This window comes from Lepidochelys olivacea (genome assembly GCF_965140295.1).
Source record: "Lepidochelys olivacea isolate rLepOli2 genome assembly, chromosome: 2".
Classification (NCBI taxonomy): Eukaryota; Metazoa; Chordata; order Testudines; family Cheloniidae; genus Lepidochelys; species Lepidochelys olivacea.
This window is the reverse complement of record NC_140412.1, coordinates 143040906-144194338: the sequence shown is the minus strand read 5'-3', so window position 1 is coordinate 144194338 and position 1153433 is coordinate 143040906. Positions and strand designations below refer to the sequence as shown.

General features: G+C 42.7%; 1 protein-coding gene and 1 long non-coding RNA gene across 6 annotated transcripts; one reads left to right on the top strand and one right to left on the bottom strand.

The window, feature by feature from the left end:
* Positions 1-380939: 380939 nt before the first annotated feature.
* On the bottom strand, positions 380940-1040484 carry SEMA5A (semaphorin 5A). Of its 5 annotated transcripts, XM_084619686.1 has the most exons (23): positions 1039526-1040045; positions 1014408-1014591; positions 857491-857691; positions 813495-813594; positions 750635-750680; positions 659540-659602; positions 638066-638164; positions 634781-634994; positions 604133-604418; positions 602124-602259; positions 595436-595640; positions 564163-564370; positions 549573-549690; positions 538616-538797; positions 535195-535338; positions 525405-525552; positions 451734-451959; positions 438196-438414; positions 421572-421742; positions 414000-414155; positions 389134-389181; positions 386374-386585; positions 380940-383459 (listed from the first exon to the last, which is right to left on the bottom strand). In XM_084619686.1, the coding sequence occupies exons 3-23, from the start codon at positions 857621-857623 to the stop codon at positions 383340-383342; spliced, it is 3234 nt and encodes a 1077-aa protein (XP_084475812.1). In that variant the 5' UTR covers positions 857624-857691; positions 1014408-1014591; positions 1039526-1040045; the 3' UTR covers positions 380940-383339. The 5 variants fall into 5 exon arrangements, with proteins under 5 accessions (XP_084475812.1, XP_084475813.1, XP_084475811.1 ...); XM_084619687.1 differs by lacking the exons at positions 1014408-1014591; positions 1039526-1040045 and adding an exon at positions 1040416-1040484; XM_084619685.1 differs by lacking the exon at positions 1014408-1014591.
* LOC311516058 lies at positions 1040450-1140829 on the top strand. Its single transcript, XR_014710309.1, has 3 exons — positions 1040450-1040589; positions 1066746-1066848; positions 1140181-1140829. It is a non-coding gene; the product is annotated as an uncharacterized lncRNA (long non-coding RNA).
* The last annotated feature ends 12604 nt before the right edge of the window (positions 1140830-1153433 follow it).

The following is a 1153433-nucleotide window of genomic DNA, read 5'->3' as shown; positions in this document are numbered from 1 at the left end:
AAGCAGGACCAATCCCCAACTAAATCATCCCAGCCACGGCTTTGTCAAGCCTGACCTTAAAAAAAACTCTAAGAAAGAAGATTCCACCACCTCCCTAGGTAAGGCATTTCATTGCTTCACCATCCTCCTAGTGAAAAAGTTTTTCCTAATATCCAACCTAAGCCTCCCCCACTGCAACTTGAGACCATTACTCCTTGTTCTGTCATCAGCTACCACTGAGAACAGTCTAGATCCATCCTCTTTGGAACCCCCTTTCAGGTAGTTGAAAGCAGCTATCAAATCCCACCTCACTCTTCTGCAGACTAAATAATCCCAATTCCCTCAGCCTCTCATAAATCATGTGCTCCAGCCCCCTAATCATTTTTGTTGCCCTCCGCTGAACTCTTTCCAGTTTTTCCACATCCTTCTTCTAGCGTGGGGCCCAAAACTGGACACAGTACTCCAGATGAGGCCTCACCAATGTTGAATAGAGGGGAATGATCTTGTCCTTGGCTAACATAGTGAGGAGGGCTTTAAACTAGGTTAAATAAGGGCAGGTGACCAAAGCCAACATGTAAGTCAAAAACATGGATACCTGGGAGAAGGGTCAGAATCTGGGGAGAGCATGGGCTGTTATAGCAGAAATAAGGGAGAGACAAGACAGAACTGTGGGGGAGAATCAAATCAGTATCTTAGATGTCTGTATACTAATGTGAGAAGTATGGGGAATAAGATCTCGAAATGCTAGTAAATAAACACAGCTATGACATAGTTGGCATCATGGAGACTTGGTAGGATAATATACATGACTGGAATATTGATATAGAAGGGTACAGGTTGCTCAAGAAAGACAGCCAGGTATAAGGGGGAGGAGGTGTTGCCTTATATATTAAAAATGTATACACTGGGACTGAGGTTGAGATGGAAATAGGAGACAGACTTGTTGAAAGTCTCTGGGTAAGGATAAAAGGGGTAAAAATCAAGGGTGATGTCATGGTAGGGGTCTACTACCAACCACCAAACCAGGAAGACGAGGCTTTTTTTAAGCTACTAACAAAATCATTCAAAGCACAGGACCCCACCCCCTCGCTGCCCATCCCCCCCACCCCGAGCTCCCACCCTTGCATCACCCCTTCCCCAAAGTCCCACTCCCATGCCACCTCTTCCCTCCCAAGACTCCGCTCGCTCCTCTCTGCCCATCACTCACCCTTACGGCTGGTAAAAATTGGGGGGAGGGGGACAGCAGGGCACCTTGGCCTCCCCCGTTCCAGCGTCTCTCTCCTGATGCCAGTATGGTGTGCAGAGGACAACCTCGCATGCATTTCAGAGGGTGTTCCCCAGGAGGCTGCATAATGTTAGCTATAAGAGTTAGTCCTGGATCTAGTCTATTTTGTAGTTGCTGTACAATTGTATCAGAGGATCCCCTCCCAGCTCTATACTCATTTGAGAGAGCATTCCAACACTATCTACTGTCATCTGTAACAGCTTAATGAGACCATCCTGACTAAGGTGAAAGATCTGCATGCTGTTTCACCCTGCTAGTGTGTGAGGTGATAGAATCCCGTTTTTACATGGAACCTACATGCTGACTTAAGCGTTTTAATATTAGTGAGAACCCCTAATTTATCAGTTTTAATATTACTGGAAGTCCCTCGTAGTCCACCAAGACATGCCGCTTGGCCCTAACTTACTGTTGTCATCTTCTCCTCCGTCTCTTCTTCCTCAGTTTCTCCCCTAAATCAAACTATTATTTCTTTGGACTTCCCTTTTAGACTGTCTTGTTTGCCCTACTGCTGTCTGTGGTAGTTTTGGAACTTCTGTTACTCTCAAAATCCTTAGTCCAGGAGTGGTCATATTCATAACCCCATTCCTGATAATACCACTGATCATCCTCCCCGAGCCGGGATCCTAGGATGCTGAGGGAAGAGGACTGTGTTTCTAATGTTGCCATGTGCCCTCTAAAAACTCTGACTTGTTCCTTCAATTCCTCCTGCTTCAGTCTGCACTCAGTGTGATCCACCAAAGTGCCCTGTCTTGCTGCTGCAACCTGATCCCATGCTGCTTGACAAGCAATTCCTAAGTCTTCAGCCTTCCTCTGCCCATTTAATCCTCGTTTGTAGTGTTATTGTAGCCATGTAGTCCATGTAGTCATGGAACTATGACGTGATCGGAATAACAGAGACTTGGTGGGATAACTCACATGACTGGAGTACTGTCATGGATGGTTATAAACTGTTCAGGAAGGACAGGCAGGGCAGAAAAGGTGGGGGAGTAGCACTATATGTAAGGGAGCAGTATGACTGCTCAGAGCTCCGGTACGAAACTGCAGAAAAACCTGAGTGTCTCTGGATTAAGTTTAGAAGTGTGTGCAACAAGAGTGATGTAGTGGTGGGAGTCTGCTATAGACCACCGGACCAGGGGGATGAGGTGGATGAGGCTTTCTTCCGGCAGCTCACGGAAGCTACTAGATCGCATGCCCTGATTCTCATGGGTGACTTTAATTTTCCTGATATCTTCTGGGAGAGCAATACAGCGGTGCATAGACAATCCAGGAAGTTTTTGGAAAGCGTAGGGGACAATTTCCTGGCGCAAGTGCTAGAGGAGCCAACTAGGGGGGGCGCTTTTCTTGACCTGCTGCTCACAAACCGGGTAGAATTAGTGGGGGAAGCAAAAGTGGATGGGAATCTGGGAGGCAGTGACCATGAGTTGGTTGAGTTCAGGTTCCTGACGCAGGGAAGAAAGGTAAGCAGCAGGATACGGACCCTGGACTTCAGGAAAGCAGACTTCGACTCCCTCAGGGAACGGATGGCCAGGATCCCCTGGGGGACTAACTTGAAGGGGAAAGGAGTCCAGGAGAGCTGGCTATATTTCAAGGAATCCCTGTTGAGGTTACAGGGACAAACCATCCCGATGAGTCGAAAGAATAGTAAATATGGCAGGCGACCAGCTTGGCTTAATGGTGAAATCCTAGCGGATCTTAAACATAAAAAAGAAGCTTACAAGAAGTGGAAGGTTGGACATATGACCAGGGAAGAGTATAAAAATATTGCTCGGGCATGTAGGAATGTTATCAGGAGGGCCAAATCGCACCTGGAGCTGCAGCTAGCCAGAGATGTCAAGAGTAACAAGAAGGGTTTCTTCAGGTATGTTGGCAACAAGAAGAAAGCCAAGGAATGTGTGGGCCCCTTACTGAATGAGGGAGGCAACCTAGTGACAGAGGATGTGGAAAAAGCTAATGTACTCAATGCTTTTTTTGCCTCTGTTTTCACTAACAAGGTCAGCTCCCAGACTGCTGCGCTGGGTATCACAAAATGCGGAAGAGATGGCCAGCCCTCTGTGGAGATAGAGGTGGTTAGGGACTATTTAGAAAAGTTGGACGTGCACAAGTCCATGGGGCCGGACGAGTTGCATCCGAGAGTGCTGAAGGAATTGGCGGCTGTGATTGCAGAGCCACTGGCCATTATCTTTGAAAACTCGTAGCGAACCGGGGAAGTCCCGGATGACTGGAAAAAGGCTAATGTAGTGCCAATCTTTAAAAAAGGGAAGAAGGAAGATCCTGGGAACTACAGGCCAGTCAGCCTCACCTCAGTCCCTGGAAAAATCATGGAGCAGGTCCTCAAAGAATCAATCCTGAAGCACTTGCATGAGAGGAAAGTGATCAGGAACAGCCAGCATGGATTCACCAAGGGAAGGTCATGCCTGACTAATCTAATCGCCTTTTATGATGAGATTACTGGTTCTGTGGATGAAGGGAAAGCAGTGGATGTATTGTTTCTTGACTTTAGCAAAGCTTTTGACACGGTCTCCCATAGTATTCTTGTCACCAAGTTAAGGAAGTATGGGCTGGATGAATGCACTATAAGGTGGGTAGAAAGCTGGCTAGATTGTCGGGCTCAACGGGTAGTGATCAATGGCTCCATGTCTAGTTGGCAGCCGGTATCAAGTGGAGTGCCCCAAGGGTCGGTCCTGGGGCTGGTTTTATTCAATATCTTCATAAATGATCTGGAGGATGGTGTGGATTGCACTCTCAGCAAATTTGCGGATGATACTAAACTGGGAGGAGTGGTAGATACGCTGGAGGGGAGGGATAGGATACAGAAGGACCTAGACCAATTGGAAGATTGGGCCAAAAGGAATCTGATGAGGTTCAATAAGGATAAGTGCAGGGTCCTGCACTTAGGACGGAAGAACCCAATGCACAGCTACAGACTAGGGACCGAATGGCTAGGCAGCAGTTCTGCAGAAACGGACCTAGGGGTGACAGTGGACGAGAAGCTGGATATGAGTCAGCAGTGTGCCCTTGTTGCCAAGAAGGCCAATGGCATTTTGGGATGTATAAGTAGGGGCATAGCGAGCAGATCGAGGGACGTGATCGTTCCCCTCTATTCGACATTGGTGAGGCCTCATCTGGAGTACTGTGTCCAGTTTTGGGCCCCACACTTCAAGAAGGATGTGGATAAATTGGAGAGAGTCCAGCGAAGGGCAACAAAAATGATTAGGGGACTGGAACACATGAGTTATGAGGAGAGGCTGAGGGAGCTGGGATTGTTTAGCCTGCAGAAGAGAAGAATGAGGTGGGATTTGATAGCTGCTTTCAACTACCTGAAAGGGGGTTCCAAAGTGGATGGCTCTAGACTGTTCTCAATGGTAGCAGATGACAGAACGAGGAGTAATGGTCTCAAGTTGCAGTGGGGGAGGTTTAGATTGGATATTAGGAAAAACTTTTTCACTAAGAGGGTGGTGAAACACTGGAATGAGTTACCTAGGGAGGTGGTAGAATCTCCTTCCTTAGAGGTTTTTAAGGTCAGGCTTGACAAAGCCCTGGCTGGGATGATTTAACTGGGAATTGGTCCTGCTTTAAGCAGGGGGTTGGACTAGATGACCTTCTGGGGTCCCTTCCAACCCTGATATTCTATGATTCTATGCTGGTCCCAGGATATTAGAGAGACAACGTGGGCAAGTTTCAGAGTAGCAGCCGTGTTAGTCTGTATTCACAAAAAGAAAAGAAGTACTTGTGGCACCTTAGAGACTAATCAATTTATTTGTGCATAAGCTTTCGTGAGCTACAGCTCACTTCATCGGATGCATTCAGTGGCCGATGAAGTGAGCTGTAGCTCACGAAAGCTTATGCTCAAATAAATTTGTTAGTCTTTAATGTGGGCAAGGTAGCACCTTTTATTGGACCAACTTCTGTTGGTGAGAGAAGCAAGCTTCCACCAAGATCTTCTTCAGACTTGAAAAAGAGCTGTATAAGCTCAACAGAAGTGGGACCAATCCAATCAAAGATATTACCTCACCAACTTTGTCTCAACTTAATCTTTCACTGTTCTCTTGAGCTGGACATTTCAGAGTCTTATCTCTTGCTTTGTGCAGACTGCAAAAAAAGGAGGTGTTTGGGTTACTCACACTGGCCAGCTGTTCCTTATTTTGATCCCTTTCTGCTTCCAAATTATCCTTCATTTCCCTCGTTTGTTCATTCATTTGGCTAACTTTATTATTCAAAACCATGGAGTCCACATAAAGACACTGCATTGCAATACTTTTCCACTCCTCATCTTTCTCTTTTTTACTTGTCTCCAAATTAAACAGATTATAAACATAATCTCAAGAGCTGCTTTCGTTAATTGTGTCCAGCACAAATGAAGCACCTCCATGACCTGTAACATATCTTGAGCATTTCTCTATTATTGGCTGACATTATTTTCCTTTTCTTATTTAATCAGTCCTTTTGCTATTTTAGCATTTCACTATTATAATACTTCAATACAATACTTCTGCAGTAAGGTGCCTTAAATGGGGGGAGGACATCCCCACATTTAAGGCACCTTACTGCAGAAGTGCTGGGGTATGGTATGCACCCAGACTTTTGTGAGATTCCAAATCAAAACCTCAGTACTGCCGGTGTTTAAACTTACAACCAGGTTACAATCCCTGTTACTCAATGGCCCAAATGGATACTGATTATTGACTTCCTGCCTAACTCTGTTTTGTTTCCTAAAGTTCTGATTCTGTTATTAATATGAAATTAGATAATTAGGCTCAATCACCTTTTCTTAAGCAACAATTATTAGTCAAAGATTTAAACAGCACAGTATACAAAAGACGATCCATACATTACCAAACTGATCTGGGGAAATGGTCCTGCAGCTTGATTCACTCTTAGCTACCTTTCGGTAATTCACTTGCTTATATACCATGCATGTTTATGCATGTAGGGGAAACGACCTATTGATCTATGGAGCTTTCTTCATAGTTGATTTACGTAACTCATAAGGTAAAGACATCAGTTCAAGTTATTATGGCAGAAAACATCTGTAAAAAACAAATAGTTCTGATAAGCTAAAAGCATCTCTCAATAAGTCATTATCAATCACAGAAAATATCTGCACCTCATCAATCACAAGTAGTCCCTTTCTGGCCCCCAGACATGTTTGCTATGGGTCAACAGGTGGGAGTAAGGGTACACCCAATTCATCACTAACACCCTAGGTTCAGCTAAAGTTCAGTTTAAGCACAAAGATTCACAAGAGTTTGGTTAATCTACAAAGGGTCATGGGAGTATGGTTCATCTGCTAACAGCAAGCACCTTCACTTGACTCTGTCCCATGACAGCATGTGCACAGTAACTCAAGGGTGACTTGAGTTAGTCTTCATGGTGGGGCTAGGCTAGCTACAGTGGAATACTTCAAACATACTAACTTCAGCCAAAAATACAGTAAACTCAAGCCTGGAATGAGTTATAGTTTATAGATATAAATTAACTGAAAAAATGTCAATGTGAAATCATCATAATTCAATAAACATAACATGAATAAAGCAAAACAAACAGTTTGTTACAGTTTTGTGTTACATAATATAATCTCTGATCCATTCAGTTATGATTCATGTTGTAAAGCTACACTACTATGGCACATTTTATTCTCTAGGGAATAGCTGTAGGCTCTAAAAAAGCCTGATTTTCAGGTGTTCTGAGAACCTGGATCTCCAGCTGAAGCTATCAGGAATTACAGGTGCTCACCACATTTAAAATTCAGTCTCTAAGCAAACAGAGAATCAGATGCATTGATTCCCTGCTTCTAATGAATAGGTGCAAGGTGTACAATAGTGATTCTCACATTGAGGTCCTTAGAAGATCAATGATCTTTGGAGCCCTCTCTGATGGCCCACAGAATGAAATATTTTGAGAACCAAGCAATTGGACATTTGGGGGGAGGGGAGGCATTCATGAAAGGAACTGATGGTTTGCAGAATGAAAAGTCTGAAGAACCACTGGCATGCAGCATTACATGCTGTCCTATTTGATGACTTCCATACAGAAGGACCTTTCTGTTCTACAACTAGAGGTGGGTCACTACACTCAGTTTTTTTCTTTCTCTCTCAATAATTTCTTATGAAAGAACCAAACAGCAATTCTGGTTACTCCCAATCATGGTTTTTGCTTGTTTTTTTGTAGTTTCTGAGACAGCGCCTGCTATTTCACAAGGGCCATGTTCCTGCTGAGTTTTCCTTTATGCATGAATGCAATTAGACAGAGAAACACATCAGATCAGTTTCAGCCTATTATAATGTAGAGAGGGGTTAAACAAGCAGGGTCATTCTTTACAGGTAAGGTAGAAACATCCATTAGCATCAGGTAGTTTTTAAGCAGTGAAAAGCTTTACTCCAAAAGAAAGGTGACTATTTTCACAAAAGAAAATTCACTTTGTACAAAATGAGTGAAATTAATCACCAGTGCATTAAGGCAATGAAAAATAGAGATTAATTTCTTCAAGTAAATCATCTAAAGTAGCATAGGTTGTGTAAACGGTATGCTCTGGAAACATTGCAGGTGATAATTTAGGCAGGCAGAATGAACAAACAAAAAAGTATCCAGCATCATTTCAGTGAAGTGTGGTTGTCCAGGGCAAGGATACAAATGTTCACTTAGCAAAACAGTTTATGAGCAGAGGGAGGTTCACTACAATTATTTATACTAAAGACAATAACCTCAGGGACAGGAGCTACAGGCACCTGATTTGACAGAGAACTGTAGCTTCCTTAAGCAAAATGTCCCAGCTTTCCAAACTGATGATGGTAAGCATCTTTTGCAGGGTATCCTATGTATTTGACTGTGTGTGCTAGCTTTGCTGGGTGTGATGGAGGGACTTCTAGGTGCCAGCTAGCAAAGGGACAGGGGTTGCACAGTGTGACTGGAATCCCAGGGGAGCCAGCTGAAGTCACTCAGTTAGGGTGAACTGCAAACAATGGGTCAGGCAATCCCCAAAGCTCGTGGATATTCCAATATTTAGATTTACCAAGCCAGCACAAAACAGCTTCTATTATACCTCACTGATTACTCAGAAGTCAACAACACAGTTCCCGTAAAGTAACCCAACCTCAGGCCTCCACCTAGACACCCAAGTCAAAAATGATGAGGATTTCTGAAAATCTTATTTGAGGGGGGATTTGACAGCAGCCTTCAACCACCTGAAGGGGGGTTCCAGAGTGGATGGAGCTCGGCTGTTCTCAGTGGTGGCAGATGATGGAACAAGGAGCAATGGTCTCAAGTTGCAGTGGGGGAGGTTTAGGTTGGATATTAGGAAAAACTATTTCACTAGGAGGGTGGTGAAGCACTGGAATGGGTTACCTAGGGAGGTGGTGGAACCTCCATCCTTAGAGGTTTTTAAGGCCCAGCTTGACAAAGCCCTGGCTGGGATGATTTAGTTGGGGTTGGTCCTGCTTTGAGCAGGGGGTTGGACTAGATGACCTCCTGAGGTCTCTTCCAACCCTAATCTTCTATGATTCTATCTTCTGTGATAATCCCAAAGTATTGGACACATTACCTCCCAGGTTAATGAATATTCCAGGCCTTTCCAAATACATGCTTACAGCCAAATCTTATTAACTAAATTAAAATTTATTAAAAAAGAAAAGAGAGCGTATAGGAGTCAATCTTGAGATTCAGATTCATAGCAGAGATGGTGAGCTTTGTAGATGTAAAGAGTTCTTTCAGAAATAGTCCATAGGTTACAGTCCAATGTTTATATTCAGGGCGTTCCAATCTGGACTGGGATCTCGGTTCTTATGGCTTAAGCTTCCCCTGCATGAAGCATCAAGCAGATCTGAGATAAAAAGGGATTGGGACCCAAAGGTCTTTTATGCAGTTTTCTAGCAGCCACTTGACCATACAGTCCTGGATGAACAATAAGCTTTTGATGGAACCTTCTGTTTCCAAAACCTCACCGGTAATTAACTACATGGATTAACATAAGATAATGTATCCATTAAGGAGTTTATCACAAACTTTAAAGAGACACATAGACAAGGACATTATTGCACCCAAGATTCATCTAAATGTTAATATTCCCTTTTGATCTCTGAATCAGTAGCTATAGTGACAGACAGGAACTGTCTGTTTACCTGGCTAGCATCTATGAGTAAACACACACATACAGTTAGTATCACTTCTAACGTCTAACAACACAGGCTAGAACTTTGAAGTGCAAACCTATCTAGCATCAAATGGCCCTAATTACCATTTGCATACTTTCTAACATGTCTTTAAATGTTGGCTTTGGGTTATTTAGCCTGCAAGCTGTTTAACCCTCTCTGGCCATGTGTTATTCTTTGTACAAGATTTGTTGCAATTATGTAACAGTGGTAGCAATAATGATTTGCATGATTATATTTTAATTAGACAACGTCACACACAAAGTTTTACAGGGATATCCTCTGGATCTGATAGCTACAAAATAGTTTGCAGTGTAGTTGTAGCTATGTTGGTCCCAGGATATTAGCAGGTGAGGTAATACCTTGTAGTGGGCCATCTCTTGTTGGTGAAAGACCAACGTTTTCGGTCCTGAAGAACAGCCACCTTATCTACATAACAGTTGACCAAAGAGTGGCATGTGAAGTCTGCAACAAGAACCAGTAGCCCACTGCTCAGCATAATTATGGTATGATGTTTGTATGAGAAATCTTTTAAGAGAGCTGTAAAATATTAGATTCCTAAACCGTTGAAGCAAAGCTTGTTTGCTGTATTGATGTACTGTGTCAGTCCTAGAATATGAAAGTGACAAGGTGGGTGAGGTTACATCTTTTATTGGACCAACTTCTGTTCGTGGAAGAGATAAGTTAGACCTGAAAAAGACCTCTGTTAAGCTCAAAAGCTTATCTCTTCCACTAACAGAAGCTGGTCCAATAGAAGTAAGGCATGTCACTTGAGTCGATGTGAGCCTCAGGGCTAACTCAATCAGCATGTAGAACAATGTACATCTATGGAGACAGGCTACATTTACTGTCTGGGCCAGGTGTGGAACTGGGGATTTAAAAGACAAAGGAACCCCAAGATAAGTCTCTGAAAAGGGGCTATCCTGGGTAAGAGACAATAGTCTGTACTGCATTAAAAAAAAAAAAGGATAGGGGACAAGAATACATCCTTCACCAAGAAGACAAGCTAACAGCATGTTTCTCTTATAAAAAGAAGAGTCACAGTCAACCTGTCTGTAAAATGCTGAAAGGACTGTGGGTGAGCATTGCTCTGCGGCATGCGAGAGTATCCTGTTAATTAAGTCTAGGCCTTAGAATGCATGTTATGATTTTATTTTAATGTAACCATTTGTTTCCAATACTTCTATTTGGTATTACTTGAATCTTTATTCTTTGTTAAATAAGCCTATATTTTATTTCACCATAAACATAGCTAAGTGCTGAGTGTTAAGCGGAGTAGTGATCTGAGGTGAAGCTGGTAGAACTGGAGTGTACTGCTTCTTTGGAAGCAGCAGATCTGTGAATACTATGCGTGTCCAGTGGACCAGAGGCTGGACGCTCCAGGGATGCACTCGTGGGGTTAGTGTGTGCTTGGTGCTAACCTATAGAAAGACAGCAGGGTCTGCTTAGGCCTAGAGAAGGGTGCTTGTGTTGCCCATGGCCAGTGGAGTCAGGGAGTGAGCCCTGGCAGGCAGAGACAACGCTTCCTCAGGCTAATGGCAGTTGTTTGTGAGGTGCCTCACAGCTCTGGGTATCCCCAGGTAGAGTCACAATAGAAAAAGTTGAGGGTGAGACCATAACCTTGTCCCCTCTGTTCCAGGAGTCTGCAGTGTCCTTGCTCACAGGCAGTGTGCACCTTCACAGGAACCTCTTTGTGGGGCTTCTGCAACAATGTAGTCTCCTCTGGATCTAGAGGGGTGGGCATAATGGCCCCCTCTTTCTCTCCACTAATGCAGCAGGAAGCAGAATACATCAGCTTCCTACCACCGCTGCTTCAAACAGCAACTCCAAGAATATAAAATGGGGAAGGTGGATGGGGAGGAAAAGGCACACCCATGTACCTGCCTCCTCCTAAAAGAGTGTGTGGCAATCTGCAGCCATGGAGAAAAGTGCTCTATGGCAACCATAAGATGGGAGAGATTGATGGGATGGAAAAGTAGTGGGTTGCCAGGGTTACTACTGCGGAGTCCAGTGACACAGTTACAGTTAAACTGTCTCTGCATCATGAGCTTTCCACTACTGCGGCAGCCTGGAAAGTCAAAAGCCTGTCCCTTCCCCTGCTATTTCCTGCCCCAACTGCCTCTGGTATGCTACTAGGCTGGAGGAGAGAAGGTAATAGAACCTGTGCATCTTCCCCACCCTAATCAAGGGCCCAGTCTTGCAAGATGATGAACACATCATAGGAGGCTCTGAGTATGCTCAAATTCCATTAAGGCTAATGGGGTGCTGAAGAAGTTGAGCACCTTGCAGGATTGGGCACAGAGAGAGCTGTTGCCTGATCTACTGATTATATATTGACTATATTGTCTATATTGATCACTTAAGAATCCCCAATTAACAGATTAAACCTCTGAGATTTGATAGGTTCTAATACCTAAATCAGGCACAGTAGCATTCAAAATACTATTTGATTGGGAACTCTGATGTGTGCAGTTGCAACACTCACACATTTGTAATAGTTTTATGAACACAGTTAGTAAAAACACAAATGTTTTAATTGAAACAAGAATGTAACAGTAGTTCAATATTAATTTGTCATCCAGAGTCATGTCATATATGCATACTCTCACAATTCTTGTGGAGACCTAGAGGTGGGAAGGCAGATGGTGGTCCACAGGGGTCCTATCCTGTCTCTGACATGCTAAGTGAGTCCAATGGTCAAGGTTCATCATCTTAGATTATGTCTGGGCCTTTTAGAGGGTCTGATGGATGTTGTGAATATTCATAAGCGTGTATGGCCTTCTTTGCCCCTAACTAACTTCTGCCACCCTAATAATGTTGGGGTGTCCTTATCCTATAGGTTAGTGCATTAATTATCCCAAACTTATTAGTATATACACCAATTAGTTACTATGGCAATTTTGCAGCTATACATCTGCTAATGTTCCTATCCCAAAATATGCACACTGGCATCAATTGACTTCTTGCTGTTACATGTTACATTGTGTATTGCAAAATGATACATGATGCCATCTTGCGACTTAGGGTCACTGGTGGCCAATTTCCTTATGCTAAGGCTTATAGACCAAACTTCCTTATGGTAAACGCTTAAGCCACCATCTTCAGGCTTGGGCCTGTAGATTCCTTGTATTACTGCTGTATAGTATATCTATATTTAAGATAACTTAAAATCTATAATGTATCCAATAGGCTACAAGTAGAAAAGTGTCTGGGGAATGTGGTGGCATGGTAGAACACAGATAATATATTCTCTCTCTCCTTTTGGCAGTGGATGAAAGAAATGCTGGCAGGATAGCTAGACGCATCTTGACTGGTAGATCTCCAAGAAGCAGCAGTAGGTGTGGGAGCTCAGCATTCGGGACTGGGTTCACTGTCACTGGCCTGCTGAGCTGCTCAACAGCACTCCTCCCAACACTCTCTCCTATCCCTGGGGTGTTTGTCCCCAAAGCCATCACTGGCTTTTTTGGGAGTGGGGTCATAAGTGCTCCTTGCCATGTCTCCAGTCTTTGGGAAGAGGAAGAACAGTTCTCCCCCAGGCAACTACAGACACTCTGGATGGGGCCACAGGTGCTCCTTCACCGCACCTCTTTTACCATCAGTCTTCTTTGTGTTGCTGTTTTCTCCATGTGTCTAGGTACTTATGTGGCCTTCATCACCACAGTAATCTGAACACTTTACAATTATTAATGTATTTATTTTCAAAACACTCCTTTAAGGTGGGGAAGAGTATCTAAATGCTTCAATATCTTTGAGTATTGGGCCCAAGTGACTTGCCCAAGGAAGTCTGTGGAAGAGCAGGGAATTGAACACAAATCTCCTGAGTCCTTGGGCAATAACCTTAACCAGTAGACAACCCTTCAGGAGTTTTAAGCTTTTGTTCTTAGGTAGCCATTGCTGCCCCAGATCCTACTGCTGTGGCTGGCCTTGGTCCTATTGTATGTAAGCAGTGTCAGGATGAGCTTCACCCTGACATCTGGTGGTGAGGTGTGGCAAGTTGTGGAAAAGAACTTCAGGGGCCAATCTCATTTGCATAGGCACCCCCCCCCCGCCTAGAATGAGGCCATAGCTGCCCAAATGGTCACTTTGGCTGCTGTGGGATCCCCAGTGTCTCTGTTATTGGGGCAGGAAGAATAAATTGTTATTACCCTGATTCTGGAAACTGTGCTTAGAACTGTACTTGGCCTTTTGTTATGATGGAGGGACTCACCATCAACTAAGTAGCACTCGCTAGGCAAGGGTCATGGGTTCCAAAACTCTGTGAATTGAGAGAGGCTGGGGACAAGTGTTAATACGTGGTGGCATAGGCCCCTTGGTGAGGGCCTTACATGCTAATTGCACTTCCTCCTCTCTCCATTGTGGAATATCAGAGCTAATTTTGATTTCATTAGAAGTCTAGTTACAGGCTGCTGAGCTCACTTTGGGCTAATAGTGCACCAGCACTGGGGCTCCACTACTAGAGGCTGAATTCACCAAAGAGCTGAACTGACTAAGAGCTGAAGTCAGAGCGTTGTGTTAAGTAGTGGGGGAGCCTGAAGATATATTGTGGAGCAGTTTGCGGGACGGCTGGAGTGCCTTGTGGACAGGCTGGTGGAGCAGTACATGGGACGGCGGGAGCTGCTGGTGGGCTGCTGAGCGAAGCAGTTCGTGGGGCGGCGAGTGGAGTGGAGCAAAGGCCTTTGGAGCTGTGGGGCAGTCAGCTTCAGATCACGTAAGGTGCCTCTTACCTCTGCCCCCATCTCCACCCAGGTTGGGAGGTAAAGCTCTGTAGATAAACTTTTGAACTCTGGGGCTGCCCTGACCAGGGACAGAGATTTTTGTGTCATTGGACTTTTGGGACTTTGGGTGATTTGGGGTTGCTGGACTCAAGATCCAAAGGGAAAGGACATGCCCCAATTTGCTTGGGGTGGGTTTTTTTTTGCTCATGGGTTGTGTTATGAATCCTGTTGGTGGTGTTTCCCTGACATAATGCCACATTGTCTCTCTCTGTTATTAAAAGGCTTTTTGCTACACTCAGACGATGTGCTTGCGAGAGGGGAAGTATTGCCTCTTGGAGGCGCCCAGCGGGGGTGGTATATATTTGTCCCAGGTCACTGGGTGGGGGCTCGAGCCGGTTTGCATTGTGTTATTGGAATGGATCCCCTAGATATTGAACCCGGTCCTTGTTGCTGCCAACTCTGATGGGCAGAAGGGTTACATGTATAAAACTACACGACCACCTACCTCTGAAAAGAGAGGAGATGGTCAGTCGTGGACCCCTAAACATCTAGGTTTAGTATTGCACATTGATTTACAAAAGTCTTCAAAAACATTCTGATAAATAACAACAAAAACCCTTGCTGTGTTAGCATATAACATTGACTGCATTTGTACTTGTTCATATTGTTAATGAGAGAGAACTATTCATATTCAGGAAACAACAAATAAGGTATTACTTATTCATCAGAACCATTTAACTTATCTATCATGTCCCCATTTCTTTTTATTAAACTTCTTGGTAAGAAGTATTTTGACAGCATGCTATTCAAAAATATATATGTATACAGTGCTTCTATCTTCAGTACTTACACATAATTTGTCAGGGGAAAGCACTGATGTATTAATACCTAGAGAAATAAATTCAGATCTAAGAATCAGAAATATTTGTTGTCTTGCTTGTCTCAAATTAGGATATGAATTAATTTCTTTACCTTATGCACCAGAATCCTTTTCTATCTCCAGATTGACTGCATAATTCTGTCCTTATCAATAACAGTCAGAATTAGAGTTAAGCAAGAACTACGTAAGGTTGTTGGAAACGTGTTCTTAATTGATGTTCAAAAATATTTAGGGCCAGTTCCTGATATTCTCATTTACATTGGACCAGAACTTCTTACTCCTTTTTAGTGAGCAGTTAATCAAACAAGCAATCCCATTGACTTCAGTGGGTCTACTCATGCAATTAACTGTTCACTAATGGGAATAAGAACACAATCTGATCCAAAGAATAGAACTTTAATTTGTAAGTAGTCCCACTGAAATCAAGGTGACTACTCCCAGAGTAAGATACTAATCAAGGTGAGTAAGGGTGACAAAGGAATCTAGTCTCTATGAATATGTACCCCTATTCAGGACAGTACTTAAGCATATACTTAAACTGTAACTCTGCCTACTAATTGATCCATATAAATAAAACATTAAAAACAAAATTTTAAAAACATAGATCAATTATCTATCCTGATTTTTAGTCTTTTAAAAAGTAAGTATCAATAAAATAAAGTCCTCAAAAATGAATCCTGTCATACTGGAGGTCTTGTCTGCCCTACATCTTTTTACTTACAGTTGCTACTGCTAGATATAGATAGATCAATAGATGGATACCATCTGTACATTCATGCATACACCCATAATCTGTTTCAACTTGTATTTAGCTGTGACATTCTGAGTACCTGAAGAACTCTGTATAGCTGAAAATCTAGTCTCTTTCATCAATAGAAGTTGTACCAATAAAATATATTACCTCACCCACCTTTGTCTTGCTACCATCCATACAGGAGAGAAAGAAAGGGAAGAATGATGTGCAATGTCTTTGACATCATGTAATGTCTTTGTGTTACTTGTATATCCCTAGCCTGCAGGCATCAGCTCTGCACCTAAGAAATTATTTCAATAACAGAAACTGAGGAAGTGAACAAGCTTCAGATGAATATTCTCAATTTGTAAAAAGTGGCATTATGCTGATATGTGCTGCTTTACAGCTGACAGCATTTGTCCCAACTGCCTATATATTCACATAAACATAACTTGTAAGACGGTCTGAAATGGCACCATCTGGTGACTCCTAATTATACTAAGGCAGAGGAGTTGCTTTTTATGTCAAAATATTTATACCAATAAACTATAATTTGACCATGAAGAATTACTTTTGTTGAATCATTTTGATAAGGATACAAGCAGTGAAAGGGACAGACAAATGATACTGAGCATTTGCTACAGACTAGCAAGACAGAAGGAAGACAAGGATGAAAAATTCATTCAGCAACTCCTATTGGTGCTTGAACCACAGGATACATTACTACAGCATGATTTTAACTGCACCTAACTACCGTGTTAGGTGACTAATACCGTCAGAGTTCTAAAGTAATGGACACAACCATTTTCTTGATCTAGAAAAGGAGGAGTCCAAAAGCTTCCTGGAGCTACTTCTTACCAGTTTTATTATTATTTACATGTTGTCCATCTCCTCCCCTTTCCCACTGAATGGTATGCCCACCACTGAGTCCTGCCTTAAATTGAGTGTGAGCTCTTTAGTGCAGTGACTGCCTTTTTATGCAGAGGTGTGGGAACTAGAGGTGCTGGGGGTGCGGCAGCACCCCCTGGCTTCAAGTGGTTTCCATCATACACAGGGTTTACAGTTTGGTTCAATGGCTCTCAGCACCCACACTCTACAAATTGTTCCAACACCCCTGCTTTTAAGAGCAATGAGAACATATATTAACATAAGCCATTTATGTGCATAGGTTTGGTTGTTTTGAGTCTCTCTCTCTCTTTGTGTGTGTATATATATATATATATATATATATATATAAACTGATGAATAATATCAGAATTCTTTATTGGCTAGCTCCTGAGCCATCATCTATTGGACATTTTCCATAGGCATTGACATGGGTCTTGAGGAGGAATTTAATGGAGTACAGAGTACTGGTTTTACAAATCAGTTAAGTAAGCATTCCACACAGAAGGGACAATATGAAAGGAAAGTGTGAAGGCACGTGTTGAAAAAGTGGACAAACTGGCAACAGAGCTTGCCTCAATGGTGGAGTAAAGGAGGCAGAAGATGAGACAAAAATGGAAAAGTAAAAGAGAAGCCTGTGTCTGTGCGGGTGATTGATGGAGACGCAGGGAACAATTACAGAATAAAGGTCTGAGGGGAAAAATTTGTTTAATTTTTATTGTGTTTTTTTTCTATATGTTTTATAAATCTCCTAATTTCTAGACCTCTTCTCTAGCTAGTTAGTGTATGAGACTAGAATGTCTCTAACTGGTGCAATTTTTGGCTCACTTTTACTAGAACTCCCCAAAATTCTTTATAATTAGCACTTCTTGTTATTAATGTTATTTCTACATTTAATGAGTCTCCCATGAGGGAAAGAGCTTGTACATTGATTGACAGAAGCATTGTGGCTGTCTCCTGAAGCAGCATTCAGTTTTACAGTAGCTTATAGCAGAGTCAAGATTAGTTCATTTCTCCCAGAATTTAAGTCTCACAGTGCATTCTAAAAGGGCACATTTCTATCTACTCTGTTACACATAGTAAACAAATTATTAAACTATATTTTTTCTCTAGATTTAATTTCATGACACATCAGTTAGATTTACTTCAGTTTAATAAATACTTCTAAAAGAATAGTAGCTTGCATGTAACTCTGCAGGTTCCTTTTTGTAAATTGATTTGTAATGCAGACAGATTTAGCAATTTTGGGCAAGTTTTCATTCATCCTACCTAATATTTTGCAAATAAGCTGCCTGCAAAATCTTTTGTAAGGTATTAAAATGTCCTACACAGGCACAATTGTATATTTTAAGTGGGTCATACATTACTCTGCCTATTATTACTCTGAAGTTAGATTGTATGTATTTATTATTTTAGGTTCATAATGTTTAAGAAGCTTCTGACTTATCAAGGACACAATCTGCTCCAACTGAACCCTATAGCAAAATTTCTATTTATTTCAATGGGAGCAGGATAGAGCCCCAAAATGTATTTTTAAAACTGAACATCTGTTGCATAGATTACATCTGCTACCACACTCACACTGAGAGAAAAACATAATTTTGGCAGAGTTTAGAAACCATTATAGCAACTGATACCCTTCCATAACATATAAGTTTTTATTTATAATATAGTGTTCAGGAAAAAAACCTCTTCTTTTTGATGTGCTATTTGGTATGAAGACCAAGTAGAGTAAGCAAGGCTAAGATGTTAGAGTACTTTAGAAATGAATAAATCAAGATAAAGAAACAAGTGTACTTTTCAATAAAAACAATTCTCTGGTAGCACCAATTATCAGGTCCTGGTTAAATGCAATTTATAAGTTTGTTCCAACTTTCCCTGGTGAGAATCAGACATGTAGTAACATCTGAGAAGGAACACCTCAAGGAAACACTTGGTTTTAGTCTTGTATGCAAACACATTTTTAATCCAGTCATACACTGCATTGCTGAACGTTCAGAACAGAATCATCAGAGCACAGAAATCAGAAAAAGAAGAGACATAATAATTAATCTAGTCCTTCGCCAGTCAGCTAAGGATTCTTTGATGGAATTCCCAGTACTTTTCCTGATCACTTTTACTTTTTTCCCTGCTATCCAGCCTAAAGTTTCCTTTGCTCAGCTTCCCATTACTACTAGTTGTAGCCTGTTGGACCATGACTGCCCTAAATAATTCCTCTCTGTCCTTGGTGTTTTTACATCCTTCTAGTAACATAGACTTATAATATCTTTAGAATTGTTTAGCCAACCCAGATCTTCTGCTGCAGGCAAAAAGCACACAACATAACTGAGGAGCCACCTTTGTGCTCCCTCCATTCTGGGCATGCTGTGCCAGCGTAGTCACCAGGCATAAGTCAGGGCAGCCCTGAATGGTATTATGGCAGCCAAGGATCCCCTGGGCATAAGAAAATCCAGTCTTGTCGTGGTAGGTACTGCTAAGCCATATCTGCACCACTGTCCAACCACCTATGCTGGAACAATCAGAGTGCAGTTGGCTATTCTGTTTTAAGAGTTGCTTTGTGTTGGTGGTGTGATGCAAAGCAACCCTAACGCTGGGGAGAATCAGGGCCTCCCTATTTATATAACTTGGTAGCAAAATGCAAAGGTCTACATCTAAGAACAAAGCATGCAGGCCAGATCTATAGAATGAGGGCCTGTACCCTGGAAAGCAGTGACTGAAAAGGATTTAGGGATCAAGCAACTCAACATGTGCTCTCAGTGTGATGCTGTGGGAAAAAAGGCTAGTACAATCTTTGGATGTATAAACAAGGAGAGTTGTGAGAAGTAAGGAGGTGATTTTACCTCTGTATATGACTTCAGTGAGACTGGTACAGGAATACTGTGTACCGTTCTGGTGTCCACATATTAAAAAGATGTTGAAAAACTGGAAAGGGTACAAAAAAGTGCCACAAAAAATTATTCAAGGGCTGGAGGAAATTCCTTCCAGTGACAGACTTGAGTAGGATGCTGAGAAGAGCTCAATCTGTTTAGTTTATCAAAAATAAGATTGAGAGGTAACTTGATTACAGTGTACAAGCACCCTCTCACAGAGAGAAAATACTGGGTACTAAAGGGCTTTTTAATCTATCGCACAAAGGCATAACAAGCACCAATGACTGGAAACTGAAGCTAGTCAAATTCAAATGAAAAATACGACATAATTTTTTAACAGTGAGGATGATTAACCGTTGGAAAAACTGCCAAGGGAAGTGGTGGATTCTCCATCTCTTGATTTCTTCAAATCAAGACTGGATCCTGAAAGGTATGTTTTAGCCAAACATAAGATATGCTTTAGTCAAATACAAGTTATTGGACTGAATAGAGGGATAACTGAGTGAAATTAAATGACCTGTGATTTACAGAAGGTCAGACTAAATAATCTTATGGTCCCTTCTATCCTCAAATTTCATGAACCCATGGATCTGTTTATATTTACTCTGTCCTTATATGTCTGATATGCATATACTCATGTAAAATTTATCATTGGCACAGATATGAAATATTTTCCCCCTCCCATTCTCCCCACTACTTCTCCCTTACTCCTATCATTGTTTTGATTCATTCCTATCCAATTCCATTTTCAGTGTTCATTACCCCTTCCTCCACCACCACATTCCCTACCTTCATTCTCTCTCCCTGTTCCATTTATTCAATCCCCATCTTCCATTCTTCCTCTCTGTTCTCCTCCTTCTCTTCTATTCTCCCCAAGAAACAGTGGAAAACTTCTACCTCCCCTCCGCAAACAGCAAGGGTAGGAGAGCTTCACTGCTATGTTCCTACACAACCAACAAGACCAGTGCTATTTCTGACTACTACTTGGTGACCTTGAGCAATGGTTACACACCAGGGAGTGAGGCAGAGTAGCTAACAGCATCTGAGGATGTGGAGTGATAAGGGAGTACTCACAGGCTGAAAACCAGAAGATAGGGTTCTGTTCTGCATAGAATATCAGGGTTGGAAGGGACCTCAGGAGGTCATCTAGTCCAACCCCCTGCTCAAAGCAGGACCAACCCCAACTAAATCATCCCAGCCAGGGCTTTGTCAAGCTGGACCTTAAAAACCTCTAAGGATGGAGATTCCACAACCTCCCTAGGTAACCCATTCCAGTACTTCACCACCCTCCTAGTGAAAGAGTTTTTCCTAATATTCAACCTAGGCCTCCTCCACTGCAACTTGAGACCATTGCTTCTTGTTCTGTCATCTGCCACCACTGAGAACAGCTGAGCTCCATCCTCTTTGGAACTCCCCTTCAGGTATTTGAAGGCTGCTATCAAATCCCCCCTCACTCTTCTCTTCTGCAGACTAAATAAGCCCAGTTCCTTCAGCCTCTCTTCATAAATCATGTGCCCCAGCACCCAAATAATTTTTCTTGCTCTCCGCTGGATACTCTACCATTTGTCCATATCCTTTCTGTAGTGGGGGCCCCAAAACTGGACACAGTACTCCAGATGTGGCCTCACCAGTGCCAAATAGAGGGAATTAATCATTTCCCTCGATCTGCTGGCAACGCTCCTACTAATACAGCCCAGTATGCTAGGTTTCAGAGTAACAGCTGTGTTAGTCTGTATTCGCAAAAAGAAAAGGAGGACTTGTGGCACCTTAGAGACTAACCAATTTATTTGAGCATGAGCTTTCGTGAGCTACAGCTCACTTCATCGGATGCATACCGTGGAAACTGCAGCAGATATTATATACACACAGAGATCATGAAACAATACCTCCTCCCACCCCACTGTCCTGCTGGTAATAGCTTATCTAAAGTGATCATCAAGTTGGACCATTTCCAGCACAAATCCAGGTTTTCTCACGCTCCACACCCCTACACACAAACTCACTCTCCTGCTGGTAATAGCCCATCCAAAGTGACAACTCTCTTCACAATGTGCATGATAATCAGGGTGGGCCATTTCCTGCACAAATCCAGGTTCTCTTACCCCCTCACCCCCCTCCAAAAACCACACACACAAACTCACTCTCCTGCTGGTAATAGCTCATCCAAAGTGACCACTCTCCCTACAATGTGCATGGTAATCAAGGTGGGCCATGTCCAGCACAAAACCAGGCTTTCTCACCCCCCCTTCCCCCCCCCCGGGACACACACAAACTCACTCTCCTGCTGGCAATAGCTCATCCAAACTGACCACTCTCCAAGTTTAAATCCAAGTTTAACCAGAATGTCTGGGCGGGGGGGGGGGGGTAGGAAAAAACAAGGGGAAATAGGCTACCTTGCATAATTAAGTGATGTGACTTGACAACATTTTCAGCAGGAGGTATTATCTCTCTGCTGCCAGTGTACCAGACCCGCTATTTCCCTGCGGAAGAAAAGGTTTGTACTACAAAAAGGTGACCTTTTCTTTGCCTCTAAGTAACTGATACTCCTTGCACTACATACAATAGCCCATAGAATACCCACATTTTACTAAAGACCACTTAGCTCTTCTAGGTTTTCAAAACTGATTTATTTATCAGTTCATATTGTGCTCTTCACCGACTGTCTCCTAGAGAACAAAGTTAAAACAGTAGAACTGTGTCCAGTGGCTCAGGGGAAAAGACAACTGTTCTGCTAAAAATAATGGGCAAAAAGGAAAAGAAAAGTAATCCAGAAACAAAGAACAGGGGGAAAAGAGCCCTAGATGGCAATGGTGAATTGACCTGAATAGAATGGCTTTACTTATGCTAAGCCTTAAAGATGGCTACAGAGAGCTCTGGGAGATCTAGAGAGAGAGATCCACAGTTGTGCTCTCTGGAGTTCTTATGCATTTCTCAAATAAAAGAAGAGTTTCTTTTCCCTTTAGAACTAATTAGTTCTTATGTTTTGCAACTTCTGTAGAGCGGAATTGCCAAAAAAGATTTCATATCACTCACCTACAATACCTGTTCTCTTTGAGGAAAACAAATGCTGTCATTTAATCCTGTTATTCACTAGTTTTAAGCAAAATTCCACAATGTTGATTAGAACAGTACCTACCTATAGATCAGAGAATAAATGGATTGGCAAGAAAATGTCTAAGAAAAATGAAAGACATTTGTAAATATATATGTATGTCACCTATGGCCCAAGATGGTTTCATTATTGATTGGTTTCAGAGTAACAGCCATGTTAGTCTGTATTCGTTCACCTGCACATCCACCAATGTGATATATGCCATCATGTGCCAGCAATGCCCCTCTGCCATGTACATTGGCCAAACTGGACAGTCTCTACGTAAAAGAATAAATGGACACAAATCAGATGTCAAGAATTATAACATTCATAAACCAGTCGGAGAACACTTCAATCTCTCTGGTCACGCGATTACAGACATGAAAGTTGCGATATTGCAACAAAAAAACTTCAAATCCAGACTCCAGCAAGAGACTGTTGAATTGGAATTCATTTGCAAATTGGATACAATTAACTTAGGCTTGAATAGAGACTAGGAGTGGCTAAGTCATTATGCAAGATAACCTATTTCCCCTTGTTTTTTCCTACCCCACCCTCAGACGTTCTTGTTAAACCCTGGATTTGTGCTGGAAATGGCCCAACTTGCTTATCATACACATTATAAGGAGAGTGGTCACTTTAGATAAGCTATTACCAACAGGAGAGTGGGTTTGTGTGGGGGGTTGGCGGGGGGGAGAAAACCTGGATTTATGCTTGAAATGGCCCAACTTGATTATCATACACATTGTAAGGAGAGTGATCACTTTAGATAAGCTATTACCAGCAGGAGAGAGGGGTGGGGGGAGGTATTTTTTCATTCTTTGTGTGTATAAAAAGATCTTCTACACTTTCCACAGTATGCATCCGATGAAGTGAGCTGTAGCTCACGAAAGCTTATGCTCAAATAAATTGGTTAGTCTCTAAGGTGCCACAAGTACTCCTTTTCATTATTGATTGTTATTGTTTATTGTTTGTATCATGATAGTGCCCACAGAGCCTGAGCCTTGCCATCACTTTCAATGAGTATTGGATCACATCCATGACCCCCAGTCAGGTTCAGGCCCCCATTGTATGGAGCTCCCTATAAAAATATAGGTGGCAAAGTCCTTGACCTAAGAAATTTGCAACAAAAGGCCCTGATCCTACATTGCAGGATATGAACATAGTTTGAAACGTGATACCACACATGAGTGTAAGAAACAAAAGGAGGAAAGCTGAGAAGGGAGAAAAGGGAGAACAATAATAGTAAAATCCAGGTTACATGGTTACGTAGGTAACTTTTGCATGACTTGATGCTTTCTCATGGTTCCCAATAATCTGAAAATATGGAAATAAATAAAACTTGTTATTCCTGACTGCTACACAACCTAGCAACTGCTTATTCATTTCATTTATGAATATCTGAGGCATATGTTCCTTGTATTTATTACTCATTATTATTCCCTTCTTTTTATCCTTTCCTGTTTGTTTTCTTAATTGGAATGCATTTCATAAAGATTACAGTTTCAACCCTCAAGACTCAAACTCTCACCCACCCTACAGGGGATTGCCTGCCCTGCACTGAATAGCACTGAGTTTCTATAAAAACACCCCTTCCTGCAAGGCATTTTAACTGCCTGGCTGGATTTTTCAACTAATTAGGGAGTTTTGGTTATTTAAACCTTCCTATGAAAATATTTTTTCATAATGTCAACATTCTATGAACAGTTGGCTTTCATTTTTTCTACTTGTATATTTCAGCTCTCTTCTCACCTGCTGCTTTTCATGTCCAGACATTGTTTGACCATTATGACTTTGACTTGGGGTGGAGATTCAATGTGGAAGGGGCAAGGAAAGAGGAGAATGGAATTTTACCCTGTTTTTACAGGAATGAGGGGTGAGACTCTACTCTCAATTACACAGTTGAAATATGGAATAACTAAATAGTGGATTCATCCTTTCCCTAATTTAAATAATAGTTTTTACAACACATTCTCTTTGTACAGTTTTATGGCACGTTTTTATAATGGAAGTACAGAAAATTTCTACAACAGTTTTCCTAGGAGCTTAAGCACATCACTTCCAATGTGCCACTGGTTCAATGGGGAAGGGAGAGTTTGAAAGTCATTTCCCAATATATGTGTCTATTTTATTCTATTTAGAGTCTTATACCAATCCTATTACAACGGAGACGAGCGCCAGTGAATTGTATTGAAATGTTTCCAAGTCATTGAGCTACTAGGCTTTTATTTGTAACTTTAGGTAAAAGTCCGAAAGAGATGGAAATAGATTGTCTTGCAATTGTCCAAGATCTGTTACAATTCTTATTGTCAGTTTTGTAAGCATATGTTTTTCAGTATTAGAATCTATAAGCTTTTCTGCATGGCTGGAATCTAATTTCCTGTTTCAACTCTGTGCTGAAGAAAGTGGCTTTTTCCAGTTTAGCTGTATGGATGTCAGACTAACTCTAAAGTAATTATTTTCAGATACACTTAATTTATCTTCTAATTCCACTGGCTTAGATCAATGCCTTAATCAAAGCTTCAGTGATTTCAAAGAGATTCCTGTTGTTGCTGGATGACATGAAAGGAAGTTGAAGGCGAATAATTCATGTGTATTGGCAGTTTGGCAGTTAGTACAGACTACCTATGCTCCCCTATCATTCATGTGGGCACCTCTCACTGGTACTGAGGAAGCTGTTTCTGTATTATTAACTTTCAATGGGTTATTAGGGTGACTGCTAGATGGATTCAGCACTCGTTAATGTGCATCACAGGCATTGTTCTGCAAACCTGTTTGAGCAGTCTGGCTTGGAAAGGGAAGAAAAAGAAATAGTCAGTTGTTCTCTATGATTTATCACCTTCCATTTCTGCATGCAGGATCCAAACTGACTCCCAGTGAAACCAGTGACAAAATTATCATTGACAGCAGTGTACGCAGGATCAAGCCCAGACATTTGGTATGTGACCTTATATTTCAAAAGGCTCTATATAATTTTCTAAGATAAGACATTTTTGCATACCAATGTTTACTGAATATGAGCTTCATTTACTGCCTGTGCGGCATTAAAACATAAGTTGATTAAATATGGGTATCTGTTAACGTGTGCTTCACTGTTTTCAGTACATCAACTGACAAAAATGTCTACTTGCAGAGAGAATATTTCTGGATTTTTTTTGTCTTCTCATGTCTGCTGCTCTTTCCTCAGTAAGCAGTGTGATTCTCTTAATTGTTCCCTCTGTGGTAATCATTATAGCTCATCAAATTATTTGTGAATAAATTATCCAAGAAGTTTAACCCTTTTTTGAGTCTTAATGTTTTGTGAACAGTCCCTCAGTTCTGTGAAAGCCTTCACTATTTTTACTACCTAGCATTGTCACTGCTCTTGAGGTCCCAGCTTTGGTCTCCCTCTATTCAACTCCAATTAGCCCATGTATAGATTTATGTTGAGCTGTATTAAATGCATATTATTTGCTTGTGCCCATCCAAGCAACCCAGATTGCTCTATATCAGTGACCTGTCCTCTTCATTGTTTAACACTCCCCCAATATTTGAGTCATCTGCAAATTTTATCACTATCATGATTTTATGTTTTCTGAAAGGTCATTGATAGAAATGCTAAATTGCATAGGGCCAAAAAACCCCAACCCCCCCCAAGGGGTCTCCTTAGAAACATACCTGCTTGACCCATGTGGCTACTGACTCCAACCATGGTACTGACACTTGGCATGTCTCCTGACTCTGACTCTGGATTGACCCTTGGCATGGCTTCAGACTCTGACAGTGGCTTTGACCTCTGGCATGATTTCCAACTGTAGCCCTGACTCCACCCCAGCTCTGACCACTAGGTCATACCACTCCTTTACAGCTTGCTCAGACCATCTTGGTCTCCTCCAGGACTTGTTGCTGAACCTGTGCACTAAGTATGGATGCTGCTAGAGCTTTCATCCTGCCATTGCCCCATGGGCCCTGAACCCTCAGGAGCAGATCACTGACCTCCATCAGAAAACCAGAAGCTGAGGGACCAAGCACTACAACTACAGATGAAAAATGCTTCTTGCAGGGGCAAGCTACAGTAGAGGTGACAAGCCCCTGAGTCCCTCTGCTGGAAAGATATGATGGTACCTGCAGTAAGTTTTGTAGTTTCCTTACCCAATGCAGACTCCTGTTTATGCTTCAGCCCCAGGAGAATGTACAGCTCAAGTTAAGGTGGGGCTAGTACTGAGCCTGCTTACTGGGGAGGGCCCTGGCGTGGGCCTCTCTAGCTTTCCAGAGCAGGATTACCTGCTGTTGACCAATCAAGAGTCATTCTTACAGGACTTTGCAACTATTTTCGATGACCCTCACAAAGCCCACACGGCAGAGGCCACCTTATGAAAGCTTCAGCAAACATTGGGGTCAGTCCCTTCTTATGTCATCCATAGGACTGTTGATTAATTGCAGTTAACTCATGCGATTAACACGAAAAAACATGAATCGCAATTACAAAAATGAATCTTGATTAATTGCAGTTTTAATCGCACTGTTAAACAATAGAATACCAATTGAAATGTATTAAATATTTTGGATGTTTTTCTACATTTCAATATATATTGTATTCTGTGTTGTAATTCAAATCAAAATGTATATTTTTTATTACAGATATTTGCACTGTAAAAATGGTAAACAAAAGAAATAGTATTTTTCAGTTCACCATGAAAGTTCAACTTACAAATGTAGATTTTATTTTTTTTTTTGGTACAGGGGAGAATTGACTGTCTCGTGCTCTGTTTTACTCACATTATGCCATATATTTCATGTTATAGCAGTCTTGGATGAGGACCAAGCATATGTTGTTCATTTTAAGAACACTTTCACTGCAGATTTGACAAAACGCAAAGAAGGTACCAGTGTGAGATTTCTGAAGATAGCTACAACACTCGGCCCAAGGTTTAAGAATCTGAGGTGCCTTCCAAAATCTGACAGGGACAAGGTAGAGAGCATGCTTTCAGAAGTCTTAAAAGAGCAACACTGATGCAGAAACTACAGAACCCGAACCACCAAAAAAGAAAATCAGCTTTCTGCTGGTGGCATCTGACTCAGATAATGAAAATGAACATGCTTCGGTCCGCACTGCTTTGGATTGTTATTGAGCAGAACCCGTCATCAGCATGGATGCATGTCCCCTGGAATGATGGTTAAAGCATGAAGGGTCATATGAATCTTTAGTGCATCTGGCACGTAAATATCTTGTGATGCCAGCTACCACAGTGCTATGAGAACACCTGTTCTCACTTTCAGATGACATTGTAAACAAGAAGCAGGCAGCATTGTCTCCCGTAAATGTAAACAAACTTGTTTGTCTTACCAATTGGCTGAACGAGAAGTAGGACTGTGTGGACTTATAGGCTCTAAAGTTTTGCATTGTTTTGTTTTTGAATGCAAAAAGTTATTTTTGTACATAATTCTATATTTGTAAGTTTAACTTTTATGATAAAGAGATTGCACTAGAGTACTTGTATTAGGTCAATTGAAATACCATTTCTTTTGGTTTTTTTTACGGTGTAAATACTTGTAATCAAAAATAAATATAAAATGAGCACTGTAATTAAAATCAATATATATGAAAATGTAGAAAATATCCAAAAATATTTAAATAAATGGTATTCTATTATGTTTAACAGCGCGACTAATCATGCGATTAATTTTTTTAATCACTTGACAGCCCTAGTCACCCAGTTCAGATATTTCAGCATTGACAGTTGCTGGAATGACGCCATACTCCTCCATCAGTTTTGGTGCTGTCTTTGTGAAGAACTAAAAGGTGAGCTGTCACAGGTGGACCCTTTAGTTAGTTCACAAGCCTTTATGGATCTGTCTATCCAGATAAACACCAGACTGCACTAACAGCAACTGGAATGTAGGAGGGCCCCACCTGTCTTCTGCACTTACCAAGGCTCAACCCTCAGGCCAACACAAGCTTGGCCTTGGTCAAGCCTGTGCAGACTGACACAGTACGGCCCCAACTATTCCTGAGCAAGCGAGAATGCAGAAGATGAGAGAACCTCTGTTTCTATTGTGGAGGAGCAATGCATGCAGTATCCATGTGTCCTGTCAAAATCTGTGCTAACCCTATGACAGGAAAAAGTACCCTCACACACAGTAGGGGTCCCAAGCCTGGGTACCAACCATGAAGAAATCCCAAGATTATGTTCAACCAGGAATTCCTCTTCCATTTCACCTTCTACAGATTCCCCTGCAACTGTGGATCCTCCAGGTTGAGCAGGCCTTTCCCATACAATGGGTCTCAATTGATTCAGGAAAGGGGAGACAATTTTATGATTTTTCCCTGGCCAGGGTCTTCGGCCTTCCAGTGCAACCCTGGATCTGAAAGAAACAGTAGATGGGTCTCCATTGGCTTTGAGTCTGGTTACATAGGAGACCACACCACTGGAAGTGGCAATTGGGGAATACTGGGAAGTCTTACAGTTTTACCTTATTTCCTCTGTGCATTTCACCCTGATTTTAGCTGCGCCTTGGCTAATCTGTCATGACCCCCATATGCTACATCCTAACATGCCATTCCTTCCTGTTGAGCTTCTGTAGGAAGAACTGCCATCCTGATCCAGAACTTGGACCCCTGGAAACCGAGCCAGAGGTTAGCACTCTGAAAACCCAGATATTCCCCCAAATGGTGGCAACCCAGTCAGACCCAGATATGCCAATCCCTCACAATGAACCATGAGTTCCTGTGAAATACTGAGACTACTGGTATTCCTTCAAAAAAAGGCAAGGCAGACTCACTACCCCTGCATCATATATACAATTGCCACCGTTCCATTTCGGCATATATATCCTGTGTCTGACCAGAGCTAGCAACATTGAGACTGCTATCAGGAAAACCTAAATAAAAGAGTCATCTGCCACTCTACTTTCCCCACAGGAACCCAAGTATTCTTGGTTAAAAAATAGGATGGTTCTCTCTGAGAATTTGTGTGGATATAGGGCACTTAATGACATAACCATATGCACTCAGTACCCCCTTATTATTAATCTCAGAATTTTTAGATCAAATACAGTTGGCTTGGGTGTTCACCAAGCAGGACTTTAGAGAAACATATAATCTAGTTTGAGTCAGGGCAGAGAATGAATGGAAGACATCCTTTAGAACTAGGTATGGGCATTTCGAATATTTGGTAGTGTCTTTTAGACTTACCAGTGCACCTGCCATCTTCCAGCATCTGATCAAGAACATATTTTGAGATATCTTAGACCAATTTGTGGTCTAAGATATTTAGATGATATAGTAGTCTATTCCAGTAATCCAGCAAGCCACAACCAACATGTTAGTGAAGTGCTCATGTGATTCTGCCAGCACAGGTTATCTGGGAAAGTGCAGATTTGACCAATCCTCTGTCAAATTCTTAGGGTTCATCCTGCAACAGATGAACTATGGATAGACCCTCAGAAGGTATCTGTAATTCAGGAGTAGGCAGAACCCCAGAGCATCCTAGATATCCAAAGTTCATAGGGTTTGCCAATTTTTACAGGACATTTATTTCAGACTTCTCAAAGGTCACAGCATCTATAACTGCCATCGTCCCCAAAACTTCAAGGTTTCACTGGTCCCTATAGAGGCCTGCCAAGCCTTCAAATGTCTGAAGATAGTTTTCACATCTGCCCCAGTATTGGTCCACCCTGATCCTAACCAACCCTTTATCCTTGAGGACAATGCCTCTGATGTAGTGACCGGGGCAGTACTACCCAAAGAGCTGGGACCCCATGTATGTATTTTTCACAAAAGTGTAATCCAGTCAAACATAATTATGAACCAGTATAGATCAGAAGTTTCTCACCATCAAGGCTGAATTTGAGACATGGTGACACTGCCTTGAGGTGCCCAAACATCGCATATTAATGTTATCAGACCATAAGAATCCAGACAACATACAATGTGCCAAGGCACTGAATCAGCAGCAGTTAAGTTAGGTCCTATTCTTCTCAAAATTCAATTTCACAATCACATATTGTTCATGCAACAAGAACAGCAAAGCTGATGCCCTTTCACGAAAAGGGGAATACTATACAGAAATCGCTAACCCCAAATAAATTGGTATATTAAAGTCACTTCATTTCATTTGAGTCTCTGTATCCTCAGACTTTTTTCATCATGCTTCAAGCAGCCCTCCCTAATGACCATTTCTTTAAACTGGTAACATCATCCAATAGAGTCTCCCCATTACCATCTTATACCACTATTCCTGGGTCAACAACTTCCTTCATGTCAACAGCTGCCTATACATTTCAATGGTTCCCTAAGACTGGAGGTGCTGTGTATATACCATGACACACCCTGGGCAGGTCAATTGGGATGTTGTAGACTTCTCATTCTGGTGGCCACAAATGTGGGATGATGTCTGGTCCTATGTCAGGTCCTGCAACACCTGTGCTCAAACAGAGACCCACCCCAGTGCAGCCCATTTGGCCTTCTAATGCCATTTGAGACTTCTGTCCATCCCTGGTCTTGCATAACACTCAATTTTATAGTGAAACTACCTGAATCAGCAGGCCACAACACTATATTGACTGTCATGGACCAGCTTACCAAAATGACACATTTTGAACTGTGCACGCATCTCCCAACTGCAGAAACTACTGCATGCCTTCTAATGATACGTCTTCTGCTTCCATGGCCTCCCTGACAATCTTACCATGGACGCTGTCTCTCAGTTAATATTCAGGTTCTGGAAGGAAGTATTTAATCTCCTGGATGTTTGGCCCCATGCATCCACCACATATCAAGCTCAGATGGATGGCCAGTCATAATGAATCAAGCAGGTGCTTGAACAATGGGTGCACTGCTTCTTGAACCACTATCAAGATAACTGGGTTGCATTACTCCTATTAGCTGAATTTGCTTAAAACAATGTGGAGCCACACCTCTACCCAATCCAGCCCCTTCTGCTCCAGCTGTGGTTTTTGTCCATGTTTCCAACACTGTGTTTCCTTGTCCACAATGGTTCCCACTGCCTCTCATCTGGTACAGACCATTCATGGCTGGGTCATGGGCAGCCTGTCATGGCTGGATCCTGAGCAGCCAGACCTATTAATTGGAGCCAGAGTCTACAGTCATGAGACAGAAGTCAAGAGTCCACTGGGTCAGGATACTCAGAGGTCAGAAGCAGGAGACAAATTGGAGATCAGAACCATGAGTTGGGAGGTAGTGTCAGTCTGGTTCAGGATACCAGGGGTTCAGAGGCAACACGCAAAATAGAGGTCAGGATACACAAATCTGATGCCAGGAGTCAAGCCAGGTTGGGATTCCAGGAAATCAAGTCACAGGAGCAAGAAGCACAAGACACACACTCCAGAGCAGGTAGAGCCGGTTGTTCGGACAGCTTCCTGTTCCTGCTGCTGGCTTCAGTAGGGCCAATCAACTTCTCTAGGACTCCACCAATTGGACCTCAGGGGTGGTCTCTCACATTGGGGCTGAACTTCATGGGTTCCAGATAAGTGATTATCAGTAGGCTGGCAGGTGGTGTGTTGGAGTGTGGCTGCTCGCATGAACCCTGTGGTTTGAGACACTTGGGTCATGATAAAGCCAACCTAAAGGAGCACTTGAAAACAGCCAACAATCACCATGCTGACAAAGGCTGCCAAGAAGCCCTGCATCTAAAAGCAGACCAAAAGGTGTGACTGTCCACTAAAAGCTTACAGACTGCCTGATCTGTGCACAAATTAGATCATCGGTATGCAGGCCTTTCACCATTACTTGGCAAATCAATCTGGTGACATTTGAATTATGGCTCCCTCAATAATGGAAGGTCCATCCAGTATTCCACATCTTCTTCCTGAAAGCTTTCCCTGACAATCCATTTCTCAGCTAGCTTGCACTACCTCCATCCCCAGTTCAACAACAAGGCCATGAGGAGTACATTATCCACAACATACTGATTCACAAATGTGTAGAGGGACTCTGTACTATCTGATTAATTGGGAGGGAGTTTACGGGCCTGAAGAAGGCTCTTGGGAACCAGCTGAACATGTGCTCCACCTTGAAAAAGTACAGGCCTTCCTCAACAATCATCCTGCAAAGAGTCTGGCCCCATATATCACCTTTGGAAGGTGAGTGGTGGCAGGTATCTCAAACCCAGTCTTGTATGCAGAGCAAGAACCTAACCCTCTGTGCCACCACTCCACAAAGTCAGCCAATAGGACTTCAGTTTACACTCCACTGCTAGCTAGGTCAGGTGACTAACAGCTAGGGTTGCCAACTTTCTAATTTATGAAAACTGTACCCCCTGCCCTGTTTCTTCCCCCTAAGGCACTGCCCTGTCCCTTCCACCTCTGCCCTGCCTCTTCCCTTGAGGCCCTGCCCCTGCTCCTCCTCTTCCCTCAGGGCCCCACCTCCTGCTCCACCTCTTCCCTTGAGGCCATGCCTCTGCTTGCTCCTCTCCCCATCCCTCGTCACTCCCTTCTCTCCCCATCCCCCTTCCTCATCACTCAATCCTCTCCACCTCCCTCCCCCGCCCTGCCAGCTGGGCTTTTTCTGCTCTATGGCTGGAATGGGAGCTTCAGCCTTATATGAAGCCTGCTGCCTGTTTCCCTCATCACAGTAACCAGACTTTTGGTGTCCAGTCACTACCTCTGACTGGACACTTAGAGGTCCCATTTTTGACTGGACTTTCCAGTCAAAAACCAGATGCCTGGCAATCCTACTAGCTAATTGGACACCAGTGGAAATAAAGCTTCCTGTTCCATTCCCACCACTTGCCTGAGCAACACTTCATTAGGCCTGCTGCTGATCAGCCCTTGAGACCAAGGTCCTACCTCCTTGCCTAGTGACTCTGACTCTGGTTTTGACCTTTAGTATGACTTCTGACTGTGACCCCCAGCTCCGCCCTGGCTCTGACCACTAGGTCAGACCTCCCCGTTATGGGCCCTGACACACTGGAAGGAATCATTTAACTACTCAGACATATTACTGGGTTCTAAATTAATTGTAACCACTCAGGAAAAAGATCTAGCTGTCATATTGTGTGTGGTACAAAGAAGATCTCTGTTCAGTACAAAGTGGTAGTCAGAAATGAAAACAAAATATTAGGATGAATAAATAATAGGCTATAAAGTAAAAATGAAAACATTATAACAACATTAAATAAATTGATGGGACTATTTATAGTGGCATACCATGTTGTACTGTGACCACACTGTATCCAAACGATAGAGCAGAATGGGTCCCAATAGAGAGAGACTTTCATATGAAGAAATACTGAAAAATATTGAAAAATCTGGGACTGTCAGAAGAGATGAGTAGGTGGGTGACATGATAGAATAGTATGCTGCTCCCCAGGGTATTCAGGGCTGGAATGGTGGAAGCTTCCTAAAACTGGGAAGGCCATGGGCACCTGAACCGTGGCCCCACACTCTGTACTGTCCTTCCCCCTGAGGCTCTGCCCTCACACTACCCCTTCCCCTGAGGACCCCACCCCTGCATTGCCCCTTCCCCATGAGGCCCCGCCCTCACATGGCTCCTTCCCCTGAGGCCCCACTCCCGCACCACCTCTTCCCTCCGAGACCCAGACCCCGCTCACTGCTCTCCATCCTGTCCCACTCATTGCTCGCGCTTATGGTCAGCAAAAAGTGATGGAACTCCGGGTTGTGAGGCACCCCACCTCCATCTGCCCTTAGTGTGAGGAAGTCTTTTCTGTGCCTGCTGTGGCTCATCTCCCTGAAACCTCCAGCCTCTAGTAACACAAGTACTGCTTTCCAGGTCACCTCAGGCCTTGCTGTCTCTGTACAGGCTAGAGATAGGCACACCCCACCCCACAAGTCCTGAGTGCCTTTCCTGCAGTGTCCAGCCCCTTATCAACTGAACACTCACAGAATTTCCAGGCCTGTGGTTCCCAAAGGAAAATTACACTACAACTTTTTATTTGTATATTAGAACACAGCCCTGCTGATCACAAAACATATAGATATATTTATAGTGAAAACAAGAATAAGTTCATTACCAAAGAACAGAGATTCAAGTGATAGCGAACAAGAATATTGGAATCAAATAGTTACTTATAAAATAAAACCATAATGTGCTTTCTAGAGACTACACTTAACTAACAAGTTATCCTCTTATGTAAGGAAGAATTTTTCACCCAAAGTTCTCTCCAGTGTTTTCAACTAAGCCCACTTGAGATGCCTTTTTCATAAAGCAAACTTGTTGCCTGTTTACTTCCTACATGAAGGAGTGTCTCTTTGTAGCCCTGGCCTAAATATACCTGCATACACATTTGATGTGCACCTCAAGATATAAGGTTCCCCTTGATCCTGTCCCTGCTGTTTACCTCATCCTGTTACTTTTCTTTGAAGATTTCACAATTCTTCATTAGCATTTGGTTCAGATTGATGAATGGAAGCCCATTGTTAGCCAGACAATACTTACTTTACATGTAAACAGACAGATAAATAAATAAACACTTCTTGCCTGAAAGAAAACCTGTTTTTCACATTTGCTGGTGACTAGTCCCCAGACACAGACCTTAAGTACATAATTTACAGTATAAATACATCAGTTCTTATACAACATCTGTACGTGTGTTTTACAATGATATCGATGGCCAGTGTGGCATGAGCTTTTATCAGAGATGTTACATGGCACTCTTTGGTGAACCAGAACATAAATACTAGACCCAGGGGATTGCTACAATTCTTATGCTCCCCTTATGCCAGCTGACATTTGGCATTAAGAGGTCCCTGTGTCACAAGCAGTCACTGGTATAGAGAAGTGGTAATCAATCAGCTGACTTAATTTGCTCTTCTCCATAAATCAAAAATAAGGTGATATTAAATGCAATGTAAAGGCAACAAATGTAAAACCAATAAAAATAAATACTTTACTATGTGACCCACAATTATCCTGTGGAACTCTGTGCCACATGATGTCATTGAGGCCAAGAGCTTAATAGAATTTGGAAAAAAGGGATCACCATTTATATGTATGCTAAAATGTTCATTGTTAAAAGATATAGGATGAAATAAAAATCTTAAAATGTTAGGATTATAAACCTTCATGTATCAGGGCACAAACACTAACTGATGGGGTTAAGGAGGACATTTCCCCACTCTTCAAGTTATTTCATAAAAGTCCGTTATACATAAATGTATCCTGCTCTTGACTGTAAGGGACAAAGACATGAGACTAAAAAAGAGGGTTGAAACTGAGCTTCAAAAGGTTGTCCTGACATAAAAAATGTTTACATGAAAGAGTTTCCCAAAATTAGTATGTACAAGATACTGTACTCTGGGCCATTACCTTACTGCTGACTTTTTATGCACAAAATTACTGGAGAATTTTCACTGTTGTAAAAGAAAATCCCAAAAAAGCTGTAGAGATGTAGTTCTTATTTCATACTAAAATCATGTACTCCGTCAGTATCTGGGAGCTCTTTTAGCATATTTATGGAGATAGAGGGCAAGATCCTGATTTCTGGCTGAACTGAATAAAGTGCAGGGTCAAGCAGTGGGAGGGATGTGTGCAAAGACGTCATAAGGTTCACTTTTGTACTCCTCTGACTCTGGGGCCACCCTGGGCAAAGCCTGGGATATGTTAATCTGAAGACCACTCTAAAATGTATTCCAACTGCTAATGACTCCAAGGGGCTGAAACCATAGCCTGGGATCAGTGCAAGGTGGAGGTTGTTGCACTGCACCCCATATAGTGATATTATTATGATATGATTCTAGCATAATTATGATCGTATTTTATGCAAGATAAATCATGTGAGGTGTCATTGGAAAAGTTGTTATTTGCTGAATATGATTATCCTATTTGCATGTATCATTTTTGTATCTGAAGTTATGAATATTGACTATGTATCTGTATTTCAAATGTAGTAAACCTGGGTGACGCCCACTAGGCAAGATGCTTTCAGTCTAGATAGCTGGTTTGGGAAGGGCCTATTCAGAGCAATGAGCCATTAGGGAAAACATAGGCCTTAGGAGAAGCTTATCTCCCACGTGGTGAGCCTTCCTGAGAATGCTACAAACAGCCTCTAAGTAATGGCTGCTACGACTTTACAAGGACATGTGACCAGGTCACATGGTGCTGGACTCCATCTTGGGATGTCAGTATTTTTCCATACACTGGTCTGGGAACGAAGCTTTGGAACAAAGGGTTCTTGCCATATGCAAAAGCTATGTAAGGCAGGGAGTGACATCATCTGTGGTTCTTCACTCCAACACAAGAAGACTCCTGGAAACACCTGAGGAACAAAGACTGAACTGGGGGAAGTGCTGGACCCAGGCTAAAGGAATTTCTAGCCTGTGAATGAAATACCTGGGGATTCCAAGCTGTAAAGGAAGTGCAGCTTTCCCATTAAGAATCTGCAGCCTGCTTGTATCATCTCTTAGGATGAGAATCTGCTAATTCATATCCAGTCTATTTAGTATATTAAGCTTAGTTTGCGTTTTTTGTTTATTTGTTAGATAATCTGCTTTGATCTGTTTGCTATCACTTATAATCACTTACAATCTATCTTTTGTAGTTAATAAACTTGTTTTTGCTTTATCTAAACCAGTGAGTTGGAATGAAGTGTATGGGAATTATAGCTCAAAAGGCAAAGGCTGTTGCATATTCCTCTCCACATTGAGGGAGGAGGTGAACGTTATGAACTTACGCTGTACAGTTCCCTGTGCACCACAAGACGGTATAATTTTGGGTTTATACTCCAGAGGATGTGTGTCTTGGAAGCTAGGAGTTGCCTTGGCTGTAGCCTTCCTATGCAGGGGCTAGTCAGAGAGTCTGCATGTAACTGCAGCTGACTGTGTCCCTACCCATATGAACGCTGGTGAAAGTGCAGGCTGGAGGGCTTTGCAGCTTGTCACAGGAGTACAATGTAAGAGGAAGTCCAGGCTGGTGGGTCAGGGGGCTTAGTGGCACTCCAGTTCCAGGTAACACCCCGAGGGGAACCTGTTACAGAAGTGTCCCCTACATACTCCCTTTTCTCCAGCCACCTGCCCTCTCTATTCTGGTGGTAGGGAGGAAGTATGATGTAGGAGTCACTGCAGTAGAGAAAAGTAAAGAACAGCTGAACTTAGTATTCCTATTTCTGATACCTTCAAACTCTTAACCACAGTATGATCAATGTTCACACAAACACATGCTCCTTACAGCACATCTGCCACTCCTTGAAATACCCACATTGCTTTGCTGCTTACATCTGTAGCAGAAATAAATCTCTTAGAATAATTATTGTCCCATTAGCACACAGGAAACCCAATTCTGTTCATATTTAATTCAATGGAAGATTCCCCCACTGACTTCTCTGGGAGCAGGCTCAGGCGCATGATGTTACTCTACTAGAAGCTGATGCTAGTGTGAGTTTTGTGTAGGTTTCTATAAGGATTTTTGGCTGCAGAAATAAGTGGGTGTTCTGCAAGAGAAAAAGGGCAAGGTAAAACAGCTGAAAATGCTAGCCACAGTGATTGGAAAGATAACACAATTTGAGGGACAAGAACTGGCCAGCCCAGCCACCAGAGACCAGTAACAAAGCAACCCACACATCCAGTATTTATATGAAGCAGGAACAAAGTCTAGAGAAAGCAAGGTTGAAAAAGGTGGTACCAAAGAGCAGGAAGAAATACTTCTATAGATATCAGAAACATATATTCAAAATATGTGGTCAGCATTGAATCCAAAGAGCTTGTGGATAGCCAAAAGAGGAGACATACCAGGATACATCAAGGGAAACATCCTGCTAAGTGCTGCAGTGGTGCAAGCTGCAGAAAAATTATGGAAAGGAAGTCTTAATACCAAATACTGAAGGCTTCCTCACAGATGTAGGCCCTGATCTTGAAAACACATACACACATGCTTGATTTTGTGCATGTGAGTGCCATTAACATAATTGGAACTAATTATTAATGTTACTCATGTGTAAATGAAGTATCTGGATATGTCATAATAAGAACAGGGCCTAAAGTTGTATCCACCGATGCTAGACAACACCAACGTCGCCACCAACATACTAGTTCTATTGGATTAAATTCTGCTTTGAGTTGCCTGCATGCAACCACATTAACTTCAATGGATTTAGAAGGGGTTACACAGGGCAGATGTTGGTCCAGTAAACTTAAATATGAGGTATATATTGAACATGGAAAATTCATGTGTGCACTATACATGGTATTTTGAAAAAAGTTATAATATATTATAGATATGAAGCTGTCAAGGTTCCTCCCCCACTCTGAACTCTAGGGTACAGATGTGGGGACCTGCATGAAAAACCTCCTAAGCTTATCCTTACCAGCTTAGGTCAAAACTTCCCCAAGGTACAAAATATTTCACCCGTCGTCCTTGGATTGGCCGCTACCACCACCAAACTAATACTGGTTACTGGGGAAGAGCTGTTTGGACGCGTCCTTCTCCCCAAAATACTTCCCAAAACCTTGCACCCCACTTCCTGGACAAGGTTTGGTAAAAAGCCTCACCAATTTGCCTAGGTGACTACAGACCCAGACCCTTGGATCTTAAGAACAATGAACAATCCTCCCAACACTTGCACCCCCCCTTTCTTGGGAAATGTTGGATAAAAAGCCTCACCAATTTGCATAGGTGACCACAGACCCAAACCCTTGGATCTGAGAACAATGAAAAAGCATTCAGTTTCTTACAAGAAGACTTTTAATAAAAATAGAAGTAAATAGAAATAAAGAAATCTCCCCTGTAAAATCAGGATGGTAGATATCTTACAGGGTAATTAGATTCAAAATATAGAGAACCCCTCTAGGCAAAACCTTAAGTTACAAAAAAGATACACAGACAGAAACAGTTATTCTATTCAGCACAATTCTTTTCTCAGCCATTTAAAGAAATCATAATCTAACATATACCTAGCTAGATTACTTACTAAAAGTTCTAAGACTCCATTCCTGGTCTATCCCCGGCAGAAAACCAGCATATAGACAGACACACAGACCTTTTGTTTCTCTCCCTCCTCCCAGCTTTTGAAAGTATCTTGTCTCCTCATTGGTCATTTTGGTCAGGTGCCAGCGAGGTTACCTTTAGCTTCTTAACCCTTTACAGGTGAGAGGAGCTTTCCCCTGGCCAGGAGGGATTTCAAAGGGGTTTACCCTTCCCTTTATATTTATGACAGAAGCATTTGTATATCTTTTTATATTTCCTTTGTATTGATTCTATTGATTCTCATTAATATACTTCACTGGCAATTATCTATGTCAGTGCATTTGTACCCTGTGTTTATAAATGCACAATATGTATCTGATACATTTTGCAAAATATGGCTATAAATATAATGCATATGTGTTGCTCATGTTGTGTATTTTACATAATATAAAAAAGATTCATTTTATCATATTTTAAATATATTTTCAATGATGACATTACAATATATTTTCCAATACATACTAGAAATATACATTTCTCCTGTTGGAAAGTGTGCACCTTGGGGCTTCTATACACAAGGACATTTACTGATTTATTTACACTGGTATAACTCCCTAGGTGGACACTTAATCCAGAATAAGAGTGCCTTTTCCACTATTGCTTATGTCTCTTTGCAATTGGTATGCTAGTAAACTGCCCCATGTAGACAAAACTTTAGAGAGGATGCTAGTGTACTGGTGGGGTGGGGTGTTATGATGGTAATGGGCTAATGTTTGGAGAATGGTAAGTGTGTTGGGTTTGACTGTTGTCATAGGGAAACTTTTCTAAGGCACAAACGGCAATTAGGCTTCCAATGAAAGATAACCCGCAGAGTATGTGCTCACCATGTACATCCCACTTCAGCCCTCAGAATGAGGCTTAATGTGATGCATAGTCTGGTGCAGGGATGAACTTCATCCAAGATGAGTTAGTCAATTAAATTTGGAACTTGTGAATTATTTTATTTTTAAATTAGAGGGCTGCAAATACATAAATAAATATATAAATTAAACAATAAGTACCGGTAAGTAAAATATAACCCCTCTGAAAAGGTTTCAAATTTCTTAAAAGGCTCATTTTGAAAGATTTCCTCTACAAAAAGCTCTAGTATAATTATTTATAATAAAAATTATATACATAACATTCTATACTCTTGAGGATTTTTTGTGCCAAATTTGGAGACTGAACAAATTCACGCAGTGATATATAAAACAGATTTTAGACTTTCTTTCAGTGAAAATCACAATGCAGCCATAACTATGCAGCCAGTTCCAATGCCTCCATGAGATATATTTAAATGAGTAATCAAAAGAAGTGAATGTTATTTTAGCCATTTAAAAGAGAACAGATTAGTGCCAGAGAACAAATGATGTATGAAAGTATATGTTCCTCAGCATATATACAGCACTTGCAATTGCAGTCTAATCTGTCCCTAGTTAACATAGCTACTGTGCACTTCCATTTTTCTGTTGAAGACAGAAAATGAACAAATGCAAAACTTCCTTTGCTGGTGCACTAGATCTAGGCAGCTGTGTCAAATTACTTTGCATACTGCCAAAAACTGAAAAGTAACCTTCAAAAAACCCACTCTCCTTGATGCTTTGTCACTCTTTATTACCCACCTGAGGAGGAAAATAATTAGTGCCAAAAGAGCTTGGCCCTTTTTTTCCTTGTCAATGTAATTCAGAAGAAGTGAGCAACCATCACTTCATGGAAATCTTAGGTGTCACTTTCTCAGACTATATGAAAATACCAATGGCACTAAAAAAATCTCAGACTAAACGAGTGACTACAAACAGTAACTCCTCCACGTCAAACTCCAAGCATTACTTATGGCATCAAGTGAAAACAGAAAGAGAGAAAGATATTCTTTCTGATACAATGTTCTGATGAGAGGCCCCACCACTTCTTTAACTTTTAGGAGCTTGCAATATATTTTCTATGTGTGAAAATTGAAAATGTTTCCAAGGTGCATTAAAAAAACCCCTTAGCATATTAGTTTAGCAACAACCAGCCAAAACCTGGCTCCCATGTGTTGCTGTGTGGGTGTCTATTCCGGATTAGTTTAATGGTATCAAATTGCAAAGGTTTTCTGAAAAAGCTAGATTTCCATATTGCGAGCAGCTGTGACTTTGACTTTCTGGGTTCAGATGATCAGGTAGAAGGGGCCCACTTCACTGTCAGTTTGCTATTTAACAAAGTTTTATTTCTATTCCATTTATGTCAATTTCCTTGCTATAACTACATGTACACAGGCATAACATAAGCAAATGAGGGGAAAGTAGGTTTGCTGTTGTGCATTGTTGGTCTGCTATTCTTTTCATTTCAGTGATGCAAGATCAGGCCTCATAAAAGCAGCACAGTTTATACTATATACTGCTGTGTTTAATATAGAAGATCTCTGTGTAGATGTAGCTGGGGTTCCAATACATATACTCTGGTAAATATAGTCTGTGTCTCACCCACACTTATCCTGAGAAATAGATTTGTGCTACACTTGGTGGCAGACAGTGACTGGCTGTCTGATAGGAACAGCAGCTGCTATATAGACATGATGATTTTAGTACTTGAATGTTCTATAGTGATTTTATTTAACAATTAAACAGCCTGCAAAAAAGTACCAACTACATTTGCATGGAAATGAAACAGTCTCCAAAAGGGATTGAAGGCAAATAACACAGAAAATGCTGCTTTACGCAGACCACATGCTGTCCACATCTCTTAGATCAAGTGTATTTGTTAGAAATGTGTAAAAACCTTTTTACAAAATCCAAACCAGTAACCATGTAAACATGAGAACAGAAAAAAGAAATTAGATTTAGCCATAAACCAATATGCTGGAGGAAATTAGTTTTATAAATAGCCATGAGAGTTAACCTAATAAAATAGACTGTAACAGGAAGAAATGTGTTGTATTCTCTGTGTGATATCCTCTCACAACCCAACGGTGTAGGGGGACATATAAACCCCACAAGAACCCTGCCTCATTCAAGACTGGATCCAAAGCCCGTTGATGTTTAGGTGTTTGGGTGGGAGGGATAGCTCAGTGGTTTGAGCATTGGCCTGCTAAACCCAGGGTTGTGAGTTCAATCCTTGAGGGGGCCATTTGGGATCTGGGGCAAAAATTGGGGATTGGTCCTGCTTTGAGCAGGGGGTTGGACTAGATGACCTCCTGAGGTCCCTTCCAACCCTCATATTCTATGTCAGTGTGAGACTTTTTGTTGAAATCAATGGCTTTGTATCAAGTCCTCAGTACACAGGATAGGCTGTGCTCAAGGAATAAGGCAGCTGTTCCATATTTCTTTCTTTTTATCATAATCATTCAATGTGTGGCCTTAAGCTCGATTTACAGCACACTATCCAACTCCCTAGTTGAATGTGGTATATTAAATCTTAGTATAAGATTTTGGAGATGATTCAAATTACCTGACAACTAACAAAATAATCCAAAGGACAGGACTAGGTGGTGATGGGGGACTTCAACTACTCCAACATCTGTTGGGAAAATAACACAGCAGAGCACAGATTATCCAACAAGTTCTTGGAATGCATTGGAGACAATTTTTTATTTCAAAAGGTGGAGAAAGCTACTAGGGGAGAGGCTGTTCTAGATTTGATTCTGACAAATAGGGAGGAACTGGCTGAGAATTTGAGAGTGGAAGGCAGCTTGGGTGAAAGGGATCATGAAATGATAAGAGTTCATAATTCTAAGGAATTGTAGGAGGGAGAACAGCAAAATTAAGACAATGGATTTCAAGAAGACAGACTTTAGCAAACTCAGGGAGTTCATAGATTCATAGATTCATAGATATTTAGGTCAGAAGGGACCATTATGATCATCTAGTCTGACCTCCTGCACAGTGCAGGCCACAGAATTTCACCCACCACTCCTAAAAAAGACCTCACACCTATATCTGTGCTATTGAAGTCCTCAAATTGTAGTTTGAAGACCTCAAGGAGCAGAGAATCCTCCAGCAAGTGACCCGTGCCCCATGCTACAGAGGAAGGCGAAAAACCTCCAGGGCCTTCCAATCTGCCCTGGAGGAAAATTCCTTCCCGACCCCAAATATGGCGATCAGCTAAACCCTGAGCATATGGGCAAGATTCATCAGCCAGATACTACAGAAAATTCCAGAGTTAGTAGGTAAGATCCCATGGGAAGCAAGTCTAAGGGGAAAAACAACTGAAGACAGCTGGCAGTTTTTCAAAGAGACATTATTAAGGGTACCAGAGCAAAGTATCCCACGGTGTAGGGAAAATAGGAAGTATGGCAAGAGACTACCTTGGCTTAACCAGGACATCTTCAATGATCTAAAAATCAAAAAAGAGTCCTACAAAAAGTGGAAACTAGGTCAAATTACAAAGGATGAATATAAACAAATAACACAAGTATGTAGGGACAAAATTAGAAAGGCCAATGCACAAAACAAAATCAAACTAGCTAGAGACATAAAGGATAACAAGAAAACATTGTACAAATACATTAGAAACAAGAGGAAGACCAAGGATAGGGTAGACCCGTTACTCAATGAGGGGGAAAGAATAATAACAGAAAATGTGGAAATGGCGGAGGTGCTTAATGACTTCTTTGTTTCAGTTTTCATCAAGAAGGTTAGTGGTGACTTAGGGTGACCAGACAGCAAGTGTGAAAAGTCAGGACAGGGAGTGGGGGTAATAGGAGCCTATATACGACAAAGCCCCAAATATCAGGACTGTCCCTATAAAATCGGGACATCTGGCCATCCTTTGGTGACTGGATGTCTAATATAGTGAATGCCATTGAAAATGAGGTAAGATCAGAGACTAAAATAGGGAAAGAACAAGTTAAAAATTATTTAGACAAGTTAGATGTCTTCAAGTCACCAGGGCCTGATGAAATACATCCTAGAACACTCAAGGAGCTGACTGAGGAGCTATCTGAGCCATTAGTGATTATCTTTGAAAAGTCATGGAAGATGGGAGAGATTCCAGAAGACTGGAAAAGGGCATATATAGTTGCCCATCTATAAAAAGGGAAATAAGGACAACCCAGGGAATTACAGACCAGTCAGCTTAACTTCTGTATCCAGAAAGATAATGGAGCAAATAAGTAAGCAATCAATTTGCAAACATCTAGAAGATAAGAAGGTGATAAGTAACATTCAACATGGATTTGTTAAGAACAAATCATGTCAAACCAACCTGATCGCTTTCGTTGACAGGGTAACAAGCCTTGTAGATGGGGGGAAGTGGTGGATGCGGTATATCTTGACTTTAGTAAAGCTTTTGATATTGTCTTGTATGACCTTCTCATATCATAATACAACATCCAGGAGGCAACCATAAATACCCAGCCTCCCTTCATTAAAAGTCACTTCACTAGTCATGGAGGCGGGGACATAGGTCAGGGCTGCTCTCAGGTACCCTGCCCAGGGAAGGTGGAAGGTCCAGGGCTCCCCACAGTGGCCCAGGCTCCCTGTATGGCTCTTACCACATACTGGCTCTGGCTTCCAGCCTGGCCAAGGGGCAGGGCCTCAGGGCGAAAAGGAGGAACAGGGTGTAGGGCCACATTTCAAGTGGCAGTGACCCTCCACACTTTTACACAGGTTACGGAACTCCTGAGTGGTGGCAGAGGCTTCTGAGGCAATCAGGCATATGTTTTACTCCAAGGTGCTGAGTATAAAAGATATTCCTGAGGTAAGTGCTGGCTTTGAGAGAATGGGGTTTCCAGACTGCACTGGGGCCATTGACAGGACTCGTGTGGCCATAGTTTGCCCTCCTCAAGTCTCACACAAGTACACACCAGAAAAGGTACTACTCCATTGTTATGCAAGCCCTCATGTGTCAGAATTCATGAGGGAATCAACAGGATGCTGCATTAGCTTCCACATGGCTTATCCTGTTATGCCTGCATTCAAAGATGCAGAACTCCACAGCCTTCCTCCTCCGTCGTGAACCGTGGCACATTTCTGGACAAAAATTCAAACCCCAGTTGTACTTTGGAAAAATAATTTTGTCACTGATGGGATGCATGGACTACTTCTAACTGAAATGGACTAGTTTGGGAAATAGATCACATTTCCCCAAACACACACATACAGAGTTCACTACTTCCATGTGGCTCCACAGATTGTTGAGTAATTACAGAGCAGCAAACTTAAATGCATGGCAATGTAATGTTATTACTTTCAAGAAACAGGACTGGCCCTAGCAAAAATCTGTGCCTTTCCACTAAAAATACTCTTTAAGGGTGTTCTTTACTGTTGGTATTTCCTGGCTGCCATTTTGAACTTCATGTGATGGGGAAAGGGGGTGGGAGCAGACTCAAAGGCCCTAGGATACAATCCACTATTAGCGGACATATGCTGCTAGTCTGAGCTTCTCATAACTTTTGCACTGGTTCTCAGAACAGAAATGCCTCCCATTACTGTAGCACTGAACATTAAACTGGAGTCAAAAATGTATTGGTCTCAGGGGTGGCTTCTGTCCTTTCCGTGTTTGCTGAAGGCTTGACAGCAGGCTGTTCCTTCGGGGTCAGGGTGGGGGAAGATCAAACAGCTCCTCCGAGTATGGACCCAGAATTTGCTGCTGATCCTGCTCCAAAGTCAGGTCTGGGACTGGTTTAATCAATAGAGTGACCTCATATTCCTCACTCGGTGCCTGCTGCTGGCTGTCATCAATCCCTATGCTGGATTCTGGGGCCAGAAGGACACCATTCCATCTGACCAGGTCATCTTGCACCAGAGCTGACTCTGTGTTGGGCGCAATGCCCAGAACCCAGTCAAATGCCTCATAAAATGGGCACAATGTTGGCAAGTTGCCTAAGGCGCGGTTCTTCTGGTCTTCTGATACTCACACTTGAACGGCTTAATCTGCTCCCTGCACTGGTCACCAGTCCAGCAAATTTGCATAGCAGCCAGCTTCTTATCTGCTGGTATGCATGGTCATTCCTTAGTCTTCTGCTAAAGTCCACAGTTTTGGTGGACTCACCAAAATCTGGCTGTGTTCCCATGACCATGAAGCAGCACGCTTTTCAAAAGGTTTGTTCGGGTCAGTCTCCATTGCAAACACAGAAGGCTCTCTGATGGAGTGTTTGCAGCTCAGGGTGAGAAGACAATGGAAGGGTTAACACTGACTCACTGAGCTGCTGCAGAACACCAAGGGGGTGGATTGAGTCAACTGGAGATTGTTGGGATAGAGAGGACAAAGAAAGTTGACCCATGGGATTGCCAGATACCATTGGTGGACTCCCAGGACCCCAGTCAAATGGGGCTGTGGCTACACTGCAAAGCAATTGGGCTTGACCCCTGCAGGATACTACAGTCCTATGGCTGAGCCCGATCTGAGAGATTTGTGTGTAGACAGAAGAGGGGATTGGGCTCAATCCTGAGTCTGAGCCCAGGTTTACATTGTAGAGTAGACATACACTAAGGTTATGCCTTCACTGCAATAAAACATCTGCGGCAGGCCCATGTCAGCTGATTCAGGTTTACGGGACTCAGGCTGCAGGGCAAGAAAATTTCTGTGTAAACTTTTAGGCTTGGGCTATACCCTGGGCTCTTCAAAGTGGTGAGGGTCCCAAAGCCTGGGCTCCAGCCTGAGCCCGGATGTCTACACTTCAATTATATAGCTCCACAGCCAGAGCCCCATAACCCAAGTCAGCTGACATGGACCAGTGCTGACATACCCTAACAGTCAAGCTGGGTTCTTTATGTCTCATGCATCAATAATAATAGAGAGTTGGCAGGCCAGATTATGTCCTCAGCTGCAACTGTACAGCCCCATTGTCTTCAGATCATGCTCTCAATGGCACCTGTACAAACCCAGGTTTCAGAGTAACAGCCGTGTTAGTCTGTATTCGCAAAAAGAAAAGGAGTACTTGTGGCACCTTAGAGACTAACCAATTTATTAGAGCATAAGCTTTCGTGAGCTACAGCTCACTTCATCGGATGCATATCGTGGAAACTGCAGCAGACTTTATATATACACAGAGAATATGAAACAATACCTCCTCCCACCCCACTGTCCTGCTGGTAATAGCTTATCTAAAGTGATCATCAGGTGGGCCATTTCCTCTAGCTACAAAGGAGGTGGGGAGAAGGGATTTATTTGAGGACCAGGGATGAAGAGTCATGGGGTTTTCTGAGGGAATCTCAGATTTGTACAAGCTTTGAATGAGCATGTGGACTTTTGGATGTCTATTTAAATTTAAATTGGAGTTCTTTGAAGTTCACCCATCACAAAGATTGTTTTATTTACAGTTTCACAATCCTCCTTTTCACTAAGGCAAACAGATATTAATATTCTACATTAAATGCATTTGTGTTTGTAAAGATAATTATTCTCCGTTTTATAAAGGGTATTTAATTCAGGTGAAGGGCATTTGATTAACAGAACTTGAAACTGAAACCTCCCTGCAGAACAGTTACTATATGTGTGATTAGTTCAGTCTTCATTACCTTACTCTCTGTGGCTTATCTGTTCAGGCAATTAGCAAGAGTACTAACTAATGCAAAATATGCTGAGATGTGAATACCTGTCTACAAACCCATGACACAAAGAACATCTACTTCTCAAGTGACGATAGTGATTCCTCGTTGCCACCAACCTGCCTTAACTTTAAACCAGCGAGCTAGAGATGAAAAGTTCTTTTTTGTATTGTCTGCCAGTTAAGGCATCCCGTCTTTCTCGCCAAGATGAATACTAATATTTGATAGCAATAGTATCACTATGCAGATTTCTATAAAGATGCTTAATGATTAGCATTCTCTAGCCTGAAATACATTACTCCCATTACTAATTGCAGCATTAAAAATGCATGGCATGTTTCAACTAATTGAGGTAATTTGCTGTTTCTGAAATAAAACTGAAAAGTGGCAAGACCTGAGTTTTCCAGCCATTGCCCATTTTGTTAGGTCAGGATTTCAATGATCAATGTGCTGCTAATCATTCTGACCAGACACGGTGGGAACATTTTTGACTAAATTTTTTTTTATTGAATTATGCTGTTTCATTGAAACTGAAACATTCTGTGGAGACGTATATGTTTTAACAAAAAGATTTCTGAAGTTCTTGGTTCATTCTCTGGTCATTCCCAGGGAGGGGGGATGGAACAAATCAAAAACCTGAACGTTTTGATCGGAAAACGGATGTTTTGACACCATTTTCTTTCATGAAAATGTTTGAAAGATTTTGTTTTCCTTCCAGTGTGGTTATGAATAACCAGAGGAAGGTTACATGACATTCCCAGTCTACAATAGCTCTAAATCTTTTGTGGTTCTTCATAACTAATTATTTTCATTTATTCACAGACATTACTGTAAAAACCCGCATTGCTGTTTGTGTGGTATTGCTGATTTATTTATCAAGATGTGCTGAGCAAAATCCCTGTATTCACAAATTCACAAGGTGCTTAGTGTTCCTAGTTAATTTGTTAGGGTGACCTTCAAAATCATCAGTGATGTCCTTACCGTTAAACTGTCAGGGGCAGGCAGAGGTCCTTGGGGAACTCTTAATGCAAACCTTTAAGTAAACTTCCTGGAGAATAGAGAAGCCAGATAAATAAATAAATATATAAAAGCAACCCCCACACTCAGTAACTGGCATTTAAAAGGAGATTAGATTTTAGTGCTGTTTGTTGTGTGCACTGGTGCTGACTTTCCAGTGTGCCGGGGGGCGGTACTCGACCTCCAGCTCTGCCCCAGACTCCGCCCCCCCACTCCACCCCTTCCCCCAAGGCCCCACCCTGTCTCTTCCCACCCCCCCCGAGCACGCCACACCCTTGATCCTCCCCCCCCCCCGCGCCTCCTGCATGCCTCAAAACAGCTGATTGCGGTGGGTGGGAGGCGCGGGGAGGGAGGGGGCTGATAGGTGCTCAGCACCCATCATTTTTTTCCATTAGGGCTGGAGTACCCATGGAGTCAGCACCTATGGTCCTGTGTCTCAGTACAGAGATGATCACGTCTTTTCTTCTCCCTTCAGGGCTTGGCTACACTTAAAACACTGCCGCTACACCACTGGAGCACACTGGTGAAGATGCTACCTCTGCTGATGGGAGGGGTTTCTCCCCAAGTGGTGGAAGAATTCTTCTCCCATCAACCCAGTGCTGTCTGTGCTGGGATTTAGATCAGTTTAACTGCATTGCTTAGGAGATTTTTCACACCCATCACTGATGTAATTATATCAACCTGATTTCCTCATGTAGACCAGGCCCCAATTTCCTTGTGTAGGCCAGGCCTCAGTATCCCTAAAACAAGTTTTTGTTCTGGTAGACTCAGAATTTCTGAATTAGGTCAAAAATTAATTACTGGACTAACTTATCTGACCCATTTCTAAAAATAAATTGTATATACAGAAGAATCAATATTAAATTGTAAAGTACAGACCTTTTGAACCTAACCTTTTAATTATCCAGGTAACATGAATCATTGTTTAATTCCTCTGGAGATATTGATTTTAGACCATTCAGCACCATTTGCATTTCCTGTCAATCCCACTAAGATAAGCTTCTCTAGTCCTTATGGACTGGTCGGATAAATATTTGTTTCACATTTGAAAAACCAGCACTGCACTGCATTAAATAAGCTACTTATGGCTATTATTTTGCACTCTGGATTATAAAGTACCAACAGAATTCCTGTAGTGGACTAAGAGATTTCCAGTAGAGAAAGGAGACAATAAATGTTCAGTTTATTTGCCTTTATGTTTTAAAGATATAGTCCTTCCTATTTATTCTTCTGTAAACCTTCCTCAGCAGAGACAGAAAGCTAATTTATTACAATGTGTCTACTTCCTCCTTTTCAGCATCTTACCTGGCAGCACTTGTGAAAATGCCAGCCTCTTTTAGGCCTCCAGCCACTAAATGGCAGGTCCCAACCTGCAGTACCATCCTTCAGGGAAGTTGCATCTCCAGAGGAAGCACTGCTAGGAATTATATGAGACTTGATGCACAATGCCTTGGATCCAGAATGGCAAATTCACAGTTCATATAGGGGCTTGGCATGCTTTCAATAGCATTCCCACCAGTGTTGCCTCTGAAGAGGGTGTTTCTAGGAAGGATGTCACAGTAGATTGAGTGCTGCCATTTATTGGCCAGAAGCATTGCAACTAGTGCAGCCAGATACGATGCTGGAAAGGAGGAAGCAGATCTACTATAATAGCTCCTTTGGAAAGTACTTTGAGACCTACTGAGAAAAGTGCTATATAAGAGTTAGGCATCAGTACAGATGCTGATGTTAGATGAGTTCTGCTGTGTCTCTCCTTGAGTCCCTTCTGTGATGTCCTGTCCCCTTCCACATCACATTCAAACTTCATTGCTCTCCATCATTTCACTTCTGACTACATCTCTGGTCTCATCTCAACTCCTGTCACAGACCATCCTTCTCTGCTAACCGTAATCCTTCATTCATCTACTCACTCTTGCAAATTCATGCCTTTTTTTTCATACCATATTTTGACTTCGAACAGCCTCCCTCCTGTGTAGCTACTGATCTCCACCTTCAGGTCCCTCCTCTGAACTCATTTCTTTCATTTAGCATTCCAGCACTAATCTCTGCTTGGACTTTTGTGTGTGTGTGTGTGTTTGTGTGTGTGTGTGTGCTACCCTTGTGTTTATCCCTGTTTGTGCTGGAGGGGAAAGTGAGTATTCTGATGTGACGTCAGAAATAGGGTTGCCACTTGGCCAGTTTTTAACTGCCATGGCCAGATCTTTTTACTGCTTTGCTGATTAAAAGATTTAAAGTGATTTTTTTCCCCACTTGGGACACATTAGATCTCTGTAAAATTCAAACCCCCATATTCCGGACTCTGGTGCCTTGTTAGGATAAGGAAAGAAAAATGATTAAAATAGCATAAAATTCACATATTTGTGTGTATGTGTAAACTGGGTCTCTAAAGTATTTTAGCAATATTATCTATAACTGGCATAGGACCCTCTGTGTTGTTGGTCATAATGGGGTGGCTAGTGGCCAGATTTTCTGTCTCAGAGGTGGCAAGCCTAGACAGCAGGATCTAAAATGACAGGTGATTTACTCAACAGTGAAAACATGGTAACACTAATCCCCAAGGTATAAAACCCAATGTAACATTTATTAATAATGACTAAGGCTAAAATTATGTCTCCTGCAAGGTTCCAGCAACAGGCAACAGACTCCTGAGGGGGCCCTCCTCTGGGTTCCAGTGATGGGCGACAGCTTCGCACTGGAGTGTGGGGGAGGAATGCCTCGGGTGAGTGGCTGGGAGTGTCCTGCTTTCTCTTTGGGAAATATGGTCACCCAGCAGCTTCCAGCTGCCACCATGGGCAGAGGGGAAACTGACCCCACAGTTCCCAGCCACCATGGTGGCAAGGGAAACCATGGAGCTATAGCAGCAAAAGTCACAGATAGGTCACAGCTTCCGTGAATTTTTGTTTATTGCTCGTGACCTGTCCGTGACTTTTACTAAAAATAACCATGACAAAATCTTAGCCTTAATTATGACTTAACACTGGTGTTCCTAGAAATCCTTCACTTTGAGCCAGCTGATGGCTCAGTAGTCAGAGCTCTGTGCTACCATGTGGCAGATCCAGCTTTAAGGCTCACCTCAGTCAGTAAGTGTTGTAAGGAACACAGGGATTCCATTTTCTTCCTCTGGAAGCAAGTGACTGCTTTACTGTTGTCTGTCTTATTTATCTGTCTAAGACATTTCTAATTGTATCATAACTATCGTATGTAGGTACGATGTCAGTATCCCCTATCTACACGACTGTGTTTAGGATAACGTAGTCATGAATGTAGCTGCTAGCCCTCTCAGCCTCAGATCCACTGACTGTGGTGCAGTTCCTACTTGTTCCGAGAGGATATTTAAATTGGGAATTGTGGTGCTAATTATATAAAAGTCTTATGCCTCTGCTGGGAGTTGCCCTTCAACCATAATTTCCTGGACTCCCTTGCTTATCTGTCCTGGCTGAGATATAGAATCATAGAAATGTAGGGCTGGAAGTGAGGTCAAAGAGAGATCAAATTCACAAATAAGCTAACAACGAGAAGGAAGACAGTCTTGTCGTAGAAGCACAGATCTGTGAGTTTGAAGAATTTATTCTTATTTGTGGAATACCACAGACTTCCTTGTGTGACCTTGGCCAAGATACTTAGGTTCTGTCTTGATGGGCAAAAAGGGTGTTTTTTTAAAACATTGTGTTAGTGCAGTTGAGTTAGTTTAACATGACTGAAAAGCTCCATCAAGACACAGGCTACACATCTAAGAACGTTAGTTGTCTGAGTTTTAGCCTCAGGAGGAATCAAGATATGGCTTTGAGCCAAAATTTTCAAAGGAGGCAAATGAAAATAGGTGCCTACATTCCATTTCAATAAATGTAGGCTCTTTTGAAAACCCCAGTCTTAAGTACTCCAGGCCTCAATTTCTCCATTTGTAAAGGGGATATATTTACTTACCTCACAATGGTGATTTGAGGCTTCATTCACCAGTGTTTATAAAGTGCTTCAAGATCCTCACCTGGAATACAACCTTACTGAAATGAAGAGCAGAGTATATTTTTTACAGTCCTGTGCAACCCTTACTGTTGTTTTTCAAAAAGGAGTCCCATTATGTGCTCCCAGATAGTGAAAGCATCACACCCTCAGCTTTCATTTCTTTTCCTTTTAAAAAAAATAGGTTCTAGACTCATGGCTGTGAAAAAAAGCATGAAAACATTGCCTAGTTGTCTCTCGCCTCAGACTGTAAGCCCTTTGGGGCAGGTGGTGGGTTTTTTTTTAATGGTATATGCACAATGGCATCTGATCCTTGATTACAGTACAACTAAGTTAAGGCAGTAGAGTTCTATCAGTGTAAAGTCAGCATGAAAGATGGGGAAATCATGTCTATAGTAGCTAGATTATTTTTATTCTGTTTTTTTAAATGTGAAACACAAGATTGTTTTCACATTTGTGAACTCTACAATTGTAGTTATTCCCATGAGGTAGTCCATTTCAGTTGATAGTAGAGTTCATCCATGTCACTGTAATGCTGTGGCTATAAAGGTGATGTTAAGTACAAACCAGTGGCAATGCAATTATGTCTCCATGAGATATTAACTGCTGTGTTACTGTTAAGGAAGAGTTGGAGGGAGAGGTGAAGATATCTTTCCCTTTCCCCTATAAGTTGTTGTTAGGAAGAAGAGGTTTCCCAACCTGCTCACTATAGGTACTGCTAAAGGATAAAGCCACATTTGTCTCTGGAGAACACATTAGAACCCCCTCCTGCAAAGGGCTACCACTGGCAATCTCTTTCCATGAGCATTCAAGAGATAATGGGTGACATGCTAGCTCCCTTTGGGGTCAATGGCGACAGTCCCATTGACTTAAATAGGGCTAGGATTTCGCCCCATGTTTACACTGATATAAATGTTTGCAGAAAGCAAATTCACAGTTGCATGTGAGTGTATTTTTGGAATCTGAATTTTAAATTCAGTATGGAGGGTATTCACACTAGAAACACTTATATGCTCATAAGAACATAAGAATGGCTATACAGGGTCAGACCAATGTCCATCTAGCCAGTATCTGTCTTCTGACAGTGGTCAATGTCAGATACTTCAGAGGGAATGAGCAGAACAGTACAATTATCGAATGATCCATCCCCTGTCCTCCAGTCCCAGCTTCTGGCAATCAGAGATTTAGGGACATCCAGAGGGTGGGGTTGCATCTCTGACTATCTGGGCTAATAGCTATTGATGGACCTATCATTCATGTAATCTTTTTTTGAACCCAGTTATACTTTTGGCACTCAAAACATCGCCTGGCAAAGAATTCCATAGGTTGACTGTGCATTGTGTGAAGAAGTACTTCCTTTTGTTTATTTTAAACCCATTGCCTATTAATTTCATTGAGGGGCTTCCCCGGTCACATAGGGCCTCCCAGATCACATTGTTTGCAAACTAAATCAGTGGTTTGGGGACTATTTCTAGGGGGTGCAGATGAAACCTTAGTTATGTATTCAGTCTGTAAAAACAATCTGCTAGCAGCTTGATCTTATGAGAAGGGACCTCATCCAAACTGTTTGAAAATGCTGGGGAAAGAACTTGAGGGAAGTTATCTTGTAAGAGATGGGGCAGTGCCTTGTTAGTTCGGCTTAGTGTCTAAAAAGTGTGTTCTGATTTCGGTTGATATGTAATATTCTCTCTCTGTTCCACATGAATCTTTGTTCTTTCATAATAAACTTATTCTGTTTTCACTATTTATACATGAAGGTAGATGCCCCGGATTCTGAGAGGTAAGGGAGGAATGAGGAGGTCAAGGAGAAAGAAGGATGCACAGAGAAGAGTCACTGAGTGGTGCTTCCCAAGGGACATGTGATGCTTCATTCCTTATGTCTGTAAAATGCCTGGAGCCCTTCAGATGGAAGGTGGTAGGCCAGGGCAGGGTTGGGTCATTAGTCTCTGTTATGACTGTCACCACTGCAGGGCTAGTTCTAGAGGTGGGACAACCTTGGACTTTTCCTATATGGCTTTTCAATTTCCATTAAATCCTTAGTATTAAAATATCTAAGTTACATTTTCTGTGCTTTAGGAAGGTTTCTTTTCTTTCCTTCTCCTCGATTAGCTCTCCATTACTGATTTTGAGATTGGCTAATCAGTCAATAAGAAACCTATCCTTACACTATAGCAATTTGTTTGATTAGATCTCAAAAATCTCACACATAATTCTAGCGGCTATTCAAACCTTAGACTCTAAACTCAATTTATTTGAATCAGTGAAGTTAGATCTGGAACAAAGAACTTCAGCTTCTGAAGAAAATGTGAAAGATCTAGGAGAAAAGCTTAATGAGGTACAAGTGCAAAATGAGGCTACAGCAGAATCACAGGTCCAGTCTAGCTGCTGTGCACTGCTAAGAAGCCATGTACTCAGTTTAACTGGCTTGATAAAATGGCTTTACAGTTGCTTTGCATTACCAGAGCAGCGCAAACCAGACAAAACATACCAGCAACCCTTGGTCAAAATATCTAGTGGGGGGGTCTAATACATGGTAACACTTTGTATACTGGAGGATTGAAGGTCATGGAAAAATTTCTAACATCTACCAATATAACAATATTAGGTATTACACAAAGTTTGGAAGGGAAGGAATTATTTGAAAAAAAAATCTGTTTGCTGAATTCCCTTACCAAACTTGACCCTCCACCCGCATTAATTATCTTAAAGTTATTTTGTAAACTGTCCAGAGGAGCTGATTTGTCTAGCTCAATCAGAACAGTTGCAATAATTAGCTTCACTGTGGGCTTAGTAGCACCGGGGTAGGAAAAAAGAAAGGAGTATACGGTTTTTAATTAAAAAAATGCTTCATACCAGCAAAGCTGGCCAAAAATCATCAAAGAAAATTACTGGTATCAGGCTTTGTGTACCTGACATTAGGCTTTCAGACTTCAGTTTGCTTGCTGACATAATTGAAACATACAAGATGTTGTCAAATATCTTTATTTATTTACTAGCAATGTGGATACCATTGCCTTTTTAAACACAGTTTAGGTGAAAGGAAAGCACGTTGAAGGGGAAATGATCTGGGGAACCTGATGAGCCTACTTTAGAGAATTCTGTGCTAGCTGACTCTGAATAGCTGATTTATTTGATGGTAGATTATTTACATATCTTGATACATTATGGTGCACCCTGCAATGTGACTATTTTTGAGCGGTCTTTGAATTGCTGAGATTTCTTTCTTTTTTTCTATTATCTCTGTGGTAGTTTAGAGAGCTTCTATGATGGGGAAACTTTTTATTGGTTTTGAGCTTTGTGTACTTAAGAATTCATAACGCATATTTTGCTTTGTTACAATTGCATGATTTTAATTTTACTTAAAGGATGAATAAAAATATACTTGAAAATGTACATATCACCTCCATTGTAGACTGGCAGGATGGAAGAGGTAAGCGGTGTTAAATATCCATGCCCATTACTGTTGTATTTATGTTGTCAGAAGTAAAATAATGTAATTTTCTAGTGTGTAATTTTCTAGTGTGTCATGATCATAGTCTTCTTAATCCCTACAAACACATTCTGAGTTTGGCTTCAACATAAAAATGCCAATCCTGGTACCAATAGTACCATATTCCACAAACACCTTTAATGATTGATTGATGCTGGCTAGAATGCATTATACCTCACTATATTGCAGAGCTGAAGCTAAATTTTAGCAGTGCCTGCTCTGCTATAGTGAAGATTGGTCATTGCTTTCTTTTCAAAGATGAAGGATTCAAAGTGCTCTAAAATATGCATGCTTACTTGGTGCAAGGAGATGCACCCCTGTATTCAGACCCTGCACACTATTGTAATACTCTTTAAACTTTTATAAAATATGCCTTGTGAGGTGTCATTTGAAAACTAGCAACTCACTGGTCAATAATATCATGATGAAATTTGGGTAGCAACGTTATATGTAAAGTTATAAACATAAGCTAAAATTAGGTCTGAAATGTGTTTACCAGATGTCATAAATATAAAGGGAAGGGTAAACCCCTTTAAAATTCCTCCTGGCCAGAGGAAAAATCCTCTCACCTGTAAAGGGTTAAGAAGCTAAAGGTAACCTCGCTGGCACCTGACCAAAATGACCAACGAGGAGACAAGATACTTTCAAAAGCTGGGAGGAGGGAGAGAAACAAAGGGTCTGTGTCTGTCTATACGCTGCTTTTGCCGGGGATAGACCAGGAATGGAGTCTTAGAACTTTTAGTAAGTAATCTAGCTAGGTATGTGTTAGATTATGATTTCTTTAAATGGCTGAGAAAAGAATTGTGCTCAGTAGAATGACTATTTCTGTCTGTGTGTCTTTTTGTAACTTAAGGTTTTGCCTAGAGGGATTCTCTATGTTTTGAATCTAATTACCCTGTAAGGTATCTACCATCCTGATTTTACAGAGGTGATTCCTTTACTTCTATTTCTATTAAAAGTCTTCTTGTAAGAAAACTGAATGCTTTTTCATTGTTCTCAGATCCAAGGGTTTGGGTCTGTGGTCACCTATGCAAATTGGTGAGGATTTTTACCAAACCTTTCCTAGGAAGTGGGGTGCAAGGGTTGGAAGGATTTTGGGGGGAAAGATGTGTCCAAACTACGTTTCCCAGTAAACCCAGTTAGAGTTTGGTGGTGGCAGTGGATATTCCAAGGGCAAAGGATAAAATTAATTTGTACCTTGGGGAAGTTTTAACCTAAGCTGGTGAAAGTAAGCTTAGGAGGTTTTCCTGCAGGTCCCCACATCTGTACCCTAGAGTTCAGAGTGGGGGAGGAACCTTGACACCAGACAAGTCTGGGTAAACCAATGTCTCAAAGACAAAGGATAGGCTGACAAAGTTAATGGGCAATCACCTGTCAAGTGGTCATTCTTTGGCAAGGAAGGGGGCAAGAATACACTGATCTATATTTTAGCAAACAACAGCATGAAACCTCTTTCATCACTAGACTCCTTCTCTCTGATCTCACAGCAGAAATGTACTTTATCTAGGAGTAACCCTGAGAAAAATGCTTTTCAAAGGGTGACTGAACTATAATAGTGAGGGGCAAACACATTCCACAGTATCTCTCCCTATCCATATCTCTTCCTTTTTCACTAAGAAGACAAAAGAACCAGCCTTTGGACTTTGTGGGGGATCCTGCCTTTAATGCCTTGTACTTGTACTCACTTAAAACCTATCTCTTTGTAGTTAAATAAACTTGTTTTATTCTTTAATTAAACTAATCCAGTGTTGCATTCAAACTCAGTTGTTTGGGTAATGCCATTTAAAGTAGAAAACTGTTGGATTTAGTTTCCTTACAGGGCCAATGGATCTATAATATGTGAATGGCCCAGGAGAGGGCTGAACTCATGTTTTGGGGAAACATTCTGGACTGGAAGTGTGTTGGGGTCACCCTGAAAATAGTAACCCAGGTTGGTGGAAGCCAGAGTGTGCTGTCAAACAGCAGGCTTACACAGATACTCAGGGTATGACCTGCATGTTGTCTGGCTGTTTGTGAGGGACCCACGTTGTGAGTTACAGCAGCAAAACATTGTGAGGCATCCCAGGTTGCAGGTCAAGTGGTGGCACAACCTCTCATTGGTCGGGATTGTACCCCAGAATGTCATACTTGGATTGTGCCTCATAAGAGTACAGGGTAGGGTTATTGGTCCAAAAAAGGGGTTGTTTGACTAAGGGTTTTCTGAGTGAAGGCTCCCTAAAAGCAGAATTTTACAAAACCACCTGTATATAACGTTTTTTGAATACACCAGGGGCCCAAACTGGCTCAGTTGCCCAGCACTTAGCTAGTACACAGCTCACAATGCCCCTTTGGGAAAGCAACAATGAAAAAATTCCAGACTTTACAGATTGGATCTGGAGCTCAGTTTGTACCAACTTGAGGAGACAGACGGAGTGAAGTGCACATATGCAGCAAGACTAGAGCTCTATTATCAGCCAGAGAGTTTCCAGGCAGTTTAATATCATAGTAATTGGGTGGCTCAAGCAGACATATGGTCCCTGACACTCCAATCCTGGGTTATATATATGCATGGTGAGTTTCAGTCCTAGCTTGGGCAGCTGATAGAGAATACATGTGAAGCATTGTGGAAGGGCACAATGCACTATTGGGTAACCTTAACTCTGCGTTAATGAAGTTTTAGGATATTTAATTACTGATCCATAGCTTCTTCATAAACTATTCTGAACAATATACCCCTACCTGTCCAGTAAAATGTTTACACCTTCAGATAGCTTCAGTGACGTTTCACATCCAGCCACAAGTGGATCAATGAACTCATAATAGGATATCCTCACATTCCATGAAAGCCTCCTTTCATGCAGTAAGCCTTGCATAGGCTAAATGTGTTGCTGCTCTGAGAGGTCATTTAAATTTGCTTTCAAAGCTGTCAGTTTGATTTTGCAACATTATTCAGTATTCTCAGGCTAACAGTGTCATTCCATCAACTGCTATCTCAATAGTTTGAATTATTTCTTGAATTCATGTAATATAATTCCAAAATTTTCATGTTTCTTCCCTATGGAAGCTCTTGTGGCCTCCAGTAGATTGGATCATATTTAATTTTAATAGGTTTGGGGTTACCTTGGATTCTTAGGATACATTTACACTTCAAAACAACCTAGATAGTTGCAGGTTTCAGAGTAACAGCCGTGTTAGTCTGTATTCGCAAAAAGAAAAGGAGTACTTGTGGCACCTTAGAGACTAACCAATTTATTTGAGCATAAGCTTTCATGAGCTACAGTTCACTTCATCGGATGCATACTGTGGAAAGTACAGAAGATCTTTTTATATACACAAACCATGAAAAAATGGGTGTTTACCAAAGAATAAATGGACACAAATCAGATGTCAAGAATTATAACATTCATAAACCAGTTGGAGAACACTTCAATCTCTCTGGTCACGCGATTACAGACATGAAAGTTGCGATATTGCAACAGAAAAACTTCAAAACCAGACTCCAGCGAGAAACTGTTGAATTGGAATTCATTTGCAAATTGGATACAATTAACTTAGGCTTGAATAGAGACTGGGAGTGGCTAAGTCATTATGCAAGGTAACCTATTTCCCCTTGTTTTTTCCTACCCCCTCCCAGACATTCTTGTTAAACCCTGGATTTGTGCTGGAAATGGCCCACCTTGATCATCATACACATTGTAAGGAGAGTGATCACTTTAGATAAGCTATTACCAGCAGGAGAGTGGGGTGGGTGGAGAGAAAACCTTTTGTAGTGGTAAACACCCATTTTTTCATGCTTTGTGTGTATAAAAAGATCTTGTGTACTTTCCACAGCATGCATCCGATGAAGTGAGCTGTAGCTCAAGAAAGCTTATGCTCAAATAAATTGGTTAGTCTCTAAGGTGCCACAAGTACTCCTTTTCTAGATAGTTGCAGGCAGACATAGGGCCCGGGGCAGAAGCATGACTAGACACTCAGCTCCCTGTGTGGACCTAGTGGATCAAGGGCATTTAAAGAAGTCTTTTTTATGAGATAATTGTCAAATAAAGGAAGGTCTCATTATCTCACCTCTCAATTACTGGAGCAGCCTTTTCTCCAGCAATGACAAATGTATAGTCATCTCCATTCAGAATGCTGCTGCAAAGATCATTTTCCTAGCCCCCTCAAGCTTCCCCTTCTTTGTTGCATCAAACATAAGCTACTTATATTCACTTTCAAGGCCTTTCATGGCTAAACTCCACCCTACCTATCTTCTCTCATTCACTACCAAACTGTTGACTCTTGCCTTCAGTCGGCCCATGATGTCAGCCTCTATTGCCCACTTGTTACATTTTCAAACAAGCTTCTTTGTTCTTTCTCCCATTCTGCCTCTCACATTTAGGAGGAGCTCCCCATAAATATTCACAAACCTACCTATTTATTCACCTTCAAATCTCTCCTTAAAACTCTCCTTGGTTGTGATACCTACAAAATCATGAGTGTGGTTAGATTGCTGGCATGCTGAAACCACTGTCTATCATGGTGACCATTGCTTTCTCATTGTTTCTTTGTACTCCCCTGTCTCTCTATACCCATCTGTTGTCTCTTGACTTACACTCTCGGTTATAAGCTCTTGGGACAAGGACCATCTTTTTGTTCTATGCTTGTACAGCTCCTAGCACAATGGGGGTCCATGCCCATGATTGGGGCTCCTAAGCATTATGATAATACTATGAATAGAAGAAAACTTAAGAGAACTAGGATGACATGCAACTAAAAGGCATTCCACATACTAATTCACCTGTGTAGCCCTATACTTTATCCCCTCTTGTGTATGCACACACTACACACTTTTTGAGAGGGATATTGACATAAAGCATGACATGGTGATGGAGTGAAAGGCAACAGATTAAATATATTTTAAAATGATTCAAATCAAATGCATTTATGGTAAGACATTATAATGCATGTCTCTGCAGAAAGCTTTGACGTATCAAACAAATCCTAGGACATACCAGGGAATAATTCAAAGAAAGACATAATCATAGTTCAAGTATTTACACATTAAGTGCCTTAATATCGTAGATAATGGAATAGGGAAGAAAAAAAGCAGTATCTAGGCCTTCCATTGCTTCTCAGGTACTGAAATGTTGAGTTTTCCCTAATCTTTTATCTACAGTGTTGAACTATTTAATATCAGGAGCTGAGTTACGATGTATTTTCCTTTTATTCTGTTTGATGATGTGCTCTAGGATTTGTTGGATGTGTCAATGATTTGCTGCAGTATGAGGGTCCATTCGCTCATTCCCTATTTAACTCCTGATAGCAGAAGATAATGAGAATATAATTCTGAGCCTTTTAAATTTTATCTTAATGTTGTGCCTCAGGAGTGGGCACTTGATATTTCTATGTAGGGAACAGTCAGATATAATCAAATTCTTTTGTAACATCCCTGGAAATATCAGTGTTCCATAACCATCTCTTGCTGCAGATGATTTTCATGTTCATTTAAACATCAGATAGTTTTGTAGACAATATAACAAAGAGAAGCAGCTTTTAATAGCTGGGAAGTCACTTAGGCCTGGTCTGCACTACACAGTTAGGTCGACATAAGGCAACTTGCGTTGAGCTAATTATGTCAGTGTACACACTACAGCCTTGTCCCACCAATGTAAGTGCCCTGCTACATGGACATAATAGCTCCACTTCCATGAGAGGCACAGCACTTATGATGGTGCTGTTACGGGGAGGCAGTGTGTGTGTAGACACTTCATTACTTACCTGGGCTGTTGGCTGTCTTGTCAATTTCATGGTTCCCCAGCTATGAAATTGACAAGCAAGCTGGGTAGCAAGAGCCTGAGCAGGGAGCCAAGAGCCCAGGGAGCAGCAGGGACCTGTGCGGAGCTTCCCCTCCTTACTACCCCCTTCATTTGGTGGAAGTGCTCCTGGTGAGGACATGCATCATTGACAGAAGGAGGGTAGTGTGGATATCAGCCACTGCAGTAATTACTGTGGTGGCTGTAAGTCAACCTAACATAAGTCGACTTAGGACTGTAGTGTAGACATGCCCTTAGTCATCAAACAGAGTCACAGAAAGCCACAAAAGAATTAAGCAAATTGGTATGAAGAGATGCATGTAAAATTTTTTCAGAGCGTCAGCGGGAAGCTTGTGGGGGTGCTTCTTCTGTGTTGCCTCCGTTCTGTGGAGAGAAGCCATCATCTTTTCAGAGCACACCTTTCACATGAAACATATTAGAAAACTATTATATTACTTTATTTATCAAGTCAGTTCTAGCTATTAGTGTCATCAAAACAGTGCATCAAGATATGAGCTATACCATCAAAGCAGAAGATTTCATTACATCTATATGGTTATGGCTGCCTCTTAAGATAGCTCAGCTGACTGTGTATATGTGCCCATGTACTGGGAAATTACTTTGTATTTTCCAGGGCAAATGGAACTGCAGTGTGTTGAACAAAAACTTACCCAACAGTGAAAAAGAGGGGTTAGAAAAGGCCTCTTCAGAGGGCAAGTTATCCCTTAACTGTCTGCTGCAAGGTTTCTTGCACTGTCCTCGAACTAGATGGGCCACTGCTCTAATCCAGCATGAACAGCAGATTGGCTGACTCTGGAGGAGTGCTCCCGACCTTCTCCCTTTCTCTTCCCCCATCACACTTATTTGTGGGAAAGTAATGTAATGTCAGGAATCTGCAGCCACCCACGCTGTCAGTGGTTGTAGAAATACTACAAGAAGCTAAAGGCTAATCTCTGGTGTTTAAACTCCAACCTGAATAAAAGGGAGATAGCAGTAACCCCAAACCACAGTGAGCTAGGGCCAGAGACAGACTGCTGCCAAAGAACAGCCAAGCTTGGGATGAAGGTAAATTAGGCTGGGGTTGCATGTAGTAGTCTTTTGGGATGATCTTTCTGTTAATAAATCGGACCAGAAGAAGGGTGAGATGACTGAGAGTGCAGCTTTTCCCTGCAGCAGAGCGAAGACTCCAACAATCTGCACAGGAAAATAAAAATGTTTCCTGACTGATCTTGCATTTGTTTTATGTTCCATGTCTTTTCCTCCTTGATCAGTATCAGATGAACAGGAATAAAATGAATCTAAAACAAACCTGAAGAAAAATGTAAAGCAAGAAAATGGTTTTCTCAGTTACTCAGAAGCTTTGGAGAATAAGAAAGGCAATTTTAAATGCAGTTTTGAGAATTTGAAACTCTGTGGTTTATTTGGATTCCTTTGAATTCTAGACACAAAATGAAACTCATTGTATAGGAACCCACATGATTTGAAAGGGAATAAAATGTGCACAGGAATCACTGAAGTGAAATCACCACCGTTGTACAAAACAATTTTATCTGCACGGGTCCATGTATTGATGCCTCAACATACTTTTCAGAGTAGTAGCCGTGTTAGTCTGTATTCGCAAAAAGAAAAGGAGTACTTGGGGCACCTTAGAGACTAACCAATTTATTTGCACATAAGCTTTTGTGAGCTACAGCTCACTTCATCGGATGCATTCAGGGGAAAACAACGTACTTTGTTCTCCATGTCCCCATGGCAAGTGAGCCTTTCTGGTCGATAGGTCAAAGGTCTTGCTCCTGCATTAGTTCCCGCTAGCACACACCCCTGCCTATATGCAGACTGTCTCAACAGCCACTCTCCATAGCATTATCAGTACCTCATAAAAATGCCTCTACCACTGTCCTTAAGACCCCTTCCCACTAGACAATGGGCTCCTTTGTCTACATAAACCCTATGCACCTGGAGTGCCTGGCCTATATAGAGCTGGGAAGGCCATCCTCTCTGCTGCTATGCAGTTGGCAGAGTTGTGTATCTCCTTCCTGAAGGATGCTGAGACATCCTGAAAGTCTCACTAACCTTGGAAAATGTTGTGGCAGGTTCCAGCCAGTATAGTTTAGTTATTCTGAGTGGAGAGGGGGCTCGTGATGCCATCTTTCCCCAAAATCCTAGCTCTGTGGGAGAGCAGAGGGGTTCAGCTAAGCCACCTTATGCTACTGCTGTTACTGAAACCTGGTCTACACTATAAACTTAGGTTGACATAAACCGCATTAAGTTGATCTAATAACGTGTGTGTCTACACTACTGAGTCCCTTCTGCTGACATAAGTGGCCTGAAAAGTTGACTTTTCTGTATTCCACCTCCGTGAGAGGCATAGCACTTGATTTAACATCCATGGGTTGACATGGGGATAGTGTAGACACTGTGTTGTGTAATTCGAATGAATTGGCCTCCAGGAGGTGTCCCACAGTGTTCCAATGTGACTGCTCTGGAGAGCACTTTCAACTCTACTGCACATCAGCCAGGTACACAGGAAATAGCTGCTCCTCTGTTAAAGCCCCAGGAACTTTTGAATGTTCATTTCCTGTTTGATCAACATGGACAGCTCAAAATTACAGCTGATCATGGAGACTCAAGGCCACAAACATGCTCCAGCATGGAGTACACAGGAGGTGGTGGATCTTATTGCTGTGGGGGGAGAAGAGTCTGTGCAGGGAGAGCTCCAATCCATCTGAAGAAACATTGACATCTATGCCAAGATTGTGCAGGGCATGGGGGAGAAGGGCTACACCAAGGACATGCAACAGTGCCACATGAAAATAAAGGAGCTTTGGCAAGTGTAACGGAAAACAGGGGAGATGAACAGTTGTTCTGAGTCTGAGCCACAGACATGCTGCTTCTATGAGGAGCTGCATGCAACTCTAGGTGGCAACCCCACCACTACCCCAAAACACTCTGTGGATACCTCCCAGGTGCCCTGGGAGACCTCAAGCAACAACGAGGAGGACAATGTTGATGAGGAAGAGGAGGAGGAGAATGTGAGGCAGGCAAGCATTCTCCTTGACAGCCAAGAACTGTTTTTAATCCTGGAGCCCATCCCTTCACAGGACCAGTTCATGGCAGAGTGTGATGCCAGGGAAGGCACCTCTTGTGAGTAGACACTTCCAAACAAACTGTAGGGGTTACAAAAAAGTAGGTGTAGTAGGTATTGGTGGCCACTCCAGAGAGGCAGAGGGTGCTCTCTGAAAAAGACTGTTTATGTGCATGGGGATGGTCCAGTAATCCTCCATGGAAATCTCTAGGAAGTACTCTGCAATCCTTTGCAGGTTTCTGGGGAGGGAAGCCTTATTTCATCCACCACAGTAGGTCACTTTCCTGTGCCACTCCGGTGCTAACTCTGCTGGCATCATTGCAGCACACAGCAGTGCAGCATAAGGACCAGGTCAGTACCCAGACACTTGCAGCATCTGCTCCCTTGCCGCCTCTGTTACCCTCAGGAGAGTGATATTGCATAGGGTCACCTAGGGTAAACGGGGGGAGTTTTCAGTGCTAGCCCTTAAACCACAAACAATTCAACAAGTAATCTGCCCCCCCCCCCCCGTTTGGTGAAATTTGGGTCACACAATCACGCTTTCCCAAATATGCCATGGTTGTGGTTGAAAGGGATCACCGTGTATTGCAAGCAGCATTGAAAAAAAAGGGTGTGGTGGGTTGGCCTTCCTGTTTGTCTCTCTTCCCCACCAACCCAGTGCCACTTTTGAAAAACAAACTATTTGGGGCATGGGGGGCTTTACACTGGTGCCTGTCCTCAAGCGCCAGCCAGGTTGCTAGGGAAAAGGGGGCTTTTCTCAAGTTCCAACCTATGATCCCAAGGATGTCTTCACAAAAAAAAGCAGCAGCACAAGACCTCTCACCCAGGCCTTGTGTCCTTAGTCACCATGGCTGGAGCAGCAAACTGACTCTTGCAATAGCCAGCAGAACTATTGAGGCGTGTTTTTTTTATAAAAATTAACCTTGCACCAGAAACAATATATGCACTGTCAATGCTACCCCTGTACTTTGCATTCCTTGCAGCTGAAATCTTGTCTGTCGGCGCATTCTCCACACTGGTATAGAGACTTTCTCAGATTAGAAGGCGGAAAAAGAAGAATCAGGAGGACATGTTCAATGAGTTAATGCATGCCTCTGAGAGTGACATAATGTAGCTCAGAGCATGGAGGATCACACTGTCTGAGAACCTGGACATGAACTGAGAGGACTGGAGAGTATGCAGGGATCAAGAGTTTGCTACACAGGAAGAGATGCTGCAGATTATGAAGGAGCAATCAGAGATGTTAAGGCATCTGGTTGAGGGTCAAGAAAGGCAGCTGGACGCTAGAGTCCCTCTGCAGCCTATGCTGAACCTTCTGCCATCATCACCCAGTTATACATCCTCCTCCCGCAAACATCCTATGAGGTGGTGGGCAGGGGAAAGTTCAGTATCCCTTGCACTCAACACCAAAGGAGGGTACAAAGACCAGAAGGCGCCCATTCCCACACCTTTGACTATTATTGCAGTGCATCTGTAAGCAATCTTTCCTTGTTTCTTCCCACACAGTGTTATCAGCCCTTCTGCCCTAAGTTATCTTACTTTTCTTTGCTGTCTCTGTGTGTTTGTGTGCATAATAAAACTTAACAGAGAGGAGAAAAGGCTCTTTATTCATTCAACACCTGGTGGTTGGTAGGGGTGGAGTTCACAGGGGAGAAAATGCAATGGAGGGGACAGTTTGGTAAGGAACAACACAGATAGGTGTCATATTACTCTGGCTCATTGCTGAAACTGGTTTTCAAAGCCTCAAGGAGATGCAGAACCCCTTGATGTACTCTTCTTATTGCCCTGGTGTTTGGCTGCTCAAAATTGGCTGCCAGGTGATCTGCCTCAACCCCCCACCACAGTGAAAACTTTTCTCCCTTTGTTTCACAGATATTATGGAGCATACAGCAGGCAGCAATAACAATGGGAATATTGCTTTCACAGAGGTCTCACCTAGCAAGCAAACAGCACCAGCGACCTTTTAAATGTTTGAAGGCACATTCCACCTCCATTCTGCACTTGCTCAGCCTATGGTTGAACCAGTCCTTACTGCTATTCAGGCTGCCAGTGTACGGCTTCATGAGCCATGGGAACAAGGGATAGGCTGGATCTCCGAGGATCATGACTGACATTTCAACCTCATCAATGGTTATTTTGCAGTCTGAAAAGAAAGTCCTTGCTTGCATCTTTCTGATCAGACCTGTGTTCCTAAAGATGTATGTGTCATGCATCTTTCCCGACCATTCCACACTGATGTCAGTGAAACGGCCCCTGTGATCCACCATGCTTGCAAAGCCATTGAGAAGTACGCCTTTCAGTTTATGTACTCTTTGGAAAGGTGGCCTGGTGCCAAGATAGGGATGTGCATGCCGTCTATTGCCCCACCAAAGTTAGGGAACCCCATCGCGGCAAAACCACCCACTATGTCCTGCACGTTTCCCAGAGTCACTACCCTTCCTAGCAGAAGTCTATTGATTGCCCTGGCAACTTGGATCGCAGCAGACTCCACATTAGATTTACCCACTCCAAATTGATTCCTCACTGACCAGTAGCAGTCTGGCATTGCAAGTTCCCACAGAGCTATTGCCACTCGCTTCTTCACTGCCAGAGCAGCTCTCATTTTAGTATTGCTGTGCTTTAGGGCTGGAGAAAGCTCTTCACACAGTTCCTGGAAAGTGGCCTTCCTTCTGCATTCGAATGTTCTGCAGTCACTGCTTGTGATAGCTGCATAACCATGTAGTCCCACCAGTCAGCGCTTGTTTCCTGGGCCCAGAAACTGCACTCAACAGTGTCAAGTGATGCGTGACTGTTGCCAGCAACTGCAAATTGCTCCGCTCTATGTCTTGCGTGGCATCACATTGTTCCGCGTGGCTGCTTCTGTATCGGTTGTGTAAATACAGCAGGATAAGACGCAAGGTGTTTGTAATAATCACAACAACAGTGTACAGCTGAGTGGGGTCTATGCTTATCGTGCTATGGAGTCTGCACAGGTAACCCAGGCTTTTGAAAAAAAGCGCGAAAAAGGCTTGGTTTGTTTGCTGTTGATTTCAGGGAGGAAGGCAGGGAGGGAGGTAAGTGTATCATGGGAGGCTAATGCCATGTTCCCATAACCACTCACGCCAGTGTTTTGGTCCCATACAGCACTGCAAGCCCAACGCAAAATTCCACTTGGCTATGTGCATTGTGGGCTATCTATCCACAGTGCAGTCCTCCATGCGTAGATGCAAGTCCTGCTAGTGAGGATGCACTTTGCCGACACAGTGAGCATGGTGTGGACATGCAAGATCGACTTGCTTAAATTGGAGGCTTGATGTTGGCTTACATAAAGTCAACTTAACTCTGTAGTGTAGACATGGCCTGAGAGTCTCTCCTTCCATTGGGAATTATGCCAAACCTGCAGGTACAGTGGACCTGCAGATTACTGAAAGCCCAGCCCATGTAGGGCATGTTGAAATGGCAGCAGGATTCCTACCACCTCTGCTCCAGTGCCACCTGTCATAAGTTATAAGCTGCTTCGCTGCTGAGAACATTGAGAAGATAACTTGAATGTCCTGGCTAAAACATAAACACACAACACATTGCCTGTAGGCACCTATCCTGACTGTTTTAGGTAGGTAGTGTGGGAAGTCATACAATGAACATTGGCCCTTGCAAGCTGAATGGCTTAGGAAAGAGTCCCACATTTGTATGGACCAGCCATGGAAGTACTGTACTACAAGGAACAGTGTTAAGACCAGTTTTACTTACCATCTTCATTAATAAACTAGGAAAGGGAGTAAACAGCATGTACATTCACGTACAACTCTAAACTGGGAGGAAATGAATAAAAGTGAAATAGATGACAGAGAAATACAAAGAGAACTAGAGAGATTAGAAACATGGGCAGTAAATAACTTCATTATTTTACATATTATTTATGATGCAGCAACACTAACATGCTATGTTGCCTACAGACAGGTTGAAAGACAAAGTCCCTGCTCCCCAAAGAGCTTGCAGTCTAAACAGACATGACAAAAATTTCCAGAAGTTGGAGGACCTGAGAGGCGAAGCAGTGTTCTTCAAGTCAAATTAAGCAGGTCTTTGTGAGTTCCATAATGTTTGTCTTATTTTGTTTTGTTTCCTCTGAAGGAGCCCTTCTGCCATCTGATTTGTCAATTCCACAAAAAAAGGAGAACTAGGGGCTGTAGGACTTTACAAGAAGTGGGTTGTAAGGAGTAGCTTGAAGGAAGAAAATATGGAGAAGTGGTGTACTGGTTAAGAAGGGGTTTTTAGGAGTAGTGGGATTCATAGAAGAAGGCCTAGAGACAAGGGCAGGAAAAGGTTTCAATGGGTTATGAGACACAAAAGAGGTTAGTTGTGCAGCTTGAATAGAGTAAATAGAGAGGAATTACAAAGACACAAGAACAGAGAGGTAGGCAAGAACTAGACTAAGGGTCTTGAAGGCAAGGGCAAATGGCCTGAATTTCACTTGGAAGGCAAGGGAAAAACCTCGGGGTGGAGGGATTTGAAGTGGGGTTGGGAGTAGTCAGAGAAGCACTCAAGGTAGGTTGTTTTTGCAGTAGCATTGTGGATAGAATGGAAGAAGCTGTGGATGAGATTCTAGATACACTGGGAATATTCTGAAACATACTTAATAGAGGAGACAAACTTGGGAAACAGTAATGCTGAGACAAATACAGATGATACTGGACAGCCAATTAGTTATGAGTTTGCAATGTAAGATGCTTGCAAAAAGGCCAAAGCAATTTTGGGTTGCATACATAACACAACACAGAGCAAGGGGTTGATAGCCCTTTACAGTACAGGTCTGTTGCAACAGCACCTGAAATGTTATATTCAGTTCTAGGAACAACATTAGCACACATAAATTGACAAATTGGAAGGTACTCCAAAGAAAAGCAACCAAAATTATCATAAGGTGACTTACAATGAATGATTAAGCAAGCTAAATAGCATAGCTTGACTTAGTGAATTCTAAGGGGGTATGTAAACAATCTCAATATTTGTGGAGTGTTAACACAAAAGGAGAATATTTAATTAATGTAGTACATGAAGATAGAAGTAGGAATAGTAGGTGGAAACTACGAAAGAGAAACTTCAGGTTGAACATCAGGGAAAACTGATGGTGAGATGCATTCTGGCTGTGGAGTTGTATCTCAAAGGACATGGCAGAAGTCCAATTGACTGGGACTCTGAAATCTAGACTGGACAAGAAACTAGAAAGTGTACCTTATGAAATAATCCTGCAGTTGCAGGCAGATGGGCTAGATGATCTAACAGGCCTGTCCTATCTCCATCATATCTGATTCTATGATACCAGTATAATTTTATAACCCAATTGTAGTCACTTGTCTGTTCAAACATCTTTCATTCTACTACTGCTTCTCCATGACACTCTCTGCAGAGAGTAGCATACTATCCATATTACAGCCAACCAATCACACAGTTCTCAGTTATTCCATTGAAACAAGTTACTGCAGAGAACTATAATGTGTCTGCATACTGGTTCTAAACAGGGCTGTATTTTGTACAAAATAGAATAATAGAATATCAGAGTTGGAAAGGACCTCATCTAGTCCAACCCCCTGCTCAAAGCAGGACCAATCCCCAATTTTTGCCCCAGAACCCTAAATGGCCCCCTCAAGGATTGAACTCACAACCCTGGGTTTAGCAGGCCAATGCTCAAACCACTGACATTGGTACTGATAAAATGCTGAGGCAAATAAATAAGTGAACTGCCACCAACAAATGCTCCCAAAAAGCATTTTGTGCATCTAGTCAATAGGATAAAATGTTATTGTAAAAATATTCCAATAAGCTCTGCTGCTTGAATGCAAACTTTTAACTTGTTATAGGTCTCCTGTTAGTATTCTTTTCTGAAAATGAGATCTCTTTACATTTACTAGCTTTCCAGTAAAGCAACAGCTGTAATTACATATTCACTCTTAAAATCTCATGTTCCTGATTACATGCAATAAAACTGTCAAGAATAGTTCTGTTTCCTTGGACTTTCTACATGCTTTGATATTCTAATAGTGGACCTGGGTAAAATATCCACAGCTGAGCATAGTTAAATAGTTCAGATTTAGTTCTACAGAAGTGCCAAAGAGTTTGCCTTCTGAAATACAATACTCCTTGTATACACTGGCACATAGTTGTAAAGTCCACCTTAGGAAATAAGGACAACTTTTTGACAATCATTATAAACTACCCCAGATATATTGATAGCTTTAGGACGTTGAATTAAAACAGGTCACTGATTTGTTCTGGAATGACAGCTCCTATTAATTGTGCTTATACTTAGATAATGTCAAGATGAAGTTTAATCACTGGATGTGAAGTTATTATTTATTTTGGAGAGTAATTCATCCTTCTTATATAATAGTTCTCTTCCTAGACTTCCTAGGACATTTATTAAATCACAAAGATCTAAATGGGTCAGATCTAAGGCCTATTGAAGCCTATCCATTGTCTTGGATGGACTTTACATCAGATTATATGAATAGGATGGATCTATTCGGAACTCTGACAATGTCCTTGTGGTATCCAAAGAAAGCTCCAGTACCTTTCAACTGAATATTGCATAGCTAAATATTTGTTAAAGTTCACATTATAGCAATTTCCTGGAAAGAACCAATATATTTAAATTTATGTGAGGATTTTCATTATAACATGCTGTTTTCACATGATAATAATACACACCCCCCACCCCAAGGTCTTATTCTAATGCAAAGTAAATCAAATACATACAGTGCATATCAAATTATCAAGTGACAAGTACATTTCTAAAGTATAACAATAAGCTAATCCGCTCCAATTGCGGGGAGACGGAAACTGAAATGGGCAAACTATTATAGAAGCTTTCTTGGAACTCACCAGTAAGTTACCCTTCTGATATATTTCATTCTACTTACTGTTGACTGAACCGTATGTATTCTCATAATACTCTTTATTAAAACATTTTTCTCTATCCGATGTTTCTGCTTGAAACTTTCACCATTCATCTTGTAAAATGTTTAACTTTTCATTCTGTTTTACTCAGGAGAGCAGTAACAACATCTGATTTCTGGCCAAAAAGACCAGTTCTGGAATATCCTCAAATAATTTTTGTAATAACTCTTGACGTATATGAAATTGAAATCTCCATGAAGGGGATATCTGAAGGCTGCCCCATGTCATATGCCATAACATCCCCTTTGCCCGTAGAAGTTTCCAGAACTATTAGGTTCTTCCTCAGAAACATTATGCACTAGTCTGGAAGTTGTACATGATCAGTATAGTATTTTAAAATTAGTACATTTCAGTTACACTGTTCTTATGATTACCAGCTTGCTTTTTCATACAGAGTCTATCCCATTAACACTGATTCCCAGCACTACCCTTACTAAAGAGTGTTCGTAATGTGTTGTCGATAAACTGAGCTCCTGATCTTACTCTTCATTCCACTGGTCTATGATCCAAGATGGACATGACATATCAAAAGATTAATTTATTTTCAGTAAAGATTCTCTTCTATCTACTCATTCTGCTGTATGCTGTTTAAAAAGCTACATCATATTTGCTCTCAATAATAAATAACCTGGCCAAACAGTATTTGTGTCTTATGTCTTCCCAGGACATAACTGAAATAATATCCCCCAGGTACATCTATTTACCACCCAGTGGGCTCCAAGACCCATGGGCTGCCTTCTATAGACCTTGAGGTTCCATACATCTTTTAGCGGCCCCACTACATGAGGTGAAGGAGGGAGGAACAAGGGAACCAGCTGGGCAGACTGAAGGGAGGCCTCTCTCTGAGCCCTGGCCAAGACTATTCCCATCTCTGGATCCTAGAGACAGACACTACAGAAAGTTAAACAGAGTTGAGCAATGACACACTGGGTGAGATCTTCACTCATGTAAATCACTGTAGCTGAGCTGGAGTCAATTGAGCTATGCTGGTTTTCATCAGCTGAGGATCTGACACATAACAGTAGCTAAGCTCTGGAATAGGTTTCCAAGGGATGTTGTGGAATCCTCATCACTGGAAATTTTTAAAGACAGGTTGGACAAACACAAATGGTCTAGGTTTACTTGGTCCTGCCACAGCACAGGGAGCTGGACTTGATGACTTATCTAAGTCCCCTCCAGACCTACATTTCTATGATGCCGTGATTCTAAAATATAAAAAATTACAAAAGTCAGCACTACTGATACAAAGAATAAGACAAAGCTGCTCGTCTCCTTGAACATCACCATTCAATGAGGGCAAGTGCAGAATCCATCACACTGTTAGAACCACAAAGCTGGGGATTCATCTGTTCAGCTCTGCAGAAGAAGTGGGGAGTGTAACTAACACCACACCTCCCATATGTTCCTCATTTTGAAGAAGTCATTAATTTTAGACCCACAGTTATCCACACAAATGTGGTGTGGTCTCAGATCAGAAATATAGAAACCTGGAACTGAGGAACAGAAAACGCTATTTTGACTAAAAGAATAAGTTTCACATTATTTTACATTTCCTGCATGTATAATAATTTTGTGTTCCTCATTCTGGGCCTTTGCCACATACAGCTTCCTGCATTTGCACCTTGGCAGGCTGAGAAGTGTGCCTGAAGCTCATAGGTTATGAGAGTAAAAAAAGTTTGATGCATTTGGAGCATTTGGCCAAAGGTCTGTGATCCCATGCATTACTTTATATACCCATAACTTTAGTGTTTACTTTCATATATTTACTGTATAAAGGCAGGGAAGTGCAGAGATGTTTCTTGGCTTAAAGACTACAGGAAGTAATATAAAAAAGACAGACTTGATGACTTGATAAAAGAGACAAACAGCTCCCCTAAATCTTGAAGGTGTTTTTAATGCTCTAACCTTCAGAAAAATAGCAATTGTGGGAATCCAGTAAACCAAAAATCATTAATTAAATGTCTTTGCTCGTTTTCTAGATCTATTGTAAATGCAGAAAGAACAATCTAGTCTTCACTTTATCCTACACTAGAAGCCTTCTCAACATGGGGAAACGGAAGAGTTTCCAAATACAACTGTTTTTTTCACCTCACTCTCCTTCTAATATCCCAACATACTATTATTTTTAATCATGCCTAGCTACTAGTAATAATAATAACAGTAACCTAGCTCTTATATGGTGTTTTTCACCAGTACATCTTGAAACAAACGAGGGCACTACCATGATTCTAGTATCATCATCTATTATGGTAGACAATCCAAAATGGCTTGACTGGAAAAAGAGGCACAGATTTGTGTATCGTAAGTTTACTGACACTCCCATAATCCATATATCTGAATGCTCTTCCCAGCAACCTCATATACAGAAGGAACAGCGAATAAGAAAGAATGGAACTTTATCTCCCACCAGAGGTAGGTGCTCCCAAGACAAAAATAAGCAATTGCCTCTGGGCCTCCTTGTCAAGGAATTTACATAGCCACTTGACAGAAGCCTCACCAAACCCTGCCACAAACCACAGCTTTATCCCCAAACAGCTGATAACCAATAGTATCTAAACTAAAGGGAAAATGTCTAATACTCTGGTCATAAACATTTGCACTCACTTGCAGGAATACTGAAATCTTGCCCTGGGTCAATACATTTAAAAAGTGGAAGTCAAATCCTAGTGAGGTAAATAGAAAGGCCTATAAACACTGCCAAATTAAATGTAAAAATGTAATAAGAAAAGCCAAAAAGGAGTTTGAAGAACAGCTAGCCAAAAAATCAAAAGGTAATAACAAAATGTTTTTAAGTACATCAAAAGCAGGAAGCCTGCTAAAGAACCAGTAGGGCCCCTGGATGATCGACATACAAAAGGAGCACTTACAGATGATAAAGTCATTGCAGAGAAACTAAATGAATTCTTTGCTTCAGTCTTTGTGGCTGAGGATGTTAGGGAGATTCCCAAACCTGAACCATCTTTTGTAGGTGACAAGTCTGAGGAATTGTCACAGATTGAAGTGTCACTAGAGGAGGTTTTGGAATTAATTGAGAAACTTAACAGTAACAAGTCACAGGGACCAGATAGCATTCACCTAAGAGTTCTGAGAGAACTCAAATGTGAACTCAAATTGCAGAACTATTAACTATGGTTTGTAACCTGTCCTTTAAATCAGCTACTTTACCCAATGACTGGAAGATAGCTAATGTAACACCAATATTTAAAAAGGGCTCTAGAGGCAATCCAGGCAATTACAGACCAGTAAGTCTAATGTCAATACCGGGCAAATTAGTTGAAACAATAGTAGGGAATAAAATTGTCAGACACGTAGAAGAACATAAATTGTTGCGCAAAAGTCAACATGGTTTCTGTAAAGGAAAATCATGCCACACCAATCTATTAGAATTCTTTGAGGGGGGTCAACAAGCATGCAGACAAAGGAGATCCAGTGGATATAGTATATTTAGACTTCCAGAAAGCCTTTGACAAGGCCCCTCACCAAAGGCTCTTACGTAAATTAAGTTGCCATGGGATAAGAGGGAAGATCCATTCATGGATTGAGAACTGGTTAAAAGACAGGAAACAAAGAGTAGGAATAAATGGTAAATTTTCAGAATGGAGAGGGGTAACTAGTGATGTTCCCCAAGGGTCAGTCCTACGATCAATCCTATTCAACCTATTCATAAATGATCTGGAGAAAGGGGTAAACAGTGAGGTGGCAAAGTTTGCAGATGATACTAAACTGCTCAAGATAGTTAAGACCAAAGCAGACTGTGAAGAACTTCAAAAAGATCTCACAGAATTAAGTGATTGGGCAACAAAATGGCAAATGAAATTTAATGTGGATAAATGTAAAGTAATACACACTGGAAAAAATAACCCCAACTATATATACAATATGATGGAGGCCAATTTAGCTACAACTAATCAGGAGAAAAATCTTGGAATCATCATGGATAGTTCTCTGAAGACATCCACGCAGTGTGCAGCGGCAGTCAAAAAAGCAAACGGGATGTTAGGAATCATTAAAAAAGGGATAGAGAATAAAACAGAGAATATCTTATTGCCCTTATATAAATCCATGGTATGCCCACATCTTGAATACAGATGTGGTCCCCTCATCTCAAAAAAGATATACTGGCATTAGAAAAGATTCAGAAAAGGGCAAACTAAAATGATTAGGGGTTTGGAATGGGTCCCATATGAAGAGAGATTAAAGAGGTTAGGACTTTTCAGCTTGGAAAAGAGGAGACTAAGGGGGGTTAGGATAAAGGTATATAAAATCATGAGTGGTGTGGAGAAAGTGAATAAGGAAAAGTTATTTACTTGTTCCCATAATATAAGAACTACAGGCCACCAAATTAAATTAATGGATAGCAGGTTTAAAACAAATAAAAGGAAGTTCTTCTTCACTCAGCGCACAGTCAACCTGTGGAACTCCTTGCCTGAAGAGGTTGTGAAGGCTAGGACTATAACAGGGTTTAAAAGAGAACTGTACAAATTCATGGGGGTTAAGTCCATTAACGGCTATTCGCCAGGATGGGTAAGGAATGGTGTCCCTAGCCTCTGTTTGTCAGAGGGTGGAGATGGATGGCAGGAGAAAGATCACTTCATCATTACCTGTTAGGTTCACTCTCTTTGGGGCACCCGGCATTGGCCACTGTCGGCAGACAGGATACTGGGCTGGATGGACCTTTGTTCTGACCCAGTCTGGCCATTCTTATGTTCTTATGTTTATGTTCTTGTTTCAGTCATTGGATTTATGATGTACCACATTCACTTCCACTTAGAACTTTTGCCCTAAGAAAGATTTTTAAAAATCCATCATAGATTTTGTGACACACAGCAATATTAATCTTGTGAGGTTTTGTAATTGGATTGGCAGCCTATTTGTATTTTCCCTGAATGCAGCACCTGGGTCAGCAACCCCTCAAAATATGGAATGGTCTCAAGATTTAAGAGCTGGAAGTAAAGGATGAGAGCTCAGTGGATAAAATGTCCTTCACTCTCAATGCATGGGGAAACCCAGAGACCTCAAAGGGTGACCCCTCTTGGCTGATAATATTGGCCCATACCACTCATTGATGGTCTGATTCATCCTTTCTTGCCTAAGAAGAGTCAAAGAGGAGACCTTCATGTAGTGCAGGGGTGGGCAAACTATGGCCCACGGGTGACATCCGTCCCATGGGACCCTCTGACCCGGCCCCTGAGCTCCTGGCCCGGGAGGCTAGTCCCCGGCCCCTCCCCTGCTGTTCCCCCTCACCTGCAGCCTCAGCGCTGCCATACCGCCACCGCAAAGCCCTGGGTGTCTGGGCAGCACAGTTGCAGAGCTGCGGCCTGAGCTGGTGCTCTGGGTGGTACGGCCAGCCACCGGTGCTCCAGGCAGCGCGGTAAGGGGGCAGGAGGGGTTGGATAGCAGGCAGGGGAGTTCAGGGGCTGTGGTCACAGGTCAGGGATGTGGAGAGGGCGAGGAACAGGGGGTTGGATGGGGCAGGGATCCTGGGGGGCAGTCAGGAATGAGAGCAGCAGGTTGGATGGGTGGCAGGGGGCAATCATGGGTGGGAGATCCGGGGGTGGTCAGGGGACAGGGAGCAGGGGTGATGGATGGGGCAGGAGTCCCGGGAGAGCAGTCAGGGGGCAAGAAGCAAGGGAGTTGGATAGGAGGCGGGGCTGGGCGATGCCTGGCTGTTTGGGGAGACACAGCCTCCTCTAACCAGCCCTCCATACAATTTTGGAATTGGGGCCCTCAGGCCAAAAAGTTTGCCCACCCCTGATGTACTGGGAGAGTATTTGGAGGTGGTGGAAAGGGATAGTTTGATTAATCTACCTACCTCCTGGATTTTATGTCTCATCCAATTAACCATCCATAGGATGACTCAGTCTAAGGTGTTTCCTGGGAGTAGAGCCAGACAACAGTTAGTCGGGGAAAAGGTACTGACAATTTTAAAATATGAAAATTAATGGGGAGGAGAGACGGCCAAAATTGTGGGGTGGGGTGCGGTGGAGGGGAGAAGGATAGTGAGAAATTTGGAATATATCAGCTTTGCTAATACTTAGAGGGGAGAGAGAGGAAACCCCTTTTTTCTAATATCAGTTTCTTAGGTTATATATTGTAGGCACGGCCTCTGCTGTTGTAAATTGTCAAAACTCCATTGTCTTCATTGAAGCTATGACAGTTTACACTATTTGAGCATCTGCTGCGGTATGCAGAAGTCATAGCCCATCAATAATTAAGTGAATCAAGTGGATTAAGTGAATGTAATAGTAGCAAGCTGTGTAAATAACTTTAAGATGCTTGCTTACTTAAAAAATTGAGTTTGGCATTTTTTCTCCACTGGTGCTTTAATTGAAACTGCTTGCAAAATCAATTAAAACCTCCTACCAAGAAGCTATATTTCAAAGCAATTAACTGAGTTTCCAAAGCAGTGATGTAACCATTTGATGAGATGTTTATACCTTGTAGGGTAACATCTTTATGTATTAGTTTTACTGAGATAATGGTTTTATTGCACTGATGTTATAATTATGATTTATACAACCAGAGAATGCCTTAAATGTTCATAGATTCTAAGGCCAACAGGGGTCAATTGTGATCATCTAGTCTGGCCATCTCTAGAGCACAGGCCACTGAACTTCCCCAAAATAATTCCTAGAGCACAGCTTTTAGAAAAACCTCCAATTTTGATTTAAAAATTGTCAGTGATGGAGAATCCACCACTTAGTAAATTGTTCCAAGGGTTAATTACTCTCACCTTGAAAAATTTACATCTTATTTCTAGTCTGAATTTATTTAGCTTCATCTTCTAGCCACTGGATCTTGTTATACATTTCTCTGTACTGTTGACCTTCTTTATTGCCACCAAAGCAGATAAAGCCTCATATGTCTTAAGAATTACTTTTGGTTAAATATTTTAAATAATGGATAAGGAATTATTTTGACCACAAAATTTTAAATAATGAATAAATCTTACTAATACTTCATTAACCTCCATTCTCATTAAATTAAAAAAAAATTTAACTTACATTATTCAAGGAGGAGCAACATCTACAGGAGTATTGTATAGTAAATTTATACAATTAACTTACACAAGATTTCTTACCATTTTTCTTCATAAAATCTGTTTCCACGGGAGGGCTTATTTGTTATCTTTTCCTGAAGCTTGTGTAAAATGGTGTTGTGAGCCTTGGTAACAGTAATTACACATCATATAAACTTAATAGCACATCATTCCTCCTATCAACTAAATGCTAGTTATTTTTTTTGTCTCTGATTAGAAATGATATATCACAGATGATAAACATTGTCTGTTGGTGAATTAATGATGTAATTTTGTCTTAACTGTACTGTACATGTTTTTTTTCATATATGTCTTTTTTTGCACTACATTTACTTCAATTACTGGTTGAAGACAGTCTAAGGGATATTCAGAAGGAGCTGGACTTTGCCACTGAATAATCCAACTTTGTAGGTGTCTTTCCCCAGCAAACCACAATTTTGTTCATATCCTCTACATCATACTACACTATAACCAAAATGATAGTTTGTTACAGCTGTCCCTTCTTAAATTTACGGCTTGTGAATAATGTAATCAAAGGGGCCAAATTTACAGGCATGGAGACTGAAATCCACTTTTATTCATGGACTAGGTAATGCTAGGGCAGGACCTGTGTAGGCTGACTCATGCTGCCCTACTCGTATATCAGCTCTGTTATGGCAGGACTGAATACCACAGTTTAGTCTTCATCCCAACTGAATTCTTGGCTTCTGTGCTCACTCTTCCAAGTGACTTGTGTTATGGATGCTTCAATAAACTGGCCTGAGACACCAAAAAGATAACTTCAAATAGATAAGATAAAATAGATACCTTTGTAACATTGCTAGGCCTAAAACTGGCCAGATGTCCTCACCTGAAGGATTCCAGGTATGTATTTTTTCATAGAGAAATACAAAAACATTGCGTTTGTTTACTAAGTAGCCAGTCTAGCATCCTATAAAATTCCATATTATTACTTAAGTCTTTTGAAACAAACGATTCCTATATCATCTATATGATAAGATTCCAGGATTGTAACCCTGAAGCCTAGAATGTTTGTTGCATCAGTGTGAAGCAATGAAAACAGCTACAAGCAAAAAGTTGAGGACTCTTTTTGTTCAGGATATCATCAGGATGAATCATCACTGGTTTTCACAGTCTCCTATATCCAATTTTTAAATTCTCAGCCATTTTGACTTTAAGAATTATACCTGTGCGATAGCAATAATGTATATTGCCATGCAAAGAATCCTAGATCATTGTGATATCAGAGGTAACTCAATCCACCACCACTGTCACCATACAGCTAATTTGCATGCAACAATTTCATTGGTTGTATGAGGGAGACTGCACAGATGCTGTATTACTTGGCCCAACTGCCAAAGTTCTTCAGAACCACTCACCCAAGAACACAACCGCACAGATATCAATCCCAAACACACATAATCACTCATTGCAGCACATATCCCTCATTCACTACCCACACAAATTCACACAACTTTCCCACCACCACACAACCCACACATAAATCAACACAACCACCCACACAAGAACACAACAAACATATACAAGAATCCCAAACATCCCTCTGAAACCTAGAATGTCTGTTGAGTCAGTGTGAAACAATGTGTGGCTAAAAGCTCTTTTTATTCAGAAAATCACCAGGTTCAATCATCACTGGGATTTGTGGTCTGTTACCATCCAGTTTTTTTTCATTCTGAGCCATTTTTGACTTTTTGACACACATGACTTTATGAGTTACACCCATGTAACAGCATGGTCTTTCAGCACTAATGTAATAGTAAATAGACAGCTACTGTATTTGAAGCAGAACATTTCAGTGTGAAGTTGAAATATTATGGGTACCTGGTCAATTACTCTTTACCTGCAAAATGTTCATATTGAAAACATGTTGAGATCTGTAGAAATCCTAGTACATTATCAATGTTCAATATTTAACGGGTAGTGATGGCACATTCAATAGCTTTCCTCCCATTTGTTTCACACTTCATATTGTTTTATGTTTTATATTAAAAATTTACATTAAAAGAATGGGGTGGGTACAGATGCTTCTGAAATGGGTGGAGATGGTGTATAGAGATTGGAACACTTAATGAGTGGCTATATATTACACAAAATTACATTAACAGAACTATGTAGGCAATGTGATGCAGTCTTTAACTACAGGATTACATATATTTTCCTCCTTCCCCACAGGACTCTTGCCTCATTCAGTGCCCAGGATGAATGGTGCTCACTAAATCATCAGCTATTCAATACTTGGTGTTATTTTCATTGTTGAACGTGTGGCCACAGACCTAATTCACTTCACATTATCCAAACTCTGCTCTGAAGACAGAATTATTAATTTCCTCACTGACTTTTCTATAGTGCTCATCACTGTGGTATCTGAAGGCTTCACAAGCACTAATCAATTTACTTTCACAAAACCCCTGTGATGTGAGGAGGTATTAGTCCCGTTTTCAAGATGAGGAACCAAGACACAGAAAGTTTAAGGTCCCAAGTGTCTACTAGTTTGGGTGCCTAATTTTATTGTGATCATTTGGGTGTTTTAGCACAGGGACAGAAAAGGCACATCCCTGACACAAAGGCTACCCCCTGCCAAATTCCAAGTCCTTGCTCCAAAGCATGGAGACACTAGAGCTCCTCAAAGGCAATACTGTAAAAATATTTTTAACATGAGCAAACCAACATATTTTCCCTAATCTAGTTATTCAAAAAGACTGAACATTTTTTTCTGAAACTCCCCCCCCCCCAACAAAAATAATCATGAGGGAGACACATGACATAGAAAATTCAGCCCAAATGGTTAAAGTTTGGCAAAATTACAAGTAACCATTCTTTTGTGCTCGCAGAAAGACAATCCTGTGATGAAACATTTTACTCCATTGCATGTATGTAACCCAGGTAACACTTTGTAATTACTAAATAAATTAGCAAGAAATTACTGTGAACTTTCTCAGTTTAATAAGATCATCTACATGAAGTCTGTTGATCTTTACTGAGAAAAGCTATAATCTATCCATGGGGAGATCTTGGAATGCCCCAGTCAGCATACTGTGTCATTAAAACTAGTTAATGTAACAACCAGATGACTTATCCAGGGCTATGAGTTTATCACTGCTAATTGTAGCCATGTTTTTTATCACATTACTGAGACCAGTAAAATGTGCTGCATGTGTTTTTCTTTCTCTCATTTGCATATTTGAAACAAAAAGAGGGTTAGGAAATATAGCTCTGATCCTTGGAGGTGCTAATAAATTTGAACCCCAATTTGAATTAGTGGAGCAGATTCTATGATCTTTCCAGCTTCAACCTGGATAAAACAAAAAGAAGATGTTCTCAGTAAGCTGGTTACAGACCCCTTACACTAGGCCCCACCCCTGGACTCTGTGCAAGCTAGAGCAGCCTATGACTGCTCTAGTTTGCACCAGCTGCCTATGGTCCTAATAGAGACCATAGATAGTTATGGCCCCTACACTAGAAGTTATCAGAAGAGAGGGGTAGGTGGTGGATCTGTAGGTTCTATTGCTTCTAGGGACTCTGATATGCTGATGGAATCTTCAGCAGGGAACATGTGAGCAGTTTCTGTTTCCTTTGTGCAATATGAGTGGTACAAATGGAGCAGATTGGAGCAAAGAGTCTGCCCCAGTGGGATTTGAGAGTATTCTGAATCTTGTAGTGGATGATCAGTGCCTCTGCCTCAAGCATAAAAGCATAAAAATGGCCATACTGGGTAAGACCAATGACCAGTATCCTGTCTCTCGACAGTGGCCAATACCAGGTGCTTTGGAGGGAATGAACACAACAGATAATCATCATAGAATCATAGAATCATAGAATATCAAGGTTGGAAGGGACCCCAGAAGGTCATCTAGTCCAACCCCCTGCTCAAAGCAGGACCAATTCCCAGTTAAATCATCCCAGCCAGGGCTTTGTCAAGCCTGACCTTAAAAACCTCTAAGGAAGGAGATTCTACCACCTCCCTAGGTAACACATTCCAGTGCTTCACCACCCTGTTAGTGAAAAAGTTTTTCCTAATATCCAATCTAAACCTCCCCCACTGCAACTTGAGACCATTACTCCTCGTTCTGTCATCTGCTACCACTGAGAATAGTCTAGAGCCATCCTCTTTGGAACCCCCTTTCAGGTAGTTGAAAGCAGCTATCAAATCCCCCCTCATTCTTCTCTTCTGCAGGCTAAACAATCCCAGCTCCCTCAGCCTCTCCTCATAAGTCATGTGTTCCAGTCCCCTAATCATTTTTGTTGCCCTTCGCTGGACTCTCTCCAATTTATCCACATCCTTCTTAAAGTGTGGGGCCCAAAACTGGACACAGTACTCCAGATGAGGCCTCACCAATGTCGAATAGAGGGGAACGATCACGTCCCTCGATCTGCTCGCTATGCCCCTACTTATACATCCCAAAATGCCATTGGCCTTCTTGGCAACAAGGGCACACTGCTGACTCATATCCAGCTTCTCGTCCACTGTCACCCCTAGGTCCTTTTCCGCAGAACTGCTGCCTAGCCATTCGGTCCCTAGTCTGTAGCTGTGCATTGGGTTCTTCCGTCCTAAGTGCAGGACCCTGCACTTATCCTTATTGAACCTCATCAGATTCCTTTTGGCCCAATCCTCCAATTTGTCTAGGTCCTTCTGTATCCTATCCCTCCCCTCCAGCGTATCTACCACTCCTCCCAGTTTAGTATCATCCGCAAATTTGCTGAGAGTGCAATCCACACCATCCTCCAGATCATTTATGAAGATATTGAACAAAACCGGCCCCAGGACCGACCCTTGGGGCACTCCACTTGATACCGGCTGCCAACTGGACATGGAGGCATTGATCACTACCCGTTGAGCCCGACAATCTAGCCAGCTTTCTACCCACCTTATAGTGCATTCATCCAGCCCATACTTCCTTAACTTGCTGACAAGAATACTATGGGAGACCGTGTCAAAAGCTTTGCTAAAGTCAAGAAACAATACATCCACTGCTTTCCCTCCATCCACAGAACCAGTAATCTCATCATAAAAGGTGATTAGATTAGTCAGGCATGACCTTCCCTTGGTGAATCCATGCTGGCTGTTCCTGATCACTTTCCTCTCATGCAAGTGCTTCAGGATTGATTCTTTGAGGACCTGCTTCATGATTTTTCCAGGGACTGAGGTGAGGCTGACTGGCCTGTAGTTCCCAGGATCCTCCTTCTTCCCTTTTTTAAAGATCAAGTGATCCATCAAGTGATCAAGTGATCCATCCCCTGTCTTTCAATCTCAGCTTCTGGCAGTCAGAGGCTAGAAACACCCACAGCACAGGATTGCTTCTCTGACCATCTTGGCTAATAGTCATTGATAGACCTATCTTCCAGGAACTTATCTAATGTTTTTTTGAACCCAGCTATAGTTTTGGCCATCACAACATCCCCTGACAATGAGTTCAACAGGTTTACTGTGAGGTTGTCTGAAGAAGTACTTCCTTTTGTTTCTTTTAAACCTGCTGGCTATTAATTTCTTTAGGTGGCCTCTGGTGTTATGTGAAAGAGTAAATAACACTTCCGTATTCACTTTCTCCACACCATTTATGATTTTATAGACCTCTATCATATCCCTTCTTAGTTGTCTCATTTCCAAGCTGAAAAATCCCAGTGTTTTTAATCTCTCCTCATACAGAAGCTGTTCCATATCCTGAATCATTTTCATTGCCCTTCTCTGGACTTTTTCTAATTCTAATATATCTTTTTTGAGATGGGGTGACCAGAGCTGCATGCAGTATTCAAGGTGTGGGCATATCATGGATTGATATAGCAGCATTATGATCTATTCTCTTTTATAATCTATCCTTTTTCTAATGATTCCCAACATTCTGTTAGCTTTGTTGACTGCTGCTGCACATCAGAGGTGCAGGATGTTTTCAGAGGACTATGCACAATGATTCCAAGATCTCTTTCTTGAATGGTAACAGCTAATTTAGATCCCATCATTTTCTATTTATAGTTGGGATTATGTTTTCCAATGTGCATTACTTTGCATTTATCAACATTGAATTTCAACTGCCATTTTGTTGCCCAATCACCCAGCTTTGTGAGATCCCTTTGTAACTCTTTGCCGTCTGCTTTGGACATAACTATCTTGAATAGTTTTGTATCATCTGCAAATTTTGCCACCTCACTGTTTATCCATTTTTTCAGATTATTTATGAATATGTTGAACAGCACTGGTCCCAATACAGATCCCTGGGGGACCCCACTATCTACCTCTCTCCATTTGGAAAACTGACCATTTATTCTTACCCTTTGTTTCCTGTCTTTTAGCCAGTTATTGACCCATGAGAGGACCTTCCCTCCTATCCCGTGACTATGTAGCTTGCTTGATAGCCTTTGTGAGGAACGTTGTCAATTTCTGAAATTGACTGAAATTCCATGTACACTATATCCACTGGATCACCCTTATCCACATGCTTGTTGACCCACTCAAAGAATTCTAGTAGATTGGTGAGGCATGATTTCCCTTTACAAAAGCTGTGTTGACTCTTCCCCAACAAATCGTGTTCATCTGATAATTCTGTTCTTTGCTACCATTTCAACCAATTTTCCTGGGACTGAAGTTAGGCTTACTGGCCAGAATAGGCAGGAGTGCCTCTGGAGCTGCATTCCCTGTAAGATGCGCTCTTGGGCAGCCACACAGGAGAGATTCAAATATCATCCAGCTGATTAGAGAGTGCACAGAGCTGGCAGCATGTGTCCAGGTGCCCCTCCCCCCATGTTGCTCTGTCCTGCAGCTGCTCTCGGGACCCTCCTGCTGGCTGTGCAGAGTGGGGGATAGAGGAGTGGGGGGAGGGGGTGCTGATGTCAGAGTGTCCCCCTCCCCCCACCCCTGTACCCCATCACTGTAGATCATGGCAGAGGGGACAGCCTGGCTCAGGAGGACTGCTGTGGTCTACTGTGGTCTGAGGTCTGAATGGTGAGTGGCTGAGTGCCTTTATTAAAGAGACAATGCACTGTTTCTGAGCCTTTCCCAGCAGCCAGCTCACACAGTCTCTGTCTCTCTGTCCCTGTCTCTTTCTCTCACACACACACATACACTCTCTCTATCTATCTATCTCTCCCCCTCCCCCTGCACCCCATCTCCACAGAGCAGGGGAGGGGAGACAAAAGTTCTCATGACATAGCAGGAGAGCTTTCAATGAGTGTCTTAAAGAGACTGCACGCAGCTTTCCCCAGCAGCCAGCACACATACTGTCTCTGCGTCTCACACATACACACTCAGTCTCTCTGTTACTCACACACACACACACACACAGAGTCTCTGTGTCACACACTGTGAAGCTTTGTACCTAGGAGGAACACCCAGCACCCCCATGTTCATCCTTATAATATGATTGTGTGGTATGCAATGAAAAGTTTGTCATGTCAGGTGTCTTCAAAAGGCTCATGATGCACTGAGCATTATTGTTATAGTGATGTTATAGTAATTTGTGTTACAGTAAGGTTATAGTAATGTTATAGGTTGTAATTTTATAGTTATGAGGCTGAAAATGTATCCTCATGGCTTAAAACAAGCCCAGGCAAAAACTCTCCAAGAGCAGAGGGGCAGTTCACACCTCAGCAAGGCATGTATGGGACAAACCCAGCCCAGACTCATGGGAACAAAGGACACTGGCCTAGGCAGCAACAAAGGATCTGTTGGACTCTCAAGTGAGTCACCCCCCTTCCTTTGGTCAGTTTGGGACTGTGATGAGGTAATGCTCACCTGACTCTGAAGTGGGGCGGGGGGGGGCAAAGCCGTGAGGGAAGAAAGAACATGATAAAAGGGAGAGACATTTGCATTGCTCTTCCTCTCTCTTCCACCTCCATCTACAGATATCACCACCAAGTGACTGAAGCGCTGATCAAAGGGGAGAGCCTGGCTGAAGAGCAACCAGCCAGCCTGTGGTGAGAAGAATCTAAGTTTGTAAGGGCACTGAAAGTGTTAAGATTAGCTTAGAATGCATTTTGCTTTTATTTCATTTGACCAAATCTGACTTGTTGTTCTTTGACTTATAATCACTTAAAATCTATCTTTTGGAGTTAATAAATTTGTTGTATCAGAGGGGTAGCTGTGATGCAGCTGAAGATGTGGGTATTCACCCATGAAAGCTTATGCTCCAATATGTCTGTTAGTCTATAAGATGCCACAGGACTCTTTGCCTCTTTAAATTTGTTTGTTTATTCTACCTGAAGCAGTGTGAAGCATTGGTTTGAAGCACGTCAGAGGCTCCTCTTGGGATAATAAGCCTGGTACATATAAATTTCTTTGTTAAGTTGACGAACTCATATAAGCTTGCAGCATCCAGTGGGCATAACTGGACACTGCAAGATGGAGGTTCCTAGGGTTTTGTCTGGGACTGGAGATATTGGCTAGTGTCAGTCAGTTGCACAATCTAAGCAGCTTACATGATGGAGGCTGTGCATGAACAGCCCAGGAGTGGGGGTTCTCACAGCAGAGCAGGGTAAGGTTGCCTCCCAGAGTCGAGGATTGGAGTGACTGAGCAGATCACCGGTCCAGATAACACCAGGGCAATGTCACACACACACACACACCCTCTCTGTCACACACAGCCTCTATGTCTCTCTCTCACACACACATTCAGTCTCTGTGTCACACACACACTCCTTCTGTGTCACACAAACACTCTCTATGTCACACAGTCTCTGGGTGTCTCACACACACAAACTCAGTCTGTGTCTCACAGCCATACAGTCTCTGTGTCACACACACACCCACCCACACGCACACACTCTGTCTCTTTCACACTCATATCCCAACACATACTTGTATTGTTGTTGTTGTTACTTCTTGGTACTTCCTGCAAGGCACATATATTCTCTGTAATTTTATTCTCTCAAAGTGCTGTTATGTTATTTTTTTGACTTGTCTATGCATTTCATAATTTTTATTTCTCTCTTACACTTTAATTTAATTCTTTGAGTAGTGAGTTCTAAAATGCCTAACCTGTTCTGTGGCTGGAGTAATTATCCCTATTGGTAACTTAAAAATATGTATATACATTATAGTTAGGTTTTTTGTTTTGACTGGTGGCACACATCCTCACATTACCCCAGTGCACGTAACAAAATTTATTCTGCACATGGATGGAAAAAATTAGAGGGAACATTGTTCTGGAGCCTTTTTAAAAAATTGATGTCACATTAGCTATCCTCCAATCATCTGGTACAGAAGCTGGATTAAATGATAGGTTACCTAGCACAGTAGTTCTGCATAACAGTAATTCTGCAAGCCTTAGATATTAGTATCAGAAGATGAATATTAGTAGTATATTGTCCCTAGCTTTTGTCAACATGAGATTGATGGATGAGGAAGATAGATGGTTGAGAGATAAGGATGATGCTGTCACAGTAAATGATATCATTCTGGATGTGATATTATGATCTAAATTCTTTTCCTTATGGGCCTAACCCCCTAAACCACAACTAGAAGATCCACCTCACCTAGGAAGGGGAAAAAATTGGATTTAGTGTCAGGCCCAGCATCCCTAAACCAATGACTGATAAGTTGTACTGCTCCTAGCAATGATAAAGAAACAGCTAAAAGCATGAAAGCTAAAATGCAAAAAGAGAGAAACTAAAGTGTTTTAGAATATGTGCAAAGAGAACTGTTAAAGAATAATAAATATTTGTCAAAAGAAGGCCTGTTTGAATCTAAGTGTTAGCTGAATCACCACATATGTAGTAATTGGAGGGGAACCTAATCAAGACTTTGCCAGTTCCCCAAGATTCTCTTTACCTAGAAAAGGAAGCCAATAGGATTTAGTAGTGGGGAGAGAGAAAGAGAAAGAGAGAGAGAGAGATTTTAAAATACTAGCAAAGAGACCTATTAAAGACTAAGGGATGTTTATAATCCTGAATATTGGCAAAAACATCTCAGTTTGTTTTCCTATACGAATAATTAGAGAGAAAATTGTAAGAGACATTGGTATTGTAATGACATTAAAGTAATCTGTGATATGTTATCTGTTTCTTGATACATTTTTTGTTAAAAAGCAATTATTTTCTATTTAAAGAGAAGGATATCAACAATTCTGTTTATGTATATGGCAAAAAGAAGGGAAGTGGATATAGAAGATAAGGGAATAAAGCAGAGATGAGACATGATGGGTTACACATTCCAGTAGTTATTCATCTTGATTTTTATACAGGTTCTGTCAATGAATTTTTAAAAATGATTTAATACCTATTTGTTCCATCTTTCTTCAAATGGACCTATTTCAGAGCCCATATGCCCAAGTCCCCATTGCCATGGTCCTAGGAATATATCCTGATATGTCTGAAGCTAAATGAAGACAAACATATGTTTAGAATTTTTATGGTGCACTCAGTGAATGTGTTTCACCACTTTAGTTGTAAAAAAATTTTTCTACAAAATCAAAATAAAAGAATTTAAGAACAATGAAGTGACTTACTGCCTGCATTAGATTAACAACTGACCATGGAGAAGGGCCTAGAAGCATGCCAGGGGAAGCAGCAAGGAGTATTGGGAAACAGACCTTAGCTGCCTGCAGCAGGGTCTCTGGAATGGAACCCAGAGTAGAGGGAGGGGCTGGGTTTTCCTACCAGCCACCGAGGAAGGTGGTGTGAAACCCCTCCTGATATATAGGGATAAGGACTATTGGAAGCCCCAGGAAAGGGTTGTGAGAATGACTGGGCCCAGAATTGGGACCAAAGACCTGGTGTAAAGTCATTGGACAATTGTTTGTGGGACTTCCAGTTGCACTTGAGGGTTGGGACTGAATGTGTCCTGACTGGAGGGCTGAGTTACAAGAAGAAGCAGAACACTGCAGGGCCAAGACAACTGTTGGCAGGGGTTACCAGAGAAGAGAGCCATGCCTTGCCATGAGGGAAACAACAATGGAAGATACCTCTCAAGATCCTGCATATCCAAGGAAATGGAGAGATGTACAGGACACACATGTGGATGGCAGCTCAGCCCAATCTGTAAAAAAATCAAGTTTGCCCACAAATAGTTTTCCAATGATCCAAGGAAGTCAGACAATCCTTGTTAGGGATTCAGTACTCAGAAAAATCGTAAGAACATTCTGTATGGCACAGGTGGACAAAAGGACAGTGTGCCGCCATCCCCGAGCCAAGATGCAAGATGTCTCTCCAAGACTGGATAGGTTTCTGAAGTCAATGGGCAAGGATATACTGGTGATGGTTTATATTGCCACGAATAACACTGCATCATGGGATGTCTCACAGATAATAGATTACTTCAGGGAACCTGGAAGCGTGCTGAAGAAGAATAATGTTCAAATGATCTTCTCTGAGCTCCTCTCTATCCTATGAGTGAAGAAAAACAAAATCTCTGGAAATCCTTGCCAGAGGATGTTGTGAAGGCCAATACTATAATCGGGTTCAAAAGGGAGCTAGATTGATTCATGGAAGATAGGTCCATCAATGGCTATTAGCCAGGATGGGCAGGAATATTTTCCCTAGCCTCTGTTTTCCAGAAGCTGGGATTGAGTGACAGGACATGAATCACTTGATGATAACCTGTCTGTTCATTCCCTTTGGGGCACCTGCCATTGGCCACTGTCAGAGGACAGGATACTGGGCTTGATGGACCTTTGGTCTGACCCAGTATGGACATTTTTATGTTCATAGATTCATAGATACTAAGGTCAGAAGGGACCATTATGATCATCTAGTCTGACCTCCTGCACAACGCAGAGCACAGAATCTCACCCACCCACTCCTGCGAAAAACCTCTCATCTATGTCTGAGCTATTGAAGTCCTCAAATCATGGTTTAAAGACTTCAAGGAGCAGAGAATCCTCCAGCAAGTGACCCATGCCCCATGCTACAGAGGAAGGCGAAAAACCTCCAGGGCCTCTTCCAATCTGCCCTGGAGGAAAATTCCTTCCCGACCCCAAATATGGCGATCAGCTAAACCCTGAGCATATGGGCAAGATTCACCAGCCAGATACTACGGAAAATTCTTTCCTGGGTACTCAGATCCCACCCCATCTAACATCCCATCACAGGCCATTAGGCCTATTTACCATGAATAGTTAAAAATCAATTAATTACCAAAATCATAGTATTTACCATGAATAGTTAAAGATCAATTAATTACCAAAATCATGTACCACCCAGCCCTCTCCTGGACAGTCCAAATATATTAAGTCCTTTATTTCTTTAAGGGAATTACATTCACACAACTTCAATTTATACACATTGGATTAGATAAAACAATAAAAGAAGTTAACTACAAGTTACTAACAAGTTAGTAACTACAAAGAGACACTGTAGATTTTAAGTGAGTACAAGCAATGATTATTACAATAACGTGAAGGAGTGAATACAGGGGTGAGTTCCATCAGTCCCCCAAACCATTATTTCTCAATTTTATGGCAAACAAGCCTAATTATAGTTTGTGATGTACTAAGAGTAGACACAGCTGAAGGCAGAGCCATCCTCTGTAAACTCAACCTAATTCTAGAAAATTTTATTTAAAAAAAAATCTTTTACCTTGGAGGATGGAGAAATCTCAATACTAGGGGGGAATTTAAAGAGTTCAGTCATGTGGGTGTTGGCCCTTGCTATAACAGAGTTTAGCATGATAGCTCTGGTAATTCACAGACTCGCTCGCTCATCTGTTTGTTGTTGCATCCACTATCTCTTACACAAAAATTCCCAAATATGAAGCATCCTAAAGGATTATTTTTATACATGGAAAAAATAAGTTTTAATTATGCCCTTGGAAGTTATGAGGGAATATGAAGTTATATTCATTAAGTGTGGCTTTGCCATAATGTAAAGGGTTTCTATTGGAACTTAACTTGACTGTCTCTGATTGTACAATATAGGAGTGTAATTGGGGTACAGTTGTGTAAATAATAATAATAGCAGTGCAAGAATGTATCTGTGTGTGTGTGTGTGTAAATATATATTGTGTAAATATGTGAGGTTTTAAGGACCTAAATCAACACTCCTGGTTTGTAAAACTCTTGTTTTGTAGGTTTAAGATTAATTGATTTTGTATTATTTTTAAATAATACCACTAAAACTCCATTTGAATCTTTCATTCACAGTTGCAAAACTGACAGACACTTTTTGCCAGACACAGGTAACTACTGTTGTTTGCCTTTGGTATTTAGCATTTAACTCTTAATCATTTAACCCTTAGCATTTAATCCTTAAGGTACCTTTACAAGGTGCTTTATAAAGTTTAATATGTTTTTGGAGGCTAAATTTAGGCTGCTGGGTAAGAGATTGAAGTCCAGGACCTCCATGGTAGCATTCTCTGGAACGCTCCCAGTTCCACTTGTAGGGTCAGTTAGACAGGCAGAACTGCAGAGTCTCAATGCGTAGATGAGACGGTGGTATAGGGAGGAGGGGTTTAGATTTATTAGGAACTGAGGAACCTTTTGGGAAAGGGGGAGCCTATACAGGAAGGATGGGCTCCACCTAAACCAAAATGGAACCAGATTGTTGACACTTAACATTAAAAAGGTCATAGAGCAGTTTTAAAAGTAAGGGCTGGGGGAAAGCTGACAGGTGAGGAGGAGCACGTGGTTCGGACATCCTGTGACATTGCACACCATAATGCTTTATAGAAATATGCTTATAAGTGTAAATATGACATAACTGGAATATATTTTATACTAGATATGCCATGTAACATATCTTTGCAAAGGTTATGATCTACTGAACATATTCATCCTGTTTATATACATGTATCATTTTTATATCTGAAGTTATGAGTGTTGGCTCTATGCTTGTATTTAAAGTATTTGCTGTAGGAAGCATATAAGGCAGATTTGGTCAAGACAGTGTGAAGGGGTTATTCAAGTAATTGGGAGTACTTAACTAACAATGGACTTTGGGAGACACCAATCCACATCTGAGCTTTCCTGGGAACATTCAAACTAACATGTAAACAATGGTGTCGGCCTGCAAAAAGCGGAATCATTCATAGATATGTGACTTGCCCAGGGGGCTAGAGACCCCATCTTGTGGCTGTGATGTTGCACAAGATAAAGACTATATAAGGCCCTGGAAGCCCCTCAATTTTGTCTTCAGCTGGCTCAGAAAATAGCCTCTCCACCCCAAAGAGATGCCTGAAAGAAACTGGAACAAAGGACAGTAACTACAGGGGTGTGAATCATTGCTGGATCGAGACGAGGTGGAAGTCTAGTCTGTAAAAGGAGCTTATTGGAACATCTCTGAGGGTGAGATTTACCTGAATTTAGTTTCCTACTGTTTTAGGCTTAGACTTGCGTGCTTTATTTTATTTTGCTTGGTAACTTATTTCGTTCTGTCTGTTATTACTTGGAACCACTTAAATCCTACTTTTTATATTTAATAAAATCACTTTTTACTTATTAATTAACCCAGGACAAGTAATTAATTCTTGGGGGAGCAAACAGCTGTGCATATCTCTCTATCAGTGTTATAGAGGGTGAAAAATTTATGAGTTTACCCTGTATAACCTTTATACAGAGTAAAATGGATTTATCTGGGGTTTGGACCCCATTGGGAACTGGGTATCTGGGTGTGGGAGACAGGATCAATTCTTAAGCTGTTTTCAGTTAAGCCTGAAGCTTTGGGGGCACATGGTTCACACCTGGGTCTACATTTGTAGCAGGCTAGCATGTCTGGCTCAAAAAGACAGGATACTGAAGTCCCACGCTGCCAGGGAAAACAGGCTCGGGATAGTCTCAGCACATCAGGTGGCAGTCCCAAGGGGGTTTCTGTGACCCAACCCATCACACATCCCTTAGGGGAGGATCTACTAATAGAGAATCTCTATGTCCTAGTGAGGACGAGAGGATGAAAAATGACAAAATACAGGCAGGGTCTGATCAGAAACAGTCATAAAAAAGAGTCCCATTCAATTAAATCATGTAATGGCAGACAGCTAAAAGGAGACAAGTTTTTAAAGTGCTTATATACCAATGCTAGAAGTCTAAATAATAAAATGGGTGAAGCAGAGTGCCTCATATTAAATGAGAATATTGATATAATAGGCATCACAGAAACTTGGTGAATTGAGGATAATCAATGGGATACAGTAATACCAGGGTACAAAATATATCAGAAGGATAGAACAGGTCGTGCTGGTGTGGGAGTGGCATTATACGTGAAAAAAGTGTAGAATCAAATGAAGTAAAAATTGTAAATGACTCAAACTGTACTATAGAATCTCTGTGGATAGAAATTCCATACTCTAATAATAAGAATATAGTGGTAGGGATATATTACTGACCACCTGACAAGGATGGTGATAGTGATTGTGAAATGCTCAGGGAGATTAGAGAGGCTATTAAAATAAAAAACTCAATAATAATAATGGGAGATTTCAATTATCCCCATATTGACTGGGTACATGTCACCTAAGGACGGAATGCAGAGATAAAGTTTCTTGACACCTTAAATGACTGCTTCTTGGAGCAGCTTGTCCTGGAACCCACCAGAGGAGACACAATTCTCGATTTAGTCCTACGTGGAGCACAGGATCTGGTCCAAGAGGCGAATATAGCTGGACCGCTTAGTAATAATGACCATAATATAATTAAATTTAATATCCCTGTAGCAGGAAAAACACCACAGTGGACCAACACTGTAGCATTTAATTTCAGAAAAGGGAACTACACAAAAATGAGGAGGTTAGTTAAACAGAATTTAACGAGTACAGCGCCAAAAGTGAAATCTCTGCAAGCTGCATGTAAACTTTTAAAAGACACCATAATAGAGACTCAACTTAAATGTAAACAACAAAGTAAAAGAAGCAGTGAGAGGAAAAAAGGCATCCTTTAAAAAGTGGAATTAAATCCTACTGAGGAAAATAGAAAGGACCATAAACACTGGCAAATGAATTGTAAAAATACAATTAGGAAGGCCAAAAAAGAATTTGAGGAACAGTTAGCCAAAGACTCAAAAAGTAATAGCAAATTTTTGTTTATGTACATCAGAAGCAGGAAGCCTGCTAAGCAACCAGTGGGGCCACTGGACAATCGAGGTGCTAAAGGAGCACTCAAGGACGATAAGGCCATTGTGGAGAAAATAAATGAATCCTTTGCATTGGTCTTCATGGCTGAGGATGTGAGGGAGATTCCCAAACCGGAGCCATTCCTTTTAGGGGACAGATCTGAGGAACTGTCCCAGATTGAGGTATCATTAGAGGAGATTTTGTAACAAACTGATAAATTAAACAGCAATAAGTCACCAGGACCAGATGGTGTTCACCCAAGAATTCTGAAGGAACTCAAATGTGAAATTGCAGAACTACTAACTGTAGTGTGTAACCTATCATTTAAATCAGCTTCTGTACCAGATGACTGGAGGATAGCTAATGTGACACCAATTTTTAAAAAAGGGCTCCAGAGGTGATCCCAGCAATTACAGGCCTGTAAGCCTGACTTCAGTACTGGGCAAACTGGTTGAAACTATAATAAAGAACAATATTGTCAGACATATAGATGAACATAAATGGTTGAGGAAGAGTCAACATGGTTTTAGTAAAGGGAAATCATGCCTCACCAATCTATTAGAATTCTTTGAGGGGGTCAACAAGCACATGAACCAAGGGGATCCAGTGGATATAGTGTATTTAGATTTTCAGAAAGCCTTTGACAAGGTCACCTCTTATGTAAAGTAAGCTACCACGGGATAAGAGGGAAGGTGCTCTCATGTACTGGTAACTGGTTAAAGATAGGAAACAAAGGGTAGGTCCAAATGGTCAGTTTTCAGAATTGAGAGAGGTAAATAGTGGTGTCCCCAGGGGTCTGTTCTGGGATCAGTCCTATTCAACATATCATAAATGATCTGGAAAAAGGGGTAAACAATGAGGTGGCAAAAATTGCAGATGATACAAAACTACTGAAGATAGCTAAGACCCAGGCAGACTGCAAAGAGCTACAAAAGGATCTCTCTAAACTCAGTGACTGGGCAACAAAATGGCAGATGAAATTTAACGTTGATAAATGCAAAGTAATGCACATTGGAAAGCATAATCCCAACAACACATATACAATGATGGAGTCTAAATTAGCTGTTATGACTCAAGAAAGAGATCTTGGAATCACTGTGGATAGTTCTCTGAAAACATCCACTCAATGTGCTGTGGCAGTCAAAAAAGCTAACAGAATGCTGGGAATAATTAAGAAAGGGATAGATAATAGGACAGAAAATATCATGTTGCCACTATATAAATCCATGGTATGCTCACATCTTGAGTACTGTGGGCAGCTGTGATCTCCCCATCTCAAAAAAGATATATGGGAATTGGAAAAGGTTCAGAAAAGGGCAAGAAAATGATTAGGGGGTATGGAATGGCTTCCATATAAGAAGAGATTAATAAGACTGGGACTTTTCAGCTTGGAAAGGAGATGGCTAAGGGGAGATATGATTGAGGTCTATAAAATCATGATTGGTGTAGAGAAATTAGATAAGGAAGTGTTGTTTACTACTTCTCATAACACAAGAACGAGGGGTCACCAAATGAAATTAATAGGCAGCAGGTTTAAAACAAATAAAAGGAAGTATTTCTTCATACAACACACAGTTAACCTGTGGAACTCCTTGCCAGAGGATGTTGCAAAGGCCAAGATCATAACAGAGCTCAGAAAAGAACTAGATAAATTCATGGATTATAGGTCCATCAATGGCCATTAGCCAGAGTGGTAAGAATGGTGTCCCTAGCCCCTGTTCGCCAGAAGCTGGGAATGAGTGACAGGGGATGGATCACTTGGTGATTACCTGTTCTGTTCATACCCTCTTGGGCACCTGGCACTGGGCACTGTTGGAAGACAGGATACTGAGCTAGATGGACCTTTAATCTAACCCAGAAGGGCCATTCTTATGTTCTTAAATAAAGACCAAAGTTGTGGCTGTGGTGGGAGATGGCTGGGGTCAGGGAATGGGGGAGACATTCTGCTTCTTTTTTTGTGTGTGCACAGGAAAAAAGAGAAGGAAAAGGGGAGCAATGTTGGGAACACTGAGCTTTGGGGTGACTCTGGGTGCTCGGATTGTCACTTTGGTGTGGGTGCATGAGATCTCTGTGGGCAAGAGGGAGGCAGTTGTACCTTGTGTGAAAATTGATGTGGCTAAATAATGTTGTAGAGTTGAACTGTGGAGGGGGTGTGCATTTTCCCAGAACATGTGCATTGTATATTGTAGAAGAGGTAAAAGAAATGTAAACAAAACAATTTGCTTAATTAAAGTCATATTAGGGCTCCAAAAGGAGCCACAATATGTTGTGTTTTCTTTTTCAGATCGCTGTGTGTTTTAGAAGCAGCAGTTAAAAGTGAAAAGTAATAAGAACTCTGGTGGAAGTTAATTGTGTCCCTTTTAAGACAGAGTCTCTGAGCTGCTAATAGCTTTGGATCCAAAAGCAAGCCAGAAAGCATCTGTGTGGATGCAAATTACCTAGCTGATAGGGGAAGGAGAGAACTGCCAATAAATGGCAGCACAAAGGAGCTGCAAATAATAAATATGCCTGGTCAGCAAACAAGCTACTTGTAAGCAAGAAGACTCAGATTATGGCCCTCCAGGAAAGGGAGGTAGGACAACAAGTCAAGACAGAAAATAAGAGGAGACAGGTTAACCCTAAGTATTCCTTTTGTGTGTGTGTGTGTGTATCTGCACAAAATCTGCTAAAATCTGAAGACAGATACAAAAGGAGTCTGCTCACATGCACAACACCCCTACCTTGTAATTCACTAAAACCCAAAGGATATAATTAAAATAAAGCCTATGCAAAGATTTCCTGACTATAGAACAAAACAAGGATTGTGTGAAGGTAATTCTTCTGTTTTTCCTGCAATTAGCAATGAGATTTGCAAAAGGCAATAATCTGTCCCCACCAAGGGGCTGGGAAATGTTTCTTTTGTTTTTCAGACACTCTACAAGCAAGCTAGTGTCAGCGGAGAAATAACCCAGAGCACCATGAGCCTACTGTCACGATGAAGATTGTATTTGTGTTTGTGTTGTTTGTCTTGTTATTACTGTTATTTTGGTGGATGGTGTACAAAGAGGGTTAACACATATAGCAACAAAGGTCAACGCATGGTATGGCCTGCCTGGGAAGCATGGTCTACCCAAGCTGGGAAATAAAGTGCAAATAAAAAGGCACAAAATGTTGGTTAAGAAGGAGGACGTATAAATCATTACATATATATTACAGGTGGGTTTACAAAGGAGAACCCAAGGATTCCCTGGCCTGGAATGGAACAATTGTTGTTGCTAATCACGATTGTCATTATTATAAACCCTGCCCAGATCCCGCGATGTGAAGTGACAAAAGGAGAGAACACATGGACTGCTACACCCCCAAGTTGTGGTAATAAGGCAGATAAGGACCTTAAGGATCTACCCGTAGAAAATTGAACTGCTGATCCCCACATGGGAATTTGGCAGTGTTGGTACGTGGTATACTGATTGGAAGGGGGAGGGGTCCTAACCCAGTGGAGAATATCAAATTTATAAGGAAATATTGCATGGTATTCCTTAGGATATGTCATGATCAATGATGGTGGGAAACACAGTCATCTGGACATGTGGTTTGTCACAGAGGACCCAAAAAACAACAACAACATATAACCCACTGGTCTCCTGGGGTGTTTGGGTTATGGGGTCCCACAATTAGGGTGTGAAGTTACCATGTGTACTCATAATGGTACCTGCACAGAGGAAAATCCCTGGATGTGCAGTTATTATGTACACATCACACTAGACATGCAGTCTCCCCTGGTATGCTGGGTATGACAATTTAACTGCTTTGCAGAATGTAACCCTACAGGTAATATGGATGCCAAGATGGAAAAATCCTGATCTAAGCTGGCCACAGCCTGGAGCCGGAAATACTTCCAGACAGGCAAATGTGTAGGAGCCACTGTGAGAGTGGGTGAAACCAGTGCTTTTCACCATGTCTTTCCAGTCCATAACATGGCTGGTATACCCTTAGAAATGGTGGGTGGACCGGGTACACCCCAACTGCAATACATATATAGAAGGATTGAAGCAACAATTTAACTGGTGTGTGAGGGGACATACATGGAATCATCGCTGGGAAAGGGATTTGTGGGCAGCAGGAAACACAGGGTTGGGTGTATGAAATCTGGGGGACTATTGGGTAACTAAGTAACTGATAAGTGAGAATGTAAAATTGCAGCAGCAAATCAATGAGCTACTGGCACAGCAACTTTCTGCAGTAGCAATGGGGTGGAAAAGAGCATCAAAAGTGAAGCTGCAGCTAACTCAATGGACGAGAAGCCTTGTGATATGGGTGGAGGATGGCTTCAAAAGGCTAACTCGGGAGGGGAAGATGTGTATGGGGATACAAAATGCTCAACTCTGGGTCTAGCACCTGTGTACTAGGTTAATGTGGTACCTGGGAATGGGATGGCTACTAAAGTAGTCCCCATGAGCCCTATGGAAATAATGAGAAAGGGAGGAGCTTGCTGGGAACCACTGTGGGATAGATGGGGAGGATGGAATGGTGTAAAATGGACAATAATTCAGTTAAGTAATTGTTTGTCCAGAGAAAATATTTGAATGTGTCCCTCTTTAATGACCATGGAGGGGCAGAATTAATGGCCTGTTGCAAATGGGGGCCATTAGGAGTGATATACATAGGGTATGAGGTGTTTTCTGGGAATGTACACAACACTTGGGGACACAATTGCACCAGCATCTGGCACAGTTACACAGATCTACATGATGCCATTGGGACTATGGTGCACAAATGGATCTGTGGAACTCATTGCTGTGCACAATTGAACGAGTGCATACTACCCAATTCCATACCAAGTGGTCGAACTGGTTTAGACAACATCCCATTTTTTGTGACTATCCAGTGGACTCATGATATGGACAAAAGCATGTGAAACCTGCAGGGGCAGCTCACTGCAACTGCCAACAACTGGACGCATTTAAAACATAGGTTTCAGAGTAACAGCCATGTTAGTCTGTATTCACAAAAAGAAAAGGAGTACTTGTGGCACCTTAGAGACTAACCAATTTATTTGAGCATGAGCTTTCGTGAGCTACAGCTCACTTCATCGGATGCATAATCTGGAAACTGCAGTTTCCACAGTATGCATCCGATGAAGTGAGCTGTAGCTCACGAAAGCTTATGCTCAAATAAATTGGTTAGTCTCTAAGGTGCCACAAGTACTCCTTTTTATTTAAAACATACACATCAAGATGGCGTTAATGGGGTTTTAACCCTGTCAAAGGAGGAGAAGCAGTGTTTTTGGAGGTGGCCAGGATGTTGGACTATGCTGCAGTGGTGAGGACTCTCGGTGTTGCTGTGAATTATCATGCCGGCTGGTGTATTGTTAAGTATACTTGTATTACATTGCATATAGAAACAGTCAAGAGGGGCACAACCCTCTAAAGAACAGCTACTAATTATAACCTATAAGTAATGTAGTAAGCCCTCCCCCACAGTGTACTAGACAAACTGGACCCAACCTTCTCAGGCCCACTACAATGGGACATCAGGAACACTAATTGGAAAAGGTGTGGTATGTCCGTTAAAGAGAAGGTGCCAGGCATTGTATTACACAAGGGGCAGTGGGACAGATCGAGTTTTGGCACATTCCACCTTGATGCCTGGTCCTATCAGGAAATGTGTCGCCATATGGCCTATGCTTTTCCAGGGATACCTGGGCAGGAGGATCCCAAAAGAAAAAGAAATGGGTGGAGTGTTAGGATATAGATATTCAGGCCTGCCTGTAAAGGCCTCTACTTTAAGAATTTAGGTGTATTTTTATCACTTAGCTAGTTATTGACGTATAAAACAAAGAATCAAAATCACAAGTCTGGCTGTGTAAGGGCCTTCTCTCACTAGGATAGTCTGAGGCCTGGTTCTTAGGCTGAGGCTTTTGGCTAAGCAGCAGGGGCAGCCATAAGCTGGGAAGCGTACAGTCAAATCTTCACATCCCAAACAAGTCACATTGAAATAAGGTGGTATTGGGCTGTTAGGAAGACGATCCTGTCCTGATAGTGCCCATCACAACTAGATAAAGAAACAGATCTTAAGATGGTTAAAGAAAACTTAGTTCGATAGCTTCCTGTCTGGCAAGAAATCACTTATCAATGGTTGTGGTTGTGAAACCCTCCTTTCTGTACTGTTTTATCTTTATTGACCCCACTTTTCTATTGTTAATCTTTCTGATTCTCTAATTGTTTCTGTCTGCTGTATAATTAATTTTGCTAGGTGTAAGTTAATTAGGGTAGTGAAATATAATTGGTTAGAGAATGATGTTACAATATGTTAGGATTGGTTCGTTAAATTTCGGTAAAATGATTGGTTAAGGTATAGCTGAGAATATTACTCTGTAAACTATGGTCAAACAGGAAGTGGAAGGGAAATTGGAATCATGTTTGCTAAGGCGGGGAACAGGAACAGGGAATAGGAAACGGGAAAGAGGGACACAGGCAAGGCTCTGCAGCGTCAGAGCTGGGAAGGGGACAGGGGGCAAATGCTCAGCATCAGAGCTGGGAACAGACTCTATTGGCATATAGAGATAAGCCCAACTGGTGTGAAGGGCTTCGGAATATTCTTGCTTGGAAACTAACCCCAATAAACATCACATTGTCTGCACTTTGGACTTCTGGTCTTCTGCTTTCTGTCTACGTGACAGGAACCAGGGGAGATGATGAAGGGAAAGCCTTAGAATCATAGAATCATGGAATATCAGGGTTGGAAGGGACCCCTGGAGGTCATCTAGTCCAACCCCCTGCTCGAAGCAGGACCAATTCCCAGTTAAATCATCCCAGCCAGGGCTTTGTCAAGCCTGACCTTAAAAACCTCTAAGGAAGGAGATTCTACCACCTCCCTAGGTAACGCATTCCAGTGTTTCACCACCCTCTTAGTGAAAAAGTTTTTCCTAATATCCAATCTAAACCTTCTAACACCTGGGTTTGGGGCTATGTGGTACAACCCAGGAAACAATTTGTCAGTCAGAGTTACAACCTCCCTCACCATTTCCCCTGCTCTGGGAAGAATGTACCCTGTTCCAGCCCTATGCACAGCTATACACTTCTGCATACTTGCACAGCTGGAACCTAACTCCTGTTAGTCCCCTGCATGCATGTGTAAAATGGTCCACAGTGTATGATGTAAGATGAACATCCTGCCTCATGAATGGCTGAAAAAGAGTCATTGCAGAACAATGTGGCCCCATTCTATTAAACAGAGCAGAAATTATTTTCCACAGAGATTATATAATTGACACCTTCTTATAACATGTCTAGACTTCAGGCAAAAATGGGCACCCACACCATGAAAGTGTGTTTTTATTTTATAAATATACCCGGTTTGCATCGGATTGTGTTTCTACCTCTGTTAATTACACAGACTCAGAGTGTTACCATTAGTTTGTATATGTAATAGAAAAGTAAATCAACTTTCATATATATAATATATTTAACAAAATATGTAATCAACTGCTTTGTATGCCTGAATCCACAATAGGTATTGTATCTGGCAGTGTTATGTATCATCTGAAATAAATCTGTTTAGATGACTTAATACATATTTTTGTTCTACTTTATTTAGAACTTTTTGCAATGCATCATTGTATGATTTTGGAAATGTAGGACATCAAATTGCACAGCATTATTCATCAGAATTGTACTAATATGTGCATATCATAGAGAGAAATATTTTTGCACCAGAATTCTCAGAATTCTCTAATTCTGTAGAGAATCTGGGCTAAAGTCTCTAATAGTATAGAATAGCTAGTAAGAAGTAACGTCATAAGATGAACATAAGATTGGCCACACTAGTGCAGACATTAGATGTATATAGTATGGTATCCTGTCTATGGAAGTGAGTAGAAACTGATGGTCTGGAGGAAAGTGAACTCTTGCATAATAAAGGAACCTATTTTGAGATGATGGACCATAGCAAAGGGAATTTCCTTCCTGACCTATACAGTCAATTAACTTTCTCCCTAAAGCATGAAGTTTAATAACCCATGTCATTACATTTCCTTGTATAGCTAGAGTATAACAGTATTAATATTAAATTCAATCACAGTGTTGCATTGAAGAACTGCCCCCAAAGAGTCACGACATATTCAGCTCTAGCAATGACTTCATCCACATTCTGGTTATAGGCTAATGGATAACACCCAATGTCTGTTCCTGCTTGGAAGAGAAACATGAAAGTAATTTCACAAGAGAAAGAATTGTCTGCAGTGGGCCAAGGATCACCGGATTAAAACACTGTGATAGCCTATTCAGAGACATAGAAATATCTAAAGTTTCAGAGCAGTGTGTGAGGATTTATCAATGTAATTCCTACTATGTCAGTAGTATAAGGGCCCTACCACCAATCAAACCCTAACCCCGCCCCCTCGACCCCTTAGCCCCACCCACCGGAAGTCCCACCCCATGAGTTATTACTTCCGGGGTCAAGGCTGCCACATGACCGGAAGCAAGGTGTGTTAGGGTGAGTTCCGGGGGCGGGGTGACCTGTCCGGAAATGATTTGTGTGACCCCTCTAACAACTCCTCCCACCAACCTCTACCAATCAGGCTGGCCCAAGAGCAGATTTGACCAAAATAGGGCAGGTTCTGGGATGGGGTGAACCGCCCAGAAGAGGGGCGTATGACCCCTCTGCCAATCAGAGCACAGCACCATCACCCCATAAGGCCCAGCGTCAGGCAGAAGAGGCTGTCTTTTACCAAGAGCGCGTGTTTTAGAAATTGTGGAAACATGGACTCCTTCACCACCCCCGTGAGAACTTCAGACTTTGTTTTCGCCCCGAATGCCTTTGGTCTTGTGTGGAGAAAGCGCTACATCAGTGAGAGTTCTGAGGAGGACCCTTTGGCCCAGCCGTTGGTGGACACACCGGAAACCGACCCCAAAACTTGGCTGCTTGTGAGGCACCGCGATGAGTGTGATGGCCTCTTGTTGTCCACCCCCCGAGAGGTGGAAGGTGATCACGGCTTGGGGGAGTTACGGGCAGACAAGGTGAATGAAAAAGACGTGGCTCAGGTAAATGAATGTTTAAGAAGTGACGGTCGGGGTGGGGGTGTGTAATGGGGGTGGGAGAGCTAGGAACCAGAGATTGTGTAAATCAAAAACCAAGCAGTGGTGTGCTTACGCTGTTTCTTTTTTGAAAAAAATCTCTCAACAGCTCGATGATGCCTTTCTGGAGGCCTTTGAGAACTTACACATCGGTAGCCCTGTGGGAGTAAATGTATCATGCATCAGCTGTTTTTGTTCATGTCTGAGACACAGATCTCAAGAGGAAAAGGACAACATGGAAGAATGAACCAGCACAGACACCCTCATGTTAGGAGTCATGGTGTCCATTTTCACAGGCGGTTGTAAAAGGTTGTGTTCAACCAGGCGATTAATAAAACTTATTTAAATGTGTTAATATGAATGTTGTCCCCCACCCACACTTATGTTAGTAAAAGATGGTACCAGTAACAGTCATGTCTCCACAGGCGGCTCTGTTAAAGAAAATATATTACACCCCCCGGGGAAGTTGGGAGCTTTGGCGGGGTGAACCCTCTTTTTCAAGTGGCCAAAAAGCACAGTAAAACTTTAAATAGAAGACAAGTAACAGCTTGGCTTTCAGACCAGGATGCTTATACTTTACACAAACCAGCTTGAATACATTTTAAAAGAAACAAGACCATTGTTTCAGGTGTGGATGCGCAATGGCAGGCAGATTTGGTGGATATGCACCAGTTCTCCAAACAGAACAGCAATTTTAAGTACATCTTAACAGTGGTAGACATTCTATCCAAATATGCCTGGGCCTTAGTCCTAAGAGACAAGACGAGTGGTGAGGTATCTAAGGCCTTTAAAGCTATTTTTAGCAAAGGGCGTGTGCCTCAAAAATTACAAACCAATCGGGGGAAAGAATTTTTAAACAAACCCTTAAGCAGATTGTTAAAACGGCATGGCATTCACCATTTTGTTACTAATAATGAAGTCAAAGCAGGGGTTGTGGAGCGGTTTAACAGAACTTTAACAACTAGGATGTGGAGATATTTTACAGCCCATAACACCTTTCGCTACATCGATGCGTTACCTGACTTTATAAAGAGTTACAACCAGAGCTTTCACAGAACTATACATACTAGACCCGCTGATGTTAACCCTTCAAATTCTCTGAAGTATGGAAAATGGTTTATGGAGATGATTTTAAAATAAAACCGGTTGTTGCCCCTTTTCAAAAAGGCGACCACGTGAGACTATCTAAAACCAAAGGAGCTTTTGAAAAAGGTTATGAACAGACATTTACCGATGAGATATTCATAGTAGATGAAGCCTTAACCAGGGGTCAGAGACCTGTATACCGATTAAAAGACTACGAGGGTGAGACAGTTACTGGATCTTTTTACCCTGAAGAATTACAAAAAGTTAACCCCAAACAAGACAGGATTTACAGGGTTGAAAAAGTTCTAGCGGAGAAAGGAAAAGGGAGAAAAAAGCAACTACTGGTAAAATGGTTGGGGTGGCCTGATAAGTTTAACAGCTGGGTGAAAGCTTCTCAACTCTGTGACATTTAGACGCAAACAACAAACAAACAAAAGTTATTCATCCCCGCAAAGTCAGAGAAGATGAGCGACGGCGGGTTTTACATTACTTTGCCCAGCAACGCCAGCTCTGCAGTTTTTCCCCAAAACACCAGCTCGAACTTTACAATACGGCTAATTAAGCCCTTGGATCTCCGGGGTGCCTGGGAGGTGGGGTTAGTGGAATTACAATACCTGCACAGCTGGAACACTATCAACGAAGACACCCCTTTTGAAGTCACCTTTGGAGATATGGCATGGAGTTTCATCCTACGACGAGGTTATTACGCGTCCATACCCGAATTACTGGATCTTATGAACAGTGTCATAGCTCGTCACCCCGGACCACCTGAGATGGTCATGAATTACGACTCTGTGGGTAGAAAAATTAGACTTAAATCCGCCACTTTTACTTATATGTTTTCTACCAGGGGGGAGCTAGCTAACATTCTGGGCTTGGGCCCCAAACACAGCGTCCAAAAATTCCCTTTCTCGGCAGACATTACAGGGGGTTTTAATTCCTTGTATCTGTACACGGATATCGTAGAACATCAGTTTGTGGGGGATTTTTCTGTTCCCCTGTTACGTTGTGTCCCTGTCCAAGGAAGGAACAACGAGTTTGTCACCATCACCTACGATAAACCCCATTACGTCCCTATCAGTAAACACCACATCGACACTATTACCATTGAAATAAAGACAGATCAGAACAAAAGCATCTCATTTCACTTTGGCAAGGTGATCATCAAGCTACACCTGTGCCCCCGGAGAGAGCGAGTTTTCTAAAAAAGCAAAACAGTATTATGGCGATCCTAAAAAATTACAGCGACCCCAACGTCTACAGAAACTATTACAAAGCCCAGGTGGGATACGCCCTTCCCGGATATCATGGGGCCCCCGTGATGTATGGGGCAGGCGTGGGTGGAATATTCCGTAGCCTCTTTCGAAAAGCCGTACCGCTTTTGAGGAGGGGGCTAGAGATTATTAAACCCCATGTAAAAACCGCCGCTCAAAACATAGCTAAAGACGTGGTAGGTCACGTCTCCCGCGCTGTTCTGGAGAAGGTGGGGAACACAGCTTCACAGGAAGGATCGGGGCTGATGTACATTAAAAGGAGGAAGAAGAGAAAGAGAAATGCGTCATACCTGCGACACGCAGGTCCCCCGAAACCCTTTAAAAGAAGGGCTTTGATCCCCTGGGTCGGCCATAAGCAAAAGTCCAAGAGGAAGCCTGGGCGAAAGAGGAAACACTCGCCGGCTGATACGAGAGATATATTTTAATCAACATGGCTTTTGTTCCCTGCGGGTCTGAAGAATGCACCAAATCCGAACTAGACTTGTTCTAAATAGCCCCTACACAGGCCAGCATTGAGAAAAGCATCTACATCAAGGTGCCACCTGTCGGCCGTTACAGAGTCTGCCCCCATTGACTTCTTTATAGCAGGGAATGGCATAGATTATATGGATTTAAACAACACACTGCTGTACCTGTGTTGCAAGATTGTAAAAGGAGACGGAACTAAACTCGAAGCGGACGCTGAGGTGGGCCTGGTGAATTACCCAGTGGCCTCTATTTTTAGTCAGCTGGATGTCACACTCAGAAACTGTCTTGTAAGCCAAAGCAACAACTGTTACCCTTACAGGGCCTTTATAGAATCGGTGCTCAATTACAGCAACGACACCCTCGCCACACAATTTTCCGCTGGCCTCTTTTACAAAGACACTTCCGGACAACAGGAAGACACAGACTTGGATGGCGAGAATCTAGGGTTTGTGAGGCGTGCAAAACTGACCGCTCAAAGCAGAACAGTAGAGCTTTTGGGTCATCTACACAGCGACCTGTTTTTTCAAGAAAAACTATTGTTGAATGGAGTGGATGTGAAAATTAAACTGACGCGCAGTAAAGATCCTTTCTGTTTAATGGGCAGCAGAACCGAAGGCTTTAAACTGCGCATTCTATCAGCATCCCTTTTTGTGAAGAAAGTACGGGTGGCCCCGAGCGTTCGTCTGGGGCATGCTGAGGCCCTGCTTACCGCTAATGCCAAATACCCCGTGGACCGTGTGGGAATGAAAGTGTTTAGCATCCCTGCGGGCAGCAGGGTCAGTAACCAGGAGAACCTGTTCTTGGGACAGTTGCCCAAAATGCTTGTCCTGGGGTTCGTGGATAACGATGCCTTTAGCGGAAGTTACGCTAAAAATCCCTTTCATTTTAAGCATTACGATATTAATTTTGTGGCCTTGTATGTGGATGGTGAGCAGATACCGACCAAGCCTCTGCAACCAGACTTTGAGGCAGGACACTGCGTGAGAGAATACATGAATCTGGTACAGACGGCCGGTAAACACATGAAAGATCGTTCTCTGTTAATCGACCATGAGGAGTTTGCACAGGGTTACACCCTGTTTGCCTTTGACCTGTCCCCCGACCAGGAATGCGCTGATCACTATTCCCTGATTAAAACTGGGAACCTGAGAGCAGAAATTCTTTTTGGGAAGGCTTTAACCATTACCGTCAATATGATCGTGTATGGGGTTTTTGACAACGTCATAGAGATAAATCAGAGGAGAAATGTTTTGTTTGACTACATGTGAACATGGACACCGTGCAGCTCTCACGTGTCTTATCAACGGACCCTTACACGAAAAAGAATTTCTTAGACGTGTTTCCCTGCGATTGGCTCCCTGGCGGCAAGCTGTCTCAGAGACCCCTAGGTTTGGTGGTCAACACGCATCCACACAGCCGACCGGGTGAACACTGGCTTGCCATGTATCTGGTGGAGCGTAACCTTGGAGAGTTTTTTGACTCATACGGGCATCCCCCGAACAGTGTGTTCTTTCCTAAAAGCATTATGAAATTTTTAAACAAAAATGCCACAGACATTGTGTTTCACAACAGACAATTACAAGACCCCAGCTCCGTTGCCTGCGGCTATCACTGCGTGTTTTTCTTACACCATCGTAGCAAGGGTTTATCTTTTGACCGGATTTTAAAATTGTATTCTAATGACTTAGTGCAAAACGACTGGATGGTGATGAATTTTGTAAAAAATAAATTTAAATACTTGGCCATGCTTAGCCTTGCTCAAAGCATGTTTCAACAAGCCCAGACATGCGTATCTTGCAACGATTTTCATAGTCATGTTACCCAATAAAGCACCCCAGGTGAGGGGTTTAAAGACAATCGATGTTTGGCGTGGTTTTTTAAAAAAAAACAAAACACAATGACCCAATTCAGAAATGTTTTATTTAAAGCAAAACATTACCATTTTAAAAAAAAATAGAACGTGAAAAAGATCACAAACTGAGCCATTCAGCTCTTTTAGCCAATTTTCGTTTTTTAGATGGCAAAAAAGGGGTCACTGTTTCTTGGTCCACACCGGTGTCGGCAATCGAGGCCTTGAGGCGTTCCAAAAGATCTCTGTTGGTCGCGTTGCCCATGACGGAAGATGGTATGTTCAGTTCCGCCATGGCATTCATAAACATATCCCATCCTTTAGGTACATGTCTGCTAGGAACAGAGCATGTCTGGATGACGGCCCTGACTAAGTCGAGCATGTTAGAACCATTAACCACAGAGCCTTTGTACACAAAAGACCCTTTATCGGTCCATGAAGAAATATTTTTATCTTGGCCCAGCTTATTTAGCAATACTGATGCATTTTTCTTATAACGCTTATTCACGTTTTCCAACACCTCCTGAGCAACAGAGTCTGAGGTCTTTGGTGTTTCGGAGGGTTTGGCAGTCACACTCTGTTCCTGTTCTGGTAGAAACAGACTTATTTTTCCTTTGTCCACATCACTCTGCTTCACGTACGTTAGGTACATTTGAAGCACGGTGCTGTAAAGTTTAGCCTTTTCATATTCACCTAAGTCAGTTCTTTGAAGAACAGATTTCATTTCAGCATCCAGTAAGCGTGTTGCGGTCGTTCTGATATTTTCCTCTGCTGGAGGGGGAGCACTTAATTGCTCCAACTGCTGGCTGGGCACCAGGTACATTTTTTCTGCATACTCCATTATCGATTAGTTAAAAGCCCCGTTATCAGAGGGATAGCAAAACTTAACAGGGGTCCTATAAACCCCCCAGACTGCTTCACCAGACGCTTCTTTCTTTTAAGTGAAACCCTTTTATTACACAAAGTTTTTATAAGTGTGTGTTTCTTTTTCAGCACATGCACTTGCTTTGGTGTTAAAGGTATGTTTCCTTTTAAGGTGTTGAGTGCTATTTCTGAGATGGCTGCTACTAGATCGTCAGAGGCTGAGCACAGTATAGCCCTCCTTTGCTGCGGGGACGATTTGCTAAGTAATTTTAAAAGGCCCAGGTTTCTTTTCACACAGCTAGACATGTTTTCAGTCAGCACCCCCAGCTGCTAAAAAGGGGCCTGCCAATAATTCATCTCTTTTTATACCGGGCTGTTGTTCTTTTTAAAGTATAAACTGCCGGCCAGTCTGGAGGGAAAAGACCAGTTTTATAAGCAGTCTGGAGGGAAAAGACCAGTCCTATAAGCTTCTGGTGTGGAAGCATTTAAATCCACCACCAGGTAGTCATAAGGCCTTTTGGTAGCATCCTCAAAAGCTTCTAGAAAGAACTGAGCTTTGCCGGGATACACTTGCCGAGCGAGTGTAGCAATTTGTAATCTGTCCCTGGGGTTTTTGAACAGAACCATGTATTTTGTGTTTAGGTTAATAGTGCGACTCTTTTTTCCCTGGCAAAATACGTTCTGAACTATATACATAATGCTCAGGTTCCTGTGATGCACGTACTTGGTAAAGGCTTTCTCGATTTCATCGCTTTCACAAGCGGAGTTCATCAGATCGTCTATGATAATCATGTTCACTTTACTGGTAGGAAACAAACGGTCATCGTCAAAAGCATCAGGCAGACCCTCCACAAAATTGATAAAGGGCTATTTACAGAGCAGTTCTTTATACAGAGGTTGCCAACAACTGTAACACCACACAATATTCTCAGGCGTAACAGACAATGTTTGTTTGGCATTATCCAACACATTTTTTATAAAGTAACTTTTCCCGCAGTTGCTAGGCCCCGCGAGAATTGCAGAAAAGGGGTGTTTCCACCTCGTATCCATTTTTCAAAAGCCGTAGGGCAGGGTTTTAAACCCTTCTCCTAGGACCCTCTTGTTGTAAACGACTTTCTGCGGTTTTTTTAAGGGTTTTTGTCTCTATTTGCCGCTGATTTTTGTTTCTTACAATAGAGGGTTGCTGCACCTCTATCTTTTTTGAGGGGTTCTCTCGCAGACCCGTGCAATAGTTCAGGACTAGATCTTTCAAACTGTCAAAGTTGATCTTTTCACAGTTAGCTACGTTCAGGGTAATACCTTTGACCTTCATACACGCCTTTCCTCCCAACAGTTTATACCCATATGTTTTTGGGCCTGCCGACACAAACTCGGTGATGTGTTGATCTGGTGGGATCTCGCTCGTGAGGTCCCCTAAATAATCCCCCAGAGGGGGATTCCAGGCCCCCTCCCTTTTCACAAATATCACCGAGTCAGTGTTGTGGTACAGGCACCGCTCTTGCAATCTGTCTAGGAGGTTGTATAGTTCTAAGTGGGCATAAGCGGTGGTGAAACAGGCTATGAGAACATTGGTATTGCCAGAGACAGAATAACGGTCTTTTGCGTGCTTCCAGGATACGCACGCTGTTTCATCATTGATAAACTCACAGGATGAAACCTTGTAGTTGGGGGAAAATAGGTACTGAAAGAGTTCGTCGGGGTCTCTCACGATGCTGGTATTGGGTAGGTTGGTTCTTTGGCCGAATTTACCCCACAGAGAATTTAAAAACAGTTTAGCAATTTGGTGTTTAGCGGGGTTTAGCCTGATCTCGTGTCGGCGTAAAAGTACGCCTTCTTTCTGGTAGAAATCGTTAACATACTTATTTTGTTTGTCTTCGTCTGTGCACCAGCTGGGATACCCTGAAGCCTCTTGTTTCTGGTGGAGGTGTAATTTTATGTACTCCAAAAAGAGTTCATCAGATTTTTCATTAAAATGCCAGATTTCATAGATTTTAGCTACCACGTACCCCTTCGCTATGGCTGCGTTCAATTCCACAGTGCACCAAGTCCCCAGGATGGCCCTCTCCTCGTCAGTGTGGGTGCACGTCTCCCGCTGCACGGTTTCCACGCAGGTTCGGCATAGCGGGAACATAAGCTTGCCGCCCACTCTGACAGGTAACAATGGGAAAAAGAGGCCTCGTGGGGGGTACACTTTAACTTTTGCAATTCCAAAATAATTTGCAAGGGGTCCAGATTTGTCATAAACTATATCGGGGTGCCCGATAGGGTAGTCTTTGGTTTTGTTTACAAAAGGGTACAAGCTGGTAAAATCATAATAGTGGATTTCTTCGCCGGGCTTAGGTTTATAATATAGACGGATGGCATTCGTCCTCCCCCCAAAAAGAGCATCCCTAGGCATGAGAGGCTGGGGTAACTGGGCTCGGTTTAAAAAGCTCGCAAGCTCCCTGTCTGTTTCTTTCATCACCACCCACTCGTGCTCCCAAAGAGTCCTCACTACAAAACCAAGCCGTTTTAGATAGTCGGTCTTGAGCTGCGTCTTGTAATTAAGAAATCCAAAAGTTGTACCCATCATAGGGTTTTGTGCTTTTTCACAATGACAGGCGTCAAAGCCGTGAAAAAAACACCCATTAAACTCAAAGGCTGTGTGTACCCCATCAATATTGGCATAACCGTCTGAAAAGTAGGGGCCTACCTGTAGTTCCCCACCCTGTAAAGCGTGCCGTATTTGTATATTTTCTTTTTGAGAGATATACAACAGCCACTGGATAGATGGAGTCGAATATCTCTTTTTCTGTCTGTGATAGTTGTCTGGAGGGAGAAGAGCTACCGTGTTAGGCTCCAAAAACATAAACCTGTACATAGCCATGCAGACGGATGCCAGCGTTATGTACTGGAACGGATCTATACACAGTTTTATCTCGGTGAATTTACCGGGTTCTCTTTCTACTAGATCGACTTTCTCCGTCATATTCATAATTTCTTTTCTGTATAGGATACAAGCCTGTCTCAAAATTTTTACATCCTGCTGGCAGTAATACGCAAGCTCTTTCTGCAGGTCAAAAGTCTCAGAGCTGTGGTCTTGATACCAGTCGAGAAACTCTGCTTTTTCCCTGGGCATCATGCTTTCTACACCGTAGTGCTCCACACCGGGCATAGGCCCCACATAATTTTGATTTTCTAAAGTGTTAAAAAAATGTGGAAAATACCCTTTGCAACCTTCAAACCCCATTGCCTGTGGGAGCTTGCTAAGCTTCATGGGCAAGAAGTTTAAAGAGTCTATAAAACGAATGCCAAGGGCCTTAACTTCCACACACATTAGTTTACTGCCCTGAGTGATCAGTTCTATGCACATCTTTTCCTTCAGTAACTAACGCAGAAATACGCATCATAACCTTTGGAATTGTGTGCTAGGAATGTGTAGTCCCGGAACTCTTTGCCAATAAAGGTCTTAACAAACATAGAAAGACATTCGTCACCCTTAAATTCCCAGGATTTTTCCGGCTTTAGGGACATCGCAAAAATATAATTGGGAGTGTGCAACCCAGTCTCCTGCATGCATTCAAAATAAAAAAAAATATACTTTTCTGATGATTTGGGCTTTCTAAGGCTGTCCATAAAACAGAGGTGAACGTCTACATCTCCAACGATCAAACCCTGACACTGCTTACAGCGCCTCCCTTTACACCTGTGCCGCTTATCCACGTACGCCTGACACTTATCGCACAAAGTTTTAGACAGGCATTCAACTTGGTTTTTTGATGCACAGCTGACATGTCTGTCTAAACCCTCTTTGGACCGACAATACAGTTTACAGCTAGGACACCTCAGCTGCATGCCCATGTTGTCAGAGCATGTTGCGCTCAAGCAGAGACGGCAACGATACCTGCAAGAATGGTCGTGACTGTACACCGTGTGGCAAAACTCACAGTAATTTTTTGCTCCGAACAACATTTTCACATCCAGAACCCCATAGTAATGTTCATTGTGCAACAGGATGAAATAAGTCTTAGGGTACACGGGGCCCCCCGTTTTAAAAAAAACCCCAGCCAACTTTCACCGCATACAGCACCACCTGTATGTTAACTCCTAAATGCTGTTCAAACTTTGCTACATCACTGAGCAGAACCTTTTTTTGATCTGACCACCCCAGTTTCTCGTGCAACTTTCTCGCCTCTGCTAACAATTCTGCATCCGTAGGTTTATGACCGGCCATGACGGCCAAGAGCCCTCCCGCAAAACATAGATTGGTACCGGTGTAAGTCAGGTCTACTAAACATCGTCTCTTTTTATGAATAATCTGACTACTAAGGATAGAATTTAAAACTCTTCGAGCACCCCCACCCCTATTTTTTACAACTGTCACAATGAGGCGCAACGTCCCATCGAGATGCAATTCTCTATTGCTCTGAAGCAGCTTTGAGGCCTGGTTTAAGAAATCCTCAGCGGACAGCTCATCCTAGTTCTTCTGACTGAAAACAAAGGGTTAGTTAAACGACGGCTCTCTAAACGTAACTGTACGTAATCATCAGGGCCTACCCTACCATTAATGTCATCAAGAACTAGCTGTATCCCTCTGTGTATGGCTTCAACAGCCTGTTGAGCTGAATTTATTTGCACAAGATGGATAAAACGAAACTCCTCACAATACACCGACCCCTCAAATCTGGGTAATTCACGTTGCCAACTTCTCACTCTCTCCATATACACCTCTGCATTTTCAGGGTTACTTGGAGGTTCCCCTACGGAACCACCAGTGGCATCTTCTACATCCTATACTAATTGAGAGTCAGACTCTGAGACGTCTCCGTGAGGGTCATTGGGAGTAGATGGGACTCTGTCTAGAGAGCACTCTGGGGAATTTTCTAAACCAGAGTCTGATTTCACCTCCCCATTTTCAGACATACCAGTTTGAGAGCCTCTGGTAGGGGGCATCTCTTTTTGTTTTTTTTCCCTCATTACCTCTTTAGCCCTTTTTAAAATTTTTACAGCGACCCTGGCCTGGAATTTTTTGGCAGCCATCTGTTTATCCCCCAAGCGCCGTCCGCCCTTTTGTTTACACACGAGCTGATGTGCACTCTTGAGGGTACCCCTTTCCACACCTACTCATGCCTGATCAGAGCCACCCTTTCCATCCTCCCTTTCTTTTAGGCCCCCTGAGGATTCAGCGTCCATCAGTTTTCTGAACAAAGAGTCGTATTTTTTCCAAATCTTTTTAGAATGCCGTAGTTTTAGACCCCCCCCCCACCGAGGATACAGCATCCATCAGTTTTCTAAATGAAGCATCAAACTCTTCCCAAATACTAGAATATGGGGGATCTTTGTCAGTCCTTAGTTTTTTATTCACAACCCCTAGAGCACCTGCTCTGGGTTTGTGAATGTGTGTGTTTCTGCACACATTCAGAGCCCCTAGAGTGCCTACTCCGGGTTTGTGAATGTGGACGTTTTCGCTCACAGTTTTCTATGGGCTTGGTGCGGCGGTGGCCACTGAGGAACTGGAGTTGTGTTTGCATGGTTGCAATATCTTGGCATCGCAGGTGTTTTCAATCCTTGGTTTTTTATTCACAACCCCTAGAGCGCCTGCTCCGGGTTTGTGAATGTGGGCGTTTTCGCTCATGGTTTTCTCAGGGCTTGGCGTGGCGGTGGCCGCTGAGGAACTGGAGTTGTGTTTGCATGGATGTTTTTTACCAGAGTGTTTTGTTTTGTCCTTGGGTTTGATGTAAATGAGGTTTGGACTGGGTTGATGCTTCATCTGCACTCTTGTGCTGTTTTGCATTGTTAAAGGTCTCAAAGGAGATTCCTGGTTCTTTGGTGGTTCTCGGAGAGGGGTCCTTGTAGCTCCCACTACAGCCTTGTCAGAAGGGCTGCATATGCCTGCTTGGAGCAGGTGGGAAAAAAAAGCATTTTACAAAAACGTAACTTTGCCAGCTTTTCTTACCCACACCTATGTATGTACTTAAAATACAAAACCTCATAATTAACCAGACTAATAAGCTAAATATATTTACCCGGCTTCATCCATCCATCTGTCACTGATACTTGTGAATTTTTCTTTTCAGTTGTCTCTTTCCTTTTTCTTTTGAGCATTTTTATCCGCTCATGTTTTGACCGTGCTGTAAAGCAAACAACATTCTAATAAAACACATGAAACTGTCTAGTAAACTTTAAAATAAAATAAAAAAATATCCATGAGGGTGTTTTTTCTATTTAAAAAAGTCATAGCTTTAAAACAAAATAATCCATTTCAGGCTGTACAACAAACACAGGTTTTGAGTTTATTTCTACCACTTTGAAAACAACCCCCACAAATATTTTTTTTTTAAAAATACATCTCATTTTGCAAAGTAAAAACCCTGTTAATTGGAAACACACCATCACCATCAGTTTTTAGACATATACTTTTTAAAAACCACCTATGTTTTACACACACACATAGAGTTTAAAACACTGTTTGCAACAAAATACTTTTCAATAAACCCACATGCTTTTAAAAAGACCCCTGGTTGTTCTGGCCCCCGCCCCGCCCCAGCCATGTGTGCTTGGGGTCTTTGGGGTAAAAAAAACAAGCCAAAATGTTAGTTAGTATTAGCTCCCAAATCCCTATTCAACCTATGTAATACCTGAAGTTATTAAGCACAACTACAGTTAAAAATGGTTTTTACCTTGGCCTGGTGATGAACTGCAACTTAAAGTTACTGGCTCCATGCTAAACAGATCACACTGCAATAAAGATATGCACCATTATTTACTAAGATAGGATGGCCACAAAATGGCATTATATAATATATATATTCAGAGTTAAAAAGAAACAGGGAATATACCTCCACTTGCAGTCCAGCAGCAATTCAAGAGAGTTTCTGTTGAAAGAGACAGTCTCCAAGCTACCTTTTTTTACACCATCTTAACTCTTTTGTTTCAAAGTAGTTAGCAGGTTGATTGGATCACCCCTCCCTAGCATTCCCTTTTGTGATCGGGGGTGGGGAATAAGTTTTCTGCACAATTGGGCTGCTTTTCTTTTTTTTCTTTTTTAAGTTCAAATACTCCCCTCCCCCCCCGTAGGGCCTTCTTACAGTAACCATTTAAAGTGAGGGGCCCTTTGCAGATATCAATGAATGTCTTGGGGCTTGTTTTTGTTTCTAAAAACATGTTTCTTTCATGCTTAAAGTTTGGTGGGGCGGGGGGTGATTTCTAGAAAAAAAGTGCCCTGTGGCCTTCAACCAACTCCTGGGCCATATTTAAACTGGCCTATAGCATTCCACCAACTCCAGGGGTTATATTTAAACTGCCCAATAGCATCTGCAAACTCCTGAGGTTTTATTTCATTTCATATTAATCAGAACTCACCATCCTCACCCACCCACCTCCCTTACTATGGGTGCACCCCCATCAAAATTAACCCTATGGCAACGAGGGTGAGTAATCACAGTCACCCCTGGCTATTAAGTGAGGGGGGTGGTTAAACCTGTTCAGTTCAACAGAATAAGTCAGCTCTATTGTACTCAACCACATGTCTGAACCATCCCTGTTTGTTTTATTGTAAACACATTTTTAGGATATTTTTCCCCCTCCTACAACATACATTTCAGCTTTTTTTTTTTTTTTTTGCTGTAAATGGGTCTCTCTTACACAAAAGACACAAGAGCTAGGTTCTCACAAACAATTTTTTTTATTTAAAAGACATACAGCTCCTTGAAAACAAACCAAGATGCTCCATTAAAAAAAGAAAGAAAGAAAAAAAAGACTTTAAGCTCCCTTAAGGGCCAGAGACCTTTTAACAGAAATACAGATAGTCACAAAGCCCTTTTCAATAGATTTTTTTTAAATTTACAGCTACCAAGTTTTATATCGCATGTTTGGCCCCTCACCATTTTCTAACTTAATCCTTTTAGATTTCTTACAAATAGCCTTTTTCTTAAGCAGGGTTCTGTAACTTTTTGTGCAGACCAGACGGTCAATATAACGCTCTAAGCAGGCATCTTCCGGTTTGGTCATTTTCTTTAAAACGTGGTCAGGGTCTCCACTGAATTGCACAGCATTTATCAAGGTCACCCCTTGTGCTAAATGTTCTTGGCTTAGGCACAGACATTGCACAGCATAACCTATGGCAATAACAGTGTTTAATAAGCTTTCCAAACACAGCTCAGCACACAGGCTCCGGAGCTTGCAGTTTATATCCACTGAAGTCCAAGTCACGCAGTCATGGTGCCACTGGCCTGGTGCATCGATGACACAGCCCTCACAATCTTCAAAAAGCTTTTCCCTAAGACAGTGATTAAGAACAGAATAAACAGCAACGCGTACAATAGTCCGCATGACTTTTTTACGCTCATGACGTGGCACTGGGTCAGTCAGTTCCATGCCAAGCCTCCTCCTAAACTCCTCATAGCCGTCATCCTCGGAGTCCTCTTCAACATTTTGTATCGGCGTTGAGCAAAAACAAGGTGGGCCCGGTTCATCTTCGCTGCTTGGTGCAACGCTGTCCAGAGTCTCCGGGTCCTCTAGAAAGGCATCATCGAACTGTTGAGAGATTTTTTTCAAAAAAGAAACAGCGTAAGCACCCCACTGCTTGGTTTTTGATTTACACAATCCCTGGTTCCTAGCCCCGTTACACCCCCACCCCGACCGTCACTTCTTAAGCATTCATTTACCTGAGCGTTCATCTTGTCCACTAGTGACTTCCCCGAGCTGCGATCACCTTCCTCCTCCAGGGGGGTGGACAACAAGAGGCCATCACGCTCATTGCAGGGCCCCATAAGCGGCTGGGTTTCAGGTTCCGGGGTATCCATCAATGGCTGGGCCAAAGGGCTCCCCTCACTTGCCCCCTCCTCCTCCTCAGAACTGTCGCTGATGTAGCGCTTTCTCCGTGGTTTGTCGAAGGCCCTCGGGGCTAAAACAAAGTCTGAAGTTCTCAAGGGGGGGGTGAAGGAGTCCATGTTTCCACGATTTCTAAAACACGCGCTCTTGGTAAAAGACAGCCTCTTCTGCCCGACGCTGGGCCTTATGGGGTGATGGTACTGTGCTCTGATTGGCAGAGGGGTCATACACCCCTCTTCTGGGTGGTTCACCCCATCCCAGAACCTGCCCTATTTTGGTCAAATCTGCTCTCGGGACGGCCTGATTGGTAGAGGTTGGTGGGAGGAGTTGTTAGAGGGGTCACACGAATCATTTCTGGACGGGTCACCCTGCCCCTGGAACTCATCCTAATTGGTTAAATCTCCTCTTGGTCCTATCGGAACAAAACCCCTCCTGATTGGTAGCGGAGCGGGGGGAGGAGTTGTTAGAGGGGTCACAAGACCCACTTCCGGAGAGGACACCCCGCCCCGGAACTCACCCTGATTGGTCAAAGCTCCTCTCTGGGCGGTCCTACAGGGGCGAAACCCATCCTGATTGGTGGGGGGAGGAGTTGTTAGAGGGGTCACAAGACCCACTTCCAGAGAGGACACCCCGCCCCGGAACTCACCCTGATTGGTCAAAGGTCCTCTTGGGGGAAGTCCTACAGGGGCAAAACCCACCCTGATTAGTAGAGGGCAGTGGGAGGAGTTGTTAGAGGGGGTCACATGACATACCTTGCTTCCGGCCACGTGGCAGCCTTGACCCTGGAAGTAATACCCCATGGGGCGGGACTTCCGGTGGGAGACAGAGGTCAAGGGGTGGGGTTAAGGGGTCAAGGGGTGGGGTGGGTGTCACATGACACATCTTGCTTCTGGTCACGTGGCAGCCTTGACCCCGGAAGTAATAACTCATGGGGGTGGGACTTCCGGTGGTGGGTCAAGAGGCGGGACTAAGGGGTCAAGGGGCGGGGTTAGGGTTTGATTGATGGTAGGACCCTTATACTACTTGTGTCGACTGAAAAGTCTTGGGAAAAAATTATATTTATTTAATGGCAAGTTATATCAAGAAGCAATAATACAATGGAATTCTTAATTAACCTTCTGACTGACTCCAGAATGTATTCCTGCTCTTAGACTAAACGTAGCATTTTTCCATAAAATGTCAGTTCAAATGAATGAATTTGGTCTGGATATGTCTTGATGCATTGGCTGATGTTTTTGGTGCTCTGTTACATAAATAGTAACAACTAGAGCTGTGAGAGACACTGATAATTAAATCGGAAATCAAGCCAAACTCACTCTCCCCCACCCACCCACCCCACCCCTCACTGTCAGGTTTCAATACAAACATGAAGCTTAGGCCAAGTTCACTAAATGATTGTCTGAGGTTTTCAAAACCGAGGGCAAGGTTCCGGCAGGCCTGGGCTGAATAATAGTTTCCCACAAAAACCAGAGAGACTGTGAAGGTATGGATGAGTTTGGCTTTGAGATTTGTGATGCAAAGCATACTTGTGATCTGAAAACTAAATATGTTTCAACACCAAAGAGGTTTGCTCAATTGTTATTAATGATACGATACTTTGTCCTTTTTGGCACGTGACAGATGAAATTCAAGGCCCTGTAAGGTGGCTTCCATTTAGATAAGAAATCAGTGCCATGGATTCAGGGTATTTTCTTAGTATAATGTGTTTATTTACAAGAATCATATATTAATGCTGTTTCAAGAACCGAAGCAGGAACAAACTAATCAGAGATAGCGCTCTTTTGCAGGAACCCCAAATGAAAAATTTCAGCCCCTATCCCAAGAAGGTAAATATTTGCCTCTACTTTTCTCCAGGGACCCACAGAGACTTCTTCTGCCATCTTCCTCCAATTGCTTAACATATAGCCTTGGTCCAGCTCAGCCCCTGCATTTGGAATATGGAAAACCCCATTCGCCACAGGGCCTCCAAAAGTCAGCCTGGGCTACTATATTCCCAATATTTCTTAAAGATTCTCTGGCTGGTTATCTACATTGCGTCTACTCATTCAAGAGAGACTTTCTTTCTCATCTCAGTGCCCCTTAATGGGCAAGGCATTATTTTACTCTTTCATAAGAATACAATATATAGTATGATGATATAGTATATATCATAGTATAGTATATCATAAGAATATGATATATAGTATGATATATAGTATGATGAGATTACTGGTTCTGTGGATGAAGGGAAAGCAGTGGATGTATTGTATCTTGACTTTAGCAAAGCTTTTGACACTGTCTCCCACAGTATTCTTGTCAGCAAGTTAAAGAAGTATGGGCTGGATGAATGCACTATAAGGTGGGTAGAAAGTTGGCTAGATTGTCGGGCTCAACGGGTAGTGATCAATGGCTCCATGTCTAGTTGGCAGCCGGTGTCAAGTGGAGTGCCCCAGGGGTCGGTCCTGGGGCCGGTTTTGTTCAATATCTTCATAAATGATCTGGAGGATGGTGTAGATTGCACTCTCAGCAAATTTGCGGATGATACTAAACTGGGAGGAGTGGTAGATATGCTGGAGGGCAGGGATAGGATACAGAGGGACCTAGACAAATTGGAGGATTGGGCTAAAAGAAATCTGATGAGGTTCAATAAGGATAAGTGCAGGGTCCTGCACTTAGGACGGAAGAACCCAATGCACAGCTACAGACTAGGGACCGAATGGCTAGGCAGCAGTTCTGCGGAAAAGGACCTAGGGGTGACAGTGGACGAGAAGCTGGATATGAGTCAGCAGTGTGCCCTTGTTGCCAAGAAGGCCAATGGCATTTTGGGATGTATAAGTAGGGGCATAGTGAGCAGATCGAGGGACGTGATCGTCCCCCTCTATTCGACATTAGTGAGGCCTCATCTGGAGTACTGTGTCCAGTTTTGGGCCCCACACTACAAGAAGGATGTGGATAAATTGGAGAGAGTCCAGCGAAGGGCAACAAAAATGATTAGGGGTCTGGAACACATGACTTATGAGGAGAGGCTGAGGGAACTGGGATTGTTTAATCTGCGGAACAGAAGAATGAGAGGGGATTTGATAGCTGCTTTCAACTACCTGAGAGATGGTTCCAGAGAGGATGGTTCTAGACTATTCTCAGTGGTGGAAGAGGACAGGACAAGGAGTAATGGTCTCAAGTTGCAGTGGGGGAGGTTTAGGTTGGATATTAGGAAAAACTTTTTCACTAGGAGGGTGGTGAAACACTGGAATGCCTTGCCCAGGGAGGTGGTGGAATCTCCTTCCTTAGAAGTTTTTAAGGTCAGGCTTGACAAAGCCCTGGCTGGGATGATTTAATTGGGGATGGGTCCTGCTTTTGAGCAGGGGGTTGGACTAGATGACCTCCTGAGGTCCCTTCCAACCCTGATATTCTATGATTCTATGATTCTATTATATACTTTTTGATACAAAGGCAGAGCATGTACCATAGTGTGCTCATCTTATATCTCTTCCATCTAGTAAGCTGATTAACACATGAAAGATTCCTCCCTGCTGTTTTTTGTGACTCCTTCAGATCAACTGGCTCCCCTTGTCCCTGGGCCTTCTTCACTGAAACACTGCTGGAAAATGAGAGCATTTTCCACAGGCTGAGCACTGCATTTTCAAATCAGATTAAAATTGATTGTTTTGGCTATAATTTCCAAAAACCTCACAGCAAAACAGGCATACTAGGTTGACACTGGGTGGTGATGACTCAATGCATTGTCGTGCAAGGATCCAAGTTTGACTCTCATATTGTTTCCTGTCACTGGGTGGCTGGCTCGTGTAATGGGAGATGGGCCCAGCCCCACCTGTGACACAATTGTCTTGCCTCTCCAAGTGTGGAAAATGCAGAAAGTCATGTGACTTGTAGGCAATGTGACCCAGTCAGGCCTTCTGGGGAAGAACTAAGAGCAGAGAGCTGTGGAAGAGCTAGAGGGGGGTCGTACTACAGGAAATGGTGGCTGGATGGAAAGCAGGAAAATAGACACTCATAGAGGAGGGGCTGAACCCAGTCAGAGAGACTGGAGTGGCAATTCTTTGTTTTGGACTAGCAGGGGAGAGACACCATTGAGCTCTCGTTGAAAGAAGATGACTGAAAATAGAGGTAAAATCCATAGATGATAAAAGGTTTTAATTAGAAGGGAGAAAACCCAAAATACAGGAAGGACTGAATTTCAAATATATTAATGTCGTTTATCAAAACCCAGCTTATGTGAGAAATTATTCATAATTTAAAAAAGTGTCTAGAAATATTGCTTCGTCTTTAATTCATTTAAACATATCTTTTAAGTTGCTTTAGTTATAATCAATACTAATTGTGTTAAGCTTCCCTATGATGCTAAATTTACAGTACAAAGAAGTTATAAATATGAAAAAATAAATCCTATCAAGAATAACAGATCATTTTTCCATTCAAAATAATGGATGAATTACAATTGAAAATGATGTGGCTTCAGTTTCTGCCTTTTCTGGCAACAGCCAATATTTGTTTTCTTATACTACACCCTAAAAGAAGCTGAAGAACCTTCCACAAAGAATGCTTTTGGGCACAGCTTGGAGGAAAACAATGCCAGGTTTGCAAGATATGGAAGTCTGATGTATTTTACCTCCATTACTCAATAGGATTTCCTGTGCACATGATAGCAGACTCAGTGAGTTATCCCCCAGTTCTGTCTCTGTCTCATTAATATTGCTAGTTACAGAAGTCTCAGGGTTATTTATGTTCTTTCCTCAATAGCACCACACACATGCAATCTCAAAGTGGGCTTTCTTTGGCAAGGGCTGGATGATAGCCTGTTTCCTTAATTTTCATCAGGAGGGCCAGATGCATTTGCATAGTAACAGGTGACAGAGAGGATCCTGACAATCATAGATTTTAGGATCCACTATCCAAGCAATTTAGAATAGATCAAGAGAACCTAAATTTGTGTGCAAACTAGCTTGGGTCGTTGTCATAGTCCTGTATGAAATACACTTAATTACTAGTATTAATTTAGCTGGTGTCTCAAAACAGACTCTCAAAATAATCAAAGAATCAGAGAATATTAGGATTGGAAGAGACCTCAGGAGGTCATCTAGTCCAATCCCCTGCTCAAAGCAGGACCAACACCAATTAAATCATCCCAGCCAAGGCTTTGTCGAGCCGGGCCTCAACAACCTCTAAGGATGGAGATTCCATCACCTCCCTAGGTAACCCATTCCAGTGTTTCACCACCCTCCTAGTGAAATAGTGTTTCCTAATATCCAACCTAGACCTCCTGCACTGCAACTTGAGACCATTGCTCCTTGTTCTGTCATCTGCCAGCACTGAGAACAGCCAAACTCCATCCTCTTTGGAAACTCCCTTCAGGTAGTTGAAGGCTGCTATCAAATCCTCCCTCACTCTTCTCTTCTGTAAATTAAATAACCCCAGCTCCCTCAGCCTCTCCTTGTAAGTCATGTGTCCCAGCCCCCTAATCATTTTCGTTGCCCTCCACTGGACTCTCTCCAATTTGTCCACATCCCTTGTGTAATGGAGGGACCAAAACTGGACGCAATACTCCAGGTGTGGCCTCACCAGTGCCAAATAGAGGGGAATAATCACTTCCCTCGATCTCCTGGCAATGCTCCTAGTAATACAGACCAATATGCCATTGACCTTCTTGGCAACGAGGACACACTGCTGACGCATATCCTGCTTCTCATCCACTGTAATCCCCAGGTCCTTTTCTGCAGAACTGCTGCTTAGCCACTCAGTCCCTAGTCTGTAGCGGTGCATGGGATTCTTCCTTCCTAAGTGCAGGACTCTACACTTGTCTTTGTTGAACCTCATCAGATTTCTTTTGGCCCAATCCTCCAATTTTTCTAGGTCACTCTGGACCCTATCCCTACCCTCCAGCATATCTACCACTCCTCCCCATTTAGTGTCATCTGTGAACTTGCTGAGCGTGCAATTAATCCCATCCCCAGATAATTGATAAAGATTTTGAACAAAACCAGCCCCAGCACTGACCCCTGGGGCACTCCGTTTGATACCAGCTGTCAACTAGACTAGACTACCCCTTGAGCCCGACAGTCTAGGCAGCTTTCTATCCACCTTATAGTCCATTCATCCAATCCATACTTTTTTAACTTGCTGGCAAGAATACTGTGGGAGACCGTATCAAAAGCTTTGCTAAAGTCAAGATATATCACATCCACCGCTTTCCCCATATCCACAGAGCCAGTTATCTCATCATAGAAGGCAATCATGTTGGTCAGGCATGACTTGCCCTTGGTGAATTCATGTTGACTGTTCCTGGTCACCTTCCTCTCCTCCAAGTGCTTCAAAATGGATTCCTTAAGGACCTACTCCATGGTTTTGCTGGGGGCTGAAGTTAGGCTGACCAGTCTATAGTTCCCCAGGTTCTCCTTCTTCCCTTTTTAAAAGATGGACACTATATTTGCCTTTTTCCAGTCATTCAGGACCTGCCCCGATTGCCATGAATTTTCAAAGATAATGGCGAATGACTCTGTAATCACATCAGCCAACTCCCTCAGCACCCTTGGATGCATTAGATCTGGACCCATTGACTTGTGCATGTCCAGCTTTTCTAAATAGTCTTTAACCTGTTCTTTCACCATTGAGAGCTGCTCACCTCCTCGTCATACTGTGTTGCCCAGTGCAGCAGTCTAGGAGATGACCTTGCCTGTGAAGACCAGGGCAAAAAAAGCATTGAGTACTTCAGCTTTTTCCACATCATCTGTCACTATGTTGCCTCCCCCATTCAGTAAGGGTCTCACACTTTCCCTGACCTTCTTCTTGTTGCTAACATACCTGTAGACACCCTTCTTGTTACCCTTCACACCCCTTGCTAGCTGCAACTTCAATTATGCCTTGGCCTTCCTGATTACACCCCTGCATGCTCTAGCAATATTTTTATACTCCTCCCTCGTCATCTATCCAAATTTCCACTTCTTGTAAGCTTCCTTTTTGAGTTTAAGTTCTCCGAAGATTTCACTGTTAAGCCAAGATGGTCGTGTGCCATATTTGCTATTCTTTCTGCACTTCAGGATGGTTTGTTCCTGCACCCTCAATAAGGCTCCTTTAAAATACAGGCAGCTCTCCTGGACTCCTTGCCCCCTCATATTAGCTTCCCAGGGGATCCTGCCCATCACTTCCCTAAGAGTCTAAGTCTGCTTTTCTGAAATCTGGAGGCCATATTTTGCTACTCTCCTTTCTTCCTTTTGTGAGTATCCTGAACTCAACCATCTCATGGTCACTGCTGCCCAGGTTGCCACCCACTTCCATTTCCCCTACCAATTCTTCCCTGTTTGTAAGCAGCAGGTCAAGAGGAGCACGGCCCCTAGTTGGTTGCCCTTGTACCAGAAAGTTGTCCCCAACATTCTCCAAAAACTTCCTGGATTGTCTGTGCATTGCTGTATTGCTCTCCCAGCAGATGTCAGGGTGATTGAAGTCTCCCATTAGTACCAGGACTTGTGATCTGGAAACTTCAGTTAAGTGTCCAAAGAAAGCCTCGTCTACCTCATCCTTCTGATCTGTGGTCTATAGCATACGCCCACCACAACATCACCCTTGTTGCTCTCACCTCTAAACTTAACCCAAAGACTCTCAACAGGCTTTTCTCCTTTTTCTCCCATCTTTTTTCTCTCTTGGTATTTTGTTTTGTTTTTGTGCTTGTTTGTTTGTTTTCACCAACACACTTACAGCCCAATGAAATAAACTTTAAAAAAATATTGTAAAGAAAAATATGATCCCATAGTATGGGAACTTTGCAAACACTTCTTTGACATTGTGGTGCTATAGAAGAGAAGATGGAAGATGTGACCTTTACAGAGTCAGTCATTTTTTAAACTTAATTGGAAAAATCTCAGAATAGCTCTAGAGGAGAACTCTTACAGAGAATTTTATGACTAGACTTTTACTATTAGTCTAGGAAACTGATGTATCTCAAGGAGGGCACAAGCGAAGGAGAAATTTGCAGATCCATACTGCTGTAGGCACTATAGACATATTATGCGCTTACATTAATCTTTTCAAGTGACATGAAATTGTATTAAAACTGTTTTGTAATCATAGTTCTATAGTTCAATGATCAGTAAATACTCTGGGAAATGTTCCTTGCAGTACTGAAGTGCTGAATGTGCTTTTGAGAGAATTTCAAGCACTTTCAAAATAACTATAAAGGGCAACACAAACAAACAGAAATGAATCCAGTGCCACTGTAAGGCACCAACGGTATAAAACTGAGAACTCCAGGCACAGGCCTGCTCTCACTGAAGTCAGTGGCAAAACTCACATTGACTTTCCCTGGAGCAGGAGGGAACCATATTAATTGCTGTGATGTAACTTTCAAACTGGTACAGACATACTCTCTCAGTTACAGTGGATTGCCTGGTCTTCTCCTAAGGCAGCACAAGAACATGCTGTTTCTTAGATGGGGTTTGTGGCAAAGCCATGATTTAACCTTCCCTAATTATCATTTAGAAAACTTTGTTTATTTCCTTACATCCTTACATTTTCATAATAATAAATACATTTGCCATATGTCATTTGAAATGTATTTCAGGCTTTGGATTTTAAGATGATAAAAAAACCCTAGCACTTATAGTCCTCAAAGTGCTTTACGAAGGAAGTCAGTATTATGATCCCCATTTTACAGATAGGGAAACTGAGCTACAGACAGGTGAAGTGACCAGTAGCATATGATATCAGTGAAATGCTTGATTTTGAGATCTCCAATAATTCTGTACTTCTTACATACATCTTCCTTGTAAATATTTTTCAAATAATTCCTAGCTGAATCCTAATGATCTAAAATAATCAATTACTCCTTCAAGCATTACCATTGCAGGTAAGGGAGAAAGGAAAAGTTTTTCAAAACTTTTGCCATTGAGATTATAGTAGGGTTAAACTTGGCAATCACTTTGTCCAGTTAAAGTGTCATTAGACAAAAAATAATAAGAGCAGAGATTAACTAAAAACTATATTGGCTTTACTGCAGGGCTCTAGATCAGAGAAGGAGAGCTTCCTGCAATAATACAGATTTTTTAAATATATATTATGAAGTGCAACAGTCTGCAGATTTTTGGATTTAAAAGTTTGGGAAATTTAAAAGGGACTAAACTCAAGGGGAAGGGAAAAAGGATCATTATAATTAGAACATATGGTGTTCATAAGATCTGGATTCTATTCCTGACTTTGCCACAAACCGGGACGCTAAAAGTCTGGTTGGCTGCAGCTCAGCAGGCAGGCTCCATGCCCGGCTCTGGGGATTTACATCTCCATTTATAAGTGGAAAGATACAAGCATGTCCCTCCAGCTCCTAGGCGGAGGGATGGCCAGCGGGGGTTCCATGCGCCGCACCCACCCGCAGGCACCACCTCCGCAGCTCCCATTGGCCATGGTTCCCAGCCTGCGGTGCCTGCGGGCAGGGGTAGCATGTGGAGCTCCCTGGCCACCCCACCGCCTAGGAGATGGAGAAACATGCTGCTACTTCCTGGGAACCACACTGACTTCCTCCATCCCCAGGAAATGCCAGGGCCACCTGAGGTCAGTGCCAGCAGGAGCCTGCACCCCAAGCCACCATCAGGAGCCTGCACCCCAAACCTGCATCCCAACCCCCTGCCCCAGCTTGGAACCCCCTCCTGCATGCAAACTCCCTCATGGACCTCGCACCCTGTACTCCATCCTGTACCCCAACACCCTGCCCCAGCCCTGAGCCCATACTCCGAACCCCTAGACCCCAGCCCAGACCCCCCTCCTGCATCCCAAACCCCTTATCCCCAGCCCCACCCCAGAGCACACACCCCCAACCAGAGGCCTCACCCCTTTCCAAGGGGTGTTCGGTTTTCTGCAATTAGAAAGTTGGGAACCCTAGAGCCACCTGGCCAGCTACTCTAGCCAGTGGGCTGGGGCCTAGCTAAGGTTCTTCACAGTCTCAGTTCCATCCCCTACTCACTTGCTCAGAGCAAAGAGTACTGGCCAAGTGGTCCTTGATCTCTTCTCCATGGCTTGAATCAAAATCCGAAAAGATTATGCAGAGAAGTAAATTGGGGAGGCCTTACACTTTTGCATGGCCAAGTAAGGGCTGTCACAATTAAGCCCTTCATATCTCTATGCTTCAGTTTCTTCATCTATTTTTTCATTTGGAGCCAGACTGAGACATCCTTATTCACATGGAATAGTACCTTTCTGACCAGTGGGTTTACATGTAGACAACAAGGAGTCCCACTGAAGTCAATGGGGTTGCTTTGGGAGTAATTTGCTTTTCAACACGCGGAAGGGTATCTCAGTATCGCCCTTATATTGTGGTAGTGCCTACTGGCCTGAATCAGGAATTGGGGCCCCATTGAGGTAGGCACAGTGTGGACCCACACACACACAACACGTGCCCAGGCCAACACTACAATATATTAAAAGTTCTGCTTCTAGTGATTATCATTATAAGAGTCCTGTACTCATATAGTAAATTTAATGTAAAATAAACAATCAGTTTCCTGCCATAAACTGGAAATCCTACACTTGGTACTATTAATGGACACTGAGCAATATAAAAGTATTCTGGGAAATTTCTTTAGCAAGGAAGATCTCCTGGTCTTATACTTTTTAAGTGGTGTAACATGTTGATGGTTTTGTATACATTTTGTTTACATCTGCAGATGTTGACTTCAACAATTTGTTGCACCAATAGAAAATCCATTTGTAATCATCCAGATTTGCCAGTGCATCAAGAAAGCATGTATCAAGAAGTATTTTGAGACAGCTATCAAAGCAAGAATTTGTAATTGGAGAGGAAATTAACTACACATTTAAATTAAAGAGATGACATAGAATGTGATTTTTAAGAAACTGGTGGTGAGCCTGGCTGGAAATATGTCAATAATGAAAGTAGAATAGAGAAAAAAGCTGTTAGGGGAGCTTCAGCTGCCACTAACAGTATGTACACCGTATATTGTACCAAAAATACACCACCTATTGCACTGAAACTCAGACTGAAGAGAGATTTACAGTAACTCAGAGAAGAGTGTTCTGTGAGATGAGTATTCAGGATGAGTGAAACTGCAGTATTTCAGTATCTTTCCACTTATAAATGGAGATGTAAATCCAAAACAGGAGATGGGAAATGAATAACAATGGCATTCTGGTGTATGGTACTGAAAAAAAATTACACTGCATATATTCTCAGGGCCAGATTAAGCTACCATTTGTCACATGAAGTAGTACCTCACTCTACAAGTAGTCACATTGCAAATAATTCCATTGATTTCAGAGGGCACATTACACACACCTGCAGGGGAGAAAAAGGACATTAGGAACCTTCATAATCTTCTGCATTGGCTACCCATATTGTAGTTTGCAGGCCGGGGAAGGAAGTCAGTGGTACCCAGCAAAATGTACTCCGTGAGCCAGAATGATCCATACCTGCCCAGAAACAGAAAATGAAACAACACAGGTCTGCACAATGCAATAGCAGAAACATCTCCTGGATGGCTGTTAATCTCTGTCCCTGCTCCAGTTAGCTCTTGGCAATCTATGTGGCTTGATTTTCAGAGATGCTGAAAACCTGCAACTCCCACTGAAGTCAGTGGGAGGTCCAGGTGCCCAGTATCCCTGAAAGTTAAGCCATACTATGAGACCATGTCCTGTCAAGCATCCCCTCTCTTCTCTTTCACAATGAGTCTCTGATCCACTATTATTTCTATTACAATAGCATCCAGAGGCCCCAGTCAGAAACACGATCCATTGTGCTGAGCACCATAAAAATACATAGACAGATATGGTCCCTGCATCAAAGATGTTTAGCCACAGCTTTTTCAATGGGTATTTGAGGGAGGAGATAAGAAGTGGGGGAAAACACCTGTTACTAGGGGCACTGGAAGGCCACTTGGTTGCCATGAAACAAATTGGGCTAAAACAGATGATGTGTTAAGGTACCCAAGGAATTTGCCTCTGCTAGATTAAAATGGTCATTTTTCATCTAGTCTCTTTAAAGGTTACCTGTAATATGAAGTTACTAGGGAATCAGCTACTTGTTGCCTTCCGGTTCCATTCATCATTCAGGAGATGTGGAGGGTGTACACACAAATATTGTGCAGTCACTCAATAGACACACAATGAAAACTGTCTATACATGAGACAAAGCTCATGAAAGATTGAGACCTGCTCACATGATGAATGTAGCTCAGAAAGAAAGGCATGCAGATGGCAATAGCTGCCGGGTTTAGTGCTCTGAGTAGTCATGCATAGATGTAACTCTTCTGCCAGGTGAAGTCAGCAATTGAACCCAGCAAATCCAAGGGCTGGGTTCAATATCTAGGGGTACATTTTTAACAAAACAACCAGAACTGGCTCAAGCCCCCACCCAGTAACCAGAGAAAATTACACACAATCCCTGGGCGCCTCTAAGAAGCAATACTTCCCCTCTGGCCAGCACAAGGTCTGAGTATGGAAAAGAAATGCAATAAAAAGGAGGAAAGTAACCCAGCACTAACTTGGGAAAACTCTGAGATCAGGATTCATACACATAAAATCATGAGCAAAACCCCCACCCCAGAGTACATTGAGCAGTGTCTTTTGCCTCAGGTTCTTAAGTCCAATAACCAAAAGTTCCTTTAACGTGCCCCTTCCTCTTCTCTCCACTGCACCCCACTCATACTTTTTGTCCTTGGTCAGTGAAGACCCAGAGTTCAAAGGTGCAGCTGCATGTGTTCACCTCCCACCCAGGGGAGGGGAAGAAGGCACCTTGCTCACTCCTCTGCCCACTCCACTACACCCTGGGATGTCTTGAGGTCCCACCACTTAGCAAAGCTCTCAGTGATTTCAGCTGTTAGTGGGGGAGCCTCACTGCCAGTGCAGGCAGGGCACTCTCTTCCACCAGAGATGCTGTCTCATTACAGGCCTAATGCTTAGACCTGGTTATTAGTGATTTCAGCTCCACTGATGTGCAAAAAAAGACTCACAATTGAGCCTCGATCAGCTCTGTCATTACACAGTGGAGAGAAGGGGGGGTCAAATACTGTCTAGACCCCTTAGGCAGAGCCCACAACACCTGTCACCACCCTCTCTCATCTCTACTAGATTTTGGCACCGCTACCCCCTGCTTAGCAAGTGTAGTTCAACCGAGGGTGAACCTCTCAATCAGGGCATGCCAAGTACACTTCTACTGTCCTTGATTCATATAACAAGGATAACGGTACTTTATTACCTCTGCACCAATAATAAAGTGACTTGCAATCCAATACCCATCAAAAGTGATCATTTGGGCAAAGAATTGTTTACCTGCTATGTCCGCAGGTTCAGTCGATCACGGCTCCCACTGGCCGCAGTTCGCTGCTCCAGGCCAATGGGGGCTGCAGGAAGGGCGGCCAGCACATCCCTTGGCCCGCACCGCTTCCCGCATTGGCCTGGAGCGGTGAACTGAGGCCAGTCGGAGCTGCAATTGGCCGAACCTGCAGACGTGGCAGGTAAACAAACTGGGGCTATCCCTGAACAAGCGGTGGCCCTAGTTTGAGAACCACTGCACTAGAGATATTTCATTAGGATGCAAACAGTATAGTGTGTGTGCATTTGAGTTACATAAATGAGACTACTAACTGGTCGATGGAAATATTCAATGTACATAATACTGTATAAAACTCCACATTTCAAATATACAAAATATGAAAACATTACATGGATCGGAATTATTTAAATAACTGTAATGCATAAAATGTACATATGTTTTGTACAGTTATTGAAAATCATGTTTTAATATCTTTTAAATATGTAGCTCATAGAATACATTAGGCTGAGTTGAATCATGTACTATACATGAGGAAAATACTTGAAGCTATCTGTAAACAATGTTAATTTTTTTAATTGAAAGCACTGATTTGCATTTGTGAGCAAATCGCTATATGGTGATATGTATAAAACATCTAATCATAAACAAGACAGGTAATGACAACCAGGTCCCTTCAGAACCATCATACTAGGAGTGAGGTTATCTCAAAATTCAGGTGACCCCCTCTACTGGGTCAGTTTTCTGCCAGCTGTTTTGCAGAATAGACACTCATCACAAATGTAAGAATGTTGTACTGTATCCTGCCCTACATCTGTTACAGGTATTTCAGTAGATCCGGCTGTGGGCTGACTATCTCATTAACACTCAGGCATTTGGTGGTTGACCTAAGGGGTGAGGAAGGCTCTTCTACCTCCTGTATAATGCAATTTACTCAGGTAGATAGGATCTGCCATACTTGAGCAGATCATTGGCTAGCTAGTTCAATATCCTGCCCTCTAAGTGTGGCTGATACCTGCAGCCTCAGAGGAAGTAAAAAAGAAAACTTTCATGTAACTAACCAACTGTGCAGTTTTGTATATAGAGTGGTAGGGTCTGGGAGGCGGAATTTCTTACAAACAATTACTTGTGCCTTAGGTGATGAGATTTGGTTACCTTTATCTTGTTATTTGTGGTCACAAAATTATCTATTTCTTTTAAAAATCCAGCTACAGTATTTAACTTGGTGCTCTCATGCTGCAATTAATTTCACAGATTCAATATACACGAATTAAATAAACAGTTCCTTTTTTGGTTCTTCATTTCCTTTAATTTCATTGTGTCCGCCATTGCTCTCCTGTGGGGAAATAGTGTTTCCTTATTACAGTAAAAATAGTAAAGAAAGTTTTGTTACTTGTATCATCTTCAGTAGTTTAACTGTTGCATTCCATTTCCAGTAACAATTCTAAACTGCCAGGGGAAAAGATAAACATTTATAAGAGCAGTATGGTCAATGGCCTTTAAGCACCAGTTAGAACTTAATCCAAATATTGGAAAGAATGGTGATACGTGTCACTGTATTGACAAAGGAAAAAGTAACTATATGGAATTGCTGGTCTCTGTTTGGGACAAATTATAATTATTCACAAAATTTTACTATAAAAACAGAAAGTGTAAGGCTAAAAAGGGGTGTGAGCGGATGGCAGATGTAGAGAAACCAAAAAATGGATTAGTGAAAGGAAATTGGGAACCTATATTCTGAAAAACAAACACGGATGCCAGTACTCATTTAAATCATTGTTTACCTTGGAACAGCAATTACATCAGAACTATGTTATGACTCTGATCCATTTTTATACATACTCTAAAACTTAATCTTTCCATAATCCACCATGGTTAAAAGGTGCACCAAGATTCACTGCCATAAAAAAGAAAACAAACAAAGCCATAACGTTAAGGATGTCCCAGGTACATCCAAACAGTGGCCAAGAAGTGGAGCTCTTGATGAAGCAAGGTTCCTGCAATATGTGTTAAGGGATTGTTCAAATAATTTTGTAATATGCAGCTGCGGCCAGCCCCTGGGTTGAGGGTCATGGCCCCACTAGGCCAGGATTACTTAATGAATTCATTTAAATTTATATGAAGCATCTTCCTTTGGGCTCAAGGTGCTTTTACAATATTTAAACACAAAAGGAAATAACACACACAAACACAACTTCAAAGTGAACTGCCCATCCAAAACCAAACCTGACTAAACAGAATCAGTCATCCGCAAAAGCACCTGCAACCTGTGGGTGAATGGCTCCCTTCCCCACTATCGGTCCCCTGAAACACTGATTCCCACAACCCTCATCAACATTATTAGGAGTTATGTGTGCCCTTTGTTACTTGAAAAATATACACCTATGAACACTGAATCAACACCTCTCTTGTCTGCCTGTCAGTCATGATAAGGTACTTCAGCTACTAACTCTTCCCCCAGACTAAGTGTCTGATTTTCCACAGGCCAAGGACTGGAAATCTAGGGCCAAATTCTGATCACAGAAAGCATAGTTTCATGGATGGAAGGCCTTGTCAAATAAAACTGCATGCTGTCTTGTTTTTTTTTTTTTTTACACAACATTACAGGTCTTATTGATAAAGGCAACTGTGTTGATATAGTATATCAGGATTTCTTCAAGGCATTTGACTTAGAACCACCAGACATTTTTATTTAAAAAATTGAATTACATGGAACTAACGGGGCACACATTAGATGGATTACACACTGGCTCACAGACAGACCTCAAAATGTAGTTGTTAATAGGGGGAATCAATGAGTGGGACTGTTTCTAGCAGGTCCCTCAAGGATTGGTTCCTGGTCCAACTCTATTCAATATTTTCATCAATGATCTAGTTGACTATTTAAAATCTTTGCTGGTGAAGTTTTCAAACAACATGAAGATTGGTGAGGTAGTAAATAATGAGGAGAACATGTTGTTGTTGCAGAGTGATCTGAATGACCTGGTTAAATGCCCCCAATCCAATCAAATCAATTTGAACAGAGCCACATGCAAACTAACACCCCTGGAACCAAGAACACAGGTTATACCTACAGGATGGGAGACTGTCTTGGAAAGCAATGACTCAGAGAAGGACTTAGGGGTCATTGTAGATAAACACTTCAATATGAACTCTTAGGGCAGCAAAAGGGTTAATGTACGCAATTCTTGGAAGTATAAAAAGGGAATATTAAGTAGAAAATAGGGAAGCAATCTTGCTTCTGGACACAGCATTGATAAAATCAATACTAGAACCCTGTGTCCATTTCTGGTGTCCACACATCAAGTAGAATGGAGAGAGTTCAAAGGAGGGCCATAAAAATGATGCAGGCGCCAGAAAACAAGCCTTATGATGTGAGACTTAAGGAGCTCAATGTATTCAGCTTATTGACAAGAAGGTTGAGAGGTGATGATCACTGTGTACAAGTACTTACACATGGAAAAGGTATTTTATATCGGGCAGAGTGGTGGGCACCTTTAATCTAGCAGAAAAAGCTTGTTATGTTCCAGTGGCTGGAAGTTGAAGTTAGAAATTCAACCTTGAAATGAAAGGCAATTTCCTAACAGTGAGGGTAATTAAGCATTGGAACAGCTTGCGGGGGAGTTGTGGACTCATCAGTGCATGGAGTCTTTAAAATGTGATTAGATAGCTTTCTAGAGATATATGCCTTAATCCAGTTTCTAGGATAAATTATTTGGCCTTTTATGTGGGGGGTTGGGCTGGATGGTCATAGTGGGCCTTCCTGGCTTTAGAGTCTATGAATCCCCCTGTTCGTTCACTTCCTTCTTGGGCCAAAAAGAGAACAGGATGCTGTGCGTTGTCTTCAAGACATTCAGAACTCTTAGAGCTCTGCAATAAGACAATGACTATAATTACATCTCATGCTTAGGGCTTCACTAGCTCACTTGCAGGGGTTGGGAAGGAGCTTTTTCTCCTGATACACAATTGGCTGTTCTGTGTTCTCCCCACCAACACGCCTTCTTTTGCAGTATAATGGAGTGGTCACAACTGGAGGCAAGACGCTGGATGGAGTGGGCCAGTGTTCTGAGGTGCTGCAGGAAATCCTCTTTCTGGATGCTCAGGGTCAAACTTATCACCAGATTTGAGGCTGTGAAGGAATTTTCCCCATCTCAGTGGCAGGGATCTTTGGATTTTTTTTCACCTTCCTCTGCACCATGGGGCATGATTCAGCTGCTGGGATCATCTGGGCATCTCTCACTATTCAATTCCCTGTTTGTGAGAGGCCTGGTGGCACCTCAGTCTCTCCTGTTCTCTGACTGTGGCACACAACAGCTTAGATTCCTGAGGTCTAACTAAAGTGAATAGACTCAATACAGGAGCAGTGGGACAAAATGTAATGGCTGTGCTATTACAAGTCAAACCAGATGAACTAATGGTCCCTTCTGGCCTTAAACTCTATGAATCTATGAGAATTAGGCCTACACTACCAGATCATGACCTAATTTTATTTAAGCTATTCCTGGAAGTTACTTATGTACACAGAAGGGAGAACAGCAACAGGCCTCTACCCCAACATGGGGTAAGTCCTGTGAGAGCTGGAATAATGTTCTAATGTACAGGAGTGCCAAGAAGAAATGGAAACTTTATTTCCTGGCCCCAGTCATGTGACCTGGGTCAGGGTTGGGAAAGTTAATATGTCACATAGCAGGGTACTAATGTTAGAATAACACTACAGAATACCCTTTGGTTCACAAGTTTGGGAATAAATCAAACTCAGAAGATTTGCTAGATTAAAGTTAATGAAAAGAGCTCCTCTTCACACACCTGTGCTTGTTCTTCCCAACAAGCCCTGGGGCCTCTCTTCCCTTCTTCTCTGTGATGTTTTCAGGGAGCCTTCTATTGCCCTTTGGGGATGGGGGAGCAGGAACAAGGGAGGCAGACAGCTTTCCAGCTGTGCAAAAAACCTCAAGCTACATCTGTCAAACTTTCACAAGCATGTATGGATGGTCACACAGCCATTTTGTTTTAAGGGCTCCATGTGAACAGCTGCACCAACTAGAGTGACCAGATGTCCCGATTTTATAGGGACAGTCCCGATTTTGGGGTCTTTTTCTTATATAGGCTCCTATTTCCCCCCCACCCCCGTCCAGATTTTTCACACTTGCTGTCTGGTCACCCTAGCATCAACAGAACCTAAAATAAGGCTCAGTTTTAGAGGGCTTGAAATTCAGGGGAAATGCAGAATTTTGCACTGTTGTGATGAGTATTAGGGAGATACTATGAATCCAGCCCCATGCAAAAACACAATAGAAAAAAATCATCACCTGTGTTCTACTTTGCAAATTATTTTTGCAATGTCAAGAGCCATCAGCACAAACTTATTTACATTGCTTTGGTTTACCGGAGAGTGAAGCAGTGGATCCTTCAAGATTCATTTATAGCACAGGGAGGTTTTACAAAAGAAAAGTATCTAAAATCTTACAATCAAGTGCAGGCAATATTGGAAAACACATTAGCAGGCTTAAATATAGTAGTTGTTTCCTGTCAGTAAAATGACAAATAGTCTCTTCTTTGAGTGAGTTAATAGCAAGGTTTTTTCATGTAAAGGGAGAAATTTTTATAAAACGAGGGATTTGATGTGGCTTGATACTGCTATAAATAAATCCATGTTAATGTGATGGTGTCAGCAAGACTTCTGTGATCTAGCTAAAAAGGGTCACATTAAATCTACCCTTTGAAAACAGTAATGTGGACAGTCTCACTCCATTACTTTCACTACGACTCTTTTACTCCACTCAATATACTGAGGATAGGAAAATATTTCCACATTTAGCTTATTCTCATAATTAATTAGATCTGGATTGGTATTCATGGTAGATGAGTACCCTGAAGGTATTAAAAATGTCACAATATTACTTTACTAGGTTTCTCAGACTTACTGCATCACATCTCTTGTACAAAACGGATACAAAACAGTAATTCAATAGGTGTGCTGTTTAACTGTTAAATTATAGCTCAAAAATACAGGACAGATCATTTTCAATGAAATTCAAAGCAAATCAGCTTCACTCCTGCCTGCCTTTCGATTCCTTAATTCTTCTAGTATTTTGAACTACATCTTAGGGTTTCATTACAAACATTTATGCTTAAATATGCTAACGACTTCCAAGAAAACAGAAATATAACTTTAAAACCAAAGACGTGTTAAATGAAAGTAGTTCATATAATTTGTGATGCACAGCAAGAAGACTGAGGCTTGATGCTTAGCTGCAAGCATCAGTACTGTAATATTTCATGCCACTTCTACAAAACACAACCAAGGCAAATTGGCTTTTTACAGTAAAGGAGTCTAATCACTTCTGTAACCTGCAATGTCCAGCAAATTTCAAATACTCATGATATAAAGAGACATAGTAAAGCAAAGGATCTCATGTGAAAATTGTTGCTGGAGAAAAATATACTTATTAGAATGTAAATAATATAAATTAATAGTATTTGTAGTCTAAAGACTGCCTTGGGACTCTCATACTCTTTCCTTCCTCGAACTCAAGCAAGGTGAATGAGACTCTATAGAACATACAGAAAAAGCGATCCCTCCTTCCCAAATATGTGAAAAAGATACACAGATGGCTTGTCATGTTTTCTGAGCCATGCCGTAGGCAATGTCTGGCGGTGTGGGTATTCAGGTTCAGATTCAGAATAAAAGCTGAATAAGTGGAGGGATGCTGCCATATTTCTTTTGCTTCAGCAATACTTTAAAAAAGAATTGATGTTCCTTGCCACGTTGCATTAACCCACAGTCACCAGAAGTTAATACTTCTTTACAGAGATATTTGTTCTATTTATATTTGCCTTCCAAGCCACACACAGCCAGAACCAGTTCTGTCAGATGTTCTTTGCCCTCGCAGTAGAAGCGACCAGACACACATCAGTGTGTGTGAGTGTTCCCAGAAGGACTCCTGAGTTCTTGGTTAGACTGAGTGGGTTGCCATTTACCAATGCTCCAGCCTCTTGCCCAAACACCTTATAGCTCATCAGTAAACCACTGCATTTTGTGAGCATCATGCAATGGCAGCAGATCGGTAGGTGCAATTTGTTAATGGTGGTGGAGAGTGCCTGTTTTCCCCCACCAGCTTATCACAAGAATGGCACTATGTAGAGTGTGTAAAAGTTTCTCCAAACTTCCACTGAAACTGGTCTCTGACCAGTCTTTGGGGCAGCGCATCAGAACAGGTCTGACCCCCCAGTATTTGGTGGTTCACTGCCCACTCATACAAGATGATGGTGCAAGCATAGCAAGAGTGATCATCTAGTCTTGATCTAGAAATCCAATCCTAGTCCCAAAATGAGTCAAGCATATTACCCACCCCTGTGAATGTAATAACTAGAGACAGGTGCATATGAACCATGAACTCAAAGGCCAATGGATGTCAGTTTTTGTCTGCACAGAGATTCAAGTTTTAAGTTAACATTTTCAAAGCTGCCTAAGGGATTTGGATGCCCAGTTCCCATTAAATTATTTAACTTGGTGCATTTCAATCCCTTAGGCAGATTTGAAAATCTCAACCTAACCGCACTTCAGAGCCTCTATTGATACAGGAGATGGTTGCTAGATCACTGTGAGCAATCTAGAGTTGTACTGAGGTGGCTGGTAACATGTCAAGACTCTAAAACAAACCAGTCACACAGTGTCACTCCTGGAGAAAACATCTCTAGCAGAAGGAAAGATCACAGCAATCCCACCATGCCTATCTTTTACTCTGAGCTGATTGAGAGTGGAAAACCTAGCTTGTTAGAGATGTGCCAGCAGTGGCCCTTTAATATCACTGACCCAGGTCTCAGAATAACTGCAAAATTATTGGGTGTGTGTAAACAGCAGAACAAATAATTCATTATAAATAATTTACTCCTTGAATTTAACCTCTTCTGCGAGCAGAATATAATTTCTTCAGAATTAATAGGTGTTTAAATTACCACTATTTTAAAATTTTTAACAAAATGTTCTAATCTGTGGATTGACTGCAAACAGTTTGCTGAATATATTAGAAACCTGATATTGGAAATTCAAGCCATTCTGATTAGTTGTAGCTCATCACATAGGTCACTAGCTATTGTTTCTGTTCCCTCACTGGATGAAAGTAATTGTTATTAAATCAGGTCTCCTGTCAATCATGTTTTTGCATTCCTGATTCACTTTTGGTGAATGCTTAGTTGTGCAAGCTCTCAGTCTCTGAGAACACTTGTGCTACTAAAACTGTACTGCTCAACTGGTCTTGGAAAATGAATGCAAACTGGACTCAAACAAGTACATTCATTTTAAAATGAGTCAGTATTTGATTTTTTTTACTACTTTATTCACCCAGCTGTGTGTTTGAATGCATACAGGAATTTATAGCATGTAAAGTATTAGACGAAGCTTTAGGTCCCCAGCTATTGCTTGCTATTGATCATAAACCGTATCAGATCCATTAACTGATCTTCCACATATACTTTGTTATTCTGTGCGTTAGAGTGGTCCCATCAGTTTCAAGTCAAGTCGCAAAACTGAACCACTCACTTTCCCCTCTCATTTGTCCCTTTTTTTCCTTCTCTATTTAGCATGGAGCAGTAGCATACTCTTGAATGATGGATCTGAGGCCTTTAAAAGCTGTTGTTTACAAGTTCCATTAGTTTTTTCTAAATCATTTCCTGTATTCTGCTAGCAGCATCCCTTCCAAAAGCACTGCTTGGCAGCTACTAAATATATTTGGGAAGTAAGGCATCTGATCTAAATTCGTTTTTCAAGATAATTAACTTGTTCAGACATGAGCAAGCACAAGAACAAGATAATTGTGATTATCTGAGAATGCTTTGATACAATGGATTCCATATTACTATTATTCAAACATCTTTACTTACTGCTTTGATAACTTATTGTGTAGTAAAAAGCTTTAGCATAGTGAACAAAGTCTTGACCTTTCAGTTTATAACTATAAGAAGGCAAGGGGGATGGAGAGGGAGAAATGGAATATGATTTTATTAGTACTATAGTGTTAACTTTAATCTTGCAGTGGTTTGCACTTGACAGAACCTTTTTGTTCTCTCTTATTTGTCTGAAATAGAAAAAGCATTCATTTGAAGGGCTATTCCTCTGCACAGTTCCCTCTGCCCCCTCCCACATACCATCCCTTACACATCAAGAGGAAAACAGTTGATGACCACTTTTATATTAGCCGATAAATCAGACCAACATGCCAGCAATGTCACTTTGGGGTCCTCCTGACATAGAAAACAATAACAATAGAAATTGACATTTGCCTCAAGATACAGAGAGCTACAGTAGCATGAGAAACTTGAAAGAAAATTCTCCCAGTTCTCAACTGAAACTCTTTCCCACCCAGAAAAACTGTAGGAATGAAGGGAAAGTAGACTGTCTATAAACAGTGCTCTTACTACTAGTGAAAATGTCAACATTTTCTCACATAAATTGAGACATGTTTAATGACTCACATTTCCTTTGAGAGCTGAATATCTAGCTAAGTTCTATTTGGCCTTTAGACAAACCAACCAGCTGAGAGAAATGGTGAAGTCTTGTTTGATTACTACAAGCCTGCTGAAGCATGGTCTTAATATCTTATATTGCTAGGTATGTTATATGCATCACCAGTAAAGGGCCTGACATTTCAGAAATGAAATCTTTGTGTAGACAGCGGATTTAATAAGTAATAATGCCTCTCTCTCTTGAGAGTGGGAAATCTATACTGGTTCTAATTACTAATATCCTTTCACTTTTTTCTGAATTGAAAAGATTTCTAGCAGATTGGATGAGAACTGGAAATCCAGATGCAACTAAAGTAAACTCTATGACCGGTAGGAATTCATCCTTTGTCTTGTGTTTTGAACTGTTATCAGCTTACATTTTTTTCTTAAACTGTTCTAGTGTTCAGCCAATTGCATTTAATAGTAAAAAGATCTGAAAAACTAATGATGGGTGAATGTTCTTGGTCTATAGCTATGGGGGAAAACTAATAAGAATAGGCTTTCTTGGTAGACTAAAAGTACTTCCGGTCCTGTTAGCAACATTAAAAAGGGAGTAGGCTAGGTTCACAGTGAGTGTAAATTTCCATAGCTCCAATTGAGCTATGCTGATTTGCACAAGCTGAGAATCTGCCCTGCCCTTTTCTCATAGAAAAGCTCAGTTTGCAACCCTTGCCAAGGAAAGAGCACAGAAATATATGAAAGAAAAAGTTTACCAAACCTGTTCAAACCTCAAGAAATATTCATGTAATAGAATAATAGAATCATAGAATATCAGGGTTGGAAGGGACCTCAGAAGGTCATCTAGTCTAACCCCCTGCTCAAAGCAGGACCAATCCCCAACTAAATCATCCCAGCCAGGGCTTTGTCAAGCCTGACCTTAAAAACTTCTAAGGAAGGAGATTCTACCACCTCCCTAGGTAACGCATTCCAGTGTTTCACCACCCTCCTAGTGAAAAAGTTTTTCCTAATATCCAACCTAAACCTCCCCCACTGCAACTTGAGACCATTACTCCTCGTTCTGTCCTCTTCTACCACTGAGAATAGTCTAGAACCATCCTTTCTGGAACCATCTCTCAGGTAGTTGAAAGCAGCTATCAAATCCCCTCTCATTCTTCTGTTCCGCAGATTAAACAATCCCAGTTCCCTCAGCCTCTCCTCATAAGTCATGTGTTCCAGACCCCTAATCATTTTTGTAGCCCTTTGCTGGACTCTCTCCAATTTATCCACATCCTTCTTGTAGTGTGGGGCCCCAAACTGGACACAGTACTCCAGATGAGGCCTCACCAATGTTGAATAGAGGGGAATGATCACGTCCCTCGATCTGCTGGCAATGCCCCTACTTATACAGTCCAAAATGCCGTTAGCCTTCTTGGCAATAAGGGCACACTGTTGACTCATATCCAGCTTCTCGCCCACTGTAATCCCTAGGTCCTTTTCTGCAGAACTGCTGCTTAGCCACTCGGTCCCTAGTCTGTAGCAGTGCATGGGATTCTTCCTTCCTAAGTGAAGGAATCTGCACTTGTCCTTGTTGAACCTCATCAGATTTCTTTTGCCCCAATCCTCCAATTTATCTAGGTCCATCTGTACCCTATCCCTACCCTCCAGCATATCTACCACTCCTCCCAGTTTAGTGTCATCTGCAAACTTGCTGAGGGTGCAATCCACGCCATCCTCCAGATCATTAATGAAGATATTGAACAAAACCGGCCCCAGGACCGACCCTTGGGGCACTCCGCTTGATGCCGGCTGCCAGCTAGACATGGAGACATTGATCACTACCTGTTGAGCCTGATGATCTAGCCAGCTTTCTATCCACCTTATAGTCCATTCATCCAGCCCATATTTCTTTAACTTGCTGGCAAGAATACTGTGGGAGACCATATTGAAAGCTTTCCTAAAGCTAAGGAATAACAAGTCCACTGCTTTCCCCTCATCCGCAGAGCCAGTTATCTTGTCATAGAAGGCAATTAGGTTAGTCAGACATGAGTTGCCCTTGGTGAATCCATGCTGACTGTTCCTGATCACTTTCCTCTCCTCTAAGTGCTTCAAAATTGACTCCTTAAGGACCTGCTCCACGATTTTTCCAGGGACTGAAGTGAGGCTGACTGGCCTGTAGTTCCCCGTATCCTTCTTCTTCCCTTTTTTAAAGATGGTCACTACATTAGCCTTTTTCCAGTCACCCGGGACCTCCCCTGATCGTCATGAGTTTTTAAAGATAATGGCCAATGCTCTGCAATCACATCTGCCAACTCCTTTTGCACCCTTGAATGCAGTGCATCTGGCCCCATGGACTTGTGCTCGTCCAGCTTTTCTATCTAGTCCTGAACCATTTCTTTCTCCACAGAGGGCTGGTCACCTCCTCCCCATATTGTGCTGTCCAGTGCAGTAGTCTGGAAGCTGACCTTGTTCGTGAAGACTGAGGCAAAAAAATTATTGGGTACATTAGCTTTTTCCACATTCTCTGTCACTAGGTTGCCTCCCCCATTCAGTAAGAGGCCCACATTTTCCTTGACCTTCTTCTTGTTGCTAACATACCTGAAGAAACCTTTCTTGTTACTCTTAACATCCCTTGCCAGCTGCAACTCCAAGTATGGTTTGGCCTTCCTGATTTCACTCCTGCATGCCCAAGCAACATTTTTATACTCCTCCCTGATCATTTGTCCAATCTTCCACTTCTTCTAAGCTGCTTTTTTGTGTTTAAGATCAGCAAGGATTTCACTGTTAAGCCAAGCTGGTCGCCTGCCATATTTACTATTCTTTCTACACATTGGGATGGTTTGTCCCTGTAACCTCAATAAGGATTCTTTAAAATGCAGCCAGCTCTCTTAGACTGCTCTCCCCCTCATGTTATTCTCCCAGGGGATCCTGCTCATCAGTTCCCTGAGAGAGTCTAAGTCTGCTTTTCTGAAGTCCAGGGTCCATATTCTGCTGCTTTCCTTTCTTCCTTGTGTCCGGATCCTGAACTCGACCATCTCAGGGTCACTGCCTCCCAAATTCCCATACACTTTTGCTTCCCTTTCTAATTCTTCCCTGTTTGTGAGCAGCAGGTCAAAAGGATCTCTGCCCCTAGCTGGTTCCTCCAGCACTTGCACTAAAGTTTGGCCCAATTTTTATTTTAACCAAACCAAATCTCTTTGCTCATCCCTATGGTAAATTAAAACTATTAAAACAATAATTCATCAAACACCTAATTAAAGGGTTCTAGCTTCCTCACTATAAATGCTTCTGATATGACAGTTTCCTGTTGCATTGCTTTTTCTAACCAGTTAGATTAGGCCTCTCTTTTCATGAAAGAAACCTTTGTGAATAGCTGGGAATTTACAGTAGGAGGATGAAATAGTCAGTAAACCCTAATCGAAAGCAAGGAACAGATTGTTTCAAATGTTTCCTTCACAAATTATTCATTAATACAAATACTTTGTTGAAACATAAAAGGAACCTGCAGCATTTATCTGTTGATCCTAGTCTGCTAATAGACATTATAGAAGACAAACTTGAATTAATTTTTTCTAACTAATTTAAGAGCTAAAAAATTAAAGCTCACATTGTCCAATCTAGGCCCCTAAATTAAGGCATCTAAATCCGTATTTAGGATAAGATCATGGCTCATCCTATGCACCTGTGCAGGGGAATAAGGGAGCACAAGGCAGCCACTTACTCTCTGTGTAGGCTACCCACATCACAAGTCTCAACGTGGGAGGGAGAACAGCCTGTGCTGGGCTGTCACTGCCCTTCCTGCACATGGGGACAAGAAGTGAATGTTCAGGAACTGGGAAGACATGGAACCTAGACTCTGTGCCACACAGTGTCCCACTCAGTGCATCTGAGCTAGTAGGGCAGAAGGAGTAATCTAGTGCTCTGTCCCAGGATCAGACTATGTCCCACATGAGCAAATAAGGGTCATTCCCTGGTCTGCTCCAGGAGCAATGCTGCCCCTTGCTATGGGGTGAGAGTAAACTCTCAATCTAGCCCTCACTCCGTTAAATAAAAGCAACATGATTAACAAGGTTTTGAGTGCACACAGCTCCAACTGAAGTCACGGGGCAGGGGGTAGGGCAGGTTCTTCTACACTGCAGTAAACCACCTGTGGCTGGCCCATGTCAGCTGACTCACACTCATGGGGCTTGGACTGCAGGGTTATAAAATTGCAGTGTAGACATTTCAGCTCAGACGGGGACCCTGCCCCCTCAAGATTGTCTCTCTCCCCAACAGAAATTGATCCCTCACTCCCTTTTTCTCTCTAATATTTCAGTACAGAATGTGGTATTTATTTAATAATCATAAAATCAATTACATACATTCTTCAAGTTTTAATTTGAAGATGCCATAAAGTGTATATATCTCCTAACATGCACATTCTAAATATTCACACTTTGTATGCTGAATAAACATTAATCCAGTGATTGCATTTCCTTTATAATTTTCAATAAAGGAAATAATTCTTCTTTGGATAACTGTCTGCTATATAGTAAAGAACATACAAAAATCATAATGAAATTAAATGAACCACGAATGCAGTGTGTATTTTAGCATCTCTTTAGCCTACATTTCTCAGGTATTAATTCTTTCAGTTCTGTTAAAAAAAAGCTGAATGCCTTTCCTGCCTATGAAAGTTGCTATATTAACAATGTAGAAAAATATTTTTTTCTTTTTATCCAGAAGCCTTGCAACATAATTACAATTGTACTGTAATTCCAGCCAGAGTCCTGATTCAGGAACGCATCCCTATTAAGGAAAGAAATTAACTATGTGCTAATGTATTTTCCTAAATTTAACCCTTAGTCACTTCTAATAAGGGTGAGAATTTTGTTTAACATTGTGTATGTCTGCTCAGGCTGTGATCTAGCAAAGCATGTAGGTAGTCCTGATGATTTCAATGAGCGGTGCCAAGCATGCGCTTAATGGCTTTCTTGGATCAGTCTTTGTGTGATAATGACTTTTAGGCCCCAATCCTGAAAATACTTATGCATGTGCTTAATTTTACTACCATAAGTAGTTCCATTATGGCGTACATGTATTATAAGTGTTTGTCCAATTGGAGCCTTAGTTATTTGAAGTTGGCTGCATGTGAACTGGTGAATAAAGGCAAAGGTTCTATATCTCATTATTAATCTCCTATTGAGCCATCCAGACCAAATATTTTAAGGGAAAATTTTCTATAAATGTATTAAAACATTTTACAATTTTATTGGACCTATTTCCAATTTATTTGTTGGACCTATTTCTCATTCCCCATGCACCTGTAAAGTCTACTGTATTAGCATGCTTCCAAATGTCTAGTTCCCAGAGGAAAAGAAAAGCAGACAAACTAATTTAATTCACTTCTAAAACTTACCTAAAATAGTTTTTCTGTGCATAAGAATGTCACAACTTTAAAGTCTGATATTATGGGATTCACAATGGCTAGGCACTAGTACTCTGTGTCCCCTTTGGAAGCAGGGGATCTCCACTTTCCAATGGCATAAAGCTCCCATTTCTACCTCTGCGGAGCCATGAGATAGCAGACCTATTATTATTGCAAGACTCAAAAAGAAAAGGAGTACTTGTGGCACCTTAGAGACTAACCAATTTATTTGAGCATAAGCTTTCATGAGCTACAGCTCACTTCATCGGATGCATACTGTGGAAAATACAGAAGATGTTTATATACATACAAACCATGAAAAAATAGGTGTTTACCACTACAAAAGGTTTTCTCTCTCCCTACCCCACTCTCCTGCTGGTAATAGCTCATCTAAAGTGATCACTCTCCTTACAATGTGTATGATAATCAAGGTGGGCCATTTCCAGCACAAATCCAGGTTTTCTCTCCACCCACCCGCCCTTTTTTCACACACAAAAACCCACTCTCCTGTTGGTAATAGCTTATCTAAAGTGATCACTCTCCTTACAATGTGTATGATAATCAAGGTGGGTCATTTCCAGCACAAATCCAGGGTTTAACAAGAACATCTGAGGAAGGGGGGGTGGGGTGAGATAGGAAAAAAAAAGGAGAAATAGGTTACCTTGCATAATGACTTAGCCACTCCCAGTCTCTATTCAAGCCTAAGTTAATTGTATCCAATTTGCAAATGAATTTCAATTCAACAGTCTCTCGCTGGAGTCTGGTTTTTAAGTTTTTCTGTTGTAATATCGTAACTTTCATGTCTGTAATTGCGTGACCAGAGAGATTGAAGTGTTCTCCAACTGGTTTATGAATGTTATAATTCTTGACATCTGATTTGTGTCCATTTATTCTTTTACGTAGAGACTGTCCAGTTTGACCAATGTACATGGCAGAGGGGCATTGCTGGCACATGATAGCATATATCACATTGGTAGATGTGCAGGTGAACGAGCCTCTGATAGTGTGGCTGATGTTATTAGGCCCTGTGATGGTGTCCCCTGAATAGATATGTGGACAAGTTGGCAACGGGCTTTGATGCAAGGATAGGTTCCTGGGTTAGTGGTTTTGTTGTGTGGTATGTGGTTGCTGGTGAGTATTTGCTTCAGGTTGGGGGGCTGTCTGTAGGCAAGGACTGGCCTGTCTCCCAAGATTTGTGAGAGTGTTGGGTCATCCTTCAGGATAGGTTGTAGATCCTTAATAATGCGTTGGAGGGGTTTTAGTTGGGGGCTGAAGGTGACGGCTAGTGGCGTTCTGTTATTTTCTTTGTTAGGCCTGTCCTGTAGTAGGTGACTTCTGGGAACTCTTCTGGCTCTATCAGTCTGTTTCTTCACTTCTGCAGGTGGGTATTGTAGTTGTAAGAATGCTTGATAGAGATCTTGTAGGTGTTTGTCTCTGTCTGAGGGGTTGGAGCAAATGCGGTTGTATCGCAGAGCTTGGCTGTAGACAATGGATCATGTGGTGTGGTCAGGGTGAAAGCTGGAGGCATGTAGGTAGGAATAGCGGTCAGTAGGTTTCCGGTATAGGGTGGTGTTTATGTTACCATCATTTATTAGCACTGTAGTGTCCAGGAAGTGGATCTCTTGTGTGGACTGGATCAGGCTGAGGTTGATGGTGGGATGGAAATTGTTGAAATCATGGTGGAATTCCTCAAGGGCTTCTTTTCCATGGGTCCAGATGATGAAGATATCATCAATATAGCGCAAGTAGAGTAGGGGCTTTAGGGGACGAGAGCTGAGGAAGCGTTGTTCTAAGTCAGCCATAAAAATGTTGGCAGACTGTGGGGCCATGCGGGTACCCATAGCAGTGCCGCTGATTTGAAGGTATACATTGTCCCCAAATGTAAAATAGTTATGGGTAAGGACAAAGTCACAAAGTTCAGCCACCAGGTTAGCCGTGACATTATCGGGGATAGTGTTCTTGACGGCTTGTAATCCATCTTTGTGTGGAATGTTGGTGTAGAGGGCTTCAACATCCATAGTGGCCAGGATGGTGTTATCAGGAAGATCACCAATGGATTCTAGTTTCCTCAGGAAGTCAATGTTGTGTCGAAGGTAGCTGGGAGTGCTGGTAGCGTAGGGCCTGAGGAGGGAGTCTATATAGCCAGACAATCCTGCTGTCAGGGTGCCAATGCCTGAGATGATGGGGCGCCCAGGATTTCCAGGTTTATGGATCTTAGATAGTAGACAGAATATCCCAGGTCAAGGTTCCAGGGGTGTGTCTGTGCGGATTTGTTCTTGTGCTTTTTCAGGGAGTTTCTTGAGCAAATGCTGTAGTTTCTTTTGGTAACTTTCAGTGGGATCAGAGGGGTAATGGCTTGTAGAAAGTGGTGTTGCAGAGCTGCTGAGCAGCCTCTTGTTCATATTACGACCTATTCATGATGACAACAGCACCTCCTTTGTCAGCCTTTTTGATTATGATGTCAGAGTTGTTTCTGAGGCTATGGATGGCATTGTGTTCTGCACTGCTGAGGTTGTGGGGCAAGTGATGCTGCTTTTCCACAATTTCAGCCCCATTAATGTTGGCGGAAGCACTCTATGTAGAAGTCCAGTCTGCTGTCTCGACCTTCAGGAGGAGTCCACCTAGAATCCTTCTTTTTGTAGTGTTGGTAGGGAGGTCTCTGTGGATTAGTATGTTGTTCAGAGGTGTGTTGGAAATATTCCTTGAGTCGGAGACGTCAAAAATAGGATTCTAGGTCACCACAGAACTGTATCATGTTCGTGGGGGTGGAGGGGCAGAAGGAGAGGCATTGTAAGGAGAGCGATCACTTTAGATAAGCTATTACCAACAGGAGAGTGGGTTTGTATGTGTGAAAAAAGGGCGGGTGGGGGGAGAGAAAACCTGGATTTGTGCTGGAAATGGCCCACCTTGATTATCATACACATTGTAAGGAGAGTGATCACTTTAGATGAGCTATTACCAGCAGGAGAGTGGAGTAGGGGGAGAGAAAACCTTTTGTAGTGGTAAACACCTATTTTTTCATGGTTTGTATGTATACAAACATCTTCTGTATTTTCCACAGTATGCATCCGATGAAGTGAGCTGTAGCTCACGAAAGCTTATGCTCAAATAAATTGGTTAGTCTCTAAGGTGCCACAAGTACTCCCTTTCTTTTTGAGAACACAAACTAACATGGCTGTTACTCTGAAACCTGTCATTATTGCAAGACTGAACACTGCCTGTCCTGGGCTTAAAGCAATTGTAATTCTCAGAGGGACATGGCACATTTGGAGAAATGAAGGAAAATTTTCATGGCTGGTTGATTTTTATTTTTTTTAACAGGTTTCAGAGTAACAGCCGTGTTAGTCTGTCTTTGCAAAAAGAAAAGGAGTACTTGTGGCACCTTAGAGACTAACCAATTTATTTGAGCATGAGCTTTCGTGAGCTACAGCTCACTTCATCGGATGCATACCGTGGAAACTGCAGTAGACATTATATACACACAGAGACCATGAAACAATACCCCCTCCCACCCCACTGTCCTGCTGGTAATAGCTTATCTAAAGTGATCATCAAGTTGGGCCATTTCCAGCACAAATCCAGGTTTTCTCATCCTCCACCCCCCCACACACACAAACTCACTCTCCTGCTGGTAATAGCCCATCCAAAGTGACCACTCTCTTCACAATGTGTATGATAATCAAGGTGGGTCATTTCCAGCACAAATCCAGGTTCTCTCACTCCCTCACCCCCCTCCAAAAAAACACACACACAAACTCACTCTCCTGCTGGTAATAGCTTATCCAAAGTGACCACTCTCCCTACAATGTGCATGATAATCAAGGTGGGCCATTTCCAGCACAAATCCAGGTTTTCTCGCCCCCCCTACCCCCATACACACACAAACTCACTCTCCTGCTGGTAATAACAGTTTCACTGTAAAATGGATTTGTGTGCAGAATGCAGGCAAGGTGGTCAAATAGCATTATCAATTAAACTTATCACATGGATATATTATCACTGTATACATATATATATATATGTATACAGGTATGCCATTACATGAGTGAGAGAGACACACACAGTTCATATCTTTCTATATATTGTATCTGTATAGTACCTATAATATCAATTATGGTCAGACTTTTTTTATTTTTATTATACCCACTGAATACTGTAGTCACCCTATTTATAGATTAGAAGTTGATTGACAGTTTCTAGCTGTCTAGAATTGTCTTCACACCTGTCATTATCCTCAGCCTGCATGAATTCTGAGTACCATTAACTAAAAATCCTATCTTTCCTGCTAGGTAACAATTATACTTACAGCAAAGAGATTTTACACCCTCATATGTTGTTGCACATTTTGCTCTTCATAATAAGCTTAGACACTAAATGCTCACCTCCTACACTGTATTCATATTACATTTAGACAAAATGCGTTTAAAAGTACATAAAAACCACCAGTTAATAAGATAGTAGTGAATTTTCACACTAAATATTTATGATTTACAGTAGTATTATAATTTAATTTCAGCAAACCTACAGTACATAAGTTTTTCAATCATGCAGTTTTTAAATGTAGTTCATGATGGTAAATATAAGGTCTATATTTATAGCCTCTGGCAATAGCTGGGCCAGATAGAATTGCTGATTACAAGACAGGATTATTTCAAGTATAATGGGAATAGAAATGTCAGCTTGCCAACCTAATAATTATTTAGCAGTGAATGGGAGTAGGAAGCAACACGAGTTCAGTAGGGACAACATGTAAAGGAGTGGAGATGAACACATTTACTCAATGAATTTGGCCTCATCTTCTATTCACTAGATGTCTGGAAGTAGATCATAATTTCTTTGTATTCTTTTGTCATTCAGATTCACTCAATGAACTTACTTTTTTTTTAACTCTGTGACTTGATTGCAAACATTCCAGCATCATATGCCCAGTTTGCTCAGGTGTAAATGACCACACAAGGTTCAAGGCAGAGTAAAACCAGGTTCAAAGTCTGCGGATAATTCTCAGACAGAAGAAAGAAGTAATTTCATTAGATGAATTGTTCACTATGACTAGTGTTCCCAGCTCTACTAATGAGGCAAGAAATTAAATTCTATAAATATCCAAGCTAGCACGCTATCATTAACATGAACTTATCTTATGAAAAAAAGACTCTTTGTTTTCTTCTCCCCAGGTACTATGAATATTTAGTGACTCTGCAATTTTGTGTGTCTTGAAAGCAATATTTCTAATGTTTTGTGACCAAATTCAGAATTGCTCTATACAACGAGCAAAATTTTACAGCTTTTTCATAGAATAGTGTTATTCCATGAGCCAGGCACTGTACAGACATCAAAAGCAGACTCCTCTTCCTCTTGTTAAGGAGAGATTTTTTCTGTCTTCTTTCCAATTACTTCATCAGTTGCAGAGGACACAACTTTCTTTTTCAAAGGAGCCCTTTTACCATTTCTGTACTTGTGTTATTTAAGTCCTTCCTGTTTTGGATTGTTCCCTCCAAATGACTGGTACTGAAGATAGTGAGGTTGTTTTCATTACTAAATTAATTAAAGTTTAATTCAATTTAGAATCTCTTCCTTTAAAAATTTCATTCTTAGCGTGATATATGCTATATATAATAATGCTAGAAGAATAATTACTTTTTCTTGCTATAGATGAATGCACCTGGAATGAAGAATATTTTTGTTCTTTTCACCAGATGTCTTTTTCTCTAACTATGGATATAGAAATACTTTATGTCCCATCTGTTCCATTAATGATGGAGATACAAAAGGGGTCCTTCAACAATACTTTTATTGTTGGGGCTGTCCAGCATTAATAGGAACTCCATATATCCTAAATAGAAATGTTAATGGTAGAATTGGGCTTTATAAATAATTAGAGGATTAGCTAGCAGTTCCTAAAACAGTTTATGTGTTTAAAACTCTTCTCTAACTGGAATCAGCGGGGACAGATCTCTGCCAGGTGATTGGGTAGAACATTTGTGACCTTGGCCCTTGTCATGACAGAGGGCAGGAAATAAAGATCAGTCTCTTCTGAACAGTCCCCTGTTCTGCACTTTTATTACATAGTCTCAGGAGAAAAATTAAATCTTTGGAAAAAATAAAGTACATGAAGACATCTGAGTGCCTTGGGTTGGACGGAACCTGGCCAAGAATGAGAGTCTGGCTTGCAGTGTTCCCACACTTTCCTGGAAGCAACTGATATTGTAGAGAAATCAGAGAGAGAGTGAAATCCCCCATACTGCTCCATGTGAATGGGACTTCTAGACAAAGTCATTCAGAAATTTCAAAAGTATTGTCCCCCCTTCTTCTGATACCAGTGCCCCACTGCCCTGTGGAGAAGGGCTACCCCATTGACGTAGGTCATGAGACCTTACAGGCCTGCGGATCAGGATGATTACATGACTCTGGCCATTGGGCCTTACAGCCCTGCAGATCAGGGCAACTTTATGGACTTTAGCCCTTAGGTCTCACTGCCTAGAGACAGAGGGCAGCTCGAAGGATGGGTGAACTCACCTTGCAGTAGACAGGGTCTCCTCACCCAATCACACCCTTCTTCAAGGAATCTCAGCCCAACGCCAATGCCTAGCTCCTCAAGACCAACTCTGTCTCAGAAATAGGCTCTAATTAGAGATTGAGGCAGAGACCAAACTCCTACTGCTTCCTCAGCTCCCTCTGTCCCAAAGCTGTCTCTAAACGCACCCTTGCATTATAACATAAACACAGAATATCTTCCCAAGAGTCAAAACTTGCTCACTAGCTAAGAAAAATAATTGTGTGCAACAGCACCACCTAGAGATGCCTGCCATAAAAATACACTGCTCTACACAAGAATGTCCTTCATAAAAATTACTTTTTCTTTACAAGAAACGAGCAGCCAGGTGAGACAATTGAGTATTACATTACATAGCTACATAATAAAGCTTAGACATGTGCCTTGGAAGAGCTTACACACCAATTGTCAACCTACAGGTCACAATCCCCTACCCTGAGGGATCACTAACAGGTTTCAGGGGCTATTTTTTAATCCTAATTGGGAGGGAGAACCTGACATTTATTTTTGTTATGATATGGGGTCAACCTGTGGAGAACATTGAGAATCACTGATAACAGATGGACTAATTAGAGACTGAATTATTTGTTTTATAGCTGATAAGCCATTCAAAGCACGGTTATAGTGAGCAATTGACATTGCAAAGGAGAGTAGATATTTTCAGAGTTACAGAAAACTGTGACCCCAAAAGGGGTGAAAAAACTAACGTTCATATCAAGGCATAAAAACAGAGTACTAGATTAAACAAACAGCTGAGAGCCGAGATTTCCCCCAATAAATTTGGAGACAACCACAGCACAATGCAAAGGTATACAAAGGGTACAGTGTAATACATGCAATTAAAGCAACCACTTTGCAAGGATATGTCACTCTCAGCACAAATTTCAAAGGAAACAGAGCATACAGCAGGAGGAACAGCTCATGTAAACAAACTGAGGAGGACACTGGCTCTTTGTTTCTTGAGGACAGCCAGAATACTACTGTTATTACTCTGCCAATGACGATGAAAAACACCAGGAGCAATAAAGGGTAGCAGAGATAACTGAAGAGTCCACAATATGGCCAGTGGAACTTCAATTATTATTAGTTGAGTAAAGTAGTTTTGATAAGCTATAGATTGACTCGAACATTTGCCCCAACCTCAAACTTTGTGCATTTTTGATACATTTAACTTTTAATAAAAATATTTTTCATTTGTTTGTTTCTACACTTCCTGGTTCTGACCAGGATCAGGAGCAAAGGTGCCTGTAACAGGATGCTGGCCAGGAGGCCCTGAGCCAGGCCCCTCATGACTTAGATTGTAAGCTCTTTGAGGCAGGGGCTGCTGTTTTGTTATGTGTTCATACAGTGCATACTGGGATCCTGATCTGTGATTGTGGACCCTAAATGCTGCCACAATACAAATATCATTTTAATAATAATAAATAATAATAATAAAATAAATAAAAATGCAATATTTATATCAGGATAGGAGTAAAAATTACCATCTGATATATCTCCAACAATGATAATATCCTGTGTGCACCAAGTCTGTCAAAAGAATAATTTTTTTGGAGAGCTTGACAGTTTGATTATACCCAATGGAGGACACAAAGCTGGTTTGCACATGGAATTTTGTTTTCTTTTCTAGGTATCTCACAGCAGTTGTTGTAACTTACAGTAGACGATAAATTGGAAGAGACACAATGGGTAAAGAGTAAGGGCTAGGCTGTGTGCTATACCTATATGGATACACATGGCGGAGACCCAAACAGGGCTGAATTAAGTCATAAATAGGCATATGCCTAAGGCCCTGGCTCCTGGATTCATGTTATAATATTAGAATGTATGTTTTAATTAAAAAAATGTTTCTGGGACCTGGTCCAAGATCACTGAGGTCAATAAAGAAATTCTCATTGACTTCAGTGGCCTTTGGTTCAGGCTCCTCACCACCCTGGTTGCAACAAATTATAGTTGGGGGTCTACCTCAGATCTGACAATTCAAAATATTTGAAATCTTGTAAATCAGTTGTTCCTGAAAGACTCATGGTTCCAGAAGGGAAGGAGGCCAGTGTACCTCAGTATCCTTGGGAGTTTGGAAGGTTGGTTGGCCATGCAGTCTGACTACTTCATGCCTATTAACAACCGTCCCAGGTAAGGGCCAATATTTTAGAAAAACTATTAAGTCAAACACATGAGACTTTCTGCCCCTCTCTTGCAGATGATAGCAGACAACTTGCTTAAAACAATCAGTAGATTTAGAAATCCTGATAAATGTTTAAACCTCTTTATCACAAATACATATCATATTTCATAAACAATGGGAAGTTTTTGTTCCCATGAATTCAAGCCTTTCAAACTGGAGAGCTGAGCAAAGTGTGGTGTGTCCAGTTTAAAGATTTTCAGTAAGTAAATCAAACCTCTCTCTTTTCAGTAAAAGTCTGTTTTTATTACAGGAAGGGTAATTTAATTTGAGAGTCACTATCTAGAGTCTGTTTCTTACATTATTTTAATGGATGGTTCAATGAGCTTTAATGAGTTAATAATGCATTTGTGCCTACAAACCTGCATAGAAAAATGCTCTAATAACTTACAAGTAGTTCTCAGTGTTGTTATAGAACACAACTACAGCAACTGCATTCATTTGAAATGTTGCATATTTCACTCTACTATAAATAGCCAACTAACTGCTTTATACCATAAGCCATTTACACTGCAATAGCCAACCCTGAAAATTAAGCTAATTCATTTGAAGAGACTGCTGATGAGCTATAATGATCTGATAAACAGATTGTAATATACATGGCTTCTATTGTGCCTTTAAGCCACAGCGGGAGGAGAGGCCGCACAGGGAGGCTCCATGTTGATATCCAGAAAATTGCAAACACATACCCAAAAGGGTTTGAGTAAATTTGATCTAGTACTTTTGGCAGTTTCTAGTCATAAAATGATGGAAGGTGTCAGGGTTGCAAGCTTAGTTACACCTCTGTCTCCTTTCGGGTCTCAGGGTATATTTACACTGAGATAAAAACCCTGCAGCACTGAGCATTAGAACCCAGGCCAACTCACCTGGGCTCTGAGACTCGGTGCCATGTGTCTTTTATCACAGTGTACACATAACCTCTTAGTTCATCCCCTCAGGGGTGAGGCCGGGGGCCTTCTTCTATTCTGGAGTGGAATTCTGCAAGCCTCCCACTCCCAGATTGGGCCCCGGGATACAGTACCTTGTGTATCATTTGTTCTTATCCTGCAGATCTGACTGAGTTCAGGCACCTGCAGTTCTTCCCTTTGGGATTTGATGACCAGAGGCATACAATGATCAGACAGCCTTTTTAAACCAACATATTGTATATTTTGCAGTACGGTCAAAAATGTTTTAAAGAAAAAAGCTTTTAAGAGAACAAAGTTTTACATGCATCTTACTGTCTTAAGTTTACATGCATTTTACTGTCTTAAGACTGTCTTACCTAAAGTCTTGCCTTCTCCTGATGGTAATGTAGGCAGGCCTACCTTCTCCACAAACTCCCAAGAGATCCCTGTGTGTCACTCTGGTTCCCCTGAACAACTATCCCCTTCTCTTGAAAGAGGCTTCCTTTTTAACCTGCCAGGGTACTTTTGTTCTCAGGCCTTTTACTGTCCTGATTCAAACCAGTTTATAAGTTAACTGGAGAGGAGGCAAAATGTTCAAAGTTACCAATTCTGACCATGTCCCAAGCCTCAAGTGTTTGCTGAGGAGTGGTTTATTTTGTGCCATTCTTTCCCTTCCTGCTTATTTTTCCTGATGGTCCCCTATTAAATTAAATCAATTTACACTGTAACCATTTCAATAACCAGGTCAACATATAACATTCATAAATTATTTCAGAGCAGCTCCAAATCCATCTCAGAGGGATATACAAAGAATTTTCTTTTCAGCGTGTGATGTATTTGTGGGTGGACGGAGGCGTGAGAGCCTGACAGCATTGAACATGTTGGGATCTGCTTTCAGTCCCTCTGCTGAGCAGAAGTCCGGTGTATGTCATTTCACACTGTTTGAGTCACATTTTTCTGGGTTGAGTTTTATGTTCTTATCCCTGAATTGCTGTAGAAAAGCTTGTAGTTTTCTGTCATGCTTTTGTCCAGCTTCTGTCTCATTGTTCCCTTCAACTACAATAAGAATATTATCTGCAATTATTTTCACTCTGGAGCAGTCCTTCCCATACTTGGGTGAGCCTTCTCTGAGGTGTTGGACTTATGCCCATCAGCACCTGTAGCGGTATGAATGTTGGGCACAGTGCATGCCATTGGAGGTGGTGAGGAGTAGCAGCACTGGACACCCACCTGCCCACTCGGGTTTGGGCCTGTTGCTCCAGTCTCACGACAGAGGGGCTGTGAGGCCAAAACTGAGTGGTGCTGTGACCCATCCCCCCACAATTTACATCAGGTCATAATGCCACTCACTCAGTTTTAGTCCCACTGCTTACTCCCATCACTGTATAGGGGCCATGAAGGTCAAACCTGAATGGGCATGCTGGGCAGTGCGGAAACCAGTTCTCCTCCTTGCACTGCTGTAGGGCCAGCTTCTGTGCCGTGGCATGGGCTTGCCTGGTCTCTCTGTGTGCAACCATCTGTAGTGGACAAATAGTGTTGCAAAGATTGTATATATAACTACAGTAAAGAACAAAATTGTCAGACACATAGATGAATATAGTTTGTTGGGGAAGAGTCAACATGCTTTCTGTAAAGGGAAATCATGCCTCAACAATCTACTAGAATTCTTTGAGGGGGTCAACAACCATGTAGACAAGGGGCATCCAGTGGATATAATATACTTACATTTTCAGAAAACCTTTGATATGGTCCCTTACCAAAGGCTCTTAAGCAAAATAAGCTGTCATGGGATAACAGGGAAGGTCCTCTCATGGATCAGGAACTGGTTAAAAGATAGGGAAAAAGGGGTAGGAATAAATGGTCAGTTTTCAGAATGGAGAGAGGTAAATAGTGGTCTCCCCCATGGTCTGTACTGGGACCAGTCCTATTCAACATATTCATAAATGATCCGGAAAAAGGGGTAAACAGTGAAGTGGCAAAATTTGCAAATGATACAAAATTATTCAAGATAGTTCAGTCCCAGGCAGACTGTGAAGAGCTATAAAAGGATCTCTCAATACTGGGTGACTGGGCCACAAAATGGCAGATGAAATTCAGTGTTGATAAATGCAAAGTAATGCACATTGGAAAACATAATCTCAACTATATATATAAAATGATGGGGTCTAAATTAACTGTTACCACTCAAAAAAGAGATCTTGGAGTCATCGTGGATAGTTCTCTGAAAACATCCACTCAATGTGCAGCAGCAGTGAAAAAAGCAAACAGAATGTTGGGAATCATTAAGCAAGGGATAGATAATAAGACAGAAAATATCATATTACCTCTATATAAATCCATGGTACACCAACATCTTGAATACTGCATGTATATGTGGTCGCCCCATCCCAAAAAAGATATATGGGAATTGGAAAAGGTTCAGAAAAGGGCAACAAAAATCATTAGAGGTATGGAACGGCTGCCATATGAGGAGAGATTAATAAGACTGGGACTTTTCAGCTTGGAAAAGAGACATCTAAGGGGGGATATGATAGAGGTCTATAAAATCATGACTGGTGTGGAGAAAGTAAATAAGGAAATGTTATTTACTCCTTCTCATAACACAAGAACTAGGGATTACCAAATGAAATTAATAGGCAGCAGGTTTAAAACAAACGAAAGAAAGTATTTTTTTACTAGGGCTGTCAAGCAATTAAAAAAATTAATTGTGCGATTAATTGCACTGTTAAACAATAATAAATAGCATTTATTTAAATATTTGTGGATGTTCTATACATTTTCAAATATATTTATTTCAATTACAACACAGAATACAAAGTGTACAGTGCTCACTTTATATTTATTTTGGATTACAAATATTTGCACTGTAAAAAACAAAAGAAATAGTATATTTCAATTCACCTAATACTAGAACCATATTGCAATCTCTTTATAATGAAAGGTGAACTTACAAATGTAGAATTATGTACAAAAATGACTGCGTTCAAAAATAAAACAATGTAAACTTTAGAACCTACAAGTCCACTCAGTCCTACTTCAGCCAATCGCTCAGACAGACAAGTCTGGTTACAGCTTGCAGGAGATAATGCTGCCCACTTCTTGTTTACAATGTCACCTGAAAGTGAGAACAGGTGTTCGCATGGCACTGTTGTAGCCGGCATCGCAAGATATTTATGTGCCAAATGCGCTAAAGATTCATATGTCCCTTCATGCTTCAACTACCATTCCAGAAGACAGGTGTCCATTCTGATGACAGGTTCTGCTCTATAATGCTCCAAAGCAGAGCAGACCGAAGCATGTTCATTTTCACCATCTGAGTCAGATGCCACCAGCAGAAGGTTGATTTTTTTTTTTGTGGTTCAGGTTCTGTATATTCCACATCAGAGTGTTGCTCTTTTAAGATATCTGAAAGCATATCAGATTTTGGAAGGCACTTCAGATTCTTAAACCTTGGGTTGAGTGCTGTATCTAGCCTTAAAAATCTAACATTGGTATCTTCTTTGCATTCTGTCAAATCTGCTGTGAAAGTGTTCTTAAAACAAACATGTGCTGGGTCATCATCTGAGACTGCTATAACATGGAATATATGGCAGAATATGTGTAGAACAGAACAGGAGACATACAATTTTCCCCTAAGATCAGTCACAAATTTAATTAAAGCATTATTTTTTTAATGAGCATCATCAGCATGGAAGCATGTCCTCTGGAATGGTGGCCGAAGCATGAAGGGGCATATGAATGTTTAGCATATCTGGCACGTAATTACCTTGCAATGCTGGCTATAAAAGTGCCATGTGAATGCTGTTCTCACTTTCAGGTGACATTGTAAATAAGAAGCAATCAACAGCATCTGAAACACTGGAATGCGTTACCTAGGGAGGTGGTGGAATCCCCTTCCTTAGAAATTTTTAAGGTCAAGCTTGACAAAGCCCTGCCTGGGATGATTTAGTTGGGATTGGTCCTGCTCTGGGCAGGGGGTTGGACTAGATGGCCTCCAGAGGTCCCTTCCAACTCTGTTATTCTATGATTCTATGATCTCTTGTAAATGTAAACAAACTTGCTTGTCTTAGCAACTGGCTGAACAAGAAGTAGGACTGAGTGGACTTGTAGGCTCTAAAGTTTTACATTGATTTGTTTTTGAGTGCAGTTATGTAACAAAAAAAATCTATGTTTGTAAGTTACACTTTCACAATAAAGAGACTGCACTACAGTACTTTTCTGAGGTGAACTGAAAAATTCCATTTCTTTTGTTTTTCATTTTTACAGTGCAAATATTTGTAATAAAAATAATAATATAAAGTGAGCACTGTACACTTTGTATTCTGTGTTGTAATAGAAATCAATATATTTGAAAATGTAGAAAAATATCCAAAAATATTTAATACATTTCAATTGGCATTCTATTGTTTAACAGTGTGATTAATCACAATTAATTTTTTTAATCGCAGTTAATTTTTTTGAGTTAATCGCCTGAGTTAACTGTGATTCATCAACAGCCCTATTTTTTACACAACACATAGTCAACCTGTGGAACTTCTTGCCAGAGGATGTAGTGAAGGCCAAGTCTATACCAGGGCTCTTGCCTCTGTTTGCCAGAAGCTGGGAATGGGCGACAGGATGGATCACTTTATGATTACCCTCTGGGGCACCTGGCATTGGCCACTGTCGGAAGACAGGATATTGGGCTAGATGGACCTTTGGTCTGACCCAGTATGGCTGTTTTTATGTTCTTATGTCAGCATGCTGCATTCTGTACCCAGATTTAGATGCCAAAACCCATTCCTCACATCATAGACAATAAAGATTCTGGCTTTGGAGAGTTCTCACAACATTTCTTCAATTATGGGCAGTGGATGGTTGTATCTTTTCAATGCCTAGTTCAGTGGCTTTTGGTCTATGCAGATGTGCAATTTGCCTGATGGCTCCTTTACCATTACCATGTGGCGTATCCAGGCTGCATTGGTCTCTACAGGTGCTATGTTCTATTCTGCAGACTTTCAAGCTCCTTGCATACTGGACTACATAATGTCACTGGAATTTTCTTTCAAGGTAAGAACATAGATTCCACTATATGGTCTACTTCCAGTTGCAACTTTCCTTTGAGGTACCTGCACCTTTGAAAACATCCCCATGTGCTTTTAAAATGTTAATAACATTCTCCATTTTGCTTCTTGCAGTTCTGGTGATGCACCCTGCTCAGATCCATAGCTTGTATGGCTGTATTCCCCAAGAGGGGTCTGTGGTGCTTACCATCCACTGCTGCAAACTTCAGTTGGTTCCATCTGTTATTTTTCAAGTCCTTTATTATGAGGTCACATTTTCCTACAGAGTGCATTATGCTGTCGTGGTACATTATTAGAGTGTGTCTGCACTGTAGTGGGTATGTGCGAGACCATTGCACCCAAAGGAATCACATTGCAGGAGGCTCCACTATCCAGCTGAATTTGCACAGGATGTTTCCTGTCTAACAGCTTGAACCTGATATGCTCTTAGACTCAAGGAGAGAGTCATGTAGTCCTCACTAATGTCTGATACACCCTTTCCCTCAAGTCTGAATGAATCTTTCTGAGACCTTCCCCCGCTCTCATTCACACTGTTAAAATGGTTGAACTTGCCACCTTCCTTGCAATGATGTTCTAGGGCAAGGCACTTCTACTTTACCTGCTCATGCTGTACCACATAGTAAATGCACCTCACTCTGGGTATGAAACCCTGGCCACTGCTCTTCTTTGCTATCATCTCACTGCATATGCTTCTTGGGGTGTTATGTCCCCTAGAGCTTTCATCCTGTCTCTTGAGGCTTCCGCTGCATGCCCCATGTCTAAGCATCAGTCTCATGTTAGATCATCTTCCCACTCTCCCAAGTGCCACAGACTATCCTGTCCCAAGTCAGGAATCCAGTCAAGTCCACAAAATTGCATGTAGCAGATAAAATGTACATAAGCCAGTAACATATGGGTCTATTCTCTCCCCTTTAACTTGGTCTCTAGTGAAAAACTTTTGTCGCTCCACACTTTTGCTCTGCTGTGAGGCTTGAGGCAGTGGTGAGCTTCGGACCAGTGCAGACCTCAAGGTAAAATAACAGTTTTACTTTCCTGCTATTGTCGTACTCCCGCATGGCCAGGTCTTTGTGCAGCTCAAACTACTCCTTCCACCAGGTCTGTCACTGGCTAAGTTTGTGTCTGCAAAATCCAGGGCTCCAGTGGCTTCAGACTGAGTTCCATGGCTCATGCTGCCAGGTGCTGCACTACAGAGAACTCACAACTCAGACACTGCCACCAGGTTTCATTAGCAAAGGATGAAGCTGAATGAAGGTTATGTTGAGCAAGTGGAATTTTATTACAGCCTGTGGACTACTCAGTTCATATGGCTTTGGTGCCCCCATCCCAACTCCCCATGTTCCCTGTTTTCCTGGTGTCCCATCAATAACAGTCCTTCCAAGGAATATGGACCCACTGACTCTAGTTCCACTGATCATGATACACTTAGGATTCGGTTCTGCTCTGATTTACTCCTGGGTAGAACTGAGCTATTGGAGATTTTCATCTCACAAAGAGTTCATCTTTCAAATATTGTATGATTTTGCCACTGGGTGCAAATGCCTTCTACACATAATGTCAATGGAAGTCAATACAATATGTAGGGTGGAGTATGTCAGTATTTTTCAAAGTGAAGGAATAACCTGCTACACACAGCATGAAATAATGCTGCACAAGCTTTATCACACAGACATGCCAATATATCTTTGTCTCAGTTTTGATTTTCCATCTCTCCTATTCCAGTTCTAATCTGATCATCATTATTAGAATTGCAGCCTTCAAGAGGGAAGATAGAATGGACAGCTCAAGTGAAGTATCTTGGTAGGAAATAGAGTTTGTCATCTCTCTGACACTTTTTCAAATTCAGCTGACATTTCTACCAAGTGACTAAAAGTCATTGTTAACTGAAAGCTCTTTGGCATCCCTCTGAAATGAGTAGATGGTCTTGGATGACTTGTTAGAAGATAGATATCCAACTCATGAAAATTTGGCTGTGACTGACTCCCCTTTGGGAAGACTTAACAGAGAGGACAGGGATTGACTAAGCAGAGAGTACTTCTTGTCAGCAAGTTAAAGAAGTATGGGCTGGATGAATGCACTATAAGGTGGGTAGAAAGTTGGCTAGATTGTCAGGCTCAACGGGTAGTGATCAATGGCTCCATGTCTAGTTGGCAGCCGGTGTCAAGTGGAGTGCCCCAGGGGTCGGTCCTGGGGCCGGTTTTGTTCAATATCTTCATAAATGACCTGGAGGATGGTGTGGATTGCACTCTCAGCAAATTTGCAGATGATACTAAACTGGGAGGAGTGGTAGATACGCTGAAGGGCAGGGATAGGATACAGAGGGACCTAGACAAATTGGAGGATTGGGCCAAAAGAAATCTGATGAGGTTCAATAAGGATAAGTGCAGGGTCCTGCACTTAGGACGGAAGAACCCAATGCACAGCTACAGACTAGGGACCGAATGGCTAGGCAGCAGTTCTGCGGAAAAGGACCTAGGGGTGACAGTGGACGAGAAGCTGGATATGAGTCAACAGTGTGCCCTTGTTGCCAAGAAGGCCAATGGCATTTTGGGATGTATAAGTAGGGGCATAGCGAGCAGATCGAGGGACGTGATCGTTCCCCTCTATTCGACATTGGTGAGGCCTCATCTGGAGTACTGTGTCCAGTTTGGGGCCCCACACTACAAGAAGGATGTGGATAAATTGGAGAGAGTCCAGCAAAGGGCTACAAAAATGATTAGGGGTCTGGAACACATGAGTTATGAGGAGAGGCTGAGGGAACTGGGATTGTTTAGTCTGCAGAAGAGAAGAATGAGGGGGGATTTGATAGCTGCTTTCAACTACCTGAGAGGTGGTTCCAGAAAGGATGGTTCTAGACTATTCTCAGTGGTAGAAGAGGACAGAACGAGGAGTAATGGTCTCAAGTTGCAGTGGGGGAGGTTTAGGTTGGATATTAGGAAAAACTTTTTCACTAGGAGGGTGGTGAAACACTGGAATGTGTTACCTAGGGAGGTGGTAGAATCTCCTTCCTTAGAAGTTTTTAAGGTCAGGCTTGACAAAGCCCTGGCTGGGACGATTTAATTGGGGATTGGTCCTGCTTTGAGCAGGGGGTTGGACTAGATGACCTCCTGAGGTCCCTTCCAACCCTGATATTCTATGATTCTATGATTCTATGAGTAGACTGCAACTCATTCCTAGCGTTGCTCCAACCATACCAGGTCCATAGAAGGGTTGGACACCTTGGTAGAACAATATTGGGAAGTTTACACCACTGCTACACAAGCTGTATCTGTTCTGTGGATAAACTGAGAATTTCAGTCTTCAGGACTGTCAATCGTTTATTGTCCTTTTTTCAAATAATACATTAAATTACTATATGTAAGCATTTATTATACACATGGCTGATAGTACCACCTGTTATTAAGATTGCATGACACTTGCTCTCTTTACAATTGCTCAAAAATTTGCCAGACTTTGGGCTGAAATTTTCCAACCCTTTGGCTGAAGTATTTTGGAAAGTTTCAGACAAAATAGTTAAGCTGTTTCTGAGAATAATATTAGAGGACAATATGTTGTTTTGAAATGTTAAAACATTCTGGTAAGCTTCTTCAAGAAGCTCTAGTACCTCCATGCTTTGGAGCAAGGACTTAAAAAATTTGGCAGGGAGGCAGCTTTTGTGTCAGAGATGTGTGGTTTGCCATCCCCATGAAAATTCATCCAACTTCAGCCTAGTTATAACCTTTGAGAAATCTCAGTTCGCACATGCTCAGTAGACACTTCTCAGAGTTGAGCAGCTAAAATTGTTGAAAATTCATCCTTACTGAGCATATTTCATCCCCTCACAGCTCTTACTGCTGAACAGACTGCATGTGTGCCATCCCCACAGAACAACAGAGCATGCTCCAGCCCAGAGCTGAAGGGGCACAGCCAAAATTTCTTTGTAATTGCTGCTCATGGACCTGGCTGCTGTGGGCAACAGAACTGAGAATAGGGAACCTGTCTCTCCTGTGCTCTTACTGACTTACCTCCCTGCTGGATCGAAAGCAGAATGGAGCAGGAAGCCACCTGATTCAAATGCAGAGGAAACAAAAGCTGCACAAGGATGGGCAGAAGGAAAAGGAGCAGATTGCAACAAGAAACCTAGTGAGACTGGAACTTAGTGAATGGGATTCTGGGGAGAGAAACTATGACTCGGAGTTGTGGGGGACTGGGCCTTGATAGATAAGGAGACTAGTATTAAGACAGGGGTGGAGATTGGGTCTAGGTAGACAAGGAGACTAGGACTAGGAGCAAGGGGTCTCTAAGGGAGGTTGGTACTGACCGGGCAACGAGTTTGGGATTGAGAGCTGGGGAGAGACTAGGACTTGGAGCTGATGGGGGTCTTGGGTCTTGGGTCATGTCACCTCTGGTTTCTGCCCAGCAGGGATGGGGGTCTTGGGTCTTTAGCCTCATGGGGTGCACCTTCCGGGGCTCGGGTCTTTAACCCTGTGGGGCATGCCTGCCGAGGCACAAAGTTTCAGTGGGATCAGGGCTGAAGCCCCGATCCCTGGCAGGTGCCTCCCATAGAGTGAAGCCTCGCGACCCTCCTCCCTGCAGGGCTGAAGACCCAAGCCTCACCACCCTGCCACGAGGCTGAAGCCCCGCACCCTGGCAGGCACCTTCTGCACGGCTGAAGCTTCAAGCCCCGGCAGGCGCACGGGGCTGAAGCTGTGAACTCTGGTAGGCAAACCCTCACTCTTGAACTTCTGAAGATTGTCATATACAGCTCATAGGATCAGTAAGTTTGACCACCCCTGATCTAGATAATACTTAGTCCTGCCAGGAGTGCAGGGGACTGAACTAGATGACCTATCAAAGTGCCTTCCAGATCTACACTTCTATGATATCTATGAAATACTGCCTCCTGCGGCTCACCCCAGGATGACAACAGGGGGATTTCCCCAGGAAGTACAGACAAAAGAGACAGTCCAGACCCCCTGATTAAAACCTCTCCAAGAGGCAACACCTCCATGGCAGGCTCAAAAGAACTAATGGACCCATCTCCCTGGGGGCTTGATGCTGTGGACTGGTGCCACCTCAACATGTCTGGTGCCTGTCAACCCAGCACTGGCAATCCCCCACCAGCAGGCTTATGATATCCAAGCCCTGAATCATAAATGGACTCCGGGCTGAAGCACTCCTCTTCAGTGGAGGACACCCCAGAAGGCCAACCACTTACTGCCAGTCAATGTCACTGCCAAAATGGGCTGACAGGTGACTGGGAAACAAAATGGCAGATTAACTTCAATGTTGATAAATACAAAGTAATGAGCATTGCAAAACATAATCTCAACTATACATACAAAATGGTAGGTTCTAAATTAGTTGTTACCACTCCAGAAAGAGATCTGGGAATCTCTGTGGATAGTTCTCTGAAAACATCTGCTCAATGTGCAGCAGTAGTCAAAAAAGCAAACACAATGTTAGGAACCATTAGGAAAGGGATAGAAAATAAGACAGAATATATTATGATGCCACTATATAAATTCATGGTTTGCCCACATCTTGAATACTGAGTGCAGTTTTGGTCACCCTATCTGAAAAAAAAGATTTGCTAGAACTGGAAAAAGTACAGACAAGGGCAACAAAAATTATTAGGGGTATGGAACAGTTTCCAAACAAGGAGAGATTAAGAAGACTGGGACCATTTATCTTGGGAAGAAGACAAGAAGGGATATGAAAGAGAGTGGGCGGTGGTTATAATAGGCCAGGGGAGGCTCTGCCTCCCCTGGCATTGCCGCAGCCACTGGACCCCCAGTTGCGGGGTTTTGGGGGGGAGTTTTTGATTTATTATGCCCCATGCAGGTTCCAGGGCAGCTGAGGAGGCACATACCACCTCCTCAGTCACACCGGAACCTGCATGGGGTATGTCATAAATATAAAGGGAAGGGTAAACACCTTTAAAATCCCTCCTGGCCAGACAAAAAATCCTTTCATCTGTAAAGGGTTAAGAAGCTAGGATAACCTCGCTGGCACCTGACCAAAATGACCAATGAGGAGACAAGGTACTTTCAGAAGCTGGGGGGAGGGAGAAAACAAAGCTCTCTCTGTCTGTCTGGGTGATGCTTTTGTTGGGGACAGAACAGGAATGGAGTCTTAGAACTTAGTAAGTAATCTAGCTAGATATGCATTAGATTATGATTTCTTTAAATGGCTGAGAAAATAAGCTGTGCTGAACAGAATGGATATTCCTGTCTGTGTGTCTCTTTTTAACTTACGGTTTTGCCTAGAGGGATTCTCTATGTTTTGAATCTAATTACCCTGTAAGGTATTTACCATCCTGATTTTACAGAGGTGATTCTTTTTATTGTTACTTCTATTAAAATTCTTCTTTTCAAGAACTGAATGCTTTTTTCATTGTTCTTAAGATCCAAGGGTTTGGGTCTGTGGTCACCTATGCAAATTGGTGAGGATTTTTCCCAAACCTTCCCCAGGAAGTGGGGTGCAAGGGTTGGGAGGACTTTGGGGGGAAAGACGTTTCCAAACAGGCTCTTTCCTAACAAAATAAACCCAGATAAAATGTTTGGTGGTGGCAGTGGAAGTCCAAGGGCAAAGGGTAAAATAGTTTGTACCTTGGGGAAGTTTTAACCTAAGCTGGTAAAAGTAAGCTTAGGAGGTTTTCATGCAGGTCCCCACATCTGTACCCTAGAGTTCAGAGTGGGGAAGGAACCTTGAACCCATTCCTAAGACTCCATTCCTGTTCTGTCCCCAGCAAAAGCATCACCCAGACAGACGGAGAGTGCTTTGTTTTCTCCCTCCCCCCAGCTTTTGAAAGTATCTTGTCTCCTCATTGGTCATTTTGGTCAGGTGGTAGCAAAGTTATCCTAGCTTCTTAACCCTTTACAGGTGAAAGGATTTTTTGTCTGGCCAGGAGGGATTTTAAAGGTGTTTACCCTTCCCTTTATATTTATGACAGGGCATATCAAAAGCTTCTTCTGGACCTGAGAGATACTTTTCCCTGGGCATCTTGGGGTCTGGTGAGGGGAGGTATGGTGCAGTGGCAGCTGGCCTAGGGCTCCTCCAAGCTGGGGTGGGGCTTAAGGCTCCAGCCATCGGGGGGAGGGGATGGATGGCTCCTCCATGTGTGAGGGGATCTTGGAGTTCTGGCCATGGGGGGGAGGGGCCATGGGTGGAGCTGGGGCTAGCCTCCCCAAAGGGGGGCCTCCACCCACTGCCCATGTGAAAGAGGTCTATAAAATCATGAGTGGTGTGGAGAAAGTAAATAAGAAAGTGTTATTTACTCCTCATAACACAAGAACTGTGAGTCCTCAATGAAATTAATAGGCAGCAGGTTTAAAACAAAGATAAGGAAGTACTTCTTCACACAATTCATGGTCAACCTGTGGAATTTGTTGCCTGGGAATTTTGTGAAGGCCAAAACTATAACTGGGTTCAAAAATAATTAGATAAGTTCCTGGAGGATAGGGCCATCAATGGCTGTCAGCCAAGATGGTCGGGACACAACCCCATGTTCTGGGTGTCCCTAAATCTCTGACTACCAGAAGCTGGGACTGGACGACCTGGGATGGATCACTTGAAGAATTTCCTGTTCTGTTCATTCCCTCTGCATCATCTGGCACTGGCCACTGTTGGAAGATAGAAACAACGGTCTGACCCATTATGACCATTCTTGTGTTCTTATAATACAGGATTCCAAAATTACTACTTTGGAGACTGACCATAATAACAAGGTTTCCCCAAGTGGTCTGAGTTTAACATGTTACACTGATATTTTTTTCTACTTGGGGAGAAACATATAAAGAATTTTCTTTCCTTCTATATCCATTTGCATATTTCCCTTTCTCTCTGTCCAGTTTCCTCCTGTTCCCATTCCCTTTTGCTTTGTTTAGATTTTGTCACTTTCTCAACACTGCCTTCTTCTTTTCTGTCTCTGTCTCTCTCTCTCTCTTTTCCCCTCACTTCAACTTATCCAGTGCTGGTTTTATTCTGTTTTTATCTTCCCCCCCCCCCCTTTCATGGGTAGCACTGCTGAGGTCTGCTATCAGGCGCTAAAGCAAGGCATACTTTATGAAGTATCAATTTAAAACATGTCAACTCATGAGCTAGAAAATTGTGGGGCACACTTTAAACCTGCAGAATCCACAATTTTGGGTCTATTGCAATATTACACAGTACCTGCTCATGTCCCATATATTTCTCTACCATTGCATAAGAACATTGCTGAACACTTTATAAAAGAAGAAGCTTTCCAACTTTACAGAAAAACTGACAGTATGATCATGGATGCTTCAAGGAAAACATTAGCACATTTGAGACTTCAGTCTGGGGACCAGTAACAATGTCTAGAAGTGCTGGGTGACAGTGTGAGATAAGCATGAAATGCTTTGTCAGCATCTGCACCAAGGAACACTGTGTGAAGTATTTCCTTCATATTATTGTTAATACATAGTGTCTAACCCCTGCTTACGGGCTGAGAGATTGTACCTTTTTTTCATGGGTTTTCTTTGTTTGTTTTTTTAAAATGTGCTCTCTTACATTATTACCAACCTACAATTTCCACTGCTTTCCCCTGGTATATTTTAGAAATAGAACAAAAAAACTGAACTGTGTTTCAATAATTTAGTTGCGTATCACAGTCACCACACACATTTTAGATTTCAGATCACATTCATTTCCAGCAATAAATGTGGATATGTTAAGTTTTATCCAAATATATAGCCTCTAGTTTACAAAGAACTTGCTCTCCTTTAGTTTCTAGAGGTCACACTGCACTACAGTTTTCCAGCCATTACGTGGCTTCACACTAGCAGATTGATATTAGTTTCTCTTACAGTACATAGAGCAGTTGGAAAGGCTCATTTATTTTACAAGAATATTTTTTTCAGAATTACACACATGCATCCTGTGGGTAAATAGATAACTCCATTGGTACAACTTTTTAATGCTTCCTCAAGTCTACTTTAGGAATAATATGGCAGTTGCATTAATATGCACCTGCTTCCTTTCAATGTTCATTGTATTGTGCCACACAGATTAAGCCCTGTGTTGGTCGTTTGGAGGGAAAAGTACCTTGATTTCATTTCAGCATAGCTATTTATATTGGAATAAATAATAAATATCATAATATATTTCCATAGACATTTATAGAATATATGTGTTCCTTCCAGAACTGCTGGCAATGATCTGTCTTCTATATTTTGAGAATGGCTTTTGGTAATTATAGTTGAGAACACATACTGTACAGAGCTATTCATTATGTAGTATCTTCTCTTAGCACAGGTCTGTGTGTTTAGATTCTGCGTCATTAATGTGATGTGGTGGTTACACACTAGTCACCGTCTTGACCAACAGCAGGGCATCTTTAGAGCAAAAAAGCAGAAGTCTTTACAATTTGAGCTATATTCTGTGGCTAGGTCTTGTAACAAACTCACATCCTCAGTGGAGTAAGCACAGAGTGGGACATATAATACACTGACCAGTGGACGTAAGTTACAAGAGGCATTCTCCTGAGCCATGAAGTCTGGTCCAGCCAAACCGTACTAGGTACATGATCAGAAGGGAAGGGGGACAAAGGTGGCTTAAAGACACCTTTGTATTTCCCAAATTTGGGGGCTGTTCAGTCCCCAGCATAAGTTACAGCAACTCCCTTATATTTTCCACATGCCCCTATGACAGAGGCAGGAATGGAAGGGGTCCGTGTGGAGTTGTGCCAGCCAGGAATTCCTTATGCAAGGGGAGTTTCAACCTGTCCTGCTGAGGCAAGTTTTTGTCCCCTTTGTTTTCTGAGAGTGGCTGAAGCTCCAGTCCCCTGTACCACACCAAGTAAGGTAAAAAGTAAAGCACTGTAACTTGGACACTTATTAACATACTCCTCAGGCATTTACAAACAGTCTATGTTACAAAATACAGCTGTCATTGCACCTCAGACCCACTGAAATGAAACCTCTCTTGAAGGTTTGGTGTGTTTGTTCCTTAGCTCACGGTCACAGAAGTTCAGTGTACGTGGGCTGAGGTGGTTTGCATGGTTGGGAAGCCAGTGAACCATGCCTCTTTTTGACAACCTCCCTTTCGGTTCCCTTCCCCCCAACAATCCCTATATCCACTTCCTAACATTAGATATGCCCAGGGGAACCCTGTAATCTTTTCTCCCTCTCTCCCATACCTCCTTTATGTGACCAGGCAGCTAATCCACCATGTCCCTGGGTCGTCAGTGTTCTGCTGTCCCCCAGCAGATTCTTCAGATAGCTACTCCCTGCTGCCCCCAATCCTAAAAGATTTTCTTCCAAAGCATAGTGCTCTATGAAGGCAACAGGAGCAGGGAAAACCCAGCCAATAACACTGCTGTCAACTCTCTGATGTCTTCAGAGGAGTATCTTATTCAATGAAGTCCCATAATCATTAGTGCTGGTTTTAGGTAAACACTGCTAAGAGAAGATATACTGTCCTCTACCCCAACAGTGGAAGTGTGAACAGGAAACAGAAATTAGGGAGGGTCATTAATGGGATTGCAGAGTTGTCAGGGGAACTGATGTACTTGGGGGAAACTGATGGATATTAGGGAGGGAAAACTGATGGCTTTATGGGAGTAAGCCTTGCAGTGAGGGTGCTTTGCTGTATTATTTAAGATGCAGGTATGTAAATTATATGTAATGTTTCATGGAAATTTTATCAAGCATTTTAATTAGCCAGTATGAGCAGAAGGAATTATATTACTTATTTATACTTGTAGTGCTAATTAATCACAGAGATGTTACAAAAAATAATTAGTTACAATTTGTAAAATACCATCTAAATGGAACTGTAGGTGTTACACAGAAAGTGTGTTTTGCACAGTGTTGTATTTTAGTACAGTTCCTAAAGAGTCTGTTGCCTCCCAATGTATGCACATGGGCTAAGCTGGAGTCCAAGTGAGCTGTTTTGATTCTGTTGGAAGGGCCCAGAAACATCAAAACATAATATTGTTTTACCTCATTCTAAACTGCAATTGTGCCTAAGTAGTCTGGGGAGAAAGCTGGGTAAAAGAACAGCTTGAAAGCTTCTAGTGAGAAGCATGCAGGACTGCCATTTAGATTGCATTCTCTGGAATTTCTTTTCAGTTGAATAACATTTACGTATTAGTTTAGTCTGATCTTGGTCCATCATCAGCCAGTGAGACCAGTGGAGGCTCCATGTTATAGCTAGGCTGAAAGCCCAGCTGACAGGAGCCAAGAAACCTGGAAATAGGATGATGCCAAAATTACCACTTTACCAATTTTTGATAACCTTCTCCAAAAAATGGCACTGTTTTGCAAGAAAGTCAACATCAAGAGATGGCTTCCACAGCAACATACAAAGATCACTAATTTGCAGGAAGCTGGCACCTTGCACTCTTAGTCATTAGTGATCATTAACATTAACAGAAGCAATACCTCCTTAATTTATTTTATTGACCCAGAGACGCAGAGTAGTAGCCCTAAGCTTTCTCAACACATAGAGAACTGTAGGGAGTGAAATTGATGAAAACTTACCTGGATGAGACAAGGTCATGTCATGTCTAAGTACCAGTTGGCATCTATGTAAAGGGCCTTTGCACACCAAATCCAGTCAATATGGTCTTCAAAGAATGATAGAAAATCAATGAGAAGATTTAACTCTCTTTCCAGATGATGGCAGCCCAGATTCTCCAACCTGACAATCACCTAGTACAGTAATGCTGCGTGAGATTTTAAAGAAGGGAATTTTCTTCCACAACAATGACTGCACAGGATTTAAGAAAATGTTCTATGAATCAGCAAACAACCGAGGAATACAATTTCACCTTCTCAAACCCCTGTTCTGCGCACTTTATCTGTCACCTGTCATCTGCCACGGTTAACTGTGACATAAAAGAGGAAGTAATCAACAAAGACAGATAAAAAGACAATGACTGGGAGAAAAATCGAGGGACAGGGCTCCAGATGCATCTGGCAGCACAGCTGAAAGAGCAACTCCTAAATGTGGAGGGTCAGAAAGAAGGAACAGAGGAAGTGAAGCAAAGATTGCAAAATAAGAGTCACTTGGTAAGAGAATAGGTGGATGTAAAACCAGAATTAGGATGGATCAAGCCCATGGAGAATTTTCAAATGCAAAAGAAAATTATGAATTGGACTCATAGAGAGATAGGAATTTAGAGGAGATGATATAGGATGGAGTAGTATACGTTATGCTGTTTATTTTATGTGGATCTGTTAGAAACAGAATAACACAATTAAGAAGCACATTCTATACTGCTGCTATAATTTTAACCTTTTTCTTAATCTTGTGAAGTTTTTCCTTTTTTCCATCATACCAGTTCTACTGGATGCTAAGAAGACAAAGGTGCTGGCACTATTTAGTAAAGTCTTAAAATGATTGTTTTGTGGGCAGTTCCTTCAAAACAAAACAAAATTCTGTGACAGAAAGCCAGTCAGTGTAGTTTTTTCCTGGTCATTTCTTTGTTCATTGAAAAGTCAGTGCATACTCTTTGGGATACAATGTTCATTGATGGCTAGACTACACCTCTAACAAAGAAACTTGCAGAAAGGGACATAGAGGTAGGAAAACTCCAGAGGGTTGAACTTTCAGAGTTTCCTGTGAAGTGTCCCCTGAAGGAAGGGACATGGAGAGGGCTGCAGAGTTTGGATAAGGAGAAACCTCCCAACCCTGTGGATCTTGGTGTTGTGCAGGAAAGGGCTCTCCAGGTTGATGGAGGGAAGAGCATTCCACGTGGATGGCTCCTCCTCCTCATGGCTCCATTGAGTCAAGGCAGCACTCCTCCTGCAGGAGCAATTCTGTTGATACTGGAGAAATTCTCCAGACTCCATTTTGTAGTCTTATCCTCCATTTTGTGTCCCTGGCTTCTTTCTTGAATAAGCAGGAGTCACTTCACCGACTGAAAGCTGCAGGTCACTTACCAGTTTATGTTGTAGGTCACATGACCAGAGCTATTGGTAAAATGTTATCTCTGAGCTGAACATGCCCACTAGTGAGAGTTACATAAAATGAAGTATGGCCATGAAGTAGGCTAGATCTGGAGCCTAGGCTGCAAAGTCAGATGAAGTAATCACTGCTGTGAGGCAAAAACAATGCAAGTGAGCATGTGCAGTAGGAGGATAAGGAAAGGTCAATCAGTTCCAGCCTGGGCTGATTTGAGGCCGCTTCTCCTGGTAGCTAAGAATGAGGTAATGGTTAATAGAGAGCATGCTCAGTGTTAGAGGGATTTCCCTCAAACCTCCCACTTCCCTGGCTCTTCTCACACAGACAGCGAGCAGCAAAAGACCAGAAGTCCAAAGTGCAGACAATGTGATATTTATTGGGGTTAGTTTCCAAGCAAACATATTCCGAAGCCCTTCACAGCAGTCGGGCTTATCTCTATATGCCAATAGAGTCTGTTCACCAGTGTTCTGTTCCCAGCTCTGACGCTGCAGAGCCTTGCCTGTGTCCCTGTTTCCCGTTTCCTATTCCCTGTTTCTGTCCCCCCCACTTAACAAATGTGATTCCAATTTTGCTTCCACTTCCTCTATGACCATAGCTTATAGAGTAATATTCTCAGCTATATCTTAACCAATCATTTTACTGAAATTTAACGAACCAATCCTAACATATTGTAACATAATTCTCTTACCAATTAAATCCCACTACCCTAATTAAATTACATCTAGCAAAATTAGTTATACAGCAGACAGAAACAATTAGAGAATCAGACAGATTAACAATAGAAAAGTGGGGGCCATTGAGATAAAACAGTACAGAAATGAGGGTTTCACAACCACATCCATTGATAAGTGATTTCTTGCCAGACAGGATGCTATCGAACTAAGTTTTCTTTAACCATTTTAAGATCTGTTTCTTTATCTGGTGGTGATGAGCACTATCAGGACATGATTGTCTTCCTAACAGCCCAATAGCACCTTCTTTCAATGTGACTAGTTTGGAATGTGAGGATGTGACCGGTCGCTTCCCAGCTTATGGCTGCTTCTGCTGCTTAGCCCAAAGCCTTAGCCTAAGAACAGGGCCTCAGACGATCCTAGTGAGAGAAGGCCCATCCACAGCCAGACCTGTGATTTTGATTCTTTGTTTTATACCTCGATAACTAGCTAAGTGATAAAAATACACCTAAGTTCTTAAAGAACGGGCCTTTACAGGCAGGCCCGCATATCTATATCCTAACATTCAGTAAAGGTTAAAAATAGATAGTATAAAATCAAGTTCAGATAGAGCATATAAAAGGCAGTGTGCTGACAGTCAGAGCCAGTGAGAAGAGCTGCTGGAAGAAGAGAGAATTTCAAAGGAACGTCCCACACTGACAGTTAACTGGAGCTGACCAGAGCAGCAGCAGCAGCAACAGCGCGCGTCATTTAGAATAATTTAGACTGTCTACTACGGCAGTTTAAATGCTCTTTAGCTTGCAATAAGGGATTTGTGTCTGATTTTTATTCTTAGAATACATTGTAGTCAGGATTATTAGTCACATTAATAAAAGATACTTTGTTTTTGGAAAAATAACACTGCCTGTGTCAATCATTTTATCAGAAGGTTACTACCCTTCCCTTTAGTGTTTCCTTACCTGCCCTGGAGACCTATGCTTCATGAGGGACAGATTAAGGGGGCGATGGGCAGGTTATTCTAGGGGCACCCCTATCCAGTTTTTGGGGTAACACTGTCATTCCCTTGATCATCCTGTGGATTCAGTACTCAGTAACAGCTGGAGAGGAGACCCCGGGTAAATTAAGACAGCTTCAAGTTGTTAAGGGAATCCACCTGATCATGATGGAAAAGGGATCCCTGTAGGTCCTCCAATCCAGTAATCCCAGCAGAGGGGATTCAGTGGGATCCTGTGGCAAGGAAGAACAGGGCCCCAAAAGGCTGTACTCCCTCCCTCCATTTTCATGTGAGCACAGGGAAATCAGACTATGGGTTACCTGGTTACTCATGGGTATTTCAGTGGTACTGGTAGATATTCAGGTTACATGGACTCTTCAATCCTTGTTTCTCATGTGTATATGACATTTGTCACATTGCATTAATTCTCTGACAAACAGTGGACTACTCCTGCTAGCCACAATGTGCTAGAAACTAGTAAGTGGGTAGTTCACATGCTGTACATCTCAGAAAGCTTGCCCCTTCTCTGCACTAGATCTTAATGGGGCCTGGCAAATCTTAGAGAGCAGGCGGCAGCACACCAGAAGATAGGACACCTTGTGCCCTCCCTTTGTACTCCACAAATTGATTGTTCCCCAAGTTTCCTGTGTCTCAGAATCACTCTTAATGCAGGGCTATACCTAACAGCACAATTTAGTTCCCTGGAGCCACAAAAAGAATAACTGGACAGAGTCAGGATGAGAATGCAGGAATTCTTGGCTCTCAAGACTGTGCTTGAATCTCTAGGCTATAGAGTAACAGCCATGTTAGTCTGTATTCGCAAAAAGAAAAGGAGTACTTGTGGCACCTCAGAGACTAACCAATTTATTTGAGCATAAGCTTTCATGAGCTACAGCTCACTTCATCCGATGAAGTGAGCTGTAGCTCACAAAAGCTTATGCTCAAATAAATTGGTTAGTCTCTAAGGTGCCATAAGTACTCCTTTTCTTTTTTCTCTAGGCTATGTCATTTCTACCCAAAAGTATGCATTTCCCCTAATTCCCCACCACCAGTTTTCCTATTAAAAAAATAGACTCCAGATTGTGTCCATAATCACTTTACTTAATGAGCTGTTAGCCACTAGGTGTTGCTGTTGTTCACTCATAGTCACACATTCACTTGCTTTACTGTCTGGCTTCCTCACCCTCAGGATTATTCATTCATGCTTCCTTACAGTTCTGTATTTTCACAAAATCCTGGCTTCCTGCATATAAAGAAATTTCAGCAAGAGAAAAATGGAAACGTCTCTTAAAAAAAAAACCTTGCAAGAACAAATTGTCAAAAACCTCTTTACACATTATGAGGAACTGTTTTATACAGAACCCTTGGTATAAATGGTATAAATTGATTTAAAACTTATTTCTCATGGGTGCAATAACTGTTAATTTATATCATGCCAATTTTCATTCAATAGAAAATAAAATCCCATTATAATCCCTGAATATGTTTGTCTTTGACTTTTTAAATAGCTTAACAATAACCAAGGAAACCACTTCGGCGAGCATTTTGACTCTTGAAAGTGGATAATTAGAAGAGACATGTCCCAAGTATTAAAAACAGTAGCATTTTTTTTTTCTGGTCAGATCTCTGTGCTTTCCGAATTTCTTCACCCACCCCCTGGCCTTTAATCTCCACTGCCAAGGTTACACATCATAGCAATCAGCTTCTCCATTAGAGCAGGACTGGAAACAGCTTCAGTACCAGCCAGAGATCCACATCAGAAAGGATTTAACAGGAGGAGTTTTCTTTCTGGAAAACTGTAGTTACCTAATAATTCTACATTCACCTTTCCCTTCCATCTCGTCTACATACAACGTTGAAATATTTTCAAAAAGTTATCACATATAAGAATATAGTGTACATAGGGTATCCAATTTATATAATTATTATATTGTTATTTCTCAGCATTCATAGTACACTGGCTAGTGATGTCTGTTAGCCAATCTGAGTGAAGGCATTTCAATAACTGTCTGGTTATTTCTCGACTGTATGGTAAATATGCATATCTTTTCTTATGACTTTTGCTGTTTTCCAGTTTGAAAATTCTGAGGTACATGATCAATTGGTCATTTCAGGGTCATTGCTGGTTCAATGCAAACAATCCTTTCTTATTATTAACTGTCCTGTTACATGGGGCTTCTTCTTCTTTCTGTCTTATCAGTTACCTGCCAGGTCCAGCTTTTCCAGTAAAGCCATATTATTTTAAGGCCTTCCCATGACTGCTAACCAAACCTCCACTTTACACATAAACTGTAAAGCATGGGTTTTTTCAATAAATTAAGCTAACTTAACCCTTTTCTATCCTACAACCTGTTTATATTAAATCTGAATTTGAACGAACTGCATACTATTGTGTTGTAGGGAGGCAGTATTGCCTCGTGGTCACAACACTAGACTGGGACTCAGTTTCCCTATCTGCAAAATGGGGATAATGATACTGATCTTCTTTGTAAAGCTCTTTGACATCTACTGATGGAAAGCAACTATATAAGATCTACATATTATTATTGTTCTGACATCATTACCTTTCATTTAATTAATGACATGGTGCTTATTCTGAATTTTGACTTTTCTTCTTTGGGTTCCTTTGGAATCCTTTTCAATGTCAAGTTCCAGTGGTTCATCACAGAGATTGAAGAACTCTAACACTATGTTTCACAAGTGGTGGCAATAAAGAGCACTCCTCCAAACATTCAGGGGACTGGTTCATGTAAACAGTCCACCCAAAAAAAGATGACATGTGTGTCCAAATCTTGACTGAATCTATCCAAATCTATTTTGGGGGTGAGGGGTGAGGGGTGAGGAAAATGTTGGAAATCTCTTGAATAAGCTTTTTTTAAAAGATTGACAGTACGTTGGGTTTTCAAGTGGATCAGAAATATTACAATAATAGTTTAGTGTTTCTGCTTTCCAAATGAGATTAAGCCTGAAACTGCAGTGTGTGCAAAAAATATCACACAAACACAGATATTAAGATTTTTGCAACCTCAGTAAAGCTGTGGGTTTGGCTCCAGGCATAAATAAAGGCCCAGAGGTATCATTCTGAAGGTACTCCTTGCAAAAAAACTTATATTGAAATCAATGTGAGTTGCACAACAACAGAATCTTGCCCAATATTAATTCTTACTTTACACAGATAAATTCACTCATCCCTAGAAATATTGAAATTATATACAGAATTGTTTATTTTATTCTATTTGCTTATTTCTTCATATAGACAACGAGGAGTCTGGTGGCACCTTAAAGACTAACAGATTTATCTGGGCATAAGCTTTTGTGGGTAAAAAACCCCACATCTTCAGATGCACGGAGTGAAAATTACAGGTACAGGCATAAATATGCTGGCACATGAAGAGAAGGGAGTTACCTTACAAGTGGAGAACCAGTGCTGACAAGGCCAATTCAGTCAGGGTGGATGTGGTCCACTCCCAATAACTGAGGAGGAGGTGGTGTCAATACCCAGAGAGGGAAAATTGCTTTTGTAGTGAGCCAGCCACTCCCAGTTCCTATTCAAGCTCATATTGATGGTGTTCAGTTTGCAAATGAATTGTAGCTCTGCAGTTTCTCTTTGAAGTCTGTTTTTGAAGGGTTTTTTTTGTTGAAGGATGGCTACTTTTAAATTTGTTACTGAATGTCCAGGGACATTGAAGTGTTCTCCGACTGGGTTTTGCATGTTACCATTTCTGATGTCTAATTTGTGTCCATTTATTCTTTTATGAAGAGACTGTCTGGTTTGGCCAATGTACATGGCAGAGGGGCATTGCTGGCACATGATGGCATATATTACATTAGTAGATATGCAGGTGAATGAGCCCCTGATGGTGTGGCTGATGTGGTTGGGTCCCCTGATGGTGTCACTAGAGTAGATATGGGGACAGAGCAGGCAACAGGGTTTGTTACAGTGATCGTTCCTGAGTTAGTGTTTCTGTGGTGTGGTGTGTAGTTGCTGGTATTTGCTTCAGGTTATGGGGCTGTCTGTAAGCGAGGACTGGCCTGCTCCCAAAGTCTGTGAGAGTCAGGGATCGTTTTCCAGGATAGGTTGTAGATCACTGATGATGTGCTGGAGAGGTTTTAGCTCGGGATGGCCAGTGATGTTCTGGGAATGGCCAGCTGGGTATGGCCAGTGATGTTTAGCTGGTGATGGCCAGTGGTGTTCTGTTATTTTCCTTGTTGAGCCTGTCCTATAGTAGGTGACTTCTGGGTACCTGTCTCACTCTGTCAGTCTGTTTCCTCACTTCCCCAGGTGGGTATTGTAGTTTTAAGACTGCTTGATAAAGAACTTGTAGGTGTTTGTCTCTGTCTGAGGGATTGGAGCAAATGCAGTTGTATCTTAGGCCTTGGCTGTAGACAATGGATCATGTGATGTGTCCTGGATGGAAGCTGGAGGCATGTAGGTAAGTATAGCGGTCAGTAGGTTTCTAGTATAGGGTGGTGTTTATGTGACCATCACTTATTTGCACTGTAGTGTCCAGGAAGTGGATCTCTTGTGTGGACTGGTCCAGGCTGAGGTTGATGGTGGGGTGGAAATTGTTGAAATCCAGGTGGAATTCCTCAAGGGCCTCCTTCCCTTGGGTCCATACGATGAAGATGTCATCAATGTAGCTCAAGTAGAGGAGGGGCGCTAGGGGACGACAGCTAAGGAAGAGTTGTTCTAAGTCATCCATAAAAATGTCGGCATACTGTGGGGCCATGCAGGTACCCATAGCAGTGCCGCTGACTTGAAGGTATAAGTTGTCCCCAAATCTGAAATGGTTGTGGGTGAGGACAAAGTCACAAAGCTCAGCCACCAGGTGTGCCCTGGCCTTATCAGGGATACTGTTCCTGACAGCTTTCTTCATATAGGTTGAGCATAACATAGGGATGCATATTGTTTACCCTCATTTGGCAGAGGGAGGAATAAGACAGACCCAAAAAATAAAGTGTATAATTTAGTTAAAGCAGATCAGTTTTCCTATAGTATGCTTTACAGCTCACTAAGGCAATATAATAAGGTGTATCATTCAGGTTAGATAGAGTTATAAAATAAGGTTTATTGTGGTTGACTGCACTAAGTGAATCATAATTACAAAAACAAATACATCTAAGTAATTACTATCCATTAGCTCTCACAAATTACCAGGAAAAAAGCATTTGGTATCAATATGAGTTATGTAAACATAAACTGATAAATAGTAGATAACTCAGAATAGTGAGTATTTCAAAGTATCTTTGCAAAAGGAGATCACCATGCATGAGGATGTATAAGAAGGCAAATGAATTTTCAACTGGGAAAATCTTTCTAATAAGGAGATATGATACTTCCTGATCTAGTCAGTACAACATTTAAACACATGCAGTAGTTTGGTAAATACAACAAGAGATATATTAGGGTGAATTGAGAGAAAGACGCCTTCATTTGAGATTTGCTGATGCATCTCAAATTCTCTATATTAAATTCCTTGCATTAACTAAAGAAGACCTGGAGTCATTGAAGTAGCTGATCACAAAGTATGAGAGAATAATATTAAACAAAGATCAAAGATGCATTCTGTACAGCAGAAGCCATATGAAAACGTTATGCATCAAGAAAGAACTACACTTTTTGAAAGTGATATCATTGAGAAGGGTAAACACCTTTAAAATCCCTCCTGGCCAGAGGAAAAACCCTTTCACCTGTAAAGGGTTAAGAAGCTACGATGACCTCCCTGGCACCTGACCAAAATAACCAATGAGGAGACAAGATACTTTCAAAGCTGGAGGGGGGAAGAAACAAAGTCTCTCTGTCTGTGTGATGCTTTTGCTGGGAACAGAAAAGAAATGGAGTCTTAGAACTTAGTAAGTAATCTAGCTAGATATGCATTAGATTCTGTTTGGTTTAAATGGCTGATAAAATAAGCTGTGCTGAATGGAAGGGATATTCCTGTTTTTGTGTCTTTTTGTGACTTAAGGTTTTGCCTAGAGAGACTCTCTATGTTTTGAATCTGATTACCCTGTAAGGTATTTACCATCCTGATTTTACAGAGGTGATTCTTTTACTTTTTCTTCTATTAAAATTCTTCTTTTAAGAACCTGATTGATTTTTCATTGTTCTTAAGTTCCAAGGGTTTGGGTCTATGTTCACCTATGCAAATTGGTGAGGATTTTTATCAAGCCTTCCCCAGGAAAGGGGGTGTAGGGTTTGGGGAGGATTTTGGGGGGGGGGAAAGACGTTTCCAAGAGGGCTCTTTCCCTGTTATATATTTGTTAGATGCTTGTTGGTGTCAGCAATAAAGTCCAAGGACAAAAGGCAAAATAGTTTGTACCTTGGGGAAGTTTTAACCTAAGCTGGTAAAAATAAGCTTAGGGGGTTTTCATGCAGGTCACCACATCTGTACCCTAGAGTTCAGAGTGGGGAAGGAACCTTGACAGAGGCTTTTTATGGTATGTATCAAGACTGAAGTTATCTCAACCTACTTAAAAAGAGCCCAGTTAAAAGGCGTGTATTGTATCTAGCCATACACCAGACTGTGGACTGTGTTCTCCAGAGGGAGGAGAGCGGTTAGATCCAACTTGTGGTATGGGGACAACAACACTAGAGTATCCCTGTGGAGTGAGGTAAAGTGCTTCAGCTGCCTGAGTACTCCTATCAGCAGCTATGAAAGAGAGGAAGAGGACCATAGCTGAGTGATGTTTGTGTCAGAAAAGGAGAATTGATGTCCGATTGGAAGGGGCATTTAGGAGGCGAATGAGAAAGAGGGAGGCTGTTAAAAAGGGTGAGCACAACAGGTCCCAGTGGTGGCTTCTTATCTTCTGCCATCCCTCCATGCCTTCTATACAATTCAGGGCCTTAAGCTCAAAAAGAAGAGAAGCCACAAACTTTAACCTCCTTTGGGTGCCTTTTAAATAAGTCCAAAGAGGTACAGCATGACCATAAAGCTCTGTAGATTGCATCCTTTCTCTGTTCTCACTGAGGAATTGTTCTTTGACAGTGGGGTGGGGGGAGGGATAGCTCAGTGGTTTCAGCATTGACCTGCTAAACCCAAATCCTTGAGGGGGCCATTTAGGGATCTGGGGCAAAAATTAGGGCTAGCTCCTGCTTTGAGCAGGGATTTAGACTAGATCATCTCCTGAGGTCCCTTCCAACCCTGATATTCTATGATTTATCTATGACAGAACACGAAGCAATTGTCCCAAGTTGCAGTGGGGGAGGTCTAGGTTGCATATTAGGAAAAACTATTTCACTAGGAGGGTGGTGAAGCACTGGTATGGGTTACCCAGGGAGGTGGTGGAATCTCCATCCTGAGAGGTTTTTAAGGCCCAGCTTGACAAAGCCCTGGCTGGGATTATTTAGTTGGTGTTGGTCCTGCTTTGAGCAGGGGATTGGACTAGATGACCTCCGGAGGTCTCTTCCAACCCTAATATTCTATGACTCTGTGAATTCTCTCACAATTAAATTGAGACAGTGTGAACAGAAGGGCAATGCAGGGAAGATATGCTCTGCCGTCTTCAAATTTTGACCATTGTTCGACATTGTCAAACAACATTTGACATTGTCCTAGACAAATTAGAGGATTGGGCCAAAAGAAATCTGATGAGGTTCAACAAAGACAAGTGCAGAGTCCTGCACTTAGGACGGAAGAATCCCATGCACTGCTACAGACTAGGGACCAAGTGGCTAGGCAGCAGTTCTGCAGAAAAAGACCTAGGGGTTACAGTGGACGAGAAGGTAGATATGAGTCAACAGTGTGCCCTTCTTGCCAAGAAGGTCCCCAGCATTTTGGGCTGTATAAGTAGGGGCATTGCCAGCAGATCAAGGGACGTGATTGTTCCCCTCTATTCGACATTGGTGAAGCCTCATTTGGAGTACTGTATCCAGTTTTGGGCCCCACACTACAAGAAGGATGTGGAAAAATTGGAAAGCATCCATCGGAGGGCAACAATAATCATTAGGGGAGTGGAATATATGAGTTATGAGGAGAGGCTGAGGGAACTGGGATTGTTTCGTCTGCAGAAGAGAAGAATGAGGGGGGATTTGATAGCTGCTTTCAATTACCTGAAAGGGGGTTCCAAAGAGGATGAATCTAGACTGTTCTCAGTGGTAGCAGATGACAGAACAAGAAGTAATGGTCTCAAGTTGCAGTGGGGGAGGTTTAGATTGGATATTAGGAAAAACTTTTTCACTAGGAGGATGGTGAAACACTGGAATGTGTTACCTAGGGAGGTGGTGGAATCTCCTTCCTTAGATGTTTTTAAGGTCAGGCTTGACAAAGTCCTGGCTGGGATGATTTAGTTGGGGATTGGTCCTGCTTTGAGCGGGGGTTGGACTAGACCTCCTGAGGTTCCTTCCAACCCTGATATTCTATGATTCTATGATTGTAAACCCAGGTGAGAAAGAGGAGCTTTTTCTGGTAGGCTCTATCTTATCCAAGATTAATAAGGCATGTGGAGAGAAGCTGAGCCAGCAGCTACGTATCCCATCCTCACACTAAGAAATCAACCTATTTTCCTGCTCTTGGTCATTATCTTCCACTGGGCATTTCTCATCAGCACAGCCCTTTTGCTCCTCCTTCATCTCTTTAGCTGTCAGGGGCTTTATGGCAGCATCTACAACAGCAACAACATGACTTATCCTTAGATAAAACCTTTTTTCCAGAAGCTGTAACATCCCCTCCCCCGTTGTGTGGACAAACTTACCCCCACATCTGACTCCAAGTGTCACCCTACTCCTGACTGCCGCTCCTGCGAGTTAAATTTGGCAAACAGAGCATAAAATTCTCTCCAGTAGCTCTATGGCATCTGCAAGCAGAGCTGCCAGGTTGGAAGATACACAATGATGAGGTAGCTATACTGCAGCTCCTATGTCTGGGCTTTACCCTTCACTTGTGGCCCCTCCACATGGTGCCCCTTTTAGCTGCACGTCTCTCTCTATTCCACATACACAAGGACCAGTGCTGCTCTGCTGCTGGTGGTGCTTGGACCTCGTCTTTATGTGTAGAAATGCTGTGATGCTTCAGCTGAGCAGGGGAGACCTCTGATCTTTCTCAGGATGCTGTGTTGCAATTATAAAACTGTAAACTAAATGTGAGGCTTAATTATAATGTCAAGCAGATTAAAATCCAATCAGTTCCCTGGATATATAGTTAGGGAGGATTTAATAGGGCAGTGACCTAAATTTAAGAGCGCAAATCTCAGTGGGACAGATTGAAAACCAGTCAATTCACTGATCATATAGTGATAGGAGGATTAAAAAGCAGTGGCCTGAGCTTATTTATGAGTCAGGTTTCAGTCACAGTACAGACACTGGGGAACAAATTCATCCCCTGGTGTAACTGTGGTGAAGTAAATGCAATTGCTGGATTTGGCCTTAGCCCTTTAATGAGGCACAACTACAGCAGAATAAATTCTCATAGGGCTGGTGCCTTTTAGACACAACATCTGACTACTGAAATATGAAGAAATATAAAGTAGTTTCAAATAAAGTAAAATATAATCAAATCTCAAGCTGTTATATCATGAGATTAATTGAAGTTTGGCTGCACCCATTTTATTTTTCCTCATACTGTCACTTCTCAAAAGTGGGAGTCAGGCAGGGTAAAGGGCCAGATCTGCCCTTATGTACACATGCATTTGCGCGCACACACACTCATGTACTATGTTAAAAGAACATTATTTAGTTTGTAAAGTGAAGCACTCAAAAGAAATGCCAGAATTAAAGGAACTAGAGGCACCAGATCAAAGTGCTAAATTGTGCTAAGTGCTGTATTGCTATTCAGCAAAAACACATTATGATTCAGTCTTTAATTACTGGCTAATTTGAGTGATGTTTTTATATCCTGTTCCCAGGTCTGCCCAGTTCTCTATGGTGAGTGCGAAGGTGCTGGCCTGCATTCACTCCTCAATCCCCCCAGTTTGAATATGTGACTGCCTAAAAGCTGAAAATCCAAACATTTAATATTGTTCTTGGATAGGGTTGCCAACTTGCCACAAAACCAAACACCTTTGCTCTGCCCCCTGCCTGCCACTCCTCTGAGGCCCTGCTCCTACCCCGCCCCTTCTCCAAGGCCCCGCCCCCACTCAGTCCATCCCCCCTCCCTCTGTAGCTCGCTCTTGCCATCCTCACACACTCATTTTCACTGGGCTCGCTCAGGGGATTGGGGTGTGGGAGGGGGTGAGAGCTCCGGCTGGGGATGTAAGCTCCCAGGGTGAGGACAGAAATGAGGAGTTCAGGGTGAGGGAGGGTGCTCCAGGCTGAGGCAGGGGGTTGGGATGCAATAGGGGGTGAGGTCTCCAGTTGGGGGTGTGGGATCTGGTGTGGGGTCAGGGATTTGGGGTGCAGAGGAGGCTCTGGACTGGGGCTGAGGGGTTTGGAGTCTGGGACAGGGCTCCAAGCTGGGGCAGGTGGTTGGGATGTGGGGGGGTGTGTGAGGGCTCCAGCTGGGAGTGCAAACTCTGGGGTGGGGCTGAGGATGAGGGGTTTGGGGTGTAGGAGGCTGCTCCATGCTGGGACCAAGGGGTTCAGAGGGAGGGAGGGAGGGAGGGGGATCAGAGTTGGGGCAGGGGGGTGGGGCATGGTAGGGAGGCAGGCGTGTAGGCTCGTGGGAAGGGGTCAGGGGTATGGGCGGTGCTTACCTCAAGCAGCTCCGGGAAGCAGCAGCATGTCTCCTCTCCGGCTCCTACACGGAGGCATGGTCAGGAGGCCCTGCGAGCTGCCCCATCCACAGGCACTGCCCCCTCAGCTCCCATTGCTCATGGTTCCTAGCCAATGGGAGCTGCAGAGCAGGCACTTGGGGCAGGGTCAGCGTGCAGAGCCCCTGGCTGCCCCTACACATAGGAGCCATAGGGGGACATGCCACTGCTTCCAGGAGCCACATGGAGCCATGGCAGGAAGGTAGCCTGTTTTAGCCCCATTGCACTGCTGACCGCATTTTTAACAGCCTGGTCAGTGGTGCTGATTGGAGCCACCAGGGTCCCTTTTCGACTGGGCATTCTGGTCGAAAACTGGACACCTGGCAACCCTATTTTTTGAATCTCATGATTTTTAAGCCACTCATAAATTTAGGGGGCCTGTCTCATGATTTTTGAACACTTGGGATTAGCAATATTGACACAGTGACATGACCCCTCCTGTTTTTATGGCTGGTCTCTTTGAATCAGCAACCCCAGCTAGCCATGACCCCTACAAAATACACAGGTGGGCCTTCTATCTACAAACAGTAAGACAAGGGAGAGGGCAGTTGTGGTTCCCTAAACATTGTTTTAAATTCTTTATTGTAGACCAAGTTTCACCATTTTATCACCCTGACCTGGAGTTTTATGGAAAGTAAAGGCAAGGATAGGAAATGCATCTTAAGGCAAAACAGCTCAAATTAAGTCAGGTTTCTGATTCTTCTTAGAACCTGGGCTGCCTGTTTGTAAGAAATCACACTCAGTGGGAGATTTGACTAATTGTTTCTAGATCATCTTCTCCTCCACCTTGTACTAATGCTAATAATCAGGTCTCCAGCTGCTTATTATATTGATTGTAAATTTATGGATAAAAGCACTTACACAGTATTTTTCTCATTATCTTGCAGACAGTAGCTTAAAAATAGTTCCTCCCTCATTGTATGTCTACACTGCAATCAGAGGTGTGATTGCAGCACATGCAGACATACCCAAGTTAGCTTTAAATATGCAGCATATGATTCATGTTCATGGCATTGCAGATACTGAAAATAAATTCTTAACTTAACTTTGACTGTTTGCTTTCATTGTAAAATCCACACACACACTGCTTAATTTTCACAAACAAAATCTGAAATTGAAAAGTGCAAATTGTGAGTGTTTTCACTTTTTCAGAGTATTTTTCAGAGCCCTGTTTTCCCTTTCAGAATAGGGTTCTGAGCAGGAAGTGAGGGTGTTTGTTGTTTTAACGTAGCAATGGAGTACTACCAGAGATAGTCAAACTCCCTGATTCATGTGGGAATTTTTTGTGCATGCCACATTTGTAGAAAATCAATTTAGAATTTGCTATATAAGGGGAAACCAATAACAGAATTTATGTTTTTTCGGTACACAAAGTACATTTTCTGGGGAATAGCCTTAAATAAGGACCAATCACTTGGGATGGTTTTTTTTTCAAGCCAAACAAGTAATTTGCTTCAAAAACTGTGTTCCTCAATATTAATGACAATGTTTAACGAGTAAAGCCTTAAATATGAATTTTCTAGCTTTTGTCATCCTGTGCTCCAACTTTCATATTAATTCCAGCCACCCAATTAGAAATTTTGGCTGCATATATTATACTGGCAAGCCTTATATACACTGTTTGTATTGACACATTGTTACTGTCTTTTGCAGAATAAATCCATATATTTTTGCTTACCCATAAAAATAGAGTACTGGATTTTTGTTTGGAGTGCACCAAAAGGCAAGTCACGTCAAACAGACACAGAGGCAAAATGTGTTCAAATTGCATTTGGAAGTGCAATTACCTGATTTGTGTAAACAAATGACTGTTTTCAAAATAAAAGTGTATGGACTGGAAAAGTACACTGATTGCATGTGCATTTGTGGGTGTAAATATTGCACTCACTGTTTAAAATTTGCCACAAAACATTCAAAAACTAATTTGCAGCACTCAAAAATTGTTAAATGATAAAACTCAGTGTTGCACAACAGCAATGACAATGGCACCAACAACAGGCATCTCTTTAACAGCACTGAGATCTGGAAAATGCTCCATAATCTCACTGATATACTCCTCACACCACTGGACTCTTCACTAGGGTGACCAGACAGCAAATGTGAAAAATCGGGACAGGGGTGGGGTGTAATAGGAGCCTATATAAGAAAAAGACCCAAAAATCAGGACTGTTCCTATAAAATCGGGACATCTGGTCACCCTACTCTTCACAAGGTACATTGAAACAGAAAGGAATGTGCTAAATCAGAAAGCATTACTGCCTTAAACTACCATCTTAGTAGTCTGATAGAAAATAGATTGGGCTAACTGATCAGGAAAGAAATCAGGGAGGTCTGTCCACAACCACGGGTACCTATCAAGTAAAAAGGCTTGAATAGAGACTGGGAATGGTTGATTCATTATAAAAAGTAATCTATTTCCCCTTGTTTATTCCTTCCCCCCCGCCTCCCCCACTGTTCCTCAGCCTTGTTTATTCCTTCCCCCCCGCCTCCCCCACTGTTCCTCAGACGTTCTTGTTAAACCCTGGATTTGTGCTGGAAATGTCCCACCTTGATTATCATACACATTGTAAGGAGAGTGATCACTTTAGATAAGCCATTACCAACAGGAGAGTGGTTTGGGTTTTTTTTGGGGGGTGGGGGGGAGAAAACCTTTTGTAGTGATAAACACCCATTTTTTCATGGTCTGTGTGTATAAAAACATCTTCTGTATTTTCCATAGTATGCATCCGATGAAGTGAGCTGTAGCTCACGAAAGCTTATGCTCAAATAAATTGGTTAGTCTCTAAGGTGCCACAAGTCCTCCTTTTCTTTTTATCAAGTAAAAAGACTATCATAGACTGTTCTGGCTTCAGAAAACTGCTTACAAAGCCCTGAGAAGGCAAGAATACCAGCAGCAAGGTGTAAGGGGAAGGACTGCTTTCATATCCATAATGATCACACATCCCAAATATATAGATAATACTCATATAATATGTTTAAACACTTGATTTTCTTTACAGGTTTTCTTTTATCCAACAAAGATGGTTGTTTGGATAATGCCAAGGATACACAAGGATTTTCAAGGGGAAAATCGTCAGCTTTGAATTTTGCATTTAAAAATACACTAAATGAATATGTACAATGTATATTTGTAGCTTACTAGACCATTCATTCATTTTGGTCTCTAAAATAAAAAAATTGCTTCACAAGGTTTAAAACTGTGATCTTTTAGGCTCTTAATCCATAATGTTGTGCACAGACTGGGGGATAGCTCAGTGGTTTGAGCACTGGCCTGCTAAACCCAGGGTTGTGAGCTCAATCCTTGAGGGGGCCATTTAGGGATCTGGGGCAAAAATTAGGGATTGGTCCTGCTTTGAGCAGGGGTTGGACTAGATGACCTCCTGAGGTCCCTTCCCACCTTGATATTCTATGACTTCTTTGGGTAGGATTTATGTAAAACTGTGGAGTTAAAATTAGAAAATCAGCCAGTTCACATTTGAAACAGTGCTTTTTCCTGGATGGAATGGAGAGAGGAGGGGATTGATAATCAGATGTGAAACATTTAAATTTGGGGTAGGGATAGCTCAGTGGTTTGAGCCATTGGCCTGCTAAACCAAGGGTTGTGAATTCAATCCCTGAGAGGGCCATTTAGGGATCTGGGCCAAAAATTGGGAATTGGTCCTGCTCTGAGCAGGGGGTTGGACTAGATGATACCTGAGGTACCTTCCAACCCTGATATTCTATGATTCTAGGCAAGCAACCTGAATCCAAACCAGGTTTATATTACTATTTATTTGTATTTCAATAGCAGCTAGAGGCGTCAGCCTCTATGTGCTAGATGTTGTACAAACATAACGAAAAGACAGTCCTTGGCCTAAATCATTGTAAACAATTGTTGATTTGTTCATGTTGTGGTACAAGTAGAAGCAGGAAGCAGAGAGAGCCTTATGTGTTTGCAAGAGCTTTGTTAATACTGACCTAGAAGTAACACAGAAGTGTCAGCACTACTTCCAGATGTGGGGAGAGTTATATCATTAACTCTTAAAGAACCTTCCAGCACATTCTTCTAGTTACATAAATGCCATTCCTGAATCATGACCATTTATTCTATTTTGGACTTTTTGTCCTTTCAAAAAGAAACTTAGGAAATTCCATTTAAAATAAATAAATAAAAGTATTTAAAATAAGAGCAAATATTAATGGCCAGTCACAATCTAGTGCAAAGCACTGACAGGATGTACTTCAGTACATTTTAACTTGTCCCTACCTGGGTTGTGGGGTGGAGGTGGGCGGAGAGAGAGGCAGGGGTGTATGCATATGAGTATCTTATTTCTGAGAGAAACCTCTATGCGAGGGTATATGAAACCTGACAAAATATCAAATACAAAGTATCCCCCTACACACACACACACACACACACACACACATAAATTTAAATTATGGCAATGTGAAGGCTAAGCCTGGAAAAGGACCACCAACCTACAGCTAAGGTTTTGAACTCTCTCTCTTTAAAAGTGATTTTACTGCAAGAAAACAGCTGACTTATTTGAGCATCAGTGAGGTGTGGGACTCTCCCGCATAGACAACGGTGGCTGACCTTCATTAAAGAGGACAGTTTTAGAGACTGAAGTAAAGTGTTTATTCAGCGAAAAGGTACATCACAGGCAGCATAAGCAACAGCAGTAGCAGCACACACGAACCCAAGAGTTTATAGATAGGGGTTACTCAGTCGGTGCCATTCTATCTTTGGCTAAGAATGCCATCAACAATGTCCGCTGATGCCAACACTAGGGATGTCTGTGCAATAGACAACTATCAGTGAGTGAGGCAAAAATAAATAAAGGTTCCGTACATATATCCCTAACCACTTTATGAAAGGTTGGGGGAGCTATGTTTGGGTTCAGGAACAATAACTCTGCATATAAAAAGTCAGTTGTGGATACACCAAGAGTTTCAGAGCCCTATCAACATCCAAAGAGTGATCCATGCTCAAGGCTCAAATTAGGGGCTAGGTTTTAAAATATGTTATAATAGTGTAAATACAGAAATCAGATAATTTAGTCTGGATTTACACCAGTATAAATATTAGAATCTGGTACTTAGAGTTTAAAATGCTTTGCTCAGCCAAGATTGGTGTCTGATGTCTGCACCGATATTCAGTACAGTATTTAATTTCATTTTGTCTTTTAAATCATCAGTCCATTAATCTACTTGATATTCCATCCAACCAAAGTATCCCAATTAAAAAAGGCTTCTGCTGTCTCATCAAATGTTCTATATCTTCTGTAAAGCATCTTTAGATATCTTAGCATGAGAAGGTAAGGTATCAATTAAACTTGCTGTACAAATATATTTGCAAAATTTGTTCATCGGTATCATTAATTAATTTTCATGATTTCCAAAATGCTTAACAATAATTATTACATTCTTATTTAATGTATTATTTTTAGTCAGATAGTAATATTTAATTGTTTAAGATTTAAATATTCTCTGGATTTCCTTTTCAAAAATTTTAAAAAGTATTTATTATAAAAAGAGAACCATTTCAATCCCTGTTTAAACTAAACTTTGTTCTGTAGTGGCTTATCACCCTACAAATAATACAAAGCAATGTATAATGTTTGAGATTAAACAATGGAGAACATGAGGCAATTACTGGGAGAAAATATGAGATCAAGAATTACTGTGCATGTGATATAGATCACATTTTCTGTATTATTAATCACCCTTGTGGTATCAATTGTGTGGGAGAGGCCTTAAGATCACTGAAGACATGCATTATTAACCTTAAAAGTGCTATTAGGCAGGAAATAAGAATTCCCAAATTGCTAAGCATTACCTGCAATATTCCCATCCTATATCACGCCTCAGATTTAGGAGAACTGCGTGTTTTAAGGCCTCTGTGGAGGGAGGTGACAAAAAGACTTTATGACGAAGATGTAAAAATTTTCAAAATATTTATATCAGAGTCATTGGCCTCTGAAAGACTGAATGGAAAACTATGCATATACCCCTCTTAATAACCCCCCTTTTCTCCCAAGTGTTTTTCTTAGAGTCCAAAACTATTCAAATTCCTTAAAATTTTTGCCAATATCACTATAACCAGGTTTCCATGCATTTTGCAGCACAATAGACCTACATTCTGTAGCTAGGCCCCCTGATTTCTGCAGCATAATAAGCAGCACACTGCTGCAGCCTGATGAAATTTTTCTTTCATGTAGGCAGGGAGACCAAAGTACATCTATGGGATTCTCTGTTTCCCATGGGATGTCCTTTTGCACAGCTCCCATCTCCGCTGAGATCAGCGTTCCCCTCCCACAGTCTGGGCCCTAGCTGTGTGACCTGAAATAATGTAGCTGTTCACTGTTCAGTAAAGAAAATGAAGAATATATGTAGTCCCCTAAGGCTACATGAGGGCAAGTTTTACTTTTTTCTTACTTGAAACCACCAATGATTCATAAATGTAATATGCTAAACAAAAAACATTTTTTCTATTAAAAATGCCTCATTGACATAATTACCCAGCATTCAGATTTACTCTTGCCATGGCCATAGTCCTTCCGCATGATGGGGAGCTAGTAAATACTAGCTCTGATAAACGTGAGCTGCCAAACTTCATGTCAGAAGGAATGCAGGGACAATTCCAATCTCACCTCATCATGTTTTCCTCTGCCATTGTCTGTCTCCACTCCCATCCCCATCCAGTCACCAGTTGATTTAGGATCTGGCTTTAAGAGTCCAGTTTTGAACACATTGGCTTTAGACTTTGTATGTAGAGTCTTAAGTGTCAGGGGGTAGACTTGTTAGTCTGTATCTGTATTTGTATGTAGAGTGTTTGCATGCTATCTTTTTCCCTAGCAAAGAATTTTCTTTTAAAATAAGATGCATAGTAATTGTTTATTGTGAACCCATGGGTGACGGTTATAAGAGGCCAGGGAAGGCTTAGCCTTTCTGAACAGGATGTGGTGCACCTCCCTCTGGAGGTGTGCCGCCAGCCTGCTGCCTTTGGAGTGCACTACCGAAAGGGCACCCAAGCCGTGGCTCTGCCCATGCTCCACCCCAACGCACCACTCCTGTGTCCTGCTCTTCTCCCATGGCCCTGCCCGTGCTGTTCCTATTCCCTTGAGGATCCCCCCTCCTGCTGCTCGTGCTTCTCTGCCCCTTTTCCCCACGTTTCCCCTTCACCCCCTCCCCTGCAGCTCCCCCCACCCACAGCTCATGCTTCTCTGCCACTTCCCCCACAGCCCCCCGCCTGCCGCTCACACCTCTTGGAGAGGATGGAGAGTGGCATGAGCAGCAGGGGGCCTCTTGGGGAAAGGGACAGAGAGGCACAGGCGGAGAAACCCTTCGGGGGGGGTGAAGAGGCACGAGCGGCAGATTGGGGCTTTGGGGGAGGGGGCTGAATGACTTGGGGCCTGGGGCAGAGCAGGGATAGAGTGTGGGCAGGGCCTTGGGGGGAGGAGGCCAAGTGGGGGCCGGCCTCGGGGCAGAGCAGCGGGTGGGGCCAAGGTCCGGATGCCAGTGCCCCCCTACTCTTCTAGGGAGCTTCCAGTGCTCAGGCACAGCTCCCTAAATGTGGGAGTCATGTGCTGCTCATGTGTGAACCTTTCAAGAATTAGAGCATTAAGGAATTAAAGTTTAGAGCACTTACACCATTTACCTAGAAGATCATGATATAGAGCACGCTATCAAATATCAAAAAGAATTTGGTTATCACAACACTCATGAACAATCTGAAGGAGAGGTCAGTTACAAAAAAGAAATGTTTCCATTTTTCCATAAAGTCTTTAAATTGCCTCTTGGCTTAGGCCTTAAACCCCCTCAGTTCCCATAAAACTGAGCCTTGGTGTGGGCTGGGGTCTGACTCTTCAATAAACTTACCTGTTTGAGAATTGTTAACTTCTGCCTAACAATACTTATGTTTAATGATCTTGAGGTCTCACACACACACAATTGATATCCCATGAGCAATTAATAATGCAGATCTCATGTTCTGTATTACATGTGTATTTATTTAATTCCTGAACTCATATTTTCTCCCAATATTTGTTTCACAGTCTCCATTGTTTAAACTCAGTCATTGTACATTACCTTGGATCTATTCTTAGTCTGATAGTCTTAATATGTAGGCAGAGGTTCCATTAAATCAAGTGTTTTTTTACTGGAAATCTTTATATTTTAAATGACAATTTAGAATACATTTTAAAATTGTTAAAACTACTGAGCTATCATCATCTACCTAACAACACAATAAAATTAAAATCTGATTATTTGCATTTTGAGAGTTACGAAAGTGAATTAATTATATTGGTGAACAAATATTGGCAACATATTTGTACATAAAGTATAATTTATAAAGTACCAAATACACCATACAATACTACGCTAAGACACCTGAAGATGCTTTACAGAAAGTGTAGAATCCTCTTAACTGGGGACACCTTGGTGAACAGCTTATCTGAATGAAATGAAATGAGAGAGTGTGCTAAATCAAAATAAATGCATAAGAATGACTTTCACTGGATGTATTCCATTCTTCTTCCTTTTCATTTTTAATTAGCAGTTTCTGTAATAAAAGATCAGACCTTAGAATTTCATCCCTATTTAACACCTGATTAAACATTTCTCAACCCTTTAGTACTGGCTGAAAATGTCCCTCACTGAAAGGAATTCTTGCTAAAATGATCTGAGTTAAATTGGTTCTCTGGGAGATATCTCAATAAAGTGTCTATTATAATGAAATAGGTCTTGATTAAATGAGTGTTCTTAGTATTACATACTCCAGAATGTCAACTGATCAAATGAAAATAGACTTTATCATAATCACTATAAATAAAACAACTGAAAATATATTTATAGTCTCTGTAGCAATTATGAATTAAAAATAGAAATAAATCCATGGCCAAATATCCCCATGCTGGAGCTCAGTTAGGCAGAATAAGGAAAAAGGGCCATTGAGTCCAAATTATTTTTTCCTCTTTAACCAAAATTAGATGATCAGGAGTGTGGGGCTAGGGAAGGGAAGAGAAGAGGTAATCCCCAGCAATAGAAATTGCACGATAAAGGGTCTGGCAGTCATGCAGCTGTCAGGCAATCATGAGTGGTTAGAAGGAGAGAAGAGTACCTGTAGCTAGGCCTCCTGATTTCTGCAGCATAATAAGCAGCACACTGCTGCAGGCTGATGAAATTTTTCTTTCACGTAGGCAGGGAGACCAAAGTACATCTATGGGATTCTCTGTTTCCCATGGGATGTCCTTTTGCACAGCTCCCATCTCCACTGAGATCAGCATTCCTCTCCCATAGTCTGGGCCCTAGCTATGTGACCTGAAATAATGTAGCTGTTCACTGTTCAGTAAAGAAAATGAAGAATATATGTAGTCCCCTATCTGGTCCTTGGAAGGGACCCAGAGTTGCTGGAGGAAGGTTTTCTTCCCCTCTCCTGCCAGCTGCTCCCTGTCTCAGACCTTTTCCTCACACACACCAGTGCTACTAACAATTGTGATATTGGGTCAATTTGGGGAATTCTTGTGATCTCACAAGAAAACTCAGGCAGCTCACGAAAGTTTTCTGAGCTGCCTGCAATTTCCCCCATCATCTGCCAGAGGCCCTGGAGCAGGCATAGCACTGTGGAGACATGCCTCAAAATGGAAAGGGCTGTGCACAGGGGGAAGGAGTCAGAGAGCAGGGACAGAGGGGAGCTGGGGTTAGGGTGACCAGATGTACCGATTTTATAGGGACAGTCCTGATATTCAGGGCTTGGTCTTACATAGGTGCCTATTACCATGGGTGCCAGGTCTGTATAATTTTTGGTGGTGCCCAGAACGGGTCCAAGCAGAGCCATCCTGTACATAGGACCGACCGGGGCAATCGCCCAGGCCCCGCATTTTGGGGGCTTCACGCTTTAGGGAGATGCGGGGTTCAGGGTGGCCTGGGTGGTTAGCAGGGGGCCTGGTGGTGGCAGCAGCGAGCAACCCGGCCCCAGCCCACTCCACCCCGCCAGCTCCTGGGGTTGCTCAGGGGAGGGGACAGAAGCCAGAAAGAGGTGGGGAGGGGCCTTGTGGGAAGGGTGGGATAGGAGTGGGGAGGGGACAGAGCAGGGGCAGGAAGGGAGGGGCAGGGGTTTTGGGGGAAGGGGTGGAGTGGGGCAGAGCGGAGCAGGGACAGGAAGAGGAGGAGCGGAGCTGGCTGGCTTACTCGCTGCTGCTGGCGCCAGGCCCACTGCTAACTCCCCAGGCTGCCCTGGACCCTGTATCCTCCTGAAGTGCAGGGCCCCCCAAAGCACGGGTCCTGGGCCTGTTGTCTCTGCCTGTCCTATGGACAGGACAGCTCTGAAAATATAAGCCCAAACATTGATGAAGTGGGGCCCACCTTCCTGAATATTGGTGGAACACAGGCACCACGGTCCCATATAACTCGCCGCCTATGCCTATTACCCACCCCCAGCCCAATTTTTCACACTTACTATCTGGTCACCCTAGCTGGAGCCTTCAATTTTGCACATATTTAAGCTTGAATTCTCAACTTGTAATTGGCCCACACATAGCTGGGCGCGGTCCAGAAACCAGAAGACAAAAAAGCAGGAATATTTTTTAACTCATGATTTTGGTCATTCTGGGGTCAGTCACATTGGGATGTTCTGTGTAATGTAGTGCACTTGAGAGCTCTAACGTTATGTCTAACCAGAAGCCAGAACCTGGGAATGGGCGATAGGGGATGGATCACTTGATGATTACCTGTTCTGTTCATTCCCTCTGGTGCACCTGGCACTGGCCACTGTCGGAAGACAGGATATTGGGCTAGATGGACCTTTGGGTTGTTTGTTGGCTAGTTTTTGGCTTGTAGCTTGTTGCTTGTTTGGCTTGTAGCTTGTTGCTTCTTTTTTTTTTTTTTTTTTGATTGGCTCCTGGCAAGGGTGGGCAAGCAGGGGCATGTAGGAGCAAGGGGGGGAGAGAGTCAGGTGTGCACAGCAGGCCCACCACAGTCCTAGACTTCACACTGGGGGGATCTAGTCACATAGAGTGTTGGGGTTCTTAGGGATTGGCTTGTTTTGGCCTTGTTTTGAAATGAGATTAGCTTGATTTTTGGTTTATTGTGAAAGTTGGGGTACTTATTTGCCATGTGAAAGTTGGCAACTGTGCTGTTTTGGCTTCATCTGAGGGTTAACAAAATGCAGTGATTATTTTCTCATTATAAAAAGGTTGCATAACTTTTTTTTCTTGCAGGGACAACTCAAAACATCAAAGCTGATATATAAATAGGCCCTGATGAATATGCTTCACTAACTTTGGGAATTCTTGATTTTAAAATATAAAGTTATGAGTGCTTAAAAAGGCCAGACTGAGCATGACTAGTGCAAAATAACAATTACACACTGTACATAATGCACAATAATTTTGTTATAGGATTGTATAAACTCAATTGGCAAAGCACAACGAGAGTATAAGAATGAGAGGATTAACAGATTCAGAACAAGTAATTTTAGAACTTTTAAGTATGGCAAGCTTCTTAGCTACAGACAAGAACATTTACAGCAACTATGTAACTGCAGGACTATTCACTCCAGAACTAGAAGCTGACTGTGACAGATATTGCAATCACAAGCAGCATCTTTGGGGACCATATAGTATGCTTGTGATGCTGTATGATTGAATATGACCATCTAAATGATTGATATTACCACTATTATACAATTGCAACAAATCTTGTAAACAGTATGTCATGTAAGGTATCAATGGAAAAATTATGATTGCAAAGTATGATTATCCTGTTTATATGCATGCATCACCTTTGTATCTAAAGTTATGAATATTGGCCATAAATTTGTATTTTATACATGTTTTGTATTCCTGGATAACACCCGCCAGATAAGATTTACTTCAAGGCCAAAAACAGCATGGGCCGAGGAATGTGCTGGCCACCACTTCCCACAGCTCCCATTGGCCTGGAGCAGTGAACCGCGGCCAGTGGGAACTGCAATCGGCCGAACCTGCAGACGCTGCAGGTAAACAAACCGTCCCATCTTGCCAGGGGATTTCCCTGACAGGCCACATGCCAAAGGTTGCCAATCCCTGACATAGTTAATGTTGAAAGTGAAACCTTGCATTAAGTAGAGTTATATGAACACAAAATATATTAGACAGTAACATTCTTAATCAGTCTCACAGTCATCTTCTTATAGAAGTGCATCACTAGAATCCTTTCAACTTTTCACCTAGGAAATTAAGATGCCATTTCTACAAAGGAATAAATGCCACTGCCGTTGTATCGGAGTGATGTATCTCAGCACTTCATTATTTTGTAGGAAGTAGGGTGATTATGTGTTTTACAAATGCAAAGCTAAGTAAGATTACTCCAGAAACTTAATTATAGCAGAATATAATATATATTGGAAGCCCAGTTTGTTCAGTATGTGAAACCATTTAGTTACCTCCATGTTTAGGATTGCATAAATGGATTTATTATGTTCATATTTTTATGAAATCTCACATTTTTACAGTTTTAAAACCTGTTTTTAGTGCAAACTGCATATAGTTCAAGTTAGTGGTACCAGCTTAATAACAAAAGGCAATGCTTTCTTATCAGTAGAATTTATCTCGGAGGGTAGTAGATTAAATTACTATGTAGTACGCAATGTTTACAATGAAGAATAAACATCTAACTTTTAGAGTTAGTTCTCCACTCTTTAGCTATGTTAACCAAATTACTCTTGTGCATGCAATCTGACAAGGGATGAAACTACCAGCTACAAATATCACAGCCAACTAGTTTTTGGCCAAATATACTGTACAGAAAGGCTGAGTCAGAGACCTCTGTTTTTGAGCATAATGTGATCTTATCCCTTATTAAATTCTGTCAGTATTTTGTTTAAGACCACTAGTACTAAATATGCATGCAAAAATAGGTTGACAGGATCATGAAAGTGCTTCAATTTATTTTGTCATATTATGGCTAATATTCTTTTTCACATTCAGTCATATTGCACGTTTCAGTTTTGAATATATTAGATAATTTTAATAATTCATGATAGTCATTCAGATACTCATTTGTAGACATGAAACTCATTGCTGCTAGCAAGGGACACTACATAAAATTATTGTTATTGTCAAGGTTCATTGTGCTACACATTCTTTTCTTAGCCTCTGCAATGTGATGTGTGATTTTTTATTTATTTTATTTTTTAAGCAGCAAAGCAGGATAGATTGATCTACAAAGCAGCTCAATAATTCATTTTTTCCTAGTTTGGTTTGTGATTGTTTATGCCATGTCTTTCTTATCTATATTTTACTTCTATTATCCTTGTATCTGTGAGCAACAGAGGGGTTTTTTTTAACTTTATGTTCTTCCCACTCTAATTAACTTGCTTTGTCTTGATGACAATTCTACTTGCAGTAGAGAGGAACATTTTCATAAAATAATTGGACTTGCTCTCTCGCTACCATCAACCAGTCAGTGAAGAGGCTGAATGTCCAACAAGAAGTGATTTCTTCTGTGAAACACAAAAGTTTGAAATAGAATGACTTTTGGAAGAACAATATGGACAAATTTTCAAGCATGGACATAGTCCACAGACATGCACAAAGTTATTATGCCTGCAAAAACCCATATTTGTGTGTGCAAATATGTATTTGAATATGCAGAACAGATACTTCAATATATAAATCCGGTACTTCAGTACTCATCTGTCCACTTTTGTGCACAGTTATGTGATTTGTTATTCTGAACTCTTTTCAGAACCTGCACCTACTTTTACACTGGCCAGTTCCTGAGTTAGAGTGTTCCTGTGTGTGTAGAGAGCACCTAGCACATTGCAGATACTACCGTAATAATTTAAAGTAATAGATTAATGCAAATATTTTAAAAAATCACTAAAGGAATACTGTACTAAGAATTATTACCAATGACCACCATGACAGTCCAGGGAATCCCCCTTGTGGTCCAGCAATGGCATACTGTCTTAGATTTCCAGTTCCCTATAAATCATCTCTCTTTGGTGAAGACACATGTTTCTTTCCCTCCTAACTAGGGTATTTCCAAGCTGCACAGCTCCCTGCCTATGCTGTGAATTCCTCAGCAAGTCGGACTGCCTAAGCAGGCCTGCTGTGCTTTTCTCCTCTGAAGCTGTAAACAGGGTAACTCCTCACAGTTATAAGGTATCACACAGCTATTCTAAGCAAGCATATTTATTCTGAAGATAAAAGCATTACAGAGAACATTAAAACAATAAAAGAACGTACGCACGATAATAAGCTCACTAGAGACCATGCTAACTCCAACAAGGGTTCTGGCTGATAAACACTCCTTCAAACCCCACCAAAGAGCAGGAATCACTAGCCAGAAATCAGAGCCTAGGGTCAGAGTCAGAGGTCAGATGCTAGAGTCAAGGGTCAGAACTATAGTCAGGAATCAGGGCCAAGGGTCAGGACCTAGTGACCTGGAGTAGAGCAAAGCAAGGCAAAAGCAGGGCTCGGGCTAAGGCAGGAGCTCTCACAGCTATAGGCAAATGCTTTGAGTAGCCATTGGGTTTAAGAACTGGTCTGCTGACTCTTCCAACCACTCTGGTAGTGTAGCTAGTCAGGCAGCCTACTACAAACTCATTAGGTTGCCTGGAAGCTGGCTTTGTTGCAGGCCCTTCTTCCAGACTAGCTCTGCTGCAGGCCCTGACACCAAGGGGTTTTCCTTTGGTCACAAGTTCATAACTGTCTTGGTTCAGAACAAGCACTCCCATGGATCTGAGAGTCATTTTTTATACACAAATAGCCCTTTGAAACTCATATCATTTCCCAGATATCACATTAGTTATATACAGTGCCATAATAATACATAAACATTTGTATTTCTAACACAATGAGCTCCTAAGATACTTAAACTTAATTCAGTTAGGTTCGTCCAGAATGCTGCAGTGATTACTACTACTGTCTTTCTATATTACTAGGAGGAATGTGTTGGGTTTTTAGGATATGATAAGTTAATACTGCTGCAACATTAATGGTAATTTTAGTTTAGGATTATGTTGGCAAGATCTTGATTTTGCTGATCTGAAAATTCTAAGAACAAAAATGTCTTTGCACATCAATTAAAAAGTAATAAAAAGGAAACAAAATAAAAATATTAAAATCTTTAAAAAATTGGGTAAACATTTATTGTTGCTGTGATAGTGCCTGGTGTAAGCCTTGCTGGATCCTTAGGCATAAGTAACAGTGTGAACATAAGAACGGCCATACTGGGTCAGACCAAAGGTCCATCCAGCCCAGTATCCTGTGTACTGACAGGTGTGACCCAAAGGCTGTGAACCAGAGTAGGCCAGGCCATGGCAAAATAGCAACACACCAGGTATTCGCTAACAGCAAGTAAGCACATTCCCGACCTGAGAGGATGCTACAGGGGCACCCAGAGTTCTCAAATAACAACGTAAACACATCCCTAGGAGATGGTACAGGAACATACCAACCCCTTGTAAGATAAGGATGGGATAACAGGATAATGGATAAAGATGTTTTGTTCAAATTAGCAGGTACAAGGATAAGGGTGGTAACTAACCACGTCTGGAGTGTAATACGTAACTTCTTTGTATCAATGTGTCATAGGAGAGACAACTTTGTATTCTCCTCTCCTATGACATCCTGGTTCACTGATTGAGCAGGTACCTTGTAGCAGGCATACATATATTAGTGCGCATGTAACCACGTAGCCAGGGTGCTAGAACTGAGCTTCGTTGACAATAAGCCTGGCCGAGCACCTTTGCTACTGAACTGAGCCTGTGGCCTTTCTTTGTGAGTAACATCAAAGTTTGCTGAATCAGCAAGCTGCACTGTCTGCTAATGCAGCTGACACCAGAGCACCAAAAACAGTAGCACTGGCAGCAGTAACAGCGCTGCAGCCTTAACAACTCTCTGCAGCACTAACAATTCCTGGAGGCCTCAAGCCAGATTAGCACTTCAAGTATTTGAAAGAGAAAAAAACCCTTGTTTGTCAGTCTCTCGGATGGTATCAGATATCCTTGTTGGAATAATGACAGAGTCAGCATTAAGTAATAGCTCTCAGATTTTCTTTTTTAAAGTTTTTAATCCTGTTTCATCTTAAAACACACATATGGAGTGGGGAGGGAAAGAGAGAAAACAGGAAAAGACAAGAAAATGCAGCTTTGGTAGCAACCTGCATGTGACTCAGGACAGGAGGAGGCATCAAGAATGCAGTCGGTATGCACATGGATAGAATGCTAGCTGCTATTGCAGCACCTCTGTAAACAGTTCTTGTAATAAACAGTCAGTTTAGTTTTAGAAACATGGAGTCCTTTCCTATTATAACCCAGCATGTTGCACATGAAGCGTGGGGGGTTGCTAGTGAGACCCACAGCAGGGAAGAGTGTTATTAAAAGTAAAACAAAGCAACATCTAGAAACAGAGTAAACAGGCAGCAAGGAGGGAATCAGATCACTAGGAATGCTGGATTTCTAGACAAAAAACCTTGCACAAGCATTCAGGCAAGAACTGAGTCTGTACACTGAGCTGACCATGGTGTGGGTGTGGGTGCGGGGCTGGGGGAAGCTTTTTTACTATCTCATTGGGAAAAAAGGATGACAAGTGAGTGGGATGCTGTTGCCAGGAATAATGCCCAAAATACTGGAACAGCTGATAAAAGTGTTTGATGAGTTCTGTGACCCCAGACACAAAGAGACTGTAGAGAGAAATTGTTTTATTTTTACCAGAAATCAATCAATAAAAGAGGGAAAAGATACTTACATTACAGAGCTGGGATCGCTGGCATCTACATTATAACTCTGGAGACACAAAATATTCCCTATTTACAGACAAAACTTTTGTGGGACACGTGATTCCAGTTTTTAGGAGAAATTGTTGAGAGAACCAGATCTAACCCTAGAGAAATGCCTCCAAATAGCAAGGGCCACTGACAGCTACTAGTGCAGAATAAGTACACAATCCCAGGCTGAAAGAACCAAGGAAGCAGGACAGAGACAGACTGACCAAGAATGCAGGCATCATGATCCAGTGTATGCATTGTGGAAATCAACACAAAAGGCAGAAAAAAAAATGTTCAGCCAGTCTGGTGCAGGGGATGTAGGAAACAAAACTTTGAAGCCCAGTGCCACAGCTAGCCCAGAAAGAAAAGTGCAACACTACATATAGTGACTGAGGACGTAGACTTCCAGCAAAGAGGAGATCCAAAGACTCTCTGTGTACATGCAGTGCAGAAGAAGGTTGCCAGCCATTCAGCTGCCACATCTGTAACTATGCTATTAGATCAACAATAATTTGATTCCAGATGGATTATGGCACCAGCCACAATGTAATCCGAGCTACATGGATAAGCAGCAGCATTAGACTGGAGAAATGTGACCAAGTGTTGAGTATGTACAATAAAATCATTCTGATGCCAGTTGGCAAATTTAGGCTCTGGATAAAATACCCATGAAATAAGAGACACTATTGCTTGGAGTTTAGAGTAGTTGGCAACACCCTGGTACCACCCACTGCAGGGCAGTGCAAACTATAGATTTGATCACAGTAGAACACTGCAATGTCCTCAACATGAGAGAGGAGGAAGAACAGTCACCACTGGCCCTGCCCAGCATTCCAACAGACAATAAGGAGGTATGTCAAGGAAATGGACAGCTGAAGGGCAAATTCTGATTAGAAAAGTGTTTGTTTTTGAGATGTCAAGAAGAGGTTGTGGCATATTGCACTAGATGATCCATCCAGCCACCTGACAACCTTTACCATACCTTTAGAAGGATACCACTGAATATGAATGCCTGTGAGCATCAGCTCAGCCCTAGAGGTGATCCTGTGTAAATTAAACCAGAAGTCAGAAGGATTCCCAGGCATCAAGAGAGTAGTTGATGACATTCTTATTGTAGAAGAAGGAGAGGCCAAGAAAGAGGCTGTGACAACCCTTGAAGAGGTGTCAAGAGCAGAATGTTAGGCTAAATGCTGAGTAGCTAATGCTGAGGGGAACCGAGGTCCCCTATATTGGACATCTGTTGAATTCTGAGGGACTTTAGCTATACCCTGGGAAACTGACAGCCATTAAGGAAATGCCAAGACCCACAAAGGGAATCCAGCAATTTACTGGGGTGGCCAATTATCTTTCCAGATTCTGCACACACCTATCAGAAGCCTATGAGCCTTTTTGCCCCAGCAGTTGCCATGCAATAATGCAGCATGGGAAAGGTCAGAGACCCAAGAACAAGCATTTGAAAGAGTAAAGAAAATCATAAGCAACGCACCAGTCCTAAAGTGCTACAACTCTATGGAACAGCTACAATGGGATGCTCAAAAGGAAGTCTAGAAGCAGCACTGATGCAAAGCCAGCAGTCCATAGCATTTGCTAGCAGAGCTCTGACAGACACAGAAAGGGGTTTTACTCAGGTAGAAAAGGAACTACAAGCTGTGGTCTTTGGAATGGAACGATTCCAGTTCACTGTTGAGCACAACATGGATGTGCAGTCTGATTACATGCCATTAGAAAGTATCATGAAAAATCCACTGCTGAGTGCACCCAAGTGACTGCAGCACGTGTTACTGAGAATCCAGCACTACAATGTTACGGCAAGTTCCTGCCCAGAAGAGTCACAACTGGTGGCAGATACAGTGAGCAGGGCGTAGCTTCCAGACTAGAACACAGATGGCTCTGGAACAGGAAACAGACTCTATCAACATGCTACAATCTCTTCACATCTCTGATGGGAGGCTCCAGGCAATCTAACAAAAAAGTGGGGAGGAGGGCATGTCTACACTACAGACTTAAGTCAACCTATGTTAGTTATGTAACAACTTAATTAGGTTATGTAAGTCGAGTTACAACCACTGCAGTAATTAGTGAGGTGGTTCATGTACACACTGTCCCACTGCTCTCAGCTCCCCACTCCCCACTGCTGGGAGCCCAGCTACCCTCCGCCTCCTCCAGGGTCCCAGCAGAGAGCTCTGCACCCACAGTTCAGGTGGCTTCCAGGCTCCCAGCGAGGAGCCGGGAGCCTCTGGGCAGCAGCCAGACTTTCTTCCTGAAACTAATTTTAAATTAGATATAACTCTACCTCCTTTCTCACATGCTTACTGAAAAACATCTTACTCGTTGTTTCCTGTGTTTATTTTTTTCATAGGGCTAATCAGTAAAAGCAATGAAGGGATGGAAAATTGATTCCCCACTAATTTACTTATGCCAGCTACATGCATAGTTTGTATAGGCAGAAGGGACCACTGTGATCATCTAGTCTGACCTCCTGCATAACTTCCCCTTCCTATTTGAACTAGACTATATCTTATAAAAAAAATCCAATCTTGATTTAAAAATTTCCAGTGAGGGCCAATCACCACAGTGTTTGGTAAATTGTCCCAATGACTTGTTAAAAAATGTATGTCTTATTTCTAGTCTGAATTTGTCTAGTTTCAACTTCCAGGCACTGGATTGTGTTATACCTTTGTCTGCTAGATTGAAGAGCCCTGTTCCCCATATGGGTATTTATGAACTGATCAAATCACCCCTTAACCTTCTCTCTGATAAGCTGACTATATTGAGCTCTTTGAGTCTATCACTATAAGGCATGTTTTCCAATCCTTTAATCATTCTCAGGGCTCTTCTCGGAACTCTCTCCAATTTATGATCATCCTTCTTGAATTATGGATATCAAAACTGGACATAGTATTGCACTAGCAGTCTCACCAATGACAAATAGAGGTAAAACAACAACATTATTCTGACTCAATATTTCCCTGTTTATACATTGGAGGATCATATTTGTAGGCCTTGCTGGAGCCCTAGGCATAAATAACAGTGTGTTCCAAAGGCAGTGAACCAGAGGAGGCCTGGCCTTGCAGAATAGTAATACACTAGGTGTCAGCTAGCCAAGTAAGCACTTTCCTGACTGGAAAGGATGGTACAAAAACACACACATCTCTCAAGTAACTAAGTAAATGCATTCCTAAGAGATGGTACAAGAACACACTAACCCCTTGTAAGGATAAGGAGGAGATGACAGGATAAGGATGTTTTGTTCGAACTATCAGTATGAAGATTAGGGTGGTAACTAAGAACATCTATAGTGTAATACCTAACTTGTTTGTATCATTGTATAAAAGAAGAAATCATAGGAGGGGCATCTTTGTGCTGCTCTAGGGGAATGTGTCATGTTATGCTGATTGAACCAGTACCATTGCAGTGGGCATACCTGTGTTAGTGTACCTGTAGCCTCTACAGGGCACTAGGACCATGTTTTGTTGACAATAAAGCTGGCCAAACACCTTTGCCATGGAATCGAGCCTGTGGTCTTTCTTTATGTATAATATCGAGGTCTGCTGAATCAGAATGCTGCACTCTCTCGCCTCATGCAGCTTATGCCAGCATTCCAAGAACAGCAGTACTAGCAGCATTAACAGCTGTGCAGCATTAACAAACTCCATAGCACTAACAACAGTATTAGCCCTTTGGCCACAGCACCACACTGGGATTTTATGGTCAGCTGATTATTCACCATGACCCCCAACATTTTTTCCAGTCAGTGCTTCCCAGGGTAGAGTCTCCCATCCTGAAACTATGGCCTACATTCTGTGTTTCTAGATGTATGTGGAATGCCATCCCCGGGGTGCAACCTGGAAATAGGGTACCCCTGTGCCCTCTTAACTCTCCAGCCTGGGCTGTCTCTCACAATGCCTTGCTAGTGACAAGCAGCAAACCCCTCCAGGCGCTGTTATCACTCAGCACAACAGCATGTGGAGCCTCACACCCAGCTAGACTGCCTGAATACTCCTGGAGCCACTCACAAGGCACCAGCCAATTCCTACCAGCCTTACACCCCAGAACTGTACCATCTTGCCCAGGTCAGAAGCCTGACCAGTATAAGTTTATTACCCAGTCCACCCCTCCCTCAATGTGGAGAGGACATGCACTAGACTTTGTCACCTGAGCTGAGGTTTCCCAAGCACTTCAAGCAAAACACACTGTTTTAGGTAAACTATCAAACAGATTTATTAACTAGAGAAAGATAGATTTTAAGTGATTATAAGTGGTAGGCATAAAAAGTCAGAGATAGTTACCAAAGAAAATAAAATATAAGCACATAATCTAAATCTTAAACCTTATTACACTAGATAGTATTTAGATCAAGCAATTTTCTCACCCCACTGGATGTTACAGTTCTTAATACACAGGCTTCTCTCTTTATTGTCAACATAAGCCTGAACCAGTCTCCTCAGTTGAAGTCTTCTGTATTTCCAGCATTCTTGTTGCTTCCAGCATAGGTGGGGGAGGAGAAAGTCAAAAGCATGATACCCCTGTCCCCTATTTTATGTCCTTAATCCATGTGGCTAGAAGACACTGACCCAGACATGTCCTGGTGGGCTTTGCTGAGCCACATGGTTGAGCAATCCCCCTGGTGTGGTCTTGTGCAACTTAGTCATAGAGTTGAGCAGTCCCCATTGTGTGGTGCTTGTGCAGCTGTCATTGAATTGTAAATTCCTTGATTACAACTCCCCTGCTGATTAATGGTTGATGAACACCCTCCTGGGGGTGATTCATCACCTAGCAGTAGAGATTCTCAGACTTATAACATATTTCAGTAACAACCATACAGAAAAATATCATAACTTTGTACACATTACTGATATACATATTTGGACAGAATAATGGGTTTCAGCAGATCATGACCTTTCATGTGATGTCTTATATGGTATGCTTTGTATAATTATCACAACAATATATGAATAGTGATATGGGGATTACAAGGTGCTATTTTGAGGTACCGTGTGTCACAATATCACTTTACATTTAGTACTTTGGCATAGTTGGATTTTACATAACTAGATGTATCCTTACAGCTTGTTGGAAGAAAATTGAAACTCCTGGTATTTCAATATGGTTTAATCAAGTGTGGATTACATTAGTCATGGAAAAAATGACAGTGATGAGAAAACCTCCAAGGTGTAATTACTGTGAGATATTTTATCCTTATTAACAGATACAGAGAAAATAGACACTCAGACAGCTAAACCAAGATCTTTTCTTCATGGTATATTAAATAATCAAATACTAATACTGTATACAATTGCTTGATATTTATTGCATTTAAGTCTGTTAGGATGTATTTAAAAGCAAATAAGAGGACAAGACAGTTACAGTGCTGAATGAAATGAATAATTGTACAATACATGTGAGTTTGCAGGATAAACAAAATATCCATTTAAAAATATTTTTTCTACAAATTACCAAAGATCTGATTTTTCCACTCTTACTCATATGGAGCAGTAACCACTCCATGATGAGTTTCATTGTTTGAGTTTTAAAAAGCCATTTTTCAAGTTTTGTAGTTTTTAGAATCATATTTATGTGGTCTTGTGATCATGTGAATAAACTGCCTAACTAAAACTGGCAATAACAGAAAACCAGAAATCAAAAACTGACAATCAAAGAATCCAAGTAAAAACAATGAACAATTAATTTTCCCCCTCAAATGTTACTGTACAACCCCCCCAATATAGTTTAAAAAAATCTATTTTGAAAAAAGAAAAATTTTCCCGATTTTTTTCATTTGAAAAATTGTGACCTACTCTCACTAGACCACAATATTTCTCAGAAAAATTGCTTCCGCTTCATGCTTAGCTATGCTGTCTGTAAAATGGGGTTATTTATGGTTAACAACTTTGGCAAGCACATTGAGAATTATGGACCAAAAAGTACTATGACTGTACTAAATATTATTATTAGATTCATTCTCCTAGGAAACCTGAGATGCAGAAAATTGAATGACATGTCTGAGTAATATAGAGGAGTACTAGGATGGGCCTTGATCTGTAAGCCAAAGTTCTTTGTTCACATCCTGGATCAAGCACCTATTTGATATTTTAACTACCCCAAGCCACTTAAGCACAATGTTTTCCCATTGTGGAATGTTAAGACTTAGGGCATGGCTACACTTGCAGATGTAGAGCGCGTTGAGTTAAACCTGCCTTTGGAGAGCACAGTAGGGAAAGCACTGCAGTCTGTCCACTCTGACAGCTGCAAGCACTGGCATGGCGACATTTGCAGCACTTGCAGCGGCATCAGGAGCGGTGCATTACAGGCAGCTATCCCACAGAGTATCTCTTCCCATTCTGGCGCTGTGGCTTGTGGGAAGGGGCCGAAGGTGCGGAGCATTCTGGGTCCTTCCCAACGCTCCGTGATGCATCGGTTCACATTCCAGCAATCCCTGTGTTTCTGTCCACATTTGGCACCATCTTTCAATGTTTTTTGTACTGCGCACTCTCTTCCCTTTCAGTCTGTGGGAATGGAGCCCAAACTGCTGAGGAGTATGCTGACGAGTCTCGCCAGCATGTCACATTTGACAGTCGAGTTATTCCTTATGATCCAAAGTGACAGTGAGGGCTCTGACCATGATATCGACTTGAGTAATGCATATGACACGAGTTTGCTTGTGGCATTCACGGACATGCTCACCACTGTGGAACGCCGCTTTTGGGCTCGGGAAACAAGCACTGGGATCACATCGTCATGCAAGTCTGGGATGATGAGCAGTGGCTTCAGAACTTTCGGATGAAAAAAGCCACTTTCATGGGACTGTGTGAGGAGTTCACTCCCACCCTGCAGTGCAAGAACACGAGATTGAGAACTGCCCTGATGGTGGAGAAGCAGATGGCTATTGCAGTCTGGAAGCTGGCCACTCCAGACAGCTACCGATCAGTCACTAACCGGTTTGGAGTGGGAAAGTTGACTGTTGGAATCGTGTTGATGCAAGTTTGCAGGGCCATTAATTGCATCCCGTGACTCTGGGTAATGTGAATGACATTGTGGATGGCTTTGCACAAATGGGTTTCCCTAACTGTGGAGGGGCAATAGATGGCACATACATTCCAGTTCTGGCACCAGCCCACCTAGCCTCTGAGTATGTTAATTGGAAGGGGTATTTCTCTATGGTTCTCCAGGCACTTGTGGATCACTGTGGGCGTTTAACATTAACGCAAGCTGGCCCGGAAAGGTGCATGACGCACGCATCTTTCAGAACACTGGCCTGTTCAGGAAGCTGCAAACTGGGACTTTTTTCCCAGACCAGAAGATCACCATAGGGGAAGTCAAAATGCCCATTGTGATCCTTGGAGACCCCGCTTACCCTTTAATGCCATGGCTCATGAAACCCTACACAGGGAGCCTTGACAGCAGCAAGGAGTGGTTCAACAATATGCTGAGCCAGTGCAGAATGACTGTGGAGTGTGCTTTTGGCCATTTAAAGGACCGCTGGTGCTCTCGTTATGGGAAGCTGGACCTGGCCAATGATAGCATCCCTGCGGTTATATCCGCATGCTGTACCCTCCATAACATTTGTGAAGGGAAGGGTGAACAATTCATTCAGGCATGGAACTCGGAGGTTCACACCTGGAGGCTGAATTTGAACAGCCAGAGAGCAGGGCTATTAGAGGGGCCCAGCTTGGGGCTCCAAGGATTAGGGATGGCTTGAGGGAGCAATTTGAGGCTGAACGCCACCAGTAATGTCTGGTGCCCTGCACGGGAGTGAAGCACATAGGTTCCAATGTTAGTAGGAATCTGTGTTTGCTACACTAACTTGCAGTGCCTGTTTCTTTCCTGGGCTAAGGTATCTTTTACTTTATGCAATAATAAAGAATGTTTTCAAAGACAAAAAAATCCATTTATTGAAAAGAAAATTCATTTATTGAAAAGAAACACAACTGCTTGGGAAACAGAAAGGGCAAGGGGGTGGGGTGGGGAACAGTACAATCACAGATTTGTGTATGTCCTGTTATCATACTCAGCCTTCCTGTCTGGAGTGCTGTGCAATGAATGCTGCACTTCAGGATGGCTATACTGCATGGTGATGGGGGTTGAGTGCAGTGGGTAAGGGTCGTAGTTTTCAGGGCCGGGTGGTAAAGCTACAGGTGTTGGAGGCAGCTGGGTTGCGGTAACAACCCGGATGTTGGGGAAAGTAGGTTGGAGGTGACATGGGGGCGCAAGGGAAAGAGTTTTGGGACAAGGGCTGCAGGGGGGGTCGGGCACGGTAGTGCTCTGCCTGCATGGCTATGAATGCCTGGATCGAGTCCGCTTGGCGCTCCATTATGCTTATCAGCTGATCCATGTTTTGCTGTTGGAGCACCGCGCTTTTGTGCCGGTGGTCCTCATTCTGCTGGCGGATCCTCCTTTCACTGTCCCGCCACTCCTGCACTTTTTGATTTTCATTACTTGAATGCTGCCTTACTTCATGCAATATGTTTTCGTTGCTTCTACATGGCCTCTTTGTGATTCTTTGGAGTCTTTCGGCGGTGATAACATGGACGGCTGAGATCTCAAGGTTGCATCTGTAAAGGAAAAATGCAACACTTAACAGAGGCAGCATTGTTCACACCAGACAGAACAATGATTTCCCCATACTTAAGGGCAAGCACAGTCTACACAATAGCATAAGTTGCCCATCCCAAAGTGAGCACACATAACCCACAGGAGCCCTAAAATGGTGAGCAAGCACAGGGTCAAGCATGACTGATTGTTTCACGGCTGTACTGTCCTCTGGGTTTCTGTGCCTTGGGGAGAGCCCACACGGAGAAGTAGGAAGGGGTAATGGTCCGAGGGCTAGATCAGTCTCGACAGCCATTCCGTCACATCCTAAATTCTAGCTCCAGGCAAGCAGCAAGTTTCCTGGTCTGGATGGCACATGGATGACTCTGTCCCCCTTAGTTCAAATCCTTATTTGAACTGGAGTTCTCCAGATTAGGAAAATAGGTAATGATTTAAGCGAGTTAGAGAACACATTTTAATTAATATGTTTTTAAACATCACTTAGCACCTACTCTATGTACTGGGTTTATACTAGTTTAAAAATGTGCTAGGAATAGTGTCTATACTAGATGCTTAGTGGTATTTAAAAGTGTTTTAGTAGTTAAACGGTGCTAGCTCACGTTTCAAACATTTTTACATTACCTATTCTAAGCAGCACCATTGGTGAGCAATTTCTCCCTTGAGTAGCCCCATCATGTGAATGACTCACCACTGTGAATAAGGACAGTGCAATTAGGCCCTTGACAAACTGCTATGTCAGCTCTTGCAAAACTAGCTGGTGCTTACTTTAATTCCCAGTCACCTGTTCAAAACAAAGCTCCTCTGCATCTGATACACACAGAAAAGAACATGCTTATTTCCCTCCCCTACATTGAATGCCTCACCTTTTAAAGGACAAATTAGGATCATTTCCTATATTGCCTCCCTCTAATTTACAGCTCTCTCTTGTTAGGTCCCTCTAATTTACAGGTTTTGGAGCACAATAAAGGCAGTGAACTATGTACAATGAGTGAAGTACTTTTTCCTCACTTTCTGTAAAACAGCTGTGCAGGATTGCCTTCACATCCCCAAAAGAAAATAATCTTGTTTCTGACTGAATAGCAAGCGGATACGTGCTGGAACAGCTGTTTGCCAGATCAGCACAGTTGTAGTGATGCCTCTGCTGATCTATATGCCAGTTGTCTGACTTCAATGAGCTGGCAGGAGGATTTTGGAGAGAAAAAGAGAGTCCATTTAGGATTAAGAAACATTTTTCCCCTTCTGCTTTCTTTGTATTGCCTCATTTTTTTCATATATAGTTTATGGATTTTTTTTCCTCATGGTATGTTAGCGGGATAAAATGGAGATTACTCTTGATCTAACCGAGCCAAGCACTTTTGGGGTAATTCCTTTGGATAATGAGCACCTGCAAAACGTAATTTACCCAGTATACAGTGGGCTGCTTGCAATTTGAGCATGTCAGTTCTGCTCCTTCTGGCACCTGAAGCCTTGCTGTGTCATTGCCATGTGCAGAGAGCGTACCTCAGTCTGTCATCACATACTATGTTTTAGTTTGTTTTTCCACTTGCAGGAGCTAACGCTATTTTTACCTAAAAATCTGATCTACATGTAGATGATTCAGTATATCTATTTGTGTGTATGTCAGAGCAACACAGGAGGAACTAACAAAAAACAGTTCTTTAAGCTATACTTCCCTATTGACACTTTAGCATAGGCATGTTTACTGATATTTGCCATTAATGCTGTTGAAAGGGAGAGAGAGGAAAGGGGGACAGCACGTGCTGAGAAGGGAACAGAAGCAAAAACATGGCGAGAGAAGAGATGAAATGAGGAGCAAAAGGAGGATGGCAAATATTTTCTAAAGAGCACAAACATTGAAAATTGTTTTGCATTTTAATATTTGTGAACACATTAACTATACTTGTGAAAATTGCTGAGATAAAACTTGCTGGGGATTGCATTTAATTTAATCATACACTTTCAAAGCAAAGTGCTTTAGGGAAAAAAATGTTAAAATACCATTCTGGAGCTGCTGATTACTTTTACTTGAGCTCTTAAATGGGAGGGAGAAGCAGCTCCAATTGTAATTACTTCTCTTTTGGGACTCCACATGCTGCAGCTGCAACTTATTCGTGATTCTACAAGTCTGGAAACCTTAGCCAAAATCCCAAGGACAATAAACCAAGTGAGCCACCAGCCATTATTGACTGTGCTGAAATGTACCTCCAACTGTGGAAGAAAAAAAGAGGGACAAAGAGATGGAGGATTCTTAGTATGACAACTACATGGAACATCAAATGGACTGACTTCTTTCTTGAGCCTCATCTTTTACGCATCATCTGCTATGCATGAGGTGTTTGCCAAGGGATGTCTCAAAGCAACAAATTTGCAGTGACAGTTGGAGATCAAACACTCTGATGTAAAAGTGAAGCCTGTCATTTTTAACTGAGCTTTGTGGCAAAAAAGGAGTATGCCGTCACTGTCCACTCTGAACTCATCTTATCTTGTGAGTCTTCACATTGCAAAGGCAGGAAAACCTCATCATATTAGGAAAGTGTTTTTTCTTACAGCAGTAAAGTAGAAAAACTTCATGATGGTTGGTGAGAAGATAAGCAGCTGGATGCCATGCCACTGTGAGAAATACAGCAACAAGAAGAATCTCGGATGTGACAGAAAATGTGAAAGAGCAACTCCTTTCTGGAATTCAGAGTAACAATTTATTTGCAATTCAGCTTAAAGAAGCAACTGATGCAGCTTCCATTGCAAACCTTTTCACTATGTAAAATATGACATGTATGTAAAAGGATCGAGTTATGGTCATGTAGAATCGTAATTTTAGGTTTAGTGAATTTTATACTCTGTAAAATCTCACCCATTAAATTGTATTAATGTAGCTTTTTGCATTTTAATAGAGAATTGTGTGTAGTGTTTCCCTAAAATCACCAAACCCAACCACTGTTATTTTTATGAGCTGCTTTAGATGGAAAAAACTGAACATAACAAAAGAAGAAGAAGAAAAAATTCCTCAAGCTGAAACACGCTTATTGGACTTTTCTGTACTTTCTCTTTAACATTCTTTAGATGGAATGAAAGCTTTATTGAGTAAGAGACAGACAACTAGTTGAAATATCCAAGATTACACTGAACTGTTACCAGAAATGACTTGTTTTCCCATTGTAAACAATTCCCATATTATATAGTATCCTTCAGCATGCAGAAAACAATTTCTGGCTGGGTACTCATAGCTCCAATGGGTTTTTTAATTTGCTTTGATTTTAGTTCCAGAGTAAGTTTATTTTTATATTAACGCTGAGCTGAAGAAACATTTCTAGCAGTTACTGTAATTCATTTTTAACTATTCAATCTGATTTTTTCTAATGTACAGACAATTAGAAATTTATGAAGTGGGACTTGGAGACATTAAAGAGCAGTGCTGATCTCCAGTTTACTAATTTATGAGGCTTTAAACATTTAGCCCACTGGCCTTTTTATTGATAAACATCATGCTGCTTACTAATAATACTGAACAAGCACAGATCACAAATTGTTCATTACCAAATGCTGCTGGGCACTAAAACCGAAAAAAAATATTGAGACTATACCCTTACTGACACAAAGAATCCCATTGCTTTGGAAATAATAGAACATTAAGCCCTGATTCTGATGGTTTATTTTAGGGAGGACGAAATGATAGAATGATAAACAGCGATGTTATTGTTAATTATTGTACTAGCACCTACAGGCTTCAACCGGGTTGGGCTCCACTGTGCTAAGTACTGTAAAAACATGTAATCAACGACAGTCCTTGCCCCAAAAGACAATCTAAAAGACAAGATGGAAGAGGTGGATGAGACAAACAAAAAGGTCAGGGTGAGCTGAAGGAGATGGGGTAACAATACAGTAGGATATGCACAATTCTTAGCAATTCTAGAGGTTATTGCAACTCACCTCCTGCCCAGTTGTTATCAGATTGCTGATTGTCCATTTGTAGTGGTAGTGTATTACATTGCAGTAGAATGCAGAGACTACAACTGGGTTTGGGGACCCATTCTTCTGGGTACTGTACAGACATAAAATAAGAGAAAGTACTTACCCTAAAGAGTGTTTCTTCTTTTAAATCATTAATCTCTACTTTTTTCCTTCAGTGAACCTAATCCTTCAGTCTTTACATGGCAAAATTCCCTTGAGGATTATCATTGACTTCAATGGAAGCTTTGCCCATGAATGAGCCGTTGGATCAGAAATTTTATGTGGCTTGCAGGAGATACTGTAAAACTTACTAATAGGCCTCTAGGGAAGAAAGATATAATAAACAAACTTGTCTGTTACAATGATTGGAGAATAATTTTAGGCACCAACACAGGCCATCTTTTTTTCACAGATTGGACAGCTACCATCACCACCATCAAAACTGAAGCGTATATTGTGCAGCAGTGCAGTACCTTTTTGTTAGTTGATCTACTGTTAGTAGAAGATGATAAAGCCATTAAAGAATATATCCTTGTGCAAGGGTGCCTGTAGGGGTGGACGGCTTAGTGGTTGGCATGCCTGACCTCTGGCCCCTTGCTTTCCTGGTTGAGGTGCCTCAGTCTTTTTGGCAGTGGGGTAAAAAGACCCAGGCCCTCCCTCTTCACCAGGTCCCAGCCCAGATTCCTGTGTGAGTCAACCCCTGAACAATGGGAGCCCTCCCAGCCAGGAGTCTAAATCCACTGTGCTGGGCTACTTCCTACCACTGTCCCTTCTGTTTGGGGTATGGCCCCTATAGTCCAGTTCAGTTTGGTGGCTTGCCTCCTGAAGGGCCTTCTTGTGGGTCTTGGGTGGCGCCCTGCAACTGGTGGTTCCAAGCTCCCTTGGGCAGGGCAGCCGTAAGTTTGGTGAAGTTGAACCCTACAATGTCTCTGGGCTTCAGTCACCCAGTTACCTTGGTTGTTGGAGGCTCCTAGGCGTCCTCTACAGTCCCCCTTGGCCAAAAGTCTCTCTTTAACCCCTGCCATGCTGGTGGGAAGTTTATCCACTGTATCACATATCCTCCCTCACAACCTCTTTGGGGGTCCAACCTCCCCTCTCCCTCATCCATCTGCTCTCCTCCATCTCATGAAAAGAAGTCAGCATTCAGATGGGCTCTTCCAGATATGTGGTGGATGCAAAAAGAAAAGGGCTGGAGGGAGAGGTACCACCTCATAATTCAGGGGTTAGGATCTTTCATGGCATGTAGCCATTGTAGGGGGGCATGGTCAGTGACTAATGTGAAGTGAGTGCCCAGAAGGTAGTAGTGGAACGAGTTCATAGCCTATTTTACTGCCAATGCAGTTGGAGCCAGGCCAATCATCAGGGGTTTTGTATGCTCCTCCAGTGTTAGAGTCTCTTGAATGCAAGGATACAACTTCACGTCCCCATGCACACACTGTAACAAGATGCTTCCCCAGATTGACCCTGGACTGGAAATCACAGAAATTTGCCAAAGGGCCTGGGCACACCCTGAGTCCACAAGTCCCAGCACTTCTATCCTGTTCTATCCACCCATTACAGGGGTGGTCAACTTTGCCAGGTTTCCATGTGGCGCTTGTGCCCCTGGGGCCCAGATCTTCCCAAAGGTGCACTCCATGTAGGGGCAATCTCTGGATCAGAGCCCAGGATGGCCACTTGTGAAACATCCATCTTGGTCTTGGCTGGTATGACTGACCCAAGCCCTGGGCATTCCGGTGGCCTATTTTCCATGGGATCCCCTGAGTTCAGGCTCCAGTGATGTTTCCTTCTTAAACACTGGGGTCACACTGATTTATCAGACTGGGGTATGAGTCAATGGCTCCAGACTTCTGTGCTGGAGGATCCTTGCGCCTCTCTATCATCGGGCCCTCTGGAATCCAGATGGGGGGGGAGTGGGTTTAAGCCCCTCAGGATGCTGGCTTCTGCAGAGTTCTACCTCCTATGGGCTTCTAAATCCGTTGCCCTGGGCTACTTCCTACCAGAATCCTTTCAGTCTGGGGAGTGGCCCCTAGAATCCAGTTCATTGCATGGCTTGCCTCCTGAAAGGTCCTCTGTTGCCTTCGCTGGCAGGCTAGCAACCATTCTTCTCAGGTAGGGAGGCAGCTGACTGCTGCCTCTTCACAAGTCAGTCCCAAAATGAGCCAGGCTCTCTCCTTTTCTCCCGCCTCCACGCTTGGAATTGGCTGCAGGTATAATGAGGCAGGGCTAGCTGGGCCCAAAGACCCTCTTTAGCCCCTGCTGTACTGGCAGGCAGTTTCTCTGCTTCATCACAATCTAAAATTCTTAGTGTGAAATCTTCATCCCTGCTTCTGTCTCTTTATGCACATGCAAGGGTAAAGGACAGCAGTGTCATAAAAGTCTTTCCCCCTGGAATTCTCCGGCCTTAAGGCTGCCAAACCCCCTCAAGCCCTGCCATAGGGGGCAAACCAGGTGCCAGACTGGAACAGGAGAGGCATGTCAGAGACAAAGTCATACAAGCAGCACTGCAGAGATTCTGGGATGAGATTATGAGATGCTGCAGCTCATAGTACAGCTCAGGGTAGGTGCTCTATTTTAGATGGGTCCCTGTGGCTGTCTAAATTACTGCTCCAGACCCCAGGGCAGCCCAGGACTGGGAGGGTACAAAGGTGGTTTAACATCTCTGTAGTTCCGTTCCCAATGGTCTGTGAGAATCTTGCCCCCAGCTCACCATTGCATTCATTACTTTTTCTATAAAGGGCTTCACATGCCACTTCATCTTTCAATTAATTTATTTCCTCTGTACCTTGAACAAATAGTTAATATTTTTTCTGATTATCAACCATTACTTAAATAGCTTTATCTTTTTTAAGAAGCTTTCTCTCTTGCCAGTCCCCTGAATGGCACTCACTTTATAAATCAATAAAAGGCTCATTTCCTGTACTTGATGAATGTTTTGGATGACTGATCACAACAAAGTTGTGGGGACTAACCTAAACATTCTACATTTCAAGATTGCTGTGGCTAAATTTCATCCTAATAAAGCTCTCTCATTTTAAGCTCCAATCTTCTGTGCTTATCCAAAAGTTGCAACTTAAAAAAAAATCATTTTGCGAGAATATATCTTGAAGAATTTCCCCCATATTGGATATAATAAAGAGCCAGCCTTTATATTTGCTCAAAATTTGAACTGGTACATTCTGCACATACATATGAGAACATTCCATAGACGTGCATAGTGTATCATATACATCGTTCATTATAGTTTAGCATAACTTGCTCTTTGTATTCAAAGGAGATCCAGTTTGTAGTAACAGGACCTTTGCATAGAATTTTCCACAGCATATTTTATTCTAGTCAGTGCTTTCAGCTCTTACTTTCATAATCACTGAAAGTCATGAACATTAATTAACAGTGAACTTTATTTTTCCAAATGCACTCAGATGGATAATCCACAAGGGGCAGGAAGGCATTTTCAACCTCTTGCTTTATTTAATAGGAAAAAAGACCATGTTCAGTGGAAGGATGAACTGTTACCTGTGTGGTATACTGATGATTGGAAAAATAGGACAGAAAATAAGAGTTAATTAAGTACCAAGCAGAGATCTTGAAAGGTAACAGCTCCCTGGTATAAAGTTAAACAACTGAACTCTTTAGTAAAGAAATAGAATCTACTCTAGCCAACTGCTGAGGTTATATTGTTCTCCACTTGAAAAAATAAAACACTTGTTCCTTTTAAGTTTATTATCCTTTATAATCTACAGAATGTAAATCTTCCCCAGAAAAAATACCAAAGAGTATGATCCCACTGAAGGACCTGAAAATGCCCTGACTCTTATATGTCAGTGTGTAGTAATAGCAAGCATACTATGAATCAATCTCTCTTTTCCACTTTCTGCTACCTCTGTTTTGTTATCATGGCAGTTCAGCAACTTAGGGTATGTCTACACTTAAACATTACAGTGGTGCAGCTCTGCCGCTGTAGCACTTCAGGGTAGACACTACCTATGCCAACGTGAGGGGATTCCCAACAGCATAAGTAATCCACCTCCCCAAATATGGTGAGCTAGGCTGATGGAAGAATTCTTCGATTGACCTAGTTCTGTCTGTACTGGAGGTTAGGTCGGTATAGCTACGTATCTCAGGGGGGGTGGATTTTTCACTCTACTATGAAGCTCCTAGCGAAGATCAGGCCTTAAAATCACAACCAAAATCCACCACAAGAAATAAATCCACTCCAAAGACTAGTTAAAAAAGAAAAACCCATCATTTTAAAACATATTAGAAGGTCATAGTTTATGCATAGATGATCCAAAAGCCTAACGAATCACAGTTATATTTTGAATTGGTGAAAAAAATGAAAAGAAATTCTCTACATATATTCATATAATTCTGTGGACCTATAGCCATGAATGCTGAAAAATGGCAAACCCCAACTATATATTTCAATGAAAAAACATAAGAAACTCAGTCCATGCAAATAGTAGATTTTTTTATTTCTCTCATCGCCCATTAGCTTTTGTTTTCCAACAATCTTAGACAGCCAAAGTTTCAGCTAGACTCTTTTTGAAGGGCATGGGGAGAGAAGCACCTACATTAGGAGGTGGTAACAGAGCTGGTTTTAAACCAGGTAACAATGGCAAGACTAAGAAATAGCTCTGTAGATTCACATGATGCAGCCAATACGGTAGAGGCCATTTGTAATGACAGTTTTACACCCATCGCCCGCATTGCTGATTGCCTTATGATTTGTGTATAGAGTTCTGATTCTAAATGTGTCGGCACAAAACTTGCTGGCTTCTGCAAAAAAAAAAAAAATTACTCACTTCAGCCTCCACTGGGTCACTCTTGGTGCACAACTGATCAGACATATCAATAGCTAATTCAAGACTGCCCAAGCAGATGAAATAGTTCTAATTTTTCTATGCTACACTGCCTCTTGAACTATTTCATTCTAATACAGTCCCTGGCTAATGCTGTTAGAAGCATGTACTGGACAAGAAGGGATTAATTCTACCCTGCTCTTTTCTTTTTTCTTTCTTTCTTTTTTTAGTCTGCGGAGAAGCTATTTGCACAATGCCTAACCCTTCTGAAGTAGCCATTAGAAATATGTCTTCAGATCTGGCACCTTAGTGTCTGGCCATTGCCGCATTAAGCTGTTCTGGCACCACTTAGATTTGATAAAGCTTCATGATGAGAAATGAATGACATTTAGTCTACATTTCCAGACTGAAAGAAGGAATAACAGTCTATCATTTCAGTCAAGGGGCTTCATAATTACAAACATATTGGCCAGGAGTTTTCTACATTTTGGAGGCTATAGAGAGCTTGGGGTTTATTTTCCAGAGTGCCAGGGAGCATCTCCTAATGTGCTTCATGACAAAGTCGCACAAGTAGATCTAGTGAGCTGCCGTAATGTGAAAATTAATGTAGATAGGTCTAACTCAATCTAAAACAAAATAGCCAAAGCTAGAAAATATAAAAATAGCCTTGTTATTTACAGGCCTCAAAGTGTCTTAATCCCCCACTCCTTTCCATGTCAGACACACAATTCATATCAATAGGCTACAACTTTGTAGTCTGCAGCTTCTGCCTATAATGAATCACATGCAGATAACTTGTATTAAGATGCATTGGGCCAGATTCCCTATCAGGGAGGGTGGTCAGAGGGGCTGAGGGGGAGTGGAAAGAGAACTGAGCTGTTGCAGGGGTAGGTGAAAGAGTTGAGCAGGGTAGTAGAATGAGCTGCCAGCAAGAGAGAAGCGTATGCCTAATTGATGTCAGCTCGAGAGCATGACGATGAGCCTGAGTTTGACTGTGTTGTTTGTTAGTGCTCTGATCAGTGCTGTGTTGTGACTGAGGAGGAGAATGAATGGGTCTGGGATTTTCAGTTACCATCAGGTAGTTCAAAGACAATTATTTTCACTAAAAAGGGAAGCATATCTTTAATTTTCCAACCAAGCCAGAATAGGCTGTGTAGCAACTTTTGAAGACTTCCCAACTAAGCAGAAACAGGTACTGCTACTACCCTGATATGGGCAGCCTATGCAGGAAAGAAATTAAGTGAACTACTTCCCTGTGTGGTAGGGCAAACCACAATCTCACCCTAAGTCAACATGCTGCTGTAAGTTTAACAAGAGATAGCTGCTGCAAAAGGACAAAGGTTTGGAGTCAAGGTCAAAGAATAAAAGATTTTTCTCATGAGACGCAGTCCTGGGACAGGTATTTAATTTCAGGTCCACAGGATATTCAGTCAGGTCAGAATTGAAAACCTGCTAGTGCTATGACCATAAACAGTACAACCTGTATTGGTCAACTCCGAATGCTGGGTGGCGGTTCATTAACCCAGAAACCTCAGGAAGCACCAACAGATTCAGGCTGATGAGCACCTGAGAAGGGTAGTGGAACCCTTGATGGAGAAAATGCCATCAAAAGGCGGATGAGCAAATTTACTCAGTGTTTTTGCTAATGACATCCACACAGGACAGATTGAGCCCTTCAGCTGTGGTTGATAACCAATTTAGGAGCGGAGCCCCAAAAGGCAGGCAGATGGAAGATCTCCCCTGCACTGGCAACTCCTGCAGCATAGCTGGTTCCAAATGTATCGACGCCCATCCTTCCTTTGGTCCAAACCAGTGAAGTGAAGAGAAGGACACTGGCATATTGGCAAAGCAGCACCTCCATATCAACCAGCGAGGCTATTGCAGCCCTATCACATGAAGAGTACATTCCATCCTTACTGGTAGTATGGACACAACACAGAAGGTGGCAGTTACGGGTTATAAGCTCTCACTTGATTGGTGTAAATGAGAGCGCCACGGGTCACCTTCAATGATGGGAGGAATCACTGCATTCCATTGGTTAGCCATCACCCACCACTAGGCCAGGCAGCCCCCACACAGTTAGGTGCTGACCCGTCATGGTCTTTCTGCCTCATGGGATGCATGGAGCTAGACAAAAAATTGAAAAGCAGATGGAAACCTGGCACCTGGCAAAAAATAAGAAACCAAGAACTTTCTGGCTTGGAAGTTGGAATGTCAAGACCCTGTGTCCGGGATTAACAGACAATGATGACCTACCATACACAAGCAGCCTACGGAAGCCAGCTTTGATAGACTGTGAGCTGTACAAACTCAATGTTGACATTGCAGCACTCCAGGAAACAAGACTTGTAGGTGCTGGTTCTGTCCAAGAGGCCAATTACACCTTCTTTTGGCAAGGTAAAATCAGCGAAGAAAATCGTCCTCATGGTGTCGGTTTTGCTGTGAGAAACAAGTGGGTAAAGCTCCTAGTAACACCCATTGGGAAGGCAGAACATATCATCTCACTTAAACTTCAGATGACTATTGGCTCTGTAAACATCATTAGTGCTTATGCACAAACACTCAAATCTAGCTCCAAGGAGAAGGATACATTTTATGACTCTTTATATCAAGTCGTCAAAAGAATACCATCAACTGAGCAACTTTTCCTCCCCAGTGACTTTAATGCAAGAGTTGGTGCAGACAACAACTCATAGCCAGATTGCCTAGGACATTATGGCATTGGCAAGATGAATGAGAATGGCCACCGACTCCTTGAATTCTGAGCCCAAAACAAAATCTGTATTAGCAATTCATATTTTACAAGAAAAGATCACCACAGAATGTCATGGTGGCATCCACGATCAGGCCACTGGCACCAGTTAGACCTTGTTATCGTCAGGAGGAAAGATCTACCCTTAGTGCAGAACACTCACTTGTTCCACAGTGCTGATTGTGTCACTGGCCACTCCTTGATTATTAGCAAAGTGAAGATTACAGCCAAGAAACTACACAGAGCAAAACCTAGGAGCAAGCCCAAAATCAGTGCTATGAACCACACAAAAACAGAGAAAATGCCAAGAGTTTGTGAAGACTTTTGAACTTAGCATGCATGGGAAGTCATTACCAGAGAAGGCAGAGGAATTTTTGGGAAGATTTAAGAATAACAAGCCATGAAACAGCTTTAGCTACATCCAGGAGAAAGAGACCATCAAAAAAGGACTAGTTTGAAGAAAATGAAGCAGAACTATTACCTCTCACCAACGTTAAGAACACAGCCAATCTGGAACACAACAAGAAGCCAACAGAGAGCACTAAAGTGAGACTTTGAAATGCAAAACCCAAGGTACAGTGAGCAAGCAGGTGGCTGTGCAAATCATTACTGGACCAAGCTCTATGAAGAGATACAGATTGCCTCAGACACAGGAAACCTCAAAGTCATGTATGACAGCCTGAAGAAAACTCTAGGCCCCACTGTCAACAAGGTTGCCCCTCTCAAATCACACAGTGGTAAAATCATTACAGACAAAAACAAGCAGTTGTCTCATTGCGTTGAACACTATTCAGAGCTATATGCACAAGAAAGAAACATCACCAATGAATCACAGGACCAAATAGAAACTCTACAGGTCATGCCAGAGCTAGATGTGGGGCCCACTGTAGAAGAGCGAAGCAAGGCCGTTGATTTACTATCAAATGGCATGGCCCCCGGAAAAGATGGCATCCCAGCGGAAATCCTCAAATGCGGGAAAGAGCCTATTACCATATCTTCCTCAGCTGCTACTTAAATGCTGGAAAGAGAGTAAGGTACCACAAGAGAGGCGTGACACAAACCTCATCACTCTGTATAAAAATAAAGGTGAAAAGGGTGCCTGCAACAAGTACAGGAGTATTTCGCTACTGAATGTAGCAGGAAAAGTTTCTGTAAAAGTCATCTTAGTGCACCTACAACAGCTGGCAAATCATGTTTACCCTGAACCACAGTGTGAATTCAAGGCTGGAAGATCAATTATAGACATGATATTTTCTCTGCGTCAACTCAAAAAAAAGTGCAGAGAGCAAAACCGACCATTGTACATCACCTTTGTGGACCTAACCAAAGCATTCGACACAGTCAGCAGAGCAGATCTATTTTCAATACTAGAAAAGATAGGATGCCCACCAACCTTGTTAAGTCTTATATATTCATTCCACGACAACATGAGAGAAACTGTCCCATTTGATGGGTCCACCTTGGGCAGCTTTGAGATGAAAAGCAGAGTGAAGCAAGGATATATTCTTGCCCCTACACTCTTTGGAATCTTCTTCTCAGTATTCTTGAACTGTGCATTTAAAGGTGAGAAATATGGAGTGTATCAGATGGGAAACTCTTCAACCTGTCCCGACTTAAGTCAAAGACCAAAGACAAAAAGGTGATAATTAGGGAACTTCTATTTGCTGATGATGCTGCCCTCATAGCCCACAATGAAAATCCACTACAAGAACTCATGGACTGCCTTTCAAGTGCTTATCAGGCATTTGCTCTCACCATCAGCATTAAGAAAACAGTTGTATTAGGAGAGGAGATCCTCTTAAATGCAAACCAGCTAGAAGTAATCCAAAAGTTCAGCTATTTAGATTCTACAGTAACCACCAACCTCTCACTGGACGAAGAACTAAATGTTCACATTGGAAAGTTTAGCACCTTTAGCAGAGTAACTAAAAGAGCATGGAACAACTCAAAGCTCACCATCAAGACCAAAATGCTAGTATACCAAGCTTGTGTCCTCAGCATTCTCATGTATGGTGGGGAAACATGGACAACTTATGCCTATCAGGAGAAAAGGTTAAACAGTTTCCATCTATGCTGTTTATGCTGCACACTCAACATCAAATGGCAAGATAAAGTCACCAATGCAGAGTTTCTTCAAAGGGCAAATTTACCAAGTATGACAGCCCTGCTCAAGCAAAAATGTCTGCGCTGGCTGGGCCATCTTAGTAGGTTGGAAAATGGACGCATACCCAAGGACATGCTATATGGGGAGCTATCAGAGGAAACAAGAACAACAGGACATCCCAAGCTTCACCATAAAGACACATGCAAGCGAGACAGGAAGGAATTTGGAATTGATCCTGACCAATGGGAAATCTTGGCAAGTGATCATAACAAGTGGCGCCATCATCTCCATCAGGGTATCAAAGTTCATGACAGAAGCTGGCTCCTACTGCTTGAAGAAAAAAGAGACTGAAGGAAGCAAGCAGCTCCCAACCAAGCCACATACATTTGCATTAACTGCCAAAGATCATGCAAATCTCGGATTGCAGTCACATGAGACACTGCAAACCATTTACATCATAGGCTGCAATTCCCATTGTCTCTCATAGACGAAAGGATGCCAACATAGGATATAGCTATATTGGCAGTTTCCAGCTGAGACATTTACCTTGGAAAGTTCTTATCTAACTTACCCACAAACTGCTTCATATATTTGAACAGTCAGATTTGAAATCAGTACTGAAGAGAGGGAATTATTCTAGTCATAAAGTCTGCATTGGTGTGACAGAGTGCTGGGCAACAGCACCTACTGAATTTCCAGGAATGGGTGGGCTTCTGAAGGCCTCTCCCCCAGCCTCAGGGGGGAGCCACTGAACCCAGGACTCAAGTAAAGTTGTGGGGAAAACAAATGATAATACAGGGACAGGAGTGAGGGTTACAGGGTTAAAAGCAGGGAGACAGAGGGGGACACCAAGCAGAGAACCCCAGACAGAGCCCACTGCTCCTCAGAGGCCTCTAGCGAGCCAGTGGATATGACCCAGATGACCTCTGCCCAGATACGTGACCTAAAGGAAGAGCAGAAATAGCCTCACAGTTGCACAGCACCTCCTTGTCCAGCTTCCTCTGATGGTATGGTGGACAACCACCTTCACCAGCACCAGGAGGAGGTTGACAAGGAGGTCTTGTGACTTTGTGGGACCACAGACGGGGTGAGTGTAGATCTGGAGGTGCAGGGGAAAGTACAGCCACACACTAAGGAGAAGGCTCTGGAGGAGCTGGAATAGGGGCTACAGCTGGGTACACACGATGTAAATGTGCTCCAGGGTCTCCCTCATCCTGCAAAAGAATCAAATGTTGGGGAGGGGTGTGAACCGGTCCAAGTACACACCTGTGTCCATGAAGGAGCCACCAACTAATATATATGGCAGGCTGGGGAACAAAGGTGGAACACAAACTGGCCCACCAGGGTGCCTCACGCTCCATAGCTGGTAGAAGGTCTCACCACTTAGTGCTGAGGCAGGACATGGGGGTGAGGAAGTGAAGGATATGGAGCACGAGCTTGTACTACTGGTTCCCACGCACAGCTCAGAAATGGAACCAGCTTGGGTGGTGCAGAGGGGGCAGCCAGGGAGGCTTGCAGGGCAGGGGGCTGATGGCAACGTCCAGAGGGACAGAGGTAAGGATCAGGCAGAGAACACCCTCCCACAGAACACACTTGAGGAAAGCCCAAGAGGCAGGCAGTGAGATCTCAACTTCTGCAGTTTGCATTGGTGGACACCAGGGGGGAGAGCCCCATGTCCTGGCCGAGCATCGGGGTCCATCCAGTCACCCGCAGTTGTAGTCCAGGAGATCTCCAATCCTGGGGGTATCTGCCGGGACCAAGCTCAGGTGCAGGGTTTTGAGTGAATAATAAGGTAAAATAACTAAAATAATAATAAGGTAAAATAACTAAAATAATAATCAATTATATTCTATTTCAATTATTTTCATCACCCTGTGCTATAAAATAAGGGCACAAATGGTTACAGTGGAGTGAATGGGATGCAAGACTGAGCCAAATTTGTCTCAGTGGACTTTATAAGACAAGGAATGATCATGAATGGGTAATGAGGCCTCTAAAAATCAGCTTCCTTACTAATAATTATGAATTATTTAATTTCTACAACACTTCCAGTATTGCCAGCTGTCATTATTTGATCGCAAGTCCTGCAATATTTGGTCTTTTTTCTTAGATCCTTTGAGCCTTGAATCATGTGAATATAGCAGAATCTCAGCTTTTTAAAAAACAGGTAAGTTTCTAGCACTCATGGTTGTGGAGGTAAGCTTGAAAACATGACCCCTAAAAGATTCAAAAATCAGAAAACAAAGAACCCCACATGTATTATTTTTAAATCTCTTGATTTTTAAGCCATCTGTATGATTTTGAGGGTCCTGACTCCTGGCTTTTGAACACTTGCTGTTGGCAATACAGCACTTTTCTTTTCACACTGTCCATTGATCGTAAAGCTACAGTAGTACAGCTGCCAACAGTCCCTACCAAGTCACTCTGTGATCAACAATACTTGAAGAGAGGAGGAAAATGGGAGGTCAAAAGATGGTAAAGAGAAAGGAAGAGGAAAAGCTTCTGAACTATGATCTCATTGAACTACATTCCAAAAGATACATGATCCCCTGATTTAACCCAACTATCCTTTTGCCCTATAGAATATTGTAATGAACCTACTGGATCACTACTGGGTACCTTCCTCCTAACCCTGAATGAGATGGAGGCAAAAGACCTAGCCAAAAAAGGAAGCTGTTTTACCCATTTCAACATACAGTTAATAAAAGGCTCCAAAATCCCTTGAGTACAGGAAAAGGCAGTAATATCCAGTGTTTGGATGGGGTCAGGCTTGACTAAGGACAAGCAGGAGCAGTAGGCCAAAGGCAACAGGCTGTGAAGGGAAGGATGGGTAGCAGGCATCCAAAGAGCTGGGCAGAGGAGTAACCCGTCAGTAGCAGGGAGCCTAAGTAGCCACAGTAGGATGATGCTGTCCGGTGGCCTATAAGAAGGAGGTGCAAGTCAACATCAGCTGGAGAGGGAAGCAGGTAGACAGTGAGGACAGGCCCCACCAAGTCCATGGGCAAAGGCACTAAATTTTGGCTAGTATGATCTGCAGACAAGTGTGTGATTGCTGACCTGGAGGGAGTATCCCTTCGCCTGGAAGGAGTATCCCAAGCATCAGACCTGAACCCCCAGCTGCTTTCTTCTCACACACACCTACCCCTATCCCCCAGCATGCTTACCTTTATAACCTGTAGTGGACTGACCTTAGGAGTTGAGTAAAAATGTGTTGGATTGATCTTTGTCACTGTTGAAGTCATTGTATGCAGCATATTTATTTCCTCACCCCCACCCCCACCCCAAGTATAATTATCCCCTGTGTCATAAATATAAAGGGAAAAGTAAACCCCTTTGAAATCCCTCCTGGCCAGGGGAAAGCTCCTCTCACCTGTAAAGGGTTAAGAAGCTAAAGGTAACCTCGCTGGCACCTGACCAAAATGACCAATGAGGAGACAAGATACTTTCAAAAGCTGGGAGGAGGGAGAGAAACAAAGGGTCTGTGTGTCTGTCTATATTCTGTCTTTGCCGGGGATAGACCAGGAATGGAGTCTTAGAACTTTTAGTAAGTAATCTAGCTAGGTACGTGTTAGATTATGATTTCTTGAAATGGCTGAGAAAAGAACTGTGCTGAATAGAATAACTATTTCTGTCTGTGTATCTTTTTTGTAACTTAAGGTTTTGTCTAGAGGGGTTCTCTATGTTTTGAATCTAATTACCCTGTAAGGTATCTACCATCCTGATTTTACAGAGGTGATTTCTTTACGTCTATTTACTTCTATTTCTATTAAAAGTCTTCTTGTAAGAAAACTGAATGCTTTTTCATTGTTCTCAGATCCAAGGGTTTGGGTCTGTGGTCACCTATGCAAATTGGTGAGGCTTTTTATCCAACATTTCCCAGGAAAGGGGGGGTGCAAGTGTTGGGAGGATTGTTCATTGTTCTTAAGATCCAAGGGTCTGGGTCTGTAGTCACCTAGGCAAATTGGTGAGGCTTTTTACCAAACCTTGTCCAGGAAGTGGGGTGCAAGGTTTTGGGAAGTATTTTGGGGGGAAAGACGTGTCCAAACAGCTCTTCCCCAGCAACCAGTATTAGTTTGGTGGTGGTAGCGGCCAATCCAAGGACAAAGGGTGGAATATTTTGTACCTTGGGGAAGTTTTGACCTAAGCTGGTAAAGATAAGCTTAGGAGGTTTTTCATGCAGGTCCCCACATCTGTACCCTAGAGTTCAGAGTGGGGGAGGAACCTTGACATGTGTTTCTTTCCCTCCTCCCAGCTTTTGAAAGTATCTTGTCTCCTCATTGGTCATTTTGGTCAGGTGCCAGCGAGGTTACCTTTAGCTTCTTAACCCTTTACAGGTGAGAGGAGCTTTCCCCTGGCCAGGAGGGATTTCAAAGGGGTTTACCCTTCCCTTTATATTTATGACACCCTATTACACTTGTACTCCTTGAGCATTTATGAGGATCCACTGACGGCTACAGCCTGTAGACCCTAGTGCATGGAGTGCCTATCGCACATGCCTCCTTGCTCAAGGTACACAAAGCATGTTACCAGAGGTCTAGAGGACACTGTGTACCATGGCATTTGCAGAGATGCCGTACACTGGGGTTGCTTACAATATCCTCTGGCAATGAGATCCACAGACTAATTATATTTTGTGTTTAAAGATATTTCCTTTTATCGGTTTTAAATTAGTTGCCTTTCAATTCTAATCAAATCACCTTCATTCCTTTATTATGAAAGAGGGGAAATAGGAACATCCCTTCTCTATGCTAGTCATTATTTTGTATGCTCTACCTGAACAATTAGACTGCAACAAACTGAGGTGTGACTCTACTCTGCACTAGCCTTATATGCACTGATATGTGGAGCCTGCTGATGAGCATTAAGAGTTTGTTAAGAGTGCTTTGAGTTTATCTACTTTAAAGGATTTGTCTACACTACAGAATTAAGTCAACTTAAGTCAGCCCCTGAAGCTGTAGCCCCTGAAGTAATTAAAGCAGTAGTTCATGTCCACACTTGCTCCCTGTGATGGTGATGTGCGTCGTAACCAGGAATGCTTCCACTGACTGAAGTGGGGCATTATGGGACACTGACAGCTGAAGCCCAGCAGCCCTGGGGCTGACAGCCTCAGCTGTAGGCACGGGGCTCACAGCTGTCATCCCCCAGCAGTCAGGCGGGCTCCGGGCTCACAGCTGTGAGCCACCCCATTCCCCCCAGTGCTATTATTTCACATTTCAGCTGAGGCTCCGGCTGTCAGCCCACAGGGGGCTCACAGCTGGAATCCCAGGCTTCCAGGGTTGACAGCCAGAGCTCGAGAGGAAATGTAAAATAATAGCAGCTGTGAAACTGTCAAGAATGTCAATGTCACTGCTGGTAGGCTGTGACACTCTGTACCTCGGGGGAACAGCCAGGACCCCCATGTTCATCCATGTAAAATTATTGTGTGGTATCCAATGCAAAGTTTATCATGTCAGGTGTCTTCAGAAGGCTTCTGATGCACTGAGCATTGTTGTTATAGTAATGTTATAAGTTATAATTTCATGTATGTAGTTATGAGGCTGAAAATGTATCCTCGTGGCTTAAAATAAGCCCAGGCAAAAACTCTCCAAGAGCAGAGATGCAGTTCACACCTCATCAGGACAGATATGGAACAAACCCAGCCCAGCCTCATAGAAACAAAGAATGCTGGCCTTGGCAGCAACAGAAGAATCTGTTAGACTCTTGAGGGAGTCACCTCCCTTCCTTTGGTCAATTTGGGACTGCGATGAGGTAATGCTCACCTGACTCTGAAGGGAGGGGGGCAAAGCCAGGAGGGAAGAAAGGACATTATAAAAGGGAGAGATGTTTGCCATGCTCTTCCTCTCTTTTCCAGTTACATCTATAGACACCACACCAAGCGACTGAAGTGCTGATCAAAGGGGAGAGCAACTGGCCAGCCTGTGGTGAGAAGCATCTAAGTTTGTAAGGGCATTGAAAGTGTTAAGATCAGCTGAGAATGTGTTTTGCTTTTATTTCATTTGACCAAATCTGACTTGTTATGTTTTGACTTACAATCATTTTAAATCTATCTTTATAGTTAATAAATCTGTTTGTTTATTCTACCTGAAGCAGTGTGTTTGGTTTGAAGTGTGTCAGATATTCCCCTTGGGATAACAAGCCTGGTATATATCAATTTCTTTGTTAAATTGATGAACTCATATGAGCTTGCAGGGTCCAGTGGACATAACTGGACACTGCAAGACGGAAGTTCCTAGGGTTGTCTTGGACTGGAAGTATTGGCTAGCATCATTCAGTTACACAGTCCAAGGAGCAGCTTACATGCTAAAGGCTGTGCGCGAACAGCCCAGGAGTGGGGGTTTTCACAGCAGAGCAGAGTAAGGCTGGCTTCCAGAGTCAAGGACTGGAGTGACCTAGCAGATCACGAGTCCAGATAACACCAGACGGGAATGTCACATAGGCTTCCTGCTGTGAAAGCTTGTTGCAGTCCAATTATTCATGTGGACAAGCCCTATGCCTCTAGTCATTTTCATCACCATCTCTGGACCCCTTGAAAAAGGGCAACCAGAATTAAGTACAGTAGGCTAGATACTCAGCTGGTATAAATTGGCATAGCTCCACTGAAGTTTATGAAGCTGCACCAGTTTACACCCGCTGAGGATTTGGTCCAGCATTCCAGGTGAGGGCATACCATCAGTTTATATAATAGTGAAATATTTCTGTAATATTTTATATTTAACTTTTGCTTGCTCTTTTAACTACTACTACATGTTGATTAGAGGTTTTCATTGAGGTACCCAGAATAATCCCATGGATTTTTTTCTGAGTGTTAACATTTAATTTAGAACACAGAAAAATATTGTTAGGCTACAATTTATGATTGTATATCAGAGAGCAAGACAGCAATAAGGTATATATCCTGTACCTGCCTGTAAGCTCATGGAGCTCTCTGCTAGAAAAGTAAACTAGAATAGTTGTATTGCACAAGTAAAGGCAGGATTTTGGAGCATACCTATAAACCTTTATCCTGCCACCAGTGTGGGACACCTGCAATCAAAATGTGTGATGAATTATGAAGCATGTTGCACTATAACTTGCAGAATATAACACCTGTTTTCAAGGAAGTTGTCTCACTACACAAACTAAATGCATTTTATTAAATGAGAACTGGAAAAACAAGTTCTATTTCCCCACTCCGCTCATCAGCCAAGTTTGAGCACTGGCCCTTCCAATCCTGAGAGCCTGTTAGTACCATCTGTGCTACAGGAGTATTTATTGTTCTTGCTGTGACCCAACTGCTCGAGAGTGACTCACCACACATTGCCAGTGAGTTACACACAGCCAGTTAATACTGGAGATTAGGAGCTCTGGCTTTCAGAGGAGATTGTGGTTCTGGTTAGAGCTAGAATGATCGAAGTGCATGTATTTGACACTCTTAGCCTGAAAGGCAATATGGCTAAAAGCTTGTGTATGATATATTAATGATATGGGTTTGATTCACAGCTCTGACTGAAATGATCTTGTATGCTCACTGTCTTAATTTATTTGTGAAATGTGGCTTAATACTTGAATGCCCTTTTGTACATGGCGGCTTGGCCAGTAATGAGGGCTGTGAAGTTCATGGACGTATAAGGAGAAGTTAATAGATGTGATATATGAACTCAGTTTCTTGATTCCTAGCTCAATGAACATTCTCCTAGCCTATAGGGAAGTGTGGGGTGTGGGATGGGGCCCGGGGTGTGGCAGGGGTGTGGCAGGGCCCAGGCCAGGCTCCCTGGGGGGGCAGGAAGGGAGCACAGCCCAGACCCGCTCTGCCACCAGCCCCGCTCCCAGCCTCGGCCCCAGATCCCGGCCCCAGCTCTAGTCCCACCCCCAGCCTCGGCCCCTACTGCATTTCCTCTCCATCCCCAGACCCACTTCCAGCCTCAGCCCCCTTGCCTGCCCCTCCCCCACCCTGGAGCTACAGCCCCAGACCCACTCCTGGCCACTGCTCCGAGGGGGGGGCACAGACAGGGGTAAGGGGCGGCACGAAATGAAAAGTTTGGGGACCACTGCTATAGGTCATGTAGTTGTGTGTGCTTGTGTCTACAGAATATCGCCTGCCTTTGCAGTGCAACAAAACAGGCAACCTCATTCAGCTGAAGTGCAAAACATCTGGTATGCTTGAGAGTTCTGTTTTAAAGAGGCCATGCAGGGAGTGCTGACCCTGAGCAGCACTGAGCTGAGCTCCCTGAGGACAAGTGGGATGGGGGCCAAAGGGCAAAACAGGTCATCCTGATGTTTCTTCCTCCACCAGCAGATGTGGCACTTTAATGTAGCACAAAGGTAGGAACAGAACACGCATTGCTTGAGTCCTATTCCGATGCCTAGGCCACAAGACCCTCCTTATCTTTATGTCAAGCCCCACAGGTTCCAAACCCAGATATATGAAAGTTGTCACACTCCAATACTCCACCTGGAAGCTCACAGACAGCAGCTGGGACCAGGGTCCATGAAGCCCAACTGGGGCACAAGCCCCCAACCCTACACTCTGATTGGGAGAGCTCCAAGGCTCCCGATTGGACCACAGCCCCTATTTAAACCAGAGGAGGAAACAAGGAGTTGTTTATGTTAAGGAAAAGTTAGCACATGTGACTCCATTTTGGTTTGGGGCCCACCATTGTTTAAATGCCAGCACATCATACACCAGGAGGAGTAATCCTTAGATATTGAATCACCGTGAAAATCCTCCTCCTTGTCTCCAGCCTGCCTTGACTCCCAGTATCTGGTTTTTGTCAGTCTCTAACTCCCTGTCTCTTGGCCTTGATGTGAGGCCTCCCATCCTGATAATAAAAGTTACTGATGCATGGCTTTAGGACCATGCTGTGTAATTAACATACTGGTATAGCACGAGGAATGCACCAAGCAGGGATAGGTGGTAGATAAGACAAGGGTTTGTTTATTGGCTAAGGTTTCCGATGCACGAGGGCAACATGCTTTGCTAAAAGGTATATAACCTTTGTATAATCTGCATTCAGGGTCCCCTCCTGGCTAGCAGGGGGGCACCACGCTCAAGCGTAATAAACTTAGTGTCTTTTGGGAACTCTGCAGTTATGGACTTTGTTTCTGTGTCTCAGCCTAGATTCGAACTGTGCGTGACCTATCAGGTATAATTCGCAACATTAGTGTGCGTGTCCTATCAGGTATAATTTGCAGCATTTGTGTGCGTGTCCTACAAGGTGTAATTCGTAGCACTTGTGTGCGTGTCCTATCAGGTATAATTCGCAGCAGTTGTGTGCGTGTCCTACCAGGTGTAATTCGTAACATTTACAAGTAGGGTTCATCCTGCTGGCCTGGTGTTTGCCTGGTCCTGCCTTCTGATAGTTTGACTTGTCTGAGCCTTGGTAACTAGATTCCTGCCCTCTTGTTCGTCTCTTGGTTCTGCTCTCCTGGTATTCCAACCTGGCCTGATTCCTGGTTATTGACTCCTAGCCCAGGCTGCTCATATCCTGGCCCTGACACCTTGAAAAGTATACTTAACTACACTGCCTAGCACTCTATGAATTGAATTAATTGCAGCAAACTTATATGTTTCTGCTATGTTACATAATTTAAATTGTGCTTGAGTTTTTTTCACACAATTTTAGCATTTTCCTGAGGCTGGCTTTATAGTGTAAGCGCAATAAACACATGCAGTTTTTATATATAAATAAGAAAAAAGAACTTGATAAATTCATGGAGGATAGGTCCATCAATGGCTGTCAGGGTTCCCTCCCCACTCTGAACTCTAGGGTACAGATGTGGGGACCCGCATGAAAGACCCCCTAAGCTTATTTCTAGCAGCTTAGGTTAAAACTTCCCCAAGGCACAAATCCTTTCCTTGTCCTTAGATGGTATTTCTGCCACCACCAAGTGATTTAGCCAGAGATTCAGGAAAAGGGCCACTTGGAGTCCCTGTTTCCCCAAAATATTCCCCCAAGCCCCTTCACTCCCTTTTCTGGGGAGGCTTGAGAATAATATACTAACCGATTGGTTACAATGTGAGCACAGAACAAATCCCTTGGTTTTTAGGACATTGAAAATCAATCAGGTTCTTAAAAGAAGAATTTTATTTGTTTTTAAAGTAAAAGAATCACACCTGAAAAATCAGGATGGAAGGTAACTTTGTGTTTTAAATCCTTGTATTTACCCTGTAGAGGATTCCCCTCTGACTCTTCTTTCCAGTTACAAAACAGTAATGAAATTACCACTCAGCATAGGGAAAATTCACAAGCTAAAACAAAAGATAAACTCATTTCCTTGCCTTACTTTTACAATTTTTGTAATCTTAGATGATCATTTCAGGTATGTTTTCAGGAGATGTTTTTCTTGCCTGGTCCCTGTCTCCGTCCAGATGGAGAATAAGCAAAGAGAGCACAAAAAAACCCTCCCCTTCCACCCCCCAATTCAAAAGTATCTTCTTTCCCCATTGGTTCTTCTGGTCAGGTGCCAAGTAGGTTAATTGAACTGATTAACCCCTTACTGTTAAGGCAATTCAGTACAGCTGCCCTGTGTATATTTGTGACATGCCCCTCCAAATCATAGACGGTGTGGGACAGCCTGTTCCACACTGGCTGTGATTTCTTCCTGGAGCTCTAGGAGAAAACAGAGTTTATAAGACACATACACCTCTAGACATACTACTGATTATATAAAAACTAACAATATTTTTCACATTTCAAGGATGATTTTAATCAGCTGATTCTGGGAACTTTCATGGGAGAGTGCATCAGCCACTTTATTACAGGCCCCTGAAATGTGTTGTATTTCAAAGTCAAAATCTTGGAGAGCTAAATTCAACCAAATAAGTTTTTTGTTATTTTCCTTTACAGTATGAAGCCACTTCAGCACAGCATGGTCAGTTTGCAGGTACAAACACCATCCCCAAACGTATGGGCATAGCTTTTCCAGAGTGTACACAATGGTGTAACATTCCTTTTTGTTTACTGACCACTAGCTTTCCCTCTGACAGTTTTTTTGATGAGAAACACGACAGGATGGAATTCTTGATCTGGTCCTTCCTGCATTAAGACTGTTCCCACACCACGCTTCGTTACTAGGAAAGGTTTGTGAAAGTCTGGGGCCCTTAGCACAGGGTCAGACATGAGTGACTCTTTAAGCTGGTTAAAGGCCTTCTGAAACTCTTCACTCCACTGAACTGCATTCGGCTGTTTCTTTTTGGTCAGGTCTGTCAGTGGGGCAGCGATTTGGCTGTAGTGCAGAACAAATCACCTGTAATATCCGGCCAAGCCTAAGAAAGCCTCAGTCCCTGGAAAAATAATGAAGCATGTCCTCAAGGAATCAATTCTGAAGCACTTAGGGGAAAGGAAAGTGATCAGGAACAGTCAGCATGGATTCACCAAGGGCAAGTCATGCCTGACTAATCTAATTGCCTTCTGTGATGAGATAACTGGCTCTGTGGATGAGGGGAAAGCAGTGGACATGTTGTTCCTTGACTTTAGCAAAGCTTTTGACACTGTCTCCCACAGTATTCTTGTCAGCAAGTTAAAGACGTATGGGCTGGATGAATGGACTATAAGGTGGATAGAAAGCTGGCTAGATTGTTGGGCTCAACGGGTAGTGATTAATGGCTCCATGTCTAGTTGGCAGCCGGTATCAAGTGGAGTGCCCCAAGGGTCGGTTCTTGGGCCGGTTTTGTTCAATATCTTCATAAATGATCTGGAGGATGGCGTGGATTGCACCCTCAGCAAGTTTGCAGATGACACTAAACTGGGAGGAGAGGTAAATATGCTGGAGGGTAGGGATAGGATATAGAGGGCCCTGGACAAATTGGACGATTGGGCCAAAAGAAATCTGATGAGGTTCAACAAGGACAAGTGCAGAGTCCTGCACTTAGGATGGAAGAATCCCATGTACTGCTACAGACTAGGGACCAAGTGGCTCGGCAGCAGTTCTGCAGAAAAGGACCAAGGAGTTACAGTGGAAGAGAAGGTAGATATGAGTCAACAGTGTGCCGTTGTTGCCAAGAAGGCCAATGGCATTTTGGGGTTTATAAGTAGGGGCATTGCCAGCAGAATGAGGGAAGTGATTGTTCCCCTCTATTTGACATTGGTGAGGCCTCATCTGGAGTACTGTGTCCAGTTTTGGTCCCCACACTACAAGAAGGATGTGGAAAAATTGGAAAACATCCAGCAGAGGGCAACAAAAATGATTAGGGGACTGGAACACATGACTTTTGAGGAGAGGCTGAGGGAACTGGGATTGTTTAGTATGTGGAAGAGAAGAATGAGCGGGGATTTGATAGCTGCTTTCAACTACCTGAAAGGGGGTTCCAAAGAGGATGGATCTAGACTGTTCTCAGTGGTAGCAGATGACAGAACAAGGAGTAATGGTCTCAAGTTGCAGTGGGGGAGGTTTAGGTTGGATATTAGGAAAATCTTTTTCACTAGGAGGGTGTGTTACCTAGGGAGGTGGTGGAATCTCCTTCCCTATTGGTTTTTAAGGTCAGGCTTGACAAAGTCCTGGCTGGGATGATTTAGTTGGGGATTGGTCCTGCTTTGAGCAGGGGATTGGACTAGATGACCTCCTGAGGTCCCTTCCAACTCTGATATTCTATGAATCCCAGTAGGAAACTATCTACAAGTTTCTGGAAGGTGGTATGTGCATTTTGCAGCCCGAAAGGTAGTCCACACAAAAGTGTATTTCCCAACCTGGTTTGCAAACTGGTACGCAAAACCAGTTTGCACCTGGTTTGTATCTGGTATGCAAAACTTCTCTCTCCCTCCCCCCGCTAGTTAGAAATTGCACAAACTGGGTTTAATAATAAACAAAAACAAGTTTATTAACTATAAAAGGCAGCTTTTAAATGATTATAAGGGATAGCAAACAGAACAAAGCAGATTACCAAGCAAACAAAACAAAGCATGCATAGTAAGTTTAAGATCTTAAAGAGACTGGTTTCAAGAAGTAATTTCTCACCCTAAACGTTTTTTTCAGGCAAGTGCAGAGTTTCTGCAACTTAAAGTTTGTTATTGCTCTTTACAGACTTGTCTCCTGTCTTAGTCTGAACATAGCCCTTGCCTTTCCCTCAGTTCAGTTCCTTTTTCTCTTCAGGTATTTTCAGCAGTCTTTCTTCTTGGGCAGGAAGGCAATGGAGAAGAATCCTGTTTGCCTTACTCCCCAGCCTTAAATAAGATTTACATAAGGCAGGAATCTTTTGTTTCCCAAACTTGACCTCCCCCTCCTGTTAGTGGAAAATTACTAGAAGTCCAAGATAATGTTTAGTACCAGGTGACAGGACCATCCAAACTAGTAGTGTCACAGCTACATCCCAGGATGCCTCTCAAAAAGGAGAGAGATGAGAATCTTCAAAGTCTTATTGTTTCTTCCTAATGGCCCATCAAAGCTGATTGCCTGTTGTCTGGTGGGTGTCTCCCAAATACATACACAGTTGTAATTGTTACATAGTCAGTATTCCTAACTTTAGATACAGAAATGATACATGCATACAAATTGGATAATCACATTCAGTAAATCATAACCTTTCCAATGATACCTTACAAGACCTATCTTGCATAAAATGTATCTCAGTTATACCATATCTATATCATAAGCTTATTTCCATAAAGAATATGGGGTGTAACGTCACACTGACTCAGTCATATCTCCCTCCCTATTTGGCTCTTATTATGGCCTGAGGATAAAATCATTCAATATAAATAAAAAACCCCAAAGAAACGAAAAGCTTAAAACCACTGAAGCTTAAAAACAATAGAACTGACTCTGTCATGACAGTAGAACTCCCTCAGCCATATCATTGGTTGCTGTTGTGTTTTTCTTTTAAAAAAATGAATTTGAATGAGTCTCCTAATGTACATGGGTTTAGACTGGGAAGAGATGTAGTTGAGGGGAAAGCCGCATTGGAGAAGAGAGGGGAGAAAGACAAATGGGGGTGCCAAATGGGGAAACTGGATGGGGCTGTGCTGAATGAATTGGTTCATTAAGCATAAGTTATGTCTTAGAGAAGCTGACCATGATTTATAGGGTGATCCTGAATTGCTTGTGTGGCAGAGAATAATTTTTCCACTATAAAGAGTTCAGCCTAGTTCACTGCTCCTTTCTGACAAGGAGAGAGAAAGGATTTTTGAACACCTCTGTAGAATCCTGTTAGAGCTGCAGGCTTCCACTTTATTTTTATTTTTTATTTTTTGAGGTATGATGAGAATGGATTATCTCCATCCAGACTGTAGACAGATTTCAACTGAAGGAGTAATGGGAACCCTGATATTTCATAAATGTCCATCTAGCATCAAAGATATCTCTTCACTGGGCAATGAAAAGGGCTGAAATAAGTCAGGATTATGTTCATATCTCCACCAGTCAATAGAATCTGCTGATTTGGCTGAATGTATCCAGGCAGGGTCCAAAAGAATTAGTTTAGAATTTTATTGTGAGTTAAGTGCAAGGAAGTGGAGGAGGAGAGTTAATAAATACCTATCTACAAAAAAGGGAATAAGAACAACCCAGGGAATAATAGACCAGTCAGCTTAACTTTGGTACCCAAAAAGATAATGGAGCAAACAATCGAACAGTCAGTTTGTAAGCATCTAGGAGATAAGGTGATATGTAACAGTCAACATGGATTTTAAGAAGAAATCATGTCAAACCAACCTGATATCCTTCTCTGAGAGAGTAACTAACCTTGAGCGGGGAGGGGAAGCAATACATGTGATGTATCTTAATTTTAGTAATGCTTTTGATAGTTCACATGACCTTCTTATAAGCAAACTAAGGAAATATAACCTAGAAAAACCTGGTTGGAAAACTGTACTCGGAGTAATTATCAATGGTTCACAATCAAACTGGAATGGCATATCAAGTGAGGTCCTGCTGGGATCTATCCTGGTCCTGTTCTAATGAATATCTTCATAAATAATTTGGATAATGTCATAAAGAGTACACTTGTAAAGTTTGTGGATGATACCAAGCCTAGAAGAGGTTGCTAGCACTTTGGAGGACAGGATTAGAATTCAAACTGATCTTGACAAACAGGAGAAATGGCCTGAAACAAATAGGATGAAATTCAATAAGAACAGATGCAAAGTACTACATGTAGGAAGAATAATCAATTGCACAAATGGGAAATGACTACCTATGAAGAGAAGCACTGCAGAAAAGGATTTAGGGTTATAGTGGATCACAAACTAAGTATGAGTCAATAATGTAATACTGTTGCCAAAAAACAAAAGTTTTTCTGGGATGTATTAGCAGGAGCTTTGTAAGCAAGACTCAAGAAGTAAATCTTCCACTCTACTCAGCACTGATAAGGCCTCAACTGGAGTACTGTGTCCAGTTCTGGGCACCACACATCAGGAATTGGAGGAAGTCCAGAGGAGAGCAACAAAAATGATTAAAGGCCTGGAAAACATGCCCTATGAGGAAAGATTGAAAAAAACAAACAAACCTGTTTTGTTTCTTCTGGAGAAGAGAAGACTGGGGCGGGGGGGGGGGGGAGATAAGTCTTAAAGTAATGTAAAAGGTTGTTGTAAAGAGGAGCATGATAAATTGTTTTGACAATTGAAGATAGGACAAGTAGTAATGGGCTTAAAATGCTGCAAGGGAGATTTAGGTTAGACATCAGGAAAAACTTCCTAACCAGTCGTTAAGGACTAGAACAAATTACTTCGGAAGGTAGTGGAATCTCTGTCATCGTAGGTTTTTAAGAACAGGTTTGACAAATGATGGTCTGGATAATATTTAGTCCTATCTCAGTGCAGGGGACTGGACTACATGATCTAGTGAGGTTCCTTCCAGTCATACATTTCTATGATTCTATGGAATGAGTGTTACTCCTTTTCAGTTTCCATTCAGAAAGTTATCCTCAAATTTTTGTTTTTTAACCAGTAAATTTTGTACAGCAATTAGAAAGGCACAAGGAACATGTTAACACAAAATCTAGAAATATGCCAGAAGGAGGCTTTCAGTTTCAATCTCACGGGGAATGATGAGGGGCAAACAGGGATGAGGTTAGTATTTCATTTTTATCAGTCTGAAAGATAGGCTTCTTAATGGGAAGCTGATCTGATTGCAGGACAGGTGAACTCAGAGAGTAAAAATAAAATCTTTTTTTTTTGTAACTAGAAGACAGTGGGGATACTCAAATGAGTAGAGCTGGCTAAACAATGCACACTAATTTCCACAAACATTCATCTGAATTGCTGAATGAATTTGTTTTGACCATACTTCCCTTTTGTGTTTGCTTTCTGTGAGTACTTGAGTGAAACAGGTGACTGATAGCAATGTTCACTGAAATAGCCAGTTTTAAGCTAATATTGCAAAATATATGTAGAAATTAAATTTTGCAATAATTGCAAGGCCTCTCAAAAGAAACCAAATTCTAAGGCTCTGTCTCGACCAGAGAACTGATCTGGTTGCTGCTTGTACTTGCTGGGGCAGGAACAGATAAGCATTTGCACACTAGCCATTCTGAATCATGCTAAGAACACTTGTGGTTCTGCCCTGCTCCACACTAGTGCTCTGTGACTCTGATTCAGCTTCAGTGTCCTCTGGGTACTGACCTCACGGGTTCCAGAAGCAGTGCATGAAAGTGGGATTCTTAAAAGGCATTTGGAATTCTTATGGGAGTCTAGGAGAATTGTGGGAGAAGAGTTCAAACTCCTACTATCCCCTGGAGAACTCAGATAACTCTCAAGGGGTATCCCATAGTTCCCTGGAGCTAGGGCCAGTTCAAAGCTGTCTTCCAGCATGGAAGTCATTTGACATACTATACCTTTGGGGAACATCTTGTAACCCCTATATCCCTCATTTTTATATAATTGTTATCTTGCATATAAAGCAGGCCATGTGAGGTATCAGGGGAAAGGTGATCATAGAATCATAGAATATCAGGGTTGGAAGGGACCTTAGGAGGTTATCTAGTCCAACCCCCTGATCAAAGCAGGACCAATCCCCAACTAAATCATCCCACCCAGGGCTTTGTCAAGCCTGACCTTAAAAACTTCTAAGAAAGGAGATTCCACCACCTCCCTAGGTAACGCATTCCAGTGTTTCACCACCCTCCTAGTGAAAAAGTTTTTCCTAATATCCAACCTAAACCTCCCCCACTGCAACTTGAGACCATTACTCCTTGTTCTGTCATCTGCTACCACTGAGAACAGTCTAGATCCATCCTCTTTGGAACCCCCTTTCAGGTAATTGAAAGCAGCTATCAAATCCACCCTCATTCTTCTCTTCCGCAGACTAAACAATCCCAGTTCCCTCAGCCTCTCCTCATAAGTCATGTGTTCCAGTCCCCTAATCATTTTTGTTGCCCTCTGCTGGATGTTTTCCAATTTTTCCACATCCTTCTTGTAGTGTGGGGACCAAAACTGGACACAGTACTCCAGATGAGGCCTCACCAATGTCGAATAGAGGGGAATGATCACGTCCCTCGATCTGCTGGCAATGCCCCTACTTATACACCCCAAAATGCCATTGGCCTTCTTGGCAACAATGGCATGCTGTTGACTCATATCTACCTTCTCTTCCACTGTAACCCCTAGGTCCTTTTCTGCAGAACTGCTGCCGAGCCATTAGGTCCCTAGTCTATAACAGTGCATGGGATTCTTCCATCCTAAGTGCAGGACTCTGCACTTGTCCTTGTTGAAACTCATCAGATTTCTTTTGGCCCAAACCTCTAATTTGTTGAGGGCCCTCTGTATCCTATCCCTACCCTCCAGAGTATCTACCTCTCCTCCTAGTTTCGTGTCATCTGCAAACTTGCTGAGGGTGCAATCCACACCATCCTCCAGATCATTTATGAAGATATTGAACAAAACCGGCCCCAGGACCGACCCTTGGGGCACTCTGCTAGATACCGGCCATTGATCACTACCCGTTGAGCCCAACAATCTAGCCAGCTTTCTATCCACCTTATAGTCCATTCATCCAGCCCATATTTCTTTAACTTACTGGCAAGAATACTGTGGGAGACAGTGTCAAAAGCTTTGCTAAAGTCAAGGAACAACATGTCCACTGCTTTCCCCTCATCCACAGAGCCAGTTATCTCGTCATAGAAGGCAATTAGATTAGTCAGGCATGACTTGCCCTTGATGAATCCATGCTGACTGTTCCTGATCACTTTCCCCTCCTGTAAGTGCTTCAGAATTGATTCCTTGAGGACCTGCTCCATGATTTTTCCAGGGACTGAGGTGAGGCTGATGACCTGTAGTTCCCAGGATCCTCCTTCTTCCCTTTTTTAAAGATGGGCACTACATTAGCCTTTTTCCAGTTGTCCGGGACCTCCCCCGATGGCCATGAGTTTTCAAAGATAATATCCAATGGCTCTGCAATCACATCCGCCAACTCCTTTAGCACTCTCGGATGCAGCGCATCCGGCCCCATGGACTTGTGCTCATTCAGCTTTTCTAAATAGTCCTGAACCATTTCTTTCTTCACAGAGAGCTGGTCACCTCCTCCCCATGCTGTGCTGCCCAGTACAGCAGTCTGGGAGCTGACCTTGTTCGTGAAGACAGAGGCAAAAAAAGCATTGAGTACATTAGCTTTTTCCACATCCTCTGTCATTAGGTTGCCTCAGTCATTCAATAAGGGGCCCACACTTTCCTTGACTTTCTTCTTGTTGCTAATGTACCTGAAGAAACCCTTCTTGTTACTCTTAACATCTCTTGCTAGCTGCACCTCCAGGTGTGATGTGGCCTTCCTGATTTCACTCCTGCATGCCCAAGAAATATTTTTATACTCTTCCCTGGTCATTTGTCCAATCTTCCACTTCTTCTAAGCTGCTTTTTTGTGATAAGATCAGCAAGGATTTCACTGTTAAGCCAAGCTGGTCGCCTGCGATATTTACTATTCTTTCTACACATCGGGATGGTTTGACCCTGTAACCTCCATAAGGATTCTTTAAAATACAGCCAGCTCTCCTGGACTCCTTTCCCCCTCATGTTATTCTCCTAGGGGATCCTGCCCATCAGTTCCCTGAGGTTGTCAAAATCTGCTTTTTGGAAGTCCAGGGTCCATATTCTGCTGCTCTCCTTTCTTCCCTGTGTCAGGATCCTGAACTTGACCAGCTCATGGTCACTGCCTCCCTGGTTCCCATCCACTTTAGCTTCCCCTACTAATTCTTCCTGGTTTGTGAGCAGTAGGTCAAGAAGATCTCTGCCCCTAGTTGGTTCCTCCAGCACTTGCACCAGGAAATTGTCCCCTACACTTTCCAAATACTTCTTGAATTGTCTGTGCACTGCTGTATTGCTCTCCCAGCAGATAGCAGGGTGATTCAAGTCTCCCATGAGAACCAGGGCCTGCAATCTAGTAACTTCCGTTAGTTGCTGGAAGAAAGCCTCGTCCACCTCATCCCCCTGGTCCGATGGTCTGCAGCAGACTCCCACCACGACATCACCCTTGTTGCTCACGCTTCTAAACTTAATCCAGAGACACTCAGGTTTTTCTGCAGTTTCATACCGGAGCTCTGAGCAGTCATACTGCTCTCTTACATACAATGCAACTCCCCCACCTTTTCTGCCGTCTGTCCTTCCTGAACAGTTTATATCCATCCATGACAGTACTCCAGTCATGTGAGTAAACTGCTGAAAGATATTTTTCTACCCATATATGTACATCATTAATGCATATGAAGTTATAAGGATTGTGTTGTATGGTTGTCACTAAAACATGCTGTAAATTGGGGCATCAGCCAGATATTAGGCCCCAGAGACAACAGCAAGGAAAGTAACCAATACCCAGGTGGGGTGTCAAACAGCTCATTGTCCAGCAAGGGAGCTACAATTCAATGACTCATCTGCATAAGGCCACACCAGGAGAATTGTTCAACCTTGCCTGGGGACTCAGCAATGCTCACCAGACATGTCTGAACTTGTGTTCTCCAAGAACTTGGACTAAGGGTATAAAACAGAACACAGTGGCCACATGCTTGGCCTTTCTCCTGTCCCCTTTCTCCTATCCTATGCTTCAAGCAACAAGGACACTGGGAAGACTTAAGACTCCAACAGAGGAGACTGGCCCAGGTTTCAAGGGTGAAATCTGTGCACTATGAAGCTCAATATCCAGTCAGCTGAGAAAAACTGATTAAACTAGATGTTGCTCAGTCTAATAGGGTTGAGAGTTCAGACTGTGTGCTTATATTTTATTTTGGTAACTAACTCTGACTTTTTTCCTAACTCTTATAATCACTTAAAATCTATCTTTTGTAGTCAATACATTTGTTTAACTGTTTATCTTTACCAGTGAGTTTGCCTGAAATGTTTGGTAATCTGCTCAGTTTGCAAAGGCTAGTGTATGTCCACTTTCCACTGATGAAGTGGTGAACCAATTAATAAATCTGCACTGCTTGTCTTGAGCAGTGCAAGACAGTGTATTCCTGAGGTACAAGGCTGGGAGCTGGGGGAATTCACCTGGTGCCTTTCTCTGTGTGATTCATGAGTGACTCTGGGAGCATTCATGCAATTTAGCTGGGTGTGGGGCTCCACATGCGGTTGTGCTGAGTGATAACAGAGCCTGGAGGGATTTGCTGCTGGACACTAGCAAGGCATTGTGAGAGACAGCCCAGTCTGGAGATAGTTAAGGGTGCACAGTGGTCCCACAGGGGACTGCACCCTGGGTATCCCATCACAGGCTGTAGGCTTGCATTCCTTGCTTAGCAAGAAAGGCTGCTGCTTGCATTTTTGTGAAGCTACCTTGAAGGTGTCAGACACCTGCAGAGGCAGTGGAGGTGTCCTGGGGTTACCTTCAGAAAGACCAGGACCAAAACAAGCTGTTCATAGATCTCATTAGGGAGTGCTCCAGCAACTGGTACCTGTAGAGTCCATGGTTGCATGTTATATGTGAGGATGCAGTTTACACAGTGGAATGGCACCTGTGAATCTGGACCTCAACCACAAACTGAAGAGACCAGCTCTCTTGTAAAGCTTTCACTGGCAGGGCTCCACAACTGGAATGTAAAGCTGCCCTCCCCACTGGCAAATGTCATGCAGAAGAGTGGTGGTGGGTATTTCCTCTGCTGATGCATGTTTTCAAATACAAGTATAGTTATTCTTCAGGAATTACAGTAGAAAAGAGAAATACAGAAATATCTGATACGTAAGCTGAATTATTTCCTGTTTCCTTGTGCCTGTAAGAATAGCCTTCTAACCTTATACAACCACTACTTCCCCAAATGCTGAGTTAGGTTAACGTGAGCTTGGTTGCTTTATTTACATTACCAATCAAAAATGGATCCTTAACGTCTCAGACAAAGTTTCATATTTACACATGTCTGAGAGGCAACATGGTCTAGTGTGTAGGACACTAGACTGACTCAGGACGGCTCTGCCACTGACTTGTTGCGTAACCTTAGGCAAGTCGTTTCACCTCTCCATGCCTCTGTTTTCAAGTATTTATATATCATCTATTTAGACTTTAAGCAGTTTGGGGAAGGGTCTGCTTCTTACTATGCATTTGTACAGTGCCTAGCAGAAGTCCTCTATCTGAGTTGGGATGTTTAGGTGCTACCTGGGGCAGCATTAGCAGGGTTCCTGGGTTCATTTGCACCCACAGAAATCATAAAACCAGGGTTGCAAAAAGAGACAAACATACACTTCTCCTGGCCCAGTGTGGAGAGGACATCCCATGGGGAGTTGGAGAATGAGCCCACCCCACACTCATTCTTCTTGTTCATCTGCATGTGTGCTGAGTGAGGACATGGCTTCTTACCTTTTCTCCCAACCCAGTGCACCCAGGCAGTGGCAGCCATACTTTAGTTCACAATGTCAGCTGATCCATCTGAAAGCTTAGACAGGGTGAGCATATTTTTCCTATCTGGAAAAAAAAGACAAAGCTGTTTGGTTCACTGAAAACATCAGTGCCTCAAGTTCAAGTAAGAGTTGCCTTTAGTCCATATCCATGCCCACTGAATCAGGGAGGCATCTGTCCTGGAAGCTAGAGGGTAAGTGTCAGATCTAGCACCCAGTAAGATCAAAAAAGTCTTTCCAATGACTTTAAGATTGGGCCCTAAAAGTATATAGTCTCTGCTCTTTTCCCTGACTGTTATTCATCAGTAGAACAGCAAACAAGCAAACTATACAGAAATGAGTGTGGCTTGTGATCCGGACCTGCCTTCTTTAGTCCTAGGTTTGTCCGTTTTTTCAACGGGCAAGTGAGTAGGATAATTTGGCTAAACTTGTTTGGATAAAACATTAATACTGACTTGAGAAAAAATCATAAATGATTTCAATTCTGGTAGGGAAATTTTCAAAATCTTAAAGAATAGTTGTTCTTGTAAGATTTTGACTCCCAATGGTGGAAATCTCTGATCTTGATCCATTCACTAGTGTAAATTGGTGCAGTTCCACTGACTTCGGCAGCATACACTTCAGCATCCTCTGTGGAACTATGTGGATTACACCAGTCAGTGAGGTAGCCCAATATATTCATCTGATACATTCAGTCAGATAGCAGGCTGAATTCCATCTGGTTTGTCCATTTTGAATGAGCTGCTCAGATGAAAGAACTTGGATTCAGAAAAGAGATGAGCTATCATCACATGATTAAAATTGATAAAAAATAAATCTTGTGTATCATCTTTAACATAATCATCACTTGGAGAGTCAGTCCGAAATGAAGGCAATGGGTGAAGCTATGGATGGGAATGAGACCAGAATCCTTGGGTATTTTTGTTATATTGTTACCTTTGTCCTCAATGAACTAGGCACACACGGGTGCTATGAGGTGACCCAAACATTAGTTAGATATCTTGGGGTATGTCTACATTGCAATTAAACACCCAACCCATGGCTGGCCCAGTCAGCTAACAGGGCTTGGGTTTCAGGGCTGGTTAATTGCAGAGTAGATGCTCAGGCTGGAGCCTGGGCTCTAGGACCCTGCAAAGGGGGAGGGTCCCAGAGCACAGTCTCCAGCCCAAGCCCAAACATCTACACTGCAATTAAACAACCCATGAGCTCAAGTCAGCTGGTACAGGCCAGCTGAGGGTGTTTAATTGCAATGTAGATATACCCCCAGCTGCTTTTGAATGTTCTCAGATATTGCATTGGAGGGAAATGTGCAACTTGTATGATTCATAGATGTTTAGGTCAGAAGGGACCATTATGATCATCTAGTCTGACCTTCTGCACAACGCAGGCCACAGAATTTCACCCACCACTCCTGCAAAAAACCTCTCACCTATGTCTGAGCTATTGAAGTCCTCAAATCATGGTTTAAAGACTTCAAGGAGCAGAGAATCCTCCAGCAAGTGACCCGTGCCCCATGCTCCTGGTACCTCTGCTTACTGTTCATAGAGGTTATGTTGTTGGGAGTAGTAGGGGTGACAATGCTAATGTCAGACCCAGAAATAGATGAAGGCTCATTCAATTAGCCTTACTGCATGAATAAAATTACATTGATATAAGGTATTACTCAGTAAGAGCGTCCTCACAAGCATGTTGCATCAGTTTAGCAAAACTCATTTCTAAGCTGTTTTAATTAGTTCAGTTTTCACATGTAGAGAAAGTTTGAGTTATTCTGGAATGATACCAGTTTAACTGAAATTAATATCTGACCCAAGCTCTAAGTGAAGATTGTATGGAGTTTTGGTTTGACCCTAAGTTATCACACACATATATTTAAGAATTGTGGGACAGAAAACTATAAATACTAGCAAGGTATCAAAACTTTTCTGCAATTTGTACAATCTTTTAGATTTTCTCACTGTGGCACAAAGCAAATGTAGTGACTACTAATCTCTTAAAGAGGTTTCTAAGAAGCTTGGCATCATTTCCAATTATGATGTGGTGCTATAAGACAGCCATGATATTTACAGACCTAACAACCCTGCACTTCTTGCTCAAGTCCTGATTACCTCTTGGTACATACCCAGTCTGAAGGTATGGAGCAGTGTACAGAGTTTGTGACATAAGAACTCCCGGTTTGTGATATGCAAAACTCCGAGGAGCTCTCAGAACACTACAGATGCCCAGGCAAGATATCATGGATGAGGAGGACCAAGGCACATTAAGGGTTATAACTCATGAAGTTGCTACAAGGGCCCCTGCCTCAGACCCTCTCTGCCCCACAGTTATATGGGAAATTATATGAAAAATATCATGTTTTGTCACCAGCAATGTTACTTCACTTTTCCCTCGATAGGATGATGTATAGATAGAGGCCAAAATCAGACTTACATGTGACTGTACTTGGGCCTAGGCCCTGTGGCAGAGCTCCAAACTTGTCCCCATGGGTCCTATGCTTCCAGGTGGTTTATGCTAGCTTCAGAGGCTCACAACAACCCTCCACATAGCCCTTCTTTCTCTAGGGCCAGGAATACAGTCTACTGAGCCCTTTTCATCATAAGTCAGCAATGGAGGTTGGTGAGAGAATTCCCACAGTCTCTGTTGCTCCTACAACCTCAAGCCAAAACAGCTTAGCCTCCTGTCCTGACAGGGGCCTGTTTTTCCCTCCCAGGAGATGTTTCTATAGTGGTGGGTTGGGGGGGAACCCAGGCCCGTCCTCTACTCTGGGTTCCAGCCAAGGGACCTTAATGGTAGCAGCTGTTGACAGCCAACATTTTACTGCCAGAGTTGCTACATTTCCCTGGGCCACTTCCCCACGGCTCTCCTGTTTCTCCCTTCTTCATCCTTACTTTAAGGCTCCCTTACTAATAACTTGAGAGTGTCTTCATTAACCAACCCTTCAGCCACACTTCTGCTCCTCTCTATCTGAGAGGAAGTGAGCCCTTTTATACTATCAGAGGGGCCTTAATTAGAGTCAGGTGGTCACATTAGTTTAATGGCCTCACCTGACTCTTTGTAGTTAATTGGAGTCAGGTGTTCTTATTAGCCTGGAGCAGCCCCTGCTCTGGTCAGTCAAGGAACAGAACCCTGTTCATCCAGAAGTCCTGCCTTTTGCTTCTCTACTGAACCTATCTGGCCAGGAGGGAGACTGCAGCTGCCGGGCCTTGGGTTCTTGCTGCTGCTGCTGCTACTGCTCCAGCTGCTCCCCTGGCTGGGCTGGACAGGACACCACCCACCCCCCTTCTCTGCTACCTGATTGCTGGCTAGCTGCTGCACTCCCCTACTTTTGGGTGCTGCTACTGCTGCTCCAACTACAGCCCCTGGGGGGGCGGAGGCTTCTGGCCCGCTCCCCAGAGGGGGGGAGTGAAGGACCCCTACCCCAGCCATTGCTACTGCTGCTGTGGACAGCACCACCTGTGAGGGGTCCTCTCTGTCTGCCTGGCCACGGGGCTGCTGCCTGGGGCTGCTGGACCCCGAAGGAGGAGGGGATGAAGCCATCTGCTGCTGGGGGAGTGCACCGGGACTCTGCAGACCACTGTGGAGGGGGCCTGAAGGCTGAGTAACTTTTGGACTGTGCTCTTGTGGTGAGGGTTCTGACTGTGTTTGTGGGGACACGGGGTGTGGCATGGAGCCTGCCCCCCAATCCATCTGTGCCCCCCCCCAATCCCCACCACCACCGTCGGCACTGCCCCCTCCACCACCCCCAGTGGACACTTACCATCTGCCTCAAGCTCCTGCCTCTGGGACTTCGCTGCTTGCTTGGCCTGCTGTCCCCTTTCACCACCTTTTGGGCCTGAAGTAGCAGCCAGCCCGCACTGACTCTTTGCAAGCGCATGTGGGCGCACGTGCCCCGCCCCATCCTGGACTGACCCCCTTCAGCAAGCCCCCAGCTTTGTCCCTTTCCACCTGCCCCATTTTGCCCCTTGCAGCCTTTTTGCCCTCCCCTTTACCCCAGGACCTCACTGGCTTCAGTTTGTTTGCCTGCCCCTCCCTTTTCCCTCTGCAGCCTTTGTTTGTTTGCCCTGCCCCTGCCACTGAAGCTAGCCCCTTGGTTCCCTGTCCTGCCTCCAGCCTGGTTCTCCCCCCTCCCCACGTGGTACCCCTGTCCTGATTGGCCCCTTACTCAGTGTGTCCATACCCTCTTCCATGCACTTGTGCCCTTCCCCTGTTTGAGTTTGCCCCATCTCACTGCACTCCCCTAACGTTGTTATGATCCCCCTCCCCTAGTGCAGCTAGAGGAGCCGGATTCCTACCCTGAGTTGGTGACTGTCCCCCACAAGCCCTTGATACCCCCCTGTCCAGTCCACCCCCTTTGGTGCCCTCCTCCCCTGCCTGCAGCCTAGTGGGGAGGAGTGGTCGACCTGCTTCCCCTTTCCCCTCCTTTCTCTGGTGTTTTCCCCTCCCTCCCTCCTCATTATGGCGGGGCCCCTCCAACAGTCCCAGATACCCCTCCCCCACCTGCCCCTCCGTCACCCCCCCCAAGCCTCTACCTCAACTGCCGCTGCCAAACCACCTGCCATGGGCACCGCGGTGACCTCCACTGCTGCCACGTCCCTCGCCCCCTCAGATTCTGGGGGAGCCCCCCCAGCCGGCGGGAAGGGCCAGGGTAAGAAGAAGGGGAAGGGCCCCGCCAAAAAGACCAGGCCCTCCATGGCAGCCCCCACTGCCGTAGCCCTGCCACCGGCCACAGCGTCCCTCCCTGCTGCTCCCTCCACCAGCTCTGCAGGTGCCCCTCCCCCAGCCCCCAGGGCATACACCCACGTGGCGGTAGCCCCCCCGTCTGCTGCTGCGTCATCTCTCCCGCCCACCGCCTCCGCTATCAGCTATAGCGGCCAGGGCCCCTTTCCCACCATGACTAGGAAGCACGGCGTCCGTTGCCTCCTGGTGCCCACCTTGCCCCACGTAGAGACCTATGTGCGGGCGTTGGCGAAGGCAGTGGGGCCCACGGCCATTGTGGCAGCCTCCAAAATGTATGGGAAGGTCGTCTTCTTCCTGGCAATGGAGGCCGCCACACAGGAGGTGGTGGAGAAGGGCCTGGCAGTGGGGGGCGTGTTCATCCCCTGGAGCCGCTGGACAACCTGGGCATCTGCCTGGTCCTGACTTCCATCCCTCCCTTCCTTCCCAATGCTGCCCTATTACCCACCCTTTCGACCCTGAGGAAGCCCATCTCTGTCCTGAGTCCTCTCTCCCTGGGCTGCAAGGACCCCACCCTCCGTCAAGTCCTCTCGTTCCGCTGGCAAGTGCAGCTGCAACTTGGATGGAGAGGTACTCAAGGGATCATTTTTGATCTCCTACCAGGGGGCCCATTACCGGGTGCACTATTCCATGGGGGAGGCCCAGTGCTACCTCTACCGGGCGATGGGGCACGTCTGGAGGGACTGCCCCTTGGCCCGGCAAGGAGAGGCATCCGGGACCCCCGAGTCCTGGTGGGCCTCTGGCCCTGTCATCGTCGGCGCCCCTGGCTGCCAGATGCCCGAAGCCGCCCCTCCTCCTCCTCAGTCCATCACTGCTCCCGCTCGGGCCCAAGGGGCACCCCCCTCAGCATGCCCAGATGAGCGGCAGAGCCCCGCCTTTGCAGCCTGCAATCCGGCGGGGCCCCTAGAGGAGAGTGCGGCAGGGATACCGCTGAGCATGGGAGAGGGCCCGCCCCAGGGGGAATTTTCCCTCTCTCATGCCGCCCCACCACTGCCTCCCATGGTCCCTGAGCAATAGTCCCCGACCCCTGTTAGCCGGTCCCCGGATGATGCCATGGAGGGCTGGGCCCTAGTCCAGGGGAAGCGGGGCAAGCAGAAGGCTCGAGCTCCGCTCCTTTCCACCGATGCAGAAGCCCCCCAGAAGACCAGAAAGAGGGTCACTGATGTCGAGCACTCTGCCTTGCCTGCGGGCGCGTGCCATTCCCTGGTGCCAGCTGGGGAAAACGTGGCAACACGGGAGCGTAGTACCGTCCCTCCATTGGAGTCCCTTCCCTCCAAGACCCCCTATGGAGCCCCACCTGCCCCATTACCATCCGGAGCCCCTGTGAGCCCCGGGGCAAGCATCGCTTCGGGCACTGGTGAGGAGACCTCTGGAGTGGTGGAAGGAGAGCTCCCCTCCATTTACGAGGAGTTGGAGGCCCTGGGTCTGACCCCAGTCACCCAGGGGGAGGACGACACTCAGCCAACAGGCCTTGATCTGAGCGACCGTACCCCAGCCCCACCTTCTCCATGCTCCCTCCCCCAACCGCTGCTTCTGCTCCCACCTCTGAGGGTTCCCTGGGCTCCTCCATCTACCCGGCTGTGGGTGGCACCCTGCTGTTGGCTGCCAAGCCGACCGAGGCAACCGCTGGTGCCGTGCGGCTGGGACCCGAGCCCACGGGCTGTCCCTTGTGGGCGTGGGGCGACCGACCTCCTTTCCAGGTGGGGACCCCACTGAAGATGCCATGGCTACTACGCCGGCCGTGATGCCGGAGCCCAGCATCACGGAGGGCCCCCTGTCCCGCCCCCAGCTCACTGAGCCCGATCGAGAGGGGCCATTTCCTAAGGCCTGGCTACTGGGGCCCAGGATCCTGCCTTTGCCCCTCTCCCTGACTCTGCACCTGACCCCTGCCTTGCCCCTACTTTGGATCCCTGCCCTGCCCACGATGTCAACCTCATCCCTGCCCCCTCCATCTCCCGTGATATCATTGCCACCCCTGGGGCTGTCATCTCCTTGCTCCTAGAGGATAGCACCCAGGGAGCGGCCTCTGTATTTCACAGTCCCGACTCACCAGGGGCTGCTATCTTCCCTCCGCTGCCCCCAATCGAGCCGGGGTTTGAAGGGGATTGAGTGGCGCCAGCCCATCGGGCGCCACGTCGGGGGTCCACCCCTTGTGTGCCCATTTCGGCGGGCCACTGGGCTGTCTCAGTGGTCCCTCCGGAGGAAAGCCGGGGGCTAGTGACCCCGGCCCCCCATATGCTGCAAGAGGAGCTGCGGGAGTTCCTTGAGGATGTCCGGAGCTCCCGTAACAAGGTGCAGCTTGCTCTCCAGCGATGGGGGGGACTTCCATCAAATCCTCCGGGCCGCGAGGGCCCTCATGGGGGAGCGTAAAAGGACAGGGAAGCAGGCCACCGTGGCCTACCAGCGGGTCTGCCTCTTCCCTGACTCCCTAGTCACTTACGGGGTAGGTCACGGATTGTTGAGTAGCCCATTGGGAACTGCGAGCGTCCCTGCTGGCCACGATCCCCCCCAGCCCTCCTCCTGGCACCTCTCACCATCACAGCATTGAACACCCGGGGGTGTAGGATGGGTCTCCGCAGGTGCCGGGTACTCTCCTTCTTTTGGAACGGGGGGTACTCTGTGGTTTTCCTGCAGGAGACCCATACGGATCCAGCCGCCGAAGACAGCTGGCAGCTGGACTCGGGGGACAGGGTCTATTTTAGCCATCTCACAGTTCGTACGGCTGGAGTGGCGACCCTTTTCTTTCCCGACCTACGGCCTGAGGTGCTGGGGGTCGCCGAGGCTGTGCCAGGCCGCCTGCTGCACCTCCGGGTCTGTATGGAGGGGCTCGTGGTCAATCTTGTCAACGTCAATGCCCCGACATTGGGCCCGGCTCGGCTACGTTTCTTTCAGCAGGCGTCCACCTTCCTCAGCACCTTGGATCCTTGCGAGTGCCTGGTCCTGGGCAGGGACTTTAATACTACCCTCGAGGAGCGGGACCACTCGGGGACCGAGCAGTGCCCGGCCGTCGCAGACGTCCTCCGGGAGATAGTCGACCATCACTCCCTAGTGGACATCTGGCACGACCACCACCCGGATGACGTCTCAATGTTCACTTTTGTCCGGGTGGAGGCCCACTGGTCACGCAACTCTCGGTTGGACCGCATCTACTTATCACGTTTCCACCTTTCATGGGCCCACTCCTCCAGCATCCGGCCGGCCCCATTCTCCAATCATCATTTAGCCACTGTGACGGTCTCTCTCTGCGCAGAGAGGCCGGGGTCGGGCTATTGGCGTTTTAACAACAGCTTGTTGGAGGAAGTGGGCTTTGTGGCATCCTTCCAGGAGTTCTGGCTGGCCTGACGAGGGCAGCGGCGTGCCTTTCCCTCGGCATGGCAGTGGTGGGTCTTAGAGCTGGAGAGGCATCTGGCCGCCAGCCCCGAGGATCCATCCCTCTGCAGGGCGTGCCGGGAGAAGCAGGAGGAGCTCCGGGCCCTCGAGGACCATCAGGCCCGGGGTGCCTTTGTTCGATCCCACATCCACCTCCTTCGGGAGATGGATAGCGGCTCCCGCTTCTTCTACACCCTGGAGAAAGAGGGGGGGCCAAGAAGCACATCACATGCCTCCTCGCAGAGGACAGCACCCCCCTCACAGATCCGGCGGAGATGTGCGGAAGGGCCAGGGCCTTCTACGCAGGCCTTTTCTCCCCGGATCCGACGAATCCTAACGCTTGCAGAGTGCTCTGGGACGAACTCCCGACGGTCAGCGCGGGTGACCGAGACCGGCTAGAACTGCCTCTCACTCTGGCTGAGTTCTCGGAAGCCCTCCGCCGCATGCCCACCAATAAATCTCCGGGCATGGACGGGCTGACCGTGGAGTTCTACCGCGTGTTCTGGGACGTCCTCGGCCCAGACCTAGTCACCGTCTGGGCCGAGTCTTTGCAGAGCAGGGTCCTCCCTCTTTCGTGCAGGCAAGCCGTGCTCGCCTTATTGCCAAAGAAGGGGGACCTCCGCGATTTACGAAATTGGCGGCCCGTCTCACTCCTCAGCATGGACTACAAGGTAGTAGTGAAAGCCATCTCTCTGCAGCTAGGGTCCGTGCTGGCGGACGTGATCCACCCAGACCAGGCCTACACCGTCCTGGGCTGCACCATATTCGACAATCTGTATTTGGTCCGGGACCTCTTGGAACTTGGGTGTAGGGACGGTCTGTCATTCGCTCTCCTGTCCCTGGATTAGGAGAAGGTGGTCAACAGGGTGGATCACGGGTATCTCCTGAGCACTCTGTGAGCATTTGGCTTCGGACCCCAGATTGTGGGTTTTCTCCAGGAGCTGTACGCCTCTGCAGAGTGTTTGGTCAGGCTCAACTGGACCCTGACCGAACCGGTCAGCTTTGGGCGAGGAGTATGGCAGGGGTGCCCCCTCTCGGGCCAGCTGTACGCTCTGGCGATCGAGCCCTTCCTTTGTCTCCTCCGCAGCAGGTTGACGGGGTTGGCACTGCGGGAGCCGGAGCTGCGGCTGGTCCTGTTGGCATACGCCGATGACTTGCTCCTCGTGGTCCAGGACCCGGGTGACTTGGTGCGGGTGGAGACTTACCAGGCCGTTTACTCGGCAGCCTCCTCCGCCTGGGTCAACTGGGTCAAGAGCTCTGGCTTGGCAGTGGGGGACTGGCGGCAGGCGAGCTCCCTCCCACCCGCGCTTCAGACCATCCGGTGGAGCGCGGGTCCGCTGCTCTATCTCGACATTTACCTTTCTGCCACACATCCATCTCTGCCGGAGAACTGGCACAGTTTAGAGGGCAGGGTAGTAGAGCACCTCCGGAGATGGACAGTACTACTCTGGTGTCTCTCTTTTCGAGGGCGGGCACTGGTGCTTAATCAACTAGTCCTGTCCATGCTCTGCTACCGGCTCAACACCCTCGTCCTGGCCCCGGATTTCCTGGCCAACCTCCAGACGTTGATTCTGGAGTTCTTCTGGTCAGGACTGCACTGGGTCTCTGCTGGGGTTCTCCATCTACCCCTGGAGGAGAGAGGGCAGAGCCTGAAGTGTCTCCGTACTCAGGTCCATGTCTTCCGCCTCCAGGCCCTGCAGAGGCTCCTTTTTGGTGCAGGTAGTCCAGCATGGAGCGTACTGGTGCACGCCTTCCTGCACCGCTTCTGAGGGCTCCGATATGACCGGCAGCTCCTTTATCTCCATCCGAGAGGTCTTCTGTGAGACCTCTCCAGGCTGCCGGTCTTCTACCAGGACCTCCTCCAGACCTGGAAATTGTTCACAGCCACCAGGTCCGTGGTGGCCTCTGTGGGGGCAGATCTCCTCGCGGAGCCCGTGGCAGAGTCCCCCTCGATGCGCCAGAGGTTGGTCCTGGCAGAAGTTACCAGAGTCGGAGAACTCCTGGACTACGACCAGGGAGACTGGCTGGATCCCCTGACGCTCGCTCAGCGCATGGGGCTCTCCAGACCTCGTACTCCCCTGCGCGTACTTCAGGAGGTGAGGGACACTTTGCCGCCTGCTGCTCGGGTCTACCTCAACCGGGTCCTAAGGGAGGGCGTACCCAGGCCCTCCATACCTTTTAATCGAGCCCCTGCCCCATGGACCTAACCAACCCCCCCACCCCTTCACCGTGAGCCGGCTACACGAGCTGCAGCTGGTTCGTTTCCAGACCGCACCAAGGAAACATCTATACCCGTTCGTGCTTCACACCCTTCACGTCCTCACCCTCGCGCCCCACCCTGACATAAAGTGGCGGGACCTCCTGCCACCTTTAGAGGGTGAGGAGCCCCGGTGGGCTGGCCTATATTCCACCTTGGTTCTGAGGCCCACTAGGGATATCAGTTGGCGGCTCCTTCACGGGGCCGTGAGCACGGGCGTGTACTTGGTGCGGTTCACCATGACCAGGAGGCACAGCATCTGTTGCCTCCTGGTGCCTTCCTCGCCCCACGTGGAGACCTATGTGTGGGCGTTGGTGAAGTTGGTGGGTCCCATGGCCATTGTGGCAGCCTCCAAAATGTATGGCAAGGTCGTCGTCTTCTTAGCATCGGAGGCCACCTCCCAGGAGGTGGTGGAGAAGGGCCTGGCAGTGTGGGGGGTGTTCGTCCCCCTGGAGCCGCTAGAAGACCTGGGCGTCCGTCTGGTCCTCACCTCTGTCCCTCCCTTTCTTCCCAATGCTGCCCTGTTACCCACCTTCTCTACCCTGGGGAGGCCCATTTCTATCGTGAGCCCTCTCTCACTGGGCTGCAAAGACCCCACCCTCCGTCACGTCCTCTCGTTCCACCGGCAAGTGCAGCTTCAACTGCCGCCAGCTGCACATGACGGAGAGGCGTTTGAGGGGTTATTCTTGGTCCCCTACCAGGGGTCCCATTACCAGGTGCATTATTCCATGGGGGAGGCCCGGTGCTACCTCTGCCGGGCGATGGGGCACGTCCGGAGGGACTGCCCCTTGGCCCGGCAAGGAGGGGCAGCCGGGGCCCCCGAGCCCTGGCGGGGTGCCGGCCCCGTCATCACCAGTGCCCCTGGCTGCCTGGTGCCCAGAGCCTCCCCTCCTCCTACTCAGTCCACCAGTGCTCCTGCTCGGGCCCAAGGGGTGCTTCCCCCAGCGCACTCAGACGAATGGGAGAGCCCCGCCACTGCTGCCTGCAATCCAGCGGGGCCCCTAGAGGAGGGTGCAGCAGGGATACTGCCAAGCATGGGAGAGGGCCCACCCCAGGGGGAATTTTCCCTCCCTCATGCCGCCCCACTGCTGCCTCCCACAGTCCCTGAGCCATCGCCCCTGCCCCCCGACCCAACCCCTGTCAGCCGGCCCCCGGATGATGCCATAGAAGGCTGGGCCTTAGTCCAGGGGAAGAGGGGCAAGTGGAAGGCTCGAGCTCTGCTCCTTTCCGCCGATGTGGAAGCCCCCTGGAAGACCAGAAAAGGGGTCACCGATGCTGAGCCTTCTGCCTTGCCCGCGGGCACGTTCCATCCACCGGTACTGGCTGGGGAAGATGTGGCAGCACGGCAGGACAGTACCACCCCTCCATTGGAGTCCCTCCCCTGCGAGGCCCCTGCTGGAGCCCCTCCTGCCCCTGTATCCTCTGAAGCCCTTGTGAGCCCCCAGCCTTTTGAGCCCCGAGGCGACCATCGCTTTGGGCACTGGCAGGGAGAACCCCGAGGTGGTGGAAGGCAATCTCCCCTCCATATATGAGGAGATCGAGGCCCTGGGTCTGACCCCAGTCACCCAGGGGGGAGGATGACCCTTTGCCAGCAGGCCTTGATCTGGGCAACCTCACTCCAGCCCCCCTTTCCCCATGCTCCCTCCCCCTAACTGTTGCTTCTGCCCCCGCCCCTGGACTCCTCCATCAACCTGGCTGCAGAAGGCACCCCGCTGGTGGCCGCCAAGCCTGTTGAGGCGACGGCCATTGCCACACAGCCAGGACCTGAACCACCAGCACACCCCTCATTGGTGTGGAGCAATTGACCTCCCTCCCGGGCAGGGACCCTACAGAAGATAGTCCACCTCTTGATGCTGTGGCTGCCAAACCCACCGTAGAGCCTGCGCCTGGCATCGGTGAGAACCCCCTCCCCACCCCCCGAACCCTTGAGCCTGACCAGGAAGTGCCACCGCCCAGTTGCTTGGCTTCTGGAGCCCGGAATCTCACCTCTGCCCCTGTCCCTGTCCCTGATCCTGGCCCTGCCCCTAATGCCGATTCTGTCCCTATCCCCTCCACCTCCCGTGATGTTATTGCCGCCCCGGGGCTGTCTCCTTTCCCTTTCCTGCAGATGACCCTCAGGGAGCAGCCTTTGTGTTTCCCTGTCCTGACCCACTAGGGGCTGCTATCTTCCCTCTGCTGCCCCCTATTTATCCAGGGTTTGGGGCGGGCCGCATGGCGCCAGCCCATCGGGCGCCACATCGGGGGTCCGTCCCTTGCCTGCCCATCTTGGTGGACCGTGGGACTGCATCACGGGCCCCACCAGAGGATGGTCAGGAGCCAGTAATCCCACCCACCCCCCAATGAGCTGCGAGAGGAGCTGCAGGACTTTCTTGAAGACGTCCGCAGCTCCTGCAACAAGGTACAACTTGCTCTCCAGCGATGGGGGGACTTTCACCAAATTCTCTGGGCCGCAAGGGCCCTTATGGGAGAGGGTAAAAGGACAGGGAAGCAGGCCGCTGCAGCCTTCCAGTGAGTCCGCTGCTTCTGAGACTCATTGCTCACCTACGGGCTAGGTCACGGTTTGCTGCATGGCCCAATGGGGGCCGCGAGTGTCCCTGCCGGCAAGGATCCCCCCCAGCCCTCCTCATGGCACCAATCATCATCGCAACATTGAACACTCGGGGGTGTAGGATGGGCCTCCGCAGGTCCCAGGTGCTCTCCTTCCTTTGGGGGGGGTGGTACTCTGTGGTTTTCCTGCAGGAGACCCATACGGATCCGGCTGCCGAAGACAGCTGGCAGCTGGATTGGGGGGACAAGGTCTACTTTAGCCATCTCACAGTTCATACAGCTGGAGTGGCGACCCTATTCTCCCCAGACCTATGGCCTGAGGTGCTGGGGGTCGCCAAGGCTGTGCTGGGCCACCTGCTGCACCTCCGGGTCCATATGGAGGGGCTCGTGGTCAATCTCATTAACATCTATACCCCTACATTGGGTCCGGAGTGGCTACAATTCTATCAGCAGACGTCCGCCTTCCTCAGCACCTTGGATCCTCATGAGTGCTTGGTCCTGGGCGGGGACTTTAATACCACCCTCGAGGAGCGGGACCACTCGGGGACCGAGCGGTGCCTGGCCGCCACAGATGTCCTCCGGGAGATAGTCGAACACCACTCCCTGGTGGACATCTGGCACGACCACCACCTGGATGACATTTCGACATTCACCTTTGTCCAGGTGGAGGCCCATCAGTCGTGCCACTCCTTGTTGGACCATATCTATTTATCATGTTTCCACCTTTGCCCACTCCTCCAGCATCCAGCCAGCCTCATTCTCTGATCATCATTTAGCCACTGTGACGGCCTCTCTCTGCGCGGAGAGGCCGGGGCCAGCCTATTGGCATTTCAACAACAACTTGTTGGAGGATGTGGGCTTTGTGGTGTCCTTCCGGGAGTTCTGGCTTGCCAGCAGCGTGCCTTTCCTTCGGCACGGCAGTGGTGGGACCTGGGCAAGGTGCGTGCCTGGCTCTTCTTCCGTGACTACACCTGGGGCGCCAGCTGGTGGAGGGATGCAGTGATAGAGCAGTTGGAACAGGAGGTCTTAGAGCTGGAAAGGCATCTGGCCACCAGCCCCGTGGATCCGCCCCTCTGCGGAGCATGCCGGGAGAAGCGGGAGGAGCTCTGGCCCCCGAACATCATCGGGCCTGGGGCGCCTTTGTTCGATCCCGCATTCGTCTCCTTCGGGAGATGGATTGCGGCTCCTGCTTCTTCTACGCCCTGGAGAAAAAGAGGGGGGCCAAGAATCACAACACCTGCCTCCTGACAGAGGACAGCACCCCACTCACGGGTCCAGTGGAGATGTGCGGGGGGTGAGAACCTTCTACGCAAGCCTTTTCTCCCGGGATCCGACTGATCCTAATGCTTGCAGAGTGCTCTGGGAGGAGCTTCCTACGGTCAGTGCGGGTGACCGAGACCGGCTAGAGCTGCCTCTCATTCTGGCCTTGTTCTCAGAAGCCCTCCGTCACATGCCCTCCAATAAATCTCCTGGCATGGACGGGCTGACAATGGAGTTCCACCACGTGTTCTGGGACATCCTTGGCCCAGGCCTAGTCACCATCTGGGCCAAGTCTTTGCAGAGCAGGGTCCTTCCTCTTTCGTGCAGGCGAGCTTTGCTCGCCTTATTGCCAAAGAAGGGGGACCGCCGCGATTTACGAAATTGGCATCCCGTCTCGCTCCTCAGCATGGACTACAAAGTCATAGCAAAAGACATCTCGCTGCAGCTAGGGTCCATGCTGGCGGACGTGGTCCACACAGACCAGACTTACACTGTCCCGGGCTGCAGCATCCTTGACAACCTGTGTCCGGGACCTCTTGGAACTTGGATGTAGGGGTGGTCAGTCTTTCGCCCTCCTGTCCTTGGAGCAGGAGAAGGCGTTCGGCAGGGTGGACCACGGGTATCTCCTGAGCACTCTGTGAGCGTTTGGCTTCGGACTTCAGTTTGTGGGCTTTCTCTGGGTGCTGTATGCCTCCGCAGAGTGTCTAGTCAGGCTCAACTGGACCCTGACCGAACCGGTCAGCTTCGGGCAAGGAGTACGGCAGGGGTGCCCCTCTTGGGCCAGCTGTACGCTCTGACGACTGAGTCCTTCCCCTGTCTCATTCCTAGGAGGTTGACGGGGTTGGTGCTGCAGGAGCCAGAGCTGGGGCTGGTCCTGTTGACCTACTCCAACGACATGCTCCTTGTGGTCCAGGACCCAGGCGACTTGGCGCGGGTGGAGGCTTACCAGGCCATCTGTTCGGCAGCCTCCTCTGCCTGGGTCAACTGGGTCAAGAGCTCTGGCCTGGTCGTAGGGGACGGCTGGCAGGCAAGCTGCCTCCCACCCGCGCTTCAGGCTCTATCTCGGCATTTACCTTTCTGCCACGCATCCCTCTCCACCAGAGAGCTGGCACAATTTGGAGGGCAGGGTGATAGAGCAGCTCCGTAAATGGACAGGACTACTCTGGTGCCTCTCCCTTCGAAGGAGAGCTCTGGTGCTTAATCAACTAGTCCTGTCCATGCTCTGGTAATGGCTCAATACCCTGGTCCCAGCCCCAGGTTTCTTGGCCAGCCTCTGGACATCGATTCTGGAGTTCTTTTGGTCAGGACTGCACTGGGTCCCTGCAGGGGTTCTCCATCTACCCCTGGAGGAGGGAGGGCAGGGCCTGAAGTGTCTGCACACTCAGGTCCATGTCTTCCGCCTCCAGGCCCTGCAGAGGCTCCTCTATGGTGCAGGTAGTCCGGAGTGGAGCATACTGGTGCACGCCTTCCTGCACCGCTTCCAAGGGCTCCAATATGACTGGCAGCTCCTTTGTCTCCATCTGAGAGGTCTTCTGCGAGACCTCTCCATGCTGCCAGTCTTCTACTAGGATCTCCTCCAGACCCGGAAACTGCTTTCAATGACCAGGTCCATGGCGGCCACTGAGGGGGCAGATCTCCTCGCGGAGCCCCTGCTACACAACCCCCAGCTCCGCATGCAGGTGGCGGAGTCCCCCTCGATGCGCCAGAAGTTGGTCCTGGCAGAAGTCACAAGAGTTGGAGACCTCCTGGACTATGACTGGGGAGACTGGCTGGATCCCCTGATGCTCGCTCAGTGCATGGGGCTCTCCAGACGTTGTACTCCCCGGCACGTACTTCAGGAGGTGCGGGCCGCTTTGCCGCCCACTGCTCGGGTTTGCCTCAATGAGGTCCTGCATGAGGGCGTACCCCACCCACCCTCCATCCCAGGCCCACCAGACCTTTTCATTGGGCTCCTGCGCTGTGGACCCAACAGACTCCTCGCCCCTTCACCGTGAGCCGGCTGCATAAGCTGCAGCTGGTCTGCTTCCAGACCGCGCCAAGGAAACATCTATACATGCTCATGCTCCACATCTTTCACATCCTCACCCTTGCGTCCCAAACCGATACAAAATGGCAGGACCTCCTGTCACCTCTGGAGGGTGAGGAGCCCTGGTGGGCCAGCCTATACTCTACCTTGGTCCCGAGGCCCACCAGGGATATCAGTTGGCAGCTCCTTAATGGAGCCGTGAGCATGGGCGTGTACTTGGCGTGGTTCACCCCTATCCCGGACACTTGCCCCTTTTGCGGTGTGAGGGAAACCCTGGCACACATATACTTGGAGTGTGCCAGGCTGAAGCCCCTATTCCGGCTCCTCACAAATATTTTGTTGCGCTTTTGGTTACACTTTTCCCCTCACCTTTTTATTTATGCACTCCCTATCCACAGCCCCACAAAGTCACGGGACCTCCTGGTCAACCTCCTCCTGGCCCTGGCTAAAATGGCCATCTATAAAACCAGAGTGAGGAGGTTGGCCGATGGAGTCTCCTGTGACTGTGGGGCCTATTTCCGATCCTCCATCCGTTCACGTATCCGGGCAGAGTTCCTCTGGGCGGTGTCCACTGCCTCCCTTGACGCCTTTGAGGAGCAGTGGATGCTGTCTGGGGTTCTCTGCTCAGTGTCCCCCTCTGGTTCCCTTCGTTTGACCCTTTGACCACACTCCTGTCCCTGTTATTTCATTAGTTGTCCCCCAAATCATTTGGTGTCCAGGTCCTGTGGATCCCCTTCTTAGGCTGCGGGGGATCCTTTAGCACTTCCCGGATCCCAATAGGGCCACTCTGCTGTACCCAACTGGCCTGGGTCTATCACAGCCCTTATTACCCTGTACTCTCCTTCTTCCATGCTTTTCAACCCTTCCATATCTAGTTACACAAACCAATCTGCCAGCTTTGCAGCCTCTTGGCTGGATCCAGGGAAAGTTGTACATTACACACACTCAGGGAGTGCTCTCAGGCTCATAAATTTCTTGATTTCCCTATGATCTCAGGGTGCTCCCTTCCTCTCCAATTTGCCCAACCATTCACTGATGGTTTCTGTAGCACAGGGCAGCTCTCACCATCCCTGTTCATGAAAGGCCTAATAATGACCTTTGAACTCTGACTGCAAACTCCGTGAAAATATGTTTGTGTCACAGAGAACCAGCAACTACAGATAAAACACAACTCATTTGATAATCTTTCCAAATGAATTTTGTCCAACCAGACTCCTCATGATAAAATCCAAATCAGCCAATTCTCCTGTAAAATGTGGAGTCTGCAGGAGACTAAACTGTTTTTAGGCACAGATAGAAACAGAAAGGATGGAGGTGACCATCTGTGGGCCCTGCAATGCCAGCAACTGGCTACTTCAGTTCACCTTAGATGATCCCAGCAGATGAATCCTGCTCAATGCTTCCCTGTCAGGTGAAAATCATGGGGATATGGGGTTCTTGGGACTCCCAGTGCCTGAGGCGTCTGGTCTAGGCCAATCTAAACCACAGGAAAATTCATTCCTGACCTCAAATCCGGCCATTAGCTTAACCTTGAGCATATGAGTGAGAATGATACAGCTAAGCACTTAGGACCATACGATTTCTTTGCTATATCAGGCCATTGGTCCTTTTAGTCTGCAGTCCTCCCTCCAAATCTGGCCAATATGCTTCAAAGGAAGGCTGGAAAATCCCATAAGCTATTTGGCCAGTTATGAACAGAGGAGGAAAAGTCCTTCCTGACTCCTGTGCAGGAGACCGGCTGAAACCCTGAAGCATGGATTTTGCTAATCTCTCTCCCAGTACATTATTTGGGTTCATTTGCTTGCCCAAGTTCCACTCAAATCACATCCTTGACCTTTCTCTCATACCTAGGTGCGTCTGATTTCCTTTAGGGGCATTGCTTTATTAGAATCAGACCTCCTAGGTCTGTATTTGATTATTTACAGAATCAATTTTAAAAAGTTTTAACCAAATAATTTTTCAAGTGCTAAAAGGGCAAAAATGGGTCATGAAGAACCATGAAGCAAAACTAGATGAGAGAAACAGGAAGGAAGGAGGCAAATTGGAGAAAAAGTGTGTGAAAATGAGATAAAAACAATAAATACCAGCTGGGAAAGGAGACTAAATGAGTTATGATAAAGATTCCTGGGAAACAAGGATCTTTCATGCTATAGAGTTACCTGCTTCTTTATAAATTGGACTTACCTATGAGGTGATTATGTGTTTTGCTGATGGTCTCCTTTCCTCTGTACATTTGTTTTAAATATATTATCAATTAGAGATGGATGCAAACCAAAATCCTGGATCCCGGCACCTCTAATGACACTAGATATGAGGCTAAATCCAGGCCTCAATCTGAATTCTCTTGTTCAGCTACCTCTTTAATATAGATCCTGGATGGCAAAGCCCTTGCAGAGTTGGGGAAGCAGGCTATTTGTTCCCCATTTCCCTGACTCACTCTCACACATGGACACAGAGATTGATTCAGACAGAACATGCTGGAGAGGTGAGATCACTGGCACTGAGACATCCCATTGACAACTCCACCATCCTTGAAATGTTGCTGGCCAATGAAATCACTGTCATTCAACTGACATCACAAACACGATGCCAACCCCTCTCCCTGTACCCCCTCTTGTTTTCATGCCAATGGAGCTTGATCATCCCCTTTAGCTCCAGTTCTCCTGCTTTCTTTACAGGGAATTTAGATGCTTTCTCTGGAATAGCAACCTGTTAAATTTAGGGCTTGCTTCCTGACAGCTCCATCAGCTCAGAATAAATCCAATTCATTGCTGTCTGGGCCATTATCTGACAATCAGTAGGGAAGATGCTGGAGCTAAAGGATTTATATCCATCAAAATGGCATTTCTGCTCATTTTGGACAGCACTTTGTGCATGGTGTGATACTCCACTGGCAAATATACTTCCTGCCCCTGATTTGGGGATATGGGGCTCTCGGGGCTTCCAGTGCCTGAGGAGGTGCCCTGGCTGTCACCTTTTGAGGATGACTTTTTTTCTTTTCTCCCTGCTCCATGAGGGTTGAGCAGTGGCAAGGCCTAAGTAACTGCATGGGTATATCAGCTCCCATACATGGTCACAGCTAGGTGAGGCCTCCATCCAGAAGCACTGATGTGAATGATCCAATAGGGGCTTCTCACATGAGTGAGGGTTGCAGGACCTGTACTTTAAATAAATAATCATTTTATCCCTCTGACCAGTCCCCAGTAGTGGTCTAGAGATGGGCTGGGCTGTGGCCGCACTGACATATAATTTTGCCTGTGTCTAGACCTGCCCTGTGATCCTTGTGGTGCCCCTTCCCCGTTTGGTTGTTCCAAACTCTCATAACCTTTGGGGAGGCAAGAATTCAATCAGAAATCACTCCAACATACACTTCTATTCCATTGACTTTGTGAGGCTGAACAGAGCTCCAATGCCAGTGATAGGGACAGTCAGTCAGTAGGAGTGTGACATAAATCCATAATGCTTCAGAGGAACTCGGCCTCCATCAGTCACAACCAGACTTGACCATTCCTCCAGCTGTGGCGCCTTAGTCCTGAATGAAGCCACCTCCTTCCTGTTGGGAAGTGGCTGATGCTTCAGTGCAGTGAAGGCATATAGGGACCACACTGCTCAGGCCAGGCCTGGGCCTGTCCCCGAGCTCTGAGCTCAGACCCATTTGGGCTGTCTGTGCCCCCACAGCACCAGCATCTGCCCCCTCCTGCAGCCCAAACAGTCCCCTCTCAAAGGGCGTCTCCATCCTCTAATGAGAGGAGAATTGGAAGCAGGAAGTCAGAGTGGGACTTCCTGCCAGCTCTCTAGCAAACGAAGGCTCTGCAGTGAAGTGTGAGGAGATTGGGAGGGGAGAGACCAGTTTCTGCTCTCTGCCCATCCCCAGCCAATCTGGGCTATGGGCGCAGGGCCAGTCATGAAACACTGCTCTGATATATGGAGTGAGGGTTCCACATTTCTTCTGTCCCCTTCAACTCTTCAGTGTCTCATGGATACAAACCAGTCTGCCAGCTTGGCTATTGCTTGGTTGGATTCAGACTCAGTTCTCTATGAGACATGCTTCTGAAGTGCTTTAAGGCTCAGAAATGGGCTGATTTCCCTGTGATTTCAGGGTGCACCATACCCTCCCATTTGTCCAGCTGCCCTGATTGTGAACAACAACTGAAAGGACAAAGGACATTTAAACTCTGGCTGCAAACTCTGTATCTCAGAGAGATGGTGACTCCAGGTAAACACAACTGACTTTATCATCTTTCCAAGTGAATTTTATTGAACCAGGCTCACCATTATAAAATCTAAATCAGACCAATTATCCTGTAAAATGTGGAGTTTCCAGAAGACTAAACTGTCTATTGCAACAGACAGAAACAGGAAGGACCAAGGTGTCCATAGTGCCTGAGACTCCTGCAATGGTAGGAAATGGCAGTGTGAGAGGGGCGCCAGTGATCTCAGCAGATGAACCCTACTTGACGGTGCTGAGGAAGGGGAGAAAAAAACCAAGACCCCATGATCTTGGCCAATCTGATCTGTAGAAAAATTCATTCCTGACCCCTAATCTCACAATCAGTTTAACCCTGAGCATATGAGCAAGACTTATTCAGTGAAGCACCTAAAACCACAGCATTTGTTGCACCACGTCAGGCCATTACTCCATCTAGCCTGCTGTCATGTCTTCAGTTGTGGCCAATGTCTAATGTTTCAAAGGAAGGAGGGAAAACTCCATAATCCATCCGGCCAGTTCTGAATGGAGGAGGAATTTGTCCTTCCTGGCTCAGAGGCAGGTGACCAGCTGAAACCCTGAAGCAGGAGATTCCTTGTTATCTCATATACACGATACAGATGCTAAGTTGTGGCAGCAAAGCACGAATATGTTTTCTTTGCAAGGGCAAGAAGTGAAGGGTGAGGGACATTGAGGGGAGGTGTCAAGGTTCCTTCCCCACTCTGAACTCTAGGGTACAGATGTGGGGACCTGCATGAAAGACCCCCTAAGCTTATTCTTACCATCTTAGGTTAAAACTTTCCCAAGGTACAAACTTTGCCTTGTCCTTGAACCCTATGCTGCCACCACCAAGCGTCTTAAACAAAGAACAGGGAACGAGCCCACTTGGAGACGTCTTCCCCCTAAAATATCCTCTGGACAGGAGGGATTTTATAGCACTGTGGACAGAAAGGTGGTTACCCTTCCCTTTATATTCATGACAGGAGGTATTAGAAATAGCGCCACATTTTGCCTCACCTTGAGTGGCCCCTCTAGCAGAGTAAGGGACTCCTCAGACTGAGTGAGGACAACAAAATCTGTCCCTGATGTGGCACCATAAATATCCACATCATTTTACAGAGCATATGGATGATAACACGTCCCTGCCACAAAGAACTGACGAAGGCACAGATGGTGGAGCCCTTACTCCCCTCACTGAGCACTCACTGAGTTAGTAGCCCTGCAGTCAATGGGACCATTCATGAGTAACCGCTCCGCTGTGTGAGTGAGGGGATCACAGCCTGGCCCTAAATGTGGCAGATAAACATAAAATCTCTGCTGCTCTAGAAGGTGTGGGTTGAGGCAGAGTCTAAACTGCCTCTGGGGACTCCTGGATTTCACTGATGGTCACTGATCTCTGGCTGTTGCACTTATTCTCTCTCTCTCTCTGGGGTTTGGTGCTTCAGTACTGTTAGACCTGTGGGGGGAAAAATGCCTTTTTATAGCAAAAATGCCTCCTCGTGTGCCTGTGACTATGCCTCTCCCTGTCCCTGCCTGAGCCCCAGAGACAGGGACAGTAGAGGCTGTGACAGAAAGATGGGATGGAAGATCCCTATTTTGACACTCCACTGAGGCCACCACCACATTGACAGTGACTGTTAACTGTAACTGAGCAGTGAAGTGGCTGGATTTTGATTGATGTCTCTCCCCAGTACATTATTTGTAGGGCCCGACCAAATTCACGGCCATGAAAAACGTGTCACAGACCGTGAAATCTGGTCTCCTCCATGAAATCTGGTCTTTTGTGTACTCTTACCCTCTACTATACAGATTTCACCAGAGTTTCTCAAACTGGGGGCCCTGACCCAAAAGGGTCACAAGGTTATTTTAGGGGGGTTGCGATATTGCCACCCTTACTTCTGCACTGCTTTCCGAGCTGGGTGGCCAGAAAGTGGCAGTTGCTGGCCAGGCGCCCAGCTCTGAAGGCAGCAACCTGCCAGCAGCAGCACAGAAGTCAGGGTGGCAATAGCATACCATGCCACCCCTTACATCGGCGCTGCTGCTGGCAGCACTGCCTTCAGAGCTGGGCGCCTGGCCAGCAGCCACCACTCTCTGGCCACCCAGCTCTGAAGGCAGCGCCGCCGCCAGCAGTAGCGCAGGAGTAAGGGTGGCAGTACTGTGAACCCCATATAACAACCTTGTAACTCCCCCGCAGTGCCCTTTTGGGTCAGGACCCCTACAGTTACAACACCATGAAATGTCAGACTTAAATATCTGAAATCATGAAATTTACAATATTTTAAATCCGATGACTGTGAAATTGACCAAAATGGACATGAATTTGGTAGGGCCCTAACTATTTGGTTCCATTCACCGAGCCAACCTTCACCAAAATTAAGTGCTTGAGCTTCCTCTAACAACCACAAGGCTGCTGATTTTCTTTAAGGTAAATAATGTAATAGGATTAGATCCTGTGGGTCCAGGAAACAATTCTTGGGCCTGTATTTGATTATTAACAGAATAAGTATAAAAAATTTAATCAAATAATTTTTCAAATGCTGAAGGCCAAAAATGGATTATGAAGCTCCCTAAAGCAAAAATAGACACTCAGGAAAGAAGCAGGCAGATTGGAGAGTTTGTAAAGAGGAGATAGAACCTTCCCCTTTCTAAATATAGTCAAGACAATCATTGGACTTTCATATGGGGAGATCATGTGCTTTGCTAATGGTCTGTGTCATGCTCTCTGGAATGACTCATGACTATGCGTGCCAGCCTTTGGGCAGACACCCCAAATTGGTGCTGTGTTCTATAATTAGATTTCACCACACCAGAAACTAATGTGAACTCCTGGATCACTATACCAGTCTCACCATGGAGTCACAGACAGTCCCCCTCAGACTCTCCCATCTATCTTGTCAGGCAGCCAAATTGGACTTAGTGATAAATGGTCACACCAAAAATCACATCATATTCAGGTTGCTCCCAGTTCCAAGAGACCAATCACTTACCCCAGATCAATTGGTACCCTATATCTTACACCAAAGACAATGCCTGTAGCCAATCCTGTAACAAACTATCTAAAGATTTGTTAATTAGGACAAAGAAATTAAAGTTATTTTCAGGTTTAAGCAAGCAAACATATACACACACATGAGTTATTACATATATCCTAAGAGTGGCAGAGTTGTAGTGATCTGTCAATTCAAAGTGTCTTTCAGGGCAGACCCAAGGGTAACCTCGAGTGATCTCTGCCTCAGTTTAGAGTCTATGGCAATGTCAGAGTTCAAACAGCAAAGAGAGAGATGGAAAATTTTCCTGTGAGTTTATTTCCTTCATCTTCCAAATCCACAGCACAAGCTTCCTTATATGTAGTGTTTTCAAGATGTGATAGGGCCACCATTAACCAATCCTGTGTATTGTGATGTCCCTTGAGGGCACATCTGATTTTGATAGTCCTTCTGGATGGGTGGAGAGTAGGGGGTGGGGCAATTTCCATTCCTGGGTTCACAAGTTCAGAAACAAACATTTTCAGAGTTATAAACCAAAACTTACATATTTCCTTATAACATGGAATACTGACACTACAAGTGAAATTAATACATACAGCAATTTACAAGCATTTCATAGAGTCTAAACACTAGGTATGTTCTTTTAAGACTAAAACCTTCTTTGAGCAAAACTAACATACAGGAGAACTGGTCTGGTCTCCAGATATGAGTTTGTCAGTTCTTAGCTCATGCCTGCAGCCTGGGCAAGAGCTGGCACCTCAGTCCCTCCTATTCATTGCCCATGGCTCATCATGGTCTAGTCCCCTGAGAGCTGTAATATGTTGGTCTCATTTTGGTTGTTGGGTTTCATGTGTAGGTGCTGGGTGGTCTGTGATATACATCTACAGGATGTGTATACATCTGTGTATACCATCTACAGGATGGTCTGTGATATACAGGAGGTCAGACTGGATGATCTAGTGGTCCCTTCTGGCCTGGAACTCTATGACTTTATGACTCTACCATAGCAGCCTATTCATTTCAGGATCTGCACCCTCTCAGCTCCATTGTCTCAGAATAAATCAGACTCACTGCTGGCTGGCCCATTATCCAATAAGCAACAGGGAAACCTAAAGGATTTATACCCATCATAATGTAATTTCTCCCTTATGTTTCAGATACAGCCTTTTGGCAATCACACTTCCTGCCCTCGCTCCTTAGTGCAGCCACTAAAAACAGTTTTAACTCCAGTGCTATGCAGCGATCTAAAACTCTGTCCATTTGTACAGTACAATCCGGCACCATTGAAATCACTGGGAATTTTCCAATTTGACTTCAGTGAGTGTCAGATCATGCCTCAAATCAACTCAGTCACTTAACCAGTTTGGTTCTGTAAGCAATCATTAGAAAAAAGGACAATGAAAACCCTTAAGGATCAAAAATATAAATAAAGAATATATGTTATTTAGGTGTTTGCTTGGTGTACATCGATTTTCTGGGCCTGGCTCTCTTCATGGGTGAGGTATGTCTGTTTTGCTTTTATTTGTGCATGGATGGGCACTTTCCTTCCAGCCAAAGCATTCTGAAGAAGTGAATTCTTATGGAGATACGATACTTCTCCTTTGTTTGTTTATTAGTCCAAGAGTATGTCATTTTTGTTCTGGCAGGCATTTTTAAGGCTCAGCGTTGAAGGTACCACTTTGTGGTACTTTCTGGGTTAGCAGTAATAAAGTAAAAAGAAAAGGAGTACTTGTGGCACCTTAGAGACTAACCAATTTATTTGAGCATAAGCTTTCGTGAGCTACAGCTCACTTCATCGGATGCAGTGAGCTGTAGCTCAAGAAAGCTTATGCTCAAATAAATTGGTTAGTCTCTAAGGTGCCACAAGTACTCCTTTTCTTTTTGCGAATACAGACTAACATGGCTGCTACTCTGAAACCAGTAATAAAGTACTCATCAGACTTGAAACCACATGTCTCTTCATGTTCTTTCCTCCTGCCTGCACCACAACATGACATGATATCAGAACTGACCGAATCTCAGTACTAGAGGGAAAGGAGAAAACATGAGAATGGAAAAAATAAGAGAGAGTAAGTGAAACTTCTCTGCATGGTAAGATTGGAGCGTTAGTTTTCCTCCCCTCCAGGCTGGCGCTGATCTGAGAGAGAGAAACTAATGCTCTGAGAAGGCATGAGAGTGCAGGAAAAGTTCTAGCTCAAAGAAACCAAGCTGACAGAGCAGAGAAAAATTAAAAAAAGCTAATTAAAAAGGATTCTCAATGGCATTAAAAGCCGCATGTACATTTTTGCACACATGATGTCATTTGCAATGCCCACCAAACAGAAGTTTTATTATTCTACTGTCAAGTTGTCCCACAGTGGCTCAAGAGCATAACTGTTAATAGGTGGGGCACAAACCCCAGATTGGTTGTGGGCTCTATACTTAGATTTCTCAAACCAATTATCAGGCATAAACTCCTCGGGAATTATAACAGCCTTAACATGGAGTCATACACAGTCCCCTAGGGTATTCTGTTTTACCACCCAAATAAGCCTACCTCTGCCACAGACGGTCCTTTACACCAAAGATCACAGAAATATTCAAGTTACTTCCAGTCCCAAAGGACCAATCACTTATTCCAGGTCAAGTTCACTTTAGATCTCATACCAAAGACACTGCTTGTAGCCAGTCTTATAATAATCTGTCTAAAGATTTATTAAATAGGAAATGGAAACAATAGAGTTATTTACAGGGTTAAAGCAGGTGAACATACACACACAAATGAGTTACAATCTGAAGTTTCCAAAGGTAATAACAACTTCTATAATAAGTAAGCTCTATATGTCCTTTAGGGATTACCCAGGCTAAGCCTAGAAAACCTTGTCCCTCAAAATCCAAGCAGCATAGAGAAACAGTTCCTTCTTGTTGGGGGTTTTTATTCCCTTCCCTTGGCCCCTTGCCCTCTGAGCTGCAAACTCAGCTGATGGCAGAAGTTCACTTGCATGACTAATCTTCATGGGAGGTGGGGAAGTAAACAACAAAGTCTGATGCTGATGGGCCTTTCTTGACAAATAAGACAGCTCCTTCTGCTGCAGACGAGCATTTCACACTAGTTAATATCTCTCTCCTGTCTGGTGTTACAGAGGCTTACAATGAAAACACTCAGATATTACCTTATAATATGGGATACAAAAGTTATAGGAGAGATTAATGCGTGAAGCAACTTACACAATCTAAACGATAAACACATTCCTATCATTCTACTATCAGTTTTCATTATACTAACACACAGGTGAGCCAGACTGATTCCAGCGATGTATCACTCAGTATTCAATTGAGGCATGGGGACATTGGGATGAGCTGCCACCTAGTCTTCCAGCATCACACTCCCAATCCAAAAATGGTGTAGGAAGGGATGTCACCAATGCTTCTGAATATGCTCAGGGTCCCCCTATTCTTCAAAGCATCTGCCATTACATTTTCTTTTCCATTCATATGGACTATTTCCATGTCATACTCCTGTAGAGCTAGGCTCCAGAGCAGGGGTGGGCAAACTTTTTGGCCAGAGGGCCACATCTGGATAAGGAAATTGTATGGCAGGCCATGAATGCTCACAAAATTGATGGTTGGGGTTGAGGTGTGGGAGGGGGTGAGGGCTCCGGGTGGAGGTCCAGGCTCTGGGGTGGGGCCAGAAATGAGGAGTTCAGAGTGCAGGAGGGGGCTCCTGGTTGGGGCAGGGGATTGGGGTACGGGATGGGGTGAGGACTCTGGCTGGTGGTGCAGGCTCTGGAGTGCAGGAGGTGGGACTGAGAGGTTCGGAGGGCAGGAGGGGGTTGGGGCACTGAAGGGAGTCAGCAGTGTAGGCTCCGGGCAGCGCTTACCTCAAGAAGCTCCGAGAAGCAGCAGCATGTCCCCCCTCTGTCTCCTATGTGGAGGCATAGCTAGGAGGCTCTGCATGCTGCCTTGTCCACAGGTGCCATCCCTGCAGCTCCCATTGGTCGTGGTTGCTGGACAATGGGAGCTGCAGGGGTGGCGCTTGGGGCGGGGGCAGCGTTCGGGGCCCCCTGGCTTCCCATACGCATAGGAGCTAGAGGGGGGACATGCTGCTGCTTCTGGGAGCTGCGCAGAGCCTTGGCATGAGTGGAGTGGGTCAAGACCCAGAATCTGCCCCCCGGCAGGAGCTTGAGGGCTGGATTAAAATGTCTGAAGGGCTGGATGCGGCCCCCGGGCTGTAGTTTGCCCACCTCTGCTCCAGAGTAATAATCTCAAATTGGTCATTTTGGCCTGGTGTCACCATATTAGTGGGGAGTAATCCATTAGAACCTTAAATTTTCTGTCAGATCGATAAGGCTTAAGTTGCTTAACAGCCCAAACTATGGCAGAACATTCCCTCATAATTCTGTTCAGTGAGGGTCAGTTTTTTTTCTCAAGAAGGCAATGGGGTACCTCTTGTTCCCCGCCCCAGCCTGCATTAGCACTGCACCTAACCCAACATTAGAAGCATCAGTGCACAGCACAAAGGGTTTAGTGACATCAGGGGTGACTAAAAATGGCTCTTTAATCAAAGCCTCTTTTAGTACTTGAAGTCCTTTTCACAGGTATGTATCACCGGGTCTGGCTTTCCCTTTCTTGTAAGGTCTGTTATGGGGGGGCACAATATCACTAAATCCTTTACAAAACTCCGGTAACAATTGGCCAGATGGATAAAAAATTGGACCTGCTTCTTGGTTTGCAGGGCAGACCAACTCTGAATGGCTTCTATTTTTAAAAGGGTAGGGCAAACAAATCCACGGCACTCCAAGTATCTTAAATAAGGTACCTCTACAGCCCCCAAATTTGTGTGGCAAAATGGATAAGCAATTTTGTGCAGTTGTGTGTTGCATCATGACGTCTGCTCAATAATGGGGATGAGTGCCAGGCAAATTTCCTCATGTGTACCAGCCATTTGGGAAGATGACATTCTGATCTGAGGCCTAATACCAGATCTTAAGAACGTGTATCAATCATGAAGAATATATGTTTTACTGGTGACATTAAAAAAGCAGGCCAAAATTGGGGCCTCCAATCCTTGACAGTGTCCTCATATGTTAAGTTGAAAAGAAAAGAAAAATAGAGACCTCTTTGCTGCTCAATTAATAAAAAAAATAAGAATAAAAATAAACAAAGAGAGATTTATTTTTAGCTCTATTTAAGTTGATGTAAGAATTTCTTTTTTTGTTGCTGGTGTCTCCCTCCCTGTGTTTCCACTGACTCCATATTCATGCAGAGTACTCATTTTTAATCTCTCCATGTCCTGAATCAACTGACTGGATTTTAAGGCTGTGGCACATTACTGTATCTCTCCCTAGCCTCCGCAAAATCGCTGTTTTTAAAGCACTTTTCTGGCCTTATGCACAAGAATATCTCTTCTATCTCGATATGTGTTGCATGAGCTGCTTTCATGGAGACAGTTCCAATGCTTAACCTGGGGTGGTTATGTCATGTCCACATATCTCATCCTGCTGATTGCAAGAATGGGGGTGGGGGGGAGGTATACAGACCATTACTTCCCCACACCATATCCTCACTCCTGCCAATTCAGGCACTGAATAATTCACCCTCAGGAATGCAAGACACTATCCCCTGAAATCATATACTATATATGATTAAACTTATATGCTAATTATTGAAGAAACGTACATAATACAATGACCTATTGCATGCAGAATGCGTAACATGCACACCATCACCCCAGTCATGCTTCCATTGAAATTAAACTGTCATTGAAAGAGGTCTGATGCCAATATTGTGAAATATGTATGTTGTATACAAACTGAAACAGTAAAACATAAAGGGCCAGATCCAAAGCCTACTGAAATCAATCTGACTCCCTACACTGATTTCAATGTGCTTTGGATTAGGCCCGTAAAGTACTTGATTCAGCAAAATAAAATCGTCACGTTCACGTTACCAATGTTTTATGGTAAAACCAGAGATTTTTGCAACAATGTGTGATTTATTTGCACAAGATTAAATTTCACCAAAGAAAGTGATGTCACCACCTGTGGAAGGGAAAATAGAGAAGCCTAAACTTGTGGAGGCGATTATTTTCAACTATTTTATTTTACTTTAAATGGTTTTTACTTGTGAATTTTAAGTACACATATTTTGGGCCAAATTGTCTTTTGGGGTAAACAGTGCAAACTCTATTGTAGCCCGCTGATGTCTACCCCTGTACACCTGCAGAAAATTTGGCACCTGTTCTGTGAATTTGGGATTTTAAGATACCACTCCTTCAAATCTATCTCAAAACTCACTCCTTTCTGCCAGTTTTACATTGCTGACCTCCACAGTGGAAATTGGATTATTTTTTTAATCCAAAGTGGAACAAGGTGTGCATGAAACAGTAAGCAGCTTTCATAATCTTTCTCTGTTATAAACTAAGTGCCAATCACATACCTAGATTGTAACCCTTTTTTCTCCATAACCACTGTCCTTCATACCCACGCTTGCTCTTTTATAGCATGGTAGACCAATAGTGTTGTTACACTGGGATGTAATAAGCTACTGTAGAAATACTGGCTGGTTCAAGAACTGCTAAAGACTTTTGCAATGTTTGTTCTTCATGTATGTATTTCCAGGCTACTGTATTTAAAAGATGCCTATTTTAAAAGGGACAAAATACGTTTTTTAATTCAAGCTACCGTTGAATCTCGGAGACTGCAGAATCACAGTTATTTGTTACCTGAAATACTTAATCAGGTAAACAACATAAAAAAAATGAAGTGAAAGCATTGTCCAGGTAAAAGAAAAAGTTGCAAACTAGACAACCCATAGGTAAGTGGACAGATCCAACTGTCCAATCTCAGCTTCTCAAAAAGGTTGACAAAGGAGGTGCTGTTGTCATCATGAATAGGTTGGAATATGAACAAGAGGCTGCTCGGCAGCTCTCCAACACCACTTTCTACAAGCCATTACGCTCTGATCCCACTGAGAGTTACCAAAAGCAACTACAGCATTTGCTCAAGAAACTCCCTGAAAAAGCACAAGATCAAATCCACACAGACACACCCCTGGAACCCTGACCTGGGATATTCTATCTACTACCCAAGATCCATAAACCTGGAAATCCTGGGCGCCCCATTATCTCAGGCATTGGCACCCTGACAGCAGGATTGTCTGGCTATGTAGACTCCCTCCTCAGGCCCTACGCTACCAGCACTCCCAGCTACCTTCGAGATACCACTGACTTCCTGAGGAAACTACAATCCATTGGTGATCTTCCTGATAACACCATCCTGGCCACTATGGATGTAGAAGCCCTCTACACCAACATTCCACACAAAGATGGAGTACAAGCCGTCAAGAACACTATCCCCGATAATGTCACGGCTAACCTGGTGGCTGAACTTTGTGACTTTGTCCTTACCCATAACTATTTTACATTTGGGGACAATGTATACCTTCAGATCAGCGGCACTGCTATGGGTACTCGCATGGCCCCACAGTATGCCAACATTTTTATGGCTGATTTAGAACAACGCTTCCTCAGCTCTCGTCCCCTAACGCCCCTACTCTACTTGCGCTATATTGATGATATCTTCATCATCTGGACCCATGGAAAAGAAGCCCTTGAGGAATTCCACCATGATTTCAACAATTTCCATCCCACCATCAACCTCAGCCTGGTCCAGTCCACACAAGAGATCCACTTCCTGGACACTACAGTGCTAATAAACGATGGTCACATAAACACCACCCTATACTGGAAACCTACTGACCGCTGTTCCTACCTACATGCCTCCAGCTTTCACCCTGAGCACACCACACAATCCATCATCTACAGCCAAGCTCTACGATACAACCGCATTTGCTCCAACCCCTCAGACAGAGACAGACACCTACAAGATCTCTATCAAGCATTCTTACAACTACAATACCCACCTGCAGAAGTGAAGAAACAGACCTACTACAGGACAGGCCTAACAAAGAAAATAACAGAACGCCACTAGCTGTCACCTTCAGCCCCCAACTAAAACCCCTCCAACGCATTATCAAGGATCTACAACCTATCCTGAAGGATGACCCAACACTCTCACAAATCTTGGGAGACAGGCCAGTCCTTGCCTACAGACAGCCCCCAACCTGAAGCAAATACTCTCCAGCAACCACATACCACACAACAGAACCGCTAACCCAGGAACCTATCCTTGCAACAAAGCCCGTTGCCAACTGTGCCCACATATCTATTCAGGGGACACCATCACAGGGCCTAATAACATCAGCCACACTATCAGAGGCTCGTTCACCAATGTGATATATGCCATCATGTGCCAGCAATGCCCCTCTGCCATGTACATTGGTCAAACTGGACAGTCTCTACGTAAAAGAGTAAATGGACACAAATCCGATGTCAAGAATTATAACATTCATAAACCAGTCGGAGAACACTTCAATCTCTCTGGTCACGCGATTACAGACATGAAAGTCGCTATTTTACAACAAAAAAACTTCAAATCCAGACTCCAGTGAGAAACTGCTGAATTGGAATTCATTTGCAAATTGGATACAATTAACTTAGGCTTGAATAGAGACTGGGAGTGGCTTAGTCATTATGCAGGTAGCCTATTTCCCCTTGTTTTTTCCTACCCCCCCACCCCGATGTTCTTGTTAAACCCTGGATTTGTGTTGGAAATGGCCCACTTTGATTATCATACACATTGTAAGGAGAGTGATCACTTTAGATAAGCTATTACCAGCAGGAGTGGGGTGGGAGGAGGTATTTTTTTCATGCTTTGTGTGTATATAATAAGATCTTCTAAACTTTCCACAGTATGCATCCGATGATGTGAGCTGTAACTCACGAAAGCTTATGCTCAAATAAATCGGTTAGTCTCTAAGATGCCACAAGTACTCCTTTTCTTTTAGCTTTATGTGTAACTCTCTTCCTGTCTTCCTTACTGGTAGATGGCAGCTCATGGTATAATTTCTTACTGGTAGATGGCAGTTTATATTTTCATCAGGAAACCCTTGACTCCAAAAATTCCAGTTTAAAAGCTGTGTTGGATTCATTGCTCTGAGGCATAAGCAATCAAAGCAACAAGTCAACAATAAACAAAAAAAAGGAAAAGGGTGGGAATACTTTTGCTATATACAACCCATGGAACATAGAATCTAAGGGTATGTCTTCCCTGCAGTATAAATCAAGGGTTTGAACTCAGGCTCAAGCCTAATCCCACTTCCATCTACAAACAAATTGTGCTAACCCAGGTCTGGGCCAGGGTGCCAGGACCCCATGGGGGTGGAGAGTCCAAGCCTGAGTCAAGTCAGAAGCCAGGGATCAAGCTCTATTGCTTTTCAGTATAGATGCAGCCCCCCTGAACTCGTGTTCTAGGAGTCCACCAAAAGTACCCCACAATCCCATGGGCCAACTTTCTTTGTCCTCTGGATAGTCAAATTTGGTGGACAGTTAAAGTTTTCCCACACTGCATCATGAACAAAGAGCGAGAGCAACTTTGGGTGTGTGCTAGGAAGTGTGAGATATGAGTGGTAGGATTCAGGCCTACATCATGCAGTGTAAATGCTGGCACCCCAGGCTGTGACCCAGGGTTCACCAATTCCTAACCTGGGGTTACAAATGAGTGTAGATGATACTCAAGCCCTAGGTTAACAAACCAGGGTCTGCTAACTTGAGTTCTACCAACCCTGGGCTTACATTGCAGTGTAGACATACCCTAAAAGCCCTTATAGCCACACAGGCATTGTTGCTGCTTCACTATGAATCATGGTTGATCCAGTGTAGTGGAAAACATTCTCATTTTTTCTATATTGGAGTGTCCAGTAAGAGATAATGAAACTCAGTCTAAGGATATTTCTCACAATGCTCTATATGCTGAACCTTTGTTTCCCAAGGAACTGGGAGAGCAAAATATTATTATGGTAATCTACAGCGTTCCTGTCAAATTGATTCTTTTTCATGGCAAACTCATTCCAGAATACGCTTCATAGAGACTAAAATGCAGAAAAGCAAAGTAGGGAAGTTATGTATTTTCTGTAGCTAATATAAAATGAGAGTGTAAATTCAACTTCACTCTAGAAAAAACTACAATGAATGTAGTTGGAATACACACAGCCAATTATTTTTGTATTGGGAAGAACCAAAAAAAGGGGACAGAAAAGACCAACAAAAAAAAAAATCCCACTCTGACCTGGGTTCGTGTTGTTACATTTTTGAATAAATTTTATTATGCATTAAAATATTAATTTAAATGTGTAGAGCAAACAGTAAGATGGAAGCAGTGAGGGCCAGGAGGCAGTTTGTTACTGTTGTTGCATTCTTATTTATCCTGAAGAACACAACCCAGATGCAGCATCTGGGCAGTGAGATTCTGCTTTTTGGTTTTATCCATTTTCAGCTGGGTGGTCTGAGTAATTAAGAGTTCTTAGTGATTTGGGGTCTGAGCCAAAACCCACTGAAGCCTGTGGAAAGACTCCTGTTACAGTCCATAGGCTTTGGATCAGACCATTACACAGGATCTCTCAAGGTCAAATTCTGAACCTCTTATTTCTATTCCTGAGCAGTTCCTCACATGAATAGTCACAGTGGTGCCAACTCACATGAATAAATACATACTAGTGGGAGTAAGGGGTTCACACACTGACTTAGGAGAACATTCAGGGCAATGGATGTTTATTGATTGCAAACTCATCAGGGCAAGGCACCTTACCTGTCTGTTCAATGCCTACCACATTATTCACTTAATAAAAATAGTTACCACTATTAATATTAAAGACAATCTACCAAAAACATAGAATTAGACAAATGAAATAAATTATGCTATCGGGGGGGCATATATTTTTTTTCACATAAAGTCATTGAGTGTATTTGTCTGTGAGCTGGCTGGTGTTATTTATTAGGGTCAGTTAAGAATTGCACAGTTGCAGGAAAGTTTTTTCCTGAACTGACTGGACAATGAGTTAAACATCACTAGCTAAATGTCTTTACCTCAAGATAATATTCCCTTTTAGCTAGTAATTGCTTGATTGGACTCCCTAATTTCTACTATTTTATGTCACCTGTACATGTGGGTATTAGTGATGAAGATCTGGAAGATATCAACACTTGCTGAAATGGAAGGCAGCATAGATTGTCATAAAAATAAATACATTTAGAAGGACCAAAATAGAATATCTATTTCTGCTATTTGTTTAGCACAGACAGTGTGTACAGTGATGCACAGTACACACAAATACTGACTCTGCCCTGAAGGACAAACAGCTTAAAGGACCTTATCTGTCAAAGATGTTATTGCCCCATCCTGAATGGGATTGTGTTTTTCTCTCCTATTTTCTATTTCATTTTGCAACATCAAGTTCTCCCTTGATGTTTTTAATGTCACTGCTTCCAGGAGAGTGCTGTGGAATGAGCTCCATTGAGCTTGTCAAATATGGTCAATATTAAATTTATAAGCAGTGTTAATTACACCAGAGGTGAGCAATTAATTTTTTACGGTACAATTATAATGTTAGTAGACATGTGCAATGACTCAGAATACTGGGCTTAGACACTTACTAAATTACATGTCCTCTGTAAATGCACAACAGCCTATTGGTGCTGCTAATGCTACAAATACAGCTCCGGGGCCAATTCCTGGCAGTGCATTGGTCAGTGACACCCACCAGAAACCCAGTGAACAGCAAAGGGGAGAGCAGGGCGGAAGTTTTATTGCAGTACTTTTTAGTGTGATCATCACTATGGCACCTGAGCGCCTCAGTTTTTCACACCAAGTCTGGCACGACCCAAAACCCGCACAGAAATTCTTCAGGCTTTCCGTGACAAAGGCCATGTCCTCTAGAGCGGGATCTATGGGTCAAGGAGTACTGTGTGAATGTTTATACATGTACTTTAAGCCCCATGATCCAGTTGTGTCGATTATTCTGTGAATCTGCATGAATGGTTTTTACTAGGGTTGCTGCTAATGAACAGAATATGGGAGTACATTAATGCTGTTCTTAGAGCAAGTACTGCATATGGACCTGATCCAACCCCTACTGAAGTCAGTGGGTGTCTTTCCATTCATTTCCGTGGGCTTTAGATCAGGCCCCATTAGTCCATTTTGGTGTGTGGGGGGGTACACATTGTTGAATTTGACCTATGGTGGTGATATATATATTCAATGTTTGGGTTCAGATAATTAGTAAGGGCCTGATTGTGGTGCAATTTACTATTCAACATACCAGTGGCACTGTTGGGCTAAAAGTTAGTTTCCTATATCAATTCACAACACTTGTTCTATTCTACTAATATATAATACTGCAAAGCTGATACCTTAAGGTTCCTTATTTTCAGGACTTTGCAATGGATGCTACTGACTTCTACCAAAAATGATGCACAGATCTCAATATATTTTTGATTACTCCAGAGACAACATAGAACTGTTTTCCCCGTTACCACATCAATGTATGCTGAGGAAGGTATAAAGCAATCAATGAAAGTTGGCTTCATAGCTTAATTCAGATAGTAAGCTGCCTTTCCATAAAATGTGCATAGATTTATTTTGTGTGTTTTATAATCTATATGTTTGTTTGTTTATTTGTTTGTTTAACCATCCTGCTGTTCACTTTATACACATTTTCTTTTAGGGATTCCTAATCCAGTTTTATGCTGTGTCTATGAATCATTCAACCTGTGTTTTCCCATAGGTGCTAAGAAAAAGGGTTCCACTCTATTTACATTTATTATACAGGGTACACTCCTACCTGTACCAGAGGGATCCCTATAGTAAAACAAGAGATAGCAATATTTTCCCAATCTTCTGTATATTTTTCACAGCAGCTATAATATGTTCAAATTACATGGAAGTTTCTAACACCACCATATACAGTGCTTCATTTCATATATATTGGCTTAAATGTGCACTGGAAACGCATGCTTTTTATGATAGACTAAAATGCAGTGTTAAGAATTCTAAATTGTAAATAACTGTATGTGCATCACCCTAGCAACAGCTGTGACTCTAAGGACTCTATAATCCTCTGTTTCAAGTGAGAGAGCTGAAGAAGCAATAATTAATAAGGGATAAACATAAAAAAATCCATTTGCATTACACTCTCTCTGTCTTTCTCTGTCTCTCCCACTCCAGAGCTCTTCAACATGCTCTGAAGTACCTTATGGTCTGTGTAATCTAAATTAGCTGTAAAATCATGCTGCACAGCCTAATTACTCACTGTGAAGAATATGGTACCGCTCAGGAACAGATTTACCTGGGTTTCTAAAGGGAAATATTTATTAACAGAGCTGCAACAAACTGTGGTGAGTTTTGGCAAAGGAGCCTTCCAGCTCATGAGCTTTTGCTAAAATATGCCCATTGGCTCTTTAACAAGAGCCTACAAGCATCTGTCAGGAATGGGACAGGTCGTAAACCAACAACAAATACAGAGAGTTGTGCCACCTTGTCAGCAGAAAAATCAAATGGCTCTTATTGTGAATGCCAAACAACCTGCGGAAATGCAATGCAAAATCCACGTTATGACCACTGCGTTATATTTTCTTGAAGTGCATGTTGCCGAAGTGGCTGAACAAGACATACTTTAAGATAGGGCCTACCAAATTCACAGTTCATTTTGGTCAATTTCACAGTCAGAGGATTTTAAAAATTGTAAATTTAATGGTTTCAGATGGTTGCCTCTGAAATATCATGGTGTTGTAACTATGGGGGCCCCAAACCAAAAGGAGGTTGTGTGGGGGGTCACAAGGCTAATGTAGGGGAGGGGTCATGATAGTAACACCCTTAGTTTGGTGCTTAGCCTTCAGAACTGGGTCACCAGAGGGCAGATGCTGGCCAGGCCCCCAACTCTGAAGGCCGTACTGCCACCAGCAGCAGCGCAGGAGAAAGGGTGACAATACCATAACACGCTTGGCTACTGCTGGAGATGGAGCTTCCTGCCGCTGTGGGAGGTTCCTGGAGATGGGGCTGACCCAGTACCAGGAGCAGGCCATGCAGGGAAAGAGGATGTCCTGTCCCTCCGCAGACAATCCTGGACTAGCAGCTGGAGCCTGGCGAATGATAGGAGCCCCCGTCTGGGCCACCCCAGCCCTGCCCCTCCCTGGCTCCAGGCCCAGCGCTCAGGAGTTAAAGGGGTCTTTGCCTGGCTGTGTTTGTGGGGGGGGACCATGGCACTTCCCTGACCCTGGGGCTCTCGGCAGCCACCCACCTGTAAGGCCAGCTCTGCTACCCCAAAAGTAATGACTAGGGTTGCCAACTTTCTAATTGCACAAAACCAAACACCTCTGCTCCGCCCCTTCTCTGAGACCCTGCTCCACCCCTTCTAAGAGTCCCCACCTCCACTCACTCCATTTCCCCACCATCGTCGCTTGCTCTCCCCCACCCTCCCTCACTTTCACTGGGTTGGGGCAAGGGGTTTGGGTGCGGGGGGGGGTGAGGGCTCTGGCTGGGGATGCTGGCTCTGGGTTGAGGCCAGAAATTAGGGGTTCAGGGTGCAGGAGGGGGCTCTGGGCTGGGGCAAGGAGTTGGGGTGCAGGAGGGGGTGAGGTCTCCAGCTGGGGGTGCAGACTCTGGGGTGGGGCCAAGGATGAGCCTCCTCCTGGTCTGGGGCCAAGGGGTTCAGAGTGAGAAGCTGGCTCAGGGCTGGGGCAGGGGTTTGGGGTGTGGGACAGGGTGGCACTTACCTGAGGCAGCTCCCGGTCGGTGGTGCAGCGGGGCTCAGGCAGGCTCCCTGCCTGCCCTGGCTCCGCACAGCTCCTGGAAGTGGCTGGAGTGTCCCTACAGCCCCTAGGCAGAAAGGCGATCAAGGAAGCTCCGCGCGCTGCCCCTGCCCCAAGCACCAGCTCCACAGCTCCCAGTGGCTGATAACCACGGACTTTGGCAGTGCTGACCGGAGCCACCAGGAACCCTTTTCAACCAGGCATTCTGGTCGAAAATCGGACGTTTCGCAACCCTAGGAACAACCCCCCCATACAATGCCACCTTCACTTCTGTGCTCCTGCTGGTGGCAGTGCTGCCTTCAAAGTTGGGCCTCAGCCAGCAGCCGCCACTCTCTGGCCACCCAGCTCTGTGAAATCTGGTCTCCCCTAAAATAGCAATATTTCATGCGGTAGATCAGATTTCACAGGGCACACCAGATTTCACAGTCCATGACACATTTTTCTCAGCCATGAATTTGATAAGGCCCTACTTAAAGACAATCAGAAGAAAAAGAGGGAGCACGAACTAAGCCCTAAATAAAACATTATGTATTTATGTTAGGAATCCAATAGACTTTGGAGTTTGCAAGAAGAGTGGGGCAGGGTTGAGAGCACTTGAACTGAGGCCTCCTGGCTTTGACGCTCATTTCCTCTGTTACTTTGAGCAAGTCACTTAGGGTTTGATTGTGGCTTTTAGAATTATTTTAGTGAGAGAGTAAGTTCTCTGCCTGGGAAGTGGTGGCTGAGACTATTATGGCTGAGTGTGATGCTCTGTATCTCAGGAGAACAACTTGCACCCCCATGCTCATTTTTATAAAATGATTGCATGGTATCCAATGCAAAGTTTGTCATGTTGGGTGTCTTTGGAAGGCTCATGATACACTGAGCATGGTTGTTATAGTGATGTTATAATAATTGTTATAGGAAGGTTATAGGTTATAATTTCATGTACATAGGTATGAGGCTGAATATGTATCCTTATGGCTTAAAATAAGCCCAGGCAAAAACTCCCCAAGAGCAGAGAGGCAGTTCACACCTCATCAGGGCAAGTATGAGACAAACCCAGACCAGACTCACAGGAACAAAGGGCGCTGGCCTAGGCAGCAACAAAAGAATCTGTTAGACTCTCGAGGGAGTCACCCTCCTTCCTTTAGTCAGTTTGGGACTGCAATGAGGTAATGCTCACCTGACTCTGAAGGGGGGTAGCAAAGCCAAGAGGGAAGAAAGAACATGATAAAAGGGAGAGACATTTTCCATGCTCTTCCTCTCTCTTCCACCTCCATCTACAGACACCACACCAAGCGACTAAAGTGCTGATCAAAGAGGAGATCCTGGCTGAAGAGCAACCAGCCAGCCTGTGGTGAGAAGCATCTACGTTTGTAAGAAGAAAAGGAGTACCTGTGGCACCTTACAGACTAACCAATTTATTTGAGCATAAGCTTTCGTGAGCTACAGCTCACTTCATCAGATGTAGCTCACGAAAGCTTATGCTCAAATAAATTGGTTAGTCTCTAAAGTGCCACAAGTACTCCTTTTCTTTTTGCGAATACAGACTAACATGGCTGTTACTCTGAAACCTAAGTTTGTAAGGGCATTGAAAGTGTTAAGATCAGCTTAGAATGAATTTTATTTCATTTGACGAAATCTGACTTGTTATGTTTTGACTTATAATCACTTAAAATCTATCTTTACAGTTAAAATAAATTTGTTTGTTTATTCTACCTGAAGCAGCGTGTTTGGTTTGAAGTGTGTCAGAGACTCCCCTTGGAATAACAAGCCTGGTACACATCCATTTCTTTGTTAAATTGAGGAATTCATATAAGCTTGCAGCGTCCAGCGGGCATTACTGGACACTGCAAGACGGAGGTTCCTGGGGTTGTGTCTGTGGCCTGAGATATTGGCTAGTATCATTAGGTTGTACAATCCAAGGAGCAGCTTACATGCCAGCGGCTGTGCGTGAACAGCCCAGGAGTGTGGGTTCTCACAGCAGACCAGGGTAAGACTAGACTTCCAGAGTCAAGGATTGGAGTGACCTAGCAGATCACCAGTCCAGATAAAACCAGAGGGGAAAGTCATACTGAGATCTTCCCATTAATTGGACTTGGGTATCCAAATCCTTTAGAGGCTTTGAAAAGCCTCCATCTATACCTGCATAGGGCAGGAACAGCCAGACAGACACTAGAGGCCCTGGAATGAATTTGCTCACTGGTGGTCTTACTGAACCACGTAGCATGCACTTTGTCCAGCTCAGCCCTACAGCCACTTGCCAATGCAAAAGGATGGAGCAGTGTTATCTACTTGTCCAGACACTGTGCTATTACTAGTCTGTCCCTCCTTGCACTCAAGCAGTGCTGCCTTCTTCATGAAGCATTGTGAGTGGCCTGGGTCTTCTTCCAAACAATGCACCCAATCTGGGCAACCATACTGTGGCCCTTGGCTTCCATGCCTCAACTTCCCCATCTGTGATATGGGAACAATAATACATACTTACCTGTAGTGAGGATTCATTAGTTGATGCCTACAAAGTGTTTTGAAAATAAGAAGCAGTAGCTGTCATTTATACTAGAACACCACGTTATGAAACTTGGAAAAAAAGTAAAATAGAATGAAAAATATAAAGTGACAGGTTTCAGAGTAACAGCCGTGTTAGTCTGTATTCGCAAAAAGAAAAGGAGTACTTGTGGCACCTTAGAGACTCAAATAAATTGGTTAGTCTCTAAGGTGCCACAAGTACTCCTTTTCTTTTTGCTAATATAAAGTGAGCTTCAAAACAGCACTTACTTCCTAAAGGGTTGGCACTTACTATCAAACACCATGTGTCCATTATGTTTATGTTTTAGGGACAAATTTTGATATCCTTACTGACACTAATACTTTACTTCCTGAATAATCTCATTGATTTCTATTGGACTATCTATATAATAAAATTCTGTATGTCAATTTGAAGCTTAAAATGTCTGTTGACTCAGTGTGAAGCAATGGAAGCAGCTATAGGTATGGGTGAGAGCTCTTTTTATTCCAAATATCACTAGGTTGAATCATCTGCTACCGTCCAATTTTTTAGTCCTCTACCATTTTGACTTTCCAAAGTACATCCTTGCAGTGTGCAGCTACAGTATTTCATGTAAATATGCCATGCCCAGAGTTCTAGACCATTGTGATTAGAGGAAAGTCAACCAGCTAATTTGCAACAATTTCATTGGTTGTATGAGGGAAACTTCACAGATGTCACACTCATTTGTCCAACTGCTGCCCATACAAATTAACACAGCTCTCCCAGCATAACCGACCTAGGCACATATCAACACAACCACTCCACAGCAACACAGGCAATATACACAATAGCCCCAAACATCATTCTGAAACCTTCAATATCTGTTGGGTCACCACAAAGTAGTGAAAACCTCTACAAACCTGGCTGATAGCTGCTTTTGTTCAGAATATCACCAGGATCAGTCACCACTGGTATTTGCAGCCTGTTGCCATCCAATGTTTAAATTCTCAGCCATTCTGACTTTATGAATTACACCTGTGAGATAACCAGGCCTGTCTCTATGCCATGCCAAGAGTCCCAGACCATCATGATATCAGAGATAATTCAATCAGTCATCACCCTTACTCTCCACCTAATTTGAATGCAAGAATTTCATTGGTTGTATGAGGGAGACTGCACAGATAGTGGATTACTTGTTCCAACTGCAAAATGCATATGACTGCATGGGCTTTCAGCTAACAGTGAGACAATAAATTACTACTCCAGTCAGTAACGGTATCAGAGTCTGTCCCTTAGACTGTATGATGCCCTGCACATTTTCCAGAATCCCCTCCCTGATAAGATGCTCTTTCACCTCCAAAACTCAACATAATATGATGTTCACTCACCAAGATTCACAGTGCAAGTTGTTAAGTATCAAAGCCATAAGACTTTGAATGATAGTGTGGGAATAAGTAAGCCAAATGTACTTAGCACTGGAAAAATTTGAAATGAGTGGAGAAAGTTTGACCAACCCTGACCTTTCAGAACTACTTTTCATCTCTCTAGTCAATAAAAGCAAAGTTACTTGCAATAATACCTCAAGTTTCCACTCTTCTACTTGGTGTCAAGCCAGTAAATGTTCATTCATCTTCCTTTCAAACCTTTGCTGTTGTTCTGTGCCCAATGTATCTCAATTTTGGTCGTAAGAGTATCAATCATTAGCTTGTATTAGAGAGAATATATCTTCCTGAACTTATATTTTTCAAAGGAACCTTATTAATCAAAGATCCACTTTCAAATTTCTTATCTAAATGGTATTTTTATAGTCTATTGAATATTACAAGCAGAGAAACCTTAGCAGCTCTAAAAGAAATATTACACAGGGCCACTAAGTCTACCTCTTCCTAGTTTGACTGCATCAAAATGTTTTCTGTCAATGTTACCATCATAATTGAAGCAAAGTATAAAATGTAGTTTACTTTCTTCTTTTGGAATTTTTCAATCATTCACTGATGATATGTAAATAAATGTACCAAGCAGCTGCAGTTAAAATTGCATTTGAGTGTCCCTCATGATTTGTTTGCTTTCCTGCAAGTAATTTGAAAGCATATAGAGTATCTACTCTTCTTAAACTAACAGATATAATAAAGTAGGCCTTTTGTCACACTATGTTCTTCCCATAGCTCTGTCTGTCATAGTCAGTTTCATTTCCCAAGATACAGTCTGTTATCTTACATTATTATTTCCTTAACAAAATCTATATTATTCCCAGACCTTGATGACCTAGGGATAAACTGTATTGTGAGCAAGCATGCTTTAAAAGGCAAAAAAAATTTCTACATCTGTGAGCCTACAGGGAAACCTGAATCCAAGTCAACAGAGAAAAACAAATAATGCACTTACATAGACACTGACTACTAGATTTACGTCTACATTTTATATTTTATATAAAATTGCTTTAAAAAGCATGTATTTATGAATGTTTGCAAGAAAAATGTACACTTGTGTGTGTATGCAATGATATATGAGGAGACATTAGTCACATGATAAACTGCATAGTCTTGTGATAAGTGGATGAGTCATGCACTTTTGACAACCTTGCTAACTATGTATCCAATGGTCCATCTCCACCATTGGCAATTATTCAAAAATTATTCAGTTGTCTTTTTTAATAATAATTGACCTCCCTTCCTTTCCCCGTGCATATTTTCCAGAGAGAATGTGACTAGGCTGGGGACTGGATGCATCCCTTATGAAGTGGGGTGTTCCTCCATGCATAATGCTAATTTTGTGGTTGGCAATATTGCTCCTTTTTTGACACGTGCAAGTTACCAGGGTTAGCATCTCAGTCCTACCACAATAATACATTTATTAGCTTTGGTTTTTTTGGTTTTTTTGTTTTTTATATAGTGCCCCCTTTTTAAAATATTTTACTGGAGCTCACAAAATCAGATTAATTGCAAAAAGGAAATGTATTTATTATAATTTTTGGTTTCTTTTGTGGAAATCGATATGCTATCTGGAGTGGCTCATGACCATGAGTGCCTACCTCAGGGCAGACTGGAAAAAGCAGGGCAGACACACCAAACTGGTGGTAAGTTCTATAATTATATTTCACCAACCCAGTACCAAATGTCAACTCCCAAAGTACTACAATAGTGTTATAATTGAGGCACAGGCAGTCCCCTAGACACTCCAGTCTATCTTGCCACCCAGGCAAGCAGGACCATGTGATAAATGGTCACTTACACCAAAAATCACAAATATTCCAAGCAGGGTTGTCAATTAATCGCAGTTAACTCAAGCGATTAACTCAGAAAAATTAATCACGATTAAAAAAATTAATTGTGATTAATCTCACTGTTAAACAATAGAATACCAATTGAAATGTATTAAATATTTCGGATATTTTTCTAAATTTTCAAATATATAGATTTCTATTACAACACAGAATACAAAGTGTACAGTGCTCACTGTATATTACTATTTTAATATTACAAATATTTGCACTGTAAAAATCATAAACAAAAGAAACAGTATTTTTAATTAACCTCATACAAGTACTGTAGTGTAATCTCTTTATCCTGAAAGTGTAATTTACAAATGCAGATTTTTTTTGTTACATAACTGTTCTCAAAAATAAAACTATGTAAAGCTTTAGAGCCTACAAGTCCACTTAGTCCTACTTCTTGTTCAGCCAATCACTAAGACAAACAAGTTTGTTTACATTTACAGGAGATGCTGCTGCCTGCTTCTTATTTACAATGTCAGCTGAAAGTGAGAACAGGCATTCACATGGCACTTTTATAGCCAGCATTGCAAGGTAATTACGTGCCAGATATGCTAAACATTTGCAAGCCCCTTCATGCTTCGGGCACCATTCCAGATGACATGCTTCCATGCTGATGACGCTCGTTAAAAAAAATAATGCATTAATTACATGTGTGACTGAACTCCTTGGGGGGAGAATTGTATGTCTTCTACTCTGTTTTACCTGCATTCTGCCATATATTTCATGTTATAGCAGTCTCAGATGATGACCCAGCACATGCTGTTTATTTTAAGAATACTTTCACTGCAGATTCGACAAAATGCAAAGAAGGTACCGATGTGAGATTTCTAAAAATAGCTACAGCACTCAACCCAAGGTTTAAGAATCTGAAGTGGCTTCCAAAATCTGAGTGGGATGAGGTATGGAGCATGCTTTCAGAAGTCTTAAAAGAGCAACACTGAGATGTGGAAATTCTGGAATCCAAACCACCAAAAAAGAAAATCAACCTAATGATTGGACCACCCAAGAGTGACATATAATTCACACAAGACCACAAATCATAGGATTGGATTTACCATCTTTCCTCACTTCCTCTAGTAATTTAAATTCTGCACTAATCCCTAATTATTTGCCTTGTGAGATCTTTTTACCTGTCCTGCTGTGCACCTCTCACTTTCCAATGTCACATTAAGGGCTCCTGTTCTCTGCCACTGTGCTTTATCATCTCAATATTATCACCATTTACCATCTGCTCTGCTTTGCCACCAATGGCCATAATCACTGTTACCAACTGCCATTAAGCAACTGCTATCTCTTCTCAGAGTAGCAGCTGTGTTAGTCTGTATCTGCAAAAAGAAAAGGAGTACTTGTGGCACCTTAGAGACTAACAAATGTATTTGAGCATAAGCTTTCATGAGCTACAGCTCACTTCATCGGATGCATGCAGTAGAAAATACAGTAGGGAGATTTTATATACATAGAGAACATGAAACAATGGGTGTTACCATACACACTGTAACAAGAGTGATCAGGTAAGGTGGGCTATTACCAGCAGGAGAGAAAAAAAACCTTTGTGTAGTGATAATCAAGGTGAGCCATTTCCAGCAGTTGACAAGAAAGTGTGAGGAACAGTAGGGGGGGGGGGGAATAAACATGGGGAAATAGTTTTAATTTGTGTAATGACACAACCACTCCCAGTCTTTATTCAAGATTAATTTAATGGTGTCCAGTTTGCAAATTAATTCCAATTCAGCAGTCTCTCGTTGGAGTCTGTTTTTGAAGTTTTTTTGTTGTAATATTGTGACTTTTAGGTCTGTAATCAAGTGACCAGAGAGATTGAAGTGTTCTACACCATCTGCTCAAGAAACTCCCTGAAAAAGCACAAAAGCAAATCAGCACAGACACACCCCTAGAACCCCGAGCAGGGGTGTTCTGCTACCCAAGATCCATACATCTGGAAACCCTGGACGCCCTATCATCTTAGGCATTGGCACCTTGACAGCAGGATTGTCTGGCTATGTAGACTCCCTCCTCAGGCCCTACGCTACCAGCACTCCCAGCTACCTTCGAGACACCACTAACTTCCTGAGGAAACTACAATCCATCGTTGATCTTCCTGAAAACACCATCCTAGCCACTATGGATGTAGAAGCCATCTACACCAACATTCCACACAAAGATGGACTACAAGCCGTCAGGAACAGTATCCCCGATAATGTCATGGCAAACCTGGTGGCTGAACTTTGTGACTTTGTCCTTACCCATAACTATTTCACATTTGGGGACAATGTATACCTTCAAATCAGTGGCACTGCTATGGGTACCCACATGGCCCCAGTATGCCAACATTTTTATGGCTGACTTAGAACAACGCTTCCTCAGCTCTCGTCCCCTAATGCCCCTTCTCTACTTGTGCTATATTGATGACATCTTCATCATCTGGATCCATGGAAAAGAAGCCCTTGAGGAATTCCACCATGATTTCAACAATTTCCATCCCACCATCAACCTCAGCCTGGACCAGTCCACACAAGAGATCCACTTCCTGGACACTACAGTGCTAATAAGCAATGGTCACATAAACACAACCCTATACCGGAAACCTACTGACTGCTATGCTTACCTACATGCCTCCAGCTTTCATCCAGACCACACCACATGATCCATTGTCTACAGCCAAGCTCTATGATACAACCACATTTGCTCCAACCCCTCAGACAGAGACAAACACCTACAAGATCTCAATCAAGCATTCTTACAACTACAGTACCCACCTGCTGAAGTGAAGAAACAGATTGACAGAGCCAGAAGAGTACCCAGAAGTTACCTACTACAGGACAAGCCCAACAAAGAAAATAACAACACCACTAGCCGTCACCTTCAGCCCCCAACTAAAACCTCCCCAACGCATTATTAAGGATCTACAACCTATCCTGAAGGACTACCCATCACTCTCAAAGATCTTGGGAGACAGGCCAGTCCTTGCTGACTGACAGCCCCCCAACCTGAAGCAAATACTCACCAGCAACCACAAACCACACAACAAAACCACTAACCCAGGAACCTATCCTTGCAACAAAGCCCGTTGCCAACTGTGTCCACCTATCTATTCAGAGGACACCATCATAGGGCCTAATCACATCAGCCACACTATCAGAGGCTCGTTCACCTGCACATCCACCAATGTGATATATGCCATCATGTGCCAGCGTTGCCCCTCAGCCATGTACATTGGTCAAACTGGACAGTCTCTACATAAAAGAATAAATGGACACAAATCAGATGTCAAGAATTAGAACATTCAAAAACCAGTCGGAGAACACTTCAATCTCTCTGGTCACTCGATTACAGACCTAAAAGTCACAATATTACAACAAAAAAACTTCAAAAACAGACTCCAACGAGAGACTGCTGAATTGGAATTAATTTGCAAACTGGACACCATTAAATTAGGCTTAAATAAAGACTGGGAGTGGATGTGTCATTACACAAAGTAAAACTATTTCCCCATGTTTATTTTCCACCCCCTACTGTTCCTCACATGTTCTTGTCAACTGCTGGAAATGGTCCACCTTGATTATCACTACAAAAGGTTTTTTTTTCTCTCCTGCTGGTAATAGCTCACCTTACCTGATCACTCTCGTTACAGTGTGTACGGTAACACCCATTGTTTCATGTTCTCTGTGTATATAAAATCCCCCTACTGTATTTTCCACTGCATGCATCCGATGAAGTGAGCTGTAGCTCACGAAAGCTTATGCTCAAATACATTTGTTAGTCTCTAAGGTGCCACAAGTACTCCTGTTCTTTTTACAGTGAATACGTTACCATGAATCACTAATAACTACCCTCATTCCAGAATATCTGCCTTCTTCTGCTCAGCCTCCCAATTCTTCCTGCTTGCATGTGCACTGGATTTTTCTCCTTTTGTGCCTCTCTGCTACCCAACCACACTTTTACTTTCTCTATCCTTAAACTCCATTTCTCTCCTCACTTCCCTTCTACTTCACCACTTTGTCATCTTCTCTTGCACCATCTGCCCCCAATATTTCATCTCTTCACCCTCTCCCAATTTTCTTAAATATTCATCTCACTGTTGCCTCTTTCTGTGCTGTCTCCACCAGTCCACCTGCTCAGTTCTAACAATTTTTTCCAGATGTTGGCCCTCCCTACAGTACACTCCTTCTCTCTCTCCCCCATCACAGTTTCCTTCCCCTCCTCTGAGGCTCTAACTCTGTCCCACCGATTGTAATTACCCATTTTGCTTATTCCCACTCATATCCATTGCCTCCCTCTTAAACGCCTCTCCTCATTTGTTCTGAAACTTCTGCTCTTATGCCATCTAGTTTACCTCTGTCCAAGATCTTTGAATCTCTTCCAACCTCCATTCATTGCCCTCACTGACCACTGGCTATCTCTTTAGCCCTCTTTTGTGATGCCCCTGATCCCTAAAGGTGGCGGAGTCCCTGGTTCTTCCCTCCTTGGATACTCTTTAATTCCACTTTGCAGCCAATGAGGCTCTGGATTTCTGATACCTACTGGCTGGGAGTACAGATGGAAAACACCCCTATAATGTCTAGGAATAAATCAACTAATATAGTAAATCATACCCATATATGAACAACAATTAGTTAGTTGGACCACTAACAGGAAACAGAGGGAAACAGGAGAAAAACCAGGATGGCAATTAAAGGGCTCCCTGGCCTGCATTACAGCAACATATTAGACCTCACAACAACAGAGATAGAACAAGGGAAAATCACAGCCCTTCCCAAAGTGCCCACAGGCTGGTTTGAGCAGTGTGCTGGAGCATGAAGACAGGCTGGTGTTGTTGTCTGTGCTGTGTGCAACTTCCCAGAGAGTGGGTTAGTGTACCAAAGGAATTGAGCTGTGGCCTAGCCCTGGCCTCAAGTGCAAGGGGGACTACAAGCTCTGCTTTCTTCTAGCCAGTGGTGCCAGAACAGGGGGGCCAGGGGGCCATGGATCTTGCACTTTTTGAAAGCGGATGGGCCTGGCCCATCCACTTTTCACCAGGGTGGACCCTGCCCCCTTCCCCTCATCTTCCCATGGAGGTGGGGACATGGGTGGATTCCCCAGCCCTGCTTTGGCTTCCGGGGGAAGAGGAGGGGTGGGGGTGGAGTCTTGGGGGGGAAAAGGAGGGGTCTTGGGGGGAATGGGCAGGGTGGGGGCAGGCTTTGGGGGGAAGAAGAAGGTCAAGGGTAGGGCCTCGGGGGGGACAAGGGGCCCCGCCCCCCACTTTTAGGAAGGATCTGCCGCCCTTGCTTCCAGCTCCTCGGCTTTGCCTCAGTTTCTGGGTGATCAGACTCCCTGGAGCAGAGACCCTTCCAGATCAGCTCCTAGCCTCTGACCTGGAGAGTCAGAGAATGAACAACTTCCTTTCCATGCAGCTGAGGAAGAGAATACTAGCCTCCCCTTTCCCTTTCCCACAGGCTCATGCTTTCTCCAGTCACATTTCTACCGAGTCTCACAGAGGCCAGCCCAGCATGTCAATCAAGGTTCTAGGTGTGATCTGACTCCAGCACAGACCAGCCGGCAGGCAGTGTCAGTCTCTGTGCTGTTCCCTGTGTACAATGCTAGGAATTTTGTCTCTGCAGCCCCAGGCTGGCAGGGGCTACATCTCCTTTTGATTCTACACCCGTGATCAGCCCCTCTTTTCTTGACTCACCTTCTTGCCTTGGCTCAGAAGGTGAAAGGAGTTGGGACCACTCATGCCTCTTCCAGCCCCTCCCTTTTCCTTCCCTGCCCTCCTGCTCTACTTTCAAACTAAAAACTCTGGAGCTGGCCATCGTATCTCCTGCCTCTGCCTTCATCTCTGATCTTGATGCCTAGCTACTCTCTTTTCAATCCAGGGCCCTCGTCCTGAGCCAATTCAAACTCCACATCGGTGACCAGTCTGACAGCTACTGATCACTTCCTTTCCTGTACGACCTCTTGTCTGTAGATAACTGCAATAAGCTCCATCATTTTTTGACCTAGTTCTAAATCATCATTTTCTATCTGTCTTCTTCATGTGAGTTCTCTCTCCAGCAACTATCATATCCTGTTATATCATTCACTGCTGGTGAAACTCATCAGTATAGCACCTCTCAAGATTCTTTGCCACACTCCTACCCCCAGTCCTTACCTGAGTGTCGGCCCTACTGAGAGCAGCCCCCACCTTGCCCAGGGCAGGTGGAGGGTCTTTGTGACTCCACACCAGCTCCCCACAGCTGCCTGAGTGGCTATACTCAACCCAGCTCCAGCTCAGAGCTGGGATTTTATAGCTCTGTACACAGAAAGGTGTTTACCCTTCCCTTTATTTTTATGACAGACTCTTATCATGTCCAGGCTGTGGCTCTGCCCCTCCCTCCCCCACCAGAGCCGGGTCGAGGAGAGCAGTGCGAGTACCTGTGGGGAGTTGGATCCCTCCAGATACCGTGGGTGGGGAGCCCAGGAGGTGGGGACATGGGTAGGGGGCTGTTTTTGGTCCACCACACCCCACTCTGGCTTCTGGCTTGGCTGGGGGCAGGGTATCCAGTGGGAGTGGAGGGTCGGGGCCATGGGTGGCGGGTAGCATAGGCAGGGGAAGGCTGTGACTCCCCAAACAGCCTGGTGTGGTCCCACCCACGCTCCATCCCCAGGCCCCCTCCTGCCTATTTCCAGTTTCCTTCTCTCTCTTCTGTGGCCCAGAGGCTGGGGCAGGCAGGCTGGGTCCAGTGCACACAAAACGCCGGGGCTGTGGTCACTCTGGGGCTGGGGGAGCTCCAGCCATGCCACCCGCCCACCCAATGCTGGGTTAGGGAGCACGCTGGGGGGGGTTGCTGCCACAGGGTGGGGGGGGCTCCAGGCTCCGGCAGGGGACAGGGGGAAGAATGGGGGGGGTAGGACCTCAAGAATAGTGGGACGGGCCAAGGGCTAGCCTCCCCCAAGGGTGCGTTCACCCACCGCCCATGGGTGTGGGGGGGCACTTTTGGGATGGCTCCAGTGCCCCTGCTTGGTGGCATTTAATTGCAACAAAGGTTGAGTTTAAAAGCTAGCCTTGACATTAAGTATGTTTTCAGAAGCCTTTTTTTCTGATACTTAATTCCCCATTGACCCTGGACAGAGCATACAGCAGATATGATAATCGTATTTCCCTCTGACTTGGGCTTGTGATGAACAAGAAGAACGAACTGAACCTGTAAAGAGGAGCTAGCTGTGGCCAATTTTCTCACTTGGGATGTAAACTCATTATGTTTGACATTTTCAGATTGAGCTTTGTCACTAGATAACAGCTTATGGCAGTGAGCTGGAGAAATGAGGTTTGGTTGAGATACTGAATACAGTGAGAGAAAATGTGGTAAAAATTGAAATGACAGGATAGAATTGGTAATAGTTATAGTGCTGTAATGAAACTGAAATGCAATACAGAAAAATCATTGTATCTGCTTGAAGTGTACAAAATATCAATAGAATGTTAAATAAGAAAGCAATTCCACTGATCTTTTTACACATACATGGAGAGCCTCACCTGTCAACTGACCACTGACAGAGCTGTAGCAAAACAAAATTATTCTTGTATGGTAAAATTCCATGTGTAGTGTTGGCAGACCAGGTGCCAGCTCATAGCAAGGCCTCTAGGTCTCAACTGAACACTGATGAATATGGTGCACTGGTCCACTGGTGCATCTGAGGAAGTGAGCTGTAGCTCACGAAAGCTTATGCTCTAATAAATTGGTTAGTCTCTAAGGTGCCACAAGTCCTCCTTTTCTTTTTGCGAATACAGACTAACACGGCTGCTACTCTGAAAACTGATGAATATGTAACTGGAACCAGCCTAGCCCATCTGTGTATTAGTTTTGTTAAAATAGGTATTCAAGTTATAAGCATGTGTTTAGTGTTTAGATTTCATGAAATGCTTGTAAGTTGCTGCACGCATTAAATCTCACTTATATCTATATCCATGTTATATGGTAAAATGTGTTTGCTCTGTAACTGTAAATCACCGGACAGGAGAGAAGCATTAATGAGTGTGAAATACTAGTTGCCAATAGGAGGTGTTACCTCCTGCCCAAAAGGCCTATCACCAGTGTACCCTCTAATATTTCCCACTCATGTGCAGAATGAATTTTGTTATGTGCATATTGGTGCACATGACAAAATTCATGTGGTGGGGGTGGGGCCGAGGGGTTAGGAGTCTGGGAGGGGGCTCAAGGCTAGGGCAGAGGGCTGGAGTGCAGGGGGGTGATGGCTCTGGCTGGGGTGAGAACTCTAAGGTGGGGCTGAAGATGAGGGGTTTGGGGTGCAGGCTGCCCCTGGGCTACAGTGGGGAGAGAGGACTCCCCCACAGCCCTCTCTTCCCGCAGCAGCACCTGGGCTGCAGGGGAACAGTGCCTCTCCCCCAGCCATGGCAGGTCCGGGTTAGGGCTGGGCTGGGGCCGACAAGGGGAGGCGCCTCTCCCCACCACAACAGGTCCGGGGCTGCAGGAGAGGCATCTCTCTCTGCCACAGCCCTGAGCACCTGCACGGCACTTAATAGGCTGCTGCGTGGTTGCGCAGCTTAGAGGGAACTTAGCCATCAGCACCAAACAATTTATTGTGGAACATCAGAGGATAAAAGACTTTGCTGATTGTTCCCCACCACCCTCCATGAAGAGGAGACGTGCAAGTGAATTTCTTCCAACAGCTGAATTTTCAACTCAAAGCTGAAGGGCAAAGGAATAAAAAGCCCTAACAAGGAGGAATTGTCTTTTATGCTACTTGGACTCTGAGGTGCAAGGATTACTAATCATAAGCAAAAGATCCCAAGTGCTTGGCCTGGGCTAGCCATAAAGGTCATATAGAGCTTGCTTATTAAAGAAGCTTCTGTTACTTTTTGCAACTTAAGATTGGAACTCATTTGTGTGTAGATACGTTTACCTGCCTTGACCTTGTAAATGACTAATTTCCTTTTCCTAGTTAATAAATCCTTAGATAGTTTATTGTAGGACTGGCTACAAGTGTAATATCTGGAGTAAGATGTAAGTTGCAATTGACCTGGGGTAAGTGATTAGTCCTTTGGGACTGAAAGTAACCTGAATATTGTTGTGATCTTTGGTGTAAGGGACAATCTGTCACTACAGTAAGCTTACGTGGGTGGTAAGATAGATAGGAGTACCCAAGGGACTGTCTGTAACTCCATTTTAAGGCTGCTATATTGCTTGAGAATTTTACACTAGATAATTGGTTGGTGAAATCTAAGTATAGCCCCAGCTCCTAACAGTCTGCCCTGAGGTTGGTACTCACACTCTTGAGCCACTGCAGGACAGCTTGGTATCATATTCATAATTAAGTATGTTTTAAACCCTTGTAACTCAGCCTAATTAAATCCAATTTCCCAGGCTAAAGGCAAATCTGCATTTTAAGGACTATCTCATTGTTCAATTTTAAATTTCTACACCCAAATTACTGAAGAAGAAAAGCTATTCAATAAATTATTTCAAAATATTTTTAATGGCAAAGGTATGTCTCCTCCATTCTTTGCATACTGAAAACATTTGCAGTATTTACCCTCAAATTTTCAAAACCCCTTTTTTTTCTTGAGAAATTCTGTCCTAAAAAGTGAAAGGTTGACAAAGTTATAAGCAAACTGAAAAAGTCCCTTTAGGATAGAAATTCTTATACAGCCTTAAGTATTAGTGTTGCTACACACCCCTGGTATACTACACACACCACCTATACAACGGTGAGATCTACGTAAAATTTCAGAATCATGTGGTAAATTGCATATATAAATCACTTTTTAACTGTTTTATCAGCATTCTGCCTGCTAATCCATTTTTGTCAGGATTATTTCTAACATTTCTAAACTCTCAGCAGCTTCAAAAGGTTGTAAGAGCACCTCTCACAAATATTTCCCTCCTGCTTACCCCCCGCAAAATAAATTAATTAATCACAGAAGTCTGAGATGGAGGACTGCAGTGTTCAATCCTGGTCCAGTGACATCTTTAATGGTCAATGTTTTCCAAATCAATCAAGTCTAGAGCGAATGGATGATTTTTACCCAGTGAAGATTAGAAATGCTTTTCTGCCCATCCTTTGCAATCCCTCCAGCCCTTGCTTTCAAACCTGGACTATCACGTAATATTGGAACTTGAAATTTCAACATTTCTCATTTTTAACAAAGTTATTTTACATCATGTTTAGAGGTTGCTATAAACATTATTTTCTCCTTCCTCTAATGAGTGTACCGCTGAAGTCTTGGTACAAAGACAGTCTTGGGTTGATAGTAGAAGTGGGCAAATAATGGAAAACATTTTCTGACAATGAGTTTGAGGCTTTAAAATGAATTAGCTGTAGCCCTTCTCCCAGGTGGCTAGTGAACGAGGTGGACTGGTTTCAAGAAGAGGTCTAGGGTTACTGCGAAACATTTAGGTCAAGCGCCCACCTAGCACTCTTATCAGAATTGATCTTCTAGGAAAATAAAACAACGCCCCTGCTCACCGTTAATGATATTTAAGCCCAAAACTCTAGTTATTTAGCCTAGTTATTTTAATATGTGCCTTCCCCCATCCCTTGTTTCACTCTCTCTCTCCTTCCCTCTTCCACCAGCCAAAAAGAAACAAGAACTTTTGTAATTGATTTTCTTTCCCACAAAACCCCAAAAATAAACCTACATGACTTTCTAAGAACTTTTAAAAACATCAGATAAATAATGGTTTTACCAAATGTTGAATACATGCTTGATTTATTCTGTTTTCATTTAGTGCCAGAGATAATATTGTCTGTCTCAAAGATGAGAAAAAGTAAAAGCCTGATCTCAAATACAATTTAGAGTGACACTACAGTTCCAGCATTAGTATTCAAGAATAAAATGAGAGGATCACAATACCATGGCTCCCCCTTGACAGGTGTTCATTTCCTAGCTGAGCTGCATATTTAGGCATGCACATGTCTGATTGACATTAGTTATTTGCAAAGGGAGGGGGAGAGGGGAAACCTTTCAAATGCAATTTAGAAAGGCCACCTATATGTCAAGCTTCTTATGTTTTCAATCCTACTCAATGTCTGAGATATTCTGGGTCCGATCATGCAAGTCTTCTGTATGTTAGTGCTCCTACTGACTTAAATGGCAGCTGCAGGTTCAAAAGATTTGCAAGCCCCTTTATCCACTGCTAAAGACAAACTTTTGAAAGCAAGAAATCTTGTGAAAGCGACAAATGCCTGGAGGACACACACAAAGATTTCAAGGGGTGGAGGGCTTGATCCTCTAGCTGCTCCATTCTCCAAACTCCCAATGAAGTGAAAGAAATTATGTGAAAGTCTAGGGGAGTTCTGTATGTGGACCCATAACCTCAGCTTGACCTGAGTTCTGTTTGTGGCAGAGCAGGGAGGAAGGTGGCTCTATAACACTTTTCCATTGCCCTATTGCTACAATTGGTCTGCGGCCAATTTGGCCTTCAAGTGAAATTTAGAGCAGCCCGAAGACTCTGGGCTTAGAATGGTGCTCTAAGGCCATCAGCAGGAAAAGACCCTACGCAGTGCTTCCTTAGCCATTGATTGGGGTTCCGGGATGCGTGGTGCAGTGTTGCCATCTCTAGTGATTTTTTTTTTGATGAGCAATGGGATTGCAGCTGGGGCTGGAGCACAATCTGCAGATGATGTGAGAATTTCAGCCTTGCCTGGAGGGAAAAATGCACTCTGAATGGCTGTTTTTCCCACCGTAGGAGGAGAGGTGGGAGCAGAAAGAGAAAGACCCAAGCAGCTCAGGGCAGCTGCACTTCCCTGGTGAGCAGAGGGACAGCTCCTCTACTGCTCTCCCTCAGGGGCTCCATTTCAGATTTTGGTGGGGGGGTCAAATTCAACTGTGATTCCAAGGGCTACTTAGGCACCTGAAAACTCCAGGGTTTTGGTTTTTTTTTCAGATAACTTACAAATTAGCTCATACGGCACTGTATCTAATTCCTATATAAAAAAGAGGATTTAATAAATATTAGACCCACTCGGCTCTAATACTAACATGTTCTCACATCTTGTGTCAAGTCACTTAAGGAACACTGGTTAGGTTTAAAGTGTTAATGTATATTCTTTGTTACTAACTCTTGAATACAACAATTGAAACAACTGTAGAAAATCTAGATCACTTTTTTGCAGTTCACCAAGCTCGGAATAGATCATTTAACTTTGGAAACATCCTTCTAGGGGAAGGCCCCATGAATTTGGGGGAAGGATAGCTCAGTGGTTTGAGCATTGGCCTGCTAAACCCAGGGTTGTGAGTTCAATCCTTGAGGGGGCCATTTAGGGATCTGGGACCAAAAAAAATTGGGGATTGTGCCTGCTTTGAGCAGGGGGTTGGACTAGATGATCTCCTGAGGTCCCTTCCAACTCTGATATTCTATGATTTATCCTGCACTGGTCTGGGGCTCTAGACTCACTACAAATAACAGACTAGAAACTAACCTTAAACAGGAATGGAACTGACACTTTCAAGTCACTTTCACAGTATTGCCAATCCCAAATGTTCAAAAATCATGAATCAGGCTCACCAAAAATCATGAGATTATGTAAAAATAACAGATTTGGGGTTCTTTTTATTTGCCTTCTGCTTTTTGTACCTTTAGGGTGCACTGGGGTCACATTTTGATGCTTTCTCACAAGGATGCTAGTCACATTTTGATGCTAGTCTCACAAGAGGCAATATTTGTTGTGTCTAAAACAAATGGTGTTTTGCCATTGATTGATAGGCTGAAGTGCTACATTTCTCATGGTGAAATGAAATGAAAATTCTTGCTATCAGGTCAGTGAGTATTGAAAGTTAATTCCTGAAATTAAAGATAACTTCCAGAAAAATGGGAATATGAAATATGGCTTTGTTCTGAACAGAATTTGTTTTTGTGTGTAGGAGAAGGAGGGAGAGAGAACAAGAACAGAACCGTTTCTGATAAAGGGCTATATGAAACTGGAAGAAATAGAGTAGAGGAGAATGTGGAATTTGATATCCTTTGAAACTCTATTACATGGGTCTTTTAAAAATCTTCCCAAGACCAAATGAGAAGAGAGAAGAGAGTTGTGGAAAACGAAAAGAACATATTTTTAGTGTTTCAGTCCCTGGAGATTTAGTTTATTATATGATCTGACTGAGAACTATATAACAAAAGTTAAAATTGTCCTTTAATGTATCTTGTTTTCCATAGAGATTTAGTTTGAGTTTTTAAAACTATATCTGAGACCAACAAAGAAGAGAAAGAGGGAGGAAAAGGGGAGGGGAGGAAGAGGGACTAACTTCAGAGATGGAACAAAGATCAGTGTCTGATCTGGAACGCAAAAATATTAAAAAGCAGAAACTGTATATTAGAGAACAGTACAACTGCCACTGTCATTCTTCCCAAGCTCTGTAGGTTCATCTGGCTTGGTAAGTAAGCCTGGATTACAATGATAAGTTCCCACCATTTCTGCTCTTCATTCTATTGGTCTTCTCTTCCATGTCACTGAGACCCTAAGGGTCTCTCTGGAAGGAGGATCACTGCTGGCTGTCAGTCAGCAGGAGCCAGTTGGACCACCGAGGAATCCCACTGAACCTTACCTATTTTCTGCTTCCTCCCATCCTTGTAATGTTTGGAATCAACCATGGATAGGCACACAGAAGAGAAAACAGGAACCAACAGTGTCTGATATACACAATGACAGTAGAGACTCAGACAGCACTGGAGAGATATAAAGCAGTTCACCTCTTCACTGAGGTGTGAAAAAGAACTAAGAGTACATTAGGTCTTCAACCCTCCTTTCCTCTAGCCCCTCCCAAATAATGAATGGAAGGAGGAAGAATTTCTGTAGCATTCTCCCCTTCTCCCAAACTCCTACAGCTCCACAGGGAATTGACCTTCAGCTTGGTGTGTCAGTAGGCATGTCCAGGAAGTAGATACTGTGGTACCCAATTTTCTTTGAAAACTGTTATAGAAGTGAGCCCTGTGACTTAAAGCACTAGACTCAGTCTAGAGAATAGGGAGCTCACTATTGACACCTGTTGGTGAACGGGAAAAAGAGCAGCCCAGAGCTGCTTGAGAGCACCAGGAGGACAGAGGCTCTACAGGGGAGATAGCTCTTTGCCAGCGTCTGTTGGTGAACAAGGGGAAATGACTGAGTGGGCCTGGCCTCATTTGTATTTCAGTTATGTGACAGTTTCGAGCATTTTGGTTAAAACACAGTTAAGTTTTGAGTTATAGATTCACAGAGTTTATAGCAGAAGGAATCATTAGGTCATCCAGTCTGACTTTCTGTGTACCACAGGCCACCATCACCACCCAGCACCCTCACACTAACCCCAACAACCAAAATTAGACCAAGGTTTCACAAACAAATAAACTATTGTGTGCCACACGCAGAGAACAGGAGGGACTGAGACACACCAGTGTCTGATGCCCCAACAATGGCGGGGAATTAAGTGAGATATACTCAGATGATGCCAAGTGACTTACACTCCATACTGCAGAGGAAGGCAAACCCCTTTCCCCTCACCCCTGAGTCTGCCCCGGGGGAAAATTCCTTCCTGAACCCAAATATGGCAATCAGACCCTGAGCATGTGAGCAAGAATCAGCCAGCCAAGCATCTGAGATTGACAATGCTCAGTGCCACCTCAGAGCTCTGGCCGGCCCTGTCCAGTGTGCCATCTCCAGTCGCAGCCCTCTCTGATGCTTCAGAGGAAAAAGATCCATAATTCCAGCATTTGGGGACAATAAAATGCTGTTGACCCCAACTGGGAAATTAAGGAACAAGAGATTGACACCAAAAAGGTGCTTGGAGTCACCCTGGCCAAGACTGAAGTCAGGCACAGTTGAGAAGAGGAGCCTAGACTGGAGAAAAGAGAGACACAGAGAAAAAGGGAGAGAGGGGAAAGGACTCCTATCTTCTTCAGAGAGTGCATCTCTGGTGAAAAAGACTCTGTTAAGGTCCTGTGTATCACTGATCTCTCAGTCAGCTTAGCACAGAGGTAACAGACTGAGCTGAGCTGAGGCAGCTTTGAGGTGGTACTGAGGGGGCTTGGGTTGAAGCTGCAGAAAACAGCACCATCATAAATATAAAGGGAAGGGTAAACACGTTTAAAATCCCTCCTGGCCAGAGGAAAAACCCTTTCACCTGTAAAGGATTAAGAAGCTAGGATAACCTCGCTGGCACCTGACCAAAATGACCAATGAGCATTGTCAAAAGCTGGAGGGGGGGAGAAACAAAGGCTCTCTCTGTCTGTGTGATGCTTTTGTCGGGAACAGAAAGGAATGGAGTCTTAGAACTTAGCAAGTAATCTAGCTAGATATGCGTTAGATTCTGTTTGTTTAAATGGCTGAGAAAATAAGCTGTGCTGAATAGAATGGATATTCCTGTTTTTGTGTCTTTTTGTAACTTAAGGTTTTGCCTAGAGGGTTTCTCTATGTTTTGAATCTGATTACCCTGTAAGATATTTACCATCCTGATTTTACAGAGGTGTTCTTTTACTTTTTCTTCTATTAAAATTCTTCTTTTAAGAACCTGATTGCTTTTTCATTGTTCTTAAGATCCAAGGGTTTGGGTCTGTGGTCACCTATGCAAATTGGTGAGGATTTTTATCAAGCCTTCCCCAGGAAAGGGGGTGTAGGGTTTGGGGAGGATTTTTGGGGGAAAGACGTTTCCAAGCGGGCTCTTTCCCGGTTATATATCTGTTAGACACTTGGTGGTGGCACCAATAAAGTCCGAGGGGAAAAGGAAAATAGGTTGTAGCTTGGGGAAGTTTTAACCTAAGCTGGTAAAAATAAGCTTAGGAGGTTTTCATGCAGGTCCCCACATCTGTACCCTAGAGTTCAGAGTGGGGAAGGAACCTTGACAACCTGCCTGAATTCTTAGACTCTGCCAGCCCAGGACAACAAACTGAGCAGGGAGCTGAGAAGGAGAGACAGGGATAGAACACATCAGCCACTCAGCATTGCCAGGAGGAATGAGGCTGGGACTATTGTTAAGGCATATGGGGGCAGGTGGGGAAGGAGTCTTAGCTAGTAGATATTTATTAATTGCTGTATTGCTGGCTTTCCCAAGTTTATTCTGTTGTCCTCCCTTACTGACCCCAATAAAGTTCTTTGATTTAACCCCCTGGGGTTAATGCTTGTGAGTGGGGAAGTTTTGCCCATCAAGGGCACCCACGGAGGTATTTGTAGTTCCCAGGTTTTGGAGAGGAGTGGAATCTTGACTAGTGTTGTTTAAGTTTTCAGAAACAACCTCTAGAAAATTGAATCCGGTCCTTTGGGCTCCCAACAAAATCTGCAAAAAGTGTTACATGGATTTCCCAGTTCCTCTGTTCCCCTCCTGCCAGGTTCACAGAACAAGGATAGAAGATGGCCTATACTATTCAAAATCCCCACCTGTAGAGCACATTAAAATAATAGGTTCTCTCCATATTCATCACAGCATTGCTGAAGCCACAACAACCCCTGAGGTTCAGAATTGCACACATTCTTGCACAGCCAGCTAACTGCTGTGGTCACATGAAAAAACAAAGTGAACCCTGGAAGGATTTACTATATTCAGTGGTTAGGTTTTGCTGTATTCAGTGATTATGCACTAAGTGATTATGTGACTAAGAATAAGAAAGCACTGGAGATGAGAGAGTGAACTGTAGGTCCCTGCAATCCAGACACTTGGCCTGATCCTGCTGGGGCCTAAGCATCCCACGGAAGCCAGTGGGAGTTGAGGGTATTCAGCCCCTTGCTAGAAGAGCTCAGCATGTCAGAGCCCCTCTAGAGTATAATTTAGGAAAATGTATGCATTGCATGTGTGCCAAGAAGTCCTTTGCTTTTCTGATGGTTTAACAAAATAAATTGCCATAATGTTCTTTTTGCCTCTGCAATGCAAAACTGGCTCAGATATCGTAAAACCCAAAAAAGAAATGCATCAATAATACTGTATCTGGCCAAGGGCAGCTTTGAGGATAAAGGCCCCATTGGCAAAGGTATTGCCTGGTATGGAGGCTGGGAGGACTGACCTTCAGAAAATATAGGTCATTAGAAGTCTCTCTTCACCCTTCACCAGGTGATGTGCCCAGAAGAGCCAGTGCAGAGGAGGCTGGCCAATCTTGCTGACCACCAGAGCAGCATTTGTGGCTCTTTTATCAAGTTCTTCAGGTGTTCATTTTAGCAGTCAGTAGGTTTAATGAAAGCTATATAGAAATGTGTTGCTTTCTGATTCATTTTGGCCTAACTATATTTTATTGCAAAAAACTGCATTTTGATTACATTTTGTGTGAAATAAAAAGTAATAACTGTATCTCGGCCATACAATCACATTTTTTTCACTGCAAATTTCTCATTTTATTCAAATAGTGTAATGCTACCAGTAGATGGGCTAAGAAAACCTTGAAAACACAAGCTACCTATTGCAGTGGCAGGGCTGTATTAACCTTTTGTGGGCCCTGGCGCCCGGACGGTTGCCCCGCCCACATGCTGCGCCCCGAGGCCCTTCCCCCACTTGGTCTCGTCCCCTGAGGCCACACCTACTGTTTTCATGGAGGGGAGGGGGCAGAGAGGAGTGAGCCGGGGACGAGATGGGGAGGGGGCAGAGAGGAATGAGGGGCAGGGACTCAGGGCAGAGCGCATGCAGAGGAGGGGGCAGGGCCATGGTCCGGGTGCTGGTGCCCCTTCTGAGTGTGGACCCGGTGCCACAGTGCCATTGGCATCATCGTCAACCCAGTGCTGCGTGGGACCAAGGTTAAGTAAACTAGGACTGCCATTACAGTCAGAATATTTTCACTGATGATAATATACAGTAAATGGCTGTTCTTCCTCCACTAAGAAAACAAAGACTATTAATTTGCCTTATGCAAGTTTTTTAATAACACTAAGTGCCTGTGGAGTTAGATGAATTCCTATAGCTGGTCAAGAGTGTTTCTGACAGAAAGAGCACATCAAGAAGACATTGGCAATTCATTTAACCTTTCAATAATTCTGTTTGCAGTATCAGTCTTCTTGATGCTAAAGCCTTGATCTGTGCATCCAGGTAAATAAATGTGATAAAAGTCTGTAATGATGTTCCAAGCCTATAATATAAAACAGCATGAGGAGATCCTTTCTTGCATTATTTCCAGCTGTGCGTACGAAACAAATTCCCACAAACATCCATCAGTGTTAAGCCTCTAGAAACTATCCACAATCCACAGGGAGTGTACTTCCTCTCTCCCCCCTCCCTTCACCACCTTTTAAACAGAAAGCTCAGTGACAATTTCTTGCAGGAAAATCATTGTATCAAACTGCTTCTTCCTGCACAAAGAGCCAAAAGATTTAATTGCTAATTGCAAGAGTAAAAAATGTGAATCTCATTTTTTCTTCTGCATGAGACAACGAATGGCTCCCATTTGCTGGAAAAAATGACAAGGCCGTAGGCCAAATGTACTCCATAATGATATTGATTAGCACTATTATAGTTCATCAAGGGATAAATGTGACTGCACTTGCAAAAATATTTTAGTATTTTACATGGTGGAAAGAAAAGGACAATTTCCATGAAATGGAAGTAGCAGAGATAATAGACAGATGCAGAAGATGAAAATTACATTCAGGAAAAAGGAAAGAAATGATGACAGAAAACTATGGAAAAAGGTATATACATAGTATTAAATGGTGTCAGTTAATTCTGATGTAAGTAAATAGATCCATGCATTTTAAAACTCTTTTTATGAACTTTAAATGTTCAAAATCAAACATATGTTTAGTGTTTCTGCCTATCTGGCTGGAATATCCCCAAGTTCACTGGAAGTTAGAGCTGTGCAAAATTTTAATTATAACCCTTAAAATAATGCAAAACTTTCCTAGATTATACCTTGTCCTTATGTACCTGCAACACCACAAGGAGAACATAATACTCCTCAGAGACAGAAAGTTTCCTGGTTTCTTGAGCATGCATAAGGGCTAAGAATATAGATGCTGAGAGACCTGTCTTTGTTTGGTAGCAGCCTGGGTTCTAGCCTGGGCCCTTTAAATCGCCACCCAAGCCCTGCTGCCGGAGCCCCGAGGTAGCAGCGGCTGGGCTCCATTGGCGATTTAAAGGGCTCAGAGCTCCGCTGCAGTAGCGGCAGCTGGAGTCCCAGGCCCTTTAAATCGCTCCAGGGCTCTGAGCCGCCTCTGCAGCTGGTAGCTCTGGGGCCTTTAAATCTTGATTTAAAGGCCCCACCTCTTCTGGTTGAGGCCACGCCTCTTCTGGTTGAGGCTACTGTCCGGCTCAGGACTCCAGAGTACCGGTAAGTCCTTTAAGTTACTTTCACCTCTGCTTAGGTGTCTAACAAAAATTGCTGCTTGAGAATTTTAAATTTATCCTGAAAAGTATTGAAAGTTAATGTATGCCTCACTTAAAGTTAATTTTTCATAAACAATTTTAAAAAAAGATATGCTGGACGTGTGTTTGCTATAAGTTATCACTGACTCTTAATGTGTTCTGGAAATAAACAGGAGGTTTATTTATCAGTTTTAATACTTAGATGGACAATACAAAGTATTAGAGAGACAAGGTGGGTGAGGTAATATCTTATATTGGACCAACTTCTGTCAGTGAAAGAGACAAGCTTTTGAATTACAGAGTTTTTCTTCGGCTTGTCTCTCTCACCAACAGAAGTTGGTCCAATAAAAATATTACCTCACCCACCTTGTCTCTCTAATACTTTGTATTGTCCATCTAAGTCTCCCTTGTCTCTAAGATCCTGGAGCCAACATGGCTACAAGAACCTTGCAATACACAGTATGACAGGTATTGCCAACCCATGCAGTATCTTTGGGTAGTATTGTATGACATTTATGAAAGGTTTTTGTATAATTGTGTTCTACCTCATGTGGGAGGATTACCACAGCTCCTCCAGGAACTAAAAGCAGTAGGGGGTGATTAGGGTAATTTGCTGACTGTAAACAACTCCAGACAGGTACCTCCCCTGGGGTGGTTTGCATATACTGGTTCAAAATGGGTTTTCCAGAGACCAAGGAAAAAAGAAATAACCTGGGATATAAAGGCTGAGTTTGAACAGACTCAGGGTCTTCTTTTGATTCAGCAAATGACAGGACCCCTGCATCCTAAGGAGACCCTAACCCTTGCTGAAGAGTTGGCCTATCAAAAATTTCATGTGGAAGATGGATTATTTCTGCTATATTTAGTAAGTGTGTAGAAGAACTTCTATTGTTTTTATATGCTTTCTCTGGGACATTTTTATCCTAAGGATAAATGTATTGTGCTGAGAAGGACCTATGTGGCACTCTTGGCACACACTGGTGATAGCCCTCAGCGAGAAACAATGCACGGGGGCTGGCTGCTGGAATTATTATTATTTATGCAGGATATTATCCCCACACTAATGTAACCATACATTCCTTTATTCATCCACAGGCCAAATGATATTTATATAATTGTTCTAAATATTCCTAGAAAGCCTAAATAATAAGCAATTCACTGTATCCAAACAGTAAAAAAACATTTATAAGCATTTGATCAAGATACTAACAAATGGGCTAAACCCAGGGTGCTTAGCCTCCCATTGGTTGGCTCCAACTTGGTCAAGCAGGTATTAGCAATGAATGCTTTAAGAATTTACCTTTTTATATCCTTAATGTCATTGCCAATTATTAAACCTTAGCTAACACCAGATAAAGCAGTTTTTTTATAATACATGAAACAAACATATAGACAATTATTTATTGCACCTGGTACCCAGTTAACTTGGTTTTATTTCAACTAATTCAGCCCAAACTTTAAATAAAATAACACTGGTATTTCAAAGGATCACTATAAATTACTTACACTGACTCTTCTTTCTCATTATCTCATTCTTTTTGGTCACATGCTTTGGACCTATTGTTCATGCCAATATCCCAGCTCACCCAAAAAACATAGCTTACCCAAATCTAATATATGCTTATATTCCTACATTGGCCGCCAGGCAGTCTGGCTTGTGGGAATATCACAGTGTATGGCAGGGGGCTGTGCAGCCTTAAAACCCCTGGTCAGAAGGGAGTGGGGCATGGGTGCCTGCCCAGAGACAGATAACAGCTGGAAGCCTGACACTGGGCGCTCCTGGAGTGGACCATGAAACAGATGCCATTACCCTGAAACTGTGACACAAAGTATTCAGCAATTTTTTATTCTTTGGTGCTTCCAGCTATATTTTGGGCTAATGCATCTGAGCTATATATCATGAACTATAAGAGATAATGTCACATACCATATCTGATCCTTCCAAATGCTTGGAAAAATCTCATAGACGTGATATTCCTATATTACGAAGACAGTGGGAAAGGTGAACTTGAATAATCAGACAGAATATTTCCTCCTCCTCCTGATATAAGCACACTATGATTCCACACAAAAAACTTAAATCAGATTTCCAAAACAATTCTTAAGAAAATGCAAGCAAAAAAATTACATCTGCTGAGGAGAGCATGGCAATCACAATATGATTTTAACAGTTCGAAAATGCACTGTGCTTTTTTAGAAAAGAACTGGGAAAGCCCCTGAAATCTTGGTTAATTTTCCCTTCTTTCAGTAAAATAAATGATGAAGTCTAAGGCTCTGATCCTACAGTGTGATGTGTTCAGGCTGACTGCAATATCTGCATCGAACTCATTGGGGTTCCACATAGACACAGCAGTCCACCCACATGGACAGCACCAAGGAATTGGGGCCCCAGGCACTCCCCAGGTGTCCATTGTCTTAGGTAATATCCAGCCTTACTTCTATACCCCTCCTACTGAAGACAGCAAATATTTTCCATCAAAATTGATGGCAGAATATGGCACAGTGCAATGATCTGCAGGATACTTCAAGTATAAAGAGAGCTATGTAACAAATTCTAGTCTATGCTTAGTGATCCTTTTCTCTGGTAGGATGCTAGCTGTTGGAGGGACTTCTGTCTTTAGAGACGTTTGGTATGTTAGTTATTATAGTTGCATGCAAGCATTTTGTAATGGACACATTTTATAAATTAGCCCAAGGATCCGGATCTGCGCTGCTCTGGATCCCTGTGGAAAACCCATTTTGTGCTCCTCACTTCTAACCTGCTTCCAAGGATCCTTGCAGGCTCCTACCAGGCAGATATCAAGAGGCCTTCACCTTGCCGCAGAATCAACAGCTGTGCTTATTATTTTGGAAAGAAAAATAAAATAAACATTTGTCTACTTGCATCATTGAATAATATGCAAAAAGAAAAGGAGTACTTGTGGCACCTTAGAGACTAAGTTCCACAAGTACTCCTTTTCTTTTTGCGAATACAGACTAACACAGCTGCTACTCTGAAACCTGCCATTGAATAATACGATTTTCATGGCATCTGGACAGTTGTTCCAGCTCACTCCAAACCTTTGGTGCTCCTAACTCTCATTTCTATCTCTCACCTCATCGGAGTACTGGAAATGCCCTTTCGTGGCCTGGAAATGTCTGTTATGTAACCAAAGAAAATGTATTGTGTTCATTGTGGATTTAGTAGTTTCAGAAACCTGTTTTTATCCATTAAGAGTTTAGTGTGTCTGAGTAACCATCAACCCCTGCCCCCTTCATTAAGAAAAGTCTAACTGTAAATTTCTAAAGAATACTGCAGTGCAAAATAGTACAGTTCATCATTTCAATAGAGCTCAGCTTGTCTCAGTGTTCCACATGAAACAAGTAAATCATTCTGTTAATTTGCAGACCCATGATTTGTTTTCGTCTTTAAGAGAGTAAAAGTTCAAGATAAGTATTTTTTCTGATCTAAAAACAAGGGCTGCTGTTAGCTTTATTCCCTCTAAATCATATAATCAGGTAAGAGCTTAAGCAACAAACCAAGAGGTGGTGGACTTCATTCTTTTTTAGATAGTGGGTACAAATCAATAGAGTTTGCAAGCACAAAAGCAACTAAGTTTTAAGAAAAGCAAATACTACAAAGAACAAAAAGGGGTGTTATGTAAGAACAATTATAAAGGTGGTTCAGATATCCTTATGTAATTGGGTAGTTAGACAATCAAGACAGTATTTACTGCTAATAACTAATCAATAAGCCTACCAAAGTGTTTATCAAGTAAATACGTTACAGTCACAAACACGTTAATAATAGTGCTGCTGTCACACTCAGTAGTTTGTATGGCAAATACTTGGAAACATTTTCTTTTAAGCTAACCAGTTACTAGTAGTTCTATCTGAGACCTGTAAGGAAAGGTTTGGCTAAATCCGAGCCTGGAGTAATTTATATGGAAGCATGAAGTCTTAGCAGAGCCACCCACAGGGCATATAAATAAACAGAGAGCAGAGGGATTCGAGAACAATGCAATCAGAAGTATGGGAAAAGGTTTAACAATGGATTAAAGGGCAACTGCAGACTGACACAGACAATCCACTCTTGTTCCAGTAATACCTTCTTACCACACACAGAGGATCCATTAGAGGGGCTGGGCTCATTGCTAAGGTGGAGTGCCAGGTGAAATCATTGATGAGCTGAGTTAATGAGGCTACCCCACCACAATTTCTCATCCTGGGTGGACATTTGGATGCCTGTGGATGGAGGATAAGGACAAGTAAATGGACCACCTGGAGCAGAACCAGTATATTCGTTTTCTCTGGGTGGGGCAGAGCATGTTGAGAGGAAGTCGGAAAACCTGGTTGGAGGGGGTGGCTAGGGAGTTCAGGCAGTTTTGGGTTTTATGCAGAGCACCATATAATTAGGGGAAGATGGCAAGCAGGGATTTCCAGTTCACAAAACCCATTACTCTAAGTGCACATAAACATCCTGTAGGATAATGGGTTACTTGGGACATCATACAGAATCTTAGATTGTTTTCAGCACGCGATTTCTTCTCTGACGGCCATTTCAAACCCCCAGTGTATAGGAAAGAAACAGTAATAAATCAGTATTACTGAACTATGATCAAGTGCAGTGGCTCTAGCTGGTCACAGGCACACCAGGGGTTAACTGCAGCTGGGCACCCCTCCCCTTGTACAGGTGCCCTGGGCATGATGATAAGACACAGTGTTGCACTTTCTGATGTCCACTATAACGTTTCTCTCTTCAAAGTGTTCTGCAGCTGTTTTCCCACCATCAACACTGAAGTGCCAGAGGATGAAAACAACTGACTTCCAAATGGTATTTTTGAAAAGCTATTTGGCTTTCACAAACACTAATGATCTGTACAGTAGTTACTGTGGCAGAATGTGGCTTATGGCACTATATAGCTCTCCATCCTGTGGCAGCATCTTATTCTCAGGTGGCTGTCCATTTTAATGTGGTAGAGCCAAATTCTATGCTCTGTTACAGGTATGCAGCTGCCATTGATATCAAATGGACTCAGTGTTCAAACTGGAGGTGCAGGAAGTGATTATACGCTCCCCATTTTAGCCACTATTTTATTCCCTCTTCTATCCATTGGTAGTAAGAATCATATACAGCATATGATCACCTATGCCCCACTTTCAATTTGATCACTGATTGGGGATTTGTACATGGAATTATTTGATGGGTTTTGTTCTTGGTCATTATTCACTGCTAGCCCCCGGGATGCACTGTGGTAGTGTGGCATAAATTGCAACTTTCTCTGATTTTCCTGTTTAAGTAAATGGGTTTGTCTTTGACACCGAATGGAATACTTAATGAATCGTAGAATCATTTCACTCCCCATGTGAACCAATCTTTATTTGTTTTTGTTGAATCTCATTTTATTTACTTTACTCATTTTTATCTTCCAAAGTATTTGTGATCTCTCCCAGCTTTGTATTCTCTCCAGATAGTTTTAGTGTATTCTACCCCTAAAGTGACTATAAAATGCAAATCTCGAATAGCACTGGACTCAGAATAGGCTTTTGTGGAATCTCCTCTTGCCCCCCAGCATCAGTACTGTCTTCCAATTTTAAACTGAATCATTAGTAATTCTCTCTGTGTTTGATTGTCTTCACCAATTGGATATACATCTAACCCTTACACCTGTAGTTTCAATATGAGGGTGTTTTGTGGAACTCTATCAAGTTACTAATCTTACTAAAGTTAAAATTCACCCTTCACTACTCCATTTCCTTAAACGTGTTAATCTATCAAGGAAAGAAATTAAGTCCATCTAAAAACAGATTCTTTCATGTTAAAGACTAGGTATTACTAAGCAATAAGTTATTCCAGTGAAGCCTCACTTTGCTTATGGAATATGCTTGAACACAGTATGGTTACCTCACTTTTAAAAAAAAGTATTTGAATTTATACAGTAAGTAGTTCAACTGTTTTCCTCTGTGCAATGATTGCAAAATCTCTGCTTTGTTACTTAAGTACGATTGGCAGATAAGCCTCATGGTGTTGTTCTGTTTGCTGGGTATGAACCCCGAAGCATTTCTGCCACGGAAATTTGTATGTGTGAATTTAAAATTTGATTTCTGCAAATACTCTCTCACAACCAATGCAACCCAAACCTCTCAACAATTCTTCTGTATCTCCACACCATATTATCTTTCCTTCTCTCTATTTCCCCCCTCTATTTTTCCCTCAGTTGCTCCCCTGTATATTTCCTTCCCCTGTCCCCTTACTTTTCTCTCTCTGATACCGCATTATGTCTTTTTCCTTTTATCCTGTAATGTCACTTCACCTCTCTCTCACTGTGGGTCCATGGTGGTAGAGGATCTTCAGATCAGCACTGGGACAAGCTACCTCAATTGGCTAACCATCTTACTACAGCACTTTGGGATGGGTTACTTTGGTGAAAAGTCTTGTTAAGGACCCTGGAAACCCACTCTCCCTTTTCTCTAGATCATAGCTTTCTATTGTTTATTTTTATTGTTATTTTTGCTCTTTTTGGGGCCGTCACTTCACTTTGGCTAACTGAAAACTATGTTGAGAACAGGGGTGGCCCAGATACCTGCAAAGAACAAAATACGTGCTAGGTCTGGTATGTTGGCAGGAGAGTGCAAGCATATCCCCACAGAACATACTGCCTCATTCAAACCTGCTTACTACTAGAACAAAATGAACAGAAACAAGAATCGCACCAAGTAAAGCACATTATTGGTGCTTGTTCTTTAGAGCCCTTTCAATATGGATTCCATCTGTTTTTCTCTTTAGTATCACATAATTTGGCTACATTCTCTTATTCGTGTCTTCACTTTTATGTTCTTTGCCAATATGAAGAGTTTATTTGGACTAATTTACAAAACAAATGCAGTTAGATGAACATGAAGTTTTTCTGTTCCCATGAGAAAGACCATAACTTTCTCAGCCTTTTCTCACAAACTGACGTCTCCTTTGAGACTTGACTCTGGACAACAATGTACAGATTTACAATCTAGCACCACAGGAAGCTACACGTAGCTTTTCCAAAATATTATTTGGAAGAAAATAGGCTATTTTGGGAAGAAAATAACTTTATTCTAGTATTGTTTCACTGATGATGGGCGGAAGTGCCGGTGGAATGGTGAACTTACAGGCTACCCCCACCATCCATGCAGTGGTAATGATTAATTGGGAATGGGAGAGGAATGGCCCAAATAATACTCCGATAAATATATATATACATTAATTTATTATAAAATAAGGAGATGAAGGATTAAAATTACACTTATTCTCCAATACTTATTATGTGGCTAGGAAACTGCTGTCAAGAACAGCCTGTGCTAAGACAGCAGCAATGGTGAAGGAATAAATTCAGCATGTGTGTTTGTCTATATATCTATGGTATTTATATGACCCTTATTACTGTAATATTTGAGAACCTCAAGTCCTCAGTGTATTTATCCTCTAACATCCCTGGAGGAAAGGAAGTGCTATTACTACATTAACACAGTACTACTCCCACGTTATAGAGCGGGATCTGAGGCACAGAGAAAGTAAGTGCTTTGTTCAAGGTTATATAGTAAGCCTGCAGGAAAGCAGGGACCCATCCTGACCGTTAAGAAATTTTTCCTGTCTAATTTAAAATCTCTCTTGCTGTAATTTAAGCCCATTGCTTCTTGTCCCGTCCTCAGTGGATAAGGAGAACAATTTATCACCCTCCTCTTTATAACAAACTTTTATGTACTTGAAGACTGTTATCATGTCCCCCCTCAATCGTCTCTTTCCTTGTATTTCATGTTTTGTACACCATTAATCATTTTTTTGCTCTCCTTTGGACTTTCTCCAGTTTGTCCCCATCTTTTCTGAAGTGCTGTGCCTAGAACTGGAAACATTATTCCAGCTGAGGCCTTATCAGTGCTGAGTAGAGTGGAAGAATTATTTCTCGTGTCTTCCTTACAACACTCCTGCTAATACTTCCCAGAATGACGTTTCCTTTTTTTTTTTTTTTAAGAATATTATATTGGTGACTCATTTAGTTTGTGATCCACTATAACCCCCTCTAGTCTCACATTCTGGTCTGGGAGAAAGGGTGGGCCTTCCCATATACCATATACCATATACTTATTTACTGTTTTGTGGTATGCCCCAAGGCTTTTTGAAATAATAGCAATATGTTAGGTGTTCACTACTTTTCAGTCCATGGTGGTTTCTCATGGACTAAGTGAACTTCTGAATATCTGCAAAACTTTCTCTAATTTCTCTCTCCGCTTCACAGAATACTTCTGGAATGCACCATATGTTCTCTGGAAACAAGTTGCTCACCAGTTTAAAGAGCCCTAATCTTGTATACTGAGTCTCTTTATAGTTTACTCATGACCTAATTCCTCAGACCCCTTCCTTAAAATCTTGAGTCTTGATTTAAGAAATACTCCACCCTTGCCTTTTGAGAAACATAGAATGAATGCTTACTATTGCTGCTTTTTCTTCATCTCCTGTTTCTAATTCTGTGCTATAATAATAGTGAATGTCATAATTTATCTGCTGCATACATATTAATCTCAAATGATACATATTTCATCTATTCTGTGCTCCTTGGTACAGTTGTCATTATTGCTTTTAAAATACCTTTTTATGTGTGTATTAAACTTCTGTCACATATGCTAATGACAGACCGATTTAATACATAGGTGTGCCCCTGAATAAATACATGAGCTATCTGTCATAAGATTTTCCTTAGCTTCCATCACTGAAATATCCATGAAGTGTCACATTATTGCTGTGCTTCCTTGCAGGTGGAAGGGCACAGAGAGCCTCCTTCCCCTTCATAGCAAACAGTCCAGGCAGCTGTGCATCCTGAGAGTAAATGAAGGTTGGTTGGCCCTGTTAGCAGTGCTGCCCAGCCCAGAGGGGTCATATCCACCAAGCAGTGCCAGGAAGCTAGCAGTTAAATGAGTGCACATTCCAACTGTATTTAAAGACATAACAAATGTTGCAGCTCAGTGTTCCCATAGCATCTGCAGAGGCACTATGGGTGCAGTGGAAAAACTGGCTGAATGGTCTGAAAAAATGCTTAATTCAAATGGAGCGAAGTTAGAAATGTGTAAACAATTTTAGAGACAGCTGAAGACAACGTTCAGTTACAAAGGAGAATGAATATTTCTGAGAATTGCATGAAATATAACAAGTGTTCAGGTTCCTAAATCAATAAATAAGATTTTCTGATTTTGCTTTTAAAAAAGTATCTGCAGGAATTACTGGGATTCACAGAGTACTTCCACAGTAAAAGCTGATTTTTAAAAATAGCTGTCGGAAAGCATAGATTCATAGATATTTAGGTCAGAAGGGACCATTATGATAGTCTAGTCTGACCTTCTGCACAACGCACGCCATAGAATCTCACTCACCCTCTCCTGTAACAAACCTCTGACCTATGTCTGAGCTATTGAAGTCCTCAAATCGTGGTTTAAAGACTTCAAGGAGCAGAGAATCCTCCAGCAAGTGACCCGTGCCCCATGCTACAGAGGAAGGTGAAAAACCTCCAGGGCCTCTTACAATTTGCCCTGGAGGAAAATTCCTCCCTGACCCCAAATATGGCGATCAGCTAAAACCTGAGTATATGGGCAAGATTCACCAGTTCTTGCACACTCCCTTTCTACAAAAACAAAACAAAAATCCCCACCACAACACCTCAGGTCTGCAAGAACTTTCACTCCTGATATATTTTTTAGAGCACATACCTAAAGGAATTTGTTAAATAGTTTTACATTTTCTTTTGACAGAGGCGGAGTTGTGGTTATTTTGGCAACTTCACATTGTATTATGATGAAAATGATTTCGGGGCAAGATAAGCCCGTAGACATTAGATTTAGTTATAAGAGCAAGATATCCAGCTGCAGGATTGACCGCCATATGCCCGTGTACTATGTGTTCTGTAATAACATATTAAAGCAACATGTAAGGCATTTATTATTCGGCATAATTGGTATCATTTATTGCCAGAAAACAGCAAATGCAATTTGCAAAATCATCTTTACCCACTGGAGAGGAAACGGATTCAGTCAATCAAAAAACTTGTGTGACCAAATGGATAATTAATGAGAGCTGCAACTCTGCATGCCTTCGTTTTATAACTAATCTGATGGGATCATTTATTCTTATACAGTATTTGGACGTCAGTAAGAGGGATTCTGCAGTATCTGTGCTAAGCTGTGATTGCGACCGGGTACTCGATGACACCACTGGACAGGCTACACTAAAGGTCCCCACTCTGCCAGTGCAACAGCAGCTCAGAAGCTTTTAAAAAGACATCCAGTGCAGACACAGCTTTCACCTGCTTCTCCTCACCTTTTAATAACATCATGTGGGTTACCTTTTATGTTATTTCCTTTCGTCTCACCAGCCTTTGAGAGTTTGCACCGAAAGTGGATTTTGTAATTTGTGTGAAAAAGGGGGGAAGGGGTTTTTCTTGGTTTACATTTTTATAACAGTTCCTGGACCAATGACTCATCCCTTATGTGCAAGATAAAAATTTCTGTAGAAATGAACAAGAAGCAGTTAATGGTGCATCATAAGGGATTGTTCCAAGGTCAGGCATTTAAAATAAACTCTTTTTAATAAGGAAATAGGATGAAACTAAACAAGAATACACACCTAGGCAGTTAAGGCTTGTAGGGAAAAGCTAATTGCAACAATAAAGCAGCCCCCTCCCCGCCTCTGAGTCTAAACATGCAAGAGTATGGATGCATACACACACACACTTTAGAGAAGATGGGTGCTGAATGGGTGGACTCTTCACTCCACGTGCTCCCCCAGTACACCAGGTGCCACAGATGGTGTAGGCCTGCAGCTTTACTAACAAGTAACTCTTCCCATCAATGGTAGGGGGGAAGTAGCAGAGCAGCACTGTGGCCAGCAGAATGTCTCTGAAGCACAAACCCGGCAGGTAGTATTTCTGAGATGGTGCACCAACACATGGTCAGAGCACAGCCTAACACAAACATAGTTTAAGACACTTCAGACTACACCAAAAAAAAAAAAAAAAAAAAAAAAAAAGGCTAGTTGAAAAATCATTTACCTACCTTATTAAACCTTTAGAAGGGAATGGAAAATACCTAACAATTAAAATTCCTTTATGTAGGAAGTCTTCATAAATACAGAATCTTGTTCCTCACTCTCAAAACGGATTATCTTGGTCATGCAGAATTGGTAATTTAGAGGACAAAGATTTTGAATCATGAAAGGTATCTCTTACCTCATAAATTAACATGCAGTTTAGGCAGAAAGCAAAATGTTACTTCACTACCTAATTTTGTGAAGTTATCTTTCAAGGGGTTAAATCTCTTCTCCTTGCTAATATCTCTCTAACTACACTAGGGAACATGATTATACCTTTCCCTTGACATAATGCTTTATTAAATATTTGCTAACATTTGATTTTTGCCACCAGTTTGACCAAAATAATTAAAAGAGTATGACCAAGCTCCTTTTCCTGTAATCACTAAAACTTGAGAGGATAGAAAACTGAATGCCTTCTCAACATATTTAGTATCAAATTTCTTTTCCAAAAGGTTTAGCAAATAAACAGCATTAATACTCTCTAATTCCTCTTTCAGTCTGCACACTCACTGATTGACTACTAAAGATTTTCTACAATTTCTGCTTTGTGTTGACTAAACAATGTTTAGTTGAATTAAAATGATTGATAATTTCTTAAAATTACTTCATTCCGTTTCAACTTATTTTTTACAAAGTTGTGATGTTAATTTGCATATAATCATCTGATTCCTTGTGTTTTATAACTTTAGGGATAACAACATCAAATTTATTATCTATCTTTCTGATCAGATTATATAAAGTTGTTAGAGTAATTTCCCAATTTGCTTCATAAAAATATCACAGCCCAGCATGAAGAGCAAGCTTGCATCTCAGTTAATCGCCTATTCCTTAACTCTCCTCAGATCTGGCAGTCTCAATCTTAGAAATTGGTCAAATGGGTTTTGCAAGAATGACTTCTCTGGTGAATTTCATTTCCTGGGAGCTGTGGCAAAAAAGCAAAGTTAGCATCAGGAAAGCTGGGTCAGAAACTTTGAAAATAACCAATGAATTACTCTACAAACAAAAACTAAAGCCCACTGTTTTTTCTTTAAGTGAACATCTCAGATAATCATGTGATACATTCCAACTCATAATAAGCCATGCTTTTAATCAAACATTGAAAACACACACAGTGCTTTTGATTAAAAAAAAACTAAAAAACAAAGTTTAACTTAGAGTGAGTCTTTCCTTTCTATAGCTCTGGTAGTTGGACATTCTCAAAGGGGCAAGTCATAGAATCAAAAGCAGAAGCTGCAAAGTGGCATGGGATTATAAAGAGTAAATTTTTCCAGACACATTTGACTGCTTTTTGGGGGAAAATTAATGGATGAAGTGGAAATGGTTTATGTTATGTATTTAGATTTTAATAAAATATTTGACTGCATGTCTCAAAACTAATTCAAATCAGCTTGGATATGATCACCGTGACATAACTAAATGGTGGTTGAAAGACAATAAGAGAAGGGCCATGATAAACAGTGAAGTTTAGAGCAGTGAGGACATATGGCCTACTGCAAAGATCAGTGTCAGGTCTGATCTTATTTAATATCATCATTCATGACTGAGAAGACAGAGTAAATGACATACATATGAAATTCAAAGTTGCTATTATTTGTAGGATAATATCTCAGAAAAATAATAGAAAGGTAAGAATGGGAAATAAAAAATAACAAAAGGAGATTAAACAGGAAAAATGCAAATTAATACAGTGGAAAAGAGTTGGAAACACGGATATTCAATCAATGGGAGAGGAACCTAGAAACAGTAATGCCATGAAACTTAGATTTAGAAATGATAATGGACAGAAAATTAAGCACTTGTTTCTGCAGAGTGCTGATCCCATTGACCACAATTAAGCAAAGCACCTAAGCATATGGGTAACTTTAAACTAAAGCACACACCTAAGTGTTTTGCTAGATGGAATGCGCAGCACCTTACAGGATCAAACCCTCATATCAACATAACATCAAAAAGTAAATTATATACTACTATGTACATGTCAACTTCACTCACTATGAGTGGCATGGCAAAAGTGGGCCTTTACATATGCCAGCCACACCTTGACTATTTTATACAGTTCTTATCTTGTTAAACAGATATTGACCAAGGAAAGCAGTTCAGAGAGAACAATGAAAAGGATTAGAGGGCAAGAGGGATTGATTTGTGGAAATATTAAGAGCTAAACAGCCTGAATGGTGATTAAAGGAGGAGGTTTAAAAGTCAATAATTGAAGGGTATAAACACAAAAGTAGGGCATTAATTATTTAAGATAAACGGTGAAGTGATAAAATTAGGTAGAATACACTAGTATGGATATAACGGAAAACAATTCTGCAAAATCATGGAGATGAACTAGACATCTGTGTGTGTCTTTTTGGTATCTCCATATTCAAGAATTGTATGAACTAAATGTCAACAATCTAAGTTATCCAGAGCAAATTTATATGGTTAACTTATGTTATTCAGCTACTGTCCAAAGCTACATTTCTATTACAATTATTTAGACCAAAATCCCTCCCTACTTCCCTGATTTCTCTGACTTTTGTAGATTAAATTTCTCCACTTTAGCTGTCAAGGATGCACTCTTCTACTCAATAACACAAGATACAGGAGACATCAGAGGGTACATTTTTTAGCGCAGTGCTAAAATAATTATTCCTAGGAGTTTTGTTACAGTCATTTTTAAACTGTATCATAATTTTCAGGAAACAATGAAACAAAAATCAGCTAGAACAAAACACCTAGGGGTACATTATTCCAGGGTGATATGCAAGAGTGACAGACACACGGCTGCCATTATTGTTACTGGGACCTGAGCACTTAATTCCCCATTCAATGTAATTAAATGCTACACTAATATCCACTACTAAGGATCCTACTTTGACTAATTTCTTTGTTAGCATCAGTTTAAAAAGAAATATACATCATTCTTCCTTAGTAATCCCATTAATGATCTCTGAGGAAATATCAGAATAATTAAATTCCTCAGTGATCATTATTCTGACTTTTTGTCAGGTCTTTTGGGTACCTATAGCTTTGATATGCATTACCATTCTCTTATGGAATTCTAAAGCAAGGTCAATTCCTAAGACCGAAGTTTTGTTGGAATGAATGGTGATTTTTGCCCTCCCCCCAAAATAGAGTAGATTAATTGACTCTGTAAATGAAACATTTTTTGTGACTAAAGAAAAGTCATTTGCTTGAAAGTATTTGATAACAATTAGCTCATCCAGGCAGGAATAGAAACAATACCAGTCAACAATCAACCAATGAATTCTGAAAGTTAAATGAATAACTGACTAATTGCTATTGATAATGTGCAAACAATGCATTGTTGCAATAAGCATGGGAAAGTTATTTATTAAACAATTTCAAGTGATATATTGTGGAAAAGTCACAGAGTAAAAGTTAAATTTGTCAAAATCGCAAGACAGACTTTTATCACTCTGATCTCTTTGGCAGATATTGGATAATCTTCCTAATGATGAGTAGCACCTTAATCCACGTTTTCTCATTTGTGGTACTTCAGTGGAACTACTCATGGGATAAAATGCTACTCAGTATGTGTAAGGGCACCAGAATCTGGCCCTTCGATGGATTTCATCAAGTTATATTGACCAAGTCCTGACTGCTTTTGGATACATAAAGTAGGTAGCTACCTACCCTATGACTTGGCAGTAACACTATATTCTGCAGCAGCTTTGGAATCCTTTGCTCCCTGGGCCAGAACAAGAGCTCAGGTGTGATATAGAATGCACTTGGGCTCCAGGAGGAAGACAATAACAGATCCACCCTGTCATTCTCCATCTGAGGTGCAGAACAGCATTGACAGCTGCTTTAGAAGAGAACAGTAACCCTAAGAATTACCTCCACTTTCATAGCCACATCCAGCTGGGAAAACATGGAGATGCCCAGAATGCAGGGTTCAAAATTCACAAGACTTCATCTGCAGAGGCCTTCTGTCACACAGTGACAACGATCACATGCTTTGTGGGGAGAATCATAGATTAGGGTTGGAAGAGACCTCAGGAGGTCATCTAGTCCAACCCCCTGTTTAAAGCAGGACCAACCCCAACTGAATCATCCCAGCCAGGCCTTTGTCAAGCCGAGCCTTAAAAACTTCTAAGGATTGAGATTCCAGCACTTCCCTAGGTAACCAATTTCAGTGCGTCACCACCCTCCTAGTGAAATAGTTTTCCTCCCCCACTGCAACTTAAGGCCATTGCTTCTTGTTCTGTCATCTGCCACCACTGAGAACAGCCTAACTCCATCCTCTTTGGAATCCCGCTACAGGTCATTGAAGGCTGCTATCATACCCCCCCTCACTCTTCTCTTCTGCAGACTAAATAAGCCTAGTTCCCCCAGCCTCTCCTTGTAAGTCATGTGCCCCAGCCCCCAAATCATTCTCGTTGCTCTCCACTGGACTCTCTCCAGTTTGTCCACATCGTTTCTGTAGTGGGGGGCCCAAAACTGGACACAATACTCCCGATGTGGCCTCACCAGTGCTGAATAGAGGGGAATAATCGCTTCCCTCGATCTGCTGACATCGCTCCTACTAATGCAGCCCAATATGCCGTTGGCCTTCTTGGCAACAAGGGCACACTGTTGACTCATATCCAGCTTCCCGTCCACTGTAAACCCTAGGTCCTTTTCTGCAGAACTGCTGCTTAGCAAGACAGTCCCCTGCCTGTAGCAGTGCATGGGATTCTTCCGTCCTAAGTGCAGGACTCTGCACTTGTCCTTGTTGAACCTCATCAGATTTCTTTCGTCCCAATCCTCCAATTTGTCTCGGTCCCTCTGTACCCTATCCCTACCCTCCAGCATATCTACCTCTCCCCCCCAGCTTAGTGTCATCCGTAAACTTGATGAGGGTGCAATCCATCCCATCATCCAGATCATTAATGGAGATTTTGAACAAAGCCAACCCCAGGACTGACCCCTGGGGCACTCCATTAATACCGGCTGCTAACTAGACATCGAGCTGTTGATCACTACCCATGAGCCCAACACTCTAGCCAGCTTTCTATCCACCTTATAGTCCAATCCATACTTCTTTAACTTGCTGGCAAGAATACTGTGGGAGATCGTATCAAAAGCTTTGCTAAAGTCAAGATATATCACATCCACCACTTTCCCCATATCCACAGAGCCACTTATGTCATCATAGAAGAGACCTCAAATACATCAGACATCCTATGGGATTTAGGTGCAATGTCTCTTTATTTTAAACACTCTTGGTTCTCTCTAGTATTCCAAACTGACTTCTACACACTGAAGCTGAGCTAATGAAACCAAGTCAGAATGGAGAAGACTGATGGATTGATATAACTAGTCAATTCAGCCAAAAGATTTAGCCTGACTGCAGGGTACAGGTGTGAGAATGAAGACACTGCATTTCTGCCAGTCAGCTGGCTCCCTGTGATTAATGGCTCCTGCATTTTGTGCAGCTTTTCAAAACCCCTAGCATATAACTCCTTGTAGCTCATCAGAGACCTGAGGGAAAGCAAGTGGAGGCCTGATCTGGGACTGCTTCCCTCACAATACAAATTCCCTGGCTTATTATTCTGATATTAATAACAAGTTAAAATAAGCATACACATCTACACTTACAGTTCAGTACAGATTTATTGCATGGCAATAAAATACCCACTATGGTCTTGTAAATAAATAAAAATGTACACAAAGATTTCCAGTGAGAAAGGCAGAAAGGCCCCAGCTTTTTGTGATTAAGGAGCATCGTGATGGTAGCTAATGATCATATTACTGTGAGAGAATACAAAGCAGAACATGTCAACAATATTTCTATTTTTCTCAAGGTTTAATAGGGACCAAAGTCTGAAGTTCTAACTCTGAAAAAAAATCCCTAGTGAAGTAAACAAAATTCTACAAGGGCTCATTTTTAACAGATACTTTGCAGACTTGGTTTTTGATCAAGAATTTCGGTGGGGAGTGAGAAAAGAGGCTTTCTGTTCTAATCAATAGTATTGCTCTGAACAGTGAAGAAAAATCACTGTGTAATGGAAACCAGGAAATAACAGACAAGACTGATGGCATGATTTCTCAAGTGAAACTCACAAGAACTTTTACTGTTCCATGTAGATATATTTTTTTTTTTGTGAAAGCTGAAAAGTCAAAAGTTTATCCATGTTTTAAATTTCACCGACGTAAAATATTTGCTCCTCCAGGTTGGACTCTAGTGTTCTATGGCTAATGCTGATGCTTCTCTCAGTATTAGCCAGTATCAACTTCCCACTATGTGTCACCAGCAGAAAAGTACCAAGTCCGATTCTCCACTGCTTTGCTTCCTGTATGGTCATTTACTCCTGTGAAAAGTGAGTACGAAACACTACTATTCTGACTCTGCAGCTTTTTATACCCACATTGCCCAGGTGCAAATGACCATGCCAAGTTCCAGGCAGCCAAGAATCAAGCCTACCATCTCTACCAAAAATCTGAGGTCAGGGAGCTGAAATCTGTGTAGCGTACTAAGACTTTTCTATTGCTTAATGGGTTTGGAGGGTTTTAAGCAAAAGATTAAAGATTATTTACTTTCCTAATATGAATAATGTCTGCAGTTTCCTCATGTAAGGACCTAGAGGAAAAGATATTCACTCCAGTCAGGTGGACTTGTCAGCAGTCTGTGATCTCCAGTCAGATACAATGTATGAGAGGAACACAGACTGACTGATGCAGGTTTAGAAGTTTCAAGGATTACTTTCATTTTAACAGAGTGGTTTTACCTCCGCTGAAAACACTGGAGCTGATTCTGAGGAAATTATTCCTTATTATTTATACTCAGTTTGAGCTTTGTCTTCAGTCCAGTTCAGTAAAAAGGTTTTGTGGTTGTGGTGGGCCAACTTTATGATAAGTATTGTTGGGCTGGTTAAATGGCGTTCTAAATGAACAGATTTACAGTGAGATTGCATGCATCTGAGAAATTGATGTAATAGCTTTGTGCTTCACAGTTTGTATACAGTGATTTTAGTGGTTGTTTGTTTTCATTCTTTATTGCATATTTAGGCCGGGACATGGAAAAGTGCACTGGCCTGCACAACAAACTGCCAGTATTATGAATTGACCATTATCATCGTTCAGTTATTTAGACAGCTCCAAGCTGAACAATTAGGCCATTTACAAACTTATTAATAACTTTTGGCAGTTTGGGGTTTAGCTAGTTTCATGAGTTACGTACAATGATCAAATGAGATCACATAGACACATCTTGCAATGACTTTGAGGTAGGGGCAGCGATAGTAATAATAAAAATATTTTTTTCCTGATGGAATCATGACTTCAGATTACTATAAACCAGCATATCTTGCTTTCCAGTGCAAACCATCTTACATTGAGAACCCAAAACCTACACCATTGTGTATGAAAAGGGGGGAGGGCAAGGGAAGGTGGTTTAACGTGACTTCTTTTTATTACTATTTTGGTCATTATGATTTCCTTCTAACTATTTTGAGGAGATATTTATATAACTTCCCACTCTTTAAACAGGAGCTAGCAATACGGAGGAGCTATGCAAGTATCTCCTCTGATCATGGAATGGCAGCAATTACTCCATAGTTAAGGATGCAACCCCATTTCTATTAGAAGGTCTAAATCAAAGCCCATTGAAGTCAATGCTAAAAGCTCCCATTGATTTCAGTGAGCTTGGAATCAAGCCCTATACTTTTACCCCCTCTAAATCTGTACATCATTACTGGAATTCTGTTGACATTTCTCCTACACAATTGTTGATGTAAAGAATGTACAGGATGAAACCCTGCTTCTCCTTGACCCCCCTCTAACTCCCCCCAAAACAAACTGAATAGAGAAACCGACCAATACATGCCAATTACCACCTTCCTTCAGCCCTCCTTTTACCAGGCAGATCTTAGTATCTGGTAAAGGAAATTATGTAAGCCACAGCCAAAATGTAACTAGATATAAGTGCAAGCTGGAAAATTCAGAGATCCAACAAACAAAGTTTGAGAGAGCTCAGGTCTTTGGATTCAGTCAGGCCACTCTGCAGAATTTGGATCCTGATTTTTATACCCCCAAACTTCAGGAGCATTAAACCCTGGGTTCAGGCCCATCTCCAAAGTTGTGTTCACACTACACTTTTTCTTTAAAATTCTACTGTTGCTACCACCAATGTTATCAATGGTGACATCCATAGGGTAGAGAAAACCACCATCACTTTAACCATTGTGTTCTAACCCTGCTTGTAGCAGGTTAAAATGCTGGCAGCTGCCATTGACCTGCCTGCACTAATATTCCACCTTTGCTATCACCATTAGAGCTGAAACATTAATTGCAATGGTGAGAAACTTTTGACAAAACAGCCTAGTCCAGAAATCTAAAAGTGACTGGAAAAAAAAGCCAAATCCATTAAATTCCATTGCAATTATAGGGGTTATGTGGGCATAACAGAGCTCCATTTGGGCCATTAAGTGCAAGAATCTATCACCTCCCACAGGTAAAAGGAAATCTTGCAGAGTAGCCATTTCTCAGTAGATGGGCTGTGTGTTATCACTGAGGTCTATCAGTGAAGCTAGAAGAGCAAACATATTTGTTGTTATGGAGTGTAATGTTTACAATAATGATTTTGCTAATAATGCATCTATTTTTTCTCCATAAGATTTTGAACACCAGGGGGCATTTTCAAATCAAATAAAATCCCAGTATTTCAGTGCTAATTACTAACAGCACAGGAGAAATGCACTTTTGCTTTCTTGGGCCATCTGGCAGATTTCTGAGCTTTCTAACCCTTTTGGTCTATAAGGTTTGTCTGCAAATTAGAAAAAAAACATTTCCCCCTTTTCTCTCAGTTTTTGGTATTGACATTATTAGTTAACTCTCTTTGAAAAAAAAATGGAGTAGAATTGTAGAGGTTCTACTAACAAAGGTTGAGGTTTTACTTTGAAACCACAATAACTGGGAACTGGGAACACCTGTGAGAGATTACAGGTCTCTAATCTGGAACTGTAGGTCTCCAAGCAGTGCCCAGAATGCAACCACTGACCAACAGCTCTCTGAAGCAGTGAAGGGGGCGAGCAGAACTCTGGCCTGCTAGAAGCTCCACTCATAAAGCTCTTGATTGGAACAGGTGTCTGGCCACAGTGATTGATTCATATGCATTACCAAAGGCCAAAGGAGGCACAGGAAGTTGCCTGGGCAACTGAGTGACCCCCTGATCTGCTGCTGTACTGGACCCTGATTCCAGCTTGACCCTGGCATTGTTCCCTAACTCCATACCTCATCTCAACCCAGGGCATGGCTGTCTGACTCACACTCCATTCCTGACCCTCAGCATGACTCCTGATCCTGATTTTGGCTCAACCTTTGGTGTGACGTCTGACCCCGGCTCCAGCGTGGAGTTATGACTGCCCATGTATAATCCTGACAGCCCATGCCCCACTTTCTGAATCTACACTTTCTGAAGAAAAAGAATGGTATTTCTGATAGAAAAGAAATAAACATGAGGAAATAGTTTTACTTTGTCATTACACACTGTTCCTCACACTTTCTTGTCAACTGCTGGAAATGGCCCACCTTGATTATCACTACAAAAGGTTTTTTCCTCCTGCTCTCCTGCTGGTAATAGCTCACCTTACCTGATCACTCTTGTTATAGTGTGTATGGTAACACCCATTGTTTCATGTTCTCTGTGTATATAAATCTCCCCACTGTATTTTCCATTGCATATATCCAATGAAGTGAGCTGTAGCTCAGGAAAGCTTATGCTCAAATAAATTTGTTAGTCTCTAAGGTGCCACAAGTACTCCTTTTCTTTTTTCATAGATTCATAGATTCCGAGGCCAGAAAGGAGCAGTGTGATCATCTAATCTGACCAACTGTATAGCACAGTCCATAGAATAATTCCTAGAGCATAGCTTTTAGAAATCCAATCTTGAATTAAAAATTGTCAGTGATGGAGAACCCACCAAGACTCTTGGTAAGTTGTTCCAATGGTTAATTACTCTGTTAAAAATGTATACCTTATTTCCAGTCTCAATTTGTCTAGCTTCATCTTCCAGCCATTAGATAATGTTCTACCTTTCTCTTCTAGACTGAAAAGCCCATTATTAAATATTTGCTCCCCATGTAGGTACTTATAGGATACGTCAACACTTGCATGCATACTCATGCAGTTGACCATGCAGGTTCTCCACACCGATGCCAAGTGTCCACGTATGCTATGCTGGAGATGAGTATAATGCTGCGAACATGGGGTATCTGCATCCATATTGCCATTTTTGTTATGCAGTGTTAGTGCTATCATTTCAGGAGTGGTATCCCAGGTTTCTGTTTATCACAAGAGACACTCTAGGAACCACCTTGCTGGGCGTTCTCGGTACTGTCTGCCACTTCACACATTTGCTGATGGCACTTCCTTCTCATGTTGCTCTCCTGCCAAATGGGGTGAAAGACACACAGCAATCGAATGATGATGTGGCTCTGCTCCTTACTGAGGGACAAATATTCATGCATTGCAATAGGCCAGGGGTAGGCAACCTATGGCACGCGTGCCGAAGGCGGCACGCGAGCTGATATTCAGTGACACTCACACTGTCCGGGTCCTGGCCACCAGTCCCAGGGGCTCTGCATTTTAATTTAATTTTAAATGAAGTTTCTTAAACATTTTTAAAACATTATTTACTTTACATATAACAATAGTTTAGTAAGATATGATAGACTTATAGAAAGAGACCTTCTAAAAATGTTAAAATGTATTACTGGCATGCAAAACCTTAAATTAGAGTGAATAAATGAAGACTCCGCACATCACTTCTGAAAGGTTGCCAACCCCTGCAATAGGAGATCGAATCAGTGCAGAACTTTTTGAACGTGCCAAAGATGGCTGATCACAAGGGTGAATGACAAACCACACTGGTCCCATGGAGCAGATATGGTGACTAGTATTGCCACAGTGTGCCCATGGGTGGACTGTCACTTCTGGTGCATGAGAACCAGCACAGTGTAGTGGGATCACATCTTTTTGGAAACTTGGGATGACCAGCAGTGGCTTCAGAACTTCTGAATGAGGAAACAGACCTTCATGAATCCGTGTCAGGAGCCTGAACCACATCTCCAGCACAGAACACTCGATTCAGGAAAGTCATGCCAGTGCAGAAGTGTGTGGCTATTGGCTTGTGGCAATACCAGACAGCAATTGGTCAGTTGCAAACCACTTTGGGGTTGGAAGGTCTACTGTTGGGGTTGTGTTTGCACAGGTTTGTGAGTCATTTAACACTAGATCTACCCACAGATGGTTGCCATAAGCAACGTACCAGAAATTATGGCTGGGTAGAGGCTGATGATGGCACCCACATCCCAATACTTTGCCCACCAAAAGTGGAAGTGAGTATGTGAACTGAAACGGTTACTATTCACTTGTTCGCCAAGGCTTAGTGGGCCACAGAGGCATGTCCATGAAGACCAGCATTGAAAACAATGGAATGCATCATGACACTGGAGTGCTGAGATCAGGATTGTACCTGAGGGGGCTTTATTCCCCAGAAACAGTGTGGTTCTCTATGGTGCATCTGTGCCAACAGTTATTTTGGCATTCCCTCTCCTAACTAAGCTCATGAAATCATACCTCCTATTTCCTGTTGGAATGCTCCCATTCTGTGTGTGGCATGCATCCAGCTTCAGCAACCAGTTCATCACTGCCTCTTCCTACTGAAAAGCTTGATCCTCCCATGGCTTGGAAACTCAAACTGCTCTTGATTCCTCTTGTCCATGCCAATGAGCATGTCCCCCAGGATCCTTCTCCTTCAGTCTCTGCTGTCTCTGGGGTAATATATTAACTTGGAAGAAGCTAAGAAATCCCCCAACATAACACAACTTTGCTATAGAATGCCACAATAATGATACTTCTAAACATTTCTGGAAAGCAATTGTTACATGAGCCTTGGTTCTTGGACAATGATTCCAAGATCTCTCTCTTGAGTGGTAACAGCTAATTTAGACCCCCATCATTTTATATGTATAGTTGGGATCATGTTTTCTATTGTGCATTACTTTGCATTTATAAACATTTAATTTCATCTTCCATTTTGTTGCCCAGTCATCTAGTTTTGTGAGATCCTTTTGTAGCTCTTTGCAGTCTGCTTTGGACATAACTATCTTGAATAGTTTTGTACCATCTGCAAATTTTGCCACCTCACTGTTTACCCCTTTTTCCAGATCATTTATGAATATGTTGAATAGGACTGGGCCTAGTACAGACCCCTGGGGGACACCACTATTTACCTCTCTCCATTCTGAAAACTGACCATTTATTCCTACTGTTTGTTTCCTGTCTTTTAACCAGTTACCAATCCATGAGAGGACCTTCCCTCTTAGCCCATGACTGTTTACTTTACTTAAGAGTCTTTGTTGAGGGACCTTGTCAAAGGCTTTCTGAAAATCTAAGTACACCATATCCAATGGATCCCCCTAGTCCATATGCTTGTTGACCCCCTCAACGAATTTTAGTAGGTTGGTGAGGCATGATTTCCCTGTACAAGAACCATGTTGACTCTTCCCCAACAAATCATGTTCATCTATATGTCTCAGAATTCTGTTCTTTAATAAATTTCAACCAATTTGCCTGGTACTCAAGTCAGGCTTACTGGCCTTTAATTGCTGGGATCGCCTCTGGCTAGCCTCCAGTCATTTGGTACAGAAGCTGATTTAAATGACAGGTTACATACCACAGTTAGTAGTTCTATAATTTCCCATTTGAGTTCCTTCAGAACTCTTGGGTGAATACCATCTGGTCCTAGTGACTTATTACTGTTTAATTTATCAATTTGTTCCAAAACCTCCTCTTATGAAAACTGGAACATTTCCTCAGCTTTGTCTCCTTAAAAGAATGGCTCAGGTTTGGGAATCTCCCTCACATCCTCAGTTGTGAAGACCAATACAAAGAATTCACAAAGAATTCACTTAGTTTCTCCTTAATAGCCTTATCTTTGTTGAATGCTCCTTTTGCATCTCGATCATCCAGTGGCCTAACTGGTTGTTTAACAGGCTTCCTGCTTCTGATGTACTTAAAAAAATTATGCTGTTACTTTTTGAGTCTTTGGCTAGCTGCTCTTCAAATTCTTTTTTTGGCCTTCCTAATTACATTTTTACACTTCACTTGCCAGACTTTGTGCTCCTTTGTATTTTCCTCAGTAGGATTTAACTTCCACTTTTTAAAAGATCTGTTTTGCCTCTGACTGCTTCTTTTACTCTGTTGTTTAGCCACAATGTCACTTTTTTGGTTCTCTTTCTATGTTTTTTTAATTTGGGGTTGTCAAGGTTCCTCCCCCGCTCTGAACTCTAGGGTACAGATGTGGGGACCTGCATGAAAACCTCCTAAGCTTACTTTCACCAGCTTAGGTTAAAACTTCCCCAAGGTACAAATTAATTTTATCCTTTGTCCCTGGATCTCCACTGCCACCACCAAACTCTAACTGGGTTTACTGGGAAACGTAGTTTGGACACGTCTTTCCCCCCAAAATCCTCCCAACCCTTGCACCCCACTTCCTGGGAAAGGTTTGGTAAAAATCCTCACCAATTTGCATAGGTGACCACAGACCCAAACCCTTGGATCTGAGAACAATGAAAAAGCATTCAGTTTTCTTACAAGAAGACTTTTAATAGAAGTAAAGAAATCCCCTCTGTAAAATCAGGATTGTAGATACCTTACAGGGTAATTAGATTCAAAACATAGAGAATCCCTCTAGGCAAAATCTTAAGTTACAAAAAAGACACACAGACAGGAATAGTCATTCTATTCAGCACAGTTCTTTTCTCAGCCATTTAAAGAAATCATAATCTAACACATACCTAGCTAGATTACTTACTAAAAGTTCTAAGACTCCATTCCTGTTCTATCCCCAGCAAAAGCAGCATACAGACAGACACAGACCCTTTGTTCCTCTCCCTCCTCCCAGCTTTTGAAAGTATCTTGTCTCCTCATTGGTCATTTTGGTCAGGTGCCAGCGAGGTTACCTTTAGCTTCTTAACCCTTTACAGGTGAGAGGATTTTTCCTCTGGCCAGGAGGGATTTTAAAGGGGTTTACCCTTCCCTTTATATTTATGACAGGGGTATACATTTAAATTGAGCCTCTATTATGGTGTCTTTAAAAAGTTTCCATACAGCTTGCATGGATTTCACTTTTGGCACTGTACCTTTTAATTTCTATTTTACTAACTGACACCTTGACACCCCAATATTCACCACTGTCATGTACTTAGGATATATTTTGTACAAAGTATGTCTTGTGAGGTATCATTCTAAAAGTCTTGATCTGCTAGACATTAATATCTCATTAGTTTGTATGTGTTATCGCCCATATGGGAAGTTATGACGTTTGGCTATGTATGTGTTACTAAAACGTGTTGTGAGGTTGAAAACACCCACAAGCAGCCTTTCAGATATGACATTAAAAACACCAAACAATGTTAATGGCTTACTGACAAAATGCACACACCCATGAGGATTAACCCAGGAACTGTGTACAACAGAAACCTCTCAGAGATAGTACCATACAATGGGAACTGTTTGACCCAGGTCACAGCAAAAGAGTTTTCCAGCAAGTGGGAAGAAGATATAAAAGGGGGACAATGACATCTTGGAAGGTCGTCACTTTCCTTGCAACAACACACCTAGAAACACCTGATGGGCAAGGGCTGAACTGTGGGAAGTGATGGTCCTAGGCTAGAAGAATCTTTAGCCTGTGTATGAAAACCTGGGACAGCCAAGGCAACGTGTGCCTTAAGAGTCTCCCAGCCTGCTTATCACTCAGGGTGAGAATTTGTTAATTTATATCCTACCTATCTAGTAGGTTAAGCGCAGTTTGCATTTTTTGTTTATTTACTAAAATAATCTGCTTCAATCTGTTGGCTATCCCTTGTTATCACTTAAGATCTACTTCTTCTTCTTAATAAACTTGTTTTTGTTTTAAACCCACTTTGTGTAATTCATAACTGGGGGGAGAAGGGCAAAACGCTGTGCAATTCTCTTTCCAAATTAATGGAGAGGGCGAATTTCACTTAGCTTATGCTGTCCACTTCTCTTTGCAGCGTAAAACAATACAATGTTGGGCTTACTCTCAGAGGGGGAGTGCTGGGCAATTCCTTAGCTGAAAGCCTTCCCATGCAGTACTTTCATTGTCTGTGTCTTTCTGTAGCTGGGTGTGTCCCTATTTGTGTGTGCCCTAGAGAGGCTTGAGGTCCTGGCTTAGCAGGACAGAGTGAGGGAGCCCAGCCTGGCGGATCAGGTGGGCTCAGTGGTACCCCAGTACATCAGGTGGCATCCTGGAAGGGGGGGCAACCCATCACACTAACTTCCTCATTTTTGTGTAGTTCCCCTTTCTGACATTAAATGCTACTGTGGTGGGCTGCTTTGGTGTTTTCTCCACCATAGGGATGTTACATTTTATTATGTTATGGTCATTATTACAAAGCGGTTCCACTATATTTACCTTTTGGACCAGATCCTGTGCTCCACTTAGGACTAAATCAAGAATTGCCTCCTCTCTTGTGGGTTCCAGGACTAGCTGCTCCAAGAAGCAGTCATTTAAGGTATCAAGAAACGTTATCTCTGCATCCTGTCCTGAGGAGACATGTACCCAGTCAATATGAGGATAGTTGAAATCCCCCATTATTATTAAGATTTTTTTAAAAAATATATAACCCCTCTAATCTTCCTGAGCATTTCACAGTCATCATCCTGGTCAGGTGGTCAGTAGTATTTCCCTACTGTTATATTCTTTTTATTCAAGCATGGAATTACTATCCATAGAGATTCTATGATTCAGTTTGGTTCATTTAAGATTTTTACTCTAGAGTCTATGCTTTTGCTCACATATCTTGCCACTCCCTCACCAGTACAACCTATTCTGTCCTTCTGATATATTTTGTACACTGGTATTACTGTGTCCCATTGATTATCCTCATTTCACCAAGTTTCTGTGATGCCTATTATATCAATAGCCTCATTTAATATAAGGCACTCAAGCTCACCCATATTAATATTTAGCCTTCTAGCATTTGTATATAAGTACTTAAAGTGTCACTTTTTAGCTGTCTTCCATTATGGGACTCTTTCATTTGGCTGTTTCTCATCGGATCCTACCCATATTTTATCATCTTCCATCCTCTCTTCCTTACTAGGACATAGAGAATCTCCATTAATAGAGCATCCCCTAAGAAATGTCTCTGTCCGAAACATGTGCTCCTCCGCACCTGTCGACTTTCCCCCAGCCCTTAGTTAAAAAACTGCTCAATAACCTTTTTCAGCAATCCGGTTCCATTTTGGTTTAGGTGGAACCCATCCTTCCTGTGTAGGCTTCCCCTTTCCCAAAAGATTCTCCAGTTCTTAATAAATCTAACCCCCTCCTCCTTACACCATTGTCTCATCCACCCATTGAGACCCTGGAGTTCTGCCTGTCTAACTGGCCCTGCACATGGAACTGGAAGCATTTCAGAAAATGCTACCACAGAGGTCCTGGACTTCAATCTCTTACCTACCAGCCTACATTTGGCCTCCAGGACCGCTCTCGTACCCTTTCCTATATCATTGGTACCTACATGTACCATGACCACTGGCTCCTCCTCAGCACTACACATAAGTCTGTCTAGATGTCTCAAGGAATCCACAACCTTTGCACCTGGCAGGCAAGTCACCATGCAGATCGCCCGGTCATCACAAACCCAGCTATGTTTCTAATGATTGAATCTCCCATTACTATTATCTGTCTCTTCCTAATAACTGAGTCCATCCCTCCCTCCGGAGAGGTATCCTCAGTGTGAGAGGATACTATGTCATCATCTGGAAGGAGGTCCCAACTATGGGATAATTTCCCTTTGCTCCAGTTTGATGTTCTCCTTCCCTGAGACTTTCATCCTCCTGAACAGCACCAGAGGCTGTCAGACCGGGAGGGAGGGTGTCTGTTCTACTGTGTCCTGGAAAGTCTCATCTATGTACCTGTCTCCCTTAACTCTTCCAGCTCAGCCACTCTGGTCTCCAAAGCCCATATGTGGTTTCTGAGGGACAGGAGCTCCTTGCAACTAATGCGTACATACACCACTGGCCCAAAAGGCAGATAATCATACATGCTGCTTTGAGTGCAATAAACTGGATAGCCCCCACTCTGTTGCTGGACTTCTGCCTGCATTCTTCTTAGTCCTGCAGCTTGTTCCTTTGTTGTTGTTTTGTTTTTATCAGGGGGTGTTTTTTGCCTTAAGTTTAAAGCATGTTAATGAAGTGTCTCTAGCCCGCCATCCCTCACTTTCCTGCTCTAAACTTCCCCCTGGTCACTCACTCCTCTGGTCGCTTAGGAGTGGGCTTTTTAAACCACTGTTCTCCCGAAGTAGCCCCAACCCCTGGTTAAAGGTTGATGGGTGCTAAAGGGCTTAGGGATCAAAGCCTCATTAACAAACTCTCAACCTTGCCTAGCACACTGCTAGGCTCAGCACATGGTCCCCCAAACAAATAGACTACATAGTATACTTCAGTCAAGTAGCAAGCACACCACAATCACAAACATATACACACTAAAGATAACAAACTCACCCCAAGGGTCATGTAGTCGCTCCTCCCTTACCTGGAGAACGCCTTTGCAACACTTCCCTGCTCGCTGCTCCTGTTTGCTATCAAGAATGATTCTGGGGAAATTCTATGGGCTGTGTTATGCAGGTGATCAGACTAGTTGGTCACAGAGATCCTTTCTGGCCTTGAAATCTATGAATCTCTTTTTCATTCAGCTCATGCCTTGAATCTATGAATTCCTGAACCCCGCAGCTCCTCTTCGTCCCATACTCTAGAATGACTATTTTAATTAATTTGCTTCTTTTATTTATTTATATTTCAGTTTTCAAAACTGCGCCCTGACCACATGACCCTGGGCACATGAACACATTCAAATACTGCACAGTGAGTAAAAACTCACCCAAATAGCTGCCATACCTAACAAAGCAAAATGTAAAACAACATGCCCCACTCTAGCCCTCTGACCCATGCCCATGACCCATGTCAACAGAAGAGTTTTATGTCCTCTGACTTGAAATGAAAAGAAACTCCGTTGATGACTAAGGCTAGTTTCTGGAGAATCCTCCGTAAGTCCTTTTTCTCAGGGATGCTGTGTTTCTTTCACCGGCTAGTGGAGGGCACCGCTGGGTCGCTGTGTACCGATGCTGCAGTGTTTGGTGCTGACTCAGAGCGGCATAGCGGTGTTGGGCTCAGGGCTGACTCCATCAATATGGCTCAGAGTCGTATGTCCCGTTCCTTCTTGGTCCAAGGCTTAAATGATATGCAAATTTTGCAGCCGTCGCTGAGGTGGGTTTCCCCAAGATAGCGTAAACAGCTAGTGTGCTGATCACTTATGGGCATAGGCTGTTTACAAGTGTGGCACAACTTAAGGACCGGGGCACGGGGCATGCCCCAACCCCGGTGCACTTCTCTACTCTATCTATATAACTTTTTCTTCTTCTTCTCTTTTTTTTATATTTTTTTACAGGTACTATCTACAAACTAAATGACAGTTCAAATAGGGAAAGCTACAGCAGAGAGCTTGAGCACAGCAGTTCCGAAGCACCTTCACAGGCGGCAAGAAGGAACTGGGGGGGAGGAGGGGCGTGCAGCACCTCTTATACCATGCCATAGTGGCACCACTCAAGGGGTCGCTGGGGTGCTCCCCTAGGGGTAATGCTAGGCGAAAAACTTCCGGCACCGGTGCACATGGCGAGCACACACACCTATTGTGGAATGCACATGAGCAATCACTCGAAGAAGAACTAGTTTTCGCCTCCCCCTTCCTGCCGTGTCCTGGGCATCAGAGTCCTAGGTCCTTTGTAGTACATTGTGGCTGCTCCCCACCTGCTTGCTCTGAGTGACTACGCACTGCAGTCTATCCCCCATAAGAGGGTATGTCCTCTTTCCTCCTTACAGTCAATCTGTTGGTACAGATTGAACAGTCGCCAGAGGGAGAACCATGCTATCTAGATTTAACACAACAACCAATATCATTTGAAATGACTCTACCTCTTACACTCATGGGGATGTGAAGGCATTTTACCTCACTAAACTCAGCCCTTACCTATTGGCCTTATTTCTAGTGTTTTATAGATGAAAATATATGGATCATGAGGGAATTCAATGCAGTTTATAGTGACTGACTCCAATAAGAATTGTGTTGATTTTTTCCCCAGGTCTTGCTAATTTGTTGGAATTTCCATAGAATTGTTTTACTCAATATCTCCCCCCTTCACTCAGGCTAGGCGTCCATTGACAACTTTGTGTGGGTGGAATACCAGTCTCTTCAGACTGGAACATGCCCTAATTTAATTGCAGTCTCAAATGGAAAAGGAGAATTGTCCAATGTGACTGTGAGCTGCAGAGCCTCAGCACCACACGAGCAGATTCAGTTGTGTGTGTGTGTGCGCGCGCGCGCACGTGTGTGTGTGTGAGAGAGAGAGAGAGAGAGAGAGAGAGAGAAATCGATCCATGTAATAAATTACAGAACCATGTGATAAATTGCATTTATCTTGCAACTTTGCCCACCTAAGTAATACTTCTGTCCTTGGACTATTCATAAATTTTATAAACTGCAAATGGGACTCTAAACTTCAGAAAGGAGAATGATTTTTTTAAATGACAAAAGGCTCTTAAATTGAAGGAAAATAAATTAAAATTCTTAGACACAGCATTGAGGTTAGTTAAAACATCTCATAGCAGAGTCATAGAATCATAGAATCATAAATTTTAAGGTCAGAAGGGCCCATTATGATCATCTAGTCTGACCTCCTGCACAACGCAGGCCACAGAATCTCACCCACCAACTCCTATAACAAACCCCTAACTTATGTCTGAGCTATTGAAGTCCTCAAATTGTGGTTTAAGGACTTCAAGATGCAGAGAATCCTCCAGCAAGAGACCCATGCCCCACGCTGCAGAGGAAGGCGAAAAACCCCTATGGCCTCTGCCAATCTGCCCTGGAGGACAATTCCTTCCTGACCCCAAATATGGCGGAGAGCTAAACCCTGAGCACATGGGCAAGACTCACCAACCAGACACCCAAGAAAGAATTCTCTGTAGTAACTCAGATCCCACCACATCTAACATCCCATCACAGGCTATTGGGCATATCTACCTCTAATAGTTGAAGATCAATTAATTGCCAAAATTAGGCTATCCCATCATAAACTTATCGAGCTTAGTCTTGAAGCCAGATATATCTTTTGCCTCCAGTCCTTCCCTTGGAAGGCTGTTCCAGAACTTCACTGCTCTGATGGTTAGAAACCTTCATCTAATTTCAAGTCTAAACTTCCTGATAGCCGGTGTATATCCATTTGTTCTTGTGTCCACATTGGTACTGAGCTTAAATAATTCTTCTCCCTCCATGATATTTATCCCTCTGATATATTTATAGAGAGCAATCATATCTCCTCTTCTTTTGGTTAGGCTAAACAAGCCTTCTTTTGGTTAGGCTAAACAAGCCAAGCTCTTTGAGTCTCCTTTCATAAGACAGGTTTTCCATTCCTCGGATCATCCTAGTAGACCTTCTCTGTACTTGTTCCAGTTTGAATTCATCCTTCTTAAACATGGGAGACCAGAACTGCACACAAGATTCCAGATGAGATCTCAGCAGTGCCTTGTATAATGGTACTAACACCTCCTTATCTCTACTGGAAATACCTCACCTGATGCATCCCAAGACCGCATTAGCTTTTTTTCACAGGCATATCACATTGGTGGCTCATAGTCATCCTGTGATCAACCAATACTCCAAGGTCCTTCTCCTCCTCTGTTAATTCCAAGTGATGAGTACCCAGTTTATAACAGAAATTCTTGTTATTAATCCCTAAATGCATGCCCTTGAACTTTTCACTATTAAATTTCATCCTATTACTCTAGTTTACAAGGTCATCCAGATCTTCCTGTATGAGATCCTGGTCCTTCTCTGTGTTGGCAATACCTCCCAGCTTTGTGTCATCCACAAACTTTATTAGCACATTCCCTCTTTTTGTGCCAAGGTCAGTAATAAAAAGATTAAATAAGATTGATCCCAAAACCAATCCTTGAGGAGCTCCACTAGTAACTGCTTCCAGCCCAACAATTCACCTTTCAGTGTGAAGCGCTGTAGTCTCCCCTTTAACCAGTTCCTTATCCACCTTTCAATTTTCATATTGATCCCCATCTTTTCCAATTTAGCTAATAATTCCCCATGTGGAACCGTATCAAATGCCTTACTGAAATCGAGGTTGTCAAGGTTCCTTCCCCACTCTGAACTCTAAGATACAGATGTGGGGACCTGCATGAAAAAACCCCTAAGCTTACTTTTACCAGCTTAGGTTAAAACTTCCCCAAGGTGCAAACTATTTTGCCTTTTGTCCCTGGACTTTTTTGCTGCCACCACCAAGCGTCTAACAAATATAACAGGGAAAGAGCCCACTTGGAATCGTCTTTCGCCCCAAAATCCCCCCCAAGCCCTACACCCCCTTTCCTGGGGAACGCTTGATAAAAATCCTCACCAATTTGCATAGGTGAACACAGACCCAAACCCTTGGATCTTAAGAACAATGAAAAAGCAATCAGGTTCTTACAAGAAGAATTTTAATTAAAGAAAAAGTAAAAGAATCACCTCTGTAAAATCAGGATGGTAAATACCTTACAGAATAATCAGATTCAAAACATAGAGAATCCCTCTAGGCAAAACCTTAAGTTACAAAAAGACACAAAAACAGGAATATACATTCCATTCAGCACGGCTTATTTTATCAGCCATTTAAACAAAACAGAATCTAACACATATCTAACTAGATTGCTTACTGACTTTTTACAGGAGTTCTGACCTGCATTCCTGCTCTGGTCCCAGCAAAAGCAACACACAGACCGAGAGAACCCTTTGTTTCCTCCCCGCTCTAGTTTTGAAAGTATCTTGTCTCCTCATTGGTCATTTTGGTCAGGTGCCAGGGAGGTTGTCTTAGCTTCTTAACCCTTTACAGGTGAAAGGGTTTTTCCTCTGGCCAAGAGGGATTTAAAGGTGTTTACCCTTCCCTTTATATTTATGACAGAGGTAAATTAGATCCATTGCTTTCCCTTTGTCTAAAAAATGTTACCTTCTCAAAGAAGGAGATCAAGTTGGTTTGACACAACCTATCTTTTGTAAAGCCATGTTGTATTTTGTCCCAATTACCATTGACCACAATGCTCTTAACTACTTTCTCCTTCAAAATTTTTTCCAAGACCTTGCATACTACAGATGTCAAACTAACAGGCCTGTAGTTACCCGGATCACTTTTTTCCCCCCTTTCTTAAAAATAGGAACTATGCTAGCAATTCTCCAATCATACGGTACAACCCCTGAGTTTACAGATTGATTAAAAATTCTTGCTAATGGGCTTGCAATTTCCATGTGCCAGTTCCTTTTATATTCTTGGATGAAGATTATCTGGGCCCCCCAATTTAGTCCCATTAAATTGTTCGAGTTTGGTTTCTACCTCAGATGTGGTAATATCTACCTCCATATCCTCATTCCCATTTGTCGTCCTACCATTATCCCTAAGCTCCTCATTAGTCTCATTAGAGACTGAGGCAAAGTATTTGTTTAGATCATAAAAGGCATCCTTCGTGTCTAGGATGAGACTCAAGAGATCAAAATGAGATTCAAGAGATTGTTCAAGACTAGAGATGGCTTCCAAAGAAGCCAAACAGGTATCTTTCAGAAAATGGAAATCCAACCATAAGAAAGCCAATAAAATGAAGCATAAACTATGGAAGATCTGGTGCGGGTGCACTGGGATATCAGGGAGCAATTAAGAAGGATAAGAACATTGCAGAGAACCTCAGGGCCAGATTCTGTCACTCTTAGTAAGGCCTTATTCTGTGAGTAAGCTCAGTTCAATGGATTGATATTGTGAGTAAGTGCTCATCAACACAAGGGATGCCCACTTAGGCCCAAGGAAGTCTAGGGAGAAACCCATCTTCTCTTTTGAGGTAATAAAGATGAGGTTCTCTCACCAAAGCAAATGTCAAAAGAGGCGATGATGGAACAAACTGCTAAATTAAAGAGTGGCAAAAAAGGAACCAGCCCCAGATGGTATTTGTCCACGTCTTCTGACAGTGAAGTGGCTCAGCTGCTAACAAATATATGCAACGTCTCATTAAAATCAGCCAATGTACTGGAGGAATGGAGAATAGTGAGTGCTGTACCTATATTGTAAAAAGTGCTAGGGCCTGATCCTGGGAATTACAGACCAGGAAATCTGATTTACCAGGTAAATTGGTTGAAACAATAATAAAACCAGAATAACAACACTTCCAAATGAACATGATCTTTTACCAACAAGCCTTTACTATTTGTGTAAAGGAAAATTGTGTTTCTCTGGCCTATTAGGATTCTTTAAGCATGTCAGCAAAACAGGGCTAAAGAAGAACCAGCTTCCATAATTCATTAGGACTTACAAAAAGACTTTAACAAAGTGCCTCACAAGAGGCTATTAAGGATACTAAGAAGTAATAGAATGAGAAGTAAAGAATTATCATGGATCAGAAACTGGCTAAGAAAGAGAAAACAAAGAGTAGGTATAAATGATCAATTATCAATATGGCAAAAATGCTACACCATGGTTTTGTATTAGGGCCCTGCTTAATATGTTTATTAATAGGGTGACCAGATGTCCTGTTTTTAAAGGGACAGTCCTGTAGTTCAGCCGTCCTGCAGGTGTCCCGACTTTTTCTTAAAAACAGGCAAATTTTTCCATATTTTCTGTCTCCCCCACCTCAGTACTGGTGGGACCTGCTGCTGGCCAGATTCCTGCCCACCAGTGGTGAGTGGCGGACTCCAGGGACCGATGATGGGGGTGGGTGTGCAAGGCTGGTTGCAGGACAAAGGTGCAGCCCACGGGGCTGGTGACTCCTCCTGCTTGTCCATCAGCATAACCCCCGCTGTGTGCCAGTTCTTGCCTCCCGTCCCGTTTCCAGCTGGCGCTGGCTGCATCCTACAAGCAGCAATGGCTGGTGAGTTCAGGTGCCAGGAGAAGGCCAGTTACGTGGTGCCTCTGCTGCCCACCCTTCAGCCCTTTATGTGCTCCCCCTCCCACTGTCCTCTCCCTGCTTTGCCCCCTCACCTGCCTCAGCCCCGCTGCTCCTCCATATCCCCCTGCCCGCCACCAGTGGGGTACGTCCCACTCCCAGTGTGGAGAACCAGCCCCTGGTCAGAGCGCTCAGCTTACCAACAGCCTGGCTGGCAGGCTCCTTCCTTCCCCCACTGCCCGTCTGGGCCGGGGCCCGGGAAAGCCCAAGACCCTCTGGCCCAGGGCGCTGGCCAGGAGGAGCTGAGCCCTGCATGTGCCAAAGCCCCCCACAGCACTAGCAGGAGGAAACCTCTCCGCCCCTCAGCTAAACTCTGGAGTGGTGCGGAGGATGGGGAGGGTAGCGATTTCCAGCCTGTTGACACCCTGACCCTGCAGGCTCCACAGCAGCACCCCAGTCAGGGGCTTAGCATCCTCTTCACTTGCTCCCAGGAAGCGCAGGGCTGCTCTGTCCCCAAGGCACCATCCCCTGCTGAGTGACCTCTCTGGCCAGGTTCACTGAAGCCCCTGCAGTCCCTGGGCCCTGGTGCACAATGCGTCCTTAGGGCTTAACCTCTTCCTGCCCACACTGTACTCAAGGACAGGTGGTGGAGGTGTTCGCTGCCTTTCGACACTGTGCAGGCAGGAAGGGACAAGCTGCTTCCAGCGACAGGGGAGCACGGGGGTGAGGGTGGGGAAGAGATGAATTCTGCAAAGACATTCCGGTCATCCCCACCGCCACCCCATGGCTGAAAGCAGCTCCTGTCCCTTCCTTCCCACACAGTGCTGAAAGGCTGTTGCTGGCCAAATTCTGATGTGAACCCTCGCATCAATTGGGGGCGGGGGCTCATTACAGAAATTGCAGGCTCATGTGACCCTGTGTGCTCCCCCTCCCCCACGTGTTGCCTTGGGAAGAAGTGGTGCCAGGTACCAGGAGAGGGAGGTCTCTCCTGGAGGCCCAGCCAGGCATGGAGGGCAGAAAGCCCCATGTGAGAGAGGTGTATGGGAGTGTGTGTGTGTGTGTGTGTGTGTGTGTGTGTGTGTGTCACCTCTCCCCATGTGAATTCTAAAGTCTTAAAGATAAGATTGTAAATAAAAAGACTCTAAGTACACAGTGTTTCTTTTTAACAGAGGCTCAGTCAACTTGATGTTAATTTGAATGTTTGTACTGCATTGTTCTGATTGATTGCCATTGAACTCGCTTGAATATGAGTAATTTTACCAGGTGTCCCGTATTCAGCACAGGGAAATACAGTCACCCTGATTAGTAATTCCGTGACTTTCTGTGATTTCTGCAGCAGCCGTGCGGCTTGCCCAGGAGTCGCCTGAGTAGCTCAGGCAGCTGCTGCGACAGTCACACCTGCTGCTGCTGGGGCAGTCTTGGGTCCCCTGCCCCCTCATTAGCAGGAGTTTGGGTGTCGGGGGGCCTCAGGGCTGGGGATTGGGGTCTGGGGCGGTGCTTACCTGGGAAGTCTCCCCAGAAGCACAACAGCAACTCTCCTCCCTCAGCTTGTAGCTCCACATGCTACCTCCACCCCCGGGCACCGCCCCCACAGTTCCCATTGGCCATTGTTCCCAGCCAATGGGAGCTACAGAACTGGGGCTTGGGGTGGAGCGGAGGCAGCACATGGAGCTAGGAGCTTGAGGTCACTGCTTCCCAGGAGCCAGGTAGGGAACCTGCCCCAGCCCTGCCAACCTCCCTCCCCCAGCACCCGTGGCATCCTCCCAGGCTGCAATCCTCCCTCCCCCCCAATTACCTGTGGCATCTCCTGGGCCGCCACCCCCCCCCAGCACCCACAGCACTGCCAGCGCTGCCCTCCCGAGCCACTCCCCCACCAAGTTTTAGTCAGGGATATATAGTAAAAGTCATGGACAGGTCCCGGGGTGTGAATTTTTGTTTACTGCCCATGACATTTACTAAAAATACCCATGGCTAAAACATAACCTTATTAATGATGTAGGCATGGAGTGGAACAGTAAGATGGTAGGATTTGCTGATGTCACCAAATGATTTGGTTTAGTCAAGACTAGAAGAGACTGGGACGGACTTCAGTGAAACCTGCCAAATGAAGATTCAAAGGAAAGCAATTTTTGTTAATTTTGAGAGGTTTCTAAAGGTACCGGTTCTCTTTCTTTCTCTCTCTCTGAGGACTGTATACTTGGACTTGTAATAATATGGCTTTCTGGTTATAATGCCAGAGGGATATGTATGATACTAATATCAATAATACCTTACAGAATTCTCTAAAACATTTCTGAAGCAGTTTTCTGTAAAATATAAGGCAAAACAAAATATATGACGATGTAATGAGGCTATAAAGAATTTATTGTTGCTCATTTAGGATGATCTGCAAAACCCACTCATGGGTTCTTAATGAGTAAATTAAGCATGTCTGATCAAGATCATGTTAGTAAAACCTTATTACCATGCACCATCGTCATGTATTCTCTTTCTGTATGGTTCATATCATCTGTGTGAATTCAGGTATCATTGTATCCCATAGTTCTTTTCATTCATTATGATGAGGTGAGATACCAGAAAGACTGGTCAGCTGCTATTTCACCAGTATCTGCTAGTGATGATAATTAGAAGTGTATAAAGTTCCTCAGTCTTTCTAACCAGCGTTACTAACCATGTGTCCTGTGGCATTACCAATAACTCCCCACTATATCCTTGCTAGCACTATAGCTGGACAGGAAACTGCACATTATAACTAATTAGACAGCACTGAAAAAAACTGGAGGAGCAATAATTATAAGAGTGTGCAAAATCCATTTAAGGATTTTGAGGAAAAACGCTCACGTGAGGGATTCAAGTTTCAAGGCTAGCTTTGACTCTAAGCTGATTCAGGTGTATGACCTAAAAACAAGTGGAACCAAACACATTATGATGGGAGTGATGATTAGCTTGTTGTATTTCGGGCATAGGGTTTTTGTTACTAGTTTGAGCAATCCAATTTGAGCAAAAATTATCTGTTGGTCCCAGGGTATTAGAGAGACAAGGTGGATGAGATAATATCCTTTATTGGAGCAACTTCTGTTGGTGGGAGAGCTTGAAAGCTTGTCTCTCTCACCAACAGAAGTTGGTCTAATAAAAAATATTACTTCACCCACCTTGTCTCTCAGGTAATTATGTAGTTAAGCATCTCCTTCATAAAACAGACCATGTGTCAGCAAGATGCACGATAGGATGATGAAGAGGGCATGGCATGCTAACCATGAATAAATGCATAATCTGGGAAATCTAGAAGTAGATTAGGATCCTTCTTCTCCTAGACCCCTGGCACCCTCTGGGTAGGTATCTACCTCAAATCTCCATTAAATCTTAGGGGTTTCAAACTCTTCAGCTTTAGCAACTTTATTTATAGGCACTAAAATGTTATTTTCACTAACTGGGTCCGAATTATCCTGTTGTATAATATCTTGCCCCCTTGGGCTCAAGCAATCCAGGAATTAGTAGTAGTATAATGGCTATTGCCCATATTTTGCTTTTATGGCTACAGCTGTGGTGAGCTTTCCTTCCCAACTTCAGGAAAGTTCATGGATTTACCTAATTTCAGCAGAGATATTTATTTCTTAAATCTTTTGGCATGGTGTGTGGCTGCTGGTTTTAAATATTTTGTCCAGAAATGATTATATTCAATAAGGTTACAATTTGAGACTTTTAGTTCCTCTATTTTGTGTGAGAAAAGGCCAGTTACAGATTGGTTCCACAGAAAGAAAACTGATTTATTTTTTATTATGATGAAATCCTATGACTTACGGTGGGTACAATTTCCAGGTGTATCACTCCCCCCTCCCGGCTACATGTCCAGCTGGAAAAGAAAAAAACTTCTTTGAATTGCTCAGCTGCAGTTCTTAGTAGTCTATTCAGTTCCAGGAAGTGGGTGGACGCAAGCCCGCCTATTACTAAAGGACCCTCCCCCAGCCTTAGGGGAGGTGCAGGTACTCAAATAATTACGGGGGATAACCAAAAAATGTAACAGGGGTAGGTGTGAAGGACAAAGGGTCAAACAAAGGGAAATATCTCTGCTGAAATTAGGTAAATCCATGAACTTTCCTGAAGTTGGGAAGGAAAGCTCACCGCAGCTGTAGCCATAAAAGCAAAATATGGGCAATACCCATTATACTCCTAACTCCTGGATTGTTTGAGCCCAAAGGGGCAAGATATTATACATCCAGCTATACAGCAGGATAATTAGGACCCAGTTAGTGAAAATAACATTTTAATGCCTGTAAATAAAGTTGCTAAAGCTGAAGAGTTTGAACCCCTAAGATTTAATGGATATTTGAGGTACATTCAGCAAATATCCCAGCCATTGGACTTATTAAAGTGGTTGAATTGGGACACAGTACCTCATTGTGCCAAAAGAAAACTCATTTTTACTCTGATCAAGAAACATTGTCAATGACATGCCGCTTAGTGATGCTTCACACTCCTTTCTGTCCATTGATTTCCTCATCATTTATCTTCCCACAGAAGCTGAGAACTGTTGCAATTAGGTAGAAAGCCCTTTTGGCCTCCCTTCAGTCTTAAAGCAGCTTATTGTTTCCTTTTTCAGTCTCAGTTTATAGCCTCAAGAAACCAATGCTTATTGAATCTAAAAGACTGGATGAGTCTTTAAGGACTAAATTACTTTCCCTTAAACTTTTCTTTTTTCTTTTCTTCACTTCGATTCCTCCCTCCTCCCCACTACACCCTCAGCCAGCCATCAACAACTTCTTTCTGTCCAGAAGAGTAGAATAAAGCACAAATCTTCACTGTCAGAGCAAATGTCATGTCCATCTGCCTTGAACAAGCAAAAATTTACAGTATACATTCTGCCACATTTCTTTATAATTCTGAACTGTATCATGTGTAATGTATTGACGTATTCCCATTAGTCCTTCCAGAGTTCTCATAAGCCATAGAAATTCCCCATGTTCCTTAGGGAATATAGAACTATTTATTAACTGTTATTGTTAATTATTATTTGAAAACTGAAGCTTTGCGTTTGTGTTCACTTCAATTCCTACTGTAACCAAACCCATTGTAGTGTACAGTATATCAAGGTAAGTTACACATGCACCACTCAGATAAGAGCTACAAAGGGGAAGATCTGAATATTGCCTTCAAGTGACTTCTGGAAGGATGTGTCTCTGCGTAATAGGAAGTAATAGGAAGGCTTGTCTCTATTACTTGTAAAAGTAAAGGTTATTGATTCTCCACTTGTGTATGCATTTACTACTAATTCTTCTGCTGAAATAAAAGAGTCGGGTTTTGCTCACAAAGGGCAGTAATCCTTTTTTATTTTTTTTAAAGAGATTTTGTTTATTATAACTTTAAAACTGTTAAGGCAAGAGACTCCATAATTATTTTCACTTTGAAATGGAAATTCAGAGGGACAGGGTTTAACGGTCAACTTGCAATTTCTTGAAAATGTAAGATTAATAGTTCTGACTATTTTAAAAGATCCCCACCAGCAGAGTTAAGCAATTGTTGTTTTAATTCCTTTTAAACTGATTTTCTATATTTAACATCAGCATCACATGTAAGACCAAGTTAAATTAATTCCGTCCCCTCCTCTTCCTGCCACTGTGCTCTCTCTCTCTCTCTCTTGCTCGCTCTCTCACACACACACACACACACACAAACACACAAGGAATGAAATTAACCAAACTAATCACAGGTCCTGATTTTCAAATCAAGTGCCCTATAGACCATGCTGCTTCCCATGTCACAACTTGAGCACAGGGTTTTCTTCCCTCCCTTATAAACACCTGTTTTCAAGAGCTTACCGTATGGTCATGCTGCAGCCCACAAGTAAAGTTCCAGACCTAGGCAGACTTTATTATTATTTATTATATTTTAAAACACAGTTTTCAAAATAGCCTTTGTTCCTGTTAAACTATCTGGGTGACACAGCAGAAGTTGTATGATTGTGCTAAATGTGCACTGGTTAAAGACTTTAAAGAAAGGGTCAAGATTTTAAAAGATGGGAGCCTAAGTCAGGCTTCTTAGTCCATATTTAAGTAGTCTAATATTCAAAAATACTGACCATGCAGCAGCTTCAATTGACTTCTGTAGGAGCTGCTGTGTGCTCAGCATTTTTGAAAAATTAGACTTTTATTTAGGAGTCTAAATATGGACTTAGGGGCATGTATTTAGATGTCTAATTTTTAATTAAATGTTGGCCCCAGTAAATAATGGAACCCACTGCAATGCATTTGGGGCTTTTTTAATAAGAAAATACATTTTAAATGAACAATGAAAACAAATAACTGAGTGGAAAAGTACAACCCACCCAGCAATATTGTTAATCTATCCAACCATACTCTTAACCCAGCAGAAGAATCTGTCCTATCTCGGGGCCTCTCCTTCTGCCCCTCCACCCTCACGAACATGATACAGTTCTGTGGTAGAATCCTATTTTTGACATCTCTGACTCAAGGAATATTTCCAACACACCTCTGAACAACATATTAATGCACAGAGATCTTCCTACCAACACTACAAAAAGGAGGATTCTAGGTGGACTCCTCCTGAAGGTCGAAACAGCAGACTTGACTTCTACATAGAGTGCTTCTGCCAACGTGCACGGGCTGAAATTGTGGAAAAGCAGCATCACTTGCCCCACAACCTCAGCCGTGTAGAACACAATGCCATCCACAACGTCAGAAACAACTCTGACATCATAATAAAAAAGGCTGACAAAGGAGGTGCTGTCGTCATCATGAATAGGTCGGAATATGAACAAGAGGCTGCTCGGCAGCTCTCCAACACCACTTTCTACAGGCCATTACCCTCTGATCCCACTGAGGGTTAACAAAAGAAACTACAGCATTTGCTCAAGAAACTCCCTGAAAAAGCACAAGAACAAATCCGCACAAACACACCCCTGGAACCCCGACCTGGGATATTCTATCTACTACCCAAGATCCATAAACCTGGAAATCCTGGGCGCCCCATCATCTCAGGCATTGGCACCCTGACAGCAGGATTGTCTGACTATGTAGACTCCCTCCTCAGGCCCTACGCTACCAGCACTCCCAGCTACCTTCGAGACACCACTGACTTCCTGAGGAAACTACAATCCATCGGTGATCTTCCTGAAAACACCGTCCTGGCCACTATGGATGTGGAAGCCCTCTACACCAACATTCCACACAAAGATGGACTACAAGCCATCAGGAACACTATCCCCAATAATGTCACGGCAAACCTGGTGGCTGAACTTTGTGACTTTGTCCTCACCCATAACTATTTCACATTTGGGGACAATGTATACCTTCAAATCAGCGGCACTGCTATGGGTACCCGCATGGCCCCACAGTATGCCAACACTTTCATGGCTGACTTAGAACAACGCTTCCTCAGCTCTTGTCCCCTAATGCCCCTACTCTACTTGCGCTATATTGATGACATCTTCATCATCTGGACCCATGGAAAAGAAGCCCTTGAGGAATTCCATCATGATTTCAACAATTTCCATCCCACCATCAACCTCAGCCTGGTCCAGTCCACACAAGAGATCCACTTCCTGGACACTACAGTGCTAATAAGTGATGGTCACATAAACACCACCCTATATCGGAAACCTACTGACTGCTATTCCTACCTACATGTCTCCAGCTTTCACCCAGACCACACTACACGATCCATTGTCTACAGCCAAGCTCTACGATACAACAGCATTTGCTCCAATCCCTCAGACAGAGACAAACACCTACAAGATCTCTATCAAGCATTCTTACAACTACAATACCCACCTGCGGAAGTGAAGAAACAGATTGACAGAGCCAGAAGAGTACCCAGAAGTCACCTACTACAGGACAGGCCCAACAAAGAAAAGAACAGAACGCCACTAGCCGTCACCTTCAGCCCCCAACTAAAACCTCTCCAACGCATTATCAAGGATCTACAACCTATCCTGAAGGACGACCCATCATTCTCACAAATCTTGGGAGACAGGCCAGTCCTTGCCTACAGACAGCCCCCCAACCTGAAGCAAATACTCACCAGCAACCACACACCACACAACAGAACCACTAACCCAGGAACATATCCTTGCAACAAAGCCTGTTGCCAACTGTGTCCACATATCTATTCAGGGGACACCATCATAGGGCCTAATCACATCAGCCACACTATCAGAGGCTCGTTCACCTGCACATCTACCAATGTGATATATGCCATCATGTGCCAGCAATGCCCCTCTGCATGTACATTGGTCAAACTGGACAGTCTCTACGTAAAAGAATAAATGGACACAAATCAGATGTCAAGAATTATAACATTCATAAACCAGTCGGAGAACACTTCAATCTCTCTGGTCACGCAATCACCGACATGAAAGTTGCGATATTACAACAAAAAAACTTCAAATCCAGACTCCAGCGAGAGACTGTTGAATTGGAATTCATTTGCAAATTGGATACAATTAACTTAGGTTTGAATAGAGACTGGGAGTGGCTAAGTCATTATGCAAGGTAACCTATTTCCCCTTGTTTTTTCCTACCCCACCCCCCTCCTCAGACGTTCTTGTTAAACCCTGGATTTGTGTTGGAAATGGCCCAACTTGATTATCATACACATTGTAAGGAGAGTGATCACTTTAGATAAGCTATTACCAGCAGGAGAGTGGGATGGGGGGAGGTATTTTTTCATGCTTTGTGAGTATAAAAAGATCTTCTACACTTTCCACAGTATGCATCCGATGAAGTGAGCTGTAGCTCACAAAAGCTTATGCTCAAATAAATTTGTTCATCTCTAAGGTGCCACAAGTACTCCTTTTCTTTTTGTGAATACAGACTAACACGGCTGTTACTCTGAATCCTACATTTAGTTCATTAAGGTAGTGCAATTTGTCTGTAACAACTTAGCCACCAAGTACAATTATTGCCACACAGCTGCCTTAACCTGTGCTGTCTTTACCTTGAGACTGTTCAAAGAGGCAGTAAAACATTTGTCTCCATGGATGCCCATGGATCTTTTACTCCAAAAAATTCCAGTGGAATACAGCAGATCTCTGTCATACTTTGTCCAAAATAACGAAAAATATTTCACATAAGTATCCAAAGTACCCTCCATTAAAACTTCAGAAAAACAAAAGAGTGTGGAAAGGCAGGGGGAAAGAGGTGGAAAGAAACCAATTAAGCCTGTCAGATCAGTTTAAATTATAGGCTACCAGCAGGAAATTAAGTAAACTGGGAAAAGAAGAAGGAAAAGAAGAAAAGGATATAGTTAGCTCTGAGCCAAGAGTAGGCTCCTTCCCCTTCTTTTTCTCCACTCCCCCAGGACCAAGTCCCAGCCCCAGTCTCTAAAGGTAGTCTGTTAACTCTGCTTTTGACTTTAAACCCTGTTGCGCCAAATCATCTTTAATTACCCCTAACTAATTTACAACCCTTCAGCAGCCTTTGCTGAAGCAGCACCAAACTTGAAAGATTACTGGCAGCTTCCCATAATGCTGCCCTTACTACAAACCTCTCACAAGCAGATTGAAGTGCCTCCTTTCCCTGGAAGGCATTCAGTCCCCATGGGCAGGGACCTTCTTCCACTACCCATATACCAAAGGAGGGTGGGCTCCTCAGCCACCCCCCATCCCTCTGGGTCCCCTAACACTTCCTCCATTTCCTTTTTAATCTCATCCCAGGTTGATCCCTGCACCTCGTATGGGCCCGGGTTCTTCCTTATCCATTTATCCAAAAAATCCTTTACCCTGGCTTGCCAGAACCCACAACTACCCTCACGAGAGTTCACGATACCCCCTCCAAGCAGCTACGTGGACTGTTCAGGAGGGGGACTTACAGGCTGCCACTCACCTATCAGATGCGAAGTATCCAAGTCACCGGCACCAAGATGTTAGGGGGCTTATTCCTTCACCCATTTACTTCCCTGGTCCTTCTCGCATGAACAGAGAGCAACAATACCCAAAGTCCACAGGTGCAAACAATTCGATGTTTATTGGGGTGAACTTCCAGCAAGCATGATTCCAGTTTCCTTCCTTAGTGTCCCCCTTCCCAGCTCTGACACCACAGAGCCTTACACCTGTGTCCCTCTTCCCATTCCTGCCCTTAGCCAAACATGATTCCAATTTCCTTACCCCCATTCCCTGTTCCCATTTCCCCCCCCCCCCCACACACACACATTTCCTGATTGGCTGCAGACTATATAGTAAAACTTGAGTTCTGCTTAGCTATACCTTAACCAATCATTTTCCTGAAATTTAACTAACCAATCCTAACATATTGCAACATGATTATGTAACCAATTATATCAGTAGCCCCAGTAGTTTGGGAACCCCATGTTTGCAAAGCCATCAATAATCTCCTGAGCCTTACCTGGTTCAACTGTACTTTATGCATGGGAACACACACCTGCATGACAGTGGCCCCAACTCTCCATCTTCCAAAGCTGAATTGGTTGCTATGGTCCGGTAACATTTGGGGTGGACAGCTTCCAGAAGGCAATGATGACCTGCTTCTGGACAGCATACGTTCGCTGCAGCTCTGGGGCTAGTTCAAAACAGATCTCCAAAAAGGTTTCCTTCACCATCCTGAAATTCTGTAGCCATTGCTGGTCACCCAGGCCAATAGAACAATCATTTCCCACCGATCCCCTCTAGCTTCCCAAGCCCAGAAATGATTCTGCACTGTGTGAAGCTGCTTCAGAAAGAGCTTGACAAGTAGCAGTTGCTCGCTGTCAGCTTATCTTCCTGTTCCTCATCCTCCTTTCTCCACTGCTGCTGAAGTTGCTGGTGCCACTGGAGGAGGTGCTGCAGTAGCCACAAAATCTACTTGGTGGTGCAGCAGGTTAAATCCAAGCTGTATTTGCAGTTACCAGCTGTCAAGCTTCCTCCCCCACTCTGAACTCTAGGGTACAGATGTGGGGACCTGCAGGAAAACCTCCTAAGCTTACTTTTACCAGCTTAGGTTAAAACTTCCCCAAGGTACAAATTATTTTTATCCTTTGTCCTTGGAATATCTACTGCCACCACCAAACTCTAACTGGGTTTACTGGGAAATGCAGTTTGGACACGTCTTCCCCCCCCCAAATCCTCCCAACCCTTGCACCCCACTTCCTGGGAAAGGTTTGGTAAAAATCCTCACCAATTTGCATAGGTGACCACAGACCCAAACCCTTGGATCTGAGAACAATGAAAAAGCATTCAGTTTTCTTATAAGATGACTTTTAATAGAAATAGAAGTAAATAGGAGTAAAGGAATCACCTCTGTAAAATCAGGATGGTAGATACCTTACAGGGTAATTAGATTCAAAACACAGAGAATTCCTCTAGGCAAAACCTTAAGTTACAAAAAAGACACACAGACAGAAATAGTCATTCTATTCAGCACAATTCTTTTCTCAGCCATTTAAAGAAATCATAATCTAATGCATACCTAGCTAGATTACTTACTAAAAGTTCTAAGACTCCATTCCTGGTCTATCCCCAGCAAAAGCAGCATATAGACAGACACAGACCCTTTGTTTCTCTCCCTCCTCTCAGCTTTTGAAAGTATCTTGTCTCCTCGTTGGTCATTTTGGTCAGGTGCCAGCGAGGTTACCTTTAGCTTCTTAACCCTTTACAGGTGAGAGGATTTTTCCTCTGGCCAGGAGGGATTTTAAAGGGGTTTACCCTTCCCTTTATATTTATGACACCAGCACAGTTGCACAGAGCATTGTTGGGGCCATGCAATTCAAAATGGTGCTAGCCATTGATAAATTAAACAATAATTGTCACCAGGACCAGGTGTTATTCACCCAAGAGTTCTGAAAGAACTCAAATATGAAATTGCAGAACTACTAACTGTGGTGTGTACCTATCACCTAAATCAGGCTCTGTACCAGATGACTGGAGGGTGTTAGGATATAGATATTCAGGCCTGTCGGTAAAGGCCTGTACTCGAAGAATTTACGTGTATTCCTATCACTTGGCTAGTTAGAGGTATAAAAGAAAGAATCAAAATCCCTGTCTGCTGGTGTAAGGTCCTTCTCTTACTGTGACAGTCTGAGGCCCTGTTCTTAGGCTAAGGCCTTTGGCTAAGCAGCAGAGGCAGCCATAAGCTGGGAAGTGACCGGTCACCTCCTCACATTCCAAAGTAGTCACATTGAAAGAAGGTGCTATTGGGCTGTTAGGAATACAATCCTGTTCTGATAATGCCTATCGCCTCCAGAGAAAGGGAAGTGCCTAGAAAATGTAAAAGGAAACTTATAGCATCCTGTCTGGCAAGAACTCACTTATCAATAGCTGGGATGTGAAATCCTCACTTCTGTATTGTTTTGTCATTATAGTTCCCACTTTGCTATTGTTTGTCTGTATAATCTCTGTCTGGTTCTGTGATTGTTCCTGTCTACTGTATAAATAATTTTGCTGGGTATAAACTAATTAAGGTGGTGGGATAGAATTGGTTACATAATCATGTTACAATATGTTAGGATTGGTTAGTTAAATTTCAGGAAAATGATCGGTTAAGGTATAGCTAAGCAGAACTCAGGTTTTACTATATAGTCTGCAGTCAATCAGGAAGTGAGTGGGTGGGTGTGTGTGGTGAAATTGGGAACAGGGAATGGGGGTGGGGAAATTGGAATCACGTTTTGCTAAAGGGGGAAATGGGAACAGGGAATGGGGGTAAGGAAATTGGAATCATGTTTGGCTAAGGGCAGGAATGGGAACAGGGACACAGGTGTAAGGCTCTGTGGTGTCAGAGCTGGGAAGAGGGACACTAAGGAAGGAAACTGGAATCATGCTTGCTGGAAGTTCACCCCAATAAACATCGAATTGTTTGCACCTTTGGACTTCGGGTATTGTTGCTCTCTGTTCATGCGAGAAGGACGAGGGAAGTAAGTGGGTGAAGGAATAAGCCCCTAACAGAGGGTAGCTAATGTAACACTGATTTTTAAAAAGGGCTCCAAAGGTGAGCAAGGCTTTTACAGGCTGATAAGCCTAACTTCAGTGCCAGGCCTATTGGTTGGAACTATAGTAAAGAACAGAATTATCAGACACATATACACAATATGTTGGGGAAGAGTCAACATGACTCCTGTAAAGGGAAATCATGCTTCACCAGTCTATTAGAATTTTTGAGGGGGTCAACAAACATGTGGACAAGGGGGATCCAGTGGATGCAGTGTACTCGGACTTTCAGAAAGCCCTCAACAAGGTCCCGTACCAAAGGCTCTTAAGCCAAGTAAGCTGTCATGGGATAAGAGGGAAGGTCCTCTCATGGATCAGCAACTGGTTAAGTGTTAGGAATGGTAGGCATAAATGGTCAGTTTTTACAATGGAGAGAGATAAATTGTGAGGACCCCGAAGGATGTGTACTGGGACCAGTACTGCTAAACATACACATAAATTATCTATGCTGCATCTGTAACTTACAGTCCTCATCCGGCTGCTTTGCTTGGTTGGAATGTGCCACTTTTCTCTCTCTCTCTGTTGGGTTCTTCCTCCTCAAGTTTGTGGTGTTACGAGTCAGCTCATGCCCCATAAGGCATACAGTGGTACCCAGCCCAATGAGGAAAATGATAGCGAAGATGGCACATCTGGGCCTAATAAAGGAACATCTGCACCTGGCGTCAGTGGGAAATGAGGTGAGCTTCAGGGCTGGTTCTAGCGACACTGGGTTTGTGTTACTTTGTGCTCCAAGAGTCTTGCAAAGTCCAGCCCAGGCTCCTGTGATTTCAAACAGGGCTTCATCCACAAAAACAGGTCTGGCTGGTGATTTTTGGGGTACATTTTTAGATTTTGTAATCTATTATTTAACTTGCTTTTGCTCATTGTAAAATCCCCGCCACATTTCATACAAAGAGGCTGTTTTTATACACTTCTGTTTTGACCCAATTTTAGAGGCACTGGGTGGGCCTGGTACTGCAGGCCTCGCGCAGATACTCTGTTTGTTCTGACTGGCTGAATTCCACAATAAAATGCAATCTCAAAAATATTCAGAGAACAGAGATATGTGGCAAGAATAATTGGCTGGAAATGAGACCTTATCTCAGTCATTCAGACTGAGAAAAAGTAATCAGTGCTGGGGGATGTGCAATTTCACCTAGTTGGTCAATAGCCACAATACACTGATAACAAATATTGTGGCATTCAGCTTTAAATTCCTTTTCCATGTTTGATAAAATTACAATGTCTTATTCAAATTGTACAAAGGTAGGTACCTCTGCCTGTAAATAGGAGCACACGAACTGTTGTAATCATAACAAACCAAAGGTCCATCTGTAATGTCATATTTATATTACAGTACTGCCCAGGGGGCCAGTCAGGAGCAAAGCACCATTGTGTACAAACCAAAGACCAGCCAAATATATTTTCCCTGATAGGGGCATATACCAGATTCTTCAGAGGGAGATAGGGGAAAAAAGCCATAATGCACCTCCCTATCTGAGCAGTGTTATAACATGGGATGGAGGGAGGATGCTTCTTTCTGCGCTGACCACAGCGGGCAATCAGCTTATTTCCTGATGGCTAAGTTGTTAGCCTATGACTATCATCCTTGTACTTTTTAGCCTATGACTGTTAAAGATGACTTGTCACAAAACAAGAAATGTGGAACTGAGGCTGAAAAATGCAATCATAATAATCTGTCCCAAAGCACGTACACCTCCAAGTATGGAGGACACTCCTTTTCATATTTTTGCCAAACAATTCAATAAACAGCACAGCCAGATTAAAAACCAGAATTGTGAATTCAGTAGAAGGCCAAAGGTATCATCCACCAATGCCAACAATGTTACACCAGGAATGAATTTGGCTCAGTCTTTGGTGGGCTTGATTTTTGAGTTACAGTGAAAGAGATTCACAATCAGTCTAGCGTTAAGGTGATTAATTCAGGCATTTTAAAGTCAGGGGCCTCTCACATACACAAACTTTACTTCAATGAAAGGTTGCTGACATCAGAAGCATTACTCCTGATTGACACTGGTGTAAGTGAGAGGAGAATCAGGTGCAGTTTCTTCATTTGATTTTTTGAATAGTCCTATATCAGTTTCCTTGCAGCAGTCACCATAAAACAGCTTGGCATACATCAGGTGCCGTTGGAGGGTGCCTAGGCCTGATGCCTGCCAGGGTGGCTGTGTGCTGGGCAGTTATTTAGAAGGGCTATGGGCTCAGTATCCAACCTCAGAGAATCATAGAATATCAGGGTTGGAAGGAACCTCAGGAGGTCATCTAGTCCAACCCCCTGCTCAAAGCAGGACCAATCCGCAACTAAATCATCCCAGCCAGGGCTTTGTTAAGCCTGACCTTGAAAACCTCTAAGGAAGGAGATTCCATCACCTCCCTAGGTAACGCATTCCAGTGTTTCACCACCCTCCTAGTGAAAAAGTTTTTCCTAATATCCAACCTAAACCTCCCCCACTGCAACTTGAGACCATTACTCCATGTTCTATCATCTGGTACCACTGAGAACAGTCTAGATCCATCCTCTTTGGAACCCCCTTTCAGGTAGTTGACAGCAGCTATCAAATCCCCCCTCATTCTTCTCTTCTTCAGAGTAAACAATCCCAGTTCACTCAGCCTCTCCTCATAAGTCATGTGCCCCAACCCCCTAATCATTTTTGTAGCCCTCCGCTGGACTCTTTCAAGTTTTTCCACATCCTTCTTGTAGTGTGAGGCCCAAAACTGGACACAATACCCCAGATGAGCCCTCACCAATGCCAAATAGATGGGAATGATCATGTCCCTCAATCTGCTGGCAATGCCACTACTTATACAGCCCAAAATGCCGTTAGCCTTCTTGGCAACAAGGGCACACTGTTGACTCATATCCAGCTTCTCATCCACTGTAATCCTTAGGTCCTTTTCTGCAGAACTGCTGCCTAGCCACTCGGTCCCAGGTCTGTAGCAGTGCATGGGATTCTTCCTTCGTAAGTGCAGGACTCTGCACTTGTCCTAGTTGAACCTCATCAGATTTCTTTTGGCCCAATCCTTTAATTTGTCTAGGGGCCTCTGTATCCTATCCATACCCTCCAGCGTATCTGCCACTCCTCCCAGTTTAGGGTCATCTGCGAACAAACATCTGAGGGTGCAATCCACGCCATCCTCCAGATCATTAATAAAGATATTAAACAAAACCAGCCCCAGGACTGACCATTGGGGCACTCCACTTGATACCAGCTGTCAACGAGACATTGATCACTACCCATTGAGCCCGACGATCTAGCCAGCTTTCTATCCACCTTATAGTCCATTCATCCAGCCCATACGTCTTTAACTTGCTGGCAAGAATATTGTGGGAGTATCAGAAGCTTTGCTAAAGTCAAGGAATAACACATCCACTGCTTTCCCCTCATCCACAGAGCCAGTTATCTCATCATAGAAGGCAATTAGATTAGTCAGGCATGACTTGCCCTTGGTGAATCCATGCTGACTGTTCCTGATCACTTTCCTCTCCTCTAAGTGCTTCAAAATTGATTCCTTGAGGACCTGCTCCATGATTTTTCCAGGGACTGAGCTGAGGCTGACTGGCCTGGAGTTCCCCGGATCCTTCTTCTTCTCTTTTTTAAAGATGGGCACTACATTAGCCTATTTCCAGACATCCGGGACCTTGCCCAATCACCATGAGTTTTCAAAGATAATGGCCAATGGCTCTGCAATCACATCCGCCAACTCCTTTAGCACCCTTGGGTGCAGTGCATCCGGCCCCATGGACTTGTGCTCGTCCAGCTTTTCTAAATAGTCCTGAACAACTTTTTTCTCCACAGAGGTCTGGTCACCTCCTCCCCATGCTGTGCTGCCTAGTGCAGTAATCTGGGAGCTGACCTTGTTCGTGAAGACAGAGGCAAAAAAAACATTGAGTACATTAGTTTTTTCCACATCCTAGGTTGCCTCCCCTATTCAGTAAGGGGCCCACACTTTCCCTGACATTCTTCTTATTGCTAACATACCTGTAGAAAGCCTTGTTACTCATAACATCCCTTGCTAGCTGCAACTCCAAGTGTGATTTGGCCTTCCTGATTTCACTCCTGCATGCCTGAGCAATATATTTTTATACTCCTCCCTGGTCATTTGTCCAATCTGCCACTTCTTGTAAGCGTCTTTTTTGTGTTTAAGATCAGCAAGGATTTCACTGTTAAGCCAGGCTGGTTGCCTGCCATATTTGCTATTCTTTCTATGCAACAGGATGGTTTGTTCCTGCAACCTCAATAAGGATTCTGGACTCCTTTCCCCCTTTCCCTCTCATGTTATTCTCCCAGGGGATCCTGCCCATCATTTCTCTGAGGGAGTCAAAGTCTGCTTTTCTGAAGTCCAGGGTCCGTATTCTGCTGCTCTCCTTTCTTCCTTGTGTCAAGATCCTGAACTCAATCATCTCATGGTCACTGCCTCCCAGGTTCCCATCCACTTTTGCTTCCCCTACTAATTCTTCCCGGTTTGTGAGCAGCAGGTCAAGAAAAGCTCCCCCCCCCCCAGTTGGCTCCTCTAGCACTTGCACCAGGAAATTGTCCCCTACACTTTCCCAAAACTTCCTGGATTGTCTGTGCACCACTGTATTGTTCTCCCAGCAGATATCAGGGTGATTGACGTCCCCCATGAGAACCAGGGCCTGTGATCTAGTTCTCCTCACGTTCTGTCCCTTCCTGCCATTTCCTGTTACTTCTGCCACTGCAGCCACCTGCCCCTCCCAGGCTTTGATCCAGCAAGATAGAGGGGCAAGGAGAGGAGAGAGAGAGAGGGGCCTTGCGGCTGCTTGTAGAGAAAACAAGATAGCAGCCCCTGGCAGCCAAGAACAACACTACAGCACTCCACTACAGCCCAGCTAGATGCCTCCAGCTGGGGTGCAGAAACGCATGACAGAGCTGTCAGATATGTGAGTGTCACAGCAGACGTGACATCGGGCAGCTCTAAAACCAGATTGTACAAGCCAGTTCATGTCAGCCAGTGGGGAAGGGATTTTGTACGCTGTCTACTGTTATAAAATACATCCGAAGCTCTTTAGCACTAGACACTTTATCAGTTTTTATCGTATGTCTGAGAGAGCTAAATAGCAAGCTGCATGGAACTCAATGCATCAACGTTGAAACTGAAAGCCTGGGACATCCCTCCCCAGATTTGAACCTGTAGCTCTAGGGACACTAAACCTTTATAGCCAGATGTTGGGAGCATAAGGCCACTGCTTCCAGCTGAGCATGAAACCTCCATCACTACGCTGAGCACCTTCTCTCATTTTCTTTTTAAATCTGTTTCTGCCTGGAGAAAATAATGAGTCCAGTGATCTCCCCTGACCTCACCCCCTCCCACCCGGTGATTTCCTGTACAGCTGTATAGAGTGGGTATAAAACACTGCCACCTCAGAATGGCAGTATTATACACCCAACTGATAGTCACTTTGAATAGGTGTAAATGACTGCACAATAGGCAAGCCAGAGGGGAATCTGGCCCACCAGTAGTAGGCATTCTGGAGCTGGTGGACGTTCCTTAGATTTGCAGAACATTGGGAATCTCAAACTGTAGCTTATTGGGAGCAATTTTGAGGTTTGCTATGAAGAGTTGTATGGCTCTATATAATTTACTGTTGGAAACTATTTTGCTTGGGGATATGTTTCTTCCACTGTTGTCCCTTCAGAACTCTTTGATGAATACCATTCTGTCAGGCATATACAGAGTATCACTTTTGGACCATTCCATTTTGTTTACACTCAAGCCATTTCAACATTTCCAGTTTATAAACAGTATAACATTCTCAGTTCACACCCTTGAATGTCCTTCACACTCTCTCTAACACTGTTATTAAGATTCTAATGTAGAACTTTACAGCTCATTCATAAAAGAACACCTGTATTCCAAACTGACATCATGTCACTCTGGGCATCCAAAAAAACAGTGTATTTTACAGCCTTGCTCTTAAGGTTGATTGCATCTGCAGTAAAGAAGAATGCTACTGGGAAAGAATTAAAGCACCGACTTCTCAATTTCTGATTCAAGGATATCAGCTTCACATTACACAGAGGCATATTAAAGATATATGCTATACCATTAGAAAATATGCATTAAATACACTTAAATTTGAAGCTAAAATTATATTCTGTCTGTGGCTGCTTTTCATGCAATGCCATCCAGCTTTCAGTGAGCTCTCAAATAGAGCTACTCATTCCAATTTTGAATTACATCAGAATGTAATTCTTAAACCTCTATTTTTATCTTCCTCACAAACCATGCTAATCTCTCTAATTTATGTTATTGTTATTATAAAAGAGAAGGCTCAAAGGGGACATGATTTTAGTTTATAAATAGCTCCAATGGTATAATAGTCTTTATGGAATAGAATTATTCACACTCAGAAAATGGGTGGACAAGAATAATACAGAAGGAATTGCTAAGCTAAGGCATCAGGGAACCAGTGCCATGTGGGGTTCCATGTTTATGTTTCTGCTTTTCTGATCAAATATGGTCAGTCTATGAGTAAAAATTATGTGTTTTCTAATGGGTAGCCCCCAAAACTCATCCTGGTCTCTCAGTTAAAGCTGGGCCCCATGTGTTACCATCATAATAAAACCTCTACTAATAGCCAAATAATATTAACCACACTAGGTTCTGAGTTACACTTGTCTAACTCAATTATCTTAACTTTATAAATTCATAATATCATAGATTATAAAGTTAGAAGAGACCATTGTGATAATCAGTTCTGACCTCCCATATAACACAGGCCACAGCATTGCCCTGAATTCATCCCCTGTTTGAACCAGGGCAAATCTTTTAGAAAAACAGCCAAACTTGATTTTAATTTTTTCTGGAGTGGAGATTCCACCAAAACCCTCAGTACATTGTCTTCTTCATCTTTCTTCTTTTTCCTTTATGTTACTTTTCCTGGTGAGGGAATGGAGAGTAGGGAGGACCAGACCACCCTTTCCTCTGCAACAGGTTCCAGCTCCTACTGGGGGATTCCCCAGCATTCCCAGGCCAGCTGGGAGATACAATCCCTCCAGTGTGTCCTGGGTCAGCCTCGGAGCCTCTGCCCAGTGGGGCATGCCCAGTAGAGCTCCAAAGGAAGCCTCCCGGGGGCATCCTTATCAGGTGCCTGAACCACCTCTGCTGGCTCTTACCATCATTCATGATCAAGAACCGTAGATACTTGAACACTTCCACTAAGGGCAGTCTGATTTCTTCTGGGAGAGCACCATGATCTCTGAATTGGAGGTGCTGATTCTCATCCCAGCTGCTTCACACTCAGCAGCGAAACGTTCAAGTGCACGTCGGAGATCGCTGTTTGTAGAAGCAAGAGAGACATCATTTGCAAACAGCAGAGATGTCACCTCTGAGTACCCCTACTGGATGCACTTCACATTTCAGCTGTGCCTTGATATCCTGTCCATGAAAATCACAAACAGGAGTGGGCACAAGACACATCCTTGGTGGGGTCCAACCTCCATCTTGAACAAACTCAACGTAATGCCAAGAATACGAATGCAATTCTCACTCCGAGAATAGAGGGACCAGATAGCATGCAGAAGCAGCACCGGCACCTCATACTCCCACAGCACTTCCCACAGGACATCTTGGGAAATGCAGTCATGTGTCTTCTCCAGGTCTACAAAACAAAGGTAGGCCGGATTAGCAAGTTCCCATGACCCCTCGAGTATCTGCAAGAGAGCAAAGAGCCGATCCATTGTTCCATGACCAGGACAGAATCTCCATTGTTCCTCCTGAATCCGGGGTTCGACTAATTGGCGTAACCTCCTCTCTAGCACCCTGGCATAGGCTTTGCCAGGGAGGCTGAGGAGTGTGGTCCCCTTATAGTTATAACACACCCTCTGGTCTCCTTTCTTAAAGATTGGGACCACCACCCTGGTTCGCCAGTCCAGAGGTTTGCCAATGTTCCATGCAACATGTTAACTACGACACCCCAACATTGTCCAGTGCTTTCAACATCTCCGGGCAAATCTCCTCTACCCCTGTTACCGAACTACTACAAAGGCACTTTACCGCCATATCAACCTCAGCATCAGAAATAGATCCAATCTTACTGGAGGTTTCCAGCACTGCCTCCTGAAAGGGGGGCATGTCCATTGGGTAAAGGAGTTCCTCAAAGTGCTCCTTCCATCTCTCAGTGATCTCCTCAGTCGGGGCCAGCATTTCACCAGCCTTGCTGAATACAGCCTGGGCAACGTCCTGCTGACCCTCTTAAGGCGACGCATGGTTTGCCAGAACACCTTTGAGGCCATCCAGCAGTCATTCTCGGTACATGTTCCAATCATTAATTACTCTCACTGTTAAAAATTTGCACCTTATTTCCCCTTTGGATTTGTCTAGTTTCAATTCCCAGCATTGACTCTGGTTATACCTTTGTCTGCTAGATCAAAGAGCCCTCGATTTTCAAATTTCTGTTTCCCATGTAGATACTTATAAACTATGATCAAGTCACCCCTTAGCCTTCTCATTATTAAGCTAAATTGAAACATTCCCTATCAGGCATGTTTTCTAATCCTTAATCATTCTCCTGTGTCTATTTGGATTGTTTCTTACACCTGTATAGTGCAGAGCACCAATTTTGGCTGGGGCCTCTAGGTAATAAATAAAAAAACTGAGCACATCCATTTTCATCTCAATGTGTGTAACTAACGACCTATACATAGAAAAGTCAGATTAAAAGAAGAGCTAGTGTGCACTGGCTGCTCCTTCCCACTCCAGCAATGCAAAATAGTTTTAAATCTCATGTAGCGAGGCGGTGTGGCTCCCTGCAGCCCCGGAGAGGGCCGAGCCCCTCCAGACACCTGAGTGGGTGGAGCCAGGAAGCTCTGAGCCCGCCCCTCAGAGGGACAGGCGGCGACCCAGAAGTAGAAAGGCGCGACCCAGAAGTATAAAGACAGGCCCTCAGAGCTCACTAGAGGACCAGCTGCCGGAGAGACCAGATGTAGCCAGCCTGGACTGTGACTGGGAAAACCCCCCGGCCCCAGATCCACGCCAAGACTGGCCTGCCCTGCGCCCGCTACACAGAGAGTTACCAGACCCGCCCTGCGCCAGCTATCCAAGTGAGTTACCAGGCCAGCCGCTTGCCCGCTACCCCAAGGAGCCCATGGTGCTGGACCCCCCGGAGAACACCGCCGGGACCCAGGTACCGGAAGGAGGGGAGTTAGGAAGCAGCCCAGTGGCAGCCGGCCCTCGTCTGGCTGTAACGCTGCCAGAGCCCACGTCAGTGTGTTGCGGTCAGGATCCCCCCGGACCCAGCAGTGGGTCGTTTGCTGCTGCTGCTAGGACCCCGGGCTGGGACGCAGTGGAGTGGGAGGGCCTGCGTCCCCCCTGCCACCCAACTCGTGGGTGGCAGTCTCCCCCTCTTCCAGGTCCTTGGAGGCCTGGGCTAATTCACAGATACTGTGTTGCTCAGCCCCTGCTTGAGGGCCTGAGCTATTGGCTATTTGGTGCCCCACCCTGACTCAGGGCCCGGGCCTACGGTGCTCGTTCGTCACCGCAAGGGCTGCCGAGGGAGACTCCGGTGGCCGGACAAATTCCCCAAAGTCAACTGTGTATAGCGAGCCGGTGTGGCTCCCTGCTGCCCCAGAGAAGGTCGAGTCCTGGCCTAGTCCCTTTACACCCCACTTAACCCAGCAATTTCAGATGACTTTGGGGTGCTTTGCAGTACTGGAGAGGCACATGGCTGCCAGTGTGTAGTGAGGAATATTGCCTCCAATACTGTCAATATTAGCTTGTTATAAAATAAAATTATGGTGCTATCTTGCATCAGGTATAGTGAAGGAAATGCTGTTCCAGCTCTGACAAACCCCAGGGCTTTCTTGGGCAGAGACTCCTTCTCCTGACAATGTAATGGGTTTATGAGTTGGATGTGACCCAACCCAAGAATTAATTTCAGACTCCCAGCAATGAAAGGGAGGAGACAATTACTCACCTCACCACCTACAGTCTCTGTGAGGTATACACAGGTTTCCCAGTATATCACCTTGTATTAGTCGCTTGATAAGCAAGTGTTTAGCAAGCAGTCTGTTTTGTTCCCATTTCTCAATCACATCTGATACACCGTCACATCTGCTGTCCCATGTACTGCATCATAGAGCAAATAGCTTCAGCAAAAATGCTGCTTTTGGAGGCTACATGTACATTGCACACAGTGGGGAAAGGCCCCAGCAGCAGAACACTCCACTGCTAAAAATAGCAGTGTAGACATAGGATGCATTGCGAGGGCATGTAGAGAGCTGTGGAGGACACATACCGTAGAGATTCAGGTGTGTCTTTACTCTACTCATGTCAATGTTTACATTGCTCTTTATACCCATGCTGGGCGGCGGGGTGTGCAGTGTCTGTACTCTACATGCTGCCATAACATGTGCAGATTTACCCCTCGAGTAACTTTCAGATCCATTTTATTCCCAGTTGAGAATATTTGTAGTTGTAGTTTATTTATATTTAAACAATCAACAGTCATTTGAGTAAACAGTTTAAATGGAAATAAGAAAACATGCTTGAAACATAATTTAAGATAGACTTTATACAAAAAGGATAAAAACAATAAAGCAAATGGGATAGCAGTACTACTGAACAAAACTTTTAGGTTTCTGACCGCCACTTTAAATGTGTTAAAATAACATTTTAAAAGTTACTCTAAACCCACAGCTGGTTGGAATAGATCATCTTAATCTACTAATTCTCCTAGGTATCTTATTCAGTCTAATATTCAGACAAAAATTTATGTTATTAGTGGATTGATAAACTACCCCAAGTGGGTACATCCTTTTCAAACATACAGAAACTTTGCAGAGCATTTAGTCTGGTGTCTGACCAGTTGAAACTAGGCATCAAGATTATAATTTATTTTGTTGGTTGTGATATTGAACATTGTATTTAGCTCTCTTGAACACATTCGCTCTCACACCCTTGGCTGTTGTCCATTTCTGAATGATAGATTTGACATAACATGAAGGGTTTATTGTATTATGCATACACTTGTGAGATTTGTGGATATAGCTTAGCTCAGGGATTCTGTGCTACTAATGGTCCACATGTTTTCCCCTGGTTAAACACCAGGGCAACTCTGCTTTAGCATGAAGCATAAGGAAATCCTGAGTCCCAATGACAATGAGTTTATTTGAGAAGAAAAACTATTTTTCATTTTCCCAATGCAAAAAGAATGGGAAAACAAGCATGGAGAATGGATGACACCCAGGCCCCCGAAAGAACTGTGTACAGAAAAAACACCACTGCTAGGATCTCCTAAAGGTTAAGGATTTATTTTCAATGCTCACATACAACTAAATGATAAATTATTTACACAAAGCATAAGTACAAAAAATATAATACAATTTTATACTGTACATGACATAAAGATTTGGCAGATATGATATGGGGAAGACACTGCACCCAACTGCCAGTCTAGCGGGAGCTCCATGTATAAACAGGGTCATTAGAAGGTAGGCAGTTTATTGGTTTTCAGTGTGTTTAGTCTCTAAATGAAGCTTTGTGAAGCATGTCTTGGGGTAGGAAATTGGCAAGTGGACCAGCAGTGAACCTGACTTCTCTCTCTGAATGATCACTGATTGCTCCTTTCAGAAATGTTGATACTTTCTTCATTGATGATACCACAAGGATATTAAAATCAATTTTATTGACTAGTTGAGTAGCTCATTGGCAGTTTCTCTTAAGTGATAATAATAGATTTCTCTAGCCCAAAGGGGGTCAGCACCATTACTTGCCAACCAATAAATTCCTGGGGAACTCATTTACAACTGATACTACAAAACTGTTTTTTGTATTATTATATATCAGATCTCAGTCACTATACACACTGTCAATGACAGTACTGAGCGCTACAGGGAACACAAACATCAAAGTAATTACAAAAAAAGGCTAAAAGAAGTCAAATTGAGACCTTTCCTGTGAAGGTTTCTGCATCTGTGCAGGTGCATGCATATTCATGAAGTGCATGTGGGATTTCTCATAAACATCTGACAAACAAGGATTAAAATACACAAAGAGATTATGGAGTATTTTTGCTCTATAAACTTGGTTCTGCTTCCATTGACATCAATGATGGTTGATTTTAATGGGAACAGGATTCGGCCCAACAGTTCATGAGTATCAATATTAACACTGAACAATAGGGACCAACCCCTCAGCTGGTATAAATCGTCACCATTCCATTGACTCCTATGGTGATACATAGATTTACACCAGCTGTGGATCTGGTCTCAGATTTTCTCTAATGAATCATAGAATCATAGAATATCAGGGTTGGAAGGGACCCCAGAAGGTCATCTAGTCCAACCCCCTGCTCAAAGCAGGACCAATTCCCAGTTAAATCATCCCAGCCAGGGCTTTGTCAAGCCTGACCTTAAAAACCTCTAAGGAAGGAGATTCTACCACCTCCCTAGGTAACGCATTCCAGTGTTTCACCACCCTCTTAGTGAAAAAGTTTTTCCTAATATCCAATCTAAACCTTCCCCACTGCAACTTGAGACCATTACTCCTCGTTCTGTCATCTGCTACCATTGAGAACAGTCTAGAGCCATGAATGATGTATAAAAGAAATGTATTTCCGGGCAATCTCACACAATTTTTCAGGAAGTACCATGTGCATTTTTATTTTATTTCTACATCAATGGTCTGAGCTAGTTCTTCTCAGAAGTGTGTTACAACATGCAGGGATACATGAAGTGATGAGTTGGCTTTTGTATAAGAGGAATAGAGGGGAATTAGTCCTACTTACTTCCCCCCACCTAAACAAGTGCATGATACAGAGATGAATAGTTGCACACAAGCAACTTGATGAACCCAGTTTTTATATGGATCCTAAAAAAATAACAGTTACTCTATTGCCAATATTAATGTAGTAGAGCATTGCAAAACACTGAAGAGACACTGGATTATCAGAAATGTGATGATGGAGGTGGAGGCAGCGGTCGCCTTTGGGTATTTATGTGGACATTTGAGTACAGTACAAAAGCTCAGCAATCCATCTATGTCACACAACGCGCAGGGAGTTGTTTCTTTGGCAGGCCAACTCTCAAATACAGAGGAGGTCGGGGGAATTCTTTTAATGAAAAAAGCAGGTTTCCACTGATTTCAACAGACATTGGGTCAGACTTTTGTACATGCTCTTCAAGTGCTTTGAAATGAGCATTTTAAACTTATTTTTTTTTAATTTATGAGAGTTTACCATTAAAACCATTCCCAATGCCCTACACGCACACACAGACGCACAAATTAGCAATCTCTTTTGTGTTCATTTTCTATGTAAGTGCTAATACGGAACAATAAAAAAATGCCCAAGTTCTTTAAACCATGATAATTATCTTTCTAGCTCCGTACAGGAAGCTCACTGATCTTTCGAGCCAATTAAAAAGAGAAATATGAAGAGCATTGCGGCTTTCTTTCATTTTCTGTACTGAGCAGAGGGAGACCCACATATAAACAATTATTTTAAAAAACATCTCCATTCATATCTGCTTCTTATTGTGAAAAACAATGTGAGGTGCAATACATGAAATACTGACCTTAAAAAAGGCACAAGTCATTTTTTTTAAAGAAAGTTAAGGCCCTCAGTTTTCAAATATTATCTAAAACAAGCACCTAAAGCTGTACTTAGGCCTCTAGCTATGAGGATCTGATGTTCAGAGTTGCTGAGCACTTGCCCTTCCCACTAACATCAGTGGGTGCTGTGGGAACTCAGCAGGTCTGAAAATCAGGCCACTTTTAGTTAAGGATTTAAAGATGGATTTAGGAACCTGACTTCTGGTGACCAGGTTTGAATATGTTGACTTTTCTTTCTATTAAAGGGAAGATGACCTGTAGCCTTATTACGTTTGGCAAAGTTGAAGGATGGTAAGCTTTGGACTGTAGGCACTATTTTACTGTCATTTTTGAGTCTTTAGCTGACCTTCATGTGAATTTCAGTCTCAAGTGTCATATACATTTCAGATCCTTACAGAAGAGATTACTGATCTTAGAATGGTCACCCCCAGTTGCTGACGGGAGATAGAAAAGTGATCTAATTATTTTGTGTCACATTCATTTTTGGCTTTGTAAGTGTGTCTTTCCTGCTCTTAAAGATGTGTGAATACGCTAACATTTTCCTCTCTCCAGACTGAAAACTATACACTGGGAGCAGAACACAGTTTAGTCACAAACAGGACAGGAAATAACAAACCAAAATACTATTGCGTTATTCAAGGTCTAACTTTAGGAGTCAAGCCTGATCCCTTAAAAGCCTTAAAATTACTGGGGAATTATCTTTCTTCAGATGCAGTCCACCCAAACCCAATCTGATTTGACAAGAGGCTACCTCAAATATCAGGATTTAAAAAAAACAACACTCCTGTAACTAAGTAGAAAAGAGGGAAGGAATGATATAAATATATGTGGTCAGTAAAACTTCGAGGGAAAAGTTAAGAGCAACAAGACAGAAAAATGGGTTAATGCTACCAAAGGGTTGGAGGAGAATAAGAAAGGTTTTACAGAAACTGCAGGGCAAAAAGTAGTGCTAGGTAGGATGACGTTCCATTAACAAATAAGGACTGGGATGTAATTCATAATGACTTAAAATGCCTGAGATGAGAAACTCCTTTTCAAAATCTTTAATAAGAAAAAAAATTAGGAAAGTTTGAACAATTAGCAAGGAGGCATGTCCTGTAAAAATAACAAGAAGTACAGAGGAGTAAATGGGATGTTTGAACATAAACATAGAAAGCAGACCAGATTATTTATTTTGGGGGATTTTAAGGGAATTAGCTAACAAACACACCACTGATAAGGATCTTAAAGTCGTACATAACTGGGAGCATATCAAATAACTGTTGAAAAGCAAATGTGGTTCCAAGTTTTCAAAAAAGAAAAGAGCAATCTTTACTAGTACCATCCTATAAGATTGATAGTCCTAGTAAAATATTGGAACACACATGAGAAGAAAAATATAATCACATTTGGGGTCAAATCTTGAGAGATGCTGAGCACCTGGAGCTCCTAGTCACCTCAACGGGGCTTGCCACTGATCAGCTCTGTAGGCACTCAACAGCTTTTCAGATTTGTCACTTTTTGGCCTGGATTCAGGAAAGCACATAAGCACATGTATGACTTTAAGCATGTCCTTAACTGAAGGGGAAGACTTTCCTGCACTGTGGGCAGAGACTTACTGAACTATGAGCAAGACATTGCATCAGTTTATAGAAAATTAATCCAGCCAAACTTAAATGACTTTTTCCTTGTATACAGAATTACACAATTCATAACAAAGGACTTGTCATTTAGGTGGGTTTAGTAAAGTATTTGATCCTGGTTTTTTTAGAAAAAAATTATTTGAAAAAATTGGCTTGGGTAGGAAGCCTATTCTTTCGATAATTGCTATACAATGTAAGGGAAATGATAAATGTCCTGATTGAGAGGAAGTGTGCAGTGGGGTACTGCAAAGTTGTGTGAGGATCAATTTATTTAACATTGTCATGAAAGACTTGGCAGAGGGAGTAAAAAGCATGTTAATGATACTGACAAATGACACTAAATGTGGAGGAATTCTGAACACTATTCAGGCAAAGAAGTAATAAAAATAAGAGAGAGATTAGAAAGGTGGGCAGAAAACAAACTTAACAAACATCAACTTGGAAAAATGCAAAATAATGCACTTGGGGGGACCCCCCCCCAAAAAAAACCCAATGAAAGAGCCCCATGGAATTAGTGGGTATCAAGTTATATATATAGTTGCAATGTAATATTTCTGTTAAAAGGGACAAGGCAGTTTGGGTTCCAAAACCAAGGCACCATGATCTAGATCCTCAGAGTTATTTAGATTTCCAACTCCCATGGGAGTCTCAAAGGTAACAGTCCTTTTCTATATAGCTCTTGGTCATATATACCTGGAATATGGTGTTCATTGTGGGACACCACATTTCCAGGGGAAAAAATTAAATTGGAGTTAATAACAAAAATGATTTGTAAACTGGAAAGATCAACTTAAAGAAAAAATAAAGAAATATATATATATATATATATATATATGACTAGGCTATTTGTTTTAATGATTTAACATTTGTCTGTGGTACCAGAGTTAAGTCTGTTTACAAGATGACTGAGTACATGATATCATTCTATGAATATCTGAAGGGTGTGAACACCAAGGACAGAGAGCAGTTATCTCATGTAGTATGTGGGGTATGACTATAAGTAATGAGTTGACATTTAAAAGGAGAAAATTTAAGCTGAATATCAGGAAAAACTTGCTGGGAATGAAATGTATTCTGGCTGAGGAATAGTTTCCCAAAGGATATGCTAAAAGCCCCATCACTTGGGACTTTTACAATTAGGCTGGACAAAATAGCAGAAACTGTATTCTAAGGATCAATCCTGCATTGGCTGGGGGCTGGACTGGACCTAAGAAGTCTTTTCATCTCTAATTTTTATAATTCTAGACAATAAAAGAACCCATTCATTCCCTCCTCTTTTTCCTATCTCCCAGAGTCCACCTGCTCTGGTTTAATATTCCACTCTGAAGGTGGAGAACCTTGCTCACTTTCTCCTGTGGAAATCATGCTGATCAACTGACTCTTGCTAGTAGCGCATGTAATTAATTTCTTAATAATACTTTGCAGCTCTCTCATGACTTCTTTCCAAGGAGTTCAATAAAGTCTGCAAGCAATCACAAATTAAGGCGCTGACAAACCCTATGCCGATGAGAAGCAATATCTACATTCATCTCCTAACACTTGTTTAGAGCTGAGGAAGCTGAGGCAACAGGAGATGAAGTGACTTGCCAAAAGTCATAAAGCAAGACAGTGGCAGAGCCAGGAATAGAACTCAGGATCCAAATTATGCTCTTAGTTCTAAACATTGTAAATCCAAAATATCTGTAAAGTCTTTAAAGGGATTACTCTGGATTTACACAGGGTAGAACTGAGAGCAGAATTCAGCTGAGATCTCTGCACTCTCAGTCCTCTGCTTTAGCTAATATATCGTGCTTTTGAGAATGGAAAATATCTTGCACTGCAATCCTGGCAGCTTTTCCAAGGGCATCTGGCTCTTTAGGCGTTCAGTGTGACCGTCATCCCTGTAAGGGTCTGTGCAGGGTTCATTTACCCTCTTTTTACATGAAGCAGTGGCATTTATTTCCAGCAATCTTTATTGGTGACAATCTCACAGCTATATTTCTATGACTTGCCTCCTAGGTATGCTACTTTCAAAAATAACCTTTTAGAGATACAAGACTACTTAATAGGTTCCCTAAAAAGAAAATGCTTTTCAGGATGTAGGCGTAAATGCAATTAGATTTCCAGCTTCCAATTTTTACTTCAAAGGTGAAACCTTAAACCCAGTGAACTGATTTGCTTGGAAATTTTATTATTTCACTTTTAAGTTATGCCCATTCCTGTAGCTAAGAGAGAGGAAAATTATTTGAAATTCATATGCTTAGGAATCAGCAAACATGGCTGGCGGGTATTGAAGCAACTACGATCTGGCTGCTAATTCTGTACCTTCCAAGCAATTCAATTTTTATAAAGCTGAGAATTCCACTGGTTCAGATTTTCAGATGAAGCTTTCCAGAAAGAAACAGAAAACACAAGTAACAGCCACCAGCTGCATTCTTAGCCCCTGGATTGGGTGTCCACCCCCTAAACTGGTTTAAAATACCACGTTTAGCTAAATCGATGCAATTTTCTCATGTAGGCAAACCTTCAGTGAAGGAGAGCTGTTTCAATTCTCTGCTGAGTCAGACAGGAGAATTCAGAGAACAATGCCAGTCCAGGAAGATGTTAGGTGAAAAAAAGGCAAAATTAAGGGATCGTAAAGAAAACAACAAAATGACATCTGTCTCAAAGGAATATATTGTACCCCCCTCACCACTTCTGAGAGAGTCTGATTCCCTTCCATTTAACTTGCTATGGAGAATGACTCTTTCTATTCAGTTCCTCACTGCTGCTGAGTCATGAACACATCTTTGCCTAAACTTTCAGCAGAACATCCATTGCAATAAATGGACTATTAGGACAGAGACGTATGTCCGATGGGCAATCTGGTATGTCTAACTATTCAAGATATAAGGGCTGAATATGTCTGCTTTTGCCAATTTGGAAAAGCTTATTCAAGCAAAGGACTAAAGATTATGTGCAATTTAAATAATGAATTTGCCAAGCCATCAATTGACATTTCCATATAATTCCAGTCCCACTTCCTTTGACTATTACTATTGGTGTTGAAATACCTGCCAAATCTTCCCTCTGAAAAATCTTTAACTTTAAATTGAGAGTTTAATGAATTCCCTTGTCATATCCCCTCAGTCACAGAATCACCAACCCCCCCCCCAAAAAAAACCCAAACAAACAAAAAACACACAACCGCACAAACTGGCAAAAACTTATTTGATCATTCTAATAGATACTAGATACTAAGGTCAGAAGGGACCATTATGATCATCTAGTCCGACCTCCTGCACAAAGCAGGCCACAGAATCTCACCCACCCACTCCTGCGAAAAACCTCTCACCTATGTCTGAGCTATTGAAGTCCTCAAATCGTGGTTTAAAGACTTCAAGGAGCAGAGAATCCTCCAGCAAGTGACCTGTGCCCCATGCTACAGAAGAAGGCGAAAAACCTCCAGGGCCTCTTCCAATCTGCTCTGGAGGAAAATTCCTTCCCAACCCCAAATGTGGTGACCAGCTAAACCCTGAGCATGTGGGCAAGATTCACCAGCCAGATACCCAGGAAAGAATTTTCTGTAGTAACGCAGATCCCACCCCATCTAACATCCCATCACAGGCCATTGGGCCTATTTACCATGAATAGTTAAAGATCAATTACCAAAGTCATGTTATCCCATCATACCATCTCCTCCATAAACTTATCGAGTTTAATCTTAAAGCCAGATAGGTCTTTTGCCCCCACTGCTTCCCTTGGAAGGCTATTCCAAAACTTCACTCCTCTGATGGTTAGAAACCTTCATCTAATTTCAAGTCTAAACTTCCCAATGACCAGTTTATATCCATTTGTTCTTGTGTCCACATTGGTACTGAGCTTAAATAATTCCTCTCCCTCTCCGGTATTTATCCCTCTGATATATTTATAGAGAGCAATCCTATCTCCCCTCAACCTTCTTTTAGTCAGGCTAAACAAGCCAAGCTCCTTGAGTCTCCTTTCATAAGACAAGTTTTCCATTCCTCGGATCATCCAAGTAGCCCTTCTCTGTACCTGTTCCAGTTGGAATTCATCCTTCTTAAACATGGGAGACCAGAACTGCACACAGTATTCCAGGTGAGGTCTCACCAATGCCTTGTATAACGGTACTAAAACCTCCTTATCCCTACTGGAAATACCTCGCCTGATGCATCCCAAGACCGCATTAGCTTTTTTCACAGCCATATCACCTTGGTGGCTCATAGTCATCCTATGATCAAGCAATACTCCGAGGTCCGTCTCCTCCTCCGTTACTTCTAATTGATGCGTCCCCAGCTTATAACTAAAATTCTTGTTATTAATCCCTAAATGCATAACCTTACACTTCTCACTATTAAATTTCATCCTATTACTATTACTCCAGTTTACAAGGTCATCCAAATCTTCCTGTATGATTTCCCGGTCCTTCTCTAAATTGGCAATACCTCCCAGCTTTGTATCATCCGCAAACTTTATTAGCACACTCCCACTTTTTGTGCCGAGGTCAGTAATAAAAAGATTAAATAAGATTGGTCCCAAAACTGATCCCTGAGGAACTCCACTGGTAACATCCCTCCAGCCTGACAGTTCACCTTTTAGTAGGACCCGCTGTTGTCTCCCTGTTAACCAATTCCTTGATCATTGAATCTATTCTCTACCAGTGCTGGATTATTCCATGCAGTACACTTTCTAGTATTCTGTCCATTGTAATTGAAGAAGTCTGCAGACATGGGACTTTCACCACTTCCCCTGGGAGACTATCCTATAGAGTGTGAGCCCAAGAGCATTTCTGCAAAAACAAAGAGGGGGAAAAAAGGGAATTTTATCTATAACTAAGAAGAGCAAAGACCATTAGAGACAAATTAAAATACCTGTGTATTCCTGGAGGCAATGTGATCAGTAAGAATTTCTAGGTGCAAAACAGAGGAATCCATCTACCAAGCAAGCTGATATTCTTGGGTGACTTGAATGCTAGTTCCCTTTTAAAAAAATGAAAACAAACAAAACATGATGGATCCCAGATCACTACTTAATTTGGGAGATTATGTCTTTTAAATCAAGACAAGCAAAATATCCTGTTTATAATTAATTTTATTTAGCAAGAAAAAAATGAATTCAAATATCCCACTCAATGAACACATATCAATTCCCTGATAATCAAGATCCGGATATGAAATTAACTTTTAGTAAATTCATTTCTGATTTTCACTACCACCACAATTTTCCTTGTACTGTTTCTGGGCTCTTGGAGAAAGAAATGGGACACGTTGGGCTGTAAACACTTTAGCATGTGTTTATCTTTTCTCATAAGTAGTACGATTCACTTCAGTGGCATTACTTAAATGGTAGTAAAGTTATACATGTGCTCAAAGTGTTTGCAGGATTTGGGTCTTAGGCCTTGATCCAGTAAAACAGTAAACTTTAATCATGTGTTTAAATTCCATCTATTTCAATGGGGCTACTCATGTGCTTAAAGATAAGCAAATGCATGTATGCTTTACTGAATTGGGGCCTTAATTATTCTATAATTATAAAAAAAATAAATTATTTCTTTTAATTAACATTTCTTACATCTTAAATCTCACTATCTTTTCTGTTTTGTATGGCCACATGGTCCAATATAATGAGCACTTTTTTCTTTAATGAATTGCCTCATCACTGTTTATTTTATATTGATTTGAAACTTCCCCCAGGTTTCTGTGTGATTCTGATACTGTTAACAACTATTTCCCTGTACTTTACATAGTATCCTACACCTTTCCAGGAGTTTAATTAGTATTATTTCATATCCTAGAAAATCAAAGCCAATTCAGTGCCCCTCTATCTTCTGCTCTGTTATGAAAACTCAAACCCCAACCAAAACTCCCTTATTTTTATCTGAACCACACTGCTGCAGCAGCAGGCAATTTCAGATATCTGGAAAAAACGCTTCCACTAAAAGTAAGATTAGATGAAAGTAAAGGTCTTCAGATTCAAATTGAAGTACAAGATACAATCTGCAAGCACAGTAGTGGATTTTCCAAGCAACTGAGCAATATATTCCCATGTATCTCATATTGAATCAAGCCCCAAATGTCTACACACACGCACAAAGCTCTACTTTGAACTATCAAATGAAAACATATACTTTACAGCACCAGGAGTTGCAATCTTCCCTTTTTTTTTTTTTTTGTACTGGCATTACATGAGAAAAAAACCAAACAGATTTAAGATGAAATATTTTGGCCAGTTCTGGAGAAATTTTTAATTTAAACTTTAGTCTAGGTTTCATTTAAACATAAGTGCAAAATGAAAGTTTTAAAATGAATGTATTGAGCAAGCACCAGTATTTTAGAAATGGCCAATCCTGGCATTAGAAATAATGTAATATTTTATCCAGAACAGAGAACTATATCTGATCCAAAAATCTGTGAGAGAACTGGAGAGAATTGAGGGTCAGGAACTTGAATTCCTCTCAAGAAAAGAACAGTCTAGGGCCAAATTTCCTCCTCATACAAGTGCAATCTAGTCCCACTGGCTTACATGAGAATTGCATGCAAGTGTCCACAGGATTTCAAAAATTCAAACTTTTATGGTCTAAAGAAAAACATTTTCATGTGCATTTAGATGCCAGAAATCCACTTCACACCAAAATTTGTGTCCTACCAATTTTACAGCAAAAACATTTAAAGAAATGGTTAAAAAATTAAAAAGAAAATCTGATTGGGGGACTACTTTTGTATCTACTACTTTTGTATCTGCCTTCAAGGCCAGTCTCCATTTATGCCATATGTGCAACTGTGAGGCTCTCAGAGGCAGAACAAACAGACACAATTAATACATTTTAAATACCGCTACATTAACCAAAATACTTTTCAACACACAAAAATGTCACAGCTTTAAAGGCTGATGTCTCAGGATCTTCCAAGACTAGTCCTACTGGGAAACTTGGGATCTCCCCTTTCCAGTGATATGAAAATGCCATTTCTTACCCTGAAGGAACATGAGATAGCAGACATAAAACCTTTTTGTGGTATAGGACAAATAATTGCCCCAGCTTGGGCCACAGGATAGAGTAATTTGGGGAAATACATTCCACATTTGAAAGAAAAGAAGAAAACATTTCTCTGGCAGGTGGATTTTTTTAAAAAAAATGATGTCACTTTGAAGCTGCTCAGAGATTTGGAATGTTTGAAATAGTCCTGTGGGAGATGGATTAGAGGGCAGCGTGCAGAGAAGGCTAAATGCAGTTAGTCATATGGCTTCACAATTTATCCCACGGGTATTACCATCACAGATCTAATACAGTGAATATACATGGAATGGCCAATATAGCTAAATAGTTAGATATATACCCCTCAAAAATATTGTAGAGTAAAACATGGACTCATTTCAGATAATTTCAATAAAATGATTAAAATTAAAAAGATCAATACTTTAAATATTTAAAAAAAACTATGGGCCTAATAGCTAATATGCTAAATTTAAAATACAGAAACCAAACTAACACTGCTGTTAGTAGAGAAGCAAGGAAGAAGAGTGGGGTTTCTAGTTTCGTTTTTTGTTTGTTTGGTTTGGTTGGTTTATTTTTCAGGCAGCGATTTTATTTTCTTTATACTATTTAAATGAAGCGTTTTATTTTGAAGCAGCAGCAGAGTGATGCTAATACCAAACTGGTTCTGATTGGAAAGTTCCCCCTCCCCATTCCACTGAATTTTCTTGAAAGGGTAATTTCATCTTTCCAAAGGGAAATAAATGTGTTAGGCAATTTATTAGGAGGAATCGCATCAAAAGTACAATATTACAATGGTAGACAAAAGAGGATTAGTGCCACCACATTTTTTGGTGTGAACCTGTCTGAGGGTGGAGGATTTATTTTGAATTGACAGTTAAAATGAACACTGAAAATAGTCCAGTGGAAACACAGGAAACCAATCTTAATTATTTTCACTGAACCTAAGTACGGTATGGTATTTGAACCTATTCCAATCCACAGGTACTGCTCACTACAACATGTTATGAGGAATTAACCCCATCATCAGTCTAGAATCTTGATGTGTAAGTTACAGGGCCACTAAACTCATGCACACATACACACCCTCACACAAAATTCTATGTTCCTTGGCATTTTTTAATACATTTGCTTTGCAGAATTTGGAACCATTATATTCTAACATTTGCCTTTGCAAACCGTTTCCCTTTGTGTCTATCTATACTTTAATCTAAAGACAACAGGCTCTCCCATGTTGAAATATCTCCACTTTGCATTTTCTCCCCCCAACCCCCCCCACTTTGGAAATTTCTGATGTGATAATCTTGGTATGGTATATAGTTTAAAAACAGGCAATGATTTAAACCTTCTTATTCGCTCTTTCATTTTGTTTAGGAAGTCTTGGAGAATAGCATTTAGAAACCTTTGAAATGTCCTTTTATGACACACACAGTTCAGCACTCTGGGCTGAACAAACGTCCCACAACCCTGCCATTTTCACTTCAATGGTACACCAGGAATTTCTCTTCCAAAAATACAAATGTTACAGATGTGGTGGGTGAAGAGGAGACCAAGAAAAGTGGTGCCAACTGCCACTGTTTCCTCACCTGCCATTGCACAAGAATTTAAAAGTGACAACTTAAAAAGCAGCTAGTATGTTAAATATCACATCAATAGAGCCTCAAAGGAAGCCCACTTTAAACAACACTATTAATGGTGCCTGGCACAGGTTGATTAGCATGGATCAGACACGTCTAGAAGATGAAAACAATGCTTTTCATAACACATCTGGCACTTTTTTTTTCTTTTGTTGTTGTTGTTGTTTTCAAACAGGCATGTGTAAATAATGACTTGTGAAAAGAAAAGCAATTCTATTATGAGGCATATGTTCCCGGGGTGTCAAAGAAAGAGCGTGATGGATAAATCTCCATGGTAAGGTTGTTTCTGCCACTCACTGGCATATTTTTGGATACTACAGCAGACTAGTCAAATGGGTTTCATATGCAGACTCTGAGAAGAAGAGGTCTTTGGAATGCCATGAGTCATGCAAGTCCGTACACTACAATAACATTAGGTTACTAACAACATGCAGAAAATGTTCAAACGTAACCTCCCAAAAAATAAAAGAAACAAGATGAAGGCTTAAATTATCTCACAACTTCAAGCCATCTACTCTGCAAATTTCCCTTTTTGTCACAAGAAGCATATCTCTTGTTATATCCTGTTTTGCTTCAAGATCTAAACAGATGGAAAACTTCCAAGAGTTCCAGCCGAAACACTTCACAGTCTAGGCAGATTAACTCTGGAGTATTGGAGTTACTACAAAATAACACCGTGCTGTCAAATTTCTCCTCATCATTTACTCAATGTTCTATGAGCTTTTTTGGCAGTATAATGTCAGGAAGATTCCTCAGAGGGCTCCACTGCTAGATGCAGAGTTTTCTCCTCAAACCTAATGGAAACAAGCAGACAATGTCCAAAAGGAAACAGAAGTCATATTCCTGGCACCCTCTTCAAGGGGGGTTACAGTCTTTTAAAAAGCGCAAGAAATTAGTTTGCAACATGTTAGAGAAATCTGACTGAACATTTATAAACACGAACAAAGTGATTATACTCTTCAAGACTCATTCCACTATGTCCAGCTACTAAATCTGCACTCCCTACTGCAGGCCAACCTTTCACTCTTGCAAAAGGGAACATCATGTCACATACAGGTGTTTTTGTTTTTTTGGTAGCAATGGGACACTGATGGCTTGGAGTGTGCTTGAAATGTCTCCGAACTTCATCTCTGAAGCCTCAAACACATGAGCGGTCATGTAGCACAGGCTCTGGGGGATTGGGGAGTTACCATAGGCCAGAAAATACACAAGTCCATTAGTACTCATCATAATTATTGAGATCTGTAAAATAGGCATTAGAATAGGTCTTTGCAGTAAGATGTGGATTGAAGTATTTGTTTCTCTCCTCCAAGATCAGGTTGTTTTTATTAAATGCCTAGAAAAAGAATAACAAAATGTTTTTAGTGGGCAAACGACCAGGATCACTGATGCAAACAACAATGCAATGAGAGTGCTCTGAAATACACATGTTTACTACAAAACTCTGCATTTGTATGTGCATATGTGTTACAATGAAGTCCTTAACTACACGATCCCATAAAATATTGTTCCAATATAACCTTATAGGGTTTTTTTCCCCAATCTTAGATAATCACATGTAGGTTTTTATACTGTGTATTCTTATTTCTTATACTACTTTCATTGTCAAAACGGTTCTGTACATCTTCGTTGACTTAGACTTTTTATATAATTTTCCTCTAGATTATGCATTCCTTGATTTTGAGTGTAAAATTTTAGAGCATGTAAGAGATTTAGGAGTATAAATTCCATTTTCAAAAGATATTTAGGCATTTTGAGGTCAGATTTTCAAAGGTATTTGGGCACTTAAACATGCAGATAGGTGCCTAGTGGGATTTTCAAAAATACCTAAATAGGTTACCCCATTGATTGCAAAGCAAAATCTCTCTTTCCTAATTTCCTAGATTCATTTATTTAAGAAACAAATGGAAAAAGAAAAAAAGAAAAAGATTCACTATCCAGGACTTCACAAACACTTCAGAAAATTTTGCTATAGCACATAAATTCTATAATCTGAATGTATTTGGCTAGATAGCATACAAATGCCCAATCTTGCATACTTTAGGAATTTTGCAATAGGAAGCTGTTCTAAAAGGTTATAAGTAGACTTGTCATGATTAGATTTGTTATAGGTAGATGTTGGTAAATGTCAATTTCATCATACACATAGAGACAAACAATATTTTCATTGATGATCATCAAAATTTCAGACAGGCAAAGTAAGAATATGTTGTTTCAGAATTTATTAGACATTGATTTAAGGATATTTACTTTATGCGTTTTAACATGTGATGTTGACAATTGATGTTTTAATAGTTATAAAGCTTTAACTTTTTGAATCTTGAAGTCTAATGTCATTGTCTGTCCCGCCCCCTTTCCCAGATCTCCCCCCATAATTTCCTCAAACTGTGAAAATTTAAATGGATAAAAATAAAAAATACTTAAAACTCACAATTTTGCACATCTGTGAAAATTTAAATAGATAAAAATCTAAAAAATGATTACAAATAAACATTGGCATTATCCATTGAAACTATATAAAATAAATTGAATTCTGGAAAGCTAGATGTAAGAGGTGAAACAATACAGAGGAATTTATAATCTATGGCAATGTAGTGTAGATATCGTTCTAGATTCTCAGCTGGTATAAATTTATGCAGCTTGATTCACACTGTGCTATGTAGATCAACACCAGTTGAAGATCTGACCCATCACAGATTTGGTTAAAAGATTATAAGGCAGAAGGGATCACTGTGATCATTTAGTCTGACCTCTTGCATAACACAAGCCACAGAACTTCCCTGAATTAATTCCTGTTTGAACTAGAGCATATCTTGTCGAAAAACATCGAATCTTCATTTAAAAATTGCCAGTGATGGAGAATCCACCACAAGCCTTGGGTAAATTGTTCCAAAGATTAATTACCGTCACTGTTAAAAATATGCAACTTATTTCCATCTGAATTTGTCTAGCTCCAACTTCAAGCCATTGGATCTTATTAAAGCTTTGTCTGTTGAACTGAAAAGTCCATTATCAAATTTTTGTTCCCCATGTATGTACATATAGACTGTGATCAAGTCACTCCTTAACCTTCTCTTTGTGGCTCTTCTCTTAAACTTTCAAATTTATCCACACCTTATCTGAACTGTGGACATCAGTGCCAAATACAGAGGTAATATAGCCTCCTTACTCCAACTCTATATTCTCTATTTATATATCCAATAAACATATTAGCCCTTTTGGCCACTGCGTCGCACTGGGAGCTCATGTTCAGCTGATTACCCAGCATGAATGTCAAGTCCTTTTTAGAGTCATTGCTTCCCAGGATTCAGTCCCTCATTCTGTAAGTAAGAGCTACACTCTTTGTATTAAGATGTATAACTTCACATTTGGCCATATTAAAGCACATATTTGTTTGCCTGAGCCTAACTTACAAAGCAATCCAGATCACTCTGTATCTCTGCTCTTTCATTATTTACATTTCCCTCAACCTTTGTCATCTGCAAACTTTGTCTGTGATAATTTTATGTTTTCTTGAAAGTCACTGATAAAAAATTATGTTCACCAGCTAAATCACAGACCTAGCATGGGAAAGAGGACAGAAGCTTTTGCTTCCTGTTATTTGAACTAAAGGAAAATCTCCATTAGGTATCACTATGATTTTTAAGTCCAAATCTACTTTTTAAACCAGATACTAGAGGACAGGAGTACTTGTGGCACCTTAGAGACTAACAAATTTATTAGAGCATAAGCTTTCGTGAGCTACAGCTCACTTCATTGGATGCATACAGTGGATATAGTATGCATCTGATAAAGTGAGCTGTAGCTCACAAAAGCTTATGCTCTAATAAATTTATTAGTTTCTAAGGTGCCACAAGTACTCCTTTTCTTTTTACGGATACAGACTAACACGGCTGCTACTCTGAAACCTGATACTAGAGGACGATACTTTCAAAGACAACAAATGAGCAATAGTCTGATTTCTTTTAACAAAGGCCAGTGGTGCATAAATTGTACATCCCAGCCAACACATGATAATGTCTTCAGTGTAATATAGGCTGGCGTGATAAGAAATCTAAAATTATTACACTACAAATATGAATCTAATTTAGTTATTCAAACATCTGATATTTGTATATTAAATATTTGTATGATCTTGAGTCCACCTTTCACTGTAAAAAATGTATCATTAGAATTCCTTTGGTACATTGTAATTACTGTAAACAGTTATACATAGCTAAGCATTACAGACAACGCTATCCATTGCTTACCTTGATGGCTTCTACAGAATCATATTTGTCCAGTTTGTTGATATGGTTAGTGATACTGGTATTAAGAGGAGCTGGCGACACTGGATGGATAACAGTTGCATCATGGGATTGCTGCTGATATCGTTGGCAGTAAGTGTAAACAAGCAGTGTAAGGAGGCAGCCAAGTATAGAACTGCTCAAGCCTACTGCAATCATGTGGAACATGTTAAACTCTGAAGAACGGATAGCAAAAGATAGCATTACCTTTAAGGCAGTCACAATAAGAGTTTTGAAACATTACAAAAAACACGAACAGGTGCTTTGATTCAGAAGGGAATAAAGTATCTCATGGTGTTATGCATTTCTTGGAAATGTCAATCGCCAAGATTTTTATTTGTACTTAAAAATACATTGCATATCTCTAGAGATCACTATAAGCATCTTATATCACCACATCTGTAATATTGATTTGGCTGGATTTTCAAAAGGAGTTAGGGGCTCAACTCCGATTGAAATTAATTGCATTTCCTTAAGTATCTTGAAAATCTCTGCCTAAATTCGGTTCTGTAAATTGTACTGCAAAGTATCCAACATCACCATTTCCATGTTGTATTATAAAAAGATATATTATCTACACTAATTCATTTTGATTGAATCAAATCATCTCCTTGTATGTTGTTCTTCTAATTCTTTCTGTTATACTCAATGACTAGTTGGGACAATTTAGAACAAAAGAACTAAGGTGAAACCCAAGTAAGTTTAATCAAAACCAATAAAAGACACCTGAACCCTGCTCTCCCTAAAAGGCTCTGGAAGACTCCTTTACCTGGTGCTTTCTTCCAGGGGCAATGGCCTGGTGCTTTTCCAATACCCCATTCACCTCTGGTGGACCCCCCTCACTCTTCCTATATCTTCAATGGGTGGCCAAGTTGCTCACTTCCCCATCCTGCATAATTATTTTTGTAAGTGGGAGTGGAAGTATTAGCACTGTAGGGAGAACAGGGGAACAAGGATTTCCCAATGTCCAATACACACTGGAACATCTCAGTCTGAGAGTTCAAGGGAAGTGTAATGTACAGCAGTATAAGCAGGAATCTTTCCACTTGCTCCGCCTCTAGATGATATTGTGGGGTCTGTAGAGTAGGTAGCCCCCATAAAGAAGTAAAATTGGGAAGCAAGCCCATGGGCTGCCCTTTTGAGCCAGATGCTCATTCCCTGATGGCATTGAGAGGTGAGAGACAGCAGGCAACACACAGACACACATACACCAAAAGTTGGCACCAGCTATTGATGAATTAGAGGTAAGTGAATTACATTGCCTTGCGCCACTTTTTCAAAGGTAGAGCTGCTTTTTTTGGTGTGGTGAATGAAGGGATAACAACAAGTAGTTCAAATTTTTATCCTGAGTACCCAGTTTAGTTTTGTACAAACTAACATTTGATTGACTAAAAGTGCCCAAATGAGGGATTATAGGCCTAGATCCTCAAAAGTATTTAGGTGCCTAACTCTCATTGATTATAATTAAGGCTAAGATTTTTCAGGGATATTTTTAGTAAAACTCAGGGACAGGTCACGGTCAATAAACAAAAATTCACAGAAGCCTGTGACCTGTCCCTGACTTTTACTAAAAATATCCCAGACAAATTGGAGAGGGAGAAGGATCCAGCACCCACAGCTGATGGGGCCAGACTCTGGAAGTCATGGATTCCGTGACTTCTGTGACATAATTGTAGCCTTAATTATAATGCCTCAAGATCCGGGCCATAGTGTCTCTGCTGAAAACTGGGTAGTGGCACTGGAATATAGAAAGGGATGTTCATAGGGGCCCTATTTTCAGCAGGCACATAAATCAGTACTTATATGCCTCAAATAGGTTTTAGGTGCCTAAATGTGGATTAAGGTGGCTAACTTGGGTACTAATATATGTAAGTGGCCCATGAATCACTTGCCATCTTTTTGCAAAAGTTTTCCTCAGACACAGAATTTGGTAAAAATGTGAGGAAGCAGAAAACAATCAATTCAGAGTGAAATCTCAGAGTAGAACCCATTGTGCATGCTGATGACTTCACTTTTCCCCACTGAACTCACTCCCCTTTCCTTTAATGAAAAAGTGCTTCCACTGTACATAAGAATGCTAGAACCAGCCAGAGCTTTGACTGTGGCTAAATACTTAATAAGTGCAATTGTTAAAAACTAAAATAAAGTATTTTTATTTTTAAACAATTTCTCTTCCTGCTCAGGATCTGTTTTGCTAACATTGTGGTTGTTTTGTAGGAGATATTTTATTTTGTTTGTTTTTCTTTTTGGCAGTTGGTCTGATAATGAGCTAGAGATACAGTCTGAGACATTAAATGGGTGACTAAGCTGACTCATAGCTGTTCATTTGACTCCCAAGGGGGGATGATGAAATTATCATCCTGGATTGGTCCAGTGAGTTTCCAGATTTTTGATCTGCAAGTAACTTGTTTATAATAGGGCTTTCTCCTGTGGAGAGAAGAGTGATGGCCCTTGGGGGAGGCGGGAAGGAGAGAGTAAGAACTTCAGGTAACATGCTGTTGACTCAAAGGTAGGCAGTGGCAGTTAGATATTTAATAAGGCAGCTTCTGGTAACTACAGTCTGTTTTTTCTCAGAAAATGTAAGTAATGAGAATATGGCATTTAGAAGGTAGAGTAAAAGAGAAGGAAGCAAGAGGTGGAACAAATAGAGGAAAAGTAGGAATCAATTATACAATTTTAAAAAAAACAGGTAAAGATTCTGCTACAGAGAAATGAAAAACTTACCACCACACAGTTTTTCTTCTATGCTGCTAGATCTTGCTACTGATATTTCTAGAAAAACAAACAGTATAATTAAAATGTGTAGATAAAACATAGCAGAGATATACTAAGCTGATGAATAGAGAATAAGATTTTTTAAAAATTTAGTTCACTATATTCATTCCAGAGCTCTGAGAAAAGATTTTCACCCCTGTTGAAACTGGCCAAAACCACCAAACAAATCTTCACTCTTAACTCCATGAAAAATAACACAAACTTTATTCATTCTTGTCTCAAAAGTCTCAAGAATTAAACAAATGGCAGATATTGTAGGTGGGAAACTTCTTTAATTGGCAAGCCACTTCTCCCCCACAAAATAGTGAGTTTCTTAATGGGGAAAATAGAAAAAAGTTCACAGGCTAGCTCGGGGGTACAGTAGTGGTGTTTTAGCATGAAGACCCATGTCTACTCGTGGAAAATGTCAAACTTTCATCTCAGATCAGTGTGACCTATGAGACCTTCATTGCCCACTGACAAAGGGTTTACTGTCATGTAACAGCAACTGCAATTAAGCCTGACAAACTTACTATACCTAACACATTGCGGTCATGGTATGTATCTATAAAGAATGTCAGGTAAGGTATCAAATGAAAACTTATATCATACTGGTCATGATCATCACTGTGTGATGTAACAATTAAAAAGTTGTAGGTATGTACTAAAAATATGCTCAAACTATGAAACCAGGCAGGGTTTGGTAAGCAAGTTTGTTCCAGACAAAGGAATGCTGATCTGCCTGTCTGTCTGGGTCTCAAATGTAAATGGATCAGGGTAGGTCAAAGACAATGGGAATCAAATTTGTATCTGACGTCAACCAGAAAATCAAATTATCAAGAGGACAATCCCTTCCAAAGGCATCATCCATGAAGCATCATGGCTGTCAGATGGAGGGCCTGCAGGCTGTGACTGAGGAGGCAGATGTGGTCCTGAGTGATCACATCTCCCTCTAGCTGGAGTAGCAGTCTGACTGATAGCTCTACTACCAGCCGAGAACCGGCGTTGTCAGGACCATGCTGGGGCGATAAGTACAAGGCATGAATTTTGTTAACATGTGAGGAGCTATTGACAGGCCAAAGGGTAGCACTGAAAATGGAAGTGGGATCCATTTACCATGAACTTGAGGAAATGTTGACGGTTCTGACGAATTGCTATGTGAAAATATGCATCCTTTAAGTCAAGAGCAGCATACCAGTCCCCACGTGAGGGAATAATGGAGGCCAGAGTGACCATCCAGAAGTTTGTTTTCTTCAAGAACTACTTCTGCTCTCTTAGATCTAAAATAGGCCTGAGACCCCCTTTTGCTTTCCAGATTAGGAAGTAGCAGGAAACAGGGGAACTTATTCTATATCCCTCACAAGTAGGAGGGATTGCACCTCCTGCAGTAGCATGACCTCATGGTCCCTGATGACAGACAGGGAAGGGTGATGGGAGTGAGAACAGAAACAAACTGAAAGGTGTATCCCTCTTCCACTGTGCTTAAGACCCAATGATCCATGTGATGTAGGACCAAGCATTTAGGAAATGGGACAGATGATGGGCAAATAGAGGGTGGGAAAAGATGGCACCGTTGGGACTGGTAGTATGACCTCGACCAATGTGTTAAAATGCTTGTTTGGAGGACCCATCTTATCTAGATGAACTGGCAGTTGCAGAGGAGGAGAGAGGTACCGGACACCTCTTGTAACCTCTGGCCTTCTTTTTGGACAGGTCCTGGGTACAAAGCATGAAAACTGGATACACGGGGGCGGGGGACTGCTGTGGGCAAAACAGCTTTCTTTTTGCCATCAGTGTATAAATACTCAGCGACTCAAAGGTTGCCCTTGAATCCTTGGGACTATGCAGCCTCTCATCAATTTTCTCAGAAAAGAGTAAAGGATCCTCAAATGGGAGGTCTTGAAAAGTCTGTTAAACCTCTGGGGAAAACCAGAAAACTGCAGTCATGAACACTGCTGAATAGTAATGGCCAAAGCCATGGCTGAGCAGCAGAGTCAGCCGCATCTAAACTGGCCACTAATTTGCCTTCCTCTACCACTGTGGAGAATTCTTGTCTTTAAAATATTATCCCACAGGTTAACATTGTAATGATCCAGTTATGTCTTCTGGTTTGCAATTCTGAATTGGAGACCTCAGGTAGAACAAAGCTTCCTACCAAAGTGGTCTAGATTTTTTTGCCTCTTTTCCTTTTGGCATTGAAACCTACATATCTAGTGTGTTAAGCTCAGTTTGCAGTTTTTGTTTATTTACTAAGGTAATCTGTTTTGATCTGTTGGCTATCCCTTATAATCACTTAAAATATACCTCTTGTACTTAATAAACTTGTTTTTGTTTTTAACCCAGTTTGTGTAATGTATAACTGGGGGGGAGGGTGTGGCGGGCAAAAAGCTGTGTATATCTCTCTCCATGGTGAGGGAGAGGGCAAATTTCAATTAGCTTACGCTGTACAGTTCTGGGTGCAGCACAAGGCAATACAATTTTGGGTTCACTCTCCAGACGGGGAGTGCACTTGAGTGCTGGGCAATTCCTCAGCTGAAAGCCTTCCCACGCAGTACTGATTGCAGTGTCTTTGTCTTTCTGCAGATGTGTGTGTCCCTATCTGTGTGTATGCTAGAGGAAGCTTGGGGGCCTGGCTTAGCAGGACAGGGTGAGGGAGCCTAGCCTGGTGGGATGGGCAGGCTCAGTGGTACCCCAGTACATCAGGAGGCACACTGGAAAGCAACCCATCACAGTGGACAGTGAGCAGGGTAATGTGCACCACTTATTGCTCTGAGACACCGGTGGTGATTTTAAATGAGTTTTAAGTGTGTTGCCTAGAGAACAGACAAAGTGGCTACAAAGTGGTTTGTTGTTTTCTGTTTGCTTATTTCAGGCAAAGGAAGTAGAGGCAGAAAAATAAGAAAATTAGTGAAAGTGAAGCTACCAAAAAGTTGGAGTTTTACAGATTACAGGTCTAAGAAAACGAAAAGATGCACAAGAGACAGCTGGAATTAAGACAACTACACATAAAAGAACAGGAAACGGAAGAAGTCCAACAAAAAGCAGCCCATGAAAGGGCCATGGAAGCCCAGAAGCAAGCCATGGAACTGCAAGCCAAAGAAGAAGCAGCCAGCCAAAAAGCTGCCCTGGAACTGAAACACAAAGAAATCAAATCCCAGAAGCAAGCCATGGAACTGAGGCAGCTAGAGGCAGTTAAAGCCCTGGAACTGAGAGACAAAGAAATGCAGGAGAGGGGAAAAAATGAGAGAAAGCATGAACTGGCCTTGATGCAGTGGAGGAAACAACCCCACATCGGGGGGGCACCGCTCCAAAAATCCACAAATGGCAGTGGTTGTGTCCTGCATCAGTAAGACTGGGGACATTGCTGAATACTTCATCACCTTTGAGAGGCTGTGTGTGCTCTATGAGATTCTTGATAGTCAAAAGATGACCACTTTGGTTGCAAAGTTGTCTGGGAGAGCTATGAATATATTCAATAAGATGCCAATGGGTGATACTTCCAATTATGGTAAATTCAAGGAAATAGTTTTAAAACAGTTTCAGATTACCCCTTTTACTTACCGAGTAAAATTTAGAAGCCTTAAGAGAGGGGCTGGAATAAGTAATGTGGCATATGTAAACCAAATGAGAGATTTACTCGATAAGTGGGTAAGGGGAAAAGGTATTTCAAGCTTTGAAGAAATGTGTGATCTGGTTGCTCAGGTTCCTGAATATGTGTCACAATGATGTAAAACAGTGTTTATGGGATAAGAGGGTAAAAACTGTTGAACTTCCTATTTTTGCGGATAAATATGAACAGTCCCAAGCAGCTATTAGAAATAAATCACAGGCAGAGGGATTTAAGTTTGGTGGGAAGCAAGGTCACCACTTTACCCATGGAGAGAGGGAGGGTGGCCAGGAGGTGGGCACTCACTCTCCCAGAATCTTACCTCCCATACCCATCTCAAACTGCCCTTAAAAACAGGAGATCCTAGAAGGTGCTTCCACTGTAATTCTAGAGCACCTGAGACATAATTGCCCCAAACTGAAGGAAAATAAACCTCCCCTGACCCATATTGGCTCAGTTGTCCTCAGCCCCGAGGCCCCAGAGGGTACCCCCACAACTTACCACACCTGCTTGGTGGACATAGGACCTGGTGAACCAGACAGCGAACACATTAAGGTTGTCAAGATTGATGGTACAGAGTGCCTGGGGTGGAGGAATACTGAGGCTCAGCTCTCTCTGGTTCAACCAAGTGTTGTCCCAGAGGCTAATACTTTACCGTGCCAAACGGCCAGCATTAAGGGGATGGGGCCAGACAGGTTCCCCATGTCACTAGTGTAAGTTTGTATGGAATGGGAAGGTTTGGAAGGCGATTTACTTGTGGGGATGCTAGAGGACATCCCGGTGGACATGTTGGTAGGGAACATTACTTCCATAAGGCCAGGACTGTTGGTGTGGTAACTCGCAGAAAGAAGTAGTATTGTGTAGGGTCCTTGTAAGGGGAGGAGAGTGTATTGCCTGTCAGTGAGAAGGCTGTTCCAACTGGTGGCTGCAAGTCTGATGCAGCTAAACCAGGGATATATCCTGCTCTAGAGAGCATGGAGGTGTGTGTCTCAGAGAGAAGCCCGGGGAAGGGCACTGGAACCTTAGAATCCACAGAGGAGGTGGGTGAGGGTTCCATTGGCACTGCAGTGCAGGGTGGCAGTGTGCTTCCGAGTGAGGGAGAAGCAGAGTCAGGCCTCTGTTCAACTGAAAGCAGCATTTCCCCAGGGCTGGAGAGCTGTTGTCAGTGTCTGAGGAAATTATCCCAAGTATTAGCTGTCAGGAATTGCAGGAAACCAAAAGTCAGCCCCCTCTCTAGAGAGTGTAAGGAAGTGTGTCCTAGAGGGAACTCCAGCAAGGAGGGTGGAGGAGAAGTTTATTGAAGAGGATGCAAAACTGTATAGAGAGGCTTCTGTGGGAAGGAACACAGGCCCTGGGCAACTCTATAAGCAATTGGTTGTACCCAGCCAGCACCGGGGGGAATTAATGCTGGTAGCGCATGATGGTCCCTTTGCTGGTCGCTTGGGGGTACAGAGGACTTATGACAGGCTAAGGAGAATTTCTACTGGACAGGAATACAGAATGATGTGAGAGATTATTTCAGGTCTTGTGTAGTGTGTCAGGGAAGGAAAAGACCTGCAGGACCCCAGAAAGCTCCCCTGTGTCCCTTACCTGTGATACAGGAGGCATTCCTGAGGGTGGCAATGGTCATTGTGGGTCCTATGCCATGCCCCACTCAGAAGGGGAACAAGTATATCTTAGTGGTGGTGGATTTTACCACTAGATATCCTGAGGCGGCCGCTCTGTCTAATATAGAAGCCGAGACAGTGGTAAGAGCTTTTCTCACTATATTCAGCAGAGTGGGTTTCCCTAAGAAGATTTTGTCTGACTAGGGGGGAAACTTTGTCACGGATATTCAACAAGCTATAGAAGGTGTGTGAAGTGAGACAACTTAAAACTGTCCCCTATCGTCCCCAGGCCAATAGTTTGGTGGAGAGGTTCAACAGGACTCTATAATCCATGCTGGGAATGTATGCCAAGAAAAGGGGCCAAAGTTGGGACAAGTTATTGCCATTTCTATCGTATACTTACAGGAAGATACCCCAAGAGTCGACAGGGTTTTCTCCATTTGACTTTTTATATGGGAGAAAAGTAAGGGGACCCTCTCGCTCTCATTAAAGACTCATGGGAAGGGTGCAATGAGGTGAGGGAAGAACCAGTGACTGAGTATGTTCAGAGGTTCAGAAAGGAGTTAAAGGACACAATAGCAGTTGTCCAAAACAACCTCCAAGACAGTCAGGCAAAACAAAAGGCATGGTATGATGATAATACTTGTAAACACTCTTTTGACATAGGAGACTTTGGTGATGGTACTCAACCCTGCAAAAAGGTTTAAAATGCAAAACTCCTGGGAGAGGCCCGTTGAGGTGGTAGAAGTGGCAAATGAAGACACGTATCAAGTTAAAAAGCCCCATGATGATACTGTTCTGCAACTAGTACATGTGAACCAGCTCAAAGCCTATCATAGTAGGGAGGCTGGAGTAAACATGATCTGTTGTGTGGAAGGGGAAACTGAGGCCCACCCACTCTGATTTGATGGCTGAATGCAAAGATGGAGCAACTCTGGAAAGCACTAAAATATGTAGAGAATTAACATTAGTCGAAAGGGATGAAGGGGGGGAGATGTTGTCAGTGCTGCAAGAATACAGCAACGTGTTATCCAACAAGCCAGGGAGACTTGCTGTCCCATAAAATCTTCACAAAAGGGGCACAACCTAAGTTCCCTGTAAGCTGCATGGCCATGCAGCAGCCTATTTAGCGCCGCACAGGTGCTCAGGCAATCTGCCTGGGGACATGCCGAGGGAGGGGCGCCCCTCCCCCAGCGCCCACTTAGCCCAGTCCCCAACGTGCCGTGGCTGGGGCGTCCCTCTCCCAGCCCCAACTCAGCCCGCAGCCTGGACCTGCCGCATCTGGGGCACCTGGACTTGCCAGGGGACGCGGCTGGAGAAGCCCGGCCCCAGGCATGGTTGGGGCGGCGCCTCAGGTACGGCTGGCAGTGCAGCCCGGGCTGGCCCCAAGGCACGGCCCAGCCCTGGAGCAGCCCAGCCATGGCCTGGGCGGCCTGGCCTGACCTCAGGCACAGCCCTCCCCTGGACCGGACCTGCTGTGGCTGGGGGAGGGGCACTTATCCTGCAGCCGCAGCACTCCCAGGTGCTGCTGTGGGGAGAGAGTGCTGGGGGGACTCCACACTCCCCGCCGTAGCCCCAGAGCCCCCTCCTGCATCCCAAACACGTCATATCTGGCCCCACCCCAAAGCCTGCACCCCCAGCCAGAGCCCTCACTGCCTGCACCCAACCCTCTGCCCCAGCCCTGAGCCCCTCATTGCCAGCCTCACCCCAGAGCCCACACCCCCAGCCAGAGCCCCGCCACATGACTTGTTATGTGACACATCACCTTCATATTGGTGCACATAACAAAATTCATTCTGCACATGGGTGGGAAAAATTAGAGGGAACACTGGGCATGACCCCTGCCGTCTTCTAGGCCATACCGGGCCATTGGCAAGGTGAAAAAGCAAATTCGTACAGAGATACAGAACATGTTAGACCTGGGAAGAATTAAGGAATCGGACAGCTCGTGGGCATCCCCTGTGGTCTTGGTCCCCAAAAGGGATGGAACTGTAAGATTTTGTGTGAACTAAAGAAAACTTAATGCTGTTACTGTAACTGATGTGTACCAAGAACTGATGATAAACTGGATGTGCAAAGGCAAGCCAAATACCTCAGTACTTTCGATTTAACTAGAGGTTACTGGCAGATGCCTCTGGAGGAGGAGGCACAGCAGAAATCTGCTTTTATCACTGATATAGGGCTCTATGAATTCAGTGTTACCTTTTGGTTTGGTAAATACTGGTTCAACCTTCCAGAAACTGTTCAACACGGTATTAAAGGTTTTACAGAGCTTCGCAACGGCATACATAGATGACATAGCTGTATTCAGCAACACGGGATGACCACAAGAAGCTCAAAGAGGCTGGTCAACCATAAAACCCTTGAAGTGCAAGATAGGAGTAGCCAAAGTCCCTTATCTAGGACACTGGATTGGAGGGCGACAAATATCCTCTGACCCTCCTAAGGTAGAAACCACTGTAAATTGTCCTGTGCCCCAAACTAAAAGGCGGGTCCAATCCTTCATAGGCTTGGCAAACTATTACAGGAGGGTTTTTTTGGGGGGGGGGGTGGGAGGAGGTGTTCAGCAACATTGTATCCCCAATCACAGACTTACATAAAAAGCACCAACCTACTAAGGTGATTTGGTCAGAGGCATGTCAGAAAGGTTTTGATAAGGCACTCTTTTCTGCAAAGCCCATGCTAGCCAGCCCTGACTTTGATAAGACTTTTGAATTATGTACTGATGCATCTGACACTGGCTTGAGTGCTGTACTGATGCAAACAGGGGAGGACAAGAAGAACCACCCATTGCCTTCCTAAGCAAAAAGTTGTCCCCTACTGTACAGAATTACTCTGTCAGAGAAAAGGAGTGCTATGCCATAGTATGGACTGTTAAACAACTGAGGCCTTACCTTTTTAATAGAAAATTCAAATTCTAACGGACCATTCATCCTTAATATGGCTACAAATTAGCCATACAGAACCAAGGGTACAAATTCCAAATTGCTACACTGGAGCCTAATCCTGAAAGAATTTAATATGGAGATTGTGCACATTAACGAAAACGAGAACATGATAGTACATGCACTGTCTAGGAAAGAGGAAATTGGGCCCACTGCCATTCACGTTAGTCCGTGATAACCCTCTGGCAGTAATCTAAGAGGGGAGGTGTAACACCTTGACACCCCCATATTCACCATGACCTGACACCCCAATACTCACCACTGTCATGCAATTAGGATATGTTTTGTACAAAATATGTCTTGTGAGGTATCATTCTAAATGTCTTGATCTGCTAGACATTAATATCTCATTGGATTGTATTTGTTTTTGTTGTATGTGAAGTTATGAAATTTGGCTACAAATGGGATAGGATACAGAGGGACCGAGACAAATTAGAGGATTGGGCCAAAAGAAATCTGATGAGGTTCAACAAGGAGAAGTGCAAATTCCTGCACCTAGGAAGGAAGAATCCCATGCACAGCTACAGACTAGGGACCAAGTGGCTAGGCAGCAGTTCTGCAGAAAAGGACCTAGGGGTTACAGTGGACAAGAAGCTGGATATGAGTCAACAGTGTGCCCTTGTTGCCAAGAAGGCTAACAACATTTTGGGCAGTATAAGTAGGAGCATTGCCAGCAGATTAAGGGATGTTATCATTTTCCTCTATTCAGCATTGGTGAGGCCTCATCTGGAGTACTGTGTCCAGTTTTGGACCCCACACTACAAGAACGGTGTGGAAAAATTGGAAAGAGTCCAGCGGAGGGCAACAAAAATGAATAGGGGGGTGGAGCACATGATTTATGAGGAGAGGCTGAGAGAACTGGGATTATTTAGTCTGCAGAAGAGAAGAATGAGGGGGGATTTGATAGCTGCTTTCAACTACCTGAAAGGGGGTTCCAAAGAGGATGGCTCTAGGCTGTTCTCAGTGGTAGCAGATGACAGAACAAGGAGTAATGGTCTCAAGTTGCAGCGGGGGAGGTTTAGGTTGGATATTAGGAAAAACTTTTTCACTAAGAGGGTGGTGAAGCACTGGAATGCGTTACCTAGGGAGGTGGTGGAATCTCCTTCCTTAGAGGTTTTTAAGGTCAGGCTTGACAAAGCCCTGGTTGGGACGATTTAGTTGGGGATTGGTCCTACTTTGAGCAGGGGTTTGGACTAGATGATCTCCTGAGGTCTCCTCCAACCCTGATATTCTATGTATTACTGAAACATGTTGTGAGGTTGAAAGCACCCACAAGCAGCCTTTCAGGTACAAGAGTAAAAAGGCCAAAAAATGTCAATGGCTTATTGAGGAAATGCACACAAGCACAAGGATTACCCCAGGAACTGTGTACAATAGAAACCTATCAGAGATAGCACCATACAATGGGAAATGTTTGATCCAGGTCACAATAAAAGAGCTTTCCAGCAAGTGGGAAGAAGATAAAAGGGGGACAATGACATCAGAGGGACCTCACTCTCTCTGCAACAACGCATGTGGAAACGCCTAAGGGGAAAGGACTGAACTGTGGGAAGTGATGGCCCCAGGCCAAAAGGATCTTTAGCCTGTGTATGAAAACCTGGAAAAGCCAAGGCACCTTGTGCCTTAAGTGTCTGCCAGCCAGTTTATCACTCAGGGTGAGAATTTGCTAATTTATATCCTACCTATCTAGTGTGTTAAGCTCAGTTTGCAGTTTTTGTTTATTTACTAAGGTAATCTGTTTTGATATGTTGGCTATCCCTTATAATCACTTAAAATCTACCTCTTGTACTTAATACATTGTTTTTGTTTTTAACTTAGTTTGTGTAATTCACAACTGTGGGGTGGGGGAGCAGAAAGCTGTGCGTATCTCTCTCCACAGTGAGGGACAGGGCGAATTTCAATTAGCTTACGTTGTACAGTTCTGGGTGCAGCACAAGACAATACAATTTGGGATTTACTCTCCAGAGGGAGAGTGCACTTGAGTGCTGGGCAATTCCTTAGCTGAAAGCCTTCCCATGCAGTACTGATTTCAATGTGCTGTGTCTTTCTGCAGCTGGGTGTGTCGCTATCTGTGTGTGTGCTAGAGGAGGCTTGAGGGCCTCGCTTAGCGGGACAGGGTGAGGGAGCCCAACCTGGTGGAACAGTTGGGCTCAGTAGTACTCCGTCACAGTCCACAAGTCTGGCTGGATATCCAGTGCTTTTTCTGGATGGATATCCAGAGTTGCGTCCATCCTCCTTAGTAAGTGTTGATGGGCTTTGTAATCATCAGGTGGGGGAGAAGTGGTCTCCGATACAACTGTCTCATCTGGTGATGAGAAAGAGGAATCCAAAGTGTGCTGAGGTAGAGCTTCCTCTAATTCCTTAACGGGCAGATCTGCTGAGGGGACTTCCTTTTGTTTGGTACCAGACCCAGTACTAGGAGAGGACACTGGCTATTTCTAATGTGGTTGCTCCTGATGCCTGTCCAAAGCAGTAGAATGAGGGGAATGGGGAGACCTAAAGGCCAGCTGGAAACCCCAAATATTCCAGAATGGCCATGGATATGGGCCTGGGGCCCAATTATGTCTGGACCATTAGTCTTTGTGAGGTTCCAGTGGATACCAGGTTTGACAGGTACCCAAAGATGCATGCTGTATGCAACCAGGTAGTCACAAAAACCAACCTCAGAATCTGATGACGAATCTGCTTCCTCTCACAAAGGGGGGGGGGGTGTCAAATCTGTTGATACTGGGGAGAGATGGTCAGACCATGGAGAAGGTGGTCCAGCAAAATCATGCCTCTAGTCTGTAGTATCTTCAGAGACACTTTGGTTGGAGGTAGCTTTGGTACCGTATATTGTTCTGGTGCTAGAAGAGGAACATTAGATGCTGGTATATTAGATACTGGTACCATAAGACATGGATCAACAGGGAAACTGGTGTCAAGAGGCTAAGCAGCTTCCAAGCCACTGCATAATCCTTCAGAATAGATGGTAGCAAGATTGACTCCTGACTCTAATGTACTGTGAGTGATGAAGCAGAAGCAGTCACTTCAGGGGTCAGTCTTGATGGGCCTGGCCTAGGCTCTGGAGTTGATGAACCCTCTTGATCGGAGGACTGTCTTAGGAAGAGCCTCTTCTTCAAGTGCACTCCACTGCCTTTGTCTCCACTCTCACTTCAGTGCCAACGATCTTGAACTCTCAGGTACCGAATCCCTGGCTGACTTGCGGTGTCTCTTTGTAGGTACTGGAGACAGAGATAGGTCTCTTGGCTCAGCCAATGGTGGGGGAGAGCTCCCAACAGATGTGGAAGTGGTTCGTCCCCACTCTGAATGGGCAGGCTCTGAGGGCAAATGTAGCACTGCTTCCATTAGTAGAAACTTGAGCCGGGCCACTCTGTCTTTTTTGGACAGAAGCTTAAAAACCCTACAAAAACAGAGCACTAATGTGTGATTCTCCAAGGCACTTCAGACAACTAGGGTGTGGGTCACTCTGTGTCGTCGACTTATTACAGAGGTGACAGGGCTTGAACACGCATGTTCCATCAACCATTATGAGTGGTAAGAAGTTAACTGAGGGGCCCCTTTATAACACTGTGCAGCAGTGTGAGGTAGTAGAAGATGCATATGCCAACCTGACAGGTATCGCTGAGGGGAAAATTTCCAAGTGTGCATTGATGTGCACACACCTACAGTGGAATGGACATGTGCCAACTCTTGAAGAATTTCTACAAGAACAGAGACAAAATATACACTTTTGTGGTTTTAGAGAGCCAATTAAGCAGACCCCAGACCCCAATATTGTTTTGGTAGGTATTTAGAGTTATTTGAGGTGTGTGTGGGGGGGTTATATTAACAACAAGAAAAGATTGCTGGAGATAGAGAAAAGAATCACGGGCAACACTCCTAGAATTCAGAGTAACAGCCGTGTTAGTCTGTATTCGCAAAAAGAAAAGGAGTACTTGTGGCACCTTAGAGACTAGCCAATTTATTTGAGCATAAGCTTTCGTGAGCTACAGCTCACTTCATCGGATGCAACTCCTAGAATTGGCTTTAAAACTGATTCTATGTCCAGTTCCATTTTATGCTGAAGTACATACTTTACTAGTAGATGTGGAACAGAGATCTTGAACTTTGCATATCTTACATGCCTCAGACCATTTCTGCATTATCTTCATTCAGATGTGAAATGAACCTTGGCACATTTCAAAGATGAAATTACCAGTCCAGACAAAATATTATTTTTGTTGGTTATGTGCTGACAGTGCAATTTGCCTGGATAAGGCAAAGATAATCCCTGCCCCAAAGCAGTTTACAAACCAAAAGACAGGAAGATAAAAACAGGCTGGGATGGCAATAGTGTGATGCTGCTATGGATTAGCCTTTGTGGGCATCACAGAAGCAGCTTTTCAGGAGGGAGCTGAATGATAAGGGGGAGGGAACCTCACACACTGGAAGAGAGACCTCAATCCAGGCACATGGGATGGTGTGAAAGAAGGTCTAAACTAAGGCATGAGAGGAGGGAAAAAAGGGATGGGGGGAGACTGGCATAACTGAGTAAAGGGGAGAGGTGGTTTGAATAGAGAGGATATGCAGTTGTTGGGGGTAGATCTTTGAAAGCAAGGACAGGAATCAAACTTGATTTAGTGGGTGACAGGGAGGGAACTGGAGCATTCAAAAACAGAGAATTATGTGGTCTAAGGCAGTGGTTCTCAACCGGGGGGGCCACGGGCAGGTTTCACGGGGAGCTTGGCCAAGCATGGTTGGCATTAGACTCATTAGGGCCCTGGGCAGAAAGCCAAAGTCCTGCCACACAGAACTGCAAGGAATATTGCAGGGCCCCGAGCCCTACCACCCAGGGCTGAAGTTAGCTTTGTGGGGCCCCGGGCAATTGCCCTGCTTCTACCTCTTAACACCAGCCCTGGCTATACATGCACAAGAACAGTTGTGGTGGCACAGGTGGGCTGTGTAGTTTTTTTATAGCACGTTGTGGGTGGTCTTCAGAAAGAAAAAGGTTGAGAACCTCCGGTCTAAGGGATGGGGCAGGAAGATGAGGTTAGCTGCTGCATTCTGGATGGACTGAAGGGGTGGGGGATGGGAATTGGGAAGGCCAGAGAGGAGGTGGTTTCAATACTGTAATAAAATATTTTATTATTAATCAAACATTCCTCACTCCATATTTTTTTAAAAAATGAGTGGTCCAAAATGCCATGTGCATTTTCAATTCTAGTAACTGGGATACTAATAGTATTTCAGTCTTACTAAATCTTGTTTTAAAGCCATGAGGAAGATGAACAAATACGATGTGGGAGTTCCCAGTATCCTCCTTTTTTCACACTGAGATTTTTTCATTTGTTTTGGATGAGAAATAAAAATGTTACTGGCTTCAAATGTATTCCTATTCACTGCACAACAGTTACACAAACCAACATCATTTAAATGTATTGATCTCATCGTGCTTCTGCACTGCATGTATTTTCAGTCACAGGGAAAAAGGTTGCTGTTCTGAGCAAACATAACTCTATTTCACGTTACAGAGGAAGGTGCCATTATTTTGTCTGTGGGCAGACTACTGTTTTTTTATGTGCACAGAGGGAAAGATGATTTTTAATAGCAATACAGTGTTGCCACCCACACTGTTTTGGGGATTTAAGAGACAGCAGTGATAAGAAACATAATACAGTTGCAAATCTGAAGAAATGTTGAAGAATGACACATGATATTATTATCTTATCAGGTATTTAGCAGTCATGTGGGAGTTAAAGACCTGAGGCACAGCTAAACACATTTAATGTTGTGACCAGTTATTAACTTAATAGTAATGCATGGCATGAAATGATTTCCATAGCAACTGCTATAGTATATGGTTGTCTGTTTTACACATGAGGGTCATTCAAATTAGATGAATATCTCCAAAGTTCTGAAAAATAAAAAAACAAATCAGATCTCTCAGGCAATGAATACAGAAAGCAATGCAGACGTTCAGCTAAGGAGAATGAAAAGAATATGTAGAATATTATACTGAATAGCCAAATCCCCAGCTGGTGTAAATCAGCACATCTCCATTAAAATCAATGGAATTATGCATATTTACAGCATCAGAAGATCTGGCCCTATGTGTCCAGATATAAAGGCGGGGAAGCCTCCAGTGCCTGTGAAGTACAAGACTATTTGGTTAAAAAGCCTGGCAAAATTCTACTCGATCCTTTTCTTGAGATGAGTTATTTTCTGACTAAAAAAGTATCATTAATTTGTCATCATCATCAAATCACCACAGTAAAGGAGACGTGAGTAAATTTTATGCTCAAACTCATAAATTTTCATGACAGTTTTTCAAGACTGGGTTAATGGCATATTGTCTTATTAAACCATATAACATCCACAAAGCTGTCAAAAACAAAAGGGATGGACAGGGAAGGGACTTGGGGAAATCTGATACATGTGTGAAATGCCCCGTTTTTATACATCGTTCTCAATTGCGTAGTTTATTAGCTGATGAGGTGTAAGGTGAATAGGTGAGTAGACACCTCACCCCTAATTCTGGAGGAGGAATACGTTAATGTTTAGGAAGTTAAGTAATATGATTTTTATTTAAAGACTGCTGTTCACCAATTTCCCTTACAGCATAGGACTTGTCCATACTTAGTGCACCGCTGTAGTACTTAGTGAAGACACTACTTACACCGATGGGAGAGATTATCCTCTCAGCATAGTTATTCCACCTCCCCGAGGGGCGGTAGCTATATCAACGGGAGAAACTCTCCCATTGACACAGAACTGTCCACACTGGGAGTATGTTGGTATAACTATGTCAATCAGAGGTGTGGAAAAGCCACGCCCCTGAGCGACGCAGTTATACAGACAGGTTTCAGAGTAGCAGCCGTGTTAGTCTGTATTCGCAAAAAGAAAAGGAGGACTTGTGGCACCTTAGAGACTAACCAATTTATTAGAGCATAAGCTTTCGTGAGCTACAGCTCACTTCCTCAGATGCATATCGTGGAAACTGCAGCAGGCTTTATATATACACAGAGAATATGAAACAATACCTATTCCCACCCCACTGTCCTGCTGGTAATAGCTTATCTAAAGTGATTTCCAGCACAAATCCAGGTTTTCTCACCCTCCACCCCCCCACACAAATTCACTCTCCTGCTGGTGATAGCCCATCCAAAGTGACAACTCTTTACACAATGTGCATGACAATCAAGTTGGGCTATTTCCTGCATAAATCCAGGTTCTCACATCCCCCCACCCCCATACACACAGAAACTCACTCTCCTGCTGGTAATAGCTCATCCAAACTGACCACTCTTCAAGTTAAAATCCAAGTTAAACCAGAACATCTGGGGGTGGGGGGTAGGAAAAAACAAGAGGAAACAGGCTACCTTGCATAATGACTTAGCCACTCCAAGTCTCTATTTAAGCCTAAATTAATAGTATCCAATTTGCAAATGAATTCCAATTCAGCAGTTTCTCGCTGGAGTCTGGATTTGAAGTTTTTTTGTTTTAAGATAGCGACCTTACAGACATAAGTTGGTAATGTAGACCAAGCCATAGTGCTCATAGAATTTACCAGAGAACAATAACATTCTGAAACTTAAAGCAGTCCTATAGCTCAGAATTTGGAAGGGGTAAAGATGGCTTAAAACCAACCCTGTCACCTATTCTTTCCTGCACCTGAGGTCTGATCCTGCTCCATTATAGTCAACTGGAGTTTTCTCATTAACTTAAATGAGAGCAGGAGCAGGTCTCTAGTGAATCTCACCCTAAAGCTTATTTTAAGAATTTTAAGACCTAGCTTCCTATTAAATTCTCTCGGGTTTGCAGAATAATATGTATAGACTTATATTTAATTTCTACAGAATCCCATTGATTTCACCCTTATTAAATACCACAGGAATTTTACATAAGAGTTTAAGAAGGCCAGGATGTCCATCAAGGCAACATCCACCCTCCTTGAATATGCTCCTTTTTCATATTAGTCTGGTAGGAGCAATACCAGGGAGGTGTGAACACGTGGTGAACAAACCTGTGTAAAATTTGGTAACATTGTTCACTGAGTATATAAGGAAGCTTTATCATCTGGTGAAGGTTGTCAGGGTTGTTGACCAGGATGGTTCAGAAGGTTTTCTTCAGTTTGTGACACTGTTGTTACTTACTATGTTAAGCATGCACAGGGACATGGTACATTTCTGCTATTTGTAGAGTTTCATAGATTCATAGATTTTAAGGCCAGAAGGGATCACTGGGATCATCTAAGCTGACCTCCTGCATAACACATAGAAATTCCCTGAATTAATTCCCGTTTGAACTAGAGAAGTAATTTTAGAAAAAACATCCAATCTTGATTTTAAAATTCCCATCAAATGGAGAATCCATCACAGCCCACAGTAAATTGTTCTAATGGATAATTACCTTCCCTGTTAAAAAATTACTTCCTGTCTGAATTTATCTGGTTTCAATTTCCAGCTGTTGGAACTTGTCATAACTTTTTCTGCTAGATTGAAATGCTATGATTTTTTTTTGTTCCACTTGCAGGTATGTATAGATTGGATCAAGTCACCCTTATCTTCTCCTTGTTAAGCTATACACACTGAGCTCTTTGAGGCATATTTTCCTATCTTTAATCATTCTTGTGGTTATTCTCCAAACCCTCACCAGTTCATCAACAACCTTCTTGAATTGTGGACACCAGAACTGGACACGGTATTCCAGCAGTGGTTTGCGCCCATGCCAAATACAGGGGTAATATAACCTTCCTACTCCTACCTGAGATTCCCCTGTTTAGGCATTTTATGACCACAACGTCGCACTGGGAGCTCATGTTCAGCTAATTATTCACTACAACCCCCAAATCTTTTTCAGAGTCACTGCTTCCCAGGATACTATCCCAAATCTTATATAAATGACCTATGTTCTTTGTTCCTACATGTATAATTTTACATTTGCCTATTTTACCAAGCAATCCAGGTCACTTTGTATCAGTAACCTATCCTCTTCATTATTTACCTCTTCCTTAATCTTTTTGTCATCTGCAAACTTTATCAGTGATGATTTTATGCTTTCTTCCAGATCACCCGATAAATTTAATTTATGCAATATTAATTTTGGATTGTTCTAGTTTTTTAATCAAACAGTGCAGTACTAAGTCAAATATCATACAGAAGTCTAAGTATATTACATCAACACTATTACCTTTTGTCATAAATATAAAGGGAAGGGTAAACACCTTTAAAATCCCTCCTGGCCAGAGAAAAAACCCTTTCACCTGTAAAGCGTTAAGAAGCTAAAATAACCTCGCTGGCACCTGACCAAAATGACCAATGAGGAGACAAGATACTTTCAAAAGCTGGGGGGAGGGAGAAGCAAAGCCTCTCTCTCTCTGTCTGTGTGATACTTTTGCCAGGGTCAGAACAGGAATGGAGTCTTAGAACTTAGTAAGTAATTTAGCTAGAGATGCGTTAGATTCTGATTTCTTTAAATGGCTGAGAAAATAAGCTGTGCTGAATGGAATGCAGATTCCTGGTTTTGTGTCTTTTTGTGACTTAAGGTTTTGCCTAGAGGGATTCTCTATGTTTTGAATCTAATTACCCTGTAAGGTATTTACCATCCTTGATTTTACAGAGGTGATTCTTTTTACTTTTTCTTCTATTAAAATTCTTCTTTTAAGAATCTGATTGCTTTTTCATTGTTCTTAAGATCCAAGGGTTTGGGTCTGTGGTCACCTATGCAAATTGGTGAGGATTTTTATCAAGCCTTCCCCAGGAAAGGGGGTGTAAGCGTTGGGAGAATTTGGGGGGGAAAGATGTTTCCATATGGGCTCTTTCCCAGTTATATACCTGTTAGACATTTGGTGGTGGCAGCGATAAAGTCCAAGGGCAAAAGGTAAAATAGTTTGTACCTTGGGGAAGTTTTAACCTAAGCTGGTAAAAGTAAGCTTAGGAGGTTTTCATGCAGGTCCCCACATCTGTACCCTAGAGTTCAGAGTAGGGAAGGAACCTTGACATGGTAGCAGAGTGGTGGGATTAACTTGAAATCATTTTGAGATCAATTTGAGATTTTTTGAACCAGAAGCACAGATTTGAAAAGGAATTTTTTTTTCTTTGGGCTGCTGGAAAGCAGGTTTTCGGCTGAAAGGAGTTAGAGTTTTTTTTTTTCCCCCCTCTGCTTTGGGGCAGAGCAGAGAAAAAAGTGAATTGTCTTTTGTGAGCTGGAGTTTTCTCTACCTAAAGGCAGGGTAGTTAACCTCCTGCAGGGAAATTCACCAGTCTTCACAGATCTGAAGAAGATTTTTTTTACCTAAGAGCAACAGGAGGCGTTTTCTGCCTATTTGCCTGGAGACAAAGGTGTTAGGTTTTTGTTTTGTTTTGTTTTTAGGATTTTTCTGTAGGCTGACAATCACTATCAGAGAATGTAGGTATCATATTACAGCACAGCAAAATTTTACCAGCCAAGTTTTTTTTGTTTGTTTGTTTGTTTTCTAACTCTTGGGTGTAAAGTTAGTTAAAAACAGAGAGGCAAAGATGACAGAAACCAAGACACAAGACAAATTGGAGTTAGCCAGACTGGAGGCAGAAAAAGAGGCAGAAAAAGCCCTAGAAACTGCCCACAGGAGAGAAATGGAGGCAAAGGACAAAGAAATGGAGGCAGCGAAAGAGGCAGAAAAGAACCAAGAGGCTGCCCACAGGAGAGCTATGGAGGCAAGGGCCAAAGAACTGGAGGACAAGGAAAAAGAGAGGAAGCATGCACTGGAGATGGAGAAGGCAAAGGCTCAGCAGAATATACCAACAAACCCTAGCAATCCTTCTCCAGGTACCACTTCCGATCCCAGAAAGTTCCCCACCTACAAGGCAGGCGATGATACTGAGGCCTTCTTAGAAAACTTCGAAAGGGCCTGCCTTGGGTACAGCATCTCTACCGACCAATACGTGGTAGAGCTGAGGCCGCAGCTCAGTGGACCGTTAGCTGAGGTGGCAGCTGAAATGCCTAAAGAACACATGAACAAATATGAACTATTTAAATACAAGGTGAGAGTCAGAATGGGGATAACATTCTCGTCGGAGGTTCAGAGCCCTAAGGTGGAAACCAGACGTGTCATTTACCCGACATGCCTACCACATTGTGAAACATTGGGATGCCTGGATATCAGGAGCAAGTGTTGAATCTCCAGTAAATTTGCCCTTCCTAATGCAAATGGAACAATTCTTAGAGGGTGTTCCTGAGGAAATAGAAAGGTACATCCTAGATGGGAAGCCCAAAACTGTAATCGAGGCAGGGGAGACTGGAGCCAAATGGGTGGAGATGGCAGAGAAAAAAAAAACTGGTCGCAGTGGGAGCGGATACCAGAAGGGACAACCTCAGACCACACCCTACTACCAGGGAGAGCCCAAGGCCCCACCTACCCCCCAAGGAACCCTCCAGCCACTTTATCGTCCCGCCACACCGTTCTCCAACAACCCACCTCGCCCCAGTGACCCGTTAGCAGGACGATGTTTTCAGTGTAACGAGCCAGGGCATGTAAAGGCCAACTGCCCCAAGAACCCCAACAGATTACAGTTCATTGCACCAGAATCACACCAGAGGTCCTCAGTCCCAGATATCTCCCAGATACCCTTGGAGTGGAGGGAAACGGTGAGTGTGGGCGGGAAGAAGGTCACCGCGTGGAGGGACACCGGAGCACAAGTGTCAGCTATCCATGCTTCCTTAGTGGACCCCAATTTAATCAACCCAGAGATCCACGTGACAATTCAATCCTTCAAGTCCAACTCTTTCAATTTGCCTACAGCCAAGTTGCCTGTCCAGTACAAGGGCTGGTCAGGAACATGGACTTTTGCAGTCTATGATGATTATCCCATCCCCATGCTGTTGGGGGAAGACTTGGCCAATCCTGTGAAGCTAACCAAGAGGGTGGGAATGATCACCTGCAGCCAGGCTAAACCTGCCGTCATGCCTAGCTCTGTTCCGAAAACTTCTACCAGGACCCAGTCAGAGGTGATGGATCCAGACCCCAGGCCAATGTCTGCAACAGCAGTAGTGGATCCAGTCCCAGAGACCCAGACAGAGCCAGTCCCAGAACCGGCGGAACAACCAGCACCAGACCCATTGCCAGCACTGAACCCAGTACTTGCAACCCCAACACCAGAGGGCCCCAGCAAACCTGAACTGGCAGCAGCTGATAACCCTACACAAGAGGCTCAGCCGGAGCCTGAACCCCAATATAGTGCACCAGCGGAGAGCAGTTCACAGTCAACGGAAACAGCCCCATCCCCTACATCGCTTCCTACATCGCTTCCAGAGGGACCAAGCATAGGTCCACAATCCAATGAGGAACTGATGTCTCCAGCATCAAGGGAACAGTTCCAGACCGAACAGGAAGCAGATGAAAGCATCCACAGAGCTTGGACGGTGGCACGGAGCAACCCACCACCTCTCAGCTCTTCTAATCGATCCAGGTTTGTTGTAGAAAGAGGACTTTTATACAAGGAAACTCTTTCTGGTGGACACCAGGAAGATTGGCATCCTCAGAGACAGTTGTTAGTTCCAACTAAGTACTGGGCCAAGCTCTTGAGCTTAGCCCATGATCGTCCTAGTGGCCATGCTGAGGTGAACAGGACCAAAGACCATTTGGGGAGGTCATTCCACTGGGAGGGAATGGGCAAGGATGTTTCTACCTATGTCCAGTCTTGTGAGGTGTGCCAAAGAGTGGGAAAACCCCAAAACCAGGTCAAAGCCCCTCTCCAGCCACTCCCCATCATTGAAGTTCCATTTCAGCGAGTAGCTGTGGATATTCTGGGTCCTTTTCCGAAAAAGACACCCAGAGGAAAGCAGTACATACTGACTTTCATGGATTTTGCCACCCGATGGCCGGAAGCAGTAGCTCTAAGCAACACCAGGGCTAAAAGTGTGTGCCAGGCACTAGCAGACATTTTTGCCAGGGTAGGTTGGCCCTCGGACATCTTCACAGATGCAGGGACTAATTTCCTGGCAGGAACTATGGAAAGCCTTTGGGAAGCTCATGGGGTGAATCACTTGGTTGCCACCCCTTACCATCATCAAACAAATGGCCTGGTGGAGAAAATTAATGGAACTTTGAGGGCCATGATATGTAAATTTGTAAATGAGCACTCCAATGATTGGGACCTAGTGTTGCAGCAGTTGCTCTTTGCCTACAGAGCTGTACCACATCCCAGTTTAGGGTTCTCACCATTTGAACTTGAAATGGCCACAAGGTTAAGAGGCTATTACAGTTGGTGAAACGGCAATGGGTGGGGTTTACACCTTCTCCAGGAACTAACATTCTGGACTTTGTAACCAACCTACAAAACACCCTCTGAACCTTTCTAGCCCTTGCTAAAGAAAACCTACAGGATGATCAAAAAGAGCAAAAAGCCTGGTATGATAAACATGCCAGAGAGCGTTCCTTCGAAGTAGGGGACCAGGTCATGGTCTTAAAGGCGCTCCAGGCCCATAAAATGGAAGCGTTGTGGGAAGGGCCATTCACGGTCCAGGAGCACCTGGGAGCTGTTAATTATCTCATAGCATTCCCCACCTCAAACCGAAAGCCCTTTTATTCCAGAGAATTAAAGGTTTGTCAGTTTACAGCCCAGGGAGGAGATGACGCTGAGTAGCCTGAAAGTGTATACTACGAAGGGAAAAGTGCTGGTGGCATGGAAGAGGTGAACCTCTCCATGACCCTTGGGCGTATGCAGTGACAGCAGATCCAGGAGATGTGCACTAGCTACATGCCGACGTTCTCAGCCACCCCAGGACTGACTGAACGGGCATACCACTCCATTGACACAGGTAATGCTCACCCAATTAAAGTCCAACTTTACCAGTTGTCTCCTCAAGCTAAAACTGCTATAGAACGGGAGATCCAGGATATGTTACAGATGGGTGTAATCTGGCCCTCTGGTAGTGCATGGGCATCTCCAGTGGTTCTAGTTCCCAAACCAGATGGGGAGATACGTTTTTGCGTGGACTACCATAAGCTAAATGCTGTAACTCGCCGAGACAACTATCCAATGCCACGCACAGAAGAACTATTAGAGAAACTGGGATGGGCCCAGTTCATCTCTACCTTGGACTTAACCAAGGGGTACTGGCAGGTACCACTAGATGAATCTGCCAAGGAAAAGTCAGCCTTCACCACACAGGTCAGGCTTTATGAATTTAATGTACTCCCTTTCAGGCTGAGGAATGCACCCGCCACCTTCCAAAGACTTGTAGACGAACTCCTAGCGGGATTAGGAGAATATGCAGTCGCCTACCTTGACGATGTGGCCATATTTTCGGATTCCTGGGCAGAACACCTGGAACATCTACAAAAAGTCTTTGAGCGCATGAGGGAGGCAGGACTAACTGTTAAGGCTAAGAAGTGTCAAATAGGCCTAAACAGAGTGACTTACCTTGGACACCAGGTGGGTCAAGGAACTATCAACCCCCTACAGGCCAAAGTGGATGCTATCCAAAAGTGCCCTGTCCCCAACTCAAAGAAACAGGTTCAATCCTTCTTAGGCTTGGCCGGTTATTACAGACGATTTGTACTGCAATACAGCCAAATCACCGCCCCACTGACAGACCTAACCAAAAAGAAACAGCCCAATGCCGTCCAGTGGACTGAAGAGTTTCAGAAGGCCTTTAACCAGCTTAAAGCGACACTCATGTCTGACCCTGTGCTAAGGGCCCCAGACTTTGACAAACCATTCCTAGTTACCACAGATGTGTCTGAGTGTGGTGTGCGAGCAGTTTTAATGCAGGAAGGACCGGATCAAGAATTCCATCCTGTAGTGTTTCTCAGCAAGAAGCTGTCTGAGAGGGAAAGCAACTGGTCAGTCAGTGAAAAAGAATGTTACGCCATTGTCTATGCTCTGGAAAAGCTATGCCCATTTGTTTGGGGATGGCGTTTCCAGCTGCAAACTGACCATGCTGCGCTACAGTAACTTCATACCGCCATGGGAAATAACAAAAAACTTATTTGGTGGAGTTTAGCTCTCCAAGATTTTGATTTCAACATCCAACACATCTCAGGAGCTTCTAACAAAGTGGCTGATGCACTCTCCCGTGAAAGTTTCCCAGAATCAACTGGTTCAAATCGTCCTTGAGATGTGGAAAATATTGTTAGTCTTTATATACTTGGTAGTATATTTAGAGGTGCATGTGTCTTATTAACTCTGTTTTTGCCTAGAGCTCCAGAAAGAAATCCCAGCCAGCGTTTCACCCTATCTGTGATTTGGGGGGGGGGGGGGTGTCAGCAATATAAAGGGAAGGCTAAACACCTTTAAAATCCCTCCTGGCCACAGGAAAAACCCTTTCACCTGTAAAGGGTTAAGAAGCTAGAATAACCTCGCTGGCACCTGACCAAAATGACCAATGAGGAGACAAGATACTTTCAAAAGCTGGGGGGAGGGAGAAACAAAGCCTCTCTCTCTCTGTCTGTGTGATGCTTTTCCTGGGGACAGAACAGGAATGGAGTCTTAGAACTTAGTAAGTAATTTAGCTAGAGATGCGTTAGATTCTGATTTCTTTAAATGGCTGAGAAAATAAGCTGTGCTGAATGGAATGCAGATTCCTGGTTTTGTGTCTTTTTGTGACTTAAGGTTTTGCCTAGAGGGATTCTCTATGTTTTGAATCTGATTACCCTGTAAGGTATTTACCATCCTGATTTTACAGAGATGATTCTTTTTACTTTTTCTTCTATTAAAATTCTTCTTTTAAGAATCTGATTGCTTTTTCATTGTTCTTAAGATCCAAGGGTTTGGGTCTGTGGTCACCTATGCAAATTGGTGAGGAAATTGCAAATTGCTATCAAGCCTTCCCCAGGAAAGGGGGTGTAAGCGTTGGGAGAATTTGGGGGGAAAAGATGTTTCCAAATGGGCTCTTTCCCAGTTATATACCTGTTAGACGTTTGGTGGTGGCAGCGATAAAGTCCAAGGGCAAAAGGTAAAATAGTTTGTACCTTGGGGAAGTTTTAACCTAAGCTGGTAAAAGTAAGCTTAGGAGGTTTTCATGCAGGTCCCCACATCTGTACGCTAGAGTTCAGAGTGGTGAAGGAATCTTGACACCTTTATCAACCACATTTGTAATTTCATTAAAAATATCAATTAAGTTTGACAGGATCTATTTTCCATAAACCCATGTTGTTTGGCATTAATTATATTACTCTCCTTTAATTCTTGATCATCAAGTTCTGTATCAACTGCTCCATTATCTTGTCTGGGATTGATGTGAGGCTGATAGCCCTATAATTTGGTCCATCACAATCCATCTTTCAAGTTAGAAGGTGCCAGGCGTGCATTCTGGGAAACAATTTCCAAAAAAGCGGGCAGCATAAAAGCAAGAGGCTTTGTCTGGTGGGACACTTTGCATATGCCTGGGGCTGGCCATGCCTATTGTGCTGCAAGAACAGCAGTATTCTTGTAAAATCTGAAACCACTTTGAAAGGGACATGATCAGGTCAGTAAGACACGAATGGGAACACAGTATAGTGAAGTTTACTGAAATGAGTTTGGGACGGCTACATTACTCTCAAATATAGTAAAGAAGTGGTGGAATGAGAAGCATCCTGCACAGCTGTCTTTTGCATCTGGACAGCTCCTCCAAGGCAGTTTCCATAGCTTCTGTGATTTGGCTCCCTTCTGCACTGTGCAGCAGAGTTGTTGTGAGTGATTTCACTTATTCTTTAAAAGTAAATGATCTTACCTGGTATGAAGTTAGAATCGAAAATACAAGCTTGACTCTCAGTGGTGTTCCCAGAACACTGGTTGCCCACTGGAAATAAAATGATACACTGACGAACACGGAACTGGACTCCAGATGAATCACAATCAGACCACTCAGACCAGTCGGACCAGTTGTCTGTATTAGTTATAAGGAGAGGGAAATATTGGAAATAAGTTGTGCAAATGAACCACATCAGAGTGAAAAATTAAATGTCTTGCTATAAATAAGGACAGGATACATGCCAGATCTTCAGCTCATGTAAACTGGCATAGTTCCATTAACTTCAGTGAAGCTATGTCAATTCACATCAGCTGATCATTTGTCCCATATATGGCGAAGACCACAAAAAATGCAACCTTCCCTCTGAAATTGACAGTTCAGTATTGTAAATGTTCTACAGGATGTTACGTTCATCACAGCAATATTGCATTTCCCCCCACTGTACTTGTGTGCAATAAAAAGTCTAACTATGTTGCCTTAAGTTTATCACAGGCCTTCAAGGCAGACAATGCCAGTTTGTTAATTTAGGTAACTGACCAGTAGCAACATAGACCTATAGAAATGTTTTCCAGGCAGGGCTGTCCCTAGACATTGTGGTGCCCTATGCAGCCCCCCTGAGAGGGGGGAGGGGCTGACCCTAGGCCTCCACCAGGGACTGAGCCCAAGATCTGTGGGTGGGGGGGGCAGGAGCAGGCTTGGCGGGCAGGAGGGAAACCATCCCACAGCATGAGCCAGTGGAGTGGAGCGGGTTGGGGATGGGTTGTTCCACTTCCTAGCGCCCAGTGATTGCAGGGCACGCCCGACCCTGCACTCACAGTGCGGTGGGAAGTGGAGTGACATGACCCCAACCCGCTCCACTCTGCTCTCCTGGTGCCCAGACTTGGGGGTAGGGGGAACTGCCTCCCAGAACCCACCGGCGACGCAGCTGGAAGCTGGCACAGCAGAGCAAGCTGGGGCCGGGTTGCTCCACTTCCCGCTGCCTGGTGAGTGCGGCGTGCGCCCGACCCCTGCTGCAGCCCCCAGGACGTAGCTTAGGGGAAGGGGCAGAGCAGGGGTGGGAAGAGTTGGGGCGGAGGCTTTGGGGAAGAGGCGGGGCGGAGTGGGGCAGCTTTCCTGGCCAGCTCAGCCGGACGGGGGATTGGGCTGGCCATTGGAGCAGCACACAAATTTCCTGGTGCCCTATGCAGCTGCGTAGTTTGCATATGGATAAGGACGGCCCTGGTTCCAGGTTTGATGCAAGATGTTGGTTTAAATTAAAAAAAAACCAGCCACCTTCTTGTTACTCTGGCCTTGTTCTTCACTTCTGAAATCGTAAGGCACTCTTCTATATCTCAGATCAGATCTCCAGGTTCCTTCTCTGTATCAGGTTTGGATCATTGTCAGCCTCTGTTTCTTTTTTAGCTTTGTTCTTCTGTCTATCTAATTTTATTTAATGGATTTTTATTTTCACACCATGCTATCTCTGTGTGATCTCAGGATATTGCTCTTAAATGAAGTGAATTTATCTGATCCATATTAGATACTGTGTGTTTACTCATCTAACGTCTTTCTTACAGTACATGAGTAAGTCCTGTCTTCAAGGCACTTTTCTAGGGTTGGTGTACAGTAGTAGATAGAGGGCTGTAAAAATCATTTGTTTCACTTTCCAGGAGTTCGTGGAAACAGATACTCTTATTCAACAACTAAGTTATGCTTGTGTTTCTGGTTTGAGTTAAATCAATCCAATAACCCAAAGCAAAACTTAGATCTCACTATCAAATTTCACCTAGTTTTGTGGCAAAACCAGGCAGATTCAAAAATGTCACATGATTTCAAATGCAAAACTATAAAGCAGCCTCATTCTACTGCAAAGTGGACCCAAGTTCATTCAAAATAAATGTAGGGTAATTTGAAAGGGTTGTGAATCTTTTGGAGTAAGCAGTCTGATTTTTAAATGAAAAACCTGAAACCAGAAGAGTCTCACGTGGTTTCAGCTTTTACTGTGAATATTCTGCATAACTCTAGCATATAGTACTCATATTTACAAATTACCATTCTACTATCTCAAACAATAAAATAAAGTCCTAAATCACTTTTAAAAAGTATGCTATAATATCTAATAGTGAATGTTTTCAGACTGCATTTTTGTAAAGCTTAGTTCAGGGTGCTGTGTATAACATAGCATTGTTGCTTATCTGCTCCCTAATTAAAAATTATGTTTTAAATAAATGGGGTGGGGGAGATGGAAATAATTTTAGGGTATTAAGTAAAATTCAAAAGAAATGTAAGGCTGTGCTCACACTGCTGCAAGTTTAAAGTCATTCTGTAAGGTTAAAAATTTTAGCCCAGATCCTTGACCTTAGCTGAGAAGCATACAGATCTCTTAAACAGAAGCCTATGCACATCCCCAATCCTGAGCTGGCTATGTTATATCAAAAAAACATGGGTAAATCTGGTGGAAGCATACTAATTTTGATTACTCCCTCTAGAATAAAACCCACCAAATTCCCTTGGTCATATATGGCTAAAAGCTCTATATTGGAGGCTAGGCCAATGATCAACAAAATGTATTCACCTTGGTTATCTGAATGTGAAATTATTCATGTATATTCAGGTATGTGTATATGGATGAGGACACTCTCACCTGTGCTGAATGACAGCTCTTTCTGCTACAGGCACATACAGTTATTTGGCATGAATGCTTGGAAAGAAGCACCAGTGCAAATAATACGTGTGTATTACCTTAAGCATACAGCATCAAACTTTGACTTTTACTTCCTGTTTTGAAAGTAGGCACTCTACATGGAGTTACCTCACTGCTGTTCATCGCAAGTAAACTTAAAACCTGGCCATCTGGGGTTGCTTTGAGTCCAGACCTGCCTACACTGGGCCATTGAAACGGGTAAGAAACAGGTCTTATGGCCAAATAATCAAGATATTTTTTATCCTTATTGTATGGAGTGGCTTTAGTATGGTGTTTCTTGTCACATTCATTCACTGCCTCCACAATCAGGGAGTTGGATGCAGGATGGGTGGGAAAAAAATTCAGAGTCCTTAGCTGGGACATATTTTTATTGGTTCTTTTATATGTTGGTGGTATCATTGCTGGGCTCTGCCACATGGTCTTGTCAGGATCCAGTAGTGCCTCATTGATGGGCAGGGCAACATAGGCAGAAGGAGTCCATTGAAGGATATTCAGGAGTTTATGCAGCAATTCTTTGACTTCCTTCAAGGGGATCTGTAAAGAGTCTACATAATGTTTAATTAACCCCTGGAAATCTCATACATCATCAGCTATAGAAGGTGGGGGAGGCATAACCATCTCATCTGGGGAAGAAAAAGAAATATTTGTCTGTGAGGTAGCCTCCTTATCTGCTCTGGCCTCCTGCTCCTCGAAGGATACTTGAACCTGAGGAAGGTGAGGAGGGATAGACAGGGTAGAAGAATTTCTTCTTCTGTAGCCCTCCACAAGACATTAGAGGCGCCCCCCCCAAAACTGTTGGCGATATGGCAACTGAAGGGGTCCATAGGACATGAGATGTGGCATCACTGTGCTTGAACCAGATTGTGGGGGCATGTGCTTGTCTTTGATGTAACTCTTCTTTTTCCTCAAAGGTAGGAGAAAGGAACTCAGCCAAGAGTACATCTTTATCAAGCGGGGGAGCTCCACCACTCTCCAAAGATGTCAGAGAGTCAAACGGTACTGGGGAAAGGTCCAATCTTGATGAGCATGCTTGTGTTAGTACAGATAATCTTTCGGTACCCACTAGCAGGGGATACTCCGGTTTAGCTGAAAAAATTACATCTCTGGAATATCTGAATTCCTGTAGTACTGGATAAGTTTGAAGTATGGGGCTATGTTCCACTGTCACTACCAAGGACATAAGCTGCTCCATCTGCACTCTTTTGGTAGATATAGTTGGTATCAAGGAGGATGTCTTAGGAAATGTCAAGATCATAGGAGAGGCATGGCTACTGGTACTAAGGATGTCTTGGAAGTCAATATAGGTACAGATAGTACCAAGGGCATTGTAGGCACTACCTTCTTAGAAGAGGAGTGCTTAGATTCCTGTGCTGCTAAGTTCTGCTTCTTCAGCACAGATGGTCTCGGAACTCAAGCATGTTTGGTGCCCTGTTCTTAGAAGAGCCCGGAGCCCTGGGCATGAGGTTGGTACTGACAGTGCCTGAAGCCTCAGTAGTATCCAGTGTGGGTCTCCAAAACGGACTGACTTGGAGGACACTGAGACTTTTTTGAAGTAGACCCCTTCTGAGGAGAATGAGCTATATTTTCATGGGGCTTCTCCAAGGCTTTACCTTGGGCAGATTCAGGTGAATGTGCTGAAATTGAAGAGGCACCGTACTCACTCTGATGCTAATGTCCAGGGGGCATCCTGGCTTGGATCTGAGGCTGGATGGAGAGAGACTTCCATCATCAAGACAATGAGCCTTATCTCTCAATTCTTCCTAGCCCTGCCTTTAAAAGCACAGCAAATGGAGCACTTTGGGGGAACAATGAAACTCCCTCAGGCAGCAGATACAAAGGGGAGTGCTTGTCAGTAACTGGCATAGCTTCCTGGAAAGAGAGGCACCATTTGAAGCCCAGTGAGCCACGGAATACCCCAGCACAATGGTGATCTGAGGAGAAAGTTCCCAGTCCCCAGTGGGGAAGGAATTTAGACTGACCCCTCTAAAACAAACAGAAAAAGAAAGAAAGAAAAATTAATTAGAGTCGTTCATGGTTCTGAGTAGAAAGGCACACTAATGCGCCATCTCAGGTGAAGGTGATTGAGAAGGAACTTAGGGCGGTTCAATCTCATAGCCCTATATAGCCTCAGTGTGGGGCATGAGGACATGGAGGGCACATGCACAGGTCCAACAGGCACTGCTACCAAAAATCTGTGATCAAAAACATGTAGTGTAAGTGCACCTGAAGTTGAGCACCTATCTGTACACTAAGTGAAGAAGAATCAATGTTTATCCACATTCTTCTCCAACAGAACTGTGCATTTCTTTCTAAAAATTCAATTTTTCTTTTCCATTATTTGTGTGTGTGAGTGACTGGTCCAAGGACAGCATGTTGTTTCTCTCTTGATGCTGCCACAAATACATTATTCTAAGTACCCAATATTATTGTATGCAATACTACAAATTATAGACACCATTGCTCCAGATAACATTCAGTGATATGCCGTACATAGAGAATTACTGATCAATGGTATAGACATTCCATTCATTGAAGTAAGATTTTGTTTAGTTAAAATTAAAAGATAGGAATATAAAGTTGAAAAGACAGTTTGAGAAACAGTTATTGTGCATAAACCATTCTGTAATTGTTTTTCAAGTGTAAATATCTTGGTCACTTCCAGTTGTAACTGACATTTAAAAAACAAAACAAAACCTCAACACCTCCTGAGGATCAGCAGCATGTAAAATTTAATTTTCTGTTAAATTTTGGCAAAATAAAACTGTTTGAAATTGCAAGAGCCCTTTTTTTTTCTTGTTCACCACTTGAACAATTATCATCATTATTCTCTTGTATTAAAAATTCCACCTGGGTTTGTAATTTCCAGATGCCAAGTTTCAACCAAAGATCTGTTTGAAATGACTATATTCCTTTCCCTCTTAAATCTGAGATTTGTACACTTGTTTTAAAAATGCAGGCTCTCTGTCCTGCAAACTGATTAGTATAGGTATACTCCTGTGCCTGTGGGTGTTCCCCTCAAAGTCAATATGGCCCTGCACGCATGCAGCGGTCTGTGCACATGGAGCAGTTTACAGCAGCCAGATCACAGTTTTGGCCCATAATGTGTAATAAGAACAGTAAAAGAGAGCTCTGAAAAAGCAGCTACTGCATATGGTAATGGCTACTTTTCAAACTAAATCACAGCTAGTTAGAAGACGTATTTGTTTGTGAGGGGGAGACAGAAGAAAACAAACTGCAAATTTTCATCTAAAATAAGGTTGGTTTTTAGTTGGATTTGAATATTAGACAAAGCAAGAGGTATGTGAGACTTGTGTCACTCTGATGATTAAAAGGGCTTTAATGTAGATGATATATGCTTTTTGTCGGAAAAAAACAGATTAACAATCAAGTCATAATAAGCTAAAGAGCACAAGTTATAATTGCCTGAAAACCGGGGTTGCTAATGGAAATGCTAACAGACCATTAACAATAGCTGCACTGTAAGAGAAACCACTATAATAATACTGGAAACAGCACAAGAAACATGACAGTTCTGACCTTTTAAAAATGCCTTAAGGATCTGAGGCTGCTGTGATAATTTTAAGTACATATATGAGCCATCCCTCTTGAGGAATCCAATCAATTACAGAGTTCTATTTTCACTTTTTAAAACCCAAGGTGGAGAGTAAAGTTTGCTGTAATTTTGACAGAGTAGGTGCTATTTTATTCCACGGCAAGTCATGAAGTACTTAGAAAGGGAAATTACTTGTAATTGTAGTTTGGGTAATAGCATCTATAAATTCACACTCTTGGGTCTTGCATGCTCATGTGCATGACTTCATCCCATGAGAAATAAGTTTATAAACCCCTCAATCAAGCAGGTAATGCAACAGAGCATTATTGCTGCTAGCAGACATTACTTTTTTTCCAATAATCAAGAACAGAAGGTGTTAACAATAACCTATAAACCAGCAAGACATAAAAGCTTTCCCAGTGGTTCCTGTGCCTTGACTTATCTTTTTATGTTACTTTTTACTTTCTACTTCTGATTCTTTTATTAGTCCTTTTATTTTCCTTGTTTTGCAAAGATTTAATATTTCACAAGACCACTTGGCAAGGGTCAAGACAATCAAAATGACAGAAAATATCATGGTCCACTTCCATGATGATTACATATAGATATTACAGTAGTGCTCAGAGGCCCCAAAGTGATGTACAAGTATGTACAAAGATGCAGTTCCTGCCCCAAAGGTCTTACAATCTAGGAAAGCATTTTAAAGGGTTAACATTTTTGTAAATGTGAAAATAGATTGCACTAAACTTTGTTCCCATTTCTTACTTTAGAAGAGCTCAGGTATAATTTTTAAATCAAAACGTCTTTTTTTTCAGATCAGGAGCTAGGTAGGTTCTCAGGTGGTGAGAACTGATACAACTCCATTGAAGTCTTCAGCATTACATTGAGTTACATCAGCTGAGGATCTAGAGCCTCCAAACTTCTGCTTGCCCTACAACACCCAGTACTACAACTGAAGTGTTTGTTGTGCTGTTATAGCTAAAAATCTCTCAAAGCATCAATCTTTTGTGTACAGAACTACACCATTTTAAATTGCATTGACCTGAAACCTGCAAACTAAACTGATAGCCTCTTAAAAATTCATTTAACATGACATTAGGGCTATCTCCTGTGGGCCAAATTCTGCCCTTAGATGTACAATCACAGCAAATTCATTGTAAGCTGATGTGCATGTATCAGAGGACAGAAAGAATTTGTTCCTAGATGTTTAATAGGTTGATAAAAGCAAAATGTACTTTACTGAACAGGTTGAGCGATAGCAGCCCTATTTTATGGTATATTCAAAGCAAAGCAGTACTGTATGGATTTGCTGTACCTGGACAGGGTTGTGTGTTGCAAAGTGCCTCTTCAGTGTGAAGTCCAAGGCAGATGTCCCCTCCATAGGCTGGGGCTGGGTTTGTGCATGAGCGGGTCCTCATGTAATGTCCACCTCCACAAGTTGCTGAGCACTTTGACCATGATGACCAACAAGACCAACTTCCATCAACTGGAAAGAAATAACAACTCATTGTTCTAAGGGTACGTCTACACTATCCGCCAGATCAGCGGGTAGAGATCGATCTATCAGGGATCGATTTACCGCGTCTAGTGTAGACGCGATAAATCGATCCCCAATTGCTCTGCCGTCGATTCCTGTACTCCACTGCAACGAGAGGTGGAAGCGGAGTTGCTATTCTCGTAGCTGAAGTTGCGTATCTTAGGTCAATCCCCCAGTGTAGACCAGGCCTAAATCTCTGCATGGCTGAACCACTTAAATCAAGCTATCCTGTTTGTGTTCCATGAGCATGAGTCAAAGTCTACTACAGTCAATGGAAGATTTTTACGCCCCACCTGGCAAATGGGATCAGGCTACGAAGCTTACTTTGCATTCTGAGATTTACAAAAGTATTGTCCAATGGAAGGAAGAGAAAGGAACTAGAGCCCTGTGTGGATACAAAATTTATGTTCGCGGATGCAGATATCCGTGGATAAAAATAGGTATCTGCGAAGCTGCAGCGCTCTACCTGAGAAAGCAGCAGCATGTCGGGCCTCTACTCCCAGGAGCCAGTGCCCTGCACTGGTAGCTCCACCGGCGTGCCCGTTCCACTCACAGCCCCACCCCTAGCCCTGCCCATTGGAGCGGGCACCCACTCACTGGCAGCTGTCCCTAGTCGTGCTCATGTGTGCAAGCGGTTAGCTCAGCACCCAGGAGCCAGAGTTTGAGTGTGGAATGTGATGAGTTCTGTGCTGCTAACAGCTTCTGCCCTTGGGGCAGTGAGTTTGTTTATAAACAGAGGCAGGGTGATTACGATAACAAAAGGCTTGTCACTGAATTAAACGAAGGATCATTCGATGATCCTGAAAGCATTCCCAGGCACTCCAGTTAAAAGAGAGAAAACAAAGGGTAGGTTGCACCATTTCAAAAAAGACACTAAAATGGGGGAGGGAAGGCGGGGGAGAGAGAGACAGAGTACAGAGAATGGCAATAAAAATGATTGGGGGTATGAAACAGCTTCGTATGAGGAAAGATTAAAAGGACTGGGACTGTTCAGCTTGGGAAAGAGACAACTAAGGGGGGATATGATAGAGGTCTATAAAATTGTGAATGATGTGGAGAAAGTGAATAAGGACACAGCTTGGCTGCCGTGGGTACTAAGCACCTGCTAATTTTTTCCCCATGGGTCCGCCAGCCTTGGAGCACCCACAGAGTCAGCACCTGAACTCTGAACAAGGAAGTGTTATTTACCCGTTCACATAACACAAGAATCAGCAGTCACTCAAGGCTATTAATAGGTAGCAGCTTTAATACAAATATAAGGAAGTACTTCACACAACGCGCAGTCAACTGGTGGAACTTGGGTTTTTAAAAAGAACAGGATAAGTTCATGGACGATAGGTCCATCAATGACTATTAGCCAAGATGATCAGGGATGCAACCCAGTGCTCTGTGTGTCCCTTAATGTCTGACTGCCAGAAGCTGGGACTGGATCACAAGGGATGGATCACTCAATAAATTGCCCTGTTCTGTTCATTCCCTCTGAAACAACCAGCTCCAGCTACTGTTGGAAGACAGGATACTTAGTTAGATGGACCACTGGTCTGACCCAGTATGGCCTTTATGTTCTTTATAGCACAACTGCAAAAGAATGTCTGAAGTTGAGGTTTCATAGAGATGGGCTGAGAGTGTGGGTTTTCGGTTTCAAAAACCAAAGCAGGTTTGGTCTGGATCTGGATTCCATTATATCCAAACCATGGAAATTGGAGGTGGCATGGATATTTAGCCCATCTCTGTTTTAAGCAGAAATATGCATATAGATACATTTAGGTTTCTGGTTTTAAGTTTAAAATGATATCACCCTCTCTTTTAATATTTACCTAAGAAAATAATTTGTATTGCCAACACGTCTGCTTATCTTTATAAAAATGCATAATAAAATACACACCGCTAATAGGTTAAGCCTATAATAAACAAAGCAGATTTGCCAGTTAATGATTTTACTGGGGTATTCCCTTTCTGACTCTGAAAATTGTTTACACAGTTTTAGTTTTCCCTGCCTACCAGTCTCATGCAGTCCCCAGACAGCTTTACAGCAGGGATTCTTGTTGGGCTGACAGATTGTACATGCATAACAAGAGCATGGTTCAAAAGATGCATAAAAGAGATTTACAAATACTTCTTGAAATATGTCCCCATTTTTCTGAAAAACAAATGTAGCTTTAAATACATTTTCAGAACATAAGAACTGCTACATCGAAATACACTAATGATACATACCTAGTAAATACATATTGAATGTATATGTGCACAGCAGGTATTTATGCCTGCACATAACTTGACATAACTTTGTGTAAATACATGACTTATGTCCATAAACTAGGCACATACACTTAGATTTGTATGTAACCCACACACCTTCCGGGTGTGGTGCTCTGTCCCATCTAGTGGCACCAAGATTGCTTAGAAAGAGATTAATGAGTCTGCTCTACAGCTCTACAGCCTTAGCTAACAACCATGTGGCTTTTAGCTCATGCAGTAGAGGCTCATGCATTTAGCTCCAGAGGTTCCCAGGTTTGATCCCACCTGCCGAGGACCAGGGTTTATTGGTGTTACGTGCACAACTGCACACACCTAACTTTGAAAATCAGGCACCAACTGAATTTCCTTTTATAGGTATCCTTAAAAAGTGGATGTTTATCATCCACAGTAGTTAAATTTACCATAGCATTTGCAATATTTCCCACTCTAAGCATAGGGAATATCACACTTTATTAGAGGTAAATACTCCCATTGCCTTACACAATTTATTTTAATGGTTCATTCATTTTAATGCACTCTTTGGCAAACCTTAATTTATGGTTCATTGACATCACTGAATATAAAAATCTATGTACCTCTCAAACAATACTCCTTAATGAGTCCTTTTGAACCTTTCTGTTCTAAGAAGTCAAAGAGTATTTAAAGGTGTAAAATCCTTTTCTTCAGTTTATTGATATGGCTCCGCATTAAAAAAAATTACATATGTACTGTAAGGCACTTATCAAAAATATTCATATTTAAATCTTCCAGGTAGTGACATTGAAGAATACTTTAAATATATTGAGGACAGGTCATTTTGCTTGGAAAGCAAGTTACAGCACATACATATTTGCCAAGTCAAACAGAACTCATTGATATGGAAAAACTGTAGAGGCAGGAAAATGAGTTTAGAGGATCTTTTTATTTGGGTATCAATATCTGCCTGTGCAGCTACGCAGACAATCTTACATATAATGAATATTCAGCATCTCATGCTATTCAAGCAGGCAGTTTAGTAGTTTATACCTGCAGCTACTAGTCAAATGGGCCTTTAATAGAAGTAATTAGCATATGTAAAATTTCCTTTCTATAATGTTTTACAATGTGCACTTATTGTACTGAGTTACCTTGAAAAGCAACAAACCATACAGCCAACAAAGCACTATATAAAAAACAGTCATTGAAATATTACGGTACTACGTAAGCCATTTCTGCAAAATGTTACTAGCTTGCCTGTTTTCCAGTAGCTCCTCAAAAAGAGACTATTCTGACTGATTGATCAGTCATCATTACTTCACCCACCTTGTCTCTCTAATATCCTGGGACCAACATGGCTACAACAACACTGCATACAGATTTCTGTTTTGTAACTAGAATTATTATAGGTATGTTATAAGCCTAGGAGAGGAGGCGGGAGATTGGACACAATATAACAGAATATGTGACAGAGGCTTAATTGTAGTTGTGCTAAAGGGCACCATTATAATATGTGCTGTCTTTTTTACCTATTTAGTCTGCCATCATAAATCTCTAGTCCCCAAAATAGCTGACGAGTCCCCTTTTCATATGTCTGGCTAAACTTTTTCTTCTTAACAATAGGGGATGATAAAGGAATCATCATGGTTAAATAAGATCAAAGGAGTGGGTGTTTACTGTATGAGATTTTACAGGACCTAAATAGAAATCTGTGGTTGCTTTCATCTTTCTATAATGTTGCTTAGCAACCTAGGACCATCTGTTTTCTCTTCCTTTGTTGTCCATGATGTAGAATCCTTAATGCTGATTCAGCCTTATTGACAAAAAATAAAGAATTATGAAGAAAGCTCCACACATCACATAATTTCTTTACATAACAGTACAGCAGAGCTATTGGATAAAAAAGGTAGTTAAAATAATTAATTACCTAATAATGGAAAATTGCTTTAAAATACTTCACAAGTATTCAGGTTGGTATGTTGTGTAACAAGGCCTTTTCAACAAGCCAGGGTGCTCTCAAAACAATGTTTTCTTTTATAGGGGTTGTATTTAGTTTTCCTGAGCAATCAGGCAACTCTCCTCTTAATAGCTGTTGTCTTGGTTAATAAATATTGCTCCACAAAGACAAGAAAAAAAAATCCTGGGGAAGAGGATGTTCCAGGGAAAAATAGTCTATAGAAATAGGACCTTCTGCGGCTCCAATAAAACATCCACACCACTTGCAATTTCCAAAAGACTATTAAGTAAATTGGCCATCCTTCCATGCACTTTGGGTTTTACAAAAGAGAGGAAGGAACAATGAGTAGAGAGGGTGATCCTCTTCATTCACAAACATGTAGATAAAATTGTGAAAGTCGGGGTTTTGCACAGATTGGGCAGTGTCCTTCAGAACTGAAGCTTTCATATAAGTTATTTCTAGCCCTTCTGGGTACGAAGATAAATAAAAAGTTACTCATCTAAACGTTATCTTGTTGAGCACATAGCAAAAGAGAATGAATAACAGCAAGAAAGATTGGAGTCTTCTCTGTTCCTCTGAAAGAGAGTGAACTGATAGAGATTCACAGAAATGTAAATGGCATCACATGGCTAAGTGGAATTAGAATTTCGCACTAGCACAAATGTGGGATTTTGGGGTGTCTGGGAAAGTGGTGGATTGGAGACCTGACTTTCTGCTGTGCCCTTGTGGACTCCCAGATACAACCTGATTCCCAGTCCCTTCTTTCCAAGTCCCAATGGATATCACTGCATTTCCCCTGACCTGGGGAAAGAGCAAAAACAAAAAAAAAGTTTTTCACTCCCAGTTCACTGCTGCGTCAGTCAACATTCATAAAGGAAGTGTTGCATGTAGCAGACAGCTGACTCAGAGCAATGCAGCAGCAAGAAAGGCAAAGTAATGCCTGTAGGGGCAGTACAACAGTAAGAACTAAGGCCAAAGCCTTTAGGAAGGACTCTGATTGACTTAATGGCCTTTGGATCAGGTGAGAATAGCACAAAGCCCATTTTTTTCCTGGTGTATGAAGTTTCCCCAAGGATGAATTTGGTCCATTACTTTTAAATATCCTCTCCTTTTCTACAGGCCACAGTATGTCTGCAGAGAAAAAGGTGGCAGAAGTGAAAAAAGCAACAGGAGATTAACAGGTTTTTCAAAGTTGCATACACTCTCCATAATGTCCTTACAGGAATTTTTGTAGTATCTGAACTTCTCTGTATTTTTATCTTTGTGTTTATTGGTATATGACAATTTGTGCTGAATATATTAGATTTTTCACAGTTTACAAAAAAAGTGGTAATAAAAATAGTGTGACACAATCCCAAATATAGAAATAAGGTAATAAAATTTCAAATATTGAAAACAGAATTAATCCATTTCTTTCCATACACATTAGTATAACTATGTATTTCCTATATTTTAATATTCCATATTTCAACCACAGGTTAATATCGTAAACAAAACAAGAAATGAATGGGGATGGATGGACGGAGATGGATGTCAACATACATTTACAAATATTTTTCTTCATACTCAGGATGTTTAGTACTTTTAAACCCAGCATGATTCAGTATATCTCTGTACCAACAGAAAAAGCACATTATTCAGAGTTCTAACATGTTATTTTCCATGTTGTTGGACAATAATCTGAGTACAATTAACTCATTTTAACATGAATTATTTCAGATGACCATTCTTTCCAATGAAAACAGTGATTATATCCCATTAATGTGAACTGGAGTGTCACATGATATGCACAATTCTAAGCCACATTGGACCAGCAGAGGAAATAAAGTATGCTATTCCAGTAAAGGCTAGAATATAAACACATCAGAGAGAAGACTCACCAAAGATTCCCTATCTGAAGATTTCTTACCCATATTTTAGAGGTCTGGGAAATCATGTGAAAGGCATTTCATTGCTTTCCTTCTGCATGTCTAGATTGTCTAGTTATGATTATCAAAGCTTCCAAACAAAACAGGCATGCAAATATTATATATATTAATATGTTAACCCTTAATGTTAAGGGCAGCTGTGGTTTGGATTGAGCATGGAGCTGAGAATCAGGAAATCAGGGTTTTATTTTCAACTCTACCACTGATTCTGCATGACCTTAGCATATCAGTTAACTTCACTGTGCCTCAATTTTTCCACCAGTAAAAAGGGGGATAATAGTATGTATTGAACTTTGTAGAGATCTTTGAGTTCTCTGGATAAAAAACACTACACAGCAGACCCTCACTAATCCACACTTGGCTTAGCCATACACTTCATCTTAATCTTCAAAAAGAATTAATTATCTCTCCATCTCACAACAAAGACTTAATAGCAGATGTTAAAGTCCGGTCTCAGATGTTTTCATTATTTGTAAAAGATACACAACACATTTACTACTATACTATAGAGTATTAATATGAATAATTAAAACTGAACTAGGATTGACCAAATAAATGAACCAAGTACACATTGTGATTTGTTATCCTTGCTTTTTCATTGTGTTTGTTCATTTGGGCCTCAAACCTGCAAAGCACTCAGCAGCTCCTGAGATGTCAGTGCACAATTTTTTCAAAAGTGATTTAGGACCCTATGTGCCTTTGCCTTTCTGTGGGACTTTGGCACTTTTGAAAAATTACCCACTCTCACTAATTCCCAAATATCAGTAATTCACAATGGGTGTTCCAATTAGTGAGAATCTAGTGTTAGTGCCGATTCTTTTTATTAAACTTTCAGATTATTTTCATATGGTTAAGTAAAATATTTTTTAAGCATGAAAGCCTTGATGGTCAAAAGAATATTAATTTATGCAGAAGTCCCTGTGAGGGTGGGGACAGAAGAATAAGAAGGGAAGTGAGGGAAGCCCAATCCTGGGCCCTGCAGTGGACGCTTCAGTCCCTCTGGGTCCTGCTCTCGCTCCCTCCACCCCAGGTGTGCATGACTTTGTATGGGGGTGGAGCCACCGCGATATTTCCTGGTGAGAGAACTAGGCCTCACTGCCTACCCCTCTCCGTTCCACCACCCCATTGCACAGCAGAAGCATGCACTATTGCATATATAAATACAAATTAAATAGTGATAAGCAGGACAGGGAGCAGAGTAGAACCTGATCCTGCATTAATGAGAACAAAGTTGCCTAGCTGCCCATTTATTCCTGTTTACTAGCCGCAGAAAGGACTAAGAGCTAGATTATACTCTAATGATGAGCTCTGTGTAAGGGCTAGTATGAAAGAGCCCAGGGAAGGGGTTTTGCCTAAGAGAAGATCAATTCCTTCTTTGCTCTTCCTTTCTTCCCAGACATTTATAATCTGCTACTGACCCTGACCAGTAGAAGATTATTTCCTCCTACACAATGGCTCAGCGGCAGTGGCCAGTACTTTGGGGGACTAGGGCAGAACCAAAACATCATCCATTCCTTGCCCTTCTCAGTTCACTCCCTGCCCACTTGTGTGAGGGGATAGTGCCCATCGCTCTGTCCCTGATTTCCCCTCCATACCTGAAGTGGAGATGAAGGGAAGTGTGCATATGAGGGTGTAGCATGTTATATTCTGCTTAGTGCACATAGTGCTATGTGGACACCAAAGGGTATGCCTACACAATGTTTGGGTGACAGACTCAGGCTAGTGAGACTCACACTAACGCTCTAAAAATATCTGTATAGACAGCACAAGTTGCAGCTCTGGCTGGAGCTCAGGCTCTGAAGCCCACCATCCTCCCTAGACACTTGATCCCCGATGTCCCTGCTATACATCGCCTCTGCTTCCAGCCCTAAGTGAGGAAGGTGCACCTAAGCATCCTATTAGCATGATGAAAATTGCACTTAGACCGACTTCTCCTCATGAATGATTATTTTTCACCCAGACCCTGTCCCCTTAGAAGGAAAGAAGTGAGAGTGCAGGCAGCTTGAAATTTAAAATGGAACTCAAAACTTAAAATTAAAAAGGTAGTAGAGCAGTTTTTAAACTACGGGCTGGGGGAAAACCAACAGGTGTGGAGGAGCATGTGGTTCGGACAGGGACATTCCTTAGGAGAGGATCTACTAATCAAGATTCCCTATGTCCTAGTAAGGAGGAGAGGATGGAAGATGATAAAATATGGGTAGGATCTGATGAGAAACAGTCAAATGAAAAAAGTCTCATTCAATTACATCATGTAATGGGACACAGCTAAAAAGTGCCAAGTTCTTAAAGTGCTTATATACCAGTCCTAGAAGTCTAAATAAGAAAATGGGTGAACCAGAGTCCTTCGTATTAAATGAGGATATTGATATAACAGGCATCACAGAAACTTGGGTGGAATGAGGATAATCAATGGGACACAGTAATACCAGGGTACAAAATATATAGGAAGGACAGAACAAGCTGTGCTGGTGGGGAAGTGGCACTATATGTGAAAGAAAGCATAGAATCAAATGAAGTAAAAATCTTAAATGAACCAAACTGTACCTCAGAATCTCTATGGATAGTAATTTCATGCTCGAATAATAAGAATAAAGCAGTAGGGATATTCTACTGACCACCTGACCAGGATGGGAAGAATTAGTAGGGGAAGCAAAAGTGGATGGGAACCTGGGAGGCAGTGACCATGAGATGGTCGAGTTCAGGATCCTGACACAAGGAAGAAAAGAGAGCAGCAGAATACGGACCCTGGACTTCAGAAAAGCAGACTTTGATTCCCTCAGGGAACTGATGGGCAGAATCCCCTGGGAGAATAACATGAGGGGCAAAGGAGTCCAGGAGAGCTGGCTGTATTTTAAAGAATCCTTATTGAGATTGCAGGAACAAACCATCCTGATCTGTAGAAAGAATAGTAAATATAGCAGGTGACCAGCTTGGTTTAACAGTGAAATCCTTGCTGATCTTAAACATAAAAAAGAAGCTCAATGCTTTTTTTGCCTCTGTCTTCACAAACAAGGCCAGCTCCCAGACTACTTCACTGGGCAGCACAGCATGGGGAGGAAGTGACCAGCCCTCTGTGGAGAAAGAAGTGGTTCGGGACTATTTAGAAAAGCTGGATGAGCAAAAGTCCATAGGGTCAGATGCTCTGCATCCAAGAGTTCTAAAGGAGTTGGCGGATGTGGTTGCAGAGCCATTGGCCATTATCTTTGAAAACTCATGGCGATCGGTGGAGGTCCCGGACGACTGGAAAAAGGCTAATGTAGTGCCCATCATTAAAAAAGGAAAGAAGGATGATCTGGGAAACTACAGGGTGGTCAGCCTCCCCTCAGTCTCTGGAAAAATCATGGAGTGGATCCTCAAGGAATCAATTTTGAAGCACTTCAAAGAGAGGAAAGTGATCAGGAACAGTCAACATGGATTCACCAAGGGCAAGTCATGCCTGACTAATCTAATTGCCTTCTATGACGAGATAACTGGCTGTGTGGATGAGGGGAAAGCAGTGGACATGTTATTCCTTGACTTTAGCAAAGCTTTTGATACTCCCACGGTATTCTTGCCAGCAAGTTAAAGAAGTATGGGCTGGATGAATGGACTATAAGGTGGATAGAAAGCTGGCTAGATCTTCAGGCTTAACAGGTACTGATCAATGGCTCCGTGTCTAGCTGGCAGCCGGTATCAAGCAGAGTGCCCCAAGGGTCGGTCCTGTGGCCAGTTTTGTTCAGTATCTTCATTAATGATCTGGAGGATGGCATGGACTGCACCCTCAGCAAGTTTGCAGATGACACTAAATTGAGAGGAGTGGCAGATACGCTGGAGGGTAGGGATAGGATACAGAGGGCCCTAGACAAATTAGAGGATTGGGCCAAAAGAAATCTGATGAGGTTCAACAAGGACCAGTGCAGAGTCCTGCACTTGAGACGGAAGAATTCCATGCGCTGCTACAGACTAAGGACCGAATGGCTAGGCAGCAGTTCTGCAGAAAAGGACTCAGGGGTTACAGTGGACGAGAAGCTGGATATGAGTCAACAGTGTGCCCTTGTTGCCAAGAAGGCTAATGGCATTTTGGGCTGTATAAGTAGGGGCATTGCCAGCAGATCGAGGGATGTGATCGTTCCCCTCTATTCGACATTGGTGAGGCCTCATCTGGAGTACTGTGTCCAGTTTTGGGCCCCACACTACAAGAAGGATGTGGAAAAATTGGAAAGAGTCCAGTGGAGGGCAATAAAAATGATTAGGGGACTGGAACACATGACTTATGAGGAGAAGCTGAGGGAACTGGGATTGTTTAGTCTGCAGAAGAGAAGAATGAGGGGGGATTTGATAGCTGCTTTCAACTACCTGAAAGGGGGTTCCAAAGAGGATGGATCTAGACTGTTCTCAGTGGTAGCAGATGACAGAACAAGGAGTAATGGTCTCAAGTTGCAGTGGGGGAAATTTAGGTTGGATATTAGGAAAAACTTTTTCATTAGGAGGGTGGTGAAGCACTGGAATGTGTTCATAGAATCATAGAATATCAGGGTTGGAAGGGACCTCAGGAGGTCATCTAGTCCAATCCCTGCTCAAAGCAGGACCAATCCCCAACTAAATCATCCCAGCCAGGGCTTTGTCAAGCCTGACCTTAAAAATATCTAAGGAAGGAGATTCCACCGCCTCCCTAGGTAACGCATTCCAGTGTTTCACCACACTCCTAGTGAAAAGTTGCAGGGGGTTGGACTAGATGACCTCCTGAGATCCCTTCCGACCCTGATATTTTATGATTCTATGATGGTGACAATGACTGTGAAATGCTCAGGGAGATTAGAGAGGCTATAAAAATAAAGAACTCAATAATAATGGGGAATTTCAACTGTCCCCATATTGACTGGGTACATATCACCTCAGACCAGGATGCAGAGATAAAGTTTCTTGACACCTTAAATGGCTGCTTCTTGGAGCAGCTAGTCCTGGAACCCACAATAGGAGAGGCAATTCTTCATTTAGTTCTAATTGGAGCACAGGATCAGGTCCAAGAGGTGAATATAGCTGGACCGCTTGGTAATAGCGATCATAATATAATTACATTTAATGTCCCTGTGGTGCGGAAAACACCACAGTGACCCAAACTGTAGCATTTAATTTCAGAAGGGGGTGGGGATACACAAAAATGAGGAAGTTAGTTAAACAGAAATTAAAAGGTACAGCACCACAAGTAAAATCCCTGCAAGCTGCATGGAAGCTTTTTAAAGACACCATAATAGAGGCTCAATTTAAATGTATACCCCAAATTAATAAACATAGTAAGAGAACCGAAAAAGAGCCACTGTGGCTAAATAACAAAGTAAGAGAAGCAGTGAGAGGCAAAAAGGCATCCTTTAAAAAGTGAAAGTTAAATCCTAGTGAGGAAAATAGAAAGGAGCATAAACTCTGGCAAATGAAGTGTAAAAATATAGGTAGGAAGGCCAAAAAAGAATTTGAAGAATAGCTAGCCAAAGAGTCAAAAAGTAATAGTAAACATTTTTTTAAGTACATCAGAAGCAAGAAGCCTTCTAAGCAACCAGTGTGGCCACTGGGCAATCGAGATGCTAAAAGAGCACTCAAGGACGATAAGGCCATTGTAGAGAAACTAAATGAATTCTTTGCATCTGTCTTCACAGTTGAGGATGTGAGGGAGATTTCCAAACCTGAGCCATTCTTTTTTGCTGACAAATCTGAGGAACTGTCCCAGATTGAGGTGTTATAAGAGAAGGTTTTGGAACAAACTGATATACTAAACAGTAATACGTCACCAGGACTAGATGGTATTTAGTCAAGAGTTCTGAAGGAATTCAAATGTGAAGCTGCAGGACTACTAACTGTAGTCTGTAACCTATCATTTCAATCAGCTTCTGTACCTAATGACTGGAGGATAGCTAATGTGACACCAATTTTTAAAAAGGGCTTCAGAGGTGACCCCGGCAATTACAGGTTGATAAGCCTGACTTCAGTACCGGGCAAACTGGTTGAAACTATAGTAAAGAACAAAATTGTCAGACACATAGATGAACATAATTTGTTGGGGAAGAGTCAACATGGTTTTTGTAAAGGGAAATCATGCCTCATCAATCTACTAGAATTCTTTGAGGGGGTCAACAGGCATGTGGAAAAGGGGCATCCAGTGGATAGAATGTATTTAGATTTTCAGAAAGCCTTTGACAAGGTCCCTCACCAAAGGCTCTTAAGCAAAGAAAGCAGTCATGGGATAAGAGGGAAGGTCCTCTCATGGATTGGTAACTGGTTAAAAGATAGGAAACAAAGGGTAGAAATAAATGGTCAGTTTTAGAATGGAGAGAGGTAAATAGTGGTGTCCCCACGGGTCTGTACTGGAACCAATTCCATTCAACATATTCATAAATGGTCTGGAAAAAGGCGAAAACAATGAGGTGGCAAAATTTGCATGATACAGAACTACTCAAGATAGTTAAGACCGAAGCAGACTGCAAAGAGCTACAAAAGGAACTCTCATAACTGAGTGACTGGGCAACAAAATGTCAGATGAAATTCAATGTTGATAAATGCAAAGTAATGCACACTGGAAAACATAATCCCAACTATACATATAAAATGATGGGGTCTCAATTAGCTGTTACCACTCAAGAAAGAGATCTTGAAGTGACTGTGAAGTGATTCTCTGCAAACATCCACTCAATGTGCAGCGGTAGTCAAAAAAGCAAATAGAATGTTGGGAATCATTAAGAAAGGGATAAATAATAAGACAGAAAATATTGCCTCTATATAAATCCATGGTACGCCAACATCTTGTATACTATGTGCAGATGTGGTCGCCCCATCTGAAAAAAGATATATTGGAATTGGAAAAGGTTCAGAAAAGGACAACAAAAATGATTAGGGGTATGGAACGGCTGCAATATGACGAGAGATTAATGAAACTGGGACTCTTGAGCTCGGAAAAGAGATGACTAAGGGGGGATGTGATTGAGATCTATAAAATCATGACTGCTGTGGAGAAAGTAAATAAGGAAATGTTATTTACTCCTCATAATACAAAAACTAGGGGTCACCAAATTAATTAATAGGCAGCAGGTTTAAAACAAACAAAAGGAAGTATTTTTTCACACAACGCACAGTCAACCTGTGTAACTCCTTCCCAGCGGATGTTGTGAAGGCCAAGACTGTATCAGGGTTCAGAAAAGAACTAGATAAATTCATGGAGGATAGGTCCATCAATGGCTATTACTCAGGATGGGCAGGGATGGTGTCCCTAGCCTCTGTTTGCCAGAAGCTGGAAATGAATGACAGGGGATGGATCACATGATGATTACCTGTTCTGTTCATCCCCTCTGGGCCATTTGGCATTGGCCACTATTGGAAGACAGGATACTGGGCTGGATGGACCTTTGGTCTGACCCAGTATAGCCGTTCTTATGTTCTTGGACAATCCTAGATACAAAGCTCCCTCCTCTGGCCTGCACCTGCCATATTGGTCACTTCTTCACCTGCTTATCCTGGAGTCAGCATGAAACTTACCTCCTCGCACTCACGGCTATCATTTCAGATATTCTGCAAAACAGTGACTTTCATTCCAACATATGCATTTGTTATCTACAAACTAGCTTTCTGTGACTTTCATTAAAAAACCTCAATTACTTTTTTATACTTCTATTAAATACTCCTGTCTCTCTCTCTCTCTCTCTGAAAGTACAATCAGGCCCAACTTCTGGATGAGCTATATCTTATTACCATTACTCACCCTACCACACGTGTTCAAAGAAAAGAGAAACTATATATACCTGTTTCTCTTTTTCCCCCTTCAGACTGATCTGATTTGGACCCTTAAATTTAATTTTAATTATTGATAAAGACAAGCTGCTGTGAATCAGCTGTAATGGAGAACCGGAAGGATTTCTTTGAGTCCCATCAGAATGACATCATTCACTATCTGCTCCCAAATCACCACAGACTTGGATGTTTCATTCAAGCTGTGCAGACTTATTCCAATTTAATTTGTGGCCAAGAAGGAAACAAATCACTGAGAAAAGATATCAGAAATATTAGGACATCAGATTCCTACTTTAGCAGGGCCCACTACCCCCTTTCTTCTGTCAGTTCTTGAAAATCATTTTCAAAAGCAGAAACAATGGGGATGCAACAATGGGGATTGATTTGTAACCAAAATGTCAGTTTCAAGTTCTACTAGTTGTTCCTTATAACTTCATCACTTTCTGCTTTCTGATTTGCTTAGCTGTGTATGCTGGCTCAGTCTTAGATACTAGTACCACTATCATGCTCTTCATATTAATATTACGGAAAACTTGCATTTTCTGCTGATTGTACCAATTTCTACCAAAATAATTGCAAAATTACTAAGTTAAAAAGGTCCCATTTCTGGAAACCTTATAAAATATTTCACTTTTAAAAAGCCACCATTTCAAAAAAATCCAAACCAAAATTCAGTTTTAAGAACCAACAGTGAAGGGGAAACAACAAACCTGGTCTAATTTTACAGGAATATTTTCTCCTGTTATTACTGTATGGTAATGAAACTATGAATCTGGATTGATTTTTGAAATGCCTATTTAGATTTTGCTTACTTAAATTTAAAACTATAAATAAGCCTGGAACAAGTCTCTACAACCACTGAGGGCAGGTCCTCCGTTAGTATAAATTCCCATAGCTCTGTTGACTTCAGTTGAGCCTGGCCATTTATACCAGCTGAGGCTCTGCCTCATGGTGTCCAACCATTTCAATTTAAGGGCCAAATCTTATTTCAAGAAGATTAAGGTGCCACAATCAATATTCTGCCCTGTCAGCTATCTTTACACTGCTCATATAGTGCAAAGCGATCGGAAACCAGCACCACCAGAAAACAGGTCCCCTGCTGGGGATTCCCTTGGCCTGGGGGAGTCCTGAGTAGGAGCATCTCAGAGTGGGTGTACAACCTGTGGGGAGGAGAAGTGAATGGGATGCTCCACATTCTGGCTATCCCCACCTAGTGTATGGGTCCCTAGAGAACTGTTGCCAGTTAGCACATAGTAAACATGCCCTAGACTGCTAAAATCTTCACTGGACCTGGTCCACTGAATCTGTCAGCTATAACCATTTGTTGGCTCTCGGCTCTCTTGGGCGTCCCTGTGTAGAGATTCAGATTTGCCTTCTCTCCAATCTCCTTCAGCCCCAATTCTTCCCCCAACCTGAGGCTCGGGGTTGGAGAGCCTGAGAGACTATTTACTGGGTCAACATTATTCACACAGGGAATTCCTTTAGGGTTAAAAGGGGAATAATGCCACAGCCATATCAGGTGTGAACGAAGAAGGAAAGCATGCTGAGCAGCCAGCACTCCCCCTCTTCTCTACATATCCTCCTGATGTGGGGCCCCTCTGTTTGAGAAAGAGAAAGAGAAGATCAGGGAACAAATAATCTTGCCAAATACAGAAGATACAATAACGATGCACATCTGTATCCACTGTCTGAAAAAATATTCATTTAGGTTTTAATATCTTTTTAGTGAACCATAAAATAATTGTCAATGAAAAAGCTGCTTAAGATTCTTCTGACGAACTCTCACTATTTACAGTGAACCTGAGATACCATCTCTTCCTGTTATCTGTCCAGGACCTCACAAGACTTCCTGGGGCCTTGCATTCAAAATCTGTCACAAATTCACTCAACAGGTTCATAAACCTTACTTTGATAAAACTAAGCTTTGAGTTTGAAAGACAATTCTGAACCAGGCCAGTTTCACATGATTATCCTTTCCTTTCTCATGAACATTTCTCAAAGCAGTAGGGCCAAAGTCTCAGCTAGTGTAAATAAAGTATAGCTACACTATACTGAAATCAATAAAGATACACTGATTTGCACTAGCTGAGGATCTGGTCTCTAGTCTATATCCATTATAAATCTAATTGGCTGCTTCGCTAAAGAAATTCTCTCTTTCTGGCAGCAAAACAACTTGGTCTGTTGAAACAGCTCAGAAATCACATTTCCATATGGTACCTTATATATTAAAGCACTCATATCTGACACTGGGGCTGATTGAATGTCGAAGGGTCTTTTTGCAATATAAATTAGTTTTAGTTGCTATGGGCAGTTACCATGAATGCATGTCTTCTGTACCCTTTATATAGCACTGGTTTCAAATCATTGCTGAAATTTACAGAGCAAAAGTTATTTTATTAAGTTCACTTTGGTTGGGCTAACTGGTTTGCCTGGAAAGGAGCTGAGGAGGAAATGATTTGAACTAGTTTGTAATTTTTACTACTGTAAAGTATGGACTTGAAAGTGAACTATATCATTTCCATACGCCTTATTGATATCTCTCGACTCTTACCTGGACAAGGCAAGATGTTGCATTCCTGGTACTCCAGAGATGGGCCCAGACATGGAAGACCCCCGTATTTGGGCTCAGGATTGTTGCAGACACGTTTGCGGTTGCGAATACCTCTGCTGCAGTCTCGACTGCACTGAGACCATGGAGTCCATGGTGACCAGGCTCCATTAATTGTATGAGCGGAGTATCGTCCAGAACGCAAGAAATCCCCTGACAGTCCTAAAGAATTAAGATTGAAAGCAGATCATGGGATTAAAGTCTATCACCCTGAAAACAAACATTTTGTCTTTATATTTAATCTTAATCTTTTAATAAACATTTTTGGTACTCGTTTGGCTACACAACCCCATAATTCTATTTCACTACCTTACCTGACAGAAATCCCATAAATCCTCCTATGGTGTCTGCAGCTGCCATTACATCACAGTAGAAATGAACCAATACTGATAACCCTGCTCAAATTTTAGAATCAAATAATAATGTAATGAATTTCCATGAAAAAGTCATTTTGTGAGGAAAAGTATTTTCCCCATTTAAAATTGCACTTTTCAGACTCTTCTTCACTCAGCTGAAGTACTAAGACACACCTGACTACGGCAAGTGAACCATTCTCATATGCAATGAGAACAGTGTGCTTCTTGGTTAAATCAGCCAGCAGGAAAATGAAAACACGTTTCAAACCTTTTCTAAACTTTTTTCCTTGTCTGTTATCTTTTAAAGTGAATTTAGTGCTGAGAAAAGGTGCCAGATTAAACACTCAAAAGGTACAGTGTAGGCAATGGGTGTGGAAGCTTGCTAACAGCAACATTGCAAAATATGCCTCAATCCCCACCTGGATGAACCACTTCTAAAGGTCATTTCAATCCACTTTAGGGCTTGATCCTGCCTGGGAAGGAACTCCCTCAAAAGTTCTTAGCATAGAACTTAACTTCTGAGCCTATGAGCTGCAGAGAACTGCTCAGTGACTGTGTACATCTGCAATGTATGGCAGTGATATCAGCCTCTGACTGTATTAGGGTAATTCTTCTGAAGTTTCCCAGCATTACTAACATGGTTCACCTCTATTAATATTAGCATCATTGGGAGCCCTACTGTAGATGGATCATTGGCTGCTGCCACCATTTTAAGTACTGGTTTGATTAGAACTACTCTGAGCAGGCTAGATGACACGGTGCTTAAAACAGCTGTAAGAGCTAGGACTTGTCTACACTAGGACTCCCAATACTGCTAACATAAGTGAAGGTGCGCCATGTCATCAATGCTGGGAAATTTTTGAAAAATGTTCCTAGAGTAGAATGGGCTCTAGACTCACATTCAGGCTGTAAGCTCACTCTCTTTGGGTGAGTTAAATAGTGTTAAAGTAGTAACAAGTACGTTTAATCAACTAATAAAAATATATTATGAGTCACAACTGAGATTGAAGAGATGTTGCCCTCCAGTAATCTTAAACTCAAACCATACTAATACAAGTACCCTAAGCAAATGGACTGTAGCAAGCACTACATTCACTGCGTCCAGCGGGCTTCACTCCAAGCTAGGGCATGAGATCTTTGGCTGCAGTATGAAACCCTGTTCACAATGAACTGTTTGTTAACTGAAACAGTTGTTTTGTACCAATGGAAGCACAAACAGTTCAATACATCCACAGTATCCATGCTGAATTAGGTTAAAGACACTTGCAATTTTGCCTTGTGTCTACACAAATTGCTCTGCTATACCAGTTGTGCTGCAATGAACTCCTGGACATGATTAGCTGAAATAGTATTAAAAATACCTATGTCCCACCTCCACCACAGCTTCAAACATTAGTAACACTGTTATACCTGCAGTTGTGATGCACCCTACTGAATACAATTACAATATTCCTGGTATAGATGGGGCCTTAGAGACTTTTATTCAGTATACAATAACAGTGGCCAATATTGAAATAAATGATGCATTGACAGACAAATAGGTTTGGTTTTATCTTCATTTTGTGATGAGAAACTGTTCAACTCAGCTGGTTAGAGAGTATTAGTAAATCCCCAAAGCTGTGGATAAAATCCTTCCACTGGGCAATTACTGAGAACTATTATTTCTTCCCCTGAACCAGCTCCTATTGTGCAAAGATATTATCAACAGATTTTATGAAACCTGATGCAGATTTGAATCCAGAATGGTAGAGAGCATAGGGAAACAGTGTGGAAGTTAAGAATGTTGCTTCAATTCCTAGCTCCATCAGTGACTTTCTTTATGAGGTTGCCCAGCTGAGAAATGCCAGGTTTATACACATGATGAATGGCACTTAGAAGAGGGTACCACAACTTCCCACCCCCACACACACTTCAACCCCTGAATTCCAAATGGTACCACTTCAACCAAAGGGCTAACAGAGGCATTAATCATGGCAGAGCTATTCTCATTTAGATTACATTGGTCAGCATTTCTCTAGATAAAATGTTGCAGCACTGTATCGTTTTACAATAGCATTAGAACGAACTGGAGATCACTCTGAGGCGGGGGAATTTTCAGTCTTAAGGGAAATGAGTGACCTTATTTCACATTTTTGCATTAACACGTCAGATTTCTTGGAGTAATGCCAGAAAAATTCTTTAAGTGAATCCTCAGAGGGACCTTAGTGCCCAAACATAATAATGTACAAAACAACTGTTTTAGTGGGAAGTTCTAGCAACAGCTAACATTGCCATGTGTCTCATTCTTTCCAGAGTGTTAAAAGAATATGTTACAGTTAGCACTCTGTCTACAGCTTTACAACAACTTATATGGGGGTGGGATTCACAAAGGTATTGAGGTGCCCAACTCATTGATTCCAATAGGAGTCGGGTGCCTAAATCCCTTTGTGAATCCCATCCATTCACAGTCTTGTTGAGCTTTCCCTTTAGACATAGGCTATAAATTACAACGACTGACCATGTTAATTTGAATTCCAGACATACAGTATAATACAGAAATATAAGAAAATGAAATTAACTAGAGTGCAACTATTGGCCACTGCTGTATATTTTAATTCAGTTTCCTGCAAACAGTAGGCATTATCTGTCTCCTTGTAAATGTGAAGATACTATTTCACAATGACATTATTAAGGGAGTGACATTTTTCCTACTTTTTACACTGTGCATCTATGCGAGATGCATTACATTCTGGGCACCCCTGGCTCACATTTTTCATAGATTTCAAGGCCAGAAGGGACCATTGTGGTCAGCTAGTCTGACCTCATATATAACACAGACCAAAGAATGTCTCTGAATGAATTTGTATTTGGACTAAAGCATATCTTTTAGAAAAAACATCTCATCTTGATTTTAAAATTTCCAGTAATGGAGAATCCACCACTACACTTGGTAAATTGTTCCAATGGTTAATGACCCTCACTATTCAAATTTATACCTTATTTCCAGTTTGAATTTGTCTAGATTCAGCTTACAGCCATTGTATCTTGTTATACCTCTGTCCGCTAGCCTGAAGAGTCTGTTATCAAGTATTTGTTACCCATGTAGGTAATTATAGACGTCTTAACCTTCCTTTTGTTAAGATAAATAAATTGAGTTCCCTACTAAAAGGGATGTTTTCTAGTCCTTTAATCATGCTCATGGCTCTTTTCTGAACCTTCTCCAGTTTATCAACACCCTTCCTGAATTGTGGACATCAGAACCGGACACAGCATTCCAGCAGCAGTTGCACAACTGCCAAATACAGAGGTAACATAACCTCTCTACTCCTACTCAAGACTCCCCTTTTTATGCATCCAAGAATCACATGATCCCTTTAGACCACATAATTGCACGGGGAACTCATGATCAATTGATTATCCATCACAATCCCCAAATTTTTTTCAGAGTCACTGCTCTCCAGGATAGATTCCTTGTTCCTTGATGTACACATTTACATTTAGCCATATAAAAATGTATATCATTTGCTTGTGCCCAGTTTACCAAATGATCCAGATTGCTCTGAACCAGGGACCTGTCCTCTGAATTATTTACCACTTCCCCAGTCCTTGTGCCATCTACAAACTTTATTAGTGATGATGTTATGCTCTCTTCCACATCATTAATAAAAATGTTAAAATAGCAGAGGGCCAAGAACTGATTCCTGCAGGACTAACTAGAAACACACCCGCTCAATGATCCCTCTCCACTGACAATTACATTTTTAGACCTATCAGTTAGCTTGTTTTTAATCCATTTAAATGTGTGCCATGTTAATTTTATATCATTTGTTAATTTTATATCATTCTAGTTTTTAAATAAAAATGTTGTGTAGTACCAAGACAAATGCATTACAGAAGTCTAAGTCTATGGCATCAGCACTATTACCTTTATTAATCAAACTTTTAATCTCATAAAAAAAGATATCAAGTTAGTTTGACAGGATCTATTTTCCAAAAGCCATGCTGATTGGCTTTAATTATATTACCCTCCTTTAATTTTTTATCAATGGCATCTGTATCAGCTATTCCATTATCTTGCCCAGGATCTATGTCAGGTTGAGAGGCCTATAATTACCCAGGTCATCCCACTGACCCTTTTAAAAAGTGGCACAACATTAACTTTCTTCCAGTCTTCTGGAACTTCCCCAGTGTTCCAAGATTTATTGAAAATAAACATTAATGGTTTAGCCAGCTCTTTTAAAACTCCTGGATGCAAGTTATCTGGACCTGCTGATTAAAAATGTCTAACTGTAGCTACTGTTCAACATCATCATGAGTAACTATGGGAACGGAAAGAGTGTCTCATCATAATATGATATGACTACATCATGTTCTTTCCCCAAACATAGCCAGAAATATTTATTAAACATTTCTGCCTTTTCTGCATTATTACTGATAATTCTACCATTTCCATCTAGTAATGGACGAATACTGTTGTTAGGATTCTTTTTGTTCTTAACATACTTTAAAAAACTTCTTATTGTCCTTAACTCTGCTGACTGTAAATTTCTTCTTGTGTCCCTACACTTCTCTTATCAATTTTCTACAATTCCTAAGATATTACAGGGGCAGTGGCAGAGCTGGGAATAGAAGGGTTCCAGTCCTACTGTATAGGTTACTTTAAAGACCTTTCCTGGTATATGAAATACTTGCTAACTTCCTCATGATGAAGAATGGACAAGTGGGCAACCAGCCATCGCAGGAGGGAAGAGTGAGCCAGCTGACAAACTCCTGAAGATGGAACAGGATAGGATGGTGACCATAGCTCCTCTGAAAAGACAACTCTATGTAAAAACGGACATGGGCATTTTGAGATGGTGGTGGTGCTATTCACTTTGGGGAACTATTACCCTTCAATGCATTCTTTGAAATTATACAAGGAATGTAAATCACTACCTTCTGAACATTACAAGAAATGTGATCTACAGAAAATGTTTGGGTGAGAAATATAACTCCTAGCAGAAGCTCAAAAATAATAATAGGTTTCAGAGTAACAGCCGTGTTAGTCTGTATTCACAAAAAGAAAAGGAGTACTTGTGGCACCTTAGAGACTAACCAATTTATTTGAGCATGAGCTTTCGTGAGCTACAGCTCACTTCATCGGATGCATACTGTGGAAACTGCAGAAGACATTATATACACAGAGACCATGAAACAATACCTCCTCCCACCCCACTCTCCTGCTGGTAATAGCTTATCTAAAGTGATCACTCTCCTTACAATGTGTATGACAATCAAGTTGGGCCATTTCCAGCACAAATCCAGGTTTTCTCACCCTCCGCCCCCCCACCCCCCACAAACTCACTCTCCTGCTGGTAATAGCCCATCCAAAGTGACCACTCTCTTTACAATGTGTATGATAATCAAGGTGGGCCATTTCCAGCACAAATCCAGGTTTTCTCACCCCCCCCCCTTTTTTCCAAAAACCACACACACAAACTAATTTTCACTTGTACAGAACCTTCCATTTAAGGATCTGCTTGTGCATTACAAACATTAATTTAACCTTACAACACCTCTGTGAAATAGGCAAGTATTATCTCCATTTCACTGTCAGAAAAACTGAGGCACAGAGAGGTTGTGTGACTCACCTAGGTCACCCAAGATGTTTACAACAAAATCAGCAACAGAATCCAGGACCCCTGTCTCCCTATCCTGTACCTTTCAAGACCTTCCTTCTTCCTATATGTATTGGTTACTGTCTCCATGACAAAACTATGAGAATACATAAGAACAAACCCAATAACATAGATCAATGCACAATTCTTAGCAGTATAAAGTTACAGTAGTTATAAAAGTACAGTCCCAGCCCGCCCACCCCAGTATTGGGAATTGAAACTGTTATTTCTTTGATCTTTTTTGTCCCTGGAAGGGAATGATTTGATGATGATGAAAGGAGGATACTAGTTCTTCTGGTAGGAGATATGACAGAAGTAACTGCTTCTACTTATGCTTTAAAAGTTTTTATGTTTTTGGATAAACGAACTTGAAAAGTCTTTTCAAATGAGTGTAATGAGAAACCACTACAAATGGGTGCAATAAATTCATTGAATCAAACAACTTTTATTCATTGCAATGAGAAACGATGAGCTGGAGCTGAAACTCCAGTATTCTGCACCATTTCTAAATTACAGTAATGCAATGATTTTAAACCACAGTAGGAAACAATAACAAAAAAGGCAAAACCTATGTTTCAGTTCTACCATTCTCTGCAGATATCTCCAAAGTGTTTTTGATGAAGATACTGTTGAAGCATAAAAATGAAGAAATGAAGAAATGAAGAAAGACTGAAAATAAACATACTTTATTCTCCACACAGTCATTATTTTCTAACCTACTGTCAAGAAAATCCTTCAAAGTGCAACAGTGTATGTCTTTTTTCTGTGGTTAATTTCTGCTTGGATGTAAGTAAATAAAATTCATTAAGAACATCATCAAACTCACCCTTTTCCACCTATAGTCACCTGAGCAAGTTGAATATGCTACTCCCCAGGAACATGTTAATCAGTTAGGTGTGAACTTCACAGCCTAAGTAGGCTAATTTAAACAATAATATGCAAGGCAAATATTAAAGCAATTTTAAGATTACATATGTAATGACAAATCAGGTAATGTGCAATGAGAAAAAGTTAACATTATTATGAAAACCTTGTTTTTTTAATTTCTCTGTCTTTTTTCTGTTTTTAAAAAAATAACCATAAAGTTCCACTAATATTTTGGGCAGGGGGTATTTATTATATTAAAGTCAAACATTCACAGCTTTAAAAAGTAATTTTCTTCTTATCATGATGCAACGTAGCTTAGCTTTGATGAAACAGCCAAAGATATAACATTGCATCTTTTATTCCTCCTGGAGGTAGGACATTCTCACATTCAGACTTTAGTTAAAAATAAAAAAGGTGTTGATATCCTCTGGCACTCTTCCATGGCTAATACTATTATTTAATCAGTCTCTCCTCATGAGAGACAAGTCTAAATTAGTATTAAGGCTAAATTACATCTTTCCTTTAGAAATAATTATTTTTTTGAGGTTACGGTTAAAGCAAGCAGTAGCAGGCTTCCAGGGATGTTTGTTCCTGTAACTTTAGAAATATTAACAGATTTGGGGGATATACAGAAATTAAATGTTTCCCAGAGACTCTCTTACTGAAATGACTGACGTGTTTGTTTCCGATAATTTTCGCCCTAATTTTATGCAATGATTAAAAGTAGTGAGCAAGCTTGCACATAACAGGTGGTGCTAAGAAGCATTATATAATCACAAGAGAGCAATATCAACAATTCTCCCTTCATTAGTACACACAAATTAAAGGAAGAGACAAAAGTGACGTAATTTCCAGGCACTGACACAGTGATTGACTGTACTGCCAGAAGTTGCATGAAATAACTGTACATCTATCTACAGATCTCTCTTTGTTTCCTTATAGTGCATAGCTCTGTGGTAAATTAAAGAGCCCAAGGTGGGGAATAAAAAGGTGTTTTTCTCTTAGACCCATCAGTACAGAAAATCTTGTAGGATGTGAGTGGGATTTTTGTTTGGGTGGTTAACAACATTGATACTGGGGGAAGGTTTTATGGAAAAGGTGTGTTTTACCCTGGTTGCTTAATATTAAGATTGGGTTTAGTCTGGTCTCTTCTGGCAAAATGTTCCATAGCTGGGGTCATGGTCATGGTGATTACAGGTGGTGGTAAGAGAGTCTCTGATGTAACTCTATCTTGATCCATTAGGTACCTTTTGAGTTATGGCCAGGACTTTGAACTCTCCTCTGAAGTGAATGGAAAACTAGACAAGCTAATAAAAGCAGGTGAAATGTGTTTGTAGCAGCCATTGTTGCTTATGAGGCATGCCAAGCATGCTGTACCAGCATCTATCCTTTTGTAGTGCTTATGTCCACCCCCAGGTAGATTTCAGTCGGGAGGTGATCAAAAGCATGGATCACAGTGGCTAAGTTCCCATCAACATCTCCTGGTCAGGTGAAGGTGAAATATGTGTTTTTTGCCATTAGTCCAGATGCTGTGAGGGGACTAGCGGAAACCTCAAGGTTCCTCACCACCCTGACAGTGGTTTGATGCTCTTCATAGGTCCAAATACACTGGTAAATTCTTCAAAGTGCTCCTCCGCATCTTAACTAACACTTCCATCTTCCCTGGACTATGCTCGAAACATATGCTTTTCATTCACCTGATGATTTCTTCCAATTGTTGGGAAATACTGGGAATCGCTTTAAAAGGAGATGTACAGCTAAGTGCCCTCCTCATACCAGTCCCCTTAGTCAATGGTGTATCACAGTCTGTCAAGATGATCTCATGCAGACAATGAAGAAGAACAGAGAGTATTGGGCGTGGAGGACAATGCAGCATAGGACTTGGATGACAAGGACCAAGTTATGCTCTCTGTGTTATGTCTAGTATGAATAAGCAGATCCAACATAGTACTATTTGATTTAACCTCGTGAGATTTCACATGTGGCATCAACAATGGATGATCAACAGTGTTGAAGGCTGCAGAGTTATCTAGCAGTTTCAGCACAAAGACATGTATATTTGTCTAGGGCCTGGAAAAGGTGATGGCTGCATAAGCACCAGCAGAGCCATTTCTCTGCTGTATGCTGGTCTGAAACCTGTGATGAAAACTGCATGATGGCAGAGGACAGATGCTGAGAGAGCTTGGATGCAAGAGAGAGCTGGAGACCAGATGATAACTGATGGTGGCATTAAGGACATTATTCAGGGTCAATTGGACTTCTATAGTCTATAGGGGGTTTTTTAGGTAATCTGACATCTTGCCTTCTTTCAAGGATGATCTGAGTTATCAAGGAAGCCACGTGTTCTTAGTTAGGCTTCACCAGAGGTTTCAAAGATCTACCATTGGTTTAGCTGTCTGAGCAAAGGATTGGGAACCAGGAACTCCAGACCCAAGTACTCATCTCAGCACAGACCCTTACTCTTTTGTGACATTGCATGAGTCATCAAACTTCACGATGCCTAAACTGTTCAAAAGAGACAAGGTGGGTGAGGTAATATCTTTTATTGGACCAGCTTCTGCTGGTGGAACGGACAAGCTTTTGAGCTTCAGAGAGCTCTTCCTCGGGCCTGGAGAAGGTACACGGAGTGTCCAAGCTAAATAAAAGGTGAGGCAAATTGTTAAGCATAAGGGGTTTATGCATGCTGTAGAGGATCATTTAAAATGAAGCAGACAATGAGGGGTTAGAAGACAGTAGGGTGTGTCACAAATTGTTGTAATGAGCTCCTAGAACCTCGAACCTTCTACCAACAGAAGTTGATTCAAAAAAAGATATTACCTCACCTGCATTGTCTGTCTCATATCCTGGGACCAACGGTTATAACAATACTGCAATCAACTATTCAATGCAGATAATACTTTTTTACTCACTGTAGTTATTAATGCTTATTTATCTTACAAGGGTGTTGTAGTAATCAAATCATTAAAAGATTTTAAAGATGTAAAAGGCTATGTAAGTGGAAAGTATTCTTATAGGTACTAATAAATAATAATGAAATTAAGAATCTCATAACTAATAATTTAAAATTAGGGTTCACTGAATACCAGTGAACAATAAATATATTTTGGTACATTGTTTATTCATAACTAAGTGCTACTGGTAAGCAAAAAAATAATTTAGTATGAATTAATTCTGTATGTAAAATGCATCTATAGCTAAAATAGCATTGGAGGAGGTCATTTTTCCTTTGTAGTAGGAAACAGAACTTTAAATACTGATGATAGCTCAATGCTATAAAACAATAATAACAGAAGTTATCCACTTCATAAATTATCTATTTAGTTAATTGTCATAATCATGCAGACAACTATTGCTCTTTAATTATTCAGTAAAAAGCTCCATTCATAGAATCATAGAATCATAGAATATCAGGGTTGGAAGGGACCCCAGAAGGTCATCTAGTCCAACCCCCTGCTCGAAGCAGGACCAATTCCCAGTTAAATCATCCCAGCCAGGGCTTTGTCAAGCCTGACCTTAAAAACCTCTAAGGAAGGAGATTCTACCACCTCCCTAGGTAACACATTCCAGTGTTTCACCACCCTCTTAGTGAAAAAGTTTTTCCTAATATCCAATCTAAACCTCCCCACTGCAACTTGAGACCATTACTCCTCGTTCTGTCATCTGCTACCATTGAGAACAGTCTAGAGCCATCCTCTTTGGAACCCCCTTTCAGGTAGTTGAAAGCAGCTATCAAGTCCCCCCTCATTCTTCTCTTCTGCAGGCTAAACAATCCCAGCTCCCTCAGCCTCTCCTCATAAGTCATGTGTTCTAGACCCCTAATCATTTTTGTTGCCCTTCGCTGGACTCTCTCCAATTTATCCACATCCTTCTTGTAGTGTGGGGCCCAAAACTGGACACAGTACTCCAGATGAGGCCTCACCAATGTCGAATAGAGGGGAACGATCACATCCCTCGATCTGCTCGCTATGCCCCTACTTATACATCCCAAAATGCCATTGGCCTTCTTGGCAACAAGGGCACACTGCTGACTCATATCCAGCTTCTCGTCCACTGTCACCCTTAGGTCCTTTTCCGCAGAACTGCTGCCTAGCCATTCGGTCCCTAGTCTGTAGCGGTGCATTGGATTCTTCCATCCTAAGTGCAGGACCCTGCACTTATCCTTATTGAACCTCATCAGATTTCTTTTGGCCCAATCCTCCAATTTGTCTAGGTCCTTCTGTATCCTATCCCTCCCCTCCAGCGTATCTACTACTCCTCCCAGTTTAGTATCATCCACAAATTTGCTGAGAGTGCAATCCACACCATCCTCCAGATCATTTATGAAGATATTGAACAAAACCGGCCCCAGGACCGACCCTTGGGGCACTCCACTTGATACCGGCTGCCAACTAGACATGGAGCCATTGATCACTACCCGTTGAGCCCGACAATCTAGTCAGCTTTCTACCCACCTTATAGTGCATTCATCCAGCCCATACTTCCTTAACTTGCTGACAAGAATACTGTGGGAGACTGTGTCAAAAGCTTTGCTAAAGTCAAGAAACAATACATCCACTGCTTTCCCTTCATCCACAGAACCAGTAATCTCATTATAAAAGGTGATTAGATTAGTCAGGCATGACCTTCCCTTGGTGAATCCATGCTGGCTGTTCCTGATCACTTTCCTCTCATGCAAGTGCTTCAGGATTGATTCTTTGAGGACCTGCTCCATGATTTTTCCAGGGACTGAGGTGAGGCTGACTGGCCTGTAGTTCCCAGGATCCTCCTTCTTCCCTTTTTTAAAGATTGGCACTACATTAGCCTTTTTCCAGTCATCCGGGACTTCCCCGGTTCGCCATGAGTTTTCAAAGATAATGGCCAATGGCTCTGCAATCACAGTCGCCAATTCTTTCAGCACTCTCGGATGCAACTCGTCCGGCCCCATGGACTTGTGCACGTCCAGCTTTTCTAAATAGTCCCTAACCACCTCTATCTCCACAGAGGGCTGGCCATCTCTTCCCCATTTTGTGATGCCCAGCGCAGCAGGCTGGGAGCTGACCTTGTTAGTGAAAACAGAGGCAAAAAAAGCATTGAGTACATTAGCTTTTTCCACATCCTCTGTCACTAGGTTGCCTCCCTCATTCAGTAAGGGGCCCACACTTTCCTTGGCTTTCTTCTTGTTGCCAACATACCTGAAGAAACCCTTCTTGTTACTCTCATTCATCACCAGTGTTATAGTCTAGCCAAATATTTATAAAATAAAAGCAGAATTTGTCAGAATCTCTCCCAAAAAAAGACAGCAGAAGGAAAGAGATGACAGAGCAATCTCAAAAATTATTCTACAGTTTCATGGCTATCACTGTGATGGGTTAATTATTAGAAAGAACATCTGACAAACACCAACAAGTCCTAGAGCCAGAGGGCAAAAATACTGGGTTACCCTAAGAGATTAAGTCCAGTCCTGAAAAAACAGAAACTAATTTACCTGTTGTGATCAATTACCTTCTTTTCGTTAACATTTCTGAAATGAGCTGGACAAATTTATGAGTGAGACTGTATGATGGTGTTGTTTGTGAGGCTAAATGAAGGGCTCAACCGCCATGGGGCCCTCTTCTGGTTTATGTCCTATGTTCCTAAAACCTCATGCTTCAGGGCTTTGGCCAACTACCTACAGGTGTCAGGAAGGGATCACCCGCAAAATGTATTCTGGGCTTTTTTTTTTAATCTCCTTCCTCTGAAGCATCAGTATGGTCACAGCTGGAGATGGGACATTGGGTGGGGTGGGCTGGAACTCTGAGGTGACACTGAGCATTCTCTCTCACAAGTGTTTGGCTGTCTGGTTTTTGCCCAGGTAATCAGGGTCTATCTTATTGTCCTATGTGGGGTTAGCAAGGAATTTCCCCCCAGGTAAGATTCACAGTGACCGGGGGAGAGGTGGAGGGGAAAGGGGGCATTGAACTTCTTCAGCAGCATATGAGTATGGGTCACTTGCCATGAATATCTGGGTATATCTCACTTAAACATATTCCTGCCTTTGTGGGGGTTCCAGGCACGGGGCGGGGACATCTTGGTCCTACTATTCTCTGCCTGTGGCACATAATAGTCTAGCCTCCAGTGGGCTGTAATACTTTGGTCTAATTTCAGTTGTTGGGTTTAGTGTGTAGATACTGGGTAGTGCTGGTGACCTCTGATATACAGGAGGTCAGATTAGATGATCCAGTGGTCCCTTCTGGCCTTAAACTCCGTAACATTATGAAAAACACCAGCAAGATAAAAAGCTTCACTCTGTCATGAAAATGGAACTACAGCCGTCTCTCTAGCGGGTTCATAGATTCCAAGACCAGAAATGACTAGTGTGATCATCTTGTCTGACCTCCTATAAAACACAACCCATAGGATTACTCTGAATTAATTCCTGTTTGAACTAAAACATATCTATAAACAATCCTGTGTAATCTTGATTGAAAAATTAACAATGATGGAAAATTCACCACAACACTTGGTAAATTGTTCCAATTCCTGATTAATCTCACTGTTAAAAACATACACCTTAATTCCAGTCTGAATTCAACTTCCAGCCACTTGATTGTGTTATACCATTGTCTGCTAGGTGCTATTATTCACTTGTACTATCTCTGCTTACCATCTGTTGAGCAACCGCTGGTACCATCACTGGAACAGTAACGCATTTCAATCCTTTGTCTTCCCACCTCTAGCAAATTTGGATCAGGCAAGCGTGCCTTGCAAGTGTATCGGAATCGTTGTTCATAGTGGCCACCGTTGTCTGAGATATTGACCGGAGTCCAAGGAGTCCAGGGGGTGGTCTTTTTCAGCTCTGGACAGGGATTGGTGTTACAAGGTTGATACTCCTGGAAGTAAATGATCAATTGTTTATATTTACAGTATGGTACAGAATAAACAACCTGACAAGAATTTTGATCCCATCTCCTTCTCCTCCAATCTTTATCCCCGCCAGTGGATTTTGAATTCTAATAACCCAAAGGTTTTTTCTACTTGGAGGAATATATATAGAATGGGCTAGAATCACAAAGGAATTTAGGAGTGGTGACCTGAGTGTTGCCATGCCTAACTTGTGTTACCTAGAAAAATTACCGGGATTCACAAAGCTTGAGTTCAGCACCTTGACTCTGTATACAACGAATAGGGAGAGACAGGCACCTTTCAATGGGGTTTACAAAAGCCAGCACATTAGGCAAGTCCTCACCTAAGCTAGCCAATAGGAGGTGCCAAGCCAAGGAGTGTATCCAAAGACCCATCCCTCTCTTGGAGGTAAGTGTGGGCTTCAGGAAGACATCACCCTCTGCTTGGAAATTTCTCTCTTTGTGGGGGGAGGGTGGATAGGGAGAGGAGGAGCTCCAGATAACTTTCAGTCCAGTGGTTAGGGCACTCACCTGGGATGTAAAAGATGCCCACAGTTCAAGTCCCTTCTCCACATGATGGGGAAAAGGGATTGGAGCTGGGATCTACCACCTTTCAGGTGAGTCCCCTACCACTTGGTTATGGGATATTTTAACATGGGGCTCCATCAGGCCTGTCCTACACCTAAAAGTTAGGTCAACTTAGCTATTTCACCATAGGCGCTGACTCCGTGGGTGCTCTGGAGCTGGAGAACCCATGAGAAAAAATTATGGGTGTAGTGGCCTCACAATCAGCTCCTCCCCCTCCCTCCCAGTGCCACCCGCCCACCACAGATCAGCTGTTCAGTAGCCTGCAGGAGGCCCTGGGGGAGGGGGATGGAGCAAAGGTGGGATGAGCTTGGGGAAGGGGGCAGAATGGGGTGGGAAGAACAGGGGCAGGGATGGAGAAGGGGCAGGAAGAGGCAGGGTGGGGTGAGGCCTTGGGGGAAGGAGTGGAGTGGGGGCAGGGCCTGGGGCGGAGTGTGGGTCCAGCACCCCAAGAGAAATTAGAAAGATGTGGTGTTTTCACACCCCTGAGTGTAGTTAAGCTGACTTAAGCCTCAGTGTAGACACCCCTTGGTCGATGGAAGAATTCTTCCCTCAACATAACTATCACCTCTAGTGGGGATGCATTTACTATAGTGACAGAAAAACCTCTTCTGCTGCTGTAGCAAGTGTCTAAACTACAGTGGCATAGCTGCAGCATTGCAACTGTGCTGCTAGAGCACCTGTAATATAGACATACCCTTGGTCTCTCCTGTTAAAGCTGTTCCACTGTGGATAATGCATAAAATAAATGGAGCAGGAGAACTGGATCTTGGGTCTCCCAGCTGAGTGCTCTAACCATCAGGCGACATAGTCATTCTCTCTCTCAATAATTCTTGCATTATTTAGTCACAGTGGAACAGCTTTAACAGTAGATAGACTGAAGCAGCCCAACACCAGAATATCTCATAGCCCAAGTGGTTAGGGCACTCACCTTAGGGGCAGCAGACACAGTTCAGATCCTTTCTCCCCCTCAGGTGGAGGGGAGACTTGAACTGGGGGTTTCTAACTTCCCAGGTGGGTACCCTAACCACTGGGCTAAAGTTTATGAGGGAGGTCCTCTTCCTGTGCCCCTGATGTTTTGTGTAAGCTCACCTATATGGGGCCAGTCAGGTAGGTGACACTTCAGGCTAGATAGGCAGAAGAAAATCTTTCTTGCCCCAGATTGTACACTGCTCTGGAGCTTAGGTAATAAAGCTCAACTTTAAGGGTATTAGCTAGGTCTATAATTAAACAGTAGTTAAGATATTTATACATTTTCAGATTATAAAGCATTTGAATAAACTGTAAATAAAACATACAAACAAACTATTAATTCCCTTAATCACATTTGCCAGTATGCAGAAAAGCAACTTACTACTCCATATGGATTTATCTATGTATATGGGACAAGGGACTCACACATACAACCCTAAAGACTTCAGTAGTGTTACATGAGTGTAACTGAGAGCAGACTTTATCTCAGAGAGTCATATCCATAACTGGCTGTTTCAAAAATGATAATTTGATGACTTTCTCTCAGCTCTGAGATACAGTATTTAATTTGCTTATTTATGTTGAGTGTAAATATCATTTATCAAAATGTCAGAGGAGGAAGTACAATAAATTTAGATGTCCACTGCTGCATAATTGGCCTATGTCTTTTCAGTCATCATTTTCAGTTCTCTTTCCTTCAAAAATATATTGTAGTTCATGTTTAGTATCCAGGTCCTATGGTGCTGTACTAGAGTGAGTCTATCTCCCAGTTTGAGCGTCACTGAAATAGAAAGAGACCTTAAATACAATGGGTTGAATTCTACTCTCTGTTTCACATATCCAACCCCACTGAAGTAAAAACCTGGATGGGTTTCCAGAAAGGCTGTATGGACATACAGGATGGGCCTTTTTCTCCACTGTTTTGTACGTGTGTAGTCATTACACCAGTGCTAAATCAGAATAGTAAGTAGAATTTTACACCCACTTTGCATGGCTGTAAATGACTACACATATTACAATGCAGTGGAGAATCAGATCCCACATGCTAGGCCCCAGTGCTCTATGGCAAGGTGGAATTTAATTCTGTGGCAACGACTCTGGTTTCTGTAGCAGTTTCCTATAAACTAAAAAATATAATTGTTTTGCTGAATTAAATACAAAAATGAATATTACAAGCAGCATAGAGACCTCTTTGTTATTTACTTTGATAACAAAAAGTTTATTTTACACTGTCCTCACTCACACTTTCAGTCTTCAATATACTGCAGATTTTTGTATTGATATTGCCCAACTGCATGACAGAAGATGTCAGGGTGAAATGGCAGGTTTTGGCAGCCAGGTATGGGACAGGTATGAGACAAGGTAACATTGTAAATGTCAACATTATTCACAACCTACTGAGATGAGTGGGGCAATTCACACCTTTTAGAACTATTGTTTCAGGCTGTCTGCATATTCAGAAAAACTCGATTGCAACAGTGTACCCTCAGGTGTGGTCTACACTTAGGGCTTGTCTACACTTGAAACGCTACAGAGACACAGCTGCAGCTGCACAACTATAGTACATCAGTACTGTAGACATTACCTATGTCGACGAGATGCGTTCTCCTCTGTTGGCACAGATAATCAGCCTCCCCAACAGGCAATAGCTAGGTCTTTCGAAGAATTCTTCTGTTGACCTACAGCTGTCTACACCAGGGGTTAGGTCAATGTAACCGCATTGCTCAAGGGTGTGGATTTTTCACACACTGAGTGATGTAGCAGAGTTGACCTAACTTTTTAGTATAGACCAGGCTTTATAAGTTATATCAGCATAGCTACATTGATCAGGCATGTGAACAAAACATAACCCTGACCAACATGGCTACACCGGCAAAAACCCCAGAGTAGACTTAGCTGTGTTGACCCAAGAGTACTTCTACTGATGTAGATAATGTTGTTCAGAAAGGTGGTGTATCTACACCAACACAAAAATGCCTTCTGTTGATAAAGGCTCCGTCTACCTTAGAGGCACTATTAGCACTAGCTATGCCAACATAAGCTATGTAGTGCAGACACATTTTCAAGGATTTCTTTGCAATCCAGAAGGCTAAAAACATATGTCCTGATTCACCACTGTGTTACCCCAGCTTTACTTCACTGAAATCTGTGGAGTTAAACCAGTGTTAAAACTGAAGTAATGCAGTGGTGCGACAGGACCACCATTTTTTGTTTAAACGGAAGGTTAGGCCTCATCTAGATTTAAAATTTAGTTTGACGTAGGTATCGTGCTCAGGGGTATGAAAAATCTACACCGCTGAGCACTGTAGCTATGCTGGTTTAACCCCTGGTGTAGACACAGCTCCAAAAATCCTTCAATCCACCTAGCTACCATCGCTTGGGTAGGTCGTGTTCCAACAGAAAAATCCCTTCTATTTCTGTAGGCTGCGTCTATGCTATGGGGTTATGCCATCATAGCTACAGCACTGTTGTTATGATGCTATAATCCCTGTAGTATGGACACGGCCATAGATTTTGAAGCGCAGTTCTGCAGCAAATTGCATGGCAAATTCTTGGGTTGCAGAATCACAAGGACCCTGCCCGTGTGTCTGCGAAGGAGGCTAAAAATTCAGAGAATACAAGTTTTTCACTCTTTACATTGACTGACACCTAAAGTAAAACAATGTGAATTAAAAATAGTGATAGTTGTTGCATCTGTAATAAAATTAAATATTAAATGTGATATTGGCAATATATTTTGGTCCTATCTATACATAAAAACATAATGAAATAATATTATTTAATAGAACAGGATATGCATCTATTATTGTAATGCCAAGATTGCCCACAGTTTTTGCGTTGTGTGATTTCAGTAATATATCAAAGGTAAGTATCCATCAGCAAAAATGGATAGCAACAACATTATGTGCAAAAGATATTCTACTTTAAATTGCAGATGGAATTTGAACTCATGGGGTTTGAACTAAGGGTCTGTTTAATTGCGGTGTAAATGTTTGTATTCGGGCCCCTACAGGACCCGAGAGCCTGGGCTCCAGCCCAAGCATCTACACAGCAATTAAACAGCCCCTTAGCCTGAGCCCTACAAACCAGAGCCAGCTGCCACAGGCAGCTGCCAACATGGAAATAAGTTTGACGGAATATTGCCTCTGAAAGAGACGGTGCACAGAATAAATGATAGAATATATAGCAGACTGAATACATCCCATTATTTTCTGATTCAACTATAGATTCAAGACTAAAGATGATTAAAAGTACACTGTAGCATATTTTAAAAAAACACACAACTCTATTTGTTAGCTGCTACAGTTACAAGTAATAAAACCAGTTTTCTATAGAATATTCTGTTTCCTATTTATCTTTTTTCTGTTTTCAATTTCTTTATTGTTTCTTTTATGCATACAGTATCTCCTTGTTGCGTGCACTTCTTTTGTTCTCTTTTCTGTTCTTTTTCTTTGTGATCTACGGAGGTAATCTCTCAACATACACAAGACAGCCAAGTCAGCATTAATAACCCATTAAAATTCACTCATGACACGGATTGTCTTTTAGGATTTACTCTTAATGTACTGCATCGGCGGGGAGATTATTACTAAAATATTCTCTTGGAACTGTAGAATTGTATATCGATTCCAAATACTTCTGTGTTTCAAGTTACTCTTGTTGTTTGTTTCATTGTGCACTAATTATATCATTTTACAAAATTCAATAGCTGTAGTTTTGATGTGGTAGCTGAAACCTTCTCATATAAAGGACCAGAGTCTCATCTGGTATAAACGAGCAAAGTTCCACTGGGTTCTGGCCCAAAATATTTGTTTCATGTTGTCATAAATATAAAGGGAAGGGTAAACACCTTTAAAATCCCTCCTGGCCAGAGGAAAAACCCTTTCACATGTAAAGGGTTAAGAAGCTAGGATAACCTCACTGGCACCTGACCAAAATGACCGATGAGGAGACAAGATACTTTCAGAAGCTGGAGGGGGGGGAGAAACAAAAGTTTTTCTCGTCTGTATGATGCTTTTGCCAGGAACAAAAAAGGAATGGAGTCTTAGAACTTAGTAAGTAATCTAGCTAGAGATGCGTTAGATTCTGATTTCTTTAAATGGCTGAGAAAATAAGCTGTGCTGAATGGAATGTAGATTCCTGTTTTTGTGTCTTTTTGTAACTTAAGGTTTTCTAACTTAAGATTTTGTAACTTAAGGGATTCTCTATGTTTTGAATCTGATTACCCTGTAAGGTATTTACCATCCTGATTTTACAGAGGTGATTCTTTTACTTTTTCTTCTATTAAAATTCTTCTTTTAAGAACCTGATTGCTTTTTCATTGTTCTTAATATCCAAGGGTTTGGGTCTGTGTTCACCTATGCAAATTGGTGAGGATTTTTATCAAGCCTTCCCCAGGAAAGGGGGTGTAGGGTTTGGGAGGATTTTGGGGGGAAAGATGTTTCCAAGCGGGCTCTTTCCCTGTTATATATTTGTTAGACGCTCAGTGGTGGCAGCAGTATGAGTCCAAGGGCAAAAGGTAAAATAGTTTGTACCTTGGGGAAGTTTTAACCTAAGCTGGTAAAAATAAGCTTAGGGGGTTTTTCATGCAGGTCCCCACATCTGTACCCTAGAGTTCAGACTGGGGAAGGAACTTTGACACACGTGGAAAGAAGTAAAGAATCCAGCAGAAAAAATCATTAAGCAGATGCAAACGGAATGGACCAGTAAGCTGCCTGAGGGTATGTCTACACTACAATTAAAAACCCATGGCTGGCCAGTGCCAGCTGGCTCGAGCTCATGGGTTTTAACTAAGGGGCTGTTTAATTGCGGTGTAAATGTTTGTGTTCGGGCTCCTACAGGGTCCTAGAGCCTGGGCTCCAGCCCAAGCATCTACACAGCAATTAAACAGCCCCTTAGCCTGAGCCCTACAAGCCAGAGCCAGCTGCCACAGGCTGGCCACAGGTTTTTAATTGCAGCGTAAACATACCCTGAGAAAAGATAGGGATAGAAAATTCAGCAGCCACAGAGCCTGTCAGACATCTTCTGTGTTTTACCCCAGCATCAGCCTCATATGTTTCCTGCACTTGTCAAGATAAACGCACTATAAATTGAAGCTCTTCTTCTGTTGGGTATTATGATGCCATTATATGCAATTTTTTACCTTTGTTTGTCTGTCAAATCCAAAGTTCTTGAGTAGGCTGAAATAGCCTTTTTCTTCAAGAACCAAAAGTCTTGGATGCATTCAGAAACATGTTCAATTGAACTTAAAATGAATGTGCTTTTTATATTTTAAAAAAAATCTAAATTGCTCTATATGAACACAATTTTAGACAAGCAGAAACTCTTCTCAACTTCTTTTAAAAGAAAAATTGATTACAATACTATATATTCCTACAGCTAAAAACAAATCACAAGTACTGTATACCAGGAAACCAGCAAAATATCATTATATAAAGCTAACTTAGTCTATTGCCATTTTCTTCATATTTTGCACACTATAATACAGCTTCAAAAACTTGATCTGAATGAACACCTGGGACCCACTGTGCACAGACCCTGAAACAAAGAGTCTTTTGCACTGCAAATTTCACAGCTATCCTGTGTTTGTGGTGTGCTTACTGCTTGACTGAAATATACCCTGTGGTCTGTTTGTTTGGGGGATCGTGTGCTGAGCCTAGCAGCCTGCTAAGCAAGGCTGAGAGCTTCTTAAAAAGGCTTTGATCTGTAAGACCTTTAGCACCCATCAACCCTTAACCAGGGGGTGGGGCTACTCAGCAAGACTGTGGTTTTAAAAAGCCTGCTCCTACGTGACCAGAGGAAATAGTGACCAGGAGTAACTAACAGGAGTTCTGGGAGAGAGTTTAGAGGGCGAGTGGGGGGCTAGATACACTTAACATTTTTTAAATTTAAGACCAAAAACACCTTCTGATAAAAACCAAAACAACAACAACAAAGGAACAAGCTGCAGGAGTAAAAATAGAATGCACGCAGAAGTCCAGCAACACAGAAGTCCAGAGTGGGGGCTACCCAGTTTATTGCACTCAATGCAGAATGTATGATTATCGGCCCTATGGGCAGGGGGCATATGTGTGCATTCGGTGCAAGGAGCTTCTGGGCCCCAGAGACCGTGTACAGGCTTTGGAGACCAGAGTGGCTGAACTGGAGGAGCTAAGGGAGACAGACAGGTACATAGACGAGACTTTCCTGGACCGAGTAGAATGACCCCCACTTCGGTCTGACAGTATATGTGCTGTTGAGGAGGATGAAAGTTTCAGGGAAGGAGAACCTCCAGCTGGAGCTAAGGAAAACGATCCCATAGTTGGGATCCTCCTTTCAGATGATGTTGTGGTATCCTCTTGCACTGCGGATACCTCTCTAGGGGAGGGAACTCCAGTTATTAGGAAGAGACAGGTATTAATAATGGGTGGTTTGATCATTAGAAACAGATAGCTGCGTTTTCGATGACCAGGAAAACTGCATGGTGAGTTGCCTGCCTGGTGCGAAGGTTATGGATTTCTCGAGACATCTAGATAGAGTTCTGTGTAGTGCTGGGGAGGAGCCGGTGGTCATGGTATATGTATGTGCCAATGACATAGGGAAGGATAGGAGCGAGGTCCTGGAGGCCAAATGTAGGCTGCAAGATATGATATTGAAGTCTAGGACCTTCATGTTAGCTGTGAGGGATTCCCCCAGGGTGCCACCTGGAACTGGGGTACCACTGAGCCTGCCTGACCCACCAGCCTGGGCTCCCTTTACACTGTACTGCTCTGACCAGCCTGCCAAGCCCTCTCCCAGGCTCTGGTCTGCACCTTCACCAGCACACATACAGATAGGGACACACCCAGCTGCAGAAACATACAGATGCTGTGATCAGCTCTGCATGGGAAAGCTTCAGCTGAAGAACTTCCCAGCCACTTAGGCAGAGTGTAAACCCAAAATTATACCATCTTGCACTGCACAGGGAACTGTACAGTGTAAACGGAAATGCACCCCTCCCTCAATACGGAGAGGAATATACACAGCTTTCTTCCCCAAGTTATAGCTCCCACACACTGGCTTGTGATAAAGCAAAAACAAATGTACTAACTACAAAAGATAGATTTTAAGTGATTATAAGAGATAGCAATCAAAGCAGATTACCTAGCAAATAAACAAAAATGTAATCTAAGCTTAATATACTAAAGAGGTTGGCTATGAGCAGCAACTTCTTACCCTAAATGATGATTTAAGCCAGTTGCAGAGATTCTTAAGGGCCAACTGCCCTTGCTTGCTGTTTAAAAATGCCAGGTATTCCTCTCGCAGGCTAGAAATCCCTCTCCTACATGGCTAGCTTCTGGGCGTCCATCTCTTTGTCTTGCAGTTCTAGGGCCCTTTGGTGTGCACCTTCTTGTCTGGCATTTTCTGCTTCCAATTCTTTTATTTGTAATTGTTTTAATTCCACCAGTCTCGTGTTCCTTCTCCCTCTCTTCTGCTTAAAAGCTGCCAAGCTCCAGCTTATTGCTAGTTTCATTTTCACTCATTTTCCTGCTTTTCTATCCCTACTTCCCTTGCCCGAAACAAGCAAACAGAAAATAACAAACTGGTAACCACTTTGACTGATTTCTAGCAACCACACTTAAAACTCACTTAAAATCATTACCAGTGTCTCAGAGCAACAAACTGTGCATATAATCCTGCCTTCTACGTCACTGTGATGGGTTCACCCTGGGGTGTCACCTGGAACTGGGGTACTACTCAACACTCTGACCCATCAGCCTGGACTCCCTCTCACACTGTACTACTGTGGCAAGCTGCAAAGCCTTCCACCTTGCACTGTCACCAGTATTCATACAGGAAGGGAAACACTCAACTGCAGTTACACGCAGGCTCTCTGACCACCAGTTTCCCAGCCTGGGACCCCAGAGCAATACCATCCTGCCATGGTCAAATCTGTCCAGTATATGGGTTTAATACCCGGTCCGCCTCCCCTCAACATGAAGAGAACAATGCATATTTGTGGTAACCAAGAAGATATTTTCCCCAAGCACTCCTGTTAAAGCTCACTGGTTTAGATAAAAATATAAAATAAGTTTATTAATTACAAAAGGCTAGATTTTACATGATTATAAGTGATAAACAGATCAAAGCAGATTACCTAGTAAATAAACAAAATCGGAAATGGAGCTTAACACGCTAGATAAGCAGGATATAAATTAGGAAATTCTCACCCTGAATGATAAACAGGCTGGCAGATTCTTAAAGCACAAGCTGCCTTGGCTCTGCAGCTTGGGTTTTCCAGGTTTTCATACACAGGCTAGAAATCCCTCTAGCCTGGGACCATCACTTCCCACAGTTCAGTCCATATTCCTCAAGTGTGTTTTTGTAGGGAGAGTGAGGTCTCATCGTAATGGCATTATCCCTGTTTTATATCTTCTTCCCACTTGCTAGAAAGCTCTTTTGCTGTGACCTGGGTCAAACAGTTCCCATTGTATGGTGCTATCTCTGAGAGGTTTCTGTTGAACACACTTCCTGTGGTAATCCTTGTGCTTGTGTGCATTCCTTCAATAAGCCATTAACATTGTTTGTCCTTTTCACTGTTGTACCTGAAAGGCTGCTTGTTGGTATTTTCAACCTCACATCTTTCAGTAACACATACGTAGCCAAACTTCATAACTTCACATACAACAATAGAACATGCAAACTAATGAGATATTAATGTCTAGAAGACCAAGACTTTTAGAATGATACCTCACAAGGTGCACTTTGTACAAAATACATCCTAAGTACATGACAGTGGTGAATACTGGGGTGCCAGGATGTCACTGTAGCATTCTTAGAAATGATTCCAGTTCCACAAGCAGGGCCAGTTAGACAGGCAGAACTGCAGGGTCCCAATGTGTGGATAAGACGATGGTGTAGGGAGGAGGGGTTTAGATTTATAAGGAGCTGGGGAAACTTTTGGGAAAGGGGGAGCCTATACAGAAAGGATGGGCTCCACCTAAATTAAATGGAACCAGATTGCTGGCACTTAAAATTAAAAAGGTCGTAGAGCAGTTTTTAAACTAAGGGCTGGGGGAAAACCAGATGTGAAGGAGCAGAGACAGCCCTTTGGGGAGGATCTATTAATGGAGATTCTCTATGTTCAGTAAGGAGGAGAGGATGGAAGATAATAAAATATGGGTAGGATCTAACAAAAAACAGTCAAATGAAAAAAAGAGTACCATTCAATTACATCATGAAATGGGAGATAGCTAAAAGGTGACACGTTCTTAAACTGCTTATATACAAATGATAGAAATCTAAATAATAAGACGGCTGAAATAGAGTGTCTTGTATTAAATGAGGATATTGATATAATAGGCATCACAGAAATTTGGTGGAATGAGGATAATCAATGAGACACAGTAATTCCAGGGCATTATATGTGAAAGAAAACAGAATCAAATGAAGTAAAAATCTTAGATGAACCAAACTGTACCATAGAATCTAACTGGATAGTAATTCCATGCTCGAATAATAAGACTATAGTAGCAGGGAAATACTGCCGATCACCTGACCAGGATAAAAAGAAAAGGAGTACTTGTGGCACCTTAGAGACTAACAAATTTATTAGAGCATACAGCTCACTTCATCGGATGCATACAGTGGAAAATATAGTGGGGAGATTTTATATACACAGAGAACATGAAACAATGGGTGTTACCATACAGACTGTAACAAGAGTGACCAGGAAAGGTGAGCTATTACCAGCAGGAGAGTGGGGGGTGGGAACTTTTGCAGTGATAATCAAGGTGGGCCATTCCAGCACTTTACAAGAACAGTAGGAGGGGAAATAAACAAGGGGAAATAGTTTTACTTTGTGTAATGACACATCCACTCCCAGTCTCTATTCAAGCTTAAGTTAATTGTATCCAGTTTGCAAATTAATTCCAATTCAGCAGTCTCTCATTGGAGTGTGTTTCTGAAGTTTTTTTGTTGAAGAATGGCCACTTTTAAGTCTGGTTTCAGAGTAACAGCCGTGTTAGTCTGTATTTGCAAAAAGAAAAGGAGTACTTGTGGCACCTTAGAGACTAACCAATTTATTTGAGCATAAGCTTTTAAGTCTGTAATCGAGTGACCAAAGAGATTGAATTGTTCTCCGACTGGTTGTTGAATGTTACAATTCTTGACGTCTGATTTGTGTCCATTTATTCTTTTATGTAGAGACTGTCCAGTTTGGCCAATGTACATGGCAGAGGGGCATTGCTGGCACATGATGGCATATATCACACTGGTAGATGTGCAGGTGAACGAGCCTCTGATAGTGTGGCTGATGTGATTAGGCCCTATGATGGAGTCCCCTAAATAGATATGTGGACACAGTTGGCAACGGGCTTTGTTGCAAGGATAGGTTCCTGGGTTAGTGTTTTTGTTGTGTGGTGTGTGGTTGCTGGTGAGTATTTGCTTCAGGTTGGGGGGCTGTCTGTAAGCAAGGACTGGCCTGTCTCCCAAGATCTGTGAGAGTGATGGGTCATCCTTCAGGATAGGTTGTAGATCCTTGATGATGTGTTGGAGAGGTTTTAGTTGGGGGTTGAAGGTGATGGCTAGTGGAGTTCTGTTATTTTCTTTGTTGGGCCTGTCCTGTAGTAGGTAACTTCTGGGTACTCTTCTGGCTCTGTCAATCTGTTTCTTCACTTCAGCAGGTGGGTATTGTAGTTCTTACAAACGTTCCCATCCCCTGCTCTCCTGCTGGTAATAGCTCACCTTTCCTGGTCACTCTTGTTACAGTCTGTATGGTAACATCCAATGTTTCATGTTCTCTGTGTATATAAAATCTCCCCACTATATTTTCCACTGTATGCATCCAATGAAGTGAGCTGTAGCTCACGAAAGCTTATGCTCTAATAAATTTGTTAGTCTCTAAGGTGCCACAAGTACTCCTTTTCTTTTTACAGATACAGACTAACACGGCTGCTACTCTCAAACCTGTCATTATGACCAGGATAGTGATAGTAACTGTGAAATGCTCAGAGAGATTAGAGAGGCTATACAAATAAAAAACCTCAATAATAATAATGGGGAATTTCAACTATCCCCATATTGACTGGGTACATTTCACCTCAGTATGGGATGCAGAGACAAAATTTCTTTACACCTTAAATGTCTGGTTCTTGGAGTAGCTAATCCTAGAACCCACAATAGGAGAGGCAATTCTTAGAATCATAGAATCATAGAATATCAGGGTTGGAAGGGACCCCAGAAGGTCATCTAGTCCAACCCCCTGCTCAAAGCAGGACCAATTCCCAGTTAAATCATCCCAGCCAGGGCTTTGTCAAGCCTGACCTTAAAAACCTCTAAGGAAGGCGATTCTACCACCTCCCTAGGTAACGCATTCCAGTGTTTCACCACCCTCTTAGTGAAAAAGTTTTTCCTAATATCCAATCTAAACCTCCCCCACTGCAACTAGTTAATTTAGTCCTAAGTGAAGCACAGGTTCTGGTCCAATAAGTGAATATAGCTGGACTGCTTGGTAATAGTAACCATAACATAATTAAATTAAACATCCCTGTGGTGGGGGAAAACACCACAGCAGCCCAGCACGGTAGCATTTTATTTTATAAAGGGGAACTACACAAAAATGAGGATGTTAGTTAAACAGAAATTAAAAGGTACAGTGCTAAAAGTTTCAGAGTAACAGCCGTGTTAGTCTGTATTCGCAAAAAGAAAAGGAGTACTTGTGGCACCTTAGAGACTAACCAATTTATTTGAGCATGAGCTTTCGTGAGCTACAGTTCACTTCATCGGATGCATACTGTGGAAACTGCAGAAGACATTATATACACAGAGACCATGAAACAATACCTCCTCCCACCCCACTCTCCTGCTGGTAATAGCTTATATAAAGTGATCATCAAGTTGGGCCATTTCCAGCACAAATCCAGGTTTTCTCACCCTCCGCCCCCCCATACACAAACTCACTCTCCTGCTGGTAATAGCCCATCCAGAGTGACCACTCTCTTTACAATGTGTATGATAATCAAGGTAGGCCATTTCCAGCACAAATCCAGGTTTTCTCACCCCCGCTCTCCCCTCCAAAAACCACACACACAAACTCACTCTCCTGCTGGTAATAGCTTATCCAAAGTGACCACTCTCCTCACAATGTGTATGAAAATCAAAGTGGGCCATTTCCAGCACAAATACCAGCAGGAGAGTGAGTTTGTGTGTGTGTGTGTGGGGGGGGCAGAGGGTGAGAAAACCTGGATTTGTGCTGGAAATGGCCCAACTTGATGATCACTTTAGATAAGCTATTACCAGCAGGAGAGTGGGGTGGGAGGAGGTATTGTTTCATGGTCTCTGTGTATATAATGTCTTCTGCAGTTTCCACAGTATGCATCCGATGAAGTGAGCTGTAGCTCACGAAAGCTCATGCTCAAATAAATTGGTTAGTCTCTAAGGTGCCACAAGTACTCCTTTTCTTAGTGCTAAAAGTGAAATCCCTACAAGCTGCATGGAAACTTTTTAAAGACACCATAATAGAGGCTCAATGTAAATGTATACCCCAAACTAAGAAACATAGTAATAGAACCAAAAAAATGTCCACTGAGCCTAAACAACAAAATAAAAGAAGCAACGAGAAGCAAAAAGACATCCTTTAAAAAGTGGAAGTTAAATCCTAGTGAGAAAAATAGAAAGGAGCATAAACTCTGGCAAGTGAAGTGTAAAAATATAATTAGGAAGGCCAAAAAAGAATTTGAAGAACAGCTAGCCAAAGAGTCAAAAAGTAATAGCAATTTTTTTTTAAGTACATCAGAAACAGGAAGCATGCTAAGAGCCAGTGGGGCCACTGGACAATTGAGATCCTAAAGGAGCATTCAAGGACAATAAGGCCATTGCAGAGAAACTAAATGAATGATTTGAATTGGTCTTCATGGCTGAGGATGTGAGGGAGATTCCCAAACCTGAACCGTGCTTTTTAGCTGACAAATCTGAGGCACTGTCTCAGATTGAGGTGTCATTAGAGGAGGTTTTTGAACAAATAGATAAATTAAACAGCAATAAGTCACCAAGACCAGATAGTATTCAACCAAGAGTTTGAAGGAACTCAAATGTGAAATTGCAGAACTACTAACTGTGGTTTGTATCCTATCATTTAAATCAGCATCTGTAACAAATGACTAGAGGATAGCTAATGTGATGCCAACTTTTAAAAAGGGCTCCAGAGGCGATCCCGGCAATTACAAGCCAGTAAGTCTGACTTCAGAACCAGGCAAATTGGTTGAAACAATAGTAAAGAACAGACTTGTCAGACACATAGATGAACATAATTTGTTGGGGGAAGAGTCAACATGTTTTTTGTAAAGGGAAATTGTGCCTTACAAATCTACTAGAATTCTTTGAGAGGGTCAACAAGCATGTGGACAAGGGGGATCCACTGGATATAGTGTATTTAGATTTTCAGAAAGCCTTTGACAAGCTCCCTCACCAAAGGCTCTTAAGCAAAGTAGGCTGTCATGGGATAAGAGGGAAGGTCCTCTCATAGATTGGAAACTAGTTAAAAGATAGGAAACAACGGTTAAGAATAAATGATCAGTTTTCAGAATGGAGCGAGGTAAATAGTGGTGTCCCCCAGGGGTCTGTACTGGGACCAGTACTATTCAACATATTCATAAATGATCTGGAAGAAGGGGTAGACAGTGAGGTGGCAAAATTTGCACATGATACAAAACTACTCAAGATAGTTAAGTCCAAATCAGACTGCAAAGAGCTACAAAGAGATGTCACAAAACTGCCTGACTGGGCAACAAAATGGCAGATGAAATTCAATGTTGATAAATGCAAAGTAATGCACGTTGGAAAACATAATCCCAACTATACATATAAAATGATGGGATCTAAATTAGCTGTTACCACTCAAGAAAGAGAGCTTGGTGTCATTGTGGAAAGTTCTCTGAGAAAATCCATTCAATGTGCAGCGGCAGTCAAAAAAGCAAACAGAATGTTGGAAATCATTAAGAAAGGGATATATTGTAAGACAGAAAATATCATATTGTCTCTATATAAATCCATGGTATGCCCACATCTTGAATACTGCGTGCAGATGTGGTCGCTCCATCTCAAAAAAGATATATTGGAATTGGAAAAGGTTCAGAAAAGGACAACAAGAATCATAGAATCATAGAATATCAGGGTTGGAAGGGACCCCAGAAGGTCATCTAGTCCAACCCCCTGCTCAAAGCAGGACCAATTCCCAGTTAAATCATCCCAGCCAGGGCTTTGTCAAGCCTGACCTTAAAAACCTCTAAGGAAGGAGATTCTACCACCTCCCTAGGTAACGCATTCCAGTGTTTCACCACCCTCTTAGTGAAAAAGTTTTTCCTAATATCCAATCTAAACCTCCCCCACTGCAACTTGAGACCATTACTCCTCGTTCTGTCATCTGCTACCATTGAGAACAGTCTAGAGCCATCCTCTTTGGAACCCCCTTTCAGGTAGTTGAAAACAGCTATCAAATCCCCCCTCATTCTTCTCTTCTGCAGGCTAAACAATCCCAGCTCCCTCAGCCTCTCCTCATAACTCATGTGTTCCAGTCCCCTAATCACTTTTGTTGCCCTTCGCTGGACTCTCTCCAATTTATCCACATCCTTCTTGTAGTGTGGGGCCCAAAACTGGACACAGTACTCCAGATGAGGCCTCACCAATGTCGAATAGAGGGGAACGATCACGTCCCTCGATCTGCTCGCTATGCCCCTACTTATACATCCCAAAATGCCATTGGCCTTCTTGGCAACAAGGGCACACTGCTGACTCATATCCAGCTTCTCGTCCACTGTCACCCCTAGGTCCTTTTCTGCAGAACTGCTGCCTAGCCATTCGGTCCCTAGTCTGTAGCTGTGCATTGGGTTCTTCCGTCCTAAGTGCAGGACCCTGCACTTATCCTTATTGAACCTCATCAGATTCCTTTTGGCCCAATCTTCCAATTGGTCTAGGTCCTTCTGTATCCTATCCCTCCCCTCCAGCGTATCTACCACTCCTCCCAGTTTAGTATCATCCGCAAATTTGCTGAGAGTGCAATCCACACCATCCTCCAGATCATTTATGAAGATATTGAATAAAACCGGCCCCAGGACCGACCCTTGGGGCACTCCACTTGATACCGGCTGCCAACTAGACATGGAGCCATTGATCACTACCCGTTGAGCCCGACAATTTAGCCAGCTTTCTACCCACCTTATAGTGCATTCATCCAGCCCATACTTCCTTAACTTGCTGACAAGAATACTATGGGAGACCGTGTCAAAAGCTTTGCTAAAGTCAAGAAACAATACATCCACTGCTTTCCCTTCATCCACAGAACCAGTAATCTCATCATAAAAGGCGATTAGATTAGTCAGGCATGACCTTCCCTTGGTGAATCCATGCTGGCTGTTCCTGATCACTTTCCTCTCATGCAAGTGCTTCAGGATTGATTCTTTGAGGACCTGCTCCATGATTTTTCCAGGGACTGAGGTGAGGCTGACTGGCCTGTAGTTCCCAGGATCTTCCTTCTTCCCTTTTTTAAAGATTGGCACTACATTAGCCTTTTTCCAGTCATCCGGGACTTCCCCGGTTCGCCACGAGTTTTCAAAGATAATGATTAGGGGTATGGAAAATGATTAGGGGTATGGAACAGCTTCCATATGAGGAGAGATTAATAAGATTGGGACTTTTGAACTTGGAAAAGAGATGACTAAGGGGGGATATAATAGAGGTCTATAAAATGATGGCTGGTGTGGAGAAAGTAAAGAAGGAAGTGTAATTTACTCCTCATAACACAAAAATTAGGGGTTACCAAAGGAAATTAATAGGCAGCAGGTTTAAAACAAACAAAAGGAAGTATTTCTTCAAACAACGCACAATCAACCTGTGGAACTCGTTGCCAGAGGATGTTGTGAAGGCTAAGACTATAACAGGGTTCAAAAAAGAACAAGATGAATTCATGGAGGATAGGTCCATCAATGGCTATTAGTCAGGATGGGCAGGGACGGTGTCCCTAGCCTCTGTTTGCCATGAGCTGGGAATGGGTGACAGGGGATGGATCACTTGATGATTACCTGTTCTGTTCATTCTCTCTGGGGCACCTGGCATTGGCCACTACTGGAAGACAGGATACTGGGCTAGATGAACCTTTGGTCTGACACAGTCTGGCCGTTCTTATGTTCTTATATTCTTATGAGGGAGCTGATAGAATTATAGTTGTCTGTTCTGGCAGCCAAACTAGAACCAACATGAAAATGAGGCTTTGCACTGGGGAGAGGGGAGTGCTCAAACATTTAAAGGGACAGGATATCACATAGAGAAGTTCCATACTAGCAGTTGGCAGGGCTGCTACCATAGAATGACCATGAAAATAGAGACAGTCTTGACAATTTGAAATGAAAAAAAAATAAGATTATAGACCATTTGAAATCCAGTGTATTTCTTCACTCTGTTTCTTAGTCACTGCCTACCTAATAAAAGAATAACCTTTTAATCTCACTTTTCCAGAAACAAAAATTGAACAAAAGAGCTGTCTCTCTCTCTCCTCCTATTTCTCCTTAAATAGAGGTCATCTAATGTACATGGAATGTAGCTCATCTCTAGGACCTAAATACACAAAGACTGTTATTGCAAGATTGAAGATGTTATGTGTCTGACCTTTTTGGTCATGTCATGTTTGCCAGCATATTGCTACATAGACAGTGGGGATTGTCTGAAAAAACCTCAAAGCCTTTTTGGTCTGGGTACCTGTGGGAAAAAGGTAAACAATACTGGGGCTTTCAGAAGTTAAGATTTGCTGGCCTATAAATTATTAATATATCAATTACATTCTTAATAATAAAAGTTTTTCTTCCTCACTCCATGTATTAATAGAATTTGCCACCAGTGAGTCAACATACATAATTAGTTAGAATGAAGGTTCTTTCAAATAAATGGATATGATTTTTGCCTTCTCTGGCATCTACATACTATTTGCACATCCAGTAGGTATTCACTACAAGATGCCCCAAGAATGCTTATGTAACGCTGACAGACCCCCGTCATCAGGATCAAACCTGGGACCTCTGGAGCTAAATACATGAGCCTCTACTGCATGAGCTAAAAGCCATATGGCTCTTAGCGAACGCTGTAGAGCAGACTCATTAACACTCTGTCTCTCTCTAAGTGGTCCCGGTGCCACTAGATGGTACAGAACACCACACCCAGAAGGTGTGTGGGTTACACTTACAGTTGTAGGTTTGCAATGCTTCCCAGGGGTACACAGGATTGTGAGGCACCTCACTACCACCTGTCCATAGCATTAGGAGGCCTTGTCTGTGCCTGCCAGGGGTCAGTTTCCTGACTCCACTGGACTCAAGCAACACCTACACTCCCCTCTCAATCTGCACAGGCTGCACTGTCCCCCTGCAGGCTAATGATAGAATCATAGAATATCAGGGTTGGAAGGGACCTCAGGAGGTCATCTAGTCTAACCCCCTGCTCAAAGAAGGACCAATCCCCAATTAAATCATCCCAGCCAGAGCTTTGTCAAGCCTGACCGTAAAAACTTCTAAGGTAGGAGATTCCACCACCTTCCTCGATATCCCATTCCAGTGTTTCACCACCCTCCTAGTGAAAAAGTTTTTCCTAAACCTCCTCCACTGCAACTTGAGGCCATTACTCCTTGTTCTGTCATCCCCTACCACCGAGAACTGTCTAGATCCATCCTCTTTGGAACCCCCTTCCAGGTAGTTGAAAGCAGCTATCAAATCCCCCCTCATTCTTCTCTTCCGCAGACTAAACAATCCCACTTTCCTCAGCCTCTCCTCATAAGTCATGTGTTCCAGACCCCTAATCATTTTTGTTGACCTCCGCTGGATGCTTTCCAATTTTTCCACATCCTTCTTGTAGTGTGGGGCCCAAAACTGGACACAGTACTCCAGATGAGGCCTCACCAATGTCGAATAGAGGGGAACGATCATGTCCCTCGATCTGCTGGCAATGCCCCTACATATACATCCCAAAATGCCATTGGCCTTCTTGGCAACAAGGGCACACTGCTGACTCATATCCAGCTTCTCGTCCATTGTAACCCCTAGGTCCTTTTCTCCAGAACTGCTGCCTAGTCATTCGGTCCCTAGTCTGTAGCGGTGCATGGGATTCTTCTGTCCTAAGTGCAGGACTCTGCACTGGTCCTTGTTGAATCTCATCAGATTTCTTTTGGCCCAATCCTCTAATTTGTCTAGGTCCCTCCATATCCTATCCCTACCCTCCAGCGTATCTACTTCTCCTCCCAGTTTAGTGTCATCTGCAAACTTGCTGAGGGTGCAATCCACACCATCCTCCAGATCATTTATGAAGATATTGAACAAAACCGGCCCTAGGACCGACCCTTGGGGCACCTCACTTGATACCGACTGCCAACTCGACTTGGAGCCATTGATCACTACCCGTTGAGCCCGACAATCTAGCCAACTTTCTATCCACCTTATAGTCCATTCATCCAGCCCATACTTCTTTAACTTGCTGGCAAGAATACTGTGGGAGACCGTGTCAAAAGCTTTGCTAAAGTCAAGGAACAACAAGTCCACTGCTTTCCCCTCATGCACAGAACCAGTTATCTCGTCATAGAAGGCAATTAGATTAGTCAGGCATGACTTGCCCTTGGTGAATCCATGCTGACTGTTCCTGATCACTTTCCTCTCCTCTAAGTGCTTCAGAATTGATTCCTTGAGGACCTGCTCCATGATTTTTCCAGGGACTGAGGTGAGGCTGACTGGCCTGTAGTTCCCTGGATCCTCCTTCTTCCCTTTTTTAAAGATGGCCACTACATTAGCCTTTTTCCAGTCATCCGGGACTTCCCCGGTTCGCCATGAGTTTTCACAGATAATGGTCAATGGCTCTGCAATCACATCAGCCAACTCCTTTAGCACTCTCGGATGCAACACATCGGCCCCAGGGACTTGTGCTCGTCCAGCTTTTCTAAATAGTCCTGAACCACTTCTTTCTCCACAGAGGGCTGGTCACCTCCTCCCCATGCTGTGCTGCCCAGTGCAGTAGTCTGGGAACTGACCTTGTTCGTGAAGACAGAGGCAAAAAAAGCATTGAGTACATTAGCTTTTTCCACATCCTCTGTCACTAGGTTGCCTCCCTCATTCAGTAAGGGGCCCACACTTTCCTTGACCTTCTTCTTGTTGCTAACGTACCTGAAGAAACCCTTCTTGTTTCTCTTAACATCTCTTGCTAGCTGCACCTCCAGGTGTGATTTGGCCTTCCTGATTTCACTCCTGCATGCCGAGAGATATTTTTATACTCTTCCCTGGTCATCTGTCCAATCTTACACTTCTTCTAAGCTGCTTTTCTGTGTTTAAGATCAGCAAGGATTTCACTGTTAAGCCAAGCTGGTCACCTGCGATATTTACTATTCTTTCTACACACAGGGATGGTTTGTCCCTGTAACCTCAACAAGGATTCTTTAAAATACAGCCAGCTCTCCTGGACTCCTTTCCCCCTCATGTTATTCTCCCAGGAGATCCTGCCCATCAGTTCCCTGAGGTAGTCAAAGTCTGCTTTTCTGAAGTCCAGGGACCGTATTCTGCTGCTCTCCTTTCTTCCCTGTGTCAGGATCCTGAACTCGACCATCTCATGGTCACTGCCTCCCAGGTTCCCATCCATTTTTGCTTCCCCTACTAATTCTTCCCTGATTATGAGCGGCAGGTCAAGGAGAGCTCTGCCCCTAGTTGGGTCCTCCAGCACTTGCACCAGGAAATTGTCCCCTACACTTTCCCAAAACTTCCTGGATTGTCTGTGCACCACTGTATTGCTCTCCCAGCAGATATCAGGGTGATTGAATCTCCCATGAGAACCAGGGCCTGTGATCTAGTAACTTCCGTGAGTTGTCGGAAAAAAGCCTCATCCACCTCATCCCCCTGGTCCGGCGGTCTGTAGCAGACTCCCATCATGAGATCACCCTTGTTGCTCATGCTTCTAAACGTAATCCAGAGATTCTCAGGTTTTTATGCAGTTCCATACTTGAGCTCTGGTCAGTCATACTGCTCCCTTACATACAGTGCAACTCCCCCACCTTTTCTGCCCGGCCTGTCCTTCCTGAACAGTTTATATCCATTCATGACAGTACTCCAGTCATGTGAGTTACCCCACCAAGTCTCTGTTGTTCCAATCACATCATAATTCCTTGACTGTGCCAGGACTTCCAGTTCTCCCTGCTTGTTTTCCAGGCTTCTTGCATTTGTGTATAGGCACTTGAGGTAACTCGCTGATCATCCCTCTTTCTCAGTATGAGGCAGAAACCCTGCCCTCTCACATGCTCCTGTTCATGCTTCCTCCTTCCTTCCTTCCTCTTCCCCACTTACCTCAGGGCTTTGGTCTCCTTCCCCCGGTGAAACTAGTTTAAAGCCCTCCTCACTAGAAGATAATAACAGAGTGAATCCATGGTCCATTTTACCACCAGGGCTTCTTTCTCGATTACAGAATAGGTCTTCTCTCGCGGGAACAGCTCCCTGCTAATATACAGGATGGGGTGTTCACTGCCCCCTACTACCTGTGATAGAACTGCTCCTAGGCCCACGTCTGAAGTGTCTGTTTGTAACAAAAACTCCTTGGTGAAGTCTGGGCTGTACAAGACAGGTTCCTGAGGGAGCCGGGCCTTCAGATTTTAAACGCCTTCTCTGTGGTCCCCCGGATCCTTTTAGGACCCTCGTTTTTGAGGAGATCGGAAAGGGGGGATGCAATGGAGGAGAACCCTGGGATAAAGCAGCAGTAATATCCGGCTAGTCCTAGGAATTGGTGTACATGCTTCTTTGAGGATACGTGGGGCACAGCTGGAGGGCCATAATCAAGGGTCAGATTATGCCCTTTCCCAATGTGTACCCGAGGTACATGGTCTCATTCCCAAGGTGACATTTGGTGGGGTTCATCATCAGGTTAGCCTCCTTGAGGGAATGCAAGACCATGGTCACATGTTTCATATGGTGTTGCCGTGATGACTATAAATCACCACTTTATCTAGGTACACGGCTGCATATCTGCTATGGGGATGGAGAATCTGGTTCATCAGCAGCTGAAATGGGGCCAGGGTCCCATGCAAACCGAAGGGCATGGTCTGGAACTGGAAAAGCCCAAAGCAGGTGGAGAAAGCATTTTTTTCCCCTGGACTCAAGTGTGAGGGGGATCTGCCAATAGCCCTTTGTTAAGTCTAAAGTGGTGATGTATTCCACCTTTCCCAGCTGGTCAAGCAGTTCATCCACCTAAGGCAACAGGTAGGCATCGAACTTTGATACTGCATTGATCTTGCGGAAGTCGATGCAAAAGTGGGTGCTTCCATCGGGCTTAGGGACCAGTACCACAGGACTTTTCCCGTTGCTAAATGACTCCTCAATCACCCCCAATGCTAACACTGAGCAGAGTTCCTCTTTCATGGTCTCTCTAAGCTTCTGGGGGAGGGGCTGGATTTTTTTTCTGAACTTAATGCCTGGGTCCATCTGAATATGGTGAGTTATCAGGTGAGTCCACCCCGGTCGGGTCAAGAAAATGGAAGAGAACATGGTGATCAGTTTTTGTACCTGCCCTCTCTTGTCTGGGGTAAGATTGTCCCCAGTCTTGACCATTCCTGGAGTCGAGGCCTCCGTGGCCTGTGGGCCTAGTTCAGGCACTGGTGGGTAGGGCGCTGTTAGTAAGCCTTCCGGGGCTTTCTACAGTTTTAACAGGTTCACGTGGTAGATTTCTCATACATTACGCTTATCCGGTTGCTTGATTTCATAGTTCACCTGCCCCACAAGCCAAATCATGTCATAAAGTCCTTGCCAGTGGGTCAGGAGATTCGACTCCGAACTGGGGAACAAAAGCAGCACCCGGTCACCGGGCTGAAACTCCCGGAGATGCGCCTGTTTATTGTAAACCGCTTGGGTATCCTGGGTATGTAGGAGGTTCTCCCTAGCAAACGAGCCTAGGGCCTCAAGCCTCTCCCACAGATTTAACACACACTGTACCACGTTGTTGGCTTGGGATGGTTGCTCTTCCCACATTTCTCGCACAAGGTCTAAAATCCCCCGGGATTGCCTCCCATATAAAAGCTCAAATGGTGAGAAGCCAGTGGAAGACTGGGGTACTTACCGGACTGCGAACGAGAGGCGAGAGCAGCTGATCCCAATGCTGGACATCCATCAGGATGAACCTTCGGAGCATTGTTTTTAGGGTTTGGTTAAAGTGCTCTACCAGGCCGTCCGTTTGGGAGTTGTATACAGATGTTCTTAAGGTCTTGATTTTGAATAACTGGCAGAGCTGCTTGGTCATCTGGGAAATGAAGTTTGTCCCTTGATCTGTCAGGATTTCCTGGGGCACCCCAACTTGGGTGAAGATGTTCCTAAACACCATAGACACCTCCTTGGCATTCATGGAGTGCAGCAGCACTGCTTCGGGGTACCGAGTCACATAGTCCACTACAACAAGAATGAACTGGTATCCAGAAGCACTCTTCTCCAGTGGGCCAACTATTTTGACTCCAATTTGCTCAAAAGGTACACTTACAAGAGGGAGGGGGATCAACGGGGCTCTCTCAGCTGGCCGAGGTGCGGTGAGCTGACACTCTGGGAATGAGGCACAGAAGTCTGCCACGATCAGTAGACCCCTGGCCAAAAGAACCGGGCTAAAATCCAGGCTAGTGTCTTTTCCCTTTCAAGGTGCCCAGCCACGGGTATGGCATCAGTGAGTTGCATAACTTTCCTCCAGTCCGGTGGGGCACCGAGAGCTGATGTCAGACCTCTTCCGTCAGTTGGTCTCTTTGCGGTACAGACAGTCACCTTGAATCTCAAAGTGTGGGAACCGTCCCGCTTCGTGGGGTTTGACAGTCTCCCCATTCACCGCTGCCATCTGGGTGTATGCCCCACTCTGGGTGTTGTCAGCCCATTGCTCCTCCACAAAATCAGAGAGATGAGTCAGAATCTCCAATTCAGATATTGGGAAAGCTCCCCTCCTGGCTAGGAAGGGGCCTGGTTGGGTTGGGTTGATGCTGAGGACTGGGAAGTCCCTTCACCAAGGTCAGCAAGCTCCCCCACCCCTGTAAGGGTCGCATCTTCAGGCCGTCCGGAGGCCGGAGGTAGGGGCCCTTGGCTGTCGGACAGGGGTCCCACCAGTTCTGCTAACAATTCCCCAAAATAGTTCCAGTCCCTACCTAAAATAACTGGGTAGGCCAGAGTCGGGGCCAGACCGACCATCAGGGGCCCCTCGCGTGTCCCCACCATTAAAGTCACTTCTGTGTGGGGGAAGGCCCTCACATCCCCATGCACTCATTGTAACATAATGGTGCCCTGGGTTGGGCCAGAATTAGGCACCACTGTCCTTCATACTAGGGTCTGGGCACACCCTGAATCAACTAGTCCCGTCACTTCTATCCCATTTACTTGCAACGGGATGGTCAGTTTTGCTGGGTCACCCAGACGTGCCCGTGCTCGCCGAGTCCAGATCTTTCCAAAGCTACATTCTATGTACAGACAGTTTCTGGACCAGTGTCCAGAACAGCTACAAGTAAAACACAGGTCCTGATCTTGAACCTCCTGCTTGGGTACCCAGGCGGCCTGGTCACGACGGGTCTCCCCAAATTCTGGGCTGAGTACAGGTCCGGGCTGGGCCTCCGGTGGACCTGTGGGTAACGGCTCTGGATCTCTGGGTCGGGGGGCTCTGGCACCCCTGGATCCTCTGGATCCTTGAGCCCTCTGAAGCTCTGGTAGGGAGGGATGATGCCGACGTTCCTCATGATCCTGGGGTCTGTAGGTCGTTCTCTCCTTTAGGGGCATGGGGCTCTTGGTTCAAGCCAACCCCGAAGGGGGCCTCATCACGGGGGACTTGCCAGCTAGGTAGTTCTCCATGAGCTGGATGGCATCCGTCATGGTGTCAGGGTGATGTCACAACATCCACTCTCTTCCACCAGGGGGCAGGATCCGGACAAACTGCTCTAGCAGGACCTGCACCCCTGTCTTTGCTTCTGGTTTGAGCAGCTTCTGGACTACCAGGGAAGTGTTGCTGGAATGTTTCCTCCAAGATATCTAGGGTGTCGAGGATTGCTGCCTTAACTTGGACATAGTCCTGGGTGGCGGCAGGGTCTAAAGCACGGTATGTGGTCTATGCTATCCTAGTTAAGTACGGGCCAGCACTGCATCTACCTGGTCTACCCACTACTGTGGCCACCCGCTTGAAAGTCTCTAAGGAGGCTTCAGGATCATCGTCAGGCCCCATTTTGGCAAGCTGGATGGGGCGGGGTTAGGTAGCTTTGCTGGATGCCACCTATTGGACCAGCTGCTGCTGCTGCTGTTGGGCGGCCAATTCATGAATTAGCTGCTGCTGCTGCATGGCCACCTGCTGCAGGAGTTGTTGTTGTTGTTGATGGTGGGTGTTTTGCTCGTTCATCCATTTCAGCAGCTGTTCCATCTCCATTCAAGGGTTTGTCCTCGGGACTTTCTCTCTCTCTTTCTCTCTCTCCTTTTTTTTTTCTTTCTTTCTTTTTCATTCCCTTCAGCAGGGACTAGGGCGATGCCTGCATTCTACACCATTTGTGATAGGGCCCTCAGTGGCCAGGAAGTCTAGTGGCTAGATCATTGGTTAGGGAAGCTGTAAGGGGACCTGACCCCTCCTTCTCCTTTAGGATCTGGCCAAGGGTCCTATGTTGCTTAATCCCTAAACAGGGGAGATGGATCTTCCTCCCAGTCGTGAGCGGGGGTTCAAGGCCTGCTTTCCTGGCCTGCTCCCTATGCAAGTCCTTTTAGTTTGGGGGGTGGCTTTGCTAGTCCAGTTGCCCCAGAGTTGGGGCTTCTCTGTAGGATCCTCTTGGACGGGGAAGATTTGCTTGCCTCCAGTGGCTGCGTAGGCAGGCAGGTTGGTGGTCTGTGCCTTCGGCCAGATATACAGAGAGCTCCTGCCTCTTCGCCAGTCAGCCCTTGACTGACCCAGGCTCCCTTCTTTTCTCCCCGCTCCAGGCCTGGCATTGGAAGCAGGTATAACTGGGCGGGGCTAGCTGAACCCACAGGTTTCTTTAACCCCTGCTGTGCCCAGTTGCAGTCTCTTTGCTCCTTCACAAGAATATTATGGCCACCTTACTTTTTCCTACACAGACTCTCTCCTGGAGACTTTGCAATCTCTTGATTAGCATTTTGCTCACCTGATTAGCATTTTGCTCAGACTGTAAATAGGTGTTCATTGTGAAGTATACAATACTCAATTTACTTAAAGCCAGACAGGTAGATCAGAGTCTCCTGCCTCAAAGAAACTTATATATCACCTTCTGGTGACCAGCCCCAACTCACAGACCTTAACAGCATTATTTTCAGAATATATATATGTAACTCCTTACACATTATCTTTACGTACATGTTATCCGTACATACATTTCACAATGATTATGATAATCAGTGTGACACGCTCTTTCAATAGAGACCTTACAAGCCACGCTTTGATTAACAATTATGTAGAGATCAAACCCAGGGGATACCTATAATCATTTGCACCACTTTGCCCTCTGCCAGTGGTCACAAGGTTGCAAGACAAAGCTTGGCTTTAGAGGACTGTGATGGAGTGCACAAACCCCACACAGGGGAAAGGACGGTTAACAAGCAGCTTTGGGCCCAGAAGGCTTCTCCCAGCTGCATCTGTTGGGCATGCTCATAATGGAGGTGGAGCTTAAAAGGGCACAGCACAGCTCAGTCAGGGTGGACAGTGCAAGACAGCAGACCTGCATTGGTAGCTCCTGCAGGGATACAGCTGGAGTCCTATGCTGTGTGGAGCTGACCTCTATAGAGAGCTGCAGGCCACCACTAAAGAGACAGCAGAGCACCTAAGGGGAAAGAACCTCAGGAACCTTTCATTTGAGTATGCGTTGCAAATCAATGGGCCTCTGGAAAGACAGGGGGTGTAGTAAGAAGTAATCCAGGGAGCAGGTTTGGTGATACCTTTGCCCCGGCTGCACACCTGACCTGCCAGCTGGAACCCAGTGGAGTGGAAGGATGCCTACCCACAGATTCTAAATCACTAAGCGCTATTGCCTACCCACAGGCTTTAAGGCACTACGACCAAACCACTGGCTTGTGACTGGAGCCACAAGGGGATATAGGGAACAAGTGCTCTGACCACTAGCCCTACCCCTTTTCCTCTCCCAAGAATCTATACATCAGTTTCAGGGGTTTGTTCACTGCTTGCTACTACTGGGTTCCAGCCTATCCAATTGCCTTCCACCTTTTAAAAGGTGGATTAACCTTATCAAGTACGTTGTTCCTTTCACACTTATGGCACCAAAGTCTACTGAATACATTACAACCAGTTTATTATATGTGCAATGCCTTCTAAAATGTATTGGCTACAAACAAAATTCTCTTACTCTCTCCTTCTTGCCTACTCTACTGCATCACCTGGGGAATGCCTAAGAAAATAGGTGAGCTTTGCAATTTGCCTCGAAGGCCAGAGGACCAAGCCTCCACTGGACAAAGAGGGGAATGGAGGTGAGGTGTGCGAGGAGTCAGTAGTCAGTTCCATATTGAAGGACCCTTCAGAAAGAATGAACTGCTACCAGCTCTTCTTATTTAAGTGAGAGTGAGGGAGATAACTAGGCCTAGAGAATTTTACATTTTGAATCTTTTCCTGCCTCCTTTAACATAAAAAAGAGCATTATATTAGCATATAAACATGGATCAAGATTTAAAAATACCTGAGTTACTTTCTAACTGAAAGGGAATTTATTGACAGCTTAATATACTTTACATTCAATTTTCTCAATGCATTCACAAAGTATTAGAGTTCATGTATATGTGTGCAGTGCTAGGTGCTAATGGTACAATCGCCTATTCTTGTTGCTCTCATTTGATTAATTGCCTGAATGCCAGTACTCTGCCTAGGATGGATTTGGGAGCCATATCCACACTATTGCCAACCCCATATGTTCAAAATGTCTCCTGGAGCTGAAGCTGTACGAAAAACACCAAATATTGTACGACTCACTATAAAATTGCAGGAATTGGCAATATTGTCTACAACGCACTGGGCTCAATTCAAAGGTGGTACGTAAGGTGGTAATATGTTAGTCTTTCTTACATTCAGACATTTTTTCTTACATTCAGACAACCACTTCCTGATATGTTAAGTGAGTCTAAGGGTATGTCTGTGCAGTAAATGAAGGTGTGATTATAGCACAGGTCAGTATAATTTATGCATTAAAGAGAAGTGTAATCTAAGATTGTGATTCTTAGGCTTCCTCATGCTCAGTTAAACTGAACAAGATGAATTAAAATATATTACCTCACCTCTAAATTTGTCCCAGTAAGTCAGACCCTCTCTCTTCCTTATGCTGACGTAGACTCACGGGAATGGGTCTGAGTAGGTCTAGGGCAGGGGTTCTCAAATTTCATTGTACCGCAACCCCCTTCTGACAACAAAAATTACTACACGACCCCAAGAGGGTGGACTAAAGCCTGAGCCCTGCCTCAGTGGGACAGGATGGGATGGGGGGGGGTCAAAGCCAAACCCCAAGGGCTTCAGCCCCATGCAAGGGGCCTGTAACTTGAGCCCTACCACCCAGAGCTGAAGCCCTCAGGCTTCAGCTTTGGCCCTGGGGCTTGAGCTTCAGCTTCAGCCCCAGGCCCCAGTAAGTCTAACAGCAGCCCTGGCAACTCCATTAAAAAGGGGTTGGGACCCACTTTGGGGTCCCGACCCACAGTTTGAGAACCACTGGTCATGGAGAATCTAAATTATACAAAGGAGCCTGATTATCTGTTGGCTTGCATGTTGTGTAATCATTTACACCAGTGCAGAATGAATGCAAAGTGAATATAAGATACTACCAATCAGATGATGATAGAATGTTCAAGGCAATGGAAAATTAGGCCAGGGGGCTTAAGGGCTTGTCTACACAAGGAAGCTGTACTGGTTTAACTAAATTGGTTAAAAACTGATTTAAGTTAAACTGGTGCAATTTCTGTGTGTGGACAAGGCTTCAGTTATACCACATTGCACATCAGCTCTAAATTTGGGCCATGGTGTGTAATACATTTGGGGACATATAAATTTACAGTAAGTGTAAGTTACATGTTAAGCATGCATGGCTTGAATGAGTCTAAGGCGAAAATTTGCAAACTAGGGTTTCTAAAGTCAGGTTCCTAAAAATGTATTTAGACTCTAAATATAGGATTAAGAACTTAACTTTAGCTTGAAAATATTGGCCAGAATCTAAGGAAGTCTAAATTGGTGTGCGCAGGTTGGTTGAACCCATTAATTTTATGATCACTCATTACCTAACAATCATTTTTTAAAACCTTGTTTTTTACTTAGGAAGCCTGTACTGTATTACGTGGGTCCTGTCGTTTTAAAATATCTTTACTGCATATTCCCTAACCAAAAATACTGGAGTTAAGACTGGAATACTTATCAATAACTTACAAGGGTTTAACACACACAAAAAATAAAAAACAAAAGAACAAAAATGAATAAAAAACAACATAAAACAGTGCATCTACCAAAATCCAAACATTTATCAATTCAGTGAAAAGGCTAAAACATTTGAAACCATACATATGCTCGGAATAAGGCACCTAAATCCTGTTAACTCTTCATCCAGAGCAATGCCCTGGAAAAAAACAGAATTGGTTTGCATTTGACTCTGTAAATCAAGTTAAACTTCCTCCCTCAGGTTCCCTACCTTGGTTCTTGCTCTACCTCATAGTTTTGCCTCTCTGTAGCCCCCCTTCCAAGGTTCACAGCATCTATTGCAGACCTTGGTAGGCCAGCTAAAAACATGTGCCTATTAGAGAATGAGGTCCAGAGTAGCTCCTGACATTTTTTAAAAATCTGAGGAGTACCAAATATGGGACTTTGAGCAGAATTAAAATTTGGAAATGGGCAGGAGAGAGGAGAGGAGAGCAGGGAGCTTGGGAATAGAAGGCAGAGGTCTTGCGGGAGATGGCTGTGGACTTGGAGCCGAGAAGGCTGCAGGACCTGCCCTGGTCCAGGGAGCTTGGATGCTCAGTAAATGCTATGAAATGGGGTAGTTGGGAAGCCCTGGAAACTCACTTTTGCTTTTGTAGGTTTGTAAATTTGGCTTTAGCTTTCATAAGCAATAATGCATTTATTACTTGCTACTTAGTCGCCAGATAGAAAAGAATTAGAGGTTTAACTCCTGAAAGGGAAATTTTTATTTCTGGTTCTGATTTTGCCCAGAATACGTTCCCTATAAATCCTGTCATATAATTTATTGGTTGAAAAGTATAAATTAAAATCAACATGCCTTTCATTGAATTTAGTTGTGGGGAAGTCTGCAGATGACTTTTAGTCTTGTTTGTCTGCTGTTGTATATTATTAGCTCTGAGGAATGTTACCACAGGGTATAATTCAGAAAGTAAAAAAAAAATCACAGCCTGTAATCATAGTGTTTGAGGAGAGTAGTTCTAGTGACAATCCTATGGACAGAAATGGCTCCATTTCTTGGCTGGGTAGTCTGAAATTAAAGCAACATGATATAGTAGTTAGGGATATTTAAGTCATGAGGATGTAAGTTAAAACCATGCTATTTTGGTCTGGAAAACAGTTTAATGAAAAAACCCCCAAACAAAACAACAAATATAGACCACAACAACAAAAGAACACCCCAAAATAATATAGAAAAGTAGCCCATCATTAATATTTTAGTTCCAAACACTGATTATCTCAGATTCATATTTGCTTGCCTATGGTTTATCATAGAGTTAATGGTGCTTTGACTTATAGTCTTTCCTTAGAAAAGCCTTTAATAAACACAAAGGCCCCATATCTACCTTTAGTTATACTCTGCAGCTTCCTTTAGATTTGGCTGGATTTACACCTGTGAATCTGAGGGCAGAACTGGAACCTACCAATCATTTGTTTACTAAGAGACGTACTGGCACAGAGCTGGAAAAATAGAAAGATGTCATACATACAGATTGGTTATCAGTACACTTGTTATGACCTGTTAATTGCTTGTGAAAGGATTTAGACAGCAACCACCTGATTTCAAATAAAAATACCAAGAAGGAGTGCAAACTGTAAACTGTATTTTATACAAAAAGGAAAACAAAATAGAAAATCAGTAAACAGTGAGCGGTGGAAAGATTACAAGCAAAGATTAGAAGTTTAGAGTCCTGAAGTTTAACATCCCAAATGTATAGTGTCTTTCATCCCAAAGGGTTTTACAAATGACAGAGGAAAAGCTGCACATATTGCAGTAATGCAACATCCTCTGAGGTAAAATTAAGCAATTGCTTAACTAAACTGCTAACAAGTGGACCAGAGATGGAAACCAGACCAAAAAAAAGCTACGTGTGGTGCGGGGGACTTTGAATCAAACTTGCAAGTCCAGAGCTGAAGCCCACACTTAGGAGTGTATCTGCTTGCCTAAATTTGCCAAAATGTTTAAATCCCTAGACTCATTAATTTTTTATTTAGCCACCTAAATAGGTGGCCAGATTTTCAAAAGTACTGAGCTTCCATTTCCTACACTGAAATAAATGGGAAGCACTAAACACTCAGCAATTCTGAAAAAAAGAGCACTTATTCACTCACTTAAAGATGGACTTAGAAGCCCAAATCTAGGCTACCATTTTGAATAACTTGGCCACTGATTGTCCTGGACTTGATGTTGATAAGCAACTCTTACTATTAGGGCAAAATGTTCCATATCCAAATAAGGAAGGATAGTTGTTCACTTAGGAGAAGTGAAGAATAATAAGTTGCTTCCATATATGGATCTCTACTTCCTCCTACCTTACAGTCCAAACTGAACCCCTACAAATGAGGGAAAGGAAAAAAGCTACTCCCAAGAAAAGCACTTTTACTACCAGCCTCTGAAAGAAACTGCAGGACCTGAGAGCAGCAACATTTTTTTGGCAGGTAAGATACCGTACACTTTTATGCTACAAAATTCCTTTTTAGCTATGATCTTTAACAAACACCAACAACATAAGCAGATCAAATAATGGAGAACTTAAAGATCTTACAGGTCACATTTTAAAAAACAAGACACCATGCAGACACGTGTAGAAACACACAGGTAGTTTTGAGTACAAAAAGATAGTTGAACCTACCCATCTAATCACATTCACAAGCTACTATTATGTGCATGTAATCACAGAAATTGAATGTTCAAATATAGACATATAATTGCCTGTGCATTTTTATATGAGTGGACATCTACTTTTAAAAAACTGAACACTAAATGTTCATAAATGTAGAATGAATAATAAAACATCCACACAAACAGTTACTTTTAATCAAACTGTTCTAGGTAAAATAACAGTTTGAAAAACTGGGATGTTACTGAACTAATACAGCAATATATCCCTGCTGTGCATTATTATGTGTCTGTTTGGAAATGTATATAGAATTTACTCCAAAGTCAGCTTTCCTAAAAACTAAACAGTGATGTAATGACTAAAGCAGTGGTTCTCAACCCACAACCCGTGGGCTGCTTGTGGCCCAATCAGCACATAGCTGCAGCCCATGTGACATCCTCAGGGCCATTCAGGAAGTATATATGTTGTGTGGATGCAGTCCACAACACATAGAAACCTGCATATCCGGTTCACAATGGTAAATAGGTTGAGAGCCGCTGGACTAAAGGACAAATAGGCAGGCATTTTTTAGAATCATATCAATACCACATGAATCTACTGATTCACAAGACTATTCCGCATTTTCCATTTAAGCTATAAGCTATAAATCAGTTCCCACCTCACAAAACCCATCCTGTTTATTTATACAATTTTTGAATATTATTGGTATTTTAATAGTGTTTATTTAGTCTTTTTTTTTTGTTTTGTATTTTTTGAACTCTTTGGTTGCAAATAAAGCATTTTGTGTTCTCAATCCAATTTCCAGTGCACAGATCATAGAATCATAGAAGATTAGGGTTGGAAGAGACCTCAGGAGGTCATCTAGTCCAACCCCCTGCTCAAAGCAGGACCAACACCAACTAAATCATCCCAGCCAGGGCTTTGTCAACCCGGGCCTTAAAAACCTCTAAGGATGGAGATTCCATCACCTCCCTAGGTAACCCATTCAAGTGTTTCACCACCCTCCTAGTGAAATGAAGATGTTGAACAAAACTGGCCCCAGGACCAACCCCTGGGGCACTCCGCTTGATACCGGCTTCAACTAGACATTGAACCATTGATCACTACCCACTGAGCCTGACAATCTAGCTAGCTTTCTATCCACCTTATAGTACATTCATTCAATCCATACTTCAACTTGCTGACAAGAATACTGCGGGAGACCATATCAAAACCGTTGCTAAAGTCAAGGTATACCACGTCCACCACTTTCCCCATATCCACAGAGCCAGTTATCTCATCATAGAAGACAATCAGGTTGGTGAGGCATGAGTTGCCCTTGGTGAATCCATGTTGACTGTTCCTGATCACCTTCCTCTCCTCCAAGTGCTTCAAAATGGATTCCTTCAGGACCTGCTCCATGATTTTTCCAGGGACTGAGGTGAGGCTGACCAAGATTCTCCTTCTTCCCTTTTTAAAAAATGGGCACTATATTTGCCTTTTTTCAATCATCTCAGACCTCCCCCGATCACCATGAGCTTTCAAAGATACTCCACAAAGGAGAATGGCTCCACAATCACATCAGCCAATTCCCTCAGCACTCTCAGATGCATTGCATCTGGCCGCCTGGCCTTGTGTACGTCCAGCTTTTCTAAATAGTCCTTAACCTGTTCTTTCACCACTGAGGGCTGCTAACATCCTCCCCATATTGTGCAGCAATGTGGGAGCTGACCTTGTCCTGTGAAGACAGAGCCAAAAAAGGCATTGAGTACTTCAGCTTTTTCCACATCGTCCGTCACTATGTTTCCTCCCCCATTCAGTAAGCGTCCCTCACGTTCCCTAACCACCTTCTTGTTGCTAACATACCTGTAGAAACCCTTCTTGTTTCCCTTCACATCCCTTGCTAGCTGAAACTCCAATTGTGCTTTGGCCTTCCTGATTATACCCCTGCATGCTTGAGCAATATTCTTATACTCCTCTCTAGTCATCTGTCCAAGTTTCCACTTCTTATAAGCTTTCTTTTTGTGTTTAAGCTCGCCGAAGATTTATCTGTTGAGCCAAGCTGGTCGCCTGCCATATTTGCTATTCTGTCTGCACATCAGGATGGTTTGTTCCTGCTCCCTCAATAAGGCTTCTTTAAAATACAGCCAGCTCTCCTGGACTCCTTTCCCCCTCATACTAGCCTCCCAGGGGATCCTGCCCCTCAGTTCCCTGGGGTCAAAGGTCAAAGCCACCTCACAAAACCCATCCTGTTTATTTATACAATTTTTGAATATTATTGGTATTTTAATAGTGTTTATTTAGTCTTTTTTTTGTTTTGTATTTTTTGAACTCTTTGGTTGCAAATAAAGCATTTTGTGTTCTCAATCCAATTTCCAGTGCACAGATCATAGAATCATAGAAGATTAGGGTTGGAAGAGACTTTTCTGAAGTCCAGGGTCTTTATTCTGCTGCTCTCCTTTCTTCCTTTTGTCAGGATCCTGAACTCAACCATCTCATGGTCACTGCTGCCCAGGTTGCCACCCACTTCTACTTCCCCTAACAATTCTTCCCTGTTTGTAAGCAGCAGGTCAAGAGGAGCATGCCCCCTAGTTGGTTCCTCCAGCACTTGCACCAGGACGTTGTCCCTAACACTCTCCGAAAACTTCCTTGATTGTCTGTGTACTGTTGTATTGCTCTCCCAGCAGATGTCAGGGTGATTGAAGTCCCCCATGAGAACCAGGGCCTGTGATCTGGAAACTTCTCTTAGTTGTCCGATTATGAATCTATGAAAGCCTCGCTGGTGGTCTACAGCAGACTCCCACCACGACATTACCCTTGTTGCTCTTGCCTCTAAACTTAACCCAAAGACATTCAACAGGCTTTTCTCCAGTTTCATACTGGAGCTCTAAGCAATCATACCACTCTCTTACATACAGTGCAATTCCTCCACCTTTTCTTCCCCGCCTGTCCTTCCTGAACAGTTTATACCCATCCATGACAGTGCACCAAGTCTCTGTTATTCCAATCACATCGTAGTTCGTTGACTGTGCCAGGACTTCCAATTCTTCCTGCTTGTTTTCCAGGCTTCTTGTGTTCGTGTACAAGCACCTAAGATAACTAGCCGATTGCCCTACTTTCTCAGTATGAATCAGGAAGCTTGATGTCTATGAATGAATTGCATGAACTAGCACCCTTGAGGTTCATTATGTATTACACCTCTCACATAGTCCCAGGTGACGGGAGAAAGAGTAAGGAAGGCCTCATGTCTCTTTTGCATCTCTCTAATGGGCTGTCCTGGGAGCTGCCACGGCCTCCAGCACAAATTAGACCATGATCTAACTTACAGGAGTCTTGAAGGTTGCTTCAGGATTGCTCTCCAGAAGTATCAGAGCCCTACACTGCGACTGCCCTGGAGGAATTCCTCAGGAGGGCATTCAACAGCCCTTTTGTGCTGCCTCTTATTGGAAGTCTCAGCAGAAGGGTTAAGGACTGAATAGGGGGAAGGACTGGCATCATTCAAGATACTCAAGCCAGAAGGTTCATGAAGCAAAGGGTGGGAAAAAGTGGTTACAGACATGCATAGAACTAACAAGGGGAAAGAAATCCTGGTAATGAAAATAAACTGACCAGGAAAGGGAAGCAGGGTCCTCAATGTAATTAAATAAGAGCACATGTCAAATGATGCATTTTCTGAGTTTCAACAAGTTTAGCGTTGAACAGCAATATCCTTTTTCAAGGAGAGTGCAGCTAAAGGAAACTAAAGGGCCTTTGTAACTTTCCTGTCACAGTGTTTGAGTGTGCACGGCCATGAAATGAGATTGCTTCATTAGAAAAGTTTCTCTGTGTGCTGATATAAACACTATGAGGCAGTGGTCCGCAACCTTTCTGTGGGAATAGCATATTGCTTTTCCCAGAAGACTGTGGAGGGCGCCGGACACCTTGCCACCGAAATGCTGCCGATGAGCGCAGCCACCAAAATGCTGCCAAGCAGCGGCAAGAAGCGTCGCCACCAAGAAACGGCAACACTTCTCTGCGGCATTTCGTCGGGCGGTTCTCCGGTGGCCGTGTTTGTCAGCGGCATTTCGTCGGCGGGGTATCCTGCGGGTGCACAAAAGTGCCCCGGCGGGCACTGTGGCACCTGCAGGCACCGCGCTGGGGACCACTGCTATAAAGAATAGGTGAACTGGAAATTTTTATCCACTGGTAACTGAGGGAAAACCCTTCAGTGATATTCTGCTCATTCACCTTTCTTAGCCCTTATCTTCTATAACTCACAAAGAAAAGATCCATAACAGACAAAAATCTTTATGGACTCATCTATTTTATAACAAGCTTCTTCCCTCAGCATATCCATAAAGCAGAGACACAGGGTTCTTACAAAATGCTCAGAAGAGCTCTAGGAGAAGAACTTGGCTACTTACTGCATGCATTGGTGTACCACAGCCTCAACAACATATGGTGTGCAGAATACTCTAGCTGTGTGGTGTCCTTTCTGTAGCCAGGTTTTTTCTTTGAATTATCTTTCCCTAGACCTGCATTGCCCTATTCCTCCTCACCTCAATTCCCACCTGGCCACAACTGGTAAGGGAATTATTTTACCATTAGTGAGGAACTGCCATGCCCTGCAATGACATGCAACCTCTACCTAACATAAAACAGCAGCAGCAGTCTTGAACATCATCTAAAGAGGCTCTGTTGTGATAATGCATTTTTTTAAAGAGACTTTTATTCTGTACCAGAAGGAGTGCTATTGACCAAATCCTGCAGCGTATACCCAGGTCTTAAGCAGCAGCAACTCCCACTGAAAGACAATAAAAGTTTTCCTTGAGTAAGAGCTATGGGATAGGCCATTTTATATAAGTGCGTGTCACAGTTACATAAACACAGGGAAGGAGAAATAAAAAGAGAGAAAAAGGAAGAAAGGGAACAAAAGAAGATGCAAGTGACATCATCAAAACTGGGAAGCAGACTAGAATTAAGCATGTGACAGTTCATGCATTATGCTGTCTAATATACAGTTTTCCTTCCAGTGATCCAGAAAAGGGACCCAGATTGTTTCAAAGTATGAGCGTTTTGGTTATGTTCAGAAGGTTGGCAAGTCACATAGGTCAAAGATCCATATCTCCTTGGATGTTGGAGCTGTAGACCTCCACTGGATTATATTGTTTCATTTGTCAAAGAAATGTTTATGTAACATTATCTAAGCCCCTTGGGGCATGGAAATTTTTTTTATTCTATTTTTGTAAAGAGCCTAGCACAATGATCTATGAGTAGAGCCCCTATGAGCAATTCTAATAATAACAATAATCATCATCACAATCACCACCATCACCAGGTGGTATTATGACCACTGAATTGAAAACACTCTAGAAAATAAAGAGGGTAAGATTTTACAGGATCTAGCAATTGTCACAGACTGAACAGTGCAGGCACACAGGCAGGATATAGTTGTCGAAAAGACAAAGAAGACCACATTAATTGATATTATCATCATCAGCAACAACAACAAAAAGAAACAAGAAGAAAAGATGGTGAAGTGTGAAGAACTATGCCATGAAGTGGAACGATTATGGAAAACTAGAACAAAGATGATCCCATTGATTATTGGAGCTCCTGGACTGATCCCTAAGGATATAAATAAGCAGCTCAAGAACAAGTCAGGAGTCCAGGACATCATGATCGGTGATCTCCAGAATACAGCACTATTAGACACTGCACAAATTTTAAGGAAAGTCAAAGGAGAATGAGCACATCTGAGCACCTAAAATGCAGGAATTCTGTGGAGGGTTTTAAAAAAAACCTCCTGATCACCTGAATCTCCAGAGTCAGTTTGTGGTCTAGATTTATTGGTGACTCATAGGCAGTAGCTTTGCCATTTTTATGCTTAAAGATTTTGAACGTTCTGAAGGCTCTTTATTTTTGTTTTTTAATCCCTATGATGTAAAACTGAGGGATAATAATAGTATTGGTAAAGTAATGGAAAATGCAAATACTAGTAAAAGTTAGAATGTCTGTTATAGTGATTTCAGACAGAATGGAGAGAACTCGTTAACAGTAACTGTGTACTTCTGGGTTGGACCAAATGAGCCAAAGTGCCAAAATCACTCTTAGATTGAGGTCAGGAAGGGAAGAATTGCATATAAAGGTAGCTTTGTGAACAGGTGTTGCCAAATGCAAAGCTATTTGTAACATATTCAGAATTTTGAAAGCTAAATGAATCATGAAGCCAAACTGTCAGCATCTTCAAGCCAATAATATAGTAACTGGAACAGGAGAGAGTTATTTACAGCCTGTAGGTTAATATTTACAGCCTGCACGTCAGTTTTCATACGTACAACAAAAATACTTTGTATTTACACAGCACCTTTCAGTGGAAACCTCAATCCACTTTTAGAGAGAGATGGTTGACAAAGCCAGACCTGGAGGGCAGTTTGCTGTGCAGCAAAATTCAAGATTTTTAACTTCTTTTGATTTTTTGGGAGTTGAAGATGAGGGAGGTTTATATAAGAAATGTATTACGTGAAGGAAGACATTGGTTACCTAGGGAGGTGGTGGAATCTCCATCCTTAGAGGTTTTTAAGGCCCGGGTTGACAAAGCCCTGGCTGGGATGATTTAGTTGGTGTTGGTCCTGCTTTGAGCCGGAGGTTGGACTAGATGACCTCCTGAGGTCTCTTCCAACCCTAATCTTCTATGATTCTATGATTCGGGCACAAATGGACATAAAGGTTCATTAAACAGGTACATTTTGAAAGCAAATGTTATAGCAAGAGAGGTTTTACTACTTTTACTACAAACTCTGCCAGTTATGGATGTGGTAGTTATGTATGTCCTTCCAACCGTCTGGCTATGAGAATTTATAAAGTGCTTGTCACGATAGTAGCTAAGTCCTGGAAAAAGTGGTTATTTAACTGTATTTTTACTGTTGTCCTTTGAGATGTGGGTAAGACATGTATTCCACTCAGTTATGCATGTGCCCAGCACGTTGGAGACAGAGAACTTTTGCTTAGCACTACCGGTCAGCCCTCAAAGCCCCTCACTGCTTTGGCTATTTAAGGGCAGCTGCAGTTTACTTCAGTTCCTCTGTACTGAAAGTCAAATCTGGAGACTCTGATGCAGAGGGATGAAGGGTGGGTTGCGGAATATATGCCTGCATCTACATCTTGAAGAATAATAATCCCAGAATAGGTAAGTAACTGTTTTTAATTCTGTGAGTGGTTGGAGATGTGTATTCCACTCAGGTGACTCAGAAGCGGGAACAGAAGGAGCTGGGGCTCAGAGTCTACTTAAACAATGACTGCAGAACTGCCCTTCCAAAGATTGCATCTGACCTAGATGCAGTCATAATAGCATAACATCTGCTAAAAGGATGCACAGAAGACCAGGTCGTGGCCCTCCAAATATCCAGTGCAGAAACATCATTGAGCAATGTGATGGAAACTGCTGGGGCCCTTGTCGAATGACCCCCCAGTCTCTGTGGAGATGTTGTCTGAAATACCCCATATGCCACCATAATGCAGGAAGTGATCCATCAGGAAATCATCTGTGTGGAGACAATCTGACCCTTCATCTGATCCGCATGGAAGACAGAAAGTCGAGGCAATGAACAAAGTGGTTTTGTACTTTCTAGATAGAATGCCAAGCATAGTCTCACATAGAATATGTGATGATGCTGTTTCTCTGCATTTTAGTGAAGTTCAGCAAAGAATACAGGTAAGTATATTGTTGGATTAAGGGAAAACTCTGAAACCACTTTAGACAACAATTTTGGGTGAGATGTTAGGGCCACTTTGTCTTTGAAAAGTATAGGGGCTCTGCCATTAGGACCCTGCAGTTTACTGATTCATCTTGTGGCTGTTAAGGCAATAAGGAAGGCTGACTCTTGGGGAAGAAGGGATAGAGAACAAGTTTCCAGGGGCTCAAACAGTGGTCCCAAGGGCAGCCAGCACAATGTTGGCCCCATAAAGGAAGCACCCCTTTTACAGATGGAAAGAGATGGACAACTCCTTTACTCTTGGGGGAATTCTGCACCACTGCACAAGTGAAGAATTAATGTCCTCTGTGGATTTTACTCTTTCCCTGCAGAAAAATTGATTCACTTGCCCCTCCTGGGCAGCAGTTGAGGGTGTGTGCATCTGATTTGGGAGTCAGGAGCATCTGGGGAAGACAAAAATCACTGCCTTGGGGTGGGGGGCAGGGTAGGGCTCTCTCTGTCCCTCTTGCTCACTATCGTGGTGTGCCTGGAGACAGGAAGATGCAGGCTAGGGATGCCTTGGCTGGTGGCCCATACTGCATGCCGGGCTCCAGCTGCTAGTCCCAGCTGGGCTGAGAGGAGTGGGACTTCCATTTCCCCTGCATGGGCCGCTCTCAGGGCTGGGTCACACCAATCTCTGGGAATCTCCCCCCATTGCAGGAAGTTCTGCACCTGCCCCCGCCTCCCTACTTCCTGCCCCTATCGCTCCCCAGTGACAGGGGTGTGTGTGTGAGGGGTCACTGTACAGGGAGCTGCCCCCCATCTGCCCAACCCCTGTGCATCCGGATTCCCACCAACCAGACTCCCCCCACTCATCCCCAGTGTCACCACCCCTGCACCCAGACTCCTCCACCGAGCCCCAACCCCAGACTTCCCTGCTGAGCCCCACTCCCCCAACACCTACACACCCCTGGTGAGCCCCAAACATCTTCACCTGACCCCCTACAAAGTCCCATTCCCCCTGCACCTGGAACTCCCCAATGAGCCTCTGTGCATTAAGATCCTCTCACACCTGCACCTCCCACCAAGTCCCACACAGAATCCTCTCACCCCACAACTGGATACCCCCACAGTAAGCCCCTACACACTTGGATCCTGCTGGGCTGAACCTGCTTACCCCAGACCTGGATCAGGGTGGAAGGGCTGGGCACGCGTACTAGACTCTGTTCCTCTTGCTCACTGTGGAACCATATAGATGTGCTAATGTGCCCAGTAAAGGATCTATTTGTCAAAAAACATTTCCTGAATCTTTTTTGCTGCCTGTATTATTACAGAGATACTTACTGACAGGTATTTTGAAATAAACTACTAAAATTATTAAAAATAGTGTGATTATATTGTGTTATTTTGACAAATAAAATACGCAGAATTTTAAAATATTGTGCTCATAATTTTTAATTTTTTTTGGTGCAGAATTCCCTCAGGAGTAACTCCTCGTAGAGATCTCACTACCATGGAATTCAAGAAACTGACTTCCCTTGGATAGGAGGATGGAATGCTGAGATCGCCACCAAGCAGACCCTCAGTCAGCTGAGAGACAAGTAACAAGTAATCCAAAATGTCCTGAATGTGGGCTAGCATCAGTTGAATTCCCCTAGATAGAGATCAAACTGAAAAACACTTCCACTTGGCTAAATTGGTAGTCCAGGTAGATGGTTTTCCACTATTAAGTAGGACTTGCTGAAGTGCTGGTGAACATTGTCCTTCCTCCTTATCTAATAATGGAACATCCACATCATAAGGTGCAGACTGCTCAGTGTCAGCTGCCCAATCTGACCATGGTATGGTATTAGTAGGATGGGCAGAAGGGAAAGAGATTTGGTAGGCTGAACACACAGACTGAAAAGGCTGGAGAACCAATATTGTCTTGGGCAAGCTATTGCAATGTGTAACAGTTTGGCATGATCCAACTTCAGTTTAAGAATAACCTGAGGGATGAGTGAGGTTTTGGGAAAGACATACAACAGGGCTGATCCCCAATTCAGATGGAAGGCATCGGTTAAAGATCATGGACTGAGACCCACTCGAGAGCAAAACTGATTGCACTTCTTGGTTTTTGTTGCAAACAGGTTGACAGAGGGAATGCCCCATTCTCTGAAGTTGGACCTCAGAACACTGCTCTCCAGAGACCACTCATGATTCTGGGAGAAATTCTTGCTTGGCCAACTAGTTCCGAGCACCAGTAAGCATCCAGCTGTGGGAATAATTTCTTCCTTGATACAAAAGTGCTAAAACTTTATCGCTTTGTGGCAGAGCTGGTTGGAGTGGGTTCCTCCCTGCTCGTTCACAAATATATTGTGGTGGTATTGTTAGTAAGTATGTAAACCACCATGCCCTTGAGCTGAGCCTGAAAGGCGCGGTACGCACTGTAAATGGCTCAACACTCCCAGGACACTGATATAAAGGAAAGCTTCCTCTTCTGTGCACAACCCCTGAATTTTCAATGTCCCTAGATGAGCTCCCCAACCTACGGGATTCATTAGTACAAACTTCTGTGTCATGCAGAGTCCATGGACTGATTCAATTAAATGTTTTTTCAACATCAAGCGTAAGAATTAGTTCACAAGTACATACTCTGGTGGATAAAAATATTCACATGAAACAAGCAAAAGGTTTTTTATGTCTCTAATTTCCATAATTCAAACAATTGGTACAGTGGAGCACCTAGGCATGAAGATACATGGGTCACAGGCCAATACTTTTTAGGATTATAGCATTCAAGCCAAATGCAAGGATTTTAGCAAGTACTGTATCATCGGTGATGACAAATCTGACTAAATGATAACAGCTGCATACTGTGGGGTTCTTTTCTGGTTGGTAAAATTAAATGCTCAGTCCATGGACTCTGCATGACATAGAAGTCTGTACTAATAAATCCCAAGGTAGGACTCAGGCCTAAGGGATTCAGATAAAATGCATGACTGAAAGAGCAGAAAGACTGGACATACATATCTACATTAATCCCACTAGGAATGCCTTCTTCTCATAGGTTTTCTATCCATTCATCTAGATTGATATGGGGTCACCTATCACCATGGTATCTGAGTGCCCAGTGTTCACAGCACTGATTATATTAGTTATCTCATTACAGATTATTTTGGTATGTTGACCAATTCTTTTTGCACTGGGCCAGTTTTTAAGTGACAACTCACTTCCTTCTGACTAGAAGTGTTTTTGGAGACATATAAGTTGGCACAGAACCCCCTGAATCAGATGTTTATTTCAGTGGCCTTATTACACCGAGGAGTTTAATTTGCTTCATGTAATGAGAAGCTTTATCCCATTCCCAATGCTCCATCCATGCCAAAAGGCAGCTATTTTTTCTACCCAAACTCAAAACACTGCTTTTCAGACTAGAAAAAAAATTCTTCAGATGCCTTTGCTATCCATCACATCAATATCTTGCTGTATTGGCTTGGTTTGTGCTAGGACATCAGGGTTATGATTTTGAAGATACTGTTCCTTGAGCTCCAGTTGATGCTGGTCAGGCATTTTTAAGTTACAGATGTGTTTTTTCTTGATACTGGATTTATAAGCAGTAAGACCATTGTGCAAGGTAACTTTGAAACTATCCCATTGAATTAAATAGGAAAGCTCTCTAACTTTTACCTCAGAAAAAAATCTGTACTGGCTTCATATAGGTAGTTTTTTATATTGGGATTCTGGAAAAGAAGGATTTTGATATGACATAGTTTATGAGCAAAAGGGAGCAGATATTTCATTTTATTTAGGGGAATGATTAGAATAGCTTTTCACTAAATGCTTAGAGTCTGACTGTAAGTGTCCTCTTGTAGGTTTTCACTTGGTTCTAAGAGGGAGAATATATGTTCTGAGTCAAAAAGAGAATTGTGTTGTGTAGGGTTATTATTATACATCAAAGCTCCGTCAATCCTAAATCACCAAATGTTGTAAGAAAAGTACCAAGAGCATCTGTGTAAAAATTATACCTTATATTTCCAATCATCCCTTCTACCTGTGGATCTCAAAGCACTTTGCAAACATTAGTGAATTTAGCCTCACAACACCCCTTTTCCAGAGCAGGGAAACTGAGGCAGGGCCCCCCCCCCTGCACCAGGCACACAAGATGTGGGCAGACAAGTTCAGCCCAGCAGGATTGAAGTGTGAAGGGGCTTAGTGTGGGGCATCCAGGTGTGGGGTGAGAGGATTCTGTGTGGGGCAATCTGGGTGCAGGCGGCTCAGTGGGAGATCTGGATGCACAGGGGCTCGCTGGGGGGTTCCGGGTGCAGGGGCAATGGGCTCTGCAGGGGATCCAGGTGAAGGTGGTTGGGGATCAGCAGGGAGCTCTGGGTGTGGGACGATAGGTTTCAGCATGGGGGTCTAGGTGTGGGAGGTTTAGCGGGGGGTCCGGGTATTTGGGAATAGGGCTTAGTGGGGTGGGGGGGTCTAGTGCAGACATCCAGGTGCGGAGGTTGGGGGAGCTTGTCAGGGTGGGAGTTCAATGGGCCTGCTTAGTGGGGGAGCCTCAGCTGCTGCTGAAAGGACATCGCATGCCAGGCAACCCAAGTGGATGAAAGCAGACTATTACTACACTCTCAAATGAACTCACATAGAAAAATGATGAAAAGACCAAAAAACTCCCCAAACCCCCCACCATCCTTCCACCCACGAATAAATACTTTTCACAAAGTGACGACTCCTTATCTGACCTCTCAGTCCTTGTCCTCAAAGGAAACTTGCAGAACACCTTCCAAAGATGAGCCTGGGAACTTAAATTCATAACTCTGCTAGACACTGAAGACCATGGACTTAACAAAGACACTGGTTTTATGGCTCATTACAACAATTTGTAACACACCTCAGTGCATGCTAACCCTCAGCTGCCCACTTCATTTCAAGTGGTCACCCACAACAGGTGTTAACCTCTTAGGCTTAATAAACTGTCCCAATTTGTATTTAGTTCAGACACTCTGGTTTCCTTCACCAGACCTAAGGAGACAGGTTGCTCTTTTTGTCAGCAACAACAGTCACTTTCAACCATTCTAATTGGAAATTTAATATTAGAATCCTCAAAATCAGTAATGAATGAAAACTGATGAAGCATGCAAGAAAAAGTATAAAGAAACAAACCAAATCTTAAATTAGAAATAACAAGGAACTAATATGAGTCATTGTGTGTGTACACATCTAAAGGAAGCCTACCATTCTGTGACATTCCCCAGGTGTTATTTGGACCGGTGATCTGGTAGGTCACTCCAATCCTTGACTCTGGGAGCCTGCTCTGCTGTGAGTACCCACACTCCTGAGTTGTTCACACACAGCCTCTGGCATGTAAGCTGCTCCTTGGATTGTGCAACTGAATGACACTAGACAATATCTCTGGTCCCAGACACAACCCTAGGAACCTATGTCTTCCAGCATCCAGTTATGCTCGCTGGACACTGCAAGCTTATATGAGTTCGTCAATTTAACAAAGAAATTGATATGTACTAGGCTTGTTATCGCAAGGGGAGTTTCTGACATGTTTCAAACGAAACACACTGCTTCGCGTAGAACAAACAAACAAATTCATTAACTACAGATAGACTTTAAGTGATTATAAGTCAAAGCATAACAAGTCAGATTTGGTCAAATGAAGTTAAAGCAAAACACATTCTAAGCTGATTTTAACACTTTCAGTGCCCTTACAAACTTAGATTCTTCTCACCACAGGCTGGCTGGTTGCCCTTCAGCCAGGCTCTCCCCTTTGATCAACGCTTCAGTCGCTTGGTGGTGATGTCTGTAGATGGAGGTGGAAGAAAGAGGAAGAGCAATGCAAACTTCTCTCCCTTTTATCATGTTCTTTCTTCCCTCTTGGCTTTGCGCCCCCACCCCACTTCAGGGTTACATGAGCATCACCTCATTGTATTCCCTAACTTACCAAGGGAAGGGGGGTGACTCACTCAAGAGTTCAACAGATCCTTTGTTGCTGCCTAGGCCAGTGTCCCTGGTTCCTGTAAGGCTGGGCTGGGTTTGTCCCATACATGCCCTGATGAGGTGTGAACTGCTCCTCTGTTCCAGGAGAGTTTTGTCTGGGCTTGTTTTAAGCCATGAGGACACATTTTCAGCCTCAGAACTATATGCATTAAATTACAACCTATAACATTACTATAAGAACAATGCTCAGTGCATCATGAGCCTTCCAAAGACACCCATGAGGAACTTTGCATTGGATACCACATAATCATATTATAAGGATGAATATGGGGGTGCAGGGTGTTCCCTCGAGGTACAGAACTTCACACACTCCCAATTTGTTCTTTGGCACACAGCTCTTGGGAGAATTAACATGAGCATTAACCCACCTTGTCTCACAGACCAATTGAGTGGAGTTAGTGAACTGTAAGCACTCTGGCCACTGTCACCACATTAATTGGGACACACTGCGACATTTCATATAGCACAGTATTATCCTTCCCTTCAAGCTCCTAATTTGAACAGGACTAGCTAATGTGCAAACCTCTCTGTCTTCATTACAGAATGAGAGAATTCATGATAGTTTACTTACTTGACATAGCATGATATGATATTTATCTCTGTCAAAGATGAGATAATGTCCAAGCAATTTTCTCTTCATTTGTAAAGACACAAAGTTGCTATTGTTCTGGCTATGGCACAATTTCCATTTCAAGCATTTGCTTTCTGTTGCTGTAAACTTTGTCAAATAACACCTTTGGGTTGAAATATCTCATGTTTCGTCTTATAATAATTTAGGACAAATTCAGATAATGATGGCAAAAATATTCTGTCTATTTGTCCATGTATATATATTTTGACCCAAGGAAAGATAAATAAACCTATATATTTCTTGAAAATATCCCAAGCGATGGAATATGAAAAGCGATGGAAAAGCGATGGAATATCGCTGATGGATATGGATCAGCGATATGAATGGAATATGATGGAATATGAAAAGCGATGGAATATGAATTTATTTACAAAATACAAATTAGGCTCAAGAATATATGAATGCAAATACAAATGAGTATTAAGTAATAAACAATAGAAACCACTAAAAAAACACAAAAATGGATAGAGAATCTGATCTCTGCAGATGCATCTCTGGTGGTGATGCCATACCAGTGACAACCCATCAGAGAATATGGAGTGATTGAGAACACAGAATGAAGAAATGGAAAACAAACATTCTTGTCAGCCTGCAAAAGGAAGAGATCTATGGCTGGTTTAACCTATTTATGATTGAAAAAAGGCTTTACAGATTATTTTGGCTTTGAAAATAAATCTCCTAAAAACAGTGTACAAAAGCATATAAATCCCTAGAAAAAATGCAACTGTTTCTGTAACACGTTAGCAGCCAGGCATATGTAACGCATGCAGATAACCAAGATTTGGAAGGAACATTAACAATTTTTGTTCCTGGTCTTTTGGAGGCAAGATCATGACAGACAAGACAGCCTTCCATCTAAGCACTTCCTGCAGACCAGTTTACACAGTGGTATTGGCCTGGCAGGGATTAGTGAGCATGCTGAAAAGCACAGAGACTGTGGTAATTTATTAGTGTGTGTGGAGGGGGGAGGTAAAGGAATATAAGGGGAAATCACTTTAGGCTGCAGGGTTCAGGGAAGAAGCTACTGAGAGTGAGAGCTACTCTAATGGATCAGATTTCACTTAGCATTTGCATATTAAATCTGATGACCTCATGAAGGCTGTGAATGTATATAAGTCAGGTTTATGAAAACCTAATTAGCCTCACCAACATTTCATGTTTTTATTAGCTTTGTCACAGACATTCTAGCCTCCATTTTCATACCTTTTCAAAAACAAAGTTAAAGCTAGACCCACCATTCCTCAAATATCATTACAGTGACTCCAGATTAAGAGATGCTATAGAGGAGAACTCTGATTACCCAAAAGTCTTGAAGAATATTAGAAACATTAAAATAGTCAGGGGGAGCCGATCCTGATCCCAGACTTCAAACCCAGCTGGAATAGCTCCCTCAATTGCAGACTGGACCCATCATCCCCAAGACTGGTTGGCACAGGATGAAGTGGTGGCAATTGTGTTCCAGGACTCCTCACTGAGTATTATTTATATGAAGAGCTGGGAAGGGCTCTTTCCATCTGATTTAGACTTATTAGTGAGCAGAAAAATGTTTTGGGTCTGGGTCTCCCACCCAAAGAAAAATCTGCTGAAGGGATTTTCCTCAATATTTTCCAAAATAACAACTCTCTTTGTGGAGACCAACCAATGTTTCAACCCCTAGGAAATTTGTTCAGGAAGTTAAGAGCTTTTGATAATGGAGATTAAAGGATTATAATAGAAGTCTCAACACTAACTCTAGTTTTCATGATTTCAAAAGTTGTACTGTGATGATAATACCCATGTGGTACATTGTGAAGTTATGATAAACTGCAGAGAGTTAAATTGCATTCATCATGTCCCTCTGACTGTCTCACCTGTATTCTTCCCACTAATCCATGTTCCCCTGACTCATTCCAAACCTCTGAGTAGCTTCAGACAGCCATTGTTTTAAAAAATGGAGATTAAAATGTCCTTCTTTTCTCCAAATCTGGAATTCCCCCCCCAATGATTACATTAACATGAAGCCTAGTCCTGGATCAGTAGCAGTTTAAGGTGTTAACACTCAAGGAGCACTCAGGGTTAGAAAATGGGAGCTCTATAACTTTACAAGGTCAGAAATACCTGCTTACAATGTAACAAGGGTTTTGCTTCTAGCTCGAGTGGATCATAAGATATCTGACCTTAACACAACAACATTGTTACATATATATTGTAAAAGCTTTTGTGATAGTCTTTCAAGTTTCCTAAAGGAAATTTCCTCTAACTCTGAAACCTGTACAGGCAGCCTGGTGTATTACAAATAGTACCAATAAAGTGTAAGAATGTTCTCTACAATACAGTAGCTTTCTGAAACATATGTGGGCAGGTACAGAAAATATGCTGGTGTAGGATATAAGTTTAATTGGCACCACTTTACACTGATCTACACAACTCATTCAAGGCTTTGCCATTTGTGATTAATGAAGCCATCCCAAATCGTTGTATTTATTTCTATTTAAGAGATGTAAAATTTGGTACCTGAAGCTACATTTAAAAATAATACAAAAAACCTCACCACAATAAACTAAATCTTCGCTAAAGCAACCAAAAAAATTGGTAATGAATCATCTCCCCCTATCAAAATAATCCTCAGAAAAGAGCCAAGAAACTTGAGTTCATTTAGACTAGGGGTTCTCAAACTTCATTCGTGGCTTGTTCAGGGTAAGCCTGGCGGGCCGCAGCTTCCAGTGGTCACGGGAAGTGGTGACCTGGCCTGTGCCACTTCCTGCAGCTCTCATGGGCTGGGAATGGCAAACTGCGGCTACCGGGAGCTGTGAGCAGCAGTATCTGCGGACGCTCAAGTAAATAAATTGTCTTGCGACCCGCCAGGGGCTTATCCTGAACAAGTCACGAACCAAGTTTGGGAACCCCAGATTTAGACCTAAGGAAAAAATGAATTCAGAGTGAATTCTCTCCAGAGAACCCAAGGCCTCCACCCATGCAAGTTTAGGGATTCAATCTGGCTTTCTGGCTGAATAGCTCAAACTGCTCTCTTTTTATAATTCAGTATTCTTCCTTTTCATCCTTGACCTCAAGGCAGCCATTCAAAACTTGGACTAATCCAGGGGTTCTCAAACTTCATTGCACCATGACCCCCTTCTGACAACAAAAATGACTACATGACCCCAGGAGGGGGGGACTGAAGTCTGAGCCCTCTCGAGCCCTGCCACCCCAGGTTGGGGGTGGACAAAGCCTGAGCCCCACAGCCCTGAGCTAGGGGGACAAAGCTGAAGGCCTTCAGCCCCAGGCAGAGGGCCTGTAACATGAGCCCCACCACCCAGGACTGAAGCCTGAGGGCTTCAGCTTCAACCCCAACCCCAGGCGGTGAGGCTGGGGCTTCAGCCCCGGGTGGTGGGGCTCGGGATCCAGCTTTCAGCCCCAGGAAGTCTAAGCCAGTCCTGGCAACCCCATTAAAATGGGGTCCAGATCCACTTTGGGGTCCCAACCCACAGCTTGAGAACTGCCAGACTAATCTATTCTCTGAACACCGCCTTCACAGAAAGACACACGTTTATGGTTAATTTCTGATATGGTTCTGCTCCTGCTTCTCAACAAAAGCATTATGCCATACTAAACTATCATATACATTCCATCCAGTATATTATATATTGCTGATATACATATATATACACACAATTTCCTCACCCTCTAGATATTAGATATATTAACACAAAACCTGTAAATAGTACTCCAACATTAAAGAGTAATTTTTAATTGTAAATTATTATACAGGCACCTATCTGGAGAGGATATTGACAGATGACAACTATTCAGTGAAGAAATTTTAAAGAACTTTCTGTCAGAGCAACTAGCCCCACCCCCCCACTCAGCCCCCAACCCACACTCAAAAGACATGAAAAACCTATCTTCATTTAAAAACACGTGGTTTACCAATTTGAATTAAGGGAACAATGTAGGCCTGCGTTCACTCACTAGGAAGCCTTTACTTAGAAGCTTACCGTCCACTTAAAAAAATACAATAAAACCACAAAGCACTTAAAAAAAAATTCTAAGGAGAATGCAGGGAGTGATTCAATCAGATAAGCTTTGTATTCAAAGTCATCTGTGAAGCATCAAAGTTCTGTTTGTTGGCATCTGTGCTCCAGATGGTTTTTTTTTAAAACACATTGTGTTTCTTATTGTCTCCAATGATCAAAATTTCGACTGTATGCAGTTCCATATTTGGAGAATGCATTAATTAATTACAGGTTTTTCCCCAGCCTCATACTTTGTTTCTCTACATAACAAGCTGACATTAAAACTGTTCAGGACACCTATTTTCCTGGAACTCAGTATGTGACAATTTCATGGGATTAGTATAGACATACATAAATATTTTAGTTACATTCCCACAAACTGTGTGAGTTTTTTCCCATCCACAAAAACAGTTCTTAATGTGCTAGGCATCATCAAATCCTTACATCTATTAAAGCAGTGGTCCTTAACCAGGAGTACACATATCCCTGGGGGTACACAGAGGTCTTCCAGGGAGTACATCAACTCATCTAGATATTTGCCTCGTTTAACAGGCTACTTATGTACTAGACAAATTAAATTTTCATACAATGACTTGTTTATACTGCTCTATATATTAAACACTGAAATGTAAGGACAATATTTATATTCCAGTTGATTTACTTTATAATTATATGCTAAAAATGAGAAAGTAAGAAATTTTTCAGTAATAGTTTGCTATAACACTTTTGTATTTTTACTTCTGATTTTGTAAGCAAGTAGTTCTTAAATGAGGTGGAACTTGGGAGTATGCAAGACTCCTGAAAGGGATACAGTAGTCTGAAAAGGTTGAGGGCCACTGTATTAAAGAACAGTCAGAATTATAGAGTCCAAGCCTACCCCAGAGCCCACTGAAATCAATCGATTTAAATTAAATGTGGATACTGGCCTGTCTGAGTGGCAACAATTAAGGATATCTTATAGTTAGATCATGTTGTTTAATAAATTGGAGGTATTATACAAATCAAACAAGGGGCACATTTTCTGCAGTATGTTATAATCAATATTAAGGGATTTGAATGCTCACTGATGACTGGATAGCCAGCTACTGTGAAGAAGATCTTCATAGTGTAGATATCCTTTCTTTATTCTAAGGTGCACATAAAGCTCTTAAGCAGACCCCAGGTTTCAAAATGTCCTACATTTTGGCCTGCTAATGATTTAAGGGGAAAATAAATAATTCTATAGCAGAGCCAGAAAGTCTTCAAAGCAAATGAATTTGCAGGAATTGTGATGACAATTTGGGACTAAATTTTACTTTTATATAACTCTCTTTCACTTTAGGGTCAACCTAGAGAATGAACTGTAACTCAGAGTCACAATTTGTCTCCTTATACTATTGCACAGAGGGAGAAATATATTTTTGTGATGCAGCCATGTGTTCAGCCAATCATTATGGTCTGCAAGTAAGGGAGATGGAGTCAGTGCTCTTTTCACTCCCTGCCCATTTTTGATACCTACCTGCCAGCACTTACTCAAGGGCAGAGGATTGAGAGGCTAGCCCCTGACCTCCTCTCTGGGGCCAGACACAAAATGAGCAATGTTGAGCAGTGGATTAAACGCCTCACTCCTTCTCACCCACTCTGCGTGGCTGTGCAAGGGCTGTAATAATCTAGCCTGCAGTGTTTTAACAGTTTGAGCTTTTCAGCAGCTATTACTCCTTTTAAATAAATACAATGCAAGATTATTTTAAAATGATAGTTATCTTAACAGGAAAGAAGTACAGAGTTACCAATGGTGCAATCAGAATAATATCAGGACGGATGGAAGAATCTGTCAAAGCCTGAAGCTTACTTAGTCATCTTTAATGGATGTGATGAAGTTGATTATTACCTTTAATGAAGTAACAATTTTAAAGGACTTTAGGTGCTGGGGCTATGAACATATCATTTATACTGTCATACCATTTATACTGTCATACAGAAGATTACAATGGAGTCAAATCAGTTCAAACTAATCTTGGCTAAGTAGCCCTTCTGGAGGCAATATTATTACTGAACATGAGGCGGACTGCCATCGCTCTCAAAAGTATCACTTTTACAGGTGGTACTTCTGGGAGTAAAATATTCACAAAATGTGGCTGTGGAAAGCCAACTCTCTGGGGTAGATAGAGCCTCATTCTGCAGTCTATACTGGAAAAATCAAACACCAAGATTGGACATATCTGTGCATAGAGTACTAAAGCAGGAATAAGTAGTAAGCTGTATGTCGGGACTGAGGCAGACTGAAAGTTTTGTAGGAAAAGCTTGCATAGCATCTGCCCCATGATCAAATTGAAAGAATGTACAATAGGTGATTTTGTCATACACCCAATTCTCACTGCTGTGACTTAAAAAAGGGAACAATAAGAAAAAGCTGGAGCATATCTGCCTCCGTTATGCCTTACTCACAACATTTTTCTTTGTCTCTCATTTGAATGTGCTATACATTTCCTAACGATTTAACTAACGACAAAAAGGAACAAACACTATTCTTGAGATTTTGTAACTATATACACATTTATCTGTTTAATAACACATGTATGCTATATTTGTCAATAAATGTATCTCAGAAAGATATAAATGAGTTTTTGTTGCAATATTTCATTAAAACAATTGGAAAGTGAAAGCAACGTTTTCCTTGTCTTAATAAATAATTTGCAGAAACAAGTTATAACAAATTATTTTTTTGGAAAAGATGAGCTTTGTAATCAGATATAAGAAAAGAGTGTGTGTGTGTGTGTAAGTAATATTAGTGAGTTAAACTCATATTCTAACCTCCGCTAAAAACCTTCATTAAGCTGCAGTTACAAATATAAACACCTATCAATTGTTAACTTGGACACCCTCAACTTGAAAAAAATCACACTTCTCTTCAAAAACTTTGTACCAAATATATAGTTACAAGTAACTCCTAAAATGACCAGAACTGGAAGAAATTAAGCACATATTTTTAAAAAAAAACCCTCTATTTTTTCCTGTTACTTTACTTTGTGCATTTGACACCATGGTCTCATTCTATATTAAGGGTTCATTTAAAGGGTTAATATATGATCATTTGATGTTTTAATAAATGGCTAATCAATTGTTATAGCTTGTTAGAGAAACCAATAGGTCAATAGGTTGTTTATAACTATAGTTTATAACATATACCTCATGCCTCTAACACGCTTATAACATCTATCAATCAATCATTAACACAAACTATTTATAAGTAACCAACAGCACTTCGTATATAGTCAGTTTTACCTATAGTCAATGAGGAAGGGAGAAGGTGACTAGACTGAAAAGGTCTTTTCAAACATAAATGGAGAAACTGAATTAAAAAACCCAACCTTAAATTTTGTTTTAAGGGTTTTTGTTTCTTTGTTTTTAATCAGGACATAATGTTTAAAAGAGGCTCTACTAAGAACGGATTTTTTTAAAGTTGTTTTTTGAGTTTTATTTTAATCAAGTTGACAACAACAACAAAAGAAAAAAAGAAAGAAGAAAACCTTATAAGAAGACAATTTTCTAAAAACAACACAAGCATTAGAAATTCATATTTAAGGTTGCATTTAAAAACCTAGCAAATATCAGAAAGTCCAGAATAGCAGTTATATCCACCCAAACGAGCTTAGGTCTGTCTCTATCCCCTGCTGACTTTCCACTCAATATGTACATAATGCTGAGTGTGTATAAAATTGAGACACTTTGGTGAAGAACTTTAGATGAACTACATTTTGACAAAGACTTTAAGAGATTTGCAGCCTCTGGTTGCAGACATCTTAAAACTACTTTATTTGTACAGTTTGCCTGTGGAGTCAAAGAACTGTGGAGTCTATGGGCGTGGTTTTTACACATATGTCAACATCTGTAACACGTGCTTCTGCACAATAGAGAGCAAGCCACTACTACGATGTTTCATCTGGTACTCAAGAGTTTCCTCATAAACCTAGATTTCTCAACTCTGTTTCCCTACTAAGTCTCAACGTCTGAGAACATTTTAAAGTTAGGAACCCCATATATTTTCAGAAAATTGTTCCAAATGATTTTCCTGTCTGTGGTCATTTCTGATGAAACAAAGTACAAGTCTGTTTCTTTCAGCAACTGTGTATAGTCTACATGGTCTTAAAGAAGCCTGGGGTAATTTCCATATTCACAACTCTTTACTTACTTTTTTTTTAAAGTTTAATGTTTATTCAGTGATAAGAATCACTACAGAGTTTGTAAATTGCTTAGAGCATTTAGCACATTGGCAGGGGTTTGGGGTGAGCTTGCAAACTGTGCTGGGATGGAGCCTTTTACTCTCTAATCTGCCTCCCTGTCTTCCTAGTGAGTCTCTGTGTTCTGTTTCCTTTCTCACTGACTCCTTCTCCATCCCAAATGTGAATCCTACCTGCCTCTTTCTCCACTGCCATAGATACAAGGTCAAATGTAGAGTTTACATACTCTTTATCAGGCCAACACTATATGTAGAAACCAATTCTAAGAACTAAACAATTCTTCTAAAACTAGTGAAGGGCACCTATCAGAGATAAGAGAGTAACAAATCTTTAGTTTTTTGTTTGTTTGTTTTGTTACTTTATGCTAATCCATTCTAGAATGATGGCAAATCAAAAAAGTTAACAGAACTTTCTAAACACTGTACTTTCTCACTAGTTCGACCTTCCTATCTCCAAAGCATCTTGTCCCATTTGCCTTCAACTTTTCAGGTAATTCTGCCCTTGCAGAACATCCTGCCTGTGAAATTTCAAGACAAATTGGTTTAGTTTTGTTGGAGTTAAGGGGGAGTAAAAATGGGGCTGATAGTGGACAGCTGTTTTCAGTTTTGTAAATAAAAAGACTAGCATCTCTTCATAATAAAGCACCTCACATCAAAACACTTTGCATTAGTTGCTGATAAAACTCTGTAAACTGAATGGTAAAACAGTAAACTGCGAAGACTCTTTGCTATACATCAGAAATTGCCTGTAAAAACCCTAAGCCAACTTTCCTATCCAAATACTCAAAAAAGACTACAGACTCCATTTTCTACAAGAATTACATTTATGTGACCTACAGCTAGTCTTTTGATGGATTAATCCCTGTAATCCATCACGTGCTTTTTTTTTCCTGTGGGTCATGCATCATTTTTATACTTCATATGAAAACTGCTGATGTTAAATTCCAGTATATGCCTAATATTCCTTTTAGCCTGGCATTGCACAAGCAATGCACAGATATTAATCCTTTTTCTAAGTACTCTAAAGCCTCTTTAACAAATACCCAAGCTGCCAAGATACCATACACAAGCTCTTCACACACCAACATTCAGTATGTGAATGTGTATATTATATTTCTATTCTTGTGAAGACCAAACCGTTTGAAAGAGAAAAGCATGAAACTTTCCCTATCCTTATTTCCAAGCAGAGCTCTTTATTTGCCAAAAAATGTACGTTTGGTTCAACTGAAACCATCAGCAAATTTGTGTCAAATTTGCTGAATAATTTTGGACAAAAAATAATGTAGGGGACTAGATTCTGAAAGGGATTTAGGCACCAGTCACAAAACAACCAAAAGAGGAGGCGATGCTTCCCTTACATCCAGAAGCCCAGTGGCTTGGGCACTCACCTGGGATGTGAGAGACAAAGTGGAACAGCTGCGATGCAGTCACAATTTGGTCCTTTCTTCCCCCAGCTCCATGGGGGAAATAAATAGGACAAGCCCTTTTCCTGACATATTTCACCTTCTTCCAGGCTGGCTCAGCTATTCTGGACAGCACATTGTGGGCAGAGGAGCCTTGAGCTAGGGCTCTGCTTGCTCCTCACCTCTGCCTGTCCTCTCCCCACACCTCAGGAGTGGGAGCTGCAGCTCTGCTCTCCCCCCTGGCAAAGTTGGGTAATGAGGTTAGCCTGAGGAGGGGAGTATGAAGGTTTTTTATGCTCCATTACTCCCCTATGTAGTTGTGCAACAAGGTTCATGAGTGATTAAAGATACTAAACTATAATGAGTCTATTTCTGTTTGTTAGATTCTAATATGCTTGTTAGGCTAGGTCCACAGAAGACATCAATAGAACTACATCGGTATATTTATTTTGGATCCCAATAAGCTGCTAAAAGAACAAGTGTGTAAACTATCACTTGTCATCTTCATTCTTCTAGGAAGTTTATACTGCATTTGGGGCCTGATCCAAAGCCCATTAAATCAATAGCAATCTTTCCATTGTGTGAACTTTCAATCAGAAATTGAAGAGGTATAACCCACAGCTGCTTTTTTTTTTCCCCCAGTGACAGCTGAAAATCTCTCTGGACAGATCAAGGTAAGGAGCATATTGTGGGTGTGACTCACTACTGCATTACTGCAGTTTTACACCAGTGACTCCACTGATTTACCATGGAAAGGTGAATGAAATGAAAGACTTTGTCTGCAAAGTCTGGATTGTAACCTAATGCTTTTCTGCTTTCTCATGTTAAAAATATTTCAGTAGTTGAATCAGAAGCCCTGATAATGCAAACTTAAAGGTCTGAAATTAGAGATTTTAATATATTTGTGATGTTTTAGATGTAACAACAGGTGATGCTGAATATGTCAAATTCTGCCCTCAGTGTAACTGGTATCTGCAGTGCTAATATTGTTGTTACGCTGTAATTACTGAGTACTTCTGAGGGCATCATTTACCTTTAACCCAGTAGGAGCTAAAATAGCTTATATTACCATATGTTCACACATATTTGGTCTCTGTAGTTTCATTATCTGAAACTACCTAATGCCACAAGGAAACAAAAATTAATGAATTTCTGGACAGCAGCTAGCTAATCAAAGGAAGGTCCCTTACAGCTGACATTTAGATTCCATAATCTTTTCTGTTGATATGACAAATGTTAATAGCTTAACACTTAGAAAGCTGCACTTCCCAGACATGCAAAAAAGTACAGGTATGCTGTTTTCTATAGTGTAATGTTTCTCAAATTTGGAAGTGTAGAATTTGACTTGCCCTCCAAAATATGGATGTGCATCACTGTGGACACTGAAAAGTACGTGCCAGTGCATGTGTGCCCAATGGTATTTCAAGACATAGAAACATATATTCCCACCTGTCAGAGAGTTAGGGTTCGAGTCCTTACTATTTTTCCATCTGATGTGGCTTGTAAACATGCACAGGGCTCAGAGAGCACTATATACCAAATACATTAAGAAGTCGGCCACACTCAAAGGACTTAATATTTAACACAATCCAAGTGCACATTTGCCTTTTCTAAAGACTTGTGATCAGAGCTGCCCTAAACAAATGTTGTAGGCCTTGAACAACCAACTTCCTTTGGCACAGAGGACATGATATTATTGCAGAAATGTTTAATACTGGATGTTGACAGAGGAAGAGATGAGATTTAATCAATCCAGGAGGAAGGAAAATAAGCTCTTATAATAACTACATAAATAAATGACCCCAAAACTATTTAAAATGTGCTCTGAACCTGGCACAGTGAAGGGAAGGAAATGGCTGAGTGATATTATTTTCAATGAAGAGAAAAATCCTATCACAGCCCAATAAATTAAAAATCACTATGATGCTCTGAGAATGAATGAAAGCAAGAGACAGGCCAGAAGATAAATGTCATAAATTTGGACAGAGTTCTGTGTAATTGCACTCTGATGGCTAAGGACTGCTGCCAATTAGCCTGGCTAACAAATCAATCTTGCACACTTGGACAGCTCCTGCAATAGTGCAGTTATAACTGTAACAGCACATATTACTGATGCAAGCCTAACCCATCACTCAACCCAGTAATGTCCTACTGAAGGACACAGGGCCTTTTAAATGACCAAAACGTGAAACAAAACCATTGCTTTGTGTTACTCTTCATGTTCACATATGCGATTTGGAATAATTTTCTGGTAGGGAAATTTGTTTACACCATGGGATTTTAACCATATTATGGTAAATCTAACAGGAATCAAAGCAATCATAAGAGGAATAAGGTGTTAAAGAGTTGATTCAAGCAATCTGATTAGTTAATGTAAAATGGCTCATCAGAATTTCTATACTGGATCAGCCCAGTGATCCATCTAGTCCAGCATCCTGTCTCCAACAGTGGTCAGAACCATGCTTCTGAGAATGGCATGAGAACACTACAATAGGAATAATCTGCTCTACATAGGTCTCATTCTGATCTCCAGTAGTCAGACTGGTTTAAGTGCTGAAGCATGAATTATAATATCCCTTTCAACCTTTTCATTGTCATTAATTATGATATCTCTGTATATTCTTAATATCCATACAAATGTTCAATTCCTTTTTAATTCTTAATCTTTCTATCTACCCAACGCAACTCAGAACTCAGTCTAGAAGAAACTATATCTTCAGCATTTTTGTGACTTTCCTTTTGCCACTATGATAAAATAATTTCAAGAAATAATAATGGGGGGCATTCTCTTAGATCAGACCAATCACTATACAATATGATGCCCAAACAAGGTACAAACAGCATCTAAGAGCTTAATTCTTTTTTTCCTGGAATTTATGCTTACATTTGTACATAACTGTCACTAACCTACATATTTCAGATGGGCAGATGATTTAGGAACTACATACCTACATCTCAGTTGAATGATCTTGAAATTACAAACACACACACACACAATCCAAAGCAGAAAACCTAGTCCTCTTAATTATTAAGACAAATTGGTTGGACACTCTCCAAAAGATTTAATTAACATGTATCTAAGATTTGGTCATTCTTCCAAACAACTTTATGCTGTGCAATTATATGGACAAGTCACACCACTGCTGTTTAAATTAAGGCCAGCGCATACCAACAAGAAATCCTTGGTGAACATCAAAAGAGAGTTCTAGAGACAGTGAATTGTTGCTCTACAGTACTTTGGAATCCCCAGAAATGAGCACTGTCTATTCACATGCAATGTTTAAATTAAATGCTGCTTAAAGACGAGAAAAACTCTTGGATGAGAGTATATCTGTAATGAAATGGAATGGGATCTGTTTTCATAGTTTGCTCATGTTCTTATGACACTATTAGGATTTGAATTTAAAAATTGGAATGGCCATTTAAGAGAATTCTTCTACCTGCCTTTGCCTGGAAGAGTTCAAACCAATGTCAAATTAGAGTCCACGAAAGAAAGGATCACAAAGCAGCTGGAAGTCACTGACACAGTTCAATATGGGCACCCTGCAGCAGATCCTGAGCTGGTGTAAACTGCCATAGCTCCATTAACTTAGAATCATAGAAGATCATAGAAGGGTTGGAAGAGACTTCAGGAGGTCATCTAGTCCAACCTCCTGCTCAAAGCAGGACCAATCCCCAACTAAATCATCACAGCCAGGTATTTTTCTTCAGAACTGTTGCTTAGCCAGCCTGTAGCAGGGCATGGGATTCTTCCGTCCTAAGTGCAGGACTCTGCACTTGTCCTTGTTGAACCTCATCAGATTTCTTTTGGCCCAATCCTCCAATTTGTCTAGGTCACTCTTGACCCTTTCCCTACCCTCCAGTGTATCTATCTCTCCCCCCAGTTTAGTGTCACCCGCAAACTTGCTGAGGGTGCAATATATCCCATCATCCAGATTGTTAATAAAGATGTTGAACAAAACCAGCCCCACGACAAAGCCCTGGGGCACTCCGCTTGATGCTGGCTGCCAACTAGACATCAAACTGTTGATCACTACCCATTGAGCCCGACAATCCAGCCAGCTTCTATTCACCTTCTAGTCCATTCATCCAATCCATACTTTTTTAACTTGCTGGCAAGAATACTGTGGGAGACCATATCAAAAACGTTGCTAAAGTCAAGATATATCACATGCACTGCTTTCCCCACATCCACAGAGCTAGTTATTTCATCATAGAAGGCAATCAGGTTGGTCAGGCATTACTTGCCCTTGGTGAATCCATGTTGACTGTTCCTGATCACCTTACTCTCCTCCAAGTGCTTCAAAATGGTTTCCTTGAGGACCTGCTCCACGATTTTTCCAGGGACTGAGGTGAGGCTGAAAGGTCCGTAGTTCCCCAGGTTCTCCTTTTTCCCTTTTTAAAAGATGGGCACTCTATTTGCCTTTTTCCAATTGTTCGGGACCTCCCCCAATCACCCTGAGTTTTCAAAGATAATGGCCAATGGTGCTGCAATCACATCAGCCAATTCCCTCAGCACCCTCAGATGCATTGCATCTGGACCCATGGACTTGTGCATGTCCAGCTTTTCTAAATAGTCCTTAACCTATTCTTTCACGAGTGAGGGCTGCTCACCTCCTCCCCATACTGTGTTGCCCAGGACAGTAGTGTGGGAGCCGACCTTGTCTGTGAAGACTGAGGCAAAAAAAGCATTGATTACTTCAGCTTTTTCCACATCATCTGTCACTAGGTTGCCTCCCCCATTCTTTAAGGGTCCCACACTTTTCCTGACCGTTTTTCTTGTTGCTAACATACCTGTAGCAACCCTTCTTGTTAGCCTTCACATCCCTTGCTAGCTGCAACTCCAGTTGTGTTTCGGCCTTCCTGATTATACCACTTCAGGTGACCTATGACAATTTACACCAGCCGAGGGTCTATTCCGATTTTAAACATTTTTTTTAAATGACTTGACTCCTAAAGATGATGTCTAGCACAATGTTTGTTTCAAAAAGAAAACAAACATTTTAAAAAACATTTCAAAAAAATAAAATAAATCACTCAGTAATTTGATTGCTAGGAACTGAAAAACCAAGCACTATGAACAGGGCCCCATCTTCACATGCATACAGCAGTGTGCTCAATTTAAATGTCACATTCAGCATAACTGTGCAAGCAAAGTCGGTAACTGCATGGGCAAAAGTCCAGACAGGTTTCTAACTGGACTTCTGAACATGACGTTAGCCAGGGGTGGGCAAATGTTTTGGCCCGAGGGCCGCATCTGGTGGGGGAAATTGCATGCAGGGCCATGAATGTAGGGCTGGGGCAGGGGGTTGGGTGCAGGAGGGAGTGCGGGGTGTGGGAGGGGGTGCAGTGTGCAGGAAGGGGATCAGGGCAATGGGCTGGGGCAGAGGAGGGGTCTGAGGTGTATGAGGGGGATCAGGAAATGGGGTTGGGGTGCAGAAGGGGGTGCACAGTGTGGCAGGGGGCTCAGGGCAGTGGTGCAGGGAGAGGTGCGGAGTCCGGGAGGGGGCTCAGGGCAGGGATGTGGGGTGCCGGAGGGGTGCGGGGTGCAGGCAGGGGGCTCAAGGCAGGGATTTGGGGTGTGGGGTGCAGGATGTGGGTTCCGGCCTGACGCTGCTTACCTGGAGCGCCTCTGGAGTGGCAGCGGCGCACACCGGTGCCAGGGCAGGCTCCCTGCCTGCCTTCATAGAATCATAGAATATCAGGGTTGGAAGGGACCCCAGAAGGTCATCTAGTCCAACCCCCTGCTCGAAGCAGGACCAATTCCCAGTTAAATCATCCCAGCCAGGGCTTTGTACGCTGGAGGGGAGGGATAGGGAAAAGGACCTAGGGGTGACAGTGGACGAGAAGCTGGATATGAGTCAGTCCTTCCTTAGAGGTTTTTAAGGTCAGGCTTGACAAAGCCCTGGCTGGGATGATTTAACTGGGAATTGGTCCTGCTTCGAGCAGGGGGTTGGACTAGATGACCTTCTGGGGTCCCTCCCAACCCTGATGTTCTATGGTTCTATGATTTGTCAAGCCTGACCTTAAAAACCTCTAAGGAAGGAGATTCTACCACCTCCCTAGGTAACGCATTCCAGTGTTTCACCACCCTCTTAGACCATTACTCCTCGTTCTGTCATCTGCTACCATTGAGAACAGTCTAGAGCCATCCTCTTTGGAACCCCCTTTCAGGTAGTTGAAAGCAGCTATCAAATCCCCCCTCATTCTTCTCTTCCGCAGACTAAACAATCCCAGCTCCCTCAGCCTCTCCTCATAACTCATGTGTTCTAGACCCCTAATCATTTTTGTTGCCCTTCGCTGGACTCTCTCCAATTTATCCACATCCTTCTTGTAGTGTGGGGCCCAAAACTGGACACAGTATTCCAGATGAGGCCTCACCAATGTTGAATAGAGGGGAACGATCACGTCCCTCGATCTGCTCGCTATGCCCCTACTTATACATCCCAAAATGCCATTGGCCTTCTTGGCAACAAGGGCACACTGCTGACTCATATCCAGCTTCTCGTCCACTGTCACCCCTAGGTCCTTTTCCGCAGAACTGCTGCCTAGCCATTCGGCCCCTAGTCTGTAGCGGTGCATTGGATTCTTCCGTCCTAAGTGCAGGACCATGCACTTATCCTTATTGGGATTATCCTTCTTTTGGCCCAATCCTCCAATTTGTCTAGGTCCTTCTGTATCCTATCCCTCCCCTCCAGCGTATCTACCACTCCTCCCAGTTTAGTATCATCCGCAAATTTGCTGAGAGTGCAATCCACACCATCCTCCAGATCATTTATGAAGATATTGAACAAAACCGGCCCCAGGACCAACCCCTGGGGCACTCCACTTGACACCGGCTGCCAACTAGACATGGAGCCATTGATCACTACCCTTGAGCCCGACAATCTAGCCAGCTTTCTACCCACCTTATAGTGCATTCATCCAGCCCATACTTCCTTAACTTGCTGACAACAATACTGTGGGAGACCGTGTCAAAAGCTTTGCTAAAGTCAAGAAACAATACATCCACTGCTTTCCCTTCATCCACAGAACCAGTAATCTCATCATAAAAGGCGATTAGATTAGTCAGGCATGACCTTCCCTTGGTGAATCCATGCTGGCTGTTCCTGATCACTTTCCTCTCATGCAAGTGCTTCAGGATTGATTCTTTGAGGACCTGCTCCATGATTTTTCCACGGACTGAGATGAGGCTGACTGGCCTGTAGTTCCCAGGATCCTCCTTCTTCCCTTTTTTAAAGATTGGCACTACATTAGCCTTTTTCCAGTCATCCGGGACTTCCCCCGTTCGCCACGAATTTTCAAAGATAATGGCCAATGGCTCTGCAATCACAGCCGCCAATTCCTTCAGCACTCTCGGATGCAACTCGTCCGGCCCCAGGGACTTGTGCACGTCCAGCTTTTCTAAATAGTCCCTAACCACCTCTATCTCCACAGAGGGCTGGCCATCTCTTCCCCATTTTGTGATGCCCAGCGCAGCAGTCTGGGAGCTGACCTTGTTAGTGAAGACAGAGGCAAAAAAAGCATTGAGTACATTAGCTTTTTCCACATCCTCTGTCACTAGGTTGCCTCCCTCATTCAGTAAGGGGCCCACACATTCCTTGGCTTTCTTCTTGTTGCCAACATACCTGAAGAAACCCTTCTTGTTACTCTTGACATCTTTTGCTAGCTGCAGCTCCAGGTGCGATTTGGCCCTCCTGATATCATTCCTACATGCCTGAGCAATATTTTTATACTCTTTCCTGGTCATATGTCCAACCTTCCACTTCTTGTAAGCTTCTTTTTTATGTTTAAGATCCGCTAGGATTTCACCATTAAGCCAAGCTGGTCGCCTGCCATATTTACTATTCTTTCGACTCATCGGGATGGTTTGTCCCTGTAACCTCAACAGGGATTCCTTGAAATACAGCCAGCTCTCCTGGACTCCTTTCCCCTTCATGTTAGTCCCCCAGGGGATCCTGGCCATCCGTTCCCTGAGGGAGTCAAAGTCTGCTTTCCTGAAGTCCAGGGTCCGTATCCTGCTGCTTACCTTTCTTCCCTGTGTCAGGATCCTGAACTCAACCAACTCATGGTCACTGCCTCCCAGATTCCCATCCACTTTTGCTTCCCCCACTAATTTTACCCGGTTTGTGAGCAGCAGGTCAAGAAAAGCGCCCCCCCTAGTTGGCTCCTCTAGCACTTGCACCAGGAAATTGTCCCCTACGCTTTCCAAAAACTTCCTGGATTGTCTATGTACTGCTGTATTGCTCTCCCAGCAGATATCAGGAAAATTAAAGTCACCCATGAGAATCAGGGCATGCGATCTAGTAGCTTCCGTGAGCTGCCGGAAGAAAGCCTCATCTACCTCATCCCCCTGGTCCGGTGGTCTATAGCATACTCCCACCACTACATCACTCTTGTTGCACACACTTCTAAACTTAATCCAGAGACACTCAGGTTTTTCTACAGTTTCGTACCGGAGCTCTGAGCAGTCATACTGCTCCCTTACATACAGTGCTACTCCCCCACCTTTTCTGCCCTGCCTGTCCTTCCTGAACAGTTTATAACCATCCATGACAGTACTCCAGTCATGTGAGTTATCCCACCAAGTCTCTGTTATTCCAATCACGTCATAGTTCCTTGACATCACCAGGACCTCCAGTTCTCCCTGCTTGTTTCCAAGGCTTTGTGCATTCGTATATAAGCACTTGAGATAACTTGTTGATCGCCCCTCATTCCCAGTATGAGGCAGGAGCCCTCCCCTCACAGACATTCCTGCCTGTGCTTCCTCCCGGTATCCCGCTTTCCCACTTACCTCAGGGCTTTGGTCTCCTTCCCCCGGTGAACCTAGTTTAAAGCCCTCCTCACTAGGTTAGCCAGCCTGCTGGCAAAGATGCTCTTCCCTCTCTTCGTAAGATGGAGCCCGTCTCTGCCCAGCACTCCTCCTTTATGGAACACCATCCCATGGTCAAAGAATCCAAAGCCTTCTCTCCGACACCACCTGCGTAGCCATTCGTTGACTTCGACGATTCGACGGTCCCTACCCAGGCCTTTTCCTTCCACGGGAAGGATGGACGAGAACACCACTTGCGCCTCCAACTCCTTTATCCTTCTTCCCAGAGCCACGTAGTCCGCAATGATCCGCTCAAGGTCATTCTTGGCAGTATCATTGGTCGTTGGCCCGGCACAGCTCTGGGAAGCAGCCAGCACCATATCCCTGCGGCCCGTGGGGGTGGGGGGCGCAAAGGGCTCCACACACTGCTTTTGCCTGTGGAGATCTCCCCTGAAGCTCCCATTGGCGGTTCCCAGTTCCTGGCCAATGGGAGCTTTGGGGGAGGTATCCACAGGCAAGGGAAGTGCGTGGAGCCCTCTGCCCCACCCCTCCCCTAGGGGCCGCAGGGACGTGGTGCCGGTCGCTTCCCAGAGCGGCACGGGGCCCAGGGTCCCACGGGGGTGGCAGTCCCGCGGGCCGGATCCAAAGGCCTTAGGGGCCAGATCTGGCCCACAAGCTGTAGTTTGCCCACTCCTGCATTAGCCAATGTGCACATGCTAGATGTGATTTTCTGAAAATAATTCTTCTGTGTTATTTTATTTTTGTAATGTTTTTACCATTGTCTAATTTATTATTTATTATTAGATTTACAGCAGTGCCTATAGGTTCAACTTATATCAGGTCTCCATTGTGCCAGACACTTTAAAAACACACAGGAAACAGTTATACTTTGAACAGACAGGACAAAGGATGGGAGAAAAAGTTAGTATAAAAAGCAAAGTGATGAGGTTGGCAAATGTGTGAGAACCTGGATTATTTTGTATCTTATTTTTGTGTGCGCTTTCTATTTGTTTGTGTGGCATGTGTGTTGTGGGGTATGGGGGAAAAAGGGGGGGGTTAATTCCCCTTCCCCTTAGCTTAAATTTAAAAAAATACACCACAACAAAGAATAAAAGCAATTTTCATTTCTGTTCTCATCTCCCCAGACCAAACATCACGAATTCATATTTGAAACTAAGCACATATTGTGAGGCAGGCTGTGCCTCCTCTAATGGACAATGTCCTTTTCAAAGACCCCATCTCCAAATTCCTTTTTAAAGTCATAATAAAAGAATGAAAGAGAACATTTCTGACATTAGTCTTCTCAAGTATGATTATTTTCCACCTTGATTCATAATAGAAACTTTGGGATGTAAATGTATTTCATTATCAGAATTTCTTGAAGATGAAACAAGATAAAAATGCTACAGTCGACTATTTTTAGACAAGCAAATATAATTCCTTTGCTTTATTCAGCAACAGAATGCTGACTAACTTAGTTTTGGCACCAAAAGCACATTCATTTTTGCAGATTCCCTCCCATAGATATAAAAAGGATTTATACTATTAGTATGATGTGAAATGAGACTATGGACAAGTGTATAATAATACAATATGTCAGCCTAGTTGAGACTCAGCCTAGAGTTCTTATTCTAGAAAAGAGTGTCTAAAAATTAGTTATTAGTTGCATTATTAGCCAGAAGCAAATTCAACTGAGATTATGTTTCTCAGGGGGAAAGAAGGAAGTTCTGAAGCAAATGTACAATGTATATGAGTATGATGTACCAGTTCTATCCACAGACTTTCACAATGCCCTCTGTTTCTCATGTATTTCCTGTCTACCTTACAGTAACATGTGATTTGTGATCTACTTAAGATTTCTATTGCCAGACTTTAAACTGCTGCTAAATTTGACCGCAATAGTCCTATCAGGCATTAGACAACTCCAAGCATACTATATTAACTTTGATTAACCTTCAGAGGGTCCCTTTGTCTCAGCATATTGATTTCAAATTTTTTCTTGTTGACCTTTAAGATTCTCTATTGTATAGTTCTCTTACATCATGAAGATTTATAGTTATCTTATACTCCATACTCCATGTTCATGTCTTTGTTATTGGCCTTTGGTCATCTATTTTCATGTTTTGTGTGAAATTTCAGTAAATGATACAGCTTTGAAATACCATAGTGTATTTCTAGTTTTTGGCATATTTTTAATGTATTTCCCTTTATATTTTTAAAAAAAGATACTAGCATGTAATGGACAACTTTAAAAATACTGTCTTCAGAAACAATTCTGGGCACATACATTGTAACATTACTATGAGTTTCTGTGGAGAAAATTATGGTGTCAGACGCAAAGAAGAATAACATGAGGTGAGGAATAAGCAGCCAGAAGAGTTGAATTATTAAGGAACAACCATTCTGTTTTTATGTAAATAAATTTTTTACAATAATTAACAGTAGGAGAGAAAAAGACATTTTTTACCACAAGTAAGAACAATTGTTTTAATTAACAAGTTTTCAAAAGATTGCCCTCAGACATCAGTTGCACTTATGGGCCTACTTTATTTCTCATCTTTACCTTTCTGAGAGGAAGTTCACTTTACTGAAATTTAAGTCATAGTCTGTCTCCCAGGCAAGTCAATTCAACAATTATCTCATTTTATACGGAAAATTATAAAAACACACCAAGTATTTGTTGTGCATATGAAACTCTTTCCTAGTTCTAATGATGTTTTATGCTTCTTTTTTTGAGCATAAGGCTTCATTTACACTACAAGCACTATGGTGTCACAGCTGCAGCTATGGTGATTTAGCTGTAAATACTTGCTACAGAAGTGGAAGGTGGTTTCCCATTGCTAATCAACTCCATCGAGAGGCAGTAGCTAGTTTAATGGAAGAACTGTTCCATCAACCAGGCAGTGTCTAAACTGGGGTTTAGATCAGCTCAACTACATCTCTCACGGGTGTGAATTTTTCACATCCCTGAGTGATATAGCGAGGTTGACCTAGGTTAAAGATGTAGACCAGGAGTGACAATTATCCCAACTCCAGCAAGACTGATTTAAAGATTCTCACTCTTTACAGCTTGATCACTTCTTAGACAGGCAGGCTGGGAATTTATTTAAACAAAATTCTGTATACAATATTCTTCTCCTCTTCCTCAACACGCAAATAAAACAAAAAATTCCTCTGACTCTCAACTGTATCTAACAGAATTCAGGATGCAAGAAAACTATCAGGTTTTAGCCTTATATAAAGACTGCTTTCCCCTACTTTCTACAGACATTTCCACAAGCAGAAGTGGGTGGGAAGTAGAAGAGGAAAAGCCTGCCAACAAAACCAGATTACCAGTTTCTTTCCTTGTGATATGGTCTCTCCTCTTCCTCATCCTACTAAAAAGCACAGTTGCATCATGCTGACATAGCTTCAAGAGTGTACAAAAGAGGGGGCTTACTTTAGTCAGATGCTGAAACCACACTTCTGGTTAAAGACAAAAAGGGATCAAGTTGGGGAGAAAAAGTGGCAATGTTCTTCTAAATTCCATCCATAAAATGAGACACCACTCACAAGAGAGCGTGCAGATTGTTCAAAATATGGTCATACATGCTCTCTCATCTCAGCTTGTCCTCAGTGGAGTCTGAATACGCCCACTGTCTCTGCTGAGCTCCTTGTGATTGGTTTCCTCTCAGTGAAGTTGGCATTCCCTGATGATGCATCCCCACCAGCGGGGCTCAAATACCTAATGGGGATCATCTAGGCTCCTTAGGCTTGGCGGTTTCTGGCCTCTGAGTTAACACCCATTGAGATGAATTGGACAGTTCATATCTCAGAGCTGTCATTTCAGGTTCTAAAATGCAGCCTGATGTCACTGCGTCAGTTAGCCTCAAAAATGTGAACCAAGTGTATGTACCACAACATCCCAAATAGCTAGAGACTTCATTTTGAAAAAGTAAATCTTATATTTTGAAGAGATCATAACAAAAGTGCTGATACTCCTTGCTGCCGTATACTGGCCCAATCTGAGCCCTGAAGATGACTGAGCAAGCAGATCCCACTTGCATGCTTGTGAGGGACAACCAGATATCAAATCTGCCCACCATATGTCAACCACTGAGCAGAGTTCTTTTTGCTTAAGAAACTGTACTTAGTGGGGACGAGTCTGGCCTAAAATGGTTTACCTACTTTCAAACTTGTTTCTTTTCACAGCTTCATAACCATTCAGAAAACAAACTTGGCAGCCTTTTTGCTGTGCTCTGGGCCACTAGGCAAAACAAAATGATCTTCAGCTGAAGGTCTCTGGATAAGCTACATAAGGTTGATTAGTATGAAATAAAGAGTTAAGCAAGGTCAGGAAGTCTGAAAGTAAATGAAAATTGAGCCGTAAAGAGAGAACTAAAGGGGCAGAGATTCTGTATATTATCTTTAACTCATAAACCTTCCTTGAGTAGGACCCATCTCTGAGGCCTGATCTCAAGTTATGGAGTTAAATCAAAACCAAAACACTTTTAGTTCATGCCAGCAGGGTCTACCAGGCCAGTTAGTATATGACAAGCTGGTATGCAGTAGAATTTACATCCAGTTGGTGCACACTAATTCACTATATAGACAAGCCCTCAGTGGGATACACTGCATTCTGTTCTGGATAGGATTACCCTTTTTCATCAGAATATTTTATGAACATAAATATTGGAGCCAATCAACAACGAAAACAAGTCATAAAAATATTTTAATTGGTCTTTTCTTATTAGGGCAACGATCTTTTAGCAAGAAATATGCAAATAAAGTAGTTCTGGTATGTGTCTGGGTATCCCTTAGAACTCTGTTATGGTAAAGAAACTGTTGATTCAATACTAAATTTTCGTTCCAGACTCACTGAGGCTTAGTAAACAACACTTAGTCATTGCACTTAAATTCTTTGTCTTCCAAGTACATGGAAATTTACAGAGCATACATTATAATTTTGTTGGTAGCAGCAGCACCAGTAGAGTTTATTTCTTATGGGTGCTCTGCACATAAGCAACTCATGGGAGGAACACAAGGGGGGTGGAGGGGTGCCAGCTAAAGGGAAGGCATGTAACCCTCCCATGTGACTCAGCCCCACCCCACCCAAGTAGTGATACTATTTTAGGCCATACTCAAAGAGTAACAAGATCATACTTAGAGTAGTTATAAGTGGTTTGCTATCATACTGGGGTCCCACAGGGGTCTATTTTGGGTCTGATACTGTTGAGCATTTTCATTAATGACTTTGATAATGGAGTGGAAAGTATGCTTATAAAATACACAGATGACACTAGGGTAGGAGAGTTGGTTTTCTTTGGAGGACAGGATAAGAATTCAAAATGTCCTCGACAAGTGGGAGAAGACCCTCACCGTGTATCAAGTAGTGGGGCCCTTTGCCGGGATGGATGGAGAAGGTGAGTTTTTTCCCCTTTAACTGCAGGGATAGGTTTTGTCCCGCAGGCTGGTAGGAAGATGGTTGTTGACTCTTTAAGTCCCCCTTCCCCATTTCAGGTAAAGAAGCAGGAAGCAGTACAGCTGGACCAGATTAGCGAATGGGGGATGCTGCCCCCAGCCCCAGCTGACTGGAAGAGAGGGGGGATATTTATACTGAAGGTAGTGCCGGAAAAGCCTTCTTTAATCCAGACCAGAATAGCAGAACTCACCCTCCAACCCATGGAAATAGTTAAAATATCAGGTCTCATAATTATCCATTGTGGACATTACACCAGTTGTCCCGTTTCTTGAGGGGCTAGGAAAGAATTTTCCCTGACTGCCAGATTGGCTGAGGCAAGGTGGATTTTTCGCCTCCCCACAGCTGGTTACGGACCTGCTGGAATAGGGAAGGGGCAGGGCTGAAAATTGGGTTATAATGTCACAACTCATTATGTAAGCTTGTGGCAGATGTCCAGTGCAGGTACTCCATAGGGAATGGATATGGTGATCAGATAAAATTGGATGGTAAAGGTTTTAAAGGAGGAATCCTTTAAAGAAGCAGAGAAAGGGGATTTAGGGCTCCTATGACTGGTACGGTGGGGAGTCAACTTCCCCTTTATTGTAGCCCCCACCATAACCTTTATACGAGGGGGGCAGGGTCCAAGCTGCAGGATGGATGGGGCCAGGATTGGAAATAGGAAGAGATGATGGCAGCCCCTGAATATATGGAATTGTATATGAAACTCTGTACAATTTTATCTGCCAGGTACTTCCAAATATGTAAGAATAAAGTTGCAGCCTAATTAAAATCACCTCCAGTGTCTCCTGTCCTTCTACCATAGCAGGACAAATGAAATCAACAAGACACATTACAATAAAGCAAAAGCAAAGCACTGTACTTAGGAAGGAAAAAAATAAATACACAAATATGAAATGGGGAATAAATAACTGGTTAAGCAGTAGTACTGCTGAAAATGATCAGGGGTTTATAGTGGATCACAAATTGAATAGGAGTCAACAATGTGATGCAGCTGCAAAAAAGGCGAATATCATTCTGGGGTGTATTAACAGGAGTGTCGTATGTAAGGCATGGGAGGTAACTGTCCCTCTCTACTTAGCACTGGTGAGGCCTCAGTTGCAATACAGTATCCAATACTAGGTGTCGCACTTTAAGAAATATATGGACATATTGGAAGGAGCCTAGAAGAGAGCAACAAAAATGATTTTAAAAGGTTTAGGAAACATGACTTACGAGGAAGGTTAAAAAACTGGACATGTTTAATCCTGAGAAAAGAAGACTGAGTGTGGCCCTGATCATAGTCTTCAAATACGTTAAGGGCTGTTATAAAGAGGACAGTGCTCAGTTGTTCTCCATGGTAGAAAAAGAAGAAATGGGCTTAATGTGCAGCAAGGGAGATTTAGGTTTGATATTAGGAAAAACTTTCTAATTACAAAGATAGTGAAGCTCTGGAATAAGCTTCCAAGGGAGGCTGGAGGTTTTTTTAAGAACAGGTCAGACAAACACCTGTTAGGGATGGTCTACATATACTTTGTCCTGCCTTAGTGCAGAGGTCTGGACTAAATGACCTCTCAAGGTCCCTTGCAGCCCTACATGTATGTGATTCTATATTCAATTGTTTGGGGGTCTCTTAGAGATAAAACTACTAGTTTTACTGAAACAGTTAAACCAAAGAGCTGTCTAACGTAAGCATGCAGTAGCTGAACTGGGTAGGAACTGTTTGAATATACTAGACTATGCTATCGTTTTACAACACTTTAAGAATGACACTGGTGAGGGGAATCAGATTGCAAATCCCAGTAACATAATCTTATTGGGTCAATTCTAAGATCTGACAAAGCACCTCATAACATTCTTCCTAACTCATGTAATTTCCTAAGGCTATCTGGGGTATGCAATTTTTATTTGAGACCATGAACAAATCATTTTAAATCCAAAATACTGCTCAGCCTTATGAATCATATAATGTTAGTACACGATTATCAAGAAAGATCTATATGGAAAAATTACAGATTACATTCTAACTTCTCTGCACCAGTCACAGAAGTTTAAACACCGATCTGTGTCATACATTTTCCTTTGTGCCTGTCACCACTGGAAGAAAAATATTCTGAAAGACTGCAGAATTTAAGACTGCTTGGTTAATTCGTAAAGATGAGTCAAGGAAAGAGAAAAAACCCTTTGAAAGTGTTCAATCTGCTTGCAAAAGTGAAATTTCACTTGTGGCATAAATGTCAAAAGTAACAGAGTAAGGACATATGAAAAAAACAAAACAAAAATATTATAAATTACCTTTTATTATGTTTTGAACAGGCCTTCTGGTGGTCTAACAAAAAGGTAACGGTCAATGAATGACAAACTTCACAATTATCAAGTTTATCCTCTGAACTTAGGAAACTTAAAAATTGGTCCAATATGCGAGGACCCATATTCCTCTTCTACTTTTACAGAATTCTGACTAGAACAAAGTGAGCATATTTTTCTCCTAGTTTGCAACAAACAAAATAAATATGCCTATGACAAATCCCCATCTGTAACAACTTTCCTTTAGGAGGTCTCTCATCTAGCTCATGTTGTATAACAGCATCCTCTAACTTGCAAACATGAATTTCTCTCAGTAAAATAAAAACAATACAGCTATAAATACACACTCATGAATCAAAATGTTTGCAAAACATGCAAGTATTTGTTGATGGGAAGGCATAGAAGCGACTCACCACATTACAGCCAGGGCAGTCAGGGCCATTCTCACACATCCTGCGACGAGCCTGAATCCCTCCCCCACATTGGGTAGTGCAACGTTCCCACGGACCCCAGCCTGTCCAAAACATATGTGGAGGGCACAGCAAGTGCTCATTGCAGTATCTGTGACAAGGGAAAGCAAGAGGGAAAAGAAACTATTTAGTACAACAAAAGGTCTCCAACTTCTACATTTTCCATTATTTAGAAAGATGTTTGCATATGGAAATGTTTTACACTGATGGCCTTATATTTATTTGTTGAACCCTTTTTTAAAAAAAAAAAGTCAGAAGTATATATAGTATATAACCATTAATGGAATTGTATTTTATAATACTGTGGGTGTAGCATTTTCTTCATTGTCTAATCTCTTTCTACAATCTATTTAATGTACCTACTCTATTGTACTGGTAGCATATTATTTACCATAGTAGTTAGGTCAATCACTACTTTTGTAGAAGTAACATACACAGATATCTGAGGGCAGAATTTAGTTCATGGATTAGGTAAGTAGACGTCTATGCTGGCATTACTTTTCTAGAAGAAGCAAGCTTTCTTTTTCCAATTCAAATATAGCTGAGTTTGCTTTTCAACTGTCCCAGTGTAGTTAATGTTATAGATAAAATAAGAGATAAAACATGATTCTAAGCATAGGAATACTATGGTGTTTTGATTATGTTATTGCTTTTACCTCTAAAGTGCGTTTCTAATCATTGTAACCTAGTTAGGTTTTCCCAGTGGGCTACAAACAACCCGAATCAGAAGACCAGATAGCTATCCAAAGGGAGAAGCCAAATTCTACTCCATGGATTTTGTCCGGCCTGAACAAAATCATACAGGACACAATTTCCTTCCTCACTTCCTTCCTACTGTTGATGTACTGGTTATCTACTATCTATTTTCCCTTTACCCACTCAACAAGTTTCTATCCATTTATACTGTCCTGCCATGAAAATTAACATTAATATTTCGATCTCATTTTTTTATACTTGAATACAAATAGTGATGTTACAAATCTACTGTTGTCTTCAATAGCATCAGTGGCAGTGACCTTTCTTTCACAAATCCCTAAACACCTCAACCTATAATTCTTTATTACTAAAGTATTGGGGATTGTCAAGATGAATAGTTAGTGCATGGCAAGCTCGGGTGTAAATCTACGGTGCACTAGTTTGGCCACGCAGACTAGCTGTCTGTGTAGACCTTGCTACTGTGCACTAATAGTTCCCTAGTTCACAATGACCTACTCTCATTTCAAAGTGGAACAGATCAAAGAGCACTAGGTACCTTTTAGTGCACAGTAGCAGGATCCACACAGGAAGTTAGTAAGTGGCAAGCTAGTGTACTGTAGGTTTACAACCCAGCATGCCGCGCACTAATTGTTTACCTAGACAAGCCCTCTGAATGTTTAGAACCAATTGCTCTGTGTATGTATGTATGTGTTTGTACTGCACATGTAGATGTAGGTTTATCTTAAATGTGGGATTCTGCTTCAGAGAGTAAAGTTTGCTTTCTGGCCAGTGCAACACCACTGAAACTAACAAGGTTGCATGCGAAAAATGAGACCAAAATCTGGTTTTATGTGTACGTAGAGCAGGGCAAACTATTCACAGCACATAATGCATTTGATTAATTGAGACTTCTCCCCTCCCCACCCCGCTTCTCTGAGAATTATCTGAGAAAAACTCCTATTTGTATGTATTTGCTAAATCAAATTATCAAGAAATGGGTTGTCCAAACATATTTCAGCCTGTGTACTGTTTATAAACTATTCACCTATTTCTTTGAATATTCACTATTAGTAATTTACTGTTCACACTGTAATTGGTCACCTAAGTCACATCATGGGGTTCTGCTCTGATAGCTTCCAAACCCTCAGAATGTTCACAATGGATTTACAAACATTCTCTGTGCGAAAACAGTCACACACGCACATTTGCATGCATGTTTGTGACACTCTTCTCTGTGATCAATTGTTGAACAAAAGTTTGCTAATATGAATGTTCATGAGAATAGAGTAAAAGGGATCACATATGATGACAGAAGAAATTTCATCCTTTTATTATTCAAAGCAACGTGCACGCATTTTTTGCAGTATTCCACCTGCTCTTAGTAGAGTGGTTGTAATGAAGTTTGAGACACAGACATACAATAAAATTAATCTTTGACATGAAGCCAAGAAGTTATAGGTTCATGTCACATAAAATGTGTTATAAATGAAGTGCCTTTTTTTTTTTAATACCAAGTCCCATTTTCAAATGTCAACGTGTCATGTTTCTTGCTCTCTCTCAAGTAAGCACAGGGGAGAAACAAGACTTTACCAAATTAACTTTGTAGCTGATACTCCAAGTATTTGAAAGGTTAGGAATGCTGGAATTCTGCTAGTCAAGTCCAGTTAAAGATATATCTGAAGCTACAAAAATCACAAAGTACTTATACAATCTGCTTAACTTTTAATAAAGCAAAATCAGCCACAGAGCTCGGTTTGCATTTTTTTCCCCTTCTGAAAATATCACAGCACACAAGTCTTAGATTCACCTCAGCCAGCCAAGCTCCAAAATCATCAGATATGTTTTTATATTTAAAGATCAATTACAGGGGCAAATCTGGGAACTGTGTTGTAGCAAGAGGTTCTGAGCCACGTTTTATTAAGCCTCTTTCCGGCTGCATTTCAAGTTAGCCAGTAACTTCTTATTGCCTTTTGCACACACACTCTCTCTCCCTTTTAATTTTTTTCTCAGGACCCAGAGGGCTTACACTATACAGTAATTCAGCAAAACAAGCAATGTAAGAAACTAAGATCTGTGTAACTGCTGCCCTCAGCACAGACTGTCTACAGCAGTGACGAGGGCAGAAGGGAGAATGGCACACATACACATACACACAAAGGAAAATTCCTTCCCGACCCCAAATATGGCAATCAGCTAAACCCTGAGCATATGGTCAAGACTCACCAGCCAGACACCCAGGAAAGAATTCTCTGTAGTAACTCAGATCCCCCTCTCTAGAGTCCCATCAGAGGTGACTCAGCATATTTACCGCTAATAGTGAAAGCTCGATTAATTGCCAAAATTAGGCTATCCCATCATACCATCCCCTCCATAAACTTATCAAGCTTAGTCTTGAAGCCAGATATGTCTCTTAACTCCACTGCTACCCTTGGAAGGCTATTCCAGAACTTAACTCCTCTGATGGTTAGAAATCTTCATCTAATTTCAAGTCTAAACTTTCTGATGGCCAGTTTCTATCCATTTGTTCTTGTGTCCACACTGGTACAGAGCTTAAATAATTCCTCTCCCTCCCTGATCACTCTGATATATGTATAGAGAGCAATCATATCTCCCCTCAGCCTTCTTTTGGTTAGACTAAACAAGCCAAGCTCTTTGAGACTCCTTTCATAAGACAGGTTTTCCATTCCTCGGATCATCCTAGTAGACCTTCTCTGTCCCAGTTTGAATTCATCCTTCTTAAACATGGGAGACCAGAACTGCACACAATATTCCAGGTGAGGTCTCACCAGTGCCTTGTATAACGGTACTAACACCTCCTTATTTCTACTGGAAATACCTTGCCTGATGCATCCCAAGACTGCATTAGCTTTTTTGACGGCCATATCACATTGGCGGCTCATAGTGATCCTGTGATCAACCAATACTCTGAGGTCCTTCTCCTCCTCTGTTACTTCCAACTGATGTGTTCCCAGTTTACAACAAAAATTCTTGTTATTAATCCCTAAATCCATGACCTTGCACTTTCATTATTAAATTTCATCCTTTAGTATTACTCCAGTTTACAAGGTCATCCAGATCTTCCTGTATGATATCCTGGTCCCTCTCTGTATTGGCAATACCTCCCAGCTTCATGTCATCCGCAAACTTTATTAGCACATTCCCACTTTTTGTGCCTAGGTCAGAAATAAAAAGATTAAATAAGATTGGTCCCAAAACCGATCCCTGAGGAACTCCACTAGTAACCTCCTTCCAGCCTGACAGTTCACCTTTCAGTATGACCCGTTGCAGTCTCCCCTTTAACCAGTTCCTTATCCACCTTTCAAATTTCATATTGATCCCCTTCTTTTCCAATTTACCTAATAAATCAGAATCTCCTTGCTGTTGTTCTGGAAGCCGGAAAAAAAGTTACTCTTTCTTTGTAAATTGTTAGTTGTGAATTATTGGCTCAGCACTCCTAAACATCTGGGCCTAATTTAACAATGCATTATTCCAGTTTTATGCAGGTGTAACTCAGTTGGTACTGGAGTTAAGTGGTAAATCCAGCCCATTATATCCACTGGTTCTCCTGTGTCCACTCTTTTGCCAGCTCAACAAATTCTAAGATACAAGGAAAGAAGTTTTATTTTTACAAAACCTAACACTGGTTTGTCCTTAGTATACTTTGCTCTTTAAGATGCATTATAGCTCTAAAATGATTTCCTCAATTACTTTTCCTGGTACCAAGGTGGTCCTGGGGAATGAAGTGAGGTTGTACTTCAGTCGTCTGGAAAAGTAGCTCTACAAATGATTTTGTTATACTTTTTTTTAAGGTTTCAGAGTGGTAGCCGTGTTAATCTGTATCAGCAAAAACAACAAGGAGTCCTTGTGGTACCTTAGAGACTAAGAAATTTATTTGAGCATAAGCCCACGAAAGCTTATGTCCAAATAAATTTGTTAGTCTCTAGGGTGCCACAAGGGCCCCTTGTTGTTTTTACTTTTTTTTAAAGTAACTCAACTACTTCAATCTTTTGAACCTTCAGAGCACTTCAATACCACCATCTGGACCTTGTAATTTAATATTATTTATTTTCTGAAGTATTCCATATATCATTGCCCTTTTTACAATGTGCTTTTCTAGAGTACCCACTGTCTCAATAGTGAGCATTTAATTTCTGATTCACTGAAATAATTTCTTATTTTCTATACTGTGACAGGGTTTATTGACCACTCACTGGGCCAGTGGGGCTGACCAATCATTGTGGGCTCAGGAGACCACGCCCCCTCTCCCTCGCTGTGTGTGCTCCAGGTGGAAGGGACAGATAAAAGGAGTCAACTCAGCTCAGTAGCAACTGGCTGAGGAGGAGAAAGGACGTGTGCTGCAAGTTCCTGCAGAGGAACCATCGAATCTTCAGACTACTGTGGCCATGGACCTGGACAACGCTGTGGAGGAACAGCCAGCTGCAGAAACTGATGGGAACGCCAAGCCACTGCCAGCCGAGGAGATGCCCAAGATGGGCTTTATGGTAGGAAGAGGCGATGTGTTGAGGGTGCATGCAGGGTCAAGTGCCCCCCCCAAGCAGCCTTCCCAGGTGGGGAATGGAAGGGGCGGGGCCAGAACCTCTTCCAGCCATGCTGGGATGCTGCCCGGTACAGCGCAGCAGCTGCCTGGAAGAGCAACTGGAGGCGATAGCAGTGGGCTACCCCCCGTTCAGGGCTTGGCTTCCAGGGACAGCAGCCAAGCGAGCTGGCGTCTCCTCCCCACAGCATGCTCGGCCACTGTCCCTGGAAGTCAAGCCTGCGCAGGGAGTGGGCTGCCACTGCCGCCCCTCCCCAGCCAGGCTCTCTCTGAGGTAGCTGGCTACGCTGCACAGATTAGCAACCAGGAGTGGCTCCATCCCACTGCCCGCCTGGGCCTGGTTTCCAGGGAGAGCAGCTGAACATGCTGCAAGGGGAGGGTCACAAGTTGGTGCAGCGGGAGGATAGAACCCCTCTCCCCCATGCGGGTAATGTGGGGTGGGGAGGGGATATGGAGAGCGAGGGGGGAGGAGACACGTGGGGAGGTGACTTGTCTTCCCCTTTAGGGAGGCACGTCATCTACTAGGGAACATGTTATGAGCAAATGCCTCTATCCTTAATAGGGAGTTTACCAGCTTCATAGGGCCCTGGGTCAGAACCCGGTGCAGTAGGGTGGGTCTGGGTTCCCCTACCACTGCCCTGCACTTGCCACTATATGTGACTACCAGGGACTCTTGATATAGACTGGTTGCTGTCACGCCCCAGGGGTTACAGACTATTTGTTTACTCCTCCCCGCCCAGGAGATTAGGGCCCCCAAACTGCTATTGATTGTCCCAGCCAGGAGTCCCAGAGGCCATAGACTGATTGTTTTCTCTGCCCTGCCCATGGGTCCAGAGTTCCTGATTGTGATAGCTTGACTGAGCAGAGATTCTCGATGACTCTGTGATGAGGTGTATCAACCCTGAACTGCGTAAATGAGGGCGGCCCATGCTGGACATGCCGAGCCCCCATGATATATACCTATTACTATTTGTTCTTTAAAATGTCTATTTATCCTTTAATCCATGTGACAATTAGAATACAAAAAATGACACAATACTTAACCAAAACTCACCCTGTGGATTTTACTCAAATCTCAACTCCTTTTTAATATAAACTCACTCAGATTTTCTTTTGCGCTGTACTGACCAGTCATCTCAACAAAACTGATAACTGGTGTTCAGGCTGGCAGAGAGCTATGAGATTTTAGTTAAAGTTCCATATTTGCTGGGGGCAGCTTTTTATTTGGATAACCTATCTGCCGAGAGTATATTACAGCATATAAAAATCTTGGCCTTTTGACCAAAGAATGGTAAATATGCATTGCTCTGAAATAGCCAGAAGTGTGCACATTTTCTAGGACACTCGCCCTCTTAATTTTGTGTTACATGGGCAGATTCCTAGAATTTCTATGAAAAAAGCAGTGTGGTGTGCAACATTGGTCCACTGGAATGACTTGCTAATCTAATTTTTCTCATTATCTACATCACTGGAAAGATGCAGATTCAGTGAAAAAAATTCAGTTTTCCCTTGCTTCTGTGAGTGTACCTTACAGGAACACTAATGCAAATTTTAAGTGTGCATCCAAGAAAAAATAGATCCTTATACATTTTTTGGAACTGATGGCTCATGCACTCAGAATTTTAAACACTATTACATGATTGTATCGCAGCTTGCTATTTCTTCTGAAGCTGACAGGATGCCCCTGGAAACAAGATAATACATGTCAATGCAGTAGTCTGTCTAAATATATATACAAAATGAATGTTTCATTTCTTTGTTGGGATTCATGGAAGGTAATAATAAATTGGAGTCTCTTAGATGTGTGAATGATGGAATCAAAAGACCAAACTACATTTTGAGGTAGTATGACAAAACATCTAGTACTGGGGGAAGCAACGAACTGTGAAATAAAAGACCAAGTTAAAAGCTGACTTGAAGTGTTTAACCCAGGAACCTATCCTTGCAACAAAGCCTGTTGCCAACTGTGTCCACATATCTATTCAGGGGACACCATCATAGGGCCTAATCACATCAGCCACACTATCAGAGGCTCGTTCACCTGCACATCCACCAATATGATATATGCAATCATGTGCCAGCAATGCCCCTCTGCCATGTACATTGGTCAAACTGGACAGTCTCTATGTAAAAGAATAAATGGACACAAATCAGATGTCAAGAATTATAACATTCATAAACCAGTCGGAGAACACTTCAATCTCTCTGGTCACTCGATTTCTGACCCAAAATTGGCAATTCTTCAACAAAAAGACTTCAAAAACAGACTCCAACGAGAGACTGCTGAATTAGAATTCATTTGCAAATTGGATACAATTAACTTAGGCTTGAATAGAGACTGGGAGTGGTTGAGTCATTACACAAAGTAAAACTATTTCCCCTTGTTTATTCCCACTCCCCCCCCCACACTTTTCCTCAGACATTCTTGTTAACTGCTGGAAATGGCCCACCTTGATTATCACTACAAAGGGTTTTCTCCCCCCCACACTCTCCTGCTGGTAATAGCTCATCTTAAGTGATCACTCTCCTTACAGTGTGCATGATAAACATCCATTTTTTCATGTTCTGTGTGTATATAAATCTCCTCACTGTATTTTCCACTGAATGCATCCGATGAAGTGAGCTGTAGCTCACGAAAGCTTATGCTCAAATAAATTGGTTAGTCTCTAAGGTGCCACAAGTACTCCTTTTCTTTTTGCGAATACAGACTAACACGGCTGCTACTCTGAAACCTGTTTAGAGGTTAATATACACACAAAAAGAAAAAGAGTACTTGTGGCACCTAAGAGACTAACCAATTTATTTGAGCATAAGCTTTCGTGAGCTACAACGGGTAGTGATCAATGGCTCCATATCTAGTTGGCAGCCGGTATCAAGTGGAGTACCCCAAGGGTCGGTCCTGGGGCCGGTTTTGTTCAATATCTTCATAAATGATCTGGAGGATGGTGTGGATTGCACTCTCAGCAAATTTGCGGATGATACTAAACTGGGAGGAGTGGTAGATACGCTGGAGGGGAGGGATAGGATACAGAAAGACCTAGACAAATTGGAGGATTGGGCCAAAAGAAATCTGATGAGGTTCAATAAGGATAAGTGCAGGGTCCTGCACTTAGGACGGAAGAACCCAATGCACAGCTACAGACTAGGGACCGAATGGCTAGGCAGCAGTTCTGCGGAAAAGGACCTAGGGGTGACAGTGGACAAGAAGCTGGATATGAGTCAGCAGTGTGCCCTTGTTGCCAAGAAGGCCAATGGCATTTTGGGATGTATAAGTAGGGGCATAGCGAGCAGATCGAGGGACGTGATCGTTCCCCTCTATTCGACATTGGTGAGGCCTCATCTGGAGTACTGTGTCCAGTTTTGGGCCCCACACTTCAAGAAGGATGTGGATAAATTGGAGAGAGTCCAGCGAAGGGCAACAAAAATGATTAGGGGACTGGAACACATGAGTTATGAGGAGAGGCTGAGGGAGCTGGGATTGTTTAGCCTGCAGAAGAGAAGAATGAGGGGGGATTTGATAGCTGCTTTCAACTACCTGAAAGGGGGTTCCAAAGAGGATGGCTCTAGACTGTTCTCAATGGTAGCAGATGACAGAACGAGGAGTAATGGTCTCAAGTTGCAGTGGGGGAGGTTTAGACTGGATATTAGGAAAAACTTTTTCACTAAGAGGGTGGTGAAACACTGGAATGCGTTACCCAGGGAGGTGGTGGAATCTCCTTCCTTAGAGGTTTTTAAGGTCAGGCTTGACAAAGCCCTGGCTGGGATGATTTAACTTGGAATTGGTCCTGCTTTGAGCAGGGGGTTGGTCTAGATGACCTTCTGGGGTCCCTTCCAACCCTGATATTCTATGATTCTATGATTCTACAGCTCACTTCATTGGATGCTCAAATAAACTGGTTAGTCTCTAAGGTGCCACAAGTACTCCTTTTCTTTTTGCGAATACAGACTAACACGGCAGTTACTCTGAAACCTATACACACAAACAATTTCAGCTTTACTTACTAAAGAACATATTTGATTCCAGTATGGTATATATTTATTAGATACAAACAAAACCATTAAAACTTTCCCACTTGCTGTATTGATGCTTAATTTTATTTAAGATATAAAAATTGAACTTAGTCCACCAGTAATGCAGTGCTGTGATCTAACAACACTTTACTGCAGATTTTGAGTCTGGTCAACTTGCAATTCAATCACATTACAATCAATTTTCAGAGTCTGAAGGGATAGTAGAGAGGAGTGCCTCAACACAATCAGCTGAGTAGTACTGCTGGGAGCTCAGTCGGTTCGGGAAGGACTCAGATAAGTGAAAACTGAATGCACTGCTGAAGTCCATGTCCTTGTTAATAGTAATTGTAGTAAGAGATTGTACTGGGAATTTTTTTAAAAAAGGAACAGAAAGCAGGTAAAAGAGAAAAATGTAACATGAAAACCTGAATGGAAAAAATTAAAACAGGCAGTGGAGAAAAGTTAACTCACCTCTCCTCACGGTTCTGTCCCACACACACGCGGCCCCCGTGCCGAGGAGTTGGATTGCTGCATGAACGCTGGCGGACTTGAAAACCAATTCCACAGGTGGTACTGCAGGGTGACCAGGAAGTCCATGGAGTCCAGCCCCCATTTCTAGTAGAATAATAAGCCTTGGCTCTGTCATCTGTTATAATATACAGTGAGCAGCTACATGGGTGTAACTGAGAACAGAATTTGGCCCATTAATATTTGCAGAGATAGTTAATTCTGTATGGAGTTAAACTTCCAGAAGAACACTTGGTGGAAAAAAGAAGTTCCTCTGATACTTGTTTTTCCCATTGTTTCTACCTGGTCTATATGATATGTTGCTGCTAAAATGGGCCCAATGACCAAACAAATATAAAACCCACAAAGTCCTATGGGCAATCTGACATTCTCCTACATTATTTCAGAATCCAAAACACAAACAACAGAAATTGGAATTCAATTTTCCTCAGTTAATTTATTCTGGATACATTTAATATTTAAATGCCCACATTAACTTTTTGGAGATAATTTTGAATTACATATTGCTCAAGTAGGTTAAAGCAGCAGTTCTCAAGCTGTGGGTCAGGACCCCAAAGTGGGCAGCAACCCTATTTTAATGGGGTTTCCAGGGTTAACCTTAGACTTGCTGGGGCCAGGGGCTGAAGCCAAAGGCAGAGCCCCACCGCCCGGGGCCAAAGCCCAGGGGTTTCAGCCTTGGGCGACAGGACTCAGTTTACAGGCATTGCATCTGGGGCTGAAGCCCTTGATCTTTGGCTTTACTTCCCCCCCCCCCCCGACCTGCCCGAGGAAATGTGGCTCAGGTGGTGGGGCTGGGGCAGGCTCAGGCTTCGGTAACCCTTTCCTGGGGTCATGTAGTAATTTTCATTGTCAGAAGGGGGCTGCGGTGCAATGAAGTTTGAGAACTGCTCAGTTAGACAGTCCACATTATTTATAGCATGTCTTTTAAGGAAGATTTAAAACTTCAAGTTCATGCCCTTCCTCTTCTGTTTAAAAAAAAAGAGAAAAAGATCATTTTAAACAACAAAAAGAAAAAAAATCAAGTTCCAGAAGAAGTAAGATTTCAAGAAGAGACAATTACATGAGCTCACAATTCCACAAAATCCTCAAAGAAGATAACAATACCTTATGGGTAAGAGTACCAAAAGGTGCTGATAGAGCTAACAGAATCAATACGGATTTCTAATACTTGTAAACCCCTAGAAGGCACAGTCATGTTCCCATTAAAGTCAGTGGCTAACTCCTACTGACTTCAATATGAACAGTATCATGACAAATGTCTGGAAAGAAATTTTAAACCCTAAAGAAATCAATGCATTATAGTATCCCACTGGGTTTTTTCACACCTGAAAATTGCTGTACAGATAAGAAATTCAACAAAAATCAAACTCAACAATGTTATGCTCTTGAGATTTCATTATAAACATTTAAAAAGAATACTAAGGTTAATATAATACAAATTGTTTTACTCTATTGGGAAATGATTCAAAAATTAAAAAGCTCAACTGGTTCAATTCTACAACAGGATAAAAATGTTGAACTTGTCAGATCATTTCAATAGTTGGCCAAAAAAGTGCAGTTTTAACTTTTACTAATGGTTCATTGCTATTTGAGCACTGCATGAATCTTCCCTTGTTTTAATGGACCCAGAATTTTAACACTACAGAAAATGACTGCCTTAAAAATATCATAGTTAACAACTACTGACTTTGAACAGCAAAACAGGGTTGATTACTGTAAGGATTAGTATGAATGGCATGATTTTCAGATGTATTAAAATCAATAGGAGCTTTGGGTGCCCAGTACAGTACCTCTGAAAATCAATTATTAGTATGAGTGGTTATGCAAATGAGATGATGTAATGTTAGCAGGAGTGACTATGATAATATCTCTGGTGAGCCTCCGAGTATTTCTCTATTCCCATCTAAGCCTTCAGGCCCAGATTTTTAGAGGTGTTTAGGCATTGCTGCACTCAGTGCTGCAATGCCCATTTGATTTAGGAGCCTGTCACATTTTAGAAAGGATTTAGGCATTGAGAAGTCCAAATCCCATCGACTATCTAAGTGCCTAAATCCCTTTAAAAATTTAGGCTTCTCAATCAGTGAGACGTTGCAGAAGTGAGTGCAGCAATGCCTAAACACCTCTAAATAAATACCTCTAAAATTCTGGCCCTCCAAGTCCATACTTCAGCAACAACAGATACCTAATAACTCTTGTTCAACTGTTTAGCTTCATATAGTATCCTTATCCTCTCTCCTTCTCACAATTCTCTACTCTACAGTCAATTGTAAGCACCGTATTGATTTTTCTTAACTATTTACACTCATTCATTATTGCATCTTGTATCAGCTGGAATCATTTTGTCTACCGTTACATGCCGGATAACATCTGTTGTGATTCATGCAAAAATATCATGAGGTGATTCGGAAGTTAAAGTATTTGCTACTGGCGTAGCATAAGTAATGGACTAGAGAAAGTAATAAAAGAAGGAACTGCTGGAAATGAACAGAACAGACCACTGAACAAGTTTTAACTTGGGAGTTAGGTGTAAAAAAAGTTTGAAACATGAGCTCCAGATCAAATTAGACCCACTTCCTTCACTATCACCAGTTGTCAGCACAAGTCTGCTAATCCTACACCCTCTAACTTGGCCAAGACTGTTGAGAACAAACACTTTGTTTCTAAGCTTAGATTGAAAAATGATCTGCTCTAGTATTCTGTGTATGGGGTCCGGTGAGTGGTGTGGGATGGAAAAGTGGGTGCAAGACCAGACTTGGTTGGCCATAGACCAGGATATTATGCTATCAGCACAGGCTACGGTGGACCTGCCTCCTCTCCAGTGCAGAGAGACAAGGACCCTTCTTTTGCTCCCCATCCCTAGTGCATGTATTCACAAACCCTGAGAGCTGGTCCAACGGAGGTGGTGCTAAAGGGTTGTGACTCCCGGGACTTGGCACTCAAAATGTGTTCTTTCTGATCACTGGGCCAGAACTAATGTTTAAAAAAAGCTGGTCCTGCCAAAGTATCTCTGGCCCCAATAAATTACTAAACTCTGGGGCTTTAAATTGTCGGTGTCACCAAATGCATTGCTTTTTTTCCCCTACATTTCTGTTGTTAATATTAATTGTGGTCAACTTAATTAGTTTCACAAAACTTGAAGTTAATTTTTCCCACTTGGCCAGTTCTCTCTCCCAGCAAAGTCTGAGAGGCTACTTATGTCCCATGGTGCTGTGGCTATCATCATAAGCAGTTTCACATTCAAGAAGCAATAGGAAGGCTGTGGACAAGGTTTAAAAGAAATATTACTTAAAATGTGCTTTATTTTTAATATTTTAAAAAAGATATCCTATAGGATCTCTTTGGGTCTTGCGATTGTCTGACGTACCTGGAGCAGTTGGCAATTTCCATACTTGGTCCTTCGCACTGCCAGCCTCCACACTGAGGAGCTGGACTGTCACACAAGCGAGTTCTGCAGAGGCAGGAGCCAACACTAGTACCATCAGTGTGGGTGCAGGGTTTCCACTGAGACCACATTCCAAAATTCCCATCCACAGTCAAATTCCTGGTCTAGAAGATATAAAAGCAGAAAGTCAAGGCTTACGGTAAGACAGCAGAAAACTGATCAGAGGTCCCTTCTGATGTAACTTTTTAATTGCACAACATAGTGAAGTCTGAACTTCAGCTATTCAAAATTTAGAGCCACCACAGGAATCATTCTCAAAAGGATCACACCCTTTTAGACCATAAATCCTTTAGAGCAGGAATTCTCTTTTTTGTGTTTGTACTGTGCCCGGAGCAATGGAGCCTTTGGACACTATAAATAATAATAATAATAATCAATCATCATCACCCCTAAATACAACCAATATCACTGGCTCCTCTGGAAAGAATTCCTACAGAAATTCAACAGGAATTAGAGCTCCATTCTCTTAATCATCTTCTGCCTGAAATTATTTCCCATTTCTCCCAAACTCTGCTGTCATCTGGTCTAAGACACTATTGCAAAATAGAATATGCAAGAATGTTTGCAGAAATATGACTTTAGATTGAAAGGAGGAAGCAGTAGAAGATAACGGTCAAGGGATAGATTCTAGTTAAGTCTATGCTAAATCTTAATGATTAGTAGTTTTCTTTGTTATTTATAAAAACACATTTTAATAAAAGAACCATCACTAAAATTCCACTCCCTGGGGAAGCAGAATGTGATTTTAAATATATACATTATCTATGAGGGAAACTGCATAGACTGTCGGTCCTTCATCAGTTGGGACTGAGCCAATCACAACACATCTTCCAATCTTCTCTCGCTCTGGCCATCCTTCGCCATGCTTGTCCATATCTCCTTGTTAGGAAATCATCCCACCTCTTTGGAGGCTGACCGCATGGCTGTTTCTGTTCTCGCGGACATCACTCGGCTATAGCTGTGGTCCATCTGTTGTCGCTGAGTCGGGCCACATGTCCAGCCCACCACATTTGCTGAGCCTGCTTTCAACAACGTCTCACACTCCAGACTGCTGCCTAATTATTTCGTTGAGGATATGATCGTGGAGCGAAATGCCCAAAAATGTTCGTTCCATCGCCCTCTGTGTGACAGACCGTTGATGTTCTTCAATCTTTGTCAGAGACCATGTTTCGCTGCCATATAACGTCACTGGAAGTACAGTCGAGTTAAAAAGATTTGCACAAGTTGTTTTGCTGATCTTTCCTTGGAGGATGTCCTTGATGTCACTGAATGCGCACCATCCAGCTTTTTTTTCTGCACAACAGTTCACCTTTCTGATCATGGTGCATGATGACTTCCTGGCCCAAATAAACGCTGAAGGAAGACTTTGAGAAATTTTGAACTGAAAAGCTTCTAAAGGCTGCTGAAGATCGTAAAAGCCTCAAAAAATGCAAACGGGAACTGGCGTTGTACAGGTCATTATTATCAGCTTTGAAGAACAGGGACGGAGAATCAGTAACCAATCGAACAGAGATGGAGGCAATCAGCAGGGATTTCTATACCCAGCTGTTTGCATCCCATATAGACGTCCCAATGCCATCACTTCAACAAACCGATGAACACATACTCCCGGTTCTCATCAGCGAAGTCCGTCACGCAGTCCATCAAATGAAAGAGAGGAAGGCTCCAGGCAAGAATGGTCTGACAGCAGAAGTGCTTAAGGCAAGAGGTCAGGAACTTTGGAAAGCTCTTGCCCAAAGGTTCAGCCGCTACCTGGAAATCCAGAAGATACCATCCAGTTGGAAAGAGTCCAATACCATCTTGCTGCATAAGGAAGGTGATTGAGAAAATCTAAAGAACTATCACCTGATCTGCCTGCTTTCGTATATCTATAAGTTGTTCACTAAAATAATAACAAATAGACTGTCGCAAAACCTGGATGAACAGCAACCGGCTTTCGAAGGAATTACAGCACGATAGACCACATCTTCACTCTAAACCAACTACTAGAGTGTTCAAGGGAATAGAAGTTCCCTTTGTGCACTGCCTTCGTAGACTACAAGAAGGCGTTCAACAGCATAGAGACTAACACCGTTCTTGAAGCTCTTTCAGAACAGGGCACCGGCACAAAATATATCACATTACTAAAGGAAGCGAACTCTGGCTGCAGCATGGACATATCGTTGTTCGATACTCCCCTCCAAATCCCCATCTAGAAAGGTGTGAAACAAGGAGATACAGTTTCATCAAAATTATTCACAGCCTGTCTTGAATTGTTTTTTTGACAAGCAGACTTGAAAGGCAGGATTAATATAAACGGCAAGCGGCTAAACCATCTCAGTTCACAGATGATATAGTGCTGATAGCCGAAAATACAGGCCAGCTTGAGAGAATGCTTAAAGAACTGAAAGCGAAAAGTAGTCAAGTTGGATTAAAAATGAACCGGTCGAAAATGAAATACATTAGATCAGATGTTCTGCCAAGAACACAAATAATTCTTGGAGGAGAGCAGATCCAAAAGGCTGATAAATGGGGAAAACACAGCTGTAAAAAACAATAAAAATGAAAAAGCATAAAACTTTATTTTTAGGACCTTTGCCTGTTCCCTTAAAGTTTATTCCCGCTGTCTCCACCTGGAGGAGGATCAGGCTCTTTTATGGTGTTGAATAATTCTTCCAAAACGCAGTTTAAAAGCTATGTGAATAAGATATGTATAATTATATATTCACCCAGGAATTGTCTAATTAAAAGAAACAGTGCTAACTCTAGATTTCAGACTGTATTGCTACTGGACCCTTTCATGAAATTGGTGATGGATATCAGGAATTTAGCTCTCTAGATGAAGGCACTCTTTAGTAGAGAATGATGAAACGATTAGAAAACGTGCATTATAGATTCAAGAAACGAACTTTTTGTTCTGTGTTTGTACAACACCTAGCATACTGGGATCCTGGGCTAGGAGTAGGGCCCCATAGGGCTACAGCAATACAAATAAATAATAATGATATAGCTAAATAGTACATAGATCTTCCCCCACCCAACAAATGTCGGGGGGGGATAGCCTGAAGCAGTTAGGCATGTTTTAAGTGGGAAAACAGGGAGGGAAGTACCAGTACTTAATGTCCTAACATCTGTTTCTACACTGAACTAAAAACAAAACTGGCAGAACTGCTATGAATCACAGAGAAAGGTGACTCTCTTGGCTACCTGGCTCAAACAATGGACATCACTTACTTCTAAATGAGGTGGGGAAGGGAGATAAAGGAGGTATAAATTTCACAGATAATTAGAAGATATAAGAGATTTAATTACAGCAGGCAGCATGTTTTCACTGCTGATTTACAGCCACTCTGCTAAAAGGTTCCATAATTTAACTATTAATAACACTTTTCAAGATCAATCATTCACATACAGTGCTACCCCATAGAACAGACAAGTTTATTTTCTGGCAGCTGTGACTGATATAGCTACAATCTATCAACTCAGCATACTGCTGACACATGTTTACTGAAAATAACACACTATAATACAGTGTGTATGCTGTTATTTTTCACAAACAGGAAATAATTATTTCTTGTTAAATGTCAGTTGTGCTCATTCTCTTACACTGAGGGTTGGAAGAGTCTGTATTCTATAAACACAGATAACGTGTCCCCAGTCCAATTAGTGTCAGAGCTATGAAACCATCTCTACTGCTTACTTTTCCATGATGTATCAGAACACCCTCACTGCTGTCTCACCTATACTTTTCACAAGACAACACATATGATCAGCTAGATCCCCAGGTGTCTATATAGAAAACAAGGCAAATGTGGGACTTTGAGTACTTTAAATGAAAGTTTACTAACCTGAGGGCCAAATTCAGCTCTCACCAGCACCAGTGCAATGCCCTTTGCCCATAAAGTTGTGTTGCATTCAACCTTCTCACCTACCTCAGAGTGCAGGCCAGCACAAAAGAAGGAGATATTTACTTTTTCTCTGATTTGGTTATATTTTCTCTCCCACCCTTCTTTTATCCGGTGCCTTACTTTCCTTCTCTCGTTCCCACCCAAAGTTTCTTCTTTTCTCTGCTATCTATATGTCTCTTGATGCTCTCTGCAACCCTCCAAATGGCTCTTTTGCCTATTTTGTGCTAGCCTGCACTCTGAGGAACTCTATATCTTCAGTCAGCCAGCAACTTCTTGTGTTGCCTATTCTCTGGGGTGGGAATCACCGAGTTTGAGTTTGCATGCTACACCTATGCCAACATCTCCTCAAGGTGAAAATGCTTCTGGTGGGTTTCCACCAGTTTATACAAAAATTCAGAGACTACACCCTTATGGACTGCCCATATAAAGAATAAACCCACCCTTCCCAATAATAATAAATAACCCACCAACAATCCCATCAGCACAATCTGAATATTAGCTATTTATTCGGAGGACCTGTTGTAAAATGATATGATGCACTTCATATATCAGGAATTGAATACACTATACTGTACTCTTAGTTCCCGCTGACCAAGAAGCAAGGAGCTGGGCTTAGGAATTGAAAACGGCTTTCCTGTGTGACAGCAATGGGCTCTTCCTCTACAGCAGTGGTTTTCAAACTTTCTTTCTGGTGACCTAGTTGAAGAAAATTGTTGATGCCCACGACCCAACGGAGCTGGGGATGAGGGGTTTGAGGTGAGGGAGAGGACTCAGGGCTGGAGCAGAGGGTTGAGTTGCAGGGGTGAAGGCTGCGGGGTGGGGCCTGGAATGGGTCCCTAGGTGCTGAGCAAGGTGATCCAGTGCCTTGCATTCTGTGACCCACTACTCGGTTATGACCTGAACTTTGAAAAGCACAGCACTAGGGTATGAGGTTCAACTGTAGTTGTAAAGCTTCCTGCAAAACGTTTTTTTTTTTAAAGAAATTTAATAATGCATAAAAAGTCAGAACACAAAAGGGTTGATTCTCCAAAGCCTTGCATTTTGTATAGTGATTTATTCTGGTACTAAGTAAGTTCAAAGTGGTGTAAATGACCACCAGTGTAAAATGGCCATTTTGCACAGGTGTAAATCTCTACACAAGGTGCAGGGCAATGGAGAATAAATCTAGGACTCTGTGACCAAATGCACCCTGTATTCACACCCTACATACTGTTGTGATAATCTTTATACAAAGTATGCCTTGTGAGATTTCATTTAAAAACTAATAACTAATTGGCCAATAATATCACAATGAAATGTACATGGCAACATTATATGTAAGTTATGAATTCTCCCCGTACAATATTTATAGAACATGTTTAAACCCACATAGTCCTGATTAACTACTCCTGCCTAAACAGGTCTATCTTAAACAAAGGATTGTGTGTGTGCCTCAATGTTTATACAGTAGTAAACGAGGTCCTTGAGACAGCAAGAGCGAGACAAGGAAAATTTGTATTTCAGCATACACAGGAGAGAAGAAAGAGCATGGGGCACCTTCACACCCAGACTACGCTTTGCCTTCTTCACTACTGGAACAAACTTTGCTTTGAGGGATAATTCTCAGAAGAATCCATTTCAAAGAGTGACTAGACTATAGAAGTGAGGGGCAAGAATACCTCAAAGTATTAACTGAGAGAGACATCACTCTTTTTCACCTAAGAAGACAAAGGAAACTGCTTGACTTCGGGAGGGATCCTGACCCGAAGTTTGGTCAGCCCTGTTGTTGGGAACATGTGGTAAGGATTTTACCTTGAACCAAGTCTAGCTTGTTAAGTTTTAGCACTGGAAAGCATTTAATCTTCATTCCTCTTGTGACCATTTCTAATTTTAATGCCTTCTACTTGTAGTCACTTAAAATCTCTCTTTGTAGGTAAATACACTTGTTGTAGTCTTTAATCAAAACTAATCCAGTGTTGTGGTTAAACTGGGCTCTGTGGTAGCTCAATTTAAAATAGCAAAACTGTTCAATATCGTTCCCTTACAGAGGCAGCAGACCCAAAATATCTGAACTGTCCGGGAGAGGGCTGGATAGTGGAGAACACATTTTTGAGGAGGAAAATTTGGGACTGGAAGTGTGTTGTGGTCACCCTGCAAGTAGTAGCCACGGCTGCTGGCAGCCAGAGTGTGGCTTATGTTTCCTGACAGGCTGCTGTGGTCAGAGTTGCAGGACAGGGCTGCAGCTATACACAGACACACAGGACGTGAGCTGCATGCGGTTTGGCTGTTTGTGAGAGGCCCAGGTGGAAGGTACAGCAGCAAAGCATTGCAAGGTACCCCAGGTTGCAGGACAGGTGGTGACCTAACCTTCACTGGCATGGATTGTATTCCGGAATGTGAGAGGCTCCTGCTAGGATGTGCTTATAGCACACACAGATGTCACATGGGCATAAATCCATCCCCTCCTGCTCTCTCCTCAACAGCTTCCCAGCATTCAGGGACTCAGAAGTTCAGGAGCCTTCCAGGAGCCCTTGCTGTTAAAAGTAGAGGAACTGTGCTGTAAGGGCTGACCCTTCTCTTCATCTCAACTGGCTTGAAGAGGGGAAGGGGCAGAGGAAAAGCATCAGGTGGGCTTCAGAAGGAACAACAGAAGCTCAGCAGAGGTGAAGAAATCACTTTTGGTCCTGCACCAGGAAAGTGCCCTTCCCGCTAGGAAGCGGGAAGGGAATCTGGAATTTCCTTTGACACCTCTCCCCCACCAATTCATCAGCCTATTGCCACCAACTCCCACAATGACCCCCAAAGCAGCCTCTTTTGTATAAGCATGAATAGACATTGCGGGAGAGGGGCACTAAGGAAAGGAGTAGAGTAATCTTGGCCAGAGACATACAACTCAGATACATTTCAAGAAAACAATGAGGAGTCTGGTGGCTCCTTAAAGACTAACCAATTTATTTGGGCATAAGCTTTCGTAGGTAAAAAAACCCACTTCTTCAGATGCATAGAGTGAAAATTACAGATGCAGGCATTATTATACTGGCACATGAAGAGAGGGGAGTTACCTTACAAGTAGAGAACCAGTGTTAACAAGATCAGTTCGGTCAGGGCATATGTGGTCCACTGCCAATAACTGAGGAGGAGGTGTCAATACCAAGAGAGGGAAAATTGCTTTTGTAGTGAGCCAGCCACTCCCAGTCCCTATTCAAGTCCAAACTGATGGTGTTAAGTTTGCAATTAAATTGTAGCTCTGCAGTTTCTCTTTGAAGTCTGTTTTTGAAGTTTTTTGGCTGAAGGATGGCTACTTTTAAATCTGTTATTGAATGTCCAGGAAGACTGAAGTGTTCTCCTACTGGCTTTTGTACGTTACCATTCCTGATGTCTGACAGAGACAAACACCTACAAGATCCTTATCAAGCATTCTTAAAACTACAATAGCCACCTGGGGAAGGGAGGAAACAGATGGACAGAGTGAAATGGGTACCCGGAAGTCACCCACTACAGGACAGGCCCAACAAGGAAAAAAACAGAACACCACTGGCCATCACATACAGCCACCAGCTAAAACCTCTCCAGTGCATCATCAACGATCTACAACCTATCCTGGAAAACAATCTTGCTTACAGACATCCCCTCAACCTAAAGAGCAGAATGAGTGGGGAATTTGATAGCTGCTTTCAACTACCTGAAAGGGGGTTCCAAAGAAGATGGATCTAGACTGTTCTCAGTGGTAGCTGATGACAGAAAAAGGAGTAATGGTCTCAAGTTGCAGTGGGGGAGGTTTAGGTTGGATATTAGGAAAAACTTTTTCAGTAGGAGGGTGGTGAAGCACTGCAATGCGTTATCTAGGGAGGTGGTGGAATCTCCTTCCTTAGAATTTTTTAAGGTCAGGCTTGACAAAGCTCTGGCTGGGATGATTTAGTTGGGGACTGGTCCTGTTTTGAGCAGGGTGTTGGACTAGATGACCCCCTGAGGTCCCTTTCAACCCTGATATTCTATGATTCTTTAACACAATGAGCATGATGAGGAAAAGCCTAAAAGACTTGAAAGGGGATTTAGCTTCAAAATGCATTTGAGAGTAGTGTTTAGAATACACATTTCGATTTGTACACCAAAGACGATCTCAAATATTCCGAAAGGGGTGGTGGTGGGGGAATCTCTTTCCTTTAGTATGTATTTAATACAAAAATACTGAGAGGGATTTGTGAACTTGATGCTAAAGCACTAACTGTTGGTTACCAGAAAAGTGTAAGCATCCAAGCAGTTTTTCATTATAAAACAGCACGTCTCCAAGTGGATTTTACCCCCAATTAGTGTTCACTGTCAGTTTTGGAAGGCAGACAGTGGTATGCTCAATACTAGCTTAACTTTTTCTACTGAAGTTAGCCATTGACTTCAGTGGGAGCAGTGTCAGGTCAAAACTGAGTGCTTTAGAGAAGCCCCCTCGCAGAGCACTCAAAACACATTTGGGCAGCACCGGGAGGTAGTCAGGTTGGGGGAGACAGTTCAGACAGGTATTTTTTATCTAAACTCAAGGATGACACTTTATTCCTATATTCATCACCTATCCTTCAAGTCACTCTCCTCTCCTCAACCCTTCCAATGATAACTGAATTATATTCCCTGATACCCAGGCTTGTGCCCTGTTTGAATCTCTCAGCATCCAGGATCTTGAAAAAATCCTGCCATTCTTCCTTTGTAACATGTCTAAAATCTGACTTCTCTATACCCTGACTGCAAACCCCCTGCCCCATGCACCAGCTATTTTTAATCTCGACTATCATAACCTCCCTTTCTTTCTGGCTTCCTTTCTTCTCCCCCTTCTAGTCTATCCAAAACACTGCAGTTAAAAATCATCTTCTCTCACTGCCCCACCCTCCACTGACTCCTTGACTACACATCAAGTTCTGTCTCATCTTTCAGAGTAACAGCCGTGTTAGTCTGTATCCGCAAAAAGAAAAGGAGTACTTGTGGCACCTTAGAGACTAACCAATTTATTTGAGCATGGAGCTTTCATGAGCTACAGCTCACTTCATCGGATGCATACTGTGGAAACTGCAGAAGACATTATATACACAGAGACCATGAAACAATACCTCCTCCCACCCCACTCTCCTGCTAGTAATAGCTCATCTAAAGTGATCATCAAGTTGGGCCATTTCCAGCACAAATCCAGGTTTTCTCACCCTCCGTCCCCCGTCCCCCCACACATACACACAAACTCACTCTCCTGCTGGTATTTGTGCTGGAAATGGCCCACTTTGATTTTCATACACATTGTGAGGAGAGTGGTCACTTTGGATAAGCTATTACCAGCAGGAGAGTGAGTTTGTGTGTGTGGTTTTTGGAGGGGAGTGGGGGGGGGGTGAGAAAACCTGGATTTGTGCTGGAAATGGCCCACCTTGATTATCATGCACATTGTAAAGAGAGTGGTCACTTTGGATGGGCTATTACCAGCAGGAGAGTGAGTTTGTGGGGGGGGGGGCGGGGGCGGAGGGTGAGAAAACCTGGATTTGTGCTGGAAATGGCCCAACTTGATGATCACTTTAGATAAGCTATTACCAGCAGGAGAGTGGGGTGGGAGGAGGTATTGTTTCATGGTCTCTGTGTATATAATGTCTTCTGCAGTTTCCACAGTATGCATCCGATGAAGTGAGCTGTAGCTCACGAAAGCTCCATGCTCAAATAAATTGGTTAGTCTCTAAGGTGCCACAAGTACTCCTTTTCTTTTTGTCTCATCTTTCTCACCTTCAGGCATTCATATAGCTCTTTCCTTGCTTATATCTTAGTTCTCATTTCCTTCTACTCCTTCTCTTGTTCCATATGGTCTGTACAATCATCTTGCTTCACTGTTCCTTTTATTTTCTTCTCCCTACGCAAGAATCAGTACCAGTTGTAGCCACTTCTGTGCCTTAAAAAACCTCCCTCTTCTTCAGTGCAAGGTGTCTCCACATTCTTCTAATCTGTCTTTTGCTTGATTTCCTTTCCTGTTCTCACCTCCATATTATCTACTCTTGCTCTTTGTAAATCATACTCTGCAAAGAGCAGTGTTCCCTTTTCCTGAGGATTCTGTTTTCTACCATCCTTCCCTTCCACTTTGGATGGGTGTCTGCTCCAATTATGCTATCAATCTAATTTGCAGATACATTCTACCACCCTGATGCTGAGTAGTACCTTACTTCTAGAATAATCCCACTGAATGCAATGGGACTATTTCAGGAGCAAGGTACTATTCAACATGAACAGGGGAAGCAGAATCTGGCCATTGGTTTGCAAACTCCCTGGGGAAGGGAATTTTCTTCTTTGTTTATAAAAGACTATCTGTACCGATACATAATACAATAATAATAAATATTTTATTATTTAAATTGTTTATTTCATTACCTATTTTGAGCATGATATTAAAATGTTGAGGCCAGACTAAACAGGAGAGAGCATATGAAATTTAAAAAAAAAACAAAAAACAAAAACCCTTGAGTAGTCATAAATATTATACTTGCTATGATCAGTGTTCATATGTCATTATGTGTGTGGGTTTTCTGCATCCAAAAAATCCACTTTCTGTCTCTGGAAGGATAGCACCTTTTCAATTAGTGAACTTTGTGAACTGTTATGTGACTTTTTAAATTAGCAATAACAACCTCAGGGGGCAAGATTCCATCTCTAGCAATTAAAATCTGGTTTTACAGTACAAAGTAGGGGGAACATTCTCGAAGGAAAACCACTTTGCTGTAATTTGTGAATATTCATCTTCAAAGTGGGAATGTTACACTGGGGGAAGAAAGCTGACTGCTCCATATAAAACTGCAAACAATTTCTTATACATACTGCAAATTAGTTGGCTATGAACTGAAAAACAAATAAGTTTACAGTCCACATCTGAGCAGAAAGGCCTGAAGCAATGTGCTTTGTGTATAATTACGTTCTCAGCCTGAGAAATCTTACAGTGACGAGTTTACATGAGATCCACATGAACTCAAGAACTTTAAGAGGTCAATGAATTTTCTTGGACTTACTGGACACACAGTGATGCTTTGCTCCCACTGACTCATGCTCAGACTTTCTTCCAGTGTTGTGCATTTCTTCATCACCATGTCCCAGCCACAGTAAGGATCCTGGGATCCAATACATGCACTGCAAATATAAACCCGAAAAATTAGATAATATGAACACTTATATTTGCCTATACATGCCAAGGCTCCCTGAGATGCTACTTAACATTTCCTCATATTAGATAGATCAATAAAGTAAAACAGACACAATTATTGTAATGGAGTTCAGGTGACACATCAAGGTGACTGAACTATGGAAAGTTAATGGGAATTAATAAACATCTGGGATACAGACCTAGAATCTATTATAGGTAGTCTGGTAAATTTTCTAGTTGTGTGCATAGTATGTAGTCAAGTTGTAATAATACTTAATCACTGCAGTATAGCAGAAGTGATTAAAAAACAAATTGTCTCCTCTCAGATGATTTCAGAAGGCATGTTTTTGACTATTTTGAAACTACAGTTATCACCTTTTGAGAGGAAGAAGATAATAGCTGCTCCTTTGAAACAGAACACAACAAAACTTCATTAACGGCAGCTATTTCTTTTACAGTGTGGTATAGAACCCTTTGAAATAAGTACCAAAAAAGTGGCTTATTCTGCCCTTACTACGTGGTATGAAATAGGGTAGTCCATGCAAATTAAGTAAATAATATTTATGCTTAAAGGAATAACCCCACATTATTTTCATGTTTTGGTTACCCGTCTCTTTAAATCCATCATCGGGGGCTGGCCATTAGATCCTCGCATCAAAATACTCATACTTTCCTAGTACATGTGTATTAAAGGGGAAGCTTGTAGTAATCCCAATTTTCAGGCTGCATAACATTTTCAGTTGTAAAAGATTCTTGCAGCCTTTTTTAAAGAAGTTCCTACACCTCCATAGTTTGCAGGAAGCCTTTGAAATTTGGCAAGGGAGAGAGCCCTCAGGCTAGAGAAGTGTTTATTCTTTATCCCATAAAATGTGTTTAGGTTAAGCTGAGTTCTAAATTGCTAAAAATTCCCATTTCCCTTATCTGACTTGCATTGATCAGCAATGTCTTGGAGCATACAAAAATAATTATTAAATGGAACATTCTGAAGAGCTGGGCCCATACTGCTGCCAAAGCGGCAGCAGAGCAGTAGCAGCAGCAGACCCTGCACCAGGGATGCCTGGGAACTGTCAGAGCAGCTGTAGCAGGGTAGGAGCAGGGACAGAACTAAAGTATGGCAGGATGAGCTAACCCTTCCATCCCACCCCTCACCATACCCCTCAGAATCAGCACATGGTCCTAGCAATCCCATTCACCTCTCTTGGGGAACCACATGAGATAGGAAAAGGGGAAGTGAGAAAGCACCAGGTCAAACTTCCACAAACACTCTGAGCCCCAGTACATAAAGCTAGCAGTTCATCCCCTTTCTCAGATAACAGCTTTCTTTTTGCTGATAGCTATTCCTGTAAATCAAGTGGTAGAGCGTGTTCTGTCGTGATAAAAGTTCATCAGTCAAATACCATTAATGATACATGACAGGGTGGGGATGTTCTTACCACATGGAGCATAACACAAGGGCATCTCTCTTGTTCTGCTCTTCTCCACACAGCTCAGGGAGACACTGTGTCTAAGATACAGTATGGCTTTTTACATCTTATTCTTTCTGCCATTGATTTGCAAGTTTCTGGGAAATTTATATTTTTTTATACCTGCTCCCAAATTGGGAATGGAAGAGAGGTATCTTCTAAGTTTACATTTATTTTTGTGGTGCCTGTTTTTGATTAACTGTCCCAGGTTCTAAAGCCCCATTTCTTCTCTTCTCCCGTTTTTCTCTGGGGATAATAAAGTTCCATTTATGTTCTCCAGGTATCTCATTATTTTGTGTTGCTACTCCCAACTGAAAATCAGTTAGCCACACAAGATAAATACTTTATACAGAGTGAAAGGGGAGCAAACGTTTAGGCTAGAAGATTACAGAGCTTTTGTCTGATGCTAAAATGAAAGACGCAAGTGATAACACACAATAATGTGTCATTATTTTCCTCAGTGAAACAGAATTCCCTGTTCTTAAATTCAGAAGTATTGTGTGTTTCTTTTTCATTTCACATGAAGAGTATAATCCTTAAGAGGGAATTTCATGTATAGAAGTGGATAAACAGACACAAGAGGTCTGTTAAATTCTCCTTATGGATGTGTCTGAAATGCTTGTTGGTGAACATCTGCCATCGTTGTTGTAACAGCATTGCTGCTCCACCAGTGGTAGTGACAATGGGCAGTGCTATCTGCTAATGGTGTGGACAGGACTATATGATACCGTGGTAAAAATGCCAGCAACTAGACGACACTGACCGCGCTGGTGAAGCTACACTGGTCCTAAAGAAAAGGTGGGAAGATTTTTCAAAAGAACCTCAATATAGTCCCAGCCTGAGTACATATCATTCCCATTGATTGGGTATGAATGGAGGGGGAGATTTTCAAAAGCTCCTACAAAATTTAGGAGCACAAGTCCCACTGAAAGTCAGTGGGAGCTAAATCTTCCCCAAAATTTGTAACACAGATATCAATGACAACTGTTCACAAAGGGAGAGGCGAAGAGACCCCTGAAGTCCACACTCTCTCTTCTGTTGTGAGTATATAACTCCCACTGACATTAATGGGAGAGGCATACAGACACTGAAGGGCAGAATTTGGCGCTGTTGGAGGAAGTAGGGAGAACTGTGGCTGAAATAATGCAAAAATATGAGAAATTTGCCAAAATGACTGAATTACTTTTATTCTTCCCACTGATTGGCCAGTTATATTATTCACCCCTGCCCTCCAAATATACGTTAAACTTTACAAGGTCATCTTTAGCTTGCACTTCAGCCTTGGGTTCCCTTTCAAGCTTCCTTTTTCCCTTTATTCTTCAGTCACTATTATACCACTTCTAAGGGCAGGTCTTCACTACCCGCTGGATCTGGAGATCTGATTGATCTATCAGGGATCGCTTTATCGCGTCTCGTCTAGATGCGATAAATCGATCCCCGAACACACTCCCCGTCAATTCGGGAACTCCAGCTCGCGAGAGGTGGAAGCAGAGTCGATGGGGGAATGGCAGCAGTCAACTCGCTGCCATCCTTGCAGCCAGGTAAGTGGACCTAAGATACGCCGACTTCAGCTATGCTATTCGCGTAGCTTAAGTTGCGTATTTAGGTCGACCCCCTCTCCCACAAGTGTAGACCAGGGCTAAGTTATTTTGTGTGATACTTCTATCAGCTGACTGAACTGGCTAGTATCTACTTAAGATGGAATAATGTTCAAAGGAGCATGGTCAATCTGAGAACTGGTTCTTTTCAAATGTGTTAAAAGTAGTTTCAGGTATTATACCTGCATCTAAGTCTTCTCACCAATTTGTTGTTGTTTTAAAATCACATTTTCCTTTCCCTCCATCTTTTAATGCTTCTTACTCTCATGTCACTGTGTCTCACACACACACAACCAATGGAGAAACTGACATTGTACAGAGGAAACAATAAAACTAACTAGACACGAAGGGCTGTCAAATACATATGGTGTGAGCAAACTGGAAACTAATATAGAGTTTCCCCCTCTAACCTCTTTCAGTTAAATTTATCTTAGGTACTGCTGGAGGAATATTTTTGTCTGGAAAAAAATACTGTGTATGATTTGTAAGTTGACAGCGCCCTTTTAAACAGAACAGACTAACTGGCAGAATTGGATAATACATTAGCCTCCTTCTACCTCTGGAAACTTGGGTTACATTTAAATTTTGCCAGAAGTGAAAATAAGTTACTTCAACCTAATCCCCAATGGATATCTGTCCACATCTCAAAGACATTACACAATTTGGCCTACGTCTGCTACTATCGGGAAACGGGCCCAGGAATAAAAGTGAAATGGTCAGGAACATAGGTCAAAATTGAGGTGCACTAGCAGAAATGAGCGAGGAAACATATATAGCACCTGTTCACATTATGCCTGACCCAAATAAGTCCCTTCCTTACAGAAGCACTAAAAATGACCTAAGTCAGCCAACTAATACGAGAACAAACATAAAATATATGTTTCAATTAATATGTAAAAACAAATGGATAACTTGAATTAATAAAAAAGGGAAGGAAAGCCCCTGGGCAGATTCTTCTCAGATACAGTGGTGGGAATCTTATAGACCACAGTGTATTTCAATGGAGTTATGCTGCATTTACACTGGCGTAGCCATCATCAGACTCTGGACCTATGCTTCCAGTATCAGCCCTATAAGTGTTATACTTCTAATACTTACTCTGATGGATTCCCTTGCTGTTTCTTTTCTTTGACTCCTCAGAGAGACAAAATTCACGACGGAAGCCCAAGAACAACAGAACAACTGATCATGAATCAGTTCATTACAAATCACTATTCCTAGTCTAACATGACTATAACTAAACTATGGCTTTAGCATCTCTGCAAAATGTACTATAATGCTAATCTTCTAGTGCTTGCTTCAAATTTCCCTAACTACTTCCTTGCTTTTCCATTTCATTAGGAAAAGTAAATGATGGCTGGTTGAGTATCCCTCTTGTAAGTCATTCAGCTAGCTGTGATGCCCAGTTTGTCTACTGATGACCACTCAAAGTTTAAACACTGATTTGTTATTGATAAGTAAAAACAACAAACTAATCAATTTTAAAGTGGTTTAATTTCCCTGGCTGTTTTATAATTAGCTCTGAACAGCCTAACAAAACTGCTCTACTTCAACAATACCTGAGGTCTGTGATTTATTCAGAAAGAAAGGCAGAACTGAACAGTGCTCCAGAGCAAAATGCATATGGAAACATTCAATTTTAGCCTTAAAAAAGAATACATTACACATATACACACAGAGCTATAGAGTGGGTGCTTCTTGTTTTTATTTTAACATTAAAGACCAAATCCTGTCCCACTGACTTAGGAGACTTTTACAATTCATTTCAATGAGGCCAGGATTCGGCCCTGAATGAATTTACTGTTTGTGATAGCTGCCAAACGTATAACCTTTTGAACTGTAGTTCTTCATTCAAAGAGCAGATACAGCCGTGCACATTTCCCCATATTGATCTGTTATTATGCCTCTGCCCTGATCCATAAGGACCTTCTGGGCAACACAGTGTTTTGTAATGTAACACAAAGTCTTTTATCTCTGGCAGACTGGTTCAGTTTTGCCCTAATTTGGTGGTAAGGGGTATTTGGTCTCTGAAATAAGTTGATGATCTCAGTCCTGTTCCTATTGGACAAGTTAACATCATAATGGTCAGATACTGTAATCATATATGTATGGTTAAGTCAGCAGAAAGAGTTAAATGGTCAAGATCACCAGTGGTCAAGAAGACCTTGTCTTTCAGTCTTCTTGACCATCCCATTTTGTGTGGAAATGTATCATATTGATTAAATTTTCCCCAGCTTCAGGATGAAATTTCTAGTCACAGTGAAAAAGACCCAACACAGGATAGCCAATAGCCCAGTGGTTAGAGTATTCACTTGGGATATCAAAGACCTGAGTTCAAGCCTATGCTCCAAATCAAACAGAGCAGAGATGTGAACCTGGGTCTCCCACATAGGAGAATGCTCTGATCACCAGACAGACACTTTGTGAAAAATTTTGAAAGTCCTGGGTTCATTCTGATGCAGAATGAAAACAAAATGCAAACCTTTTAAATTTTTTCACAAAATTGAATTATTGTTTTTCGGCCAGCCCTTCTTGAGACACTGCTGGTTTGGTTTTCAAAGACCAGCACCCAAAAGATAACCCATCTAAAGTTAGGGGATACTTTTAAAAGTTCATCTCTACATGTCTTTAGGAGAAAACATCACCCCAGAATGGCTACCATTTTGCTCAGGTCACATTTCTGAATGAGAAAAGTGTCAAGGCACAGAACTGACCATATCTAAACCATACAGTATAATCATCTTACTTTTCTTAGTGTTTAATTTTTATAAATACATATTCATCTCTCCTCCAAACTGAACTTTTAAATATGATATCATGAGGGACAGAACAACTGTCTGCCAAAGTTCCCTTGGTTCTCTCCTTGATTGTCATGGGTGAAAACGATCACAAATTCATCTCCATTAGATCCCATTGTGATTGGGATTTATTAATGAACTGACTGAATCAATTCATTGTACCTGACTGTTACTACGAACAAAATTGACAAATAAAATCTACATCCAAATTATACATGTTAAGCATGAAACCAGGTCAGACACATCATACAAGTGGTTGTGAAACAGAATCATAGACTTTAAGGTCAGAAGGGACCATTATAGGAGGAGTGGTAGATACGCTGGAGGGGAGGGATAGGATACAGAAGGACCTAGACAAATTGGAGGATTGGGCCAAAAGAAATCTGATGAGGTTCAATAAGGATAAGTGCAGGGTCCTGCACTTAGGACGGAAGAACCCAATGCACAGCTACAGACTAGGGACCGAATGGCTAGGCAGCAGTTCTGCGGAAAAGGACCTAGGGGTGACAGTGGACGAGAAGCTGGATATGAGTCAGCAGTGTGCCCTTGTTGCCAAGAAGGCCAATGGCATTTTGGGATGTATAAGTAGGGGCATAGCAGGCAGATCGAGGGATGTGATCGTTCCCCTCTATTCGACATTGGTGAGGCCTCATCTGGAGTACTGTGTCCAGTTTTGGGCCCCACACTACAAGAAGGATGTGAATAAATTGGAGAGAGTCCAGCGAAGGGCAACAAAAATGATTAGGGGTCTGGAACACATGAGTTATGAGGAGAGGCTGAGGGAGCTGGGATTGTTTAGTCTGCGGAAGAGAAGAATGAGGGGGGATTTGATAGCTGCTTTCAACTACCTGAAAGGGGGTTCCAAAGAGGATGGCTCTAGACTGTTCTCAATGGTAGCAGATGACAGAACGAGGAGTAATGGTCTCAAGTTGCAGTGGGGGAGGTTTAGATTGGATATTAGGAAAAACTTTTTCACTAAGAGGGTGGTGAAACACTGGAATGCGTTACCTAGGGAGGTGGTAGAATCTCCTTCCTTAGAGGTTTTTAAGGTCAGGCTTGACAAAGCCCTGGCTGGGATGATTTAACTGGGAATTGGTCCTGCTTCGAGCAGGGGGTTGGACTAGATGACCTTCTGGGGTCCTTTCCAACCCTGATATTCTATGATTCTATGATTGTCTAGTCTGACCTCCTGTACAGCGCAGGCCAAAGAATCTCACCCACCCACTCCTGTAACAAACCTCTAACCTATGTCTGAGCTACTGAAGTCCTCAAATCATGGTTTAAAGACTTTGCCACTAGGCATTAGGAGAAAATGACCTAGAATGAACGGTGTGTTACTCAGTGAGAACATCAGAACCTGTCAGATGCCACAGGCCTGATAATGAAACAAAATATGCTAGTTTTATAATTTCTTCTTTTCTAGGAACAAACACTGGCACCCAGTCATCACACTGGGTGTGCATAATGTGCTTGTCAAATATGTAGATGTTGACTGACAGTTCTCCTGTATAGATCTACAAATAAACAGATAAGGAGAGGTCCACAAAGAGAAATACTGATAGCAAGTGTGGACTGGAGGCTTGATGTTTTCTTGCTGAGAGAGCCAGACTACATAAAACTGAAATTTAACAAAGAGACACAGGACTTAATTACATTTGTTTTAAACAATTTTGTGACACTGGATAAATGAATACTGCAATTAATTTGAACTAGTTCTATTTTGTAAATACAAATTAAATTACTTCAGGAAATGCTTCATTTCCTTATGCAACAACTTTGTCACTGTTTCATTTCAAAGACATAAAGCAGGCCACATGTGATCAGTGGACATGCATATCTTTAGCAGATGCTAACATGAAAGCGGATATATTACTAAACATTCATCATCCTTCAGCAAGCTGTGATTTTAATTTTTGTTGCAACAATATTTTCAAGTTAATTTAGAATCACTATATATTTTGAATGCAAGACATTTACTTATAAAGATCACAGATCATAGAATATTAGGGTTGGAAGAGACCTCAGGAGGTCATCTAGTCTAATACCCTGCTGAAAGCAGGACCAAAACCAACTAAATTATCCCCGCCAAGGCTTTGTCAAGCTGGGCCTTAAAAACCTCTAAGGATGGAGATTCCATCACCTCCCTAGGTAACCCATTCCAGTTACCTTCACCACCCAAACAGTGAAATAGTGTTTCCTAATATCCAAACTACACCTCCCCCACTGCAACTTGAGACCATTGCTTCTTGTTCTTTCATCTGCCACCACTGAGAACAGCCTAGCTCCATCCTCTTTGGAACCCTCCTTCCAGTAGTTGAAGGCTGCTATCAAATCCGCCCTTACTCTTCTCTTTTGCAGACTAAATAACCCCAGTTCCCTCAGCCTCTCCTCATAAGTCATGTTCCCCAGCCCCCTAATAGTTTCCATTGCCCTATGCTGGACTCTCTCCAATTTGTCCACATCCCTTCTGTAGTGGGGGGCCCAAAACTGAATGCAATACTCCAGGTGTGGCCTCACCAGTGCTGAATAGAGAGGAAATTAGGTCCCTCGATCTGCTGGAAGTGTTCCTACTAATGTAGCCCAATATGCCATTGGCCTTCTTGGCAACAAGGGCACACTGCTGACTCATCTCCAGTTTCCTGTCCACTGTAATCCCCAGGTCCTTTTCTGTAGAACTGCTTCTTAGCCAGTTGGTCCCCAGCCTGTAGCGGTGCTTGGGATTCTTCCTTCCTAAGTGCAGGATTCTGCACTTGTCCTTGTTGAACCTCATCAGATTTCTTTTGGCCCAATCCTCCAATTTGTCTAGGTCACTCTGGACCCTATCCCTACCCTCCATCGTATCTACCTCTCCCCCTATCTTAGTGTCATCTGCAAACTTGCTGAGGGTGCAATTAATCCCATCATCCAGATCATTAATAAAGCTATTGAACAAAACCAGCCCCAGGACCAACCCCTGGAGCACTCTGCTTGATACCGGCTGCCAACTAGACATCGAGCCATTGATCATTACTTGTTGATCCTGACAATCTAGCCATCTTTCTATCCACCTTATAGTCCAACATCAAGGGCCAATATTTTCAAAAGTGATGAGTGATTTTGGGTATCATTGGAAACCCTTTGAGCTGTTAGGATGTTTCAAGTTGGGCACCCAAAATTAGAGCATCTACAACCACTTTTGAGAATATTAGCCATAGTTAGAACCAAGACTACCATAACTCTCATCCATTTAGATCTACAGTAGATTCTAGACCATGACATGCTTTGTCAGCTGCATGCTCAAAATTATTTTGCTGCAGGACTTTCAGAAAATAAGTTTTTCCAAAAGAAGACCACAGAAGTTCAAACCTTTTGTAAATAATTTTGATGACAATACAGGCATTTCCCACAAAGCAAGGGAAACTGAGAAGCATTCACTCTACACCTTCTGGGCTGCTTAAATCAGCATTGGTGTATGGAATGTAAAACACTTTAAAACTTGGGGAACAAGGTTAAAAAGAGTGTCCTTCCAAATTTTTTTCCTCCGTACAGTCTTTTTAACCTCTGATTTCAGATGATTCCCAAAACTTTAATTTAGAAAACATAATTGCCAAACATCAAATGATTGGTGAAAGGATCTGGCGGAAAATGGGCTGATCTAAAGATGTTTTAGCTGTATTTCAAACTCTACAATTTAGGAGGAACCTCACAGCACTTAAAAAAAAATCCCATTTCCTTGTACAACTTAAAGGAAATAAGCTAACCACATCATAGATCTGAATTTATGAAAACCACATGGCTATTTTATTTTCTTCTTTTTCAAATCACTTTTTGTTTAAAATAATACACTACCATAGTACCCTGAACCAAACATATGTAGTTGAGATCATTTGTTTCACATAACATTTTGCCATGCTAAGGGGAAAAAAACATATTTCTGTCCCCAAAAGGCTATTGCAATAAATATCTTCTGAGCAGCCCTTAAAATTCTATCAGTTTATCAGAATTCTTCTTTGTTTACCACAGCCATTTGTTTAGAGCTGAATACATACATGTCTATTTCATACAACAATCTAGATATATGGAAGAGCTATGATAGAATATTTTGGGCCGAGCAGAAGATAATTGCAGCTTGCCTCTGCCTGACAGTTTGGGTCTGGTAGGAAGGGAGTCTGAGGAGAACACTCACAGCTGGGCAGAGGAGCAGAAGAGTTCATGACTGAGACTGCTGGGATCAGGTAGGACAATAAATCTTTTGGGAAGGACCTCAAAACTTTAGGACGGGATCCAAAATATAGGTGAATTCAGTCCCCGCCCCCCCCCCCCGCCCCTAGTTTTAGTTAATTCCATCCTCTGTAAAATCAATCTAAGACTAATAACATTCTTCCCTTTAATAGTACAGATCTTCAGCTAGTGTAAATTGTCATAGCTCCACTGAAGTCAATACTGTCCCCAGTATATCTAGCAGCTATCTTACAATGGTATAGTATAACATTGGAAAACAGTGTTCAACATCCAGTCTTCCTACCAGTCTTAGGGCTTCTCTAGTTGGAAATTTATCAAAATACGTATTTAGTTATTTTAGTATAAGTCCCTGGACACTCTTGCTCTAAAATAAGAATGTCCGCATGAGATTTCATACCAAAATTACTGTTCTGGAATAATTATCTTGGTAAATTTCCAAGTGAAGACAAGCCCTTATAAAAATACAAGAATAGCGTCTAGTAATATCTTAAAGCACATTACAGATTACATCAAATAATGGCAAGTAGTAACTATTCTAAACTGTAATGTTTTGGACATTTACTACAGAACGACGTAGTTTATTTTATAAGAAAAAAGAATACTGTTGAATACACGAGTACAATATAAAGCTATTTGCAATGAACAGCTCTAGTAGAGAGAAAAATAGGAGAAAAGGGAGAGTGAGGTAATGCGATGGTATTTGAGGTACCAAATCCAAGAATTTTGCTGTAAGTCATGGAGTCCAGTACCACAGCCAAATCGGTGACATCTGTTTTGTTTTGTGATTTAATCCATACACCTCTATAAATCTCTGCTCAGAATAAACATAGCACTGTGCTCATATTGCAATTTTCATGCATGCAGACTGCTTGGTCAATAAAGGATCTGGAAAAAGGAGGAAACAGCGAGGTGGCAAAATTTGCAGATGATACAAAAGTACTCAAGATAGTTAAGTCCAAAGCAGACTGCAAAGAGGGATCTCACAAAACTGGGCAACAAAATGGCAGATGAAATTCACTGTTGATAAATGCAAAGTAATGCACATTAGAAAACATAATCCCATCCATACATATAAATTGATGGAGTTTAAATTAGCTGTTACCATTCAAGAAAGAGATCTTGGAGTCATTGTGGATAGTTCTCTGAAAACATCCACTAAATGTGCAGCAGCAGTCAACAAAGCTAACAGAATGTTGGGAATCGTTAAGAAAGGGACAGATAAGACAGAAAATACCATATTCCTCTATATAAATTCATGGTACACCCATATCTTGAATACTATATGCATATGTGGTTGCCCCAACTCAAAAACAGATACATTGGAATTGGAAAAGGTTCAGAAAAGGGCAACCAAAATTAGTAGGGGTATGGAACGACTTCCACATGAGGAGAAATTAATAAGATTGGGACTTTTCAGCTTGGGAAAGAGATGACTGAGGGGGGATATGATAGAGATCTATAAAATCATGACAGGTTGGGAGAAAGTAAATAAGGAAATGTTATTTACTCCTTCTCATAACAAAAAAACGAGGGGGTCAACAAATGAAAAATAATAGGCAACAGGTTTAAAAGAAACAAAAAGGAAGTATTTTTTCACACAGTCAACCTGTGGAACTCATTGCCAGAAGATGTTGTGAAGGCCAAGAGTATAACCAGGTTCAAAAAAGAACTAGATAAATTTGTGGAGGACAGGTCCACCAATGGCTATTAGCCAGGATGGGCAGGGATGGTATCCCTAGCCTCTGTTTGCCAGAAGCTGGGAATGGGCGACAGGGGATGGATCACTTGATGATTACCTGTTCTGTTCATTCCCTCCAGGGTACCTAGCATTGGCCACTGCTGGAAGACAGGATACTGAACTAGATGGCCCTTTGGTCTGACCCAGTATGGTCGTTCTTATGTTCTAATGCTTAAACATAACAGTTAAAGAGGGCATGGGTTGGTGTGATGGAGAATAAAAGCAGGGGGTTACACATGGTCTCTGACACAAGTCAAGGTGTCAGTCACTCCATAACAACACTTCTCTCTCTTTCTAAAATAAACAGGGAGCTTGAAGAATATATTTTCAAATCTCTTTAACAGAGGGAGAATGCTGTGATGATGGTTCAGCAGTCAAGTGAACAGAAGAAGCATGAGGCTATATTAATGGACATTTTCCTTTTCCAGATGTGCGGATTCTTCATTCAAGCAACAGCAGAATACACAATAAAAATAACTACTATAACAATAAGATTCTAGCTTCAACTGGCTAAATCTAGAAGTTGTTTCTCCATCCTCAGCTGAGATAAATCAGCAATGCTCTATTGAAGTAAATGGCTCTATGCCAGAGTGGATACAAATCATTGATTTAAAAAAAAAAGAATTTTTGTTTAAATAGGATTTTTTTGATAAAATGCTTTTTGCTTTTTTCCTCAATCTAAAGATAGTTTTAGTTAAGATGCATTATAGCTCAAAAATATCTCATAATAGAATAGGGATTATAAATTCTAATTCTATAGTATGAGACAATATATTCATGTAATGTTTAAGAAAAGTTTTGTAAATGATTTCCAATAGTTCATGGATTAGGGACCCAATCTTATGGGGTTCCAGGGGCTTCCGTATAGATTATTTAGGTTAATCTTTCTATCTACCCAATGAGACTCAGTACTGTCTAGACGATACCATCAGAAATGTTTAGTTTTTCAATTCTCAAACTGTGGATTTTTGTCTCCCGGGGTAACCTGCTTGTTAACAGCAAAAATGTTTTAAAGTAAATAAATAAATAAATAAATAAATATAAGTGAGAAATAACAGACCTCAACTCTATTGTCCCTTTGCAAATTTGTGTGTACACAGTCAATCCCTTACCTCTATTTAAAAGTGCAAAGTTTCAAAAAGTTCAATGAATAGAAGATTTTTGGGGGTCGAATAGATCTGGTCAAGGAGAAGTCTGGAGATAAATATGAGAAGCAAGGAACATATGCTCTTTTGTTAAAATATTATGTGTTTGCTGTTGAAGAAAAAATATCCAGAATACTTAATATTGTTGTTTTAGTTAAACAAAACAATTTAAATGTCTGTCTGGTGATGTTCTCCTCCTAATACAGCATGGCCAGAAAATTCTCCAAATACTAAATGATTAACCTGTTGAACTGGAGATAGTTCACCTCCCAATGACTTCATAAATATCTGCTTCAATTATATTTGGTAAATGAAATAACCAAACAATCATTCTTTTCTGATATAGCTGTAAAACTAATCTGAAAAGTTTTCAAAATATATCACTCTTTAAAAATGTATAGCATGTATCTTCTAAAACTGAAACCTACTTCTACCTCTGAGTTGTGAAGAATATGTATTAAGGTTATAACAAACAACTTTTATGTAGAAAACCATGATTTAAATCAAATCAACCCTGCTCTAAGCTGACTTACATCAGCTGAAGATCTGTCCCACTGCATCCAGCTATGGTCTAGTTCCCATGCCAAAGCATTTCTGTCAACAGCACGTGTGCCATGAGAGAGAAGAACCATGGGTTGAAACATGGAAAGAGTTGCACATTGAAATCTGAATTTCTTTGTTATAAGATTTTGTCTGAATTTAGGTGGCAAATTTTAGATATTTAATTTCCTTTTTGTAACAAGAATAGTACTCAGCTATTCAGTCATTGTCACACAGTTGTAGTTAACGTTATTATGTTTTTCCAACCCCGCAAAGTACCTAAACAACAATTTCCCCAGCTAGGTTTTCCTTAACTCTTTGTTCTTCTCAAACTTTCTTTCTGAATCCCCAGAGACATTCAATTTGATGCATTACAGTGAAGTTTAAAAGAAAGAAAAAGATCTACCAGTATTTTAAAGTTGTCCCTGAATTTATGAATTAAAAACATAAAATCAAATGCCAACCAAACCACCATGTGAATGTGAAGCATATTTACCAAATTACACTTTGGCAACATAATTTTATAATATATTTTTTTTTGGGGGGGAGGAGAGACTCCTTTTCAGACAGTGAAGAAACATAAGTGATGCATTATTGTGTTCAGATACATTTGGCTTCCATCCCAGGGTGGCTACATCTGCTAGATCTTCAAATACCATTTTCTATGCCACATGATATTGGAGACTTATTTGTATTACAAGTAATTACTTATTGATTAATTCCTACAGATCAAATCATATACCTTAACATTAAAATATCATCATAATCTCTTGGGAGTTTCTTCTAATCGTAACAAATTAGTTAATATCAAAAAGTCCCTGGACAGTATTCTCTTAAGCAATGTAAACAAGAGGTTTAGATCCATCGTTATAAACATACATTAATTTGGATTCCTACAAATATCCCTTTTCCTTCCATGAAACCCTTTCATTATGTGCTTCTCTGATCTTTCGTACCTGTGTGTTTTGTAAAACAGACACCTCTTCAGGGGAATCTTTACTACATGTTCTTGCAGCCCCACAAACAGAACACTCTGGCTATGCAGAATCTGCAGGCTCCTGATAGGTTCCTTCTGTCTCCTTGGAAAGAGTTCAATTTCTTCAAGTAAGCAGCTGCTTGAAGTCTGATTCATTGGAGCAAGTACTTTCTTAATAGTGCCATAGTCTGTAAAGGCAAAGGGGAAAATTACAAACTGGAAATCATACAGGGAACACTACCTACTCAATGCCTCTCAGCAGTCTCAGAAACTATTCTTCTCCCACATTGGGAGGTTTTGTAAGAGGCCCTATAATTTGGAGGATTCAGCTGGGTTTTTCTATTAGTGTAAACTGGCCACTATACAAGTGAAAGAAAACTAAACAACTATAAATATTTTATAAAACAAACAATGGCAAAGCAGTTTCGGAGCATCAGGCAAACACTTTAAAATAGTAGATACTGGAAGATCTACATTCAAAGCTCAGCTATTATGGGCACACCTCTACAGAATCCATTTATAACGAGAACTATAATCAGAGAGTGTATAGACATTCCCATCATTTCTAATTTACAAGGCTACAGTATACCTGACTATTTTTAAAGGACTCGATAAATAATAAAGTACATTGTTGCCTCACTTGATCTGCTTTTGTAAATGAATGAATTTAACTACAGACTATGAACAAATAGTATAGCTTTTATTAGACAAAGTAATCTCTTTAAGGGAGTGCACAAAGTTTATTCAGTAAGGATGTATAACACTATAAAGTACAAGTGCTTCACACAGATTGTCTAATCATTTTGGTCCTTACTAGAGAAAGTAATCACCTTTCTGCTGAATGAGAAATACAGCGATTCACTCTGCATGCTACCTTTCATTTGGTCACTTCTGAGCAAAAACTGTTAATCACGCCAACTCGATGCCAGATCATTTATGAGATTTCTGAATACAATTAAGTATTCTCAACATTTAAAAATATTTAATATGAAAACAAAGGACCAAATTCTCATCTGGTGTAAACACCAGACAAGGGTCTGGCTGAAAGAGAGTACTATGTGATTCTCCATGTGCTGCAAATGGTGAGCATTAAGGGCCCAGTCATGCCCAGTCTTACTTACACAAATAATCCTTATCCATACAAGTTGCCCTTTTCAGGCAAATGGGGCAACCTATGTGAATGAGGAATGCTCATGGGAGTAAAAGCTTGTGTAACCTTTCGTTGGGCTAGAGTTCACCTCATTTCCCGTCTACAGTGCCTTAAAAAAACACCAAAAAAACAAAGAACAACTCCCACAGAAAGTAGTTGGAGACCCAGAGTTCAGTCTCTAAGGATTTTCAGCAAGGATAGCACAGGGTCAGCCTCCACACATTGGAGTCCCAAAAGAAACTAAAGAAATAAATTTAATTAAATAACTTTATAAAATCTTATGATAAAGAAACACATAATAATCTAATTTTTACAACATGACATGACTATTTTATAATCCACAGACATTACCTTCACAGTTATACATAAACACAAATAAAGAAAACAAATTAAAATCTCAACAGTTCAGTCCCCACAGAAATACAGTGAGAAGAAATTGAAAGTCCCCAAAAGCTTAGGTTTTGTTCACCTAAGTCTCAGTTAGAGTCTTTGAACACCAAATCTATACAGTCGGCTAAGTCTAAAACAGGGGTGGGCAAACTTTTTGGACTGAGGGCCACGTAGGTCTGTCGGTAGTTTTAAACAAATATTCTTTTCTTCAGTAAATCCTTCCAAATATGTTTATCCCAAGAGAGGAGAGAGATATAGAGAATGGTATTAAATGATTTTATTTTCTGTGAAATGCAAGTGTAATCTGAAGGCCTAAACAAGATGTATTCAGAGGTCATGATTCTGACCATTCAAGTGTAACCCATGTGCCTAATAGGGAGATATCTCTTTAAGAGACCCACTGGTGGGGAGGTAGGAGTGAGTTGTGTCTCGGTCATTGTTGCTAGGCTGATTAAGCACTCCACATCCAGAAGCTTCTGGAATTGGGTGTGGTAGTTTGGGGTCTGCTCCAGTAGGTTCCCTGTTGCTGGGGTCAGACTCCATGAGGGCAAGCAGCCAGGGCAGCTGCTTTGCAGAAGGCCAGGTGCCCGGTGTGCGTTGGGAGAAGCTGAGCCCAGGAGCAGGAAGCAGGCTGTTGGCCCTAACTCTGACGCATTTTGCATCAGGTTAGCGGTGGTGTTAACGCTCTGACAGGGAAGCCTGGGCAATGCTAATTATAGCAAGGGGAAATCAGGATGGAAAAAGAGCTTCTATTTTAATTGTGTGCTTTGAGTGTTCGAGTTACGTTGTCTCAACTACTCTCCTTTAGGTTAGTGTAATCCAGAAGTAACTCCACTAAAATTACTGGTCAGTATGGAAACTGGCAATTAAAGTAATCTCAAAATTTAACTCTGCCCCGTATAATCAGCTGCAGAACAACCACAAACCAAGATCTAATTCTATACTCAAAAACCACATCACTGTATGAATTACTCTGAAAATTAATGAGACCTATCTGAACTATCTCACAGCCACTGATGGGATGATTGCCTAATACCGATGCATTTAGAACTTTAGTGCACCTGACTTCACATTCTCACCATAAACTACACTTGATTATGTATGGTTGACAAGAAAATGCTAACCTTTACTCTCTTTACCAAAAGAGATCACTTACAGGACACATATTTGGTGGATCTTCCCGAAAATATATACTTTTGTATGTACAAATACTTAGCAGGTCACTTAGCTATGAACCTCATAAAAGCTGTACCAAAATGTAGATACTTTACATGCCAGGGTTGTATGATGGTCAGAGATCAAGTATTATAGAAATGTACTTTCAAAGCCAAAGCCAGTGACGGTATGCCAGTGTTCTGTGATTCTACAAGTCTCCTATACAATTTAGTATATTTGACATTTGCTATGGGTTGCATATTCCTTCAAGATCTTATAAAAGCTTCCTTCCTCAGTCTTTCCTCAAAAAGTTTTATCTTACACACAATGTGCATGGGATAGAAGAGGATGGAGGAACTGTTAATGTTGTTTGGGTAACCTTAACTGTGCATTTTATTAATTTTTGCATGCACTCATCCCCACTTAAGCACAATTATCTAAACTGTCAGTGCAAATGTAAAAACAAGCATTTATCAACTCCAATTAGGGCCCAAATTTTGAAAAACTGGCCCTAAAGTAATTGAAAATATGTAATTACATTCAAATGTGCCACTGAAAAAGTGAATGCCCTACCAAACAGTATTTCTTTGAAGTGTACATATGTTACAGTGATTTTTTTTTAAACAGTGTTGTATGGGGTCATAGTTGTGTGACTTTGGGATTTTTAAGTGACTCGCAGCTAAAATCCTGCATGACAACTGGAAAATTTACTCTTGATAAAAAACTACTTTATGTGATTTCAGTGATAAATAAACAGTCCTGTAGGCAGATTTTTAGTACAACACACAATTATTGTTATAACTATTTATTACATAATTTGGTTACAGAATGTAAGTGAGAATGTATAGAAGTAATCATTGAGACAATAAACTACATTATATATAAAGGAAATATATCCACAAAGAAAAAATATTTTAAAGTGCCCCAAAGTAAAGACAGCTCTGCTCTGATGAGCTTACAATAAAAAGGCTTTGCAAACCCCATAGCACCAAGCCTCAATCTCTCCAGCAAGAGCTCACACTGCTTGCCACCAGGGCAAAAACTGTGTAAATAGGGTTTCAGTCTGTTCCCTCTGTTTAAAGTTAGAAACCTGTTAATGTATCCTACAGAGACAGGGCCTAACACAACAAACAGTTCCTGGTACAGGTGTGGAGCAGCACTGTGCATTTAACCCAAATAAGACAAATGGAAATTCAAAATGTGTAAGTTATAGAATGGGGAAGACAGATAGCAAGTATTTGGACAGCATCAACCATGCATCCTGGTCCACTCTAAAATTAAAAAGAAAGGCAGTGTGTGGGCGTGGGGGCAGGGGAGAAGAACAAAACTAGAATATTGCTCAAAGTTCTCTGGGGCAAGAAACATTTTGGGCCACTTTATCACAATTCCCCACATAAATATTTACTTCAGAACCATAGTGACACAGGAAATAGCCATAATGAATGTACTATGATGAATGTATACTTTCCTAACGGATATAACTTTCCCTTCCATGGATACAATAAAAGTTCTAGCATCAACACAAATATTGACAACATCTCCCACAGTTATTTCAGAATATTAATGAATAGCATATTCACATTCTGGGATTATGCAAGACAAGCAGGAATGGATCCAGACAACTGACAGTTTTGTTTTCCGGTGAGAATGACTGGATATGTGGGGGAGGAGGAAAAAAAACCAATATTGGCAAGATGGAACCAACTCACTGAAGTGCTATGTAAGTAGTACAGCAATGTTTGCATAAAGAGACTTGCTAAATGAGCAATTGTATAGTGGATATCTAATGTACTGTGAATGAGGATGATGAAAAATCAAAGAAGGCTTCTGGCTGAAATAGCATATGGTGGGTCCAGTAAGTCTATAATGTCTCTCTCTCTCTGTATATATATATATATAAAGTCTCTATAAAACCAGCAGGACAGTGGAGTGGGAGGGGGTATTGTTTCATGGTCTCTTGTGTGTATATAATGTCTACTGCAGTTTCCACGGTATGCATCCGATGAAGTGAGCTGTAGCTCACGAAAGCTCATGCTCAAATAAATTGGTTAGTCTCTAAGGTGCCACAAGTACTCCTTTTCTTTTTGCAAAGACAGACTAACACGGCTGTTACTCTGAAACCTATAATGACACATGACATTTAATTAATAATTGAATGGAAAATTTGAGGCAAGGTTGCAGAGAGCAAATTTGGAGACAACCTGGTCTACAGTGAACAAAAAATGAACGATAAAAAAAGAAAAGGACAATCACTAAAAATGAGAAACAAAGCTTGAGATGAAAGTGGTTTAATGGAGTCAAAACACAACAACAGCAATAGAAAATGTCACAGAAATTAGATGGCTTGCAGAGGAAGAACTATTTAAATGACTACCAAGCGTGGGCTGAAACTTGTAAAAGACAACAAGAAATAAGCCTACAAGCAAACTAACAGAACTCCTACTTCTGGAAAGTTTTCAGCCAGGAATAGGGGCACACAATGAAGCATTTACAAATTCTTGAAGAGAAAAAGAAGACAAACATTTATAAATACAGCTCATGTTTGTGAAAGCTTACTGAATCCTTGGAGAAAAATTGTTCCTCACAAGCCATAAAAAAGTAGTTGTAAGGCTGTATTTATTCATTTATTTAATTAAAGAAGAAAAAACTCTATCTCTTTGTTTGGGGAAAAACACTTAAAATCTCAGAAGGACCAAATGAAAAAACAAGAAGAGAAGCAGACAGTACAAGACAGAGAGAATGACTTGAAGTTATCAATGCAGCACCTAGAGCGATAGTGGAATTAAGTTTGCATATATGTACAAGAAGTAAATTGTCAAGTATATCTTAAACCATAGGAGTACAGTTTATGGTTAAACATTACAACATTCATCAGCACAAAGATCAGATATGTTGTAAACAAATCTTTTAAATTAGCAAATGTCTATTTAGATTCAAAATGTAAAAATAATAGCCACAGATTATATTTTTTTCCCCACAGGGTATAATCTGAATGCTTTCCAAAATGCAATATTTTCTAACTAATTTGACCTTGCAGTTCATTATAATCTATTTTTCATAGTGCACTAGTAGCAATATTCCAGATGTACTTGTAAAAGGTGTAAAATGACAAAGGAAATGATTCAACATGAAAAATTCTCTCTTGAAAGGAAAAACTGCATGAATGTCGAATTTGCTTAAAAGCATCTATACTTTTTCCAAAAAAATTCAGTGTTGACTTGTGTCAGAAGTAATATTTACATTAATTTTACAATATAACCATATTACAATTAATATGTAATTAAATCAAAATATGACAGTATTATGGTCTTCAAGATTTTAAGGTAGAGTGTTTCTTTTTATATATCTGAGGACATGTACAGATCTTGTCCAAAGTGATTGATTAACATCCTGTTCCTGAGCAAGAATATAAACACAGATATCTTCCCTCACTGCAGGGATTGATAGGAAACCCAGCCATTGGGGAGAACATGACTTTGGTTAGCAGGAGAAAATTATTCTGTTCAGAGAGAATATTAGGAATAAATTGCCTAGGGAGGTTGCGGAATTTCTGTCATTGGAGATTTTTAAGAGCAGGTTAGACAAACACCTGTTAGGGATGGTCTAGATAATACTTAGTCCTGCCTTGAGTGCAGGGCACTGGACTAGAAAACCTCTCAAGGTTCCTTCCAGTCCTACAATTCTATGATTCTATTATTAGACTTTGGGAGGCTCACATATGTTTGTAAAGACCTTTGGTCAATTCCTGGCCCCACTGAAATCAATGGCAAAATTTTCATTAAGTTCACACAGACCACGATTATGTTCCTGGAGATTAAACATACCCTATAAAGAGAAAAAGATCAGTTGTAAGAAGGCCCAGTACTCATTTATCAAATTTTAGATTTATGATTGGAATAGTGCTTTGAGAAAAATATTTGCTTTTGAATTTGATCTAGCCCTCTGAATGAATTCTGAAAAAAATATTATTGTGGTACTTAAGATCCTTTGTCATGGACCAGAACCTCACTGCAGCAGACACTGTAAAAACACAGAACAAGATGGTCTCTCCCCTCAAAGATCTTATAATCTTCTGGAATAAGACAATGAGAGTATTAGGCTATTTTGTTCTTTTTTCTTATTTTTAAAACATAAGATAATAAGATAATCGGCATAAGATAATAAACAGTGAGTTTTATTTTCTTTACACTCTTCAGTTTATCATAAATCCAGATTGAAAATCTGAACATGTTCTAGTTGGCAGACTTAGTAAAGAATAAAAAATGTGATAAACACAGGAAGCATTTCAGCCATTCAGCTGCCTTGCTTCTACAACTCATTATCATGATAAAGACCGATACAAGACCAGCCAATGGCAAAATTAACAACAGTACAGACAAAACAAATATATTGTTATTAAGGCAAACATAACCATAAAACAAAGGTCCCTACCAAATGGACTATATAGAAAAACAGCAGGTAGCAGACTTTTGCTGTGATTTTCTTAAAAGAGTTACAAGCTGTGGATCCTACTTTACTAATAGAAAAGACTAACTTTTAAACACTAGATAGTACAAATAAAATGGCTTTGCTAAAAAAATTTCTTTGCAAAATCATATTACTCAAGGGAAATAGCTATAAAAACTTAAGATCTGGCTTTTTCCAGATTCTAACATTAGTTTTCTAACAGTTTTCTGTAACACACTGCAGAAGAATATTTTCTGTCAAAAAATGTATAAGTAATTTGTCATAGTTGTTTAATTAGATTTTGAAAAATACCCGTGTGATCCAGAGCGACAGAGTTGGTGCTCTCAACATGAGTACAGATACTGCCAAAAATCTCTTGGTTTAAAAATAAAGAGTAAGCATCTTCTCTATTTTACAGAAAAAAAACAAAAAATCATCTTTCCCTAACTCTCATTAGTGGGTGAGTCACTAGTACATTCTAGTTGCTTTGCATTGGTTTAGCAACGATAAGCAGTCATAAACCTACCAGTTAAATTGTGTTTATGGCTGCTATGTGTCACTGAAGCATCATAAAAAGCCAGTGCATATCAAAGAACAGGGCTCAGTATGTTTGATATAGATGGGACATGCAGGTGATACTCAGGTTTGATGCAAATGAAGTTTGAGTGGGATTTGGAGGGTCTTGAAAACTTGTGAGTTGTTCACATGGCCTTTAGGCTGGAATGTTAGAAGTCTGGCAAGAACTGCTTTTGGCCACAAATGACAAACAGGGAAATAGGCTCTTTCTACTTCAGGATCTTCTCCAGAAACCAAAATATTACTAAAAAAACAGGACTACTTGTGGCATCATAGAGACTAACAAATTTATTAGAGCATAAGCTTTCGTGGGCTACAGCCCACTTCATCGGATGCATAGAATGGAACATATAGTAAGATATATATATACAGACACACATACAGATAAGTTGGAAGTTACCATACAAACTGTGAGAGGCTAATTAGTTAAGATGAACTATTATTAGCAGGAGAAAAAAACTTTTGTAGTGATAATCAAGATGACCCATTTAGACAGTTGACAAGAAGGTGTGAAGCTTCAGAGGGGTAGCCATGTTAGTCTGGATCTGTAAAAGCGGCAAAGAGTTCTGTGGCACCTTATAGACTAACAGACGTATTGGAGCATGAGCTTTCGTGGGTGAACAGCCACTTCGCTGGATGCATGTAGTGGAAATTTCCAGAGGCAGGTATAAATATGCAAGCAAGAATCAGGCTAGGGATAACAAGGTTAGTTCAATAAGGGAGGATGAGGCCCTCTTCTAGCAGTTGAGGTGTGAACACCAAGGGAGAAGAAATTGCTTTTGTAGTTGGCTAGCCATTCAGAGTCTTTGTTTAATCCTGATGGTGTCAAATTTGCAAATGAACTGAAGCTCAGCAGTTTCTCTCTGAAGTCTGGTCCTGAAGTTTTTTTGCTGCAGGATGGCTACCTTTAAATCTGCTATTGTGTGTCCAGGGAGATTGAAGTGTTCTCCTACAGGTTTTTGTATATTGCCATTCCTAATATCTGATTTGTGTCCCTTTATCCTTTTATGTAGGGACTGTCTAGTTTGGCCGATGTACATAGCAGAGGGGCACTGCTGGCACATGATGGCGTATATTACATTGGTGGACGTGCAGGTGAATGAACTGGTGATGGTGTGGCTGATCTGGTTAGATCCTGTCATGGTGTCGCTGGTTTAGATATGTGGGCAGAGTTGGCATCGAGGTTTGTTGCATGGATTGGTTCCTGAGTTAGAGTTACTAAGGTGTGGTGTGTAGTTGCTGGTGAGAATATGCTTCAGGTTGGCAGGTGGTCTGTGGGCGAGGACTGGCCTGCCTCCCAAGGCCTCTGGAAGTGAGGGATTGTTGCCCAGGATGGGTTGTAGATCAGTGATGATGCATTGGAGAGGTTTTAGCTGAGGACTGTATGTGATACAGTCACATCACAGACTGTATGTAAAAAGAGGTTCTATTCTATGCATCCGATGAAGTGAGCTGTAGCTCACGAAAGCTAATGTTCTAATAAATAAGCATGCTCTAATAAATTTGTTAGTCTCTAAGGTGCCACGAGTCCTCCTGTTCTTTTTGCGGGTACAGACTAACACGGCTGCTACTCTGAAACCTGTCAAAATATTACTGATATTTCAAGCTCCTGGGTTTAAATTCAACTCTGCTCTTACATTCAGAGGTATTTGGATGTGAGAGGCTGGCTTATGAATCTCTAATATTTGTAGAGAGGACTGGAACCCAACTTTCCATACCTTAAAGACTTTTGGGAAAAGTCCAGGCAAAAATAAAGTCACCCCCATTGTAAGAGAAAGAGAAATGTTACCAGAAAGAAAAAGAGCAAAGATGACTCACTTCTCCAATTATTCCATCAGGTGAACTATGAGTGTCTTCTGCTCACCACTAACTCATCTACTCTCACAATGCTGCATTTCATAGCATCTTTATATTTAAAGAATGTTTTCTGGCAATTGAAAAAAAAAAGTACAGTCTGTTCTTGGTTTTGATAACAGCGGCTATGGTTTTTAGTAACTACTGTTTAGTAAGAGGTATGAGATAAGCTATGTCTACATACTTATATAGTGCCCTGCTAAGTGTACAATGATCTAAACACCAGAGAGTATTTAGTTTCAACATTATCAACATTACCAGAAACATGAAAAAATTAGCTGTTTCTTTTGCAGAGAATGTTGAAAGCAGCCCATAAGGAATGAAGACAATTTCTGCTTTTAATTATTATGTACTCGGTTTAAAAGTGTCAGTATTTCTGTGATCCCATTTTTTTTAAAAACCCTCTGGATTATAGTAAAAGTAGTTTTGAAAGATAAACCCTAAAAAGCCAGGATACTATTGTAAAATGTTAGAGTTATCTTTATTATTTTTGGCTCCAGCCCCTTTTTACTGTCTCCTTGCCTTTTATATTCCAAGTAAATGTTAGTGCTTCTACTTGAGTGAACGCAGTACTGAAAATTAAACTTCTGAAAGAAATGAGCTACATTGTTGATAATGGTTATCAACAAGAAGACATGATGGTTCCTTATAGGCACCTGGGCTGCTAAATTGGCGAGATAATTGAATTCATTTGCAAACTGTTCAGAATCTGAAAGGGCATACTTTTAGTGATAATCCATTTGAATATCCTCTGCAATTATTACAGAGAGTAGAATTTTAACACCCTTTCAGCAATCCCAAGAGAAATGAGCCTGCTATGAGGCTGCTTTTGATAAGACTGCCAATAGATACAATATATTTTAAATGTCTCCCATATCTGATCCATTGTATATATTTTCCCTTCAGAACAGAAATCTTATTGTGGTGCACAAGTGGATGATGTTTGGGTTTGTTTTGCCTCAAGTCTCATCTGAGGTTAAAGGCTGGCATTTTCTGCTGAAACGTAAGGACCACCGTTTGAATGGGAAGGCACTGAGTGCACTGGGGGGGGGGGGGGAGTTGTAGCAGCATACTTATGTACCTGTTTGTTTGCACAATCACTCATCTTGCAGCCACATGGGCAAATAAGCACACTCTTTGTGCCAGTATTTGAAAATTAGGCTCTGAGGTTCAGAATCGGCGTTTCACTCCAGTGCCTGAGAAATATTGTTTTCAGTTAGCTTCCCACCCAAACATGAAAAGTTTTATTCCGTAAAGCTAGTCAGATGATGACTAAGCAGATTCAGTATCAAGATCTGTGTGAGAATCACATATACTCCCATGAAGGAGCAGGAGTTTGCCTGGGACTGGTAAGTATCCGAGTGTCTGTTTGTTTGCTTGCTGAGGAAGTATCCGAGCGTGTGTTTGCTGGGGGGGCAGTGTGAGAGCCTGAGTGAGTGTCTGATTGGCTGCTAGCCTGCAGGGGGCGGGCAGTAGGGTGTCTGTTTGTTTGCGACAGGGAAGCCTGGCTGTTTAAAAATAGCCAGAGCTTCGCGAACCAGCGGGACAGCAGAGCAGCTCACAGCAGGAGTTTGCCTGGGAGTTCGCCTGGAGTGAGCCCAGTGAGGCTTACGTCTTGCAAACTGCTCTGAGGAAGCTCATAGTAGGAAGGTGATATGGAAGGGGGGGTTCAGCTGTTGTGACCTGCACTGGATGTGCCATGTTTGTCTTTCTTCCACAGGACAGAAGCAACTTTGTCTGTACAAAGTGCAAGCTGGTCTCCATATTGGAAGAGAAGATTGAAGGTCTGGAGCAACAGATAACAACCCTGCGTTGCATACGGGAAACTGAGGATTTTCTGGACGAAACTCAGGATAGGCTTCTAGGGGCACAAAGCTCTACAGATATAGAGCAGGTTGCACAGAGGAGCCAAGAGGCCAGTGAAGAAGCTTGGCAACATGTTACCTCCAGAAGAGGTAAGCGGAATGTCCGGGTTCCAGTAACACAGACACAGGTAACTAACCGCTTTCATGTTCTCTCCACAGGTATCGTTGCGGAGAGTGGACCAGATGATATGTCTAGGGCGAGAAAGCAGAAGGAGACTCCGCTGGTTGGAAGGCATGAGATGCGCTATCCTGAGGTTGGGAGTTCCATGATCACCACTCCCAAGAGGAGAAGGCGGGTGGTGGTGGTCGGGGACTCTCTCCTCCGGGGGACTGAGTCATCTATCTGCCGCCCTGACCGGGAAAACGGAGAAGTCTGCTGCTTGCCAGGGGCTAAGATTCGCGATGTGACGGAGAGACTGCCGAGACTCATCAAACCCTCGGATCGCTACCCCTTCCTGCTTCTCCACGTGGGCACCAATGATACTGCCAAGAATGACCTTGAGCGGATCACTGCAGACTATGTGGCTCTAGGAAGAAGGATAAAGGAGTTGGAGGCGCAAGTGGTGTTCTCGTCCATCCTCCCCGTGGAAGGAAAAGGCCTAGGTAGGGAGCGTTGAATCGTGGAAGTCAACGAATGGCTACGCAGGTGGTGTCGGAGAGAAGGCTTTGGATTCTTTGACCATGGGATGGTGTTCCATGAAGGAGGAGTGCTGGGCAGAGACGGGCTCCATCTTACGAAGAGAGGGAAGAGCATCTTTGCCAGCAGGCTGGCTAACCTAGTGAGGAGGGCTTTAAACTAGGTTCACCGGGGGAAGGAGACCAAAGCCCTGAGGTAAGTGGGAAAGCGGGATACCGGGAGGAAGCACAGGCAGGAATGTCTGTGAGGGGAGGGCTCCTGCCTCATACTGGGAATGAGGGGCGATCAGCAGGTTATCTCAAGTGCTTATATACAAATGCACAAAGCCTTGGAAACAAGCAGGGAGAACTGGAGGTCCTGGTGATGTCAAGGAACTATGACGTGATTGGAATAACAGAGACTTGGTGGGATAACTCACATGACTGGAGTACTGTCATGGATGGTTATAAACTGTTCAGGAAGGACAGGCAAGGCAGAAAAGGTGGGGGAGTAGCCCTGTATGTAAGGGAGCAGTATGACTGCTCAGAGCTCCGGTACGAAACTGCAGAAAAACCTGTGTCTCTGGATTAAGTTTAGAAGTGTGTGCAACAAGAGTGATGTAGTGGTGGGAGTCTGCTATAGACCACCGGACCAGGGGGATGAGGTAGATGAGGCTTTCTTCCGGCAGCTCACGGAAGCTACTAGATCGCATGCCCTGATTCTCATGGGTGACTTTAATTTTCCTGATATCTGCTGGGAGAGCAATACAGCGGCACATAGACAATCCAGAAAGTTTTTGGAAAGCGTAGGGGACAATTTCCTGGCGCAAGTGCTAGAGGAGCCAACTAGGGGGGGCGCTTTTCTTGACCTGCTGCTCACAAACCGGGTAGAATTAGTGGGGGAAGCAAAAGTGGATGGGAATCTGGGAGGCAGTGACCATGAGTTGGTTGAGTTCAGGATCCTGACGCAGGGAAGAAAGGTAAGCAGCAGGATACGGACCCTGGACTTCAGGAAAGCAGACTTCGACTCCCTCAGGGAACGGATGGGTAGGATCCCCTGGGGGACTAACTTGAAGGGGAAAGGAGTCTAGGAGAGCTGGCTGTATTTCAAGGAATCCCTGTTGAGGTTACAGGGACAAACCATCCCGATGAGTCGAAAGAATAGTAAATATGGCAGGCGACCAGCTTGGCTTAATGGTGAAATCCTAGCGGATCTTAAACATAAAAAAGAAGCTTACAAGAAGTGGAAGGTTGGACATATGACCAGGAAAGAGTATAAAAATATTGCTCGGGCATGTAGGAATGATATCAGGAGGGCCAAATCGCACCTGGAGCTGCAGCTAGCCAGAGATGTCAAGAGTAACAAGAAGGGTTTCTTCAGGTATGTTGGCAACAAGAAGAAAGCCAAGGAATGTGTGGGCCCCTTACTGAATGAGGGACGCAACCTAGTGACAGAGGATGTGGAAAAAGCTAATGTACTCAATGCTTTTTTTGCCTCTGTTTTCACTAACAAGGTCAGCTCCCAGACTGCTGCGCTGGGCATCACAAAATGGGGAAGAGATGGCCAGCCCTCTGTGGAGATAGAGGTGGTTAGGGACTATTTAGAAAAGCTGGACGTGCACAAGTCCATGGGGCCGGACGAGTTGCATCCGAGAGTGCTGAAGGAATTGGCGGCTGTGATTGCAGAGCCATTGGCCATTATCTTTGAAAACTCGTGGCGAACCGGGGAAGTCCCGGATGACTGGAAAAAGGCTAATGTAGTGCCAATCTTTAAAAAAGGGAAGAAGGAGGATCCTGGGAACTACAGGCCAGTCAGCCTCACTTCAGTCCCTGGAAAAATCATGGAGCAGGTCCTCAAAGAATCAATCCTGAAGCACTTGCATGAGAGGAAAGTGATCAGGAACAGCCAGCATGGATTCACCAAGGGAAGGTCATGCCTGACTAATCTAATCGCCTTCTATGATGAGATTACTGGTTCAGTGGATGAAGGGAAAGCAGTGGATGTATTGTTTCTTGACTTTAGCAAAGCTTTTGACACGGTCTCCCACAGTATTCTTGTCAGCAAGTTAAGGAAGTATGGGCTGGATGAATGCACTACAAGGTGGGTAGAAAGCTGGCTAGATTGTCGGGCTCAACGGGTAGTGATCAATGGCTCCATATCTAGTTGGCAGCCGGTATCAAGTGGAGTACCCCAAGGGTCGGTCCTGGGGCCGGTTTTGTTCAATATCTTCATAAATGATCTGGAGGATGGTGTGGATTGCACTCTCAGCAAATTTGCGGATGATACTAAACTGGGAGGAGTGGTAGATATGCTGGAGGGGAGGGATAGGATACAGAAAGACCTAGACAAATGGGAGGATTGGGCCAAAAGAAATCTGATGAGGTTAAATAAGGATAAGTGCAGGGTCCTGCACTTAGGACGGAAGAACCCAATGCACAGCTACAGACTAGGGACAGAATGGCTAGGCAGCAGTTCTGTGGAAAAGGACCTAGGGGTGACAGTGGACGAGAAGCTGGATATGAGTCAGCAGTGTGCCCTTGTTGCCAAGAAGGCCAATGGCATTTTGGGATGTATAAGTAGGGGCATAGCAAGCAGATCGAGGGACGTGATTGTTCCCCTCTATTCGACATTGGTGAGGCCTCATCTGGAGTACTGTGTCCAGTTTTGGGCCCCACACTTCAAGAAGGATGTGGATAAATTGGAGAGAGTCCAGCGAAGGGCAACAAAAATGATTAGGGGACTGGAACACATGAGTTATGAGGAGAGGCTGAGGGAGCTGGGATTGTTTAGCCTGCAGAAGAGAAGAATGAGGGGGGATTTGATAGCTGCTTTCAACTACCTGAAAGGGGGTTCCAAAGAGGATGGCTCTAGACTGTTCTCAATGGTAGCAGATGACAGAACGAGGAGTAATGGTCTCAAGTTGCAGTGGGGGAGGTTTAGATTGGATATTAGGAAAAACTTTTTCACTAAGAGGGTGGTGAAACACTGGAATGCGTTACCTAGGGAGGTGGTAGAATCTCCTTCCTTAGAGGTTTTTAAGGTCAGGCTTGACAAAGCCCTGGCTGGGATGATTTAACTGGGTATTGGTCCTGCTTTGAGCAGGGGGTTGGACTAGATGACCTTCTGGGGTCCCTTCCAACCCTGATATTCTATGATTCTATGAATGCTTGTTTGACATTTTACTGTAATTACATGTAGACTTGTTGGCAACATCCAACCTTTATTGTAGTTTAAAAAAATCCCCAGGGTAAAGAAGACAGACGTTTTATGAATTTTAATGGAGCTGAACGGGAAGTATTACAGCTGTCAAGGGATGTGGAATTTTGATTTCCAGGGTCCTGAAAGGAAAAAAATGGAACCATAAAGATTGCTACCATCAGTACTGAAATTGACAGAGACCACAGTCTCTAGTAAAACAACTAGAAGACTTGGAGAATCCGCTTACTATAGACTCAAATATCAAAGTCTTCAGCAGCCCTGAGGACAGCAGAAATAAAACATGCTTCCTTTCAGCAGAGACTCACTAAAAAGTTTGTTCAGTAAACCTGGCCTGGATTTCAGAGAGGGAAAATGAGCAAGCCTAAAGAAATGTGCAACTTAAGTCTAAAAGAGAACATTAAGTAATAAATGATAGATTATTGAATTGCAGGATATATACAGCCTTTGTGATTTAGGGCTTAGCATGGGACAAAGACCAGCAATGAACAACACACAACATAAAAGTAGCTTTGGAAATGATAAAATTATTATGATGTGCAGACCCTGGATCATTGCTAGTCTCCCAAAGGTGAGATATATTATCCCTGATTAGCTATGCCTGGACAGGGAGTGCTTACCTTTGCTATAACTGTTTTTCAGCTCCTGCCACTACAGTGATAGCTATATTGTCCTACCCACTGTGAGTCACGTTATGGTGATGCTCTCTCAGTGGCTAAGCTATTTAAGGTAACTCTCATGCACAATATTTTGAGTAATACTGCTTTAAAATGTGATGACTCTTCCAAGTCATATTTTGGCACAGCAGTTTAAACAGAGCATACATTTTATTGAAGTGTTCTGTCATAACAAGGTCTTTATTTCCTTTGAAGATCTATTGTATACTATCACTAAAGGTGGGCAAATACAGCAAAAAATTATTCACAAATATTGTTGTGAATAAACCCCACTGACTCATTTGGCTGGCATTCACGACTTTTATTTACTTATTCCTGAACATTTGGGTAGAGCGAGATTTTATTAGGAAGAACATTTGCAAAAAGCAAAAGCATCATGATACTAGCACAAATAAATATTCACAGGAGTATTCTGTCTGTATTTTATAGTTCTGCCCAACATTATAATACCTGAGCACCTTCCAGGTAAAATCAAGAGCAACAGTGACATCCCTTTCGGATTTTATGGAGTGTCTAGCACTTTCCTCTTTTGGGGGTCAAAACTCTGCTTGGGCTATGTATTTTAGTTTTTTCAATTTTATTAATTCCCCCTTTCCGTTTTGTGGATGGTAGGGGTTATTGGATAGAAGGGAGTATCATTCTTATGGTGGAAAGGTTTTTTCAAAGTGTAAGGTTTTGCAGCCTTTCCTAATGGCAGGAGGTCAGGTTCTGGATTCACCTGATCTCTTCTGAAAGTTTTCTCCATAGACAGATCTCCTCAACACAGAATACTTTTTCCCCAGGTCTCTCATACTTTGTCCTGGGCTCTGTGATCTGCATTGTCCTAGAAAAGCACACAGCTGTTGCAGTGATTCTCACTATAATTTGGGCTTTGATATAGCAGGGGCTTGATCCTTGTATTACTTTGAAAGTCAGGATCATAAAAGGGTTTCCGCTTCCAGAGCACACCCTCATTGCATTAGGTGACCCTGCAGCATCCCTCTCTGAGTTTCCTCTCAGTGATTTAGCCCACCAGCTAAGACATTAACAGAAAGCCTACCCCTTCTGGGATGTAAAAGTCCAAAAAACGAACACAAAAGAGTCTTCACACCAGTTTCAAACTGGGCTCAGACCTTCCTTTCTCAGAATCATAGAATCATAGAATATCAGGGTTGGAAGGGACCTCAGGAGGTCATCTAGTCCAACCCCCTGCTCAAAAGCAGGACCCATACCCAATTAAATCATCCCAGCCAGGGCTTTGTCAAGCCTGACCTTAAAAACTTCTAAGGAAGGAGATTCAACCACCTCCCTAGGCAACGCATTCCAGTGTTTCACCACCCTCCTAGTGAAAAAAGTTTTTCCTAATATCCAACCTAAACCTCCCCCACTGCAACTTGAGACCATTACTCCTTGTCCTGTCCTCTTCCACCACTGAGAATAGTCTAGAACCATCTCTCTGGAACCACCTCTCAGGTAGTTGAAAGCAGCTATCAAATCCCCCCTCATTCTTCTCTTCTGCAGACTAAACAATCCCAGTTCCCTCAGCCTCTCCTCATAACTCATGTGTTCCAGACCCCTAATCATTTTTGTTAACCTTCGCTGGACTCTCTCCAATTTATCCACATCCTTCTTGTAGTGTGGGGCCCAAAACTGGACACAGTACTCCAGATGAGGCCTCACCAATGTCGAACAGAGGGGGACGATCACGTCCCTCGATCTGCTCGCTATGCCCCTACTTATACATCCCAAAATGCCATTGACCTTTTTGGCAACAAGGGCACACTGCTGACTCATATCCAGCTTCTCGTCCACTGTCACCCCTAGGTCCTTTTCCACAGAACTGCTGCCTAGCCATTCTGTCCCTAGTCTGTAGCTGTGCATTGGGTTCTTCCGTCCTAAGTGCAGGACCCTGCACTTATCCTTACTGAACCTCATCAGATTTCTTTTGGCCCAATCCTCCAATTTGTCTAGGTCCCTCTGAATCCTATCCCTGCCCTCCAGCGTATCTACCACTCCTCCCAGTTTAGTATCATCCGCAAATTTGCTGAGAGTGCAATCCACACCATCCTCCAGATCATTTATGAAGATATTGAACAAAACCGGCCCCAGGACCGACCCCTGGGGCACTCCACTTGACACCGGCTGCCAGCTAGACATGGAGCCATTGATCACTACCCGTTGAGCCCGACAATCTAGCCAACTTTCTACCCACCTTATAGTGCATTCATCCAGCCCATACTTCTTTAACTTGCTGACAAGAATACTGTGGGAGATCGTGTCAAAAGCTTTGCTAAAGTCAAGATACAATACATCCACTGCTTTCCCTTCATCCACTGAACCAGTAATCTCATCATAGAAGGCGATTAGATTAGTCAGGCATGACCTTCCCTTGGTGAATCCATGCTGACTGTTCCTGATCACTTTCCTCTCATGTAAGTGCTTCAGGATTGATTCTTTGAGGACCTGCTTCATGATTTTTCCGGGGACTGAAGTGAGGCTTAGTGGCCTATAGTTCCCAGGATCCTCCTTCTTCCCTTTTTTAAAGATTGGCACTACATTAGCCTTTTTCCAGTCATCCGGGACTTCCCCCGTTCGCCACGAGTTTTCAAAGATAATGGCCAATGGCTCTGCAATCACAGCCGCCAGGATCTGGTCTCTCTCAGAACTCTTCTGCCTGCTCTCTGGGCTCAGGTTTCACTCTTTTGGTGTGCTTCCTTCTCCTTCTGGAGCAGCCACTCCCAAGCCTTCTTGCCTTCCATCTTTCCCTGCTTTGGCAGGCCACTCCCAGCCTTACCTGGATGGAACATTTTCTCCCCTAGACAGTGGCGGATTAGTCACTGTGCCCAGGGGCCCCGACCAATTGGGGGGCCCCAGAGAAATGGGCACCCCTGCACTCCAACCCCTCTCCGGCAGGAACGCTGGGTGGGTGGGCAGGGTGGAGTAGGGGAAGCCCCTGAACCCCGACCCCTCCCCAGCAGGGTGGCAGGGGAAGTCCCAGTGCCTGGACCCCAGCTGCGGCCCTGGGTCTGGAGGGGCTCTAGCTCCATGCCACAGTCTCAGGGCTGGGGGAAGTCTCACTCTCCGTCGCTGCCCTGGGACCATGGTGAGGGGGGAAGCAGGGGACAGAGCTTCTCTGGTCTTGGGGTGTGAGGGGGGTGGAACTGCAGGCAGAAGGGGTGGGGAGGGACACCTCCCCAACTTGCTCTGGTCCAGGGCCCCACGAAACCTTAATCCACCTCTGCCCCTAGTATCTCAGAGTCTCCTGCAGGAGCCTTCCTGTTCTCTGCAGCTCACAGCAGCCTTCTGCAGGCCTCTGCTGAAGCCTCTCCTCTCTTCCCACCCAGGCCTCTGCCTTATCTATCCCAGAGGCCTGACAGTCATGTAACTCAATCTTCCCTACCTGGGAAGGTGAATTGGCTGTCATAGGTGAGACTGAGCACATATCCCTTTAAAGGGACCCTGTGACAAGGGTCAAGACCTTAAACTGGCATTGGAGAATGAGTGGGAGCCAGGAGGACTTGAACTCAGTCTGATATGCCCTTGGGGGCCTAAGCCATTGAGAAGGCAGGCAATTGTTCTCCTCCATCTCCATCATTTTTGGATTCAGCTTCAGGTACAAGGATAATGAATTCGAGTAATCCAGCCAGATGACGACAAATGCAGGGATTAGTGTGGCCAAGTCCTCATCTATGAGAAAGGGACAATGTTTCCAAGCAAGTTGGAGGTGAAAAGATATTTTTGGAAACTGATGCTGGTCATCCAAGCTTAGTGAGGGGTCAAAAACCCTGAGGCTTTGCACCATATTAAAGAATAGCGGCTGGGATGGAGACGTTTTGGCTAGATTCTTCAAATCATTTCCCCTGTCCAATTTACATCACTTGATCTTGCCTGAGTTTAGGTTGAACCAGCTGCTGTTCAGCCACAAGCTGATATCTTTGAGGTATTCTGATATTTTAATGCTGGCAGTGGTTGCATCAGTATTCACTAGGGTTGCTTCCTCTGAGTACAAAAACTGGGACACATCTGGGATGAGACTAAGCCCATAAAACAGTACACACTGCCAGCTATCTAGAGCACCCTTACAGGTTTTCCATGACAGCTATCTCAAAAAAAGGATGACCCTGGGAAAACCTGGGTTGGTGGCAACCCCACTATTCACACTGTAAATGCTCCTATGACTATTTGTAAAGTTCTTTTTATTATTTACCCAATATATTTGTACAATTATGAAGACTTATGGATACTTTCTGAACAGAAAAAAATTACTTCTCTTGTTTATAAAATGTAGGTTAATCCAATCTGAGTATAGAAATAACTGCATGTGACATGAAATGGCAAATACTCAAAGTGACCAGTTCATTAACAACAGGCTAAAATTTGTCGACATAAACTACCTCAATCACTATCAGTAACAAATTAGTATAACTCATGAACCCTTTGTGGATAATTTTCAGAAAGAAAAATGACTCCAGGTAAATTTCAGATAATTCATGCACAGAATAAAGGGCTACACTTATCAGTTAAAATGATTGCAAATGAATAATTTGACCAGTTCTAGTTATTGCTGACATTTGGAAAGTACCATGTTTAGCTTGCAGTTAACAGAATGGCAGATCTCCACATAAGTGATTAAAGACAAGAAATCACTATTACTGGAGCTTTTTCATTCTAGATCTTATTCTCCAGTGACTTATGGAGTCATTTATGACTGTGCAAAGTGAACTTTAAATATTATTATTCTCAATTCGTATAATTTTATACCCACTTTGCACAGGTTGAAATGATGACACAAGATAAAAGGCAGTGAAGAATCAAGACTTTGTGTTCAAATTACCCAGTCCAACAGCCATGGGTTTATATTATTCTCTCCCCCCCCCGCCCCCTGTTTTTAAAATTATTTCAAATAGAAGATCATTTGGATGTTCTGACATGGATATGTGACAAGATCTAGAAATGCAATTATATCTGAAGCACTTGAAATATTTGGCAGAACATTTAAAGATATTCTATAGAATAAACAACATTGGTGAGAAAAATAGCACGTAGCTTACATTGGGCACTGAGGTTTATAATAGCAGCAGGTAAGGAACAGCATTCAATTTCTGGAGGTATTACACTTCTGAAAGGCTTGGTAGCTCCTAGTTCCTAGGCCTGAAGTGAGTGTGGGCAGTACCCCTTTCTATACCAGGGATAGTCATTGCTCTCTCCAGTGTAGGAACCTCAGTTTGTGAGGGGAACATATCCAGGCCTCCCATCCCCACCAGTCCCATCCAGAAACACTCCAACTGGGCATGCTATATGAACACTGCCTGCAATGCTGGCCAGGCATCCTGCCCCCACATTTGTGTTTTCCAGAGCTGGGAACCAGATTATGTCTGAATCATGTATGGTTGTACCAAGGCATAAAGAATTCCCTGTATCCCAGCCCACTTCTATCACACCTGAACAATAAGTGGTATAAATCAACCCTATATGTTTAAAGTTAATGTTTTAACCAATGAGTGTTTACTTTCTTTACAATGCATTGAACATGGAAAGTGCTATGTATATATTCTTTGAAATGCTATCTTAATGATAATAGGGAGAAAATATTAGCTGTCCAAATATCAAATATATTATAATTCCAATATTTACCCTTTTGATTTCTGAATATTAAAGGAAATAATCTCAATAAAGCAGAAATTTAAGAGAGGGGTATCATTAATATATTTAGTAGGAGTATTAGTACAGTCACAGAGTAAATGCTATCCACTATTTAGCCAAAAGAATGGAATATTTATTTAAGCCCTGCAAAATAATGTATTATGGCAAGTGCAATAATACAATGTATTCAGATTTCCTAAAGCTACATTTCCCTACAACAGTGGAAATAGTCACTGGGAAAGGAGCAGAGATTAAGGACACTACCTTCTGATGGTTTCAATCTCAATTTCTGAAAAAAATGCAAACTCTTGGAACTACTTTTAGGATGACATTATTTCAGTATGCACTGTATCTGAGAGACTAACACAGAGTCATACAGATGGCAGAATATTTAATGATAATACTTTTTACATGCCTGTTTAAAAAGACACTATCAAGGCTGGAAAGCCAACAAGGCACAGGGGGCACCTTTAAAATATTTCCATTTTGCTGCTGCATCTGGATAACAGTCCCATAATATACCTTGTAGTTCCCTATACTTAGTACAGGAAATACATAGGGAATACTGCAGTAACATTATTTAGTTATAAAGCAGATAAGATGGTTACTTACCTGTATCATAAGTGCTGTTTTTTGAGATGTGGGTGCAGACATGTATTCCATTCAGGTATGCACGCGCCCAGCACACTGAAGCCAGAGAACTTTGCCTAGCAGTATCTGTAGGGGCAGTGTTTGCACCCTGTGGTTCTAGCCCTCTCTTGGCTAGTTAAGGGTAGTGCCACCCCAACTCTCCTCAGTTCTTTTGCACTGAACATCAAGAGTAGAGATGCTGATGCAGAGGGGATAGAGGGTGGGCCATGGAATATATGTTGTAGGGCTTGCTGGAGCCCTAGGCATAGCTAAAAATATGAACCAAAGTAGGCCGTGTTAGAATAGTAGCATTAGGTAGCAACTAACCATGTGAATAAATTACCATCCTCTTAGGAATGTATCAGCTAACTGCAGAAATACATTCCTAAGAGGATGGTACAGGAACACACAGACCCCTTGTAAGATAAGGATGGAATGACAGGATAATGGACGAGGCGGGTTTGTTGAACAATCAGGTACAAGGTTGGTAATTAACATCTGGAATGTAGTAAGTAACTTTTTTGTATTAATGTATAAAAGGAGAGTAATAGGAAAGGCAGCCTTGTATTATCCGAGGAGACAGTACAATGTTGATGGAGCTGATACCTTGTCACTGACAAACATGTGTTATTGTACTCGTAATCCACTATACGGGCACTGAGACTGTGCTTTGCTGACAATAAACCTGGCCAAGGCTTCACCACCGAGCCAAGCCTGTGGTCTTTCTTTATGATTAACACTGAGGTCTGCTGAATCACCAATCTACAATCTACCCTGGTGCGGAAACACCAAAGCTCCAGAAACAACATATGTTTTTCCAGATGTGGGTGCAAACAGCAGTTACAATACAGGTAAGTGACCATATTTACTTCTTTGAGCGATTTCAGAAGTGAGGCATCTGAGTGGAATACACAAGCAGTACTTATAGGAAGTGGGGCTTGCAGTCTACTTAAACAATGATTGCAGAACCACCTTCGCAAAAATTTGCATCTGACCTAGATCCAGTGATAATCACATAGTGATTGGTAAATGTAAAGAAGACCAGGTAGCAGCCCTGCAAATATCCAATACTGAAACACCACTGAGGAATGCTATCGACATCACTTGGGCCCTGATTAAACGAAGGTATTGTCTGAGCTTCTTCCTATGCAAATGTAATGCAGGAAGTTATCCATCTGGAAATCATTTGCACCAAGACTGCCTGACCCTTCATTCAGTCTGTATAAGAGACAAAACAGACAGACAATGTGATGCCCAAAAAGGCTTAGTTCTGTCCAGGTAGAATGCTAAGCATCACCTCCCCCCCGCAATATATAAAGTTGTTGTTCATCCATGTTGGAGTGCAGTTTAGGAAAGAAAACCAGTAAATACATCGTTTGTTTAATGTGAAACCACTTTCAACAAAAATTTGGTTGCTGCTGTAGGGCCTCTTTTTCCTTGAAAACCTGTGTGTACTGGGGCTGAGCGCTGGATGCAAAACTCAACCATGGTGCTGAATCAATAGGTAAGGAGAAAGAGGAAGAGATACAGGAGTCTTAACTGATACTGAGAAAGTCAGAGAACCAACATTGCCTCAGACAAGCTGGAGCAATAAGAATCAGTTTGGTATGATCCAACTTCAGTTTGAGAATGACTTGTACAATGAGGCAGAATTGGAGGGAAGGCATCCATCAGAATCAATCTCCAATTGAGTTGGAAGGCATCCATTAAGGAGCACAGACAAAAATGCCAAATCATCTGGAATCATTCAAGTCATAAAAAGACTCTTGAAATCGTATAGTAGGGACCCAGTGAACTCATTTTTTAAAATTGAATTCAAAGTGCCTGCTGATTTGCAGTGCGTATTTTCAAGAATGAGGTCAAATAATTTTTTCTCCCCATGAGATCCAGCCTTTTAGCCTTTGTCCTTGAGAATGGATTTAAATCTTCCTTTTTGCAACCTCTCATTAGCCGCTGTTACAACTGTAGAGTTAGGGGCAGGATGAGAATAAAAACATTCAAACCCTTGTATAGGAACATAACAATGTGTGTCAATATGTTTTGTTGTAGGCAGCAAGAAAGATGGAGTATTCCAAAGTCTTGGCCAGATCTAACAATGCTTCATTTACAGGGAGAGAGGTACTTTCTCTGGAGCCAAGGACTGAAGAATGTCTACCAACTTTTGTATATTTTTTTTCACAAACTCAGCCTGAACACTCAAGGCTGAAGCCATCTGCTGTCTGAGAAGCTCCTGATGTGCCTTGAAATCTTAAGGAACTGGGGAAGACTCCAGTGTGGTGGAATCATCTGGTGATGAAGATGATGATGAAAGAGGAGCCATTGGAATCTCCTGCTGCAGTACAGGTTCCTGTGGAAGTGGATAGCTCTGGTGACTTGCCATGTGAAAATAAGCATCTGTTAAGTTTGAGAGCAGCAAACCAGTCCAGGATCTAGGCAAGGGATAAGAGAAACTAAAGGGACCATCCAGAATGTTATTTTCTTTAGTAACTTGTTTAGCTGCCTTAGATCTAAAATAGGCTCAAGACACTCCCCAACCTACCCCTCCCCTCCACACACACACACACACACACACATACACACCTCCTTTGCTTTTGGCATTAGGAAGCATTGGGAATAAAATTCCTTCCCTCTGAGCAACATGGGAATGACCTATATGGTCCCCAGAAAGAGAGACTGGACCTCCTGAAGTAGCAAGTTTTTATTAGAATGGTCCCTGAAGAAGGATGCGGAAGGGGTGTCAGAAGGAGGGATAGAAATAAATTGAAGGGTGTATCCCAATTCTACTGTTTTTAGGATCCACTGATCTGTGGTGATGCAAGACCAAGAACCTAGGAAGTGAGATAGCCAGTTGGCAAATATTAGGAGAAAGATGGCACTCTGGGAAGTGGAAGACTACTCTCAATCCACAGTGTTTGCTCAGAGGATCCCATTTACCTAGATTAAGGGGCAGCTGCAGAAGAGGAGGGAGGAAGCCTCTTGTAACTTTTGCCCTCTTCCTGGACAGGTCCTCAGTATGTGGCATGAAAGGCTGAAACAATTGAGATTGTTGCAGGTGAAATGGCTTTCTTTTTGTCTCTGCTGCGTAAATACCCAGAGACTTAAGGATTTCCCTTGGATCCTGAAGGCTATGGAGCCTCTTGTCAGTCTTTTTGGAAAAGAGTGAGAGCCCGTCAAATGGGAGGTCTTGGATGGTTTGTTGCACCTCTGAAGGAAGACCTGACAACTGCAGCCAAGAGGAGTGCTGCACAGTGATGGAGAAAGCCATAGCTTGAGCCAGAGTCTGTTGCGTCATGAGCCAGAGTCTGCTGAACTGAGGAGGTGAGGGTCTGCATCATGCTTTATACCAGGGGTGGGCAAACTACAACTCGGAGGCCACATCTGGCTCTCCAGATGTTTTAATCCGGCCCTTGAGCTCCTGCTGGGGAGCAGGGTCCGCGGCTTGCCCTGCTCTGTGCGGCTTCCAGAAGCAGCGGCATGTCCCCCCTCCAGCTCCTACATGAAGGTTGCAGCCAAGGGGCTCTGCACGCTGCCCCCGCCCCAAGTGCTGCCACTGAGGACAGGGCAGTGTGCAGAGCCGCCTGGCCGCAGCTCCACGTAGGAGCTGGAGAACAGACATGCCACTGCTTCTGGGAGCTGCTTGAAGTAAGAGCCACCTGGAGTCTGTATCCCTGACCCCCTCCTGCACCCCAACCCCCTGCCCCAGCCCTGATCCCCCTCTCGCCCTCCAAACCCCTCTGTCCCAGCCCAGAGCAACCTCCTGCACCCTCAACCCCTCATCCCCAGTCCCACCCCAACACCCACACCTCCAGCCAGAGCCCTTCCCCCTGCACCCCAACCCCCAATTTCGTGAGCATTCATGGCCTGCCATACAATTTCCATACCCAGATGTGGCCCTTGGGTCAAAAAGTTTGCCCACTCCTGCTTTATACCCACATGTAGTGGCATGAGGCAACATAGAGCACTCACGTCGCCCCAAAGGGTACTGCTGAGGGAAAAATCCCCAACAACTGTGCATGAGGTGCACACACACCTATAGTGGAATGGACAGGTGCAATCACTTGAATCGGAATGTTCATTTCCAGACACTTAGTGGTATCTAGGTCAACGGTGCCTAATGATTGGAACAAGCAGCCAAGGGAGCAGTGGATACCTTACTGGAAGATATGCTTTAGTCAGACACAAGTTCTTAAGCTCAATACAGGGGCAACTGTGAGAAATTCTATGACCTGGCTTATATGGAAGGTCAGACTAGGTGAGTTAATAGTCAATTCTAGCTTTAAAATCTGTTAATCTGTTATACGAGAGGGTCCCAAAACCCAGGCATCTGGACTGAAACAGAACATGAGAAATAGAATATTAACATTCTCAGGAGAATGAAAGATAGAACTTATACAATTTAGTTGCAGATTGGTCCTGCTTTGAGCAAGGGGTTGGACTAGATGACCTCCTAAGGTCCGTTCATAACCCTGATATTCTATGATTCTATGATAAGCAGTCAAACTATTAAGAAAATACTTAGACTGATCCCGGACATTTCACATGAAAAAATTAACCAAGTTATAAAATGAATGATTGTTAGAAAAGTTTCAGCAGTTTGTTTAGCTAGGTCCTCTGGGTCTAAATTGGTCCAACCACTCCAATTCAGAGCTCTCATGTGCATGCTTATGAACCCCAGGAATGAGAAACCAAGTTAGCTCTAATTGTGGTGCGAGCTAATTAATCTATTATCTCACTGACAGAAAAAAGTTAATAAAAGCATCACTTTCACAGGACTTGAGCTCCTGACCTTTGAAATACAAAGCAGATACTTATGTCCCATTGACAACAACCTTTTCTTAAACCATGGGGATTTACAGGTATTAAATTAGCTACTGGAAGCCTCCTGTATATTTTCACGAATGCCACAGAACATTTATAAAGACACCAAGTATAAGGGAAACAGGATTCAAACAACTGTTCTATATTTCAGGAATTCACAAGATTTACGAGTATGAAAAAATTCAAGAAAATAATCCCAAAGGCTCCAACCCGGCTGACACGCATATGTGTAACTTCAGGTGAGTAATCTCATTGAAGCCAATGGGATTCTTCATGTGAGTAAAGTTATACAAGTACTTGCAGAATTGGGGCTTACACCTAGAATGATTGTTAAATATTTTAATTAATGGGCAAATCCTCCACCCCATTCTCGAGTTAGGTAAAGCAAAATATAATATATTGAAATGGAATTACTGAGACAATAAGAATGCAGGGACACTCTACAGTTACTAATACCTCACTGTCCAGTTTGACTCCTAAACTCAGAATTTCCAGGCTGTTTGTCAGTGAAAAAGATGTTCCATCTCAGCTTCTCATCTCCTTTAAAAGAAGCAAAACAATTCCAAAACACACAGGAAAGAAAAGGAAAAACACTCAAAAAATATGGACGCAAAACTTTAGAAAGGGAATATATATATATATATATATATATATATATATATATATATATATATATATATATATATATATATATATATACCCCACTATTTTCTAACCCTTTGACTTGTTTTCCACCTTCTTCCTGTCCTGTCTTAGAGCTTGCCTCTGTTTCATTCCTCCCTACAGGTCAATTTTGTCCCCAGAATATAACTATAGTACATTTGTTTTTTCAGTACATTACATTGAGAGAACCCTCCCGAAGCCCTCCCCTCCGAATTGATTTTTGAAACATTAAGTAATTATAAAGGACATCATGCCACGGTATGGGGTAAAAGAGTCACAAAGCACCAGTTTGATACAGCCTCATATGCCATGAATTCTGAAGTCATGAGTGAGCGAATTATAGAATCATAGGATTAGAAAAGATTGCAAGGGTCATCTCGTCTAAGCCCCTGCCCAGATGCAGGATTTGCTCTGTCTAAACCATCCAAGACCGGTGGTGATCCAGCTTCCTTTTGAAAACCTCCAGTGAAGAAGATTCCACAACCTTTCTCGGCAGTCTGTTCCATTGTCCTGCTGTTCTTACAATTAGGATGTTTTTCCTGAAATTAATCTAAATCAGTTATGCTGTAGTTTGAATCCATTGCCTCTTGTCCTGCTCTCTATGGCAAAAGAGAACAACTTTTCTCCATCTTTTTATGGCAGCCTTTCAAGTATCTGAAGACTGCTATCATAACCCCCCTTGATATCCTTTTTTCCAAACTAAACATACCCAGCTCCTTCAGCTTTGATCATAGCTTTGATCAGGCTTCCCTTCCACCCCTTTGATCATCTTTGTTGCTCGCCTCTGGATCCTTTCCAGAGTCAAGGTCATCCCAGACAAGTGTCAACAAAACTGTAACTACCCCACCGCACCATCATGTGTATACAAGAGACAGAAAACAATATTTAGAAATGTTTTAGAGTTTTTAAAACTGTCTGTGGTATTTCTATCCACCTCCTGTTAAGTCAGGCTCTCATGACTCAAACTGTATAGCACGTGGAGGGCTGGTTTCTGGTATTTTTGCAGTGTAATATATAAAACTGTTTGCATAGCTCTGAATGAAGGTGGGGAAAGATTCCATGGTCCTTCTCATGAGTGCGATTGTTTTCCTTTGTTGACACATACAAACAGGACAGTCCAAAACTTAGAATGGAAAACCTAAGAATTAGTTTTACAACACAAAGCACTTGCTACAGGCAAAATGTCAAGGCAAGAAATCACTGGCCTGTCCAGTATTTGGGTGGACACAACATCCCAAACTGTTCTGTCATTTCAAATGCATGCTGTACAATCTGCAGAAATGTTTGTGCCATCAGAGCTAATGTTATCAGGCTCAGTAAGGGAAAAGGCTGCTGTGAACTACACTTTGGAATGTAGTCTTGAAGTAGGAGAGTCTCTACACACAAACAAATCCCTAATTGTGAAATGTGGCAATCCCTTACTATAGTTAATACCACACTTTTTTCATGACATTCTGAAATAAATAAATAAATAAATAAATAAATAAAACCTTTCTGGCTTATCATGTAAATGATAGTTTAAAAAAATCCCAAAGAAATTAAATGCAACTATTAGGTTTAAACCAAGGTTTTGGCTCACAGTTCATATTGACAAACTTAGTAACATTAAAATTAAAGCTGAACCTCCATCCTTAGCTCTAGTTATGTGCATGTTCTCCCACTCTCTTTCTCTCTCAATGTCACAACTACAAGGTGCCAAGTGGCTCCTATGAGAGGCTAAGTGCCCTCAATAGCTTTTGAATTCAAGAAATGGTTTTGCCTGAATAAGGACCGGAGGACATAGACCTAATTTATCAGCATGAAAGGTGCATAAAAAGAGCATATACCTTTTAATGAATAGGGCTGTTTGTTAGCCAGCCTCAGAGGCTTAAAACTTGGGGGCCTACATTTATCAAATCAGTTATAACAGAAAGCACAGTAAACAAAATTAAAAACCTGGAGACAATCAGGAACTGTGAAAACTTACATAATTCTAGATACTCTCATTATGATGGGATCAAATCTCTCTCAATGCAGCAATAGCAACCCAGTACAAAAACAATTCAAAACGTATTTTGGTGATCCAATTTCTATCATGGGGGTTGCACAGGATAAACAATATTTTGTATGGCTATGATTTCACTAAAGATACTATAATTTATTAAATTGCTTTGACTATACTTGTCCAAATCCTTGGGGTGCTATAGCCCATTAAAGTCTTTTATTGCACAGCATATGTTTGCAGTACAACAATGAGTAAGGTTGATATTCCATGATAGTGCACGAGGAAGCACTGTCTCAACTGAAAACACCAAATAATAATATAATGTCATAATAATAGTCCAAAAAGAAGCAGGGTCCTAATAAAAGATCGATTTATTGATTGGATTCAGAAGTATCTAGAGAAAGTCACATTGTAGATTGAACCACAATGCTCCAAAGAACAAGATGTTTTCATTAAGGGTTTTCATTAAGAAGCTGTAATTTTGGAGATTTATAACAAGAAATATGGATCCTGCTCTCTCTGGAATCAATGGGAGTTTTGCCATTGACTTCAATGAGAGCAGATTCAAGCAAATAGCTGTTGTTATTTTAATAAAGAGCTCTTTCCCTAAAATCTCCATACTTGTTACTATACTAACTATAAAACCAATCCTGAAAACCATTGTTGACCTGAGTAGTCCCCCACTGATGTCTATAGGACTAGTTCTGTGAGGACTAATTATATGAAGAAGAGTTTACAGGAGCAGCCTATATACTCGCTATTACTCAATTCAATTGTTTTGTATCTGAATTTCAATCAGTGGAATAATGTAGTCAGTGACTCACTCTGTAAAGCAGTGTGCATTAGAAACAGTTCTCACATTCTCAAATACCTTATAAAAGGTTAGGACAAAAATTCATTCTCTACTAAAGTCCTTATAGACAAGAAGACAGTGACATTCTCAACGGAATAATATTTTCTTTCATTTCTGAACTTCAGGGCAAAAGGCTAAGTAGGAAAGCTTTTCTAAGGATAAATTATTTAGGGGTGACCTGAAAAGGGATTTATCATCCAATTCTTGCTGGCTGAAGCAGTAGGGGAATGAGGGACAAAAATAAATATAAAAAATACCAATAGTAATAATAATATGTGGCATTTGTGTAACATCTTCCATACGAAAATATCCCAAAACACTTTACAAACTATGGGCAAGATCATAGTCTATGCTGCAAAAACCAAGAAAGAGGCAATGAAACTCAGCAAGACACCACTCTTGGAATCTCTAGCATATTGTCACACCAGGGGAAGTGGGGTTTTCCCCTTTAACCTTGTGGAACAGGCATGGGGGAGGAAACCTCCATTTGAAAAGTAAGCCCCTTTTCATGGAGAGGAGACAGAGCCTTGATTTTTCACATTTTGTACAAAAGAACCACACACATACAAAATGCATGGTGTTTCGCTTAGCTACTTTGGATAGGTGAAGGGCACAGTTAATGCTGTCAGATTACAAACCCAGTTCTCCAGCATGGTTTAGGCATTTCAGACCTGATGCACAGACCATTGAAAAGGATCTCCGACTTTCTACAGTTTTCTCAGAACCATTAAGTCGTACCTGTGGCCAGATAGATGATATGGAAAAGCATGTCCTTGCCCTGCACCACATCCACTGCCACATGGGAAAATCGGCTGTTGTCCTCCATGAAGTAAGGAATTGGAATAACTGGCTGAACCACCTCATGCATTAGAATAAATTTTTGGGCATCCTGAAGATTCCTCTCAGTCAGATTCATGTACAGACCCTGGTCCATTGTACCACACTGTAAATAAATAAAAGTATATAAAAGTATAGCTACTTTTAAATCTGTTATAGAATGTCCAGGGAGATTGAAGTGTTCTCCTACTGGCTTCTGTATGTTACCATTCCTGATGTCTGATTTGTGTCCATTTATTCTTTCATGTAGGGACTGTCCAGTTTGGCCGATGTACATGGCAGAGGGTCATTGCTGGCACATGATGGCATATATCACATTAGTAGACGTGCAGGTGAATGAGTCTCTGATGGTGTGGCTGATGTGGTTGGGTCTTCTGATGATGTCGCCACAACATGGTTCTAAGATTTCATATGGGTGTTAAGATTTATTTTACAATATATATATATATATATATATATATATATATATATATATAAATAATATAAATAATAAATATTTTTTATTTGAATTATATATATTGTAAAATAAATCTTAACACCCAAATCGTATTGTTCGGATCTGTGGAACTTTCTGGGCAGAAAAATAGGAAAATTTATCTGTACTTATCTAAATTTTTTTCTTTTTTTAGAAAGTTTCACAGATTTCCCTACCTTTGGACTAATTAGTTTTACAATATGGAATCAGGGGATGTATAGTGTTTTAGCTACACTACAGCTAACAAGTTTAAACGAAGGGGCACAAAGCTTCACAAACTATTTTTATTCCGTTACACTGAAGCACCTATTGCTTTTGCTACAGTAAAATAGTGAGCACTTTAGGGAGGCACTCCTTATACCTTTCAATGGCAAGCGTGGTTGTACCTAGGGTTGCCAACATTGTAAATCGGACACCTGGTCACCCTAGTTATGCCCTCAAAGCTGTAAAAGGGCTGAAGACTTTGTTAATATCTGTGGATTTTCTTGCACAGAAAGATACACTATTTTCTGACCAGGGATTAGGAAAAACATTCCTGCCCTTTTCTGTAAAACAATGCTCCCTCTTCACATTGTTCTGGCACAGGTGAAGTGGACAAGAGTATTGCAGCATGGTTACCCTTGGGCTAGATGCTAATTTTAGCCTCACACTTGAATACATTGTTCCTCTCTCATAGACTTGTGAATATCAGGGGATCAAAACTGAGCCCTTATACTGCTACCCTTCAAGATACATCAGCTTTTCAAACCACATCATGCTTTGGGGTGAGCATAAACATAGTGTATGTGGTGTTAGCTGTGACCACTTAGAGTGACCAGTAGGGGACATAGAGCAAGGGGGTAAGAGTCTATGTGAACAGGAAACAAAGTCAGTTTTGCATTCATCCCAACCACAGTGTGCTGGGTCTCTGTAATCTCTGCATGGCATCAGAGTGGGATTGAATAAAGACCCAACAGATCAGAGAACATCCCTGAAGAAAGGAGAAAGTACAGGAAGGTAGACAAGCAGGCCCTCTAGCCCAGCCAGAATAGTGCACAGAGCTAGCAGTATAACAAGCAGAGAAAAGGCTTGAAAACACAGAGAATCCAGGGAGAACTGCTTTGATGAGTAAGGGATACTGAAAATAAGGCTATGTGGTCCACAGCAATACCAGCTTGCTTCCTTAAAGGCCACACCACCTTACTCCATACAGAGGAAAATAAACAAACAAACAAAAAGCGGGGGGAGGGCAAAAAGTGGAAAAATAGCAGAGATGCCTACATCTGATCCCATCTTTTCCCAAATACCCTCCTCCCCACAACAGAATTTGATGTCCAGCACCCTGAGGGATGACCATTCTGGGTAAGCAGATTCCAGAGGTTCCGTCTGGTTTCTGGCTTATACTAGCAACCAGAGAGGAGACAATACCCTGCTCTGTACAGTGGGACTAGCAGCAGACAACATTATCCTTCCAAGAAAGCTCATAGCTGCTCAGGTGAATCAGCTCAATAAAATTAAAGAAGTACTGGAGAAGCATTTCATGTCACAGCACAATATGATTTTTGAGCAAGCACAATTTCACTAAGCAAGAGAAGGGCGAGTCAGTGAATGATTTCATAGCAGCCCTGCACACCCTAATCCAGAACTACAGAGAGTAGTTGGCTACAGAGAGATGTACAGAGATGTGGCTACAGAGAGATGAGCAAAGAATTAATCAGAGACAGGCTTGTTTTAGGGCTGAGGGACAGACCAACTATTAGAAAGACTCCAAAATTATCCTAACCTAACATTAGACACAGCCAAGAACATAGTCCTCCAAAATCAGTTGATAAAGAAGCAACAGACTCTTCTCAGGAATAACTTTGAGTAGGAACCCAATATAGAAGCCACAGACATGGGGAGGAAAATATCTCAGGAGTCCCAGGAACAATACCTACCCAGTTCAATATAAGTACAAAGGAATACAGAGGGGGTTATGCTAACATGGAGTAAAGAAAAAGAATACAACAAGAGCAGGAAAGAATACTCATAGTGTGGCAAACTACCTCCCAGCCAACGGCTTTGTCTAGCAGGAGATACCACATGCAGGAAATGTCTAAAAGGCAAACATTATGCAGCAGTCTGCTGGTCTCAATGCATGGTAACACCTGTCTTTCAAGACAATGACCTAAAAGACATTGAGATAGCCCACTTGGAGCAATCGGATATGACCACAAAACCCCCCATCGAGCACAACAATCACCTTGGGAAACCTATAAAATAAACTTCAAAATAGACAAATGTGCTGATGTAACACTGATTCTAGAATCACTTCATAGGAGGATGAAAACATCAGCTCTTCAAGGGCAAAAAAAAAGGCTATTGAAAGCCCAGTACAGTCCCTATTACATGTGAAAAGGAATTTTTTGGCCCTCTAAAACTTGGAGGGAAGACCACATCTCATGAAGTTTATGTTTAGATGGTCTACACATTGCTATGTTTGGCCTCCCAGCAACCACAGCCCCCAGGCATGGTTATATGTCACCACTGGCCTCAAAGCTTAGATCAAGAAGAGGTTCTCAATATTCTTCCAAGTACTAGAAATATTAGTGGGACAATACCACATTAAACTTACACCAAAAGCAAAGCCATTTACTCTGTGACACCTAGAAGAGTCTCCCTCCCTGTATTGCCCAGGGTGAAGGCATATCTTAGCTGCATGGAGCAGATGGATGTCATTTCCAAAATAGACACCCAAGGTGAATGGAGTGCAGGCAGGGCAGTGGTCCCACAACCAAATGACAAAGTTTTGATGTGTGTAGATTTTACCAAGCTCAATGAGAATGTCTGCAGACAGTGACATGTACACCCATGTATTGAACATCTCCCTGGACATCTTAGTGAAACAAAAGTCTTCCCAAAATTGGATTTCCAGTGTAGGTTTTGGCACGTACCACTAGCGGCAGAATCTGCACTGCTAAAAAACTTCATCAACCTTTTGGGACTTTTTGTTTCAGTCGGCTACCATTTGGCATATTTTGGTCCTATATAAGCCAAATAAAACCAGGACAGCTTCATCTGACAGGGGCAGTCCTCCTTCAGGAACAATCACCTTCTCTGTGGCACCTAGCAGCACATGAATCATTAGCACTCACCAATACAGAGCAGCACTACACACAAATTAAAAAAAAGATGCCCTAGCCACTACACATAGCCTTGTGAATATTTCAGAGACTTTCTAGTGGGCACAACATTTCATGTGGAAACTGACCATGAATGCCCGCAAGAACTGAAAAAGAAGCAAGATGAATTACTGAGTCAAGTCATGACTCACTGCAAAGAAGGCTGGACAAAAGAGATAGTCTGAAACCTCTGTGAAACCATGTTGGGTGGTTTCTGGGGATCTTACCCTAAACCAGCTGGTTATCCCTACATCAGTGCAACAGGAAATCCTTGACAGACTGCATGGGAGACCCCAAGGTATTACAAAATGCAGGGAGAGAGTTAAATAGTCTGTTTGGCAGTCTGTACTGAGCGAACAACTACAACAGAGAGTTGAGAAATAGGATATTTGTGCTCACACGAGAACCAATCCGTTGGAAGTATTACTACCATCTGCTCTACCAGAAAGGCCATGGCAGAAAGTTGGGATTGATCTTTTCTATCTGGACAATGCAATCTGTCTTTTGATGACTGATTATTTCTCAAAATTCACTGAAATTGCCAGATTGCTTAACACCATATTGTGATCATGCTCTTCAGGGTCCAAAGACAACTACAGGGCAGACTCAAGTAGGGTGCAAAAGTCCACTGGGTTTTCTGAGGCAGTTCCCCACACACCATGGGAAGAGCTTCCCTGCAACCATCTTGTTAGGCCCTTCAGACCTTTCTCAGGAAGCCCAGTAGTCTTTTTATAAAGCAAATATTCCCATGAAGATAATAAACTTACTAGTCCTGTGCCAGGCCTCCCTTCTTCTGGAGGGGTTATGAAAATCAGCAGTCTCTGCAGAGATTCTGGGCTGCTCCTTTCCCCAGGAAGCAAAGGATAGGTCTCTCCTCTTCCCTGGTCAGCCAGCTAATGAGACACCCTCTTCCAATTTTAACTGCCCTTCATTACCTGACACTGAGTGCAGCTATAGCAGGGTGGGGCTGAGTAGGCTCACGAAGCTTATAACCCTTGCAGGCTCAATGTGGGGTTGGCATACCTGATCACACACATCAAGTGCAGTTATGGGGAGGATAAAACCCATATTTCAGGATTCCAGAGCAAGTAACCTCTGACAATGGTCCTCATTTTTCCTCTGAGACCTTTAGGAGGTTTCAGGTACTTATGCTTTCACTCATGTCAATCCAGCCCACAGTCTCCTCAGAGTAATGGTGAAGCAGAACGCACAGTAAAAACAAAATAAAACAACTTCTTTCTTAAATCCTCAGAGTCTCATCTTGCCCTGTTCATATATGGCTCAAAACCTGTAGCAAATTGATGTCCACTATCCCAACCATCTCTTCCCAACTAGATTCTGTACAATACAGCCTCATCACCATCTGTGTCTTCCAGATCTTACTGCAAGAAGATATCCAGCTAGGGAAAGATGACCTTATGTAATCCTCCAGGAAGACAGGAGATCTTGAGAAATCAAGAAAGTCAGAGGATGAGTAGCCAAATATCTTAAAAGGGCAGAATAAATCTCTGCCAAAAGGCTGAAGATTCAGGCAGTCTACCCTGTCCTTCAGAGGGATGTCAATTCTTGTTTAGTTTTGATATTTTATTCCTGTTAAATGTTGTTTAATATAAAGGTTTTATCATTCTTCTGTTTTCAGAAAGGGGGATGTGGTATTAGCTGTGAATATTTAAAGTGAAACCTGTCACTAGGGAGCAGTGAGCAAGGAGATGAGAATCTGTGTCAACGGAATATAAAATTAGCCTTGCGTTCATCCCAGCCAGTATGCTTGATCTCTAATCTCTCTCTACTGTGTACATAAAGTTTGATGAGGCAGATGGAACTTTAGTTTTTCATGTATCAAGAAGCACAGCTTTAATACAGGTTTCAGAGTAGCAGCCGTGTTAGTCTGTATCCGCAAAAAGAAAAGGAGTACTTGTGGCACCTTAGAGACTAACACATTTATTTGAGCATAAGCTTGAAGTGAGCTGTAGCTGTAGCTCACTTCAAGCTTATGCTCAAATAAATGTGTTAGTCTCTAAGGTGCCACAAGTACTCCTTTTCTTTTAGCTATAATACAGTGGAAACTTGGGCCCGGAGCTTACAATCCGGTCTGAGTGGGTGGACCCCTATGCCCACACAGAGCCTAACTTAAGATAATATGACTGCATGGAGATGCATTGGATGCAATGGCAGAATCAGGGCTTTTTATTGTACGACTAATATCACATGATTACATGTTTTGAGGGGGGGAGGTCAATATTTGATTACTTTCATGAAGCTCTTATAAAATAGAATAAACTTTAAAAACTCCAAAATTTTGGATGGAATTCCATGTGATGTTCTGGATGTTGTGAAAAACTGAAAATACGCTTTTTGTGAATCTGGGAAGTGGATGATTTGTCCCTCAAAGGCCAAACGGTCTAGAGATTTTTGAGTAGTGGAGGGACTTATCATTCTTTTTCAAACTTAGGGGTGCGTATGTTTACAGAAAAGTGCCTTATTCCCTTTTTTGCCTACTCCTGTGAATAACTTTCAGTCCCCCACAATTTCACAAAAATCAAATTTCAGGGGATGTAAAATTAGCCAAGCTATATTGAGAAAAAGTGTCCCAGTAAATACCGTTTTTAAAAGCTCACCAGTTTTATGCAATATTGTTCTTAAGTTGTCTTTTCTTCCTTTGGCTAATTTGGGCAAAAGGTAACAGAAGGATATATTGTGCCAATTATCAATGACACTGTTTCGTAATGTGAACCAATCTCTATATAGTGCAGTTCATTTCACATATAGTGCAGTAATGTGAACCAAACGCTATATAGTGCAGCTCATTTCACGGATATCTATCTAAATAGATTTGTTTACCCGGTAACTGGACTGGCTCCAGATACAGAACTCCTATGACTTGTCTCACAGTCTATACTTTGATACCTTTAAACTGTGCTACATTTTAAAGAAGACTGTTGTGGACTAGTGCCCTCCCCTTCTGTGTAAGTACCTGGAAATTAGGGTTTGGATTGGGGTAAGGCAGCCAGGCAGAGCGGGAGTTCTCCTGATATTTGAATGGTCCACTGAAGGCCTGAGTTATGGCACTCAAGTTGAAAACACAAACTGCTGAGGCAGCTATGCTGTTCCTGAAAAACAAAATAAAAACATGAGATAAATGAAGACATCAAGGAATCAATTAACTGCCCACAAAAAGCAACATTTCCCCTCATTAACTCTGCAACTCTATTAGTACTTCACAACATGGGTGGGCCCAGCCAGAAAGTGGTCAGGGACAGGATTCAAATGCTCACAGCAGCACACCGCCGGCATCCTGGTTGGACTTAAAAGCTGTTCTGGCCTAGCAGTCAAGGGTGGGAGAGTAAATCCTTGAAACTTTGCAGCAGCCCCAATGAATATAAGAGGTGGCAACTTGCTCACTACTGCAATCAAGCTCTTCATCTTCAAAGCACTTTATAAACATTAACTAACCATTCTTACTACACCCCCATGTGACACATACTGAAAGTATCATCACCCCACTTTTTAGATGTGAAATCTAAAAATGGGTAAAAAGAAAAGGAGTACTTGTGGCACCTTAGAGACTAACAAATTTTCTTGAGCATAAGCTTTCGTGAGCTACAGCTCACTTCATTGGATGGGTAATAATAATGGGTAAAGCGGCTTGTCCAGAATATTGACGGAGCTTGGACTGAAACTAAGAAATTCCTGCCTCCCAATCCTGTTCTTTTACATACTTCATTTCACAAATCAAAGCCACCATTATTCCAAATAAGAAGGGCATCTCACTATCCATCAATATTTCTCCTTTTCTAATCAGCCAGTCGTATTGTGACAGGGGCTAAGTCTGTTCCCTTTGAAATACTCCCAAGTTCTTGCAGGATCAGAAACCAAGAGATCTGCACTCAGGCCCACATCTTCCACACAACACTATCACTATCCCAACAAAGTGCCCACTGGCTGGCAAAATAAGCCCATAAGGAGGTAACTTGAACTGAACACTCTATAAACTCACTGACTCAAAGAGTTAAACCCTGGCCAACCCAGTTATACCATTCCCCTATTTTCATGTTGAAAATGAGACATAAAGTACAACAGTGTGCTAATTCTGCATAGTGTAAACAATATAGATCTGTATACAGTAACTACGAGAACCTAAAATGGGACTCAGCTGCAAATTACAACTTTGTGTTGGCATAAAAACATAAATAAAACTATCTCCAAAAAGAACTGCAGTATTTGGGAGTTTTAAAATATTTATAAAAATGCTTTTAGCAGAAGCAAAATAAATTGAATGCCCAACAGCTAACAGTGAATTAAGGTTTGGAATTACTCTTTTAACAATACACATAACTCATGGAATTAAACTCCTGATTTGTCCTTTTTTCACAATGTTAGATAAATGGATAGATAATGAAGCAGGCAGACAGTTACACAAACTTCCACTGTGGGGAAAAGTGCTGACAAGTGGTCCACATAGAATTTATTTCTTCTAACTTACTCTGTTGTTCAAACAAGGCTTTAGAAAGCAAATCTACTGTTTAAGCTTCAAATTGTTATTGTTCAAATGTATCGGGAAGAGAAAATAATCCTTGGGGATCAGACCTGCCAACGACTGAACAAGCAGTGTAGCAGTTTGGATTTACAACTATGACAAAAAAGCACTTTGACTTCTTATGCTTGTCAGGCTTATTGCAAAAAACAAAAACTAGTAGATGAAAGAAAGTAAGTTTCATATTATCCATTTGTACACAGGCAATTAGCATCAAGTATGCTAAAACGTCATCTGAATTACTGTAACAGGCCACCTGCTCATCATTTCTGCATCTCCTGGAGCCCATTAAGTACCTAACTCATTGTAGATTCTGATTGTCTGAAAGACAGCCTGCTCATGTTTATACAATATCCCTTCCACATGTAGAACCTGAGGGGATCTTGAGAGCCTTAGACGTTACTCTGAATATAACAGAAAAATTAACAAATATTATGTAAGGTACATACACATTAGTCGTAAAGATCCCATAGATTAAGTCCAATTCTGGCAGGAAGAAAGTGCTTTGTAATTCATTGTAGTAAAATGGAATTTCTCCAGGGCGAGAGCAGTTCAAACGAGCCTTCATAAAGGTTGTCCAGGTGTCCTCTAGCAAAAATCTGCCCCCAATATCATTTTTACAGACCCGAGCAGCCCGCGAAAAGACTGTTTTCCCACAGTCATGCTCTACTGCATTCTCTCGGAAGAAGAAGTAGGTGAAGTTTCCAATGTCATAGGATGACACAAAATTTGGCTCTGAAAAGAGTCGGAGAAAAAAATATGTCATGTATAGTTGATACATATTCTGATATTTGCTTGAAATTGCTAGAACTTCCTCTATGCATCATTCAGAGAAAGTATATTTTTTTCAAAATTCAAAATTATTGTTATTTTTTCAATGTTGAAATAAGGCAAATTATATTGATATTCATGCAGACATGAATTAGAATTCCGCACTTCTGCGCATCATGAGGAGACTGTAAAGACAGCAGTTACTGAACATACAATTTGCGTTTTGGTTATAAAAAACAGCAATTTCTAATCTGAGTGTGATATAGTAAATTAGGCCCCGAGAAGCACATACATCAGTCTATTCCTATTCAGCAAGGGATTGATCTTGTGGCCACTTAAATCAATGGTAAAGCTCCCATTGACTTAAAAGCACAGGATCAGATACCAAAGCAGCTAAGTATGTGCTTAATTGCTGTGATGAAAAGAAAGGGACTGCTGAAGGGGGAGCCTTTGAGAGCAAGATAACTTTGGTTTTAACAATACATCAAATAAAACTTTCAATACACTTTAAAATATTTTGTTTTCCTCTTTACAAAAAATAAAACCAAATAAAAAATTGATACAACATATTTATTCTGGCAAGGAAGAAAAACATTTAGGAGAAATTAGAGAATAAAAATGACTGATCTAAGAAATAAGGAATAAAATTTAAAAAAAAATCTGGATATCAGAAAAAATAAAAATATGGTACTTTTCTGGTAAGGATTACAGAAGCTAACGAGAATCCATGAGCTTGACAGTGATTGAGAACTTGATGATTTCTTAAAGGCAAAGCACGTTAGATATATTGACCTGTGGAGCAGGAGAAAAGTAATTGTAAAAGACTGCTGCCCCTTAAGAGAGATGTAAGATTTTTTATATTCATTTCCAGAATTCATTCTAAAAATATTTAAAATAAATAAATAAAAAACACACCACGCTGGATGAAAAACACTATTTCTGATACACATAACTAGATAACTTTAGTAATAGAGCTGGTCAAAACATTTCCAACTGAACAGTTTTCCATTAGAAAATGATGATTTGATGGACTTGAAATATTCTGCAGGACCCTTGAAACTTTTGATGGAAACTAGGCACACAGGCAGGCTGGCTGGCTGGCTTCCTACCATCTCACCCAGATCCTGAGGCTCCCTGGCAGTCACACTGGAAGGCTGGCTTTCCATGGATCCCTGGCGCCTCAGTCACCCAGCTCCCCTGGGAAAGGCTGGCTGCCTTTCCATGCTGGCTGGCTTCCCAACTAACTAGCTCTCTGGGCTACCTGGCTTCCTGGTGGGCTTCCTGGCTCCCCAGGCAGACGGGTCCCCAGCTGGCCGGCTCCTCAGCTTCCCACATGGCAGTCAGGTGGGTGGGCTGCCCATTTCCCTGGATGGTTGGCTTGCTGGGCTAGCTGGCTTTCCAGGCTGCAAAGCTAGCCATCTGCCTGACTGGCTGGTTGAGTCCATGGAACATAGAAAACTTGGCATTCAAACAGCCTGCCAGGCTGGCTGCTGTGGAACAAGGGATTCTGAGGATCATATTTTATTTTGGGTGTTTATGAAACAAAATATTTCAGAATTTCAGTCCCATGAAAAATTTTGACTTTTTCATTTGATTCATCTTTTTTTTTCTGAAATACTGAAATTTTTCAAGGATCAAAAATTTTGTTTCCCAGCTAATTCTATTTATTAGTAGTTATATGTGGAAAGTGCTAATAACCTAAGGAATGTTGGATCAGGCCGTTATGTTTGCACAGCAGCTAGTACACTGTGGGTGCTACCAGCAAAAAAGTCATACATAATCGTAATTTTCTGTTTCAAATAGCACCCACAATATGCTAGCACTATGCAAACAGAAAAGTCCCTGCCTCAAAAAGCTTAAAACTATACTATTAGTTCCTATAATTGCAGAAGTGACTAATATTTTTATATGAACTCTCTCTCTCTCGGGCTGTCATACTATTAAAAATAATCGCAAGATTAAAAAAAAATTGCTGTGATTAATTACAGTTTTAATCACACTGATAAACAATAACAGAATACCAATTTAAATTTATTATAAATATTTTGGATGTTTTTCTTCATTTTCAAATATATTGATTTCAATTACAACACAGAATACAAAGTGTCTAGTGATCACTTTATATTATTATTATATTTGATTACGCATATTTGCACTGTAAAAAAGCTAAACGAATGCAATAGTCTTTTTCAATTCACCTCATACAAGTACTGTTGAGCAAGCTCTTTATTGTGAAAATACAATTTACAAATGTAGAATTATTTTTTGTTCATAACTGCACTAAAAACAAAACAATGTAAAAACTTTAAAGCCTATATATTGAAGCATGAAGGACATACAAATATTTAGCATATCTGGCATGTAAATATCCGGCAATACCGGCTACAATAGCACCATGTGAATGCCTGTTCTCACTTTTAGGTGGCATTGTAAATAAGAAGCAGGCAGCATTATCTCCTGTAAATGTAAACAAACTTGTTTGTCTTAGCGAGTAGCTGAACAAGAAGTAGGACTGAGTGGACTTGTCTGAAGTGAATTGAAAAATACTATTTCTTTTATCTTTTTTACAGTACAAATATTTGTAATAAAAATAATATAAAGTGAACACTGTACACTTTGTATTCTGTATTGTAATTGAAATCAATATATTTGAGAATGTAGAAAAACATCCAAAATATTTATAAGAAGTTTAAATTGGTGTTCTATTATTGTTTAACAGTGCAATTAAAACTGTGATTAATCATGACTATTTTTAATCTAGTTAATTTTTTTGCATTAATTGCATCCGTTAACTGTGATTAATTGACAGCCCTAATATACATATACATCCACACTCACACCTGGCATTACAGATGGAACAAGATGAATAAAAGTACCAATAATAATTTTAAAAACTCAAATATTTCTAAATTTGTTTTTCTGTAAAATGTAAGAGCATATACTGAATAGTTAATGATCTAGTGATATAAACGTTTTACTGGCACTCATTTGGGATGACCTGTATAGGCCACTTGTAATACAGAAATCACTAACTTATGTTGGTGAAACCTTTACAACATACCATACCATCATATATGAGACAGTTCACGCAGACAGTTCACGCAGACTTGTGATACATATACACAAGTATCAGGGTTTTTTTAATGATAAACCCGTCATATTTCATCTGTTCCTAAAAGACACCACAATGTTCAGTTCTATGGAATAAACGTTGTATTGTTCCTTTAGCTAAATTAACAGTTTTTTAGGTACATTTAGGAATGACAAGCTAATAGGAGTGAAAACAGTGCTCCCCATCGACAGGTTTCAATTTATATCTGCAGCATATCTCTTCAATGTTTCTATTTACCTGTAATGGATGTAAAAGACAACCTTGGACCTCCATTACCATATAATAGATGAGGTTAGTCCCCCTACGCCATATTATCCCTACAAAATGTTCTAATACTCAGGAGAAAAACTACTGGCTGGGGGGAGGGGTAGATTCAGCAACCTGGATATAACTTGAGCTACTTGTATAGTGTAGAAGGTTTAGTCCTCAATATCCACTAATGGTGTGCAGAAAGGAACCAACCTCACAAGACAGATTTACAGTATGAAAAAGGAGGAATTTCAAACTATCTGTTGTACTTCTACAGTCTAATAGCCCACTTGTTCTTTTAACCCTTCTCAGTAGTACAATGTCTGATCTAAAACAGTTTCTACTTGCACAAACACTCAACTCCCTAGAGTCTCTCATTTTTCCTGAAAGTATACTGTAGAAAAAATAACGACTAAAGCTGGGTCCCGGCAATCGGATCTGCTGATACTTCCATCTCTGTTGAAGCCCACTGTCTTCAACGGGACTCCACAGGAGCATAAGGTTCACACACAGAAATCTGATTGCAGGGTCAGTGCCAAAAGCAGTATTAACATTGCTGACAGTATGCTTAGATGTTCAAATGCTTTAGGAATAAAAAATGTTATGAAATCCAGTCTGAGTGTTTTTATTGACCTTTGATAAATCCATGTAAATCTCTTACTGGCCAATATCTTTAAAATGTATATATAATATATATAATACACAAACTTGTACATATAGTTCACTGACTCAAACTTGAAAAATAATATACCTATCCACAAACACCTGTATGGATACTTCACTGATTACGATTTGATAAAAAGGAGCCCAGCTGGTGAAAGCTGTGAAAGCTGTTCCCATTTGCATGAAATGTATTAATGCTAGCACCACCTCAGGGGATTCTGTGGATTTGCTCAGATTATCCTGTCAGACTTTATTTCATTTTTTCATTTGGAGAAAATTTATTGAGTCATTTTGGAGTTTCAGAAAAAGGGTGATTCTTGTCCAAGAAAAAATAGTTTATATATGCCCAGATATTGCATGGAGACCTGAAATTTATCAATATGGAGGGCTCTTTCCAACAGAACTTTGTAATATAGAAGATGAAATTGCCCAAATTTTGCTCTAGGATAAGCCAGTGGGAACTGCTCATGAACATTTGAGGACAGAATTTAACCCTATTGTAGGACTTTTTCTGTATTAAGTACCTTTAAAATAGTATAGTGTTAATAGCTACAGTATATTCATCCCCCCAAACTTTGTACCTTTCATATTATTATATTCATTATTTTCTTTTTCGCACTGAACTGAAGACTTTACGGGTATAGGAGAGAAGGTGTATGTTTTCCCTATCAGTGGATGTTTTCTGGAAGAGAAGCCCTCTCAAGATTGTTCACATGGGAGGATGGCAGGCCTATTCTAATAATGAGATCTTAATGGGAAAATGTCATGCCTCTTTCTTCTTCTCCAACATCTACATTTCTCGGGAGTGGGAAGACAAAGTCTTTTCTTCTCTCCGGGGGCCTTCCCCTGAAAACACATGGGGCTTTTCTCCTTTCTTGCCCCCTCTCAGAAAGTACATGGGGATTGTCCTACCGAAAGCATCATTTTTTCTTCTCCCAATGAGATCTTCTATTTTTCTCTCCTGCTGTTAAGATCCTATTCTCTCTCCAATATTTAGGTCTTTCTTCCTTTCTTCTGTGACTGTTATTTTTCTGTCGGTGATCCTCACAATACTGTGCCTTTTTCGATCAAACTCAGTGTTGCCCCCTTTCAGTCTCTCTCTCTCTCACTCCCTCTTTTTCTGAAGTATTAAGGAGGCTCATGCTCCAACTGTGCTGGCTGGAGGTATTCTACTGGAGAGCTGGCATTGGGCAGAGCATGCAGACAGGTGACAGGAATCAGGGCCTGTGGCAGAGCTGTGTCTGGCCAACCTCACAAGCACAGATATACTGTAGTAGGCTGCCTGATTGGCTACACTGTCTAATTGGTGGGAAAAGTCAGCAGACCAGCTCTTAAACCCAGCAGCAGCTTGGTGTCTGCTCAAAGCATTCATCCATGGCTGTGACAACTCCTAGCCTGCAGTTCCCAGCCTTGCCCCCAACTTGTTCCAGCCCTGCGCCTGCCTTGGTTCATGCCAGGTAACCAGACTCTGACCTTTGGCTCTGATTCATGACTTCTGATTTCAGCTCTGTCCTTCAGCTCTGACATCTAGCCTCTGACTTTAGCTCTGAGCCTGGGCACCTATTCCTGGCTACAGGCTCCTGCTCCAACCACTAGGCAACATCACCCACGGTCTGGACTCTGATAGTTTGAGCAGCCCAAAAGACACCAACAATAAGGAAACTAGAGCTGATATGGGGAGCATGGATCCTACAAAGGTCAATATCTCTGATGGGGATAGTGGAAGCCACACAGACCTTGCAAGCCCAGGTTGCCATCCTGGAGGTGTAGAATACAATCTTGCAAGCTCAAGCCATGCTGCCTTCAGCTCCAATCCCTGCTTCCTGCGAGCCCAACCTCCCTCTGCCTGACAAGTTCAGTGGCAATCACCACAAATTTTGTGGGTTCCTAAATCAGCGTCAGACCCTATTTCTCCGACACCCATAGTCATACTCCACTGACCAAGCCCAGGTGGGAATGATATCAGCCTGCTTATGGGGGAGGCCTGATGTGGATGTCTCTGCTCCTGGAAAGATCAAGCCTACTTCTAGCACAATTTGAGACTTTGTTAGAGCTATAGGGGCAATCTTTGATGACCCGAGTCACGAGCATAGTTGAAGATGCACTTCAGGTGTTACAGGAGGGATGTGTTTGACACAAAGAAATCAGACATCCTACTGCTCTATTGCAGCTACGACTGCCTCATTGACCTCCAGCTGGGAGCAGACGTTCCGCTTGGGCACGTCTTCTCCTTCTCCAAACTGGAACTACAGGCACGCTGTAGCTAACTTGTAGAAACCCTGCGGAGCCCCTCCTTGTCCCCAGTGGGGCTCCTATCTTCTCTGTGGTGAAGACAGGCCTCTCCCTTGTGTGGACTACCAAACTCTGAAGAAGATTACAATCCACGGTATGCATCCGATGAAGTGAGCCGTAGCTCACGAAAGCTTAGGCTCAGATAAATTGGTTAGTCTCTAAGGTGCCACAAGTCCTCCTTTTCTTTAATCCAAATCCAGTACTTCTTACCACTTATTAAGGAGCTGTTCAAAAGACTGGTATCCTAGTTCATCTCTCAACTCTGGCATTGAATACCTCAACTCATCTGCCTATTACCCACAAGCTAATGTGTGAACAGAGAGTGTCAATCTGCTGTCTAAGTAATTACCAGAATGATTGGCTTCCCAGCCTGTGCTACACAGAATTTGCATATCACAAATGCAATCCATGCCTCAACCCAACATAGTCCATTCTTTGGGAATGATGGCTTTGACCACCACTTCCACCCAGCCTTAGCCTTAAGTTACCCCCTCATGGCCACTGCAGATTTAGCCTCCCACTTACACAAGGTGCACCAGGAGCTCAGACAACACTTGCAGTCTACCAAAGAAGCCTATAAACACCATGTAGTACTAGACTGTCAGGCTGCCTCCAATATGGCCATGGGGAGAAGGTGTGATTCTCTGCCCAGCACCTTAAATCAAGGCACCCATCTACCAAACCAGACTATAACAAACTGGACCCCTTCAAGATTATAGAGCAGGTAAACGCAGTGGCCTTCAGATTACAGCTGTTCATATCCTGGAAGATCCACCCCCTCATTCACATCTCACTTTTAAATCCCTTCATCAAGAATCTGTACCCAAACCACTCCAACCTGCCACCTGTAACAGACTGCAGACAGGAGGAATACTTGGTCCAGTGAGTCCTCGACTCTCATTGAGTTAGGGGAAAGCTCCAATACCTGGTAGACTGGGAAGGTGATGGTCCATAGGAGCAGCATTGGGAACTGGTAGAGACGATCTATTGTTTGGGTTTCATCAGAAGCACTGTGAGAAACTGGGCCCTAAGTTCCCTAGGAGGTGCCCTCAAGGGGGTGGGTACTGCCAGGAATCAGGGTCTGCAGCAGAGTCAGTCTCTGGGCAACCTAACGAGCACAGCTGGCCTGTACGTGCCTCTATCGTTACTGCCATGAGGAGGGATGCCTGTCTCTGTCACTCCAGGGGAGTGCTAGGCCATAAGGATGGAACAAGAAGAGCGCCTGGTATTAACGTAATTTGGTCCTGGATGCAGAAAGCCACAGGAAGCTTCACTCAGCTTGCTGCCTTCCTACTCTGTACATTGCCGTCTAGTGGCATGTACATAACTTTAAAAAACCAACACCACCTCGAGAGCTGATTTGGGCAGCACTGAAGAGTCCCTGGGACTGAGTTCAAAACCACAGAGCAGGGACTGCCAAAGCCAAACTTGGGCAGTTGGACAATATGTTAATGGTACACAAGAAGAAACAGAACCTAGTGCAATCTTTATTACCTGTGGAGCTGTGCTATACTATAATAAGACTATAAAAGAGGTAAAAATGTATGTGTCACTCAAGTCAGTACGTATGACTCTAAATGCACAGAAGCAAAAGACCTGTTCAGCCAGAAGTTGTCACTTATACAGTCTCTTTTCAGAATAAAACCACACTTTAAATTTTCAAACAATTATTTCAAGCAGGGTGAAAGGTCACTGTTAACACATTATTATTCAGATAAGTGACCACCTTAATGAACCATATTGCAGTTTACATTTTCAAGCATCATTATCTACCCAGCAACTGATAGAATATTATATAGTTTCCTTTATAAACTATCTTTTACAGTAAATGTAATTTCTTTCTCCAATGGGTTTAAATCAAAGGCAGCTACAAAAGAAAGTGGGATCTATTGAATAGGATTATTTTCCCCAGAAGCTTGAGAGGTAAATGTGCATGGTAAAGGTGCAACTACTAAACAAGGGCAGCTTATATTAAAAACTACATGGTTACAAAACAAGGGAGGGGGATGCTAATCAAAAGAGCCTTCTATACAAAGATAAATGGTATTGTAAAGACAATCTTAATATATGTACATTTAATATAATAGAACATGAATCAAAAAAAAAATTGAAGTACGTGTAATACCGCTGATGGTAATTGAGGTAAATCCTAATTGAGCTAATTAGTGCAAACCCTGACTTCCTCCTTATATACCCTTAGGGGTCAGCTGGTCAGCTCCCACCAATGGCTAAATTGTGGCTATGCCTGAGTTAGGACAAAGAAAATTTTCTAAGATACTGGGTATCCAATAGTGCCTGAAATTCCACTTTTACTCAAAAGTTGAAAGGAACACAATTTGAGCAATCCTTGCTGTCAGTGCTTTCACATTATTTAGTGCAACAAAAAGAGACATTGCCTGAATTATGCAGAAAAGAGACATTTCAGTAGGTGTGGGATTATCAAAAGTTGAATGGAGGTGTTTTTGGCACAAACTGAAATAGAAAATCTGTTCTTTATTTTGCACAACTCTAATTACAATTTACCCCAAAAGGATTCACATTTGCTTGATTTGTAAAATCTGTTGTACTTCAGTTAGGAAATAATATTTTTAAACAAAGAATATGTCCATGTGTGTTGTTGTGTCAATAAAACAAATGGTATCATTTTTAAAACACTTTTCATTCTTACAGGCTAGTAAAAAAAAAGGGGGGGGGGAATAAAAAAAAGGAAAAAAAACACATTTGGGGCCTGATACAGAAGTCAATAGATGCTTCTGCAACGGATCAGGTCTTTACAGACTACTAAACTAAGAGACAATAAGACTTAAACTGCTTTTCTGTTGTTATTGTCCTATTCAGTCGTGTTTGCACCAGCTATATTTTTAGCCAATAAACTACATTTTAGTTCACCAATGGAAACATAACTATTGAATTAAATTGTATTTAGAAATATACCATATGTCTTCCAGCACTTAGGCATTCAGGAATTAAGAGCAGATTTCTAACCATATGACCTGCTGCAAACTGTAAAGCTCTATTTCTTGGAAAGCACGATCCTGTTGGAAATATGCCAATATCCCTCCTTCTAGCCCAAGAAAGGAAGAATCCTGTACATGATCTTTAATCTTGCCACTGTCCTTTAGGGGGAAAAATATGTAATCCATTCTCTATACATAGGAAAACTATTTTTCTAAAACTTAGCATAAAATTAAATGTCCTACAAATTCCACCTCTAGACTAAGAGGGAATACTTCATAATCACATCTGTCTCTTCTGGGAATTTTTAAAACAAAGTAATAATAGCTGATATCATTTCCTCATTCCAGTGAATAATGCTGATAGTTACTGTGTATTCTGTAACCATGGTTATTACCTGAACCTGCCATGGACTTTCACATGAAAAACAATGTCTCTTTAAGATAGGGTGCAGATTCTCTTTAAGCCAGGATGCAGAGAGAAGGTGTCGGTGACATGCAAATAGACCTGGTCAGCAAAGGATAGGGGAGCTTCCCCTGGGCTGGTAAGCAGCTAAGAGAATGCCGCTGGAGACAAAAACATCTGGTCAAAGAGCAGACACTCTTAACCCAGAGATCACAAATCACAACCTTCTAGGGAAGGATGCAGTCCTGGGAGTAAGGCTTACAGTTTAACTCCATGAGGGGAAATGGGCTTTTTGCATGTGCATAACCCTGGGGTTGGGAGACAGCTCCACAAAGGGCCAGCCAATAGGCAGGATCCCCCAGAACCCTTCTCACCAGACTATGATGTACCAAAATCCCAGAAAAATGATTAGATTAAAAAACCCATGCAGAAGGGAACACTGAAGGGAAAGGAAAGCCAGTAACTGATTACAGGAAAAGGTTCAGGAAGGAGGTAAATGACACAATGGGTATTGAACCAACCAACCTCAGAACCAGACTGGCTAGACAGAAGGTGTGATATGACAAAGATACTTATAAACACCCCTCTGTGATAAGGAATTTGACACCAATGTTAGAGAGAGAGGCTTTCTAGCAACCCAGAGAAAACACACTTGCTAACTTTTGAGGTCATTAGACTGGTACACAAAGTGTTAAAAGATGCACAAAACTTTGCAAAAGCCTATGTGGGTAAAAATACAATGTTTGACAACACTTGGGAGTTATGTTGTTAAAAGTCAAGAGGACCCTAATACACACTGCCTTTGAGTTAGTCAGTGACTAATACTCTTGCAGTAAAGTAAGGGGGGAGCTGTGACATATTGTACCTCAAAATAGCACCCTGTAGCCCCCACATTCACCACTTGTATATGGTTATGATATTTTGAACAAAGAACGCCTTGTAAGGTATCCTGTGAAAAGGCATGATTTGCTGAAACTCATTGTTCTATCAAAATATGTATATAATCATTGGTTTCAGAGGGGTAGCCAGGTTAGTCTGTATCAGCAAAAACAATGAGGAGTCCTTGTAGCACCTTAAAGACTAACAAATGAATTTGGGCATAAGCTTTTATGGGCTAAAATCCACTTCATCAGATGCATGGAGTGAAAAATACAGTAGGCAGGTGTGTGTGTATATATATATATATATATATATATATATATATATATATATATATTACAGAACATGAAAAGATGGGAGTTGCCTTACCAAGTGGGGGTCAGTGCTAACAAGGCCAATTCAATCAAGGTGGAAATGGCCTATTCCGAAGAGTTGACAAGAAGGGGTGAATATCAACAGAGGAAAAATTACTTTTTGTAGTGCTAATGAGTGCCAATTCAATCACGGTGGAGGTGGCCCATTCCCAACAGTTGACAAGAAGGTGTGAGTATCAACAGAGGGAAAATTACTTTTTGTAGTGACCCAGCCACTCCCAGTCTTTATTCAGGCCTAATTTGATCGTGTCCAGTTTGCAAATTAATTCCAGTTCTGCAGTTTCTCGTTGAAGTCTGTTTTTGAAGTTTTTTGGTTGAAGAATGGCCACTTTTAAGTCTGTTATTGAGTGTCCAGGGAGATTGAAGTGCTCTCCTACTGGTTTTTAAATGTTACAATTCTTGATGTCTGATTTGTGTCCATTTATTCTTTTGTGTAGAAACTGTCCACTTTGGCCAATGTACATGGCAGAGGGGCATTGCTGGCAACTGAACAGCATATATCACATTGGTAGATGTTCAGGTGAACGAGTCCCTGATGGTGTGGCTGATGTGTGTCCTATGTTGGTGTCCCTTGAATGGATATGCGGACAGAGTTGGCAATGGGGTTGTTGCAGGGATTGGTTCCTGGGCTACTGTTTTTGTTTTGTGGTCTGTAGTTGCTGGTGAGTATTTGCTTCAGGTTGGGGGGCTGTCTGTAAGCGAGGACTGGCCTGCCTCTCAAAGTCTGTGAGAGTGAGGAATCATCCTTCAGGATAGGTTGTAGATCCTTGATGATGCACTGGAGAAGTTTTAGCTGGGAGCTGTATGCGACAGCTAGTCATGTTCTGTTACTTTCTTTGTTGGGCCTGTCCTATAGTAGGTGACTTCTGGGTACCCTTCTGGCTCTGTCAATCTGTTTATTCACTTCCCCAGGTGGGTAGAAAGCTTATGCCCAAATAAATTTGTTAGTCTCTAAGGTGCCAACAGGACTCCTCGTTTTTATATCATCATTGTATATGGAGTTATGAGATTTTGCTCCATGTTGTTATTGAAATATATTGTGAGTCTGGGAGATGCCTACAGCTAGCTCTCCAGTGGCAACAAAGGCACTGACCCACACCTAGCCATTGACCAGAAAGAGAACTGTAAACAGTAGATCTACAATTCAATAAGAGACAGTTGCTCAAGCTCTAACAATGGGGATTACTTAACTCCGTAACTCAGCAACGTATCAGGACATGTGATGCTTGACTCCATATTGGATTCAGTATTTTTCCAGGCACATGAACTGAGAGTATAAAATAAGGGGCAGTGGCATCATGAATCCACCTCTCTCCTCCCCCACCTATTCTTAAGGCAATAAGACCATTTGGAAGAAAAGACTTTGAACTGGGGAGATTGGTCCCAGCCTGAGCAGGGAATTCAGCCTGTGTATTAAGAACTGTGAACTGCTCACAATGCCTAGTGGTGTGAGAAAAACTGCTTGATTCAAATCTTGCTTAGTTTGATAAAATTTAGGATTTAGACTGTGATTTTACCTTTTATTTCTCATATAATCAACTCTGACCTCTATGCCTAACACTTATAATCACTTAAAATCTACCTTTTTATAGTTAAACTTATTTTAATGTTTTATCTTTACCAATGAATTTGTCTTAAGTCCTTAGGGAATTTGCTCAGATTACAAAGGTTGGTGCATGTCCGCTATACTTTGACAAAGTGGCAAACAAATTAATGAGCTTGCATTGTTCAAGGGAAGGTCTTGAGCAGTATAAGATGGTACATTTCTGGGGTGCAAGGCTGGGGCTGGGGGGATTTCTCTATGTATAGTTCATGGAAGCCGTGAGAGCTTTCATGAAACTTTGGGTGTGCCTTCACATACTAATGGATGTCTAAGAGTGAAGTCTGAGGGGGCTGATTGTCACTAGCAGAGCAATATGAGAGGTACTATGATCCAGAGAGTCCCATAGTCCAGACTCTACCCCAGGGGGTCAGGGGGTCACACCTCCCTCCACTTAACTTGTAGGTACTCTACAAGGAAGAACCTGCAATGAGAAGAAAATGGTATTTTGCCACCATCTCTGCTAGGTCCCCCTCTGCCCCCTCCTCTGTGTGGCCCTTGGCTGGACAGGCGTCTACCAGGTCCTGGTCTTGACTTGCTGGGAATGCAGCCTGAATGTCCCTGGCCAAAGGAAACCCTGCAGGGGGGAACCACCCAGTATGAAAAGTGTCTGTGGGACGGAGGATGCCGGCCAACTACAGGTGAGTACAGCAGCTCTGGGTCTGTGGGGAGGAGACTCACTGCTGGCCACCACAGGCGGTAGATGGCGCTCCACTCTCCACCCAGGTTCCCTGTCCAAGGTCAAGAACTGACATGCTGTACTGGCTACAGGAGGTGAGGAGCAGGCACCACTTGCCCCCAACCAACAAGGTTAGGACACTCACAGCCACCATGCTGTGCAATAGAAGATATGTAGAATGGTAGTAGTCAGGAAATCCCTTCTGAGGGGGACGGAGGCATGCCAACCTCATGTGATGTGCTGGGAGGCATACTGCCTGCCAGGAGCCCACATCCAATATGTTACAGAAAGGTAGCTGAGGCTTATCATCCCTCTGACCACTACCACATGCTGCTCATCCAGGTGGGCACTAACGATACTGCCAGGTATGGCCCTGGACAGATCAGCAGTGACTATAGAGCTCTGGGAGAAAGGTGCAGGGTGCAGGGGTTGCAGGAGGTGTTCTCCTCCATCCTCCCATTGAGGGTAAGGGCCCAGGTAGGGACACGCACATCCTGCAGATGAATGCACGGCTGTGAAGATAGTGTCCACAGGAGGGCTTTGGCTTCCTCAACCATGGAGTGCTATTCTGGGAAGAAGGACTGCTGAGAATAGATGGGATCCACCTAACCAAGAGCATCTTAGCATACTTTGACCCAAGAACCCCTAATGCCAACTGACAAGGGGGCGACAGGAATGTTGTGATTCTGGTATGTACCCTCTGGTTCCCAAGATAACGTTATGTGAGGTCTTAAATGAAAGCAAGGTCACACTGGACAGTAATATCATAGTGAAATGTACATACAGATACTATGTAAGGAGATATGTGTGTTTATATATATATACTGAAAATGTTTTAAAGTCAATGCAGAGTTGACAAACTTTTTCTGTCAAGATGTAAATTAAGCATTGCATGCAAATAGATATTCATTGTGCTAGCTTACAAAGCCAAGAGAAAGATGTGAACTCAACAGAGAAGCAGCACATAGGAAAATAAGCCAGATGTCATCATCTTGACTGAGTACAGACAATGAATTTTGGAGATATAAGTGAAAGGCAAAGAAGGCACCCTGTATCCTGCACTTAGGAAGTAAACTAACAGTGTGTTTACATTTAGGAAAACAAGATCTCAGCTGATCTTGGTTGAAGATACTGTAAAAGGCTTTGGATGAGAGAAACTTCATTAGACAGGAGGTTAACCTGATAGTTAAGTTTAGTCTCTCGAAAGCATATGATGATTTTCTTTTATATTAATGTTTTGATTCCAATATCCTTACTCACTCACTTGAACCTTGCATCTTTGGTAATACACTTATCCTTTTAATCGCTATAAATATATTTAAACGCTGTGATATTAAGCAAGTTGCTGATCCTGTGTTGAATCATACAAGGTGCTGCATACACTCTTCTGCTGGGAACAGCAGGCCTGGTATTTGTGATTGCACAATGCATAAGGGGCTGAACACTACAGAACAACACTTCAGAGGGCCTTGGGATCTACCTAGTGTTAACCTGTAAAGCAAAGTAAGGTCTGGCAGAACCCAGGAGAGAGTGTTTGGGTAGGTAACAGGCTGGTGGTGTCAAAGAGCTGACAGTCAGTTAAGCACAAGAAAGTCTTCCTCATGAGGGAGGCAGGGGGGTAACAAGGTGACTCACAATTCTAGGTATGCTGAGAACCATCTCTCTTTCTCTCTCTCAACCTAACAATAATGGCTTTAAACTGGGTTCAAATGGCGCAGATCACAAAAGCCAAAGGTAGGTGACCTTAACAGAGAGCTAAATGTTGAGGGGGGTGAAGGGAATGGAAAATTAGAATAGGGTCACAGGAGCAACAAGAGGGATAATCTCAATATTGTAGATGTCTAAACACAAATGCAAGGAGTATGGGGAATAAACAGGAAAAATTGGTCCTGTTTAGTCCACAAACTATATTATAACTTCATTGGCACTACAGAAATGTAGTGGGATAAATCTCATGACTGGAATATTACATAAAGGGTTATAGCTTCTTCAGGAAGGATGGGGTGTGGGGGGGAAGGAGATGTTGTATTAGAGCAGGAATATATACACTTGTTATGAAATCCAGATAGATGTGAGAGTCAGACCATTAGAAAATCTCTGGATAAGGAAAAAAGCAGTTAAGGGGGCGGGGGCTGACATCATGGTAGGGGGGTCTACTATAGACCACCAAATCAGGAAGAGGGAGTAGATGAGGCATTTCTACGACAAATAATAGAAATATCCAAAACACAAGACCTGGTAGCACTGGGGGACTTTAGCTACCCAGATATCTGTTGGAGAAGTAATATGGCAAAATACAACATCTCCAATAAGTTCTTGGAATGTATTGAGGACAACTTTTTGTTTCAGAAAGTGGAAGAAGTAATCAGAGGGACAGACATTTTAGACTTGATTCTGACCAACAGGAAGGAATTGGTTACTAATCTGATAGCAATTTGGATAAAAATGATCATGAAATTATAGATTTCATGATTCTAAGGAAAGAAAGGAGTGAGAGCAGCAGAAAAAAGGGAAAGCAGACTTATAAAATAGCAGAAATTAACAAACTCACAGAACTAGTAGGTAAAGTCCCATGGGAAGAAAATCTAAGGGAGAAAGGAGTACAGGAGAGCTGGCAGTTTCTTCAGGAAATAGAATTAAAGGCACAACTGCAAACTAACCTAATGTGAAGGAAAGATAGGAAGAATAGTAAGTGGTCAGCATGGCTCCATCAGGAGCTATTTAATGACCTGAAAATAAAAAAGGAATCCTATAAAAAGTGGAAACATGGACATATTGCTAAGGAGGAAGACAAAAGAATTGCATAAACGTGCAGGGACAAAATCAGAAAGGCTAAGACACAAAATGAGTTACATCTAGCAATTGACATAAAAGACAATAAGAAGTTCTTTAAATACATTGGGAGATAGCAAAAGATGAAGGAAAATGTAGGTCCTCTGCTTACCAAGGAAGGAGAGCTAAAAACTGATGACATCAACAAAGCTGAGGTGTTTAATGCCTATTTTGCTTCCATCTTCACTAAAAAGATACTTACTGCAATATTAACAAGGGGAAAGGAACATAAGCCAAAATGGGGGTGGGGGGGGAGTTAAAGAATATTTAGATAAATTAGCTGTATTAAAGTGAGCAGGGCCTGAAAAATAAGGATCTAGCTGAAGCAATCTCGGAACCATGAGCAATTATCTTCGAGAACTCATGGAGGATAGGCAAGGTCCCAGAGGACTGGAGAAGGTCAAACTTAGTACCTATATTTAAAAGGGGAAAAAGAGTACCCAAGGAATTATAGACTAGTCAGCCTAACTTTATACCTGGAAAGATAATGAAACAAATTATTAAGCAATACATTTGTAAGCACCTAGGGTATAATGAGGTTATACATAACAGCCAAAATGGATTTGTAAGGAACAAATCATTCCAAACCAACCTAATTTCCTTCTTTGACAGGATTATAGGCCTAGTGGATGGGGGAAATGAGTAGACATGATATATCTAGATTTTAGTAAGGCTTTTCGAAAAGTCCCACATCATTCTCATAAGCAAACTAGTGAAGTGTGATCAAGATGAATTTACAATATGGCGGGTGCACAGCTGGTTGAAAGACTACATAAACAACAGTTATCAATGGTTTGATGTCAGACTGGGAGGACATATTAGAATCATAGAATCATAGAATATTAGGGTTGGAAGAGACCTCAGGAGGTCATCTAGTCCAATCCCCTGCTCAAAGCAGGACCAACTCCAACTAAATCATCCCAGCCAGGGCTTTGTCAAGCTGGGCCTTAAAAACTTCTAAGGATGGAGATTCCACCACCTCCCTAGGTAACCCACTCCAGTGTTTCACCACCCTCCCAATGAAATAGTGTTTCCATCCAACCTCGACCTCCCCCACTGCAACTTGAGACCTCTGCTCCTTTTTCTTTCATCTGCTACCACTGAAAACAGCCTACAGGTAGTTGAAGGCTGCTATCAAATCTCCCCTCACTCTTCTCTTCTGTAGACTAAATAACCCCAGTTCCCTCAGCCTCTCCTCATAGGTCATGTGCCCCAGCCCCCTAATCATTTTTGTTGTCCTCCGCTGGACTCTCTCCAATTTGTCCACATCCCTTCTGTAGTGGAGGGACCAAAACTGGACACAATATTCCAGATGTGGCCTCACCAGTGCGGAATAGAGGGGAATAATCACTTCCCTCGATCTGCTGGCAATGCTCCTACTAATACAGCCCAATATGCTGTTGGTCTTCTTGGCAACAAGGGCACACTGTTGACTCATATCCAGCTTTTCGTCCACTGTAATCCCCAGGTCCTTTTCTGCAGAACTGATGCTTAACCAGTCGGTCCCCAGCCTGTAGCGGTGCATGGGATTCTTCCTTACTAAGTGCAGGACTCTGCACTTGTCCTTGTTGAACCTCATCAGATTTCTTTTGGCCCAATCCTCCAATTTGTCTAGGTCACTCTGGACCCTATCCCTATCCTCCAGCGTATCTATTTCTCCCCCAGCTTAGTGTCATCTGCGAACTTGCTGATCCAGATAATTAATAAAGATGTTGAAAAAACTTGGCCCCAGGAGCGACCCCTGGGAGTACTCTGCTTGATACCAGCTGCTAACTAGATATCAAGCCGTTGATCACTACCCATTTGAGCCTGACAATCTAGCCAGCTTTCTATCCACCTTATAATCCATTCATCCAATCCATACTTTTTTAACTTGTTGGCAAGAATACTGTGGGAGACTGTATCAAAAGCTTTGCTACAGTCAAGATATATCACATCCGCTGCTTTCCCCATATCCACAGTGCTAGTTACCTCAACATAAAAGGCAATCAGGTTGGTCAGGCATGACTTGCCCTTGGTGAATCCATGTTGACTATTCCTGATTACGTTCCTCTCCTCAAAGTGCTTCAAAATGGATTCCTAGAGGACCTGCTCCATGATTTTGCCAGGGACTGCAGTGAGGCTGACCGGTCTGTAGTTCCCCGGGTTCTCTTTCTTCCCTTTTCTAAATATGGGCACTATATTGAGTACAGTCATGCAGGGGATCAATCCTGGGTCTGTACTATTCAATATTTCCATTAATGACTTGGATAATGGAGTGGAAAGTCCTTATAAAATCTGTGGATGTCATCAAGCTTGGGGGCATGATTAGGATTTACAAAACTTTGGCAAATTGGAGAATTGATCTGAAATCAACAAGATTAAACTTAATAAAGACAAGTGCAAAATACTGTACTTAGGAGGATAAAATCAAATGTACAAATACATACAAAAATCAGAATACTTGGCTAGGTGGTAGTACTGCTGAAAAGGATCCCAGGGGACATAGTTGATCACAAATTGAATATGAGCCAACAATGTGATGCAGTTGCTAAAAAGGCTAATATTATTCTGGGTTGTAAAACATGGGAGGTAATTGTCCCCCCTGCACTGCACTGGTGAGGCCTCAGCTGCAGTAGCATGTCTAATTCCGGGCGCTACACTTTAGGAAGGATCTGAATACAGTGGAGAGAGTCCAAAGGACAGCAACAAAAATGATAAAAGGTTTACAAAACCTGACCTATGAGAAAAGGTAAAAAAATAACTGGGCATGGTTAGTCTTGAGAAAAGAAGACTGAGGTGGGGACCTGATAACAGTCTTCAAACATGTTATGGGTTATTCTAAAGAGGAAAGAGATCAATTGTTCTCCATGCCCACTGAAAGTAGGACAAGAAGCAATGGGCTTAATCTGCAGCAGGGAAGATTTAGGTTAGATATTAGCAAAAACTTCCTAACTATTAGGATAGTTAGCACTGGAACAGGCTTCCAAGGGAGGCTGCGGGATCCCCATTATTGGAGATTAGACAAACACCGGTCAGAGATGGTGTATGTAGGCTCACTTGGTCCTGCCTCAGCACCAGAGGGCTGACCTAGATGACCTCTCAAGGTCCCATCCAGCCCTATATTTCTATGATTCTACAATTTTGATGATTAAAATGCAATCTCAAAGTTAACTTCTGAAGTTTAAATGTTGCTAATCATCTGCTATGGTGAGCTAAGTGTACAGTATTAATTGGCTGGTTTTCTGTAGTGCTGAGCAACCCCAGCTCACATTTAAGCTAGTGGGCAATGAAGGTGCACTGCATCTTTGAAAAATCAGGCCACAAATGACTGCCAGAGACCCAGAACAAAATTGTAAAATATGGAATTTCTAAAGCTAGGCTCTGAAATCCATAGTTCAGTACCTTAATAACTGACCTGACTTTCAAAAGTGCTTAGTATCCAGCAGCTCCCATTGAAGTCAATGGGAACTACTGGATGCTTAACACATGTGTGCAAATAAATAAATAAATAAATCCACTTATTTAGATTCATGACAGCCCCCAGGTGGTTGATGCAATTACTCAGATGGAACCCTACTCCAGTGCAGCTAATAACCACAAGAGGAAAGTGGTTTCTCTTCTAAGAATCTTACAGCACATAGGAGTAATGAAGTTTCCCTCCTGCAGACCTCTAGCAGTGGGGTTGGAAATATGCCCTATTGAACAGAATAAAGGTCTGGGAGCCAGGATACTTGAGTTTACTGACCTTCTGTGTGACCTTGGGCAAATCACTTGACCTCTCTATACCTCTGTTTCCCTCCCAATCTTTGTCCCCTTTGTATAGTTAGATCAGAAGGTCTTCAGGAAAAGCATTGTCTCTCACTATGAGTTTGTACAGTGCCTAGCACATTGGGGGTCTAACCTGAAGACCCTAGGTGCTATTGTCATGCAAATACTAAAAATGAAATTAACACTGCATGTATTGTAAATTAATCCCATCAGTAATAAAGTATGGAGTAATGGATAGGATATATTCCCTAATCTGTGATCTTTTTAACAATTTTGTCTTCAAGTGGTGAATTTTGGTGCTCATGAAAATAAACAAATAGAAAAACCCCCTTGGATGTATCACTAGGCATCACACAGCCAAGCTTCCCCATTAATGGACCTTAAACATGGCTCCAGACCATGCACAAAGACCTTTGTCCAGAAGTACCCATAGTTTAGAAAATGGTGAACCTGATCCCAGTCACATTCAAGTCATGGGAGATTTGCCACTGACATAATGACATCAAGATTTGGGGCCATTAGCTCATCTCTGCTATTTGTGTTTTCCCAAACGGCAGCACTGAAAGTGTGCTACTGATGGACCATATAGTAAGTAGGATTATAAGTTTATATTTTTAAAATACATTTTATTTCAACTTTTGAAAACAGGTAATAAATCCAGAAGAAGTTAGCCTTGGAAATCTACAATATTATAATATACTGAGTAGTCTGTTGACCCTAAACTGCACAGAATCAAAAATGCTTAAGTCTGTATAATAAGCTCTCTACTGCTCAAGTGATTATCCTTTTATCTCTTTTGTAGCTGGGATCTTACAAGTGACAAGATGTGAACAAAGAAATAACTGTGGGGATTTTTGATAGCCATGCATGTTTTACAATATGGGTAGAATGCCATTTGCATTTTCTTTTACAGTTTTCTGCCAAATTCTAAAAGAAAAAAAATGCACATTGCCAGTAGTAAAAACTACATTTTACTTACCAAAACAAAAAAAAAGAAGATGATATAACCAAACAGAAATAATTAGTCTTTTTGCAAAACCAGTGACAACTGGCAGTATATGCAGGATGCTTTGTATATTTGTCCTCAGATCTGAGATCTGTAAGCAAGAGTAAAAATTGCAATAACCCCAAGAATACTGTGTTCCTGAATTATATAGACTACTTCTTGGTAAGAAAATATTTGTTTAGGTAACATTGTCCTTTTTATTAAAAACTGAAGGATGATCTTGAATTATTATAACCCTATACATTAATATTTATCAGCATGAATGAAAGGATTAATCTTTGCTCTTAGCTCATATTTTCTCCCCACATGTCCAAATTGCAATACCAGTTATTTCCAGAATGTAGAGAACACTGCCAAACAATAATTATAGCAGGTTAAGACCTGTACTATATATTGTACACCTCTCCTCAGTACACCACTGGGGAATTTTTACCAACAGCAGCTTAGAAACATTGAAGGTATTTATTCTAGTTAGAGAAGCTTCTCATGTTAGATATGCCAACAAGGATCTCAAAATAACTATTTTAAGAGTCTTGCACAAGTCTCCCAAACCAAATACGTATATATATTTAATGCAGCAAATGTACATAGTGGTATGGAAATGCCACGATATTTTGTCTGCCAACAGAGCAGAACAAGCCAAACCCTCCTGTACTTTTCACAGCTGGAAGTCTCTCCAATGTGCATTATGGTTTTGTGCCTTTTGGGAGCTGCACAGTATATCAGATCACTTATTAACTGTCATTTGTCTGTCTACTGACAATGTAGCTAGACACTTGGAATAGATTTGTTTACTTATTTAAAACATTGAAATGGCACCTATCATGTCTCAGTGTCATAAAAACAAGTACAATGTATTTTGAACTAGTCAAAGAGAACCAAGCAACCCAAATACATAATCACAAAAGGCAAAGGAGCCTGGCACAGGAGAAACTGATTGTTGCCAAAGGTGAACCACTTAACCAAAATAAGGGCTCAGTTCCCAATGTTACACAAAATGATAGAGTGGAAAGGGAGAGTTAGCAGGCATTTAAAACATGACTTATCTTTGACCTTTTTGCCCCCTTCTTTGCCAAATGTACAGGCAGACGTTACAGCATGATAATGAGGTATATGTGCAGAACCTGTCTGGGAGGAAAACTGAAAGAGAAATGTCCCTACTGACTGTAGATGTTGGGCAGGAGAGGAATTCCATAGGTATGTAAGACCTAGATAATGGAGTTTATATATTAATATTAAAATTCTGCCTGAAATCCTTTGTCATATTTCAGTAGTTCTCAAACTTTTGTACTAATGACCCCTTTCACATAGCAACCCTCTGAGTGCGACCCCCACCTTGTAAATTAAAAACACTTTTTAATATATATAACACCATTATAAAAGCTGGAGACAAAGCGGGGTTTGGGGTGGAGGCTGACAGCTCGTGACCTCGCGACCCCCTGAAGGGTCCCGACCCCCAGTTTGAGAACCCCTGTCATATTGGAACCCAGTGCAGTCTGTGGAGGGCAACCATAACCAGCTCTTTTGCTTCTATTCTAAAAGGCAAGCAAGCATAAGTTCTACTTCTATTGCACCTGGGCTGGTCTACACTACCGTGGTAAATCGGTCTAACTTATGCAACTTCAGTTATGTGAAAAATGTAACTGAAGTTGACGTAGTTAGATCCACTTAGTGCAGTGGCTACACTGTGCTTGTCGATGGGAGAGCATCTCCTGTCGACTTCCCTTATGCTTCTTGGGGAGCTGGAGTACACAAATCGATGGGAGAGCGTTTTCCCATTGATTTAGCGTGTCTTCATCAGATCCACTAAACCGGCACTTGCTGCATCCATTGCAGCAGTGCCAATCTACCAGTAAGTGTAGACATGCCCTGTGATCAGTTTCAAGGCAAGCCCATTAGGAGCACATTATTGTAGGCCAGCCTGAATGTGATAAGGCTTTGTGTTATATTTAAGCAGCACACCAGCTGCAGATTAGCAACACACTCTTTATTACATTGCTTTTTTTCGAAAGGAAAGACTGGTGGTATTGTTTTCACTTTGAGCTGGGGGTGTAATTCCCACTGCCGCTGAGACAATGATTGAAGAGACATACTATGAACAACTCACCTGGGTCTGGAAACCACAAGGGTTACAAGGTATTATATTATACCATTTGCTGAATTTCTTAAAGTTTTTGTAAAGTTCTCTACCAGTCTACAAGCTCCCTAAAAGGCACGAGTATCAAGGTTATTACCAACTTTATGTTCTGGAGAGGAAGCCTAATAAATGAAGAACTGAATGACTGGATATTTAAAAAAAACATTTTGTGGATGTTTATTTTAAATTAAACAAAGTGTCTATAACTTAGGCTAGATGTGTGATAAACAAAATGTCAATGTTTCTATTATTTTATTTCATAACAGTATCAAAGAAAAGTTACTGTGCCACACATTCATCTGCTGATGTCACCTAGACTCAACATAGCCATGTCATTATACCAAGTGTAGCTCTAAATTAAATCAGAAGATTTCTTTTCCTTCCGCCGACATAGAAGGACTGTGAATAATGATGCTTTGTAAACATGATAGAAAATTTGCATACCTGGGTGTTCCCTCTAGCTGGGTTATTTTGAAACCCATCAAATCTCCTATGCAAGGAGACTGGTAACAAATATACACATCTGTAGCAATACTCTAATGAATGGGAAGACAGATGTAGAGATGGACACTCCTCTTATACTTATTCCCTTTCTTGGTATTTGGAATTCCAATAGACATAATCTCATCATAGAATATAGGATCCAGTCTGCCACATCCTCAACATAGGAGAAACTATATTTTCCCTTCTCACTGTACTTTCAGCAGCCCCATTGACAGCGGGACCTTTGAAATTGAAAATTAGGTGAAGGATTTTTTCCATGGTGGAACTACAGATCTTCCAATGTCAAGAACCTCCACAGTAAGTAAGAGGGAGTGGTAAAGGTATTCTGCTCAAATATGTGACATGCCAATGCAGGCAGCTCTCTTCAGCCTGACTGGAGGCTTCTCAAACCTCTGAATTTGTTCAGAAAGAAGCCCACTAACCATTAAAAGGAATGAGGTCCACCCCTCTACAGTTATCTTATTTCCTGTTTAGGAAAGACAGAAATAAAGGCAAAGGTGGTGGTGGAGTAGCATTGTATATCCATGATGAGATAGACTGTAAAGAAATAAGAAGTAATGGAATGGATAAGACAGAGTCTGTCTGGGCAAAAATCACATTAGGGAAGAAAGGTATGAGAGCCTCCCCTGGGACAGTGCTTGGGGTGTGCTGTAGACGGCCAGGATCCGATCTGGATATGGATAGAGACCTCTCTAATGTTTTTAATGAAGTAAATACTAATGGGAATTGTGTGATCATGGGAGACTTTAACTTCTCAGATATAGACTGGAGGACAAGTGCTAGTAATAATAATAGGGGTCAGATTTTCCTGGATGCGATAGCTGATGGATTCCTTCACCAACTAGTTGCTGAACCAACAAGCGGGGATGCCATTTTAGATTTGGTTTTGGTGAGTAGTGAGTATCTCATAGAAGAAATAGTTGTAGGGGACAACCTTGGTTCAAGTGATCATGAGCTAATTCAGTTCAAACTAAATGGAAGGATAAACAAATATAGATCTGTGACTAGAGTTTTTGATTTCAAAAGAGCTAACTTTAAAAAAATTAAGGAAATTAGTTAGGGAAGTGGATTGGACTGAAGAACTTGTGGATCTAAAGGCAGAGGAGACCTGGAATTACTTCAAGTCAAAGTTGCAGAAACTATCAAAAGCCTGCATCCCAAGAAAGGAGAAAAAATTCATAGGCAGGAGTTGTAGACAAGCTAGATGAGCAAGCATCTCAGAGTTGGAAAAAAAATTTGAAGGAGAAAGTAGTTAAGGACATTGAGATCAATGGTAATTGGAACAAAATATAACAGTGTTTTACAAAAGATAGATCGTGTCAAACCAACCTGATCTCCTTCTTTGAGAAGGTAACAGATTTTTTAGACAAAGCAAATGCAGTGGATCTAATTTACCTTGATTTCAGTAATGCATTTGATACGGTTCCACATGGGGAATTATTAGCTAAATTGGAAAAGACGGGGATCAATATGAAAATTGAAAGGTGGATAAGGAACTGGTTAAAGGGGAGACGACAGCGCTTCACACTGAAAGGTGAATTGTCGGGCTGGAAGCAGTTACTAGGGCTGGAGGGAGGAGTGGAGTTCCTCAAGGATCGGTTTTGGGACCAATCTTATTTAATCTTTTTATTACTGACCTTGGCACAAAAAGTGGGAATGTGCTAATAAAGTTTGCGGATGACACAAAGCTGGGAGGTATTGCCAATACAGAGAAGGACCGGGATATCATACAGGAAGATCTGGATGACCTTGTAAACTAGAGTAATAGGATGTAATTTAATAGTGAAAAGTTCAAGGTCATGCATTTAGGGATTAATAACAAAAATTTCTGTTATAAACTGGGTACGCATCACTGGGAAGTAACAGAGGAGGAGAAGGACCTCGGAGTATTGGTTGATCACAGGATGACTATGAGCCGCCAATGTGATATGGCCGTCAAAAAACCTAATGCGGTCTTGGGATGCATCAGGTGAGGTATTTCCAGTAGAGATAAGAAGGTGTTAGTACCATTATACAAGGCATTGGTGAGACTTCATATGGAATATTGTGTGCAGTTCTGGTCTGCCATGAGGATGAATTCAAACTGGAACAGGTACAGAGAAGGGCTATTAGAATGATCCGAGGAATGGAAAACCTGTCTTACGAAAGGAAATTCAAAGAGCTTGGCTTGTTTAGCCTAACCAAAAGAAGGCTGAGGGGAGATATGATTGCTCTCTGTAAATATATCAGAGGGATAAATACCACGGAGGGAGAAGAATTATTTAAGCTCAGTACCAATGTGGACACAAGAAAAAATGGATATAAACTGACCATCAGGAAGTTTAGACTTGAAATTAGATGAAGGTTTCTAACCATCAGAGGAGTAAAGTTCTGGAACAGCCTTCCAAGGGAAGCAGTGGAGGCAAAAGACATAACTGGCTTTAAGACTAAGCTTGATACGTTTATGGAAGGGATGATATGATGGGATAGCCTAATTTTGGCAATTAATTGATCTTCAACTATTAGCGGTAGGTATGCCCAGTGGCCTGTGGTGGGATGTTAGATGGGGTGGGATCTGAGTTACTACAGAGAATTCTTTCCTGGGTGTCTGGCTGGTGAGTCTTGCCCACATGCTCAGGGTTTAGCTCTCCACCATATTTGAGGTTGGGAAGGAATTTTCCTCCAGGGCAGATTGGCAGAGGCCCGGGGGGGTTTTCGCCTTCCTTTGCAGCGTGGGGCACCGGTCACTTGCTGGAGGATTCTCTACATCTTGAAGTCTTTAAACCACGATTTGAGGACTTCAGTAGCTCAGACATAGGTTAGAGGTTTGTTACAGGAGTGGGTGGGTGAGATTCTGTGGCCTGCGTTGTGCAGGTCGGACTAGACGATCATAATGGTCCCTTCTGACCTTAAAGTCTATGATTCTATGATTCTAGCCCAGCCAACTGAATTTTAGGATATTGGCAAGATCTCACAGCAAAGACCCATCATGATCTGCAGAGCAGCAAATCCACCATGTTAGATAAAAGAATCTCGTCCATGTCTGAACCATCAGGCACCAGAGAAATCTTTTCCTACTGCAATGCTGCTGGTTCACACATATGTGAACGTGCATGCACACACAATAAAAGTGTAGTAACTCTATACAACTGTTGCATAACTAATATTTGATAGGAAGCCTCCTTTCCAATTAGTCAGACTGCCATAGTTTTCTTGCTGTAGATACATTCCACTCTCTCATTGTAGGAACTGAAAGTCTCCACTGTGCTCCAGTGCTGCAAAGCTAGTGTGATTTACTGGCTGAGTTATGTGTGGGCAGGCAGATAGACATAACACAAGATGAATTTACCAGTACCTTGACACTTGATGCTCCCTAAGGTGCTCCCACCTCCCTCCCCTCACCTCAGTTAGGTAAAACTTTGCTTCCAACTTTTTATTAGATTTGCTTTCAACAAACCCTAATTATAATTCTTATATTTTTTCTTAAAGCTAAAATCTGTGTTCTGATGATAAGACTTAAATCCAAACAGATAAAAGCTTTGATGCTGAAGTGTGGGCCTCAACAGAGAGTTAATAGGTAGAGTTGAAGCTAGTTAGTAGAGAAAATGTTAATAAAGTCAATCTGATTAACTGGTATAATTTTAGGGAACAGATTTTATTTTGTCCTTTGGATACAATACAGACTGTATACGGTTAACATGAAAACCTGGTAATAAGGATATTTTTTCTGCCACAGTGGCGTCCTAGTTAAGTGAGTAGTTGTAACACCTTAGGTATGTAGATAAATACTGAGTAAATGAGAGTATCACACACACACAGAGGGCCTGTCTCTCCTCTCATGCCAATTTTGCACTGCTATAACTATGAATGTCAATGGAGTTGCTTTATTTACACTGATGTAAAATGAGATCAGAATCATACCATGCATATCTTTCACACTTTATATTCTGAAACCTGCTGACATTGAGGGCATATTGCAAAGCTCATTAATTTTCCCAGGCTTTCTCTAAAGGCTTGTCTGCTCTGGGAAAATTCATTGGGCTATATGTGCTAACACACATGGTAATACAAAATGTTCAACACATTTTATACAAGTGCTGTCATATTTAAAATCATGTCAACTAGTCATGGTTAACCCTAGGTTCCTGAACCTGTAAAAACTTATGCATGTGCTTAACTTTACACTTGAGAAAATTCGCAGGGGAACACACACATTTCGAGACTTAAACAAGTGCACCTGATTGCAGAATTGTGGTCAGTGTTGTGTTACTTGACACAAGTTATAACAAGATGCATCTTCCTAGCATAGACAAGCCCCAAGGAGGGTTTCGTAGATATTTGCAATTATATTACATTACAGGGGACTTTTTTTTTAGAAACACTTGAAACTTTTTTTTTAAAATAAATGAATAGATTGTGAAAGCCTCGTGAAAGCAACCATTTAACTGATTCTCCCAGCAGGAAGTCCTTATCAGCTGATTATCATTTGTGACAAAGTAAAATTTCCTAGGAAAGTGAATTTATTAGCTGCAGTAGTTGGCCATATTGTAGTCTAGTCTTCCTCTTTAAGCTATAAACAGCTTCAAATTTGTTAGTCTGTAGCTTAATGAGATTTTCCATCAATCCTGTTAAACTAACTCAATTAAGCAAACATAATTGAAAAACACACCCTTTTTGCTTGTCAAGACAAGGCCATACCAAGAGAGCCAGAAGCATTCAATTTATTCTAATTGTTTACTTTTTGCTTCTGCTTTTCCAACTATTCAAGAGAAGAACATCAAGACAGGCTACTACAGTTGGCAGACTGAGCATTCCTATGTAAGCACACCTGAGAAACACTACACAGTTTATCTCTATGTCTGCCAGTACAGACATGTATATGTTGTTTATGATCAAGTTTCTACATTTCTGCAAACTGCTGCTATATTTATGTTTCATCTCACAATAATTTAAACATTAAACACATACACAGAAGTATAGTGCTGTCAGAAAGTCTCTAGACTTAAAGGTCTTCTCTATATCTATTTTCATGTATTTGTAACTGCTGTAAACATTCACTCTAGACTAAAATTTGGCTTTCAAACTGTTGGACTGCTCACACAGTGGGAAGTTTGCCAGGTCTATGCATGAGAAATGGTTTAATGGTTCAAATAAGGTCTACTTGGCTGTTTCATATCTGCATAAGCACAGAAAATAGTTCTTAGGCATTTTCACCCTTCTCTGATTCCTTCTGTGTATTACTTGCTACAAGAGTAAAATTGTACGAGTCTTTGGTCAGTTCATTATAGATGCCTCTATGATAATTTAACAGATACATTTTTAAACTATTGTAAAAATCACACAGAGCAATGGAAAAACATTTAAGTATTTAATAACCAAAACAAATATTTACTGAAATATAATTTTTAGGCCAGTATGCTGAATGGCAGACCAAGACTCCGGTTATTTTCAGAACTAATCTTTGTAAAAAGCATCAGTACAGAGATGTTAAAAGTGGCATACAGAGACTCAGAGGCAGTAACAATACTTTTCATAAATATTTTCATCAAGCAAGTTTCATATAAATTTATTACAGAAAACATGCATACTTTGCTACTGCCTCATTTACCTGGTATACTGAGAATATCATACATCCAGTGCTCCTACATCTAGATTTCGAGACCAAAGTGGTTTGGATAAGCACCCAGAACTCATACATCATGACTTAAAGAGTGGAAAGTATGAAAAGTGAACCAACAGTTAAACAAAGCATTCTCCCATTTATATAATTTGTTCAGTTTTACTTTACAAGGATCAGTTAATTAAAAGAACAATGTCAACTCTTTAAAGTAAGAATTATTTCTACCCTGATGCACAATGTCCCTTTGGGGCTGAAATTTCAAAATATGGCATTTATATTTTCTCTTATACATCTTGCACATATAGGCCTTGAAGCTAATGGGACTACTCACATGCTTAAAGTTAATCATGTGCCTAAGTAGGCAGGCCATTTGTCTGGTTTTAAGTTGGACAGTTCTGCTTTTCTAAGGTTTGTCTCCTATCCAGTACTGAGACAAAAACCGGCCATGATTTTGTCCAGCTCCAGATGTGGAGGTGCCATTTTGAAGAGTGCATTGCCCTGCCCCTGCTGGTGCACTCTTCAAAAGGGCAGCTCCCATGTGGAGTGACGTCACACTGGTGTGGATGGAGTCACACAGGTGAGGGTAGGCCCATGCCATTCCCAGAAGTACTGGAATGTCCGATATTCTGGGGATGAATGAGTGGCCATCCTCTGCCTAAGTGTTTTGCTGGAATGGAAGCATAATCATTTGTGTGCATACTGATTGCATATCATAGAATCTCAGGGTTGGAAGGGACCTCAGGGAGTCATCTAGTCCAACACCCTGCTCAAAGAAGGACCAATTCCCAACTAAACCATCCCAGCCAGGGCTTTGTCAAGCCTGACCTTAAAAACCTCAAAGGAAGGAGATTCCACCACCTCCCTAGGTAACCCATTCCAGTGCTTCACCATCTTTCTAGTGAAAAAGTTTTTCCTAATATCCAACCTAAACCTCCCCCACTGCAACTTTAGACCATTACTCCCTGTTCTGTCAACCATTACTCCTTGTTCTGTCACTATATGCAAGTAGGTCACAAATATTGTACACACTGTTGTATGTGCATAAATCAGAGACAGGTTGACCCCTTTAAAATTATGACCCACAAAGTCCTGCATCAAGGTACAGTTATCTACATTATGTATGGACTTTGCTTTGTGTCACATTCCAAAGACTGGAAAGCTTTGAAACAATTTTTAAAGTAAAAAGCATTTCAAAACCATGCATACTCAAAGGACAGGCTTTGAAGAATGTAGATAAGGGGAAAATGGGGTACAACAAAAACAAAAGCACTGAGGCTTGTCAATACTTACCATTGAGCCACTTGGAATTGTATTGTGCAGTGCGGAGAGGAGGAAGAGCCCCCAGACTGCGATAAATGGCAGGATCCCTTCCTGGGAAATCCATGGCTGTAGCAGCATATAACTCCCCACTGGAAGTGAGAAGAGCTGTGGAATTGTGTTGGGGACTGTAAGGACAGCGAGCCATGCCACTGATCTGATCATGTATCTCTGTCAGGTTGCTTAACTGGAAAAGACAAAAAAAATTACATAAGCATTACAAGATGAGACAAACCACACCATCAGTGAAGAAAAATACCATAAGCTCAGAAAATGTCTCATGTTACCATAACACAGTGCCAAGCACACTTCTTTAACACCTTTTTTCCAGGCCCATGTTAGAAATATAATGCCCTTCTGGTCTTTTTATCTTCCAGATTCAAAGAAACACAGTGAGGAAAACATTTACATTAATTAATTAAGAATTATACTTAAACAAACAAAACAAAACACCAATAAAAGGTCACCATATTCCAGCCAGTGCTATTTTGATAGGTTTCAGAGTAGAAACCATGTTAGTCTGTATTCGCAAAAAGAAAAGGAGTACTTGTGGCACTTTAGAGACTAACAAATTTATTTGAGCATAAGCTTTCGTGAGCTACAGCTCACTTCATCGGATACATTTAGTGAGTGCAGTGAAGTGAGTTGTAGCTCACGAAAGCTTATGCTCAGATAAATTTGTTAGTCTCTAAGGTGCCACGTACTCCTTTTCTTTTTGCTATTTTGATGTTTATTCTAATTTTAATTAATCCTTGATGCATTCTCTCTCTATCTCTCCCTTTGATCTATCCTTAATCAATAATTTTCTTGTTGACATCTTTTAAATCCATAAATTGTGTCTGTGTTAAAAATAGCAGAATAACATTTCCAAAAATTTGGAGGTTTGTTGCTGACACCAATCAGAAATCAGCGTCATATATATTATCATCTTAGCTAAATCTATCTGTACATAGCTGCATCAGCCTTTCTTTACTTTTTTTGGCCCACAATGACATTCATTAGATATCCAAATTTTACACAATGGGATGCACACACCAAGTTTTTGTGACCCTCCATTTTATGTACTTAAATCCTGATTTATGCACGCAAAGGTGGATTTTGGACACCCTGTTAAACGTAATACATTTGAAATTTGGCCGTGTATCTCATCTCTTGTGTATTGCTATATTGTGAAATATATTGAGGCATAAAATTCCAAGAAAACATTCAACAAAATCACTTAAATAAAAAGGGGATGTCAGTTTCATGGTTTTATCATAACCACACTTTGAAATCATGCTAAAATCTCTTTTCTCTCTACGAAGATATTTAAATGTCTGTATCTTATCATATCTGTTTCGTAGGCACCCTTTACTAGAGGGGCCTCTGAACTTTATTTGGAGTGTTCCAGGGGAAAAACCTGTGTGCAGCAATCTAGCCTTAGAGAGAGAGAGAGAGAGAGAGAGAAAGAGAAAGAGAGACTTCCTCCGGCAGGGAGAGCAGGTGGTAGACTCCAGTTTGGGAAGAGGCGTGAGGTGGCTGCTGTGGAGCTCTGTCCATACCAGGAGCTGCTGCTGAGAGTCTGCAGGGGCTTTGATCAGAGGCTGTTGGTGGCTTCACTACAGCCAGGGCAGAGGCTGTTGCTGTGCCTAGAGCTGACTGAGCTGGGCCTGCAGTGAAAGACTGTGAGTAACCCCCACTGTTAATGGAGAAAGTACTTGCCCGGGAAGGGGCACTGCAGAGAGACTGAGTCTGAGGAGAGGCAGAGTGATCTTCCCATTGAACCAGGACCCAGAGCTACTGTCATTTGGTGGAGACAGCTCCAGCCTTCATTGGGGTTGTGCAGCTTGTTGCTGTGGCTGGTCTGATACACAGAACCCACAGAGCGCTGTCTTCAGCTTCAGATCTTCAGTGCGTCCACGCAAGTGTCTCGGACTCTGAAATCCAGAGGAGTGTACACTCCGGGGTGGGGTAAATGGTACTGTATACTATATTTGTTAATTGATTTTATTCAACTTCCCCCCCTGTGGATTTAAATCAGTAGTGACATTTAATCTTAGCCTGTTATACCCTGTTTCTTTAAGTTGTTAAGTAAATGAGTGTTAGCTCTAATTTAAGTATATTGGATGTATACTTAATATAATTTATAATTGGTATTTGAGTTAGACCCATGCCACGGGTTATTATTATTACTATTTGAAGGGGTTTATTCCTGGAGGTTCCCAAGGCACACCATTGAGTGTGTACAGGAGCCAGCCAGGTGGAGGCACCACCAATTTTAACTTCCTTTAGGAGTAAAGGGACCACAGCAGAGGGTGGATAGAGGATTCCCACTTATCCAACATCACCACTGGGATACTCAGAATCTCCTATAATGTCAACAACATCAGGCACACAGGTGAGTGTTGCCTGATCCCAAGTAACCCAGGGAAGAAAGGAGGGTTACATGTTTGTTCCCAAAACCCGAAGATGAATTTGGAAAGGTTCAGTACACATCACAGTCATGCTTGTGAACGTGTTCTGGAATACAAAAAACTGCATTTGCTCAGTATTTTCTTGCTGAAAAAAATTACTAAACCCTTTTGATCTTCTGCAAACATGGCAGTTACAACACCTTTTAAAAATTTATTTTATTTTTAAAGACATGCTGCATGTATCTGAAATTGTTCTGGCAAGTTTGAAAAGCATATGAAAAAAGCGAATAAAAGGTATTTAGATTTTAGGCCAAGGCCCTGAAGTCTAGTTTTTTAATTGACCAATCTTTATTTGATTTGCATATTGCAGTTACAGCTGTCTCATTTCTTGTAATTTTGAATGTATGCACATTTATTGCTTATATTTAATGTTGTTAGATTGACAACCCTATAGTGTGAACTACTCTGATTACGCACAGCGCAGGCAGCAGCAGCAGGGCAAATTTCCCTATGCAAATCTGCCTCATCCCTAACTTGAAAGGTACCTCTATACAGATAAGAGACGTTCGGCCTTGAAAGCTGATTCAGTCTCTTTCTGCCAACAAGAGGACTAAATAAAGTCAAATACGGTGGTGATTTTTGTGATGTGGAAGCTTGTTCACTGTGGAGATCTCAACATCTTACACAGGCAACTGATCAGAGAGATGATTACTTTCAGTTACTGACTAGTGCTGTATTTGAGCTAACAATCTAGAAGTGAAATATCCCATTACCAATCTGCACAGCCCCATAGCAGCGGTTTTGTTTCACAGTGGCAATAGTCATCATTTCTGTGAACATGTGGGATCAATTTGTTTACTCATACCGTCCGATTGGTGCAAACAGGAGTGAAAGCATTGGTTCCGCAGGTGAAGAGCCGGTCACCGCCAACGAGGAGCACACGGATATAGTTCTGGCATTCTTCCTGTGATGCAGAAAAGAAACAATGTATTCAGCAATGCCGCAAAGGAGAGGGAGGCCATTTAAAACTTGAACTATTCATCAGGGCTATGTCACTGTATGTGAAAACTCTGATAAGCAATGCTTGAACTTACCTGATAAGTGAGAAATCAATAAGTACTTAGATTGAATTCCTAACTATAGTATAAGAATCCATTCTGTCCTTAAGAAAAGCCCCTAATAGAGTCAAATAAACCTGTCCAGTACTGAATGCATCTGCCAAATTGATATTTTAAAAGTCCAGTTAAACTTTGTATGTGATATACACCACCCTGAATAAAAATATCGGTCCCAAAAGATCAAATGCTATATCTCACGACAGGCCAGGCCACAGGGTGAGGGTGGTCAGTGGGTCACTAGCTTGGGTTTGTTGAAGCTACCATAGATATACCTCATGAGCTAGATCTCCAGGTGAGGATTTGGCCCTATTACTTTAAAGCATGACATTAGAAGCATATTAAATTACTCACAGGACATACATTTCTCCAATCACTAAGGTTCCTCAAGATGGCCTCCAAAATTTCATCTCTTCAAATAACATGTAAACTCACCCTGGAGGAATTATGTTACTTTTTTTTTAACTCCATTACAGTGTGTGACATTTTTCTGATGATTAGACTCTGATATTGGAGAAATTAAGACACAACAAAAACTTTCATGGCTGGTTCAGGTATGTATCACCTGGCAGAAGGCTTTTTGTTGCAATACTAAAAATCTATTAGAATTGTAAATCAAGAAGATACAAATACTCCTGCTGCAGCTTAAATTCACTAAAACTCAAGCAAAAAAAAATAGCTTGTAAGAAAATAGTTTACAGACACCTCTGGCTTAAATGAATGGCTAAGCAGCTTTCCATTTTGCTTCTAATTCTCAAGGTCTTTGGGTAACGTTTTAAAGCACATTGGGACTTAGCGATGTAACTCCTGATATTAACTGAGGTCATGCAGCTAAATCCACACCCTTTGAAAAGGTACCTTGTTATCCTGCAGAAAGCACCATTTTCTGGGCTTCCGCTACAGTGACATCAAATGCAGTTGTGCATATGTTTTGAAAACAGGTCGCTATCTGGACCCACTGGAGTATACTATAGAATTTGTGGCACTGCCTTGCATTGTGTGTATGGTTGCACATCCAACAGTCATGGTTTTGAATTCAAAAAGGGACAAATTAAGACATATGGTGTCTGAGCTACACTGAGAGGTAAGGAAGGATTTCATGAGTGGTGATGGCTGGAGGCAATGGGCCAAATTCAGGCCTGACATAAGACCCTGCAATTGCAGTGACTTTACCAGGGCTATGTTTTGCTTATTAAGCAGGCAAAAGCCAGGAAGCCATATTACCATGAAGTGAGCTGCAGGCAGAATGCTCACCATTGACCTTTACTACATCTATAAAAGTGTAACACATTTTCCGCAGTGCAGTCCCCCTGCCCCCAATACGTGCTTGCACACAGGATGGAAAGTGTCCCATTGATTTCAATGAGAGCAGGTGGAGGCCATTAGAGCTCAGTGGCAAAGTGCACTTCAGAGGTCTGATGAAGTGAGCTGTAGCTCACGAAAGCTTATGCCCAAATAAATTGGTTAGTCTCTAAGGTGCCACAAGTACTCCTTTTCTTTTTGCGAATACAGATTAACACGGCTGTTACTCTGAAACCTGTCAGAGGTCACCATAACAGCCCGCACCATGGAATCCTGCCCTTACAGGATTACAAAAGAAGAGGCACTGGCCAGCGTCCCATGTCCCCTCACCTTGTTGGTGAGGGCACTATTTATTTGGCTCAAATCATGAAAATGAGCCTTTGTAAATTGAAGAGACTCTAAACAGATTAAAAAACAAAAGGAACAGAACTATTTAGACCCATGACACAAAGAGTTTTAAGCAAAGAGTTTTAAGCGTATTCCTTTAGGACTCTTTTCTTCAACACCAAGTACAAAAAAAACCACAAAAACCCAGTGCATGAGTCTCTCAGGTAACCTACTATTCAATTAAAATTAAATTTTTAAAATCCTCTAATTCTTAAATTTAAGGTTTTCTAACACTTTCAGATTCAGACAGGGGAGGTCGCATGGTACTCATGAGGAAGATGGTTGTCTAGTCCCAGACCACCTCACTCACCACATATCAATTCTTCTCTAATAATTACTTTCCTAGCAAATTGGCAATACATTTCTGCCATAAAATTTTACATTGATCCTCTGGATAAACTTCAAACTGTTGAATATGGATTCCAATGAAAAAATGAGGGGCAACAAAAGACCCAAGCCTGAATCACCTAAGCAGATGAACGGGGGAGATCCTCAAGGCCATAGCAGAACCTAGCCTAGGACATTGTGACACTGAAAGATTTCCTCACAGACTGACTGGATTTCGATCTCAAAACATATTCATGGCCTCTCTAAAGATGTATGTGATGTAAAATCCCCAATTGCTCACTTGGAAAATCAGCTACAAAAGATTGCCTTTGAAAGCAGTGAAATTAAAGTAGAAACTGCCCCCTTAAAGCTTAGACTAGACAAACTGGAAGAAAAACAGGATGACTTAGAAAACAGATCTTAGAGAAACAATCTTCACCACTTGGGCACTGCTGAGGGTCTGGAGGGGATGGATAGTATCACCTTTCTTCAGAAACTTCTCCCTGACATACTTAAATTGGACCCTCAGCCACCCCCATTTGATATTGAAAGGGCTCATTGAATGCCTGGTACTAGAAGACAGGTGTCTGATAAGCCCAGACCCATCATCTTCAAGCTGCTGAAGTTCAATGATAAAGTAATGTTAAAGAATGCTGCCATAAAAGGGGAAACCCTTATGTACAGAGGTCACAAAATTTCTTTTTCCTGAGTTAGCCAAGCTTATCAAAAAGAGGACTGCACTCAATGGCATAAGTAAATCCTGAGGGAGAGCAACATCAGCTATAGCATCAAGTACCCATCCACCTTCACTATGGCTTTAACAGGCTCCACAAGATTTTGCAAAACCCCCTCTGAAGCTTGGCAGACACTTCAAAGATTGAGACCAAATTTGACCAAAAATAGCATAATGTTTTTATCACCATAAAAGGCATACTTGTTTTCCTATGTATTCTTGTAGATATGGTAATCTTCAATTACACCATCTTCCCACTCCTAGCAGATAACCAGCAAGACTGAACTTTGTAACTGAGCAATCACAACTGTATAGCACTGCAATGCATAGAGTAATAATTTAACCCTAAACTGGGGTTTATAGCACCATCTACTGACTAAAGTATTATTTCCACTACTCATAATATAGGGAGGGGAGGAGCAGTTGGAACTGAAGCCTTCAGGGATCTGAACATGCCCCCACTGGCTTGTTTTAAATCTGTTAATTTTTTTTGTTTGTTTTCCATGACAAATATATTTTGGAAGACATATGATATTTAACTATAGATCTTTTTCTATACCTGACTCTTAGAGGGTCAACTGAAGATATACATTAACTCAAAACTAACTAGTATCTAATATGTATAAATACAGACCATATCCTAGAGATGTGGTTTTACAATAGCACAGAGAAATAGCTATCTTTAGAATAAGGTTATATGTCTTAATACATCATTTAAAGCTTCACCATGAATTTTCATAGAGTGTAGACCTGGAATGTGAGGGGACTTAAAAAACCTTCCAAAAGAATTAAAATCCTGACACACCTCAGATCAAGTAGCTTTATTGCAGGAAACTCCTCTAGCAGAAATAAATGCCGATCAAATCAAGAAGATGTGGGTAGGTGCTGAGTATCATTAATTATTGAATTCTAAGAACAGAGGCACATCCACTTTAATTCATAAAAGTATAACTTTTCAATATATACAGTCCCAAAGGAAGATACATTCTTCTTGAAGGCTGTTTCAACTCAAAAAAGTTAATTTTTGGAATCATTTACATTCCAAGTGGAGGTAATTCTGAATTTTTCAAATATATTGCAGACATCCTTTCTAATAAAAGAGACATTCCTGTAATACTGGGAGGCAATTGGAATACTACATTAGATAGATATCTGCACAGCTCTCAAAGCCCAATAAGCTAACCTTTATTGTTGATGTATGAAGCTGATACAAACAATATATGGAGACTGACACACCCCAAGGAACAAGACTATACATATTTCTCTTCCGTACATTCACCTTAGTCTAGAATTGACTTTTTTCTTGCGTCTTCAGAACTGATTCCAGCATGGCTAGAAGTAGCTACTGATAATATATTAATTTCAGATCATGCTCCAATTATACTTACCATAGACGCTGGTTACACATAATTAAAATCTTCTAGGTGTAAGCTGAACACTCTGCTACTAAAAGATGCAAAGTTTTGCTCTACAGTTGATTCAGTGATCTCTAACTTCATAGAAGAAAATAAGCACTCAGGTATCTCAAATACCATCTTTTGGGAACCTCTGAAAGCTATTGTGAGGGGAGAATGCATGAAGCATGCTTCCCAAAAGAAGAGTGAAAAAATCAAGTTACTAGGCTCTCTGGACAAGGAAATAGATGAGTTGCAGAGAATGCACAAGAATGCCCAAAAGAATGAAAACCTCTTATGTTCTCTAATCAATGCCAAATAAATAAAACAAATGCTTATCCAGCCAAGTAAAATTTGAATCCCACAGGATCAAACAAAGATATGAATGGGGAGAAAAAGTAGGTAAACTACTTGCCAGAAGACTTAAGATGGAACTAGGCAACAGTAATATCTCTTCCTTATTCTCCATCCTTGACCCAAAAGATATAGTACATTTAAACAATTCTATCAAGCTTTATATAAATCAATCAATTTGACTCTGATAAGTTTTATCATTTCATTGAAGGCCTGCCTTTTAATACCTGAACTTCAGAACAAGTGTTGTTTATGAACAAAGCTAACACAAGAGATCAAACAGACTATAAAAAAATATGAATTCCGGCAAGACCCCGGGGATGGATGGCTTTCTGGCAAATTTCTACAACAAATTTTGTAATCGGCTATCTTCTATTCTTTCAAAGGTCTTCAATGAAACATTCCAAAATGGAACCGTATCTTGTGACATGAGAACTGATTTTATTACTTTACTATTAAAGAAGAACAAAGGTGGTTGCAACTGTGATGACTTCCACCTCATATCTGTATTGAACACAGATTGCAAAATAATTGCAAACATTTTAGTGACACCACTGAACACCATCATCCCATTAATCATACACATAGATCAGGCTGGTTTCATTAAAAGAAAATTGGGGGCTGATAATACAAGAAAAAAAAATCCGTCACTTGATCCAGCAAGCTCAGATGTCAGATATTGCCTCTACAGACTTACTTCTAATGCAGAGAAAGCCTTTGATAAGTTGAATGGATTTATCTAATGGCTGTCCTAAAAAACCCTTTGGATTTGGACAAATATTCCTCAATTGGGTCAGTGTATTATACAGCTCTTCTCTCACTTCACTATCAACCAATGAAATTATTTCTCCCACATTTCAACTAGAAAGAGGGACATGACAGGGATGTCCCCTCTTTGTCCCTCCTTTTGTCCCTCTTGAACCACTGGCAATGTACATACGTCAACACTCAGGCATTGAAGGGTGTGACTATAAACAGAAAAGAATACAAAATCAGTTTGTATGCTGATGACTTTTTTGTACTATTGAAGAATCCACACTCATCAATCCTATCATTGTTGAATATAGTTAAGGCTACGTTTTAGTCATGGCTATTTTTGGTAAAAGTCATGGACAGGTCATGGGCAGTAAACAAAAATTCACAGCCCGTGACCTGTGCATGACTTGTACTATATATCCCTGACTAAATCTTGGGTGCTAAGGGCGGTGGCGCATGGCTCGGGACCCCCCACGGGTGCTGGGGAAGGGGGGGGGGGCTGGGTGACAGTGCAGAGCCCGGAACCCCTGCCGCTACTGGGGAGGCAGGGCCAGGCAGCGGCGCGTGGCCTGGGACCCCTGCCAGTGCTGCTCGGGGGCAGGGGAGGTGGTGGCCCGGGATCCCTGCTGCTGCGGGGAAGGGAAGTACGGTGGCCTGAGACTGGCCCAACAGCAACTGGTGAGGTTGGCCCAGGGGCCAGAGCCAGCTGCACCAGCTGCTGCAGAAGTCATGGAGGTCCCAGAAAGTCATAAAATCCGTGACTTCCGTGACAGACTTGCAGCCTTAAATATAGTTGATGTTCTTGGAAAGATCTCTTGTTTTCGCATTGACTGGAATAAATCACAGGCAATGGATATATACAAAAAGACCACATTCTTCTCAGTTTCAGCATTTTCCATTTTAAATATGCAAGGAAATAATGTATGTGCGTATTAAAATTTGTCCTAATAGTCCCAATTTTTTTCTATAAATATGGGCTATACATTTAAAGAAATTTCCATGGATACAGCGAACTGGCATCTCCTCCGTCTATCCTTACTAGGGAGATGAGAAATAGCCAACATGAATATCTGCTCAAGATTGACTTATATCATTAGCCTATTGCCTTTCATTGCCTCTCCCTTGCTCTTTGCTTGAATAAATAGGCCTATCATGCAATTTCTATGGGATATAAAACAGCCTTGTTTGTCACACCAGACCCTTAAAAAATCCTGGGGAACTGGAAGCATGGGGTTGCCAGAATTGTATCTATATTATCTAGCATTCCAAATGTGTCCTATTGTAAGATGGTTTCCCTCCAACTGCTCTGTATATGTACCGGCCTGGTTTGATATTGGAAACAAAACAAACAACCTTAGCTATGCCATTCTTTTATATATCTTAAGAGGCTACCCACACTCTTAAGGAAAACTCCAGTCTTTGCATCTACATGGGGCATTCTGCAATGCATTAAGATAACTACAGCATCCAATATTACCAACTCTCTTCCTGTACTACTATGAGATAACCCATGATCAAGGCCAACTCCAGGCTTAAGTTTGGATAGAAAAAGGACTAACAAAAATTAGAGATATAATACAAGATGATAGATTGGCCTTCATTTACGAGTCTAAAATATCAGCTACCGCTGTCTCACAGTTCCTTCATGCAGCGGAAAAGTTCAAGGATTCATGCAAGGATAGGGCACAATTGATGTGTTGCAACTCTCTCACTTCTAGAAAAACATGTAAAGAAATATGGAATCAGAAGTCTCCTTGTAAAAATTACTTATAGGTTGCTTAATGGTTCAGAATACCATCTCAACCTCAGTCTCAAAGAAAAATGGGGAAAATAACTTCGCCTTACTACCACAACAGAAACCTGGGAGGATATCTGGCTTAATGTGAAAGATACTTCAAGTTTTTATCCCTGTGATTCTTTCAAGATATTAAACAGACACTGTTGGACTCCAGAATGTTTGTTTAAGGCAAGATTGCATCTCCAACATTCACTGTGTGTTGCCAAAGAGCCACTTGCCAACCTTTCACAAATCCTCTATACTCGTCCAATGATGCATGTGTTCTGGAACACCATATTCAGTGCTCTCTCAGAAACTTTAAGTGTTGCTATCTTTCCCTTCTCCAAGCTTGTGTATTTTAAGGGCTCTGGATGAGTTGGTATTACCAATTAACATTAAGAAATTGATTGCAGGAACTATTTTAGTGGCCAAAAGAGTTATTTTGAGAAATGGAAATCTGCAATTCTTTCCTGATACACTAACTGGTTTCCTGAGCTCTCTACTTCTGCATTTATGGAAAATATGACTCTGTCTAATAGAAACACTTGGAAAAAATATGAGGATATCTGCTCACACATGAAACTATTGCATACATTTGCAGTTTAGTATATATTAGTCCCCGATACTCATAGGTTATGACTCATAGGTTATGTTCTCACTTATTTATCTATTTAGTAACTTCAATAACTGACGCCCTGCATGACCTATACAGGTCCAGAGGTTTTGTTTGTTTGTTTGTTTGTTTTCCAGGTTTTACAAATCATGAACATTGAATTTTTTAATTTATATTGTGATAGACCCAGGCCAGTTGGGTACAGCAGAGTAGCAGAAGGCACTGGATTAACAGTTTTCTGTCTGTTTTTGACTGACCAGAGCAGGGGCTGCTCCAGGCTAATAAGAACACCTGACTCCAATTAACCTGCAAAGAGTCAGGTGAGGCCATTAAGCTAATGTGACCACCTGACTCTAATTAAGGCCCCTCTGATAATATAAAAGGGCTCACTCCAGTCAGGCAGAGAGGAGCTGGGGAGCCAGAGAAGAGGAAGTGTGGCTGAAGGGCTGGTTAATGAAGACATCCTCAAGTCATTAGTAAGGGAGCCCTAAGATCAGGGTGAAGAAGGGAGAAGCAGGAGAGCTGTGGGGAAGTGGCCCAGGGAAATGTAGCAACTGTAGCAGTAAAATGTTGGCTGCCAACAGCTGCTACCATTAGGGTCCCTGGGCCGGAACCCGGAATAGAGGGCGGGCCCGGGTTCCCTCCAACCCACCACTACAGAAACACCTCCTGGGAGGGGAAAACAGGCCCCTGTCAGGACAGGAGGCTAAACTGTTTTGGCATGAGGCCGGAGGAGCAACAGAAGCTGTGGGAATTCTCTCACCAACCTCCATTGCTGGCTTGATGAAAAGGGCTCAGTAGACAGTATCCCTCATCCTAGAGAGAGAAGGGCTACGTGGAGGGTTGCAGTGAGCCTCTGAAGCTAGCATAAACCGCCTGGAAGCGCAGGACCCACAGGGACAAGGTCAGAGCTCTGCCACAATATGCTATTTCCATCTTGTGCATGTATTTATATGTTTTGTTTTGTTTTGTTATGTGTGCTTTTTATATACAAACAATAAAAATAAAGTTTTAAAAAAATTCAGACTGAGTTCCAAAACCTCACACAATACCTTTACCTTAAATTCACCAAAACTTTTTTTAAAAAAAATATTCTTTGAACCAAACAGAAGTCAGGAATATTAATAAACTACAGAGCAGTTTGGCAGTACTATTGGTCCTTTTCAGCTCTTAGAAGTGATGGTTAAAGCTTTGGAGACTTCCCTTACTGCAAATTTTGCTTTTTAGTCAGGGTAAATGGAATGCCATCTTTGTTTCTTTTGATAAAGTATGTTAGCAAGAGTGGTATGTACAGAAACAATAGGAGATTTTTCATCTTTTGCTATCCCAGCAAGCCTTGGAATGTAAGTGTAGGAAAAGCAAGTGGACTATGATATTACAGCCCATTAGACTTATTCACCTCTCCTCTTCATACTCCACAGCCTGCTGAAATAGCTCTGAGATAAAATAAGTTGTACACTGAGCACCCACTCTGTGTTCAAGAAGAATAATGTTCATTTTCAACACTGACATTCTTAACATTTGCAAGATTCTTTCCTTCTCTGCTCTCAATCCTTGTGCCAACTTTTCAATGATTCATATAATACAACATGGTAAGCAAAAGATCTTGGGTCACATCCATCCCTTGTATAAACCCACTCTGCAATCAAAGTAGATTTGACACTAGCCCAAATTCATCCTGGTGCTATTTTTATAAGGAATCACATTTAAATTAACCAATATTTAAAAGAAAAAAAATCACACTTTGGGAGAGAATTAAAAAACACATTCTCTTTTGATGAACCAAGGGACACTTTCTTTACAATTAGCTATTTTACCCATATTTTTAAAAATAGCAACAGCTAAAAAAATTGGAAAAACTATTATGTTATAGAGTCATGTGAACCTTCCAGAGTCAGTTTGCTGGGTTCAGAGACAAACTTAACTATACGGGATCACTTAGATGTTCAAATTCAGGAGTCTTGGATGTCTTTAAGGGATTACAATGGCTTGCTGTGTGAAATAGCAGTGTTTGGTATAAGGTTGGCCTTTGAATTCATCAGACTTCAAGAGCAGTTTTGTTTGAACGGGTTTATTTCACATAGGTCTATTCTGCAACTGATGTTTTACCCACTATTTTGGTTTCCTGCTCCCTTATAAAAAATCTTCGGGAAAAAAACAATTTATTTACCAAGCATTCTCTGATTTTACAAAAATATAAAGTAGACTAACAAAATTTATGCCAAGGTTTCAACTATTATCTGGCCAGGTTTTTTACTTCATTTTCATAACAATTTGACAACATAAGGGCAATCTGGTTGCAGATATTTATCTCTTTGTAGCAAATTCATTGTTTTAGGTTACCATTTCAGCTATGTCTATATTTGATTTTTATGTTTTTAAATACTCTTGTGAAGAGCCCAGACACTCATGCATTGGGCCCTTAGAGCCTTAAATAATTAAATGAAAAATGAATCCATTGCAGGTTATTTTTAATCTTTTGCTCTATTTTCTCCCTTTATCTCTCATATTTATTTCCTTGCTTTACAACAATCCCTGCTGCAAGTGCCAACCTGAATGGCCAGATTTAGTACCTTTTAACCATGTGGACTTCTGTGGAGCTTATAAAATGCGAACACATGCTGGCCATAATGACATTTTATTTGGCTCACTCCTTGATCCACTAGTTATTTTAAGCACCGTTTAAGGTCGATAACTCTATGAAGTTTAAGTAACTACTATCAGCTTTCTGAAGCCAAGTGTGCATTAAACTGTCATATGTGATCATGTCCTTATATATTTTCCCCTCCAACTCTCTTCCTTCCTTGGCTTCTAACAAAGCTCAGCATGATTATCTATTATCAATAAAGTCTGTAGGCAAAATTCGATGCAGGTTCCTTTTCTGCAAATAAGGTAGCATCTCAGTAGCCATAATCCAGTAACCAACGGAATTCCTCAATAGAGTGTAAATTCATTCTTCAGAGGCATACCAGAGGGTGGCCCGTCCTCTGGGCAAAATATTTTTGGGTCTCACTCTTCCCTATGAGGGAACAACCTACATAAGAGAGGAAATGCCACGATTTTCAATCGTGAAGTCTTCCCACTTATTCTTCCATTGTGGCAGGAGGAAAAATATGGTTTTCCCTGAGCCCCCTCTTAACGTGCACATTCTGTTTTACTACCTCAACCCACTGGCTCCCTGCTGCCAGCTGGACTGCAGAGCTCCAACAGAAACCATGACTCAAACGAGTCCTTCTGCCCTGTTGTCCCTGGTAATCCTTATCCCCCTACTCCGGTAAAACAGGTTCCACGGCAACGAAGAGGGAAGCAGTCTCAGGTAGAAGTAATTAATTTGTTTTCTCCACTGGATTTCAGAGTGGGGGAGAAGAAGGGAAGTTATAGGAGTGAAGCCAGCTCCCTGGCCTCATTCTCTGTTGTCCAACTGCGTAGAGGTGGAAACTCACAGCTGTCCTACAGAAGGGCTTCTGTGGTGTGAATGGAAAGAAAGAGCATGCCACACAGGAAGAGCTCCCTGCTCCACCAGCACAGCCTCCTTTTGCACATAGAGCATAGGCCCTGTAAGTAAAGACCAAATTTTCCCACTGTAACCAGATCCTGTGGTTGGTCAAAAAAAAATTAAAAAGGGCTCCCCACTTTATGGGCTTAGTCTGTTAGCAGAATACACCAAAAAAAAAAAAAAAAAAAGAAAAGAAAAAAAAAAGAATCCCCATCAAGCCCCTTCTTCCCCGGTCCCAGACTCATTGTTTTCTTTTTATTTTTAACACAACAGCAATTATAACAAAAGAAATTAACAGTTTTAAGAACAGTCAACTTTCTCAGCCATCTCTGCTCAAGTATTTGCTTGTTGATTGCCTAGATAATCTGAACTCCCCAACCACACCCAGGCAAGACCAATAGGTTATATAGTACCTAATAAGACCTATCGGCCAGACAAAACTATGTGTTTAACTCCTGATGGTCTTGGAGAAGCCCCTGTAGCAGAGACAAGGGAAAGGGGTGTTTCCTCCTGGGAACCATTTTGGAATTTGGTGCTGTTGACCCTGAATCCTAATGGGTCATATTGTGTTTCCTTTTCCCTTTTAGACTGTGAATGGTGAATATGACTGCGGTTTGAAATCAAAAGCCCTTCTGGCTTGCTAAACAACAGAAAAAATGGTTAATGACCTATCATAATTGTTGTTCTTCAAAATGTGTTGCACATGTCCATTCCACTCTTGGTGTGCGTGGGCCCTGCACACAGTTATCAGAATTTTTTCCCTCAGTGATACCCATCAGAGTGGCTCGAGCACCCTCTGCTGCTGCACACCACTGGCCACCACTGTAAAGGGCCAGGTGACACTAGGGTTGCCAGGAGACCTGTTTTCGACTGGAACACCCAGTCGAAAAGGGACCCTGGCGGCTCTGGTCAGCACTGCTAACCAGACCGTTAAAATTTATTTACCAGATTTATTTGGGCATAAGCTTTCATGGGTAAAAACCCACAAAAGCCAGCAGGAGAACACTTCAATCTTCCTGGACATTCTATAACAGATTTAAAAGTAGCCATCCTGGAACAAAAAAACTTCAGAAACAGACTTCAAAGAGAAACTGCAGAACTAAAATTAATTTGCAAATTTAACACCATTAATTTGGGCTTGAATAGGGACTGGGAGTGGCTGGCTCACTACAAAAGCAATTTTGCCTCTCCTGGAATTTATACCTCCTCATCAGTTATTGGGAGTGGCCACCCTGATTGTATTGGCCCTGTCAACACTGGTTCTCCACTTGTGAGGTAACTCCCTTCTCTTCATGTGTCAGTATAATAATGCCTGCATCTGTAATTTTCACTCCATACATCTGAAGAAGTGAGTTTTTTACCCACAAAAGCTTATGCCCAAATAAATCTGTTAGTCTTTAAGGTACCACCGGACTCTTGGTTGTTTTTACACAAATAACCATATTATTGTACTGTAATGACATACATATTGCAGTAACAGTTTTGGATCACTGCTACAGAGCACTTTACTCTTTCTTTCAGAAGGGTATGATGGGAGTGAATGAAAATTGGTGCTTGTGTACCCACGCTCCTGAGGTCCATTCCTAACAGTCTTTTTAAAAAAACATACTTAGTACTACTCCAAGCAAAAGTATTTAATATCAGCATATGCTTTCGTATTGTGCAGTTAAATTTGGATACTATGTTTCTACTTTGTGACAGGGGAAATGTTTAGTGTTGTCAAGCTAAAATTCAAAGTACGCTAGTGTAGGCTGAGAGTTACCTTTCTTTTCATCTATCATGTTAGATCACAATCACTGTGCTGCAACTCTCAGACATGGGCTGACGTTCTCATAGTTTTAATCGTCAAAAGCAACTGCTACTAAAACAGAGGCCTATGCTTTTATTTACAGGACACATTCCAACCATATTTTCTACTATATGTCCCTTTAATAAATACAATTTGTCATATTCCATTGCCATTTAGGCTTTTTTTTTTTTAACTCCAAGATGCTGATGTCTGTGAGCTGGCTTGCTGATAAAGCTGGATTAATGTTTGAGGGCTATATTACATTAAGAATCATAAATCTTTTAGGGAAAAACAACTTAGAAAGTGAATCCCCTTAAGTATTATGCATAATTTAATACAAGCCTACTTAAGAGGTCCCTGAGGGTCTTTGTTACTTTTTTAGATACAGACTAGTTTTATTGTTTTATTTCCTTGTAATCTATTCTATCATTAAATTCCTTACATATACGATGAAGCATCTCAGAAAGTTTCCTTGGGTTAAAAACTTTAAATAAAATATTAATTATCATTTTTTACCTCTTTATTGTTGTTAGTGCCATACATTTCCATAGCAAAGGCTGCATTTTAATGACTATAGGAGAATAGTTCCTAAACTGAAATGTGGGCTCCACTGGGACAAAGGAGAGGGGCAACGAGAGGAAACAACCCCAAATCCACCTTTTCCCCGCACTGCAAGTATGCTTCTGCAGCCAAAGATGGCCCTTTGAAAGCCACTCATCCTCCCTCCTTTCTTCCCTCCTCCTGTTTAATATATTTAATGCAAAAGGAACCTGGGGTGGGGGGTGACAGAGAGGTGGAAGGCAGAAGGGATTTTTGAGGGGAGCCAAAAGTGAGACTTGGGGAGTAAAGAGGCTATCAGTCATGTGAAGGCAGACTACCAACTTGCTTTTGCAGACAGGAACTGTATCAGTTTTCTGGCACAGAAAAGCCCCTCATACCTAGCAGCACCAATTCTCCTATATCCCCCTGAGCTTTCTTGATGCATGACCTACAAAACAGTAAACAAACAAACCCTGTCATAAGAGTGGCCATACTAAGTCAGACTAATGGTCCATTGTGCCCAATATTCTGTCTGAGCTAGATACTTCCAGGGAAATGAACAAAACACGGCAATTTTGAATGATCCGTACCCTGTCATCCAGTCCCAGCTTCCGGCAGTCAGAGGTTTAGCGACCTGGAGCATGGGGTTGCATCCCTGACCATCATGGCTAATAGCTATTGATGGACCTGTCCTCCATGAACTTATCTAATTATTTTTTTAACCTAGTTATACTTCTGGTCTTCACAACATCTCTTAGGAACAAGTTCCACAGGATGACTATGCATTGATAGATACAAATTCCAGCCTTTTTCAACTGCAAAGGATTGTGGGACATAGTAGGTTGTGCGTGACTTTTGACCGTTTGGAGGAAAAGGGAAGAGAGGAAGAAGAGAAAACAAAGAAAAAGAAAAAAGAAGAGGCAAGATAGACAGAATGAACATCAAAAAGGAGTGAAGCTGATAACTGTTCTAGGGTAATAGTATGAAGGAATATGGAGAAGGAAAATGTCAATCCACCAAACCACTACAAGAGGAACTACTGTTTTAAGCCATAAACTGCAGAAAATTGAAATGTATAACATTAGCTCACAAGTACAGATTTGTATCACAATTTACGTTTCACTTCCACCACAGCCCTTAGGAGAAACCCTGCACTAATTGAAGTCAAAGGGAATTTTGCCACTGACTTCAATGGATACAGGATTTTACCCCTTATTTCTTTCAAATAATTTTTTCAGGGCTCAATTCTACATTTCTTACACATCCAAATCTCCCAATTTAAGACCTGATCGTTCTGCCCTTGAAGACAGTGATAGATTTGGCATTGATTTCAAAGGAAGCAGGACTAGACCTTTAAAGAATACATAAGAATATTGTATTTCAGTTTTCAGAATCAGCTATATTTAAGATTTCATCTATTTTGTTAAGCATTGACACACATATTTTCTAACCAAGAAAAACAAACTGTATTTTCATAAATCTATTTTTCCAGACTTTATAAATTATCAGGAAGATTGGGTTGCTCAGTGGCAGTGGTTTTAGGGTTTTTTAAATGGTTTTGTATTATTTCTTTCCGGAATGAGGGGGAAATAAGTAAAAACAGGGATTTCCCAGAAAGAACCAAGGTTATCTTCTGCAGTCTGAGACAATGTTAAGTAAAATAGCTATAGAAGGAGCAGCATAATTCACAAAAGAAATTTTCAAAATCATATACTGTATTCAGCAATATCCAATGAATTATTTGAACTGATATTGTTCAGCAATTAACTGCTGGTAACAAATTTAGGCACAGGGTTTTAGAGAGGCTGAGATAATTAAACAGATTTCTCATGAAGTCAAAGAAGTCTACTTCTGTGCATCCCAAGTTTTTACAAAATACAATGTGAGAAATGGAGTATAGTATCTCACGAAGTATGTATCTATGCTTATGACATAAATTGTATATTTTTTTTAAAAAATCACGGATACTGACCGTGCTTCCATAGGTATGAGAAGGACATAGGTGATTTACAGAAACAACATGGAAACTTAATACAAGGAGGTGATTTTTTTAACATTTCATTTGACACATTTTCTTTCTTTATCTTTCACTCTCTTCTGAAGTGAGCTATCTGCCAGTAGCATTTATGACAATTAATTTTAAAATTATGAAAGTTGGTTATATGGTAACTGAGTTTGCAAAAGTTACTAAAGCACCCGTGCCTCTTTGGGAAACTCATTTAAAATTCGTCATACTATAAATGCCTATGAAAACACGTTATAATTGCATGGGTGGCAATGACCTATTAAAACCTAATGCAGTGGTTAAATTTATTCCCCTCCCATCCCTAATCATTTTGGTGTTTTCTAAATAAATGGTTCATTAGTTTTGCACAAATATAACAGTTATAAACACAAATTATTAACGTCAAACTAAATAACAAAAAAAAACAACACTACAATATTGTTTTGTACATCAGAGACATGTAATTCTTCAGAATCACAAACACAAAGTTCAAAATCATTAAAGAGATATTTCAAAGTCTATTTAAATATAGTAAGTTGGAAAGTCCTCAGCTATTATTTTACTAATGGTTTTTCTATTGGGTTTGTACAAAAGATCCAGGACTGAAGTTGTCTACTGAGCTCAAAGTCCAACCAGTCAATGTACGGCATCCGGCAGCTCTCATACTTCATTTCTCCTTTGCATTACTCAATCTGCTATATTTTACATATATGATTCTTAATAGATTATATATTCAGTAAAGTTTTTCCAAATAAATTATAATTCTGCCTCTTTACTGTCCACAACATCTTTGCCATGGGTGTGAGTTTATCAGTATTTTAATCAATCCCAAATAGAATAGGGTAGGCCATCCCTACAAAGCAAAGTTATTTTCCTGAATTTAGCAAGGAAAACGGTGATGTGAATGAACTTTCTTTCTATTTAATCATTGACAAGTGGAAATGGTGAATATGTTTAAGACTATGTTTAAGGCAGTGAGAGCATTTGTACGAGATGCCTGGATCCAGATGTTTTGGCACCTGGATATAAGTAACTGCATTTACTTGTGTCCTGCTGAATTAAGTTCCTGAAGCCTATTAAGTAATTTTGTAATTACTGCTTTTGATTTATTTTTATGTTTTTTCTTTACCTTTTTAATTCAATTCATTTTAATTCATGAAACAGCAAAGGTCATTGTAGTAAATTGCATGTACAGCCTAACTGATGTACTTCTATACAGCATAATCCTACAGAACATACTACAGTAACTTTTAAATATATATATATAAAGTCTCATTTTAATCTGAATGTTTAAATAGACTAGAACTTCTAGGTTACTAGAGTTAAAGGTCATGTTATGTCACAGAATAGGTAATCTTTTCTAGCTTTGAAAATGCATTTCCATTAACTTCACTTCATAAGGATTTAATCATATTTAATGACTCAAACAGATACAATGTATGATTTTTTGTAGATGTGCTTTTTGAAAAAAATTTACAAGAACAGATTCTGTGAGAAAAATAGAGTATGTAGGAACAGAGATCTTCTGCACATTTTAATAATTTTTATTTTTGTTTTATTTTATTAATGTTTTATCTTGAGAAGTTTTAAGGTATCTCTTCTTTATCAAGATGCAACCTTACAAAGATAAGCTGTTTGATTTTTGTCCTAGTTTCTAAATATGAAGATTACTGTAAATTGTCTTGTTTATAAGAAGAATGGTGACATCTGGCCCATCTTCTCTTCTTTCTTCTTTCTCCTTTATGCCACTTTTCCTGTTGAGGGTCGCAGTGGCAGCATGGAGAGTAGGGAGGACCAGACCTCCCTTTCCTCTGCAACAGGTTCCAGCTTCTCCTAGGGGATTCCCCAGCGTTCTCAGTCCAGCCAGGAGATACAATCCCTCCAGTGCGTCCTGGGTCAGCCTCGGGGCCTCCACCCAGTGGGACGTGCCTGGTAGAGTTCCAACGGAAGCCTCCTAGGGGGCATCCTTATCAGTTGCCTGAACCACCACAGCTGGCTCCTCTTGATCCAGAGGAGTACCGGCTCTACTCCAAGGGTCTCCTAAATAGCTGAGCCCCTCACCCTGTCTCAGAGAGCAAGCCCAGCCACCCTGCAGAGAAACCTCATTTCCACCGCTTGTATCTGCAATCTCATCGTTTTGGTCATTACCCAAAGTTCAGGACCATAAGTGAGGATGGGGACACAGAGCAACCTTTAAACAGAAAGCTTTGTCAGAGAACTCAGCTCCTGCTTCACTACCAAGTATAGGTACAGCGCCCGCATCACTGTCACCAGTGCACCAATCTGCCGGTCAATCTCACGCTCCCACTTACTATCACTTGTGAACAAGACCCCTAGATATTTGAACTCTTCCACTAAGGGCAACTGTTCCCCATTTACCTGGAGAGAGCAGCCCAATTCCTTCCAGGAAAGGACCAGGACCTTCAATTTCGAGGTGCTGATTCTCATCCCAGCCACTTGAAACTTGGCAGCGAAACGTTGAGTGAGTTTCGGAGATCACATCTGGTCCTAAACTGTTTACATTTATTTTATCTTGCTGATGGATGAATGCTGAGAGGCTGGTAGTTGCTAGGGTCTTTTCAATCCATTATCTTTATAGGATTTGGGGTCAATTTTCCATAAACTGGTTACATATTTTCATGTCAAGACTTTTTCACATGGACATGGCCTTGTCCAGTTCAACAAGAGTGGCCTCTGTTCTGTTTTTTCTATTTTATTTATTTATTTTTTGGAGGGTGGGTGTCATGGACCTAGTCTCTGTGGTATGCAAAGCAATGTTTTTTTTAAAAAAATTGGTGGCTTAAGCAGGACTTTCCCAAAATCAAAGCTCACTAACAATGACCTAATTTAAACAATAACTGACCAACTTGTGTGGCTCCATATTGATTTGCTCAGAGACTTTCAAGGGAGGCACTGCAAGGTGGAGTAAGCAAAGATTAAAAACTATAAGAAATAAATGGAAGGCCAAGAAGCCTTGTTTTTTTGGGTCAGCAAACCACCTGAGGGATGACTGACATTCCTGAAATCCTAAGGTCAACCACCTTAAAGAAAGGAAGCCAGTTCATCTACAAAAAGGCTACACCAGCCTTTGACCCGTCTCCCTGCACATGAAGGATGCCACTAAATGCTGTGCCAGCAACATCACCATCTAGCTGCTGGACTGCAATTACAGCTCCTGTTCTGTGACAATCCAGAAGGCCATGAAAACTGAAGTGTTAGCAATCCCCCTGTTATTTTACGTATCTTATTTTTCCTTTTTCTATTATTGTCTTTTGCTTCTATTAAAGCTGGGAGGCAATCCAGCCTTTTTATTCTCTCATTTTAGGGTGTGGAAGGGTGGTTGTGTGAATGCATGTGTGTATGAGCACCCATCAAGGTCATAAAGGGAAGGCACCAAAAAAAGTTCCCCAGTTTAAACAGCCCTAACCAAAGTCTCAAAGTTATTCATTAAAGTATGTTCCATATTCTGTGTTTAAAAGTCCTAAGGAACTTTATAATGAGACAGAGTGTCCTCCCACTGAGCTGGAGAGGGAGGAGTCACTCTGTAATCCCAGGTGGACAGAGCCAGATCAGGCTTACTCCTCCTGCCGGAAGCCAAGGGGCAGGGCAGGAAGTATAAAAGACAGAGCCACCAACCCAGTTGAGTCTGAGTCAGGGAAGGGAGCAGACTTATTCAGGCCACTTGTAGAGCCCTGGAGCTGAACCCGCACTAAGTCACGCCTTGCCCCCAGAGGAGATTGACCCAGGTGAAGAGCTGCCAGGTCTGTTGCTCGCCGCATATCCTGAGGAGACAGAGGACGCCTGTGGAATGCAGGTACCCAGCAAGGGGATCGTAAGAAGTGGCCAGGGAAAACAGACTTTAGTCCAGTTGGGTTGTTGCTCGATTCTATGTCACCATGTTTCGGTTGGATCCTCGCTGACCCAGTGATGGAACACTCTGCTACTGGTAGGTCCCTGGGCTGATACCTGGTGAAGTAGGGTGGGCCCTGGTTCCCCTACTCCTTGCTGTCAACTCCACTCCTGGGGTGGCAGCCTCCCCACCTTAGGCCAAGAGGCCTGCGTCTGCCTGCCATCTGCCAGACCTGGGTCGTCAGACTGTTTATTTGCTCTGCCCTGCTGAAGGGCCTGAGCTATAAAACTGTTCCTTTGCTCTGCTCCGCCTAAGGGCCTGAGCTTTAAGACTGCTTGGTTGCTCTGCCCTGCCTAGGGCCCAAGAGCCTACACTGTTTGCTGGCTCCACCCTGCCTAAAAGCCAAAGCTCTAGTCCTTCCTTGGGGTGGCACCCCAGAGATGTAGTGAGGCAGAGTGGCCTCCCACTGAGCTGGAGTGGGAGGGACAGTCGCTAACCCTCTGCAAACTTAAACAGTCATACATAATATTTGGTACATAAGATTTCTCAAACTTCTGCTTATCCAAGAGTTTTGTTAGAGTCTGTACAATGCAATCTGGGGAGAGGAGACTGGGGAAGGGTTAACCACCACACTGAAACTGGAATCTAAAGAAGAAGCTTTATAATTGGCTCTGAGGTTGTGGTTTTAGTATTAGAGAATAATTTGTTTTCAGTATAAAAATATTTAACCAGATCCAAGTTAGACTTGACTGACTTGGGTGAATTTTTTTTAGTTGGGGTTTCTAACCAAGGAGAGAGCCTCCTTTTGAGATCCCTCTTATAAGGATTGATTATTTGCTATATTAATCTGATGATCTGATTAATTTGATTCCCTTCCAATACCGAGACTAACTTCTTGACTTGATGTGATAGCTGTATTATTTTATTCTTAGTTTAGTTTAGTATTACTAACAGTAGCTTAACTTTGGTGATAGGTTTTCTTGATTTTGTTTTTGTTTGTTTAAAAGTTTGAATACAAGTTATAAAACTGATACTGTTTCATTTCTTTCAATGAGCAATGTAGGTTCATAACGTTAGCATTTCTAAAATGTAACTTATTTACAGTGAACACATAGGGTTGTGATACAAGTGCCTTCACAACTGGCAAACATAAGCAGCAACAGATAAAAAAATGCTCAAGTTGTGAAGTAGATTCTGCACAATGTCACACAAATAAATTTGGTTAGTTAATGCACCTCTAAAAACTCACAAACAATTGTTCTTTTTATATGCCCATAGGACCGGTCCTTTCTTGGCACTGCATTCAACTATGCTGTGTACATTAAAAAACATGTAGCTGGTTAAACTGGAATCTGGCTCTGGACAGCAGAAACATAGCAGGTCTTATGTCTACAGAGGTAGTGAATTTCAGACCTTTATTCTGAAAAGGTCAATAAATCCTGGGGCAATTCATGTGGCACAGAAAGAGAAAAGTTTATAAAATTGTGCCTGATACCCAAAGAGATAAATGGTGTATTATGGAAGGGTTTCTGAGGAGTTAATCTAGATTTACACCAATGAGATCAGAATCTAATCCACTGAATTTCACATACTGTAGGACTAAGAAAGTAAAGTGACACAAACTAAGTAACTGGAGTATTGTTACTCTAGGGCCTTTGATGGGTTCTGGAAGGAAGCAGCTGAAATATTGTTTCCTGAAATATTATTGTTTATATTCTTTGCCGACACTCCAGGAAATGCCATATTGCCACCCTAAAGAATCTTGCATTACTTTTAGAAGGAGAGCAAGAACTTTATAGAGAAGAGGTTTGTACACTGACTAGTCTCATACTGGGCTCTACTGGATATCTTGTCAACCAAATATAAGTTTTGATTAAGCAGCACAGCTGTCATGTACTTACCTTTGATTTGCCCTTACTGTAACAGGCTCTTTTAGTAGCTTCATCACACTGCCACTCCACTGCCTGAAATACATACCAATGAAAATATTTATAGACAAAGATAAGTAAAGTACAAAACACATACGAGTGTCAGATAGAGACAGCTGACACAGTCATGTTCATGGTACATAGTTCTTTCACATTAACAACTGATATTGGGGAGAATCCATATAATATTGTTATCATTTTTTTTCCTCAGAAACATATATCATTCTTATTGATGGCTGCTTAGTGACATAGTTAAAGTGTGATTGGTGTTTTCAATCCAGACCAAGCACACACTTACTTACATCAGAAAAATCACAGTCAGCACTAATTAGCACTATTCCTGGCAGTCCTAGCAAAGCAAAGTGATTGAATAAGTATGGAGAGGAAAAGATGCTCTATCCCCAGATCTGTCTGTCTAGGTAGTTAAATGGCCTGCATCGCCACAGCATTTGAGGTCAACTTTGTTGAGAGACATAGTCATCATGTTGTGGGAAAGCGTGCACTGTTGCTGTCCTTCCTGTCAGTATAAATTCAAGAGGCTACCAATCCAGCACTAATCACAAGCACGAAAACTTACATTTTGGCTTGAGAGAAAAAAGAAACATACAAAACAACAGCACTAAAATTGTCTACTATGGAACTAAGGTGATTTAGCTTAATTTCTGTGTTGTCTCTTTGCTTCAACATATTTATACCACAGCTGTAACACTGTAGTGTTAGTGTATGAATTAAACCTTATTATTGCCTGATCTAATATTCAAAAGCTATGACTTAGGAAGTATATTCTTTTATGAAGTAACTTTTATGAAGTGTATATTTCAGTGTGTACATACTGATACATGTGCATATTTGCATAAATAAATAAATAAATAAATAAATATACTGTATAATCAAGAGTGCCTTTGATATCAGATGGTACCTTTCACATCTAGGGTGTGTATTCATATCTGTTATTTAGATTAAAAGTGTCATTGACTGCATTTGCTTTTTACCAGAAAGAACTTGTGATTTCTTTACTAACTGTTGCAGTTTAACAATTTAAACCACAGTTTGCCCCATTTTCATTTTAAATAACCAAAGCCAACTCATGCTGATTTAATGTAGCTAATTTTTTGCAGCAGCTGACCTTTCATGGAGATTGTATTAATAGTAAAAAGACTCTGTGATTAGTAAAAATAATAGGCTGAAAGCCTATTTAAATGAGGGGAAGGAAAAGCCTCCAGACAATACTACACAGTACTCTTTGATTTGCCTTTTCAACTAGCCCAAGAACGAGTTTGTTTATTTTCAGAAAAATAACAACCTTATAACCAGTCCCCCTCATTCCCCAGACTCCTTTCCATTTAAAACAATTTCTATTGCAGATGAATTTCTACATCAGTGGTGATTCACTGAAAACTTCTAAAACAGTCTGGAAGAATCCTTTAGTGAATGACCAGAGAATTTGTAACAAATTGTATCTAGCAGCATGAAACACCCTCATAAGGTATTATTTAAAAAGGGAACAATGCCTTAACTCTTTTGTACAAAAAGCAGTTTTATCTCACAAATGTACTCTATAAAAGACTGTTCTTAGCATACCAGTGTATCCTGGGTTTGTAGAGTATTATAAAGATTGCTTTAGAACAGAGAACTAAAGCAAATACCACCAGGACACAATAAGTCTAAATGTTGTATAGCAGTATGTGCCAGTGTCTGATTTTGGAAATTTTAACCCATAAAAGCATTGAAGCTTAAACTCTACTATGGTACCAATGTAGAAGGAGTTACTGGAAGGTCATCAGTGTAGGATGGGGAGTGGAGAGAAAGAAGACATGTTAAGCATGTAGCATATCCTACAGCATGAGTAAACCCCTTATGCTTAACAATCTGTCACACCTTGTATTTTGCTCGCTCTGGTTGTCTTCTCCGGGCCTGAGGAAGATCTCTTTGTAGCTTGAAAGCTTGTCCCTTCCACCAACAGAAGTTGGTCCAATAAAAGTTATTACCTCACCTATAGTGTCTCTCTCATCCTGGGACCACCACAGCTACAACAACGCTACACACACTGTATCTCACAACACCTGTACCAAGCTGGTATATATCATTTTCAATATGAAGAAACTGAGACAGACATTAAGTGACTTGCCCAATGTCAGACTGTAGAGTAGGGAAAGGAAAAAGATTAGAATCCAAGTCCCGTTTCATAGGCTCATGAATAATCCATTCTACTGCAATGCCCCCAAAACACAATACTTATGGGAAAATTTTCAAAAGAAGCTTTGTTTTGGGTGCCCATCTTTAACATCCAACACATGGTTTGGCAGAGGTACTCCTCTCACAGATCAGCTTACCACTGCCACAAGTCCACTACCTATAATAGAGAGCCAACGGTATTTATCACAGGTGAAAATGTACTGCACAAGATTTAAAATACCTGCTGCCACAGACCAAAAAAAATATTATTTCCCCAATTTTAAAGATCTGGAATCCTAAACTGAGAAAGATTAAGTAGATTTCCTTGCAGTTTCATTTATTTTCTAATCTATTGGAATGAACATTGGCTTTGAGAGTCAAGATCACTGAATTCTATTTTTGTCTGATTCTAACACTGACTTGCTGTATGACCTTAGTTCATTTCACTCAGTCTTTGTTTCTGCAAAATGGGAGCAATCATATTTACCTCCTTTACAAAGTTGCACGGCATAATTAAGCAATGCATGCAAAATGCTACAAAAATGCAAAGAATGATTACGATTTGTCGGTAGCAGAGATGGGAACAAAATTCAGAAACTAATTATTCTTAGCTCTGTGATTAATACACTAGATTATATGACTTTTGGGGGGGAATCTTCTTTCCTCTTCCAAAACAAATTCATATACAAGTGGTCACTTTGAGTTTCCACATACATCTCTACAAATATTTCAGACTCAACAAGTTCCTTTGAGATTCCTATATATTGACTAAACCTCCCAAATTATAAGTTATTGCTAAGTGAGAACTGCCCAGATATCTAGATTTTTTCAGGAGAGAAAAGTCAAAGGCCTGAGAGAGTAGAAACTCAAAACCCAATGGCACAGTTTTTGCAGTCTTTCACCAGAGTATGTAATGGAACTCAGTGCAGGCAAGCCTATTAACCGCACCTGTGGTGTAGCTGAAAAGAAACTTCCCTTTTTTCCTTTCTCAAATATACTTTGAATGAATGAATTGAAATATACATTTAATATTAAGACACTATATGATATTGTCAGATACTTTATTGGGGTAAATATAAGGAAATAAACTGAATAAACTATTTTTATGAATTAAGCTATATGCAAGACCTTGTACAATTAATGGCAGGGTTTACTTTAGGGGCATCCTGCTAAGAAAAGAAGGGGGCTGTGTTCATAGTGATATATTTTAAATTAGTGATGAAGTTAGCAAAGTAAGGATATTATTTGCAATCAAGTATGCTTATGTTACTACAAGTCAGTGAAATATACCAATGCTGCAAATGGATAAATAGATAGAATCAAATAATGTGTTCTAAGGACGGCTGAACACAGAGTTGAATAATGAGAAATGCAACTGTTTGACCATGGGCATATTTTAGGGGGAGGGGCAGAAGGGGTGCTGCCCCCCTCCCCAAACTGCAAAACTCGGTTAGGCATGGAATTCACCCCCCACTCATGTGCAGCCCCATTGGCCTGACTGGAACTGCCCCCACAAAAAAAATATAGAAGTCAAAGTACACCTATATGTTTGACCACTAATGCACAGACACAGGTCAGCCATATATACAGAGTTCCTAACATTATTGTTAAAATAAGGAGAGCAGAAATGAAAAACCTATACAGCTGTTTTGGCCTGCTGAAGAACAGCAATTTTAAAATGACATTGTGTTACTGCATGTTGGACAGTTAAAACAAATTAAAGATCATAAAAGCAGTGGCGAGGCTTTTATTCAGACTGTGAACTTTAAGCTAGACATTTCAACAGTCAGCAAAGTGCTGAGGAGAAAATACGACTTGAGCAAGCACACTGTGTGAAGTTGGCCAGAGGATGCACTTCAAGAGGGAGCCATGGAAAGCAACTTGCTAAAGTAGGCTGCTAACTGGGGATGAGCCAGCAGGTGTTCAATGTATGTATCACCATGGCCATACAAACAGCTATGACCTAACTAGTCTTACATAAACCGGTAAGGCATAAGATGTTTTGCACAAATATACTGGAATGTAAGACCCAGTTGCAAGACTTCAAAAGTGATGCCTCATCTTCTGATTGGATGGTGAAAGGGGACACAACTTTAATTTTGGCTGGACATTTTAAGTCTTTGTCACACGCATGAGTTGCCATTTGATTAACCCACACCAGTTTCTCAAAGAAGAGTAACCCAGTTGTACCACCCAGAAAAAAATAGGATAAATTGGTCTGTCTCTGTAAGCACATTGCTTCCTGAAAGCTAAAGACACCTGGAAGGAAGACCTGCGCCAGCAACTTAGGAACCCTCCTGGTGATCCCAAGTACTCATATCAGATAGGCACCTTTATTTGTCTCTTTCTCTTTTCCACTAGTTTGGGTTGTCCACCATCGGACTGGGAAAAGACTATAATGCTGTACCTAAATCTGTTCCACCTAGGTTTACAGTGTCAACTTTGCTATTGAGCTGAAAGCTGAAGGCTGAGCAGAGTTCTGGTGATAACTAACGGACTTTGAGAACCCTTTCAACATCAAAGAACTATAGGGGATAATTGCATACTTTGCAGCAATAAAATATTTCAATAATTTTGTCTAAAGATTGGGTGGGCAGTAGAATCTTGTTCAAAAGTTAAATAGTAATATCTTTAGGAAGCAAACTAGATGTATGAAGATGGGTTGGCTCCAAGGGAAACGGAAAGGAATGCCAAATGCCATCCAATTTGTTCAGATACCTTTGCAGAAGGCAAATAGTAAAAAATCTGAAAAGTGCAAAGAATGCTTAGCTGTCCCTTTCATTTATTGGATAAACAATAGTCAAGAAGGACAAAAATCCTTGCTATCTTCACTGGAAAGAGCTTGTGTGTGTGCACGTGCACATGTGCACAATCCAATGCAGCAGATAGTAAGTCCTGACATGAATTTTCCAGAGATGCTACAAACTGCAAACAAGAAAAACAATCTATATACAGTATATTTCAGTATAGCCAGAATGTGCAATCATAACCTTAATCAATAAGAAAGTGTCAGTCGTGTTCAGGATCTGAAAAAGTCATAAAAAGACTTGTTGGTTAGGGTTTCTATTATTAGATGTGATACAGGAGAATAAAAACACCTGGCTTCCATTAACGTCAATGGGAGCTGCAGTCATGTAACTGAGAGCATAATTGCACCCTGTATAATACCTGTATTGCTGTAGGTAGACAGACAGACACTCATAATGGATGTATTAATACAAATACACATATATTATGTATACACTTCTCTGAAGTGTAAAAACAAAATGTACTATTACATTTCATAGAGAAATAAGTTAATTAGTCAGGAACCAGGAAAATATGAACAGATCAACATTCCAGACAGATGGTCCAGCACTCCTTAGGCAGATGGCTCTGCTAATTAGACACTAGCAAAAAAATAACATTAAAAAGGTGGTTTAATTACATGATGCCAAAAATTAACAACTCCATGAGCTTTTCTTTTTTTATGATCTGGTTGCTTTCACATCTTACATTATGTATTTCATCAGTACCTTGGGGATTTTTAGATATAATGGCAATGAGCATTACAACTAAGTGACAGTGAACATACAGTCATCCCACCCTGTTGTTCACACCAGTTCAAAAATGAAATGGCTTGGCCAAAACTCTGTTTGGCTAAAGAGGTTTTCAGCCAATGTAATTACCTCTCAGTAAACACATATGCTGGAGTCCAAGAGCTGGGTCTAAAGAGGCCATTGAGAAGGGTGTGAGAATAGTCAGTGCAGGGAGATAATGAAGGACCTGATGAGGATTTCAGAAGTAGAGTTTAGCAGCATGGTTGTGCTATTGGTTGTTGCCAGGATTTTTATGGAATTGTTTCGATGTTACGAGGTCATTACCTCCAGTTTACATATAAATTCAATGTAGAAAGATTTACAACTCTCCTTTCACAGAGAAAAATTTCTCCATATTTCAAACATAGTAATGATTCCTCTTGACTTCCACATACCTGCCATTTTGTCTCCTGGCAGCTACTTTGTTAGAACCATACATTAGCTTTCCAACAGCCTTTGAGAAGTAGCTGAGGAACATCTTTTCTTCATTGAAAAGCTAGAAGATGATACATGAAGAATGACTTTCGGATGAGATGAGCTTCCTTCAGAGATGAGAAGGGTTCCCTTTTGGCTCATCCAGAAAAGGACCCTGGTTTGAGTTTCAGCTATAGTAATATGCCAGAAGCCTCTACAGGGAATCCAACCACCAGATGGGGAACTCTGCTAATTGGTTAAGTCTATTCTCATATCTGGCCACTAGTTGGCAGACATAACAGCCAGTTTTTCTAGGGGGAAACACTATATGTGTTTTCATCTATTTAGAGTCAGTTTTAAATATCTGGTTCCAATGTGGAAATGTTTTTATATCAATTGCAACCTTTATTCAAGTTTATAATGTGTTTTATACAGTGAGCTGTGTGAAATATTTTAAATTAATCCTCAAATCATGCTTATGCTCATCTGGTTTTGAAGTTGACTACGAAGTGAGTGAGCCTGACATGATTTAATGCTGTGAACTATGTAAAATTTGAAGTTTCACATGGTTTTGATGGGAAGCCAGGTTTCAACTGAGTTTCAATTTAAACATTTTGATTTAAAACACAGCAAAACTCAAGAGGTGAGAATCTGTATCTGTCAAAATCTGGAGAAAATCTTCACAGAAAGCCATGTGGAATGAAGAGTCCAAGATTTACACACCTTGATTATATCTAACATGCAAAGATACAATTTAGCTTTTGAAACATCTCAAAAGGTCAGAATCTAGCACTACATCAGTAGACATAATTGGAATAGAGTTCTTATATTAGACATATCAAGATAATTTTCAAAAGTGCTCAACATTGAGCCACTTCATTGACTTTAGTGGGAACAAATTTAGCCCAATGCTGAGCAATTTTGAAAATTCTACCCACAGTCCTTTATTTCTCCTCTTTTACACTAGTGGAATTCTATTGAATTAAGGGGAGGAAAGAAAAGGGCCTATGGCTTGTATGTTTTAAACAATACAAAATACTTGATTTATATTTAATAGAGACAGGTTCACTACAAAATTAATGTAAGCAGAGTCTGAATGAGCTCTCCCCTGACATCCAGTGGTGAGCTGTGAAAAGGACTTCAGAAGCTGATCTCGTTTGCATGGGCACCCTGCCTAGGTGCTCAACATGATGGGATTGCTTGCCCAAATGATCACTTTTGGCTGGTGTGGGATCCCCAGTCTCCTTGTTATTGGGGCAGGAGTAATAAAGGGTTGTTATCCTTGTTGTGCGAATCAAGAGCAGCAGAACTGCACTTGGCATTTCCCAGTTGAGGGACTCACCCTCAACTAAATGGCACTCTAGGCAGGGGACATAGGTTCCAAAGCCTACTGAATTGGGGTAGGAGGATCAGGATCGGTACTTGCACTTGGTGGTGTGAGCCTTGCTCAAGAGCCCCAGACACCATCTGACCCTACCTCTCTCCACTGTGTAATAACAGAGCTAATTTACACTCAATTGAGAGTCTTGTTATATGCTGCAGAGCTGAAATCACTGATACCTAGGTCTAAGCATTAGACCTGCTTTGGGACAGTGTCTCTGATGCAAGATGACAGGTTTCAGAGTAGCAGCCGTGTTTTAGTCTGTATTCGCAAAAAGAAAAGGAGTACTTGTGGCACCTTAGAGACTAACCGATTTATTTGAGCATAAGCTCAAATAAATCGGTTAGTCTCTAAGGTGCCACAAGTACTCCTTTTCTTTCTGCGAATACAGACTAACACGGCTGCTACTCTGAAACCTATCCTTAATTGGTGTTATCTTTTGATGTTAACATTCCAAAACACCTTTGAGAGGGTTATCCTGTCCTGGTTTCGATTTAATCAATTGTCTTGTCTTTAGGGGTGCCATCCTCCAGCTCAGGGTCGTCAGTCTGCCCTTCCTCACTTATGGATGTGCAGGATCCTGACAAAAGAATATAGACCCTGGATTTCAAAAAGCAGACTTTGACTCCCTCAGGGAACTGATGGGCAGGATCCTCCAGGAGGCTAGTGTGAGGGGGAAAGGAGTTCAGGAGAGCTGGCTGTATTTTAAAGAAGCTTTATTGAGGGAGCAGGAACAAACTACCCCGATGTGCAGAAAAAATAGCAGATATGACAGGCGATCAGCTTGGCTTAAGAAAGACATTTTCGGGGTGCTTAAACACAAAAAGGAAGCTTACAAGCTTACAAGAAACTTGGACAGATAACTAGGGAGGAGTACAAAGATATTGCTTAAGCATGCAGGGGAGCAATCAGGAAGGCCAAAGCACAACTGGAGTTGCAGCTAGCAAGGGATGTGAAGGGTAACAAGACGAAGGTCAAGGAAAGTGTGGGGCCCTTACTGAATGGGGGAGGCAACCTAGTGGCAGATGATGTGGAAAAAGATGAAGTACTCAATGCTTTTTTTGCCTCAGTCTTCACAGACAAGGTCAGCTCCCAGACTGCTGCACTGGGCAGCTCAGTATGGGGAAGAGGTGAGCAGCCCTCAGTGGTGAAAGAACAGGTTAAGGACTATTTAGAAAAGCTGGACATGCACAACTCTATGTGGCTGGATCTAATGCATCTGAGGGTGCTGAGGGAGTTGGCTGATGTGATTGCAGAGACATTCACCATTATCTTTGAAAACTTGTAGCGATCAGGGGAGGTCCCGGACAACTGGAAAAAGACAAACCTAGTGCCCATCTTTAAAAAAGAGAAGAAGGAGAACCTGGGGAACTACAGACCGGTCAGCCTCACCTCAGTCCCTGGAAAAATCATGGAGCAGATCCTCAAGGAATCCATTTTGTAGCACTTGGAGGAGAGGAAGGTGATCAGGAACAGTCAACATGGATTCACCATGGGCAAGTCATGTCTGACCAAACTGATTGCCTTCTATGTTGAGATAACTGGCTCTGTGAATATGGGGAAAGCGGTGGATGTGATATATCTTTACTTTAGGAAAGCTTTTGATATGGTCTCCCACAGTATTCTTGCCAGCAAGTTAAAAAAAGTATGGATTGGATGAATGGACTATAAGGTGGATAGAAAGCTGGCTAGATCATTGGGCTCAACGGGTAGTTGAGATCAATGGCTCAATGTCTAGTTGGCAACCGGTGTCAAGCGGAGGGCCCCAAGGGTCTGTCCTGGGGCCGGTTTTGTTCAACGTCTTCATTAATGATCTGGATGATGGGATGGATTGCACCTTCAGGAATTTTGTGGATGACACTAAGATGGGGGGTGGGAGGGAGATATGCTGGAGGGTAGGGATAGGATCCAGAGTGACATAGACAAATTGGAGGATTGGGCTAAAAAAAATCTGATGATATTCAACAAGGAAAAGTGCAGAGTCCTGCACTTAGGACGGAAGAATCCCATGCACTGCTATAGGCTGGGGACCGACTGGCTAAGCGGCAGTTCTGCAGAAAAGGACCTGGAGATTATAGTGGATGAGAAGCTGGATATGAGTCAGCAGTGTGCCCTTGTTGCCAAGAAGACCAATGCCATATTGGGCTGTATTAGTAGGGGCATTGCCAGAAGATCTAGGGAAGTGATTATTCCCCTCTTTGGCACTGATGAGGCCACACGTGGAGTACTGTGTCCAGTTTTGTTCCCCACACTACAGAAGGGATGTGGACAAATTGGAGAGAGACCAGCGGACAGCAACGAGAATGATTAGGGGGCTGGGGCACATGACCTATGAGGAGAGGCTGGGGGAACTAGGCTTATTTAGTCTGCAGAAGAGAAAAGTGAGGGGGAATTTGATAGCAGTCTTCAACTACCAGAAGGGGGGGGGGTTCCAAAGAAGATGGAGCTCGGCTGTTCTCAGTCGTGGTAGATGACAGAACAAGGAGCAATGGTCTCAAGTTGCGGTGGCGGAGGTCGAGGTTGGATATTAGGAAACACTATTTCACTAGGAGGGTGGTTAAGCACTGGAATGGGTTACCTAGGGAGGTGGTGGAATCTCCATCCTTAGAAGTTTTTAAGACCCAGCTTGACAAAGCCCTGGCTGGGATGATTTAGCTGGAGTTGGTCCTGCTTTAAGCAGGGGGTTGGACTAGATGACCTCCTGAGGTCTCTTCCAACCCTAATCTTTTATGATTCTATGTTGTAAGTGACCTTTTAGCATTTTTAAATAAGTAGAGTCATACACTGTGTCACGGTTCCTCCCCCACTCTGAACTCTAGGGTACAGATGTGGGGACCTGCATGAAAAACCTCCTAAGCTTATCTTTACCAGCTTAGGTCAAAACTTCCCCAAGGTACAAAATATTACACCTTGGACTGGCCGCTACCACCACCAAACTAATACTGGTTACTGGGGAAGAGCTGTTTGGACGCGTCCTTCCCCCCAAAATACTTCCCAAAACCTTGCACCCCACTTCCTGGACAAGGTTTGGTAAAAAGCCTCACCAATTTGCTTAGGTGACTACAGATCCAGACCCTTGGATCTTAAGAACAATGAACAATCCTCCCAACACTTGCACTCCCCCTTTCCTGGGAAATGTTGGATAAAAAGCCTCACCAATTTGCATAGGTGACCACAGACCCAAACCCTTGGATCTGAGAACAATGAAAAAGCATTCAGTGTTTTACAAGAAGACTTTTAATAAAAAATAGAAGTAAATAGAAATAAAGAAATCCCCCCTGTAAAATCAGGATTGTAGATATCTTACAGGGTAATTAGATTCAAAACATAGAGAACCCCTCTAGGCGAAACCTTAAGTTACAAAAAAGATACACAGACAGAAATAGTTATTCTATTCAGCACAATTCTTTTCTCAGCCATTTAAAGAAATCATAATCTAACACATACCTAGCTAGATTACTTACTAAAAGTTCTAAGACTCCATTCCTGGTCTGTCCCTGGCAAAGACGACTACAGACAGACCCAGACCCTTTGTTTCTCTCCCTCCTCCCAGCTTTTGAAAGTATCTTGTCTCCTCATTGGTCATTTTGGTCAGGTGCCAGCGAGGTTACCTTTAGCTTCTTAACCCTTTACAGGTGAGAGGAGCTTTCCCCTGGCCAGGAGGGATTTCCAAGGGGTTTACCCTTCCCTTTATATTTATGACACACTGTATTGCAGAATCCAGCGTAGCATATATATTTTTTTGCTTTATTCTATTTCTTTAGCTAGTAACACAGTCAATTTCACCATTGCTCTTGCTTATTCCTTACTTCACTAATATCTATTTAGAGTATATTCACATTATATTTATTAAGCAGATTTGCCCTTTGGACTTTATTGAGGGAGTTTGGATTCCTTTATATAGTAGCACTGATTCAAAATTTTGGGGGAAAAGATAGCAGTAGGACACAGCAATAATAAAAAAATGAATTAATAATAATAAATACTATTCAAAAATGATAATTGGTCAATAACTGGAGACTTATTAGACAATGAAGAGACAGAAAATAGTTCAAATAAAATTTAAAAAAATGAACAGAAAAATGAGGAAAGAGAGGAAGAAAATTACCATTAATATTGTCAATAGACAAATGAATGGCATTAAGAAGAAAGAAAGCGGGATGTCAGGGAATAATAAAAGAAATATAGGAATGACCAATTTGTGCAATGAAAAGCCAGTGAAGAAATAGGAATGTCAGTAGCAAAGGGAAGCAAAAATGAGACATACAATTTCCTTTTGAACTGAATGAAGTGGTCAGTGAGAGGATTTAAGTCCAATATACATTTCATTGCAAAAACAAGTACATGGACCATGATTTTGCTGTTTAAAATAACTTGCTGATATATGAGATGTTTAGAAGGTGAACTAGGCAAGATTGAACAACAATATGGGTGGCAAAACTAAACTGCTGATTAAAGATAACAAAGTTTCCAGTGCAAACAACAATAATTATGAGAGTGATATTGACAGTGGGAGAAGTGGAAAGAGAAAGAAGAAAGAAAATAATTTCTGTCTTGGTTATATTTAATTTAAGATAACTTGCCTGAAGATGAGAAAAATTAAGATAACCTGCTAGAAACAAATTTATGAGTAAGAGGGGGAAAGGATGGAAAAGAGGAATACAACTGAATGTAATCAGCATTGCAACCTCTGAGACAAGACAATGTTACCAAAAAAGAAATTATAAAGCAAAAAGAATAGGGGATAGAGGAAAGTGCCCTGGGGGACACCCATCAAAACAGGATGAGAGAAAGCTATTTACTGTAACAGGATACTTTGAAAGATCAGTCGTAAAAGTATGAAGAAAATAACTGCAGTGCAACTTTAATTTGTGGTATACCTGCTCTGTGAATAAATTGTACAAATACAAAAGGAACCACAGAGAAGAAAAGAAACAGTAAGGAAGACAGATAAATAGAAGATTGAGGAGGATTAGGATTAATATTCCCTGACAAAATGAGAAAAAGGGCTCGAACAGGAGTGTAACATTAACTACCTATTCAATACAAGTAACGGAAGGGGAGAAGCCAATAATGCAAACTGAAATCCCCAATTACAATTTCCTGATGGAGATTTGGGATTATGGTGATGTTCGTATAAAGACTGAAAGTAATTCCTTTTCATTTATTATGATTCAGGGGGACAGAAAGGTTCAGAACACTGGCAAAAGATATGGTAGCTTTCACCTTTACATCACATATTAAAAATTGCTCCAGGCTGGCAATTACTGGAAGTCGGTGTTGTCTAATAGCCTTTTAGACAGTTACTTATGTGAAATGAGTTGGCCATCTCTGTCCAATTTCTAACTGGCAGTTTTATCAGCATCAAGGGAGTCCTACAGGACTCCTTCCTTCAAGTCTAGATTGACCTACAGTGACCGGTAATTCTAGGACAGCAGGGTTTGCTACTGTCTATTCTTTATCTGTTCTGTGGTTAAAGAGGATTTCAATCCTTTGGACTTTCAACCTGTGACCTTTTATCAACATTTTAGTTCATTTTAAATGTATTGTACATACATATCAGAATAATGATAGAGACAATGACAATGAAGTTGGAAGTTTCTTATTCCTGAAAAAGCCTTACAACAGCCACATACACCTTCATAACACGTAAGTGTCACCATTACAGAGAATGGGTGCCATTTTCTACAGCGCCTATGTGACTTAGATGCCTAAGTCACATTTTCAAAAGTGACTTAAGACCAGATTTTCAAAGGTATTTAGGCACATACAATGTGGCTAAAGAGATGCCTAGTGAGATTTTCAAAGTGCTTAGGTGTCTAACTCTGACTAGCATCTAGACATTTTTGAAAATCCCAGTAGGTGTTATCTGCATCTTTAAATGCCTAAATACCTTTGAAAATCTGGCCCCAGGTACCCAACTCCCATAAGAGCAATTGGGCTTCCAGGCACTTTTGAAAATTCCACTACATGCTTCTTTAGCATCTTCTGTCAGGTTTTAGGGTAACAGCCGTGTTAGTCGGTATTCACAAAAAAACAAAAGGAGTACTTGTGGCACCTTAGAGACTAACCAATATATTTGAGCATAAGCTTTTGTGATGCATCCGATGAAGTGAGCTGTAGCTCATGAAAGCTTATGCTCAAATAAATTGGTTAGTCTCTAAGGTGCCACAAGTCCTCCTTTTCTTTTTTTAGCACCTTAGAAGACCTTTAAAAATCAGGCCCTCAGCCACTTAGGCACCTATGTCCCATTGAAAGTTGGAATCTTGATTTTGAATTTCTCTCTTTAAAATGATCACTTTTTGTTCTAACTACAATGTTTTAGCAATGTTTTGAGTTAAATACATAACTATGTACAACTTAAACTTTAAAATAGTTTGTTTTTCTTTGGAGAGGGAGGGGAGATAAAAAGACAAAGATTGATAGCATTCCAGCTTTTTGCAACATCTATTTTTTGAGGAGTGTCAGTAAATAACATACTACTGACAGTTAAAGAGTCGTTCCTCATAAATTCAAATGGGAATTTTTCAATCTTTATATGGATGAAAAAGCTGCTGAATTTTTCACTTCCACCTAAATGGCTTTATGATATTCAGTACTGTAATTATGCAAACTTGGTCATGTTGGCCTCAGTTCTGCAAAACACTTGAGCACAAGCTTAATCTTAAACAAATTGGTAATCCCAATTTGAAACAAGGTACATAAGTATGTTATTAAAGTTAACTACTGATTGAATTTCCAAGATACTTTCTATCATGTAACTAATCTGTGGTTCCTTAAAAACTTTGCTAGAGTTAATCCAATCTCAACAGCAAATAAATTATTTTGCCAGCTTTCCAAAATATCTTAACAGTCGAGGACAACCAATTTCATATAGAATAAACCCTGACAATTAGACTATTTTCTTATCACCATTACAGTGCTGGAAACTAATATGACTTCCCACAATCATTTTATTATAATTTGTGCAATGGATAATTGCTCTTTCATTTAGTAGTGATTTCTCTTTATTAAAAAATTAGTCTGATTAAACAAACAAAAGCAATTAAGGAGCAATCTGTTTGTCAACCATGTTATAAGCATTCTGCTTGTCATCTACTTCATAATAGCAAGCACTCAAAGCCAGACTAATTCCTTTCACAAACCGCAACCCTTCCCATAAACAGGGAGATTATGAACCCCTTTTATCTGTCATTTTGTGACGTGGTGATGCCTGCACAAAAAGAACTATATCTGATTTTTGTATTTGCTTGTCTATAGAAGGATTTTTAAATGTTTAACTCATTTAAAAGAAAAAGAAAACTTTGATCCTAGTGTGAACAGATGCTCAGTTTTCACAAGGACTGCTTGGGGCCCACACTGGGTTCAGTGGTGTTCAGCAGGACTTTGCGGGGGCACCAAGAAACATATAAATACCATGACAATCCTGACTGCTCCCTTACCTTGTGATTATTAACTGGCTAATTTCTTGTAGGCTTCACAACACAAAAAGGACTTGAGGAGAGATTTGAATAAGAAAGGGTATTATTAAGTTTGGGAAGGAAGTTCCATAGGAAGAGTTCTGTACGGAAGAAAGTGCAGAGATAATCACAGTGAACAGGGCTATAGGGCTGGCATCACAAGCAGAGCCGGGGTGAGGAGCAATGTGAAAAAAGGGAAGTTGGGATAAATACGATTAAAGTTATGCTGGGCCTCAAAGGCAGTGGCAAAAATCTTGAACTTCATGTGGTGGAGACAGAGCCAAGTGGATGGAATAATTCAAGAAGGAATTTTGTAAAACACTCCCTAAATCTATATGATTCACATAATCCTTTGTGAAAATCCTATGTGGTAAACCAAATTAAATAAAACTTATTTTGGAATCATCTGTATTATCTTTTCCTCATCCTGTCTCTTCTCTCTGCCTCTCTATTTTTAGTTCTGGTTCACAATAGTTCCTGCACTGGAAGAAAAGTGGTGCATTCCTGCACTTTTCTCACAGAAGATGGCAGCTCAGAGGAATTACTGATCCTGCTGTTCTAGTCTTTTCTCACTCAGTAACAGGCACTGCTGGCAATGAAACACTTGTGCAGCAGGGTGGCCATGCTTAATCTCCCTGGTCAAATTATAACCTGGATGTTAAATTAGTGATTTGTTCCTAGATGAGAATGTAGCCATTCTTTATCTTCTAATACTTGTATACATAGTATATTGGTTTGATCATTATAAACACAAGGTAACAAACCCTTTCTCTAGCATAGGAATGAATAAAGTTTTATTTCTTGAGAGACCTGTTGGACTTCCCTTACTCAGGCAAGAGTCTCTTTGAAATCTGTGGCTCAAATCCTGCAGTTTTTATGCAGACAAAAACACACTGAAATTGAAGGTTGTTCTGTCTAAGTAGGAAGTGCTGATCAGAACCTACACATTTTAAATGTACCACAAATCAGTAGTTTTACTAGGGGCGGGGGACCGAAAACCTCTGTACATCTGGCAAAAGTGAAAAATTGAATTGCTTTAAAATTAGATCTAAAATTTCTTTGCACTCAAATTGATCAGAAACTGAGACCATTCTAAGTATACCTATAAAAGGCTACAAAAGAGAAAGCTCCAGCAACTCAGAATGATAGTTTGCTGTTATATTTCTAATGTGTAATATGGAAAGATAAATATTTGTCAATTCTCTTTTTGGGGCAAAAGTGTGAATAATGTCCATTTGTAATTAATGAGATCTTTTTTAAAAAAAAATGATTTAACTAGTAACAGCAAAATTTTGCAGAAAAAGTGAAAATACACCTTTATTTCTTACAACAGTCTGATGGCTCAAGTAGTATATGTAGCAGCATTCCAAAATATGCACTCTGATCTATTTGTCAAGATCTCCAGATGTTTAACAATGGCAGTGTCTAAATTCATTAATGGAGCTTGATCAATTTTTTAAAATATTTTTAGGATTTGAAGAACTGTGAGTAATTCTGATACATGTTATTCATATTCAGAATGGAGCAATAGTCCCCAAGTAGTGATTTTGATTAGGGCTGTTAGGGCTGATTTGATTAGGGCTGTTGATTAATCATGGTTAACTCACGCAATTAGCTCAAAAATTAATTGCAGTTAAAAATTAATTGTGATTAAATGCAGTTTTAATCGCAGTGTTAAACAATAGAATACCAAATGAAATGTATTAAATATTTTTGGATGTTTTGCTATATTTTCAAATATACTGATTTCAGTTACAACACAGAATACAAAGTGTACACTGCTCATTTTATATTATTATTTTTATTACAAATATTTCCACTGTAAAAATGATAGATAAAAGAAACAGTATTTTTCAATTCACCTCATAGAAGTACTGTAGTGCAATCTCTTTATCATAAAAGTGCAACTTACAAATGTAGATTTTTTTTGTTACAAAACTGCACTCAAAAACAAAACAATGCAAAGCTTTAGAGTCTACAAGTCCGCTCTGTTCTACTTCTCATTTAGCCATTCGCTAAGACAAACACGTTTGTTTACATTTACAGGAGATAATGCTGCCCACTTCTTATTTACAATGTCATCAGAAAGTGTGAACAGGCATTCACATGGGACTTTTGTAGCCGGCATTGCAAGGTATTTACGTACAAGATATGCTAAACATTCATATGCCCCTTCATGCTTCAGCCACCATTCCACAGGACATGCTTCCATGCTGATGACGCTCATTAAAAAAAAATGCATTAATTACATTTATGACTGAACTCCTTGGGGGAGAATTCTATGTCTCCGGCTCTGTTTTACCCACATTCTGCCATATATTTCATTTTATAGTAGTCTTGGATGATGACTCAGCACATGTTCATTTTAAGAACATTTTCGCTGCAGATTTGAAAAAACGCAAAGACGGTACCAGTGTGAGATTTCTAAAGATAGCTACAGCATTCAACCCAAGGTTTCAGAATCTGAAGTGCCTTCCAAAATCTGAGAGGGATGAGGTGAGGAGCATGCTTTCAGAAGTCTTAAAAGAGCAACACTCCAATGCGGAAACTACAGAGCCTGAACCACCAAAAAAGAAAATCAACCTTCTGCTGGTGGCATCTGACTCAAATGATGAAAATGAACATGCATCAGTCTGCTCTGCTTTGGGTTGTTATTGAGCAGAACCTGTCATCAGCATGGACACATGTCCTTGGAACGGTGGCTGAAGCATGAAGGGACATATGAATCTTTAGCGCATCTGGCATGTAAATATCTTACAATGCCGGCTACAACAGTGTCATACGAACACCAGTTCTCACTTTCAGGTGACATTGTAAACAAGAAGCAAGCAGTATTATCTTCTGCAAATGTAAACAAACTTGTTTGTCTGAGCGATTGTCCAAACAAGAAATAGGACTGAGTGGACTTGTAGGCTCTAAAGTTTTATAGTGTTTTATTTTTGAATGCAGTTATTTTTTGTACATAATTCTACGTTTGTAAGTTCAATTTCCATGATAAAGAGATTGCACTACAGTATTTGTATTAGGTGAATTAAAAATACTATTTTGTTTGGTTTTTACAGTGAAAATATTTGTAATAAAAATAAATACAAAGTGATCACTGTACACTTAGTATTCTGTCTTATACTTGAAATCAGTATATTTGAAAATGTAGAAAACATCCAAAAATATTTAAATACATGGTATTCTATTATTGTTTAACAGTGCGATTAATCACATGATTAATTGCGATTAAATTTTTTAATCGCTTGACAGCCCTAATTTTGATACTAATGAATTCAACTGTGAAGCAGAGGAGAATCCAGCTAAAGTTCAGAGTGGCAGGTTTTTAGAAGTCTTAAAAAATCTGAAGCCTGCTGAAAGCCCAGCAGGTGTATGGTTGTTTCTTTTTATCCACAAGTGTAAGGCAGCAAAGGTTGTGGAGGACACAGGCCTCATGAAAATGTTTGCATCAACATTTAAACAGAGTTTACTTCACTCTGAAACTAAGATGAACAAACAGCTGGAAGATTTAAAGGAACAAGTCCCAAATACAATCTGACTGCCTCTTTAAAAACTCTGTAGAGTGGAATAAAAAGAATTGACTTTGAATTGCAAATTGACAGGGCTGGCCTTACCATGAGGCGAACTGAGGTGGCCGCCTCAGGTGCCAGATTGTAAGGGGGTGCCACTAGGACCCAGAGTGTAGAAAATTGTGTCTGCTGCTGGTGCATATGTAGTCTCTCTGCTCTAGATGCACAGAGATGGTGGACTGCTGTGCTGGAGGAAGGAGGGTACAAGAGACATAACAGGCAGGCAGGAGAAAAGGTGAGAGGGAATAACAGAAAGCAGCAGGAGCTGCAGAGAGAGAGAGGAGAAGAAGCCTCTTATGTACCTCTCTAGCACCCGCCAGGAGCCTTGACTGATTAATACCACCTTCTCAGGGAGCTTCCTGTTTCCTGCTGCTTCTCTGAACCCACTTGAGGAGAACAGGCAGTCAACTGAAGTAGTAGGAGCCAGTTAGGCCCTTAATACGCTGATATCTTCCCTCATTCAGGCCCTGCTACCAGCCTGCTTATTTGTCCCCTTCAATTGAGTGTTGAGATCCACTATAGCTGGCACAGAACAGCAGTCATGAGTGAAAGAAGAAAATGCCCCTCTGGGGCAGCATTCAGGAAAAGAAAGAAAGCAAAAGAAGCTTTTCTATCTAAGCAGGAAGGAGCTCTCCTGAGATACATAGACACAAATGTTCATGGTGAGCCTTCCGGCCTCAGTGAGGATGTGAGTGGTGAGGAGATGCCTGATCTTCCAGTTAGTCAGAGTGCAGGTGACCTGGCAGCTACTGCAGCATCCATATCTCCATCTCAAATGAATGTAACCATGCACATTCCTGAAGAAAAGTGTAGATCAGAGAAGAGTGTGGTGGAGGTGCAAGAAACAGCTGCTGCTGAGTTTAGTTCCTTAAGTCTAGATGATCCAGGACTGTGGACCCACTTGAGCAGTAGCCTGAGGGACTTCCTTGTTCTGCATGGCCACAGCAAGTGAGAAACTTCATGTTCCCCAAACACAGTGAAAATAAAAGTTTCCATCCAACACATTACTGGTGTGAAATCCCCAATGGTGACAAAGTGGAGAGGCCATGGCTTATGTACTCAAAAACCCAGAATGATGCATACTGTTTTTGTTGCAAACTCTTCCAGTCTAATGTTCCAGCCACATTGGGTTCTACAGGAACAAAGAACTGGAAGAATCTGGCTAGAAATCTGGCATGCCATGAGAAGGCAGCAAATCACCAGAGAACATTCCATAGGTGGAAAGATCTTGAGATGAGACTAAGGTTAAAGGCCACCATAGATGATCAGCATCAAGAGAAGATTGCATCAGAGTCTCTTTACTGGCAAAATGTTCTGAAAATGTTCATTGCCATTGTGAGAATGCTTGCTACCCAAAACCTAGCACTGCGTGGCACTTCAGATCAGCTGTATGTGCCAAACAATGGAAACTTCCTTAAAATTATGGAGCTGATGGCTGAATTTGATGCTGTACTCCAGGAGCATCTGAGAAGAGTCACCACCCAAGAAATGTACACACACCACTATCTTGGAAAAACAATTCAAAATGAGATCATACAGTTACTGGCAACAAAAGTCAAACAGAAGATTATGGCAGATCTGAAGTCAGCAAGATATTACCCTGTTATTCTGGACTGTACAACTGACATCAGCCATACGGAACAAATGACTTCAATGGTGCGTTTTGCAACAACAGCAGAACCTAGTGAAAATGTCCCTGCAATGGTGACCGTCAGAGAGCATTTTCTAGAATGTATTGCCATTGATGATACTACAGGAGCTGGTATGACAAATGTGCTTCTTAAAAAGCTGGAAGATATGGGAATTGCGATAGCTGATATGAGAGGTCAGGGCTACGATAATGGTGCCAACATGAGAGGAAAGAACAGAAGAGTGCAGACACTGATCTGAGACTTAAACCATTGAGCTTTTCTTGTCCCATGCAGTTCTCATTCATTGAACTTGGTGGTCAGTGATGCAGCATCAGCTTCTAGTGAGGCTGCTGAATTTTTTTATGTAATTCAAAGCATCTATGTATTTTTCTCTGCATCAACTCATCAATGGCAAATTTTGGAGCAACATCTGGGAACATCCTCTCTGACACTGAAACCATGGAATGCCACACGATGGAGAAGTCGAGTGAAGGCGATAAAGCCTATCAAACACCAAATTGGGATGATAGATGATGCCATCGTTGCCATTATGGAGGATAATGCTATGACAGGAACTGTTCCTGGGAGAACAGTGGCAGAGGAAAATGGAATCACCAGAAACATACGTAATTTCAAATTTCTGTGTGGCTTAATGTTGTGGCATGACATACTGTTTGAAATAAATGTTGTAAGCAAGAGACTCCAAGGTGTTGACCTTGATATATCTGGTCAATGGAACAACTGGACAAAGCAAAGTCATACCTACAGTCTTACTGGTCAGATGAGGGATTTCAAAACGTTCTGAAGAGTGCACAGAAGTTGGCAGAGGAACTTCACACTGAAGCTATTTTCCCACCCATTCAAGAATACAAGAGTCACCGAAGAAGAAGAAGACATTTTGATTACGAGGCATGGGATAATCACGTAAGAGACCCCAAACAACAATTCAAAGTTGAATTCTTTAACCAGGTGCTAGATTGTGCAATACAGTCAGTTAAAGAACATTTCATGCAGCTCAAGGAACACAGCAGTATATTTGGGATGTAGTATGATATTCCCAAACTCCTTACGATACCTAAAGAAGACCTACTATTTCCCCATGTTTATTCTCCCCCTCCACCCCCCCACTGTTCCTCAGACGTTCTTGTCAACTGCTGGAAATGGCCCACCTTGATTATCACTACAAAAGGTCCCCCCCGCCCCGCTCTCCTGCTGGTAATCGCTCGCCTTGAGTGATCATTCTCCTTACAGTGTGTATGGTAACACCCATTGTTTCATGTTCTCTATGTATATAAATCTCCCCACTGTATTTTCTACTGAATGCATCCGATGAAGTGAACTGTAGCTCACGAAAGCTTATGCTCAAATAAATTGGTTAGTCTCTAAGGTGCCAGAAGTACTCCTTTTCTTTTTGCGAATACAAACTAACACGGCTGCTACTCTGAAACTAGAGATAGTGTTGAAACATGATGACATGCGTGATATTGATGCGAGTGATTTAGGTGATGAACTGAAAACCCTTTCAAGATACATTTCAGCAGGATCAACTCCAAAGGCTGTTCTGGAATATATGTGCACAAATAAGATGACCACCCTCTTTCCAAATGCTTTTGTTGCTCTGCGCATACTTCTAACACTTCCTGTAACAGTTGCCAGTGGAGAACGCAGCTTCTCCAAGCTGAAGTTAATAAAAACACATCTACGCTCCCCAATGACACAGGAGAGGCTGGTCGGCCTTGCAACCATCTCAACAGAGCTGGCCCAGACTGTGGACCTTCAATAGGAAGCAGTTCAAATCCTTGCAGCCAAGAAGGCATGAAAAGCACCACTTTGATTATTCAAACAGATAAAAATGGCAGTGTTTATTATGCACACAAGAAAAGTTACATTTGCTGTTCAGGCATTTGAAATTTAAGTGTTACTCAAAATTTTTGAACAAGGCATTTTAAGTTGTTAGTTCTCCTTTATTAGGGTGCAGAGCAGTACAGGAAGAAGGCAGAATTGAGACCTTTTAAAGTTTTGGCCCAAGTGAGGGGGTATGGGGGTGTCATTTGAGCTCCCCACCTCAGGTGCCAAAATGTTGTGGGCCAGCCCTGCAAATTGAAAACCAGTTACCCATCCTGAACAGTACAAAATGCATATTCAGTAGCCCACTGCTGAATAAGGTGATCCAAATCACTTATAAGAGTATACTATCTACACTCCAACTGGAAGTGTAAAACCACTAAAAATCTAAAAACTGAATAACATTGGCAATCCCAGTATCAAAAATGTATGTTGTCTAATTTTTAAAATGGCCATCTTTACTTGACCTAAAATAAAGTTTGCAAGACCTATTTGTGAATTCATAGTTAACAGTAAACATGAATACATGAATAGGAGAAATGTGAATAGGAGAAAAATCAAGGGACAATAACCAAAAAATATCCTGAAGTAAAACAAATAATGGCTATAACCTGGAACAAGTAAGAAATATACGAAAAACAGTCTCCTCCGTCACATATAAAGAACATGATACAGACATCTGCAGAGTCAAATGATGCACAAACATATTTGTGGCAATATCCCTGAGAAGAATTCTCCATTGGAGAATCACCCATCCTCTTTGCAATTGGAAGCTTGTATATAGTTTGCCAGGCTGGCTGGTTTAAGTCTATCACCAGCAGCTGTCTTCTCCATACCATATCGCGAAAACCAACAAACATTCAAAAATGACAGATCTTTGCCACAAGCACAGACAAGGACTTATGGCCTAAGCTATTAATTCAGAAGACCACTAATGGCAAGCAAGCTTCCAGGCTTGTCAATATCCCAATACACAGCATGAACAACAGGCAAAAGACCAGAAATGTGAGTATAATCAGGAATGGCTCACTCAAGAAGGCAACTGTCCAGACTGGCAATACTGACCCAAGGACGCGTTGATTCCATCTCTGATAAAAATTGAGAAACCCAGCCAATGAAATGAAAACCAACCTTGACAGCCAAGATCTCTGCTAAGACCCATGTAAAATTAGTTAAATCAATTAAATGAATCAGGTTTTTACACCTGCTGCAATAAGGGAAGAAACAAGACTCCTAGACACAAGACCAGGAATCCGCATGGCAGGGTTATAAAGAAGAGGCTCAGCAAGCAGGCTGGGAACTCATTTCACCTATTCCCCAGCCCCTCGCTCCAGGGACTGACTCCCCAACCCCACTGTGCCCCGATTTCCCCTCCCAACCCCTCACTCTGGGGGTGACCCCCCTCCGTCCCACTGTGCTTTGATTTTCCCACCCCGTCCCACTGTGCCCCGATTTCCCACCCCAGCCCCTTGCTCCAGGGACCAATCTCCCCTCCGTCCCGCTTTGCTCCAATTTCCCCACCCCAGGCCCCCTCTCCACATCAACTCCTCCCAGTGTGGCTCTGCAGACGGCAGGTGAACCCCAGGGAATTGGGGAGCGAGCGATGGGGGCATGGGGGGAGAGCGAGCGATGGGGGGGGATATGTGGGGCAGGGGCTCAGAGGAAGAGGCGGGGTATGGGCGTGGCCTCGGGGAAAGGACAGGGCAGAGGTGTTCGGTTTTCAGGGGTTAGAAAGTTGGCAACCCTATCCTAGGCACAGGATCACCATTCCCAGGGGCAGCCTGCCTCTTTTTAGGGCACTGATTAACCAGATGTGTCAGACTCCCGCAGCAAAAACAAGCCATGTCCTCAGTGGCAACAAACACAATGTAGTCACAGTCCCCAGTCCTATACTTCAGGGAAACTTTTAGAACTTCGGAAGCAGTGTTTAATATCAGATAAACCTGCCTATGAAAGGGCAAGACATGCTGAACTTGTGGGGCTTTACAGCCCAAAGGAATCCTTCTAAGAGGGCTTGTGATCTTACTGCAACTCACCAAGTCTCTAGCCAGTTGCTCATTTCCTAAGCAAAGAGGAACATGCGAGATGGTGACTTTAACAGCAAGTGTTGAGAGGGGCACGACAGGGACAAAAAACACTTCCCCCAACAATTCCCTCCACAACCACCTGCTCAACAAGGCTAAGCGTGGGAACAAACACAATAGCCTGGCTCATGCAAGAAGCACCCAATCACCTACCCCACAGCTAGAACACACACTCCACAGAGGCAGCGCCTGGGGGCAAAATCCTCAACCCATAGGCCACAGGTTAAACTCTCAGAATCTACAACAAACTGAGGTCTCTGCCTCTAGATGGCTGGCAAAAGTCTGCTAAAATGGAACAAATCCTGAAATTAAATGCACAACAACCACAAAACTAAACACACACACAAAATTATCTCAACAGAAAAAGACAGAACAGCAAAGCACACCCACTCTCATCCTCACTCCCAAACACTCCCACAATCCTCAAAGAGAGGGTGAGAGGTACTTTTATCTTTTAAAACGCACCTACAATGTGTGAGAGACTACTGCCTTCCAAAAGAGGTCACCTGAGTCTTAAAATCAGACAGGATCTCCACAAAACCTTCTTGATTTATTTCCTCTTAAGATATATTTAGGCCTTAATCCTGCAGCTTTCTCCAAGCAGGTATATACCTGTGCATGCATGGAGCCCCAGCAAAGTCAATGGGACTCCGTGCAGAGCCAGTTGCATGACTGAGACCTTAGTGCTCATGAAAGACAATAGATAGCCTAAAATTGACTTACCACCACCACCACCGCCCCCATCCTCAAAAAGCATTTAAGTTGCCCTAAAAGGACTAACAGATATCACTGAATTCATGCTTACTGCCTACGGCAGTCAGGGAAACAGAATAGCAACTGAAGATGCACTTCACTGTATACCTCGGGGGAACTGTGGAGACATCCTGAAGTGTGTGATAGAGAGCAAGGTGCATCCTCATTCACATTGGGCACTGCTAACTATACAGCTCCATGTTTTCACAGACACAATAATTGATATACAGGCAATCCTCAAAGTAGAATGGAAGTCCTCTATCAACAGAATGAGACAGCATGGGCAATTTTTCCCCATACTGTCTCACCTGTTAGTCTCAACTCTGAATTAAAAGACCCAATTCTACAGTTAGGACAATGATTCAATCTCCAAATCCACTCAAGGTAAGCCTTTCTGCTGAGGCTGCCAACAAGGAATGATGCTGATGTCAACACTCATGCACTAGGAACTGTAATGATAGCACCCACTCATTTCACAAAGTCATACAACAGCCATCCGACAAATGTTGTTAACTACCAACCTGGGTTGGATTTAAACTGATGAACTAGAGGTGCAAAAGATACACAGTTATTCAGATTTATAGAAAGCTAAAAAGATTCCACACAGTCTCTAGATGCCCTTGACATAAATGAAAAATATGTCTTAAGGGTACATTTTAAGATAATTCACCATCAGTATATCTGGCAGCAGAACAACTCAAATCCTCTTTCTCCCCAAAGAATTCCCCACCCTTTCTATTTCCACCCCCGTTTTCAAATGCCTGGAAAAAATATGAGCTTTGCGTGGCCCTTTATGAACATCCATAGCCATCCAGTCCAGCACCTAACTTTTTAACCTACTCTAAACCGACTCATTATCCTTCTAAAACTAAAAGCAAATACAAGATAATAAAGGATCAAAACCGCTTCTAAGTGGACAAAAACGGGGAGTTGTGTTCTGTTATTTAATTTGTCTGTATTATGAATATTATTTTTGTGTTACATTTCTATTAAACCTTTAACCAAGAAAAAAACAACACACAACCTTTGCATTATACCTATGGTTAAAACTGGCAGAGTCATAGATCAGAATAAACGTCTCATTTATTAGTAAATGGAAGAAAGACAGATATGCCTATAGAAAAACAAATACCATGTGAGATACACACGGATGTGGGATACGTGATTTAATTGTAACTTGAGCCACAGATATTCAGGAGCTAATGAAATAGTGATATGGGCTCTAACTGAACATTATACAGTCTTCTTGTCTGTAGTAGGACCCTGGTGAGAGCAACCACTTGGTTACTGGTTACAGATAAACAATTAGACTAACCCAAAGGAGCAGACAAGTGCCTGAAAACAACAGACTTTGTCATATGTACAAAAATGCCAATTTATTTAGATAAATTCAGTTGTACAAGTGAAGTTCCTCATGAGTGTGTGTATTTATGTAAGTTTTCCAAGCATGAAAAATGAATTGACTTTCAATGGATGTAGTAAAAGGATTAGAAAACATGTCTCATAGTAACAGATTCAAGGAGCTTAAGCTATTTAGCTTAACAAAAAGAAGATTAAGGGATGCCTTGATTATGGTTTATAAGCTTCTATATGGGGAACCAATATTTGATAACAGGCTGTTCACTCTAGCAGGCAAAAGCATAAGAAGATCCAATGGCTAGAAACTGAAGCAAGACAAATTCAGACTGCAAATAAGGTGTACATTTTTACATTTAGTAAAGGGTAACTAATCACTGGAACAGTTTACCAAGGGTTGTGGTGGAGTCTCCATCACTGGCAATTTATAAACCAAGATAGGAAGTTTGTTTTTGTTTTTAAAGATATGCTCTAGTTCAAAAGGAATTATTTTGGGGAAGTCCTATGGCCTGTGTTATACAAGAGGTCAGTCTAGATAATCACAATGGTCTCTTCTGGCCTTGGAATTCTGAGTCTATAATTTTTTGTAGGTACATCTAATAATTTCCAAAGTTTTGGTTTTTGTTTGCTAAAAGTTTTACCACAACTTACAATATCCTAGGTTTTTGTAATTTTTTTTCTAAACCTTGAACATTCTTTAAGGTTTGTTTGTTGTGGTTGTTTTGCTTTATTTTTTTATTTCCCCCCTTAAGCTATTGCTGTATATTTGCAATTCAGTTTAAAATTTTTTGTGGGAATTAATTTTAACAAAATAGAGAAAAATACTGATACACCTGACACACAGAACTAGTCTCCACAGTGTATGTTAATTATGTTACATCCCAGATAACTATGTTAATTAGCATATCTTGGTCTCCAACTGACTAAAAATAAATTCCTTCTCTTTGAGTACTTCTTCAAGACCTTCATAAGAGATAGTTTGGCTTTGAACTTTATTAATAAATAAAAAGTCAGCATCATCAGTATAGGGAGGTACAGTTTGTAGTCTCATTATAGTTCTTTAATCCAATCAGTACTGCTATGCACTAGAAAGAAGGAAGTGCTCTGCAGGGAACCAACTCCATATAAAATGTAAATTATTTACGGCAGAGACCACATGTTCATAAGCACCTGTACCACATCTAGCATAATGAGTATCCAAACGTGAGTGGGACACCTGGACACTACTGCAATATAAATATTAAGTTACACACAGACACACCTATGTTAAAAGAACATTGAAATCATACAGTCAAGCACTTAAGTGAGGAAATGCCAGAATGAAGGTTGCCTGTTCAACCTAATTCAGCCCCCTTGCATGTATGCATTATGACACAGTCTTTAACTTATTATGATCACATACACTTTTACTATTTTTTCCGCATGACCCCTACCTCATTCAGTGCACAGGATGAATGGTGCTGTATTTCATTTTACACTCATTGTTCACTATGAGGCCAAAGTCCTTATTTTACCCACACTATTCAAACCCTGCTGCAAAGACAGAATTATTAAGTTCATAGAATCACAGAATATCAGGGTTGGAAGGGACCTCAGGAGGTCATCTAGTCTAACCCCCTACTCAAAGCAGGACCAATCCCCATTTTTTGCCCCAAATCAACTAAATGGGCCCCTCAATGATTGAACTCACACCCCTGGGTTTAGCAGGCCAATGCTCAAACCACTGAGCTATCCCACCCCCCAAGTTCCTCATGGGCTTTTCTATGGCACTGTGAAGGTGACCCTCACCAGCAGCACTGCCTAGGATTCAGGCACCGGTGGGGCAGGTGGTCCCTCTTTCTGATATCTGCCTTTTCCTCTACAACCCTGTCCACTGGGATCAGACCCTTCTTTTGTGGCTCAGCCCTCCTGCCAGGTCCTGTGTTCCAGTCCACCCTTTCTGGGTTATACAAAAAGAAAAGTCCAATAACCGAAAAGTCTTTCGGCACCCACAAGGGCTTCAGGGCATTCTCCTTAGCTTTGGGGTTAAGGTCTGGACCCTTGTTGATTCAGGGCTTTCCCCAGCTGGATTCCCCACTGAGGGAGAGATGCTTTTTGTTACCCCACTGTAGTTGTGCAGGTGGCCCACTCCAGCAGAGGGGTGGGGCAGAAGCAGCCAGGGAGGCTGTGGAAACCTGCAGCTAATTAGGGAGAGGCTTGTTAGGAGCCAGACAGGAGGCAGCTGCTGGGGCAGCCCAGTTATAAGGAGATGCCCAGCAGAGCCGAGGGGAGTCTCTCCCTGACAATGAAGGGAGGAGGACTGGCTCCCAGGGATAGCACCTGAGATAGAGCCGTGCTGGGCAGGCTCAGGGGAGCAGAGGGCAAGCTCTGGCCTGTTACCTGCTAGGCTGCAGGCCCCTGCCAGAATGGACCAAAAAGGAAGTCACTCAGGGATGATAGGCAGACAGGCTGCCGCTAGAGGGTCCCTGAGTCAGGTCCCAGAGTAGCATGTGGACTTGGTCCCCCCGACCCCCATCCCCTTGCACTGTGCCTGGCTGCAGAGGAGCATGGCCAATACAGACTGCAACTTGCTGATGAAGTGAGGGGCTAGACTTTGGGTTCTGGTTGGCCCCTGCGGTAGGTGAGAAAGAAGTAGTGGGCACTGCTGGTGGCAGTGTCCTGAAGAAGACACCACCGAGCAGCAGAGCAACACGGATCTGAAACAGCGGAGTAGAGCAGACAACGGGCAAGACACCACCCACAGAGGGTGCTCTGGAGCTGAACTGAGCTAATTCCCAGAGCAACCAGCAGGAGGCACCTTTAAGAGTTGGTAGGGGAGCCTGGGTCCACTGTCTTCACCAGGGTGCGACCCAGGGCCATGCATGTGCTTCTTGTTATGTCTGTACTCCCATTAAAAGCAATGGGTCCATTCACAAGCATCAGTTTAAGCACAGGTGTGTGTCTTTGCTCGATTGGGGTGAAAGTGATCAAAATGATAATAGACACACGATTTGTTAGCTTCTGATAATCTCTCTGTGTACTTGTTTGTTTCCTTTTTAATTTATCTCTGTCTGTTCTCAAATTTTTACATTTTTTTAAAAAACTATATTTACTGCTCAATTTTTAATTTTTTAAAAGTTTGTTAATATTTTAAACATTCTGAATAAAAGAGCGTCACACAGCACGTATGTATGCCTATATTACCTGCATAGTGAGTAAATGGAGTGATTTGTGTTTTGAAGGAGGAAGTTAAGTGTGCACTCTTTGAAGCAACCAAGAGCTCTCCAAGAAGTTTTCAGCATGAAAAACTCAGAAAGCAGCACTGTTGACAGCAGCTTTTCAATGCTAATTATATAACATTTTCAGTGTGATGGTACAATACAAAATGTCAGTGTCATCTAGGGAAATTGAATAAAAAAGCCATATGGGCTTAATGGTTTTGTTAATATCTTACAAGTTCCATGAAGGATGCTGAAACAAATGTAAAGCGAAGTAAAATCATCATACAAAGGAAGAATCAAAAGTGAGATACAAAATGTAACATAGGCTTTGGCCTTTGCATTTTGTCTTTCTAAATCTTTTCCTTTCTCCTTCTCTTACTAAGTCATCACTAACTGTACTGCTCTTATGTTGGCTTAAAAATCAGCAAACATGTTGCTGCACTGGGTGAACTATTCCTGCACTCACCAGTTTAACCCCTCACTTCCAGACAGGTCTCTGTACTGGAAAAAAGCATTCTGTTAGAAAACATGCTAACTAACAAGATGTTAAACACAACTAAGCCCTGGTCTACACTAGGACTTTAGGTCGAATTTAGCAGCGTTAAATCGATTTAAACCTGCACCCGTCCACACAATGAAGCCCTTTATTTCGACTTAAAGGGCTCTTAAAATCGATTTCCTTACTCCACCCCTGACAAGTGGATTAGCGCTTAAATCGACGTTGCCGGCTCGAATTTGGGGTACTGTGGACACAATTCGATGGTATTGGCCTCCGGGAGCTATCCCAGAGTGCTCCATTCTGACCGCTCTGGACAGCACTCTCAACTTAGATGCACTGGCCAGGTAGACAGGAAAAGAACCGCGAACTTTTGAATCTCATTTCCTGTTTGGCCAGCGTGGCAAGCTGCAGGTGACCATGCAGAGGTCATCAGCAGAGGTGACCATGATGGAGTCCCAGAATCGCAAAAGAGCTCCAGCATGGACCGAACGGGAGGTACGGGATCTGATCGCTGTTTGGAGAGAGGAATCCGTGCTATCAGAACTCCGTTCCAGTTTTCGAAATGCCAAAACCTTTGTGAAAATCTCCCAGGGCATGAAGGACAGAGGCCATAACAGGGACCCGAAGCAGTGCCGCGTGAAACTGAAGGAGCTGAGGCAAGCCTACCAGAAAACCAGAGAGGCGAACAGCCGCTCTGGGTCAGAGCCCCAAACATGCCGCTTCTATGATGAGCTGCATGCCATTTTAGGGGGTTCAGCCACCACTACCCCAGCCGTGTTGTTTGACTCCTTCAATGGAGATGGAGGCAATACGGAAGTAGGTTTTGGGAACGAAGAAGATGATGAGGAGGAGGAGGTTGTAGATAGCTCACAGCAAGCAAGCAGAGAAACCGGTTTTCCCGACAGCCAGGAACTGTTTCTCACCCTAGACCTGGAGCCAGTACCCCCCGAACCCACCCAAGGCTGCCTCCTGGACCCAGCAGGCGGAGAAGGGACCTCTGGTGAGTGTACCTTTTAAAATGCTATACATGGTTTAAAAGCAAGCATGTGAAAGGATTACTTTGCCCTGGCATTTGCGGTTCTCCTAGATGTAGTCCTAAAGCCTTTGCAAAAGGTTTCTGGGGAGGGCAGCCTTATTTCGTCCTTCATGGTAGGACACTTTACCACTCCAGGCCAGTAACACGTACTCGGGAATCACTGTAGAACAAAGCATTGCAGTGTATGTTTGCTGGCATTCAACCAAAATCCGTTCTTTATCTCTCTGTGTTATCCTCAGGAGAGTGAGATATAATTCATGGTCACCTGGTTGAAATAGAGTGCTTTTCTTCAGGGGACACTCAGAGGAGCCCATTCCTGCTGGGCTGTTTGCCTGTGGCTAAACAGAAATGTTCCCCGCTGTTAGCCACAGGGAGGGGGGAAGGTTGAGGGGGTAGTCACGCGGTGGGAGGAGGCAAAATGCGACCTTGTAACGAAAGCACATGTGCTATGTATGTAATGTTAACAGCAAGGTTTACCCTGAAAGAGTGTAGCGACTGTTTTATAAAATGTGTCTTTTTAAATACTGCTGTCCCTTTTTTTTTCTCCACCAGCTGCATGTGTTTCAATGATCACAGGATCTTCTCCTTCCCAGAGGCTAGTGAAGCTTAGAAAGAAAAAAAAACGCACTCGTGATGAAATGTTCTCCGAGCTCATGCTGTCCTCCCACACTGACAGAGCACAGACGAATGCGTGGAGGCAAATAATGTCAGAGTGCAGGAAAGCACAAAATGACCGGGAGTAGAGGTGGAGGGCTGAAGAGAGTAAGTGGCGGGCTGAAGAGAGTAAGTGGAGGGCTGAAGACAGGGCTGAAGCTCAAATGTGGCGGCAGCGTGATGAGAGGAGGCAGGATTCAATGCTGAGGCTTCTGCAGGACCAAACCAGTATGCTCCAGTGTATGGTTGAGCTGCAGCAAAGGCAGCTGGAGCACAGACTGCCACTGCTGCCCCTCTGTAACCAACCGCCCTCCTCCCCAAGTTCCATAGCCTCCACACCCAGACGCCCAAGAATGCGGTGGGGGGGCCTCCGGCCAACCAGCCACTCCACCACAGAGGATTGCCCAAAAAAAAGAAGGCTGTCATTCAATAAATTTTAAAGTTGTAAACTTTTAAAGTGCTGTGCTGAAAGTGCTGTGTGGCATTTTCTTCCCTCCTCCACCACCCCTCCTGGGATACCTTGGTAGTCATCTCCCTATTTGTGTGATGAATGAATAACGAATGCATGACTGTGAAGCAGCAATGACTTTATTGCCTCTGCAAGCAATGATTAAAGGGAGGAGGGGAGGGTGGTTAGCTTACAGGGAAGTAGAGTGAACCAAGGGGCGGGGGGTTTCATCAAGGAGAAACAAACAGAAGTTCACACCGTAGCCTGGCCAGTCATGAAACTGGTTTTCAAAGCTTCTCTGATGCGTACCGCGCCCTCCTGTGCTCTTCTAACCGCCCTGGTGTCTGGCTGCGCGTAACCAGCAGCTAGGCGATTTGCCTCAACCTCCCACCCCGCCATAAACGTCTCCCCCTTACTCTCACAGATATTGTGGAGCACACAGCAAGCAGTAATAACAGTGGGAATATTGGTTTCACTGAGGTCTAAGCGAGTCAGTAAACTGCGCCAGCGCGCCTTTAAATGTCCAAATGCACATTCTACCACCATTCTGCACTTGCTCAGCCTGTAGTTGAACAGCTCCTGACTACTGTCCAGGCTGCCTGTGTACGGCTTCATGAGCCATGGCATTAAGGGGTAGGCTGGGTCCCCAAGGATACATATAGGCATTTCAACATCCCCAACAGTTATTTTCTGGTCTGGGAATAAAGTCCCTTCCTGCAGCTTTTGAAACAGACCAGAGTTCCTGAAGATGCGAGCATCATGCACCTTTCCCGGCCATCCCACGTTGATGTTGGTGAAACGTCCCTTGTGATCCACCAGAGCTTGCAGCACTATCGAAAAGTACCCCTTTCGGTTTATGTACTCGGCGGCTTGGTGCTCCGGTGCCAAGATAGGGATATGGGTTCCGTCTATAGCCCCACCACAGTTAGGGAATCCCATTGCAGCAAAGCCATCCACTATGACCTGCACATTTCCCAGGGTCACTACCCTTGATATCAGCAGATCTTTGATTGCGTGAGCTACTTGCATCACAGCAGCCCCCACAGTAGATTTGCCCACTCCAAATTGATTCCCAACTGACCGGTAGCTGTCTGGCGTTGCAAGCTTCCACAGGGCTATCGCCACTCGCTTCTCAACTGTGAGGGCTGCTCTCATCTTGGTATTCATGCACTTCAGGGCAGGGGAAAGCAAGTCACAAAGTTCCATGAAAGTGCCCCTACGCATGCGAAAGTTTGGCAGCCACTGGGAATAGTCCCAGACCTGCAACACTATGCGGTCCCACCAGTCTGTGCTTGTTTCCCGAGCCCAGAATCGGCGTTCCACAGCATGAACCTGCCCCATTAGCACCATGATGCATGCATTGTCAGGGCCCATGCTTTCAGAGAAATCTGTGTCCATGTCCTGATCACTCACGGGACCGCGCTGACGTCGCCTCCTCGCCCGGTATCGCGTTGCCATGTTCTGGTGCTGCATATACTGCTGGATAATGCGTGTGGTGGTTAATGTGCTCCTAATTGCCAAAATGAGCTCAGCGGCCTCCATGCTTGCCTTGGTGTGGCGTCCGCACAGAAAAAAGGCGCGGAACGATTGTCTGCCGTTGCTCTGACGGAGGGAGGGGCGACTGATGACACGGCTTACAGGGTTGGCTTCAGGGAGCTAAAATCAACAAAGGGTGTGCCTGTACATCAAGGAGTATTTCAGGCAGGACTGCACGGAGGGTTCTAATAAGAAATGGTGCACCTAAGTTATCGTTGTTATTGGAACAAGGAGGTTAGCCTGGCCTCTGATTGATACATGGCTAGATTTACCTCGCTGCACCTTCTCTGTGAGTGAGTGCAGTGTGATCTAGACAGGGGAGGAGGCAAATGAGTACAAAACAAATCTGGTCTATTTCTTGTTCTGACCCACTCCATCTATCTTTTACATCTTTGGCTGGCAGCAGACAGTGCAGAAGGACTGCATGCCATCCACATCTCATGGCTGCTCGGCAGAAGATGGTACAGATGCTAGCCATCTTCATCTCTTGCCTGCCTGGCATAAGATGGTACAATACGACTGCTAGCAATCCTCATCTCTTGCCTGCCTGGCAGAAGATGGTACAGTACGACTGCTAGCAGTCCGTATCGCCTGCCCGCTCACCATAAGACGGTTCAATAGGACTGCAGGACTAAAGAGAATGACCTGGTCAAGTCACTCCAAATTTAGTCCCTGCGCCCATGTCTGCCCAGGCGCTCCCAGCCGACGTGGCCAGGAGCACCTCAGACACGACGAGGCCGACTACCAGTCGTATTGCACCATCTGCTGCCAGAAGGCAATGGGTTGCTGCTACTGTGCAGCAAAGCCGTACCGCGTCTGCCAGCACCCAGGAGACATAGGGTGACGGTTACCTGAGCTGGCTCCATGCTTGCCGTGGTATGGCGTCTGCACAGGTAACTCATGAAAAAAGGCGCAAAATGATTGTCTGCCCTTGCTTTCACGGAGGGAGGGAGGGAACGGGGGCCTGACGACACGTACCCAGAACCACCCGTGACAATGTTTTAGCCCCATCAGAGTGCTCCATTGTGAGTGCTCTGGACAGCACTCTCAGATGCCCGATTGTTTGCCATTGCTCTGACGCTGGGAGGGGCGCTTACAGGGTTGGCTTCAGGGAGCTAAAATCAACAAAGGGGGTGGCTTTACATCAAGGAGTATTTCAGGCAGGACTTCACGGAGGGTTCCAATAAGAAATGGTGCACCTAAGTTATTGTCCTTATTGGAACAAGAAGGTTAGCCTGGCCTCTGATTGATACATGGCTAGATTTACCTCGCTGCACCTTCTCTGTAAGTGACTGCAGTGTGATCTAGAAGAATGAGTCCCCTAGACAGGGGAGGGGGGAAGCAAATGAGTACAAAACAAATCTGGTCTATTTCTTGTTTTGATCCACTCCATCTATCTTTTACATCTTTGGCTGGCAGCAGACGGTGCAGAAGGACTGCATGCCATCCACATCTCATGGCTGCTCGGCAGAAGATGGTACAGTACGACTGCTAGCAGTCCGTATCGCCTGCCCGCTCACCATAAGACGGTTCAATAGGACTGACTGCAGGACTAAAGAGAATGACCTGCTCAAGTCACTCCAAATTTAGTCCCTGCGCCCATGTCTGCCCAGGCGCTCCTGATCGACCTCACAGAGGCGACCAGGAGCACCTCAGACATGACGATGACGGCTACCAGTCGTACTGTACCGTCTGCTGCCACAAGGCAAGGGGTTGCTGCTACTGTGTAGCAATGCCGTACCGCGTCTGCCAGCACCCAGGAGACATAGGGTGTCGGTCACCTGAGCTGGCTCCATGCTTGCCGTGGTATGGCGTCTGCACAGGTAACTCAGGAAAAAAGGCGCGAAATGATTGTCTGCCCTTGCTTTCACGGGGGGAGGGAGGGAACGGGGGCCTGACGATATGTACCCAGAACCACCCGCGACAATGTTTTAGCCCCATCAGGCATTGGGATCTCAACCCAGAATTCCAATGGGCAGCGGAGACTGCGGGAACTGTGGGATAGCTACCCACAGTGCAACGCTCCGGAAGTCGACGCTTGCCTCGGTACTGTGGAAGCACTCCGCCGAGTTAATGCACTTAATGCACTTAGAGCATTTTCTGTGGGGACACACACACTCGAATATATAAAACCGATTTCTAAAAAACCGACTTCTATAAATTCGACCTAATTTCGTAGTGTAGACATACCCTAAGCCACATAGTGCAGACATGGACAAATTGTTTTGAACACAATTTGTCCCTATCTAAACTAGGTGCTAAATAATGTTTAATATTGTGTTAATTAAACCATGTTACTTAACACATTTTCAAACCCAATACTCTTGCTCAGTGTAGACATGGCTTGCCAAGAGTTACAGTAGAAAGAATGCCAACTTTCCAAGTGTCAAGAACTAAATAGGAATCTCAATCATTTGACTGTTGTCTCTTGTTTTCACATGGAGGGATTGGCATCTAGAGAATCCTGGTTGGAGAATGGAGATCTGATGCAAGGGGAGTCAGGACAAGCATTCCTAGTTGGCAACTGTCTAAATACTTTTAAATGTGTGCTTCCAAATTCCTCCCACCAGCACCACCACAAAAACATTTTACTTTGCAAAACTTGAGATGTTTTAGGATTTGGAGCCTTTTGGATTTGATTCTAAAACTGAGATTTCCATCTGCATAATAACCCTAGAGAGTGGAACAGCTCATGAATTTAAAGAGGTTAACCCGCAGTGTGCTCGTAAGGAGGAAACTCTGCAAGGATACACAGTGTCCTCTATATCCTTGCAGTAGCCAAGCACAATTTCAGCGTGGGTTACCTGTGTCATCAGGATACTTGGTGAGCAAAACATCTCAAAGGGGAGCAGGAAAATGTGGGATGGGGCTATGAACACCCCTCAAGCACTAACCAGTGCTGGCTGGGTATACAGACTGGGAACTAGGCTATATCCACTGCAAGGTTACAGCAGCAGGTAAACTCTTGATGCAGAGCTGTGATAAATTATAAATAATCCCAAAGGTAGCCGCTGGAGGACATTTCTCTACACTTAAAGGAATACTAGGACTGCTGTATGTCTCATGCACTTGTGCTAGAATGGTGGAAGTCCCAAAAAGTGGGAGATTTCAGCCCCACACACCAAATAGTCACATACTCCCATCAAAACAGGCATAGCTGTTTCACATTTCATAAGCACAAGGCATTTCACATACTTGCTAGAATAAGCAACATACAGGTGCCTTTTCAGACATATAGTCAATAGGGAGTCTCTGTCTACTTGTAATTTATATCATCCAGCTAACTCAGAGATCTGTGTCACTGAGTGCTCAGGGACATTTACAGTATTTCTGACCTCTCCCACCCATGCATTCTTTTCATTTACAACACATATAAAGTTCATATTAAACTTCATTTAATAACTCATCCAAATACAATGCAAGCTATTGATATTTTAGAAATAGTCTTTATTTTATTTAACAGTTTCATAAGTAGGGCCCTACCAAATTCACGGTCCATTTTGGTCAATTTCACGGTCAGAGGATCTAAAAAATCTTTAATTTCATGATTTTAGCTTTTTAAATCTGAAATTTCACAGTGTTGTAATTGTAGGGATCTAGACCCACAGAGAGTTGTGGAAGGGTTGCAAGGTTAGGGTGGTGGTGTGTGTGTGTGGGGGGGGGGAGGAGGTTGTGGTACTGCTACCATTACTTCTGTGCTGCTGCTGGTGCCAGTTTTCATGGGGGGAGACCAGATTTCACGGTACGTGACGTATTTTTCATGGCTATGAATTTGGTAGGGTCATATTCATAAGAGCAAATATGAGAAAACACTTTGAAAGGTAATTACTTATTATGGAGGCACAGAGCACAATTCAGGTTGTTTTTGAAAATGCAACTAATGGGGGAATTTATTCCAGTGGGGGGGGGAGTGTTTGTTTTGATAATAAAAGAATAATAAATGTTACATATGAACATCTCATAAACGTGATCAAAAATAAAGTTGTTTGTTAGTTTTATTAAACTAAAAGTCAGTGAATTTGTTATTTTATGAAAGATTAAATACTTTTTAAACATTGAGAAAAAATAATTTTGGAATTCCTGTATTTTTAGCAATTGTTGCGTTTTGTAAATGAAGTTCAGAAGCCATATTTCCATGGCAACACAGTATGGCTTTGAATAAAAGTATATGAGGAGTCTACAGCAAGCAACAAGTCCGCCAGTGAAGTGAGATCACACAATTGTTTGACCACAGTTTGGATGGCATAGAATCACTGAACTGAGCTTGTGACATTATTATTAATTATTATTATTATTTGCATTCTGGTAGTTCTCAAAACCCTCAGCCATGGTCAAGGCCCCATTGGGTTAGTGCTTGCACAAACTTAGAATAAAAGATTGCCCATGACCTGGAGAGCTCATGATTTAAAAGACAACAGAGAGACTGGGGGAAGAGACACAAAATTCTTCCCAGCTTCCTCTTCACATAACAACCGCCTTCATAAATGCGTACTAGTGGGGTATGAATTCTAAATCACACACTAAATGTATCACACACTAAATGGTCCCAGCTGGCCTGGAATGCGCAAAATGTTCTCTAGCATGCACTAATGTACTCCTGCTTCAAACAGCACTATGTTTACGTGCGTTAGGGAATTTTTAGTACAAGGAAGCAGGGTCTACATGGGCCAGATAGTGTATAACATATTGGTAAGCTTTAGAAGTCACACCCCACTGGTTTGCATTATTACATTGTGTAGACAAGCCTTCAGTTTCATTCTGGGAGACTGTGATGGGGTATAAAACCCCCACAATCGGCAACAAGGAGTTAAGGAGCTGCTGTGGGCTCAGCCAGCCCTGGCCCACCATACCCACAAGAGGTGCACAGACTGGGGAGGAATTCAGAGGGGTCAGAACAGCTCACTTAGGGGCAGGACAGGGAAGAGAAAGGACCTTTTCCTTATAGCTCCTGAGGAAAGGGCTGAGGGAAGGCAGGATCTTTCCAATCTACAACTGCCTGAAGGTCTCTTCTTGACGGAAGGCAGCACCTGCTTCTCTTATACCTGGAGAGAGAGGCATTTTCCCCTCTCACCTACTAACCCAGTTTATTTGTGTTGATTCTCTGTGCTTTATTATGGACTACACCTGAAGGGGAGAGACTTGGAACTGACTTGCCCGGAGGCCCAAGGCACGAGAGGAGGCAGCTGCCATCCCTAGAGAGAGAGAGAGCTGTCATGCTTCAGAAGGAGAAGAGGTGCCAAGTGGCGAGCTGACCTCCTTCACACCTTACTGTTACAGACTGAAAACTTTGGGAGAGAGGGTGATAAGAAATGGCCGAGGGAGGGCAGTCTTAAGGCACTCTTTGGTGTCAGACCTTTGATAGCCCACACAGGGCCCTGGGCTGGAGTGGGAGGGCCCAGGCTCCCCTACCAAAACCCCTCTCTGCACATTGAAAGGCCTAAGCCCTGACCACTAGGCAGTGCTCCCCATGAGCAAAAACCATCATAGAGACACAAAGAAAACCAAAAACAAATTGCCAAAATTGTCTGAAGATAGCTCTCTGCCACTGGTATAACTGAATTTATGCTAGAGCAAGGGTTCTCACACTGGGGGTTGGGACCCCTCAGGGAGTTGCGAGGTTGCTACATGGGGGGTCACGAGCGGTCAACCTCTACCCCAAACCCCGCTTGCGTCCAGCATTTATAATGGTGTTAAATGCATAAAAAAAGTGTGTTTAATTTATTAGGGGGGTCGCACTCAGAGGCTTGCTGTGTGAAAGGGGTTGCCAGTAAAAAAGTTTGAGACACATTGCGCTAGAGGTTGTACCAGCATAATTATTTCAGTTAAAAACAAATCACACCACTAACCAGAATAGTCATATTGATACAAAAATGTGTGGATAGACCAGGCCTTACATTCCTACATAAACTGACTAATTTTCAGAAGCGCTAAATGCCCAGCAGCAACTATTGACTTTACAATTATTTACCTTTAACATATCAAAAAATAACATATCAAGTTGCAAATAACTAATTAGCCCTGACTCTTTGATTTGTACAGCAACTGCTTAGCAATATGCTTAGCAAAAGCTCTCCCTGTTCCAGGGCTAAATTCTGCAGTTCTTCCTCGAGGAAAACTCCTAGAAAAGACAATGGGAGTTTTGCTCAGATAACACCTGCAGAATATTGCCTCAATTTTTCTTGTTATTTTTATAGATGCGTAGGTTTTAAGGGCAGAAAGGACCATTATGATCATCTAATACAACTTCCTGCATAACACAAGCCATATGAAAGGGGTCTGTTGGTCCTTTATTGAAACTTTTTGGTTGGCTCTCTCCCAATACTAGGAGAAGGAGGAAGCCCAAAGAGGAGTCAGCTTCCTGCGACTGACAGATCCCAAGAGCCAATGGGGAGAGGCCAACACTCCAAGTCAGCCAGATTAAAAGGGTGGAGAAGCCAATGAGAGAATTGAAAATCCATGGCCTGTCTTCTGTGTGAGCTGTGGCTGCATGAGCAGAGTAAGGCACAAGAGGGAGAATGGATCAACCAGAGCGGAGCTGAAGAGAGTGGAACAGCCCAAGGAGCAGCCTAGAGTGAGGGAGTTGGAACAGCGGAGACCAGTGATGGCGAACCAGGACCAACCAGAGCCGGGATAGCAAAAGGCCTGCTGTGCCAGAAGTAAGCTGGAGCCAAGACCAGGGAGTGGCTGGGGAGAACAAGGTGGAGACCCTGGGCAGAGATGGCTCTGTGTAGAGAGATGTCACCAGATGAGAGGGCCTTGAAGCCCAGACTCTGATGGGGGATGTGAACCGGATCAGAGGGCCAATACTGGAGAGAAGGGTCCTGCCACCTAGAGCCTGGGGGCATGTAGCCACCACCAGAGAAGGTGTTTTACCTGTGGTATCACTGCACCACAGCCAGGTCCTTGGAAGGAGGCCTGGGATGTGTAAGGAATAAGCTGAATTTTCTGGAGTTCCAGAACCTCTTGTTTACGGGGTACCTTTACCGTCCTCAATTTTTTTCCTTATTTGTTTGCAGTTGATGTTTAATAGATTGGGTGTGGTTTAAACTCAATGTGCTGATCACTATGTCAGGGAAGGGGCCAGTGAGGAGAAAGTACCATGGAGTGGGGACACCATAGACCCATGACAAGGCTGGGGATTAAGCTTCCCAAGGATCCTGGGCCCAGACCTATCAGGGTTTTAAGGACTCCTCTTTCTCGCTCTCATATGGCGGGGTCCTCGAGTTCAGGCAGACTTCCAGGTAAAGGCACTTGGCGTGGGGACTCAGATCTTTTCACCATCCGATTCCACTGGGGTGGCAGAGAAGCCAGGAAAATCCCCCACAATAGCAGGATCATTCCCCCATTTACACATAGAACCTCCCCCAGTAATTTCTATAGCAAGCCCATTTTAAATATACTGGTCATGAAAGAACATGATTAATTTAAAAACGCAGACCCCCAAAAAGAAAAGAATGTAGACATCCTGTCGTTGTAAATGCAAAATAAACAAAATAATCATAATACACTGTTCTTGTATAGTGCTTTCATCAATAAATGTCTATCTAGTTAATGAAGGAGGACAAGCATCACAATCCCTATTTTACACATGGAGAAACTGTGACAGAAAAGTAGAGTAATTGGCTGCAAGTCATACAGCATGGCAGAGCTGAGCGGTCTCCTGACACCCAACCCACTATTCTATCCACTGGACCATACCAAGTAGCGCTGTAGGCTGCAATTTTCAAAGGGGTCTAAAAGAGTTGGATGTCCAACTCCCATAAATTTTTTCGACAGGACTTGGTCCCTCAGTTCCTTTAGGTTCCTTTGAAAATCCCAGCTATAATGTACATCTTGATTAATGACCTTTAGGTTCATCTAAAGGTGATTTTAGGAATGAGCATCCTCTCTCTCTCTCTCTCTCTCTCTCTTTATTAATATATATATATATATATATACACAGAGAGAGAGAGAGAGAGATCTTATACTTGTTCACTTGTAATTTTACTGTTTTGTTTTTTGTATGCATGTTTGTATTTTGTAGACAAATAAATGGTCAGTGGGAATGAATCTGTAAACGTTCTGTATTGTTTCATATGCTAAAAGATCTAGGAAAAATAACAAAATTAGAAAGATGTCACTTAATGATTCATGAGGCTCTTAAAGTCTGATATTTTATGAACCACAAACTATTTTTGAATTCACAGAATTAATTTGTGTTCATTTCCTATAATATAGACACTTTTTTAAAAAAAGGAATATATAAACTGGAGCAATTGAGCACAAAAATGCAGCATCAATTAGAGAGAACTTTATATTTTACTTACAGAAAAGAATTAACCAAAATATGAAAGTTCCAAGAACAGTGTTTTTCATTAAAAAGACGGTTACTTACCTCTCGTAACTGTTGTTCTTTGAGATGTGTCGTTCATGTTCATTACAATTAGGTGTGCACACGCTGCGTGCATGGATGTCGGAAACTTTTTCCCTTAATGGCTCCAGTCGGGACAGCAGGGGAGCCCGCTAGAGTGGCGCCCTTATGGCAGTGTATATAGTACCCTGCCGGCCCAACCCCCCTTCGGTTCCTTCTTGCCTTTGACTCCGACAGAGGGGAAGAGGGTGGGTATTGTAATGGACATGAACAACACATCTCGAAGAACTACAGTTTTGAGAGGTAAGTAACCACCTTTTCTTCTTTGAGTGATTGTTCACATCCATTCCAATTAGGTAACTTCCAAGATTACCATTGCAGGAGGGTAGGAGTCATGGAATGATTGAACAGCTCTGCCAACCACTGCATCATCTCTGGCCTGTTGGTTGACAGCATAGTGGGCTGTAAACATGAGCACTGAAGACCAGGTGGCTGCTTTGCAGATCTCCTGGGTGGGGACCTGAGCCAGGAAGGCAGTTGAAGATGCCTGCGCCCTGGTTGAATGGGCCGTAATTGCAGGGGCTGGGACCTTGGTCAGCTCGTAGCACATGCAAATGCAGTCTGTGATCCAGGATGATATGGGTTGCACAGAGACTGGGAGGCCCTTCATTCTATCAGCTATGGCAACAAACAATTGGGTTGATTTGTGGAAAGGTTTTGTGCGCTCTGTGTAGAACACCAAGGCTCTTTGGACATTCAGCATTTGTAGGCTGCGGTGTCTCGGGCTCGTGTTCGGTTTTGGAAAGAACACCAGCAAGCAAATGTCCTGTCCTATGTGGAATTGGGAGACCACCTTGGGGAAAAATCTGGGGTGCGGTGTAAGGGGGTTTGGAGGTGAGAACTCTCAGCTCGGACACCCTCCTTGCCTATGTAATGGCCACCAGGAACACCACCTTCTAAGAAAGCCAGAGGAGGGAACAAGTGGCCAGGAGCTCAGATGGTGCGCTCATGAGCCTGGAGAGGACCAGGTTTGGGTTTCAGGTTGGGACTGGCAGGTGAGAATACGGGAACACCCTCTCCAGCCCTTTGAGGAATCGCCCTACGATGGAATTTGAAAACACCGAGCGCCCAGACTCTCCTGGATGGAAAGCTGAAACGGCCGCCAGGTGCACTCTGATGGAGGAAAGGGACAGACCCTGTTGCTTAAGGTGTAGGAGGTAGTCCAAAATAAGAGGGATAGGAACGTGGAGAAGTTGAAGGCGCTTGGGTTCACACAAGCACGAAAACCTTTTCCACTTTGCCAGGTAGGTAGCCCTAGTGGAAGGTTTCCTGCTATCGAGGAGAATCTGTCTCACTGACTGAGAGCACGGGCTCTCCATGGGATTTAGCCATGGAGATTCCAAGCCATGAGATGCAGAGAGTGCAGGTTTGGGTGGAGGAGGCACCTGTGGTCCTGCGTGATCAGATCCGGGTAGAGGGGCAGGGCTATCAGGGCGTCTACGGACAGCTCCAGGAGGGTCATGTACCAATGCTGCAGTGGCCAAGACGGGGCGATCCCTGTGAATTTTGAGAAGGACCTGGTCACCCTGTTCCTGCGAATTTTGAGAAGGACCAAGTGGATCAGATGGATAGGAGGGAAGGCATACTTCAGCCTCTTACCCCATGGTATTAGGAACACATCGGCAATGAAGCCCAGACTGTGGTTTTGGAATGTGCAGAACTGAGGGCACTGCCTGTTGCTCTTGGTGGCAAAGAGGTCTACTTGGCAATAACCCCACTTTTGGAAGACTGACTGTATGATGGCCGATCTGATTGACCACTCGTGTACGTGGTATGACCTGCTGAGGCAATCCGCCAGCTCATTCTGTACCCCTGGAAGGTAGGATGCTTCCAGCTGAATGGATCGGGTTATACAGAAGTCCCAGAGAAGAAGAGCCTCATTGCAGAGAGGAGAGGAGCAGGCTCTGCCTTGTTCGTTTATGTAGAACATGGCGGTGGTGTTGTCTGTCAGGACTGTCATGCTATGACCTTGCAAAGTGGCATGAAAGGTCTGGCAGGCTAGACGAACCACCCTGAGCTCCTTCAGGTTGATATGGAGAGGTCTCTCGTCCCTTGACAACAAGCTTTGTGTCCTCAGATCCCCTAAGTGTGCACCCCAACCCAGATCTGACACATCTGTTACTAACGTCAGAGAAAGTTGGGGCTTGGCGAAAGGGACCCCTGCACAGACCACTGGTCAGTCCAGCCACCAACGCAGGGCTTCTAGTACCTGCCCCGGGATCATCACCACAAGGTCCAGGGAGTCTTGGGACAGACGGTGTGAGCCACACTTGTATGGGTCTGAGTCTCAGTCGGGCATGCTTGCCACATACCTGCATGCTGCCATATGCCCTATTAGCTGCAGGCAACACCTGACTGTTGTGGTGGGATACTGAAGCATTGTTTTGACAGTCTGCTCTATGGCTTGGAACCTGGGCTCTGGAAAGCTCTCTTTCACCTGTACTGAGTCCAGGACTGCCCCTATAAACTCTATCCTTTGGGTAGGTATGAGTGATGATTTGGGTACATTGAGGAGGAGTCTCAGTCTGTGAAAGGTGTCCATGACCATTGTCATGTGGGACTGGACCTCGTCCTTGGAACAACCCGTCAGTAGCCAGTCATCGAAGTACGAGTACACTCAAACTTCCCTTTTCCACAGGAAGGCTGCCATCACCGCCATGCATTTCGTGAATGCTCAGGGTGCTGTGGACTGGCCAAACAGGAGAACCATGAACCATTAGTGATGCTGGTTTATGACAAACCGGAGGAAGCGTCGGTGTGCTGGATGAATGGCAATATGGAAGTAGGCATTTTTCATGTCGAGGGCAGCGTACCAATCTCCCGAATCCAGCGATGGGATGATAGTGCTTAGGGAGATCATGCGGAATCGGAGTTTGACCATAAATTTGTGGAGTCCGCGAAGGTCTAAAATGGGTCGAAGACTCCCTTTTGCCTTGGGGATTAGGGAGTAACAGGAGTAACTTCCTTTCCCCATAGCTTCTGTGGACCTCCTCCACCACTCCTATCTCGAGGAGCGAACGAACCTCCTGCATAAGAAGTTGCTTGTGAGAGGGGTCCCTGAAGAGGGACGGAGAAGGTGGGTGGGAGGGAGGGAAGAAGGAGAACCGGAGGGAGTATCCCACCTGTACTGTGCATAGGACCCATCGGTCCAATGTTATACGGGACCACACACGGTAGAAGTGGGATAGCCGGTTTAAAAACCAAGGGGATGGATCTGGGTACTGGGTTGGTACACTGTCCTCGAGCGCGCCTTCGAAACCCGTGATTGTTTCCAGGCTGGGGTTTATTCTGGCCTTGGTTAGGTGCGTTATTCTGCTGTCTATGCCTGTTATTTCTGCCCCGCCTGTGATACAGCTCCTGTCCGGGATAGGGGTGATACTGTCTCTGCTGTAGAGGCTGAAGCCTGAAGGGCGTTGTCTGGGTTGCCGGCGTGTGCATCCCTAGTGACTTCAGGGTGGCCCCAGAATCCTTAAGGTCATGCAGCCTGGACTGTGTTTGCTCTTTGAAAAGGCCTGAGCCCTCAAAGGGGACATCTTGGAGGGTGTTTTGGACTTCTGGACGGAGGCCCGATGCCTGGAGCCATGCTGAGCACCGCATGACTACCCCCGAGGCAATGGTTCTGGCCACAGAGTTGGCTGAATCAAGGGAGGCCTGTAGCGAGGTCTTAGCCACCGCCTTTCCTACCTCAATTAATCCAGCAAACTCAGAGTGTGAGTCCTTGGGCAGGCAATCCTTAAATTTGGACACAGCCATCCAAGAGTTGAAGTTATGTCTATTAAGAATTTCCTGCTGGTTGGCTATGCGTAGCTGGAGGCCCCCGGAGGAGTAGACCTTCCTACCTAAGAGGTCCAAACACTTGGCCTCCTTCGCCTTTGGGGACGAGGCTTGTTGGCCCTGCTGTTCCTTCTCATTGGCTGCTGAAATGACTAGGGAACAGGGAGTCGGATGGCAGAACAGGAACTTGTAGCCCTTGGAAGGGGCGAAGTATTTCTCTTCTACCCCCTGGCCATTGGCATGATGGAGGCCCGGGTTTGCCATATAGTGTTGTAATTTGTCTGTATGGTCTGTTTCTTCCACCTGGAGGTGGCGATCCTGCGGAGTAGTTCCTGATGAGCCCTGTGGTTGATTGGTGGCAGTCCTGAGACTTATGTACCTGCCACCGCCTTGTCTACGGAAGACGAGGAAGTGAGTTGTTGCTGGTTGCCCTCATCTAGACCCTCCTGTGTGTTCCCATATGCTGGGTCACTTCAGGGCCCAACAGGGCTGACACCTCTTGGGCATCGGGCCTGGCATCACCAGTTGGTCTTGGGGGTCCAGGGGCGGCCTGGAGAGAGTGGCCTCCCTTGCCATTGAAGCATGTCTGTGTGGCTACCTAGAATGGTGTTGCATGGAGTGCCTGGACCTGGAGGCTCTGGAGATGGTGCTCTGTTGCTGATGGTAGGCCCATGAGGTCCAGAAGGGCCACTGAATCAGAGGAGGCCACTGTGTCTGCCATGCCGAGTGGAATTTTCTGCTGGCCACAGTCTAATGCCTGCTATAGCTGGAGCGACCGAAGTCGACCTCGGAGATGAAGGATGCCAACGGAGAGGACCAGGGCAGTGCTGAATGTTGAGCGACCGTAGAGTGCCGCAAGGTGCAGGCCGGGGAGTGGTACCTGGCTGACTGGGACTGCAAATGGAACTAGGAGTCTTGGGACGGTGCCTCTCACTCGATGACGGTGAGGCTGTTGGTGCCAAGCTCCGATGCCGGGCAACCAATGACGTCGTGGACCAGCATGTAGTTACCACAGGTACTGGTGATAGGTTCACCTTCGGTGCCGTAACCTCACGCTGGGTTGCGGGCGCCAGGGAGTAGCGGGACACCAAGCTCGAACGGGAACAGTGCCATGTGCATTGCTGGGACGGTGACCTCGAGCAGTGCACCATTGCTGGCTTCCGTCTGGACGGCACCCTTTTAGGCAGTGCCAGAGGCTACTCCCTGCAAGGGAGGGGGTTTGGCGCTGACAGCTCAATGAGGTCTTTCGCTGGCTTTAAAGTATCAGGCGTGGAGGAGTATTCAAGGACCTCCTCCAGACATTCATCAGCACTGAATTTGCTGGGTACCGGACTCACAAGGCCTGTGGCGCCAGAGTCAATGGTGCCAGTTCTTGGCTTGGGCCCGCAATCTGCCTTTGCGTGATGGGAGCTTCTCTGAGTGGCTTAGCAGCTCTTTGGGGAGAGCACCCTCTTTCTCCTTCCTTGTGACGCTTAGTCGGCGCCAGAGAGGTCGACCAGTGCCGATGTTGGCCGTCCCGTCTCGGTGCTGGCAATTTATGCTGCCTGGGTGGTGCCGGATCGCAAACGGATGCCGGGGCACTTCGCACCGAGAAAGCTGGGGCCAGTGCCAGTCGGTCTGGGGCCAGTGGTTGTAACGCAGCCTCCATGAGCAACTGCTTCAGGTGCAAGTCTCTTTCTTTCTTAGTGCACAGCTTGAAGGCCTTACAGATTTTGCAGCGCTCTCCCTGATGAGCCTTTCCCAGACACCGGAGACAGGAGTAGTAGGGGTCACTGTTGGGCATAGACTTGCGGCACATGGCGAAAGCTTAGAAACCCTGGGCTTGTGGCATGCCCCACAGCCCCAGGCTGATGCTGGAACTAGCTTCCAGACACCTGAATACAATGGTATTTACCTAACTGATAACTGTCTAAGAACTACTCTAACTAGAAGACTGAAAGGCTAAGGGATCAGTTGCAAGTAAGAGAGAGAGAACGTCCAACACTGCCATGGACGGGAAGAAGGAACTGAAGGGGGGTCAAGCCAGCAGGATACTATATACACCACCATAAGGGCACCGCTCTAGGGGGTCCCCTGCCGTCCTGATGGGAGCTGCAAAGGGAAGAAGTTTCCGACATCTGTGCATGCAGCGCACGCACACCTAATTGGAATGGACCTGAACAATCACTCGAAGAACCACCTATATTCCTCCTGGTTTTGAGGTAGACACTTTTCTGGCTCTTTCATGGAGCACATGGCAAGACAAGTTCACCCATTCCTTAGAGTTCGTAAAGTTTTCCAATATGTCATCATATAATAACAGTATTGCCTGCTCACATTAATGGTGATACTGATTTGACACACTATCTAATTAAAATGAGACAAAACTGGATGATTACTTTCACATGTTTTAAAATAAATATTAAAAAAAAAAACGTGACTTGAGCTGTGTATTATAACATCACCATTGGAGACCCTGTAGTTGATGAGCTCTGCCCACATGAGTAGGTATAATTATAGAAAAAGCCTATCTACGTGTATTCATCAGGCAGTGCTGCACATCTGACAAGGTGATGTATTATTCAAGTGCTCCTGCTGGAATCCTCCATGAGCACTCTGACTCCAAATCCAACAGCTGAAGAATTCCAAAAGGAGTACCGAGATGGCAGAAACCATGAGGAACAGACAAATTATTAGATTTAACTTAGACACAAAATGTGCATGGCCTATGGCATCAGTATATATATTCTTTTCAAAATGATATTTGGCATCAAATGTTCCTTTGAACCAATATATCATTTGCTTTCCAACTAAGATGTCATCAGACTGAAAGCCAAGATGAAGATGTAAAAAGAGAAAACCCAGTTCTGTGCTATCCAATTCCTCTCATAGGATTTGTACTGGACTGGATTCATCAGTAGATAAAATTCTGCCAGCTCCTTGGAATAAAAGTAGGTTGAAACTGAACTGAGTTCAAGAGGCCAGTGGGAGTCAGAACACCATTCAGCTGCTTACCTGCAGGACAGAGACACAGGCAACTCTAAGAGCTGCCAACATAAATGACAGAGGAGTTTGCCAAGGACCAGCTGCAACTGTTTTTAATCACAAAAATATCTTCCCAGGTGGCTACCCAGCCTCTGTGAGAGTCAGCTAAAGTAAAGGATGAGATGTGGTATAATCTCAAACAAAAAAATGGTGTTTTAACTTGTAGTTAATATATGACAATAGGATTTTATATTTTGAGAAAGAAGTTTAAAACACATTTTAGAATTTTTTTGGTAGACACCAGAGAAAAAAAAGTTTTATTTCTTCTCTTCTAAAACATATGGAAGAAGTACATGTGTGTGCTTTGTTTGTTTCCTATGTTATTTATATACATTGGTTTGAAAGCACTCTATTCATTTTCCTGTTGAAACTTTCAAGAGATATACTCTAGCTCAGTGGTTCCCAAGCTTGTTCCGCCGCTTGTGCAGGGAAAGCCCCTGGCGGGCCAGGCCGTTTGTTTACCTGCCGCGTCCTCAGGTTCGGCCGATCGTGGCTCCCAGTGGCCACGGTTCACTGCTCCAGGCCAATGGGAGCTTCTAGAAAAGCAATTCTGGGAGCCCACATCCCAAGTCTATGTCCCAGTCATGTGGTAGCCTTTCATGCTGCCCATCGTGGCTGGTGGGAGGGACCCTGGGGAGAGGGTAATGTAAGGTCCTGTGGGTTTAGCACCCAGGCCTGCAGAGCTGCCAGGCAGCTGACCTCTCCAGTAGGCAGAACTTCCCTTAGTCTTTGTCCACAGTGGGCCATGGGCAATGGCATGCAAGCTGGTTACAGCTGCTGTCGGGTGGCCTACTAGAGAGGTCCTGATTGGCTTCCTACCCTATATAAACACAAGGGATGTTTCAAGAAGTGTCCAGACAACAGTGAGAATTTCCTGTGGCTGCTATGACTATTCTAACTCTTGAACTCCTGACTTCAACCTTGGCTTGATTTGGACTTTGACTCCTGACCCTGAAACCTGCCTTGGACTCTGCCCCTTGGTATCTACCCTAGCCTGGAACCAGACTATGAACTTTTTTGATACTCCCAGCCTCAGGTTTGACCCTACTCTGACCCTTGATTCTGACTGTCCTTGCCAGGATCCTGACAAAAAGGTTTTTCATTCCTGTTACTTCCAGGGATGTGGATTTCCTGGGTGGCAGGCAGGGAAGGCCTTCAAGGAAGTAAAGATTGAGTGAGACATAGAGGTGTGTCTCCTTCATCACACAAAAATGACAGAGGTTATAGGGGGCTCAGTGGCCATAACAGTAAGGAGGCAGCAATGGTCTCTTCTTCTCCTCCTCCTTCATCTCAAGCTCTACCTTGTCTGGATCACTAACCATCTCAGACTCTGCTGCTGTCTACTGATATCAGCACTGCATTTGGAATGGACAGGTAAATATTCTTCAGCGGAACATTGCCCAAACAGCATTCCAAAAATGTTCAGCTGCTGAATAGCATAGATGTGTCGTATAGCAATTTCCTTATTTGATTCTACCTTCGAGTGACTGCTCATACACTCACTGAGATTTACTCTACACATTTTTAATTGCAAGAAATATTAAGTCTGCAGTAAGATCCTTTAACAGAAAAAATACGGCTAAGAATTTTTATGTATAATTATTTACCATCAATAAACATGTTCCGTGCCCAATAAAGTCCTAAACTCACCACAAAAAAGGAAAAAGGCAGCTATCACAAAACCAAAAACCCAAAAGAGACAAAAACAAACTGCTTTCGCTTTTTTTTTTTAAGAGGATGGAGTATTGTCAATTAGTGAGTGGGTGATTTGCAACCAGGGCTCCAAGGTTCTATTCCCAGTTCTGCCCTGAAATCACTGAGCAAGTAGATCATTTACACTCTCTGGGTATGTAAAATAGGTATTATACTAATACTTACCGCCCTGCAGGGGTTTTATGAGTTTTAATTATTGTTTGTAAATCCTTTAGAAATCTTTTAATGAAATGTGATAGCCACAACTAATCCATTAGGTCAAGATTTTCAAAATTAGGAGCCTAAGGCTCCTACATCCATATTTAAGCACCTAAAGACTAATTTTTAAAGGTCTTGAGCACCCACCAGCTCCCACTGCAGGCAGTAGTGAAGTACTGGGTGCTTAGCACTCAGACCACTTAATTAAGGGCCTGATGTTTGGTTCCTGCTTTTGAAAAACTTGTCTTAATCAATTAACAGGTTGTTGTTGCTGTTAATTTGCCTGTGTTGTGGCAGGCCACTGGCCAAAGCCCTTTATGGAATGGATCCTACACCCCCATTGACATAATTATGTTTAGCCCAAGTAAGAATTGCATATTCAGACACTACGTATATTATTTACTGTTGTGGAATTTCTGTAAATTAACAGGAGTATCTGGCCCTTATAAGCCCATAGGCTAAGATGTTCACATGTTACAAATTATTTTAATGAGGCAGGGAAAAGAGGAGGAGGCAGCAACAGGAGGTAAACTACAAGCTTCTGCAGCTGTCAGGTAGAAAAGTGAAACGTTCAGGGCCCTCATCATCATCCCTCTATTCTCTAGCCTCCCCAGTATCAAAGTATCATAGGTTTCAAATTGGAGAACTGAGAATTTACCTTTGGCCTTTAACTTATGAAGGAAAGGTCCTAAATTCCCCTATTTATCAAGCTTAAAAGGGTGTATGGGTCATAACATTTTGTGATTAGAGACTTAAGAGTTTAAACTTGAAAGCTACACAGTCTGAATACTATACAGTAAGGAGCTTGTTATCAAGGTAAAGTTGATAATGGAACTCAATGTATTTGTGAGCCATGATTTTATAAAATAAAAGACCTAGAACCTGAGCAGGAGGAATTCAAAAGCAACCTTGAAATAATGATGAATTCCCCTCTACAAATGTCCAGATGCTGTGGAAAGTAGTGGAATAAGTGCAGAGGACAGATACATAGTGTGGATAAAATGATGATATATAAGTCTATGGAAGCTATGGAAGGTTTGCTGATATTAGACACTGCAGCACTCTCATTGCACTAATTCCAATAAATCTTGCTAAGCCTTGAACTTGGTGTTCTGCTTCTGAATTCTCCATTTCACACATGGTTTTGAATCCCCATGTCAAACAGTGGTAGTTAGAATGTAAAATGTGAAATCTTCAGGTAGATTTGTAAAGGCATAGGATAATCTTACACCACAAAGAGGACTTCCCTGAAGAGAAACCTAATTTTATAAGATTTGATTATTTATGTAATATTTCAACCTTGAACTTCAGCAGGTATAATATAAAAACAGAGGAGGACAAGTATTAGATCATTGTATTTGTCTTACTGATGATGAACATATGCAATCACAGTTAAAATGCCCTGTAAGATCACCTATTTCCTTGCATGGGCCCTTGTTTGTACAGGAAAGCATGTGGCTTTCAAGTTTCATATTGTTTAATAAGTTATTTTAACACTGAATATTTATTAACATTTACTAATATGAAATACAAAAGCCCAACCCCACTGCAATAGGTGTTCCACTCTTTTCCTATGAAAATCTGGTAACCGTACAGATGGAAAGTAGATGACCTTTGGGAGGAGATTGGTTCAGGGTAACTAGTCAACACTGACCTCTATCTTAAAGTAGTTCTAGATAAGAAGTAAATCATATATTACATGCTTAAATTCTCAAAATGATGCTTATTGAAGTGTAACAGGCTGAAATGGAAGAAGATTAAATAATAAGAATGTTAGGTTTTGCTATAAGAGAAAGACCTGTTGTTTTAATGTGAGACTTAGTGTGACAGGCATGACAGGCTTGGGATTCAGTTATCCAAAGCAGGCCTAAGGATATAACCTTAGGTCATATAATTGTCTTCTCATGCCGGGTCACAAACGAGTGACACACAATTAAGTGGTGTACCTGGTCTTTTGTGAGGTAATTTTGTGATTTGAGGAATTTCAGGGGGCTTTTGTAATATAGTAACTATGCAGATAACTGCATTAATGCACATAATTTATTAACACAAATGGCTTGTGGCTTGTGCGATCAAAAGTTTAACCATAATTAGCCAGAATACCACACATGGACAGGGTCTGAAACCTCATCAGATATGGTCCTTGAAATGTATGTGTGTGCAGGGCGGAGGGGGGCGGGGGATGAGGAGGAGAAATAGAAACAGGTGTATAACTATGTGGTTCCCCTGTGGTTCCCCTGTTGTTGGGACGTAGGACAACAATCTGGGATAACTGTGCTGGAAGCCTGTCCCAACGCCTTCCTATTGGGGTGATCCCAACTTACTGTTCCTTCCATCTTTGTTACTAATGGTTTCCCTAAGGTTGTAGGTATGCACAATGTAAGACTGTGTGCATGACCAATGCAGGAAACCACTTCACTGTACTTATTTTATTCTTATACTTACGTACATTTTTCCTATGATTTCAAATATATTTGTCTGTATTAATTAAAGCTCTAAGTTTGTGTGCTTTACCAATTTATCATCTTTAACTCTAAGTAGCCACCTAAATAAAGAATCTGTTTTTGTGACAGCTGGACTTTGCACCGGAGATTAACCCTAGCCATAGGTTTGAGGGTCTCTAGCAAACAACCATGCAAAGGTGGCAGGTGCCTAAAATAAGAGGTGGAGCTGTAGGTGCTAGAGACACTCAAACCTATGGCTCAGGTTAATCTTGGGTGCAAAGTCCTTATTGTATCGATCACCTTTTTCTTTAATGGTTTGCATAGCAAGATCAGCATCTCATCAGCACAATGACTTGCAAGTTAACTTTGACTTCCCATCATTGCCTTACTTGCCTTTTTGTAGTCAGAGTGCCAGGAAACCTCACTCTGTCACTAACACAACAAATGTTTTTTCAGTGTAAAAAAACCCCAAACCCACTGTCTTGTTTAAATAATATTTTAGAGAAAGTTCAGTGAACTTATTTCTACAAGTTTAATTTTGATATAATCAGAAAATCTTTGATATTAATTATGATCCTCTTTGGCCCATTTCTTCAAGTGGGAAGATCAGCGTCTGTTTAGATATATTGTATTTAAGTATTTATCTTGTGTAATGATTTAAAAAAAACATTTTTTTTAATTCAGATCTGCATGCTAAAAACATTTGCTGCTCTGCTCTGGTGCACATTATGACATCCATTCATAATAACATGACTTCACCACTGCAAGAAACAAATCCCATGATGCACTTAGGTCTAGAATGAATGCTCTTCATCTGTGTATTACATTTTCCACAATATCTATAGGAACTCAAATACCAACACTGCTGCTTGTCCCCTAAACATACACAATAAATATACTACACTTTCATTCTAACTACTGACTAATGGTGTTGGGCTTACCTGAGAGGAGCTGGACCAGTGGCTCAATGGTTAGCCAAATACAAGGACACATGGGAGACTTAAGGTTCAGAGAGACTTTCAAAGATAAATAAAGTAAAAGAACACTCTACATAATGCTTTCACTTTTTAATTATGCCTGGCTATAGAACAACATTGCTTTGTTGAACTATTATGCCTTTCATCCCAGTGACTCTATATCAAAGACTAATGGTACATAACATAGGATTAAACTGACTGGAATGAGAGGCATGTCAGAAAAAAGACACAGGTGGCAGTCTCACATATTCCATCTGGATCAGCTAACCAATCTGCTCTGACCAATGGTCCATCTAGCCCAGTATCCTGTCTTCCGACAGTGGACAATGCCAGATGTTTCAAAGGGAATTAACAGAACAGGGCAACTATCAAGTGATCCATCCCCCATCATCCAGTCCCAGCATCTGGCAATCAGAGGCTTAAGAACACACAAGAGTATGGGGTTCCATCCCTGATAATCTTGACTAATAGCCATTGATGGATCTATCCTCCATGAAATTATCTAATTCTTTTTTGACACCAGTTATACTTTTGGCCTTCACAACATCCCTTGGCAATGAGTTCCACAGGTTGATTGTGTTATATGAAGAAGATCTTCCTTTTGCTAGTTTTAAGCCTGCTGCCTCTTAATTTCATGGGGTGACCTCTGGTTCTTGTGTTGTGTAAAGGGGTAAATAACACTTCCTTATTCACTTTCTCCATACCAGTCAAATTGTTTTAGATCTCATTCTTTGTAAATAAACAAGATTGCATAAAAAAACCCCCACATTTAACTCCATCAGCAATTTCTCCTCCTGATAGAAACAATCCTCAACCACCCGCACGCCAAACTGGCTAACCACTCAGGTCAAAAGGGGTAACAATATTTTATGTATCAAAAAGCTATTTTGAGGTTTTGGTGACTCCCTCTGCACCTCTTATAGCTTGGACACGTGGAGATCAATTGTGTTCCCAAAGAAGTTAATGGCAGTACAGCCATTGCCTCTCTATTTTAACATAGTTTTTCATATATATATATATATATATATATATATATATATATATATATATATATATATATATGAAATAGAGGGATAGAAAGAGTTCTGATAGAGCTATGTGACCAAGGATTCTCTTGGCAGACAGTCCTTCTAAAACCTCATCCCTCAAAAGGCATTTTCCACAGCATGGAAAGGGGATAAACACCTCCATGTATGCTGCCATATGTGTGAATTCTATTGTATCTGAAAGAACTGCAAGCAAACAAGAGAATCCAGTCATTGTAGTGATCTGATAGTATTTTTGACTGTTGTCACAAAAATAAACAGTGATATAAGATTGTAAATTATATGTATTATTTTATTTATATCAATCTTTTTAGAAGTAAATCATTCCCTTTTACAAAACTCTATTGCCCTTCTGGTTCTCTGCCGATTAATCTGTTCTTTACACCAAAAGCTGATAAGAGTTTTGTTAAATCCGCTGGGTCACAGTGTCATGCTTGCTCATAGAAATAGTCAAATAGAATGCAATTTACTAGAATTTAACCCTTTACTCCTGGGCATATTCCAATAATATGAGATAATTGTTTCTTCAAATTAAGTAATCAAACAAGCCATTGGTCTCTTAGGGAAAGTAAGTTAATATGGAAATGTTAGCTGCATTTGATATTATGGAAAACAATCCATTTACCACATTTGACTGTGTCAGATTAAGAATATTTAAATACAGGCTATTCGGGACTAGAAGTAGCAAGGCAGCAATGATTTGGACTCCTCCTGTAAAATCCACAAAGAGGAAGTCTGCAGGGAGCGGTATGAAGAAGGAGAAGGGAATGAGTGTTAGATAGAGAGGCTGGGGAGAGCAGGTAGCTTGGGGGAGTCAGTAGAAAAGGGGGCATGAAGGGAGCCAAGAGACTGGAAGAAGAGGGACAGAAGAGCAAGGGGAGGTAAAGAAGTGGGGAAATCACAACGATGGCAGAGTTAAGGTAGTTTGGATATCTTACATATGAATTTCCATACTTTTAAAATATATACTTTTTTTGTAATATATTTGCTTGTGAGAAAGCTAGAATTGTAAATATTATTAATTTTTGTTTCATTTTCAGTGGTGATATGGCTTGCATAGACTTTTTTTTTCACTTTATTTCCACAGTAACCTGGTTTCAACAGACTTATTTGTGTTGCTTTGCCATTATAATTTCATCTGTGGTGCACAGAGTAACTTCCAACTGCGGAAATCTAGCACCGTTGCAACAGGCTTGGTCAGCTAGACGTTCATTCCTCATCACCCCACCTGGTAACTAGGGAATGGTTTATAACCATCCTGAAATTGACCAACTGTGCTGGGAATATATGACCACCTAGTTAGCGGGACATTAACAAAAAAATCACTACCCGATAGCTATATATATGATGGCCATGTCATAAAGGAAACTGCCTAAATACATGTTAGCATGTGAAATTCTCCACCCAGATCCCATTTTGTGAACACATATGCAACAATCTGGGGGTACAGCTTATTCCACCACCCTTATTCACATTGAGTAAAGCCATATTCTCCAACTAGTGCTATTGAAATTAATGTGAGTAAGGGTTGTAGAATCAGGCCTAACGTATTCGACATAAATATGTAATGACACAGTTTTTTGCTGTTCTAATAAAATACAGCAATGTTGTTTCTTTAGATTTGCACAGACATTTTAGTAAAGCTGCAGTAATAAAGCTAGGTCCTATTCCAGTGAATGGGTAAAAAATTACATTACAGAAAACTTTATGATATGATATGTACTCATCAGTGCCAGAAGTATTCAGACATAGTATCTTGGTCATTCCTTTTTATTTTTTTTTCTTTTTCTTTTTTCTAAAAACAAGGTATTCTGATGAAAGAGCATGCTAAATTATGCAACAATAATTCAAATCAGCATGTTTCTGTAGACATTCTATGAGCTACAACTGCAGTGACGTTGCAGATGAAAGCTGCATCAATGGAAACATTCTGACTGCAGAGCACATGAGCAACCTGAGTGCCTGCCTCCAGGACAGAGGTTTTCAAATTATGGGGCACACAGCCCTAGCGGGAACGGAGGAATGTTTGGGGGATGTGATGCACAAAGCATGTTTTACTTTAAAAAAATATTATTACTAAAACCCTACTTAATTTGCGATATTGCAGAAATTGCAGATCCCACAATATTAGGCTTCCACCGCAATTTTGTCAGCTGCCTAGTGTCCTGCTGTCAGCCTTGGGCAGCTGACACTCCTGCTATCAGTCCATGCATGGCGGGGTTCCCACTGTCAGCACCCCACTGACATAATTGCAGTGGAAACCTAATATTGCGAGATCCACAATTTCTGCAATATTGCGAATTAAGTAGGGCCTTCAGTAGGAGTAAACATTTTACAACTGATTTAATCAGATGTACTAGTTTGGCCGATATAACACTGCTCACGCAGTACACAGGAGTGTGGTACACTGTATTTAATTATAAGCCAATGATCATTTCTACAGCAACAACTACCTTTCCTGTCTTCCAGTTTAGTGTATCCTGTCATTACAACAAGCAGTTGTGCAGTGTTTATTCTGCTGATGGACATAACAAGTGGGGTCCCGTGGAGATCAGTTCTGGGCCAAGTTCTGTTTAATATCTTAATCAATGATTTAGATAGTGGCACAGAGAGTACACTTATAAAGTTTGCAGACGATATCAAGCTGAGAGGGGTTGTAAATGCTTTGGAGGATAGGATTAAAATTCAAAATGATCTGGATAAATTGGAGAAATGGTCTGAAGTCAATAGGATGAAATTCAATAAGGACAAATGCAAAGTATTCCACTTAGGAAGGATCAATCAGTTGGACACATATAAAATGGGAAATGACTGCCTGGGAAAGAGTACCGTAGAAGGGATCTGGGAGTCAGCAGTAAAACACTGTTCCTTAAAAAGCGAACATCATTCTGGGATGTATTAGCAGGAGTGTTGTAAGCAAGACATGAGAAATAATTCTTCTGCTCTACTCTGTGCTGATTAGACCTCAACTCGAGTATTGTGTTCAGTTCTGGGAGCCACCTTTCAGGAAAGATGTGGACAAATTGGAGAGAGTCCAGAGAAAAGCAACAAAAATTATTAAAGGTCTAGACAACATGACCTATGAGGGAAGACTGAAAAAAACTAGGTTTGTTTAGTCTAGAAAAGAGAAGAGCGAGAGGGGACATGATAAGTTTTCAAGTACGTAAAAGATTGTTTCAAGGAGGAGTGAGAAAAATTGTTTTTTCTTAACTGCTGAGGATAGGACAAGAAGCAATGGGCTTAAATTGCAGCAAGGGAAGTTTAGGCTGGACATTAGGAAAAGCTTCCTAACTGTCAGGGTGGTTAAGCAGGGGAATAAATTGTCCCGGGAGGTTGTGAAATCTCCATCATTGGAGATTTCTAAGAGCAGGTTAGACAAACATCTCTCAAGGACGGTCTAGATAACACTTAGTTCTGCCATGAGTGCAGAGGACTGAACTAGATGACCTCTCAAGGTCCCTTCCAGTCCTCTGATTCTATGATATTTTTTTCATATCATTATGTGGTTAAAAATGAATCAGTACTTGTTGCCAAAAGATTGTATGTTCTCACACAAAAGGCAGAAGCTGAAATGGCTAAAGTCAATACAGGAAAAAATATCTGCAAAACCAAGAAAATATGATGAAGCATAGTTGGATTTTGGTTTCACTTCCATTGCAGTTAATGGAGAAATTAGGCGTCAATGCAGTGAATGCAGCAACTTTAGCATACGATAGACTGAAGCCAACAAAATTAAGACACCATTTAGAAGCAAAGCATGGTGATCTGGTAGGAAAGAACAGAGATTTTTTTTTCAAATGCAAGCTATAAGAAATTAACAAACCAAAAAACACAATGAAAAATGTGCATGTGCTTAAAAAACATCATATCAAGTTGCGTACCACATTACCAAGAATAAAAAGCCATGCACAACTGGAGAAAAATGGATTCTTCCAGAAACAATTGACATTTGCAGGACAATGCTTGGTGACGGTGTGTCAAAGAAATAAAAAAAATGATCCGGCTGTCAAACAACATGGTCAGCCACCAAACTTCTGAAGGCATGGGTGATCTCTCAATTGCCATCCAGTTTATTTGCAATCCAGTTGGATGAAGCAATGGATACATCAAAAGAAGCTCATTTAATTGCTTATGTTCGGTACTCTCACAAAACATTGGAAGATTTTTTGTTCTGCAAGCCAATTAAGATGTGTGCAACTAGATCTGAACTGTTTAACATTTTAAACAACTTCCTAACTTCTCACAAGTTGAAGTGGGAAGCTTGCATCTGAAAGCCAAATTGCTCCATGTATATCGTGGACTCATTGGATGATGCACCGGGCAATGTCCCCTCTAATTTTTGCCATCCATGTGCAGAATAAATTTTGTTATGTGCACTGAGGTATGTGCACCACAAGTAGAAACAAAAACCTAGATATAATATATATTTTTTAAAAGTTACCATAGGGAGAATTACTCCAGTCAGGACAGGTTAGGCATTTTAGAACTCACTCTTCTAAAAGAATTAAATTTAAGTGTAAGAGAACAATAATATGAAATGCATAGACCAGCCAAAACACTAAAATAACACACTTGGAAAGAATAAAATGATAGAGAATATACGTGCATTGCAGGAAGTACCAAGAAGTAACATCAACAACAATACAAGTATGTGTTGGGAGATCTGTGTGAAAAAGACAGCGCGTGTGTGTGTGTGTGTGACACTGTATGTGTGTGACACTGTCACACACACAGTGACACATACAGTGTGTGTGTTTGCGACAGATTGTGTGTGTGATAGTGTGTGTGTGACACAGAGACTCTGTGTGTGTGTGTGCGCATGCATGCGTTGGCTGCTGGGGAAGTTTCTGAGAGATGCCATGCGCTGTCTCTTTAAGACACTCATTGAAAGCTCTCCTGCTCTGTCCCGAGTCCTGTTGTCTCCTCTCCCCCATCTGCAGAGATTGGATACACAGGCCGGGGGGGGGGGGGGGGGAGAGAGAGAGAATGACACAGAGTTGTGTGAGCTGGCTCTGGAGAAATCTCAGGGTATTTCTACACTACAAAATTAGGTCAATTTTATACAGTCGATTGTGTATGTCCCCACTAAGCGCATTCAGTCGGTGGAGTGTGTCCTCAATACCATGGCTAGCATCGACTTATGGAGTGATGCACTGTGGGTAGCTATCCCACAGTTCCTGCAGTCTCCGCTGCCCATTGCAATTTTGGGTTAAGCTCCCAATGCCTGATGGGGCAAAAACATTGTCGAGGGTGGTTTTGGGTACATGTTGTCAGTCAGCAACGTCAGACAATCATTTCACGCCTTTTTTACTGAGTTACCCGTGCAGATGCCATACCATGGCAAGCATGGAGCCCGCTCAACACACCGCTGCTGTTGTGAGCATTGTGAACATCTCACACATTATCCTGGAGTATGTGCAGAACCTGGCTAAGAGACACTAGCACAAGGACGATTGTGATGATGACATGGACATAGACGTTCCTGAAAGCACGGGCTGTAGCAATTGGGACATCATGGTGGCAGTGGGGCTGGTTGATACAGTGGAACGCCGATTCTGGGCCCGGCAAACAAGCACAGACTGGTGGGAATGCATAGCGTTGCAAGTATTGGATGATTCACAGGGGCTGTGAAACTTTCGCATGCGTAAGGCCACTTTCCTTGAACTTTGTGAGTTCCCTTCCCCCGTCCTGAAGCGCAGGAATACCAAAATGAGAGCTGACCTGACAACTGAGAAGCGAGTGGCGATAGCCCTGTGGAAGCTTGCAACTCCTGATTGCTACAGGTCAGTCGGGAATCAATTTGGAGTGGGGACTACTGTGATCCAAGTCTACTGTGGGGACTGCTGTCATCCAAGTAGCCAATGCAATCACTGACGTTCTCCTATCAAGAGTAGCGACTCTGGGAAATGTGCAGGTCATAGTGGATAGCTTTGCTGCAATGGGGTTTCCTAACTGTGGTGGGGCGATAGATGGAACACATATCCCTATCTTGGCACCGGACCACCTTGCCAACCAGTATATAAATCGCAAGGGGTACTTCTCAATGGTGCTGCAAGCACTGGTGGATCACAAAGGACATTTCACCGACATCAAAGTGGGACGGCCAGGAAAAGTGCATGACGCTCGCATCTTTAGGAACTTAGGGCTGTTGGAGCAGTTGCAAGAAGGGACTTACTTCCCAGACCAGAAAATAACTGTTGGGAATGTTGAAATGCCTATAGTTATCCTTGGGGATCCAGCCTACCCCTTGCTCCCATTGCTCATGAAGCCGTACACAGGCAGCCTGGACAGTAGTAAGGAGCAGTTGAACTATAAGCTGAGCAAGTGCAGAATGGTGGTAGAATGTGCCTTTGGATGTTTAAAAGCTCGCTGGTGCTGTTTGCTGACTTAGGTTAGACCTCAGCACAACCAACATTCCCATTGTTATTGCTGCTTGCTGTGTGTTCCATAATATCTGTGTGAGTAAGGGGGAGACGTTTATGGCAGGGTGGAAGGTTGAGGCAAATCACCTGGCAGCCGATGCTGAGCAGCCAGACACCAAGGCGATTAGAAGAGCACAGCTAGGCGCGCTGCGCATCAGAGAGGCTTTGAAAACCAGTTTCATAACTGGCCAGGCTACTGGTGTGACAGCTGTGTGTGTTTCTCCTTGCTGCAAACCCGCCCCCTTTGTTGAATTTAATTCCCTGTAAGCCAAACACCCTCCCACCTTCGATCACAGCTGGCAAAGGAAATAAAGTAACTATTGTTTTGAAACCATGCATTCTTTCTTTATTAATTTAAAAAAAAAGTGAGATAACTGACAAGTTAGCCCAGGTGGGGTGGAGTGCGGGAGGAGGGAAGAACAAGGCCACATTGCTTATTGTAGCCACAATACAAATCAAAACTGTTTGAATGACAGCCTTCTGTTGCTTGGGCCATCCTCTGGAGTGGAGTGCCTAGGTGCCCGGAGCTTCCCCCCCCCCGCGTTCTTGGGCATCTGGGTGAGGAGGATATGGAACTTGGGGAGGAGGGTAGGCAGTTATACAATGGATGCAGCGGCGGTCTGTGCTCTTGGAACATAGAAACATTTGCACCTGGGGGGAGATAAAAAGGGAGAGTAAAATTTAAGATGATACATTTCTGAGAACAAAAGGGTTCACAGCGAATCAAGCAATTCAGAGCACACGTTCTTTAGGTACAAGGTCACATTTTGCCTTTTATATTGAGCGCCTGCCGGTATGGTGACACATCACACACGGCTGAGCAACAGAATTCAGTTTCCAGGCAGCCATGGTAAGCCTTTTGGTACGTGGGGTTGGCTTCTTCCGTCTTCATAACATGTGGGAATGGTTGCTAACTGCAGCGCCATCCTTTCCCATAGCAAGCAATGCCGGTTGGGTTTCACTTTTAAAAGGAGGGGCTGTGGTTTTCAGGTGGATGTGAAGCACACATCTCCCCCCACCCCACCGCATGGCTATTCTCTGGGATGATTCCTTCACCCCTCCCCCCGCCGCGTGGCTATTCTCTGGGATGATCCCTTCACCCCTCCCCCTGCTACGTGGCTATTCTCCAAGATGATCCCTTTTAGCCAGGTGCAAACAACCCAGCATGAATGGGGTCCTTTTACTGTTCCCTTACAAAAATTCCCCTATTTCAACCAGGTGACCATGAATGGTATCACTCTCCTGAACCTAACACAGAAAGATAAAGACCGAATATTGCTGGAATGCGACAAAAACCCAGGACCATTTGCTGACATGTTTTGTGCTGCAATGATTCCAAACTACTTGCTACTGGCCTGGCGTGGTAAAGTGTCCTACCGTGGAGGATGAAATAAGGCAGCCCTCCCCAGAAACCTTCTGCAAAGGCTTTCAGAGTACCTCCAGGAGAGCTCCATGAAGATGTCCCTGGAGGATTCCTGCTCCATCCCCAGACACGTTAACAGACTTTTCCAGTAGCTGTACTCGCCGTGAATGCATCCCAATTCTTCAGGACAAATCGAACATTAAACACTATTGCTTTTAAACCGTGTACTGTAGTTACAAATGTACACTCACCAGAGGTGCCTTCTCCGACTTCAGGGTCGGGGATCCCGCCTTGGGAGGGTATTGGTTCCAGGGTGATGAAAAGGTCCTGACTGCCGGGGAGAACGGATTCACCACTTGCCTGCTGTGCATTCTCCTCCTCCTCCTCCTCCTCTTCCTCATCCACAAAATCCTCCTCCCTGTTGAGTGAAACTCCCCCCTTGCAGGTATCCACGGACAGTGGTGGGGTAGTGGCAGGGTCGCCCGCTAGAATGCCATGCAGCTAATCATAGAAGCGGCATGTATGGGGCTCTGACCCAGAGTGACCGTTTGCCTCCTTTGTCTTTTGGTAGGCTTGCCTGAGCTCCTTAACTTTCACGCAGCACTGCTGTGTGTCCCAGTTGTAGCCTCTCTCCACCATGCCCTGTACGATTTTGGCATATATATTAGCATTTCTTCTTTTTGATCAGAGTTTGGCCTGCACAGATTCTTCTCCCCATACTGCAATCAGATCCAGTGTCTCCCTTTCGGTCCATGTTGGAGCTTGTTTGCGATTCTGGGGGGACTGCATGGTCACCTGTGCTGCTGAGCTCACAACGCTGACCAAACAGGAAAATGAAATTCAAAATTTCCCGGGGCTTTTACTGTGTACCTGGCTAGTGCATCGGAGTTCAAAGTGCTGTCCAGAGCGGTCACATTGGAGCACTCTGGGAAAGCTCCCAGAGGCCAATACCGTCAAATTGTGTCTGCACTACCCCAAATTCGACCCAGCAAGGTTGATTTTAGTGCTACTCCCCTCGCCGGGGAGGAGTACAGAAGTAGATTTCAAGAGGCCTTTAGGTCGATGGAACAGGGTTGGTTGTGTAGGTGCATTCATTTTAAAATCGATCTAATGTGGCTAAATTCAACCTAACTCCATAGTGTAGATCAGGGCTCAGAAACAGTGCATTATCTCTTTAAGAAAGGCACTCAGTCACTCACCGTTCCAGCAGCTCCAAGCCCTGAGTCCTGAGCCAGGCTGTGTTCCCTCTCCCCTGCTCTGCAGAGATGGGCTACAGGGGTCGGGGGACACCCTGACGTCAGCACACACATACGCTCTGCATAGCCAGCAGGAGGGTCCCAGGAGCAGCTGAAGGATGGAGCAATGTGGGGGGAGGGGCACCTGAACACATGCCACTCTGCTAATCATCTGGGCGGCATTTGAATATCTCCTGGATGACCACCGAAGCACACAGCTTACAGGGAACACAGACTCCAGGAAGCCATTGCAACTCGAAACATGGATTGAGAACTTATGCAGGTTCTGTGTTCTGCTATTAAAATTGTGAACTTTATCAAGACACAGTCCACCAAGGCACATCTCTTTGCAATGCTTTGTGCAGAAATGGAAGCAGAGCATGATGCTTTGTTGTTTCACATGGAAGTCAGTTGGCTATCCAGTGGTAAAATGTTCCAACTTGTTTATGAGCTGAGAAACAAAGTTCACCTTTTTCTAGTGGATTTGAATTTCAGCAACACAGAGAAATGGTGTGATCTTCACTGGCTTGTGCTTTTGGCTAACCTTGCTGATATTTTTGACAAATTGAATTCTCTAAACATCTCATTGCAAGGAACAGAAAATACTATTTTTGACCTGCACAAGAAGATATTGATATTCAAAAAAAAGATCAAAACTAGTTTAAGCATTCCATTCCCATTGTTAACTGACACTATCAATGAAAGAGAATCTGAACTATTGAATGTTGTGGACCCAATCAAGAATCACTTGATTTGTCTCAGAGTCAGTCTGGATAAATATTTTCCCGATGGAAATGCACCTATGAATGACTGGATTATCCTTCCTTTTGTCGTTGAGGCAGTGACCTTGTTCCATCTCTCAAATGACATTGAGGAGAAGCTGATTGAACTTCAAACTGATGGGACACTGGACATGCAATTTAAAAAGCAGTCTTTGGCGGACTGTTGGTTGAAATTTGGCTCAGAATATCAAGCTTTGCCAAAGTGTGCAATCAAAGCTCTTTTACCACTTGGCTTATCTTATTTGAGTGAGATCGGATTCTCTGTGCTGGCTGTGCTAAAGACAAAGCACCATTCGAGACTGGAAGTAGAGGACAACCTCACAGTGTCAGTTTCAAAAATCTCCCCACAAATTCATAAACTGTGCACAGAGAAACAGGCACACCTTTCACATTAGTGTATCTGTATATTTGAAACTTATAGGGGTAGGTAATATAATTAAAGATGTGTTAAGGTCTCTTATAGGTTTATGAATAGGCTATCACGCATACTTTTGCACATGTCTATTTTTGTCTGGGTTGGGGGGGCAACCAAAAAATTGTAACTCAAAGAGGGGAGAGGCTCAATGAAAAAAGTTTGAAAACCACTGCTCTAGAGATGCTAGAAGGATACCTGCACTGAAGGATACATCTAATTTTTGGAGGTGAAGTGTGTGAATGCCATTCCATAAAAACACAAGCAGTAGCTGCAGTCCTCCAGCTGGTGCAGAAGAGGGCATTCCTTGCATTCCCTGTCCTTACATACATAGAACACAAAGGTAACAATAGTGGCTGCTCCCTGTGGAGGTGTAAGCTCTTTGCATCCTAATCCTCCTTTTTATATCTGGACAAGACCTGACAAGATTGGCATATACAGTATAGTGGACTCCAAGTGTGCAAAAATCATGAGTAACCCCGTTCCCCGCAAACAAAACAAAGGAGATTAGCTGAAAAATCATAAGATGTTTAAGAAAAGTAATAAATTTTGAATAGGGCTCTCGATTAATCGCAGTTAACTCACGCGATTAACTCAAAAAAATTAATTGTGATTAAAAAATTAATTGTGATTAATCGCACTGTTAAACAATAGAATACCAATTGAAATTTATTACATATTTTGGATGTTTTTGACATTTTCATGTATATCGTATTCTGTGTGTGATACAGCATGGCCAGAAGGCAGCAGGAGAGTGATATAGGAGAGATATGTAAGTCCCAGGATGAGGAGAAGCCTTATTCCCTGTAGAGGGAAGAAAGGTTTCTATAGATTAATTAATTAAAAGCACCTAAAGCCAATTAGAGCACCTGAAGCCAGTCACCTGATAAAAAACCCCAGCTTCAGTCAGCCAGGAGCAGGAGCAGGAGCAGGAAGCAGTCTGAAGGAGTTGGAGCAGAGTGTAGTTTGGAGGAGTTCAAGAAGAGGAGAGTTTGGACAAGTGCCATGGCCGGCTAGAAGACCAAGACCCTAGGTAAAGAGACACCCGGCTTGAGCAGAGAGGGAAGGCAGGAAGCCCCACAAGCTGAAGAGCAGGAGAGGGAAGTAGCCCAGGGGAAGGAAGCACTAGTTCAAGTGGTTTACCACTATCCCTAGGGCCTGGATCCTGCCCTCTCCACTACCCTTCTCTGGGTTACCAGTGGGACGATAGATACCCTAGTTGCAGAAAACTGCACCCTGAACCCCCCCACAAGAAGAGGAAGCACGGGACCCATCATAATCATACCGGCAATTTGCCACATGGTTGTAATTTAAATCAGTTTATATTATTTTTATTACAAATGTTTGCACTGTAAAAATGATAAACAAAAGAAATAGTATTTTTCAGTTCACCTCATACAAGTACTGTAGTGCAATCTCTTTGTCATGAAAGTGCAACTTACAAATGTAGATTTTTTTTGTTACATAACTGCACTCAAAAACAAAACAATGTAAAACTTCAGAGCCTACAAGTCCACTCACTCCTACTTCTTGTTCAGCCAATCCCTCAGACAAACAAGTCTGTTTACATTTACAGTAGATATTGCTGCTCTCTTCTTACTCACAACACAACCAGAAAGTGAGAACAGGCATTTGCAGGGCACTTTTGTAGCCAGCATCGCAAGATATTTATGAGCCAGATATGCTAAAGATTCATATACCCCTTCATGCTTCAGCCACCATTCCAGAGGACATACTTCCATGATTACATATGTGACTGAACTCCTTGGGGAAGAATTGTATGTCTCCTGCTCTGCTTTACTCACATTCTGCCATGTATGTCATATTATAGGAGTCTTGGATGATGACCCAGCACATGTTGTTCATTTTAAGAACACTTTCACTGCAGACTTGACAAAACACAAAGAAGGTACCAACGTGAGATTTCTAAAGATAGCTACACCAATGTACATGGCAGGGGGCATTGCTGGCACATGATGGCATATATCACATTGGTGGATGTGCAGGTGAACGAGCCTCTGATAGTGTGGCTGATGTTATTAGGCCCTGTGATGGTGTCCCCTGAATAGATATGTGGACAAGTTGGCAACGGGCTTTGATGCAAGGATAGGTTCCAGGGTTAGTGGTTCTGTTGTGTGGTATGTGGTTGCTGGTGAGTATTTGCTTCAGGTTGGAGGTCTGTCTGTAGGCAAGGACTGGCCTGTCTCCCAAGATTTGTGAGAGTGTTGGGTCATCCTTCAGGATAGGTTGTAGATCCTTAATAATGCGGTGGAGGGGTTTTATTTGGGGACTGAAGGTGACGGCTAGTGGCGTTCTGTTATTTTCCTTGTTCGGCCTGTCCTGTAGTAGGTGACTACTGGGTACTCTTCTGGCTCTGTCAATCTGTTTCTTCACTTCCGCAGGTGGGTATTGTAGTTGTAAGAATGCTTGATAGAGATCTTGTAGGTGTCTGTCTCTGTCTGAGGGGTTGGAGCAAATGCGGTTGTATCGCAGAGCTTGGCTGTAGATGATGGATCGTGTGGTGTGGTCAGGGTGAAAGCTGGAGGCATGTAGGTAGGAATAGTGGTCAGTAGGTTTCCGGTATAGGGTGGTGTTTATGTGACCATCATTTATTAGCACTGTAGTGTCCAGGAAGTGGATCTCTTGTGTGGACTGGACCAGGCTGAGGTTGATGGTGGGATGGAAATTGTTGAAATCATGGTGGAATTCCTCAAGGGCTTCTTTTCCATGGGTCCAGATGATGAAGATGTCATCAATATAGTGCAAGTAGAGTAGGGGCGTTAGGGGACAAGAGCTGAGGAAGTGTTGTTCTAAATCAGCCATAAAAAATGTTGGCATACTGTGGGGCCATGCGGGTACCCATAGCAGTGCCACTGATCTGAAGGTATACATTGTCCCCAAATGTAAAATAGTTATGGGTAAGGACAAAGTCACAAAGTTCAGCCACCAGGTTAGCAGTGACATTATTGGGGATAGTGTTCTTGACGGCTTGTAGTCCATCTTTGTGTGGAATGTTGGTGTAGAGGGCTTCTACATCCATAGTGGCCAGGATGCTGTTATCAGGAAGATCACCGATGGATTGTAGTTTCCTCAGGAAGTCAGTGGTGCCTCGAAGGTAGCTGGGAGTGCTGGGAGTGTAGGGCCTGAGGAGGGAGTCTACATAGCCAGACAATCCTGCTGTCAGGGTGCCAATGCCTGAGATGATGGGGCGCCCAGGATTTCCAGGTTTATGGATCTTGGGTAGTAGATAGAATATCCCAGGTCGGGGTTCCAGGGGTGTGTCTGTGCGGATTTGATCTTGTGCTTTTTCAGGGAGTTTCTTGAGCAAATGCTGTAGTTGCTTTTGGTAACTCTCAGTGGGATCAGAGGGTAATAGCTTGTAGAAAGTGGTGTTGGAGAGCTGCCGAGCAGCCTCTTGTTCATATTCCAACCTATTCATGATGCCAACAGCACCTCCTTTGTCAGCCTTTTTGATTATGATGTCAGAGTTGTTTCTGAGGCTGTGGATGGCATTGTGTTCTGCACGGCTGAGGTTATGGGGCAAGTGATGCTGCTTTTCCACAATTTCAGCCCGTGCACGTCGGCGGAAGCACTCTATGTAGAAGTCCAGTCTGCTGTCTCGACCTTCAGGAGGAGTCCACCTAGAATCCTTCTTTTTGTAGTGTTGGTAGGGAGATCTCTGTGAATTAGTATGTTGTTCAGAGGTATGTTGGAAATACTCCTTGAGTTGGAGACGTCGAAAATAGGATTCCAGGTCACCACAGAACTGTATCATGTTCGTGGGTGTGGAGGGGCAGAAGGAGAGGCCCCGAGATAGGACAGCTGCTTCTGCTGGGCTGAGAGTATAGTTGGATAGGTTAACAATATTGCTGGGTGAGTTGAGGGAACCATTGCTGAACGCCACTAGCCATCATCTTCAGTCCCCAAATAAAACCCCTCCAACGCATTATTAAGGATCTACAACCTATCCTGAAGGATGACCCAACACTCTCACAAATCTTGGGAGACAGGCCAGTCCTTGCCTACAGACAGCCCCCCAACCTGAAGCAAATACTCACCAGCAACCACATACCACACAACAGAACCACTAACCCAGGAACCTATCCTTGCATCAAAGCCCGTTGCCAACTTGTCCACATATCTATTCAGGGGACACCATCACAGGGCCTAATAACATCAGCCACACTATCAGAGGCTCGTTCACCTGCACATCCACCAATGTGATATATGCCATCATGTGCCAGCAATGCCCCTCTGCCATGTACATTGGTCAAACTGGACAGTCTCTATGTAAAAGAGTAAATGGACACAAATCAGACGTCAAGAATTATAACATTCATAAACCAGTCGGAGAACACTTCAATCTCTCTGGTCACGCGATTACAGACATGAAAGTCGCTATTTTACAACAAAAAACTTCAAAACTTCAAAAACTTCAGACTCCAGCGAGAAACTGCTGAATTGGAATTCATTTGCAAATTGGATACAATTAACTTAGGCTTGAATAGAGACTGGGAGTGGCTTAGTCATTATGCAAGGTAGCCTATTTCCCCTTGTTTTTTCCTACCCCCTGACCCCCCAACGTTCTTGTTAAACCCTGGATTTGTGCTGGAAATGGCCCACCTTGATTATCATACACAATGTAAGGAGAGTGGTCACTTTGGATAACCTATTACCAGCAGGAGAGTGAGTTTGTGTGTGGCAGGAAGGGGGGTGAGAAAACCTGGATTTGTGCTGGAAATGGCCCAACTTGATTATCATACACATTTGTAAGGAGAGTGATCACTTTAGATAAGCTATTACCAGCAGGAGAGTGGGGTGGGAGGAGGTATTTTTTTCATGCTTTGTGTGTATATAATAAGATCTTCTAAACTTTCCACAGTATGCATCCGATGAAGTGAGCTGTACCTCACGAAAGCTTATGCTCAAATAAATTGGTTAGTCTCTAAGGTGCCACAGGTACTCCTTTTCTTTTTGCAAATACAGACTAACACGGCTGTTACTCTGAAACCTTCCAAAATCTGAGAGGGACAAGGTGTGGAGCACACTTTCAGAAGTCTTAAAAGACAACACTCTGATGCAGAAACTACAGAACCCGAACCACCAAAAAAGAAAATCAACCTTCTGCTGGTGGCATCGGACCCAGGTAATGAAAATGAACATGTGTCGGACCACACTTGATTGTTATCAAGCAGGAGTCATCATCAGAATAGAAGCATGTCCCCTGGAATGGTGGTTGAAACATGAAAGGACGTATGGATCCGTAGCGCATCTGGCACATAAATAGCTTGCAATGCCAGTTACAAAAGTGCCATATGAATGCCTGTTCTCACTTTCAGGTGACATTGTAAACAGGAAGAGAGCAGCATTATCTTCTGCAAATGTAAAGAAACTTGTTTGTCTGAGCAATTGGCTGAACAAGAAGTAGGACTGAGTGGAGTTGCAGGCTCTAATATTTTACATTATTTTATTTTTGAATGAAGGTTTTTTGGTACATTTGTAAGTTCAACTTTCATGATAAAGAGATTGCACTATAGTACTTGTACACCTCTACCCCGATATAACGTGGTCCTCGGGAGACAAAAAATCTCACCACGTTATAGGTGAGACCACGTTATATTGAACTTGCTTTGGCCCCCCGCTGTTCCTTGTTCCCTGACCGCCCCCTCCAGAGACCCCCGTTCCTAATCACCCCCAGTACCCCACCCCCTACCCAACCCCCCTGCTCCCTGTCCCCTGTCTGCTCTGACACCTATCCACACCCCCTACCCCCTAACAGGAACTCACCACCAGCGGTGGAAAGCGGAGCGCCGCGGCTGGGAGCTGGAGGAGTGGAGCGGGCTGGGGCTGAGCTGCTCTGCTTCCGCCGCTGCCGGTGAATGCGATGGGGATCCCTTCCCCCAAGCTCCCTCCCCCGACCAACACGGCTGAGGCTGGGGCGACGGAAGTGGAGTGGGCTGCTCCCAGCCCTCCCCCCTGCTAATATCCTGGGCCACTCTGGAACTGGGGGGCCCCCAAAAGTGCCCCCCCACAGCTCCTGCCTCCCAGAACCAGGGAGTGGGGGGCTCCTGACTGCCCCGGAGACCCTCTGCCCCTTATCCAACCCCTCAGCCCCGGCCCAGCCCCTTAACATGCTGCTCAGAGCAGCGTGTTGGAGCTTTACCGTGTTGTATGTGAACCCGCCTTATATTGGGTCGCATTATATCGGGGTAGAGGTGTATTAGGTGAGTTGAAAAATACTATTTCTTTTGGTTTTTTTACAGTGCAAATACTTTCAATCAAAAATAAATATAAAGTGAGCACTGTACACTTTGTATTCTGTGTTGTAATTGAAATCAATATATTTGAAAATGTAGAAAACATCAAAAATATTTAAATAAATGGTATTCTATTATTGTTTAATAGTGTGATTAATTGCGATTAATTTTTTTAATTGCTTGACAGCCCTAATTTTGGTTTCTTTTTTATTTCTTTCTGGTTTTTGAGCCTTTAGGGGTACAACTGGGGCATCTCTTCTTGATTTTGTCTGCAACCATTAGGCTAGAAAGTCTTTTAAATAATAAAAAATGGAAGCGGGGATTCTCGGGTTATCCCATGACACTAGGACTAGATGTGGTTGGGGTTGGACTAGATGGGGGTGGGGGTTGGACTAGATGACCTTCTGAGGTCTCTTCCAACCCTAATCTTCTATGTTTCTTCTATGATTCTAGGAGCTGGGGCTTTAAGAAAAAACATGAGAGTTGATGAGACTGAATATATATATATATGAGAGAGAGAGAAAGACAAGGAGAGTGTGGCCATTTTTGCTGATTAGATTGCAAACATTACCGAGCATAGGCTGCATTCATTTTATGCAACACTGAGCACATTTTTGGTCTTTACGAATAATAAATAATTATTGAACACTAGTAGTATGCTCAGTGCTGTATGAAGAAAGGAAGGTACCATCACTGCTACAGACACAGGAGTATATCCTATTGAGTACAATGGAGAAGATGGCACAACGGAAAAGTGTCTCTTTGAGGTTTTTGCCCTCTTCTTGATCTCTTTCACAATGTGGCTGCAGGACTAATGCATTCTCACATAGTCCTCCTCTTATTTTTTTTTTCTTTTTAAATGTGGATTCACCACTGACCTTAATAAATCTCAAGCAATAAAATTCAGTCACAAAAGAGAGACAGGCTGAAGTTGCAATTTCAAAGGGGTGCAGTTAGCTTTAACAGAATCATTATTCAAAGGCATTACAGAGGAATTGAACACAATGAATGTATAATTACATTCAATTAAGCAGAATCTGTTTGAAAAATAAAGTTTGCACTTTTCTCAGTGAAAAACATTTATTAACAAATCAACATCTCTTTAACATGATTTAAAAATCCTGAAAAAAGTTATCTTGGGCCTCCAATTTAATTTATAATGTAAAATATTGCACGTAACATTTACAGTATGAAAATACTCATTGCAACAGCTACATTATTTTCATTAGTAATTAACTGATTTCTTTTCACTCTGCCCCACTTACACAACATTACTGGAATTAATTCACCTAATGCTGCTTATCCTGGGATATATTATATAAGTACTGAATCCTTAAATTTTGCCAATTCAGTTGATTAAAAAAAAAACCTCTTTCATATGCAGATCCTTTATATGTCCTTGAATATAGAGACCTTAGTATCTAAGCCACTCAATTATTTTAAATAAGTGCTGAACTGATGGTGCTTCTACTTATTTCCAAGGTAATTGTGATCTCCAAGAAAGAAATTACAGTTACAAGACCAAGAAGTGCTTTCATCACTTTTTTTTCCTCATGATCATCATAATAAAATTATACACAAATTCAGGTGTAAATATCCACATTTTACCAATCCTAGATAAAATTGCTAAACCTTTCCCTCTCCAAGGAGGGAATGCCTCTTTAGCCTTGTCTACACGACAAAATTACTCCAATTTTACAGAAGTCAATTTTTGGGAACAGATTGTATAAAGTCAAGTGCATGTGTCCATACTAAGCACATTAATTCGGCGGTGTGCATCCACAGTACAGTGGCAAGCGTCGACATTCCAAGCGGTGCACTGTGGGTAGCTATTCCACAGTTCCCGCAGTCCCTGCTGCCCATTGGAATTCTGGGCTGAGCTCCCAATGCCTGATGGGGCCAAAAATTTGTCGTGGGTGGTTATGGATAAATATCGTCAGTCAACCATCCCTCCGTGAAAGCAATGGCAGACAATCATTTCACACCCTTTTCCCTGGATTGCCCGAACAGACGCCATAGACAGCAAGCATGGAGCCCATTCAGCTCACTGCAGCAGTTATGACCATAGTAAACAGCTCGCGCATTATCGTGCAGTTTATGCAGAACCAGAACCTGAAAAACCAGGCAAGGAGGCGATGGTAGCGCGGTGACGAGAGTGATGAGGACATGGACACAGATTTCTCTAAAACCGCGGTCCCTGGCAATTTGGAGATCATGGTGTTAATGGGGCAGGCTCATGCCGTGGAACACCGATTCTGGGCCCGGGAAACAAGCACAGACTGGTGGGACCGCATAGTGTTGCATGTTTGGGATGATTCCCAGTGGCTCTGAAACTTTCTCATGAGTAAGGGCACTTTTCATGGAATTTTGTGACTTGCTTTCCCCTGCCCTGAAACACAAGAATACCAAGATGAGAGCAGCCCTCACAGTTGAGAAGCGAGTGGCAATAGCCCTGTGGAAGCTTGCAATGTCAGACAGCTACCCGTCAGTTGGTAATCAATTTGGAGTGAGCAAATCTACTGTGGGGGTTGGTGTGATGCAAGTAGTCAATGCAATCATTGAGCTGCTGCTGCTATCAAAGGTAGTGACTCTGGGAAATGTGCAGGTCATACTAGATGGCTTTGCTGCAATGGGATTCCCTGACTGTGGTGGGGCTGTAGAAGGAACCCATATCCCTATCTTGGGACCGGACCACCAGGGCAGCCAGTACATAAACAGCAAGGGGTACTTTTCAATGGTGCTGCAAACAGTGGTGGATCACAAGGGACATTTCACCAATATCAACGTGGGATGGCCGGGAAGGGTTCATGACGCTCGCGTCTTCAGGAACTCTGGTGTGTTTAAACGGCTGCAGGAAGGGATTTACTTCCCAGACCAGAAAATAACTGTTGGGAATGTTGAAATGCCTATAGTTATCCTTGGGGACCCAGCCTACCCTTAATGCCCTGGCTCATAAAGCCATACACAGGCACCCTGGGCAGTAGTCAGGAGCTGTTCAACTATAGGCTGAGCAAGGGCAGAATGGTGGTAGAGTGTGCATTTGGATGTTTAAAGGGTCGCTGGCACAGTTTACTGACTCACTCAGACCTCAGCGAAACCAATATTCCCATTGTTATTGCTGCTTGCTCTGTGCTCCACAATCTCTGTGAGAGTAAGGGGGAGACATTTATGGCAGGGTGGGAAGTCGAGGCAAATCACCTGGCCGCTGAATACGCGCAGCCAGACACCAGGGCGATTGGAAGAGCACAGAAGGAAGTGCTGCGCATCAGAGAAGCTTTGAAAACGAGTTTCATGACTGGCCAGGGTACCATGTGACACTTCTGTTTGTTTCTCCTTGATGAAAACCCGCCCCCTTGGTTGACTCTAATTCCCTGTAAACCACCTGTCCTCCCCCCTTCGATCACAGCTTGCTTGCAAAGGAAATAAAGTCACTATCGTTTAAAAACCATGTATTCTTTATTAATTGATTATAAAAATAGGGAGATAACTCACAAGGTAGCCCAGGTGGCATGTGGGAGGAGAGAAGGAGGGAAGGAAAAGGTCACTTCAAAACTTGTTGAATGACAGCCTTCTGTTGATTGGGCTGTTCACTGGGGTGGAGTGGTTGGGTGTCCGGAATCTCCCCCCCACCCCCGCCCCGCATTCTTGGGCATCTGGGTGAGGAGGCTATGGAACTAGGGGAGGAGTGAGGGCAGTTAAACAGGGGCTGAAGCGGCAGTCTGTGATCCTGCTGCCATTCATGAACCTCCACCAGACGCCAGAGCATGTCCATTTGATCCCACAGTAGCCCCAGCGTTGCACCCTGCCTCCTCTGATCTTCCTGCCGCCACCTCTCATCTCGATCGTCCCTCCTGTCCTCATGTTCATTGGCCGCTTTCCTGTACTGTGCTACTGTGTCCCTCCACACATTCTGCTGAGCTCTGTCAGTGCCGGACAACTGCATGAGCTCAGAGAACATTTAATCGCACGTGTGTTTTTTGCTGCCTTATCTGAGATAGCCTTTGGGACGGAGGAAGGAGGCTTGAAACATTTGCAGCTGCAGGAGGAAAAAAAGGGGAGTGAAGTATTGAAAAAGATACACTTTACAGATCAATGGCTATACTCTTTCATGGTGAACACTATTCACATTACATAGCACATGTGATTTTGGTACAAGATCACATTTTGCATCTTATATTGAGTGCCTGCGGCTTTGGTGTTAGAGATCACACACGCAGTGCCAAGCAACAGAATTTGGCTTGCAGGCGGCCACGGTAAGCCATAGTCTTTCAGCTTCTGCAACCTTCATAAGAGCAGCGGCCTCCTTTCCCATACCAAGCAAAGCCCATTGAGTTGGCCTTTAGTGCTGGGGTTTTCATGTTAACGTGCAGCAGCAGAATCTAAACTAACCACCCCCCCCATCCAATTCTTTGGGATGATCGCTTTACCCCTTCTCTGCACTTTGAAGTCTTTAAACCATGATTTGAGGACTTCAATGGCTCAGACATAGGTGGGAGGTTTATCGCAGGACTGGGTGGGTGAGATTCTGTGGCCTGCATTGTGCAGGAGGTCAGACTAGATGATCATACTGGTCCCTTCCGACCTTAGTATCTATGAATCTATGAATCCCCCCACCGTGTGGCTGGTATCAGAGAAGATCACTGTTAGCCAAATGCGAATAGCTCAGCACCAATGACCCCCCCGCCCCCTCCGCAACCGCTTCACTAACTGCAGGGAGGATATCTTTTCAGCCACAGGCAAACAGCCCAGTAGGAACAGCCACCTCTGAATGTCCCCTTGATTAAACTCCCATATTTCAACCAGGTTACCATGAATTATATCACTCTCCTGATGATAACACAGAGAGATAAAGAACGGATGTTGCTTGAATACCAGCAAACACCGGGACCATATGCTGCTAGGCTTGGTCATGCAGTGATACCAGATTACTTGCTACTAGCATGGCATGATAAAGTGTCCTACCATGGAGGACAGAATAAGGCTGCTCTCCCCAGAAACCTTCTGCAAAGGCTTTTAGAGTACCTCCAGGAGAGCTTCAAGGAGATGTCCCTGGAGGATTTCCGCTCCATCCCCAGACACGTTAACAGACTTTTCCAGTAGCTGTATTGGCCACGAATGCATCCCAAGTCCTCAGGGCAAATTAATCATTAAAAAACGCTTGCTTTTAAAACATGTATTATATTTAAAAAGGTACACTCACCAGAGGTCCCTTCTCCAGCTTGGTTGGGTTGGGAGGCTATTTCAGTCAGGGTGATAAAAAGATCCTGGCTGTTGGGGAGAATGGTGTGCTGTGTGCTCTCCTCAGGCTCATCCTCCTCCTCCTCATCTTCCCTGTTCGCAAAATCCTCAGGCATGGTGGAGAGTACCACATCATTGGAGTCCCCAGACAGGGGTGGGGTAGTGGTGGCGGCCCCCTTAGAATTGCATGCAGCTCAGCGTAGAAGCGGCATGTCTGGGTCTCTGTCCTAGAGCATCCATTTGATTCTTTGGTTTTCTGGTATGCTTGTCTGAGCTCCTTAAGTGTCATATGGCACTGTGTTGCATCCCTGCTGAAGCCTCTGTCCATCATGGCCTTGCAGATTTTTTGAAATGTTTTGGCATTTCCTCTTTTGGAACGTAGTTCTGATAGCACGGATTCATCTCCCCATACAGCGATCACATCCAGTACCTCCTGTTCGGTCCATGCTGGAGCTCTTTTTTCGATTCTGGGACTGCATGGTTACCTGTGCTGATGAGCTCTGCATGATCTCCTATGCTGATGAGCTCACCTGGCCAAATAGGAAATGAGATTCAAAAGTTCCCAGGGCTTTTCCTGTACACCTGCCCAGTGAATCCAAGTTCAGAGTGCTGTCCAGAGCAGTCACAATAATGCACTGTGGGATAGCTCCTGGAGGCCAATACCGTCGAATTGCTTCAACACTAATCCTAATTCGAAACAGCGATGTTGATTTCAGCACTAATCCCCTCGTCGGTGAGGAGTACAGAAATCAATTTTAAGAGCCCTTTTTGTCGACAAAAATGGCTTCGTTGTGTGGACAGGAGCAGGATTAATTTGATTTAACGCTGCTAAATTCGACATAAACTCGTAGTGTAGACCAGGCCTTTGTTTGGAAAGATTACTTCTATGGTTAATTTCAAGCTGAATTACCCTAAATATCTTTGTTATCAAAGGATGAGAACAGATCACGTTATAGACACTGTACATTTGAGAGTTCCAGGGTTTCCATAATGACCTAGGATTTCTAATTTTTGTGTTTTATTCCTTATTTTAACTCATAGAACAACATAGCTGACAGGCAATAAAGTATTAGAATGATTCTTTAGATTTATAGCACACAATAAATAATTTCCCAGGACCAAAAGGAAGCATCTCGTGATGATCCAGAATTGTGGAATCAGGAAGCTTGTGCTGAAACCAGCAAATCTCATGTACAGCAAATAAATGTAGGTCTAGAATTAATCCTGTGATGGACCACAATCAACATACGGTGAGTCAACTGAGAAGCCTTGTATTAGAATGCATACTAGTGGCTACATAGCCTTCAGTCTCTTTATGTCTCAGTATGGTGGCTCTTCTATAAACAACTAAATACAAATGTTAAACTCATTCTTGTCACTATAAAAGTCTGCAGCATGTTATGCTTTATGTTGCTCAAATATTAGCAAAATACAATGGCAAAAATTAATACGGTTTAACTTTTTTTTTTAAATCCCATATATTTCCAATTTCTTGAATTTGAGAAATTACATAGGTTTATTCTCCATGACAAGTGCATGTATTACTCCTGGGGGAATTCTGCACCACTGCACAATGCAGAATTTGTGCAGCATTACTGTTCTGCGCAGAATTTAATTTCCCCTGAAGAATTGGTGCTGCGGAGTTTCTGGCCACCACTAGGGGCAGCTGGACCCAGCAGAGCCCAGCTCTCAAGCACAGGACACTGCCACGGGGAGAGGGAGGGTGAACTGGAGGGTTCTTAGCAGGTGTGGTTCCCAGCAAGTCCTGAAGGAAGGAGGTGGCATGCAGGAAACTTCATAAAAGCCCAGGACCCAACATCAGGCTGTTTCTCTCTCTGGATGCCTTGGCTCTGGGGGATAGGAGATGCAGGTGTCTGGGCTGGGCGGAGTGCCCCACAGCTGGGCTCCTGTGGGTAGGAGGTATGGGTGTCTCAGATGGAGAGGCAGAGTTTTACCCCAAGATATGTCCAGCTGGCACATGTGACACACCCAGACTGAGACGCTGCACAAAAGCATAGCAGAGAAACAGGAACTGGGTTGTCCTATGGTATTCTCTACTTCTGAGGGAATTTTTTGTTGTTGTCTGTATTGTTACAGACATATTTGCTGACAGTATTTTGAAATAAATTACCAAAATAATTGAAACTGGTGTGATTACGTTATGTTATTTTGACAAATAAAAATGCAGAATTTTAAAATTTTTCGCACAGAATTCCTCCAACAGTAACATACAAATCAGTGGAATTTTAACTCTGAAGGGAAAGCATACACCATATGACCTAAATAAATGCAATTTTAGAAGACTATAATAGTTGTAAAATGAGTATGGAAGATATACGTGTATGTACATGCATGTTTTCACATGCACAGTATTTCTTGTGTTTTTCAAACATTATTAGCTTTCACGTTTAGCCATGCATTCTCAGGTATTAATCATATCAGTTCCTGAGTAGAAATTATTAGTATATTTATACATTGTACAAAATGGCTGTACTCTAGTATCTGGGTGCTATGCAATACTTAAAGAAAAAAAATAGATAAATTTTGGAATCCACCTAACACATGACTCAAAAATAATCCACACCCTGATCTTTTAATGGGACATTCTTGCTCTGATAGTGACTGGTGACATTTCTAAACTAGTTAAAAACCTGATTAAATAAAAATGCCTTCCACTGTGCCCTGAACATTACCAAAGTCCATTTTAGGCAGACTGTCACATGGGGCAGGTTTGAAAGTGAGGGCACAAAACTAAGAATGTTTGGCCACAGGTACTATAAAGCAGGAACTCAGGCATGGGCAACAAGAGCAACACAGCAGATCTCAGCTACAACGAAACACACAAGGAGGGCCCTACAGCATTATGAAGATCATAATTAATATTCTGATTGTACCCAGACACAAACAGGTATGCAGAGCACTGGTGTTATCTGTTCATAGTAAGCCACCCCATCTGAGAGGAATGCAACATTTTGCACTATCTGCTTTTCAAGGGCAGCTATTTCTCTAATATTATGCAGTATTTATTCACTATATTGAATCCCTGTGTAACTCAAATAATCCCAGATATGAAGCAGAACTCAACAAGAAATAATGTAGATGCTTTTGATACATTGTGACCTCTCCTTTCATTATTTAAATAAAATGTTTTCACCTTGTCTGCCTACAAATAATTCCTAAAACATTGTTGTTGTTGAATGATTTATTATAGGAAAATCATTCATACATTCAATATATGACATTTTAAATCACATATAGGTTTTCAATTTTAAGAAACAAAATGAGTTTCACATTTTGACATGATTTAGAGCACCTGACAGTATCTCATCATATTGTATTACCATTACGGATGGGTAAAATGATTTGCTCCAAAAGCTGATGTCAACACTGGAGGAGAGGCAGAAGCCTCCTCAAAACAAGAAGGAGTGGTGGGGGAAAAGTGGAGGAAGAATGTCCTCAAAAGATCTGGATAAGGATATCTGAATTAAACTCTGAAGAACTTTGGCTCACCATCACTAGTATAGATCAAGGTCTGGCTTCCTATCTCTGAGGGTGCTGGAACATGTTTATTGTGGGGATGCTGAGAGCCACGGAACCAAACTGTAAACTTGTATATAATGGAAACCACTTCAAGTCAGGAGGTGCTGCAGCACCCCCCGCAGCCCGAGTTCCAGCACTTATGCCCAACTCTGGTCAAAACTACAGTTCTGGACAGGGCTTGTCCAATACCTGTAGAAGCATCTGTTGAATTAATCTTCTATGATTGGAAGCATCTGAAAGTGTAAATATTAATTCATCTACTAGAGTTGTTGAATGAATCTGTACAAGATTGGAAAATAAAGGCCTTTGTGATCCCTGCGATGATCTTTTTTAGAAATGGTCAGCAGGATGTATGAAATAGGATCAGTGCCCGGAAAAAAATCGCAAGCAAGCATGTACAGTATAGCTCCATGTCAGTGTCTGTAAAAGGTTCCTTAATAGCCACACGTTGGGGGCATAAGCACTGAGCGGCACAAGCGCATAAGCTACTGCTGTAGTAACCACTCCACACATGCATATTGTGTTAAGTGAGCAGGGGACCTGCTTTCCGCCTAGACGTTAATATTTTCTGCTCTTTTCTCACTATCTTCCCTATTACACTTTTTGAACAAAGAGCCCACTTCTCAAAGGATGGCCCAAGTGCCCGAACAAGTACTGCCTTGCTCACAAACAATGTGGCTCTGTTGCAGAAGCAGGGAAAATCAGCTATTTGTTTTTTTTTTTTTTAAAAAAAGACTTCTGGGTAATTGGAGAAGAGCAGCGCTCTTGCCAAAACTTATTTAAAAAAAACAATTAATATCTGCTGATTATTGCTGCTATACCACAGCCACATCAGTATCACACAACTCAGTGAAGATGTAAGCATTAGTGCTACGTTCTGTAAAAAAAAAAAAAAAAGATACAGGTGGTTTGAAAATTGGCCTCAGACACATTTATTTATATTGTATGCAATAGTATGCGGCTGGATGACCCTCATTTACACAAGTGTAAATCAAAAATAAATCCAGTGAAGTCAATTGAGTTACATCTCTGTAAAATCAATCAGGCCCTTTTTGTGTGTATACTGTAAAATGTATGCGCATACTGATTTTGCTTTCTTCTAAGTTTGTCACTAAACTAAACCTGGTATGTCCAGGTGACCTTGACGTCCACTTTATCTTGGACCATAAGTACAAGTACTTTACATTAAAAAAAAAAAAGAAAAACTAAACTTTACTGTAGGTGAAATGAAAAATTTCAGAACCTATTTTACCTTCTGCATTGCCAGAACAAGAATGGAAAATTTATGTACACCAACAGCAAATACAAGTTGACAATGTGAGACAGGAATTAAAAAAGCTAAACTTCTCTTGGATAAATGGATGTGTTCAGACTCATTTGTTTAGAAATCTACTTGTGTTTATATTTCAGTACTGGCACAAATCTATGACAGATTGAGTGAATAAATGACGAACAATGCCCTGCTTTCTTTTTCTTCTTACCTCCCTCACAAAATGCTGACACCAACAGATAAACCAAGGTAGCAGCAGAGCCCTGCCAGTTTATCAATATTCTTTGGTTTCACAGTTACTCTCTTTTCAAATTTAAGTGATGAATTTCAGCTTCCAGATTACCTAGAAGCCAAGTGTAAATGAATAACAAGTGGGGGGAAATCCATCAATAAAACTGTCCTTCTAGTCTGTAGACTGTACAGAGTAATATTTCACAAGGGGGGCTGCACATCAACTCAGACATTCACACTGAAAATACTCTCCAGTACCATGTGTCAAAATCTTTTTGTACAAGGTATAACTTTCACTTTGGGCACCCATAGGATGCACTGAGCCAAAATGCAGGCCATAAGCCAAATGTGACGAATAGTGTTTTACAGTAATAGCCACTCTCTATATCAATATGTGGGTGCAGTCTGTGGAGACTACAGGTCTCAGCATACAACACTTCATCTTCAGTAGACAAGGAGCATTGCATGGTGGGATTTAGTTTCCACAGGCCATACTTGTAAATAAATACTAGGATAGCTTCAAGATAGTATATTTTATGTAAATTAGGTGTATCCTGTGGGCTAATGTGGCCATTTGGATAAGGTTTAGCTAGCCCTGAGCTACATTCACTTATGATCAGATTCATTCATGGTGAAACTCCACTGGCTTCAATGAAATTATGAATTTTGCTCACAAGTTTTGTTCGATGAACAAATATTTTTGTTATAACAAGCAAAACAAAACCTTTTGAATTCATCTCTAACATTTCAGTTACCTCCAGTTTAATTAGTTTTTCACCTCATGTACAAGCAAACATCACATCTGTAAAGAGAAATTCTACATACAGAACTGACAAACAGGCACTGTGATTACAGATATTATATAGAGGGTTTTGCTTTGTTTTAACCTCTCTTCAGACCCACCCCGTGGAAGAAGCAAGGGGGTTAACCTTAAGATTTACTGCTCTTCATTAAAGGAGCAGAGATCCCATGTCTTTGCTCCCGCTCTATCATCCATTGCTCAGTACCCAAACCCTTCTCCTTGGGAATGCAGCTGTAGTGTACCTATGCTGCCAGAGCTTTCCTTGCTCCATCTCCCCTGGAACTCCCAAAAAGGGGATGGTGGTGATTACTTTGTGAAGGGGGCACAGATAGCTCAGGGCAGCCACAAACATCATTACCAGATTTGAGGATTCACTAGTGTTTGGGGAAGATCTTGTGAAGCCCACCTATCCCAGCCCTCCTCCTGCTTATCTCCTCCTCATTCATAGATTCCTGACCTCATGAAGGGAGCAGTGTGGGGTACAATGCAGAGGTGAATGTAACTGCATAGGTGGCTGACATTCCCTTCTGCAAAGGAAAGCACAGAGAGGTACTCTCCTTGAGTAGATTTCAGAGATAAGACGACCATAACATTTGTCCCAGTTGGACTGGAGTTTAAATTGGGGACCCTAAAGTAGTTTTCAAACCCAAAGTCTTGAGATGGGATGTCAAGAATCATGCTGTGACTAGGTAAGCCCTCAGGCAGAATGATAAATCAGCAGATTCCTTGCATGTATTTTATCTGTGATCACAGACACCCATAAGTACAGTCGCCAACTAAGTAACACACACAAGAAAAAATAATTGAGTGACCAAGAATCATCATCAAGGTGTTTTATTTAGTTGGCAACTTGACAAATTAAGGAGATGAAATTATTAAAGAGCAATTTCCCTATTTTTATCTCTGAATTCCTACTGAAATTAGTTGGTACATATAGTAACTGAAAAATGTTTAAAATGTAAAAGGTTAAATTCAGTATAACATCAGTAGAAATGAAGGCTTTTGTGATCCCCAGAATAGAAGTAAAACTGATTTTGAAATTTCTGGATAGAATAATTGCTTTAGGATTGTATTTCTTAGTTTATATGTAATACATTGTTGAGGCAACAACAATTTGGAAGTCAAATCCTATTGAGGAAAATAGAAAAGAGTAGAAACTCTGGAAAGTCAAGGATAAAAATATAATCAGGAAGGCCAAAAAAGAATTTGAAGACCAACCAGCAAAAGACACAAAAACGAAAGCAAACATTTTTTTTTAATACATGAGAAGCAGGAAGCCTGCCAAACAATCAGTGGGGCCACTGGATGATTGAGGTGTTAAAAGAGCACTCAAGGAAAACGAGACTGTTGCAGAAAAGCTAAATTAATTCTTTGCATCAAAAAAGATATATTAGAATTGGAAAAAGTACAGAGAAGGGCAACAAAAATGATTAGGGGTATGGAACAGACTCCATATGAAAAGAGATTAAAAAGACTGGGAATGTTCATCTTAGAAAAGAGACAACTATGGTGACATGATAGAGGGCTATAAAATCATGAATGATGTGCAGAAAGTAAATAAGGAAGTGTTATTTACCCCTTCAAACAACACAAGAACCAGGGCTTATTCAATGAAATTAGTAGGCAGAAGGTTTTAAACAAACATAAGGAAGTACTTCTTCACACAGTGCACAGTCAACCTGTGGAACTCACTGTCAAGGGATGTTATGAAGGCCAAAAGTGTAACTAAATTAAAAAAAATTAGATAAGTTCATGGAGAACAGGTCTATCAATGGCTATTAGCTAAGGTCAGGGACGCAAGCTCATGCTCTGGATGTCCTTAAACCTTCAACTGAAAGAAGCTGTGACTGGACGACAGGAGACTGGTTACTCGATGATTGCCCTGTTCTGTTTATTCATTCGTTCCCTCGGAAACATCTGGCACAAGCTGCTGTCAGAAGACAGGATACTGGGCTAGATGGACCATTGATCTGAGGCAGTATGGCCATCCTTATGTTCATAACAGGAAGATAGTTACAAACTCTGACTCTAAGGATTCAAAAAGGGGTGGGAGGAAAAGGAACAGTGTCTGTGGAAAGCTATACAGAAGGAAGGCTCAGGGAGACAAACAATCTCCAAGGTCTCATCACAGAGTTCTCCCCATATTCTTTCATCATACTGATCAGGGTTGCCAACTTTCTACTGGCACAAAACCGAACACCTTTGCTCCACCCCTCCTCTGAGGCCCTGCCCCACCCCTTCTCTGAGGCCCCACCCCCACTCACTCCACCCCCCCCACCCCCCGTCACTCGCTCTCCCCACCCTCACTCACTCACTCATTTTCACCAGGCTGGCTCAGGTGTTGGGGTACAGGAGGGAGTGAGGGCTCCAGGTGGGGCTGTGGGCTCCAGGGTAGGGCCAGAAATGAGGAGTTCAGGGTGCAGGAGGGGGCTGCGGGCAGAGGCAGTGGTTTGGGATGCAAGAGGGGGTGAGGGCTGTGGCTAGGGATGCAGGCTCTGGGGTGGGGCCAGGGATGAGGAATTTGGGGTGCAGGAGGGGACTCCAGGCTGAGGCAGGGGCTTGGGGTGTGGAAGGATGTACGGGCTGTGGGCTGGGAGTACGGGTTCCAGGGTGAGGCCAGAAATGAGGGGTTCAGGGTGTGGGAGGGGGCTCCAGGCTGGGGAACAGGGTTGGGGTGCAGGGATTGGGGGGTGAGGGCTCTGGCTAGCGATGAGTGGTTTGGGGTGCAGGAGGGTACTCTGGACTGGGATCGAGGGGTTCGAGGGAGGGAGGGGGATCAGAGCTGGGGCAGGGGTTTGGGGCACGAGAGGGGAGCAGGGGTGCTGGCTCCGAGAGGCGCTTACCTCAAGCAGCTTCCAGAAGCAGCGTCATGCCCCCCCTCTGACTCCTATGCAGAGATGCGGCCAAGGCGCTGCCCCCGCAGCTCCCATTGGCCCCATTTCCTGGCCAATGGGAGCTGCAGAGCTGGCACTTGGGGTGGGGGCAAAGTGCAGAGCCCCCTGGATGCCCCTACGTGTAGGAGCCAGGGAGGGACATGCCACTGCTTCCAGGAGCCGTGCAGAGCCACAGCAGGCAGGGAGCTTGCCTTGGCCCTGCTACACAATCAACCAGCCTTTTAGCGGCCTGGTCAGCAGTGCTGATATGCTGGAAAATAGTGATATGCTGGAAAGGGCTCTTGGGAAGCCTTTGTTAAAATTCTGTCACAAAACTGAAAGGAGGGCTGGAGTTAGTTCTTGGTGTTTAATGGATTCCCACCCTCTCTGGTTTATGCCAAATCACCCGTACCAGTGATAAACACCCTCAGGTTCATAAAAATATGTCTAAAGAGCAAATACTATGTCTTCAGAGTGCAACAAGTAGCAGGTATTTTCCAAAACTTTTCTCATGGAGGGTACTTTCTCCTGCATCAGGTCTCTGGCATCTTTCATAAACATTTAATTCCATTTAAAGAAAACACTATACTCTTAAAGAATGACATTCTCTATAAGAAGTTTTCCAAAAGGCATATCTTCTATTTGTCAACTATTTCAAGCTATACAGGCACACATTTACTTGCAAAAATGAAGGCTCCAGTCCTGAAGACCTTAATTTCAATGGGATTTCTGCCTGGGTTAATACTGTGTAAAAGCTTCAGGTGTACACCCCAAAAATACTTATATCCAATAAACTTCACTATTTAATCTAAGCTGTAAGCATTAATTACTATTTTTATTATCAACCCATTCAAAAAAGAACTTTTCCTATGTTCTAAGAGCTTCTGCCAAAGTTTAAAAATACAGTCAGTCAAAACAAAACCCAGCAGCAGTCCACAACAATAACAGTCAGCCTCTAAAGCAGTTCCTCTCCCACACAACATCCTTTCCCACAGATATTGGCCCAGTCTGGTCTCTGCCTCTCAAAATGCCAGCGTCATCAATCCAAGCATTCTAAAATCTTGATTCAGGCCTCCAAAATCATGACATTGTTTTTAACCCAATGAGGTTTAAAAAAAAATAGTACTTTTTATTTGCCTTGCTTTTGAGGGTACACTTTAGGGTACACTTGGGTCATGTTTCCAAACCATCATGAGGGTTAAAACCTTACTTTTAAAAAAATGAACACTGAGCTATTCAGCGCACATAACTCTAGGAGGTGTGACCTTAATAAAAATATCATGACACTCATGATAAAATAGTGAGAACTGGCAACCCTGAATAGACAGGCCTTGTGGTCAGCAAATCTGGGGTATTTCAGATTAGGGGGAGTGGATTCCAAAACTGAGGGTCGTTCAAGGATAACACCCTGCCATAAGGCCAGTACCAAATGGATGAGAAAGGCAATTTCTCAGGTAGGTAGATCTTGAGCCATTTAGGGCTTTATAGGTCATATATTTTTAAATACATCTACATGTCACAAACATCGTAAAATTTTACAAGCCATTTACTGTATTTCACTTTCAATAGATCCAACAGAAATGTTGATAATGGCTACAAATGTTTGTGCCCTCTGTTCAGTCTCACAACTGCTTAAAGGAGAACATCTTTATGACTTCACCATCAAATTACTCTGTGTTCATTTGCAGAACACCCACAGATCTATGAGCTCAAGAGAGGCACCATATTCATTTATTTTTAAAATGAACTCTCTTGAAAAAAAATGTTATATAGTCAAGACATTTCTTACTAACATCCCCTCTTGACTTCTGACACCTATTATTACTTGCACAGTTATGTGGATTTACAACTTTTCAACACTATGTGAAAAATACCCATTAGACTGACTTAGTGCTGCCTAGATAGCTATATATACAGTCAGTATATATACACAGGAGAGAGAGAGAGGTGATGTCCAGTAGATTTCTTTTGCCAAAAGTTTTTACCTTTAAGGACAAAATTCCACAAGGGTTAAAAAATTGTTTTTAAAAGGGTACAGTATAAGTAACCTTTGTAATAATGAGGCCTATAAATGTTATGTCCTGTTCTGAGGAGTGAAATACCATCCTACAACTAGTGCCTTGTAAGACTTTTTTTCCTAATCCATAATCACCATACAGTCATTGTTCCAAGAGTCAGCTTTGAACTTATTTTACTTATATGCTTCCCTGGCAGGAGATTAAAGGGCTTTCAGCCTTTTTAACTCCTCTTTATCCCCTTCACAAAGAGAACTGCTGAGACATGTCAAATGCTAGGTTTCAGAGTAGCAGCCGTGTTAGTCTGTATCCACAAAAAGAAAAGGAGTACTTGTGGCACCTTAGAGACTAACAAATCTATTTGAACATAAGCTTTCTGGTTCACTATAGACATTTTCATAGTAAAGTTGCTAACCCAAACAATAGGACTTTCCTCTAAAGGAGAGCACAGAACCCTGACATTAGATGGCAGTTTCAATGTGTCAGCAATCTAATTCTAACAATCACTTTTACAAGATGTTAGGGCTCTCTGCTCTAATGGAAGTGCTACCTTTTTGATAAATGTTAACCTGCTTTTCATTTCCTCGGTGGAGATTTACATTTCAAATGGAGTTTTTAATGAAGGATAATAAATAGAATGCACCCTATATAAAGATTTCCTCTCTAATCAATACATAATATTTCTTTTTAACCAATAAATGTGAATGTATCCTTTGCAAATTTATTAGGCAATTGCATGAAACAGGGTGTAGTTATTTTATTGTATTAATGATTTTAAAAATAATTATTGTTATTATAAAATGGCACTTTGTAATGATAAAATTTCTATTTTGTAAGTTTAAAGACAAATTTAAATCCAAGAATTCCAGCTCTTATCTTGCTGTTGCTAAATGGCTATTATCATTTCTTTAAACTTAGGCCAGGTCTACACTACAAACTTACGTTGGTATAATTACATTGCTCAGGGGTGTGAAAAATCCACATCCTCGAGCAACACAGTTATCCAAACTAACCCCTGGTATACACAGAGCTATGTCAATGGGAGGGCTTCTCCTGCTGATGTAGCTACTGCCTCTCACAGAGGTAGATTAACTACCCCGATGGAAGAAGCTCTCCCATCAGCATAGTAGCATCTTCACTGAAGTGCCGTTGTAGGGTTTTAAGTGTAGACCTGCCCTTAGTCTGAAACTCTGGACATTTGTGATAACAATGTGTGGCCCTACCTAAGGGCCCAGTCCTGCAAAGCAAAGTACATGTGTAGTCCCACTGAAGCTTTTGGGAGTACTCAGGCATGTGCACAAAGTTATTCATGTGCATTAGCCTAAAGGATCAAGATCTAAATCTCAGCACTCTCTACTCTTTACCAGATTCTTAGATAAACACTTCCAATTAGTAGGTCAAAATAAATTGACAAGTTAGTTTAGGCTGAAAAACAAACAAAAACTTTGAGCCAATTCTCACAAAATAAACAAAGCTATAACAATCTGTTCAGAAACTGATGAAACAGGTGGTGAATTGGAATATTCATCTCTGTTCTGATGCCTGTAGTATCTCCTGTGAGTGAGGAAGATTCAGCTATTTTCCTCTTCCCTCAGAAAAGAGACAACATAAAGATAGATCTTGAGAAATTTTCCAAAATAATTAACAATAGATCTCTGGGCTGGATCGTCTCCATCCCCTTTGTGTTCTTAGTGTGCTACACTGCAGACTTCTTACTGCTAGATATTACTGAACATACCCTCTTCCAGATGTGAAAATGTAGATTATTAGCTGTAAACCAGATGCATGTTCTTACGAAGGCTGGTTCTTGTAAAGTAACCAAAGTGATCAAAGCAGGAAAGAAAATTAGATTGTGTCATTATTATAACAACAACTGTGTGAAAGCAAAGATGTAAAATTGACAGGTTAGGAGAAAAAAAATTTCTGCCATTATGTAAAGTTTCAAAATGTTCAGTCACTTAGAGTTTCATTCTTTCATTTTGATTTTTGTGGGCTCCCCCTGCCTGCCACCCAGGAGCTCTCTGGAACTATTAAGAAGATTCCAGGAACTGCTCAGTCTGTTGGCTGCAATATTGATGGCAGACATCCTCATGATGTCATTGATGACATCAACAGTGGCACAACATAGTGCCCAGCTAGCTAAGACAGAAGCCAAGAAGAACTCTCAACATGAAAGCTGATGAAGATTTTTGTGACAATTATGAAACCTCAATAAAACCATAAGAGAACTGCACTGAGTTTCAGTATGATTGATTAATTAGTGTTGCCAAGTCTTGTGATTTTATCACAAATCTTGTGATATTTGGCATTTTTCTTTAACCCCCTGTTCCTGTACTCATTTGCTTATGTGAGTCTCAGGGTTCTTTTTTAAGTTTCTAGCTCTCATGATTGTGGAGAGAAGCTTGAAAATATGAAGCATAAAAACCAGAAATATTTTTAAGACAGATAATCTCATGATTTTTTAACTATTGGGATTTACAATAATGTGATTTCAAAGTGAAAACATAAAGTAGCCCAGATATGCTTGAAACTGGGTCCAGGATCACTCGAAAAGCTTATGAACATCAGGCACACATTTTGTATTTCCGTATCGTAACACATCAGCCAATTTAAATCAAATTCAGTAAAACAATTTTTAGAGCCAAGAACTCAAAAAGGATGACAAATACTTTTGCTTTGGCAGTGTGTGCATGGAAAGAATACTGCAGTACTGCTGTAAAAAGTAAAGAGATTCAGAGGCCAGTGTGAATATAAGGCTCAGATACATGACAAATTCTGAATGTGGACACTTCCTATGTCCTTACAAAGTTCAGGGGGGAAATTAATTACTCTGAGTTTTTTTCTAATCTTTTCTTGAAGCCTGAAGACTTGGATTTCAAGCTCTAATAACTTTGAAAAGCAATTAGCTGTATTAAATAAGGCAAGCAGATTAGTTTGTATTTGTTTATCACAACCCTTGTTTTTCCCTTGCTGTTTGCTGTTCCTTAGCAAATGTGAGTACACTCCTTCATTTACAATTACAAAGAAAGGACAGATGCTTTTCAAACAGGGATAATGGATTCTTAAGAGAGTTTCACAACAAAACCATAGCAGGGTGCTCAGTTGCAAGTCAGACCACTTCTGCAGTACAGCAACCATTTCTCTCCCCATCCTCCATTTTGTAAATATTAACTCTCACTAAAATCACAGTAGATAGTCAGATAACAGCAGGACTGTATGGCCCAGGACAAAGGCTAATCTGGATTAAAATGAGTAATGTGATTTACATAATGAGGGGCAACAAAGATGACAAAAATAGCCATTCAGTCTGCTGTACCTGTGAAGCATCTGAATACCTTGATTAACAGCTTTGAAACATCTTTTTCATCAAATCAAAACCAGGAACTAATTGAGACAGACAGAAAAATATATTGCACATACCTGGATTAGAGATAGATCCTCAAGATGTAACCTGAAGAGGTAATTTCTAGGGTGAAAAAGAAAAAGAAAGAAATTTTTTACTAGTGCTTTAAATAGCAGTAAAGCAATAATTTACTAAAAAGGTATGTGGTTAGAACAGAGCCTGGCATTCAAGGTTCTTGGCTTCTATTCTGAGCTCTGTCACTGACTCAGAGAGAGTCTTTAGGCTAAATATTAAGGGACATTTCAAAATTTACTTCTAATTTTGGGCACCTATAGCCTGTTTTTTCAAAGCTGCTGAGTATTCACAAATCCAGGTGAATTGAAGTCCTCTGACAAACAGACATCACATTTTTGAAGTCAGTGCAGTTGTGATCACCTATATCAGGACTGAAATTTTCATTTAAAAAAATATTTTCACACTATGCTTTTAACCTACAATAATGTTTATAATGAAAACATTATAAACTCAGTCAACTCCTTCTGAAATTAAACAAGAGCAAATATGTGTGCCTCAGGGCTACCCTTTTATTTTATTTACTGAGTTGCTAAAGCACTTCCCATTTATCTATTGTTTAGTAAAAGCTAACAGCTTTACCTTGCCATGTGTTACCACCTAAAGCTCCTACTGAATTTGATGGGAATCGGGAATGGAACAAGATAAAGACATGGCTATAAGTTACTGTGTGTGAAATCACTAGAAAATATGAGATAGAGTTCTCAAGCAGATGAATTTGTATGACTGAATACAGAGCTTGAAAATTTCCAGCATGTGCTTGTACAAAGACTACGTTTTGTAGCATAAATGAAATACAGGCAGTCCTCAGACTTATGGCACAATTAGTTCCTGAAAATTGCATCGTAAGTTGAAATGTCGTAACTCCCGAACCGCAAGCCACTCCATTCTATTACCCACACCCTAATATCTTAATTCTACAACTCCTAGTTAGAAAGATGCAGAATTAAATAATTCCCCATCCCTGAACGAACCAAATAATGCTACTCCCTACACGTATATCTAGCTCAGTAGTTCCCATCCCTTTGGGTGGGTAATAAAAATTCCCCTATTTGTGACAGTTCTGCACCAGGACTCTGCCATTTCCCATTGCTGCATTTCGCTGTTTCTGATTGTTTTTTGCCTAATCCTTCTCTGTCTCCCTCCTTTTTCATCTACTTTTGCTTTACATTTTCACCCCCTATCCTCTACTTCTTTCCTCTCTTTCTCTACCTTTATGTGAAGTCTCTAGTTCTCAGTCTCTCTGCTTTCTCCCCCTTCTCCCTCTCTCGGTCATTCCCATCACCTTCTCTTTTCCTCTATCTCTTCCAGTTCCCTCCCTATTTTCTTCTCTTTCTTTCCTTTTCCCCCTCTCTCTCAATATAGCTCCCCTGTTTTGGTCTACTTTTTCTCTATTCCCTAGTGCAAAAGTTGGTACCAGGTGAAAAGTTTCTCCACGGACTATTCTCCAAAAGAAGCAAGTCTGCAGGCCCTTAGTTAAGGCTCTTCTCATGGCCATTAAGTGGCTAAAGGGCTAGATTTTCAAAAGGTATTTAGATACCTAAAGATACAGATAGACGCTAGTGGGATTTTAAAAGGTGCCTAAGCAGGTTAGGTGCCTAACTCCTATTGAAATCAATAAGAATTAGGTGCATAACCTACTTAGGTGCTTTTGAAAATCGTCATCATCGTCAGCTATCCCTCAATACAAGGATGACGTCTGACAGGGGATGAGAGTAACTCATGAGTCACTGATGAGAGTAAAAATGGCTGAGAATTCAATCCGGGCTCTACAGGTTTTTCCACCTATATGAGAGGTGGTTGCTTGGAGAGAGCACAACTGCTGGCTGGGACGCTATACACTTTCCCTTCCTCCTCTGCCATTTCTCAGCTTCTTGAGCAAGGACATTCTCCTCAAAACGGGCTGAGGCTTGATGTATGATGCAACGCCATTGCAGTCTATTGCCAGCCAGCTCTTCCCAATTCATGGCCTCCATTCTTAAGATACTTTCAGGGTGTCCTCTAGCATTTCCTCTGTCCCCCGCAAGTCCTCTTACCATGACTAAGTTGAGAAGAGATGACTTGCTTCAGAAGATGAGTATCAGTCATCCGCACACAATGACCAGCCCCGCAAAGTTGTTGTTTCATAATCTTCGCCTCAACACTGATGGTATTAGCTGAAGAGAGAATGGTGGCATTGGTGCGATGGTCTTCCCATCTGATATGGCGAATCTTCCTGCGGCAGTGTTGTTGGTATCACTCCGGACACTTAAAATGGCTTCAGTATGTCACCCATGTCTTGCACACACAAAGAAGAGTGGGGATGACTACTGCATTATAGACCGGGATCTTAGTTTACATCCGCAGATCTCCGTCAATGAAGACGTGATGAAGCAACTTTCTGAAGGATGAGCTGGCACAATGGATCCTATGTTTGATCTCCACATCTAGATTGGCTATCTGGGAGAGGTGGCTACCAACGTTTTCACCACTGATGACAATTTGTGAGAGAAGGGGGGAAACTTGTGCTGGGGCAGGCTGGTGGACCACTTTAGTCTTCCCAATGTTGAGGGAAAGTTCGAGGCTATGATAGTCACCTGAGAAAAGATCTAGGGTGGATTGCAAGTCAGCCTTGGTGTGCACGAGGATAGCACAGTCATCAGCATACTGAAGGTGGGTAATAACAGTCCTGGTGACCTTAATTTTAGAATGAAGATATCACAGGTTGAAGAGCTAGTCGTCCATGTGATACTCAATCCCTATTCCAGAAGAAAGGAAGTCATGAATAAGAAACAAGATCATGGGAAGACAGAAAAAAGGGTTGGGGCAGTAACACAGCACTACTTAACACCAGTACAGATGGTAAACTGGATGGTGGCAGTCATCCCATTATGAAGTAGCCTGAGAATGCAAATGAACTTCAATGAACAACCGAGCCTAGACAGCAACTTCCATAAGACTTCATGATTGATGGAATCAAAGGACTTAGTTAGGTCAATAAATGCCATAAACAATGGCTGGTGTTGTTCTCTACATTTCTCTTGGATCTGTTGAGAAACAAAAATCATGTCAGTGGATGTCCCAACATGGTCTGAAATCACATTGGGATTCCGGAAGGATGTCTTCTGCAAGAGGGAGGAGACAGTTCAAAAGGATGCGAGTGAGGATCTTCCTAGCAATGGAGAGGAGAACAATGCCTCGGTAATTTCCACACATTGACTTGTCCGCTTCCTTTAAAATTGTCACATTATCATTCTTTAGGTCAGGTGGTCGTCTCCTTGAACTGTTACCTTGTTGTGGTGGAGAGGCTTGTGTATCCCAATGACCCTCAGAACTATGTTGTCCGGAGTCTTATAGTCCTGGGAGGGTCACTCTTGGCAAACAGTTCTGAAGTGAGGTTCCAAATGAAGTGCGGTCCAAACTTCAAGACCCCAACAGTGGAACAGGTGTGTTTGAGGACCTGTCAGTTCTCTGCAGCTGTGAAGGCAGGTGAGGGCAACAGTACGGAGACCTCCGTTTGTCATGGACGTCCCTGCCACCAAGTCCAGGGCGCCTTCCTTTCAAGTTTTGAGAGGTTGCTGCCAGTGCACCGCCTCCCCATGTTAAAATATTTCACACATAGACCTCTGCCAAGGGTGTTAACATCTCCTACTAACAAAGTCCTGAGGTGATGGATGAGTGGTGTGGGGAACAGGAGCAGTGATATCTGGAGTCCCTAGTCACAAATCTGCATGCAGGCAGCGGCCATGTGTTGGTCGTCTTGCATTTGGAATTTTGAGACAGAAATCGCAAAAGCGCAATTCCGTAGCTGCGCCCATGACTGAGCAGTCCTTTTCAGGATTACCTCTGCTCACCCTGAATGGGGGAGGGGCTAGAAAAGATGCCTTAAACATAGGCTCTCTCTTGCACACCCCGGCCTGATGGCCATGTCCAGGGGGATCACTCTACCTACAGTCGGAACAAACAAAGCAAAGAAATGAAGTTCGCCAGTTGGAATATTTGCACTCTCATGGATTCCCCAAGCAATAACTGTCCTGAAAGAAGAACTGCCATAACAGCTAGCGAATTTGCAAGATATTATACTAACATTGCTGCCCTAAATGAGACCAGTCAGGCAGATGAAGGCCAAGTGAAAGAAGATGGAGGTGGCTATACCATATTTTGGAAAGGAAAGTCATCGAAGAGAGGCGTTAGTGTTAGTTTTGCCATCAAGAACAAGATTGCTAGCCAGCTTTTAGAACTTCCTATGGGTATTAATGAATGTCTCATGACTTTTTGTCTTACGTTTGTTAACAATGAGTATGCAACGGTCATCAGTGTGTATGCTCCCACACTTGATGATGATGGAAGACAAAAAGGAGCAGTTTTACTGTGCTCTTGATGCAGTCCTGACTACCACAGAAAAGAAAGTCAAGGTTATCCTCATGGGTGACTTCAATGCAAGAGTTGGGTGACACACCGAACTCTGAAGGGGCACCACTGGAAAAGAAGGGGCAGGAACTGTCACGTCTAATGGCATTCTCCTCCTCAGCAAATGTGTGGAGCATGATTTGCCTATCACAAATGCCATCTTTAGACAGAGGGAGAAATATAAGACCACTTGGAACCACCCAAGTTCCGGACACAGGTATCTTGACTATGTCATCGTCAGAGCCTGTGACCGTACTGATGTCCATATATACAAGTTACAAGAGATACGGATGACTGCTAAACAGATCATCGTCTGGTCAGATCAATCATGAACATGTGGCTTGCACCACAACACAGTAAACAACTAAAAGGAATGCGGAAGAGATTTAACATCAGGGTACTTAAAAATCACACTAGTCATGAGACCTTTCAGCAACGCACTATCGAGAGGCTCTCTGACCTATCTGACAACATCAGTGATATCCAAACACACTGGGAGGTGATCAAGACCATTATTCACAAGGCATGTGCTGAAATCCACTGGATATTCCACTAACTACCATCAGCATATGTTTGATGAGAACAACAAGGAAATCCTAGCACTTGTTTATCAGAAGAGAAGCGCATTTTGCGCTTGGCAAAATAAAACCTCTAGTCAGCAAAAACGAGAGACTTATCATTGGCTAAAAGCTGTAGTTCAAAAGAGGTTGTGTGACATCAAGAATCAGTGGTGGCAAGCAAAGGCCATGGAAATCCCGAGATTCGCTGATCAACATAACATGAGCTTTTTTCAAGTAACAAAAGCCATCTATGAGCCAAGTTCATGAGGCACAGCCCCTCCGTGATCTCAGGACAGCTCCCCCCTTCTTAAGTACAATGTAGTTCTTAAGCAACATTGGAAGAAAACAAACAAGAAATTCCCTCATGTGGAATTAGATTGATGCCCTCCCGCCCCCGGGTCATCATTTAAATTCATAGCACAGAACACGACAGGAAAGAGATCAGGAACAGTCAGCATGGATTCACCAAGGGAAGGTCATGCCTGACTAATCTAATCGCCTTCTATGATGAGATTACTGGTTCTGTGGATGAAGGGAAAGCAGTGGATGTATTGTTTCTTGACTTTAGCAAAGCTTTCGACAAGGTCTCCCACAGTATTCTTGTCAGCAAGTTAAAGAAGTATGGGCTGGATGAATGCACTATAAGGTGGGTAGAAAGTTGGCTAGATTGTCGGGCTCAACGGGTAGTGATCAATGGCTCCATGTCTAGTTGGCAGCCGGTATCAAGTGGAGTGCCCCAAGGATCGGTCCTGGGGCCGGTTTTGTTCAATATCTTCATAAATGATCTGGAGGATGGTGTAGATTGCACTCTCAGCAAATTTGCGGATGATACTAAACTAGGAGGAGTGGTAGATATGGTGGCAGGTAGGGATAGGATACAGAGGGACCTAGATAAATTAGAGGATTGGGCCAAAAGAAATCTGATGAGGTTCAACAAGGACAAGTGCAGAGCCCTGCACTTAGGACGGAAGAATCCCATGCACTGCTACAGACTAGGGACCGAATGGCTAGGCAGCAGTTCTGCGGAAAAGGACCTAGGGGTGACAGTGGATGAGAAGCTGGATATGAGTCAACAGTGTGCCCTTGTTGCCACGAAGGCCAATGGCATTTTGGAATGTATATGTAGGGGCATAGCCAGCAGATCGAGGGACGTGATCGTTCCCCTCTATTCGACATTGGTGAGGCCTCATCTGGAGTACTGTGTCCAGTTTTGGGCCCCACACTACAAGAAGGATGTGGACAAATTGGAGAGAGTCCAGCGAAGGGCAACAAAAATGATTAGGGGTCTGGAATACATGACTTATGAGGAGAGGCTGAGGGAACTGGGATTGTTTAGTCTGCAGAAGAGAAGAATGAGGGGGGATTTGATAGCTGCTTTCAACTACCTGAGAGGTGGTTCCAAAGAGGATGGTTCTAGACTATTCTCAGTGGTAGAAGATGACAGGACAAGGAGTAATGGTCTCAAGTTGCAGTGGGGGAGGTTTAGGTTGGATATTAGGAAAAACTTTTTCACTAGGAGGGTGGTGAAACACTGGAATGCGTTACCTAGGGAGGTGGTAGAATCTCCTTCCTTAGAAGTTTTTAAGGTCAGGCTTGACAAAGCTCTGGCTGGGATGATTTAATTGGGGATTGGTCCTGCTTTGAGCAGGGGGTTGGACTAGATGACCTCCTGAGGTCCCTTCCAACCCTGATATTCTATGATTCTATGATTCTATGAACACTTGAACTAATAAAATGACTGGTAGCAGTAGAAGGCTGTTATCCTTCATGTGGACCTTCCAATAGAGAGGGAGGGGGATACACACTTTGCCAGTGGATTTCATAGATATTTGGTAACAGGAGAAGAATGTTCAGATTCAGGACTCCTGAGTTCAAGTCCAGGTTTTGATAAACATAAACCCTTCTACCACTGTGCCCCCAGCCAGTCTGTCCCTTTCTGCTTCTATGTAGCTCTCTCATCTTCCAGCTCTTTCTCCCCGCCCCCAATCGGTTGGATTGATATCAGATTGGAGGGAGGTCTCAACTGTGGATACATGGGAATCTGTTCTGGATCCAATGTTGTTTAACATCCGTATTAATGACCTGGATGTAGGTATAAAGAGCATGCTGATCAAGTCCGCAGATGACACAAAGCTAGGTGGGAACCTACACTTTGGAGGATAGAGCTAAAATTCAGAGGGATCTTGATAAGTTAGAGAACTGAGCTATAGACAACAAAATGAAACTCAACAAAGACAAATATAAGGTGCTGTGCTTAGGGAAGGAAAACCAAATGCACAAATACAGAACAAGGAAAAACTGGCTTGGCAGCAGCACTGCTGAGAAGAATCTGGGAGTTGTGATGGATCACAACCTCAACATGAGTCAGCAATGCAATGGAGTTACAAAAAAAAGCAAATGCAATTTTAGGTTGCATTAACAGAGGCATAGAAGGCAAGTCACAGGAGGTTACAGTATCGCTCTTCTCAGTGATTAGGCTTCAGATGGAGTACTGTATCCAATTTTGGTCATCAATGAATAGAAAGGATGCAGAGAAACTGCAAAAGATCCAGAGGTGAGTGACAAAGATGATGAAAGGGATGGAATGCAAGCCATATGAGCAAAGACTGAAGGAACTAGATATGTTTACTTTGGAAAAGAGGAGTTTAAGGGAGGATATAATGGCAGTCTTCAGATACTTGAAAGGCTACTATGAAAAAAATGGAAAAAAGTTGTCCTGCCCTCTCCAGCAAAAGAGAACAAGAGGCAATGGGTTCAAACTACAGCACAGCAGATTTAGATCAAATCTCAGGAAAAAAATTCTAACTCTAAAAACAGCAGGACAACAGAACACACTGCCTAGGGAAGTCGTGGAAGCTCTTTCCATGGAGGTTTTCAAAAGGAGGCTGGATAGCCACGTGTCTTGGATGGTTTAGATACAACAAATCTTGCATCTTGGCAGGGGTTGGACTAGATGACCCTTGCAGTTCCTTCTAACCCTATGATTCTACGCCTTTCACTCTGCTTCTATCCACCTGCCCCATCCCTTAGCTCTTGGTCCTCCCCCAACTCGGGTCATCCACACCCTCTGCTCTGATCCACCTCCTACCCTGGTTCTCGCCATCATCTGGCTTTGCTTCCTCAGCCCCAACTCTGGTTCCTGGTCTGCTCTCCTAACTGCTTCCCTACCTCTCCCTTGCTTCTGATCTCAGCTCTTGGGCCTGGTACACCAGTGTTCAGGAAAGTCCTGCTCAGCGCCTGAAGCCTTTGGCTGGAGCATTCCCAGCATAGAAGGACTCTTGGAGATTTTAGCTGCCAAACTGCAAACAAGTCTCTACTGAGTACATTCAAATTAGATTTTTCAGAGGCTTGGCCAAGTATGGGCAGTTTTCAGTTCTCAGAAACTAGGAGAAACTTAAACAAAAAAAAAACAAAAAAAAGACAAAGACAAAGACAAAATCAGCCTGGCACAGACACCTGGCATTAGGGTGACCAGACAGCAAGTGTGAAAACCAGGGACAGGGGTAGGGGATAACAGCTGCCTATATAAGAAAAAGCCACAAAGATTGGGACTGTCTCTATAAAATCAGGACATCTAGTCACCCTACCTGGCATGGAAAACATATCTCAGCCTGAAAACTTAAAAGTCTGGCAAATTAAAACCGGCAACCGTAACTGTATGTGATGCTACAAACTAGGTGGTACTAAAAACTCTGCCCATAATTAAATAGCTAGAAGTGTGGCTGTATGAATAACAGAAAAAACATTTTTGTTTGTAAACAGTACCTTTGAAAGATTCATAAAGAAACATACATGGAAGTCACCAGTACCATTTTTGTAGTCAATTTTCAGAGCAAGCTTGGACAGAAGTATTCCAGTTCTTTATCCAGTTAGATGAATTTATCAAATATGTCATGAAAGTGAGACTGTCTCCACTTTTTACTCTGAGGCATCCAGCACACATATTCATTTTACTGTCAAAATAAATTTTGTAGTGGGGCATCTGTAACAGCTTAAGGATTTCAGCATATTATGGTCTGAAGAACACAGTACTATGTTTTGCATCTTTCTACTACTCACTTTTTCTTCATTTGGAAACTAATGTATAGACTTGTCTGAGATTGATTAAGAGATGATTTCTGGGTACAATCAGCTCTGCATTGTCCATTTCACTCATACAACCCATAACCAGTGCACACTGAATGAACAACATTTGGCTTGAATCTCACAAGTTATATCCAGTGGAAATCCAGCAAGAGTTAAGAGATCCTGGACTAGAACTTCTGATTTTATCATCTGTGCAAGTTAAATTATAGCTAAATAAAAATACAAAATTAATCTAAAACTAATTTCCACCCAAGTCTGAAATAGCCCAGATCCACTGACCTTCGGAATATGCTGCAAGACACATCTATTTCACTAAACTTTTTCACTAAGAGGGTGGTGAAACACTGGAATGCGTTACCTAGGGAGGTGGTAGAATCTCCTTCCTTAGAGGTTTTTAAGGTCAGGCTTGACAAAGCCCTGGCTGGGATGATTTAACTGGGAATTGGTCCTGCTTTGAGCAGGGGGTTGGACTAGATGACCTTCTGGGGTCCCTTCCAACCCTGATATTCTATGATTCTATGATTCTATTTACATGTGCTACTGTGAAAAGCAAGCCTTTGAGAGAAATCAGATGTGTGGGGGAAAGGGGAGTTTGATGTTCTGTGGGCAATCTAATTGTGTTCTCATAACTTTGGCAAGGGCGTCTAGAGCCTTGGATAGATGCCCTTTTTATTTTTTTGTATAAATCTAACAGTAATATTCCTTACAGAAACAACATAATCATACATTTAAATGTGAACTCACGGTTCCTACTGGAGTCAAACAAGAGACTTGTTACACACATACAGACACACAGACTGAACATCTACTTAACAGCACACAGCACAGATGCATAGCACAAAAAATACCACATCCAGTTGAAACTGGGTGCACATATGCATTGGTTAAATTTAAGCACATGAGTAAGTCCTGCTGGCTTCAGTGCAACTACTCACATTCTTAAAAATTAAGCAGATACTGAGAACTGGTCTACACTACACAGTTAGGCAGCTTACATCAACCTAATTACATCAGAGTACACACTACAGCCTTGTCCCACTGATATAAGTGTCCTACTACACTGACATAACTCCACCTTCCATGCGAAGTGTAGGGCTTATGTCAGTGTAGTTAGGGTGATGCAGTGTCTGTGTAGATACTGCGTTACTTACCTTGGCTGTCTTGTCAATTTCAGGGCTCCATGCTCAAGAGAAAGTCAAGAAACCCTGGCTCCCTGCTCCCAGCCGGGCTGCTCCCCTGGACAGCTGCTCCCCTCCACCCCCCACAGTGGGAAGGTGAGACACCCAGGCGGCTGGGGAGCCAAGAGCCTGGGGAGCAGCTGAGTTTCCTTAAGGGAGCTGCACAGGGCTGAGAGCACTGGCTTTCAGCCCCCCACACCAGCCCTGTGTAGCCCTGCTGGCTGTAAGCTGACCTAACATTGGTCAACTTAAGTCTGTTGTGCAGACGTGCCCCAAGTATTTGTAATATGGGACCATACAACAGAAAGAAGGTATAATCCATATTGAAACTTGGCCAGGATATTGGTGCTAGCACCCTAATTCTTTCAAATGTGTCATGGATCTTTAATGACCACAAGTGGTCAGGACCTCAATTTTATATCTCAGTCAAAAGCTGAAATACATATACTGCCCAGGATTGGGCTGTGTCTGACAAATGAAAGCATTTCTGTCCTCCTGGCTGAATAAAATATTCCAGAAGAGAACCACCACCATGCCCAGCTTTCTTCATAAAACATGCCTTTTGTACATATGTAATTTTTTAATGTGAATAATTATAGGAAAGATTCATGACCTATTTAATAAGAGGTGAAGTGCTAAGGTGAGTTTGTTTCTGACCTGTTCAAACTGCATGCAGAAAGCAGACTTTCAAAGGCAAGAGCTCAGGAGAAGGCAAAAGGAAAAACAAGTATTTGTGACTGGTACATAGGAGCTAATGCAAGTAAATCATTGGAGAGATCCAGCAAAGATAGATTTAAAAAAATTGTACACTGCTGCATGACAGTGTTTACACAAAGTTTCAGCAATATATGAAGTGCAAACTAAACTGAAAGAGTCACAAAACATTGCATGAAGTCTTTTCAATCTACTATATATATATTGTCTTTTTAAAGACTAAAAATACATGTGTAAGCAGGGGAATGGTAAGCAGGGGAATGGTACCACTATTGTGGCGAACTTTCCTGGCTTATACACTACCCCAGTGAAATGGGCTAACAAAAGGATTTGAGTTCTCACTCCCACTCCCTTTACCCAGAGGCCTGCCTGACCTCAAGGGCTCCCCTTCCACTCTCCTGTGTGGCAGAATCCTCGTAACCCCAACAAGGCTGGCCCCAGGACTCCTGGGGGCTCGACCCCCAACCTTGCCATGATCACGTAGTGTAGTGGCTAGGGTGTCCCCACTAAGGGATGCTCTCTCTGCACTGGATGCTTCCCTGACCCACTTATCATTACATACAGTTCAAAGCAAATACAATTGATTAAACAGCAATCAATTTTTAAAAATAAGGAAAAAATGGGAAAGGTTAAAGGAAAACATGTCACCCCACTCTGTGGCACGGGGACATCACAGCCAGCATCTCTGGAATGTAAGGGAAGTTCAGTCTGTTCCTCACACGTCCCAGGCCCCTTCTCAGGCCCTGGCTGTGCTGCAGGGATGCTACAGGTCGGACACTTGCTCTGGCGGTGGCCACACACCCTCGGGCTCTAGGTAGCAAGACCCTTCTTCCCAGCGTCGCCCCCGCCCCATTGGGGTTACGATCCCCATCCAAGTCTGGCCAGCCAGGCGTCTTGGCTGGAGGCGTCTCCCAGTGCTGGGCCCACTGCCCAGGGTCCCCCTCACTCTCCCCATCTGCTCACCACACATGGCACTGGACTGCTCCAGCCCCAGCTCCACTCTGCCTCAGCACTGCTGCTGCTCTGCCTCCAGCAGCCTGGGCTGCTTCTCTGGCTCCTCGGGCTCTGGTTCTACAGCTCTCCTCCTAGCACAGGTCTGCTCTATGGGCTGCTTCTGTAACTCTACTCAGGGTATGTCTACACTACGAAATTAGGTCGAATTTATAGAAATCGTTTTTTTAGAAATCGGTTTTATATATTCGAGTGTGTGTGTCCCCACAGAAAATGCTCTAAGTGCATTAAGTGCATTAACTCGGCGGAGTGCTTCCAACGTACCGAGGCTAGAGTCAACTTCCGGAGCGTTGCACTGTGGGTAGCTATTCCACAGTTCCCGCAGTCTCTGCTGCCCATTGGAATTCTGGGTTGAGATCTCAATGCCTGATGGGGCTAAAATATTGTCACGGGTGGTTCTGGGTACCTATCGTCAGGCCCCCGTTCCCTCCCTCCCTCCGTGAAAGCAAGGGCAGACAATCATTTCATGCCTTTTTTCCTGAGTTACCTGTGCAGACGCCATACCACGGTAAGCATGGAGCCCGCTCAGGTAACCATCACCATATGTCTCCTGCGTGCTGGCAGACGTGGTACTGCATTGCTACACAGCAGCATCAACCCAATGCCTTGTGGCAGCAGACGGTACAATACGACTGGTAGCCGTCATCGTCATGTCCAAGGTGCTCCTGGCCACATCGGCCAGGAGCGCCTGGGCAGACATGGGCGCAGGGACTAAATTTGGAGTGACTTGACCAGGTCATTCTCTTTAGTCCTGCAGTCAGTCCTATTGGACCATCTTATGGTGAGCAGGCAGGCAAGAGATGAGGATGGCTAGCAGTCCTACTGCACCGTCTTCTGCTGAGCAGCCATGAGATGTGGATGGCTTGCAGTCTTTCTGCACTGTCTGCTGCCAGTCAAAGATGTAAAAGATAGATGGAGTGGATCAAAACAAGAAACAGTCCAGATTTGTTTTGTACTCATTTGCTTCCCCCCTCCCCTGTCTAGGGGATTCATTCCTCTAGGTCACACTGCAGTCACTCACAGAGAAGGTGCAGCGAGGTAAATCTAGCCATGTTTCAATCAGAGGCCAGACTAACCTCTTTGTTCCAATAAGAACAATTACTTAGGTGCACCATTTCTTATTGGAACCCTCCGTGAAATCCTGCCTGAAATACTCATTGATGTAAAGCCACCCCCTTTGTTGATTTTAATTCCCTGTAAGCCAACCCTGTAAGCCATGTCATCAGTCACCCCTCCCTCCGTCAGAGCAACGGCAGACAGTCATTCCGCGCCTTTTTTCTGTGCGGACCCCATCCCAAAGCAAGCATAGAGGCCGCTCAGCTCACTTTGGCAATTAGGAGCACATTAAACACCACACGCATTATCCAGCAGTATATGCAGCACCAGAACCTGGCAGAGCGATACCGGGCAAGTAGGCGACGTCAGCGCGGTCACGTGAGTGATCAGGACACAGATTTCTCTGAAAGCATGGGCCTTGCCAATGCATGCATCATGGTGCTAATGCGGAAGTTCATGCTGTGGAATGCTGATTCTGGGCTCGGGAAACAAGCACAGACTAGTGGGACCGCATAGTGTTGCAGGTCTGGGACGATTCCCAGTGGCTGCCAAACTTTGGCATGCGTAAGGGCACTTTCATGGAACTTTGTGACTTGCTTTCCCCTGCCCTGAAGCGCATGAATACCAAGATGAGAGCAGCCCTCACAGTTGAGAAGCGAGTGGCGATAGCCCTGTGGAAGTTTGCAACGCCAGACAGCTACCGGTCAGTTGGGAATCAATTTGGAGTGGGCAAATCTACTGTGGGGGCTGCTGTGATGCAAGTAGCCCACTCAATCAAAGATCTGCTGATATCAAGGGTAGTGACTCTAGGAAATGTGCAAGTCATAGTGGATGGCTTTGTTGCAATGGGATTCCCTAACTGTGGTGGGGCCATAGACGGAACCCATATCCCTATCTTGGCACCGGAGCACCAAGCTGGCGAGTACATAAACCACAAGGGGTACTTTTCAATAGTGCTGCAAGCTCTGGTGGATCACAAGGGACATTTCACCAACATCAATGTGGGATGGCCGGGAAAGGTACATGACGCTCACATCTTCAGGAACTCTGGTATGTTTCAAAAGGTGCAGGAACGGACTTTATTCCCAGACCAGAAAATAACTGTTCGGGATGTTGAAATGCCTATAGTGATCCTTGGGGACCCAGCCTACCCCTTAATGCCATGGCTCATGAAGCCATACACAGGCAGCCTGGACAGTAGTCAGGAGCTGTTCAACTACAGGCTGAGCAAGTGCAGAATAGTGGTAGAATGTGCATTTGGACGTTTAAAGGCGCGCTGGCGCAGTTTACTGACTCACTTAGACCTCAGCGAAACCAATATTCCCACTGTTATTACTGCTTGCTGTGTGCTCCATAATATCTGTGAGACTAAGGGGGAGACGTTTATGGCGGGGTGGGAGGTTGAGGCAAATCGCCTAGCTGCTGGTTTCGCGCAGCCAGACACCAGGGCGGTTAGAAGAGCACAGGAGGGCGCGGTACGCATCAGAGAAGCTTTGAAAACCAGTTTCATGACTGGCCAGGCTACGGTGTGAAAGTTCTGTTTGTTTCTCCTTGAAACCCCCTGTCCCTTGGTTCACTCCACTTCCCTGTAAGCTAACCACCCTCCCCTCCTCCCTTCGATCACTGCTTGCAGAGGCAATAAAGTCATTGTTGCTTCACATTCATGCATTCTTTATTCATTCATCACACAAATAGTGGGATGACTACCAAGGTAGCCCAGGAGGGGTGGTGGAGGAGGGAAGAAAAATGCCACACAGCACTTTAAAAGTTTACAACTTTAAAATTTATTGAATGCTAGCCTTCTGTTTTTTGGGCAATCCTCTGTGGTGGAGTGGCTGGTTGGCCGGAGGCCACTCCACCGCGTTCTTGGGCGTCTGGGTGTGGAGGCTATGGAACTTGGGGAGGAGGGCGGTTGGTTACACAGGGGCTGTAGTGGCAGTCTGTGCTCCAGCTGCCTTTGCTGCAGCTCAACCATAAACTGGAGCATACTGGTTTTATCCTCCAGCAGCCTCAGCATTGAATCATGCCTCCTCTCATCATGCTGCAACCACATTTCAGCTTCAGCCCTGGCTTCAGCCCGCCACTTAGTCTCTTCAGCCCGCCTCCTCTCCTCCCAGTCATTTTGTGCTTTCCTGCACTCTGACATTATTTGCCTCCACGCATTCGTCTGTGCTCTGTCAGTGTGGGAGGACAGCATGAGCTCAGAGAACATTTCATCATGAGTGCGTTTTTTTTTTCTTTCTAATTTTCACTAGCCTCTGGGAAGGAGAAGATCCTGTGATCATTGAAACACATGCAGCTGGTGGAGAAAAAAAGAGACAGCGGTATTTAAAAAGACACATTTTATAAAACAGTGGCTACACTCTTTCAGGGTAAACCTTGCTGTTAACATTACATACATAGCACATGTGCTTTCGTTACAAGGTCACATTTTGCCTCCCCCCACTGCATGGCTACCCCCTCAACCCTCCCCCCTCCCCGTGGCTAACAGCGGGGGACATTTCTGTTCAGCCACAGGCAAACAGCCCAGCAGGAACGGGCACCTCTGAGTGTCCCCTTAAGAAAAGCACCCTATTTCAACCAGGTGACCATGAATGATATCTCAGTCTCCTGAGGATAACACAGAGAGATAAAGAACGGATGTTGTTTGAACGCCAGCAAACATACACTGCAATGTTTTGTTGTACAATGATTCCCGAGTACGTGTTACTGGCCTGGAGTGGTAAAGTGTCCTACCATGGAGGACGCAATAAGGCTGCCCTCCCCAGAAACCTTTTGCAAAGGCTTTGAGAGTACATCCAGGAGAGCTGCAAATGCCAGGGCAAATTAATCATTAAATATGCTTGCTTTTAAACCATGTATAGTATTTTAAAAGGTACACTCCCCGGAGGTCCCTTCTCCACCTGCCAGGTCCAGGAGGCAGCCTTGGGTGGGTTCGGGGGGTACTGGCTCCAGGTCCAGGCTGAGAAACAGTTCCTGGCTGTCGGGAAAACCGGTTTCTCCGCTTGCTTGCTGTGAGCTATCTACAACCTCATCATCATCTTCTTTGTCCCCAAAACCTGCTTCCGTGTTGCCTCCATCTCCATTGAAGGAGTCAAACAACACGGCTGGGGTAGTGGTAGCCAAACCCCCTAAAATGGCATGCAGCTCATCATAGAAGCGGCATGTTTGGGGCTCTGACCCGGAGCGGCCGTTCGCCTCTCTGGTTTTCTGGTAGGCTTGCCTCAGCTCCTTAAGTTTCAAGCAGCACTGCTTCGGGTCCCTCTTATGGCCTCTGTCCTTCATGCCCTGGGAGATTTTGACAAAGGTTTTGGCATTTCGAAAACTGGAACGGAGTTCTGATAGCACGGATTCCTCTCCCCAAACAGCGATCAGATCCCGTACCTCCTGTTCAGTCCATGCTGGAGCTCTTTTGCGATTCTGGGACTCCATCATGGTCACCTCTGCTGATGAGCTCTGCATAGTCACCTGCAGCTTGCCACGCTGGCCAAACAGGAAATGAGACTCAAAAGTTCGCAGTTCTTTTCCTGTCTACCTGGCCAGTGCATCTGAGTTGAGAGTGCTGTCCCGAGCGGTCACAATGGAGCACTCTGGGATAGCTCCCGGAGGCCAATACCATCGAATTGTGTCCACAGTACCCCAAATTCGACCCGGCAAGGCCGATTTAAGCGCTAATCCACTTGTCAGGGGTGGAGTAAGGAAATCGATTTTAAGAGCCCTTTAAGTCGAAATAAAGGGCTTCATCGTGTGGACGGGTGCAGGTTTGCATCGATTTAACGCTGCTAAATTCGACCTAAAGTCCTAGTGTAGACCAGGGCTCAGTCCCACTCTGTCTGATCCAGGCAATTCCAGCTCACACAGAAGACAGGACACACTCTAGCCTCCTGACTACCTGATGAGCCTGCTTGCCCTGTCAATCAGGCTGACCTGGAGCATTGGTCTCTCCCCATTGCCCCTGGGGACTGTCAGCCTCAGGGTCCTGATTTTGCTTTGGCCCTTTTCCTTACTTTTAGTACTGGGAGCTAGCTAACCAAAATACCCCCAGAATTTTAGTAAGGGGACAACAATCCCCTTACACATGCATGTAAGCTTAAAATATATCTTGCTCAAAAATATTCACCAGTGAATTTACAGATACTAACACTCCATTTTCATCAGATTTATTTCTCCTTTCATTGTACATACCCTCCATCTATCAGTATCACTTGTTCTTCCTTCAAACAAGAAATTAAGATATTAAGCTAAGTTGCAAATTCACTGTCCACGCTGGATGCCTGCTTTCTTCCCCCCCTTTCAGAGATATACTGAGCCACAATTCACAGCACATGTAAGGAGGTACCACAGACTGAACTTGGAGGGTTTTACATAGTGTACTCTATTCCTCTCTACATGAATCAAGTTTGTATTGCTGAATTGCTTAGCAGACAGCTATCTGAGCTCTCATTGGTAATTTTCAGGTCAGTGATTTGCAGAATGTCATGTTATTTCCTTGAGGATATTTCATTTTTGCACAATTTGTTATGAATGTTGTGGTGGAATTTCAACACAGGACATCTCATTATTGATTAATATGTTTTATAAATCATCATGACATCAATTTCAATCTTCATTATGAGAAACACAACTCAATTTTAAGTTTCTGTGTCCGAACTACACATAAATTCATAATTATGCAGCAGGACTATCTCCAAGAAAAACAAAACATAGACATTTTTGTGCTATGAAGTTACTTGGTCACACAGTAAAACACAAATTTCTTCTCTATTAATATGTGCAGCATGGAATTAGAAATATTGAGTTAACAAGTATTAATGAGGCTAACACGTCCATGACTATATAAATATGATTACTGCAGGCTTCGTAGAGCACAAATTTATTGTTAGAATTCACCAGAAAGGGAGATACTTGGGAAAGACCTAAGAAGAGCATTAGAGTGATAGCAAGAGCAAACTGAATGTAATAGCAATTAATATGGTACTGAAAAGAAATGATCAGTGCAATTTTGAGCTGCATAGGTAGTCATTGTGCCACAGACCAGATAGGTGACAATCATTCTTTCAGTACACTATTGAGATTATACCTAAGGTTGCCACTTTTGCAGTTTGTGCTGCAGGACAAACTTGTTGTTTCATGTCACATCACCAAGAGGTACGAAAAAATACTCCCAGGGCATTTTTAAAAGTAGTTTCTTCAGACCTAAGGTGAGATCTCTTACCAAGCATATATGCCTCTTGTCCAAATGCAGTGATGATAAAAGCAGTGACGTAAGCTATATGTTAGGACATAAGACCTAGGATTGGAAGGGACCTACTGGGACATCAAGTCCAGTGCTCCTGTTATTGCATGCAACCCTGTCATATAATTAGATCTTTAACAGGGAGTGGTAAATCCCTTTCCCACACATCCTGGGCAATAAGGAGATAAGTAAGTTGATTAGAAAGTGTCTGAAATTAGTAAAGCAGGATAACTTACATTCAGTCGATGAGCAAACCAAATGTGACACACACACCTATGAACAGAATATTTGTTCTGCATTCGGAAAGAAGCAGGATGATATACTTATCATAAGAGGATGATGAATTACTTTTCCATCTATTAGTAATTAAGAAGGATGTTGAATAGTATCTACTAGAGATAAACATTTTTTAAATGAGGAGGCCCAGATACTCTTGCACCCAAGAGTCCTAAAAGTGTAGGTCGAAGAGATCACAAATGGGATGACTTGGGTAACTGAAGCCCAGTTAGACTGATGTCAGTCCTGGGCAAAATAATGGAAAAGTTGATAGAGGATTCAATTAATAAAGAATTAAAAGATGGTAATATAACTAATTCCAGTCAACACGGTTTTAGGGAAAACAGACTGTCAAAAAAAAAATCCCACATTTAATTTTTGGAGGTAATTATATATTTGGTTCATAAAGGTTACTCAGAAGATATAATGAACGTAGACTTCTGTAAAGTGTTTGTCTTAGTACTGCATGACATTCTCATTATAAAATTAACACTCTACCACATAAATAAAGCACACATCAAATGGACTAAGGACTGGCTAACTGACAGATCTCAAATAATAGTTGTCAGTGGGGAATCATCATTGAAATGGGGTTGTTTCTAGTAAAGTTCCACAGGGATCAGTTCATGGCTTGATGCTATTTAACATTTTTATCAATGATCTGGAAGTAAATACAAAAATTCACTGCTGGTAAAATTTGTGGATGACACAAAAAGATTGGTGGAGTGATAAAAGACATTTTGCAGACATTGACCCATCCGCGGGCACGGCCCCCTGCAGCTCCCAGTGGCTGTGGTTCACTGTTCCTGGCCAATAGGAGCTGCAGGAAGTGGTGGCCAGCACATCCCTGTGGCCCGCAATGTCACGCAGCCCACAATCAGCTTACCCTGGTGGGCCACATGCGGCCCGCTTGTTGCCCGCCACTGATGTATGTCATATGTACAAGATGGAGGACAGTATCCTGGAAAGCAGTGACTCTGAAAAGCATTTAGAGGTCATACTGGACAAGCAGTGTAACATGAACTCCCAGTGTGATGCTACAGCAAAAAGGGCCAATACAAAAATGATTTGAGGGCTGGAGAAAATGCCCTAGGGTGAGAGACTTAAAAGACCTCAATTTGTGTAGTTTATCAAAAAGAAGACTGAGAGGTGACTTGATTACAATGTATAAGCACTTCCCCTGAGAGAAAATACCAGGAATGAAAGGGCTCTTTAATGTAGCAGAGAAAGACATAACAAGACCATCAATTCTCCATCAATTGCTGTCTTCAGCTCAAGCCTGGATGGCTTTCTGAAAGATATATATTTAGCCAGATAAGTTATTGGGATGACTGGGTGAAATGTAATGGTCTGTGTTATACAGGAGGTCAGACTAAATGATGGTCCCTTCTGGCTTCCAAATCTATGAATGCTCGTAAAAATGCCCTGTACTGAGACCAGAAGAAGCCGTAGCTGTTTTGTCAGCCAGGGCAGTTCCCCCACTTCCAAAGGGCAGAGAAAAAAAATAGTGATGTGGCTCCCTCTGAAAGTTGGCTTTCGGGGCAACTGCCCTGCTTGCCCACTCCTCAAGCCAGCCTTGCCCCAGGGCCATATTTTCAGAGGTTCAGTAAATTGAAAATTAAGTGGATGTAAGGCTAAATTGGTCTAATTCACAATCAAGTTGGTGTAACTTTCAGAACAAGGGGCAGGAAGAGAGGAGTATAGCAGGAAAAGCAAATAAAAGAAGGATGTATAAAGTTTATGTTAAATTAGTCCCCACTCACACTTACACTTTTTTTACCACTGCTTCCAGCACTTCAACATGTAAGTTACATCTGTTTAAACTTCCTTAGATCCATTCACTTTCACTCATTGAAGTGGGCTGGTAAGTGTATGTCACTTATGAATTTGCCTTCCTGAGTTCCAGTCTGAGACTGTTAGCAAGAACTTAACAGCTAATTTCATATGTTGGAAAGAAGCATAAGGAGAAAAGCAGTCTGTAAATCTTTGTTTTAACTGAAAAAAATAACACAGTGTTCTTACATTGAGATAGACAACTTAATATAAAATCCTAGTGGAAACAAAGCATAGGAAGTTTTTACCCAGGAGTCAGCAACCTTCGGCACGTGGCCCATCAGGGTAATCCACTGGAGGACCGCGAGACATTTTGTTTATGTTGACCGTCCACAGGCACAGCCCCCTGCAGCTCCCAGTGGCCACAGCCCCAGGGGCTTCTCAGCTAACAGGGACTTTCCCCGCGCCCACTGTTCAGCCTTTCTGGGAGCCTGAACCCCAAATAAATCTGTTTTACTCTGTATAAAGCTTATACAGGGTAAACTCATACATTGTCCGCCTTCTATAACAGTGATAGAGAGATATGCACAGTTGTTTGCTCCCCCAAGTATCAATCACTTACTCTGGGTTTATTAACAAACAAAAATTATTTTATTAAGTATAAAAAGTAGGATTTAAGTGGTTTCAAGTAATAAAAGACAGAACAAAGTAAGTCACCAAGCAAAATAAAGCAAAAACACGCAAGTCTAAGCCTAATACATTAAGAAACTGATTACAGGTAATATTTCACCCTCAGAGATGTTCCAATAAGCTTCTTTCACAGACTAGACTCCCTCCTAGTCTGGGCCCAATCCTTTCCCCTGGTACAGTCTTTGTTAGATCCAGCAGCTATCTCAGGTGGTAAGCAGAGGTTTTCTCATGACTAGCAGCCCCCTTTGTCCTGTTCCACCCCCTTTTATAGCTTTGGCACAAGCCAGGGATCTTTTGTCTGTGCTTGGCCCCCACCCCTCCTTCCAAATGGAAAAGTACAAGATTTAAGATGGATTTCAGTATCAGGTGACATGGTCATATGTCCCTGTGAGACCTCATTCTTCATTACCCACAGGCTGGCCCACAGTACATAGGAAGGCTTGCAGGTAAATAAACCCATTCACAGTTCATTGATTCTGAAGCACCCTTAATGGCTTCCACTTAATATTTAGCGTAAAGCATATTTCAGTTATGTCATATTCATAAGCATATTTCTATAAACCATATGGAGTGCAACATCATAACTAGTGCACTTTTTTGATATACTGTATTTCAAACAGCTATAGATCAAAGCGCATTATGGAACTTCTAGTGCATGCTAGCAGGGTCCACATGGCCAGTTAGCACACAGCAAGCTAGTGTACTGTAGATTTGCACCCTGGCTTGCAGCGCTGCAGTAAATTGCCAAGTAGACAAGCCTGGGACCACACTTAGGGTATGCTTCATTGCAAAGTTAACTCAGATGATCAGCATCCAGGAACAAGCACCCAGGTGGGCCTAGCTCAGGCATGCGTGGCTGCACTGCAAAGCCACACTCAAGCATGGATTAAGTCCACGTTGGTGCTGCACTTGCTTGTGTCTGTGTGTGGCACATCCAATGATTCTTAGCACTGCATTAAATTGCATCACCCCATGGGCTTGTCTTCACTATGGGGGTAAATCAACCTAAGTTATGTGAATAACGTAACTGGAGTAGACATAGCTTAGGTCAACTTACCCTGGTGTCTTCATTGCTCTACATCAACGGGATATGCTCTCCAGTCGACTTCCCATACTCTTCACGGAGAGCTGGAGTACCAGGGTTTACCGGAAAACACTCTGCTGTCAACTTAGCGGTTCTTCACTGGTGAACTAATGGCTGGGCCATCTGAGTAGCTTGGAAGATGGATGCCAGGGCCATCCCTAAGGGGTTGCAGGGCCCAGGACAATCAACCCCCCCTTCACCCCCGCCCCAGGCCCCGTCCCCACTCCCACCCCTTCCCCCAAGCCCACCGCCCCTTCCCACCCCTGCTCCGCCCCCGCCCCTTCCCACTTCACTCCTTCCCCAAGCCCCCGCCCCAACTCTTCCTGCCCCTGCTCTGCCCCCTCCCTGCCCCCTTCCACCCCTTTCCCCAAGCCCCCGCCCTGCCTCTTTCTGGCTTCCGTCCCTGACACCGGGAGCCAGCAGGTCAGAGCAGGGCAGAGCAGGGCGTGCTGGGGCCACGTGGCTTGCTCCTGCCAGCACCAGGCCCCCACTAACTCCACAGGCCACCCTGGACCCCGTATCCTGAAGCGTGGGGTCCCCCAAAGTGCAGGGCCCAGAGCGGTTGCCCTGGTTCTTCCTATGGAGGGCATGGCTCTGACAGACACATACCCAAGGACATGCTATTCAGGAAGCTATCAGAGGGAACAAGACTTCCCAAGTTTCGCTATAAAGACACATGCAAGTGAGATATGAAGCAATTTGGAATTGATCCTGACCAATGGGAGGTCTTAGAAAGTGATCATAATAAGTGGTGCCATTGTCTCCATCAGGGTATCAAAGTCCATAACAGAAGCTGGCTCCTGCAGCTTGAAGAGAATAGAGCCCGCAGGAAGCAAGCAGCTCCCAACCAAGATACAAATATTTGCAATAACTGCCAAAAATCATGCAAATCTCGGATTATACTATTCAGTCACGAGACATTGCAAACCATATGTACATCATAGGCTGCAATTCCCACCATCTCTCACAGACGAAAGGATGCCAAAAAAATTAGTGTGAAGAGAGGTACATGTTTCCAAAATAAATGTTTAATTAGCAAAATAAATAAATAAATATATGTTCAAAGTATTTCTTTTTACAGGTAAATTCTTGGTACCTGTCTTTCCTCTCAATCAGTAGCCTCGGGACAGCTCATGAAGAGAAGCACTAAGACTCTCCAGCTGAGAGTAGGCAGAAGCAAGACACGAACTTGTAAAGTTGTCTATTCATTTTTAAAGAGGTTCTTAACCAGCTGTTAGTGAATCCTTTAATTTGCTTTTCCTTATTCTGACAAAAAATGGTAATGGTTCCAGCTAAGGTTCCCACATACATATTTAAGTAAGTGAGAAGGTGTATTAGTGCAGTTCTTCATCAGTCTGATAAGGATTGACTGGGCAATGAGCTACCTGTGAAGAAGTTATGCTTCTTGAAGTAAGACCAATTAACTTGTGAGAAAGACCACACAACTGCTGATATAAAAATCCTGTGTTTAAAATATGCAAAATATGTCCTAAATAGTCATTTTTAACAGAACTGCATAAGCCATAGCATTGAGGCCACTTCTGATAAGCAAGCATATGTTTAAGAGTATCTGAACTATCCAAACTTGAATCCACCAGCCACCTGAATGACAAATCAACTATTCTCAAGGTTTCTTCCCCACTCTGAACTCTAGGGTACAGATGTGGGGACCTGCATGAAAACCTCCTAAGCTTACTTTTACCAGCTTAGGTTAAAACTTCCCCAAGGTACAAACTATTTTACCCTGTGCCCTTGGACTTCCACTGCCACCACCAAACGTTTATCTGGGTTTATTTATTAGGAAAGCGTTGTTTGGAAACGTCTTTCCCCCTAAAATCCTCCCAACCCTTGCACCCCACTTCCTGGGGAAGGTTTGGTACAAATCTTCACCAATTTGCATAGGTGACCACAGACCCAAACCCTTGGATCTTAAGAACAATGAAAAAGCATTCAGTTTCTGAAAAGAAGGATTTTAATAGAAGCAAAAAGTAAAAAAGAATCACCTCTGTAAAATCAGGATGGTAAATACCTTACAGGGTAATTAGATTCAAAACATAGAGAATCCCTCTAGGCAAAACCTTAAGTTACAAAAAGACACACAGACAGGAATATCCATTCTATTCAGCACAGCTTAACTTCTCCACCATTTAAAGAAATCATAATCTAATGCATACCTAGCTAGATTACTTACTAAATTCTAAGACTCCATTCCTGTTCTGTCCCCGGCACAAGCATCACCCAGACAGACACAGACCCTTTTTTTTTCTCCCTCCTCCCAGCTTTTGAAAGTATCTTGTCTCCTCATTGGTCATTTTGGTCAGGTGCCAGCGAGGTTATCCTAGCTTCTTAACCCTTTACAGGTGAAAGGGATTTTCCTCTGGCCAGGAGGGATTTTAAAAATGTTTACCCTTCCCTTTATATTTATGACACACCTGAATGACAAATCAACTATTCACTCAACCAAAGTTGCAAACCTTAGTGATTAGGATAGTAGAGTTGTCAACATGTGACAGAGAAAGGAGTGAAATGGAAGTGTTCAGGAAAGAAGATAGGGAGTTCTGCTTTTGTCATGTTGAGTTTGAGGCAGAGGCTGAACACTCAGGAAAGTATGTCAGAAACAACTGCTGCTGTGGGACCAAACACAGCAGGAAAAGTCAAAAAATGAGGGCAGAGGTGAGAGTCAGTGCAGATATGGCACGGTGCAATAGGGTTGGGCTGTGCAGGGAGAAGATGAGATGAGCAAGGATACAGGACAAGTAGCCCAAACAAGAAATTAAAAGAGTGATCAGAGAGGTAGCAGGCCAGGCACTGCACACACAATCATTGGTAGCCCAATAAGAAGAAGGAGCTAAGCAGGTGGGGTACAGAATTACTTTTTTATTGGACTGTGAATAAGAAAGTGATTAGAGCAACCTGAGAATGAAATTAGCAAAGTGCAAAAATACATAGACATGAAAACAAACCTATACTAACAAAATGGGAAGTGACTACGTATAGTTCCCTCCCAGGAGCCCAAAGATTCAAATTCTGACAGTGAATTCAAAACTTAACAAACTAACCATTAATTTCATATGTTCAGCTGATCAGAAGGATTGGATCGGATGCAACTAATGCTACCACATGCTTATCTCAAACATATTGAACAAAACAAACTTACCCAAAATGAACCTCACTCTTCAGACATGAATCTGATTGTTTCTCTTTGCTGTGAGTACAATAGTTAGATTCCAAAAATATGCCAAACCAGCTCAGATTCGGATGCAAAGTACGGATTCCCTTCCATTCTCACACAAAGGGCATTAACTGCTTTTCAGCTTACATCCCTTAACTGTCCCTCATTAGGAGACAAGCACCTCTATTTTAGATTCTACATGTGTTCCAATTATCACCCTTTATTATTTTAAATAATCTATATCAAAATGATGAGTCATGAAACAAATTACTGAAAATGTTGAAAATTAATCTCAAATAATGTAAATTTCCTGCACTAATATATATTTTGATATCACTCATTTTGGGTCATTTTTGTCCCTGAATGGAAAAAAGAAAGTGCATTAGGGATCCACCATTGTTTAGACAAAATGTCAAACCATTTTTGTGTGTTACATGGCAATTTATTTGGGAAGGAGGTGAAAGCAATCTTTTACGTGCTATCTAATCTTTAAAACGTTTGTTCTTCAAACTAGAAATGTTGCACTGTAGAGTGGATGACTAAGTAACTGTGAAGAGTTCATATTGTTATGGTTCATATATTCCTATCCACCGCATTCCTCTGAGCGAAGCCAGCAGGCATGACTTATATGCAAAAATGTGGTAGGAAACACTGTGTACATGAAATAGCTACTTAACAGTGAAAATGTAAAACTGCCACAGTGGGCATGATTTAAATGTCTGTTGCAGAAGGGTGAACCAGATGTGTGGTCAGCGAATAACGGAATGAGCCATGTTCCCCTCCCCTCCTCCCTCCCAATACTTATACCATATAAACGTGCCTCCTGAAAACTGGAGATCAAGGATCATAAATTATTGCTGCTCTGAAAATCATTAGCTTGTACTACACATCTTTATTGACCCATCAAAGGAACATTAGTGGAGAACAATGGCAGATAATCAACAAAACCAAGCTGTGTTGCCAATACTGAAAGTGGTGGTTCTCAAGGAGTGCTGCAGAAGCATGGTAGAGATGTACCTTTATGGCCTTAACCCTGCAGTGTTTCTTCAGTGAATCACAAGGACCCTGCATGGATTTAAAGCCATATCTAATTCCCATTTCTTTCAGCCTTCAAACCTGCAACAGTGTGACACAAGCCATCCAAATGTGTGACATGGGCAAAATGTGGAACACCTGAGTTTTGTTGGGTGTTGTGCTCTAATTTTCAAATTAGGATTTTTAATTATGAATTTTTTTGATGGCTGTTTCCTCACTCTGTGAATAAAAGAAACCAGTTCTGTCCTCAATTACTGAAGGGAATGGGGGACAGGTCCCAATGCAACTAACTTATACCTCCAAATTCATATGCAATTCAGCCTGTACTGACCTTTCTCTGGCACCAATACAATTAATTCAACCACCCCACTCCCCCAGATAATTCAGACCCAGCATTCCCTTTCTGCAGGGCTCCATTGCTGTTGCCCTCAAGGAGATCCCTACTTCCCTCCTGTTCCTGTCTTCTAAGGAGCAGAGAGCAACAGCACAACTGCCTAGGAGCAGACATTGTTTTCCATGAGGAGAGCTAGAGGGAGCCGGCTGGGCCAGTGTACTTTTCAGAAAAGGGAGTGGAGAATGAGTCAGTCTGTGAAGAGCACAGCAGCACAGGGCAATGTTGTTAACTCCATATAGCAGGAAGTCACCAGACAAACCCTGAAAAGTCGCTAGATGTAGCTGTCTAAGTGCTCAAAAAGAGTAAAAAATGTCACTGAACAAAATTTTCAGAGAATTCAACAGAGAATTATATATATATGTGTGTATATTATATATATTATATGTATATAATGTGTATATTATATATATATTATATGTATATGTATATATAATTATATATATACATACACACAGACACAGAGGTGAGTATAGTCACAAAATCATTCACAAACAGCTCAATAGTGTTAGTAAAATCCATTCCATGCTCTTCTTACTACATTCTGTTGCACACCAGAAGCAACTACAAGAATAAGCTGTCATCATCAGGAGGGCACCCTCTTCTCATTGGGAAGGAAACTGCAGCCCTCTGCTTATTGGGAAGGGCGCTCTGTACACTGCTGCCCAGGTTGGTTGGGGTTGCTTAATTTCAGCTCAGCCTCTCTTTCTTGCCAGCCTGGAATTGAGCTGACAGGTTAGTGAAAGGGAGAGCCCAGAGCCAGGGCATTCGCTTGACCTGAGCTTGGAGCTGCAGGGAGCCAAGAAAGTAGACTTTCCAGCCCCAGAGCACCCATGGAGTCGGCACCTATGGTTGGCAACACTGGCTCAGGGCCTGCTCCTCTTTCTGCTCTTGCTCCCACTTCCCTCTGTGAATAACATAGCTTCCAAACCTTTTTGTACTCTCCTCCCCCTTCCTCTACCCAAAAAACTTGCTGGTTCCTATACTCCCTTCCTTGAAAACTCTCTACTCCTTGAAGTGGAGGGGGTTCCCAAGCTGCTCAAGGAAGATCACCTTCTGTACCCCTACCAGCTGTGTCTGCCACTGTCTGTTCCTGTCCTGGAGGCATTGCCTTAGTTTGTGTGCAGTTGGACAGGGAAGAAGAATCATCTGCAATGCTGAATATACCACAAAACTGTGAACTTAAGAGTTCTTTTCCCTCCACCAGGCCACCTTCTGCTCCTAATGCAAGAAGGCAGGCAGTAGAAGTCATCTCCCTCTGATGCCTCTTAATATTAAAAATAACTTCTTTTCTTCCTCTTGTCTTTCTGTGGGAAGGGTTTCAGATGACAAGAGAACACATTTCTCATATCTGCACGGTAGCATTTGATGTTAAAAGTAATGGTTAAGGTGTTTTTCATTGTAGAGGTTGTTTCTGAATGTTTTCCAGACTATTCAGTTTGCTGTGGTTCATGGATGGCAACTGCTTTGGAACCTGTGAGTCAAAAAAGAGTTGATCTCTTTGTACATATGAACAACCATTTTATTTATTTGTGGATTCTAAGGCCAGAAGGGACAATTGTAATAATCTAGTCTGACCTCCTGTGTAGCACAGGCCATAAAACATCCCCAAAATAATTCCTAGAGCATATATTTAGAAAAATATCCAATCTTAATTAAAAACTGTCAGTGATGGAGAATCCAACACAAACCTTGGTAAATTGTTCCAATGGCTAATTACTATTGAAAAATTAGGTCTTATTTCCAGTCTGGATTTGTCTAGCTTCAACTTCCATTCATTGGATCATGTTTCTCTGTGAGACTGAAGAGTCCATTATTAAATATTTCCTCCCCATACAAGTACTCATAGACTGTTATTAAGTCAACCCTCAACATTTTCTTTGTTAAGCTAAAGAGATTGAGCTCCTTGAGCCTATCACTATAAAAAACCGTTACTAACCTTTCACAACTATTGTTCTTCAAGATCTATTCCATACTAGACGTGAGTGTGCCACATGCACCATTTCCAGAGATTTTTCCCTCAGTGGTATCCACTGCCCTCTGGAGATGCGTGCATATGCGTCAATATAATGGGTGTCACCAGCCCCGCATCCTCTCAGTTCCTTCTTGCTAGTAATTCCCACAAAAGGAATAGGAGGATGGGCCAGAGAACAGACATGAGCAACACATCTCAAAGAACTACAGTTAGTAACCATTTTTTCTTCTTCAAGTGCTTGCTCATTTCCATTCCATGCTTGGTAACTCACAGTCAGTACCCCCGGAGGCGGTCTCGGAGTTCACGGACATGCTGACTGCAACACTTCTCTCCCAAAACTGGCATCCTCAGGGGCCTATTGGGTGATGCCATAGTGGCATGCAGAGGTATGAAGAGATGACCAGGTTCCGGCTTTGCAGATATCCTGGATTGGTACCAGCACGAGAAACGCTCCTGAAGAACCCTGGGCTCTTGTGGAATGAGTGGTCACAATGGCCGGAGGCAGAACTTTCGCCAGCTTGTAGCAAGCTCAGATGCAAGCAGTTATCCAGGACAAAATCCTTTCAGCTATTGCTACAAAGAGTTGTGTGGACTTATGGAAGGGTTTGGTAGTCCTTTCAATATAAAAGGCGAGGGCCCGCTAACATCCAACATATGGAATCGACGTTTCTCAGAGTTTTTTTAAGGCTTTGGAAAGAAGACAGGTAGAATTGTGACACCACTTTTGATAGGAAGGCCAGTTGGGGGATGCATTTGAACCTTGTCCTTGAAAAACGTCAAGTAAGGTGGTTCTGATGTAAGGGCCTTGATCTCAGAGACCCTTCTGGCTGAAGTGATCACCACCAGAAAAGCGACCGTCCAGTAGAGAAGCAGTAGGAAGCACAAAGCTAAAAGCTTGAATGGGGGCCTCATGAGCCTTGATGGGACCAGGTTTAAGTCCCATGGGGGGATCGGTTCGCAAACCTGAGGATAGTCTTTCCAACCCTTCGAGAAACCGGACTGTCATCTCATGGGAAAATACTTATCTGCTATTCACTGGAGGGTGGAAGGCTGAATTGACTGCCAAATGAACCTTAACAGATGAAAGTACCAAACCCTGCTTCTTAGGTGGAGCAGATAGTCCAAGATAGATTGAAGAGAAGAATAAGATGGAGAGAGATGCAGTTCAGAGGCTCAGCAAGTGAAACATTTCCACTTGGCCAAGTAGGTCACCCTGGTGGATGGCTTCCTACTGCCTAGCAAGATCTGTAAAATCTGTTTTGAGCAGGCCTAGTCTTCAGGATTCAGTCACGCTGCATCCATGAACTTACATGGAGGGGAACATGGTCTGCGTGGAACAGCCAGCCGTGGTCTTGAGAAATCAAGTCCAGGCGGAATGGGAGCAAAAGCAGGGTTGCCACTGAGAGGTCTAGGAGAGTGCTGAACCATGCTGGCACAGCCATGTTGCGGCTCTCAAATAACCCTCACCTTGTCGCATTTGATTTTTAGGAGGACCTTGTGAACCAAGAGAACTGGGGGAAAGCCGTAGAGGAGCCAGTCTGTCCACAAGAACAGAAAAGCATCGGAGAGTGAGCCTGGGCTGTGTCTGTGCAGTGAACAAAACTGATGGCACTTCCTTTTCTGCTTGGTAGCGAACAGGTCCACCTGGACAGATCACCACCTCTGGAAGACTGATCTGGTGACCTCTGAGTGAAGGGACCACACATAGTGAGAGGAAAAGGATCTTCTGAGGTGATCTGCCAGTATGTTCTGGGCTCCGGAGAGATGTTTCACCTCGAGATGAGTAGGCTGCATCACACAGAAATCGCACAGGAAGGCCTCCTGGCACAAGGCCGAAGATCGGCCCCCTCCCTGCTTGTTGATATAAAGGATGGTCCAGGTGTTGTCTGTCAGGACCTGCATCGCTTCACCTGAGATCTGCGTAAAGAACACAAGGCAAGCTAAGGCAAGCTAAGCATACAGCCCTGAATTCCATGATTTTTATATGCAAGGAGAGTTTTTCTTGGGACCAAAGGCCCTGGGTCCTGAGGTTGTTGAGGTGTCTGACACATCCAAGACCAAGGTTACTGATAGTTAAGGGGCAACAAAGGGTACTCTCTTCATTACCAATCTTGGGTCTCTCCACCAGACCAGAGAAGCAAGGAGTGGAGGCAGGACTGTTAGCAGAGAGTTTCCACGAAAATGGCCTTCAGCCGAATGTCCCTGTCCTTCTTAGTGCAAGGTCTGAAGTCCCTGCAGATTTGGCACTTACCTTTAATGTGAGTTTCCCTCAGACACTTTAAACAGCTAGAGTGTGGGTTACACACTGGCATAGGTTTGATGCAAGAGGCACACGGTATGAAGCCTGGGGACCAGAGCATGCCCAGTCTCTGGGGCAAAGAGTCCCGGGAAAGAAGCCTTGCCGCAGCAAGAAGGAGCATTCTAGCAACCGTCATGGACAGCAAGAAGGACCTGAGGGGGTGCGGGGCTGGTGGAACCCCTTACACAGGTGCATATGCGCACAAATCCGGAGGGTGCTAGAGCTGAGCCAACAGTTACCACTGAGGAAAAAATCTTGGCAACAGCGTACGCAGTACGCACACACCTAGCATGGAATGCACATAAACAAACACTCAAAGAAGAAGGCCTGTTTTCTAATCCTTGAAATCATTCTTCTAGCTCTTCTCTGAACCCTCTCCAATTTATTAACATCCTTCTTGAATTATGGACAACAGAACTGGACACAATAGTCCAGCAGTGCCAAATACTGAGATAAAATAACCTCTCTGCTCCTACTAAAGATTCCTGTTATGCATCCAATGATCACAATAGATCTTTTGGCCACAGCATCACACTGGGAGCTCATGTTCAGCAGTTTATCCACCACAACCCCAAAATCTTTTTCAGAGTCACTGCTGTTCTGATTTTTTTCTAGAATGTTTCCCAAGTGATTCTATCATTCTTCTGTTTAAATCAGTTGTGATAGGGTTGGGCCAGATGGCTACAGGAGAGTAATTTTTTTTTTGAAGCAAAAAAGGTATTTTTTATTTGCATAACACACTTACAAAACAAAACAACAGCATATACAATGTGTAACACAGCAACCAATCACAATTGTTTTCTCATTAGCTTCAGGGGAGGGAAGTGTTCAAGCTTGCCTGGGCCCAGAGAGGAGGGGCTTCCTCGACTCTCGTGGTCTTCCACCCTTCCAAGTTACCTACTGATCCAGAGCGAGGGGGCTTCATCGATTCTCAAGGTCTGCCACCCCCTCGAGTTACCTGGCGCCACGCCCGAGTATCACCAACAATTCCCTCCTCTGAAAGCACCCAACAAAAGGGGCAGGCTGTGGGATGGACAACCCGGGTGGGGGGGAGTGCACCCACATGTGAAAGGACCCTCTAAGGTGGTGGTGTCCGCAGCAGCAATGGCTGGGCCTGGGGTCCCTTACTCTCTCCCCCAGTCAAAGGGTCAAAACAAAGGGAGCTGGACGGGGACACCGAGCAGAGAGCCTCAGACAGTGCTCACCGCTCCTCAAAAGCATCAAGGGAGTCGGTGGACGCCGCCCAGAGGAACTCTGCCCGGATATGTGAACGGACCAAAGATCGGAAAACAGCCCCACAGTCACAGGAAACTCCATTGGCCAACCTCCTCTCTCTGGTTTTATAGATGGCCGTTTTAGCCAGGGCCAGGAGGAGGTTAACTAGGAGATCCCACGACTTTGTGAGGCCACAGATGGGGAGTGCATAAAAAAAAGGTGAGGGGAAAAATGCAACCAAAAACGTAATAAAAGATTTGTGAGGAGCCGGAACAGGGGCTGCAGCCTGGCGCACTCCAAATATACATGCACCAGCGTTTCTCTCATACCGCAAAAGGGACAAATATCTGGGATGGGGTTGAACCGCGCCAAGTACATGCCTGTGCTCACAGCTCCGTGAAGGAGCTACCAACTGATGTCCCCAACGGGCCTCGGAACCAAGGTGGAATATAGGCTGGCCCACCAGGGCTGCTCACCCTCCAAAGGTGGCAGAAGGTCTCGCCACTTTGTATCGGGGTGGGACACTAGAGTGAGGGCATGAAGGGTGTGGAGCACGAGCGTGTATCGATGTTTCCTTGGCGCGGTTTGGAAGCATGCCGGCTGCAGTTCATACAGCCGGCTCACCGTAAAGGGGTAAGGGGGTCGATTGGGTCTACAGGGCAGGGGTCCAATTAAAAGGTCTGGCGGGCCTGGGGTAGAGGGTGGGCGGGGTGTGTCCTCAAGCAGGACCCGGTCGAGGTAAGCTCGAGCAGCGGGCGGCAAAACAGCCTTCACCTCCTGAAGTACGCGCCGGAGGTACGAGGTCTGAACAGCCCCATGCGCCGAGCGAGCGTCAGGGGATCCAGCCAGTCTCTCCGGTCATAGTCCAGGAGGTCTCCGACTCTCGTGACTTCTGTCAGGATCAAGCTCTGGCGCACCGAGCAGGACTCCGCCACCTGCACACGGAGCTGGGGGTTATGTAGCAGGGGCTCCGTGAGAAGATCTGCCCCCTCGGTGGCCGCCACGGACCTGGTCGTTAAAAACCATTTCCAAGTCCGGAGGAGGTCCTGGTAGAAGACCGGCAGCCTGGAGAGGTCTCGCGGAAGACCTCCCGGACAGAGATAAAAGAACTGCCGCTCATATCGGAGCCCTCGGATGCGGCGCAGGATGGCGTGCGCCAGTATGCTCCACGCCGAACTGCCTGCACTATAAAGGAGCCTCTGTAGGGCCTGGAGGCAGAAGACGCAGACCTGAGTGTGCAGACACTTCAGGCCCTGTCCTCCCTCCTTCAGGGGTAGATGAAGAACCCCTACAGGGGTCCAGTGCATTCCTACCAAAAGAACCCCAGAATCGATGTCCGGAGGTTGGTCAGGAAACCCAGGGCCGGGACCAGGGTGTTGAGCCGGTACCAGAGCTTGGACAGGACTAGTTGATTAAGCACCAGCGCTCTCCCACGAAGGGAGAGACATCGAAGTAGTCCCGTCCATTTCCGGAGCAGCTCTATCACCCCGCCCTCTAAATTTTGCCAGTTCTCCGGCGGAGAGGGATGCGTGGCAGAAAGGTAAACGCCGAGGTAGAGCAGTGGACCCGCACTCCACCGGACGGTCTGAAGCGTGGGTGGGAGGGAGCTCGCCTGCCGCCAGTCTCCTACCGCCAAGCCAGAGCTCTTGACCCAGTTGACCTGGGCGGAGGAGGCTGCAGAATAGATGGTCTGGCAAGCCTCCACCCGTGCCAAGTCGCCCGAGTCCTGGACCACAAGGAGCACGTCATCGGCGTACGCTGACAGGACCAGCCGCAGCTCCAGCTCCCACAGCACCAACCCTATCAACCTCCTGCAGAGAAGGCAAAGGAAGGGCTCGATCGCCAAAGCGTACAGCTGGACTGAGAGGGGGTACCCCTGCCACACTTCTCACCTGAAGCTGACAGGTTCGGTCAGGGTCCAGCTGAGCTTAACCAAACACTCTGCGTAAGCGTACAGCACCCAGAGAAAACGCACAAACTGGGGTCCGAAGCCGAACGATCGCAGAGTGTTCAGGAGTTACCCATGGTCCACCCTATCGAACGTCTTCTCCTGATCTAGGGACAGGAGGGCGAACGACAGACCATCTCTACACCCGAGTTCCAAAAGGTCCCAAACCAGAAACAGGTTATCAAAAATACTGCGGTCCGGGACGGTGTAGGTCTGGTCTGGGTGGATCACATCCGCCAGCACAGACCCTAGCCGCAGCGAGATTGCTTTTGCTACGATTTTGTAGTCCATGCTGAGGAGTGAGACGGGACGCCAATTTCGTAAATCGCAGAGGTCCCCCTTCTTCGGCAGTAAGGCGAGCACAGCTCGCCTGCACGAAAGAGGGAGGACCCTGCTCTGTAGAGACTCGGCCCAGAGGGTGACTAGGTCTGGGCCGAGGACGTCCCAAAACATGTGGTAGAACTCCACGGTCAGCCCATCCATGCCTGGAGACTTATTAGTGGGCATACGATGGAGGGCTTCCGAGAACTCGGCCAGAGTGAGAAGCAACTCTAGCCGGTCTTGGTCGCTCACGCTGACCGTAGGGAGCTCCTCCCAGAGCACTCTGCAAGCGCCAGAGTCGGTCGGATCTGGGGAGAAAAGACTTGCATAGAAGGCTCAGGCCCTCCCGCACATCTCCACTGGTTCCGTGAGGGGGGTGCCGTCTTCTGCCAGGAGACAGGTGACGTGTTTCTTGGCCCCCCTCGTTTTCTCCAGGATATAGAAGAAGCGTGAGCCGCGATCCATATCCCAAAGGAGGTGGATGCGAGATCGAACAAAGGCGCCCTGGTCCCGATGGTCCTCGAGGGCCCGGAGCTCCTCCCGCTTCTCCCGGCACGCTCCGCAGAGGAGCAGGTCCTCGGGACTGGCAGCCAGACGCCTCTCCAGCTCTAAGACCTCCCGTTCCAACTGCTCTATCACCGCATTTCTCCGTCGGCTGGTGCCCCGGGTGTAGTCGCAGCAGAAAGTTCTGGGGCGTGCACCTTCCCCAGGTCCCACAATCACCGCGCCGAGGGAAAGGCACACCGCTGCCCTCGCCAGGCCAGCCAGAATTCCCGGAAGGACGTCACGAAGCCCTCAGTGATCCAACAGGCTGTTGTTAAAATGCCAGTAGGCCGGCCCCGGCCTCTCCGCACAGAGGGAGGCTGTCACGGTGGCTAGACGATGGTCAGAAAATAGGGCCAGCCGAATGCTGGAAGAGTGGGCTTGTGAGAGATGGAAGCGTGATAAATAAATGCGATCCAAACGGGTGTGACTCGACCAATGGGCTTCCACCCGGACAAAGGTGAATGTGGAAGTGTCATCCGGGTGGTGGTCGCGCCATATGTCCACTAGGGAGTGGTGTTCGACTGTCTCCCAGAGGGTGTCCGCAGCGGCCGAGCTCTGCTCGGTTTCCGAGCAGTCCTGTTTCTCGAGGGTGGTATTAAAGTCCCCTCCCAGGACCAGGCACTCATGAGAATCTAAGGTGCCGAGGAAGGCAGACGCCCGCTGGTAGAATTGCAGCCGCTCCGGGCCCGATGTCGGGGCATAGATGTTAACGAGTTTAACCACGAGCTCCTCCATACGGACCCGGAGATGCAGCAGGCAATCTGGCACGGCCTCGGCGACCCTTAGCACCTCGGGCCGTAGGTCGGGGGAGAACAGGGTCGCCACTCCAGCCTGTCGAACCGTGGCATGGCTAAAGTAGACCCTGTCCCCCCACTCCAGCCGTCAACTGTCTTCGGTGGTCAGGTCCGTATGGGTCTCCTGCAGGAAAACCACAGAGTACCCTCCCTCCCGAAGGAAGGAGAGCACCTGGGACCTGCGGAGAGCCATCCTACAACCCCGGGTGTTCAACGTTGCAATGGTGAGAGGTGTCATGGGGAGGGTCGGGGGGGTCCTCACTGGCAGGGATGCTCGCATTTCAAAGCGGGCCACGCAGCAGTCCGTGACCCATCCTGTAGGTGAGTAATTGTTCACGGAAGACACGGACCCACCAGTAGGCCGCGGCATCCTGCTTCCCAGTCCCTTTACCTTCCCCCATGAGGGCCCTTGTGGCCCGGAGGATTTGAAAAAAGTCCCCCCATCGTTGGAGAGCAAGTTTTACCTTGTTGCGGGAGCCACGGACATCCTCTAAAAACTTCTGCAGCTCTCCTCACAGTTCATGGGGGGGTGGGGTTACGGTTTCCCGGTTGTTCCCCAGCGGGGCCCTTGGTGCAGCCCTGTGGTCCACTAAAACGGACAAGCAGGATGCGGACCCCCGACAGCGTGCCTGATGGGCTGGAGCTTCTAGGCCCGCCTCAAGGTCTGGGGCGATAGGGGGTGGTGGAGGGAAAATAGCAGCTCCTAATGGGTCGGGGCAGGAGAACACAAAGGTCGCTCCCTGGAGGTCATCAGTTGGGAAAGGGAAGGAGACAGCCCCGGGGGCAGCAATGACATTGCAGGAGGTAAATTGGATAGGGGTAGGGGCAGGGATAGGGACAGAGACGAGGTTCTGGGTTTCGGGAGGCAAGCAGCTGGATGGTGGCGCCTCCCGATCAGGCTCAAGGGTTAAGGGGATGGGGAGGGAGCTCTCAGTGACACTGGGCGCGCGCTCTGTGGTGGATTTAGCAGCCGCAGCACCAGGAGATGAATTATCTTCTGTAGGGCCCCCGCCCTGGAAGGAAGTTGATTGCTCCGCACCAACGGGGGGTGCCCCTGGCGACTCGTGCCTCAGCCGCGTGGCGCCAGCTGTCAGCTGAGCAGGCTCGGTGGTTGTTGGCGGGGTGCCAACAGCGGCTGGGTCGGTGGAGGAGTCAAGGGGCTCCTCGGAGGTGGGAGCGGAAGCAGCAGTTAAGGGGAGGGAGCATGGGGAAAAGAGGGGTGGAGTGAGGTCGCCCAGATCGAGATTTGCTGGCAAAAGGTTGTCTTCCCCCTGGGCAACCGGGGTCAGATCTAAGGCCTCGATCTCCTCGAACATGGAGAAGAGGACACTTTCCGCCGCCCCGGGGTACTCACCGCCGGCCCCCGCCACGACGGTTGCCTCGGGGTTCACGGGGGCTTCGGGTAGCGTCAGGACAGAAGGGGCTTCCTCGAGGGTCTTGGAGGGGAGACACTACCCTCCGGTGCTGCCACGTCTTTCCCAGTTGACACCAGTCGATGGGACGCACTCGTGGGCAAAGCGGAAGGTTCGGCATCGGTGCCCCCCTTCCTGGTCTTCCGGGGGGCCTCTGCCTCAGGTAGACGAGGCGGAGCTCGAGCCTTCCGCTTGCCTCACTTCCCCTGGGCTAGGGCGCAGCCCTCCATTGCATCATCTGGGGGCTGGTTAGCAGGGGTCATGTCAGGGGGTAAAGGCGATGGCTCAGGGACTTGGGCGGAGAATGGTGCGGCAGTATAAGGGAGGGAGGATTCTCCCTGGGGCAGGCTCTCTCCCATGCCTGGTGGTATCTCTGCCACACCCTCCTCCATAGGCCCCGCTAGATTGTCAGCAGTGAGGGCGGGGCTCTCCCGCTCGTCTGGGCGTTGTAGGGGAGGTGCCCCTTGGGCCTGAGCGGGAGTAGCGGTGGTCCGAAGAGGAGGGGGGGCGGGTTCGGGTACCGGGCGGCCAGGGACGTCAGCAATGACGGGGCTGATGTCCTGCCGGGTCTCGGGGATCCCAAGTGCCCCTCCTTGCCAGGCTAAGGGACAGTCCCTCCGGACATGCCCCGATGCCTGGCAGAGATAGCACCGGGCTTCCCCCATGGAAAAGTACACCCGGTAACGGGCCCCCTGGTGTGGGACTAGGAAGGACACTTTGAGCGCCACTCCGTCACGTGCCGCCGACGGCAGTAAAAGTTGCACTTGCCAGCAGAACGAAAAAATGTGACAGAGGATGGGGTCCTTGCAGCCCAACGGGAGAGGGCTGATGACAGAAACAGGTTTCCCCAGGGTGGAAAGGGCAGGTAGCAGGGCAGCATTGGGGAGAAAAGGAGGAACAGAGGTCAGGACCAGGCGGACGCCCAGGTCTTCTAGCGGCTCTAGGGGGACAAACAGCCCCCCCCACCGCCAGGCCCCTCTCCACCGCTTCCTGGGAAGCAGCCTCCGATGCTAAGAAGAAAACAACCTTCCCGTACATTTTGGAGGCCGCCACAATGGCGGAGGGCCCCACCACTCTCGCCAACACCCGCACGTAGGTCTCCACGTGGGGCGAGGCGGGCACCAGGAGGCATCGGACACCATGATTCCTTGTCATGGTGGGAAAGGGGCCCTGGCAGCTATTGATGGTGGCAGAGGCGGTGGGCGGGAGAGATGACGAGGCGGCAGTCGGGGGGGCTGCTGCCACCCGGGCATACGTCCTGGGGGTTGAGGGAGGGACATCTGCCGAGCTGGTGGAGGGGGTAGTGGGGGAGGATGCCGTGGTCGGTGGTGGGGCTGCAGCAGTGGGGGTGGCCCCTGCCATGGAGGGTCCGGTGGTTTTAGTGGGGCCCTTCCCCTTCTTCTTGCCCTGGCCTTTCCTGCCAGCTGGGGGGGCTTCCCTAGAGTCTGGGGAGGCGATGAGCATGGCAGCGGCGGAGGTCACCCCGGTGCCCTCCATTGCCGATGCCCCAGCGGGGGCGGTGTCAGGTGGTTAACAGGAGCTGGGGTCAGGTAGAAAGGCACAAGCTGTGGGGTGGACAATTTGCGGGGGGGGCGCACATGAACCACCGTATGCTTGTCATAGATTCATAGATTCATAGATATTTAGGTCAGAAGGGACCATTATGATCATCTAGTCTGACCTCCTGCACAATGCAGGCCACAGAATTTCACCCACCACTCCTAAAAAAGACCTCACACCTATATCTGTGCTATTGAAGTCCTCAAATTGTAGTTTGAAGACCTCAAGGAGCAGAGAATCCTCCAGCAAGTGACCCGTGCCCCATGCTACAGAGGAAGGCGAAAAACCTCCAGGGCCTTCCAATCTGCCCTGGAGGAAAATTCCTTCCCGACCCCAAATATGGCGATCAGCTAAACCCTGAGCATATGGGCAAGATTCATCAGCCAGATACTACAGAAAATTCTTTCCCGGGTAACTTGGATCTTACCCCATCTAAAAACCCATCACAGGCCATTGGGCCTATTTACCATGAATATTTAATTACCAAAACCATGTTATCCCATCATACCATCTCCTCCATAAACTTATCGAGTTTAATCTTAAAGCAAGATAGATCTTTTGCCCCCACTACTTCCCTCGGAAGGCTATTCCAAAACTTCACTCCTCTGATGGTTAGAAACCTTCGTCTAATTTCTAATCTAAATTTCCTAGTGGCCAGTTTATATCCATTTGTTCTTGTGTCCACATTGGTATTGAGTTTAAATAATTCCTCTCCCTCTCTGGTATTTATCCCTCTGATATATTTATAGAGAGCAATCATATCTCCCCTCAACCTTCTTTTAGTTAGGCTAAACAAGCCAAGCTCCCTGAGTCTCCTTTCATAAGACAAATTTTCCATTCCTCGGATCATCCTAGTAGCCCTTCTCTGTACCTGTTCCAGTTTGAATTCATCCTTCTTAAACATGGGAGACCAGAACTGCACACAGTATTCCAGGTGAGGTCTCACCAGTGCCTTATATAACGGTACTAAAACCTCCTTATCCCTACTGGAAATACCTCTCCTGATGCATCCCAAGACGACATTAGCTTTTTTCACAGCCATATCACATTGGCAGCTCATAGTCAACCTATGATCAACCAATACTCCAAGGTCCTTTTCCTCCTCCGTTACTTCTAGTTGATGCGTCCCTAGCTTATAACTAAAATTCTTGTTATTAATCCCTAAATGCATGACCTTACACTTCTCACTATTAAATTTCATCCTATTCCTATTACTCCAGTTTACAAGGTCATCCAGATCCTCCTGTAGGGTATCCCTGTCCTTCTCTAAATTAGCAATACCTCCCAGCTTTGTATCATCTGCAAACTTTATTAGCACACTCCCACTTTTTGTGCCCAGGTCAGTAATAAAAAGATTAAATAAGATTGGTCCCAAAACTGATCCTTGAGGAACTCCACTGGTAACCTCCCTCCAACTTGACAGTTCACCTTTCAGTAGAACCCGTTGTAGTCTCCCCTTTAACCAATTCCCTATCCACCTTTCAATTTTCCTATTGATGCCCATCTTATCCAATTTAACTAATAATTCCCCATGTGGCACAGTATCAAACGCCTTACTAAAATCTAAATAAATTAGATCCACTGCGTTTCCTTTATCTAAAAAATCTGTTACTCTCTCAAAGAAGGAAATCAGGTTGGTTTGGCACGATCTACCTTTTGTAAAACCATGTTGTATTTTGTCCCATTTACCATTGACTTCAATGTCCTTAACTACCTTCTCCTTCAAAATTTTTTCCAAGACCTTGCATACTACAGATGTCAAACTAACAGGCCTATAATTACTTGGATCACTTTTTTTCCCTTTCTTAAAAATAGGAACTATGTTAGCAATTCTCCAATCATATGGTACAACCCCTGAATTTACAGATTCATTAAAAATTCTTGCTAATGGGCTTGCAATTTCTTGTGCCAATTCTTTTAATATTCTTGGATGAAGATTATCTGGGCCCCCCGATTTAGCCCCATTAAGCTGTTTGAGTTTCGCTTCTACCTCAGATATGGTGATGTCTACCTCCATATCCTCATTCCCATTTATCATGCTACCATTATCCCTAAGATCCTCTTTAGTCTTATTAAAGACTGAGGCAAAGTATTTGTTTAGATATTGGGCCATGCCTAGATTATCCTTGACCTCCACTCCATCCTCAGTTTTTAGCGGTCCCACTTCTTCTTTCTTTGTTTTCTTCCTATTTATATGACTATAGAACCTTTTACTATTGGTTTTAATTCCCTTTGCAAGGTCCAACTCTACTTGACTTTTAGCCTGTCTCACTTTATCCCTACATATTCTGACCTCAATAAGGTAGCTTTCCTTACTGATCCCTCCCTTCTTCCACTCCCTATATGCTTTCTGCTTTTTCTTAATTACCTCTCTAAGATGCTTGCTCATCCAGCTTGGTCTACAACTCCTGCCTATGAATTTTTTCCCCTTTCTTGGGATGCAGGCTTCCGATAGCTTCTGCAGCTTTAATTTAAAATAATCCCAGGCCTCCTCTACCTTTAAACCCATAAATTCTTCAGTCCAATCCACTTCCCTAACTAATTTCCTTAATTTTTGAAAGTCAGCCCTTTTGAAATCAAAAACCCTAGTTGCAGATTTATTTTTGTTAATCCTTCCATTCAGTTTGAACTGAATTAGCTCATGATCACTTGAGCCAAGATTATCCCCTACAACCATTTCCTCTATGAGATCCTCATTACTCGCCAAGACCAAATCTAAAATGGCATCCCCTCTAGTCGGTTCAGCAACTACTTGTTGAAGGAATCCATCAGCTATCGCATCTAGGAAAATCTGAGCCCTATTATTATTACTAGCACTCATCCTCCAGTCTATATCTGGGAAGTTAAAGTCTCCCATGATCACACAGTTTCCATTAGTATTTACTTTATTAAAAACATTAAAAAGGGCTCTATCCATATCCAAATTAGATCCCGGCGGTCTATAGCACACCCCAAGCACTATCCCAGGGGAGGCTCTAATAGTTTTCTTCCCCAATTTAATTATTGCCCAGACAGACTCAGTCATATCCATTTCATCGCTTCTTATTTCTTTACATTCTATCTCATCATTGATATACAGTGCTACTCCACCACCTTTACCTTTTTTTCGGTCTTTCCTAAACAGCACATACCCTTCAATACCTGTAGCCCAGTCATGACTACTATTCCACCAGGTCTCTGTTATACCTATAATATCTGGTTTCACTTCCTGCACCAGTAACTCTAGTTCCTCCATTTTGTTACCTAGGCTCCTTGCATTAGTGTACAAACATCTTAATTTTTGCTGTTTGGCCTCACTCACATTCTGTACCCTATTAGGCACGGTTATTTTACTACCAGTATAACCTATTAGACTTGTATCTACACTGCCCTTCCTCCTACCTACAGCTGTATCCACTCTTACTTCATTTTCTTTCCACTCTATGCTAAATTCTGGCGTGGAGATTACCTGGACATCTCCCAACCATCTCCCCCAAATTCCTAGTTTAAAGCTCTCTTAATCAGTTGTGCCAGCCTCCATCCTAGAAGTCTATTTCCTTCCCTACTCAGATGAAGTCCATCCCGAGAGAACTGTCCTCTATCCATGAATGCCTCCCAATGGCCATACATCCCAAAGCCCTCCTTATAGCACCACTGCCTAAGCCATCTATTGATAGTCATAATCTTGTCACACCTTTGTTGCCCTTCTCTAGGAACAGGCAGAATCCCACTAAAGATCACCTGAGCCTCAATTTCCTTAAGCGTCCTCCCCAGCCTAACATAGTCTCCCTTAATACTTTCCAGTGAGAATCTAGCCGTATCATTTGTTCCCACATGAAGGATAATTAGGGGATTCTTTCCCGCTCCCTTTAGAATCCTTTTTAACCTCAGGTCTACATCCCGTATCTTAGCACCTGGAAGACAGCACACCCTCCTATTTTCTGGATCAGCTCTGGTTACAGGCCTATCTATTCTTCTCAATAAAGAGTCCCCAATCACATAGACCTGCCTTTTCCTAGTGACGGTGCTATTCTCCAGTCTATCCCCTGTTCCCTCTGGCTGCAAGTTTTTTCCATTCCCATTCTCCCTTGTAATCCTTTTTAACCCATCCTGTATCCTCCTGGGGCTCATATTTGGTGTAATCTCCATTAACTCTTCCCCTTTTCCTATAGGACTAACCGCTCTTCTCTTCTTCCTTGCCCTGTCACCTTCAGTGACTACCTGCTGAGCCCCTTCTTCATTTTCCAACTCTGCAAACCTATTCTGAAGCTCTATTTCTCCTTCACTAGCCCGTCTTTTCCTCTGCCTAGTTCTTTTAGTCACATGCTTCCACTGACCACTTTCCTCACCCAGTCTCCCCTCAGAATTCCCTAGTCCTGCTTCCATCTGCAAGTCTGAGCTTTTCCCTTCAGATACCTCATGTCTTTGCTCCATAATCTGCTCAAACCCCTTCCTAAACTCTACCAGACTTTCCACCTGCATCTCCAAACCTCTGATCTTTTCCTCCATCAGCTCTATCAGACGGCATTTCATGCAGACAAAACTCTTACCAGGTGCCCCCTCCAGGATCATGTACATACCACAGCTTCCACATCCAGTCATCTTCATTGTGTCATCTGCTACATGGGTCACTCCCACTGCCACCTCTGAATCTGTCATAGCCTTCCCACCTAAATCCTGTTAATCTGGGAAACACAAACCACACCAAAACACCACCACCACCCACAGCAAAACCAAACCCCACACAAGCACCACAAGACAAACTCCGCTTTCAAACTCCCACTCAAACGCCCCTGTTTACAGCTCTGTTTGCTAGCTCCTGTGCTCTTTGGTTGGCTGGTGCTTCTGGCCCATGCAGTGGAATCAGGGCGAGCAGCTGAGTCCAGAGGCAGATGTTAGACAGCCAGCAAAGATGGTAGAGTGGGGGGGTGAAGATCGTAGTGTGGGGGTTGGGAGGACACAGATGGATTGAGGGGCAGCTCCGTGCCACACCCCCTGTGTCCCTACAAACACAGTAAAGACACAGTCAAGGCCTCCCCCCACACGAAAGCACAGTTCGAAAGTTACTCAGTCTTAGGCCCCCTCCATGGCAATTTTTAGATTCCTCGGGCGGTGTTCCTCTGGTGGACTGCTTTTTCCCTGTCTGTTCCGGGTTTTCTTTTTTGCATTCCAGAAATGCCGGAGCAAGTGATAAGAGTCCTCTCGATCGGAGACGGGTCCGCAGACAAACAGCAAGTGGCTGGGTTTGGGGGCTGGGTCCTTCCACTCCCCCGCTCTGGGGAAGAGGGCCAACAGGCCCCCCCCTCTCATGGGGGGGGCGGTTTCAGCTGAGTGGCAGCAGCGTCCAAGGGCGGGCTGGGGGCGGGGGGCTAACAGCCGGCTGGCAGCCAGCCAGCATTCTAGCAACAGCAGAGAAAGAAAAAAAAACAACAAAAAGAAAAGAAAGGGGGGAGAGCGTCTGGCCCGGTTGGGGGGGAAGCCGAAAGCAGGAGCAAAAAACAAGGAAAGCCTAGGCCAGAGGGCAGCAGCAGGAGAGCAGGCTAAGTAGGTCCCTTTTCCCTGGGTAAGGTAACAGGGAAGGTTGTTTTTTTTTTTTTGAAACAGAAAAAAAAGTTTATTTGGAACACTTACAAGATTTACCAAAGGAAACAAAACAAAGTATGCAACAAAACAACGCAAACAGAAGGTATAACACAGAAGCTTTCAGGAGGGAGAAGTGTTCAGGCTAGCCTGGGCCCAGAGCGGGGGGACTTCCTCGACACTCGTGGTCTTCCACCCTCCTGAGTTACCTGGTGGCCTAGAGCGGGGGGGCTTCCTCCACACTCGTGTTCTTCCACCCCCTCGAGTTACCTAGTGCCGCGTCCAGTGTCACCGATCATCCCTCTCCTGAGAGTGCCCGGCAAGATGGGCACGGCTGCGGGGTGGGCGGTTTAGGGGTGGGGGAGGTAGACACCCATATATTATAGGACCCCTCCTAGATGACAGTAATGATGGTATCCACAGCAGCAACGGCTGGGGCTGGCATCTCTCGCTCTTCCCCTCCATCAAAGGGTCAGACGGAGGGAACCGGACGGGGTCACTGAGCAGAGAACCCCGGACAGCGCCCACCGCTCCTCGAAGGCGTCAAGGGAGTCGGTGGACGCCGCCCAGAGGAACTCCGCCCAGATATGTGAATGTACTGAGGATCGGAAAAAGGCCCCACAATCGCAGGACGTTTCATGGGCCAACCTCCTCTCTCTGGTTTTATAAATGGCTGTTTTAGCCAAGGCTAGGAGGAGGTTGACCAGGAGATCCCGCGACTTTGTGGGGCCACGGATGGGAAGTGTATAGATAAAAAGGTGAGGGGAGAAATGAAGCCAGAAGCGCAATAGAATATTTGTGAGGAGCCGGAAAAGGGGCTGCAATCTGGCACACTCTAAATATACGTGCGCCAGGGTTTCCCTCACATTACAAAAAGGGCAAGTATCCGGGATGGGGGTAAACAGTGTCAGAAACACGCCCGTTCTCACAGCTCCGTGAAGGAGCCGCCAACTGATGTCCCCGACGGGCCTCGGGACCAAGGTGGAATACAGGCTGGCCCAACGACGTTGCTCACCCTCCAAAGGTGGCAGAAGGTCCCGCCACTTTGTGTCAGTGTGGGACGCCAGGGTGTGGGCATGAAGGGTGTGAAGCGTGTGAAGCGTGAGTGTGTATAAATATTTCCGTGGTGCAATTTGAAAACTGACCGGCTGCAGTTCATGCAGCCGGCTTGCAGTGAAAGGGTGAGGGGTTTGTTGGGATCGGCACGGTAGGGGCCCAATGGAAAGGTCCGGCGGGCCTGGGGTAGAGGATGGGCGGGGTGCGCCCTCTCGCAAGGCTCGATTGACATAAGCCAGAGCAGCGGGGGTCAAGGCAGCCTTCACCTCCTGAAGTACGCGCCGCGGGGTACGAGGGCTGGAGAGCCCCATGCGCCGAGCGAGCATCAGGGGATCCAGCCAGTCTCTCTGGTCATAGTCCAGGAGGTCTCCGACCCTCGTGACTTCAGCCAGGACCAACCTCTGGTGCACCGAGCGGGACTCCGCCTCCTGCACACGGAGCTGGGGGTTGTGTAGCAGGGGCTCCGTGAGGAGATCTGCTCTCACGGTGGCCGCCACGGACCTGGTCGTTAGAAACAGTTTCCAGGTCCGGAGGAGGTCCTGGTAAAAGACCGGCAGCCCAGAGAGGTCTCGCGGAAAACCCCTCGGAGAAAGATAAAAGAGCTGCCGGTCATATCGAAGCCCTTGGAAACGGCGCAGGAAGGCATGCGCCAGTATGCTCCACGCCGAACTACGTGCACTATAAAAGAGCCTCTGCAGGGCCTGGAGGCGGAAAACGCGGACCTGAGTGTACAGACACTTCAGGCCCTGCCCTCCTTCCTTCAGGGGTAAATGACGAACTCCAACAGGAGCCCAGTGCATTCCTGACCAGAAGAACTCTAGAATCAATCTCCGGAGGTGGGTCAGGAAACCCGGGGCCGGGGCCAGGGTGTTGAGCCAGTACCAGAGCGTGGACAGGACTAGTTGGTTAAGCACCAGTGCTCTCCCTCGGAGGGAGAGACATCGGAGTAGCCTCGTCCATCTCCGGATCCGCTCTATCACCCCGCCCTCTAAATTTTGCCAGTTCTCCGGCGGGGAAGGATGCGTGGCGGAAAGGTAAACGCCGAGATAGAGCAGTGGACCCGCACTCCACCGGATGGTCTGAAGCGCGGGTGGGAGGGAGCTTACCTGCCGCCAGTCCCCCACCGCCAAGCCAGAGTTCTTGACCCAGTTGACTCGGGCGGAGGAGGCTGCCGAATAGATGGTCTGGCATGCCTCCACTCGCGCCAAGTCGCCCGGGTCCTGGACCACGAGGAGTACGTCATTGGCATACACCGACAGGACCAGCCACAGCTCCGGCTCCCGCAGCACCAACCCTGTCATCCTCCTGCGGAGGAGACAGAGGAAAGGCTCAATCGCCAGAGCGTACAACTGGCCCGAGAGGGGGCACCCCTGCCGCACTCCTCGCCCAAAGCTGACCGGTTCAGTTAGGGTCCAGTTGAGCCTAACCAAACACTCCGCGGAGGCATACAGCACCCGGAGAAAACTCACAAACTGAGGTCCGAATCCAAACGCCTGCAGAGTGCTCAGGAGGTACCTATGGTCTACTCTATCGAACACCTTCTCCTGATCAAGAGACAGGAGGGCGAACGACAGACCATCTCTCCGCCCGAGTTCCAAAAGGTCTCGGACTAGAAAGAGGTTGTCAAAAATGCTGCGACCCGGGACAGTATAGGTCTGGTCTGGGTTGATCACGTCCGCCATCACGGACCCTAGCCACAGCGAGATTGCTTTCGCTACGATTTTGTAATCCATGCTAAGGAGTGAGACGGGACGCCAGTTTCGTAAATTGCGGAGGTCCCCCTTCTTCGGCAGCAAGGCGAGCACCGCTCGCCTGCACGACAGAGGGAGGACCCCACTCTGCAAGGACTCAGCCCAGATGGTGAGTAGGTCTGGGCCGAGGATGTCCCAGAACGCGCGGTAAAACTCCACGGTCAGCCCGTCCATGCCTGGAGATTTATTGGTGGGCATGCGACGGAGGGCTTCCAAGAACTCGGCCAGGGTGAGAGGCAACTCTAGTCGGTCTCGGTCGCCCACACTGACCGTGGGGAGTTCCTCCCAGAGCACCCTGCAAGCGCCAGGATCGGTCGGATCCGGGGAGAAAAGGCTTGTGTAGAAGTCACGGGCCCTCCCTCACATCTCCTTTGGATCCGTGAGGGGGGTGCCATCTTCCGCAAGAAGGCAGGTGACGTGTTTCTTGGCCCCCCTCGTTTTCTCCAGGGCATAGAAGAAGCGGGAGCCGCGGTCCCTCTCCCGAAGGAGGCGGATGCGGGACCGAACGAAGGCACCTCGGGCCCAGTGGTCCTCGAGGGCCCGGAGCTCCTCCCGCTTCTCCCGGCACGCTCCGCAGAAGGACGGGTCCTCGGGGTTGGCGGCCAGGCGCCTCTCCATCTCTAAGACCTCCCGTTCCAACTGCTTTATCGCCGCATTTCGCCGTCGGCTGGTGCCCCAAGTGTAGTCACGGCAGAAGAGCTTGGCGCGCACCTTCCCGAGATCCCACCATCGCCGCACCGAGGGAAAGGCACGCCACTGCTTTCGCCAGGCCAGCCAAAACTCCCGGAAGGACGTCACAAAGCTCTCGTCCTGCAACAGGCTGTTGTTAAAGTGCCAATAGGCCGGCCCCGGTCTCTCTGCACGGAGGGAGACCATTATGGTGACTAAATGATGGTCGGAGAATGGGGCCGGCCGAATGGCAGAGGAGTGGGCCTGTGAAAGATGGAAATGGGATAAGTAAATACGGCCTCCACCCGGACAAAAGTGAACGTGGAAGTGTCATCTGGGTGATGGTCACGCCAGATGTCCACTAGGGAGTGATGTTCAACTATCCCTCGGAGAATATTCGCGGCGGCCGGGCTCGGCTCGGCCCCTGAACGGTCCCGTTCCTCGAGGGTGGTGTTAAAGTCCCCTCCCAGGACCAGGCACTAGTGCGAATCTAGGGTGCCGAGAAAGTCGGACACCTGCTGATAGAATTGTGGTCGCCTTGAGCTCATTTGCGGGGCATAGATGTTAACAAGATTGACCACGAGCCCCTCCATACGGACTCGAAGGTGCAGGTGGCCCGGCACGGCCTCAGTGACCCTTAGCACCTCGGGCCATTGGTTGGGGGAGAACAGGGTCGCCACTCCAGCTTGCCAAGTCGTGAAGTGGCTAAAGTATACCCCGTCCCCCCCACTCCAGCCTCCACCTGTCCTCGGCGGTCGGGTCCGTATGGGTCTCCTGCAGGAAAACTACAGAGTACCCCCCTTCCCGAAGGTAAGAGATCACCTGGGACCTGCGGAGAGCCATCCTACAGCCCCTGGTATTCAGGGTCGCAATAATAAGAGGTGTCATGCGGAGGGCTGGGGGGGTGGGGGTTTCTTGTTGGTGGGGGTGTTCAGGGCCCCCGGCGGGTTGCGCAGTAACCCGTGACCCATCCCGTGGATGAGTAGATCGTGTCGGAAGCCGCGGGCTCGCTCGTAGGCCGCAGCACCGCACCTTCCTTGCCCCCTGCCCTCCTGTATAAGGGCCTTTGTGGCATGGAGTATTTGGTCAAAGTCCCCCCATAGCTGAAGAGCCAGCTGTACCCTATCGCGGGCGCCACGGCTGTGTTCTAGGAACTTCCGTAGCGCATGCCGCAGCTCATGGGGGGGGCGGGGTTACAATTTCCGAGGTATTCCCTGGTGGGGCTCTTAATACAGCCTCGTGGTCCGCTAAGGCGGGTAGACAGGGTGTGGACCACCGACGGGGTGTCTGACAGGTTGGGGTTATTAAATTCATTTCACGCCTTGGGGTGGAGGGGGATGGCAGGGAAAAAATTGCAACTCCTAATGGGTCGCGACTAGAAAGTGCAAAGACTGCTCTCTGGGGGGAATCTGCGAAAGGCAGGAAGGAAATAACCCCAGGGGCGGCATTAGCATTGCAGGAGAAGGGGACTTGGGCAAGGACAGGGGTGGGGGCAGGGGCAGGGGTAAGGCTCTGGGGGTTTCAGGAGGCAAGCAGCTAAAGGAAAGTACCTCCTGAGCAGAGTCAAGGGGTAAGGGGTAAGGGAGGGGGCCCCCAGTAATGCTAGGCGCTGGCTCTGTGGTGGTCTTGGCGGCCATGGCATCAGGTGGTGGACCACCTTCTGCAGGGTGCTCGCCCGGGAAGGCAATTAGGGGGAGGGAGCATGGGGAAAGGGGGGCTGGGGTAACGTTGCCCAGCTTGAGGCCAGCCGGCAGTAGATCATCCTCTCCCTGGGTGACCGGGGTCAAATCTAGGGCCTCAATCTCCGCGTACACGGAGGAGAGGCCAGCTCCTGCTACCCCAGGGGCCTCTCCTCTAGGGCCCGCCTCAACGGTCGCCTCGGGGTCCGCGGGAGGTTCGGGTGGTATCCAGGCAGAAGGGGCGTCCTCAGGAGTCTCGGAGGGGAGGGTCTCCCATGGAGGGGGGATTCTGCCCTCCAATGCCAGTCCGTCTTCCCCTCCCGACACCAGCAGATGGATCTCACTCGTGGCCGTAGCGGGAGGCTCAATATCAGTGCCTCCTTTCCTGGTCTTCCGGGGGGCTTCCGCGTCGGATGGATGCAGCGGAGCTCGAGCCTTCCGCTTGCCTCGCTTCCCCTGGACTAGGGTCCAGCCTCCATAGTGTCGTCTGGGGGTTGGTTAGCAGGGGTCATGTCGGGGGGCGGAGGTGATAGTTCACGGGTTCGGGGGGGTAGCGGTGAGGCAGCATGGAGGGCGGGGGGTTCTCCTTGGGGCGGGCCCTCTCCTGTACCCGGTAATATCCTTGCCACACCCTCCTCCATAGGCTCTACTGGATTGGTACTAGCAAGGTGGAACTCCCTTGCTCGCCCGGGCATTGTAGGGAAGGTATCTCTTGGGCCCGGATGGGAGCAGCGATGGGTCAAGTAGGAGGAGGGTTGGTTTCAGGTGCTGGGCAGCCAGGGGCATCGGCAACGACGGGGCCGATGTCCTGCCGGGTCTCGGGGGTCTCGGGTGCCCCTCCCCCCCCGGGCCAAAGGGCAGTCTCTGCGGACATGCCCCGCTGAGCAGCAGAGGTAGCACCGGGCCTCTCCGGTGGAGTAAAAGACCCGATAGCGGGCTCCCTGGTAGGGGACTAGGAAAGACCCCTTGAGCGCCTCTCCGTCACGCGCCCCCGCCGGCAGTAGAAGCTGCACTTGCCGGCAGAATGAAAGGACGTGACGGAGGATGGGGTCCTTGCAGCCCAACGGGAGAGGGCTGATGACAGAGACAAGTTTCCCCAGGATGGAGAGAGCGGGTAACAGGGCAGCATTGGGTAAGAAGGGAGGAACGGAGGTGAGGACGAGGCGAATGCCCAGGTCTTCTAGCGGCTCTAGAGGGACAAACATCCCCCCCCACCGCCAGGCCCCTCTCCACCGGCTCCTGGGCGGCAGCCTCCGAAGCTAAGAAAAAAACGACCTTCCCATACATCTTGGAGGCTGCCACAATAGCCGTGGGTCCTACCACCTTTGCCAACGCCTGCACGTATGTCTCCACGTGGGGCGAGGTGGGCACCAGGAGGCAACGGACACCGTGCCTCCTGGTCAAGGCGGGGAAAGGGCCCCGGCCGCTGGTGATGGTAGCGGAGGCGGGGGGGGGGGGCGAGATGACGAGGCGGCAGGCAGGGGGGAGCCCATCACCACCCGGGCATACGTCCTGGGGGCCGGGGGAGGGACAATCGCAGAGCTGGTGGAGGGAAACGCAGGGAGGGGCACCACGGTCGATGACGAGGCCACAGTGGTGGGGGCAGCCCCTGCCATGGAGGGCTTAGTGGTTTTAGCGGGGCCCTTTCCTTTCTTCCCAACCTGGCCTTTCCGGCCAGCTGGGGGAGGGGTTCCTAGAATCTGGGGGGGCGGTGGGTGCAGCAGCAGCAGTAATCACCCCGGTGCCTCCTGCTGCCGGTGCCCAAGCGGGGGGGAGGGGTGGCAAGTATTTTGACAATAGTGGTGGGGGGAGACCTTGGGGGTCAGGCAGGGGGGAAGGTGGGGGAGGAACAGCTGATTTTGTTAGAGGGGCCTCGCCCTTCTCATTCCCCGCCATTGGGAGCAGGGAGAGACGGGGAGACACCGGAAGGGGGAGGAGGGAGGGGGAAGCAGAGTAACCGCTCCTCCCTGCTGGGCTGCAGGCAGGGGGAGGGGAATGCTGAAGGGGTTGGACTGGGGGTGGGGGGAGGAAACAAAATCGGGGTCCGATAATAGGGGCAAGCTGTGGGATAAGCAATCTGGAGCGGGGGTGTGCAGACCCACGCACGTTTGTCCAAAGAGTCTCGGTTGGTTGGCTGTTATGTCCGGTCCGAAAGGCAAAGTTCAAAGCGAACAACTGGATCCGAAGGTAGATGGCAGGTTGCCAGCAGGGACGGGCGGCAGGGGGGGCCGTGACAGTTGTAGTAATGGTGGGGGGGGTTAGGGGCACCGATGGATCGGGGGGAAGCTCCGTGCCACACCCCCTGTGCCGCCACAAACGCAAGTAAACCACAGTCAAACTCCCCCCCACGAGAGTATAATTCAGAAAATTACTCAGTCTTACGGCCCCCTTCACGATGATTTGTAGCTTCCCTGGGTTATTTCTCCTGTCTTCTGAAATCTTCTTCTCCGGCTGTGTTGGCTGTGTTCCAAGGCTTCCGGCATGTTAAGAATGTTGTAAGGTCCGAGCTGCTGGCAAAACGGCTGGGTCTGGGGGTTTCCACTCCCCCCTCCGGACAGCAAAATCGGCAATCTTCCCCCCCCTCCTCCGGGGGCTCAGCTGAGGCAAATAGCTGCGCCCGAAAGCAGGCGTGGGGGGGGATGGCCGGCGAAGGACGTAGACGGAAAAAAACCCACAAAAAATGAAAAGAAAACAAAAAAAGCGTCTGGCCCGGTCGGGGGGGGGACTAAGGCAGGTGCAAAAAGTAAGAAAAATCCGGGCCAGGGGGCTTTAGGAAAGAACAGAAAGCAGATAGCTGAGGAGCAAGCAAAAGACGTTCCGTTTCCTAACAGGGAAGGTTCCAGAACAATCAGGAACCTTCTGGAGACAATTAAGACAGACAGGCTGATTAGAACACCTGCAGCCAATCAAGAAGCTGCTAGAATCAATGAAGGCAGGCTAATCAGGGCACCTGGGTTTAAAAAGGAGCTCACTTGAGTTTGTGGTGCACATCTAAGGAGCTGGGATCAAGAGGTGCTAGGAGCTGAGAGTGAGAACGCATACTTTTGGAGGACTGAGGTGTACAAGCATTATCAGACACCAGGAGGAAGATCCTATGGTGAGGATAAAGAAGGTGTTGGGAGGAGGCCATGGGGAAGTAGCCCAGGGAGTTGTAGCTGTCGCACAGCTGTTCCAGGAGACACTCTGGCCAGCTGCATTCCACAGGGCCCTGGGCTGGAACCTGGAGCAGAGGGTGGGCCCGGGTTCCCCGCAAATCCTCCCAACTCCTGGTCAGACACAGGAGGAGCAAAAACGGCAAAACTGAGGGCTGCCGTGATGCTCCAAGGCGAGCAAATCCGCCAATAAGCGCAAGACCCACCAACGTAGAGGAGGAACTTTGTCACACAGTACATAAAACAAAACAGTACAGTCTCACACAAAAAACAAAATTTAAGACTCATTATTAATGTTTTCTGTAAGTCAGTGTTTATTTGAAAGTCTTGCTTGAGTTCAGTCTAGAAACAACTGATATAATAGCACATCCTCTGCTATTTCTTACCTGAGCAAATTTCAAAACTTAGGAGTCATAAAGAACTGACCTTCCCTTTCTGGTTCAGTTTCAGAAATTGTATTGAAATCTTCACTTTTCTTTGAAATTGCTCTTTGGGATATTTTATCAAAACTGAGAATGATAAAGTTCCCCCCATATTTTTCTGAATGAATTTTGCTATGCAGGCAGTTTGTGGAGAATTGTCCCAGGCAGGTAGTTAATTACATTTTGTCACTAAGAACCAAGCTAAGGCATCAGTCATTCCAGGAGTTGCTCCCTTGTTTCGGAAGTCCCTTTCCACTAACACATATATATATCTTATTTTGCACAACAGGCTGACAGAAGGAGAACTGTTACTTTAAAAAAAAAAAAAGCCAGTGTCTCTACAGCTGTGCTTCAGTTTCAATGTGGACTATAAAACAATCTGTTGTTATCCTGGAAGTTGTTAATGGCTGCCATCAAGTGAGTCTTTGATCCAAAGAAAATCATAGAGCTAATTAAAGCTGATAAGGCAATTGACCACATAGCAAGGCCTGATCAGAAGCTAAATACTGTGGGCTGAGGGGGTTCCCTGATTCCGGATGCAGGACCTTAGGGGATCTTTGGCAAGGTGTGTGTGTAGGAAGCAGAAAGACAGAAGAAAGGCACTTGAAAGCAAGACAAGCAGTTGCAAGCTTGGCTCTGAGAAGGAACAGAGAGACAGAGCTCCTAGGGACTGACTGGAAATTATGAGCAAGGAAACTGCCTGCTGTTGTGTGTTCCTATTGTGTTCAGGGAAATAGAACTTTGTGTACATTCTTTATAAATAAAGAAGACTGCACTAAACCAATACCTGATTTGAATAACCAATTTCTTCTCTGAACAGAAATAAGCCTGCAGGGCGACAAATATTAGCTAGCTGCTCAGGCCGAAAGGGGCAATATTGAGATAGAGTTTCCAGTGAGAGAAATTGTGAGGTATTATTCCTGTTGAAAGAAGATGGAACAAATAATGGAAGAGCTCACAGAACAAAAAGATGGCCAGAAGAAATTAAAACAAGATCTAAAAAAAAGAGCTAGAGACGTCACAAAAAATAATAAAGCAATACCTGGACAAGGACAGAGAGACGACCTCTGTTTAGAGATACAATCTGTGTTGGGGTAGCAGCTATCAAGTATCAAGGCAGATTTGAAAGTCCAAAACAAAAATTTCCAGTCTGGTCTGGCAAGACAGAGAGAGGTGACGAGCAACCTGACTGCAACGGACCAAAATATTTTCCAGATTATAGGGAAGACCAGGAAAACTTTGGCTTACTTGGAACTTGCCAGTACAAGTCCACAAGAGCAAGGATTTAAGGAGCTATCATTTCAGCTCCAGACAGAAGGAATTCAAAGGGTCCTGGATCACAGTGCAAGTCAGCCATCCGAATAAGGAATCAGACCATCCAGGTGATTTGGGCAAGACAGAGACAAGATGAATCAATAAAAGATACTACCACACCCACCTTGTCCCTCTAATATCCTGGGACCAAGACGGCTACAACAACACTGCATACAACAACTGGGGAAGACAGGACATTTCCAAAACTTTTCTAACCTGTTTCTAATCTTCAGGGGGGACAGGTCAGATTGTTCTAGCTCAAGTAACACAAAAGCCCATTATCTTACAGGAATAAAACTCCCTGGGTGGATTATTTGGCTCAGTTTAACATCATAGGCCAAATTAACAGGTATGGAAAAGAACAGAGAAGGAGGTTTCTAGCAGCCAACTTGAATGGCCTGGCTCTGATGGTCCTGCAGAGCTTACTCCAGAAAAAAGAGTCAGTTATCCAGACCTGCTACAAGCTCTTTGCAGGTCAGGGCGCACCTAAGAAATGGTAAGAGAGGAAAAAAGAAATCTCACCTGAACAGGCACAGGACCTTGGGAGATTTGTGTTTCTGGTGAACTCAGATATGAGCAAGGACTTCCAGGATGAATTAGCAATGGACCAATTTATAGATGCTCAACTGGATTTGGGCTTCCAGATCAAGATCAGCGAAAGGAGGCAAAGGACACTACAGGAAGCTCTGAAATTTGCCACAGAACTTAAATCTTTCCTTGAAGTGACCAATCAGAAAAGGAAGCAGCTGCTAGTGATGAAGGTGGAAGCTGATTACCATGAGCCCTGTAATACAGCTCTATGTCTAATATGATCATGAGATGGCTGAATTCAGGATCCTGACAAAAAGAAGAAAGGAGAGCAGCAGAATACAGACACCTGGACTTCAGAAAAGCAGACTTTGACTCCCGCAGGGAACTGATGGGCAGGATCCCCTGGAGGCTAATATGAGGGGGAAAGGAGTCCAGGAGAGCTGGCTGTATTTTAAAGAAGCCTTATTGAGGGTGCAGGAACAAACCATCCTGATATGCAAAAAGAATAGGAGATATGGCAGGCGACCAGGTTGGCTTAACAGAGAAAACTTTGGGGAGCTTAAACACAAAAAGGAAGCTTACAAGAAGTGGAAACTTGGACAGATGACTAGGGAGGAGTATAAAGATATTGCTCAAGCATGCAGGGCTGTAATCAGGAAGGCCAAAGCACAATTGGAGTTGCAGCTAGCAAGGGATGTGAAGGGTAACAAGAAGGATTTCTACAGGTATGTTAGCAACAAGAAGGAGGACAGGAAAAGTGTGGGACCCCTTACTGAATGGGGAAGGCAACCTAGTGACAGATGATGAGGAAAAAGATGAATTTCTCAGTGCTTTTTTTGCCTCAGTCTTCACAAACAAGGTCAGCTCCCAGATTGCCGCACTGGGCAGCACAGTATGGGGAGGAGGTGAGCAGTCCTCAATTGTGAAAGAACAGGTTAAGGACTACTTAGAAAAGCTGGACATGCACAAGTCCATAGGGCTGGATACAATGCATTTGAGGGTGCTGAGGGAGTTGGCTGATGTGATTACAGAGCCATTATATCACAATATGACAATTATTAGGCTACACATACTAACAGTCCTAGAGAATAGGGGATTCTAAACTGAACCATCCAATTGATCTCAAATGGAGACCGTGAATCAGGCAAGGACACCCATCCTAAGATTGAGAACATTGAGTTTGAAAATTGGACTACTGGAATTCAAGAAAGAAGGCTGAATACCCGATATAGTGAATGAGCTAACAATTGGTTTGGATCTCAGTATGGCTGATAACTGTGTAGGAATTTCCACTGACAAAAAGAAAACTGAGGTTGTACAGGACTGGTGAACTCCCCAGATGCTGACAGATGCACAGAGTTTTGTACGGTTCTGCTCTTATTATAGAAGGTTTATTTGTGATATTGCCACTACTGCAGAACCATTGTGTAGGGTGGGTGAAAAAGGGAAACAATGTCAGTGGTCAGCAAAGTGTGATTTAGCATTTTCAGACCTGAAAAGGGTTCTTGTAACTCCTATCTTAGCCTACCTGTGTCTCAAACCCCTTTTCATATTGGACACAAATGCTGGTACTTACAGATCAGGGGCAATATTGACAAAGGACACTGAGGATTTGAGAGGCTGCTGGCTTATTACAGCAAAAATCTAGTTTTGCCAGAGAGAAATTATCGTACTACCCGAAAGGCTCTCCTGGTGATATAATCTATAGAATGTATTAATGACTATATATACAGAAGAATGTAAAAGCTTTCAGTGTCACATTGGGAAAGTTTGGAATTTAAAGATGAAATATTGACTAGAAAATGTGAAAACCAGTAGGTGATGTGCACAGGTGGCAGCTGATTGTGCCAAAAAAATTGAAAAAAGGAGTTCTGTGATTATCATAATTTTAAAACCTCTGGACATTCTGCAAGTTACAAACCCCTTAGCCAAGCTAAGAGAGAATTTCTACTGGGAAAAAGCAGGCAGGATGTAGAAAATAGGTGCAGGAAATGTGATGCTGTGTTGCAAAGAAGAGTCCCCATAAATCAGAGAACCCCAATGCAGCAGTATTTCATGGGGATGCTCAAGGAGCACATTGATGTTGATGACTTTGGGCCTTTGAGACAGAGGTTGGTAATTAATAATTACTGGTAGCTATGGACTACTTTATAAAATGGCCTGAAGTTTACCCCATAAGAAACCAAGAGGTTGTGACAGTGGCAAGAGGTTCTAATGAATGAATTCTTCATCAGATTTGGGGTCCTAGGTGTGATACACACTGATCAAGAAAAGGAGTACTTGTGGCATCTTAGAGACTAACCAATTTATTTAAGCATAAGCTTTTGTGAGCTACAGCAAACTGTAAATCCAAGGTGTTTCAGCAAGTTTATGAGATTCAAGGGTTCCACAAAATTCAGACTATTTCAGTGCACCCACAGTCTGATGGGATGATGGAAAGATTCAGCAGGCTATATTTCTGGAATACCAGTGGGACTGAGAACAGCAAAGCCCATTCTTCTTGATGGCTTATAGAACAGCAATCAATGAGAGTATAATGTGTAACCTAGCACGCCTTTTGTTTGGGCATGAGCAAAGGACCCCAGAAAACCTCTTGTATGGAAAAGGAGGAGGAATAAAGTAATTTGGGCCATATGGACTAAACAGAAACCCTACAATCCAAAACTGAAAAAGTTCAAATTTTTCCTAGTAAAAATATGAGTATAGCCTCATATAAAATTAAAAGACTCTATTATGTAAGGTCATATCAGGAAACTTTGAAAAGAGGGGACCTGGTCTGGTTCCACAATCCTAGGAGAAGGAAAAGTAAGTGATGTGGTGTACAGGCTATAGTTCGGCCCCAGGACTAAACCAAAAGTTATGCATAAGGAACATCTCAGAAAGCATCAATGCTGTCCTCAGAAACTGATAATGTAACAGTGGAAGCTGAGCAGAGGCATCACTTGCTATGAGGCAAAGGGAAATCACACCTCCCACCCCCTCCAAGACATGGTTTGCCCTGAACCAGACTTTTCTGTATGCACCATTACATCTTTCACTCCCTGCTGCCCCTAAGACTTTGCAAGTCATTATATAATTACATATTATGTTCTACATGTTGATACTACTTTGTCCTCCTCCCCCACCACTGAATTTTTCTGAAATGATGCCCCTGAAACTGAAGCTGTAAGAACATAAGAAATGCCATACTGGGACAGACCAATGGTCTATCCAGCCCAGTATCCTGTCTTCTAATAGTGGCCAGGGTCAGCTGATTCAGAGGGAATGAGCAGAACAGGGCAATTATTGAGTGATCCATTCCCTATTGTCCAGTCTCAGCTACTAACAGTTGGACATTTAGGGACACCCAGAGCATGGGGTTGAGTCCCTGACCATCTTGGTTAATAGCCATGGACCTGGCTTCCATAAACTTATCTAATTTTTTGTTGAACCCTGTTATATTTTTGGCATTCACAACATCCCATGACAACTATGCATTGTGTGAAGAAGTATTTCTTTTTGTTAGGTTTAAACCTATCTATTAATTTATTTGGGTGACCCCCTAGTTTTTTTGTTATGTGAAGGGGTCAATAAAACTTCCCTATTCACATTCTCAACACCATTTGTGATTGTGTAGTCCTCTAACATATCCCCCCCCTTAGTCATCTCTTTTCTAAATGGAACAGTCCAACTCTTCTTAATCTCTCTTAATACGGAAGCTGTTCCATGCCCCTAATCATTTTTGTTGCCCTTCTCTGTACCTTTTCCAATCCTAATATATCTTTTTGGAGATGGGGCAACCAGAACTGTACGCAGTATTCAAGGTGTGGGTGTACTATGGATTTATATATTGGCATTACAGTATTTTCTGTTTTATTATATCCCTTTCCTAATGGTTCCTAATATTCTGTTAGCTCTTTTGACTGCTGGTACACGTTATGGGGATGTTTTCTGAGAGGTGTCCATGATGACTCCAAGATGTCGTTCCTGAGTGGTAACAGCTAATTTAGACCTCATCATTTTGTATGTATAGTTAGGATTATGTTTTCCAATGTCCTTACTTTGTATTTACCAATATTGAATTTCATCTGCCATTTTGCTGCCCAGTCACCTAGTTCTGTGAGAGACCTTTGTAACTTCACAGTCAGTTTTGGACTTAACTATGTTGAGTAATTTTGTACCATCTGTAAATTTTGCCTCCTCACTCCCTTTTCCAGATCATTTATGCATATGAACAGATCCCAGTACACATCCTGGCTAGGGAGGATGAGGTGGCCAGTATTTACCTCTCTCCATTGTGAAAACCGACCATTTATTCCTACCCTTTGTTTCCTATCTTTTAATCAATTACTGTTCCATGAGAGGACCTTCCCTCTTATCCCATGACTTCTTGTGAGCTTTTGGTGTGAGACCTTGTCAAAGGCTTTCTGAAAGTCCAAGTACACTACCTCAAGCTGGATCCCCCCATGTCCTCATGCTTGTTGACACACTTAAAGAATTCTAATAGATTGTTGAGGCATGATTTCTCTTTACAAAAGCCTTTACAAAAACTCTTTCCCAACAAATCGTGTTTATTCTTATGTCTGATCATTCTGTTTTTTACTATAATTTCAACCAATTTGCCTGTCACTGACATTAGGCTTACCAACCTGTAACTGCTAGGATCACCTCTGGTGCCTTTTTTTAAAAATCAGTGTTACAGTAGCTACCCTCCCGTCATCTGGTACAGAGACTGATTTGAAAAAATAGGTTACATACCACAGGAAGTACAGCTGCAATTTTATATCTGAGTTCCTTCAGAACTCTTGGGTGAATACTATCCACTCCGAGTGACTTATTACTCTTTAATTCATCAATTTGTCCAAAACCTTCTCTATTGATACCTCAATCTGGGACAGTTCCTCAGATATGTCACTTAAAAGAGTTGAGACAATCATAAATTCCCATTTAGAATTCTGTCTCAGCTAACACCTCCGTAGAAACAACAGACACTCATCAGGAGCCTGTTGTACACGGGTTCTCAAACTGAGGGTCGTGACCCTTCAGAGGGTCGTGAGGTTATTACATGGGGCGTCATGAGCTGTCAGCCTCCATCCCAAACCCTGCTTCATCTCCAGCATTTATAATAGTATTAAATATAAAAAAGTGTTTTTAATTTATAAGAGGCGGTCACACTCAGAGGCTCACTGTGTGCGAAAGGGGTCACCAGTACAAAAGTTTGAGAACCACTGCTGTTGGAGGTAGTCCCTCCTGATTTGGCTGAAAAGAGATAAAGGAGAGAAAGGAAAACTCCAAGGAGGATTAGGTCAGAGCCAAATTGATTTGGGTTGCTGTAAAAATGCCCTCACAGCAAAACACGAAGTAAATACGTAAATTGTTAAGCTTGTATTTTTTAAAAAAGTTAATTTATTTTCTTTCTGTCTGGGATATTTCATTCAAGGTGCCAACATTTTAAACTCCATCAGGATGATGGGCAGATCAGAGCGTGGGGGTGCTGGTCTGCTGGAAAGTGTTAATGGCTGCCATTAAGTCAGCCTTTGATCTACAGATATTGTACAGCTCATTGAAGCTGATAGGCGTGCTAAGCATCTTTCTTTCAGGCTGAATGGAAGTAACAATTAAATGCCCCTTTGTGCAGTAATAGCTGAAACAATAGGAAGCTGCCACCCAAGGCAATTCGCCAGACTGATCAGAAATAAAGTTAAGATTTTGTCACAGGTATTGTTAGTAAAAGTCAGTTTTGGGCAATAAATAAAAATTCCTGGAAGCCTATGACGTGTCCCTGACTTTTAACTTAAAATACCTTCGGGGAGGGAGGCAATATTTAGACTGCTGCTGGGGGCTTGCAGCTGCTCCAACCACACCACTGCTCCTGTGACAGAAGTGGACTGCCACTGCTTCAGCCCCAGGGAGGCTGACCCAATCCCAGCGGCTGCTCCAGCCCCGCCCCAGAAGAAGTCACGGAGGTCCTGGAAAGTCAAGGAAACCCTTGGACTCTATGACAGGATCCGTAATCAGACGGTAAGGTGTGTGGACAGAGGGGTTTCCCTGTGACTAGTTGCAAACACAGGGGCAAGGCGGTTGATTGGCTGCAGCTGTGTGTGCCTGTTTGTTTTGAAGGCTGACCTCTCAGTCCTCATCCTCAAAGGAAGCCTGAACAATACCTTCAAAGACAAGCATGGGAACTTAAATTCATAATTCTGCTAGACACTAAAAACCATGGACTTAAGAGACAGACTGGTTGTATGGGTCATTACAAATTTGTAACACACTCCACTGCCTGATAACCCTTATTTGTCCACTTTATTTTAAGTGGTCTCCTACAGCAAATGTGAACCCTTTATGATTAACAATCTATCCCAACTTGTATTTAGCTTAGACATCCTGGTTACCTTCCCCAGACTTGAAGAAGAGCTCAGTGTAGTTTGAAAGCTAGTCCCTCCCACCAAGAGTAGTTGGCAAAATAAAACATATTACCTCACCTGCCTTGTCTTTCTAGAAATAAAAGTGATCATTATTTGAAAAAAAAATTAAAAAAATTGGAAACTGTTCAAACTACTAAGAACTTGATTTAGTTTAACAACAGTCTTCATTCTACCCTCAGATACATAATACAACTTCTTATTATTGTATTATTATTTATTTATTTGTATTGCAGAAGCACCTAGGAGCCCCAGTCATGGGCCAGGACCCAACAGTATTAGGCTTGGTACAAACACAGAACAAAAAGGCAGTCCCTGCTCCAAAGACCTTTTACAATCTAACACAAGAAACAACAGGTTGAGAGACAGACAGGTCGATGAGGGAGAACAAGAAATAAATGAAACAATATCAGTTTGCATCACCAGCAGTGATCTCAGCACATCAGCAGCCTAACCATTGTGAACTCTTGTAGACATCATGGCAAAGGCAATTTTAAGGAGGGATTCTGAAGCTTGATTTTAAAGTTGCCAAGCAGAAAATAAAAAGTCTTCAAATTTTATTTTGTTTGTTTTTAAACACAAATCTCCGCAGTTTTAAAATAAGATTTTTAAAAATGACCATGCTAAGACTTTTCTCTTGAAAAAACTTTTTTTCATCAGGCTTTTCCTGATTTTGAAAGCTGCCATTAAAACTATTTTACAATCAGTTTGAGCTCCAGGGCCAAATTTTGCCGGAAACAAACCACACACACACCATTCCATTGACACCAATGGAAATTGTTCAGGTATGATGGCAGAATTTGAGCCCTAATGCAGTTCTCAAGCTTCTTTATTTTGTGGACTACTTCTTGAGCTTCCAAAGAAAAATGTGAAGCAGCAACACGCTGCTGGTGTTAGAGGGAACCTAGATATTATGTTGATTGGTGCTTTGTAAATGAAAAAAATAGATATAGTCAAAAATATTTTGTTAAAAGTTAAGTTTAGTTGGTTAAAGTCTTGGGAAACCAAAGAATTCTACTGTGCTACAGCTACTAGGACAAATCAGTGTCTGCGGACCGACAAATGTTTCACCACTACAACAGAAGAAGCTCTACAGAGCATGCAAGAGTACTTCACTATGGACCACAGTTTGAAAACTACTGCCTTAATATATATCCCATTCAAGAAAAAGGCAGCAAGACTGGACCATGAATAGGATCATAGAAGGGGAAAAAAAAGTGCTGTAAAACCATATTTGGAGTTGCTATAAAATGTATCCTGAACTAAACTCTTCCCACATGGGCTTAAAGCAACTTTACCTCTTACTACTGTAGGGTCATGTTCTGTGTTGATCTCTCACTGACATTAATAAGAGTTCTGAGTTTGCAATGACTACAGGACAAGGCTCCTAAAAGTGAGAATACAGAGCAACTTCTTATGCACCCTGAACCAACCTAGCACTTTAAATCTTCTGTCAGTTATAATAGATGAAACTCTAGTTACATCCAGTTCAGTATGTCTTCATGACTTGATGTAAATGGAGTTGCATAGATACAACTGAACGCAGAATTTGGCTCACTAGCACTTAACTTCACACAAGAATAATCAACAAAAGCACATAAATTTCTCACCTTGCTCCAGCAATAAGTTCTTTTTGTCCTGGGTCAAATGTTAATTGTGAGAAGTCCACAGCATTCTCTGCTCTGAACACACATAACCAGGGGACAATTTCTAAAAGAATAAAAAGAGAATATACTTGTTACTGCAAGAAGCATAGTTACACTGTATCAGGTAGCAAATATTACATATCAGAGATACTGTGGGGGCGTGGAGGCTTCCCAGTGTGATCCTTTAAGGGGCCATATGAGATTTTCACCACTGTGTAGATAATCTGCACTATAGACCTATATAACATAGAGGGCAGTCACTAAATAAACAGCTGAATGAGGTATCGATGTTTAGTTCTGATTTACAGGCCAGATGTGCTTTTCTTCCCCAAGCACAGAACAAGGCAGACAACAACACAGTGCAGTTACCATGATTCATTAGAGGATAACCAAATGCGAACAAAATTATTTCCTGTACAAGTAAACCACAAATAGCTGAAGACTTTAAAAACCACAATAAAGTCCTGTTGAGCTAAGCATATTAAGTAAAAAGAACTTTATTTTTTACCGTTTCCACCAAAAAAAAAAAAAAAGGAGGAGGGGAGAGAAACATCCATTCATCTGCTGCATTTTTGTCATTTTTAACATAAACTTTTCTTCGAGAAAAAAATGATGTAGCACTGTGAAATACAGAGGCAGAAGACCAAAGGGCAAACTTCACAATTTGAGAAACATCAACACACCATTCACACTCAAATTACAGGCAGTCCTCGGACTTAGCGACACAAGTGGTTCCTGAAAATTGTGTCGTAAGTCGAAACTTCGTAACTCAGAACCACAATCCACTCCGTTGCGGGACCGAGCATTGTAGAGTCAAAACCAATTGTCGTAAGTCGAACATCATAAAGTCAAGGATTGCCTGTACACATATAGATCCCGATTTTTGAAATGAAGCACAGATAAGCAATTGTGCATGCCTAACTAGTGGTTGATGTACAGGTGCAAATCAACTATTTCTGCACATATATGACTAGTTGGGTGCCACATTAAATATATGCATGTGGACATGGATGATTTGAGCACACAGCATGAGTATTCACATACATTAGGCACACATAATTGTTATTTATAAACATTTAATGTTGTAAAACTGACCCTTTTTTTAAAATAGCAACAGCACAAAATTCCTGATTTCCTCCAATCTAGAGCTCCGTGAAGCATTTAAAAAAAAATACTTTGTATGTAGCCACCAGGCACTGCTAGCTGAATATACATGAAGGACCTTGGTTTGTAGGTTTGCATGGTCTGTGCCGCTGTCTGTTTAAAGGCAGGTGGATCTGGGGTAATCAATCACTGGTGTCAAAGTGGTGCCTCCAGGTGCTGTGAGAATATGTACACAATGGGAACAGTTATAGTGTTGTAGGTTTCAGAGTAACAGCCGTGTTAGTCTGTATTCGCAAAAAGAAAAGGAGTACTTGTGGCACCTTAGAGACTAACCAATTTATTAGAGCATGAGCTTTCGTGAGCTACAGCTCACTTCCTCAGAGGAAGTGAGCTGTAGCTCACGAAAGCTCATGCTCTAATAAATTGGTTAGTCTCTAAGGTGCCACAAGTACTCCTTTTCTTTTTAGTGTTGTAGGTGGAACTGGTAGTTACTATATTATGGCCCAGCCTATTGTTAAAGCTCCCAACACTTCCCATTATAAGCCTCTGTTTTCACTTGCTGATAACATTGTCCAACTTTAACTATTTGGGTTGACATTATCCATGTCGGGTTTCTGCCTCAGGCTGAGTATGTTTTGGAAAATTTCATCAAAAACAGTCCAGCCATTTCTGCAAATGAGATTAGGGAGAAAATGTTGTTAAAGCCATCATACAACCTTTTGTTTGAGAAGTTCTAGCATCCCCATGCTTTGGAGCAACAGCTTGATATTTGGCTAGAAGGGGGGACCCTAGTATCAGGGTGTCCCCATGAAAATCTGGCCATTTATAAGCCTCTGAAAAAAATGACAAGTTGCACATGATCAGCAGAGACTTGTAAGATTTTGGCAGCTAATTTCACCATAAAATCCATCTGAACTGAGCATGCTCCAGCCTAAGGCTCCAGGGGCTGAGCAGGACTTTCCCTCCAATGTTGAAATGGCTGTGTTATTCCTTGACTTTAGCAAAGCTTTTGATACTGTCTCCCACTGTATTCTTGCCAGCAAGTTAAAGAAGTATGGTCTGGATGAATGGACTATAAGGTGGATAGAAAGCTGGCTAGATCGTCGGGCTCCACGGGTAGTGATCAACCCATGTCTAGTTGGCAGCCGGTATCAAGCGGAGTGCCCCAAGGGTTGGTCCTGGGGCTGGTTTTGTTCAATATCTTTATTAATGATCTGGAGGATGATGTGGATTGCACCCTCAGCAAGTTTGCAGATGATACTAAACTGGGAGGAGTGGTAGATACGCTGGAGGGTAGAGATAGGATATGGAGGGACCTAGACAAATTAGAGGATTGGGCTAAAAGAAATCTAATGAGGTTCAACAAGGACAAGTGCAGAGTCCTGCACTTAGGATGGAAGAATCCCATGCACCGCTCCAGACTAGGGACCGAATGGCTTGGCAGCAGTTCTGCAGAAAAGAACCTAGGGATTACTGTGTATGAGAAGCTGGATATGAGTCAACAGTGTGCCCTTGTTGCCAAGAAGGCTAATGGCATTTTGGGCTGTTTAAGTAGGGGCATTGCCAGCAGATTGAAGGGCGTGATCATTCCCCTCTATTCAACATTGGTGAGGCCTCATCTGGAGTACTGTGTCCAGTTTTGGGCCCCACACTACAAGAAGGATGTGGAAAAATTGGAAAACGTCCAGCAGAGGGCAACAAAAATGGTTAGAGTGCTGGAGTTTATGACTTATGAGGAGAGGCTGAGGGAACTGGGATTGTTTAATCTGCAGAAGAGAAGAATGAGGGGGGATTTGATAGCTGCTTTCAACTACCTGAAAGGGGGTTCCAAAGGGGATGGATCTAGACTGTTCTCAGTGGTAGCAGATGACAGAACAAGGAGTAATGGTCTCAAGTTGCGGTGGGGGAGGTTTAGGTTGGATGTTAGGGAAAACTTTTTCACTAGGAGGGTGGTGAAGCACTGGAATGCGTTACCTAGGGAGGTGGTGGAATCTCCTTCCTTAGAGGTTTTCAAGATCAGGCTTGACAAAGTCCTGGCTGGGATGATATAGTTGGAGATTGGTCCTGCTTTGAGCAGGGGCTTGGACTAGATGACCTCCTGAGGTCCCTTCCAACCCTGATATTCTATGATGTTGCTCCTGGTTGTTACGAGTAACTTGGTGCCAGACTCAGTAACTGAGGGCAGGGATATGGTTTCTTCTGTGTTCTCACTTTTCCTGCTGCTGCTGCTGCTGCCCAGGCTGTGTGTAGGAGAAAGCCACCTGACTGCAATGCAGAGGAGATAATAGCTGGACTGGGACAAGGAGCTGCAGCATGGGAAGACTCAGAGTCTGGCAGGAAATACTGGAATTGGCTGGGCAACGAAGGGAAGACTGAGACTCAGATTGGCAGCTCAAAGTGGGAGACTGCACCCGACTGTGAAGGGACACTGGGAGTGGAACAAAGAGCCCTTGGGGATGGAGACTGGGACTGGAATGAGGAGCCAGTAGATGGATGGTCCTGAAGGAATTAATCAGGGTTGTCTAGTGAATGAGCTGTTGTTTGCAGGACCCCATCTCGTATGTTGCAGAAGTTGGAAGCTCTGTAGTGAATAAGACTGGAGATTGCAGGAAAAGAAAGGAGTCTCTGAGGGTCTCATGGTTAAACTAATTGAAAACCATGCAGGTGTACTGGAGTCTATCCTTGCCTCTGCCGTAGAGTTCTTGCATGATGCTAGACAAGTCACTTAAACCAATTTTTTCCACAGGCGGTCATTAAGCGTGTCACTTATTTTCTGGGTACCCAACCTAAGACTTGTTTGCATAATTGCTGAGCTCTCACAGCTGCAACTGAAGTCACTGGGAGCTGTGCTCTGAACATATAAACTGCTATATGATATGAATTGCTCTGAAAAATCAGGTCTTAAGTGTCTCAAATTGGGCACCCAAAGTAAATGGAAACTTTTGACAGTCTCTCTGTGGCTTGCTTATCCATCTGTAAAATGGAAATAATATCACCTCCTCATCTCACAAGGGTGTTCTGAAAATAAAATCATTAATGTTTGTGACTTAATCAAATATGACAGTGATCAGCATCATAGAAAACGTATGGAGAAATGAGTAACTCTGTCTTCAGAGCAAGGTTTGAGTAGTGTACAGTAAATAAGGCCTGGAGCCACACATTTTACAACAAGAATACTTGAAATATTGAGTAGCAGCTCATTCAGTGACCATCATCCTTCCTGTGCACTGAATCAGGCAGGAGTCCTGCAAAAAATAGTATGTGATCATGTAATAGCATGTGATCATGTAAGACTGTGTCATAATACATATGCACAAGGGGACAAATTAAGGTTGTACACACAACCTTAAATCTTTCATTTCCTAACTTTTGAGCGTTTGACTTTGCAATGTTAATAATGTTCTTTTAATGTCATAAAAACAATATAGAATCTCGGTGTTCTAAGAAGTCAAGGAACCAGCCAGAATACAAACGGTGAGAACGTCTGTTGAAAGGCATTAAAAGTGATATATTTTGTGTGGGAAGGGATAACGGAGAGAAAAGGTAAAAAAAAATCAAACAGCAAATACCTCAGTTTACCAATCAACACCTCCAACTCCCCAGCTAGCCAGTCCCTAAGGTCTTGATAGCCTAAGGATATGACCCTAGTGGTCTTAAAGAACATGTAAGCATATCTCACAGTTCTGAGCACTCTCCTTGTCTTTGGGCCCAGTGTCGGCCAATGGTGGTGGCTGGAAGATTCACCAGATGAAATGAAACAATTTTAAACAATCACAGGAATCCAAACAAAATAAAAACACAACAAGCTGAGTAATTATGGTAAACATATAATGTAACACAATGATCCTCTGGTGAAGATCAGGGTCTTTGAGTCCTGAACAAATCTAAGTCCAGCACTCTGACTGTACTTTCCCTGAGGTTTCTCTGAACCTAACTAACCAAATAGATTATGGTTGCAGTGACTTCCCCTGTGGTACTCACAAAAGCATGCATCATACAGAGGCAGTTCAACAGGGCATCTTGGCAACAGAAATACACTGGTCAGATTTCAGACTAGCAGCCATGTTAGTCTGTATCCACAAAAAGAAAAGGAGAACTCGTGGCACCTTGGAGACTAACAAATTTATCTGAGCATACGCTTTCGTGAGCTACATCCGATGAAGTGAGCTGTAGCTCACGAAAGCTTATGCTCAAATAAATTTGATAGTCTCTAAGGTGCCACAAGTACGCCTTTTCTTTTTTCCACTGGGCAGTGAGGAAGGTTAGCCTGATGGTTATGCCACTAGCCTGGGCCTTAGGAGCCCTAAGTTCAGCTCCCTGATCAGCCACAGACTTTCTGCATGAACCTGGGCAAGATTCTAAGGATGTCTTCACTACAAGTGAAGGGGTGATTGCAGCACAGGTAGGTATACAATAGTAGTGTAGATATGGTTCCGCGGGCTTCAGCACAGGCTACCCAACCAAATACAAGCCTCCCAGGGAGCCCTGATATACGCTTGGGTTGCTACCCCATGCCATCACATCTGTACTATTGTTACCCCTGCTAGCTGGATGAGTTCCTATTTGTGCCACAAACTCACCATCACTTGCAGAGTACACATATAATATCTCTGTGCCCTGGTTCCCAGCTGTAAAATTAAGCTAAAAATAAGTACTTTCTTACCTCATACGGGTGTTGTGAAGGTAAATAAATAAGGCACAGCAGGCAATTGGGATCATTCATAGGGTTTGCCTTTTCTTTTTTACCTTAGCAGGGCAGGGAAGAGAAAGCATGGACTGGAAGGTCAAAGCAAGCATGAGAGCTGTTGAGAGCTCCCTTTGAACTTTGCTTTTCTCTGCTCCCCCCAAACAAAAATTATTCTGCTCCTGTATCATTCAACATTACTTCATCTGGGGGAAAAAGGGAAGAGGAACAGGCTGCAACAACAAATGTTTTAACTTCTAGGGAACAATTTCAAACACTGATCACGCAATGTCTCTCACAGGAGTAGTTACAGCCCCATAGGGGCTACTGTTATAACTTTTACAACACTTCTGTAAAGGAGAACTAATATCAGATCATCAAACGAAAGCCCCACTGAAATATGCCAGTAAAAATCTTTAAACTATGGGTGAAATTCTGCTCTTAGTTACACGGTAGAAATCCCAAATAAATTCATCATCTGAGTAACTAAGGGTATGTCTTCACTACCCGCTGAACTGGCGGGCAGCGATCGATCCAGAGGGGATCGATTTATCGCATCTAGTCTAGACGCGATAAGTCGACCCCTGAGCACTCTCCCATCGACTCCTGTACTCCAGCGCCATGAGAGGCGCAGGCAGAGTCGACAGGGGAGCAGCAGCAGTCAACTCACCGCGGTGAAGACACCACGGTAAGTGGATCTAAGTACGTCAACTTAAGCTACGTTATTTGCATAGCTGAAGTTGTGTAATTTAGATTGATCCCCACCCATCCCCCCAGTATAGACTAGGGCTGAGTCAACGGAGTTAGTCCAGAATTGCACCTCATTAGCATCTAAATAGTAAGAATACACAAGGGTTTGGTACTATGCAATGTACATTACTACACATACATGATAACTTTCTTAAAGCGATACAAGATGTTTGAATTCTATGAGGGATAAAAGATTTGAGCATCTAGTTCCTTAGAGTCAGAGGTGCATAAGGTACTGTCAGCGTCTACCAATACATTTATTTCAGATGAGAACCCCATGTAAAACTAATCAATGTAATTAATAATTAACTTCACTTTATTAATGGTCGCCATACCAATGTTACATAACACACTTTACAAAATAATACACTTACAGAATTATATATTGGAATAGTTACATATTTAAATATGTAATTCAATTACATTGTCTACTGCTATGTAACTTAAGTATACTGCCTACTGATCATAGTGAGACAGTTAACAAACTACGACTGTCCCTTCCTTTTCCTACTCACTTACTTTCACTAATTCCTGGATTCCTGCCATTTCTCTCATCCTATCTCTACTCCAACTTAAAGCAATAAAGCAAAACTCAGCAAAACATGTAACAAGCAAAACTGTGCCAGTCATTACCTTGTTCATACCCAAACCCTCATTTTGTTTGTGTTTTAAGGCCCTGATCCTGAAAACATTTATCCACAATTGACTTCAATGGTACTACTTGCATGTTTAAAGTTAAGCATATGGATAAGTGTGTGTAAGATTGGGACCTTATACTGTTAGCTCTCCAGGGCAGGAGCTTTTTGTGTGTTCGGGCAGCATTCAGCAAAATAGGGTCCAATCCCCCTTGGGAAAGACACAGAGCAGACAAGTGCAAGTCAAGTGGCATTAGCAGGGGCCATTTTTTTGGCATGAACTGAGGAGTTCCTGACTTGTGATGTACTTGACTTATATTTCTTTCCTAATACAGAAAAATACAATTTCCTTTTTCACCATATTAATAAATGTACACACTTTAAATGAGGTTCAGGTTTTTAACACAAAAGCTATATAAGTACTGTACTTTCTTGTTTGCAGTGAACCAAAGTGTGATTTTTTTTAAAATTGGAAAACAAGAAGTTTACCAGAGCTAAAAAGCCTGTAGCAAAACAAATATGCTAAAGTCCTCTCTCAATTTTTTCATAAATTTATTAATGTTACTACATACATTTCACCGTGATATTATTGACCAGTGAGTTATTAGTTTTCAAATGATACTGCACAAGGCACATTTTGTACAAAGATCATTATAGGAGTGAGTAGAGTGTGAATACAGGGGTGCATTCAGTCACAGGATGGTAAAATTTTAAAACTATCATGTGTCATCCCATGGCTTCTCTTGTTATGTTGTCCTATCTGTCACTCTATAGGGGTAACTGCAAAGTGACCATATTACTAAAGTTAAATCAAGATACATTTGCAACACAGTTTTCTTCAGCAAACGATGCTTTAGAAAAATAGCAGTTATTTTTCTCAATCACTGTTTAAAACTACTGAATTTGCAATATTAACAGAAATCTCCGGGTGGCACCGGTACAATAGATTCACTAATCTCACCAAATACAATTAAAATGTACTTTAGAATATAAAAGTTATTTTCTAACAACATTAAATTAATTTAGACTAAAACTGGTAAAATACCACCCTCAAAATACTGGATAATGGCCTAAAGATAACTTCTATAGTTAATTCCTGTGACAGTTATGATAAATTAGTATCTTCTTCAAAGGCAACAAGAGAAGGTAGAAATATTGGCTGTGATCTTCCACTTTTCATTCACATATCACCCCTGCTGCCAAGGTGCCAGTCTCATTAGCCCCAAAAGAATATATTAAGAGATATATGTTTGGGGAAATCTTTGCAGCACCTCTTTCTTTATGGTCCTAATTAGGTGTACCTACAGACTCTCTAGTCTGACATTTTAGGATTTCATATTCCTAAACTATGAACCAGAGAGATTAGGTTTCTGAGTGATTTTTCTAAAACTAAGGTATCCATTTCAGTGGGATTTTTTACTTAATTTTAAGCTTCACCTCATTAAACAAACATTTCCATAAATAACAACTATACCAAAAAACAGTTTTATGAACACAAATACTAACCTGTGTGCAAAAGAGATAAGAAGAAAGAAAAATGACATTTGCAAATCTGTTTTATTTTACTTTATTGTCTTTGGATTACTCATTTTTTCTCTTTACATTTGCCTTCCCTCTTCCGCTCCTCCTCCCACCTCCTACTGAGTTCTTTCTTTTCCATTTCTACTCACCAATGAATTAAACACACTCCTATTCATAAGTCACTGATTCTCATTGGGAAAAAAATCACCTTCTCTGGAGTGCAGCCAGGGAATATGAGCATATACTCTTCAATATCTTCCAACAGAGAAAATGATGATGATTGTATCTCAGAACCCTGCTATACTTTATCTGACAACTTAAGCACATTTCTCTTCTATCCATCTCAGTGGGGCTGAGGCAAGGTATGCCAATAGGCATGCCAGCTTTTTTATGCTTTATTTTGGGTAATATGTGCTGTTTGTTGGCAATAGGTATAATTAGCCCATTTATGGTATGATTTTAATCTCTGTGGGGAAAAAATTGAATAACTAGGAAAATTAGATATATCTTTGTGTACCATGTAACGTAAACAACATAACCTACGTATAAGCGGAGGAATGGTCCCGCTATTGCGGGGAACTTTCCTGGCTTATACACTATCCCGGTGAAATGGGCAAACAAAAGGATCTGAGTCCTCGCTTCCTTTACCCAGAGGCCTGCCTGACCTCAAGGGCTCCCCTTCCACTCTCCTGTCTGCCAGAGTCCTCGTAACCCCAACAAGGCTGGGCCCAGGATTCCTTGGGGACTTCACTTGCCGTGGTCACTCTGGGGTGCTCTCTGTGCACTGGAGGCTTCCGTGACCCACTGATCATTACAGACAGTTCAAAGCAAATACAATTGATTAAACAGCAATCAATTTTTAAAAAGAAGGAAAAAATGGGAAAGGTTAAAGGAAAACATGTCACCCCACTCTGTGGCATGGGGACATCACAACCAGCATCTCTGGAATGTAAGGGAAGTTCAGTCTGTTCCTCACAAGTCCCAGGCCCCTTCAAAGGCCCTGGCTGTGCTGCAGGGATGCTACAGGTCGGACACTTGCTCTGGCGGTGGCCACACACCCTCAGGCTCTAGGTAGCAGGACCCTTCTTCCCAGAGTCACCCCCGCCCCATTGGGGTTACGATCCCCATCCAAGTCTGGCCAGTCAGGCGTCTTGGCTGGAGGCGTCTCCCAGTGCTGGGCCCACTGCCCAGGGTCCCCCTCACTCTCCCCATCTGCTCACCACACATGGCACTGGACTGCTCCAGCCCCAGCTGCTCTCTGCCTCAGCACTGCTGCTGCTCTGCCTCCAGCAGCCTGGGCTGCTTCTCTGGCTCAGAGCTCTTACACAAGTTTTAACTTCTTGTTTCCCAGACCTGAAGAAGAGCTCTGTGTAAGCTCTAAAGTTTGTCTCTCTCACCAACCGAAGTTGGTCCAATAAAAGATTTTATCTCACCCACCTAAGATCCTGGGACCAACACAGCTACAACAACACTGCATACAATAATGGAAACTATACAGAGATGTTTGTTTTGGTAGCTCCAGTTTTTAATATCTATTGGTGCACAGAATTTTAGGTCACTGGTTCTGCCACAGTCACTATTTAACTCTATTATAATGGAAGTCCTCTAGCTGTTTGTTTGTTTGTTTTCTACTAGGGGTCAAATTCTTCCCATATTTATACCAACCCAATACCTCTGAAATACATGACGGAATGAGATTTCTTGCTGGGTATTAACTGTTATGAACATAATGACAAACCTCCCATTGCCTTCACTGAAAGTATAATCAGGCAATTTTTTAAAATTAACATTAGAAGGAAAAAAAAACATCCAACATATAAATAAAACATAAGAAATCAAATATAATATATATAGAACATGTCTCATACACTGATGATCATCCCTGCAGTCACAAATAGCTCAGCAAAAATAATGTGCCAACTCTGAATGTTTGAACAGTTGAACATGAACCCCACCTAGACTATTAGCAGTTGAAGGTGCTACCTTATATCATTAGGAAGATAATTACCCTTAGATCCCTAGGGGTCCAAAGATTACGTCTAAGATTTCCAAAGGAGTCCACACCTCCATTCGAATTTTTTTAGGGGTTTGCAAATGAAAAAACGTTGAAAACTACTGCCTTAGATCTATGAACTTCAGTATTAGACTGCAACTTCTAGACTGGCAGTACACAATGTGTAATCTCTGGAATCTAATAAGGCAGACTGAGCCAAATTCCAATTCACTAAACTTTTGATAAGGGATGCAGGACACAGAAACTAATGATTCAAAGAGGGAAGAGCCCAAATGTTCTCACTTCTCTAATGGGTTGGTGAATCGCCTGATGTTTGATTGATTGACTTTTTTTTTTTAATAATAACTTCAGGGCACAATATTTTCCTGTTCTATAAAATATATACATATCTCAGCTTTCCTTATAATTACTCAGGGATAGCAAAATAGATTAACTGCATGTTTTCATATATACTGAAAACAGCCAACAAGAAATTTCTGTTCATCTTTCAAGGAAGACTGACTTTTGATTTTAAAACTTAGGTAAATATATATGCAAATTACATGCAGCCCTTCTGGAAAATTTTAAATGCAGTTCTCGACATAATGCTTAAACATCCTGTCAGACTAACAGAAATTGAAAGTCATGCCATATATCATTGGAAATATAATTTATAGTGGATGAGAAATAAGGATTTTAATTTGACCCACAAAGCTTCAGATTTGACTTTTGACCTCAAACAATCACATTCAACATTTTAGATTCTCAGGAGTTTGAAAGTCATACTGCGCCATGGTAAAGATCATTTTCTCCAAGTCTACTCTGTCTATATTGTCAATGACATGCCCTTCAAAAGCACCTGTTCTATTGATACAGTCCTGGGTTTCACAATCTTATCAGGCAAATTAGTAAACGTTCTGGCTTCCCAATACCACCTATTGACTTTCTATAGCTCCTCTTGAGAGGACTCATGTACTAGAAATGTTAAAGCTTAACTGCTTTAACCGCTTACCGATAAGCTTGATTTTTATCGGTTTCTGTTAACAATTAAACTCCGCCCAGCGTCCCAGCTGCCACCCACAACCAGCATCCCAGTGTGCCCATGGTCCCAGCTGCCACCGTGCGCCCGGGGCTCTAAGTCTGGGAATTGATTTTAGCTATGTCATGTTTTTTCTTTTTCTTTCCCAGGCAATGAGGAGGAGGAACCAACCCCACCCCATTCAGCTTCTTTCCTTTATCTTTAAGCGCTGATGATAATGTACCCAGGGCTGCATGAGAATGAGTCCAAATGAGAGTGATCCAGGGGCTCAACACAATGAACCTGACCAACCATGTCAGGTTAACTGCATTAATAGGAACCAATACTCCAAGGAACCAATGCGGTTAATTAACCATATTAATGGGAACCAATATTCCAAGGAAGCATTAGGTGCCTCATCAGGCTTATTTTGAGCATGGAGCTGATGGTCTTGGAACCGGGGTAGATGTGGATTCATAATATGGCCATGGCCCTCAATACCACCCATTGCTGTGGCTCTGACTTCTGAGCTTGCCATGCTGAGGGAACACTTTTGCCCTTCAGCGTGCAGAGCCAAAAGTATATTCGTGAGGATGGGCTCCTTCAGCAGAGGCCAACACGTGTGAGGTTAAACATTTGTGCTCAGTTGGATCTATAGACTTATAATGATAGGCACCGTAGGTTTGGCTCGAATCAAGAAAGCCAGCACCTGCCAGGCTTTTCAACTCCCTGGGGATTCAGGGTTGAGGGTAGTCTCACAAGCGCTGTTCCCCACATTTCAGAGTCATAAAATTCAGCTGCTAATGTTTCCTACAATAGTATAGCTTGGAGGCAATTCTGACATTCCTTTCCAGCACAGGGCATGATGGTGATGTATATGGAGCAATGAGAAGGAGAATGACCTTCCCCCTAACAGGCCAAACATGCATCTAAACCAGGAAAAATGGCAGAGCAAGAGGCACACCTCTAGAATTCTGGTTTCTTTGTCTTCAGTTCCAGCATATTGGAATGAAGGACAGCAGCTGGGTACGATCCTTAGTCAAAAGAATGAGAAAATTTAAAAAAAAGAAAGAAAGAAAGAAAGAAAAGAAAAACTAACTAACTAAAACCTAATTAAAGTAAGAAGAAGGCAGCACTGGGAATGATCTGTTCTGACAAATCCAGGTCCAGGGACCCAGTCAGATTCTTGATCCATCAGCAATGATGGTTGGAAGGAACGGAGGTGGTCTGAACATTATGCCCCCTTTTTATAGCCTCATCCTCTGGGCCACAAGTGAAGGTGTGGGAGGTGCAAGAGTGCGCCAGTGGGCACTATTACTAAAAGGTTACACTTGTCCAATTTGCACTGTCAGCACATCCCAGGACTGGAATGTGTTGATGCCACTTGAAGAAGAACACAATTTTTTGCTGTTAATATTACAGCAAGTTATGATGTGGCATTCTTCTTAGTAAAGTGACAGGAGCACCATACACTGGATTTTTGCTTTGGGTATGCCACACACTACGTAGAATTTCTCATTGGAAAAAAAAATAAAAGCATATATCTGTCACTAGATTGACAGGTATGCCGAATACAAAATACTGTAGTCCTCTCATTTTTTGTTTTAACAATTTCATTCAGCTCACACACGATACTCTAAAACAGTTAAATAAAACGAAGAGTTTTAAATGTATTCTCTACTGCTTTATACTTGGATTATCCATTAAAGAAAAAATATGTTGCAAAATGTATTGATTACAGATGAAAAAAATCTATATGCACTATCTATAGAGAGAACTGTAATCCACTGGATTATGGAGCCAAAATCCCACAGAGAGGGTCATAGAGATACGCTGTCTTCACCCTAAACACACACAAAGTTCTATACTCTCACAACAGTTTCCAGAAGCTCAGTAGTGCCTTGATTCTTCTCACACTGAACCTGATTGCAAAACTCCCACTGACTTCACTAGTGCAAGATCAGCCCACAGTGCTCAGTACTTCTCTGGATTAAATTTGTCAATTGTCTCTCTTCCTAACATAGGCAAAAAATGGTTTTCTAGTAGGGCTGTCAAGTGATTTAAAAAATTAATCATGATCAATCGTGCAATTGCGCTGTTAATAATAGAATACCATTTATTTCAATATTTTGGGATGTTTTCTACATTTTCAAATATATTGATTTCAATTACAACACAGACTACGAAGTGTACACTGCTCACTTTATTTTTTTTATTACACATATTTTCAGTTTAAAAAGGAAACAAAATAAATAGTATTTCAATTCACATAATACAAGTACTGTAGTGCAATCTCTTTATCATGAAAGTTGAACTTACACAAACAAAACAAGCCAGTTGCAACACACGCTTTCCTTCTCTACTGAGGAAAAAGGACAGTATACTATCTACACTCCTACATGACACAGGGGGCTACAACAGTGGTACCCTTAACTCACCCAACAATATTGCTAATCTATCCAACCACACACTTAGCCTTTCAGAAGAGTCTGTCCTATTTCGGGGACTCTCTTTCTGCCCCACCACCCCCAGCACATGATACAGTTCTGCAGTGATCTGGAAGCCTACTTTCGCCATCTCCAACTCAAGGAATATTTTCAACACAGCACCGAACAGTGCACTGACCTACAGGAACCCTCCTACCAACACTACAAAAAGAAGAATCCTGCGTGGACTCCTCCTGATGGTCAAAATGACAGACTTGACTTCTACATAGAGTGCTTCCACAGACGTACACTGGCTGAAATTGAGAACAAACAGCATCACTTGCCCCATAACCTCAGCTGTACAGAACTCAACTCCATCCACAGCCTCAGAAACAACTCTGACATTATAATCAAAGGGGCTGACAAAGGAGGTGCTGTAGTCATCATGAACAGGTCAGATTATAAACAGGAGGCTGCCAGACAACTCTCCAACACCACATTCTATGGGCCACTATCCTCCAATCCCACTGACGAGTGCTGTAGCTATCTTTAGAAATCTCACATTCCTTGCATTTTGTCAAATATGCAGTGAAAATGTTCTTAAAATGAACATGTAATGGGTCATCATCCGAGACTGCTATAACTTGAAATAGATGGCAGAATGTGGGTAAAACACAGAGCAGGAGACATACAATTCTCCCCCGAGGAGTTCAGTCACAGATTTAATTAACACATTGTTTTTTAAATGAGCGTCATCAGCAAGAAGCATATCCTCTGGAATGGTGGTTGAAGCATGAAGGGGCATACTAATGTTTAGCATATGTGGCATGTAAATACCTTGCAACAAAAGTGCCATGTGAACACCTGTTCTCACTTTCAGGTGACATAACTAAGAAGTGGGCAGCACTATATCCCGTAAATGTAAACACATTTGTTTGTCTGAGCAATTGGCTGAACAATAAGTAGGACTGAGTAGATTTGTAGGCTCTAAAGTTTTACACTGTTTTGTTTCTGAATGCAGTCATGTAACAAAAAAATCTAAATTTGTAAATTGCACTTTCATGATAAAGAGATTGCACTACAGTACTTCTATGAGGTGAATTGAAAACTACTATTTCTTTTATTTATCATTTTTACAGTACAAATATTTGTAATAAAAATAAACATGTAAGTTGAGAACTGTACAGGTGAAAACTGTGAGAACTGTATAGGTGAGAACTGTGAGAACTGAACTGGGTTCTGTGTTGTAACTGAAATTGATATATTTGAAAATGTAGAAAAAATCCAAAAATATTTAATAAATTTCAGTTGGTATTCTATTATTGTTTAACAGTGCAATTACAACTTTGATTAATCATGATTATTTTTTTCAATGGTGATTAATTTTTTTGAGTTAATCACGAGTTAACTGTGTTTAACTGACAGGCCTAATTTCTAGTGTTTGCCCAAGAAAAGAACACCACCTTAGAAATATATGGTATCTACATTAGTCTTGTAGAATAACTTTGCCTGATCCATTAAGTACTTTCAAAATCTTAAAGTCTAGGAACCAGACGATATTCCTGCTCCATTCCCTTTGTCCTGTCACAGCTCCACCATCCAAGAACTATATTTCTGCATGCTTATATGTGTGCATATGTCTATTACTGCGATAATTAAAGGGAATTTAGGCCCTGACTGTCTGAGCCCTTAGGACTCAGTCAGGACTGTAACAGATGTTACAATTACTTATTTTTGTACTTTTCAGAACTAGGGATTTGAATTATTTAGGTTTCACTGGCCAAACACGTACTTTGCATACAGCTACAAGAAAGTGTAAGAGTAAAGAGAAAAAAATTCCACTTAGATGAAAGGGATTTCAGTTTTTCAGACAAAATAGTTTTTACAGCCTTGGAGTGAAGGGAAATTATGCAGTAGCATGGTATTAGTCATTACAACCAATGAGGGGTTTTGGCAATATTTTCCTCTCTCAGTTTGCATCTTAACTTTGTTAAAATTTCACAATGACAAGCAGAGATGGAAAGGGGCCAAAACCAACCAAAGTACACAACAGGGAATATTATTTCTTATTTTGGAAAAGGCTCCACCTAACACATTTATTTAGTGAAAAGTGAAAGTAAATAAAAGTGGCCTGATTGTCAGAGATGTTGAGTTCTCACCAACTTGGGCCACTGTGAGGCTTAACTCATTCATTTTTGTGAAATATATTAATAGCCTCGGATGAAAAGTGTTATAGAAGTGTAAACAATTATTACATTAGATATTCCACACTAGGGTATGAAGAAGTCAACTTTTGACATCTCTAGTGTGGAGTACATGCTGTTATCATACTTTACACTTATATAGCACCTTCATGTGAGGATATCAACATGCTTCACAAGAAATAATGAATTAAGGCTCACAAAGGCCAGAGTGCGTGAGAACTCAACATGTCTGACAATCAAGCCACTTTTATTTATTTTTGTTTTTTACTAAATATGAATTTAGATATCTAACCTTAGGCACCCGGTTTAAAAATTATTGGACAAAAATGACTTGCTCAGGGTCACATATTCCTAAACACATAGGAAGTCTGTATGCAGCCAGGTTTCAGAGTAACAGCCGTGTTAGTCTGTATTCGCAAAAAGAAAAGGAGTACTCGTGGCACCTTAGAGACTAACCAATTTATTTGAGCATGAGCTTTCGTGTGCTACAGCTCACTTCATCGGATGCATTCAGTGGAAAGTGCAGAAGATCTTTTTATACACACAAAGCATGAAAAAATGGGTGTTTACCACTACAAAAGGTTTTCTCTCCCCCCACCCCACTCTCCTGCTGGTAATAGCTTATCTAAAGTGATCACTCTCCTTACAATGTGTACGATAATCAAGTTGGGCCATTTCCAGCACAGGGAGAAAACCTGGATTTGTGCTGGAAATGGCCCAACTTGATTATCATACACATTGTAAGGAGAGTGATCACTTTAGATAAGCTATTACCAGCAGGAGAGTGGGGTGGGGGGAGAGAAAACCTTTTGTAGTGGTAAACACCCATTTTTTCATGCTTTGTGTGTATAGAAAGATCTTCTGCACTTTCCACAGTATGCATCCGATGAAGTGAGCTGTAGCTCACGAACGCTTATGCTCAAATAAATTGGTTAGTCTCTAAGGTGCCACAAGTACTCCTTTTCTGTATGCAGCCAGAAATTAAATATATATTTCTCAGCTCCTAGTCTATGCCTTTACCACAGGCCTGTCTACCCTCTCCCATGACCCAGACAAGTAGTCACCACAAAATCACACAAGCAGAACACCACTAAGAAACCACGTAAAAATAGTAGTGGAGAGGGAAGGAGGAGAGGGAGAATAAAACAAGATGTGTGCTTTTTGAAGATTTCTCCCATTATTCACTTACGATCCCCTTTGACTGCCTTCTGTTTTTCTACTTGTAGGTCATACATGATCATAATCTCTCCTCCACCAGATCCACTGTACACGCTGTGACGTTGCACCACATAATGCTTTATAGAAATATGCTTATGAGTGTAAATATGACATAACTGGAATATGTTTTATGCTAGATATGCCATGTAACATATCTTTGCAAAGGTTATGATCTACTGAATATATTCATCCTATTTGTATGCATGTGTCAATTTTATATCTGAAGTTATGAGTTTATGCTTGTATTCAGTGTTTGCTGTAGGAAGCACATAAGGCAGATTTGGTCAACACAGTGTGAAGGGGTTATTCAAGTAATTGGGAGCGCTTAACTAACAATGGACTTTGGGAGACACCAATCTACAACTGAGCTTTCCTGGGAACATTCAAACTAACATGTAAACAATGGTGTTGGCCTGCAAAAAGCTGAATCATTCATAGACATGTGACTTTCCCAGGTGGCTAGACACTCCACCTTGTGGCTGTGATGTTGCACAGGAGAACAAAGGGGTTTCCACCCACAAAAGTGAGAATATAAAAGGCCCTGGAAATCCCTCCATTCTGTCTTCAGCTGGCTCAGAAGATAGCCTCTCCATCTCAAAGAGATGCTTGAAAAAAACTGAAACAAAGGACAGTAACTATGGGGGTGTGAGTGATTGCTGGACCCAGACTAGGAAGGTGTCTAGTCTGTGAAAGAAGCTTATTGGAACATCTCTGAGGGTGAGATTTACCTGCATTTAGTTTCCTACTGTATTAGGCCTAGACTTGTGTGTTTTTGTTTTATTTTGCTTGGTAATTCACTTTGTTCTGTCTGTTATTACTTGGAACCACTTAAATCCTACTTTTTATATCTAATAAAATCACTTTTTGCTTATTAATTAACCCAGAGCAAGTACCCCTGGCTCAACAAGACAGAGGTATTGAAGTCCCAAGCTTCCAGGGAAAACGGGCTCAGAGGTAGTCTCAGCACATCAAGTGCTAGTCCCAAGGGGGTCTCTGTGACCCAACCCGTCACACACACCCATTCTTGTCAATCTACAATGAAGTACTGAAGACAAGTATACTAGCCCTCAACAGGTATCATTACCAACTAGCCCAACACAAGCCTAAACCCACTGCTATGGGGGTGCAGTAAGGGGTGCCACTTACTCACTATTCAGATTCTTCTGAAGCTGAGCTGTTAGAAATTCCAGCATTTCTGTTCTCCTGGCATTGTGAAGCTGCTTCCCTTTCATGAAGCAGACAGAAGCAGGCCCTTGCTGGTTATCTCCTTCTCCGGCTCTCTGTGTACACATCGAGGAAGCACAACAGACTGGGGCACAGAGGCCACTCTTGGTTGAATAAATATCACAGGAAGAATCCTCCTTGGGAGATTTGGAGGATAGCAAGAAGGGCTTCACAGGAACAGGGGAAGTGGCTGCAGGTGTATGGGGACAAGGGGTAATTTCAAGGGTAGAGAGTGCCTGAAGGGCGTGTGAAGGGACAATGAAGGGGATATTGCTGGCTTGAGGGGCATGGAATACAGTGGTGCAGAAAGTTCAGCAGTGGTGGATGGTGCTGGACATAAGAGTTCTTGGGTTTTCTAGAAAAATGTTGTGGTACAAGAGTACAATAGTGAGAAGTTCCTGTAGGCAACCAGGGATGAGAGCACATGTTAGAGAGTGTAAGAAGAGAATGCAGAAAGATACTCTCTAATATGACATGTGTGTGAGACCTTGGATAAGGGATGCAGAAAGACAGAGACCAGAGGAATGATCATTGACCTTAGGGGAACAGAATCCAGGGGAATAGACACTAGGATGGGAAGGGGAGGCTCCGGAGAAAGAGAGGAATTTCCATACTACATTTGCTCCATGGTCCTTCTGTTCCAGTATCCTGTCTGTGAAAGTGACCAGCACCAGAAATGCCAGAGGAAGATGCAGGAACCCTGCAGTAGACAAATATGGTATAATCTGCCCCAAATGTCAGGTTTCATCCTGATCTCCAATTCATAGATTCTAAAGCCTGAAGGGACTATTGTGACCATCTAATCTGTCCTCCTGTATAACACAAGCCATAGAAACCCCCAAAATAACTCATAGAGCATATCTTGTAGAAAAACATCAAAAAACATCAAAATCAAATTAAATCTTGATTTAAAAATTGTTAATGATGGACCATGTTCCTTGTTAAACTGTTCCAATGGTTAATTACCCTAACTGGCAAAAATGTATGCCTTATTTCCCATCTGAATTTGTCTAGCTTCAACTTCTAGCTGTTCAACACTGTTATACCTTTCTCTGCTAGATTGAAACCAGGTCTTTTTTTTTTTTTAAACAAACACAGCTTTCTTCCTCAATTGTGGCTTTTTGGGCTTCCCTAATAGATAGAAAGAAAAGGAGGACTTGTGGCACCTTAGAGACTAACCAATTTATTTGAGCATAAGCTTTCGTGAGCTACAGTAGCATGAGGTTCCACATATGCTTCTGGGTTTAAACCACAGAATAATTGCAGAAGGCTAGGAGAGGGGAGAGATCCAATAGAAAGAAAGTAAGAAGGATGAGAATGGGGCAGAAACTAGTGTGGAATCCAAGGGAAAGGAAAAGAAAGTAAGAATCTGGACAAACTGAGAGATTTTAAGTTCCACTGACACTATAAACTCTGTTGTGAGATTAAATTATATCATGGTAGGTCCCTGCTGACAGTTACATCCAGCAGCGTAGATGGGAGTAACCCAAGTTCCCAAACCCAGCTGCATCCTTGGACTTCTGAAGAGCTGTAGCACAGGGTGAAAACACATTTCAGCCCTAATTACACTGCAAGGCTGAAGCATGTTTTAACTGCATTGGGACACCACTGTGCTGTGGCTGGGTCCCCCAACACTGGAGAAGGGCTTTTCTCTTCAGGGGAGACAGAGCCAATCAGGACTTAAGGCAGGCAAAAGTGCCAACTTGACCGCATATGCCATCTTCCCCCCCCCACACACACACACTTCCTCCAATGCATTTCCTAGCAGCATAGGAAAACCCCATGACACCCATGTGGGGATTAGCTAGCTTCCTAAAGGTTATATACTTTTGAGGTTAAGACATAAAAATCTCTGTTTATATCCCTGGCCACTCTTTGAACTGGCTCCTTCCTTCCTGATTTTAGTAGCATTGAAGTTGTACATGTGAGAATTGGCCTCAGAATTTATTTTGAAAGCAATTCTATTGTACAATTAAAATGAAGTATTCTACCCCATCTGGTCTCATAAGAAAACCTGTTTCCATTTTAAATATATGGAAGAGGAGAAATATAAAGTTAATTGCATATGGCCAGTTATAATAATATTATATTACACTTCTGGGAAAGTTCTCTGGCTTTAATTAGTAAGATCTGTTTCTAAAACTAACTCTATACTATAGTGATCTGATGCTTACTTTTTATGCTACAATTTCTGAAAGCATTAAACAGTTTTAGGGTGCCCAAAGTTCCCTATGCTGAATACGGGACACCTGGTAAAATTACTCTTATTTAAGCGAGTTCAACGGCAATCAATCAGAACTATGCAGTTCAAATTAACATCAAGTTGACTGAGCTCTTGTTTAAAAGAAATACTGCATAGTTGGAGTCTTTTTATTTACCTTCTTATCTTTAAAGTTTGTATGGAGAAAGGACACACAAACACTCCCGCACACTTCTCTCACATCGGGGGGGGAGGGGACGGTAACGGGGGTGGTGACCGACCAACCTGATCTGACCCTACCTGCCCGACACTCTCCACCCTCCATGCCTGGCTGGGCCCCCGGGACAGACCCGCCTCTCCTGGTACCTGGCGCTACGTCTTCCAGAGGCAACATGTGGGAGGCCACGCAGGGGCACATGCCCCCCTCCCCATATTTCTGCCAGGGTTCATACCAGAATGTAGCCAGCAGTAGCCTTTCAACTCTGTGTGGGAGGGAAGGGACAGGAGCTTCTTCCAGCCGCAGGGGGAAGGGATGACCTGGCCCATGTCTTTGCAGAGCTCATCTTCTCCCTTGCCCCCACGCCGCTGTGGCTGGAAGCAACTTGTCCCTTCCTGCCCACACAATATCGAAAGAAAGCTAACACCTCCAGGCTTCTGCTGGCCACCGACATAACCCAGTCACCTCTGGCTATAGCGCGGGCAGGAAGGGGTTAAGCCCTAAGGATGCACTGTGCACCAGGGCCCAGGGAACCTGACTGCAGGAGCTTCAGCAAATGTGGCCAGAGAGGTGGCTCAGCAGGGGAGGGTGCCTAGGGGATGGAGCAGCCCCGTGCTCGCTGGGGGCAGGACCTGGGGTGCGGGAGAAAATGGGAGCTAAGAATATGCCCAGGAGGACTGCTGTGGAGCCTGAAAGATCGGGGTCCAAACAGGCTGGAAAGCAGCAAGCAGACAGTGCCAGCCGGTAACGGGATGGAGGGTAGGGCCCTGCTGGCCGAGAGCCAGCATGCAGCAGGGACTGCGCTGATGGACCAGCAGGGAGAGTGGCCGGCTCCGCATGCTGCAGCTTTGCCCTACCACCAGCCTTGCACACCCACCTCCATTGTCGGCCGCTGGACACCCCCCACACACACACACAGACACTCACTGCTGGAGGGCAGGTCAGCTGGCGAGCAGGGATCCGGCCAGCAGCAGGACCCGCCACTACTGATGGGGTGGGAGGCAAAAAATATGGGACAATTTGCCCGTTTTTAAGAAAAAGTCAGGATTCCTGCAGGAGGGCTTAAACACAGGACTGTCCCTTTAAAAACGAGATGTCTGGTTACCCTAACTAAACATCTCTATTTATACTGAATCAGTGATATAAACAGTACTGAATTAAATATATCCAAATCCAGAACTCTTGAAAAATATCATTGTAAAGTCTGAATATGGAGAATGGATACACACAAAACTGAGCCATGCTGTAACATAGAGGAGAAACCCTGCTGCTGGGAAAGGTTTTGGAGAAACAACTTGAGCTGGAGCATACCCAAGATTACAGCACGATTTTCTTTTTAACAGGGTTTTTCATACTCAAGAAAACTTTAAACATCAGGCATTTTCTAGTATTGTTGGTTTGTCTGTGAATGTGCTATAATTACAGAGATGTTGGACTGAAAGCCCTCAGAATGAAGACAAGAATCCCTTCATATGTCCACTGAACATATGCAGCAAGGGTATGAAAGTTTATTTGAACTGCTGTAAACTCCAATCTGAACTGACCATCATTAGGGACAAGAGGTTAGTTTATGCCCAGTCAATCCACAGTCACTCCTGAAAATGATAAATAGCCACACTACACAATAAACTTCCTGAATATAGGAAGCTCTCCAAATAGAGATTAACAATAGCAGATGAGATTCAGCATTCTGCACCCATCCATGCCTGATATTGCATGTAAGAGTAGCTGTGGGCGTCAGAAGACCATGTGCAAGAGCAACACAGCTGGAGAAGCATTGATCATGCTTTTCTACTGCTGCCCAGGTTATCAGCTGTTTGCCGTGTTGTTAGGTTGACCAGACAGCAAGTATGAAAAATCGGGACAAGGGGTGGGAGTAATAGGCTGTAAAATCGGGACATCTGGTCACCTTATGTTGTTGCCATGTTGGCTCAGGATATGAGAGAAACAAGATGGGTGAGGTAATATCTTTTATTAGACCAACTTCCTTTGGTGAAAGAGACAAGCTTTCGAGGGACATAGAGCTCTTAAAGCTTGTCTCTTTCACCATCTGAAGTTGGTCCAATAAAAGATATTACTGCATCCACTTTCTCTCTTTCAGTTTATCAGTGACATTCAAACATAAGAATCAGACCAAAAGTCCATCAAGCCCAGTATCCTGTCCTCTGACAGTGGCCAATGGCAGGTTCCCCAAAGCGAATGAACAGACAGGTTATCATCAAGTGATCCATGCCCTGTCACCCAACCCCAGCTTCTGGCAAACAGAGGCTAGGGACACCATTCCTGCCCATCCTGGCTAATAGCCATTGATGGATCTATCTTCCATTAATCTATCTAGCTCCCTTTTGAACCTTGTTATCGGATTGGCCTTCACAACACCCTCTGGCAAGGAGTTCCAGAGGTTCACAGTGTGTTGCGTGAAAAAATACTTTCTTGTGTTTGTTTTAAACCTGCTACCTATTAATTTCATTTGGTGGCCCCTTGTTCTTGTATTATGAGAAGGAGTAAATAGCACTTCCTTATTTACTTTCTCAATACCACTCATGATTTTATAGGCCTCTATCATATCCCCCCTTAGTCGCCGCTTTTCCAAGCTGAAAGTCCCAGTCTTATTAATCTCTCCTCATACGGAAGCTGTTCTATACCCCTAATCATTTTTTGTTGCCCTTTTCTGAACCTTTTCCAATTCCAATATATTTTTTTGAGATGGGGCAACCACATCTGCACACAGTATTGAAAGTGTGAGCGTACCATGGATTTATATAGAGGCAATATGATATTGTCTGTCTTATTATCTCCCTTTCTTGATGATTCCCAACATTCTGTTCACTTAGTTGACTGCCACTGCACATTGAGTGAATGATTTCAGAGAACCATCCACAATGACTCCAAGATCTCTTTCTTAAGTGGTAACAGCTAATTTAGACCCCATCATTGTATATGTATAGTTAGGGTTATGTTTTCCAATGTACATTACTTTGCGTTTATCAACATAAAATTTCATCTGCCATTTTGCCCAGTCACCCAGTTTTGTGAGATCCTTTTGTAGCTCTTCGCAGTCTGCCTGGGATTTAACTATTTTGAGTAGTTTTGTATCATCTGCAAATTTTGCCACCTCACTGTTTACCCCTTTTTCCAAATCGTTTATGAATATGTTAAATAGGACTGGGTCCAGTACAGATCCCTGGGAGACACCACTATTTACCTGGTCATTTATTCCTACCCTTTGTTTCCTATCTTTTAACCAGTTACCAAGCCATGAGAGAACCTTCCCTCTTATCCCATGACAGCTTATTTTGCTTAAGAGCCTTTGGTGAGGAACCTTGTCAAAGGCTTTCTGAAAATCTAAATACACTTTACCCATTGGATCTCCTTTGTCCACATGTTTGTTGACCCCTTCAAAGAATTCTATTTCTTAGCCTCTTTCTGCACACAAAAAGATATGAAAACCTTGATGGTGATCCCTTAACTCTGGGAGGGGTGAGGAAGTCAAGACACCATAGCTGATGACAAAGCTGATTGATCCTGACTGTCCCTCAGTTCCTTCACCATTAAAGAACCCCAAAGCAGCAAGACTCCAAATTAGCAAGGAAGGAGGACAAGGCATGGAATCTGTGTGAACAACACATCTTGAAGAACCACAACTACTGTAAGGTATGTAACTGTTCTTTTTTCTCTTAGTGATTGTCTACTGTGATTGTGATTGCAGGACAGCACTACCAAAATTAGCATCCAATCTGGAAACTTATACTGAGGAATAGTGAGTGGTAAACGTATGAACTGAGCTCCATGTTGCTGCTCTACATGACTCTGACAAGGGAAATATTACAACAAAAATAAGGAATGCAGGCTAGAAACTTGCTGCTTAATTTAACTGCATCACAACAGAGTTGGGAGGAACTCTGACTGACTAAAACAGGAAGTAAATGCAGGGGGGAGCCTGACTCCATCCCATACGACTTAGATAGACAGTAGATAGGTGAACAAGGGATTATCTTTGTTGAAGGGACATGAATCTGAGTTCTGTGATGAACAAACAAATATCTGAAACAATAGCAGAAAGACTATAGAAAATGACTAGCCAAGGAAAATGGCGTTTGGTATGAAAATGCTCTTTGCTCATATTTGCTGTGATGTGGCAGTCCCTTTTACTAAATGAATTTAAATTTTTCTTTTACGCACACAGGAAATGGATGGTATAATTTTAAGGCAGAAAATACAGCAAAGATTAGCTTTAGAGGGAAAAATGTAAGCCCAATGCCTTGTTGAGATGTTGTCCCTGTAGACCTGATGAAGAGTCAAACCTATATGCACCAAAGTGGGGCTCATGGCCTGATAATTTGAACTCCTTGAAAATGGCACTCACATTCTCTTCGGTGTTCTACAACTTCTTTCAAAATCATTGATATGTTTCAATTATACCTTCAACAATGAGGTGAAAATTAAAGAGAAGGATAATTATCAGTTGGGTGCTGTGCTCCTCATAAGACGGCTATGCATGCAAAGCATCTGCTGAATGCTGAGCATCTTGTGAAAAAGGAGCAGTGCACTTCAGCAGTGAAAAAGCAGAGCACCTAAGCATTCCCTCTAATCTTTAACAAAGTGCAGCTTCTAAAGGATGACATAGGAAGTCCTGAGCCGCTTGTGAGTTTAATTTTAAGCAACTGCTATTTTTGTTTCTTTAAAAACCCTAGTTTGCGGTCTGTCACCCTTGGCAACCTTTCATCAAAAATAACCATTTTTATTTTAAAAGGTAAAAAATTATCAGCTTTGAAATTCTAGTTGCCTGATTTGTTTGACAGTGAATGTACATGTAATATAGCAGTGGCCTTCCCCTCCCTTTGCTTCTTCTGTTTTTGTGAACCCTTAGGGGACTGAAATTGCCAAAAATCCTATTCTCAGAAAAACTTCCATCTAAACAGGGCACCAGGGGATGGAATCAGCAGTGTGACGGATAATGTGATATGCTTGTGCATCCTGATATCACAAACACATGGGTGCCCACGACAGATTTGTTGATCTTCAGTTACATCACGGGATGGGATTTTAGATTGTTGCAGCCCTCCCTTTGGAGGGCTATGGGTTTTATAGGGAAGAAAGGTGTCGTGTGCAGGTCCTTTTTGTTTGTTTGTTTTTAAATGATTAAGTGGGCGTGTTGTTTTTCAGGGAAGTCAACATTTGGGCCTGTCAACCTTGTCTTTGTTTCTTTGCGCAAGTGCATTGTAAAGCGACTAGATGAGTCAAGGGGCAGGTAGTAAGATATCAATCTTTAATCGTCAAAGTTTTTTGTTTAAATTAATCTAGGTCTGATAAATAAGTAACTGGAAGCTGCTTCCACCTAATGGGTGCTCCATGTCCTATACGAAAGGAACCGGTGGTCTGAGTCCACATAAAAAAAACCACAGCTGTGGTGAAGAATGAATTTTCTTCTGACCCTAAGAGATGATCCCCCTAGGTGAGCAATGAGAAATACTGGCAGGACAGGGTGAAGAAGCCTACATGCTTTCTGTCTGCTGTTTGGATAAACCAAGGGTTTGGTATCTAATCCTTTCAATCAACACTTTTCACAAATGCTGAATTCACCTTTATTTTTTAAAGGAGTCCAAAAGGCATTCTTAGATCTTGCCCCTGAAGTTAAGAAAAGATATTTAAAGTAATTTTTGCATATCAAAGAAAAGAGATGCATATCTAGATCTATAACTATATAGATAGATATATAGCCTAATAGGTCTCTCTATAGCTGTGTTTAGAACTGATTTTTTGGTTCACTGGATAAACTTAAAAAGTTTAAAAAAAATCAGGTCAAACTGTTTCATTCTAGCTGAAATGAAATTATTCATTTTTGAGCTTAACCTTTTCTTTTTAATAAAATTGAAGTAAAATTTGAAGTAAAATGTCCTTTCAAATAAAAAATGAAATGTTAATTCTGATGTCAAAATTAAATATTTTAATTTTTCTGATTTTTTTCACAGTTTTTCCAATTGAAAAAATTCTGACACGAATTCATGACTCAAATTTGCATTTCTGGGTGAAAAAATTAACTCTCATGAAAAATTTCACTGAGTTCTAGTTAAATAGTGATTTGCTACGAGAGGAAGGGAGAGATAGAGAGAAAGAAACCCAATGGGTGTAAAGTTTATGCAATGTTCATGCTTTCTCATTCAGCCCACAAAAGTCATTTCCTCCATGGTGAACTCTAAATGTGTGCTATAAATATATAAACCACAGAATAAAACTAGAGGAGTGATTGTACTGTCTCCATGCTCCCTAGACAAACACCAAATTAGGGAATTCTACAGTGGTTAGATAATGAGGTCAAGAAAAGACATTTTTGTGGGTTTCTAAACCAAATCTAAAATGTAGATTCTATTTTTCTTTTCTGGAAAACCTCAAAGAAGCAATGAAGGCTTTGCTTTTGTTTCTTCTATGGGTTAGGTTTTCATCTTATTTTTGAGCATTTGTTTATTTTCCATAAAATATTACCTTTTTGCAAGACAGTGTGTATTTTAAAACATTGCTAACCATGTTTTCTAGAATTATGTCAGCTGTCTCTATCACTGAGACAGCTCTCAATTTCTCTAAAAATCTGGTATCAACTCCACGGGATTTTGAGATAAAACAGTGACAATGAAATTCCCAAACCCAATAATGGAGATCTGTGCAAGGCTCCACACAGCATTTAAACCCCAGTTAAGATAAAAAATAAGTGTGCAAAATTGCTTCGCCTCTGTTAAAAAAAAGCCTGAGAAATTAGGCTTTGTGCAGGTGAAATGCAGGGAAGATTAAATGGATAACTTCATGCGTTAATTGCAGAGTCTAAAGGCATAATCTACCCGTAAAAGTTTTACTAGTGTAGATATACCAGCAAACCCACCTAATGTAGATGCACCTGATACCCGGAAAAAAATCCTTTGCCAGTATAACTTTACCAGTTCAGCAAGTGAAATCCATTATATCATGAAAATAATTTTTATGCTGGTATGACTGCATCTACACTAGGGCTTTTGACGGCAAAAAAAAAAAATCACAGTCCTTAACCAAGATTGCTGCGTTAGAAAAAGTTTCCAGTGCAGACCTGGCCTAAGCTTCTGTTGATGACTGACAAGGGCTGTTTCAAGCAGTCAGGGCTCATAGAAGGAGTAATGTGCTGTTTTGATCTAACGTGTGTTAGACCAGAAAGCAGCTAATGAGATTTAAATGTTGTGAGATCAAAAACTGACTAATCCAGACCATTTGATATGCAGTACTTAAAACTAAAACGCACTGAACATATTGTCCAAAAGCCTTGTAGAACATAGACTTCCACCCTGAGGAGACTAACTGCTTTGAAATGCCAGAAGCTTCAGACAGGAGTTAGCCTTCTTCAGCTTTATGCCTTGTTCCTGAATATGAAAAGTTCAACTCTGATTTCTTATATTTATGTAATGTCTCTTGTCTCCAGGCTTCTCTGCCCATCGTCTGCTCCTCACAGTTCCTGATCACAGGACCTTAGAGTTCCAGACCTTTTCATAATGAGTTACATTTAAAAAAAACCCCCACTTGGTAACAGGATGCAGTATTAAGTAGATTTGTTTTTCCAATAAATCAAGTTAGTCTGAGGGAGCCCTAGAACACATAAAAAAATAGCATTAGCATTCCCATACCTATTTCTGCGCAACAGTTTTATCTGCACATACAAGCAAAATAGAATAAAGAAAAAATAAATAAAAAATGTTATATATTTTGTTCTCTTTATTGAACAGTTCTTTTCACAGCTCTTCCATGTCCTGGCTCTTTAAGTTAAATTATATTTATTCATACTAGGGCTGTCAAGTGATTAAAAAATTGCAATTAATAATGCGATTTAAAAAATTAATCTCGACTAATCATGCTGTTAAACAATAACAGAATACTATTTATTTATTTAAATACTTGTGGATGTTTTCTACATTTTCAAATATATTGATTTCAGTTACAACACAGAATACAAAGTGTACCATGCTCACTTTATATTTATTTCTGATTACAAATATTTGCATTGTAAAAAACAAAAGAAATTATATTTTTCAATTCACCTAATATAAGTACTGTAGTGCAAACTTTATCATGAAAGTTGAACATACAAATGTAGAATTATGTACAAAAAATAACTACATTTAAAAACAAAACAATGTAAAACTTTAGAGCATACACATCCACTCAGTCCTACTTCAGCCAATCACTCAGACAAACAAGTTTGGTTACAATTTGCAGGAGATAATGCTGCTCCCTTCTTGTTTACAATGTCACCTAAAAGTGAGAACAGGCATTCGCATGGCACTGTTGTAGCCAGCATCACAAGATATTTACGTGCCAGATGTGCTAAAGATTCATATGCCCCTTCATGCTTCAACCACCATTCCAGAGGACGTGTCCATACTGATGATGGGTTCTGCTCAATAAGTATCCAAAGCAGAGCGGACCGACATATGTTCATTTTCACCATCTGAGTCAGATGCCACCATCAAAAGGTTGATTTTCTTTTTTGATGATTCGGGTTCTGTAGTTTCCGCATCTGAGTGTTGCTCGTTTAAGACATCTGAAAGCATTCTCCACATCTCGTCCCTCTCAGATTTTGGACAGCACTTCAGATTCTTAAACCTCGGGTCGAGTGCTGTAGCTATTTTTTAGAAATCTCACATGGGTACCTTCTTTGCATTTTGTCAAATCTGCTGTGAAAGTGTTCTGAAAATGCATGTGTGTGGGGTCATCATCTGAGACTGCTATAATATGAAATATGCAGGTAAAACACAGAGCAGGAGACATACAATTCTTCCCCATCATCAGCATGGAAGCATGTCCTGTAGAATGGTGGCTGAAGCATGAAGGGGCATATGAATGTTTAGCATATGTGGCATTTAAATACCTTGCAATGCCAGCTACAGAAGTCCCATGTGTATGCCTGTTCTCACTTTCAGGTGACATTCTAAATAAGAAGCAGGCAGCAATATCTCCCATAAATGTGAACAAATGTGTTTGTCTTAGCAATTGGCTGAACTAGAAATAGGACTAAGTGGACTTGTAGGTCTGACATTACGCCCCATATTCTTTATAGAAATATGCTTATGATATGACTATGGCATAACTAATATGTATCTGATGCAAGATGGGTCTTGTCAGATATCATTGAAAAGGCTATGATTTACTGAATGTGATTATCCAATTTGTATGCATGTATCATTTATGTACCTGAAGTTATAAATATGGACTATGAAACAGTTACAACTGTGTGTGTACTTGGGGATCACCCACCAGACAGAATACAGTCAGCATGGATGGGCCATTAGGAAAGACAATGGGTCTTTGAAGATACTGATCTCCGATCTTTCTGGAGTTCCTTCCTGGTGACATTATAAATAAACCTTCTCTCATGGTTGCTTTGACACTGCAACATTATGTGATCATGTCACCTGGTACAAGACACCATCATGAGCTGGTACTTTTCCACTGAAGAGGGGTGGGGATCAAACAGGGAAACAAAATATTCCTGCCATATGTAAATCCTATTTAAGGCTGGAGAGAGAATTAATCAAGGTCACTGGTTCTTCACTGAATCCCCACCCAGGATGACTGCTGTAAACACCTAAGACTGATCTAGGGAGAAAGGACTGGGATCCAGGATGAGACAGGGGTCTAGCCTGTGAAGAGAAATACCTGGAACTCTAAGCTGTAGAAATTCTGCAACCTGCCTAAAACAACAATTAGGGTGAGAAATTACTATTTGTAGCCAGTTTCTTTAGTGAATTAATCTTAGGTTGCATATTTGTTTATTTTGCTCAGTAATCTGCTTTGTTCTGTTTGCTATCCCTTTTAATCACTTAAAATTCATCCTCTGTAGTTAATAAACTTGTTTTGTTTTCTAAAACCTAGTTTCTGAAATTCATAATTGGGGGCACAAAGAGCTGTGCATATCTTCCTCCACATTGAGGGAGGGGGCGATTTTCATGAGTCTATGCTATATAAATCTCTATACAGTGCAAGATAATTTTGGGTTTCCACTGTGTGTGCACAGGAGAGCTGGGCAATCCCCTAGCTGAGTCTTTGATTGCAGACTCTGTGTGATTCTACAGTTGGGTGTGTCCCAACTTGTGTGTGTGCTGGAAAGAGGTTTGAGAGCCTGTTACAGCAGCACAGAGTAAGGGGAACCCACGCTGGTGGGACAGGCAGGCTAAGTGGGACCCCAGCAAATCTGGTGGCACCCCGAAAGGGGAGTCCAACCCATCACAGTAGGCTCTAAAGTTTTATGTTGTTTTGTTACATAACTGCACTCAAAAACAAAAAAAAAAAAATCTACATTTGTAAATTACACCTTCACGACAAAGAGATTGCACTACATTCTTGTATGAGGTGAATTGAAAAATACTATTTCTTTTGTTTATCATTCTTACAGTGCAAATATTTGTAATCAAATATAAAGTGAGCATTGTACACTTTGTATTCTGTGTTGTAATAGAAATCAATATATTTGAACATGTAGAAAAACATCCAAAATATTTAATAAATTTCAACTGGTATTCTATTGTTTAATAGTGTGATTAATCGTGAATCATTTTTTTAATTGTGATTAATTTTTTTTAGTTAATCACATGAATTAACTGTGATTAATCGACAGCCCTAATGCATACACATACACATGTATATACACATGCACACTGGCCAAGATTTATCACATGCTTTTCCATTTTGTCACCTGAATATCATCTCCACAAATGTATGGCCTCATTCTCCTATCATACTGAATTTATACTCACTTGACTCCAGTGACCTCAGTTACTCTTGATTTACACCAGTATAGGTAATCAAGCCATGGTACACATGTGTAATATATAGCTCAAAGATCTTTTCAAAATTGCTGCCTAAAGTCAAGCTGTTAAATACATACTTGGGCACCTGAATTAGTAGTCTGGTTTTCAAAATGCTGAGATCCCAACAGCTCCCACTGACTTCAAACAATTGGTAGGGGAGATTTCCAGCTTCTCAGTGGGACACACTGAACTCACTGATGGCTCTGGAAGGGCCTAAGATAAAGCGTTTTAAAGTTGTGACATTTTCATGAGTAGTGCAGGCTCTTTTAGGTTATTTGTATAGTTCCTAGGGAGATGGAATAGTAGGCAGAGTGCAGATAAGGCAGAAAAAGGGCATGATAGATTAATCAATCACATGGTTCAGCAATTTATCTCATGGCTATTGGCACTGCGTATGTAAGAAATAGATACAGAAGATGTATTTTAAAATCACAAAGATAATCCTTTGAATATTGTGGCAAATTGCCAGTACGATTATGATGGGTCCAGCACTTCCTCCTCTTGGAGGGGGTTCAGGGCACAGTTTCCTGCCCCTGAACTAGGGTATCTGCTGTCCCACTAGTAACCCAGAGAAGGGTAGTGGAGAGGGAGGGACCCAGGCCCGCCCTCTACTCCAGGTCCCAGCCCAAGGGCCCTAGGGATAGTGGTAAACCACTTGAACTAGTGCTTCCTTCCCCTGGGCTACTTCCCTCTCCTGCTCTTCAGCTTTTGGGGCTTCCTGCCCTCTCTCTCTCTGCACAAGCCGGGTGTCTCTTTACCTAGGGTCTTGGTCTTCAAGCCAGCCACGGCACTTCTCCAAACTCTCCTCTGCTCCAACTCCTTCCCCTGGCTGATTGAAGCAGGGGGCTTTATCAGGTGACTAGCTTCAGGTGCTCTAATTGGCTTCAGGTGCTTTTAATTGATCTATAGAAACCTTTCTTCACTCTACAAGGAATAAGGCTTCTCCTCATCCTGGGACTTACATATCTCTCCTATATCACTCTCCTGCTGCCTTCTGGCCATGTTGTATCACAATATATTTTTGTCTTCTCAGCATCTCATGGACTCTCTCTCCTTTCTTTTTAACTGCCAGATTAGAAAGTGAGTGGGGATTCTCTACTGAATGTGGACATGGGGGCACTTATGCAGTTGGCACTTAGATGATATGCCACAATCCTCCAGTTAGAAATATTAAGATGAAAGAATAATCAGTGAAAAAATTATGTGCCTTTCTGTGAGCTATTCAACAGGATCATCACCTAAAATATCCTGCAAGCTGAAAGCAATCAAGTTTCACAGGGGAATGGAAAGGGAAGTTTGAGCTCTGCAAAGAACCAAGTTCCCTTCCCATATGTCACTATGACAACTCCAGGGTACTTTTTAAAGTTGTTTTTTTGTTTGCACCTGTTCAGCCTTACACTACAGAAGATTCTCACTCAATTAATTTTATTTAGTAGCAGTTTGTACTTCATCTATCATGCTTCCTATAGGCCTCTCAGGGAGCACATGGTCAAATAAACTCACTACTACTTTGGTAAGGCAAAAGCTAGAAAACAAATCTTGTTCAGTTTATAAATGTCTAAAAGAGTTTAAAAAGTTTTCTTAAAAGATTTCTGTAAACTTAGGGCTGGCTTTTGCATGTTTTAAAGTGGCTTCCGCATGATTCTGAGTGCTCTCAGCCCTGGCTGGTATTCGTCACCTCTCAGGATCAGACCCTGACAGTAAATTTGATAATAATGTAAGATGTTTTTTACAAAATTAGAAATTAACCTAGAGTTCAAAGAAAGGCTATTTGGCTGCAAGGCCTGACTTCAGAGCTCATTATTCCTCCTGAAGCACTGATAACATCCCTGGAAACTACTGTACACAGAGCAGGAAGGTGCCTTCCTCTAGAAATTAATAAAACCAGCAACTGTGCAGGAGGATACAGAGTGCAGAACTGAGGTCTAGGGCTGGGCAAACGCTACAAAGTTCAGGTCATGACAACAACATGAACCTCATCCTGCAGGTTCCATGCACAAGGGTTATATGTTTGGATGTTCAGGTTGTAAAATCCACATAATCATAGAATCATAAAAGTGTTGGACTGGAAGCAATATCGACAGGTCATCTAGTCCAGTCCTTGCACCGAGACAAGACTAAGTATTATCTAGACCATCCCTGACAGGTGTTAAACTGTTCTTTAAAATCTCCAATGACAGAAATTCCACAACCTCCCCAGGTAATCTCCAAGGCTTCCATGCAATTCTGGCCTCTTCCAACCAGTCTTGGGGAAAAAAAAACATCTCTTTTGGCTTATCTTTTGATGCCTGCTCTGGAGACACAGTACCTTGCTGTAGCTAGGGAACCCCAGGAGCTGTCTAGCAGCCATATATTACAGATTATGAAGCTCTGCTTCCCTACTGTGCATTTGCTAGGGTTCTCTCAGGGATCCCAAGAGATGGTGTTTAGTGATTATGACTAGAGCTAGTCGAAACATTTTTGACAAAATGAAATTTCATTGAAATATGCCGTTTCGCTGAAGTTGCACTATTTTGTGGAGATGTACCGGTTTCTTCAGGAAAATCAAGAGAGAGACCCAAATTGAAAGCCTCAGGTTGTTGAACCAAAACCAGACATTATGAAACAATTCCATCTCATGAACATGTTCTTAAGGTTTTGATTACTTTCCAGTGTGGAATGGAAACAATTTTTGAAACCTCAAACGTTATGTAACAGAATTATCATCTTCCAGACAGCTCTGAATAGTACGCTATCTGTTGTTGTATCAGTAGAGCCAATGGCAGCAGCAGGAAAGGGAAGGTGTCCCTATCCCATCTCCCCAAAAAACTTTCATTTGGAGGAGGACACTGAATTTTACCTATTAACCATCAGAAACCCTACAGGGATGAGTGACCAACCACTCTCAGTATAGGGAAGCAGGTCACTGGGATTGGGAAGCCCACCCCTGTTTCAGAGTAACAGCCGTGTTAGTCTGTATTAGCAAAAAGAAAAGGAGTACTTGTGGCACCTTAGAGACTAACCAATTTATTTGAGCATAAGCTTTTGTGAGCTACAGCTCACTTCATCGGATGCATACTGTGGAAACTGCAGAAGACATTATATACACAGAGACCATGAAACAATACCTCCTCCCACCCCACTCTCCTGCTGGTAATAGCTTATCTAAAGTGATCGCTTTGTGTATGATAATCAAGTTGGGCCATTTCCAGCACAAATCCAGGTTTTCTCACCCTCCGCCCCCCCCCCTCCCCACACACACACAAACTCACCCTCCTGCTGGTAATAGCCCATCCAAAGTGACCACTCTCTTTACAATGTGTATGATAATCAAGGTGGGTCATTTCCAGCACAAATCCAGGTTTTCTCACCCACCCCCCTTTTTTTTTTTTCAAAAACCACGCACACAAACTCACTCTCCTGCTGGTAATAGCTTATCCAAAGTGACCACTCTCTTTAAAATGTGTATGATAATCAAGGTGGGCCATTTCCAGCACAAATGCAGGTTTTCTCACCCCCCCCCCGCCCCCCACACACAAACTCACTCTCCTGCTGGTAATAGCTCATCCAAACTGACCACTCTCCTTACAATGTGTATGATAATCAAGGTGGGCCATTTCCAGCATAAATCCAAGTTTAAACAGAACATCTGGGGGGGGGGGGGGAGGGAGGAAAAAACAAGGGGAAATAGGCTACCTTGCATAATGACTTAGCCACTCCCAGTCTCTATTTAAGCCTAAAATAATAGTATCCAATTTGCAAATGAATTCCAATTCAGCAGTTTCTTGCTGGAGTCTGGATTTGAAGTTTTTTTGTTTTAAGATAGCGACCTTCATGTCTGTAATCGCGTGACCAGAGAGATTGAAGTGTTCTCCGACTGGTTTATGAATGTTATAATTCTTGACATCTGATTTGTGTCCATTTATTCTTTTACGTAGAGACTGTCCAGTTTGACCAACGTACATGGCAGAGGGGCATTGCTGGCACATGATGGCATGTATCACATTGGTGGATGTGCAGGTGAACAAGCCTCTGATAGTGTGGCTGTTGTTATTAGGCCCTGTGATGGTGTCCCCTGAATAGATATGTGGACACAGTTGGCAACTGGCTTTGTTGCAAGGATAGGTTCCTGGGTTAGTGGTTCTGTTGTGTGGTATGTGGTTGTTGGTGAGTATTTGCTTCAGGTTGGGGGGCTGTCTGTAGGCAAGGACTGGCCTGTCTCCCAAGATTTGTGAGAGTGTTGGGTCATCCTTCAGGATAGGTTGTAGATCCTTAATAATGCATTGGAGGGATTTTAGTTGGGGGCTGAAGGTGATGGCTAGTGGCGTTCTGTTATTTTCTTTGTTAGGCCTGTCCTGTAGTAGGTGACTTCTGGGAACTCTTCTGGCTCTATCAATCTGTTTCTTCATTTCCGCAGGTGGGTATTTTAGTTGTAAGAATGCTTGATAGAGCTCTTGTAGGTGTTTGTCTCTGTCTGAGGGGTTGGAGCAAATGTGGTTGTATTGCAGAGCTTGGCTGTAGATGATGGATCGTGTGGTGTGGTCAGGGTGAAAGCTGGAGGCATGTAGGTAGGAATAGCGGTAAGTAGGTTTCCGGTATAGGGTGGTGTTTATGTGACCATTGTTTATTAGCACTGTGGTGTCCAGGAAGTGGATCTCTTGTGTAGACTGGACCAGGCTGAGGTTGATGGTGGGATGGAAATTGTTGAAATCATGGTGGAATTCCTCAAGGGCTTCTTTTCCATGGGTCCAGATGATGAAGATGTCATCAATATAGCGCAAGTAGAGTAGGGGCGTTAGGGGACGAGAGCTGAGGAAGTGTTGTTCTAAATCAGCCATAAAAATGTTGGCATACTGTGGGCCATGCGGGTACCCATAGCCCTGTTTGTTAATAAGACAAGTAGACATGCTACATGTGGAATAAGGAGGATCATGGAAAAGAACAAGGGCTAAATTGTGCAAACAACAGCAGGCCAGGTTCAGTGCATATTCCCAAACCTGGGCTGAAATACATGGATAGCAACAGAGCCCTGACTCAACTCTTCATTTTTATGATAATTTTTCACCTTTAATTATCAGATTTCACCAAGTGAATATGGAAATGATTCTCAATTATTCTGTATTAAAATGTATAGAACTTTTCAATTATATATATATTTTACGAACAACAACACCCCCCACAAAAAACCCCTCACACTTAAATAGCGTCAAGGTTGCAAAGTCAAGCGCTCAATAGTAAGGTAAAGTGAGAATTAAGGTGGCCTGTTCAACCTTAATCCAGCCCCTTTCTGCACCTGCATTATGATCCGATCTGTAATTACATTATAACACTATTTTTTTCCACAGGACCCCAGCCTCACTCAGTACACAGTGAAGGACACTGTTGTCTGTAGGACCTCTGTTTTATTTGTTGAAGAAGTTGGAAGGTGGGTAGTAAATGATGCAGGGAATTGAAGTAAGCTAAAAGTCTTGTGGTTAAGGCATTTCACAGCTACAGTTAAGGTCAATGGGAGCTGTGCTTTGAACAAGTAAATATTACAAAATTCTAAATTCTCTGAAAAATCAGCCCTGGCATCTGAAATTGGGTACCCAACATTAGTGTACATTGTTGACATTTTCTACCCCCTCACCTCACAGGGTGCTGTGAAAATAAATTAATGTCTGCCCCTCACCATCTCCGCTTCTTTCCACCCCCGCATCCCCCTGGCTTCTTTCCCTCTCCATTTCCTCCCCTCCTTTCTCCTATTGACCCCACAGGCCCGAGCTACTGACTGTGTCCCCATCTGAATCTATCCACCCCACCACCCCTGGTTTCTCTACACTCCTCCCCACCCTCTGACTTCTCCAACTCCTTCTCTCCCTTCTTCTAATTCCTCACTCCTCTGCATTTCAGTCAGGATGCTGCCACCTTATCCTTCATGATCCCTGGGCTCCAGCAGGTGGAGAACTGTAAAAGCCAGTCCCTCTGCTCTCTATTTCTATGTCTGGTGCCATAGCAGCCCCTGACAGCCAGGAGAAGCAATTTCAAAGCAAGTCCTACTCAGCCCCTGCACTCCTAGAATGGACCATGCTACGCGCTGATGGAATTTTAAGAGAATTTAGCTTTCAAACTCCAACAAGTTGCTACTGAGCATGTGGAAACTGATATGGAAAAGGTCATCCTGAATGGTTAAAGTTTGGCAACTGAAAACAAAGTCATATAATGGCAGAATTGCCAACCTAACGTGTTCAAAAATCATGAGCCAGACCCGAAAAATAATGAGACTGCTCTGCCTTTTGATTTTTGAACTCCCTCCCTCCATCCCCAGATTCTGTGTAGCAATTTAACAGTGTTACCAACTCTCCCAAATTTAAACAGTAACATGATTTTGGCCGCTTTTGGGAGCTCTGGGTGGGGGACCCAAATCATAGACTATTAGAGTTGGAAGAGACCTCAGGAGGTCATCTAGTCCAATCCCCTGCTCAAAGCAGGACCAACACCAACTAAATTATCCCAGACGGGGCTTTGTGAAGTCGGGCCTTAAAAACCTCTAAGAATGGAGATTCCACCACCTACTAGGTAACCCATTCCACTGCTTCACCACCCTCCTAGTGAAATAGTGTTTCCTAATATCCAACCTAGACCTCCCCCACTGCAACTTGAGACCATTGCTTCTTGTTTTGTCATCTGCCACCACTGAGAACAGCCTAGCTCCAATCTCTTTGGAACCCCGCTTCAGGTAGTTGAAGGCTGCTATTAAATCCCTCCCCACACACACCTCTCTTCTGCAAACTAAATAACCCCAGTTCCCTCAGTCTCTCCTCATAAGTCATGGCCTTCTTGGCAACAAGGGCACACTGCTGACTCATATCCAGCTTCTCATCCACTGTAATCCCCAGGTCCTTTTCTGCAGAAATGCTGCTGAGCCAGTCGGTCCCCAGCCTGTAGCAGTACATGGGATTCTTCCTTCCAAAGTGCAGAACTCTGCTCTTGTCCTTGTTGAACCTCATCAGATTTTTTTTGGCACAATCCTCCAATTTGTCTAGGTCACTCTGTACACTATTCCTCCCCTCCAGTGTATCTACCTCTCCCCCCAGCTTAGTGTCATCTGCAAACTTGCTGAGGGTGCAATTAATCCCATCATCCAGATCAAACTAATAAAGATGTTAAAAAAAACCATCCCCAGGACTGACCCCTAGGGCACTCCGCTTCATATCAGCTGCCAACTAGACATCAAGCCGTTGATCACTACTCATCGAGCCAGACAATCTAGCCAGCTTTCTATCCACATTATAGACCATTCATCCAATCCATAATTTTTTAACTTGCTGGCAAGAATACTGTGGGAGACCATATCAAAAGCTTTGCTAAAGTCAAGATATATCACGTCCACCACTTTCCCCATATCCACAGAGCCAGTTATCTCATCATAGAAGACAATCAGGTTGGTCAGGCCTGACTTGCCCTTGGTGAATCCATGCTGACTGTTCCTGATCACCTTCCACTCCTCCAAGTGCTTCAAAATGGAGTCCTTGAGGACTTGCTCCATGATTTTGCCAGGGACTGAAGTGATGCTTACTGGTCTGTAGTTCCCTGGGTTCTCTTTTTTTCCTTTTTTAAATATGGGCACTATATTTGCCTTTTTCCAGTAGTCCTCCCTCGACCACCATGAATTTTCAAAAATAATAACCAGTGGCTCTGCAATCACATCAGCCAACTCCCTCAGCACCCTTGGATGCATTAGATCTGGACCCATGGACTTGTGCATATCCAACTTTTCTAAATAGTCCTTAACCTGTTATTTCACATTGAGAGCTGCTCACCTCCTCCCCATGCTGTGCTGCCCAGTGCAGCAACCTGGGAGCTGACCTTGTCTGTGAAGACCGAGGCAAAAAAAGCATTGAGTACTTCAGCATTTTCCACATCTTCTGTCACTAGGTTGCCTCTCCCATTCAGTAAGGGTCCCACACTTTCCCTGACCTTCTTCTTGTTGCTAACATACCTGTAGAAACCCTTCTTTTTACCCTTCCCATTTCTCGCTAGCTGCAACTCCAGTTGTGCCTTGGCCTTCCTGATTACACCCCTGCATGCTCTAGCAATATTTTTATACTCCTCCCTAGTCATCTGTCCAAATTTCCACTTCTTGTGGAATGAGATCAAATTATAAAGATGTATATAAAATGCTGCCTGATAGAAGCTTGCAGCTTATCCTCAAGCACAAAATATCTAAATAATTAATTCTGTTCCTTCCCCCACAATTGTCTGTCCCTCAGCCCAGCAATGAATTATGAACCCCCGAACTCCTACCTCAATTTTAACCTGCCAATCCCACATCTGTCCATTGTCTCTCATAAAATCATAGAAGTGTAAGACTGGAAAGGACCTCAAGAGATATAGCCCAGTCCCCTGCTCTGAGGCAGGATTAAGTATTATCTAGACCAGCGTTTCTCAATCTTTTTGATACCAGGGACCTGCTTGTTGCCTTCCTAAACTGTGTCTGGGAGATCTCAGGCACCAGCACCAGTCCATGGATTGGTTGTTGAGAAACACTGATCAAGGCCATCTCTGACAGCAGTTTGTCTAACCTGTTCTTTAAAACTTCCAGTGATGGAGATTCCACAACTACCCTAGGTAATTTGTTCCAGTGCTTTATTACATTTACAGTTAGGGAGTTTTTCCTAATATCTAACCTAAAGCTTCTTTGCTGCAATTTAAGCCCATTGTTTCTTGTCCTGTCCTCAGTAGATAAGGAGAACAACAGTATCTAAGGAACACTCCTCCTGGTGCATATGTGTTTGCTTTTAGACAATGGTGGGCCCCAAACCAAAATGAAGTCACATATGCACATATGCTAACTTTTCCTTAACATTCCTCTGCACCCTTCCCCCCCACCCCCCGGTTACTTGCTGTGGCCCTTCCCGCACACCCCCTCCGCCTCTGCTCACCTCTGCTCCGCCTCCTCCCCTGAGCGCGCCACCGCGGAACTGCTCCCCTCCCCCCAAGGCTTGCCGTGAATCAGCTGTTTGGTGTGGCAAGCCTGGGAGGGAGGTGGAAAAGCAGAGCAGCGGTGCGCTCGTGGGACGAGGTGGAGAGGAGGTGAGCTGGGGCAGGAGGGCTGCAGCAAGTAAGGGGGGGGGGGCGCAGAGGAACCGCTGCGGTAACACGAATTTGGATATAACGAGGTAAAGCAGCCCCGCTCCCCTCGGACCACATTATATCGGGGTAGAGGTATATTACATTGTGAAGACATATTTCATTTGTGATCCACTATCACCCCCAGATCCTCTTCTGCAGTACTCATTTCTAGGAAGTCATTTCCCACTTTGTATTTATGAGACTGATTATTACTTCCTATGTGTAGTAATTTGCATTTGGCCACATTGAATTCCATCCTATTTATTTCAGATCATTTCTCAAGTTTGTCAAGATCATTTCGGATTCAAATCCTGTCCCAAAAAATACTCAACAACTCCCAATTTGGTATCAACTGCAAACATTGTAAGTGTACTCTCTATGCCATTATCCAAACAATTTATGAAGATATTGAATGGAACCAGATCCAGGACAGACCCCTAAGGGATCCCACTCAATATGCCCTTCCAGCTCCACTGTGAACTATTGATAATTACTATCTGAGAATGGTTTTCCAACTAGTTATGCACCAACCTCATAATAGGTTCATCTAGGCTATATTTCTCTAATTTGCTAATGAGACGGTCATGTGAGACAGTATCAAAAGCTTTCTAAAGTTGAGACATATCACATTTACTGCTTCTCCCCTGTTCACAAAGCTTATTACCCCATGAAAAAAGCATATTAGGTTGGTTTGACATGATTTGTTCATGACAAATCCATCTTGTCTGTTAGTTATTATCTTTTTATCTTCTAGGTACTCACAAATTGATTGTGTGATTATTTGCTACATTATCTTTCCGGGTACCAACATTGGGCTAACTGGTCTAGAATTCCCTGGGTTGTCTTGATTCTCCTTTTTATGGATAGGTACCATATTTTCCCTTTTCCACTACTCTGGGATCTCTCCCATCTCCATGAGTTCTCAAAGATAATCACTAGTGGATCAGAGATCTCACCAGCTAGTTCCTTAAGTATTCTAGGGGTGTATTTCATCAGGCTCTGCTGACTTGAAGACATTTAACTTGTCTAAATAATTCTTAACTTGTTCTTTCCCCACTTTAGCCTCAGATCCTACCCAATTTACACCGATGTTCACTATGTCAGTTTTCCAATTACTGCTATCCTTTTTGATGAAAACTGAAACGAAAAAAGGCATTTAACTCCTCAGCCATCCGCATTTTCTGTTATTGTCTTTCCCTTCTCATTAAGTAATGAGCCTACTCTGTCTTTGGTATTTCTTCCAATGTATTTGCAAAATGTTTTCTTGTTACCCTTTATGTCCCTAGCTAGTTTAAGCACATTTAGTGCTAGTGAAGCACCAAATTTGTACCTACATGTTTGTGGGTTTTTTCATATTCATCTTTCATAATTTGACCTAGTTCTTACTTTTTGCATGACTTTTTTGGAGTTTGAAGTCACAGAAGATCTCCTTGTTAAGCCAGGATGGTCTCATACCATACTTTCCTATGCACTGGGATAATTTGCTTTTGTGCCCTAAATGATGCCTCTTTAAAAAACTGCCAGCTCTACTGAACTCTTTTTTCCCTTAGCCTTGCTCAGTGCACTTCTGTTCTTTAGACAGACTTTAGACAACAAATATTTAAAATTAAATTCAGATGGTGATGAAAGTCAATAAGCTAATTGTAAACTTGTTGTCCTGAAGGGCTGCTATTTTTTTCCTGGTGCAGTCATTTTGTTAAGAATTACAATAAAGGCTGAGGTAAGTCGTAAGCCTAATGAGCAGGAGGTTTTAATAGCTCTTACCTCATGAATCCAGAAAGTAAGTAATCAAGAAAACAATTCTGCAAACAAAGCAGGGGCTCAACCCAGTGGATCATGTTGAGTGCTGACAACTCTGCTAGCTCGGATCCTGTCATGGCAAATACTACTTCTATACTGAAAAGGCAATGCAACCAGCATCCTCCCTATTGCAGGGTGAAAGGGAGAGTACGACCTGGTTAACATGTATTCTGATTTATCCATATGTCACTCTCAGCACTGTAATGATTGCAGTGGTAACCAAAAGGACAGAAAGTGCAGTATTTACAGAAGGTATGCTCATCCATTTTGTGTTTTAATTACAAATGAAAATGAGAGATCTAATGCTGTTAGCACCTTCAATTACACATTCAGAAGAGAACTGTGAGCAAAGTTTGTACACTCATTTGTATTAGCCTGTCTGAGATGTATTTCATCTCGTTTCTTCTCCCTGCCTCTCTCTATTTAATTCAGAATTAGAGCTGTCCTATAAGATCTCCCAGACAGCATGGCAGAAACCACCTGCACCATACATGGCAGATTTTAAGAACAGCAGAGGTATTCTGGAGACCTGACACTGACTGATGGGAATGCAGCAGTGTTCACCTTGCAGCTGAGGATGGTCAGATACATGTTCTGCTGGTTTAATAGTTTGTGGCATCACTAAGTGCCCATGCAGAATAGCAGTGGAAAGCTTTTATTTTATTATATTTTTAAACTGTGTGAGTCAGTTCAGAGCTCATGAAAGAGAGAGACTACTAACTGCACTAAAAAGAGTATAGTATAGTGAGGTCAGACACTGGGCAAGTTTCAACACAGAGCTCCGCCAATACACTTTAATCCTTCTCAACCTTTAATATTGCTATTGTTCCAGACCTGGGACTCTTCGGAGCTGAAGTTGTACAATCAATCAAATTGTCTGTTGATTTCTGGACAAATATTGATAGGCAACTAGGCAGAGGGCACTAAATTCATTTTCACTTGGTGCCAATGTGTGATATAAACAAAAACTTCCAGAGGTAAAGGGCTTGTGTGGTATTTTTTCCCTTTTTTGGAAAATTTGTTTGGAAGAGGAGGGGAAATGCTCCTTACCTTTATACATTATAACAGGGTGCTCAGCTCGCTGGCACTGGGAATCTTCTGTAACTGCTGACACTAAAATTCCTATGACTCCCAAACCTGCAACCAGCAATGCAACCAGACTGTTTCCCTTCATGGTGGTCATGTCGTCCTCTGCACTGGTCACTTTTCCTTTAACTGGCAACTCTCCTTGTATTCATGTGTGGAAAGGACCTGAAGAATGCAAAGAAAAGAATTCAATGACTCCGAGGACAGCTAATAGAAAACAAAACAATTGGTTAGGTTTGCAATGGAAAATAATCCTTTGTTTTCCTTCCCCGTGGGGTTTGACTTCTCAAAAGTGAATGACAGCCTTTTGTAATTTTACATCATAAAATTGTCAATTACATTTCCATGAATTTGGGAATTAATGAAAAAGACATGTTTTTATCTTCCATTGGCATGCACAAAAATTTTGTTTTCTTATATTTTAGATTTATATTTTCCCACTTTGTGACATGTGTGGGAGGAGAGATGTACACATATAACATTTTCTTTTAGAAGCAGCTTACAAAACAACAGTATTTTCTTAAATTAGAATATGCCATAATTATTAAATCACCTTTAGAAACTATAACCCAAGTAGTCTTTGAAAACAACTCATGTAATCTACTCAAATTACTTATGTGCCCTGGGCTAAACCATTCCATAGCAAGGCTATTTCCACATAAGACAATAAAAATCAACTTTGCACTCACACAAGGCTCAATTCTGCACTACTCAAGTCAATGGGAATCTTGCCAGCAACTTCAATGGAACTAGACCCACAGTTTCCATCTGATTGCTTCCATGTGACAGTCAGATTTGCTATCCTGCAGAACCCAAAGAAGTGTCAAACCCCCTCCCCCTGACCCCACCAAAAATACTTTCCTGAGATTTGCAGAAATCTCAAGGGCTGTACCAAAGTACCTCTATGTTACCTCTTATCCACTGAGTTCCATGGCATCCAGCTCCAAAAGAAATCATACTCCCATGAGCTTAGCACACTGGCCATTGCCCTCCAAAGCTCTCTGAAAGGGGGTTTTGGCTGTTGCTCAGTGAAGGGAAACGTAGTATAAGTTAATTCTGATGAGGTCAGTAGCTACACAAGGTATCCCCGTAGGGCTGAGGGGAGGCATGAGATGCCACATTGTAGCCATTTTCTCCTCCATCAGCACCATATCCCAGCAACCTCCCAGCCCCCAAACCTTGTGGTGACTATGGCATGGAGCTGCTACTGCCTCATCCTCACTTAGATCCACTGCTGCTTGGTCCACTCTTCTCACTAAAGCAAAGAGGAGCATTTGCTCCATACTAAGCATATCAAAGAAAAGACATTCTACCTTCATTTTACTCAATATATTGCTTGTGAAATATGCCAGACTGACAACCCTGGCAGGATGTATTTTCTGCCTGTCCACAGAATTCTATATCACAGGCACTAGCAGGGCAAGGTTCACGAAAGTGCCCTGGCACTGTGCCTCAGCCTACAGGTGTAACTCTAGGCATGTGAGATTTGTTCAGTCTCCATGTTTAGTCAATCCCAGACTGCTTTGATGAGACTGCCTACAAGATTGCCTATGGTGATGATGTTCTAACAGCGAGAGCACCTTTCTAATAAGATCTGGACAGAGATCAACAACTTGTTTTACACAGACCACAAAACAGTGATGACTTTCAGTCAGTACCCACTTGGGTCAAATTCAAGCTAGTGACCTACAGATGAGAAGCCCCATATTACAGTAATTAATAATCCCTTGAAACATCCACTAACCACAGATTGTATTTTGTAACTGGCAGAATACTCACAACACTAAATGTATTCAAGATCAAATCCAGTTCTATTAGATCTACCATATGTAAATATTACAAGCGCTAACAACTTAACACAATAACTCAAAGATCTTGTGCCGCAGGCAGCTTAACTGAGCATTCACCAAAATTAATCATTGGTGACAATGCTAACAATGCTAAGAACTGGCATATAGCATGTCTGATTTCATTGAGCTGTTCTGCACAGTTTAATAAAGATAAAGCGTAAACTTTTCTGATTTATATGATACAAATCATATCAAACAAATGAATCTTTATGAAAATATTCTTCCTGTAATGTGCACACATACGTAACTCCCTTTATCACTAATAAGAGTTATGCACACATATCAAGAGAAGCATCTATCTCTTTGTGTGCAGTAAACTAACTGTACTGTAGTAGGATTTGGCTCTTGCTTTATTTTTAATATGACTAGTGGATGAACAGCAATAGGTAAAATTAGGAAAAGTTTGAGCTAAGACTTTGGTGGGAAAAAAGCAAAGAATGAGATCAGACTTCAAAGAAGCACTCTTGCTGGTTTTAAAGGAAATTAAATAAGGGGGGAAATGTCAGTTAGGGAGATACAGTATGGTTAAGAATAAATTTCTTTAGCATTGTGCGAAGTTAAAGATCACAAATCATTAACAGAATATCTAGGTATAATTTATTTTATAAAAGTCTACCTATCACATGTCTTAGACATTATTTAATCATGGACTACTGATACTATTAACATTTGTCACCACTGCATTGTAAGCATATTTTGGTGAGCCTATATGAGTACATTTGTTTCTTTTAAAAAGGAATTAAATTCACTCTATTATACCTAATACAAAGGCTTCCTACAATAAAACTATATCAGATTATCCCACTACATTTGTGCAGCATTTAGCAGAAATTATTTTTAAAAGGACAAACCATATAATTTTAAAAAACTTTGCAACATTTTAGAAAGAAATGAAGATCATGTTAAAAGATGCCTTTAAATTCATGCAAGAAAAATCATTCCAATCAAACTTTTCACTTAGTTAAAACGCTTGAGGTAAATGGAAGTAAAAACACTGATTATGTTCAAAATCATACTTTGTTAGAAATAAAATTCTAACACAGGCCTGATTCTATGAGGTGCAGAGTGTCTTTCAGTTCCTCTGATTTCAGTGGCAGTTGAAGGCATTCAGGACCTTTCAAGAAGCACTAAGCATCTGCACAGGACAGGACCCTAGTGTGTTCCTCTCAAAGACATAAATCACTGTTTTGACCTGGGCTGTATTCCCCAAACCTTTGTCTCAACAGGATTTTTTCTGAGGAAAGAATCCATAGCATTTTTTTAAACCCCAGCACGCAGGTTTCGCTATAACCACCATCCCAGTGCATCTGCTAGTGGATCATGGCTGGTGATACCATACAGGCAGTGGTGAGCTGGAGCCGGTTCCAACCAGTTCACTAGAACCGGTTGTTAAATTTAGAAGCCCTTTTAGAACCAGTTGTCCCTTGCGGGACAACTGGTTCTAAAAGGGCTTCTAAATTTAACAACCAGCCAAAAGTGGCACCTTAGGTGCCGACTCCATGGGTGCTCCGGGGCTGGAGCACCCACAGGGAAAATTTGATGGGTGCAGAGCACCCACCGGCAGCTCCCTGCCCCGCCCCATGTCTGGCCCCAGCTCACCTCTGCTCCGTATCCTCCCCTGAATGCGCCGCCCCGCTCTGCTTCTTGGCCCCCTCCCCCCCTGCTTCCCACGAATCAGCTGTTCGCGCGGGAAGCCTGGGAGGGCTGAGATGCAGGCGGTGGCTTCGCGCTCAGGCCCAGGGAGGCGGAGCGGAGATGAGCTGGGACGGGGGGGCGCGAGGAGGGCTGTCCGCGCCACAGCAGGTAACCCGGGGGTGGGGGGGAGGGGAGCCCCAGCTCACCTCTGCCTCCCTGGTCTGAGCGCGAAACTGCCGCCTGCTTCTCAGCCCTCCCAGGCTTCCCACATGGACAGCTGATTCGCGGGAAGCGGGGGCGCAAAAGCAGAGCAGGGTGGCGCGTTCATGAGAGAAGACAGAGCGGAGGTGAAGTGAGCTGGGGCCAGGCGTGGGGCCGGGAGCTGCCGGTGGGGGCTCTACACCCACCAAATTTTCCCTGTGGGTGCTCCAGTCCTGGAGCACCCAGAGTCGGCGCCTAAGGCACCACTTTTGATGTGATCAGTGGGGGGAGTGGCTGCTTCCCCTGCTCCCCCCGAGCTATGCTCCCCCGCCCCTACGAGCCAGAGGGACCTGCTGGATGCTTCCCGGGAACTGCCCCAGGTAAGCAATGCCAGGACTCCCCACCTGGCCCCCTGGCAGGTCCCTGTGACTCTTAGGGACGGGGTGGGCACCCACTACGATGGCCACAAGACCCTCCTGCCCAGTTCTGGTGGCAGACAGGGGAGGGGGATGGATGGAGCAAGGATCTGGGGTGGGGGGGCATCAAGGAACGCGGAGGGTTGGAAGGGGCAGGAGTCATGGGGTGAGGAGGGAACCGGTTGTTAAGATTTTGGCAGCTCATCATTGCATACAGGAACATGGCAACACTCCAGTCTAGCCAAGGAAGTGAAGACTTATGTGGAAAGCAGACCTAAAACTTCTGCATTTCCCAAATGTGCCATGAGATCTTTCGTGAACGGAAATACTGTAGTCAGGCCAAAAGTTTTAGAGCCTTATCTGAAAGATGGTTTGACTGGCAACACACTGTCCGCTACCAATACACATTATCATTAGTTGAGTACACATTCATGGGGAAGAACATCCTAACTGAATCACTCACACTATTTCCTGAAGGATTCTAGTGTACTTAAAGAAAAGGAGTACTTGTGGCACCTTAGAGACTAACAAATTTATTTGAGCATAAGCTTTCGTGAGCTACAGCTCACTTCATCGGATGCATTCAGTGGAAAATACAGTGGGGAGATTTATATACATAGACAACATGAAACAATGGGTGTTACCATACACACTGTAACGAGAGTGATCACTTAAGGTGAGCTCTAGTGTACTTAAGAAGCTTGCTCTCTATGTGCTGACAAAGTCTAACCCTGATTAATTTAGATTGCAACTGGAGATAATACAGCTACAGACATGACTGAACTGAACTAGTTTTGAACAGTCAAATTTAGACTCTTTGTCTAATTCCTTGCTTCACAAGGAAAATGTAAAACCTGTAGTTTGAACGAAACTTCACTCATTTCTGGTTTGATTGCCCTGTGGTGCCATGTTTTGATGCAGCTATGTACTCACAGATATGCCTGTTGCTCACGGTCAGCAATATTGAATTACACTTGTTTCAGCATGCCTTTCCAGAGAGAACATAATCATAATACACAAATCTAGGGAGTATGGGGAACACATAGGATGAACTGGAAGTATTAGTACATAAGCTAAATTATGACTTAATTGGGTCACAGAGACTTGGTGGCATAAATCTCATGACTGGAATATTGGCATGGAGGGCTATAGCTTGTTCAGGAAAGGTAGGCAGGGGAAAAAGGAAGGTGTTGCATTATACATCAAAAGTATATAAAATTGTTCAGCGATCCTGAAGAAGGCAAGAGGCAGACCAGTTGAAAGTTTCTAGACAAAGATAAAAGGGGAAAAAATAGGAGTAATGTGATAGTGGGAGTCCTTCATAGACCACTGAATCAGGAAGAGGGAGTGGGTGAGGCATTTCTTGAACAAATTACAGAAATATCCAAAATACAAGACCTGGTAGTAATGGGGGCTTTAACTAGAAATCTGTTGGGAAAGTAAAACAACAAAACACAAAATTTCCAATAAAATTTTGGAATGCTTTGGAGACAACTTTTTGTTTCAGAAAGTGGAGGAAGTAATCAGAGGGACAGACATTTTAGACTTGATTCAGACCAACAGAGAGGAATTGTTGTGAATCTGAAGATGGTAGGCAATTTGGGTGAAACTGATCATAAAACAGTAGATTTCATGAATCTGAGGAAAGGAAGGAGTGAGTACAGCAGAATAAGGACAATGGACTTCAAAAAAGCAGACTTTAACAAACTCAGAGAACTGGTAGGTAAGGTCCCTATGTGAAGAAAATGTAAGGGAGAAAGGAGTTCAGGAGAACTGGCAGTTTCTCAGGAGCGGTTTAATGATCTGAAAATCAAAAGGGAATCCTACAAAAGTGGAACCCTGGACAAAATTGCTAAGGAGAAGTATTAAAGAATAGCACAAACATGTAGGGGCAAAATTGAAAAGGCTAAGGCACAAAATGAGTTATACCTAGTAAGGGACATAAAAGGCAATAAGAAGTTCTTTATGTACATTAGGAGATAGCGAAAGATGCAAGAAAGTGTAGGTCCTCTACATAGTGGGAAAGGAGAGCTACTAACTGATTACATCAAGAAGGCTGCAGTGTTAAATATCTATTTTGCTTCAGTCTTCACTAAAAGGTTAATGGTGATCAGATACTTAACATAGTATTAACATCAAGGGGAAAGGAACACAATTCAAAATAGGGAAATAGGCTAAAGAATATTTAGATAAGTTAAATGTATTAAAGTGGCAGGGTCTGATGATATTCATCCTATGATATTTAAGGATCTAACTGAAGCAATCTTGGAACCATTAGCAACTATCTTTGAGAACTCATAGAGACTGGTGAGGTTCCAGGGACAAGAGAAGGTCACATAATTCTTATTTTTACAAGGGGGAACAAAGAGGACCCACAGAATTATAGACGAGTCAGCCTAACTTTGATACCTGGAAAGATACTGGAACAAATTATTAAACAATCTATTTGTAAGCATCTAGAGGATAGGAGAGTTATAAGGCCAGTATGGATTTGTCACGAACAAATCATGTCAGACCAACCTAATTTCCTTCTTTGACAGGTTTACTGGCCTAATGGATAGAGGAGACGCAGCATACATGATCACTCTTGATTTTAGTAAGACTTTTGACAAAGTCCCACATGACATCCAAGGGAAGTGTGGTCTAGACCAGTGCTACTCAAAGTTGTGGTTCGCGGAGTGGTGCTGGGCTGCAAGCCATCAGGTGCCGATCTGCACGCACATTGGAAAAAAAAATTGCCTGTCGCCCACATCAGATAGCTTGAGAAGTACTGGTCTAGATGAAATTACTGTAAAATTGGTCCACAACTGGTTGAAAGACCATCCTCAAAGAATAGTTATCAATGTTTTGCTGTCAAACTGGGAGGACATATCTAGTGTAATCCTGCAAGCTTAGTCCTGGGTCCAGTACTATTCTCTATTTTAATTAATGAACTGTATAATGGAGTGGAGAGTAAGCTTATAAAATTTGCAGATGACACCAAGATGCAAGGGATTGCAAGCCCTTCAAAGGACAGCATTAGAATTCAAAATGACCTTGACAAATTAGAGAATTAGTCTGAAATCAACAAGATGAAATTCAGTAAGGACAAATGCAAAGTACTACACATAGGAAGGAAAAATCAAATACATAGCCATAAAACAGGGAATGACTGACTAGGTGGTAGTACTGCTGAAATGGATCTGGGGGATATAGGGGATCACAAATTGAGTATAAGTCAACAATGTGATGCAGTTCCAAATAAGGCTAATATTCTACAATGCATTAACAGGAGTGTTGTTTGTAAGACATGGGACATAATTGTCCTGCTCTACACAGCACTTGTGAGACCTCAACTGGAGTGCCATGTCCAATCCTGGGTGCCACACTGTAGGGAAATTGTGGACAAACTGGAGGGAGTCCGGAGGAGAGAAACAAAACTGATAAAGGTTTAGAAAACCTGATCTATGGGGAATGGTAAAAAAAAATGGACATGTTTAGTCTTCAGAAAAGAAGACTGAGGAGGAGAACCTAATAACACACTTCTAATATGTTAAGAACTGTTCTAAATAGGACTGTGACCTATTGTTCTCCATATCCACTGAAGGTAGGACAAGAAGCAATGGGCTTAATCTGCAGCAAGGGAGATTTAGGTTAGATATTAGGCTAAAAAAAATCTAACTATAAGGGTAGTTAAGCACTGGAATAGACTTCCAAGGGAGGCTGTCAAATCCCCATCAATGAAGGTTTTTAAAACAGGCTGGACTATGTATAATGGGACCAATCTTGTACATACTTATGGATGCAATGTGTACCACTATGAGAAGATTATTGACTTTAATGTATTTATTTATGGTAGTAAGTGTACTGTCCATTCAGACTGCTCACAGAAATGGAGATCCATACAAGATAGGATAAACTAAACAGACTTTTATTAACAAGGCTTTCAAATACACATTCTGGTCTCAACAGCCCAGATGAGCGCACACACACTCAGAGAAAGCCAGTCTCAGACTCACTTCCTGTGCCTCTCTTAAAGAAACCATGCACCAGTTCTCTAACTATGCATGAATATAATACATCTCCCTTTAAACAAAAATAAGATTGGGATGCCATTCCTAACATTCCTGCTTAATAACAGCATTAGGACACTCCACTCTTTGGGTTTCAATATTTTCCAACAGCTGGAGTGAGTGTTACTTCTTGTATTCCAAGTCACTGATAATTTGCAAGAAAATTATTTTGAATCCTTATGAATCAATGTCAATAAAGCACAAGATGGGGTACAAGTTGGTGTCCACTGCAGACCATCAAATCACACCAGGGAACAGAATGACCACCTCCTTACACACCTATCTATAATGTGTAGGGGGCAAAAATCGATGTGATCATGGGAGACTTCAATTTGACTGACATATGCTGGGGCCTCATGCTGCCAATACTAAAATACTCTTGGTAGTTCGAAATATTATACATAACAATTTTCTAACTCAAGAAGTGTTGCATTCAACACAAGGGAATTCTGTATTAGACCTTCTCATGATGGATAAAAAGGGGGAGTGTTAAAGAATGAACAGCATTGATCACAGAACTAAAAATTAATGGAAACTTAGGTACAGTGGATCATGGGTGGATCACATTTATAATGTGCAAACAGAATAAAGTCCAGACTAATGATATATATACTTGGTGCTTTAAAAGGGCCAATTTCACAAAGATGAAAACCATTATAAGCCAAATCAGCTAGGAGGAAGAATTTAATCATAAAAATGTGAATGATAACAGGGAACTGCATAAGAACACTTTATTAGATGCCCAAAAAGACACAAGTGAGGAAGAAGGCCACCTTGGTTAAAAAACTGACTTGTTTTAGAGGGCAAGTGAAGGTGGCTATAAAAAATATATAAACAAATGGGAGAAAGGGGAAGTCAGTAGTTATGAATATAAATCAGAAGCTAGGAATTGTACAAAATTGACAAGGGAAGCAAAGGCAAAATCTATGGCTAGCTCAGTTAAAGACAATAACAAGGATTTTTTAAAGTATGTTAGGAACAAAAAGAATCCTAACAATGGTATTTGTCCATTACTAGATGGAAATGTAGAATTATCAATAATAATGCCTAATATAAATATGTTCTGTTCTGTATTTGGGAAAAAACAGATAACACTTTTTCGATTCCACTGGTATCTCCGGATGCTGTTAAACAGCAGCAACTAAAGGTAGACATCTTTAAATCAGCAGGTCTTGTAGTTAAGAATTTTAAAAGAGCTGGCTGATGATCTCAGTGGATCATGAATGCTGATTTTCAATAAGTCTTGGAACACCTGGGAAGTTCTAGAAGACTGGAAGAAAGCTAATATTGTGTCAATATTTTAAAAAGGTAGATTCATAGATATTTAGGTCAGAAGGGACCATTATAATCATCTAGTCTGACCTCCTGCACAACGCAGGCCACAGAATTTCACCCACCACTCCTACAAAAAAAAAAACCTCACACCTATATCTGTGCTATTGAAGTCCTCAAATTGTAGTTTAAAGACTTCAAGGAGCAGAGAATCCTCCAGCAGGTGACCCGTGCCCCATGCTACAGAGGAAGGCAAAAAACCTCCAGGGCCTCTTCTAATCTGTCCTGGAGGAAAATTCCTTCCCGACCCCAAATATGGCGATCAGCTAAACCCTGAGCATATGGGCAAGATTCATCAGTCAGATACTACAGAAAATTCTTTCCTGGGTAAATGGGATGACCTGGATAATTAAAGGCCTGTCAGTCTGACATCAATCCCAGGTCAGATAATGGAATGGCTGATAAAAGACTCGATTAATAAAGACTTAAGGAGGGTAATGTGATTAATGCCAATCAGCATGGGTTTATGGAAAATAGATCCAGTCAAACTAACTTGATGTATTTTCTTGAAGAGATTACAAGTTTGATTGCTATTGATAATAGTGTTCATGTAATATACTTAGATTTCTGTCAGGCACTTGATTTGGTGCCACATGACATTTTGATTAAGAAACTAGAACAACATAAAATTAACATGTCACACTTTAAATTGATTAAAAACTGATTAACGAATCGGTCTCAAATGCAACTGTAATGGGGAATCATCATAGAATTTTTAGTGGGGGGGTCTCAGGAGGATCAGCTCTTGGGCCGACACTACTTAAAATATTTATTAATGACCTAGAAAAAAACATAAAATTAGCACTAATAAGTTTGCAGATGACATACATACAACCAGTTTTGGGTGTCTGCCCTGCTTTTTGACAGTCTGCCCTGAGGTTGGCACTCACGGTCATGAGCCATTCCAGACAGCATGAAACCCTGTTTGGATACTTTTCAGCAGCAATGACTCTGTGATGGACTAGGGTCTAAAGGAAAAACAGATAAGCTAATTCTTAATTTTGTTAGTGATATTCTGCCCTTGTTTGCTGAAGAGAGTGGCTTTCACACTTTCTTAATGGAATTATTCCCAAGGCCAGTGTTAAGTGTACAGAAATGTTACAAAATAAACTAGTGGGGCAGGACAACTTGGTTCTTGAAAGAATTAAAAATAAACTCACATCTGTTCTTTCTGTTTTCACAACTGTAGGAGTGTGGAGGCTCATCAAGAGAGAGGCTACACAGGTGTCACCTGTCGCTGGATTGACTCTGATAACCTAACAAGAGAGTCAGCAGTCTTAGTCTTCTGACACTTTGTTACAACACATTCGTACAACAAGATCGCTTCTCTGTTGACTGAGATCCACTCACAGTTTGATCTGGACTCAACAAAAATAACACATGGTTACAGACAATAGTAGCAATTTTGTTAAAGCCTTCAAGCTGTTTTCAGGACCTGGAGAGCTTTAGGATGATTAATGTTGGAAATCAAGTGGAGAATGATGCTCATAAGGAAGCAGACGCCCCAGATTCTAATATATGTAACCATGTGAGTATTTTTAAGTGATACTACTGAGTGTTCATGTATATTTTACTTGCCACCACATATGACCAATTTTTCATAGAATCATAGAATATCAGGGTTGGAAGGGACCTCAGGAGATCATCTAGTCCAACCTCTTGCTCAAAGCAGGACCAATCCCTAACTAAATCATCCCAGCCAGGGCTTTGTCAAACCTGACCTTGCAAACCTCTAAGGAAGGAAATTCCACCACCTCCCTAGGTAACCCATTCCAGTGCTTCACCACCCTCCTTGTGAAAAAGTTTTCCCTAACATCCAACCTAAACCTCCCCCACTGCAACTTGAGACCATTACTCCTTGTCCTGTCATCTGGTACCACTGAGAACAATCTAGGTCCATCCTCTTTGGAACCCCCTTTCAGGTAGTTGAAAGCAGCTAACAAATCCCCCCTCATTCTTCTCTTCTGCAGACTAAACAATCCCAGTTCCCTCAGCCTCTCCTCATAACTCATGTGTTCCAGTCCCTTAATTATTTTTGTTGCCCTCCACTGCACTCTTTCCAATTTTTCCACATCCTTCTTGTAGTGTGGGGCCCAAAACTGGACACAGTACTCCAGATGAGGCCTCACCAATGTCGAATAGAGGGGAATGATCATGTCCCTTGATCTGCTGGCAATGCTCCTACTTATACAGCCCAAAATGCTGTTAGCCTTCTCGGCAGCAAGGGCACATTTGTTGACTCATATCCAGCTTCTTGTCCACTGTAACCCCTAGGTCCTTTTCTGCAGAACTGCTGCCAAGCCATTCGGTCCCTCGTCTGTAGCGGTGCATGGGATTCTTCTGTCCTAAGTGCAGGACTTGCACCTCTCCTTGTTTAACCTCATCAGATTTCTTTTGGCCCAATCCTCCAATTTGTCTAGGTCCCTCTGTATCCTATCCCTACCCTCCAGCGTATCTACCACTCCTCTCAGTTTAGTGTCATCTGCAAACTTGCTGAGGGTGCAGTCCATGCCATCCTCCACATCATTAATGAAGATATTGAACAAAACCGGCTCCAGGACCGACCCTTGGGGCACTCCACTTGATACCAGCTGCCAACTAGACATGGAGCCATTGATCACTAATCGTGGAACCCGATGATCTAGCTAGCTTTCTATCCACCTTATAGTCCATTCATCCAGCCCATACTTCTTTAACTTGCTGGCAAGTTTTTCACACACACTGAACTTGGTGGCAACTACTGGACTGTTGCCAAAAACTCTCAATACAAGTGTATTTTCAGAAGTGTGATGGGTAAGTGCTCTACATTAAGCAATGCTGCACACCTAAGCTCAGAGTGCTGATGTGAATGACACCCAGGGAAAAACAATCCCCAAACCTACCTCTATCAAATGGAATTCAAAGTTACACTGCTTTCACCACATTGATGACATGTGTGATAGGATTAATATTGTGATGGAGCTGCCAAAATTCTCCAACCCAGAGTTGGAATTTCTAGGTGAGTGATAGGAGGTGATGTCTCCAGTTGCCAATGCATTTGATAAGCTTCCGGGGGAGGAGAACATAAGAATCTTTCTATGGTGCAGTTCTGCCTCCTGTAGTTGTGCTAAAATCCAAATTTGACTCGTTTTCTCCAAAATACAGTTCTTGCTTGGTAGATAATTTGAAGGATACACTTAGAAAACGGTTCAGGCATATTTTTACCTTTGATGTAGCTGTGAGTAACAACAGTATAAAGACATTCATTGTTGCTTCTGTGTCATACCCATTTTTAAGCTCTATTGGCTGCATAATCAGGATCAGAGAAAAATTGCAGAGGAACATTTTTGTAATAAGATCTGGTTTATTGTAACACCCTTCCAAAGCTATATCTCAATGTACAACATCTGATTTAAGAATTGTTGGGATGCAATTCCTCAATGATCCACTTCATGACGTGGATCAACTGAAAAGCAGTTGCTAAGGCTCTTATCAAATTTAATACCACACTGCCAAGCTCTGCTCCTCGTGGACAGACTATTCAGTAGTGCTAGACAAATCCTCTTTCTAAGAAGAGACCATCGTCAGGATGATATATTCAAGATCATGCTGCTATTATAGAAAAATGCCCATTTCATTGAATTATATGCTCTCTGTACATAATATCATTATATATAAATAAATGGAAAGAAATGTTATACATTTATTTACATTTATAAATATTTTTTTCATTGTTATTCCATACTTATTTGTGTATTTGATTAATATTTCATTATTGCTCTTTTTTCTCTCTTTCACTATGTGCTTATATTATTTAGGAATTGTCGTTCTATGGCCCAGACAATTATCGGGAATATGGGATTTGAAAGTATCTGTGCTTATACTTGTATTTTTACTTACAAATACCTATGTGCTATTTTCACAGCATACTTATACTTGTATTTATAAGTACTTTGGTAAAGGGTGTACTTGGCACTTATACTTAAGTCCTTTTAATCAGTATTTATGACAACTCTGCTTTTTGCTCAATGTGTACTAGAAAATGAGCAGCTTTCTGGACTGCAGGCCACTTTCTGTCTCAGTTCCTGCATAAAGCAGATCTATTAACTCCTTTTACCTAATCCAATCATGTGCCATATTTCTTGTTTCAAAGTCCATAGGTGGAATATTTCTGGCATTATTCTACATGAAAGCCATAGTTCGTTTGTTGTTGTTATTGTTTGTTTTGGTTTTTTTTTTACTTCGGACACCACATATTGTCTTTGTTCAGACTCCTCACAGGAATGGAGGTCCCTACAGGACAGGATGCACTAAGCTGGCTTTTATTAACAAGACTTTCAGACACACACTCTTGTCTCAACAGCCTACCTCAGCAGGAGAGCCAGTCTCAAAGTCACTTTCCATGCCTCTCTTAAAGGGTCAGTGCACCAGTTATCTAACTGTGCATGCATACAATACATTTACAGCATTTACAGAATTGAACTCTTATCTTATATATTGCATTACAAATGTTTCTCACATACTGTATAGGGGAACTCAATCCAATATATAGCCACTCAAGCAGTAAACCTGTTCATAACAATATCTTTTCTCAGTAGTAAACTACAAATACAAGCAGCTTTCCTTGGAATCTTTCTTCATAGAACATTTAGGGGCTAGGTTGTTCTTTTGGCACATCCTTGAGCAATATGTGCCACACATGGTACATCCCCCGTTAAGAGTTATTGTGCATTGGAGATAACCATCTGAGGCACAATCCCCTCTCTGCTTCCCAGTTACTCCAGGGAAGGTGGGAAGGGGGATTAGTAATTTGCAGCTGTTTCATAACAACTGCAGATTACTACTAAACCCCCTCACCAGTTTAGATGTTCTTCCCCAACAACCTACTTTACTTATTCCTGTGTGCTCGGACCCAGGGTAGCCCACACACAAGTATCAGGAAAGTCCTCTTACTCCATCTTACTCTCTGCATGGGCATGTAGTCCAAACTTCAGTCTAATTCTTAGAACACAATGGGCATCTAATTCTAACAGAGACACAAAGATGTTCCACTGAAGTTCATATGACCTTTCTGCAGTCACTAGGATAATTATCTGCCATTAAAGTTACGACAGAAGAAATTTCAATTCACTGATATAGAAGAAACATTTTACTGTTATAATAAAAGAAAAAAATAAAATAAAGGTATATAATGGAGACAAATGACCTCTCTATACCATTTCATTCTTATTGCTTGGTTCAGTGTAGTTTTACAGAATGCAATGATCTCTATGGGTCATTCCACTGTCATTCTTGCCAAAGTTTTACCTGAAGTATTCTAAGTTACATTACTCCATTTTAGTCCTTGCTTCATTTATATTTCTCCCTAAATTGAATCTCAAATAAGAAAATGTGAACAGCTTCGATAACATAGCTCATGTTAGATTTCAGAACACATATATTGCTTGCTAGGGCCAAGGACTACAGTTGCCAACTCTCCAGGATTGTCCTAGAGTATCCCGGAAGTAAAGATTAGGTGAGTAAAGTTGGCTAGATTGTCGGGCTCAATGGGTAGTGATCAATGGCTCCATGTCTAATTGGCAGCCGGTATCTAGCGGAGTGCCCCAAGGGTCGGTCCTGGGGCCGGTTTTGTTCAATATCTTCATTAATGATCTGGAGGATGGTGTGCATTGCACCCTCAGCAAGTTTGCAGATGACACTAAACTGGCAGGAGTGGTAGATATGCTGGAGGGTAGGGATAGGATACAGAGGGACCTAGACAAATTGGAGGATTGGGCCAAAAGAAATCTGATGAGGTTCAACAAGGACAAGTGCAGAGTCCTGCACTTAGGATGGAAGAATCCAATGCACCGCTACAGACGAGGGACCGAATGGCTAGGCAGCAGTTCTGCAGACAAGGACCTAGGGGTTACAGTGGACGAGAAGCTGGATATGAGTCGACAGTGTGCCCTTGTTGCCAAGAAGGCCAATGGCATTTTGGGGTGTATAAGTAGGGGCATTGCCAGCAGATCGAGGGATGTGATCGTTCCCCTCTATTCGACATTGGTGAGGCCTCATCTGGAGTACTGTGTCCAGTTTTGGGCCCCACACTACAAGAAGGATGAGGAAAAATTGGAAAGAGTCCAGCGAAGGGCAACAAAAATGATTAGGGGACTGGAACACATGAGTTATGAGGAGAGGCTGAGGGAACTGGGATTGTTTAGTCTACGGAAGAGAAGAATGAGGGGGGATTTGATAGTTGCTTTTAACTACCTGAAAGGTGGATCCAAAGAGGATGGATCTAGACTATTCTCAGTGATAGCAGATGACAGGACAAGGAGTAATGGTCTCAAGTTGCAGTGGGGGAGGTTTAGGTTGGATATTAGGAAAAACTTTTTCACTAGGAGGGTGGTGAAACACTGGAATGCGTTACTTAGGGAGGTGGTGGAATCCCCTGCCTTAAAGTTTTTAAGGTCAGGCTTGACAAAGCCCTGGCTGGGATGATTTAGTTGGGATTGGTCCTGCTCTGGGCAGGGGGTTGGACTAGATGGCCTCCAGAGGTCCCTTCCAACTCTGTTATTCTATGATTCTATGATTAACCTTTAATTAAAGATAGGTTTTAGAGTAGCAGCTGTGTTAGTCTGTATTCGCAAAAAGAAAAGGAGTACTTGTGGCACCTTAAAGACTAACCATTTATTTGATTATTTCACGTGATGAGACCGCTAGGAATACATCCAACCAAAATTGGCAATCCTAGGCCCACCACTGTTGCTTTTGTATACACAAAGCAACCAGTGACACCTGTGAAAGTTACAAACACACAAACTTACACATGTGGTCTTCAGGATTGCAAATCCATAGAAATTAAATACTTTTAACATTTAAGGGTCTATTTTCCTTTCAACCTCCAAGTTTTTTCTTCCCTTGACAATTTGGTTTCCTTCAGTTTGGACTGAAATTAATTTCGGAAGTATCAGTCTCAGTATCCATGCAGCCCTGAAGCTGTGAAAGTGAAATTCAAGAGTCTTAATCAGCCAGAAACCTGCCCTGACCTAGCCCTGTCCTCCTTATTGACAAATCAGTTGATGTGGCCACTATCTCTGGAAGCCATATTGAGCCTGGGACCTAACATACAGAAGCCAAAGGAGCCCAGAAGTTTCAGTTTGGCTTTTTGACTCTCACACACCCCTACTATGCCAAGTTTCAGTCTAAAAGGAATTTTAATAGCCAACTCAAACTCTTGAAAAACAGTTTGACAATGGAAACATTGACAAACTTTTAACTACTGCAATGCTGCTGGATCCACTGTTCTACAAATAGAATCTGCAAAGGGATTTTCTACCCAAGATTTTGTTTATATCACAGTTATGACAAGTTATATTTTACAGCTTTATAAAATGACCTAATGGTGCAAAATGAAAAAAAAAATACATTAAACTATTTTATATATTTCAATAATGTTTCACTCCAGTGACCTTATTTTATATCTATCTTCTAAGGGGCTTGTTTTTATGGGTTTTTTTCTCATTCTCTTGTTTAGGTTCAGTTTGCCATGGGGAACTGTAAAAATAAATGAGGTCCATTAAATAAAATATTATTTGCATAAAGGCAATATTTCATGTTATCTGTCAGCAGCTTTTAAAAAGGAGCAATAGCTTATTTAATCTACTTCTATTTTAGCTGAGCCAACAAAGATGGCTATTGCTATGTAAAAAGTTAAAAAATTAAGTAGTTGAGTCTTCAAGGTAGAGTAAGTGTATTGGCAACTCCTAGAGGATTTATCTTGAGATAATTCCCACAAGACACCAAAGTCATATAGTCAAAATGAAATCAAGTTATTAGTTATTCCAGCTGATTTAAAAATAACAGTGCTTAAATTATAGTCCACCTCTGAATTACAAAATACATTGGCTTTGTTTTATTAAAATAAGCTGTTCTATAAAAGGTTTCCTTTCTATAAAAGGAAGTTGCCATATGCATTGCACTAGTTTATCAGTAACTATTGTGTACCACTGCACAAATACTGATAATCCAAAATCATGCTGAAGTAGCATGCTGTGGGTGCCAAATTAGCCTTCGATCTGCCTTTGGAATTGCAAGCTGTCATACAACTAAGTCATATACTGGCAGCATGAATACTCAATATTCAATACTCAATATTAATAGATATTAATCAATATGGTAAATTCTTTTTTCTAAGTCTACACATATCAAGTTTTAGAGCACCTCTTTCAGATTCAGGCTTTAAAACACTTTCATTCTGTTCTGTTTTTCTTCTCTTTTTCACTTAGAGATAGAAATGTACTATCAAAAAATTTCCTTCCACTGATAATATAAAAAAAAATCCAACTTCTAATCTCCCATTATTTGCCCAAATGAGTTCTGGTTTAATAGTCACTATCTAAATTGATACTGAAGATAGAGAGCCAAATTTTCAGAGAGACCTCAGCCCAATCTCCATTTTTGAATGCACATCTGTACGAATCATATCATCCCCTTTGCTATTCCTAAGGCAGTTAACACCTTGGTGTCCAGAGAATAAATGCAGCTCAAGCTTAGTAAAAGACCATCTACAATAAGTGACTTTTTTTTTATTGTTTCCTTAAATGATTTTTTTAAGACGTGGTTCACTGAATTTATCAGAGTGGACAAATGTCAAAAATGACAATTCAATTGAAGTAGTTCACTGTAGTTGGAAGTGTAAATCTCAGGGCTCCACAGGCAAAGATAGTAGCCACCCATCCTTCTCTCAAATATATGTCAATTTTCTTCTTTAGTAAGTAGTTGGCTGCAGGAGGATCCTTGCTTGTTTCCATTTGCACTCATCTCCATATATCAATAACTTACTGTAGGTATAAACAGATTAATTCTAGTTAGTTCTCCTCTACAAGCTACTTAGCACTGAGACAGGAAACTGACTAATTTGCTAGCCACTTTCCTTTGCAATTGGTTGCTACCTAGCACTTCCTTTGATTATTATTTATTGTTTCTGTATTCCTTCAAATTTTAAAAATCCAGCAATAGGCCCTCCAGAGCTCTTGGTATCTGTCCCATCAATTGGTGAATCTTGAAATGGAATGGCTGCAGTCAAGTGGTTATGGAACTTGAGCTTACACAGTATAAACACCTCAGTGACTTGGCTCATCAGCTTTTTAGATGCAATCCAAAATTCTGTTAATGTGACAGCTGAATCCAGACTTCTCATATAGGTAAAAATCTACTGAAAGCAGAGGTCATATAGACTCTCCATAACATGGGCATCCTCACTACAGTCACCTCTTCATTAATAGGTAACTTTCAACAGGGGCACCATGACCAGGAGAGCCTAAAACCTGAGCTTTCAAGCAAGTTCATTGTCTGGAGAATGGATAATAAAGGAGGAAGAAAAAAATAGTTAGGATAAACATTTAGAGTGTGCTGCTCAAATCAACAACTAATATATCTAAATATACAATAAAACCACTGTTATCCAAGGCCACCATTTTCAAATTTAATTTCCTAAAGTGAGGATTCTAAACCCATATTTTCACACCTCAGTAAAAGTGGCCCGCTTTTCAAAACCACCCACAATCCCCATTGAAGACAGCCCATGGGCCCCGGCGAATTGGGGGGTCCCGGAAAAATGGGCACACCCGCACCCCTACCTGCTCCACTCGCCCAGTGCTCCTGTCAGGGAGCGGGGGAAGCCTCCACGCCCTGACCCAGCTCCCCAGCAGGAGTGCCAGGGCGGACTCCAGGTGGAAGGGGTGGGGAGGGGCCCCAAAAAACCCTAATCTGGAAATCACTGTTTGGTTCTTGCAGGCCATTTCAATCTTGAACAAAGCACTCTGCTCTCCTACTCAAACATCTTGGAATGCTTAGTAACAATATCAATACATTTACATTTCACTTTTTCACAGGAGTTTTTTAATTATCTGTACCTCTCAAGGAATACTTATCCAGTGAGATAAATAGTAACAGTCATTTATTTTTTTTACAAAAATCATATCAATGTTGTTTTTACCACAGTGAATAATACCAAATTCCTGTTGAGTGCACTAATGAAAAGTGTGCTCCTTTTATAAAACAATTACTTTGAAGATACACTCTATATTTAATATAGCTTTTCTAGGAACAATGCATACATCTCTCTCATATCTCATTAAAGAAATACCACATTAAACATTAAAATGAAGCTGTAGGCTGTGGAGCTTCTATTTAAAAAAATCTGCATTGCCTCATCACTGGGACTCAGATGTTTCCTGTGCATCAGACTAGCCTTCCTAATTTGTCTTCCTGTAATATGGGGGAAGCATCCTTGATTAACAAACCAATCACTGAGTTCCTTAAACTGGATTTTGATATCACCTCTCATTACTGCAGATATATCACACCACAGAGTTGTAAGAGGCAGCTATCCATTACTTATCATGGAAGACTATCAGTGAGAAAGCAATCTGTAAATCTGCAGTGACATATTTCTGATAACTTGCCAACATCTGCAAATTGTTGGTAACAGATACAAAGAATAGTTTGTCATTAAAGTTGGCTCGCTGCTGCAGCTTGTTGTATCAACCAGGCAAGGTACTAACAAGCTTCAAAAGGACTTTGAAAACAAAGTGGAAACCTCTTTACCAAGCTGCTGCTGCACCCTCTGTAGCTTTCTCTCAGCCTCTCAAACTCCTCCCCCGTCCTTCCTGTTTCCTCTCCTTTCAGACTCCCAACAGCCAATGCTCCCACTTCTAATAATTACAAGCAACATCTAAACACCACATTCCCTCCTCTCTTAAGAAATTCTCCCAATTAAAATAAACGTTGTTCTAACCACAGGAACAAATATGAAACAAGACACTATACTGTTGGCAGAAATATTACACAGAAAACACTGTAGATACTGCAAAACATAGTCTCTAGTCCAGACAGGTGGTCATCTGAGTCTGACAGGCAGTCTTTCAAGCCCTGGTTCCAGTGCAATGTCTGCTGTGTTCGTACTACGGTGAAGTCAGCCAATGCAGACTGGGTGTTGGCATAATCTCCTCTTGGTGCATAGGCAGGTGCAAGATAAGAAGCATTCCATACCCACCCATCAGAAAGTCAGTAGGTCAGCAGAAGTCCCTTCTTCTCTATGATTTTAAGAGGAGCTGTGAATTTATGGTCCCCTTTGTGTAAAATTCCAGGTTTTCGTATTGTAACGAAGGAACCACATTCAAACTTTGGTTCCTTAGCACCCCGCCGCTTGTCTGAGAAAGCCTTAGACTTTGCTTGGTTCTGTTCAACTGTTTTTCTCACATCACCCTCGGCTGGGGCATCAGGTCATGCCTTTAACAATCCAGCAATGTTCAGTTTAGTATTCATCTGTTTCCCATGCAGTAACTCTGCGGGTGATCTTTGCATTGTGGCATGTCATGTAGATCTTGCAAGAAATCAGTAGTGAAGGGTATCCACAATCGCCTTCCAGTTTAGCCATTTGCAAACTCTCTTTCAATCTTCTGTTAAACCGTTCAATTTCCCCATTGACTTGAGGGTAATATAGGGATTACCTTCTGTGTAAAATGTTCCTCTGTGCTAGAAAAGTTTCAAACTCCAGGGAAGTAAATTGACTACCATTATCTGAAACCAGTTCTTTGGGGTTACCTTCCCTGTTAAAAACTGAAGAGAGGAACTTAATTACTGTAGCAGAAGAGATTTGCGATGTAAACGCTACCTCAGGACATTTACTGAAATAGTCTATTAAAGTGATGGCATAACGGCAGTCAATTGGAGCAGTATCAAAGGGTCCTACAATGTCAATCGTCACTTTTTCCCATGCAGATTCAGGAAGAGGAACAGGCTGTAATGGAGGGGTACACGTCACTGGTGTCTTATCATGCATTTGGCAAGTGACACAGGATTTTATGAGTGCTTCAGTTTGAGAGTCCATCCCTGGCCACCAATACAGATCCTGTAGACGTTGTTTGGTTCTGACAATTCCTTGATGAATATCGTGTGCCAGGTGTATGAGTTTTGACTATAATTCTTCTGGCACAAGGAGCCGGCGTGTACCTCATAGCACACAGCCATCAAACAAAGAAAGTTCCTCCTGAACTCTAAAATAAGGCAGCAAAACCAGGTCAAGGTTTTCAGGGTGACTGGGCCATCTGTTTGTCAGAAATTCCCATAGTTTTTGTTGAATTGGACACGCTGAACAAGCAGCTTGAAATTGTTCTCTTGTAACTGCAGTGAGAGTGCTTGTAATAAGCGCAACCACTACATCCTCATCCTCCGGTGGACCATCTGGTGAAGGCAAAGGCAGGTGAGTAAGGAAATCAGCGATCACATTTTGGTTTCCAGGCTTATATTCCAGTTCATAATTGAAAGAGAGTAGTCTTGCAGACCATCTAGCAATATGATATCCTGCTCTTCCCAGTCCTTTTGTGGTGAGCAACATTGTCAAAGGGCTGTGGTCCGTGCGCAACTTGAACGTGCGGCCCCACAGGCAAGTTCTCCATTTTTCAGTAGCCCAGACACAAGCAAGTGCTTCTTTTTTGACTGTAGAATATTTTCTCTCAGCATTACTTAGTGTCCTTGAAGAAAATGCAAAAGTCCTCTCTGCGTTGTCCTCATGAAGTTGTGTGAGAAAAGCCCCAAGTCCATAAACAGAAGCATCAGTAGTTACAATTGTGGGCAATGCAGGACTGAATAATGCAAATTCTGGACTATGTACAATCAAGTCTTTCACCGTTTCGAAACTAGTTTGTGCATCCGTTGTCCACACTAAGGTTGGACTTCTCCGTAGTAATTCCCGTAATGGTTCAATGACAGAAGCATCACTGGGAATGAATTTTGCGTACCAGGAGATAAGACCCAAGAAGGAACGTAAGGTTTGCAAATCTGTTGGAGGAGGAGCATTTGAAATTGCCAGGATATGATCTGGATCAGGTTTGAGTCCAGCCTGTGAAACTGTATGCCCCAGAAAGGAGAGTTCGGTTTGTCTAAATTTGCATTTGGACCTATTGAGCTAGAGGCCTGCTGTGCTGATGCAGTTTAGTACAGACTGCAGGTTATTGTCATGCTCCTCGGAAGTATTTCCAAACATGATAATATCATCCAGATAGCACTGAACTCCATGTGGATTCTTCAGAATCAATGACATCATTTTTGAAAGGCACTTGGGGCAGATGCGAGACATATGGAACACGTTTAAAACGAAATAGTCCCTCATGTGTAATAAATGCTGTGAGGTCTCTGCTATCTTCATGCAACATAACCTGGTGGTATGCACTCTGCAAATCAAGAGTAGAAAACATCTTGGCTCCACGGAATTCTGCAAATACTACTTCTATGTGAGGAAGAGGATGGTGTCAATCAAAATAGCTTTATTTGGCTCCCTTAAGTCCACACAAAGGCGAATTCCTCCACCCTTCTTCTGCGTCACTACTATAAGTGAAACCCATTCCGAGGAGTCGCTCTCTTCAATAATGTCCTTTTGAACAAGTCTTCTAAGTTCCTCTAAAACAGCGTCCCTGACTGAAAATGGTAAGTGCTGTAACTTCTGTTGTACAGGCATCACATTATTCCGCATTTTACCTTTATGCAGAAACCCATAAGCATAGCCGAGTTTCTCCTCAACCTGGTGTTGGGTCCCACCTGAAACTGGTGTGTGTACCACAAGAGTGCTTTGCTGAGGAAGATCAATTCATCCATTAACTACCCTGAGATTTAAAGCAGCCAATAAATCTCTGCCAAGGATAGGAGTGCTTTTGTGGACAATGTAGAACTCTGCAGTTACACAGCAACCACCAAAAGTAACAATTACTGGCAGGCAGCCATGTACTGGAATATGGTTTTACAAATAGCACACCAAGTGAAGTTTGGGTTCAGTAAGAGGCACATCTTTAAAGTAATTCAGATAGATGGAATCAAGTAGTATAGATACTGCTGAGCCAGTGTCCAACATTAGCTGAATAGAGTGTGGTTTGCCTGAGGGTATGGCCAAAACATTTACAGTGCACTTTCTCTCTTCTGGAATATGTGCAGTAGTGATTTTGTCCATGCTCAGCACAGTGACATCTGGTATTGTAACTGCATGCACCTGTTGATTGAACTGGCTACTAAGACATACTTTAGCAAAATGTCCAATCTTTTTGCAATGATTGCACTGAGCTACTTTTGCCAGACATCCTGTGTAGCTTGCAAGGTGTTGTGGGGATCCACAGTGAAAGCATGCTTTTACTGTATTTTGAATTTGCTGATTCAGTGATTTTTCATTAGTTTTCCTCTTGCAGTTGTGTGTCTGCAGTTGTAGTGAACTTTTCTGCAAAGAAGTCACAGCCTGGATTGTGCCTCCTGTATCCATACTCATTATTTTGGCTTCAGCTGTAGCTGACTCAATCTGAGTAGCAATGATTATTGCTTTTTCTAGTGTAAGTTGTGGTTCTAGAAGTAAGCGTTCTCTTACATGAAGCATGGTTGTTTTCTCAATGAGCTGGTCTCTAATCATCTCATCTGCCATATTCCCAAAGTCACAAGTTACAGACTCCTCAGGGAAGCAATACACTGCATTATAGTTTCCCCTGTTTTCTGCTCACGCTGGCGAAGTCTGTAGCGATTAGCTACTACATTCACTTTTGGCACAAAAAAGTTCTTTAATGCAGTGAGTCCAGTCTCATATTTATCATTTGCCAGGGGAAAAGTGTAAAATATGCGCTGCCCTTCTACTCCAAGGCAGTGGAGTAGCAGAGCAAGCTTTCTTATTTCAGAAATCTCTGTAGCACTGATTGCAAGCAGATAAGTCTCAAATATATGGATCCAGGTAGTAAAAGGAATTGGAGGCTCACCTGGGCTTTGCAGAAAGGGTGCAGGTGGATTCAGAGGCACAAGATCCATCCTTGTCGCCAAAATGTTGTATCAACCGGGCAAGGTACTAACAAGTTTCAACAGGACTTTATTTTCAAAGTGGAAACGTCTTTACCAAGCTGCTGCTGCACCCTCTGTAGCTCTCCCTCAGCCTCTTCAACTCCACCCCCTTCCTTCCTGTTTCCTGTCCTTTCAGACTCCCAACAGCCAGTGCTCCCAATTCTAATAATTACAAGCAACATCTAAACACCTCACAGCTCAAAGAGATGCTCTGCCTGTGATCACTTTGAGTGAAACACTACTTTTAAGAGCACTTCCACAGATAAACTTGGAAATTTTTAACAGAATAACACTTGCACATCTCCCATTTATGTCACACTGTCAATGAATTAACATGCCACCAGTAAAAAACAATATACAGGGAAAATGGCTGATATGTAAGCACGTTTCAGAAATTAAAGCGTTTTGATCCTCTCAAAGCAAAAGGAAAACCTCTCATCAAGAACCTTGGGTCCTGTTCTAAGTCTTTTGTACGTAAAGTTTCCATATATTTTTACTCAAAAATGTATAAACTCACATAATATTACACTTATTCCCACATTTTTGCTACTCAAACAAATCCCCGCTCATAAAAAGTACCCAAGGTAGATGAATAATAAGTGGGCCTTAGAACAAGATAGCCCTTTACTACACAAATTACTAGGTATTATAAATGGAGTCACTATGGGTAGGTAGCATAGTCCTAGTAATTTGACAACACAACTGAGAGCCAGGAAATCCATCTTTTTAATCCTGGGGTCTGCCAATCATTTGCTCCATGATCTTGAGCAAGTAAACACTATCATAGTTTGTCTACTTTTCTGTTTAGAAGACTGGGCCTTACCACATTAATATGCCTATCACTTAGAAACTGTGAATGCTGCAAACAATGCCTCTGCAAGCCTGGAGGATTGACAAGATGAGCATAGAAATAGATGTCTATAAACAAGGAATGAATACAAAGTCTGAGGTAAAAGAATGCACATGCTCACCCCAATAAACATATTTTTATATATATTATACACAAAATACTCCAGTAAAAATAGGATTATTACAATTGCAACATCAAGCAAGAAAAAGTTAGGAAATGCCAGAATTAAGGTTGACTTTTTTTCTGTTCTTAAAATAGGAGTGATATTTATAGGTGAATGTACATACATGTTACATAGATACAGATAAGCAATAAGGAAAATCAGTGGCTAATCTGTTGCTCAGTCTGGCTTCTATGAAACAGTGAATCCTAAGATGTGGTTTGAGGTCATGCAGGCAGAGAAAGAATATTTGAGAGCAGTCAGTCTACTACACTTCTATATGGATATTCTACTCACTCCATTTACGAAGAAGTTCTGTGGTTTAGAAAGAAATCCCACAGTTACAGCCTCATCAGCAAAGGCTTCAACCAACGTATCCTATCACAATGATGAAACAGCAGACCAGAGGTGAAAGTAAGCCAGTCTGGTCCGGTATGGCATACCGGCAAGAGCCAGTATGCCATCCTGGACCGGACCAGCTTCCCCAGGCTGGTGATTTAAAGGGCCCAGGGCTCCCTGCTGCGGCCGGAGCCCCAGGCCCTTTAAATCGCCTCCCGAGCCCCACTGCCGGAGCCCTGGGGTAGTGGCGGCAGAGTTCCGGCAGTGATTTAAAGGGCCAAGGGCTCTGGCTGCTGCAGGGATCCCTGGGCCCTTTAAAGCACTGCCTGAGCCCGCTGCCGGAGCCCGGGGGTAGCGGCGGCAGGGCTACGGCTGTGATTTAAAGGGCCTGGAGCTCCGCCACGGTAGCAGCGGCCAGAGCCCCGAGCCCTTTAAGTTGCCCCAGGGTTCCCAGCCGCCTGCTTCATGCTCTAATAAATTTGTTAGTCTCTAAGATGCCACAAGTATTCCTGTTCTTTTTGCGGATACAGACTAACATGGCTGCTACTCTGAAACCTGAATACTATGAGCTGTAATTACAAGTGCATCTGTTACTATTATTTGTTTATCACCAATGATGTACTTAGCACTTTATAAAACAAAAAACATTATTGCATCAAAAAATGCACAGACTAAAAGATGGACATACAGGAGACAACGGACATTGGGATATTGAGGATAATATAGTCCTGTTTAAAGAGGACTATGTTATGTGAACTAGGAGTCTTTAGTTCACGCCTGCAGCATTCATCTGAGGGAGTTACAGTGCAGCACTTTGGTGTGCACTGCTATTCCCATCCACTTAGTCTGAGCTCATTGGCAGTGTAGACATAGACATAGGCTACAACTGATGCAAACAAGGCAAGCGCATTCTCCCTCCCAACACCTGCAAGCTAAGCTGGTTCTTCCACTGAGCAGACAATATGGCCTCTGGCTACAAGGAAGTGTAGCTCAGTAGCTTGAGTGGCAGCAGGGTTTAGTAGATTAATTACATAGATGAAAGCAGGGATTCTAGTTCTCATTCCGGCTCTGATACTGATTCCGTTTTTTATCTATCTATTTATGTACTGTATTTCCCCATCACTGTATTGTCTGAGAAACTGAGGGCCTGAATTTCAGAAGAGTTGAGAATATGGCACTCCTACTGACTTCAGTTAGAGTCCTGGACAATCAGCACTTCTGAAAATCAGACTTGAATCTCTCTGCCTCAGTATCCCTATCAGTAAAATGGGAAGAATACTTATCTACCTACTCCACATTAGGCTGAGACAACCGCTTAATTAGTATTTGTAATGTGCTACTTATTCAACTACAATAATTCACCAAAATGTACACAACATTCTCCAGTGACTGGGGACGTAGGAGCCTCCAGTCCTCCATCTGATTTGGAAATTGTAAATTGAGACACATTTCTGAATATGGCAAGTATGCATAGATTCCAGCACCAGCAACAGCACAATGCTCTTTGTGCATCAGGAGGTTAGTGATGACATAAAAAGTAATTCCTTGTCCTTTTTACATAAAACTAGTGAATTACAACTGGGGATTCCCCAGAGAATAATTTTGTTGATCTTTCCAAAATCCTAGATCTGTCACTGTGTATAGCATGGTGATGACAGAACAGGAGTCACTGATGTTTGATAGGAAGGAAGTGAAATAATTGTATTGCAGTTCCACCCAGAAATGCTAAGGCTGGCTCTGTATTTATTTATCCACAGAACAGGTACTGCACAGGCATTAGCAAGTGAGATGACCCCTTGTCTCACCAACATGCCTCAGCTTTGCCCTGAGAGACCAAAGTCCAGATTTTAAAAAAAATAAGCACCTAAAATAAGGTTCCTACATAAGTGGATTAATTTTCAAAAGATCTGAGCCTCCCAGCAGTCTTGACTTAAGTTGCCTGAACAGCTCTTAGCCCTTATGATCATTCAGTATCAGCCCCTCAAATGAAACCATCAACAAGGGTGCAAATAAGTTTCAAACACGGTGGTGTTTTTCTTGACGGTGACACTTGATCATTAGGAAGTGACCTGAAACCAGCAATAAATTTCACATGATCCACATCTTTTCAAAACCACTGGCCATCCAACAGAGAAAACAGAAATGATAAAACTAATAAAGACTTAACACTGACAAGAGTACACATTAAGAATCAAAAGAAATAACTGAAACAGCTTTACTAAATCTTGCATCATCAGCTGTTTTAAAAAGTAGATATCAGTACAGAACAACAGGAAAAAGGATACATGAGTGTCCTCTCTCTAGAGGAAAACACTCTGGTAGGGTAAAATTTTGCTGTTTTAAAGAGTCATATGTTTAATTTCCATAGTTTATTAAATCTCTCTGCATATGACCACAGGCCAGATGATTTTTTTTTTTAAATCTGACTTTTGATTTTACCTGTGTATTGATCTGGCTGCATGTAAGTATTAATGGATAGAAATTAAACATTTTAAAATAATAAATTATGAACTACTCTAAAAAGTGTAAAAAATTGTAGTTTATTTCAGCAGTCATATCTACTGAATTTATGACAAAAATATGTTTTACTCCTTTACATTCCTGTTGTCCTTGCAGAACTGGAACAGCAGAAAGAGAGTGAAATGGAATACTGGACTAGATGATCTCCTGAGGTCCCTTCCAACCCTGATATTCTATGATTCTATGATATTACACTTTGTGCATCAGCAACAGAATTGGCTGCTAAGTTTCATTTACATGTGTGCAAATTCAGGCAACATTTGCCCTGCACAACCTTGTTTACGGGTGATAAGAAGAAAAGACCCTAGTTTGGCTCTCAGAACCCAGACTGAATGCGCAGGGCTGCCATTTGTAAACGGAGCACTTGTGACAAAAACAATATAAGCCTGGAACCCCATATTACCATTTTTTCAGTCACTTTTCAGAGGTGACCTGCACTTAAATATGTAAATCTTTCTTTTCACTGTTGATCCAGTATTATAACAGATACATACTTTTTAAACCAGTCTTTTTGTATAAGACTCCCACGCTGCTATCATCATTTGTCTTTATTTAATTAGGATCATTGCCATCTAGGCTTAGAAATGGCAACTATAAATTAAACACATTGTACCAAACTTCCCCCAGTTGCCCTCACTCATTGCCATTGAAGACAACGGTACTGCATTGTTCTAACTGGAGTAAGAATTTGGCTCTTTATTTTAAAATATATTTTATATTTCATTTACATAAGAAGTGCTTCTTAACTGTTAGTCTGCTCAAGTGAGTGAAACAGCTAATTTCAAAGCTAACAGCTTTCAGCCACACAAAACATGTATGGATCTGGTCTCAAATGAAAATACTGCTGTATACTCTTTCTAACCCAGTACTGACTTAGAGATCCACAGTCCTCAAATGGGGGTTTGAACTCGTGGTATTTAGGTAGAAAAGATAAATAAATAGTTTCTTTCCCTTTTGAAGGTGAGGTTTTTGGTTAGGAACATAGACCAAACAGTGTACCAACAGTGTACCTTCTTTCTTCTGTCCTCCCCCATGCTGGACACAGGTGGTAGATGTGCTAAAGTAATGAGCCTGCACCTATTCCTCTCTGGGTTGGCCATTTGCCCTTTTGCTTATGTGGGTCTGGAAACTCGTGACACAAAACCCAATTACACACAGAGGAGTTTTGTAACCATTTATATCAAAGAATGTTATGCAAAGGGGTGGGACACATCAATGGGCCAGAACGGGTCTGGGAAACTGAAGGGACTTCAACAGCAACAATGAAACAACTGCACAATCCCTTCCTCCACCTAGTAGGTGCCACAAACCTTCACCCCACACCTGCTGCTTCTCATCCTACCCATGGTACACACTAGTGAGATGTGCTAGGCTGGGGAGGTAGCTGCTCCTCTGGTGGCTGCTCAATTTGGGCTTCCAGCCTGGCAGGGTATGTTGCTTCTCGGCCTTCTCCACCCCTTGGACACACACAAGTCTGAGCCTAAAGTGCTCTCCACTCACCCTATCTAGCCATGTTCATCACAGTCCTTTCCACAGGCTCATGCACTCCTCACCCAGGGCGACACAGGCCTTCCTCCTCCGACACACAGCTCCCGCACACACATACAACACACTACAACAAGCAAGATGGTGCCCTCCCTCCAGCTCCTCCCAATTTTCCTGGAATCCTCCAGATTCTTGAGACTCCACCACTTGGCTACTCGCACGAAGGTGCGACCTGCTGGCTTATTACAACAGTTTGTATAAGGTTATTTTAATTGTAATGAATGTGGTGCCAAAATGGGCCAAACCCCATTCATCATGACAGAAATATCTTTGAATGCAGCACAGAATCTCAAATTACATTATTGTTGAAGAGGTTTTTAAACAACATTCCTGCCAACAGAATGAGCTCTTACAGTCCTCTTCAGTAGGAGACACTTGTGAATATGAATAAGGATTGCAGAGACAGACTTCTCAGTCCAAATGGCCACACATCTAATCAGAGATATGGTTACAAAGTTTACCTATATTATAGTTTTTCAGACGCTGGCATTCAATAATTTATTGGGGGGGGGGGGTGAGATAAAAAAAAACAAACAAAAAATCCAACAGCTATGGAGTATATAAATACAAGTTTTTTGACCTAGCTAACATAATGGTGCATTCCTATATATTAGCTAAACAAGCATGAACCTCCCCAAAATGTTGATTTGGTAAACAAAACATGACGGTGTACTTTGTGTAATGAATCTTTTAGTCACTAAAAGACATAAGGAAAGTGTAGTGAAGTGGTGATCAGGGGATTTATGGGATTACTCAGAGTATTATGGGCTGGTGCCAGGCTCCTCCTCTCCCTTTCTTCATGTTTAGTTAGTAATTGTTTTTCCCCACTCTATATATAGTTGAATAAAGCAGCCCATTCCCAGCCTGCTGTGCTGTAAGTAAAGAGTGTTTCTTCTGCAGTGAGGATCCCTTTACAAAACTGGTGATGAGAGCATAAAAATGGGAATTTATGGGAAAATTGAGCAATTTAATGCAGAAAATGAGGATTGGCAGCCGTGTATTGAGAGATTGGGCCACTATTTGCTTACAAAAGCGATTATAGTTACAGACAAACAATGCAATTTTCCTCTGTGTCTATGGCAGTAAAACCCACTCCCTCTTAAGGAGTTTGTTACAACCACAGAAATCAGGAGATAAATGTTTAGAAGATCTGTAAAAGATCTTAACAGAGGGCTTCAGAACAAACACAAACGACATTATTGTAGAATATTTCCAGTTTCATCCTAGAATGAGGAGGTCAAGTGACACTGTAGCTGTGTATATGACAGAGCTAAACAGACTAACAGAATATTGCTCATTCAGAAGTGGCTTAGAGGATATACTGCAGGACAGATTTGTTTGTGGTATTTCTAATGAGAGAATTCAAAGACAGTTGCTAGTGTAGGGGAATTTAATCTGGCCTAAAGCAGTAAAATTAGCAACAGTAATGCAAACAGCACTGAAAAACCTACAAGATTTGCACTTAGAATGCTGGGCAAATCAAACTGACTCAACAAATAAAATGCAAAAGGGTTTTGCAAGAGACTCAGGGCAGGTCTGTAGTAGAAACTTGCATAGCACTTCTGGTGAAGACACTGTAAGCCAACGGGAGAGAGGTCTCCCGTTCGCCTAATAACTCCACCTCTCTGAGAGGTGGTAGCTATGTTGATGGGAGAAGCTCTCCGCCAACTTAGCGCTGTCCACATGGGGGGTGAAGGTCGGTATAACTGTTGCTCAGGGGAGTGGACTTTGCAAACTCCTGACTGACATAGTTCTACTGAAGTAAATGTGTAGTGTAGACATGGCCTCAGATGCCTTAGGGAAGTTTCAGCTGTGGAGGATCTCATTTTACATCAGTTTGTAAATGTAAAATGGCCCTGAGTCATAAATGACTGAACACTTAGCCAGAAAATGCAAAGGTGACTATCCAACAGCACCTCCAGCCCAGAGAGGTAGACCCCCAAAAGACACAGTGGATGAGGTACACATTATGTACTGTCTAAAAAGGAAGAAAGCAGGAGACCTTACAACAAACTAATGGTAGAATTAAACAAGCATCATACAAATGGAAATTGATACAGGGATTTCATCGATAGTGATGAGATCATTGTTCACTCTCCTGTGCCTATTAAAGGGGCAGCTTTGTATATTTGCAATTCTTTGTTTTTAAAGATGTATATGATTTTTATTTTAATGACTTAAAGATTTTTACTTATGTTTATACTGATGGCCAAATTATCCCTGTTTGAAGAAAGGCAGATTTTGTATTGAACAAGCATTGTAGAAGTTACTCGGGGAAATCCGGCGGTTGAATCTATTGCATAGCGATAGATGGAAGTGGCATGGGAGGTGTTGTTCAATTTCGGTATCCAGGAGGTAGTTGAACCTTTCAGTACTGAGGAGGTGATGTGTCTCCTTTTCCCTTCTCACCTTTTCCAAAAGGGCAGAGAAGAGGCAGGCTTTAAATATGAGGCAGGAACGCTCTGACCTCTCTTTCCTCACTTCAGTAACCTTTGAAGCATTTACATGCCCCATTTTACAATGCCCCACTATCTGCCACTCCATCCATTGCTAGTGAAGCACTGTAATCATTCCTCAGAAAAAGCTAACCTAATAGTTGAACACAGACATTTACAGCCATCAGAACCTCTAAAAAAACGTAATTCCAATGCTAGTGATTGGGGGTGTGTGTAATCAATAGGTAAGAATAATGAGAGAGTGAAGTTTCATGCTTAGATATTATATATACAATAGTGTTGCCAACTTTTATCACAAAACTTGCAATATTTGGTGTTTTCCTGAAAGCCAGCATTCCTGGAGCCAAGTTATCACATGGGTATTCCAGCTTTCATTTCAACAAAAAAATAAGTTTCTATCCTTAGTGATTGCAGAGAAAAGCTTGAAAATTAGATTTGAGTTCACCCTAACAGTTCAAAAACCAGAAGACAAATAAAAAGAATGAGACTAGACTCTGAGGCCCAGATCCTCAAAGATATTTAGGCATTTAACTCCCACTGAAATCAGTGAGAATTAGGCAAATAACTTCCTTTGAGGACCTGAGCCTGAGTGCCTAAGTCACTGTCATAGTTCTCAGGCTGCTGATGGGCATCTCCTATTGGACAGGCACTGAAAAGTTCTTAGGGTGCTCCCATCTGTCTGAGTCCCTATGACACAAATTGGTTTAGATAGCTTTTTGGGGTTGATGGGAATGGGGCTCTTGGCTCCCACTCCCCTAGTCCCTTTTATCTGTTTGCAGATTCTCTAACCCCAAAAGAGGTAGAGGCATCAATTGCCTAATCTGCTTACCTTGGAGCATGTTGGACCTATCTTAACCAGCCAGTGTACCAGGATTGTTGTGTCCTTGTAATTACATGGAGGAGGAGGGGACTGGTAAATGACCTTCCTGAGGGCAGTGCCCCTGACAGCTTCCAGGAGTCTCCTGTAGGTGCAGTATCTGGTCTCTCGCAGAGCAGCCGAGCAACTGCTGGAAATTTCTTATTTTTAAGCCCTTACTCTACCCTTGAAACGACTGTCAGAGCCGGAGGGTCTTCATCACTGTTCTTCATACATCTCGTCACAGTCATTTTTCAAAAGTGTTACAATTTATCTTCTATATTACACACACATATGATATAATATAGTATAATTTAGTTCTTTTTCATTTTCCAAAGAAGACAAGTTGAGCTAAGAAAGGTAGAACCAGTTAAAGGAAAGAACTGGATCTCAGAAAGGAAATAAATGCTACATCGAAGAAGTACATCGGGCCATAAACCAAAGTCATAAACACACAATGTTGTGATGCATAAGTAATCTCTAGGAGCTTGAAACTTTTGTTAAATTTTGCAAAAATGTTCATCAGTTCTGACTGAAGATAAGCTATCTCTCAAAGACAAAAATACCTATCATATGCAACAAAATACCATATTTAGGGCCCTATGAAATCCACATTAATGAGAACATGGATGGAATTGCAGAATCAAAACAATAACACGGAATCCACGCTCTCCCTGGCACTAGGATTCCAGCAGCAGGTGGGCAGGGCGAGCTGCACAGCTGAGCTATGTGTAGCCTCTGCAGGTAAGAGTCCACCCAGCGCAGGGAGAGTGATGAAGGGAGCTAGGGCCACAAGGGAGTTCAGGGCCAGCCTCTGGAATTTAAGAGACCATGCAGCACAGGAAGGAGGGCCAGCATCTGGAATTTAAGGGCAGATTCTGAGAACTCAGTTCCTTGCTATGTCAGTTTCATGTCGGGAGTTGCGGCTCCCAGGCAGATTCCAGCCATGCAACAAAACATTGATCAGTACAGCAAACCACCACCTCTCACTCATCCCTCACCAGAACTGTGTGAACAATGGCTGGTGTTTCTGTGCAGCACGCAGAATGAACCCATCCCAGATCCACTGGATCTTTGCTCTTACTGGAAGGTTATGAAGGGATGAGTGCCTAAAGCAGCAGAGCTTGCCCTACCTTGCATCTTCTTCCCTGTCAGCTCTGTAGACACAGAGAGAAGCTTTAGTAAATATAAAAATCTACTTTCAGATGAGGGTGAATCACTTTCTGAGGAAAACACTACAAGGCTAGCCATAATGTACCACAATGGAGATGTCTGCCAGAAATGGCAAAAATAATGACATTTAAGTTTGTCAATTTGTAATGCTACTCATCAATAAACCAATGATTTGATAGTTTAAAATTATTTAATCAAATTTGAAATGAATTGAAGCATTCCTTCAGACTATAGGAAGCTTGAAAATACAGAGCTTAATTTAAAATGGCAACAAGGACTGCTGCAAGGATGGATTATTTTGTTTAGTGCGTTATTTTTATTTTTTAAATTATTCAAATATGAATGCAGTTAAATTGACACTGTAAGAGGCTCTTACTTCTGTGGATTTCTTGTGTTACTGTTCAGTAATGTCATTTTGATCATATTACTGAGTGCTACTTTAAAAAGTGATTTTAAATGTGTTACTTTTACCATGCATTTTTGTTTAAATTGTAGGATTTTTTTAAATCAGTTTTTCCCATTGCAATCCAAGTCTGATAATTTTAATGCATTAATAGTAAGACTACTTAATTGTTGCCAATGTATCAAACAATTTTGATTAAAAAAACATAAAAATGGAATTATTTTTTTTAAATGGGGAAAAAAAACCTAAAAATAACAAATCCTAAAATCCACAATAATAAAATAGATTTCATACGGCCCTATATATTCCTATATCGGTTAATTTACCGTTTTGAAATAAATATTTGGTATTTTTGTACTGCAAAATACCAGTTGGGCTATTGCTGTTAAATTATCTGTAGCACGCTTAATTAAGGGACAACTCTTGACAAGTAGACTGAGGAGACCTGGATAATATTCCAAATTATGCTGCTGATTTGTAGTGTGATCTTGAGCATTTCTCTTACCTTGTTGTACCTCTGGACAATAACATTCACACAACTTTAAGTACTCTAAAATCTACAGATACAAAGCACTATTGGTTCATGTTGTTGTTATTAAGTTAGAAGACTAGAATGTGACATTAAAATACCACCTGGATGACAACCCTAGGTATATGTGTTTTGAAATGCCTGGTGAAGACCAGTGCTGACAGCCCAAAAGTGAATAGCATTTATTATTTGAATTGTGTTACTGCCCAAAGGTCCCAATTAGGACTGGGACCCATTGTGCTGGCACTATACAAACATAGGAAGACACAGTCCCGGCCCTGAGAAGCTTAAAATCAAATACATGCGTACAAATGAGTGATAGAATGTCAGAACTGAAGCTTTCAGATACAGTGGAATCTGCTTAATGTGAACTTGGATATAGTTAAACTCCAGTTATAATTACCGTAAATAGAATCAAGTTCCAAATTGTTTCAATGCACTGCAATGCGTAAACCACAATTCAAATTAGAGTGAATCTCTGTTAAAATAATAATATAGTGAAATTTTTCCAAGAAAATTGACTTCACAGTGACAATATCTCAGTCAGAGTCCAGACTTCTGGAAAACAAGACCGAACATTTTCATGCAGGTACTGCAGATTACAAATAATAATGAAGGGACTAACTCTGAAAATTGCAGCTGCTGATAAAGCTCATTGTCTAGCAATGCAGAAAGCATCACAACAACTACTGCCTCCAGTATGCACTGCTGGGGGAAAAATGATATATTGTCTGGCAGAATCTTAGAGGATAATCTGAACAAGGAAAAAAACAGAGTATATATAGCTTGAGGTTATGAAGAAAGCGTCTGCTCATATGCAGTAGACTCCCATAATTGTACGGCTGAGGTAATAATGCACAAACAAAAAGCCTTTAAAAATGTTCAGTGTTTAACATCTGAACCAGTTTTCATGTGAGTCAGTTTGTTCCACAAGCTGGCTTATCCACTTTGTTAGTTTAAATGCTGCAAAAATATTTAAAACAATGGAGTGTATGCACTTCATTTAAAAGATAGAAGGCCAAATTCATCACTGGTGTAGCTTCACTGGCTTGAGTGGACTTACACCAGAGATGCATTTGGTCCAGGATCCAATTTTGGAAGGGGAGGGGATTAATCTTGCTTTTTGAGAATGCACCAGTGAGCCTTTAAATATTTTATAGTAATCTTTCCCTAAACATGCTGGAACCCTTTTTGATGGCAAAATAAAGAACATGTAACTTTACAACACATAATGCCTTCAAATAAAAATTCAGGATGAAAAGTGACTGTGAAATCCTCAACAAACATCACATTCAGCACAACCTCTCCACATCTGAGAGGACAGTGATAAAGTCCCTGAAATCCAACCAACAGATAGTGATCAAACCAGCAGACAAAGGGCAACTATTGTGGTCCTCAACTATGATGACCAGGTCAACGAGCCCATCCAAAGAACTTTTCAACACCATCTACTATAATGAACTCAAAGAAGGCCCCACACCAAAGTTCGCCCCAGAATTAAAGGATAATATAAAATGCTTTCCCAAACAATTCCAAGGGAAACTCTACAACCTTATTCCCCACAAACCCACCCGTGGGACTTCTACATGCTTCTCAAGATACACAGACAAGAGAACCAAGGCAGACCCATCATTTCTGGCCACAGCACTCTAACTGAAGGAATATCGGGATTCACAGAAACCATTCTCAAACTACTCACCACACAAAGGGCCAGATTCCTCCAGGACAAATATGACTTCTTCCAAAACTCTGCAACATTAACATCGTGCCTCAGAACACCGTCCTTGCCACATGTATGTCATCACCCTATACACCAAAATCCCACAACATGATGACATCGCTGCCTGCCTCAGATATCTTAAAGACAAAGGACAACACTCAGATATTGACTCCAAACGCATTGCCAAACTCATCTATTTCATCCTCACCTATAACACTTTTACATTCAACAACAAACATGTTATCCAAACCATGGGAACAGCCATAAGTACTAGGAAGGCTCCTCAACATGTCAACATCTTTATTGGCCACCTTGAGGAAGAATTTCTGAACAAATGCACCATGAAACCATCAATGATATTTTCAGCCCCTGGACAGATGACCTAATCTCCACATAGATTTCCATCACAACTTCAGCAATCATCACCTATCCATAAAGCTCTCCAGAAGACTCTCACACCAGCATCAACTTCCTGGATACCACCATCAGTTTCTACAATCAAACTCTGCAGACAATTGTATACAAGAAACCCACTGATCACCATACTTTCCTTCACAGATCCAGTAACCACCCCAAACATACCAAAAAATCTGTTATCTACAGCCAGGCACTCAGATACCACAGAATATGATCTGGGAAAAGACTGGGATACACACTTTAACCCACTTTAAACTGCCTTCACCAAACAAGAAGTAGATTACATCTTGGAATGGGCAACCCATATACCCCAAGAGGACCTGACTCAATACGGGGAAGAAAAAAACAATTCCAACTGCATACCCCTAGTTGTCACCTACCACACAACACTGGAATCCTACAGGGTATCTTTAAACAATTAAAACCCATGCTGTATGGTGACCACATCCTGATAGAAATCTTTCCCAGCCACCCTCTTCTGGTCTTCCTTGCTGAGCTCATCGTCAGAAGCAAGCTCCCCACAGACCACAATCTACCAACTCAAAGCAGCATCAGACCTTGCCACAACAACAGACACAAAACCTGCAGACATGTCTACTGCTATGATGTTCAATCTCCTCCCTCCCCACACAATACACCTTTCAAGATCCATGATGCAACACTAAGCATCCCTCTATAAGAAATTATGGATACTCATTGATATTAGGCTTTCCAGTCTGTTACTGAACAAAGGGAGAGACAGGCTCTCCCTCCAACAGGAGAGAAGACAGCGATTTACCTATCTCTTAACAGGAGTTTTGACATCTAAGTTGGGGAAAGTTTGAGTTTTTGGCACCCAGGTAGATATGCAGCAATTTATGCCACCATGTAATCGCATTATAACTGAGGTCCTCTTTATAATGGACATGTTATCTTGTGTTTCTGTTGGTATTAGTTCTCATTACCCTTGACAATTCATTCAACAAAGCTCATGATATAAATGGCAACTCACAACTGAGTAGTACAATCAATTCTATTTAAACCTAATTGCAGTAAATTGCCCAACAGAAAGCATGTCTTATTGGGAATGGGAATGCCTTTAAATACATTAGAGACATGAACTGAAAGAAAAAAAAAAGAAAGTACTGAAACTGCAGATTTGGTTTACTAAGGCAGGATGGGAAGAGACATGTCTTTTGCTCAAGCACTTCTGGAATTCTGGTATTTCTAAAAGCTCACAGTAATTATGTAGGAAGGAAAGAAATGTCTGTGACTCAGCAGATCTAATCCACAAGGCAATAAGCTCTCCAGAACCACCAGAAGTAGAAAAAATGGCTGAGGGAATCAAGTTGTAGAGGAGAGTGATAGAAATGTCTATCAACACTATGGAAATCCTAACTAAATATTATGGAGAATATTACCTTAAGAAAATATAGATAAACTACTGAAAAAAATCACTCTGCTCTTAGAACTTAGTACTTTAAGAGAGGAAGATGAATTTGGTATTACTTGACAGGGAGAAAACAAATGTGCTTATCCCAAAGCACAGCATTATTACAACTAAATCTGACTGTCTGTGCCATGCAGAAACTGGCTCTGGCCGTCCCCTCAGGTTCCAGAAAAGTGCACAAGCTGCAAGAATGCACACAGAAATGGACAATTATCCACTTGCTGTGAATTTCCCACTCCTTTCCTCTTTGTACATTTTAATATGTCCGACTGGACAATGGTTCTCAAGTTTTTTACCCTCACGACCCACTTCTATCAAAACAAATGAGCTTGTCACCCACCTTGCAATGCGCTAGAGGCAACATTCATATATACCAACTATTCATGAAATGCTGGAAAAGATACAGGAGCAGATTAAATTATTCCAAAGACAAAAACTATGTTAAAATGGAGGTGATGAAATCTGATGATGATGGAATCTCCCGTTGCTTTAATGGATGAGTGTTCAGCTAGTATTGACGTCAGTTCTGGGTTTATTCATTTTTGTGGCTTCTCACAGTCATCAGCAAACAGGAGCTCTCTTAACAGCCGTTCAGTTACCTTAGTGTGGCCCCTGAGTTGCTGTAGATTGAATAGACCCCCCCATCCAATCTAAACCAGAAGCATACACACCTATCAAAGTCCTGGAATGGGAACAAGTGCATGGATTAAAAGCCAACAGCAAAGAAGACTTGTACCATTACGCATCCTTGTTTGGTGCTATTGGTGACAGGGAAGGCTTCTGGTGAATCACCACATTCCATCATCCTGGCCATCATGCCATTGTGAAATGAGCAGATGACAGCAATCATCTTCTCTGGGCAGCCAAATGTATGAGTTGCCATAGGCATTCGTGATTCACTGTGCCAAAAGCCTTGATCAGGTCAACAAAAACCATGTATAGGTCCTTGCTCTGTTCATAAGCTTTCTCTTGTATTTGTCAGACTGCAAAAATCAGGTCCACGGTGCCACGGCCAGTATGAAACCCACACTGTGACTCTGAATACACTGAGTCCACTAGGTGAGAAACGAGCCTGTTGATGACAACCCATGAAAGGAGTTTTCCTGCTGTAGACAGTAATAATATTCCACAATGATTGTCCCAGCTAGATATGCTTCCCTTCCTTTTGTATAGATGAACTATGAAAGCATCCTTATATTCCTGGGGCATGGTATCCTGTTTCCATATAGTCTTGGAAAGGCAGGTGAGTCTCCTGGCCAGGTGGACACCTCCACATTTGTATGCTTCAGGTGGAATGCCATCAGGCCTGGAGACTTGCCCATGGACAGCTGCTTGATGGCCTTAGTAACCTTATCTAAAAAAAGGTCCACACACAGCTCCTACAGGATAGGACACTGAAGTAGCAAGTCAATGGCTTTGTCAGACATAGTGACAGTTCAGGAGACTATCAAAGTGCTCTGTCCAATGAGAAAGAATATCGCCTTTGTCTGTGCGCAGCCAGTTACTATCTGCTGTGAGGACAAGGTCTGTACCACTGGATTTTGTGCCATAATCAGCATGGAGACCTTCATAGAAGCCTTCATGTCATGCTTTTCAGAGGCTTCCTGCAGTTCTGAAGCCTTCTGCCCACGCCAGTGGTACTTCATTAGCCTTAATTGGGTTTGTAGTATATGTTTAGCCTGATGGTACCTGTCCTTCATTGCTGATTTCTTGTCCAAGATGTACGACTTGTGCATGGTCGCCAGTAGCAGATCTATGCCAGGATCATTCTCATGGAACCAGTTTTGGTGTTTCCACCTTACAAAGCCAAGAATTGTGGATGCCATATTATATGTGACATCTCTGAGCTTCTGACAAGTTGCCTCAATGTCTGAGGAGTTCTCTGGGGGCACCTCAGCTAATGCAGTCTCCAGTGTCTGTTCCATCTTTGCTTGTTTCCTGTGGTCTTTTTCCATGACCACCACATTGATCTGCTTTAGTGGTCTGAGGCATCTTCTGGAGCGCTTTGGTGAGAAGTGTAGCAAAAGCATTTGAAACCTCTCAAAGTGAGGTTGACATGTACATTCTTAAAGAGTCTAGACTGTACAATTACAAGGTCCAGCATGTGTCACTGTTCTGACCTGGGATGCATTCATGTTGTCTTATATTTGTTGTCCTGTTGAAAGACTGTGTTGGTAATAGTGAGACTGAACTCGATACACTTTGCAGAGTAGTAGTTGTCTATTGGTTTGACCTTCCAATGCCATGAAGGCCTAACATCCTGCTCCAGATGTCAGAGTCAGCTCTAAGGACAATGAGTTTGTCCTGAAGTGGAACATCTCTGATGACCCTGATGATATCTTCATGCAACACCCCCTTGACCTCATCTGTATGAGTCACTGTCAGCATGTAGGCACCGATAATGGTGGCGTACTCTGGAAAAGTTTATCCGGAGAACCATACGTTGGGCATCGACTCCCTTGGAGAATGAGTCAAGTTTGCAGGCAATATCAGACCTTATGGCAACTCCTACCCCCGACTTTCTTGGCTCGTCCTTGGCCTTGCCAACCCAGGAGTAGGTGTAGCCTGCTCCCTCCTTCTTAAAGTGGGACTCATCAGTAAGTCTAGTTTCACTGTGAGCGTGATGTTTACGTTATATCTCTTCAGTGTTTTGGCAATAATGGTTGTTCTTTATTCCAGTCTTTGGTCATTGTCAAGAAGAGTTCTGACACTCCATGATCCAAATGTCAGTCTGTGAATCTGTTTTATTTCAACTGCTCATTTGGATGATCAGCCAGGAGCGGTAGCCTGACAGGCACGGAATGGGGAAGCTGTGTTCAGGGTTCCTTTCCAGTCCCCTTTTCCTGGGCTGAGGACAGCAGCACTATGCCTAAAAAGGTCTGCTCTGTCACCTCAGGAGCATACAAGGTCCATATCTTCCCTGGTCTGTGGAGAATGACCATCACCCTAAGGCTGAAGGGTTGTGACTAAGGCCTGCCAGCAGCATCCTCTGCCTGTCCCTGTCGCCACAGGACTCTGGTAAACTGATTGGGTTAAATGTGTTAAATGAGTTGAATGAGGCTGAACAACCTGCACTATGAATGGATTTAAGTGAGAGAGGTTTGTGCAGAGCCTTTCTCACCCTCTCACCGAAGCAGCTGTTGCTGCGCTGATGCACCGCAGCTAACATGGGTGCAGGATTTGTATTCACAGTTGTCCTTCTCCTAGATGAGTTGCCAATCAGAGCTAACAAGCTTCATCTGTCCCTGGGTGAAGTGATTGGCCAATGACTGTGTATACTGTGAAGGTTGCCCTTATATGCCATCACAAGGCATCTGCTTCATCACCATCCTCTCCATTGATACTAATATGTTCTTCCACATTGTCTGCCAATGAATACTTCACTGTGACCCTGGTAGGGAAGTTTAGGGGTTACTCATACTTACCCAAGGTGTGACCCCAAGACTAGCGGAGGGCAGGAACATCTCACTCTTCCTGTACAGAGCTGTCAGGTCTATCCACTGGAGGTAAGGTTGCACATTCATGACAGTAATTTAGTGTAAAAATTGTTACAAGGATGTTGTAATTGTCACCAAAACAAGCTCTATGAACTTAATTATGGTGAAACTTAACAGAAATTCAAACATGTCAAGACATGGAATTGCACAATTATGGCACCTAAACAACCTTAAATCTGCCTTTTGCTGATGCCATGCAATAACAATATAGTTATGACTGATGTAAATTAGTACTTGTAGTCCCAGATTAGATTAAAATGATTTTTAAAGGCACATTAAAAAAATGTTCTCCTCGTGGCGATATTACACGTAAAATGGAGACCTCATGGTCATGGCCCTCTTTTGGCTAACATTAGTCAATTTTGATGCACAACTGACATACTATATATCTGCCAGCTGAGGAGATGATAAAACCCATTGTGTTCTGAAATGGAAAACAAAGTATAGGGATATATTTCCCAACTCCCTAAGAGCTTTCCCTCATAAAAGTTTTATTCCACTGTCAAAAATTTCATCACCTATGAAGGCAGACAGTAGGGAGGTCATCATCCATTCTAAAACAATAGATATTACCAGAAACATCTTACTGCTGGTACCATAGTTGTGGGGTTAGCTGCACCTCTGTGCTTCTCTGGTCTGAGTTCTCCCGCTCAGGTGTCAGGTCTCATTCCTTTACCTATCATGGGGCAGAATCCCGCAATTCTCCTTCTTAGTCTAGGCCTTGGGCTACTGTACCCTATGTATCACTTGTGTTTATCCAGCAGGTCCGACTGGGTTTGGCACCTGTAGTTCTTCCCTGTGGTGAATTTAGACAGTCTTCTTAAAATCAGAGTACTGTTTAATTTTGACATTAGGAACAAAACATTTAGAGAAGAAGGATTTTAAAAAAAAAACAGTTTACATGCACATCTAGCTAACCTAATGCCCTGCCATCCTGACTTGGTGGCCTAGACAATATGCCAGGAGGTTTTGGGTGTCAGTCTGTTCCCCTGAACAGCTCCCCAACAACTTCCTCCTCTTTGGAAAGGCTGTCTTTTTAACCCAGCCACCATTCTTTTGTTCTTGTCAGTTCCCAGGGTTTTTCCTCTTTTGGACCAGAACAATCTAGTAAAATCAGCATGAGATCGACCCAGAAACTCTCCCATTATCCTGTAACAACCCCCAAGTATTTACTGGGAAGAGACTTATCTTAAGCCATTGTTTCCTTCCTGCTTTTTCCTCATAGTCCACTGTTAAACAAAACCAATATATTTATACAATAACCATCCCAATAACCAGGTCAGCACACAGTATTCATAAATGGTTAAAGAAAAGATCCAAATCCATCACATCTACCACAAGTGAACATTGTGTTATCTACATGGCCCAAAAAAAATCTGGCACTGATACTGCATTACTTGTAAACCCAAACTACATTGATTTCAAATGGAAATTTTTGGGGGCCCAAAGAAAGAAATTTATTTAGTTTGACCATGCAAATACAGCACAGTCTAAGCAGCTTACACTGACTCACCTCTCTGCTGGAGATTTTGAGTCAGAAAAGCACACTGTGCTCTTAAAAGCAACTCAGCCAGAGCTGGTAAAAAAAAAGTATTCAAAAAAGTTTTGATGAAAAATGTCAGTTTTTCAAAAACAAAGATTTATATGTAAACTATTTGGCTTTTTTCAAAATTTTGCAATTCTTGTTTTAAAAAAACAAAAGTTGAAAAACCTAAAATATTCATTCAGTTTTCCAAAAACCACAATTTTTCAGGTTTTTTATCTCCTCCCATTCTCTTCTGTTCCCCCCCCCCATTTTTCAGTGGCAAAATAAAAATAGAAAACAATCTACAAATCTCTGCTATCACATGTTTCTAATCAAAATGAAGCCAGATCCAGATGGAAACACCAAACTGAACTAAAAGTCTCACTTTTCCCTTCTATTTTCTATTATGTTATATATATGACATAGCAATATAAAGAATTATTAATCAGATGATTACTGAGAGGTGCATCCTGTTTATGGTATTAGCTATATCACATACAAAGGACAAGTTGTTTGTCATCCCAGATATAGAATCATAGAAATGTAGGTCTGGAAGTGACCTCAAAAGGTAATCTAGACCAGCCCCAGTGCTGAGGCAGGACCAAATAAGTCTAGACTTCCTAGACAGGTGTCTTTCCAACCTGTTCTTAAAAACCTCCAATGATGGGGATTCCATTAGCCTTCCTTGGTAATCTATTCCAGAGCTTAATTATTCTTATAGTTAGAGAGTTTTTCCTAATATCTAAATGTCCCTTGCTTCACATTAAACCTATTACTTCTTGTCCTGCCTTCAGTGGACAGGGAGAACAATTGATCACCATCCTTTTTATAATAACCTTTTACATATTAAAAGACCTTTATTATGTCCCCCTGCAGCCTTCTTTTTTCTAAACTAAACATGCCCAGTTCTTTCAACTTCTCCTCATAGATCATGTTTTCTAAACTCAGCACTTTTTTTGCTCTCTGTGATGTGATGTCCACCTCATACAGATGTAGAAGGGATTAACTATGTGCTACCCCAGAGTGGTAGGGATTAACCAGGTGCTACCCCAGAGTGGAGCAGTGGAGGTCAGTCCAAGCAGTCAGTCCGGGCCCAGCGGGCTCCCTTAAAAGGAGCTGCAGGGCCAGAGACAGCCAGTGGCTTCTTGGGTTCGGGGAGGACTCTATCTCTGAGGGGCTGAGAGAGAACTGTAAGTTTCTTGGACAGGGCAGCTGCTGGCAGGGACCAGTGGAGCAAGAAGGAACTCCCCTGGCTGGCTGCTGAGACTGGACAGCTGAAGGCCCTGAGGTGAGGGAAAAGAAGGTGCTGGGGTCATGGGAAGTGGCCCAGGGAATTGTAGCTGCACATAGAGAAAGTAAAGAGGTGCAGCAGGAAGCTGCTACCTACAGGATCCCTAGGTTGGGACCCAGAGTAGTGGGCAGGCTCGGGTCCCCCACACTCACAACTGGGGAAGTGGCTGGACTATGGACAGTGATACCCACCCTGGGAAATGGGAAACACAGATGGTGACACGGCTGGAAGGCCAAGTCACCATGAGAATGCTGTGGGTCCTAGAGTGATGCAGGTCTGCAGACAGAGATTACAACAGTAGGGGCACCATTGGGAAGAGGGCACATCCACTGGCAGAGTTAATCCCCAGGACAGCCAGCAGGAGGTGCCACGATGGTGAGTGGACTCTGTCACACCCTCCTCTGGACTCTCTCCAATTTATTCACATCTTCCTTAAAATTTAGTGCCCAAAACTGGACACAGCGCTCCAGCTGAGGCCTCACCAGTGACCAGTAGAACAGGACACTTACCTCCCATGTCTTACATATAACATTTCTGTTAATACACCCCAGAATTATATTAACCATTTCCACAACTGCAGCATGCTGTTGACTGATGTTCAATTTGTGATCCATTATAACATTCCCCTGATCCTTTTCTGCAGTACTACTGCCTAGCCAGTTATTTCCTGTTTTGTATTTCTGCGTTCGATTTTTCCATCCTTTGAAGTTGTGATTATTGTATTATTGATTTCTGACCAATTTTCCAATTTAATAAGATCATTTTGAATTATAATGTTGTCCTCCAAAGCGCTCACAATCCCTCCCAGCTAGGTGTCATCCACAAATTTTCTAAGCATACTTTTCACTCCATTATCCAAGTTGTTAATCAAAACACTGAATCATACTGGACCTAGGAGAGACCCAAGGGACAGTACTTGATATGTCCTCCCCATTTGACAGTGCACTATTGGTAAGTACTCTCTAATCAGGGTCTTTCAATCAGTTAGGCATATACTTTATAGTAATTTCATCTAGGCCATATTTCCCTAGTTTGCTTATAAGAATGTCCTATGGTGCTGTGGTTATTACAAAGTGAACACAGAACTTGTAATTATTATACTGAAGCACATTTTCCCTCCCATGATTTTGTCCTTTCTTATTGCCCTTCCCCATACCCTGAAATCCCCCAAGGGAAGCTGACTCAGGCTCAGTGATTCTTGGGTGACATCCTCAGATTTAGAGAGCTGCACACCATCTGCATTTCCAGGTGGTCAACCCCTTATAAGAATCTGTGGGACTAGACACTGGGTCTGTGGAGCTTGGGACCACTGATTTCTCGCATCATCACCAGGAGGCCATTCAGAGAGCTACATCCACGAAGAAATACTGCCCAAAGGGTCCAGAACTATAGCACCCGGAGGCCTTCTGATTTAACCCTGGAGGCTGCCCCAGGAAGTTCTCTGGGCAGCTGTACAAACTTCTGGCTTGCTGTGACTCCAGATCTCACCTTGCTTTCTGATCTCCAGTCTACGACCCTAGCCTGACTCTGGTGCTGATTCTTTCCTCCTAATTCCAGCCTGGTTACCTCTGGTCTCTGACCCTGGCTCTTGCCTATTGATCCTGGCTGTAGTGATTACTGTGATTCTTGCCTGCTGACTACACCCATGTGGCTGTCCTTGACCTGTGGACACCAGCTCAGCTGTGACGGCTAACCCAGACTGCCTATGCCCTGGTCCCTTACATCCCTGAACCTCCATCCCAGATGCAACAATTCAGATGAAATTGTGAGTTAAATCTCTGCCAATGTGGGTTTTCTGCAGAACAGTGTTGGACTTTGCCTTTTATTATATTTAATATCTGGGACATATGGGGAGAGGAGTTGAGGAGGAAGGTAAGAAGTTGAGGCAGCCATGTTGGTTGTGGGCAGAGGGCTGGGCAGTTCTGAGAGTAGTGGCCAATCAGAGCAGAGGGATTTGTCTGAGTACTCTGTTTTCTGATAAATTGAGCACACAGTGAATATTCAAATATTTGTTCTCCAAGTGGCTGATAGCAACCTTCAAGCTTGTCTCTCTCAACAACAGAAGTTGGTTCAATCAAAGATATTACCACACCCACCTTGTCTCTCTAATATCCTGGGACCAGTGTGGCTACAACAACACTGCATGCAGCAACCTTCAAGTCAGTCAGAATGCAAGAGTTTGCACAATAAAGAAATACCATAATTTGTGGGTCAGTACCTAACTACGACCATTGCACTCTGAGTGGCTGAATGTTTCACTTCAGTATAATATTCATTCGGTTTCAGGTGGAAGGCAGGGGGGAGATAAATGATGCACAGGTTCCTTCTCTTTTCACATAGTGTAAGCTAGGTTACTTGTCATACCCTTTGTGTTGTGTGGGTGAAAAATCTATCTGACTTTTGGCCAGGAAGCCTTGTGCATCTTACAAACATGAAAGCAATCTCAGCATGCGTAGGCAGGAGTTTGTAAAGGCAATGTAGGAGGGAAAAAATCTTGATTCATGGGCTATATTGAATACACCAATAAAGCACAAATATTGGGGAAACTGAAAGAAACAAAAAACAGTGTTGAAATGGAAGACACAAAGCAAGAGGGAGAGTGACTGGTTATTATGCTTGGAACGCAAGTGTCTTGTTCTTGTTTATTGCTTTCTTCATGTGCCTCAAATTGGATTGGGAAGGATGGACACTGCTATTCATCACTTACCGACAATTTCCCAGTTCATGCCTCATTTCAAATATTGTAGAGCAGCTGTAAATAAGAAAAGTGGCATGAAATTCCAAAGACAGCTGGTTGCTTCAAAGATTCAATGAATAAACCACGCTTTTATTTATTATTATGATTTCTTCATAGAGATATAATCTCTGGGATTAAGTTGATCTGATACCTTCTTGGGTGCAGGTATTTAAAGCAGCCACACCGTCATTCAAGATTTATCAATATTAACAAAAGCTATAAAAGTAAGTGAAAGCAAAAGAGGAAAATCAGGCTCAACATGAGTTTTTCTCTATGGATCCGATAGCCTATCAGATGACACCTTTAGAGGTATGAAATTCCTCCCTTTTGCCAGCAGCAGTTGGCTGTAGATGGCAAAGTGACAAGTCCCTTTTGCAGACATGTCATATCTGTCCAGTGAGGGGTAGGTTGCCAATAAAAGTAACCTCCTGCCTCTCCCCCAAAAAATCATTTTCAGGGAAACCTGTATAATCAACCCAGTTTAGCCAGCCACCTAATGCAACTAACTGCACATTATGAAGTCTGTAGCAAGATATGGTCTATTTCTTTTGGCACCTTCTCCCATTCTACATTACTTTTTTTTTTCTGCCAAGCAGATTGTGCCAACAGCCTTCTTAGTACTGCTTTGCTCGACTCTGACTCCTGCTGTTGTGACAGAGCTTTAAAGAATAGAGAGAGGGGAAAAGTTAGAATGGCAGCATAAGCTCTGTTCCCCTCAGGAATGTGCTGTATGGAAACTGTCACTGCACAAACATGTTCACTTGCACCAAGATCACCAAAGGGAGCCCCTCTGTTCACTTTCAATTTATTTCAACAGGCATAGTGCTTCTGATGTGTGGTCCACTCTCTTACAGCAGAAAATTGTATAAGGATGCCAGAACTGTCCCCTTTGTATCAACAAAGGGAAAGAAAAGTTGCAGCCCTGGTAAGAATTGCATTCAAATCACAGCAAGCATTCCCACCAGCCTCCGCAAAAACAAACAAGAAAAAAGACTGGAATTCATTCAGCACCAGCTTCAGTTTCACAATACCTATAATTGCTCCCAATGGACTAATGAGGAAGCCAGCTCTCAGTCTCATAGGAAATGCTAACAGCCGCTCGGAAATAAAAGACACTTGGTGTTGTACAGCAGATGAAGCCAGCTCCTAAAAACACAGGGTGTGGGTGTGGGTGTGGGGGCGCTATTATGAATGTAAGGCTTTCAATTATTCCGTCATCAACTTTGTCTTTCTTTTGTGGCACTGTCTATTTTAAACTGAACCGTTGCACACAGGATGGCTATATTTATAAGTCTAACAAAATATGGTGAGAATCACCCAAAATAAATGACCAATGTGGGAAAAATCAATTATTGCTTGGAAACAGCTTTAGGTGGGTGTTCCCAAGCTGCTCCATTCAGACAAGTTGCATTATTCTAACTGCTTATTTAATCATCAGTTTAGGTTTCCAGGCTTAGATCAAATCTAATTACTACCTTGTGAATGGTAGATTACTAATATTTTCACATAAGACTATCTGCATTAAAATTCACTATGTCAATGACTCATCTTGTTTGCTCTTCCCCTGGACTAAGAATCAGATTGCACAATCTTTATACTTAAATTCAAGGATTCATAATGGAAATGATTAATTCTCATTTCAATGCACTTGACATTCTTGGACCTTTTAGGCTTACAGTACATACAGTGGAAATGGTGGAAAGCAGCATCTATAAAATCTTGTAAAACACAATTCACAATAACCAGTTCTCTACACAGGGACTAACCTAGTCAAAACTGGGATTCATGCCTTACTACTAGCAGGGTGCTCAAATTTTATTGCACTTTTTTAATGTTCTAATGTTATAATATAAACCAGATTTTGATTCTCTATGTTGCATGAGAACTAACCTTCTTGATATAATGAATGATTAAGAGCAAGGGACAGCTTCTCATTACACTTGTCATAATATTTTCCGGAACAGTAAAGCTGTTAAGATTAAACTTTCAAATACCATAGCAACTCATCTGTAGCTCCTCTCAACATATTTTTAATGCATCATGTATTGTTTGGGAAAGTGTTCTCCTGTACAAATGTTCAAAGTGAAAATTAATGTTAAATGCTAATATGTAACCTTGCACAATGCACGTTTTTGGTTCTCTCGCCTGATTTTGGCACCAATAAAACTTGTTCTTGCAATGCATTTCAAAGAACTACTTTTATGTCTTAGGCTACTAAAATAAAACAAAAGGATGAATTTATTTTTAACAGGAAAAAGGGATCAAGTCATAATATTAATACCTAAAAGGCCACAAGTCAAAAAAGATTATTTTAAATGATTGCAGCACATTTTGCACTGCCCCTCATTAGGGGCCTCAGGAAACACTGTCCTTTCCATCCACAAAAGGGACTACAAGCCATATCCACTTTCACAAATTAATGATACACTGAGATTTCTAACACCCCTTCTTCCTCTTACTACCATTTAGTATGTCACTTTCAGTATTAATGAAAAATTGAGCAGGAATAAAAATACTCCTGAACACAGTATATTATGAATTTGTTTTATTTGACAAAATACACTGAAAGAGATGTATCTCATTTGATTAACCTCTATTTTCATTTAACACCAGGTGAATCACTATGACCCTCAAAACTGAAATATCCTAACATAGACTGACACATTAAATGATCAAAATTGTTCGGATCACTACATAAAATTGAAGATATTTCATCCTAACAAAAAGATTAATTTGGAAAGCTTGCAGCGTTCATGAGATAATTGCAGTCTAGGGATTAGTAACATAAAACTGCTTCATCTCTCCTCATAAGCCAAGGATATCATTATTTCAAACTAATCACACCCTTATCAAGCTTTCTTCCTTAATTAACATGCTAACAGCTTTTTATTCAAAACAACTAACACCTGCCTACTGTATTTTTCACTCCATGCATCTGATGAAGTGGGTTTTAGCCCATGAAAGCTTATGCCCAAATAAATGTGTTAGTCTCTAAGGTGCCACAAGAACTCCTCATTGTTTTCACTCTTTTCTGCAACTCTTTTCTATTACCTTTAAGGATGGTGCACGAGTTATCCCTTTCCCTGCTGCTATGTAGTGCTATGAAGTGTGCATCAGAAAAGCTAAGCAGTGATCAAAACCAGTGAATATCTAGGTGTGGCAGAAGAGGTTGTTCACTTCTAAAGCTGACCTAAAGTTACATTACATGCACACAGTCAAATATTCTAATTAAACCTAGATGTATCCTGTTGTATTATTTACCAGTTCCAGCTTTCAATATTGCTTTGCTTACTCCTAGACAAGTTGTACAAGGCGCTGTTCTGTTCCAAACATGGCCAGTGCCTCACCCTTTCAGTTTGGTTTTTAAGAAGTTTAATCTCTTTTTAGCAACTGGGTCGGAATGATTGTTTCTGTGCAGTTTTAAAGCCTTCTCCAAACAACAGGCTATTGGTACTGGTGATAATCCAGCACTTGGCTAGGTGAGGGAGGAGTAGCAAAAAAGCCGAAACAAAATTTCCTTCCTCTTGGGAACTAAAAGGAAAAAGTGGAGAGAGAAAAATATTAAGGCAAAAAGGAAGTGCTTCTCTCCTTCTTGTGGCACCTTAGAGACTAACCAATTTATTTGAGAGTAAGCTTTCGTGAGCTACAGTATGCATCCGATGAAGTGAGCTGTAGCTAACGAAAGCATATGCTCAAATAAATTGGTTAGTCTCTAAGGTGCCACAAGTACTCCTTTTCTTTTTGCGAATACAGAGTAACACGGCTGCTAGTCTGAAACTTCTCTCCTTCTAAGTGTATTGAGATCAACTGAGTACAGCTGTGACATCTAGCAATAACACAAAGCACATGTCAAAACACTACTGGCATCCTTGTCCTTTATCCCAGACCTAACATGGGCTGATTGGACTCCAAACCACAAACCGGCTTGAGGGAAAGAAGGGGGAGCCAGGAGCCAGAAGCAAAGCTAAATTGACCCAGCTGTAATAACAAAGACACAAGGCTCATACCACAAGAGCTTTTTAAAAGAAAACACCGCAATTTAAAAGTTCTGTCATATAGATTAGGAGAAGGGAAATTCAGAGAATTTCTGGGTTTCACAAAGCTTTGTGAAAGCTGTCATGGAATGTATGTTTAAAGCAGTGTGAAAGGGATCTACCCATGTAACTCCTATTAAATTCCATACAAACCTTTGAAAACTTACCCAAAGATGTTTTATGAAACAGTTAGAACTTTTCATTTCTCCAGGAAATCTTTCCAAGATGTAAATATAATGCAAACCTAATGTTACACACAGTTTCTAAAAGGTCTATAGTTCCAGAATGCATAAATATCTAAATAAAGTACTAGAACTATCTCTATTTTAGAGGCCTTTTGGCCAAGTATACCCTTTTTATTTTTAATGGAAAGAACCCTTCCTCTCTCTCAGGACCCAGTTGTTAACCAGTGCTTATTTTTTTTCTCAGCAGCCACTTGTCCTCTCCAGTCTTCTTATGATACCCACCTTCCCTTTGTACTAAAAAGTAATTGTAACATATTGCTTTCAGCAAACAGGGGCTGCCATCAGTATTGCTTTCTAGATTAGTTTGCAAGGCATTCTTGAAGAGCAGTACAGCTCACACTTGAAGATTGAGTCACACCATCATCTTCGCTTTAAAGGGATGAATAAAGTGGAATTTTGGACTAGGTGTGGGTGAGGCACTGGAAGCATGGTTCTAGATGGAGCCCTGATACTAAGAGTAGATAGAGGTTAAGGAAGTGGCAGAGGGGATCAGATCTCCCAACGCTTCCATATATTTCCCTGAGATTTCCCTGGGCAACTGCAGGGTTGGCATAGTGTGTGGCTCTCCAACACTGCAGAGAGATAAAACCCCGCCCCTTATTACTGCAGGACAGTTCAGAGCATCTTCAAGTAGAAACTCTTGAGTCCCAATCTGGTAGATACTAGAGGCATGGTCCTGAAAGAGAGGTGAACATTCCTGCAAAGGTGTTGAGTGCCCTCAACTCTGACTGACAGGTCTCATCACCTCACAGGAGTGCTTAGCAAATTTGCAGAACTGAACCATGGGTGCTATGTAAAATGTATGGATCTTAAGCAAGATCATGTCCTCTTTCTTGGGAAAAACTAATAATAGAAGGGCTGAAGTTATTTAGAAAACTGCTTTTTCTTATGTTGTCACAATCATAAAATATGTATAGCTTTTGTCAAAACCGCCTTTTACTTGACAAAGTTCCATTGGGCAGAAAACAGTAGAATAACCTAATAGAGCAAACTCAGATTGAAGGTTTCAGAGTAGCAGCCGTGTTAAGTCTGTATTCGCAAAAAGAAAAGGAGTCTTGTGGCACCTTAGACTCTAAGGTGCCACAAGTACTCCTTTTCTTTTTCAGATTGAAGGACTAGTCATTTCTTCCCACAAGTCTGTCTGCTTTTTGATAAACTGGAGAAAATATGTACTTTGGCATTTTGAAAGGTGATAACTCCTTTCACTCCTCTCCAAATTTGCTGCATAACCCTCTTATTATCTCCTGAGTAAGCAAAAACAAAATGAGTGGAGATGAATAATGAATGCACTGTTGGCACAGATTTCCCAACAGTTTTATTAGGCACTCTACGTAATACCTCAGATATCCAGAGGAAAGGATCAATGCATACACAAAGTTTTTAAAAGTGGAAAAGAAATTAGAAATGTATTCTTCCTTTCTGGATATCTCACGAAAAGCCAGATTCTTACGATTATTTGACTTTGTATGACTTTGAAGTCTTATCTGAGGGATACATCAAAATATAAACAAAATAGAGGGGACCATGGAATGAAGAAAGTCAAACAGGTATTCCAGAGGTCCTCACTAGGAAATTTTTAAAGGCGGAGATGCCATTTACTAAATTGTTAAAATACTTCATTTGATTATTTTATGCACTAGAATTCTGATTTTTTTATATGAAATTCTCTACATGTACAATGCACCCACTGTGTGGGGGGACAGCATAAAGTCCCCTGCACCACGGATGATTGGCAAAGAGGCTGGGTAGGGAGAACGCAGGGATTTAGCCATGCAAGAGTACCTCACTTCTTCACAAAGAGTATTTGTGCCAGCCTCATTTAAGCCAGCACATCCCCTATGTAATCCTTCTGCATACCACCTAATTACTCAGGATTCATGTGGGTGAAGTTGATTTTTCCCTACTTAAATAATTTGACATTGTTAGACTTCAAAGCTGGAACTTTTGGGGGAGGGTAGGGGGGTCTTCTATGATAGATGGTACTGTTGGGGACACTGGGGCATGGCCACTAGGTAACTCGAGGGGATGGAAGACCACGAGTGTCGATGAAGCCCCCTCGCACTAGGCCCAGGTGTCCTTGGCCCCCCTCCTGCCTGGAGGCACTCGCAGCAGCTCTGCGTACTAGGCCCAAGTGTCCTTGGCCCCCCCGCCTGGAGGCACACACAGCAGTTATGCTAAGAATCTGCAACAATATGTTGCAGAGTCAGACTGCCTGAAACTAAGCAAGGCCAAACAGGGGAGATATGGAAAAACAATGCTGAATAAAGCAGCTTTATGTATAGTTTAACAAATAATACAGAGAATCAGGGAACTAGCTGGGAACTGGATTGGCTGGCTATATGGATACTTGGGGCAGCTTGCTATTGGATAAGTATGCTGGGAAAAAGGATGTATAAAAGCCTGTGTAACTTCCTGCTCTGTTGTGCAGGATTTGAGATTTTATTCTCCCTGTACCTTTTTGCAGCTTCAAATAAACTTTTCTGCTTCTCCACCCCGTTGTGATTATTGGGTGTAGCACACCGGGTAACGAACCACTCAAGCTGTTGTTCAGCCTCTCGGCACTGGGTGCCGGCAACAGCACTGGTAGTACTGCCTGTTATAAGTACTGCCTGACACTTCCCATTATAATACCCTCTTTTCACTTGCTTTGCCAAACTTTAACTATTTGGGTTTAGCCTGAAATTTTCCATGCCAGGTATTTGCCTCAACCTTTTTTTTTTTAATTTCAGCCAAAACAATTCAATCATTTCTGAGAATGATATCAGGTGAAAATATGCCGTTTTGCCAATGTTAAACAATTCTGGTGATCTTTTCTATGAAAGGTTGTAGTAGTCACACACGTTGGAGCAGGGACATGAAATTTGGCCTTTATGGCAGAGAGGTATCTTTTGCTGCCTTGTGAAAATCTACCTAGATTTGCCCAAGTTATAGGCCTTTGAAAAATCACAGTTTGCACATGCTAAGTACAGATTTACTAGCTTTGTAGCAGCTAAATTCCCCAGAAATCCTGTCTACACTAGCATGCTTCAGCGCAGGGCTGAACAGGACTTACCATAAAAATTGCATTTCTGGGTCACTACAGGCCATGCTGGACCCAGGCCTAGATAGCTGAACAGACAGCAGGAGCTGTGTCTTTCCTGTGTGCTCAGTGTCCCTCAGGGTGGGCCTCTGATAGACAGTGTAGAGAAGGAAGATTCCTGATTCAAATACAGAAGGGAGAAGAGCTGAAACTGTATAGGGGACAAGGGGGTGAGGGGAGGGACACAGGGACTGCAGGGGCACGGGTAGTTGGGGGAAGATGGGCTGGAAAGGAGATTAGCACTGTAGGTAGCCCTTATCAAGTTTTATTGTATAATTATAATTATGAATACTTAAATGAACACAGAAGATTTTTTTTTTAATTGCAGGCTGACTAATACAACATACGTATTGGATGCACAACTACAGTGTGCAAACAAATTATTTCATTTTAGGATATGAGTCCTGTCATGAATTCATGCTTGAAGAGCTGTATATTAGCCCATATAAATTTATTCTCTCAGACATAAGAGTATTCAGGTATTCCTGCATCTAGTTCATTTTTTTTCCTGAGAATCTTCAAAGCAAGCAATCTTAAATTGTGTGCCCACTCAGCTCACAGTTTTATTATCCTTATGTGGAATTCATTAGCATCTCTCAACTCATTTTCTATAATGTTTTACAAGTGCTCATGTAATATGTAATATGTGAGCACTCATTTTAAAACATTATAGAAAATGAGTTGAGTGCTAAGGAAATTCAAATAAGGACAATGAAACTATATCCTGAGAGGATACACAATGTACACACACAATGTACACAAAATGTACAAGATACACAAACACACACACAGAGTAATGTGTGTGCACTCATTGTAAAACATGTATTCTAGAAACATTTACATATACAGAGAGAAAAATACCCACATGCTCGTATGGCTATCTATCACAGACGTGTATATATGCACACACAAATATATAATACATTAAAAAGTACAAGAAATATATGTTTGAGATATTTTATATTACTTCAAACATGATTAAAAACATACTTTTAGCTAGACTACCTTGAGATATCCCAAAATCAATGCAAATGATCTACATTTATATTAGATGAATGATTATGGAACTATTGCTTATGACATTTCTAATCACATCTCAATTTTATTTTTAAGGAAAGAAATTATTTTTATATCTTGTAATGCTTTTTTTTTTTTTTAAGGCTGAGCCATATATTTGTGTAAACCCACTTTATAGCTCTTAGGACTGAAAGAATATTATGTCTTGTGAAAATCATGCATGGTTTGTTATTACAATTGTATATCCAAAGAAAACAAATATTATAGCGAGAATGGTTCACCATTTATTATCCATGAGTTGATGACGTGTTCAGTTTCAAATCCTAACCTAAGGATTTGAACAGGGGTCTCCTAATTTTCAAGAGGAAGCTCTAACCACTGTACTATGGGATATTCTGATAGGGAACAACCTCTATCTCTCCTGCTGAAGATGTTCCACTGTGGATAAATAATAAGTCACTGGAGCAGGGGGACTGGACCCAGGGTCTCCCATGTGGGTATCCCAACCACTGGACTACAGAGTCATTCTCTCTCTAGCCCAATGACTATTTAAGTATTTATCCACAGTGGACCAGTCATTGGCCCAGAAAGAGAGAGAGAGAGCACACCCTGGCTTTTGTGGATCACCTTCTAAAAGGTCTGTTTCTCCCCACACCTTGTACAGAGAGCTTAGGCACCTAACATGGTTTTGTGGATCACAGTGTTACTCCTTTGATTTTTCTAGGGGCTGTTCAGCATTGCAATGACTCAATTCCTTCATGGATTCACCTTAAGTAACTTGCTCAAGGTCACATATGAGGTCTGTGACAGAGCAGGGAACTTAACTTGTGTCTCCTAAGTTGTAGGTGAGTGCCCTAACCACTGGGCCATCAACTCTGCTAAATAAAATCCTATCTCAAGGGTTTGATTTCAATTACATTCACATCACATTATCACAGAAAACCCCACCTTTTAAAAGACTAACTGTGCAGCATGAATAAAAGAAGTATGAATGAGGAGGAAACGGGCCAAAGGGAGTTCTGACTAGAGTTCATCATGATTTTTTTTGACAAAATGCTTTTTTGTCAGAAAATGTCTATTTATCAAAACTGAAAGAGTCAATTTCAACTAATTTCCTATTTCAAATCTTTTGGAAAAAAAGTTTCAAAATTATCAGAATATCCATTTTGACATTTTCAAAATAAAGTTCAATATTTTCATTTTAAACAACTTTTTGTTTCAATATTTAAATTAATTTATAGTAAAATACAAACAAAAAATCAAAATGAAATGTTTCAAAATTATCAAAACAAAAAGTTTCAATTGGCCCAATCAAAAAAAAAAATTGCAGAGGGAGGGAGTTCATGAAAGTTTTTTTTCAGATTTCAACTTTTGTCTTAACTTGAGGTAGATAGGAAAAAAAATTTCTGCCCAGCTTCATTTCTGAACTGTCAGAGCCCATCCATTTTCTAGATTGTTTCTATTTCTTCTGGATATATATATCTAAAATATTCCAACTTTAATATCTTGATTTTTCTGTATCTATATCATACCTATAGCATCACATTCCCATTCACCCAGCAACTTATAAGTCTAGAGAGCTCACCATGACCCCTGAGTTACATTTTCTCCATCTCTATGTGTTCAACAGCTATCAATGCTTTAGAGATCTAATGGCCTTCAGTTTGTTCTGATGAAGTGTGACTCTTCAGAGCCATATACCTTTAACCTTCTTCTGCACTTCTCCACTGTATGTTGTTTTATCTCCAAAATTCAGAGCAGACTTCAAATGACAGGGGATCACCCTTTAACTTTCCCAGCTGGTGAGGTCACAGCATTTAAATTGCTTTCCTTGTGGATCTTGCAGAGATGATACAGAGAAGAAATACTCTTTCAGACAAAGTCACATACATTCTGCTCCCTCCCCCTTGAGAGATACAAGAGCTTGGTATATAGTAGGCATGGACAATTCAGTCTGAATTACTCAAAAAGTTACTATGGCATCAGAAACTAAAATGTATTCCTCTAAATGGATGTTAAATAGCAAAACATAAAAAGCAGAAGACAACACATTGCATAATTGTTTTGGCTCATTTACACTTCACTTTCCATAATTCTTCATTAAAGTTTAATTTCTCATGATGATCAGAGTTGCCAACCTAAGCTCTAAAGTATTATTCTTTTTGCAATGAATATTCGACTGCTTTGAAGTCAATGTGTAATTAGCTTAAAATACAAAGGTTACAAATCTCTCTTATTAAAGCCCATATCTCTGTTCTCCTTGGCAAGAATAAACAAGTCTCTTCCAAACAGAAATTTCAAGAAAATATTAAAGGGAGTGGAAAATCCATTATACATCACTGAAGAACAGAAAACTACAAACCAAAAACATGCTTATACAGCATCAACCACATGCTGTTGAAGCTGGAAAGTAAAAAGCCAGGACATCTGTGATAACACACTACTTCCGTCTGCCTCATGTTTCCCCAGCTGATAAATCTAGGAAAGTGTCAAACTGTTAAGGATGTACTAGAATATACTGTGTTTCAAGCATTTCATTAAGCCTCTGTATGCTTAACTGAGAGCTCTTACCTGATTGAGGTCATTCTCAAAATAACAGGTTTCAGAGTAGCAGCCGTGTTAGTCTGTATTTGCAAAAAGAAAAGGAGTACTTGTGGCACCTTAGAGACTAACCAATTTATTTCAGCGATGAAGTGAGCTGTAGCTCACGAAAGCTTATGCTCAAATAAATTGGTTAGTCTCTAAGGTGCCACAAGTACTCCTATTCTCAAAATACTTCACCAATGAAGCAGGCTGCTCTCTTCACTTGAGATAATAAGGTTAAAAACACCACTTTCAAGGCACCATCTGTACTTTTAAGAACTTTTTCAGTGTTTAACATTTGTTAACAATGAAATTGTGATTGCTGGAATTTGAAAAACCCAGTTCACCACTCATCTATTTATTATTTAATATAAATTTCACCTTTTAGAAATAAGAATTAATCCTTTTTTTAGGATCAATCATCTGGAAAACATAATAATACGTACACACATTTGTCATTCATACAAATGTGATTGAATAAATCCATCCTAACAGCTCTGTTCGCCAGTAGAAAAAAATAAGCTGGAAAAGTAACTATGGACACATATATATAACCTTTTACAAGTTATCAAATTAAAAGAGACAGCCTCTTATCTCAACTCACACATACACACACATACGAACTATATATTTTGTTCTATGTTAGCCCCGTGAACTTGAAACACTGGAGCAACTTGAAGCAATGGAAGAATCTTAATGCTAAAATATACCATTTGTTAGAAAGTATCATAGTTCAAGTAGGTGCTATATACTGTAAGAACCTCTGCCAATGCTAATTTTGATCTTAAGTATAATTTCTTTTCCAGTTTTGGCCGGAGTACAAACTGCCAATTAGGCAAGATTACAGAATTACAGAGAGAATTCCTAATATGTTTAATATCCAATAAGCAATATGTTAAGGCCACCAAAGTTGAGGCCATCATTTGTAATCTAAAATTAGATTTTAACTCTAATTTGCAGACACTTGCACCACCTCCGGCTTCCCTTTGATGTCCTTATTTATGCTACTCCCCACTTAAAACTAAACAAACAAAAGTGTGTGCGCTGTGGCTGCATGTTCCAAAGATGTAGGTAACTGAGCAAATTAACCTGTTTGATACCCAATATACCGGAAACAAAACTATCCACAAAATGACAGTCTTGCTCTGGACTGAGTATTGTTTTTATCAGCATTAAACACCACGGCCCTTATCTGGAGAAAAACAAAGAATAAATGCAAGAAGCAGAAGAAAAGGAGCTTAGCAAAAACCAATTATATCTTGCTAAATTGTACTTTACACTTTCCCTCTAAGTGAGCCCCTACTTTTCTTTTTCTTTTTAATGGATCCCTTTAATGTGCTTGAGGTAAAGAAATGACATGTGGTATATTCTTCTGCAGAAGGATCTGCAGTAGCGCAGTTTGCACCAGTCTATTGCACAGGTGTTTTAGTTTATATTTGCTACTTAGCTAGGTAGAAAATGAGGGAAAGAATTCCTTACAGTTATTCACAGAGAAGACATGCAGACAGAGCATTTCTATGGCACTGGTAATGATGTCCAGGTCAAAGCCCTCAAAAAAAGTTCCTTCTTCTCTTCACTAACACCAAACTATTACCTGAGAATATATACAGCCTGCTCCACTGATATGGAGTCACTAAGGAGATGGATGAAGTAATGTATATCCACACACAGAATATATCTGTGAACATAAAGGCCATGGCACAAATGTAAGCAATACACTCCCTTTAGTGTTAAATAACAGATGGTGCAAGTCACTTGAGAATCTCTGTGTAATAGTCCAACAGAATGGAGGTGATTTGTTGTTAACTGAGAGGAGGAAGCAGAATTTTATTCCATTACTATCAGTGAAATGAAAAGAACATCACACACTAGGCTTTCATACCTGGGAAGTGCCCAGCCACAAGCCACCAGGAACAAAGCTAGTTTTACATGTTATAGCTGAAAAACAACTGTGTAATAGACCAGTCACATTAATAATCATAAAGTGTTGAAATCTCTGTTTGAGTTTGTAACCTAACTTCTTACAAAGGAGAGAAAAGGTGGGTGAGGCTGCCGAGGCAATATCTTGTATTGGACCAACTTCTCCTGGTGAGAGGGACAAACTTTCAAGCCACACAGAATTCTTCTTCAGGTCTGGGAAAGGTACTCCAAGGGCCACAGGTAAATGCAACATGGAATTGATTGTTTAGCATAAGTGGGTAGCACATATTCTAAGGGACCATTCAAGGTAGAGTGTCCCATTAACACCTTTGCAGTCCTAGGACAAAAAGAGGGGTAGTGGGTTACAGATTGTTGTAATAAGCCATAACAGAACTTTCTGGAGGGCTTTGACATGGACATGAACCAGTGAAAGAGTGATTGGAGCAGTGGGACTGGACCTATGGTCTCCCATGGGATTTTTCTAACTATTGGACTACAGAGTCATTCTCTCTCCATCTCTCTGGCCTCATGACTGATTTTGAAATGGAGGGGACAAGGGGCAAGAAGCTGCCTGACTCCTGGCAATTGGTTCCTATTGCTTGGTTGGATCTCTAGCGGAGATAGGTGCCTCTCTGCAACTTGGACTTAGGCACCTATCTCTGATGGAGAGCAGGGCTTAGCATACCTGTTTTTGACATCTCCCATTAGCTAGTTTAGGCAAGTCCCTGCTTAGCATGCTGGCTTTTGTGGATCATATTCTTAGGCACTTATCTCTCCCCATTCATTGTATGGAAGCCTAGTTGCCTAACTCAGGCTTTGTGGATCACTGTGTTTTCCCTGTGATTTTCTCGGCACCTAAAAGTTAGGCACTGTGATATTCAGTGTTCCAATTCCTAAGTTAGTTTGTGGTTCCCACTCGGAGTCCTGTGGGAAGTGCTTTCTGAAGCAAATTGAAATATAACATCAATATCAGTTAGAGAATAAAGGAACTGTTTACCCATGAGCCACTCCAGTTAAACCTCATGCAGATTGGGTGCAAGTTTAGGATGATGTCTGAGCCACAAAGCTTCTAAACGCTACTGAACACAGATAAACATGGTAAAACAATGAACTAACATTTAGTAACACTTTGATATATATATAGCGCTTTTCATCTGGGGATCTCAATGCACACCTCAGTCATTAACCTTCTCAATAGCCCTATGAAGTTGAACTAAGTAGGTGTACAGAAGGGTACTGCGAGGCAAAAAGAGTGCTAGATAACTTGCCCAGTATTACATAGAAAATCTGTGACAGAAACAGGACTCACGTCTCATTGTACAGACTCTTAATCTGCTTCTCAAACCATTAAGCCACATTTCACTTTATTCCGAGAGACTTGCAGTCCATTCCAAAGTACACTGCATCATTTCTTTGTGCACCCAACATTCAGACATGGGAATTTTACTCATTCCTGTGAAAACATATAGTGTTCCAGTTCCATACAGTGTTTTAAGGAGTTTGGGGGGGAGGGGCTTAGGGGGAAATGTATGATGCTTATTTGCATTTTAATCTTAACTGTCCTAAGCAATTCTAGTAACATGAGTTTTCCCATTTGAAAAAAATTTCATAACTATTATTAAATGAACAGTTAACCAAAGACCTTCACTAGGAAAAAAATTAAAATAATAAAACCAACAAAAAAAAATTGTAGCTGGAAACTATTTTTCATGACAGACTTATAATCAATGCCATTTTACAAACTGAGCTGATCATATAAGATCTAAGTTAGCAAAATAAATCATCACTGCAATTTACAACTGATCGGAAAATTTTAACAGCCTCAGGCAAATCAGTCATTAACTGCTACTGATTTGGAGGGTAACATAGCATTAATAATTCAATTAAAAAAGGCTTTGAGCAATAAAAGCTTAGGGTTATTTATTTAACCAATTAGATTCTTTCTGGCAGCATCCCTGCTTTTGTAAATATGAGTAAACCATGCATGTTCTTCAATTAATCATGAGAATTGTAAACTACAAATCTGCAGTCCCTGCCTTTCAGTTGGAGAGATGCACTGAATGAGAAGCCCTCAAGATTGAGAGGAAAAATACAATTTCTGCTACTTTTGTAGGCATAATTTATAGTCTCTCTCTGTGGATTAGAGAGTTGGCACTTAGACGATGGGCTAATTAGAAAAGCTTGGCCACTAGTGCCTAACGATCCACTCCTTGTGCACCATTTTCCTAATCCTCTGAGAGACGGGTACAAACTGCACCTATAAAAAGTTATAATCCATTAACATGCATATGAGGTGCACCTTCTTACCACTAATGTTTAACAATCATCCCTGATCTATTAAAGAGACTGGTACAGACTAATCTCTAATCTCTAAAATGTTATACTGAATCATCCGATATATCATTTATTAATAGTTTTATTTTGTTTTAAAAGCAGCGTGATATGTCATTACTATGATATTCGTAGGCTTGGTTACTGCATTTTTAATGTATGGAATGCTTCAGCTCTCCCTCTCTTGGAGAATTGATCTCTGACTCCCACAATACATATAAACCAACTGGGCAAAATTCTCTTCTGTAAAGAGTAAGTAAGTTCTTGCTTCAGTTCTCTTGCTCAGTGAACCAAAATAGTTGAAATCTCTGAAGTGCACTGGCCTTATGTGTTGGATATTCAATCTTCTGTCTTAGCCCTGCAACGGCAAACCATTCTTATTTTATTTTATTTTTGGCTCTGCTTATTTTGGATAATAGCCAGAATTAGTCATAAGTCTTTCACGGAGGTCACAGAAGTCATGGATTTCAGGACTCCCTGACTTCCACAGCTGCAGCCGCTACTCCAGAGGCACCCTGGGACCTGCCACACTGGCTGTAGCCCAGGTGGCCCCAGGCAGCTGGTCCCGGGTGCTGCCCCTGAGCAGAGGTTGGGGAGCAGCAGCGGTGCCCTGGGCCACACACACACACACACATACCCCCTGAAGGAGTAGCGGCGGGACCATGGGCCACCCCCACCCAGAGAAGCAGCGGCGGGACTCTGGGACACCTGCCCCCAAGAGCAGTGGTGGGGCCCCAGGACTTCCTCCCTAGGAGTAAAAGCGACTGCCAGAGCACACCCCTACCCCCAGAGCAGCAGCATCCGCAGGAGCATTCCCCTCCCCCAGCACCTAAGATTTAGTTAGGGGTATTTTTACTAAAAGTCATGGTCAGGTCACTGGCCGTGACTTTCTATTTATTGCCCCTGACCTATCCATGACTTTTACTAGAAATACCTGTGACTAAATCATAGCCTTAGTTATGACACATCATACAATCTGCTTCTAGCTGATGATAGAACCAGCTTAGACGAATGAAAGAATTGGAAATATATTGTTGCTTTTTACACAGAGATGAGGGGCTTAGGGCCCAATTGGCCCCCACTTAAACAGGTGAAAACTCCCACTTAAATCAAGTGTATTCAGAATTCATAGAATCATAGATAATCAGGGTTGGAAGGGACGTCAGGAGGTCATCTAGTCCAATCCCCTGCTTAAAGCAGGACCAATCCCCAACTAAATCATCCCAGCCAGGGCTTTGTCAAGCCTGACCTTAAAAACCTTTAACGAAGAATATTCCACCACCTCCCTAGGTAACCCATTCCAGTGCTTCACCACCCTCCTAATGAAAAACTTTTTTCCTAATATCTGATTTAAACCTCCCCCACTGCAACTTGAGACCATTACTCCTTGTTCTGTCATCTGGTACCACTGAGAACAGTCTAGAGCCATCCTCTTCGCTACCCCCTTTCAGATAGTTGGAAACAGCTATCAAATCCCCCCTCATTCTTCTCTTCTGCAGACTAAATAATCCCAGTTCTCTCATCCTCTTCTCATAAGTCATGTGCTCCAGTCCCCTAATCATTTTTGTTGACCTCCTCTGCACTCTTTCCAATTTTTCCACATCCTTCTTGTAGTGTGGGGCCCAAAACTGGACACAGTACTTGACACAGATGAGGCCTCACCAATACCAAATAGAGAGGAATGATCACATCCCTCGATCTGCTGGCAATGCTCCTACTTATACAGCCCAAAATGCCATTAGCCTTCTTGGCAACAAGGGCACACTATTGACTCATATCCAGCTTCTCGTCCACTGTAACCCCTAGGTCCTTTTCTGCAAAACTGCTGCCTAGCCACTCAGTTCCTAGTCTGTAGCAGTGCATGAGATTCTTCCATGCTAAGGGCAGGACTCTGCACTTGTCCTTGTTGAACCTCATCAGATTTCTTTTGGCCCAATCCTCCAATTTGTCTAGGCCCCTCTCTATCCTATCCCTACCCTCCAGTGTACCTACCACTCCTCCCAGTTTAATGTCACCTGCAAACTTGCTGAGGGTGTAATCCACGCCATCCTCCAGATCATTAATAAAGATATTGAACAAAACTGGCCCCAGGACTGACCCTTGGGGCACTCCGCTTGATAGCAGCTAGACATGGAGCCATTGATCAATACCCATTGAGCCCGACGATCTAGCCAGCTTTCTACCCACCTTACAGTTCAGTCATCCAGCCCATACTTCTTTAACTTGCTGGCAAGAATACTGAGGGAGACCGTATCAAAAGCTTTGCTAAAGTCAAGGAATAACACGTCCACTGCTTTCTCCTCATCCACAGAGCCAGTTATCTTGTCATAGAAGGCAATTAGGTTAGTCAGGCATGACTTGCGTTGGTGAATCCATGCTGACTGTTCTTGATCACTTTCCTCTCCTCTAAGTGCTTCAAAATTGATTCCTTGAGGACCTGCTCCATGATTTTTCCAGGAACTGAGCTGAGGCTGACTGGCCTGTAGTTCCTCGGATCCTCCTTCTTCCCTTTTTTAAAGATGGGCACTACATTAGCCTTTTTCCAGTCATCCGGGACTTCCCCGGATCACCATGAGTTTTCAAAGATAATGGCCAATGGCTCTGCAATCACATCCGCCAACTCCTTTAGCACTCTCGGATGCAGTGCATCCGGCCCCATAGACTTGTGCTTGTCCACTTTTTCTAAATATTCGTGAACCACTTTTCTCCACAGAGATCTGGTCACCTCCTCCCCATACTGTGCTGCCCAGTGCAGTAGTCTGGGAGCTGACCTTGTTCGTGAAGACAGAGGCAAAAGAAGTATTGAGTACATTAGCTTTTTCCACATCCTCTGACACGAGGTTGCCTCCCTCATTCAGTAAGGGGCCCACACTTTCCTTGACCACCTTCTTGTTGCTAACATACCTAAAGAAACCCTTCGTGTTACTCTTAACATCCCTTGCTAGCTGCAACTCCAAGTGTGATTTGGCCTTCCTGATTTCACTCCTGCGTGCCTGAGCCATATTTTTATACTCCTCCCTGGTCATTTGTCCAATCTTCCACTTCTTGTAAGCTGCTTTTTTGTGTTTCAGATCAGCAAGGATTTCACTGTTAAGCCAAGCTGGTCACCTGCCATTTGCTATTCTTTCTACACATCGGGATTGTTTGTTCCTGCAACCTCAATAAGGATTCTTTAAAATACAGCCAGCTCTCCTGGACTCCTTTCCCCTTCATGTTATTCTCCCAGGGGATCCTGCCCATCATTTCCCTGAGGGAGTCAAAGTCTGCTTTTCTGAAGTCCAGGGTCCATATTCTGCTGCTCTACTTTCTTCCTGGTGTCAGGATCCTGAACTCGACCATCTCACGGTCACTGCCTCCCAGGTTCCCATCCACTTTTGCTTCCCCTACTAATTCTTCCCTGTTTGTGAGTAGCAGGTCAAGAGGAGCACGGCCCCTACCTGGTTCCTCCAGCATTTGCACCAGGAAATTGTCCCCTACACTTTCCAAAAACTTCCTGGATTGTCTGTGCACTGCTGTATTTCTCTCCCAGCAGATATCGGGGTGACTGAAGTCTCCCATGAGCATCAGGGCCTGTGATCTAGTAACGTCTGTTAGTTGCCTGAAGAAAGCCTTGTCCACTTCATCCCCCGGGTCTGGTGGTCTATAGCATCAACCTTGTTGCTCACATTTCTAAACTTAACCCAGAGACTCTCAGGTTTTTCTGCAGTTTCGTATTAGAGCTCTGAGCATTCATACCGTTCTCTTACATACAATGCAACTCCCCCACCTTTTCTGTCCTGCCTGTCCTTCCTGATATTGGAGCCTTAATGTTTGGGGGCCTCCTTGGTATATGTAATTATTCCCAGGGAGACAATTAGGGGAATCAAGTGAGTATTGACAGAGCATGTTTGCTTTTATAATTGGTTTACATTAAAAATAATAATAATAATAAATAATAATAAGCAACAGAAAACAACCTTCCTGATTAAATAAATAATAAACTAAATGTCAACTTCCCCACACAGATTAGGATTTCTCAAGATCACCTCTGGGAGAAACAATGAAAACAATAACCACAGGGCGTTTTATATGTGTTTGAAATTAAACCAATATCTCTAGAAAATTTATGAGATGCTGGTTCTCAGTGTAAATTCAGCCACAAAACATCATGTTTTAATTGACTTTCTTTCATTCTCCAGTTGTTGTTTTTTAACACAAATGGGGCATCACTGACCAAGCTAGTATTTTCAGGAAATGATCCCAAAAATTAGGCACTCAAGTTTACATTTGGCACCTAAACAGAAGGCCTGGGTTTCAGAAGGGATATGCACTTGGCAAGAACCACTGAAATAAAGGGGCGCTATGAGTCTCAGTATCTCTAAAAATCAGGCCATCTATTCAGATACGTAATACGGATTTAGGGCTAGATCCACAAAGGGTCTTGGGTGCTACAATGCTCAGTTTTGCACCACCTACCTTATGCTTTGCTACCCAGTGGAATCCACAGCCATGGGCAGCACGTGAAACCCCCATTCAGGGAGGATAGCCCCTGCTCTGCCCCTTCTGCCCAAGGCCCCACCCCCTTCTGCCCAAGGCCCTTACCCCCACTCCGCCCCCCTACTCTTGCCTGCCAGGGCCAGAGGAGCCCTGAGCCCCCCACCACAGCCAGAGGAGCCCTGGCCCACCCGCCTGCCTGAGCCACCCCAATCCCTGGCTGGCCAGAGAAGCCCCAAGCCCACGGCCTCAAATGACATGCCTAGACTCCTCGTACAGTGCACAGGGAAAGTTAGTTGCCTAAATATGGAATCCATAAAAGCCAGCATGCTGAGCAGGGAGCCACCTAAGCTAACAAATGCTGAGAAAAGGGGTGTTGCCTAAGTCCAGCTCTTCTCAGAAAGCTAAGTGCCTAAGTCTGGCCTGAATGAAGGCTCCTATCTCTCCTTGGAATTCACAGCTGTGAACTCTTTCCTGGAGACAGGTGCCTACGGTTTTTTTTTTTTGTTTGTTTCCAAGAAATATGGGGCGGGAGGCTTAACAGTGAAATCTTTGGTGAGCTTAAACTCAAAAAGGAAGCTTACAAGAAGTGGAAATTTGGACAGATCACGAGGAAGGAGTATACAAATATTGCTAGAGCATGCAGGGGTGTAATCAGGAAAGCCAAGGCACAATTGGACTTGCAGCTAGCAAGGGATGTGAAGGATAACAAGAAGGTTTCTACGGGTATGTTAGAAACAAGAAAAAGGTCAGGGAACGTGTAGGACCCTTAATTAATGGGGGAGGCAACCTAGTGACAGATGATGTGGAAAAAGCTGAAGTACTCAATGCTTTTTTTGCCTCGGTTTTCACAAACAAGGGCAGTTCCCAGACTGCTGCACTGCGTAAAACAGCATGAGGAGGAGGTGAACAGCCCTCAGTGATGAAAGAACAGCTGAAAGACTATTTAGAAAAGCTGGACATGCACAAGTCAATGGATCCAGATCTAATGCGTCCGAGGGTGCAGAGGGAGTTGGCTGATGTGGTGGCAGATCCATTGGCCATTATCTCTGAATAATCGTGGTGATCGGGGGAGATCCAGAATAATTGGAAAAAGGCAAATATAGTGCCCATATTTTAAAAAGAGAAAAAAGAGAACCCGGGGAACCACAGACCGGTCAGCCTCACTTCAGTCTCTCGCAAGATCATGGAACAGGTCCTCAAGGAATCCATTTTGAAGCACTTGGAGGAGAGGAAGGTGATCAGGAACAGTCAACATGGATTTACCAAGGGCAAGTCATGCCTGACCAACCTGATTGCCTTCTATGATGAGATAACTGGCTCTGTGGATATGGGGAAGTGGTGGACATGATATATCTTGACTTTAGCAAAGCTTTTGATATGGTCTCCCACAGTATTCTTGCCAACAAGTTAAAAAAGTATGGATTGGATGAATGGACTATAAGGTGGATAGAAAGCTGGATAGATCATTGGGCTCAACGGGTAGTGATCAATGGCTTGATGTCTAGTTGGCAGCTGGTATCAAACAGAGAACCCCAGGGGTCAGTCCTGGGGCCAGTTTTGTTCAACGTCTTCATTAATAATCTGGAAGACCTAGTGACAGAGGATGTGGAAAAAGCTAATGTACTCAATGCTTTTTTTGCCTCTGTTTTCACTAACAAGGTCAGCTCCCAGACTGCTGCGCTGGGCATCACAAAATGGGGAAGAGATGGCCAGCCCTCTGTGGAGATAGAGGTGGTTAGGGACTATTTAGAAAAGCTGGACGTGCACAAGTCCATGGGGCCGGACGAGTTGCATCCGAGAGTGCTGAAGGAATTGGCGGCTGTGATTGCAGAGCCATTGGCCATTATCTTTGAAAACTCGTGGCGAACCGGGGAAGTCCCGGATGACTGGAAAAAGGCTAATGTAGTGCCAATCTTTAAAAAAGGGAAGAGGAGGATCCTGGGAACTACAGGCCAGTAAGCCTCACTTCAGTCCCTGGAAAAATCATGGAGCAGGTCCTCAAAGAATCAATCCTGAAGCACTTGCATGAGAGGAAAGTGATCAGGAACAGCCAGCATGAATTCACCAAGGGAAGGTCATGCCTGACTAATCTAATCGCCTTTTATGATGAGATTACTGGTTCTGTGGATGAAGGGAAAGCAGTGGATGTATTGTTTCTTCACTTTAGCAAAGCTTTTGACACGGTCTCCCACAGTATTCTTGTCAGCAAGTTAAGGAAGTATGGGCTGGATGAATGCACTACAAGGTGGGTAGAAAGCTGGCTAGATTGTCGGGCTCAACGGGTAGTAATCAATGGCTCCATATCTAGTTGGCAGCCGGTATCAAGTGGAGTACCCCAAGGGTCGGTCCTGGGGCCGGTTTTGTTCAATATCTTCATAAATGATCTGGAGGATGGTGTGGATTGCACTCTCAGCAAATTTGCGGATGATACTAAACTGGGAGGAGTGGTAGATACGCTGGAGGGGAGGGATAGGATACAGAAAGACCTAGACAAATTGGAGGATTGGGCCAAAAGAAATCTGATGAGGTTCAATAAGGATAAGTGCAGGGTCCTGCACTTAGGACGGAACAACCCAATGCACAGCTACAGACTAGGGACCGAATGGCTAGGCAGAAGTTCTGCGGAAAAGGACCTAGGGGTGACAGTGGACGAGAAGCTGGATATGAGTCAGCAGTGTGCCCTTGTTGCCAAGAAGGCCAATGGCATTTTGGGATGTATAAGTAGGGGCATAGCGAGCAGATCGAGGGACATGATCGTTCGCCTCTATTCGACATTGGTGAGGCCTCATCTGGAGTACTGTGTCCAGTTTTGGGCCCCACACTTCAAGAAGGATGTGGATAAATTGGAGAGAGTCCAGCGAAGGGCAACAAAAATGATTAAGGGACTGGAACACATGAGTTATGAGGAGAGGCTGAGGGAGCTGGGATTGTTTAGCCTGCAGAAGAGAAGAATGAGGGGGGATTTGATAGCTGCTTTCAACTACCTGAAAGGGGGTTCCAAAGAGGATGGCTCTAGACTGTTCTCAATGGTAGCAGATGACAGAACGAGGAGTAATGGTCTCAAGTTGCAGTGGGGGAGGTTTAGATTGGATATTAGGAAAAACTTTTTCACTAAGAGGGTGGTGAAACACTGGAATGCATTACCTAGGGAGGTGGTAGAATCTCCTTCCTTAGAGGTTTTTAAGGTCAGGCTTGACAAAGCCCTGGCTGGGATGATTTAACTGGGAATTGGTCCTGCTTTGAGCAGGGGGTTGGACTAGATGACCTTCTGGGGTCCCTTCCAACCCTGATATTCTATGATTCTATGATTCTATGGATGATGGGATTAATTGCACCCTCAGCAAGTTTGCAGATGACACTAAGATGAGGGGAGAGGTAGATATGATGGAGGGTAGGGATAGGGTCCAGAGTGACCTAGACAAATTGGAGGATTGGGCCAAAAGAAATCTGATGAGGTTCAACAGGGACAAGTGCAGAGTTCTGCACTTAGGAAGGAAGAATCCCATGCACCGCTACAGGCTGGGGACCAACTGGCTAAGAAGCAGTTCTACACAAAAGGACCTGGGGATTACAGTGGACAAGAAGCTGGATATGAGTCAGCAGTGTGCCCTTGTTGCCAAGAAGGCCAATGACATATTGGGCTGTATTAGTAGGAACATTGCCAGAAGATCAAGGGACGTGATTTCCACTCTATTCGGGACTGGTGAGGCCACACGTGGAGTATTGCATCCAGTTTTGGGCCCCCCATTACAGAAGGGATGTGGACAAATTAGAGAGAGTCCAGCGAGGGCAACGAAAATTATCAGGGGGCTGGGGCACATGATTTATGAGGAAAGGCTGAGGGAACTGGGCTTGTTTAGTCAGCAGAAGATAAGAGTGAGGGGGGATTTGATAGCAGCCTTCAACTACCTGAAGGGGAGTTGCAAAGAGGATGGAGCTAGGCTGTTCTCAGTGGTGGCAGATAACAGAACAAGAAGCAATGGTCTCAAGTTGCAGTGGGGGAGATTTAGGTTGGATATTAGGAAACACTATTTCACTAGGAGGGGGTGAAGCACTGGAATGTGCTAGGGAGGTGGTGGAATCTCCATCCTTAGAGATTTTTAAGGCCCGGCTTGACAAAGCCTTGGCTGGGTTGATTTAGTTGGTGTTGGTCCTGCTTTGAGCAGGGGGGTGGACTACATGACCTCCTGAGGTCTCTTCCAATCCTAATATTCTATGATTCTAAGATGCTTAAATTTTTGTCCAAGTTGTTATCTATAAAGTAATGAATACTGATATCTATTTTGTACTAATCCTTTCCCACCTACTCTGCATTTATTAACTTCATTAACTGCTCGGCATTCATAGAATAAGAACTGTAGGTTAATCCAAACTAATTCCAGCTCTCTCTCCTTTACTTTGCCTCTCTTCTTTTTTCTTGTGAATTCACTGTGCTACTGAAGTGAAGAAATGGTTCAAACACCAAATGTTTGAAAAGGACTAGCAACCCTGTGAAACCATACAGCAATTTCCAACTGTCTTTAAGAACATAATTCACATGTGTTAGAGCCGGAGGCAGTGAAGTAACTGAACCCATTAGAACTTGTTAGTACAAGAAAGGCACATACACTGTAGACTTTAAAACAGCTGTACTCTCATAAAGGAAGTAGAATATAGTTTACACCAATGTGAACTCTGTGTTAAATGATTATATTCTTTCTTTTAAATAGTATAATCCATCTCAATTGATCCCAAAGGGACTTTACATATTTATCAGAGAGCTATAGAATTTCTGCCAATGCTGTTATGTCATCTCAAGGGTGAAATTCAGCAGATATTTAACAGAGCATAGCTACACTTTTATTCCTCTTATTAATTATTCTTCAAACACATAAAAATGTGCTAGGTGACTCACGGAAACAAATACAAATGATTGACAAATGATTGTCCTAATTTTAATGAAAAAAATTAAATCCATTCAAAATAGCTTTCAACCAAAAATAAATCTGCACCAAAGACCTGTATCATTTTGAAAGTAAATGTGATTACTTTCTATAGAATTGGAATCCCGTACTCACACTGAATAATACCTTACTCCACAAGTATTCCTACTCACATCAATGGGACTACTTCTGCTAGAAAATGGCCAATTCATAAAAAGCCCATGAAAAATTACATCTCTGGGAAATGGAAGGGTTTTCAGCAAAATCACAACAGTTTTCATATTAAATTTCAATTTTTTGGTCATCTTTCCATAGCTCTTCTAAGCAATTTAAAGGAAAAAACATGATTGTTTGTTGATTTTGTTTTAGATTTCAGAATCATCTCAGCATGTACCCAAAATAATGGCTTGGGGCACTTTTTTCTTTTTGTAGTTAACATAAAAATCGCTAAAACTTAACTAACACCATTGCCACTGCTACCTTGATAGACAGAGAACAAGGTGGGCTGTTTTCCTAATTTGCTGCCCTCTGCCCTGTTCTGGTACACCTCTATTCCATACAGTTCATAGCTGCAGCCCCTCCACTACCCAATCTGAAATCTCTCTTCTGCTGCTTAAACTTAAATCCCTGCTGACTTCATGTCTAGATTCTAATAATGTCCACCCACACTCTTAACTACTCAAGCTTCCTACCATGCACACACATAACACACTAGTTACAAAACCACATATGTGAGGGGAGACAGGGCTTGCCAGTCTCAGGCTTAATTGTTTTGTGCTTTATTATTTTGTCCATGTATATGGCAGAAAGAAAATTCAAAGGAGCCCAGGCAGCTCCCTCACAGGAGGTCCAGGGGAAGAGGGAGCATGCTGGAAGAGGAAGAACTGTGCCATTCTATAGCTGTGGTTTCTTCTCTGCACAGAGGTGTAACAGGGATTATAGAGCCCTAAATGATAACATTCTCTGTCTGAAATCCTACTCACAACTTTATGCTTAAACCTGATCACTATATCATTAAAAATAAATAAATGAATAAATAAAAATGCTATAACATTTGAAAAAGTGCAGAGCAACAAAGCTTATCCAAGAACTCAAAAGTACAGGACTAGTTAAGGCTGCAGTCTATTTAAATCTGTCTAGCCAGAAAGCAAAACAGTTGAAGGGATTAATAAGAATAGAGAGATAATGTCAAATTGGATTACTTCTCTCTGTTCTATATCATGCAACAGGATTGGGCACAAAACATAATACATTTAACGCTGACATCAGAAAGCAATATCTTTCTGCACAAAGAACCCCATCTATGAAAAGTGCCTTTCCAAACAAGTATGTCACATTAAAAATCTTAGCTCATTCAAGAATCAACATACCATCATGGGAAGGAGAAGGGAAGAAGTGGGGGAGTGCTAAGGAAATACATGAGCTTTGATAAGCCAGATATTCTTCATTTACAATATGTTACTGAAGTGAGGCTATTTCCAAGTTGTTGTAACTTCTTAACCTTTGACAGTTCACTATTGAATTCATTAGGACAATTTTGGTCTGCTAGTCTGACGTGCAAAACTTCCACTAACTTGAGTAGGAGTGTTAGATGAATAAAATGAGCAGGATTTGGCCTTTAACTAATACTACCAATAAAAGAAAGGATCATAATGATTGTTAAGTAACTGAACAAATATGTCAAAAGCATTGTTTCATACTCCCATAACATTCTCTGGTTCCAGTATTCCTTATTCAGGGCAGTGTCAAAAGTTTGCATATAGTATTTTCATTTTAACTTACTCAAGCTAATTTAGTGTGTCATTTTATATAGACTTCAGCCAAATAAAGAATTTGCACACTAAACACCTTTGAAGCTGCTTAATAGGAACACTAAAGGAAACGTGAATAAAGACCATATCTAAATAATTGATTCTGCTAATGTATTTCTTCGTCCAACATACTCTTTCTAAATGTATTGACAGTGATGGTGTAATTCAAAGAAAAACACTGAAGTAATGCTTTTAGTATTTAGCATCAGTATCTCAGACGGTTAAATATGATTTTGATTCTGTGTTATGTTTCTGTAATTAATAAGGCCATTAAATTTGCTTAACATTGGGCTACCTTCAGGGGATACCAAGTTGTTCTTCCTCCCTTCTAGCCACATGGTTTCCACCATAGAGCTACTGGCCTCCAATCCAAAGGTCTGTAGGCCTCTAGCTGACACGATTTTCTTGAGAGCACTAATGCTCACTGCCAACACTCCACAAATATTTCAGTAGTGGCAATGAGAATTATGTAGTGCCCCACATCCACAATGTGGAAGAGGACAAATGCATAGTTTCCCACAAAAGACTGGGTATTGGGTGATTGGACTCCAGAAGGATAGGGATAGAAAAGCAAACATGGGGATGATGAGGGCCTAGGGATGATGAGAAGGAAGAGTGCATGAAGAGTGCCTCTCACGTATTTTCCCATTAGTGTATCCAACTGCAGGAATCAGAAAATGTATGCCACAAAGCTGCGGAGAATTTAGAGAAGAATTATATTGAATCATAAAATTCTCTCTCTGCATTCCATTTAAAGGAAAATGCATTCGTTGCACTAGAAAAATGAGGACATCAGAAACACTAGCAATAAAGTTTGTAGGTAAGTACAACAAATTGTCATAGGAACTAGATAAAGTTATTTTTATGAATAAGAGTATATAAGATATACCATATGTTCTCAATGTGAATGTTTGCTTTAACTTCCCATTGACATACTGTATAACTTCAGACTAAGAAATGTTATCTGTCCTTTTCCTTTCATGACTTTTTTCTTAGCCCTGCACCATATCTTCTTTTCAATCCTTCCATGATGCCAACACCATGTACTGCTTTGCACTCACAGGAAAAACGTACATTTCAATGAAGTCAGGACCTGGCATCACTGTGATTTTTATCAAAATGTCTGTTCATCCATATTTTTTTTCATACAGCACATGGAAAGCACTGTAATCACTTTAAATTGTTATCGTGTACAGCATAAATCATCTGATCAAAAACATATGGCCTACTTGTGACACGTTCGGTCACAGAGACCCCCTTGGGACTGTCACATGACATGCTGAATTTACCTCTGAGCCCATTTTCCCTGCCAGCTTGGGACTCCAGAACCCTGCCTTCTTGAGCCAGACATGCTAGCCTGCTGCAACACAGACCCAGGTCTGATCCATGCCCCCAGAGCTGCAGGCTTAACTGAAAACAGTTTAGTAGGGTTCTGGAGTCCCAAGCTGGCAGGGAAAATGGGTTCAGAGGTAAATTTAGCACGTCAGGTGCAAGTCCCGGGGGGACGCTGTGACCGAACCTGTCACAGTGGCATAGTCAAACAGGATCTGTACACAGCTGATTGCTTTGAGACACCGGTAGTGATTTTAAGTGAGTTTTAAGTGTGGTGGCTGGAAAACAGACAAAGTGGCTACTGGTTTGTTATTTTCTGTTTGCTTATTTCGGGTAAGGGAAATAGAAACAGGAAATTAGCAAACTGGGTGAGAGTAAAGCTCAGAAGACACTAGAACTGCACAGGTTTCAAATTGCTGAGAAGGAAAATGAACATAAAAGGCAGATGGAATTAAAACAAATGGAGACTGATGCACAATGTCCCAGGGAAAAAGCTACTCACGAAAGAGCCATGGAAGCCCAGAGGTTAGCCCAACAAGCTGCTAAAGAAGAGAGGCAGCAAGCCCCGGAACTCAGGCACTGGAGGCTCATGAAAAAAGGCCGGAGAAGACTAGCTAGCCCTGGAGTTAAAAGACAAAGCAATTGAGGCCCAAATTGAGACCCAGAAGCATCAACTGGCTATAATGGAGCGGAAAAGAAAGAATCCTTCAGCAGCTGGCTCCACTTCCCCCCAAATCCACAAATGGCAACAGTTATGCCCGCAATATGATGAATCCAGTGATCTTGCCGAGTATTTCATCACCTTTGAGAGACTATGCACCCTCCATGAGATTCTTGAGGATCAAAAAATGACCACTTTGGTTGCAAAATTGACTGAGAGAGCTCTGGACATATTCAATAAGATACCTGTTGCTGATGCTTCAAACTATGGTAAATTTAAGGAACTGGTTTTGAAACAGTTCCAGATTACACCTGAAACCTACAGGGTAAAATTCAGGAGTCTTAAGAGGGGATCTTGATTGAGTAATGTGGCTTATGTAAATAAAATGAGGGATTTGTTAGACAAGTGGGTGAGGGGAAAACGCATTACAAGCTTGGAAAAAATGTGTGATTTGGTTACTCAGGAACAGTTCCTGAATGTGTGCAGTGATGATGTAAAACAGTATTTGTGAGACAAAAAGGTGAATGCAGTGGGTGAATTAGCTGGGTTTGCAGACTCTGACGAGCAGTCACAAGCTGCAAGCAAACATAAACCACCGGCAGAGGGGTACAGGGTTGGTGGAAAGCAAAATCACCGTTTTACCCCTGGGAAAAAGGAGACTGGGCGTTCACCTCCCCATTCCCCTGTTACTCGTCCCAAGTCTCCTGTACAAGCAGAGGTGCCCAGAAGGTGCTATCACTGTAAGTCCACTGAGCACCTGAGGAATAAATGTCCTTGGCTGAGTGGGAACAGGCACCAGGTAACACATGAAGCTGCTGCTTCTCAGAGCACAGAGGTATCCCAGGCTACTGCCTCTTACCACACAGGATTTGTAAAGGTTGCTTCTACACAACCAAGCAGTGAGCATATGCATGCTGTTAAGCTTAATGGCAAAGTGCTCCAAGGTTGGAGAGATACTGGTGCAGAAATTTCTGTGGTCAGGAGGGACCTGATCCAGGAGAAGGATTTGTTACCAGGAAAAATGGCAGAATTAGAACTGGTGGGAGGTTACAAAGTCCTTGCACCTTTAGCTAAGGTACACATGGAAACTAGTAATTTGCAGGCTGAACTAACTGAGGCAGCGGTGGCACACAATTTTGCACAGTTTCTACTGGGAAATGGGGGTTGGGATTTTTTTTTTTTTTTTTTTTTGATGTGGCAGAATCTATCCCAGGGTTTGTTAACAGCAAGAAGGAATCTTGTGCTGAAAGCCCCAGAGGGGAGGGTGACATCACATGTGCTGCTGGGGAAATAGGAGAGTGTCTCTTTAATTCCTCTGTAGCAGTAAACAATGGGCCATTGGGGGCAGGGATGGCCATAACCAGTTCCTGTAGCCCCAGGGCTCAAGGCAGGTCCCTGTGGGAAGGGCTGGATAGAATCTGCTCCTGTCCTGTGATCATCTCCTGCGGGGAGGGAGATGGTCCACCTTGTAACAGGGAGGCCTTCCCAGCTGCTGACTGCCAGGAAGTTGTAGTTCAGCAAGGGACAGGACCGGCCCTAGGGTGCGCAGAGACATGTATCCCGGAGATGGAAGTTGGGGTCCTGATGACTGCTGCAGTGGGAACAGACCCCAAGGGCTCTGTAGCTGGAAGCAAGCCCAATCTGAGTGAAAAGGGGGGGATTTTGCTGGCCAGTGAAGGGTCTGTCATACCTGGTAGCTGTGAGCCCACAGCTGAATCAGGGTCACCTTCCCTTTTGGGGGACACAGGAGTGTCTGCCTCAGAGGGGAGCCCAGAGAGGGAAGTCCAGATGGAAGTTGAGGGGGGACAGGAGGGTCTTCCCACCTTTTGTAGGAAGGCTTTTCCCCAGAAGGAGGCTGAAGGATCTGCATCTGAAATGCCAGACCCCTCACCTGTGGATCAGGTTTTAAGGGAAGACTGGGGTTCAAATCTCCTAGAGGGGAGAGTCCACCCAGCTGACCTTTTAGGAATAGAGAGTGGGGTGACTGAGGGGATCTTACCAATCCAAAGCACTCCATTGAAAGATGTTGTTCCTGCTATGATTGTAAAAGAGAAAACTGTCTCTTTGAGCAGGAGGAAGAAAAACTTTGCATTTGGGAAACTTTACAAGCAGGTGGGGTCCAACATAAAGAGATTCCAGAGGGAGGAGCCAAGGGCAGGCATGGTCCCAGTACACCTTTTCATTGCCAAATCCTCAAACACAGGCCTGAATTGAAAGCCTTCTCCAAAGAGGCAGGAGAATCTGTGTCTGAGCACCTACCATGATACACAAAGGGACTGGGAAATGCAGTAGACAAAATGCTGTGTGAACAAAGTCTGTCCGTCATAAACTGGCTATTAATCCTGTGTCTGTTGCTACTTCATCTATGGGTTGATCAAAGGGAGTTGATGCTAATAACAAACCCTTTGAAGATGTGTGACCTGATTTTTGGAAAAACTTTTGTACATGCTAGGGTTGGTGACAAGCATGTTGCTTTTCAGTTTATACCTGTAGATAGGCTGGAAGCTTGGCACAGCCCAAAAAGCATAACAGGCCTACGCTGCTGTGTGGATGGGGAAACTGAGGCACACTACCTCATGGCATTGGTGGCTAAATGCCAAGACACCTGCACTTTAACAGATATTGCTATCTGCATTCCGTTAGCACTACTACACCACAACATGTTTTCAGGCACGTGGGGACCAGGAACCCCGAACCTTGCTAGGACACCGATGAATGACATCATAGTGTTTAAAGGTATTGGAAGAGGGTGTGTAACCAGAGACAAACAGGTATTTTACATGTACTGCCTCCACCATGGACAGTGTCCAAGATTCCAGCAGTAAATTCAGGAGGAGGGTGTGACGTTGCTCTCCATAATGTTTTATGGAAATATGCTTATGAGTGTAAATATGATGTAACTGGAATATGCTTCGTGCAAAAGGTCTCTTGTAAGGTATCATTAAAAAGCTTATGATCTACTCTGTGTGGGCATCTTATTTGTTTGCGTGTATTGTTTCTATGTCTGGAGTTAGGAAAATAAGATATAAACTTGTATTACTGATGTAAACATATAAAGCAGAAGCCATTAAGGGTGCTTCAGAATCAATGAACTGTGAATGGGTTTATTTACTTGCAAGCGTTCCTGTGTACCTGTCGGCCAGCTCCTAGGTAATGAAGAAGGAGGTCTTACTGGACCTGGAACTGGAATCCATCTGATGCTTTTCCATTTAGGAGGGGTGGGGACCCAGAGAGACAAAAGATTCCCGCCTTGTGCCAAAGCTATAAAAGGGGATGGAACAGAACAAAGGGGGTCCCAGTCATGAGAAAGCCCCTGCTTTTCCCCTAAGTTACCACCTGAGCTGGAACTATCAAGGACTGTACCGGGGAAAGGATTGGGCCCAGACTAGGAAGGAGTCTAGTCTGTGAAAGAAGGCAGGGTTCTGGAGTCCCAAGCTAGCAGGGAAAATGGGCTGAGAGGTAAATTCAGCACATTGGGTGACAGTCCCAAGGGGGTCTCTGTGACTGAACCCATCACACCACTGAAATTAATTTGGCCCCCCTCTCCTGCCTTAGGATTCATAGAGCATGACAGCTCAGAACTTGGGAATGGGAGCCAAATATTTTTATTATTATTTGTATTACCATAGCACCTAGAAGCCTTAGTCATGGATCAGGAACCTGTTGTGCTAGGTACTGTACAAATTCAGAACTAAAGACAGTTCCTGACCTAAAGATCTTACAGTTTAAGCAATCATCTGTAATTGTGTCTTAACTTAAATGTTTCAATTCTAAACTTTTCTGACATGGCTCTTTGCACAGAAGTTGAACAATTCTGTTTTCTGATTTGGCCATGTTGTCATGTGATAAGTTTTGGATCAATTTTTCCCCACTTTAGATTAGCAATAATTGTTGTATATAAGAATGCCAAAGTACCCCAATGGTGTTCTTAAATAAAACAGTTACATTTTAATAAACATAGAAAGACATGTTCTAGAGAGTGAGAGATCAGAAAGCAGTTTAACCAGAAGACATTCTCTTGCAATACCTCCAACTCTGTACTTAACTGGTGACAAGAGCAAGTTAAATCATTAATTACAATAATGTAACATCTTTTGTCTTTTTCAGACTGTGTCTACACTTAAAATGCTATAGTGGCACAGCTGTAGTGTTTCAGTGTAGATACTACCTACAGTGATGGAAGGGATTCTCCCATTGGCATATGTAATCCACTTCCCCTAGAGGTGGTAGCTAGGTTGACAGAAGAATTTTTCCATTGATATACCACTGTCTATATGAGGTCTTAGATTGGTTTAACTACATTGCTCAGTGGTATAGATTTTTCATATCCCTGGGTGACGCAGTTATGCCAATTTAATTGTCTAATGTTGACCAGGCCTTACTGAAGTGATGGGATGTGTTCTTCTATTAGTGTAGGTAATCCACCTCCCTGAGAGGGGGTAGCTAGGTCCATGGAAGAATTCTTCCATTGACCTACCACTGTCTTCACCAGAGGTTAGGTCGACTTGGCTATGGCTCTCTGGGGTATGGATATTTCACATCCCTGAGAGACGTAGCTATGCCGATGTATCTTTTCAGAGTAGACCAGCCCTAAAGGACTCAAAATCAGTAGGGACACACTGAACACTATTTAAGCCAAGTGCAAAGAGACTAAGAAATAAACCACATGGGTTGCCAGAATAAACTGTTGTGCACATTATCACAGTTCAGGGCAAATTCTCCTGTATTTTCTCTTCATGGTCCAGCAAAGGCACCCACTTTAGGCTCCCAACTCCCCAGCTGCCACATCTCTTGGTTGAAGACCCATATTTTTCTTACTCCTGGACAGGAGTTTTTCCAGGCTGCACAGATCGCCCCGGACTTACACTGTGAGTTCTCCAGCAAGACAGACTGCCTCAGCAGGCCTGTTGTGTTTTCTCCTCAGAGGCTATAAACAGCATAATTGCCCACAATTATAAGGTACCACACAGCTTTTCTAAGCAAACATATACATTTTTAAGATGAAAGCATTACAGATAAAACATATTAAAACATATTAAAACAATAAAAGAACCTACACTCATGCTAATAAGCTTATCAGAAACCATTCCTGTTCTAACAAGGACTCTGGTAGGAGTCAGTCTTGCAAACCCCACAGAGGGGTTTTTCTGTGGTTACAAGTTCATAAAACCTTTTGCTCAGAATCAGAACCTTTTGCTCAGCTTTGCGAACAGGGGCCGCTAACAGGGAGTTTTGAGAGGGAGTTTGGAAGGGGAGTGGGAAGAGGGCGAGGTATGGTGACTTGCCTGCCTGGTGCAAAGGTTGCGGATCTCTTGAGGCATCTAGATAGACTTATGTGTAGTGCTGGGGGGGGAGCCGGTAGTCGTGGTACATGTAGGTACCAATGACATAGGGAAGGGTAGAAGAAATGTCCCGGAGGCCAAATTTAGGCTGCTAGGAAAGAGACTGAAATGCAGGACCTCGATGGTGGCATTCTCAGAAATGCTTCCAGTTCCATGTGCAGGGCCAGGTAGGCAGGCAGAGCTTCAGAGTCTCAATGCATGGATGAGACGATGGTGTAGGGAGGAGGAGTTTAGATTTATTAGGAACTGGGGAAACTTTTGGGATGGGGGAGCCTATACAGGAAGGATGGGGCCCACCTAAACCAAAGTGGATCCAGACTGCTGGCACTTAACAGAGCAGTTTTTGAACTAAGAGATAGGGGAAAACCGATTGCTGCAGAGGAGCAATCAGAGACATCTCTTAGAGGAGAGTCTATTGATACAGATTCTCTAGGTTTTAGTCAGGAGGAGAGGATGGAAGAGGATAAAGTATGGGCCAGATCAGACGAGAAACATTCACATAAAAAAGAATCTGACACATCAGAAAAGGGCAGACAAATAAACAGTGAGAAGTTTTTAAAGTGCTTGTACACAAATGCTAGAAGTCTAAATAATAAGATGTGTGAACTAGAGTGCCTCATGTTAAAGGAGGATATTGATATAATAGGCATCACAGAAACCTGGTGGAGTGAGGACAATCAATGGAACACAATCATTCTGGAGTACAAAATATATCAGAAGGACAAAACAAGTCATGCGGGGGCAGGGGAGTGGCCTTATATGTGAAAGAAAATGTAGAATCAAATTACGTAAAAATCTTAAATGAATCCACATGTTCCCTAGAATCTCTATGGATAGTAATTCCATGCTCTAATAAGAATACAACAGTAGGGATCTATTATCGATCACCTGAGCAGAACAGTGATAGTGACTATGAAATGCTATGGGAAATTAGAGAGGCTACCAAAATAAAGAACTCAATAATAGTGTGGGATTTCAATTATCCCCATATTGACTGGGTACATGTCACCTCAGGAGAAAATCGCAGAGACAAAATTTCTCCATACTTTAAATGACCACTTCTTGGAGCAGCCGGTACAGGAAACTACAAGGGGAGAGGCAACTCTCGATCTAGTCCTGAGTGGAGCGCAAGATCTGGTCCAAGAGGTAACTATAACAGGACCGCTTGGAAATAGTGACCATAATATAACAACATTTCACATTCCTGTGGTGGGAAGAACACCTCAGCAGCCCAACACTGTGGCATTTAATTTCAGAAAGGGGAACTATGCAAAAATGAGGAGGTTAGTTAAACAGAAATTAAAAGGTACAGTGACTAGAGTGAAATCCCTGCAAGCTGCATGGACACTTTTCAAAGACACCATAATAGAGGCCCAACTTAAATGTATACCCAAATTAAATGTATCCACAAATTAAAAAACACAGTAAAAGAACTAAGAAAGAGCCACCATGGCTTAACAACCATGTAAAAGAAGCAGTAAGAGATAAAAAGGCATCTTTTAAAAAGTGGAAGTCAAATCCTAGTGAGGTAAATAGAAAGGAGCATAAACACTGCCAAATTAAGTGTAAAAATGTAATAAGAAAAGCCAAAAAGGAGTTTGAAGAACAGCTAGCCAAAAACTCAAAAGGTAATAACAAAATGTTTTTTTAAGTACATCAGAAGCAGGAAGTCTACTAAACAACCAGTGGAGCCCCTGGACGATCGAGATACAAATGGAGCACTTAAAGACGATAAAGTCATTGTGGAGAAAGAAAATGAATTCTTTGCTTCAGCCTTCATGGCTGAGGATGTTAGGGAGATTCCCAAATCTGAGCTGTCCTTTGTAGGTGACAAATCTGAGGAATTTTCATAGACTGAAGTGTTGTTAGAGGAGGTTTTGGAATTAATTGAGAAACTTAACAGTAACAAGTCACCGGGACCAGATGGAATTCACCCAAGAGTTCTGAAAGAACTCAAATGTGAAATTGTGGAACTATTAACTATGGTTTATAACCTGTCCTTTAAATCAGCTTCTGTACCCAATGACTGGAAAATAGCTAATGTAATGCCAATATTTAAAAAGGACTCTAGAGGTGATCCCGGCAATTACAGACTGGTAAGTCTAACGTCAGTACCGGGCAAATTAGTTGAAACAATAGTAAAGAATAAAATTGTCAGACACATAGAAGAACATAAATTGTTGTGCAAAAGTCAACATGGTTTCTGTAAAGGGAAATCATGTCTTACTAATCTATTAAAGTTCTTTGAAGAGGTCAACAAACCTGTGGACAAGGGGGATCCAGTGGACATAGTGTATTTAGATTTCCAGAAAGCCTCTGACAAGGTCCCTCACCAAAGGCTCTTACGTAAATTAAGTTGTCATGGGATAAGAGGGAAGATCCTTTCATGGACTGAGCACTGGTTAAAAGACAGGGAACAAAGGATAGGAATAAATGGTAAATTTTCAGAATGGAGAGGGGTAACTAGTGGTGTTCCTCAAGGGTCAGTCCTAGGACTAATCCTATTCAACTTATTCATAAATGATCTGGAGAAAGGGGTAAACAGGGAGGTGGCAAAGTTTGCAGATGATACTAAACTGCTCAAGATAGTTAAAACCAAAGCAGACTGTGAAGAACTTCAAAAAGATCTCACAAAACTAAGTGATTGGGCAACAAAATGGCAAATGAAATTTAATGTGGATAAATGTAAAGTAATGCACACTGGAAAATATAACCCCAACTATACATACAATATGATGGGGGCTAATTTAGCTACAACTAATCAGGAAAGAGATCTTGGAGTCATCGTGGATAGTTCTCTGAAGACGTCCACACAGTGCGCAGCAGCAGTCAAAAAAGTGAACAGGGTGTTAGGAATCATTAAAAAAGGGATAGAGAATAAGATGGAGAATATTTAATTGCCCTTATATAAATCCATGGTACACCCACATCTTGAATACTGTGTACAGATGTGGTCTCCTCATATCAAAAGTTATAGTGGCATTAGAAAAGGTTCAGGGAAGGGCAACTAAAATTATTAGGGGTTTGGAACGGGTCCCATATGAGGAGATTAAAAAGGCTAGGACTTTTCAGCTTGGAAAAAAGGAAACAAAGGGGGGATACGATAGAGATATATAAAATCATGAGTGGTGTGGAGAAAGTGAATAAGGAAAAGTTATTTACTTGTTCCTATAATATAAGAACTAGGGGTCACCAAATGAAATTAATGGGCAGCAGGTTTAAAACAAACAAAAGTATTGTATTCACACAACACACAGTCAACCTGTGGAACTCCTTGCCAGCGGAGGTTGTGAAGGCCAAGACTATAACAGGGTTCAAAAACGAAGTAGATAAATTCATGGAGGTTAAGTCCATTAATGGCTATTAGCAAGGATGGGTAAGGAATGGTGTCCCTAGCCTCTGTTTGTCAGAGGGTAGAGATGGATGGCAGGAGAGGGATCACTTGATCACTGTTAGGTTCACTGCCTCTGGGGCACCTGGCACTGGCCACTGTCGGCAGACAGGACACTGGGCTGGATGGACGTTTGGTTTGACACAGTATGGCCCTTCTTATGTTCTTATGTAGAACACCACATAAAAATGTGAGTCACTCTTTCATACCTTTGGGGCATTTGATCTTCAGACCCTGGGAACAGGTAATCAGCAGACAATGGGGTTCTCCTCAGGGTGTAGTTTTAAAAGGTTGTGTCTGAAGGTAAGAACTTGCATTCACCACCTCCCAAGTATTTCCTTGGAAACCCTCTCAACTAGAAGTTCATTCTTGTCTGGTACATTGTTTAAGAAAGTCCTTTTAAACTCAGGTCACCTGAAAAAGAGTTCATATCTCTCTTGCCCACAGAAGCTGGTCCAATAAAAGATATTACCTCACCCACCTTGTCTCTCTAATATCCTGGGACCAACACGGCGACAACAATATTGCATAAACATATATTTAACAGTGATAAAAATCAGCTGTTAATAAATGGTTGAGTTATTAAAAAATACAACTTACAGCAGAAATTTTGAACTCAGTGTTCCTGAAAAATGAAACAGAGGGACAGATCCTCAGCTGAAGTCAACAGAGCTGTGCCTGCTTACTCTAGCTGAGGCTCTGGTCCAGAACCTATATCCTCCACATTATGGACATTATGTTTTAACGTAAGTGGAAATTTAGATATATTATTTTGGCCAGCACAGGGCTTTCATATCATTCCACTGATGTAACAGAAACATATTGAATGAAAAGATAACATAAAATTCAATATTGAGGCTACAAAGTTCAAACAAAGTGCATCCCTTAGTTCCACAAAGACCCATTCAAAATTTCATGATGATAAAAATTTAATTTACTGCTATTCAACAAAAATGAGAGAACATTTTCCCATGATTTTTTTTTTATATATAGAACACCTATTCAAATGAATCGGTGTGGGTGATTTCTATGAAAACACTGAAACAATAATGTTTTGATGCTCCACATTGTCAAGACAATACCTCAATTCCACATCAAGTTTGATCCTGCATAAATAGTGAGGGTAATGTTATAATTCTAACCTGGTTTCAAGCCACAATTGAGAGCCATACAGAGATGTAAGGGACAAAATTCTCATGGACCTATCTGAGGAGAGGATGGAAAGGGGAGTGTTACTGCTGCTGCATTGGTCTCCCATTTCTATAACCCCACAGAAGCTCCTACATGGGTAGAGGTGAGGCTGTGGTTAAAGGCTTTCTTTGGGGGAAGAAAGAGTTTCCATGGCTTGGCACCCTCTCCTACAAAGAAAGCCACAGGATGTTGAAGGTAAACTGACGCTGTAAGGTGTCAATGCAGATGTGCAGGTCCAGTGCAGAAGCTGGTAAAGAGGGTCTTCTAGATTTGGAAGCAACAACACCACACTTACTGTCAGAAAAAAGGGCCTGGAACAAAGCTGGTGTCCAGGCAACCTAACAAGCACTGCTGGCCTGGAGCAGACTGCCTAATTAGCTACACCACCTGGTTGGTTGGAGGAGTCAGCAGACTGGCTCTTAAGCCCACCAGCAGCAGCAGCAGCAGCAGCAGCTCAGTGGCTGCTCAAAGCATTAACCCATGGTCATGATAGCTCCTGTGCCTGTTTGTTCCCTGCCTTGCCCCAGGTATCCCAGTCCTGATCCTCAGCTCCAATTCCTGATTTTGGCTCTGACCCTTTGTTCTGGCATCCAGGGGTCTGACTCCTGCTCTAACTACTGGGCATGATCACCCACATCCTGATCATCAACACCATCAAAGAATTCCTCAGAATCACTGAATTCCACAGAATCCAGTTATATTTACACTGCAATTAGAAGGTTTGATCACCAGCACATCTAGACATACCTGAACTATAGAGCATAGCCATGGCAGTCCAAGTGGTGGGAGGGGTTAGCCATCTGGAGTATGATCCCATCCAAGACCTTAGGTAGGAACTCAGGGTGGCTAGCCCCACTCACACCTCTGAGGCTACACTCTATTTTTAGTGCACTAGTTTGATCAGCACTAGCTTGGGTATGTCTCCTTGAGCTGGGAAGTGCAGATAATACCCTGTATCAAAGCTAGCTCAAGCACCAGCAGTGAAGCCGCAGCAGCAATGTCCCCAGGGTCCTGGGCAGGCAGAGGTACTCTGTGCAGCTGCCTATGCTGCTGCAGCTTCACTGCTGTTGTTAATCAAGCTAGCTTTAATCTATGTGTACCTGTGCTGCAATCACACCTCCTGATGGCAATGCTTCCAGTTCCCTATATGTAAATAGCCTGTGCAAGGGATGATTCAGGTGGTATTCAGAAAATGGTATTCCTACTTTACCATATGTTACAAATCCTCATACATTACAAACCAGCTATGGTAACTGTAATAACGGTGTGATACACAATATTGCCAACCCCAAATTTTCATAAATCATGAGTTAGTCCCCACTCCAAAATTATGAGACTGACTTAAAAATAATATTTAAAAAATATTTTTTTTTGCCTTGTGGGTTTTGATCCCTAAGATGTCATACATTCAAGATTTTCTCCACATTCCCATGGGCTAGAAACTTTCTATTTAAAATGAAAAGTGAGAGTCACACATAACATTACTTCAGAGTAACAGCCGTGTTAGTCTGTATTCGCAAAAAGAAAAGGAGTACTTGTGGCACCTTAGAGACTAACCAATTTATTTGAGCATGAGCTTTCGTGAGCTACAGCCTCATGAAAGCTCATGCTCAAATAAATTGGTTAGTCTCTAAGGTGCCACAAGTACTCCTTTTCTTTTTGCAACATTACTTCAGTACTTGTAGCTTTAAGAAAATAACCACAAAATATTATAAAACTGATGATAAAATCATAATAATTGGCAACACTGGAAGTGTTCTTTTCCTGGCTCCTGTCAAATGACATAGGTCAGCATTGCAAAATGTTATACCTCTGTCATATGAGTTTAATACATGCTTTCAATGCAAAAAGCAGGTGAAATTCATAGTGACTGAATTTTGCTTTGAGATATTGAGGTTTGTCTCCAGAAGGGTGAAGCCCAAACTCCATTTTTATGGACAAAATTTGTACTCACAAAATTTGAGACCAAAACAATTAAGTGCAAACACAAAACTACACCTGTAACTACCAAATAGCTCCTACAAGAAAACAGATACATTAATCAGATTCATTTCCCTATGTAAACTGCACGTGCAAAATGCACCCACATAAAAGGAAGCAGCCCTTTAAAAAGATGACTGTTTAGATTACAACCAGAAATTGAAAGCAAAATTCAGGAGTTGCAAATCCACATAGATTAAAATCCAAAAAAGGATTTGCATGTCTCCTTGTAAAGTGTAATGGCCATTTTTTGCACTATTTTATAAATAATTATGTGCTTGTCAATACAGTGTTACAACCAATTAAAACTGGTAATTTTTTAGAGAATCAAAAGTTCATATGCAGGAAGAGGTTATATTTACATACATTTTAATGCTAATGGGTATTATTTTAGAGCCCAATCCTGCACTTTTTTTCACAAGAAAAACATAATCAAGTATTTAATTGTGATGCTGGTGTCTAGGTCTTTGACAATGCATGTTTAGAAGTTCAGAATGTAGGGATCTGAAGGGTGAGAGTTTGAAATGCAGTGTGCAGTGCTTAAAATAGCAGCTCTGCACAAACATGCAAGATAATTACCTTCTGAAATAATAGTCATCATTGGCAATTCAGATACAACTCTGCTTGATGCTATTCTGTGCGTCGCTTGGACAACGGGTCATCAAATTAATGTATTGTTAGTGCACAAATGAGACACTGAAATAAAATCAGTTATACAAATCAGCTTCTTCTTGCCCAGGATTTACAAATCTAATCCTTTGCTGGACCCAGAAACTTCACTTAGTATTGTTGAATGCAGCCATATGTCAGTGAGTTAGTCATGTTTCCTTATTCATAGTTAATGTTAAGCCAGAAATGCTAAAGGAGAGTGCCAAACAGTTACATTAATTAAATCAATAAATAAATAAATCAGAGAAATCTGAAATTCAACCTTTCAGATGTTTGGCACATGGTGTTTATGGCAATCATAATAATCATAATATTTTTTAAAAAATGCTTTCTCTTAAAAGGAGACTTCCAACCAAAAACTTAAACTTCTGTCTAAATTTGTTTTACCTATTTTTTTTTTTTACAGGTAAATCCTATTACTATAACTGAAAGAGGACACAGGAAAATAATATCTCTGTTTTTTCCAGTTTACTTATTTGTGCATTTTTTACCAATTCTTTCTGCATAGTTTGACAATTTTCCATGTAGAGTCATTAATGACTCTATTCCGCAAACATTTATACACATGTTTAATTTTACACAGGTGAGTAGTCCTATTAAATTTGATGGGACTAACTCACATGATGCATAAAGTTAAGCATGTGTGTTTGCAGGAACAGGGTTCTGGTCATTTCCCACTGTTTGTGTGGGTCTTTTACACAGCAGTGGGAAAGAGACAGATGTTTAAAAATAGGAAAGCATGGATAAAAGAACGTAAGAACAACCACACTGGGTCAGACCAGTGATCCATCTAGCCCAGTGTCCTGTCTTTTGACAGTGGCCAGTATCAGATGCTTCAGAGGGAATAAACAGAACTGGGAAATTACTGAGTGATCCATCCCCAGCTTCTGGTAGTCTGCTGCCTCTTATTTTCCTTGGTGACCCCTACTTCTTATGTTATGTGAAGGGGTAAATAGCACTTCCCTATTCACTTTCTCAACACCAGTCACAATTTTATAGACCTCTATCATATCCTCCATTAGTTGTCTCTTTTCCAAGCTAAGCAGTCTCAATCTTTTTAATCTCTTCTCTTATGAAGTAGTTCCACACTCCTAATCATTTTTGCTCTACATAGTATCCAAGGTGTAGGCATACCATGTATTTATATAGTGACATTATGAAGTTGTTTATCTTATTATCTGTCCCACTCCTAATGATATCCTAACATTCCGTTAGCTTTTTTGCCTGCTGCTGCACATTGAGTGGATGATTTCAGAGAACTATCCACAATGACTCCAAGATCTCTTTCTTGAATAGTAACAGTTAATTTAGATCCCATTATTGTATATGTATAGTTGGGATTTTGTTTTCCAATGTGCATTACTTTGCATTTATCAACATTGAATTTCATCTGCCATTTTGTTGCCCAGTCAGGCAGTTTTGTGACATCTCTTTGTAGCTCTTTGCAGTCTGATTTGGACTTAACTATCTTGAGTAGTTTTGTATCATCTGCAAATTTTGCCACCTCACTGTTTACCCCTTTTTCCAGATCATTTATGAATATGTGGCATAGGACTAGTCCCAGTACAGACCTTTGGGGGACACAACTATTTACCTCTCTCCATTCTGAAAACTGACCATTTATTCCTACCCTTTGTTTCTATCTTTGAAACAACTACTGGTCCATGAGAGGACCTGCCCTGTTATCCCATGACCATGTGTTTTTGAAGAAATCTGAAAAAAATCCATTTATAAACAATTTTATTTATTTATTTTTCATATTTTTCATTGTTCATATTTTCTTTTTTCTCTCGCTCTCTTTCTTAGTTCTTTACTATTTGTTTTTAAAGAATGGATTTCCTCCTGCTGTGTATAACCCAAGTCACTGAAGTTGAAACCAGATACTGGAGGTTGGTATCATGTTGCTGGATACCCTCATCCCAAGAATACCTGCCACTAAAGTTTGGAGGGGAAGAGGTGTTGGGACCTGCCTACTACTTTCCTCATAAGCAAGTAGAAGACTCTCCTTGAGAAAAAAATTCCTATATTTAAAATAAAGGTCATGTTTGAAGGTCAGGTCATGATTCAGGGGAATTCTTATTTTAAACAAACTGGTTCAACTACACCTTATTATAATCCTTTGTGAGATCATAATAATTTCTTACGCAACCAACTGTTATGTCATAAACAGGATATTATAACTTCAGGAATAAGCAATATGCTCTTCTGATGAATTGGGATTATGTCTGTACAATTTCTAAATTCTGTGTGAGACTAGTAACCCTATGTGTCTGTCTCAGGCAGCAAATTCCCTGCTGAACGTGTTGCCTTTTGCATTCTCCATGGCCTATTTGCTTCCATTTTGGGTTCAGATTCCAAAGGCTGGGGACAAAAGAAAAACACTAGAGGGTAGATGACTTAAGAACACAATCATTCGAAATCTGTTCGCTATAGACAAAAAACTGGTTCCTGCCCAGAAGAACTGATTAGTAGCCCAAGGGAGGTCACTTTGGCAACAAAGTCACTTGGCAGAGGTTTGTGTTCATGTGGGGAAGCTGGGAAGAGTGTCACCTAACACAAAAGGGGCTGAATATTTTAAAAGTGCAGAAACTGGTCTGCTTAGGGGTTAATTTTCTCCAGTCCATGAAAGAGAGTGACCACTGACCATGTAAAAACCTGAATGAGGCAGAGGACATCCTGTGTGCCTTCCTAGACACGGATGGTCCCCAAGGATTCCCAAGGGAAGGGTAGGAGAGAAAGTGAGGGCATTGCAGTTTCAGATGTTTCTTGTTTTATATGATCTGTTCTCTCCTGTGCTTTACATGATTAAGTATTAAAGAACATAAATGTGTTAGACTATGCAAAGTGTATAGAACTCCATTAAAGTGCACTTTGGAACTTTTAATTTGTGCCAACAGGGTCTACACAGATCAGTTAGTGTGCAACATCTTAGTACATGGTAGAAATCACCCCTCCTCCTTCCCCCTGCCCACCCCATCCGTACTGTTCATTGCTGTTCCATGTAGATAATCCCTTAGATACTGTGGTGCCACAATAAAAATACTTATTAATAGAAAATATGTTCACACTTTGTGCTTTCCAAATAAGCCTTCATTTGGGTCTATAAAATCAAAAAAGTTCTGCTTGCTCTCATGTGAGCATTCACAGTTAACATATATATCAACCTCCACTGCTAAAAGGACACAGTCAAGGTATTTTTAATTGTTTTCATTTTTTAAAATTAAACTTAAAACTCAACTTTTCTCTCTTACCAGTATTTTCCTTGTTCCCATATCCCATATGGTGTTTTTTTATGATACGGTTGTGCATGAATACTATCTTCCTCACCCAATAATAATAATTTAAATATATGTATTAATATGTATATATACTTAGTCAAAAGATATAGAACAATATATACTATGTTATTAACAGCCTTAACAATGCCCTGCTAATGTAGGCTTCACAGTTCTATTAGCCTCGTTTTTCTTCTAAAAACTCAAAGGAAATTCAACATCTACCAGCCCTAGTGCAATTTCTAGTAGAATCCTTTGGAATAGTTCATGTGATCTCTTTAAAAATGAAATTGGTCAACTGGAGTTTCTGTTAGAAAAGAGATTCTCCTTTTTAAAATATCTACTGTATCCTTCCAAGAAAATATTCTCAGGATGTCATTTTGTAATTTAATGAATATCTACAGACAATAAAAAACAATATACAAACAAGGTATTACAAACAATTAATATTATTGTCAATGTCCTTCTAAATTCCAGAATGTTTTAACAACAAATGATTTGACAACCATGTCAGCAGCAGCAGATAAGTTTCCTGTGTGCAGGGATACAAATTAAAAAGCAAGTTGATATGACATTTAAATAATAGGTTTCATATTACCCTAATATGTCCTCACTCTAACTTCACTACCTTTCATGTTATAAAAGAAATTATGGATTTCAGAGAAGTCTCAAGCTTTAGTGCCAATTACACTAAAGAGAAATATGACCATTATTATACAGTGATAAGTAGCAGATGGTTTGCTCATTTTGAGCAATGAAGAGTCAATTAGTTCAAAGGCTTCAGATCAGGCACTTACTTTTGTTCTTTCTCCAAGAAGATAAATTGGAGAAGATTCAGAGAAGTGCCACAAGAATGATTAAAGGATTAGAGAACCTTCCTTATAGTGATAGACTCAAAAAGCTCAATCTGTTTATTTTAAGAAAGAAAAGATTAAAGGGTGACTTGATTACAATCTTCAAGTACCTACATGGAGACCATATATTTAATAATGGCTTCTTCAGTCTACCAGAGAAAACTGTAACATGATCCAATGGCTGGAAGTTGAAGCTAGACAAATTCAGATGGGAAATAAGGCATATATATTTTAACAGGGAGGGTAGTTAACCACTGGAACAATTTACCAAGGTCAGACTAGATGAGCCATTTGGCTTTTGAATCCTTTTGGCCTTGGAATCTATGAATCTATTAATATCTCACAGGTGACCCCCATCTCTATAAGAGATTGGACCAACCCCCTGGATTTAAACACCCCTTGATCTGAGCAAGAGACAAACAGAATCAGGAGTCAAATATTGCCGTTTGATTGGGGCCAGATGGCCTAATAAACTTATAAGTGAAATCACAGAACAAAGATGAACCCATAATCCAAATATGTCTATTTTATATTGCAGCAGAAATCTCTTTAAACAAAAGATTGTTTAATACTTTTATTTTAAGAAAAAAAAATCATATATGCCAAAACGGTTGAAAATGAAAGTCAAATGAGATTATAAGTATACCTAATATATACAAAAATATTGATACTAGGTCAGGCACATTAAATCATGAAATCCAAATGTAAAATTCTCTTACAGAAAATTACATGCTATGCACCTAGTTGTCCTATTCACATCAGCACAATGTCTTGTTCTGTAGATAGGTTTCCATAATTCTCAGATTGATTCACACATTTAGCTTTGTGCATCTGTGTGGAACCCACTAGTTGTGTTCTGATGAAAACTCATAGGTTTAATATTCCATCTTCCTGATTAAAAATGTCCTAAGTATACACTGAATATACAACCCCAACAAGATATTAAATATATTTTAAAAGATATATTAAAATAAACTACCAATACAACAATAGCTGTTGGATATTTAAGAGCATCTTTTATTAAGAAATATTTCTCTTGCTGGCAGTTATATATAGAGAAAATAAAAATGTCTTTGCAATTCATGCTACGAGCTTGCAATGTCTGTTGTATAGTTGTTCACATAAGTATGGTTCATTGGTTAAGGTCAGGCATTTTGGCATTGATGAATTAATATTCCAAGTCAGAAGATGAGAATAACCAGAGCCTGGAATCTCTTAAGAATAAGTATAGCAAAGCTCGGAGGGACGGGGGGAGGATTGGGAGGATGTTGGAGAGATGATGCTTCTAGCTCATGAGGTGGTTAGTTTAACCACCAATGAAGCAAATGATCTCTCATTAGGACAGTGGTCCCCAACCTTTCTTGTGGGAACAGCATATTGGTATTCCCAGAAGACTGTGGTGGGCGCCTGACACCCCGCCGCCAAAATGCCGCCGCCGAGAAGCGACAGCGGAAAAAAGCATCACCGCCGAAATGTCGCAGAAAAATGGCAACACTTTTCAGCGGCATTTCGGTGGCGGGGTGTCCTGTGGGCACACAAAAATGCCCCAGTGGGTGCCATAGCGCCTGAGGGCACCGCGTTGCGGACCCCTGCATTAAGATGCAGCTGAGTAGCAGTACCTTGGGGCAGTGGTTCTCACTGGGGTACTCAGACGTGTTCTAGGGGATACATCAACTCATCTAGATACTTGCCTAGTTTTGAAACAGATTACACCAAAAAAAACTAGCACAATCAGTACAAACTAAAATTTCACACAGGCAATGATTTGCTTATATTGCTCTATATACTAAAATGTAAGTACAATATTTATATTCCAATTACATTATTTTATAATCATATGGTAAAAATGAGAAAGTAAGCAATTTTTCAGTGATAGTGGCTGTGATGTTTTTGTGTTTTAATGTCTGATTTTGTAAGCAACTAGTTTTTAAGTGAGGTGGATCTTGGGGGTACGCAAGACAAATCAGACTCCTGCAAGGGTACAGTAACCTGGAAAGGTTGAGAGCCACTGTGTTGCGGGATACAAGAACAGATAGCCAGTGATTTTAAAAAATGGTACTGTATATCACTGCCCTCAACAAGAGTTACCAGAAAGCAGAAAAACTCTTGGTTGTTTGGTGTCAATCATTAAACTGAGTCAAAAAGGGAATATAAGTGTTCATGCATATGTATTTATACCACATCCATGGTCGAAATATCCATACAGATGATTCCTTTGTTTCTGAAATCATGTGACAAGCTTTATATAATAACTTGGATCTCCTCACCTGAAATCCAATAAGACCACAGTCCATACAAAAACAACCAACCATAAAGGACATATTTTGGCTCTTTTCAACCAAACTTTTGGAAATTTCTTTCACAACATAGTAGTGGGGCATGAAGTTTGGCCAGTACTCATTCCTGGAACAGGTACAGGTTCATGGTCCACCATCCAATCATTCTGCCAACAGGAAGAGAACATATGACTACTTTATTCCATGGGAGAGGCAAAGGAATCCTCCCTTTCCAACTAGACAGAACACTTTTCTAGCCCTGATAGATCAAAAGTTGGGAACTTAATAGTTAAGTTCATTTTTAAAGCTTTGTATTATTTCATAGTTATGATGTTTCCTTTCCTTTGACTCCTGTACAGTTAGATAAATGGTAACTCAGGTTCTCATCCAGCAAAGCCAATGTTAAACTTAATCACATGCTTATGTGGTTTGCTGAATTGGAGCTAAGGCATGTGGTTTTACAGGTAGAGGAAAACAGTACCAATAAATAAGTTTAGAACTATAAAATAGAATATATATACAAGATATATGTGGTATATGCTGGATACGTGGTGGTGTGGTAAGGTGTGTCATGAAGATTGCATGGGCACTTGTTTGGCAAGGATGGTTCATGGGTAAAGGTCAGGCATTTTGGTACTGATGAATTAATATTCCAAATCAGAAGATTAGAATAACCAGAGCCTGGAATCTCTGAAGAATAAGGATAGTAAAGCTCAGTGGCGGGTGGAAACACATCTAGCTTGTTTAGTAAGACCTTCATCACTCATTCATGGTTTCACCAAGCATGAGTAATGAGGTCCTTCTAAGCTCATGGCAACAAAATCTTTCCTGTCTTCTTACATGTCATATTAAGGAGCAGCAGGAGCTTCGGCTGAGTTTGAATTATAAACTGAATTTTGCCATCCCACATACTCTAAAATCCACAAACTAACTTGTAATTTAGATCTGGGACTGATGTAGAATTTTTCTACTATATTTGCATTAAATTGGACAAAGGGATCCTGTTTTATGACATCCTTAAACTAAAGGTGCTGACTAGAATCTTCCTAGAAATAAAGCAAGGGACACTGGCCCTCTCCCTTTCTGCCAGGGGCTCTTCCATATCTCTAGAGATATTGGTGAAATTCTGGCCCCAGTAAAGGGCAAGTGAAATTTATCAGCATAATTATACAGTTCTACTTATACCGGTATAACTCCCCATGTGAACACACTTATTCCAGAATAAGGGTGCCTTTAGTTTATGTTGCTTGGAAGTGGTAATCAGTGGGAAAATTCCCATCATCTTCAGAGAGGCAGCATTTCACCCATTGTCCCTTTCAAAGGGCATGGCTACACTGCCCTACAGTTCAGATAATGAGAGCTGTGAATAGCAGTGCACGCCAAAATGCTGCACTGTCACTCCTCTGTGTGGATGCTGTGAGCAAACATAAAGGTCCCTGAGTTCTCACAAATTCAGTCCTCTTCAAACAGGATTGGATGACTGCAAATTAGGAACCTTTAAGTTCACAGCCGCAGTGTTCATGCCGGGGAGCGACAGAACAGCACTTTGCTGCACACTGCTCTTTACACCTCTCATAGCCTGTACAGAGGGCAGTGAAGCCGTTGTATCCAAAGACAGAGTTCTTCCAGCACTAGAGCTCCAGCAGTGCACCCTCTGCTCAGCATGACTCAGCCTTGTAAGATCCATTACTGAGCCCTTGATGTTGCAATCTATTTTGATTTTATTAAACTATGCATATCCGTGGATTCTTAGATATTAGAATTATGGCAGCCTTATAAATGAGGCAGATAGTCATAGGCCCACAGTCAGCAGTAGTACAATTGGAACTGAATTTGGTTACTCCGCTCTTCTTTAAATATTTGCTTTACTTCTCTCCCATGCTTTAATTTTCCTGATATCTGCTGGGAGAGCAGTACAGCGGTGCATAGACAATCCAGGAAGTTTTTGGAAAGCGTAGGGGACAATTTCCTGGTGCAAGTGCTAGAGGAGCCAACTGGGGGGGGAGCTTTTCTTGACCTGCTGCTCACAAACCGGGAAGAATTAGTAGGGGAAGCAAAAGTGGATGGGAATCTGGGAGACAGTGACCATGAGTTGGTTGAGTTCAGGATCCTGACACAGGGAAGAAAGGTAAGCAGCAGGATACGGACCCTGGACTTCAGGAAAGCAGACTTCGACTCCCTCAGGGAATGGATGGGTAGGATCCCCTGGGGGACTAACATGAAGGGGAAAGGAGTCCAGGAGAGCTGGCTGTATTTCAAGGAATCCCTGTTGAGGTTACAGGGACAAACCATCCCGATGTGTCGAAAGAATAGGAAATAGGGCAGGCGACCAGCTTGGCTTAACGGTGAAATCCTAGCGGATCTTAAGCATAAAAAAGAAGCTTACAAGAAGTGGAAGGTTGGACATATGACCAGGGAAGAGTATAAAAATATTGCTCAGGCATGTAGGAATGAAATTAGGAGGGCCAAATCGCACCTGGAGCTGCAGCTAGCGAGAGATGTTAAGAGTAACAAGAAGGGTTTCTTCAGGTATGTTGGCAACAAGAAGAAAGCCAAGGAAAGTGTGGGCCCCTTAATGAATGAGGGAGGCAACCTAGTGACGGAGGATGTGGAAAAAGCTAATGTACTCAATGCTTTTTTTGCCTCTGTCTTCACGAACAAGGTCAGCTCCCAGACTGCTGTGCTGGGCATCACAACATGGGGAATAGATGGCCAGCCCTCTGTGGAGAAAGAGGTGGTTAGGGACTATTTAGAAAAACTGGACGTGCACAAGTCCATGGGGCCGGATGAGTTGCATCCGAGAGTGCAAAAGGAACTGGCGGCTGTGATTGCAGAGCCATTGGCCATTATCTTTGAAAACTCATGGCGAACGGGGGAAGTCCCGGATGACTGGAAAAAGACTAATGTAGTGCCAATCTTTAAAAAAGGGAAGGAGGAGGATCCTGGGAACTACAGGCCAGTCAGCCTCACTTCAGTCCCCGGAAAAATCATGGAGCAGGTCCTCAAAGAATCAATCCTTACATGAGAGGAAAGTGATCAGGAACAGTCAGCATGGATTCACCAAGGGAAGGTCATGCCTGACTAATCTAATCGCCTTCTATGATGAGATTACTGGTTCTGTGGATGAAGGGAAAGCAGTGGATGTATTGTATCTTGACTTTAGCAAAGCTTTTGACACGGTCTCCCACAGTAGTCTTGTCAGCAAGTTAAGGAAGTATAGGCTGGATGAATGCACCATAAGGTGGGTAGAAAGTTGGCTAGATTGTTGGGCTCAACGGGTAGTGATCAATGGCTCCATGTCTAGTTGGCAGCCGGTGTCAAGTGGAGTGCCCCAGGGGCCAGTCCTGGGGCTGGTTTTGTTCAATATCTTCATAAATGATCTGGAGGATGGTGTGGATTGCACTCTCAGCAAATTTGCGGATGATACTAAACTGGGAGGAGTGGTAGATACGCTGGAGGGCAGGGATAGGATACAGAGGGACCTAGACAAATTGGAGGATTGGGCCAAAAGAAATCTGATGAGGTTCAATAAGGATAAGTGCAGGAGTAATGGTCTCAAGTTGCAGTGGGGGAGGTTCAGGTTGGATATTAGGAAAAACTTTTTCACTAGGAGGGTGGTGAAACACTGGAATGTGTTGCCTAGGGAGGTGGTGGCATCTCCTTCCTTAGAAGTTTTTAAGATCAGACTTGACAAAGCCCTGGCTGGGATGATTTAATTGGGTATGGGTCCTGCTTTTGAGCAGGGGGTTGGACTAGATGACCTCCTGAGGTCCCTTCCAACCCTGATATTCTATGATTCTATGATTCTTTACCTCCTATTATTATACTATATTATTATACCTGCAATATTATTCATTCACAACCCTAAATGTGCATTCTGAAAATGCTAGCCGATATTTCTTCAACTCGGAAATGGATTATATGAATAACTAGTATGCATGAAGAAGAATACTGTATGGGAAGTATCCTGCCAATGCTCAGTTTTCTATTTTGTCTACCTTACTGAACTCTCATTAAAAGTATCATGATCTCAGATTAAACTATCCCACTTTATTAGTTGTGTTTCACACATCCATTCCACGCGGTAAATCAGAAGGAACCTAGGGCTTATTATATTTCATGATAATAAATTAAAAATGATCATTCTTCAATTTTGGCATCTAATAAATGCTGTATTTTGGGATTTAAAATACTGTCACTATTGAACAACATTGAAAAAAGGAATTAGATATGTATTTGTTGGGATAAGGATGTTTCCCTATCCGAAGAAATACATATCTCAGATATCCCAGATTCCTGTTTAATCTTTATTCAAATATTTCTTTATCTTACTCATCCCTAGATGGCAATGTAAGAAACATAATATTACACTCTGGTACATCTGTGATAGGCATTTACACCCTGCCTCCCTCCCCCACCCCCCAATACACACACTGCATATTCTAGAAGATATTTTGTTATTGTGAGTAAGTTTCTCCATCAAATATTATAGAAGGAGATTAATTTTCTATCAAGGGGCTATTTTTGATTGGGCAACAGCATGACAATTGGTTTGAGTGAGAAAACAGAGTGCATCATACAAGGTGAATAAATAGATTTAGAAACTTTAAAATTCCCCTTCCTTTCTTTCCCCAAATGAATGGCTCCAATAACTTCAATAGGTATTGTGACAAAGTTCTCCTCTACCTTGGTGGATCTTGCGCTTATTGGCCGATTTGCTTGCCTTGGAGCTTCACGGCAGCCCTCAGTTTGGCCGTTTTCATGAACTCACAGTCCAAATCAACTCCTCCTGTGTCTGACCAGGAGTTGGGGGTTTGGGGGGAAACCGGGCCTGCCCTCTACTCCGGGTTCCAGCTCAGGGCCCTGTGGAATGCAGCTGTCTAGAGTGCCTCTTGGAACAGCTGTGTGACAGCTACAACTCCCTCGGCTACTTCCCCCTGGCCTCCTCCCAACACCTTCTTTATCCTCATCATAGGACCTTCCTCCTGGTGTCTGATAATGCTTCTACTCCTCAGTCCTCCAACAGTATGCATTCTCAGCTCCTAGCGCCTCTTGCTCCCAGCTCCTTACACACACACCACAAACTGAAGTGAGCTCCTATTTAAACCCAGGTGCCCTGATTAGCCTGCCTTAATTGATTCTAGCAGCTTCTTGATTGGCTGCAGGTGTTCTAAACAGCCTGTCTGTCTTAATTGTCTCCAGAAGGTTCCTGATTGTTCTAGAACCTTCCCTGTTACCTTACCCAGGGAAAAGGGACCTACTTTACCTGGGGCTAATATATCTGCCTTCTATTACTCTCCTGTAGCCATCCAGCCCGACCCTGTCACGGTATATTTGGTTTAGAAAGCAGTCTGAACTAATGAACCATTAGAAAATACATACACTTTTCTCTGAAGAGACCTGAACCAGTCCCATCTTTGACTAATCATTCACATGCAGTTGTTATGGCTACCTAATTAGTCTGTGTCTTTGCTTTTTTTGTGCAAGTACATTTGGAAATAGTGAAATTCATTAGGATTACATTATAGGAGGAAATCAAAGATACTCTATATGCAATATGCTACAATATTAATAATTAAAATAGCTATAGAATTATTCCAATAACAAGGCATTTCATTTCTAAGAACTTTCTTGCATTAACTTTTTTAAAATTAGCTTAGTTAATTTTATTAATATTTGGTTAAAATTATTAGGATGTACACCATGTACTTTATTGCTTATGTAAATGAGAGCTCAGTCTGGATGAATACTTCAGAAAAATTTTTAATCTTGTCTGTAAAACCCAAGAATTTTCAATAATTGGAACTGAACATGAATCACAGAATCACAGAAATGTAGGGCTGGATAGAGAGCTCTTTTTTCCATTAGGAAATATATTCTCAGACAATTAGCAATTTCTGAATATTTTTGAAAGTATATATTAAGAGAGAACAAAATATGTTTGTTATTTGCCTGTGGATGCATGTTACAATTATATAATACTTTAAAATACTAAGCAACCCAGTTGTCCAGGGCTGGTATTCCACAAGTTATGGTGACACACAGTTACAAACCCCCACCCCCACCCCAAAAAAAAAACAACCTGGACTTTTATATAAGAAAGCAGACACTAGGCTGACCAGACAGCAAGTGTGAAAAATTGTGACAGGGGTTGGGGGGTAATAGGAGCCTATATAAGAAAAAGACCCCAAAATCGGGACTGTCCCTATAAAATCATGACATCTGGTCATCCTAGCAGACACATGCATAGAATCGTAGAATTGTAGGACTGGAAGGGACCTCGAGAGGTCTTCTAATCCAATCCCCTGCACTCAAGGCAGTCCAATCCGCTGCACTAAAGGGAGGACTAAGAATTATCTAGAATCTAGACCATGCCTGACAGGTGTCTGTGTAACCTGCTCTTAAAAATCCCCAATGATGAAGATTCCACAACCTCCCTAGGCAATTTATTCCAGGGCTTAACTACCCTGACAGTAAGGAAGTTTTTCCTAATGTCCAACCTAAACCGCCCATGCAACAATTTAAGCCCATTGCTGCTTCTCTTTTCTTCAGAGGTTAAGGAGAATAATTTTTCTTCCTCCTCATTGTAACAACCTTTTATGTACTTGAAAACTGTTATCATGTCCCCCCTCAGTCTTCTCTTTTCCAGACTAAACAAACCCACTTTTTTAATCTCCCCTCATAGGTCATATTTTCTAGACCTTTAAACATTTTTGTTGCTCTTCTCTGGACTCTCTCCAGTTCATCCACATCTTTCCCAAAATGTGGCATCCAGAACTAGACACAATACTTCAGTTAAGGCCTAATCAATGCAGAGTATAGTGGAGAATTACTTCTTGTGTCTTGCTTACAATATTCCTGCTAATACATCCCAGAATGATGTTTGCTTTTTTTGTAACAGTGTTACACATTTGACTCATATTTATCTTGTAATATGACCCCCAGATCCCTTTCTGCAAAACAACTTCCTAGACAGTCATTTCCTATTTTTTATGTGTGGAACTGATTGTTCCTTCCTAAATGGAGTACTTTGCATTTGCCCTTACTGAATTTCATCCTATTTACTTCAGACCATTTCTCCAGTTTATCTAGATCATTTGAATTTTAATCCTACCCTCTAAAGCACTTGCAAGCCCTCCTAGCTTGGTATTGTCGCAAACTTTATTAGTGTACTCTCTATGCCATTATTTAAAACACTGATGAAGACATTAAACAGAATCGTACCCAGAACTCAGGCCAAAAAGTTTGCCCACCCCGATCTAAATTGTATTTCCCTAATTTGTTTATGAGAAGGTCATGCGAGACAGTATCAAAAGCAAAAAGAAAAGGAGTACTTGTGGCACCTTAGAGACTAACCAATTTATTTGAGCATGAGCTCACGAAAGCTTATGCTCAAATAAATTGGTTAGTCTCTAAGGTGCCACAAGTACTCCTTTTCTTTTTGCGAATACAGACTAACACGGCTGTTACTCTGAAAAGTATCAAAAGCCTTACTAAAGTCAAGATATACCACATCTACTGCTTCCCCCCATCCACTAGGCATGTTACCCTGTCAAAGAAAGCTATTAGGTTGGTTTGACATGTTTTGTTCTTGACAAATCTCATGCTGACTGTTACTTATCACTTTATTATCTTCTAGATGTTGCAAATTGATTGCTTGATTATTTGCTGCATTATCTTTCTGGGTGTTGAAGTTAAGCTGACTGCTCTGTAATGCCCTGGGTTGTCCTTATTTCTCTTTTTACAGATTGGCACTATATTTGTCCTTTTTCCAGTCCTCTGGACTCTCTCTTCTCTTCCATGAATTTTCAGACAATCACTAATGGCTCAGATATCTCTTCAGTCAGCTCCTTGAGTATTCTATGATATATTTCATCAGGCCCTGGTGAGTTGAACATATCTAACTTGTCTAAGCAATTTTTAACTTGTTCTTTACCTATTTTAGCCTCTGATTCCACCTCATTTTCACTGGCATTCATTAAGTTAGCTGTCCAATTGCTACTAAACTTTTTGGTGAAAACTGGAACAAAAATGTCATTTAGCACTTCTGCCACTTCCACATTTTATGTTATTGTTCCCGCCCCTAGCCCCCCATTGAGTAACAGGCTTACCCTGTCCTTGATCTTCTTCTTGCTTCTAATGTAGTTGTAGAATGTTTTCTTGTTACCCTTTATGTCTCTATCTAGTTTAATCTTGTTTTGTGCCTTGGCCTTTCTAATTTTGTCTCTACATACTTGTGTTATTTGTTTATATTCATCCTTCATAATTTGTCCTAGTTTCCACTTTTTGTAGAGTTCTTTTATGAGTTTCAGATAACTGAAGATCTCCTCGTTAAGCCAGGATGGTCTCTTGCCGTACTTTCTGTGCATATTTTGCACAGCACAGAAGAAGAGAGATTAATTTTAGAAACAAAATTACGAGCAGTTTCATCAAGGAGAAAACAGTCTTGGAAATGACTGTGGTCATGTTCTTTCCCGCTTGTCTTCCCCTCCACTCCCACACCCCAAGTAGTTTATGAGTCTTACATAAAATGTTGGGGTTTGGCTGGATCCTGGATTAGAATGTTAGGGAAGACGGACAGAAGAAGCATTGTATTGCTCATCATTATTTTTCCCAACAGCACTGTAAGCAGTCAATTATAAAGGACAGTGAAACATGAAACATTCAAGAGTCATCCATACCTCAACAGAGTACCGTGTAGGAGGCTTATGAGGGAAGCATCTGTGCTGCTGATGACACTCTATATTTAGCACTGGTGAGACCCCTGTGGGAATACTGTGTCCTGTTCTGATGTCCACAATTCAAGAAGGATGTTGATAAATTGGAGAGGGTTCAGAGAAAAGCTATGAGAATAATTATAAAACATGCTTTATAGTGATAGAGCTCAAGGAGTTCAATCTATGCTTAACAAAGACAAGCTTAAGGGGTGACTTGATTACAGTCTTTGAGTACCTTCCAAGGGGAGCAAATATTTAATAATCAGCTCTTCAATCTAGCACAGAAAAGGTATAACATGATCCAATGCCTGGATATGGAAGCTAGAAAATTTAGATTGGAAATAAGGCATACATTTTTAACAGTGAGGATAATTAACAATTGGAATCTTTACCAAGATTCATGGTAGATTCTCCACCAATGACAATTTTTCAGTCAAGACTGGATGCTCTTCTAAAATATATGCAAGATTTGCTCTAGGAATTATTTTGGGGAAGTTCTATTGCCTGTGCTATACAGGAGGTCAGACTAGATGATCACAATGATCCCTTCTGGCTTTAAATATTATGAATCTATGAAAGCTGGATGTACCTTAAAGAAGCCTTATTGAGGGCGCACGAACAAACCATCCCGCTGTGCAGAAAGAATAGAAAATATGGCAGGCGACCAGCTTGGGTTAACAGTGAAATCTTCGGTGAGCTTAAACACAAAAAGGAAGCTTACAAGAAGTGGAAACTTGATCAGATGAGTAGGGAGAAGTATAAGGATATTGCTCAAGCTGCAGGGGTGTAATAAGGAAGGCCAAAACACAACTGGAGTTGCAGCTAGCAAGGGATGTGAAGGGTAACAAGAAGGGTTTCTACGGGTATGTTAGCAACAAGAAAAAGGTCAGGGAAAGTGTGGGACCCTTAATTAATGGGGGAGGCAATCTTGTGACAGATGATGTGGAAAAAGCTGAAGTACTCAATGCTTTTTTTGCTTCGGTCTTCACAGACAAGGGCAGCTCTCACACTGCTGTCCTGGGCAACACAGTATGGCGATGAGGTGAGCAGCCCTCAGTGGTGAAAGAACAGGTTAAGGACTATTTAGAAAAGCTGGACATGCACAAGTCCATGGGTCCAGATCTAATGCATCCGAGGATGCTGAGGGAATTGGCTGATGTGATTGCAGAGCCATTGGCCATTGTCTCTGAAAACCTGTGGCAATCGGAGGAGGTCCTGGACAATTGGAAAAAGACAAATATAGTGCCCATCTTTAAAAAAGAGAAGAAAGAGAGAGAGAGAGGAAAAAAAGGGAAAAAAAACCAAAAACCCACAGACTTTCCAGTCTGGGACAGCAGTGGTTGGGCTGGACTGGGGCATAGGAAGTGGATAGGGGGCTACATGCCATTCCCTGTTTCAGTGAAGGAAAGAGAAGGGGCAGTAGCTGGTAAGCAGTCTCAGCATGGCTCCAGAGGGACACAAAAAGGGGAAAGGAAGGGGTGCACAAAAGGGAAGGCTTAATTCTCCTTTTCCTCTGGCACCAGTGGAACAGGGTAGCATCAGGAGAACAGATTCACAAAGCGAGGTAGAGTTGATTAGATGGGGTATAGGTACAAGAAGGAAAAGGAAGGGGGGAGCGGGCCCCTCCCATAGCAGTTGCAGTGTACAAGGATGTTTAAGGAATCATGGTGCAGTTTTTTTCTGCTGTAGCCAGAACACAATGGGATGGGGGGAATTTGCATTCCCCCCGCCCCCCCGTTAGTTTCATTACCACAGGAACCCAGAAAATAATCAAATCACACACTGGGCAGACCCAGTGCAGTTGGTTGGCTCCAGGGCAAGCCAGGGGCAGAGTCCGTACAGGAAGGGCAAGTGGCTGGGGGACCCAGGGGTAGTGCATCGGAGTATTAAAGTCAGTCTATCAGGCTTGGGGAAGTGGGGGCACCAGGTGCAGCATTTGCTCACCCGAGTGCACTGGATTGTCACAGACGGCCTATCGGGCTTGGGGAAGTGGGGGCTCCGGTTGCAGCTCTTGCTCACCCAACTGAGCTAGCAGCGTCTGATGGGGGGCCAGTTAGCATGGAGCTGATACGATTAATTAAACGGATTGCGTATAAGGTTGTTTCCACAGCACTACAGGCTGTACAAAGTGGAACAGGTCACACAGATCCAGAACATCCCACTCAGGTGATTTCAGGAGCAATGTAGAGGCACAGGGCAGGGATCGCCATCCACGAACCCAGACAAATACTGTTCATGGAGCAGGAAGGCCAGTTGGCAATGTGGCTCATTACAGAGGAACAGGTGCTGCGGTACATGGTGTCATTGGCAACCCATCAACTGGCGTGCTCCACAATCTCGAATCGCCTTTCAGCCATTACATTTGTCAGTAGGCTGAAAGGCTACCCAGATCCCTGAGGGGGTTTCTTAGTTCGAAAGTTTTTGGTGAGATGGTCACATAGCGGTGGACCCAGGGAAGATTCCCGTCATCCCATCAGGGTTTCCACGCTCAGAGACCTCCTTCACATACTCGGTGTCATATTTCATAGTGCACAGGAGGTGTCCCTATTCAGGACAGCATTCCTGAAAGAATTTTTTGGTGCTTTCAGGATCAGTAAGCTAGTGCCTGGGTCCATGAGGGATTCTATGGGAAAGGCTTTGGAATTTCGTGACATAAGCTGGCACAAGCATGCAGTGATATTACACTTGCGAAGGTCAAAGACTGATCAAGTCGGCCAGGGTGCATTTGTTACCCTATGGGAGGGTAGCGAGATTGGGGTCTGCCCCGTTTGGGCATTGAGGGCCTACATGGTAATACGGTGGAAGGGGGAAGTCCCTCTTTTTGTACATAGAGACAGGAGTCCCCTCACGGCACATCAATTGATTACCATGGTGAGAGGGGGGATAATGCAGTTGGGGCTGCCAGCCCATGAATTTGGTTCCCATTCATTCAGAATAGGGGCAGCTATGGCAGCAGCGTAGATAGGTATGGAAGCAGAGACTGTTCAGGCAATCAGGTGCTGGCAGTCTAATGCATACCAAATGTATGCAAGACTGCAGGTGGAAAATCAACATTAATTGGTTGTGTTCTCATTTCAGATACGGGACAGCCGGCTATGCACATGAGGGTGTGGATCTATGGGCACAGTATTGTGTTTTGGGTGCACAGGCCTGCATCCAGATTGCCTGAGGGCTTCCAGCTGACATTTGGTGGTGAAGCATTACTCAGTTGGCACACACGGAGGGGCATGTTATGGGATCAACTGATACCACTGTTGTATGCTGTGCGGGCACGTCAGTGGCCACCAGATATATTGGTGATACACCTGGGAGAAAATGATCTGGGAACACTTAAAGGGAGTTAATGCTTCAACCTAGGAGGAACCTGAAGCAGATCCTGGCAATTTTTCCAGGTGTTAACATTGTCTGGTCAGATATGCTTCAGCGCAGGGTCTGGCAGGGTCTGCCAAGGTGAACAAAACCAGGAAGTTTGTGAACAGGGAAGTGGCCGAATTCTTGTTGCCCTTGGGGGTGGGGGACAGTAATTTCACATCCTGGGATATTCTATGGGGCACCGAAGTTATTTCGAAAGCATGGGATGCACCTGTCAGACTCAGGTGCCACCATATTTTTGGCTGATATATAAAAAAGGCCTTGGAAGATGTCTGGGAACCAGGCTGGGTGTGCGGAGGAGGCAGCTAATGGCTGGTGCCTCCTTGTGGCGGATGTTCAATGCAGGTACTCCATAAATTAAGGCACAAAAGATTGGATAAATGGCTTGGAAAAGGAATTAAGGAGATGTGGTTGGTAACTGAGCGAGCTGGGGGCAGTTGGTGACTCCTCTGCTTGGTACAGCGGGGAGCCAACCCCCCATCATTATAGTCTACCTTAACCCTTCCTATGAGTGGTAAGGAAGGGACCTGGATGAAAAGGGGGGGAGCTAGTGGAAGTCCCGTCCCCCCCTGGAATTGGCTGGAATTGGACTTTCTTGGCAGTGGATCTGCTGGAGGGACATGGAGCAGGTCCTCCAGGAAACCATTTTGAAGCACTTGGAGGAGAGAAAGGTGATCAGGAACAGTCAACATGGATTCACCAAGGGCAAGTCATGCCTGACCAACCTGATTGCCTTCTATGATAAGATAATTGGCTCTGTGGAAATGGGGAAAGTGGTGGACGTGATAGATCTTGACTTTAACAAAGCTTTTGATGTAGTCTCCCATAGTATTCTTGCCAGCAAGTTAAAAAAGTATGGATTGGATGAATGGACTATAAAGATGGATAGAAACCTGGCTAGATCATTGGGCTCAATGGGTGGTGATCAATGGCTCGATGTCTAGCTGGCACCCGGTATCAAGCGGAGTGCCCCAGGGATCAGTCCTGGGGCCGGTTTTGTTCAACATCTTCATTAATGATCTGGATGATGGGATTAATTGCACCCTCAGCAAGTTCGCAGATGACACTAAGCTGCGGGGAGAGGTAGATACGCTGGAGGGGAAGGATAGTGTCTAGAGTGACCTAGAGAAATTGAAGGATTGGGCCAAAAGAAATCTGATGAGGTTCAAAAGGACAAGAGCAGAGTTCCGCACTTAGGAAGGAAGAATTCCATGTACCGCTACAGGCTGGGGACCGACTGGCTAAGCAGCATTTCTGCAGAAAAGGACTTGCGGATTACAGTGGACAAGAAGCTGGATATGAGTCAGCAATGTGCCCTTGTTGCCAAGAAGACTAACGGCATATTGGACTGCAGATCGAGGGAAGTGATTATTGCCCTCTATTTGGCACTGGTGAGGCCACACCTGGAGTACTGCATGCAGTTTTGGGATCTCCACTACAGAAAGGAGGCGGACAACTTGGAGAGAGTCTAGCGGAGGGCAATGAAAATGATCAGGGGGCTGGGGCACATGACTTACGAGGAGAGAATGAGGGAACTGGGCTTCTTTAGTCTGCAGAAGAGTGAGGGGGAGATTTGATAGCAGCCTTCAATTACCTGAAGGGGGATTCCTTGTTCCTTGACTTTAGCAAAGCTTTTGACACGGTCTGTTCCTTGACTTTAGCAAAGCTTTTGACATGGTCTCCCACAGTATTCTTGCCAGCAAGTTAAAGAAGTATGGGCTGGATGAATGGACTATAAGGTGGATAGAAAGTTGGCTAGATTGTCGGGCTCAACGGATAGTGATCAATGGCTCCATGTCTAGTTGGCAGCCAGTATCAAGTGGAGTGCCCCAAGGGTCGGTCCTCAGGACAGTTTTGTTCAGTATCTTCATAAATGATCTGGGGGATGGTGTGGTTTCCATCCTCAGCAAGTTTTCAGATGACACTAAACTGGGAGGAGAGGTAGATAAGCTGGAGGGTAGGAATACAATACAGAGGGACCTAGACAAATTAGAGGATTGGGCCAAAAGAAATTTGATGAGGTTCAACAAGGACAAGTGCAGAGTCCTGCACTTAGGATGGAAGAATCCCATGCACGGCTACAGACTAGGGACCAAATGGCTCGGCAGCAGTTCTGCAGAAAAGGACCTAGGGGTTACAGTGGAAGAGAAGCTGGATATGAGTCAGCAGTGTGCCCTTGTTGCCAAGAAGGCCAATGGCATTTTGGGATGTATACGTAGAGGCATTGCCAGCAGATCGAGGGACGTCATCGCTCTCCTCTATTCGACATTGGTGAGGCCTCATCTGGAGTACTGTGTCCAGTTTTCAGCCCCACACTACAAGAAAGATGTGGAAAAATTGGAAAGAGTCCAGCAGAGGGCAACAAAAATGATTAGGGGACTGGAACACATGACTTATGAGGAGAAGCTGAGGGAACTGGGATTGTTTAGTCTGCGGAAGAGAAGAATGAGGGGGGATTTGATAGCTGCTTTCAACTATCTGAACGGGGGTTCCAAAGAGGATGGGTCTAGACTGTTCTCAGTGGTAGCAGATGACAGAACAAGGAGTAACGGTCTCAAATTGCAGTGGGGGAGATTTAGGTTGGATATTAGGAAAAACTTTTTCACTAGGAGGGTGGAGAAACACTGGAATGCGTTACCTAGGGAGGTGGTGGAATCTCCTTTCTTAGATATTTTTAAGGTCAGGCTTGACAAAGCCCTGGCTGGGATGATTTAGTTGGGGATTGGTCCTGCTTTGAGCAGGGGGTTAGACTAGATGACCTCCTGAGTTCCCTTCCAACTCTGATATTCTATGATTCTATGTTTCTACGATTCCAAAGAGGTTGGAGCTAGGCTGTTCTCAGTGGTGGCAGATGATAGAACAAGAAGCAATGGTCTCAAGTTGCAGTGGGGGAGGTCTAGGTTGGATATTAGGAAACCCTATTTCACCAAGGAGGGTGGTGAAGCAGTGGAATGGGTTACCTAAAGAGGTGGTGGAATCTCCATTCTTAGAGGTTTTTAAGGCCCGGCTTGACAAAGACCTCCTGAGGTCTCTTCCAAACCTAATCTTCTACGATTCTATGATTCTATGATATTTTGCTTCTGCAATACAGTCAGACCTTAAAACAAAGTGTAACTACTGCTCACATATTTTTATTCTTATCTTAAGATTCTTCAAAAGAAGTACCAGCTAGAGGAGCCTACGATCATCATTGCTTTTACTTTGAAAGATTATTCCAAAGATGAAACACGGTGACACTTCATTTTAACAGTGTTACCACCACTCACTTACTTAGCCCTATCATAGTGCTTAGAATGTTATTAAAGAGCAGTTCATTTATAAAATTATCTCTGAGTAATTAACTTCTTAAACAGCTATTTTCATGCTGTGTTATTTTGGTGCAGATGTACATATTTCAACAACAAAAAAACCTTAATACTAAACATGAGAGTCATTAAAATACAAGGTTATCACACTCATTTTTATGTGAGAATATAATTATATATTATAGGAGCTTCTGGTTTTTGTGATAAATGGAATAAGCCTGGTAAGTACATCCCAGTGAATACCTGCCAGCAATTCCCTTTTATGTGCACATTAATTACTTTTGATAGTGGGAAAAATTAAAGCTGTGCCTCACTTATAAGAATCAGAGGGGTAGCCATGTTAGTCTTTATCCACGAAAACAACAAGGAGTCCGGTGGCACCTTAAAGACTAACAGATTTATTTGGGCATAAACTTTCGTGGGTAAAACAGCCCAGTTCTTCAGCTGCATGAAGTGAAAATTACAGAAACAGGCATAAATATATATTGGCACATGCAGAGAAGGGAGTTACCTTAAAAGTGGAGAACCAATGTTGAAGGCCAATTTAGTCAGGATGGATGTGGTCCACTCCCAATAATTGATGATACAGTTCTGCGGTGATCTGGAAACCTACTTTCACTTTCTTCAACTCAAGGAATATTTTCAACACACCACTAAACAGAGCACTGACGCACAGGAATCCTCCTACGAACACTACAAAAAGAAGAATTCTGAGTGGACTCCTCCTGACGGTCAAAAGGACAGGCTGGACTTCTACATAGAGTGCTTCCGCAGATGTGCACAGGCTCAAAATGTGAACAAACAGTATCACTTGCACCATAACCTCAGCTGTACAGAACACAACACCATCCACAGCCTCAGAAACAACTCTGACATTATAATCAAAGGGACTGACAAAGGAGGTGCTGTAGTCATCATGAACAGGTCAGATTATGAACAAGAGGCTGCCAGACAACTCTCCAACACCACATTCTACAGGCCACTATCCTCTGATCCCACTGAGGAGTACCAAAAGAAACTACATCATCTGCTCAAGGAACTCCCTGCTACAGTACGGGAACAAATCTACACAAACACACCCCTAGAGCCCTGACCAGGGGTATTCTATCTGCTACCCAAGATCCATAAGCCTAGAAATACTGGATGCCCCATCATCTCAGGCATTGGCACTCTTACAGCAGGATTATCTGGCTATTTGGACTCTCTCCTCAGACCCTACGCTACCAGCACTCCTAGCTATCTTCGAGACACCATTGACTTCCTGAGGAAACTACAATGCATTGGTGATCTCCTGACACCATCCTGGCCACCATGGATGTAGAAGTTCTTTACACCAATTTTCCATGGGGATGGACTACAAGCTGTCAGGAACAGTATCCCTGATGAGGCCACGGTACACCTGGTGGCTTAGTTTTGTGACTTTGTCCTCACCCACAACCATTTCAGATTTGGGGAAAACGTATACCTTCAAGTCAGCAGCACTGCTATGGGTACCTGCATGGCCCCACAGTATGCCAACATTTTTATGGCTGACTTAGAACAATGCTTCCTCAGCTCTCGTCCCCTAGTGCCCCTCCTCTACTTACACTACATTGATGACATCTTCATCATATGGACCCACAGGAAGGAGGCCCTTGAAGAATTCCACCTGGATTTCAACAATTTCCACCCCACCATCAACCTCAGCCTGGACCAGTCCACACAAGAGATCCCCTTTCTGGACACTACAGTGCAAATAAGTGATGGTCACATAAATACCACAGGAAACCTAGTGACTGCTATACTTACTTACATGCCTCCAGCTTCCATCCAGGACACATCACACAATCCATTGTCCACAAACGCATTTGCTCCAATCCCTCAGACAGAGACAAAAACCTTCAAGATCTCTATCAAGCATTCTTAAAACTACAATACCCACTGGGGAAGCGAGGAAACAAATTGACAGAGCGAGACAGGTACCCAGAAGTCACCTGCTACAGGATAGGCCCAACAAGGAAAATAACAGAACACCACTGGCCGTCACATACAGCCCCCAGCTAAAACCTCTCCAGAGGATCATCAACAATCTACAGCCTATCCTGAAAAACGATCCCCCACTCTCACAGGCCTTGGGAGGCAGGCCAATCCTCACTTACAGACGCTAGCCCCCCAACCTGAACCAAATACTCACCAGCAACTACACACCAGACCACAGAAACACTAACCCAGGAACCAATCCCTGTAGGAAACCCCGTTGCCTTCTCTGTCTCCATATCTACTCTAGTGACACAATCAGAGGACCCAACCGCACCAGCCAGACCATCAGAGGCTCATTCACCTGCACATCTACTAATGTAATATATGCCATCATGTGCCAGCAATGCCCTTCTGCCATGTGCATTGGCCAAACCAGACAGTCTCTACATAAAAGGATAAATGGACACAAATCAGACATCAGGAATGCTAACATACAGAAGCCAGTAGGAGAACACTTCAATCTCCCTGGACACTCAATAACAGATTTAAAAGTAGCCATTCTTTGACAAAAAAAACTTCAAAAAGAGACTTCAAAGAGAAACTGCAGAGCTACAATTCATTTGTAAACTTAACATCATCAATTTGGGCTTGAATAGGGACTGGGAGTGGTTGGCTCACTACAAAAGCAATTTTCCCTCTCTTGGTATTGACAAGCTTATGCCCAAATAAATCAGTCTTTAAGGTGCCACTGGACTCCTCATTGGTTTTGTCTCACTTCTAGTTCCTTTTTTTTTTCTAATTTTTAAGTCCAGGAAATTCTATTTAATCAACAGCTCAAGCAAAGTATAGGTAACAGCAGTGCAAGCTTCTCCACATTATCGTTTCCAGGTGCTTAACCCAAAATTGGAGAGATCATTTCTAGGAGTGAGACAGTTTTTCACTATTCTGGCCAAAGCCAGTCCTGTTGTATGCATGTGTAACACACTGACAATGGTCTAACTCCAGTGTACACTAATATTATTGTGTAAAATTGAGGCAATTTGCAGCAAATGTTTTTTGCAGCAAATTATTTTTATATGAATGTACAAGCAGTTAGATCTCGAAGAAATGTTTGTCATCTGTGCTGGACTATATTTAAATGCTGAAAATATCACCAATAAAGTCTATTATGTCTGAATCTCTCTAAATATAACATTTTTCATTGTAACTGCTGCCTACAGGTTCTAGCCTACGGTGCACAAGCATACAAAAACATTACATGGTGTCCAAAGATTTCACACACCATATTTGAATTTGGCCTTCAGTACTCATTCAGCCTGTTGCCTCTCTGTTGAGACTTTTAGCAAAGATGCCAATTGGTATCAATTGTGTATTACTATTGACCACCAGGTACTGCCCACCAGCTCATTTCACTTAGGCCACTAAGCAGCCACGAGTGGCACTTTCAGCCACAACCAACGTGGGATGCAACACTCATTATCAATTGAGCTGTGAACCAGTGGCCTAGTCGTGAGAGGTGTGATGTCCCATAAAAAATTCTGTGTCATCTTGTCCTCTACTTGCTTCTTAATGTATTGCCCAGGTTCTCCACAATTTCACAGCGGCATAGTGCAAGAGGGAAAAGCTTCTGATAATCAAATCTATGTAGCTACCTGCTGGAGTTCCTTGAAAACTATTTCAACAATTATGAAAAGCTTGCACTTTGCTTTGAAGAGAGTATATACATATACTGTATACCGTCCACATCTTCCTTAGATTTTGCTTTAGGGGTACTGAAATAACAAAAACACAACACAAAACTTAGCCTAAAATTTCTCCCTTTGTTTGACTATTCCTAGGTTTTCTCTGTGAGAATTCCTCTTCCCAAGAGAGACATTCCAAACCCTCCTAAAACATGTTCAAGTTACCAATCTGCACCTGCCACTATGACTCAGCAGTTATTCCAATGCAGTTATCTGCATATGACTCAACAGTTATCTTTAGGCAGAGTTCAAGCACCTGACATCTTGAGCACTCAAAAGAGAAGCTCTACATCTCTAAGTAGAATCTTAGAGCAGTGCTACTCAAAGTGGTGGTCCAGTGGGCCAGTCGGCGAGCCATCGGCTGATGGTCCGCGGCACCTGGGACCCGAGGCAGCGTGTTTTGCTCACACCGGCTCCCCTCCACTCCCCGCGTGCTGCCCCGGCTCATGCTGGCTCGACCCAGGCCACCACAGCAGCAGCTACCAGTGACTCTGCCATGGCCACTGCCATTGGCCGGGTCACCCCCCCACACCCTTATGCCATGGGGAGGGAGAGGTGCTGCCCGAGCTGCAGTGTGTGTAATGTATGTGTGTGTTTCCTGCACATTGTGCCATCCATTCACACTGCCCCCCACCCAGCCTTGAGCAGACAAAGCCCACGGACACACTAATAAGGAGAAGACTCATGAATCTCTGGCAATTTCTTGGGCTTGGCTGCCACCCCCTCTCTTTTCCTCACCCTTCCACCCCACTCCAAAAAAAAAAAAAAAAAGTAGCCCCTTGATGCTGGAAGACAGTTTAGCACAGCTTTAGGGAGAGGAGGATTAATTATTATTGTTGGTGTTGTTGCTCCATGAAATTTGACAGTATCTGCACTGATCAGCGGAACTGGTGGAGGAAAAAAATACTGCAGCAAGTTGTCGGGTGGGAGCAGATAAGCCCCCTAAAAAATGCCTGACAACTTTTATTATATTCATTATATTGTTTCCGATATAAATTAATATTACTAAGAATGTTCAAATATTATTTTCTTGGATCGTAAAGGAATAATAGTCATTTTATACTATCCACACAGACGCACAGCCTTTCAGTCAGTCTTCAATGTATTTAAATGGGAACATCTCCGTGAGTACGCCAAACTCCCATTCCAATTAATTCAGTGAAGAATGTTAGTTTTTCTGATCTGATGTGCTATGTGCCTATGCGAATATGATAATAATATGGCACAAATATGGTACCGGTCCCTGGCAAATATGGTACCGGTCCCTGGCACATTGGAAAAAAAATTGCTGGTCTGCCACATCAGATAGTTTGAGAAGCACTGTCGTAGAATATATCACCCTACCACCTCAGCCTCCCCAGCCCCATGCGGCTCCAATTCTCCAGACAGGGCTGGAGAATTGGAGCTGCATGCAAGGAGCCATGGTAAGCAAGGGGCGGGGCCACGCCTGGCTGTTTGGGGAGGCATAGCCTCCCCCAGCCAATGCAACCTACCACCCATGCCCTACCACACACTATTATACTGCAAATACACAGCATATTTGTTCAAGGCTGCTTATTTGACATGGACAGATAGCCTGGTGGGTGTGGTGGTGAGGCTGTAGGAGACCCAGGTTTGTTTCCTGGGTCCACTGTGGGCTTTCTATGTGACCTTGGTTAAGTTACTTAGCCTCTCTGTGCCTTAGTTCTCCATCTGTAAAATGGGGATAACAATACTTCCCTACCTTACAGGGATCCTGGAGAGGACCTGGCCATTGCCCATTGGGATGTCATGACACCAAAGAGTCAGTCATGGAGTACGTAGAGCTGGCTGTTTATTTTCATTTGAAAATATATTTACAGATGGGTACACAAGTAAATTTAATTAGGTACACAAGGCAATGAGCCTATGCAAATAGAAATAAATATACATAGTAAATATTATAAGAGGGTAGATATATTGTTTCTTTTACTAATACTAATACCTAGCTCTTATATAGTGCTTTTCATCCATAGATCTCAAAGCCCTTTATAAAGGAGGTCATCATCCTTATCCCCGTTTTACAGATGGGGAACTGTGGTACACAACTAGGGAAATGACTTATCCAGAGTCACCCAGAAGACCAGCAACAGAGCTAGGAATAGAATCCAGTTCTCCTAAGGGCCAGTCCAGTGCTCTATCCACTAGCCTGCACTGCCTTTTAGGAAAGCATTGCTACATACAGTTTGGTACACAAGCAATTGGTGCAATATAGTTATATCCAGGTAGGAAAGTATTATTTTAATATAGCATAATTATAAAATGTAAGTAGTAACATTATAGCTTTGTCCCACAGGCATACAGAGAAAAAAGGTGGGTGAAGTAACATCTTTTATTGGACCAACTTCTGTTGGTGAGAGATATGCTTGTCTTTCTCAACAACAGAAGTTGGTCCAGTAAAAGATATTACCTCACCCATTTTATCTCTCTAATATCCTGGGATTGACATGGCTACAGCTACAACTACACTGAATACACAGGTATATAAACAATTCTTCCTGAAATTATGTTTGTTGCTACTAGATGTGTTGATAACTGTCAGCATCCTGTTTGGAGCAGTGTTGTTCAGTTTAACTCATGGATGTTGATAATGATACTTATTTTTTACATACTGTTAAAAGAATATTTAACTAGAGGCCAATAACCTTCAAACTGACTTTGAGTATGTCAGATACGAGCAGTGATATATTTCATGTTTCATACTTTGTATTGTAATCATCCACATCACAAATGTAGGCTTTTCTTCCCCAAACCATAATCTGCTGTTGCATCCAATTGTATCATAATAGGTTGTCTTTTTATCAAAGTGTATGCCATAAGTCTCCTGTAAATGTTTGTGTGTGTGTGACTAGAATGTTTAGATCTGTGGAGAGACAGATGATGTTTGTGAGTGGTGACTGATATGCCCACATCCTATCCATCTCAGGAAGCACTGTTTTGAGTGTATTTTCTTGGAGAATATTGGGATGTACAAATAGCATGTGGTTATTTACCATGTGAAGAGTAGTAGTGTAGACATTTTGGAGGATGGTTGTCTAGATATCATTTTGTATAGTGCCATTATTCTTCTACATGTTACAATGTATCTATTGCAGCTTCATTTCATGTAATGTGTATTATATGATGTCATAAAGAAACCTTAAGATTTTGCCAGAAAATTGATGTATTTTGACAAATTAAGTAGAAAAGTTAAGTTTGGAAGGAAATAAATCAGAAAACTGGAGGTGTATTCAAAAATTGATAGGAATAAAATAGAGTGACTCCAAAACAGAAATCCTGTAATCCACAGTGCTTCATTGTAAAGATAGAAGACCCAAGAGCCCCACAACAGAATGCTATTGAAACAAAGGGAAGCCATCAAAATTAGTGTGTTGATCAAAATCTATCAAAATTGTGTGGATTCTTGTGTCATGTGCAGGGATAGATTTATACCTTATGCACCCCTCGGCACAGCATGTTCAGTGCCCCCTCCTCGCCCCCGCTACAGCTGACCTTCATATTTTCCATAAAAAAATGAAACTTTCAACCCACTTTTAACTTTTAGGCACCCCTAGAACGCCAGCGCCCCTAGGCTGTGCCTAATTGTGCCTAACTGGAAATCCAGCCCTGGTCATGTGCTCACATATGGGAAGGAAAGGGACTATTTTTTCAGTTTGTGACAGAACTGAGTGAATTAACTTCTTGCAGATGGAATAACTCAAGGTAGAGTTATAGATGGGATTATGAGTGACAAAAGAGATTATTACATGAGCACAAGTGAAGTGCTTTAAAGGGTATTATCACATCATGGCAGCAACGTTAAAGATAAGATTCAGATGACACTTCTATTTCTAGTAGACCTCCGTTTTCACTTCCTTTTAGGCTTTTAGATAAACATTACTTTGGGGTTGATGTTTCTTATGCTTTGTCTGATCAAATAAATGGATCAAATAAATTTTCTGGAAAACGAGAATCTGAGAAGAATAAAAGAAGTTTTCAGTTAAGAATATTTTCAGACTTTTTCCCCTCCCTTCTTTCAACTAACTTGAAAAGGTTTTTATTTTGAAACCTCAAACTTGGCATGCACTTAGTGCTGAATAAAGAATGTGTGTTTATTCTTAACAATAATTTAATTTACCAATGGCACAGGCAACTGCTAACTGTGCACAGAACTTTTCCTCATCACTGGCCTCGGGTGGTAGTGACTAAAAGCCATGACAACAGGTGGCCTATGTGAAATACACTGGTGGGCTCACTGCAGTTCTTGTAGGAGAGGTATTAGATCACAGAAATCATCATACCGACTGGCATTAGTTGGCACCCTTATTATACCACAGTGGCCAAGAACTGAAGCAGCATGACAGCATAACTAACTTCCTGTCTCAAAAAGTGATTCCTGCAGTCCAGGCTTGAAGCCCTGGCAGAGCACTGTGGGGGGACACACACACGCCTCCTATTTTTGCTGTACCTCTACTGTGAGTCTCAAGTGCCTTCACCTTCTTTCATGAGCAAGAAAGTTTCATTAGACATTTTAAGAATACAATACCCCCTTAAAAAGAATAATAATTTGACCAATTAGCTGGCAGGTAGCCTACCCTAGGGGCTGAGTTGTGCCTGGCCCTCACATAGGGGCAAGGGAAGTGGTTGCGGGAATGAGCACAATACTTCCCCTACTTAAACCCTGCACACAAATGCCAGGCACAATCTCAGTGTCTGTACTTGGTGGAACACAGGATCTACTCTCTCGAAGTGCCGTGCCACTCTGGGGCATAAAACAGATGCAAAGGGTATGAGGAACAGTGGCAAGGAGGCAGGATCACAAGTGTACGTGGTCAAGAGAGGGGAGCATACTACCACATCCTAAGGGCTGATGAAACATGCACACACTTGCATGACTGGGAACTCTAGAGGGTTTGGACTTCTGGAAGCAGAGTCCCTCCTGAAGCTCCTCCCCCTCGGTTGGGGGCAGCTTCACTCTGCCACAACAGAGGCCGGTGCCATAATGGCACAATCTGGCCATAAAAGATTTGATCCAAAGCCCGTTGAAGTCAATGCAAAGACATCCATTAACTTCAGTGAGCGTTGGATAAGGCTCATAATGCAGACAGCATGGCACATCTAAAATGCTAATGGCCAGACTGTCATATAACAATGTTACAATAATAGCAATAATACATTATGGTATATATATTGCACTACACAGGGCTACTCTTCAGTCACTAATTCATGAGGCAGAAAAGATCTGTAGAGCCTCCTGGAAAAAAAATATGAGAAAATTTTCACAGAAAGAAGCGGATTTTCTTTTTTTACAGGACATAGGCTTCATTTACAACAAGCAAACAAACAAATAAATAACAGTATGAGAAAATATATGGGATGTGATGCTCCATTAGTAAACATCACATCTGTTACTCATATTTTACTGTCTTCAGTGTCACCCTGCAGCATAACATGGGGAATTAAGAGGAAATTGCAAGGTAATTTTTCTGTAAGTTATTGTCAACAAGCATATAGCACTGAGGCAAATGCAAATCACTAAATCAATTTAGTCCCAATTTTAAAAGTTTTGATTAATCCTCAACTCATTCATATGCTATTAAAATGCATTATTAAACACAACCCTTAGTTTTAGGCTCACTGTTATTATTTCATTTGTAAATATACTAAATATTGATTATGAGGAGGGACTAGAGGCAGCTTGAGAATGTGTGACCATGCTCCCTGGAGGCTCTAGGCTAGTGGCAATATTCTGTTCTTGTGACAAGTACCATCTCTGTGACAGACTCAGAATGACTATATAAAAATTTACCTAATTAATTCCCTGGTTCCAAATGCATACCTGCTCTGATTTACTTCAATTAGCATAGCAATTTGACACAGCATACATTTTTTTCCAAACACATTCATCAATTTTATCTTTAGAGTAAAGCACCTCCTAAATTGCTGGCCAACAGTCCAACAGCTCCAAAGAAGTTTTAAAAGTAAATAAATGTTTCTTTGCATAAATAACAATATTTCTCTTCAATTCATTAATCTGGGTTTTTTCAACAGTTCTTCAAGTGAGCTGGTATGTGCAGGAATAGCAGGCCATCATTTTTTTATTCTGTAAAACCAGATGGGGGAGTGGGCCACTGGGCCTAGAACTAATAGAACGAAATGGGTCACCAAACCATTCCTCCCACTACTTACTCTGACTGGCAAGGGGAGGCAGGCACAACTTGCTCCCCCATCCTCCACATCTTTCTCTCAGAGCTTTCTTTCCCCATGAAGTCTACTCTCCTGATGGCAAGGAAAAAACTTAGAGCCTACCCCAAGCATACTCTTGTGGAGAGATGAAGGTATCAAGGCCTCCATGTATTCCCTCCCCGGCTGTTAAGGAGATGGTCTCCGAGTTTCTCCACTTCCAAATCTATTAGAACCAATCTCTTCACTAATGACAGGTTTCTGAGTAACAGCCGTGTTAGTCTGTATTCGCAAAAAGAAAAGGAGGACTTGTGGCACCTTAGAGACTAACCAATTTATTTGAGCATGAGCTTTCGTGAGCTACAGCTGTAGCTCTCTATGGTGCCACAAGTACTCCTTTTCTTTTTGCGAACCCCTTCACTGCTCTTGCTGGGTCAGGGAGTATACAACTTTTTTCATCCCCTAAATTTCTTTTCCTGTAGCCAGTTAAGACTTTCATTTTTCAGATTTGATCACGGTTTCTTTTATAGACATGTGGACTTCAATTGGGAATTCCCATGAAAATAATCTAAATTATAATTATTACCAGGACTGGGCTAAAAAGTCTTTTGAAGCATAATGTTTTGTTCTCAGAGTAACTTCTCTAAGTGAACGCAGTACACTATTGGGTTGATAAACAAGATGTGAATCTATACAGGCCAATCCAAATATACTAACAAATATACCCAACACCTACAGTGAGAAGGTAAACATGGGACTGAATTAATTGATCTCTGAGTAGCACGTTTTATACTTTTTTAAATGTAGGCACAAAACTGGGATGACTGTGCAATGACAAGCTTTGGCATTCAATCCACAGCAAAGAATTCTGTTTTTTCTAATACTTCTTTGTTATAATCAAATAAAGATGATGGATCCTTGTGTGCATGTCATTAGAATAGAGCGTATCTCCCACCCTAAAATGCCATTAGGCATCTGGAATGCCATGTAATAATGAAATAAAGAGGCTTCCAACAATGGTATTTGCCAAGCAACATTCTAAATGGGGCCTCAAAGATTCCAACATATTTTGAATTGTCTGTAAACAGTAAGAAAATATTGTTAGTGTTACTTAATCTGTAACCTGTCATCATTGTTGCAATCTGCTCTGTCATAAGAAAATAAATAGATGTTTCCTGTAAAATACTACAGGCTGGAGAGTAATGCGAAAAACTACTTATTTGCAAATTATCTTTTTATTACACCCTAACGAATAAAAATATTCCTATTGAGTTTTTTCTCCCTCTTTTTGTGCCATTCTGCTTTTGCTCCTTCTTCAGATTTGCTAGATTCAAAACCAAAATGCATACACATATATCCACTACAGCTGACATTAGTTCCCAAAATATATATTAAATACTCCGTCAACAGATTTAACATGGCAGCACCATAAATTAATTAGGGCTGTTGATTAATTGCAGTTAACTCATGCGATTAAATTAAAATAATTAATCGTGATTTAAAAAATTAATTGCGATTAATCGCATTGTTAAACAATAGAATACCAATTGACATTTATTAAATATTTTGGATGTTTTTCTACATTTTCAAATATGTTGATTTCTATTGTAACACAGAATTCAAAGTGTACAGTGCTCACTTTACATTATTATTTTTATTACCAATATTTCCACTCTAAAAATGATACACAAAATAAATAGTGTTTTTTCAATTCACCTCACACAAGTACTGTAGTGCAATCTCTTTATCGTGAAAGTGTAACTTACCAATGTAGATTTTTTTTATTATATAATCGCACTCAAAAACAAAACAATGTAAAACTTTAGAGCCTACAAGTCCACTCAGTCCTACTTCTTGTTCAGCCAATTGCTAAGACAAACAAGTTTGTCTACATTTACAGGAGATACTGCTGCCTGCTTCTTATCTATAATGTCACCTGAAAGTGAGAACAGGCATTTGCATGGCACTTTTGTAATCGGCGTTACAAGGTATTAATGTGCCAGATATGCTAAATATTCATATGCCCCTTCATGCTTTGGCCACCATTTCAGAGGACATGCTTCCATGCTGATGATGCCCATTAAAAAAAAATGCATTAATTAAATTTGTGACTGAACTCCTTGGGGAGAATTGTACGTCTCCTGTTCTGTTTTACCCATATTCTGCCATATGTTATAGCAGTATCAGATGATGACCCAGCACACGTTCATTTTAAGAATACTTGCACAGCAGATTTGACAAAATGCTAAGAAGGTACCAATGTGAGATTTCTAAAAATAGCTACAGCACTCAACCCAAGGTTTAGGAACCTGAAGTGCCATCCAAAATCTGAGAAGGATGAGGTGTGGAGCATGCTTTCAGAAGTCTTAAAAGAGCAGCACTCTGATGCAGAAACTACAGAACCCAAACCACCAATAAAGAAACTCAACCTTCTGCTGGTGGTATCTGACTCAGATGATGAAAATGAACATGTGTCAGTCCTCTCTGCTTTGGACCATTATCGAGCAGAACTTGTCATCAGCATGTAAGCAGTGGACTTGTAGGCTCCAAAGTTTGACCTTGTTTTATTTTTGAATGCAGGGTTTTTTTGTACATCATTTTACATTTGTAAGTTCAACTTTCATGATAAACAAATTGAACTATAGTACTTGCATTAGGTGAATTGAAAAATACTATTTCTTTTTTTCTTTACAGTGCAAATATTTAATAAAAAATAAATATAAAGTGAGCACTGTACACTTTGTATTCTGTAATGTAATTGAAATCAATATATTTGAAAATGTAGAAAACACCCAAAAGTATTTAAATAAATGGTATTCTATTGTTTAACAGCTAATCGTGATTCATTTTTTTAATTGTGTGATTAATTGCAATTCATTTTTTTAATTGCTTGACAGCCCTAAAATTAATGCAATATGCTACATGCAACTAGAAAACAGAAGAGGAGCCACTAACACACAGATTTATCTAGGAGCCTACATAAAGCAGTCAGATTTTTCAAAAGTTTTCAGCACCCTGCTTTTCCTAGAAGCTGCTTGGTGCAGGGAACTTGTAAAATCTGGCCTTAACAATCCTGGTGTTCCCCAAGTAGAATGGACATGTGCAGTTACTCGAAGAATTTCAGCATTCATACACAGCTGTACTTGAAGTTAGGTAAGGTAGACAGGGGGGATGGAGATAAGACAGAAAGTTTAGATCCAGCTGTGAACTTCCTCAAAATTCAGGCGTTCTGGTTCATGCTCATCGCTAGTAACAATTGCATTTCATTTTGAATATCATACATATTTTAGTTTTCCCCTTAAACAGCTGAAAAAATCCTGGCTTTTTATTTCGCCAGAGGTGCCAGCCATGATGTTCAAATCCAGATCTCGATTCAAACTCTCCCAAGTCTGAGGGTACTTCGATCTGGAGTTTTGGTTTAGGCCCATCTCTACACACGATCCAACATAAGCTGTTTTTCCATGAACTGCTGAATGGCTTTGTCATAAATATAAAGGGAAGTCTAACCACCTTTAAATCCCTCCTGGCCAGAGGAAAAACCCTTTCACCTGTAAAGGGTTAAGAAGCTAAGATAACCTCGCTGGCACCTGACCAAAATGAGCAATGAGGAGACAAGATACTTTCAAAGCTGGGGGGGGACAAAGGGTCCTCTCTGTGTGTGTGATGCTTTTGCCGGGACCAGAGCAGGAATGCAGGTCAGAACTCCTGTAAAGAGTTAGTTAGCAATCTAGTTAGATATGCATTAGATTCTGTTTTGTTGAAATGGCTGATAAAATAAGTTGTGCTGAATGGGATGTATATTCCTGTTTTTGTGTCTTTTTGTAACTTAAGGTTTTGCCTAGAGGGATTCTCTATGTTTTGTATCTGACTACTCTGTAAGGTATTTCCCTTCCTGATTTTACAGAGGTTTTGCTTTTACTTTTTCTTTAATTAAAATTCTCTTTTAAGAACCTGATTGCTTTTCATTGTTCTTAAGATCCAAGGGTTTGGGTCTGTGTTCACCTATGCAAATTGGTGAGGATTTTTATCAAGCCTTCCGCAGGAAAGGAGGTATAGTGCTTGGGGGGATATTTTGGGGGGGAGACATTTCCAAGTGGGCACTTCCACTGTTATTTTTGTGAGACACTTTGGTGGTGGCAGCATAAAGGTTCAAGAACAAAAGGGAAAAGTTTGTACCTTGGGGAAGTTTTAACCTAAGCTGATAAAAAATAAGCTGAGGGGTCTTTCATGCAGGTCCCCAAATCTGTACCCTAGAGATCAGAGTGGGGAAGAAACCTTGACAGGCTTTCATGAAACAAATCGCTAAAATGGCTACTCGTGGGAGCTGCTGTGAAGATGCTAAAATATTTTTAATAAGGCAGAGGTGACAAGTACTATTTAAACATCCTTGTGATGTCATCTCTGCAATCCATATCCATGAAATTTCCAGTGTAGTTTTACCGCTAATGAAGCTGATGAATAAAAGGTGAATAATAAATATTAAAAGACTTTCACCAGAAATTTATACCAGGAATAATAGAGGTCTGAGCTGGCACCATTTTTGGCTGAACATTTGCTTAAAATATATTTTTCAGAGCCCTTATAACATTTCCCAGTGCACTGTGTCTCGCCTACAGGTCTCACAAGTGTCAGTCTAGGCCTGCATTTGCACAAACAGCAAATAAGTACACCGAAGGTTTGCCAACTAGCCTGCATTAGAGAGGATGTGTAACACAACAAGGCATTGGAGGCTTCGTGGCATTCCACGTCAGACCTTGCATACAAGAAGGACCTGGGATCCATGAAAATAAACTAGTCAATGAGGAATTACAAAGACCATTCTTGAAACCAAAAAAAGTCTTCCTGATAAGGGCAAGATTTCCCCCAAAACAAGGTTGATAGCACAAGAAAGACGGAGAGAAGGCTAAAAGAATGAGGTTTTCCCCCACACGTTACTGTATTTTTATATAGTAATTAGAATAATATGTCAACAACCAAGCAGAAATTGTTACAATAGATTGCAAAATATTTAGGGCTAAATGCTAGCTTCACAGCTGTGTGTGTAGATCCCACTGATTTACATGGAAGAAACTCATATGGCACCAAAGCCAGAATTTGTCCCATAAATAACTGCATAATTATATCTTCTCAGCAGCCCTGCCCGCCAAACTAATGTAGCTGTGACAGCAACTACAGAGTTTGGGATGAGTGCCAGTGACACTGGTGTTGATTCAGCTAGTCCAACAGCAGCTACTACACCTCCATTACATCAGGGAGGAAGAACCATCCTGTGGCTAGGGCAACTCTGACCTTTCGCTTAGTACTTGACAATGTCTTTGGTTTTGATCCTTGTTTCCAACCACTAGGCCTGACTCTGGCTCTGACCATATTAGGTCCGACCATCCAGGCCTTGGTCGCTGCATGCTTTTTCTCCATTCCTCATCTGTAAATGGGGGATAAAAGTTGTCTCTACTTCACAGGAGTATTGAAAGGATACATTCATTAATGATTGTGAGGTGTTCAGATACCCTACTGTGATGGGGGCCAAATAAGTACCCAGATTGGAAGACTGATTTTATGCCTCTTTTTTTTTTAACCAGATTATTGTACTTCAGCAGCCTAAAGATGGACAGCCTATAGGATACAAGTAACGCTCACTGAAGTCAGTAGCAGTTATTCATATTCTTGGATAGGAAGAGTTACCACTCAGGTTTAGACTATTCATTAAAGCCTCCTCCCCTCACATGAACACAGATTTTATTCTATTTTTAAAATATTTTTATTTAAAAATGCAAACAATTCTGAATGTCACACACAGCATATCAATGTCAGGAGCTGTGCATATGTTGTTACTCCTCAAATGTAGATGAGCATAATCGTTGTAGGTCCCATACAGACTGGGGGGGAGAAGTAAACATTCATTTCTCAGAACAGATTGGTGTCACTTTAACAAGAATATAAAGCTATTTAGCATTCCAAAGGACAAGCCCCACCAGTTTACAACTCTTTTAAGGCAGCTCAGATTCTGAGCCTCAGAATTACTTTGCTCAGTAACTGTAACAATGAACCCAGACCTGAGTCTTGTATATGTTTGCAAAAGAAATAAAGTGCCTGCTTAGGCCTAAAGTGCTCTCTTTCACTCCACACCCTCATCATTATTTTCCAGACATTTTTCTTACTGTGCTCTGAACAATTCACAAAAAAGAAACTCTTACTTCTGGGAGGGTGAGGGGTGTATATTATATAAACCTTAGAATTTCAAAAAGGAACAATTCCTTCCTTCCCACTCATATTCATGTTCTTCTGTGTTCACTGCATTTTCCATCCAGTTGTCTCAAACTCTGAAATCAGCCAGAGCCAAATTGTGTCTGGGAGAGGAAGGGTACAAGGGGAAAGGTACAAGGACCTTTCCTCTCCATACTGTCCCTACACAGGCCAGGCACAATAGCAAGGGATTATGTGGGACTCAGGGAAGTGCAGGGAGTTATCCTTCCTAGGGCTAGAGAGGATGCAAATCAACCCAAAGTGGGAGGAAAAGTGGCAGACCCACAGTTCTGCCCACCCTCCTCACTGTCCCACAGAACTGGCAGGCCACACAGGGAAGCAAGTAGTAACATCTAAATTGTTGGTGCAGCATACATAGTCTTCCTTCACACTTTGGAGCAGGAGAAGTGATTATGCACAATCTCTATACTACTCCCAAAATGGGCCAGGGGTGGAAATGCACAGTCTGCCCCTCAAAGTGAAGCAAAATAAGAGTGTAAATGACCAAAATGTGTAACACCATTTTTGATAAATATGCAGTAATAATGCAACCCTTACCTTAGAATCATAGAATACCAGGGTTAGAAGGGACCTCAGGAGGTCATCTAGTCCAACCCCCTGCTCAAAGCAGGACTAATCCCCAATTTTTGCCCCAGATCCCAAACAGCCCCCTCAAGGATTGAACTCACAACCCTGGGTTTAGCAGGCCAACACTCAAACAACTGAGCTATCCTCCCCCACAACCAACCTTCCCACAGGATGTTCTCAGGCACTCGGTGGGAAGGCTATCAGCTATAAAGAGAGTTCTAAAAGAATTTGTTTAATCTGTTAATTTCAGTGTTTGGATGTGGTACTTCACTGGCATGTGTTAATTACTGTACTGCCTTTATAATAACATTAAATAAAACATAAAAATACATATGGCTTTCTCCTTCCTTTCTCTTTTTCTTTCCCTTTTGTCTCACTTCCCTCCCCATTTCTCTTCTGTTCTTTCCCTTTGTCCTTTTCTCTTTTTCCCCTCTTTCACCCCTTCTTCTTTGCACTTCACTTTCTCTATCTACTTTTCCCTATCTTGTGTAGTGAATGAAGCTGTTGTCTGTGGGACCACTGCCTCTCTGGTTGCAGAAGTTGAAAGATATGTAGTGAATGAGGCAGTGGATTGTTGCAGGAAGAGAAAGATCATTTCATGGTCCAACATAGCTGAATGCTGCCTTGGAGAACTGGAGTCTATTCCTGCCTCTGTAACAGATGTTGGGCAAATTTGGACTGAATTTGGTGCATACTTTCAGCCCATCTCCAACCCCCACCCCCCAAAAAGCTGAAAAAAAATCAGAAATGTTGAAACAGCACACTTTGATATTTTTTAAATGAACTGTTTCAACATTTCATTTTGAAATGACATTTTAGAAACAAAAATGTCAAACTGACATTTCATTTCAAAAATATAATTTCAAATCAACATTCCCATTTGAAAATGTTGGTTTGAAATACCGTTCAAAATGTTTTGTTTGACTGACCTGAATTTTGGGGATTTCTTTGTTACGGTGAGAAAAATTTGGAAAATTCATTTTGAGTTTCAAATTAATTTAATTTTTAATTTTTTGGCTTGGCCACTGTACTGAAAAATCAATTATTTGCTCAGCTCTATTCCTATATGACACTAGAGAGACAAGGTGGGTAAGGTAAAATATTTTATTGTACCAACTTCTGTTGGTGAAAGAGAGAAGCTTTCAAGCTTACCCAGGGCTCTTCTTCAGGTCACTTAAAGTGGGCAAGTCACTTAGACTTTTCACACATGGTCACTATTTGTGTGTTCCCTATTTTTTAGATGTCAAACTTCAGACCCTAGATTCTGATTTGCTTAGCACTCACAGCTGCAACTGAAGTCAATGGGAGTTGTATTTTGAATTTGTAAAGTGCTTTATAATTCTAAGTAATCTGAAAAATCAGGTCCTATTTATCTCAAACTGGGCACCCAAAATTAGTGGATATGTTTGACCTTAATCTCTCTGGGCCTCATTTCCTCATCTTTAAAATGGGAATAATGCTACCCCTTCACTTTACCGGGGCGTTGCGAAGATAAATTCATGAACGTTTGTGAAGCACTCAGATGCTATAGTGATGAGGACCACAGAAAAACCTATGAGGAATTTAATAATTCAGAGCAGGGCTTGAATAGTATGCAGTAAATGAGGCCTGGGGCCACACATTGAATAATGAAGATACAACAAAATATTGAAGTAAGCACAGTCATCCTGTGCACTGAATGAGGCAATGAAAAAAATGTCTTTCATAATGTAATTAAAGACTGTATCATGTAATTAAAGCCTGTATCAAATTAAGATTGTATAAACAACCTTTATTTTGACTTCCTAAATTTTGAATGTTTTACTTTTCAAACGTAATAATGTTCTTGTAACAAGTTTTTTGTGTGAAATTATTATTTATATGATTGTAGCATTTATGAACCCCAATCAAGGATCAAGGCCCCATTGCAGTGGGCACTGTACAGACAAGTAACAAAGAAGCCAATCCTGGCCCATGAGAGCTTACAATCTAGGTGCCAGCAAGGGTGTGACCAGTGGACAAAATAGACAAATGGGGCATGTGAGGTGGAGGAGGTAACAAAATAAAGACAGTTTAAACAGAAAAACATTAGTCTCTCTTCCCCACCCACCTAACCAAAGGAACAAGCATGAAACTGACAATGTGTGGTGCAAAGTTGGACCACTCAGGGGTCCAGAAGAGAGAAGCAAAACTTGCAAGTTTCAGAACCTATGAAATATATTTTACACTTGGCTTCCAGTTTAGTTAGACCATTCATTATGGTCAAATTAAGAAATACAATGACTTGAAAATGTTATATACTGTAGCTTTGTGGGGGCAGGTTAGAAAATCTTAATAGCTTCAAAAATATTACCATGGATTAAAAATTCAAACATTGTTTCACAGACAGAATGCTGAAAAGTTACTATTTCATCTTTTTCTACTACTGTGACTCACTTTGATGGATCCATAAAAGAGCTGACTTATGTTGTCATGAGCTGGTGTATTTAGCCACAACTCAACATGCAGGCAAGTCAGATAGTAAAATGGTAGATTTCTCTCTTTTTCTCCTTGACCTTCTCAAGTCCCTGATCATGGCCACTTTTTCTCTATCCAGTAATATTTCTTAATTGGTCAGAGACTGTCATTGTTGACCAACTTGAACCATACCCATTGACAAACCTGAAACACATTGTCCCACAAGCTGAATGCTCTTCCTGCAAATTGTTTCAGGCAGCAAAAGGCAAAGATTGTGAATCAAAGCCAAGTCAGCCAGAAAGATTACTTGTGTGAGCAAAACAAGGGGTACGCATGTAACTCCCAAATGTACAGTATAGGAGCATTATCTTTCAAGAACTTTTTCTCAAGTGAATTAAGCATGTATGTATCAAGCAGATTTTTACGTTAGCTACATGATAACTCAACTCATATGGCAGCATTGTATTTTAATATTATATTTAAAATAAAATTCATATCACCTCCAACATGTTCCTTGCTGATAGTAATTTAGAGGTAAGTAATACAATTCACAATTCCAGGAATGACAATGTGCAACTCAGACTGATGCCAACTGGTAAAAGAATAACAAATCTATGTGATACAATCCCAGCACTGTAGCAAAGAGCTGCTGAAATGGAAATATAATAATGAAGAAATGCAGACAGCACATAGAACAAAAATAAATAAAAATATAAAGGCACCAAAAATGTCCTGTTGTGAGAAGAAACACCACCCTATATTAGCTTCTTTTTTTTTGTCTAGCAACCAATTATGTTCTATATCCTGCAAACAAATAACTTGCAGCCAAAATACAAGATGTGTGTGCAAACTAAGGTTGTTGAGTTTTTTTTTGTTCAAAAACTCTCCCTTCATCTTCTAGATTTCCAATTTCTGTTCCCAAAGGTTAGCAAACCCTACTGTACATACTAGAAGAACTAGGAACTCATCCTTGTAAGAATTTAATAAAGGATAATGAGGAGGAGGCAAACGATTGAGCCCTGAACCTCCACCAAAGGAGGGAGAGGGGAGGAAGAACCACCCAACAAGATGCTGAAAAATTGATATGAAAGGCAGGCTGAGAACTTCAAGAAGATAGAGTCACAAAAGCCCAGGGTGGGTTTCAAGAAAGTATGATCAATGGGATCAAAAGCTGCCAGTAGGTCACAGAGGATGAGGATGGAGTATTAGTCCTGAAATTTGGTTGGGAAGAGGTCTTTAGAGACCTCAGTGAGAACTATTTTTTCAGTGGAGAGTAGTGGGTGGAAGATAAACTGGAAAGGGTGTAGAATAGAATCAAAGGAATGGTTAATTAATGCAGTGGTTGTAGAGGACATCAATTAATAAAAAGACTCAGGCAGACATCACTGCCTCAGTTTATACTCAGTTCAATTGATGATTTCCCCCTTTCCTATCCATAGGGGCTAGAACATAATTTTTTTAAAAAAAATGAAAGCTTAGATTCTGAAAGAAAATAGGTTTCAGAGTAACAGCCGTGTTAGAAAATAGTACATTGAGAAGTAACTTCTGGGGTAAATTACAAGGCTGTAGAATTGTGAAATACAGTTGGCCCTGCACAGAATGCTCAAAATGCTGTATTCTGATACCATTGTGCTCCTCTATGACCCAGAGCCTTTTTTTCTGATCCAGCAAACAGATAGGACCTTCTGTCTGAGGGAGACTCCAACCCTTACAAAAGGCTTGAAAAAACTTTAGCCTACTAGGGGCCCCATAAGACTAGAGGGTGACATCAGGTATGTTCAGTGTGTGTTTCCATCTTTTTATTGTTTTTACTATATTTTCTCTGTAATGCTTTTACCTTAAGAATAAATGTGCTTGCTTGGAATGGCCTATGTGGTAACTTGTAACTGCTGGCAATACACAATTCATAGGCTTCAGAGAAAAAGCAAAGCACTGGCCTTTAGGCAGACTGGCTTGCTGGGGATATCACAGTGTAAGGCAGAGAGCTGTTCAGCCTTAAAACCATCAGTCAGAAGGGAGTGTGGAAGGATCCCTGCACAGAGACAGGTGATAGCTGGAGATCTGAGACCTGACTGGGAACTCCTGGAGTGAATCATGGAGGGGTAAGATACAGGTGGAGTTACCCTGAAAGTGTGAAAATGAGTACACTTCAAAATAGAAACATATTTTTGGTTTTAGGTGCAAGCCAAAAGATCCAGCTCAATACAGAAAGTACAAAACTCTGAAAATCCATTTGACTGTACATAAAAAGCAAGGCCATCATATGGAGAGAACTGCCAAAAATGAGCCATTCATAAATTATGGTCCATTTTCTGTTATTAAATAATCTAGAATTCCGTGGTTAGCAAATTGATTTGCAATATATTACACCATTACATGATGTGTTGCAAAAGTAAATTTAAAAAAATGAGAAGTCCACTACTAAGAAGTGGATATTTTCCATTTTATTTGGAGAGGTTGTTGCCAACCTTGGCTAAGGAAAATCAGGAATCTAATGTGGGTTTGGTTTTTCATTTGCAGTCTGTTTCCTATATTAATTGCAAATTTCATATTTGGATGCCTTATCTTTAATAACAGCATTCATGCCTGACTAGAATAGGGCATGTCAGGTTCTGTTATTTCACTTCTCAATATACAGATGGACAGTGTTGACACAAGCTCTTGTGAGGTTGATTCAGTTTGTGTTTATCAGGTGAACTTGTAATATAAATATATATCTTGTTTTTTCTTTAAAAAAAGAGTTGTGGTCAATTCAAGGGATCCATACTTAGTATTGTATTGTAAAACACCTCACTATATTTTATTAGCATCACCAGTTCAGAGACTATGGGAAGACGGAAAACAACTTTAGTGCTAATGTGACCCACATCTCAGCCTGATTCACAGAGAATATGGATCTGTTACTGCTCACAGCTTGAGAACTTGCTTTGTTGGTTCAAGCTATAGCCATTCATGTTTTTAGCTCTGGAGGCCCCTGGTTCAATGCATGATGCTGACCAAGAAGGGCATCATCACACTAAAATCTAAAATGCTTCTTGAACTAAAAACAACCCTGAAATAGTTATACACCAGCTACATGCCAGGAAACTAGAAGAGAAGAAATACTGGGATAAGAATGCCAGACAATTGCCTCTTGCTAGTACTGGAGAATGGTAGAACTTGTCTTCATTAGCATGTTCATAAGAAGTATATCTTTAGAGTTCTCATTAATTCAGCTGCTGTTCACAAAAAAAAATCAGTTGTGTGTCATGATGTAATAACACAAGTTGGCTGGTACGACCGGGAGTAGAGGGCAGATGTCAAGTGAATGTTGCTCAAGAGCTACTAACGCTAGCTATCTTTCATGTGGATGATGCAGGCTAGTATATACCATTTCCACCCACAATCCCCAAAAGGGACAGACCAATTCTCCCACAATATTCTGTGAAAGTATACATAGAACAACACAGTAAACTGTAGTCCTATAAACCATGGGATATGCCCCCAGATGTCTTTGGGGCACAATGACTGAGCAGAGTGCCAGTACGGACACAGAACACTACAGCCACTCCTGCGCTACTCTACTGCAATTTTGCAATGTGACTTCTCTCCCATATGACAGCCTAACACAAGGGAATTAACTCAAGATTGAATCACTGAAGTTAATTCTGTGGAGTGGATGCACCCAAAGATTTCCAACACAGGCATCAGGCAACCTGCCAAGGTAAGATCTATAGCATCTACACCAATGCTGTACCACGTCATAACAATACCTGAACGTCAGTTCTATAGAAGGAACTGTAGACACCTAACCAAAACCAAGAAGGACCCTATATCTTTGTGTCCTCTTTGTTGAGGACCTCCAGAATGCTACTGACAACTCCTGAGCTGTCAGAACTAACACTTGACCCACCCCCCATTACAGACAAGAAAAAAGCTGTCAGAACTAACACAACACCCTTCCCCCTCCCCCCATCACTAACAAGGAAAAACATCATGAGCAGCAAATATAGGGCTTCCGGTAAAAGACTCGCTTCAGCAGCTGAACAGGCCACAGCAACAGATATTGTTTTGAGAACAAGAAATGGCCAATTGATCTGGCTCTGAACCTCAGTAACTGACAGTTATTGACGAACAGCCAATAAGAGCAAAATAATCATCTCATCTGCCAGTGGGTTCAGGTTTTCTACCCCATTAGTATGTTTTATTAATTAGTTGTATGAGTTTTCAGCTGTTGTTTTAGACTGATATTAAGTTTTATTTGCATTTAACTTTCAAAACTATAAAATTGGGGAGGGATGGGGGAATTTAACAATAGCTGCTGCATTCAGTAGATACTGACCTTGTTGTGTGATAGAAGTATATATATGTATATATATATATATATAATTCTGACCCATATAATATGACAATAAGATAGAAGCAAGTGGTTTCTTAATATCAGTCTTGTGTATCACACTTTTTATTACATACTGTGTCCCAACATACTATATCCTCAAAAAACATTTACCACTTGAGGACCATTTTAGATGCAGGAATAATCCTTGCAAATTCTTAGTCAGTTTAGGAATACAAATTAAAGACAATTAATTCTCTCTCCTCTATCCTCTTTTTTAGAACTGAAACAGTCCAAGGTATCCTAAATCACTGAAAATCTATTTCCCGTAGGGATGATATCCCAGCCTTAATTATGCTTGCAAACGTACACAGCCAGTGGAGTATTAATCCAGAAATCTCCAGCTGATAATATGTAAGAGTACTTGGCTTTGATGGTTATCAGAGAAAATTTCTACTGTTGTACCTCACTGTGCAATATCATCAGCCATCCCTAATGCAAACCAGATGGTGACAACAAAGTGCTATCTCACATAGCAAAGATAAAACAATCAATTATGCCCTTCAACTATCTATACCACCTTACCAAACAACCAAGGGCCAGAGGCCCATTATTTACAGTTTTAATTTGTTAGTCTGAAATAGCAGTTGTCCAGTTTAGTTTCACCTTCCAATTACTGCAGATTCTACACATGGTTTATAGTCCTCTAAATACTGATGTTTGTTTTGAAAGACACTCTCTGAGTCAGGAAACTGGAGTCTGTATTGACCCCAAGAATAAACTGTTTTATTCTGTTTCCTGGTCACTGTATTTTTGGATTTTGGCAGTAATAGGATGCCACTGAAACCTAGGACTGCCCTGTAAACATTGTGTTCCATGAACAAAGCTTTCTAACTCCTCCTAGTAGAGGGTGAAATGAAGTTTAAAAGCATATTTCTTAAACTGGAATTGTTCTATAATGGAACGATGCCCCTGTAGAAAGATCACATTTTAGTTTCAGGAGCTATATCAGATTAGATGATTATCTTATTGTGATACTGTTTCCCCAATTTTTAAGTGAAGTTTATTTATTTTATAGTGGCATTAGTCAGAAATTGTGGTACTATTTCCTCTAGTGACTGGATGTATTTCATTGTGCAGATCATACATATCAAAAAGTATCTGGTCCTGAACCACAGTTTATTTTGATGCCAAATGAAACGATCAGCTTATTTGACAAGGCATATGAGCTCAGACCTTCTGGCTACTGCACAGGGGCTGGTGGATTGAACCATGTGTAGAATCATAGAATCATTGAATATTAGGGCTGGAAGGGACCTCAGGAGGTCATCTAGTCCAACCCCCGCTCAAAGCAGGACCAATCCCCAACTAAATCATCCCAGCCAGGACTTTGTCAAGCCTGACCTTAAAAACTTCTAGGGAAGAAGATTCCACCACCTCCCTAGGTAACCCATGCCAGTGTTTCACCACCCTCCCAGTGAAAAAGTTTTTCCTAATATCCAACCTAAACCTCCCCCACTGCAACTTGAGACCATTACTCCTTGTTCTGTCATCTGCTGCCACTGAGAGCAGTCTAGATTCATCCTCTTTGGAACCTCCTTTCAGGTAGTTGAAAGCAGCTATCAAATCCCCCCTCATTCTTCTCTTCCGCAGACTAAACAATCCCAGTTCCCTCAGCCTCTCCTCATAACTCATGTGTTCCAATCCCCTAATCATTTTTGTTGCCCTCCGCTGGACATTTTCCAATTTCTCCACATCCTTCTAGTAGTGTGGGGCCCAAAACTGGACACAGTACTCCAGATGAGGCCTCACCAATGTCGAATAGAGGGGAATGATCATGTCCCTCGATCTGCTGGCAATGCCCCTACTTATACATCCCAAAATGCCATTGGCCTTCTTGGCAACAAGGGCACACTATTGACTCATATCCAGCTTCTCGTCCACTGTAACCCCTAGGTCCTTTTCTCCAGAACTGCTGCCGAGCCATTCGGTCCCTAGTCGGTAGTGGTGCATTGGATTCTTCCGTCCTAAGTGCAGGAATCTGCACTTGTCCTTGTTGAACCTCATCAGATTTCTTTTGGCCCAATCCTCTAATTTGTCTAGATCCCTCTGTATCCTATCCCTACCCTCCAGCGTATCTACCTCTCCTCCCAGTTTAGTGTCATCTGAAAACTTGCTGAGGGTGCAATCCACACCATCCTCCAGATCATTTATGAAGATATTGAACAAAACTGGCCCGAGGACTGACCCTTGGGGCACTCCACTTGATACCGACTACCAACTAGACATGGAGCCATTGATCACTATCCGTTGAGCCCGACAATCTAGCCAACTTTCTATCCACCTTATAGTCCATTCATCCAGCCCATACTTCTTTAACTTGCTGGCAAGAATACTGTGGAAGACCGTGTCAAAAGCTTTGCTAAAGTCAAGGAACAACACGTCCACCGCTTTCCCCTCATCCACAGAGCCAGTTATCTCGTCATAGAAGGCAATTAGATTAGTCAGGCATGACTTGCCCTTGGTGAATCCATGCTGACTGTTCCTGATCACTTTCCTCTCCTCTAAGTGCTTCAGAATTGATTCCTTGAGGACCTGCTCCATGATTTTTCCAGGGACTGAGCTGAGGCTGACTGGCCTGTAGTTCCCAGGATCCTCCTTCTTCCCTTTTTTAAAGATGGGCACTACATTAGCCTTTTTCCAGTCATCCGGGACCTCCCCCGATCACCATGAGTTTTCAAAGATAATGACCAATGGCTCTGCAATTACAACCGCCAACTCCTTTATCACTCTCGGATGCAGTGCATCTGGCCCCATGGACTTGTGCTCATCCAGCTTTTCTAAATAGTCCCGAACCACTTCTTTCTTCACAGAGGGCTGGTCACCTCCTCCCCATGCTGTGCTGACCAGTGCTGCAGTCTGGGAGTTGATCTTGTTCAAGGACAGTATGCTACATACCTGATAGGTCATAAACATCTATTTTAGCTTATTCTCCTCTTTATTACATATTGAATTAATAGACTTAAGACTCACAGAGTCCTTTATCTGTTTTATCCTAGTGCAGATCTCATTAGCTAACACATATCTTTCATCTTAGTTATTCTATAAATTTTGACCTCTTCATGAAATAGATTGAGATGGCCCATACCCCAAGCTAGTGAACAAGAGCAGCAAATGGGAGTTTTGTGAAGGAGTTCACCTAGTGAAGGAGGACACAATATATGATCCTTGGGATGAGTTCATCTGTTAATTTTTGCCGTGTGCTTGCTTGACTGAAGAATATAATATGGTCTCTTTTGAGGAGAAGCAAATAGGGGAGTTTACACATGGAGCGTGAGAGGCAGATACACCTATTAAATATACTCTAAACTTAGGTCAATAACTCATCCAACCACTCTCCCAACAAACCTACAAGTGTAAAAATAATGCATGCAGAAGTCCAGCAGAAGAATAGGGGCTATCCAATTTATTACACTAAATCAGGAAGTATGATTACCTGACTTGTGGGCAGACAGCAGATGCGTGAATATAGTGCAAGCAGCTCATGGCCCTCAGAGACACAGAGGTACATATGTGAAACTTCCAGGGACACTATGGAGTGCTCCCAGCCCAGTCTGACAGCCTTTGTCTGTTAAGGATGATGAAAGTCTCAGGTAAGGAGAACATCAAGCTGGAGCAGAGGGAAACAATCCCATAGAATCATAGAATATCAGGGTTGGAAGGGACCTCAGGAGATCATCTAGTCCAAACCCCTGCTCAAAAGCAGGACCAATCCCCAATTAAATCATCCCAGCCAGGGCTTTGTCAAGCCTGACCTTAAAAACTTCTAAGGAAGGAGATTCCACCACCTCCCTAGGCAACACATTCCAGTGTTTCACCACCCTCCTAGTGAAAAAGTTTTTCCTAATATCCAACCTAAACCTCCCCCACTGCAACTTGAGACCATTACTCCTTGTCCTGTCCTCTTCCACCACTGAGAATAGTCTAGAACCATCCTCTCTGGAACCCCCTTTCAGGTAGTTGAAAGCAGCTATCAAATCCCCCCTCATTCTTCTCTTCTTCAGACTAAACAATCCCAGTTCCCTCAGCCTCTCCTCATAAGTCATGTGTTCCAGACCCCTAATCATTTTTGTTGCCCTTCGCTGGACTCTTTCCAATTTATCCACATCCTTCTTGTAGTGTGTCCCATAGTTGGGACTCTCCTTCCAGATGATGTTGTGGCATCTTCTCACACTGAGGATACCTCTTCTGGGGAACAGGAAGAGCCAGGTAATGATATTGGGGGATTTGATTATTAGAAATATACATAGTTGGGTTTGTGATGACTGGGAGAACTGCATGGTATATTGCCTGTCAGGTGCAAAGCTTGTAAATCTCACAAGACATCTAGGCAGACATGTGTAGTGCTGGGAAGAAGCCAGTAGTCTTGGTACATGTTAAGTACCAATGACATAGGAAAAGGTATGAGAGAGGTCTTGGATGCCAAATGTAGGCTGCTGGGTAAGACCTTAAAGCAGGGGTGGGCAAACTTTTTGGCCCGAGAGCTGCATCAGGTTTTGGAAATTGTATGGAGGGCCGTTTAGGGGAGGCTGTGCCTCCCCAAACAGCCAGGCATGGCCCGGCCCAAGCCCCCTATCCCCCCCACTGCTTCTCGCCCACTGACACACACCCCAGGACTCCTGCCCCATCCAACTCCCCCTGTTTCCTGATGGTGCCCCCAGGACCCCTACCCCATCCACAAACACACACACACACACACACACCCCGCTCCCTGTCCCCTGACTGCTCCTGGAACCCCCACTCCTGACTGCTCCCTGCCACCCCATCCAACCCCTCCTCTCATTCCTGACTGCCCCCCGCCCGGGACCCCTGCCCCATCCAACCACCCCTTTTCCCTGACCTCCCCTGGAACTCCTGCCCCTGACTGCTCCACGCCACCCCATCCAACCCCCGCTCCTTCCTGACTGCCCCCCTGGGACCGCTGCCCCCATTCAACTCCCCCTGTTCCCCACCCTCTGACGGCCCTGACCCCTATCCACACCTCCACCCCCTGACCACCACCCCGAACTCCCCTGCCCTCTATCCAACCCCCCCGCTCCCTGCCCCCTTACCGCGCTGCCTGGAGCACCGCTACAGCCGCGCCGCCTGGCTGGAGCCAGCCACGCCACCGCGCAGCTCAGAGCACGGGGTTGGGTCAGGCCAGGCTCTGCAGCTGCGCTGCCCCAGGAGCTCACAGCCCCCCTGCCCAGAGCATTGCGCCAGCAGCACAGTGAGCTGAGGCCGCATGTGAGGGGGAACAATGGTGGAGGGGCTGGGGGCAAGCCTCCTGGGCCAGGAGCTCAGGCGTTGGGCAGGAGGGTCCCGCAGGCCGGATGTGGCCCGCGGGCCATAGTTTGCTCACCTCTGCATTAAAGGCTAGGATATCCATGGTAGTATTCTCTGAAATGTTTCCAGTTCCACACACAGGGGCAGAAAGGCAGGCAGAACTGCAGGGTCTCAATGTGTGGATGAAATAATAGTGTGGGGAGAAGGCATTTAGGTTTATTAGGAACTGAGGAACCTTTTGGGAAAGGAGGAGCCTATTCTGAAAGGATGGCCTCCACCTAAGTCAAAACAGAACCAGATTGCTGGCATGTAAAATTAAAAAGGCATAGGATTTAAACTAAGGGCTGAGGTAAAGCCAACAGGTGTGGAGAAGCACAGGGCTCGGGCAGAGACATCCCATAGGGATGAATTTATTATAGGTGGAATTCTATATCCTCATAAAGAGGATAGGAAAGAAGCTAGTAAAGAACATGTAGGAGTTAGTGAGGAACACTCAAATGTAAGAGAGACCCACTGAGATATAATACATGAAGACAAGCAATTGAAACTGAGAAAATATACAGGTGCTTACATACAAACACTAGAAGTACAAATACTAAGATGGGTGAACTAGAATGCCTGGAATTAAATAACGATATTGATGTAATAGTCATTGTGAAAACTTGGTGGAATGAGGATAATCAGTGGGACAGGGTAATACCAGAAAATAAAGTATATAGGAATAACAAAGTAGGTCACACTGGTGGGTGATTGGCACTATATGTGACAGAAAGCTTAGAGTCAAATAAAGTAAAAATCTTAAATGAATAAAACTGTACCATAGAATCTCTATGGGTAAAAATTTCGTGCTTGAATAATAAGAATATAGTAATAGGAAATATACTATCGACCACCTGACTAGGATGATGACAGGACTGTAAAATGTTCAGGAGATTAGAAAAAAGAAAAGAAGTACTTGTGGCACCTTAGAGACTAACCAATTTATTTGAGCATGAGCTTTCGTGAGCTACAGCTCACTTCATCGGATGCATACTGTGGAAACTGCAGAAGACATTATATACACAGAGACCATGAAACAATACCTCCTCCCACCCCACTCTCCTGCTGGTAATAGCTTATCTAAAGTGATCATCAAGTTGGGCCATCTCCAGCACAAATCCAGGTTTTCTCACACTCCGCCCCCCCACATACAAACTCACTCTCCTGCTGGTAATAGCCCATCCAAAGTGACCACTCTCTTCACAATGTGTATGATAATCAAGGTGGGCCATTTCCAGCACAAATCCAGGTTTTCTTACCCCCCCCCCACCCCCCTCCAAAAACCACACACACAAACTCACTCTCCTGCTGGTAATAGCTTATCCAAAGGGACCACTCTCCCTACAATGTGCATGATAATCAAGGTGGGCCATTTCCAGCGCAAATACAGGTTTTCTCACACCCCCCCACACACACACACAAACTCACTCTCCTGATTAGAAAGGCCACAAGCAGAAAACATACTAATAATGGGGGATTTCAACTATCTTCATATTGACTAGATAGATGTCACCTCACGAAGGGATGCAAAGATAAAATTTCTATATGCCATAAATGACTGCTTCTTGGAGCAGCTTGTCCTGGAACCTACAAGGGGAAAGACAATTCTTGCTTTAGTACTAAGTGAAGCACAGGATCTGGTCCAAGACGTGAATACAACTAAACTGCTCAGTAATAGCGACCAGTAATTTAACATTCTTGTAGGGAGAAAAATGCCAAAGAAACCGACCACAGCAGCATTTGACTTCAAAAAGGGGAACTACACAACGAGGAAGCTAGTTACATCGAAATTAAAAAGAAAGTCACAAGGGTGAAATCTCTGCACGCTGTATGGAAACGATTTTAAAAAGTCATAATAGAGGCTCAAACTAAACGTATACCACCACCCCCAAAACAGTAAGAGGACCAAAAAAAAAAAAATGCCACCATGATTACAAAGAAAAGTAAAAAAGGCAGTTAGAGGCAAAAAGGCATCATTTGAAAAATGGAAGTCAAAGCCTAATGAGGAAAATAGAAAGGAGCATAAATTCCAGCAAGTCAAGGATAAAAATATAATTACCCAGGCCAAAAAATAATTTGAAGAACAACCAGCAAAAGATAAAAACTCACAATAAAAAATTTTCAGTACATTACAAGCAAGAAGCCTGCCAAGCAGTCAGTGGGGACACTGGATGATCAAAGTTCTAAAGGAACATTCAAGGAAGATAAGGGCATTGTGGCAAAATTAAATGAATTCTGTGCATCAGTCTTCATTGCAGAAGATATGGGGGAGATGCCCACATCTTAGCCATTTTTTTTTAGGTGACAAATCTGAGAAACTGTCCCAGATTGAGGTGTCAGTAGAGGAGGTTTTGGAACAAATTGACAAATTAAACAGTAATAAGTCACCAGGACCAGATGGTATTCACTCAAGACTTCTGAAGGAACGCAAATACAAAATTGCACAACTACTAACTGTGGTCTGTAACCTCTCACTTAAATTAGCCTCTGTACCAGATGACTGGAGGGCAGCTACTGTAACACCAGTTTTTAAAAAAAAGGTTCCAGAGGCAATCCTGACTATGACAGACTGGTAAACCTAACTTAAGAACCAGGCAAATTGGTTAAAACTATAATAAAGAACACAATTATCAGACACATAGGCTCATCTACACTACAGCCAGGATCGACGCTCTGAGATCGATCCACCAGCAGTCGATTTAGCAGGTCTAGTGAAGACCCGCCAAATCGACAGCAGATGGATCTCCAGTCGACCCCTGTACTCCACCCCCGATGAGAAGAGTAAGGTAAATCAAAGGGAGAGTTTCTCCCATCGAACCCCTGTAGTGTGGACCCCACAATAACTGGACCTAAGGTACGTCGACTCCAGCTATGTAATTCACGTAGCTGGAGTTGCGTAGCATAAGTCAACTTCCTGCAGTAGTTTAGCCATAACCATAGATGAACACAATATGTTGGGGAAGAGTGGACATTGATTTTGTAAAGGAAAATCATGCATCACCAATCTATTAAACTTATTTGAGGGAGTCAACAATCATGTGGACAAGGGTGATCCAGTGAATATACTGTACTTGGACTTGCAGAAAACTTTTGACAAGGTCCCTCATCAAAGATTCTTAAGCAAAGTAAGCAGTCATGGAACAAGAGGTAAGGTCCTCTCATGGATCATTAGCTGGTCAAAAGACAGGAAACAAAGGTCAGTTTTCACAGTGGAGAGAAGTAAATAGTGGGGACTCCTCAGGATCCATACTGGGATCTATGCTGTTCAACATTTTCATAAACGAAATTGAAAAGGGGGTGAACAGTGAAGTAGCAAAGTTTGCAGATGATACAAAATTACTCAAGAGAGTTAAGTCCAAAGCTGACTGCAAAGAGTTATGAAGGGAACTGATAAAACTGAGTGACCAAGGAACAAAATGGCAGATGAAATTCAATGCTGATAAATGCAAAGTAATGCACATTGGAAAACAATCCCAACTATGCAAACAAAATGATGGTTCTAAATTAGCTGTTACTACTCAAGAAAGAGATCTTGGAGTCATTGTGGATAGTTCTCTGAAAACATCTGATGAATGAGCATCAGCTGTCAAAAAAGCTAACAGAATATTAGGAATTATTAGGAAAGGGATAGATAATAAAACAGAAAAGATTAGGGCCTTCAAGTGATTAAAAAAATAATCATGATTAATTGAGTGATTAATTGTGCAATTAATCACACTGTTAATAACAGAATACCATTTATTTAAATATTTTTGGATGTTTTCTACATTTTCAAATATATTGATTTCAATTACAACACAGAATACAAAGGATACAGTGCTTACTTGATATTTATTTTTATTACAAATATTTGCAGTGTAAAAAAAAAGAAATTGCATTTTTCAATTCACCTAATACAAGAACTGATGTGCAATGTCTTTATCATGAAAGTTGAACTTACAAATGTAGAATTATATACAAAAAAAGCCTGCATTCAAAAACAAAACAATGTAAAACTTTAGAGCCTACAAGTCCACTCAGTCCTACTTCTTGTTCAGCCAATCGCTCAGACAAACAAGTTTGTTTACATTTGCAGGAGATAATGCTGCCTGCTTCTTGTTTATAGTGTCACCTGAAAGTGAGAACAGCGCATGGCACTGTTGTAATCAGCGTTGCAACATATTTAGATGCCAGATGCGCTAAAGATTCATATGTCCCTCCATGCTTCAACAACCATTCCAGGGGACATTTGTCCATGATGATAACACTCGTTACAAAAATAATGTCACAATTTAAAGTGTGACTGAACTCCTTGCCTGTTCTCACTTTCAGGTGACATTGTAAATAAGAAGTGGGCAGCATTATCTCCTGTAAATGTAAAGAAACTTGTTTGTCTTAATGATTGGCTGAACAAGAAGTAGGACTGAGTGGACTTGTAGGCTCTAAAGTTTTACATTATTTTGTTTTTGAGTGCAGTTAAGTAGCCAAAAAATCTACATTTGTAAGTTGTACTTTCACGATAAAGAGATTGCACTACAGTACTTATATGAGCACAGTTCTTGTATATTTAATTATTTTCAATAGGTATTCTATTGTTTAACAGTGCAATTAAAACTGAAATTAATCGCAATTAATTTTTTTAACGCGATTAATTCGTTTTAGTTAATCACGTGAGTTAACTGTGATTAATTGACAGCCTGAGAAAATATCATAAGAACATAAGAACAGCCATACTGGGTCAGACCAAAGGTCCGTCTAGTCCAGTATCCTGTCTTCCAACAGTAGCCAATGCCAGATGCCCCAGAGGGAATGAACAGAACAGGTAATCGTCAAGTGATCCATTCCCTGTCGCTCATTCCCAGCTTCTGGCAAACAGAGGCTAGGGACACAATCCCTGCCCATCCTGGCTAATAGCCATTGATGGACCTATCCTCCATGAATTTATCTAGTTCTTTTTTGAACCCTGTTATAGTCTTGGCCTTCACAACATCCTCTGGCAAAGAGTTCCACAGGTTGACAGTGCGTTGTGTGAATAAATACTTCTTTTTGTTTGTTTTAAACCTGCTGCATATTAATTTCATTAATTTTCATGACCCCATACCGGTTATTGACCTCAATCATGTCCCCCCTTAGTCATCTTTTTTCCAAGCTAAAAAGTCCCAGTCTTATTAATCTCTCCTCATACGGAAGCCATTCCAGACCCCTAATCATTATTGTTGCCCTTTTCTGAACCTTTTCCAATTCCAGTAGATATTTTTTGAGATGTAGCAACCACATCTGCACGCAGAATTCAAGATGTGGGTGTACCATGGATTTATATAGAGGCAATATGGTATTTTCTTTCTTATAATCTATCCCTTTCTTAATGATGCCAAGCATTCTGTTAGCTTTTTTGACTGCCGCTGCACATTGAGTGGATGTTTCCAGAGAACTATCCACAATGACTCCGAGATTTCTTTCTTGAGTGGTAACAGCTAATTTAAACCCCATCATTTTATATGTATAGCTGGGATTATGTTTTCCAATGTACAATACTTTGCATTTATTAACACAGAATTTCATCTGCCATTTTGTTGCCCGGTCACCTAGTTCTGAGAGATCCTTTTATAGCTCTTCACAGTCTTCCCGGGACTTAACTCTCTTGAGTAGTTTTGTATCATCTGCAAATTTTGCCACTTCACTGTTTACCCTTTTTTCCAGATCATTTATGAATATGTTGAATAGGACTAGTCCCAATACAGACTCCGGGGGACACCACTATTTACCTCTCTCCATTCTGAAAACTGACTATTTATTCCTAACCTTTGTTTCCTATCTTTTAACTAGTTTCCAATCCATGAGAGGATCTTCCCTCTTATCCCGTGGCAGCTTACTTTGATTAAGAGCCTTTGGTGAGAGACATTGTCAAAGACTTTCTGACAGTCTAAGTACACTATATCCACTGGATCCCCCTTGTCCACATACTTGTTGACCCCCCTCAAAGAATTCTAGTAGGTTGGTGAGGCATGATTTCCCTTTACAAAAAACCAGCTGACTCTTCCCCAACAAATTATGTTCATCTATGTGTCTGACAATTTTGTTCTTTACTATCATTTCAACCAGTTTTCCCAGTACTAAAGTCAGGCTTATCAGCCTGTAATTGCCAGGATCACCTCTGGAGCCCTTTTTAAAAATTGGCATCACATTAGCTATCCTCCAGTCATTTGGTACTGAAGCTGATTTAAATGATAGGTTACATACCAGAGTTAGTAGTTCTGCAATTTCACATTTGATTCCTTCAGAACTCTTGGGTGAATACTGTCTGGTCCTGGTGACTTATTACTGTTTAGTTTATCAATGTGTTCCAAAACCTCCTCTAACAACACCTGAATCTGGGATAGTTCCTCACATCTGTCACTTAAAAAGAATGGCTCAGGTTTGGGAATCTCCCTCACATCCTTGGCCATGAAGACCGATGCAAAGAATTCATTTAGTTTCTCCGAAATGGCCTTATCGTCCTTGAGTGCTCGTTTAGCAACTCGATCATCCAGTGGTTATTTAGCAGGCTGGTTGTTTAGCAGGTTGTTTAGCAGGCTTCCTGTTTCTGATGTACTTTAAAAAAATTTTGCTAATACTTTGAGTGTTTGCTAGTGTTCTTCAAATTCTTTTTTGGCCCTCTGTAGCGGGGTGGTCACCCGCTCCAACCTTAAAGGGCTTAAAACAGCCCAGGAGAGGGCTGTGGCTGGGAGCAAGCACTTCCCAGGCTGATTGAGGAAGTAGGCTCAGCTGTGGCCACACCCCAATCAGGGCTCAGGTGGCCCTTATAAGAGGGCAGTGGGCCAGGAGCAAAAAGAGTCTCCTCTAACTGTGGGGGGAGATGAGCCTGGCTGCTGGGGAGCGTACCTGGGTACCTAAGGTGGAACAGGGCTGGGGAAGGCCAGGGGAGCTGGGAGGCTCCAGACTGGAAAAGCCCCAGGCTGCAGGCCTGGGAGACAGCCTAAGACAGAGTACTGAGGTTGCAACAGGGCAGCCCACGGGTAGGCCGAGGCAGCAGGTCCAAACCCCCCTTGCCTGTGATGAGTGGCTTATACACTGCAGTCCGCCTCAGTGTGCGGGGGCTCAATGGTGACTGGCAGTAGCCAAAGACTGAGGCGAGGTGGGGATAGTGGATGGCGGTTCCCCAGGGAGGGGAGACCCAGAGAATGTGGCGGTACTGCCAGGGGGCAGCACCCCAGGGAAATGGGCACCAGGGTCCGGGAGGGACACGGGGGCCAGCAGCATTGAGACAACAGCCTGCAGAGGACGCTCTGGAGGCTAGAAGAGCTAATTCCCTAAGAGACCAGCAGGAGGTGTCACAGGGCTGAGTCCTGCCCCATGACACCTTCCTAATTATATTTTTACACTTCATCTGCCAGAGTTTATGCTTCTTTCTATTTTCCTCAGTAGGATTTAACTTCCACTTTTTAAAGGATGCCTTTTTGCTTCTTGCTGATTCTTTTACTTTGTTGTTTAGCCACCATGGCACTTTTTTGGTTCTCTTATTATGTTTTTTAATTTGGGGTATACATTTAAGCTGAGTCTCTATTATGGTGACTTTAAAAAGTTTTCATGAAGCTTGCAGGGATTTCACTTTTTGCACTGTACCTTTTAATTTCTATTTCACTGATTTCCTCATTTTTGCATAGTCCCCCTTTCTGAAATTAAATGCTACAGTGTTGGGCTGCTGTGGTGTTTTCCCCACCACAGAGATGTTAAATTTAATTATGTTATGGTCACTATTACCAAAAGGTCCAGCTATATTCACCTCTTGGACCTGATCCTGTGCTCCACTTAGGACTAAATCAAGGACTGCCTCTCCTCTTGTGGGTTGCAGGACTAGCTGCTCCAAGAAGCAATGATTTAAAGTGTCAAATGCCATTAAATATATCCATGGTATGCCCACACTTTGAATACTGCACATAATTCTGGTCATCCCATTTCAAAAAAGATATATTAGAATTGGAAATGGTGCAGAGAAAAACAAGAAAAATAATTAGGGTATGGAACAGCTTCTATATGATGAGCAATTAAAAGACTGTGACTGTTCAACTTAGAAAAGAGATGACTAAGGGGGGAAATAATAGAGGTCTATAAAATCATGAATGATGTGGAGAAAGTGTCAATGGAAGCTATTTACCCCTTCTCAGAACACAAGAACCAGGGGTCACCCAAAAAAATTAATAGGCAGCAGGTTTAAAACAAACTTAAGGAAGTACTTCTTCACACAATGCCCAGTCAACCTTTGGAACTCCTTGCCAGGGGACATTGTGAAGGCCACAAGTATAACTGGTTCAAAAAAGAATTAGATAAGTTCATGGAGGACAGGTCCATCAATGGCTATTAGCCATGATGATCAGGGACACAACCCCATGCTCTGGGTGTCCCTAAAACTCCAACTGCCAGAAGCTGGTTCTGGATGAAAGGGATGGATCTCTCTCCAGCAGATATCTGGCACTGGCCACTATCAAAAAGCAGGAAACTAGGCTAGATGGATCACTGGTCTGACCCAGTATGGTCCAGTTCTGACATATAGACAGGAGTATGGCAGTCTTAATCTATTTATGTTCACGGCAGAATCAATTATCCTTAAGTGATGAGAGCAACATTCATTTTTCCTTTTATTCCTGCAGTATCCTGGACTGGAGTTTATTCACTTTGGGGACATGTTTGTGGCATAAATATTTCAGCTTTGGGTTCATAAAATATTAGTCTTGGGTGAATTCCCAGGTGCTCTTCAGGTCAAGTATTACAAACCCCTACATAGCACAAAACTTCTAAATTCTGATTTACTACAAAAGGGGATAGAGAGAATAGTTTGAAAAAATTAATAAAAACAAAAAAGACACACTAACCAGCCAAAGGATACTGGAGAACACTGAGAAACAAATGTTACATTGTTACCAATGACGAACAACAAACTGTTACAAAAGATAACGTCTGATAAAAATTGCCCCTTCAAAAGTTTGAATGGTTGCTGAAGGGTAATTCAGTTGGAGCAGGGTGGTCTGGGAAAACAACTTTCCTTCCCACATATCTGTTTTATGTTCTTTTTAGTCTGGTGAGGGGTTTTTTGTTTTTGTTTTTGTTTTTTTGAAAGGAGGTGAAACTGTCAACATTAAACAAAGGATGTGCTGAATCATTTTTATGCCAAAAGCTGACTATTTACTTTCTGACTATTTAAACACACTATTGAAAGGGGAACATGACCAGGTTGTTCGGCAAGCTGAATCAGTTGTCTTTTTCTGTTTCGGTTTTAAATGTCAAAAAGATGCCAGGCTTAAAAAACAATCAATGGCAACACCAAGAATTTAAAAATCTAAAGATAAATCAAGGAGAAGACATTAATAGTATTCAGAATGATACACCAAAAGCAAGAAATGGATTTGTTTACATGTTTATAACTACTCTTTTTTCAAAAAAGAACTGTTTATTATAACTACTCTTTTTTCAAAAAAGTAGGGTTGAGGGTTGTTTGAGGGTTGTTTGGTTGGGAAATGTAAATTTTTTTTTTTTTAAAAAAACCCACATATGTTTCTGATTGTGCACTGACATCCTGCTGTGAATTCACAAGTGGTGCAAAGAGATAAATTATTCAATTATCTTGAAGTCACTTTTCTATGCTGTTGACTTCAATGAAGAAAATGATTAATGGAGTCCAGCACTAACACAGATTGCCCCCCACACATGCAAGCTCTTTCATTTTGATGCAATTAAACTATTGTTGAAATAAATTATTCTGGTGCACAACTAACTCCTTGCCTCGTTTTAAATTGTTTTCCTATGTTATCGTTTAGAGGATATTTTTAACAAATAAGTATTTTGCATATGTCCCCTCAACTAAATGTGGCTTTCTGTAACCAAAGCAACAGTTAAATTTGCACAGTTTAGATCCCAATAGGTGGTAGAAGATAAGCAAAATACTGGATTTGTGTGTTTGTTGTGCGCGCATGGTATTTTGTATCACCATGGTACAATGAAAAGCTTTCCTATACATTCCAAAGGGGCAAGTAGTAACTATAGCCACCAGGGAAAAATCTCAGGAAGTATTTGCAAATCTGATGTTACAAACAAATTCACCGTTCTGTTTTTCCTCTGAGAACTGGATAAGTTCAATTTCAACAAAATGTTTCCCCAGAATCCTTTTCAAATGAACAGTAGAGTCTGACTCAAGCTTTCTGTAGGGGCAAATCCTTCTTGCATTACTCATGCGACTAAGATGATCATGTTTTTAAGTTGAGATGAATTTTGACAACAGTTGTCAGATATTTCCATACAATTTCAGTATTTGCTGCCATAATTAGGATTTTTATACCAGAACCCAGAATGAATATGTTTTTTAAACATTCTAATGCACTAATCTTCATATTGCCTTTTGTTACTGTAATGTTACATGGAATCACAGTTTTTCTTAAACAGGAAGCTTTCACTACATAAGACATTTACAATTATAGACACAGACAAAAAAGCTTCCACGCATCCCAAATTTCTGTGCAGTCTGACTTTACTACTCTGCCTGGATCTCTTTAACAGCACACACAGACAGCTAGTGGCTGAATTATATACTGCAGTAAAGATATTACAGTTACATTGTCCATAATAACAACAAGGATCCGGTGGCACCTTAAAGACTAACAGATTTATTTGAGCATAAGCTTTCGTGGGTAAAAACCTCACTTCTTCAGATGCATAATTGGCCCTGTTAACACTGGTTCTCCACTTGTGAGGTAACTCCCTTCTCTTCATCGTGTCAGTATATTTATGTCTGCATCTGTAACTTTCACTCCATGCATCTGAAGAAGTGATGTTTTTACCCAGGAAAACTTATGCTCAAATAAATCTGTTAGTCTTTAAGGTGCCACCAGACTCCTTGTTGTTTTTGTGGATACAGACTAACATGGCTACCCACTGATATTGTCCATAATGTAAGAACAGTCAGGTGAACAGACAACAAACACAATTACTATATAAATCTTACCCAAGTGGAACCCTGGTCCTTCAAATCCACGAACACAGGCTTTTTTGTCCCACTATGGCCACCACCTGCCTCTATCTCGCCTTCACCAGAGCCTCTTTAAGAACTCACTCAGTTTCCAGACACCTTCTCAACACAATTTTTTTTAATTCACTCTCCACCTGGCTGGCAACAGAGTTTGTTAAAAACAGAACTCAAAAGTCCATAAACAAACACAAAGTCTGTCATCATTCCAGCTCCACACAGTTTCCTCTTTTCTGGGTTTCCCTAGTTTACTGCCAGGCCTATGGCAGTCCCTGCTATTTCTCCCAACCACACATTTAGGCTGATTTCAGAGTAGCAGCCGTGTTAGTCTGTATCCACAAAAAGAAAAGGAGTACTTGTGGCACCTTAGAGACAAACAAATAAATTTGTTAGTCTCTAAGGTGCCACAGGTACTCCTTTTCTTGTCACATTTAGGCTGGCCATTCGGCCTGTTGTAGGCCAGACAGTCCTGTTTTTGTATGGCATGTCCCCTGTCTGGTACAAATATAAAACCAGACATAGTTTTGTCTAGTATCATGCAGGGAGAATGACATTTTGCAGAATACGTCATTCTGCCCCCTCCGGCAAAACATCGCAAGTACCGTGCATGTGAGGTCACAGAGGTGGCGTAGGGGCAGCATGCATTTCAAAATAGCTTCCTCCCATGCAGCATGAGCCCACACTCACTATGTGTGCAAGTTCACAGCAGTAGGGGTGGGATCACAAAGGGGGATGGGGTGGGGACAACCAAGTGGATATTGTCTTGTATTCTGGGGATATATCAGTGGCCACCCTGCACCTTCCTGCTGCCTTTATTGGAAAGGAATCACCTGTTTCCTCTCAGCCCTGTAATCAGGGCTAGCTCAGCCCCAGGCTCTCCAGCCCATGGGTAAACCACCCTGTAACACTTCTACAAAGCTTGGAGCACTAGTGAGTCCCATAACTGTGTGAGTCAAACACTAGAGGGCAATACTGTGGAACACTTCCTGAAGGATTTACAGAAAAGCACAAATATCAGTCACTCATTCAAACAAAGTCCCGAATGCTATGAAAGGCAAAGTTGGGACCCAGTGCATGCAGATCCCATTGCAGGGTCAGTACATCACAATGAAAGGGGAAAATAAAGTCACGCTTCTCATGCCCTAGCACAAGGGTAGTCAATAGGCGGAACGCAGGCCAAATATGGACTGCCAGACAGTTTAGAGTGGACTGCAAAGGTCAAGTGGACTGAAGCCAAGCCAGGGCAGGAGCCATGCGCAGCCAAGCCCATTCCCCAGCGCAGGGCCCCACAGCAGGGGGCAGGCGAGTGGGCTGAGCTGCAGGGCGCAGTGTGTCCCCAGGGTGGCTGCTTCTGGAGCCGCAGCCCCACCAGTTCTGTCCTCTGCCAGGTAGCAGCAGTGCAGGGATGGGACAAGTGGGCCATGTATGCAAACCAGCAGGCGCTGGCATCTGGGTTCAGTGAGTGGGGCAGTGGGAGCCTCTCCTGGTGGGGCAGGTGGGGAGCTGGTGGGTGATAGGGAGAGTGGGGGGAGCTGGGCCATGCCGCCCACCAAGTAAGCAGAGCTGCCCAGCACATCTCAGCCAGCTGCCTGTCCTACCACAGGGCTTCATAGCCTGGGTGGGAGGAGTGACAGAGCCAGGCCCCACCTCCCCATCCTGGGGAGGGCAAGAGGCCTGCAGGAAGTGCTGACTGATGAGTTGGTGCTGCATCCTAGACCTGCACAAGCCACCCTGCCACCATGACAGGGAGCAAAACTGCCCCCCACCTTGAGAGTGAGGCTATAGGTACTTCCTCCAGCACCCTCCAAATACCCCCTCCCAGTACACACACATCCCTCCCACACCCCAAATGCCCCCTCCAGCATTCCCCAAATACCTCCTCCCAGTACACACACATCACTCCCACACCCCAAATGCCGCCTCCAGCACTCCCCAAATACCCCTCCAGCACGCCCCAACTGAACCTCCCCTTCAGTTTGACCTCCCCCCCCTTCCCCAGCAGTATCCTCTTTTTGAGAACTTGAAATATGGTAACCCTAAGCTAAGTGGGGGGCAATCGGGGGGTTAGGGGACGGGAGCTGGATGGCGGGTAATCAAGTGGTTATATGCTTACAATAATGTTATTTGACAAAACCAAAGTTAATACTCCTTGTAAACTCAAAACAATTTCAGAATTTAAAACAGTTGTCTGAAAGTGTTTTAATGCTAATATTTGCATCTCTTTGACATTTTATCTACGTACTTTCTAAAAGTCTCAGATGTAATTTATTACTTCTTTCTTAGAGGTTATTTTTAGATTACACAGTGGTGTGATTTTATTTTTCATTTAACACGCTAAAAATATAAGAAATAGGCCCTGGGTATATTACAAAGCATTGTATGTGTTTGTTGAACAGGGGCACTTGCAAGTCTGGACCTTGACTATACCTTGACCAAGAAATTTGGATGTTGAGAAAAAAAATAATTGACTACCTCTGCCCTAGCAGAAACAAGTATGTCATCCTCAGCTTTTGACATTTTCTTTGGGTACTAGTCCATTACAAAATCCATTACAAAATCTCCTTTCAGGTCTTCAAGATACTTCCTCGATTGACCACCTCACTTCCATGCCAATTATCTGAACTCATTTCTCCTTGTTCTTCACCTCATTTCCTATGCCAAATTAATATTAGACTTTTATATAGGATGTAAGACCTAAGACTGGAAAGTATCTCCTGGATCATAAAGTTCAGTCTTCTGTTATCACAGGCAGCCAGCTCATATAATCAAATCTTTAACAGGGAGTAGTAAATCCCTTTCCCACGCATCCTGGACAGCCTCTCAGTGCCTCTGACTGATTCACTTGAAATCCATCTCACAACTCATTTCTACTTCCTGACCATTGACCTTGACCTTCTCTTTATATACCACTAAGATAATATGGTATTTTAACAAGTACTCTGCATGTTTTTCAATACTATAAACTAATCAGCCTTAAAGCATTTTATAATTTTTTGTATGAAAAATCCTATCCCTAAGTAAATTACATTTTACAGCATTGTATGGTGCTACATGTATTGTATGAGATGCAAAACAGTGCTGAAAGGGGTACTTTTTTAGCAAGCTATGTGGGCAATTGCATGCTCAGCACCTGTTGTTAGCATTAAACTGTTGCAGACTGTGCTGAACATTTCCTCTCAGGAGAACTAAAAATAGTTGAGGGACCACAGAGTTTTGTCTAGGTCTACCAAGACAAACTGAAGATATCACCTACATAAGCTCTGTTTAAATTCAGCAAACCATAATTTACAAACATGTTGGTGATAGGGTGACCAGACAGCAAGTGTGAATAATCGGGACAGGAGGTGGGGTCCCCATATAAAACAAAGCCCCGAATATCAGGATTGTCCCTATAAAATCAGGACATCTGGTCACCCTAGTTGGTGAAAGTGTTCTCCCTTTGGATGACCATTATGCCATAAATGTATGCCAACAATTATGGCTTTTGTAATAATAATGGATAATGGTTTGCGACTATAATTTCCGATTTAAATGTTTTCCCTTCTGACACTTTATGGCATATGGATTCTAGAAAGCTATATGTTTTACAGTTTTTTAAATTTATAGTGAAGAAATATCCTATGAAAATGAAAGACTCTGGAGGTAACAAAATAAACCAGAGTAAGCTAAGCTTATCAAATATAGGTGTGATTATTTAAATAAAAGACTAACTTTTTTTAAAAAATAATGAACTATGGCTTCTTATTTCTCATTTAAAAAAATCTAAATGAGGGCTTCCAGGTCACCCTTCCTGAGCATGGATTCCATCAGTAACAAGTCTATTAAAGTGGCTAGAGGTCTGTTCCATAGTACACTGTTAAGTGTTATTAAAAGCTAACTTCTGTCATCACTCCAAGCTTTCACATTGTTCAGCTGTGTGCTGCGAAGTGTAGTGGAAGCACCCAACATCCCCAAACTGCAAAATCAATATGAAATAGCTAAAATCATCCAAGTCCCCTTTTAATTTGCCATTAACTCTCTAATTTGCTAATATCCATCCCTCCTTAATTAATCCTGAAAGCAGCCTTTTCCAGCAGTTTAATGAGATGCTGTCTTTAAAAAGAAGAAGAAATTAATCACATGCTTCCAGCAAATACCTCTTGCTCTGGAGCCACAGCTACATATTCAAAGACAAAACACACACACATACACATTGACTCACTAATGCACTACAAACAAATCTATATAGACTAGAGCTTCTAAGTTTTATGTCCTACTTCCTGTTCTACTAAAGGTTTCAGAGTAACAGCCCTGTTAGTCTGTATTTACAAAAAGAAAGGAGTACTTGTGGCACCTTAGAGACTAACCAATTTATTTGAGCATAAGCTGTCGTGAGCTACAGCTCACTTCATCGGATGCATTCAGTGGAAAATACAGTGAGGAGGTTCTGTGTGTATATAAATCTCCTCACTGTATTTTCCACTGAATGCATCCGATGAAGTGAGCTGTAGCTCACGAAAGCTTATGCTCAAATAAATTGGTTAGTCTCAAATAAATTGCCACAAGTACTCATTTTCTTTTTGTTCTACTAAAGAAATTCTGGGGGTTTTTTGGAGGGGGATTGTATTTTAATTACTGTATCTTCTATCTGTTGCTCTCATTTCATTGTTTAGGCTGACTGGATTTTTTTTTTAATTCCTTCTGGGAAACACTCTTTGATAAATAGTAAAGGCCAAATACACTTCTTTACAACTGCATTTTAATTTGCCCTGTTCACTCATTCTCCCTGAAGGAGTTTGCCACAGAACAAACTTAAGGTTTTGAAGAACAGTTTGATACAGAAATAGAATTTCAAGAAACAGCCAATAACAGATTATTATCTGCTGTTGTATTAACTAACCCCAATTTTTATTACAGACTGGATTACCAAAATCTGATATCTGAAGACAATTTTTAAGGTATATTTGTTTTGTTTTGTTTTTTGGTTTACTGCCATTACAGTTTTCTTATGTGACCTGTCCAAAATTCCCCTAACCAAATTCACAGGACTTCAACGGAAACAGGCACACAATCATGCTGAATAGCTTTCCATGATAAAGCTGGTCTAAGGCTGGCACAGACAGGTACCTGTAACATTGTTTGAACTACAGCTCTCCTAAATACAAATCTCCTCCAGTCTGTTACACATATACAAAAGTTGGAAGAGTCCATTGTTTTGAAGTACAATTTCAGGGGGAAGGCAAGGCTTTTAATGATAAGGGTGATGTGACATTGCTGCGATAACAGAAGGGTGTTAAAAAGCCAATCGGTGTTGCTAATGATTGCGATCTCTAATAGTTACATTTGGAATTTTAACTTCCTGACTAAGCCAAAGATACATAGATATGGCATCAGATAAATAAAAAGCATTTTACTATTGTCCTGAAATTATAAAACCAGATACACGTACATAGTTTTCTGAAAACAGCCCAGATATTAGACTTACAAGACAATCGTGTTGAAAGTCCTGCTTGCTTTTCCCCTCCCCCACTTTTTGAAAGCCTTGCCTTTTTCCAGCAGTGTTTACATTTAGCAAGGTTGGCAGAGTTCTTAAGCCATCCTACATTTTCAAATGTCATTCAAGCTGTTTGTTTCCAGTCTGTCCTAAAATGTTATACCGTATGTAACTGGTCATGTTCTCAACGTGTCATGCAGTGCGGCAGTTGTCAACGGAAGAAAAAACAAATATATACGGGATTTTTTTTATATGGAGCACAAAACCCTATATTACACCAGCGTTAAAACCAGTAGGGGAATGGGGAGAATTGTTCTGCTCCTGGAGAAGTTCAAATCCTCCTCTAGACACAAAAGGCATATATTATTTTAAAAATTCTTGAGAGAACATAGGAAAGTTTTTCTGTGCCTGGACATCACTAAGCACCTAAATGTTGTGAAGTGTCTATATTTTTTTTAAAAAAGGGGTTGGGTGGGGGGGGGAGAAGAAGAGGGTTAGCACTTTTGTGAGCTTTGCACAGTGAAGTCCACTCACAGTGAACTTGGATATAATGGAATATAATTTAAAATATTCTGCACCAATATGGCACAAGGCTCTTACAGTGTATTACAAACATTTAACAAATAAACCATACTCTGAGTGATATTCACCCCAGTGCAGAAGGTCACTACAGCATCTTCAAAATAGGGTTTCAAATGGAAGTAGAGAATAAACCTGGGGATAAATATGCATTAGCCCCAAACTCATCCTTCCTCCCTTCCTCCAATGATGAATCAGAATGAAAGATTCTACTTGCTTTCAAAGCATTCCATTTTACAAATTCTGGTTCCACAACAGCTAATTTTAAACACAAACCCAAAACTCACTGAAAAGAATGCATTTGAGAGATCCAGAGTTGTAGGTTTCTTTTTTAAGAATAGATGTACTGTTGAGAAGGCAGTAAAAATATTAATTTTATGTCCCAGAAGGCATATGTGGAAGACTGACCCATTAAAATGTCTCTGTTTTGGTGTGATGATTTATTAATTCACTGGTCCTACCTGCTGAGTGGTCTGGCCTAGCAGGTAGGACCAGGAGTCAGATCTAGTGGTCAGAGCAGCACTCCTAGTGGTTGGAGCAGGAGTCAGCGCTGAAGTCAAAAACCAGGAGTCAGACTTAAGGTCGAAGCCAGAGTCAGGAGTGTAACCAGGGATCAGCACCAGACAAAGGGATCAGGAATAAAGCCTAGGCAGGATCAGAGTCAGAAGTTAAGCCAAGGAATGAGAGCTGGATCTTGTACCAACAGGGAAGGTACTGCCAGGTTCCTGGACCACCCTGCATGCTTAAATAATGCGTCTGGACCAATTAGAGGTCATGGGGCGTGCTGCCAATCAGGTCTTGTGTGTGCAGCACTTCCTGTGGTGCTTAGTCCCCTATTGTTTACAGTTAAGGCTATGTTTTAGTCATGAGTATTTTTAGTAGAAGTCATAGGACAGTAAACAACTGTCACGGACAGTAAACAACAATCCACGGCCCGTGACCTGTCCATGACTTGTCCCCTGACTAAATCTTGGGGAAGGAGAGGAGGCCCAGGGATGCTGCGGTTGCTCGTGGGGGGATGGCCCGGGGGCACTGCAGGTGCTCTTTTGGGGACAACCTGGGGGGGCACCAGAGGTGCTCATGGGGGGCAGCCCGGGGGGCGCCATGGGTGCTTGTGGGGGAGCAGCCCGGAACCCCCACTGGGGATGGGGGGTTAGTGGGGCTGGCAGGCTCCCTACCCGGCTCCTCGCAGCTTCCCGGAAGTGGGGACATGTATGCCCCTCCCTCAGCTCCTAGCTCCACACACAGTCCCCTACCCCAAGCACCAGCTCCACAGCACCCATTGGCCGGGAACCATGGCCAATAGGAGCTGCGGGGGCAGTGCCTGAGGGTGGAGGCAGCGCGCGGAGCTAGGAGCTGAGGGAGGGTCATGTCACTACTTCCGGGGAGATCCCCAAGGTAAGTGCTGCCCACAGCCCTCACCCCCTCCCATGTCCCAACCCACAACCCTGAGCCCCCTCCCATGCCCAAACTCCTCCTGCTGCTGTGGGGGAGAGGGGCGGTGGCCCGAGACTGCCCCAGCAGCGGCAGGTACTGCTGGCCCAGGGGCCACCTGAGCAGCTCGGGCAGCCCCTAGGCCAGCCGCATCGGCCACTGCGGAAGTCATGCAGTTCCCGGAAAGTCAGGGAATCCGTGACCTCCATGACAAACTCGCAGCCTTATTTATAGTGCATGTAGCTCTGCCATATCTGCTGGGGGGCAACATGGAAGCAATAATTATTCAGATCCCTGCAGACCCAACTTCTAGTGCTATGGATCCTTCCAACCAGAGCTGACTTCTGTTTCAAAACTAGTGGGCTGAATTATTCTCCCCCTAATATTCCATTCACCTCCATGGATATAGCCCTGATTTACAATGGTGAGAGATCTTTATGGCATTGCTTCATTACAGCATTTCATAGGTGAAGCAAACCAAAGAAAAGCTCTACATTCTGTGAACCCATCTCTTGAGCCACAAGGAGGAGGAGAGGGCTGGCTGCTTCTCCATAGCTGTATTGTCATCTTTTCTCTTTTCATACGGGCAACTCTAAAAACGTACAGGCAGGCAAAAGGGCATCCCATCAGGAATACAGTATGTTCTAAGGACCACATTCTGAAAATGATACTGTCCTAGGGGAATGATGACTGGCGTTACAGCAGGGAAATCTGGCAATTCTAGCTTCAAAGTAATTCTATTTTCCTTTTGTGGGTCAGTGTCACATGACACATTTTTTTCTCTCTGTCCCCCACCCTCCACACATTCATGTACTCTACAATACACCCCTCCTAATGCCACACACATTGGCACCAAAATCTGCTACTGATTCTGTTTGGCAAGACAGCAAGAGGGGCCTATGCAACAGAACAGCTGGCTGAACTACCCCTCCACTTCAAATGCTTTTCCTATCACTACTTTGATAATAATACGTTTCTTTTTGCTGTACCAATGAATTGTAAATGTAAAATCCAAGCTCTTTATGCTAGTAATATTTTAGGTTTTATAAGTAAGTGATGCTAATGGAAAGTATTAAACATCACTTAAACTATGGCTAGAAATTATACTATTAAAAATCCCCAAATGTAATAGTTAATAAAATTCTTGCAAGCATTAAATATGAAAAAGAACTTTATTAACCTAGTCTTTCACTACTTAGCTCAGACACTCTTTTTACAACTCTGCAGACAGATCTGAAAACATATGGGACTGAAATGTTCCACCTTATTAAAAACCATAATTTTTTAAACCAGAAGTCTTACCCTGAAGAGTTACTTAGTTTTTATATTTACTCTAACAAAGAATGCTAAAACATAATTGTTAAGATCTTCACTTTTAATGCTAAAAATAATGGTACAAAAACAATGTTACAGTATAGCATACGAGAGTGGTAGACTTCTGTTTGTTACTGGATGCTCTTCTTATGTGTGTTGTCTAAATATGTGCATACGGATATCACACATATGCCCAGGTGGTTTTCATGTCCCTTTCTGAGACACATCTTAAAAACATCATCTAGAGCCAATCACCAAATTTTAACAGAATCTCTTCTTATTTCCCTAGTTGAAGGGTCATGCTGATGAATTTTAAAACAACCTCCTGCCCTGGAGTCCCAAAGCAGCTGACCTCCCCTGTTTCATGAAAACAGGAGAGGGAGAAGGTAAAAAAAACAGAACTCCCCTGTTTAACCAGTCATGAAATTCAAACCATTTAAAGCCTGGTTTAAGTAATTCATTCAGTTCTTCTTTCCCTAAATTCAGGGAATGCGAGATTTTTCTCTGTCCAGTTTGGAACTCACTATCGGGAGTAAAAAAATATGTAAAATGCTATAAAGTACAAAAAATTGCCCACACCTTGAACATCATTGTAATCGACTGGTGAAGAACACACATATTTTGTGCCTCTACATTAATTATTATTATCATCATCAAACTAGGATCCACTCCTACTCCCACTGAAGCCAACTGGAATGTTGCCATTGACTTCAAGGGGTGCACAACTGGGCTATATGATTTGAAATGCCTCAGAACGAGAATGTTGTTTGATTGTTATGCCAGTAACACACATTTCACACCTATGATGCAATATAAATAACAAAAAATGGTAATAATCATTGTAATGTGTTTTTGCATAAACCTATAATGTACTTAAAGTAAACGTGTGTTTTGGCTTGCCTTGAACAGCAGAGGTCTTGATTCTATTTAGTACTTATGAACCACTAGCAGTATCATATCCAGGATATGATGATAATTTTAGACTGTTGGATGTACTCCACTACAGGGTGTGTTAGAACTTCCTAAAAATAGCATATCTGGCCAATGGCACATCTCAACTTTTAAAGTGGTACTGTCAGGTTACCAGATCAGTGTTTCTAATTATTAGCTGACTTAAATATGCAAGCTACTGCAAAGCCCTTCTGCAGGACTTTTTGTGTTATTGTTATCCTTATACAGTAGAAGCCTAGTAGTACAGAGAACATATATTCTTTCCAGATCTTTATTTCCATAGGAGGTATTTATTTTGGAGAGTTCTGTGGCTGTGGTGCATATTATTATTTTTTAAATATTCTAATGGAGCTACACCTTTCAAACTGACATACAAACAACAATATTCTAAAATATTTTATTGTAACCTAAAATTTAGTACACACAGAATTTATTTAAAAAGTGTTTTTCCCTTTAAATATACTGTTTTCATTGGTCCATGTTGTACTAACTGAAGTACACTGAAGTGGATAAGTCAATGCAAAGAAAATGTATCAATACTTCTTATTAGAAGTGTTGTATATTGGGCATTACTATTTGAGTTCCAACCTGAACATATAATTTGCTATGTCCAATGGATAATCATATTTTATTTGAAGGAAAGGAGTACTTGTGGCACCTTAGCGACTAACCAATTTATTTGAGCATAAGCTTTCGTGAGCTACAGCTCACTTCATCGGATGCTGTAGCTCACGAAAGCTTATGCTCAAATAAATTGGTTAGTCTCTAAGGTGCCACAAGTACTCCTTTTCTTTTTGCGAATACAGACTGACATGGCTGTTACTCTGAAACCTGTCATATTTTATTTAGGAGTTCATGCTAAGGAAACACCCAGTAACCCAAAATCAGTTTGGCTGATCAAACATGTGGGTTTGGGAGTTCTTTTAAGAAAGTCTTGAGCCAGCAGCAGTGTTTTGGAACTTTAGTGATAAGTGCTTTAGATGTATACATCTTTGCCCATGAGCACTTCTTGTCATGCATACTAGACACTCAGTCAAAGGGTGGGTTAAGACTCTATTGGTGGTATCTTTTGTTCTGATTTTTTTTCAAATGTGTTTTGATTCAGGGGGGTTTAAATTCGAACACATTAATGTCATTCCAGGAACAGACTGAGAGAGCCAAAAAGGCACATATCCTGCCAAAAGCCACAGTGACAGACAATCCTGATGGTGATGTTTAGAAAAACTTAAGTAGAAACAGTTACCTGAGGAGTGAAAAGATAAATCTAATAAGAAGGAAAAAGTCCCCACTTCTTGAGAAAACGGCTTTAAATTGCTTTTTAGTGTTTTTATCTGTTTCATATATGCTTATTTAAATCCAGTCACACACCATCTTCATTCAAAAGATTAGTGAGTACAGCACAAAGGCATCTTAGCCCTGGAGGGGTCTCTGACATTAGTCTTCACTAGGAATGATTCATTAATTGCTCGCTTTATCCTAAACCTCTTAACAATATTTTTGACTCAACAACACAAATCACTGTGACTTTTTCTTCACAGTCAGAGACATTTGCTCTAAATTAAAGTCAAGGAAGTTATGTATTAAAAGTCTGCAAGTAGATACTTCAGAGAAACATACTTCTATAAAACACTCTTAGGTGTGGCAGTCAACTAAATACAAAAACTACATTAATGCCCCCATGAATGTCACCAATATTAATTGACATATAATTAAGTGAAGACTACTTTGGATTACAGATAATCTAGGTGAATTTGTAACTGTTCTTTACTGGCTATGATGATGGATGCAACTCACACAGGAAGTCCAGCCAGCTGTTCCAGTCTATTTGAACTGTGTTCCTGTACCAAATTGAATCGTAACACTTCACAGCTCTTCTTCAGATAACAGGCTCTCTGATGACTGGAAGGATTGGCTCTGTGATTGCTTTCACAAAAATGATTGCTTTCTCAGAGGTGGAAAAAAAATAGTCTGGCTCTGGTTTACCTAACCTGAACTGAAGATCTCTCCAGGATTTACACAGGGATCCTTATCATTTTCTCCCACCTTCTCACACCCAAAATACAGATAGCCAAAACTAATCCATAAATGATTACATGAATTTTCAGGGAGAAAAATAATGCCCCCTCTTTGATTACTTCATTTTATAATTGTGAAACCTATGAAACAAAAAATCACTTTTTATCTCCCCACTTGTATCCCAAAGGCCAAGTGGTTTACACATACACTGATGAGTTCTACTGCACAAGACACTACAGCTCAAAGGAGAAACACAAATTAAGAGATTGATGACTACACGGCAAGTTGGTAACTGTGAGAACAGTTAAAAGTTTAGTAGATCCATAGACCCAAATGAATGTATATCCAAATGAAAAAGTCTTCCTCCCTCCTCCACCCCGAAAAAGAATAATAAATCATATCCCTCTGCTCCAGATTAAAAGTCTAAGATTTAGTTTCTGTAATTCACATTATGAGATCTTTCTTACTGTCAGTTATGTACATTAAACATGACTGCCAATGTCTTGCATAGATCCATGTGTTGCATTTTATGCAAAGTATCTAATTAGCTAATTTGTATATTTACAAATAATTTGCACAGGATCATAAACATCAGTTTTAAAAATACTACGTGGATTAAAGTTCTGGTGAAAAGCGTTGGATTGAGACTAAATTTCCCTTAGAGGGATCCCCTGAGCAGTGGCAGCAGATGTGGCAAAGCAGGAGCTTACTCCTTGCACCCCTAAAAAACAGGGGTCAGGACTTGTGAGGAGCTAAAGGTGGCTTAAGGTGAGCTACAGGTAATGAGGGCAGCCTGAAGGGGATGCACTGGCTGGGCAGGAGAAAACCAGGGGAGGGGGTTGCTACTGTTTGGCCCATGTCCCCTCTATCACCTTCTGTCACCTCCATTCTGTTCCCAGATTATAAGCAGGCTCCACTCCCTTCAGAAGCTCTTCTTCCACTAGTATTCCTTATCCCCAACAGCTCTTGTCACCCCCAACAGTTCTCCCTGCTTCTCGCCCAATAGTCCCTGTCCCCTGCATCCCACTGTCTTGCCTCCAATAGCTCCTCTTTGCTCCCAATTACTGCCATACTTCCCCTGTTGGGGCACAGACGCTGACACTGCAGCTGTCTTACTCTGCTGGGCTCCAGATGGCTGGGAACAGCAGGAGTAGACAGCCAGAGAGACCACCTGCAGCTGCCCCGGTAATGGGCAGGCTGACTACAGCCCTAACCGTCTTGCCTACCCAGACAGAGTCCAGCTAAATGCTGGACATTTAGCCAGGTCTCTGAGAACGCATGGAGTGACCTGCATGTGTGAGATGCATGATACTTGGCAGGTCTTCCAGTTGCTAACATAAGGCCACTTCTGCATATGAATAACATTTTTTGATAGGTTTCAGAGTAGCAGCCGTGTTAGTCTGCTACTAATCCGCAAAAAGAAAAGGAGTACTTGTGGCACCTTAGAGATTAACAAATATATTTGAGCATAAGCTTTCATGAATCATAGAATCATAGAATATCAGGGTTGGAAGGGACCCCAGAAGGTCATCTAGTCCAACCCCCTGCTCGAAGCAGGACCAATTCCCAGTTAAATCATCCCAGCCAGGGCTTTGTCAAGCCTGACCTTAAAAACCTCTAAGGAAGGAGATTCTACCACCTCCCTAGGTAACGCATTCCAGTGTTTCACCACCCTCTTAGTGAAAAAGTTTTTCCTAATATCCAATCTAAACCTCCCCCACTGCAACTTGAGACCATTACTCCTCGTTCTGTCATCTGCTACCATTGAGAACAGTCTAGAGCCATCCTCTTTGGAACCCCCTTTCAGGTAGTTGAAAGCAGCTATCAAATCCCCCCTCATTCTTCTCTTCTGCAGGCTAAACAGTCCCAGCTCCCTCAGCCTCTCCTCATAACTCATGTGTTCCAGTCCCCTAATCATTTTTGTTGCCCTTCGCTGGACTCTCTCCAATTTATCCACATCCTTCTTGAAGTGTGGGGCCCAAAACTGGACACAGTACTCCAGATGAGGCCTCACCAATGTCGAATAGAGGGGAACGATCACGTCCCTCGATCTGCTCGCTATGCCCCTACTTATACATCCCAGAATGCCATTGGCCTTCTTGGCAACAAGGGCACACTGCTGACTCATATCCAGCTTCTCGTCCACTATCACCCCTAGGTCCTAAGTGAGCTACAGCTCACTTCATCGGATGCCTTCAGTGGAAAATACAGTGGAGAGATTTATATACACAGAGAACATGAAAAATGGGTGTTATCATACACACTGTAACGAGAGTTTCAGAGTAACAGCCGTGTTAGTCTGTATTCGCAAAAAGAAAAGAAGTACTTATGGCACCTTAGAGACTAACCAATTTATTTGAGCATAAGCTTTCGTGAGCTACAGCTGATGAAGTGAGCTGTAGCTCACGAAAGCTTATGCTCAAATAAATTGGTTAGTCTCTAAGGTGCCACAAGTACTCCTTTTCTTCTTACTGTAAGGGGAGTAATCATGTAAGGTGAGCTATTACCCGGGGGGAGGGGAGGGGGAATCTTTTGTAATGATAATCAAGGTGGGCCATTTCCAGCAGTTAACAAGAACTTCTGAGGAACAGTGGGGGGGGGAATAGTTTTACTTTGTGTAATGACCCATCCACTCCCAGTCTTTATTCAAGCCTAAGTTAATTGTATCCAGTTTGCAAATTAATTCCAATTTGATAGTTGCCATCTTGGCTGGCATACTAGGGATTGCAAGCTAAAATGCATGAGTCTCTACAGCTTGAACTAAAGCATCAAGGACATCTACGTGGGACTGCAATAGCAACTGACTCACGTCCTCTGTGCCTCACCAGTGAGTTACCTTTACACATGTGCGAGGTGCCACAAAGGTCACTGAGATTATTCATGTACATCAAATTTCCAGAATGAAGGTCAGAAAGTATGCTTATCACCAAGCTGTAAACATTAGTCTTCCTACTGCCACATGACAAAATATTAACAGTCTGTCTCCCACTTCAACAAATAATTGTTTTAGACAATGCTTAAGACCATTTAACATAGTGTAGGACTGTCCTGACCTTCCTTATTTCGGGAATCATGCTGCAGCTTGCACCTTTAAAGGAACTAAGTCTAATCATTATATAACAAAACAGAGAAAATCTGATTTTTTTCTTCAGGATTTATATACAGTGTATATTTATGCTCAATGGAGTTTTATCTGGTTTTATTGCTACATTACATTGCCACATTAAAATATAGGCAACAAATCATAGAATCATAGAATCATAGAATATCAGGGTTGGAAGGGACCCCAGAAGGTCATCTAGTCCAACCCCCTGCTCGAAGCAGGACCAATTCCCAGTTAAATCATCCCAGCCAGGGCTTTGTCAAGCCTGACCTTAAAAACCTCTAAGGAAGGAGATTCTACCACCTCCCTAGGTAACGCATTCCAGTGTTTCACCACCCTCTTAGTGAAAAAGTTTTTCCTAATATCCAATCTAAACCTCCCCCACTGCAACTTGAGACCATTACTCCTCATTCTGTCATCTGCTACCATTGAGAACAGTCTAGAGCCATCCTCTTTGGAACCCCCTTTCAGGTAGTTGAAAGCAGCTATCAAATCCCCCCTCATTCTTCTCTTCTGCAGGCTAAACAATCCCAGCTCCCTCAGCCTCTCCTCATAACTCATGTGTTCTAGACCCCTAATCATTTTTGTTGCCCTTCACTGGACTCTCTCCAATTTATCCACATCCTTCTTGTAGTGTGGGGCCCAAAACTGGACACAGTACTCCAGATGAGGCCTCACCAATGTCGAATAGAGGGGAACGATCACGTCCCTCGATCTGCTCGCTATGCCCCTACTTATACATCCCAAAATGCCATTGGCCTTCTTGGCAACAAGGGCACACTGCTGACTCATATCCAGCTTCTCGTCCACTGTCACCCCTAGGTCCTTTTCCGCAGAACTGCTGCCTAGCCATTCGGTCCCTAGTCTGTAGCGGTGCATTGGATTCTTCCATCCTAAGTGCAGGACCCTGCACTTATCCTTATTATCTAATCCTGTAGAATATTTTCCCTTTCTATACAATTTAACTGAAAAATTCCTGCAATATTTACTGGTCAATGTACAAAAATTTAAACTTTTAACTGAATGAATCTTTTTAATTCCAGCCAACCACACTACAGCTTGCAAATTAATTATTTCTTTTCACACACTGGTTACCGCATGTAAGATTTTCATCAGTGCTGGCAACCCAAAATCAGTTTGGCCCTATTCCTAAATCCAGAGTCAGTTTAGAAAACTCTATGAGCCGGAAATGTGCTGCATGTGCTTTTATTGTTCAACACTATGCAGTAATGTCATTACATAATTACAGAAGGGATAGCATTGTAACATCATGAAATCTGAGACACAACTTTTTAAAAAAAAAAATTGTGCCTATAAAGTTAATACAAGACTAAGTCTGCTGATTAAAATAAAATATAGAATGTGGGGAAGCCTCAACCACTTTTTGGTATTTTTCTTATATTAATTTAATTCAATTAGTTAATCTATGCTATGCTATATTTCCATAACATACTAGACCCTGCTTTTGCTCTAGATGCAGATTCCTTCTTTGCAGACTTGTACCATACATGTTGCCTTTTAAAGCGACTTATAAGACCAGTGAAACGAGTTGATTTAAATTGTATTTCCTTTATTCATTTTCCTCAGCTCCAAGGTACACCTACTCCATCCTTCCCCACAATCCAGCTCACCAGAATAAGGTTAATAACTTTATAAATTTTAGATACTATACATAATCAATATTTGATGCTAACATTTCTTTGTTCTTCAGAAAGATGAACTTTTTAGAACACAAAATGAAACCATCAAAAACAATAGTTATCTCCATTTCAATTCACTTTTGGAGGTTGCTTTGTGCTTCAGCTGCTGGACTGAGACTGATTTCTCCTTCCCTTTAAAATGACTTGTCTATCCTTCCCCAACCAGTGTCAGTTACCAGAAAGGGGTCATGCCAGCAGTGTAGCCAAAAACAAAAAGGGTCAACAGATCAGCCAATATTATTACAATTACCATTATTTAGTGAACTGGAGAAATTGTGGAAAAAATATTTGTAAATATTCATTGGAATTTGAAAGTGAAATTAAATTTGTATTTGTAATTAGCACTGGGTAAATAATGAAAGAAATGTTCATCAATATCTCATTTAAGTTTTGGAAGTTTTTATAAAAATTAGTGACTGTATTTTTCAATGAATATGTTCATGAATTATTTTATAGATTAATAGATTTTAAGGCCAGAGGGGACCATTACGATCACCTAGCACAGGCCATACAACCCTCACCCAGTAATTTCTGCTTCAAGCCTAAATTTCTGTTTGAGCTATAAAACATCTTTGTCCCTCTCCAGTTATTATAATTTTACACACATTTCTAAAGCATGTACCACCCTAATAAATTCCACATCTTAATATTAATTAAGTAATATAATTATCCATCTAACCCCATACCCCAAAACTGAAAGTTTTATCCTTGGGATGCATTCAGTTTCCATTTGCTAGAAACCTTCAAATCTGAGGAAATTAGTTGGTGTTCCTCACTTTAGATCACAATATATTATATATAACACGAGGGGTCTTACTGTTTAAGCCCTGATTCTACACAAATATGTGCACATGCTTAACTTTATGCATTGATTAGTTGCATTGGGGAATCACTCTTCTTCATACAGAGACCCATATTCATTTATGAAAATGGACATGTATGTGTAAACAAGAGCATTCACTGTTTATTAATCATTTTTTATAAATTGTGCTGAGGTTTCAAAAGTTTTAGCTAGGAAATAAGAAAGCAGAAACAATACAATATGACTTAGATGACCGATCACATAATCAAAATGAACTATTCACAAACATTCCGTGAGGCAATGTCTTCCAAAGCGTGGAGGGACGGGAGGGGAAGGACAAAGGATTAGTTGGGAAGAAGAGGGTGATATACATATTTCTCAACTGTCCAGAGAAATATGAGTCTTCAGGCTCATATTTCATTTTCTAAAAAGTAAGTCTCCAACAACTATAGTGTTTATGAAAACCTTCAAATTGTCTGTCAGTGTTTGCAGAGAGCCTGAAACAAAAACTCGGAGGAGTGAACTGCCCTATTCATTTCAAATGGTGATAATTCAGATGCCAATTATAATACTTTCAACTTCAACATTATTAACTCTTGCACTGCTCATCAAAACTTATAGGAATGAAAAGAAGGGGTGCCATTGGGGGTGGGAAAGGAGCACGGATAGGGGCCAAGCCCCCCTGCTCCCGACAAAGTTGCTAAAATTTTGTCCCCTGGCTGATAATGCTGCAGCAGCCTCAGAGGCAGCGCAGTGCCTAGCCAGCAAGTCTCCCCTGCCACCCATAGAGAATGGCAATGTGGAGGAGTTCGGGCTGCTACTGAAAATAGCTGATGGGGATGGCATTGCCTCTCTGGGATCCCCCATATGTTGCCTGTGGAAGAAGGGGGACGCCAAGGACTCAGAGTGGCGCTGGGGCACCATGGGAGAGGGGGGTGCTGAGGTGCTGGCTCTGGGGCTCTGTGGGGAAGGGGGTACCAGGAATCTGGCTCTAGGGGTGCCATAGAGGGGTGCCAAGGAGCTGGTCTGGGTGCACCGTGGGGAAGGTGGTGCTGAGGAGCTGGCTCTGGGGCACCATAGGAGAGGGGGGTATGGAGGTGCTGGCTCTATGGGGGAGGGGGTGCCAGGAATCTGGCTCTAGGGGCACCATGCGGGGGTGCTGCGGAGCTGGTCTGGGCTGTACTGTGGGGGAGGAGGCTGCAGAGGAGCTGGCTCTGGGTGCGCCGTGGAGAGGATGGTGCCAAGGAGCTGGCTCTGAGGCACCATGGGAGAGGGGGGTGCTGAGGTGCTGGCTCTGGGGCTCTATGCGGGGGAAGGAGTGCCAGGAATCTGGCTCTAGGGGTGCCATAGGGGGGTGCGAAGGAGCTGGTTCTGGGTGCACCGTGGGGAGGAGGGTGCTGAGGAGCTGGCTCTGGGGGTGATGGTTAGGGGAGGGAGCAGTGGTGGCCTGGGAAAGAGCATTGCTACTACCAGGTCTTTTTTACTGCATAGTCTGCACAGGTCCCACCCAGGAGCCCAAACTCTGCCACCATCTCATAGTAATGCCTGAGGTGTCTCAGGGCAGGGCTGGGCTGGCTCAGTCCCAGGCATCTGGCCCAAATGAAGGGCCCAGCCCAGCTGCTAGGGAGTGTTAGCAAGGAGTGGGGGGGGAGGAGGGTGGTGCAGAAAAGCTTTCAGTTGTTTGGGGGACACTTATGGTGACCACCTTTTCAAAATGCAAAAACAGGACACATGCAGGTGCCCTCTCCCCTGCCCACCACTCCGTGGCCCTGCCCCTTCTCCTCCTCTTACCCCTGAGGGCCCACCCCTGGCCAAGCCAGAAGCTGCAACTGGGTAGAGCCACTCAGGAAGCCCAGGCAGCTGTGGGGAGTCCCAGACCCTCCACCTGCCCTGGGCAGGGTGCTCAAGAGCAGCCCCCGGCCTGTAGAAGGGACTCCCCACAGTGGTCCAGGCTCTCTGGGTGGCTCTTACTAATGCCCAGCTCCAGCTTCTGGCCAGGGGCGGGGCTTCAGGGGGAAGAGAAGGAGAAGGGGGGCCAGACTAAGGCCCACTTTAGCCCCCCAAAGAGGAAGAGGCTGGTGTCGCTCCTGAGCCTTGGGCAGGCATGGAGCGGCACTGCAGGGAATCCAGAACAAATGCTGTCCCAGAGTCTGTCAGCCCGGGACTAGGACTTGAAATATATATTTTGGGACTGTCCTGTCTAATTTAGGGTGGGTGGTCACCTTAGGGACACTGCGGTAGGGTGAAATCAATTTGTGTAAATTATCTAGCAGTACTAACAAATACATTTATAGAAATTAGAAACAGTTCACAAATGAATCACAACAATGGGCTAAATTAATCAGATAATTTACTTTCAAAGGATAATTTAATCAGCTCTCTGTGAGGTCATGGGATTCTCATATTTCCAGGTATTGTATAAAATACAATATCCCATGTCTACACAAAAAGCTAGAAACTTGTTTTAACTGTCTGAAGGGACAGTTGTGATATATAACCTCTACCACTTGACCTAAAGGAAGAAACTTATCAGCAGTCAGCTATAAAAAGACCCTTATGTGTCTACCATGCAAACAGCCTATATAACAGGCAACATACTCACACATGCATTTAGTGCACAATCATGCTCCTGCTAAAGTCATTCTAAAAACCTCCCATATCAAGATTGGAAGACAAAGAAACAGTAGACACAAATCAACTGTCAAATCGGAGTAAGTTTTTAATTGCCTGTAGCTTAATAACAATTAGATTACTTTTCTTCAAACTCTAATGTACAATCTCCTTTGCCTTCATATGAAATTTGGAAATTTTCAAGATGAAGAATTTTCCAAGCCAAAGTTATAAATAGAAGAGCAAAAATGGGACTTTATAAAGGAAGCTAGTTGCAACCTTAACTGTAGACAGGTTGCTGCCTCTCCATAATTTTGAGCAAAGAAAGTTCATCTGTATCCAATATTAGACATATAGATGAACATAATCTGTTGAGAAAGAGTCAATATGGTTTTAGTAAAGGGAAATCATGCCTCACCAATCTACTAGAATTCTTTGGGGGGGGTCAACAAGTATGTGGACAAAGGTGATCCAGTGGATATAGTGTATTAGATTTTCAGAAAGCCTTTGACAAGGTCCCTCACCACAGATTCTTAAGCAGAGTAAACTGTCAGAGGATAAGAGGGAAGGTGCTCTCATGGATTGGTAACTGGTTAAAAGATAGGAAACAAAGGGTAGGTAAAAATGGTCAGTTTTCAGAATGGAGAGAGGCAAACAGTGGTGTCCCCCAGGGGTCTGTTCTGGGACCAGTCCTATTCAACATATTCATAAATTATCTGGAAAAAGGGGTAAACAGTGAAGTAGCAAAATTTGCAGATGATACAAAATTACTCAAGATAGTTAAGACCCAGGTAGACTGCAAAGAGCTACAAAAGGATCTCTCAGAACTGGGTGACGGGGAAACAAAATGTCAGACGAAATTCAATGTTAATAAATGCAAAGTAATGTACATTGGAAACCATAATCCCAACTATACATATAAAATGATGGGGTCTCAATTAGCTGTTACCACTCAAGAAAGAGATCTTGGAGTCATTGTGGATAGTTCTCTGAAAACATCCACTCAATGTGCAGCGCCAGTCAAAAAAGCAAACAGAATGCTGGGAATAATTAAGAAAGAGATAGATAATAGGGCAGAAAATCTATGGTACGCCCACATCTTGAATACTGCATTCAGATGTGGTTGCCCCATCTCAAAAAAGATATATTGGAGTTGGAAAAGGTTCAGAAAAGGGCAACAATAATGATTAGGGGGTATGGAATGGCTTCCATATGAGGAGAGATTAATAAGACTGGGACTTTTCAGCTTGGAAAAAAGACTCATAGACTCATAGATATTAAGGTCAGAAGGAACCACTATGATCATCTAGTCTGATCTCCTGCACAATGCAGGTCACAGAATCTCACCCACCCACTCCTGCAATAAACCTCTCACCTATGTCTGAGCTATTGAAGTCCTCAAATCATGGTTTAAAGACTTCAAGGTGCAGAGAATCCTTCAGCAAGTGACGCATGCCCCAAGACGACTAAGGGGGGATATGATTGAGGTCAATAAAATCAAGACTGGTGTAGGGAAAGTAGATAAGGAAGTGTTGTTTACTACCTCTCATAACACAAGATCTAGGGGGTTACCAAATGAAATTAATAGGCAGCAATTTTAAAAGAAATAAAAGGAAGTATTTCTTCACACAACGCACAGTCAACCTGGGGAACTCCTTGCCAGCGGATGTTGTGAAGGGCCAAGACCATAACAGGGTTCAATAAAGAACTAGATAAATTCATGGAGGATAGGTCTATCAATGGCTATTAGCCAGGATGGGCAGGAATGATTTCCCTAGCCTCTGTTTGCCAGAAGCTGGGAATGAGTGACAGGGGATGGATCACTTGATGATTACCTGTTCTGTTCATTCCCTCTGGGGCACCTAGCACTGGCCACTGTCAGAAGAAAGGTTTCAGAGTGGTAGCCATGTTAGTCTAACAGCAAAAACAACAAGGAGTTATTGTGGCACCTTACAGACTAACACATTTATTTGAGCATAAGCTCTAGCCCACAAAAGCTTATGCCCAAATAAATTTGTCAGTCACTAAGGTGCCACAAGGACTTCTTGTTGTTTTTGTCAGCAGACAGGATATTGGTCTAGATGGACCTTTGGTCTGACACAGTAAGGCCATTCTTATGTTCTTATCCATCCAGAGATTTTTATAAATTCAAAGTTAAAAAACAGACAAACCCACACAAAAACCCATTACTCCAAACTTAAAGGCTTGATATCTCTTCTCTTCCAGTTATTGACCACATTTATCCTGCAGCTGATAAAAACATAAAATGGGGAAAGCATGAGATCCAGACTGTACAGGTTGGTGTTCACAGAATTAAAAGCACTTCTAAACCTCAGAACAAGAAGTGTGGGCCCGAGCCAAGGAGAAAAACAATGAGACCAATAAACCAGAAAACATGGTGAATCTATTAGGAAATCCAGGCAAAACTGCATGGATTCTGGCCTAGTTCTGTGAGGGCTTAACTCCTTCATGCAGACCTCTGGGTTTACTGCACATTGGCAGTGTGGCTCTGGCCCTGGCATCTACATCATAATCCCTCTTTCAAAAGAGGCTGTAAACTGCACTCTGCAGATGGGAGCAGATCGTCCAGTGGCTGCTTCCCAGCTCCTTGGTCTTCCCACCTAAGAACATACCTATAACTAAACTCTAAATCCCATGGATCTTGAGTGGAAGGCATTTCCCAGTGTCAGGAGGCAGAAAACAGCCTTCTTCATTTACAATCTTCTTCATTCATCCTCATAATTCTTCCAGAACAATCCACATCATGATTTCAGTTACTCAGAACATATAAACTAGAAAACTAAAGAACTGTCAAAGGAAACCATTAGTTTATTGACTGTGTAGAACAATGCAACTGCCATTTCACCCTGTAGAATACTGACCACAACCTTCAACCATTATATTTTTCTTCATCCACTTGTTATTATTAACCTCTTTTCTAGAAATGTACCCCCTAAATCAGGAGCATCCAAATTTTGTCAACCCAAAAGTCATATGGACAACTTCCCATGAGCCACCTTTCTTTATCCTCTGCGCTTGGGATTTTAAAAAGTGCTCATCACTGGCCTATTGAAGTATATCAGTGACTTCAACAAGAACAGCATTATGCCAACACTGAGTGCTTTTGAAAATGGCAACACAAATACATGATTTTTATTGAAAAATAAATGTATACAACTTTAATATTCACTTATACTTATGTCATCCTGTGTAGAATTCACCAGCAATAGAAAATATCAAATATTTCAGAGTCATTAGTGTGGGCCAGAAGTCTGAGTCTCTAACATATTAGAAAAACTTAATTCCACACTGTATCTCCTTACCCAAGGCTGTTTACATAGGCCTTACAGTCAAGTACAATATGCTAATAAATAATGTATTTGATTGGGGGTGAACCTGGTTCTAATTAGAGACCAAGTTCCAGCTTAGTTCTCACTCTCCATTTAGTGAGAATTTGACACAATTTGTTTTGTAAACACACTTTTTAAACTGTGTTTTTTTAAACCCGGGTTACAATATGACCCTGTCTCTTCTGGCTGATCAAAACATTTTAGAACCCAGTTCACTCACAATCAGGTAAAGCCTCAGAAAGGGCCTTAGATATAATGAAATGGAGGGCAGCAATTTTAGCACTCTTTAGATCACAATTTGTGTACCAATTCAAACAAAAGCTGACGTAACGACAATATGCAATAGTTACCTATTTAACACACAGTAAAGATTTCAAACACTGTAAACCAGAGATCGGCAACCTTTGGCACATGGCCCGCCAGGGTAAGCCCCCTGGCAGGCCAGGCCCATTTGTTTACCTGCTGCGTCTGCAGGTTTGACCGATCGCGGCTCCCAATGGCCGCAGTTTGTCGCTCCCGACCAATAGGGGCTGCAGAAAGCAGCGCAGGTCGAGGGATGTTCCAGCTGCTGCTTTCCGCAGCCTCCATTGGCCTGGAGCGGCAAACTGAAGCCAGTGGGAGCCGCGATCAGCCAAACCTGTGGATGAGGCAGGTAAACAAACTGGCCCAGCCCACCAGGGGGCTTACTTTGGCGGGTCGCGTGCCAAAGGTTGCTGATCCCTGCTGTCAACTATATTCTGAGGACACAGCTACTTCATGAATGCCTTTCAAGTGATTTATTCACTACACTTATTTTATTACTTTATTTAATAACTATGCAAACCGTGATAGTTCTTCTTCCAACTGTTAATGGAATTCTAAATCCTTAGGTTCCTGTATACATTGTTTGTAAATTAGTGATTTTAAAAATAGGAAGTGGGAAACAGCAATATGTAAAGGACTTGTCTCTATTCTGTTTTACAAAAGTTGTGTAGTAGTTAATAGATAGTTTGAAAATGGGAGTGCATCTCATACTTTACAGCAAAATTGAAACTTTATGAAATAAATCATTTTCATATTTTTTTCCTTCAAAACTATTTAAGTTAATTTACATTGTGATTAGAAAGAGTTTGGACTGTACTCTCCAGCAACCACACACCACACAACAAAAACACTAACCCAGGAACCTATCCTTGCAACAAAGCCCAATACCAACTCTGTCCACATATTATTCAAGTGACACCATCATAGGACCGAATCAGATTAGCCATGCCATTAGGGGCTCGTTCACCTGCACATGGGGGAGGGATAGCTCAGTGGTTTGAGCATTGGCCTGCTAAACCCAGGGTTGTGAGTTCAATCCTTGAGGGGGCCATTTAGGGATCTGGGGCAAAAATTGGGGATTGGTCCTGCTTTGAGCAGGGGGTTGGGCTAGATGACCTCCTGAGGTCCCTTCCAACCCTGATATTCTATGATTCTATGATCTACCAATGTGATTTATGCCATCATGTGCCACCAATGCCCCTCTGCCAGGTACACTGGCCAAACCGGACAGTCTCTATGCAAAAGAATAAATGGACACAAATCTGACATCAGGAATCATAACAATCAAAAACCGGTAGGAGAACACTTCAAACTCTCTGGCCTCTCAGTAAAAGATTTAACGGTGGCAATTTTGCAACAGAAAAGCTTCAAAAACAGATTCCAATGAGACACTGCTGAGCTTGAATTAATATGCAAACTAGATACCATTAACTTGGGTTTGAATAGAGACTGGGAGTGGCTGGGTCATTACACATATTGAATCTATGTCCTCATGTTAAGTATCCTCACACCTTCTTGTCAACTGTCTAAATGGGCTATCTTGATTATCACTACACAAGTTTTTTTTCTCCTGCTGATAATAGCTCATCTTAATTAATTAACCTCTTACAGTTTGTATGGCAACTTCCACCTTCTCTGTATGTGTATATATATATCTTTTTACTATATGTTCCATTCTATGCCTCCGATGAAGTGGGCTGTAGCCCACGAAAGCTTATGCTCTAATAAATTTGTTAGTCTCTAAGGTGCCACAAGTACTCCTGTTCCTTTAACAAGAACTTGTTTTCCAAGAGTTTTCAGTGCTTTCCCAACAGAAAGTTAATTCCATTCCCAACATTTTACCACTACACATAACTTCTTCTTTGAAGTTCCTTGGCTTTCTAATACACTGTGGAATGCAAGTGTAGATTTCTTAGCACTAGAACTCTTTAGATAACCAAGATTAATTGTGTAAATACAACTATCTACTATATTAGAGTATTCAATTTCTTTTCCTTATACTGCAATTGACTGTTTTTTATAAATGGTAAAACTCCCTAGATGTTAGATGATGGGTGGCAATACAAATTAGAAAATAAATATTACAATAAAGCCTATACTGGAAGAAAAATTTGAATTTTTTTCAAATGTTGAACAACAACAAAAAGAGGTGCTCTATCAAAACTGCAGATTGCCAGCAACAAAGTCTTAAAGATTTCAAACCTGCATTCCAATTACGTTTATAGTTGTTATTTCTGCCACATGCAATAGTTAGCCTCTACCTGGCTAATTCCCCCATAAAAACAAAGGGATGCGTTTAATTAGCAAGTTGCATTTCTTAAAAGGCTGTCTTATTTTCTGCATAAGACCCAACTTTACCTGCATAGTACAGTTCAAGCTGCAAGATTCATAAGATTTCTGGAGGGATTCAAAATAGCAGACTGCCACCTGTCTTTTGCAGGTTATTTATGCAATGCTGCAGGCTAGAAATTAAAACTAGCCTACCATGAACAGCTGACAAAAGGTGTATGTCACAGAGGGCTCAGTCTGAAATATGTTTGGATATGGTTGATAAAACACTCATTCTTTTAAGTCAGTTATAGTTTACAAAGACAAATTAGAAAGATAAAATGTATATGTACTGTATTTTACAACTTGGTTTCAAGAAGGAATGTGAAATATAAGCCAGAGAAGGAGAAGAGGGAGAAAGGGACTGATTAAGCCAAATTAGACAATAATTTGGTGAAACAGCACTGACAGAGACTCAAATTATATATTTTTACAAATATTTTAAGGAAAAAATATAAGAACTTCCTCAGTGATTCTTATTTTTAATTATCATACCAATTTATCTCAGTAACTATGACAACAGTTTCAGAAAAAATGGTCAAAATATAACAATTGAGATGATATATCATAATTTTACAGGTTTCAGAGTAACAGCCGTGTTAGTCTGTATTCGCAAAAAGAAAAGGAGTACTTGTGGCACCTTAGAGACTAACCAATTTATTTGAGCATAAGCTTTCATGAGTTACAGCTCACTTCATCGGATGCATACTGTGGAAACTGCAGAAGACATTATATACACAGAGACCATGAAACAATACCTCCTCCCACCCCACTCTCCTGCTGGTAATAGCTTATCTAAAGTGATCACTCTCCTTACAATGTGTATGATAATCAAGGTGGGACATTTCCAGCACAAATTCAGGTTTTCTCACCCTCTGCCCCCCCCCCACACAAACTCACTCTCCTGCTGGTAATAGCCCATCCAAAGTGACCACTCTCCTTACAATGTGTATGAAAATCAAGGTGGGCCATTTCCAGCACAAATCCAGGTTTTCTCACTCGCCCCCCCCCCCCAAAAAAACACACACACACAAACTCACTCTCCTGCTGGTAATTTTACATAGTTTTACAGTTCATATGTTATAATCAAGCTTCTTTTAAAAAATAGTAATAATATTATATTACACTACATTATATCATATTATACTATATAATAAATATGTACATATTTGGTACACTGAAACTCTTATCACAAAGTATTGAATAGTAGATATTGCTTCAGTCTAATTCATGTGATCGTAGACCACACACATATACTATGAGTGTAAATTAATGATACTCAGACCTCAGTGGTTCAGGAGCCAAATTAACGATCAACATTACCGAAAAGAGCCACAGTAGTGTGAATTCAGTGTTTCATTTACAATAGTACTATATATTCATATTTAAACAGTATGACGGGAAATGTGTATTAGTGTGTGTGTGTATACATATAGATAAAAAAAATTCTCACAGCAAAATGACTGACCAAGTATAATTATTTTATCAATTTCAACTGATTAATAACATAGAAAAAACATCCTAGTTGGTTAATAACTTAGATTGGTTAATAATTAAATCACACAGTGTTTTAATATCATGTGATGCAAAGAGCCACGCATTAAAGAACCACTTGCGGCTCGCGAGCCTCATTCTGACTATCACTGGTGTAATTCATCCAGTGGAAATCAGCATAGCTCCTCTGATGTTAGCTTTAAACATCACCATCAATGGAACTGTTCTCCCAGCTTTAAAATTGACCATGTATGTAGTATGAGGGACAATCTTCTTTCATTGAAATATTTTGCTTTCCACAATCAACTCTCTGTACAACTTTTTATGAGTGATGTACCCAAATACTTGGATGCTAATATCTAAACTGTATTGTTAAATTTATTCACCTAAATTTGGGTTATTGCTGACTAGGTACTATATGTATCTTATGACTTTTAAAACAAACTTTGTATTTGTGGATAATCTAAGCACTATACCCATATGTACAAAAAGAAAAGGAGTACTTGTGGCACCTTAGAAACTAACCAATTTATTTGAGCATAAGCTTTCGTGAGCTACAGCTCACTTCATCGGATGCATACTGTGGAAAATACAGAAGATGTTTGTTTTTATACACACAAATCATGAAAAAATGGGTGTTTATCACTACAAAAGGTTTTCTCTCCCCCACCCTACTCTCCTGCTGGTAACAGCTTGATCACTTTACATAAGCTATTACCAGCAGGAGAGTGGGGTGGGGGGAGAGAAAACCTTTTGTAGTGATAAACATCCATTTTTTCATGATTTGTGTGTATAAAAACAAACATCTTCTGTATTTTCCACAGTATGCATCCGATGAAGTGAGCTGTAGCTCACGAAACCTTATGCTCAAATAAATTGGTTAGTCTCTAAGGTGCCACAAGTACTCCTTTTCTTTTTGCGAATACAGACTAACACGGCTGTTACTCTGAAACCCATATGTACAGACACTCTTTTCTTAACCTGTGTATTATATAATTTTTTTAACATTAGCTTTAATAATATTTGAAGGATTAGAATCCAGTTGAAGATCTGACCTTGTATATCCAAGTAATTCTCCAATTCCATCTGTTGAATCCCTTACTGTAATTAGTTTCTAACGGATGAAGTGGAGTTGCTAAGATGTTTTTGTTGTATTCTTACTTATATTTTGTATATTTTATTTATTAAGAAGCAATGGTTTCTTTTACATTATTACTTAATTGCAACATCCTGATAACACAAAACACAATAATAATATAATTCTATATGACAGTAATAACAACAGACATAAAACTCTGTTACTACCCCATTTGGTTAAATATCTGATTAAACAAGCTTAAAACTATAGCTGTTATTCAACTACAATGGTACATATTTGTGACAGTACAGGTCTATATGACTGCAAATTACCTCAGTGAACTTGACATATCCGAGGTTTTTGACTTTACAAGGTACACAGAAAACTGCTACTTGCACATATTTTACCAAACTGACAATGGGAGAAGATTTAAAACATGGTGTAGACTGTTGATATTAACACATTCAGCTTCTTCAAAACACTACGTGAAAACTTCCTAAAGGAAAAGTATAATTTAATGGCAAGAGTTTACATTTTCTAGTTCTGAACTATCTCTTGAACAGAAAAGTAAACTGCCACCTGTAAGAGCAAAGTCTTTGCTCTCTGTGGGAGTTTACGCAGCTATTCACCACTAACATGAGAAATGAGGTGATGCCATTAGAAAAAGTAATAAAAATATATTATCGTCACCTACCCTAAAGAACACAGAAATTTGTCAAAATCTTTCATTTTACCCATGCAAGGACTGAGGAATACTCCAGCTGCTAGAGTTAAAATTGAAGTCCCATTTCCCTTATAAATCATGGAGCTTTTAACTGGGCTGAAAATTTTTGCTTAAGGCTGGAGTCTGGCATACAAGAACTCAGTCCAAGAATGTTTAGTGTTTGCTTTCCTTTACAAAATGTTGTTTATTTTAAAAAAATCTGTTCAACTATTTTTAACTATGTAAGTGTGCTCCTACAATCCTAAAAATAGCTACTGCTGCTTTTTTTCAGTTGTAATCTTTCAGGCTCCATACTCCATGCTGCCTTTGAATATCTATCTATCCATCCATCCATTCCTGAGCTGTTTACTGAATGAGCGTGAACATTGCTTTTTTTTTCAATGAAAAATGTCATAAGGATTTTTAATATGTGAACTTGGTGTGCATGCTTGGCATCCGGATTAATATGAGAAACCATGACGGCTACCATCTCTCAGGGTAATAATCCATGCAAGAAGGATTTACACAACAGACCATGATGTCTCATTCAGTGTATTATTGACCATTAACTCAAAATGTACTCTTTAAAAGGTGTCAAAATACAGGTTTATACAACAGACTACTGTCATTTATCAAATTAAATAATAGATGCAGTACAAGTATATTAAAATTCATATACAGCAGCAACTAGTATTATTTATAAATATCCAAGTATACATTTGTATAATATCCATTTGTATAATATCCAATAACTTTCCATGCTAGCTTCCCTTGCCCTCCACCCATTTCTTTTTGACTGTCATAAGAAGAAGATATACAATACATTGAAATAACAATAAAGAGGTGACAAAAAAATCCCCAGACATTTTTCTATATGTATATATATTCTATTCCAACCTGAGGCAGATGAAGGTGTTTACTTCAGGATCATTTACCTTAATCAGTTAAATTATAACTAAAATGTAAAATGGAGCAGAAGGTTGGGGTGGGACCTTTTGAATGTACTTGGAGAGGTTGAGGAGGGAAATATGATTAGCTTCTATCAGTTTTAAAGACATGGAGTTTTGCTGTTTGTTTTCATTGTCTTGGCTAAAGAGAAAATGAGTACTTGTGGCACCTTAGAGACTAACAAATTTATTTCGTTATGCTCAAATAAATTTGTTAGTCGCTAAGGTGCCACAAGTACTCCTTTTCTTTTTGCGGATACAAACTAACAGGGCTGCTACTCTGAAACTTGGCTAAAGAGTTAACTCCTGTTTTGTAACAGCATTAAATGGACTCTCTGTTTGCCATCTCTTGTTTCTCTCCCTCTTAGGTATCTGTGCTAGATACTAAACAAGGTAGGTTCTGCTTAATGGGAACCAGCTGCGAGTTTTGCCCTCTGTCCCCCGTGATGGTGACCCCAAACTGCTCGCCGATTTCTCTAAAAAGTGGCTGGAGCATCCAGCCACCTCGAGCGGAGCCCTCCAGCGCCCCCTACCGGTACCAGACCACTATGGCAAAGAGTAAAGTCAGGCTCCCCACTCCCGAAACAAAATCACCAACACAACCTGGAGACCGTAAAGCAAAGAGCAAAGGTGCACAGCCATAGGAAACACATTGGCAGGAGCTGCATCACACCTCAGCAAAGAGCCCTGTTTGCACTGGAACAGAGTATGTGCTCAGAACATGGATCTATGGCGGAGGGGGAACTCCGGAGCGTTACTGGGCATTGATGCAACATCCACCAACAGTTTTTCTGCCACTCTCCCCCTACTAGCCCTCTCTGGAGACCCTACAGCCCCCCTTTCCTCTGATCAGCACACGGTGCTCCCTTCACCCTAAATGCTGGATCGAGACTCACAACGAACAGAAATACAACAAGAAGGGGGGTGCGGTAGAGGTTCCCTGGGTTTAGGTGTTGAGCAAATTGCAGGTGCACCCTGTGACCCAATCATCCCCCCAAATCATCCCCCCCATCCCTTCCTAGCCCCCAAGACAGCTGCAGCCTATACCACAGAAAAAAACATCACATCCCTTTAAAAACAGCCCCTCACTATGCTTGGTCACTTAGTCAAACCAAGTTTGATACACAGCTGCTGTGCAATCAAGTCTGTCCCCACAGCCCCTTCTCTGGCTCTTCAAATGGCAGAAGCTGGTGTCCTGCAGAGGGGAGAACAACTCGAGAGAATTGGGGTGGCTGGGTAAGGGGGCTGGGGAGGTGACTTTTATCTTGAACGATGTTTAAGTTGCCAGCCCACCACAGTGATGTTCAGATCCCGCACGGGGGAGGGAAGCCAAGTCACAGAAATGTTTAGTGCTCATGTCTCCCATCTCCCCCACCCCAGCACACAGTATAACTATGGGCCACCAAGAAGTTGCAACTGGTTGAGCAGCTTTCAATGTTTACTCACCGCAGCAGAGAATTCATACCCTGAGGCTGCTTCTCGCAATCGGCTCGGATCAGAGCGAGCCGACAGACCCCAAACTAAAGCACAACAAATCCCAGCACGCAGCAGAGGCAGAGTGAGGAGCGGCTCCGCAGGTGATGCGCCAGCCCGGCCCCCTAGCGCTTCAGGGCTCAGGGGGGCTCCAGGTCCGTCTGGGCGCCCCCGGAAGGGGATGGCAAGAGCCAGAGGCACACAGCTGGGTCAGGCAGGGGAGAGGCGGCCCTCCGCCGGGCAGTCCCTGGGAGGAGGGGGGTGAATACGCAGGGGGAAGCTGCCTATAAATCCAGAGCCGGGGGGGGGCAGCATGTAAAGCGAGGAGAGGAATCCCCGAGGAGGCGCCTGGTGATCCCGCAGGAGGAGAAGGAGACCCGGACACCGGCCGCTGCTCTCCCCTCGCTCGGCGGCGGCGGCAGCAGCCGCGATGCCTGTGTCCCGGGCTTCCCGGCGGCTTGGCAGCCCGCGGGCGGGCGGGGAGCTGTGCGAGAGCGCCCCGGCCACGGGGAGTCCGCGCGGGCGGGCGGGAGGGCGGGCGGAGAGCCGTGTGCCTGTGCCAGCGTCTCTCGCCGACTCCCCCTGCAGGCCTGGCTGGGAGCGGGGCTCCACTCTGCGCGGAGCCTCCCCCGGCGTGCACACGCCGCTTCTCGGGGCCAGGCAGGGGGTGAAACCAGAGCCCCGGTCGCCCGCTTCTCCCCCCGCCCCCGAGGCCCCCGGGCGGCGCACTCCCCTCCCTGCCCCAGCCGGTCCCGAGCCAGCCCCGCAGACACTGCCCCCCTGCAGGCGGCGGTAGAGCGCGCTCCCCTCGCTCTGCCCTTCCCCCCGCCTTCCCCAAAGCCCGCGTGTGACAGGTCGCTCACCTCCCCGAGCCCGAGCGGGGCCTCCGCCCCCTTGTGGGCAGCGGCGGGCTGCTGAAAGGCTATTTTTAGGCCTCGGGCTAGAGCGCTATAAAGGTCCCAGGGAGAGTGAGTGGGACAGTGAGACGTGGCACTGACTCTCCTGCGGGATAGACTCGCAAGCATCCTACTGCTCAGGTACGTGTGCGCTAGCGGAGTCTGCACGCTTGTTACGGGTGCGGTGCATGCCCTTTTCGTTACATGTCTAAAACTAGTGCGCCCTAGTGTTTTTCCTCTCACTCCGCATATTTTCTTGTTTTAACGTAAGGCCATCGAAGTTCACTCATCGCTTTTCCAGAAGCGTTGGCATGTTTCTATAAACCACAGTGCAAAGTAAACCACTTCTACCGTCTGCAAGACTGCCTCGGTTTAAAAGTGTAAAATGTGATTAAAGTTTCATCTATAAAACAAAAGCATGGAACGGATCCAGCGAACAAGAGCCCTACAATATTAGACTCAATTAAAACCACTGTAATCAAAAGCTGCTTGCAATCCAAAATGGTAGGAATTCAAATCGCCTGAAACTCCGCAAGTTGAAACACCACTTTGCCTTACTTATATAAGAAACTCGCTCACGGGAAAGATTAATGAATATGAAAGTTCATGTTGATCAGAAATAATGTAAGTTCCCAAGCTTCAGCATTTTTACTGGCTGCTTATTGATATGAAACCCAATATAAAGATAAAAATGTTAAGGGCCAAACTCTGATTTCAGTTACATCTCTATAACCTGGACAGTTTCCTTTAACTACAATGAGGTTTGATTTAAGAGGCATCAGCTAAGATGTTTCATAGAGTGTGGCATTTTCCTCATAATTCCTTAATCTCAGGCAATGATATATTTAATATAAAAAAAATTATCAAATTTTAAACTTGTCATGGAAACACTCACCCAATCAGATGTCATTTTTTTAAAAATAAAGCTTAATCATTTGGATGTATATTAAATTATAGATATATAAATATCCTGTATTCTGGTGCTTTCTGTAGATCTTCACCTCTTACATCAACTTTCACTTTTAAACTCTGGAATATAGACTATTTTTTTTTAATCTTTAAAAACAAAATCACAGGTATATTAACTTAGAAAAGTAGCCACTGTACATGCAAGTACTTCATCCAATAAAAATACCAATAGGATTGTTAATACTTAGAGTTTTATTAAGTTCCCAGAGCAGGGGTTTTCAACTTTTTTATTTCAGAACCACCTCTCTCTACCCCACCCCCATGCTATAAAAACTCCAGGGCCCATGGTGGGGGAGGGCTCTGGGCTGGGCGGGGAGGGGTCCCTCGGGCAGAAGTGTAGTATGACTTCTGTTGGGGGGCAGGGCAGGGGACAGTGGAGCTTGGGCCAGCTCCACATGGTAGGGTCTGGGGAGGGAGTGCCACCTCCACCCCTGACTCAGCTCAGCAGGCCACCCAGCCTGTCTGGGTTGCGGGGGGGAGAGGGAAACAAAAAATTATAACTCAAAGGTGGGGGGCTTAGCTCAAACAGTTTGAAAATCACTCAGGGTGCAAGCAGGAGGTAGCTAATGGGACAGGGTATCTGGGACAGTGTGCAGGCAGGGGTAGTAGCTTAGGGTGCAGGGAGTGGGTGGCTAAGGGCTGTGTGCCAGGAGTCCCATCCCGCCCCCACTGTCACTGCTCCCTGAGGGCTCTGCAGGCCCCCAAGCCAGGTTCCCCCCCACCAGCTGTATGAGCAGTCAAAGGGGCTGGGAGCTGACGCGCAATTACAGCCCCGGGCACCAGCAGGAGATGGGGAAACACCGCAGCTGCCTGCTCCATGGCACCAGTCAGAGCAGCACCTGCCCTGCACTGCCCGGCTCCAGCTTCCCACCCCCGACCTGGCCGGGGCAGGGCCTCAGGGGTGTGGGGAGAGGAGGAGATAGGGGAGTGTGGAGCTGCCCGTGGGACTGCCGAGTTCTCAGTAAGACACTGCAGTTTGGGGGGGCAATGCCTCCCCACCCCAACTCCACCCATGGGCTCAGGGCTTCTGCCCCACAGGGAGCACCAACGCCCGGGGCTCTGAGATTCAGCCCCACAGCTCCCAGATTTAGCCCCACAGAGGGCACCGGGGCCCTAGGATTCTGTTCCACGGCTCCTGGCTTCAGCCCCCTGGGTAGCGCCAGTGCTTGGGCTTCAGCTATGCAGCTCCCAGCTTCAGGTCTCAGGGCTCCAGGTTTCAGCTTCAGGGCCCCATAGCCCCCCTAAAAGGGCTCGCAGAAACCCAGGGGGCCACAGACCCCCAGTTGAGAACTGCTGCTATACACTATCCCATCTTTCTGACACTGTGTGTATTAAAGAATCTGTAAATACATGATGAAATGATAGAGTGACTTTCACAGCTGTTATAATCTTTTGTGTCAATGATTCTTAATAGAATGTTGCAATAGGAGATTCATAATGATTCCTCTGAAACAGAGATGATGCATGGGAGATAGGGTTGCCAGGTGTACAGATTTTGACCAGAACATCTGTGTAGGAGCAGGAGTGGGGACATGCTGCTGCTTCTCGGAGCTGCGCGGAGGCAGGGCAGGCAGGAAGCCTGCCTTAGCTGCTATGCGCCACCGACCAGACTTTTCACTGCCTGGTCAGCGGTGCTGAGCGGAGCTGCCAGGTTTCCTTTTTGACCAGGCGTTCTGGTAGAAAACCGGACACCTGGCAACCCTAGCGCGGTGCCAGGACAGGCAGGGAGCCTGCCTTAGCCCTGCTGCACCGCTGACCGGAAGCTGCCCGAGGGAACCCCTGCCCCAGCCTTGAGCCCCCGCAAACCTGAAGCCCCCTCCTGCACCTCAAACCCCTCATCCCAGGCCCCACCCCAGAGCCTGCACCCCCAACCCAGAGCCCATACCCACTCCTGCACCCCAACCCACAGCCCCCTCCCGCACTCCAAATCCCTCAGCCCCACCGCTCAGGCTGGAGCCCCCTCCTGCATCCTAAACCCCTCATCCCCAGCCCCACCTCACAGCCTGTACCCCCAGCCGGAGCCCTCACTCCCTCCTGCACCGCAACTCCCTGCCCCAGTCTGGAGCCCCCTCCTGCACCCTGAATCCTCATTTCTGGTCACACCCCAGAGCCTGCATCCCCAGTTAGATCCCCCACACATGCTGCAGCCCAGTGAAATTGAGTGAGTGTGGGGAAGAGCGAGCCACCAAGGTATGGGGAATGTAGTGAGCGGGGGGCAGGGTCTTGGGGAAGGGGTGGGGCTAGGGTGTTCAGTTTTATGTGATTAGAAAGTTGGCAACCCTAATGGGGGAGCATATGGGGTCATGTGCCCCTCCAGTTTTTGCTGCATGGCTTGTTCTGAGCATGCTCACGCGGACTGAGCATGCTCAGAAACACGGCTGAAGCTGGCTGCACACACTGTGCCCCCCCCCGCTATTGGCAGGCAAATAATCCATTAGAGTTTTATCTCAGGTGTTTCATACCCATTCACTAAGGTGCCGATATAATCCCACGGGAGAACAGTTCTAATAGTGACCAATTATTTTTCATTTTATTTTGTTTTAAGAAGCCCACAATAAAAGACTCAATTAAAAAGCTACATGAAAGTGGCCATTATATTACTGTCTTAAAAGAGAACTACAAAATGTAAAATTATTCTAGTCACTACATGTAATAACAGTTGAGTAAATCATTACAAAAAAATTCATGATTGGACAGGGTGATTTCCATATATATATATATATATATATATTGCAATAAGCTCTTGAAAGGAGAGACTGTCTTTTCTATTCTTTGTGTGTACAATACCTAGTACAATGGGGCTGTGATCTCTGACTGGGGCCTCTAGGCGCTATCCAGTACAAAAAGTTGGGACTAGGAGGTGTTAGGGACTGGAACTGAGGAAGTCGATCTTCTGCCTGACTAGGGATGGTAGAGAGACAGACAAAGAAAGGACAGAAAGTGGATTTACCTAAGTCTGCCTGTGAGGAGTTCTATGCATGAGTAAATCTGTCTGTAGTGCTTTAAGGTTTAAAGAGATACTAGCACACTGTCAGAAAATGTAGGCCCAAGATTTAGATTCTCTAAGCAACAGAGGACAAGGGAGGAGGAGGATTTAACAAACCTATTCAAATCTTTTTTTTTACTAATTGTTTACTTTGTGTTTTATTAAAACTTTATTAATATAGCACCCATTGGTATTGTGACCCAGGGATCCCTGGATGCTAATTGGTAGAGGGTAGAGGGGGTCCATAGGGCTGTACAGGGATCCCCTGGGTTGGATATCTGCATAATAATTCACCAAAGTGTCACATGTGAGGTCTCTACTGAGAGCAAGTAGCTTACTGTTCATCATAATCATTGCAAAATGTATAAAGAGATAATATCTAAGGAGTTATGTCTCTTATAAGAAACTTAGCGGTGCCATAGGAGTTAGCAAAGAGAGCTGAAAACAGGGGAGTTTGAGTGGGAGTTTGTAAGCGGAGTATGGTGGAGGGTGTGTGTGGTTTTTTTGTTGGTTGTTTTTGGGTTTTCCTTCTTGACAGGAGCTTAGGGGGGAAGACTCTGACAGCTACAGAGGCAGCAGTGGTAGAGACCTGAAAAATGTAAGAGACAATGAAGATGACTGGATGTGGAAGCTGCGGGACATATATTATTTTGGAGTGCATACCCAAAAGGTGCTTCATTTGGATGAAGTCTCACCCGACAGATCTAATGGAAGAGAAGATCAAAGGTTTGGAGATGCAGCTAGAAACTGTGGTTGAGTTTAGAAGGGGTTTGATCAGATGACGGAGGGAAGGAGAGAAGAGGCTGAAGGGAAACTTTAAGATTTGCAGATGCATGCCGGACCAGTGAACTGTGAAGACAGACTGCTGGATGAGGAAAGTGGCCAGTGGAAGCATGTGAGTACAAGAACAAGGCAGAGAAAAAGACCAACTAGCAAAGGAGAAATAGAGCTCAGGAAGAGGTTTGCTGAGCTGAAAAATGAAGGGGAGAGGCAGGCAGTAACAGAAGATGGGAGAGCAAGGAAGAAGAGAAAAGTGGTACTCCACAAGAAAAGGAGAAGAGACTTTGGAGATAGCCAGAGCTCGGAGCCCCAGGAGGATAGAGAATAGAGGATGATTCACAGAAGATTGCAAGTGAGAACAAAAGAGAAGAGGACTTGCAACCAGAAAGAACAGAAAGGGGAAGGCTGGAGAAGGGCACCAACAACAGGAAAAGACAGGTGTATGTGATGTGGGGACTTCCTAATGAGAAAAACAGACTGGTCTGTCACCAGAGATGATTTGGAGAACAGAATGGTGTGTAGTCTGCTGGGAGTTAAGATTACAGGATGTGGAACAGAGGCTGAAGAGGACCCTAATGGGAACAGGAAAGAATCCACTGATTGTCTTTCAAGTGGGAACAAATGATACTGCTAGATTTTCGGCGGAATGCATCAAGAAAGAATATGCCTGGGTGGAGAAGATGCTCAAAGAAATGGAGGCTCAGGTGATTTTCCATGAGATTCTACCAGTCCCAGAGGAGAGCAGCAAAGGCAAAACAAGACTACGATGATCAACAGATGGCTCAATGGTGCTAATAAGGAGGGTTTGGGGTGTTCGACTACTGGGAGGCATTCACAGACAGAGGACTGTTCTCATGGGATGTACTCCTCCTTATAGTGGGGGACAGTCTTCTGGGATGGAAGCTGGCATGACTGATTAAAAGAACTTTAAACTAGGAATTTGGGGGAGATGGTTTGGAGATGCTCAAATAATTTTCACGCCTGATTCTGGTATTGAGTAGGAAAAAAATCAAGTAAAAGAGGATACAGCAATGGAGAGAGGAACAATGGAGGATAGGAAAATAGTGCCAGTACCAATGACAGTAACAGGTAGGCAATGCTGGCAGTAAAATGACTGTACCTAATCAGGCGAGGAATCTAAGTGAAGCCAAGCAGAAACTACTAAAATGTCTGTACACCAATACAAGGAGACTGGATTACAAAATAGAGAACTAGAACTATCAGTGCAGGAAGTTAAACCAGATATTATAGGGATAATGGAAACATGGTAGATTAGTAGTCATGACTGGAATACGCAAAAAGAAAAGGAGTACTTGTGGCACCTTAGAGACTAACCAATTTATTTGAGCATGAGCTTTCGTGAGCTACAGCTCACTTCATCGGATGCATGCCGTGGAAACTGCAGCAGACTTTATATATACACAGAGAATATGAAAAAATACCTCCTCCCACCCCACTGTCCAGCTGGTAATAGCTTATCTAAAGTGATCATCAGGTGGGCCATTTCCAGCACAAATCCAGGTTTTCTCACCCTCCACCCCCCCACACAAATTCACTCTCCTGCTGGTGATAGCCCATCCAAAGTGACAACTCTTTACACAATGTGCATGATAATCAAGTTGAGCCATTTCCTGCACAAATCCAGGTTCTCTCACCCCCCTCCCAAAAAACCACACACACAAACTCACTATCCTGCTGGTAATAGCTCATCCAAAGTGACCATTCTCCCTACAATGTCCATAATTAAGGTGGGCCATTTCCAGCACAAATCCAGGTTTTCTCACATCCCCCTCACCCCCATACACACACAAACTCACTCTCCTGCTGGTAATAGCTCATCCAAACTGACCACTCTCCAAGTTTAAATCCAAGTTAAACCAGAACATCTGGGGGGGGGGGGGTAGGAAAAAACAAGAGGAAATAGGCTACTGGAATACAGGTATTGAAAGGTATGTGCTGTTCAAAAGAAGACAGAAATAAAGGTAGAGGTGGTGGAGTAGCCTTGTTTATTGATGACAAGGTAGATTTTAAAGAAATTAAAAGTGATGGAATGAATAAAATGGATTCTGTTTGAGTCAAAATCACTTTAGGGAAGAAATGTAACAGAAGCTCTACTGATATAGTGTTTGGGGTCTGTAGCAGACCCTCAGGATCCAATTTGGAATGGACAGAGACTGCTTTAATATTTTTAAATGAAAGAAATACTACTGGGAACTATGTGATTATCTGAGACTTCAATTTCTCAGCTACAGATGGAGGAAAGGGGCTACTAATAAAAGTAGGGCCCAGATATTCTTGAATATGATAGATGACAGATTTCTTCACCAAATAGCGACCCAACAAGAGGTTTAGATTTAGTACTGGTAAGTAGCAAGGACCTCACAGAAGAACTGATTGTAGAGGACAACCTTGGTGCAAGTGATCATGAGTTAATTCAGTTTAAACTAAACTAAATGGAAGGATAAACAAAAAATATAGATCTGCAACTAGGGTCCTTGATTTTAAAATGGCAAACCTTAAAAAATTACAGGAATTAGTTAGGGAATTACACTGGGCTGAAGAACTAGAGGATCCGAAGTTGGAGGAGGCCTGGAATTAATTTAAGTCAAATTTTCAGAAACTATCTGAAGCCTGCATCCCAAGCAAGAGGAAAAAATTCATAGACAAAGGTTGCAGACCAAAATGGATGAACAAATATCTCAAAAAGGTACCCTAAGTGGGTTACAACTGAGAATACCAGATTCAGGACAAACTGCTGAGAAATAAGGCAGACCCACCCGAAAACTGGTGGTTATTTTTCCATAAGATATACCAAACCAGCAACAAAAGTAAACTTCTGTCTCATCACATTGGCTAACAAGAAGTCAGAAATGCAGTCTCCTTTGGTATCTCAGACCTTGTTCCAAGACCCAGACACTAGATGTAATAATGAATGATTATTTAAAACCAATTTAATCAAACAAAAGGTTCTTCTGATCCCAAAGGACCAGCCACATATTCAGGTCAACATATAACTTAGATCTTACCCAATAGTCACGCTGTTGCCATTGCCAATCCTTTAGTATATAATATCTAAAGGTTTATTTATAAGAGAAAAGAAAGATGTGAGTTAAAATTGGTTAAAGGAATCAAATACATACAAAAATTGCAAAGTTATTGGATCAGACTTGAAACAGTAATGGAATAAACTGTTGTGATGGAATAAACTACATAATGTCTCTGGTTGCTTCCAAAAGACTGGAAGGTCCTTAGTCCCTTTGGTTAGAATGCTCCCATTAGTATAAGTCCAAGTCCAGAGATCAGAGCAGGAAAGAGGCAAAATGGAGATGTTTCCAGGGCCTTTTATAGCTTCTGCCATGTGGAGGGAAACTCATTGTTCCAAGCAAAGCCCTTAGCACAGTTTGTGGAAAAGTACAGGTACACGATGGAGTCCTGTGTCACATGAGCTTGTCACATGCCTTTGCATGCTTTGATGAATCATCGCAGGAGCCATTGCCCATATTCTGGCTGGAACATCTACAGGAAAATTCATCAGATGCGGATAAGCTTCTTCCATGGCCCATTGTGTTCACTGATGGGCTATCAACTTGAATACTCCATTCAAAATGTGTTGGCTAGACTGGATGTAAATTACCACAGGAGCAAACACATTTTAAATACAGGTACATAGTCAATATTCATAACTTCAGATACAAAAATGATACATGCATATAAACAGGATAATCATATTCAGCAACCCGTAACTTTTTCATTGACACATGACATACTTTGTACATGGTTTGTTGCAATTATATAACAGTGGTAGCAATAATAATCTACATAGTCATATTTTAGATTGCAGACCAAAATGGATGAATAAGTATCTCAAACAGATTATTACGAAAAAGTAGAAAGCCTATAAGGACTGGAAGAAGGGGTGGATCAGCAAGGAAGTCTACCTCTTGAAGGTCAGAAAGTGTAGAGGAAAAGTGAGAACTGCCAAAAGCCAAGCAGAGTTGGGTCTTCCAATGGAAACTAAAACCAATAGTAAAAGATTCTTTAGCCACATAAATAAAAAGAAAACAAGGAAAGAAAAAGTGGGACACCTAACCACTTAGGACAGTTGGAGGAGGGTGGAGATTAAAGATAAGGGTAGCTAATGGGAAGGAAGACATGTAAATAGAAAATATCACATCCAAGGTGGAAGCCTGTAACGGGGCGCACTCACCTCTTGTGAGTGCCCCGCTCTTGACAGAGTGCATATGCCTTGCACTCTCTCTCTCTTTGTGGTGTGCCTTTAGTGACTCAGCCCTCCAGCCGAGTCACACACACTCTGTGTGATGAAAGCAAAGCAAAACTTCTTCCAGAGTACAAGTCCAACATGGCTCTCTGTCAGTGCCCCTGTAATGTCTCCCACAAGTTGTCCCTGCTCCGGGACAGAGCAGTGCCCCAAGGCTCGCTTTCCAGCCACAAGTCTCCAGATGGGCCCCTGCAGTTCAGTTCCCCCCTCTGGGGTGCCTCAATATCCAGGCCACTTCCCCCAGTGGCTAATGGGGTTTGCGGGGGGACCCAGGCCTGCCCACTACTCCGGGTCCCAGCCCAGGGACCCTGTAGATAGCAGCCATCTGCTGTGTCCCTTTAACTGTCACATGGCTTCTCTAATTCCCTGGGCCACTTCCGCGCAGCGTCTTCACTCTTACTTCAGGGCCTTGTCCTAATGGAGTCCCAGCAACCAGCTCAGGGCTCCTTCTTGCTGTCCCGGGCTCCTGGCAGCACTGCCCTGTACGGGGTTCAGCCAGCCACACCTCATCCACACTCCTTCAGCCCTAGCAAGGAACTGCTGTCAGTCTAGCCCTGCCGCTCTTCTCATACTAGCTTGCAAGTCCTTGATTGATTGTTTCCCACACAGCTGATCTAGGCAGCTTGGAGGACCTCTCTACTGCCCTTTTCTGGGGCGTGGTGTGGCAGGGCCACAAGGCTTCCAGGAGGGGGCCTCCGGGCCTAGTCCATCCCATCACAAAGCCAGACTCAGGTATCTTCATGGGACTAAATGGGGGGAGTGGGGTGGAAAGCAGATAATTTCCATCCAAGAATATTAACGGAACTGGCACATGAAATTCCAAAACTAAGAGCAAGAACTTTTAATGAATTCGTAAACTCAGGGGTCATTGCAAACATAGTACCTCTATTTAAGAAAGGGGAAAAAATGATTCAAGAAACTACAGGTCTGTTAGTTTGACCTCAATTGTATGCAAGATCATTTGGAAGAGAGGATATAAAGAGTAACGGATATAAAGGTAAATGGTAATTCGGATAAAATACAACATGGTTTTACAAATGGTAGATTGTACCAGACCAATCTGATCTCTTTCTTTGAAAAGATAACCAATTTAGTAGACAGAGGAAATGCAGTAGATCTTATCTACCTGGATTTCAGGATAGCATTTGATACAGTTCCACATGGAAAATTATTAGTTAAACCGAAGAAGATGGGGTTTAACACACGAATTGAAAGGTGGGTAAGGAATGGTCATGCTGAAAGTGAACGGTCAGGCTGGAGGGAGGTTACTATTGGAGTTCCTTAGGGATTGGTATAGGACCAATCTTATTTAACATTTTCGTTAACGACCTTGGCCCCAAAGTGGGCTGATAAAATTTGAAGATGACAAAAGTTGCCAATATGGAGGAGGACTGGAGAATCATACAAGATTTGGATGACCTTGAAAATGGGAGTTATAGAAATTGGATGAAATTTAATAGTACCAACTGCAAGGTCATGAATTTAGGGACTTACAACAAGAATTTTTGCTGTAAGCTGGGGACGCATTAGTTTGAAGTGACAGTGGAGGAGAAAGACCCCGCTGTATTGGTCAAGCACAGTATGACTATGAGCCACCAATGTGATATGGTTGTGAAAAAGGCTAATACAATCCTTGGATGCATCAGGTGGGGTATTTCCAGTAGAGATAGGGAAGTGTTGATTACCATTATACAAGGCACTAGTGAGACCTCATCTGGAATACTGTGTGCAGTTTGGGTCTCCCATGTTTAAGAAAGAGGAATTCAAACTGGAACAGGTGCAGAGAAGTGCTACCAGGATGATCCGAGGAATGAAAAACCTTCTTTATGAGAGGAGACTTAAGGAGCTTGGTTTGTTTAGCCTAACAAAATGAAGGTTGAGGGGAGATATGATTGCTTTCTATAAATATCTCAGAGGGATAAATACCAGAGAAGGAGAAGAGTTATTTAAGTTAAGTGCCAATGGTGGCACAAGAAGAAATGGATATAAACTGGCAATCAACAAGTTTGGGCTTGAAATTAGATGAGGGTTTCTAACCATCAGAGCACTGAAGTTCTGGAACAACCTTGCAAGGGGAGCAGTGGGGGCAAAAAACCTAACTGGCTTCAAGACTGAGCTCAATAAGATAAGGAGGGTTTGATGTCATGAGATTGCCTACAAAGGCATATGTCCCATCTGTGACTGCTATATGCAAATATTACCAACAGTCAGAGATGGGACACTAGATGGGGAGGGCTCTGAGTTACTACAGATAATTCTTTCCTAGGCATCTGGCTGGTGGGTCTTGCCCACAAGCTTAGGATCTAATTGATCACCATATTTGGGGTCAGGAAAGAATTTTCTCCATGGTCATATTGGCAGAGACCCTGGGGGATTTTCACCTTCCTCTGTAATGTGGGGCATGGATCACTTGCTTGTTTGAACTAGAGTAAATGGTGGATTCTCTGTAACTTGAAGTCTTTAATTCAAGATTTGAGGACTTTGGCAACTCAGCCAGAGGTAATGGTACTATTACAGGAATTGGGGGTGAGGTTATGTGGCATACGATGAGCAGGAGGTCAGACTAGATGATCATGATGGTCCCTCCTGGCCTTAAAGTCTATGAGTCTAATCCTTCCTAAAGATCACCCATCTAAGAAGCATAGAATCTCAGGGTTGGAAGGGACCTTAGGAGGTCATCTAGTCCAACCCTCTGCTCAAAGCAAGACCAATCCCCAATTTTTGCCCCAGCTCCCTAAATGGTCCCCTCAAGGATTGAACTCACAACCCTGGGTTTAGCAGGCCAATGCTCAAACCACTGAGCTATCCCTCCCCCAGCAAACTGTGCCTGAGTTCCATGGGGACAGATTGCATTAAAGAATATTTGACCACCTTCAAAAGGATAAAGAAGAGAGAATTCCCCAAACTAACTGGTCAAGCTTTATACATGTTTAATAATATGGATGTAAGTGATGTTATGTTGTATAAACTGCTTAAGGGCCTGTGTTAAAAAGGTCTCAAATTACTCCAGAGGCATATCACCTAAAGGTTAAAAACATCAAAAGAGTTGATATGATATGTCACTGGGATTATGTTAATAAAATGGGGGATTTATTTGAGAAAATGGAAAAAAGTAAAGGAGCAGAAAATTATGACCAATTATTCCGCTCTGATGAAATGAGGGCAGCAGTGTGGGAAAAGTCCCCAGCAGCTGTAGAAGGGACAGCTGACTTATACATGTAAGTGAGACCATTCCTAGACTGCAGGTCCCAAAGGATCGGGCACAAACCTGGCATAAAAGGGGGTGCCCAGTGTGTTCATGGGAAAAGGAGAGAAGGAACAGAACTAAGCACACACCACTCCAGTACTGATCCCCTCCTGATAACTCAATTATCAGACCCCAGCCCAAGGGGTGGTCCAAGAAAGTGTTTCTTACATGAGTCCCTTGAACATATAAACAAACAATTCCCTAGGTATGGGGAGTCCAAATACAATGCCCAATCCACCCATGTTAATGGAGCTGCCCTTAATTTGGAGATTTCAGTGGTGGCAGAGGGGGTTTTAGTTAATTTTGTCCTGCCTGTCCTCCTGGAGGTGGACATAAAGTTTATTAAAGAAGTCAAGCTAAATGGTAATTTGGAGAAACACTAATGCCCAGATCTGTTTAGTCGGGAGGAAGGTAATTAAGGAGATTGTTATGTTCCATGGGGACGAGGTAAAACTCCTTGTCATGGGGCATTTTAGAAGCAGAGTGCCTTTAGTCTGCATTGAATTAGAGTGAGAAGGTTTAAGGGATACTTTGAATGTGGGGGTTCCAAAGAATTTACCAGATGGTATATTAGTGGGAAATGACATAATAACACTCCTCAAAACTGTTAATATTGTGACTAATGGCAAGAGGGAATATGTTCCTAAGTTCCCATAGGTAAACCCTGAGGAGGGAGAGGCAGCTAAGTGGGGAGAGGAATCAACTGCACCCTTATCAGGAGAAAGTAGCAATATATCTCCAAGGGAGGGGGGATGAGGCATTGCCCATCCCCACGTTGCCTGAAACAGCTCCCAGTGCAAGCAAAAGCCAAATGGAATTTGCTATGGAATGAAGTGCAGACAAGTCACTGGAGAGCATAAGGGAGGCCATCCTCAGTAATGCCCCTAATAGAGAGAACAGGGGGATGTTTTTTATTAAAAGGATTTACAGGGAAGCCCTGGTTGGGAAAAATAGAGCCCTACAAAAAATTGATCATACCCACAAAGCTGTGTGCAGAGATAATGCTAGTAGCCCACAACTGCCCTTTTGCTGGTCACTTGGGAACAGAGAGGACACATGAGAGGCTTAAGAAAATCTTCTGTTGGCCCCATATTCAAAATAAAGTAAAGGAATACTGCAAGACTTGCGACTTATGTCAAAAGCAGAAAAGGCCTGTAGGTCTCAGCAAGGCTCCCCAAGCAATTTTCAGGGTTGCCATGGATATCATAGAGCCCTTACCCAGGCTAACTCAGAGAGGAAAAAGATTTATATTAGTGGAGTTGGATTTTGAAACCAAGTATCCCGAGGCAAGTATGAGGGACATGGGAATAGTTGAAGAATCAAATAGTCCCTGGGCTTCTCCAGTTATGGCGCCCAAAGGGATGGGACAATAAGGCTTTGTGTTGATTGCATAAATCTTAATTCAGTCATGGTTCCGGATATATAACCTAATCCCAAAATTTATGATATGCAAAACCAAAGATATTAAAAAAACAAAGTAAAGTTCCTGAGCACCCCGGATTTTACTAAGGAGTATTGGTAAATCTCCCTCAACAATGAAGCACAGAAAAAGTCTGTCTTTATTTCTGGTTCAGGACTTTTTGAGTTCAAAATGTTGCTATTTGGGTTAAGTAATGCAGGAGGCACATTTCAGAGGCTCATTAACCAGAACTTTGCTGGGTCACAGGATATTGCCAGTCCCCACATAGATGCTATCTTTAGTAATTCCTGGTCAGATCACAAAAATCACTTGGGAATTATGCTGAAGAAACTCAAATATGCAGGTCTCACTGTAAAAGTGTCAAAGTATAAGATATGGGAGGCCAAAGTCCCTGATCTAGGCCATTGAGTAGGAGGGGACCAGATTTTCCCTGATTCCTTAAAAGTGGAATCCATTGTTAATTGTACCCCAAGCCAAAAAACAAATTTAGTCTTATTTAGGCTTGGCAAATTACTACAGCAGCTTTGTGGAAGGCTTCAGCAACATGGTATCTGCAGTTACAGACCTCTGCAGAAAGACGCAGCCTGACAAAATGGTCTGGACTGCAGTCTGTCAGGAAGGCTTTGATAAAGTGAAAAGAAGTGCTAAAGTGAGAAGAAGAGCTCTGTGCAGCTCGAAAGCTTGTCTCTCTCACCAACAGAAGTTGGTCCAATAAAAGATATTACCTTTCCCAACTTGTCTCTTTGAAAAGAAATCTGTCAGAAATAAAAATTTGGATGGGCTAGAACCGTTCTAAGATATTTGAGCTCTGTACAGATGCATCCAATTAGGCCTGCGGCCTGTACTGATCAAGAGTCTAGAGTGCATATTATGATTTTATTTTTTATGTAACCATTTGGTTCCAATACTTCTGTTTGCTACAACTTGAATCTCTATGCTTGTTAAATAAAGTTATACTTGATTTCACTGTAAATGAAACAAAGTGCTGTGAATTAAGTGAAGCAGTGATCTGAGGTGAAACTGGTAAGATGGGGTGTAATGTTTCTTTGGTAGCAGTAGATCGGTGGATACCTCACATGTCCAGTGGACCAGGGGTTGGACACTCTAGGGAGATGCTTGAAGGACTCAAGGGTTGGAGTGTGCCTATCCCTAACCTGCAGAGTGACAACAGGGCCAGAGAGGCCTAGAGGGGAGTGTTTGTGTTGCCCATGGCCAGGGGAGTTGGGGAGCTAACCCACGGCAAGCACAGACAAGGCTTCCTCACACTAATGCAGCTGGTAGTTGTGATAGTGCCCCCCATAAGGTTTTATGGAAATATGCTTATGAATATATATATTTTGTGACAGGGTCACTGGCTCCAGGAGAGTGATATTTTTTAAAGCAACAAAGATATTTTTTTATTTGCATAACACACTTACAAAACAAAACAGCATGTGTAATGTGTAACACAGCAACCAATCACAATTGTTTTCTCATTAGCTTCAGGGGAGGGAAGTGTTCAAGCTTGCCTGGGCCCAGAGCAGGGGGCTTCCTCGACTCTCGTGGTCTTCCACCCTTCCGAGTTACCTGGTGGTCCAGAGCGAGGGGGCTTCATCGACTCTCAAGGTCTGCCACCCCCTCGAGTTACCTGGCACCATGCCTGAGTGTCACCAACAATTCCCTCCTCTGAAAGCACCCAACAAAAGGGGCAGGCTGTGGGGTGGAAAACCCGGGGGGGGGGGATGTGCACCCATGTGTGAAAGGACCCCTCTAAGGTGGTGGTGTCCGCACCAGCAATGGCTGGGGCTGGGGTCCCTTACTTTCTCCCCTAATCAAAGGGTCAAAACAAAGGGAGCCGGACGGGGACACTGAGCAGAGGGCCTTGGACAGCGCCCACCGCTCCTCAAAAGCATCAAGGGAGTCAGTGGACGCCGCCCAGAGGAACTCCACCCAGATACGTGAACGAACCGAGGATCGGAAAACGGCCCCACAGTCACAGGAAACTCCATCGGCCAACCTCCTCTCTCTGGTTTTATAGATGGCCTTTTTAGCCAGGGCCAGAAGGAGGTTAACTAGGATATCCCATGACTTTGTGAGGCCACGGATGGGGAGTGCATAAATAAAAAGGCAAGGAGAAAAATGCAACCAAAAACATAATAAAAGATTTGTGAGGAGCCGGAACAGGGGATGCAGCCTGGCGCACTCCAAATATACATGCTCCAGGGTTTCCCTCACACCACAAAAGGGACAAGTATCTGGGATGGGGTTGAACCGCGCCAAGTACGTGCCTGTGCTCACAGCTCTGTGAAGGAGCCGCCAACTGATGTCCCCAACGGGCCTCGGAACCAAGGTGGAATATAGGCTGGCCCACCGGGGCTGCTCACCCTCCAAAGGTGGCAGAAGGTCTCGCCACTTTGTCTCGGGGCGGGACACTAGGATGAGGGCGTGAAGGGTGTGGAGCACGAGTGTGTATAGATCATAGAATATCAGGGTTGGAAGGGACCCCAGAAGGTCATCTAGTCCAACCCCCTGCTCGAAGCAGGACCAATTCCCAGTTAAATCATCCCAGCCAGGGCTTTGTCAAGCCTGACCTTAAAAACCTCTAAGGAAGGAGATTCTACCACCTCCCTAGGTAACGCATTCCAGTGTTTCACCACCCTCTTAGTGAAAAAGTTTTTCCTAATATCCAATCTAAACCTCCCCCACTGCAACTTGAGACCATTACTCCTCGTTCTGTCATCTGCTACCATTGAGAACAGTCTAGAGCCATCCTCTTTGGAACCCCCTTTCAGGTAGTTGAAAGCAGCTATCAAATCCCCCCTCATTCTTCTCTTCTGCAGGCTAAACAATCCCAGCTCCCTCAGCCTCTCCTCATAAGTCATGTGTTCCAGACCCCTAATCATTTTTGTTGCCCTTCGCTGGACTCTCTCCAATTTATCCACATCCTTCTTGTAGTGTGGGGCCCAAAACTGGACACAGTACTCCAGATGAGGCCTCACCAATGTCGAATAGAGGGGAACGATCACGTCCCTCGATCTGCTCGCTATGCCCCTACTTATATGTTACAGATGTTTCCTTGGCACAGTTTGGAAGCAGTTCATGCAGCCGGCTCACTGTAAAAGGGTGAGGGGGTCAACTGGGTCTACGGGGCAGGGGTCCAATTAAAAGGTCCGGCAGGCCTGGGGTAGAGGGTGGGCAGGGCGTGCCCTCGAGCAGGACCCGATCGAGGTAAGCTCTAGCAGCGGGCGGCAAAGCGGCCTTCACCTCCTGAAGTACGCACCGGGGCGTACAAGATCTGGAGAGCCCCATGCATCGAGTGAGCGTCAGGGGATCCAGCCAGTCTCCCCGGTCTTAGTCCAGGAGGTCTCCGACTCTCGTGACTTCTGCCAGGATCAAGCTTTGGTGCATCGAGTAGGACTCTGCCACCTGCACACGGAGCTGGGGGTTGTGTAGCAGGGGCTCTGCGAGGACATCTGCCCCCTCGGTGGCCACCACGGACCTGGTTGTTAAAAACAGTTTCCAAGTCCGGAGGAGGTCCAAGTAGAAGACCGGCAGCCCGGAGAGGTCTTGCGGAAGACCTCCTGGACAGAGATAAAAGAGCTGCCGGTCATATCGGAGCCCTCAGATGCAGCACTCGATGGCATGCGCCAGTATGCTCCACGCCGAACTGCCTGCACCATAAAGAAGCCTCTGTGAGGCCTGGAGGCAGAAGACACGGACCTGAGTGTGCAGACACTTCAGGCCCTGTCCTCCTTCCTTCGGGGGTAGATGAAGAACCCCTACAGGGGCCCAGTGCATTCCTGACCAAAAGAACCCCAGAATCGATGTCTGGAGGTTGGTCAGGAAACCCGGGGCCAGGACCAGGGTGTTGGGCCGGTACCAGAGCATGGACAGGACTAGTTGATTAAGCACCAGCGCTCTCCCTCAGAGGGAGAGACATCGGAGTAGTCCCATCCATTTCCGGAGCCGCTCTATCACCCCGCCCTCTAAATTTTCCCAGTTCTCCGGCGGAGAGGGATGCGTGGCAGAAAGGTAAACGCCGAGGTAGAGCAGCGGACAGTCTGAACCGCGGACCCGCGCTCCACCAGACGGTCTGAAGCACGGGTGGGAGGGAGCTCGCCTGCCGCCAGTCTCCTACCGCCAAGCCAGAGCTCTTGACCTAGTTGACCCGGGCGGAGGAGGCTGCCCAATAGATGGCCTGGCAAGCCTCCACCCACGCCAAGTCACCCGGGTCCTGGACCACGAGGAGCACGTCATCAGCGTACGCCGACAGGACCAGCCACAGCTCCGGCTCCCATAGCACCAAACCTGTCAACTTCCTGCGGAGGAGACAGAGGAAGGGCTCAATAGCCAGAGCGTACAGCTGGCCAGAGAGGGGGCACCCCTGCCGCACTCCTCACCCGAAGCTGACCGGTTCGGTCAGGGTCCAGTTGAGCTTAACCAGACACTCTGCAGAAGCGTACAGCACCCGGAGAAAACCCACAAACTGAGGTCTGAAGCCAAACGCCCACAGAGTGCTCAAGAGGTACCCGTGGTTCACCCTATCGAAAGTCTTCTCCTGATCTAGGGACAGGAGGGCGAACAGCAGACCATCTCTACGCCCAAGTTCCAAAAGGTCCCGAACCAGAAATAGGTTATCAAAAATACTGCGGTCCGGGACGGTGTAGGTCTGGTCTGGGTTGATCATGTCCGCCAGCACAGACCCTAGCCGCAGCGAGATTGCTTTCGCTACTGTTTTGTAGTCCGTGCTGAGAAGCGAGACGGGACGCCAATTTCATAAACTGCGGAGGTCCCCCTTCTTTGGCAGTAAGGTGACCACAGCTTGCCTGCACGAAAGAGGGAGGACCCCGCTCTGCAGAGACTCGGCCCAGAGGGTGACTACGTCTGGGCCGAGGACATCCCAAAACATGCGGTAGAACTCCATGGTCAGCCCGTCCATGCCTGGAGACTTATTAGTGGGCATACGACGGAGGGCTTCCGAGAACTCGGCCACAGTGAGAAGCAACTCTAGCTGGTCTCGGTCGCTCACGCTGACCGTAGGGAGCTCCTCCCAGAGCACTCTGCAAGCGCCAGGGTCGGTCGGATCCGGGGAGAAAAGACTTGCGTAGAAGGCTCAGGCCCTCCCGCACATCTCCACCTGTTCCGTGAGGGGGGTGCCGTCTTCTGCCAGGAGGCAGGTGATGTGTTTCTTGGCCCCCCTCATTTTCTCCAGGACATAGAAGCGGGAGCCACGATCCATCTCCCGAAGAAAGCGGATGCGGGATCAAACAGAGGTGCCCCAGGCCCGATAGTCCGCGAGGGCCCGGAGCTCCTCCCGCTTCTCCCGGCACGCTCCACAGAGGAGCGGGTCCTCGGGGCTGATGGCCAGACGCCTCTCCAGCTCTAAAACCTCCCGTTCCAACTGCTCTATCACCGCATTTCTCTGTCGGCTGGTACCCTGGGCGTAGTCACGGCAGAAAATTCTGGTGTGCACCTTCCCCAGGTCCCACCATCGCCGCGCCGAGGGAAAGCACGCGGCTGCCCTCGCCAGGCCAGCCAGAATTCCTGGAAGGACGTCACAAAGCCCTCATCCTCCAACAGGCTGTTGTTAAAATGCCAGTAGGCCGGCCCCGGCCTCTCCGCACAGAGGGAGGCTGTCACGGTGGCTAGATTATGGTCAGAAAATGGGGCCAGCCGAATGCTGGAAGAGTGGGCTCTTGAGAGATGGAAGCGTGATAAATAAATGCAGTCCAACCGGGAGTGGCTCGACCGACGGGCTTCCACCCGGACAAAGGTGAACGTGGAAGTGTCATCCGGGTGGTGGTCGTGCCAGATGTCCACTAGGGAGTGATGTTCAACTATCTCCCGGAGGGTGTCCGCGGCTGCCGGGCTCTGCTCGGTCCCCGAGCGGTCCTGTTCCTCGAGGGTGGTATTAAAGTCCCCTCCCAGGACCAGGCACTCGTGAGAATCTAAGATGCCGAGGAAGGCAGACGCCCACTGGTAGAATTGCAGCCGCTCCGGGCCTGATGTCGGGGTAGAGACGTTAACGAGGTTAACCACGAGCCCCTCCATACGGACTGGAGATGCAGCAGGCAATCTGGCACGGTCTCAGCAACCCCTAGCACCTCGGGCCGTAGGTCGGGGGAGAACAGGGTTGCCACTCCTGCCTGTCGAACCATGGCATGGCTAAAGTAGACCCTGTCCCCCCACTCCAGTCGTCAACTGTCTTCGGCGGTCGGGTCCGTATGGGTCTGCTGCAGGAAAACCACAGAGTACCCTCCCTCCCGAAGGAAGGAGAGCACCTGGGACCTGCGGAGAGCCATCCTACAACCCCGGGTGTTCAATGTTGCGATGGTGAGAGGTGTCACGGGGAGGGTCGGGGGGGTCCTCACTGGCAGGGACGCTCGCATCTCCCAGCGGGCCGTGCAGCAGTCCGTGACCCATCTTGTAGGCGAGTAATTGTTCACGGAAGACGCGGACCTACCAGTAGGCCACGGCATCTTGCTTCCCCGTCCCTTTACCTTACCCCATGAGGGCCCTTGTGGCCCAGAGGATTTGAGAAAAGTCCCCCCATCGCTGGAGAGCAAGTTGTACCTTGTTGCGCGAGCCATGGACATCCTCTAAAAACTTCCGCAGCTCTCCTTGCAGCTCGTGGGGGTGGGGTTACGGTTTCCCGGTTGTTCCCCGGCGGAGCCCTTGGTGCAGCCCTGTGGTCTACTAAAACGGACAAGCAGGGTGCGGACCCCCGACGGGGTGTCTGATGGGCTGGAGCTTCTAGGCCCGCCTCAAGCTCTGGGGCGATAGGGGGCGGTGGAGGGAAAATAGCAGCTCCTTATGGGTCAGGGCAGGAGAACACAAAGGCCACTCCCTGGGGGTCATCAGTTGGGAAAGGGAAGGAGACAGCCCCAGAGGTGGCAATGACATTGCAGGAGGTAAATTGGATAGGGGCAGGGACAGAGGCAGAGGCGAGGTTCTGGGTTTCGGGAGGCAAGCAGCTGGATGGTGGCACCTCCCGATCAGGCTCAAGGTTAAGGGGGTGGGGAGGGAGCTCTCAGTGACACTGGGTGCGCGCTCTGTAGTGGATTTAGCAGCCACAGCATCAGGAGGTGGATTATCTTCTGTAGGGCCCCCTCCCGAGAAGGAAGTCGATTGCTCCGCACCAACGCGGGGTGCCCCATGCGACTTGTGTCCTGGCCGCGTGGCGCCGGCTGTCACCTGAGCAGGCTTGGTGGTCATCAGCGGGGTGCCATCAGCGGCTGGGTTGGTGGAGGAGTCCAGGGGCTCCTCGGAGGTGGGAGCGGAAGCAGCAGTTAAGTGGAGGTAGCATGGGGAAAAGAGGGGTGGAGTGAGGTCGCCCAGATCGAGATTTGCTGGCAAAAGGTCGTCCTCTCCCTGGGCGACCAGGGTCAGATCTAAGGCCTCGATCTCCTCGAACATGGAGAAGAGGACACTTTCCGCCGCCCCGGGGTACTCACCGCCAGCCCCCGCCACGACGGTTGCCTCGGGGTTCACGGGGGCTTCAGGTAGTGTCAGGACAGAAAGGGCTTCCTCGAGGGTCTCGGAGGGGAGGGTCTCCCGTGGAGGGGAGACACTACCCTCCGGTGCTGCCACGTCTTTCCCGGCTGGCATCGGTGGATGGGACGCACTCGTGGGCAAAGCGGAAGGTTCGGCATTCGTGCCCCCCTTCCTGGTCTTCCGGGGGGCCTCGGCCTTGGGTAGATGAGGCAGAGCTCGAGCCTTCCGCTTGCCTCACTTCCCCTGGACTAGGGCCCAGCCCTCCATGGCATCATCTGGGGGCTGGTTAGCAGGGGTCGTGTCAGGGGGTAAAGGCGATGGCTCAGGGACTTGGGGTGGAATGGTGGGGCAGCATAGGGGAGGGAGGATTCTCCCTGGGGCAGGCTCTCTCCCATGCCTGATGGTATCTCCGCCACAGCCTCATCCATAGGCCCCGCTAGATTGTCAGCAGCGAGGGCGGGGCTCTCCCGCTCGTCTGGGTGTTGTAGGGGAGGTGCCCCTTGGGCCTGAGCGGGAGTAGCGGTGGTCCGAAGAAGGGGGGGGCGGGTTCGGGTACTGAGCGGCTAGGGGCATCAGCAATGACGGGGCCGATGTCCTGCCGGGTCTCGGGGATCCCAGGTGCCCCTTCTTGCCGGGCTAAGGGGCAGTCCCTCCGAACATACCCCGACGCCCAGCAGAGGTAGCACCGGGCCTCCACCGTGGAAAAGTACACCCAGTAATGGGCCCCCTGGTGGGGAACTAGGAAGGACCCTTCAAGCACCACTCCGTCACACGCCACTGACAGCAGTAAAAGTTGCACTTGCCAGCGGAAGGAAAAGATGTGACGGAGGGCGGGGTCCTTGCAGCCCAACGGGAGAGGGCTGATGACAGAAACAGGTTTCCCCAGAGTGGAAAGGGCAGGTAGCAGGGCAGCATTGGGGAGAAAACAAGGGACAGAGGTCATGACCAGGCAGACGCCCAGGTCCTCCAGCGGCTCTAGGGGGACAAACACCGTCACACCGCCAGGCTCCTCTCCACCACTTTCTGGGCGGCAGCCTCTAATGCTAAGAAGAAGACGACCTTCCCGTCCATTTTGGAGGTCGCCACAATGGCCGAGTGCCCCACCACCCTCACCAACGCCCGCACGTAGGTCTCCGTGTGGGGCGAGGCGGGCACCAGGAGGCATCGGACACCGTGCTTCCTTGTCATGGTGAGAAAGGGGGCCCAGCCGCTATTGATGGTGGCGGAGGCGGTGGGCGGGAGAGATGATGAGGCAGCTGGCGGGGGGGCTGCCGCCGCCCAGGTGTACGTCCTGGGGGCTGAGGGAGGGACACCCGCAGAGCTGGTGGAGGAGGCAGCGGGGAAGGACGCCGTGGTCAGTGGTGGGCCCACAGCAGTGGGGGTGGCCCCTGCCATGGAGGGCCCGGTGGTTTTAGCGAGGCCCTTCCCCTTCTTCTTGCCCTGGCTTTTCTCGCCGGCTGGGGGGGCTTCCCTAGAGTCTGGGTAGGCGATGGGCATGGCAGCGGCGGAGGTCACCCCAGTGCCCTCCATTGCCGATGCCCCAGCGGGGGCGGTGGCAGATGGTTAACAGGAGTTGGGGTCAGGTAGAAAGGGACAACCTGTGGGTTGGACAGTTCAGGGGGGGGTGGGGGGGTACATGAACCACCGTATGCTTGTCCAGAGAGTCCTCTTTGGTTGGCTGGTGCTTCTGGCCCATGCGGTGGAATCAGGGTGAGCAGCTGAGTCCAGAGGCAGATGTTAGACAGCCAGCAAAGTTGGTGGCGTGCAGGGGGTGAAGATCGTAGTGTGGGGTTGGGAAGACACAGATGGATCAGGGGGCAGCTCCGTGCCACACCCCCTGTGTCCCTACAAACACAGTTAAGACACAGTCAAAGCCTCCCCACACTCGAGAGCACAGTTCGAAAGTTACTCAGACTTAGGCCCCCTCCATGGCGATTTGTAGATTCCTCGGGCGGTGTTCCTCCGGTAGACGGCTTTTTCCTCCTCTGTTCCGGGCTTTCTTTTTTGCAGCTACAACATTCCAGGGATGCCGGAGCAGATGATAAAAGTCCTCTCAGCCAAATATGGGTCCACAAACAAATGACAAGTGACTGGGTCTAGGGGCTGGGTCCTTCCACTCCCACCCTCTGGGAAGCAGGCCGGCAGGCCCCCCTTCTCTCGGGGGGGTGTTTCAGCTGGAGCGGCAGCAGCGTCTGCGGGGGGCGGGGGGCTAACAGCCAGCCGGCAGCCGGCCAGCACTCTAGCAACAGCAGAGAAGAAAAAAAAAACAACAAAAAGAAAAGAAAGGGGGCAGAGCGTCTGGCCCAGTCGGGGGAGAAGCAGAAAGCAGGGGCAAAAAGCAAGGAAAGTCCAGGCCAGAGGGCAGCAGCAGGAGAGCAGGCTAAGTAGGTCCCTTTTCCCTGGGTAAGGTAATAGGGAAGATTTTTTGAAACAATCTGGAACTTTCTGGAAACAATTAAGGCAGACAGGCTGATTAGAACACCCGCAGCCAATCCAGAAGCTGCCATAATCTATTAAAACAGGCAAGCTAATCAGGGCACCTGGGTTTAAAAAGGAGCTCACTTCAGTTTGTGGTGTGCATGCGAGGAGCTGGGAGCAAGAGGCGCAAAAAGCTGAGAGAGAGAAGGCATACTACTGGAAGACTGAGAAGTTCAAGCTTTATCAGTCATCAGGAGGAAGATCTTGTGGTGAGAATAAAGAAGATGTTGGGAGGAGGCCATGGGAAATAGCTCAGGGAGTTGTAGCTGTCACGCAGCTGTTACAGGAGCCACTGTAGACAGCTGCAATCCACAGGGCCCTGGGCGGGAACCCGGAGTAGAGGGCAGGCCCGGGTTCCCCCATCCCTCCATCCCCCCCCCCAACTCCCTACTTGATACCGGAGGAGGTGACCTGGACTGTGGGTTCCAGAAAACAGCCAAACTGTGGGCTGCTGTCAATCTCCGAGGCAAGCAAATCCTCCAATAAGCGCAAGACCCACCAAGGTAGAGGAGGAACTTTGTCACAATATATATATATATATATATGACATAACTGGAATATGTTTTAGGCTACATGTGCCATGTAACATCTATGTAAAGGTTATGATCTACTGAATCTATTAATGCTATTTGTATTCGAAGTTATGAATATTGCCTGTGTACTGCTTGATTTTTAAGGCCTTTGTAAAGCATTTGGTCAGCTGCTTGAGAAAGAAAGGTGTGAATTAAATGCCCAATCAAGAAGCACTTAAGGGACAATGGATCTTGGGAGGCTCCAATCCACATAAGAAGTCTACATGAGGACGTTCAAGCTAGCATGTGAGCCATGGCTGCTACCTCTAAGTTCTGAGTCATGCATGGACATGTGACTTGCCCATGTGTCTCCAAAACTCCATCTTGTAGCTGGACTTTGCATAGGAGAGAGGAGGGGGTCTCCATCCCGAAGAGAAAGTCTATTTAAGCCTGTGAGAGACCCCTCCATTTTGTCTTCAGCTGGCTAAAGAGAGAGCCTCTCCACCCCCAAGGATACCGGAAAGAAACTGGAACAAAGGACAGTAACTGCAGGGAGTGTGAGTGATTGCTGGACCCAGACTCGAAGGAGACTAGTCTGTAAAAGGAAGCTTATTGGAATTCCTCTAGGGATGAGGTTTTATGTGTATTGAGTTTTCTTAGACATAGACTTGCATGTTCTATTTTATTTTGCTTGGTAATTGAGTTTGTTCTGTCTGTTACTACTTGGAACCACTTAAATCCTACTTTCTGTATTTAATAAAATCACTTTTTACTTATTAATTAACCCAGAATATGTATTAATAGCTGGGGTGGCAAACAGCTCTGCATATCTCTCTATCAGTGTTATAGAGGGTGAACAATGTATGAGTTTACCCTGTATAAGCTTTATACAGGCTAAAATGGATTTATTTGGGGTTTGGTTACCATTGGGAGTTGGGCATCTGAGTGTCAAAGACAGGAACATTTCTTAAGTTGCTTTCAGTTAAGTCTGCAGCTTTGGGGCACATGGTTCAGACCCTGGGTCTGTGTTGGAGCTGACTGTCGTGTCTGGCTCAGCAAGACAGGGTGCTGGAGTCCCAAGCTGGCAGGGAAAGCAGGGGCAGAAGTAGTCTTGGCACATTAGATGGCAGCCCCAAGGGGATTTCTCTGATCCAACCCATCACAGTAGTAAGGTGCCTTATAGCCCAAACAGCCACTAGTTCAGGGGTGGGCAAACTTTTTGCCCTGAGGGCCACATCAGGGAATAGAAATTGTATGGCGGGCCATGAATGCTCACAAAATTGGGGTTGGGGTGAGGGCTCTGTTTGGGGATGCAGGCTCTGGAGTGAGGCTGGGAATGAGGAGTTTGGTGTGTAGGAAGGTGCTCTGGGCTAGGACCGCGTGGTTCAGAGGGTGAGGGGGATCAGGGGTGCGGGAAGGGGTGCAGGTTCCAGATGGGGGTGTGGGCTCTGTGGTGGGGATGGAGATGAGAGATTTGGAGTGCAGGAGAATGCTCTGGGCTGGGATCAAGGGGTTTGGAGAGAAGGAGGGGGATCACAGCTGGGGCAGGGAGAGGCTCAGGGGTGCAGGTTCCGAACAGTGCTTACCTCAAGAAGCTCCCAGAAGCAGTGGCATGTCCCTTCTCCGGCTCCTATGCATGGAGCAGCCCCCAACCCTCGGAGAGGGGCCATGCGGCTGCTTCTGGGAGCCACGTGGTGTAGCCCTCAACCCAGCACCCCAGCTAGAGTGCCAGAGCAGGGCCGAGCCAGGTGGTGCAGCCCCCGACTCTGCACCCCGGCTGGAGCACCAAAGTGGGGCAAGCTCCATACCCTGCTCCCCAGCGGAAGCTTGTGGACTGGATCTGGCCTGTGGGCTGTAGTTTTCCCACCCCTGCACTAGGCCTTGCTGCCTCTCATACTATTGAGCTGCTCTACCATAGGTGAAAGGTCAGATTGCTGCACAATACATCTATGATAGCTAATACATTTTTATATAACTGTTAAAAGAAATCTGGTGAAAATGATGAATCCTGGGGTACTGATTCATGTGACTTGAAAAGACCATCCATTTCCTGATTCACCTTCATATTTTCTAGGGAAAAAGCAATATTTTGGAATCTGTCTCTTCAATCAAATGATTTGTGTTTGTGTGTGTTTGTTTCTCTTTCATTTCAGCCACTTTCCTGAACTGACATCTTAGAGATGAAGAACAAAGTTGGGGTGAGAATAAACAGTGACTTGAAGAAACACAGCTACTGAACTTCTATTGTGAATTGCAGTAAGAGAAACTGATTATATCTGTGCTCTCTAAAAAGAAGTGAGAAGATTTTGTTTAAATTAAAAAAGTTAGAGACCTAAGGCATGGTCTTATTACATTTATTCATAGATTTTAAGGCCAGAAAGGACTGCTGTGATCATCTAGTCTGACCTGCTGTATAGCACCGGCCACAGAACTTCCTCAAAATAATTCCTTGAGCATAGCTTTTAGAAAAACTTCCAATCTTTATTGAAAAATTGTCATGGATTTAAATTAGGGCTGTCAATTAATCTCAGTTAATGCATTCAATTCACTAAAAACAAATTAATGTTTTCTGGTTTTTTAACAAGCATAAATCCCACACCTCTGGAGACAGGACTCGGTGGCTCCCCACCCCCATAGAGCCGCCCCAGGCCAAACTGCCCCACTTCCCAGCCTAATGTCAGCCTGATGTCAAGGTGTTGCCCTCTCCTGGCCTGTATACCCTGTTGCCACTGAGCTGCAGTCAGGGAACAGGGGGAGCCGGCCATCTGCTGCTGCTCACTCAGGAGTGAGTGCTGCCGATAGCAGTTACTGCTGGCTGAAAAAGCACCCAGGCTTCTGAGTGCTCTGCTTAAAGAGACATCTCGTCCCCAACACACAGACATGTTCTCTCACACCAAACCAAAATCTGAAATGGTTCTTCTGGTGATCCAGGAGTGACCAGAGAGCTGCAGAATGGCCATGGGCTTCAGCAAGACGCAGCCCCCATGTGAGAGCCTACCTTGAGCCGCAGGCCGAGTGCCAGGCACTGTGAGTTGCAGCAGCACAGAAGTAAGAGTGGCAATACACTATATACTATGCCACCCTTCTGTGCTGCTGCTGATGGCAGCATTGCCTTCAGAGCTGAATTTGTGTGGGGGCTGAGCCCCAGCACCTCTCTGAATACAAATTAAGCGCTGGGGCCGGGGGGCAATGAGGCCAGAGGTGATGGAGGGTTGGGGAGCCAGTGGGGCCCAGAGGCAATGGACTGCTGGGGATCCCATGGGAGCAGGGCACTGAGGGAGGGGTGCCTATAGGGGCCAGGGACTGCACTACAGTATTTGTATGAGGTGAATTGAAAAATACTATTTCTTTTGTTTGTTTTTTATAGTGCAAATATTTGTAATAAATAATATAAAGTGAGCACTGTACACTTGGTATTCTGCGTTGTAATTGAAATCAATGTGTTTGAAAATGTAGACAACACCAAAAATATTTAAATATATGCTATTCTATTCTTAACAGTGCAATTAAAATTGTGACTAATCAAGACTTTTTAAATCTTGTAATTAATCATGATTTTTTTAATCATTTGACAGCCCTAATTTAAATCTATTATTTAGATTTAAATATAAAATAAATATTTTATTTAAAAATAAAAGATTTGGAATGCATTTTTTGGGTGCCTCTGCACTATCCCTTTCTATCTTGCCGAGTTGCCCACCTATTTTAATCTAAAAAAAAAAAAAAAAGCCTACCTACGTAGGGCTAGATTCTGTCACACATGTCCACATGTGAAAAGTTACACCAATTTAAGTTAACTGGACACTCTTATTTTGATTTCAAAGTGTCTTTGTTCAGTTTAGTTTAAATGTATGACAAATTGATTTCAAGTAAACAAAACAAAGTAGGGCTGTCAAGCAATTACAAAAAATTAATCACAATTAAATTAATCGCACTGTTAATAATACAATACAATTTAAATATTTTTGGATGTTTTCTACATTTTCAAATATATTTATTTCAATTAGAACACAGAATACAAAGTGTACAATCATATTTATTTTTTATTACAACCTAATACAAGTACTATAGTGCAATCTCATTATAATGAAAGTTGAAATTATAAATGTAGAATTATGTACAAAATATAACTGCATTCAAAAATAAAACAAATGTAAAACTTTAGAACCTACAAGTCCACTCAGTTCTACTTCAGCCAATCGCTCAGACAAACAATTTTGGTTACAATTTGTAGGAGATAATGCTGCCCACATCTTGTTTACAATGTCACCTGAAAGTAAGAACAGGCATTCGCATGCCACTGTTGTAGCCGGCATCACAAGATATTTACTTGCCAGATATGCTAAAGATTCATAGGTCCCTTCATGCTTCAGTCACCATTCCAGAAGACGTGTCCATGCTGATGATGGGTTCTGATCGATAATGATCCAAAGCAGAGCGGACCAATGCATGTTCATTTTCATCATGTGAGTCAGATGCCACCAGCAGAAGATTGATTTTCTTTTTTGGTGGTTCAGGTTCCGTAGTTTCCACATTGGAGTGTTGCTCTTTTAAGACATCTGAAAGCATTCTTCACACCTTGTCCTTCTCAGATGTTGGAAGGCACTTCAGATTCTTAAGCCTTGGGTCGAGTGCTGTGTCTATCCTTAGAAATCTCACATTGGTACCTTCTTTGTGTTTTGTCAAATCTGCAGTGAAAGTCTTATGTTCAAACATGTGCTGGGTCATAATCTGAGACTGCTATGACATGAAATACATGTCAGAATGTGGGTAAAACAGAACAGGAGACATACAGTTCTCCCCCAACGAGTTCAGTCACAAATGTAATTAATGCATTATTTTTTAAACAAGCATCATCAGCATGGAAGCATGTCCTCTGCAATGATGGCCAAAGCATGAAGGGGCATATGAATGTTTAGCATACCTGGCACGTAAATATCTTGAAACACCAGCTACAAAAGTGCCATGCGAACACCTGTTCTCAATTTCAGGTGACACTGTAAATAAACAGTCAACAGTATCCCTCATAAATGTAAACAAACTTGTTTGTCTTAGCAATTGGCCAAACAAGAAGTAGGACTGAGTGGACTTCTAGGCTCTAAAGTTTTACATTGTTTTGTTTTTGAGTGCAGTTATGTAACAACAAAAATCTACATTTGTAAGGTACACTTTCACAATAAAGAGATTACACTACAGTACTTGCATGAGGTACAATTAAAAATAGTATTTCTTTTATCATTTTTACAGTGCAAATGTTTGTAATAAATATAAAGTGAGTACTGTACACTTTTTATTTTGTTTTGTAATAGAAATCAATATATTTGAAAATTTAGAAAAACATCCAAAAATATTTAATAAAATTCAATTGGTATACTATGGTTTAACAGTGCGATTAATTTTTTTAATCGCAGTTAATTTTTTAGAGTTAATCACATGAATTAACTGTGATTACGTTACAGCCCTACAAAAAAGCCATTCTGATAACAATGTCAATTCAAGACTTTGTTCCAGTTTAATTAAATTGGTGTAAATTCACACCTTAGGTTACAACAGTGCAATTTTCTCTTGTAGACAAGGCCTTATTCACATTCAGTAGTGCTTCAATCTGTAAATAGTCTCATTGAAGAAAATGAGACTGAAGTACTTCTCAATATAACGATGGTCAAAATCTTTTACGTTTATGAGATGTCAGATTACTTCTTTCTCTGACTAGGTTTTCCTTCTCCATCCAGATGGCCTAATAATAGCAGTATAAAATTATGGGCAGTATAAAATTTCAGCTGGCCTTTTCCTAGGTTCCTGCCACACTTTGTTTAATTTCTTTATAATATAAAAGCTAGGTATATTTTATTTTTTAAAAAAATCTGGTTATATTAGTCCTGAAATCGTGAACAAAATTATGCCTTACATTTGACCACTTTATTTTTTATTGTGATGTATAAAATACTTCTATAGAAACCTCCAAGCTATACATCTCAAAGAGCTTTAAAAACAGTTAGGAACATATTTATTTTATTGATTTTTTTTTTTTTAGACATTGAAAATACATCAGTTCCAAGTTTAGGTGTTCTGACAAGCTATTAAAAACACAATTCATAACAAAAAGAGAAACAGTGGGAGGATATGTACCCCATTTCTTTCTATCTGTAACAGGGAAGCCAGGCTGGCAGTCCTGCAAAGTATTATGCACCTTGTGTGGACACCCATGCATTTAGCAGCCCTATCCCTGCCTGCTTGCATATAAGATAAAATATCAAATGCATATGAAAGTGAGACTTTCCCATACTAAATACCCTCTGGCAAAGAAAGGTGCCAGACAGGGACACAGAAGATCATAGGTATTAGCCTCACCTCTTCTACTGACTGCTAATAATATTTCTATGCAGTTCACATCGCTTGCTACTGTCCAGGGCCTCATACCTCTCCTATATAGTAGATGAGTACAATTCTCTGTATTTTACAAACATGATAACTAAGAGATTGTACAAAGTCACCTCAGGCAGAATTGAGAATAGAATCCAGATTTGTAATTTTACAGCCAGATCACATTTCTGAATGAATGTGCCAAATCTGTGTGCTTGCTTATTCTGTCTATAAGCATTGCTCTAACCAGTAAGCCACACCCTGTTCACAGAGCCAGGAACAGAATTCAGGAATTCCAATAACCAGTATTCCACTGCTGTTTCACAGTTGTGTAATTCACTAGCAAAAAGTATAGCATGTCTTCCTCTAAGCACTGTTGCACATACAGGCTTACAGCCTTTTTCTGTTATCAGTTGATCTCTCAGCTGAATTGGAAGAGATCTGTGCTGAGGACCTGAAAGTGCTGGGCACAAATGCTGCTGACCCTGATGTGGGGAAAAAATGAATGTAATTCAAAACTGAATCATTAGAAGAAGGCAGAATTAAAACTCAGTGGGTAATGCTAATTCTGGCATTACCTAACTTTTGAGTGTTTGACTTTGCTTCCTTAATGTTCTTTTAAAGTTGGGTAGGTTTTTGGTATTGCTTATAGATATATATCTCCATCTTAGGTTAGTGTGAGGAACCTGGAATAATTGCAATTGCTTAAATGATTTTATGTTGAAAAAGATTGTATCTAGAATATAATTTGGATATTATATTGATATTGGTTTTATTGTTGTATTTTATTGTATTTTGATTAACAAGAACTGTCACTTTAAGAACATGGTAGGAAACTTGATTGTACGCTGTGTTTGTTGGATGCTTAGAGTAGTGTGTTGGAAGTTTTATGTGACTGTCCTAAGAATGGGAATACCATTCCTGTATAAACTGCTAAAAAGCCAGAATTTGATTTAATAACCCTATCTTTCCAGAAAACAACACTCATTCTTAAAGGTGTAATATAAGCATACACTGGGGGACAGGATGGCTGATTCTAGTTCACTAGCAATGCAGTCTCACCTGGTTGACTCCAGACCAGCTCAGGTGAGATTAGCAATTGTTTCTATCTAATTGAACTTTGTTGGCCCCTTGTGACAGGATGGAGTCTTGCTCCTGTCTTCTCCTCTGTCTACTCAGGCTATTCTAAAACCTTCATTTGTTATTCACCACCATGTAGTTTATTTACATTGTCTTTCCACCACCTTTTGTGACCTATACACCATATTGTTTACAGCATCTATCGCTCCTCAGCCCTCTGCCAGGGAGTGGAAAGGGAAGCAATCTCTCCACTCAAAGATCTTTCTTCATCCTGGTTCTGCTAGCCTGCCTCTCTCCTCCTATGCCTCCTTTTACCCTGTGTGTTAATGCATTAGCTAGCTCTTTAATCCTTCCCAGCCCATTCTAATCCACTAATTAGGCACAGTCAGCTTCACCCCAGGGGAGATAATTGATGTTTAAGTGATCGGAGTGTTGGCTTAGCTGCCGATTCCCACCCCTGTATGAGAAGAGTTTGGGTGAGTCTCTGGTCCAGCTGCACCATTACGAAGGCCATATCTATACTATAGGGACTATTGCAGCACAGCTACTGTGCTGCAGTTATTGCCAGCATAACCATATAGACACAGCTCACAGCAATGGAAGGGGTTTTTCTGTCGCTGTCGAAATCCTTCTCTGAGCGATGGGAAAGGTTGAAGGAAAAATTCTTCCATCGACCTAGCTGCATCTATACTATGGGCTAGGATGGTATAGGTCCAGCGCTCAGGGGTGTGGATTTTTCACACCCTTGAGCATCATAGCTGTGTCGACCTAAAGTTTTTGTGTAGATCAGGCCAATATCACCACCATGATTTGCACTAAATGGCAGACTCTGCAAAGAGACCAATAACTGAATGGGCCAGAGACTAAGCCATCCCCGTTATCTCTAAAGAGTTGGGGTAAGACATGCTAGCAAGACAGAGTATATGGGAAACTGTCCTGATGTTACCCTATAGATAAACAGAGGACTTGGTTCACCAGGATTGTCAAATCTGATGCCTTTCACCAACTCTAAATCTACACAAATTTAAAAAGTTGAAGTTTATGGGCATATGCAAACTATTTTCAAAAATGCATGTTAGCTAATTAAATAATTTGCATAGAATATCACATATGGTTGAGGATTGAGAAGAGTCTAGTTAGAAGCTCTAGTAGCAGAGAGTAACACGCAGGTGCTTTAGGGATAATGCTATTTTCTTGATTATAATAATATTCTTTGTTCAGTTAGAAGAAAGTGACTAATTCTCTGACTCTACAATTGTCACATAACAGAAAAAATCTGTCACCCCAAAAATCTGTCAACACAAAAGAAAGTCAACAAAAACATAATATAAAAAAACCCCTAAACTCCAGCATAAACCCCCAAATACCTGCTTTCTTCCTTAAAAGTTGGTGCAAAGAGATAGGCCATGCAGCATTCCCTGAAGGTAAAAAGCTAGCACTGTTTTGAACCAAAGGTGATTATGAATTCCAAAGTTGAGGACCCTGGGGAGAAAAGCCTTCCAACAATCTCCCACTCTTTTAACCTGAGCACCTCCACTGCTTGTAACTGTAGTTGTATGGCACAAGGAGAGAGACATGTCATGCACATTGTGTAAAGAGTTGTCACTTTGGATGGGCTATCATCAGCAGGAGAGTGAATTTGTGTGGGGGGGTGGAGGGTGAGAAAACCTGGATTTGTGCTGGAAATGGCCCACCTGATGATCACTTTAGATAAGCTATTACCAGCAGGACAGTGGGGTGGGAGGAGGTATTGGTTCATATTCTCTGTGTATATATAAAGTCTGCTGCAGTTTCCACGATATGCATCTGATGAAGTGAGCTGTAGCTCACGAAAGCTTATGCTCTAATAAATTCATTAGTCTCTAAGGTGCCACAAGTACTCCTTTTCTTTTTAAGGAGAGAGACAGTCTCTCAAGTACACTGAAACCAGGACTCCACCGTTCAAAACAAATGCTTTAAACTCCCCCAGCAGGCCAGCAAGCAGCCAGTACAGATCATGGACCACTGGAGTCACGTGCTGGTTAGCAGTGGGATAACCCACTTAACATGAATTCTGCCACATTTTGCACTGGTTTCAATTTCCAACTGGATTTTAGGCTTTACCCATGTGGAACACACTACACTGCCCCAGTCTCAAAGTGATAACATCATGGATTTTGGCAGTGAGATCAGCATCAAATAGAAAAGGTCACAACCACCTGACCAGACACACATGGAAAAATTGAGTCCTGATCATACTATGAGGTAGGTAAATATTAATATCCCCATTTTACAGACAGTAAAAGGGAGGTGGGGAAAGAGAAAAAAACGCAATGGCCTTCAGAGCAATTAACAGATTAAACCTATTAAATGGGTGAACCTAATTTGCAAAAATTCCAGTGAAACTACTAAGTAAGAAGGCAAAACTGTCAAAGGAAAAGGTTTTCCATAGATCAAGCTTATGCTTTCAGGCAATATGAAAAATGCTAGCACCAGTAGTGATTGTTATGTAGAGAGCTCGCTATTATTTCATCAAAATTTGTTGCAATACAAATCTCATAAATAAAATAGATAGTATAAAAATTTTAAACCGAAAACTTTTTTAATTGGACTTTTGAGACATTTTAATTTTATTGAATTTACTAGTATAAAGCAAGTGTAAGCTGGTGTGGCTGTCCCCCACATCTGCCTCTCAGGGACGCCACACCTCCTCGCAGTCTGATCTGCAGGGTTAATCTCAAAAGAGGGGGGAATTAGCGGCAGTCTATAGGCCCCAGCCCTCAAGCAGGGCAGGGCAACAGTCAGGGCTCTGCCCTGCAGTCAAGGCCAAGCTGTAGCAGTCTATAAGCCCAGGCCCTCAAGAAGGGCAGGGTGGCAAATAGTTAGGGCTCCGGCCTGTAAAGAAGGCAGAGCCGTGGCAGCCTATAAACCCCAAAGCAGTCTAGAGACTCAGGCTGAGGTGAGTGCCCGAAGCAGTCTAGGGCCTCTGGTGGGGGTGGGCAATGAAAGCCGGCTTCTCAGCCTAAGGAGTGGGAGAACTGCCACCTCTGGGGAGGGGTGACAGGTGTAGGGGGACATGGGCCCACCCAACTCCATCAGGTCCCAGCTCAGGGTCTTAACAGTGGCAGAATGGTCTGCCACTGGGTCAGAGGGGATTCCAGCTGCAACATGCTGACTGGGTTTCAAGCAGCCAGACAGTCATCTGGCTCCCCAGGGCTACTTCCTACTTTCCCCTTGGCAGATACCTCAGTGTGGTGGTTGTCCGATGTCTCCCCAGGGTAGATGGCCAGTGCATTGGCAGCTCCAGCAGCTCCTCAGCGTGATGGTCAACTGGCAGCTCCAACCACTTGGATGTGTCCTCAGAATGGCTGGGGTCGGGCTCAAGCAGCTAGCAGGATGTGTCTGTCTCTTTCAGTGGCTCCCTGCTAAGTAAACTCCAGAGCCTGGGTTTTATACTTCCCCATTCTGTCCCACCCCTCTGCTTCCAGCGGGTGGGGCAATGGCTACCTGGTTCCACCCACCAGGTGGTATGCTGTGGCCATCCCTCCACGTCTGCCTCTGAGGGAGGCCACACCTCCTCACTACAGCAAGTTTATACTCAATGAATATTAAGAATTCAATACATCTAATGACAATAGCACAGAGCAATGATTTGTCAACATTACCAAAATGCAGTGGAAAAGCAGGGGGGGGGGATTAAAAAAATGCTTATCAACTTATTTTCTCTGAAGATATGACCATTTGGGTGCTTCTCCCGATTTCACTTTTTTTCAGATTTGTGAAGCACGGGAGTGAAGGGCCAGGCAGTTTTCACACAAGTTCCTAAAGTTAGACAAAAAGAAAAGGTACTTGTGGCACCTTAGAAGACTAACCAATTTATCTGAGCATAAGCTTTCGTGAGCTACAGCTCACTTCATCGGATGCGTACTGTGGAAACTACAGAAGGTGTTTTTATACACATATAAACCATGAAAAAATGGGTGTTTATCACTACAAAAGGTTTTCTCTCCCCCCACCCCACTCTCCTGCTGGTAATAGCTTATCTAAAGTGAAAAGAAAAGGAGTACTTGTGGCACCTTAGAGACTAACCAATTTATTTGAGCATGAGCTTTCGTGAGCTACAGCTCACTTCATCGGATGCATACCGTGGAAACTGCAGCAGACTTTATGTACACACAGAGATCATAAAACAATACCTCCTCCCACCCCACTGTCCTGCTGGTAATAGCTTATCTAAAGTGATCATCAAGTTGGGCCATTTCCAGCACAAATCCAAGTTTTCTCACCCTCCACCCCCACACACACAAATTCACTCTCCTGCTGGTAATAGCCCATCCAAAGTGACCACTCTCTACACAATGTGCATGATAATCAAGGCAGACATGATAATCAAGGTTAGTCTGCGAATACAGACTAACACGGCTGTTACTCTGAAACTTATCAAAAGTGATCACTCTCTTTACAATGTGTATGAAAATCAAGCTGGGCCATTTCCAGAACAAATCCAGGTTTTCTCCCCACCGTCCCCAACAAACCCTCTCTCCTCTTGGTAATAGCTTATCTAGAGTGATCACTCTCCTTACAATGTGTGTGATAATCAAGGTGAGCCATTTCCAGCACAAATTCAGGGTTTAACAAGAACGTCTGAGGAATGGGGCGGGCCGGGGGTTAGGAAAAAACAAGGGAAAATAGGTTACCTTGCATAATGACTTAGCCACTCCCAGTCTCTATTCAAGCGTAAGTTAATTGTATCCAATTTGCAAACGAATTCCAATTCAGCAATCTCTCGCTGGAATCTGGTTTTGAAGTTTTTCTGTTGTAATATCGCAACTTTCATGTCTGTAATCGCGTGACCAGAGAGATTGAAGTGTTCTCCGACTGGTTTATGAATGTTATAATTCTTGATATCTGATTTGTGTCCATTTATTCTTTTACATAGAGACTGTCCAGTTTGACCAATGTACATGGCAGAGGGGCATTGCTGGCAAATGATGACATATATCACATTGGTAGATGTGCAGGTGAACGAGCCTCTGATAGTGTGGCTGATGTTATTAGGCCCTGTGATGGTGTGCCCTGAATAGATATGTGGGCACAGTTGGCAACGGGCTTTGTTGCAAGGATAGGTTCCTGGATTAGTGGTTCTGTTGTGTGGTATGTGGTTGCTGGTGAGTATTTGCTTCAGGTTGGGGGGCTGTCTGTAGGCAAGGACTGACCTGTCTCCCAAGATTTGTGAGAGTGTTGGGTCGTCCTTCAGGATAGGTTGTAGGTCCTTGATAATGCATTGGAGGGGTTTTAGTTGGGGGCTGAAGGTGACGGCTAGTGGCGTTCTGTTCTTTTCTTTGTTAGGCCTGTCCTGTAGTAGGTGACTTCTGGGAACTTTTCTGGTTCTATCAATCTGTTTCTTCACTTCAGCAGGTGGGTATTGTAGTTGTAAGAATGCTTGATAGAGATCTTGTAGGTGTTTGTCTCTGTCTGAGGAGTTGGAGCAAATGTGGTTGTATCGCAGAGCTTGGCTGTAGACAATGGATCGTGTAGTGTGGTCAGGGTGAAAGCTGGAGGCATGTAGGTAGGAATAGTGGTCAGTAGGTTTCCGGTATAGGGTGGTGTTTATGTGACCATCGTTTATTAGCACTGTAGCGTCCAGCAAGTGGATCTCTTGTGTGGACTGGACCAGGCTGAGGTTGATGGTGGGATGGAAATTGTTGAAATCATGGTGGAATTCCTCAAAGGCTTCTTTTCCATGGGTCCAGATGATGAAGATGTCATCAATATAGCGCAAGTAGAGTAGGGGCGTTAGGGGACGAGAACTGAGGAAGCGTTGTTCTATGTCAGCCATAAAAATGTTGGCATACTGTGGGGCCATGCGGGTACCCATAGCAGTGCCGCTGATTTGAAGGTATACATTGTTCCCAAATGTAAAATAGTTATGGGTAAGGACGAAGTCACAAAGTTCAGCCACCAGGTTAGCCGTGATATTATCGGGGATAGTGTTCTTGACGGCTTGTAGTCCATCTTTGTGTGGAATGTTGGTGTAGAGGGCTTCTACATCCATAGTGGCCAGGATGGTGTTATCAGGAAGATCACCGATGGACTGTAGTTTCCTCAGGAAGTCAATGGTGTGTCGAAGGTAGCTGGGAGTGTTGGTAGCGTAGGGCCTGAGGAGGGAGTCTACATAGCCAGACAATCCTGCTGTCAGGGTGCCAATGCCTGAGATGATGGGGCGCCCAGGATTTCCAGGTTTATGGATCTTGGGTAGTAGATAGAATATCCCAGGTGAGGGTTCCAGGGGTGTGTCTGTGCGGATTTGATCTTGTGCTTTTTCAGGGAGTTTCTTGAGCAAATGCTGTAGTTGCTTTTGGTAACTCTCAGTGGGATCAGAGGGTAATGGCTTGTAGAAAGTGGTGTTGGAGAGCTGCTGAGCAGCCTCTTGTTCATATTCCGACCTATTCATGACGACAACAGCACCTCCTTTGTCAGCCTTTTTTATTATGACGTCAGAGTTGTTTCTGAGGCTGTGGATGGCATTGTGTTCTGCACGGCTGAGGTTGTGGGGCAAGTGATGCTGCTTTTCCACAATTTCAGTCCATGCACGTCGGTGGAAGCACTCTATGTAGAAGTCCAGTCTGCTGTCTCGACCTTCAGGAGGAGTCCACCTAGAATCCTTCTTTTTGTAGTGTTGGTAGGGAGGTCTCTGTGGATTAGTATGTTGTTCAGAGGTGTGTTGGAAATATTCCTTGAGTCGGAGATGTCGAAAATAGGATTCTAGGTTACCACAGAACTGTATCATGTTCGTGGGGATGGAGGGGCAGAAGGAGAGGCCCCGAGATAGGACAGCTGCTTCTGCTGGGCTAAGAGTATAGTTGGATAGGTTAACGATATTGCTGGGTGGGTTGAGGGAACCATTGCTGTGGCCCCTTGTGGCATGTAGTAGTTTAGAAAGTTTAGTGTCCTTTCTCTTTTGTAGAGAAGCAAAGTGTGTGTTGTAAATGGCTTGTCTAGTTTTAGTAAAGTCCAGCCACGAGGAAGTTTGTGTGGAAGGTTGGTTTTTTATGAGAGTATCCAGTTTTGAGAGCTCATTCTTAATCTTTCCCTGTTTGCTGTAGAGGATGTTGATCAGGTGATTCCACAGTTTCTTTGAGAGCATGTGGCACAAGCTGTCAGCATAGTCTGTGTGGTATGTAGATTGTAATGGATTTTTTACCTTCAGTCCTTTTGGTACAATGTCCACCTGTTTGCATTTGGAAAGGAAGATGTCTGTCTGTATCTGTACAAGTTTTTTCATACAGTTGATAGATTTCCACTCCATACGGCTAAATGCAGTTAGACAGACAACCACATCTAGGAACCTAAATAAGTGGCCAGGATTCAGAGATTCTGAGCACACGCAGCTCTGTTCCCCTGTGAATGGGAGCTGCTTAGGGCTCAGCACCTCTGAAAATCAGGCAGTCCATTTATGTACCTAATTGTGGATTCAGGTACCTAACACTATGCACTCATGTTTAAAAATTCTGGCACATATGTGTTAACCATTGTTTTCTAAGCTATTCACACTAATAGTTCTTTGGAAAGAAAAAAATTGATTCTGTTATTTGAGGCTGTCATAAATATAAAGGGAAGGGTAAACCCCTTTAAAATCCCTCCTGGCCAGAGGAAAAATGCTCTCACCTGTAAAGGGTTAAGAAGCTAAAGGTAACCTCGCTGGCACCTGACCAAAATGACCAATGGGGAGACAAGATACTTTCAAAAGCTGGGAGGAGGGAGAGAAACAAAGGGTCTGTGTCTGTTGGTATGCTGCTTTTGCCGGGGATAGAACAGGAATGGATTCTTAGAATTTTTAGTAAGTAATCTAGCTAGGTATGCGTTAGATTATGATTTCTTTAAATGGCTGAGAAAAGAATTGTGCTGAATAGAATGACTATTTCTGTCTTTGTGTCTTTTTTGTAACATAAGGTTTTGCCTAGAGGGATTCTCTATGTTTTGAATCTAATTACCCTGTAAGGTATCTACCATCCTGAGTTTACAGGGGTGATTCCCTTACTTCTATTTCTATTAAAAGTCTTCTTGTAAGAAAACTGAATGCTTTTTCATTGTTCTCAGATCCAAGGGTTTGGGTCTGTGGTCACCTATGCAAATTGGTGAGGATTTTTACCAAACCTTTCCCAGGAAGTGGGGTGCAAGGGTTGGGAGGATTTTGGGGGGAAAGACGTGTCCAAACTACGTTTCCCAGTAAACCCAGTTAGAGTTTGGTGGTGGCAGTGGATGTTCCAAGGACAAAGGATAAAATTAATTTGTACCTTGGGGAAGTTTTAACCTAAGCTGGTAAAAGTAAGCTTAGGAGGTTTTAATGCAGGTCCCCACATCTGTACCCTAGAGTTCAGAGTGGGGGAGGAACCTTGACAGAGGCAGAAATAAGTGCAAACTGGAAGAGGAACGTTCCGTGTTTTTAATGTTTACTTTAGTGCATTATTGGGTCCAAATGTTTGTCTGACCTGACAAAATGCTGTTGACAGTTTAATTTTTTTCATAGCAGTTGAGCAAATGAGAAGATTAATATAACTCCCAAACATTTCTACTGAAAATGTAATGACTGACACTTCCAGGGTCAGCAGGCAGATGGAGTTGTAGCAGAGAATACATACAAGCTGATTACCAGAGATACCTGCACAATTTGCTAATTCCATAAGATCTTTTTTAAATGGGTGGCAACGCTCCGATTGACTTTAGTGGGAGCAGGAACAGGTCATATGTATTTTGTTTCTAGTTTGAGATTATCAGAGGATTTTAAGGAGTTAGCTGCCTAAATCTCATTGAACTTCAATGGGATTTGGACACCAACACTCTTAGGCTCCTTTGACAATGCCAGCCTTAATCTGTATAGGAAGGCTACCTATCTGCCATATATGCAGTGTAGTTGTAGCTCTGGCGGTCCCAGGATATTAGAGAGACAAGGTGGCTGAGGTATTATCTTTTATTGGGCCCCTTCTGTTGGTGAGAGAGCTTTCGAGCCACACAGAGCTCTTCTTCAGGTCTGGGAAAGGTATTCAGAGTGTCACAACTAAATGAAAGGTAGAACAGATTGTTTAGCATAAGTAGGTAGCACATATTCTAAGGGACCATTCAAGGTAGGGTGGCCCGTTAACAGCTTTGCAGTCATAGGACAAAAAAGGAGGTTAGTGGGTCACAGATTGTTGTAATGAGCCATAAATCCAGTGTCTCTGTTCAGTCCATGATTTTCAGTGTTTAGTTATATATTTAATCTCCAGGCATGTCTTTCAAAAGTGTTGCGTAGGTTTCTTTTGAGAATGAGGACTGATAGGTCAGGTATAGAGTGATCGCTGTGTGGAAAGTGTTCACCCACAGGTGATAGGATGTTTTTGTCTTTTATCATTTTCCTGTGTGTTCTTTCAAGAGTATAGTGATTGTTTTCACCCACATTACTGTTATTGGGGCATTTAGTGCATGAGATACACCACATGTTGTGATAGGCATGTGTAGGGCCCATGGATTTTGAAAGGTATGTTGTGGAAAGTATTGATCATCACAGCAGTGGAGATATGTCTGCAGGTTTTGCATCTATTGTTCTGGGGCCACTTTGAGTTGGTGTGTCCTGGTCTGTGGGGAGTTTGCTTCTGATGATGAGCTTGGAGAGTTTAGGGGGTTGTTTGAAGGCCAGGAGTGGGAATTCAGGAAAGATTTCTTTGAGATTGGGTCCCCATCGAGTATGGATGGTTGTTGTTTGATGATACCTCAGATGGGTTACAGTGTGGGGTGATAGGTAACAACTGTGCAGTCAGAGGGGATTTTATTTCTGCTTTGAAGCAGGATCTCTTGGGATATTTGGGTGGCCCATTCTATGATGTGATCTACTTCTCCGGTGGAGTGTCCTTGTGTGGTGGAGGCAGTTTTGAGTGTGTTAAGGTGGATAGCCTCGACTTTCTCCTTGGCGCATATTCTGTGGTATCTGAGGGCCTGGTTGTAGATAACAGATTTCTTGGTGTGTTTGGAGTGGTAACTAGATCTGTGAAGGTAAGTCTAGTGATCTATGAGTTTCTTGTACATAGTTGTCTGTAAGGATCCACTGTTGAAGCTGATCGTGGGGTCCAGGAAGTTTATGTTAGTGGGGGAGTGTTCCAGAGAGAGTTTAATGGACAGGTGGTGGTTATTGAAGTTGTGATGGAAAGTTATGAGAAAGTTTAAGCCATCTGTCCAGAGGAGGAAAATATCTTTGATGTATCTCAGGTACATTGCCATATATGCATTTATTTACATAAAGACCAGGCTTGAAAATCTGGCCCCATTGAAATCAAGAACAAAGCTGCCGTTAATTTCAATAGGGCCAGGATTTCACCTCAGATCTTTAACACATAGATCTAGGCTGTCTGAAGGGCAGTAAGGAATCATGCCTAGCAACTATCTGCATTATGCCTGCCTGAAGTTTGTAGCCTTTGCACTCATTTTCATAAGCACTAAATTCACTCACAAGCTCTGAGAAAATACACTTTGAAAAGAAATTATCTGCTGGATACAGTTTGCTAATGCTGCTTAGAAGCTATCTTGTAAAACAGGGTCAATGATAATTGACCTCCTTTCTAAAGCAGTTTGAGATGGACCAATGAAATGTTCTATATTAATATTAATAATAATAATAACAACAAAGATCTTATAATTGGGAGAAAAATAATGTATATGTAAATAACCATAGCATTTACTGATTTTCTGCAGTACACTTTAACTGTTAAAGAGACATAGTGTGAACATGCACCAATTCACGATTGCATTAATCACAGGTTAAATAGCCCTTTGGGATCTCTTTAAGAATGAGTTTAAGAAAGAAATAATAAACATAAATGGATTGGGGAATTCAGTGAGGAAAAATTTACACAGTGGTCAAATACTGCTTTGGGTTTGTCAGTGAAATGATAAAGACAAAACTTGGAATTCTCTCTTCTAGTTCTACAATTAAAGTCTTCTCTCAGATCTGCAACGCAGATCACTCATTCAAAAGCACAGGTCACTACTGTATATTCTGTACCTGATCACTTTGCAACAGTAGGAATTCAATCTCTCAGGTCTAGTGAAGAATATTTAAAGCTTATATTGTGTTTTTATCTATAGAGCTCATAGGCGACAGGTGGAGCCCACCTTCAGAAAGGCTAGCCCCTCTGGTCCCACCTCTTCCACCCAAGACCCACCCCACCGTGCCCAGAGCTCTGAGGCACCCCACCCAGAGAAGCTCCTCCCCCCTGTGGCCAGAGAGCCCCCAGGCCAACTGGAGCCCCAAGTCCCTCCACCCCCAGAGGAGCCCTAGTCTGGCTGGAGCACCCCCTCCTGAGACCCTCAGGGCTCTGGCCATGGTTGGGGGGGGCTCGGGTGGAAGGGGTGGGGCCGGGGAGCTAGCCTCCCCAAAGGGGGGCTCCACCTGCCACCTATGAGGTCTACAGATAAAACACAATGGAAGCTTTAAATACTGTTATATTCTTCACCAGACCCTAGGGACTGAATTCTCACTGTTGCAAAGTGATCAAGTAAAGAATATATAGTAGTGACCTGTGCTTTTGACTAAGTGGAATCCAGGGAGATGACTGATGAACCCAGGAAGCTGAGCAGCACATAACACCTCCTCAGCCACCCTGGAACCTGCATGGGGCATAATAATAATCAAAAACTTCCCTGCAAACCATGCAACCAGTGGCCATGCAACCACCCTTGCCTATTATACCCACTGCCTATGGTAGACGTCATATCTTAGAAGTAATTAACTGTACCTTTGTATGTGTCTGTACAATGGCTAGCACAGTGGGGCTCTACTGCTTCTGTGTCTGACTGCTGCCTTTAGGTGCCATGGGAATCTAAATAAAATTGCAATGGTATTCTATGATTTTCTGGGACTGCCATTAAAAAAAAAAAAAGACCTCCACAAACATGATGCTGAAAATATTCAAAAGGTGCTCAGATACTATGGAGAAAGAACATCCAGTAGTTAAGGTTGGAGTGCCTCACCATATCTAATTAAAATGCCATTAAGGATACATTCTATTTCCCAGAAATTAATTACCTAACATATGCCATGTTCTTTATTTTCTCCCTCTTTTCTTTCTTCCCCTCTCCCTTCTCTATTTCCTCCCTCCCTTGTAACCAAAATTAAAGCATTAGAGAAATCAACAAGTCTTAGTGATTTTTTTCAATAGGATTATAAATGAAAGCAAAATTCTGTGGAAAGCATAATCTGTTGTGTTACAGCAATCATTCAGCCTCTTTGCAACTGGGTTTGACGATACCAAGCGTTACTTGTTATAAAATCAATACTGCTGGTCTCCAGGAAGGGTAAATGAAGGAAGACTGATGGGTTGTGAGCTCAAGCCAATTTCAGTCATCAGAAGCCAGTTGAAAACATTTTGACTTGCCAGCTGCATTAACATTTTGATGCCAAAACATAGACATAGAAGCCAGACAACGGTCCCTCATTTCATTCTAAAAACACCTCCAGTCTTTTGCCTCTAACTCTTAATTATTTAAGTACAGCAGAAAAAGAGAATCTTGCTATGTAAATGTTTCATTTTAAATGTTTTCTAAGAGAAAAGTAATAGGGACATATCTGTTATTAGACACAATGGGTGGGATTTTCAAATGTGCTCAGCATAGGCCTAACTTTGCTCCAATTGACTTTAACTAAGCTAGTGCTGAACACCTCTGAAAACCCGACCTGTTATCTATTTTATTCAAGTTAGTCCAATTCAGGATGGGCCCATAGCAAAGCAGTATCCTGGGAATAGCCAAATTCTGTGCTCCCACTGTTAGCCTTTGTAGCCTATATTCCTCTAAATATTCACTATTATTTAATACTAACAGTGTACCTGATACTTTACAGTCATGTAGGACAAAAAGGTACATGTCTCAAAGGTCTCAGTCTCAACCACGCATCTGCTATTGACAATGTACCAGAAACTTTGGCAGTGCAGTTACCCTAGAGCCACTTTTGAAATAAATCTATATATCTGTAATGTCAGCAGACAGACCACAGACCCCACATTCTTAAGCAGAGAACTAGAATCGTAGAACCATAGGGTTAGAAGGGACTGCAACATTCACCTAGTCTAACCCATTGCCCAGACACAGGATTTGTTGTGTCTAAACCATCCAGGACAGGCGGCTATCCAGCCTCCTTTTGAAAACCTCCAATAAAAAAAAACTTCCACAACCTCCTAAGGCAGTCTGTTCCATCATCCTACTGTTCTTACAGTTAGAAAGTTTTTCCTGAGATTCAATCTAAATCAGATATGTTGTAGTTTGAACCCATTGCCTCTTGTCCTGCCCTCTGTAGTAAAAGAGAAAAAAATGTCTCCATCTTTTTTTATGGCAGCCTTTCAAGTATCTGAAGTCAAGGAGTTTAGTGTGACTGCTATGAGACCACACTGGTGCACTATATTCAGCTGCAGAATATACCAAGGCAATTGTTGTGGTTTATAAGGTCTGTGGACTGGAGCCCCATTGTTGTATCAACCAGGCAAGGCACTAACAAGCTTCAAAAGGACTTTGAAAACAAAGTGGAAACCTCTTTACCAAGCTGCTGCTGCTGTACCCTCTGTAGCTTTCTCCCAGCCTCTCAACTCCTCCCCCCTCCTTCCTGTTTCCTGTCCTTTCAGACTCCCAACAGCCAGTGCTCCCAATTCTAATAATTACAAGCAACATCTAAACACCACATTCCCTCCTCTCTTAAGAAACTCTCCCAATTAAAATAAACATTATTGTTCTAACCACAGGAACAAATATGAAACAAGACACTATATTGTTGGCAGAAATATTACACTGAAAACACTGTAGATACTACATAACATAGTCTCTAGTCCAGACAGGTGGTCGTCTGGGTCTGACAGGCCATCTCTCAAACCCCGATTCCAGTGCAATGTCTGTTGTATTCATAGTACGGTGAAGTCATCTAATGCAGACTGGGTATTGGCATAATCTCCTCTTGGTGCATAGGCAGGTGCAAGATAAGAAGCATTCCATACCCACCCATCGGAAAGTCAGTAGGTGTAAGGTCCCTTCTTCTCTATGATTTTAAGAGGAGCTGTGAATTTATGTTCCCCTTTGCATAAAAGTCCAGGTTTTCATATTCTAACAAAGGAACCACACTCAAACTTTGGTTCCTTAGCACCTCGCCACTTGTCTGTGAAAGCCTTAGACTTTGCTTGGTTCTGTTCAACTGTTTTTCTATCATCCTCATTTGGGGCATCAGGTCATGCCTTTAACAATCCAGCAATGTTCAGTTTAGTATTCATCTGTTTCCCATGCAGCAACTCCGCGGGTGATTGTTAGGGGGCTTATTCCTTCACCCACTTACTTCCCTGGTCCTTCTCGCATGAACAGAGAGCAACAATACCCGAAGTCCAAAGGTGCAAACAATTCGATGTTTATTGGGGTGAACTTCCAGCAAGCATGATTCCAGTTTCCTTCCTTAGTATCCTCCTTCCCAGCTCTGACACCACAGAGCCTTACACCTGTGTCCCTGTTCCCATTCCTACCCTTAGCCAAACATGATTCCAACTTCCTTACTCCCATTCCCTGTTCCCATTTCCCCCTTTAGCAAAACATGATTCCAATTTTCTTATCCCCATTCCCTGTTCCCATCTCCCCCTTTAGCAAAACATGATTCCAATTTTCTTACCCCCATTCCCATCTCACACACCCACATGCCCATGCCCACCCCCACCCACACCCACACCCAGTCACTTCCTCATTGACTACAGATTATATAGTAAAACTTGAGTTCTGCTTAGCTATACCTTAACCAATCATTCTCCTGAAATTTAACTAATCAATCCTAACATATTGTAACATGATTATGTAACCAATTATATCCCACCACCTCAATTAGTTTACACCCAGCAAAATTAATTATACAGCAGACAGGAACAATCACAGAACCAGACAGAGATTATACAGACAAACAACAGCAAAGTGGGAACTATAATGACAAAACAATACAGAAGTGAGGATTTCACATCCCAGCTATTGATAAGTGAGTTCTTGCCAGACAGGATGCTATCAAACTAAGTTTCCTTTTACATTTTCTAGGCACTTCCCTTTCTCTGGAGGTGATAGGAATACAATCCTGTCCTGATAGTGCCTAACAGCCCAATAGCACCTTATTTCAATGTGACTAGTTTGGAATGCGAGGATGTGACCGTTCGCTTCCCAGCTTATGGCTGCCTCTGCTGCTTAGCCAAAGGCCTTAGCCTAAGCACAGGGCCACAAACTGTCACAGTAAGAGAAGGCCCTTACACTGGCAGACAGTGGTTTTGATTCTTTCATTTATACCTCTATCACTAGCCAAGTGATAAGAATACACCTAAATTCTTAGAGTATAGGCCTTTACAGACAGGCCTGAATATCTATATCCTAACAGTGATCTTTGCATTGTGGCATGTCATGTAGCCTGGTATGCTTGCAAGAAATCAGTAGTGAAGGGTATCTACAATCGCCCTTCTAGTTTAGCCGTTTGCAAACTCTCTTTCAAACTTCTGTTAAACCATTCGATTTCGCCATTGGCTTGAGGGTAATATAGGGATGACCTTCTGTGTAAAATGTTCCTCTGTGCTAGAAAAGTTTCAAACTCCAGGGAAGTAAATTGACTACCATTATCTGAAATCAGTTCTTTGGGGTTACCTTCCCTGCTAAAAACTGAAGAGAGGAACTTAATTACTGTAGCAGAAGAGATTTGTGATGTAAACGCTACCTCAGGCCATTTATTGAAATAGTCTATTAAAGTAATGGCATAACGGCAGTCAATTGGAGCAGTATCAAAGGGTCCTACAATGTCAATCACCACTTTTCCCCATGCAGATTCAGGAAGAGGAACAAGCTGTAATGCAGTGGTACATGTCACTGTTGTCTTATCATGCATTTGGCAAGTGACACAGGATTTTATGAGTGCTTCAGTTTGAGAGTCCATCCCTGGCCACCAATACAGATCCCGTAGTCATTGTTTGGTTCTGACAATTCCTTGATGAGTATCGTGTGCCAGGTGTAATTCTTCTGGCACAAGGAGCCAGTGTGTACCTTGTAGCACACAGCCATTAAACAAAGAAAGTTCATCCCAAACTCTAAAATAAGGCAGCAAACCTGGGTCAAGATTTTTAGGGTGAGTAGGCCATCTGTTTGTCAGAAATTCCCATAGTTTTTGTTGAATTGGACATGCTGAACAAGCAGTTTGAAATTGTTCTCTTGTAACTGCAGTGAGAGTGCTTGTAATAAGTGCAACCACTACATCCTCATCCTCCAGTGCACCATCTGGTGAAGGCAAAGGTAGGCAAGAAAGGCAATCAGCAACCACATTTTGGTTTCCAGGCTTATATTCCAGTTCATGATTGAAAGAAAGTAGTCTTGTGGACGATTGACCAATACGGTATCCTGCTCTTCCCAATCCTTTCGTGGTGAGCAACGTCGTCAAAGGGCTGTGGTCTGTGCGCAACTTGAACATGCGGCCCCACAGGTAAGTTCTCCATTTTTCAGTAGCCCAGACACAAGCAAGTGCTTCTTTTTTGACTGTAGAATATTTTCTCTCAGCATTAGCGTCCTTGAAGCAAATGCAACAGTCCTCTCTGCGTTGTCCTCACGCAGTTGTGTGAGAACAGCCCCAAGTCCATAATCAGAAGCATCAGTAGTTACAATTGTGGGCAATGCAGGACTGAATAATGCAAATACTGGACTATGTACAATCAAGTCTTTCACCGTTTCGAAACTAGTTTGTGCATCCGTTGTCCACGCTAAGGTTGAACTTCTACATAGTAATTCCCGTAATGGTTCAATGACAGAATCATCATTGGGAATGAATTTTGCATACCAGGAGATAAGACCCAAGAAGGAACGTAAGGTTTGCTAATCTGTTGGAGGAGGAGCATTTGAAATTGCCAGGATATGATCTGGATCAGGTTTGAGTCCAGCCCGTGAAATTGTATGCCCCAGAAAGGAGAGTTCAGTTTGTCTAAATTTGCATTTGGACCTATTGAGCTGGAGGCCTGCTGTGCTGATGCAGTTTACTACAGACTGCAGGTTATTGTCATGCTCCTCGGAAGTATTTCCAAACATGATAATATCATCCAGATAGCACTGAACTCCATGTGGATTCTTCAGAATCAATGACATCATTTTTTGAAAGGCATTTGGGGCAGATGCGAGAACATATGGAACACGTTTAAAACGAAATAGTCCCTCATGCGTAATAAATGCTGTGAGGTCTCTGCTATCTTCATGCAACATAACCTGGTGGTATGCACTCTGCAAATCAAGAGTAGAAAACGTCTTTGCTCCACAAAGTTCTGCAAATACTTCTTCTATGTGAGGAAAAGGATGGCTGTCAATCACAATAGCTTTATTTGGCTCTCTTAAGTCCACACAAAGGCGAATGCCTCCACCCTTCTTCTGTGTCACTACTATAAGCGAAACCCATTCCGAAGAGTCACTCTCTTCAATAATGTCCTTTTGAACAAGTTTTCTAAGTTCCTCTAAAACAGCTTCCCTGACTGAAAATGGTAAGTGCTGTAACTTCTGTTGTACAGGCATCACATTATTCCACATTTTAACTTTGTGCAGAAACCCATAAGCACAGCCAAGTTTCTCCTCAACATGGTGTTGGGTCCCACCTGAAACTGGTGTACCACTAGAGTGTTTTGCTGAGGAAGATCAATTCGTCCATTAACTACCCTGAGATTTAAAGCAGCCAATAATCTCTGCCAAGGATAGGAGTGCCTTTGTGGACAATGTAGAACTCTGCAGTTACACAGCAATCACCAAAAGTAACGATTACTGGCAGGCAGCCATGTACTGGAATATGGTTTTTCAAATAGCACACCAAGTGAAGCTTGGGTTCAGTAAGAGGCACATCTTTAAAGTAATTCAGATAGATGGAATCAGGTAGTATAGATACTGCTGAGCCAGTGTCCAACATTAGCTGAATAGAGTGTGGTTTGCCTGAGGGTATGGCCAAAACATTTACAGTGCACTTTATCTCTTCTGGAATATGTGCAGTAGTGATTTTGTCCACGCTCAGCACAGTGACATCTGGTATTGTAACTGCATACTCCTGTTGATTGAACTGGCTACTGTGACATACTTTAGCAAAATGTTCAATCTTTTTACAATGATTGCACTGAGCTACTTTTGCCGGACATCCTGTGTAGCTTGCAAGGTGTTGTGGAGATCCACAGTGAAAACATGCTTTTACTTTATTTTGAATTTGCTGATTCAGTGGTTTTTCATTAGTTTTCCTCTTGCAATTGTGTGTCTGCAGTGGTAGTGAACTTTTCTGCAAAGGAATCACAGCCTGGACTGTGCCTCCTGTATCCATGCTCATTATTTTGGCTTCAGCTGTAGCTGACTCAATCTGAGTAGCAATGATTATTGCTTTTTCTAGTGTAAGTTGTGGTTCTAGAAGTAAGTGTTCTCTTACATGAAGCATGGTTGTTTTCTCAATGAGCTGGTCTCTAATCATCTCATCTGTCATATTCCCAAAGTCACAAATTACAATCAGACTCCTCAGGGAAGTAATACACTGCATTATAGTTTCCCCTGTTTTCTGCTCACACTGGCGAAATCTGTAACAATTAGCTACTACATTCACTTTTGGCACAAAAAAGTTCTTTAATGCAGTGAGTGCTGTCTCATATTTATCATCTGCAAGGGGAAAAGTGTAAAATATACGCTGCCCTTCTGCTCCAAGGCAGTAGATTAGCAGACCATGCTTTCTTACTTCAGAGATCTCTGTAGCACTGATTGAGATAAGTCTCAAACATATGGATCCAGGTAGTAAAAGGAATTGGAGGCTCACCTGGGCTTTGCAGAAAGGGTGCAGGTGGGTTCAGAGGCAGAAGATCCATCCTCGTCGCCAAAATGTTGTATCAACCGGGCAAGGTACTAACAAGCTTCAACAGGACTTTATTTTTAAAGTGGAAACCTCTTTACCAAGCTGCTGCTGCACCCTCGGTAGCTTTCTCCCAGCCTCTCAACTCCTCCCCCCTCCTTCCTGTTTCCTGTCCTTTCAGACTCCCAACAGCCAGTGCTCCCAATTCTAATAATTGCAAGCAACATCTAAACACCACACCCCATGATGTTCCGGCCAATTTTCTGCTAAGCACAACACGAGACCTGACCTTATCATGGATGTTCTCGAGATGTTGTCGAAAGGTCAAACTCTGGTCCAGTTAATGCCAAGATACTTTGGATTAGCGTCATGGCTGATGCTCTCACCACAGAACTGCACATCAAGTTTGGTATTAGCCATTTTATTGTTCAGATGGAAAGCAGTTACCATGGTTTTCTTTGGATTAAGCCTAAATATCCATCATTGGAAATAATCAGCCATTGTGCTAAGATCTCGGGTTAGGGTGCAGCTGATGGTATGGAGGCTTGTATGCTGAACTGCTAGGACAATATCGTCCGCATACATGAATTTCCTTGACTCCGTCGCTGGTATATCCACGGTGTATAGATTAAACAGTATTGGGGCCAGGAAAGAGACCTGAGGAATTCCCAAGTTAAGAGTTCTTGGTCTATTGATCTAGCCATTAAGGTGTACCTTAAGCGGAAGTCCCCAGTCATTGCTGCCAACAGGCAGATCGTTTGCCAGCAGTGAATGAGGTGGGAGACCTTGAGAAGGAGGCCCTATCTCCAGACAGTGTCATATGCTGAGGACAAATCAACCAGGGTAATTCCTGTCTTCAGCTTACACTGGAATCCTGCCTCAGTGTGGATGGTAAGTGAAGCTACTTGGTCACAGCAGTTCCTCTTCAGGCAAAATCCTGCCTGCTCCACTGGGAGGATGTCTTCAATAATATCAGACGGTGGAGCAGCACCCATTCCATGAGCTTGCCTGTGGTTGAGAGGAGAGAGATAAGGCGGTAGCTGGCTGCATCCTCTGGGGATTTCCCAGGCTTCAGTAGAGCAACCACTGTTGCTTGTCACCAGCTTGTTGGCACTTCTCCGGTTCTATGCAAGGCAGTAAAAAGCACCACCAGCCATTCCCATCCCCATCTCCCCAGATTCTTGAGAAACTCTGGAGGAATACCATCAACCCCTGCAGCTTTCTGGCTTCCAGCACTCAACTTAATAATGCTATGCACATAGTGTCGCTCAAATCTATTCCAGTTGACTGGCTTCCGGTCCTATCACACATCCAGCCTCCACAGATTAGAAGAGCTGCTCAGACATTTCGCTTTCTTAATCATGTCAATTTAACTATGAAGATTCCACTGCACTATGACCTGCAGAAACCGCCAAAGACAAGGTTAAAATCCCGCAACGCTCTATGGAACTGCATCAAGATCTCAGAATCAAAGAACCCAACTTTGATTCTGAGACTCAATGGACAGTCACATGGAACACTTTGACCACTCAAAACAAACAGCTCATCATTGATCCTGTTGAGGAACCACCGAGTTTTGATTTATGTCAGAAAGACTGGTGCAGATTGAATTGCATCAGGACATCTCATGGGAGATGTGGACAAACCCTCTTTAAATGGAAAATGAGGCAAACACCTGTGTGCAACTGTAATCAATAGGCACAAAAGGTAGAGCACATCATATCTAAATTCCCCTTTGTTTCTTTGTCGGGGGCCTGAAGGAAATTCACCAGCTCACTGCTGGCTATCAATGTGCTGGCTATCAAACTTAGATATAAATTTGTAGCTATTCCTACCTACCCAAGCCATATGAATGAAGAAGAAGTAGTCGTAGTAGTATTTGAAGACCGCTATCATATCCCAAACTTAATCTCCTCTTTTCCAAATTAAACATACCCACTTCCATCAGCTTTGCTCATATGGCTTGCATTCCATCCCTTTGATCATCTTTGTCACTTGCCTCTGGATCGTTTCCAGTTTCTCCACATCCTTTTTATACATTGGTGACCAAAATTGGACACAGTACTCCAGCTGAGGCTTAACCAGTGCCAAGTAGAGCGGTACTATCACCTCCTGTGATTTGCATGCTGTGCCTCTTTAATGCAATCTAAAATTGCATTTGCCTTTTTTTGAAATAGCATCACATTGCTGACTCACGTTGAGGTTGCAATCCACCACAGCTCCCAGATCCTTCTCAGCAGTGCTGCTGCCAAGCCACTTTTCCTCCATTCTGTATTTGTTCATTTGGTTTTTCTTCCCTAAGTGTAGCACCTTACATTTGTCTTTGTTGAATTTCATTATGTTGTCTATAGCCCAGTTCTCCAATTTATCAAGATCCCTCTGAATTTTAGCACTATCTTCCAAAATGTTGGTATCCTCCCTAGCTTTGTGTCATCTGCAAATTTCATCATTTTGGTCTCTATTCCTACATCTAGGTCATTAATGAAGATCTTAAACAACACTGGACCCAGAACAGATCCCTTTGGAACCCCACTTGTGACCTTCCTCTAATCCAACATCAATCCATGAATACTTACTCTTTGTTTGCAGTTGTTTAACCAATTATGTATCCACTTAATTGTAGTTCTGCCAAGCCCACATTTCTCCATCTTACTTATTAGAATGTCATGTGGGACTGTGTCAAAAGCCTTGCTGAAGTCCAGGTATATTATGTCCAACGGATTCTACCTATCCACCAAACCAATTACCCTGTCAAAGAAGGAAATCAAGCTGGTTTGGAGTGATTTGTTCTTGGTAAATCCATGCTGACTGCTAATGATTATCCCTTCGTCCTCCAGGTATTTGCAAATTGAATGTTTTATACATTGTTCTCATAGCTTCAAAGTCAGGCTGACTGGTCTATAGTTTCCCCACTCCTATTGTTTCTCCTTTAAAAAAAAATGGACACTATGTTAGCCCTTCTCCAGTCTTCTGGGACCTGTTCAGTCATCCATGAGTCTCCAAAAAAAACCCAAAAACCTGGGTAGGAGGCTGTTCTCTAGAAGTCCCTCATTTTATTAAGTTCCTCCTACAATATATCCTGGATCTCTTGGGAACTGGAGGATCAAGAACTCTATGAATTCAACTCTACTCCACAATATAAACTTGAGAGCAAAAGTAAGAATGCTGAAGACTTTTTACAGCAAGGGACCCTATTTTGCATTTTACATGAAAATGTTTAGATCTCATTGTCCAACCGTTTTCGTCCATGTTTCACAGTCTTCACATCGCCTTGAGAACCAGCCAGTGATTGTGTTTACTGTTCATTGTGATATGACTCTGTGATGCTTTGCACTATGAGAGAATGTATGTATGTTCACATCTACTCTAGGATTACACTACCTTCATCAATGTGGTAGTTAATGTCTGTTAAATTATTAGAATATGGTAAATATGTGGAAAAGAATAACAAAGGAATGAAAGATCAGCAATGACTAAAAAATGCAGATGAGGAAAAATAACAATAGATGATGTGAGGACAGTTGAAGGGGAAATAGACTCTTCCTGGCCTCTGCAATAACATTCTAAAGATGAATCCCCTCTCTCAGTACGTAGGATGGAGTCAACCTCCCTTCTCTTGCCCTGATCAACACCAAAAGCATTCCCAACATCCTCCAAGAAAAGTTGAAATTAATTCCGTATTTGTCCTTAAAAATGCCAACTGTCATTAACAAGCATGTGGGTATGATCTTTTGTTGGATTAATTAAAAATATTACATTATAAGCTAAACTTATGTCAGTGTATCACTTAAGAGTCATTAATTCCCACAGTTATTTTAAGGTATATAATACATAAAATAATAAATAATAATAAAATGATTATTAATAATAATAATAATATCAACAGTGACATTTTAAGAACCTCAAAGTAATAACACAATAAAAACATGGTAAATTTATAGTTAAAATTAAAATGTTGTAGATAATCTTCAAATACTATGAACAGTGGGGCATCCTTCCAGTTACTATCTAGGTCCCCAATCCTCCAAAGATTTACATATATGCTTAGCTTTGCACACTGTGGGTAGAATCCATTGAAGTGAGTTAGACTACTCATAGACCAGTGTGTAAGCCCTTGTCTACACTACACTGTTTTGTTGAAAAAAGGCAGCTTTTATTGACAAAACAATGGAGGTTTACACAGTACAATGCTCTGTTTGCCGACAAAAGAAAACCACCTCAATTAGAGGCATGGAGCTTTTTGCAGCCAAGTTATATCGATAAAGTGTCAGTGTAGATACTTGTTTATTTTGCTACAGTTGGCCTCCAGGAGGTGTTCCACAATGCCCATCCTGACCGTTCTGGTCAGCAGTTCAAACATCGCTGCCCTGCACCCAGGCATCTGCCCTTCCCCCTTTAATGACTGAGGAATTTTTGAAATTCCACTTCCTTTTTGCTAGGCATGGACATCGCATCTTCCCAGCTGACCATAGCAGCTCCATACAGCAAATGCTCTCCTTCTTGGAGCACACTGGAGCTGTTGGATCTGCTGAATATATGGGGAGAGGAGGCAGTGCAGTCCCAGCTTCGCTTCAACCACAGGAACTTCTATACCTATAGGCAGATTTCTTATGACTTGCTGGAAAAGGGCTACAAACAGTACATGCAACAGTGCTGTGCGCAAATAAAGGAACTGAGGAAGGCGTATCAGAAGACAAGGGAGGCAAACTATCACTCTGGTGCTGCACTGAAGACCTGCCGCTTCTTTAAGGAGCTGAACGCAATCCTTGGCAGCGACCCACCATCCTGCCAAGAGCCCCGTGGATGCTTTGGCAGGGCTGGAGGCAATGTACAGTGGACCTAACCCTGAGGATGAAGTTGTGGAGGACATCGAGTTGAAGGACAATGTGGAACACGTGGCAGGGTTGTCTGGTGACACGGTGAGTCACGAACTCTTTTCCACTCCAGAGGGGTTTAGCTAGTCCCAGATGGTCAAGGGCCAAAATTGGGATACGTGTGCCATCTATTGCTCCTCCACAGTTAGGGAATCCCATTACCACAAAGCCATCCACTATTTCATGCACATTGCCAAGAGTCAGAGTCCTTCTTAGCAGGATGCGATTAATGGCCTTGCACACCTGTGTTACTGCAGCCCCACTGGTGGACTTCTAGACTCCAAACTGATTCATGACTGGCCGGTAGCAGTCTGGAGTTGCCAGTTTCCACACAGCAATTGCCATGTGCTTCTCCACCGAGAGGACAGCTATCATTTTGGTGTTCTTGTGCTGCAGGGCTGGGGCAAGCTCTGCACACAGTTCCAGGAAGGTGGCTTTCCACATCCAGAAGTTCTGCAGCCACTGCTCGTCATCCCAGACCTGCATAACGATGCAATCCCTCCACTCGCAGTGCATTGCTCACTGTCGACGCTAGAGAATCAAGTGTGGGCACGCTTTGCCAACAGAAGGAGCTTAGTGTGAACATGCACAAGCAATATAATTATACCGGGTTTTGATTGTCAGCATAACTTCTAACATCAAAACTCTGTAGTGTAGGCAAGGCCTAAATCTTTGCAGGACTAAGGCCTAAGATCTTGTCTGCACTAGGACTTTTAGAAGACACTGGTGTATCTACACTGATGGAGCTGCAGCAATATGAACCCCAAGTTGTAGGTACACCACACCAGAGTAATTTATGACTTGGATAAGTGCAGCTTATCCCAGTTTTTAACCATAGTTATTACTAGGTGAATGTTTAAATAACTCTGAAGGAGAGAACTTAATGCTTTAAGTCCATGTCTGCAAAACAGATGCAAATTCTGGACAAGAAGATCTGACAGCTACAAGATAACGTGGGGGCCAGGCATTTTTCTCCACATATTTTTATTTCTTATGTCAACCCAGTAAAGAATATCATAAAAATAAGTCACATTTTTTCCAAAAATACGAATTCCAAAAAAATACTAAAAAAAAAAAAAAAAGTCAGCTGTATGGGGCTTATTATAGAGCCAACAAGAGGGAGTTATAGAAGAACTGCAAAGAAGAAATACCACTTTCATGGGAAGATTGCTGAATACATCAATCAATTTATGGTTTATATAATACACAAAGAAAATTTCAGAAAGGAAAGGCTCATAGTAAGTTATAAAAATGAGAGGGAAGTAAAATATTGGAAAAAGATAAAGAATCAGAAATCAGACAAGAAAATGTCCTTCTTCATGAAATTCTCCTTCACTAACTCTGACACTACCCTCTTTCAGATTTCATAGATTTTTAATGCCAGAAGGTGGCCATTATAGTCTTCTAGTCTGAACTCCTCCATAAAACAGGCCATAGAACTTCACCCCTTAATTACTGCTTTGAGCCCAACAACTTGTGCTTGAACTAAAGCCTCTCTCTTATAAAGGTATGACAGGTCTCAGGGGAACTTACTGGGTCTCAGGAAACATGAGGCGCACACCAGCTCACCTTTCCATTCCCCTTACACAGGTGCTTCAGAAAAGGATTGAAAAAGAATAACTGCTTGGGAGACTGAAGAGGAGGGAATATTTTCAGTCAAAAGTCAGGCTTCATAAATAAGGTGACAGGACTGGACTGAGCCCCTCGGAGGATAGTTTGCTTATAATAACTGAATGTACTGTGTTGTAAGCACTGCTCCTTGAGGGAAAGGCCTGGATGACTACAACTTCTTTCTCCTGCTCAGTTACTCCACCAATGTACAAAAGTTGTCATTTTAGAGTATAGAAATATTTCTGCATCAAAGACACCCATGAGTGTAGGTCACACTTTAACATTTAAACAACTTCTGTTTCTCTTCTTTGAAAATGAAGTGTTAAAGATGGCAGAGATGATGCGTGAGAGGGCATGCAGGCTCATGTACCCGCCCTCCAATTTGCTGCTTGGCTTGTACTGCCTGCCCTCACTCTGCCCCCCACTATCGGCAGACATGGGTCATCTCTGAAAGATGGTGAAAGAGTATTCTGTTAATTTTAATGAAATTTAACAAATAAAGCAATTATAATGTGTTTAAAAGATTCCTTATATAAAAAGACTAATAATTAAGCTGGAACAAAAGCAGTTAATATGCATATTAAGATGCCAGAAGTTCAACTCTCTGACCCAGAGTTTCAAAACCTGCAAGGTAAGTTTCTCATTTTGCTCTTCTTTCCTTATGTCTTCATTTGCCCCAGTGACACTATCCAATTCCTTCCTATCTCCTGATTTCTCTTGTGGCTAGTCTCATCTCCTTCCCTTTCTCTTTTCCTTATCCTCACTCTCCTCTGGCTCTTTCTCCTCACAATGCTCTAGCCTCTCCTATCTAAAAAAAATTCCACCCTTGTTCCTACTTGCCTCTTCAACTAACACCCCATCTCCTTTCTCTCTTTCCTCTCTAAACTCATAGAATGTGCAGCTCTAACTCTCTACTCCAAATCTGTCTCCCTCTGTCCAAATTAAAATCTTGGCCTGCCTTTCTGACATCTCCTTGAGGATGTCTAGCCATCAGCTCAACCTCAACATGGCTCAGTCTTCCTCACCATGCTCTCTCTGCTACCTCTTTTCTTGATCACTGTGGACAATGCCACCATCCTGCCTGTCACTCAGGCCTGTAAGCTAGGAATCATCTTTGACTGGGAACTCTCTCGGGTCCTCATATACAGGCTATGTCTAAAACTTGCTGATGAAGGGCCTTTAAAATGAAGACAAGTAGCAACTGGGCAATGGGAGCTGTGGAGCCAGCATTCGGGGCGGGGGCAGCACATGGAGCCTTCCTGGCTGCCCATGCACCGAGGGTCTGCAAGGACCTGGCGGCCGCTGCAGGGACCCTACCTTAGATCTGGGCCCCTACTGCCCCACTGACTGGAATTTTAATGGCCTGGTCAGTGGTGCCTACCCGAGCCGCCAGGGTCCCTTTTCGACCAGGCATTCCAGTTGAAAACCGGATGCCTGGCAACCCTAACTCATATGCTGGAGAGTAATCTTTCAATCCTCTTTCTGCTCTGCTTATTTCACCTTGAATTGTGTTGAAAATGCTCTCATTAATTCGCAAAAAGAAAAAGAGTACTTGTGGCACCTTAGAGACTAACCAATTTATTTGAACATAAGCTTTCGTGAGCTACAGCTCACTTCTTCGGATGCATACAGTGGAAAATACAGAGGATGTTTGTTTTTATACACACAAATCATGAAAAAATGGGTGTTCATCTCTACAAAAGGTTTTCTCTCCCCCCACCCCACTCTCCTGCTGGTAATAGCTTATGTAAAGTGATCACTCTCCTTACAATGTGTAGGAGACTCTGCTAATTTAATATTTTTGGTGTATATATATTTTCAGGCTTTTCTCTCTCTCGCAATCTGTGTTTAAAAGTTTTTGTAATTTAAATATAACCAAATTAATGAGAGGTTTCAGAGTAACAGCCGTGTTAGTCTGTATTCAAAAAGAAAAGGAGTACTTGTGGCACCTTAGACTAACCAATTTATTTGAGCATATGTATGATACACATTGTAAGGAGAGTGATCACTTCATCGGATGCATACAGTGGAAAATACAGAGGATGTTTGTTTTTATACACACAAATCATGAAAAAATGGGCGTTCATCACTACAAAAGGTTTTCTCTCCCCCCACTCCACTCTCCTGCTGGTAATAGCTTATGTAAAGTGATCACTCTCCTTACAATGTGTATCATACATATGCTCAAATAAATTGGTTAGTCTAAGGTGCCACAAGTACTCCTTTTCTTTTTGCGAATACAGACTAACACGGCTGTTACTCTGAAACCTCTCATTAATTTGGTTATATTTAAATTACAAAAACTTTTAAACACAGATTGCGAGAGAGAGAAAAGCCTGAAAATATATATACACCAAAAATATTAAATTAGCAGAGTCTCCTACACATTGTAAGGAGAGTGATCACTTTACATAAGCTATTACCAGCAGGAGAGTGGGGTGGGGGGAGAGAAAACCTTTTGTAGAGATGAACACCCATTTTTTCATGATTTGTGTGTATAAAAACAAACATCCTCTGTATTTTCCACTGTATGCATCCGATGAAGTGATCTGTAGCTCACGAAAGCTTATGTTCAAATAAATTGGTTAGTCTTTAAGGTGCCACAAGTACTCCTTTTCTTTTTGCGAATACAGACTAACACGGCTGTTACTCTGAAACCTCTCATTAATTTGGTTATATTTAAATTACAAAAACTTTTAAACACAGATTGCGAGAGAGAGAAAAGCCTGAAAATATATATACACCAAAAATATTAAATTAGCAGAGTCTCCTAAAGCTGTTCTAGCATTACCAAAAGTTGCTTTTTCACTAATCCAATTTTAAATTACTCTGCAGTGCTGCCTAGCAGTGTGAAGAGGTTCACATTCAAACTGAGCCTCCCAAGATAACAGCACAACTGTTACATGAGAATTTCACTAACTAGGAGTTGAACCTTACAGCATATATAAACCTTAATATTTCTGAGATATCATTAAAACCAATTCATAAGAAATGTAATGCAGATAACATAAATCTAATAAATACAGACATAACGGAGATACTTCTTTGTGACAAAGGCCTATGTGTGCTGATCAGGTTCTAACACCCAATGCCACAGGTATGAATTTTAGCAAGGGCTGTAGCCTCTTTATATATGCAGCTCTGGATTCATTACACCTTATTCAAGGAGACAGGCAATCAGACTCCTGCAAGGTTGCTATCAAAGCCTCTCCATGTATTTTCACTGGGGTTGCTGAACAAACAAAAAACTGGTTACTTACCTTAGAGTAATGGTGGTTCTCTGAGATGTATTGTCCATGTGGGTCCCACTCTAGGAGCACATGTTCCCCATGCATGCAAGATGGGCATATCTGAACAGCAATGTCCACTAGGACATGCCTGTCCCCGGCATGTCCTCCACCTCCTAAACCAAAGGCACAAAGGCAGGGCAGCTTCAACTTTCCCTCAGTGATATAGAATCTCAGCTTAAGGAAGACTCAGAAAAGCAGGGAAGGACTATGGGTTGTGGGATCTATATGGGCATAACATCTTGAAGAACCTGAGTTATTGTAAGGCAAGTTTCAGAGTAGCAGCTGTGTTAGTCTGTATTTGCAAAAAACAAAAGGAGTACTTGTGGCACCTTAGAGACTAACAAATTTATCTGAGCATAAGCTTTCGTGAGCTACAGCTCACTTCATCGGATGCATTCAGTGGAAAATACAGTGGGGAGATTTATATACATAGAGAACATGAAACAATGGATGTTGCCATACACACTGTAACCAGAGTGATCACTTAAGGTGAGCTATTACTAGCAGGAGAGCGGGTGTGGGTAGGGCAGGGGGAACCTTTTGTAGTGATAAATAAGGTGGGTCATTTCCAGCAGTTGACAAGAACATCTGAGGAACGGTGGCGGGGGGGATAAACATGGGGAAATAGTTTTACTTTGTGTAATGACCCATCCACTCCCAGTCTCTATTCAAGCCTAAGTTAATTGTATCCAGTTTGCAAATTAATTCCAATTCAGCAGTCTCTCATTGGAGTCTGTTTTTGAAGTTTTTTTGTCTCTACGTAAAAGAATAAATGGACAGAAATCAGACGTCAAGAATTATAACGTTCAAAAACCAGTCGGAGAACACTTCAATCTCTCTGGTTACTCGATTACAGACCTAAAAGTGGCAATACTTCAACAAAAAAAACTTCAGAAACAGACTCCAACGAGAGACTGCTGAATTGGAATTAATTTGCAAACTGGATACAATTAACTTAGGCTTGAATAGAGACTGGGAGTGGATGGGTCATTACACAAAGTAAAACTATTTCCCCATGTTTATCCCCCCCCCTTCCCCACTGTTCCTCAGACATTCTTGTCAACTGCTGGAAATAGCCCACCTTAATTATCGCTACAAAAGGTTCCCCCCCCCCGCCCCCGCTCTCCTGCTGGTAATAGCTCACCTTAAGTGATCACTCTGCTTACAGTGTGTATGGCAACACCCATTGTTTCATGTTCTCTATGTATATAAATCTCCCCACTATTTTCCACTGAATGCATCCGATGAAGTGAGCTATAGCTCACAAAAGCTTATGCTCAAATAAATTTGTTAGTCTCTAAGGTGCCACAAGTACTCCTTTTCTTATTGCAAGGCAAGTAACTGTTCTTTCTTCAAGTATTTGTCCGTGTGGATCCCACCATAGGTGACTGACAAGCAGTGTGCTATCTGGAAGGTGGTATTCAAAGAGAGGGTCCATGAGACAATGTTCAGATCCCATGCAGGAGGGGGCTCACTAATCAGTGGATAAATATGTAGCAACCCTTTTAAAAATCAGGATACTTCAGGGTTAGAAAAAACTGAGCATGACTGGATGGGCAGGTGGCCTGATTAAATCACTGCAAGGTGGACTTTAATGGAACTGAATAAGGGTCCAGAGAGCGTTAGCTGCAGGATGTAATTAAAGATCTTGGGAATACAAGCCTCCCATAGATCAAGGCTGCCCAAATTGTAAATCTTTTCCACTTTGAGGAGTACGTTTTTTCTTCTGGAGGGCCTACTGCTTTGCTATAGGTCTTCTCGTACCTGTATTGAGCAGTCTTTGTCAATGGCATTAATTAGCCAACTACCAGGCTGTCAGATGTAACGATTTTGGGTGAGTGTCATAAATTTGACCTTGTTTCTGTTATTTTGTGTCTGGACAGCCAAGAAATGCTGTCAAAGGCTAAGCTGACATTTGGAGGAGATCCATTAGCCAGAATGGCCTTGGCCAATTAGGAACCATCAGGGTGAGTGTAGCTGCATCCTGTCTGATTTTCCATATCACCATGGCTATTACAGAGATGAGAGGACATGCATACAGGAGACTTTACTTCAACAGTATGAGAGAGGTATTTTGCATGGATCGCAGGCACAGGCCGCTTCTGGAGCACACAACTAGGCACTTTTTATGCTCTTTGGTGTGAGTAAGTGCTTGTCTACATAGAAGTTAGTGCAGCGTAAGCTAGGGTGTGAATTTAAAGCACACTAACACTAATTCCCCATGTGAACACTCTTACTCTGCATTAAAAGTGCTTCTCTGCATTTTGCCCAGAGAGGAGTGACTTCTGTCAACAATAAGGCATTCAGAACTGTTAGTGCCTTGATTGCTGGTGCCTCCTCCGGTGTGAGTATCATGAGGAATTGGTACCAGACTAATTTTGAGGCTCTTTTGTGCCAAGGTGGAAGTTGAACCAGCAGTTTGCTCCTCTAGTATTAAAGAGATTTATACTCAGTTCTTGGGAGAAGAATGAAGGTGAATAGCTCTTCTTAGGTTTCAGCTTTTCCTTTCTTAGGAGAGGAAGATTGGTGTTGGGAACTGTACTTGCTCCAGTACTTTCATCTACCGTGTCTCAGTGAGAAAAAGGTGGTATTGGTCTTCAGTGCTGGAGCAGCCATTGGTGCTGAGTGGGTCTTTGAAGGCTGTGGCTTTTGACCTGTTCGTTGCCAGGTCAGACTTCTTACTGGTACTGGCCTTGGGAGTAACATCCCAGCTGACAAGGAGACTGATAGAGTTGGAAGGTACGATCTTGGCACTCAGCACCCATTCTCATAGACTGCTCTAGAAGATATCACGTTAGAGAGGCATCTCTAGATTTCCTTGTACTTGAGGAGAATGACCTGCAGACAAAGCAATGGTCATCCCCATCATTCTCCCTGAACAATGGCTGTCTGAAAGGGCAGTACCGGGTTTACAATGGTGCTGGACCCACACTGGGAAGGGGCCCATTACAGACCCAGTCCAGTGCCCAGGCCTTACTGTGTGAGTGGCTCCCAGCTAGCAGGTACTGCTCACCGGTAGGGAGCTCACCTCAGCAGCTGGGCTCCGCCATACAGACTAGCCAGGGCTCCTGGCCATGGGGCCAGTGGGGGCAGCCAGACTAGGTGGGCTCTATGGGGTCACATCCCAGGGGTCTGCCTGCTCCCCGGTGCAGCTTTGGTTCTGAGCAGTCTCTGCTGCCTGCCACCCATGGGGCCCTGCCCACCTCCCCAGGGCCGAGCCACCTAGGACCTGTACAGAGAGGGCATGGGGGGGGGTCTTGAGGGAGTCCGGCCAGGGCAAGTCCTGCTCCTGCTCTGGTCTGGCTGATTGTACCGCTCCTGAGGGGCCAGTGTAATCCCCCATCCCCCAGGACTGGCCCAGGCCATACTGCTGGCTCCAGCTGGTGGACATGGTCACCTCCTATTAGGATGGGTGAGTGCAGCTGGTGGGCAGAGCATGGGGGAATGAGTTTCCTGGGGTCTGCGGGAGGTGCTGGGCAGTGGGGCAGGTTTGTGTGTTTTGGGGTGCTAGGGAGTAGGGGGGTCTGTGTGGGGTGCTATGTAGTTGTGGTGGGGAGCTGTGGAAGGTTCTCTGGGGGGGCACTTGACATAGGTTCAGGAGGTGCTGGGCATAGAGGTCTGTGGGAGGCCTCAGCGGGTGGGCATTGGGCATAGGGAGTCAAAGGGGTGCTGGGTGGGTGGGCAATGCGGTGTGGCACACGGCACAGGCTTGACCCCGAGGGGAAGAAGGAGGCTAGCAGTGCAGGGACAGGTGGGCATTGGGCAGCTGCTGGTGTGTAAACAGTGCCCTCCCACTGGGCTGGACAGAGCAGCACTGCCCCCACCATGCCTTGTTCTTTTTTGTTATATTTCTTTTGTTCTTGACTAGACTTGCACATATTTTATCTTGTAATCTGGACACATTGTTGCTTGAAACTAAGAAGATTCACGTACCTGTGTTAAATGCATCTGAGACGTGAACATGCCTTTCATTTTAACAGAATTATATATAAAAGACAGTAAAGACAGGCTGATTCCTGATGTCTGGGTTGCATGGCATGCTCAATAGAGAGGTGGGGGAAATCCTTTTCTTTTGTATGACCCCATATAACATTTCCATTAGCTATTAAAACAGATAAATATAATACACCCATGATCTGGAGCCTCATAGTAATCATTGGGGTCCGTGTTTGTCACAGAGGTTGTGGAAGTCATGGATTCCGTGACTTTCCGCAACTGCCATGACTTCTGTGTCAGTCAATGTAGCCAATCCTAGGGCCGCCCAAGCAGATGGCTCCGGGGCTCGCTGCTCGGGCAGTCCCTAGGGCCAGCCGCACTGGCTGCTATTTGGTGTGGTCCCCGGGGCCAGCTGCCAGGAGCTGTGAGCAGTGGTCAGTGCAGTTGACCCGAGGGACCCTCCATCAGCAGCTGGTGCAGCTGGTTGCGGGGCGGCTCCCGGCTGCGGTCCTGGGGTAACCAGAGCAGTGGCTGTCGGTGGCATCCAGCAGCGGACCCTGGGAGCAGCTGCTGCTCAGCAGCCCCCGGCAGCAGTCCCAAGGCGGTGTGACTTCCCACAGGGTGATTTACCCCAGTAACTTTGGATCCATTGTCCTTTGACAATGTCCCTCACCAAAGGCTGTTTAGCAAAGCAAGCTGTCTTGGGATAAGAGGGAAGGTCTTTCTCAGGGATCAGTAACTGGTTAAAAGACAAGAAACAAAAAGTAGGAATAAATGGTCAGTTTTCAGAATGGAGAGAGGTAAGTAGTGGTGTCACCCAGGGTCTGTACTGGGACTAGTCCTATTCAACATATTAATAAATGATCTGGAAAAAAGGGTACACAGTGAGGTGGCAAAATTTGCCGATGATACAAAACTACTCAAGAGAGTTAAGTCCCAGGCAGACTGCGAAGAGCTACAAAAGGATCTCTCAAAACTAGGTGACTGGGCAACAAAATGGCAGATGAAATTCAATGTTAATAAATGCAAAGTAATGCACAATAGAAAACATAATCCCAACTATACATATAAAACGATGAGTTTAAATTAGCTGTTACCACTCAAGAAAGAGATCTTGGAGTCATTGTTGATAGTTCTCTGAAAACATCCACTCAATGTGCAGCGGCAGTCAAAAAAACTAACAATGTTGGGAATCATTAAAAAAGGGATAGATTATAAAACAGATAATATCATATTGCCTCTATATAAATCCATGGTACACCCACATCTCGAATACTGTGTGCAGATGTGGTCGCCCCATCTCAAAAAAGATATACTGGAATTGGAACAGGTTCAGAAAAGGGAAACAAAAATGATTAGGGGTATGGAATGGCTGCCATATGAGGAGAGATTAAAAAGACTGGGACTTTTCAACTTGGAAAAGAGACGACTGAGGGAGGAAATGATAGAGGTCATAAAATCATGACTGATATGGAGAAAGTACATAAGGAAATATTATTTACTCCTTCTCATAATACAAGAACTAGGGGTCACCAAATGAAATTAATAGGCAACAGGTTTAAAACAAACAAAAGGAAGTATTTCTTCACACAATGCACATTCAATCTGTGGAACTCCTTGCCAGAGGATATTGTGAAGACTTGTAACAGGGTTCAAAAAACAAACAGATAAATTCATGGACGGTAGGTCCATCAGTGGCTATTAGGCAGGATGGGCATGGATCGTGTGCCTAAGCTCTGTTTGCCACAAACTGGGAATAGATCACTTGATGATGACCTGTTCTGTTCATTCCCTCTGAAGAACCTGGCATTGGCCACTGTCAGAAGACAGGATACTAGGCTTGATGGACCTTTGGTCTGATCCAGTATGGCTGTTCTTATGTTCTGTACAAGCCCAGTCTTACACCGGAGCAGTGCACCGGAGGTATGCACAAGAGTAGCTACAACCGTTTAATGAACAGCAACAATACACACAAGGTCTTTGTGCGTATGTCTACACTGCAGCTTGGAGTGAGCTTCTGAATCTGAGCAGACAGACTTGTGCTAGCAGGACTCAAGCTAGTGTGCTAAAAAGGGAAGTGTGACTGTTGCGACTTGGGCTAGAGCTTGGGCTCTCAAGCCCACCTGACACCCCTTGGCTTAAGAACCCGAGCTTCAGCATGAGCCTCAATGTTCACACAGATATTCTTAGCATGCTAGCTTGAATCCCACTAACATGAGTCTATCAACCTGGGTTCAGAGGCTCTTGCCCATCTGTAGCAAAGACATACACAGAGGGTCACAATTCTCTTCCTGCTCCCTTCCCCCCTTACTCCTGGAACAGGGATCAGGTAGCTTAGGTCTCTTCTACAAGGGAAAGTTTTACCAGTTTTGTACTGATATAGTTTCAAAAGTCAAATTATTCTGGCGTAAGAATGTTCACACAGGGACTTTAGCCATACAATTACATAGGTATAAATTCACACCTTAGCTTATATTGTACTGAAGAAAGCTTTCCAAGTAGGCGAGATCTTACACTGGCCCTGAAAAGAATATAGCTAACTTACCCACCCTCTGCCTGTCATGCCAGCTCATCTCCATTGGCTGGAATGAACAGAGCCTGAATTCCACCCATCTCCTGACCTTCTCCACCACCTGCCACCTGACATGCTTGGGGCAGGGGATTCAGTATCTATCATGCAGTCCTTGCTCTCCTGTCCTGTTCCATACCTAAGTCATGATGCAGAGATTTAACAAGCCACACATGGGTGACTAGACAGGATCTTAGGGCAAGTCACAATCTTTCTCTATATAAACAAGCAAACTAAATATTTTAGAGCCCCAAACTCTGAAATCAGAGCTAAGTTTTTTTTGTGAAAGATTCTTTAAATGATCCAGAATGTATTTTCAATTACTCAGGCAAGAAAAATATCACATAATAATGGCAAACTATACATACAATACTAGAATTAATATTTTTGACCTTCTTGTATCAATTATTAATCATAAGCCCCCATATATTATTTTAAAATATTTGTAGCTTATGTTGAGTTCTAAATTTTGTTGCTATAACTCTTGCACAAATGTCATTGTTTAATTAGGAAGTTATGTTTCATGGGCTGAAAACTATAGGACTTTCCCTCCACAAATATTTCATTCTGAACAATATTTTATGTGAGCAATACTATACAACAAGGCTTATGCTTATACTCCACACAGGAAAAAATACATTTCGCTGCAGTTTTCAAAGCAAGTATTTGAAACTTTCTGCCTGATCTTTATGTACAGTGGAATCTGCTTACCATTAATTCATACATACTGAATCTTCTCTTGTAAATTTGGTATACACTACAATATATATGCAAGGCTGACCATTGGCATCAGCAAAGGAGGTAGCAGAACCAACACTGGATGTAGTTTAGCTGTAAACACAGGCACCTTGTCAGTTTCCCCTGGTCTGAAGACAGCTGCAGTTAAACAGTTGTTTAGCACCAGTTCAGCTGCAGGTTGTTGACCCCTATTCTCAGCAACAAGTACTTTTTGTTATGTAGACAAATGCTTATGAAGTGAAGGTCCCAAACGGCCATTTTAATGGATTCTCATTCCATGGGGGAGTGAGCTCTACTGTGCTAATCCCTTTGTTATGTAGCCGTTCCCACAATCCAGACAGGTGTTAATTGCCAAATTCCAAGGGGATCATCACAGATTCCCCTCTTCTGTTCTGTCTGAACAAGACAGGAGAATGGATTTGCCCTTAGCTCAGGGGTCAAAAACAATCTATCTCAATCTGGTTGCAGCAGTTCCCAGGGGGACTTGTCTTGCTACAGCTGCTGGGAGGCTCTCAAACTTTTCATAGGATGGACCACATCTTAACAGAGAGACTGCCTTGTCTCCCCTCCCACTCATGACCACATGAAGCAGTCACAACTGCAGCAGTTATTTATTTTGAAGAAAATGATGTAAGGAAATTGTTTAGCATATTGAATGTAATTTAATGTGGTACAAATAAGAGTTTTGCATTTTTTGAAAAAAGTTAAAATAGATTGTCTGCTTTTGCTTTTCATTTAATCTGTTCTCCCACGTGTTCTCTGTCTCTTGGCTAGAAATGGAGAAGCAAATAACTAGCACAGCTCTCCACAGACCATTAACATTATGTAAGAATCTCTGTATTAGAGAATAAAGTGGAGTTGGTCTTGCTGACTTGTGGGAGTGGAGATATGGCCTAGCAGATGTCCTCTCCCTAGTGTCCTCTGCAACTGCATACAAAAAGGGGGCACCTGCTACCATTACTGAGATGCAGAGGAGTGGATATTTCACCAAGGTATTTGGATATCGTGGATATTTCCTGTTCTAGTGAACCTCTTCTTATACAAGTGTGAGTATGTGTATGAAAAAAGCCACATCACTAGACTATAAATACTGTACCTCTCAAATACTACAGAGTGATGGGATATTTTGTAGCCCACATTTGTTATGTAAATTCTCTTTGGTAAACTGCATTGATTTTATTTGATAGCACTTTATAATAGGCATATGATTAGTACTGCCCTTTGATGCACCAGGGTGGCTCAAATCCGTTTTGACAGGAGCTGCCCTGTGCACCCAAGATAAGGTCACATCTTGCATAAGTCTCATCTGTGGGATGGTATATATGAGCATTAAACACTCTGCCATTAACAATATAGTGCTCTGGAACCACATGAATAACTCCCCATTGACCTGAAGGCCTGCAGTACTATGATCATACCCCACTTCCTATATCTATTTCCCCCTTTCTCAGCTCTCCAAAAGGTCTAGAGAAAAATAAATACGAAGAAATGTCAGCTAGAAAAAGGCAACTGATCCAACAGAATTTACAAAAACAAAAGGTAAATGTTCTTTTTCAGGCATTAAATCAAAAAGGGCAAGCAGGGTGATCTGGGTAACTAGGCTGGTTATAATCCCCAGAAAAATAACAGATAATCTGATATGGGATTCAATTGATAAAGAATTAAAGTATAGGTTTTATTGTTTCTGGAAAATAGGTCTTGTCAAACAAACCTGATTTCATTTGTTGATGAGATTGCAAGTTTGACTGATAAAGGTAACTGCATAGACGTAATTGACTTTTGTAAGGTGTTTGACTTTGTACTGCATGACATTCTGATTAAAAAATTATTACCAAACATTATCAATCGAACAGATGTTAACACTATAAAGCCAAGTGGTTGAAAGCAGGAACGGGATGGCAGTGCTGGTGGCTGGGCCTGAGCCAGGGCCAGCTGCTCCCTGAGCTGGCTGTGTAGCCTAGAAGGGGCTGAAAGCAGAGGCTTGGACTGATAGCTGGACATACAGGCTGAGAGGGGAAAGGGAAAGTTATGTTGAAAAATAGGGTGGGGGGGAGGGGAGTAAGGGGTGAAGAATGGCTTCAGATTAGGAAGAAAAAATAACGGAACTATCTGTATCTGGAGCAGAAAGGGATGGAAGAAAGTAAGGAAGAGGATTGGTTTGTTATCATTGTCAAATCACGAGCTGAAGATGTAAAGACAGGAGATGTTAATTCCTTGGAAACAGCAGAATGGATTAGGTATTGGATATATATTTAGAGCAAAAAGAATGTAGGGTGGAGTTTTATTGGTAGAATGTACACAGAAGGAACAGGCTGAGAAACTTCTTAACTTTTTTAAGTTATAAGTATTGGCTCTAATATGTCTGTAGTTCAAACTTGTGCCATGCTTCTGGGTGACACCCCAGACAAGTTGGTGTCAGCTCTGCCTAGCCTGCTTGAGGGCCCATTAAGGACCATCAGCTATACAATTGACCCCTTGAGAGAAGGCAGACACGCCTTGTGACCCTGCAAGGTATGCAGGGACATGCCTTTGGACAGAACTCTGAGGCTTTTCCAGGCCATGTGATGAACAGCTTGTCTTTGGAACAAAGAAAGAAAGACCACATGGCAAGAGACTATAAAAAGCTGGTTTCAGAGTAACAGCTGTGGTTAGTCTGTATTCGCAGTCTGTATTTATGTATTCATGTATGTAGTCTGTATTTTTATAAAAAGCTGCTGCAGCTCCTCCATGTGGTCTTCAATCCTGCTTCGTACCTCTGGAGGGACTTTGCTACACTGAAGCTTTGAACCAAGGACTGAATGACCCATCCCAGCTGTGGATGTACTCCAGAGACTTGATTTGAACCTGCCGTTTATTCTATTGCTGCTGCAAGCCTGAACCAAGAACTTTGCCATTACTGTATGTAATTGATTCTGTTTGACCAATTCTAGCTGTCATCTATATCTTTTTCCTTTTATGAATAAACCTTTAGATTTTAGATTCTAAAGGATTGACAGCTGCGTGATTTGTGGGTAAGATCTGATTGGTATATTGGTCTGGGTCTTGGTCCTTTAGGATCGAGAGAACCTTTTTTCTTTTACTGGGGTATTGGTTTTCATAACCATTTGTCCCCATAACGAGTGGCACTGGTGGTGATCCTGGGAAACTGGAGTGTCTAAGGGAATTGCTTGTGTGACTTGTGGTTAGCCAGTGAGGTAAAACCAAAGTCTTCTCTGTTTGGCTGGTTTGATTTGCCTTGTTGTGCATAGAAATCCCAGCCTTGGGCTGTAACTGCCCTGCTTTAGGCAATTTGTCCTGAATTGGCACTCTCAGTTGGGTCCTGCCAGAACCAGCATCATTACACCCCCTAAAACTGTAGTTTTATTTGCCAGCTATTTAAAGCAAGAGGGGTTATGTATGGGGATCCACTAGCCATGATTGAGGATGAAATTTAAAGGGGTACAGCCACTGTTTGTTGAGCACCTAATTTGCAGGAAGGGGGGGAGAGAATACAAATCCTCCACATCTGTCTGAGTAACATCTAATGGTGCAACATTACTCCAATAGGGTAGCAGCTCTTCTAGGCTCAACTATGTATTCCCAGCCCATGTAAGACATTAGAAATGTCAGAGGTTTGGGCATGTGGCAACTGTCTTCAATAGGAAACGGAGGTGTGGTAAACGAGGAGAGCACTCTCATGAGAACTACGTGGCAGGTCCAGAACTAGAAGGCTGCAGTTTGTGAGGATAAGCCCAGTGCAGCACACACAGGGTGTATGGCAGTGGAGTTAGAGTGAGTTAGAGCAGTTATGAGTTAGAACAGTGGTTTTCAAACTCTTTTTCTGGTGACCCAGTTGAAGAAAATTGTTGATGCCTGTGACCCAACAAAGCTAGGGATGAGGGGCTGAGGGTTGGGGTGCAGGGGTGAGGGCTGTGGTGTGGGACTGGGAATGAGCGGTTCAGGGTGTGGGAGGGGGCTCTGTGCTGAAGTTGGGATGTGGGAGGGGGTCTGGGCTGGGGGTGCAGGCTCTGGGGTGGGGCTGGGGATGAGGGGTTTGGGGTGCCGGAAGGGGCTCTGGGTTTGGTGGGGGCTTAGGGCAGGGGATTGGAACATGCGGTTGGGGGCTTACCATAGGTGGCTCCCAGTCAGCGGCACAGCAGGGTGCTAAGGCAGGCTTCCTGCCTGTCCTGGCACCGCAGAGTGCTCCAGAAGCAGGTCCAGCTCCTAGGCGGAGGCACACAAGCGGCTCTGCACGGCTCTTGCCTGCAGGCACTGTCCCCCCAGCTCCCATTGGCTGCCCCCCCGGCACTTAAGAACTGGACCTGCTGCTGGCCACTTCCGGGCACAGCACGGTGTCCCAATAGGTAGGAACTAGCCTGCCTTACCCAGGCAGCACTGCTGAGGGGACTTTTAATGGTCCAGTCGGTGGTGCTGACCAGAGCTGCTGCAACCCAATGCCGTTCATTCTGTGACCCAGTACTGAATCGCAACCCACGGTTTGAAAACCACTAAGCTAGAGAGAGACAGAAAATTAAAACTATCCATAAAATATCTAAACTATCATAAAAAAGCTATTAGAAGATATTCACAATAGAATATGGAGAAGGAAAATATCAGTGAGGAAAAAGCTTCTGGTACAATATGCAGTTCAGGGCAGAAAAGATAATATAAGGGACTAGAAGAAGATACTATAAATCTCTTTGCCTATGAGCACTGTATTTGATAGAAGTGATTGGTTGTCTATATGCAAATACTTTGCTGCTGCTTTTGTTATAATTTTTATTCTGTCTTTTGTGACTGTGGATTGCAATCTCTTGCCAGATTGCTTTCATGCAATTTTAAATGAAGGTCATCGTTTACCTTAAACTCCATGGTTCTAACAGTATTTTGCTGGAACACACAGTTTAATAACACATGTTCAAGAATTAAAGAAAACTGTTTTATAGAGACACATGCGTACAAGAAACATGATTAGCAGGAAATTATGTTTAGACTACCAGGATATGGAGTAATCAGACATGACAGAGAACCAAACAAAAGGAAGAGGGGCCCTGTATATTTATAAAGGAAGGTCTCGGGTACATTGACATAGCTGTCTAGAACTTACATTTTGATCGCAATACTGTTCAGATTCCTCTGTAGAATAATAGCACCTTTATACAAATCTGATTTTTAAAAACCACAAACAAACTAGAAAATATAGAATGGGCATAATTAGTTGGTTAAAGGTGTCAAAGGCCTGTATATTATTTGTGGGGACTATAGTAGTCATAATGCATTATGGAGAAGCAAATGTAACTTTAGCGCCCTCGTGGCCAAGATGGAGTCTGTTCTGCAGGCAGCTCTGGCCAAGAGATGGCACGCACAGGAATGCAGCAGGAAAAATCCCTTCCACCCCAGAGTGAACATCTCCCCACCCCCCACAGGAAAAGTCCAAGGAGTAAAACAAAGGGAGATATTTATTTACAGAGGGATGAGGAGGAAAAACAACAAGGGGAAGTATAGGGGGAGCACTAGAACAGGGTTGCATCCAAACCAAGGCCCCCCAGGCCCAGTGGTAGCTAAGTCTGAAAGGGCAGACACTGAGCAATTTGTTTGCATACAGAGTTCAGGAGTCCTGAGCAAAGTTCCAGTCCGGTGCTGAGTCTTGGGTGCTCCTGGTAGTCTTCGCTGCCCGTGAACTTTCCCCCACAAACCCCTCCAATGCCCTCTTCTGCTGCTCTCTGCAAAGCCACACAGAGCAACATGCAACAACCTCCCCACTTAACTAGCTAGTAGCCTTCCTCCTACTTCCCAATGCAGTCACAAGCCCCAGTACTCACAGCCCCGTGCAGCTCTGGGAGGCAGTGATACTGGGTCCAGCTCCAGCCTGTCTTTCTGGGGCAATTCCTCCCTGGCACAGTGCTCTCCTCCTGGCGCTCCTGTCCTGGGGTGTCCCCGATCAGCTGCCCTGTTCTTCCCAGGCTTCAGGCAGGTTCTCTCTCCTTCACTTTGTCCAGGACCTCCCTGCTGCAGCTCTTCTCTCCCCAGGCTCCAGAGCCACACCCCCAAATTTCCCTCCTTTCTCTCACTGCTCCCCCTCCCCAATAGGAAAAAGATGTAAAGGGGCCATGCTCTCTAAACTCTAAGGGGTTACACAAGAAAATTGATAATACCAAATACCATGAACAGGTCCTTGAGAGGCACAATCTAGTATTGCTCAGTAACTGAGTACCTACTAGGTTTAATTTTGGTGTATAGAACCTTTTCATGCCTCAATTCCCAGATCGGAACAAGAAATATAGAAAGTAAATGCATCTGGGAAATTGTATAAAGCATATGGAAGGGGAAATGATCATGTCCTTATGCTAATTACACATCAAGACCTTGGTAATATTGAAAACACTGAAGGAAATTTCTACCTGGGGCCTTAGAAAAGCAAATTGGGGACTCTTCAAGAGTAAGGGTGCTGAGAATCTGAGTAAGAATTGTATAAATGGTAATCTAGAGGAATTTTGTGAAAATATAATGAAGGAAGTAGTAACAATAGCCAGTCTAGCTATATGTATTATCACAAACTCCGAAATCCAGTTCCCTGGTGGAATGAAGGTTGTAAAACAGCAATTAAAGAAATGAGACTTACAAACAAGCAAAAAGTACAATAGCAAGGACTTAATGAACTATAAAACAGTACAGCAGTGAAACAAATAATTATTAAGAAGGCAAAGAAATAGAGGTGGAGGAAAATATTGTGGGAAAATGAACAAAGAGCACTGGGTTTCAAAAATATATATAAACAAGTTAAAAGAATGAATGTGGTATGGAGTAAAATAAATTTATGTTTGGTTTTATAGTAAATGGTAAAATTGAAAGATCTAACTTAAGAAAAGCAGACATTTTAGCAAAAGAGTTCCAAAGAGTTATTAGTGGGGAGGAAAAAAAAGAAGAAAACTGATCTCTTATGTGGAGGGATAGTGTGACGGGTTCCCCCGGGGTGCTACCTGGCATTGGGGTACCACTGAGCCCCCTGACCTACCCAGCCTGGGCTCCCTCTCACACTGTAGTGCTGTGACAAGCTCTACAGCCCTCCAGCCTACACTTTCATCAGCATACATACAGGTAGGGGCATACTCAGCTGCAGTTACAAGCAGGCTCTCTAACCAGCCCCTGCATGGGAAGACTACTCCCAGCTCCTCAGGCACATACCCCCTCTGGAGTATAAACCCAAAATTACACCATCTTGCACTGCACAGGGAACTGTACAGAGTAAGCTCATAAAATTCATCCCCTTCCTCAATGTGGAGAGGAATATGCAACAGCCTTTTACCCGTGAGTTATGATTCCCACACACTTCACTCCAACTGACTGGTTTAGATAAAGCAAAAACAAGTTTATTAACCACTTAAAATCTATCTTTTGTAGTAATAAGGGATAGCAACAGATCAAAACAGATTACCTAGCAAATAAAAAACCCTCAAACTAAGCTTAATATACTAAATAGATAGGGTGAGAATCTGCTATTTATATCCAAAGAGGTGATACAAGCAGGCTGCAGATTCTTAAAGGACAAGCTGCACTTGCCATACAGCTTGGAATCCCCAGGCATTTCAGTCACAGGCTAGAAATCCCTTTAGCCTGGGTCCAGCACTTTTCCCAATTCAGTCTTCGTCCCTCAGGTGTTCCCAGGAGTCTTCTTGGGAGTGGAGTGAAGAACCCCAGATGATTCACTGCCTCCCTTATATAGCTTTTGCATATGGCAGGAACCCTTTGTTCCAAAGCCTGGGTCCCAGACCAGTCTATGGGGAAAACACTGACATTCCAAGGAGTCTAGAGACATGTGGTCTCATCACATGTCCTTGTAGAGTCATAGCAGCCATTACTAGGAGGCTGTCTGCAGCATTCTCAGGAAGGATCCCTAGGTGGGTCACAAGTCTCTCCTAAGGCCTATTGTTTTTTCCTAATAGCCCATTGCCCTGGATAGGACCTTCCCTACCCAGCTATCTAGACTGAAAGCATCTTGTCTAGTGGGTGTTACCCAGGTGTAACTACATTTGAAATACAGATACATAGTCAATGTTCATAACTTGATACAAAAATGATACATGCATACAAATAGGATAATCATATTCAGCAAACCATAACCTCTCCAATGACACCTTACATTACTTTTTTGCATAAAATACATTATAATTATGCAATCACATCATATCATAATATCACTGCAAAGAATATGGGGTGCAGTGTCACTGTTAGAATAAAAAGATGATGTACTGAATGAAAATTTCAGCTTATAGGAGCTCAAAAATGCTATAGAGAAAAATAAAATAGAGCCCCAGGTAACAATAGCTTATTTAATGCAATGCTTAAGCACCTATTGGAGTTTGAGTTTTATTAAAATTATATAACATATGGTGAAAAGGAATACTACCAGCATAATGGAAGCAAGTGGTGGTTATACGAACAGGAAAACCTTGCAAATTATTTACAACACTACTGTGTATAGACCCATTGCCTTCAAATTGTGCATAAGCAAAATTATGGAAAGAATGATAAATGAAAGATAAGTAGCATACTTGGGGGAAATAAAATTATAAACTATATACAAAGTGATTTCAGGAAAAGATGCACAGTGATCTTATTGTAAGATTAGAAACAGAAATACAAAAAAATTAACAGTTCATGATAACAGATTTTTTGGACATTGAAGAAGGTGTATTACATACTATGGAGGGAAACTAGCCTCATTTGGAACAAGGTGAAGAATCAGAGGGGTAGCCATATTAGTCTGTATCAAAAAAACAATGAGAAGTCCGGTGGCACCTTAAAGACTAACAGATTTATTTGGGCATAAGCTTTTGTGGGTAAAAAACCCACTTCTTCAGATGCATGGAGTGAAAATTACAGATGCAGGCATAAATATACTAGCACATGAAGAGAAGGGAGTTACCTTACAAGTAGAGAACGAGTGTTGACAAGGCCAATGCAGTCAGGATGGATGTGGTCCACTCCCAATAATTGATGAGGAGGTGTCAATACCCAGAGAGTGAAAATTGCTTTTGTAGTGAGCCAGCCAGTCCCAGTCCCTATTTAAGCCCAAATTAATTGTGTTAAGTTTGCAAATTAATTGTAGCTCTGCAGTTTCTCTTTGAAGTCTGTTTTTGAAGGGGAAGAATGTTGTAGTGGATAAGAGACTTCAAGTGATAGAACCATACATGTCAGGGTGGGAGGAGTTTTGTCTAATATTTATAAATTTACTAATAGAAATCCACAAGGGGAGAGTTATCAGCCCAACCCTGTTTAACATTATGATTAATGATCTCCTGGAACATATACGGGCAGGAATAGGTATTATTTTATTTATAGACAACTGTGCTATATGGGCCAAACATAGAGGACTTAAATTCTCTGTGGAAAGAACCAACAAGGCACTCAGGGATTTCAGAATGGGGCAGTATTTGAAGATTTAAGCTCTCCCTCACAAAAACAAAGGGAATGATCTTCACAAAAAGGAAGATTGGGGAAGAATGGAACCTATATCTCTATACAGAAAAAAACAGAGGGAGTTCAAAATTTTATATTCTTAGGAGTAATCAGAACTGGAAGGAACCTCGAGAGGTCATCTAGTCCAGTCCCCTGCACTCATGGCAGGACTATTTATCTAGACCATTCCTGACAGGTGTTTGTCTAACCTGCACTTAAAAATTTCCAGTGATGGAGATTCCACAGCCTCCCTAGGCAATTTATTCCAGTGCTTAATCACTCTGACAGTTAGAAAGTTTTTCCTAATGTCCAACCTAAACCTTCCTTGCTGTAATGTAAGCCCATTGCTTCTTGTTCTATCCTCAGAGAAACAATTTTTTCTTCCTCCTCCTGGTAACAGTCTTTACATACTTGGAAACTGTTATCATGTCCCCCACAATCTTTTCTTTTCCAGACTAAACGAACCAAATTTTTCAATCTTCCCTCATAGGTCATGTTTTCTAGACCTTTAATCATTTTTTTGTCACTCTTCTCTGGACTCTCTCCAATTTGTCAACATCCTTCCTGAAATGTGGCGCCCAGAACTGAATACAATACTCCAGTTGAGGCCTAATCAGCGCAGAGTTGCGGAAGAATTACTTCTCATGTCTTGCTTACAACACTCCTGCTAATACATCTCAGAATGATGTTTGCTTTTTTTGTAACAGTGTTACACTGACTCATATTTAGTTTGTGGTCCACTATGACCCCCAGATCCCTTTCCACAGTACTCCTTCCTAGGCAGTCATTTCCCATTTTGTATGTGTGCAACTGATTGTTCCTTCTTAATGTTTGATAACCTAACTTGGAAGGGTCTCAGATATTATCAAGACTAAATGTAAAGATAGGATGAACCTGCTTAAAACAATTGCAGGGTACAATTGGGGTGCAATAAGAACACATTGTTGATGCTGTATAGGGCAATAAGAAGACTATATAGGTCATAGATTATGGATGCCAAACCTCTAGTTTAGCTTCTAAATCAACACTAAAAAAATTAGAGCTGATCCAATCCCAAGCTTGGCAAATTGCATGCAATTTAAGTATTACAGTTCTGTGTGCGCGGTGCAGGTAGCAAATGGAGAAATTCCTATACATTTAAGGATGAAATTGTTAGATTTAACCCTTTGGGCTAAGGATAATAGAAATAGCAGAGACAAGAGCACTAAATGAATATACAAGTACTGTTAGGAATTAAGTAGACAAGATTTAACTGGGCACCACAACCATCCACGTGGTAACATGGTCAAAAGATGGGTAAAACACTTGGGTGAAAAGGAAGGTCTGGCAGAAACTAGACTCTGTACTCATGGGAAATCAAAGACTAGCTAGATGGTTCTCTCTCCATTTGTGGATTTGGAATTATAAAATAATTGGAAGAGCAGGACCTTCAAATAAGATGACTAAAATGTAAGAGATTATACATAGCAAAGAGGTTCAACATTGCCAAATCTATAGTGACTGCTCTACAGATAACACAGGAAGAATGGGAATGGCCTTTTGATCCTTGAATTTGAAATTAAGAGATTTGAGACTGATTTTGTGCCATTATGACAGCTGAATTAATGGGCATACTGTTGCCACTGACCTGGGTAAGGGATGTACACCCAGCTATGACTGCTATCCTATCTGACTCTTTATCGGGTATTAGGGTTATTAGGAAGGGAGCCTCAGAAAGCAGGAATGACTTAATCAATGGAAATATTCTTAATTATGGAGATAGCACAATTAGGTATACATATAGTAATAGCAAGGATTCTGGCACATGTAGGGATAATGGGCAGTGAAATGACAGATAAAAAAGCTTGCCTTTAAAAATAAGGAGGTTAATATAAAGATCCCTCGGAGTAAACAGGACTCCAAAAGTTTGGTTAAGAGAGAACTTAAGAAGGAATAGCAAGAACTATGGACCAAAGAAAAAAAGGACAAAGGTTCTTGAAATATGTCCTAAACTTGAGGATAATGGTACACTTAATAGCTATGACAGAAGATGCAAAGTAACTATATTTAAAGACCTGACAGGTCGCTGTGACATAAATAATTTATATTTACTAAACAAGTACAAAGATGGGATGTGCAATGCATGCAAAGTCCAAGAAACAAATGAGCATCTGCTGTGGCAATGCAGGGAGAGTTGCACAGAAGATTCTTTAAAAAGAACTGAGATGCCTCAAGGTGAAAGACTATAGTCTGAAGGGATTGGTTAGAGTACTGGGAAAGTAGAATTAAAAAAGCATTACTTTGCTTTTTAAGGATCCAGAGCTGGATAAGAGGATATAGATTTTTGCTTTTGAAAAAACTGCAGTAGGTGGCAGTCATAACCTCACAAGCTGAGGCTGCTTTGCTATAAAATGACAGAGGAAGGAAACAAAAAAGAGAGTGCCTGCCTGCCTGCCTTCGTGGGAAGGTGCCTGCAGCCATGCCCTGGAAGAATGGATGCCTCCAGAGACAAGGAAGAAGCCCAGGGGAAGAGAAAGGATCGGGATCCTGCCTGGTGCAAGGAGTCTAGTAAGAACCTTGGGGCACGTGAAGTAGCTACAGTGAGTAAAATAGGCTCCGATGGTAAAGCAGAAGTAGACAAGTAAAGTTAGAAAGGCTGGGTAAGAAGTAGTTCAAGGAAACATCAACAGAGACTGAGCAGACTGGAGCAGGAAATAGGGTCCCTGGGCTGGAAATTAGTGTAGTAGGAGAACCCAGATTCCCCTGCCAACCACTGGTATAGCAGCACAGAGCCCAAAGAGAGGCCAAACACCATCTGGCACCAGCTTTTGTACAGTTGTCCTCTTTGACTTGGTAAACCCAGAAGGGATGGACTAAATGGTGACCTAGCTGGGGGGCCAATTTATCACAAGAGATTACTGCAGCGTGATCAATGAGTGGCAAGGGGGCACCTGACAGAGCAACATTCCCTGACCTAGAAACAAGGAAGTGCACTAATAAAAGAATCATAGAGGATTAAGGTTGGAAGAGACCGCAGGTGGTCATCTAGTCCAACCCCCTCCTCAAAGCAGGACCAGCCCCAACTAAATCATCCTAGCCAGGGCTTTGTCAAGCTGGGCCTTACAAACCTCTCAGGATGGAGATTCCACCACCTCCCTAGGTAACCCATTCCACTGCTTCCCCGTCTCCTAGTGAAACAGTTTTTCCTAATATTCAAAGTAGACCTCCTCCACTGCAATTTGAGACCATTGCTCCTTGTTCTGTCATCTGTCACCACTGAGAACATCTAGATCCATCCTCTTTGGAACCCCCTTTCAGGTACTTGAAAGCAGCTATCAAATCCCACCCCCCTCATTCTTCTCTTCTGCAGACTAAACAATCCCAGTTCCCTCAGCCCATCCTCATAAGTCATTGTCAAGCCGGGCCTTAAAAAACTGTCAGGATGGAGATTCCATCACCTCCCTAGGTAACCCATTCCATCGCTTCGCCACTCTCCTAGTGAAATAGAGTTTCCTAATATCCAGCCTAGACCTCTCCACTATACGTCAGACCTCTTCGTTACAGGCTCACTTTTCATTTCTCTTTCTAGTTGGCATTATTCGACTAATCAGTGGAGCTCAAACCCACTTTATTAAAACAATTGTACATTTAAAACATAAAAAGCTTCATTTCACATGTAAGAGTTTCTCTTTCTTTCAGTGGAAAAGCTGAAATGAATAGATCAGATGCCTACATAGAATTCTAATGAGTTATACAGGTGCTTTTATACACATGCATCAATAGATTCGATATCAAATGTAGTAACGCCAATTTATATCCAGATGGATAACAGCTGGAAAGATTTCCTTGCAGTCATAAGTGCAGGCACATATATATATATATATATACACATCTGCATCTGGTGTGGCCCTGCCACTTCTTGACTGCTCCAGAAATCAATAAGGTAGACACACAGACAGCAGGGTTTCTGTGTATTTCATTTAGCTGCTTTCTGCTCACTAGTATTGTATATGCAGGCAGTGCAGCATGAGGATATGACTATAGGTCACAGCCAAATGCCCTCTCATCCCACCACCCTACTCTCCAACCACCTACCTCACCCCAGCCCACAGTCAGCTGGGCGATGCTTTAAATGTTATGAGTTGGGGCATGTGAAGGCCAACTTCCCCAAGAGCACCAGCCAACTGCAACTCATCACCCTGGAGTCCCACCGAGAGCCTTCAAGCTCGGATGTCTCGACTGCATGGAGAGATCTTTGTCCCTCTCACCTGCACTCTGTCCAATGATCCATTTTCAGAGGTACTGCTTCTAGCATTTCAAACAGCCCCCTTTTAGTTATTTAATCCAGTTTCCCATATAAATGTTTCCATCTTTCTGTTCAAATACGGAATTCCTACCTCCAGTATTAAATCAATATGAGGACCAGAACAAGCCATAGTCAGTCCTCAAACAGTGGCAGTTTTTGGGTCCAAGGTCTCATGAGCCACCAGAACTATGAACAGGAACGTTGTACATTTGGGAAGAGGAGGCTCCCAGCTCTTCAATGGGTCTCACAGCATTTGCTTCTAGCTATGGCAGATCCAGAGATATTGGACTTTAGGGCATTTTTGAGGTTTCTAAAGTTAGTTATAATTCTTCTGAGGGCTGGAACATAGAAATCCTAAAACAATGACATATCATTTGATAAGGATGTTAGCTATAGGTTCCCTGCAGTTCATCTTCAATTGGGGTTGAAAATAGTTTAACTATGTTCAGTGCCACTGCGGACAGCGAGCTAGAGACCTGGTGGAACACATGAAAGTAATGGAGCTTGGTTTTCTGCGTTAGATGGAGAGATGCAACACAGATTTAAATTTCTCTAAAATATTGCTTTAAACCCCCCAATTAAATACATGGCAAATACAGACTACATGGTATAAAGCTCCTTTCAGCAGGGGATTGAAAAGATTGCACTACTCACAATCGGCACAGCCATGAGTGAGTTTTGCAGGAATGTTGAAATGTCAGTACAACAGTACGCCTGCCTATATGCAGTAACCGGATGATTGTATTGCAGTTCTTCACCCCATCCCTTCCCGCTCTTTGTTACCCCACAGTAGTCGTGTTAATCTCTTCTGGGAACAGACGATGACACATTTTGTTTTGCAACATACGTAGCATGCTTCTGCAAGCTGTAAAAATAATACAATCTAATTGAGATAATATGCAATGGATAAAATCAACTTCTACAAAGATGTCCCATTTTCAAAAGTCACTTAGGGCCAGATTTTCAAAGGTATTTCGATGCTTAAGGATGCAGATAGATGCTTTTGAAAGTTCCACTAGATGCCTAAGCAGGTTAGGTGCCTAACTCTCATTGAACTGAATGGGAGTTAAATGCCTACTTGGGGGAGTTTTTGAAAATTCCATTAGGTACTTTTCTGCATCTTCAGGTGCCTATATACCTTTGAAATGTAGCCCTTAGGAGCCTAAATCCCATTGATCTGCAATGAGACAGGTTCCTAAGTACCCAGTCACTTTTGAAAATTGGACATAGTCACTTAGATAATCTTGGAAATTTTGCCCAGATTCTCCAAATCAAATTACAACTGAAAAACAGACCATTTAACAGAATGTCAACAGTTTTATCCCAAGCGAGTTAGTCTTATTCTCAGAAAATGATAAACTTGACCAGTGAGACTCTTTTGCCATCCACATAAGATAAATTACATTTAATTATTCTCCCTTAAACATCAAAACATGAATGTCTTTTTACTTTTACCCTTCTCTCTTCTGTGAAAAGTAAAGTAATGCAATGTTACACAGGGACCTTATTATTTTATCTCTGGTTGCTTCAGCTAATGAACACCAGGCATAAACAAAATAGAATGTTAAACCTAAACATAGTGACAGTTCTTACTAGGGTCACTTCAGAATGCTACAAGCAATGCTGGGGGAATTTTAAAAAAACCATAACCATGTGCATGTGAAATAATTCTTAAGCACTACATAGACACTCAGCAGAAGGCCTTGTGGAAGGCATGTGGGTATCTTCTGGATCTTTTTGGCTAAAATAATATGATATGGGAAAGCAACCAATATCCTAAAATCACTTTCACAATCTCAGTACTACAGTAGAATAATCTGGAAGGGAGGAATGAAATAAAAGCTCACACATTCCTCTTCTGAGACATGAGCAAAACATATCTTCAGAGCTGCTGTTCATCCTGCTGACTCTTATCAAAGAGAACAACTTAGGCTTTAAATAAGGGTCTTCTTGATTTATTAAAAGCTACATAGGAAAAGTCAGGTACATGTTTCCAAATCCCAGATTCCTGTGTTCTGATTTATTGACCTTGCCATCAGACCAGAAAATTCATATGTAACATGGCCTCTATTCACTGGTCTAGTTGCTCTAAGTTAGGTCCATATCTAGCAATAATGGCTGTCCCAACATTATTATAAATACCAATTTTTAATCAGAACTCTCTATTGATGTGAGTGAGGATTTCTCATTCAAAGTTGATGGCCTGATATGGCTTATTATCATTATTAGATCTCCACATTTGTAAGAGGGTGGTCATAGTTCACATTTGAAATTTTAAGTAGAAAGATATTTTTTTCAAATCGTACAAGCCATAATACTGAGCCCATTCGCTTCTCAATAGCTGTATCTACTTAGCCTCCCTAGAGCCACTTTCCTTGCTATCATCCTTTGCCTTTTGTCTCCTCCGTTTTTCCTCTGAGCCACACACAAATTGCGGCTGCCTCAAAACTTTTTCATACTCTATGCCTGGTGGAATAAAGACAGACAGAATGTTATGTTACAGTGGGTGCATTCATTCCCTTTTCTCAACTCAACTGTATAAAAATTAGGCGTGTGTGTGGATTGGGGCCTATACTGGGTTGTCCGTGACCTAAAAACTAACAGTGTACCCCCAGCACCAGCACTGAAGCTCATACTTCCCCTAGGATGTTACTGAGGTAAAGTTGTTGCACCCAAATAAATAAATAAATAAAATTGCATTTTTTTATCTTTGTTCATTTTATTGACACTTCCCCCAACAATGTGCCTGAAATCCCAAGATAGGTGCATATAATTGGAAGCAACTTCAGTGGAATCCAACTTTGACTGAGATGCTCAGATCAAAGGAGTTACATAGGTATAAATATGGGCCCTGAATCTTCAGGAAGGGGATTAAGTTATTTTAATTACAAGATTGACCCCTTAAACTCCTTTCTGATATGGTACTAACTAACCCCTTTCCCAGAGAACACTAGACTGCAGAAGTGTAGATTGCTTCTGTACTATGTAAAGTGGGCCTTCACCTTTGGGCTGAGCCGTTCAGCAGCTGGCACTCCCAAGGGAGGATTGCAGATATTGTGCACTCATGTCTAAATGCTGTTTGGAAGATCTTGGGGTTCTATTCTAAAATAACTTGTTAGAGAATATTATTTTGCTGAAATAAAATGACAAAGGAAAGCTGCCCTTCATATCTGTAAGTGGGCCTGAGATCAAGTGGAGATTTTCTGCCACATTTGAAATTAATTAGACAAGGCATTCCTGAACTAAACCAGCCTGAAAATAGAGGTGATGTTCACCAGAGTTCAAAATGTCTTTTAATGTTCCTTGCTGCTTTTGGCAAAAAGTAGAAAGGAGGAAGATTCTGCACGCTAAGGGCTGGTGCATAACACCAAAGATTAGCTGATCCAATACCAACTTGTAACAGTTTTTAATTTTTTAAATAGGAGCACCATCATAGCACATCTATGCTAACGGTCTTAAAACAGGGAATCCAAATGAATTCTAGAGCCCTGTGCCTGTGCAGAAGGTACTCCACGTGTAAACTGATCACTAGAAAGACGAGTCAATTGGAAAAGAACAATTTTTCCACCAAAAATTTAGTTAATTGATTAAACTGTTTGTAAATTGAGAAACATTTTCAAAAAACTGTTCACCAGTCTATTCTGTGTCAAAGCTGTTGTAAAACGAGCACTTGAATATATTTTTGAAAACTCAGTTTTGGAGACCAGATTGGTCATAAAGATTGTTGTTATTAATGATATGATTGTAAGTAGGCTCTCCCTTCCTTCTGCACTAACCTTGAAAAAATCACTCCTACATCCATTCTCTGGTCAGATACTGGATCTCTGTCTAAGGCACAGATTGCTTACTGTTACTATTGTAACAGTCTTATAGCTGACTGTCCACCAGGGCTTTGGAGCTGTTGAGACTATTTTGTTTATGAGCCCAAAAGCCAGCCAATAAATAAGTGTGATGGGGCAGCTAGGAAGAAGGGTTAAAGCAGGCCAGAGGGAGCCTGCGCCGAACCCTGCAATTAGAGGAGGGTTCACTAAGTGAGCCAATCGGGAGGTGACTTGTTGCAGCGGCCAATCAGGGCCAGCAGGGGCCATATATAAAGGGCTGCACAACAGACTGGCAGAGAGTCTCTCCTGGGCTTTCTAGGGAGAAGGACTGGCTGCCTAGGAGCACTGTGGGCGGGGCGGGGCGGGGCGGGGCGGGGCAAAGAAAAGAAAAGAAAAGAAAAGAAAAGAAAAGAAAAGAAAAGAAAAGAAAAGAAGGAGCTTCTGGCTGACCACTGCCAGACTGAGGCCCTGGAGGGAGGGCAGATATGGTGCTAGGGCTGCCTCCACTTGTCCTGAAGGAAGTGGCCAACACAGAATGCAGTCTGCCCCTGGAGCAAGGGACTAGACTGGTGACTGCAGCAGGCCACTGAGGTGAGTGGCTGGACTATAGACTGCCGGTTCCCCTGAAGGGGGGGAGACAGCAGAGCAGGGCACAGCTGGAGGACTGTACCCAGAAGAGGATGCTGTGGTCCAGGAAGCAATGTGGGTCACAGAGTGGTGGAGACAGCAAAGCAGGAGCAATGCTGAGCAAGTCACCACCAGAGTAGGGTGCACTGTGGAAGGACTTGAGCTAATTCCAGAATGGCCAGCAGGAGGCACCATGGTGTTGAGTCTTTCCCTGTCACAATGAGCATTATAAAGAAAATATGCTTGTCCTTTAGTTACCAAGCCTACCAAAAGTATACAGTACCATACATTTATCAGGAAACTGAACTGGCTATTAAATCATTAAAACACTCTCCCACTGATTTTTCTGGGTTAAAAAGTCCAGTGTATTACTTCACAACCAACCAATCAAAGATCTATTCCATCTAAGCAATAAGGAAAAATATTTGCCCCCCCCTCCTCCCATTTCCCACATGCATTAACATAAAAGGCCTTGTGTGGTGTAGTGATAGTGTTCTCCACTGATATCAGTACATCTTGTCCCAACTGTCCTGCCACCTATCCACCTTCCTAGGAGCATAATGTGGGAAGAGCCCTCCATGTAATTTTCCAGTGGGACTGGCCCTTTAAGAAAGGCATAGTAGTAGCACCCCAAGAAAGGAGAGACTGGGCAGCAGCAGGTGCTACTGGTATCCCCACAGGGTTGTGCAGGGATGATAGGAGCTGAACTGACCTTTTGCAGACCCTGGACTTCAGGGAGCAAATCATCCCGGCAGCACCAGAGACAAGCTTGCAACAGTTGCTGGTTAGTCTGTCAGTAAATGGCAACATGGCAAGGCCAGGTCTGTAGACTATTGGCAAATGTCATTATTACCCTTGTAGTCTCCCTTCTTTCTGTGAAGAGGTGACTTACACAAATTGCTATCATAGCTTTGCTTTCTAAATAGGCTAGTAGATCTGGTCTCATTTCTAATATGGCCAGTCTTCATCACTTGTGTAAGGCTGAGGGAAAAGGGAGACTTCACCTACTCTTATCTGGTTGAAGCCTCAACAAATGCAAATTTCTAAGATCTGGGCCTAAACATTTTAATAACCTTATTTTATTTCAGCAAATATACTGATTTCTAATACTTTCCATAGAATGCAAGAAAGGAAGTCATTGGCTGGATGGATAGCTTGGAGAGTGTTCATTTTTTTTTGCAGTTTGTTTCTATGTCTTTTAAACAGATTTTATCATTTCCCCACATTAGCTGCCTTTAAACTCCATTTAAAGAATCCATGTATCAAGCAACTACCACGCAGAAAATAGACTGTACCTACTTTTAGCATCCTGCTGTGTGCAAGTTAATTTGGTAACTGGAGAAAGAATTTATCTTTAACTCCACATTGTATCTTTAGTTTAATTGGCTTAATTTTGTTTGTTTGCATCTTGTAGAAATCATTCCACCATACCCTGTTTCCTTTTACAGCTCCCTTAAATAATCTGATATAATTTGTTGACTCCACTATTTTTCCTCTTGTTTTTCCTCCTACACTAGCTTTTTTTTTTTAGGGGATGTTTCAATTTATAGCATTTATCATGAGTGATGCAGGCATTTTTCTAATGTTTGTTTAAGAACTTAAGGAGTTTACACGAAGGTTTTTAAAATACCCATATTTTCCAGCAAGCATGTCAGATGTTCTTGCAGCAGCATCTGCTGGTGTAATGTCATAAAATTCTTTCCTGTCAGATTTTGCGATTGGTTGCAAAAGGGAGCATTCCTACCTATGTATTTTGCTACCGAAAGGGAACCATATAAATTATGTTTACTGCTGATAGCAAATTCTGTCACTTTAATTTCAGAATGACTATTTTCTTCAGCTATACATCTAGTAACAAGTACTGCCAGAAAACCAAAACCTGCCAGAATTTGCTACCTGGGGGGGTGAAGCTTAAAAAAAAAAGTGTCTTCTCTTCCTCCTCATCCTTCCACCATGCACTGGAAGTGATCAACATGAAAATGAATGATGGAATATAGGATGGAGGGAGTTAGGGGACTACTTGGATTTGAGTAATTTAAGAGTTTCAACCACCATTGCACACTGACAAACATCAGACAGTGTCTGGGGACAGTGAGGTATTATTCTATCACTTTCTGGTTAGAATCCCCTTAATATTGAAATTAACAGGAGGGCAAGGAAATTTCTGAGGATAATTTTAGGATGAAAACACAACATTAGTTCTCAGGTGATCTTGGCTCTAGTCCTGGCTTTATACCACATTTATTCAGGACTCTAACCTCTTGGTGCCTCAGTTTCCTCATCTGTAAAAAGGGCCTAATAAAACTTCCATGATTCTCAGGGGTATTCTGAGGGGTAAGAAAACAGATTCCACCTTGAGTGCCAACCTTTAGTTGAGAATGGACTCTGTTATTAATATCTGAAGTAATTCTCAAACGGAAGGTGCATTTTCTGGGCCTAGGACCAAACACATTTGTGGGCCCTCGCAAGGAACGATTGTAAAATACAGGAGATTAACACAGAAGTTGTCTTTGACACAGCCTCCTGCCTAGCATGGTCAGGACCCCCGTGCTCCCTAGCCTCCGCATTTGAATAACAGTGGGGCTGCGGCAGGCACACAAGACGGGGGAACTGCATGCACAGTGCCCTCCCGCTAGCGCTACCCCAGGCCCAGCGGGGGGCCTGAGAGACTGGGGACGAGGTGGGGGCTGTACAATCTGCATGTGGACGCCAAGAGGGAACCCAGCCGTCCGCATAGCAGCCAGAAAACCCCTACTGGGGCCTGCCAAGCCCGATCTGCCAAGCTGCCTCCTGCTCATTGCCTGTGCACAGCCCAGGTCTGGAGTGGTGGGGCTGGTGCATTCCCCTGAGCCCTTCAGCCAGCAAGAGGCACTGACAGGCTGTGCCTTCAGCTGAGGGATGGACAGACAGCCCCTGCTGCCCGCCCCACACACCTGACCTAACCTTCCCATCATATCCCACAACCCCATGGAGAGCCTCCCCTAGTAAGGAGAGGGATTATGGGCCGCTTCCTGAGTTTGGGCCCTGTGCCACTGACACCACTGTAACCCCGGTACTAGGAAGGTGCCATAGAAATGCATATTATTGTATTTACGAGCTTGCATGTAAAAGATTCTGGTGAGGAGCAAATCTGAATGGAACTCTGGGGTGGTTCCTCAAGCCAGCTTCTCTGTAGAATCCGATGGCATTTTCCTTTTTATAAGCCCCCCCACCCTCACCCTTCTTCTTCTCTTCCCCCCACCCCCACAATAGTTGTTTTTACAAAATAAACTTGCCTTTGAGAGCTTCATATCAGAAAGAATGAAGATTCAGAACTTTGAAAAACTCAGTTTCTGCATAGGGCAATCTAAGGTCCAGGCTCATTGGCTACAATGTACACTGCCATCTTGGTTCCTGGTGCATACTCAGGCAACAGGGATTTTGCAAGGGTTATCTTTTATTTTTATTGTACAGTACCTCAAATGCTTTGGTCTGTGTGAAATGGGGTATAAAAATTACTTATTATATTGTAATAAAGCAACCATGTACAAAACTCATTTGTCACAAGAAAGGTTACTATCTTGATTGGACAAGGGTAACATCAATCACATTCATTTAAAAAACATTTTAATTAGTCAGTAATGTAAGTTAATGGCACCAAGTGAATATAATAAAGAGGGCCTCCTGTTTCATTGGCTGCGGCAAAAATGTTGAGATGATAAGGCCTCCTGCGAGACCATTTGAAAGTTTGGGCTAAACTTGTCCCCTTCAGAAAAGAGGTGTTCTTTCCCTCAAAAGGTAATGATCAAACTTTGGGTTTCTGCCTGTCAAGGTTCCTCCCCCATTCTGAACTCTAGAGTACAGATGTGGGGACTTGCATGAAAACCTCCTAAGCTTACTTTTACCAGCTTAGGTTAAAACTTCCCCAAGGTACAAATTAATTTTATCCTTTGTCCTTGGAATATCCACTGCCACCACCAAACTCTAGCTGGGTTTACTGGGAAATGTAGTTTGGACACGTCTTTCCCCCCAAAATCCTCCCAACCCTTGCACCCCACTTCCTGGGAAAGGTTTGGTAAAAATCCTCACCAATTTGCATATGTGACCACAGACCCAAACCCTTGGATCTGAGAACAATGAAAAAGCATTCAGTTTTCTTACAAGAAGACTTTTAATAGAAATAGAAGTAAGGGAATCACCCCTGTAAACTCAGGATGGTAGATACCTTACAGGGTAATTAGATTCAAAACATAGAGAATCCCTCTAGGCAAAACCTTATGTTACAAAAAAGACACAAAGACAGAAATAGTCATTCTATTCAGCACAATTCTTTTCTCAGCCATTTAAAGAAATCATAATCTAACGCATACCTAGCTAGATTACTTACTAAAAATTCTAAGACTCCATTCCTGTTCTATCCCCGGCAAAAGCAGCATACCAACAGACACAGACCCTTTGTTTCTCTCCCTCCTCCCAGCTTTTGAAAGTATCTTGTCTCCCCATTGGTCATTTTGGTCAGGTGCCAGCGAGGTTACCTTTAGCTTCTTAACCCTTTACAGGTGAGAGCATTTTTCCTCTGGCCAGGAGGAATTTTAAAGGGGTTTACCCTTCCCTTTATATCTATGACATGCCTACAGAAAAACTGAGCCATTCTCACTTGAGAAGGGGGATATGTGCTGGTAAAAGAGAAAAAGGGTTTTGGTTTTGTTTAACAGTGCTGACTGCTAGGATCCGTGAGAAATCCAAGCATAATGGATCTCAGGGCACCTGCCCTGCATGTGTTATCCTGGACCCCTATTCCTCCTTGTAACACAACTGCCTCAGTAACTGCTATTGCTTTCCATTCCATGGCTACACCATGCTGGCCACATGACAAAAGCAGGAGGAAGTGTGGTTTCAAAGTTTATGCTTCTCTGAGTAACTTAATTGCCATGAAGTTTTGTTCTGAAAATAACACCTAGTCACAAGGGAAGTGACTGAGTATAGCAGCTGTTCCCTGGCTCCTTCCAACCCCACATCCACCCAGTCACAGCAGAGCCCAAATGCATGATGGGAAGGACAAAGTGTGCTGCATGGCCTCAGCTTCCCTCCTTCCATGACTGTCAGCCCTCTTTTCATGTGATTATTGTGCTTGTGCCTTTATTTTGTCCTGCACAGCAGCAGCAGTCACTAGCTAATCTTGAGACAGGAAAACACGAGGATTCTTAAACGAGCACATTTGCTCTGCTGCAATGTTATGGCAGGTTTTGTTATGGCAGTTTTTAGGAAGAGTCACAGGATGGTCATAGCAAAAAGGGCAATTATAGTGGAAAAACAGAAAAGATATCCAAAGTTTTATAGAAATAATTTTTTCAACCAAAGCAATGCTGACTTTTCTGTAGCTCATGAAGGCTTATGCTCAAATAAATTTGTTAGTCTCTAAGGTGCCACAAGTCCTCCTTTTCTTTTTTCTGTCAGTGTACAGCTACAATGGCAATAAACACCAGCATTGATGTTTCAATGAAGATCACTAGTGCATCTAAACTGAAGCTTCAAAGGAAAGCAACAAATTTTCCCTCTCACCCCCTCCTCCCTCCCCCGCATCACGCCCCCTCGCCTTTGTAATGCAGCTGTGGTAGTTAGTTACTTGTGTTGGATGTTTCCCAACCTAAATTTGGGGCACAGTCATAGATGAATCCTGGTCAAATGGCATAATAGAGATGTATTCATTTTTTGTTGTCATTAAACTGTCTAAATCTAACCTGTCCAAGTGTCTGTCTGTCTGTACAACTCAGTCTATTTTAGCCAGGAAGGAACCCTGTGAATTAAAGATGTCACTTGAGACGTAGTCCTCTGTTTCTGCAGAGTTTTTTTTATCAAGCCTTTGTTCTTCAGCAATCAAGGGTTTCAATTAAATTTGTTCAGCTATTTCCAATCTCATGCACTTATTCCTTCCAACCACTGACTTACAAAAACTCCAAATGCCAAGTCATGGATATTGAATATGCCTCGCCCCCCCAAAAAAATCAACAGCTATGATAAAATCCAGTCCTAGCAATGGAAATGTTTTACCCGTGTTTCCTAAAAGCCATCCTGATCTCAATGAAGTCAATGGCCAAATTTCCCATTGAGTTCAAAGGAAACAGTACTTAGCCCTAGACATGTAAAACATTCTCTGGAAGGAGTGTGTAATGCTGTGTAATAAGCTACAGTAGCAGAGAAAACTTGCTTGACATGGAATTTTCTTAGGGATAGGAAATAATTACAATCCTCTGACTCAATTGAGATCACACATCTTTTCAGCTAGATGAAATGTATTACATTCCTTTGCTTTTCTTTCAGTCATCACAGACCTGATTCTCAGTTCTGTCATTCCAGTACTTGGAGTACTTTGAACTTCCCATATTCTTGAGGCAGCTGGCAGCCTTCCTGGTTTATATCCTAAATTACAGCAACTTAAGGGCTGCTCTAACTTGTACTCAGTCTTCACACGGTCCCTTTGGAGCTATGAACAGCCAAGGATAGCTGTTATACAGTATGTTTTGACCATATCTGCCCAACATAACATAACCCCCTATGCCAGTGGCCAGGAGGTAGCTGACCTGCACTGCTAGCAGCCAATATCTCCAATGGCCAGTGATGGGATGGTTTTGGCCTGAACTCAACAGATATTTTGTTTTGAAAGTCTGAGTAACACTTCTTGATCAATTTGAATTTACAGAATGATAAAAAGTGTATATTCTCACTGGAAAAAAAAAGGACAGTTTAAAAAATGTGGTTGCAAAAGGCAATGATTCTTAACGTTTAAATATTGTGCAGTGCGTATGTCATACAGAACAGAACTTTTCAGCAGCAATCGTAAAAGTCAAAAACTGTTCAAGTCTGAAGAAAATTGGTCTAGTATTTATAACGTTAGCAGTATTGAAATTTAAATGGCATAGAGTCTGAGAAAATCGAAGTTTGAGAAAGCCAAGAGATCAAAATGGGCCACCTTTCTAAATCATGCTAGCCTTGAATCTAAAAAAGTAAATGAAAGAAGATGAAACTTTCTGATTGTAAATATTCTTTTCTTTAAAATAACTGATGCAGTTTTCTTCAAAGTTGGTTTATCTTTAACTATGACAACTAAAGTGAAGCAAAGTGCTTGGTGCAGTTTTGCAAATCAAATGTAGCATTCCCCCCTGGTTTCCACCCCCCCCCCCACCCAGCCAATCAGTCAACTATGATAATTGCTGGATGTAGCTGATATTCTGAATTTTAAATCCGAGGTATTCAGTTGGTCATGAAGTCATGTTTCTTTTTTTTTTCTTGTTCCCTGATTGGGAGACTGTTATAAATAGAATGGTTTGAATAAAACACTGGGCGTTTGATTTGCTCAGGGTGAGAGTGGGATCTCTTTGAGAAGAGGCAGAAAAAGAAGGATTAGGAAGTTGTAGGATATTCAAAACCTTTTCCTATTTGGCCCACACAGATCCTGCCCAAAGCAGAATTTTTAGAAAGATTACACTTAATTCTCTTACATCGCATTCACACACACATATGGCCTGAGCTGGGAATAAATGATGTAGACAGAATGCAGTGATGGGTCTTGGTTAGGGCTCTGTCCAAGAATGAGGGACAAGTGGTTTCTACTCTTGCTGCATTTAATATTTAAGCAGCATCCAACTACTAACTACTTTCGTGAGACAGCATGGTCCAGTAGACAGGGCACTGGATTGGGCATCAAAATACCTATGCTCTCTTCTCAGCTCTGCTACTGATTCAGTGTGTAACCTTGGACAAGTCACTGACACTGGTTGTGCTTTAGTTGCCTCATCTATAAAATGGGGATAATAATACTTAACCAACTTTGTAAAGCACCTTGTGTTTTGTTTACTGGTCAGCCCATACAATGATCATGACAGACCTCATACAGATGCATGTGTTGACTCATTTCAGGACCCTGGCAGAGGTTAATAGAACTATATTAGAATTATTCTAATCTGATCTTTTACAGAGGTCACAGGAGAGGGTGTGGGGCAATTTAGTTGGAGTTGGTCCTGCTTTGAGCAGGGGGTTGGACTGAGGTCCCTGACAACCCTATGATTCTATGATTCTATGAATTGCTCATCTAGCCTGATAGCTCTGTTGTACGAGATTCCGCAGGATTTTTGTGTTCCTCAGTTTCACTCTTTCCCCCTTGCCATTCAATGTGTGTATATAAGGTTGCTTGGGAGATTGTGAGGATGTTTGGGCTTCAATGGTCTGTCTGAATGACACTCAGCTCTATATCTCATTTGCATGAGACTCCTGGTTGGGTGCCCATATTTTCTTAGGGTGTGGATGAGACAGGAGCTGGGATGCAGGCAACCTGGCTGAGGCTAATTCTAGATAAGACAGAGGTAATATTAGCTGGCAGGGGAAGTAACAAGAAGGTGTTAGGGTTGCTATCTGACCCCTATCAATGGTGTGTGTTTGCCCTTTGTCAAAGAAGCTTACAATCCAGGAGAAGCTCTGGATCCCTGCTTGCTTGTGGAATTTTGGGTGAGTTACTGGCCAGAAGAGCTTTTTCTCCATCTGTACCTGGCACTACAGTTATGACGGTTTCTCTCTGATGAGGGCCTGGCCTGTGTCACATCCAGACTGGATTACTGCAGTGAGCTCTAACTGAGGCTACGCTTTTAAGACTATTAGTGCTGAAAGCAGTGGCCTGTTTGCCCAAGTCCCTGCCAGCTGTCAGTTCCCTTCTATGTGTAATTCAGAGGGTTGATATTGCTCTATATAAAAAGAAAAGGAGTACTTGTGGCACCTTAGAGACTAACCAATTTATCTGAGCATAAGCTTTCGTGAGCTACAGCTCACTCCACTGGATGCGTAATTAAAGTGGAAAATGCAGTCAGGATGTTTTTATACACACAGACCATGAAAAAATGGGTGTTTATCACTTCAAAAGGTTTTCTCCCCCCACCCCACTCTCCTGCTGGTAATAGCTTATCTAAAGTGATCACTCTCCTTACAATGTGTATGATAATCAAGTTGGGCCATTTCCAGCACAAATCCAGGGTTTAACAAGAACGTCTGAGGAAGGGGGGGCGGGGGGGGTAAGAAAAAACAAGGGGAAATTGGTTACCTTGCATAATGACTTAGCCACTTCCAGTCTCTATTCAAGCCTAAGTTAATTGTATCTAATTTGCAAATGAATTCCAATTCAGCAGTCTCTCGCTGGACTCTGGTTTTGAAGTTTTTCTGTTGTAATATCGCAACTTTCATGTCTGTAATCGCGTGACCAGAGAGATTGAAGTGTTCTCCGGCTGGTTTATGAATGTTCTGCTCTGGCTGTTCAATGATGGTCACATAAACACCACCCTATACCGGAAACCTACTGATCGCTATTCCTACCTACATGCCTCCAGCTTTCACCAAGACCACACCACACGATCCATTGTCTACAGCCAAGCTCTACGATACAACCACATTTGCTCCAACCCTCAGACAGAGACAAACATCTACAAGATCTCTATCAAGCATTCTTACAACTACAATACCCACCTGCTGAAGTGAAGAAACAGATTGACAGAGCCAGAAGAGTACCCAGAAGTCACCTACTACAGGACAGGCCTAACAAAGAAAAGAACAGAACGCCACTAGCCATCACCTTCAGCCCCCAACTAAAACCTCTCCAACGCATTATCAAGGATCTACAACCTATCCTGAAGGACGACCCATCACTCTCACAAATCTTGGGAAACAGGCCAGTCCTTGCCTATAGACAGCCCCCCAACCTGAAGCAAATACTCTCCAGCAACTACATACCACACAACAGAACCACTAACCCAGGAACCTATCCTTGCAACAAAGCCCGTTGCCAACTGTGCCCACATATCTATTCAGGGGACACCATCACAGGGCCTAATAACATCAGCCACACTATCAGAGGCTTGTTCACCTGCACATCTACCAATGTGATATATGCCATCATGTGCCAGCAATGCCCCTCTGCCATGTACATTGGTCAAACTGGACAGTCTCTACGTAGAAGAATAAATGGACACAAATCAGATGTCAAGAATTATAACATTCATAAACCAGTCGAAGAACACTTCAATCTCTCTGGTCACGCGATTACAGACATGAAAGTTGCGATATTACAACAGAACAATGTCAAAACCAGAGTCCAGCGAGAGATTGCTGAATTGGAATTCATTTGCAAATTAGATTCAATTAACTTAGGCTTGAATAGAGACTGGGAGTGGCTAAATCATTATGCAAGGTAACCAATTTCCCCTTGTTTTTTCTACCCCTTCCTCCCCCTCTCTGTTCCTCAGACGTTCTTGTTAAACCCTGGATTTGTGCTGGAAATGGCCCACCTTGATTATCATACACATTGTAAGGAGGGTGATCACTTTAGATAAGCTATTACCAGCAGGAGAGTGGGGTGGGGGGATCACTTTTGTAGTGATAAACACCCATTTTTTCATGGTCTGTGTGTATAAAAACATCCTGACTGCATTTTCCACTTTAATTACGCATCCAGTGAAGTGAGCTGTAGCTCACGAAAGCTTATGGTCAAATAAATTTGTTAGTCTCTAAGGTGCCACAAGTACTCCTTTTCTTTTTGCGAATATGGACTAACACGGCTGCTACTCTGAAACATCGCTCTATATGTTCCTATATATACCTCTACCCCGATATAACACAATCTGATATAACACGAATTCAGATATAATGCGGTAAAGCAAAAATGGTTTTCTGTCTCGTCTACAACATTGGTTCTCAAATTGGGGGCGCACAACCCAGTTATGTGGGGGGGTTGCAAGCCTGACCCCAGCGCGCTGCTGCAAGTTGCGAGCCCCGACCGTGATGCATGGCTGCGAGCCCCCTATCCCTGTGTGGAGCTGCAGGACTGCGAGCCCCACCCCTGACGCTGGATGCGCAGCTGCGAGCCTTGACCCCAGGCTTGATGTGAAGGACAACATCAGATGCACCCTTTCTAAAACAACACCAAGAATAAAACTTCTTGTGTCAAATACTGTATTAATAATGGAAATGCTCGAGGCCAAAGCAAGTTCAATATAACGCGGTTTCACCTATAACGTGGTAAGATTGTTTTGGCTCTCAAGGACCGCGTTATATTGGGGTACAGATGTAGTTCAAACCTTAGCTTCCTGAGAGACTGCCTCTCCCCCTGCTCTGCCATGACATATGAGATTAGCTGAGTCACCCAATCTAAATGTATGGGGGCCTGTTGCAGGGCATTCCCAGTGGAGGTGCTGAATTCAGAATTTGCCTTCCCCATTGATTCTACAGAGTTTGAATATTTTTGATCTTCAAGGCATGGTAGGAAGCTCATCTCTTTACAAAGACCTTTCCCTAATAAACTAATGGACATACAGTAGAACTTCACAGTTACGAACACCAGACTTATGAACTGACCAGTCAACCACACCCCTCATTTCTGACCTGGAAGCACACAATCAGGCAGCAGCAGACACCCCCCCAAAAAAGAAAGCAAATACAGTACAGTACGGTGTTAAACATAAACTAGTAAAAAAAAAAGGGGAAAATAGCATTTTTCCTCTGTATCATAAAGTTTCAAAGCTGTATTAAGTCAATGCTCAGTTGTAAACTTTTGAAAGGACAACAATAACGTTTTGATCAGAGTTATGAACACTTCAGAGTTATGAACAACCTCCATTCCTGTGGTGTCTGTAACAGTAGAACCTCAGAGCATTTTGAAAGAGAATCATGGAGAAGTATTTTTATTATTCGCTTGGTTTTTATAAATTGAAAAATAAAAATGTTAAGTGATCTATAGTCCTAAACTACAGCATGATATCTAAAATATTTCATGTACCCTTAGATTTAATAGAAAATATAACCCATTCAGTCCCCTTGTCAATGGATTTCTCATGCTTATCATTCTTTAGAAATGGACTCCTTGTAATTTAAACATAACTAATGAAAGTGCACAAGTCAACCCATCATCAAATTTTACATATGATTGTAACAAATGTATGTGAAAAATGCATCATTCTATAATTCTTCATCTGTCTTATTTGGAATGTAATGTAAATTGTTAACACACTGCATTTAAGACTGCTTATTGCTGTGTGTAGTCAACAATGCTGGTGAATTTTTATGCCTGAAAGGTTAATTTGTTCACTGACTCAGACACAAATTTCTATCTCTCAGTTTTAACAGGTATTAAACTGATGAGACATCCCATCAACTGGATGAATAGAATAAACATTCCAGATGGCTCACATAAAGGGGTTCTGGTAAACAAAAAAATACCAGAAACCTGGGTGCTGAAACTCTCTGGGGATTTAAATGCATCTAAAAGAAAAGCAATAGGTTTGCCTTAGAATGAATCATAGGCTGAGCATCTGCATTAAAGACCTTGCCCAGTCAAGCAAAGGTAGAGGTGAGTCAAAGAGGCAATATCCACAGATGGATTAAGTTTAGTCTAAAAGATTCAGAGTAGTGCAGGTTTGAGACCAAATCATTGCAACAGTTTTTGCTGTATTTTAACAGCATTAAAATCACATGAGCTCTCTCTGAGAGATTTCAGCCCCAAAATGTCAGTGGATCTCATGAGACTTTAGGCTGAAATTTCACAAGATGATACTGGAACATAGATTAAAAACCTGAAGGGATGAACTTTAAGCCCTGGTCTACACTAGGAGTTGAGGTCAAATTTAGCAGCGTTAAATCTATTTAACCCTGCACCCGTCCACACGATGAAGCCCTTTTTTTCGACTTAAAGGGTTCTTAAAATCGATTTCCTTACTCCATCCCCGCCAAGGGGATTAGCACTTAAATCAGCCTTGCTGGGTCAAATTTGGGGTACTGTGGATGCAATTAGATGGTATTGGCCTCTGGGAGCTATCCCAGAGTGCTCCATTGTGACCGCTCTGGACAGCACTCTCAACTCAGATGCACTGGCCAGGTAGACAGGAAAAGGCCTGCGAACTTTTGAATTTCAATTTGCTCTTTGGCCAGCGTGGCAAGCTGCAGGTGAGTGCAGATCTCATCAGGAGAGGGGACCATGATGGAGTCCTAGAATCGCAAAAGAACTCCAGCATGGACCGAACGGGAGATACAGGATCTGATCATTGTATGGGGAGAGGAATCCATGCTATCAGAAGTCCGTTCCAGTTTTCAAAATGCGAAAACATTTGTCAAAATCTCCCAGGGCATGAAGGACAGAGGCCATAACAGGGACCCGAAGCAGTGCCGCGTGAAACTTAAGGAGCTGAGGCAAGCCTACCAGAAAACCAGAGAGGCAAACAGCTGCTCCGGGTCAGAGCCCCAAACATGCCGCTTCTATGATGAGCTGCATGCCATTTTAGGGGGTTCAGCCACCACTACCCCAGCCGTGTTGTTTTACTCCTTCAATGGAGATGGAGGCAACACAGAAGCAGGTTTTGGGGACAAGGAAGATGATGATGATGAAGTTGTAGATAGCTCACAGCAAGCAAGCGGAGAAACTGATTTTCCTGACAGCCAGGAACTGTTTCTCACCCTGGACCTGGAGCCAGTACCCCCCGAACCCACCCAAGGCTGCCTCCCAGGCCCACCAGGCGAAGAAGGGAGCTCTGGTGAATGTACCTTTTAAAATAGTATACATGGTTTAAAAGCAAGCATGTTTAATGATTAATTTTCCCTGGCATTCGTGGCTCTCCTGGATGTACTTCCAAAGCCTTTGCAAAAGGTTTCTGGGGAGGGCAGCCTTATTGCGTCCTCCATGGTAGGACACTTTACCACTCCAGGCCAGTAGCACGTACTCGGGAATCACTGTAGAACAAAGCATTGCAGTGTATGTTTGCTGGCATTCAAACAACATCCCTTTTTTTCTCTCTGTGTTATCCTCAGGAGAGTGATATCATTCATGGTCACCTGGTTGAAATAGGGTGCTTTTCTTCAGGGGACACTCAGAGGTGCCCCTTCCTGCTGGGCTGTTTGCCTGTGGATGAACAGAAATGTTCATTGCTGTTAGCCACAGGGAGGAGGGAAGGGCTAGCCACATGGTGGGGGGAGGCAAAATGTGACCTTGGAACGAAAGCACATGTGCTATGTATGTAATGTTAACAGCAAGGTTTACCATGAAAGAGTGTACCCATTGTTCTATAAAATGTGTCTTTTTAAATACCACTCTCCCTTTTTTTTCTCCACCAGCTGCATGTGTTTCAAGAATCACAGGATCTTCTACTTCCCAGAGGCCAGTGAAGATTAGAAGGTGAAAAAAACGCACTTGCGATGAAATGTTCTCTGAGCTCATGCTGTCCTCCCACACTGACAGAGCACAGATGAATGCATGGAGGCAGACAATGTCAGAGTGCAGGAAAGCACAAAATGACCGGGAGGAGAGGTGGTGGGCTGAAGAGAGTAAGTGGCGGGCTGAAGAGAGGGCTGAAGCTGAAAGGTGGCGGCAGCGTGATGAGAGGAGGCAGATTTCAATGCTGAGGCTACTGGAGGATCAAACTAATATGCTCCAGCATATGGTTGAGTTGCAGGAAAGGCAGCTGGAGCACAGACCACCGCTACAGCCCCTGTGTAACCAACCACCCTCCTCCCCAAGTTCCATAGCCTCCTCACCCAGATGCCCAAGAACGCGGTGGGGGGGCCTCCGGCCACCCAGCCACTCCACCCCAGAGGATTGCCCAAGCAACAGAAGGCTGGCATTCAATAAGTTTTAAAGTTTTAAACTTTTAAAGTGCTGTGTGGCCTTGTCCTTCCCTCCTCCACCCCCCCCCCCCCCGGTGCTTCTCTCCTCCACCACCCCTCCTGAGCTATCTTGGCAGTTATCCCCCTATTTGTGTGATGAATTAATAAAGAATGAATGAATGTGAAGCAACAATGACTTTATTGCCTCTGCAAGTGGTGATTGAAGGGAGGAGGGGAGGGTGGTTAGCTTACAGGGAAGTAGAGTGAACCAAGGGGCGGGGGGTTTCATCAAGGAGAAACAAACAGAACTTTCACACCGTAGCCTGGCCAGTCATGAAACTGGTTTTCAAAGCTTCTCTGATGCGCATTGCGCCCTCCTGTGCTCTTCTAACCACCCTGGTGTCTGGCTGCGCGTAACCAGCAGCCAGGTGATTTGCCTCAACCTCCCACCCTGCCATAAACGTCTCCCCCCTACTCTCACAGATATTGTGGAGCGCACTGCAAGCAGTAATAACAGTGGGAATATTGCTTTCGCTGAGGTCTAACCAAGTCAGTAAACTGTGCCAGCGTGCTTTTAAACGTCCAAATGCACATTCTATCACCATTCTGCACTTGCTCAGTCTGTACACAGTTCCTGACTACTGTCCAGGCTGCCTGTGTACGGCTTCATGAGCCATGGCATTAAGGGGTAGGCTGGGTCCCCAAGGATAACTATAGACATTTCAACATCTCCAACGGTTATTTTCTGGTCTGGGAAGAAATTCCCTTCCTGCAGCTTTTGAAACAGATCAGAGTTCCTGAAGATGCGAGCGTCATGTACCTTTCCCAGCCATCCCACGTTGATGTTGGTGAAACATCCCTTGTGATCACCAGAGCTTGCAGCACTATTGAAAAGTACTGCTTGCGGTTTATGGACTCGCTGGCTTGGTGCTCCGGTGCCAAGATAGGGATATGGGTTCCATGTATGGCCCCACCACAGTTAGGGAATCCCATTGCAGCAAAGCCATCCACTATGACCTGCACATTTCCCAGAGTCACTACCCTTGATATCAGCAGATCTTTGATTGTGTTGGCTACTTGCATCATAGCAGCCCCCACAGTAGATTTGCCCACTCCAAATTGATTCCCGACTGACCGGTAGCTGTCTGGCGTCATAAGCTTCCACAGGGCTATCGCCACTCGCTTCTCAACTGTGAGGGCTGCTCATCTTGGTGTCTTTGCGCTTCAGGGCAGGGGACAGCAAGTCACAATGTTCCATGAAAGTGGCCCTATGCATACGAAAGTTTTTCAGCCACTGGGAGTCATCCCAGACCTGCAACACTATGAAGTCCCACCAGTCTGTGCTTGTTTCCCAGGCCCAGAATCGGCATTCCACCACATGAATCTGCCCCATTAGTACCATGATGCCCACATTGCCAGGGCCCGTGCTTTGAGAGAAGTCTGTGTTCATGTCCTCATCACTCTCGTCACCGCGCTGAAGTCGCCTACTTGCCTGGTTTTGCTTTGCCAGGTTCTGGTGCTGCATACACTGCTGGATAACGCGCGTGGTGTTTAATGTGCTCCGAATTGCCAAAGTGATCTGAGCGGGCTCCATGCTTGCAGTGATATGGCGTCTGCACAGAAAAAAGGTGCGGAACGATTGTCTGCCGTTGCTCTGACGGAGGGAGGGGCGACTGATGACATGCTTACAGGGAATTCAAATAAAAAAAGGGCGTGGTTTTATATCAAGGAGAAACAAAAAGAACTGTTATACAGAATGGCCCCCTCAAGGATTGAACTCAAAACCCTGGGTTTAGCAGGCCAATGCTCAACCCACTAAGCTATCCCTCCCTCTGCTATTTCAGGCAGGACTGAATCTCCACTAAAGTTTTCAAGGTGCCCCTGACAGACCTCACCAGAACGATTGTCGGCCGTTAATTTCACAGAGAGAAGGGGGAGCAAATGAATACAAAACAAATCTGGTCTATTTCTTGTCTTGATCCACTCCATCTGTCTTTTACATCTTTGGCTGGCAGCAGCCGGTGCAGTAGGACTGCTAGCCATCCTCATCTCCTGCCTGCTCACCATAAGATGGTACAATAGGACTGCCTGCAGGACTAAAGAGAATGACCTGGTCGAGTCACCCCTCATTAAGTCCCTGCGCCAATGTCTGCCCAGGCGCTCCTGACCGACCTTACCGAGGCAGCCAGGAGCACCTCGGACACAATGACAATGGTTTTCAGGCCTACTGCACCATCTGCTGTCACAAGGCAATGGGTTGCTGCTGCTGTGTAGCAATGCACTACCGCGTCTGCCAGCACCCAGGAGATATACGGTGACAGTGAGCTGAGCGGGCGCCATGCTTGCCGTGGTATGGTGTCTGCACAGGTAACTCAGGAAAAAAGGCACGAAACGATTGTCTGCTGTTGCTTTCACGGGGGGAGGGGGGGGCTGACGACATGTACCCAGACAATGTTTTTTGCCCCATCAGGCATTGGGATCTCAACCCAGAATTCCAATGGGCAGCAGAGACTGCGGGAACAATGGGATAGCTACCCACAGTGCAACACTCCGGAAGTCGACGCTAGCCTTGGTACTGTGGAAGCACTCCGCCGAGTTAATGCACTTAGAGCATTTTGTGTGGGGACACACACACTCGAATATATAAAAACGATTTCTAAAAAAAGACTTCTATAAATTTGACCTAATTTCATAGCGTAGACATACCCTGTAGCAAGTCTGTAGGCATAGGTACCATTCCATAGATTCAAATCCAAATATTCACACTAAAATTCAAAGGAGCTGAATTTGAATTTCCAGTTGTGGCCTACCTCTACAGGTAAGAAATGACATTGCAGAGGCTACAGCAGCTATTCGTCTTTGATAATTATGAAACACAATTATTTTCTGGCTATCTCCACTTTATTTTGAGAATAATAGTATAACACAGACAAACACCACTGTGACTCAGCCTGAAATATCTTTATGCTGCTGACCTGAATAGAATGATATGAGAGGGTAATAACTGGTTTCCCAACCTGATTTCTCCATTTCTTGTTGTTTTACATGGATGTGACCTGGAAAATGATATCCCTTTCTCTTATAGGTGCTTTCAAAACTGAAAGATAAATTTTGGAGTGAAAAGAGAAGGGGCAAGAAAGCCATGTCTTGTGAAGGTAGTCAGACCTTTAAGAAGCAGAAGTGAAGAGGGCTTTTAGCTAAACTTGGGGTCTGCTTTTTCTATTTTTAAATTGAAGAGCTGTATCAGTAGATTTTAAAAGTGAACTTTTACCCATGTTGATCACAATAATCTTCTGTTCTTACTAAAAGGAAATATTGTGATAATTTACACACCATGGTGTGGTCACTGTTGCTGAATGTTGACTTTTTAAATGCTAATCTTTGTGTAGTTCATGTAAGTTCTTTCTGACTGCTCATTAAGAGTGAGAATCATATGTTTTTAAAGGATGCATTCCAAAATCCAATGTATTTCTTCATTTTATCAAGCTTGCTTGGGAGACAACAGTGAATGCTAAACTTCTGGTCTGTCTATTTTAATTTTTAGTGTCCCTTTTACTATTCCTCTGGATATAGCCATACAAATGTACATTTCAGAAAATAGCATAATAAAGATGAAAAGTGAAAACAACTTTGAGAATGGGATGGCTCAGCTTTGAGTGTACAGCTGGGGCTTTATACAACCTATGGCAAGGCTAGCATGTGCAAGTGACATGGCAGTGATCATAGATGGACTTAAATGAAGAGGTGACGGTAACAGTATTGTCACCCCCAAATGTTCAAAAATCATGAGATTGGCTTTAAAGTAATGGGATTATGTAAAAATAATAGATTTGGGGTTCTTTTTATTTGCCTCCTGCTAAGTACTAGAATTAATTTTTTACTATTTCAGGAGTCAGCATTTGGGAGGAAAATACCAGGCAGTCCTCAGATGGACTGGGGAGCAAGAGGGCAATGCTACGTTATCTGCCATTGCCTCCTATTGCTCCTGTTGGAATTCTGAAGGGATAATAGTTGTTAGGCCATGTCTACACTAGCACTTATGCTGGCAAAACGTATGTCACTCAGGGTGTGAAAAAAATACTCCTCCCCCCCCCCCAAGTGACATAAGCTTCCCTGGCACAAGTGGTAGTGTGCACAGCACTATGTTGGTGGGAGACCCAGTCCTAAATGTTGACAGTAGAGACTCTGGGTGTATTGAGAGCCCAGTGAGGGGGTGCCAAGCCCAATGAGCCAGGAGACGATACATGAACACATTTTGAATATCTGCACAGTCCATTGCAAGTGGCATCTTGGTGGGTGAAGTTTGTGAATTTTGTGGGCAGAGCTTAGAAGAATACCACCATGACATTCCCCTGGTGTTATCTGGCCTGGTGATATGCTAGGTGATATGCTAGGTCACCTCAATCTTTGACTCTGGGAGCCAGCCTTACCCTGCTTTGCTTTGAGAACCCCCACTCCTGGGCTATTCACACACAGCCTCCGGCACGTAAACTGCTTGGATTATGCAACAGAATGACACTAGCCAATATCTCCAGTCCCAGACACGACCCTAGGAACCTCCGTCTTGCAGTGTCCAGTTATGCCTGCTGGACGCTGCAAGTTTATATGAATTAGTCAATTTAACAAAGAAAGTGACATGTACCAGGCTTGTTATCCCAAGGGGAGTCTCTGACATGTTTCAAACCAAATGCACTGCTTCAGGTAGAATAAACAAACAAATTTATTAACTACAAAGATAGATTTTAAGTGATTATAAGTCAAAGCACAAGAAGTCAGATTTGGTCAAATGAAATAAAAGCAAAATGCATTCTCAGTTGATCTTATCACTTAGATGCTTCTCACTACAGGCTGGCTGGTTGCCCTTCAGCCAGGCTCTCCCCTTTGATGAGCACTTCAGTCACATGGTGGTGATGTCTGTAGATAGAGGTGGAAGAGAGAGAGAAAAGCATGGCAAATGTCTCTCCCTTTTATCATGTTCCTTCTTCCCTCTTGTCTTTGCCCCCCACTTCAGGGTCATATGAGCATTACCTCATCATAGTCCCAAACTGACCAAAGGAAGGGATGTGTGTGACTCACTCGAGAGACCAACAGATCCTTTGTTGCTGCCTAGGCCAGTGTCCTTTGTTCCTGTGAGACTGGTCTGGGTTTGTCCCATACATGCCCTGATGAGGTATGAACTGCCCCTCTGTTCTTGGAGAGTTTTTTCCTGGGCTTGTTTTAAGCCACGAGGACACATTTTCAGCCTCATAACTATATACATGAAATTACAGCCCATAACATCACTATAACAAAAATGTTCTGTGCATCATGAGCTTTCTGAAGACACCTGACATGACAAACTTTGCATTGGATACCACACACAATCATATTATAAGGATGAACATAGGTTCATCAAGTTATTGTCTATAGCCCCCACAGGGAACAACCCTGTCTGATCCTATGGAATGGAAAGGGGTGCTCAAAACACCTTAAGTAGACTATATTTAATTATACGGTAACTGAATGCAGGAGACAAGCCTGGGCCCAAGTCCAAAAGCACAGAGTGTGAAACAAATATCCATGATCTACGTGATCATAAACCTTCTCTTGATCAAGGGAAATCAATCCAATGTACAAATTAAACATTTTTCAGTTCAAAATTGCATCCTGCAATAGGAAAAGGTTATCAAGAATGGACCTGTTGGGAATGCAGTAGGCTTGATTAGGGTGCATGACTGAACCAATTACAGTTTTCAGTCTATTTGCCAAGGCCTTTGAAAAAAGTTTATAGTCATAGCAAAGCAGGGACACAGGTTTCCAAGCCCCCGTTTCTTAGGCAACAGGGTAAGAACTGCCTGATGACAACTGAGTGGCAATATTTTGTCTCTGATGCTTTCCTGAGAAACCTGGAGCAAGTCAGGCCCCAAAAGGGTCAAAAAGGTCTTATAAAACTCAATAGGCAAATCATCAATACCAAGTGCCTTCCGTGGAGCAAAGCCATTTAGGGCAGAAGCTGGGAGGTATTGCCAATTTAGAGAAGGACCGGGATATCATACAGGAAGATCTGGATGACCTTGTAAACTGGAGTAATAGTAATAGGATGAAATTTAATAATGAGAAGTGTAAAGTCATGCATTTAGGGATTAATAACAAGAATTTTAGTTATAAGCTGGGGATGCATCAATTAGAAGTAATGGAGGAGGAGAAGGACCTTGGAGTATTGGTTGACCACAGGATGACTATGAGCCACCAATGTGCTATGGCCATGAAAAAAGCTAATGAGGTCTTGGGATGCATCAGGTGAGGTATTTCCAGTAGAGATAAGGAGGTGTTAGTACCGTTCTAGAAGGCACTGGTGAGACCTCACCCAGAATACTGTGTGCAGTTCTGGTCTCCCATGTTTAAGAAGGATGAATTCAAACTGGAACAGGTACAGAGAAGGTCTACTAGGATGATCCGAGGAAGAAGATTCAAGTTGCTTGGCTTGTTTAGCCTAATCAAAAGAAGGTTGAGGGGAGATATGATTGCTCTCTATAACTATATCAGAGGGATAAATACCGGAGAGGGAGAGGAATTAATTAAGTTCAGTACCACTGTGGACACAAGGACAAATGGATATAAACTGGCCATTGGGAAGTTTAGACTTGAAATTAGATGAAGATTTTTAACCATCAGAGGCGTGAAGTTCTGGAATAGCCTTCCAAGGGAAGCAGTGGGGGCAAAAGACCTATCTGGCTTCAACATTAAACTCGATAAGTTTATGGAGGAGATGGTATGATGGGATAACATGATTTTGACAATTAATTGATCTTTAACTATTCATGGTAAATAGGCCCAATGGCCTGTGATGGAATGTTCGATGGGGTGGAATCTGAGTTACTACAGAGAATTCTTTCCTGGGTATCTGGCTGGTGAATCTTGCCCACATCCTCAGGGTTCAGCTGATTGCTATATTTGGGGTCGGGAAGGAATTTTCCTCCAGGGCAGATTGGAAGAGGCCCTGGGGTTTTTTTGCTTTCCTCTGTAGCATGGGGCATGGGTCACTTGCTGGAGGATTCTCTGCACCTTGAAGTCTTTAAACCATGGTTTGAGGACTTTAATAGCTCAGACATAGGTGAGAGGTTTATTGCAGGAGTGGGTGGGTGAGATTCTGTGGCCTGCATTTGTAGGAGGTCAGACTAGATGATCATAATGGTCATTTCTGACCTTAATATCTATGAGTCTATCTATCTATCAGATCCTGTTCAGGTCTGTCCACATCCAATATTGAGATCCTAGGAACATCCTCAAGGAGCTGCCAAATCTCAGATGGGCTACATAAGCTCTGTGGCATACAGGTCTGAGAAAACACTCACAGCGAACTTCCTAACTTTACCCATCCTGTGAGGCAACCCAGGCTCTCCCAAAATAATTGAGAGTCTCAAAAGTAGATATCTTGTCAAAGGTGAATGTTAAAATTCCAGTATGGAAGACAGTCTTGGATAGAAACAGAAATAAGCCCAAACTATGATCTGAAATCCCAGTAGGGAAAACCCAACTAGACAGGTAATGAGGTAAATGATCATTAAAAACACAAAAATGTTTCAAATGAGCCACAGAGAAAGAGCTCACCCTAGCACCCAACGAGGTGTGAAATAAGGGTGAACACTAATAAGGGTGAAAATGTCGCCATACATCAGTTAGGTCTGAAGCCTGTAAAAAAGTTGCAAATTGATGAGCAGATAGTGTATGTAGTTCCAAATGATTGTTATCCAAGCTCTCATTAAATTAAATTAAAATTACCCCCCAAAATTAAAATATCACTTGTCAAGCAATTTGTCTAAAGAGCACCCAAGTTCACAAAATCACACCCTGTCTTTTCCTATAGTAGGAGCATAGACATAAATTTTAAAAAAGGTGATATTGTTCAAAAGTATCTTGAGCCATCAATAAATGGCCTGGAACAACTTCCTGCACAGCTACTGAATCAGGCTTCACCCTGTGCGCAAAGAGAATGGCAACCCTTGCACTTGCAGAGGACCCAGGACTCAAAAGAACCTCCCCTCTCCAATGAGCAAGCCAGTTAGTTTGGTTGCCTGCATCTGTGTGAGTTTCTTGCAAAAATTAAATGTCCACCCTTTTCTGGGACAAGTGCTCAAAGAGCCATATATTTTTTTCATGTTCCAGCACCCACTCGCATTCAGACAGCAACACACAAAATTATCCATCAGATCAGAACTCATCAGAAAAAAATAAGAAAAAAACAAAGAGAGAACCCCCCCCCCACAAAAAACCCTCATGCAAAAGTACCACTTCTCCTTTTCCATTAATCCCCAACATTTCCACTGGTCAAAGAGACACACACATTGATCATCAGTTTTTTCTACCCATACCCCTTCTTTTTGACAAACTCAGATACAGAGATACTTCTCATAGTATACTGAGCAGACAACAAAAACAGATTAAGGTCAGAAAACCAGTCTGTCACCTCTACTCCACGTTTCCCCTTTGTCTCACCCAGAAACCTATCAATAGTGTCCAAGATGTATGCCCACTCAGGGAATTCAGGACCCAAAGAATTTGTGAGTTCATCATCCCCCACTCTCTGAATGTGCATCACTACCAAGCTTGATGGGGGAAACCTCAGAGAGACTAGTGGAGGGGGTGGGGGGGCTGCTGGGACCGAGGAGGCAAAACTACACCCTAAGAATTCTCCATGCCCCCAACCAAAGAACCACCATCAGCAGCACCCTCAACAGCATGCTTCCCAGCTGCCCTGACCAAACTAGCCAGCTTCACTGCACCCTCTGAAACTGGAGCCCCCTTTGCCTTCAACAGCTGCTTTTTGCTTTGGGACTTTGCCAGCATATCAGAATCCTCAGCCAGGGCCGCCAATTCCATAGCAACAGGCTCAGTCTCAATTTGCAATCAGGCTCAGGCCGAGAGGCAACTGAGTCAGGAGCCAGAGAACCAGCAATACCATCTCCCCCAGGTTGCTAAGGGGGCACTAACACCCCAGAACCAACATCTCAGAGACATCTGGAGCCTGCTGGTACCCAGACTCAGCCACAGCCACCCCACCCAGTGCTTTACTCTCAGAAACCCCTCACTCCCAGGACAGGGTCACCATTCCCAGGGGAAGCCTGCCTCTTCTCAAGGAACTGATTAACCAGATGTGTCAGACTCCCACAACAAAAACAGGCCATGTCCTCGGTGGCAACAAGCACAATATAGTCATAGTCCCCAGTCCTATACTTCAGGGAAACTTTTAGAACTTCAGAAGCAGTGTTTAATATCAGATAAAACTGCCTATGAAAGGACAAGGCATGCCGAACCTGTGGGACTTTACAGGTGGTCTGGGGAGCTTACCAGAACTCACCAGGTGTCTAGCCTGCTGCTCATTTCCTATGCAAGGAGGAACATTAGAGATGATGACTTTAACAGCAGGTGTTGAGAGGGGCACAACCGAGACAAAAACACCCCACAACAACAATCTTCTCCACAACTGCCTGCTCACAAGGCTAAGTGTGCTCACAAACACTATACCATATGAGAGGCAGACCTCACATTTTTTAAGCCAGTCACCTTCCCCACAGCTTGAACACACATTACATAGAGACAGTGTCTGGAGGCAAAATCGGCAACCCATGGCCCCAGTTTAATCCCTCAGAATCCATAACAAAGTGAGGTCTCTGTCCCTCTGGGCTGGCCATGCCACCCATAGGGCAAACCAAAGCTTTCTAAAGTAAGAGAAGGAAATTAAACCCACAACAACCACCAAACTAAAACATACACACAACCCCCGCATCTTATTTCCCCAACAGAAAGGAAAACAGAGGGAATTGCAAAGCACACTAGGTTTGCCAGCTTTGATTGGACCTATTCCTGGAGGTTCATCACATGACATAACCTTTAATGCCTGGAGACTCCAGGACAATCCTGGAGGGTTGGCAGCCCTAAAGCATGCCTACTCTTGGGTTCATTCCCAAACATTCCCATAATCCTCTGGGGGACATTCAAAGAGACACAGAGAGAGAAAGTCTGACATTTGAGGTAATGTTCGGGATTCAGCCACGGGAGCTGGCAGTATAATCTGGGTCCTTCTCTCTGGTCTGATCTGGTTAGGACATTTCTTGGGATCAAGATGAAGAAAGTTCAGAATCCCAGGAGACAATTGTGTGTGGCAGCCATTATGGTGCAGCTTGCTCCAGTACCCAGGTGTTTCCCCCAAAGTCTCTTTATTTAAGGACCGCAAATGGAATGAGGGGAAGAATAATCCATCTCCTCATTCATTTGTCCAACAATTAGGCCTAGTTCCTGACACACGAATTTTGGTTCACTGATTTCTGGTGCCACACTTTTCTTGTTTACCAGGCACGATCTTAACACAGTCCTTGAGTTATGTCAGAACACCTTTTTGTTTAGACTAATTCAGTGTTTCTGTCTCCATTGCATACCTTTTCCCATCAGTATTTGTCATTACAGGTTATTGTGAGATTTTATGAACTTTCACATACTTTTACAATTGAGCTCACAATTAGGATAAATTTGTAGGCCAAATTATTACAACAGAGTTTACCATCTAAACTTAAAACAAGAGACAACTGATTAATACCAAGAGACAGATGGGGAAGTATAAGGAAACAATGGTCTGGTCTACACTGGGGGGTGGGGTGAGCTGAGTTGGGTGAAATTATACAACTTCAGCTACGAAAGTAGCGTAACTGAAGTCGATGTACTTAGAGCTACTTACCGCAGTGTCTTCACTGCGGTAGATCGACTGCTGATGCTCCCCCATTGACTCACCTACGCTTCTCGCTCTGGTGGAGTACTGAAGTCGACAGAAGAGTGCTTGGTGGTCGATTTATCGTGTCTTCACTAGACACGATAAATTGACCCCTGCTGGATCGATCACTCCGGAGGTAAGTGTAGACATGCCCAATGAGACAATATTTGTCACTATCTCTCCCCAACACACACTCCTCTCTCTCTCTTTCTCCTTACCTTACTTTTTTACCTTCCAATATGCATTTCTCTCAATACCTCTTGCTTCTCCCTTTGCATCTCATGAACAGAAAAAGCCATTCCATTTTCTTATGTATTCCTGGCTTTTCTTACAAAAGTGCCAGAATACCCCTTTCCCTTGGCAAGCTGGTTATCTGCTACTGCCTTCCTGGCTCCTCATAGCCGGAAATACTCCTTTCTCTCTTGTGTAGCATCCCCTCAGTGGCTTCTCTGGACTCTAGGAAGCTAGATCACACCAGGGAACTACGTACCTGGAAATTAGGCAATTACTCAAGAGTTAAGGCTAGTTTGTAAAGGGGGAAGTAACTCTACATCTTGGACAGAGAGTTGTTTATTACTTAGGTAACCTTATTGTTGAATATGAGATTTGTGGATGATACAATAGTGTGTCTTTCTTGTTTGCTGAGAAAGAGTTTATAAAGCAGCATAGCAGTTGGGGCTTGTGTCCCAAAATTCATCTTCCTATCATTATTTTTTACCATGCATTTTGTCATACAGAAAAAGACAGTTAATACAATAGCACAGGATCAATATACAAAAGGCAATTGAATCAAATGCATGCAATGTAATTCAGAGCTAATTGAGAGATGTTCTATATTATAAAATCCTTATTCGCACCTACGTATTGCGTAGGTGTTTTGTACAAGTACGTCCTTTTCTATTCACAATTCTATGTGCTTGCCTTTTTTTCATTTTCATTACTCTGGGTTAACACTTAAATTGTTCCATTGAGAACAGGAGAACAGGATTTATTTGCTGAAGTATGACAAGGAGAAATAAGGCTAAGAGAAATACAGTTCAGGCAGCTCCAATTGCTAGCACAGCTGTATATTTTGTAATTTGTTTTAGTTCTTTTGTTCCATTCCTTTAGTAATTTAATAACAGAAAAACAAAGCTCATGAAAGCTAGGAATGTATTGGGGGGTCAGAGAGGGAAATTTGTGCAGTGTAACTTGGAGCAAGAAGGAGGTTAAGATAATATCAGAAGCATAATCAACTGCAGTATTCTCAGGGCCTGACTTATACCTATAGTGTGTACTGTATAATGTATGGAGTTTTGAGAATAGCATTTTATCTGTATAGCACAACTTGCCCCCTTCATCATAATACACATTACACAGGGCACTTTGGGGTTATTAATCCAGTTCAGCTAGGCAAAATGAAATCTATTTCAGCCAAGCATAGCAGCTCATCTGTCAATTAGAAATTAATAGAACTATTGTATTTAGTTTCTCGGGGCCCCAAGGGAAATTTGAACTTGCTGCTCCAACTATTTCGCTAATAATAATAATAAAAAAACCAGTATTACTTTTTATGCCATGAAACCCTGCTGTAAATAAACTGTCTCCCTCTGTGTAATTAAAATATAATTAAGGATGTAATACAGTTTTGGGTACTGTTTATGGTTGAGTAGCATTTTCCTGTCATTCAGCATGTCACATTTACTCATTGACAAGGAGCAGTGTTTGTCACCAGGATACAGAGTTACTGAGAGAGCACTGTGCATTTTACATGCCAGTTATTGTTTCAACCAGCTAGGGGACAGAACCATTTTAGCCTTCTTTGACAGCTCCCTGCTTGAGATCTGGGAGGTAGGCAGGCATAAGCCCACCCAGGTCTGAAGGCCCCTCCCCCATCCTAAGGGGAGGAGTGCCAGGGGATCCCCTCAGTGTCCCCAATCGTAGTCCAGGAGGTCTCAGATTCTGGTGGTTCCTTCCAGGACCAACCTCTGGTGCACCGAGGGGGGCTCCACCACCTGCATACCAAGCTAGAAGATATGCA

Excerpts from the sequence above, each read along its gene's own strand:
- SEMA5A (XM_084619687.1), bottom strand. The coding sequence starts at position 857,623 with ATGACCACCATGAAGGGAAACAGTCTGGTTGCATTGCTGGTTGCAGGT. Across the intron at positions 813,595-857,490 it reads CCCTGTTATAATGTATAAAG|AAATTGTCCCCTGGTTATGT; the intron begins GTAAGGAGCATT and ends TTATTCTTTTAG. Across the intron at positions 602,260-604,132 it reads GGGATCTTTACGACTAATGT|GAACAGCATAGCTGCCTCAG; the intron begins GTATGTACCTTA and ends TTTGTTTTTCAG.